At 42.3% G+C, this 1,153,433-nt stretch overlaps 4 protein-coding genes and 1 non-coding gene across 9 annotated transcripts; all 5 read right to left on the reverse strand.

The window, feature by feature from the left end:
* Positions 1-59,517: 59,517 nt before the first annotated feature.
* On the reverse strand, positions 59,518-676,185 carry LOC126483880 (ctenidin-1-like). Of its 5 annotated transcripts, none has more exons than XM_050107131.1 (4): positions 676,104-676,185; positions 611,165-611,311; positions 599,966-600,073; positions 59,518-59,962 (listed from the first exon to the last, which is right to left on the reverse strand). In XM_050107131.1, exons 1-4 carry the CDS (start codon positions 676,128-676,130, stop codon positions 59,714-59,716), a joined length of 531 nt encoding a protein of 176 aa, XP_049963088.1. In that variant the 5' UTR covers positions 676,131-676,185; the 3' UTR covers positions 59,518-59,713. The 5 variants fall into 5 exon arrangements, with proteins under 5 accessions (XP_049963088.1, XP_049963089.1, XP_049963091.1 ...); XM_050107132.1 differs by lacking the exon at positions 676,104-676,185 and adding an exon at positions 615,363-615,452 and having other exon boundaries at positions 59,521-59,962; XM_050107134.1 differs by lacking the exon at positions 59,518-59,962 and adding an exon at positions 238,666-239,152.
* Trnal-caa (transfer RNA leucine (anticodon CAA)) lies at positions 560,882-560,957 on the reverse strand. Its single transcript has one exon. It is a non-coding gene; the product is annotated as a tRNA-Leu (tRNA).
* A 22,766-nt stretch (positions 676,186-698,951) lies between the features above and the next one.
* LOC126484963 (adult-specific cuticular protein ACP-20-like) lies at positions 698,952-756,910 on the reverse strand. The gene is made up of 4 exons (XM_050108564.1): positions 756,594-756,910; positions 705,532-705,745; positions 702,856-703,099; positions 698,952-699,292 (listed from the first exon to the last, which is right to left on the reverse strand). The coding sequence occupies exons 1-4, from the start codon at positions 756,908-756,910 to the stop codon at positions 699,186-699,188; spliced, it is 882 nt and encodes a 293-aa protein (XP_049964521.1). The 3' UTR covers positions 698,952-699,185.
* A 47,159-nt stretch (positions 756,911-804,069) lies between these two features.
* Positions 804,070-837,778, reverse strand: LOC126483912 (cuticle protein 19.8-like). Its single transcript, XM_050107185.1, has 3 exons — positions 837,677-837,778; positions 823,847-824,182; positions 804,070-804,973 (listed from the first exon to the last, which is right to left on the reverse strand). The coding sequence occupies exons 1-3, from the start codon at positions 837,689-837,691 to the stop codon at positions 804,302-804,304; spliced, it is 1,023 nt and encodes a 340-aa protein (XP_049963142.1). The 5' UTR covers positions 837,692-837,778; the 3' UTR covers positions 804,070-804,301.
* Positions 837,779-925,125: 87,347 nt separating this feature from the next.
* LOC126483981 (uncharacterized) lies at positions 925,126-937,860 on the reverse strand. The gene is made up of 3 exons (XM_050107280.1): positions 937,769-937,860; positions 930,370-930,690; positions 925,126-926,408 (listed from the first exon to the last, which is right to left on the reverse strand). Exons 1-3 carry the CDS (start codon positions 937,781-937,783, stop codon positions 925,560-925,562), a joined length of 1,185 nt encoding a protein of 394 aa, XP_049963237.1. The 5' UTR covers positions 937,784-937,860; the 3' UTR covers positions 925,126-925,559.
* Positions 937,861-1,153,433: the final 215,573 nt, after the last annotated feature.

Consider the following 1,153,433-nt stretch of genomic DNA (forward strand, 5'->3'; position numbering starts at 1 on the left):
ACGCCCGCCGCATCATTACGCCTTTTTCGGTGCGAGGATTACGGCAGCCCGCGTTTCGCAAGTGATCTCTAAAAACGACAGCGGCAACCGCGGCGGGCGAGAGCGCTTCGCGGAAGGAGGGGGAGAAACCATTCATCACACGACGGCGGCTCACCTTGGCCTTTGGATAATTCGACCCATCTGCCGTCATCTGCACTCTACTCTGCTCTGCCAGCCGCTTCCGGGATTACCACGTCGCAGCGGACCGCGCGCCGCACGGCGGACTCGCTGCTCCGAAACGCGCAGCATCGGGACGACACTTTATGCAAATGGACCCCGGCGAGAGGCCGCTCTCGGGTTTCTCCTTTATTGTTATTACTTCGGCTAAGTCTCCGCGCGGATCTGGCGTGTGAGGCGGAGCTGACAACGGCTGCGTTTCCGCCGCTTGTCGCGCCGTAAACGAAAGGTTAATGGACGCGGAGTGGCACCTCGACGCCGGCCTCGTTCAGGCAGCGGATAAAATTCGTCTCGGTGAGCGTCCCGTTGGACAGGTACTCCTGGATCTATCCTCACAACTGCAGTCATCGCCGAGGCATTTCTGACGACATAGTCGTGTAAAAGTTGGTCCTGGTATGTCACGAGCCGAGAGCGGGATATTACCAGTGTATCAAACAGTGAACCACTTTGGGAAAGCTTACGTCGCTAAATCAGTCGACCCTCAGTGTTTACGGGCCACATACAATGATGGTTCTGTCATAAAACCGATGAATCTACTGGCAGCATTGAGCCGATTGAGAATATAAGAACGTAGGTTCTTCAGAGAAGATGGACCTTTCCGTATCGTAAGCCACGTTTTCGATTTGTTTCTCTACGTAAGTCGAATGACATTCTGCATTTGCAAGACGTAAGACGGAACTATAAGACTTGAAATACGTTTCTCTCCTAAGCTGTTTTAGATAGGAATTTGTGGACAGCATAAATGCTATCGCCAGTGGCATCCAGACGTTTTTGCCACATTCGCAGACATCGAAGTTTCGCTGAATACAGGGTATATTAAAAAGAATCATCCGATTTAAAAAATCATAACTGTTATGTTATTTGAGATATGTGCATGAACAACGTACTGTTGGAAAGAGCAAACACCCGAGTTTTACATGGTTCCCGCTAGATAGCAGCAGTCTGCGCTCACTTCAGTTCTAGTAAAAATGTTGTCGGGACAACACAGAGCGTTTTGTGTTCTATGGTTTGCGTAGTGCAGGTCAGTAACAACTGTTCAGCGTTACTTTTGTACTAGGTATGATGTGCATCCTCCTACAGCACAGAGCATGGCATGAACAATTCCGAGAAACAGGTTGTTTGTGTAAAGGCAAATCGCCAGGCCGTCCCCGAGTGTCTGACACATGCATCCGCCATAGTTTCACAAGGAGTCCGCAGATATCCGTTTTTCGTGCAGCAGGACAGCGAAACATTCCCCGATGTCAGTATGGCGTGTGTTGCGCCGACGTTTACGCATGAAACAATACAAAATTCAGTTACTGCGAGCTTTTCGTGAAGGTGATGAAGAACGACATGTGGAGCTCTGTGATTTCGTTCTTGGAAAGATGGAAGATGACAGTTTTCTTGGACGCTTAGTGTCCACTGACGAGGCAACATTCCATTTAAGTGCAAAGGAGAACCATCATAACATGAGAATATGGGGTGCGGAACAACCACATGAAGTTGTACACTTGAGAGGGCCTGTCTATTATTTCAAAAATGGTTCAAATGGCTCTGAGCACTATGGGACTTAACAGCTGTGGTCATCAGTACCCTAGAACTTAGAGCTACTTTAACCTAACTAACCTAAGGACATCACACACATCCATGCCCGAGGCAGGATTCGAACCTGCGACCGTAGCAGTCGCGCGGTTCCGGACTGAGCGCCTAGAACCGCTAGACCACCGCGGCCGGCGATCTCCGACTGTGTGAACTTCAGTGTCAGTCACATAAAATTTAAAATAATTTCATTCTGCATCTGTTATTTAATGTTCATCTTTATGGCCTTTTGATGACAAGAAATTTCATTCCCTCTTTTCAGTATTTTATATATTGATCTGCTAATATACATTTCGTGCAATAAGAACATGTAAGTCGACAGCGACCATCTTTTTATTCGCGCTCGCTGTCGTTTCATGCAGTCGCATTCATTGATTCCGAGTAACACGACGTGGATTTGTATCATCCGTTCAAGTAGTTCTGAGACTTATTTTATTCCTGGCATATAAGCGATAACAGCACAGTAAACACGGCGGCAACTTCAACTGTAAACAACAGATGTGAGTTCGACCAGTCAGTTGTGAGCTGACAGTGTTAAGTAGTGGACGTGTGAACGTATTGTATTCAAGTTGTTATGCCACAAATCGCAGTGGAACAACATCTCTAAATCAGGTGTACAAGGCATTCCCCAGAATATTTTGAAGATCAGAAAATTGTGTGGGAAATTTGTCTCTTACACATTGACTCCCGAACAAAAACAACAATGTATCAACGCCCGCTACGACGTGACTGGAACACGGAATGCGGACAATTCTTTTCCGTAAATAATCACTTCGGTCGACGAGACTTGGTGTTATGCATAAGAACCTATCGCAAAACGACAAAATGTAGAAATCAACCTTGAAGCGTCGACGCTTTGATGACGCTGAGGACGTCAAGGCAGTGTGACGCGCGGATTGAACAACATCCAAGCAAGGACTTTTCAGGCAGTTTGACATGATTGTATGAACGTTTTGGTAATTACGGTCAAGTGAGTACAAACTATATAGAATACTTGATGCCCTAAAATCATCATCTTAATTTTTATGTATTTCTTATGAATCCAATTTCGAAACTTTTCCGCTGATGCTCACACCCATTACGATCTCCTGCTACAGGCTACGCCTGTGGTCCGTTGTTTCAGACGTCTCTTGAGGTTATCGGTAGGATATTCTGTTGTAGATTGCTTTTGAGTTTTCGAGAAGTGGAATGAAAACTAAATCTATATTGTAAACGTGGTGACAGCTGACTTACATCGGCAGGAGATGGGGATACCTTGTGCATTCTCACGCACAAGTACCAGATGTGTCGGTTATGCCTTGTCTACCACTTCTCGTACATGTCTGCCGTTGGTTCTTTGACCCTCTAACGACGGAGCTTTCTTCAAGCTGTCCTCAGTCCCTAAGATCGCGTGGTTAAACTCCGTCGTTCCGAACCGCCTGAAGTAGCATCACAGCTGGGAAATATATCATAGCGGCAGCTGTGTTTAGTACCTGTCGCGAGTGATAGATGTGACTGTAAGCTAGGTTTTCGCAGCAACAGGACGTCTTCGAAGACACTGTTTCAGTCTTTACACCTGGGTGAGTCCATCTCCCGACAGCGGATAATTTTAAAGCTTACATTCAGGTGATCACGCTCCCCTTCTACCTAGTATTCTTCTTCATCGTCTCTTAACCTATTCTGCGTTGATTCAGGTGTTCTATAGTAATCTCAGTTTATTACTCATCCACCTCTATATCGATCTCGCATGCAAATGTCGAACTGAGGAAGCCTTTGTCCTTATAAAATGGAGATATTTTAATTGCAAGTCACTTGCCTGGTGCATGCATATCCGAAGGAACACTGTGCTGTAATTCTCAACAATACTGGCACTTCAGTATCGACTTTATCCGCCGGCACTGGGCAAGCGACTATCAATTAAAATGTCTCCCCTGTATAGGAATATACGAGGGTTAGAACTTTAATAATGGCAACTATTTATTTACAGCTCGTACAAAATAGATACGTTTAAAAGCTTTACTGATCTTCAAAGTAGTCACCAGCGTTGTGTATAACCCGTTGCCAGCGATGAGGAAACCTTAGGAAGTAGCTTACAAAACGCTTGTTCGTCCGATTCTTGAGTATTGCTCATCAGTATGGGACCCTTACCAGGTTGGATTAATAGAAGAGATAGACATGATCCAGCGAAAAGCAGCGCGATTCGTCATGGGGACATTTAGTCAGCGCGAGAGCGTTACGGAGATGCTGAACAAGCTCCAGTGGCGGACACTTCAAGAAAGGCGTTACGCAATACGGAGAGGTTTATTATCGAAATTACGAGAGAGCACATTCCGGGAAGAGATGGGCAACATATTACTACCGCCCACATATATCTCGCGTAATGATCACAACGAAAAGATCCGAGAAATTAGAGCAAATACGGAGACTTACAAGCAGTCGTTCTTCCCACGCACAATTCATGAATGGAACAGGGAAGGGGGGATCAGATAGTGGTACAATAAGTACCCTCCGCCACACACCGTAAGGTGGCTCGCGGAGTATAGATGTAGATGTAGATGTAGGATACTCTTAGTAGCGGCAGTTGCGTTTACAGCTCGAGCTGTGCTGTCTATTGCCCGACGAATTTGTAGCAGTTCTGAAGCGAATGCCGTGAAGTGTTTCCTTCAGTTTAGAAATCTAGTTGAACTCACGAAGGCTTAAGTCAGGAGAGTGCAGTAGGTGGTGTACGACTTCACAGCCTCACCAGTCAAACAAATCAGTAACAGCTTGCACTGTACGTGCTTGAGCATTGTCCTGCAAAATGATAGTCAGGTCCTGCAGAAAGTGTCATCCCTTCAGTCTCTAAGCTGGTCGTAGGTTGTGTTCCAAAAATGAGCAGCATACAGACAGGCATGATGACACTTTCTGCAGTACCTGACCATCATTTTGCAGGACAATGCTCAAGCACGTACAGTGCAAGCTGTTACTGATTTGTTTGACTGGTGGGGCTGCGAAGTCCTACACCAGCTACTGCACCCACCTGACTTAAGACCCCGTAAGTTCATCTCCATTTCTAAACTGAAGGAAACATTTCACGCCGGCCGAAGTGGCCGCGCGGTTCTGGCGCTGCAGTCTGGAACCGCGAGACCGCTACGGTCGCAGGTTCGAATCCTGCCTCGGGCATGGATGTGTGTGATGTCCTTAGGTTAGTTAGGTTTAACTAGTTCTAAGTTCTAGGGGACTAATGACCTCAGCAGTTGAGTCCCATAGTGCTCAGAGCCACTTGAACTTGAAACATTTCACGTCATTCGCTTCAGAACTGCTTCCAATTCGTCGGGCAATAGACCGCACCGCTCGAACTGTCAGCACAACTGGCACTGCTAAGAGTATCCTACGACTTCCACATCGCTGCCAACAGGTTATACACAATGCTTGTGACTATTTTGAAGGTCAACAAAACTTTGAAACACGTATCTATTTTGTACGAGCTGTAAATAAATAGTTGCCACTATTAAAGTTCCAACCCTCGTACATAAATGGATGTACGAGTGCAGGCTGTAGACACATGGTTGATGACATATGGAAGTTTGGGGCCTGCCCTACAGCATAGTAGCCTAACGTAAGGCGACCGCTCCCGGTAATCGGGAAATCCGTGTTCGAGTGCCTGTCTGGCACAAATTTTCTTTGTCGGCATTTCATTATACAGCTGATGGTTGACCATATTCGCAACTGCGAATACATTTCAAGTATTTAATAACAGATGTAGTCGCTACAGCACCTGTTCCTTCGGACATGCATATGCGCCCGGAGAAACATTGCGCTGTAATTAACAACACAGGCAGTGCAATATCGTATATAGAAGCTTAGACCACACAAGATGACGCAGATTCGGGTTCTCTATGGCTCCCATGAATCCGAGACGAATTCTGTGATGTTTTTTTTGCAAAGGATATCCCCGATTTCCTTCCCTGTGCTTCCCCAATCAGGGTAAATGGCCGCGACATCGGCGGATGTTAAAGAGCAATCTTCCTTTTTTTCAGAATATCTTAAGATGAATCTACAAGAATAGAGGCGTTCTCGGAAAATTTCAATGAAAATATCTTGGATTACGAGCCGAATAATACAGTCGTTTTGAAGCATTGTTTCGATAAGTTCAAAATATCTCTAAGCACAATGGGACTTAACATCGAGGTCATCAGTCCCCTAGACTTAGAACTACTTAAACCTATTTCACCTAAGGACACCACACACATCCATGCCCTAGGCAGGATTCGAACCTGCGACTGTAGCAGCAGCGCGGTTCCGGACTGAAGCACCTAGAACTGTTCGGTCACAGCGGCCGGCTTTCGATAAGTTCCTACTAGTCATTTGCAGTCAGTAAAAACATACATAAGATGAACGAGAAGAAGGCGAAAGAAGACGTCAACAGTCTGGCGTTGTAGACCCTGTAGATAAAGCACGTAAAAATCATACTCAGCCCATCACGTTACAGTAAGGAAACGCTGGGCTCCCTCTAGGACCAACTACGCTTACCATCACATGGCGGTTAAAGTTGTGCGTGGGACTGTGACAGTCATTTGCTGGGCAGACACGGTGCTGCATCTGACAGTAATGCGTGGATCGCTTAAGAGACATTCGCCTGAACCAGACACACTAGTTTGCAGCTCCAGAGCACAGTAACAACGGAGAACCCGTGTTTTGTATGAACTGGCAGAGTAAGTCCGTATTGTCAGTGGGGTCTGGGACTCTATGCTCCAGGAGGTGCTGTGTAAAAAAGTAAGCGAAATTTTGTCAACCCGATTAGCGCTTTCCCGCAAATAATCTCATGGGAGGTTGCAGTTAGCAGAAGCCGCTAGAACGTTCCCAGCCAAGAGCGGCGCAGCCAGTAGACTGAATGGACAGGCATACCGCCAACTGCAAGAGCACACCGCGTCCCCCACCACCGACCAGAACAGACTTTTCCGAAGGCACGTGATTGGTTCGACTGATCCTCTTTCGAGAGCGGGAGAGTCTTATTCTCCTTCTTCGATACTTCGCGGATTCAACATTGAACCTATTTCGTCTTTTCACACTGTGTGTCCATTTCTTCTTAGGTCTCCAAACAGCTCTTCTTCCTACCGGTTCGTAAACTAAGGCTAGTTTGGGAAGTCGGTTACTGTCGGTTCTTTGTACATGTTAGTATCAGGTGTTGTGGTATTTGATCATTCTGTATCCAATGCACTCTACTTTTAGTTCTTGTTTCACTGTTTCGTCCTTTCTTTATGTGGCGTTCCTGAGCCGCTTTCTTGATCTTCTTACAATTTTCGTTTCTGCACTAATAGTATCTATATAGCCAGCATTCCCTCCCTTGAAGAAAGGCTGTAAGAGCTATAGTTTTATACAACTGACAGATGTCTCTCATACTGAGAAAGTGAAAGGAGCGACCTGTATTTAATTCGGAAAAATTTATGTAGAAAGTATCGCATTAATTAGTATTTATTATGGACGACTGGTTTCGATGGCTCACCTTCCAAAACAAATTGTTACAAATCGTGTTATATTATGAGTTTATCAGTTATACAATGTCGTTATTATGGTGGAGAATATACAGCACATTATACGTAGGCTTTTCGAAAGTAGACCCATATACATGTCCTATTGTATCTGAATAGTTTTACTTTTGACAAACCTATGTATAAAGTGATGTATACTCCCCACGATAATGGCGACATGACATGAGTGACGAACTCATAACGTAACACGATTTACAACAAAATTTTTGAAGAACAGAAGGTGACAGTTTCAACTATCGACAACAGTCGTCATTAACAAATATCAATTAATACTATCTTGACACTGTACGACACAAGCAGTTCGTGGTGAAATCGCGTGCTTATGGAATATCGTTTCAGTTATGTGACTGGATTTGTGATTTCCTGTGAGAGAGGTCACAGTTCGTAGTAATTGACGGAAAGTCATCGAGTAAAACAAGTGATTTCTGGCGTTCCCCAAGGTAGTGTTATAGGCCCTTTGCTGTTACTTATCTGTATAAACGATTTGGGAGACAACCTGAGCAGCCGTCATTGGTTGTTTGCAGATGACGCTGTCGTTTATCGACCGATAAGGTCATCAGAAGATCAAAACAAACTGCAAAACGATTTAGAAAACATATCTGAATGGTGCTAAAAGTGGCAGTTGACCCTAAATAACGAAATATGTGAGGTCATTCATATGAGTGCTAAATGGAACTACTTAAACTTCGGTTACATGATAAATCAGCCTAATCTAAAAGCCGTAAATTCAACTAAATACCTAGGTATTACAATTACGAACAACTTAAATTGGAAGGAACACACAGAAAATGTTGTTGAGAAGGCTAAACAAAGACTGCGTTTTATTGGCCGGACACTTAGAAGATGTAATAGACATACTAAGGAGACTGCCTACACTATACTTGTCCGTCTTTTTTTAGAATACTGCTGCGCGGTGTGGGATCTTTACCAGATAGGACTGACGGAGTTCATCGAAAAGTTCAAGGAAAGGCACCACGTTTTGTATTGTCGCGAAATATGGTAGAGAGTGTCACAGAAACGATACAGGATTTGGGCTGGACATCATTAACAGAAAGGCCTTTTTTCGTTGCGGCGAAATCTTCTCATGAAAGTCTAATCACCAACTTTCTCCTCCGAATACGAAAATATTTTGTTGGCACCGACCTACATAGGGAGGAACTATCACCACAATAAAATAAGGGAAATCAGAGCTCGTATGGAAAGATATAGGTGTTCATTCCTTCCGCGCGCTGTACGAGATTGGCATAACAGAGAATTGTGAAGGTGGTTCGATAAACCTTCTGCCAGGTATCTTAAACATCCAGCGTCTTCCCCACTGCAAACTGTCATTTTCTACTAATAATAACTTGAAAATTAATCTGATTCATAATTTGAAACCAATGCATTCTCCCTTACAAAACTCAGCTTCCTATAAAATTAGCAGTGACACATGTCCAGCCTATAGTATAGGACAAACAGGACAAGCAATTTCTTTTAGATATAAGGAAATTCCCTTAGCAAAAAAAAGGTACAAATTTATATAACTAGTCCTTTGTTGATCATTTATTAATTACAGACCATAAGCCTTAAGAAGTTCATGACGTCAGAATCCTGCACACAGAGAAGAAACGCTTGAGACAACAGCCTCGAATAATTAGAAATTTTTAAAAACGTGTCTTTTAATGACGGTTTCATCCTGAATGAACAGTTGCAGCGACGTAATAGAAGTTCCTTCAATGATATAAATCCCTTACTTAGAAACGCCTAAAACTAACACATTTTCGTTAGGGTAGAAGCTCAAATATCGCCTTCCTCTGTACTTTTTATTTATTACACTGTAATCGTTTTCTTGCGACATAAAAAGAATAATTGCTATTTCACTGTCCTGTATAAATTTCAGTTTGCTTTAGGCTGGCTACTGGCTTGTGAGATGAGCACTCATACGTTAGGCTGCGCGGAGTGGCCTCGAGGTTAGAGGCGCCACGTCACGGATTGCACGGCCCATCCCGTTGGCATGCCCAGCAAAGTACCTAGAACGCCGCACATAGTACACTAGAATGTCGAAGATATATGTCGTAGCAAGTGGCAGCAAATGAATATTTATATATATAATCAAAGATAGGAACACAGCCACCCCTCCCCCCCATATACATGGTTCCCCCCTCTGAGATGTCAGTGTCTGTTGGTGAATCAGTATCTGAATGACTTGGGATGGGTCATTTACCATGACCCAATAGGTTTCTTTTCTGATGTTGTGTAATATTTATTATTATCTTTTTATTTTCTCAAGGAAAGTACAGGTACTTTATTTCAGTTTCTATAGTAATGTGTCACATCACCAACAACTTCAATCTTAACACAATTCCGTGCACCTTTAACCCATACGGACACAGACTCTGATTCATTTACTTTACGACGATTCCTTGTCCTACGAACCAACGGCATGATAGACATATAGTAAGATGAACCACGATCTCTGTTATACACTTCACATATCTGAAATGTACGATAAGCAATAACTTCTCGGATTATAAAAGTCTCCAGCCCTGATACAGTCTCCACTTTACCACCACGAACTAGAGCCACAGTAACCCAACCATTACCATGTGCACTAGCATCAGCATTAGCAAGTGTAAAATTCAGTACGCATCCACAAAACACTGAAGGACCATGAAGAATATATCGAAAAGCAGGGGATCAAAGTTGTAAGTACTGTTGACTAGTGAGAATAAATGGGTCGGGGTGTGACATGGAGAATGTTATGTCATAGTGTGGGAGAAGCACTGTGTCGAAGATGTATTTCAGGACGATGTGGAGTGTTTGCAAGCTAGAATCGAGAGGTGACAGTGTGTCAGGATTAGAAAATAGAAGCTAGGGGGGGGAGAAGTGTGGTGGTGGTGATTCCACGTTCTTGGATGTGTTAAATACACATCGTGTCCGTAAATAAATTTTCAATCTCAAAACGCTTGAAAAAGAGAACCACTACACAGAATGACGTCAGATTTGGACAGCATAATATTGATAATATTGACGCAGGGGGACACGTCATGGAACAAAAAAATAAAATAAATAAAAAAATCAACGAAAATTTGACCAATGGGCTCTGTCAGCGTCGGAATATGCACGCCATCAGACTCGCAGCAAACGGCTGGCCAGCCACTGGGGCCGAGCGGTTCTAGGAGCTGGAGTCCGGAACCGCACTGCTGCTACGGTCTCAGATTCGAATCCTGCCTCGGGCATGGATGTGTGTGCTGCCCTTGGGTTAGTTAGGTTTAAGTAGTTCTAAGTTCTAGGGGACTGATGACCTCAGATGTTAAGTCCCATAGTGCTCAGAGCCCTTTGAACCATTTGAACCTAATTGAGGGTATGCATTGAGCAACGCGATGTGAAAGTGACCACCGAGGCATTCCGATCCGTTGTCGAACATGCTGTTTCTCGATTTCAGCTTCTGGCTTGCGCCAGTGCCACGAAAGCTAAAAATAGATGTAATTTAGCTTTTTATGCTGTGTTTAGCCACAGGAAAGTTAAAACACCATGTTATTTTGTTTTTTATGCTTTTTTTTCTCATAAGTTTCCTGAACTTCTGTAAGGCTTCTGGAACACAGTCACCGTTCTCGTAAGAGAGTTTTACAAGCAGCGCGCAACCCTTCATGGAGAGAGTCGTGTTGGACATCTCGGACGCAAACTTAGGAACACCCATTAAGTCGAGAGTCTGACGGCGTGCATATTTCGACGCTTACAGCGTCATCTGTTAGTCAATAAAAAACCGAATTTTGCGGTCCGATATGGTACGACCCTGCCGTAGTGGATGGGCTTGCCAAACTAACAGTGCCACAACTGTTGACTGCCGAATTTGTGCAATAATGCACGCTGACCAGTACCGATGGTGCACTGTGCATCTCCAGCCATAGCCGGCGTACTGCGATTCGTCTGTCGTTTGTAGTCGATCCCAATTACGTTAAGATGCTTACAGCATAAGCTGCTGGTAAAAGTTTCGTTTTTTTTTCCATAACGTTTTCCTCTGCATCAGTAGAACACAGATTAAATTTGACGTGATTCTGAGCAGTGGTTACCTTTCTACAGTGGCCGGCCTGTGTGGCCGAGCGGTTCTAGGCGCTTCAGTCTGGAACCGTGCGATCGCTACGGTCGCAGGTTCGAAACCTGCCTCGGGCCTGGATGTGTTTGATGTCCTTAGGTTAGTTAGCTTTAAGTAGTTCTAAGTTCTAGGGGACTGATGACCTCAGATGTTAAGTCCGATAGCGCTCAGAGCCATTTCAACCATTTTCCTACAGTGTTTTGAAACTGGAATTTTAATTATGGATATCCTGTATATAAATGGTCAATGTTGGCGACGATAGACAAAAGTATAATGGTGGGAAAGAAAACAGCTAGGGTAGGTTAAGCGGGTGTAGAATAGAGGTGGCGTGCACAGTGTTAAGGAACTTGGAGATAGTGCTAGGGTCATGAGTCAGAAGAAAGGAAGATTGGGCTTAACAGCCCGTCGGCATCGAGGTCATTATAGATGGAGCACAAGCTCGGGTTGTGTCAAGGATGGGGAAGGAAATCGGCCGTCCCTTGCAAAGAAACCGTTTGCCTGGAGTGATTTAGGGAAATCACGGAAAAACTAAATCCGGATGACCGGACACGGTTTTGAACCGTCGTCCCCACGAATGCAAGTCCAGTGTGCTAACCACTGCGCCAATGAGTCAGAAGAAATGCAACTCATATTTTTGTTTGGGAGAGAAGATAGCAACGCTTCGCAGGTAGCAAATTGGCATTCTCGTAGTTTCAATGAATGCTCCAGTGTAAATAGACGTGCCATAGAGCCGTAAAAAATGACTTGCAGTGTACAAAGGGAAAACGTCACTTGCAAGAGGGAAGGTGCTCTCGCCGCACGATGCCGTCAGCCTAACGGCAGCGAGAACGTTCAGAAAAGTGCAGCTAATCGCCACAATTGCGTCAGCTAGGCGAACACTTACATAAACACAAAAACACATTCGTGCGCCCTATTTGTGGCGCCTGTACCAGCTGTAACCTGTGCGCCAGGAGGGTTGTTTACCTCAGCGCCGTAACGGTCACCTCGGCCTGGCTGCAAGCGGAGTTCGCTTCTTCTCTTTTCCTTTGCGTCAACGATTACTCACGGCGCGGCAGATTTCCTTCTGTGGAGAAGGTGACATCACGCCTTGCATAATGCTCCCTTTTTTGCAAGTGCCGAGTTCTCACCTACAGAAAAAAAAGCAATAGCACGAGCGCAAGAAAGATCAGGAAGCGACAGGAGAAAACCTCGGAGGGCAATTACACCTGCGCTGTCAACGCTCGCAATTTCAATTTTGTTTAGTTCATTCTCGACTGTGGACTTTGTTTAATGTCAACAGCTGTGGCGGAACTGAGAGGAATGGAAGAAGGTTAGGACCGAGTTAAAATAGTTAAGTAATCAATTACAAACCGTTCACATTTATATATATATATAGTAAGATGGTATCTGTTCTTTCGGACATCTTACAAGGGAACCTCCCCATCGCACCCCCCTCAGATTTAGTTATAAGTTGGTACAGTGGATAGATCTTGAAAAACTGAACATAGATCAATCGAGTAAACAGGAAGAAGTTGTGTGGAACTATGAAAAAAATAAGCAAAATACACGAACTGAGTAGTCCATGTGCAAGATAGGTAACATCAAGGCTAATGACAGCTCAGGAGCGCCGTGGTCTCGTGGTTAGCGTGAGCAGCTGCCGAATGAGAGGTCTTTGGTTCAAGTCTTCCCTCGAGTGAGAATTTTACTTTTTTTATTTTCGCAAAGTTATGATATGTCCGTTCGTTCACTGACGTCTCTGTTCACTGTAATAAGTTTAGTGTCCGTGTTTTGCGACCGCGCCGCAAAACCGTGCGACTAGCAGACGAAAGGACGTGCCTCTCCAATGGTAACCGAAAACATTTGATCGCAAGGTCATAGGTCAACCGATTGCTCCACAGGAAAACACATCTGATGTATTCTATTCGACACTGGCGACGGCATGTGCGTCACATTACATGAATATGTTGTCGACCCACCTAACTTGTACACTTGGCGAAGGGGTAAAAAGATTCTTCTACCTTGCCCGATTTAGGTTTTCTTGTGGATGTGATAACCACTCCCAAAAAACAGTGATCACATCGGACGAACAGATAATAGTTGTCTGAAAAAAAATTAAACTTTTCAATTGCGGGAAGACTTGAACCAAGAACCTCTCGTTTTTTTTGTTTTTAATTATTTTTTTTAATCTCATTTTGCTCTATATTGGTCGACGAATCTGTTCGTGGTGGACGTCCGATGACAGTCGTTCAGGTTCTTTGTTGATCCGTTCACTCAGTTTTTTTATTACAGAGGGTAGCTAACCCTCTGCCCAAGCACGCTGAGCTACCGTGCTGGCTTCGTTCGGCAGCTGCACACGCTAACCGCGGGACCACGGCGCTCCTAGCTGATATTAGCCTGTGCATGGACTACTCAGTTTGTATATTTTGCTTTTTTTTCATAGGTCCACACAACTTCTTCCTGTTTTCTCGATTGATCTGTGTTTAGTTTTTCAAGGCCTGTCCACTGTGCCAACTTATAACTAAATCTGAGGGGGGTGCGATGGGGATGTTCCCTTGTTAGTATATATATCGTTAAGGCTCACCGGCCACTTGACCATTTTCTTCTTCTGTGCGAATGCGCAAACAGTGCCTGAACTCTTACGGGAATCGGCAACGCGCTGCGAGTAATGAGTATAATGGGCGGGGGCACTACGAATGTAGTGCGGGACAATACGTTGAGAATGTGGGTTTCGCGGGAGGCGTGCCAGAGATAAATCCCTGCAGTCGCGCTGTTCTGTGTGTCCTCGGTGGCACAGATGGACGCCGGCACGGTAGCTCAGCGTCTTCGGTCAGAGGGTTAGCTGCCCTCTGTAATAAAAAAACTGAGTAAAAGGAACAACAACGAACTTCAACGGATGTCATTTGACGTCCGCTACGACGAAAAACAACGAGCCATGACGAACAAAATGCAAAAAAAGTAAATAAATAAAGATGGATAAAGCGTCTGCCATGTAAGGGCTCGAGTCCCGGTCGGGGCACACATTTTCATCTGACCCCGTTGACGTATGTCAACGCCTATGAGCAGCTAAGGGTGTTCATTTCATTGTAATTTCACATTTTTGTCAAACACCGACACAACTTGTGAAACACGTAATTTCAGTTCAAGTAACTATACCTTAAAACTACAGCAATAACAAAACTAACTCTAAATTCCCTCTGTACAGGCTTCCTAAGGCCCTACGGAACCGACCGACCGCCGTGTCATCGTCACCGATAAGCTTCACTGGATGCCGATTGGAGGGGTACTCGTCAGCACACTGCACTCCCAGCTGTTGTTAGCTTTCGTAACAGGAGCCGCAACGTCTCAGGCAACTAGCTCCTCAATTTTTCTCACAAGGACTGAGTGTACCCTCTTGCGCTCGGCAGACCGGACGTCACCGATCCAAGGCTGACAGCGCTTAGCTTCGGTGATCTGTCAGAAACAGGTATTACCACTGCGGCAAGGCCGTTGTCACAGCAAAAACAAGACTTACAAATAATACTCAAGCTTCTCGATAGTACAAACGCAGTTCAACAATTTTAAAACAACGAGAGCTCTTTAAAGTATAGGTTAATGGTTCCAAAATTAGTGTGTAAACCGAACATGTGAACGATTTACAGAAGCTGACAAAACAGGCAGTTTCCCTTAACAGAGTCCAATGGTTTTGGGCTTAGATCCCAGCCTCAAGTTCGCTGGTTTTAATCTTCCACCTGGTTTCAGTACACATGCTTCATAATTTTAGCTCAACAATCAATCATGCATCTCATATAAGCTACACTGCTCAAGTGAAAAGGGGGACATGACTTACGGCGTCTGCCTTATTCTATTGATAAATAATTGAGAACTGAGTATGATACCATATTATATATTTACCTTTCACAAATTAAGTACACAACAAAACATCATTACACGCTCGATTGTTTACATGAAAAGAAGTGCAACGTCCGACAGGTGTCGAAACACAAGTGCAAAGAATCATTCCGATGTATCGGGTGCTTTTCATTGGACTTTGAGATATTGGACTCTGAGAGGTTGCGAGAGTATTTATCACTATCCAGCACCTTCGTGGAATGTTCCATATAAGTATACAGTGGTCACCCTGTGCTACCCATTCCCATTCCTCAATGAGAGCCCATGAAAATTCTTGGAGAGTTAGTTGTGGAACAGTATGACCACAAACAAGCATGTCCTACATGTGCACGATGGGATTTAGGTCGGAACTCATGGTCGGCCACTCCATTACATCAATGTCCAGGCTTCACAACACATCCCTGCTGACGCCCGAGATTGAGTTCTGGCATTAGATGGAATTCAGGGCCACCACCACATGGTCCTACAGGATCTGTTTGATTTATTGCGTGGCGGCAAGGCGACCATGGACATTGACACTATCTGCATCGTTATCAACAACGATGCCTCTCCATAGAATCACAGAAACTAGGACCTCTGTGGACAACATCTGGGAGTTACCATTCACCATGTGTCTCTACTCACGAATACGGCCATCACCTTGCACCAGAGGACATCTGGACTCATCAGTGAATAGCAGGTTTCGCCAGTGACAAAGTGGCTAGTTGACATGGGGAAGGCAGGCTGCAAGATGTTGTCGTGTCAGACGGGTCTGGTCGCTCACAGAGGCTCCAGTGCACTTTCTGAGACGGTCCTTCCGTGCTCTGGCAGTATCCTTGCGAAGCCGCTAAGAAGATATGGCTGGCCACTGACCATGACATGGGGTTGTAATGCGTCGGCAACTTTGTCCAACTTGCCTCGTGTACGGACATTTCTCCCCGTAGTGGGTCTACAACCTGTGGATGACAGATGGAGAGACATTGACTTCTGGAGCAACATGACGGAAAGTCCATCTTTTTTGGATCAAACAGACCGCCCTTGCAACTTACATTGCATTAAGATGTCGCACTGCACGTGCTTGGTTGATTACGACATCCACAGATGACACCAGCCATCTGCGTACCTCACTAGAAAACACTGCGATGTCCTCCTAAGGACTCACCTGACACTGTACTGCATGACACAGCAAATACCATTCTAACCACTACAGTATGTTTCCAAACATCCGGTCTGTATCGTTTTTGGACGTCTGTAAGATCACTGCCAAGTTTTGGTAGATAGTACTGTTGTTGAATGAAAGAGTGCAGCGACTATTTTTTTCTTTTCTTGCGGATAGTAACGAGCCGGTTGCTCTGCAAAGCTTGTTTTAGATGAGCGAGTAAGTAAAAAGACGCAAGTCTCGTTTTCGGAAATGTGTGCAGAATCGATTCAACCCAGTAGGGAAGCACCTGAGAAGAACTGAGTATTTGCAGGATAAACTTCCTACTGCATATCGAGTATCTAAATTAGTCAAACCATGTCCACATCTACATCTGCTTATAAACTCCGAAAACCACCGTATGGTCAATGGCGGAGGGTGCTCGGTACCACTACTGGTAATTTTCTTTCCTGTTCCACTTGCAAATAGAGCGAGGGAAAGACAGCTGTCTATATTCCACCGTACGAGTCCTTAAGTTGGTTATCTTAATGGTCCTTACGCGAAAAGTATGTTGACGGCAGTAGAATCGTTCTGCAGCCAGTTTCAAATGCCGGGTTTCTAAGTTTTCTGAATAGTGTTCCGCGAACAGAGCGCCGTATTCCCTCCAGGAGTTCTCACTTGTGATCACTAAGTATCTCCGAAATACTCGCGTGTTGATCGAATCTACCGGTAAGAAATCTAGCAGCCCACCTCTGAATTCCTTGTATAGTTTGCTCTAATCCGACCAAGTTGGATCCAAATCACTCGAGCAGTACTCAAGAATGGGTCGCATTAGTGTTCTGTATTCGGTCTCCTTTACAGATGAAGCGCACTTTCCTATAATTCTCTCACTAAACCAAAGCAAGCATTCGCCTTCCCTATTATCGTCCTTATCTGCCCGTTCTATTTACCACATGTTAGCAGCCTTAGGCCTATATTACTACTACGATTCAAGCTGTGCTCCATGACTCCTGTTGAAAGCTAAAAAACCAATACCCGTGAAAAAAAGGAAAGTCTTACGGTACTGGGCTAACCGATTCCGAAGGTCTGTTCAGCTTCTTAACCGGAAAAGCTTTTCTTCCTTTTCACACAAAGGCCTCTTTCCACGTGGTTGTATCTTGTGTATATCTTGAGTATACGTGGCTGCAATAGCCTGATGTACAGAGCGATAACATGTTTGAATTGTATGATGACTGTAGAAAGGAGGACGCGAAACCCAGAACCGCGATGACTGGGTGTTGTGTACTGTCCTTAGGTTAGTTAGGTTTAAGTAGTTCTAAGTTCTAGGGGACTGATGACCATAGATGTTAAGTCCCATAGCGCTCAGAGCCATTTGAACCATGTTTTTGAACCCAGAGCCGCCACTTCGTTTACCCCCCTCGAATGACGCCTGACCCCCCCCCCCCCCCCTCCCACACACACACACACACACACACACACACACACACACACTCTGCAATGTGTCCTCATATCATGCGACAGTGAGGAGAGACTTCAATTCTCAGTCTAGAGATTGGAGCTTAGTCTATTGCTCAGAAACTATACTCCTCCACACCCCCACCCTTGCCGCCCAAATATTTGTGATGAACTTTTCTTCGACGACCAACATTCGAATCTGCTAAGACGACGGTGTTAAGTTTTTGGAGATATGCTCTCACAAAAAACTTAGGTAAGTCAGTGAATTCAGACGTTACACTCAGCAAAGAATACAACTGCGATATGCATTACCACAATAAAATGTGAAATTCAAGTGACTATATGATATAAGAGGTGATTTTTATTACAGTTTAAATACTCCAGAAGCGACGTAGATGACGCTGTGACAGGTAATTTAATATAGGACACATAGGGGCGCAAAATTTCGGGGAATACCCCAAAAATGGATGACAAATGTTGGACATGTGACATCACCAGATGACTTACGTCGCCACATGTGCGGCGGTTGGGCTCTGGAGTGAACAGATGGTTGAGCGATAGCGTACACTACTTGCATTCGAGAAAACGCTGCAAATTTCGAACACCTTTTGTAAATGACAGAATTTACAAAATTATTGTCATCGCTGTAATCAAGTAGAAGCTGTTCTTAGTTTGTTTTTCTTTCCTTCTGTCCCTTCTTATTTTGTTTGCAGACATCATTTAGTAAAGAGAACGTAGGTAATTTTCGCAGTTCGGAAGCGTATACTCATTTACTTGTGACGCAGTACGACAGGTATTTGTTGTATTCTCCTTTTCAATAAAGCAGCGGAGACCGTAGGACGGGGCAATGTAAGCACATAACTGTCTAAAGCAAAGAAAAAAATAATGGTTGCCGGGCATAAAATTCGAATCGTAAAGCCCACGACCTTCAGTCGTGCAAGTGGGTCCAGAGCCACACCGACGTAAACACTTCAGTTGATAAGATGCGACAGACCGATAGTCTCAACCACCGCACGTGCTGCGAGGTATGCCACCTGGTGACATCGCACATTCGACGTTTCTCTTCCACTTTCCGGGTATTTCCCGACATTTGCGGCCCCATGTCTCTTATACTAAATTACTTGTCTCACCGTCATCTATGTCGCTTCGGAAATTTTCAAACGTTGATGAGAATTACCCTGTGTATACATATACAATGAAATGACAAAAGCCGGCCGCTGTGACCGAGCGGTTCTAGGCACTTCAGCCCGGAACCGCGCTGCTGCTACGGTTGCAGGTTCGAATCCTGCCTCGGGCATGGATGTGTGTGATGTCCTTAGGTTAGTTAGGTTTAAGTAGTTCTAAGTTGTAGAGGACTGATGACCTCAGATGTTAAGTCCCACAGTGCTTAGGCCATTTGAACTATTTGATTTGAAATGACAAATGTCATGAAGTACCTCCTAATATTTTGCCGGACTTCCATTTACTCGGTGTAGTGCAGCAACTCGATCTCACGCGGACTGAGCTAATCGTTGGAAGTCCCCTACAGATGTATTGAGCCATGCTGCGTCTACAGCCGTCACTAATTGCGAAAGTGTTGCTGGGGCAGGATTTTGTGCACGAACTGATACCTCGATTATGTCCCATAAATGTTCGATACCTGACCAAATAATTCGCTCTAACTGTCCAGAAAATTTTTAAGACCAATCACGAACAATTGTCTCCCGGTGACATGGCGCATGTCATCCATAAAAATTCCATAGTTGTTTGGGAGCATAAAGCCCATAAATGGCTGCAAATGGCCTCCAAGTAGCCAACAGTCAAGGATCGGATCAACTGGGCCAGAGTACCCAAAAATGGTTCAAATGGCTCTGAGCACTATCGGACTTAACTTCTGAGGTATCAGTCCCCTAGAACTTAGAACTAATTAAATCTAACCTAAGGACATCACACACATCCATGCCCGAGGCAGGATTCGAACCTGCGACCGTAGCGGTCGCGCTGTTCCAGACGTTAGCGCCTAGAACCGCTCGGCCACTCCGGCCGCCCCAGAGTACCCAGTTTGGTCCACATAAACTCACCCCACACCATCGTAGAGCCACCACCATCTTGCACAGTGCCTTGTTGACAGCTTGGGTTCATGACTTCGTGGAGTCTGCCCCACACTCGAACCCTGCCATCCGCTCTTACCAACTGAAATCGGGACTCATCTGAGCAAGCCACAACTCTTACCATTTGAGCATTTGTCTACGGTCCAACCGAAAGAGTCACAAGCCCAGGAAAGGCGCTGCAGACGATTTCGTGTTTGATTTCTGCAGTTATTTCACATACTATTGTTTGTCTGTTAACACTGACAACTGTAAGCAAACGCCGCTGTTCTCGATCGTTAAGTGGAGGCCGTGGGCCATTTCGTTGTCCGAGGTGAGAGGTAACGCCTGAAATATGGTATTGTCGGCACTCTTGACACTGTGCATCTCGAAATATTGAATTACGTAATGATTGCCAAAATGGAATGTCCCATTGTCTAGCCCCAAGTACTATTCTGCGCTTAAAGTATGGCAGTTCCCGTCGTGCGGTCATAAGCCAGCCGAAAACCTTCCTACATGAGTCGCCCGAGTGCAAATGACAGCTCCGCCAAAACACTGCCCTTTTATACCCTATGTGCACGATACTACTGCCATCTGTAAATGTGCATATTGCTGTAAGGCTTTTGTTAGCTCAGTGTATGCTGCTGCCTCTTTTATCGGAAAACATCCCACTGGACATAAGGCAATCACTGCGGTACGAATATGACGGATGTCCCATTCCGCATATGAAAAGGCAGACCCTGTTATGAGAATATTTGGAGAGCATTGGAGACGAAAAACGGTCTGCACACGCACCAAACTTAACTCTTCTATACTTTTATCTATGGAAAAAATTAAAGCAAGAAATGTATCAGGAAACAGCGGAGACTACCGAAAGCATGAAATGCCTTATAAAACGGGCCTGTGCTGTGCTAAACTTCATATGAAATTGAACATGCAGTATTGTTACACCGGAATCATTTTATAGCATGTAGCAATTCTTAATTTCAACATTTTGAGCACCTGGTATGACAGCAGTGATAATATATACCACACCTTGATATATTTATTCATTCTGGATAGATTTGGAGTGGTCTGTCTTATCTGCCTCACCCTGTGTAAAACTATTTTCACGTTGTGAGTTCTTTGTTGAACAAGGAAGAACTGGCGCTTTGTATTTCTGGAGACTAAACTTTCAGTGGCTCTCTATAATGATGAGGCAAAGTTAGGTAGCGCAGTATTCAGCTCGACGGACTCATTCGTATTCTGGGGGGTGAAGGTTCAAATTGGCGTCCAACCATCCTGACTTAAATGTTTCATGTTTCCCCAAATCACTCTAGGCAAATGCCTTTGAAAAGACAGCCGATTTCCTTCCCCATCCTTGAAAATATCTGAGCTTGTGCTCCACCTCTAATGACACCGTTATCGACGGGGCGATTATCCCTAATCTTCCTTCCTTTTATAATGATGAGTTTCATCACCTCAGGTTGTCTTCAGGAGTCCGCATTGTCCAGATATGTGTTTCATATTCTGTTAATCTAATTAGTGATGGATATAAATTATTTGATTGAATCTGTGACAATTATAAATTCGTTTTGGAATAGTGCTGTATAGACCACTTAATATACTTTTATTTATTGCATAAATAGTGTGTTTCTGCTGTTACTATAACCTTGTCCTGTAATTAACATGAAAGTAACATCAGAACGTTCTACGGGTGAACCAAATTGAATAGTGAAAACTGACCAGCTGAAATCACACGACGACAAAAGCAAAAACGTTGTGGTAAACATGCATCCTCAAACGCGCTGTTTGCAACATTGCAAGTGTATTGCTATGAGCCACTGCTGACTTCAGAATAAAGTATTGTTCTACGTAGTACTGATGTATCTGAAATGTAAACTTAGTCGGGGAACATGGTACATGCGTGACAGGACACCGTCTCATTTTGTTGTTGATGGTTGATCTGTGACGACAGCTAACACGCCAATACTATATGTATCAACCATCAACAACAAAATGAGACGGTGTCCTGTCACGCATGTACCATATATATATATATATATATATACTCCTGGAAATGGAAAAAAGAACACATTGACACCGGTGTGTCAGACCCACCATACTTGCTCCGGACACTGCGAGAGGGCTGTACAAGCAATGATCACACGCACGGCACAGCGGACACACCAGGAACCGCGGTGTTGGCTGTCGAATGGCGCTAGCTGCGCAGCATTTGTGCACCGCCGCCGTCAGTGTCAGCCAGTTTGCCGTGGCATACGGAGCTCCATCGCAGTCTTTAACACTGGTAGCATGCCGCGATAGCGTGGACGTGAACCGTATGTGCAGTTGACGGACTTTGAGCGAGGGCGTATAGTGGGCATGCGGGAGGCCGGGTGGACGTACCGCCGAATTGCTCAACACGTGGGGCGTGAGGTCTCCACAGTACATCGATGTTGTCGCCAGTGGTCGGCGGAAGGTGCACGTGCCCGTCGAACTGGGACCGAACCGCAGCGACGCACGGATGCACGCCAAGACCGTAGGATCCTACGCAGTGCCGTAGGGGACAGCACCGCCACTTCCCAGCAAATTAGGGACACTGTTGCTCCTGGGGTATCGGCGAGGACCATTCGCAACCGTCTCCATGAAGCTGGGCTACGGTCCCGCACACCGTTAGGCCGTCTTCCGCTCACGCCCCAACATCGTGCAGCCCGCCTCCAGTGGTGTCGCGACAGGCGTGAATGGAGGGACGAATGGAGACGTGTCGTCTTCAGCGATGAGAGTCGCTTCTGCCTTGGTGCCAATGATGGTCGTATGCGTGTTTGGCGCCGTGCAGGTGAGCGCCACAATCAGGACTGCATACGACCGAGGCACACAGGGCCAACACCCGGCATCATGGTGTGGGGAGCGATCTCCTACACTGGCCGTACACCACTGGTGATAGTCGAGGGGACACTGAATAGTGCACGGTACATCCAAACCGTCATCGAACCCATCGTTCTACCATTCCTAGACCGGCAAGGGAACTAGCTGTTCCAACAGGACAATGCACGTCCGCATGTATCCCGTGCCACCCAACGTGCTCTAGAAGGTGTAAGTCAACTACCCTGGCCAGCAAGATCTCCGGATCTGTCCCCCATTGAGCATGTTTGGGACTGGATGAAGCATCGTCTCACGCGGTCTGCACGTCCAGCACGAACGCTGGTCCAACTGAGGCGCCAGGTGGAAATGGCATGGCAAGCCGTTCCACAGGACTACATCCAGCATCTCTACGATCGTCTCCATGGGAGAATAGCAGCCTGCATTGCTGCGAAAGGTGGATATACACTGTACTAGTGCCGACATTGTGCATGCTCTGTTGCCTGTGTCTATGTGCCTGTGGTTCTGTCAGTGTGATCATGTGATGTATCTGACCCCAGGAATGTGTCAATAAAGTTTCCCCTTCCTGGGACAATGAATTCACGGTGTTCTTATTTCAATTTCCAGGAGTGTATATATTGCACACACACGTTTACAAGTTGTACCACTTTTTCGCTACCAAGAATACAATTACAGCATGTTGCTTGTAACAAGTACCTTCCTTAGACGCCATTACGATAGTATACTACGGCTCTGTCATTGGTCGGAATTGTTCGATATTTCGCACATGTGCAGAAGAAACATCATATTAAAATACCTAAAAGGACGTTTTCCTACACACACTGCGTGACAAAAACAGTGAAACCTCCACAAGTGTAGGAGGAAACGAAAGGAAATTTCGTGTGTTGACAGGGTACAAGATGTTATTTCAAATATTTTTTCAAGGAAATCACATGGAGTTCATAGAGATATGTGCCATATGTGCACGACTGTCTTTCTGTTGGAAGGTGATACCACAATACCGTCGCGTGAGAGGTAAGACATGAGGACGCAAGATGTGCGTGATGTGCCATACTGCCATCAAAGGTCCCCTCATTCGCTGCCAGCCGTGACACAATGGCATGACTTCAAGTGTAAGACCTCTGTGTCTCTCCACGACATTGCAAGAATCGGACCTCCGACCTGGTAGCCCCCATGCTAGCCGACGCTGGTCATACCGAGTAGTGCAGAACGATCATTCATCCCTTAAGGGCGGATCCCCACTGAAAATGGTGGAAAATTCGATTTCTGTAATTGCGTTTTTTGCAAAGTGTATGTGTCTAGAACGTATGGATGATAAGGATTTTTAATCAGTGCGTTTCAAAAGTTTCTGCGGCCCAGTGTTCGAAGCAGTGTCATCGCCGCCATGGAACGCTCTCAGCCGTGACTCATGTTCAATGGAATGGTTTACACTGCAGGAAAAGGTGACGAACAATGTGCACAGGCTGCCGAATGCAGCAAATCCACCTCACCCAGATCGGTTATTATAGCCAAGAAGAAAGAGAGAATTGCTCTCCCGGAACAATTCGAGTTAGAGGAAGGGTCTATACACGGTCCCAGGATTTCAGACAGAATGTAAGTAACTACAACACTTCTTTCTCAAATTTTGGTCAAAATTGGTCGAAAAATAATATTTAGTCCCGCCATATTGGACTAGATACTTTGAATTTCGAAAATATAATTTCATATTTGTGTTCAGCGACATCAAAAATATATAACAACATGCACTTTTTGTGCAAAATGGAGTAATAATACAAATAAAAATATTCCATAAACTTTAAAAAGTTTTTCTTGAGAAACGATTTTGTCAGCAACTGCACTTTCTGTGTCTGCACAGTGAGTGTACAAATATGTGCCAACTTAGTTTACCACTTAGCGCTCAAATGGATAAAACATCTGAACTGTCTTCTCAAGCCCAGGGTGTTAGACAGACATTCTAAATAAATGTGAACCTGGCCCTGTAAGACAGCTAATATTAGGTGCAGGTCGTAACAAAAACAATTAGAAATGCTGCTGTTACGTAACTAGAGTGTATGAATTAACAAAAGTGAAAGTTTGGGATCTTTTCTAGAAAGACAAAACAGCTATTCCTTTATTTATTCTCTATATAATTTATCAACTGTGCATTCATGGGTCAAGTATACACATAAATCATGTTCAATTACTTTTGACACTCAGTAACAAAATATTTAACTTTTGGATTTATTGAACTGACGATTATAAATCATTATCTCTATCTATGAAAAAATTTGATCACAGCAAAGAATGATTAAAAATCTTCATCATCTCATTTATATCTACATTATCATAGCTGGTCAATGCACTGAGTTGGTGGAGAGTAAATTTGCTTTTAGAAACAATGAAAAACTCTCATGTAAGCAATTTGAGGGTAGGTTAGTATCCATGCTTTTGATATTCAATGGTCAAAGCGTACGCAAGCTGCAGTGAGAAAAATCTCTACTCAGCATTTATTGTGGCCTGATGCACGATGGTACTTTACCAATCGGCATCTGCAATAGTGTTGTCTCGGTGCTGGATCTGAAACCCTAATTCCCTATTCTGGACTTGACTGAATTCAATCAGTCTCAACTTTCCTCTGTTCTGTAGCACGTTAATTTTTTTCCCTAGCCGAAATAATATCTATTGCACACTCGCTAGGGGCTGGAGCGACTTGCACAATTTCTTTGCCCGCAAAAATTCCCACAGGAATAATTAACTACCTCTTTGCTATCGGTCGCCATGATACATGAAGCGTATCGTCCACACTTTGCAGAAAGCAAAGCACACAATGCCTCCACTATTTTCCATACACTTGTGTGGCCCGCTGCAAGACGAGAGACATATCTAGCAACTTTAGTTCTCAAAATGCTTTTATATTATGGGGATCTCCCCACTGTGTCGCGCCTGCATCGCCTAGTATGGCTTCAGCCAATCACCATCTCACTAGAAGTGAATTTTATTTCTCTTGCTGGGTGACAGCCTAGCCCTGTTAATGCCATACAGCCACTTACCCTTGGTCCCAGCCATATTTAAATTAAAAGGAATGATGTGTTGTTCTGGCCTTATCCTTTTCTGTACTGAAGCTCGCACTTCTCTTGTTAAGTGGGGTTTTCCAATGGTATAACCACCTGCTGTCTTTGTCTCCAAAATGCGTTTCACTTTAACTTGTTTTCATGCCCCTGTCCATATAATTGTAGCTATTGTTTTGTTAGTCTTCAGTACATGAGATTACTGCAATTACCGTTTGTTGATATAATATAATTACTTTTTCTACGGATCTCATACTGTATCATACTGTCATTATGGATCAAGCTCATGTAAGGTCCGTAAAAACCAGACACTTTACAATTTGTCAAAATTGTGTGCGTCATAAAGTGAAAACGGTTCAACCTCCTAACTTCTACCTTTGAGCCATGAAAAGTAAACGCTTCTCTTGGAAGCTTATACCAATAACATATGAAATTTTTAAATATTAACTGTCTTTCATAATGCCATAAAAAGTGAACAATACCGATAAAAATCGAGTTAGCAACATATCGTTAGATTTTAGGTTATTTGATTGTGGTTAGGTATAAAAATGGCTCTGAGCACTATTGGACTTAACATCTGAGGTCACCAGTCCCCTAGAACTTAGAACTACTTAAACCTAACTAACCTAAGGACATCACACACATCCATGTCCGAGGCAGGATTTAAACCTGCGACCGTAGCGGTCGCGCGGTTCCAGACTGTAGCGTCTGGAACCGCTCGGCCACGCCGGCCGGCTGGTTAGGTATAAGCTCCCATAAATTTAATGTAGTATCGACTGATGTTATCCATTTTTGATTTCAGATAGCTCCTGAGCGGCTACACGATAAGCAGTTTGTTTACTTCAAACTCGCATGGCCTTGATCAAACCATAATTATGGGCGTCATTTTTTTGTGTGGAAAATCTAAAATGAATTTCAAAGTAAGATCAATCATAATCTCCAAACAAATCCGTTGCATGTCTTTCCACTGTCTCAAAAAAAATTACAAAATTTGCCTGCTTTTTGCTCATTTGAATGAGAACCTGGCTTTAACACAATGCGCCGATGCTTCCCGGTCACGGCACAGCCCAAAATGCAGAAATTTGTGTAGTGGTATTAACAGCAGCCTACGCATGCAGTAATTAGCTTGTCGGGCTACTGCTAGTCTGGAAACTTGGTGTGGGGCGACACAGAATGTTGCAGTAAGTTCTTTACTTCTTCTCCGATGGCAGGCGCAGACGTGAAGTGGTTACAACGTGCTTGGTGCACTATACGACGATCTTGCCAAATGGCGGTCAGATTGCTCAGTCGGTACTTTGACTACGGGTATGCCTACCCTCGCGTTCCCATGCAGTCCACCATCAGGCCTTGTCACTTACGAATGCCCCAGATATTTGCATATTGTCCAATTTGACATGCCGGCAAAGGGAGATCCACAATAAGGTCCCGTTCAAATTCTGTTAGGTGCTAATATCCCTGTCTCATAAGCGTACGTTGAATTTCCGTGTCGTTCACACCGATCACTCGACGTCTGATGCTGTTCACGCCCTCTATAGACCCTACGAAGCACGGTAACAACACTAATCACGAGCAACACTGATGGACTTCCGAGGCCGTTCCACCTGTTACAGACAATTGCGGCTCTAATCATTTACATACTCACGTATACAGGGTGAAAAGTATTTGAACCGACAAACTGGGAGGTTGTAGGAGACATCAAAACTATTATTTTCCCCTAATATCATTTTTCCCCATGAGGATTATTTAAACCGGTGGAGGCCGGATTACGATCTTCAGTTATTAGAGTGCGTATTATGCTTTTCAGTTGTAGGCAGCTGCGGTTCAGCCGTATAATAGTGCATTGTCTTGTTTACTAATGGAGTTATACACCTGGAGTGAGTACACTGATATGGTTGGTGCGTACTGCGTAGCGCACCACAACGGACGAACTGCACAGCGGGTTTACCAACAACAATATTCTAATCGTCGTATCCCGCATCATACGACCTTTGCTGCTGTGTACCAACGTCTGCGTGAGACCGGGTCATTTAGCAGATTACCTGGACAGACAAGCCGTCGTACGGTAAGAACGCTGCAATTTGAGGAAGCTGTCTTGCTGTATGTGGAGCGGGATCCATCAATCAGCACTCGTGCAATTGCACGTAACATGGGGACGAATCAGACAAATGTAAGAACAGTCCTTCGAGAGCAATTGTTACGTCCATTTCACTTACAGCGTGTCCACAACCTGGAACCAGTTGATTGTCCACCCAGAGCACAGTTTCCGCAGTGGTACCTGGAACAGTGTGAAATGCATCCTACATTTCCATCCTCTGTGTTGTTTATCGATGAAGCAACGTTCGGGCATGATGGAGTCTCCAACATAACAGTTCGCATGTTTGGAGTGACGATAACCCACATGCCACAGTTACTAGCGCTCATCAAGTGCGGTTCTTCGTTAATGTGTGGGTCGGTGTTGTTGGGGACTGTTTAATTGGGGGCCGTATCTGAAACCTAGGCCATTAAATGGCAGACACTATTACAATTTTCTTTTCTCGCCAGGGCATTGCCAGAATTGCTGGAAGACGTCCCGCTCCCCACAAGACAACGCATGTGGTTCCCACATGACGGGGAGCCGGCACAATTTAGTCGTCGTGTGCGTCGATTCCTGGACCGATGGTTCCCAGAAACGTGGACTGGCATAGGTGGTCCTGTACCATGGCCTGCTCGATCCCCAGATATGTCCTCTCTGGACTTTTTTGTGTGGGGAGAGATGCGCAACCTTGTTTACGCTACACCTGTTGCGTCAGAAGAGGATCTGGTTGCTCGGATAGTAGCAGAAGCAGGAACAATTCAGGATACTCCTTGAGTTTTTGCCCGTGTCAGACAGAACATGAGCCGACGGTGTAACCTTTGTTTACGTGTCAATGGAGGCATTTTTGAAAATCTAGTGTAATTGAAATTGGGTTGTGCTAAATTGTTATTCCTTGGTCATAAAAAAATGTAAAAGTGTTTGTTGGTTTAATTAATTTGCCGCCAGAGAAATCTTCCTCTACCGGTTTAAATACTCCTTATAGGAAAAAATGACATTAGGGCAAAATATTTGTTTTGATGTCTCCTACAGCCTCCCAGAGTTTGTCGGTTTAAATACTTTTCACTCTGTATTGTGCAAATGTACGAGGTTGCATCAAAATCCGATAATGTCTTCTGGGCGTTTTCCTTTTTTTGTCAGACAGTCTCTATTAATGGCTGTACGCAGCGTATTAAAGAGAAATGTAGATGATTACAAAGCAGTTATGCTGAGTACTAGTTGTTACAGACATTGGACAAAAACTTAGTAAACATGTAATATACGACATGTACAAGAACCAAGAAGGATGAATAAGAATGGAAGACGAAAAGCAAAATACTCGGATTAAAAAAGGAGTAAGAAAGTGATGCAGTTCAAGAGTGGCATTAAAATTCAGGGTGAAAAGATATCAGTGAAAAGATATGCTGATGACATCGCTACGCACAGTGAAAATGAAGAAGAATTACGACATTATGAATGGAATGAGGACTCTGCAGCGTAAAGAATGTGAATTGAGAGCAAAGAGAAGAAATACAAAAATAAGGAGGAGTAACATAAGTTAGATTGGCGAGAAACTTAGTATAAAAATTTGCGATTACAAATTCGACGAAGTCAAGAAATTCTGCCACCTTTGAAGAAAAATAACACATGACGGTCAAGGTATAACGAACATAAAAGGAATAAAAACAGGGCATCCTGTCCATTCGAAGTCCACTAGTATCAAACACAGGTTTTAACTAAAGGAAACAGTTTCTGATAATGTACGATTGAAGCACAAGTTGTTACGGTGCCAATCATGCACTGTAGAAAACCGGAAAGTAAAAGAATCCAATTTCTATCCCCTCTATCCCTCTATCCACCACCTCCTCTGCAGTGTAATATGTATCGAGTACCAGGAGCAATGATAAATATTCAAGGACGTGACAGGAACGAACATTCGAAACAAAAAAGTCTAGTAAACATGAGCTCTAAAATGCACACCTTAATAGCTATCAGCATTTGTTCGTTAAAAGATGGGTGGAAAAGTAGAGAAGATGAACAAGTGCTCATAGCTCTTAAGGTATGTATTTTAGAACCCATGTTTACTCGACTTTTCTGCTTCCAATGCTCGTTCCTGTCACATCCCTGAATATTGACCATTCCTCCTGGGACACTTTATATGCGGAATGTGTCCTTGTGTCACATATAGTTCTTACGAAGACCATTTCTTTTTAGATTACTTCACATTTTTCAAGTGTGGTTTCCCTGCACTGTATTCACTGGGTGCGGTGCAACAGAAGGATGTTGAAAGTTCTGTGAACTGATAAGGAATTTCGAGGTTCTCCGCAGAAGCGGCCAAGAATGTAATATAAGGAAAGCACTAGCAAGAAGAAGGTGCAGGATGACTGGACATATTTAAGACACCAGGCAGTTGACTTGCATGTTACTAGAGGATACGAACGGCAGGGGACGACAGAGATTGGAATACATCCAACATGTAATTGAGGAATTAGGGTGCGAGTGATGCTCTGAGATGTAAAATAAAATTTTAACAGGACAAGGTCAGGTCCTCAGACAATCTCTTACATAAGAAAAGAGAAGACGTAAAGCACTAAACACCCATCAGACTCCTGTCTGTTCCGAACATTTTTTTTTCTAAAACGAACATTGTAGCATAGACGTAATACTTGATACCGATTAGGCGAAAGGCACAAGTTGGCTGTAGAACTGAAGCCTTGATGGCGTGTCTTGTAATAACATTTCAAAGAGTTTCGTATCAGCCAGCTTCAGCAGAAGTTGAAAGTTTTTTATGGCGGCGTTACCGCTCGGCTAACAATCTTACAAGAAATTCGCCATGAAAGCCTGAATTTTCACATAGTAACCACGTAGGTTCAAAGATTTCAAGAAAGCTTTTCACTCAATGTCAATAACATCGCTACCAACAGCTCTAAGGAACTTTGACACTGATTTAATCTACGTTAGTAGGGTAGGGTAGGGCTTTCTGAATCGTGGGGCTACTTGGATAGAAATAAGAATATATTCTGCAGCTCAGCGCATATGCGCAACACGGTCATCATTGTGTTACAGGACCTTCGCTAGACAAGTTGTGCATAAGCGGCAACAAGCTTTTTCCAGATATATTTATTCCAGACAGAAACCCACAAGGAAACAGAACAGGTAAGACGGTATTGAGTATAAACAATCCACCATGCGATATTAAGACTATTTAAAATTATATGTATTGTTGGAATATATGAATGCTTTCCAGTACCAATTGTACAGCATCCACCAGATCGGTCAACAGAACAACTAGAGACATCTGTTATAAATTTGAGTAACTGCTTACATTTAAAAAATAATAAGGGCACAGTGTTATGTGAATTAATCCTCACGGGGCTTTCTGAATCGGAATATAACGTGTGCTATTTCTTCTTTATTGAAGTATTTGTGTATCCAAATTATACACAATAATCAGTTAGCCTCCATAACAAAATTTGTTTTTCGTAGAATTATCGACGTCGTCTAGGGATGTGGAGCTAAAGTAGAAAATGCTGTGTAAAGATTTTTCCTTTAAATTCTAGCATAGTACTATCATACAAATTCCTTCCTTCGTCGGCATTCATGAATGATGAGCCCTCCTTTGTTACCCCAGGATCAGAAGTAAACGCAGGTCTTGCAACTCCTTCTAATCCTCCAAGAAAGTCGGGACGTCAGAGGTCAGCAACATCATTATCACTTTCTTCTATTTTGCTAGCCGCAACCAAACCCATCAGTATTCCACGTACAAGGAGAGAGAAAACTTCACCTTTTCATCTGACTTTACCAAATGGTTCAAATGGCTCTGAGCACTATGAGACTTAACATCTGAGGTCATCAGTCCCCTAGAACTTAGAACTACTTAAACCTAACTAACCTAAGGACATCACACATATCCAAACGGCCACTTCGGCCGGCCATCTGACTTTACCATTTCATCTCAATCTTGCAAGAGGGGAGAGAAAATTGCATTTTACAACTACCAGAGAAAGTAGGTCAAGGGTTGCAGAAATGCGGTGCATGTTCAAGAGAAACCTTCAAATCAAGAGGAGGATTCATCTTCATCATCACCTGAAGCTGAGTCGAGGAATGAACCATAACATAGGGCCTCTACAGTATAAAATATTACGAACTTAGGTCTGCGAAGGAAGCCGAATGGATCGGGTGTAGTAAGCACAAGGTGTGATTTCAGGAAAGTTGTGTGCGGCCTGCTGGTCGTAATCAGTTCCGTTATGGGAAATGCATGTAACAACTACCAGAACAGTCAAAAAGTGAATTTTTCCGTATTGTGCATAGTTGTATGACATTTCCGGTAGTTCACGTAGCCCCATTAACGATTCAAATAACCACAAAAACTTGTAACTTTTCCGTTATTTCGACATCAAAGTTCGCTATCTACAATGAAGAAGAATAGATCTGGAAGCAATGTATCTGTATCACAAAAAATACAGCTATTACAATTACAATCTACTCACCATTACAATTTAACACGCTTGATAAAATATTTGCCATTCCTTTGGGGCTCAAAATGTTGAAAAGACTTGCTTAGCCCCACATTACTCTACACGAAGAACATGGGCTTCTGTAATGCAGTTTCCATTACAGTTAAATAGGATACTGCATGTGCAGTCTCGTGATAGCTCCTGTCGTATTGATTCTTGATAGAACACCGATTTTCACTGAACTGTAAAATTTCAGTTAATGTTGTTTTCGTGTTTCGTGTTATGCAACATACTTCGGACTTTTCGAACTTCACGCCTTTCCCCGCCATCAGCTGGCTGCAAGGTGGAAATAGTTCGCCGCTTCAGCGACAGAGGCGTCTGGTGCTGGAGCTGCCTGCAACGCACTCTGGCGCCGGATGAGTGGACTACGAGTAGACGGGAAATCAAAAGCGAGGCGGCGCAGTTGTATCACCGGAACGTATTCGGGAGGACGGCAGTGTATATTCCCACCCCGTCATCCAGATTTAGGTTACATGATTTCCTAAATCGCGTAAAGTGTATGCTGGCTGATTTCCTTGCCCAATCCTTGTCGTCGACACAATGTTAAGACGTAATCTCCCTTGTAAACTGGAGACCACGCGCAATATGACACTGGTGAAACTAAGGAACTCCATTCACTATCCAAGGCTTAATGTTTGACCGTTACTCCTTTTATGTCTCTATAACATGAAATGTGGCACCAGTCCGGAATCTTGGAAATGTCTGCTTTCTTATATGGATATTATATTTTGAATGAATAGGGGCGACATACGTGGATACAGACGTGCTTTGCGGGTAGTTTTTGGCAACAGTCATCTGCGGAGAGACACGGACTTCCGACAGTATTTTCGAGAAGAATGTCAAGTGTACAGTTTAAAGATATAATGCTGCTCTATTTACTAGCGGGTTTTCGTTGTTTTCCCGTTAGCCGTTCTTCCGTAATAATGACGGATGTGTGTTATTATTATTCGCTTTATAGTGAAACGTATAAAACTACGAGTAAATGAGAAGTGTTAATGCGAGCTTTCCTGCTGTCTTCTACAGCTGTTATTTTTGTGCGCACATAACGCTGTCTAAAGCGCCAATATAACGTATTTAATGAGACTACTTTGCGTACTCTTGAACGCGAGCTAGCGTGTGTTATGATGACGAACCTCAAACCTGTATTTCACCTCTAATAATTGTCGCATCCCTTACGTCAACGTTTCGCGTCACTTGAGTAACAAATGTACTGCCATTAGTAATTTAAATGTATTTCCTTCTGGTGTAAAAATGCTGCTTGATCAGTGTCGTGCTTAACCCTTTGCTGCCGGCCGGAGTGTCCGAGCGGTTCTAGGCGCTACAGTCTGAAACCACGAGACCGCTACGGTCGCAGGTTCGAATCCTGCCTCGGGCATGGATGTGTGTGATGCCCTTAGGTTAGTTAGGTTTAAGTAGTTCTAAGTTGTAGGGGACTGATGACCTCAGAAGTTAAGTCCCCTAGTGCTCAGAGCCATTTGAACCATTTTAACCCTTCGCTCTCAAGGCCATTTTTTCTTATCATTCGCTTTCCAGGTGCAGTCTGACAGACCGCTATATTTAAATAGCCATAAAAACTGCATTCAGCAATTTCAGTGAAACATTTCAGTTTTTATGTGACGTTTTACGTTACTATGAGACAAAAAATACATCCAACTAAATTTTAAAGTTTATTTTTACAAAAAAAGTATGTAAACAAAAAACTGCACAAAATGAACGTAATATTACATGATAATGTTAATGCTATGCAAACTCAGATACTCTGTAGTTCAAATTTTACTTTTCTTGTATACTGTTTGTCATACATGTAACAATAAAAAAACTAAAAATCTCCCACAAATATTTTAAAAAATGAAAATTATACTAGTACTTTTCAGGTTTTCAGTTTCGTTCTCAGAGGTTTTGTTTGCGCTCATTAAATTTTTTTGTAGAGAAATCAAGTTAGATCGGCTTCTTGCAACAATGAGAAATATAAGTGGTCTTTCTTTCCTTTTTTGGGTCACAGGTGGAGTATGTTTAGCATTTTTTCAATCTTTCTACAAATACATTTACTCTGGATTCTGCTACACCGAAAACACCGTGAATGGTTGCACTAAGTTCACAGGGTATGTGATAGTTGTTGCATCGCTTCTTTTTTTATCTGTGGAGTTGCATATGAGTTCCCAACCTTCTTCAAAAATTTAATTCTGCTCGTCTGAGTATCGCCTTTGTAGGAATTGTGAAGGACAAACGCATTCACCCTACTTATGTGGAAAAATAATGTCGTTGACCATTGTTGGAAGAGGCTTCGACGACCAGCGGTATTTGCTTCAACTAAATATATCTGTAGCAGAGCCCGTAGCTGGAAATTCAGTCTCTACACTTCTGTCTTTATCACTTTCATCACCTGTTTCTTTCAAGCAATTCACAGGTGTCAAGGGAAATTAGTTTTCATTTTTGCACTGTTCCTATTCTGAATTAAGCTCACTTTCAATTTCGTTGTCACTGTTTAATCCGACATAATTTCCTAAACTGTCCTCAAATCATTTTAAAACAGTCATCAGATAAAGACTTGGCTACTGAAACCATAACGCCAAGTCCCAGGTGCAATCTCAAGACCGCTAGCACGAAAGAAGCATTAATAGTAAGGTCCACTTAACAAAATGGTTCAAATGGCTCTGAGCACTATGGGACTCAACTGCTGAGGTCATTAGTCCCCTAGAACTTAGAACTAGTTAAACCTAACTAACCCAAGGACATCACAAACATCCATTCCCGAGGCAGGATTCGAACCTGCGACCGTAGCGGTCTTGCGGTTCCAGACTGCAGCGTCTTTAACCGCTCGACCACTTCGGCCGGCGGTCCACTTAACATTCAAGCAACTACTGACAAAGGAAACTATGGCAGCTTCGGGGAAGAACAATTAGACAAAACTGTAATCTTCTACCCCATCCTTATGCATTAGCAACGGAGTAACAGTAAACGCTAGCGGTCTGTGAGACCACACCTGGGACGTTGAGGGTTAAGAAGAGAGATGCATGGCGCAAAGAGTTATTTCTCAAACCCATTTAAGAGAACTGCTGATTATCTCAGTATTAGCGAAAGTAAGGTGAACCTAATTTCACGAGTATATCAAGAGTATCACGAAAAAAGATATTGTGCTTACATTGTGTGGCGTAAGAAGGAAACTTCAAGAATTCCACGTGTTTGTGAAAAAGCAGTGTCAAAAAATGGTTCATATGGCTCTAAGCACTATGGGACTTAACATCTGTGGTCATCAGTCCCCTAGGCCACCGCAGCCGGCACGAACAGTGATTTCGGAGCATTTTTCAAAAGTTACCTGAAACATTTACGACTCTTCTAGACCAGGTTCCGACATTAAATCTGGTATCGCAAAGTGAATCTTCTAATGGTCTCAAAATAATGTCCGTTTATCCTCTATACATGTAACACCGTTAGTTACGGCTTATCGTATTTATAATGCAGTCATTTATCTCTCCAGGTTTCGTTACTTTTAAGAAAATGAATTTTAGATATAGCTTCATGAGATTCACGCTACACATTTTATGAGACACAGTAACGTTTACTGTTAAGTAATAATGTTTGTTAGAATGTAAATATAATATTTACCGCAGAGAATAATTGTTTCTCGAAAATTATATGAGATATCATCTTCAAAATACGCCGTTCGTTTCAGCCAGCAGATGGAGAACATGTTTACTTTGCAATGTTGCACACGGCTACAACAAGTTTTGCCTCTGATGTTGAGTAAGATGTTTAGTTTTGACTAGACGCTGTGTACCTATTAGCTATGTAATTCAGCTTCTATGTCACCGTAATTACCCTACCATAGTCATTTTACAAACGTTTATTCCATCCATTCTGAAGTTAGTTCTTAGTAGCACAGATCTGATGTTGCCGTAAGGAGATGTGTGTTATGAAGAGTAACCATAAAAAGAATTTAGCGACCAAGGCAAACGTGGTCGCAGGGCGAATGAGGGACTTTATGTCCAAACCAATGAAATGTACCTACAAAAAGGAGGAAGGACGCTGTTAATGAATTACTGGCAAACGATAACTTATATCGTAGAGCTTCGATATAATGTTAAATCGTAAGAACAATTTATTAAAGCAAATCTATTGGAACACGCACGACACCACTTCTGGACACAAAAAATAATTTTGAAGTGTGTGTTGTGCTCAGTGGACACAGAACTTAATACCTGTGTGGCTCCCAGTGGGATACTGCAAATTATAAAGAATAAGGTAACGAAAAAGAGCAAACAGAACTCTACTACGATGTAAATGACTTAACAATAAGAAGAAGTGCAGTAAAGAGTCTAGGGATATTTCTGGACGAATGTGGTAAGGTTGCACATCTTATAGAGGAAACAGGCAGAAAAGATACAAACGTGATGAATAAAATTATAACCGCTGGAAACAGGCAATTTAGACTTCCCTTGAAAACAATCAGAGCATACCACCAATCTATATTAGCATCAGCCATAGGATATCGTGCGAAAATTTAGACTCATAGATTGCAGCTAGTGAAGTCAGCCTCATTAGCGAGAACGGTTCAGCGAGGTGTACTAATAAGATTAACGGGCGCCTACTGCACTAGCCCGAATGATTTTTTATTATGTATTCTAGGGATATGCCTACTGGAATTGGAAATTAGAAAAAGGGGTTCCTTTAACTGGTTGAAGAAACGTAATCAAATAGAAGCTCGAAGGATGCTTGGAAATGAGTCCAATACGAAAAAGTTAACACAAGATCGCATCTACAGTTGTGGCAAAATGAATGGCACACTCAAGGCACAGGCAGGAGAACATGCTAAAAATGAGATTTCTTAATCCGTCGAGTGGACTGATACATTACCTGGTTAGACAACGGCCGCATGCTACGTAACTGTGCAAAGTCAAAAGACAGATGAATGATAGCTGCGCCTGTTGCATTTTGGGAACAGCAGAATACACATTGTGGGACCGCGCGCTCTACGAAGATGCAGTGAGTAATGGCCGTCAGGCATTAATGTTGACGGACCTCAAAGCAGCACTGACGAGCGAGTGGACCTGGCGCACCGGTAAACGGGACGTAACCGAAAAAACCATGAATGTAAGCAAATAAGTACACATAGACAACCTAATGTAACCTACGGATCAACTTCAAACGACTGCACACATGGCAAGGGCTTAAGAAATTAAAATAAAGGCATGAAATCTGTAAAATGCCAGTTTGTGAACCTCAAAAGTGGCTTACCATGTAAGTGCCCAGCCCGCCGTATGTCGTGGTAGCCCAGCAGGACCGGTCAACAGACGACAGCGCGGAACGCGATAAGATGTCTGAGTACACATATATTTCGTACTCTGGTCTTGTTAATTTCATTTCTTGACACTATCATCATACATTTTACCTTTTTTTTACAATTGTATTACACGTTGCATGTCTTGGTTTTATTGTCTGCTCGGTACTAGGCCTATCTTAGCTAGTGCCATGCATAAGTAAGGTGGTTTTAGCGCTATTTGTAACGGGGTGGCGTTTGGGAGGAAATTTGGGAGTGCGGCCATGTTGTTGGCTATGAGGTCTTGGGTTTGTCCCTCCCGCCCTCGGTATCAGCTCCAGAGGCGGACACCCTCTGAAATATATGTGTACCCAGGCGTCTCACCGCGAATCAGTGGCAGTCTGTTGACCTGTCTAGCTGGGCTTACACGACATACGTTGTGAATTTTCAGACCGACCATAGCCTGCTGAGAATTGGGGCTAAATTCAAGGGAATCATGGTAGAAAGTCTAGCTTTTGCCCATGTTACAGGCATTCTGTCAAATGACGTAGAAACTGCTATGACGGAAATTGAATTGTTAAAGGAAAGTGCCGAATAATCTGGCCTGCAGATATCGTTTGAAAAAAACAGAAGTAGTGTCAAAGATGACCTCGCCCCAGGCAAATGTATGGATATACGAGCCCACTAGAAAAAGTTAAGTACCTTTGTGAGATAATAAAGGGAAACGGACTGAACAAGGAAGCACTTAATGAACAAATACATAAATCTGAAGTGGGCTCTCCAACGTCGCGTACGATCTGCAACATAAAATGTCTGCCGCAGAATAATAAGATACATCACTATGAAACAATTACTTACGTATACAGCCGAAACATTATCCATAAATGCAAGAAAAGGGCTCCTTGAAGAACTGCAGGAAAATGAGCGCAATAGTATTAGGGCAATCATGAGATCCAACTACAAGAATGGCGCCCACAAAAAAAGGAAAAAAAGGGAAGTCTTTGACAAAATAGGAGAAATTACAGAAACATTCACCAAAAGAAATGTACGATTTTACAGCTACTTAAAACGAATGGATGGGGTCAGGTTGACTACGAAGATTTTATACCTTTTTTATTCAAATCAAAATCATAATTCCTTGGTTTATAAATGCCAAAGGAGAGCTCCATCTCCTACGAACCAAACCTGAAGACACCTGCGACAGGGATCTCTTCTGTAAGACGATGATGACGAGCGGGCTACACCGAAATGAACAACCAAGAAGAAGACACGGTGCTCGTTGGACGGAGGTGTGCAAGCTAGCCCACTCACAAAGAATGAAGAAAATCTGGATTCCAAAGAAAGCAAAGTTCAACGCCAAATGTAACAAGACTTAATGTGATAAAATGGCTCAAATGGCTCTGAGCACTATGGGACTCAACTGCTGTGGTCAGCAGTCCCCTAGAACTTAGAACTACTTAAACCTAGCTAACCTAAGGACATCACACACATCCATGCCCGAGGCAGGATTCGAACCTGCGACCGTAGCAGCAACGCGGCTCCGGACTGGAGCGCCTAGAACCGCACGGCCTTAATGTGATCCTAGATGGCCCAAGCGATATAATAATAACAATATATTATCATTTACTGTTTATGTGAATATACACCATCTGATCGAAAGTATCCCCACCATGAACTATGGACCTTCCTGAGAAGGCTTGGGTGCCTCAGCCATACATATCCTTTCCGTAGGTACAACCATAACAGCGGGGTATCTGTTGTGATGCCTGACAAATGTGTGGTTCCTGAAGAGGGGCAGCAGCCTTTTCAGTAGTTGCAGGGGTAACAGTCTGGGTGATTGACTTAACTGCTCTTGTAACATCAACAAAAATGGCCTTGCTGTACTGGCACTGCGAACGGATGAAAGCTAGCGGAAACTATTGTCGCAATTTTTCGGCAGGACATGCAGCTCTACTGTTGGGTAAAATATTCCGGAGGTAAAACAGTTCCCGATTAAGATCTCCGGGTGGTGGATTCTCAGGAGAATGTCCTCGTCAGGAGAAACAAAACTGGCATACTACGGATCAGCGTGTGAATTGTTAGATCCCTAAATCGAGCAGGTCAGTTAGAAAATTTAAAAAGGGAAATGAATAGGTTATAGTTAGATATAATGGGAATTAGTGAAGTTCGGTGGTAGGAGGAAGAAGACTTCTCATCAGGTGAACACACGTTATAAATTCACAGTCAAATAAGGGTAATGCAGGAGTGGGTTTAAACAAGAAAGTACGAATGCGGGTGATCTACTATAAAGATAATAGTGAACGCATAACCGTAGCCAAGATAGATAGGAAACCCCTGCCTACCACAGTAGTACATGTTTACATGCGAACTACCTCCGCAGATGATGAAGAGATTGAGAAAATGTACGACCAGGTAAAAAATTATTCATGTAGTTAAAGGAGCCGAAAATTTAATTGTGATGGGAGACTGGAATTTGATGGTAGGAAAGAGAAGAGAAAGAAAGGAGTAGGTGAATATGGAGTGGGGGAAAGGAATGAAAGAGGAAGCCACATGGTACAGTTTTGCATGGAGCATAATTTAAGCATCGCTAACACTTGGTTTAAGAATCATAAAAGAAGGTTGTATATGTGGAAGGGACCTGGAGACATCGGAAGGTTTCAGATTGATTATATAAAGGTTAGAAAGAGACTTAGGAACCAGATTTTAAAATGTAAGACAAACGCAACGGCATTGTGGACTCTGACCACAATTTATTGGTTATGAACCGTAGATAAAATATGAGGTCATTTGGAAAAGGTAGAAATTTAAGGAGATGGGACCGGGATCAGTTAAAAGAGCCAGAGGTTGCTGAGAGCTTCAGAGGGAGTACTAAGCAACATGTGACTAGAACAGGGAGAAGGAATACACTACAAGACCAATGGATAGCTTTAAGAGAAGAAATAGTGAAGGCAGCAAAGGATCAAATAGGTAAAAAGACAAGGTCTAGTAGGAATCCTTCGACAACACGAGAGATATTGAATTTAACTGATCAGAGGAGAAACTTTAAAAATGCAGCAAATGAAGCGGGCAGAAGGGAATGCAAAGGTCAAAAACATGAGTGACAGAAAGAGCAAAAATTGCTAAGCAGGAATGGCTAGAGAACAAACTTAAGGATTTATAATCATACTACGGGAAAGATAGATAGTGTCTTCAAGAAAATTAAAGAGGCCTTTAAGGAAAAGAGAAGCAGCTGAATGAATATCAAGAGTTCAGATGGTAAACCAGTTCTAAGCAAAGAAGGGCAAGCTGAAAGGTGGAAGGAGTATATAGAGGGTCTATACACGAGAGATGAACTTTAAAGCAATATTATAAAAATGGAAGTGAACGTAGATGAAGATGAGATGGGACATACGATACTGCGATAAGAGCCAGCCATGACTGAAATCTTCCATCTGGTGTGCAAGATGTATGAGACAGGCGAAATATCCTCAGACTTAAAGAAGAATGTGGTAATTCGAATTCGAAAGAAAACAGTTGTTGACAAGTGGAAAAATTATCGACCTCTCAGTTTAATGGGTCATGTTTGTATGATACTAATACGAATTTTACAGGTGAATAGAAAGACTGGTACAAGCAGACCTCAGGGAAGATCGGTTTGTGTTCCGCAGAAATGTAGGAATATGCGAGACAGTATTGACCGTATGACTTATCTCAGAAGATAGGTTAAGGAAAGGCAAGCCCATGTTTATAGTACTCGTGGACTTAGAGAAAGCTTTTGACAATGTTGACTAGAATAGTCTCTTTGAAATGCTGAAGGCAGCACGGGTAGAACACTGGAAGCGAAAGGCTGTTTACAACTTTTACAGTAATCAGACGGCAGTAGAAACAGTAATGAGAGTCGAGGGGCGTGAAGGGGAAGCAGTGATTGAGAATTGAGCGATACAGGGTTGTAGCGTACCCCTGATGTTATTCGATCTGTAAATTGAACAAGCAGTAAAGGAAACCAAAGAAAAATTTAGAGTAGGAATTAAAATTCAGCGAAAAGAAATAAAAACTTTGAGTTTTACTGATGACATCGTAATTTTATCAGATACAGCAGAGGATCTGGAAGAGCAGTTTAACGGAATGGACAGTGTTTTGAAAAAAGAATATAAGATGAGCGGCATAAAAATCAAAACAAGGGTACTGCAGTGTAGTCGGCTGAAATGACATGATGCTAACGGAACCAGATTAGGAAAAGAGACACTGAAAACAGTAGATGAGCTTCGGTATTTGGGCAGCAAAATAAGAGATGATTGTCGAAGTAGAGAGGATATAAAATGTAGACTGTCAATGGCAAGAAGAGAAATCTGTTAACGTGGAATATAGATTGAAATATTAGGAAGTCTTTTCTGAAGATATTAGTCAGGAGTGCTGTCGTGGATGGAAGTGAAACTTAGACGATAAACAGAACAGAAGCTTTCGAATGTTGTGCTATAGAAGAATGTCGAAGATTATATAGGTAGGTCACGTAACTAATAGCGAAATACTAAATAGAATTGGAGAGACAAGAAATTTGTGGTACCCCTTGACCAGAAGAAGGGATCGGTTGATAGGACATATTTAGTATTTGAAGGAAGTGTGGGGGTAAAAATCGTGGAAGGAGACTGAGAGAAAAATAAAGTAAGGGATTCAGAAGGACGAACGTTGCATAGTTACTCTGCTATGAAGAGGCTTGCACAGCATAGAGTAGCATGGACAGTTGCATCAAAGCAGTCTTCACACGGAAGACAGTGACAACAACAACAACAACAACAACATCTATTACTGAACACTAAGGAGAGTTGGAACGCCCTATTCCGACAGTGTTAAATGTAGTGACCTGGAATCGCTGTGTTTCAGGAACCACTTTAGCCATTGACATAAAACTGTTACAGGACATTAAATTGTGTGTTCTGATTTACTGAATTACAATAATTGCATTTCAGACACTGCTTTCGGAAATACGATTTTTTAATAACATGGCTAAAATTTTGTGTACTTTTTTGTACGTTATCCTAAATAATTTTAATTATATATAACATTATGGTCTTCTTTTAGTTCACTCATGATATATATGTTATTACTCCTTGAAAATTTGAATGCTCTACTCGAAGTGGTTTCTGAGATTTAGGGAAAAACAGAAAATGTAAATTTTCAGGAACGGCTTCTAAGGTTTCAAAAGACTGTAACTCACTTAACATATGCTTATTTTTTTTATTTTTAGTCACTCAGAAGCACCCTGCATCATACTTTACATCATCCTCTTGATCTTTTTCCAAGTTTTTTCTTCTTTTCTTCTTTCTGGACTCCTTAGTGGCCAACTGTGCTACATTGCTTTAGCAATGCGAATCTTATCCATCCGTTCAAGTTCTCTGATGCAGTTTGCTTCAGGATTAATTCCCATATGCTGCAGCACTTTCACCTTACCAATGTTGCCATAATTAAAAGCAATAACAGCATCACTGACCCCCCCCCCCACCACCACCACCACCACCACTCTAGTGTCTTCATTCCAACAAAAATATTTTTTTGGTAAGCGAGACCATGTAAGATTATTGAACGACTCGTTGGGGTTTTGAATGTGACCAAGCAGGCCTTCAGTAATTCAGGATTTTCCAGGTCTCTGTAAATAGATTTTATAATATCCATGACTGCTGTTGGGATGGAATGTTTATTACTGCATGAATTTTGTGTACTGGGCATTGTGGTAAGTGTACCATGAATCAGATCCAGGAGGGCAAAGGTGGTGTACTGGTTTTTCATCAGTTGACAGTCTGTAGAAGAAGGTAGTCCATACTGCCTGCTTCATTTTTAACATATCCTCAGTGTTATTTCTAATGATCGTCCCATAATACTGCTGTAGTTCAGCAATCATTTTGTCTGTCAGCCTGCCTCTTATGGTTTTACAATCAGAAAGTTTCTTGTCTCTGCAGCTTTGTTTCAACTTCCTCAACCTGGTGCCCATCCTCTTCTGGATATGACCTTTATAGCATAGGAATCCACAGCCTTCTATATGAAAAATTAACGATTTTATTACATCTTGAAGTAATGCACGTAAAAATTTTAACATTTTCAACCGGTGTAGATTATATTTATAAAATAAAATACTTCCCATATGACTTTATAAGTGATATACATATCATTTTATTCGGAAAATCGCAAATTATATAGTGAGATAATAATTCGAAAATGTGAAAAAAAAATTCTTTTCAAACTCTCCTTAATATGGGTTGTGCCCTCCCTTTACCGCTACTTGAACTCCGCTGGGGACTCGTGAATGTTTGTTGAGAAATGGCAGGTCAGAAGCCGAAATTAGAGAAGATATTTAAGATGGCCGTTAGGCTTTCTAAAACCTCATGCTGTAAAGGTTTCTCAAAGGTGCAACAATAATTTAACAATTTATGTGATTCAATATTTGACGACATTTGCGCCAATAGGCAACCCACATTGAGGACTGACAATTTGTGCATAAAACGACGCTGCAGAGCTGCACATCGAAGTTTCAGTGATTCTTATTAACAGATGACCTTATTGTTGCCGATCATCGGATTTTTTTCACACTCATTCGTGTTATATCAGGCGAATGAGTAGGCTATCAGTCAGCATTTTTCGGAAATGGTAACCGATCAGACCCGTACGAGTCTCCCTATAAAATATAGCGTACAGCTGGAAAATGATTGGATAAAGTAGATCAGGGGATTGTGGCCCTTAATAGAGGACCAGTTGACGAAAGAACACCAAGAATGTACCATAGTTCGTATCCGAATAATCCACCGCCAACCTCACCTGTTTGGTCCCTGAAACATTTTTAAATGACAACGCAAACAGAATAAATGATAACGAGACAAGGTGGTGGCTTGGGTTAGTAATGGGCTCGTCAAAATATGTATATATAAATAACATTGGTCCACCCAATATTTCAGGATTACACAACTTACATATGCTCAGGTTGAGCCTCCACAACCAAGAGACAAGTTAAGAAGATGACAAAATACGGCAACGTTTTCAGCTTCTTCAATACCTTGTAAGTACCCTGTATGTTGGAAGCACTATAGACTGCATTAATATCACTGACAGCACTCTGCGCCCTCGCTAAGAGGCTCTGTGGCTGGACATACTCTCAGTTAAGATGTTTATAGTTAGCAGTGATGGAGGTTAGCAGTGTTAGTGCGAGCGGACGGTTTGGACGTGCGTCAGTCATGGAGATTTAATATCAGTTGGACATGGATTGCAAAATCATGGATATATTCGCTAATGTTTGGGTAATGGAATTATCGACGATTATATAGCTTTTGGAACTGGATGTCACATGATTAAGGTAAAAATCTGCTAAATGCATTGTTTGCTCTGCAACAAAATCTTTGCGTTGCTAACCACATGCCTATTAACAGTTAGAGCCTATAGTAGTTAGAATCTTTTTATTTAGCTTGCTGTAGTTGCTGTAGTTTCTGTAGTTCTAACAATGAAGATTTTCCGTGAGGTAAGTGACTTATGAAATGTATGGGGTATTTTGTCAGGATTTGTTCTAATTCAGGGCCATTTTTTGTGTTCATTATTTGCAGTCAGATTGTGTTGCATTTGTATATTGTGGGCCATAAATGAATAGGATAAGTTTGAGTTGTATTTGTCAGGGGAAATTCTGTAGCTCAGTGTAATGATAAAAACAAGCAAAGAGACAGTAGTTTCTATTTCACTCAGTAATTTCATCTCGTGGTAAAGACTACAAGTTTCACTCAGTAGGCTCAGTTACAGTCAGAAGTTTAAGTAAAAACAAAGTTTCAGGCTTTACATTCACCACCCACACAGTTGATGGAAATATCGACATATAAGATATATTCTTTGGATATTTGGTGAATATTGTCTTTCACTAGACAGTTAACTTTTCTTAGATACGAAATTATTTTCTCGTTTTATAAATTACCACATCAAATAAATAAAGAGAAAGGAGAGAAAAATAGAAATAATAAGAAATGTTTTAGCCCAGGGTGAAGTGGACGTTCTATCTGATACCAAAGGTGCTCCATTGTGTCCAGGTCAGCAATTTGGGTAGGCTAGTCGATTTCAGGAATGTTGCTGTCTCACACTTGCTGCATTATGACACAGTGCACTGTCACGCTGATACAGTCATCAACTACATACTGATTCTCCACTGTACACAGTGCACAATGTTGTTAAATGTGTTCATATTCTTCCGCGTTCAGTGTTTTCTTAAGCGCAATAAGAAACCACACCCCATCCACGAAAAACACCCCATACCATAAGCGTCCTCTTCTGTACTTCACTGTTGGAACCACACATGGTGGAAGGTAACAGTCTCCAGACGTTCACCAAACCCAAACTCTTCCATCAGGTTGTCATAGAGTGTAGCGTGATTCGTCACTCAAAATCATTCATTTCCAGTCCTCGACTGCCCAATGACGTCGTTCTTTAAACCACCTCGTGGGTCACATAGCGCTGACTATAGAAATGTCTATGTGCGACTTATAAGCAGCTGTTCCACCATTGTACCCCATTCCTTTTATCTACCTACGCACAGTCATTGTGCTAGCTGGACTGCTGGAGCACTTTGGAAGTTACGAGTGATTCCTTTCCCTGATTTCATGCAGTTTTTTGCAACTATTCTCCGAATTTCTCTGTTTCCCTGTCCATCCGTACATGAGTTCTGCCTGTCATGGTTTAGCTACGGTTGTTCCTTCGCATCGAGTTGGGCAGGTTAAGAAGGAATGAAATATCGCTGATTGATTTGTTACTCAATGCCATGGAGTGACTAGCCCACATTCGAAGTCACTGAACTCTCCGCCCTCGTAACATGTAGCGATCAACTATTCATTACACAGAGATGTCTAGATACTTTTAATCACGTAGAGTGTGCCATTTACTAATCAGTGTCTGAATTTAACGAATTAACATCACGTAAGAATATCTGTTATGTGTATATGTATATTTTTTTTCATTTATAGCCACTGAAAGTTATCGTGATGTCAAAGATAAATCTAGAAATATGAGCGTTAGTACTTGTTTTATAACCTAAATCAATGATGAAAAATGTTAAAACAATACCCAAAACTTCTCGCAATTAACATGAATTTAGCTGAATATACATATAGGGGAGTTTTATGGCACTCTACAGCAACAGAAATTACAGTGAGTGTGTATTAAACTGAAGTTGGACTGACTTCGTTTAACTTGAGTATATTTTCAACTTTCTACACAGAAAAGTTAATTTATTTTGCTGTTACATTTCCTACTTCATACAGATGTTTTGAAGTAGTGCTGTCACGACGTTGGGAGTCAACGTCAATATGGCTTCGTTATTGTTCCGGATGCTGTCAAAGATGTATTGGTATGAAGCGCCTATCGCTGGCTGAAGACAGTGGGCTGTTCCAGTACACTGCTGCATCGCTTTTGGCGTCGCTGAGAAGTCTGCAAAAATAGCGTATCCAGTTGAGATAAGCAAAATTCTCTGAATATTAATACATTAAATATTCCGCTTCAAAGAATCGTTCGATGTGCATCAACAGTCTTCAATAAACCAAGAGAAATTGCAGGATTGATTGTGATGAAGTATCTCCTAAAAATACAAATGTTCCTGCCAACAATGAGCATCCGAATTATTATATGTATTTAGCAGGTGAGGTACACGTTTATTCAAAACTTCACTTTCCACGATGTTTGTACTGTGGGTTGACAAATAATAAAGCCAGGTCTAATTTGTTTGTCCAGAACGAAAGTCCATATAAAAAACCGTCACAGTGACTAATTCACAAACGCAGTCCATTCAGTTGTCGCAGACCATATATTCGACACAGTCTCCGCACACATTCCGCTTGGCTGGCAAACAAAATTTTCCGTTGGCTGCACTCGGCATTATACTCTTCTTTCATTTCTCTCACCCATTAGTTACCAGAGACCAAGCAGTTATTCAAAATTCTTCAGACTCGACAAGTTGCCGTTCGCCGTTAGAAAATTCTTGATCTCCTTCCTTCTTCTTCTCTGTCTTGAAATCTTTTGGAGTCAGATTAACTCAGCTTCTTCTCCCACTTCTCGATCTACAGTAGGAATGTGATACTCAGAGAAGTACTTGGGTGTAACCGTACGGACACGAAGTGGAACGAGCACATGGTCTCAGGCGTTGGTAAAGCAGGTAACTGTGTTCGGTTTATTGGTAGAATACTATGGAAATGCAATCCGTCTACAAATGACTCCTGTGACCCATTCTAGAATTAAAAAACCAGAAACCCGCCTCGACTGCGAAAAATGCACCTAGTGTTAACCCATAAGTGCCTAAGAAGACCTTTGTCAATGATTAAAAGAACACCATGGCTATACATTTATAACCGAAAAAAAGGAAAACACAAACAGTACATATGTACAAAGTCTAATCCGTTACTTAACTCCACCTCCACCTCACACCGGCCTATGTTCGATGGGCCGTGACTCGCCATAAAACGATGTTGAAGGTTCTTAAATTCGTACCAGCCGAGGTAACAGATGCAGCAAGTAGATACTTAGATGCCATTCTAGAATATTGCTCAAGTTTGTGGGACCCGTACCAAATAGGACTACAGGCGATACTGAACATATACAGAGAATGGCAGCATGAATGGTCACATGTGCGTCATACCCACGGGAGAGTATCAGTGAGATGTTTAAAGAACTGAACTGGCAGACTCTTCAAGACAGACGAAAACTATCCCGAGAAAGTTTACTAACAAAGTTCTATGAACTGGCTTTGTATGTTGACCTTAGGAATAAGCTACAACCCCATACCATATCCTCTCATAAGGATCGTGAGAATAACATTAGATTAATTACAGCACACACAGAGTCACTTAAAACAATTATTAAACCCGCGCTCCATTCGTAAATGGAACGGAAAAAAGCCCTAATAACCGGTACAGTGGGATATACCCTCCGCCATGCACTTCACAGTAGTTCTCAGAGTATACACGTAGCTGTATATGCAGAAAAAGCCTCCTCAGTCTTTAAATAATTTCTGCATACGTCTTGTCAAGCTAACAGAAAATCATTTTGCACTAACTCCATGCCATTACCGTCCACAGCAACACTCTTCATTACGTCTACAGTTTCTCAAAATAGCTTCACTTTAACTTTTCCTTGTTACAATATTTCCTTCCACACTCCTCTTGACACGACGAAGTCTCGACATTGCTTTGAAATGTTTCCTCCTTTCCAATTCTTCCTTCACTATCATCAATCTCTGTTCACTGTTAACTCAGCATTAACTATTCCCCTCCTCACTCAGTTAAAAATACAGAGCTGAATCTGTGTGCATCAAAAGGACTCTGTCTTCGCTTACTCTGTTAGGCCATAGTAACGAAGTCCATCATTAATGAATTTAGCAATTCTTAAAGTATTTGTTGCCACTTAAGATTTACAATAAATTGAATAGGGTTTAGATGCAGATTCAGAGTCCAACTTGCCCACAGTTAGATCAGCTACGAAACGTCTATAGCAGAGGTGGCCAAGAATTTGGCTAGCGGACCATGCCTGGGCCCAAGCGCCAAAGCGCTCAGTCTCACTTCACATTTTTCCTACCACCACACTGAGCTGTCTGAACGCGAGGAAGGGAAAGAGGGAGAAAAGAGCGAACGTGCCGAACGGTGAACGTGCCGCATTTAAATGGCAGTACAGTCGTACTGCATATGACTTCATTTTATATTTCACAAGTCAAATCATAAATCATACACAAAATAAGTTTTCAGAATCAATTAATTATTTTTGGCACGCTGAAGACTTAATATAATTTTTGACTGGTACAAGCTGTCGCCATACGGACAGACACAGACAATTTCACAGGGTTTCGCACCCAGGTGAAAAAAGTCTTTCACACAAATATGTCGATTGAGATATTGTGGTACTTTTACAGCCTCATTATAGAAACCAGGAAGGTCTACCTGAGAGGAGCAATGTAGACGTCCTGGAAAGTCGTGTAGTGAAAAAGATTTGTAATTAAAACTGGAATTCCCCTGCAGGTCAAGCAGTTACATCTGCACATTAACAGAGGCGCTTGCAACTGAAACGGCAAAGGGTCTCGAAAATGGCTCGAAAATAAATGTAAGATTGACAGTGTCTTCAAAACCTTTATAAAACCGTCGTTGTAATTCTCGTGAGGCCACAATGAATTCTTCAAACCTCGCGCTTTCGTTAACGCCAGTGAATTTAAGATACTGGATTTTCTTTGTCAGAATATATCCGTTCTACAACGTGATTTTCTTTTTAAATGCATCCCCATCAAATCAGAAAGAAGTTACCTTGCAGTGTCTTTACAGTGGGCAAGGTCTGCAATCTATTGAAAACGTTCTAATTTTAGTTCCTGCACTCCTTTCTCCTTCATAAATTCAAAAATAACGAGATTTAAATCGAGAAATCCAGGATTCCCCCTTGACTTAACGAACGCGCTTTGCAGCAATATAAGAAGTTTCTGTATTCTTCGTTCATTTCCATTGAAAAATGTTGGAATTGAAAATGGAAAAGTGGGAGCAACATCAGATTTTTTACTATTTGTACCACCAATTTCTTTAAGTGCTCCATGCTGGCAAATTTAGCACAACGTGCTTCTTGATGTACAGAACGTTGAGTCCCACCTGTCGATTATTGTACTTTTTTGCTCTTCAGTTATCTTCTTAAAGTGTAAATTCTTTCTGCATGTTACAATAATGTTGTTTCGTAGAAAATAAGCAATACCTACGGCTTAAGCGAATTGAGGATTCTCCTCCGTCTCTTTTGTCATTCTCATTCATTTTAAAGGTTTGTGACGATAGATCGCTAGACTGCCCCTTTTTATGCAAACGTGATAAGAACGCCCTTCATATCACGAACAAATAGTGAAGGGTAAACTGCGCTGACACCACGATTCTGCCACATTCGGAGGTCTGTGTAGACCGCAAAATATCGCACCAAAGTGCTAAATAAATGACGCGCTGTTGCGGGTACTTCCGGGTAGAAACGAGCAAACCCAAGTAACAGCTCGAGCTTTGGCCAGCACGTGGCCCGCACATGCTGCACGCATGAAGTTCGGCACGCCGTGGTTGACTCTGGCCTACAGAATCCGTCTTTTCATCACCAGAAATCCATATAGGTGATTGGTCAATGTCGGCCATAATCTTTTACAATATGTCAACATAGCAAGAATCAAGGTAATCCTCCCTGTGAGAGGACACATCGAGAATGTATCGGTTGCAGTATTTCTGTAAGAAATATTTAAATTCCTGTAGTTTGTTCCAGGATATCTTACCCTGCAGCCGATGAAAGCCACAGTTCTTTGTAAAATTCACTATTAGATGATCTAGACTGTCCCTAGAACTTATTGAGTACAATCTGTTTCGTTGAAGGAATCTGTGCCTATGCCTAATACGTACACAGCTTAATAAATGTTGTTCAGTCTGAGATTTCATCGTACATCTTATACGTGTATCGCAAGTTTGACGTAGGACTGCTTTACTATCAGTGGTTAAAGCATTGCCTATAGAAATCCATGTTGTCAGCTTTAATGGCAAAGAAGACGCAACCGGTGCGATAGTTAACTTAGGACTATTACACATTCAGAAGTGTTTGAGAAGAAGAAAGGAAAACGTTATAGTTCTTATCGAACTTGCGCAGTTCAGCTTCGAGTGTGACGGGACTGACGACAGTATGAGAAATACAATAATAAAAGTTAATATTTTTTCCTTTCTTACTATGCAACGAAAATGTGTGATACTTAACGAAATGTATAATAATTCCTCAATAATATTAAAATACGTATAATTACGTAGTAGATTCGAAATATGTATTACATCTCAAAATTTGTAAAAACATACAGTTTAAAACTTTGAAATGAGGGCCCTTTCAGTGTAATTCGTTGAAATTTTAGTTTTTGTTATAACTACATATAAAGAAACAGCATGTACAATTCCACAAAATCTGGGCTCTGGTGATAAGCATTGCAGATCATACATGTCTTTTCAGTATCAGATTATACTGCATCTTTGAGAAGTTAAGAGAAAAGCAGGAACACGAGACGGTGGATTTGTATTGTTTATATATAGGTAAATTAGGTATAATTTTCGAGAATTATCGTTGATCCTTGTTGTATTCACCAAATTTAGTTGACATCAAACATGCAAACGTGACAGGAGGAGCCTCCCTTATCACCGAGTACCTCTTGTTATGAGATGGGTTGCATGTACGCAGCAACTATACAGAGTCGTCATAGGGCCAAGTGGGGTAAGGTAATGGCTGTGGCAAAAATATATGGTAACACAGGTTACCAACAATTTACAGTGATTTATTGATATGAACTTCTGCAGTTCTTAACGGAAATAGATCAATTTCACTTGCACTGGTATTGTCCTTAATTCAGTAAACTATGACTAACATCAGTTCTGAAATGTCTGTCTGCCTTGTAGCACTATTATTGACATTACCTCTAATGGTCTCATGTAACTTCTTTCCAGTTTTTACCTCATGTGACTTGTGTATAACCAAGCTCTTTGATGTAATGTCCATGTAAATTTTTTAATCATTATTTATGATAATTTATGTGTTTTTAATCAATCTAGGGAAGTAATTTCAGAAGTAATGTCCCATAAAAGGCTGGAAAAGTTAAAACTTTATTTGTAATGCTGGTTCATGCATAGGGCACGTAGGTTTGCAATCATGAAAAACATGGGGGCAAGCCCCTCTGCTTAAACATTTTATAGTATGAAGACATATTATAATTTAAAAGCAGTAAGAAAGAATTTTTTCAGTAATTTGTTACAGTAAAATACAGTAAGTGATCAAACTGCAATGAGAGTACGGGGAGGAAAACAACATCTCAGAAAAAACATGAGGAAAAATTAACATAGATGAAAAATATCTTTTGAGGATCCTTCAGTACAGGTTTGAAGCCACTGAAAAAATTCTTGTTACGTAATTGTAACTGTTCATTAAGAATAAGGTTATCATTGAGAGAGAAGTGTTTGAATATTTCCATTTCTTCAAGAACATGAAGTCTACGACCTTTTCTCTCTGTGTGCTGAATATTAATTTCATTAATTTCCTTAGGTTTGTGGCCTATGATCAGCGAAAGAAGAATTATAAATGTTAGTACCTTTTTTCCCCAATAGATGCTCCTTATATCTGACTGAAAAAGCTCGCACTGTTTGTCCTATATAATATGAAGGACATGTATCGCAAATGATTTTATAGACTCCTGAATGTAACAAAGGGGAACGTACTGATTCTAAACTGTGAAGGAGATTGGTTTTCAGGTTATTATTAGTGGAGAATGTAACATTGCAGTTATTTCTGTTTTTAAGGAGGCGCTGGATTCTGTAAGAGATAGGCCCTAATAACGAAATGGAAAAATATTTCTTTTCTTGCCGTTCGGTATTGGAGGAACCGAGAGTAGTAACTCTGTTGTTAGTTTTCTGCTTGAAAATATCATCTACTATAGTGGTTTTATATCCATTATTAACTACGATAGTTTAATCGAATTTATCTCAGCACTGAGGTTTTCAACAGATAAGGGTGTAGAAACAGCTCTGTGTATGGAGGAATGATAAAAGGCATTTTTGTGAGGCTGGAGAAATGCTACGGTTTCGGATTTACTGTGGCACTTTACAGTACTTTTGTCAGAGACTTTGATTCTGAGTTGTCAGCGGAAAACATGAATCAATACTGCGTGAGTCTGCTATTATCCTTCTCGCAAATAAACCAGTAGGCCTACAGTGATGTAAACATTTTTGCGCGGAGTGTTTGACAAAACGTGTTTAAATATGGACATATATCGACGAATTTTCTTCAGTGTTGTGCTGGGTACATTCAAGTTCACGACGATTTTCACTAAATACATATAATTCAACGATGGCATCATAGATTTCGTAATGCTGTAAAATACTGTGTCTTTACCACATTTGTTTTCTTACTGATGCTTTGAGTACATAGATGTTTATGGACTGTTGGTGCACCTGTGCATGATGATTTAAACAAATTTGTCACATCCTTCTTAAGCGTCTGTTCATAGTGACTTAAAACAATTTGTCACGGACTATTTGTGCACCTACACGTGACAATTAAAAACAATTTGTAAATTATGAATCCTGTTATCGATTTATACAATTTACAGTTATCATTTCTTTATACATTCCTATTCATTTTTCGTTTTAATTTCTTTAGTTAATTTTGCAGTCTACTTTTTGTGAAGTTCAAATCTCATCATGCAAAATTTTGACCGGGTAGTCAAGGGATAATGAAAGGCGTGTATGTTAGTTTTTGTTGGAATTTCTCTGGTTTTGGGTGTCTGAAATCAGTCTCCCAAAATTTGAATTGCTTAGACATGCACACACAGCCTCGACAGAGATACTGCACCACACAGAGGTGATCTTTGCTCTGTGAAGATAAGCGCTAGATTTATCTGTTGATCGCAAGGAGAGGAGAGGAGACAGTCAGTTGATCTTTGGTTTTAGATGTGCACAGTCGAGTTTTGGTTTAGCAGCAGCAAGGGACAAACGATGGAGATTTTTGGAATTATATTATGAAACAGGGTTGTAGCCTATCCCCGACGTTATTCAATCTGTATATTGAGCAAGCAATAAAGGAAACAAAAGAAAAGTTCGCAGTAGGTATTAAAATCCATGGAGAAGAAACAAAAACTTTGAGGTTCGCCGATGACATTGTAATTCTGTCAGAGACAGCAAAGGACTTGGAAGAGCAGTTGCACGGAATGGACAGTGTCTTGAAAGGAGTCTATAAGATGAACATCAACAAAAGCAAAACGAGGATAATGGAATGTAGTCGAATTAAGTCGGGTGATGCTGAGGGAATTAGATTAGGAAATGAGACACTTAAAGTAGTAAAGGAGTTTTGCTATTTGGGAAGCAAAATAACTGATGATGGTCGAAGTAGAGAGTATATAAAATGTAGACTGGCAATGGCAAGAAAAGCGTTTCTGAAGAAGAAAAATTTATTTACGTCGAGTATAGATTTAAATGTCAGGAAGTCGTTCCTGAAAGTATTTGTATGGAGTGTAGCCATGTATGGAAGTGAAACGTGGACGATAAATAGCTTAGACAAGAAGAGAATAGAACCTTTCGAAATGTGGTGTTACAGAAGAATGCTGAAGATTAGATGGGTAGATCACATAACTAATGAGGAGGTACTGAATAGAATTGGGGAGAAGAGGAGCTTGTGGCACAACTTGACTAGAAGAAGGGATCGGTTGGTAAGACATGTTCTGAGACATCGAGGGATCACCAATTTAGTATTGGAGTGCAGCGTGGAGGGTAAAAATCGTGGAGGGAGACCAAGAGATGAATACACTAAGCAGATTGAGAAGGATGAAGGCTGGAGTAGGTAGTGGGAGATGAAGAAGCTTGCACAGGATAGAGTAGCATGGAGAGCTGCATCAAACCAGTCTCAGGACTGAAGATCACAACAGCAACATTATGAAACAGTAGAAGACTTATTCTGGAGAGAAAAGGAATTGATTTTTTTACATGGTGAGATAATATTTGTGAAGAGTGGATTACAGATAATTATCAAATTTGTTACAATTGCAGCAGCGGTTTGATAATGTGCCCTATTTGTTTCATTAGACACCCAGATCAGAGACTCAAATTTTAACATGGCAACAAGAGAAACGTGTAGGTTTACTCAACGTTCGCCACTCGTGACACTTCTCTGATAGGTACAAAGGGTTAACAAGCTGGGTGAAAATAAATCGCTACATTTTCGGCGGAATTCGTTTTAGATACTAACCAAATAAGAGGTGAAAGATCTTTTTAATGATCGCGATGCAAGTGTGGGCATGGAGGGGCCCCACTTAATATTTACAAAATATGTGAGTGTAGGCTTCGGGTTAGTATGACCTGCCAGGGTAGCTGAGAGCGCTAACGTACTGCTTCCTGGACTTAGGTAGGCGCGCCGGCCCCAGATCGAATCCGCCCGGCGGATTAACGACGAGGGCCCATGTGCTGGCCAGCCTGGATGTGGTTTTTAGGTGGTTTTCCACATCCCACTAGGTGAATACCGAGCTGTTCCCGCCTTAGTTACACGGCTCACAGACATCTGAACACTTGCGCTCTATTCCATGGATTACACTCGCCGCAGACAGCTGGGGTACACTAATTCCATCCCGAGGGGGTACGGGGTGGCGGCAGGAAGGCCATCTGTCCACCCCTTAACCATTAACATGCCAAATCCGATTAATGATGGCTGACCCTGCGTAACTGCGAGACAAGGCTCAATCAATAGTAGGCTTCAGGTTAGTATGGCACTTCCCCTCCAGCGCTCACCATTTCCCCTAAGGCGCCTGTCCACAGCCCCCACCACTACCTCCCTCCCCACACCTGCCCTGCCATCTGCGCATCTACTGGCCACAGTATTCAGTGCGGACTCTACTTACAGACTCAGATTCACTTTCACTCACTAAAACACATCAAACATAAAATTCATTATTAGGATAACTTATTTTGGAAAATCTAGAAATTCAGGGAGCACAGGGCAATCAGCCTCATTTCACATGCAGCCATATTGATGTTAAGAATAATTAATAAGAGACTTGAAAAAGTTATGCAGGAGAATCTTGCCGAGGAGCAGTTTGGCTTTAGATGTAATACAGGCACCAGAGATGCAATAGGGCTCCTATGAATCTTGGGAGAAAGGTTTATTGAAAAAGGAAGAGACCTCTACATGTGGTTCATCGTTCTAGAAAAGGCATTTGACAATGTGGCTTGGGACAAGCTGGCGATTATAACGGGGGAAAATGGAGTGGATTGAAAAATCAGAAACCTTGTAAGCTCATTATATCTAAATGAAAAAGTCTCAGTTAGAGTGAGAGGAGTAAGTACAATCTGGATCGGACTAGAAAAAGGAGTAAGACTATGATGCTGTCTATCACCTACCATTCTCAAACTCTACTTGGAAAATATGATTGACCAATGCTGGTTAGATGACAAAGGAGTAGAAACTGGAGGACGAAGAGTAGGATGTTTGAGGTTTGCTGATGACATGATCCTTCTAGCCACAGGGGAAAAAGAATTACAAGATTTGGTGGACACCATTGATGCTAACAGAAAAAAATATGGAATGAAAATTAACCGAAGGAAACAAAAGTATTGGCGCTAAGAGGAAATAAAGAAATAAAAATTATGCTGAATGGAGAAATATTAGCACAAGTGCAAAATTTTAAGTATATTAGATCCAGGATAGACACCTACTGAAAGTGAGGCACAGAAATTAAAACAAGGATAGCAATGTCAAAAGAGGCATTTTATAAGAAAAGGAGAATTTTCTGCAGCAGTCTGGACAGAGAACTGAGGAAAAGACATAAAATGTTTTGTATGGAGTGTTATTCTGTATGGCGCTGAAACATGGACTTTGAGGAAGAAAGACAGAGAAAGGATGGAGGCTTTTGAGATGTGAACATGGCGGAGGTTGGAAAGAATAAGTTGGATGGACAGAGCAAAAAATTAAGAGGTACTGAGAAAAGTGGGATAGAAAAGGCAATTAATAAATAAAAAGAAGAAAAAAGAAATTGGATTGGCCATATATTAATAAAGAATGACGGACTGATAAAAACAATATTAGAATGTTATGTAGAAGGGATAAGGAAGTGTGGAAGCAAGAGATTTCAGATACTTCATGATGTGATGGACGGTACAACATACAGCAACTTAAGAAGGAAGCAATGGATCGCAGAAAATGGAGAGGCAAAGGACCTGCAAATATAGCAGAAAACTGATGACGATGATGATTTTGGAATCTATCAGAGGTTTATAGGTGAGAATAATGGTAAAAGAATGTAGACCCCAGGTGTAGCTTGTTGGTTGTTTTAGCCTGTTTCTGGCTTTCTGCTAGGTCGTAAGCAGGTGTACCTCCAATGTTAGTTTTGTATCAAGGATTAGTCCTAAATTCTTTACTATGTTAGTCGAGGAATGAAATGGTTATAAACTGAGAGGTAGTAATCTGGAAGCGCCGATCGTAGATGGTGGCTTTACTTGTCTGAGTGGTTGCTGGTAGTTTATGCATCGACCAGGAGATTCAAATAACTCTGGGAAGGGGGCGGCGAGGCATGATAGGGGAGTTGGAGATTGTGGTGGATAGCTAGGTTGGAGGCAGTTGGTGGGGTGGGGGGTTACGAAATGTTAATGAGGGAAAACAGCAAAGAGTCTCAAGACACACGAGGAGTAGGGTGAAAGATGATTGACCAGGTGTGGTTGATGATGACATGCGCAGAACTATGGTAGACGAAGGATAACTAACTGGGACTGTATAGGTTTGAAGCCTGAGGAGCAATTCAGAATTCCATATCCGATCAAAGAGTATATAGCAGATTTTCGTATATTTCGTTGATGGAGATGAGTAAGATAAAGAAGTTGGACATCAATGGAGTTGTTGGGTGAAAAGCCACATTGAGTGTTTAAAATAGTATGTTTGTTGCAAGGTACTGTTGCATTCGATGATTTAAGGATAAGACGAAGGATTTTATTAAGGACTGATGTCAGGCTGATAGATACAGTAGGATTACGCCTGTGAGGAATGTTTATCACGTTTTAGAAAGAGTATGGTTTTGTATGTTTGCCATTCGGCTGGGCAATAAGTTGTTTAGAAGATGCTATTGTAAAGGATGCTAAGGGTTTCAAAAACATGGTTCAAATGGCTCTGAGCACTATGGGACTTAACATCTGTGGTCATCAGTCCCCTAGAACTTAGAACTACTTAAACCTAACTAACCTAAGGACATCACACACATCCATGCCTGAAGCAGGATTCGAACCTGCCACCGTAGCGGTCGCGCGGTTCCAGACTGAAGCGCCTAGAACCGCTCGGCCAGTCCGGCCGGCGCTAAGGGTTTCGTTACAGACATTGGGACATTCCTTGAGGTGCTTGTAGGTAATTGTATAGTGACTGAAAGCTTTCGCTTTTTAGCGAGTGTCTTCAGCTTTATTGGTGTCCTTATTTCTGTTCGTGGATTGCTCAATAAGCACTGAGTGATTGGTGTGAGAGGTGGAATACACACCTTTGGGCATTCATGAAGATAGGGATCCGCGGAGTTATCGAAGTTATGGCTAGTTGGCATGGTGAAAGTATTTTTCAGGCAGGATGCGAACTACTTGGCTTTGTGCACTTGTCAGAGAAGAATCTGTTCTGTAGGATGGGTTATGTGGAAGAAGGTTCTTTTCCCCATATCCTATAGAAAGCTTTCCATTACAATGTTGAATTTATAGTTGTTTAGTTTAGTCGATGATATGTACCTGTTAGTGGATGATATGTACCTGTATCTGTACATGTTTATCTTATAAGCAACTACGAATATGTCGTGGGAAGGTAGAGTACCTACGTGAATTATCTGGGCTGTGTTAGTGCAATCGTCCATTCACCTCCAACACAAACATAATTGTTTTCATACAGTGTTACCAACATCGTGTCATAACATTAAGAATGTCATTGTCTCTATATTTTGTAACTGTTGGTCAAATTGCCAGTTTGTGCATTTTTTTTAAAAAGTACATGATTCACCTACAGTTGTACTTTGCCATTGTGGAATTATAAATATTTTTGACTGAAAATCGGTTACCATCCGCTGATAGTGGGGAGTGAAACAAATAAGAAAGAAAAATACAGACAGTGATAATTGCTTCTTACCAGCAATAACCACCTAAAAAGATGAGCAATTGTATGGAGGAAATATCGTGGAATTTACACTACCTGATCCGATGGGCGAACTGAGAGCTGTATATGCCCCTTTCTTCGGGTGTATAATGAATAATTGGAAATGTAAAATAGCGATCATTATTATAGCAAGCATTATTTTGCCTCGAATTGAACTTAAAGACGTAGAATATCTCAATAAAAAATTTTATTCCAGTATAAAAGTACAAAAGTATAAAAAAACATACAAACAAATGCGCGTCTACAAGCTACGAGCACACATAAAGCGATCACACATTGTACAAAATTCATGAACAGCTGTTCGTATTTACACGTGGCTACTGACTAAAACACACACATAGAATGAGCAGGAGAGAACAGTGATTGAGCAGCCGGTTTCCGTGACCGTAGACTATTCTTGCAGCCGGGCTACTTTCCGCGTCGTTCCAGCCGGCCGGGCCTACTTGCGGAAGCCGTACTGCTGCGGCTGTTGGGCGGGGTAGGCGTCTGAGCCGTACTGCGGCTGCTGCTGCTGCTGCTGCCCTTGGCCAGGGTAGGCCGCCCCCGCGTCCGCGCTGTACTGCGGCTGCTGGCCGGAGTAGGCGGGCGCCGAGTCGCCGCCCCCGGAGTACTGCACGTCGGCCACGTAGCCCGTGGCGTCGTTGGCCGAGTAGCGCACCACCTGGTGGCGGCCGTCGGGCAGCAGCACCTCGTACTGGCCCGTCACAGACTGCCCGTCGCTGCTCTCCTGGTGGCTGTAGTCGTTGCCGCTGGGCGGGTCCTTCACCTCGTAGTGGAAGCTGTACGGCTGCGGCTGCGACACACACACACCAGGCTTACCGTCACAGATCAGAGAACAGGTAGGCAGCGCGTTATATCCTTCCAAATACACTACTGGCCATTAAAATTGCTACACCGCCAAGATGACGTGCTACAAACGCGAAATCTAACCGACAGGAAGAAGATGCTGTGATATGCAAATGATTAGCTTTTCAGAGCACTCACACAAGGTTGGCGCCGGTGGCGACACCTACAACGTGCTGAAATGAGGAAAGTTTCCAACCGATTTCTCATACACAAACAGCAGTTGACCGGTGTTGCCTGGTGAAACGTAGTTGTCATGCCTCGTGTAAGGAGGAGAAACGCGTACCATCACGTTTCCGACTTTGATAAAGGTCGGATTGTAGCCTATCGCTATTGCGGTTTATCGTATCGCGACATTGCTGCTCGCGTTGGTCGAGATCCAATGACTGTTAGCAGAATATGCAATCGGAGGGTTCAGGAGGGTAATACGGAACGCCGTGCTGGATACCAACGGCCTCGTATCACTAGCAGTCGAGATGACAGGTATCTTATCCGCATGGCTGTAACGAATCGTGCAGCCACGTCTCGATCCCTGAGTCAACAGATGGGGACGTTTGCAAGACAACAACCATCTGCACGAACAGTTCGACGTCGTTTCCAGCAGCATGGACTATCAGCTCGGAGACCATGGCTGCGGTTACCCTTGCCGCTGCATCACAGACAGGACGGCCTGCGATGGTGTAGTCAACGACGAACCTGGGTGCACGAATGGCAAAACGTCGTTTTTTCGGATGAATCCAGGTTCTGTTTACAGCATCGTCATGGTCGCATCCGTGTTTGGCGACATCGCGGTGAATGCACATTGGAAGCGTGTATTCGTCATCGCCATACTGGTGTATCGCCCGGCGTGATGGTATGGGGTGCAATTGGTTACACATCTCGGTCACCTCTTGTTAACATTGACGGCACTTTGAACAGTGGACTTTACATTTCAGATGTCTTACGACCCGTGGCTCTACCCTTCATCCGATCCGTGCGAAACCCTATATTTCAGCAAGTTAATGTACGACTGCATGTTGCAGGTCCTGTACGGGCCTTTCGGGATACAGAAAATGTTCGACTGCTGCCCTGGTCAGCACATTCTCCAGATCTCTCACCAATTGAAAACGTCTGGTCAATGGTGGCCGAGCAATTGGTTCGTCACAATACGCCAGTCACTACTCTTGATGAAAGTGGTATCGTGTTGAAGCTGCATGAGAAGCTGTACATGTACACGCCATCCAAGCTCTGTTTGATTCAATGCACAGGCGTATCAAGGCCGTTATTACGGCCAGAGGTGGTTGTTCTGGGTACTGATTTCTCAGGATCTATGCACCCAAATTGCGTGAAAATGTAATCACATGTCAGTTCTAGTATAATATATTTGTCCAATGAATACCCGTTTATGATCTGCATTTCTTCTTGGTGTAGCAATTTCAACGGCCAGTAGTCTGCAACTCGTGAAATGGTAGTGGTGAAGAAATCAGAGAAATTTGAGTCCGCACCAAGGTTGTTATCAGGACTGCAAATAACAGAGCCAAAGTCCTATGAACCGAAGCTTAGAATGTTGAAAAGGAACTGAAAATAGATATCGAAATACGGTTGAGAGTTCTCTTCAGATGATTGTAGCATAATAACAACAGCTCCAAAGAAATGGCGTTGTCGGTAGATGTACGGAATGATAATGTCGTTCATATCAGAGATCTGCTGACAGTGGTTATTTTATTGTGGCTCCTAAAATGACTAAACACATTTGGATTTTGTCTGGTCTACTTATGTCAAGCTCCTGATGACGATGTATTGTAACATCGAAACCGGTAGCTTAATAAAGAGTTCAAAATTTATGGATGAAGGTGTACTGCTGTTTACTTCAGACTGACCAGCCATCTTCTACAAAGACGACATAGAAAGCACCGGAGAAAAGTGTAATAGATGTTGGCATCGTTGGGGTAGAGACACGTATCACGTATCGACACAGAGATCAAATTACTCTTCTGACGATGAAAACTAACCCAACATCAACGACCGTTGTACTGGTTTGCATGATTACAGGAAAACCTGATGATGATTACAGGATGTATGAAGAAATAGACGAACTGATAAATTGTATGTGATGTGGATAAAACTGATGGCTATAGGAGATAGGAAGGCTGTTGCAAGGATGGAAAAATATCTTCAACAGTTCTACTTTATGTTTCAGCTATTTGTAACGAAAACATTCTTACAAAATTACAAATGTTTACGTGTATTTCGAAAAGATTACAAGACACTAGGAGATAACGTACATTGTGGTCAGACAAAGTTTAAGAAATCAAATTCTTTGCTTCTAAGCATATCCGAATGTGAACATTGGCTAAGACAATAATCTACTACAGACGAACAGCAAGTTGAAATTTAAGGTGAGTAGGAGAAAGGGGTATCGATGAAATGAAATACTGAAAATTTAGTGAGACAAAGTGGAAAGTCTCTGAGCCACTGACCAAATTTTAAGAAATTGTCAATGCTTTACTACAGACGTGGGATATATTAAACAAGGTCGTAGTTACGGTAGGAGACAACAAGACAGCAATGGGGAAGGCTGAAACAAAGAAACCATGGATAACAAATAGTATACTCAGTCGTATGAAACGAATAAGAACTTCAAGAATATTAAGAATGAATTTGCAGAGCAGCAGTATACATTGTTATTAGAAATAACCTCTGCAACAGAAGCTTTTTCACGATAGACAGGAAGTTGAAAGACATTGGGTTATTCAAGGCACAAAAACGTGGCTAAGATTAGTCGCACAGCATTATCTGAGATTGATTTGAATGGTATGGGAGACGATTCACGAACAAATACCCGTCTAAAACTCGCGGTCGGATGATTGTGCTACGGACGCAGTGGGACCAAATTATTTTGCATTCAGATTGAGTTCTGCTACCATTGTAATGTATGCACTGTGACCAGTGGTTTTCCTTCCGAACATGGCATATGAATAGTTGCTATAAGGTGCGAGTTGTATATGTTCATAAAAATCCTAAATATTTATCACTGACTTTTAGTTCCTTATCTCTGACTAATTAGTTTAAAATTCTGCACGATTTATAACGCTATATCATATCGGTACACTACACAGAAGCCAAAACCTGAGGAAAGTGGTGGATAAGAAACTGTTTCAAAATTCAGCGATCACAGTCTTTCCATTGCAATGTTCGATGCGTTTTGAAGTACATAACCCTGATACAGAAGCACATGAAGTTATATTCTCCTTCAGTTCACTACTTCAAGATTACAGTAACGATCTATAATGAAACTCAGGTGCAATCCTACTTTTACAAACAGTGCATCACAGAAAAGCAAAAAACAAATCTTTTCGGTGGAAATCAAACTGTAATGTTTTGGGGGTGCTTTTCGTACCATCGCAAAGGACCAATCGTTCAGGTCCCTGTAAACATCTGTCAGGACGTTTATTTCACCATTCTTGGTGATCAAGTATTGCCCCTTCTTTATCTTCAGGATCGTATACCCCCGTCTTCGAAGATAACAACAGGCGTGTTCAAGGGACTGCAGGCATACGTTTCTGGTTTGAGGAACACACAGGCACTCTTCGCACCCTGACAGGTCCGTTCAGTGGTGCGATGTTAATCCCATAGAAAATGGCTGGCACTGTTTAGCACAGTAGTTGAAAAACAGCAGTCGACATTTCCGGAATTAGGTAGCATTAGAGGATCCGGTCATCAAACAGTAGAGTCAGTTGTATATACCATACCTGAATAAACGTGTCGACTCTCTTGCGGGCCAAAGTCATTGCACGATTAGAGACAGTCGCGTCTGCCTGGCCTCATTAAATGAATTCGCAATGCGAATAAGAACAACAACCAGCTGTAATGTGGAATGGTGACAAGAAAATTTGTGCCGCACCGGGAGTTGGACCCGGATTTCCCGCTTACCGCGAGCGGTCGTTTTTACCATTTGACTATCCGTGCACGACTCATGGCGGCATCCAAACTTCAGTGTTTTCAACCACGCGTCTATGACCTGTACTCGTACATCCTTTATGTATATTCCCGTACAGTTGAGCCGTTGTGTTTGAAAGTCACTGGGCCAGTATCGGCAGATAAGTTAAATACGATATTGGAGAGCCTATGTTACTCTGATTACGATGCAAAGTTCTTTTGGACATGCATGATGTTGCTTAAAGCTGTGTGGAGCGGGTCTGCCTGTGTACTCACCGCGCCCGGCTGGTCCTGCCCCTGGCCCTGCCCCTGGTACTGCCCGGCCAGCGCGGCGGCCACCCCCGCGCCCCCAGGGTACGCCTGCGGCTGCTGCGGGGGCGCTCCATACGCGTCCTGCGCCCGCACTCCTGCCGCCAGCACGGCCACAAGCATCGCCGAAACTACCTGCAACACAAACACACAGCTCTCGGTCTCACCCGCTGCTACTAGCTGTGCAGTGCACTCCGTGCTCTGCAGTCTGACGGCCTCTCAACTGGAGCTCGGTCACACAGTTGCTTTCACACTTAGAGAACAAGCAGCTCCCATAAGGCTCATTGAGAGGCACCGGACATTTAGCCGCTCAGGCAGCTGTGAACCCTCCGATCCCTGCAGTTAAGCTAGACGGTGCTGCCTCATTTGACTCTACACAGTGGGCGATGCAGCTGCACGGCTACGTCCACACGGAGGAAGGCACTGCCATCTCGCTACAGTGGCCAGTTCTGGTCTCTCTAAATGTTTGATTGTTGATCACGTGTGTTTTCTATGCGATGTAGAAGTCTCGTAATTGAAATGGAAGATTGTCCTAGAGTTCTAAATTCGGGCCGTCCGGGGTGGCCGAGCGGTTCTAGGCGCTACAGTCTGGAACCACGCAACCGCTACGGTCGCAGGTTCGAATCCTGCCTCGGGCATGGATGTGTGTGATGTCCTTAGGTTAGTGAGGTTTAAGTAGTTCTAAGTTCTAGGGGACTGATGACCTCAGAAGTTAAGTCCCATAGTGCTCCGAACCATTTGAACCATTTTTTCTAAATTCGGGAAAGAAGAACTATTGTAATAAAATGCTTTGGGACAACTGTGTAAAAAATAACACGTATGTCATCAGGAAGCTACACTGACACTTCAAAGTAGTTAACAAAATTTTGTGAGTATTCCTTTAATTGACTACAAATTGTGAAAAAATATTCGTGTTCATCAAGCGTTGGGGCACTGGTGCATACAGCCCGGCTTCTGTATTTCATTTCGAGCTACAGCTGATGTTATAGCGGGTAGAACGCTAGACTGCGGTCCTGGAGGTTCCGGGTTCAGTTCGAGACAGGGTGCGGGATCTCTCTTCGTTCCAGTCCCTCCAGGATAGCACCAAACCCTCTCAGCCTCCTGTCAAATGTCTATAGAGGATCTTTCCCGCAGGTAAAAGACGCTTCTCCTTCTAGTGCCGCGGTGAAGGAAACTCTGCACTGTACCTGCAGTCAGGCTAGAAGCCCGACATGGTTTATCAGCCGCAGGCTTTACTTTTAGTATGGCTGAAGGCAGCAGATCGTCAGAATCCATTTCGTAACTGAGCTGTCTATAAGTCTACGCAAATGAAAAATAAGTTTCTGCGCCTGTTCTATAGAGTGGATGATTCTATCTGCTATTTACAAATTACTGGACGATTTCAACAGACTGCTTTTGCTACAGAGATCGACCGCCGGGTTCTCTCACTTCAGCGGGGCAAACGCCTGGATAAACCACCGCGTTTAAATCTTCATTGTTTAAAGAAGCTGCAGCATGCTGTCCATGGTGATGGAATGCACTGTAGTCCAATACGCTTGGCGACAGTTAGGCGGTCAACGAGACAGTGACCAGGGCTGAGCCAAATGCTGATAGAATTTTTTATTTTGTTATTGTAATATGACGTTCCAATTATGACGATACGAACGTGAGGGCAACGCAACAGTCAGTCCCCCGACTCGACCGGGAATCGAAACCTGACCCGTTCGAGTAGCATTCCGCCGCGCTGACGGCGCAGGTACCATGGTGGAAAACAACACACACCGGGCGTTGACTAACGGTCTACTGACGCACGTTAGCACCGGCAGACGGTTCGCGAGTGGTGGAGAGAGCTCTGATTGCGGGAACCAGCTGCAGGTTGTGAAGTGTCAGCTGACAAGTAATTTGGATCAGAGTATCAGCAGACGCTCATGATGCCTCCTGGGTTGTGTGTAGTGTCCCGAATCATGCATGGGATATGTGTCCGGATTTCAAAAGAGCTGTCATTAAATACGTGCTCTTTAATTGCCGTATTTGAACTGCTTCCAAACTGAGCCGCTTATAAAGCTACAGAAATGAAAAAAAAAAAATGTTTCTACCAACAATTTTGTAGACTAGGTGGTTCCATAGTCCGTTTACAAATCACTGGACGATTTCATAAGACTGTATTTTGACCCTACTTTTAGGTTACATCATATATAGATGACAATAACAGCAGCAATAATGACATTAATATCAGTCGTATTAGAAAAGGCAAAATTTTATTTCGAACTCAATTGGGTAACAGGTGAAAGACAGGCAATGGAGACAGAAGATAAAAATGAAAGGACGCGAGGCTGGGATGGTAGAATATTAGACAGATGTTGAGATGCGTCATAGAAGCTGACTCGCTATTTAGCAAGAAGAAGACAACTTGGTTTTACCGAGAGGAAGCCATGCCAGTGGTAAAAGGGAAGTTTCGGTCTCTCCTTGAATCCAACGTGCTTCTGTATCACACACCGATTCCTGGATTAGCCGAGCGGTCTAAGGCGTTGCAGTCATGGACTGTGCGGCTGGTCCCGGCGGAGGTTCGAGTCCTCCCTCGGGCATGGATTGTGTGTTTGTCCTTAGGATAATTTAGGTTAAGCAGTGTGTAAGCTTAGGGACTGATGACCTTAGCAGCTAAGTCCCATAAGATTTCACACACATTTGAACATTTGAACAGATTCCTGGTTAACTGGTGACAAGCACGAATCGTCAAATCTAAATAGAGACACAGGCAGATTCAGAGCTACGCATACGTGTACTTAAGACACCGTAAACAGCATAGCGGCATTACTGATCGATCAAATATAGCATGTGAGAATATGGGATGTTTTGGGTTTCTACTAGTATTTAGACCCTGATCCACCTTCGACGCCAATCCGAAACCATACGAACAGTTTTGCGTTGGATGAAAGGGACGTACTGACACTATAGATATGTTTGACGAATAGCATGACGTTTCGTCTGGCGGCCCACAGAAATCAATAACGATGTTTTGTGCCGTTCTTAACGATATATCGGCCACTAAGTGTTCTCCTCCGGGACACAATAGCATACTTGCGTCTCGATAACTGTGACGTTAGATAATGGATCAACGCACACTGTAGGACGAGAAACAGGATCTAATTCCCAACAATACGATACGCACCACACAAGCGTACGAAAGGCCGGAAGTTCTAACAGCAATTAGACATCCACAACAAAGTCGACGGACTGGTAGTTTCATCGTAGCCAAATGTGCTGAATTTCTTGGGCGTTTCTCTGTAATAATTCGTCAAGTACCAAGTTCACGACCCTGAACCTGCAATGACGTCCCTGAACCTGCAGTGACGCTGGGGGAAGTGATAACGCACATTACCACCACCGTCGAGAACATAATATCAGACGACTTCAGGGAATCTTCTAAGAATGAGCAGCCAATAAGTGACCACATCAAGTATATCATAACTCAGCCAATAAAATTCAATCTTGCTATCTTCAGATATTTATAAAACAGCGCATTTGGTGAGGACCCGGCCTATTAAAAAAAATCAATAACCTGGGCTACGTGCTATGTGTATCACGATACTGTAGCCTGTAACATAGTCTGTATCTATATACTCTCTCTGGATTATCTGTAGAATGTGGGCAATCGGACTGCCTTTCCATAACCAGCAGCAGTTCCGAAGCACTTATATCGCGCAACAACAGTCACATCCACGAACGTAAAAATTACGATTCTGTAGATCATCACTTCGGAACTGCATGTTATAAGAATGCCCTCTTAAATATGTATTGCTTGATTTTATTTACTTTCTCAGGACACTAGAAATACTACATTTGGTTAAACAGTATTTCGCATCCAAAGATAAGGTTTCATTTACAATGCTAGTAAGGTACCTTAACTTTGTCCAAGTGACGATCGTCCTCAGAAAATAATTTGGTGCACTTCATACCTAGTGACTAAAGGCGGAAAACCCTGCTTTCATTACGTGCGCGGCAGTTTCCTTCCCTTCATTCCATTTTTACTATAATGCCAAGCGCTTTTCCTATGGCGTGCCGTTTCTGTTTTTATCCTCCAAATTAGGAGATACATGAGGCATAAAATGTATTACTCTGCACTGAAGCTGATATAGTGAGAACCTTAGCTACCGCAATGATGCCCCTTACAATGTTACATTGCTGCAGCATTGTTTATAGCGTTCTGAGAAAACGGAAGTCTAATTAAGGTCTTGTGAACTCCGAAGCTCCTCTTCCCATCTATTCACACAATTTAAAACGGCAACATAGTAAGGAGCTTTCGTGTTTAACAACACAGCAAAACTCGTCAGTCAGAGACTAGCAATCGCATCTTAAATGATTGCATCGGACAAATAGCATGCATTCGTCACACCACACTAATTGTTTTACTATTGCGTAGAAGATGTTTGCTTGATCATTACAGCAAAGAACGAATAATGTTATATAGCAAATGGCGTTTTTGAATTGGTGGTCGATGTGAAGTAAAAAGATGGACCTACACAACATTATCGTTAGTTCAAGGCAGAAAGATCAGGGTTTCCCAACCACGACGAAGTCCTTAGAGGGGACATACAATCCGGGTTTGGGGAAGGAAACCTGCAGTTTCCTTTTGAAAGGAATCATGCCATCATTTGCGTTATGTAGTTTAGGAAAACTTCAGAAAAATTAATCTGAATGTTTTGACGTAGATCTGAACCGCTGTCCTATCGCACGCGAGTCTAGTGTCTTAAACATTATGCCACCTCGATCAGTCTTCTTGTATGAATGTTTGAATATGTAACGATCAGCGACTGTGTAATTGACCAGCTATATTTCGGAGCCCCTTCGCACATTTGCACAATTCTCATACCGCTCTCCATCAACACAAATTATGCTGGCGCTTTTACTGAAACAAATAGAAAGTGTTATTTGTCTCTTTTACCTTTAATTCTGCTAAGAAGATACTACATGCGACGACAAACATTCGTATGACGCATTGTCTACGAAATGCAGAGTGAGAAGTTTGACACCCGGCACATACTTTTAATTTGGCAGAAACATGTAATTAATGGAAATTATCGATCAACGTCCCGCTGAAACCAACCCCGTTCAACAAGGTGTGCAAGTTAAGCTGAATATGGATGTGGAAATATGTTGACAATGTTCTTTTGAAAGGAACTAACTTGGCATTCGCGCCGCATTATTTCTGAAATTAAGGAAAAAGCAAATACGAGTCGTTGCGGGGTGATTAGAACTCTGCTCTTCCGTAAAACAAATGATACAATACGACAGCAATTAATTTTCTTTTAGTAGCTCAAATGGGAGTTCACACGATCTAAAAGGCCGTGTTACGAGTCTACATTCTGCGGGTATTCATACAGAGGCGAGAGCGAAAGAGAGGCACATTTCCACTTTTCACCTTCGTTTTCTTAACCCTGTTGTTTTTGCGAATATTTTAACTCAATATTCCATAATTTTACAGCTACAGTACACACAAATTATTTCCTTCACCTGAATCAGTGTGTTAGAAGTAGAGAAAGTATATGCGGTTTATATGGCGAAAGAGATTATAAGAAGGACATCGATGACGGTAAAACAAGGGCAATTGACAGTAGTCGAATTAAGACAGGTAGTGGACAATTTTTGCTTTTGGGTGACTGTTATAATTGACGACAGCAAAGAAAAGAAGATATGAAATGTAGATAGGCGTTTGGAAGAAAAGCTTATCTGAAAGAGAGGTATGTTAGCATAGAATACAAATTTGCATTTGGACCTTCTTTCTAAAAGTATTTATCTCGATTGTGGCATTACATGGAAGTGAAATGAGAACAATGAACAGTAAAGAGATGAGGAATGTAGAAGCTTTAGAAATGATTTATTGCAGAAGAACGTTGAACGTAGATCGACTAACCAATGACGACGCAATAGAATCGGAGAGAAAGGAGTTTTATGGCAGAATCTTACGGAGCGTAGGGATAGGTTGAGAGGACACGTCCAGAGACATCAAAAAATAGTTAATTTTCTAATCGAGGGAAGTGTGGGAGCTAAGATCTGTACTGGTAAAACAGGACTTGATTACAACTAGCAGGTAGAAGTGGATGTGCAGGGGTTGAAAAAAATATGGAAACTCCCCCAGAAATGCATTCTTGAATATAAAAGCAGATGCTAGCCAAACCTGCAGGTTGCGCTATCGTGTTTCACATGTGCAACGTCTTCAATACGTCGTAAGTGTCATTCGCGGTCGAAACAGTGTTCTGTGTAGTCGTGAGAGTTTTATGTCGAAACTCAGCGGATTCGAACGTGGGCAAAATGTTGGTGCTCCCATGTTGAGTGCTTCCGTAATCATAGTAGCCGAAGTGTATGGCATTTCAAGAGGTACGATATTGAAGCTTTATACACCATTCAGGGAAAGAGGAAAACCTTCATCTGCTAAGTTACAACGCGAACGAAGGAGTGTCATGAGTGAGCGTGATCTTCCTTCAGTGAAGAGGATCGTGACGGAAAATAAGAGGGCGACCACTGCAAAGGTCACTGACCTCTGTCAGCACCAAAACAAAACGAAGGGAGCTCCATAACTTGGGAAATAGAGGGTGGTCTGCAATTCCAAAACCACTCATCTGTGGCGCAAATATCCAAAAGGGCGAAACGTGGTGTCGAAGCAATAAAACCTAGACTATGAGGCAATGGAAGACTGTCATTTAGTCAGCTTAGTCTTGTTTCATACCGTTTACAACCTTCGGCCGAGGGCTGCTTTGCAAGGTCGCATTACTGTCAAGAATTATGTGACCATTTTGGTTGATCAGGTCCATCCCATGATTTTTCCGTTTGGTGAAGCTATGTTTCAAGACGACACGGCTTCTGCTCACACATATAATATCACCCAGGACTGGTTTTTTGAGCAAAAGGATGAATTGTCGCATCTTCCCTGGCCGCCAAAGTCACCAGATCTCAGTACTATTGAGCCTTTGTGATTTAGTTGGGAGAAAAGCGTGCGTGGTCGCTATTCATTCCATCAACGTTAACTGAACTTGGCACTGATTTGCAGGAAGAGTGGTATAAGTTTCCCTTCATAACGGTATAGGATCCGTATTTATTCACTCCGAGACGACTGGAAGCTGTTTCGAATTTCGACGGATTTCCTACATCGTATTAGGCATGGTAATGTGTTGTGTTGTCGCGTTTTCATAGTTTTGTCCATCACGTGTAGGTGGCAGTTGCTACTATTAGATGAAGAGACTTGTACACCGTAGACTAGAGTAGAGAAGTGCATCAAATCAGTATCCATGTCGGCCAAAACAACAACATCTATTAAACACCGCTGGTGAAAAATTTATTAACAATTATTGAAGGCTTTTCACGCTATAAATTCTGATTGTTTCAGCTAACTGTATGCAATAACTGAGTATCTCAGTGCTCGAGCTGTGGCCGAGCTGTTCTAGGCGCTTCAGTCCTGAACCGCGCTGCTGCTACGGTCGCAGGTTCGAATCCTACCTCGGGCATGGATGTGCGTGATGTCCTTAGGTTGGTTAGGTTTAAGTAGTTCTAAGTCTAGGTTACTGATGACCTCAGATGTTATGTCCCATAGTGCTTAGAGCCATTTGAACCATTTGAATCAGTGCTCGAATTGAGTACTTGGCACGTAAGGTAGACAGCGCTTTTGTGACTGGTAGCTGTTAAATGAACTAAAATAATTTTAAAACATTCCCATCCAGCGTACGACAAATGTCGACGCCCTACAAATCCGGCCGCTACTGGTGACTTTGAATGTTACATTCCAAGATTAGACGCGACTTACGGGCAATTCTTCGCTTCTTTTGACACTGTGAGGCGTTTCTACTTGGTGGAAACCCCTATCGATATTGCTTGTACAGTGTAGACAACTACAGTTACACCACTAAACAGATTACCTTCTCCCTACAACCGCTTAAACAAATTCCCTAGAAAATCAACTATTATTTTTTGTGAAAAAGTTCTTAATTCCGTAATATTTTTTCCTTGTCATGATCTTCTGCTACGGTTATCTACAGGCCAAACGTTCTTTAGTGCTTATTCAAGCGTCCGTCAGATAATGGTGCGTCGTTAATAGTTTGCTGCGAAGTATTTTTTTCGTAATTTTACGTTCATGGACCCCTCTGGTATATTGTTCAACATGTTGTACGGTGGACAGAGGAATAGCTGCTAAAAATGACCACAACTTCAGGAAGTACCTGAAAATATTGCAGTAATAGGGCGCTTTCTTCACAGCCCATTGAAACTAGCAACGTCTCGAGAATCGTACATTTCCTGCTGCTTTCGCCAGGTCGTAAGACACGGACTGCGGACAGCTTCCACGAACTGGTCAGGTGGCTCCTCAGGGCAGTTTACCTGGATGGTCACTTCTCTGTCGTGAGCCAAAGGGCGCTGAGGGCATCTCCAGGAATAACCGGACCATTGTCTGCCCCGGTAGGAACGGCTTTTCACTCTATACGAGTACGCCACAGAACTCTGGTGGCGTAGGATAGCTGTGAGAGAGATGCGATGTCTCCTGCTACTGCAGAACAACGGAAAACCAGAAACGAAGATATTTTCGTGACGAATGCGACCTGTATATCGTTCGGAAACTACTTAGAGGAAGTTTTGATAACCTCTGAAGTATCTGCACGGTTTGCATTTTCTCCTATTTATTTGCTTTTTTGCTATCTGCCGTCAGTAGTCGTAAATATCTTCGACACCCTTCCTAATCGTCAGAAATTTGCGTGAACTGAGAGTATTGAGACAGTCATAACTAATTAAAGAAGATACGTCTTTCAGTTTTTGCGCGCAAAGTCTGTATGTTTTTACGTTCTGGGAAGGCAGGGACAGTAAACTATAACGTCCCGCCGTCGACAACGAAATCACTAGATTTTTATAATAAGGTAAAAACATATCTCTGGCTATTGAACGTTTTTATTGAAACCACACCGGTTTCACACCAATTTAGGTGCATCTTCAGATGAACTAAACAGGGATTGGAAAGGAAATAATTTAGAATTTTTCTTCTTTTTTACACTTGCTTAGTAAATATTGTAATATTTAGTAAGCCAGTGTAAAAAGAAGAAGGTGTAGAATACTTCCTTAGATTACCTGAAGATCGCCTAAATCGGGGTGAAATAGGTCGTGGTTTTCGTAGAAACTTTTTAAAAGGGAGAGCTGTGTATTTACCTTCTTATAAAAATGTGGACATATGGCTGCGACTGAGCACAATTCAAAATAGTGTGTGCAGAATCTACCAGAGACTGAGAATTAGCTCGAACTGGACAAGAATGGGGAAGGAAATAGGCTGTGGTCTGGAATCATCCCCCTTCAACTGAAACGATTGAAAGAAAATGCGGAAAACATCAGTCTTGCTGATCTGAAATCTATTGCTCTCAAATGAGAGTCCAGTACCGCTCGATTCGTAAATATCACAAGCCACTCAATTTAGCTGAACGCATGTGAAATGCTGTAATTGTAATGTGAACTGTGGACAGTGGTTTATAAGCAATTGTTGGGTGGGTAATATAGTCCACAAGCCATAAATGAACGGTCCGGAGCTACTGAAACTGGAATTCTTAGTGTTTAGTGAAAATTAGAGTGAACTTACCAACTGACTACAAACTTCCATATTGAAAAGCTGATTAGTCTAGGAACCAAACTAAGATATTACGGCAGTGCCGTAGGACCGGAAGCTTTGTACACCCATTGTACGAATTGATGATTTATAGAAAAGACAAAATGGTTCAAATGGCTCTGAGCACTATGGGACTCAACATCTAAGGTCATCAGTCCCCTAGAACGTAGAACCACTTAAACCTAACTAACCTAAGGACATCACACACATCCATAGCCGAGGCAGGATTCGAACCTGCGACCGTAGCAGCAGCGCGGTTCCGGACTGAAGCGCCTAGAACCGCATGACCACCGTGGCCGGCTAGAAAAGACAAAGCAGGGTAGTATGAAGTGGGGTGAGGAGAAGGTTCGATTGAGATTCAATAACAAGTATACATCAAGATGGAACCACTAACAAACGTATAAAAAGAGGAGAGTTCTGTTTTGTGGGGACATTGTCCCTATGGATACTGACCGTCGTAAACAAAAAAAAAAAAAATCTGGAATTTCCAAATACCAAAGTCATTTCACGTCAGATACTTCTTAGAGTCTGAGAGAAATCTACAAGATACGCCCACTGCTGAAGATAAAGTAAATAACAGGGATAGTTTCAAAAGGATGGTGAAAAAAATTCACTGTTTTATGATGGAATAAGAATCCAGTAGACGGAGGCGAACGAAAGAAAGCGTTCATTGATGGACTCAAGAAGTGCTGGTAAGGTGTCGAAGTGGGCCGGCGGACAAGACTGGAAACTGCATATAAGATTGGTTGTTAACATGCAGTTGTCAGAGGCTCAATTGAAAATCTTTAAAAAAATAATCACACTAATTCTAAAATGTAAGTCTGCAGGCTACTGCTGCTAGCAGTAGTGGGCACCAAAAGATCCTGAGGAAGATCCCAGCAAAGGGATCGAAACGTCGAACATTTTAGAAGAAACATGACGCGGCCTAATAACCTAGAAGATTTTAACTTCAGTAATTCTAAAATGTTGCAATTACGATAGTGTTGAAAAACTCTAGTTTAAAAAATTACGATCACTTATTCGTTTCAAATATTTGTGAAGCACAAAACGTCTTTCAAGCAGGATATGACTTTAGCATGACTTTTTGTTTTTATATTGACAGTGGACGAGTGTTGGAGTTGGTTACCTTGACGAACGCCATTGCTGCTGAAGCTGAACGGTGAGGCGACCAGAAGGCACTGACGGTCTGAGTGCGGTCGCGGGCTTAAGTACCCCCGGCCGCGCACACACTCCCCCGTGGGACGCCCACTCTCTCTCCAGTGTTGCGTCACGGCGGCGACCGCGCCACCGCGGTGCGTGTGGCGAAGCGGACCGCGCCGCCCACACAAGGCCCCATTAATTGCCGAAACTAATTCAATTATCGGCAGGCGCACGCCCGGCTCAGCTACCGCGCGCCGTCCCGCTGCCTGCGCCTTTCTGGGGCGTCCGACTAATTTTCAGGTCAGGCGATGCACGACCGAAGTGTGACACGGCTGGGAGGCTACCGTCTCAAGGGCAAAGCGTACGAGCAAAGACGCTGCATTTTTATTCTGATAATTACACTGATAAAAAAGCTGCAGATATGTGACATGGTGTTTACTTTTTCTAAAGTAGCTCTTTTATGCTGATTTCAAATCTGAAAACCAGTTTGACACATTACCTCAGGTTTTGAATATATCGGCCAAAATTGATTTTCAAGGTAGACCGTTCATCTGTTAATTTTAATCAATCGTTTTTAGTACTATTTCAATCAACTTCATACAATTTTATCTGTGAGAACAGTTATACAAGGTGTCAAGGCTAGAGGTATATAAAAATTTTTGTTTATATTTCAGCACGTATAAAGATTTATAACTTTATTCGTCCAACATTGTATCCAGCAGCTCAGTTATTACAGACCAATGTTGGCACCGTTTGTAGCTCGACAGATATCGAAACGGTACTCCACTGCTCGCCACATGTTCATAAGCATGACAGGCGTTATGGTCTCTGCTGTGGCGTAGATCCATTATCGCAAATCTACTACTTGTTCTGCGAAAAATGCCCTTCATAATAAACCCCCATGCATTGAAATGCAGAGGAACAGACCGTGGGACTGGGGGGGGGGGGGGGGGGAGCAATGGGAAATGAGGTAACATCCCTAATGTAGTGGGGTGGTGCACCGTGCTGCTGGAAAATGAGTCAGGAGGCATTAGTGGAGTTGCATAGTTCGCGAATATGTTGATACAGGTGTGTCGTGTCACTGGCGCGTGTCGTGTCACTGGCGCGCATGAGCCAAGTGACTCAGCGCTGTTCATGAGAAGATGAACATCACAACTTGAGGAGTGTCTCTGTCGATTGCGTATTTATCCGACAAAATGAAATGTCGAGTTCTTTCGTTATAAGAACTTGTTTGTATATACCTCTACCTAGAACACCCAATATGTAATGTTTCGTTATTCCACTACTAATCATATATTTGGTTCCTTTTTATTTTCAGTTAGAAGCAACATTATAGCGTGCAGTGGTTGTATGAATTCACCAGATCTGTTTCTGTATGTTTGAGGCTATCGAACAAACAGATTCCATCGGAAGACTTTTACATTGTTTCTCAAGATGGCATATGAACTGTATTTCGATTCAGAGGCGCACACCGGTAAATCGTAAGCACCACAGTTCATCTGTTTGACATGTTCATGCAACTTGCATCGTTCGGTAAGGAGGCGAAGAAGAACAACCATGTGGGATTAAGAGTTCAAGCAACCATTCCACAGGCTTTTTTGCTCTTTAGAAAATGCCACCGGATTTTCCTACAAAACTCATGCATCCGTAAATTATCCAGATGTTCCCTCAGTTCCTAAACCAGTTCCACATGATCCCTCGTTTGTCCCACACCAACAACACCTACAGAATATATAGTTGACGAAGGAACGCAAGATGAAAGTTCTCTTTCATCTTCCAGCAACGTACCAGACCTTGACTACCACCCTGGAAAAGATACCCATTTAATGAACAATGTCAATCTTTGCGACCTCGTACGGGACCTGCCAGTAACAAAAGGTAAACCTAAACTGCTCTGTTTACGCATAAAGTATTTAATTTGCTTGCATCGGGTGCAACAACTTCACATTTTCGCCACAGATAAAAAGAACTTGTGAAATTCGTTGGTACTGTATGGACGCTCAAGGTTTCATGCCAAGCCTCAGGGGTGGAACACAATATTGAAGTATGGCGATTGTTCATCGACTCACCTGAAACTACTTTGAAAGCAGTTTTAGGTTTTCCGTGATTTCCCTAAATCACTCCAGGCAAATGCCAGGATGGTTCCTTTGAAAGGGTACGGCCGACTTCGTTCCCCGTTCTTCCCTAAAAAACCGATGAGACCGATGACCTCGCAGTTTGGTCTCTTCCCCCCAAAACAACCCAACTCAACAACAAAGCAGTATTAATATACAGTGGAAACAAATATGCATCAATAACAGCTGGATACCTACACACATGAAAGAGACATATCAAACTACGTCGATAATTCTTGAAAAAATACTCTATCGCGAATATATAATGTATAGTAAATAGTAAATGCTGTATTGGTTGTGATTTAAAAGTTATCACCATTCTCGTGGGAAAAACAGGACATATCAAGTACGTTTGTTTTATCTGGTACACAAAGTACTGCTGTTTTATCTGCGAGTGGGACAATAGAGATAAATACAGACACTACATAAGCAATAACTGACCAATCAGAAACATAATGCAGCCTTAAAATAAAACTGCCCTTCATATTCTGTTAACTTATCTTGACTAAGTTATCATGCCACCGCTTCACATCAAGCTGGGGCTCATGAAGAACTTCATGAAGGCGCTACATAGCGACTCAGATACATTTTCGGCACCTGTGCAACAAGTAACCAGAGTTGAGTTACGCGAAATTCAAAGAAGGTGTGTTCATAGTTTTGTAAATATTGAAGGTAATCGCTGAGACCCACTTGCAAGACTTACTGAATGATACTGAACAAAACTCATGGATGGCATTCAAATCAGTTGTAGTCAATTTCCTTCGAAATTATAAATATGCTGACTGTCTAAATGTTGTGGAGAAGTGCATCAGTGTCTACAAACAGCTGGGTGTCCCTCAAAATTCATCCCATCGGCTCACATCCAAACTTCATCCCAGGAAACCTATGCTCTGTTAGTGACGAACATGGTGAACGTTTTCATTATCTCGGTGACGGAGTCACGGTATCAGGGCGATGGAGTGCAGCCGATTTAGGTGACTATTGTTGAACATTTCAGCGTGAAATGCCAAGTACTCAGCACAAATGCAAGGCAACAGCCAACAAATTCAAACCAAACACACCTTAGATTCAGGAAGTATTTTCAGTGCGTATTTGTTTTTTTGTGTATTATATGTTGAACTACTTATTGCCATACATTGTATGTGTCATGTCACTTAACCCCACTATTTCCTTAGCTAGTGCCGTGTTCATTAATACTTAATACAACAAAAAGCTGTGGGTGACAGAGGCAAATGCCTTGCATATTTTGAATCAGCATACTTCACCTGCCATTGATAAAGTGTTGGATACCAAGATATACGGCAGTTTTTAAAATCTGTTTTTCATTGTTATGACTCAAATGTACAAGATGACTAGAAAGGCTTGTCAGAAATTTGAAAAAAAATATCACACACGGTAATGGAAATAGAGATAAGTGAAACTTATTACGAAATGCGATACAAGCACACGCTCACACATACACGTTATATATACGAACAGCATTAGTTGCACGAAGCTCCCGATTTCTGGCCATGTTCGTTGCAGCAGACCCTCATTAATGGTGGCAACTGCATTAGTAATCTTTTATTTGAGATCATTGATGTCCCATATTTTTGTTTAATATACGATATCTTGAACAAAGTCCAATAGAACGAAGCGAACAATGGAGCTGGGGAAACGGATCGCCCATTCCTATCCACCGATCCGAAATTATTTCATTTAGGAATTCAGGAATATGCAGTTCTTAATGTGATGGTGCACCGCCTTGCTGGAAAATGATGATTGATTGAAGGTCTTGTATTTGTGGTGCCATATATTCCATCACAAGGCCCAGGTAAACATTTGGAGTTATCAACGTCTAGCCGAAGGAAAACAGGCCACAGAAACAATTACTCATGATGTCATACCACAGATTCTCCTTTAGGCAATCTCTCTGATGTTCCCTGATTTCGTTGGAGTTTTATAATCCCCAAATTTTTATATGTGTTACGTGTCCCTTAAAGGGTTGCCTCATCACTGAAAGACACTCGAGTGAGGATTGTTTCATTCGCAGACATTCGTTCCAGCTTGTCAACTGCCATCTCACAATTTGTTCTCTGTGTCTGTAAGAATTGCTCTTTGTACGCTTAGCATAGCAAATTTTCATGTAAGACTTTGTGCAATGTCGAAAGCGGTAGCTACACTTATTTGCCTCCACTGCAGATCGACTTTCTCGGAGAACGATCTAAATCTGGTCTTAAACGATCAATAATTTTTTCGAATGTTCTTGATCTCACTCTCTTCTTTTATCGAACACTTTCTCTGTCTCCACAAATTTTGTGCGTCAAGCCCGAAGTGATGGACGTGACGATAGATCTCTTTCATTATTATAAACTTTGGCTGAGTCTGTATCTCCGATTTTGTTTCAGGAAAGCGTGATACGCACTGTGACTTTTCTTGAGGAGTCGCCATTTTGTGTAGAGTTTGCTTCAAAATTTCTAATCAGTCTACAGGATACATGAAAGACACAAATACAACGTGTTAAAAGTTTGCTAACCACAGAGTGCATAGTATAAATCTTATAAAAATGTATTTGAAACTCTATAGAAAGTTTATTGTTAACCTGTAGATGTTGCATATATTAAATGAAGTTCCAGCAGTGACCAGTCATTATAATAAATGATTCAGAGTGACAAGTATTACCATATTTTTCCATAGTTATACAGATAGGTTCGGTGCGAGCCACCACGGTTTCCTTTGTTGTAGCAAGAATCTCATCTCAGACTATCACATACATCCTACGTCTTCAGTTATGTTTCGTATACAGTCCAGTCTCTCTCTTCCTGCACAATTTTTACCCTCTACGTCTTCCTTCAGTACCAGCTATTCCCCATTGCCTTCAAGTGAGTGTTTTCCATATATTCCTTCCCCCGCTTATTCTGCGGAGAACCTCCTTATCATACACCACATTTTCAGTATCCCTCTGTAACACCGCATCCCCTTCTTAGATGCTCATATTTTCGTGATTCAATAGACATTACAATAAATGATTCAGAGTGCTAAATGTTACTATTTCCTCCACCAGTAGCCACTACAGTCCTTGATTCAGTAAACTTTACAATAAATGATTCAGAGTGCTAATTATTTCTATTTTTTTCATCAGTTTTGAGACTGGTTTGATACAATATGTCTCAACTAAGCTGCTCACCACAGATATTTCCAGAATCACTTAAGATACCGTAATTCTGTGCCCGTTCAGGTGAATTGTGTGAACATTCTTAATAAACTATTTATAGCTTCTTTTCATAGCCATATTAGTTACAGACATGTAAATATTAACTTTTATGAAATGGCAGTGCAGTAATTTTTTCTGTAGTATCGTAGTCTCAAAACGGATGAATTCGATAGCTTTCCGCTCTTCAAAATTAGTTGTTCAGAAGCAATTACAATATTTATAACTTGGAATTTATATGTTTTTAAAGTAAAACCTATCGCTGACTTACGCAGACAGTTCGTGATTTCATAGAATAATTATGGGATACGTCGTGTCAGATATGAAGGAAACAGTGTTCCACTTTCACAATACCAGTATAAAAGGGTCACAGAAAAAAATGTAGTTTCTCGTATGACGAATGCCTGTTATATACCGTGACTATGTCCTCGGAGACCTCAGATGTCAATTCAAATTTTATTTAACGTAGAGATGATAAGAATTGTTTATGTATAAATGAATATCCAAATTTGCCCTTGAATTCAAAACTCCTTTGATGCAGTTTTTTGATTATGACAGTCTCGTAAAGAAAAGAAACGATTCATTACGCTCCTGTGACGATCGCGTGAAAGACACTTGTTTTGGTGCTACGTCGCTGTCATCTCCTGTGGGTTGTTCATATGATTACGGTGTGCGACGCAGGCTGGCGCACCCGAGGGAAGCGATGCCAACTCAGTGTGAGGCGGACCATAGCAGCGAAGGTATCGGCGACGGGTGAGTGGAGATATGCGCACAAACACTGACATAAGTAACTTTTTGGATGGAAATTCGAGGGTGCAAGAAAGAGGCGATTATTACAAGTGAGATTCAGGAATAATTATATTTGATAAAGTCTCTCACGAAATTAACCAAAGTGTTACAATGGTTTCTCGTTATATGTATTAATAGTTAGTGCCGCCAAACAAAGTTAAAAATAATAATTTACAGCTCAAAAAGGAATAACTGTGTGTTTCTTCTTTCCTTTGATTACCTTTTCCACTAAATGTCTCACACAAGAAACAATGTCTTGAGCCAGGGCTGGCACCAATCGTGAAAGTAAAACAGAGTACGTTATAGATATGTGCTGGAATCCATCTATACAAGCGTAGAGGACGGTTCACAACGTGATGACTGGGTGTTGTGTGATGTCCTTAGGTTAGTTAGGTTTATGTAGTTCTAAGGTCTAGGGGACTGATGACCATAGATGTTGAGTCCCATAGTGCTCAGAGCCATTTGAACCATTTGAACGGTTCACAGCACAGTTTTAACACATGAACTACGGGAGTCAGTGCTCAAGCACAGGTAAATACTACATATCGCAGAATCTTTCACTAAGTATTTCTCTTGCAATCTGATCAGATCATACATAAATTCAAACATTTTGACAAAAAAAAGAAAAAACTGACATTTACAAAGTCCAAACAACAGTAGACAATTCTTATAGAACATAATAAACACTCAAAAGTGCTATAGTTAATTAACTACTTCAACTAACTATGCAGTTGTATTACAGTCAGTCTGAACAAATAAATGGCTGTCACAAACCAAGAGAAACTACATATGCCATTTCTTTACAGAGAATGCAGAATTAAAGGAATGAAAATAATTTAGTTGTTTATACAACGGTATCCCAAAGATGGTGTCCAGCAGGAACAGCACTCTAGCGAATGTACAAAATTTTTTTATTAGAACAGCAGTCGAATGACGTGGAGTGAGTAAGGGGCAAGTCTCCGACGAGTTCTGTAAACGAAGTAGATGATCAGATAGCTGCCGTTCGTTATCCACATGTTAGCTCCAGATAAACTGCGAGTGCCTCTGGAACGAATCAGGCCGGTATTGTCTGCATTTTACGTGCAAACTGCTTCCATCCTCATCTTATATCACTTAATTAGCAAATTAAGCAGCGAGACTGTAGCAGACGCATGTAGTACCGATGATTGGTTCTGATGTGACATCAGGACAAAAGGGTTTCTCTTCAAGAAATTCTCTTTACCCATGAAACTACCATTACAAATCATGGAAGTGTGAATTTAAAAAAAAAATGCATTATTGGGCTGTTGAGAATCTGCAGTGGCTGAATCAGGTAGAACAGCTGAGGCTGTGAAGTGAGGAAGTTTGGTGTGAGATTATCGGAGTCTATGTGATTGGTCCTTTCTTCATCGGAGAAACCTCAATGATCAGAATACATACAGAATTTCTTATTGTCATGCAACCAGCTCTCGTAGAGGAAGTATTACTTGAAATACATAGATTTATGTGGTAACAGCTTGATAGATGGCTAGCTCACTACTCGCTTGTAGCTAGGAAAGCATTCACCAAGCTGTTCTCTCGTCTCTAGGTAGGACGTTCGCCTGATTTCACACCACCGAACTTTTTTCTCCGGTGTAAAGTCAAAGATAAAGTCTGTGCACGAATTCTGAACACCAAAGAAGATGCGCAATCATGTCGACGAAATCTCCTTAGTCTGCCTCGAAGTCCTAACACCAGCGACAGCAACTGTGTGATGTAGCAGACAGTGGGGATTTAGAACATTTGCTGACACAAATTGAATGTTAACAAAGTGCTAACAACCACAACGACATTCTTTTATGGTTTCCGTATTGTTTCCCTTTCTGGTATAATATTGTAATGTTACAGCGCATTATGACAGACTCATGACATGAAGTTACTATTTAATAATATTTACACTTCAGTTTTCCTGTTTTCAAATCTATTCAACTTTTAACATGCACGTTTCTTCAAAGTTTGTAACAGAAGCAAGAGAAGAGCTATTACCGTGTTTTAATGGTGAATCATTCTTAGAGTTCATGCCGAATTCCTTTCGGTTGACGTGTTAGTCCAAAGACATGTATACAAGTGTGAGTAGTATCAGTTTGTACGTGAAATGTTTCTCGCCTGTACCAGATTTCTAGGTAGATCCCCCAAGTTGAAGCACCGCGACATCCTGACGCCAACAGTTGTGTACAATAACATGAACTTCCTTATAACACAGCAATCAGTTCAATATTCAGAACAGATAAATCCTAAGTTCTAAATATTCAAACTTATACGGAACCAGTAATCGGACCTTGAAAAATATGTCCCTTCCGATACTACAGAACTTTAAGCAAAAATTACTGTGGCTCCATTTGAAGAGGAAAGTTGATACCGACATCTCTGTAATAAATATATCTATGAAAAGAGGTTATATATAGTTTAATGAGACCTTTATCACCGTTCATCTGGGTGAAAAAATAATTCCGATATCTAAAACAGTTGAGGAAATATCAAAGGTGATAGCTTATACGAACCACCTCATATATTCTCATAAATTATGTCTCAAATTCAGGCCTATTTTTGCTATTAGTAGACATATTTCGTTGAATAATGTTCTGTTATTTAGCTTCTGAGAAAGCAGAATTCCTTCTCTTCGTCTGCTACATGGCATCCAGTTTTGTTTTTAAATTGGTTAGAAATTTAATTTCTGTACCTTTCAATTTTCTGAAGTTTTCTGTCAGTCTATAACGTGTGCTTAGTAGGCTTAGTACGCTGGTCATTACAATCAGCAAGTCCTGTAATTTTCACTCGCTTCCAGTGGGGATAGCAGTACAACCAATAAGTCTTATCTTTGGCATTCCTTCATCACCTTTGTACAGGAAACAAATAATGCCAGAGGCAAAGCTCCATGACACTCAGATACAACTATAATACTTTGTTTTCCATTACAGGGAAAAAGGAGAATAACTGGGACATATTATCGGAAGACAATAAAATCAGTGATAATAATATTCCTTGACTAAATTCGTTTTCCTTGTTTGTTACGACTGGATAACACTCCTCTCACAAGACTTCCTGAAAACGTGACATAATTTTGACGTCACACGCAACAATGACGATGCTGCAGGCGCCGTATACATTTTGGCATATTTTGCATTATAACTCGCAGTATGCCGTTGCATGGTAACGGTCCATTCAAAATACATAACAAACACATCATTACGCTATCGTAATGGATAATGTCGTGACTTGTGGAGTTTCAGGATGCTAGATCCTAATTTTATTTTAGTTTATTTATTTATTTCATTTTAGTGTTATTAATTCATCGCGGGACTTATTTATGAATGAAATACGAGTATGTTCTGCAATATTCGATGTTATTTAACGGTTGCCTCTGATAAGAGAATGGAGGATGAAGTAAATATTTGGCTGTTTATTGCCGAATATGAGGTTATTTCTGAGTGTGTGGTTAGGCAGGAAACTAAGAGGACAGCTTAAATTCCTGAGAGTGAAACGACGAGCAATAGCATTCATATTCTTCCTTGTCACAAATATTTCACGAGTAAAACATGTCTCACAAGATTACTGAAATCACTGGCACTTCCGATTGGTATATTTCTGTACCCATGTCAGAGAGGCCTGCATCGAACGATAACGAAACTCGATATCGATTATTTATTGAAATAAAAGTGGAATACACTATTACACAAACTTTACTTAAATTGTGTTTATTTGTGCTTTAAATACACTTCGCAATATAGCACATTAGCGTCCCATCAGAATAACTTGTCCGCATTATTCTGTCAAGGAGCAAACATCATCAAGTGAGGCCACTTTTAGCATTTGGTGTTTCGCTTAGGAGGTGGTAAATGATGGAAAACCAGCGATATAATAATAAAATAGAATATCCTTTATCAGAAACAGGCCATGGCAGTGTTACATCCCACGAACCTAAACAAAGATTAGTTTTATAGTCATATACATTGTAAGGAAGTAGGAATCGGTCGGTTGACTTATTATGGCTCTATGTTAGTTTATTACATTATATCTTATTTGTGAAAAAATTCTTTCCAGAAAACATGACTCAATGCAATACTTAAATCTTACTAAGGATGGTGTTGCTCAAATATATTAAATCATTTTATTTTGTTTCCATTTCACCAGTTATGATTCTTTACAATACAACAGTCTGACTACTGACGATTCTGCGTAAGTGTATTCCAGTTACTGTGTACATATAAAGCTGAGAAATAAATGGATAGTTATAAATACATGTGTAAGGACTACATAATTTTCCAGCAACATACCTCAACGTACACCGTGCGTCCAGATTGTTTCGAGAGATATTTTATTCCTGGCGTATGAGCGATATCAGCGCAGTAGCTATGGCAGCAGCTTGAATTAACAATTGTAAACAACAGCTGTACATTCGACCAGTCAGTTATGAACATGTAATTGACGTACAGCCGTATAGTGTCAACGTTGTTGTGCCACAAATTGCAAAGGTGATCTTCAAATTCTACAGAATTTTTGTAGAAGAGAAAAGTGTGTGCAAAGTTCTCCTGCACACATTTACTTCTGAACACGCGGCCGCGGTCGCTATTTGATTTAAATAATATATGCGGGCTGTTATTCTGTGGAAAAATCGTTACAGATGACGAGATTTGGTCTCACTAGTAGGAACCTGACAGAAGACGACAAAGCGCAGAAAGGGTCTCTGATGGTTTGGTAGGACCAGGAAAGTGCGAAGGCGTCGAATAAATTGAGCGACGTCCCGAAGCAGGACTTTTCCGACAGCTACACATGGTTATATGAACGTTCTGTGCTGTGTGTGTGTGTGTGTGTGTGTGGTAGGGGGGGGGCGACAATGTAGAATACCTGGAGCATTAAAGCCACCATCTTAAATTTTCTCAATTTTTTATTACTCTAGCTCTGAAAATTTTTGGATTTACGGGTTAAAATAGCGATTATCATTTTTCATTTTTCTTCTTCTTTCCACCGTACGTTACAATGACGAGGTAGTATAAACATGTCTCGTCAGTCGGCATTTTATTGCCTTCAGCCCCAGAATTTGAGCAGTCGTCTAAGGAAAACGGCCCAAAATCCTTCTTCGGAGCAGCATCAACTACTACATTCATCTTAAGGACGACCATGACTTCCCTTGTGGACCAGTTGTTATGGGGCTTCTACTTCACCTTAATTTTCAGTCGGACTATCACTCAAACATTAAGAAAAGTTGCATGGAAAGCATAAATATCTAAACAAACATGCATGAAACTGCTGTTAGGACAGAATAAATTTCTGCATTAGTATACGCATGTAACCTGCCACAATCGTCGTCTGTATTAACTTGCTTGCTCGTACCCAAGGACACGGGCACGTAGGTATCTTCAATATTCGAGCAATTCATGAATGAAATAGTACCGAATCCTAAATCAACATCTTTCTGAAAGAAAATCAGACATTAGTCTGCCCACGCTATATGTTCACCTCTTACCAACTTCAGGTAAACACGTGACTGTGATCGCATGAGCGGAGCAGCTACCTGTCACAATAAGCGCGAACAGTTATCTTTATGGTGATATTTAAGTCTATGTGCAGAGCACGATTCTCCTCTAGTACACAGTGTCATTTCAGCGTAGTTCGTTTGATCGAGGTCAAAGTGCACTTCACAGAACAATGCTGGCCATTAATTTCCAATACCAGGGAGGATTAAAAACAAAAAACAGACTGGCCAGGGCAACTACCTAACACCCTCGGCATTGATGTAGGTCAGGACAGCACGGGAAACATGCAGTCTCCACTGTCGTGCGAAAATCCAAGGAGATCTCAAAGATAGAACACAACAATTAACACGTCACAAATGTAAAGCCTGCTGTCCAATTTATTGGCCAAGCCAACCACAGGTGATCGTGCTTTGTTCCCAACGGAAAACCCATATCATTAAATCACGTGCTGGACTAGTCTGACGATGATGAATGCAGTGTGGTAACGGTTATTCCTTTTGGAGTCTACACACACGTATACGTGAGTCGTGATGTTATACGCAGAACCAAGACTCGTCTGAAGAGATGATGTATCCACCACTGCCGTTGTACCCACCACTGCTGGTGCACCTCTCCACGTTCACGAGTCAAGAAAAGCTTCCAACAATAAACGTCATGCTAACGGTCAATGCTACTCCGGACATCATCAATTGTTTGTGTGGAAAATTATGTAGCTGCAACCATTCGGTATTTCATCGGGTGTTCATGGCACAAGTTAATGGTTTGTTTAGAATGCATCCTAAATGTCCATGTTGCGAAGTGTAATACACACATCCTACAAAAGGTTGAGCTCTGCAACTCCCGGACACTTATTTTTGTTACCCTCCTGATGAACATGGTCAGTCATTAGCAACAAATATTTTTCCTGTCATAATTGTGAACACTTTCAAATGATACCTACAAATGATTGAACTTGCGACCACGCACTCAAGGGGTTTCTTGTTAGTAAAATCTGTTTTTTATCGTTCTTGTAAAGTAGAAATATCTTCGGACCCTTCTTTACACTCCTATGAACAGCCGTATTCTGTGATGGTATATTAGCCTTATGATCACTGATTCCCTCTCCCTTTCCTACGTTTACTGACGCTGAGTTCGGGCCTGTTGATAACCAGGAGATCTAATACTCTATGTGATCAAAAGTATCCGGACACCCCCCAAAACATACGTTTTTCATATTAGGTGCACTGTTCTGCCACCTGCTGCCACGTACTCCATATCAGCGACCTCAGTAGTCATTAGACATCGTCAAAGGGCAGAATGGGACGCTCCGCGAAACTCACGGACTTCGAACGTGGTATGGTGATTGGGTGTCACTTGTGTCATACGTCTGTACGCGAGATTTCCACACTCCTAAACATCCCTAGGTCCACTGTTTCCGATGTGATATGTGATACTGAAGTGTAAACGTACAGCACAAAACCGATCTCGTCTGTTGACTGACAGAGACGGCCGACAGTCGAAGAGGGTCGTAATGTGTAATAGGTAGACATCTATCCAGACCATCACACTGCATAAGGATCCACTGCAAGTACTATGACAGTTGGGCGGGAAGTGAGAAAATTTGGATTTCGTTGTCGAGTGGTTGCTCATAAGCCACACATCATCCCGGTAAATGCCAAACGACGCCTCACTTGGTGTAAGGAGCGTAAACATTGGACGATTGAACAGTGGTCAAACGTCGTGTTGAGTGACGAATCACGGTACGCAATGTGGTGATCCGATAGCAGGATGTGGGTAAGGCGAATGCCCGGTGAACGTCATCTCCCAGTGTGTGTAGTGCCAAAAGTAAAATTCGGAGACTGTGGTGTTATGGTGTGGTCGTGTTTTGCACTGAGGGGGCTCGCACCCCTGGCTGTTTTGCGTGGCACTATCACAGCACAGGGCTACATTAATGTTTTGAGCACCTTCTTGCTTCCCACTGTTGAAGAGCACTCAAGGCGTTCCTTGTTAGTAAAATCTGTTTTTTATCGTTCTTGTAAATTAGAAATATCTTCGGACTCTTCTTTACACTCCTATGTAGAGTCGTATTCTGTGATGGTATATCAGCCTTATGATCACTGGAATACATATGTTTTTGGGGGTGTCCGGATACTTTTGATTACATAGTGTAAGTCGAATTCACGAGTCACTCCTAGTGATTATCTGGTCAACGCAATTGTCAGATAAGGCGTTTAAAACAATTTCACATAATTTACTGTCCCTACTATGTGCCTTAAGCATTTGATTATCCCAGTCTATAGCTGGGAAGCTTAAATCTCCAACTATTACTATTTCAGACAAGGAAGTTCACGCGAAACCTTGTCCAAGTTTTCCCTCGAGTGTTCTGGCGCTACTGCTCCTGAGGCATGGGGCTTATAAAAGCATGCGATGACCATGCTTGCTCCTCGTTTTACACTTGACTCATTTCTAACAAGAAATCGAATTTCACTGCAATTTACATCTTTTCTCTGCCAGGTTTCTGTTCCTCGTTCTATGGAGGCATTTGGAGTTTAGAAGCGAGTACAATAGTTCTGCGACTTTTTCATGGATGCTCCTGCTAATACTGCATTTGTAATCTAATTTTGTCCATTAAAAGTCGTTTTTTCGAAAGTCTGTGACTGTGAAAGCAACGGATTTGTTTATATATAACTTTTGTGCTACCAGTCACGATTTTCTTTTATTCATATTTTACACGAAACGTTGCGGGAAGTGATTCCCATTTTCAAGTGTGTATTTCTTTGTACTATGCTATTTTTGAGTATTGTTTTCGATGTGTGAGATTCAGCTTTGTTAGGTTAACTCTAACTTTTCTTACGGTTCATTCGCGCAGAGTGAAGCATCACTCACTATTTTCAGTGCACAGTATACATCGAGAACAACTTACATAACAAACAGTTGCGAAGATATTTATGTAAGTGAAATCAGTATGAAATATGGAGAAATGGAGGTTAAAATCTGTGAACGCCACACGTACTCTGTTACCCTAGCAGCCACTTCCTGCGTATAAGTGCAAACCTGACCTGACGGAAACTATTAAAGAAAATAAAATCTAATAACGCAAGTAATTTTAGCCACCACTTGAAGCTCAGCAAAATCATCTTTGCATTTGTTTATTGACCACGCTTACATTGAAATATACGACTAGAAAATGGGTACTGAAATTCACCATTTTGGTGAAATTTACACTATTATATCGGCTTTATTTTTCAATTTCCTATTCGTTTTGAAGAATGAAAATAGAGAAATATCTGTCGCTGGAAAATATGGAAAACTTCTAACGCACCTCCACTTCTTTTACTGGCTATTGAGCACGGAGGCTTGCCATGAGTACATACAAGTGATAATTTGCGCATTGGATATTTTAACGCTACTGAAGTCGCCCTGCCACTTATACGTCCCCCAGTAGGAGTGCGTTATTCTCATCAATTACGTAAATTGTCATGTGATAACTTACCCGTTTCCTAACCTTATCCTGTGGATACGATAGAATGTCAGGATAAGCCGACAAAATCCAGCCCCCCTTTAACGAATAAGTTATAAAATTTTCACAAGAGACAACAAAATACTATGCAGACAGGAAAATACTATGTGCTGTAGGATAAATGCCGTGATTTTAATACATTTATTCATCATAAAAAACAATTGAAAGAAACTAAGTAAGTATTACAAATCTCAGATTCTCCCTGTATTAATACTGGTCCTTAAACTGTCTGACTCTGCCGTATAATGCACTCGCGATCTGTGATTAGGCGCAGAGTAACTGAAATCCCCCGTGTACTAAATAGCAAGAAGGAACTACTATCGCAATGAGCAGTGTGAAACCTCAGTGCAGAACGGAGAAGAACACGTGCTTCACCAATGCAAATTCACTTTCCCACACCAAGATCACCGTAATGATGAGAAGCTCTAACCGCAAGACTTCTCGTCTCAGCGAGATAATAGCAAAACTGTACTTCGCCAAAATTACAGTCGAAGACGTTCGTCGACTGCCGTGGAACTCCAAGACGACCCTCCTGCTCCAGGACCCTCCATCGACTCTCTCTTTTTTTCTTCTCTCCTCTTTTCGCTGCTCAAAGTCTTCTCTCCCGCTTAAATTTGGGTGGCGAATCATCTTTCCGGAAGGCGCTAGTTTCTGAACGCCGACCAGTCGCAGTTTAGAATCCAGATCGAAGTTTCTGCAAGTTCTTTCTATGTCCGTAGGTAAGTACGCGAATACCCGCTGCCATGTGTTTTTGGCCGCCTTCTCACGCCTTCCCGCCGGACACGCGGACACGCGTTCCCTTTTTACAGGTGGTCCAGTTCACGGGCGGGTCCCGGGATTCGAGCCGGAAGAAACTGTGCTGTCCTGTTGTCCGAAGGAATGTGTGAACTTCCTGCGTCCTTCCGTTCTACCACGGGTTTCTCAGCTCTGCTTGTTCCCCAGTCACCCAACATACAGATATTATACAATAAATAAAGTGTACTAGATGATGGCAGTCACATACATATTTTTGACGAACGAGCGCAAACCTGTCTTTTCTATCATTGAATCGGCTTACATAGTCGTATTGGATGTAAGCACAGTTTCTAACTTGTAATATAACGCCGCCTTACAACACCTACCCGTTCCTAGCAATTTTTTACTAGTATGAGATGACTCTTGTAGTGTCGTCTTATATTATGCCCTTATCAATTTATCATATACATCGAGAGCAGAGGGACAGATAAACACCAATATGCCTTTATCCATTCACCCAACATTCACTCCTGGGATGCAACCAGCTTTAATTTATTTTTATGTTCATGTGCAAAATAACGCCCGTCAGTCAAAGAAAAATGTAAAGAAACAATATAATTTATCTACTTAATTATGACAAACTGTAGTCTCTCTGTTTAATTTAAGCTCCTTTCATGCAATCTCTCGTCATTCCCTAAATGAATGTATAGTAATACAACATACTAAAAAAAAATATTTGATACATATGGTCGTCCAACATTCAAATTTCTTATATTAGAAGATGGCAGTCTCGTCTTTATCATTTCAAGAAATAGAACTTCGTCACTTTATCATTTTAACAAATTAATATTCGTTACATATGACAATTTTCTGGTGTAACTGTATCTGGAAGTGTTTCTGTCCCTAGTGACTGAGTCAGTTAGCTTTACATAATTTATAAATGGTCTGGGTAAGTCCAGTGCTTACTTTTAATGTACATCCTGTAAATTCAATAGAGGCATGGCTGTAATCATATTGCTTACTTTTACGATCTGCATTTAAAAGAGAATTACAAATGTTCGTTTTCGAATCGACCTTCCGATGTTAGAGTAACAAAGGGCAACGCACAAATATTCAGTGTGTTCGCTGACGAGAAATATGTAGAAACAAGATTAGTATGATACATTTAAATTCATTCAGTTTACAAAAAAAAAATGTTTCAGAAAGGCATCGATTAATTTTGTCTGTGGGTGTTGATAAGAGTCTATCAGCTGTGGCACTACTGGTTGTATGATTGTAACATTGTTCACTGATTGACACTTCACTGACTCTATTGATGATAGTTCATTTACAGGAGAACACTGTAATCTGTATATAGTGGTATGTGCTGTGAGCTGATGCACGTCTCTGGTGTGAATTAACTCTAGTGCGTTTTCAATAAGATCCATGGGCGCTCAGCTTTCTCGTCGATTGGCACTGATCGTCGAGGAACAGTGACGTTGGTGTATGGCATGTCTGTTCACAAGGTGTGCAGCAAGGTAGAGTGATTGATGGGCAGTCTCATCTGGTGTTCTTCACGGAGACAAATGATTGTTCGATAGGAAGATACACAGGTTTTATGTGGTGCAGACAATGGATATTAGGAAACCTATACTTCTCCTCCGTTGACTAAGAGTATGTGTAGCTGTCAACATTTCACTCTCCGTGTATTTCAGCTTCACTCATTAATTTTACTGTTCCTAATCTTCTTGCTTCGTGATCTTCTATCTCTTGTAAAGTATTGTTATTAGGAAGGAACATAGATCGTTGTAGGTTAATTTAGCTTTTAGGATTGGTTTAGGTTTTGCTTCGAACGTGAGCTTTTGTAGTTGCGTCGGTTCCTGCTGGATGGTGTCAGAAGACACGAAACTATTGGGTTCGTCATGCATGTCACTCTTTAAGCTTAGATGGTGCTACAAAGTAGCGATAATGGCTTCTTCAGCAGTACACAAACCTCACCTTTGTAAGGCCTGCCTGTGGCGCCTGTGATCCTATCAGTTTATCTGCCATGTCATCTGCTGTCGAAGCCTTGTTGAACATGCCACCAGTCTGTAGGTCATTAGCGAGCTGCGCGGGCCCAATTGATACCTGGCGGCGTCTGTCCGCTGTGCCGTCACCTTTTGTCCTTGATGCGCTCGCCAGGAGCGGTTTTACCATTTGCGTCCACACCAGCAGTTCGGCCACCCCAGCAGCTGACTCCTTTTGTCCAGTGTTACCCCGAGCAGCTCGTCACAATAGTTTCGGTCATCTTCATACCTGTACCCACTCATGCACACAGTCTAAATCATCGATACCTGTGTATGGATTTTAAAGTATAGATAAACATCGTACATTACATTGATTGTCTATTGAGGACGGACGACAGTGACTTTTAAGGCTGATGTTCTTATTTACATTATTACTTTAGTTTTAATTTTAAAAGTAACTGTACTTTATGTAGCTCTCCATTCAACCAGACCTGTTTTCTGTGGGAGAAACATTTTCATTAGGACATACAGTGTATTCCAACACCAAGGCCCATGTTATAGGGTAAATATCTGTCTTGGTTACTTGTTAAAATTAAACAAACAACAAACACAAAGAAAACAAAACCCACTGACCAGCGTGTCTACTCCACTCTCATTCTACTAAACTCCCTTTTTTGTTTCTATAATCTCAGAAGCATTCTTTAGAGTTAACAAATGCTAATTTCATTATAAATGACGACTGTCTAGATTCTAGTCATATCCCGTATTTAAGTAATATCCACGGTAGTAGCACTCGAACTAAATGTAGCAAGATCGGATCAAGGCGATGCAAAAGCCCTTATTTATTCATTTGACGTATTCCAATCACTGTCTTCCCCTACAGTTTTTACCCTCCACAACTCCCTCTAGTTCCGTGGAAATTATTCCCTGTTGTCGTAACACGTGTTCTTTCACCACGTTCCTTCTTCTTTGTTAGTGTATTCCATGCGTTAATTTCTTCACTGCTTCTGTGGAGACTCTCCTCATTCCATATCTTGCAAGCCCCCCCCCCCCCCCCCCCGAATTTTCAACACGCATATTTCAAAACGCACAGTCTGAATTTTTTCCTTAAAATTAAATCTGGAATTTTATACTAGTAGAAACATTAAAGCGCGGAAACAGAAATATGTATCGGTAGCCTGTTGACAAGCACAAACTTTGCGTAATTTAGAAGATATTAGAAATAACAGAAAAATGGAACTCTGGTTTTGTTCCTAAGATGTACTCGGATATCGCAACTGGTAGCGCGTCCCCCCCCCCCCCCCCCCAAAGAAATAAATCCTTCTTCGTGTCACGGTCTGGCTCTCAGTATACCAGTGTTCATCGCAATTCCCCTAAAGAGTAAAAAAATAACATCCAAGCGAGAGCGTAATTTTTCGAAGTGACATTCATGGATAAATGATTCACGGATTTGTGGTGGCGTCAGTTTCGAATGTATTCTCAAGTTTACGCTGGTTCTCTTTCTATTTTCTTAGACTCATTTATATTCTGTTTATGAGTGAAGGGGTCCCTTACGAAATACTGAGATTTTTAAGACAAAATTCACCAAGTAAGCTATATTATTGCTTTATTCCAAAATTTTAAACCCTCTTTAATTCTTAACTGTTTCCTTTTGACTGATATTTCTATGTTTATTCATTTTTCATCAACATCGCCTGTTTTTCATATTCATACTCATGTGTTGTCTGGTCTCCACTAGAGCAGCTATCTTCAGTGAATAAATAAACGTTTCAAACGTCTTTTTTGTGCTTCACGCTTGAGATCACTCTGTCTGTTCCTTTAGTATACATTTACCAAGTAATAATGTGATGCAACTTCATATCCTCCAAGTCGTCATGGTTCTCCCTCTATGTTTTTGTTGATAATAATGTAATCCATGAGAGATCTGAAACCTCTGGCAAACTTATATATTTACCTACATTTTTATTTCAAAACATGTCAGTATTTATAACTGTATTGAAATCCGGAAATCCACTAACTAGTTGCCATTCACAATATATTCCTTTAAATGTGTCACAACACTCATGAATGGAGACTTCGAAACATGACATCATGATGTCTGATGACTCTATTATCGGATTTGAAATACCCGAAGAAATTTCAACCAAACGTGCTTTCTACGCTATTTACTGTCAAGAAAAATACACTATTGGGATAGCATATCAGTTATGGTACTCATTATGGTCTATTATTTTTTAATTTGCGATTTATGTCTTAACTGCTTATATTCTCTTTCGTGTTATTTTAATGCAGTGTAAATCATGAAAAGTAAACGTGCACATTATTCCACTGAAGTTTCCTCTTCGTTCCTGTTGTCAGCTGTTACAATCGTGTTCTTCAATAACTCTTGACAGTCCATGAACCTAAAGCAACTGCCTCAGAAATCCAATTTTCCTTTTCTTTCTTCTTGGATAATTTCGTCTGTTCCGAAACGTCATCCGTTGTACATTTCCAAGTCTATTTTTATTCATATGGGTTGCAACTTGGCACCTGATATGGATACCCTGTCTCTCACCAGCATGCGATACGAGACCTTACTGCTGTGACGTCTCCTGGCAAGACATTTGTAAAATCGGTGTAATATATGTGAAAAAGGAACATTTATCTTTGTTATTATATTTCATTTCTGTATGAACAGTTATCGATTATGTGGATACTGTAAAAAAGGAAATAATTATTTTTCATTTTTATGTTTGTGTAATATTGTGTATGACCATTTTGCAAATAACGTCTGTGAATGAAAGCAATTTTCCCGCAACTAAGCGGGCAGGTAATGGTACATTAAAATTATTTCTTTCAGCTTCGCGGAGACCCCAGAGGAGAATTGTAGATTTTATTACGTTATTTTCAGATGGACATGGGCAACTGCTAGTACAATATCAGTGACGTAAATAATTTACGTAAATGAGAGCGTTAAAACCTTACTTGTGTGACGTCAAAGACTGCTGTGTTGAAATCTGGTCTGGCTAGTAATATTAAAATCAATTTTCATTTTTAGTTTCATGCTCTCGTGTTAGCCGTGGCAATCAATAGTGATCAAATATTAAAAAATCCACTGCAGCTTCTATGTTTGGAAAACTGTGCATACTGTAACTTCCATGCGTATAATAATAGTAATTTTCAGTGCATTTCATAGACGAAAGTAGAGAAAGACATGTTTTATTTCGTAATTAGTTACAGTGATGATACAGTGTTCCGTTTCTAGCAACCCAGATCAGAGTTATGAGAACATAGTCGTGCAAATTAAAGATCATACATTCACAGCAGGAAATCTTTTAGTGCTGTGCGTATCCCCACATAATAGGTCAGAGGGCACAAAGTTAAAATTTTCAACTGCAGAAATCAGTAGCGAGAACCTTATTTAATCTTTTGTGTCCGCAACAATAATCCAATAATCAACATATAGCTTACTTAAAGTGCTAGGCAACATAAACTGTATATAAAATCAAAGTGCACGGGGTACGCGACACTGCCCAATCATCATGTACATCCGCTTACTCACTACAGTTCTCAAAAGACAGTGGAACATTCCTTCACTTCTGAATTATGCCAGATTGGTTTGTGATCTTCAGTCTGAAGACTAATTTGGTACAGCTCGCGACGCTTGTCTACCCTATACATGCCTCTTCATCTCTGCGTAGTTCGTGCACCCTACATCTACTTTTATCTGTTTACTATAATCAAGCCTTTGTCTTCTGCAACTTTTTCCCTGTGCCCCCTCCACCCTCCGCGTCTTCTACCTCGCTCTGTCCTCAGTTACCAATCTGACAATGCTTTCAAATCTTTGGTTCTGTAGGATGTCTTATCAAACAACCCCTTCTTTTAGTCAAGTAATCCCATACGTTTCGTAATTAGTTATGCGATATTCCCATCTATCATGAACATTCTTCTTCAGCACTATATTTCAAAAACTCATAATCTCTTTTTCTACGAACAGTTTATCGTTCACGCTTACATCTGCACGTTGCTACATTCAAGACAAATGCCTTCAGAAAAAAAACTTACATTGTATTGTACGTTAACCAGGGAAACGACGGAGAGGCTCCGACCTCGCCGCAGCAGCAGTGGTCCATAACCCCACGACGACTACCGCAGTCCACTTCACCCCTCCACCGCCCCACACGTAGAGCAGAGTACGTACACGTGGTAGAGTAATAATGGTGTACGCGTACGTCGAGAACTTGTTTGCGCAGCAATCGCCGACATAGTGTAGCTGAGGCGGAATAGGGGGAACCAACCTGCATTCGCCGAGGCAGATGGAAAACCGCCTAAAAGCCATCCACAGACTGGCCGGTTCACCAGACCTCGACACAAGACCGCCGGGCGGATTCGTGCCAGGGACTAGGCGCAACTTCCCACTCCGGAAAGCCGTGCGTTAGACCGCTCGGCTAAAAACTTACATTTATATGGACTGTTAACAAGGTTATCTTTTTCAGAAACCTGTTTCTTTTTATTGCAAGCCTGCATTTTATATAGGCCTGTCTTCTCTATTTCGGCAACTGGCAGTTATTTTGCTGTCCAAACTCAAAAATGCATTTACTGCTCTATTATCCCATTTCGTAATGTAATTCTCTCAGCATCGCCTAACCTAATGCCACAAGATCTCATTAACTTTGTGTTAGTGTTATTTGTTTCCTTCTTATAACCTCTTTTCAAGACACTGTCCACTCAGTTCAGCTATCTTCCAACACCTTGGCTGTCATTGACAGAATTACATAGTCGCCAGCAGACCTTATAGTTGTGAAGTACTCTCCATAAACATAAACCCATTTTTCCAACTTCTGTTTGGTTGTTGTACCGCTTGCTCTCTGTGTAGGGATCGGCTTCAACCCGGTCTCACCCATTTTTCTATTACTGCCTCCCTTTAATGTTCATTGGCTCTTATAACTGTAGTCTCGTTTCTGTGAAAAATCTCAATAACCTCTTGATATTTCAAATCATCCAGGTCCTATCTTATTATTTTTCTGTTTGTCTTTAACACTTTCAGCTTAAACATGCATTTTATAGCCAATAAATCTTGAACATAGTTCCAAATTATCCAAATCCAATTTCAGAATCTTCGTTTTACCGTTATATAATTTACATGAAAACTTATGGTATCTCCAGGTGTGTTTACATCTAGAGCCAAAGTTCACGATTCTTAAACCAAGTATTAGCACAAATTAAACACTATTCTGTGGTAAACTGTACCAGGTGACTTATCCCTTCTTTCCTTCCCGTCGTTCCACGTTAAACAGTTAATCAATTTTCCTCTTATTTGTATATACAGGGTGTTTCAAAAATGACCGGTATATTTGAAACGGCAATAAAAACTAAACGAGCAGCGATAGAAATACACCGTTTGTTGCAATATGCTTGGGACAACAGTACATTTTCAGGCGGACAAACTTTCGAAATTACAGTAGTTACAATTTTCAACAACACATGGCGCTGCAAGTGATGTGAAAGATATAGAAGACAACGCAGTCTGTGGGTGCGCCATTTTGTACGTCGTCTTTCTGCTGTAAGCGTGTGCTGTTCACAACGTGCAAGTGTGCTGTAGACAACATGGTTTATTCCTTAGAACAGAGGATTTTTCTGGTGTTGGAATTCCACCGCCTAGAACACAGTGTTGTTGCAATAAGACGAAGTTTTCAACGGAGGTTTAATGTAACCAAAGGACCGAAAAGCGATACAATAAAGGATCTGTTTGAAAAATTTCAACGGACTGGGAATGTGACGGATGAACGTGCTGGAAAGGTAGGGCGACCGTGTACGGCAACCACAGAGGGCAACGCGCAGCTAGTGCAGCAGGTGATCCAACAGCGGCCTCGGGTTCCGTTCGCCGTGTTGCAGCTGCGGTCCAAATGACGCCAACGTCCATGTATCGTCTCATGCGCCAGAGTTAACACCTCTATCCATACAAAATTCAAACGCGGCAACCCCTCAGCGCCGCTACCATTGCTGCACGAGAGACATTCGCTAACGATATAGTGCACAGGATTGATGACGGCGATATGCATGTGGGCAGCATTTGGTTTACTGACGAAGCTTATTTTTACCTGGATGGCTTCGTCAATAAACAGAACTGGCGCATATGGGGAACCGAAAAGCCCCATGTTGCAGTCCCATCGTCCCTGCATCCTCAAAAAGTACTGGTCTGGGCCGCCATTTCTTCCAAAGGAATCATTGGCCCATTTTTCAGATCCGAAACGATTACTGCATCACGCTATCTGGACATTCTTCGTGAATTTGTGGCGGTACAAACTGCCTTAGACGACACTGCGAACACCTTGTGGTTTATGCAAGATGGTGCCCGGCCACATCGCACGGCCGACGTCTTTAATTTCCTGAATGAATATTTCGATGATCGTGTGATTGCTTTGGGCTATCCGAAACATACAGAAGGCGGCGTGGATTGGCCTCCCTATTCGCCAGACATGAACCCCTGTGACTTCTTTCTGTGGGGGCACTTGAAAGACCAGGTGTACCGCCAGAATCCAGAAACAATTGAACAGCTGAAGCAGTACATCTCATCTGCATGTGAAGCCATTCCGCCATACACGTTGGCAAAGGTTTCGGGTAATTTCATTCAGAGACTACGCCATATTATTGCTACGCATGGTGGATATGTGGAAAATATCGTACTATAGAGTTTCCCAGACCGCAGCGCCATCTGTTGTTGAAAATTGTAACTACTGTAATTTCGAAAGTTTGTCTGCCTGAAAATGTACTGTTGTCCCAAGAATATTGCAACAAACGGTGTATTTCTATCGCTGCTCGTTTAGTTTTTATTGCCGTTTCAAATATACCAGTCATTTTTGAAACACCCTGTATATATATTGTTAACAATGACTCACCTAAATTTCTATTTCTTGTTCATTCTTAGACATACATCTATGGTACTCCTACTGTATTATCTGTTGACAACTTTTTACTCGGCTGACCTGTAATCTTGTGCTCTCTGTCACTTAATTCACAAAAACTGATTTTCAGCCAGAGGAGATATGAAAGCTGTTCGTTAGACCGAATGTGATTCTTTCTGTTTGGACCTTTTGTGATGCCGCTTCTCGTAGATGTTTTACCATACAATAAAATATTACACAGACATAGATTTGGGAAAATGGAATGGAAAGAAAATAAATAGTTCAGTGGAACGAAGTTTAATTTCTTTGCAGTAAAAGCTACGGTATTGATAAGGAGACCATCTCAAATAAGCCCGCTTTATGCAAATACGAGTACCTCACAACAACATTGGATCTGCAGAGGACGCTGCGGCACGTTCTGGAGCACGGTAAAGTAGAATGAACTAATTCACAGGTGTTTTAGGAAGAATAATAGATATTTTTAAAGATTTCATATATAAATATCCGGCTTTCGTTGGTTTCAGAAATACAGCGGTTAGAATATAATCAAGAAAGAAAAAAAGATTCAAGCAGAAAGTATTAAACAAAGGTAAATGAGTATGTTCAAAGATGATTTTCGTACATTCTACTGCGACTTCAAATCTTTTCGAATGCTTGTATCTTTTGTGAGATTGTTGTGGATTTCTGTTACGAGTACAGCACTTTCCATGGTATCAGAATCAGTTCGACTGTGTGTTTAATTTCTCTTTGTAGACTTGCAACCCAGCTGTCGCCATTTCTATACAACTCAATCTAAATTAACACCACACTGCTTCACAAAAATGTACAGCACACGGAAGACACGGTCAGATGTCAATGTAACTTTCATACAAGTACACAACTTCGGCGGGTTTGTAAACGATTAGAGTTGCAATTCTCTGTGACTGGTAGAAATTTCACCATAATACGTTAGTTTTTCTCACTTTTAATGTTGTCACCAGTCCTGGTAGGATGCATAAGGAGCCTCAGCATCGTCAGATATTGAGTGATAACTGGGAAGGACACGTACATGCCACGTACTCGTTTGTGACAACGTTATTACCACCTGACTGGGGCCTAATTGTGGGTCTCCATCTCCCTGGATGGCCGGACTGTGCAATATCCAGAGTTGTGGTGCGTTCGGATATGACAGTGGCCGGACGATGGACTGCAGGGGAATATGAGGACAGATGTACTCGTCATCAATGTTTCACTCAAAAATGTCTCACCACCACAAGAATAGACTGCCATATTGCACACCAAGTACGTCGTATCCACTTCACATCAGCGTCTGCCATCTGAGAATAAGTAATAGACTACCTGCAACACAATGTTGCATCTCACACTATTGTTCGGAAATTAGCTGCAGACAGACTAGGAAGTTATCATTAAATGCGTAGGCTGCTGTCAGCATCATAACAGCAACGGCTGCGTCTGGAGTTATGCAGTGACAAGGGAGCATTGAATGTTGATGAATGACTTTACGTAAAACGATCTATTACACACAAAAAATGCAAAATTACTGGAAATGATGAAAATATTTACGCCAAATTATGTTGCTCTCAAATAAACATCAGATATATGTTCTATTTACTTATTTCTACAAGGCAATTTCCTCATTTCTAATGTTCTGAAAATGGCTTAGCAATCGCATATTAAGGAGTCGCATTACATTATTTTTTCAGTGTACCTTTTATACATCACTTTCACTCCACATGCATTGGTGTTAGTCTTTAGTAATCATTTATCTCCAAAACATCTTTCCTTTTCAAGTTCTCTTATTTTCAGATGGCATTTATTCTCTATGTCTATTTTATGTACATTATTTACTACGATAGGGAAGAAGGAAAGAAAACAGCAAAAAAGTTCCGAATAATGACGAGTTTGGTTGACAATACGAAACGAAAAGGAAATAATATTGCCAACAATTCTGGATGTCTGGTGTTCGTCATACACCTGACGAAGCTAAGAATGCATGTCCCCTGAGGCCTATTAACTACTACTGCCCCATTTATCCTTCTGTGTTTCTGTCAAATCCGATAATCCCTGCACTTTTTCATTAATTCTCTTTCGGATGTCTTCTACCTCATAAGGATCTACTTCCTTCCTTTCGTTGTACTCATTATACCTCACAGCATCCTCTTTCATTCTACAGTAACGTATAGGCATGTCACTTTGCTCGTCGGATCCATATTGCCTTTTACAAATAAAAGGAGTAGCTACTATTTTTCCCTGCAGCACAATGACCGCTTCATTATGTTCAAAATTCACTTTTCCTTTGAACTTCTGTAAGACATCTGCTCCCACCAGCATTTACACGCTTAAGACATTTACTATCAAAAAATTCTGGTCCAACTGTGCTTCGCCGATCCTGACAGGTAGCATAACTTCATCCAGAATGAGATTTTCACTCTGCAGCGGAGTTCGAGTCTCGGTCCGGCATACAGTTTTAATCTGCCAGGAAGTTTCAGCATAACTTCATGCTTAACTACTTTCTTACTTTTCCCTGTGCCTACAGTAATATCTATGCCATTCACGAGCATTATGACCACATCCTTAATAGCAGGGAGGGCTTCACGAAACCCTGTGACACTGCAAATAAATCGGAACCACTGTCCAGTAAACAATGAACCTTCTCAATAAAAACAATAGTAACTTCTATTATAGGCTGTCCTGCAGTTTACTCTATGACTTCAGAATCAGGTTCATCTAACAAATCTTGCACTACATCACGTCTTTTGAATCCTACACCTTCTGTGGAAATTACGCACATATTCATGGAGTCTTCTTCCTCTTTATCTGTGGTAGCTTTAATTAGTCTCTCCATTACTGACAAATCAGAACACTTCTCCAAACACTCTCCCTCTTTGATAATAACTTCGGATTCTGCAACCCTTCCTATCGTGTTGTCAGAATTATCAAAATAACTCCCTGCTTCCTCCACTTCTGTTTCTTCTTCGTCACTATCAGTCACTACTACTTCTAATCTATGTAAAACTCCCTCTGCCCTTCTGTATTCTTCCTCGGGTACTTATAATACCGTTTCCCCTATTATAGAGCTATTTCTACAGTTCACTGTAAGCTCCTCATCTGCATTGCAGTGCTCACTCACACTAACATCCTGTTCTGAATCACTATTTTCTAATAGCTGTTCCTCATTAACGTGGTTCCTGGAATCGCTATTATGATATTTTCTTGCGCAAAAATCTACTACACTTCCTTGAAAAACACATATTTTAACAGTGTCCCTCTCCTCTGGAACATTTGCATCTATTATACCAACCCCAAGATGTTTAGCTGGTGGCTGCCTTACAAAAAAGTTTGCTGGTGGATTTAGCCTATGCTGCCGCAGCCTGCAAACGCTAGTAGCGTTACGGACTGCCATTAGTTTTCCCCCTCTCCTATGCGGTCATTGCCACAGACATTTCTTTCGACTGGCTGTCTACGCCACTGTACCCAGTCAGCTGACTGCTGTGTCTATATTCAACGTTTCAGTCTCTGTCATTATGTCTACTTCCAACACGACCCTCTCGCCCTCGCTACCTGCCTCTGTAATTACTGGATCTTTGTACTCCTATGCTATTTACATGTGCCTGGGCTCTGTTTTCATTTTGCTTAACGTGAGGCCTACAATCGCTCCTAGCATTCTCTCCTCCTTTGGAAGATTTTCTACTAAGATAATGAATAAATTTATCAGTATCATCCCTAGGTGCCGAGATTATTTTATATGCCAGTACAAGGGCAACTTATTCTATAACCCCATTATCATCAGTTCCGTCTCCATTTTAGAACTCAAATATAACAGAGTTGTGACCCATTTTTGCACAAACTTCTAATATAGTATCTTTCTTTGGATCATATTTTTCACCCGACCAGAATTTGTTTAAAACTTCCATCTGATTTCGTTTGCATCAATATTCCTCAAAAAATGCCTGTTTGAAATCCTCTATCTTGTCATATTTATCTACTGCCCAATTTCCTCACACTCTAGCTTCGCCCATCAAATTTGACGCTATGAAGACAATTTTTTGCTTATAATTCCATGATCTGGGCAAAAGTCTTCAAAATCACCCCAAAATTCTTTAGGATGTACATTTTTACATGGATCAAACCCCAAAAATTGCCGATAAATCACGTATGCAGTTTCTGAGGATTCTACCACACCATTAGGTATTATGTAGCCACTACTGTTACTAACACTTTGCTCTACTCTTTTTAGTCTCCCATTATAGTTACGCAGTTGTTCACCTACAGCTATACTAAGCTGACTTATGTTAGTTTACAGGTTAGTAAATTTAGCAGCCACTTGTACACCAACTTTCTCATCTCACACACATCCTTTCCTTCCTTGATTTGATTTCCCATTATTGTGTGACTATCCTCACATTGTTGTTCCACATTATTTACTTGTTCCAGCATTTCGTTCAATTCTGCATTTACTTGTTCCTCTAATTGTTTGCTGTCATCAACAACTTGCTTAATCTGAGATGTCAGTTCATTTTTTACTGTTAGAACAGCATTATTACATTCTTGTTTTTCTTTACTAATTTCACTTTTTACACTGTCACTTGATATTCATATCCCCCATATGTTTCAAAATATTTGCTAACATTTCTGAAACACTATCTTTCTGCTCACAAACAACTGACAATGGTTCCTGCTTTATCCCTGACACAGTAACAGGTGTAAATTTAACATGAACAGCAGATTATGCTTCACTTTTATCCTCCTGAATAGAAATAGGTGTGGAGTTTTCAACCTTCGATTCCCTTTTTAGCCTTTGAACACGAAACGGTGTGAACTTGACATCGGTTTCCACCGTGTTCTGTTCCTAGTCTGTCCCATAATTAGTGTGCATTGAATCTGACAAGCCACTATCATTTGCTTGTGATGCATCAAAACTAAATTCACCAGCCACTTCATCATCTGGATGTATTACTTTCTCCAAATCTCCCCCCTCATTATCGTCTACTATAGCAGTAGAGATGGGTCGAACTCGTTCATTCCCGTGAACTACTTCACTCATTTCACTCTTTGCTGTGAAGCGTTCAAATGAAGTAGTTCATTCATGAAGGACGGAAGCCTGGCGAAGTTGCCCAGTGCGCAGCTCAGCCGCGGCTACTCTCGCTTCGCCTCGCTCGTACAATGAAGCTTCGAAATACTTCATAATTTTACCAACAGATGACCGGACGTGCACGCAACGTTTTACGCTCTTACAGCGCCTGAGTTAAATAGAGCATGGTCGAAGAGGACAATGGAAAGATAAACAGAGAAGCCTGTCACATATAAAGAAGGTATTACATTTAATCTTGCTCGACATTTTCTCATGAAGCGCCCAAAAAAGTCTTTATTTGCCAAGTGAAACCTTACTTGTTGTATTCATGGACTGAAAACTACGGCTACCAACGAAATGCCGTCCAATTTTATGTTCCTTTTAAAATTTAATCCAAAATAGAATGAGTATGTTTAACACTGTCACGAAGTCTATTACTTACGTTAAGTAATTATTCAGAAGTTTTCCTGTTGATTTTATTTTTGTTGAGAATAAGAACCCCCCAAATTCAAAACGTAAACTGTCATTGGTACGATTTCAGGTAAAAGCCCTCTTAATTTTATTCGGAAAGCAGTTTTTGTGTCTGTTCACTCTTATGCAATGGCTAGCAACTCGCGATCGCGTAAAAGTAGTGAAATTTGGGGTTTCTTCGCCGATTTAGGTGATGGGAAAGCAAAGTGCAACTGTTGTTCTAAGTGTATTTCATATAAAGGAGAAAATACATTTAATCTAGCGCGTCATGTTCGAGTGCTGCATCCAACAGTGTCATTGTCAGTGAGGCGATCAGCGCCCCCTGCTCCTGCATCTTCCGATATTTCTTGGACAAATAACCCGACAATCCGGAACCAACATCAGCAATTGCCAGAAGCGAACAGCAGTCGGTGCCAGAAAATAACAGTATCACTTCATTATCAGACAGCAGACATCAATATCACGGAACATTATCTATGTATTTTCTGAAACCTCTTTCGAACAAAAGAAATCAGGAAATATATTTCGCACTTCTGCAGACTGTTGTAAAGGATTATTTGCCCTTCAGCGTAGTGGAAAGCAAACATTTCCAAAGTTTTGCAGGCAAACTGAATGGTGCTTACAGAATGCCAGCTCGGAAGACCATTTCCAATACACTACTACAGCATCAGTACGCCACGATGAAAGAAATTGCGGAAGCGGTTGTGCTGACAATGGATGGGTGGACCTCAATCACAAATGAGAGCTATTTGTCGGTGACAGCACGCTACATTAAAGACCTGGAGCTGGCGTATTCCCTCCTAGAGTGCTTTAAATACGACGAAAGGCACACGTCAAAAAAACTCTCCGAGGAACTGCGACGTGTCACAAGGGAATGGGGCATTCAAGAAAAAGTCGTGTGTGTTGTTAGCCACAATGCTGCTAATATTGTGGCAGCTATGACTCACAGCCTGGAAACACATCCCCTGCTTTGCACACACACTCAATTTAATTGTTTAGAATGGGCTTCAGCATATCCAACCCATTCTGAATAAAGTAAAAAAAAATTGTTGAATTTTTTTTAAAGAACTTCGCAGGCCTGCACGAAACTGAAAAAGATGCAGGAACAGTTAAAAGAGCCAGTTCTGACACTGAAACAGGACACTGTTACAAGATGGAATTCAACCTATGATATGCTGCGAAGAATAATCGAGGTTAAGAATTCCCTAATGAGAGTTATCACTCTGAATTATCTGTATCTTCCAAATCAGACTGCAGAGGACATTGCAAGTGTAACACAAGCCTGTGACCTGTTGAAAGTTTTCAAAGACTGCACCGAGGAAATGTCAAGAGAAAATTTTGTCACTGCTTCAAGGTTATACTCCTTAGTAGCTCGTTGAAAAAATGATGTTGCAGGTTTGTTAATAACACTGAAATTCATGTAGACGTGCAACAGATAGCAAAAAAGTTAGCTGATGACCTAAAACGACGATTTCGAAATATAGAGGAAAATTCCATTTTCGCAGAAACAACTTGATTGGACCCCCGGTTCAAATTACATGGTTTTTCTGATACAAATTCTGCTGACAAGGTGAAATTAAACCTGATCAGGCACTGTGAGAAATTTGTGAAGAACACATCCACTGCTACTGCGACAATCTCAGTTCCAACCACTGAATCTACTTCAAGTCTCTGGCTCGAATTTGATGAAGTGTTTTCCAGGCTGCAGAGTAATCCACACCCGAGGGCAGCTGCAGTAGTGGAAGCGGACAAATATTTACAAGAGCCCCTGCTACAGAGGAAAGGCAATGCACTTCAGTAGTGGCCTGAACGGCTGTCAGTATACCCCTCGCTCTTTGAACTTGCAAAAATACAACTGTGTACTGTTGCAGCCTCCACGCCGTGTGAAAGAGTGTTTTCGAAGGCAGGACACCTTATAACTGATAGAAGAAATCGCCTGACAGGAAAAAAAGTGGAACAAATAATGTTTTTAAACGGAAATCTCTGAACATTCGCCAAATCCGTTGATGTTTATTCATAAATATATATGTATTTTCTTAAAATTTAATTAGGACAATCCTCAAATTGACTTTTAGTGTAATTATTTCAATAATGTGTACGAGATAAACACTCCTACATGAACGATTATCGTTCAAGCGTGGATTCCACGCATGCTTCGGTTCCAGACTCACAAGGTAATCATTCTATTTTCATGTTGGCTGTGCGTGCTCACACAGCCAGCCTCTTCGTTTGTATATTTAATATTCATTTGTCTGCAAGCGCTGCTATCGGTAGGCTACCCGTAAACGCGAAGTATAACTGCACAGATAATCATGGGTAATGATGTCAGCACTGCAAGAAGCAGCTGACACTGCCTTCCCCCCGCCCCTCAACATTTGAAGTACCTGTTCATTGAAATTGAGTGGTTAGTTCACACTTCACTGGAGCGAAGCGTTCATTTGAACCACTCATTCACGAGCTCCCCATCACTATATAGCAGGATTATTATTTTCCGCCACGTTCACAAGTTTCTTTCCACACACACACCAAACGAAGTAGAACACAACTGAGCTCTTCTCCATCGTTGTCAGCACGGCGAGATGTTTCTGGGTCCACAATCCGTCCACTGCTGCCAACTCTCGCAAACTCCCGGCTGCTGTTGCTCGTTGTCGCGCGGTGTTCAGCTGTTGCCGACGTCCTCAGCCGCCTTCTCCACCGGTTGTTCAAGCCGCTAAATTTTCCACTTCGCCATTGCTTTCCTTTCTGAATCATCTTTACCTTGATCACATGTTCCCTCTGTCTTTCTATCAAAGTTTTATTTATGCACGTGTAGGTTGAACCGTGATTTATCTTCAAAGAATATTCTTAAGAATTTATTTTATTTGCTAGTGCTTCATCAAGAACATTAATACATTTAATCACACTATGTAAGCATAGAAGTAGTTGCCAGGGAGTAATTGATGAAATGATAACCAAATCCCTTTTAATAAATGGGAATTTTATTCACTTTAATAGTGCCTAAAAAGCATTTTTTTTTAAAGAAACAGATTTAAAATTATAACCAGAAAGGACCCTCTAAATACCAAAGTTACAATTTATTCAGAGGCAGAAAGAAACAAGTTTTGACTGTATGAGCTTTCGGGCAGAGAATCTTGCCGCTCCCTTTTGACACAGCCGTAGTTACGACCGCTCACAACAGCCTCTGAAAGACTACACTGGTGCAAATCTGGAACACACCAGATAACTTTAAACTAAGAGTTTTAACAATTAACACCATCACACAAACTATGCACTCCCCGTAGGAGGGATGGAAATGGTACAAAACACTAACAATTAAAATCTTAACCTTGCCACCGAAGATGTAACTTGATTTTAACTTCTAAGAAAAGTCTTACGGTGAAAGGGTGGCAACTTTATGTGCTAAAATGATCATTTAAATAAAAGCCCACGAAATGCAATCTTATATAAAATTCTACAAGGTTGGCCAAACAATAGTTAAGATGCTCTACAGTACACAGATACCGTCTCTCAAGATCATAGGCAATAATATCAAAGTTTCCAAAGATCAAAACATATTTCAGGTATTAGGCCGTTACACTCCAAGCAATAAATTCGTTAACACACCAAATCCGACAAACATGACAGAGGCAGCTACTAACGTACGGTAGATAGATAGGGAGATAACCGAACAACCCGAACCGCAGGTTGCTCTAACCCGCCCTTATTCCACAAGGGAAAAACGGACCACGCAATCCATAAATAGCCACCTTCCCGCGGGTGGGCAAACGGAGAAGAATGGTGGGACGACCCCAAAGCAAAACGGCTGGCGACCTCACCAAGAACACAATTAGAATCAAACAACATATCACCAATCACTGAACTTCTAATAAACTGCGATTTCTCGAGAAGACCTGGCGCAGCACCCCCAACTCGCTCTCCCGAACCGTCCGCTGCCAGCCGCTTCAACGGGCGCAGGAAGGCGCGCCGATCTCCCGTCTTACGTCGTCGCAGCTCGCACCGGCTAGACTGATGTCGTGGGTTGACTCCTGTTGCTCTCGTGTCGACCGCGAAGTCACTACCCCTCGCTGTACGTCGCGGCCCGCTGGACTCTCGTGGCGACCTCACATGCGCCGACGCTCAAGACGGACAAGTCATCTTGAGTCTCAGTGCGCGACCGACCAACCGATCGATCCAACTCCCAATGACCATTGCCTGAGCAAACTCGAGCAGACTGGCGGCCTAACGCGCAGACTCAGATGCAGGAACTAAGCCCCGACCGGGAGACCACTCGCTGAGTTTTCTTACTGGTGGAGTGGAAAGACTCTCATTTTGCCGGCTTTAAAGGTTGAACCGAACGACAGACATACTAGCAAGCTGGGGACGAGAGACTGACCCAGACTGCGACTGCCCGTCTGGGGATCTCATAGCGCCCCTTGAATGCACGTGAACAGGCAACCTTTCCCTTTCCCACCAGAGGGAGACACCAAAGCTGCGATTGCCACAGCGGCGCCACCGCCAGAAACGGAGGGCGACTGCTTCACACTAAGCATTGCGGCGCGCTCTTCAAAACAGCAATTTTTACCATCGAGCTAGCTACACTGCTACTTTTAAAGTTCACACTCACTTAAACTTCACGTTTCCCGGACGCTGAATACCCAAATTCCGGCGGGGCGGGGTCGGTCGTCTGCTTTTTTTCTTAACGCTATCGTTCAGTCTACCTACCTCGATAGGTTTCTTGCCAATGTCCATTCACTCTGTGGTAGCAGATACATGCTAGGCAATGTAAAGCAGCGTTGATGAAACCCCCACCTAATACCTAGCAGACAGACACCGCGTAACTCTAGTTGAAAGTCAGTTCCTGAAAGTTCATGATTAAAAAATCGGGAGTCTGGGATCTTCAGTCTGCTTGCAGAAAAGCGTTTAAAATTAGATTAACTTTCCTTTTATTCATATTGAAACACATGAAATGGCTATAAAGTTCGTGTTTAATACGGTAACACGTTACCATTCAAAGTTCACTGTCAGTACAATAAATATTCACTCGAAAAGCAGCCAGAATTTTAGTAAGTCCGACCCGACTATTTTTCATGTTCTGCCAGTCACAGACCCACAACTATTAGCGAGTTAAACATTCCGACGTTTCAGTGGTTCTGCTCGTAAGAGGTGCTCTCAAAAAAATTCCGTACAGAGCACGAAACACGCCACGCAGAGTTGTTACCACGACCAGAAAGTTCACACGCTCATTTCTCTCAAACTATTTAATTTAAAAACACCAAACCTTCATTAAAATGTTTGTAACTCCATTTGCTTCAGTCATGATATGTTCGAACCGAAATTAGCTCACTATTTCCTCATCTTACAGAGTATTTTTAAGGAGTGATCTGACCTCGTGTCATCTGTAGACCGGTTAGCAAGTGACCCCTCGAGGTATTCTCCTATATGCCCACTGCTCTTCTCTCGCGGGAACAGCTTGATTCTGATTGGCTTTTGATCTAAACGACCAATCAGAACGTTCCTTTCATATCATTGTCGCGGCAAATCTTGCCTTATCAAATCACTAATTTTACAGTAATTAGTGTCAATAAAACTTCAAATTCTTGTATTTTGTTTAATCAAAATAAACAAAGTGCGAAATATTCTTCAAACTGATAAATAAACTTTTCCCTCTTCTGACTTCCATTCTGGCTACTTTTATACAAAAGCAAGCACACACCGACATACGTCACCTGAATCGTGGTTACAACATAACTTTCCCACGGTTCGTTTGTACAAGGCTTTACAAAAAATGAAATATTAAATTTTAACGTACGTCACACACACTCTCTCAATCATTCTCACGCACTCACGCGGCAAAATGTAATCAAATAATAATTTGACCGATTTTTGTATTTCTTAATGCACAGTGATTAAAGTTTTAAAAAGAAAATTCTAATTAATTGATTTTTTGCACTGATAACTTTGGAATGGCTTCAAATGATAGTGAAAGTCAGTCTGTTATTGTTACTAACTTGGGTTTAAAAAAACAAGTGTAAGTTTTACGGCTTAGGAACTCTCTTTATCTCCAGAACTGCAATCAATAAAAATCTGAAATTCTGACAGCATCATTCTATTAATAACAAAAGGCTGTCTAACAAATTTGAGAAAATTCGGATAATAACTAATATGGATTATTTAGATTCGTAGAGGGTACAAATCTTTAAATCTTCGTATCGACTGAATGTTACGCTATGCAGTTCTCACGGCAGGCAATGTCAGCTGTGCTGTGAGGAAAGCGAAAAAAAAAAATAATAAAAGCCATCCTGGAGCCACCGTACAATAACTTGCTGCATTACAAGACCAAGACACGAAAGTAGGATCTTTGCCTGTCGCGAGCAAGTGGTCTGCCAACTGAGCTACCCAAGCACGACTCACGACCCGTCCTCATGGCTTTACTTTTGCCAGTACCTTGCCTCCTACCTTCCAAAATTCACGGATGTTCTCCTACGAAATTTGCAAGGCTAGCACTCCTGGTAGAAAGGACATTGCGGAGACATGGCTTAGACACAGCCTGGGTAATATTCCCAGACTGAAATTTTTTCTCTGCGGCAGAGTGTATACCGATACGAAACTTCCTGGCCGATTAAAATTGCGTGCTGGACCGAGGCTCGTATTCGGGATCTTTGCCTTTCATGGACAACCTACTGAGCTACCAAAGCACAACGGTCGACATCTCCTCAGAGCGGTACTTCTGCCAGTATCTCGTCTCCTGCCTCTAAATTCGGTCCAGCAAACTGTTTTAATCTGTCAGAAAGTTTCGTATCAGCACACACTCTGCTAGAAAGTGAAAATTTCATTCCGGAAATGTCATCCAGGCTGTGGCTAGGGCATATCTCCACAATATTCTTTCTTCCGAGACTGCTAGTCTCGCAAGTTTCGTAGGAGAGCTTCTCTGAAATTTGAAAGGTAGGAGACGAGATACTAGCAGAAGTAAAGCTGTGAGGGTGGTTCGTGAGTTGTGCTTGGATAGCTCACTCGGTAGAGCACTTGCTTGCGAAAGCAAAGGCCCCGAGTTCGAGTCTCGCTCAGGAACACACCTTTAACCTGCAAGGAAGTTTCATATCAGCACACACTCTGCTGCAGAATGAAAATTTCATTCTGGAAACATCCCGAGGCTGTGGCTAAACCATATCTCTGCAGTATTACTTCTTCCAGGAATGCTAGTCGTTCAAGTTTTGTAGGGGAGCTTCTGTGACATTTGGAAGGTGGTTCAAATGGCTCTGAGCACTATGGACTTAACATCTGAGTTCATCAGTCCTCTAGAAATTAGAACTACTTAAACCTAACTAACCTAAGGACATCACACACATCCACGTCCGAGGCAGGATTCGAACCTGCGACCGTAGCGGTCGCGCGGTTCCAGACTGCAGCGCCTAGAACCGCACGGCCACTTCGGCCGGCTAAGTAGTGATAAGTTCTAGGGGACTGATGACCTCAGAAGTTAAGTCCCATAGTGCTTAGAGCCATTTGAACCATCCCACGTCTAACGCATTGGTACAGTTGACATCAATGGTATTAGCGCCATGGTAAAGATCTAAATGCTGCAAGATATGCTGCAGCCAGCAGATGTCGACATAGTTCTTCCGCAGGAGGCACGAAATAATAGACCGACAGAGTTTTGTGGTCTCTCTTTCAAATTCTAAAGGTGGCAGGGGTAAAATACAGGGAGCGAAAGGCTATTTACAATTTGTACAGAAACCAGAGGGCAGTTATAAGAGTCGAGGGACATGAAGGGGAAGCAGTGGTTGAGAAGGGAGTAAGACAGGGTTTTAGCCTCTCCCCGATGTTATTCAATCTGTATACTGATCAAGCAGTAAAGGAAACAAAAGAAAAATTCGGAATAGATATTAAAATCCATGGAGAAGAAATAAAAACTTTGAGGTTTGCCGATGACATTGTAATTCTGTCAGAGACAGCAAAGGACTTGGAACAGCAGTTGAATGGAATGGACAGTGTCTTGAAAGGAGGATATAAGATGAACATCAACAAAAGCAAAACGAGGATAATGGAATGTAGTCTAATTAAGTCGGGTGATGCTGAGGGAATTAGATTAGGAAATGAGACACTAAAAGTAGTAAAGGAGTTTTGCTATTTGGGGAGCAAAATAACTGATGATGGTCGAAGTAGAGAGGATATAAAATGTGGACTGGCAATGGCAAGGAAAGCGTTTCTGAAGAAGAGAAATTTGTTAACATCGAGTATAGATTTAAGTGTCAGGAAGTCATTTCTGAAAGTATTTGTATGGAGTGTAGCAATGTATGGAAGTGAAAAATGGACGATAAATAGTTTGGACAAGAAGAGAATAGAAGCTTTCGAAATGTGGTGCTACAGAAGAATGCTGAAGATTAGATGGGTAGACCACATAACTAATGAGGAAGTATTGAATAGGGTTGGGGAGAAGAGAAGTTTGTGGCACAACTTGACCAGAAGAAGGGATCGGTTGGTAGGACATGTTCTGAGGCATCAAGGGATCACCAATTTAGTATTGGAGGGCAGCGTGGAGGGTAAAAATCGTAGGGGGAGACCAAGAGATGAATACACTAAGCAGATTCAGAAGGATGTAGGTTGCAGTAGGTACTGGGAGATGAGGAAGCTTGCACAGGATACAGTAGCATGGAGAGCTGCATCAAACCAGTCTCAGGACTGAAGACCACAACAACAACAACAACAACCTCTGTCGTTAGCGGTGGCACATCCATACTGTTACGGGCAGAAATAGTGGAAGAAGATGTGAAATAATTACCATCAAACTGTGGTGTTGCCTCAACTAAAGGGGATGTCCGTTTGGTGATTGCTTACGCTCTGTCTGGCTCGATCAAGAGACTCGAATGAGCAACCTTGTACACAGAGTAACTGTCACCGCTGTTTCAAGGAAATAAGGAACATTACGTTCAAATGGTTCAAATGGCTCTGAGCACTATGGGACTTAACTGCTGAGGTCATCGGTCCCCTATAACATTACGTGATCAGCACTGACTTTGTTCTCCAGCCCGGGGACCAACGCCCATACTTCGTGCTCGGCGATACAAACGCTGGCCCGGGACTCTGCACTGCATGACATCTGGGAAATGATGCAGGACGACCTCCACGGATATACATACCTTACGAGCCGTTCAGCAGGTCGATTAGACAGAGTGTATGTATCTCTTGCACTAAACACGGCGACGATTGACGCTGAGGTGTGGCCTACGGCCTTTACAGACCATGAGGCCTACATCTGCACCACCGCTCTGCCACGATAAAAGGCATGGCACAGCAGGGATGTGTGGCAGGTCAACGTTACCCACCTGATGGATGATAACTGTTTCCAGAAGGCTGAAGACAAATGGCATCAGTGTTAACGGTGTCAGCTTGGATATGATTGCCGGCCGCTGTGACCGAGCGGTTCTAGGCGCTTCAGCCCGGAACCGCGCTGCTGCTATGGTCGCAGGTTAGAATCGGGCCTCGGGAATGGATGTATGTGATGTCCCTAGAATAGTTAGGTTTAAGTAGTTCTAAGTCTAGGGGACTGACGACCTCAGATGTTACGTCCCATAGTGCTAAGAGCCATTTGAACCATTTGCATACGATTCAACACTTACATGATGGCTCTGCTCTGTCAAACTGGCTTTACGAAGATATGGCCAAGATAGATCACTTTGGTAACAGACGACTTGCCAATTGTTTTCAGAACCCTACGTGAGCAGCCGACGCAGCTACCGTCTCCCGATCGTCAGCAGGCTGTTCAACATGTCAGAGCACAACTGGTGTGTTTTACGGCAGTGAAGATGGAAGGAGTTAAGGTATGTGCGAGGATGCTCAATAGGTTACGCAACGAAGGACCGTCATTAAATTGTATAGTGAGAGAAAGGCGGCAATGGTGATGTAAACTTACACAGGGTGTTGAAATTGCCGATGGATCGCGGACCACGTTAGAGAAGGGTGTTGTACGTACTTTCACTCACCACTATCGCAGTTTCTATGTGGAGGACCAGCTGACAGAGCAGGACTGGCAGACGTGTTTCGAGAAATGTCAGCGGCCGAGCATTCCTGAAATGAACGGCCTTATGGCTGAAATTACAATAGATGATCTCGACGCCGCTCAAAAGTGTGGTGCGTTAAACTAATCGCCTGGACCGGGCGGACTCCCTCTTAATTTCTGCTGCACCTCTACTCCTCTGATGAGACCGACGTGGATAACAATGTACATCAACCTCTTAACACCTTTCTTACAGTTCCCTAGGAGGTTACAGAGGGTTTTATAATACCCATTCCAAAACCAAGTGGTGATCGTAGACCACAAGACTACCAGCCTTTGACATTACTGAACGCACGCTACAAAATGTTTGTACGGACCCTTCTGCTCCCCTTCAAGCGGTAGTAAAAATACATTGAAATCCAACGTGTCTAGGTGGGTAGAGCAATATATATAAGGCGCTTGGGACATACAAGGATGTCGCAGCACTGATGTCACCACGTAGGTCACATGACAGCGCATTTTGGTCACGCTTTCCACCGAGAGGACCTTGTGTTCCAGTGTTCCGACGCGCGTTTATGGAACGGATGGGAATCTCCCTAATGTTGGTGGACGCGATCTTGCGGTTGATTCACAGTTTTTGCTGAATCTTGCTAACTCAGAGCCCATCACGATCCAGCGCCCAGTGCGGCAAGATTTCCCACTTTCGGCCATCTTATTTGCCGTCGCCCTGAACCTGTACTACGTGGCCACCGACAGGTCCTTGAGGGCGTCAAACTACTGACCGCATCCCCCCATTGCAGAGCAAACCATATGCTGACGAGGTCGTTCTTTTGGTCAAGTCAGGAGACGAGATCCAGGTAGCGCTGGGATGGTTTCAGCAATATAAAACGATAGCGGGTAGTGTCACTAACCTATGTAAGACCTGATGTATACAAATGGGCAGAGGGCAGCCACCAGGGATAGCAGTGCCCATTACCAAGGTCCCCACTCTCAAGTGTTTGGGAGTGGTACTGCGTGGAAATATGTGACTTACAGCGGTGGATAATTATCGATGGCTACTGTGGCATATTTGCATATTAGTACAACAATATGCATTCCGCGCAACGGATACGGTCCAGGGCGCACATTATGTCAACATCTATGTGGCGACAAAAATAGGTCATTTGGCGCATATACTGCCGTTACCCACCACGATCACGTTCAAAATTACAGTCAGCATTTGGATATTCAGTGAGTGCTGTACTTCTCTTTAAAATCCGGTATGACACCCTGACGCTAGCACTCGGAATCGCACCCGTAAACACAATGAACAGGGTGCGTGCGATATTTCTTAGTATGAAGTAACGCTTTTAGAGAGCCGTGGACGTCACCACAATGGGCCTGTGTTCAAGGAAGTGGCCCCCCCGACCTCCAGAAAATGTTGGCCACATCACAACACCGATGACAGACTTTCGTATTGTTCGTCGATTAAAGTTACATTCAGGACGGTTTGCCAGAGACCAGGCTGCCCACAACGAGAGACGTATATCGAAGCTTCCTTCAAAAACACCCTAACAGTGTGTTCCAACAAAAGTACCTGGCAATAAAGGGGCAGAGAATACGGAAAGTGGTTCATCTTCCCTCTTTCCCAAAGGAGGCACATGCGATGTGGTATGTAGCGGGTAGTGCCGCAAACTCTCGAACCGTCAAAGTAAACTATTAATCTGGTCGACACACCAGTATGCGAACACGGCACAGTCGTCGACTCGACTCAGACGAGTATCGTTTGGTTTGTGGTACAGCAGACGGGCGTTGGTTTCTCACGAAGAAAATGTTGGCCCTTTTATTGTGTACAGCGCACACGGTGATCAAATCTGACGACCTGCTCTTCCTGGAAAAAGTATACTTTCCCACTGCCAGGATAAACGCCGTAATGTGGATAAAAGCTATGGCAACGTATTATCTACATTGCACTGATGACAAGGACGTCACAGACTTCTGGTACGTACTGCCAGGGTACGCTGAACGCACGCTACAAAATCTTTGTACGGACCCTTCTTCTCCCCTTCAAGCGGCAGTAAAAATACATTGAGATCCAACGTGTCTAGGTGGGTAGAGCAATATATATGACCTTGTGGCGACATGTGAAATACAGATCACGTTTTTCCAGTTGCGAGACTACAATGGACTTGCGGTGTGTTTTGGAAGGCGACAGGCGTCAATGAGTTACCTTCCTGACAGCACTCACTTTAACTAGTAAATCTTCCACTTGACTACCTCACCATGCATCTGCTACATTGATTTTGGCCTTTGACTTTGTTTGTTGTCGATAACCTGAATTAAAGATTATCACATTTATCACAATCTGAATGAACTCTAATGTTGAAACAGTAATAAAGAAATGGTGACCCTGTCATTATTTCAGTCAACTGTTAATGGTTGATTAATACATCAACACGGGATTGATGTTTTATGGCAGTTATGGCACAAGTCTATTGAGTAAAAATTGGACAAAAATACATGTTAAGCTTGATGACAAAAATAAAACATTGCAACTTTCTTTAATAAAATAAGAAAAAAAACTTTACGATTACGTTGAATGAAAGTCTGAACTGTGGAATGGATACTAAACTCGAATTATCGTGTAGCGTGTTGTAACTGCAAGTGGTGTGCTTACTCTGATTTACTGTTAGCAAAAACTTTACACCAATTGACTGGGCAATGCAACTCCCAATACCAATAAAGAAATACAGTCAATGCAAAATACGTTCAGCCCCTAAGGCACTGAATCCTCTGGTCTTGTTCAAAAATGATAACTTTGGTTCCTGCGCACATAACAAATTAAAATGACTTACCTCTAAAGCAGCAACGGTGGAACGCGATATATTTTGGTATCTCATGAAAAAATATGTTAGTTATAGGCTCAGCGATGTGTAATGCTGGTCGTAATACTTTGAAATGCACATGAAATTCTTTCGGCCGATAAATGAAACATTTAAGAAAAATTCTTCTTAGAAAAACATATGACCTGGACAGGAAGGCGGTGGTAATGTGGTGAATTACTAACAATGATTTTTTTAGCAAAAATTGTATTGCAAGTTAAGTTTGTGTTTTCAAAACATTTGACAATTGAGTTTGGTCAGAAAAATACATCATATTTACTAACTGATTCATGAACAATGATATTTATACAGCAAGTATTATCTAACCTCACTAAACCAGTGTAAATGCAAATCATCAAATTACTTATAGCTCTGTTAACACATCTTAGAAACATTACAAAATTGAAATATCTAACTAACCTTTTTTATAAAATCAGTTTACGTAGATTCTAGGGTTTCGTTAATTGAGAATTATCAGCCAACTCATCTATACTAACGCGCTGGCAAAACAAAACAAAAAAATAGCGAAACATAATTATTTATCTTCCTTACCTTGCTTGCATGAAGACTTGTGCTTCCATGTTCAACAATATTGACATTCCTACATTAATCTAACACTTGGTGACTCACATAGCACACTACAAGAACTGCCTACTCCATCCTCTTTCACTCACTCACAGCTACCTACAACTATGCACCAAGTGCTGTCTTACTGTCTTACTCGAACACCACAATCTTAGACCGGAAGCAGTACCTTTGGCTCTGCGGTCGTACAAAGTCAGCGATCCGCATTATGAAGCCTATCACAGACATACACCGTTTATAATACACCAGTTTCATTTTAATTTACATTAATATTCATATCATATTGTAACTTTTAGTACTCAATTATATCAATATGATCAAGCGTAGTCATAAATGAGTCTATATCCTTATCATTTATATATAACAGCTGATTCCTTATACTGGTGGGTAGTCTGGACTTGAGTATCCTAAGTATATCCGGCAAAGGAATCGGTACAACCCACTACAAGGATTTATTAATGTATTTCTCAAAATATCTCTTTAGAGGTCCTCTAGAAAATGAGAAAGGCTCAGGATATAATACTTCCTGCCTAAGCCTTTCTTGTATTCCAGCAGACCAATATTTTGCTAGAAAAGCCTGCTCAAATTCTTTATAACATTTACAAGAAGATGTTTGTTCGGATGCCCACAATGCTCCTGATCCTTGTATATATCCAGATACAAAACTAATCTTTTGCCATTCTGTCCAAGATCGTGGAAATAGACCTCTGAAACTTCGAATAAAGACTACAGGATGAACATTCTTTTTGTCAGGGTTAAAGATTTGAAATTGTCTCTGTTTAATCATCTTTTCCTCAACGGTACTACGATTCCAAAAATCATCCTGTTCGTACTCTTCCCTGTGGCTATACGTTATATCGAATCTAACTTGTGACGTTCCAGTTCTGTCTACATCGGATCTTGACGTGGACGGAATGTCACCGTACATTGAGAATTTTCTTTCCTACTTCTCGCTGTTTCTAAATCCTGCTGCGAGAGATTTAGTGATCTTTCGATATTTTGTTTCAAACGCGAGAATTCTTCGCCAAGTTGTTCACGAACTTCCTTTAACCTTTGTTGAAAAAATTCTCTTCGGAACTCTCTGAAATTGACTGTAAAGCTACTTTCACAGTTTCTTCTATCGTTTCCGAAGGAAAATTTTGCCGCTCTAATGTCATTTCTGAAAACTTTCCCGCAAGCAAATTCATTCTATGTTCCACTGTCGTCTGTTTTTCCTTCACTTCGTCAAATTGCTTCTTTAGATTATCTTGGGATTCTATAATTTCTGGTATCATAGCTACGTAACACTGTATGTCCTCTTGAGCTTGTATTACTTCTAGGAAACAGTTCTACTTGTTTTTATATCGTGTCAATTTTGACGGATACATATTCGGTTAGTTCCGCTTTTAATTTACTATTGTGTTCTAGGCATTGTTGGCGGACCTGCTCAATTTGAGCAATAAGATTCTGTTCGGTCCTTTCTGCCTGTTCTTTTATTCCCTGTGTCTGGGTATTTAATCTCTGATCTAATTCGGTAAAGGTTGCTCTTAATTGATTTTGTAATTCTGTTTGATTTTCGGCTAATTGATTTTGGAGTTCATTTTGTATGGCTGATAAGTCTCGTTTTACTTCAGATTGTATAATGGATAAGTAACGTTTTACTTCTTCTTGGGCTTCTGCAAAATCTCGTTTAATTTCTACTTGAGCCTTCGCAAGGTTTGACACATTTTCGGCTAATAGAGACAACTGTTGCATAATAACAACTAATGGGTCAACAACAGTCTGATCAGGTGTTGTATGAATGTTTACTGAACCAGCGGGATTATTTATATTGCCACCGCTAGCCACAACAGTCTCAGAATTGCTATCCGAGGCCTCTGCTTCTGCGCAACCAGCTCAAGGCTGTGGCACGTCTCCTTGCTGATTCAATGACATTTTAAATGCCGCTCTAGTCAATACCATTAAATAACTGTCAATATCAGGTTCTAGTCACTAAATACAGTTTCAAATTTACTGTCGAAGACAAACTTAACTTTCAAATTACTTCACAGATGGTATAAAGTTCAATGTCCAGATACGAAAATCACACAATATACGGTTCTACAATCTAGTTACTATCTGGGAAAAAGTTCTTTCTAAATTTATTTCAAACTATTTTTACAAAAATGTAAAAATTGGAGTTATCTGGCCTTGTTCTGCAGTATAGCTCTTGTCCAATAGTTGAAATCGTTCCTTGGTATCACCAATATTTTACTATGGGCACCGAATCTCTCTTCAGATTAGTTACCTCTCGTTTTCGTTGGTTTTCATGAAACAAAAAATATATAGTATATAACAATCCAAGAGAGTCCTGTCACACTGGCGCCACTGTAATTTTTCCTCCTATCTATGTAATTATGTAGTTATGTAGTTCTCAATTAGTTCGAGCAATCAATCATTCATAATAGGAAACACAGTAATAACTCAGTCACTCAAAATGATTCAGAAATTTTACTTGTAAGAATGAAATCAGGCGATGATTCTTCTTCTCTGCAGGCTAGTGCTTCGCGGCAGTCTGCTAATCTGTACAAATAAAATACCTCGTATTTTTGGGAGCGTTGTATAATCAGTCGGGAAACCTCAGATCAAGCGGATATTTGGCTTTGATAAAGTTTAACCTTTCGAAGAAGTAATGGAGCTCTTGGATTATTAAATGCAGGTTCGTATCCAGTCTTTCGCATCAGTTATCTATTGTCATAAATCTCAATACTCAGATTACAATTCTTCAAACAATGCTCAGGCTAATCGGCACGAAGACAATCTCGGAAGCTTTTTTTTTTTAACAACCACCAGAGAGAGTACTACAAAGAATAATTATGGAGGAGGAGGAGAATAGTGTTTAACGTCCCGTCGACAAGGAGGTCATTAGAGACGGAGCGCAAGCTCGGGTGAGGGAAGGATGGGAAAGGAAATCGGCCGTGCCCTTTCAAAGGAACCATCCCGGTATTTGCCTGAAGCGATTTAGGGAAATCACGGAAAACCTAAATCAGGATGGCCGGGGACGGGATTGAACCGTCGTCCTCCCGAATGCTAGTCCAGTGTGCTAACCACTGCGCCACCTCGCTCGGTGAATAATTATGCGCTCATGGCATAGCTGTTGTATGAAATTACTTTGCGCATGGATTCTGCGAGTATGAAGATAGAAAATTAGTAAATGTCATTCAAGGGTAGAACTGTATCAGAATAATTCATCGAATATAAAGAGATATTACAATATTCGGGTGCCACATGCAAGTGTGCCGCAGTAGACTCCTTTCAACATGGCAGCGCAAATATGCAACAAACAGTTAACACTCGCCTGGGTGGAGGTTGGCTGGCGACTAGTAAGGTTTGTGTCATTGAACTATTTACTCTGGTTCAAAACTTTAATAATGCAATCAAAAATTATCTAACATTGAATAGACCTTGATGAATTTATTCTACACAGAAGTTATACTACGGTGGTGCGGCTGAGAACAACTGGCGACACTGAGATTCTGTTTGCCCTAACAAGCCGGAGCAGCAACACATTACCCCTTTCTCGATGTGTGACAGTGTCTCAGATGACAGTCGTGATTCTAGCGTCAGCAGAGCAGTATGTGCGGCGCCTATAATTAGCCATCGCTGACACGAAATATGAGAAGTCGCTGCTGCCGATCTGTTAGACGAATCGCAATCACTCTCTAATAGAGCCCTGAAATCTCGCGAGATTCCAGCTTGTGACTTTTCCATTCACATGTCATATGATGGAACAATTTGACTCACCTACATGGCAGTGCGCGCAAGGAGATCAAATGTCAAAGTGGCAGACCTGACACGGATAAGGTTGCCCTCAGTACAGCAAGTTGTCCAGGATGATTGAGATCTAAACTGTCGGTATAGCTAAGTCCTCACCACAGGCTTCCCAGTCAAGACCAGTGCTGGTGCAAATCCATGCTTAGTATAAGTGTCCCAAGAGCAACCCACTCATAAAAAAAGTTATGACCACAATCCTCTCCAGACCGGAGTCTGAATCAGAAGACCCACTTCAGACTGTAGTCTGAATTGAAAGGTCAAGTTTTTCCTCTCCTCCCTTTCCATCAAACCTTAGTAATCTCCAAAAAAGGCACTTCCACAACTGCCAGCACAGGGGCTTCATGCCAATCATGAGGCTCTACGAGATCCATGCCTTCTCTATAACCCATCTCCTCTACTCATTAGCCAATTCTAATCATATTTCTCTTTTTTAAGGAGAAGCAGCCAATCCCTGACTCGCAAATTCCCGAACAGAGAGGAGGAGACATTGTACTGCTAGTTTGTTTCTTTTCTCACGGCCATTTTAGGCCGAATTTTTGAGATTCCACACAGCTCTAAAGTGAGTAACACGTTTGTCATGTAGATCATTATCCTGACGGCCCAAACGTAACTATGTGTCCAACCTTGCGTCCTGACTATAGTAAGAGAAGTGCTCTTATGTTCCAACGTAGATCATTTCACAGCCGTCGCTAACATTACATTCTTTCTGAAACGGTTTTGAAGGCCTGAGACTTCCCAAAAAAACTCTATAGGCAGATGGACAACACCACCTGATCACGGCCTCGATAGCGTCTGTTCCACGGTGAACATGGAAACTCCCAAATTTTTATGGTTGCCATTCCTGTTCAGAAGGGGCGTTCATAACACGGTCGTAATGCATTGGGTGGGTGATCTAGATTTCTCTCGTGCGCCTTGCCCTTGCTGGGGCAAGAGGAACCTAATAGCTAGGTCCAGGTAAGCTGTTTTCTGGCCTTTTTGACGGAATGCATTGTCTGCACATCACTACGAGAAATCCTCGGGCCCAGCATTCTGTCCCCGGTAAGTGCTTTGAGATGTTCCTTTCCGTAATAGCTGCAGATGGCTTTCAATCTGCAAACGTCCGCTGCAAGATTTACTGTTAAATGACCAAAATGCCTGCTTGTTCTCAACTCCGGAAAAATAGTATTCAAACGAGAACCGCCATAAAGATCCTGCGTGCATTAACAATTCACATGCTCCTATAAATGCCTGCTCATGTTGATAACTTCCTGTCATCTCACAAAAACGATGCCTTGGGAGTAAAATCAACGTTTAGGAGTGCCCTTGAATGCGGAGAATAGTGAGACTGTGACTCATCCTCTCTCACGGTTACTTGGGGTTGTTATTCACAGACCCGCTTTCTAGCTTTGGTGTTCTGGGTGCAAGAAGTGAAATGAGAAGATAGATCATAGTTCGGGAACTTAATGTTCATGCCTGATGTACTCAGGGGGCTGTATATCATTTTAAAGTTAGCGAGAATCCGGCCTGGATACACACCAACTGGGTCATTGGAGGATCCCGTTTTCCTTTTGATATTGAACTCAAATCTAGGTGGCGTTTGGAGCCATTTTACTTTTGGATGTGTTGAATGGCACCTTCAGGTTCTTTATGTTGTATTTTGCACCTATAAATCACAAAAAATGAAATAAAAAATAAAATAAAATAATGAAAGGCAAAATACCATTTTATCCGCTGGACTACATCCCCTGGAACTGGAGGAGAAGACGTTTTCTCCATGCCCCGGATTGCAACCCTGCACACCCTGCCTAAGCCACCCCACTACTTTATCCCTTACAGCCCTCAAAAAATAAATAAATGAATAAAACGTTGGTAGAGCACTTTCCCGTGAAAGGGAAAGTTCGAGTCTCGGTCTGGCACACATTTTTAAACCTCCAGGGCGTTTCAGTTTTACATGTCAGATGTTTAACGACAATAAAGTCAGATAGTTCTGTGATAAGATTACTTATCACATGGGCCAGTCTCTGCAGGTCAAATTTTCTTCTGAAAAAGAAAGTTCTTTTCAAGGATGTATAATTTTTGTCGATTCTTGTCTGACAGCCACGTGTAACATACTTAATGTTAGCCTTTATCTTTTTTATCGGAAACGGTTAATGTATTTGACGAATAAGTCTCGTAAGCGATAACATCTTTTTTTAACACAATTTCCTTCGACATTCGAACACAATAACACATCCATACTGTTGCTGCTTTTTCAACTCACAGAAGGTGCAACTGCAGTGTTCCATCAGCTGCAAGTCAAAAACGTGTCGATATCCACATTATGAGTTAATTACTTGTACGCTACACACATTTCTTATTTCACTCACAAACTGAGGAGCTACTTGATCGAGAAGTAGCGGCTCTGGTCTTGTAAACTGACATACGTCCGGGAGAGCGGTGTGCTGACTTCATGCTCCTCCATATCAGCATCCTGTGACACCTTCGAGCTGAGGATGACACGGAGGCCGGTCGGTACCGTTGGTCCTTCATGACCTGTTTGGGTGGAGTTTAGCTTAGTTCCTGCGGTCTCTCTTAGATGTTTCGAGTGCCTCTGCATATAACCTTATATTTAGGAGTTTTTCAAATGTGGGACTAAAGAAAAATACTGAAGCTATATGGGAGACCGAATATCTCATGAAGAGATGCCGAATCGAGTTCGAAAGAAAAGGAATTTGTGGCACATTTATTATAATAGCTAATGTGATGTATATTAAAATATCATGGCATCTGTTAAGAACGGTAATGGAATGATTGGAAAGGTATTTTACTGCGATCACCCAACATGGTGTACTTCATTACGATTATCTATTTTTCAAACATTTTCCTATTACGTTTTCCATTATCGAAACTGAGAACGATAGTTATTTATTCACTCCACCACAAGGAGCTAGTAGAAATAAAGTATATCATAGAATAGAATTTTGTTTGTATAATCATAAAAATCTAACATCCCTAATTTGTACTGTACTGTCATTGAACAGAAATAGAAATAACAAACTTGTTCGCTGGATTCTCTGTCATTTGTACCCGAATGAACGGTCACGCAGACACTATAGCACATTTGGGACTGCTGTGGAGGTCTTTAGACTGATTCACATATTTCACTGAAACTCCTGGTTTCACTGTACAATTTCTTTTGTCAAGGAAGAACCAGCTAGTCTCAAAAAAAGTACTTTTGAAGCTAATAATTTGTACGAAAATATAAATTAAAAGTATCGTTACCACTATTTGTGATTTACATTTACTTTACTCTTTTTAAAACTATACGCCTTTTTCACAGGTACTGACTAATGGATAATCAATCTGTGGCAGTTAACACGTAAAATAGTTTTAGTGGCCGCCGTAGCTGTCATAATGCATTAAAATGAATAGGAACCATCTGTTAATATCATTTACGTTGATAATGTGCAACTCGATTACAAATTCTAATTTCTCCTCACCAATGGATGTTGCGTGCTGTTTCGTCCCACCCACACACAGCAAATTTACAGAGTTAGTACATGTTGCACCCTGAAACGGATTCTGCAAGCATTGTGATAAGAAGAATGATGCGACTGCAAGGAAGTGAAACTACACAGCTGTGGTCCGATTTAAAATACGTTGCGTTGAACAAAGAGGAGTGCTTCTTCCGAAACTGGTCAAGTATAACAAAGTAGATTTCAAAACCTAAACGGTAGTTTAAATCTGATACTTGATCAAGGAGCTGCATATAGGCAGTAACGGTTATCCACAGTTTCTGTTAAGTTTTTAAGCCTGGCATGACATTACACATGATCTGAATAAAGCTTGTAATACTGAACTAAAACTTTATTTCTCGGTGACTATGGACTTTGAGTCCCAGTGTGGATTAATGACTCTCTGCAGTGTTACAAAAAAGTTCTAATGTTGAAATAACATCCAGTGTCACTCACAGTTACCTTCTTACTTCTGTCCCACAAAGATAAAAAGGCATATTTGTGTGAACGGCATATGGAGAAGCAGGCTGGTGTGGCTGAGCGGTTCTAGGTGCTTCAGTTTGGAACCGCGCGACCGCTACGGTCGCAAGTTCAAATCCTACCTCGGGGATGGATGTGTGTGATGTCCTTACGTTAGCTAGGTTTAAGTAGTTCTAAGTTCTAGGGGACTGATGACCTCAGATGTTAAGTTCCATAGTGCTCAGAGCGATTTGAACCATTTGAACCATATGGAGAGTTTTATGTCGCACAAACAACTCTGACAGTGCAGAATGGCTAAAATAATGAAGCATCAAGGATTCGGGGCAGTGAGTGATCAAACGGCATGTAGATGACAACAAAAAATTAGGAAGTGCCACAGGTTGCAGCTAGAATTCCACTGAAATTGGCAATCTGTGGCTGGCGTTCGGCTGAAATCGGAAATCAGACAGACGATGTCCCTCGCTTCCTGCTTCTGAGACGTCATATTGGATTCGCCGTATTTCATTGCTTCCGTATTACACTTACGTGTAGTGGCATACCATTTCAAGGCGACGGCACATTGAATAGTTGTAATAAACAATGTCACTATAGGCACATTTTATCGTAATTAAATATCAGTTTTGTAAAATGAACGGTAGTAATGCTCCAAATTGTGTGCTGTTGTGGGTAGCGATATGCAGTTACAAAATTGAAGGGAGAACATCCTAATATTTTTTCCATCTCCGCGTTTGTAACACATTCTGGGACTTCCTTATTCATGTCACAGAAGTATGTTGTGCAATATTCGTTGTTACTTACATAAACAATGAAGGTTAAAAAAAATCGCAACAACAAGAAGGAGATGTGCGGCGTAACGAATGTTTGTAGGCCTGTTTCCACATCTGAAAGATTATGCCTATTCAAGTTTCGGCCAGCTGTATAAGAATGGCGCTGGTAGCACCACTATGAGTATGCAAGTCAGATTTCCTGTAAATACATACTGTAACGGTCGTGAGCGTTAGTTACCTTTTGAGATTGGACGTGATGAATTGATGCTAGTCTAGAATGCCTTTAAGGCGATAAAAACACAATTACCAACAACTTAAAGATTTTGAATTAGGCCATGTGATTGGGGTACGAGAAGCTGGATGTTCCTTTCGGGATATTGCAGAAAGATGTGGCAGAAATGTAGCCACAGTATATTATTGCTGTCAGCAGTAGTCAAGAGAACGTACGTTCACAGGAAGACCGGGCTCCGGATAGCCACATGACACTATGGAGAGGCAAGACTATCGTGTTTCGCCTATAACTCTGGCGCATCATACAGCATCTGCAGCAACAATCTGAGCAGTAGTTGGCAGCACAGTCACACAACAAGCTGTTACAAATAGGTTACTTCAAAAAACGCTCCGAGCCAGACGCCCTGCATCGTGCATTCCACTGTCTCCAAATCATCACCACTGTTTGTGATTTCAGTGGTGTCAAGCAAGAGTTCATTCGACGGCTAGGTGGAGGTCTGTTGTGTTTTCTGATGAAAGCTGGCGCTGTCTCGGTGCCAGAGATGGCCATGTGTTCGTTAGAAGGAGGCCATTTGAGAGCTTTCTACCAATCCAAGACCTGCACCTGGATTTATAGTCTGGGGTGCGATTTCTTATGACAAGCACGAGCACTCTTGTGGTTGTCCCACGCACCCTGACTGTAAACTGGTACTTCAGTATAGTCATTCGACATGCTGTGTTGCAATTCATGAACAACATTCCAAGGGATGTTTTACAACAGTGTAACGCTCGCCCACATACTGCTGTTTTAACCCAACGTGCTCTAAAGAGTTTCTACATGTTTCCTTGGCCTGTTCGGTCACCAGATATGTCTCACCTCGAGCACATATGGGACACCATCAGACAACGTCTACAGCATCGTCCACAACCATCGTTCACCGTCCCTGTATCGACTGAGCAATTGCAAAGAGGCATGGACCTTCATCCTACAAACTGATATCCGGCACATATACAACATAATGCATGCACGTTTGTATGCTTACATTCAACATTCTGGAGGTTACACAGGTTATTAACGTACCACTATTTCAAATTTTCAATGGCTTACCTCGCGCTTACTTTCAACTGTGTTCTTGCAATACTAACCACTCAAATACGGTATCTGCACAAATGTATTCCTGATATTTCATTGCTCTACATTAATTAATTGTCTTGTAAGTCATTTTCTTCCGTCAGTGTATATATAGTCTTTCTTGTCACAAATATTTAGCTGTGATCGAATCCTTAACCGCGCTTTCATGAATTTGGCTGTCAAGAGACTTCTTGCGTGGATGACGTTAGTCATCTACAGAAGACAAACTTGTTTTCGATAGCATGCAGGCGCTGTGGAAAGGGCAGTCAGGCGATTCCTTTGTATGCATCTGCTACAGCTGTTGCTGCTGAGTGCTGGGAGTCGGTGTTTATTACAGAAGCCAGCAGCCGAAGACGAAATGAAACAAAGGCAGACAGAGAAGCCATTAATCTCACAAAGAGCCTAACCCGGTTTCATAGCGCCGTGGTTCCCATGGCGCCTGTCGGCCCGGGCCCTAGTGTGAAAACAGTTGCCGGCCACTTCTCACAGGGCGGCGGTATTCCCGCTATAATTGGCTGCGTAAACACCGGCGCCCTTCCCGCTTTTCACTACCGCCGCAACGCTGAGTGACGTCAGCGGCCACTCATCATTTCCAAACATACGTTCCCCTCACAGCAGCTCTGCAGAAATGCTGTCTCTTGTAGAACAGAAGACCTCGGGGACGGCCGCGAAATTTTTGAAGGAGGAAAGACGAAAGTGATTTACAAATCCGAAAATCTCTTTTTATTTTTTATTATTTATTTATTTATTTATTTTTGTACAGACGCTCTTCTGTTGATTTAAATTGTGTTCAATGGCCAAAGAATAGCGAAAGTGGATGTATAAAAGCTTGAAAACGAGAAAATTTTGTATATTAGCGGTAAGCAGTGTGCTAAAAATCGACCGTCTATAATTCTACTGGGAAGAGCACACCACAGAACTGCTGAAGCGTCTTAACAAATCTCTTTTCTGCAATGCGAATTGTGTCGACATGGGGGGTATAAAAATAAAAAAAACTGGCATACTATGCTTACTTTCATTCCATAATGTCATATGGGATTATTTTTTTGAGGTAATTCATCAAGCCAAGCTAAAATTTTCCTCGCCCAAAAACGTGCAGTGAGAGTTATATAGGTGTGAACTCAAGAACATCCTGCAGATGCCTGCTTTGGGAACTAGGGATACTAACTACTGCTTCCCAATATATTTACTCCTTAATGAAATATGTCTTTAAAAATATGTCACTTTTTCAAACCAACAGCTCAATTCATGGAATCAATACCAGAAATAAGAATAATCTTCACACGGATTTAAAGCCACTTACTCATGTACAAAAAGGTGTGCGTTATCCAGGAAAACACATTTTCAATAACTTGCCAGGAGCCATAAAAAGCTTAACAACCGGCGAAGTTCAGTTTAAGAGAAGCCTAAAGGATTTAATGGTGGCCAACTCCTTTCACTCCATTGATGAATTTCTCAGTAGAGCTATATATATATGGAGGGAGAGAGAGAGAGACGTACAATCTAGCTTTGCACCATTTCAGTGCAGTAATGTGTTCATTGTAAATAAGCATTGTAGTAGTTCTATTGCATGTTTATTACCGTACAAATAAAAAAAACTTTTTTTAAATTTTAAATTCAGTGCATTAATGCGATCTTGGTAAATGACTGTTTGTAAAATGATTCTTTCCTACTGTGTTCATTTAAAAAATTGATGATCATTCAACTCGGGACCTGCGGAAAGTACATTAGCTTATTTGTTTCAGTTGTAAATATTTGTCATGTATTATTCCTTTTTTGCCATGTTCTACATCCTGGAGGACCTCCTCACTAAGGGTCAATTGGAATGAAAGTAAATCTAATGTAATCTAATAGAAGAAAGCATGGTAATGTAGGAGCCAATACATTACTGAAGGTGCTTTCCGTAAGCTCAACGCTTTTGGTCCAAATAAGACTTTTTACAGTCGCAGAAGACGGAAGAACTCCCCTATTACTTGTAAAGCTACGACTGTAGATGAGAGGCCTCAAAAATAAAAAGATAACTCATATCACGTTTGAAAGCGAAAGTTGTCTCCTTGTCCACTGGCTATACAAGCGATCAGCTGATCTCGTCAGCAGTAAATGGATAGGTAGTGTCACTCAGCATGTGCAACATTTAAAGTCAACCAATAGAAGAACAAGTTGAATCTTACGTAACACATTTTCATTTCGGTTGCTATCTTATAGATTAGTTCTTGCGGAAAATATTTAGCTTTAGGAACAGAAGGCCTTGGGAAGTATTCATTGAGGAGACAATCAGGAGCGCTTCTGTGGCTTACGGCTATTGATAATTAATCTCCATTAGGGAATGCTGTTTAGCGATTCTATTTTACGTTTCTTCCGATGTTGTCCATTATAAATGGTTTGTGAAAGTCTGCGACTGCAAAGGCAACGGGCTTGTGTATAAATAACATTTTTGCTATGTCACGATTTTCTTTTTTTTTTTACTTATATTTTGCACGACACGTTTCGAGAAATGATTCCCATTCTCAAGTGCATTTTTCTCTGTGCACCATCCCATTTTTACACGATGTTTTTGATGTTTGAGGTTCTGCTTTGTTCTGTTGACTTTACTGCAACATATAAAAATGAAAACTATAAATACACGTCTTTCCACACTTCGTCAGTAGCTACGTATAATGGTTGGTAACCAACTAAAAATTCCCCATTTTTTATATATTGCATTAATGTCAGGAGAACAAAACAGAACCTCACACATTAAAAACATTAAGTAAAAATGGTGTAGTACAAAGAGAAAAACGCAATTGAAAATGGGAATAATTTCCTAAAAACATGTCATGTAGGATGTAAATAAAAGGAAATCGTGACTGGTAGCATAAAAAAATTATGTAAACAAACCCATTACATTTCTTTCAATGGTTTTAAGCTCAGCCAGTGTGCCTTTAACGTAGTTTCTTGCTTACCGTATTTCAACGCAAAGCTGTAAAGTTTACATGGGTGTTTTAATATTTAATCAATTCAAATGCAGTCGTGTGCACATATACTACTACTGAATTTCAGTTTCTGTCGGTAAGAATAACGTATAGATGAGTCTTTTTTCCAAACGGTGTATCACCTTGAGCGCGCGGCATTTTCTTGTAGAGCGTGCTGCGAAATTTTGTTCTATACGAAGGTCTAAGCGTTGTATCATATTACAAGATATTGTCCTTTTTAAAATGAGCTGTAATAATTCATAAACAATTTCGAGGTAATCTGCACAAGACAACGCCAGCAACGGTAACAACTGTCGGTTCTACTTGCTGGAAGTTGGTAAATCGTAACAGTGGAATAGTGGTCGTTCCATCTACTGAAAACAAGAAGTAGAACTCTGAACACTTGGTCTTTGTCAGTATACACATGAACTAAACAGATAGTAACGCTAAAGTTTTATTCGGTTTTTTGATGGAGACATTTACCATTCGTAAAAGGCAAGCGGGTGCTTAAATTGATGGAATAAAATTTTATTAGACATTATGCTCCCATTTCATACGGAAGAAAACCAAACATTTTGTGCCTACATCGGGTGTGGAGAAAAATATGGAAACACTGCGAGAAATGAATGCTTGAACATAAATGAAGATACTAGCAAAGCCTTGCAGGTTGCACTGTTGTATCTGGCCATGAAAGGCATCTGTGCAATGTCCTCAATACGTTGCAAGGGTCAGAAGTGATCAGAAGAGTGCTCTGTGTAGTTGCGAGTGCGTTACGTCGGAGCTAAGCGAATTCGAGTGTGGACAAATTGTTGGTGCTCATATGGTGGGTGCTTCCGCAAAAAAGTGTTTGATGTTTCAAGAGGCAGCGTATCATATATTTATAGCGCATGCAGAGAAACTGGAAGAACATCATTCTCTAAGATACATCGCGGGTGAAAGTATGCGCTGAGTGATCGTGACTGACGGCCACTGAAGAACATTATGACGAAAATTAAGGGGACGACGGCTGCAAAAGTCGTTTCAGAGCCGAACTAGCGTACACTGTCAAAATAAAACAATATGCGTGGAGAAACATAAGCAGGGGAATACAGGGCGAGCTGAAATTTCAAAACCACTTATTAGTGATTCAAATGCCCGTAACAGGGCTACGTGGTGCCGAAGCCATAAAACGGGGTGTCTGTAAGTGGGGGCGCAACTTACAGGAACTAAGGCTACAGCAGTGGCCATCTTGAGATTCGCCACCTTGGATTTGGGTTACGAGTTTCAAGTAGGGAACGGGATCATGTGGCACAGTATTCGGAACTGCCCGTAACAGGACAACGTGGTGCTGAAGCCATAAAACTGGTATACGGGGCAGTGGAAGGAAGTCATCTGGTGGGATTGGTCTTGTTTCACACTGTATCTACATCCTGACTGATCTTAAGTCCCAATAGTGAATCATGATGGGTATTCGGTGATGATTTGGGCAGCCATGTCATGGTATTCCATGGGCCTCATGGTTACTCTGTTAAGTCGCATTACTGCCATTTTGGCTGGTCAGGTCCATCCCAAAGCACAATGTTTGTGCCGCAGTGTTCCTGCTGTGTCCCAAGCTGTTCACACAGCTCGCATCACCCAGGACTGGTTCTGTGAGCATGAATTGTCGCTCCTGCCCTAGTCACCACAGTCACCGAATCTCAGTATTATTGAGCTTTTGTGGTCTACTTTGGAGAGAAGGGTGCGTGATCGCTATCCACTTTCATCATCGTTAACTGAGCCTGCCACTATTTTGCAAGAATAATAGTATAAAATACCCCTGAAAACCATACAGGATATGTATTTATCGATTCGGGGTGACGGCAAGCTATTTTTGATTGCCAACGGGTTTTCTGCCCCGTGTTAAGCATGGTAATGTGTTGTGTCTCTGGTGTCGCTACGGTCGCAGCCTCGAATCCTGCCTCGGGCATGGATGTGTGTGATGTCCTTAACTTGGGGACTGATGACCTCAGAAGTTAAGTCCCATAGTGCTCATAGCCATTTGAACCATATGAGCCAGCCTTCTTCACTTGTAATTCAGGCCTTCAACCGTTGTGTGTTCCGAAATTGCTCGTGGCCTTCAGCCGTTAATTGTTTGAAACATTTCTTGTGGTTTTCAGCCGGCAAATAGTTTTCAGTTCTGTCTTGATAAGGCCTTCAGCTGTCACTGTAACTTGTTACAGTTTATTAAGATTGTTTAAAAATCTTTTACTATTTTTAACTTGTAATTGTCCACCTTCTTGGCAATTCAGCTCTTCAGCTTTTGTGTATTCCGAAATTGCTTGTGCTCTTCAGCCGTTAACTGTCAACATTGCTTGTGGCTTTCAACAAATAGTTTTCAGTTCTGTCTTAATAAGATCTTCAGCCGACGCTGTAACTTGTTACAGTTATTAAGATTGTTAAAAAGGGTTTTAGTATTCTTAAAGTGTAATTGTCCACCTTATTGGTAATTCAGGTCTTCAACTTGTGTATTCTGAAACTGCTTGTGGCCTTCCGCCGACCAGTGATTTTGAACCCATATTAATCAGGCCTGCAGCCGTCCACTGTGTGTAACATCGCCTGTGCCCTTCAACCGACAAATAATTTGCAATTCTTCGTAGTAAGGCCTTCAGCCGTCAGTGTAGTTAAATCTTTTAAAATGATTGTTGGGAGTCTTTTTTTTTTTTAAAAAAATAAAGTGTATGTGTTCTCTGCGCAACCAACGGTAACTGATTAGGCCCCATCCACACCTTTCCTGCTTTCCTTAAGTCCCACGTCTCACCCTTCAATACAGATGTTTTAAGATATCTTTATTTGTGTGGGAGTTAACGCCTGTTGAAGCTTGAAATTGCGAGAAGGCGATCATTTCAGTTTATTGTTGCTGGTGGTCTATAATGGCACTTACACGACAGGAACACATTGAGATCGTATTAATGAGTGTTGGACGAAGTACCAGAGTGATGGCCGCTGGCTTCGATGACTGGCATCCTGAGAGAACTGACATTTCACATGTGATAGTACCCAAATTATTGGATAAATTTCGTGCAACAGGTTCTGGGATGGACAAGCTACACAGCGGATGTCCAAGAACAGCCACCGACGAGGGGGCTGCGACTCAATTGTGGCATCGTTTGTGAAAAGTCCACATCACAGTACACTCCGGTTCTCACCAATATCCGGTGTCAGTCAATAATGGGCGGGTGCAGTTCGCAACATGGGCTCTGGATCAGTGTAACAGGAATCCAAACTTCATATGGCAGGTGTTGTACAGTGACGAAGTTAACTTTCAAGTGGAATGAGGAGTAAACAAACAGAATCATAGTTACTGGTCACACGCAAACCCTTAGTGGATCGATTCCTGTAAAGGTGCTGGCGGTGAAAAAGTGATCGGTTGGTGTTGGATTTGGGACACAAGAAACGTAGAACCGGTGTTTATTGATTGAACCTTAAGTGGGGCGAGGTATCTTAACTTGCTCCGTGATTATGCGCTTCCAACGCTGTTGAATCTACACGGTGATTTCCCAGTCTTCTTCCAACAAGACGGCTCAGCTCTCCACTATGCTACTAAAGTCAGACAGTTTCTGGATGAACAGTTTGGAGGTCACTGGAGGCGTCCTATCGAATGGCCACCACGGTCCCCTGATCTTATACCTCTTGGCTTTTATCTGTGGGGACATTTGAAATCAACTGCGTATGAGGTACAAATCAACGATGTAGCCCATCTTTGCTGGCGTATTGAGAAGGCGTGCGCCTTTGTTGACAAATGGTTCAAATGGCTCTGAGCACTATGGGACTCAACTGCTGGGGTCATTAGTCCCCTAGAACTTAGAACTAGGTAAACCTAACTAACCTAAGGACATCACAAACATCCATGCCCGAGGCAGGATTCGAACCTGCGACCGTAGCGGTCTTGCGGTTCCAGACTGCAGCGCCTTTAACCGCACGGCCACTTCGGCCGGCCTTTGTTGACATACAGATCGTGCGACGCGTGCAACAAGACTTGCAAAAAAAAAAAAAACTCCGATTGAGTGTCCAGTGCAATGGAAGTCATACTGAGTATATACTGTAATGCCGACTCTTATCAAGTGATCTAAGCTTTAACAGCTCATAACTACTACACGAATAAAGATATCTTGAAACGGATTTCCCATGTGCATTCCTGAGAAACGGGCAGTTCAAAATGATGTACCATATGACCCCCTTCCCATTTGAAACACGTAACCCAAACCCAAGACGGCGGATTTCAAGGTGTCGGCCACTGTCGCCATAGCTCCTGTAAGTTGCGCCCCCACCTACAGATAACCTACAGCAAACGCCATTATGATTCCACACATTTTCCGACTTCTGTAGGATCGTTTCCAGACTTTTTCCTCACCTTGTATTTACTTTTAAATCTTTAGGAGATAGGCAGAAAACATTTTTTTTTTTTACTGTTTAGTTTTGCATGCTGGGAAGCAATCAGCTACAAGAAGTCACCATTGGCAAAAAGTTGCAGCTACTCAACAATCAGACATGTTGTAACAACCAACTGGCACACTGTCTCACAGTGCTTTTAAACTGTTCGCGAACAGCCCCTTGAGTCTGGTATGTATCGGTAACGACCTCCATCGTGGTCTCCGACAGTGGCTAGAGAAAAATTCATCGTACGTAAATATTTTTTTTATCTCCTTTCGTTATGTAATCGGTCGTCTCTAAGCTAACATTAAGTACGAAGGCCATGTTTGCTACGTGACAGGTGAACAATAGGGAGCTCGCAAACAGATAGAGAATAATAAAGTCATAACAAACATGCATGAAGGAAAGAGTAATTTATCAGCATTTTCTTAAATGTCTAGTACAACTTTAAGACAGAAAATTTCTTCACAACTTACATACGATTTCATACAGCGTCACTCCTCGCCTATATATTGCACACGTCGGTTCCTTTTTGACTTTTGTTCTTGCACGCACAAGAAGATATTTTCGACCAAGGAGTGTAGGAAGTTACACTTGGTTGTAAGAGAAATGCCGGAACTGGAAACCTCCTAATTACTTGTAAGAGAGAAACCCTCTCACCACTACCAGACCAGAGCTTTTCAATGAGCTGGAACTCAAACATCGCGTCCTGTTTGCCGCAGACTTGTAGTTTACAGACCTCGCTAGCTGTTCTCTTCATATTAAAGCTGGTACATCTTAAGCAATTAATTTATAAACGTAAGCTCTCTCAGTTGCGTCTGTCACATCTCTGAACCGTGAAAATAGACCTTGCTCTTTTAAATACGTATTGGTACATGAAAACGAAGATATTGTTGCTGCACGGAGTTAATAAAACATTATATAACCTTCCAGTGTCATTGTTTGACAACTGAAGGCAATAGACGTCCCATAAAAAAGTCATAAAGAGCATTATCGCTTAACTTTTTGAAAAGTGAATGAAATAAATTATTCTGTTAAATTTGGAATGAAATGTTTTGTTAAAAATCCTCTTTTATGTTTGTTCAAAGGCATGACTAATTTTTCTCAGGGCGCTATTGCCAGAAATATCATATGTATTCCAACGAGAAGACATGCGTCTTACTCACGATGGATGAAAAAAAATCTTACTTTAATGTTACGCGATAAGCCAATTAAACACGATGCTAATTATTTCCTTTTTTGTGAGGCTAGATGCTCCAGTATAGCTGCCTATGTGCACGGGCAGCGTACACTTTTATGGAAAATATTTTTTTTATAAAACTATACCTCAGGCCTAAAAATTGAGTTGGAAAATATCACATTTATTGAGATGAATCACTTCAAAACTTTTGTTTCAGAATTAAATGACTTTTAAAAAGGTTTTTATCATTTTATCATTAATGACGTCGCTTCAACAATATGCTTACACAAAATGGCCAGGGCAACATTTAATTATTACGTAACTAAATTATCGATAGGGAAGGTTCTTTCTTTCTGCTAACAAAAACACACTCTACAGTAATTATTTGAATATATATTTAATCAAAAATTATAATAACACTACAGATAATTGCGCTAATTACAGACCGTGATTTACATGCGTCCTTCAGGTAGGACATCAGAACCAAGAAGACACAGAAGACAATGAAACAAAAAACGTGCTTTTCTTTTATACCACGAGACAAAGATTACAATAATGCGATTCTAAGAGCGCATATAGCGCTTCTTTATTGTTGAATATCGATAAGTTACTTTTTGTACTCCTTCTTTTTCCGGAGGCTATGCTATAGCATCATGCACAGTCTTCACCTCTCACGACTAGCATTACCCACAGTAGTACCGTGGTACGTGAGTCCTTTGTTGCACAAGGCCCCTTCTCCGGGGACGACCTTACTTTAGCACAACTAAAACCTCAAGCGCAGCAGGAAGAACACTGAGGGTTCTTCTTGTAGCTGAAAGTACGCTAAACGGTAAAACTAATTGGGACACGTGAACGTGTTCTTTCTGTGGCAACAGAGAGTAGGTAAACGATGTTTATACACTACGCTGTTGGGGGCTCAGGTATACTCACTGTGAAACAGCGTTAAAAATTACGTAACTGCGAGTGCGCCAACTATCTAATAGCTATGAAACACTAAAGAACAAACTAAAGACTCTAACAATATTGCATTGCCACACAGACTTAGTGAGGATTGTTAAGTTCCGGTGTTGAATCACGTGATTGGAATGGTTCTGTCATATACAAAACGTGCCCGGTACAATTAAAAGCTTTGGGCCGGTCTTTCAGTTGCGCTAACGTGACTTTTATGACTAGAAGATCAGTCGTTTTTAAGTATTGACGATCTGGTATGCTTCGAAAATTAAACTCAGCGGAGGTCGGTTTCTTTTCAAGACATCCTGATTGTGAGAGTCGAAATTACAGGCAAGGATAAGCTTTTTGCTGTACTTGTTAGTAATGTGTTGTCTGAATACCAGTGCTGCACCCCTTTCCCAGTTGCCACTCAAAATCATCGTATCTTATGTACTCCTCAAATAAATTAATTCTGTCTCACTATACGGTGCTTCATATTCAATCTACAGGCAATTTTTCTCAGAAACAAGGCATCAGATCTTTTTTGTAATGATGAATTTAGGCAAATTGGTACGAGCAAATAGTGCACGAATATTGTATAGCCTGGTAGCTGATAGAAAAAGGAGGAAACGAATACAGCTGTATACCACAAAGAGGAGCACGATTACAAGTTAGTACCACCGAAGAGATCGCTCTGAACTAAACGTTTAGACTAAAAGGTTTCTTATATTTTGCTTCTTTCGGTGATCAAAGCATTCACTCAGAAATAAAGACTACTCACGTCACTCACTATAAGTGCCCCTCTTTGGAAACCATATATTAGTCAGGTCTCTCCTCATATCTCAGTCATATGTGGTTGTACCTCCAGTACGTCTACGAAAGCCAATACCCCACGACAAGATCAGTGGTTCGTACGGGGGAGGACAGTATAGGGCAACTATTGAACGAAATAGAGGAAAGGAACAGTCCTATTTGTGGCTTAGGGGCGCTCAACGACGATGTTATCAGCTCCCACACGAAATCAGTAGAAAGAGATGTGGTCAAAAATGCGAGACGAGAGACAATCAGTAATCTCAGATGAAAACCCCCCTTCCAACCTCATCAAACCGCATTCGCACGACACTAGCTCACGTCATGGAAGATAAAGTCAAAATTGGTCAGATGCTCTGAAACTGTTAAAAATCTAATGAAGACGGAATTTGTGGCTGGTTGATCTTTTGCATAAAAGCATGGATAAGCTAGTCACCCTGATAACATATGAACAACGTCGTTCTAACGTTTTCGGGAGGAAGTCGGACAATTCACAAAACAATAAATTTCGTACCACATTTAAAATAGAGGGCAACTCTGTCGGCAACCGAGCTGCCGTCCTTTGGGCTGAATACAAAGTACCGTCTTGTAAAATGTGTAGCACAGTGGTGTGTAACCTACAAGGACCACACGTTGTAGGGTCCTCTTGCCGGACCAATAAAGCGTGCGTCATCCCGCGTGCCGTGCTGGAAGGAGGGACCTTACGGCCCTTTTGTGGACTTCACTAGACGCAGTTTACTGTCTGTCACTTTCAGACATTCATATTTCCATCGACGTATGACTCTATACCTCAAGAGCGAGGCAACATCATGTAAGAGGATAGCATATTGAAATATCTGAGGGTCACGACACGTCTCTTTGTTGCTATGTCAACCATTTCGTTTCCTACGATACCCATGTGCCCTGACTCTCAGCAGAAAGACCACCGAGGAGAGGAACACTATAGAAAAGTGAGGGATGATATAATGAGGGTAGCAGAGGATCAAACAGGCAAAAAGCACAGAACCACCAAAAGTTTTGCACAACACACGAGACATTTCATTTAATTATCGAAAGAAGAAAATAAAAAAATAGCAAATGAAGCAGAAAAAAGAGAATGAAAACATCTAATAAATTAAATTTCCAGAAAATTCAAAATGGTGAAGCAGGAATAGATAGAGGAGAAATTCTATTATGTAGAAGCGTTCGTAGCTATCTGGAAGATGGATGCTATCTATGGGAAGGTTAATGAAGAGAACAATAGCTATGAATATTAACAATACAGAAGACTCGCCGGAACTAAATAACAAAGGAAGTCTGAAAGTTGGATGGAATGTGTAGAATGGCTACACAAAGAAAACTAACTTGAATACAGTGTTACGGAAAGGGAAGCGGAAGTAGGTGAGGAGGAATGAGGAATACACTACTGCAAGGAGAATTTGGTAACGCATTGAAAGTCACCTGGAATAGAAATTTCCTCAGAATTATTGAGATTCCAGGAAAAAGAGACCATGACAAAATAGACCACCTGGTTTGCGAGTTATATGAGACACGCGAACTATCTTTGGACTTCAAGAAGAATGTTATAATTTCAATTTAAAAGAAGGCAGGTCCTCGCAAGTGTGGATACTATCGAGTCATCAGATTAGCAACACATGGTTCCAGAATACTAACATAAATTGTTTAATTAAAAATGAAGGAGAGGAACTTCTTTTTGAGTTTTGGACATTGTAGGAACACGCTTGTCAATAATGAGTCAACGATTATCTTAGATTAAAAAACAGCAAGACAAAATTTGCAGCATTTGTAGATTTAGGAGAATGGTTTGAAAATTTTGAGTGACATACTCTCCTTGAAAATTTGAACTGGGCGAAATAACAGTCACAATTTGTATAGAAACCAGGCTGGATATGCAAGAGTCGTACGACATGACAGGGAGGCTGTAGTTGAGAAGGAAGGGAGCAAGACAGAGTTACAACCTATTACCTATGTTACTTCGTCAGTACACGAGCAAGCAGTATGGGAAAACAAGCAGAAAGTTGGGAAGGGAACTAAAGTTCATATAACTTTTATATTTTGTCAATTGTATTGTAATTCTGATAGAGACAGCATAAGATTCTAGCAGAGCAATAAAGCGGAACACATAATGTCTTGAAAAGAGTAATGGAATACAACTGAAGTATATCCAGCGACGCTGAGGATACCACATTAGGAAGGGAGACATTGTAAGAAGTAGGCGAACTTTGCTATTTGGAGAGAGAAAAAAGTAAAGAATAGTTGCAATAAGAAGTAGGCTTTCATGAAAAAGACAAAAATACGCTCTCTAATATAAATGTAAGAATTTGGAATTCATCGCTGCACACAAAAAGAGCACTTAAGCACAGTTAGCCCCAATCCCCCTCTTCCCCCCGCGCACACAGTCTGTGAACTGTGTCTGCATACCATTCATTAGAAAGCTGTGAACGTTCTCAGTAGGTCCAACAAGTTCCTCTTCTCGCCGTTTCTGTAGAGAACCTCATCATTTCTTACTTTATCAGTCCACTTAATTTTCAACATCCTGTTGTTTTCCTGTTTCCCCGCAATGCGTGATTCATTTGTATCCAATGCTGTTGTACAAATGTACTATATCAGACATTTTCTCCTGAAATTAATGACAATGTTTGACACTGGTAAAGTTACTTTTGGCCAGGTTTCTCCTTTCGCCAGACATACTCTCTCATTCAACACCTTAGTTTCATCTGTAATGTGTTATTTTGCTTAGAAGGTAGCAGAAATCCTTCACTTCGTTTACTTCGTGGTCCCCAATTTTGATGTTAAGTTTATGGCTAATCTCATTTTCTCATTTCCGCTCATTACTTACGTCTCTCTTCGGTTTACTCCCATTCCATAATGTTCATTCTGTTCAATAGGACATGCAATTTTCAACAGCTCATGCAATTTTCAACAGCTCATGCAATTTTTCATCGCTTTCGCCGAGGATACCACTGGCATAAGCGAATCTTCGTTACTAACCCAAACAACTTGAATTTTAACCCCATTCCAGAATCTTTCTTTTATTTCCGTCACTGCATGTTCGATGTACAAATTGAACACAAGGGGCGAAAGACTATATCCCTATATTATTCTCTTTCTTGGGCTTGCATTCTTTTCTTTCTCTCTTGGTTCTTGTAAATATGGTATGTTACCAGTGTTGTCTATAGATCAGAAGAATTTTTCTTATAATTTCGAACATCTTTCACCGTTTTATATTGTGGAACACTTTTGCTAGGTCGACAAAACCTACCTAAATATTTTGATTTTTCTTATATCCCTTTTCCATTGTCAAGTGCTGTGCTAGAACTGTCGTTTCGGAGCAGTTACGTTTTCAAAATCAGACTGATTGTTATCTTAACATATCCTGAATTTTTTCCCTTCTTCTTTATATTATTCTTGTCAGCGACCTGAAAGCATGAGCTGTCAAGCTGATTCTGCTTGTAGCTGTTAAAGTCTCTGAACATGGTGCCTAAAAGGAAGGACCACGTGATACGGAGACAAAGAATTCCAGACACGGAAATATCTCTTGATGCAGAACAACTGGGTTCCAGTGATGCGTTGCTCTTGCTGGCTATTTAAAATCCGAGATTTTGAAGAAAACTGCCCACTGTGCAGAGGGCTTTACTTTTCATAACCATTCTAACTATGCTCATTTACACAGGTTTGGGGAGATTGCTCAGTTATGTTTCCAGACCCTGAGTTCTTCTAACGGCCAGAGTAGTTTATCTGGCGCGAATTGTAAATTTTTTTTAATTTTTCCTCCGGCCGCTGCCAGGCAATAGAAGATGGCTCAGCCCAGTGTGCTAATTGCGTAGGCCACTGGGCATGGCTGTTGACACTACTTCAAACTTGCGACATAGCTCAGGTGCGAACCGCAAGAATAGCTAGAGTCGCAACATAGTGCGGTCAAGAGCGAAGTAAAAACTTGAAACTCGGAGCGCTTGCGTTCTGCAGAAACCTCACATTTTGCAACCATGACCTCGCCTAGCAATACGTGCTCTGTGCGGAGCCCGGGAGTGAGCTAGGAAAAGCTGGGGAGACGAGTAATGTGGAACAATTCCATTCTCCCCCTTTCAGTAGGACTACGTCAGAGGCGTAGCACTAAGTGTATAAACAGTTGAGGTAGAGGCTCTGGGCATTCAGTAGTGACACCATTATGTCTCACTCTCGAACTGTGGAGAATGGCGGTCTCTTGAGTTTCAGAGAAACTGCTAGAAGTAATTTGGTGATGCAGATCTGCTGGCCACCTGCTCACTGATAGCATACCAAGTTCAAGCCCGAGCCTTGCCATACCTGTGGCGTAGCAGCTGCAGGACTTGGAAACTTCTACGATGCGAGAAGCGGATGGGTGGCCACTCGTCGCCCTGTGAGGGACTTCGCTCGACGGACTGCAAGGTATTAACAATACGGCTTGTGGGAGGCACGCCGTCGCGGCCTGCTAGCCACCTAGACATCATCGGCGACTGTAGTGGTCGATTCCCATTGGGTGACCGGAACCATTGTTCTCGGCATCAAGCATCTAGTGTTGGCTATCACATCCAAGGCCACGACATGTGGACGATGAGTAAATGTATGTCTTCGCTTATTGCCAGGCCACGCGGCGCCACGGTAGCAGCCGCCTATGATCCGGGACAAGGGACTTCACAGGCATCATCTGCGTCAGCACATTCCGCAGCCAACAGCGCTGGCACGTGTGTTGAGTGGCCTGAAGGATGGCCATCGCACTGTACATTGCTGCTGGAAATAAACACTAGTTGATGCTACAGCGTAAATTAGGCCTCTTCTGCATCGCTTCTCGCACCCATTCATACACGTTTTGGCCACGAATAGGATGGGTCATTACAGATCTTTGCAACTTAGCACAAAGGGTATTCTGCAATAGAGAGCGCCAGTTAGAATATGGAGAGTGGGAAAAAGTGGGAGCAGAAGCAAATATGAACAAAATCCTTCTTAAATTCATGTCAGTATTTAAACTAAACTTTGAATAAGCTATTCAGAAAAGGCTGTATTCCACTGGAGCATAAGAAAGAAAAATGTATCAGTGACAAAAAGTATAAAAAATCCTCTGAAACACTTAGCGAGACTGCAGGAGTATCTACAGAAAGGTACTGCTACTGAAGGCAAAAGCAAATCAGTTTGGAGTTTTACCAAATGGTAGACACCAAATATCAGGCAGAAACATCTGAGTTCACAAATAAAGAACAGATATATTTAAATAAACCACCCAAAGCAATTATTGAAATGAATGTCATCACTGCAGGACTGGAAAGAAATTACAGGAGAAATTTCCAGACTCCAGGATCAGATATCGAACAAAATGTTACTCTTTCCAACAACATAGAAAGACGTGGCATATTTAGTATGATAATTAAAAAATCCACGTGACTAGATAAAATCAGAGTTTGTGTACTTAAAGAGTGTGTAAATACTATGATAGCTTCTTCAGCAGTAACAGTTAATGATACATTACAAATTGCCAGATTTCTCACATATGTCACAAGCTAAAGTAATAACTTCTGTATACAAAAAAGATGTTGCAGAGAGTGTAGAAAACTACAGACCAACTTCGCTCTTGTCTTCCATTTCTAGAAGAATGGGAACTATAATTAATCACCAAAACAAATTAACCTTGTTTGTGAAAGAAGTGAGTCTGCTGTACCACAGTTTGTGTAAGTTGTTCTCAAAGTCATAAAGGAAGGTGATCAAAATGAAAGAAGTGAGTCTGCTGTACCACAGTTTGTGTAAGTTGTTCTCAAAGTAATAAAGGAAGGTGATCAAAATGGTATTTTCTTGGGTTTATCAAAGGCATATGGCATGTAGGATCACACAACTTTATTACACAAATTAGGAACACAGTGAATAAGAAATGTGGCATAGAAGTGGTTTAAGTCATACTTGGAAAACCAGTGTTTTTTAAATTTTTCCCATTACCATTTTTACACTAGTTATTTAAAAATGTATTGACACCAACCCAAACAACACTTTTCATTATTACCTGGGATGAATGTCCATTGCAGCAAAGCCCATCAAATGATAAAAAGTATTGTTTTTTAAGAGTAGCAAGCGCTACTGCACAGGCAATAGCATGTTGATTCGTACAGGCAAGAAAATCTCTTTCATGTTCTTTGAGAAGTTTGCTGATGACAGTATAAATGTAGACAATCATATTTAAAATAGTGTCTGATGTGTATATTAGTACCCCATGGTCAAGTCTTTGTACCAAACTAAAATGTTCATTTGTTGGCAATTCCTTTTCAACCTAATTTCATCAAGGCCACTCTCACACTTCAGCTTCTTAATTAGTGCATGAGCACAGAAACACGCAATGAAAGCTGCTGTAGTATCCTTCACTGAAAGAACATCACCTACATTTACACCGACTTCTATGTCTAATTTGTCTGTTAATTCAACTTCCATAGGAAGGAGAACATGAAACCAAAGGCATTACACTCTGAAAGCGAAGCTTCTTTTCTGCTTCATACACTTGTGTCACTGAAACATTGTATTGGGAACCAGCAAGCTGTCTATACTTTCCGGAAAAAAGGTTCAAATTGCTCTGAGCACTAGAGCACTATGGGACTTAACTTCTGAGGTCATCAGTCCTCTAGAACTTAGAACTACTTATACCTAACTAACCCAAGGACATCATACACACCCATGCCCGAAGCAGCATTCGAACCTGTGACCGTAGTGGTCGCGCGGTTCCAGGCTGTAGCGCCTAGAACCACTCGGCCGGCTAAATACTTTCCAAAATGCCACTCAGACACATGTGTTTGAATCTTAGCTGTCAGTAAATAGCTCATACCTAGCTCTTCAGTACAACGTCGATCAACTTCTACAATGGCATATGTTGTATGCTGAATAGCAAAAAATGTTTATTTTGTAAGAAACCCACTTGGCAGTCCGTTTTCTTTCCACACATCAACCCAGTCTAGATATTCTAGCAAAAACTACATATAAACACTTGTCAATGGATTCATGTAAGGATTCTACATGTGTTTCCCTTTAATCACTGATTTCACATTCATGACATCAAACGATTTTGTTGTTATTAAAATGTATTCTGCTGTTCATGGTCCATTTCTCAAATCAAATTTATCACTAGGTATCTCAAGGGCCTCTGACTCATGTCGATTGAATATTTGCAACACTATTTTCATGGTCTGTTTCTCAAATGATGTATGGCAAAGTGATATGAGAGAAAATGTGTGACAATATTTTACTGATGAACTGGAATACATGCCATAAATCTGTTTCAGCGTTTTAAAAGTAGGTACAGAAAACTTATTGTGTTCCACTTCTTTTCTAACTGGAAGCTGAGGGTAAAATTCATCTTTACCATCATTTTTTTGGTTCAACCACACATTTCCCATGCATTTAACAATGTGTATGGCATCAATTAAAAGGAAAAGTGGGCGATTAGGATCAGATGGATGTGTAAAAACAATATTAACAGCTTTATCCACAGAAAACATTGACACAATTTTGCTGTTTTTGTTGTTGTTGTTGTTGTCTTGCATATGACAGGAAATTACTTCCCACAAGCCTTTCATGAGATGTATTCACATCAAATCTGTTGCAGATCCTACGCAGAGTGCTTGGATGTGGCATTTTCATTAATGAACTGCTATGTAAAAAATTTGTGAGCATGAAAGGAAATCGAAAATAGCAAACAACACAGTATCATAAATGTAGAAGTATACCTATGATTAAATTTCTTGACATTTATAAGACTGACTTCTTCATATATAAAGACTATCATCTCCTTTTCACACTACTGTACACTGTCTTTCAGCACTCCTAGACTGACTTTCACTACCTCTACCGTGCTGTCTATACAACTTTCTGAGCGCCCACAATTTGTCTCTGAAAACTCTTGCAGTACGCTGACAGTGTCATGGATATTAGTTATAGTTAGAGGAAGAGACCATTTCCTAATGATTTAATTTGCACATCTTGATTATATAATGAAACTTTCAAATTACTATTTATAACGACAGGATATGTAATGAATGGTGCTGGTATCTTGTTATCTTCAAAAAACACACAAAATTACTGTTTTTTCAATCACAATCCACTCATAGGTCAATTCCACTTCCAGGTGTGTAACATCAACTCTTCTAAGGAACCGAAGATGAAAGTGCCTTCATAGTCCCTCTGGGAAGCTAAACTATATTGCAACACTGCAGCTAACTGCTCATTTTCAAGCCTCTGCTTTTTCTCCTCTGGGCCTTCACGTATGCTTTCTTCCTTTGAAAGGTGGGAAGGACAGTTTGGGTGTAGTAGCGGAAATGAATCTGGTCTCAAATGTGGTTTTCGAAGGAGGTACTTAATAATTGACCAATTCTTTCATCTACAATTTGTGTTTCCCTGATAACATCATCCTTGCGGAAATGAACATTACATACCTGAAATTAAAAATGAGTATAAAATGAAAAAGGTGCCTACAAAAGAATGTAATGACAATACTAATAGAGCGAAAACAATTTATATGTATAAAGTTAGTTTCTTGTTCTAAAATACAAATAGACTCCCTACTCAAATGTAGAGACATACTCGAGCGATAAATGTGGCCATGACACAGTAACTCTATAAACCAGTAACACTACAAAATCACAACACATACAGTCACATGTCATTGCAACAAGCTCTTCAGCAGATGGTAAAATGAAGAAAACACTTGTCCCATCAATAATTACAAACATTGACCAATTTTGTAGCATAATTCAATCGCAGTAATAATTTTTTTTTATAATTTTGCCTTGATGCTCATATATTCACTAAAGTGGTGGGATTTTTGCTCAGTCTCTGGCTCTATTAGGGGTTTCTTTTGAGTGTGGTAACACACACATGCACGTGAACAAACATTCGCTTCCCCCTCCCCCCCTCCTGCTCCCCCCCCCCCCCCCTCATACACCCCTCACAGACACGAAAGCATAATGACATCAAACTCACACAGACGTGTTCCATGGAAGCTGCTGTGAAACAGAGTAATTCAAAGTAGTTCTCAGACTTTGTGTATCCTGTATAACTAAGAAATACTTAACGGTAATCCTTTTTATGAGAAAGAGACTGTTTTGCTTCTGTCTTTCAGCTGCTATTCCCTAGTCGATATATCACTTCATAACTTACATGAAAACTGATAATATAGTAAAGCTAATGCATTGACAGTCATGAGCTACCCATTATGCTAAACATGAGCACACAGTTGTTGTCAAGTATTTTAGTCGTGTACCTATAAGGCAGTATTGTAGGCCACTGGCATGTTTCTGAAATTCCAGACCTAGAAAGTAAGAGTTTGTCAAATACACGAGGTTTTCTTTAAATTTTTGCATGTGTTTTCACAGTTTCTTCGTTTGCATTTCTCATGGCGTATTAATCCATTCATGTACTCATTCAGTTCTCCTTTCTATGATTTTAAAGCAAAATACTTATTTGTGCATTATAAAGTCGGAAGCTTACTATATTCACTAATAGTATCATTCCCTGCATTGAACTTCAAATTCCCATCAATAATTTATTAAAAATAAGTGAATGAGAAACTGCTTTTACTAAATTTTCAATTTCTTTGTATATCACATTCTTTGTTTTTGAACAGGCAACTTCCTGGAGACTTTAACAGCAGAAAAAACAGAACTGAGTACTAGAGCCAGAATACATCCAAACTAGTCTGTATCTTATGTGCATATACTTAATCATAAACCGACTTTTATTCCTGAGAACAAACAGCAGAAAGAGGAAGTATAAAGATATACTAAGGTATTAAACTACTTACGTATGACTGTGCTTAGGCTATACTGCTTGAACCTGCAGAATACACAATGCATATAACCTAAAACGGCTAAACCAGCTAAATTTATGGAGTTGGATCTTATATATTAGTCAAAATGTCTGTGACTTTCCGCACTGCATAAGTGACAATTCTTTGTTAGCACACTTAACTCTTTTAAGAAACAAACAAAACAAATGCTCACCCTTGAACCAGAAGAAGGCGTAAAGTTATCTCTTCAGCTACTCAACAACCATTTCTCCCTCGCTGCTTCATCTTCTGGAAATTTAAACACGGTTACTTTTAGTCCACCCTCGTAATTTACTGTACAATTCGGCACAGATCAACGAAATGGGATTTTGCAGGCAACGAAATTGTCACAGGCAAGAAAACCAGATCACCGGTTTGGTGCACAGAAAGTAGACAACCAAATCACTTACACTAAAGCAGGAACACCATTCACTATAATAGTAAACTAACGTGAAACTCGCCGTACGACTGTTCCGATGCACTGTTCCATTAAACTATTGAAGACTTGTTAGACTGCATGGGAAGCCATGTTATGACGTCACGCACTACGTGGACAGTCTTTCATTTAGAGAGGGTGCTGGAACGGAGTGGCTAGATTCCCACTTCGACCTCTACGTGCATTGGTGATGCGGACTGATGCTAATAGTTGATACAGTGCCCGATGATTCAGTGTCCCGGATTACAGTAACATCGCTGTTTGCCTAACGTCGTCATGCCGACGGGTGGCGTAATACTTCTTTCAGAAATCTGCGGCGATTATGCTGTTATAATATTTGTGACTCTTGCACCCATGGTTGTTTCATTGTCATCATAAGAACCCTGCATCTTAAAACAGGCAACTGATGTAACACCAAAGTATTCATCGGTTTTTCGCAACCGAGAGAAACTGCCACGTGTAGGTTTTCACCTGGTCCCACAGTCCGGAGAACTTCTATTTTTAGCTAACGTGGAACCAGCGTAGCATGCTACACCTCGATTGGCTACTGGGGTACGGATTGTGCAACAAAATCGGTAACTTCAGTATTACTTACGAATTAAATAAGACACCAGAGAATAATTTACAAAAGGGTAACAAGCAGGCAGTGAGAACCGGTGTGCACACGCCAAGCAAGAAGCAATTAGGAGCCTGGGTAGTCGTCTTCCCGGCAGTAGCGTGATTGCATATTGGCGCAAGTTTGGGAGCAATGCAGACTAATTATTTTTCAGGAAATTATCTACATGAAAAGTATTCTTCCAGTGTATATGGATTATGTTTCGTCTGGTTGATAGATCTTTAATCTTGTGAACACACAACCTTGTGATTATGATTTCGTTACTTTAACTGATGCCAACATCATGAATAAAATGAGAGACATCTTTCGTAAGGCATAAACTACATCGGCTAACAGTCTGCCTAATCCTTAATATCGGTTTCACGTATAGTAGCATCCATTTCAGAGAGCAGTACCTGATCAAGAACCGACGCCTCACCTGTCACTGTGCTGGGAGAAATTACTTGAAGACCCGAGGTCAGTACAAAGTACACAGTTCTGTGATGCTTCCCGATGCGATGCTTTCGCAATCGGAAGAGAAAACTGGTGATTGAAATTTCATGAAAAGATACCGTCGCAACGAAAAATGTCTTTGTTTCAATGATTGCCACTCCAACTCATGTATCATGTCCGTGGCACTATCTCCCCTATTTCGCGATTTCACTAAACGAGCCGACCTCCTCTGAACTTTTTCGATGTCATCCGTCAGTCCCACCTGATGCGGATACCACATCTCACAGTAAGACTCCAGAATAAGGCGGAAAGGCATGGTGGAAGCAGAGTCTTTTGTAGGCCTGTTGCACCTTCCAAGTTTTCTGCCAATGAATCGCAGTCTTTGGTTTCCTCTATCCACAACACTATCTATGTGATCGGTTATTTGTAACTATAATCCCTAAGTATGTAGTTGAATTTACAGTCTTCAGATTTCTTTTAGTACTCATGTGAATAACTTCACACTTTTCTTTATTCATCTTCCTTGGGAAACCCCGGACATTACTTCTGTTTTACACGATGACTTTCCGTCTATGACTACGAACTGTGATCTTTCTGACAGGAAATCACGAATCCAGTAACAAAACAGGCAATATTCCATAGGCACGCAGTTTGGTTAGAAGACGCTTGTGAGGAACGGTGTCGAAAGCCTTCTGGAAATCTAAAAATATGGAATCAATATGACATCCCCTGTCGATAGCACTCATTACTTCATGAGTATAAAGAGCTAGTTGTGTTTCACAAGAACGATATTTCCTAAATCCGTGCTGACTATGTGTCAATAAATCGTTTTCTTCGAGGTAATTCATAATGTTCGAACACAGTATATGTTCCAAAATCCAACTGCAAATCGACCTTAGTGATATGGGCCTGCAATTTAGCGGATTACTTCTATTTCCATTTTTGTGTCTTGGTGTGACTTGAGCAATTATCCAATCCTTAGGTACGGAACTTTCTGTGAGCAAGTGGTTGTATATAATTGGTAAATATGGAGTTATTGTATCAGCATACTCTGAAAGGAACCTGACTGGTGTAGCGCTGGTGGATTGGAGGTCTTGCCTTTATTAAGTGATTTAAGCTGCTTCGCTACACCGAGGATATCTACTTCTGTGTTTCTCATCTTGGAAGTTGTTCTTGATTGGAATTCAGGAATATTTACTTCGTCTTCTTTTGTCACGGAGTTTCGGAAAACCGTGTTTAATAACTCTGCTTTAGTGGCACTGTCATCACCGACTTCTCCGTTGTTATCGCGCAGTGAAGGTATTGATTTCGTCTTGCCACTGGTGTCCTTTTTGTACGACCAGAATCTCTTTGGGTTTTCTACCAGATTCCGAGACAGAATTTCGTTGTGGAAATTATTAAAACATCTCGCATTGAAGTACGCGCTACATTTCGAACTTCTGCAAAACTTTACCAATCTTGGGGATTTTGCAGTCTTTTAAATTTGGCATGCTTTTTTCGTTGCTTTTACAACAGCGATCTGACCCGTTTTGGGTATCATGGGGGATCAGTACCATCACTTATTAATTTATGTGGTATATATCTCTCAAATGCCGTCGATACTATCTATCTGAAATCATTCCACATCTTTTATACGTTTATGCTATCAGATCAGATGGAGCGGAGATTATCTCTTAGAAAGGCATTAAGAGCATTTTTATCAGCTTCTTTAAATAGATGTACGTTGCGTTTCATTTTGATGGTTTAGGTGTTACGGTATTCAGCCTAGCATCATCTGCCTTGTGGTCACTTATCCCAGTATTCGTCATGATACTCCCTATTTGTCCAGGATTATTTGTTACTAAGCGGTCACGTATGCTTTCGCAACCATTTACGCTTCGAGTGGGCTCATGAACTAATTGCTCAAAATAATTTTCTGGGAAAGTATTGAGTACAATTTCGGATGACGTTTTATGCCTGCCGCCAGATTTAAACGTATACTTTTTCCAGCATACCGAGGATAGATTGAAGTCACCACCGACTATAATTATGTGATTGGAGTACCTATTTGAAATAAGACTCAAGTTTTCTTTTAACTATTCAGCAATTATATTTTCTGAGTCGGGCGACCGGTAAAACGATCCAATTAATCGTTTAGTCCGATTGTCAAGTATAACATCTACTCATACTGTTTCGTAGGAACTGTCTACTTCAATTTCACTACAAGGTAAACTACTTCTGACAGCAATAAATACTCCACCACAAACTGCACTTAATCTATCCTTTCTGAACACTGTTAGGTCGTTTGAGAAAATTTCAGCTGAACTTATTTCCGGCTTTATCCAGCTTTCCGTACCTATAACTATTTGAGCTTCAGTGCTTTCTATTAGGGCTTGGAGCTCTGGTTCTTTCCCAAAAGAGCTACTCAATTTACAATTACAATACCGATTCTTTCTACGACTACCTTACTGTATTTTACCTGCCCCCTTTTAGACGGAAACCCTTTCTGTGGTTTCCTGTGACCCTCTAACCTAAAAAAAACAGCCCAGTACATTCCACACAGCACCCACTACCCATGTAGCCGCTTCCTGTGTGAGTGGACTCCAGACCTATTAAGCTTAAACCGGAAACCCACCACCTGATGGAGCAAGTCAAGGGATCTGCAGCCTACAAGGTGACAGAACCGACTGAGCCTCTGATTCGGACCCTTCACTCGGCTCTGCACCAAAGGGCCACAGTCGGTTCTGTCGACGATGCTGCAGATGGTAGGCTCCGCCTTAATCTCGCAAGCAAGACTGGCAGTCTTTACCATTTGCGCTAAGCGCCCAAAACCGAGAGAATCTCCTCCGATCCAAAGCAACGCACGTCATTGGTACAGACATGGGCAACACGAAGTGCAAACTAGCTTCCTTTCCCTTCTTGGTAGCCATGTTACTAAGGGGCCTCATTACCCGTCTAATGTTGGAGCTCCCAACTACCAGCAAACCCACCCTCTGTGAATGTCCAGACCTTGTGGGCCGAGAAGCTTCCTCTGAAACAGGGTGGACGACGGCATCTGGCTCAGAGATTTCGCCAGCCACAGATAACACCCGAAACCTGTTCGTCAAACGAATCAGGGAGGCCCTAGGATCGGCCCCAAGGAAAGACTTTCGCTGCCTGCCAGACTTTGGGATAATTTCCCACTCGACCAAAGGTGAGGGATCAACCTCAGTGCAGGCAGTATCTGGGGCAGCCACAGCAGTAGATTGATCAGAGGACACATGGAACGTGCATGACGTCCCTCGCACACCTGCGTCCGACCCCCCATAGTGATGCCCCCAGGCAGCAACCTCCAGCTGTGTGACGGAAGCCAACATTGCCAGGAACTGTGAGCGAAGGGTCAACAAGTCAGCTCGCAATTGTACTCAGCAATCACAGTTCCTATCCATTACTTAAGTCGCTCCTGTTTGAAACTCGTAAAAATAGGTAATAAATGAAAGGCATACTCCCCTTATTAGCAGCAGGAACTCGTGGTGCAATCTCACTGCGGTTTAATCGACACTGTACAGTACAGAGGAGGTCAGTACCGTCGACACAGTGATAATATTTAAAGATGGAGGGTTTTGTAACGTTAAACTGTTGTATGATAATCAACTGGAGACCTCCACGATCTGTCTAACAGGGACAAACCAGGTATTTGCTGTCAATGAAAATAAGTGCAAGAAGAATCGTTCTGCCTGAAAATCATTTTATTTTTCTCGCGAGAAATTTGCAGCTTCCTGGTGGTTATGTGACAGCCATTTCAGTTTGTCCTTCTACCATCTTATTCCAAAACCATATGTTTTAACTTTCGTCTGTTGCCAGACTAACAAATCCGAAATACATTCCAGATAAACTCTGTTGTATCTCACTCCCTTTCTTTCCGTTTCCATCCTACACTGAAGTGCTAAAGAAACTGGAAAAGGCATGCATATTCAAATATAGAGACATGTAAACAGGCAGAATACGGCGCTGCGGTCGGCAATGCCTATATAAGACAACAAGTGTCTGGCACAGTTGTTAGATCTTTTACTGCTGCTACAATGGCAGGTTATCAACATTCAAGTGAGTGTGAAGGTGGTTTTACAGTAGTCGGCGCACGAGCGATGGGGCACAGCATCTTCGAGGTAACGATGAAGTAGGGATTATCCCTGATGACCATTTCACGAGCGTACCGAGGAAAAAGACCTGGCAAGAACGGGACCCACGACGACTGGAGAGAACCGCTCAGCGTGACAGAAGTGCAACCCTCCAGCAGATTCCTGCAGATTTCAATGCTGGGCCATCAACAAGCGTCAGCGTGCGAACCATTCAACGAAACATCTTCGTATGGGCTTTCAGACCCGAAGGCCCACTCCTGTACCCTTCATGACTGCACGACACGAAGCTCTATGCCTCGCCAGGGCCGTCAACACCGACATTGGACTGTTCATGACTGGAAACATGTTGCCTGGTCGGACGAGTCTCATTTCAAATTGTATCGAGCTAATGGACGTGTACGGATATAGAGACAACCTCATGAATCCATGGACCCCACATGTCAGTCGGAGACTGTTCAAGCTGGTGGAGGTTCTGTAATGGTGTAGGATGTAGACAGTTGGGGTGATACTACTCTAACAGGTGACACGGGCGTAAGCATCCTGCCTGATCACCTGCATCCATTCATGTCCATTGTGCATTCCAACGGATTTGCGCAGTTGCAGCACGGCAATGCTGAATTGCTACAGAGTGGCTCCAGGAACACTTTTCTGAGTTTAAACACTTCCGCTGGCCATCAAACTCCTCAGAAATGAACATTACTGAGCGTATCTGGGATGCTTTTCAACGTGCTGTTTAGAAGAGATCTCCACCCCCTCACACTCTTGTGGACAGTCCTGCACGATTCAAGTCGTCATTTCCCTCCAGCACTACCTCAGACATTAGTCGAGTCCATGTTACGTCGTGCTGCGACACTTCTGCGTGCTCGCCTGGGCCCTACACGATATTAGGCAGACGTACCAGTTTCTCTGGCACTTCAGTGTATAATGAAATGGCTTCATCTGTGTATTTCGAGTTTCTACGAATGTCAATGATAATTGACATAATATTCGCCCACACTTTCTTACTCACTCCCTTGCATCCTCTATCTCCACATAACAAACAATATTTCTGTCGTCCGTACCACATTACAGGACTTCGTATAATAGGTTAGATATACTTCTCTTCCACGAATTCTAAGCGAAATTGTCTTAATGAATATGGAATATTAATGAGTCAAGGAAATGTAACGTGTTTTCATTTAAAAGGCAACAACAAACTTGTCACGAAGTGCTAGTTCTGCAAGGTTCGCAGGAGAGCTTCTGTAAAGTATAGAAGGTAGGAGACGGAATCCTGGCAGAAGTAAAGCTGTGAGGACGGGACGTGAGTCGTGCTTGGGTAGCCCAGATGGTAGAGCACTTTCCCGCAAAGGGCAAAGGTCCCGAGTTTGAATCTCGGTCCGGCACATAGTTTTAATCTGCCAGGAAGTTTCAGACTGTTTATTATTTCAAAAGTATCACCATAGCCCTTAACACATTCATCCCACTGTGAGACAAGACGGTTAATGCCTTCATGGAAAAATGTTTGTGCTTGCCTTCGGAACAATGATTGCACCCAGCATGTACCTATTCGTCCGTAGTAAATCGACGGCCACGGAAGTCTTTTTCCAGAGCTCCAAAATTTGGAAATCGCATGGGAAGATATGGAGCTGTTTGGACGACGTTATGGGCTTCCCAGTGAAACTTCTGCATCATAGTCGAAACGGTCTTGGCAGCATATGAGCGGGCATTTTTTGTGTGTTGTTTATGTCTCAGTTATCCTATCACAGATTTGTTACACAAAATATGTGTGTAGTGGATGGACTATGTGATGGCGATGGTGTTCATTCGTTCATCTCACAAGCTGTAACCTTCACCACACTGTGTCACGGGCTACTGCTGGTTTTTGAAAAGAAAAATCATTTAATTTAGTGACTGAAACAGAATTGAGATATTTTGTTTTTATGCTTCAGAAAATCACATCTTACCCATAATGAGATAATTACCGCAGGTTGTAAACCACTGCTCTACTACCAGTTTAGCAAAAACCAAACTGTTTATCTCTATTGTAAATATGTAAAAGTTACACTGCATTTCCGACAGTGGTGCGTAATTGGAAGATATACAACACTGGAAACGAAGACAAATATAGCCTGCTTGCTTCACCCCATATCTGGCTAAGGACTACTAGTTATTTTATGTTTTCAAGCCAAAATGTTTTTTGAAATGTCCTGACTTTTCAAAACCAGGGAGAAAAATGCAACAATAGTCTTATATCCATACAGAGTTTTTTATGTTCAAAACATAGCGTCAATTGGGGAAATAAAAATAAACGTAATATTACTCGAATACTACCTTGACGGAACCAGATCTCCATTCGCAAGTTTTTGTGAAAGTGATGAACTCTCAAATATTTTCCAATAATAGCGGCGTCTTTTGGTTAATTTATTGAAATTTTGAATACGTTGCTGATCTCCCAGATAAAATTTGACCCTTTAGAAGTGCAAAAAAGTGCTTGCATAAGAACTCCATTGTAAAAATATTTCGTTTCATGGAATTCATTTAATGCGACATACCTCTTCTGTAACATCTAAATCACAAAGGTTATCTGCATACTCTAGCCTAGGTGGAATATCAACCATTTTAACAGCTTGTCAGAAGCAGCACAATAGAAAATTCGCATTGTAAAGTCCATGAAACGTTTATTAATTATGTGTTCAATCGACAGTTACTGAATATTAACTGCAGTTTATTTGCCACATGGGGAAACACCTCAACCAAATTCAAATTTCACGCATTTGCCGCTTATGTGTACGTAAAGAGTACTTTAACCTTTCAACATAGTGATCGGTGCTGTATAAGCACAAAGTACCTCGGATGTGCAGTACTTAATGTCATCAATCCCCATGTGGTAGCACTCGGTGATAGCACCCGATAGCGACCCAGATGGTTTCGATAGAATTTACATCCTCAAACCACTGTAGCACTGTTCTGGCTCCGAGACATGGAGAATTGTACTGCTGAAAGATGACATCGCCGTCGGGGAAGACACCAATCATGATGCAGTTGGTTCGCTGCTGTCAGCGTGTCTTCGATTACTACCACGTCCCATGCCAGCCCGCGGGAATGTCTCCCATATGATGATACTGCTCCCACCAGCCTGCGTCCTTGGTGATCTTCCCTCGATGGTGGCGTTTTTGGAGACGATCATCGACCTACTGTAGCTAAAATGTGATTCACCCGAAGAGCAGATACGTTTCCATTGATCGCTGGTCGAATCCCGATGGTCCTGTGCCCACTGCAATCCCAACTGACGATATCGTTAGGTCAGCATGGGATGATCTTCTGCGGAGCTCCATGTTCAACAATGTACAATGACAGGTGTACTCCGAAACATTTGTGGGTGCAACAACATTATGCTTTTTCGGCAGAGATGCCACAGATCACCATCTATCCTACTTTACAGAGCAGACAAGCCTCAAAACGCACAAACATTCAGCACCTAGTGGTAATTTCACCGTCCTACCTCTTTCCGTAGATGCTCACGACAGTAGCACGTGAACATTCGACCAGCTTTGCCATTTTAGAGATATTCATTCACAGGCTCTGCGTTATAATAATCTGCCTTTGGTCAAAGTTATGTCTATGGACTTCCCCATTTGCAGGCCATATCTTCGCTAGGGTGATCCCCTTTCTTGTCTGCTCCGCTTCCATACTTTTGTTATTGCGTCACGTGCCGCAACTCCACCCGTCAGCATCCAGCGACGCGATTTGCAATGGTCATAATGTTTTGGCTTATCAGTGTATTATAAAATACACTGACGGAAATATATCGCAACATCAAAAAATAATTAATATAGGGCAATGAAAATTCCAGAATGCGTTTGTCTAGGTGACATATTTAAGTGATTAACATTGTAAGATCACAGGATAAAGTAAGTACGAAATAGGCCATTGCAAATATGAAATGCTGGTACATTAATGTCCGGTGTAACTGCCAGAATTTTGAATGCAAACGTGCATACATTGTGTTGTACAGGTGCCGGATGTCATTTTGCGGGATGGAATTCCATGCCTGGTGAACGTGGTCGATCAACACAGGGATGACGCTGGAGTTGTCGTCCGATAATGTTCCATATGTGCTCGATTGAAGATATATCTGGTGATCGAGCAAGCGAAGGCAACATGTTGACATACTGTAGAGCATGTTGGATTTAAACAGCGGTATGTAGTAAGCGTTATCCTGTTGGAAAACACCCTCTGGAATGCTGTTCATGTAGGGCGCATAACAGGTCGAATCACTATGCCGACGTGCAAATTTGCGGTCAGGGTGCTTGGGATAACTACGAGAGTGTTTCTGCTGTCTTGCGAAATCGCACCCCAGACCGTAACTCTAGGTGTATGTCCAGTGTTGCTAGCACACAGACGTGTTTGCTGCAGGTCCGCAACTGTCATTTACGTCGCAGGACTCCGTTTTGGTGTTGTGATTTTTTTTCCTTCAGTGCACGGTGCTCTGTCACTGCATATATTCGTGAATCACGCGTTTTCTAAACACATACGAAATGTTGGCTTTCATAAAGACACCGCTATCATTTCTTGTGTCCAGGTTGCGAGTACCTTACATTTTCTTTTCTTGCTCATATGTATTGACTGGTATTTACGACAATTTCCTATACTCTTAACTCACAACGCCACTTCGTACGTGCTACAAAGATTGACTGTCAAGCAGAATTTAATCTACAAAAATGAACCACAGATTTAAAAGGACGTAGATACCTGGTAACTAATTATGGTGAAGCCTAATGAAGAAGCTTAGTCAATCGGGAGGACATTAGGAGAAGCACATCGAACACGTAACTAACGGAAAAATTCACATTAGAACAGACAAAAAATGAGGCGGTTTCATCTGTTCCTAATAAAATACATACATCTCAAATGCAAGTGAAAGTAAAACGTTAAACTGTTAGGATTGGGTCTCGAACGCTTCGTTAAGCAACACAGCTTTCTAGCATCGGTTAGCAGAGACAATCACGCCTACGTGACAGAAACATAGAAGCCTAGAGGGGAAATACAAGGAATGGGGCCATTAAATCACGTCGTGAAGGGTAACCAGGAAATGGATTCAGTAAGGTCGTGCTTTTCTAGGGATGAACAATTGATCCCGGAAAGGATGGAGGCGGCCACACGTCTGGCAGGAGGAGAAAGCGGTTGCTCGCGTGACGTAGGAACTAGGCTCCCTTCGGATGTCGTTACAATGTGTCAGGCGCAGCTGGGACCCCTAATTAGTTCTGTAAATGATGTACAGACACCACATGTGAAGACAAAAACTATAATTATAAATTTAATCACTACTGGATCACTGAAAGACTGTCGACAACGTTTCACAGGCACATAGTACCGGATTAAATCAGTAGATCTAAAAATAACAAGGCAGCAACGAGGCAGACGATTCTACTTTGTACGGAAACTTCTGGTGCACGTCAAAATACGAAAAACAATTCATCTAACATCAGTAACATTGCACTGGGGAGATATAAGATGTCCAAATTTTCTAAAGCAAATTTTACGTTAAATTTTGTTGCCTCAACTGCACAGGTAATCAACTGTAGGTAAGGTAAAGTCTAATGAATATGTCATAAGTAAAGAGGTACGTTTTGTGTTTCTCATATTAGTTTATGTTTTACGTTGTAGTGGTGGAGGTACATGCATTGCAGTACTACAGTGGCGAGGAGTACCGCACTGTGTAAACGACCGCGCCGCTGTCCACGCCAGCATCAGCTGGAAGTGGCAAAGAATAATAAGATTTATTGTTAATGGTGGAGGGGAACGCTGTTCATTTGCTTGGAAAAATGATTCCGATTAATTTAGCAAGAGGCAGATAGGCAGTATCTTTTTAATTAGAGTGGAGATCGTATCGTTTTGACTCAAGGTCGATACTGTTTGCACGCGAATTGAAGTTTGTTCAGTTTTCATTCGATCGAGGAGCATGCGGTTGTAGTGGGCAGTAGGGTGTCGGCCACTCGATTTGTGCTAACGTGCCAATGATTTTTTTCCAGTTACAGCCTATCAATGTAGGATGGCACAAATGTTTTTCCGGTGTGACTGTTTACGTGACTGTTTGTTGTGATCTGAACATATTGAAGGTTTAAGTGAAAGTGATTTCGCGAGGGTCATTTTCTTTTGTCTCACTACTGGAGGTATTGCAACTACTGCTGACTTTTTTTGTCCAAGAAGAGGTAAATTTGCATGGTTTTATTATATTTTGTTTGGATCGGATATTCGACTGGTCTGCAGTTTATTAAAGTAGTATGCATGTCGTTCTCGCTCGAGGCTCCTTGAGTTGTAGCTTCTGCATATTTACGGGCAATGTGGGAGAAAGTACCTCCATTGTTAAATCGTTACGTGATTTTTGGCAGTCACAACATACGTGTGGGCGGAACTTTATACATTTGTAACAATAAAGAATTGATTTAATTTTACAATTCAGGTCCACAATTTTAATTTTGGTTCTCTCTGCATCAACCGTTCGACGAAGCAAATAAAGCAGTTTAATCTACTGAAAAAGGAAAGTTACGAGTGGCAGATGTTATGCCTTTAGTTCACTCGGTACATGTGTCCAACATCTGATGCAGCTCTGTAGCTTACTTTGTTTAAATGTCAAAGGTTAAGTAGCGGTGGCCGTTAGTGATTTACGTTTGCTTTGTTTTTATATTCAGTCCGCTCAGTAGGGAGTTGCCTGTCCTCGTAACATAACCATGAGCCGTAATGTAAAAGAGAAATAAAGTATTATTTTGAACAATGTGGAAAAGAAAGTGTCCTGACTTATCCGGAAACCGAACACCGCATACTTATTGCCAAAAGAAAGAAAGAGAGAAAGACATATTTAAATAAAAATAAGCAGTTTCAAGAAAAAGAATTATGTAAAGCCGTCCAGAGAGAACTGCAACGTAGTTATAATCTATAAAGTTTGGGTAATAGGCAAAGATATTTTAAGTATATTATTGATCAAAAAAAAGTAATTTAAGTGCTCACGAGAACGTAAAAGATGATATTTAATATTCTGTAAAGGAAAAGTTTCGGAATATTTAGTTACTGGGTAAGGAAATGTTTAAGGAACAGTTAATATTACGAAACATTGTCTTTGGTAGCAAAGAAAGACAATATTGATTGTCAGGAAGTCAGTAAGGGCTATATCGGTGACCTGCAGTTATGTTCATAACTGCAGGAAAGATTTACAGTTTACTCTTTAAACGAGAATAATTAGCATAAAATCGTCGTATAATACTGTAGTAAAAATATTAGGATCGCTTATTTAAAGAGCATTGCTGTAAAGGAACTGGACTTTGTAAGTACATAATTCGTGTTTCGGTTAAGTTTCAAGAAATTAGCTACATATTTCTGCATCGTTAAAAAAGTACGCGGCAGAAAGCCATTTAGTACGACTAATATTACATTCTAAATGGAAAAGATTTAACAGTTATTTTGAGTTTTAGTCCCGATACTGGTGATCTGTGTAAAGTCCCATATTATTTCCCCATAATAGATTTTACGTCGTGATGACGGAAAGATGTTTAAAAAATTACGATATTGTTAAATTGGTACGTCATTTGTTTGAGATTAGTAATTACTCAAGAGGTATTTTACGAAGGATTTTTGCTATAAAGAAAAGAATTTGTTACGAGCTGATTGAATTGTTGTCGAAAATTATCATTGTCGAATACTGTTTTTCCAAGTCTTCAGACAAACTGGATATACGTCAGCTCGCTATAAGCATGTTAAATAAGATCTAGAAGATTATGCATAATTAAAGCTAACGTTAAAGTTAACGTGGGTACTGAAATATAAGGACTGCAGGCACAACTACAACGCAAGGATCTGCGATCTTCTAATAGGAAAGTAGTCAGTAAACGTTTAGCGCGTTTTTCTTACAGCGACAGTACAAACTCACGCTAATTTTGAAATTGGCGTAACTTATACGCAAGTGCAGCGTTGTAGGAGTGCAGCTGCATCAGTTAACACGATTCTGGAATTGAATAAATCCCACATCAGATGAAGTCCTGGTTTTACCTGCCGTTGCTGAACGTGATTTATTCATGTGTGTGAAAACAGTGACGTAAGACAAGGTTCAACACGAGCAACCATCAGAAGTGTGCGCAGAACTGTTACATTGAGAGTAGACGATTTGTTCACTAGATTATTTCTTAGCATGGTGCTCGTGATAAGAGCAGTGAACATTACAAAGTACTACACGCTGTAGAAGCGTTTGTCGACAATTGAATATATGTAACAAAATACGATGTACCGAGCTTACTAGTGTGTGTTCGTGTATGCTTGTTAATTCACTAACACTGTAACTTTGAAACAAAGGATAGCAGGTGTTCGTAGTGAATTGTTAAAAAGGCCAGTGGTAGAAAGTTGATCAGATATATTTACTTGTCGTTTGAGCACGGCGTTGGTTATGTGGTTTGCGAGTGATTTGTCTATCCATAAGTGGCACAGTACAAAGTCTGTCATAGAAGCACGATGCGTACCATAATGCATGTGACGTAACTGTTGAATTCTTCGGTGTAATTTATATGATTCGTCATGAATAAGTGAACAGTTTTTCTAAATTTTAATAAAAGAGCAAACCTATATGAGCTACGTTGACCTACAACACACCAAAGTCGAACGGTCGTCAAACTTTAGAAACGATACTCAATTGCATCTGTTCATTGAAGGCCAGGCATCAACAACATTGACCTTGACCTCATGAAGTAGTCATGTCCATCGCTCCCCCCCCTCCCCCCCCTACCCCTCTCGTCCCACCCCGACCTCCATTTCCAACCAATCACAGCGAAATATTAAAAAATGAAAGAGCCAGTCAAAAATTCAAAATATTTCAACTAGCTCTATTATGGTTTATAGTCCACACTCTCTCCCTCTTTCCAAGAAAAGCATTATAGTGAGACAGCCAGTTAGAATATATTTTTAATAAATAAACAAAATAAATTAAACGATCTAACCAGCGCAGTTGCGCTTTGTACACCTATCACTCCTTTCCTCTCCACCATTAAATAACACTCCCCTTTCTGCTCCTCTCCCGTCAGTCAGGGTGTGGTGATAAAATGATGCGTAAAAATGACACCAGATGTACACTAAAAAACTTACGTGACATTCACATGAAAGTCAAAGATGTGCGTCATTTACGTGCAAGAGAAAGGTATTCATTATTTTGGAAAGATACGTATCTCTTTAGTTAATAGGCGTAACATTAAAATGATACGTAAAAATGGCGTAAAGTTGCATTACTTCACTTGAAAGTCGAAAATACTTATATATACATATCTCTGGCATAGTATTAAAATGATGCATGAACATGGTGCCAGGTGCTTTATTTACGTAAAAGGATGTGTTATTTACGAAAAATGACATATTGAGTTGTGTACACACATATGACTGTATGTCATGTGACAAATGCTGTACTCCATACACAAATGATCTCACTCATGCAAATTAATCATTTCTCTCTGTATTTCACTCATCAAATATTGTACTCCTCAAATACGCATATGTTTCTATCTCTCAGGAGATAAAACATTATCTCAACTTTTTATGCCATATCCAGAAAAAGCATAAATACGACTAGTTTCGGGTTTATTGGCAGTAACTCACATATAGGCATACAATACTTGTCAACGACTGTCAGCACAGTTACACAGTCGCAGCTGCGAAACACAGAGACCCGGTGTGAGAAATATCTCTGCACGTATCAGCTATACTAATCAGATATGCTGCTAGCCGGTTCTGTTAAGGGAGAGGGACACCTACTAATATTATGCTGCCAAATATAAACAAATTACACAGGAAAGGGAAGGGGAAAAAGTTCGCTTTATATAAAATTTATTATAATAGTTTTTTCATACAATGTTTTCAGATTAACAGTTTTTTTTCCTTTATCTACCTTATTTACAGTTTTCACAGTACATTTCTTACGTTTTTACATGTATTTACATTACTTACATTTTACAGCTGTTTATATTTTTATTTATATTTTACAGGTATTACATATTTTACAATAGAAACAAATCTCAATATGTTACTAAATTTCCATTAGGGAAAAGCTGTATTCACCTCAGGATACAATTTACAGGTATTATCATTATTTACAGTATCACAATATTTGTATTTTTCTAGATTTTGACATAATTTACAATCCTTGTCATCATTATTTTTCATATGATAGTGAGTCCATGTCACAGTATTGGCATTATCAAGAAGTACGAAACGTTTATAATCTTGTGTGGATGAAGCAAATTTATGTTGTCTAATAGCAGGAACAACATGTTGCTTGGATTTTGTCACGTTCTGCACAGTCAGTTTTTCAGTATCATTTAATAAACATTGTCCATAAAAATTATCGCTAAGTTCTTTTCCTAATGAGTGTTCCGTCCCTTTTACTCTATACGTTATGCGTTGTGTCTCAATTTCCATAGTGCACATTTTTGTTCTCGCTATGAATTCAGTAATAATAATGTCGTCTGCTAAGCCGTTTGTCATTAAACCCACTTCCTTTTTGTGGCCTCGTAGTTTGTTATAAATGTTGTTGGCATGGTAATCCAAAATGTCAAACCACTTATGCACACTATTTTTAATAACATCATAAATATTTAAAATGCTTTTGTGATACATTACGCTATCTGTGTAGGTGAAACACATTTCAACATTTTTTGGTTCATATTTCTTTAAGATAAAACCATAATGAAAATCTGCGAGCAGTGTCTTTTAAATATCTAGAATAGCCATACCTTTGTCAAAAACTATGTTGAGTCTGCTCATTGCAATTTCAACTAAATTTTTATTATATAAGGCATTGCAATCATAGCAGCAGCTCCATATGTACCTTTGCAGCCCGCTACCAGTTTCACATAACTAATTTTTCTTACATTTCGAATAGTATGGCCGAATACACTGTTATTCATGAGTTTGAAGAAATTTTATTGGAAATCTTTCTCTGCATTCTGATGTTTCTTGGAATTAATATCCATGTACGGTTTCATCCAGTATGATTAAAGCAGTTCTGATATCCAATGCATATTACGCAGATTTTTCTTGATATATTGCTTTCAGTTTCAATAGCGTATCAAATAATTTTACTTGTCATGTAACATGGAAATAAACTTCTTTGAAATGCCCAACTCGTTGATGCTAAGTGGCAGTACAGTTTTCATTCAAAATAATGGCAGATCAGAGTGAAGTTCCTGTAAATTTTCCAGGTACTCAACATCCGCCACTGATATACCGCCGAGGTTTGAATCGTCAGGTACACTCATTACATCCGAATACTTAACAGGCAGAGTGAGATAGGCGTTGTATTATTGCCCAGTTGCAAAGACTGTTAACATCTAGGTATGTACACTGAAGAGCCAAAGAAACTGGTACACCTGCCTAATATCGTGTAGGGTCCCCGTGAGCACGCAGCACTGCCGCAACACGATGTGGCAAGGACTCGACTAATGGTTGAAGTAGTGCTGGAGGGAACTGACATCATGAATCCTGCATGGCTGTCCATAAATCCGTAAGAGCACGAGGGGGTGCAGATCTCTTCTGAACAGCAGACTGCAAGGCATATCAAATATGCTCAATAATGTTCATGTCTGGGGAGTCTGGTGGCCAGTGGAAGTGTTTAAACTCAGACCGGGGTTCCTGTAGCCGCTCTGTAACAATTCTGGACGTATGGGGTGTCTCATTGTCCTGCTGGAATTGCCCAAGTCGATCGGAACGCACAATGGACATGAATGGATGCAGCTGATCTGACAGGATGCTTACATACATGTCACCTGTCGGAGTTCTATCTAGACGCATCAGGGGCCCCATATCAGTCCAACTGCACTCGCCCCAGATCATTGCACAGCCTCCACCAGCTTGAACAGTCCCCTGATGAATTGCAGGGCCCATGGATTCACGAGACTCGTCCGACTAGGCGACATGTTTCCAGTTATCAACAATCCATTGCTGGTGTTGACGGGCCCAGGTGAGGCGTAAAGCTTTATGTTGTGCAGTCATCAAGGGTACACGAGTGGACCTTCGGCTCCGAAAGCCCATATCGATGATGTTTCGTTGAATGGTTCGCACGCTGTCATTTGTTGATGGCCCAGCACTGAAATCTGCAGTAATTTGCGTAAGGGTTGCAGTTCCGTCATGTCGAACGATTTCTTCAGTCGTTGGTCCCTTCTTGCAGGGTCTTTTTCCGGCTGTAGCGATGTCGGAGATTTGATGTTTTCCGGATTCCTGATATTCACGGTACACTCGTGAATTGGCCGTGCGGTAAAATCCCCACTTCATCGCTACCTCGAAGATATTGTGTCGTATCGCTCGTGGGCCGATTATAACTCCACATTCAAACTCACTTAAATCTTGATAACCTACCATTGTAGCACCAGTAACCAATCTAACAACTGCTCTAGACACTTGTCGTGTTGCCGACCGCAGGGCCACATTCTGCCTATTTACATATCTCTGTATTTGAATACGCATGGCCATAAAAGTTTCTTTGGTGCTTCATTGTAGTGTAAGATTTATTCTTAGTTTCATCACAGTCAGCCATGAACTTGTTGTTTGCAACTGTGCCTCTATTGGAGCCTGAGCAATACCACATATGATGCCGCACTCAACAAATTGTATTTGCTGAGTATTGGTAATAAGTTGCAATTTTTCTTTTGTGGTTTTCAGCAATGTGTCCCAACCCAAGACAGGCGAGGTCACATAATATGTGGATCTGGTTTGTATGTTTAAGTCAGAGCGTGCAAAAGTTTTCATATTCATCGGCAATAAGCAAGATGTTGCTTTCTAAATGCTAGTCGCAGTAAACTCCCAAATTCTTGTAATCAAATAAGCTCCACATTTTGCTTGCTGTCTGAGAAATAGCCTGCTTATTATTGTTAACTTTTTGGGTTTTACATATGAGAGGCATTTTCCAAAGAGCCGCCAGAAAGTTGAAGAAATCTATAAAGCGAAATTTTAAGTTGCTACAATATACCACTGCAATGCATTCAGTGAATCATTTGTATTTTCCAAATTTTCTACAATCACAGAAAAATGGTCTGCATTTATTTTAGCAGTTTCGTCCCCAGATTTCCATTATTATTAAATGTGCATCAAAATTCGTTAGATTATGAAACACAATAAGTACTGTAAAATTTGGTCTGTAATTTAAATTACACACACGCGGTTCTATGAAATCTGCCTGTAAAATGGCAATGATACCTCTGTTTCTCATCCGTTTTCGTGAAGCATAATTTGCGGGCGTAGCAAATTTATGCTTTCATGGACGCTTCTTCCTCTTCCCCCATAGCCATCACCTGCTTGTTTTGCAGCAGGTAATCTTTTATTCGCTCAACAATGTGGCACAATTATTTGGTAAACAATTTCTTACAATCTGCACCACAGCACAGCTGAAACTCTGAACGTTCCCCACTGTTCCTTTAGTGCACACAGAAAGCTACACTGTGTGGTTTGTGTGCTTGGATTTCGTTACTAACATCCGATTGCAGTAAGCATTTAATGTCGTTTGCGTAAATGACAAATGGTAACTTCAGTGGTTTGTTATTCGTCTCGAATTTTATGAACTGTTTACCTGCTTGAGACATCATGTTTCTGACTTGTTTGAATTGTGCGTCAACTAAAAGTGTAGCTAGCTTCTCTTGAGAACGAAAACAGCATAAATGTCGGTCATATACTGCAGCATAACATATTCTTCTCGAAAGATTTTTAATGTAGCATAAATGGTAAATTTCTGTGTTTGTGACCGATTGTAAGTGATTCACATGCTTTATTCGTCTATGATGTTTCGACACTTGCAGTGGAACCACTTGAAATTTTCTTTCTTCCGGTTCTTCTTCTGTCCGTCCTTCAACCATACATTCGTGCTCGGGGTAATTAATTCCGTGCACATTAATACGTAACATTTACTTAAATACTTAAGAAGTTTAAGATATTTAGAGATATGCCACACATTCTCATTCGCTGAGTACAGACAGCTATAATTCACCATTTGAAGCAATAATCACAGTTCTTTGCATCAAAATTTACGACAACTGTTTTGTCCGTATTTATTTTTGGCAATTTTCTGTATGTTCCCTCGTAAAATCCTTAATTTACATGACTCCTTTTAAAAGCTACCCGGAATCGCTAATTTGGAGGGTTTCCAGTTGTTTTTTTAAATCACTCTGAGGCATGGGTTGAACATAGGCAGCAGGTGCCATCATATGACGACATAGTGATCCATTCTTTGTGTTCAGTAGTGGCGGGCCGATCAAAATAGACAGTCTAACGTGTTCCTATTTTTAAGCGTAGTAGCAATAGACGGAAATGCACAGAAATGAATGATTATAATCAGCAGCAACTGAAGTATATTATCGAACAGTTTAGTTACCTTAAGATCAAATTAAATTCTTTGAACAATCCCATTTTCACGGAATGGCGAAGAGGGCACTTAGTTTTCAGCTCAAAAATAAGGGATAAAAATCTTTTGCAGCAAAGAAATAACAATATTTCCTTGTGGAACATGATTCGAAGTAACTATTTACACTAACTGCAATTGAAAGTCAAACTGTGTTCCTCCTGGGTCCTCCAGGAAGAATACGTCGAAGCATTTCCCGCGCTGTGCCAGCACCTTATAGCAGCCAGGACACCCAGGACACTGTCCGCCAAGGCCGCTTCGCCCGGTTCTCCCCTACATCTCCCTAATGACACCTGACTTGGGCGATAGGAACTTACAATAGTGAAACGTTCATCTCAACTGACCAGTTTAATTTCTACATTTTGTTGCTGAAAACTGGGAAATATGCGGCGAAAAATTGTTTCGGTTCGTTGAACCTTGATTGGCTATTATGCCGGAACAAATTCGATTTTTAAAAGTTTAATCCCCACAAACCCATTCTAGACAATCATCACTTATTTAAACACGCTTTGCAGATGATTATTTATAATTATAATTATGTGACGTACTCAATCTGACCAGTTTAATTTCTACATTTTGTTGCTGAAAACTGGGAAATATGCGGCGAAAAATTGTTTCGGTTCGTTGAACCTTGATTGGCTATTATGCCGGAACAAATTCGATTTTTAAAAGTTTAATCCCCACAAACCCATTCTAGACAATCATCACTTATTTAAACACGCTTTGCAGATGATTATTTATAATTATAATTATGTGACGTACTCAATCTGACGACGATGACTACAGTGGCGATGATGATGACGATGTACAAAAAGTTTAACCCACCGAGGTGATTTTCTTCTTCTGCAGATTCTTGGCCGCTGCTGTTAAGTAAAGCGGGTGCCAGACTGCAGATACTGTAGCACTGAACGAGAAGAAAGCTATGTTCATAGATATGATACATCTATAGCAAATGTTACACTGCATTGACACAAGAATAACTTTTTTGCTGATTTTCCACTCTTACTTCAGGAGCTCAAATCATGTTTAAAGTTCTGAGGATGGCAGATAAATCCATTCAGTGAACTGCAGCTCTGATTTTTATACCCTCCATCTCCTTGCAAATTTTGGAGGATTCAGTTCATCGACGTAAGCATGTATAGCAAACGATAGACTGCATAAGCAAAAGCATATTCACATTTTTGTCGAATTCCCTACTCTTGTTTCTCAACTCCCAATTGACCCACGATGTTTACAGCTCCGAGCTCTGAAGATGAAGCAGAAATGCTTTCCACATCTGTTTTTTTATACCTTCTCAATTGTCTACCGCCAGGTTGCATTTTTGGAAAATCTAACCCTGTGGGGGTGAATGTGTTTCTGAATGTGTTTCTGAAAATACAACACAGTTAAAGAACTACCAAAGTACTGGTATTTGACTCCTACTTTACTAAAGAACCGTATGTATTTTACGGTTATAGGAAATTCAACCCCTAAGCTGCCGAATTAATCGATGAGACGTTTTGCGAACGTATTTCATTACGAAAGCATTTTTAAGCTAAATATATAAAATTAGAATTTTAATTTGGCTTCTCTGTTTGCAACAAAAAAAATACTACTTGTTGCGCCGTTTATGGAAATTCAACTCCTATGGGAGTGAAACAGGGGATGAAAGTTTTAATGAAAATATTTCATTATCAAGCATTTTTAAGCTAAATCTGTGGAAATTTGTAATTTGCTTCTCTGTCAGAAATAAAAATATACATGTCACCGGTTTTGGAAATTCAACCCCTAAGTGGATGAAGCAGGGGTGACAGTATTTCATTGCGAAAACATTTTTAGAGCTAAATCTTTGAAAATTGGTGTTTGGCTTCTCGGTCAGAAATGAAAAAATACGTGTTTCACTGGTTTTGAAAATGCAACACCTAACGGAGAGAAATAGGCCAGACCAGTTCACTGACTTACCATCGCCCAGCTCAAACCACGAAGAATAGACACTTGAAGTTTGGAGAGGGCGTGGATCTGCGGCTGCAGGCATCGTTTAAGAAGGGCATTTTCGAAATTCCATTCCTAAGGTATGTGAAATAGGGAATGAAAAGCTGTACGAAAGAATATCGCTCCTAACATTATTTTGAAACTAAACCGCGATAATTGATTTTTGGTTTCTCTATCAGGAATAAAAAGAAAACTTGTTCAGCATTTCTGGAAATTCAACCACTAAGACGGCAAAATAGTAGGTAAAAGTTTTTTTAAATAAATCATTGTTAAACAAGTACTACAGCATTTTTAAAACTACATCTATAAAAATTGGTATTTGACTTCTCGCTTAGAAATGAAAAACTACCTATTTCAGTTTTTTTGGAAATTGGACTAGGCGAACTAAAAGAGTGAGAGGAAGAAAATTTTTAAGAACATATTTATTTACATTAAAAACTTTAAAGCTAAATCTGTGGAAACTGGTATTTCAGTTCTCTGTTAGATATAAAGAAATGTGTGTTAGGGGATGAAAGTTTTTGTGGGAATATTCCCTTGAGAATGCAAAAGGCATTACTACTGAAAAACCTTGGACTCCAGCTACCAGAATCGCTTTTTGGTGAGAAGTACATTCTGAAAAGACAATGCTTGTATGGCATGTTCGATTGGCAGTTGCTCCCTGGGTATGAGCTCTACAGATAATATGGAAACTATAGATTTCGATATTTACAGTATCCTTCAACACGGTTGCACGTCGCATGTTGACAGTTTACAGCTTTGCTATATTACTTACATTAATTCACGAGGAATTGTATACAACTTGTAACGTCCCCTTATAAAAATTTGTGAATTACTGTGCTGATAAACCCCACACGTTATTTCATTTTCAAACAGCTGAGCAAAACTGGACGTACTCAGACATTTCTGTCTTTACTTATTTTGATCATCACTAAACTGACACACAATATTTTTAGGACAACGCAATCTGTCTTTCAATAATCCCTACAAGAGAATGGTCCTGACTACCAATAACCTATAACTTTCATGAATCACCTCACAAAAATCTTCGTTACTCGAACTACTGCAATACAGCGAGCACCAATACTGCCAGCTAAATAAAAGATACTAACTACTGAAGTCACAAACTACTGATAAACATGAAAGATTTTGATAGAGTACAAACAATGTATTTACCTCAATAGTGTTCAAAAGTCATAATACACACACACACATGTATATATATATGTCGCTCCTAACATTATTTTGAAACTAAACCACGAAAATTGATTTTTGGTTTCTCTATCAGGAATAAAAAGAAAACTTGTTCAGCATTTCTGGAAAATATATATATATATATATATATATATATATATATATATATATATATATATATTCAGTTCATGACATCCAATCTTACAAATTTACTGTCTCTGAAGGACACGCGTCCAGATCATCTGCTCTCAAAACTCTGCCATCTCTCTCCCCACATCCACCACTGCTGGTAGCTCACCTCCAACTGCACAACGCTTCACGCTGTTCACAACAAACTGCCCAACTCTACAATAGTGAATATTTCAACACTTCCAACCACCACAGACTGCACACAGCACAGCCAGTGATTTTCATACAGAGTGCTACGTGGCGTTACCAACATAAAAACCTAAACAGCCTACTTACACAGCCCCCATGCTCCCCACAAAAAATTTCATAAATTGTTTTGGGTAATTGCCAACACAGATTTGAAGAAATGTTTCATAATTACAATAACAAAGAAATCAAATGCACACACTTATTGATACAATGTTGGTCAAAAGGTAAAATTTTCTCATAAAGACAGTCCTGATCATTTATCACAGTAGTACAGAAGTAATTGCAGATTTTTTTCAAAGTCTGAGCAGTAAAAGAAAATGCACACGGAAGTAGTGGATTTCCATGCAGTCTTGAAGAAGTAGTGATGTCCTTCTAACGGAAAGACAGTGCTGACTCTTGACATGCAGACAGGTAATGGGCCACAACAGAGCAAACCCACAGCAGAGTCAGTCGAAGTTGAAGAATAGTGGTAGGTAGGTTATCACAGAGCAGACCCACTGTTGTCCTGGTAGAGATTATGGTATTGGTGGGCCACCAGAGGTAGATCCACTGCAATCCTTGTAGAAATAATGGTATTGGTGAGTCATCAAAGGTGTAGACACACTGTAGTCCTTGTAGAGACGGCCAGCAGCCATCTGTTGCGACTGTGCAGGTGCACAATCACCATCGAAGAGTCTTGCGGACAATATAGCAAGTCCATAAACCACCACTTGTGCACTCACAAAGATTTTGGAATTGTCCTTAGAACCAGCAATGCTATTAACCAGTCCCACGTGCAAACAATAACAGTCCCAACTTCTCACGTATTGTGCATATACTATGACCAACAGAAATGTGTACAGTGAAATGAATGCTTACAAGTCACTTAATTTGATGAATTGGTGTCAATTACAATTTTGTGACATGAGAATACAATTACAAAGGTACAGAAAACATCATTAAAACATAACAATACAGATAACATTTGTAGTAATACAGGCTTTACAAAAGAATAGAAATAAACATGTACATCAGTGTGACAGGAATTATGTTGTCCCTTAACCCTACTGTTTTGTTCATATCCTCTTTCAAAATAATTATTCTTCATTGTACACTACTCATTTTGGCTCGAATCTTTTTCATATAACTTCTCAACACATTTCTTCCAATTCATCACAACTCATTCTCTTATATAGCCTACCCCCTCTTAAGCTAACTTAAATCTACTGAGCTCAGATGCATAAACTAAGGGACGAGGCAATGCAACAGCACAAAACAATCAGCACAAACAGCAATGACAAAAAATGCAAATTGGCAAAGCAAGCAACAGTGTATCTATATTAGGAAAGCAAATGCAACATTACAACTAATATGTGCCAATGTGCAGCAACAAGAAAAATAAATTTGTAGTAAAAGTGGCTTAACAGAGTAATACAAAGTGAAATTTAGTAGCACTACGCTTGGCAAACAGCAGCAGCAAATGCTATAACCTATACCCAAACATAACAAAGCTCAAGCAGAATAAATATGACAGTAAAGATGGCCATGTCTAATACATATGTCACATCTTAACACAAGAGTGATGCATCACGATAACTTACTCTAGCAGACAAGTTACCAAATAGTTCAATAATTATTTATGCAATTCCTGTGAAGGGAAATGTCTATTTGTGTTCCCTTTTCTTAAGAAAGTAGATCATAAAATAATTGTGTAATGGATCTGTAGACAGAAAATATTTACATTAGTGCATCTATTAAATTTCATTTTAAGCAATGCTGCAGTGCAGCTAGAAATTAGATATTAAACAAAATAGGCAAATATATATACAAAGCAAAGCATGAAACATCATTCACTAGCCATATGGCATTTCATAAGGCAGTAAAAAAATCTCTCAATTAGAAAGACAGTAGCCATAATCAGGTGTACAGACATAAAATATTTCTCATCATTTCATTAGGCATTTCAGTAAATATCAGAAAGTATGAGCTCAAAACTGTAGTCACATGTTTCAAGTATGAGCACGTCTTATTTGAAATGCTTTCTACAAAGAAATGTCAGTAGCAAGGTTAATGGCCTCTTTTTTTCACCTAATGGCTTTTTCTCTAGGAGACTGGCACAGCTGGGTGCCCATAATGCATTACATCAAGGTCACCTAGCTTCCTTACCGAAATATTTACGACAGCAGTTTGCGCTACAGTGACAGTCTCATATAAAAAATCTCACTGGTCGAGAATTTGAGTTACAAATGTGTAGAAACAAAATCCTATAAATATAACAGTGCCCAAAAAATTTTCGCCGGTATTTTGATACATTCACACATTTACGCACATTTCATAACTCTTAAGGTACGATTCTTGGTTTCCAACATCCTTTTTCACAAATCAGAGTCCCTAACCACTATTAATTTTTCCTTACTTTATTACACATATACATATTCGTCGACACTTCTTCCATATATCATCGTAATAAATACGTAGCATAATCAAATTCCTCATATAGCATCAGCATATTGATCATAAACATACCTCAACAGCATAATACACATCGTCGTCGTAATAATAACATCATAACACCTCAGTCAAATCTCAAAAACGTCTTAGCTTTCTGTAATAATTTCAAAACCTAAAAAGAATTCTCTGCTCATTCCAATAGTGTCATCTACCTCAAACATACTTTAAAAATCATGATCCCATACCAAATACATCATTCAAAGCTCTCATAGTATCACAATGGTTCCGAAAAAAATATGAACAGTTCATAAAGTACAGACAAAATACAATTTCATAAGTGTGAAGTTATCCAACAGTGTAATTACGTAAACATCTGTCACTGATGTAGTAAAATAAATGTTTGTCTCTCGCACTTAAATGATCAGATAGCTGTGTAATTATGTGTTAGAGAAATATGGTACAGATTGTAAAGTTGTATAAGCAAATACCATATTAGCTAGGGCTCCTTGTGCTTGCCAAACACATGGTACACAAAGTAAGCGTGTACCCCCCTGATTATTAAAGTAATTATACCCTTAGATGTTACAGATTACAGCGATGGAATGAAATGTATAACGGAAAACCTTTGTATCTTTGTAATTCAAAAATCTTTAAAAATAAATGTTTTAAGTACAAAATTAATCACTCAAATGCGTGTCCTGTAGCGCTAAATGTGCGTCTTGCTGTAAGATAATTCTGTGGAACTGTCGTAGTTATCGTCCTCCGTAAGCAAAGTTCTGCAGAAGTCAATGTATTCACCTCATCATAAACAAAAGTGAAATGCTTTGCGTATAGGTATCGTAGTTATTACGCTTATTGCCATGATGAAGAAAGTACTGTACTGTAACGTATTGTTGTGCTACGCAAAAGGCTGTCTCATCGTAGCTATACCACAAAAGTTACTACTAAAACATGCTTTACTTTCCAGAATAATACAGAAAAACTGTGCAGATATAAAACAGATACATTCCAAAAGCAACTATGTGAATTGTGTCACTCATTAGTAGCGTCGTGATATAATCGTGTAGCTGTCAAATAAACTAACCACTGTGTCATCAGGTATCTCTCAGAAAGTACTTTTAATCCAGAATGTATTTTCAAGTAAACCAAAAAGTTTCATTAAAATCTCATTAGCAGTACCAGTATATGATCTAAGTATGTAAGCCTTATAGTTGTTATGTAATCGTGCAACTAACAATCAGAAATGTACACATCCAATAACACTGTGTCGTCTGTCCACTATAACAATGCATTTGTAATTACTTGTCTAAATAAGTTCCCTGGGTTCTTGACAGGATAGTTAACTTTAAAACATAGTTTCATGTTAACAGTTTCTAAGTGTGACAAAGAGTACTAGCAGCGTGAAGTGAAAAATTTTATTGCAAAGACTAAGTTAAAAAAACAGATTATCTCTCAATAAACGGTTTTACATGTGAAATGTGGTGCAATCCTTTACTCTTCCTAGTACACTGCGTTTCAACTTCAACGCAATTATCGTGTGGTGTACGTCGGATTCTATATGGTCCATTGTAAATCAGAAGGAATTTGTGACTCAAGTGTTCCTTCTTATGTGACAATGAATGAGCTTTAATGAGAACTTTCTGACCAATATATAATTTCTTGGCATTTGCTTTACCGTGTAGTTTTCTCCTTTTGTCTGCTGCAGAATTTATATTTTTAATAGCCAAACCAATTATGTCTTTGTGCCGAAGTTTACGTGTATTCGGAAAAGGTACAAGCTCTCTGATTCTGTTCGGTGGTTCTTCATTCTTCAGTACAAGAATAGGTGGTAAAGCAGTGGAGTCATGAGGCATTTCATTCAGCACGTTTAGAAATAAGTGTAAATATCTGTCCCAATGCTGATGCTTTTGTGACAATAAAGTCTGCAAAGATTATTGATTTCTTTCATAATCCGTTCAGACGGGTTACAATGTGGTAAGTACAATGAAATAAAAACAGGTTTGACTTTATGATTCCGAAGCATGAGTGACCAAACAGCAGACCTGATTTGCGGTACGTTATCTGAAATGACTGTACTAACGTGTTCAACTTCACGTAAGAAATTTTTAACAAATGCTTTGGATACAGACCGTCCAGTAGCTTTACGTAACGGTTTGAAAGAAACAAATTTTGAATTGAGTTCAACAGCGACCAGAACGTACGAAAATCCATTAGATGTTCTGACAATGGGTCTCAAGAGATCAACAGCAGCAAATTCTTTTATTTTAGAAGGAATGATAGAAAACAATGGAGCACGATCTGAGATAGTAGATGGTTTAGCCTTTTGACAAAGTTTACAAATAGACAAGACTCTCCGAATTCTCTTTTCCATACTGTTAAAATAACAAGTCGTCCGAAGAATATGATAACATTTTCGTGGACCAAAATGTGCGTAGCTGAAATGAATGTACCAAATGAGCTTATTAACAAAATCGTCAGGAATCCAAAGTACCCATTGCTTGTCATCACCAGTGAAGCGTTTGAAGAGTATGTTGTTTCTAAGCAGATAATAATGCCGAATTTGTGTGTGTGTGTCTTTTCATGCCATTTACTTTTGATGTCTTTCCAAATCGGATCTTTATCTTGTTCATGAGCAAGGCGACTTTCTGAATGTATAGAATACTGAAATTTTTCTCGAGGTTGCCTTCTTTGTTACTTTTCTCAAGCCCAGCCGGTGCGCGTGACAGTGCGTCCGCAACAATGTTCTGCTTGCCAGGAATGTAGACTATTGTGAAGGGGAATTTTTGCAGAAACAATGCCCAACGTTTTAACCTGTCATGATTTAATTTTGAAGACATAATAAATTGTAATGCACGATGATCACTGTATACTTTTACGTGCTTACCAGAAAGAAAGAAACGGAATTTGTTAAATGCCCAACCGATAGCTAAAGCTTTTAATTCAGTAATGGAATATTTTTTTTCAGATTTTGTTACCACTCGGCTAGCAGAAACAATGGTTTTCTGAACAGTAGTGTCATTTTCTATGGCTTCTTGAATTAAATGGGCACCCAGACCGACTTTAGAAGAATCCGTACTAAGGCAGAAATCTTGTAACAGATCTGGATGAGCTAGTACTGGCGCGTTAAGCTTGTTCCTCCCAGTTCCAAATAGTATTTTTTCCAGTGAGAGAACATAGTTTTAGTGTAACTAGAATTTGCATATTCAGAAACGACGGTAAAAATTTACGATACCTAGAAAACTGCAGACTTGTTTTTTTGTGGGTGGAATTGGAATGGCTCTGATTGCTTCTAACTTCTCAGGATCCGGCTGAATGCCTTCAGAAGAAATAATGTGCCCCAAAAACTTTACCTTTGTCCTACCGAATTCAGACTTTTCCAAGTTAACTGTAATTCCATATTCTGCAAAAATATGTAACACGCTGTTGAGGATGCGATTATGTTGTTCCCATGAGGCTTCTGCTATCAGAATATCGTCCACGTATAAGGTGATGAGACGTTTTAAGAACTCCGGTAATATGGAATTTAGCTCACGAATGAATGCTGCCTAAGAAACGTTCAAACCAAAAGGAAGTTTCCGAAACTGATAACAAACGCCGAAACAACGAAAGGCTGTGTATTTTCTGTATTCTGAATGAAGTTCGATCTGATAAAAGCTGGATCTGAGATCCATAGAAGACATCACTTTTACACCATTAACCTTTTGAAGAAGTTCTTCCAACGTTTGTGGCCTGTCGGTTTCAGGAATGATGATAGTATTGATTTGTCTCGAATCTAAGACAAGCCTGATCGATCCATTTTTCTTCTCAACAACATGTAATGGATTGTTTTATGAGCTTACTGCAGGCTCAATAATGCCCTCGTCAAGCATAGATTGTATTTATGTTCTAACACAGTCCCTGTAACATGCCAGGATTACGTATGGTCTAACACAAAATTTAGTATGCTCACGAACACGAAATTTGTATTGATATTCCTTGATTGTTCCTGTTTTGTGAATAAAAACTCTGGAATGTGCTTGTAAAATCTCAAAAAGGTCGTGCCTATCAGTATCATTACAATTCTCAATTGTTTGAATTTTGTTCTGAATTAACTCATTAGTGTCAAATACGCCGTCGATATCATCCCTATCAGTACTTGCAGAGTGATTGTTAGTGTCTAGTTCCATCGAAAATTCCGGACTGTTGTCTAACAGAAGGTAAAGCCGACTAATTTCCTCGTCATGGTTTGAGAGCCAATTTTCAAATTTCAAAGCTATTGGCATATCTTCTTTCTCTAAACTTATTTGAGCATCGTGTAAGATTAAGATTGCATTGTATTCATTCAAAAAGTCTACTCCCAATATAGTTTCCGTCGACAGTAATGGAACAACAAGAATGTTCTTAGAGAAACTGTGGCTTTGACAAAAGAATTCTGATTTGGTTTGTTAGCGTACATCTACACTTTTTCCAACGATTGCACCTTGTAATTTAATCTTAAGTAACAGAAGTGTGGGGCAATCGTTCGATTTGTTGCATTTGCTAAAGGCTGTATCACTAATTACTGAAATGGGTCTACCAGAGTCAAGTACTGCCGTAAATTTTACGTCATTTACTGTAATGTGAATTACGGAATATACAATGTTGTTATGTTTTATGTCGTGTTCCTGGAGTAATATGTCTCTAATGTCTTCCATTTTTACGTAATTACTAGCCACGGCAGCTACGTCGTCAGCTTCATAAGTACGTTTTGTGGCTGCCAGCTGTGTGAGTCATTGCCTACTGTCTCTTTGTTGGCGCGCGTCGTTATTGGAATTTGGAGATCAAACGTCTACAAATTCACATTGTCGAGAGGGCCCTGCCCTGTTTGAATCCCGCCATTTCTGATGAAATTCAGGTCTGTCGTTATGTCGGTAGTTTCCATGGTTCCATTTTTGTCGGTCATGTGGTGGAGAATTTCTCCCGGAATCGTAATTGCATGGTGGACCGTTGCGTCTGAAATTGTTCTGTCTCCCTTGATAGTAATTATTTTGGTTCCCATATTGTCTGTTTTTATGGTTGTCTCTGTCACATTCATTATTATGGAAATGCGATGTTTCTCTGTAATTTTTTTTTTCTGCCAACGGTTGTCATACGGGTGGTGTCTGTTTTGGTCACGATTTGCGTCGTAAGAATAGCCTTATCGTATCCAGTTATTATTTCTTTCATCGGAATTCTGACGGATGTGACCTGTAATTGTTGCGTTCCTGTTTTCGCGTCCCGCGATTGTCAGTGTCAATTTTCAATTCTTGTAAGAGTCCCTAAAAAGCTTCAATGTCGTCTTTGCAACGTCCTGCCAAAATGATATGTTAACGTTCAGGCAATTTGATTAAGCAAATGCGGATGAGTTATGAGGGGCTGTATGGGTTTGACAGGTACTCATTCTTGTGCAACAAGTCTTCAAAATATTTCACAGGACTGGAAAATTCAGATTGTTCGAAATGTTTCATCATTATGATGCTATGTTTAACTCGGTCTTGTGTAGCTTGAGACCAATATGCTGAGAGGAAGGCATGATAAAATTCTCCTTCACTGTGACAATCGTGAATGACCGATCGCATTCTTACAGCTGGTTCATTCTCTAAGTAGCCACAAATAAATTCTATCTGTGCTCCAATGACCAGTTGGGAGGAAAACAATGAGAGAATTGATGAAGCCACGCTTGTGGATGAATGTCGTTGCCAGAATTCTTAAATGTTTTGTATTTACGTGTAGTAATAAACAGCTTATAGTCTAAAATCATCATGTCGGCGAGTCGCATGTCGGTCATTGTTACGTCGTGTCGGCGGTTCCATCTCAAAATTCGGTGCACCTTGCCAATATCTCTTAATTTCCGAAATGCCCTGTGTTATTACTTTGTGGCTTTTCCGTACTTCTAAGTCCCTCTTACCGTGTTGGAGCGCGAGTCTCCTCTGAAATATGTATTTCTTCTATTACCTTTGCCAACTGATCTTGTACTTCCCGGATTTCTCTTTTGTGTTACGTATTAATTTGATTCTGATTTTGTTTGAATTTCCTAATTTGTTCATACTCTTCTCTGTCAGTGAGGGCTACGGGTCTTGTGTCATTCAGATCATCATCTATCTTTGTAGATAAGTTAGTGAACTGATCCGAAAGTTCGGCTACTTTCTCCAATAATGAACTGATTTCCTCAGTGTGATTTTCTGAACCAAGTTTCAGAGTGTCCATTTGTGTTGAAAACATATCTACTGTGTCCTTTAAATTTTCCCTTGTTGTTGCAAGTTGCGTAACCGAATCGGTAGACGCAACTGAGTCAATTTTAGCTTGCAAGGTGTCTTGATTTTCATGAACAATGGTTTGCACTTCCTTTATCGCTGCTTCGTGATTCTGTAATGCATTTTCATGACGCGAAAAAATAGGTTGGAAATGTTCACAAATTTGTGTTTTTACGTCATTACAGACTTTTTGACATTTCGATTCTATTTTAAGTAACTCAGCAGTTAAACCTTCACATGTTTCGTCAAAATATCCACGGGTGTGCTGCCGGTCTATAGTGTCCAACGGGCACAATATTTCGGCGATCATACATGTCACCATCATCAGGTGAACTGACGGACTGAGCTCCTGTGAACGTGCTGGCACGGAGATCCGTACGCTATGGCTGCTCAGAGGGAACTGGGTGCGGTCGTGGCGGCGGCCGATTTAAATACCCTCCGCCCGCGGCGCGCTCCCTCCGCCGTCCACGCCCCGCGCCACGGTCGCGCGGTGGAACAGATTGCGACGGCGTCTGAGATGACGTCGGTGTGATGGCTCTGTCCGCCGTGGTCGTCACAACTATACGTTTGCTCGATTTACTCTTGATTAACCCAATCGCTGGTTCCCAAGCCTTGCTAAGATTATAGCCACAGTCAAGGTTTATGAGGTCGTCATTGGTGCGAATTTCGATGGCCTCTCTAACAACGCTGTCCCAGTATCTCGACGTCTGTACCAGAATCCTCGTGCGGTCATACTCCATGGCGTGATTTTCCGACAAACAATGTTCAGCGACCGCCGACTTGCTCGGATACATCAGTTGAGTGTGCCTCTGGTGTTCACGGCATCGATCCTCAACGGTACGCATCGTCTGACCAATATACGACTTGCCACATTGACACGGAATCTGGTACACGCCGACCTTCCTCTAACCGAGGTCATCTTTGGCGCTCCCCACCAGTGCACGAGTTTTATTTGGAGGACACAACACAGTTCCGACCCGGTGTTTCTTCAGAATGCGGGCGATTTTCCCCGGGAGTGCGCCTGTGTATGGAATAAATGCAGTGCTTACCTCCTCCCTCGTGACTTCATCCATCTCAACAGGTTGTGTGCAGTGGTTGGGCGGAGAACACAACCTGTTATATATTTATGCCCAGTGTTTCGAGTTCCGAAATAATGGCAAAAAACACTTCCTCAGGTGTATTTGCCACTAAGGGTGAAAACTTGAGAAATCTTTCACACGGTTCGCCTTTTTCCAAAACGTATCTAATGACGAGGGTATGTTGGTCCACATGTGCTGTATCTAGTGTTGGATCGATGATTAAGGAAAAATATTTCGCCCTTCTTATCTTGGCTCCAGTATGTTTCAATATTTTAATAAACTCATTGTAAACGGTCTTTGATAAGTCATTGGCACTTACAGATCCTTAATTCCCAAATCGTTCAATATGACAGTCTAAAAAAGAATCGAATTCAACTAACAGTTTAAATATCATACAATAATTTCCGTTATGCGGATTACAGAACTTTTCATTTTTTTCCCTCTGAAAGCGAGACCTCTTGAACACAGTAGCTTCACTACGCTAACATCTCTCTTCAGAACGTTCCTGCAATAACTTCTTCATCAGTCTGAACATACAGTAAACTGTCGAGTCAGCCATCAATCTCACTTCTAGCTTTCAAATTATGGACTCTAAATTTGTATAGAACAGAGTTTTCATGTCAAGCTACTCAGCGTTCTGCATTTTTGCAGTCATTAAATCATTCGTTCTCAAACGGAGTCTTATTCTCATTTGGACCGAATGCCAAACAGAGGCGACAGTTTACAAATATTTTACGTTCAGAATAAACCAGCTAATTTCAGTCATTCACTTCATTATTTTTCATTTTTCTTTGGAAGATACTCACTGACAAGAAATTACACAGACCAGTATATATTTTTTCACTTTTAGAGAAGTCGCAAGACTTGTTTTGATCGAAGTCGTAAATTGCCATAATCTCCCTTAAGGTATCGTTCATCCCCCTCTTGGTTTAGATTTACTGTTGTCTGCACTTGAGTAGCCCAGATGTAAAAGTTGCTAAATGCATTTTTTGTCGAGTTTGAGTTGAGCACACTACCATATAGATTTTTCCAGCACCTATATGATGGAATAGCTTTCATGGTGCAAAACAAGCAATAAACTGTTGACAATGGTTGTAAAACTTCGTCTACGGTTGCAAAAGTCGCTGACTGCACGTTGTCTTCGGCTGAAAAGCTCGCTAAATATCCAACGTTTGCAAAACCCGCCAAGTTCAACAGGAATGGCGGTCGCCGCGCCACGCCCAGATGCAATGTACGCAATGTAGTCCTTCAAAGCTACCTTTCAGTTTGTTACAATTAGAAGGGATATTTTTCTTATTCAGAGTTAGGTTGGCTTCGCTGTAGCTAACGCATACGCAACAATGAGGCTCTCACTGCCGATTCTTTTTCGAAATGTACGCCAGTAAGCACAGTTCAGCTGATCATTAGGATGTTTGTTGATGTATTTGCGTGGGTGTTTTGAAGCAAATAGTGATTTTCGTGCGGTTTAAATGTAGAAGATGGTAGTCGTACAAACGAAGTGGGTGTAATTGAAATATTAGCAATTCTGTAGGAAGTCAAACCATCTTCATAGCTGCAAATGACCAGAACGAGACCAAGGGTGACAGTCCCTCCCGGAAAATGGAGAGGCGTCCTGATCAGCGGAAAGAAATGTTTCCAAATCAGTAAGGTACGAACATGAAGAGTATTACTAAAGCCATGGTATGCAATGAAAAAACTGTGTTGACATTAATTGTTATGACATAATTGGAAGGATTAGTGGAAGTTACTGGTAACTGGAATTTCTAGATTCAAAAAGCCAAAAAAATCGAGTTCAACAAAAGAAAAAACAAGAAGACTTGTCTGGTTCGTGGAGAGCCCTTCCACAACTTTGAAGATGGAGAGCGGAAGAGCGTCCTGAAGAGAGGAAAAAATATCAGCAAAGGAAATGGCCCAACACCAATCACACCAGTTGTAGAACTTTCAGAAGCCAAACTCGGAGATGTAAAAAAGCTTTTGGAGCTTCACTTTGGTGAAGACTGGGCGACCAACGACAAACTCAAATTCTGCGCCGAGGCGTTAGATGAGAAGGAACGCACTCCTAGAGTCGCTTGTGCCACTGCCAACCATCAGAAGAAACTGGAGCAGATTTTTATTTGACGGGCAGTGTTGAGGTCCATGTAACTTATAAACAATTTTCAACTAGTTCCATGTTCTAGACTTTTTGTCGCTATTTTAGCTAAAATTCAACTTTCCGTCAATTTTATTATTTTCTAAAATTTTGTCGCTGTTTTACTAAGATGTAATCTCGAGCTTACTTTATTTTCTACAGTATCTTGTGACGTAAAAAACCTGATGGTGTATTTTAATAAAACTGAACCTAATGTTGAACATTCATATATGTCGTCGTTTGGAGGTTAAGTAACTTAGTTTTGCCTGGTAAAATAATGACACCTTCGTATTTTTATATGCCAAGTTTGTAGAATTTTCAGACTTCTCTCTGAAATAAAACGAACTCTGTTTATATTCACAATGATTAAATTTCACATTTGTGTCATTCCTAACATATTACAGAATAGCAGATTTTGCAACCGATAGTTTGTTTTGTAATTCGATCGATGCGTTTGTAAAAGCCGCTAACTGCATAAATCGGGTCGTTAAGATTTTAACGTATAAAACGTAATCGCAGGTTACAGCCATTGACACTCTGTAATTAATTATTTTTTACTTATTTTTAGAAAGCAAATGAAGTCTTAACTTTAGTAGTTTGGATGGGACGAGTTTTTAGCGATTATCTCAATTTCGGTTATCATGCTGCTAGCTGCTTTTGCATCTGGGCTATTCACTTGGTCATTACTCAACGTCAAATTCTGGGATGCCTCTTCAGTTGTTATGCTTACTGATTCTTCTCCTACCGCCTCTTCATCAAAAATGCAAATACCCATTTTTTTCAGATGTAGACTGTTCAACAGATGACTGTTGTTGTTGAGCCGCAGAGTTCAAATCCAGATTGTGTTGTGTCAGTGCATGTTGTTGAAGTTCCTGGCCTTACAACATTAGTTCCACTTCCACTTTTAAAAAGCTGTCAATTTTTGTCGTTTTACGGATAGTCAACTCCACTAAGTCGCCTTCTCCCATCACTAGTTCTAACAATTTTTATCCAAGAACTGAAATAACACAGATTACACTGGGAATTTTATTTCTTATACGTAATTAACAGTGTTCATTGTTCGAACTTCGGATATAGAACAATTACGTAAGGAGAGCACAAGAAATTTATTTAAGTGTGAAATAACAAAAAAAATCGAAATTTCTTTGCATAGCTTCCGAAACAGCTATTTACCAAGTTAAATTACGTCTTCCAGATTCTCTACGGATGATTTATTGTAATATATTATGATTACTTATATACTATAACTTTAGACCCACTGGTGATGTTACGTTAGGAAATTATTCATATAGTCCACAAAATACTTCGAAAAATTACAACACACAACCAGAAACCTATGCCAGAGAAATAATCATTCTATTATTTCGCTTCGGTAAGTTGGCAATCCCCCCCCATGAACCATGGACCTTGCCGTTGGTGGGGAGGCTTGCGTGCCTCAGCGATACAGATAGCCGTACCGTAGGTACAACCACAACGGAGGGGTATCTGTTGAGAGGCCAGACAAACGTGTGGTTCCTGAAGAGGGGCAGCAGCCTTTTCAGTAGTTGCAAGGGCAACAGTCTGGATGATTGACTGATCTGGCCTTGTAACAATAACCAAAACGGCCTTGCTGTGCTGGTACTGCGAACGGCTGAAAGCAAGGGGAAACTACGGCCGTAATTTTTCCCGAGGGCATGCAGCTTTACTGTATGATTAAATGATGATGGCGTCCTCTTGGGTAAAATATTCCGGAGGTAAAATAGTCCCCCATTCGGATCTCCGGGCGGGGACTACTCAAGAGGATGTCGTTATCAGGAGAAAGAAAACTGGCGTTCTACGGATCGGAGCGTGGAATGTCAGATCCCTTAATCGGGTAGGTAGGTTAGAAAATTTAAAAAGGGAAATGGATAGGTTAAAGTTAGATATTGTGGGAATTAGTGAAGTTCGGTGGCAGGAGGAACAAGACTTTTGGTCAGGTGACTACAGGGTTATAAACACAAAATCAAATAGGGGTAATGCAGGAGTAGGTTTAATAATGAATAGGAAAATAGGAATTCGGGTAAGCTACTACAAACAGCATAGTGAACGCATAATTGTGGCCAAGATAGATACGAAGCCCACACCTACTACAGTAGTACAAGTTTACATGCCAACTAGCTCTGCAGATGACGAAGAAATTGAAGAAATGTATGATGAAATAAAAGAAATTATTCAGATAGTGAAGGGAGACGAAAATTTAATAGTCATGGGTGACTGGAATTCGAGTGTAGGAAAAGGGAGAGAAGGAAACGTAGTAGGTGAATATGGATTGGGGCTAAGAAATGAAAGAGGAAGCCGCCTGATAGAATTTTGCACAGAGCACAACTTAATCATAGCCAACACTTGGTTTAAGAATCATGATAGAAGGTTGTATACATGGAAGAACCCTGGAGATACTAAAAGGTATCAGATAGATTATATAATGGTAAGACAGAGATTTAGGAACCAGGTTTTAAATTGTAAGACATTTCCAGGGGCAGATGTGGACTCTGACCACAATCTATTGGTTATGACCTGTAGATTAAAACTGAAGAAACTGCAAAAAGGTGGGAATTTAAGGAGATGGGACCTGGATAAACTGAAAGAACCAGAGGTTGTACAGAGTTTCAGGGAGAGCATAAGGGAACAATTGAAAGGAATGGGGGAAAGAAATACAGTAGAAGAAGAATGGGTAGCTCTGAGGGATGAAGTAGTGAAGGCAGCAGACGATCAAGTAGGTAAAAAGAAGAGGGTTAGTAGAAATCCTTGGGTAACAGAAGAAATATTGAATTTAATTGATGAAAGGAGAAAATATAAAAATGCAGTAAATGAAGCAGGCAAAAAGGAATACAAACGTCTCAAAAATGAGATCGACAGGAAGTGCAAAATGGCTAAGCAGGGATGGCTAGAGGACAAATGTAAGGATGTAGAGGCCTATCTCACTAGGGGTAAGATGGATACCGCCTATAGGAAAATTAAAGAGACCTTTGGAGATAAGAGAACGACTTGTATGAATATCAAGAGCTCAGATGGAAACCCAGTTCTAAGCAAAGAAGGGAAAGCAGAAAGGTGGAAGGAGTATATAGAGGGTCTATACAAGGGCGATGTACTTGAGGACAATATTATGGAAAGGGAAGAGGATGTAGATGAAGATGAAATGGGAGATACGATACTGCGTGAAGAGTTTGACAGAGCACTGAAGGACCTGAGTCGAAACAAGGCCCCCGGAGTAGACAACATTCCATTGGAACTACTGACGGCCTTGGGAGAGCCAGTCCTGACAAAACTCTACCATCTGGTGAGCAAGATGTATGAAACAGGCGAAATACCCTCAGACTTCAAGAAGAATATAATAATTCCAATCCCAAAGAAAGCAGGTGTTGACAGATGTGAAAATTACCGAACAATCAGTTTAATAAGCCACAGCTGCAAAGTACTAACACGAATTCTTTACAGACGAATAGAAAAACTAGTAGAAGCTGACCTCGGGGAAGATCAGTTTGGATTCCGTAGAAATACTGGAACACGTGAGGCAATACTGACCTTAAGACTTATCTTAGAAGAAAGATTAAGGAAAGGCAAACCTACGTTTCTAGCATTTGTAGACTTAGAGAAAGCTTTTGACAATGTTGACTGGAATACTCTCTTTCAAATTCTAAAGGTGGCAGGGGTAAAATACAGGGAGCGAAAGGCTATTTACAACTTGTACAAAAACCAGATGGCAGTTATAAGAGTTGAGGGACATGAAAGGGAAGCTGTGGTTGGGAAGGGAGTAAGACAGGGTTGTAGCCTCTCCCCGATGTTATTCAATCTCTATATTGAGCAAGCAGTAAAGGAAACAAAAGAAAAATTTGGAGTAGGTATTAAAATCCATGGAGAAGAAATAAAAACTTTGAGGTTCGCCGATGACATTGTAATTCTGTCAGAGACAGCAAAGGACTTGGAAGAGCAGTTGAACGGAATGGATGGTGTCTTGAAGGGAGGATATAAAATGAACATCAACAAAAGCAAAACGAGGTTAATGGAATGTAGTCGAGTTAAGTCGGGTGATGCTGAGGGTATTAGATTAGGAAATGAGACACTTAAAGTAGTAAAGGAGTTTTGCTATTTGGGGAGCAAAATAACTGATGATGGACGAAGTAGAGAGGATATAAAATGTAGACTGGCAATGGCAAGGAAAGCGTTTCTGAAGAAGAGAAATTTGTTAACATCGAGTATAGATTTAAGTGTCAGGAAGTCATTTCTGAAAGTATTTGTATGGAGTGTAGCCATGTATGGAAGTGAAACATGGACGGTAAATAGTTTGGACAAGAAGAGAATAGAAGCTTTTGAAATGTGGTGCTACAGAAGAATGCTGAAGATTAGATGGGTAGATCACATAACTAATGAGGAAGTATTGAATAGGATTGGGGAGAAGAGAAGTTTGTGGCACAACTTGACCAGAAGAAGGGATCGGTTGGTAGGACATGTTCTGAGGCATCAAGGGATCACCAATTTAGTATTTGAGGGCAGCGTGGAGGGTAAAAATCATAGGGGGAGACCAAGAGATGAATACACTAAGCAGATTCAGAAGGATGTAGGTTGCAGTAGGTACTGGGAGATGAAGAAGCTTGCACAGGATAGAGTAGCATGGAGAGCTGCATCAAACCAGTCTCAGGACTGAAGACCACAACAACAACAACAAGTTGGCAATGGCGCTTGTGCTGGCACAAGTAAAGAAAATCGGCACTAGTTGAAAAATATTGATTTGCCTCCGAGGGCTGCTCGTAGACACGAAGTGGTACTGTAACACTGCTAAGGATAATGGTGCTAGCGTTGTTGCAAGCAGCAACGCTACGCTACTCTGACCACTCCTCTCCCCTCGACATCTTTAAAGTGGAGGCAAGGCCGTTCCCAGCAGCCACTGCGCGAATCGTTAAGTTATGGTGACCAGATAGCATTAGAAATAGCAGGACGCAACCACCCGAGGCAACTTTTGTTTTATTTTTGGAGTAGATAAGGAACGAGACCTCTCCATTTGTATCGCCGCTCTGTATCTGTCTCTCTCGAACTTAACGCCACCACTCGGTGTGTGCCTACGACAGCGCGATCCCGCTTCGGCTGGCGCGGCAGCCGTGCCGCGCTCGTGCAGTCAATGCGGTCGGGCGCACTTTATTCAGAACGGGCTGGCGCTCTGTCGCTAGTGAGCGAGAGGATACACTGTACTCCTTAAAAACAAATACACTCTGACTCGAGTGCGGGGTCGCAATAGGGCAATGATATTTATTGCATTCGACGTCACACATATTGTCTACCATGCAACCACAATATTGGCTTCTAATGGCCACAGGAGACAGGACTGGAGGTATCCAATGGTGAGCACAGCGTCACAGCGTGAAGCTACGGAGTGTAGCTGAACTGCCTAGTCGACGAGTAACTCACAACAGTGCTACAGTCCTAGTAGTGTTGGTACATAGCAGGGCAATGGCAACGATAAACAAAGCAAAGACTGCATTATATCTACAGCATTTGCCGACGTTGACATTTCCTTAGAAAGGAATCCAAGGCGTTTCGCAAAGTGAGAAATAAGTGGCAGATGAAATATTAGCGTTTCTGCAAGATGAGTCAGTGGAAATATGTAGTGTTGTACAAGCTCGATTGTGCGGCAAATGTACATGAGGAGTACGATGGTGTCGATAGGTGCTTAACAAGTAATGGTGAAATTCAAACAGCTGTCAAGCCACGTAGCTTATCATCCTTGTCTCAGAGGGAGCTACAAATCCCGTCTTCAGTGAAACGTAGTAAACGAGGATAATTTTCCAAGGAGCGGGTACTAAACATAATTACGTACATGGAAAATAATCTTCAACATAGTAAAAGAACAATTATGAGTATATTTCGAATACGTTCATAGTAATTTGACTGTGTAGTTCACAAGAAAAACTACGGATTTTAGAAGGAGGACAAGGTGCACTTGTTACAAAATCTAGTGTTTGCGCGTTTTAAGGACGCTCTATAGAATTTACAAGATGTGGGTGATAGTTACCTACAGCGTTATGCGAATAAAACTGCGCGCGTCATGGTGATTTCAAGGGAAGCAGTGGATGGCGGCATTACTCCAATCAGTGCTACTGAACTGAAAGGCATAAGATAACGAAATTTCAAACAAAGCGCCAGCTTGTCGATGCACAGCAAATTGCGGAATCAGCCCGAAAATTTGTAGATGTCGTTAAGTAAGGAATTTGTTCTCTGCTACGACCAATCGGTACATGAAGAGGAAATAATAAGAAACGAACTCCTGAAATTAGATGTACCAAGAGAATTGTATCAAGATCAACCAGCGTCAGTACCTTAACGCATTCGTATACATTTGTATCTACTGTTTATCTTGGTAGTAAGTTGGCTGGAGAGTTGTTTATTGTTCTGGGAGAAGCTGGAAGTGCTCTACCCCCTACGATTTTTTCTCATGTGTGTGATTTTGCATGGGCAGTAGGGAATATTTACATCATAGCAAGCAAGAGAACTACAACTATGGTATGAGCACTGCTTCTGGCCAATAACTCGTCAAAATTTCTTGTTTTTGCTTGATTCCTGGTCTGTGAATTAAAAACATACTCTTTTTGATCAAAACTGTCCTTCCTGAAAATTTGTGACATTGCATTTCATACCGCCTGGTACACTGGACAAATTCAGTCTCCGGTGTTTATCTTTTCCGTGCCTATAAAAGATATTATCGCACTATCTGCAGTTACATCTTAAAGGATAATCAGTTTCACGACAAGTTTCACGCCAGACTGTATCGCATTTGGTTGCATGCCATCAGATTCCATAACCTCTCATTATCCCGTTGCACCTGTGTGGTTCTATATCCATTCTTTAAGAGTGCATACCTAGCTGAACGAAATATCTAATTACCGCTAGTTAATTGTTAACGTAACGGCCGCACATTTACTTTCCTTATTAACTTTACCCCTTTTTCAAAATTAATTTCCACCAGTTTCATTTGCATTTTTCCTTTCATTTAGATGTAACCCTTTCCTCCCTCTTTACCGATAGATTAACTTCGGTGACGATTGCTTTTCCCAAATTTCCATTAGGTACACGCGGTTTAATTTTTCACTGTCATTAAGGTCGATAAGTGAGGGGGGAGGTTACACGTAACTCCAAAGGAGTTCGCCTTAGATCTTAATGGTGCGATCATTGTGGCACGCCATATCTCAATCGGTGTTCATGCTTCAAGTTAATGATTTGTTTTGAACGTATCTGGAATGTCGACGATGTCCATTTTGTGAAGTATAATACATATATCCGATAGAAGGTTGATCTCTACACCTTCTTGACATTCATTTTTCCTGTCGCCCCCTGATGCACATGGTGAGTCAGTAGCAGCTTATACTTTTCCTGTCGTAATTGTTAACACAACAGTTTCAAACTAGCCTTACTAAAAATTGAACTTCTCACCTCGCAATTAAGGGATTCCTTATAAAAAAAAGAGGCACCACGAAGCGATTATCCGAATGGGACCGAAATCGGTAGATTTGATATTGTGGTAGGTAAGTTATTCAAGAGAAAGAGCTTCACAGACTGGCGTTGGCCAACTCTGGCCCTTATGCAAGCCGTTATTCAGCATGGTATTGATGATAGAGTTTTGGATGTCCTCCTGAGCGATATCGTGCCAAATTTGGCCCAGTCGGAAAGTTAGATTCTCATAATCCCGAGCTGGTTGGAGGCGCTGCCCTTAATGCCTCGCTGGTGATCGAAGCTCAATCCGAAGAGGAATTCATCACTGAGGACATTTCCACTCCAGTCAATGGAATTCCAGGTCGAAGACATGTCTGGAGACGTTCTGGACAGCGGTAGAATACCAACCTGTCTGTCACCCGCCATACAGACCGACAACCTGGAGTTATGGTCTGGGGTACCATTTCTTTTCAAAGCACCATCCTTTGGTTGTAATCCGCGGGACCCTTACAGCACAACAGTACATCGACCATATTTTACGGCCCGTTTTGTTGCCCATCATGGCAAACCATCCGAAGCTTACGTTCCAGCAAGGTAAGGCCGGCCTGAACACGGCAAAAGTTACTACTGCTTGTCTTCCAGATTGACAAACCCAACCTTGGTCAGCAAGATCTCTCCACACTTGAGAATGTTTCCAGCATTATGGGCAGCGTCCCCAACCAGCTCTGCATTTTGATGATCTAACGCGCAAACTGAACAGAATTTGGCACGATATGCCTCAGGAGGACTTACAACAATTTTGTCCATCAATGCCAAGCTGAATAACCCCATGTACAAAGGCCAGCGATGGACCAACACATTATTGACTTGCTCAATTTGTGAAGCTCTTTCTATTAAATATATCATCCAATTTTCCTGATATTGTAATCATTTGTTTGTTTGTGCATATACATCACATTTACCTATTTCCGACTCATTCGGGTAATTCTTTTGAGGTGGGTCGTTTTTTATTTTATTTTATTTTTTACTTTTTCACTCAGAGTGCAAGCAAAAGCGTAAATTTTAAGACTCAAAATACCTGCACTTGTCAAGGTGCAATGATTCACGCCACACGAAACGTGTACACTTGTAACAACTCGTGAATCTGTAAGAAGCGTCATGCTTGAAACATACAGTAACTTTTACAGGCGAAAGATCTAACAGAAAATAAAACTTCTAATAGAATTCACATCTGACAGTATCTTGGAATTATCACATACTACCTGAAGTCTGAGGCATTTTTGTCCCTGTCACATATGTCTTGCACAGCAGGTAAAATAGTTTTGCTGTTGTAATGTTCACCCAAGGATCTCAGTAAAGAGGAGGAAATGTCATCTCCCTCAGACGTCTTGGTTCGACTTAAGTCTACCTGCGCAGAGTCTAATTCTTCTCATAATATTGCAACCCCCACCTTATCTTCAACCATTTCCTCTTCCCTTCCCATAATATCGACTTCAAGTTTCTTTCCTTCCACTAGTATTCCTTCGCATTGTTCTCACACGTTTCAGTCAAAATATGCGTAGTGCTACCTTTGAGAGTACTAATAAACCGTGATATTTTCAACTTACCCAGGTCCCAATTGCTTAATCCCCAATTTCATCAAAGTTCTTTAGTTTTAACCAGTGGTTTACAACTGATAAACTAGGACCAGAATCCACATTGGCCCAGAAATAATTTTTATTTATCTTGACTACGATAAAGCGATCTCAATGCAGTTCACAGTGGCTTACTTTCTGTTGATAACTTGGTAATCCTCTACTGACCAGACCAAAAGCCCTGTTCTATCTGCCGCGGCACTTCACCAATTCCCACTAAACCTAACTTCGACCTTTCCATTTATCGTTTTACGTTGTGCAACCTACCTACTGATTAACGAATCTGAAAATTCACTTCAGTTTTCTTTTTTCTCCCCTCTGGTGACAATATCCTCTTCCGTAGTAGCCCGACATTCCAATGGGGACTACTTTACCTGCGGAATGTTTCACCTAAGTGGATGTCATGTCTATTCAACGCACCGTAGGACTGCACGTCCTGGAGAAACATAAGGGCTCTAGTTTACCCTTGCTTTCAGTCATTCTCAATACTAATACTGCGACGCCACATTAGCTGACGTTACAAGGCCAGACTAGTCAATCATCCTGATGGTTGCCCCTGCAGCTGCTGAAAGACCTGCTGCCTCTCTTCAGGAACCGCATGTTTGTCTGGCCTCTGCACAGGTACATCAGCGCTGTAGATTCACCTACGGTGTGCCTACCTGGATCGTAAGCGACCTCATCACGGCAAGGTACGTTATTCATGGGCGCAGGCCGCGGCTGGGGAGGATATGATCTGGTTCATCCAGCGTTTGGATACCTTATTAAGTAGGCATCATAGCAGACATCGTATGATGCCAGATATATCATGCTAGAATAGTAACAGAGCGATACAGCTCGTACAGAAGTGTATCAAGTACAACTGGGTACCTTAAATGGGAAAACTTGGAACAAGGACGAAGTAGTTTTGGCAGAAACCCAATTATGTAAATTTAGAGAATCTGTAGTCAAAGACCACATGCGATTGCAGTGATACAGCCGTGGTAAGAAACAGAGAGAGATTTGTGTGCGTACAGAGGTATATAGATAGTCCTATCTTCCTCGTTCGATACACGAATGGTATAGGACAGGATAACTCCACACTACTTAGTGCTTAGCAATTTTGACTGATATTAGCGTGTCCCTTTCCTTGTGTGCTAACATAGTGTATGAAAATATCTGTTAAATGTTAGCAAAGAGAATCGGATACTTGCCATACCAGGGAAGCGTGCTAGCGACTGCCCTTATCCCGCGGCCCCCTCAAAACCCTGGGAGAATCTCCTCGGGGAGAATGGAAATTGCTTAGACTTTTGGCTTCTCTAAGGGTTAGAAGTTCTTCTAGAGATGGAATTTTGCACCAATTCTGGGAACATACGTGTGATGAGTATACCTACAAGGGGTTCAATCAGTAAAGCAACACATTTTTTTCTCGGCCAGTTCGGTTGAAAAAATGTGAAATTCGTAGAGGGGCATCGTGGAATGTTCCCGATTCAGCCGCTATAGTTTCATGAATTCGGATGGGTGGTGGCGCTATACGAAGACTTCAAAGTAGCGTCTGTAACGGAGGTGGGTCCCAGACAGATAGCTGTCATTGAGTTTCTTTTGGCGGAAAACCAGAGCTTCGCAGATATTCATAGGCGCTTGCAGAATGTCTACGGGGACCTACGGTGAGTCGTTGCCGAGGCGTCTGTCATCATCGAAACAGGGTCACGCCAGCTTGTCCAATGTCCGGCGTACCGGGCGGCCGCACACAGCTGTGACTCCTGTAGTATTGGAACGTAGGGACACTCTTATTCGAGGTGATCGACACATCACAATCAAATACTTCCCTGCCTCATGACAACGCAAGGGTTCACTCAAGTCTGCGCAACCGAGAGGAGCTCACAAAACCTCATCGGACTGTTGTTCCTTATCCATCCCACCTCCCGGACCTCGTACCTCCTGACTTCCATTCCTTTGGCCCAATGAAGCATGCACTCCGTGGGAATCGGTACATGGGTGATAGGGAAGTTATTGATGCAGCAAGACGTTGGTTTCGATTTCGAGGATTGTAGTGGTACCATGCGAGGATACAGGCCCTCCCAGTAAGGTGTCGTAAGGGCGTCTCATTGAACGGAGATTATTTTGAAAAATAGCGTTGTGTTTCCAAAACAATGGGGAATAATATGATATACTGGAATCCTGAATAAAACCAACCTGCTTTCAGAAAAAAATTTATTTCATTGCTTATTCAACACCCCTCGCACAACGACATCTACGTAGATCACCAGAGAACACTTTCTTTTTTAAGTTCATCAGTCTTTTGACTGGTTTGATGCGGCCCGCCACGAATTCCTCTCCTGTGCTAACCTCTTCATCTCAGAGTAGCACTTGCAACAAACGTCCTCAATTATTTGCTGGATGTATTCCAATCTCTGTCTTCCTCTAAAGTTTTTGCCCTCTACAGCTCCCTCTAGTACCGTGGAAGTCAATCCCTGATGACTTAACAGATGTCCTGTCATCCTGTCCCTTCTCCTTGTCAGTGTTTCCCACAAATTCCTTTCTCTCCGATTCTGCGCAGAACGTCCTCATTACTTCCCTTATCAGTCCACCTAATTTTCAACATTCGCCTGTGTACCACGTCTCAAATGCTTTGATGCCCTTCTGTTCCAGTTTTCCCACAGTCCATGTTTCACTACCATACAATGCTGTGCTCCACACGTACATTATCAGAAATTTCTTCCCCAAATTAAGGCCTGTGTTTGATACTAAGTAGATTTATCTTGGCCAGGAATTCCCTTTTTGCCAGTGCTAATCTGCTTTTGATGTCCTCCGTCCGTCACTGGTCATTTTGCTGCGTAGGTAACAGAATTCCTTAACTTCACCTACTTTGTGACCATCAACCATGATGTTAAGTTTCTCGCTGGCCTCATTTTTGTTACTTTTCATAACTTTCGTCTTTCTTCTATTTACTCTGACTCCATATTCTGTACTCATTAGATAATCATTCCATTAAGTATATCACGTAATTTTTCTTCACTTGCACTCAGGATAGCGACATCAACGGCGAATCGTATCGTTGGCATCCTTCCATCTTCAATTTTAATTCCACTCTTGAAACTTTCTTTTATTTCCATCATTGCTTCTTCGATGTACAGATTGAACAGTATGGGAGAAGACTACATCTCTGTGTTACAACCTTTTTAATACGATCGGAGCGCCTCGTTCTGAGTCGTCCACTCGAATTGCCTCTCGGATGCTTTTACCTTTCCTAAAGCAGACCTGACCGTCATTTACCACATCTTCAATTTTCTTTTCCATTCGTCTGTATATTATCTTTGTTAGCAACTTGGACGCACGAACTGTTAAGTTGATTGTGCGATAACCCTCGAACTTGTAAGCTCTTGCAGTCTTCGGAATTGTGTGGGTGATATTTTTCCGAAAGTAAGATGGTATGTCGTCAGACTCATACATTCTACACACCAACCTGAATATTCGTTTTGTTGCCACTTCCCCAATGATTTTAAAAATTGTGATAAAATGTTATCTATCCCTTTTGCCTTATTTTATCTTAGTCCTCCAAAGCTCACTTACATTCTGATTTTAATACTGGATCCCCTTTCTGTTCTAAATCGACTCCTGTTTTTTATTCTATCACATCGGACAAATCTTTCCCCTCATAGAGGCCTTCAGCGTACTCTTTGCATCTATCCGCTCTCTCCTCTGCATTTAACAGTAGAATTGCCGTTGCCCTCTTTATGCTACCGCCCTTGCTTTTAATGTCAACGAAGGTTGTTTTGATTTTCCTATATTCTGAGTCAGTCCTTCCGACAATCATTTCTTTTTCGATTTCTTCACATTTTTCCTGCAGTCATTTCATCTCAGCTTCGCTGCACTTCCTATTTATTTCATTCCTCAGCGACTTGTACTTCAGCATTCCTCAATTTCCCTGAAAGTTTTTGTACTTCCTTCTTTCATCGATCAGCTGAAGCACTTCTTCAGTTACCCATAGTTTCTTCGCAGCTACCTTCTTTGTGCCTATGTTTTTATTTCCAAGTTCTGTGATTGCCCATTCCTTTTTAGAGATGTCCACTCCTCTTCAACGGTACACCCTACTGAGCTATTCCTTATTGCTCTATCTATGGCCTTAGGGAACTTCAAGCGTTTCTCGTCATCCCTTAGTAATTCCGTATCCCACTTCTTTGCGTACTGATTCTTCCTTACAAATCTCTTGAATTTCAGACTACTCTTCATTAATACTGTATTGTGATCTGAGTCTATATCTGCTCCTGGGTACGCCTTACAATCCAGTATGTGATTTGGGAATCTCTGTCTCACCATGACGTAATGTAGTTGGAATTTTCCCGTATCACCCAGTCTTATCAACGTACACCGCCTCCTCTTGTGATTCTTGAACAAAGTATTCACTATTACTAGCTGAAATTTATTACGGGACTGAGTTAGTCTTTCTTCACTCTCATTCCTTGTCCCGAGCCCATATTCTCCTGTAACCTTTTCTTCTGCTCCTTCCCCTACAGCTGCACTCTAGTCCCCCATGACTATTAGATTTTCATCTCTCTTTACTTACTGTATTGCCGTTTCAGTACCCTCATATACTTTCTCTATCTCTTCATCTTCAGCTTGCGATGTCGGCATGTATACCTGAACTATCGTTGTCGATGTTGGATTGCTGTCGATTCTGATAAGAACAACCCTATCAGTGACCTGTTCACAGTAACACACTCTCTGCCCTACCTTCCCTATTCATAATGAATCCTACTTCAGTTATACCATTTTCTGCTTTAATCTATACTCATCTGACCAGATATCCTTGTCTTCTTTACATTTAGTTTCATTGACACCTACTGTATCTAGACTGAGTCTTTGCATTTCCCTTTTCAGATTTTCTAGCTTTCAAACTTCTGACATTCCACGCCCCGACTCGAAGAACGTTATACTTTCGTTGATTATTCAATTTTTTTTTCTCATGGTAACCTCCCCCTTGGCAGTCCCATTCCCGGAGATCCGAGTTGGGGACTATTCCGGAATCTTTTACCAATAGAGAGATCATCGTGACATTTTCATAGGAGTCTTCCAATAGAGCTCGGCCTGGTGTCTGCTTTCCCTGGTTTTGTGTTCATTCCTTTTTAGGTCTCATTGACGTAATTCTGATAACTTTTTGATGACAAATGAAATCTGTTTTTGAGAGGAATGGAGGAGAAGTCTGTGGTAAGTTGAAGCTTTGTTTTGTTTTATTAGACGTGTTCGTGCAATGCATCTGGTAGAGCACTGCTCGTAGAATCCAGGGATCTGCGTTCGATCCTTCGCCTGGATAGCGAAGATCACGAACAGTATGGGTAGAAAAACTGACATCACATACCACAAGAAGTTTTAATTGCGTTCTTTATTGTTACTCAGTATTGAACAGAAAACTGAGGTGATTGAAATTGCTCTTCAGCTGATCTGTAAACATACGGACGGAAATGAATGGAACAGAACGAATGAGTTCATTTCACTTATTTTAACTGCATTGCATCAATGCAGTATATGAAGCAGGCGAAAAGGAATAAAAACGCCTCAAAAATGAGATCCACATGAAGTGCAAAATATCTAACCAGGGATGGCTAGAGGACAAATGTAAGGATGTAGAGGCGTATATCACTAGGGGTAAGATAGATACTGCCTACAGGAAAATTAAAGAGACCTTTGGAGAAAAGAGAACCACTTGCATGGATATCAAGAGGTCAGATGGAAACCCAGTTCTAAGCAACAAAGAAGGGAAAGCAGAAAGGTGGAAGTAGTATATAGAGGGTATATACAAGGGCGATGTTCTTGAGGACAATATAATGAAAATGGAAGAGGATGTAGATGAAGATGAAATGGGAGATATGATACTGCGTAAAGAGTTTGACAGAGCACTGAAAGACCTGAGTCGAAACAAGGCCCCGGGAATAGACAACATTCCATTGGAACTACTGACGGCCTTGGGAGAGCCAGTCAAAAGGTTCAAACGGCTCTGAGCACTATGGGAATTAACATCTACGGTCATCAGTCCCCTAGAATTTAGAACTACTTAAACCTACCTAACCTATCACACAACACCCAGCCATCACGAGGCAGAGATAATCCCTGACCCCGCCGGGAATCGAACCCGGGAACCCGGGCGTGGGAAGCGAGAACGCTACCGCACGACCACGAGATGCGGGGAGAGCCAGTCCTGACAAAACTCTATCATCTGGTAAACAAGATGTATGAGGCAAGCGAAATGCCCTCAGACTTCTAGAAGAATATAATAATTCCAATCCCGAAGAAAGCAGGTGTTGACAGATGTGAAAATTACCGTACTATCAGTTTGATAAGCCACGGCTGCAAAATACTAACACGAATTCTTTACAGACGAATGGAAAAACTGGTAGAAGCCGACCTCGGGGAAGATCAGTTTGGATTCCTAGAAATGTTGGAACACGTGAGGCAATACTGACCCTACACCTTATCTTAGAAAACAGATTAAGGAAAGGCAAACCGACGGTTCTAGCATTTGTAGACTTAGAGAAAGCTTTTCACAATGACTGGAATACTCTCTTTCAAATTCTGAAGGTGGCAGGGCTAATATACAGGGAGTGAAAGGCTATTTACAATTTGTACAGAAACCAGATGGCAGTTGTAAGAGTCGAGGTGCATGAAAGGGAAGCAGTGGTTGGGAAGGGTTGTAGCCTATCCCAGATGTTATTCAATCTGTACATTGAGTAAGCAGTAAAGGAAACAAAATAAACATTCGAAGTAGGAATTAAAATCCATGGAGAAGAAATTAAAACTTTGAGGTTCGCCGATGACATTGTAATTCTGTCAGAGACAGCGAAGGACCTAGAAGGGCCGCTGAACGGAATGGATAGTGTCTTGAAAGAAGGATACAAGATGAGCATCAACAAAAGCAAAACGAGGATAATGGAAAGTAGTCGAACTAAATCGGGTGATGCTGCGGGAATTAGATTAGGAAATGAGACGCTTAAAGTAGTAAATGAGTTTTGCTATTTGGGGAGAAAAATAACTTATGATGGTCGAAGTAGAGAGGATATAAAATGTAGACTGGCAATGGCAAAGAAAGCGTTTCTGAAGAAGAGAAATTTTTTAACATCGAGTATAGATCTAAGTGTCAGGGAGTCGTTTCTGAAAGTATTTGTATGGAGTGTAGCCATGTATGGAAGTGAAAAGTGGACGATAAATAGTTTAGACTAGAAGAGAATAGAAGCTTTCGAAATGTGGTGCTACAGAACAATGCTGAAGATTAGATGGGTAGATCACATAACTAATGAGGAGGTATTGAATAGAATTGGAGAGAAGAGAAATTTGTGGCACAACTCGACTAGAAGATTGGATCGGTTGGTAGCGCATATTCTGAGGCATCAAGGGCTCACCAGTTTAGTAGTGGAGGGCAGCGTGGAGGGTAAAAATCGCAGAGGGAGACCAATAGATGAATACACTAAGCAGATTCAGAAGGATGTAGGTTGCAGTAGGTAGTGGGAGATGAAGAAGCTTGCGGAGGGTAGAGAAGGATGGATAGCTGCATCAAACCACTCTCTGGACTGAACACCACAACAACAACACCGTTAACGTCGATAAGCAGCACGATTTTAGAATATATATTGTGTTCGAACATTATGAATTACCTGGAAGAAAACGGTCTATTGACACACAGTCAACATGGATTTATAAAACATCGTTACTGTGAAACACAACTAGCTCTTTATTCACATGAAGCGTTGAGTGCTATTCAAAAGGGATTTCAGATCGATTCCGTATTTCAGGATTTCCGAAAGGCATTTGGCACTGTACCACACAAGCGGCTCGTAGTGATTGGTTCAAGTAGCCCTGAGCACTATGGGACTTAACATCTTAGGTCATCAGTCCCCTAGAACTTAGAACTACTTAAACCTAACTAACCTGAGCACATCACACACATCCACGCCCGAGGCAGGATTCGAACCTGCGACCGTAGCAGTCACGCGGTTCCGGACTGAAGCGCCTAGAACCGCACGGCCACCGCGGCCCGCAAGGCTCGTAGTGAAATTGCGTGCTTATGGAATAACGTCTCTGTTATGTGACTGGATTTGTGATTTCCTGTCAGAGAGGTCACAGTTCGTAGTAATTGACGGAAAGTCATTGAGTAAAACAGAAGTGATTTTTAGCGTTCCCCAAGGTAGTGTTATAGGCCCTTTGCTGTTCCTTATGTATATAAACGATTTGGGAGACAATCTGAGCAGCCGTCTTCGGTTGTTTGCAGATGACGCTGTCGTTTCGTTTATCGACTTATAAAGTCATCAAAAGATCAAAACAAATTGCAAAACGGTTTAGAAATAATATCTGAATGGTGCTAAAACTGGCAGTTGACCCTAAATAACGAAAAGTGTGAGGTCATCCACATGAGTGCCAAAAGGAACTTGTCAAATTTCGGTTACACGATAAATCGGTCTAATCTAAAAGCCGTAAATTCAACTAAATACCTAGGTATTACAATTATGAACAACTTAAATTGGAAGGAACACTTTGAAAATGTTGTGGGAAAGGCTAACCAAAGACTGCGTTTTATTGGCAGGGCACTTAGAAAATGTAACAGACCTACTAAGGAGACTGTCTACACTACGCTTGTCCGTCCTCTTTTAGAATACTGCTGCGCGGTGTGGGATCCTTACCACACAGGACAGACGGAGTAAACCGAAAATGTTGAAAGAAGAGCAGCACGTTTTGTATTATCGCGAAATATGTGAGAGAGTGTCACAGAAATGATACAGGATTTGGGCTGGACATCATTAAAAGAAAGGCGTTTTTCGTTGCGACGAAATCTTCTCACGAAATTCCAATCACCAACTTTTTCCTCCGAATGCGAAAATATTTTGTTGGCACTTACCTACATGGGGAGGAACGATCACTACGATAAAGTAAAGAAAATCAGAGCTCGTATGGAAAGATATAGGTGTTCATTGTTTCCGCGCGCTATACGAGATTGGAATAATAGAGAATTGTGAAGGTGGTTCGATGAACCCTCTTCCAAGCACTTAAATGTGATTTGCAGAGTATCCATGTAGATGTAGATTTACCCCTGAGTGCTTGTACCCCAGCCTTCTCCCCCCCTCCTCCGCCCCCCCCCCCCCCCCCCCCCGGCCGTCGAGTGTCTCTCTCCCCCCCCCCAAATATTATAACTAAACTGTAGCATGAAAGACTTTTATTTTTAAAGTGATGAAAGATAAATGATGTTTAGTTTGTGTATGTGGAAGGGGGTTGCTATAATGAATGCTGAAGGAATTCGTGGTCCATTGCAAGTGCTACCCACAACTCCTTCTCAGATAAGAAAGCTAACTCCACAGTGTGGGTAGACACCTGTTACTAAACATACTTCCCCTGCACCACTCCTCTGCTTTCTGGCAATTTGCTTGACCTACACACTGCAACCGCAATTAAAATCAAGCAAGGTAAAATTTGTGCACTATGCTTACTGTTCGTAAATCACTCGATTGCTGCAGGCCTCACTTCTGAACTGGCAGAAATTGGAAGACTTGGGGTTGTTAATGCCTTGTGTCTGACCACAGCCACTAATAACTATAATAATACTGTGCGCAGCAGTATAGTAGCCCTTATGCTGTTACTGCAGTGTCGTGCTGTCAGTTAACTTGTCTATCTGTTTTGAAGCGAGTAATGTAGCAATTTGTGGACTGCTGCCGGTACTACCTACAACTTGGAAAAGACATTTTCTTCAGATATTTAGCATTTGTTACGTATATGTTCCATTTTTATCATCATCGATGCACGGAACAAAGCACAACATACGTGTGCGGTGAGTGGACTGTATGAGGAACCTGTAACCTCCACCACATTAATGCTACTAATTGAGAAAAAGTAATTACTGAGAACGTATATAATCAGTATTAGAGTCTTAGAAAAGTTCGATAATACTAATGATTTTTTGAAAATAATTTAGTTTCGCGATTGAAACAGAATCGAAACGTCTATTTTTATCCTTCGGAAAATTTATTTCATTTTAACCCACAGGGGGTAATTACCCCCAAGTTGACAACCATTGATCGTCTTTGTATCGTGTTTTAGCGTCGCGGTAATGTGCTGCCTTTGATTTTTGGGAATACCGTCGTTTATCGCGAGTGTTTTTTCTTAGTCTGGTTAATAGCGCTGACCACGGTAGCCTTTATTTGGGTACGTCGCGTACTGTAGATATTGCTGTATCTTGTGCTCTCTGTAAGACTTCTGTAAGAACGTAATCTCTCTAATCTACGCTTCCTTGAGTGACACACAGAGAAAACTTTTCAATCACGTGCCTTAGTTTTTGTCAGTTTGCTTTGCGTAGCAGCCGCGTTCGGCATTGTGATGTGTCTGTGTCTTTTTTAGAGTATTTAATTATTGTGTTATGGTTGTGTTATCGAACACCTGCCAGTTCGTTACCTGTATTAATGGTACGCCATTTGCCAGAGAAATGTCTGTGTTGTTGCTTACTCCACTACTTCCGCGGTAAGTTAACGGTAGGCCTGTTTATATTGTTTTTTTTTTCTTTTCATTAAACGATAAGATTTACGTTCCTTTGTAACGTGGATTATTATTTGTCCTCTGGCGTCTGTTCCGTCAGACTGCCAGAGGGTTGAGGTAGCATTTATGTATGTTGAGATAAGTAGTCGTTTGCCATCTGCAAATAGTGCAATTTCCTCTATTAGTTCAGCAAAAGGCTCTACATCAAACGAGTACTGGGCGTAAGTCGACGAATCGACGAGATGATCCATGTTCCCCTGCCTGAAGTTATTTCGACTGTAACCGTATGTTGTGTGCACAACTGGTTTATTTGTGTTTCTGTAATGTTATTGTTTACTACTACGATTGCAGCCTTTACCTTGTTTGGGCCTGAGATTTGCATGTACTGCCTGGGAAGGCCTGGAATTCTGCCACCTCGTGTGTACGAGTCTTATAGACATAATTAAGTTTGTACGGAACCCCCACAGTGGACTCCTACTCGCACATGACCAAGTTTTTAAAACTGGTTACAACTGGTCCTGCGAAGCGTACATATTTATATTAAAATGTGGTGTGTTGTAATGAAGCTACAATTTTTGACAAAACGAAGACAAAAAGAGAATTCCTTACTTTCTCAAGTAGTGATTACATAGAACTAAGCAACCAATCGTGCAAACTGGCATTCCTATACGTAATTATCTTTTTTGCCTTCATTTTGTAAAAAATGTACGTGCATTACAACACAGTAAATCACCTTGTCACATACAGGATGACAACTGTTGAACAATATGAAAAAAAACGTAAACTAGATACACACTATGGTGCGCACACACTTTATTCCACATGTAAACGTCACTAAAGATATTTGGATTTAGGTTATGACATATTCGATATGCGTGGCTTCATTGGTGATGATGCAGCACAGACCAGTAGCGAAATTCTACATGACCCACTGAAGTGTCGGAACATCGATGCTGTCGACGACCTCCTAATGGCTGTTTTCAGCTCAGCAATGGTTTTGGGGTTATTGTCATTAATACGGCCCCACAAAAAGGAGTCGCATGTGTTCAGATCTGGAGAATATGGCGGGCAATCGAGGCCCTTGTTAGTGGCCTCTGGGTATCCCAGAACCAGAACGCGGTCCCTAAAGTACTCCTCCAGGACGTCAAACACTCTCCTACTTGGATGGGGACGAGCTCCGTCTTGCATGAACATCTTGCGGAAATCAGGGTCCCTTTGGATAATGGGGATGAAACCATTTTCCAACATCTTCACGTACCGTTCGGTAGGCACCGTGCCATCAAGGAAGATCGCCCCGATTATTCCGTGACTGGACATTGCACACTGCACAGTTACCCGCTGACGCTGAAGAGACTTCTCGATCGCAAAATGCGGATTCTCAGTCCTCCAAATGAGCCAATTTTGCTTATCTTCACGCGCAAATGACTGACAAGAACAAGGCGATGCGCATTTGCATTCTAATTCCCAACACTCCCCGCGGCCAACCGCAGTTTGAACGTCGTAACGCAAACCATTCAGAAATTATGATTTTATTTCATGTAGTACAGTAATTGCCACCCTGTACATATACAAACTTAGCGGAACCCGTGGTAATGTATCTTCATTATATGATAGAAACTAATGACTAACCACCTGAAGATAAACCTCCAGAACTCGAAATGCGTCGTGAGTTGAAATAAAAATCACGTCAACATGGTTTGTTTCCTTTTTTACGAAAGTAATACAGTCACGATAGCAACAGTGCCAGCAATGGACAAACCTAAGCCTTATGATTTTGACGATATTTTGGGTTCGAATCTGCATTTCGATTTTTCGTCCAGTCCATTGACAATGTTGCTTCACACTAGGCGATACCAATAAGGCTGCGTTCACATAGGCACCAACAACGGACGTCAGACATCATCGTCAGCGGTCGGCCGATAACATAAGCTGACAGTGTGGTCATAGTGCGTCCAATCTCCTCCGTCAGTTTTTGGTAGGGTCAATGAAGTTATGTTAGGTTAGTATCTTTTGTATGTTTGAGGTAGGCTAGATTTTAACATCTGAGGGTGGATTGGATACCACGACCCCTCTGTGCATGCATCCGAGTGCTGCACAGCGGCTTCTGCTACTAAAGAGACGCCGAACGCATGTGAATGATCTTACGTGCCTCGTAAAGAATATGGCGAGTACTATACGCTCTGTCCTCAGTTATCAGAATAACAAGTTTTACCAATATATGAGATGACAGGACAAACGTTCTGTCACATACTCTAGATAAGTCGTGGTGATCTTGAAACGCAAGTTATAATCACTCTGTTTCGTTGTATTTATTTGAAGTTTGCAGACGTACGTCGATTAACCTTCAATGACTGTCGTTTAGCACATGAGTGAAAGACGAGCATAAAGCGTAGCTTAAGATACTCGGAAAACCTAAGGCACTTAAAAGTGGAAATACATGCCGACCACGACATTTGCAAACTACTTCAAACTAACGAAACCACTATCCTACTGGCATAAAACGCCAGTGAGAAGTAATAATAATTTGTAGACAACTAGTGACAATCTACGAGAAAAAAGATCCACCAGAGTAGCTATAAGCATATAAGGTGCGCCTTCCTTTTCACTTGAACAGATTATTTTTTGAGGCTATAATCTATGCCTAAAATTTCCAATAAAGATTTTGCACATTTGAGATTTCGAATAAACCTGAGAGTCCACTCCATAGATTCGGAACTACATCTCAGTTACAATATTTTCGTCCTCAGGATGCCACAAACAAACTCTTTTCACAAGCTGTGACATTGTCGCGAATAAAACAGTGATTTATATATACAATAAATTTCCTTTAATTTACGTCTTTGGTCACAGACGTGTCGTTAACAGATTACCGGTTTCGGTCCATAATGACCATCATCAGATCTGTTTTATAAAAACAAAGTCCTAATGTACAACATCACTCGCCGCTTGGGATTAGCCGAGCGGTCTCAGGCGCTGCAGCCATGGACTGTGCGGCTGGTCCCGGCGGAGGTTCGAGTCCTCCCTCGGGCATGGGTGTATGTGTTTGTCCTTAGGATAATTTAGGTTAAGTAGTGTGTAAGCTTAGGGACTGATGACCTCAGCAGTTAAGTCTCACAAGATTTCACACACATTTGAACAATTTTTTTTACAACATGACTCGTGCATATGATGTTATTTATATATATTTGACGATGCTGGTGCTGCATTTAACTTTTAACGATGCCACTATGGTTCCAGCACATTAGGACTTTGTTGTTATAAAACAGATCTGATGATGGTCATTATAGACCGAAACCGGTAACCTGTTAACAAAAAGTTTGTGACCTCAAACGAAAATTAAAGGAAACCTAACTCACTCTTTCTTGGGCTAAACTTATCAATTTCTCACGCTCCATATATCGTGTGCGAGAACGTCGGTCGATTTGACCGAAGAGAACAAAGTGGTTTCAGTTCCACTGACTGTCGTGCGAAGTCTGTGCGTTCGGGAGATATGATCGGCTATAGTGTGACCGCGCCCATATTGGCGTACAGATTAGGAAAGATCGCTCGTCTGCGGCCTGTGTCGGTCATCAACGGAACCCACCGATGTCGGAGCCACTGTGTCGGCAACCTACGCCGGTAGAGAAGCGGCTCCCGAAACTGCACAGGCGCGCATCGCCCCTCTCGCTGCGCAGTTAGCACCTGCTAAGCCGGTCTAATGACGTCGGCGGGCCCGCGGCAATCTGCAGAACACTGTTAACGAAGCGGCCCGTGCCCGCAGCTTCCGGATGCCCACGTCTTGCACAAAGTGCCGACAGCTGCGGGGGCGGCCCGACGGCCGGTGTTTGCAGACGGGAAAGCACGGCGGCGCGCCGCGGAGAAAGCGGAGATTACCATCGCGCGACGCCTGATATTGTCTTATGGTCGCGCGCGTTCTCGTGGGAGTTATGGCGCCGGCTCGTCCTGGACGATGAAATCGAGATTCACAGGAAATATTTCTCCACTCGTGACAGCCTATAGGGCGCTTTGGAAGTTGGGCGACTGCCAGTGGTAGGTAGATCTGTGATGCAGTATTACAAACATCATTAGATGAAGAGGATCCGTTCTCCTAGTGTGTTGATCGCAGTGCGTTATGTGCGTCAAATAATAAACTATGGCAGTCTGAGATAAAAAAATTCTACAACTAAATATCGAGGGACACTCTTTACTAACACGTGCTTTTATGTTGAACTCCCATTAAAAGACAAATGATTTTCGCTAAACACATTGTAAGGGACCCAAACATCAACGTAGACGGAAAATATCCATAATCTCTACACTTACTCGTGTAAAATTTTTTTGTGTGGTTGGTTCAAATGGCTCTAAGCACTGTAGGACTTAACTTCTGAGGTCATCAGTCCCCTACAACTTAGAACTACTTAAACCTAACTAACCTAAGGACATCACACACATCCATGCCCGAGGCAGGATTCGAACCTGCGACCGTAGCGGTCGCGCGGTTCCAGACTGTAGCGCCTAGAACCGCTCGGCCACCCCGGCCGGCTTTTTTGTGTGTCTACAGCGAATATCTAGTTATGGATGTCGATGACAAGTTAATTATTTTGCTTTTCGTTTGTACTTCCGCTGCTTTACGATCCTTAGTGTGGGAAGTACTGACAATGAGAATAAAATAACAGAATTCGAAAGATCAAACAGCAGTCATTTCTGTGCAAACAACCTCGCAGTTTAACACAAACAGTTGTATAGTGTTAGCCAGTACCTGAATTAATTACCTTCCAATACATAATAAAGTTTACTTTCTTACAAGCCGAAGGGAACACATTAGGTGAAAGTATTTGCAGTTGGCTGGATGTTCCTGATATGTATTATACACTGAAGCGCCAAATAAACTGGTACAGGCATGCGTATTCAAATACAGATATATGTATACGGGCAGAATACGGCGCTGCGGTCGGCAACGCCCATATAAGACAAGGGTCTGCAGCAGTTCTTTGATCGGTTACTGCTGCTACAATGGCAGGTTATCAATATTTAAGTGAGTTTAAACGTGGTGATGTAGTCGACGCACGAGTGATGGGACACAGCATCTCCGAGATAGCGATGAAGTGGGAATTTTCCCGTTCGACCATTTCACGACTGTACCGTAAATATCAGGAATCCAGTAAAACATCAAATCTCCGACATCGCTTGGCCGGAAAAACATCCTCCAAGAACTTGACCAACGACGACTGAAAAGAATCGTTAACGTGACAGAAGTGCAACCATTCGCAAATTGCTGCAGACTTAAGTGCTAGGCCATCAACAAGTGACAGCAACCGAACTATTCAACGAAACATCACCGATATGGGTTATCGGAGCCTAAGGCCCATTCGTATACCCTCGATGACTGCACGACACAAAGCTGTACGCCTCGCCAGGACCGTTCAGCAACCGACATTGGACTTTTGGTAACTGGAAACGTGTTGCCTGGTCGGACGAGTCTCGTTTCAGATGGTATCGAGTGGATAGTATTGTATGGGTATGGCGCCAACTTCATGAATCCATGGACCCTGAGTGTCAGTAGGGGACCGTTCAAGCTGGTGGAGGCTCTTTAATGCCGTGGGGAGTGTGCTGTTGGAGTTACATGGGGCCCCTGACAGTTCTAGATACGACTCTGGCAGGCGACATGTACGTAAGCATTCTGTCTGATCACCTGCGTCCATTCATGTCCATTGTGCATTTCGACGGACTTGGGCAATTCCAGCACGACAATGCGACACGTGACGATCGGCACTGGACGTTGGTGAAGTGACAGAGAGTTGCATTGTCTGATGAATCTCGATAGGTCCTTCATCATGTCGATGGGAGAGTGGGAATCCGTCTTTTTCCAGGGGAACAACTTCTTGACACCTGTACTGAGTGACAGAGACAAGTTGGCGGTGGTTCCAGTGGAGCTCCTGCAAGGCACCATGACGGCCAAGGAGTGTCACACACTGGTTGCAGACCACGTAAACTTCTGCGTGACGATCATGTTTCCCAGCGGCAGTGGCATTTTTCAACAAGATAATGCCCCATGTCGCTAGGCCAGGAGTGTCATGGAGTGGTTTGAGGAACACAGTAGCGAGTTCCAATCGAAGTGCAGCCCCCACCCCACACCCCCGTCCCAGCTCGCCAGATCTGAAACCGATCGAACACATCTGGGATGTGATTTAACGTGGTGTTAGAGTTCATGGACCCCCTCCCCTGAATGTACGAGAATCGGGTAACTTGTGTGGGCAGATGTGGTGCCAACTCCCTCCAGAGACCTACCAAGCCCTCGTGGCTTCCATGCTACGATCGCTGCCTCTGTTATCCGCTCCAAAGGTGGACAAACAGGCTGTTAGGTGGGTGATTATATGTTCTGGATGATCACTGTATATCTATGAGCACAGGGCCGACCCAAAAATCCTGTCACAAGTCCCCCACTCCAGCCCTTAGACAGAGTGGCACAATACGGATAATTTAAAACTCATTACCAAGAACTGTTCGTTCAACACAACCAGAACTTACATCACGAGCCAGTTAAGGGTCGAGACGTGGAGTACAGTACAAAATACGAAAGAAAACGAAAAACAGTCGTTCTGCTTACACTAAAAACTGAAGAGGGTTCGATGACTCGTTCTTGGAGACAATCAACAGAATACCTGCTTGGCACACTCCTCCCGGGGGACAATTCCTACCCAACGGCACGGGAAGCAAATATACTAGTTACACTGTGAATATCCTAAGATTTGGATCACTACACCGTTTCGTGAAGAAGAACTAATCCTACACATAATGAAATCGAAAAATGTAAGTCTAATCATGTTGAACTCGAAGGGGCTATCTGTGGTGATTACTTAGGAGAAGAAAAACTTTTTAGCCGATATCACTACAAAATTTTTTATTGTAGATAACCGGTTTCGGTAAAAATAAGTTACCATCTTCAGATCTTGCTAAAAGGTAGCGAAAAACGTAACGTCTATTACATAAAATAGGTGATATTCATCCCGAGTTTCTCAAAGACGTAAAGTGCAAATATTTTCATCCATAATCTAACTGATCAATAGTTCACTAACTCTGAGCAGAGTACCTGCCAGCTAGAAATTAGCAAAATATGTAATAATGAAGAACGTCAGTAATAAGTATCCGGAAAATCCTAAAAAGTTGTAATCCAGTCTGGCTGACTCTGATTAATAAAATTGCAGAACTTCTGGAAAGACACGTATACAGCAGATTACTGTGGCACACGGAACTCCACTCATTTATTTAGTGTGATTTAGGTTTTAGGAAACGGAATAACACTGTAAATTCATTCAAGATAGTCGGAACAAAAGAGTTATGTAACATAAAACACAGAATAGCTTTATTAATGCCAAATTATATATAATTGCCCGCTTTGTTAGCGCTTATACAAGAGTGACATGTACCCTTGTCTCTACATTAAAGATGGGGGTAGCGTAGTGGTTAGTACACTGGACTCGCATTCTGGAGAACGATGTTTCAAACCCGCGTCCTACCGTAGGTTTTCCATGCTTTCCCTAAATCACTGAAGGCAAATGCCGAGATGGTTCCTTCGAATGAGCACGGCCGCGTTTCTTCTCCATCCTCCCCTAATCCCAGCTTGTGCTCCGTCTCTCATGATCTCGTTGTCGACGGTTCGTCAAACACCAACCTCGTCCTCTTCCTCCTTTGTCTCTACATTACAGCTTTACAAGTTATGTAGGGAGAGTTTTGAAGCGGGCAGCAAGTACACAAAAAGTAACAAAAGAACTACTAGGGATGCCAATAAAGTTCGATTTGTGGACTTATATTTTGATGTTGAGCCTCTCTTGCCCCAGTGATGTTATGCTCAGTGTGGTGGTACGGTACGTAAAACCGACCCTGTCTTGGTGTCGTAGTCTGAGTTTGTTGGCTTTTTTGTTTTCTTTTTCAATATTAAAAGCAGTCTTCAGTACTACGACATCGGCTACGGTTTGCAAAAAGGCAAAAGTCATAAAAGCAGTGTCAAGTGTGGTGACTGCGACAAGTTTTATGTGACACAAACACAGACTGGAACGTCTTTTAAAAAGTGATTCAGACAACACACACATGGCAGTAAAGAAGACAGAATTACAAGGCATCTTGTACAAAATAACCACACATTAGGTGAAATTCAACACAGTTTTAAAACACTACAACGCACATAAAGGGGTAATTTTGAATATGCTCGAGGAATTGCGAGTTTTTGAGGAAAACAACATTTCTTCAGAAATATTAAACGAAAAAACAGATTTTTTTCAAAAATTGCTTTCTCAGTTTATTCACTGAGCACTTGTAAATACATTTTTCCCGCCAGTCCCTGTCTCGCTATATAAAGACTCACTACATTTCAGCATCACATAGTATTAACCTTATACGATTATACATTTTACTGTAAATGTTGTGCATTTTTGTGTGGCTTTCCCCTGTGATTCGGATTTTACGTGGATAAATATAGCTTAATTATTTCGCTGTATGTATCACTGAGCTCTAATGCTATTACTCTAAAATGCTTTCAGGACATTAAATTTTAATCATGACAATTAGTATTGTTTTCAGAATACAAAGAACACTTTTGTATTCGTAGGATTAAAGAATGTTCGAGGTATGTTTGTATATATGTCAGATTTAATCCTGTTTTATTTCTATCATAAGATACGTAATGATTATAGTATATGTCTATTTTAATTTTTAAGAATTTGCTCGGATTCCATGAAACTGAAAATGTGCAAAATACGAAAACGTGAACCACTCACGGGGGGTCGCACAAATGGGCTGTGCCGTCACTGCTACTTTTCAATTACACACTAGTTTTTTTGTAAGTTAATCTGGGTGGTTGTTATTTTACTATTGCTTAAACTGAGTGTGCTTGTGACAAAAATACCATAGCAGTTCAAGCGATTAATACCAGTAGAAGATTTCGGTAAAGTGCTCGTGAAATTTCAATCAGTTTTATCGGCAAGTAAGACACGTTAATTTTTTTGTTCATTTGCCCGTGATTGTTTACAAGACTAAAATAAAGATCAGCTATATTCAGGGCCAACTTTTAATCTGAATCGTTTGTTTTGCAGTCAGATAGCACACACAAATTCCATTGAAAACAGATTCCATTCTCGCATACGAACTGTTTGATGTACCGGCTAGTCTGCATTTCGCAGTGTGTAGCGTCAGCTCCATATATTTTCGTTCAAAATTAACTTTTCACGTGGGTATGTTGCACTGGACCAAGATTTACGTATGTCGACATCAAAATAAGTTTTACACATTTATCAGATACCAACTTGACACTTACAAACACGAGTTCAAGTTTTAGCAGAAATGTTTCAACATTTCACGATGATTCCATACTATTCCCAGCCCTCATTTGCGGAGAGAGTCAACTCTAACCTAAAATTTTGCGTTGATAATATTGTATGAATGCACTCAGAACAAGAACGATATATCCATCTCATGACTAAACCTAGCATTTAATTCAGCCCATCATGAAGTCATCAGGGCAATGCTCATGTCCATGGTTTTTAGCTACCTGCACAATTCTCTCTTGACCAGTTTGTAGTCCGTGAACGATCTCCTTCTAGACAAAATCGCTCCTGAAAGTTATCCAATAAAATTGGAGATGAGCCAGGACCAATACTGATCTCACACACTGGAGACGGGAGCAGAGTTATAACAATGGTCAGCGTGCATTTAAGATAAAAGTTGGCGACCAAGTCTTCATCCGTAACTTCGATGTATGAGAGCAGGGTGATGGTGACATATTGCGCAAGTTGTCACCCCGTTTTATGGTACCTTGTGAGGTGAGCAAAGTATTGAATCTAGTCAGTGTCTTTGAATGCAATCTCATTATGGCCAAGACATCAAGCGTGCACGTCACCCAGGTGAAATGTGTCATCCAGCTATAGTTGTTTCCAACTCCTTCCCCAAGGAGGTGGAGTTTCTCTAGCTCACAGTGGGGGAGGATTAGTCGTGCGGGCTCCTATCGGTTTTGGTTGCCTTCAGTAGTCGTTATCTTTCACTGAGTCCTACATTGGGGCTCGTAGAGGGCATGTGCGGGGAGCTCTGGGGTGTGTGGTCGGGTAGTCTTCGTCCAACCAGTGAGTAGTCAAGAAATGATGGCTGCTCTAGGCGCCAGAGAGTGAGTCGCCATATGAATTGAAAGGTATTGTCCACCATGTGCTAGAGAAGTATTTGCGTAGCAAAACTATAGGGGAGGGAAAGGATCCAACTTGGTGCTACAAACATTTTAGGAAGTTGTTGAGAAAGCAGATAATTTTGCACAGTCGTTTTAAACGTAGTCACTGCCCCGCTGAAAAACAGAAATTATGCGAAATGAAAGCAGCTGTCAAAAGGTCAATGAGAGATTCTTTTAACGAATTTGAAAGCAATATTTTATCTGCAGATTCTAAAAATAACCCCAAAAAAATTTGGTCGTACGTAAAATCTATGAACGCTACTAATACTTCAATACCTTCTCTTGCTGACAGTACGGGTAATTTAACGGATGATGTTAAACAGAAGACCGAAATTCGAAACCTAGCTTTCAAAAACTCGTTTACGGTAGAGGACTGCAGCACCACTCCCCGAACAAACGCAATGATGGCTGACATAGTTTTTAGTGCATCTGGGACTGTAAAACAGTTAAGATACCTTAGACGCCAGGAAGGCATGTGGCCTAGACGGTATCCCCGTAAGATTATATGTTGACTATGCTACAAATATAGCACCATTCTTATCAAGCATCTGTCAGAGATCATTGGAAGAGCGAAAAGATCCACGACACTGGAAGAAGGCCCAGGTCATAGCAATCTATAAAAGTAGTAGAAAATCGGATGCACATAATTACTGGCCAATTTTACTGACATCGATTTGTTATAGAACCATGGAACATATTTTGTGTTCAGACATAATATCATTTCTAGACTCTGAGAAACTCATCTGCAGAAACCAGCACGGTTTTAGGAAACAGCGGTCATGCGAGACACAACTGGTCCTCTTTGTGCGTGATATACAACAGGCTCTAGATACCGGATACCAGGTTGATGTCATATTTCTCGACTTTCGAAAGGCGTTCGACTCAGTTCTGCACTGTCGCTTGCTCCAAAGAGTGCGCGCTTACGGTCTATCCGATGACATATGCGGTTGGGTGGTAAGTTTTCTAACAGACAGACAGCAGTATGTCGTCCTGAATGGGGTGACTTTAACAGAAACAAGCGTAACTTCACGTGTGCCCCAGGACAGCGTGATAGGTCCGCTGCTTTTTATTACGATTTACATAAATGATCTGGTTGATGGTATTGACAGCGCCATTAGACTGTTTGCTGATGATGTTGAGGTCTACAGGAAGTAGTATCACACGAAAATTGTGAACAAATCAATGAGAATTGGCAGAAAATAAATGCGTGGTGTAATGACTGTCAGTTATCTCTCAGTATTAGTAACTGTAACCTACTGCGTATAACAAGGCGAAAATCCCCATTAATTTACGAGTACAAAATAAATGCCCAGTCTATGGAAGCGGTAACATCTGTCAAGAATCTGGATATGACTATTCGAAATGATCTCAAACGGAATGATCAGATTGCACTAGTAAGGGTCGAGGCGAACTCTATAATGCGGTTTATTGGTAGAATTCTGAAGCGATGCAGTCCTTCAACAAATGAAATTGCTTACAATACGTTAGTTCGACCAGTCTTGGAGTATTGTTCGTCTGTATGGGACCCTTACTAGTTGGATCTGATTCAGGAGATTGGGAAGGTCGAAAGAAGATCGGCAAGATTCGTGTCTGGTACATTTAGCCATCGCGAGAGCGTTACAAATCTCATAGAAAGTTTGAAGTGGGACACACTTGCAAATAGACGACGCGCTAAACGGAAGGGGCTGCTCACCAAATTCCGAAATCCGATCTTCGCCCAGGATGTAGAGCATATATTATTACCACCAACTTTCAAATCGCGCAATGATCACCATCCAAAGGTAATGGAAATTAGAGCTCCTACTGAGGCGTTCAGACAGTCGTTTTTCCCTCGCGCGATCTGCGAGTGGAAGGGGGGGGGGGGAGGGAATATGAGTTTGGTGCGAATTGTGCCCTCCGCCACACACCGCTTGGTGGATAGAGGAGTATATACGTAGCTCTAGATGTAAATGAGTGCAAGTTTAGCGAGCCAGGGACAGTTGTTCGCGCTGAACTGGCCGAGTGGACTTGGGCGGTTAGCCATCGTGGATCGTGTGACGACACACTTACACGGTTATTGGGATGTACCGTGTGGCTCTGTTAGGTGTAAAGCCATGCTCTGAGTTCCATGCACTCTGATGTTAATTGCTTGTGGTGAGACTGTGCATGTATTAAACCACCTGGCCATTTAGTGAAGAATATCATTTTATTTATATATATATATATATATATATATATATATATATATATTTTTTTTTTTTTTTTTTTTTTTTATTCATTTATGTTGCTTGTGTGCCGTGCTCCTCCAGTACTAAGTGGTGTGGTAGCGTGTGACTCAGTTTTTACACTGACTTTAAATTCTGTAGAAGTGTCTTGTTCAACTGTTATTATGGAAAAACCTTCACATGTTTTGTATTTCGTGGCCAACACTAGAATATTAACTGAAGCCAAACTGTTGAATGAACTTTGTTAGTGTTTGTTTTATACTTCATTGGCCTACACCATTTCGGAAAGCAAAGCTGTTTCAACCTTCGTTTATCGTTAATTTTAAGAATTATGTGCCCTACCCATATAGGGCAAATTGATTAGAAGGCCTTGTTAGCCTAGGAAAGTTTATGTGCATCTGAAGCTGTACAATCTGAATTAGATTTTGATTCGTTATGGCGCATTGTTCTGATGGTTTAATACCTGTTGCATTAGGTTGTTTAACCTACAAATGGTAGCTTGCCACTTAAAGACTGATAAGGCATTTGTCACTGATTTGTGGATAACTAATTCAGCATAATTTTTACTGCATACATGGCCATTGTCGTTCTGAATTCCTTATTGTTGTTAAATCTCAAAGACGTATTTACTCTTATGTTAGATCATTTTTAATTCTTTGTAATACATTCATTATTACTAGTATTGCTCAAACTAGACAGTTCAACCCCACATCCAGCCGTCCTGGTCTAGGTTTTCTGTGATTTCCATAAATCACTTCAGGCAAATGCCAGGATGATTCCTTCAGAGTGGCACAGCCGACTTCCTTCCTCATCGTTCCCTAATCTTATGGAACTAATGACCTAGCTGATTGGTCCTCTCCCCCAAATCAACCATCCGACCAACCAATCAAACTAGAACCCTCCAGAAATTTTCTTAAACATATTATGTTTCAAAAACTTTAATGTTTAAATTGTTACAGCCGTTCATATCAGGGAAAACTCAGTAAATTCAAATATTTTAATGTTTGTATAACTTTTCTACCCTGCCACAGATTAATTCCTCAAAGCATTTCAGTTTTCTGTTTCCAAGAAATCGAAATATTTTATCTTTGGAAACTAAAAGTAGATTCCAGTCTGTTGTAGGGACTTGATTATAACTGCCCTGCTGCCCATGGCTATGTGCCCTGTTGGGTGATCCTGTTACAGCAGTTGGGTCCGCCATATTATGACTGTCTGTGATGTAATTCTGAATTTAATGTTGTATTTTTTTGAAAACGGTTCCAATCAAGATGCAAATAATTTGATGATAAATACTGAATAAATGGTTAAAATAAATGTTTGTTGAAACTATGAGTAGTGTTTAAGAAATTAATTACTTTTGCTAGTTGTGGCGTAACCCTCACACACACATATCATTATGCTATCGACAAGGTGGTGTAAGAAACCATTGGTAGGTGGTTATTTATTGGGTATAGCTAACTAAATATTTTTTAAAAACATCATCCACAGTTTCAAAGATTTTTTTCCTTCCTTTGCCTTGTGCTTTTATGGTGTGGGGATGTTACTATTCGTCCGATGTTCCAGGATAATGGAGCCAACAGGTTGCCTCGGTATAGCTAACGCCCCCTAGTTTGAGAAGGCTTGTGTACTGCCTGCAAACAGCATGGTAGATATACCAAGAGTGCTCATAACAAAAGGAGTATGTGGATTGCATGAATGCTACGCAGTGTAACTCTTTTATAATGTTTTTAACTTTATTTATTTGATACACAGTGCTAATTTGTGTCACTGAGAGATGAAATGCAGTGCATAATTCGTTGATTTTAAAATATTTAGGAAACAAATCACTTTTTTTTCTCATTACCCTTATTTTTCAGTTAATAAGTACTGTGCACCAAAATGCACGTTTTTCACTTTCTGAACGAAGAAAAATTATTAGAAAACTGAAAACTGGTTATCCCCAGACAAAATTTAAGAATCAGAAAAACAACAAAAGTAAGTCCAAAAGTTCAATTATGATTATCCTGTAGAATGAAGTTGATAACATGATGCATAACCTTAAATTTATACATGTCCTATCAATTACTGTGTCAATATTTTGAGAGTACATTGCTGATTTACAATACCAAATATGTGGGTTTTATTACAATGTAAACTGAGCTGCTCTTAGAAATCCAAAATATGTTGTGCTTAGCAAGTTTCGATATTTGGGCGTGGTAGCCTTTCAGCCTTTTTGCCATGCAGTTGGCTTCATCAGTTAAAGTTACATATATGTGCAGCTCTCTGTGATTTTATATGTTATAGGCACAATTGATATTGGTCTATGATTATCTTGTATGTCACTGTCACCATTTTGTATATTGGAAGTGTAACTTTAATTTTTTCAGGGAATATACTAGCATTATTAATTTTATTTGCAAGATAGAGCACTGGTGTTCTGATTTCCATAATTGAACATTTTTGAACACATTTGCTGAAGCCATGGTATCCCTCTGCCCTTGAGCTGCTCAGTTTGTTTACTGACTAGGTAAGATCTGTAGCAGTAATTATTTACCAGGTGAGCGTTTTACTTGTTTTATTCTGTGATTGCGGCAAATGGAAGGCCCCCACATCTGATGTATCACCACTTTGTGATACAAGGGAAATTTCATATTTCACAAAATATTCGTTGCGAGTCTTACTGTTGATGGGGATAGTAATTTCCTTCTTTCCCATGTTCATTTCACTTTTTACCGCATTTCACACTGGTTTACATTTGTTCTTAGAATTTCAAACGTGCTCCTCATTAGCTTTGATTCTTGCTGCTATAAATTTAAGTATGTAGTTTTTCTGAAGCTTAGAGAGTTTTTCTTGTTCTAACAATTGTCAGCAATTATGTCCATCATCATGAGTAAAATACATTAATTTTACTATGTTTAGGTGTGTACCAGTTTTTGTATGTTGTGGATTGTGACTGCTGTCACTGCTCCACCTTTTAGAAACATGAGGGCAGTTACTACCTAGTGTGTGTTTGATGATGCAAAAGAATGTGAAGAAGCATTCATTAATATCTTTCTCACTGGTTTGTATAATGGATAACTAAGTTTAAAGTCATTTCACATTCTTTCAGTGTTCTCTTCATAGAGAATTGTGTATGTATTATCAGTAGGAATGTTTTCAATTTTAAGTCATGTGCCATCTTAGTCAGATATTCCTAATTTGATGGTGTATATTCTACTTAATTTCTGCACACTTTTCTATTTGTCAAGGGATGCTTCCATCCTAGTTGGTTTTTCATTTAAGCAAGAGTAATTTGTTGATTTTAAAATATTTAGGAAGCAAATCACATTTTGTTCTCATTAGTCTTATTTCTGAGTTAATAAGTCCTGTGATAAAAATTTTGTAATGCTTATATTTGGCAGTCTTTAAAATTAAGATGGAGAACTTTTTTGCAACTTTTTCCTCATTGGAAGCTGGAATTTCGTAAACAGATACAATAAGAAGTTTCTGAGTGTGTAATGCCATAGCAGAGGCTTCAGAATTGTAACTTACTGTCAGTGAATAATCAAATTGTGCAAACAAGCTTATTTCTGTACTTTTACTCCAGTGTTCATTCACACATAGTTGTCTGCGCGTAATTTCATCCAGCTAGTATTGAAGTTCTGTAACTTTATTACTTAAGGACTAAACAGTTATATGTAACAAAATTCATTTCTTTTTAATGTCTGTTTTGGGTTGTGTCCTGATGCTCTTTGTTATGAACAAGATCAATCTATCTCTTGCTTGGTTAGGCTTATTCATTTCTGGATCAGTTTCTGGGTGTTGAGACATATGGTGTTAGTTGCTGGAGCAGGTTAATTCATTTTGTAAATGAATCGCTCTGTGAAAGAGAATTTGATAACCACTGTGTGTGTGATATTAGCCAAAAAGTAATAAGGATATCAACCCGCTTTTTGAATGATGTAACTTGGGAAAGAACAAGTAACCTATTACGAATGTCCTGACACTGAGGTCATTACAATAAATCAGATAGTAGTTCATAAATATCTACCAGAGATAATTATAAAATTCAACATTTACAAATATGACAGTTTCTTCAAAACTATTTTAAATTAGTCCTTTAGTAATATTAGTTCTTCTTTATTGAGATCATGGTAAATGGTCCTTCATAGTTGTCTAATGGGTTATTGGTTATAAGTGTGTGAACAACATTTTTGCCCTCATGAAATTGTAAGAAAATGTCAAGACACCAGAAGAAATAGAGAAGTTCCTTGCAAATTCACCAGACCAAATAGAGAAGTTCCTCGCACACACACCAGAACCAATCTGCTTTCAACAGCAGTTCCATCTGTTTTCCTAATTGCCCTCACTATTTGAGCAAACCTGGAGGCTGCAGGGTTGGTCATGAGGTAAAGAGGCAGAAATTTAAAGAGAAAAATATTCAGACACCTCTTCAAGAGAGTCTGAAGGAAAGGGAAATATGCTTAAAAGTTCAGTCCATTGCATCACTGTGTGAGTCGAAGGTCAAACAGTCAGTGTTAAAACTGGCTGATTTGTGGAGTATTATTTCAAAAACTACATCTGTATTATTTACTAACATTCAAACAGTTCCTGCTCCTGTGATAAAATTCTCTGTTTTTGTTAGTGATACCAATGATGTATTAGTATTTGTTTTGAAGAAGTTAACAAACACATTAGGCCTAAATGGGGATATGTTTTTAAGCAGCATTGTTGAATTAGCTAATCAGTTAGACAGAGTGGAAAAAGCAGATACATAGATTAATATAGCAAATAATACTGAGAAAATTTTGAGTTTTGAGTGTGACATTCTGCAGACATTTCAGATATCTGAGTATGAAAAGAGCAAAAACCTACACTTTGTCGTTGAACAACTGAAGTTACTATCATCAAAGAAACTTTTGTATACTCCTTTAAATACGATACTTTTTTTTATCTTAAAGTATTTCTCTATTGCTTAAGGATTTAATGGGGATTTTTTTTGTAGGCCCTCATCCATCAACAATTGAAAGAGTGCATTCTAGTATTAACTTAGGTATCCAGAAAGAATTATGTGAAAATAATTTTTTGTGATATACAAGAGTTAAATGTAAATTTCTTAAAAAACATTATATCGTGTCAACCTTCTAATAGATGACACACATCTGAAAGAATATTTTGACTATAAAGGAGGAAATGTTGTTGGTATGGTAAATGGTGAATGTTAGACAGCAATTTCAGCATACTTTGTTCATGATCCACAGCACACAGAGTAATTTTAAGGATGTTGTTCGTATTTTACCTGTCAAGAAATTAACAGATGATAATTTGCATCAGTGGATTAAAAGGATTATATTTTGTCTTGAAGATACATGATTTGAAGAATTGTCTGACATTTCAGACGATAATTCTGTTAATAGAAAGTCAATGTCATCATTTTCAAATCACACTTTAGTCTCTTATGTAAGAAACCATCCAATGAGACCTATGTTTTTTAAATGACTCTGTACGTATTATGAAGCGCATCTGACACAACAAACAATATTTTTTATGATTTATCCCACATTTCAGAACAATGATTCTTGCAGGCATTACGCCTGTATTGACACCTTACTAAAGTTGAATGATGTTGAACATGAAAATCGAGCAACATGTTGCTTTGGTCTGACTTCGAAAACAATGAGAAAGAATAACTTCGAAAAACAAAAAGCTAAACTAACTCTTCAAGTTCTCTGTGTTTTCACAACTGGTACCCTTCAAATTCTGAATAAAAAAACACTCCTTACCTCCCTGTGTAGGAACAGCAAATTACATTTGTTTGTTTGTCAGTGGCGTAAATTAAGACTGGTTTGCTTGAAGAGAGATTTGGAAAGTATAGACATTTATGTGGAGGTCAGCACATCAGCAACAGGCAGGTGTATGGATAGAAAAGAACCTTCACTTGTCATCTGTAATTAGGCTAAATTTAAAATGAACTGTTGTTGTAGAAATCAGCATACAGTCCATACAGGATATTTTCCCTTGGGTATCAGATACTGACATTGAGATTCCTTCCTTGTATGATAAAGTAGTAGTTAATCCATCAGAAATGACTGCAAATTGCAATAGGGATTTGCCTGTTTTAACATATGTAGCAGGTTATTGTTGCTACTCTCTTTTGAAACATACAAAAATTGAGTTTTGTAAAGATATTCTAGTGTTAGATGACGATTTAGATGGTCAAGAAATGTATTCCGTAAGGCAGAATGTCAGTAGAGGAAAACTATATATTTCTTGCTCTAAAGTTACTAGTGTGGTTGTCACTGCTTACCTGCTAGTAATGAAATTGGCTGATAAATTTGAAACTGAGGTTCTTAGTAGCAAACGAAAGAGAACTGGTTTCAAACCTGACCTGAAATTCAGTTTTAATGAATGAACTGCTTTGGGAAAGAGTCTGTGTTTGTTGAAGTGCTTAAGGTATTTGCAAAACAAATATTTTTTTCTTAACAATCTCACTAGCAATAATAATCAAGGCATTTTGAAGGATGGCGCCCCTAGTAAGAAAAACATATTTGGCAAAAGTAAATGAAGCCTAAATTAAGCTTTAATTTTATACAGTGTGCAGAATTTGTGTGGTGGAATATGGTTGAGATCACACTGTATGTATAAGCTATAACAGTATTGTAACTCATTATTAGCCTGTTTTCCTTGTAACTTTTATGAACAATAAAGCTATTACCTTAAAAAAGGACTGAAAAATGGATCTGTCCATGTGAAATCAACTAAGAGCCTGGTTCCTGACGCCTTAGATTTTGATAGGTTTTTTTTGTTTTCTCATTGCATTCATTGTGTTACTTGCTCCAGGTGTTATTACGTCCACATTTTGAAGAGCTGTACAAATGCAAACATTGTGAGTCCCATTAGCTCCACCTATAATACAACTGTTTCGCCTTAATGTAGTGAAGTTTGAGAATCCAATTTGATTTGAAAAGTTTGTACACTTCTCGTAGGTTTCCTAAATGTAACCCGTATTGAACATACATATGCTTGCCATCACTATCGTTTCTCATAGAAACACAATCCTGTTTGTCAGACAATTACCTGCTAGTATTATTATTACAATAAAACTCTTTCACTAACAGAACTGTTTTAGCAGTCCAGGACTGTCCAGGCTTAGGATCAGGAGTAGAGAGTACTGGTATGTCCTTTTCTTCCACTATTTTCTCTTTTCTTACCGTATAGTTGCATACTTAAGACTCTTTCTATAAGAGAGCACAGCCGACTTTGGTTAGGGAAGTCAACACTACAAATTTTTCACTTTTACTTGAAATGTTAAACTTTTCTTTACACTAGTAGTTCATTTCTGCCACGTATTTTCTGATTTTGACCCATTTCTACATGATAGAAGGTTTCAGTTAATTTTAATGTAATTCAATCAGGTTTATCTTTGAAATATTTCTTTGAGCTGATACAGTTCTTCATTACTGAGGTTTTCCTTACTGATGCTAAAGAGATGTTCAACAAATGCAAACCTTCTTCAGCATCCAGACACTCAGGGTCATCAGATATGCTACTACTTAATTGTTCATTTCCATAAGCTTCTTTGGTTTCAGTTATCAGTAGTTCAGGTTTTCTTTCATTGATAATTTATCTCTGCATAAAGTGCAGATTTTCATTCTTTCTTAAGTACCCAAGTTCAGAACAATGATCCAAGAAGTTACATTCCCAAGATACTTACTCACCCAGTGTGAGCTTCTTTTGAAGAGAGTGCAACAAGATTTTGACCACTTTTTATCCACAGAGTGTGTTCTTAAGAAATAAAGAAAACGATAAATCACTAGCAGCAAAAAGATGAAATCTGTAAAAGGTATAGAAATGTAAATTTTATTTGTATAAATTACACTGATACATTAATTGTAAGTGTAAAAAAGCAACACTTTTTAAATATTATTACATGAACCTAGTAGCACATATTAGTTAAGTCCTTGGATTGTACTGAATTTAACTGCAGTCTGTGTAAAGTTCCACTGATACTGCCAGCCGGAGTGGCCGTGTGGTTCTAGGCTCTACAGTCTGGAACCGAGCGACTGCTATGGTTGCAGGTTCGAATCCTGCCTTGGGCATGGATGTGTGTGATGTCCTTAGGTTAGTTCTTTTTAATTAGTTCTAAGTTCTAGGCGACTGATGACCTCAGAAGTTAAGTCGCATAGTGAACCATTTTCAACTGCTGGTACTATTTTAGAAAGGTTGCTGTATTAAGCTTGACTCATGTGTCATGTGTTGCACTGCAGCAACTTGCTCACTATTCCTTCTCCAGGGCTTTAGTAATTTTGTTTCAGGAATTGATTAACTATTGCGCCAATAAAATTAAAAAGTTTTGGTTAATTACTATTTACTGGTAGCACTTATTTTCTGTTATGTTAGTTGTAATTCATTAATAGTAAGGCAAACAGCTTTAGACACTGATCTGACATCCTCTAAAGACACCTTGTAAATAAGGTGAAATAGGTCTGGGTGGACAAGTAAAATAAAAAGCACTTAATGGGCATCTAGCAGAAGGCATTTTTCTTTTAAACTACTGCAATTTGTATTAGCTGCTACAAAAATGGCACCATAAGCAACTTGTTAATATCATTTTAACTTTAGTTTTATGAACCATAGCTTTATGAACCAGTCTGCAAAAGTTGTGATATAGTTGGCAAAGCAAATTTCACTAACAATAAATTTATTTCAGTATGTTCCCACTGGAATACTATCACGAGATCTAGCACACACATTACAGATACTGTAGAAGTAACATTTGCTTTTTCAAAACAAAAATATTCTAATTTTAAAATTTTTAAGAATCAAATAATTGGTTTTGGAAAAGTTAACATTTTTCTGAATCTAGTAAAGTAGCAAAAATTTTTAAACCTTAGATGAAAATGAAAAACTAGTTCAAATTTCAGATCCATAACTCAAATTGGTTTGGTGATGCAGCTTTTTTAATATTTCAAAGAATACAAAAATGCCACAGTTTTTGGTCGCTTTAAAATTAGAATTCTAAAACGAAAAGACCAAAAAATATTTAATTTTGAATTTTTCATTTTCTTATAGGTAGAATAAAATGACAAGTAATTAAAATGTCTAAATCATTGGTCTTCAAATTTAATTTTTTATTGTTTGATTTCACATGGAATGATCCTGATGTTTTTATTATTAAACACGATAATTTGTGTGTAGTTAAAAACATGTTTATAGCCCTAACGAAACCATCAGTAACTGTATAAGTCTCGGATTTTCGTATCAGAAGAGGTGAGTTTAATCGTATAAGTCTAAGAAATATATGATAAAAGACTAATTTTGTTAAAATAGGGTTGTATGCCACTAGAAATATAATATTTAATGCGAAAACCGTTTCTAGAAATGACTGCCAGTAGAAACCGTTCTTGGATTTACAAGACTTGTAAGACTACTATTGATATGTGAGCTGCTCAGTGCACAGGCCTTCTCTCTGGGTGGCATTGGCATAGCATGCCTTGAAAAGAAGGAATTCGACAACGTTGGCGAGGTAGGTCCAGCTCTCAACATTTACACTGTAGCTCCCTCTGGTGTACTTAAGAACTTTCCCCATCTTGAAAGCCAGTAATTCTACCAGTAATCAAGCATATAGAGTTCAAGCTTAAATTAATCACTGGGTGAACTACTTGCTGGATTTAAAGCAAGTTTAGCCTGTCAAGGAACAGAGTTGTGGTATTAAGCAATTATTGATGTAAGCCATCGAATTACAAATTATGCTTAACATATTGGGTTGGGCCAATAACGAGATGATAGATCAGTAGGTTAGTGCCATTCTGATAGAGGTGAAAGAATCAAGTTTTCATACAGTCATTCGCTAGATTTCCTAACCCCATTATACACTTGCATCAAAGAACTGCGATTCTGTTGGTGAGCGATCTTGGACAAGTGGTGGAGATTTTATGGATAACTGTCCGCTTCTAGTTTCACGCTGATGCATTTGGAATTTCGCATCATGTGATCCTTCAGCTACTTTTCCCTTTAAATCAGGAGTCATTATGTAAGGGTATGACGGAGATATTGCTCGTTGTGGAACCTAAGAGAAAAGTTCAGTGAAAATTGACGCAAAGAATTAGCTGTGAGCTTACGAACAAGTATCTTTTGCCTGTTCAGTCCTGCTACAAGCCCCTTGAGCAACATACTCAGGAAATTCGCGTTGCTATCTCCGTCTTAAATTTGCAAGTAGTTGAGGGTGAAGCAGCGGGCAATATTTTAGAAGTAATGAAGCCAGTTGATCGCTCATGTGTGACGTTTTTTTCAGAAACTCATCACGATTCTGGAATTAGATAGATTGGTCTCTAATATTTAGGTTATACAGAATGTAAATGAGAAGCGTAACTTGGCAAAAAACGTTCTTGCTACAGGAGATGGTAAACAGCAAGATAATAAGGAAATGGGTTCTGAGCCTTTCAGTGAGAGGAGTTGTTTCCAGTGTGGGAAGCCAGGGCGTTTTGTATGTCAATATCCAGTAAGGAGAGGGGCATCCAAACAGCTGACACCAGAGTAACGTGAAATACGCAAGGCTCCGTTACCACAAAAGCAATGTAAATGCATTAGGACACTAATGAATAAGTCCTTTTCTTCCCTTTGTGCAGAGTTAAATCGCAAACCTTCATGTTCTTCATTCTGGAAAGAGCCTGTCATTTTTTTATCACGATTGGTATTTGCTGTACTGTGCTGTATGCAAGCTAATTTCATTACGAGCTACAGCCCAGAGATTCATACTGCCAGTGGTCAGGTGCTGCCTTCAGTGGGCTTTTTGTGAAGGAGTGTTGGAGTTCAAGATTTTTCACAGACAACAGAGGCGATTGTAGTTAAGGACATAAATGTCAATCTGGTTTTAGGATGTGACCGTCTCCAACGAATGGGACTGGTTCTGAATTATGCTACTAGATGTTTTTCCTTTAAATTTTGTCCTGATAGGGAGTTTCATTTATGTTTCTGTCAGTGGGTGTAAAGAGTCAACAGTCCTGTGTTGCTAGATATTGGGTTTGAAGTAATTCACTTGGGTATAACTGAAGCTAAGCGATTGTTAGAGGTGCTCGGTCAATCCCAGTTGTCTTAACTGACATATTCGGGGTTATGAACAGATTAAATATAAAATAGGGCTGACCACGATATTTCTGTCTGACAATAACTGTAGAGGCTGTCATATCCTAAGACAATATCCTTGCGGCAATTTGTGGCTAACACATGCTCCGTGATGATGTTATATGACCGTCCACTTCCCCATGGGCCTAGCGATGTCTTTAGTCCCCAAACGGTGGGGGACGCTTTATCATCTGGTTGTGGACTGTAGAGCTCTTAATCAGAAGGTGAGTTTAGAGTCATTGCCACCAGCGGACCTAAGCAATTTTTTTTTACTTGATTTGCTGATGAAAGCTGGTTCACTGTCTTAGATCTAAACAGGGCATTTCATCAAATCCTGCTTACCAAAGATTCCAAACGCATAACCACATTTTGCGCCGTCTAAAATCTCTATGAGTTTATAGAGTTGTTTTCGGGAAGCTGTTTTGTCAGGTCTTGTAGGCGTAATATTGGGCGATGTAAATTTTAAAGCTGTACACAGATACTTAGACGATGCGACTGTCTACAGCGGGACATTCCAAGACCACATACAACATCTGAATCAGATCCTGATCTGCCTCCATGCCACTGATTTAACTGTTACGTCATCCAAGATTAGTCTTACCCGCAAATAAATTTCTTTTTTGGAGATAGTTGGCATCTGCCGACGCTATTACAATAGATCAAGAAATAATGCACGATTTGCATAGATTCCTCCTCCAAAGAATAAGAACAGAGTCACCTGTTTTGTGGATATGGCGAACTTCTTCTGGAAGATCGTCCCTAATTTTGCCCAGCTGGCCACCCCATTGAATAATTTACGTAAAGAGGGTGAAACTTTTCACTTTTCAGTGGGGAGTAAGTCACCAGTGCTCTTTTGACGCCATTAATATGGCCCTCAATAATCCACCCGTTTTGGCCATCCCAGATTTCGAGCACCCTTTCGGCGTACAAACAGTCGTTTTGAATTCTGGAATTACTACTGCTGCTGCTCTTGCAAGACAAAGATTGTGATCGTCAGCTGGTGGCTTACGCCTCTAGGAGCCTTTCCCCCTGCTGAGGTTAAGTACTCAGTCTATGAATGGATGGTGCTGGTGATGGAAAAGTTTCAGTTCTAATTTGATTGGCGCCAGTTCACAATTGAGGCCAACAATTAGGCCTTAAGCTAGGCTCTCGGCCATCCTTGAAAAACAGGAAGAATTCCTCAGTGGGCCATACACATCCTTTCATTTTGTATTCATCGAAGTACATTAAGCATTCAGAAAAACAAATAGCTGATGTACTTTGCTGCATGTTTGATGAGGGTGATAATGAATTCCGGGGGAATGATGGGATTGAAGATACAGGTTTGATTTCGGCCATGTTAGCAGAGGACTCCCAACTTTCTGATAATATGAAAGAGAAACAGAGCCAGGATCCTTTAATACACTAGGTCAAACAAAACTCCTTGCCATAGAGCAGGTGCCAGGGTATAGTTTAAATAAAGGCCTGTGTGACCAGGATTAACAAGAAGTTTGAGATTTGTTTACCTGGGGAGTTTGTTACTGTGATCTTTCGATGTTTTCATCAGTCGTTAATTGGAGATATCCATAAAATAACAGTGAAGGTCAAAGAGCACCTGACATGGTGACCTTATGAATGAACATCCACAGTTTATTGTGGGAGTGTGGGAAGTGCAAGACTGATTAGTGAGATCTTAACTATTGGAAAGAGCTTCTTCAGTCTATGCTTTACAGTTGTCCCATGGAGAAGTTATTTGCTGGATACATTGGGTCGTTGCCATGGACCCGAAATGGGAGCCGCCATATTTTCGTTGCTGTGGGGCCTTTTCCAGGTGATTGTGGCTCATTCTCAATTGCTCAATCACTGGCGCTTTAACAACCTGCTATTTATCTAAAAACGTTTACACCTTTGGCCATCCCAGAATTTTCCCTCATTTTTATTCAAACACTTCATGAGGTTCTGTTCTGAAACCGCGGTGAGACATTTCGTGACGAGTCCATATCATACCCAACCATCATTTGTGGAGAGGATCAAATTTAACCTCAAATCTGCGATTTGAACGAAAGGGATATATCCACTCCCTGCTTGAAACTGTTGCTTGGCTCAGCCCATCATGAAGTCATTAGGGCAATGCTTGCAACCTTGGTTTTCAGCTAACTGCTCAATTATTCCTTTACCAGTTTGTGGTCTATGAGTGATCTTCCAGACGAAATCACTTCTCAAATTATCGAACAAAATTGGAGATGAACCAAGACCAATAATAATCTTGCACACCAGATATGGGCACAGCGTTATAAAAGGGTCGCGTGCATTTAAGATAAAGGTTAATGGTCAAGTCTTCATCCGTAACTTCGGTGTATGAGGGCAAGGTGATTGTGCCATTTCGGGAAAGTTGTCACCCCGTTTTGCGGGAGCTTGCGAGGTGAGAAAAGTACCGAACGCAGTCATTGTCTTTGTCTGCAGTTTCGTTATGGTCCAGACATCAAGGGCGCAGGTCATTCAGGTGAAAGGTGGCATCCAACTACAGGTGTTTGCAAAACCTTCCCCAAGGAGGTGGAATTTCTCGAACTCACAGACGAGTAAGATTAGTCTTGCAGGCTCCTATCGATTTTCGTTGCCGTCAGTAGTCGATATGTTTGAGTAAATGCCACATTGGTGGTCATAGAGGGCATGTGTGGAGAGCTCTGGGATGTGTGGTAGGGCAGTCTTCGTCCAGCCAGTGAGTAGTCAAGAAATAATGGCTCTTCTAGGCTCCAGGAAGTGAGTCGCCATATGAGTGCGAGTACAGCAAGCCAATGGTAGTTGTTCACGTCGGGCTGAGCGAGTGAAAAATTCAAATGTCTCTAAGCACTATGGGACTTAACATCTGAGATCATCAGTCCCCTAGACTTAAAACCACTTAAACCTAACTACCCTAAAGACATCACACACATCCATGCCCGAGGCAGGATTCGAACCTGCGACCGTAGCAGCAGCGTGGTTCCGGAGGCGGTTAGCTGGTGTGGATCATGTACCGAGTCACTCACATGGTTATTGGGAATTACCGTGTGGCTCTGGTAAGTGCAAGCATTGCTTTGAGTTCCATGCACTCTGCTGTCAATTGCATGTGCCGGGAATGAACATGTATTAACCCACCTCTTCATTTTGTCAAGAAGACAAATTTTTATTTTATTATTTTATTTTTGTATTTTTGTTGCTCGTGTACCCTTGTGTGCCACCATGTGACTCAGTTTTTAGACTAACTTTAACTTCTGTAGAAGTGCTTTGTTCAAATTTATCATAGAAAGTGCCATAAATTTAAATGGTAATTGAGTCCACTCGTCTTTGTGCTCTGGCGGAAGTCTAGTTTGTATCAATGCAACACAGGTCATATGCGTGGTATCCTTCACGTGTTTTGTATTTCGTTGCCAACGCTAGAATATGAATTGAAACCAAACTGCAGAGCGAACTTTATTATTCTTTCTTTTGTACTTCATAGCGCTTTGTAAAAGCAGTCATATTCGCCTACAGCATTTTGAAAGGAAAGCTCTTCCAATCTTAATGTGATGTCATTTGCTCATTTTTCATGTGTAGCAATTAATGTAGCATGTAGACTATTAAATATAGTTATGACAAGATGTTTCTCGATTGCAACACTTATAAATTTGAACAGAATATTTGTTCCTTGGTATGGGACCATGTTGCACATAGGAACGGTTTTACACATTTGGAAAAAGCTAATTTTTATGGGATGATTTTTGTAGTGTGAGAAAAAGAGTGCAGCACACACAACTGAATGTTTGATTTCAAAATAGTACTAATCTCATATTTCCATGAATAGTACCTCAGCCCGACGCTGGCAACCACGTGGAAATAGGTACTTAAACGTCGGCATTCCACTATAAACTAGTACTCAGTGTTAGAAACGTGGGTACCATGGGTCTGAAGCGACTGAATGAGCAGTTTTGCAGAATTGATCTAACTTAAAAGTAACCGATGTCACTCTCGTCAAACTCTGTAATCTAAAGGTCAGTGAGACAAACGCTAATGCAGGGGGATTGGGTTCGATTCCTGGAATTGCTAAGGATTTTTCTATGGCGAGAGGACTGGACCAGGGTGCACTCAGCCTCGTGATGCCAGTTGAGAAGCTACGTGATTATGAGAACGCGGCTCCAAGGTCGAAACGTCGACATCGATCGGGAGTGTGGTGTGCTGATCCCAACACCATGCAGCGTCCGATGATGTGTGACTGAGAATGACGTGGCGGTTGGTTGACCAGCGCGTGGTCTTCAGGGCCTGATAGTGGGTTTTTTCCTCCATTTTACTCTCAGATTTCTATCCGACAATGCTTTAAATTTCATTCCTCTAGGAAAACCATGGGTAACTTGGAGCACGTGAAATGGATGTTATTGTTTCATGTGGTAATTTATAGCTAGAACTCAGGGCAAACAAATGGATTGAAACGCCGAAACTGGTTGCAACGAAATAAATAAAATGATAAGGACACCTTTGGGCGTTCTATTTTCTCACAAATACAATGTAAGTATTTGGGTGATCTAATCAGACTCGTCATTCTAAATGCATGGTTGGAATTAAGCCTGCTCAGAGACAATGTAGACTGATACAGTACACGAAGTAAAGATCAAAGTATGCTATAGGAAGTAAATGAGAGATTGTCATACGTATATATTTTTTATGCAGATCGTTTGTTACCTTTTCCCTGAGATTTTTGTGCGTGATGTTTCTGTACTGTGAATGGATGAAAACCAAACACTTCAAAGAATGTGTGACAAGCAGTGCTGCGACATCATAGTAGTCGAGGTCTTCAGGATCAAACATAAGTGGGTCAGTGGTGCACTACACATCAGGCTGTGCTGTCCAGGTAGCGGCATGTGCGTGTGGTTTACACAAGGTTTTCTTGAGTTCAATAAGTATCGGCGTGTGCCAACTTCGTCTATTGAGACCTCTTTATATGCTTTGAGCATTCAGTGAGGGTATCCCCGTTCCTATCCAAATGTCTGTGTCTTTTGGTACACTGAACAAAAGTTTTAGTGTGTGGTAATTGCCTCTGTTTCCCATGACGAGGAGGTGGTTCTGGATGTCAATTTATTTGTTTTTTGTTGTTCTGTAACCCTTCTACGCGCTGTTACGATCCGCGACAGTTGAAGACTACTGTCATCAGCGCGTTAAAAACGGCATTTTCTCCTGGTGGCATCCCGTTTCTTTGAACCGAGGTGCTCGCGGTACCGCTTCGACGCGGTAGCACTTGGAAAATCCAACGCCTACTCAACTTACGAATATACTATGCATCTGCCATCCATGATCTGAACCGTATCGAGCGAGTGTTTCACTTCGCTCTATTGTCACGCTATCGGGTAGTGCAGGTTACGATGGTATCCCAGTCACCTAACAAGCCGAATTGTTCTAATCGCCGCTGCGGAAAGAGCGCTCTGTGGCCAACACTATAGCTGCTTCTAATTCCGCTTCTCATGAGTATAAATTGTTGAAGTGCATCACTATCGGTTCCATAAGACTGGTAGCCATCCTCAGAAAAACATGAGTCGTTGTGCAGTACAGTTTCGTTTAATTCATCAAGTCTCGTGGAAATTTTGTGTAAATATCGTATCTACCCATATATACAGACAAGTACAGAGCCTGAAGAAAACAGCGAAGCACCCAGATGGGGAGACGTAAACAAAATGAAATTTCGCGGATTGAGAGTATACGTGATGCCATTTGAATGATTACAAAAACAATTCAAATTTACCAAGGGCTTGACGGTATGAGTTCATTAAGTAGAGTAACACTGCACACTCTCTGGCATTCCCTGAGTTGGTTGGGAAGGGCGTCATAAAGCCGTTGTATCCTCCGTTGGTTCTAGCTGGCCTATAACTCTTGTAATTGGTCCTTGATACACTATGTGATCAAAAGTATCCGGGTACCTGCCTGAAAAAGATTTACAAGTTCGTGGCGTCCTCCATCGGTAATGCTGGAATTCAATATGGGTGTTGTCCCACCCTTAGCTCTGATGACAGCTTCCATTCTCGCAGGCATACGTACAGTCAGGTGCTGGAAGGTTTCTTGGGGACTGGCAGGCCATTATTCACGGAGTGCCGTACTGAGGAGAGGTACCTATGTCGGTCGGTGAGGCCTGGCGCCAAGTCGGCGTTCCAAAACATCCCAAAAGTATTGTATAGGATTCACGCCAGCACTCTGTGCAGGCCAGTCCATTACAGGGTTGTTATTATCGTGTAACGACTCCGCCACGGGCCGTGCATTATGAACAGGTGCTAGATCGGTTCAAAGATGCAATCCTCATCCCCAAATTGACTACCGCGCAAAACAACAAGGGGTGTAATCCCCTTCCATGAAAAACACGACCACACCATAACACCAACGCCTCCGAATTTTACTGTTGGCACTACACACGCTGGCAGATGACGTTCACCGTACATTCGCCATACCCAATCCGGCCACTGGATCCTCTCATTCTGTACAGTGATTCGTCACTACACACAACGTTTTTCCACTGTTCATTCGTCCAATGTTTGCGCTCCTTACACCAAGCAAGGAGTCGTTTGGCATTTACCGGTGTGATGTGTTGCTTATGAGCAGCCGCTCGACCATGAAATCCAAGTTTTATCACCTCCTGCTTAACTGTCATATTACTTGCAGTGGATCCTGATGCAGTCTGGAATTCCTCTGTGAAGGTCTGGAACCTCTTCAACTGTGGGAGGTCTCTGTCAGTCAACAGACGAGGTCGGCCTGTACGGTTTTGTGCTGTAGATGTCCCTTTACGTTTCCACTTCACTATCAGCTCGAAAACAGTGGACCTAGGGATGTTTATGAATGTGGAAATCTCACCTACACACGTATCACACAAGTGACATCCGATCACCTGACCACGTTCGAAGTCCGTGAGTTCCGCGGAGCGCCCCATTCTGCTCTCTCACGATGTCTAATGACTACTGAGGTAGCTAATATGGAGTATCAGTAGGTGGCTGAACAATGCACTTAATATGAAAAACGTATGTTTTTGGGGATGTCCGGATACTTTTGTTCACATAATGTATCTTAGATGCACTAAGACATCCGAACTGGTCCCACGCATGTTCAAAGGGGAACAGATCTAGATAATATAGTTGTGTGGAGTTACCAAGCGTGCACAGGCTGGGTGACGACTCCAAAGAGCGACCAAATGGTGTAAATTGCCTTGAAGATGACCCCATCGCGGGTTGAAACCGGTTGGCAGCAAAATAAATAACCCGATTCTGACCGTCATTTGAATAATTGAGATCTAGAGAATTTTCTGGCCGCAGGACTAACTCAACATCACGCCCGTAGTTCATAGAGAGACGTGCCATGTGTGAACGAGCACTGACCTGTCGAAAAATGGCACCAGGGTACTGTGACATGAGAGGTAGCACACGAGGACATAGTATGTCAGTGACGTCCCGTTGCAGTGACAAAATTCTTTCAGTCACTGCCGGCCGTGATCTGAAGTGTCACCCGATGGATTTTCACGCTGTGGCGCCCGGATTAACATCGCTGTGAGCCTTCCAAATACCGTAAGAACAGGACCCCTTCCCATTTCGCAACGATACTCGCCGACGATGGCTACTCGGAGCACTGCATCGCTGAACACAGAAGGCGCCATTCATCAGCAGTCCCTGCTTCCTAGTCATGGCACCATCGCAACACAGCCGTCGCTGTTGTGGTGTTAACGGCAGCCTGTTTATGGGATGATAATTCTCCAGTCCGGCTGCTACGAGTCCCCGAACAACAGCGTTGGATGACCTACGAATGTGACAGAAAGTCCATTAGTTGTTCTCGGATGGCAAGCGCAGATGTGAAGGGGTTATCAATGTGCTTTATGCACAGTACGATGACCGTGTTGGTGGTTAGACATTGTCGACCGGATCATGACGACGAGTATACCTGCCCTCATAATCCCACGCGGTCCCACATCGGGCCACTGTCACATCCGAAAGCCCCTTAAATTTGGATACTGGGCAGTTCGACAAGCCAGCCAAATAGACCTCCAATGAAGCCCCTTTCAAAGTCTGTGAGGTGCTGAAAACGCTGTCTCACGCGAGTACGTGGGAACTCTCTGTGGTGCGCAGTCATTACTCAACATCTGACGCTACACAAGCCCCTTATATACCCTACCACTCCTGGAGACAACACTAATGAAGTCTGGTGGCCGTTCTACCCATCACAGAGAATTTCAAATCTAATGATTCGCATATCTGTCGATGGTGCGAGCGTGTACAAAGTTACACTGACATTCAACAATGTCTTCTCTGTTTTTTCAGACAGTGGATGTTACAACACAGCAACGATTAATGAACTGGTGGCTCAAATGGCTCTGAGTACTATGGGACTTAACATCTGAGGTCATCAGTCCCCCAGAACTTAGAACTACTTAAACCTAACTAACCTAAGGACATCACACACATCCATGCCCGAGGCAGGATTCGAACCTGCGACCGTAGCGGTCACGCGGTTCCAGACTGAAGCGCCTAGAGCCGCTCGGCTACCCCGGCCGGCTAATGAACTGAGGAGAGACCACTGATCTCACATCAAGCAACGGCTACTCGATATGTCTTTTATAGGCGCTGTAGTGTCACTTGCCCATAGGAAATTCATTCAATTCCTCAATCTAAAGGACCAGTCAATCGAAGTGAGAGTCTAGTGTGTACTAATGTCCCGTCTCCCTTACAAAAGTAAATAAAGCATGCCTATGTAAAACCCTATGGGCACTACTTATTTCCATAGTATGCTGTTTTATTTTTTATTCATGCACGTGTTACCTTCTTTGTTATTTTTTTTCTTTTAGCATTAGATGAATTCAGTAGTTTGGGAGCTCCAGCTTTCGTCTATTTCTATCTTAGAGCAACTATAGCTGCAATTGAACCATCGTCCTTTTGAATGGGTATACAGTGTCTTCACATTTGAACTGGTCATGTCTCTTAAAGGTTAGCTTGTTCTTACTTATAGCCAGAAATTCTGTTTTCCCATCACTAGAACATAGACCTGGTATCGTAAGAATTTTATAAACGTACTGCAATATTTTGGTCAGCCCTGTCCTTGTACAGCTACGTGATTCCTGTAGGGAAGTATAGTAATGTTTATACCCTGCAATTAAATTATGTTATTATAAATTTGTATTCCACTTCCACAAAAGAGAATAATACCGAGTGCCGTATGTTCTATTATAACAAAATAGAAAGAAGAAAACAGAAACATTATGACACGTTGTCAGAAACACACTTCGATTAGACAAGCTAAACCAAGATTTATATTTTTGGCAACACTTTGCAAGTGCTATGCCCTTCGCCAACAGCTAAGATTTGCATGTACACTGAGTGACAGAATTCAAGGGATAGTGAGACGCACATATACAGATGGCGGTAGTAATGCGTACACAAGGTATAAAAGTGTAGTGCTTTTGCAGAGCTGTCATTTTGACTCACGTGATTCATGTGAAAGGGTTTGGGAATTAACAGACTTCGAACGCCGAATTGTAGTTGGAGCTACACGCGTGGGATATTTCATGTCGGAATTCGTTAGAAAATTCAATATTCCGTGATCCACAGTGTCAAGGGTGTGCTGAGAATACGACGTTTCAGGCATTGCCTCTCACCACGGACAACGCAGTGGCCGACGGCCTTCACTTAACGACCGAGATCAGCGGCTTTTGCGTAGAGTTGTCAGTGCTAACACACAAGCAACACTCCGCAGAAATCAATGTGAGACGTACGACGAACATAGACTTTAGGACAGTACGACGAAATCTGGCGTTAATGGGCTATGGTAGCAGACCACCGACTCTAAGAGCCCTTGATAACAGCATGACATCGCCTGCACTGTCTCTCCTAGGCTCGTGATCACACCGTTTGAACCCTAGACGACTGGATAACCGTGACCTGGTCAGGTGAATCCCGATTTCAGTTGGTAAGAGGTGATGGTCTTCTTAGAGTGTGGCGCAGACCCCACGAAGCCATGGACTTAAATTGTCAACAAGGCACTGTGCGAGCTGGTGGTGGCTACATATTGGTGTGGGCTGTGTTTACATGAAATGGACTGGTGTAATATTTCTGGCTTAGTCAGGCATTATACTAGGTTCCAAGAAGCTGTTCCCAGAGCAATGGAGATGCAAGAAGTATATAGATGACGAAATGTGGTGTGAGGTACCTGTGACAGATGTTAGATTCGGTAGCATTCCCGTGAGAAATACTGCCTGCATAATGCTACTGCTCCGTGATTGGCTGCTATGTCCAGAGCAAGGGCGCCAAAATGTTAAAGTATAGTTATTATTATTAGTTAAACTACTCATTGGAATGACTTCACTTTTTAATATAAAAATCTCTCAACAGCTGACTATCAATCAGTCATTTTAGAATTATTAAAAACCATTTAAATGAAAAACAGAAGACTGACGAAATTGCAGACGAAGCACTTCGGAAGCGTTCGGGTCACTCCTTTTCTGGAATGGCGCGCGAAGTGTTTCGGGCTTTTCGTCACTCTGGATTAGGCAGTCGAGAAGAACAGACACGCTGTCTGTCGTAGGATGTGTTTCCAATTTTTATTTTAGTTTCTGTTCGTCACTCTGGATTAGGCAGTCGAGAAGAACAGACATGTTGTCTGTCGTAGGATGTGTTTCCAATTTTTAATGAAGTTCCTGTTCGTCACTCTGAATTAGGCAGTCAAGATGTACAGTCATGTTGTCCGTGGCAGGATGTGTTTGCCAGTATTCAGTAAAAAAAGATTCACTCCGGTAGTCATGAGGCACAGATACGCGCCACAAATAGTGTAAAGATACATTTTCGTCAACATTGTGTTTCATCATGTACTTTGCTGTATCAGAAGGTGTTGTATTAAGATAATGTGTCTTCTCGTGTGGCTATATTAAAATACGCGAGTGGCATCCCAAAGAAGTGATACATTATTTCAGAACAGAACCTCGCTAAAAGTCAGTTTCAGCCTCAAGATACTGAACCTACAACCTGCGTGCTGTTTTCTGCTCTGGGGACATCAAGTTAAAGACAGCAGGTTAGTGAACTATAACAGAACCTTCGTATTCCACACAGTGCAGTGGAAACAACTAGGCGCCTCACGTGTACTGCATGCACAGAACAAATGTGCTCAGTGACACGTCATCTGCAGTAATGCAGACGAGGTAAAGGAGGATGATCGTTATTAACACCAACAGTCAATTTATTCTTCCTTTCTTGCCGTACTGGGTCCTCTACATTTTAGGCTACTTGGAGTTACAGCCATGAAATTTTTATGGATGACAATGCACCATATCACGAGGCCACAATTCTGCGGTATTGGTTTGAAGAACCTTCTGCACAATTCGCACGTCACGTATCTCATAGAATATTTAAGGGACATAATCGAGAGATCAGTTCGTGCACAAAATCCGGCAGCGGCAACACTTCTGCAATTTTGTCACCTCATGGTATTCATTATAACTGGCATGCAGTTGTTGAGGGAAATGTGGAAACGGTGAAGTGTGAATATATAAATCAAAGAAATTCAACAAACTGTTTGCAGCACTTTCTGCTCATTTATTTACTAGAAAACATATATTACCTCCAGCACCCTGCCTTTAAATACAAACACAAACTCAATCTCTCCACAGATACCTTATCTGCCCCAATCACTCGTTACAGACAGACATTAGAGAAGGGCAGGGATTTACTGAGAAGAGGTGTTTGTACTAAGTAATACATACAAATGCGAGCTATAGCGAAGTATTGCCGTAGACATTAAGCACAAACTGGACGGGACGACACTGAGTTGCCTGGTACATAGGCGTATCGAGACTGGCCGTGGCGGGAGAGGCTGCGACGGCGCGTGTCACAGCGCTAGGCGGTGAGCGGAGCGGCGGGTCGGCCTACTTGCGACCGGGGGGCAGGTAGACGCCTCCGGGGGCCTGGGGGCCGGCGCCGCCTCCGGGCCGCTGGCCGCCCCCGAGGGAGGCGCCGCCGGGGCTGCCGCCGTCGTACTGCACGTCGGCCACGAAGCCGGTGGCGTCGCTGGCAGAGTAGCGCACGATCTGGTTGCGGCCGTCGGGCAGCAGCACCTGGAACTGGCCCGTCACCGTCTGCCCGTCGCTGCTCTCCTGCTGGCTGTAGTCGTTGCCGCTCTCCGGGTCGCGAACCTCGTACTGGAAGTTGTACGGCTGCGGCTGCAACGTACCAAGCACAGCGGTTGCTAACGGCTACTGAACCTCAAGAGCAGCAACCAGTATGAGCAACTTAGAATTAGATATCCTCGGAATAGTGAAGAAACTCAAATCACTAGTAAAAGCGTGTCTTCCAGCACATATTGCACACCAATTAGGTTCCTTTCAGAGTATGCTAATGCTGCTCAACAACCATACAGGGTGGTCCATTGTTCGTGACCGGGCTAAATATCTCACGAAATAAGTATCAAACGAAAAAACTACAAAGAACGAAACTCGTCTAGCTTGAAGGGGGAAACCAGATGGCGCTATGGTTGGCTCGCTAGATGGCGCTGCCATAGGTCAAACGGATATCAATTGCGTTTTTTTTTTTTTACATAGAAACCCCATTTTTATTACGTATTTGTGTAGTACGTAAAGAAATCTGAGGACCACTGTAAAGTTTGGAAGGTAGGAGACGAGGTACTGGAAGAAGTAGAGCTGTGAGGACGGGACGTCAGTCGTGCTTGGGTAGCTCAGTTTGTAGAGCACTTGCCCGCGAAAGGCAAAGGTCCCGAGTTCGAGTCTCGGTCCGGCACACAGTTTTGATCTGCTAGGAAGTTTCATATCAGCGCACATTCTGCTGCAGAGTGAAAATCTCATTCTGGACCTATATTGTGTTAGAACATATGAATTAACTCGAAGAGAACGGCATATTGACACATAGTCAACACGGATTTACTAAACACAACTACGTCTTTACTCACACAAAGTGTCGAGTCGTATAGACAAAGAATTTGAAACTGATTCCGTATTTCTGGATTTCCAGAAGGCTTTTAACACCGTACGTCACAAGGAGCTTGTAATCAAATTGCTTGCTTAGGGGGAATACTGTCTCAGTTATGCGAATGGATTCGTGATTTTCTGTAAGAGAGGTCACAGTTCGTAGTAACTGACTGAAAGTGATCGAGTAAAACAGAAGTGATTTCTGGTGTTCCCCAGCATAATGTTAGAGGCCCTCTGCTGTTCCTCATCTAAAGGGTGTTACAAAAAGGTACGGCAAAACTTTCAGGAAACATTCCTCACACACAAAGAAAGAAAATATGTTATGTGGACATCTGTCCGGAAACGCTTACTTTCCATGTTAGAGTTCATTCTATTACTTCTCTTCAAATCACATTGATTATGGAATGGAAACACACAGCAACAGAACGTACCAGCGTGGGTTCAAACACTTTGTTACAGGAAATGTTCAAAATGTCCTCCGTTAGCGAGGATACTTGCATCCACCCTCCGTCGCATGGAATCCCTGATGCGCTGATGCAGCCCTGGAGAATGGCGTATTGTATCACAGCCGTCCACAATACGAGCACGAAGAGTCTCTACATTTGGTATCGGGGTTGCGTAGACAAGAGCTTTCAAATGCCCCCATAAGTGAAAGTCGAGAGGGTTGAGGTCAGGAGAGCGTGGAGGCCACGGAATTGGTCCGCGTCTACCAATACATCGGTCACCGAATCTGTTGTTGAGAAGCGTACGAACACTTCGACTGAAATGTGCAGGAGCTCCATCGTGCATGAACCACATGTTGTGTCGTACTTGTAAAGGCACATGTTCTAGCAGCACAGGTAGAGTATCCCGTACGAAATCGTGATAACGTGCTCCATTGAGCGCAGGTGGAAGAACATGGGGCCCAATCGAGACATCACCAACAATGCCTGCCCAAACGTTCACAGAAAATCTGTGTTGAGGACGTGATTGCACAATTGCGTGGGGATTCTCGTCAGCCCACTTATGTTGATTGTGAAAATTTACAATTTGATCAGTACATACTAACGAAACTAAAATGAGCTCTCACATGGAAAGTAAGCGTTTCCAGACACATGTCAACGTAACATCTTTTCTTTATTTGTGTGTGAGGAATATTTCCTGAAAGTTTGGCCGTACCTTTTTGTAAAACCCTGTATATAAACGATTTAGGCAACAATCTGAGCAGCCGTCCTACGTTGTTTGCGGAAGAAACTGTGGTTCATCGTCTAGTAAAGCGCCAGAAGATGAAAACCAATTGCAAAAAGCCTTAGATAAGATATTCATATGGTGCGAAGATACGCAAGTGTGAGGTCATCCACATGAGTGCTAAAAGGAATCCGTTAAACTTCAGTTACACGATAAATCAATCAAAGCCGAAGGCTGTAAATTAAACGAAATACCTAGGAATTACAATTACGAACAACTTTAATTGGAAAGAACACAGAAAATTTTTTGTTTGTGTGTGGGCGGGGAGTGGGGGTTGAGGCGAACCGAAGACTGAGTTTTATTGGCAGAACACTTAGAAAATGGAACAGATCTACTAAAGAGGCTGCCTACATACGCTTTTCCGTCCTCTTGGATTACTGATGCGTGGTGTGGAATCCTTACCAGATGGGATTAACAGAGTGCATCAAGAAAATTCAAAGAAGGGCAGCACGTTTTGTATTATCGCGAAATAGGGGGACAACGTGTCAGGTACATGATACAGGATTTCGGGTGGACATAATTAAATCAAAGGCGTTCCCCTTTGCAGCGGGGACCTTGTTACGAAATTTCAGTCACAAACTTTCTCCTCCGTATGCAAAAATATTTTGTTGACTCCTCAGCTCACACAACGCTAGATCCAAGGGACAAGTGAGGACTTCATCGAAAAGTTCGCTTTTCAGATACGTATATTTCGAATAACGAAGACAGTGTATCGTACTGAAATCAGTGGTAGCTCGTAAACACGCTTTTCCGTTTGCAAATCTATGTTCACTGCAACATTGTAGCTGCTAAAATCGAATACCTTCACAAGTGTCAGTATTCGCTGCTATTTACAACATATCCCCCACATTTACCAAGGTCGCTACCCAAGTTCAGTACTCAGCGTAATTGGCTGCTGTACGGACGAACCAGGTTCAAGTTCCTATACTACACTCAGTTTCTTGAGGCCAACCGAGCAGTTATTTGATTGAGAAGTAGCTGCTCCATGGTCAAGAAAGTCGAGAACAGCCAGGAGGCAGTGCGCTGATCCAGTGCCTTTCCATACCGCAGAGGAAGACACGGCGATCGGTCGGTCCCAATTGGCCCGTCTGGGCCAGAACAAGGAACTTCTGTATATTCATTAATGCCCTTTACAGTGGCTGGCAAGAGGTATCTCGTACCAATATCAACGAATTTCTACCTTACTCCTCGTACTGAGCGAGTCATAAAAGTCGCTTTTGTTTTATTATTATTCCAGTCTTGGATCACTATGTTTATTTGTTATCGGGTTATTAATTTCGGTCGATACTAACCATCCTCAGACCGAAATTAATAACCTGATTACAAATAATCATTGTGAACCAAGACAAGAATTATAATAAAACAAATATTTTACTGTATCGCTTAAAACTTTTTCGTGACTATATCACAGATTGTGAAAATAACTCTGTATATGCTTATGTGAGTGCAGCATTTTCCTTCTCTTATCCTCATGGTCCCCACGCAAGATATACGATGACAGGAGCAGAGTTGTCGTCCAGTATTGCTGGAATACCGGTCGCCTATATATACCTATCAGAAAAACGTCGCCTTTCGTCCTAAGATACCAGATACCCTGAGTTTTTGTGTTACTCTTTCGTATAACCGAGACAGACCCGTTATGGTGCTATCTGCGCGACTCAGAATTCGTTCAGTTTCCACTCTTATGCCTATGTGGTGCGTACCTTCTCCAAAGCTGGGATGCTTGTCTGGAATTGCTCGCACTATCTTTTACATGGTGTATCTTTTACAGATGCTGTGTGCTTTCCCGAAAACCCTTCCAACAAGTCTGAGTGTTTCATTCTGATGTTCTGGTAGTGATTTACTTCTTCCACCCACATGATATCCCTTCTCAGCATTACCCCTAAATACTTACAGCATGTGGCGAGCTTCAGGTCATCATAACCATACTTGGAATCGAGTAACACCGGGTTATTCGTCTTTATTATAGGCTTTACCTTGCGTATATCCAAATTTAAGGAGGTTTCTCTTTCGTTATGTGGAAAATAAACGTTGCAGAAATCGTTCGCATTTCCCTACGGTCGTTCAACGACGATATATTCCTGAAGAGCAGAGCATCATCAGCGAAGATGGGTCTGACAATAAGAGCTTATTAGTGTAAAACTTCGTGTAACTGACAGCACGTTTCCAGCTAGCCATTAATACTCCAGTACCATGAAGGCAGAATGGAACAATGTCAAAGTAGGATGAAGTGTACAACATGCTTCAATATGCGTATGCAAAAGATTAGCACTTCAGCAATCAATGGTAAGTATGAATGGCACAATCTGTATTCTGTATTTAAGGAAAGACAAGGAAGCGGGTATCTCATTCAGAAATCGCATTTGAATATTGTCCTTATAATAACGAAACGTTACCACCACCACATGCTGGAATTATAACAGCGGCGAAATCGTGGTGAAGAGACTGCGGTTTATAGCGATACTGCTGCTCACCTTAGTCGATACCCCAAGACTCGAATATGGAATCAATGGTTTCTGGAGGCTGATGTTTTTGAACGAGATACAGGATTTCAACTGTCCTGCGCGAATAGGGGAGTAGCACCCAAGAGGACTAACATATTGTTCGGTCAGATATGCAGGACCGTTCAGCCACGTCACATACTTTCAGCCAGGGAATGAGCTTGATTGCAGGAAGACAGATATCCGCACAGACAGTACGAGGATATTTACAGCGCTACTGATTGTCAGTACAGAGATAATTGAATCAGCATCCCTTGGAGCAACAGCAGAGAGAGATGCGACGATAATAGTGAGCCCAACAACACTGCACACAGGAGCGGCACAACGTCGTCTTTTCAGACGAGACTCAGTTCCAGGTACGCCATCACGCCGGACGTATTCGTGTTTGCGGGCTCCAGGGATAGTGAAGCTTTCCACATTAAATTCGTCGCCGTCATACGGGCCCAGCCTCTAGTGTTATGGCATGGGGTATTATTCGGTATACAACAGGTTCATATCCAGTCCTTATAGCCACTAATATGGACAGCAGGCGTGACATTTTAAAGTCGGTAGCTGTGCCCTATCCTGCCGTCGTCACCTACCTCGATGCAGAGGATGTTCATCTGTTGCCCCTGTCAGTAGCACGTTCTCGAGATCTCGCATTTACTGAAAGCATCTGATCACGAGTCGCCATCCACTATGACTGATGAACTCTGGAATTTAGATGACGCAGCATGGAATGACGTTCCCGTTTCCGTCATCGAGCTCAGCTCGACTCGATGCCCATTCAGGTTGTAGCTGTTTTGCTACCAGAGGAGACAACGCCGTCTATTAAATTTCGTCCCTTGCATACTGTCAGGTCACCTACTATTATATTATTCCTGCTCTGCTGTACAGACACAGTAAGTAAATTTTCGTCAATTGTTATCGTTTCTGATGTTGCGATTTAATAACCCGCCAGTATAAAAGCATTTGACCGTCCACCAATTTGAGAATCTGTACTTCTTTTTTAATTTATAGGCTTTCGGGATGTGCCCATATAGCCAGCTGGATAGTGTTATGTCAGTTAGGACGATACGAACGTAAAGACAACACAACACACAGTCCGGGAGGGGAACAAATCTCCGACTTCGCTGGTAATCGAACACAGGTCCCTTTGGTTTGCAATCCACCGCGCTGACTGCACGGCTATCGAGACAATGAGCAAAGAGGAGGAGTTTCCGGTGTTCCACGGGAAGTAGGCCGCCTCAGAGCTGGGTTGGCGGCGCATTGCTCACGAAGGGACGCGACCCGCGGCGGTGATTGTGACTGTCGACGCCTGGTGACTCAGGGCGAAAGCGATCCGACCTTTGGCTCGCGTCGCATCCTCCCGGTGGCGGAACATCCCGCGCGAGTGATCGGCTGCTCAGCGCAACCCCGCCTGTCGGATCCTCAGGAACAATGTTATCTGATGAGGCCCGCTTCCCAGAGGGTCCGCGCTGGCCCAACGCAGCGGCCGCCATGACATTTCTGGTGTTTGATCAGCCGGCCAGGTGAAAGGTGCTGAATGGCCTCTGCAGACCTCGTTGCGTACGCCTTTTGCTAGCTATTCGTTACGCCTGACAATAGTGTAAGAGTAATCCGCCCTTCAGAGTCTCACGGAACTTAGCCGCTACTGTCTAGACAAGAGGCAGAGAGTGGGTAGAAATCGTGCTTGCTACCGTACTGCGATCAAGCTGGACACTCCGCCCCGCTGGAGGCGATCGTACCGTAGTAATTAGTCTGTCTTATCGTAGTGAGTGTTGTGAAGTTAGTCTTGAAGATAGTGAACAAATTCTACAGGACGAATATAGTCCTACAGCTGCCATGCAGGATTTATTTACTACCTACACATCTGACGAATTACATTAAGTTCCTTGAATAATCTTGTATGGGAATGTAGAAAGGAAATCTAATGTTTATTCTAAAATCATTGTGTCCAGGGCAGCAGAATCAGTCTCGAAATTCGACGGGAAGCTGAGTAGTTAGTTGTTTATGAGACCTTGAAATGAAACAATTAAGACACGAAAAATCAACCGCTTCGAATGAACTATCATGGCTACATAAATACCGACAGAACTTACACTACCTTCTCCTCATTCTGGCTCTCCAAGGGAATTTATTTTGGGGGAATTATCCAAAAATGGATCAAATTCACGTACCTCGAATGCAGTTAAAGCAACTGAGAATCTTTCTTATATCAGTGAAGTAAATTATCTTTATTATAGTGTTTGCTCTAAATACGAGTTCCACGTTATCCATATCTGGAATAGACCCACATAATGATGATAAACTTTACTCAGATGGGTTCTGAAGTACACTGCATATCTCAAAATGGGGCTTAGAGTGGTCACATGTCTGCTAGACACCAGTTAAAGATATTCTATATGATTTACATCAGTGCCATACTGTAAGCGCTTTCATTCATGGCAAAATGGTATCAGCATCGCTGCCAAAAGACTGATTTGTAATCTTTATCATATTTTTAGGCTTTAGTGTTCGACGAAGATGCGCAACAACGCTTTAAAACAAAAATTTTTGGTGTAGAAACGAATGCCTCATTACTAACAGGGAACTTTGACTATCAGTTAATGAAAATGTCAAGTCACACGTCAGACGCCACTGTCAGATTTGAATAAGTAAACACCATTTGCAAAATTCTGTTCGACATCGTCATCTGGAGGTCGGGAGGTAATTGCCTCGCAGAGAGGGAGGGTTCATCCCGGTTCTACCAAGTGGTTTAGTTTGGTTTGAGGCCTTGGATGCCGCCCACTGCGCATTGTGAGGACAACCGGGGAATAGCTTGAAGAACAAATAGCGGCTTCGGATTGAGAAAATCAAAATTAAGGGCCGGGAGAGTGACGCAGTGACCACATACTCGTCCACATACGAAACCTCAGTATGTGTTTATTATCTATGTGCAGCATAGCGGTTTTATTCTCATGTTTTGGATAAGGTTTAGATCGTCTTTTGGTACCACATAAAGCACAAATACTGCTGCGTTGAAGTTTAGGATAAACGTCATTTTTTCATCATACTCAACAGTAATACAGTTCGCTATACTGTGAAGACAGCGTATTTATCAACACTGACGTAGCAGCTGAGCGGCATAAATTTGGCTCGAACCTGCACAACTGCGAAGAACAGTGGATACTGGAGGTATCTGCAAACGAAAAGTGAAACGAGATAATTTCTCAAACGAAATTGAAGCCAGGTCGACATTCCGAGAGCAAGTCTGTAGCGCAAAGATGAACCTGGTGATAGAAGGGTACTACTCGGCAAAGTGAACTGAAGACCCGGTCAGGATGACAGTACCATCGAAGAGTGAGAGGAGGTAAAAATGGTATATACCCCAGTATTCTTGCAAGTGGAGCGCTGTTAACTTGCTCCATGTCTGTGCGGCCAATGCCATGCATACAGCAACGACTAAGCAGTGACCGGTATTTTTGTATAACAGTAGTCATCGCACACTATCACTCTGACATTTATTCCCGGTATATTGTGTATAAATCCATGCCTAGTCTCAAGAAACCATGATGGCTTTAGTTCTGAAGCCTCATTTTATTATAGAAATCTATTGCAGTGCGCATTTTTGATATTTTGTCGTCTCGTTCACATAGGACTCTGGCATCTTTTAAAAACAGATCTCGAAGCAGAACATTTTACCGAGACAAAAAAGTACAAAGTTTTTTGCAAAATTGGTATTGCTTTTCGTCGTTTGCAATGTAGCAGAATTAACTGTCAAATAACCCATTTAACCATATCTTAATGGGATGCTTGTGTAGACTTTGCTTTTTCTTCTTTCGTGATAGTAGCTTGAGCTCCATTCCACTGAGAATGTTGTGCTTCTTTCTGTGATTTGCGTACTGTTGACAAACTCACCTGAAACATGTTGCTCGCCCATCCCGGTACCTTTTCCATGAGTACTGCCCCCCCCCCTACCCCCACCCCCAACCCTTCCTCCTCATCGTCAATAAATTCAATGAGGAATCGCGGCTACCAACGAAGGCATTTTCCTCGATCACTTTCCGTGGCCTCTACTTTATACAGGTGGGTGGCTCCACCTCTTCACGTGGTCAAATTAGTTCTCGCTACCGCCGTTATTTGAACCTATCACCTACCTTATTCGAAAAAAGCATCGGTGTAAGCACCTCTGCTTGCTCTACTACATCCAGTCTCGAAAATCTGGATTGAAAGCTTTACCTCTTTGTAGCTTTGTCACTAAAGCAGAGAGAGTAAATCTGTCCTACGTTTCTGTTTTTCCCCATTACATCACTGTTGAAAGCTATACATTTTCCGAAATTCTGGCTTTTAACTCGTGTCTATACTTTTTTTATCTGTTACAATAATGGCAAAAAAGATGACAGAATAGCTTGTGACCACTCCTTTAGGAAATAACAAACGAAGGAACGGATTTCGTCAGACAGCCATCATTAGCTGCCCGACTTCGATTTGTGTGCCTCGGTGAAAAATTGGTCAAGTGTCAAGAAGCCTTCCAACTAGCTCAGAGTTCAATCTCTGACAGTGCTCATACTTTTCGCATCACTTGCACCTCTGGCAAAGATTTGCTTACGTGGGAAATGCCCGTCTGCATCTTATGGCAAATGGTTCAAATGGCTCTGAGCACTATGGGACTTAACAGCTGTGGTCATCAGTCCCCTAGAACTTAGAACTACTTAAACCTAACCAACCTAAGGACATCACACACATCCATGCCCGAGGCAGGATTCGAACCTGCGACCGTAGCAGTCGCGCGGCTCCGGACTGCGCGCCTAGAACCGCGAGACCACCGCGGCCGGCGTCTGCATCTTAGTCACTCTTGCCATCTTTCTGTAACTCTATGGGTAAATCAGGTGATTGATCGGAGGGAGGCAGGAATGTATCATTTCCAACAGCACCATTCCTAGTAAAGTGCTGTGGAGTTCAGTCTAACTTCCGGGTTGAGGACAGCTTTACTGTGCTTCTAATTCACAATCTACAACAGTCTTCACGAGTGAAAACCACGGGTAATATACTACCATTGACTGTTTTTTCCCGTTATTACATGTCAACACATCGAAATAACTGCCTGTACCAATTTGTGAGGATGTGGAATGGAAAGTTCACATACGCTCTGTTGTAGGTAATTGGAGTGACATACGATGTTGGGCAAATAAAATTACTCTACAAAGGCGATGACTTACAAAACAGTCGTGCTACCCACCCTAAAATATTGCTTAAGGTAGTGGGCCCTACACCAAATAGCACTGACACGGAATATTGTACGTATACAAAGAAGAACAATAATAATGGTCAGTTTTGTTTTGTCGAGTAACATATAAATGTCATTTGCTAAAGGGTTCTTACACAAACCTTTTCATTTGAAATGCACCCTCTTTGCGCGTCCCGTATCTGAGGTCAATAACCGAAGACTATGCGGTGGCTGTTAACTCGCACGTAGACAGTTCGAATACTGAATGTGGTCGTGGTTCTGAAAGGAATGCCCACCATCAATATTTGATCGACATAAGGAGCAGAGGTGACAGCGTAGACTTCTTGATCTACAGACATCACCCCAATTTCCTGGCCGAAATTCGAAACCTCTCCAACGTGTCTCAGGAAGTGAGGTATAAGGCAAGTGCTGATACCTGTGCCGGACTTGGATGCTAAGCCTGGTGGCCACGCTTTTGCCATTACAGAGGAGTCTACTGTGTACCAGCACCAGGTCTTACCCTCTCCCTTCTCTCGTCATCATACAACCCAAACGCCACCTCACACTATAAGCACACCCATTAGTTACATATACTCAAGGGATGCATTTGAGAGACAATTCTCGTGAAGAGGAACCATTGGAGGAAGGAAAACCTTCCCAATAACGGAGTTGAACAACAACTCGAAACCTCCCAGCTGACAATGCCACGGCGCTCTTCGTTCCTTTCCTTTCTCTTCCCGAGCTAGGTCGTCTGAAAGTCTTCGGTTGGTGGACAAGTAGCGTTTCTGCCGAGGTACGTGGCAGCGAGTACTCACAGCGCCGTTGTCACCGCCGCTGGGTCCGCCGAAGCCGCCGGCTGGGGGCGCGGCGCCGCCGTAGCCGTTGCCGCCTCCGGTGGTGCTGCCTCGGCTGAAGCCCGTGTTGCCAGAGGGCAGCAGCGCCGCGCGGACCGAGGTAGCCGCCAACAGACAGCACACAGCCAGCGCCACCTGACGCCCAAACAAACAGGTGCTCACTGAGCCGCCGTTGTGCCCCGTGTTTACAGTACGGTAGGCGACGACCTGCAGTGAATACTTCATAATTGTACTGCCTAATTTCCCTATGCGGAAAACACACACACATAGACAGACACTCGCTCATAAACATACAGGGTGTTTCAAAGTATTTGTATCAAATGGCATTAGGAACAACTTCCGTTACAGAGAGAATATTCGCTTGTGTTACCCGGCGACGCTAGGAGTCTTGTCGTAGCATTCAACGGCCCTTTGTCGATGGTATATCACCAAACTAGCAGAGTATACTAAAGAAGTGTGCTGAATCTGCATACTACCTACCCAGCAAATTGGTAATCTCCAACAAGAAAACCTTAAGAATGGGTGTCTCTAATGGGAGTGCTATAAGCAACACAAACTGCACATGAACACTGCAGGCTGCCTACATCCTGCCACCTCTCAGGGGCATAACCAATTCTAAAAGACTCTTTGGATCGCTGCAAAGCATCAACAAACGTTTTGTCCCTAACAAAAGTTGTTCCCCATGACACGATCTGCCACCCCTAGACGTTTGATTCAATGCCTTGTCCTTCAGTACCAATTGATGATTCACTGTTCTGCAACTGTAGAAATATATAAAACTGAAACACTGTCTATTAGGATTCAGTAACAAGATCGTTTCCGATCAGATACTTTGAGATGATGAGAATATCAGGCAAGAGGCAGGAATGGAGTACTGCATCCTTAGGGCAGGTGACCGAAACAACATCTAGAGAACTATTACACTGTAATAGAAACCAGTGTACAAATGAAACTGGTACTTAACAACTAAGTATTTCGTGATGACTGGGTGTTTTGTGATGTCCTTAGGTTAGTTAGGTTTAAGTAGTTCTAAGTTCTAGGGGATTGATGACCATAGATGTTAAGCCCCATAGTGCTCAGAGACATTTGAACAATTTTTTATTAAGTATTTCACATATCTGTGTGTTTGTGTGTGTGTGTTTCTGTATCTGCATGTGTTTAAGAGACAGAGAGAGAGAGAGAGAGAGAGAGAGAGAGAGAGAGAGAGACAAAGATATGTAAGCGGAGAATGAATCCTTTGTTTTTATTTTTGGATAGGTGTGATTGGGTTGATAACGGAGATATGTATCGAAGCAAATGTATGTTGAGGCTATATGCAACAATGTCCCATCCTCTCTCTGTAGCGCACTGCACGGAGGTATTGCACCTATCTCGTAAAATATGCCTATAGCGTAGTATCCAGGAATGGTTCTTCAGTAATACACCCCAATCATCGATAAAATTCCATAGAAAATACATCTACCAATACCGGGAATCGAACTACTTACATCTATGTGAAGCGCCAATGCTTTGGAGACCAGAACTACGTGTATGCATCGTTGTTCCCCTGCCTAAAACCGCATAACGAAAGAAGGACACAAAGTAGCTCGGTGAGAGTCAGAGACCGCGAACTCAACGATAGAGAACAATGACTATATAAATTATAATTTTCTAACAGGAGTGTCGGAAATTAAAATCTTATGAACAGTACGACCACTTCGAGTATAAAACTTCGCATCAAAGTGGTTATTACACTAAGGTGAGAAGGTCGTGGGATAGCAATATGTGCTTACAAAGATGGCGGTAGTATTGCGTACACAAGGTGTAAAAGGGCAGTGCTTTGGAGGAGCCGTCATTTGTACTCAGATGACGAATGCGAAACGGTTTCCGACGTGATTATAGCCGCACGACGTGTGTTAACAGACTTTGAATGTCAGTTGCCGCTAGATGCATGGGACATTCCATTTCGGAAATCGTTAGGGAATTCAATAGTCCGAGAGCCACAGTGTCAAGAGCGTCCAGAGAATACCAAATTTCAGGCACTACCTCTCACAATGGACAACGCAGTGACCGACGGCCTTCACTTAACGATCGAAAGTAACGTTTGTAGCGTTGTCAGTGCTAACAGACAAGCAACACGGCTTGAAATAACCGCAGAGGTAAATGTTTGTCCTGCGATGAACATATCCGTATTTGATGTTAATGGGGCATGGCAGCAGACGAGCGACTCGAGTGTCCTTGTTAACAGCATGACATCACCTGCAGCGCCATATAGGTCAGAACCTAGACGATGGTCAGGTGAGTCCCGCTTTCAGTTGGTAAAAGCTGATGGTAGGATTCGAGTGTAGCGCAGACCCAGCGAAATCATGAAAGTTGTCAATAAGGCACTGCGCGAGCTGGTTGTGGCTCCATAATGGTGTGGGCTGTGTAAGCGATAATTGACTACAAATTCTTATGTTCGGGTACTTGGAGACCATCTGCAGCCATTCATAGAAGGAATTATTATGGATGACAATGCGCCATATCATCGGGCCACATTTCTTCGCAATTGCTGGACAATTGTGGACAATGTGGACAATGCGAACGAACGATACGGCCACCCACATCGCCCGACATGAATCCCACAAAATCGTGCACCGGCGACACTTTCGTAGTTATGGACAGCAATAGAGGCAGCATGGCTAAATATTTCTGCAGGGGACTTCAAACGACTTATTGAGTCCCTGCCACGCCGAGTTGACGCACTACGCCGGGAAAATGGAGGTCCGATACTCATCCCATGACTTTCGTCACCTAAGCGTATTTACGTCAGAGGAGTGAAATTCTTATCGGAAGAAATAACATTTAAAAGAAGTCAAAAATGTTTTAGATACCTTTAAATCACCAAACGGAAAGTGAGAAGTAAATTGTGTTTACTGCCTCGGTTTTAGCTACCGATATCAAACATGTAATCCGAAAAGGAAATAGTTGCTAAAGGAAATTCTTCTCCTGTACCATTTATCGTGAGTCCTTTGTGTACGTAAAGTAAATGTTCCGCTGTTGTTCATAATGTAAGTGAGAAGTAAATTGTTTTTACTGCCTCGGTTTTAGCTACCGATATCAAACATGTAATCCGAAAAGGAAATAGTTGCTAAAGGAAATTCTTCTCCTGTACCATTTATCGTGAGTCCTTTGTGTACGTAAGGTAAATGTTCCGCTGTTGTTCATAATGTTGTTTCTGTTGGGAGGTCAATGCAAATACCTACAGCAGGCATGAACCCTTTGCGAGTCTTTGTGCATTTCGCTACAGTTTTTTAGCTCTACGACTTCGACACAGATAAAAGCGTCATCCGCTTATAGTTACACTGAGCATTGCTGTGGTGCTTAGTGCGAAGACTGGTTTGAAAATTGTCCTTGATAACCTGTCTTCTGAGAGCCTCTTCATCTCTGGATAGCTACCGTAATCTACGTTCATCTGAGACCACCTACTGAGTTCATCTCTTGGTCTCCCTCTACGGTTTTTGCTCCGCACACTTCCTTCCCTTTTCACATTGCCAATTCGTTGATACCTCAGAATGTGTTCTATCAACCGATTCCTTCATTTAGTTCAAATGGCTCGAAGCACCATGGGACTTAACATCTGAGGTCGTCAGTCCCCTTAGACTTGAACTACTCAAACCTAACTAACCTAAGGACATCACACACAGCCATGCCCGAGGCAGGATTCGAACCTGCGACCGCAGCAGCAGCGCCGTTCCAGATTGAAGCACCTAGAACCGCTTGGCCACACCGACCGGCCATCATTTAGTCAACTTGTGCTATAAATTACACTTTTTCCGTGTCTGCTCGGTACTTCCTCATTTGTTATTCGATCTACCCATCCAATCTTCAGCATTCTTCTGTCGTGCCACATTCCACAACCTCTGTTCTTTTCTTTTCTGAACTGCTTATCGTCCACGATTCACTCCGTACAAGGCTATACTACAGACAAATACTTTCAGAAAATATTTGCTAAGGCATAAACTTATTTGAAACATTATAAATTCCTCTTTTTCAGAAATAATTTCCTTATCATTGTTCATTAGTTATTTTTTGCCCCAAATACCAAAACTAATATAAAACTTCTAGTTTCTCAAATCCTAATCTAATTCCCACTGCGTCGCTTGTGGTAATTTGTTTACAATCAGTTACCCTTGATTAATTTTGTTAATATTCATTTTATAATCTCTTTTCAAGACTCTACCCCTTTCTGTTCAACTGTTCTTCCAACTTCTCTGCCGTCTCTGATAGAATTAAAAAGCCACTGGCAAATCTTTAAATTTTTATTTCTTCTCCTTGAACTTTACTTTCCTTTACAATTTACTCCTCGGTTTCCTTTACTTTTTGTTCAATGTACAGATTGATTAACATCGTGTATAGGCCACAACCCTGTCTAATTTGTTCGTAACAACGCCTTCCCTATCGTGTCATTCGACTCTTTTAACTGCTGTCTCGTTTCTGTAAAAGTTGTAAATAAACATTGGCTCCTGTATTTTATTTCTGCTAGCTTCAGAATATCAAAGACATTTGTCGTAGGATTGTATCAGCTTTACAATACCCCGTCACGGAATGCATCCTCCTGTGCCAATTCTCTGCGCCGATCGGCAACTTGTTGCCTGTGTAAAAATAATGTCTTAATAGCCAGTGGTTCATGTGAGCAGAGATGAAAATCGGAGGGAGCCAAGTTCGGTTCAAATGGTTCAAATGGCTCTGAGCACTATGCGACTTAACTTCTGAGGTCATCAGTCGCCTAGAACGTAGAACTAATTAAACCTAACTAACCTAAGGACATCACACACATCCATGTCCGAGGCAGGATTCGAACCTGCGACCGTCGCGGTCGCTAGGCTCCAGACTGTAGCGCCTAGAACCTCACGGCCACTCCGGCCGGCGCTAGTTCGGCTTTACGGTCGGTGATCAAAGAGTTCCCATCGGAAAGGCTGCAGGAGCGTCTTCATTGCCCCTGCAGTGTACGGCTGAGAATTGTCATGAAGAAGGAGAAGCACGAGAGCTACGTTGTGTGGGATGTACATGAAATGAGGCGAAATCTCTCACAGATACTATTCTTCTAGGCATCCTTACGTGCTCATTGTGCGCTCAAAACTGAAAAGAGTGACGTGACGCAATGGACGGGCGTACTAGTAACACCGACCAACACATCTATGGAAAGCTTCATTGGATTTTCGCTGCGGTTTCCATTTCGCGATCGATCGGATCTTACTTTCCGAACAGCCGTTGTATAGATCTCTTGGCGTACCTTGAAGCTGCTTGCCTGGCTATTCAGGAACGCGTGCTGTTTTTCTGTTTGCTCGTCACGATTTTAGCTTCAAGCTAAATGACTCCGATAAGCAGCAGCTCTGTTTGTTCCCCTATGGATTCCACCCGCCACACGTTTTAAGTCGCACACTCAAAGAAAACACGCGCTGTTTTCCGAGGCCGGTTTATTTCGAAATGGCCCCTTGCCTTTGTTTACTTCTCCTGCGGCTGGCTCTATCTGCCGGGAGCATTAAGAGAGATGTGTCGCTGCTGTTAGCGGGCCTGCGTCGTGAGCAGCTCCCATGAACACGAGACGGGAGGCGGCCTTGGGCGCGCCTTCCGCTCTTGTGCCAGAGAAAGCCGGTATCCGCGCCCCACACCCCTCGCCTATCAGCGCATTGCGTTACACGCCGGCCCAGTGGAGTCGTCGCCCGTGTCGAATTATTCGTCACTGTCGCCGCAGAGGAGGGCTCAGCACTCGGCAAGTAGGCACCTTACAGCACGTGTTTGTACTCACGACAACTTCTTCCTGACTAGGGAGCACTCGCACCACTGAAAAAGCTAATAGTTGCAGGTTCCTCTCGGGGTCTAGCAGGCAGCCTACTGTGTGAAAACGTAATACGTCCTGTACACTGTAAGTTGACAGTGAATCGAGAGACGCTAGAGCGACCTTCATCTATAACCCCATGATCGATCGTGATCTACACCTACACGTACATTTAATCGGTAAAGAAGTCACCGTATAGTGCGTGACGACCTTCACTTCTGAAAGTAAAGTTTACGTTTCGAAATTTCTCAGCTGTGCCCTTAGTGGTTGAAGCGGAATGTGAGTGTCAACAGAATTTTCAAGGGCGAACACGCCTCTACAGAGAATAAACGGTAACTATGTGGATCATATCACACTGGCAATTTGGAACATTTGCGGCAATGAAGTCGGGAAACAATCTCAAATTCGCCTACAAAACGGTCTAAGCTGCGGCGCATGTGCGCCCTGAGAGGTTTTCACTGTTCTCTCTCTATCTTACGCTACCGGCTTAGTCGACTATTTCGTTAACATTATTAAATGAAATTTTCCCGTTAGGATAAATAATTTTGTAAGCGTTATGAAAAAACCAGTTAAGTTTACAATTACATCGAAGCTTAACCCTTACATGCATAGTAGCTCGTAGTAAGAAAAACAGGAAAACAGAAAGGTTTTTTTAACCTTATACTGTAACAATTTGCAGTTTTTTGAGGTAAAATTAACAGATAAGTCAAGTATAATTTTGTTCGTCACGACTTCACATACCCCACTGTGATACTTTGTCAACAGTTGCGGTATACGCCCTGTTTAGAAGACCGGAGAATAATCGAATTTTTTGCGCCCTAAAATAAAACAAAACAAATAAACAGACAAAATAATCCAATTGACATCCTTTTGCGTGTTCAGTTGTGGGAATCGAAGAGTGTGGGCGTGCCACCTGCACAGGTTTTAGGTCTAGAGCTCGCAGATCGCCCTATTTCGTTGCAGCAATATGTTACAAATTCAAAACAGCGTACTAATGGAAATGCCGTGTGGCTACGGCCTCCCGTCGGTAGGCCATTCGCCTGCTGCAAGTCTTTCAAATTGACGCCACGTCGGAGATTGGGATGAAATGATGATAAGGACAACAGAACATCTAGTCCCTGAGCGGAGAAAATCTCCGACCCAGCCGGGAATCGAGCCCGGGCCGTAAGATATGACATTCCGTCGCGTTGACCACTCAGCTACCAGGGCGGACAGCGGACTAATGTTGCTAGTTGTAATGGAGTTTATTTCTGAAACAGTGTGTCCGTTCACCAACATGTAGAGTCGTAAAAGGAACGCTGATGACGAATTCTTTGAACTGTGTAAATCGGAACCTGCTTTGTGAATGTAAAAAGTTGTATCACAGTGGAGGAAAGCAAGGAGCTGCCCATACAAAATTGGTGGAAAAACTAAAAGTCGAGGCTGACGGCGAAGAGGATGCTGTCGTTACAATATAAACGATTTAGGAAGGCTCACTGAAAATTGAAATATCTCCAGACTACGTTCGCGAGCCGTCGATCTGGTACTACAGTACTGTTGATCTGATTTTCTGCAGGATCAAAGCACTTCTCCCGGGCGAGGAACTATATACACTCGTAGCAAGTAGTCAGCTGGGAAGAGCCTGAGCTTTGCTCTCATTTTCTCCTGAGCGGATACGATTGTTTTCATCTTCATATATTTGAAACTTCCTGGCAGATTAAAACCGTGCGCCGGGTAGAGGCTCGAACTTGGGACCTTTGCCTTTCGCGGGCAAGTGCTCTACCATCAGAGATACCCAAGCACGACTCACATCCCGTCCTCACAGCTTTACTTCTGCCAGTAGCTCGTCTCATACCTTTCAAAATTTACAGAAGCTCTCCTGCGAATCTTACAGAACTAGCATTCCTGAAAGAAAGGATATCTTTTTTCTTTCGATAATTGGTGCGGTAACTGGGAGTAGCTTCAGACACAGTATCACTTGAAAGGAAAAAATTATTACAAATATTTGGTTCAATTCTCAGCTTATTTAACGGATGGCTGTCGCCTTTCTACCTCCTTTCTGGTGCCATTCTCCACACTACTACTCATGTTTCTTCTTACTAGTTTTCTCCGGATTTTTAAAGTAAGCAACAACCTGTGAATCTAATTCTTTGTCACAGCTGAAAATGCGAACCTCTACGGTTTAACACAGCGTGTGGGTTTGCAGTGAAAACCTATACAGCCATACCTGACAGATAAACCGAGCTTGTATGGGACACTAACATATGAAATACGTGGTCGGAAATCTCTAACAACGTTTGCAGCTCGATGTAAAGATGTGTCACGAACTGACAGCTTGCAAGACCTCATCGTGCTACAGTTACATCGTTTATTCTCATTAACTGGAAGCACGATTTCTCCTAATTCCCCTCTACCATCATGTGCGGTATTTGACAAGTCTATGAACGAATTAATTGGCCACTTAACTGACGTTCCAGTTCAAAATTTGGTTGCTTGCTATTCAGGTCGACACTTTCAGCAGATCACTCTCGGAAGTACAGTTAACTTACTTCCAACCGCTATACAATGGCCATTCTAGAAAGAGCAGACTTATCATGACAACAGGAAAAGCGGATGGATATCTCCAAACATTGTGGTACTAAAATGTGTTCTTAAACATTTGGTTCAGCCATCGTCCAAAACGTAAAAAACAAATCAACCTCGAGTGCCATATTAACTGCTGCGATTCCTCACTCAATCTATAGCTCCATAGCCCAACTAATGAGTCGTTTGCGGCACTTTCAATGTCAGCATTCGTCTCTCTGGGCTGAATTAGGGGCTTATGTAAGTTTCGTTGCCCCGTAAAGGATCATTCTGTCACTAACTTTCGTAACTGAGTTGTAATACAAATCTTTCTGAATAAGTAACAAAGATAGTTTCATTTTGAGTCAACAGCCATAACTGAACAATTGATTCCTTACATCTACTTGCGGTTGGATTCGGTGCCTCCCTGACATTTTATTCTTTCGTCACTGACAGCAGGCAAGACGGCTGAGAAGTACCTCTGGCGGAATGACCGAACACGGATCACTTAGAATCACACGCAGTTCGAGCTCATTTCTTCCCGTTCACTGTTTCTATCAGACGACAAATGTCTCGTTATGAAATTAAATTCACGGTTAGCTGTAATCAGTAAGTCTAATTAATCTTGCTACAACGAATCTTGAAAGATCATACCTCTGTAATCCGTTAGATTTATTTTTACTAATGAAACATAGACGATCTGTACATATAACTTCTCTAGGTAACATGGGGCACTATCTTCCTATGGTTCCATGTTGCTTTGTCTTAATCTACGCCTCTCATTTATACTAAACATGTGCCCTTAAAATACAACGTCATATTTTCCCAGTTTGGAACATCTTCGGCCCACTCCCAGCCTCCCGAAAGATGTTATGAAAATAAACAAAATAAAGAGAGATAAACTGCATAAAATGACGAGCAAGTCATCGGCGTTGCCTTCTTCTATACAGGAAAAGAATGCACAGAACAATAAGCCATATTTTTGTCTGGGATAAACTATCCCAAATGTAGATTGGGAATAGCTCTAATCTCCCGGCTTCCCCCAAAGTTTTCAGAAGTTTTTCGTGTCTTCGAGCCAAATGCCAGACCTTGAAACTGCCTGCTGAATACTGTATAGAGAACCCTTTCTCCCTCTCCTACCTCGCTGGAATTTGCTGATCGAAGCAATGTCCGAACCTCAATCTGCCTTCTCTGCCCATCGGACTGCAGAATGAAACACATTAAAACTAAATCAAGAGGTAAGGTGTTCATGTGTCTGAGGGATAAAATAATTTAAAACCAGGAAAATTATTATCAAACATATGGGGTCTCCTAAATGCGATGCCCGAGCCTGTCTGTCGTGTACAGTCAGAGTAGACGAGTGTGATGTTCACAGCTTCCCCAGTAGTAATGGAAATGATAAGCGTCACAGCAACCACTAACATAGAATAGAAGTTGCTGTGGGTTTGATTCAAAAGTGTCACTAGAGATGAATTTCTGATTCATTTAGACAGGAGGAGTAAGACTAATCACTAGAGATAAGGTCTCATTGTTGAGTCTGTGCTTTCCGAAGGTGGAACTGAGCGTACTTCTTGCACTATCCAACCTCGTTTACCTCGGAAGGCCTAGAACTAGCTAACATCTGGACTTTCTTCTTTAGTTAACATATATATGTTTAGATTGTATGTTATCTGCATCAAAGATAAATAGTGGGACGTATTTATCAGGTGAGGAACATTTGCGGAGGCGGCAGACAAAAGATTCTATAAAGAGACTAGCAGTAATGACGTTCCAAGTAGGTGAAAGTGGATAATGCTTGAAGAAAGTGATAATGATAATTATAGTGAAGATGACGATTATTCGAAGTAATGTTGTATTATCAACCGTTGACAACTGTGATATTGTTGGAGAAAGGCAGGGCATGAAGTATAAAATTTCTAGCACATCTTCAACCAGAAACGTAAAAACTGGAGAAAAAAGGAATGAAACTAGTAAAAAAGTGTTTGCTACAGAAAACTGACGAATCAGTAAGATTCAGTGGAGAACTTAAAGGTGCATTGTTCCTTAAAAAAGGTTGAAATAAGAATCACAGGTATTCCAACGGAAATGTAAGAGTTGGTGTGCGGCTAAAATCATGGGCATAGGTGATCTCAGATGGATCAGTACTTATACAGCATGATTGAAGGATATTATATTCTGGCGCTTACCTTGATAGAAGCCATGTCGTTTCCTTTCCTGTGAGGTGTCCTGCTCCAAGTCCACTGCACCTGCTACCCTGTGTGCTGAGGCTCAGTGAACTGGTGACCGACTCTTCGATGGGGACCCCTTTTATACCGAATCGCTTCCTGTGTCGGAGCGTCTTCACCGCTGGCCTGGGGGGTTGGGGAGGGGGGACCGGAGTGTGGAGAGATGTGGGCGAGGATGCGCCCGCCGCAAGTGGATTACGTCGCCCTGTAGGTTACGCATTTTTTGTGCCGGCCCTTCACGACTGCGGCGGCGATGTGATCTGCTCACACGCCGGCGGAAAGGTGGGGGCGATAGGTCACGAACAGGGCGACGGCGGGGGCGGAGCGGGGGCGGTAGGCGCGTTGCGACACTGCCCGCGGCTCAGCTTACGCACCCCCTCCTGCACCCCTTCGTACTGGAATGTCCGGAATGGAGCCTCGGACTCACCTTGGCCCTTCCTCGGGACACGTGTGCGACACGAATTCACTCTTCAAGACGCGCCTGTCAGTCGACGTTTTACACGACCCTATGTTTCACAGCGAATGGTGCAACAAAATAATAAATTAAACGAAAATATATTTAGTTAAAATGGTTAGAGAGAGAGAGAGATAAAAGGTTTTACTTACGGTATGCAGTTCAAGGCATGAAGAATCCAACGAAAATAGTAATGTCGTACAAAAAAACAATCAATGGTATCGAGAATACTGGTATAGCCTAAAATGTGACTTATTGTACCTCTGCACGCATGCTCCTCAAAATAGTTCACAGTTAGCCGAGGAGGGGCTTCATACCATCATTAGGTGCTTCCTGTTTCATTTATCCATGTATGGAACAGCAGAACTACAACTTCCTGCACGTTCCTAAATCACTGTTATCTTACTTCCTTTCTCCCTAGGCGAAGTACCGGATGTATCACTATTAACTGCGCAAAATGTGAGGGTGAAAACCTGCATTTATAGGAGTTGAACCTTTCCAGTAAACTGATCGCAAATGCGTGTTTACGGTCAGTCACTAACATCAGCATCAGATATTATCCTAGTTAGTACAAATGTATTTTTAATGTAAAGCTTTCTATTAAGCCTCCATGTAACTAGGTTCGAATTTCGTCCATGGCCCACCTTAAAAAGAAATGCGCAGTACATACTACAACATACCGTACGCTCCCACCTATGTTTATGTTTAGTCTCTATAGCGAGTTATAAATTCATTCAAACACTTCAGTACAATCTCGTGAACTTCATGAGAGTGCACAGTTCACTACTTCAGTTCTTCTTCTGTATTAACGAGAGTGTTTTGCATTTCAGTTTTGCGATGACCTCAGACAGTTAGTCAGAACTGAGATGAGTTGGTCTTGGAGGTGAAGTTATATACTCTGTTCGACATTTCCACCTTGGGTAATATTGGCGGGTAGGATGCCATCTTACACTGTCAGCGGTCTGTACCGATTCTCCTCCATACGTGCGCCATATTCCCTTACCATAATCCATATGCTGAATCTGATCCGAAACAGATTGCGATTTAATCGAGAAGTTTACATTTGCACTAACTAGAGCAAAACTGCGTCGCGAAGTCAGCGGTAGCTCGTAAGCGCACGTTCGCAATTATGTCGAAGATGGCTTCTTTGTGGACATATTTTTATCAAAAATATTTTATCTGTATTATAATATTGTCACGTAGTAAAAGATGTAACTAGATGAATGACTAACACTAACTTCACTTAACGAAGGTTTATTCAGCACTTGCACATACAAGAGCGTGGAGCGAACTGCCTCCGGCCAGAACACATACACTATAGATACAGCTACAGAACATTCCAATACAATGATTCTTGTGATATTTGTGGATACTTCTAGAATGTACTCGAAAATGGCTCAAATGGCTCTGAGCACTATGGGACTCAACTGCTGAGGTCATTAGTCCCCTAGAACTTAGAACTAGTTCTAGGTGCTACAGTCTGGAGCCGAGCGACCGCTACGGTCGCAGGTTCGAATCCTGCCTCGGGCATGGATGTGTGTGATGTCCTTAGGTTAGTTAGGTTTAATTAGTTCTAAGTTCTAGGCGACTGATGACCTCGGAAGTTAAGTCGCATAGTGCTCAGAGCCATTTGAACCAACCACTCCGGCCGGCCTTATCTTCTTCCGTGGCAATATTTCTTTTACCAGTGTCTGTTTTCGCTATTAATAACGATATGCCATACATGCTATCGAAGCTGGAATATTAATATTTATTGTGCCGCCGTAGCCTATTGTCAAAAATTTATTCAACAGTGCTGCACGAGAGCCAAGGCATTTTTACTCTCAGCTATAGGTTCGCAATGTCTGTATTTAGTCTCTGTGTAGCTTTCGGATATGCTTGCAGACACTGCCATCGTTCTACAGCCGTATTAAACCGACTAAATAGGTTCGTGGAGGGTACAAATTGTAAGACATAGATTAGAATATATCCAGCAAATAACTGAGGATGTAGGTTGAAATTGCTACTCTGAGATGAAAAGGCCGGCACTGGAGACGATTTCTTGGTGGGCCGCATTAAAAGAATCGGAAGACTGAGAGTCGAACCTGTATTTTCCACTTAACGCGAGCGTCGCCTTCACAACTTTGGCTATCCGTGTACGCCTACCCCATCGCCTGGTCCAAACTTCCGTAATGTCACAGTGTCTACGTCCCATGTTCGTACATATTCCTGTGATTCCCGCATAGGTAGGAACACTGTTGTTCTCGCCGTTTTGGGTTGCTGAAGCATGAAATACAGGTTCACAAAGTCTGTGTTGTCCAGCGTCTGTAGAGTCTAATGCTTCGTGATCCGATACAAATTTTCAGCTGTCACTAACAATTTTCACAGTTGATGTACAATCGTTTTCGTGATTTGTGAATAGATTTCGTTCGTTTATACGGCTGCTGATCGTCGGTAGTGTCTACCGATATTGTACAGAATAAGTGAGAGTATAGGACGTTGACACTGTGACATATGGAGGTTTGGATCGATGTGCGAGGTGTGTGCATATCACCAAAGAGGTTAAGTTGGGAAATCCGGGTTTGTGTCCCGATATAGCACAAATTCTCATATGTAACTAATCATTTGTACAGGCGTTGTATAACCGTATTCGCAGATTGCGAAAACATTTCGTTAACTCTCATTTAAGTTTCCTACGGACCTTATCTATATGACGTGCTGTACTCTCTGCAAGTGTCTTGAATTATTTCGACACCTCACTTTCGGCCATAACTCTCTAAGGTAGGCTGAACTATTGCATTGCTTGCTGTTTCTTCAAAAGCTGCACCGTACTTAGCAAGAACTCTCCCATTAGACCTAACTGTTCCACTCCACCTTTCCTGCTACTGGTTTCCTCATTTTTCTCCACTCATTATCCCCTATAGCGTTACACGAAGTATTTAAACTATGTGACTCACTGCAGAAACTTATCAGTAATGTCCTGTTTGTTATTGTCACGTTATTTCTTTTGTTCATGTAGCTCTCTTAACAATTTTTTATTGAAAGATTCATTTTTAACTCTCATCTCCTTAATTCAAGAATCACTTTTGCGGAATCTAATAATGGCACTCGACCAATCCACTGAGCCTAGATTCAATCTAATATCGAAAAAACCCTATATCAAAATACAGTAAATGTCAGCGTTCAATACTCGTGCGTACCATAGGCGTCTGCTAAGTACTCGTTAGATCCCTCCTCGCTCTACTTCAGTAAGAATGAATTACCTTGGATCCTATATAAACCAATAGGGAATACGATAAACTGTAATGAAACGGTTAAATTTGTGACCATAGAAACCTAGTCTACGTTATGACACCAGCAGTCAATAAAAAAGAGAAATTGTATGCGACTGTAATGATATAATAGCTACAATTTACTGATGTGTTGTTGGCGATACATCACGCCATCGCTGTTCATTCCACAGTGTCTTGACTGTACACAGATCTTATCATGAGAAGCAAGAAAATTTAGTGAAATAAATTCAGCATGTCCTAAAACTGCAGCTACGAACACCATAATCTAGAGCGAGAAATTATAGTTGCTACAATTATCATTTCTTCAAGAGCTGTTGAAATATTAAGTGGAGATACGGAAAGATGCAGTCAGATCCAAACACATCTACTGCAATTTGTGTGTTTTTTTTTTTTTTTTTTTTTTTTTTTTTAAAGTAGAGAAACACAGAAAACGTATGGGCCTGCGCTGAACTGCGCCCGTCATTTTAAAGTTGCAGTGCCTAGAGTATTCATCCCATAAACGTGCTTCGCAAGCGTGCTGGTACGCCACATAAAATGAATTCGTCGTTTCGAAGTTATAATTTATCTTAAATTTCGAATACAGTACTTTTATCCCTAAATTTTTTAGTTTGTTAAATTTTATTATTACTAGCCTCATGAGACTAGCTGACCATGTAAATGAACTATCACGATACCTGATTCTCGTTTCTTATTTGGTGACAGTCCTTTGTTCGCGGGAGAGCGTTACCGTGGCAACAAGACCAGGCAGTTTACCACGTACGCTGTGATAGTTTGGTGACTCGAACTTCTACTTCTATGGACACATGTACAGTCTCCGTCTTTTACGATTTCATGGTCGTCAGAACGTGTAATGTATAAGATCAAACTAATACAGTGTAAGATAGTCGTAGCCTGTAAGGATTTGGTGACGTAATACTGCGATCTTAACGACTTTAGTTTCTGAAGTACATAGAAACTGAAACATTGCATGAAACATTCCGTGACCATCAGTCATCAGATATCATGTGGTCTGGGTGACGCTGACGTCATATCTGCGGATGGTGTAGGTAGTTCTGTACTGTATTTCCTTAGCTTTCCGTGGGTGCACACACACACACACACACACACACACACACACACACACACACACAAGGTGCGGCGTGACGTTTCACAACACAGGTCACGAGCCTCGCTCCTCCGTGCTTCGCCCTCCGACCGGAGACCGTGCCGTGGCTCGCATTGGAGCAGGTGGAGTATCGGCGTGCCGCTTGGGTCCATATCTCTGCCAGCTGCTTACGCCGTCCCACCGGATTCTTTGTGAGTACACCGACATGGAGGAAATTAACACGACTGCATCACTTGTAACATCTACTTTAGTTCGTTCTTGGCTGAGTGGTTGAATGGACATCGATTGTTCACCTCAGTACGACCCTTCCGTGAGTTTGTGCTGTAGTCACATGGTGATACTACTGACGGATTCTCAAGGGCAACTGCATAAATAAATCTAGGAGATAGCATAAAACAATATGTAAACAGTATGCCTGTTTACGGTACCATCGTCATCAGTTATCTGACATTACCAGACATTATGCTCTTCAATTGTGCGTGTTATTATTGTCCCTGCATGTTTTCTAAAGTCGTTTACCCATTTTCCATTAGGGCGTCGTCCCGGTCTCGGGATCCAGCAAAGAAAATCTCTCCGGTCCGTCTACATCCATTCACCTCATTACACGTCCTGCCCGCTTTCTGTATATTTTCATCACAGTCATTATAAGGTCTTTCACTTCAGTCTCCTCATTGATCTACTTATTCGTCTTTCTTCTAGAACACTACTGCCATTAAAATAGCAACTCCAAGAAGGACAGCAAACAGTAAATTTTACTTATTTCAGGAAGAATACGTGATTAATTTTGTAGTTAGAGCTACAAAACTATCACAGACTATCGTAATTAAGCGTAGACTGCAGTAGTTTTCCTAGTAGCTTTCGTCAGTTAAGGCCGTACCCGAGTTACCTGTACGTTTTGGCGCTAGAAAAGGCAATTTCATCAACAAAAAAAGGTAAAATAAAAAAGACGTAAAAGAAAAATACATCAAACATGGCATCAATATTTCGTCGAACTTACATAAAACATGTTTCTGTCACTCATAAACAAATTACGCATTAATCAGTAATAAGGCAGGAAATTCTTTCCTTTGATCGTGACAAAAGCGTTACATTGAGTACAAAATAACAACAATAATTATTTAAAATTTTTTATGTTTGTGCATATAAACTGTACTTGCATCAAAAGTAATTGCTTTGGTTACATAAAAGAGCAGAAATTATGCAATCAACAAATTTGTGTTACGTATAAAACTTGATGTATATTCTGTGAGGACACAAAATACACAATGGACTAACATTGAATTATGTGCGGTTCTAATTGTGTGCAAAACAAACAACCAGATGAACAAAAAAATTAAACAGGAATCGTCTACTCGCTTACACATTCATTTATGTTCCCTTCTCTACCAGTTATACCAGTACACCACTAATCCTATCATTTACTACGTCATTTGTGCAGTGTGCCAAAACAGCTTAACGGTAGTTTCGGTAGCACAACTCTAGTTGTACGTGATTCGGGGTTAAGCAGGTTGTATGTCCATTGTAGGTAGAAATGGAAAGGGCGAGTACAGCGCACTGAAACAAGCAAATAATCCTAATAAGCACTGGTCCAGAAAACAATGGTTTTCCGAAAACAACGTATTAGGCCTGAGTACATGAACACCTTACACCAAAGGCCCCGACGATTCTGACTGTAGGCATGTGCTTGAGGATCAACGGTTACAACAACTGCTGCACATGGCAGCCTTTCATATGATAGCAGGCTTCATTACGTTTCCTAATCGATGCTCGTACACATTCAAAGATCCCAAGTATGTTCCAAATGCACTGACAATCACCCACAACGCATTCCCGGGATTCATCGACACTATCAGCAGGGCTGAAATACGCCGAAGCTTTTAAATATAATAAATATAGAACGGTTTCAAGTCGGCGGGCCTACGAGGCCATAGCCCTTGTCGTCGAAACGCTATTTACCAGCGTTTAGGCTCGTTAAAATTTACACCTCACTTTCCGTGTGTCCAAATAAATGTAGTCTTAGACATTAACACTGTTGTAGCATCGGTGTGATTGCCCTAGTGCATATATCGTAAGGTGGAAACTGTTAATTTACGGGCCTATGTTTTTTTTTTTTTAGGATTTTTTGCCTCTTGCAGTGTGCTTCAAGTCCGTTCCGATAGCTGAGTGGTCAGCGCAGCAGTCTGTCACGCCAAGGGGCGGGGTTCGATTCCCAGCTGGGTCGGAGATTTTCTCCACTGAGGGACTGGGTGTTGTCCTCATTATCATTTCATCATCATCAGTGGAAGGCAACGAGAAACCACCACTGGAATCACTTCCCTAGACGCTCATGTGGTGGACATCTGACGACGCTTCCCCCATGACAAGACCTGCCGTAAGGCAGAACAAAAAGTTAAAAAATGTCCTATACTCACCCTTTTCGCTTGTGCTTATAATAGTCAAACACCCAGTATACGAAGCGAAATGTAGTGCATATAAGCTTACAACTCTGGCAGTACCAATGTATGTAACACGGAAGGTAGGACGGAAGGAAGGAAAATTAGAATTTAACCTCCCGTCAACATCAAGCTCGTTGGAGCACAAGCTCGCAGTGTCCCGAGGATGGGGAAAAAAATCGGCCATGCCCTTTCTAAGGAATCATCGCGGAATTTACATTGACTGGTTTCGGGAAATCACGGAAGACCTAAATCTGGATGGCCGGACGCAAATTTGAACCGTCCTCTCGAATGTGACTCCAGTGTGTTGACCACTGCGCCACCTAGCTCGGTGCTGTAACCGGGCTAGACATAAGACTCGAACTGGATTTTCGTGACAGATACGGATACTTCGTTTCGCAGGGTTCAGTAATCGTAGTCGCTTACGAGCAATGGCTGGACAGCCTCTCGGTAAACCACCGCTAGAGGAATATAACGGGTGAGGGATCTCGGAAACGTGCTGTCAAGGCGACAGTAGAACACCTTCTGAATCAAGGTACACGAGCAGAGCACGGGAAACTTGTGGTCTTGCGTTATCTCGTTGAAACATGTCACCGTGATGGGGTACAGTCCCAGTACTGTCGTTCGGCGCATCACTGTCGGTGCACCTCTCTCTGCTGTCGCGCCAACGGAAGCTTCAACAATGATCGCCGTAGTGACAGCCCATGGTACTCCAGACGCCGTGAAGTTACCAGTATCTCTACAAACAAGCCCATTTTCCGACTAAAGGTTCGTGACGTGGCTGTACGGTCATGTACGGCCGAGCAAACAATATCTGTGTGCACTCAGGCGTTGCTCGCCTTGGGCCGTAGAGATTGTGCACGGCTTTCAATGTGTCCCTCGGTAAACTATGGATTCCATATTCGCATGACTGTCCCAGCATCCCTACCAATGTGAGCAGCAATCTCACCGAACGATAAGTCATCACTCCGCCGCTGACGAATTCCAACAAGCGATGGCAGACGCATCCCGTTCTTACACGATGAATAAAATGGTATTCTCACAAAGAAAACAACATTCAAATGCGGTTTCTGAATGATAAACCAGCCGTGTAATCCTTCCTTATACATACATTATAGATGGTGTTACTGCTACCTACATAGTGCAATAACGATCAAATGGGAATCATTTTTATTTTCACACAAATGATACACTTGACGCCTTTTGACGTCTGTTGCATATCGCCATTGTGGCACTGAAAATTTAGTGACCAGCTGTGTAAACCCCAACAGGCAACCATCTCACCATTGTCCGCCGATTAGCCCTCAGTTTTTCAACACTTTGAAAGTATCCTTCAAAAGGTTATAATACCCGTATAATTGTAGAGCCAGGCGGTGAATATGCAAGCCTGAGTAACTGAGATATGTTGACTGGAAATATCTGAAGCTTATTTGAGATGGAAATATGTGAAGCTCACGCTACACGATGTGAAATCGACTTACTGGTCGATCAAACAATACGATTGCGAGAAAGATATATGTTCTCAGTAAAATTTACATACTCTAACTGACACTGTGAGAAGATGACTTTCTATTAAATGTTGGCCCTGAATGTTGTGAAGCTTTGTTAGCTTAGAAAACAATTGCTTTACCAGAATTATCAGTGTCATTGCACATCAATAAAACGCATTTGACTTTATCCGTTAAATCTACTTGAAAACACAATGTACCACTTTCATAACATATTTGACTCTCATTAAAATTCTGAATTTATACTGATATTATTCTCGTCAATGCTCTCTGACAATCACTGTGCCTGACTCTGAATATGAAGTACAACGATAAATAAATTTATGGCTTACGTGTGCGCAATGGACCGCTTGCCTGCTCTGCAATTTTGGTTTTTATAAGATAATGATCTGACCGTCAAAATTAAGTTGCATTCAGCGTACTCGCGATGTGTAATGCGAGACTTGACTTCATCAGCCCTAAAAATGTTACTCAGCACACAATTCGCGATTTACAATGAGACTGGCAATCAAATAAAACCATGAATGCAAATGGAAAATCGGGTACTAATTTCACCAACAAGAAATAACTGGAACGAAACTTTAAGTTTTAACTGAGCTTCATTAATTCATAATAACAATACAATTTTCCACACATCTCACAAGTGAACTAATTGGCAAAATGTCCCTTTAGCATTTATCACTGCGGCGAAAGACTGGCTCATACAACTTCATTAAAAAAATCTTAAAGAAAATATAAATCATAATCACTCTTATACAATCATCATACTAAGTAATTACAAATATAACAAACCACGTTAACTTTAAATGTAACTTTTCTATTTCATATAATGTTATAATCGTTCTGTTTATCATCTCACTTTAAACATCAGCTTACAAAATATGCTCCAAATAATGCTGCCTGCACTCCAGGGAAAGCCAGGCAAGCACCCGTCCACTTCAAATCAAGTACAGTACCACATATTTGCTAACAGCACAATCTGCCTCTGCTCTGACAAAGTAAAGCTAACCTCTCCGAGCAACATCTCTAGTCCCAAACATGGTTCCAAAGTGTATAATTATAGAGGCATCGTTAAAGAGATATTACAAGGATTGAGAGCATTTATCAAATTTACAAAATAACTCAGATTTGTGGGTCATAATAAGAATTATCATAGCAAATGGAACAGTCACATTTCAACTTTTCGCATTAAGACTCCATGTCTATAGATGAAGAAGAAATCTCATTTCCATAACTCAAAATTGGAAATATACACTGTTTGTGGACCTTTCTGTCCAGACGTGAATCTTATTTGGTTAGTGAAACTATTTTAAGCCATTTTTACTCTTGAAACTGCCTGGCAGATTAAAACTGTTTGCCGGACCGAGACTCGAACTCGGGACCTTTGCCTTTCACGGGCAAGTGCTCTACCAATTCAGCTACCCAAGCACGACTCACACCCCGTCCTCACAGCTGTAATTCCGCCAGTACCTCGTCTCCTACCTTCCAAACTTTCACTCTGCATTTTTACTCTTCTATTTCTTTCTTATGTTTCCTCTCGAGTTAATATTTTCAGCAGCCATAGTTTCAAACACTCATCGACTTATTCTATAACTGCAATGCTAATTTATTTCTTTTCTGTATGTTGGTCGCAATTTATTTAGTCTTACTCTAATACATTTAAACCCGATTTCCAAACTTTTTCTTTTAATAGAAAGTGGATTTTCACGGCCGTTATTTGCTTCACTTAGGACATCAAGGCCGCGGCAACGTGGTCGATGCATAAAACTACTCAGTAATGTTTCGTCCCCATCCCGTCGAAACCTCTTCAGATATAATCTCCATGTGCTGTGTTCTTCAGGCACACTGACAGATGTCAATGGCGTTCCTGTCTGCCTTCTGCTGACTTAATGCTTTGCTTCTTCCTACCCGCCCCCTCCTCTCCCCATCACCATTACGTTGTTTCACAATATTTTCGGAACTTTTGTAATTCAGGAAAGTACCTCCTTGATGAACCCACCACCCATTCCTGTGGCTACATGTTCTTCCACATTTCATTTTCATTTCGTTCATAATCATGTTTTGTAGTCCACTTTGTTCCTTGAACCATTTGTTCGTTTTTCTGTTTGTCCTAGTAATTCCCAGCACAAATAGGAAGAGAAAAATGAAACTGGCTTGGGAAATATTTCACACGTCTTCAGACAGGCAACCCAACTTACATCATCTGCCACAGTCATGGAGACACCTTAGGATAGGCAATCCATCTTAAATAATCTGCCCCAGTTATGATTACACGTAAAGCTAGGAAACCCATATTATATCAGCTGCCCCAGCTGTGGATACACCTTAAGATACGCAACCCAACTCACATCATGTGCCCAGTTGTGAATACAGGTTAAGACAGGCAACCCATCTTACATAATCTATCCCACTGCTGGATATACCTTAAGATAGGCAACCCAACTTACATCATTTGCCCCAGTCCACTATAAGAAGGCAATCCAACTCACATAATTTGCCCAGTTGTGGATACATCTTAAGATAGGTAATTCACCTTACATCATCTGACCCAGTTGTGGAAACACTTTACATTAGACAATACAAGTTAAATCATCTGCCCCTGTTCTGGATACACCTTAACATATCAACCGAACTTAAATCATATGCCCAGTGGCGGAAGATGTAATTTGGGTTGCCTATCCTAACTCGTTTGTTATATTGTATGAGCCAGTTTTATTTGCACACACTGTGCCTCTCCACTGCTGACTAAACAGCCCTCAGTTTTGGTCAAGTGTTCGGGATCAGCACCATCACATGGATGAAATCGAATGGATTCAGAAATGTGCAGCTAGATTTCTGGTCAGTACAGTCAGTATGAGAATGTATGATGCGCAAGGACCTTACGTGAAAATTCTTAGAACAATAATAACGTTTTCCTGCTATACTCTTTTTTTATGTTTAGAAAACGAATGTGCGAGAGATACCATAGCACTATTTTGTCACTTCCTTCATATACCTCACCAAAGAACCATAGGAACAAAATACAACAGTGTGGTGTTCTAACACAGAAATACATCCTGCTGAACCATTTATTAAATTACATGTCTGCAAGATCTTTTAAGGTTAATGCTTTTAGATAACCATCCACGAATTATAAACTGAGATAAAGTTCACATGACAGACCACTTTTATTTACAGCTTTCTCATATCAAATTACTCAGTGTAATATCCTCTAGGGTGTTTATAAATTGATATGAAGCTCTGAACATGAAAATGTCATTTCCAGCAGTGACAATATTGAGCATCAATGGACAAAGTTCAAGATTACTGTGCAATACGCTTTAGGCAGTTGTGTGCCGAGCAAAGCGGTAAGAGGTGCAAAAGACCCGTCGTCACGTGTCAGCCGTGTTATAAAGCTATCATAAAAGCAAATAACTTCACTGAAAATTTAAATGTAGCCAAAGCCTAACAGACAAACAAAAACTGAATTAGTATAAGGAAAGTCATGCGTGCAGTGTTCAACAAATTCGAAAGTCTATTTCTATCTATCGGCTTGTCAGAAAATGCTAAGAAGTTTTGGACTTAAAAAACTCTATGTCCGTCCATGAGAGCCAGAAGACACAGGGGCCCAGATTTATGTTGTGTTCCTTCAATTACGAAAGGCGTTTGACACACTGCCACACAGTTGCCTAACGGACAAAATAAGAGAGTACGGAATATCACACCATCTGTCTGATTGGATTGATGAGTTTGTAGCAGACAGAACACATAATGTCATTCTCAACACAGATAAATCTTCAAAGTGAAAGTAACTTCTGCCGTATTCCAAGTGAATGTTATGGGACCACTGCTTTTTTCAATGTATGTAAATGACCTAGTAGATAATGTAGAAAGTTCTGTGAAGCTTTTTGTGGATGTTGCTGTTGTACAGACAGAGATCGCAAAGCTAGAAAATAGTAGCGAAACGCAGGTAGACCGGCAGAGTATCGACGCTTGGTGCTGCGAGTGGCTGCTGATCCTCAACATAAACAGATGTAACGTATATATAAGGTGTACAACTTTGCTTCCGCCGTTTGCCGATAGGTGGCGACAACGGTAAGTAGCGGTCGAAAGAAACAGATCGGAGACGTCAGGCAGTTAGCTTGGACCTCGGTCAACATAACCTCATTCAAACTTTAGTCGATTTGTGACTGCATCATAAAGTTTTTCTTGATTAAAAATGCTAGTTTACGAGCCTAATTCTCGTCATTTGCGGGGGGGTGTTACTGTTTTGTTTCAATACGAAGGGAACAGCGGCTGATTCTCACCGAATGCTTTCAAGTAAGTATGGTGAGGACGCTATTAATGAAAGAACGTGTCGTGAGTGGTTTCAACGCTTCAAGAACGGTGATTTTAACGTCGTAGACCGGCACAGTGGTGGAAGAGAGAATGTTTCCGAAGACGCAGAATTGGAGACATTGCTCAGTGAAGACTCGCGTCAAACTCAAGAATAATTGGAACGATAAGTGGGAGTGACACAGCAAACCATTTCAAACGTCTCAAGGCTATGGGCATGATTCAGAAAGAAGGAACTTGGGTCCCGTGTGAGCTGAAACCAAGAGACGTTGAACGGCGTTTGTGTGTTTGTGAACAGTTGCTTCAGAGGCAAAAACGGAAGGGATTTCTGCGTCGCATTGTGACCGGGGACGAAAAATGTGTTCATTACGTAACCTTAAACCCAAAGAATCGTGGGGATATCCTGGCCATGCTTCCACGCCGACGGCCAAACCGAATATTCACGGCTCCAATATCATGCTCAGCATTTGATGGTTACAGCTCGGCGTCGTGTACTATGAGGAATTAAAACCAAGTGAAACAATCACAGGTGCTCGTTATCGAACGCGATTAATGCGTCTGAGCAGAGCATTAAACGACAAACGGCCGCAATACAGTGAGAGGCACGGTAAAGTGATTTTGCAGCACGACAACGCTCGACCCCACATTGCAAAAGAGGTCAAAACGTACTTGGAAACGGTAAAATGGGAAGTCTTACCCCACCCTCCGTATTCTACAGACATTGCTCCATCTGACTATCACCTGCCAGCCGGGGTGGCCGAGCGGTTCTGGGCGCTACAATCTGGAACCGCGCTACCGCTACGGTTGCAGGTTCGAATCCTCCCTCGAACATGGATGTGTGTGATGTCCTTAGGTTAGTTAGGTTTAAATAGTTCTAAGTTCTAGGAGACTGATGACCTCAGAAGTTAAGTCCCATAGTGCTCAGAGTTATTTGAACCATTTTTTTGTCTATCACCTGTTTAGATCAATGGCGCATGGCCTGGCTGACAAACACTTCCGATCTCATGAAGAAGTCACAAATTGGATCGATTCGTGGATCGCTTCAAAAGATTAACAATTTTTTGGACGCGGGATTCGTACACTGCCCGAAGATGGGAGGAAGTAGTGGCCAGCGACGGACAATACTTTGAATGATGCGTGTGTAACCAATTTGTTTTATTAAAGCCTCAAATGTTGGGGAAAAACCGGCGGAAGCAAAGTTGCGCACCTTGTAGAAAATCCCTTTATTGTATGATTACTTGATTTTATTTCTTTATCATATGGTTTTACAAGTACACTAAAGTACCTGCAATGAAATGTAAATATCCAGATGTGACAACCAGTCCAGAGCATTCGAGGTCACTTGCTGTAGAGTCCTTAGATAACCGTGGGCGCTCCTTAACAATGTGTTCTATTGTTTGCTCCTCGAATCCGCAGTCGCAGTCAGCAGATGAAAGGAAACATCACTTATTCAATTATAGCCACACTTCCCTTGAAGTTCGTTCCAGAATTGTTGGCACTTGGAGATCACTTAGAAAGAACTGATAATTTCTGAAAAACTCAGGGTACTTTGCATGTATTCTATCGGGTTGTTACTGTATCTTATAGGACATCGTACAAGGGAGAGTTTTTATGTGATCTCCTTGAGAAAGTTTATCTTAGCCACTTTCCTCCTTAGATCTTGTGGAGCAATATTAGCTAGGACGCGCGATACCTGGGTAACGGCTAAATATTTGGTAATTGTTCCACGAAGGTGTTGCTACACAGCAACAAATATGCAAGACAACCTATATAGTACACGACTGCAGAACAATCACTGGAAGCAGTTACTTCCATAAAATATCTACTGAGCGTTTGAAGTGGAACAACAACATAAAATTAATTGCAGGTAAGGCAGGTATCAGTTTGAGATTCAGTGGGAGGACCTCAGAAAAGTCAGTCTGTCACCACAGGAGGTAGTTTACAAAACTCTTGTTCGACCAATACTTGAATACTGCTCGTCAGCCTGGAAACTGTACCATATAGGATTGATAGGGGAAATAGGGAAGATCCGAAGAAGAGCAGCGCGTTTCGTTACTGGTTCATTTAATAAGCAGGAAAGCGTCACGGAGATGTTCAGCCAACTTCTGCGGCAGACACTGCAAGAGAGGCGTTCTGCATCTTGAAGCGGTTTTCCTGTTAAAGTTCCCTGAGCGTACGTTACTTGAAGAGTCATAACACTTTTCTTCCTCCTACATACATCTCGCAAGAAGACCATGAAGGTACAATTACAGAAATTCGAGCCACACGGAGGCAATCTCTCTTCATAAGAACCATTCGCAGATGAAACAGGAAAGGAGGAAATAACACTGGTACACAAGGTACTCTCCGCCACGAGAGTTTGTAGAGTATAGATGTAGACGTAGATGTAGACACGTGGAAAACCATTTTCCCGTGAGAACTTATTCTTTTGTTGTGATATTACACTACTATTCAAAGCGTTGTGCCTCAAAACTCTTCGCGCGTTTCTGTTTTACTGACTGTCTAACATTGCTTCATCAGAACTGCAATTATGGGAGACATAATGGGAGGTTTACTGTCTTTGGCCCGAAAAAAGCATGTTTTTTGAGAATTTTTTCTCGGTATGTGTTATAGATATCAGTTTTATGTTTACTGATATTTCCGCCACAAACTGGAATTTTTTCGAGCGGAAATGTTGAAGAGCAAAGACGGAAGTGCCGTCGGAACGTCCGCAACTGCGCGACTGCTACGGTCGCAGGTTCGAATCCTGCCTCGGACATGGATGTGTGTGATGTCCTTAGGTTAGTTAGGTTTCATTAGTTCTAAGTTCTAGGGGACTGATGACCTAAGATGTTAAGTCCCATAGTGCTCAGAACCATTTGAACCATTTTTGCCGTCGGAACGAAACAAAATTTCGATGTAGACCTCCACGCACCGTATGTCACAGGTCAGCCGGCTCATCTAAAATCAAAATTGAGTTTACGTTAGCGAAGTATATAATATTCTTTAGGAGTTGTACCTCGCTTAAGTTATTTGGACCACGTGAAACAAAATGACGGCTATTTGAAAAAAAATAGGGTTTTTTCATCGATTTTTCAACTTCGTCGACCAAGTAAACATATTTACAGTTGATGGATAGGAATAAAAGTGGTACAACTCCTAGACAATTTAGTTATCTTCGTCGTTACCAAACCGCGCGATAAAAAAAAAGTCATTTCGAGAAAACGCGTTTTAGTTTTGACTGCATATAAATGCAATATTATGCAACTTACGTTCAATCCGCTATTTCTGGTCCATAAACTACTCCTTCCTCTTCCTCATAGAGCGCGTTCTGCTCGATCTGGGCCACCTTGCGCTGCTCCAGAGCCGCTCGTACGGCTGGTGACAAGCGGTCTTCGGCCTCTTCAATCCGGTGGTCGTACGAATGCTTGGCCAACTGCTTCGAATAGAGTCCCAGGGTGACGTCCATCGTTATCATGTTCTTCAGAATTGCTGAATACCTTTCGTTGAAGGTGCTCAGTGCCAGGAAAGTCGCAATCTCCACAGTCTTCGCACCAGAATGCAAATGCTTGGGGACTAACTTCCAAACACAAGTGTTCAAACTTTCATTCGAATTTTGTGTGTTTTCTCCCAAGCACCGGTACAATAACTCGTCCTCGAAAAGAAAATAACTGGTGCGTGAAAAAGGCCGATTTCAGGCAGGTGCATATTTTTGTCAACCACGAATAACAAACATTTCCGTTCCGTATTCGGAGAAACCTTTTCAAGGGGGGTTCTAAACACTTTTGTGCATCCAAAAACGCGATTTAAAAAAAAATCAGTTTTTTGAACCAAACGATAGTAAACCTCCCCTTAAGCGTACGTCCCAAAATCGGAAGCCCAAAATCGGAAGACAGGCTTAGCGACCACTGTTATAGTAATCAGCGTCCAAAAACTAAATGGGCCATAAAAGTAAAACTGGAAGAAACATGAAATAGATTCCGAGTGGTTTCCTTCGCTACTAGCATGGAAACCAACATCACAATTGTGAACAATATATACAAAAAGTTACTGCGGAGTGTTATCAAGATGACGATGGCCGTATTATTAACGTTACTGTGAAATTACAGGCACCTTGCTGTACCAACAACAGCCGTATTGTAGGAATTCTTCAGAAAGTTTGTCATAACTGATCTACAGTGTTCCGACCAAAACTAAGCAGCTATATGTCAAGATGTACATCCGTTGTTAAGATTCTCTGTTGTTTCATGCAAAAGGATCCCACAAAAAACTTCACAAACTTTTCATCTATGAGTACAAGCTTCTTAGAAGATTATGTCTATAACCACAGGTGCTGAAGCAAATAAACGTCTAGAGGCACTAATTCAGTTCTGTGAAATACGATGTAACATGATAAATATAGACGGAGGAAAACACTGTAACGTCGGCCCGCTATTGGCATTCAGGTCTTGTCATGGGGGAAGCCTCGTCAAAGAGTTCCACCGCATGAGCGTCTAGGGAAGTGAGTTAGTGGTGGTTTCCCGTGGCCTTCCATTGATGATGATGAAATGATAATGAGGACAACACAACACCCAGTCCCTAAGCGGAGAAAATCTCCGACCCAGCCGGGAATCGAACTCGAGCCCTTTGGCGTGACAGACCGCCATGTTGACCACTCAGCTATTGGGGCGGTCTATGTGTATATGTATACATGGGTATTATCGGACAGAATTTCTCAAAACCATTTTACATTCTGATACAAGATAATGGTTGTCGTGTTACATAACCGAGATATGCCTGAATTATTCGAGTAGCATTAATATAATGCAGAAGCTATTAGGTTTAGGTTCCAGTTGTAGCTTACGAACGCCCATTTCGGTGTTCCAGTCTAGTTTGGCCATGTCTTTTAGTGGCATAAATACAGTTCCTGGACATTTCCCTTGAACATAAGATAACCTTCATCATTATTAAAATTAGAGATTTTTAACTAAATTAAATTTTCATTAAATCTTTTGTCCATTGCGCTACGATGTATATTTTACTTATTTATCGTGAAAAACCTACAGCCACCAGTTTTTAATAGTCTGCGACACGCTCTTTCCTTAGAAAAGGGTGAGTATATTACTGAAAATACAAATTAAATAAACTGGTTAATGGCAGACAAATAATATATAGATTATAGGCAGGTTGAAACATGAACAATCCCTCAGGTAACTACTGCACTACCTTGAGGTACGATCGCTACCGTATTTTTTACTCAATAATTCTTCCATTTTCTCTAAGGCTAAGAGTTGGGTATATAATGGGCCAATGCAGTGAGTATGGTCGAGGTGTCATTCAAAATGAAGTGATGTGCCGAGACGTCATTAGACTTGAATATAAGGTTCGTTTACACATCCCCATCTTTAGTTCGTCCCCATAGAACATATCCATTCGTCATCAATGTTGCATAATAAGAACGACGAAAGTTCATCATTAAAAAAGAAATTACTATGATACAAATGATGAAAATTCCCATCTGTAACTAAACGCGACGATATATAATTATTTTGCTCAACGTTATAAAAACAATCTACAAAGTGACGTTACCTTTCGTAGTTTTCAATTTGTCAGAATGTTTTGTTACTCTCCAGCACTGCAGCACCGTAGAGGAAGTATTTGAATAAAATCTAGCGCGTGCATACGAGCAGTAAAGGCCAACTCATAGCATTTTGTGGACCCAACTACACGTCGCAGCATGCGGTAAAAAGACGAGACACGAGAAAAATCAAGTGGAAGCAGATTCTAAATACACTCACGTCCATAAATTACAGAATATGCCAGAACTCTGAATTGCGCATTAGGCGGTGCTGTGGTAGGGCAGTCCAGAAATAAGTGACATACATATCATACATGAATAAGATGGCCTAGATCGGACTGTGTCGGCAGCAGTTGTGGTAAGTGTCGTTCTGGCTATACTACGTGTGTTCAAGGGAAATTCAACTGTGAAGATACGTGATGTGCAATCCAAGTTTACGAAATCTGTGTAAGTCGCTGTATTGGTAGTACCTGAAATGTTTAGTACAAGGAAAGATTGTATAGGCATTGCATTTTGCTCTTTGGTTTATAAAGGAATAGTTTTCTTTGGAATTTGTAGTTGCGCTTGGTGGCTGAAGCATCACATTTTCTAAGCGCTGTCTAAACCACTCTGTGTGTGAGAAAAATATAACAACCAAAGAGCTATTTTTCCTTTTGTAATCAAGGTGAATATTTATCGAAGAATACAAATTCTTTGAATATAGCATAATTTCTACTCTATGTAGTTTATGGCAAACGGATATATATATATATATATATATATATATATATATATATATATATATCTTCAACTGTCGTCTAAACACTTTTACACCTTTTCCTGTGTGAGCTCATAGACGTTAGACGTAAGTTTATTGCATTCCTGCTTTGTGGCAAAAATTGACCTATTTGTTATACTTAGTCGCGTTTATTTACTTCAAAATCAAAAACTTTCCTAATTTCCTTTGTCATGAATGTACTGCCATTGTATATAAATGAATTCCAGTGGTTTTCGACAAGAAATTCAAAGCGGATTAATCGATGATGAAACGACCGAACACTACTGGCTTTCTATCGTTAATTCTTTTTTTAATTTGAAGACAGAAGCCGCCCCCTCCCCTCCGAAATTAATTTGCCGGTCGTTAGATCGTTTTCTTTATCTTAGGTACTTTTCTGCGTAAGAACTGTCAGCAGCTGCTCTTGCACTTGCGCGTCACTTTGCTGCCATAAGAAGAATATTTACCATCATTATTGGAACATGTATTCTCGTCACGGTAATTAACTTACGCAAAGTTTTATATCGTTCGCAATATTTTGCATAGTCGCTTATTGAGAAACTTTTCATTTAAATATTTCAACATCCGAGAACGGCACCTTTCATCTGGCACCCAACGTGTGGCACGAAAAATAAAATTTTATCGTCTATAATTACAAGCTGTTATTTCCTGTTGCATATACGTTGACCAACCTAGGAGAGAAATTAAAAGATATTGTCTGGATGAACTATTACAAGGGCAGCAGTAAAAGGAAATGTTTTACTGGAGATAATAACAAAGATTTTTAGCAGTGAATGAAGCAGCAATACATCAGCAAAAACGGTAAGGACTCTATCATTCAATCGCTTACATTTGTATGTCGCGATTTTTCAAACATTACATTGAATGGTCCATGACTCAAAATGGTTCAAATGGGTCTGAGCACTATGGGACTTAACTTCTAAGGTCATCAGTCCCATAGAACTTAGAACTACTTAAACCTAACTAACCTAAGGTCCATGACTCATATTGAGTCACTACACGCTTTCACTGTTATGAAAAATCTTGTATAATATTGCCGGTTTTGCATGGAGTTAGGACAAGATGGGTAAGATGTCCTTCTCTCTTATGTAATGGAATCTATCTTGTTAATCTGCGTATTAACTTTATTATGGTGCACGTAATTTTGTTAAATTAGTTCAGGTGTTGAAAAATAGCTATTTTAGTAACATTTGTTGTTATGTGGGATGACTAAGTTTGCAAAATTAGTAAAGATGGATAAGATGAATGTTGTAGAAACTGAATTTAATGTCGATGGCGGCAGTGTTGCCGAGCCGACTAGTTTGGACATATGCCCAACCACATCTGAACATGAATCGGATGTGAAATCCCAATCTAGTGAGGAAGTTCTGCAAACTAGTAAAACTTCTGATTCGTTTACGGACCTGTTCAATAAATTAGCCACCATGATGAACGATAATTTTGATCGATTAGTGCAGGAGCAAGCCGTTCAAATAGACGCTACCCTTAACTGTGTCACAAAGGAACAAGCGGCGCTGATTAATTTTAGCTACGAAAGCACTAGAACACAGACATCCGATTTAAAAACATACCTATAAATAAATACCGGAAGGAGTTAGAAAGCTAACAGCTGATGTCCGTGTATTATAAATGGCCCACGTCGAGCTGGAGAATAAAGTCAAACAGTTGACTTAGCAGTTTAATGATGTGACCATTAAACAGGAATCCAAAATCAATGAAAACTTTGTCCCACAAGGAAAAAAAATTCGGAAGTGTTTTAACAGGTGCAAAAAACGGAAAATATTCTCTGATTACCGCAAAACTTGAGACAGAGCTATGTGCAGATGTACAATCTGTTAGTACAGAAGTTTCACTAGAACCGGGTACTTCTGTTGAAACCATCCAAGACGAATCAGGCCACATAAAGCCTGTATTAAATAATGCAGGACATCTCCAAGCGGCGCCACAGCGTAACCGCCCATGTCACTGGCACACTGGGAATATCGACTCAGCGCTTCAATCTTATATTAATGGTCACAAAAGATTATTCATCGATCATGCAACAGGTATGTGAATATTGGATAGCGGATCAGTAGGCTTGGAAAATGTTCGCAAACTACAAATCACCATAGAGATGCGAGAATCACGCGCTAAACTAATTCATGTTATTCATTTGGTCGTTTCCAATTGGTCAAGATAGCCACTAATATTTATTCAGTCGCATGTTTTCCTAAACTTTGTTAATTCGAACAATGATGCTTTACACGTATGTGATCTCGGAAATTACAAAATGGTCAAATGGCTCTGAGCACTTTGGGACTTAACAGCAGAGGTCATGAGTCCCCTAGAACTTAGAACTACTTAAACCTAACGACAGCACACACATCCATGCCCGACGCAGGATTCGAACCTGCGACCGTAGCGGTTGCATGGTTCCAGACTGAAGCGCCTAGAACCGCTCGGCCATACCGGCCGGCTCGGGAATTACAGCCACACAGAGAAAAATAAGGGGAAATTTACTTGCATCGACGGTTCCAGGGCTTAAGGTCTCTCTTAAATAAGTTTTGTGTTCGTTCCAAAATAATTTTTTGAACTTACCTTTTGGTTGGTACTTAACTCCTTAGGCCCAAAGAACATGTGGCCTGACTCTAGGATTCGCACCGCGCTGAGGCCAACCTCTTTCTTTTATTTATTGCACTGGTGGATCCTTAACACAAAAATTCTGCATATCTATGGTTTAAAGATTTAACTTGAGTCAAGTCTTTCTTTTTTTTAAGTAGTAGTTCTTACTGGTGCATCTCTGCGACCTCACTTGTCACAGGCTTAACTTGCAGCTCCTAAATATGCTTCTAGAGAACGGGGTAGTCTGACTTCCAGTCACTTATAAATGCGTCACGTAGTCATCTTACGAATTTGTACCATCATCCAATCTCCCAGTTCACCCACGTGGATTAAGACCATAGCAACAAACTCATAGCTGAAGTACTAATTCCCACGATTCCATAACATGCAGTGTCTAGAAGACGAAGGGCGTTCAATGAGTAATACAACACTTTTTTATCGGAAAGCAGGTTTGTTTTATTGAGGGCTCCAATACATCATATTATTCCCCACTCCTTTGGCTGCAAAACCCAATTTTTCAGCACAATCTGCGTTCAATGCGACGGCCTTACGCCAACTTACTGAGAGAACCTAATGCCCGTATGGTTCCACTCAACTAGCCGACGTCGGAGCCAACATCAGGCTGCATAAATAACCTACCAATCATCCAAATACTGTTTCCCGTGGGGTGCATCATTCATTGAGCCAACAGACGGATGGAAGTCGGAAAGTGCGAGGGGCGGGCTGTACGCATCTGAGTATCCCAACTGATGGAGCAGTGTGTCAGCGCTCTCAGCAGAGACGCCCAGTTGCGCAGCGATAATTGGGTAATGATCCGTCGGTCACCTCGAATGAGAGTGTTCGCTCGTTCCAGCATTGCAAGAGTCACAGCTGTGCGCTGCCGGTCAGCACACTGGAGATTGAACGCACCTCCGTTACTGATGCCTCTGGCACCCATAGGAACTTCATGTCTCACAGCAAATTCAGCAGTTTTTCAACCGAAAATCTGGTGCATTACTTATTGAACACCAATCGTAAATTAAGAAAGAAGCGTTGTATTACTTTTATGTCTACGTGAGACCGACTACCAGATGTGTTACAAGTCTCACAGTGTATACGGAAGTGATTCTGAGTATTATTGATTGTTGTTGTGGTCTTCAGTCCTGAGACTGGTTTGATGCAGCTTTCGATGCTACTGTATCCTGTGCAAGTTTCTTCATCACCCAGTACCTACTGCAGCCTACATCCTTCTGAATCTGCTTAGTGTATTCATCTCTTGGTCTCCCTCTACGATTTTTACCCTCCACGTTGCCCTCCAATACTAAATTGGTGATCCCTCGATGCCTCAGATCATGTCCTACCAACCGATCCCTTCTTCTAGTCAAGTTGTGCCACAAACTCCTCTTCTCCCCAATCCTATTCAGTACCTCCTCATTAGTTACGTGATCTACCCATCTAATCTTCAGCATTCTTCTGTAGCACCACATTTCGAAAGTTTCAATTCTCTTCTTGTCTAAACTATTTATCGTCCACGTTTCACTTCCATACATGGCTACTCTCCATAAAAATACTTTCAGAAACGACTTCCTGACACTTAAATCAATACTCGATGTTAACAAATTTCTCTTCCTCAGAAACGCTTTCCTTGCCATTGCCAGTCTACATTTTATATCCTCTCTACTTCGACCATCATCAGTTATTTTGCTCCCCAAATAGCAAAACTCCTTCACTACTTTATCTGTACTGGAGCAAACTGAAACTAATTGCTGTCCTCCAGTTCTGATAAGGTTTTTCTTGGTTGCCCGGTGATTGTCGGAACTGAAATCCCTTTCACATATTCCACTCTGGAAATCAATTCGCTCCACTTCCATGTTGCTGGAAGTTCTACAACAGTTCACTCGGTTTTCCGAGTAGGGAAGGAGAAAAGTTTGAATTAAGAGAGAATTGGCAGTAGCGTTCGCAGTGGGGGGGGAGGGGGGGGGGGGGGGTTCAAATTGTAGAGGGAGACCAAGTCTTGAATACAGTGATTAGGTAGAAATGTGTAGGGATTGTAGCGACTATGCGGATATAAAGGGGCTTGAATAAAATACACTAGCATCGCGAGCTGCAGCAAACCAGTCTTTAGAATGAAGACGACAACAGTAACAACTGAGATACTGGTGGTGTGTGCTCTTGCAATGTCCTGCATGAAATACCTTAAGGTCTTTCCATTAGTTATTAACCGTATGAACAAAGGTTGCAGTATACTTTTCACGTACCTATCAGAAGTTAAGCTTTGGGATAAATAGATTGTTCCAGTGAATATTGTTGCACAAATAACAGGCCACATTTGTGCTTTCGAACGATAGGCTTTCCCCAAACAAATGATGAGGATTTTCAGAACTCCATCGTCGACTGTTCTACGAGCTCATGTATAGCAATAAATGCATCCATGCTTCACAAAAAATACAAAAAATCAGGATCAGCCTTTCCACCACGCGTACACTGCAATAGCCTGTTGCAGTACTGGCGTCGAACATCATACCTGAATTAGTCAGCTAATAAACTGCTGTAACTTTCTAACATTTCAATCTGAACTTGTTCATGGGTTGGTGAGCCAATGCTTGTGACACATCAGTTTGAGGTTCTAAATGGTGCTGCGATTTTCTCGGAGTCCTCTATAAGGTAATCTCTAACTCCTCCAGTTCGGGCCGATACGTCACCGACGAGTGGAATCTGCCTCTCCAGCATTGGTTCCCTCGCCACGGTGGACATAACACTCGCATCCTTCATGTAACCAACCTGTGCTTCATGTCAAACGTCTAACATACGTGAGTAGTGTTGTACTACTGTGCATGAATGGAACTGCAGATCCCGGATTCTGGAATAGCGCGGCGCTGCGTCGTGGCGTGGGATACTCGCGGGCAGCCGAGCGATCGTAAATAACGCTGAGCAGCCGAGCCCGTGCCCGCTGCGGATCTTGATCCCGGCCGTTCACTTACCTTGCGGGTCGCTCCCAGAGCATCCGCGAGCATCAATTAACCTTTTCACGGCGCGGCCTAACGTATGCGGTCGTGCGCGGCTCCGCACAAAACCTACATTCTGCGTCTGTTATCTCTGTGTGTGTGTTCTGGTAGCGCCGGCGGTGCATTCCGCGCAGTTCACCCTCTCAGCCCGCTCCTGCCACACATTACGACCGGCCGCGGCGCCTGTCCTTACGCCTGCCATCGAGATAAGTGTGGCTCCTCATTTAGTTCGCAGTCGGCTGTGACGCATCTCCCCCTGCGGCTCTGCTTTTCATCCTTGCAGTACAAATCAGACAGCGTCGATTGCCTCCTTATCTGCATGCAATTACGTTCCACGCGTACGTACGGCCTTTCAGTGAGAAGTCAAGGTCTCTACACGCGTGAGAAAATTTGCCAGGAAGCCTCACCTTAGCCTGGCAGTCTGTTGGCAACGTATTCGTCCTACTCGCAGGTCAGTCGCTGAAATGTAGCGTCTGACAGAAGGTAACCCACTATCCAGCCAATCGTCAGACAGCTGTACTGCTTCATCAGTCAATGGACAGCCAGTTTTACTTTCTAGAAAATGATAAAAACCGCTGTGAAAGCATAGCGAATATTAAGGAGTCGCTTGCTAACCAAATTAAGCAAGCTGAGTGAATTCCAATATCAATTAAATAGTTATTGGAGAATTCGTGTCCTGTCATTTAAAACTCATATCATATGCTTATTAATCTGATGTTTTTCCAGTAGTTTCATGTTTTTGCTTTTCCTGATAGCGTGTAACACGCCACAATCTACGTCGTATAAGTGGTTTTCTGTTGAAAGATTTTCGGCAAGGTTGAATCTGGGTTTCACAACCTCCATATTCTCTCACGTTACAATAACAAAACTGCCCTAGCTCTGACTGACCAACAGATACTTCCCCACAGTGCTTGCAGATTATTTTATACACTCCACACACTGCCGAATCTATTATTTTGTTTCTACTATTAACAAATAATTTGATTATGCTGTTGTTATCGAAAAATGAAGGCATGTAGTTGCAAGACTTTGATTACTGTAGAAGTCTTTCTGAAATTATGCCATCATATGGGGATAGAGCATCAGTTAATGTAATTGTTGACTGGTACTTGTTGGCCAGCATGTGAGGTACATGTACGAAATAAGGCCCTGTTCCTAATAACGCCCACTCTCATTTTCTAGCGTGAAAGTTTGAAAACAGCGCTAAATATCTTCGATAGTGATAGCTTGTGACATCTAGTGGCCAAGGCAGTAACTATTTCCACACCCGCTCTCGTACCGGCCATTTTACTTTCAGTTGTGCTATGACGTTGCTGCTTATTTCCATTGTACGTTTCATCTAATGCAATCGCTTGAGTTATGAAGCATTTTTACTAGTAAATATGTATTTCTGAACAGAAAATTGTGCCGTATTAAGATAGTGGCATTATCTTCATAATAATAAGTTTCTTTTTAAACAATAATGGCACACGCGTTTTAAACTGGTAGTTCCCAATAAGGCCCATCCATGGCGCTCCAAACAAGGCCCGGGCGGGCCTTATTGTGCATCCTGTTCTATAGAGCTGTGCATAACGATAATGCATATTTAATTTTACAGTATCCTCAGAAACCGCACGCAAAACGTATATACTATTTCTAAATTAAATCCAAATTATTTTATACATTTTTACTGAGCTATTAGTTGGTCGTTGCAAGAAATGTCAAAAGAAAACATTTTAAATTCTTTCTTGGTAATCCTTGTGACAGCGCGTTCTGCATTTAGATCAATAATTATTAGTAGCTACAATTGATGCCTGATACTTTAAAAACATCCTGTATGTCGCTTCTCACACCACAAGTCACCTGAAGTTTCAGCGAAGAAAGGTGGGAAACGCTTGCACTTTGTTGCCCCAGAACATGGAGAAAATGTTACCATTGTCTCACGTGGGAATGCAATTAGACAGTCTATTCCTCTTATGATACTTTTCAAAGGATAGCGATCCAAGCCACAATAGGAAGACTACTTGCCATCTGGGGCACCAATAGAAATGACAGATAAGAGCTCAATGAATACTGCAATATTCGTCAAATGGATACATCATTTTGCCAGATACAAGCCTGCAAAAGATGTTATTTTGATATTTGATTGAGCATCGTCACATCTGGACCCTGAAATCTGCGACGCTGCTGAAGAGCACAATGTCAGCCTTTATTGCTTACCCACCAACACAACATCTGAGCTGCAACCCATGAATAAATCAGTTTTCAAGCCGTTTGAGTCTTACTGGGACGACGAAGTTCAGCTGTAATGGCCTACACATGAAAGTGAAGAAAACAGACCAATTAATAGACGTGTGCTTGGAAAAATCTTCAGCAAGGTGTGGCCAAAAACAGCATCCCCAGTAAATGTCATGGGTGGGTTCCGTACAACAAGGACTTATCCTTTTGAACCAGAAGATATTCCAGACACTGCATTTGCTCCCTCTCTCCTATCAGAGCCTCCTGACCCTGAAGAAGACATGACAATTGCCCCTGAAACAGGGAAACTGCCAAAGGCACAGTCAGTCCCAAAGGCATCCCGAAAAAAGAGACGCCAGTCCATTGATACCAGTTCATCAGAAACGGAGGCATATTCAGTAAAGGATAGTTCAAATGACTTCAGTCTTGAAGACTGTGGTGCAGCTGAAGATCTCGATTGTTCTGTCAAGGAAATTTTGCAAACCCCAAAGCTGAAAAAAAAAAAAAAAAACGAACACCACGGAAGAAGGCAATAAATCACAAGGCGCCAGTCGTATGTAAGGCATTGCTCACGCAGAATCAAAAGGAAAATGGTGCCAACGAAACCATTGGGCCTATGAAAGGTACACGTCGCAAAATAAATCACTGTCAGTAAAGGATATTCAGAAGAAAGAATGCAAAAATAAAGACACCCCTGAAGCAAGCAGCAGCTCTACCTCTAAGAAAGTGTTGCAAGAGGTTGGCTGGTTTTGTCATGTGTGCTGTGAAGACAGAATATTCGTCATCAGACTTTGCAAAAAATTGTATGAAATATGTGGCTGAAGACTGTGTAGGGTTGACACCCAAAGACAAAGTGCGAAATTTCCTGTGCCCCACCTGTAAAATATGATTTAAATGCGCCAAACCAGTTTCACGAATCATTATTCATGTGTTCATTGAAAATGTAATGATTATATTTATTGTTCCTGTTACGATAAGGAAACTTACTGCTGTCAGAACAATTTTGATTGCTGATTAAATTTACATGCCCCAGATTGTTAATATGAACAAGATTTTGCTATGGGCCATATTAGGAACAAGGTCTCCTAACAGGGCCCAATTGCAAAAGTTAAATATTTTCTTTAAAGTGATGATATTAATTAAATAAACTTTCAATGTTCATTTATTTTTGATCTGAATATAGTTGTAGGATGTTGCACGTAAAATCTCGGAATCTTAGCACTTACACATACTGAATACGAAATTCCTAAACGTTAGGTGGTCGTTATTTGGTACACGTACTTTATTGGAGAACAGACTAAAAGTAAAATACCCTTTGGTCTCAACAAAGCTGGGTTAATCTAGTTTAGGAACTTTGCTGGAAAACTGAAGAGGTCGTTCAGCTCTCCTAAGGTATTTACAAATTTATACAGGCAGGGCGGTCCACGAGGAATGTTCAACATCCAACGATAGGTATGATCATTGGAAGTAAATAAATCTAGTAAAAAGGGTTTCAAAATACATGCCTTAAGAGCTAAGAGCAGTTCATCATCTTAGATATTGTGAAACAAATCTCTTCTAATCAATCTCTTTGCTTTCCACATTTTGAAGGTGATAATATGGAACAAAAAAAAAAGGAAATAAATGTCCAGTAAGCATGGGCTCTAAGGAGCATACCTTAAGAGCTATGAGCACTTGTTCATTTTCGCTATTGTGAAGCACATATCTTCTACTGAACGCAGCCCTCAAGGCATGCATTTTAGAGACCATGTTTACTTTTATCTTGTTTTGGTATGTACTACCTCCTCCCAAAGTTTGGAAAACAAAGAGCTTACAGAAGAATAGATTTTTTCATAGTATCGAAGTGGCCATAGCTTTTCATTTTAGAGTCCATGTTTATTGCACATTTTTCCTTCGGATGATCGCTCCTGTCATATCCCTGAATACTGACCATTCCTCCTGACATCCTACATTTATTAACTACACTGGTAGCGTGGCAAGTATGTGATTGTTAATATCGAGGACGTCTTCATTTTTAGGTACAAGAATACTCCTTTCACGCAACCGTTTCTGATAGTTTTGTAAACCAAAAGGTAAGACTGGATCAACCAACTTCGCGATGGACGTCACCACTTAAAAAAAAAAACTAGACGGCCATTTGACCTTGTCTGAAGACTTGACCGTGCATGTTCCTTCTCCGATCTCCAATAGTTAGCATGAATAAATATGACACCTCTCAAAATGGTTCAAATGGCTCTGAGCACTATGGGACTTAACATCTATGGTCATCAGTCCCCTAGAACTTAGAACTACTTAAACCTAACTAACCTAAGGACATCACACAACACCCAGTCATCACGAGGCAGAGAAAATCCCTGACCCCGCCGGGAATCGAACCCGGGAACCCGGGCGCGGGAAGCGAGAACGCTACCGCACGACTGATTAGTGCGGCCGGAGCGATTTAGGGAAATCACGGAAAACCTAAATCAGAATGGCCGGACGCGGGAGTGAAACGTCGTCCTCCCGAATGCGAGTCCAGTGTGCTAACCATTGCGCCACCTCGCTCGGTACACAATCAGGGATACAAGGGTTGTCTAACTTGCACTGTCACACAGACACACACACACACACACACACACACACACACACACACACACACACACACTTTTTACATTGAGGGTGTGAAACCCAGTGCTTTCCCTTCAAATAACTTTTGATACGTTAAAGATATTTGTTGTCTTTTTTCACCTTCTGACGCCACGTTCTCCTCTCTGTCGAGCGATGTTTAAACATCACGTATCGCTTGCCTCAGTGGAGCTAGTTCCTTTGATCGGTGGTGTAAATATACACCAACAACACTGTTGAGGAGCACGTAAGAAAAGCAGAACATTTCTCACATTCCTATTAGTTTTTATTCCATAATTTCTTGACAGGCGTAAAAGCTGGTAAAAAACTGAAATTCTCTAATGCAGTTATGCTATTTCGGTGTACAAATGTCTGCATATAAAGAAAATGAATTACTCCTTTCATCTTTGCGATTAGTCGATTCGCAAAAATGTGTGGGTATCTCTATACATCTACATCTACATCTACATTGATACTCCGCAAGCCACCCAACGGTGTGTGGCGGAGGGCACTTTACGTGCCACTGTCATTACCTCCCTTTCCTGTTCCAGTCGCGTATGGTTCGCGGGAAGAACGACTGTCTGAAAGCCTCCGTGCGCGCTCTAATCTCTCTAATTTTACATTCGTGATCTCCTCGGGAAGTATAAGTAGGGGGAAGCAATATATTCGATACCTCATCCAGAAACGCACCCTCTCGAAACCTGGCGAGCAAGCTACACCGCGATGCAGAGCGCCTCTCTTGCAGAGTCTGCCACTTGAGTTTATTAAACATCTCCGTAACGCTATCACGGTTACCAAATAACCCAGTGACGAAACGCGCCGCTCTTCTTTGGATCTTCTCTATCTCCTCCGTCAACCCGACCTGGTACGGATCCCACACTGATGAGCAATACTCAAGTATAGGTCGAACGAGTGTTTTGTAAGCCACCTCCTTTGTTGATGGACTACATTTTCTAAGCACTCTCCCAATGAATCTCAACCTGGTACCCGCCTTACCAACAATTAGTTTTATATGATCATTCCACTTCAAATCGTTCCGTACGCATACTCCCAGATATTTTACAGAAGTAACTGCTACCAGTGTTTGTTCCGCTATCATATAATCATACAATAAAGGATCCTTCTTTCTATGTATTCGCAATACATTACATTTGTCTATGTTAAGGGTCAGTTGCCACTCCCTGCACCAAGTGCCTATCCGCTGCAGATCTTCCTGTATTTCGCTACAATTTTCTAATGCAGCAACTTCTCTGTATACTACAGCATCATCCGCGAAAAGCCGCATGGAACTTCCGACACTATCTACTAAGTCATTTATACATATTGTGAAAAGCAATGGTCCCATAACACTCCCCTGTGGGACGCCAGAGGTTACTTTAACGTCTGTAGACGTCTCTCCATTGATAACAACATGCTGTGTTCTGTTTGCTAAAAACTCTTCAATCCAGCCACACAGCTGGTCTGATATTCCGTAGGCTCTTACTTTGTTTATCAGGCGACAGTGCGGAACTGTATCGAACGCCTTCCGGAAGTCAAGAAAAATAGCATCTACCTGGGAGCCTGTATCTAATATTTTCTGGGTCTCATGAACAAATAAGGCGAGTTGGGTCTCACACGATCGCTGTTTCCGGAATCCATGTTGATTCCTACATAGTAGATTCTGGGTTTCCAGAAATGACATGATACGCGAGCAAAAAACATGTTCTAAAATTCTACAAGAGATCGACGTAAGAGATATAGGTCTATAGTTTTGCGCATCTGCTCGACGACCCTTCTTGAAGACTGGGACTATCTGTGCTCTTTTCCAATCATTTGGAACCCTCCGTTCCTCTAGAGACTTGCGGTACACGGCTGTTAGAAGGGGGGCAAGTTCTTTCGCGTACTCTGTGTAGAATCGAATTGGTATCCCGTCAGGTCCAGTGGACTTTCCTCTATTGAGTGATTCCAGTTGCTTTTCTATTCCTTGGACACTTATTTCGATGTCAGCCATTTTTTCGTTTGTGCGAGGATTTAGAGAAGGAACTGCACTGCGGTCTTCCTCTGTGAAACAGCTTTGGAAAAAGGTGTTTAGTATTTCAGCTTTACGCGTGTCATCCTCTGTTTCAATGCCATCATCATCCCGTAGTGTCTGGATATGCTGTTTCGAGCCACTTACTGATTTAACGTAAGACCAGAACTTCCTAGGATTTTCTGTCAAGTCGGTACATAGAATTTTACTTTCGAATTCAATGAACGCTTCACGCATAGCCCTCCTTACGCTAACTTTGACATCGTTTAGCTTCAGTTTGTCTGAGAGGTTTTGGCTGCGTTTAAACTTGGAGTGGAGCTCTCTTTGCTTTCGCAGTAGTTTCCTAACTTTGTTGTTGTACCAAGGTGGGTTTTTCCCGTCCCTCACAGTTTTACTCGGCACGTACCTGTCTAAAACGCATTTTACGATTGCCTTGAACTTTTTCCATAAACACTCAACATTGTCAGTGTCGGAACAGAAATTTTCGTTTTGATCTGTTAGGTAGTCTGAAATCTGCCTTCTATTACTCTTGCTAAACAGATAAACCTTCCTCCCTTTTTTTATATTCCTATTAACTTCCATATTCAGGGATGCTGCAACGGCCTTATGATCACTGATTCCCTGTTCTGTACATACAGATTCGAAAAGTTCGGGTCTGTTTGTTATCAGTAGGTCCAAGATGTTATCTCCACGAGTCGGTTCTCTGTTTAATTGCTCGAGGTAATTTTCGGATAGTGCACTCAGTATAATGTCACTCGATGCTCTGTCCCTACCACCCGTCCTAAACATCTGAGTGTCCCAGTCTATATCTGGTAAATTGAAATCTCCACCTAAGACTATAACATGCTGAGAAAATTTATGTGAAATGTATTCCAAATTTTCTCTCAGTTGTTCTGCCACTAATGCTGCTGAGTCGGGAGGTCGGTAAAAGGAGCCAATTATTAACCTAGTTCGGTTGTTTAGTGTAACCTCCACCCATAATAATTCACAGGAACTATCCACTTCTACTTCACTACAGGATAAACTACTACTAACAGCGATGAACACTCCACCACCGGTTGCACGCAATCTATCCTTTCTAAACACCGTGTGTACCTTTGTAAAAATTTCGGCAGAATTTATCTCTGGCTTAAGCCAGCTTTCTGTACCTATAACGATTTCAGCTCCGGTGCTTTCTATCAGCGCTTGAAGTTCCGGTACTTTACCAACGCAGCTTCGACAGTTGACAATTACAATACCGATTGCTGCTTGGTCCCCGCATGTCCTGACTTTGCCCCGCACCCGTTGAGGCTGTTGCCCTTTCTGTACTTGCCCAAGGCCATCTAACCTAAAAAACCGCCTAGCCCACGCCACACAACCCCTGCTACCCGTGTAGCCGCTTGTTGCGTGTAGTGGACTCCTGACCTATCCAGCGGAACCCGAAACCCCACCACCCTATGGCGCAAGTCAAGGAATCTGCAGCCCACACGGTCGCAGAACCGTCTCAGCCTCTGATTCAGACCCTCCACTCGGCTCTGTACCAAAGGTCCGCAGTCAGTCCTGTCGACGATGCTGCAGATGGTGAGCTCTGCTTTCATCCCGCTAGCGAGACTGGCAGTCTTCACCAAATCAGATAGCCGCCGGAAGCCAGAGAGGATTTCCTCCGATCCATAGCGACACACATCATTGGTGCCGACATGAGCGACCACCTGCAGATGGGTGCACCCTGTACCCTTCATGGCATCCGGAAGGACCCTTTCCACATCTGGAATGACTCCCCCCGGTATGCACACGGAGTGCACATTGGTTTTCTTCCCCTCTCTTGCTGCCATTTCCCTAAGGGGCCCCATTACGCGCCTGACGTTGGAGCTCCCAACTACCAGTAAGCCCACCCTCTGCGACTGCCCGGATCTTGCAGACTGAGGGGCAACCTCTGGAACAGGACAAGCAGCCATGTCAGGCCGAAGATCAGTATCAGCCTGAGACAGAGCCTGAAACCGGTTCGTCAGACAAACTGGAGAGGCTTTCCGTTCAGCCCTCCGGAATGTCTTTCGCCCCCTGCCACACCTTGAAACGACCTCCCACTCTACCACAGGTGAGGGATCAGCCTCAATGCGGGCAGTATCCCGGGCAACCACAGTCGTAGTCCGATCAGGGGATGCGTGGGACGAGCTGGCCGTCCCCAACAAACCCCCATCCCGACCCCCACAGTGATGCCCATTGGCAACAGCCTCAAGCTGTGTGACCGAAGCCAACACTGCCTGAAGCTGGGAGCGAAGGGATGCCAACTCAGCCTGCATCCGAACACAGCAGTTGCAGTCCCTATCCATGCTAAAAACTGTTTTGCTAAGAACGTCTGAACTAATCTACAGAGAGCGCAAACAAATCGACAAAATTTAAACGGTTATTAAAATACAAGATTGCCTAGTAAATGCAGTAATGCTGCTACTTGCGCACTGCTGACACTGCTCGGCGGCGGAAGGAGACTAAGCGAAATTACACTATTCAGGTACTAAAACACGATGCTACACTCTCAAATACTATAATACGCCCGAAATTTATGAATTAAACAATGCAAGAACCAAAAACACGCAAAGAAATTAAGAGTTAAACTATGTAACAAATGAGTGAGCTAGGAGTATACGACTTGCTGCTCAGCTGCTTATCCAACGGCGGCAGGGAGCACACTGACTGCGACCAACCGACACTGGCCGTTCAAAACAAAACAGTAGACAAACGACTACGCGAATTTACACTATTCAGGTACTAAAACGCGATGCTACAACTCTCAAATACTATAATACGCTCGAAATTTATGAATTAAACAATGCAAGTACCAAAAACACGCAAAGAAATTAAGAATTAAACTATGTAACAAATGAGTGAGCTAGGAGTATACGACTTGCTGCTGCAGCTGCTTATCCAACGGCGGCAGGGAGCACACTAACTGCGACCAACCGACACTGGCCGTTCAAAACAAAACAGTAGACAAACGACTACGCGAATTTACACTATTCAGGTACTAAAACGCGATGCTACAACTCTCAAATACTATAATACGCCCGAAATTTATGAATTACACAATGCAAGTACCAAAAACACGCAAAGAAATTAAGAATTAAACTATGTAACAAATGAGTGAGCTAGGAGTATACGACTTGCTGCTGCAGTTGCTTATCCAACGGCGGCAGGGAGCACACTGACTGCGACCAACCGACACTGGCCGTTCAAAACAAAACAGTAGACAAACGACTACGCGAATTTACACTATTCAGGTACTAAAACGCGATGCTACAACTCTCAAATACTATAATACGCTCGAAATTTATGAATTAAACAATGCAAGTACCAAAAACACGCAAAGAAATTAAGAATTAAACTATGTAACAAATGAGTGAGCTAGGAGTATACGACTTGCTGCTGCAGCTGCTTATCCAACGGCGGCAGGGAGCACACTAACTGCGACCAACCGACACTGGCCGTTCAAAACAAAACAGTAGACAAACGACTACGCGAATTTACACTATTCAGGTACTAAAACGCGATGCTACAACTCTCAAATACTATAATACGCCCGAAATTTATGAATTACACAATGCAAGTACCAAAAACACGCAAAGAAATTAAGAATTAAACTATGTAACAAATGAGTGAGCTAGGAGTATACGACTTGCTGCTGCAGCTGCTTATCCAACGGCGGCAGGGAGCACACTGACTGCGACCAACCGACACTGGCCGTTCAAAACAAAACAGTAGACAAACGACTACGCGAATTTACACTATTCAGGTACTAAAACGCGATGCTACAACACTCAAATACTATAATACGCCCGAAATTTATAAATTACACAATGCAAGTACCAAAAACACGCAAGGAAATTAAGAATTAAACTATGTAACAAATGAGTGAGCTAGAAGTATACGACTTGCTGCTGCAGCTGCTTATCCAACGGCGTCACGATCGCTTAAAAATGCATAAAATATTCACAATATTTTATATACGCTGCTCTGTCAATCTTAAGCAGGAGATCATTCGGTGGAAATGAGTGAAAGTGCACGAGCATGTCTTCAGAGATCTCTCAGTAGTGCACAGAAGATTGAACAGCACATGGCTTGAGGTCATCGTGACTATCCCGCCAAATGGTGTTGGCTCCGCAGCACGAGGCAGTTGAAGCAACAGGGGAAGACAGCACGTTTGCGTCAGTCAGCGAAGTCACGGTGAACTGTGGTGCTGTTCTTCATCAAAGCATAGCCCGGAGACAACAGTAGCATTACTTCACGCAGGGAAGAATCATCACCGGGCGCTCTGGCCGAGCGGTTCTAGGCGCTTCAGCCCGGAACCACGCTGCTTCTACGGTCGCAGGTTCGAATCCTGCCTCGGGCATGGATGTGTGTCATGTCTAGGGGACTGATGACCTCAGATGTTAAGTCCCATAGTGCTTAGAGCCATTTGAACCATTTGAAGAATCATCGGGAAACTGGAAGATGTTGACGAGCGTAGCCAAGGAGTGTGGTATTACTCGCAGCATTATTTCACGTGCGTGGGGAGCGTTACGAACCACAGGCATTGCTGTCCGAGGAAGAAGAGTTGGTCGACCACGGTCAACTACAGCAACAGACGGCCGCTAGGTTGTGCAGCAGACAACAAGAGACCCACGTCAAACAGAGGGTGCAATTGGAACAACCTGTAACAAGACAGCAACGGACACAATCCTGCCCTCCCACAATGGCACAGAGACTGTGACTACATGGGGGTAGTCTCTTTGCCCGCCGACCAGCGCGTTGTGTTCCGTAGACAACCGCACAAGAGACCGTGGCAAGAGCATAGTGACTGGGCAAAGAGAAGTGGTATAGCGTGCTCTTCTGGGATGAGAGCAGATTCAGTCTGAGCAGTGATTCTGGAGGTGCCCTCATATGGCGAGCGGTGTGAACACTTTATGCACCCAGGATCATTGACGAACATGATCGTTTCGGTGATCCCGGTGTTATGATGTGTGGAGGCATAGTGTTCGGTGGATGTACTGAACTACAAATCTTTGAACATGGCACGCTTGTCGGCCAACCTTATTGTGAGACTATATTCCTTCACCATCTGCGTGTGCGCCCTCAGTAGCTCTCAGTCGGCTCTCAGCCGTGGCAGCGTGCGGACGGCCCCGCGCGCCGGCCAGTACTCCGCTGCAGGCGTTGTTTACTTCCGCGTCGTAGCTTTAAGGCTTGTGTCCGTCCACCGTGAACAACATGTCCAGCGCTTACCGCCGTGCGACCCTTAAAGTTTCCTTCCCAGCTGAACATGCGCGACCTCGTGCACATGAAGTTGAAACGTTCATACGTAAAGAAGTTCGTTTAGATCCTAACCACGTTATCGGAATCCATTTTTCGATCACGAGTAGTGTCGTTCATATTAAAATGACAAACACCGAGGTGTGTGAAGATGTTATTCGCCGCCATGCCAATGGACTTAAGTTCAAATTCTCTGATGGTCACGTCGGAGCTGTAACACTTGAACTCGCAGAGTACGGTCAACGCACGATTAGGGTGTTTGAACTACCTTTTGAAGTGCCGAAGGACGAAGTTGTCTCTGCGTTACAACCATACAGTAACGTCATCGGTTACGTAGAGGAAAAATGGCAAACCTTCACGACCTACCGTGTCCTTAATGGTGTGCGTCAGGTCAAAATTGAACTGAAAAAACATATACCATCGTACCTGACCATTGGCGGAGTGCGAGCCATTGTCATGTACGACGGCCAACCCCGAACATGTGCGGGTTGTGGACAAGAAGGCCACGTCAGCTCCGCCTGCATGCGACGCCGCCTGATCCAGACGCCGGTCGGCGAGGAAGCGTCCCCAGCGGTGATGACTCAGATCCCTGTCACATACGCCAAGGTTGACCAGGAAGGTAGCACGTCTCACAGAGTCTTCCTGCTCCGTTGACGACGTCTGATCAGGTAGATGCAACCGCTCCTGAGATTCCTTCTGAGGTGCCCCAGACGCCAGATCCTGACCTGCCGAATCATCACAGCACTGTGACTGAAAATGCCACTGAGATGGACGTTGATCCGGGAGTGGTACCTACTTCTGCTTTCCTTCAGACTGGTCCGGAGTCAGACGAAAGCCACCCGCAATCGGACTCTGAACGACCTGTTCGAAAACAAGGATCGACACGAAAGAGAAAGAAACGTAGCCGTACACCCCCTGATGAATCCATTCTACGGATGGATACCAGGGATGCCGACCCGAAGATGGACGACAAACCGCTCTTTGATGACCAAAAGTCTGATGCGAAAGACCCGCCACAGGCGACCACTGGCTACGAACACCCCTCCCTACTGGCGCCGTCGCCCCCACAGGTCGACGTTGAAGAGAGCCTATCCGATGAGACGAAAACTACGTCTCCTCTCCACGTGGATGATGTGCACAGCCGATGCCCTACCGCAGTATCAGTCTCCTGGGCGGACGACGTGGAGATCGAAGGGACTGGGGTGGACGCTGCTGATGATGGGGCACCCCCATCGGTTGCGCCCGCGCCCGCAAACTCTCCACAATAGCAGCCTCTTCAGCGGACCGGCAAGATCGATGACCTCTCGCTCCTGAAGAAGAAACCCCACCTGTGCCTGTGGGACTCCAACACCAGCATTATCGTGTCGCAACGATTAACCTCGCGACCATTCGTGCGCCCCACAAACTGGCGCTGCTCCGCGATATGATTTATGATGCGGACATAGATATTGCGCTTTTTCAGGAAGTGCATGTCGCCCATTTTTCACCACCACATGGCTTCACGGTGCATCTTTCTCCCGCTTCGGACACCGGTAGTGGTGTTGCCATCATCTTACGCGAAGGTCTTCCTGCCGAAGATGTCCTATACCTCCCCAGCGGCAGAGGTATGGCCCTTACTCTCTTTGGTGCATGCATCGTCAACATTTATGCGCCGTCGGGCTCCAGCTACCGTCGTGAACGCAATGCCTTCTTCGCGAATGAAGTTACACCCCTTTTTATGGGACCACACGATGACTAGGTCATGGGTGGAGACTTCAACTGCACCCAGCGACCTCAGGATCAATTGCCGCGTCACTCACCATGCGCAGCTCTGGAAACAGTCGTCACGCGGCTACAATTTGTCGACACGTGGAGACATGTTCACGGTGATCTTTTGGGCTTTATGTACTACACTGCGCACTCCTCTAGCCGACTGGATCGCTTCTACATCTCGCGATCCCAAATTCAACACACTCGACAGGCTGAAATCTGGCCTGTTGCTTTCTCAGACCATGAGGCTTTCTTCTGTGATGTTGTTCTCACAAGACAGGCAGTATGGCACGGACGTGGTTTATGGAAACTGAACAGGGCACTTCTTAATTCACTTGACTGTCGACTTCTAATAGAAGACACTTGGATCACATGTAATAGACGCCGACCCACGTATCCGTCTACCATATCCTGGTGGATCCAGTGTGCAAAACCTGCTCTTCGAAAAACTTTAATCCGGTATGGCAAAGATGTTGTCGCTTGGAGGAAGAGCACTATGGACTTTTACTACAGGATCCTACGAGAATGCTCCACGATGCCAGCCTCCCCTGAGCGCCATACAAGGACGAACCAAGCTAAGGCCCAAATCTCCAATCTCATGCGACGGCATTTGGAAGGAGCGATAGTACGATCTCGTACTGCTGATCGCATGCCTCATGAACATCCGTCGATGTACCATATCATCCAAGAACGACAAAATCGACGCCGAAAATTGATTCACGTCCTAACGGATCAAGAAGGGCGTCGCTACGTAACCCAATCTGAAATAGGGAATGTGCTTCACGCCCACTACCGGCAGCTCTACGCCGCAATTCCACATTCCCCAGAGTTGATTGAGGAAGTCTCACAGCTCAACTTCGGTGGTATCCCAGGAGATGCGGCGATTGACTTGATGTCAGAGGTGACTGATGAGGAAGTCCGCGATGCGATCCGGGCAAGAACCATCAATCGCTCCCCAGGACCCGACGGTCTTCCCCTCGAATTTTATCGCACCTTCCGTGATTTGTTAGAGTCCACCTTCACCTCCATCTGTCGGGAACTGATGTCTCCGGAAGTACCTGTGCCGGACGCTTTCATGGAAGGAATTATTATTCCTGTACATAATCCGCACGGTGGCAACAATATCAGTGATTATCGGCCCCTCACCCTCCTTAACAGTGATATGAAAATCTTCACTCGCCTTTTGGCAGCACGACTTAAAAACGTTGCCCGATACGTTGTGTCGCCTGACCAAGCCTCTTTGGGAGGCGACAACAATATTCGCACGGCTTTATGCCGCTACAGGGATATGATCGCCGTTACCCAGGCACAACGCCTGTCTGGGGCACTTGCGTCTTTGGACTTTAGTCAAGCTTTTGATAGGGTTAACCATTCGTTCCTTACGGCCGTTCTCCACCATATGGGTTTCCCAGTCGCCGTTATCACGGTAGTGATGCGCCTTCCGCGGGGTGCCTCATCCAGGATTATGTACAATGGCAGACTCACTCCTCCGATAATAATAGGTCGATCCGTACGTCAAGGTTGCCCTCTATCAGCAATTTTGTACGCCTTTTCCTTGGAATCCTTGCTATGTGGACTAAGACAACGTTTGGTAGGGTTGTCCATAGATCGCTACCGATTCTGTTGCACGGCCTATGCTGACGATGTAGTCATCTGTTTACGTAAAGCCGACGAGGTTCGAGCTGTTTTGACGTGGGTAGCGACTTATGGTGAGGCGTCGGGAAGCTCTTTAAACGTACGCAAGTCACAAGTTATGTTCATTGGCACGGGACTTCCCGTGGAGTGCGTTACACCTCTCACCACCGTTGATACCATTCGTTGTTTGGGAATAGATTTTTCATCTGATCTCCGGCGTTCAGCCACCATCAACTGCCGACGCCTCCTTTTAATGATCAGAGCAGGTCTTATGGACCATCGCCTTCGATCCCTAGATATTCTCCAACGAGCTCGATATGTCAATACATATATCGCATCCCGAGTTCCCCATGTAGCACAAGTTCTACCTTTCCCGCTTACTGTGGCACGTCGCATGTTGGCAGCGATGGCATCTTTCGTCAGCTCTGGGATGTTGTTCAAAGTTAACTATGCAACCCTTACTCTTCCCCGTGAACGAGGAGGGATAGGTCTGTTTCACGTGCCGGATAGAGCTCGCGCCCTATTTGTCAGCTCCCAGATGACGGTATGGACACGTTGCCCAACGAGCCTCACTGGTCTCCTCCTGTCGGCATACTCGCCGGTCTCACTGTCAGCCCCAGTGATGATCTCGGATGTTCCGGCCCAGTTCCATTATATACGATACTTCTTTCTGGAACTCAGTTATCTACGCCTCACCTTACCAAGACAGCTTTTACTCAAGACAAAGGCAGTATACAATGTCCTCCAATTAGGTCGTCCACCTAACCCGATTGAACAAAAGTTCCCCCAGGTTGACTGGCGTCATGTATGGGGCGCGATGTTCGCCTGTTACCTTGACACGAATGTACAATCTGTCTGATATCTAACTGTCAATGGTAAGCAAATCAACCAATTTCGCCTTCATCGTATCCACCTCGCCCAATCACCTCTACGCTCCACGTGTGGAGTGCCAGACAATGATGAACATCGGTTTGTTTGCGGACCGGCGGCGGAGGTTTGGCACTTGGTTCGACGTATTGTGGCTTTTCTAACGCGGGACATTCCGGATCGGATTACTCCCCTTTCATTATTATTTGCGGAATGTGACTATTTTCCTCGGACAAAGACCAATGCTGTGAATTGGATTCGCGGACATGCCATTCACTACATATTTGGACAAACTGTAGACTCTGTACTCGATTTTTGGACATACCTCAATGACCGTCATTATGTCGTTGTCCGTCACCCAAAATACAGACAATTTTTCTCGAACTTCCTTGGGAGTGCTTTCCACGAGCTGCCTCGCAGCTGGAATGTGTTAAGCCAAGAGAGAAGAAGGTTTCCTGTTTGAACCGATGAACATTTCTGAACAATTGAACGGAACACATCATTTTCGAGAAGACGTGACTCAACATATTACCAGCGGGGCGCAGAAGGCCTCTGATCACTTACACAAAAAAAAAAAAAAAAAAAATTAGAAAAAGGAAGATTTTGTTTTGTTTGTAAGGATAGCCCTAACCTTGATTTCCCATATTTCCCCTGGTATATAGGCAGCTCTCAGGGGTAGGTTTAGTCAGGAGCCAACGCCTGAAGTGGCCTAGATTTTTTTTGTTATAGGATGAAAAGTGGCGGTGGCACTTGTTTTTTTTAGTTCCATTTTATTAACGGGTTTTCAAAAGAAAAGAAAATGTTTACAAAAAAAGAAAAAAACACAAAAAAAAGAAAAAGAAAGAAGGGGTAAAAAAATAAAAAATGGTCAGCGTGTCGGACTGTTACTCCGCTGGGCCTGGGTTCCATTCTCGGCTGGGTCCAGGAATTTTTTCCGCCAGAGACTGGGTATTGTGCTGTCCTCATCTTCATCCTATTATCCTCATCGACTGTAGGTCGCCAAAGTGGCGTCAAATTGAAAGACCGGCACCCGGCGAACGGCCTGCCCCGGAGGGGGGGGGGGGGGGTGCCTAACCGTACGAATAAATAAATAAGAAAAACCATGTGCGTCTTTTCAAGAGTGCATTTGGTTCCGACTTGAGTTTCATGGATGACAAGCGCGGTGGTATCGAACACTGGAGGTGTAGGAGCTCTTGGAACGAGAGGTTATTCGCCAAATGGACTGTCCTGCTCGTTCCCCCGACTTGGGGCCGGCTTGAGAGGACGTTGCAGAGCACGCACAGCCGTCCAGGTCATCACACACTCTACAAAAGACCATTGCCCGCCTTTGTCCAGGGCAGGGGACCATAACAGATAGCCGTGACTTCGGTGTAATTATTGTCTTTGAAAAAAAAAGTACTTTCCTTCAGTCTCATTGCGTATTTCTTTCAACGGAATTCTGCGTTATACTGTAGCCGTTCTTTGTATGTACATAGTGGCAGTTGTTGAAATATATGAAACAAACGTAAATTAGTTACGAACTACGGTGTGCACGCACTTTATTCAACATGTAAACGTGACTATTGATGTTCTGATTTAGGTTATGACATGTTCGATATGCCTGCCATCGTTGGCGATGATGTAGCACAGACGAACAGCGAAATTCGGCATGACCCTGATACATAGGAACATCGATACTGTCGATGATCTCCTGAATGGCTGCTTTCAGCTCAGCAATAATTTTGGTGTTGTTGCTGCACACCTTCCCTTTGATATAGCCCCACAAAAAGGAGTTGCATGTGTTCAGATTCGGAGAACATGGTGGCAAATCGTGATCCATCCCAGTGGCCTCTGTAGTCAGAACGCCGTCCCCAAAGTGCTCCTCCGGGACATCAAACATTGACCTGCTTCTAAGGGGTCGAGCTCCGCCTTGTGTGATGGTTGGTTGGTTGGTTTGAGGAAGGAAACCCGACAGCGTGGTCATCGGTCTCATCGGATTAGGGAAGGATTGGGAAGGAAGTCGGCCGTGCCCTTTCAGAGGAACCATCCCGGCATTTGCCTGGAGTGATTTAGGGAAATCACGGAAAACCTAAATCAGGATGGCCGGACGCGGGATTGAACCGTCGTCCTCCCGAATGCGAGTCCAGTGTCTAACCACTGCGCCACCCCGCTCGGTTGCCTTGTGTGAATTACATCTTATTGAAATCAGTGTCACTTTGGATAATGGGGATGAAATCATCTTCCAAAACCCTCACGATCATCCTGTAGACTACGTGCCATCAAGGAATATCGCACCGGTTTTTCCTGGGCTGGAAACTGCACACACGTTGAGGATGAAGGAACTTCTCGATCGCGGAATGCCGATTCTCAGTTCCTCAAATGTGCCAATTTTGCTTATTGACGAACCCAACCAAATGAAAGGGGGCTCCGTCGCTAAACCAAACCATACAACGCATACTAATTCTCATAACGCCCCGCGGCCAACCGTGCGGTTTGAACGTCCTAACGCCAACCGTTCAGAAGGTATGGCGATTTTATTTAATTTACACTCATGCTCATAAATTAAGGATAATGCTGATACATGGTGAAATAACGCTCTGGTGGCTTTGCGGGTTTAAATCACCTCGGGGTATGACCATGCGGTGCATTTGACCTGCGGTCGTCGCACGGTGGCACTGGCAGCAGTCCACATACGCAGAGGTGTGTTGGTGTATGTAAGAGTACGGTTCAGCGAGTAAGTGTGCAGACTCTTCAGACGTGCTAATGGTGACTGTGTGTTGAAAATGACGCAAAGAACAGATAATAATGATGTTATGAGAGTTAGAACACTAGGGCGACTGGAGGCTTGTCAAATGCAGTAGGTTGTAGCACGGGCCCTCCGTGTGCCACAAAGTGTGATCTCAAGGTTATGACAACGATTCCAGTAGACAGGAAACGTGTCCAGTCGCTACAGTACGGGACGTCCACGGTGTACAACACCACAAGAAGACCGATATCTAACCTTCAGTGCCCGCAGACGCCCACGCAGTACTGCAGGTAGCCTTGCTTGGGACCTTACCGCAGCCACTGGAACGGTTATCTCCAGACACACAGTCTACAGACGACTGAATAGACATGGTTTATTCGCCCGAAGACCTAGAAGGTGCATTCCACAGACCCCTGGTCACAGGAGAGTCCGTAAAGCCTGGTGTCAAGAACACAGTAAATGGTCATTTGGTCATTGGAACTGCGATCCCAGGTTATGTTCACGGACGAGTCCAGGTATAGTCTGAACAGTAATTCTCGCCGGGGTTTCATCTGGCGTGAATCGGGACGCAATGCCAACCTCTTAATGTCCTTGAAAGGAACCTGTATGGAGGTCGTGGTTTGATGGTGCGGGGTGGGATTATGATTGGTGCATGTTCACCGCTGCATGTCTTTGACAGAGGAACTGTAACAGGTCAGGTGTATCGGGACGTCATTTTGCACCAGTATGTCCACCTTTTCAGGGGTGCAGTGGGTCCCACCTTCCTCCTGCTGGATGATAACGCACGGCCCCACCGAGCTGCCATCGTGGAGGAGTACCTTGAAACAGAAGGTATGAGGCGAATGTAGTGGCCTGCCTGTTCTCCAGACCTAAACCCCATCGAGCACGTCTGGGATGCTCTCGGTCGACGTATCGCTGCACGTCTTCAAACCCCTAGGACACTTCAAGAGTTCCGAAAGGCACTGATGCAAGAATGGAAGGCTATATCTCAGAATCTCCTCGACCACCTGATCCAGAATATGCCAACCCGTTGTGCAGCCTGTGAACGTGTGCATGGTGATTATATCCCATATTGATGTCGGGGTACATGTGCAGGAAACAGTGGCGTTTTGTAGCACATGTGTTTCGGGACAGTTTTCTCAACTCATTATGAATACCGTGGACTTAGAGATCTGTGTCGTGTGTGTTCCATATGCGCCTATGCTATTAGCGCCAGTTTTGTGTAGTGCCATGTTGTGTGGCACCACATTCTGCAATTATCCTTCATTTATGAGCATGAGTGTAGTTCAATAATTGTCACCCTGCATATTCCAAGCTTCATCGAACTATGTTACTTGGCAGCGACGCATCATGCGAAAATTACTTTCGTCCATATGTTTTTTACACCAGTGTATACTTAAGCGGTCGTGACGTAATAAATTGTTTTATAAGGGGCGATCAAAAAGTTTCCGTTCGAAGGCCCTACAGTGCAGAATCGGTACTCCTATCAAGCGAAATCGTCTTGAACGCTGCGGTAACCATCCCATCGACGCACCAGATTTAAAATGCCCAGTCTGGTAAAACACCTCGTCGTACCGCGTAAGAAGTCTGTAACTGCTTGCTCAGCCTCGTACGACATGAATCGTCGACCATTCAAGGCCCTTTCTAAGGGGCGAAAAACGTGATAACCGCACGTGAAAAGGTCGAGACTGGAGGGTGGGTGCTCGAGTTTCTCCCACTTGAGTTGACGTAACATCTGCTCTTACGACTCTTGCGATAAGAGGACATGATTTATCATGAAGCAGCAGCGCTCAACGTCGCAGTTTTCCCGGACGTTTCGCCTTGATTGCATGCACATTCTTCATTGTCCCACGGATGTCTACCGCTTGGGCGCATTTGATAATAACGTTGCCATAGGTCACGTTTGTGCATCTACGGCACACACGTTAGTAAGACATGATACCACATTAATCCGTTGCCTACATGTCGGTGGTTATACACACGCAACGGAGTCGCGCTACCTTGTATATGCACTGCAGCAACGCCCTCAAACCGTAACTTTCTGATTGCCCCTTATACAAACAATTACAAGGATCGCAGACTTCCCATGACAATATGTCAACTCTTTTTTTTTTGTTTTTTTTTTTTTAAAGAAAAGGGGTTGGTATTTGTTTGACGACCTCTGGTCAATACTAGTCTAGGTAAAAAGAGGTTATACGTATCTTTCACCTGTCAAAACTTATTTCAGGAGATAAAGCTAAGCACCGGATCACAGTTCTTAAATACCTCGTGAGTCTTGTGCGCACGAGTGACTAACGAGTGTGACAGCCGACTCAAGTAGCCCGGTATCCCTGGGAACATACCGCGCACGTATTCTGGACGTGACTGGAGTTCCTCGTATGCAGCCACCTGCTGCCGGTTATGCTTGTCTCTTCCTGCTGAGTCCAGCCTGCGCCTTCCCGTATCTGCGACGATTACGAAACACGGGCGCGCTCTTAGCGTCGCGCTCCGCCGCGATGCATCACGGGAGCCGTGGGCGCCGTTGCGCAGGCGCGCTGCCTGCCATTTGGCCCACCCCTCCCACACCCCTCACGCCATCCTTCTGATCGAGAGGAAAAGCGTCCGATTGTCTACGGCACCTGTATATTTATGCAGATGAACCCCAGGTACGTACCGAATACACGGCGACTGCGCATGCATTACGAGCTTCGTGACGGAATACATTGCGCATAAGCTCATTCACGACTGTATTGTTTCGGGGTCCGGCAATTCTGTAGTATGAATGCCATGAGGTGAGACGTTCCTCATACTGCATAATCGGCTGATATCGATATTCAGGATGGTGATGTCGATTCCCTAGCGGGGCCCTACGACCTTAACGTGTATTATATGTCAACACAGTTTTAAGAAGGTTCACCTTCACGTCCTCTTAGATTACCTGCCAAGGAAGAGAAACGACAACCCCCATTTCGACACTGTCTTCAGAACTATTTCAGAGAATCTACGTTTATTCCCTGCCCGCCGTTGTGGCCGAGCGGTTCTAGGCGCTTCAGTCTGGAACCGCGCGACCGCTACGGTCACAGGTTTGAATCCTGCCTCGGTCATGGATGTGTGTGCTGTTCTTAGTTCAGTCAGGTTTAAGTAGTTCTAAGTTCTAGGGGACTGATGACCTCGGATGTTAAGTCCCATAGTGCTCAGAGCCATTTTCTTTTTATTCCCTGAAGAATTACTTTTGGTTCAAAAATGGTTCAAATGGCTTTGAGCACTATGGGACTTAACATCTGAGGTCATCAGTCCCCGAGACTCAGAACTATTTAAACTTAACTAACCTAAGGACGTCACACACATCCATGCCCGAGGCAGGATTCGAACCTGCGACCGTAGCAGCAGCGCGGTTCCGGACTGAAGCGCCTAGAACCGCTTGGCCACAACGGCCGGCAATTATTTTGGATCCACACCAATATGTATTGAGAATGTAGGAGGACTATTCGTTTATTAAGGTCCGATCGGTCGCCAAATGAAATGAAATGTCTTGTGACGAGGGCCTCCCGTCGGGTAGACCGCTCGCCTGGTGCAAGTCTTTCGATTTGACGCCACTTCGTTGACTTGCGCGTCGATGGGGATGAAATGATGATGATTAGGACAGCACAACACCCAGTCCCTCAGCAGAGAAAATCTCCGACCCTGCTAGGAATCGAACCCGGGCCCTTAGGATTGACAGTCTGTCGCGCTGACCACTCAGCTACCGGGGGCGAACCCAAAGTGAAAACGGAGGTTTGCACAGACGTTTTAGTCAGTGTTGAGGCGCAGCAACTCATATCGCGTCTATGTAAGTCGGGCAATAGACAGCAGACAACTTCACACACGAGTCATGGTTTTAACATCACAGATATGCGAACCGATCCAATAGTTAGCTGCAAGTAGTTAACAGCTGTGGCCAAGAGGCATCAGGATATTAGGAAGTATGAAATCATAAACAGTTTAAACAGTATAGTTTAGAAACAGAACTGTATCTACTATGACTACTGCGACTTTAATTATTGTGGATTTAATTTGTTTAATGATTAGTGTGAGTGAAGGTATGACTGGAAATGAATGTAGAAAATGACTACTGTTACGTCGATTATCTGAGTACACGGTATCGTCAGAACTGTGGATGTGCGGAGAGAGTGAATCGTACTCTCGGGGGAATTCTGTAAACTGTAATGGGTTAGTTGATGGAGCTGGGGAAACAAGAAATATTTTACAATAATTTTTTTTATTTAAAGAGGGACTTATTTTGATAATTATGGATTTCCTATATTTGTTCCTTTAATAAATAGTTCATAAAAGCTATTAAGTTGTAACTAATCAAATTAAAAAAAAAAGATAGCTTGATTCAATACCAACATCTGATTGACTATAATGTTTCTCAGCCTATCAGACGATAGTACGTTCGCGCGTATTTTTTGGCTAAAGAATTATTTTTTGAAGTCTAAATTCAGTTCGGAGCTCAGCCATGATCAGATTTGGACCTGTAAATTAGAAGTAATAACTTTGCGGAATAGTGAGGGAAAGTTGACCGTTGAGTGCTGCAAAGTGAAGACGAACGTTTCAGAAAAGGGGAGACGCTAAATTCCGATTTTTATGTGTAAACTGCGTCTTTTGGATAACTGAAATCCGCTTGGCGTATTGTGCAAGTCGGGACCGAGAACTCGACGATCAAAGCGTTCGATTTGTGGAGTACTTGAACTAGCATGCTGTCACTGATAATCCGCTTAATAATGGTGAGTGACTGTGATTGCTTGTGTGTCGAAACTGGAACTTCAGATTAGCACGGAGTTAGCGGCGTTTTGTATTGTGTGTCGAAACTGGAACTTCAGATTAGCACGGAGTTAGCGGCGTTTTGTATCAAACAAATTCTTTATTTTTCGAGTAAAAGATATAAAATAATTACAAAAACTTATAAGTATTGGTTCACATAACAAATTTGCAAAATTAAATATGTACAGTAGTATTTATGACACATATTCAATAATATATACTGTACAAACAAGCAGCAGATAAACAAGCAGCAAGATGTTTTTTTTTCTGACGGGCCCAGTATTTGGTGGTTATCACAGCAGTTTCGCTGGCTGCAGCAAGATCACAGATAGTGCACGCAGCCGGTAGGTTCCTGCAGACTAGCAGGTGTTGTTCGCCCTCTACGTCACCACACGGACAAGTTTCCTCCTCATTACTGAAGCCCCACTTCCTGAGGTTGGCTTTGCACCTTGGCACCCCAACTCTCAGGCTGTTCAAAGTCTTCCAGGTCACATATGACAGGTGTACACCTTCGGCTATTTCCTCCTTGACCGTTATGTGATTGCCTTCAGCTAGGGAGTCTCGCCAAACCTCCTCTCTGCGAGTTCTGGGAGATGAACGAATTGCCATAGTTTTTTGTAGGCAGCTTTTCCTTGACCTCAGTCTTGGCTGTTGAGGGTCACGTCCGAACAAAGGATGTCTAGGGTCGATTTCTTGTTTTTTCTTCTCCACTTCTGTTGCAGCTTGCCTTCGAATGTGTGGCGGTGCTATACCCATAATTTGGTACAGCTCATTGACAGGAGTAGGTCGTAAGCAGCCTGTAACAATGCGACTTGTCTCGTTCAGGGCTGTATCTACATGTTTAGCATGTGCAGAGTTTTGCTAGATGGGTGCTGCGTATTCTGTGGCGGAGAAACATAGTGCCATGGCAGATGTTCTAAGCACTTTTGGCTGGGCACCCCAGGTGGTTCCTGTAAGTTTGCGGTTGATGTTGTTTCGCGCTTTTACTTTGAGGTTCGTTTCTTCACAGTGGGCTTTGAATGTGAGGGAACGGTGCATCTTCACCCAAAGGTATTTAGGAGTTTCACAGTGGAGTAGTTGTTCTCCTCTCCAAGTGATGTTCAGTTTCCTTTTGGCTTCCCTATTTCTAAGATGGAATGCACAGACTTGGGTCTTTCCAGGGTTCGGTTTCAGTTGGTTTTTATCGTAATAGTTGGCTAAATTTTCAAGAGCTGTTGTCAGTTTCACCTCTGCTTCCTCAAAGGTTTCGCCTTGGGCAGCGAGTGCTGTATCATCAGCGTATATGAATGCCTTAGTTGAAGAGTTAATTGGCTGGTTATTTGTGCATATATTATATAATAGCGGAGATGGCACACTTCCCTGAGGGAGACTATTTTTCTGCATCCTCCATCGACTCTTCTTGTCTTGGAGAGAGACGAAGTATCTCCTGTTTTGCAGCATGCACTAAAGAATTTGAGTCAGTCGGTAATCCTTTGTAGATAAGTATACTTTTCTAAGCAGCTTTTTGTGGTTAACATATCATAAGCCACCGTGAGATCAATGAAAGCCACGGCTGTTATTTCGCCAGCCGGCCGAAGTGGCCGTGCGGTTAAAGGCGCTGCAGTCTGGAACCGCAGGACCGCTACGGTCGCAGGTTCGAATCCTGCCTCGGGCATGGATGTTTGTGATGTCCTTAGGTTAGTTAGGTTTAACTAGTTCTAAGTTCTAGGGGACTAATGACCTCAGCAGTTGAGTCCCATAGTGCTCAGAGCCATTTGAACCATTTGTTATTTCGCCTCTCTCATGCCTATCCTCAATATGCTGAGTCAAATTAAGGATCCGTCCACAGCAAGACCTTCCCGGTCGGAAGCCGGACTGCTCTTTTAAGAGTATTTTATCAATTTACTCTGATATTCGATTTAGGATGAGCCTTTCCAATACCTTGTACAAATGACAGTATATTGAAGTTTTCAGTCACAAACAATCCATGGTTTAATAGTTCAGCTAACTTTATACTAAAAATCATTTGTAGCGCCCGTTGACCTCGTGTAAAACTATTGGTTCTACTGCAGATTTTCCTGTAGAGAAACATTATTCCTTTTCAACAGGGCAGGCGTAAGGACCGGACTGAAGAAGAAATCGCCCACAAGGATAGTGGACGAATGTTAAAATAACCACATTCCTGCAGTGTCTCTACTATGCCCGTCGATTGCGTCGGGTCACTCTTTGCAGTTCTGAGTGCACGGTGATCACGTAAAGGTGTCTCGAAAGTAGTGTCTCCTCCCAAGTAAGAGTGCCTGCTGGGACATTTCACCTGATTTCATGCAACCTACATAACGTAAATGTCATAGATTTCTTTCTTTATAATTCTCGGCCGCATACTACATGTGCAGGGAAGACGCTCCAACAGCGTTTTCTGTGGAAACTGTTAGATCACCCACCATACAGCCCGGAATTTGGATCCCGCTGAATTTCATCTCTTTGCTCAAGTGAACGGCTGGCTATGAAGACAACATTTTGGCACAGTCAACGATATGCAGACCAGCGTAGAGAATTTGCAGAAAGCACAGGCGGATGCCTTTTATTAATGAGGGTATAGGAAGGTTCGCACAACGCTACGACAAATGTCTTAAGGGGACCTGGACGTGAAATGACTGAAATTTTCGAAAAAATTTTTGTCACCATCTGAAAGACAATTTTATCCCGTTTCAAAAGATGTATTTTTTATCTACCTTTCAGCTGTTGATTTGGTCATAAACGCTCTTTGAACAAATGTCTGCGAACCATCTACGCTCATTCGACAGGCAAGAAATATCACCATAAACATTTCTTGCCTGCCACAGTCATGGAAACAGTAAACCCAAATGGCCATACACAAAACCCTAATGAGAGTTTCAACAGCTGCGTGTGGCAACGAGTACCAAAAACAGTGTTTGTTGGATGGACAGTACACAAAATGGGTGTGATGGATGCTGTCATCTGTGTCAATGATGGTGTAATCAGCAGGACAAAAGTAATGGTCAAATTGGGCATCCAGCCATGAAATAATATGATAGCTGCTCTGACTGTCACAGATCGTCGCCGACTAGTTGAAGTTAAAAGGGCTGTGGAGGCCACCACTAAAGAGTCCAGAGTAAGGGAAAGGCTCCTGAAGAAGTCTACAGAGGATAAGGAAGCAGCTGGCCAGCAAGATTGTGCTGCTGGAATGTTCTGAAAGAGGCATATGATGAGTCAAAAACACTGTGAACATTCTTTTCTCATTTTCTCGAAAATACAATTTCAGAACATTTGGTACATATAACTTCTCAATAGTTTTTATCCATGTTCAGCAAATTTCCCTCAAGTGAAGAATGCGATATTATCTTTGTGTTATGCCTAATACATCGCAGAAATGATCTATGTTTATCATTCTGTATATAAGTTTAGCGGTATTTTTAGGCAAAATAGTAATATGCTATAATGAGGGTTTTTCTCTTTCCTCAGATATACTCCAAACTACAAAATGACAGGCATAATGTGTTCCTATGAATGTTGACAGGAGCCTGCCACAGTTTGAATGCTATTAGGCTGATGATGGACCACAAAATGGTACCAGAATGGGACCGTGTATTATAAAAACATCTATTAGGCAAAATACTGTAATTCTTAGCCGGCCGCGATGGCCGAGCGGTTATGGGCGCTTCAGTCCGGAACCGCGCGACTACTACTGTCACAGGTTCGAACCCTGCCTCGCGCATGGATGTGTGTGATGTCCTTAGTTTATTTAGGTTTAAGTAGTTCTAAGTTCTAGGGGATTGATTACCTCAGATGTTAAGTCCCATAGTGATCAGAGCCATTTGAACCATTTTTTTGTAATTCTTAAACTATAACAGATATTTCAATAATTTCCTTTTACAGCTTGAGTTAATGTCATTCAATGTTGGTAAAAAAGCACAACTTCCTCCGCATCGCAGACCAAGAGTAATGAGCAATGAGAGCGAGGTATAAAAATGCAGCCCGTTGACGTCCAGGTCCCCTTAAGTCGGAGATACGGCTAAATAGAGAAGTAGCTGCAAGGTTGCTGCAAAAAAAATTTTTTTTTTATTTTCAGTGTGGTTCCATGTCGTGACCCTTCGGACCTTAATAAACGAATAGCTCTCGTAATTCATGGAAATTAATGGAGCAGTAGACAATACTGTTCGCACAGGTAATGCTGGATCCAGTCACTATGACAGTGAGCTTCCAGGTCTTCGACCAAGTTGTTGCTTGCATTTTACGCATAATGTTTTTTTTTCTTTTTCTTTTTAAGCTGGTTTTTTGAGATGGAGCCAGCGATCACACGTAACACCACATCTCGTAGCACGTGAAGAAGACGGGGAGGTTGGGGATGGAAATATTGTATATAAGACACATCTGGGCTTAACACAAGAAAGCGCACCAATAATAACTCCCGCCGAGAAAACCTTAGAGATGTGGCATTATACTAGAAAAACTAAAATGAACTCAGAAGTACGAAAATTATTATGTAAAGAGGGCACAAGTTTTCTTATTTGATTCAATCTTTTTTATGTCATAGCGGAACGATGGCTATGTTTTTCATTCTAAAACAGAAAAAAGCAGTCCAGATAGTAATAATTACTGATTTGTTAGTTACGGTAACCGGTTTCGAACTAAGCGACCATCTTTAGGCTAGAACCTTCTTGATGACGTGTGGAGTCGATTCAAAGAGTTGCTGTGGAAACCGTCAGTACCAGTTGGTGACTTCTACCTGATTGTACTCAGAGCAGATCCATGAACCGGCTTCACTCATCATCAAGGAGCTGCTACTATGAAGATGGTCGCTTATATCGAAACCGGTTGCTGGATAAGAAGTATTTAGAGACCTATTAGTGGACGTTGACACGAGATGTGCCCATCGGACAAAACGTACGCCGTATATAAAAAGGAAATTGAGACAAGCGATAGAAAAAAAAGTTATTCTGCCATCCTGCAATTGATTCCTCTACGAACAAATAAAGTAATGCTAGTTTCTTAAATGTCTTAAAAAATCATACGTATGCCATTGTTATGTAGAATGTATTTCAAGAAGAAAATCATGACTGACAGTAGAAAAAAAGTTATTTTACAAATAAGTTACATCTCCTTCTAAAAACAGAACAAGATCTCCCGGGGTAAGGAACTGTAACTGACAGCCTCTAGGTGACAGGTGTCTGGGATTTGCCATCTGTTGCCAGGTACAGTGATCAACCTGAAAGTTATTCGGACATCCAAATATGGAATTCTTGGGCTGATTTTTCAGCTCTGCATTGTAAATGATACTTTATGCATTTCAAGTGTTTCGTTTCGAGGTAGTAAAGCGTAATATGTTGCATGATTCTACTAGATTCTGATCACAGATGCAACAGTACCATTACATCTCTCTCGACCCCCAACCAGTCACTGACTATGTAGACCAATATCACAACGCCAAAAATAAACTGCTAAAAGCAACACTGATTCCTTACGGAAAGACATTAACGATTTTCTCCTCTCCCTATCTCACCCCTGCCCCTCCTACTTAATCCACACTTGCACTCCCATTACTGATTATAAAAGATAACATTGTACTTACGCTACATACAGCTTTCCCCAAATGATGCTGTCGTCTATAAGTAGACTGCGCCGAAAATCATATGCATAACACCCAGATGCCACATTATGATGTGTGTTGGAGAATACTTCCATGATTTAATTCCATCCCCGCTAGACGAGAATGGAATGTTCGATATGGAAGACTCTGATACCGTTTTTTTCTGTTAGGTATGACATAAACAGTACACCCTGCCACTTACGTAGTGTGCATGTGCCAACTTCCTTCTCTTTCATACATCTATCATTGAAGCCGTGTCCTTGTTCCACATGCAGACGGCGTTTTGAAAGTATGATAGTCGGTAAACAGTGTTGACTCTAATTTCTCAGTTTTTTCGTTGTGATCATTTCGCAGGACTTGTGTGGGGTAAGTAAAATGTTGCCCAAAATGTATTACCTCTGATTGTTTTGACAGTAAAGCTCTCCACGCTGCAAAGTGCCTCTCTTGTACCGTCTAACCGTCTACCAGTGGAGTTCGTTTAGCATCTCTGTTAAGGAACGAATAATAACGAGCAGTCAAAAAAGATCTTCTGTCTTGGATGGAGTACATTTGCTTATGACTACTCTGATCAATATGGGCCTGGCATCTGCGTTTCCTACATTCCACTTTGGGTAACTCCGGATGCTTACTTGAGGTATTTTGTGATTGTTACTGTTTCTAGTGACATGTCATCAGTAGCCTAATGAAACAGCAGTAGGTCCCTTTGCCAGTTTATATGCACTACATTAGATTTACTACAACTCACTTATCAGTAACAGTGTCAATGTGCGATTCGTGTGTATTTTTACTGCTATAAAACAGTTGAGTTACAACAGCAGGGCCACGTATGTAACATGGGATTCATGTCGGGCGATAAGGGTGGCCAAATGATTCGCCCGAATTGTCCACAATGTTCCTCAACTAATCGCGAACAATTGTGGCCCGTTGACATGGCGCATTGTTATGCATAAAAATTCAATTGTTGTTTGGGAACATGAAATCCATGAATGGCTGCAAATGGTATGCAAGTAGACGAACATAACCGTTTCTAGTCAATCGGTACAGCTTGACCAGACTACCCAGTCCATTCCATGTCATCACAGCCGACATCATTTTGTAGCCACCGCCAGTTTGCACAGCGCTTTGTTGACAACTTGGGTCCATGGCTTCGTACGGCCTGCGCCACACTCGAAACCTACCATCACCTCATAGCAACTGGAATAGGGTCTCATGTGACGACGCCACAGTTTTCCAGTAGTTTAGATTCCGATCGATATGGTCACGAGCCCAGGAGAGGCGCTGCAGGCGATGTCGTGGTGTTAGCAAGGGCACTCGCATCGGCCGTCTGTTACCATAGCCCATTAACGCCTCATTTCGCCTCATTTCGCCTCATTTTCCTAATGGATACTTTCGTCGCACGTCCCACATTGATTTCTGCGGTTATTTCAGACAGTGTTGCTTGTCTGTTAGCACTGACGACGCTACGCAAACGCCGCTAGCCTCGTCTAGTGAAGGCCACTGAATTATCCTTGGTGAGACGTAATGACTGAAATTTGACATTCTCGGCATACTGTTGACACTGTGGATCTCGGAATACTTGGTTTTCTAACGATTTCCGAAGTGGAATGTGTGGTGTCACCGCCAGACACCGCACTTGCTAGGTGGTAGCCTTTAAATCGGCCGCGGTCTATTAGTATACGTCGGACCCGCGTGTCGCCACTGTCAGTGATTGCAGACCGAGCGCCGCCACACGGCAGGTCTAGAGAGACTTCCTAGCACTCGCCCCAGTTGGACAGCCGACTTTGCTAGCGGTCGTTCACTGACAAATTACGCTCTCATTTGCCGAGACGATAGTTAGCATAGCCTTCAGCTACGTCATTTGCTACGACCTAGCAAGGCGCCATAACCAGTTACTATTGATGCTGTAAAGCATGTACCGTCAAGAGCTATGTTCACCAATTATGGATTAAAGTTAAGTATTCCAGCAGCTACGTACTTTATTTGCTAGTCTCAATTACTTTACCTGTTCCAGACCTCACGCCAGCCTGCGTGAGCTTAAACCCGTGCCTTTCGGCTTCCTCCTAGTGGATTGGCTGTCTTGCCAGTCCACAACAGAATGTCCCATGCGTCTAGCTCCAACTACCATACCGCGTTCAAAGTTTGTTCTTTCCCGTCGTGTGACCATAATTACGTCGGAAACCACTTCACACGAATCACCCAAGTACAGATGACGGTTCGGTCGATGACTCCCTTTCGTACTGTCTGTACACGAACTATCGCCATCTGTTTAAGGGCATACCGCTGTCCCATGACGTTTTGTCACCTCGGTGTGTGTTGATAACTGGGGAACTGATTTTTCCACAAATAAATATTTTCTTCATTGCTTATAGATAAATAACTGCAACAAACATAGAAATTCCCGAAACAGCACACTTTAATCGTATACGAAATTATGTTTTACATTTTTTTGTCGTGTGACTCGGGCCTCCCGTCGGGTAGACCTTTCGGCGGGTGCAAGTCTTTCGATTTGACGCCGCTTCGGCGACTTGCGCTTCGATGGGGATGAAAGATGATGATTAGGCCAACACAACACCCAGTCCCTGAGCGGAGAAAATCTCCGACCCAGCCGGGAATCGAACTCGGGCCCTTAGGATTGACATTCTGTCGCTGTGACCACTGAGTTACCGGGTGCGGACTCTGTTTCACATAAAAAATACATATTTTGTAATATTTTATGTAAATAAATATTTTAAACAGCTTTGCTAAAAATTCGTGATTTATCACTTATCTTTGTTGTAATTTTCAAATTTAACAAAAACTCTCGTGCATTGTCATATTATGAGAACAAAATTTCTATGAACTTTATTCGCAAACGTACTGCTCAGTGAGTGACCTCCTCTACACGTGTTGCCTCTCTATCTGAAAGGGGAATCCCTTATGATGTGAACAGCTGACGCTGTATACACAACAGTATTCATTGTCCTCGTCTTGTTTAAAGCAGAGGGTTAATACAGTACGGTATCTTACTAGAAGTGATTGGCGATACATTGTTTCTTTGTTTGTTTGTTTTGTTTTGTACGCTATTTAGCCGTCGAGAACACATGTTTAAATAGAACACATAATTGTACAGAGAAAATACAAAACTGCTTATTTACGGAACTTAAAGCTCAAGACATCAACTTTTTCCACAACAAATGTTTAGCAAACAGAATGATAACTAAACTACACATATACACGTTATCAGTTTGCAACGATAAGTAAATTAGACGTATTTACGTTATCAGTTCACATTATTTCTCAAATTTAATAATAAGTGATAATGAAAAATGAAAATCTATAGATTTTTCCCTATACTCTCAAGAAAACTTAAGTCACTTCATGCAGGCGCCGCGCGGGATTAGCCGAGCAGTCTGCGGCGCTGTAGTCATGGACTGTGCGACTGGTCCCGGCGGAGGTTCGAGTCCTCGCTCGGGCATGGGTGTGTGTGTTTGTCCTTAGGATAATTTAGGTTAAGTAGTGTGTCAGCTTAGGGACTGATGACCTTAGCAGTTAAGTCCCATAAGATTTCACACATATTTGAACTTTTTTTTATTTGATTTCTTTATGCAGGCCAATGTCTTTAAAAACCAAAAGAGAAGATGCTCATTGAGGGAGAATGTAACATATACTCATCAAAGTCCTCACAAATTCCGATCGTTCATTGTCAAATTTGGAACACAAAAACAAGATGTGGTTCACATCAGCTTCTGATTCGGTATCATATAATGGCGGAAATAAAGTCAAGTTTTCGCTCTCGTTTGGAACAATTTATTACTGAATTTAGTGGTATATTTAGAAGTGATGGAAGAATCCTGTTCTGTCAAAGATTTGGGAAATCAATAAATGCAGACCATTGGTCTCAAATCTTGCAGCATTTAGCAGATTGTAAACGGAGAATGGCCACTTCATGTACCACCTCTAGACAAGTTCTTTTAGGTTAAGCATCTTCATCTTCACACACACTAACTTCAAATATTTCCGAATATTGTGCAGATCTTTTAACACTTTTCCCTCGTGTGATATTTCTTTATACGAGGACTATTTCAAAAGTAAGGTCCAGTAGGTTGCGAGATGGAAACGACGGTGAAAATGCGATGAAGCTTTGCGCAGATGTGTTGAACAGTGTTTCTAGTATTTCCGTCGATTGCCTCACATCGCTCCTTTGAGTTCTGAGCGCACAGTCAGCATGTAAAGATGCCTAGAACAGTAGTATCTCCTCCCAAGAGTGTGTTCCCACTTCGAGATTTCGCCTGATTTCATGCACCCCACAGAATGTACCTGTCATGCTTTTGCTTCCCCATGACAGTTCTCCTTTCCTCCTGATGACACACTGTCATTTCCGTGTAGGGTAAATAGCAGTTTCGTCATGATACCATGTCTCACAGATATAGAATCGGAGAATTTGTCACAAAGATAACTGTAATAAGCACAATTTTCTTCCTTAACTTTACAGACCGCCCTTTACCCAATTGTTCTTGACCGTCCACTTGATCGTGGATTCTAGCCACCATCATGTTGTCTCAAATCGGTTCTGTAACAGGTGAAGGACAGGTACATTCTTCTTGCTAATGATCATGCCATTTTGAGTGCAATTTATGTTACCAATGACAGTAACAAGATTTCCAAGGTTCTCCAATAATAACCACACGTGCCAAATCATTTGGCAACTGGTCTCATCTTCCTCGCTAATAGCTGAGGGATGTTTAGCATTTTGGAGGGAAATGTGGTGGCTTTCTGCTACCACAAGCCTCCTTATGTTCCCGGAAGCTGCGAGATGTTGGACACATTTGGTCACGTGATCATGACGTCACATTCGAGGTGGTTGTGTGCTATCCCCTAGTTCAAAACAGATAAACAGTCGTTACATGGTGTGTGCGCAGCCAAAATGTATGGAAAATCAATAATTTTTAACACATTCACTACTTTTTTTGTATGTACTTTATTTGTCATTCAATCCTAAACATCTTCTTAAGCGGATGTTTTGGGGTAGGGAGTGACTGTATGCATATAATGGCAAGCATAGTGTACGCTGTCTCTTTGGTAGATTTGTTACATTTTGTAAAAGTTCCAGTAATAAAACGCGGTACCATTGTCACACAATGCAAAACATTGTAGTTTACATGATATTTCAGACATGAGAGATACAGAAAATTTACCGACAGTTTGGATATTCTGCTTAGTTTACATTGCATTACAGATACACAGTTACAAAATTTACAGTAGAATTACCATAATGATATATAATTACGTACACCTGAATTATGTAGGTGTTTTTTCTTCAAGTGTGACATCGCAGATCACCACCCTATATCGAGACAGATAATACCTAGATAGGTCAACTCTTATTGTGATGATTATGATAACCCATGTCCTTAATACTTCTTTCGAGAAGCCTGACCAACATTAAAGAATCATGATTTTAGTGCCAGAACATAGAACTGTCAGACAAGAGTCAGCACATGTATCATTCTTTGTTGGCATAAATAGCCTTCCACAAGGTTGAAAATGTCATTTTATTCCCTGCAGAGTGCCATTGTTACGACATTTGCAACTGCATTACGCAGATCATCTGTTAACAAGTGTCTTGGAATGTGGTAATAGCATGTCAGACGCAGGTTGTACACTCCACTAACCTAGTAACGACTTGAGGCCTCAGAGAAACGTATGGCATGGAAAAGATATCAGGTTGCATTACCACGTAACGTTAATTCGCGTATGTCAGAATCCTTTGCTATTCCCACTATAGTTAAGTTACAATTATTTATTTAGAAAAAGCCTTATCCAGATGTAGTACTCACAATTTGCATCAGGAGCTGTGTAGCTGCAGTGTAAGCATTAGATATATGAGGGAGGTGACAGTAAATATCTATATTTTAATGAAGTGGTGTTACCGAAGGATGATGAAAAATTAAGTCGACTGATGACATAAAGATAACAAAGTTCTCCACAGAAATGTCGAGGAAAGTGAGATGTGGAAATCGCTGAGGAAAAGAAGGGACAGAAAGGTAGGAGGTGTGTTAAGACATCGGACCATAACTTCCATGGCACTAGAGGAAGCCAGTAAGTGCAAAAACTACAGGGGAAGACAAAGATTGGAAAACATCCAACAAATAATTCTGGACTTTGAATGTAAATATTACCCTGAAATGGAAGAGCTTAGCAATAGAGAAGAAGTCATGGCTGACCGCATCAAACCAGTCAGAGTGGTGAAAAAGAGAAGAAAATGTTTATAACGGAGTACTCATTCCATTTAACCTAATAATGTGCAGCTATTTTTAGTTTCAAGAAAATCTACATTTCACAAATTCCTACTGGGACTAAAAAAAAAAAAAACTCCTTGGCGGTACCAAAGATGGGGTCTACACCCATAGCACAACAGCAGAGTTGACTCTGGAGGATAGTGCAAACATTTACAGGTACTTTATACACTCTTTTTATTTCCTTTTTATCTATTGAAAGTTTTACATTTTATGAAATATTCCGCTCGATATGTTACCTTCGCAAAGTTCCTTGCTATCGATTTCATACTCAAATGTTTCCACCTTTAGGCACTTCATAGGGACCCAGGAATCCATCAAAATCCACAGTACACATTATCTTCTGATAGATGCACGAAAAATTATCTAGATTGGCCCTTGTAGTCTTATTAAGTGAATAAAGATGGAGCCATTTGATTCTGAAATCGATAGCATAGGATACTGACGCCGATAAATATAGACTAGTGGAAAAAAATGAAATTTATTTTTCTCTGTGAGTTTGTATCTCCAGTTTCTACCGTCTTATTCCGCCGCAACACTAAACTGAATAAGTCTGGTCAGAAATTAATATGACCTTTTAATGTAGCGATAGATGGCATGTCGCAAGTACTTCAGAGTGGTAAGTGCTATTCCTGAACCAGTTTGCGTAACGAAGACTCGGATTGACGTCAAGGTTACCACAGCCCTTTCTAACTACCGAGTGTATGCATGTACATCTGTTGCAACGAGAGGTGTGTGTCATGTTGGGCGTGTGCCAATTGACTCATCCTCGTGAAGGTATTGGAATATTTTAACCGCCTCTGCACTACTTCAAGCCACGGCTCAGTAAACGAAGACGGTGGTATCGAGGTAACTCCTTCACTGCTGAAGGCTGTAACGGAATCTCTCTCTACTGGAATCTTGTTTCTACTATATAAATATGTCGTCGTTAAGCTTCAAACAGTAAACACTTTTTTCCTCTTGTGACTATTTCTAAGTCTAGTAGCAGTTTCGTGATTTAACGTGAAAGGACGTGAGTGACGAGATTTGGAGATTTTGCCAAGAAAAATGTCCCATTCGTCCCCCGTTGTTTCATTCGATTAAAACGTATTTACTCGAAATGCCAACGTACAGTAGTGGAAGTCAGTGTAAACGATATTTTTACGAAAATTTTGGAATAGTTGTGCACAGATTTTATGCAATAGTATGAGATCCAGTACACGGACAAATGCAGTCAAATGGTATAGAACAAGAATGGCTCAAATGGCTCTGAGCACAATAGGACTTAACTTCTGAGGTCATCAGTCCCCTAGAACGTAGAACTACTTAAACCCAACTAACCTAAGGACATCACATACATCCATGCCCGAGGCAGGATTCGAACCTGCGACCGTAGCGGTCACGCGGTTCCAGACTGTAGTGCCTAGAACCGCTCGGCCACCCCAGCCGGCATAGAACAGGACGTCAACGATTCAGGTGTTAGAGGAAGTTATCTAACATTCTGCGTGGTGTCTGTCTGTTCTATGTCGTGTCTCCCTACCACTTTCACGCAACGACGCTCTGAGCGTGTTTTTTAGGGAATTGACTAGTTTGAACCTGGGACCTGTTGCTGGTAAGGAGACGCCAGACCACACATGACATGTAGAGTTCAGAAGAGTTCAGTGAGACTAGCGATGATATAACCAATTTTATTCTACTCACAAAACATTGTGTGTAAATTGCACTATTGATAAAAGGAAATGTTTTTTTACAGGATGATAAAAACCAACTGCGTTCAACAAAAATGTGAACGAATATTCCCTGAATGGGTTTCCAAGTTCTACAATGGATCGAAGGATGACCTATGCCATATCACATCTATAATCTAGGTTTAAATTAAGTTTCACAAAAGTGAAAACTATCAAAATGGTCTACAGTGACCCTCAATTATCTTTAATTACTTATCTAACTTGTCGTAAATTACAGTGGCTGATGTGGCTTTTCAATAATTATATAACAGAAAAGTCATCGCACTTCAGATTTTAACTTATGTAGCAAATGTGAATACCATGAGCTTCAATTGACGATCGACACTAGTATTACGTAAAAAGGGGATGTAACAGATGAGACTTCTGCAGTGCTCAAAAATGCAGCATAGCGTGCTTTCATTACCTTCTCGGTGTTCGTCAGGGGGCGGCGGACGGCACAGCTCCCCGCACCTCGCCATCTCGGAAGCAACTCTCTCCTAACTTCTCCTTACTACAATTTACCGAAGTTGGTTTAAAAAAAAAACTATCTGGCTGTGTTTTCATCTGACCAATCAGGGTCTCAATGTTAACCTTAAGCTCTGCCTACAAAAATTCTGTCTATCCAATGAGAAACGTTATACTTTTCGTGGTGGGGCAATGTTTTTAAAGTTTGCAACGTAACAGAGACGCGAAAAAGTCTCATGCTAAAACTTGCAGCTGGTGTGGCCCTTATAATGTTATCGTAAGATCTATACTGTTCTTCCGGACGGCTCTATCTTTTAACATGGGCTGGGGGATGGTCCTGGAGGTTACTTTTCGTGGTGGGGCAATGTTTTTAACGTTTGCAACGTAACAGACACGCGAAAAAGTCTCACGCTAAAACTTGCGGCTGGTGTGGTCCTTTTAGTGTTATCGTAAGATCTATACTGTTCTTCTGGAGGGCTCTATCTTTTAACATGGGCTGGGGGTGGTCCTGGTGGTTAGCTGGCGACATGGGTGTCCATCTCTTATCGTAGGGCCTTCTAGCTTAACACGGTTTTGCTCTCGGCTTCTGTTCTCGTTTCTCCCCTCGGAACTGCGTCTGTCTCACGGTGAATAAAAAAATAGGAGTACGGGTAAGCTACTACAAACAGCATAGTGAACGCATTATTGTGGCCAAGATAGACACGAAGCCCACGCCTACTACAGTAGTACAAGTTTATATGCCAACTAGCTCTGCAGATGAAGAAGAAATTGAAAAAATGTATGAGGAGATAAAAATAAATTATTCAAATGGTGAAGAAAGAAGAAAATTTAAGTCATGGGTGACTGGAATTCAAGCGTAGGAAAAGGGAGAGAAGGAAACATAGTTGGTGAATATGGGTTGGGGCTAAGAAATGAAAGAGGAAACCGTCTGGTAGAATTTTGCGCAGAGCATAACTTAATCATAGCTAACACTTGGTTTAAGAAGCATGAAAGAAGGTTGTATACATGGAAGAACCCTGGAGATACTAAAAGGTATCAGATAGATTATATAATGGTAAGACAGAGATTTAGGAACCAGGTTTTAAATTGTAAGACATTTCCAGGGGCAGATGTGGACTCTGACCACAATCTATTGGTTATGACCTGTAGATTAAAACTGAAGAAACTGCAAAAAGGTGGGAATTTAAGGAGATGGGACCTGGATACACTGAAATAACCAGAGGTTGTACAGAGTTTCAGGGAGAGCATAAGGGAACAACTGACAGGAATGGGGGAAAGAAATACAGTAGAAGAAGAATGGGTAACTTTGAGGAATGAAATAGCGAAGGCAGCAGGGGATCAAGTAGGTAAAAAGACGAGGGCTAGTAGAAACCCTTGGGTAACAGAAGAAATATTGAATTTAATTGATGAAAGGAGAAAATATAAAAATGCAATAAATGAAGCACGCAAAAAGGAATACAAACGTTTCAAAAATGAGATCGACAGGAAGTGCAAAATGGCTAAGCAGGGATGGCTAGAGAAATAATGTAAGGATGTAGAGGCTTATCTCACTAGGGGTAAGATAGATACTGCGTATAGGAAAATTAAAGAGACCTTTGGAGAAAGGAGATCCACTTGCATGAATATGAAAAGCTTTGATGGAAACCCAGTCCTAAGCAAAGAAGGTGGAAGGAATATATAGAGGGTCTATACAAGGGCGATGTACTTGACGACAATATTATGGAAATGGAAGTGGAGGTAGATGAAGATGTAATGGGAGCTATGATACTGCATGAAGAGTTTGACAGAACACTGAGAGACCTAAGTCGAAACAAGGCCCCCAGAGAAGACAACATTCCATTAGAACTACTGACAGCCTTGGGAGAGCCAGTCCTGGCAAAACTCTACCATCTGGTGAGCAAGATGTATGAGACAGGCGAAATACCCTCAGACTTCAAGAAGAATATAAAAATTCCAATCTCAAAGAAAGCAGGTGTTGACAGATGTGAAAATTACCAACTATCAGTTTAATAAGTCACAGCTGCAAAATACTAACGCGAATTCTTTACAGACGAATGGAAAAACTGATAGAAGCCGACCTCGGGGAAGATCAGTTTGGATTCCGTAGAAATGTTGGAACACGTGAGGCAATACTGACCCTACCACTTATCTTAGGTGGGAAGGTATGACATGCACTTAGGCATTCTTGTGTTAGTCTGTGGTATTCCATTTGCTCACTCGTTACTCGTATTACTTTGGTTAATTTAATGTCACGATTTATTCGGAGCTATGTGACATAATACTGGATTTGCTTATCATGTCAGGGTTTTCATGGAAGGTGTTGGATTTGCCTGACGCCTTACAGTTAGTCGCCATAAAGGTTGTCCGCTCTGTGCGGAGTTAGTGTGCGCGTACGTGCCTTCCCTGCAGATAGGCAGCAAATACCATTAGTGGTAGCGTGTATTTTGTACGTATACCATGATTCTGACAATTCCACATGGAAAACTCTCCAATCGTCAAATCGCCAAGGTGTTGAACCGTTCGAGTGCAGTGATTAATAATTTCGTTAGACAGGGCGCACGATGTGGACAGAACGGAAAATAAGGCCGAAGTGTAAAATTGTGTGAGGCATCTAAATGTTTACTGTAGCGCAAAGCAAGGGCCACAAACCGTTATTCTTCTCAACTTGTTGCTGATTTACAGTTGTCAGTAACTATCAGACGTGTACTATAAATTTTGTAAAATGAATACCTTTTGCATTCAAGAAATGACTGCAGAAACCGTCTCTAACACCCAAACATAAACAGGCTAGATTGGAACATGGTGAAAAAGTTGGAAAATTAAGTCTCGCCTCGATGTATGGGACATTTCTAGTAGCGTCTCCTTCTGCAGTTTGTTGCGTATTTCTGGGACGCACTTTTGCTGATTAAACAATCACAGAATGAACTGCACTGCTTTATTTCAATCATCTCGTATGTTAATCGAACCCATACGAACCAATAATGCTCTAAGTGTGTGAACTGCACTTCTACATTACATTTAGCTGCTGTCTGCACGAACCACTATGAAGTACGTGGCGAAGGATTCTTCTCGTTGTTCCAAGTGTTAAGAGATTCTTCGAGCTCCATTCGCCTATGGAGTGGGGTAAGGATTACTACTTAAATGCATCTGATCAAGCTGTAATTAGACTCAGCTTATTTCCGCGGTTCATACGGGAGCGATATGTAGTGGGCCGCATTTAATACCTAGATTCTTCAATTAATGGAGGTTCTTGGAAATCTGTGTCTAAGGTTTCACTGCGTGTCTTCAAGCGTCTGCTAATTGATCATTTGCAGAATTTTCGTAACCATCTCCCTTGGGTGAGACACCCCTGCGATAATTCATGTGTCCTTCTTTGTATACGTACGAAGTCCCCTATTAGTCCTATTTACTATGGGTCCCAAACATTTGAGCAGCTTTCTCCAGTGGGTCCCACAAGAATTTTGTAAAGCGGTTTCCTTGCAAACTAATTGAGTCTTCCCAACATCCCACTAATGAACCAAAGTCTACCACCTCTTTCACCTACGAATCATCCTGTCCGGTCATTCCATTGCATACCCGTACAAACTGTCACAACCAGATACTTTTTGGAGCTGATTTATAGGTTATTTATACTGTAGTCTATATTACATCTTTGAAAATTTGAGCTAGTTGTCAATTTTTGCGCTACTATCAATCTGTGGTGTCACCGCCAGACACCACACTTGCTAGGTGGTAGCTTTAAATCGGCCGCGGTCCATTTAGTACATGTCGGACCCGCGTGTCGCCACTGTGTGATAGCAGACCGAGCGCCACCACAAGGCAGGTCTCGAGATACGGGATAGCACTCGCCCCGGTTGTACGGACGACATTGCTAGCGACTACACTGACGAAGCATCGCTCATTAGCCGAGCAGATAGCTAGAATAGCCTTCAGCTAAGTCCATGGCTACGACCTAGCAAGGCGCCATTAGCCTTACATAGCAATTGATAATTATCGTCTAAAGCATGTCTCAACAAGAACGATGTATACCAAAAGGATGGATTAAAGTTAAGTATTCCCAAAGCAACGTAGTTTTCTTTATAGCATTAATTGAGCGTCCTGTTTCAGACTTCACGATATTCTGCGTGAGCTTATAGCGTGCATATCGGCCCCCTCAAAATAACACTGTGTCGGCATTTCTGTCGACACATCACAATCATTATCAAGATCTTTATTAGGATATGCGCAACTTTTAGCACAGGACTTCATTAAACATGATCGCATCAACTGCAGAACTTCTTAGCTTAGTATTGACTCTTTCGAGACGGACCTCGGTCACCGTGGTTTTCCAGCCGATGAAACCTGCTTGAACTACTAGTAAGAGTTACACTAAGTGACAGTAAAATTAGAAGTTATAGAAACAATTTTATAGAACCATGTTTTTATTCCGAAAAAAAACTTTTGCACGCCGCACTTACACATAATTTGCCTGACCGTGGTATATTTTAAAACACACACGCATACTAAGAGGTACAGTATAATTTAGACATCACTAGGACATCCGTGTACACTTTTCAGACGCGCGTTAAGTCAGAATTTTTCTCAGAAGGTCGTATCCTTCTCGATAAAATGTAGTCCACGAAGTCAGCTTGATCCAGGAACTGGAGAAGACTGAATCTCCTAACGTGCTGCAGAAGAATTCCCTAACTTTACGCGAAATTGGGAGAGGATGCACCTGACCCTTGCATGTCTCCACGTACGGAACCAGTGCATTCGTGATAACCATCACACACAAATGGAAGAATAATTGTATCCAATTGAACTGCTTTCTCTTGGAGGGATAAACAGAAAACATTTGGTCTGCTTTATTCTCTCAGAACAGCAAACACGAGGCACTGCTTTCGAGTACAGATACGTCAGAATTCGAACATTATGCTGTAGCACGTTTCAGAGACCCTTCCACGTACAGTCTACATGGTAATCGATATAGGGATGAAAGAGCAATGGCAGCTACGAATTTTACGCAATGCGCGAGGAAGACTCGGACCCCATCCCCTGACTAATAGCCATAGCATGACTCCTGCTTGGGTTCCGTAACGAAAGAGCTAATATTATCTGTCACATCATTAGTATACAATGTGAACAGTAAGGGTTCGAAAACACTTCCGCGGAGCCTTCAAGCATTGGTGTGGTACTGAGTCAAAGTACAAACTACAAATACGATGGGGTATTCAACATGTACTGGAACACATTTTTTCCTCGGCCAGTTTCGATTGAAAATCCGCGGATTTTTGTTGTGGGAAATCGTGGAATATTACTGCTTCAGCCTCTATAGCTTCATGAAGTTCCGGTAGGTAGCGGCGCTATATGTAGCCTTCAAAATGGTGTGTGTAATTGAGGTGCGTTCCAAGCAGAGAACTGTCATTGAGACTCTCTTGGTGGAAAAATAGAGCATCGCAGATATTCATAAATATCTGCAGAATGTCTACAGACATCTGGCAGTGAACAAAAACACTGTGAGTCGTTGGACGAGGTATCAGTCGTCACTGCAACAAGGTCGCTTACTGGCCGGCTGCACATAGCTGTGACTCCTGCAGTGTCAGAAGGTGCCGACACCGTGACAGATTGCAGGGTACTCTAAATTCTGATTCGGTGTTATGCCGCTTCATGTTCTTAGGGAAGATGATCATTATTATGATTTGACTTCATACATAATGATGAAATGGTGAGCAGTAGTTAATGCTCTTGCTTGCGTGCTCTAGGGAAGGAATAACGGTACGCTTTACCTGTGTTCAAAAGAATAGGGTGCCGATTTAAACGACTGCAGTAAAGAGAATGAGATTTTCACTCTGCAGCGGAGTGTGCGCTGATATGAAACTTCCTGGCAGATTAAAACTGTGTGCACTGACCGAGACTCGAACTCGGGACCTTTGCCTTTCGCGGGCAAGTGCTCTACCATTTTTTTTTTTTTTTTTTTTTTTTTTTTTGTAATCTCATTTTGTTCGTTATTGCTCGTTTCAATTGTTCGTGGCGGACGTCACCTGACGCCCGTTGAAGTTCGTTATTGATCCCTTCACTCAGTTTTTTTGTTACAAGGGGCAGCTAACCCTCTGACCGAACACGCTGAGCTACCGTGCCGGCAACCATCTGAGAGCCGAAGCACGACTCACGCCCGGTCCTCACAGCTTTACTTCTGGCAATATCTCGTCTCCTACCTTCCAAACTTTAAAGAAGCTCTCCTGCGAACCTTGCTGAACTAGCACTCCTGAAAGAAAGGATACTGTGAAGACATGGCTCAGCCACAGCCTGGGGGATGTTTCCAGAATGAGATTTTCACTCTGCAGCGGAGTGTGCGCTGATACGAAACTTCCGGGCAGATTAAAACTGTGTGCACCATGCGAGACTCGAACTCGGGACCTTTGCCTTTCGCGGGCAAGTGCTCTACCATTTGAGCTACCCAAGCACCCAAGTTTCGGCTGCAGTAAAGTCGCACAGCGACTGTGGACCGAGGGAAGCGCGTTTTTTCTGCGGAACCTGGGTGGAAGCATTTCCGGATGGCCAAATTCCACGGTCTCATTCTGCAGACACATTGGTTGGCGCTGGTTGGTGGGCATCCACATCCAGGTGGACTGAATAGCCCCGAGAAGTCGTTGCTGCAATGGCCATTGCATTGTGGACCGGCAATAAAGCAGAGGATGGGCTCTTGTTATGCAGGATGCCGACGAAACAACTGTGAGCATTCTGCGAATTTCTCTGGGACAGGTCACTGGCGCCCAGATGTCCAGACTCCGTTAGCATTCTGACCTCAAGCCACAAGTGGCCCATTGGGACCATCCGACCATTGTGTCATCTTCAGCTGACGGTTTTCTTTGACTGGAGTCACTACTATTTGGTCGAGTAGCTCCACAATTGGCATTACGAGGCTGAGTGCACCCCCAAAAATGGCAACAGTGCATGGCGGCCCGGATGGTCACCCAGCCAAGTCCAGACTCTGTTACAAAATATATTTGCGTAAGCACGAGGCTTTTAGCGAGTTTACCGCCGTTCTTTGGAAACATCGAAATGAATGACACAGGGGGGATAAGAAGCTTTCTATGGAGGACCGTGGCTCCATCCTGCTCATATTGTTAGCAAAAGACACGGCATAAATGCGTGGGAAAGAGGCAGCGAAACTGAAACTTTTTTTCCCAATTAACTTTAAAGTCACTCATTGGTCAAATAGGTGTATGCAGAGCAAAGGGCGCCCTCCCAGCTTCAATGCCGCGCTCCAGGTCATGATTGGTTAGTGATAAAGTGGGGGAAGTCTAACATATACATGAGCTTTGCTACCGAGCTGACGATGAAGCAGACAGAAAGAGAAGAGATCACTCTTGTACTGCCGCTTCACTGGTAGAGAACTGCATGTCTCTACCTAAATGGTGAGACTTGTGTCCTTTGCTAGTGTGCCACTTAGAGCCTGTGCCAGTCACCATTTGAACCGTCAGAGGTACTGGTTCTAGTATCATGCACTCGAGTGATGCGTGGGTGTACTTATTTGTCTTGTGTCGGCCGTCTAGACATTTGACATATTCCATCATGCATAGCTGTGGCATGGAGTCATATTGGTTTGGCAGACCAGCAAATGGGTCCATCTGCACACTGGAATCCACCGGGGATTCAGAAGCTCATTGTGAAGTACCTGTGTTCCGAATTAACCGAACGCGAGACCGCGTACTTGCATTTTTCTGGAGCGAGCCATTAATAACAGATTGCGGCCGTCCATGACTTCAGTCGCTGAACGCATCGTGGTGTGCCACCCTTACCAGCAGGAGGGTAAAGTATTCGCTGCTACGACGTAGGGTTCAAAAATGGCTCTGAGCACTATGGGACTCAACTGCTGAGGTCATTAGTCCCCTAGAACTTAGAACTAGTTAAACCTAACTAACCTAAGGACATCACAAACATCCATGCCCGAGGCAGGATTCGAACCTGCGACCGTAGCGGTCTTGCGGCTCCAGACTGCAGCGCCTTTAACCGCACGGCCACTTCGGCCGGCACGTAGGGTTCCAATATTTCTCAGCACCCTGTTCTTTCGAACCATATTTTTCTTTTACTGGAATAGTAGAGAATGGATGCTTGAAGGTGGCGTAGTTTTTGTGCCATATCCCGGATTCGTGTGTATGAAGTCAGATAAAGCAGTTCGTTTTCCAGTTAGTGTCCTGCGTCGATCCCCAGCCGATCACTTTGTCCACCATAGACCCCATGTTAGTGAAAGCGTTTGTCAATTAAAAATGTTTGTGCGACGATTGCTAAGTCATTTTTGTTGTCTTGTGGTGTTAAGGATGAATAAATCTGTTTTCATTTAGATCACAAATTGTCCCTGTGTTCTGATGAACAGTACCTTACCATTTTTATTAAATTCCAGATTCTAAAAGAGAGTAGCAAGCTTGCAATTGGTGAAACGCTGCCAGGATCTTAGTCCTTGGCTCTTCTGTGGTGCTGTCAGTTTTCGTATTGCCGAACAGGTCCACATTATTATGAAATAAAAAAAGAAAAATATGGTTCATTAGTACGTCATAGATACTTAATTCTCTGATTGTGTTGTTTAGCTGGCCGATGTGGCCGAGCGTTTCTAGGCGCTTCAGTCTGGAGCCGTGCGATCGCTACGGTCGCAGGTTCGAATCCTGCCTCGGGCATAGATGTGTGTGATGTCCTTAGGTTAGTTAGGTTTAAGTAGTTCTAAGTTATAGGGGACTGATGACCTCAGAAGTTAAGTCCCATAGTGCTCAGAGCCATTTGAACCATTAATAAAAGGTTCCAGTTTACTTTGGTTTGTTTCTACTTTACAAGTGCCATTGCTTTAATGTTCAGGAGCATTAAGGTTGTCTGTGAAAACTACTTGCTTCACAAGTAGGAAATGGGGCAAATGATATAACTAATAAAAAGTATTGATTTGTTATGAGTTGCTACAGCAGGAAAGTACCAAAGTTGTAGTGTTGAAAAACAAAATTGAGGTTAATTTAAAACCACTTGCTTCACGAGTGGTGTTATAAAGCACTGGTTTTTGATGCTAATTGCAGTTTGACATTAACTTGAAGTCATTTCCGAAGTTTGTGGCAAATGTTGTCAGTGTAAATTGTTTTAAAGTATTACACAATAAATGATCTTAAGTGGGGAAGTAATTCAACTGTTATTATAACGAAAATGGCATCGAAAAGTATACATAGCCTGCTCGTAAATGTAAGGACAGTTTGTGCCACCCCCCCCCCCCTCCCCGCAATTTCAATCGTTCCTATCAGGAAAAAGCCAAACTGGATAGAGTTTTTCTAGCTAAATAAATCTGAAGTACACTCCTGGAAATGGAAAAAAGAACACATTGACACCGGTGTGTCAGACCCACCATACTTGCTCCGGACACTGCGAGAGGGCTGTACAAGCAATGATCACACGCACGGCACAGCGGACACACCAGGAACCGCGGTGTTGGCCGTCGAATGGCGCTAGCTGCGCAGCATTTGTGCACCGCCGCCGTCAGTGTCAGCCAGTTTGCCGTGGCATACGGAGCTCCATCGCAGTCTTTAACACTGGTAGCATGCTGCGACAGCGTGGACTTGAACCGTATGTGCAGTTGGCGGATTTTGAGCGAGGGCGTATAGTGGGCATGCGGGAGGCCGGGTGGACGTACCGCCGAATTGCTCAACACGTGGGGCGTGAGGTCTCCACAGTACATCGATGTTGTCGCCAGTGGTCGGCGGAAGGTGCACGTGCCCGTCGACCTGGGACCGGACCGCAGCGACGCACGGATGCACGCCAAGACCGTAGGATCCTAGGCAGTGCCGTAGGGGACCGCACCGCCACTTCCCAGCAAATTAGGGACACTGTTGCTCCTGGGGTATCGGCGAGGACCATTCGCAACCGTCTCCATGAAGCTGGGCTACGCTCCCGCACACCGTTAGGCCGTCTTCCGCTCACGCCCCAACATCGTGCAGCCCGCCTCCAGTGGTGTCGCGACAGGCGTGAATGGAGGGACGAATGGAGACGTGTCGTCTTCAGCGATGAGAGTCGCTTCTGCCTTGGTGCCAATGATGGTCGTATGCGTGTTTGGCACCGTGCAGGTGAGCGCCACAATCAGGACTGCATACGACCGAGGCACACAGGGCCAACACCCGGCATCATGGTGTGGGGAGCGATCTCCTACACTGGCCGTACACCACTGGTGATCGTCGAGGGGACACTGAATAGTGCACGGTACATCCAAACCGTCATCTAACCCATCGTTCTACCATTCCTAGACCGGCAAGGGAACTTGCTGTTCCAACAGGCCAATGCACGTCCGCATGTATCCCGTGCCACCCAACGTGCTCTAGAAGGTGTAAGTCAACTACCCTGGCCAGCAAGATCTCCGGATCTGTCCCCCATTGAGCACGTTTGGGACTGGATGAAGCGTCGTCTCACGCGGTCTGCACGTCCAGCACGAACGCTGGTCCAACTGAGGCGCCAGGTGGAAATGGCATGGCAAGCCGTTCCACAGGACTACATCCAGCATCTCTACGATCGTCTCCATGGGAGAATAGCAGCCTGCATTGCTGCGAAAGGTGGATATACACTGTACTAGTGCCGACATTGTGCATGCTCTGTTGCCTGTTTCTATGTGCCTGTGGTTCTGTCAGTGTGATCATGTGATGTATCTGACCCCAGGAATGTGTCAATAAGTTTCCCCTTCCTGGGACAATGAATTCACGGTGTTCTTATTTCGATTTCCAGGAGTGTATTTATATAAAAGAGCCTGTATAAAAGGGATGTGTAGACTGTTACTTTATTGTATTTGTGATATGTATGTATGTGTTAGTTAAACTTGAACTCTTGTCAGGTGCTACTTAGTTTTGTGTTGTCTTTGTAAGTATATATATATATATATATATATATATATATATATATATATATATATATATGTGCTGAGTTAATTAAAGTTTGAGGTAATTATTACAGTTAACGGGGATAAAGTCTTTCTTTTATTACTGTGATATTGTGCTGTTGATAACTAGTGCTACCCACTGCGTAATTCGTTTGGTTGCTATAGGTGTTCATTGCACTTTACAAAGAAAGTATTTATGAAAGTTCCCTTTTGCAAGAGTAAAGAAAAATCTATTGGGATAAAGTTTTCACATTATTATACCTAATTTGGCTGGCGGCCATATTTTGTTTCATTAACAAGAACTCTTTTACTGTTATTTCTTACAAAATGTCAGTGTTTCTGCTACCTACCAACTACTACCATTAAGAAATTCATGTTTGATTCCCTCTGTCTCTTAGGCAACACACAGTCAAATTCAAAATTCCTTCCTGAGGGTTACACTATACGGAGCGTTTTAAACGATAATTGGTATTTATTAACCTGCAATTGTGTTACACTTGGCCGGCCGGAGTGGCCGTGCGGTTCTAGGCGCTACAGTCTGGAGCCGAGCGTCCGCTACGGTCGCAGGTTCGAATCCTGCCTCGGGCATGGATGTGTATGATGTCCTTAGGTTAGGTAGGTGTAATTAGTTTTAAGTTCTAGGCGACTGATGACCTCAGAAGTTAAGTCGCATAGTGCTCAGAGCCATTTTTTGTAACACTTGGCTTCCTTGTGACAAGTCAGAAGTTCTGTTATTCGGAAAAAGTGTAGCACTCGCACGCGAACGCCAGTATTTGTGTTATATACGCAACAGAGGCTAGAATGGAAGGAGTAATGAAGGCTACGCACCACAAAACAACGGATGGCAAAACCATGGCTCCGGTTTCAATGACAGTAGAAGATGGATGCAATTCAACAACAGAGGAAACGGAGCTCAGATCGAGGAAATTGACATTCGGAGACCGGACCCAGGTCGAGGGGCGCAAGGAAATGATAACCAACCTCAATGACTAGTTAAGTATGCAGAAGAGGCACAAAACGCACCTGCTACTGAATTCGGACCTAGCCTCATCAACGTTATTAAATACGTCGATATTGAAGAAACGTTGCTGAAAGAAGAGCGGAGGTCACTCAAAATGACGTGCATCTAATTGATATGGTAACCATAGGAGGTAAGGGAGTTAGAACAATCCTGGATACTGGTAGTGAGATTTCGCGGAAGAGACTTATAGACAATGTAAGGGACTGCAAGACTGGGTAGAACTATCGGTGAAGAGACTAAGAATAAAAAGAACAATAGTGGGGAAGGTAACTCAAGTAAACATGCAGACAAGGCTAGAGCTACTTTTTCAAGGTCACCTGCTGGTGGGAAACTTCTTGACCATGCCAAAACTGACAACTGAGTTGATTATCGGAACCGATTTTCTAAGCGAGTACAATGCAATACTGGATTTAGGACGTGGTACAGCGACATTAAATAAGGATTAAAGCAGCATGCTTCGTTTCTTTGATCGGGCGACACGGGTGCAAGTCCTGGCGAGGTGCCTTAAGATCTGTGGAGGTTTAGAAGACTGTGATTTGCTGAAGTCGAACTCAGTGTCAGGAGATGAAAGGGATTGCCACGATGACACAGAGGACACCGAGGAAGAGATCCGTCATGCGATACAATAGAGGGTTTGTGGTATTGACAATATTACCAAAGAGGAGAGGGTAGAGCTACAAACCGTGCTACTCAACAACATTGAAGTGTTCCTACCTGCCGGCCGAAGTGGCCGAGCGCTTCTAGGCGCTTCAGTCTGGAATCGCGTGACCCCTACGGTCGCAGGTTGGAATCCTGCCTCGAGCATGGATGTGTGTGATGTCCTTAAGTTAGTTAGGTTTAAGTAGTTCTAAGTTCTAGGGGACTGATGACCTCAGATGTTAAGTCCCATAGTGCTCAGAGCCATTTCAACCATTTTTTGCTCCTACCTAAGACAAGAGCCATCAATAGTTTCCAGTACGTGCTCCATGTCAAAGAACATCAGAAGTTCTTCGTCCCACCTTATCCCATTCCCATCGCATACAGAGAGAAAGTCTGGACAGAAGTACAGAGGATGCTGCAAGAAGGGATCATTGAAACCGGTGTGTCCACATAAAGTTCATTGAGGGTAGTTGAAAAGAAAGATAGGTCGATACGTCTGGTGCTTGATTCGAGGCAGATCAACACGATAATCTTGCCGGAAACAGGCCATCCGGAGAAGATGGAAGACTTCTTGCAAAGATGTCATGGTGTAAAAGTGTTTTCGTCCATTGACCTCCGTTCAAGTTTCTGCCAAACTGAATTACACCCTTCGTGTCGTCAATACACAGTTTTCCTAGTTGAAGGACTCTGCTATCAGTTTCAGCGATTGCCCTTTGGCCACAATATATCGTTCGCAGCATTCATCAGGGGGCTGAACGGAATTTTTTCGGAAATTCTGAAGAACGACATTACGTCCTATGTTGATGATATCCTCATCGCAAAGCCCACTTGGGCCAAACACAACAAGGTCCTTGGCGAACTACTAGGAACACTAAGGAAACATGGTGCCACAATTAATTTAGAAAAGTCTTGTTTCGGAACGAGGAAGGTGGATTTTCTTGGGCACGTGATTTCAGCAGAAGGTATTGCACCTAATCCAGAAAAACTCGAAGCTATAGCAGAATTACCGAGACCACAGACTAGGAAGGACCTCAGAGGGTTCCTTGGCCTAGTAAATTTTTGTAAGAAGTTCATTAGAACGGAAGAGAATGGTTCACAAACGCTTTGTGCCTTAACAGGAAAGAAGACATCATGGTTACAGGACGAGGCAGCAGATCACGAATTCAATTATCTTAAAAAAAGCCCTTGTGGAGGTACCTATCCTTTTTCACCCTGACCCAACAGCGGATTTTTGTACGTGGATTGATGCAGCAAAAACGGGTCTTGGCGTAGTAATATTCCAGCAGTTTATGGAAGAGGGGACATTGGTAAACAAGACTATGGCATTTGGGAGCCGGGTCCTTACAAAGTTCGAAAGGAATTACTCAGTAACTGAGTTGGAGGCACTGGCTATCGTGTGGGCTTTCAAAAAATTCAAATATTTCCTTCTTGGACGCAAGACCCACGTCTTTACAGACCACGGAGCGTTGGAACTTTTGCTGTCGGCAAAATTGGGACACGGTAGGCTGACACGGTGGGTTTTATTTCTACAGTAATTTGACTCCAGCATCACACATGTCCCGGTAAAAAAAAAAAAAAAAATGTAATTGTGGATGAACTTTCACGTTCGCCGATTGTGAGACCATATGCAAAGAGAGAAGATGCGGAGGATAGTCACTTCAGTCTATTCTGTCTGCGGGGAGTCGCTTTCGAGAACTTCAAGACTGCATCATTACGGGATATAAGAAGAGAGCACGATAAAGATCCAGAGTTGAAGCAGCTGAAAGAACGTTGGAAGGATCGATAGGAAGTTGAACTACGAATGTTCTACTTTGTAAGTAAGAGGATCTACTCTACCGACGTAACGCAACCAGCACGATATGGAGCCTTGTATACCAGACGAGTTATTTAATAAGTTAATCTGGTACACACACTTCTCTTATTGTCACTTCGGACCATGGAAATGCTTCCTTAAAGGGATCAGTGTGCAAGGCCTGTCAGAAGGCAAAACCTGACATCCAGACAATGAAGGCACCTTTCCATCGAATCGTTCCAAACAAAGTGAGACACATGGCGGCCGCGTACTTAATGGGCCCACTCTCGGTTACTCAGCGTGATTTCCGATACATTTTAGTAGTTGTTGAATTAATATCGAAGTTTGCTACATTTAATCCGTCACGACGAGCCACGGCAGTCACTGTTTGCAAAGCGTTAAAGAAAGACTTCCTGGGGCAATTAGGCAGAGTGGATAAAATTATTACAGATAATGGGGCTCAGTTCAGGTCAAAACGATGGAAGAACACTTTGGAGAGATACAGGATGGTACCCGTCCACATATCGGGACATCACCCGAGTTCGAACACCGCCGAACGATGGATGAAGGATCTGGGGAATCTGTGCCGTATCTACTGTCATCGACAGCGCTGCACATGGGACGTGATGTTGCGGGATTTTCAAAATGTCGTGAATGAACTTCCACATGGTTCAACTCTCTTGGCACCAATAACTGTGTTGAACAACAGAGGCCCACCAGAGAAAGAACCGGAGCTACTGGAATATTCCCGGCGGAAACGCATTCCGCTCTGAGAGATAACCGGGATGGCGCTGGAAAGAATTCAGGAAGCTGGAAGGAGAAGGAAGGGGAGAGAAGATAAGAAAGCTAGGGTCCGGGAATTTCACGTTGGACAGAAGGTTCTCGTCAAATCGTTTAGGCTCTCAAATAAACAGAAGAGACAGTGTCAAAAGTTCTTCAGCGTCTATAATGGACCGCTTCGGATACGCCGTGTCGCGCACAAGAATGTGTATGAGCTGGAGTTCCTGAGATCTGGGAGATTGGCAGGAGTGCATCACATATCGCACATTAAACCCTTCATTGAATAAAGCCGAAGGTCACGGTAGCAGCAGTTACAGCAGGAGGAAGAAGAAGAGAAGAAAAATAGAAGGGCAATACGATGGCAATTTCTTATTCTGAACAAGCGAAAGATAGTTTAAGGGTCGGTGAAATCCAAACATAAGCATTGTAGCATAAGTTTGCTTAGTTATAATAATTTTAAATATAACACTCATTTCTTTAGATCTTTCGTGATTCAAATGGCTCTGAGCACTATGGGACTTAATCTTTTGTGATTCACCATGGTAATTAGCATAGAAACTTCTCCCATTACTGCTAGTCATAAGAGTTGGCATTGATAGAATTTCACTGTACAAGTAATTCTTCGTAACATGTATCAAGTGTACAGATGTACAGCTGGTCACCCAGAGCTGAATAAATTACAGTTGTTGAGAATAGAAATGTGCCGATTTGATGACAGAAACTGCGTTGTTTATTTTAGTCCTACTTCGCACAAGTTAATACGTTCTCATGGCAATTTTGCAGTTTGTTCGGAACGACAGAATCAGGTATCACAACAACGATAGAGTACGAAACAAGTGCACGAGTATTGGGGGCGGAATTCTTCTCGTAACATCTTAGAGTTCAGATACGATCATATTTCTTCTGTTTACTGTGTGTGCATTGCAGTACATGGCCTTGTACGATCCGGTATATAATTCGTAGTATGGGATGTGAGAGGGGCGTCGTTGAGATTAGTTTGCGAGATTCTTGGAGGTATTTTGCAGGATGGCCGTGTATTGTCCACGCGAGAGGCGTGTTGACTTTCTTGTTTGTTTCGCTGTGGTTTGTGACCAGTGCCCAGTGCAATGTGTCCTCGCTGTGGACTGATTATTGTTGTCTCCAGTGGCGCGATGTATTTGTGGTGTGTTTTTTGTCTGTGGATGTCGCCTTTGGTGCGATGTTTCTCGCGAATGGGATATTTTACTCGAGTGTGGTTACACAGATGAGCTATCGTGTCTAATGCGATTGTTGTTCACTGTGGTTATTCGCGTGTGGTTTTCGCATGTGGTTTCCCGCACTATTGTGTGATGATATTCATGTGGGCTTTCGCGAGTAGTTCGCGAGCGCCTTAGTGGTTAATCTTGGGCGATAGTTTGCATTATGTGGCGTGAGCACGAAATGTGCGAGCCACTTTGTTATGTTTTTACAGAGAGAGCGAGACACACCACAAACTTGTGAGAAAAAGAAGAACGGAAGAAATGTAGCTTTGTAGTCAAATATAGATAATACCTTGGGATTTTTATGTTTGTTTCAGGGGCTGGAGTGGAAAATTTGTACACCAACCTGAGAAAATTTTGTGTCAGTTTCAGCAAAAAGAGAATTTCGTGTTCTTTCTGTTCCACTTTGAACGACGAGCAGATTGGTGACGTCGGTACTCATCGAGATTCACACCATACACCAGCATTAGAGTCACCATAACGACAGCAAAATTGGAGTATAGTAGTTGGGTTGCATGAATAAGTAGTATACTCAGATAGAATCAGAATGACTGAAGTGAATGTGTAGTCCAAGCTGTCGTAGTACTTTGAGTGCATGAAAGGTTACGGGAAATTAGCACTACTCTAACATACATCTGCTTTCTTTGGGATTGGAATTATTATATTCTTCTTGAAGTCTGAGGGAATTTCGCCTGTCTCATACATCTTAATCACCAGATGGTAGAGTTTTGTCAGGACTGGCTCTACAAGGCTGTCAGTAGTTCTAATGGAATGTTGTCTACTCCTGGGGCCTTGTTTCGACTTAGGTCTTACAGTGCTCTGTCTAACTCTTCACGCAGTATCGTATCTCCCATTTCATCTTCATCTACCTCCTCTTCCATTTCAATAATATCGAAATATCAGTTTAATAAGTCACAGCTGCAAAATACTAACGCGAATTCTTTACAGACGAATTGAAAAACTGGTAGAAGCCGACCTCGGGGAAGATCAGTTTGGATTCTGTAGAAATGTTGGAACACGTGAGGCGATACTGACCCTACGACTTATCTTAGAAGAAAGATTAAGGAAAGGCAAACCTACGTTTTTAGCATTTGTAGACTTAGAGAAAGCTTTTGACAATGTTGACTGGAATACTCTCTTTCAAATTCTGAAGGTGACAGGGGTAAAATACAGAGTGCGAAAGCCTATTTACAATTTGTACAGAAAGCAGATGGCTGTTATAAGAGTCGAGTAACATGAAAGGGAAGCAGTGGTTGGGAAGGGAGTGAGGCAGGGTTGTAGCCTCTCCCCAATGCTATTCAATGTGTATATTGAGGAAGCAGTAAGGGAAACAAAAGAAAAGTTCGGAGTAGGTATTAAAATCCATGGAGAAGAAATAAAAATTTAAGGTTCACCGATGACATTGTAATTCTGTCAGAGACAGCAAAGGACTTGGAAGAGCAGTTGTACGGAATGGACAGTGTCTTGAATGCAGGATGAACATCAACAAAAGCAAAACGAGAATAATGGAATGTAGTCTAGTTAACTCGGGCGATACTGAGGGAATTAGATTAGGAAATGAGACACTTAAATTAGTAAATGAGTTTTGCTATTTGGGGAGCAAAATAACTGATGATGGTCGAAGTACAGAGGATTTAAAATGTAGACTGGCAATGACAAGGAAAGCGTTTCTGAAGAAGAGAAATCTTTTAAGATCGAGCATTGATTTTAATGTCGGGAAGTTATTTTTGAACGTATTTTTGTGGAGTGTAGCCTTGTATGCAAGTGAAACGTGGACGATAAATAGTTTAGACAAGAAGAGAATACAAGCTTTCGAAATGTGGTGCTACAGAAAAATGATGAAGATTAGATGGGTAGACCACATAACTAATGAGGAGGCTATTTTGTCGAAAGTCGACATGTTGAGAAACGTGGCTGTTGTACTTAAGGTTTATAATTTATATAAAGAACAGCTACCAGCCACATGTATGGTTTAAAAAGGTTTATTATCTTCAGACCATGACCGGTTTCGGATTTTTCTTTACAAATCCATCTTCAGATGGCAGATTACAAGCATTCTTAGTTGGACCAAGTTTTGTTTATGTTATTCGTTTGCTGCAGAGCTGTGTACTTCTGCCTGACAAAACATAAACGCACGAATATTTTGTCAGGCAGAACTACACAGCTCTGCAGCAAACGAATAACATAAACAAAACTAGGTCCAACTAAGAATGCTTGTAATCTGCCATCTGAAGATGGATTTGTAAAGAAAAATCCGAAACCGGTTATGGTCTGAAGATAATAAACCTTTTTAAACCATATATGTAGCTGGTAGCTATTCTTTATATAAATTATAAACTAATGAGGAGGTACTGAATAGAATTGGGTAGAAGAGAAATTTTTGGCACAACTTGACTAGAAGAAGGGATCGGTTGGTAGGATATGTTCTGAGGCATCAAGGGATCACAAATTTAGACTAGAGCGCAGCGTGGAGGGTAAAAATCGTAGAGGGGGACCAAGAGATAAATACACTAAGCAGATTCAGAAGGATGTAGGCTGCAATAGGTACTGGGAGATGAAGAAACTTGCACAGGATAGAATTGCATGGAGAGCTGCATCAAACCAGTCTCAGGACTGAAGACCACAACAACAACAACAACAACAACAACAAGAATCATACAGTAAAACACCTCACCACTACTTAAGATATAAAAATTTAGACACAGAAAATTAATCATTTAAAATTGTTGCTGTCGTAATATCCAATTTTTGTGAAATAGAATAAGATTATATTTTTGTTCAAGAGCTGTTAACAATTTTATTTTCTTCTTCTTGGAGTAATCATTCATTATAATTCTTTGTATTTATGCTGTAAACATATTTGTAAAAACACACTAAGATTCCATGTAAGCAATGTGCAGATTCCGAGCGGCTGAGCTGTCGCAATGTAAAAGGCAGTTGGAGAGGTCGCAGACACCGAAGCGGCTTTAGCAGCTGGGCAGATGGGCCGCCACACAGACAAGACGGTTAAGGCTGTACGCAGGCCCTGTGAGCAGGGGTGACACAGCAGGCGATGGTGAACCACTTAGCGACCGCAGGGTAGCTGGTCGACATGACGTCGTCAGGCTGTGTGAATGGAGTCAGGAGCGGGCAAGCACCTTTGCGCCTCGAGCTGTCAACAGGGGGCTGGTGCCTGGCTGACACCAGAGCACTTTCAAAGACGCTACCACTACAAGGTCCCAAGGGACATACTGCTGAATGTCAGTCCGAGGCCCGCGTCAGCGGCGCGCACTGGGAAGTGCCGAATGGAGAAATCCATGTGTCTTGAGACACGGTCGACGGCAATGGTGGGAGGTGACTCACCTCAAACCTGTGCCCATATCCTGCTCGGGTCTTCTCAACAGCGGCAACACATTGCCGACCACCACATCATCCAAGATGGTCATTAATTGAGACACCTCTGATTGCTGCCACAGACAAGGCACTGAGGGTGCTGTCTGGACTATGCCGAGAAAAAGGGGTGACCCATCTTGGCGAACTCATCCCACATAGATGCCACATCTAACCTGTTTGACACTTGTAGTGCGATGTTTTCTTGTGACAATTGTAAATTTAAAAATCGGACTCCCTAAAGTCCTTTGAGAAGGGAGCTGTAGCAAGCCTTGTATGTTTGTTTCACATTTGTTTTGTATATCTTTTATATGCACCTTGAGGCTTTCATTTTTACAAGATTATTTTCTATATTTTATTATCATGTTTTGTTTTTTCTCTAATGAACTCTTCTATTATTTTTTCACTTTTGGTAAAGATTTACTTGTTTTATGTCAATAATATGTTGTTTTGTTCTGTTGACACTTATAACTTTGTACTTAAGAGACAGGCTGTCACATTTTAGAGAAATAAGCTGCAAAATGAAACCTAGGAATTTTTTTATATTGAGTGAATGTGAGAGCATTTGTGATCAATGTTCCATCAAGGAATGAATGCAGCCACGCGTATAATTGAGCAGGGTCAGTAATTTCCCATGGGGCAGAGAATCTACAAAACAACAATATTACATTCAGGCTAGGGAATAACCATTTGTAGCCCCAATTTCAGGGTGAATGAGTAAATAAATGTTTGCATAACACAGGAACTGTTTAGTAATTATCATTTAAATCTGGGTCTTCAAGAATATGACACAATGGTAGGCCCATCACATTTTTACACTACTGGCCATTAAAATTGCTACACCACGAACATGACGTGCTTCAGACGCGAAATTTCACCGACAGCAAGAAGATGCTGTGATATGGAAATGATTAGCTTTTCAGAGCATTCACACAACGTTGGCGCCTGTGGCGACACCTACAACGTGTTGACATGAGGAGAGTTTCCGACCGATTTCTCATACACAAACGGCAGTTGACCGGCGTTGCCTGGTGAAACGTTGTTGTGATACCTCGTGTAAGGAGGAGAAATGCGTACCTTAAATTTTCCGACTTTGATAAAGGTCGGATTGTAGCCTATCGCGATTGCGGTTTATCGTATCGCGATATTCTGCTCACGTTGGCCGAGATCCAATGACTGTTAGCAGAATATGGAATCTGTGGGTTCAGGAGGGTGATACGGAACGCCGTGCTGGATCCCAACGGCCTCGTATCACTAGCAGTCGAGATGACAAGAATCTCATCCGCATGGCTGTAAGGGATCGTGCAGCCACGTCTCGATCCCTGAGTCAGCAGATGGGGACGTCTGCAAGACAACAACCATCTGCACGAACAGTTCGACGACGTTTGCAGCAGCCTGGACTATCAGCTCGGAGACCATCGCTGCGGTTACCCTTGACGCTGTATCACTGGCAGGAGCGCCTGCGATGGTGTAGTCAACGACGAACCTGGGTGCACGAATGGCAAAACGTCATTTTTTTGGATGAATCCAGGTTCTGTTTACAGCATCATGATGGTCGCATCCGTGACTGGCGACATCGCGGTGAACGCACATAGGAAGCGTGTATTCGTCATCGCCATACTCACGTATCACCCGGCGTGATGGTATGGGGTGCAATTGCTTACATGTCTCAGTCACCCCTTGTTCGCATTGACGCCACTTTGAACAGTGGACGTTACATTTCAGATGTGTTACAACCCGTGGCTCTACCCCTAATTCGATCCCTGAGAAACCCAACATTTCAGAAGGATAATGCACGACCGCCATGTTGCAGGTCATGTACGGGCCTTTCTGGATACAGAAAATGTTCGACTGCTACCCTGGCCAGCACATTCTCCAGATCTCTCACCAACTGTAAACGTCTGGTTAATGGTGGCCGAGCAACTGGCTCGTCACAATACGTCAGTCACTACTCTTGATGATCTGCGGTATCATGTTGAAGCTTCATGGGCAGCTGTAACTCTACACGCTATCCAATCTCTGTTTGACTCAATGCCCAGGCGTATCAAGGCCGTTATTACGGCCAGAGTTGGTTGTTCTGGGTACTGATATCTCAGGATCTTTGCACCAAAATTGCGTGAAAATGTAATCACATGTCAGTTCTAGTATAATATATTTGTCCAATGAATACCCGTTTATCATCTGCATTTCTTCTTGGTGTAGCAATTTTAATGACCAGTACTGTATTTCTCAATATAATTTTGTAGGCATGCAGCAGAGAGTGTATGGATGACTCCTGGTTGAACTTTTAAAGACACGGCATAACACTGTGCTGGGATTTATGGTGAACAAAGGTTGATTCATGATTATTTCTTCGATAATGACCCAACTAATGTGCCACAATTCATTCTGTTCCATGACGCACTAACCTTTTAAAGTGTGACACTCCCCATGACTAAATGTGAGAGGAACAAGGCGGTTGTGAGAGACTGCAGAGCACTCTCACTTCTGATTCGGTCTTATGCCACTTCATGTTCTTAGGGAATATGATCTATATTAGAATTTGACTTCATTCGTGGTGGGCAGTAGTTAAAGCTCTTGCTTGCATGCTCTAGGGAAGGAATAACGTTAAGCTTTACCTGAGTTCAAGGGAACGGTGTCCCAATTTAAATGACTGCAGTAAAGGCGCACTGCAACTGTGGGCCGAGGGAAGCGCGTTTTTTCTACGGAACGTGGGTGGAAAAATTTCCGGATGGCCGAGTTCTGCAGTCTCATTGTGCAGACACATTGGTCGGCGCTCGTCAGTTGGCATCCATGTCCAGGTAGAGTGACTAGCCCCGAGAACTCATCACTGCAATGGCCAGTGCATTGTAGATCAACAATAAAGCAGAGGATGGGCCCTTCTTAGGCAGGAAGCCGACGAGACAACTGTGACCGTGCAAATTTTCGTGGGACAGGTCACTGGCGCCCAGATGTCCAGACTCTGTTACAAAACATATGTGTGAAAGCACGAGGCTTTTAGCGAGATTATGGCCGTTCTTTGGTAACTTCGAAATGGACGCAACAGGGGAGATAACAAGCTTTTTATGAAGGGCTGTGGTTCATCCTGGTCATGTTGTTAGCAAACAACAAGGCGTAAACGCGTGGAAAAAGGGCCACGAAGCTGAATCTTCTTTTTTTACCCAATTAACTTTAAAGTCTCTGACTGGTCAAATCGGTGTATGCAGAGCAAAGGGCGCTCTCCAAAATTCTAATGCCACACTCCAGTCCAAGATGGGAATATGCTTTGCTACCGAGCTGATGAGGAAGCGGACAGAAAGAGAAGGGATCACTCTTCTACTGGTGACTCATTGGTAAAGAACTGCAGGTCTCTACCTAAACGGTGAGACTTGTGTCCTTTGCTAGTGTGCCACTTAGAGCCTGTGCCAGTCACCTTCAGAACCATCAGAGGTACTGCTTCTGGCATCACGCACACGAGTGATGTCTAGGGTATACTTATTTGGCTTTAGTCCGCCGTCTAATCATTTGACATATTCCGTCACGCTTACTCATGGCACAAAGTCACATTGGTTTGACAGACCAGCAAACGGGCCCACCTGCACATTGGAATCTACCAGGGTTTCAGACGCTCATGGGCAAGTACCTGCTTTCCGAATGAACCGAATGCGGGACTGGGTACTTACATTTTTCGAGCGAGTGCCATTAATTACAGATTGCGGCCGTCCATGACTTCAGTCGCCAAACGCTTCGTTATATGTCGCCCTGACCAGCAGGTGGGTAAAGTATTCGCTGATACGGCGTATGGCTACAATATATGTTTTCAGCACTCTGTTCTTTCGAACCATTTTTTTTCTTTTTTCGGGTAGTAGAGTATAGATGCTTGATGGTGGCGTAGTTTTTGTGCCATAACCTGGATTCACGTGTATGAAGTCAGATAAAGCGATTAGTGTTCCGGTTAGTGTCATGTGTCGATCCCCAGCTGATCACTTTGTCCACCATAGACCCCATGTTAGTGAAGGCGTTTGTCAAATAAAAATGTTTGTGTGACGTTTGCTTAGTCATTTCTGTTGTCTTGTGATGTTAAGGATGAATAAATCTGTTGTCATTTAGATCACAACTTTTCTCTGTGTTCTGATTAAAGTTCAGATTCTAAAAGAGAGCAGCTAGCTTGCAACTTTCATTCGAGGTAATCGACAGATCACTGTCATATACCTCGCTGTACAAACGAACGACTTGTTGGTGGTGCTGACACAGTCGTTGACCAGTTGGATTACTCAAAGGTGTGCGTCAGGTGGATTCCTCGTTCCCTAACAGAAGACCCTAAAGGGTAACAAAGGACCACCTTTCAGAATTGTTTGCACGTGACGAGGCTGATCATGATAATTCTTTGCCGAACATGCCATAGGCGATGAAGCATGGGTTCATCACTTCTGCAAAATGGCAGTCAGTGGAATGAGGACACACCATCTCTCCTCCAAAGAGAAAGTTCAAAGCCGCAGCGTCAGCCGGTAAAGTTATGGGACCTAGGAAGGGGCTATTCGGTTTGATATCCTCTGTCGTGTTGCAACGATCAATTTGGAATTGTGCTAGCCTCAGGAATTTCAAGGAACGGCTTCAGCATGTTGCAAACGAACTTCTCCTCCACGACAACGCAAGGCCTCACACAAGTCTGTGCACGCGAGTGGAGGTCACAAAATTTCATTGAACTGTACTTCCTCATTCACCTTGCAACCCGGATCTGGCACCTTCCGACTCTCGTCTGTTTGGCCCAATGGAGGATAGACTCCGCAGGAAGCAATATATGTATGATGTGGAGGTTACTGATGAAGCAAGACACTGGCTCCAACGTCGATCAGTAAAGTGGTACCTTGTAGGCGTACAGGCCCTCCACGTATAGTGGCCTAAGGCCATTGCGCTGAATGGAGCTTATGATGAAAAATACAGTTTTGTAGCCAAAAGAGCTTGGAATAATATGATGCGTTGGAATCATGCATAAAACGAACATGCTTTAAGAATAAAATGGGTTGCATAACTTACTGAGAATCCCTTGTAAAAATTTTCTATAGCATCACCTTACAAAGACTTCGGTTTCTCTTCTTTTCCAATTTTCCCACAGCCCATGATGCACTTTCATGTAAAGTCTGTTTCAGACGTTCCCACAAACTTATTCACAGATTAAGGCTGACATCGATGCTGGTAGGCTTCTAATGGCCAGGAATGTTCTATTTGCTTGTGCTAGTCTGCTATATATGTCGTACTTGTTTCGTCCATCATATGTCATTTTCCTTTCAAACCAGCATTTCATTTACTCTGAAGACGTGATCTCTTAGGTTTTCTCAGCGTGATTCATTAATCATTTACTTCCAAGGTGTTCAATTGAGTTTGCATATACATATTCGCACAATACTTGAACCATCGACCCAATCGACATTTTCAAATGTTGCGAGCTATGCAGTCATATGTTTTCACTGTCTGGACACCAACCACAAATCGTAACACCTATAAAAGACGCCTGAGTCGTCAGCCGAAATATTGTGCGAAAATGTATACACAAATTAAGCTGAACATTCGGAAGTACATCATTACTGCAGAGATCTTCTACATAAAAATCAGTACCCCACAAACAGGTGCAACTGATCCGTCAATAACAGTTGAAGACCTGTTTCAGGCGAAAGTGTGTAATCGTGGTGAGTCTTGATGTACAACGATTCTTCGACGCAACTTGGTGGCTTGTATTTAAAAACGTTGCATGAATATGAATATGAATGCTCGGTACAAACTGACATGAAGCTGCCCTATTTGTGGAATATACAGCGTTATTCTAAATGAGGACTCATTTTCAAAACTTCGTATCTATTCAAGTACAAATCCAAAATTTTATACCAAAGGAGAAAAGGAAGTTTCGAAGTTTCTTCTTCATAATGTTTGATATCAATTTAATAAATTTAATAATTTATATTAATTAGTTTTTAATAATTATTTAATAGTATGAAATGTGATAAATGTTGTAAATGTTCAGTGTGGCCAACGTTGGCTGCACGACAAACATCGAGACGATAGCCAAACTCGTCCCACACACACGAAAGCGTATCAGCTGCCACTGAGTGCATGGCAGCACTATCCGTTCCGCAGATCGTTCAGCGTGGTTGGTAGAGGCGGGGCGTAAACAGCTTTCTTCAGATAACCTCATAAGAAATGGTCGCAGGGTGTGAGATCAGAAGATCTCGGTGGCCAGAAGTATAGAGTCAGTTCCTCAAGTCCCTTGTGACCGATCCAGCATTGAGGAAGGGAGTCATTCGAAAAGCCTCTTACATCATGGTGCCAATGAGGCGGAGCGCCATACTGTTGGAAAATGAAGTCCTGTGAATCTTCCATAACTTAAGGGAACAGCCATTGTTACAACATGTCCATGTACGTGATTCCCGTTACAGTTCTTCCCTCAAAAAGAAATGGTCCATAAACCCTTGAATGGGATACAGCACAGAGCATGTCGATCTTCGGTGAGTCTCTTTCTTGTTGCAATGGTGAATGAGGATTTTCTAAACCCCATATGCCAACATTGTATCTGTTGGCTTTTCCACTAACGTGGAACGTCGCTTCATCGCTAAAAATTACACGCTGTAGGAATGCGTCCTCCTCTATCTTTGCTAGCACATAACCACAGAATGCGAGACGCTTCTCTTTGTCATTGGGGTTGAGTGACTGCAGTAGTTGTAATCGGTAGAGCTCGTACAGGAAACGCCCGCTCAGAATTTTCCATGCAGTTGGTTGGAGTATTCCAAGTTCTCGACTGGTTCTATTGATAGACTTACTGGGACTGCGCACAAAACTCTCTTGAATCCGACGGACGTCATCCTCTGACACACGCGGGCGGCCAGTGCGTTTTCCTTTTCACACCCTCCCAATCTGTTTACGTTGCTTAAACCGACAGCTAATGCTTTTGCTAGTTGGTGGTTGAATACCAAATTTGGTACGAAATGCCCGCTGCACTGCACTCACGTTTCACGAATTCAAGAACGCAGAAAACCATGTGGATCACAGTCCCCATCTCAGTCACAACTGACAGTGAAACGGAATGACGGCCCTATTGCCACGCGAACTCTACTGGCCGCTTTTGAAACCATCACCGCCCGCCCGCCGACGATCGCCAAAAACTTTGAAACTTCCGTTTTTCATTGATATAAACTCATTCATTTTGATTTGTACTTGAAAACATACGAATTTTTGTAAATGGATCCATCATTTAGAATAACACTGTATTACAATGAAGCAGCAAGGAAACTAGTATAGTCAAGCGTACTCAACTATAGAGATTTGTATGAAGAGGCAGAACATGGCGCTGCGGTTAGCAACGCCTATACAAGACAACAAGTGCCTGGTGCAGTACTTAGATCGGTTACTGCTGCTACAATGGTAGGTTATCAAGATTTAAGTGAATTTGGACATGGTGTTATAGTCGGCGCACGAGCGATGGGGCACAGCATCTCCGAAGTGGTGATTAAGTGGGGATTTTCTCGTACTACCATTTCACCAGTGTACCGTGAATATTAGGAATCCGGTAAAACTACAAATCTCAGCATCGCTGCGGCCAGAAAAAGATCCTGCAAGAACGGAACGAATGACGGCTGAAGAAAATCGATCAACGTGACAGAAGTGCAACCCCTCCGCAGACTGCTGCGGATTTCAGTGCTGGGCCATCAACAAGTGTCATCGTGCAAACCATTCAACGAAACATCATCGATGTGGGCTTTCGGAGCGGAAGGCCCACTTGTGTGCCATTGATGACTACACGACACAAAGCTTTATGTCTCGCCTGGGCCCGTCAATGACGACATGGGATTGTTGATCACTGGTAACATGTTGCCTGGTCGGACGAGTCTCTTTTCAAATTCTATCGAGCAGATGGACGTGTACGGGTATGGAGACAACCTCATGCATCCATGGATCTAGCATGTTAGCAGGGCAGTGTTCACAGTGTTCAATCTCGTGGAGGATCTGTAATAGTGTGGGACGTGTGCAGTTGGAGTGATATGGGATCCCTGATTAAAAAAAATAAAAACTAGATGTGACTCTGACACGTGACAAGTACGTAAGTATCCTGTCTGATCACCTGGATCCATTAATGTAGATTGTCCATTCCGACGGACTTTGACAATTACAGCGGAACAATGCGACATCCCGCACATCCATAAATTCTCCAGGAACACTCTTCGGAGTTTAAACACTTCCTCTGGTTACCAAACTGACCAGACAAGAACATTATCGAGCATATCAGGGATGCCTTGCCATGTGCTGTTCAGAAGAGTTCTCCACCTCCTGGTACTCTTACGGATTTATGGACAGCCCTCAAGGATTCTTTGTGTCAGTTTCCTCCAGCACTACTTCAGACATTAGTCGAGTCCGTGTCACGTTGTACTGCAGCACTCCTGGGTGCTCGCGAGGCCCTACACGATACTAGGCAAGTGTACCAGTTTCTTTGGCTCTTCAGTGTATAAATTTCATTATTTAGCTTACCTCATTCAAGGCACTCTCTCGTAATTGCTTTTGCGGACGATTTAATTCTACTAACTAAAGAAAAAAATCTCTCTACAAACTGGGAACACCTGCAGCGCATACATGCAACAAATCTGGAGTTGGACTCATCACAATAAACTCTGGTTCAATGAATAGAAATAAAAATCCGTGCTCATGACTAGTAAAACGCAATGTGCCTCATCAAAAGCAAGCATTGACCTTACGAACGAGCACTTTAACAAGTGGATCATCTAAAATATCTGCTTGTCACCAGTAAGTTTGCATTCAGCAGGCACACTCGGTACATTACGATTACATGTACGGCTTTACTTAATACTCTTTCAAGATCAGCCAGAGTCAAATGTGGTCTGCGCGCTCAGACACTATGAACAGTTTATAAATGAGCGATATTACCTATGTTATTATTCCAGGTATCTTCTACACAAAAATCAATACTCTACAATTACGCGCAACCGATCCGTTAAGAATAGTCAAAACCTTGTAGATACCTCTTTCAGTTAGAAGAATGTAAACTGAAGCGCTGGAACGACAATAATATCCCACCAAGATTGATAGAGCACAACAATTAATCAAATTAAAGATACTGGAAGCTGATAGGGCAACATACGGCTATGACCTTTATCTTTTAATAAGCCTCTTGCCCGTAACTATTAAGCTGTGAGAAACAGGAAACTATTATCATAAAGTTGAATCCAAAGGTGCCGGATAGGCAATAGGCATCGCCCTAGAATATGGAAGCCGGTCAGTCTCACCAGACTCTTCAATAATAATTGAGAAGCAAGAAAATAAGTATTATCCTGTTGAGGTATACTTAGATGAAATCAAATAGGACGACGCAATGGGACAGAGATAGCAGTACTTATCAGAAATAAGCTTACTCGCCATTTAAAGCTCAAAGTGGATAATGAATGCTCAAAGCTTCGTTATTCTAAATGCGCTAGAGTCAATGATACATCTAACGAATATTGGCAAACACAATTTATAACCGTGGAGAGTCTTGTCACACAGTTTTTAATTAAAGCTACATGTCTTGAAAAATCATCTTCAGACATAAGCTGTGGAACAATGTAAAGAAATTACAAGAAACTATGAAAAACAAGTAACACATAATGTGTGATCATGCCAAAAACTGTATGGTCAGCTGTTTGTGTACTCACATGCAGATCTAGTTCGAGCCTGAACTAACTGAGCACGTAGAGTGTATTTAGTAATACAGTCCTCATTCCATAAAGACTGCAAATGGCAGTACATTTGATGTGACTTCTGAAATTTTCCCGGCGTATTTCTTCTTCTAATAATTTCCGGGTATGCAGCCGGATCCCGTCGACATTCTGCCACGATATTTCGGCCCAGAGACGTCCGGCCATCATCAGGTGAGTACACAACTACTGAAGAGCCCAGGTGCAGTCGCGGTATTTATGCCCTCATAAGAAGCTTCTGATGCAGAATCTTCCTTAATGTCGATTTCTTTTGTCGTCAGTTCACATTCTTCACTGTTGTTCATTTTTTCTTCAGGACTGGGTGCCAGTGTACTATCATCCATACAGTCATCAGGAATGTCTGATAATTTCTTTGCTGAAATTAGCTTTTCTGGGCTATGAATACTGCATACTTCCATTGCTTCAACTCCATTCATTTCTCCATTAACATGGACATCTATATCACGGGACGCCGTAGTATTATCATCCGGCTGAAGTTCATTTGCTTCTCCCATCACAGCCTCCATGGAGACGTCAGGTATGCGCTGTAGGATGCCAGTACATTTCACATGCGCGAGATTCGGCATAAATACCGCGACTGCACCTGGGCTCTTCAGTAGTTGTGTACTCACCTGATGATGACCGGACGTCTCTGGGCCGAAATATCGTGGCAGAATGTCGACGGGATCCGGCTGCATACCCGGAAATTATTAGAAGGCAGTACATTTGTGAGTTCAACGAATGCAAGTGCCAAACTGGTGTATCATTTAAAATTGTTAAAGAAACAAGCTATACCGACAAATGACGTGATCGTTACCAAAGACAATTCACTTCGACGGGTAAATATACTAAGATTACGTTCTCTGCAGAACTACGTAATAATTGTTATGGAAGAAGATATTTTAAATGCCGTCGTTAGACTAAAGTTAATAGCCAATAAAATGTCATCGAAATATAACAGTGACACACTATAGCGTCCCCAGTGCTATATTACGAAGAGACTTAAAAAACAATATTTATAAAGAAGAGACATTCAAAAATTGAATAATATATTTTTATCATGTAGCCGTAAAACAATAATTTCTCTGTCGAGAAATGCAAAGAAATGCAATGCAAAGAAATATAACAAAGTGACTTAAAGAGACGACAAGATACGCTCTTTTGTTAATTTTTTAGTCGTCTTCACTTCCTCTTTTGTCTTGAGTGTGTATAGACGGACATCTTTCGAGTGCTGGCAAATGTAAGCATATTTGTATGAGTTAAGCAGATAATATATTAATTGAATATTATTGTGCACTTTTAATTTGTAAGAGGTGATCCCTTCCTTGAATTAACCTGCATTCAAGTAATTTACAGTTCAACAATCGCAGCTGCCGATGCAGCCAACGACGCCATTACGTGGCAATATTAACTTATGAAAAATTAGCGGAAGCGAAATACTCGTCCGCTATTCTCCACAGCCGCACGAAGTTGCAGAAATACGTAGCTTTAAGATTCTTATTTTCAGTAGCGTAGCCGACAGCCAGAGCCAGGACTCCGACTACGTGGCAATGGTTAACGGAGGTAAGAAAAAATACTCTCGCGCGTGTGTGGGCCGCAATTGTAATTAATAACTACAGATCTTTTGCTTTAAAGTGAACTGACTAGCCGAGGAAATTAATATGAAAGGTTTATTCCAATGTTAAACTTGTATGCTCATGTTTTAAGATGCAGCGAGTCTAACATTCATTAACGTAACAAATAATTTGAGATTAATATTGTTAAAAAGGAGAACTTCGGGAAAGAATTTAATCGTAAAATCAAAATTAAATGGAATATCATTTTTATTAAGGCCCACCACGTAAGTCGGCAACAATCAAAAAATAATAATAACAGTAATTATATATAAAATTACGACGGCCGACGGGTACGGGAACACACATAAAAGTTAAATGACGAAAAAGACATATATCGAAATATAAAATAACAGCAGTTAAGAACTGTTTAACTACATGAGATTCATAAACAAAGGATCTTAGTTGCTGCACCAATAAGTAAAATAACACAAAACTTATGCGATAAATTGTGTTTTGTATGAGAGAACTTGAGGTTTTTGTGTAAACAGTCATTAATAATATGCAGAATTGACTCTATGAGTACGTGGACAAGGGTAAGTAAATGTAAAATGTTACAATGTATTTCTTAAAAACTTTTGAATGTGAGGAAGTTAGTATAGGTATTAGTAACAACACTTCAGTATCTGGGTGTTTACATAAAGGAAGATCAATACTGTAAAAATCGTTTGTGTTGTTATTGTTTGTTGTTGTGGCCTGAAGTCCAAAGACTGGTTTGGTGCAGTTTTCCACGCTGCGCTAATCAGTGCAAGGCATTGCATCTTCAAATAACTACTGCAAGTTACAACGTTGTGAATCTGCTTATTGTCACCATCTCTTGGCCTCCCTCTACGATTTTTACCCCCTCCCCTCCACACACACACACACACACACACACTTCTCTCCAGTACTGAATTGGTGATCCCTTAATGTCTCATAATGTGTCCCGTCAACCAACGCCTTCTTCTATTGAGGTTGTGCTACAAATTTCTTTCCTCCCCAAATCTATTCAACACCACCTCATTAGTTACGTGATCTACACATCTACTCTTCAGCATTCTTCTGCAGCACTCCATCTCAGAAGCTTTTATTCTTTCTTGTCTAAACTCTTTATAGTATATGTTCACTTCCAAATACTTTCAGAAAAAGGTTGCCTAACACGTTTGTGTAGAATATAATAGAAAATATATCATTAACGTACGTAATATGGCAGAAATATTCAGGTTACAGAAAGGTTATAGTAACGAAGACAAAACACAAATAAATAAAAGAGATTAGCTACCAGTGAGTATTGATTTACATCAATGCTTACTGGGCGGATACGCTGACCATTACATCATCCGGACAGTGGGCACCACAACCGCACGGACAGCCTAGCACACTTCCCGTCACACCCAAATTCTCAACTTACACCACACGCTACTGATGTAGTTCCGCTGCTCATTAGCGTCACTGCTTGCGGCATCACGCTGACTCTTGCAAAGATTCGAGCCTGGTGTGGATCATACTGGAGCGGAACTAGCCGGACTGCTATGTAAATACGAGGTATTATTAAGAAGGGGTACCAATATCACTTGGGGCTAGTCCCACATCAGACGTATTGTCAGGTGATCTATTCCGTTCCCTTGGCCCGAAGGGAGGCGATAAAGAATGAAAGATAGTTACACATGCAATATGCCTTATGTTAGCCTATCCTGATTCAACGAAAATCAAACTAATCTGTCACCAGATGAATCGTAGAACGTATTTCCACTAGAAAGATAATTCTCTAGGATGATACTGTTTATTATTCGTTTCAGATGAGATGCATAATTGCATAAAAATAAGTGAGTGTCGCCACATACACTATGTGATCAAAAGTATCGGGACACCTGGCTGAAAATGAGTTACAAGTTCGTGTCGCCCTCCATCGGTAATTCTGGAATTCAACACGGTGTTGGCCCACCCTTAGGCTTGATGACAGCTTCCACTCTCGCAGGCATACGTTCAGTCAGGTGCTGGAAGGTTTCTTGGGGAATGGCAGCCCATTCTTCACGGAGTGCTGCACTGAGGAGCGGTATCGATGTCGTTCCGTGAGGCCTGGCACGAAGTCGGCGTTCCAAAACACCCCAAACGTGTTCTATAGGATCCAGGGATCCAGGTCAGGACTCTGTACAGGTCAGTCCATTACAAGGATGTTATTGTCGTGCAACCACTCCGCTACAGGCCGTGCATTATGAACAGATGATCGATCATGTTGAAAGATGCAATCGCCATGGCCGAATTGCTCTTCGAAAGTGGGAAACAAGTAGGTGCTTAAAACATCAATGTAGGCCTGTGCTGTGATAGTGCCACGCAAAACAACAAGGGTTGCTAGCCCCATCCATGAAAAACACGTCCACACCATAACACTACCGCCTCCGAATTTTACTGTTGGCAATTCACACCCTAGGAGACGACGTTCACCGGGCATTTGCCATACCCACATCCTGCCATCGGATCCCCACATTGTGTACCGTAATTCGTCACCCAGCACAACGTTTTTCCACTGTTCAATCGTCCAATTTTTACGCACCTTACACCAAGCGAGGCGTCGTTTGGCATTCAGTGCCGTGATGTGTGGCGTATGAGCAGCCACTCGATCATGAAATCCAAGTTTTCTTATCTCCTGCCTCTGTCGTAGCACTTGCAGTGGATTCTGATGCCGTTTGGAATTCCTGTGTGATGGTCTGGATAGATGTCTGCCTATTACACATTAAGACCCTCTTAAACTGTCGGTGGTCTCTTTCGGTCAACAGGCGATGTCGACCTGTACGCTTTTGTGCTGTACGTGTCCCTTCACGTTTCCACTTCACGTTTCCACTTCACTAAAACATCGGAAACAGTGGACATAGCGATGTTTAGGAGTGTGGAAATCTCGCGTACAGACGTATGACACAAGTAACACCCAATCACCTGACCACGTTCGAAGTTCGTGAGTTCAGCAAAGTGCTCCATTCTGCTCTCTCACGATGTTTAATGACTACTGAGGTCGCTGATATGGAGTGCCTGGCAGCAGGTGGCAGCACAATGCACCTAATATGAAAAACGTGTGGTTTTGGGGGTGTCCGGATACTTCAGATCACACTTACTAGACCAAAGACAATACTTAAGTATGGCTTATTTCTGATAGTGTGGTGTGGAGCATGAGCATTATTTAATACTTATACATAATCCCAATTCATAAGTGGTATAATTAGTTAAGTTGACATTTCACGGTACATAAGTCTGAAGAATACTTCTCGTAAGATCAAAGAACTTTTCTATAGACAGTAGATGCTTTTGTTCAACTATAGACAGTTAAACAAAGTTGAGCAGTTGTGCTAATGATATGGACTCATGTACATATGTGTATATATTAATATACGTACTGACTTAAATTTGAGCACAATCTTTGAAGCAGTAGAAGTAATTTCTTTTGCATGGACTACTTAGGCCGTGATTTATAGCGCTATGAAATATAAATGTGACACGGAAAGCACAGAAATATATACAATATGTGAATGGATACTAGAATACTAACCACACAGTGACCATTTTGCCATCAAGAATGCAGTTCCAAAAGTGTGTAAATACAAAGCTACACTAGCAAAACGCAAATATGAGAATATTTATGGCTTACGTTTTGTTTTATAATTTCGTATGTGACTGTTACGTTTAGCTCAGAACATAGTAATTAAACATTTCCCAGTGAATTTTCACACGCAAATGATGCAAGCTCGTAGTAGTATTTGAAGTATCTGACTATGAGTTGCTTATCGCAATTTCTCGTCAGTCTTAAAGACAGACAGAAATTCTCTTTGGGTATCTTTGGTTACACAATTACTTGATTCACGCATGCGGTGAAAGATTTCTTATCCACTTACCAGTTTTGGTCTTTTCGATTCGTTCGTAGGGGCCCTAATTTTCTACGCGTGTTAGTATAGAACAATGGTGTCTTGTAAAACGAAAAATATCAGGAAACTGAACCAAGTAACTAGGGAAACGACCCAATGGTAAGAGAATATTTAAAAAAATCTTATATGTATAGCTACACTTTTAAAATCAGAAAAAGTGTTAAATATGTAAATATTTCCAGTGCTGTAAGAAGTTTAACGATCAATGGAAACTGAATACTTGAGTATCACCAGGCTGAGCGCTATTGAAACGTTCCTCTCTAGAAATTATCGTACAAAAACAGCCCTGGGATATTACTATTACGAAAACTTTCCCACTACGTCACGGCAAATAAAAATACTGATTATTATGCAATTCCGTGACGGACGAGGGAAACGTTCAAAGACGGCAAACCTGAGAAAAATTATATATAAAGGAAATCAGTAACTACTGTCAAAAGATGTAAATTGCGTTTTCACGAAATTATCAGGTTACCACCAACTAGTAGAGCGCCATATTAAACCGCCATTGAAGTGGCTGACACCGTCTTTGTTCGAAGGTAATTGAAAGATCAAACTAACATGATTCTTACGTAAGATATAGACGGAAGGAATGAAAAGAAATGATGGACAACTCAGTCCCAGGGTGGTTGTGCTAAGCGATACTGAAAAGGTAACAACAGAATACGTAAAGTGTTCGATCGTTGTACCGTGGAGTTGTTCATCAGCAGTCCTTTGGAAAGAAAGATGCAAATACTCGTGCGAACTTATGGTTATTATCATGGGATATAATGAGGTTTGGTACTACAATTAAATTTCACTTACACATTTCCAAAATGCACCTTTTATTTTATCTAAAGTTATGGCACATAGAAACTTCAGTGTTTACTCTGCAACAGCCAGACAAAAAATGGTGAGAGTAAATGAAATGCAATGTCATTTGTTTCACAGCAAAAGATATACAGAGTTCGTTTGTGTTTGGCCTCCTTACCAGAAGTGTCTGTCCAAACAATTTTATTAGGATTTTAACTACGAAACGTATTTTATACAGTATATTTTCGTCTCACACTTTAGTCGGTTATGAAGTTCTTGGGGCTAGCATATTACACACATCAAAAAAAGTTTTGCATCACATCGGTTCCGAGAGTTCCGGAACCTGTACAGAAAATTGGAATGGAGAGCACCATAAACATCATTTCCGCCCATTTTGTTGCTGATGAAAACCACATATTGCATGTTGCGCCATCAAACAGCGAGATCTTCAGTCGTGGTGGTCCAGATTGATCTACACATCGGCACCTCTAATACCCAGTAGCACGTCCTCTTACACTGATGCATGGCTGTACTCGTCGTGGCATACTATCCACAAGTTCTTCAAGGTACTTTCGGTCCATATTTTCCCACTCCTCAACAACGATTCGGCGTAGAGCCCTCAGACTAGTTGGTGGTTCATGTCGTCCATAAACAGCCCTCTTCAATCTTTCGCAGGCATGTTCCTTGTTGTTCATGTCTGGAGAACATGCTGGCCACTCTAGTCGAGCGATGTCGTTATCCTGAAGGAAGTCATTCACAAGATGTGCACGATGAGGCTGCGAATTGAAGTCCACGAAGACGAATGCCTCTCCAATATGCTGCTGATATGGTTGCACTATCGGTCGGAGGATGGCATTCACGTATCGTCCAGCCGTTATGGCGCCTTCCATGACCACCAGTGGCGTACGTCGGCCCCACAAAACGCCACCCCAAAACAGCAGGGAACCTCCACCTTGCTGCAATTGCTGGACAGTGTGTCTAAGGCTTTCAGTCTGACCGGGTTGCCTTCAAACACGTCTCCGACGATTGTCTCGTTGAAGGCATATGCGACAATCATCGGTGAAGAGAACATGATGTCAATCCTGAATGGTCCATTCGGCATGTTGTTGGGCCCATCTGTTCCGCGCTGCACGTGGTTACAAATATGGACCTCGCCATGAACGTCAGGAGTGAAGTTGCGAATCACGCAGCCTATTGCGTACAGTTTGAGTCGTATCATGACGACCTGTTGCTGCACGAAAAGCATTATTCAACATGATGGCGTTGCTGTCAGGATTCCTCCGAGCCATAATCCGTAGGTAGCGCTCATCCACTGGAGTAGTAGCCCTTGGGCGGTCTGAGCGATGCATGTCATCGACAGTTCCTGTCTCTCTGTATCTCCTCCATGTCCAAACAACATCGCTTTGGTTCACTCCGAGACACCTGGACACTTGCCTTGCTGAGAGCCCTTCCTGACACAAAGTAACAATGCGGACGCGATCGAACAGCGGTATTGACTGTCTAGGCATCATTGAACTACACACAACAGGAGCCGTGTACCTCCTTCCTGGTGCAATGGCTGAAACTAATCGGCTGTCGGAACCCCTCCATTTAATAGCCGCTGTTCATGCATGGTTGTTTACATCTTTGGGTGGATTTAGAAACATCTCTGAGCAGTCAAAGGGACTGTGTCTGTGATACAATAGCCAAAGTAAACGTCTGACTTCAGGAGTTCTGGGAACCGGGGTGATGCAAAACTTTTTTTGATGTTTGTATAACCCTACAGGCCGACAGATTCGATGCATATATACGAGGGTCATTTAAAGCCATTAATATACATAAAAAAAAGTCGCTGTTGGTGCTTCACATTTGATGTGCTTCACATTTGATGTCTGTTCTTTGCGCTGGTGGAGTTTCGAACCGTTCTGGCAGATGGCAGAGCCGTTTTACAGCGTCAATATGGCGTCTACATACGACTCACGTGCAGAAGAAGAAACCTCCGTAAACGTTTGTGTGCAGTGTATGGCGATGCTGCAGTTGATGGGAGTACAGTTGAGCGATGGGTAAAGAAAATTACAGCCCCAGGAAATTCAGAAACAGAGCTCCATGTTCAGTCGTGCTCGTGACATCCTGTCGCAGCCATGCTACAGACAGGCTGAATCGTGCAGACGCCATTATTCCTGCCGACCAGAGCATCACAACTCGACAATTAGCTTTACAGTTGTCGGTCAGCATTGGAAGTGCGTCTGCAATGATCGAGACTCTCACATATTTGAAGACGTGCTCACGATGAGTTCCACGAAAACTCACAGCGGACCACAAGATTCAAATTTGATCTGAATTGTTAGAACTTTTTGAGACCGACTGAAACCCTTTCTTTCACGGACGGGGAACGAAGGAGCTGGAAAAAAGGCACCCCATGGCGTGGCATCATCCTCATTCACCACAAAAGAAGAAATTCAAGACAACCCTCTCTGCTGGAAAAGTCTTAGTGACAGTCTTCTGGGTTTATGCGGTGTCATTCTCGTGGATGTGATGCCAAGAGGGTCAACCATCAACTCAGAGGCATACGTGGAGGCTCCGAATAAACTCAAAAACCGCTTCTTATGTGTCTGATCCGACAAGAATGCAGCAGAAATATTGCTCCAACATAATAATGCACCCCCATACACAAGTCTCAGAACGCGGAAACACATCGCCAAATTGGGTTGGACGTCACTGCCTCATCCACTCTACAGTCCAGACCTGGCAGCCTCCGACTCCCATGTCTCTAGGCCGCTTAAAGATTCTCTACGGGGAACACTCTTTGAAGATGATGGAGTAACAGTCTTGCAATGAAAACATGGCTACACGTAAAGGACAAGAGCTTTTTTCAGCAGGGAATACATGCTCTTCCACAATGTTGGCATACGGCCATAGAACGTGATGGAGACTACGTAGAAAAATAGGATATGGACAAGACGTGTTGGTACATATTGTCACCAAATTCTGACTCATAACAATAAATACGTTATGAGAAAAAAAAAATGGGGCATTACTTATTGAACGACCCTCAAACTCATCCAAGACGTCTAATATACAGCTATGAGCGGTGACATGCAAAACTTCAATTCTATCTTTTATAGGCAACAAGGTGTGTCTTTTTGCTTTCAAATGCTGTCACAGACCACTAGCAATTACAGGGAGGCGGGTTGGGGGAGGGGGGAAGTGGAGACAGCATTGTGTGAGGCCAGGTGGCTATTGGGAACCTCGTATGCATCTTTGACAGTAATAAAAATTCTAATGCTAAAATTCCACCAGTTTTCACTGTATTTACGATTCGTTGCTCGCCCACACCAGTTTTGGCTTATGCTTCACCCAACTGCATGTTGGATTTTAGATGTAGTTTGTTTAGTTAGCTCAGCACCTGCATGCCTGAGCGATGGTGTTAGCGTCCTCAGTGCTGCGGCGGGCTGCTGGCTGGGAGGCACTTGCCACACCCAGTTCCAGAGTTTTATCTAGCAATGGCTGTCACAATATCCTTGGTCCCACTTCGAATCCTTTGATTGACTCTTGATGTCTGTACGCGAAATTTGCACACTCCTAAACATTGACAGGTCCACTGTTTCCGAGGTGATAGTGAAGTGGACACGTGAAGGGACACGAACAGCACAAAAGCGTAGAGGCCGACCTCGTCTGTTGACTGACAAAGACAGCCGACAGTTGAAGAGGGTCTTAATGTGTAATAGGGAGACATTTATCTAGACCATCACTTAGGAATTCCCAACTGCATCAGTATCCACTGCAAGTACTATAACAGTTTAGCGGGAGGTGAGAAAATTTGGATTTCATGGTCGAGCGACTGCTCATAAGCCACTCATCACGCCGGTAAATGCCAAACGGGCCTCGCTTGGTGTAAGGAGCGTAAACATTGGACGATTGAACAGTGGAAAAACGTTGCGTGGAGTGACGAATCAGGGTACACAAAGTAGCGATCCGATGGCAGGGTATGGGTATGGCGAATGCCCGATGAACGTCGTCTGCCAGCTTGTGTAGTGCCAACAGTAAAATTCGGAAGCGGTGGTGTTATGGTGTGGACGTGTTTTGCGTGGCACTATCACAGCACAGGTCTACACAGATGTTTTAAGCACCTTCTTAATTCCCACTGTTGAAGAGCAATTCGGGGATGGCGATTGGATCTTTCAACACGATCGAGCACCTGTTCGTAGTGGATGGCCTGTGGCGGAATGGTTACACGATAGTAAGTTCCCTGTAATGGACTGACCTGCACAGAGTCTCCTGACCTGAATCCTACATAACACCATTTGAACGTTTTTGAACGCCAACGTCGTGCCAGACCTCACCGACCGACATCGATACCTGTCCTCGGTGCAGCACTCCGTGAAGAATGGGCTGCCATTCCCCAAGAAACCTTCCAGCATATGACTGAACGTATGCCTGCGAGAGTGGAAGCTATCAGCTAAGGGTGGGTCAACACCGTATTGAATTCCAGCCTTAGCGATGAAGGTCACCACGAAGTTGTAAGTCCCTTTTCAGCCAGGTGTCGGGATACTTTTGATCACATAGTGTACAAGTCGCTGATGAATGAAATTAATACGGAGTACAGGGAAGCTAAGACGGACTGTATGAAAAATGCGAAGAAATCGAAGAAATGCTTCTCGGAAGCTCAGGATACAGGAAATCAAAACAAGCAAGGGTAGAAACATTAAGAGTGCAACGGACATTCCACTGTTAAATGCAGAGGCAATAGTTGGATATGCGGAAAGATTACATTGATGGCCTCTATGAGGGGGAAGATTCGTCTGATGTGACAGAAGAAAAAAACAGGAATCGATGTAGAAGAGATATAGGATCCAGTCTTAGAAAGAGAATTTAATAGAGCTTTGGAAGACTTGAGATCAAATAAGGAAGAAGGGACAGATAAAATTGCACCAGAATTTATAAAATCATTGGGGGAAGTGGCAACTAAACGACTATTCGCGTTGATGTGTAGAATGTATGAGTCGGCGATATACCACCTGACTTTTGGAAAAATATCATCCACAAAATTTCGGAGAGTACAAGAGCTGACACGTGCAAGAATTATCGCACAATCAGGTTAACAGCTCATGCACCCAAGTTGCTGACAAGAATAATATACAGAAGAATGGAAAAGAAAATTGAGGATGTGCTAGATGACGATCAGTTTGGCTTTAGAGAAGGTACAGGCACCGGAGAGGCAATTCCGACGTTGTTGATAACGGAAGCAAGACTAAAGAAAAATCAAGACACATTCATAGGATTTGTCGACCTGGAAAAAACCTTCGAGATCGTCAAGCGGTGCAACATGTTCGAAATTCTGGGGGAAACAGAGGTAAGATATATGGAGAGACGGATAATACACAACATATACAAGAGCCAAGAGTGAGTGAATAATAAGAGAGGACGACCAAGAACGAAGTGGTCGTATTAAAAACGATGTAAAACATGGATGTAGTCTTTCGCCGCTAATGTTCAATCTGTACATTGCAGAAGCAGCAATGGAAATACAAGAAAGACTGACTGAAATTCGGAATTGAAATTCTAGGTGAAAGGATATCAATGATACGATTCGCTGATGACATTGCTGTCCTCAGTGGAAGTGAAGAAAAGTTACATGGTGTGCTGAATGGAATGAACAGTCTAATAGTACAGAATATGGAATGAGAGTAAATTGAAAAAAAAAAAAAAACTCGAAAGTAATGAGACGTAGCAGAAATGAGACCAAAGAGAAACTTAACATCAGGATTGATGGTCACGAAGTAGATGAAGTTAAGGAATTCTACTACCTAGGCAGAGAAATAACCAATGACGGACAGAGCAAGGAGGACATCAAAAGCAGACTAGCACTGCCAAAAACGGCATTCCTGGCCAAGAGAAGTCTACTAGTATCAAACAGAGACCTTAGTTCCAGGAAGAAATTTCTGAAAATGTACGCTTGAAGCACAGAATTGTATGGTAGCGAAACATGGACTGTGGGAAAACCGAAACAGAAGAGATTCGAAGCATTTGATATGTGGTGCTACAGACGAAGGATGAAAATTAGGTTTATTGGTAAGGTAAGGAATGAGGAGCTTCTGCGCAGAATCGAGAGAGAAGGAATACGTGGAAAACACTGACAAGCAGAAGTGGACAGTATGATAGTGCAACTGTTAAGACACAACGAAATAACTTATATGGTACTAGAGGGAGCTGTAAAGTGTAAAAACTGTAGAGGAAGACAGGGACTGGAATACATCCAGCAAATAATAGAGGACGTATGTTGCATGTGCTTCTCTGAGATGAAGAGGTTGGCACAGGACAAGAATTCGTGACGTGCTGTATCAAACCAATCAAAAGACTGATGATAAAAAAATATCCGTCAGTTCGTAGGAACGTTTTAAAAAAATTCTAAGAGAAAATGTAAGTTTCCTTTAATTTTCTATTGAAAGTCTGTTAATTCTATAATTCGAGCTGGAGGAGTTATTAACAACTGGCCTTATGGGCAAAATTTCCTAATTTAACTGCACGTAATATATAAGATCGGGTATTTTTTGATTCATTATTATAACATATTTCTTTTTAAAATCAGTCTGACACAGAACGTTAGAGTTTCTAACAAATACCTTAAGGTCACTGCGGAAGTTACTCATGGGATTTCGTTTAATCTCAATAACTGCTAAGTCTTTGAAGAAAGTTTCTGTTTTTGTTATGCCAATGACTTCAACTTGACACTTTATAGATTTAGCCTCATTACTTTAACCTTTTTGTAAAGTTAATCTCTCTACCATGTTACGTATACTAATGACACTCATACTTCAACTATTTTTAAGTATTTACTACAAAAAAATTTGTACAGTACTGATTTTTCTTTATGTTAAAACTCAGATTCTGAACTCTTGTTACTGCTGCTTTTACTTATCTTCACGTTATAAATATTTAAAAAAACGATTGTTACTACCACCTATACTAACCTATTAACGTTTTAAAATTTAAAAAAATATTGTAACATTTTAATTTTATTTACCATTGTCCAACCATACATAGAATCAGTTGTGCATACGATTCATCAAATTTTATATTTGTATTTTATATTTCTGGATTAAAGCCAATGCAAGGGTGTGGGGCAATGAAATAGCTGATAATCGAGATAAAAGGATGGCCAGATCACAGAAAAGAGTAAAGTACAGCAAGCTAGCAGTATGTGCAATACAGCAGAAACTAAAGAAAGAGTTTAGAAACGAATCAAAATCTGACTACAACGAACTGAAATCGGGAGAAACACAAAACCACATTTTCCTACGATCAGTAGACAGTTAACAATGAAGAGAGCGTAGCTGCAAGACAGTTTCAAAATGGCGTCCGTAGGTGATGTACGTTACAAGCAACGTGCCTTCATTGAATTTCTCACTGCAGAGAAAGAAACTGTGGAGAATATTCACAAACGCTGGTGCAAAGTCTATGGAGCATCTGCTGTCGACAGAAGTACAGTCAGTCGCAGGACGCGGAGGGTGAGGTCATCAGAAGGCTGTTGGCGGAGCTCCACCGATTTGCAGCGGTCGGGGACACCATCCACGTCTGACACACCTGACACACGTCGGAATTCCACTTGTTTGGGCCAATAAAGGACGTCATTCGCGGAAAATATTTTGTGGACGATGGGTAAGCGATTCACGCAGTGAAGCACTGGCTCCACCACCAGGACAAGGACTGGTGCACACTGGTGCGCAAACGCCGTTGCTTGGCGCTGGCGGAAGGCCATAGAACGGGATGGGGATTACGTGGAAGAATAGGATGTGTAGATAAAACAACATTCTTTCGAGTGTGTAATTCTCATTATGTTCAATAAAGAATTGTTGAAGAAAAAAAATTCGGTGCATTACTTTCTGGGCAACCGTCGTATCTGACCAATTTTGATACTCATTGACTTGATATACTGTGACAGTAGATGATAGGCGATAATGCCTGAAACCGGTCCGGCAAAAAAGTTTGAATCAAGGAGGAAAGTTGTTACGAGAAGCTTTTGTAGACGATTACGTGTCAAAAAATGTCATTCATCACAATATATTAACATCTGCGGTACACACACAGGCATAGTTCCAAGAATAGAAGTAGCTGTGTTGTATTCCCTTATTCACTATCGAAGTGCAAATGTGAAGTTTCACTGAATTGTTTAAATAGAAATGTATGCACCCTCGGAAATGGTTATATGCGAACATACTCCGTAATTTTCAATGTATTCCCATTGTAGTAATCTATTGATAAAAGCCATAATGATCACATTACCAGCCGATGGAACAAGAATACCGACTTCGTAACCAGGTCTCTGCCATGCATATGTTGACACAGTTATGTATCTAGGTACAGAAAGGTGTTTGTATCTAACAGAATGAAGACAAATGATCACTGATCACATAACGTGAGCTACCATTTGTCCGTTTGAAGCGTAAAAAATCACAAATACGACTGGTGAAGAGTTTTTAGTGTCTTAAAAATAAACATACATAGACTAACAGTACTTAGCTGGCTTTCATTGTAGTTAAACATACATAGACTAACAGTACTTAGCTGGCTTTCATTGTAGTATCTACAACGTAATATCAGTGTAGGCAAGACATCCAAACATCGCTTGTACACATTTCCAAAGTTTTACCCATAGAGCAACATATATCCTTATTTTAAATTCATACTTGTTCGGTTTTAGCCGTTTGCGATGGGTTACTTCCACTGTTACCGAGATGCTTAAACTTTGTTGAAAAATGGTCTGCACTGTTCCTTACCGTCATAGTTTCGGACATGCCAGCATCTTCCTGTGACTGTACAAAACTGCCTAAACGAGAAAATATGAGCATAAAAGCAATTCTGTACGTGAAACTATACACCTTTTTCTATCTTACCTGATTAGTAAATTATGGACTCATCTCCAGTTGCCGAAAATTCATGCTGAACCAATTGTTCACACCGACTTTAAATCCGACAGGTATTGAAACTGCATATTCACCGGGAAAGTTTCCGGTAGCATATTAGAGCTTGTGTTTCAACCAAGAATTCATGAACTTGCACAAACAATCGAAACCTTGGTGGAACCTGAGTACGAGGCTGGTACATGATGTCGGGAATGTACGTTTACTGTCATTTATTATGTGTGGTAAGCGCATTTGTCTATCGGTATCCTCTTTGAATTCCTTATGGAGAGGAGAAAATACCATTTCACGACTCCTTTAGTACCACACTCTAGATATCATTCTCATCGTTGCTGAGAAATTCCTCAAGTTCGTTATGAGTTATAGGCGACTGTGGCTTTCACTGCGTCACATCTTTTTGGGTCGGCAGACAGGTTTTGAGGTGATTCATTGCTGCGCCTGCTATTATGTGTGAAGAAGACTGAAGCTGTATCAGGCTCATAAATCTCCCTTACAGAAAATAATCCGCTCTGCTTTTTCCAAAGATACGAGCTGTGTGATATATGTTGCCTTCCTCAGACGATGAAATACCGCTGAACAGGTCGTGCCAAACACGTCGCGTACCACTTTTCCTCATGATGCGTATTGTCGAGTTACTTGCACAAGCAACGTGTAGTATTCTTTATTGCTATTATAAGATGAAGAGCTGTAGCCCTAGTTCGTTCTACATCCATACGATTACTTTACAGTTCACATAAAAGTGCCTGGCAGAGGGTTCATCGAATCACCTTCAGACTATTTCTCTACCGTTGCACTCTCTAACAGCGCGTGAAATAATTAACATATAAATCCTTCTGCACGAGTTCTTTCTCCCTGTCTATGCGGGCTACAGTAAAGTATTCTCACATTCAGAGGAGAACATTGGAGATTGAAATTTCATGAAAATATCTCTCCGCAACGAAAATCGCCTTTTTAGTAAAGATTGTCACCCCAACTCGCTTATCATGTCTACGACACTCTTTCCGTTACTTCACGATAATGCGAGCCCCTCTTTGGTCTTTTGCGATGTCCTTTGTTAGTTCTGTCTGCTAAAGATGCCATACCGCACAGCAATACTCTAGTAGAGGACAGGTGTTCTGTCAATAAAACACAGCCTTTGGTTTGCCTTCCCCCTCAGCATTATCTTTGTAATCGTCCCAATTCAAGCTGTTCGTACTTCCGAGATATGTAGTTGAGTTAACAACCTTTAAATTTGTGCGATTTATTGTGTAACCAAAATATAACAGATTTCTTTTCGTACTCATGTGGGTAATCTCACACTTTTCCTTATTTGGTTGCAATTGTCATTTTCTGCATCGTACAAACATTTTGCCTAAATCATAAATTGGTTTTGATCTTTCGATAAGTTTACTGTGCTGTAAATGATAGCATAATCTGCAAACGCCCGCGTCTCGTGGTCGTGCGGTAGCGTTCTCGCTTCCCGCGCCCGGGTTCCCGGGTTCGATTCCCGGCGGTGTCAGGGATTTTCTCTGCCCCGTGATGGCTAGGTGTTGTGTGTTGTCCTTAGGTTAGTTAGGTTTAAGTAGTTCTACGTTCTAGGGGACTGATGACCATAGATGTTAAGTCCCATAGTGCTCAGAACCATATAGAACCATAATCTGCAAGCAATTGTGTCCTAAATAGTTTATACAGATTAGGAACGGTAGATGCCTTACAACTCTTCCTGGGGATCACCTGATATCAGTTCTGTTTTTCCTCGATGATTTTCCGTCGATTACTATGTGCTGCGGCCTTTTCGACAGGAAATCGCGAATCTGGCCGCGCAACCGAAACGATCCTCAATAGACACGCAATTTGATTAGAAGTCTCTTCTGTGGAAAAATGTCAAAGGCCTTCTGGAAATCTAGCAATATGGAATGTATTTGAGATCCTTTGTAGATAGCGCGAATAAAAAACTAGTTGTGCTCCCAAGAACGATCTCTTTTGAATCCCTGCTGACTATATGTCAATAGGCCGCTTTCTTCAAGGTCATTCATAATGTTCGAACACAATGTTCCATAATCCTAGTGTAATTCATTGGATTACTCCTACTTCATTTCGTGTGTACTAGTGCCACACCTGGATCTTTGCAATGTTATGGTACGGATCTTTCATCGAGCGAGCGGTTGAATATGATTGCTAAATACGAAACTATTGTATCAGCGTATCTGGACGGAAGACTGTCTTTATTAAATGATTTAAGCTGCTTCGCTACGCCGAAGATATGTACTTAACACTCATGTTGGCAACTGTTCTTAGTAGTAAGTGGGCCCGTTAAGCGCACTTGTAGGTCAACTTGAGAAGGATGATTGTCTGCGAGCAAGACCAACACACAGACTTACTACTTCCTAGGAGAAAAGCTACTTCAGAATCACGAAATTCGTTCAGAAAAATATTCTTTACATCGTCTGCGAGCAAGCCCAATGCACACACTACAGCGATCTCAAACGCCAATTTAAGGTAGTTTCCCGACTTGATAGACCACAAGTGTCCCGTATCAAACTTTTCGTCTCAGCTTGCTACCTCAAGATGCTACCTCAAATTGGCCTACAAAAACTACGTAGGCTACAGCGCATGCGCGTCGAGCGAGTTTTTCAACGTTCTCGCGTTCCCTTCCAAAAACCATTAGTTCTTTAGAAAAAATGAATAGGATCTTTTTTGTAGGATATTTAATAAAGTTTAATTTTGTACTGCGACACTTTTCGCTGGAGGCTCCAGTTTTCGATTTATTCAAGAAAAATGTACAAAAGTGATATTAAATGTGTTCTATCTCGGAAACTGTTTGGTATAGGGCATACCTCCATATGAAATTTTTTGTTCAGAATCACTAATACTATCACCCCTCAAAGCATGTACCTTTCCTCCTGACTCACCCTGTATCTGTGTGTATATGTGTACTGTCCGTCCAGTAATTGACGCGTCTGTTCGCTGCACTCAAATCTGTGTTTGTGTAGTGGTGTAACTTTCCTTTGCAACAGCGAGATCTAACGAAGGAGCCTCCAGAAGCAGGTACCTCCTTTTCCTTCTATGCCGGTACCAAATGTTAGGGCTCTTGCGTTCCGTATGGGGTGTTTTGACTCTTGAATGCCTTTGTCATAACGTAGTTCATAATAGTTCATTTGTTGTTTTCATTTCTATGAGAGGTGTATACGGCACCCGTCTTACTGTCGCTATTCATTACAGTTGTTTGCGACGGTAATATATTCTTACCACATGACTCACATTCTATAACCAATGTATAGTACGACAATAGCCGAGACGATAGGAAGAGAACAGACGCGTCAATGACCGGACGGAAAGTTCATAATTTTGTGAATAAAAAGTAATAATGATGCACGAGGGAGATTTGAACACGAATCTCCCGCCTTGCAGTCCAACGCCCTGTCCCCACAACCACGACGCCGTGAGTCATGCAGCTCGCTCGTTGTTGCATGTCTCCATCTTGGAGCTTTCCTCTTTCCATTTTGCTTCTTTTTTTCACAGTACAATACACCTTCTTCCTGTTTTCATGCTTCATCTGTGTTCAGATCTTGATGAACTGCCACTGGGCCATTTTACCAGTAAATCAGAGAGGGGTGCGATGAGGAGCTACCCTTGTAAACCACATCTGGTATACCTCACATTCTTGAGAAGGAGTGAAGTCTGTCTTTTAAGAAGGCGTCAAGCGAATTTTTATCTGCTTCTTCAAATAGACATATTTTGCACTTACATTTGGTGGATTTGGATATTGCCGTGCTCAGTCTAGCTACAGCGACATTGCGGTCACTAATACCTTAATTCGTCATGATACTTCCTATTTTCTCAGGATTATTTCTTGCTAAGAGGTCAAGAATATTTCCGTAATCATTTACATTTCGAGTGGGTTTCTGTACTAACTGCCCAAACTCATTTTAGGAGAAAGCATTTAGTAGAGCTTCTGACGATGTTTAATACCTCCCACCGCCTTTGTACACGTATTTTCTTCAGCATATGGAGGTAGATTGAAGCCATTACCAACTATAACTGTATGAGTGGGTTAGTTACTTGAGAAGATATTTAAGTGTACTTTGAACTGATCGGCAAATGAATCGTCTGAATCGGGGCTGAGACGAAGAGGGGCGCTCGGTAAAAGGATCCAATTATTTATTCCGAGTGTCAGGTATAATTTCTACACATACTAACTCATAGGAACTATCTACTTCAATTTCGCTATGAGGTAAACTCCTTCTAACAGCACCAAAGACGCCGGCGCCAACTGTATTTAATCTATCCTTTCTGTACACCGTTAAGTGCATTGTAAAATTGTAGGCTGAATTTCTTTCCGGCTTTGGCCAGCTTTCAGTACCTATGACAATTTGGTCTTCAGTAACTTGTATTAGCGCTTGGAGCTCTGGCCCTTTCCCAACAGTAATACGACAGCTTACAACTACAATACTGCTTGTTTTATGTCTACCCTCTTTCCGTGTTTACCCTGCACCCTTTGGGAATGAAGCCCTCTCTGTACGTTCCCGAAACCATGTAATTTAAAAAACAGGCAAATCCATTCTACACAGCCCCCGCATCCTGCATGTAGTGGACCCCTTACCTATCAAGTAGAACCCACCACTCTAGTACGTAAGTCGAGTAAGCTGCAACTTACACGGTTGGAGAACCGTCTGAGGCTCTGATTCAGAACGTCCACACGGACCTGTACATGGTCCAGTGATCCGCAGTCGGTCCTGTCGACTAAATCCCACAAGCGAAATAGACAGCCTTTCCCATTTCAGCTAGCCATCCGAAACCAGAGAAAATCTCTTCGGATCCAATCCGGCAGACATCGGTAACACCGACATGAGTCACCACCTGAAGTTGGCTGCACCCTGTGCTCTTCATGACATCCGAATGCACTGCTTCAAGAATGATACCTCCCGGAATGCACACAGAGTGCACACTAGGACTGCTGATACTTTTAAAAATTCCGGGAATCCGGTATATCGATATTTAAAAAGATATCGTTATCGGCTGTCTACGTATCGAAAAATTGTATCGATGTACCTGCAAAAAAATATCGACGAAGAGGCCTATAAAAATATCGGCTGCACACTGCAAACATACTGCCGGTTTTAGAGCTGTGTATTGATTTCTTATTAGATATTCCGTACATCAGCAAGCTAGCAGCATGCTTATCCTCCTTAGAGCAAGAATTGAAAGAAAAAAGATGCACTTTCACGCTTGTCGGTAACCATTACTCCTCCTTAGAGCAAGAATTGAAAGGAAAACATTGCACTTTCGCGCTTGGCGATACCCACTCTGCTAACAATGGCAACTGCATGTAACTGGCCCAATGAAAGGTGTCCGATGGGTCCGTCGTTCAGTTTCGTCAGATATCGGGTTTGTCCGAAAACTTCATGTCGACTTCCCTGGTTTTTTTTTTTTTTTTTCATTTCTGTAAACGCCAGCGGCCTAGCAGCTGTAGTGTCAAAATTGCGTGGGGAATTTAAACGTTGCAGTTTCTGTTGGTAGCGCCGATTGTCGATTACGTCAGCATTTGCTCTTATACGTCTCCGAACATCGGAAAGACCAGTCTTGTCATTTGGATTTTTCTTCATCATTTTCAGCAACTGTTTTTGAAGAATGCCGATGTGGAAAAATAGCACACTAGTTGCACTATTTCTTTACATCGGAAATATTGTTATTCCATTTACACCCCCCCCCCCTCCCCCCCCCCCCCCATCACAGTGAAAGTAAAATTATGTTCTACCATAATATTTACCGTAAATAGTGAAAAAATATAATATAGGGTGAAAATATCGTCATTCGACATTGCCATTTCAATATCTATATATGGAAATATTGGTTAAAAAAATATCGCCGAGACATCTAGATATTTTTTGGATAAAATATCGATATGCCACTATTTTATCAACAGCCGTAGTGCACAGTGGATTTCTTCCCATTCTTGGCAGCCCATTACGCGCCAGATGAGGCTTCCTCTGGAGTAGGATCTATTTCCTGCTTATGCAATTCACTAACCTTTAATTACTTGCTTCGTCTCTCGCTTTGTGGTAAGAGTCGAGATACTTATAATTTTACCTTTATTATTTTGTTTACCACTAAACAACAGGAAAAACCTCATAGCTCTCACTTCGAAAAGCAACTACTGATACACAAATAAACTAAATATTTATAATTTCTTCGAAATTCTTAGATATTTCAGAAAAAAATACTGAAATTTAATCGTTTCGATATGTTATACATCGTGCAACATTTTATTGTGTATATTGAAGGAATTATGATTTTTTCCTGTAACATTCATAAGTCATCAAAATTTGTACACAATCATTAATTATTTCTGCATGAATAATCTACATAAATCTGCCATGAAATACTTTTACTCAAAATTTTGCTATTCCTCCATAACATCAAATAAAGGTAGCTGGTGTTCAGAATATTAATGAATTTGATGCAGACAGCTTACTATCACAATCACTAAAGAAACAAAAGCACGAATTGAAGAAGACAACTCATGTATCAATAGAACTAGTATTTCTTAACTCATATTACTTACACTGCTCACCATACCCACCACAGAATTCCGTCTCGATTAAAAGTATCATTCATACACTAGAAGCATTCATACACTGCAAGCAACAATGCAGACCTTAATTTCATAGCTTACTACATCACGTAACGGCTTAGGTCACTAAATATGACATATACTAAGAAGTAGTGAAGAATTTAATTCGTTTTAATGACACTAAGTTTAACTCGTACAAGGCGCGACACATTTAGACTTTTTTTTCCATACGACTCGGGTAATGACAAATCGTTATTGTTAGTCTGTGTTCAGATAAGATAATTGGCTTAAGACTAATTATGTAGAGCAATAAAGTGTACTTAGTGAATGTTTAGAGTGGTTTTGGTCTAACTGAGACTGTAAGACTCATTTTCGATGTGTCGAGTACCATAACCTTTCTGTTTATACGCTGATATTGAAAAGCACGCTGACTACAGATGAGCTCAGAATTGTGCACTCGTATGTAAATGAATAAGATTATGCACGGTTCGTGAAATATGCGCGACTTGTTTGTCGTTCAAGGGCCGCAGCCAGAAGGCCACGGTTCAGTGTCCGTTGCAACCCGAGCTGCTGTTCACTGTTGCCAATGGCTCGGGGCTGATCTCCATCGTTTCCAAAGCAGCACGGTCGCATAGTAAACACAGGCAGGTGGACTCACGTGGTTCATTCCGCTGTGCAAACTCTGAGCTCAGAATAGAAAAAAACATGATTTTACGAGGCTGTCGGTAGGGGCTGCAATATTCCGTGTGATTCAACGACAGTTTTGCAAAAAATTGAGATGACTTAAAAATTAAACTGCGACTAATACGAAGGAGATATCTGCATGATATTTATTTTCTTTGAACTATTGACGCCGCTAAAATTTCAAATGTTTTCCATTCCCCGTTTACGTGCTCCATGAAATAATAACTGGTGGAAAATCGGTCGTGTCGGTTTTTCAATTATTTTATGGCTGCAATAGTTCTGAGCAAACAAAGCAATATCCTTCATTGGTTTCGGCAAGAAATTACTTGATATCAGCTCTCTAGGGTTGCAGCAGTTATTTGTTCTCAAGAAAGTACTGATATGCAAACATACCTTGAGAATATTCGGCAATAAAATTTGTGTAAACCTTTCTGTCATATTATTAAATATTGTCATCACCAATATTTCCTTTTTTGTTGGAAAGGGCAAACACGCTTATTCTAGAAATAGTTTATTTTGTTGTAGAGACGCTCTAGATAATTTTTGCTCATTAATTACTTCTAGAATAACAACTAGTAACTTCTGGACCACTATAGGATTAATCAGAAGGAACTTTTCTGTCGAAATGTAAAGGGTAGTTAATGCAATTCGCCTTTTCAATATCTGCTGTAGAAAACTTGTCGCAGTTGACTTTTCCCCATCTTCGACGTGTATTACAACATGGTTAACGACATATCTTTTAAAATATATTGGTGTGAAGAGCACCAAAAATTGTGCATCTTATTCAAATATCTCCTTTGTTCTACTGCTAGGTTTAGTTTTAAGATGTCTTGAATTTTTCCAAAACTGCGTTAGAGCAATCCACGGAAGGAAGATTAATTTATTTTTGTCTTGAGCTCAAATATTGCTGAGTTTAGATTTTTCTATAGAGAAAATTTGTGTAAAAATTTTATTCCAATGGGAAATTTTCACGTGGCGATGATTCCTAAAACTGATCTATTTGATGCTCTAACAGTATATTTCAGGGAGAAACGTGTATACTCCCAGAGCTGGTATCAGGAAAAGTTATCCATATTTCATAACATATGGATACGTGTATTGCTTGTTGTTATAACAGATGTCCTACCAACTTGTCCCTTCTTCTTGTTAGTTGGTTCCACATCTTCTTTTCCTCCCGATTCAGCCCAGAACCTTACTTATAAAAAATTTCCCTCTTGCACTCATATTCTACTGTACACAATAGGTGACAAGTAAGCAAGAACTGACTCTCTTAACATCGCTTACAGTTGTGAACCAGACAAACAACAGAAAATAAATTGTTTTATCCTATGCAGAAGACATTCAAATATGACCGAATGTAAGAAGTTACAACGGCTTGCCTGTCTTTTACTATCAAATTTCATAACACAAACACGCCTCACGGACTTACTCAAGACCTGAACTTGTCACTAGCTCATCCCCTATTTTTCTAAATTTAGACTGACTGACGAAAGGTCGGACGACCTTGGTGACCATACAGTATGAAATACTAGAGTTATATTCATACTTGCGAATATGGCTAAACCTTGGCAGCGTTATGCAGTCCCTTACAGGAGGGAACGTATTGTTAATGTCGAAACCCTGTTTTTAGGCATGAAACACTATATTGCATATGCCTGCGTTACTCTAGTATGCCTTGCAATGTTCTCCAGACGTGCTTGCATGTCTAAAGTATATTCCAAATTATATTAGAGAAAGACGGGAACTGAAATATATTATTTCATGCCTAATAAGATTCAGGTTCGAGTCCCGGACCGGTACAAATTTTCAATGCCATCAATGCATAGTACAGCCAAAGTTTACCCATGTTCGCACATGAGAATATGTTTCTCACATAGCACACAACATTCAATTAAATGAGATTTGAAGAGCAAATGATTGGGCCATAGCTTATAAATTGATTCATTACTTTCAAAACAAACAACAGTTAACAGGCGTATTGTCATCTGGAATGTATGTTTGATATCAACTGTCATTATCTTTACTAAGAACACGTAACAGTGCACACAGATTCGGATGACGGTGGATGAGGACCATATTTGGACACTGGACGTTTGGGAAACATCGCCTGTACTTACGACTCGAGGCACAAGTTGCCGCTCAACAGCGTCAGACGAGAATTCGGTGGAAATATAAATGAGACGATGGAGCCCTTCTACCAGATGAAGCCCGTGATGCGATTTTCACGTGAGAAATACCTACATACCACGAAATGTGCGCCTGATACACTGTCATCGTTCCTGGCGGATAAGTGATGCTAGCACTCACCGTATTGGTAAAACATGTAGGCTTCTTAGCCAATCATCGCTGTAGCTGCAGAAACTGTGGCATGTTTCACACACCTTTACAAATGACAAAAACGCAAGGTAACGACTGGAAAGATCTACTTGACGTCACGAGTAGCACTCTGCATACTCTGTGCGCGGAAAGTATTCTCGAAGGCAATATTATGATGGGAAAAAATCCGCCCCACCACTTTCATGCTGCTGACAAATGGAAGTATCACAACTCGCGTCCAGTTGGGAATGTCTTCCTAAAATCCTGTGGCTGTCTCAACGACTACACCGACCTGCCGCATATAAATTCGTCTTTGGGCAGGAATCCGAACTGAATAATCACTTCTCAGCTCTTCCCTACCGGCATGTAAAAGATATGTTACAAGATGATCCGTGTGCTACGCAATTCGTCCGACCTATGAAACCGAAAAATGGGTTGACACGATACCGCATCACATTAACAGTGAACGTAAACATCATAAGTGTCGTGTGGCTTCCAGCTCTGATAGAAGCATTTTGAGGCTTAGGTGTTAATTTCTCTTTTTATTTTATGAAACGTGTAGTAATTTGGCCCTATGAAACAGAAGTAAGCCTAAGGATCTAAGTGATTTTAGCTTCAATGGATTGGAAATAGCCGGCCGCAGTGGTCATGCGGTTCTAGGCGACCACTACGGTCGCAGGTTGGAATCCTGCCTCGGGCATGGATGTGTGTGATGTCCTTAGGTTAGTTACGTTTAATTAGTTCTAAGTTCTAGGCAACTGATGACCACAGATCTTAAGTCCCATGGTGTTCAGAACCATTTGAACCATTTTTGAACGGACTGTATGAAAAAGTTAAGTCCCATAGTGCTCAGAGCCATTTGAACCATGTTTTTTTTTAATTGGAAATAACAGCCAACCAGTTGCGAAATACAGGTTTATTAAACCTTGACCACGTTTTCGACAGTTTTAAAACTGTCTTCTTCGGAAGGTGTTGTACATAGAATCACATTATCTAGTTCCAATGTGGGAACAGTTGAACTCGCGGCCAAGGTTTAACAAACCTATATTTTGCAACTGGTTGGCTGTTATTCCCAACCCAATGAAGCTCTTGCAATGCACTGTTGCTGAAGTGCAGCCATGTTAAAAATCATAAGTGATTTTACAAACCATTGCGTGAGATATGGTCGATTCCAAACAGTACCAATCTATGTATATTATTTTCTTTACTGCATCCTGGTACTGTAACCAGAGTGCTCTTTATTTGTGAGGTATCGATCTCTAGATTTGTTATTGTTATTATTATTATTATTATTATTGTTATTATCGTCATCATTTCACCTTCGATGAGATTGTCAGCTAACCATACCACAGAGATCTTGACTAGTGGGAAGAATGCTGGTTGGTTGGTTGATTTGGGGGCAGGGGACCAAGCAGCGAGATCATCACTCCCATCGGATTAGGGAAGGATGGGTAAGGAAGTCGGCCGTGCCCTTTCGAAAGAACCATCCCGGCATTTGCTTGAACCGCTTTAGGGCAATCATGGAAAACCTAAATCAGGATGACCGGACGCGGGTTTGAACCGTCGTCCTCCCAAGAAAAGAAGGTCTAAACGCGGTAGATGTAATCGTGAAAATAGTTTTTTTCTGAAACTTAACGTGTGTTAACTAGTGTAATAACGTTCATTTCCGTGGGGATGCATCTGGATATTTCGAGAAAAGACGTATAAAAGAGAAACATCATTCAAAACGTTATTAGTTTTGGTGTTTATAAAATATTTTACATTATTTATGGAACAAACCTATCAATTGTGAGTTATTATATTATTTTATATAAAATCGTATATTATGTGAACATATCTGTCCAGGTGATCAACACAATGATAAAAAGATGGAAACGTTATGAAAACTTAATTTCAGAATTTTCAGCGGTAGGAAATGTGATTGAAAAACATGAATCTAGAAAACAAGAGAATGTGAATTTTAAAAATATGTATCGTAATAAAACTCTCAGTGGATCAATTTCCGTTTTGCGTGACAAGACATATGGTACAGTGAGTAAGTAGGAATTCGATTTTGACATGACTGATCACTCGGATTATAAAATAATGATATAATTCCAACGAAGAAAATAAAAGAATTTGTGATGAAATTTGCTAAAAAGACAAGTTATTTATTGAGAAGATTAATACCAGAGTCTGTCATACCTTAGTTAATAACATGGGGAAACGAAGGAGCAACAAGTATAAAGAGAGTTGAGCTCTGCGTATAACATAAATAGGTACTCAGTGATTTTAGCTGTGCTTCTTATTCTCGTGTACTTCTTATATTTCATACACATAATCCAATGAATCTCGAAATAATGAACTAGTTTTTAATTTGTGGTATTGACTATTTAGAGAATGGAGACGTTGTAGTTTTTAGTGAAGTACTGACTTCCCACTTCAGCAAATACAGCTGCGTTAATTCACTGTTTAGACAGAAGGCAGAAGTTAGGGCTACGGTCTGAAGCGCAGTGCCGTGTGCCCGCTCCTGCAAATTCTGCTCCCTTTCACGGAAAGGCCGCCACTATGCTGACGCTTCTTCCGCAAAGAGTTTCCCAGGCCAGTGACTCACGCCGTGTGGAGAAATCAGTGAGAGAGAGAGCGCCAGTGAAGCGGTCGGGGTCCCGTCTCCACTCGAGGATCGAACCAGGACCGCGGGCCATCACGCGACGCTCTAGCTGACCCCAGTTCCTGATGTTGCAAGATCACTGTCCACTCCTGTTGCGCGGATTTGCTCTTCCGTCTGTTTCATGCTCTGCGTTAGGCGAACACGTTTACCGCAGAACTGAAATTTCTGATGAAATTGCTTTACCTTCGTCTGTCCTTCAGCAAACAATTTCTCTTGTACATTTCTATAATTTCCTTGCATTGGAACAGTTACGTTCATCTGAGTTAGAGCTCTGTTGAGCATTTGGAAACAAAACGAGAGCTAGCTTTACTTTCATCGAATGCGTTTTGGCTATCGAAGAAGATGTAATCCATAGGGGAAAATGCCCTATTATCGGGTACCGATTTTATATTTGAGCTTACGATTTTTTTTTTTTTGGTCTTCTGACTGGTTTGATGCAGCCCCCAAAGACCTCCTCTCCTGTGCCAACCTCTTCATCTCAGAACAGCACTTCCAACTTACGTTCTCCACTTTTTGCTGGATGTATTCCAATCTCTGCCCTCCTCTACAGTTTTTGTAATACCATGGAAATCATTCTCTGATGTCTTAACAGATATCCTGTCATCCTGTCTCTTCTCCTTGTCAGTGTATTCCACACATTCCTTTCCTCTCCGATTCGGCCCTCTGTCTGTAGCACCGCATCTCAAATGCTTCGATTCTCTTCTGTTCCATTTTTCCCACAGTTCATGTTTCAGTATCATAAATGCTGCGCTCCAAACGTGCATTCTCAGAAGTTCCTTCCTCAAATTAAGGCCTATGTTTGAAATGGTAGATTTCTCTTGGTCAGGGATGCCGTTTTTGCCAGTGCTCCTCTGCTTCTGATGTCCGCCTTGCTCCGTCCGTCATTGGTTATTTTGCTGCCTATGTAGCAGGACTCCTTAACTTCATCTACTTCGTGACCATCAATCCTTATGTTAAGTTTCTCGCTGTTCTCATTTCTGCTACTTTTCATTACTTTCGTGTTCCTTCGATTTACTTTTAGTCCAGATTCTATACTAATTAGACTGTTCGTTCCATTCAGCATATCATGCAACTCTTCTTCACTTCCACTCAGGACAGCAATGTCATCAGCGAAGTGTATCATTGACATCCTTTCACCTAGAACTTTAATTCCACTCCTGAAACTTTCCTTTATTTCCCTCATTCTTTCTTCTATGTATACATTGATTGAACAGTAGGACGAAAGACTACATCCTTGTCTTACGCTCTTTTTAATCCGAGCGCTTCGTTCTTGGTTGTCCAATCTTATTATTCCTTCTTGGCTGTTGTACATGTTGTATATTACCCGTGCCTCCCTACAGCATACCTCTAATTTACCAGTAAATTAGCAGTCTTTAAACTATGAAAAATGTGCTATACTATTACTAAGGAATATTTATGTATTACCCTTACAAAAAAATATTCCCAATATTTTATCATCGTGTAATAATTTTAATCTCGGGAAAATAAGGTTCTTCACTCCGGACTTTCAGGTTTTCTAATTACCCATTGGTAACAAAATTAATGAATCAGTAACACAGCTACGATTTTTACCACCCCCCCCCCCCCGCTACCTGTACTAAACTGATGATCCCTTGACGCCTCAGAACATGTCCTACCAACCAATCACTTCTTCTTGTCAAGTTGTGCCACAAATTCCTCTTCTCCCCAATTATGTTCAGTATTTCGTCATTAGTTACATGATCTACCCACCTAATCTTTAGCATTCTTCTGTAGCACCACATTTCGAAAGCTTCCATTCTCTTCTCGTCCAAACTATTTATCGTCCATGTTTCACTTCCAAACATGGCTACACTCGATAGAAATACAGTACTTTCAGAAAAGACTTCCTGAGACTTAAATCTATACTCGATGTTAACAAATTTCTCTTCTTCAGAAACGCTTTCCTTGCCATTGCCAATCTACATTTAATACCCCTCTACTTCGACCATCATCAGTTATTTTGCTCCCCAAATAGCAAAACATATTTGCTACTTTAAGTGTCTCATTTGCTCATCTGATTCCCTCATCATCACCTGATTTAATTCGACTACATTCCATTATCCTCGTTTTACTTTTGTTGATGTTGATTTTACATCCTCCTTTCAAGACACTGTCCATTCCGTTCAACTGCTCTTCCAGGTCCTTTGCTGTGTCTGACAGAATTACAATGTCATCGGCAAACTTCAAAGTTTTTATTTCTTCTCCATAGATTTTGATTCCTACTCCAAATTTTTCTTTTGTTCCCTTTACCGCTTGCTCAGTATACAGATTGAATAACATTGGGGATAGGCTACAACCCTGTCTCACTAACTTCTCAATCACTGCTTCCCTTTGATGCCCCTCGACTCTTATAACTGCCATCTGGTTGCTGTACAAATTGTAAATAGCCTTTCGCTCCCTGTATTTGGCCCCTGCCACCTTCAGAATTTGAAAGAGAGTATTCCAGTCAATATTGTCAAAAGCTTTCTCTAAGTCTACAAATGCTAGAAATGTAGGTTTACCTTTCTCTAATCTATCTTCTAAGATAGAATTTGTGTTAGTATTTTGCAGTCGTGACTTATCAAACTGATAGTTCGGTAATTTTCACATCTGTCAACACCTGATTTCTTTGGGATCGGAATTATTATATTCTTCATGAAGCCTGAGGGTATTTCGTCTGTCTCATACATCTTGCTCACCAGATGGTAGAGTTTTGACAGAGTTGGCTATCCCAACGCTATCAGTAGTTCTAATGGAATGATGTCTACTCGCAGGACCTTGTTTCGACTTAGGTCTTTCAGTGCTCTGTCCATCTATTCACGCAGTGTCACATCTCCCATTTCATCTTCATCTACGTCCTCTACCATTTCCATAATATCGCCCTCTAGTATGTCGCCCGTGTATAGACTCTCTATATACTACTTCCATCTTTCTGCTGTCCCTTCTTTGTTTAGAACTGGTTTTGCGTCTGAGCTCTTGATATTCATACAAGTGGATCTTTTTTCCAAAGGTATCCTTAATTTCTCTGTAGGCAGTGTCCATCTTACCCCTTGTGACATATGCCTCTGTATCCTTACATTTGTCCTTTAGCCATCCCTCCTTAGCCATTTTGCGCTTCCTGTCGACCTCATTTCTGAGACGTTTGAATTCCTTTTTGCCTGCTTCATTTACTGCATTTTTATATTCTCTCATTTCATCAACTAAATTCCATATCTCTTCTGTTACCCAAGTATTTCTACAATCCCTCGTCTTTTTACCCACTTGATCCTCTGCTGGCTTCACTATTTCATCTCTGAAAGCTACCTATTCTTCTTTTACTGTATTTCTTTCCCCCGTTCTTGTCAATTGTTCCCTAATGCTCTCTCTGAAACTCTCTACAACCTCTGGTTCTTTCAGTTTTAATATACAGCTCATAACCAATAGATTGTGGTCAAAGTCCACATCTGCCCCTGGCAATATCTTAAAATTTAAAACCTGGTTCCTAAATCTCAGTTTTACCATTATATAATCTTTCTAAAACCTTCCAGTGTCTCCAGGCCTCTCTCACGAATACAGCCTTCTTTCATGATTCTTAAACCAAGTGTTAGCTATGATTAAGTTATGCTCTGTGCAAAATTCTACCATGCGGCTTCCTCTTTCATTCCTTATTCCCATTCCACATTCACCAACTACTTTTCTTTCTCTTCCTTTCCTACTATCAAATTACAGTCCCCCATGACTATTAAATTTTCATCTCCATTCACTATCTGAATAATTTCTTTTATCACACCATACATTTCTTCACTCTCTTCGTCATCTGCGGAGCTAGTTGGCAGATAAATTTGTACTAGCATTGTAGGTGTGGTGCTACGTGTCTATTTTGGCTACAATAATGCGTTCAATATGCTGTTCGTAGTAGCTTACCCGCCCTCCTACTTTTTTATTCATTATTAAACCTACCCCTGCATTACCCGTATTTGATTTTGTATTTATAACCTTGTATTGACATGAACAGAAGTCTTGTTCCTCCTGCCACCGAACTTCAGTAATTCCCACTATAACTAACTTTAACCTATCCGTTTCAGAATGAGATTTTCACTCTGCAGCGGAGTGTGCGCTGATATGAAACTTCCTGACAGATTAAAAATGTGTGCCGGACCGAGACTCGAACTTGGGACCTTTGCCTTTCGCGGGCAAGTGCTAGAGCACTTGCCCGCGAAAGGCAAAGGTCCCGAGTTCGAGTCTCGGTCCGGCACACAGTTTATAATTTGCCAGGAAGTTTCATGTCCATTTCACTTTTTAAATGTTCTAACCTACCTGCTCGATTAAGGGATATGACATTCCACGCTTCGATAGGTAGAATGCCAGTTTTCTTTCTGCTGATAACGACGTCCTCCTGAGTAGTCCCCGCCCAGATATCTGAATGGGGTCCTATTTTACCTCCAGAATATTTTACCCAAGAGGACGCCATCATCATTCAACCATACAGTAAAGCTGCATGCCCTCTGGAAAAATTACAGCTGTAGTTTCCCTTTGCTTTTAGCCATTTGCTGTACCAGCACATTTAGGCCATTTTGGTTAATGCTACAAGGCCAGATCAGTCAATCATCCAGACTGTTGCCCTGCAACAGATGAAAAGGCCACTGCTCCTCTTCAGGAATCATACTGTGGGGCGGCGGTTGGAGTTATTTGTTTATATAAATGTTTTGTATTTATGCTGTGTTGTTGTTTTTCCCTGCCGATTAGCCATATGTGGGGCAGCGGATGGAGTATTTGTTTTATATAAAATGTAGAATGTAATGTAGAAAAGATGCATTTCCCGGCCGATTAGCAACATATGTGTGGTGGCTGGTGGAATAATTGTTATTATAAAATGTTCCTATTATTTATTTAATGCCGTTGTTTGCCGTTCTCAACACTGGCTCTCTAACTACAATATTGGCAAGCAGAAAGTGATTAGCAAAACGTGAAGCCTGTAATTAGAATTCCTAGTGCCCACTTCATCTGAGAAATACACTTATAGCTACAGCTTATAGCTCTGAGGAATTAGGAGATTGTCTGGGATTCATAATCAAAAACGATTGTCTCTAACGTGTTCACTGTATTCTGAAAGTCACAGACCAAAAAAGAATCCACACAATCCAACTACCAGAGTAGTTCAGAGTCTAATGCGCTGATGCAACTATAATTGTTCAAATTAAAGGTTTAAGTGAATGCTCGCCATAATTTGATGATAATGTTCATCAAACGCCACATTAAATAATGGTAGAATGTCTGTCCCACGGCGGCACGTGAAAATACGACGTACGCAAACTGAAGATAGATCATTAAAGTCATCCCAGAATTAACACTTCACACGAAAATGATTTCATGGTTACGCATATCCCGAGTAACTTATTACGGCATCCGAGGCTGTTTATAGTAATGATACCGACGCGACGCGACTCCCGGCACAGATGGTGTGCTAATCAGCATCTAGAGAGAACTGGGGCCTTTTTTTCCTCACGCAGCGTTCTTATATATAAAGCCGCGGTGCGGACGGCTAAGGGAACGCCTGATCAAATCGGCTCTCCCGACTAGCCGCTGGGCTAGTAATGCACCACTTTAAGTTATCGAATAAATCATTGCTTCCTTTGCTGATGGCCGATGAAGCTCTCAATTTAAATGTGCAATCAGCACACAGGTAAGTAATCATAATAAAAGTCCGACGTGCCTAAGTCAAATATTTTGGGCGAGAGAATTAATTTAATTACACTACACGCAGTAGATGAGCTCTGAACTTGCACTTTGGAGATAAGCTATCGCTATAGTTTTATAGTTATTCTGTTGAAACTTCTCACATCTTTATGATTATAGCGGATCTCCCTTCTACTTAAATTTAAACATCCTAGCCTTATTTATTCGCCTACTTAGTCTATCTTGCTTCCTTAATCTTTAAGACAAAAACCAGAAAATCATGAGTTTCAACTAAAATTTTAATTTGTGAGATCCAGAATGCTGTTTCTACTAAATTATTATGCAAAAGGAATCTAAATATAAATTTTTAAGTTTCTAGCTCTCTTCTGTTGCGCCAATGATTTTTACAGAAAAACATCCAAATTTCGAAAATGGGTGAAGTTATTGAACTGATATTCAACACATATCATTTTAGTATTACTCCTGACATGCTAGAAACGTTTCAGGTAATTTACTTGATTTTTAAAGTATTGCGCAACATTTATGACGTCAGAGCTAGTTACAGCGGGCTGGCTGGCACACAATGGAAAGACTGATGTGAATTTTATACGGCGTGAGTAGGCTGCTTCCCTACAACACGTTTGTCTGGCTTCTCAACAGATTCCCCTCCGTTGTGGTTGCACCTACGGTACAGCTCTCTGAATTGCTGAGGCCCGCAAGCCTCACCACCAATGGCAAGGTCCATGGTTCAGGGGGAGGGGGGATGTTTCTCGTACAGTGCAATTTTCTTTTTAAATACATCCCCATCAAATCGTAAGAATTTACCGAGCAGTGTGCAGCCAAGACTACTTAAAATGCGGAATTTGCAATATATTCCAGATGTTGTAATTTTGGTTCCTGTACTCATTTTTCCTTCAAAATTCAACAGTAGCGAGATTTTAATAGAAAAAATCTTTTCTAGCATTCCCGTTGGCACAACCAACGTATTTTGCAGTAATATATTAAGCTTTTTTCAAAAAAAGATGTGACCGCCATTTGACTGTACAACAGGTTTTATTCCACAATCTAGATTCGACCTCAGGCCAGTATCAAGTACTACGACTACAATAGATTAAAGCACTATTAAACTATAAGTATCCGAAAAATAGCAGGGCTAACAGATAAATTAATGTACGGACTGCGTGATTTTTTGTCTTACTTACGTATTAAAAATCATTACACTTGAGTAGAACACAAGTCATCTTCAAAATATGTATCTTCTGTTACATAAACCAATTTTGTAAAAATTAAATGCGAGAACATCTGTGTAATAGGCCAATATGCTGTCATTTACCATGACTTCTTCACTTAATACGATTGTGGAATAAAACAGATTACCAAATCACAGGATTAAAGCTTTGCTACACTGTGTAAGCAGCCACTAACATAAACATAAGTGGACCGATCGTCAGAGACCATCGTAAAGGCAGTTTGCACCATGTGATCAGTGGTACGCCATGGGAACTGGGAACAGGTAGTAGGACTCTTTTTTCGTACAAATTGGTTACACTATCTTTGAAGTGGGCAGAAGAAGCCTGCGTTGGCATAAGTTGGCGTGAAGAGCCTACTTGTCAGTGTGCATGTAAAAAACTGACTTACACCATCGTAATTAAAGATACACAAAAGTATAAGATTGCAAGACAGTGAAATATTTTATACATGGTCAGTTATAAAATAAGCAGTTATACTTAGGCAGGGAACGTCGTTTAGTGAAGTCCTAGAAGTTAACAGACAGTTGTAAATTGCATTTGCTATGTGCTGTGAGGTTTACCTACGATTATTTGCACCTACTCATTAACGGCCTTTTATCTGTGGTACTGCACGCAGTGTTGCAGACTTCATTACTCAACAAGTCACAAAGATAAGTAAACTTTTTTAACTCATTTATGTAACTTGGTTACTAATTTGTTGGAGTGTTGTAGAACCTTCGTTCTCCTATCCTGTTACCTGGCCCTGGGCATAGCTGTGTAATAGTGGCAGGGAGAAATTGTCTTCGCGGTGTACTGTACCAGAAGCCGCTTACGAACTCACGAACTCGACCTCCACAACAGTAGCGACGAGGGTTTACAAAACTGGCGATGAGGAGTGACAGAAGGGTGACGAGTTATTGACGTGGGAGGGGATGAAAGACGGTGTAGTCAGATTAAGTCTATGAAGTGACGAGTGGGTGGTAGAGAAAGGGGAACAGCCAATGCGCACAAAGTTTACAATGTTACCAATATAAAACTATCTGTTCCATTGTTTCAATAAACAATAAAGTAAAATGAAGAACCTTCACTATTTAAGCAAAGTAGAAAGGGGTGGTGGGGTTCTGATGATGTGGGAGGGGAGCTAAGGTGGTGTAATCTGATTAAGTAGGTAAAGTTAAAGGGGGGCATCAATCTCCACAGTCTTTACAGTGTTACTCATACACACATTTATACTGCAATATTATTTATACAGGTGTTTAGAAAGAGTGGTAAACCTCTCATTCTATGCATGTTAACAACTGTAGTAAGTGTAATAAATATCAAATAACAAATATCAAAACTTAAGTGTACAGGTTAATTCTCCAGTATAAATGTAGTAATGTAGTACATAGCTCAGGTTGTTCCATTATTTTAAAGAACAATAAAGTTTTCTGTTCTCCTACTGTGTTCCTTAACTTATCTTTAAAGGCACGTCCCATGTGGCCAACGTAAAAACTATAACAAGAATTCCAAACAAATTTATATATTCCTGATTCATTCACTACATTAGTTGTGCTTTATTGTCCTTCAAAATAATAAAAGAAAAACTGGTTCCATGTACTAAATGGTTCAAATGGCTCTATGCACTATGGGACTTAACATCTGAGGTCATCAGTCCCCTAGACTTAGAACTACTTAAACCTAACTGACCTAAGGACATCACGTACATCCATCCGTACCCGAGGCTGGATTCGAACCTGCGACCATAGCAGCAGAGCAGTTCCTGACTGAAGCGCCCAAGAAACCGCTCGGGCACAACGGCCGGCTGGTTCCGTGTACTACATTAATATATTTAAACTGAAGAATTAACCCACACATTTTATATTTTGATGTCTACCACATTTATAATGGAAAACAGTCCTGTACATCTTTTGTTTTTAATGTTCAGTACAATTATTACAGATATTAACTCTCATACAATGTGGGTTACTGTACCTTCTAAACAGTTGTGTAAATAATATTACAGTACAGGTGTACATATGGGGAACATTGTGTACATATTAAACATTAGTTTCTCTCCTTCCCACCCCACCCCCCCTTTCTAACCTTCACCTGCTTCTTCATGTTACTTCCTCCCCACCAGCTATAAAGTTTCTTTTGAATATTGTTCCCCATCCACAGTTAAATCTGGTCTGTTGTTCACAATCTTTTTGACAACAGAACGATACTTCTCTATTAAACTTTACTAAAACGTGAAGACTGTTCTTTATACTTTAATGTAATTTAAAATAATGGAAGAAGAACTGGTGTATTGTTTCCATATTTGTAATGAAGATGTGTCCTGTACATTTTAAGTTTCTAATATTTAGTACACTAACTACAGCTGTTACCCTTCATATAGTAAGAGGCAAGCCGTTCCTTTTAAACACTGGTGTAAATAAAATTTCAGTCTCATATACGTATAGGTAACACTGTAAACTTCGTGCTTCTCCTCCTTCTTTCTCTCCTCCCCCCTCCCCCTCCCCTCGCCACCCTCCTCACTTTATCGACTTATCTGACTACCGCATCTTTCTCCCGCTCCAATATCAATAAGTCGCCATCCCTTATACACTCCTGGAAATTGAAATAACAACACCGTGAATTCATTGTCCCAGGAAGGGGAAACTTTATTGACACATTCCTGGGGTCAGATACATCACATGATCACACTGACAGAACCACAGGCACATAGACACAGGCAACAGAGCATGCACAATGTCGCCACTAGTACAGTGTATATCCACCTTTCGCAGCAATGCAGGCTGCTATTCTCCCATGGAGACGATCGTAGAGATGCTGGATGTAGTCCTGTGGAACGGCTTGCCATGCCATTTCCACCTGGCGCCTCAGTTGGACCAGCGTTCGTGCTGGACGTGCAGACCGCGTGAGACGACGCTTCATCCAGTCCCAAACATGCTCAATGGGGGACAGATCCGGAGATCTTGCTGGCCAGGGTAGTTGACTTACACCTTCTAGAGCACGTTGGGTGGCACGGGATACATGCGGACGTGCATTGTCCTGTTGGAACAGCAAGTTCCCTTGCCGGTCTAGGAATGGTAGAACGATGGGTTCGATGACGGTTTGGATGTACCGTGCACTATTCAGTGTCCCCTCGACGATCACCAGTGGTGTACGGTCAGTGTAGGAGATCGCTCCCCACACCATGATGCCGGGTGTTGGCCCTGTGTGCCTCGGTCGTATGCAGTCCTGATTGTGGCGCTCACCTGCACGGCGCCAAACACGCATACGACCATCATTGGCACCAAGGCAGAAGCGACTCTCATCGCTGAAGACGACACGCCTCCATTCGTCCCTCCATTCACACCTGTCGCGACACCACTGAGGCAGGCTGCACGATGTTGGGGCGTGAGTGGAAGACGGCCTAACGGTGTGCGGGACCGTAGCCCAGCTTCATGGAGACGGTTGCGAATGGTCCTCGCCGATACCCCAGGAGCAACAGTGTCCCTAATTTGCTGGGAAGTGGCGGTGCGGTCCCCTACGGCACTGCGTAGGATCCTACGGTCTTGGCGTGCATCCGTGCGTCGCTGCGGTCCGGTCCCAGGTCGACGGGCATGTACACATTCCGCCGACCACTGTCGACAACATCGATGTACAGTGGAGACCTCACGCCCCACGTGTTGAGCAATTCGGCGGTACGTCCACCCGGCCTCCCGCATGCCCACTATACGCCCTCGCTCAAAGTCCGTCAACTGCACATACGGTTCACGTCCACGCTGTCGCGGCATGCTACCAGTGTTAAAGACTGCGATGGAGCTCCGTATGCCACGGCAAACTGGCTGACACTGACGGCGGCGGTGCACAAATGCTGCGCAGCTAGCGCCATTCGACGGCCAACACCGCGGTTCCTGGTGTGTCCGCTGTGCCGTGCGTGTGATCATTGCTTGTACAGCCCTCTCGCAGTGTCCGGAGCAAGTATGGTGGGTCTGACACACCGGTGTCAATGTGTTCTTTTTTCCATTTCCAGGAGTGTATGTTTAACACCTCTGATACATTCCTGTTAATCCTAATGTGCACCATTCCCTCGTTCATTGTGCTTCCACACCCCTCCCCACCCCTATATTCAATTTTTGCCCATTCTGAAGTATTGTACGCTTGGTCTTTGTAACGATCATTGATGCTTTTATGTAAATGGTTTTCAATTCCAATGATGTTTGTGACCATTTATTTTATATAACTGACCAGTATTTAAACATGATTGTCATTCATAACAATGTATAACTGTTTATTTTATAATCGACCATGTATCAAGTATTTCACTATCTTGCAAGATTGTACATCCATGTTTCTTTAATTATGATGGTGTAAGTCAGATGAGTATCGGGTAATATCAACAGCAGCAGAAAATGGTATAACAGGTGTAGGATTCGTTATGAATAGGAAGGAAGGGCAGACGGTGTGTTACTGTGAACAGTTCAGGACCGGGTTGTTCTAATCAGAATTGACAGCAGACCAACACCGACAACGATAATTCAGGTATACATGCCGACGTCGCAAGCTGAAGATGAAAAGATAGAGAAAGTGTTTGAGGATATTGAAAGAGTAATGCAGTATGTAAAGGGGGACGAAAATCTAATAGTCATAAGCGACAAGAATGCAGTTGTAGGGGAAGGAGTAGAAGAAAAGGTTACAGGAGAATATGGGCTTGGGACTAGGAATGAAAGAGGAGAAAGACCAATTGAGTTCTGTAACAAGTTTCAGCTAGTAATAGCGAATACCCTGTTCAAGAATCACAAGAGGAGGAGGTATACTTGGAAAAGTCCGGGAGATACGGGAAGATTTCAATTAGATTACATCTTGGACAGACAGAGATTCCTAAATCAGATACTGGATTGTAAGGCGTACCCAGGAGCAGATATAGACTCAGATCACAATATAGTAGTGATGAAGAGTAGGCTGAAGTTCAAGACATTAGTCAGGACGAATCAATACGCAAAGAAGTGGGATTCTGAAGTACTAAGGAATGACGAGATACGTTTGAAGTTCTCTAACGCTATAGATACAGCAATAAGGAATAGCGCAGTAGGCAGTACAGTTGAAGAGGAATGGACATCTCTAAAAAGGGCCATCACAGACGTTGGGAAGGAAAACATAGGTACAAAGAAGGTAGCTGCGAAGCACTATGGGTAACAGAAGAAATACTTCAGTTGAATGATGAAAGGAGGAAGTACAAACATGTTCCGGGAAAATCAGGAATACAGAAATACAAGTCGCTGACGAATGAAGTAAATAGGAAGTGCAGGGAAGCTAAGACGAAATGGCTGCAGGAAAAATGTGAAGACATCGAAAAAGATATGATTGTCGGAAGGACAGACTCAGCATACAGGAAAGTCAAAACAACCTTTGGTGACATTAAAAGCAACGGTGGTAACATTAAGAGTGCAACGGGAATTCCACTGTTAAATGCAGAGGAAAGAGCAGATATGTGGAAAGAATACATTGAAAGCCTCTATGAGGGTGAACACTTGTCTGACGTGATAGAAGAAGAAACAGGAGTCGATTTTGAAGAGATAGGGGATCCAGTATTAGAATCGGAATTTACGGTCAAATAAGGCAGAAGGGATGGATAACATTGCATCAGAATTTCTAAAATCATTCGGGAAAGTGGCAACAAAACGTCTATTCACGTTGGTGTGTAGAATAAATGATTCTGGCGATATACCATCTGACTTCCGGAAAAGCATTATCCACACACTCCCGAAGACGGCAAGAGCTGACAAGTGCGAGAATTATCACACAATCAGCTTAACAGCTCATGCATCGAAGCTGCTTACAAGAATAATATACAGAAGAATGGAAAAGAAAATTGAGAATGCGCTAGGTGACGATCAGTTTGGCTTTAGGAAAAGTAAAGGGACGAGCGAGGCAATTCTGACGTTACGGCTAATAATGGAAGCAAGGCTACAGAAAAATCAAGACACGTTCGTAGGATTTGTCGACCTGGAAAAATCGTTCGACAATATAAAATGGTGCAAGCTGTTCGAGATTCTGAAAAAAGTAGGGTAAGCTATAGGGAGAGACGGGTCGTATACAGTATGTACAACAACCAAGAGGGAATAATAAGAGTGGACGATCAAGAACGAAGTGCTCGTATTAAGAAGGGTGTAAGACGAGGCTGTGCCTTTCACCCATACTCTTCAATCTGTACATCAAGGAAGCAATGATGGAAATAAAAGAAAGGTTCGGGAGTAGAACTGAAATACAAGGTGAAAGGATATCAATGATACGATTCGCTGATGACATTGCTATCCTGAGTGAAAGTGAAGAAGAATTAAATGATCTGCTGAACGGAATGAAGAGTCTAATGAGTACACAGTGTGGTTTGAGAGTAAATCAGAGAAAGACGAAGGTAATGAGAGGTAGTAGAAATGAGAACAGCGAGAAACTTAACATCAGGATTGATGGTCACTAAGTCAATGAAGTTAAGGAATTCTGCTACCTAGGCAGTAAAATAACCAATGAAGGACGGAGCAAGGAGGACATCAAAAGCAGACTCGCTATGGCAAAAAAGGCATTTCTGGCAAAGAGAAGTCTACTAATATCAAATACCGGCCTTAATTTGAGGAAGACATTTCTGAGTATGTACGTCTGGAGTACAGCATTGTATGGTAGTGAAACATGGACTGTGGGAAAACCGGAACAGAAGAGAATCGAAGCATTTGAGATGTGGTGCTATAGACGAATGTTGAAAATTATGTGGACTGATAAGGTAAGGAATAAGGAGGTTCTACGCAGAATCGGAGAGGAAAGGAACATGTGGAAAACACTGATAAGGAGAAGGGACAGGATGATAGGACATCTGCTAAGACATAAGGGAATGACTTCCATGGTACTAGAGGGAGCTGTAGAGGGCAAAAACTGTAGAGGAAGACAGAGATTGGAATACGTCAAGCAAATAATTGAGGACGTAGGTTGCAAGTGCGATTCTGAGATGAAGAAGTTAGCACAGGAAAGGAATTCGTGGCGGGCCGCATCAAACCAGTCAGTAGACTGATGACCAAAAAAAAAAAAAGTCAAGTTTTTATATGCACCCTGGGAAGCTGGCACCTCACACTATCTTATGCAAACACTGGCATCTTCTGCCCACTTCAAAGATAATGTAATCGGCTTTTACAATCGAGTCCTTCTACCTATTTCCAATTTCCATGACATACCACAAATCACATGATGCAAACTGGGATGCCTTTATGATGATCTGTGACGATCGTTTCACTTATGTTTATGTTAGGGCCCGCTTAGACACAGTGTAGCAATGTTTTAAGCCTGTGATTTGGTCATCTGTTTTATTCCACAACCATATCAAGTGAAGAAGTCGGGGATATTGTCAGCAAATAGCCTATTACACAAATGTTCCCTCATTTAACTTTGACAATATTGGTTTGTATAAACGAAGATACGGAGGAAGGCAATGGCAAACCACCTCCGCTAGGACCTTGCCTAGTCGGCCGTGCGTGTATTCCGCATCGTCTCCCACGCTCCTCGGAGTGTAGGATCTCATCATCATCAACTGAAGATACATATACTGACGATGACTTGTGTCCTACTCAAGTTTATCGATAATTAATACATAAATCAGAGAACAGATCATACAGTTCACACATTACTTTACCCTTTTGCCCTGCTATTTTTCTGATAGTTGTACTGTTATTGTGCTTTAATCTACTGCAGTTGTAACACTTCATATTGGCCTAAGGTCTAAATTTAGAGAGTGGAATGAAACCTGTTGTACAGTCATTGACGATTATATCTTTCGAAAATTTCTCTATGACTTATGGTCGATACAAAAATAAAGATATTAATATATGAAGTCTCCATACTCGTTGTTCATTTCCACTGAAAACTGTTCTAAGTGAAAATGCAATAATGGGTGAGATTTCAGAAATTTCACTGTTCGTACTATCAATTTCATCAAGTGCTCCATGCCCGCAAATTTACCACACAGTGCTTCTTGATGTACAGAACAATAAATCCCGTGTGTCAATCGTAATTTTTTGCTCTTTCATAGTCATCTAAAAGTTCAGATTCTTCCTGCATCGTGCTGTAACGTCATTTTTAACAAGTAAGCAGTACCCGTCGCTTATGGGAATTGAGAATTCTCATCTCCATCTTCTGTTATTCCTATTCACTTTAAGGGATTGTGACGATAGATCGCTAGACTGTCTCTTTTTGTGCAAACAACCATAGGTTCTGTGAATATCCTTCATACCATGAACAAGTAGCGAAGAGCAGGAAGTTCGTAGTCTGTTAGCGTGCTACTGTCGTGAGCATTTATAAAAAGTAGTATATATATACTGGCCACAATACTTTGTTAGATGATTGTTATTGTTGTCTGTGTGGTTATGAGTTTCGTTTCTTCGTATGGCTTATCAAACCAATGGCAGCACGGCATCTCTTGCCGTATATATCTAGCTGCTGAGGCAGGAGCAGTGGTAGCATTGAGCAGCTTTTTCTGCCTCAATCTGTCTAGCAAGCCTTCATCATGCTTCGACATTCCAGCTGATATATCATTACGCCACCTTGGTCTCATCATAGCCCGTGCCTCCCACCTGTTGGTGTTGATGTCAAAGTTCTCGATATCTCGTTTACAGGAGTGTTTGAACCTCTGTACAGGATGTCCTACGTGTATTTTGGCTGTAGACATCTCTCGAAACATCACCTCATGTGGTAATCTCTCAGGATCCATACGTTAGGCGTGCCCAGCCAGCACAGTCGTCTCTGCTTCGAGATAGCTAAAATGCCGTTGCAGTTAGTTTTAGATAGTACTGCTTCGTTGGTCACTCGGTCCTTCCACGTTACTCCGAGGACAGATCTCAGGCACCGCATGTGGAAAGCATTAAGGCGACGTTCTTGTTTAATATAGGTAGTGTATATTTCCGATGCTTACAAAAGGATGCTGGGGACCCAAGTTTGATGTTCAAGAATTTTGTTGGTGAAAGAGAGTTTGTTGTTTTTTCCAAACACATGTAGAAAGATTGCCAAAAGTTGTCGTGACCATCAATCTCCTTATCAACGGACATGTTTGAATCTATAGTGGAGCCCAGATAGCAGACGTTATCCACGATTTACAGAGTAGTTCCATTTAATGTGATATTTGGCTGTATATTAGCACCCTGAACCGTAATTACGGTCTTACTGTTGTTTACACTCATCGAGAATAGATGGCATACATGACTAAATCTTGATACTAGCTCTTGTAGCTCTTCTGCAGAGTTCGCAACAGTTGAAGCGTCTTCAGCATACAGGAGTTCACGAGCGATTATCTCTTAGCGCTTCGTCTTACTCGTCAGAAGACACGTTGAAATGCCTTCCATCTTTCCTAGTATGCAGGTGTACTCCAGCATCGCAATTCTCAAAACCCAGCAGAGCCGAGAGGAAAATTCCGAAAACAATGGGTGCCAACATACAGCCTTGTCTTACGCCACTGTTCATACTGAATGGTTTAGGTGTACTACCATCGAAGATTGCAGAGCCATGCATATTGTCATGAGAAGATCTTATTAAGAACAAAAAAGTTGGTGCCCATCCAATTTTTTCCACTATTGCTGTAGTCAATCCTTATTGACGGTGTCAAAGGCTTTGTTGAAATCGACTAAAGACCATATATAATGGCACTCCATGTTCGTGGCACTTTCTTGTAGCTGGCAACAGGTGAATATCATGTCACTTGTGGATCTGCCAGCTCGAAATCGCTTCCCAAATGTTCTAATAGCTGTTTGAATAATATTTTCTTTAACTAGTTGCCCCTATTTTCGGCGCTCAGGATTCAGTTTCATCTCAATGTCTTCTCTGAACTTTTTATATAGCGCATCATCTTGGATAGCTTTGGTGTTGATCTTCACTTTTCGGCAAACGCTCTCAGTTAAGTGAATCTTCGTTGATGTGAACCGTGATTTCTCATAACAAAAGAACGATCAGTATCACAGGCACCATTATGATGTGTATGGGAGTTAAGGTCATGACGTAGGTCACATCGTCTGGTTATGATGAAGTCGAGCTGATGCCAATGGCCTGAACGTGGGTGTTTCCATCTTACTTTGTGCATGCCTCTGTTCCGGAAGTAAGTGTTAGTGGCCCAGAGAGAAAGAGATACGCAAAGTTCTAGCAGTCGCTGGCCATTCTCGTTCATATTTTCAGTGCCGTGTGGGCCAATACAATCAGGCCAGTCGTTCCATGTATTCCAAATCCTGGCATTGAAATCTCCCAGTAATGTGGGTTTATCTGATCCACGAAGATTCTCCAAGCATTTCCGCAGACCTTCGCAAAACTTGTCTTTGACTTCAGGTGCCGCTTTCATGGTCGGAGCATATGATGAGATTAATGTGGCGGGTCCTGAAGTTGTCCTTAATCTCCATGTTGTTAATCGTTCGGAAATAGATTTTAGTTGTTCTCACCAGCTAAGAAGACTGTTTAGAACTGTAAAGCCAAATCCATGTTCACGTCTTTCTCCAATTTCTCCAGAAAAAGGTATAAATTTCTTCATGCAAGCTGCCTTCCCCGAGAGACGAGTTTCGTGTAATGCAGCCACATCAATGCCAAGATTCAGCTGCTCTCTATAAATTATGGGTGTGTTTCTGACTACAGATGCAGTATTTGTAGGAGTGTCATGTCCGGATAACAAATTTCTGACGTTCCAGGTGGCAAATAGTGTTATTAAATTGTTGGTTTTGTTCTTATGAGCTACTTATTGTTTTTTTTCCAGGTGCCTTAGTAACCCACATTGTATCAAGCACTGCGATAGAATTGCAAGGTGGGGGACGGATTAGTACCTGACTGACAAGGGGCTGTCCAGCTTGAGGTGGGCGATAACCAGTCAATTAGACGCAATGGACTATCCCACAGACGAGATTCATCCCTAATGCCCGCACACACGTCTCTCAGTGCAAGGCTTAAAACCGGTAACTGCGACTCCCCGTTTTATTATCCACACTTTGCAGCAGCATGCGGAGTGTCCTCTCCATAGACACTGTGTTGCCTGTGACTTATTTAAAAACCGCGAACCTGCCCAGTAAGTTGGGTATGCTAAAGGACGGTAAATTCACGAGTGGGCCACAAAGTGCTGGCCGCACGAGGTTCACCGCAAAACGTGGAGATGGTTCAAATGGTTCAAATGGCTCTGAGCACTATGGGACTCAACTGCTGAGGTCATAAGTCCCCTAGAACTTAGAACTACTTAAACCTAACTAACCTAAGGACAACACACACATCCATGCCCGAGGCAGGATTCGAACCTGCGACCGTAGCGGTCGCACGGTTCCAGAGTGTAGCGCCAGAACCGCTCGGCCACCAGCGGCCGGCAAAACGTGGAGACCGGAGGCTTGTGCGTTTTATAAAGTGGGATAGACAGAGATTTGTGCCAGAACCCACAACAAAGCACGGTGTTGGCGAGATTACAAGTGCTACAGAAAACATTGTTCAACGCACATTGTTGAGCATGATGTACAGTAGCAAACGACCCGTTCCGTGTTCCCACGTTAGTGCCAACCATTGCTGTGGGTACAGGATCATCGGGACTGGGCCGTGGTTCAATGGAAACCGCTCATTTGGTTGGAAGAATCACGTTTCTTGTTATACCAGGTCGATGATCGTGTCTGTATATGCCATCGTGCAGGTGAACGACTGCTGGGAACATACACCCACCTCATAGCATCATGCTATCAGGGGCACTCACCTGGGCTTCCACGGGAAGTATGGTACTAATCGAAGGCACCATGACAGCTGTAAAGTACGTTAACTTAAAATGCAACACCATCTCTTCATACTTTATTTTTTCTCCAACGACGGCATCTTCCAACAGGATAAACGTCCGTGTCACGAGGCCAGACTCGTGCTGCAGTGGTTTGCAGAGCGCGCTGTAAACTCACGTTGATGTCTTGACAAAAAAATCAGTCTGAGCTGAGACCAATGGAACATACCTAGGAAGGTATCGGGCGCCAGTTCCGCGTTCACAAACAACCGCCACTCCAGTTATGCGAATTACTTAACATCTACATACGCATATAGTCGCACATATTTCCGGGAACCTACCAAGGACTTCCGAATGCGTGCACGCAAAATCGGTGTACTGCGTACCAAAATTGAACCAATACACTATTAAGTAGATGGTCGTAATGCTTTGGGTCATCTGTTTATTATAGGATTGAAACTTATAGGTATTGTTATTTATCTTGTACGTAGAAGAAGCAAGAAAGAAATAGCAGAAATTTCGGAATGGGAATGAAAGTGCAAGATTACGAGGCTAAGCAATTTTCGCAAACTACACTGAAGCGTCAAAGAAACTGGTATAGGCATGCGTATTCAAATACAGAAATATGTAAACAGGCCGAATACGGCAACGTCTACATAAGCCAACAATTTTCTGGCGCAGATGTTATATCGGTTACTGCTGCTACAATGGCAGGTTATCAAGATTTTAATGAATTTGAACGTGGCGTTATACTCGGCGCACAAGCGATGGGACACAGCATCTCCGAGGTAGCGATAAAGTGGGAATCTTCCCGTACGACCATTTCACGAGTGCACCATGAATATCAGGAATCCAGTAAAACATCAAATCTCCGACATCGCTGCGGCCGGAAAAACTTCCTGCAAGAACGGGATCAACGACGACTAAAAAGAATCGTTGAACGAGACAGCAGCGCAACCCTTCCACAATTTGCTGCACATTTCAATGCTTGGTCATCAGCAACTGTTAACGTTCGAACGATTCAACGAAACCTCAACGATATGCGCTTTCGGAGCCGAAGGTCCACTAGTGTAACCTTGATGACTGCACGACACAAAGCTTTACTCCTCACATGGGCCCGTCAGAAGCAGCATTGTGGAAACATGTTGCCAGGTCGAACTAGTCTCGTTTCAGCTTGTATCGAGCTGATCGATGTGTACGGGTATAGAACAACCTCATGAATGCATGGATCTTGCATATCAGCAGGGGACTGTTCAAGCTGATGGAGGCTCTGTAATGGTGTGGGAAGTGCGCTGTTGGAATGGTATGGGACCATGATACGTCTAGATACGACTCTGATAGGTGACAGGTACGTAAGCGTCCTGTCTGATCACCTGCATCCATTCATGTCGACTGTCCATTCCGATGGACTTTGGCAATTCCAGCAGGACAATAAACACCCCACACGTCCAGAACAACTGCACAGTGGCTCCAGGAACATTTTTCTGAATTTAAACACTTCCTCTGGCCACCAAACACACCAGATATGAACATTGTTGACCATATCAGGGATGCTCTGCAACGTGTAGTTCAGAAGAGATCTCCACCCCGTCATACTCTAACGGATCTATGGACAGTCCTGCAGTATTCATGGTGTCAGTTCCCTCCAGCACTTCTTCAGACATTAGTCGAGTCCATGCCACGTCGAGTTGCGGTACCTCTGAGAGCTCGCGGGGGCCGTACACAATATTAGGCAGGTGTGCCAGTTTCTTTGGCTCTTCAGTGTATATCGTCTTTCTAGCCGGAAGTAAAGAGTGCCTAAAAACCTGTCGAAAGAAGTAGACAGCATACTTCGCGCTGAATAGGAGTTAAGGATAAACACAGCTACGATGAATGCGATGGAGAGTAGTAGAAAAGGAAGTAACGAGTTGCTCAACGTCAAAATTTGCAAATACAAGTACGAGAAGCTATGAGAGAATTCACTCATCCAGTATGGAGAATTACACAGGATGGGCGCAGCGGGGAAAGTAAAAGATGCGGATTGACGTTGAGCAAGAATGCTTTCTTCAGTTAAATACCTCTAGTGATGTCAAACATTGATACGGATAGGCAGAAGAAGTTCCTGAAAATGTTCGTATTAAATGGGGACGTAATGCACAAATACAGAAATATTAAAAACTAGTCAACGGAGGATCCTTAACATAAGAAGAGTCGTGTTAGTAGGGTATATCCAACTGCATGCAAAAATAATTAACCATGGCGCTGGAACTGGAAAAACAATAGAGGGGAAGTACAGTAGAGTAAGGCAAAGTCTAGAATATATCGAACACGTTACACATTACGTTGGGTGTAGGTAGTCACGTAAAGATACAAATATTAGCATAGCATAGGAAAATACCGAAGGATGGAATTAAACAAGACGAAAAACTGGCTGCTTGGAAGAAAGTGAATGAAATTGTAATTCCTAGACACGAATTTCGCAAGGAGAATAATCATGCTGCAGCATCTTAAATTTTCTGCTTCACTCTTTGCAGTTATAGTGCAGAAGGTTTTACCTATTGAAAACTATTCCATTAGTCAAGTTTAGCAGCTTCCGAAAGTCATGGGTCACAGTTACATTAGCATAACTCGTGAGCGGCTTGCCTCTGACTGCAGTTGTTTGTAAACTGATTTATTTTACGGCTTTCTCAGCTGAATCTCGTGCCCTCTATCTTTAGGTGCGCTGCATGAATACAATTACCCGCATAAATCACGAGGAATAAAGGGGGCGTTAGTATTTCACGGTGCACGGAAAGCCCATTTAGCGTTTACCCTTCTGATTGTGAACTGTAATTGAATCAGAAGCAGTTTTCTGCAGATGCGCTCAACCGCTGGATTTCACAATCGTCTAAGCTGCACGTGTTTTCCCGTGGCATTCCTCTAGGTCGCTGAACTTGCGTGTCACAACAAACTGACACTGTTACACAATTCATACAATCTGTTACTTTAACAGACACCGGTTTCGAGTTTATAATGCATTAACAGCCATCTTAGGTGACTGCGAAGGTAATGATTATTTTTACGCAAATTTTATCCCGTTTCAGAACTCTGAAGAGAACGATTACATTCAAACAAATTGCAACTTGTGATAAAATTTCAATTAATCGCCGACTTTTATGCAAACTATATCGAATGCATTTACAAGGTCGATGACTGACTGTTGTTGCACGCGGGGAAGCCTTGGCTCATAATCTAAATTTTCAAGTAAACTTCGGTTGTTCGCGACGTGTTTTAACACCACATTAGTTTATTCTTGTAATTTTCGGATTTATTTGATACCTGAAAACTATAAGGACGATAAAAAGTTTCCTTCTGAGGCTTTTCTGCAGCGTCTTCGCAACATAATGCGATTCCGATGCGTGTATGTAAGCAGCGACATATGGGAAAGGGATTAATAGGGTCCCGCGAGCACGCAGAAGTGTCGCAACACGACGTGGCATGGTCTCGACTAATATCTGAAGTAGTGCTGGAGGGAATTGACACCACGAATCCTGCAGGGCTGTTCATAAAATTTATGAGAGTAGAGGTGGTGGAGATCTGTTCTGAACAGCACGTTGCAAGGCATCCCACATATGCTCAATAATGTTCATGTCTGGGAAGTGGGTGTTTAAACTCAGAAGAGTGTTCCTGGAGCCACTCTGTAGCAATTCTGGACGTGTGGGGTGTGGCATTGTCCTGATGGAATTGCCCATGTTCGTCGCAATCACAATTAACATGAATGGATGAAGGTGATCAGACAGGATGCTCACGTACTTGTCACCTGTCAGAGTCGCATCTAGACATATCAGAGGTCCCATATCACACTAACTGCATGCGCCCCACACGTTACAGAACCTCCACCAGCTTGAATAGTCCTCTGCTGACATGCAGGGTCCATGGATTCATGAGTTTGTCTGTGTACCTGTACACATCCATCTGCTCGATGCAATCTGAAACGAGACTCGTCCGACCAGGCAACATGTTTCCAGTCATCAACAGTCCAATGTCGGTCTTGACGGTCACAGGCGAGGCCTGCAGTCATCGTCATCAAGGGTACACGAGCGAGCCTTCAGGTCCTAAAGCGCATATCGATGATGTTTCGTTGAATGGTTCGCACCCTGACACTTGTTGATGCCCCAGAATAGAAATCTGCAGCAATATGCGGAAGGTTTGCACTTCTGTCAAGTCGAACGATTCTCTTCAGTCGTCGTTGGTTCCGGCAGCAGCGATGTCAGAGATTTGAAGTTTTACCGAATTCCTTATATTAACGGTACACTCGTGAGATGGTCGTACGGGAAAATCCCCACTTCACCACTACCTCGGAGACGCTTTGTCCCATCGCTCGTACGCCAGCTATAACACCACGTTAAAGCTTACATATCTCCGTATTTGGAAACACATGCCTATACCAGTTCCTTAAAACCTTGTTTAAGTTGGGTGTTCGAATCGGGTCACAAAAAAACACGATGAGACGGAAAATCAGTTACTTTTGAACACTAGTAATTTGAACTGAGTTAATCAAAGACGTTGTTCAACGTACGGTACGTTTCTCGACTTACACATCATGCGTTTCCTGAGTGTTGCATTTGGGCAGTGTCGACCCTCTGCGTTGATAGGAGTGTGGAGAGCCGTTTCACCACGCTCGTTCGCCTTCAGAAAAACTGACCACATCAGTACTGACAGCCTCAGTTTGCATATTAATTTGTCATAGTATAGGACACCTCTCATCCTAAAGCATTCTCATCCACAATTATGTTGGGCTGGGTAACTTGTCTTTGAACCACAGTCAAAGATCTCCATACCAATCTCACTCTGATTATTCGATGCGTAATTATAGATATGGAATCTTCGAGATAAGTTCAGCAATAAGGTCAAAAATAGAGCTGACTGTGTGAGAAATAAAGCTTATGATGTAGGTAAGCTGGAGGAGGTAAATGTTTCGGAGTGTAATTGTGAAGACGGACTATACAGGGTGATTCAAAAAGAATACCACAACTTTAAAAATGTGTATTTAATGAAAGAAACCTGTTATACATCATTACAAAGAGTATTTAAAAAGGTTTTTCTTCACTCAAAAACAAGTTCAGAGATGTTCAATATGGCCCCCTCCAGACACACGAGCAATATCAACCCGATACTCCAACTCATTCCACACACTCTGTAGCATATCAGGCGTAACAGTTTCGATAGCTGCTGTTATTTCTCGTTTAAAATCATCAATGGTGGCTGGGAGAGGTGGCCGAAACACCATATCCTTAACGTACCCCCATAAGAAAAAATCGCAGGGGGTAAGATCAGGTCTTCTTGGAGGCCAGTGATGAAGTGCTCTGTCATGGGCTGCCTGGCGGCCGATCCATCGCCTCGGGTAGTTGACGTTCAGGTTTCATAACTAACCTTTTTCGTAGGACTCTCCATACAGTTGATTGTGGAATTTGCAGCTCTCTGCTAGCTCTGCGAGTCGATTTTCCTGGGCTGCGAACAAATGCTTGCTGGATGCGTGCTACATTTTCATCACTCGTTCTCGGCCGTCCAGAACTTTTCCCTTTGCACAAACACCCATTCTCTGTAAACTGTTTATACCAACTTTTAATACACCACCTATCAGGAGGTTTAACACCATACTTCGTTCGAAATGCACGCTGAACAACTGTCGTCGATTCACTTCTGCCGTACTCAATAACACAAAAAGCTTTCTGTTGAGCGGTCGCCATCTTAGCATCAACTGACGCTGACGCGTAGTCAACAGCGCCTCAAGCGAACAAATGTACACAATGAAACTTTATAGCTCCCTTAATTCGCCGACAGATAGTGCTTAGCTTTGCCTTTTGTCGTTGCAGAGTTTTAAATTCCTAAAGTTGTGGTATTCTTTTTGAATCACTCTGTATTTTCTGCTGTCGGTAGTAGGTAGAGTGAACTGATCGCGTAGGTTGGATTACCGTTTGGATGTACAGCAGCGTGTGTGCTTCAATTTAAGAGTCTGTTGTCTAAATTTTCTGGAATATATAGTATAGGACCGATCGTAGGTATGTTACCGTACAGAAGATTGATGCAGTGTCAGAGGTGGAGAGAATCGGTGGGTTTTGGCAGTTTCTTTGCAGGTGATCGTTGTTTGTGGAACACAAATGGCAAGATAGCCAGGAAAATTGATCCATACGCATTTTGTTGTACATCAGAACACCACTGTGTAGCAAATGGTTAACAATAAATAAGAATTTCGGAAATGCGCGGCGAGATATTTTGGGCTAAAATCATTCCAGACGTACGTTTAGGTCCGGATAGAAATTTTGTTTTGCTTATATTGCACCTGGAATGTCGAACTCCTTGGATGGAGTCTATAAAAAAGATGATGAATAGCTGGTATTTGGAGGTGTCTTGGGTGTAAAAGTATTTTACTGGAATGGGTAAAGTATGTAGACCAACGATGATGATCGCAATCTTTGTAAGTGTTGTAGTATGGAAGTGACCAGCTGTGGATTTGATTGTGGCTAAGTCTTAACGATGCATGATTTGGGTTACCTAAATACGTAATTCTTCAGCTTTATATGTATGTATGTCTTTTAATGGTGTTACATGTATGTAGAGAGTTTCATGGTATTAGTTTCCATGCGTCAGTTCGGGGGAGGGGGAGGGGAGGGGAGGGGCTAGATAATACTGTCCTGAGTCCACGGGTCGAAATTAGATCCTCGCTGGTGTTCGTACGGGTTTCAGCGCTCTCCGCACTGGATGGTGAATGTGGGATAGGGAATGGGAGCTTTTCTGCTTCCTGAGGATAATTCAGAACTGGTGGAATGTGTGCAGGAGCTACTAAATACTGCTGCAGGTGGAGGGGTGGATGTTCGATCTGTCGACGATGCAGTTCTTCTTGTTACACATGACAATGCATTTATGGCTGCTGATTCTGCTAGCGATATTGGTGTCGGTGCGGACTAGTCTGTAGGTAGCTGGAGAAGGTGTATAACAAGGCAGAGTCGAACGTTCTGATGTCTGGACGGTAAGGTCTCTAAAGAGAACAAGAAGATATGTGGCGTGATGAATTCTATGTAGTGTCCCGTGTATAGATTGAGGATGCAGGTTATAGGATATAACAAGTAGCAGGGGTGGTACCTGGAAGAGACAGCCATCAGTCAGGGTTCAAAGGGAGAGTGACTGATGTAGGACAATGCCCGGTACAGAGAGGTGCGTGGGTACAGATCCAGCGACTGAGGTCCAGCGGCTGTAGCTGTTTCCATTCGCTCAAACGCAGGTGTCGGTGACGGCAAGCATCGAAGCCCCCAGTCGGTGCGACTAAGTCGGAGCGTGGCAATGGCGAAGATTAGAATTTTATAGATGACATGCAAATAAGGCACAAGAGAGCGGCCCTTGCAGCACCTAAGCGCTTGAAGCTTAACGGACACCAAATCCAGTCGCCGAGTATTACCCCCTTCCTCACACGAGAGAGTGACTGTAAATGAATCACATGGTCTCCAATAAAGTATGGTTCATTTTATGACAAGATATGGCCAGTATGACCAACACTAACATGGAAAGATACCACTCGCAATGTGGTACTGTAGTTGCTTAGAATCCCCGAATACGTGATTTGCACATGCCATTCCCAATTGCAAGCTAGTCCTCCGAATTAACGATTTTCTATGCTAATTCAAAGTTAAATGTGGGAGACATGAACTCGATAAGGACTAAACACAGTCGTTTATTAGGAATATCAATACATTTAAGTCACTGAACATGTTTACAAACAAAATATCTATTAGTGATCTAAACCGTTTTGGATCAGAGACAGATAACAGGTCTGAGAAAAGTTAACAGCGGAGAGAGAATGAGAAAGATGGAAGGGGCTAATGATGGAAGAGTTTGTGACTGTAAGTCAGCAGTACCGCTTGTGAGCGGACGATTTGACACTGACTACTAATAGTATATAATGTGACAAGTTATCTAGAAACATTGTGAAATCAGTGAAATGTTTGCTGTACAGTAACATATTTAATTGTAGTTTAGTTTGATATAAATACACCAATAACTAGTAGTAGGATAGCAAGTCCACCTCCAAAAAAATTTGATGACTCATGTTTTCCCGAGTGGCAAACTAATTGGATAGTTAGTTACAATTATAATATTAAATGTTATTCAGATAAATAATATGAAGTACATTAGTTATTAAACCAATACGGAGCTGTCTTTGCTGCAGACTTAACTATACATTCGACAATCGAAAGACTTTTTCTCGCTGTATGCGGCGCAACATTTAGCCGAGAATAAAACTAGAACTTAAGGTGGTGTCAGGAGTGTGTTCCATTAGCGCACTGTATCGTTACAGGGGCCGAAACGTAGGTGCCTTGTGTGGAACCGAGATGAAGTAAGTATAAATGTCACGAAGGCAGCCTTCATCTCTGCCCCATATGAAGTTCAAAACAACGGTATCCATGAACAAAGGTACAATCACAGTCTTTTCGCAGATGCAAGGTGTAGATTCCCCTTTCCCTTGGGGAGACCATGAATGCTGCTAGTTACTGCGCCACGACGGAACAGGAGAATCACCAGGATTGCTTTCGGAAGGTATCGCGTAATTTCGTGACAATGATAAGCTGTATACGGCCACGTTTGCCCCAGAGGTCCGACATAACCGATGGATTGTTTTGGAACACCCTACTTACACTCCGGATCTCACTCCAAATATGCAAACAAGCACCTCGCCTATTGCCACTTCAGAAGCAATGCTGACTTTCAGAATGTCATTGTTAAGTGGCTGCTAGACCTTGTAATGTAATCGCCAGTCACCATTTATATACCTTATAAATTCACTGTGCGATCCAATAAGGATCAATTGGTAACATTATTTCTTTATGACAATGATTTATAGTTTGAATGATATAAGTAAAACGGTTGTATATATTCATATAAGGAACATTCGTTTAAACTGAAATTCAATCGACTAATATTAATTTTACTATTTTTTGTACGTGACTTACAAATTTTATTATCTTGTGCAATTGCATTTGATGGCACTGTTATTAAGATGATTAGTTACAACATTCAAATCAACTTCAAAAATAATTACCGATTAAGTCACTCTTTTCCTAGTGTTTTCTCTGCAGCACGTATTATCTTTGTCCTTCGTTTCTCGCAGTTAGCGGGAAGACGGTTTATATCTTGTGCTGAGAGTTGTGAGTGTAACGTTGTTACTGCGCACATTAGCTAGACATATTGCACTTGCAATACTGAACACTTGCGACAAGTTTAATCATACCATAAAACGAACCCAACAATCGCTTTCACAACACAGGACTTACTATGCCTATACCTAGAAGAAGCCACAACGAAAATCATCCAAAAGATAAGTTAATACAATTAGTTACGAATATTCATATTCATATCAAGATTAGAGTTCTAATCTTAATCTCCGCTTTGGTTCTGCTTTTTAGAGAACTGAACATCATTTACACCAATCACTTCACTGTGGAAAAAGCTAGGTTTGCAAACAACATTCTAATACCTAGTTCAATTATTGTTAAAAACAACGATTATGTCGTATCATAGTATGAAAGCTTTCACGACCGGATGACATATCTTCTGGTAAACCTTCCGGGATGTAAGGTCGTGGTCCATGAAAGTCGGCAAAGACTCACCGGAGGAGAAGCACCCCTCTGAAGATGTCCAGCGCAGCTCTGGACGAAACGTTAGGAGCTGAAGAGTTTCATGGACCACGACCCTACATTCCGGAAGGTTTACCAGAAGATTATGTCGTAAACTGGATCCTGGGTTCTTTTGTGCCAGTTTCGAAAGACTTATTTACCATTGCAACAAATGCTTAGGCAACCGTCGTGACGTTGTATCAGTGCCTTGGCAACTACGAATATCTCTTAAAATTTTCTGAATAAACCTTTTCTCGCCTTACTTTTGCCGCCTTGCTTTCCGGGAAGTACAGATCAGAGATGATTATACAGACGATGAACTGCATCTCTTCGGTGCGTGGCAATATACTGTGATGCTGACGACAAACAGAATGTTAAGTTTTTTGACAGTTTCATGATGATTTGATAGCCTCACGCAGCTTTGACTGTAATTTAAGATGCTTTCTCAGAAGGTGAATACTGGGATTCTATCCTTTTGTCTCGTGTTTCACTGCCTGTACGACGACTACCATATAATATATATCAAACAGTTATATAGCGCAGTGTGTAACCGTCAGTTTTTCTTGGCCGAAGGTTTGTGGGGAGGTGGGAAGGAGGGGGGGGGGGTAGGTGGGGGAGGGAGTTGGTACAGCCAGCAGCGGAAGAAAGTTCCATCCAACACCAGATGTATTCTGGAGGGCGGGGCTATTCTTGCCAATGAAAGGAATAATATACAGAGGAAATACACTCGTTAATGTGTTGCATAAATAAAGGTTAAATTACTTTATAAAGATGAGGTAGTAAGTCATCATCACATTCCATAGATCAGTAGTACAATTTCCATCGAAATAATAAATGTCGCGTGACTAGGGCCTCCCGTCGGATAGACCATTCGCCGGAAGCAAGTCTTTTGATCTAACGCCACTTCGGTGACTTGCACGTCGATGGGAATGAAATGTTGATGATTAGGACAACACAACACCCAGTCTCTAAGCGGAGAAAAATCTCCGACCCAGGCGGGAATCGAACCCGGATCCATGGGATTAACATTCTGTTGCGCCGACCACTCAGCTTCCGGGGGCGGAATGTATCGAAATGATAAAGGATGAGTCAGTTCACCGGCTGTTATACATTCGTATATTTAGTTTGCTTATCTGCATGCTAGACATTTACAAATTACTACACAGCAAATAGTCTTTAACTTAATAAAAGGAACTGTATTAGCGTTAGACGTTCCTGGAGAAACCACTTAATAATTCATTCGAATAATGGTAGCTATGCTACAAAATAAACGTCGATTTTTTGCAAAAATCATGCATCACAAAGTTTTTCACAGCTAATCCTGTTAATGTAATGAGGTCTTGTGAGAGCTTAGTTTCTCCCGGCGCATACAGTGTTCAAATAACTTACGGGGATGCAGCCTGCGGACGTCGTCGACAACCGCCGATATTTCGACGAGAGCACTCCCTGCTATTTTCAAAGCAAAACTGCAGCAATTGAGCGCTGTGCAAACGAATTTAAAACCTCGGTTTTCACAGAAACTCTGTGAAGATCACACACACACACACACACACACACACACACACGCACACACACACACACACACACACACACCCTGTAATCACTAGTGCCATCACATGCCAAAGATGACCACGTCGGAAATTACCGACAGTGAAATTAACAGTCAACGGCTGAGGTAGCCTAAAACTCTGTCCCTCTGCCTTTTTTTTTTTTTTAAGTGAGAGAGCAGTATTCTATGCAGAATTGAAACAAAAACCATCATCTCTATTTATAAGGTTATTTGCTAATTTAATTTCGACAGCTTCCTTAATAACACTATCCCAATAGCTGTAAATGCATGCCACAATCTCCGTGTTGTTATATTCCATAGGATGACTGGTGTAAAGACGGTGTTCTAAAGACCAGTACTACGAACAGATGGATGGAGTTGCGACGAAAAGCCTGTTGTCACCTATTATCAGCAATTTCTTTACGTAAAATTTCGAAGAAGGTCCCTTGGAGTTGGCAGTTTTCAAACCGGTGTCTTTTTTCAGATACGTAGGCGGTACTTTTGTTGTTTCGCCTCATGGCAGTGAGAATTTGAACAACTTTTCCGAACGCCTGAATTCAATCCACCAGAACTTTCGTTTCGTCATGGAGGTGGAAAAGGATGGCTGTCTTCTGTTCCTTGATGTGTTGGTCAGGAGAAAGGTGGATGGTACGTTGGGACATGCTGTTTATAGGAAGTCAACTGACATTGACTTGTATCCGCAGGCTAACAGTTGTCACCATCCAGCTCAACTTGAAGGGATACTTCGTATCTTGGTTCACAGAGCCCATGTCATCCCGGACCATGAGAGTTTGTCAGTTGAGTTAGCCCATCTCGAAGTCACCTTTCTTCAGAATGGTTATATTGAAAGACAGATTAGACGTGCGTTACGCTGTCGTCAAACTGTAACTGTGCACCGGATGAGAGATGATAGTACCGAGGTGGCACTGAAGTCCACGACCTGTTTTTTTACGCAGGGTATTTTCGAACAGGATTTGTCGAAATACGATGTGAAGTGTTTTTTTCGACTACCACCTAAGATCAGGCTCCCTTTAAGTTCCGTAAAGGATGATCTTGGTTTGCGTAAGGCGGATGTCTACCGTATTCCTTGCAGTTGTGGCATGTCATGTATCGGTCAGACTATCAGGACTGTGGAGGATCGACGTACTGAGCATAAACGGTACACACGCTTACAACAGCCGAACACATGCGTCAGTGCAAAAATGCAGGAATGGTTCAAATGGCTCTAAGCACTATGGGACTTAACGTCTGAGGTCATCAGTCCCCTAGACTTAGAACTACTTAAACCTAACTAACCTAAGGACATCACACACATCCATGGCCGAGGCAGGATTCGAACCTGCGACCGCAGCAGCAGCGCGATTTCGGACTGAAGCGCCTAGAACCTCTCGGCCAAAGGGTGCATTATTGCAGAACATTGTCTTGACACCAGCCATCCTATGGAATACAACTACACCGAGATTCTGGTATGCACTTCCAGCTATTGGGTTAGTGTCATTAAGGAAACTATTGAAATTAAATTATCAAGTAACCTTATAATTATAGATAGGTGTTTTGTTTGAATTCTGCATGGAATCTTGCTGTCTCACTTCTCAAAAAAACAGAGGGACAGGATTCCGGCTACTTCAACCGTTGATTTTTAATTTCACTGTCCATAATTTCTGACGCGGTCATCTTTGGTTTGTCATGGCGCTAGTGTTCACAGCGCACGCGCTCATTTGTATGTGTGTGTGTGTGTGTGTGTGTGGGTGTGTGTGTGTGTGTGTGTGTGTGTGTGTGTGTGATCTTGAAGGAGTTTCTGTGAGAACCGAGGTTTTAAATTCGCTTGCACAGCGCTTTTCCTTAAAAATGGCAGGGTGTGCTCCTGTCGAAATATCGGGGGTTGTCGACGACGTCCCCCGGCTGCATTCCCGTAAGTTATTTGAATAATGAGGTTTTCCTTCACTAGAAAGATTGAAATGATAATAAACTGTTTAAAGACCGACTAGGCAGACGATGTAGCACGAAAAGGTGCGTTTGCTGAACACTATCATTCACACATGAAGAACGACACTAGTAACTGACGACGTAGCCCTATCCTCAGTTTGTGTAGCTTCTTCTCATATGCAACTAGTTCTTTTAAAACATGCTTTAAATACGTTCTCATGGAAAATATAAGAAGTGAGTGTAACTTAGTTTTTAGATGAAAAATGGCCTTACATTTGACGTAGAGCTGTTTAGTCAGATGCCTAACGTTAGCAACAAAGTGACTTTATTCCTAAACGGCGCTACAAAGTCTACCAGAAACCCAACAATGCCTGTCACGCCTCTTCGCTGGGTTTAAAACTTTTACCAGTCAAGTATTTTTTTCCTATTTTCTTTGTTAGATGTGGCAATAACATAAAGTGAGAGAGAGCTGAATCTGGTAAGTGGGGTGCAAACTAATGATTTGTCAAATCCCTTAGTATTCCCATGACCAAAACACTTGATAAATCACCAGAGCGGTTCGCGAAATCGGAAAAAAATGGAAATTTGTGGTAGTTCCTATGGAACCAAACTGCTGAGATCATCGGTCCCTAGGCTTACACATTACTTAATCTAACTTACGCTAAGGACAACACACACACCGATGCCCGCGGGAGGACACGAACCTCCGACGGAGGAAGCCACACGAACCGTGGCAAGGCGCCTAAGACCGCGCGGCTACCCCGCGCGGTTACGCGAAATCAGCGGAACTCTTTATAGAATACTGCAAATAATGCAACTAATTTGTTTACGCGTTATATGATTTTGATCACCATTAAACAATTATGATACTTATATTACAGATATCTTTCTGATCATTAAGCTTTCAGTTTAGTGTACTTCATGATCAGTATAAAGTATCAGGTATTTATACACCTATAATCCCCTACTATCCAGTGTCATCGTATTAGGTTACTTTTATTAATGTTTTTGTCTGTGGATTAAATTTTTTTATGTCCTTCATCAGCATCGACCGCAAGTGTAGTGAGAACTGTGCGTCTAGCCGGTCGCTGCAGCCGAGCGGTTCTAGGCGCTTCAGTATGGAACCGCGCTGCTTCTGCCGTCGCAGGTTCGAATCCTGCCTCGGGCATGGATGTGTGTGGTATCCTTAGGTTAGTTAGGTTTAAGTAGTTCTAAGTCTAGGCGACTGATGACCTCAGATGTCCCGTAGTGCTTAGAGCCATTTGAACCATTTTTGAACTGTGGGTCTGTTTCTTAACTCTTGGAAATGGTTAATGAAACTTTCTGTGAACCTTAGGTAACTGTGGGTGAACTTCTATTGCTTATAAAACAACAAAAACAATAAAATGTTATCAACTGGAATAGAACATACAAAACGAGACAATACAAACAAAACTATTTCGCATTTCGCGCAACACTTGACAAAATATGCTGTTGCGAAAGGCGAAAACAATATTCAATTGATATCGACGCCATCTCTGTGCGACGCCCTAACAGAAAGCGCTGGTAGCGCTCCTGGCGGCTGCTTCTGTAACGTTCTCGCTTCTCGCTGCCGGCGGCAGCTCAGTCTGCTTTGAGTGTCGTAGCTCCTCGCTGCTGCTCACGATGGGTGCTGTCCGTGGTGAACCGTTCTGGACAGTATTTAATGCACTGTCTGTCTAACCCCTTACACACTCATATAAATCCATAGCGACTAGGTTAAAGCATCGAAATATGCGTTGTGATCAAATTCCCATTGTTCACTGTCACGTAAGTAATATTGCTGACTTCTTCACCGTATGACTCTATACATAGCGTGAGTCAGCTGTCCCTTTCACTTTCGTTTTATGCAACCCGCAATGTTGTCTTTCATAAACTGGGTGCAAGACTTCCACATTCCCTCGCTCGCTACGCGCAAACTGTGAGTCCCACTGAAACAAATGGGCAGGACCTTTATGTAGGAACTTCAGTGTAGTTAGTTATTGGAGAAGAACGCACAAAAGTGGCCTTTAAAAGCACATCCACCCCATGCTCAGCCCTCAGCAGTCAGGATGCTGTTCGTGGCGCTCCCTGCTAACACTGTACAAATATTTTCGAGTCCTCGAACTATTCCCGATACTCGACATATTTGGCCGCTATTGACTGAACCCTTACGCCATCAACATAGTCGGCTACTTCGTTAACACTATTAATTTAAACGTTCTCTTGAGGGTAATGAAAGACAAACAGCTATTGTACACATTACACTAAATCTAATTACGTTGACAATTCGAACCAGACTTAACCCTTATAAGCACCATGTTTTCGTGGTCAGAATGCCTCACGAATACAACTATACAATTGATTACTTTATACTGTTAAAATTCACAAAGTTGTTAGGTAAAATCTGTACGAATGTCAATTTTGCAATTTTTAAGTGCTCTGCTAAGCCGGTGGCGTCATAAGGATGTCAATTAAAACTAAAAAAAGTGTAATGTGGGAAGTAATTCGTTGAGTCGGGAATATTTGTGCAGTGGTAGGGGGGAATGTCATGAACAACATACTAGAAATCCTGAACGGTGGGGCTGTGTGTGGAAATGAAAAACTTGTGCGTAGTTTATGAAGGCTAGCTATAAAACTGCGGGTTGCAGAAAACGATAGCGGAGGGACTGTTGAATCACTCTGGATGTATACCTAACTTCACCAAAACATTTAGCATTATTGCCTTACCGACCTCTTCGTAGTGCTCAATGATTCCTAATGCACGCTTTGCTGCGTCCCATAAGCACTTATAAACTTGACTTGTGTGATCGCAGTGCCCGTTGACATTGTACAGTTATTTGAAGTATTTCAAATCCGTCTTTGCAACTACTGCAAAATATACATTTATTTTGCCGTAAGCGTTTCGCTTTATTCGTTTCAAACATTGTCAGTGACAGCTTTTTTTTCTCTGGTATCTGCTTGTATGTGGAAATGGCGTATCCATACACACTTTGCAGGCGCTTTTAGTACAGTCGTTTTCGGCGTAATTGTACTTTGGCTTACAACACTACACATTCTCGCAAATATACATAAACGGTGCAATATTTTGTTGCGTCTTACTTATCTTTAGTGCTGCAAATCAAAGTGAAATTAGGTGAAAAAATCAGTACCAAACGTAGGAATACCTGGAATATGTGCATGCAGATGCCACTTGCAGAAGTCAGAGGCAATGAGACAAAATTCCTGTCACTGATGATGTTTTAAATGAATAAACCGATACGCATATCGCAAAGTAAGTAGTATTTTTATTAATAGCGAAGAAGGATTCGAACTTTAAAAAGAAGGGGAAAAAATCACTTAAAAGTCATTTCTGCTTGCCAATACAAAAACACACTAACTTTTCTAACTTGTAATCTGTACGACTGTCTCCAAGAACTCGCTTTCGATACTGTCGAGGCTAATCTGAAATTTAAAATTTATCTCACTGTTTACATGCAATTCATTTTCACATTACATTTATCGATGTATTGCCCTTCTACACCTATAATTATTCTCTCATGATGATGCATTTATCCCTACCATTTCTGTCAGTTGTTCTATAACCCTAATTATTTTGTGTAATTTCTACATCATATTGACGCCTTTAAGTATCCTACTAACTTTAGTTTACTTGTGTCTATTTTACTTTGCGATTTGCTTTAACATATTCAGTGTCTCGATAGCCTTGCACCAATCGAGTGAAAGCTTCAATAATCTCTAAAATACCAATTTAAGATTCGCCTGTTCATATCGTTTAGGTAGGCATGAAGTCAGTTATACCCTTCCAAAAATAAGTACCAGTTTTCGAATTCACCTTACCCAGAAAAAGGTATTTTATTTGTATCTGAATGAAGTAATAAATTTGTTTTCGTTCAGAGCTGCTTTTCACAGTGGCTATTTGCATGTGTCAGGCCTTATCTGTGTGCATGTTATAGCATACTCTATATGTGAGTATGAATGCTCTTACAAGTAATCAGCAACATTATTTTTTCAGATAATTCTAGAAGATGTTTTAGCTTAGAAAGAAGGCAGTAAAGCTGTAGAATTGAAATTAAAAAAAAAGGGCTCTAAGTAGCAAAATCATGAATTTGAGGAAAATGAGTGTTAAGTATACTAATGGTCATAATTACACTATTAACGTGTTTTGTTTGACAGTAGTGCATAGTATGGGTATAGTTTCCAAAGGAAATTACAAACTTCATATTGTAACAGTATGAAAAACTTACGCAAATTGGAAATGCAATGAGAAGTTCTAGGGGTCACAGTAAAAAGTTCATTCCGATTTTGAAAAACTGTGTGTAGTCGTTATTTGAGAGATAGTGTATCATTTCAATCAAATCTTTCTTCTTTTCTTCACAGGAGTGGCTTCGAACATCCAGAGCAGGTAGCTGCATACTCTTGGTGTCCTGTACTTCTTCGTCTGTTCTCTGATTGGTGTTCTATACTTATACGTATTTTCTCTAAGTAGGAACACCTTCCCAGGCCTCGGTTTCATTTGAGCTTCTCCTGGTCTTAACTACATGAGGCTTATCTTTGTCTAACCACAGCCACTGCACTTTGAATATATTTAGATTTGTTATGTTTGTATTGCTATCTGCTGCTTTCTTGAAACCTAAGAAGTCAGGTGCAGTCATGTTACTAACGATAAATGGTTTATTTGTCTTGATTGCTGCACCACGGCCCTTGCATCTTCTGGAACAATACGGAACTTAAGTATTCATTCCCTCCATTTTTCTGCATTTTCCTCATTACTGCCATAGTACCTTCTTTAATTAGTCTTTTCTTTACACTCTTACTGTTATAAACATCTTCCACTCCGCTATTATACCTAACACTGAGGAGTAAGCGTGCGGAATACAGAGCCTTTCATATGTTAACGGCAGTGACGGTTAAACTGCATTAAATCCCTTGATTGCAATTTGGAACTACATTTGCATTCGTGGCTGTTTGAGCCTTTTATTCGTTATTGGGCTTGACATGTAGAGCTCATTTCACACAAAACTTCAAATTTTTTTAAATATGGCAGTCACAGTCTTTTTTTATTTCAAATCTTCTTACGGTTTAACGTTCCGCCACCTCGTTTAATGCTGCCTTCCATTTGTAAATTTGACTATGTTGTCTTTAAAATCGTTAAAGTATGAAAGTGAAATGCTGATGAAGGAATACAGCATTCATCTTGATTGTAGATGTATCGGTATAATTTAGATGTAATGTATCGTGAATTTGTTAGAGATAGCTCACAAGCTTGAGCTGGAGAAGGAAATCGCCTATGACTTTGTCCAATTCACCATCCAAGCATTTATCTTCTGCGCCAAAAGTAAAATAAAATTAATATTGTGACCTACACCACTGTATAGAATTCCTCTAAACGTATCCGAAAACTTACCTTATATTCACTGGAGAATTATTTAATTCTTAAATTATAGGTTCCCTCTTCCCTAAGCTGCGTATTCCAGGTGAATAGACAGATGACTTCATACTGCAAAGCAGCCACTTCAGACTATAAACGAACACAAGAATGTTCCAATAGGACTGACAGTTTAATGGAAAGGAAGAAGTGTGGACGGGTCATCCCATCTTCATTACCAGTCTGGTTTCAGCCTGTACGCAGTCAATGCCAAAATAAAAGTAAATCATGGGCAGCAGGGTCATCTTTTACATCCAGGCAGAGCCCTCCGCCAAGGTCTAGATTTATTGCAACTGCTTCTCATTTTCTCCAATCACTTCATCTCAGTAATATTACAGCACGCATTGCGTTTCCACACGCATACGGGTCTTGCTTACCTTGTTCGAATATGCTGGCCTCATCTCTGTCTTACTGAAAAAATTTTCACTTTCACTTTCGTCTTCTCCACGTTTGGCTTTACGTAATATTACTTCCTTACCATAAAGAAAAAACTCTACATACTCTCTGTGGAGCACGTAAGGCACTGCAAGAATCGTCTCCATGTTATTCTGTGATTTTGAGCTCCAAGTTTCAAGCTGCCAGAGGTAAATTAAATATTGTGATATAATTCTAATTACTCGTTGATATTGCTGCATAATAGACTGATAACAAATACAAGATCTGTAACTGACTGATGTGGACAGACTGGAATGTCTTTAGCTCATAACCTACAGTAACATTAGATTTCAGTTAAACTTCGGTTGCACGCAATATAGTTTTGTCAACACCATCATTTTAGTTATAACTATTTGATTTACCTACAGCCGATACTAAATACAATTATTCGTGTGGATCTCTCTGAGTGATTCAAATACACAGCACAGGTCTCAGTTTTGTGCACACGCTAACATATACTAAAGTTTACTGGACATATAGTTGATTGCGACGTAACAGGTTTTGAAGGGGAATGCTTCGTTTAATTGATGCGTCACACCTAATTTGCGTCGATCTGCATAGGAAGTATTGTACCATCTTTGTTAAAACACACACATGTAAGCTATGGCATCACTGCAGGTGACGCAAGCCATCAAACTACCTCGTTTAATGCTGGCTTCTAGTTGTGAATTGAGTAAATTGTCTTTAAACGCTTTATAGTATGAAAGTAAAATGTGGATGAAGGAAGGCAGCATTAAATGACGCGGCGAGAGGATGTTTAATGCAGATATAGGTGTATAATTCAGGTGTAATGCATCGTATCTTTGAATGAAATGTTTCCTCCACCGCCTCCCTGATTTTACTACATGGAATACTTTTCTCATCATTCTGAGGTGCAGTTCAGTACCAGAACTCGTCGTTGGTTAGCGTGGAGCTTGGTGACACGAAACCGTGTTATTTTTTAGCTTTAATGCGGCGAAATGATTTGCATGATGTTAGTAACGACAATAATCGGACTTCGTTAAAGACATAGATCCAGTGAGGGGCGAGCGTTGCGTCACCAAACCGACCACTTCCAAAATGTTTCACAGGCTGAAAAATGTATAAAGGTTTAAAGACTATTAATCAATGGGATTAAACTCAGTAGTACGAAACAAGAACGTTTTTTAGCTGAAATAAGTTAATATTTTACCTTAAATTAGATAACAATCTTACACATGACCTGTTCGTATGGCGATCTGAGCAAGACGAAGGAAGAAGACTCTGTATACTTCACTTTTTATAAGACAATGTACAACTGAATATTAAAAGACATATTAATTATATCACAGAAGTAAGTCCTGAATTCGTAAAAATAATTGCACCGCTCACCTCAGCGAAATGTAGTGGTTCGTTTCATGGCCCTCTTGAATGGCGGAGACAATGTCTCTTACAGATTTTGCATACTTTGCAAAAACAGACATAATGTCTGATAGGATATCTGCAATCAGTGATTTTACAATGTAACTTTTAATCCGTCTTGATCGCAAGATGTTTATTCAAATGACCGGTTTCGGTTCCTCTAGAACCATCTTCAGATCTGATATTTCGGTTACAGGAGTAAACCGTCCAAATACAGCAACTTCCACATGCTGTGTCACATCATGACGCAGCATGTGAAAGTTGCTGTATTTGGACGGGTTACTCCTGTAACCGAAATTTCAGATCTGAAGATGGTTCTAGAGGAACAGAAACCGGTGATATGGATAAACATCTTGCAATCAAGACGGATTAAAAATTATATTGTTTTTGGATACGCCATTAAATATTATATCATTTAGAGATGACGTGTCTGACTTAGTTTAATAATATTAATAATCGCATAGTTATAGTTAACTGAACGTGAAGCGGTTTTGTTAAACAAATGTTTTGTTCTAAGCGAACGATGGGCTCTTGTAAACAGTTTTAACTAATTTGAAACAACTGATTTTCTTGTCATGACATTCAGGCAAATGATATGATTATAACAATTTGCTTAAGGTTTTGCAGCAAAATATTAGATGTCGTGGCTTAGTGTTAAAGTATGGAATTATCTCTATGCTTGGGACTAAGTGAATATTTGCCCCCTCCCCCTCCCTCCTACCCAATCGTTTGGGCGTAGTCAAGAGGAAACCTCAGAAAACTGTGATGGTCCTGTGCAAGACAACCTGTCAGAATACGTAGTTCAGCGAAAGTGTCATGTCTTTAATAGTCTCCGCTTGGGCAGCTCAAATTGTTGTAACTAATTTTCTGTTGATGATATTAACATAGATTTATAAACTTTCAGACAATATTCGTGAGCTTGAGTCTACCTGCTCTCACAGATATAATAGTGTGGCTGTCATATAACACATAGGGTATTTGCAGTAAAATAACAGAATTTTTTTTTCTATTCTACAGCAATAAATACTAAAATTATGGAGATGCTGGATTGTGGTATAGGTCGGATGGTTCTGCAGGTGATGACGAGGTACGATGGACCCAAACGAAAGGTGGAGGCGACGTTGTCTTTTGTTGTGGGACCTATCTTTATGGCCAGGATCATGATTTTCTGTCTGAATCCTGGCCATTAAGATGGCGTTGTAGCAATTACTACTATCTTTCTGCCCCTGCACTCCTGACTGCACGTTAGAATAATTACATAGTGAGATGCGTATTGCTATTACTTATTACTTTTAAACATTGCTTGTCCTAAGCTGTTTTCTAGATGTCTTTTCAGCAACTTGACGAGGAGATTGAACCAAGTCGGTCGTCTTACTGCAATAACGCCATTGATCAGCTGCCGCTGTGGCAGCCTTAAATGCAAGGTCATAATCAATGAAAGAACCTGCCTTCACTTTAAATTTACGTTACGAAATCAGATGTCATTCTTCAATAATTCTTTTATCACCAAGCCAAGGCAGGCATTAAATTTTTTTTTTATTTTTTTGTCATGGTTGCGCATCATCTCATTAACGACCGACGGACAGTTACTAGCTATGCCGATGTCATTACAGCTCCCATCATTGATGCAATCGTACTTTCTTTATTTGCTTAATTTAGTACTTTACGATCAACATGTAAAAACCAATACCACAGGAAAAGAGCGATCGTAATGGCCATAACGCGACTGGACGTGTAATTATCTTACATTGTCTGCTTTCTATGTTTCATGTTCACCGCTTTAATGGAGATAAAATATTACCACAGACAAGTCAAAGAATAAGAGTGGAATAAAAAAGATTACGGAGGGAGAAGTCTAACAGCATCATAATAAACAGGTACCTCTACTGGAGACATCAAAGCGTTAATGTATGAGGTAAAGAAACCGTCATCGTTTGCTTCATTCAAGTTGCGTAAAATATGCATCTTTAAACTTTTCGTCCATTACAGTTTAAGAACAAAACTTTCTTTGTTAAATTGTGTTATCATGAATGCTTAATGTTCAATGCTTCTGCTTCAAAAATGGCTACTCTTGTAATGTTTTACATGTAATCACGAAGGCAAGCTACATTGTTGAACGCTTATTAGTGCTTATAAAACTAAATGCTAAGCACTGTTACCAAGTAGATGCTGTTTTCAGATCGTAGTTTATTCAACATTTTTACAAAACTTTTTTGGCTTACGTTAATGTTGTGGTGAAAGTAGCGGAGACTGCTAAAATGACTATGCAGGAAGGTGGTAATATAAAGCTTAACGCTGAACAAAGCACATTCGCAAATATAGAAGGTGAAAACTCACGTGTTTCAGAAGCCGATCCAGAATCGCACTCTCAAATTGGTGCGCGTACTTTAACCGATAATCTTTTAACTGAGGATGACGTTTATTTAGATAATTTTTTGCTAATCTTGGCACCGCCTTCCCCCATAACCACTGTCTGAAAGCCTCGGCCGTCGGTTTCTACACACTGCTTGTGACAGGAATAGAGCCACAGCTCGTCTGACAAAGAGCCTTACGTTCCTGCCCTCTGTGCAATAAAGTTCAGAACCTATAGAAGCTCGATCTGCACGTGTTTGCTAATGCATCCCTAAACGTAAATTAACGCTTAATTAAATTGAATACAGAAATAATAAACTTAAATATCGTTATAAAGAGCTACACATATTTGAATATAATTATGCCCTTAGATTTTGAAACTAAGAGGCATTATTTCGATATTGGCTTATTTTGCAACAGCGGGGCTATAGCGACTGAACAAAAAAGACTAACGTATTCATCACCTGCTGAGCAACTGTGTTCCAAAAAAACACTGTAGTACTTCTGTTTATACTAGTTGCGTTCGTGTAATACGGTTCTGTACAAATACATTGTAGATGTTGTGCGGTCAGGTAATTGACTATATATAGCTTTGTGCGCAGTTTTATCTGCAAGGGAAACTTCAGTTCACTGTGAAAATAGCAAACATGAACGAAATTAATGAGTTATTAAAAACGCCATTTAGCGATAGGATTCTTCATGAAAAAATTAAGATAAAAAACACTAGGTATGCCACTCCCGAATCTGAATCTGCAGCAGCAAACAAAAACTCGATGCCTAAAGTTCAATCCAGAAATTTACTTAAAAGAACAAATGGTTTTGTAGCTGTGAAGAAAGCAACGCTGTTTTTGTTTACCTTTTGTGTTATTTTGGGGAGATGTTCATTGGTGTAAGACCGGAATAACTGATATTGGGCACATATGATCGAAAATGAAAGTACATGACATGTCAAATCGACACATGATTAATGTGGTTAGTCTTTCATTTTTAGGAAAAATCAGTATTCTGCAGAAATTAGATTCGCAATATAGACAAACAGTTGATGGCCACATCAAACGTGTAGAAAAGAATAGATATAATTAAATTTAATTGTAAACTGTATACGGTTCTGTGGTGGTTTGGAACTGGCTCTCAGGGGCCACGATGAATCTGATGCCTCTCGAAATAAGGAGGTTTTCGTGAGCTAATTCATTTCAGCGCGGAACTGGATGAAGATCTTCAAGTTCATCTAAGTCAAGCATCAGTGGTCAATGGCATTTCTAAGACTGTTCAGAACGAACTACTACAATGCATGTTGGAAGTGCACCATGATGAAGCTCGTAAAGAAATGAAACGTGCCGATTATGTTTCAATAATCGCGGATGAAACGGCAGATGTGACTTGCGAATTTTAGTTGGTTATTGTTTTGCGCTATGTTGCTGGGGGAAAGCCTGTTGAAAGATTTTGGAAATTTGTTCATCCGGAAATTCAGAATGCTCATGCTATAGATGAGAGTATTCTGAAATAAATTGAACCATTAAATGGATATGACCGAGCAAAACAAATCGCTCAGAGTTACGACGGTGCAAATGTTATGAGTGGCAAGTCGAATGGGGTTCAGCAATTAATTAAAGACAGATAGTCAAATGTAAACTACATCCATTGCTATGCCCATCAGTTCAACCTTATTATGTCTATGGCAGCCTCTGTTAATCACAAAGCCTGCATTTTTTTTGCACTTCTTTCAAGTGTTTCTTCTTTCTTTCTTTTCTAACTCGCCACAGACATCGAGAGTGTTGCATAGCATGATTCAAAGAAGCTTGCCCAGTGTGTGTGTGTGTCACGCGATGGAATTACCATTTGCAAGAAGTAAAAGATGTTTTTGGAAAGAAGAAAAATCTTATTGCTGTTAAGTAAGTCACTGAAATAAGTGAGAGCATAAAACTCACCTATTGAGAAAGCTGGTTCTGACAAACAAAGACTGGTTACCATTTTTCTATAAGATAATGCCCCATGCAGATGTCCTCTTTATTCAGCTTTAGAAGAAGGTAACCGATCCGACCAAAACGAAAAACGACATCCAGAACTTTGAAGCGGTAATGCAAAACATCAGAGACTACATTAATCCGTCCTTGACGATAGTAGTTTCGAAAATGACAAAACTATGCCTGCCAATAAGGCACGGATTCTTGATGGGCATAAAAAAAAGAGATGGTTTGGAAGTGTGCGATGCCATCCTTTCTGAACCAAATTACGTTTTCAGTTCACTGGACACCTCATTGCAGCGAACTTATTACATGTAAATCAGTTTGACAAATAGATCACAAATTTTCAAGACAAATACCTTGAAATTACAGACACATACACATTTCTGAAAAAAAAGATAGTTGGAGGGTAAGCCTTCTCTGCTAGGCCTGAGCTGAGAGCAGTTTCTGGCGCAGTTCCGTTTCTGTCGCTGATTCTAGAGGATGAACTTTGTGATACATTCGACGAGACTGTTAAAGTTTTCTAACTGTTACGCCTGTTTCGACATGAGAAGCTGAGCGGCACTTTTCAGTGCTCAAGAGAATTAAAACATTCCTACGAAACATCATGAAAGAAGAACGACTGAGTGTCTTAGGGATGCTATCCTGTGAAAGGTCATTCATGTGTAAAATTGAAGATTCCAGTTTGAGGGTGACAGGTTTATTTACCAGCAAGAAGGAGCGATGAATGGATTCCTAATACTGTTCCTACTAATTATTTTGAAGCTGCCTTCCCAAATTCATCGAGTGTAAAAGTGAGCAATGAAGACTAGTGGTGTTGATATGTGCGCGCGCATATATTTGTGTGTGCGAGAGAGATTTTCAATGCAAGTGTATATCTCATGCAGACTCCCCCCCCCCCCTCTCTCTCTCTCTCTCTCTCTCTCTCTCTCTCTCTCTTTTATATAATGGCTTGCTGTCATGTTCTCCAGGAGTATATCAAACTCCTACTGTCCATAGGAAGGGAGCTGTTGTAGTAAGTGTTTATGTCTGTTTCCCTGTACATTTTGTTTGATATATAATGTCTTATGAAACATATAACAAAATTCCATCATACTTTCGATGGTACTAAGTTTTTTTTTTTTTGGCACCGCCAGTGGAATACCTCAGCGGCCGCCACTGCGAGAGAGAAAAAATAGTTACTGTAGAAAAGCTAGAAAATTAAGTCTATACTTCTGTGGGAGAACAGGACACTAAAGTAGAAAAGGAATTCAATGATTAGTGCTAGCATATTTTTGATGATCTTTCCCAATGGCTTTCGTCCAAGGATGTAGAAATTAGCGATAAATTAAATTCTGAATTAGAACATGTAGTGAATGAGTTGGTCACCGACTCTATGTCAGAACGAGACAATCCCAGAGATTCAGTTAAGTCCAAATTAGCACATATAAAAGTCACTTTCAGCAAAAATCTGCCGGAAGGGCAGAATTACAAACGTACATCAATAATTGTCTACAGTCAGAGATATAGTTCAAGGCACCCCTCCACCTGTTAATAAAGTATGTGAAAGTTAACGGTAGTGGTACTGCTGCATACTGCACAACGTATGATAACGAAACTAGTTCCAACGATTTGTCACCGAATCACATGCCACATGAAGTAACAACTGCACCATCGTTGTCGTGTGTCTTGCTGTAAGAAAGTTTGCTCAAACACAGAAAATACCACGTTTTCGTAGCAGGAAAAAGTACTCCACAAGCGGCTGTATTTATAAGAGCATTCTAAGGAGTGTTACATAAGTCCTCGTGGGCACAGCAAAAGATACGTTTGACGACGGGATATGTGCAGAGAGTTGGCGACGTATGGGCAACAGACAGGGCACAATATTTACAAACAAATGAACAGTTAGAAAGATTGTTTTTATCTAAATATTGGTCAGCAGGTTCTCAGGAAACACAAGCTTACAACCTGGAACCGTTTCATTTCAAACAGTGTAGTCTCTGCCGATATTTTGAAAAGTACTTGAATTAAACTTGTTGAGATGAGGCTATTCTCACAAAGATGTGATAAGAATTCTAAACGTGAAGTTGCCTTTAGATATTCGTGATAAATTGGTACTTGTACCAGAAGATGATTTAGAATGTTTCTTGTCATATCGCTCTTATTCATGGAGACGTATAGGTCCATAACAATTACAAAACGTTGAGTCAGCCCCACGTGCAGAATCCCAACTCCATCTGTCCGAATGGCTGACCACCACTGGCCGAATCTAAATACCGGTAAAAGAAGAAGAAGATATGATAATAATAACAATAACCGTGGTTACTAACGAAACCGAGGCCGACAAGTTTTTAAGGATAGCAGTAAAAGTTACTATAATATCAATAATGAAACCTAGAACTGAGGAAATGTAGACATTACCTACCTGCAAAATGGTCCTATACGCCATGGTCTCCCTAACACTGTTTAGAAAAATCAAGGTCATTCAGTGAACATTGTTGAGGTAACCAATGAGACATCGTGAACTACCCATACCGAAGCTTCATAAAAATAATTCTGATCTGATTAAGCACTCTGATGGTGGTTGTCTCATGGCTGTAGTCAATCAAGGCTGTCAAGGCAGCTTATTATGATGCAGTATTGGAACTGACACCAAAGACGAGTTTAGTATGGATCGGCATATATGTACATATGACACACAAGCCTTAGTGGGAAAAGTTTCTACCACAAATTTATTAGATACAGGTCCTCTATCAGTGTCCAATCATAGAATTTATTTAACAAGATTAAAGGAGTAGAAGAAGTTTTGGCCTACCCACCCGTGTGCTAATTGACAACCTGTCAAGCGTCAGATACAAGCACATTTTATGATAGGACATGGGGCTATGATATGCTGGTTCCTAATTTTGAAAGGTCTTGTGGAGGAATGCTTGTTGGTGCGGAATTTTTGCTAGAAAAGGACATAAAATTAGACTTTTCCTTGAATCAGTGCTATTTATGCATCAAGAGCAAGGACATCGAAGTTGATTTAATACAAATCCCAGTAGAAGATGTTAAGTACTACGAGGGAATTAAAATAATGTTTTTTTTTTGTTTTTTTTTTTTAATTTGAAGAGTACACCTGCAATAGTTTCTTAGGTCACTATAATGAAAAGATTAATAGCAAAAGCTATATACATTATAAGGCAATGGATTCTTCCTCTGTCAATGCACAACAACAATTAGAAATAGCAAACTTACATATGACGTTACTGAGAGGGAAGTGGTATAATAAATATGTATGTGTCCCACATGGACGTGATGTCGTATAACACATTTGGCCCAAAATCCTGCTCCACACTGTGGACGAAGCAGGAGGCTGTTGACGGAGAAGTTAGATGAATGCTTCAATAGAAGACTATTGAACCATCTCATTCCCAGTAATGTAGTTCGTTACTAGCAGTGAATAAACCTAATTGCCACGTACGCTTAGTTCTGGATGCATGTAACATTCACAAAAATGTTTATAAGAACAATTGCAAAAATTTTATGCAGTGAACTATGTAACTACCCCTAGACCTTAGATTTTCCTACTGGCAGGCCCTATTGTCAAATGAATCAGGGTAATACACAGCTCTTGTCCATTACCATTTCGACTTAATGTAAGTTCTTGTCTGTTTATTGCGGCACTAGAACGGACATGAACTTCTAGATAAAGTAACGTTATATGTTAATGACATCTTGACCACTACTGCTACGACAGGGGAACACCTTGATTTACTTGACAGTATATTATGTAAATTTTCTCAGCCTGGAAGGACAGTCAAGTTGCAGAAATCAAAATTTGATGGTGAGGAAAGTAAATTTGAAGGTCATATCATATCTTCCTCAAGAACATCGCCTCAAGCTAGTAAAAAATGCAAAAAAAAATCCCAGACCCTAAAACAAAATAGCATTTAAATGCTTTTACAGGTATTCTTTTGTCGTTTTGTTCCCAGTCAGTTGCTCAGTAGACCAGAATAATTAAATTTGATAAAGAAGAATGCTATATTGTTTTGGTCAGACATGTCGAACAGATTTTGTTGCAATAACGTGCGTTTTGGTATGTTCTGAGATCCTGTGTCATCCTGACATGAATTTAGATTTTTGTACTGCTACAGACGCATCATTTTCGGGTCAGGGAGCTTGTTTATTTCAAACCCGAAAAAGCACGGGAAGGTTTAAGTTAACATGATTAGTTTCCCTAGCAGAACACTTTTAGAATGCAAGGTGGATATTCGGCCACTGAGCTGGAAGTTCTAGTCGTTATATGGGAATTCAAGAAATGCAACCATTACATTCCTGGAAAACATGTTAAAGCATTCTGTGATCGCCAGGTTCTGAGCCCTTCGTTAGACTATTAGTTACTTCATCTTATAATTCAAGGTGGACAGCATTTCTTCATGAATACAATTTTGAGGTAAAGAAAGTAAAGATAGGAACAATATTATTACAGATGCTCTGTCGCGTCTACTGCAAAGGACTGACTGATTTTTCAGATCTATCAGAACAAATAACCAATTACCGTATTCTTTCGATGACAGACTTATCACAGAGCATAATATTTAGATGAGTGGATCAACATTGCTACATTACAAAATGCAAATCCGAGATGGCATGAAGCAAAGACCCTCCTCACACAAAATTCATCTGAGACACTTTTACAGTAATACAAAACCAAATTAACATATTTTTAGACGTAATGTTCGTGATAGTAACTGGTGTATATTTGTGTGTATGTGTGTGTGTGTGTGTGTGTGTGTGTGTGTGCATTCCTGACGCTTGGAAAGACACTTTAATTTGGCATCACAATTTATGTTTGTGGTCACTATGATGCCATTAAATGTTTAAGAAAACGTAATCTATGTTGTTGCTTTCCAAATATGCGAAGGTATGTTGAAAAGTTAATACGAACTTATCTGTTGTGTCAGAGATCTAAACTTACTAAAAAGTGCTGCTACACAAAACTACATTCTATATTACCAACACAACCATTATAAAACGTATCTGTCGATGTTGCTGGCCCTTTGCCCTCTACAAGATATGATGTTAAGCATTTATTAGCTCTGTATGATCTTTTTCAAAGATCGCAGCAGGGTTTGTCATCATTAGAAAGATTCTCAGACACTTCATACTGATAGTTGTCAAACCTGTCGCATTCGTAACAGATAATTCATCAAACGTTACAAACAAAGAAATGGAAATATTCTCTACAGGACACTAACAGTAAGCACATTTTGATAGGAAGGTTCCATTCTCAAAGTAATCCCATGGATCGCATTTCCCGAGAATTTAACAGATTTATACACGAATTTAACAGACTTATACAAGTACACAACACACGACGGGTAGAATTTATTGAACCATTTGAATATATTGTAAATCATTTGCCAACATACACACATCATGTACTCCTTCAGAACCGCTGAATAATCGTAAAGAAACCAACGGCTGCAGGAACCCACTGCCATGCCTGCCTAAAGAAAAACCTACATTTGAAGGAAGGATAAGAAAGACACTGACTGCACTCACTAATCATGACAGAATCAGGAAGAACACATGAAAGAAGTTTAAGTCACGTACAGAGGTTCTTAACTGGAGAAACCTTACTGCTCAGATTACACCCAAAATCTTCTGTCATACAGAAAAGAAATAGTAAATTATAGGCACTGTATACAGAACCACATAAAATAGTCAGGATACCGCATCTAGGAGGTTACCTTTTAACTTTCCCTAAATCCAACACAATTAAAGGACTTTATAGTCACCTGTAGTTGAAAAAATATTTGGATGAGTAATAGCAACTATTCTATTCTTCGAATTTGGAAAAACAAAAGAAGTATTAATTTTTTACTAATTACTTATGTCTAAAAACATGATGTATGCAATTCCGTATCCATGAATACAAACAGAATAGGGAAATCACTGTTTTTGTACTGTGCACTCTGAACTGACAAAGAACCTGAAAGGGAAGTACTGGAGAGTAGTTCATTGATTGAAATTCTCTTGCTGAGATTTGTCAATATCTCGTCAAGAGAAGCAAATACAGCGTAACATACTGCACAGTTTACCTACAAATTAAGTATTAAAATGAACTCTTGCGTAGATCATATCTGAAAGGTGAAAATTACTTTGGAACATGATTATTGTGTGCACAGTATGCCAATGAGTGACATTAACAAACACCTAGGGTTAAGAAGCACTGGGATACGAAGCTAAGAATTTGTTGGAAAGAGAGTTCCACTTTTCTTTCGAAGAAAGTCAAAGAAATATTTTAACTTTTTAAAGTAATCATTACCTGTCAGATAGTAACTAGTTAATATGAGGATATGTATATATCACTCTTTAAAATCTACTGTGCAAATAAATGATTGTTCAGTTGTAATACTGAGTGACTGAAGCTAATTGAGATCTCAAGAAGAGCCCTGAAAATAAAATATAAATATTTCTAATGGAACAAATACCTTAGATGAAATTGTCCTATATTATAATAATTTATGTTTATAAGGTGAAAATTCTCGAGCTTCAGACACTGAGCCATTTTCTTTATGTAGATAGGTATCTATAGCTAATGATGGACAAACATTTTCATGGAAAAGTTGAGTGTATATTAAGACGTAATGCTCCTTTGACTGAGCTTGCCTTCATTTTCAGTTTATCTTGCGTGCATTTTAGCAAATGCCATGTGCAGATGATCTATTTTCGCGGCACAAGCAATGCCTGTTGACAAGCTTTAAGTAGTACTGAGCCCATTTAGTAGCACATTCTTAAAACGAAATCGGCTTAGTCTGTATCTAACCATTTGTTCACCAATAAGAAAGACGCAATATGATTGTTTCGGTAAAGAAAGGAAGAAATAAAAAGATGAATGTAAAACACTAATCCCTTTATCCAAATACTATTAATAAATATATTATTTCATTACAAATAATGAAACCACCAGCAACAAACCTGAAATATGACTGTATAGTTTAAATAACAAAACTCTGAAGTGAAAACTCTAAATTGAAGCTATAGTGAAGTCTTTGCGTGTTTCTTAAAGGACAGTTAAAGGTTTGTGACTGAAATAAGTGGTTTGGTGAAAGGAAACGTGAAAGTAATATCTTTTGTTTCACGTGTGTTGCTGTGTGCAACCGAACCATTTTACGAACGCGGATGCTTTAAAAAATGTGAATAGTTTACTTACCTGGGTTTAACTCAGTGAGCACCTGGTTTCTTGTGCCTCAATGTGTGGAAGAGAGATGTCTTTGGAAAGATAAGAGAGGCATACGATACAAATGTGAGCGCGTGGAATACAATGGCCACTATGCGGTTGCACCTACTGACTCTTTACCACGCCCCCACGGTTGATCTCAGTGACAATCCCAGTTACACACTAAAGACTTGACTGTCGTAATCGATTGGACACGCATTGTGCCCGTCGTATATATTCATGGTGTGTGACGTCGACTAAACATTCGTTGTACTGTGCAGTGATAAGTGAACCTAGCCGGCCAGAGTGGCCGAGCAGTTCTAGGCGCTACAGTCTGGAACCGCGTGACCGCTACGGTCGCAGGTTCGAATCCTGTCTCGGGCATGAATGTGTTTGATGTCCTTAGGTTAGTTAGGTTCAAGTAGTTCTAAGTTCTAGGGGACTGATGACCTCAGAAGTTAAGTCCCGTAGTTCTCAGAGCCATTTGAACCATTTTTTAAGTGAACTTACAAAGTTGCACTACAACGAAAATCAGGAGACATTATCAAAAATAAATTGTAAAAATTCATGCTCAATAATAAAATTTAGCGGATCTCTTATCTGAATTATAGAGAAATGAGTGCGCGTACTTTACGTCTTTAGAAGATGGACATTTTGTATTTAAAAACTTTCATTTCTGTACAACCATCACGTGTTGTGCAAAGACGTCACTGATTCTGCTGTGGAATTTTCCCATGAAATCCAGCCCATGCGGGACACCTGATGCCTGGATGAGTTAGCCGGCCGGGGTAGCCGAGCGGTTCTAGACGCTTCAGTCAGGAACCGACCGAGCGCTACGGTCGCAGGTTCGAATCCGGCCTCGGGCATGGATGTGTGTGATGTCCTTAGGTTAGTTAGGTTTAAGTAGTTCTTAGTTCTAGGGGACTGATGCCCTCAGATGTTCAGTCCCATAGTGCTCAGAGGCATTCGAACCATTTGAACCTAGATGAGTGACATCCTGGTTGATTCTTCACACCCTGTGTCAGTACAAAAAAGAAACTCAGCACACGGATCGTCTCCGTCTGATTAGTACTCTCCGTCGATATCTATCATCCGTAGGTCTGTGATGCATACTTCAAAAGGTCAAAACGACAATGCTGAAAGAGATCAACGAAACTACATCCGATATTTGTTTGTGTAAATTGAGTATTTAAACTAATGTGAAACGAAGGTCCAACGATCATATACATGCATTTTATGCTTGAAAACCGAACTTCAACAAACATTATCGAGACGATAAACTCTCTAGACTGAAGAAGAAGAAGGTATGTTCCTGTATCGGTACCATCTCTTACTTGTATCGGTATAACACGTATATCTGCTAATTTATATACATATGTGTGATACATTGAGCGAGTTTAAGGAAAAGAAATTGTGGAATGACTCCATCTGCGAGAAGTAAGAAACTCAACCGAGTGGGTAGATTGACTAGTGACTAATTGAATGGTGTCGTCAAGTTATATGGAAAATTGTACCAACGCCGTTCAAGGAGGCTACATAACACAACATAGCAGAATAACATTGACAGTTTCCCAAACCCAGAGATAACTTGATTAAAGCAAATGTGTGTTGTATAAAAATACTCTATATTCAGTTTTGAGCTGTATTTAATTTAAAGGACAAATTCTGGTGCCGCAGAAACTACTACAGTCTTTTTTCTCCTGGTGCCCCTCCCCCCCCCCCCCTGACTGCACATTAGGCAGAAGGTAGTCTCATCCTTTATTGCGTATCTTGTAATAATTAGTCACAGTGAGATGCATATTGCAATTACTTTTAAACGTTGTTTGTTCTAACTTGTTTCCAAATAGTTTTTTTTAGTAATTTGTCACAGAGGTTGAATGGAGTCTGTCTTCTTAATACGTTGATGCCACTGGTCAGCCTCCACTATAGGAGCCTTAAATGCATATCGCATGATCAGTGCAAGAATCTGCCTTTACTTAAATTTAATTTACGAATTTCGACGTCATTTTTGAAGTATCCTCTCCTTTCAAAGCTCAGACTGACGTTAAAATTTCTTTAATTTTCTTCTCACGGTCATGCATCATATTATTAACGGTAGCCCAATTTTTGCTAGTTACACCGATTTCATTACATATTCCATCATTAATATAATAGCACTTTGTTTGTTTACTTCTTCCTATATGATCAACATTTAAATTCGGATACGACAGGGAAAAAGCGATAATACATTGCATGTTTTGGTGAAACACTGAATCGTTTTTAATCTAATACAGGGGAGATGTTTAGCCACATTATTAAATTAGGATAACGTCTTAGAGAAAGTAATCCAAGAGGGGCGAAAACAGTAACTGGCCTAAAAATAGAAGAACCAATTGAATTAGTAAGAACCAATATTAGAATAGACTACATAGTTCTAGATGATGATTAAAAGCTATATTAGAACATTCAGACAGCATAAAAAATAAACTGAGATTCTTAAAGAAACAGCACAAAGATTGGGTCTCCAAATATGATTTGAAGAAATAAAGTACACGTCTAACAAGACAATAGCACACAAATTCAAATAAACTAAACACGGGAAATTCGGAGAGTTTCTCAGTTCCAATATTCAGGTGAAAATTTGTGTCACGAAATGGAAAAAGCCTTCAGACAAACAAAAATTATATATTAAATATGTGTACCTGAAAATACGCAAAACTGAGACACTGCAACACAATCATCAAACCAGATTGTTTATACGTTTTGAAGAGAGAGAGAGAGAGAGAGAGAGAGAGAGAGAGAGACATAGGGGGAATTCAAAATACAGAACAAAAGTATTCAGGAAAATTTAGGTCCAAATTACACCGAAGACGGAACGTACAGGCTAGGTACAAGCAAATGCACTAAAAGGTATATGAAAATCAGTTCGGATATGAACGAAGGTAGGCTAAAATATTATAATCGTTTAAAAGAATAGAAAAAAAAAACAAGTTAAGTAGACAGGTTGTGGAATTCTACGGCAATCACAGTAACGCTGGATTGGTGCAGTAAAGCAAGAACCGAAGGAGGGCAGTAATGATACAATCTCATGTACTACACGGAATAAGCAGAAAATTCAAGAATGAGCAGCTGGCCTGCCAGAAAACTCAAAAAAGGCCAGAACAAATTTGCCCACCGAGCGGGAACGAGCCCAGTCTGAGAAAATGAAAATAATATTGGGACAAAGAAAAACTAAAAAAAAACATCTCTTGGTCCAGTGGAGCCGAAATATAATAATGCGGCATTAAAATAATAATAATAATTGCTGTTTTGTATTTTTCACATTTTATCTTTTGTCTTCGTTTGTCACGTGTCTTCAGTATGTAAAGGTCAGAGAGAACAGAAACTTCAGCAAAGTTGAAATGTATCCAAGTTAAATGGAATGTTTTTAGGATTACGACTGTATTATAAGTATATGACGTAATTTCTGCTGCTTTAGACAGATAAAGACGGACAGATAAACACACAACCAGGCACTTATAAAGTAGAATATAGTACACGCAAAGCCCTCTATCTAAGTAAAACCAGCAGAGACTTCCAGAAGAGATACAGTGTACATAACAATTCCTACCAAACAAAAAAGTGTAATAAATCAGCAATAACAACCTAGATAAAGGCCACTGGCCACACATTCCGTGATATTATGAATGATCATCACTTTTATTACTCAAAATGGACAAGGGACACCAAACGGACTTACATGAAGAATTAGAAATTTTCATTCATGGCACATTACATGGTAATATGTTACTAAATGAGAACCTAGAAAGTATTAATCTCTTGAAAAACTTCTCCATGTTGAACACTTATTTTACTGAAAATATTGTCTTTAACAATAGAAAATACTGTCTTGCTTTATCCCATTATCTAATGTGTGCCATGATATAAATACATCTAAATAGGAAAGGTTACATCCTTACTGTATATTACTATTTTAGCAAACGAACCCGTTTATCTTATGATTTAAACTCTTTGGAATGATACAAACATTTGTACGTGGAGGTGTTAAGCTGTGAGGTGCGTGTCACTGTGCTCTGTGTGCCAGACAATTAAATTTTCAACAAAAATGATTTAGACACATATCCTCATCGGCACGCGCAGGAAATGAGCTTAATAACACTTCAGATCAATTTGCTCTACACGTAAATGGAATGCACTTGATGATGGCAGCACGTTATCGGAACGCGTCGTAATTAAATATTAGTAAACAAGTCGTTGAAGCAGCAAATATTATTTCATAAGATTAGCAACAGTGCTGTCGTGCCTGGTAACGCCTTAGGTGTTCTGCAATACTACAGTGACGGAAAAAGAATTGCATCACCAGGAGGAGTTGCGACGTAAACCCAAGTTGGTAGGCAGATTTCCACATCTGCAAGATGCTGCCTATTCAAATGCCGTGCCAATGGGATAAGAGTGGCGCTAGTAACACCCCTGGGGATGCAAATCAGATTTGCTTTAAATACTCGCTGAAACGATCGTAAGTGTTAGTTACCTTTGACACTGGACGTGGTGAGTTGATCTTAGTCGACAATGCCTTTAACGCGACAAAGACGACAATATCAATACCTGACTGACAAGTTTGAACAAAGTCGTGCAGTAGGGCTACAATCCCTTTAAACTTATTCGAAAACTTACCTGATACACTGAGTTCATACGAGGTCGCGTAGTAGGGCTACGAAAGGCTGGATGTGCCTTTTGCGATACTGCAGAAAGACTTGGTAGGAATATAGCCACTGTACATGAATGCTGGCAGCGGTTATCACGGGAATTTAGGGTCACACAAGAAGACCGGACTCCTTACGGCCACGTGGCAGTACCGGGAGGAAAGACCATCGTGTTCGGCGGATGGCTGTGCCGCATAGAACTGCATTTGCAGCAACAGTTTGAGGAGCAGTTGGCACCAAAGTGACACAACGGAGTTTTACAAATCGAGTACTTCTAGGACAGCTCCAATCAATATGCCCTGTAGCGTGCATTTCGCTGACCCTAAACCCTCATCATTTGCGACTTCAGTGATGTCGCAAAGAGACATCATTGGAGGTCAGAATGGAGAACTGTTGTTTATTCTTATGAAGCTGGTTTTTCCTCGTTGTTGGTTAGGAGGCCAGTTGAGGGCCTGGAACCAATTTGTCTGCGTGCTAGAAACACTTGCACTGCAATTCTGGGGTACATTTCGTAGTCTGCAGGGACACTTCCGTAGTTAACTCACGCACCCTTGACTGTAAGTTTATTACGTCAAACTGGTGATTCGACCTGTTGAGCTGCCGTGAATAGCCTTCTATGGATTTTTTTCAACAGGATAACGCTCGTCCACGTACAACTGTTGTAACCCAAAACGCATCACAGAGTGTTCATATGTTGCCCAGGCGTGCCAGATTACCAAGTCTGTCTCCAATCCAGCACATACGGGACATCATCGGACGACAACTCCCAACTACAACGTCATCCACAAACCTCATTAACAGTCGCTGTAAGTGACAGAGGCCCGAAAATGCATCCCACAAACTGACAGCTGGCACCTGTACAACACAATGCATGACCGTTTGCAGGCTTGTGTTCAACATTCTGGCTGTTACACCGGTTATTAATGCACCAGCATTTCACCTTTTCAATGGCTTATCTCGCGCTTACATACTTGTGATCTTGCAATGTTACGTTAAATATATTATCTAGTCAAACGTATTCCAGAAAATTCAATACTGTACATTAATTATTCTTTTGGTGTTATAATTTTTTTTCTGTCGGTGTATAAGCTGACAGGCAGGGGATGGTGCTGATAAAGTCTTGCATGTTTCACAATTTAACAGCACCTGAAAGGCAGACAAAATATCGGTAGCTTGTATGGACTGTTTGTGTGCCATGGACGTCATCTTTTGGTCTTTTTCGAATTCTTTTAGAAGATATAATTGTTTTGTGGGGGGAGTTTTGAGCTAGTAACACTCATGACTGTTTTACCTTCCCATTGTGAAGAGCTGATTGAAAATTTTTTTTCGATGAGCGCCTTATGACTGGCCACATCACGTGCAATGATGACGCCAACACGCCCCTGACAAGCCAGTAGCCGACTATGCCTCGAGGTGTTATCGACTACGGTAAAGTTCGTCCCAGTCGTATACCAAATGTGAAATCAGAAAGTTTGAAGAAATGGGAAATGATTTACTCAGTACAGTAGTGAACTATCGTTACTTGCAGGTATTTGTAAGTATTGTGTTATTTTATTACAATACACAGTGGACAATCAAATGCTACCAAGAACACCTAAAGTCGATTCGCAGTAGGAAATGACTCCCAGAGCAATTAGGACATGCTTGACTGTTACAGTTTTCCAATTGGATACACACACTGATGTTTCGTGTACATACATCCAAGTACAAGGTGAACCAGAACTCCACCGGTAAACTTTCAGATGTTGTTGAGGTATACCTTCAGGGAATTTTGGCATCAGGGACCCACTGTCTCCTGTGGCTCGCTACAGAGTAATAACGTGATCATGATTTATTCGCTAAGTTTTGAACATGGCTGCTTAGTTCAATGACTGTTTATAAATTAAAATTTAAACAAATGAGCCCACGGTCACAACTTTAGTCTTATTAACAATGTTTCAACACTTCTAAGAATGCCTTCATCAGAATTTAGACATTTAAAGTGGTCTATAACATAATTACAAATTTATGGGAAGAAAAATTTCTCTATATTAAAAGTGTAAGTACCGACTAACAATGCAAGACAGAGACAGCACTTACATGTCACGTATAAGATAATTAACAGGCCAGAAGGGCTTCAGTTACAAAATATTGAAAAGGAATGTGTGCCTCTAAAGACTGCCCATACCTGTACAGCCACAGGATTGCAACCTGGCCTGTTATTTATTTTATACGTGATATATAAGTTCTGTCTCTGTCTGGTATTGTTAGTCAGTACTTAAACTTTTTTCTAAAGAAAATTTTTTTCCCATAAATTTGTAATTATGTTATAAACCACTATAAATGTCTAAAGCACGCAGGTGTGGCCGACCGGTTCTAGGCGCTTCAGTCTGGAACCGCGCGACCGCTACGGTCGCAGGTTCGAATCCTGCCACGGGCTTGGATGTGTGTGATGTCCTTAGGTTAGTTAGGTTTATATAGTTCTAAGTTCTAGGGCCTTGCTGTGCTGGTACTGCGAACGGCTGAAAGCAAGGGGAAACTACAGCCGTAATTTTTCCCGAGGGCATGCAGCTTTACTGTATGATTAAATGATGATGGCGTCCTCTTGAGTAAAATATTCCGGAGGTAAAATTGTCCCCCATTCGGATCTCCGGGCGGGGACTACTCAAGAGAATGTCGTTATCAGGAGAAAGAAAACTGGCGTTACACTGGACTCACATTCGGGAGGATGACGGTTCAATCCCGCGTCCGGCCATCCTGATTTACGTTTTCCGTGATTTCCCTAAATCACTCCAGGCAAACCCCGGGATGGTTCCTCTGAAAGGGCACGGCCGACTTCCTTCCCCATCCTTTCCTAATTCGATGATACCGATGACCATGCTGTATGGTCTCCTTCCCCAAACAACCAAACAAAACTGGCGTTCTACGGATCGGAGCGTGGAATGTCAGATCCCTTAATTGGGAGGTAAGTTAGAAAATTTTAAAAGGGAAATGGATAGGTTAAAGTTAGATATAGTGGGAATTAGTGAAGTTTGGTGGCAGGAGGAACAAGACTTCTGGTCAGGTGACTACAGGGTTATAAACACAAAATCAAATAGGGGTAATGCAGGAGTAGGTTTAATAATGAATAGGAAAATAGGAATGCGGGTAAGCTACTACAAACAGCATAGTGAACGCATTATTGTGGCCAAGACAGATACGAAGCCCACACCAACTACAGTAGTGCAAGTTTATATGGCAACTAGCTCTGCAGATGACGAAGAAATTGAAGAAATGTCTGATGAAATAAAAGAAATTATTCAGATAGTGAAGGGAGACGAAAATTTAATAGTCATGGGTGACTGGAATTCGAGTGGAGGAAAAGGGAGAGAAGGAAACGTAGTAGGTGAATGTGGATTGGGGCTAAGAAATAAAAGAGGAAGCCGCCTGGTAGAATTTTGCACAGAGCACAACTTAATCATAGCTAACACTTGGTTTACGAATCATGATAGAAAGTTGTATACATGGAAGAACCCTGGAGATACTAAAAGGTATCCGATAGATTATATAATGGTAAGACAGAGATTTAGGAACCAGGTTATAAATTGTAAGACATTTCCAGGGGCAGATGTGAACTCTGACTACAATCTATTGGTTATGACCTGTAGATTAAAACTGAAGAAACTGCAAAAAGGTGGGAATTTAAGGAGATGCTACCTGGATAAACTGAAAGGACCAGAGGTTGTACACAGTTTCAGGGAGAGCATAAGGGAACAATTGACAGGAATGGGGGAAAGAAATACAGTAGAAGAAGAATGGGTAGCTTTGAGGGATGAAGTATTGAAGGCAGCAGAGGATCAAGTAGGTAAAAAGACGAGGGCTAATAGAAATCCTTGGGTAACAGAAGAAATATTGAATTTAACTGAAGAAAGGAGAAAATATAAAAATGCAGTAAATGAAGCAGGCAAAAAGGAATACAAACGTCTCAAAAATGAGATCGACAGGAAGTGCAAAATGGCTAAGCAGGGATGGCTAGAGGACAAATGTAAGGATGTAGAGGCTTATCTCACTAGGGGTAAGATAGATACTGCCTACAGGAAAATTAAAGAGACCTTTGGAGATAAGAGAACCACATTTATGAACATCAAGAGCTCAGATGGAAACCCAGTTCTAAGCAAAGAAGGGAAAGCGGAAGGAGTATATAGAGCGTCTATACAAGGGCGATGTACTTGAGGACAATATTATGGAAATGGAAGAGGATGTAGATGAATATGAAATGGGAGATACGATACTGCATGAAGAGTTTGATAGAGCATTGAAAGACCTGAGTCGAAACAAGGCCCCCGGAGTAGACAACATTCCATTCGAACTACTGACGGCCTTGGGAGAGCCAGACCTGACAAAACTCTACCATCTGGTGAGCAAGATGTAGAAACGGGCGAAATACCCTCAGGCTTCAAGAAGAATGTAATAATTACAATCCCAAAGAAAGCAGGTGTTGACAGATGTGAAAATTACCTAACAATCAGTTTAATAAGCCACAGCTGCAAAATACTAACACAAATTCTTTACAGACGAATGGAAAAACTTGTAGAAGCCGACCTCGGGGAAGATCAGTTTGGATTCCGTACAAATACTGGAACACGTGAGGCAATACTGACCTTACGACTTATCTTAAAAGAAAGATTAAGGAAAGGCAAACCTACGTTTCTAGCATTTGTAGACTTAGAGAAAGCTTTTGACAATGTTGACTGGAATACTCTCTTTCAAATTCTAAAGGTGGCAGGGGTAAAATACAGGGAGCGAAAGGCTATTTACGATTTGTACAGAAACCAGATGGCAGTTATAAGAGTCGAGGGACATGAAAGGGAAGCAGTGGTTGGGAAGGGAGTAAGACAGGGTTGTAGCCTCTCCCCGATGTTATTCAATCTGTATATTGAGCAAGTAGTAAAGGAAACAAAAGAAAAATTCGGAGTAGGTATTAAAATCCATGGAGAAGAAATAAAAACTTTGAGGTCGAAGTAGAGAGGATATAAAATGTAGACTGGCAATGGCAAGGAAAAACGTTTCTGAAGAAGAGAAATTTTTTAAATCGAGTATAGATTTAAGTGTCAGGAAGTCGTATCTGAAAGTATTTGTATGGAGTGTATCCATGTATGGAAGTGAAACATGGACGATAAATAGTTTGGACAAGAAGAGAATAGAAGCTTCCGAAATGTGGTGCTACAGAAGAATGCTGAAGATTAGATGGGTAGATCACATAACTAATGAGGAAGTATTGAATATGATTGGGGAGAAGAGAAGTTTGTGGCACAACTTGACCAGAAGAAGGGATCGGTTGGTAGGACATGTTCTGAGGCATCAAGGGATCACCAATTTAGTATTGGATGGTAGCGTAGAGGGAGACCAAGAGATGAATACACTAAGCAGATTCAGAAGGATGTAGGTTGCAGTAGGTACTGGGAGATGAAGAAGCTTGCACAGGATAGAGTAGCATGGAGAGCTGCATCAAACCAGTCTCAGGACTGAAGACGACAACGACAACAAGTTCTAGGGGACTGATGACCTCAGATGTTAAGTCCCATAGTGCTCAGAGCTATTTGAACCATTTTTAAAATATCTAAATTCTGATGAAAGCACTCTTAAAAGTGTTGAAACCTGGTTAATAAGACTAAAAAATTGTGGCCGAGGACTCATTTGTTTCAGTTTTTACGATTTATTCGGTTTGTTAGTGCAATCAGCCTTGTTTCTGTGAAAATATCTTCACAACACTGAAAAAAACTTCAAACTGTATTGACAAAATTGTACACCACAGAGCACAGACAAATGCAACAACCCTGCGATAAAAAATTGTGCTGCAATGTAGTTACCTTCGCTGTGAGAACAGCCCAGCATAGCCATGAATAATAGGGGCGAAATGAATGGTTAGGAAACTTGATGGGAAAGGGATAAGAAAAAAATAACGACTTCCAGCCGCTCAGTGAGTTGTAGCATCCCACTCTCCGCCTCTATAGAACGATTGCCTTAATCGGTTTCTTTTAGTGGCATTTGGCTTGGGCGAACGTCACTTGACACCTGTTCAAGTTCATCGTTGATTCCTTCAGACCGAACACGCTGACCTACCGTGCTGGCTGCCGCCTCGGCCATCTGGACACGCTTTCACCTCAAATTCCCAACTTCCCGCTTGCCACACTGCAGTGATTCCCATTCCCTAACCCCCTACTCGCAGATTTCTGATTCCCGTGGGAGTTTCAGACGTTGGTTATGCATCCGCACTGAAAATGTTTCATGAAAGACCCGTTGAGATCATCGAATTATAGATGTAAGTGGTGTCTGCTCCGTCGGACATGTCTGATATAAGACGCACACCTCATATCTATACCATAGCATTCAGTTAAACCACACACGAGGTTCATATCGACCAAATCCTCGTCAGTAACACTGTCCATATAACTTTGTCGCTGTTAACGTACTTTGCAACTAACACTGCCGGAGAACCAACCCAAGACAGAACAGACCAGTAATGAATGCAAGCTTGAAGGTGAAGTCCACAGCAGCTACTATCACGGTATAAGTGTATGTTTTTATTTTTATAATTATATATTTTATGATTTTGGTTGGGGTGGCTTTAAATATTGTGGGCTAGCATGAGACTTTTTGTTAACTTATACCGCGATAATACTCCTACGGACATCGGCTGCCCCGAAGCACGTACGATATATTTTTTAAACACAACACGCGACTCAACATAAAGATTAACTGAGATATTACGGACTGTAATGATTTTCAATATTTCTTGTTCATTATTTGCAAGGCAGAACTGGAGAGAATCTCGTATGCCGTTAGGTGGCCAAAATGTAACATACTGAACTCATTCAGTGCTGTGAATTTTGGTACTTGAAATTAATTTTGACTTCGAGATTAATGAAAGATCAAAATTTAGAAGTCTCTCGCATTTAGATTTAATATTATGACTTTGAAATTTTAATTAAATAATGCAATCGGCGCAATGACCGACTAAATACTGCTTGGGGAGATGAACTCCCTTAACTACGAAGTTCTGTAAAAACTTTGTTAATTATACTCAATGGTTGCGATCATGCGAGGTGACAACTAAGTAAATAATACACGCTTTGCAATAACAATTTCTATTGTATTTTTCAAAAATACGGATAAAACTTACGTTAATTATCAGACAGAACTACAATGGCGGCCTACCGCTAGACGAAACAAAACAGGAGAGATAGTTCAATCAAAGCATTGTCTCTGATCTTCATGGCCTATGTTACACAGAGATTATACCAAAAAAAGAAACTGTGTTTTGTTAATTACATCGATATATGTGTTTTGATAGTAATAACTTACGTTCTTTACTATTTGTTATACATCGCGCACACGTACACAGTCTTGAAATAATTTATAATTCACACGTCTCATAACACAAACTTCCTTTCCCTTTCTCCAAATGTCCATATATGTGACGTACCGTCACACTACCATGAGCGAATGGGAACGAGACACACAACACACAGCCGTCAACATTTGCACTCTTGTGCACTATTTACAGTGCAATACGGATACAAAGCTATGTGTGGCAAGAAACCTAACGAAATGTAATAATTCTGTATCGAGCTACGAGGGACCGTGTCTCCCTTGTACCAAAATACTCAGAATGTATCACTGCACAGCCCCCGAACGTTTGTCACTGGAGTTCTTGTTCACCCTACACACAGGTTGGAGAAAAACAACCTGATAAGAAATTCCGAGCAGGATAGGGGAGCTCGAATAGAGCAAAATTTTCCAAACGACCACGGGTCTAAAATGCACACTTGTGGAGCTACGACCAGATACGGCTCGAAAACTACAGCCATTAGCGATCAGCTCGCGGGAGTTGGTCCGGTAGCAGACGTTGACTATCTTACTGCAGTGCTGTTTCTTCAGTAGAGCTTGTTACCTTAAAATTAATGGTATTGCGGCTCTTTTACCGTAGTTGGTTTAATAGTCAAGCTTCACCGTCCGCCCTGATAGCTGAGTGGTCAGCGTGACGGATTGCCGTCCTACGGCCCCGTGTTCGATTCCCGGCTGGGTCGGGGATTTTCTCCGCTCAAGGACTGGGTGTTGTCTTCATCATCATTTCATCCCCATTCGCGGCGCAGGTCGCTGAATGTGACGTCGGATGTAATAAGACCTACACCAAGGCGGCCGGACCTGCCCCGCAAGGGGCCTCCCGGCCAATGACGCCAAACGCTTATTTCCATTTCTAGCCAAGCTTCACCCACTAAACACCACAGAAAAAACCCATCGAGCGTAATCAGCAACGGATAGGAATTTAAAGTTTGCCCAGCATTTGTGCAGCATTATCTTAGCCTAGTTTTGGTAAGTAAGCTCTTCAGCGTAATAGTTATTAACTGGGTTAATTTAGTTTAAATTGACACACTTCTACGAACTGCTCGTTGGTTGGCTGTCGTTTGATGGGCGTAGTCCTACAACGGTGCGTTTCCGAGCAGTGGTTTTCTGGAAAACTTTGAGTTCACGTTCCCAAACTAGATCTGACGTTATTATGTGGATGTTGTCGTCACCCTGTACATCAAACTGCGACGGTTAATTGGTGTATTATTGGTGTTCTACAACTGACAAAATCGTCATTGCTCAGGTATTCATAAATAAAAGAAAACAAAAAAATGGACTGTGTTTGTAGTGCAATATCCTGGACAGTTTCCGTACGCTGGGAGCAGTTGCTTCATGTGTCTACAACGCCATTTTGTAAACGTGTCTATAGCAACGCCTCTTCATACATCTCTTGATGGCGATTGTTTCCGCCTACAGCCATTCATATTTCAAAGTTAGAAGCTGTCGAAAGCTCTGCCAACTGTCAGCGATTTCCATAAGTTGATTCGACTGTGGGAGTGCCTTAGTAGTAAAAAACAAATTTATTAAAACCCCACGCGTGATGCGGCATTTCTTCACGCTTCTCATATTTCAAGACGTGATAGGGAGGTGTCTCTTAGCCCCACAGCGATTGTTGCCTCATAGTTTGGGATATGGGTAAGAAGTTTGGTTCACACCGCTCAGTGTTTTAGAAGGAGACATGGAAAACACGCGCACACACACACACACCAACACACACACACACACACACACACACACACACACACACACACTCATACACTCGTGCACATATTTTTGTATTATGTATGAATTTAAACCTGCAATCTTCGGCAAAGAATTAGGAACATCTACCAAATAAACATTATATAGCCACATTCGGTCTAATGGAAATGGTGGCTCATAGAAGCAAAGAATACATGAGATACCTATAGCGTAGGGGAGTCATACTAATCCCCGGCTGCTCAGCCTAAAACACAGAAAATGATCAGAGTTGCTTCCTAGACGCCATTATTTCCCTCAATGGTGTCATAGATATATTTAGTAGAATGACGCTCAGGTGACCTGGTGGAAAAGGAGGCGAAGGGGAGGCGGGAGTTTCTTCATGTCCACGGTGCTTTCCGCAAACTATTGTGATGTGGTTCGGGAGCGGTGGAATGGTGCATTGTCTTCCTGAAAGCACAGATCGCTTGTAGTGCTGCAGATAAGCAAACGGACACTCGTGATTGCAGAGTAGAGACTGTGTGTTTTGTATCTACATCTAAATCTGCGTGAATACTCTGCAAATCACATTTAAGTACCTGGCAGAGGGTTCATCGTACCACCTTCACAATCATCTATTATTCCAATCTCGTATAGCGCGCGGAAAGAACGAACACCTATAACTTTCAGTACGAGCTCTGATTTCCCTTATTTTATCGTGGTGATCGTTTCTCCCTATGTAGATCGGTGTCAACAAAATATTTTCGCATTCCGACGAGTAACTTGGTCATTGAAATTTCGTGAGAAGATTCCGTCGCAACGAAAAACGCTTTTCTTTTCATGATGTCCAGCCCAAACCCTGTATCATTTCAGTGACACTCTCTCCCATATTTCTCGATAATACAAAATGTGCTGCCCATCTTTGAACTTTTTTTATGTACTCCGTCAGTCCTATTTGGTAAGGATCCCACAGCGCGCAGCAGTATTCCAAAAGAGAACGTATCTCTTTCTTACACGAAATATAGCGTGATCATCTCACACACACAAAAAATTAAACTGCGGTTTCTGAATGGGAAACCCACTGTGCAATCTTTTTCATATGCAAAATGCGGATTGCATTAATGGTACCCGTTTTTTACAGTTGCGCTCAAAAAAGTGCTGATCACCTGCGTATCGTCAAGATGATGTTACATTCGGCTTTCACGATGTTGCAATTTAAATGTCCAGTACTGCACAGATGCAGCTCCTACTGGGACATTTGTCGTAGCATTGTACCAACTTTCCAATACCATCGTCATAGAAAAAAGTTGCCTGTGCTTTGTGACAATTCTGCAGCTTATTGTTTGTTACAAAATGTTTTCGTCATAACAAGTGGTTCATGTGAGTAGCGATGAAAATCAGAGGGAGCCAAGTCTGGGCTGTATGGTGGGTGATCGAACACTTCCCATCGAAATCGTTGCAGGAGCATCCTCGTTGTCTCTGCTGTGTGAGGCCTAGTATTGTGAGGAAGAAGGAAATCATGACACGTTGTGTGGGCTGTATGAAAACAGGCTAAATCTCTCACAAGTATACTGGGCGGAGATACTACTTTCTAGGCATCTTTACGTGTTCGCTGCGCGCTCAGAAGTGGAAAGAGCGACGTGACGCCATCGACGGGCATGCTAGAGACACTGTCCGACACATCAATGCAAATCTTCGTCGGATTTTCACTGTGGTTTCCATTTGGTGATAGGTCGGTCCTTACTTTCCGAATAGCCCTAGTATTAATATCTAGTTTTAAGACACGAACTTATTCATAGCATCACGTTTTACGTTGATATCACGTCATTTATGAGTTAACTCTGTAAATTGGACTCACTGTATGTTCATCTACATGACGACTCTGCCGTTCATACTTAAGTGCTTCGCAGAGGGTTCATTCAATCACCTTCAGATAATTTCTCTCACGATCCACTCTCAAATAGCAAATGTAAACACGAACACTTAAATACGAACACCTCAATCCCCTCTCGACCGTCAATAGCGTATCTTAAATCTTTCCGAGCGGCCTTTCATTTCTCTAATTTAATTCGACGCTCATTTTCATTCGTCAAAAAAATATCTTCGCATTTAGAGGAGAAAGTTCGTGATTGCAACTTCGTGAAAAGATCTCGTCTCAACGAGAAACTTATTTCCTCTAATGATTGCCACCTTAACTCGCGTATCATGTCCGTGACACCCTTTCCACTGTTTATTGGTAATGGTTCAAATGGTTCAAATGGCTCAGAGCACTATGGGACTTAACTTGTCAGGTCATCAGTCCCCTAGAACTTAGAATTACTTAAACCTAACTTACCTAAAGACATCACACACATCCATGCCCGAGGCAGGATTCGAACCTGCGACTGTAGCGGTCGCGCGGCTCCAGACTGTAGCACCTAAAACCGCTCTGCCACTCCGACCGGCTTATAGGTAATACATTACGAACTGTCCGTCTTTGAACTGTCGATGTCCTCCGTCGATCTTATCTGGTAAGGACCACACAGGTCGCAGCAATACTCCGGCAGAGTACTGACGAGCAAAGTGTAGGTTATTTGTTTGGCAATGTTGCACTTTCTTCGTTTTACTGATGTGTGTAGGATATGTTTAAGCACTTTTGCACTGAAAGATTAGAATTTCTCTGAATAAACACTACCTGAAGATATTAATAAAATAATTGTTTCGTTTGGATGTTGTCACCCATTTTAATTTTCGTATTTGAAAATAAAATTCGGAGAAAGTTTCAGTTTCATGCGAGACACATGTATGTCATACATTGTGGCAAAAAGATAAATAATGGTTACTCGTGTAAGTCAGGAAATTTTTCTAGGTTTTATTTCTACTATTTATCTGATTCAGAAACAAAAACTATCGTCGTTCATCTATTAGTGATGATAAATAGTGGTTAGTTGTAAGCACGAATCTCATGACCTAACCTGATCATATGAATTTAATGTACAAATAACGAATTTAATTATCTTTCAAAACCGTAATGGTGCCTACATTATATTTAACGCTAGTCCCGTAGATACAGTTATCTATCAAAAGAATAACGTGTATGCTCTAATATCATTGTACTTATTTGTCATTCTCAGTGGATAATGGTTTATGAAAATTCTCTAAATATTTCAGGTCCTCCACACGTTGCGCAAGAAGAGTTCGGTTGACGCTCCTAAAGGTCAGCCGAAAGGGAGCAGAATGTGCAACACGTTTGCTGATCGCGAGATCTGCACGCATCATTGAAGGTCAGAGTTACAAGGAGAGAGTTACCCAACACAGAATGTGCCATACGTTCCAAAGAAAAGCTGAAGGACCAGTGCATCATCAGCCTGTATCTATCTTCTGCATCGCTTTTCACCTCTCTTACAATAATGCATATGGTACAAGGTTACTGTGGCATTTGGACTGGTGTTTACTCAGATACCGGTACTTACAACAATCTATTGCGCATTTTTGTGTTCATGGCTCCATTTATTTCGTATATCAAAAACGCATGTGTAAGGCGTAGCCGGTAATCAACTTAGACGTCATCACAAACATAATACAACAAGTTCCTTGGCCTTCAGAGAGATCTTCCGTTAGAGGAGTGTCAATTCTCACAGCAATTGTCACTTTCCATAAGTAAGGTTAAGGTGGTTATTTATTTAACGCGAATGCCGTAGAAAAATACATCACAGTGGTAATTTAGGACTTTAAGGCTACTATAGACATAGTGTGATGTCCTATACAGGAGGCAGCGGTATTTTTGCTAGATTTCCTCAGAAATGTAAACGGCCTCATAGTTTTCTGCATTGCAAACATACCCCTCCAGAATAGATGACTGATTTCGCGAATCTCTAACTCAAAACGTAGCAGTAACAGAGCGTGCCGTTATGGAATGGAACGGGTACTTTAAATAAGCAGTGCGAAAAGGAATATAAATCTTAGATTTGTGGGAAGAATTTTATATGACTACCCCACACCTGTTAAGGAAGATGTGTGCATGAGTTCAGTGCTACTAATTAGATATTTCAGCTCCAGTGTTTGAAAACAATTTGGCCTAACAGAAGTTGTTGAAAGACTTCAGATGCGCTTGGCTAGTGGCTGTCACCGGCACGAAAGCTCAGCAGTGATGTCCCGGAAACTGAAAACAGAATCATTGAAAGGAAAGGGGCGTAATTCTCGATAGGTGCACTTATACGAAACTAGTAAGCTCTCTGAACCTATTCGCGAATGATTACTTTTTCTGTGGTCGGGTTGCAGTCCCAGAAAACTGCAACTAAATGCAGGAAGACCTGTAGATAATCATGCAATCATGCTTAATCGCCAAAATAAATAAATAAATGCAACGTGTTCCTCATGAATAGATGGGGAGATATGTTACGTTATTGTTCGATTACACGGGTAGTGATCAATCAGTGGAATCAACTACAATTGTAAAAATATCAAAGAGATTCATACGTAGCGACTTCAAATAGAACGACCACGCGGAATACGTTATAGGAAAATCTGATGCCAGCCTTAGACTGATAAGAAGAATCTCAAGGAAGTGTTATTACCCCATGTAGATTACGAAGTCGCTCCAGCTTAGTTTTGCGAAACGTCCACAAATGGAGAATCAGAGAAATTAGAGCTAACACCGAACCTGGCCGGTAACCGTCCTCCATGCGTACCATTTGTGGACAGAAGGATGCAAGGGGGAATTGATGGAGGCTTGCGGAGTATAGATACAAATGAATTCGAGGTAGACCGAGCAGCAGTATACCTCCATGGAATATCTCGCTTGATGTTCAAGAGAATAAAGTACGAGAGGTTAGCGCGCATACGAGTGAAATACGACAGTGCGTGGCAAAGTATTGTGCACTGTTTGCCTTGCGAATTATACAGCGTAAATTTGATCAGTGGGAACATAAAGAGACTTTGTCTCTACGAGAATAAGGAACAAACAAAGTCTAAGGATTATTCGTAAGTATAATCGGGGTTTCAGAAGATGACTGCACAGAAACTTCAAGACGTAAGAAAAATTACGTCAGTGGCTAGAACACCTCCCGAGTCGCAATTCGTAATATGCAGCGTGGCATAAGTATACTAGGGGACCGACGTGTCAGATAATGCAGACAAATCGTATGTTCCGTATTATGGCAATGAATTACTTCGCGCCTGCAGATAGGCAACCCAATCAATAGATTTCCTGAGCGGGTTGCATTGCTCCTTCCCGCTGCACCGACTTCAATGAACTGCAAGCACATATCGACGATTTCTGCATCACAAATGTTGCCCATACTGAGCACCTGTAAGGCGAGTCAAAAACTTGGAGAGACTGGCTGTAGACTGATGTGTCTCTGTCTTCAGCATGTCCTGTAGACTTTCGCACAGTCGTCACCTAAAACCCTGAACGTACTTCTGAATAACCTTGTATGTCCGGAATAACACTGTTTTTATCCATCTCGGTCATGACATGGCATGAACAAAATGGCGCTAGTGTGTAAAATGATTATTTTGATATTACTTACACATGTTGTTGGGGCGATCTCTGATATATACGCGGTGTATTCGAAAAGTAAGATCCGATTAGGTGCGAAATGGAAACCGCTGTGAAAATCCGATGAACTTTGCAAAGATGTGTTGGGCAGTGTCTTTCGTGTGCCTATCGATCGCTTCACGCCGCTCTTTTCAGTTCAGAGGGCAAAGCGATCACGTAGAAATACCTAAAACAACAGTGTCTCCCGCCAAGTATACTATGTGATCAAAAGTATCCGGACACTCTCAAAAACGCGCATTTTTCATCTTAGGTGCACTATGCTACCATCTACGGCCAGGTACTCCAACATCAGCGACCTAAGTAGTCATTAGACATCGTAAGACACCAGAATGGGGCGCTGTGCGGAACTCACAGGCTTCGAACGTGGAAACGTGAAGGGACGCGTACAGCACAAAAGTGTACGGGCCGAACTTGTCTGGTGACTGACAGACACCGCCAACAGTTGAAGAGGTTCGTAATGTGTAATAGGCAGGTATTTATCCAGATAGGAATTCCAAACTGCATCCACTGAAAGTACCATAACAGTTAGGTGGGAGGTGAGAAAACTTGGATTTCGTGGTAGAGCGGCTGCTCATAAGCCACACATCACTCCAGTAAATGCCAAATGACGCCTCGCTAGGTGTAAGGAGCGTAAACATTGAACGATGGGCAGTGAAAAAACATTGTATGGGGTGACGAATCACGGTACACAATGTGGGGATCCGATGGCGGGGTGTAGGTATGGTGAATGCCCGGTGAACGTCATCTGCCTGTAGTGCCAACACTAAAATTCGGAGGCGGTGTTGTTATGGTGTGGGCGTGCTTTTCATGCAGAGGGCGTTCACCCCTTGTTGACACTATCACAGCACACGCCTACTTTGATGTTTTAAGCGCCTTCTTGCTTCCCACTGTTAAAGAGCAATTCGGGGATAGCGATTGCATCTTTCAACACGATCGAGCACCTGTTCATAATGCACGGTCTGTGGTGGAGCTGTTACACGACAATAACATCCCAGTAATGGACTGGTCTGCACAGAGTCCTGACCTGAATCCTATATCACATACCTTAGGTATCTTTTAGGATGCCGACTTCGTGCCAGCCCTCACCGACCGACATTGGTACCTCTCCTCAGTGCAGCACTCCTCGAAGAATTGTTTGCCGTTCCCCAAGAAACCTTCCAGCACCTGATTGAACGTATGCCTGCGAGAGTGGAAGCTGTCATCAAGGCTAAGGGTGGGCCAACACCATATTGAATTCCAGCATTACCGATGGAGGGCGCCTCGAACTTGTTAGTCATTTTCACCCAGGTGTCCGGATACTTTTGATCACACAGTGTATGTGGATCTGGTGAGTGATTTAGCCTGAAGCTATGCAGCGCACATAACATAAATGTCATGCGCTTCATACTTCAAGACATTTTCAGCCGCATTCTGCATGGGCAATGAAGGGAAGTCTTTGATCACCCACAACACAGCTCCCTCTGTTATTCATTTCTGCTCACATGAACCGCTGGCTACGAATACAACATTTTGGCACCAACCAACAAAAGACAGACCAGCGTAGAGAGTTGGCTGAAAGAACAGGCGGCTGCTTTCTGTGACGAGGGTACTGGAAAGTTTGTACAACAAATGTCTAAGTCGGAGAGGCGAGTATTTAGAGAAGTAGCTGGAACGTGTGACTAACTGTTGCTTGTTCCAATTACTAGTTTCGACAGAATCGTGCTGTCACATTCAGACCGGCATTACACTTTGCGTATATTTTCACACACATATGTTCCGTCGACGTTTTGAAAGCAAGGTGTAAACACATTAAAAAACTCCATATGGTTTGTCATTTATAAAACATAATGCTCCACATGGTTTGTCATTTATCAGACAGAATGCTCCCAATAAATGACAAACCATGTAAGGTTTTTTTTAATGATTTACACCTTGTTCTCAAAATGCCGAGGACACAAGTATGTGAACATATACGCAAAGTGTAATGCCAACCTGAAGATGACAGCACGATTCTGTGGAAACTAATAATAGGAATAAAGGTCCTAAAAATCATGCGCTCTTGGCTTTCATAACTATATATATGATCATTTCGACCTATATTAAACACTATTTCTTTACTCTGGGTAATGAATGTGTTCTTTTCCAGGAAATTCACTGAGTCGACGTGCGCTGCACAATGGCTTGTAGAGCATAGAGGGCGTCCCAAGAGGAGTGACCCGTATTTAGGTATACAACAGAAACTCTTATTTGAAGTAAAAAAGTTCATATGGACATATCCCCTATTCCGAATGGTTTCCGTGACAGAAAACATTAAATGTACATTTGTGTTTGGGCTAGTGGAACTGTCCCAGTCTCTTTGACGTTTTATTCCGGCCCAGAATATCTCGTTGCTCTCAGTCTCTTTGCTCGGGATTTACTTCTTCCGTTGAACTAGCGATTTCAAAGCGCAGTTGTTCATGGTGTGTTGTGAGTGCAGAAGTACGAGGGATTGAGAGTGTACCACGGAGAAGCACTGTGTTTGTAGACTTTTGCCTAAAATGACACTTATCTACACTAATGAAGAATATGCACCTATATTGTATGTTTAAGGCTTCTGCGATGGCACTGCTCAGATGCTGTTGACGAATACCGTCGGCGCTTTCGGCCAAGTCGAATTCCTGATCGTAGAGTGCTTACCAGAGTTTTCATCAGATTGCGTGCAACAGGTCTTCTTCCAAGCTGCAATTTTTCTTCTGAACATGTAGTTTAACAACCTGCAAAGGAACAGCAAAACATTACTGAAACGGTGCAGCAGAGTCCTGCTACCAGTACAAGTCGTCTTTCTGCACCCACCATTGTCTCTTGAGCACGTGTTACTTCTCTTAACACTATTCAATAATGAAGTCACAATCACACAGACTGAAATCAGTAACCTAGTTAATAATCGGTGGTCGCAGGAAACCATTTTGCAAGTTCGTTTTCCAATTTTTTTCTTGCGCCATGATCGGTAACATGTTGACAGGTCCATCAACCTTAGAAACGAGTGACTGGACAGAATTACTTGCATTTTTTGGAAAATTCGTTTTTGGAACACCCTGAGGACGTTCATTTGCCCAAGTGCACTGCAGTGTCATACTATGAAGGCTTTCACGACCGGATGTTTCAGTTGTCGAGAATTCTTTCGGGTTGTATGGCCGTGGTCCATGGAATTTTTCTATCCCTGACGTTTCGTCGAAAGCTACGTTGGACATCTTCGGAAGTGCTACTGGTTCTGCTGAGTCTTGCCGACTCAGTACTTCACAACACATGGTCCTCTTGGAGATGGTAAGCTCTTGCCTTCCTCTACCTTCTGCCACTTAACTTAACCTGAAGTTTAGCGTTGTAATGTTTCTGTAACACATCATGATCGGGCAGAGATTCCGAAATCAGATAATGGATTGTAAGGCATACACAGGAGTAGATATAGACTAAGATATCAATTTAATAGTGATGAAGAGTATGCTGAAGTATAAGGGACTAGTCAGCAGGAATCAATGCGGAAAGAAGTGGGATACAGAAATACTAAGGAATGAAGTGATACGCTTGAAGTTCTCTGGGGCTATAGATACTACGATAAGGAATAGCTCAGCAGGCAGTACAGTTGAAGAGGAATGAGTATCTCTAAACAGGGCAATCACAGAAGTGGGAAAGAAAAACGTAGGTAAAAAGAAGTATGAAACGTCCCCTTTGAACAATTATACACGACTGTCCTTAAACTGACACACAATATTTTGTTAGCGCAACGCAATCTGACTTTCAATAATTCGTACAAAAGAATGGGCCCTGACTAACATTAAACTATACCTTTCACAAATCACTTACCTCACAAAAATCTTCGCTACTCAAGCTACTGCAATACAGCGAGCGCCACTACTGCCAGCTAAATAAAAGATTCAAACTACTGAAGGCACTAACTACTGATAGGGATAGTTAGCAAATGAAAGATATTAATAGAGAACAAACAATGTATTTACCTTAATATCATCAAAGGTCATAATATATATAGCAGTTCATGACAAATTACAAAACTCCGCCATCTCTCTCCCCACATCCACCACTGCTGGCGGCTCACCTCCAACTGCGCAACGCTACGCGCTGTTCACATCCAGCTGCCTAACACTACAATGGCGAGTATTACAACAATGCAAAGCAGACACAGACTGCACACAGCACAGCCAGTGATTTTCATATAGAGGTGGCGTTACCAATAAAATAACCTAAACAGCCTACTTACATAGCCCCCATGCTCCCCACAAAAAATTTTACAAATAGGATTGGGCAGTGGCCAATACAGATTTGAAAAAATTTTTCATAGTTACAATAACAAAGAAATGAAATGCACACACTTATTGATATTATGTTGGTCAAAAGCTCAAATTTTCTCACAGTCTATAAAGACAGTCCTGATCATTCATCACAGTGAAACTCCCGTTTCTTTTCTCAAAGTCTGAGCAGTAAAAGACAATGCACACGGAAGTAGTTGATTTCCATGCTGTCTTGAAGAAGTAGTGTTGTCCTTCCAAAGGAAAGACAGTGCTGACTCTTGACATGCAGACAGGTAATGGGCCACAACAGAGCAAACCCACAGCGGAGTCAGTCGAAGTTTTGAAGAATATTGGTGGGTAGGTCATCACAGAGCAGACCCACTGTAGTCCTGGTAGAGATTGTGGTATTGGTGGGCCACCAGAAGTGCAGACCCACTGCAGTCCTTGTAGAAATAATGGTATTGGTGAGTCATCAAAGATGCAGACGCACTGTAGTCTTTGTAGAGACGGCCAGCAACCATCTGTTGTGACTGTGCAGGTGCACAATCACCATCGAAGAGTCTTGCGGAGAATATAGCAAGTCCATGAACCACCACTTGTGCACTCACAAAATTTTTTTTTGAAATGTCCTTCGAACCAGCAATGCTGTTATCCAGTCCCTTGCTGAATTATTAACACACGTGCAAACACTATCAGTCCCTACTTCTCACATATTGTCCATATACTATGACCAACAGAAATGTGTGCAGTGAAATGTAACTTACAAGTTAATAATAAGATGAACTGGTGTCAATTACAATATTATAACATGAGAATACAATTACAAAGGTACAAAATACATCATTAAAGAACATAACAATACAGATAACATTTGTAGTAAAACAGGCGTTACAAAAGAATAGAAATAGACATATACGTCAGTGTTACAGGAATTATGACATGAGTACATACATAAAAGATCAGAATAACTTTCGAAACATCAACTTCACACATGAGCATTAACACAAAACAGAATAAATAATGTCTAAACATCTTTACAAAGTAAATAACACATTATTAATGCCAATTGTATTTGAGGATAACAGTATTCCTCATCATAGTGAATGTAACTTAGTATTAAAAGAGAAAAAGTTCTATGAAACAGTACACAGAGACAGGAAGAAAACAAATACACAAGGGTACACAAACATATAGTGGGATAACACAAAAGGGAAAGGACAGGGTTTGTTTTACTGCAGTATTTTGCATGGAGATCTCCCTTTGTTCATCATTATTCCCAAAAAGTCCTATCTAGGCCTGCTTTCTGTATTCTGTTCATATTTCTTTCAAAATAATTATTTTTGATTGTACAATACTCATTTGGGCCCAAATCTTTTTCATATAACTTCGCAATGCATTCTTTACCTATTCTCCATAGTCAGTTTCTTATATAGTCTACCCCCTCTTAAGCTAACTTAAATCTACTGAGCTCAGATGCTAAACTATGGGACGAGGCAATGCAGCAGCACATAAAACAATTAATATAAACAGCAATGAAAAAAATGGGAAATCGCAAAGCAAGCTACAGTAAATCTAAATTACCAAGCAATTCAACATTACAACTAATATGAGGCAATGCGCAGCAAACAAAAAAATAAATCTGGCTTAGCAGAGTAACACAAATTAAAGTTCAGTAGCACTATGCCTGGCAAACAGCAGCTTATATCTAAACATGACATAGCTCAAGCAGAAAAAATAGTACACTAAAGATAACAATGCAGATAAGGGAAATGTATAATCACATCTTAATGTCTAAGTAATTAAAGTGGTGCACCACAACAACTTATTGTAAAAGAAATATTACCATGTACTTGAAAAGAATATTATGTATGCAGTTACTGTTACTAGTCCCTTCTTATTGTTCTTTCCTTTCCAAGTGCTCCTTTTTTGAAGAATGTGGATCACAAAATTATTATTTAATAGATCTGTTGACAGAAAGTGTTCACATTAGCAAATGCATTTAATTTTATTTTATGAAACCAATGTTGCAACACAGCTGGAAAACAGATGTCAAATGAAATAAGCAATTACGCAAACCAAAGCATAAAAACGCGAGGATAATGGCCTCCCCCTTTTTTTTTTCTACCTGTGCCGCTGAAAGCCTAATGGCTTTTTTTTCGGGCGGCTGTCGCCCAGGTGGGTGCCCGCGACGCATTACGTGCAGGTGGTCACTTAACTTTCTTACGGAAATATTTACGACAGCAGTTTCCGCTACAGTGACAGTCTCATATAAAAATATTTCACAGGTCAAGAATTAGCATTGCAAATCTGTAGAAAGAAAATCCTATAAATATAAGTGTCCAAATAAAATATTCGTCAGCATTGTGATACAGTCACGCATTTACGCACATTTCATAACTCTTAAAGTATGATTCTTGGTTTCCAACATACTTCTTATTCCTCATATACGGTAGCATCATCTTATTGATCATAAACATATCTCAACAGCGTAGTACACATCGTCGTCGTAATAATAACATCATAACACCTCAGTCAAATCTCAAAAACGTCGTAGCTTTCTGCAATAATTTCAAAACCTAAAAAAAATTCTCTGCTCATTTCAATAGTGTCATCTACCTCAAACGTACTTTAAAATCATGCTCCCTTACCAAATACATCATTCAAAGCTCTCATAGTATCACAATGATTCCGAAAAAATATGAACAGTTTACAAAGTACAGACAAAATACAGTTTCATAAGTGTGAAGTTATCCAACTGTGTAATTGCGTAAACATGTGTCACTGATGTAGTAAAAAAAATGTTTATCTCTCAGTTAAATGATCAGATAGCTGTGTAATTTGTGTGTTAGAGAAATATGGTACCAATGTGTAAAGTTGTATAAGCAAATACCATATTAGCCAGGGTTCCTTGTGGTTGCCACACACATGGTACACAAAGTAAGTGTGTACCCCCCTGAGGATTAATGTAATTATACCCTCAGGTGTTACAGATTACAGCAATGGAATGAAATGTATCACGGAAAACTTTCTTTGTAATTCAAAAATCTTTAAAAATAAATGTTTTAAGTACAAAATTAATCACTCAAATACGTGTACTGTAGCGCTAAATGTGCGTCTTGTTGCAACATAATCTGTGTGGAAGTGTCCTAGTTATCGTCCTCCGAAAGCTAAGTTCTGCAGAAGTCAATGTACTTACCTCATAATACACAAAAGTGAAATGCTTTGCGTATAAATGTCTTAGTTATTACGCTTATTGCCGTGATGAGGAAAGTACTGTGCTGTAACGTATTATCGTGCTACGGAAAAGGCAGTCTCATTGTAGATATACCACAAAAGTTACTACTACAACATGTTTTACTTTCCAGAATAATGCAGAAAACCTGTGCAGATATAAAACAGAAACACTGCAAAAGCAACATTGTAAATTGTTACTCATTAGTAGCGTCGTGATAAAATCGTGTAGCTGTCACATAAACTAACCTCTGTGTCATCTGGTATCTCTCAGAAAGCACTTTAAATTCAGAATGTATTTTGAAATAAACCAAAATGTTGCATTAAAATCTCATTAGCAGTACTGGTAAATGTTCTAAGTATGTGAGCCTTATAGTCGTTACGTAATCGAGCAACAAACAAGCAAGAATGCACACACACAATAACACTGTGTCGTCTGTTCACAATAACAATGCATTCGTAATTTCTGTTTAAATAAGTTCTCTTGGTTCTTGACTGGATACTTAACTTCGAACATTGTTGCATTTTAACAGATTCTAAGTCTGACAAGCATACTAGTAATGTAAAGCGAAAAGTTTTATGGCAATGACAAAGTTAAAAAGCAGATTATCTTTCAATAAACGATTTTACATGTGAAATGTGGTGTAAACCTTTACTCTTCCTCGTACGCAGAGTTTCAACTTCAACGCAATTATCATGTGGTATACGTCAGATTCTGTAAGGTCCATTGTAAACGAGAAAGAATTTGTGACTCAAGTGTTTCTTCTTATGTGACAATGAATGAGCTTTAATGAGAACTTTCTGACCAATATATAATTTCTTTGCATTTGCTTTACCGTGTAGTTCTCTCCTTTTGTCTGCTGCAGATTTTATATTTTTAAGAGCCAAATCAATTATGTCTTTGTGTCGAAGTTTACGTGTATTCGGGAAAGGTACAAGCTCTCTGATTCTGTTCGGTGGTTCTTCAATCTTCAGTACAAGAGTAGGTGGTAAAGAAGTGGAATCATTAGGCATTTCATTCAGCACATTTTGAAATAATTGTAGATATCTGTCCCAATGCTGATGCTTTCTGCGACAATAAAGTCTGCAAAGCTTATTGATTTCTTTCATAATCCGTTCAGACGGGTTGCAATGTGGTGAGTACAATGAAATAAAAACAGGTTTGATTTTATGATTCCGAAGCGTGCGTGACCAAACAGCAGATCTAAATTGCAGTCCGTTATCTGAAATGACTTTAGCAACGTGGCCAACTTCACGTAAGAAATTTTTAACAAAGGCGTTGGATACAGATCGTCCAGTGGCTTTACGTAACGGAGTGAAAGAAACAAATTTTGAAGTAAGTTCAACAGCGACTAGAACGTACGAAAATCCATTGGATGTTCTGACAAGCGGTCCCAAGAGATCAACAGCAGCAAATTCTTTTAATTTAGAAGGAATAATAGGAAACAACGGAGCACGATGTGAGACAGTAGATGGTTTCACCTTTTGACAAAGTTTACAAATAGACAAGACTCTTCGAATTCTTTTTTCCATATTGTTAAAATAACAAGTCGTTCGAAGAATATGATAACATTTTCGTGGACCAAAATGTGCGTAGCTGAAATGAATGTACCAAATGAGCTTATTAACAAAATCGTCAGGAATGCAAAGTACCCATAGCTTGTCATCAACAGTGCAGCGTTTGAACAGTATGTTGTTTCTAACCAGATAATAATGCCGAATCTGTGTGTGTGTCTTTTCATGTCATTTGCTCTTGATGTCTTTCCAAATCGGATCTTTATCTTGTTCATGAGCAATGTCCTTTAAAGATGTGGTGATGAAGTTTTCAAAGGCGACTTTCTGAATGTAAAGAATACTGAAATTTTTCTCGAGGTTGCCTTCTGTGGTACTTTTCTCAAGCCCAGCCGGTGTGCGTGACAGTGCGTCCGCAACAATGTTCTCCTTGCCGGGAATGTAGACTATTGTGAAGCGGAATTCTTGCAGAAACAATGCCCAACGTTTTAACCTGTCATGATTTAATTTTGAAGACATAAGAAATTGTAATGCACGATGATCACTGTATACTTTTACGTGCTTACCAGAAAGAAAGAAACGGAATTTGTTAAATGCCCAAACGATAGCTAAAGCTTCTAATTCAGTAACGGAATAATTTTTTTCAGATTTTGTTAGCACTCGGCTAGCAAAAGCAATGGTTTTCTGAATGGTAGTGTCATTTTCTATGGCTTCTTGAAATAAATGGGCACCAAGACCGACTTTAGAAGAATCTGTGCTAAGGCAGAAATCTTGTGACAGATCTGGATGAGCTAAAATTGGCGCGTGAAGTAACGCTTCTTTCAAAGAATTGAATTCCAATTGTGCTTGTTCGTCCCAGTTCCAAATAGTATTTTTTCCAGTGAGAGAACAAAGTTTTGGTGTAACAAGAATTTGCATATTCAGAAAACGACGGTAAAAATTTACGAGACCTAGAAAACTGCGGACTTGTCTTTTTGTGGATGGAACTTGAGTGGCTCTGATTGCTTCTAACTTTTCAGGATCCGGCTCAATGCCTTCAGAAGAAATAATATGTCCCAAAAACTTCACCTTTGTCCTACCGAATTCAGACTTTTCCAAGTTAACTGTAATTCCAGATTCTGCAAAAATACGTAACAAACTGTTGAGGATGCGATTATGTAGTTCCCATGAAGCTTCTGCTATTAGAATATCGTCCACATATAAGGTGATGTGACGTTTTAAGAACTCAGGTAATATGGAATTTAGCCCGCGAATGAATGCTGCTGAAGAAATGTTCAAACCAAAGGGAAGTTTCCGAAACTGGTAACAAACGCCGAAACAAAGGAAAGCTGTGTATTTTCTACATTCTGGATGAAGTTTGATCTGATAAAAATTGGATCTGAGATCAATGGAAGACAACACTTTTACACCATTAAAATTTTGAAGAAGTTCTTCCATCGTCTGCGGCCTGTCTGTTTCAGGAATAATGATAGTATTGATTTGTCTCGAATCTAAGACAAGCCTGATCGATCCATTTTTCTTCTCAACAACATGTAACGGATTGTTGTATGAGCTTACTGCAGGCTCAACAATGCTCTCGTCAAGCATAGATTGTATTTCTGTTCTAACACGGTCCCTATAATGTGCTGGAATTACGTATGGTCTAACACAAAATTTAGTATGCTCACGAACAAGAAATTGGTATTGAAATCCCTTGATTGTTCCTGTTTTGTGAGTAAAAACTGTGGAATGTGCTTGTAAAATCTCAAAAAGGTCCTCCCTATCAGTGTCATTACAATTCTCAATTGTTTGAATTTTATTCTGAATTAACTTATTAGTGTCAAATGCGCCGTCGATATCATCCCTGTCAGTACTTGCAGAATGATTGTTAGCGTCAAGTTCCGTCGAAAATTCCGAACTGTTGTCTAACAGGAGGTAAAGCCGATTAATTTCTTCGTCATGGTTTGAGAGCCAATCTTCAAATTTCAAAGCTACTGACTTACCTTCTTTTTCTAAAGTTATTTCAGCATCGTGAAAGTTTAAGATTGCTTTGTATTCATTCAAAAAGTCTACTCCCAGTATAATTTCCGTCGACAATAATGGAACAATAAGAAAGTTCATAGAGAAGCTGTGGCTTTGACAAAAGAATTCTAAGTTGGTTTGTTGGCGTACATCTACACTTTTTCCAAAGATTGCACCTTGTAATTTAATCTTACGTAACGGAAGTGTGGGGCAATCGTTCGATTTGTTGCATTTGCTAAAGGCTGTTTCACTGATTACTGAAATGGGACTGCCAGAGTCAAGTACTGCCGTAAATTTTACGTCATTTGCTGTAATGTGAATCACAGGATATGCAACGTTGTTATGTTTTACGTCGTGTTCTTGAAGTGAGATGTCCCTAATGTCTTCCATTTTTACGTAATTACTAGCTACGGCAGCTGCGTCATTAGTTTCATAAGTACGTTTTGTTGCTGCCAGCGGTGTGAGTCATTGCCTATTGTCTCTTTGTTGGCGCGCGTCGTTATTGGGATTTGGAGACCTAACTTCTACAAATTCACCGTGACGAGAGGGCTCTACTCTGTTTGAATCCCGCCAGTTCTGATGCAATTCAGGTCTGTCGTTACGATCATATCGTCTGTCGTCATGTCGGTAGATTCCATAGTTTCTTTCTTGTCGGTCATATGGTGGACAATTTCTCCCTGAATCGTAACTGCGCGCTGGTCCGTTGCGTCTAAAGTTATTCTGTATCCCTTGATAGTATTTATTGTGGTTCCCATATTGTCTGTTTCTCTTATTGTCTCTGTGATAGTCATTACCACGGAGAGGTGATCTTTCCCTGTAGTTATTACTACTCTGCCAACGGTTGTCATACGGGTGGTGTCTGTTTTGGTCACGATTTGTGTTGTGAGAATAGCCTTGTCGTGTCAAGTTATTACTTCTTTCATCGCGGAATTGCGACGGATGTGACCTGTAATTGTTGTGTTCCTGGTTTCGCGTTCCGTGATTGTCAGTGTCAATTTCTAATTCTTGTAAGAGTCCCTGAAATGCTTCAATGTCGTCTTTGCAACGTCCTGCCAAAATAATATGTCGTAAATGTTCAGGCAGTTTGATTAAGCAAATGCGGATGAGTTCTGAGGGGCTGTATGGGTTTGAAAGATACTGATTCTTATGCAACATGTCTTCAAAATATTTCATAAGACTGGAAAATTCAGATTGTTCGAAACGTTTCATCATTATGATGCTATGTTTTACTCGGTCTTGTGTGGCTTGAGACCAATATGCTGAGAGGAAGGCATGGTAAAACTCTCCTTCACTGTGGCAATCGTGAATTACCGATCGCATTCTTACAGCTGGTTCATTCTCCAAGTAGCCACACATAAATTCTAATCTGTGTTCTAACGACCAGTTGGGAGGAAAACAATGAGAGAATTGATGGAGCCATGCTTGTGGATGAATGTCGTTGCCAGAATTCTTAAATGTTTTGAATTTACGTGTAGTAATGAACAGCTTATAGTCAAAATCATCATGTTGGCGAGTCGCATATCGGTCATTGTTAGGTCGTGTCGGCCGTTCCATCTCAAAATTCTGTGCACATTGCCAATTTCTTTCATAACTTCCGAAATGCCCTGTGTTATTATTTTGTGGCTGTTCCGTATTTCTGCGTCCCTCTTCCCGTATTGGGGCGTGAGTATCCTCTGAAATACGTAATTCTTGTATTACCTGTGTCAGCTGATCTTGTACTTCCCGGATTTCTCTTTTGTACTGTGTATTGATTTGATTTTGATTCTGTTTGAATTTTCTAATTTGTTCATACTCTTCTGTGTCAGTGAAGGCTACAGGTCTTGTGTCATTCAGATCATCATCTACCTTTGTAGATAAGTTAGTGACCTGATCCGAAAGTTCGGCTACTTTCTCCGATAGTGAACACATTTCCTCAGTGTGTTTTTCTGAACCAAGTTTCAGAGTGTCCATTTGTGTTGAAATCGAATCTACTGTGTCCTTTAAGTTTTCCTGAGTTTTTGCAAGTTGCATAACCGAATCGGTAGATGCAACTGAGTCAATTTTAGCCCACAAGGTCTCATGATTTTCATTAACAATGGTTTGCAGATCTTTTATGGCTGCTTCGTGATTCTGTAATGCATTTTCATGCCACGAAAAAATAGGTTGAAAATGCTCACAAATTTGTGTTTTTACGTCATTACAGACTTTTTGACATTTCGATTCAATGTTATGTAACTCAGTGGTTAAATATTCACGTGTTTGTTCAAGTGTGGTGTCTAACTTTTGAAGATTTTGTTCCATTGTGTCTAACTGTTGCTGTGTTTGTCTCTGGTGTTGTTCCATTGTGTCTAACTTTTTAAGATTTTGTTCCACTGTGTCTAACTTTTTAAGATTTTGTCCCATTTGTTTCTGATTTTGTTCAAGTGTTGTGTCTAACTTTTGTAGCTTTTGTCCCATTTGTTGCATTAACTGTAATAACAATGCACTGGTGTCTGAAACATGTTCCTCAGTGCTTTTCGGCAGTGAATTTGCACCGGTAACATTGACATTTTGACAAGCAGAAAATGTGTCTTGACTTATTTGAGAAAACGGTGAGGACCCAAAACCTGAATCTGCAGTATTTGCAAGATTGTGTCCTGTCATTCCTGATTCCTGAGGCGAGCTGTTGCCGATCGATCGATCGATAATGCTTCCCTGTTCACTAATTGTTTCACTGCCTACGCCATTGTTTGCTGCCCGCTCAATTTCTCTATGCGCAATTACCAAATTACTACTTTGAACGTTAGTTAATTCATTACTCTGCGGCGCTAACACACTGCTTTCGTCTTCACTGTCATTTCTCAGTTTACTTTGGAGCCTAGTATTACGTTTTTCACACGCCATAATTGTCACAATATTTCACACGATAACACAGAAAAGCACAATTTGAAGAGCAAAAATAGGGGAACACATTAACATAGCACTGAAAATGATATCTAGTTAATTGCAGCTGCGAAATGCTTGGTGCAAATCTACATGCATGCCACAACTGTTTTACTGTACAACAATGAAAGACTGCAACTACAAAGGAGATTTTCTCTACAATTACATGCTAGCAATAAACAATAGATACACTAATTACACAAACTACAAGAAAAAATCAGAAGATTCCAGTGAGGTATCCTGGGAGGGTCGCCATATGAAACGTCCCCTTTGAACAATTATACACGACTGTCCTTAAACTGACACACAATATTTTGTTAGCGCAATGCAATCTGACTTTCAATAATTCGTACAAAAGAATGGGCCCTGACTAACATTAAACTATACCTTTCACAAATCACTTACCTCACAAAAATCTTCACTACTCAAGCTACTGCAATACAGCGAGCGCCACTACTGCCAGCTAAATAAAAGATTCAAACTACTGAAGGCACTAACTACTGATAGGGATAGTTAGCAAATGAAAGATATTAATAGAGAACAAACAATGTATTTACCTTAATATCATCAAAGGTCATAATATATATAGCAGTTCATGACAAATTACAAAACTCCGCCATCTCTCTCCCCACATCCACCACTGCTGGCGGCTCACCTCCAACTGTGCAACGCTACGCGCTGTTCACATCCAGCTGCCTAACACTACAATGGCGAGTATTACAACAATGCAAAGCAGACACAGACTGCACACAGCACAGCCAGTGATTTTCATACAGAGATGGCGTTACCAATAAAATAACCTAAACAGCCTACTTACAGAAGGTACTGCGAAGAAACCGTGCGTAACACAAGAGGTACTTCAGTTGATCAATGAAAGAAGTAAATACAAAAATTTTCAGGGAAATTCAAGAATACAGAAATACAAGTCATTAAGGAATTATATAAATCAGAAGTCCAGGGAGCTAAGGCATTATGCCTGCATGAAAAATGTGAATAAATCGAAAAAATGACTGTCAGAAGGATTGACACATCATATAGAAAAGTCAAACAAACTTTGGCGAAATTACGAACAAAAATGGTAACATTAAGACAGCAGTGGGAATTCCACTGTTACCTGCAGAGGAGAGATCTGACAGGTGGAAAGAGTACATTGAAGGCCTCTGTGATGGGGAAGATGATGTAATAGAAGAAGGAACAGGAGCCGACGTAGAAGAGATAGGGGATGCAGTATTAAAATCAGAATTTAAAAGAGCCTCGGAAGACTTGAGATCAATTAAGGCAAAAGTTATCGATAAGATTCCATTGGAATTTCTAAAATCATTGGGGGAAGTTGCAACAAAATGACTATTCACGTTGGTGTGTTGGATGTATAAGTGTGGCGATATAGTATCTGACATCATGTACACAATTCCCAAGACTGCAAGAGACAAGTGCGATAATTATCGCACAATCAGTTTAACAGCTCATACATACAAGTTGCTGACAAGAATAATATACAGAAGAATGGGAAAGAGAACTGATGACTTGTTAGGTGACGATCAGTTTGGCTTAAGAAGGTGAAGGCACTGTAGAGACGATTCTGACGTTGTGGTTGATAATGGAAACAAGACTAAAGAAAAGTCAAAATATGTTTTTAGAACTTCTCGACGAAACAGTTCGACAACGTCAAATAATGCAAAATGTTCAAAATTCTCAGAAAAATAGGGGAAAGCTACAGGGAAAGACGGTAATTTACAAAGGGCGTTCAAAAAGTTTTGCACAGTCGTGTCTATTTTTTTTTCAGGAGAAGAAATTTTTTGTGAACATACTTGGAACATTTAGCCATTTAGCTATAAGTTGGTATACAAAAGTATTTTCTTTTATTTACATGTGAGCCATAATGGACCGAGAAGTAGGTGCTAGGTTGCGACAACGATCGGTGATGGAGTTCCTCTTCAAGACGGCATTGACTCTACCACGTCGATTCACAGGAACTTGCTCCCTGTTTAAGGGGAGGAAGCAGTGAATCGCAGCAGTATTCAGCGGTGGTTACAGAGGTTTAAAGAAGGTGATTTCTCTTTGCTGGCCAATCCACGATGCGGTAGACATCGACGGCAGTGAGCGATGTGAATAAGGGGACCACTGATCAGATCATCCATAACTATAGATGTGTGACGACACGACAGTTTGCTGAAATGACCCGTTTGACATGGGGTACTGTGGTATCACTGGTACAGTCACAAGGGTATAGAAAAGTCTCTGCAAGTTAGGTGCCTAGATTATTGACAAGAGAAATGAAAACGATGAGGAAGAATGTGTGCGAGAGTCTCATGAAGACCTTTACTGAAGAGTGGAAACAGTATTTTGACGACGTCATTACTCAGGATGAAACATGGTGGTTTTTTCCGAACCTGATAGCAAAACCCAGTCCATGGAGTGGCGTCATCCGGGTTCCCTCGGAAGAAGAAACCAAGACCTTCACGAACAGCAGGCCGAAAGGTGATGGCCTCCTCCTTCAGCGATCAGTGTGGTGTCATTTTCATTGACTTTTTGGAACCTGGCTCCACAATTAACGGGGATCGTTACTGTTTGTCATTGGACAAGCTGTGACGTGCCATCAAGACCCACAGACCACAGCTTTAGAGTCAGCTCATCAGACTATACCATGACAATGCCAAACCCTATACAGCCCTTATGACGCAGGAGAAAATCAGGAAAATGAGTTGGAAAATTGTTCCTCATCCTCCCTACAGTCCGGACTTGGCTCCGTCTGATTTTTACCTCTTTGGTCGTCTGAAGGCCCACCTTGCGCGGTAAAACATTTGATAGTGAGAAAGACCTTATTTCGTGTGTCAAGCGATGGTGTAAAAGTCAATCCCCAGAATTTTACCAAAGTGCATTTACATCATGGAAAGAACTTTGGGCCAGATGCGTAACAGCTGATGGAGGCTACTTTGAGTAGGCTCAATGTATAGCTAAAAATGTTCCAAGTATGTTCACAAAACATTTCATACTCCTCCTGCAAAAAATAAAAAAATTATAGACGATGTGCAAAGCTTTTTGAACGCCTTTTGTACAATATCTACAAGAGCAAAGAAGGACAATAAGAGTGCAAGATCAAGAACGAAGGGTTCGAATTAGAAAGGGCGTAAGGTAGGAATGTAGTCTTTCACCCCTAACCCACAATCAAGTAATGAGAATTAGCAGAATTGAGAACAGCAAGAAACTTAACATCAGGATTTGTGATCACCAAGTAGATGAAGTTAAGGAATTCTGCTATCTTGGCAGCAAAATAGCCCATGACGGACGGAACAAGGATGACATGAGAAGCAGACTAGCACTGGCATTCCTGACCAAGAGGAGTCTACTAGTATCAAACACAGGACTCAAGTAATGAAGAGAATCGAATCATTTTAGATGTTGTGCTACGGCAGAGTGTTGAAAACTGGGTGAATCTATAAAGTAAGGAATGAGGAGGTTCTCCGGAGAATCGGCGAGGAAACGAATGTATGGAAAACACTGGCAAGAAGAGGTCCCAATGTGGTAGGACATCTATTAAAACATCACGGAATAGCTTCCGGTACTTGAGGGACCTGTAGAATGTGAAAACTGTACAGGAAAACAAAGATTGGATTACATTCAGCAAATAGCTGAGGACGTAGGTTGTAAGTGCGTCTCTGAGATGATGAGGTTGGCAAAGGAGATGATTTCGTGATGGTTTTTAGCTGAGGTAAGAGTTTGGAGTTGCATGAGCTATAAGGTTATAGCATTTGAGCGCAAATTTTAATAAGAGATTAGGTACGTCATTTGCGTGAGTGTCCGTAGACTGTATTACAACAGGCATATTTGTGTGAAACCTATGTCGATGAATCACGTCTCTAAATACACAGTTACAAAACAATTAATACACAACTGGTCATTAAAATTGCTACACCAAGAAGAAATGCAGATGATAAACGGATATTCATTGGACAAATATATTATACTAGAACTGACATGTGATTACATTTTCACGCAATTTGGGTGCATAGCTCCTGAGAAATCAGTACCCAGAACAACCACCTGTGGCCGTAATAACGGCCTTGATACGACTGGGAACTGAGTTAAACAGAGCTTGGATGGCGTGTACAGGTACAGCTGCCCATGCAGCTTCAACACGATACCACAGTTCATCAAGAGTAGTGACTAGCGCATTGTGACGAGCCAGTTGCTCTGCCACCATTGACCAGACGTTTTCAATTGGTGAGAGATCTGGAGAATGTGCTGGCCAGGGCAGCAGTTGGATATTTTCTGTATCCAGAAAGGTCCGGACAGGACCTGCAACATGCCGTCGTGCATTATCCTGCTGAAATGTATGGTTTCGCAGGGATCGAATGAAGGGTAGAGCCACGGGTCGTAACACATCTGAAATGTAACGTCCACTATTCAAAGTGCCGTCAATGTGAACAAGAGGTGACCGAGACGCGTAACCAATGGCACCACATACCATCACGCCGGGTGATACGCCAATATGGCGATGACGAATACACGCTTCCAATATGCGTTCACCGCGATGTCGCCAAACACGAATGCGACCATCATGATGCTGTAAGCAGAACCTGGATTCATACTAAAAAAAGACGTTTTACCATTCGTGCACCCAGGTTCGTCGTTGAGTACACCATCGCAGGCGCTCCTGTCTGTGATGCAGCGTCAAGGGATCGTAGCCATGGTCTCCTAGCAGATAGTCCATGCTGCTGCAAACGTCGTCGAACTGTTCGTGCAGATGGTTGTTGTCTTGCAAACGTCCCCATCTGTTGACTCAGGGATCGAGACGTGGCTGCACGATCCGTTACAGTCATGCGGATAAGATACCTGTCATCTCGACTGCTAGTGATACGAGGCCGTTGGGATCTAGCACGGCGTTCCGTATTAAAAAAATGGTTCAAATGGCTCTGAGCACTATGGGACTTAACATCTTAGGTCATCAGTCCCCTAGAACGTAGAACTACTTAAACCTAACTAACCTAAGGACTTCACACACATCCATGCCCGAGGCAGGATTCGAACCTGCGACCGTAGCAGTCCCGCGGCTCCGGACTGAAGCGCCTAGAACCGCACAACCACCGCGGCCGGCGTTCCGTATTACCCTCCTGAACCCACCGATTCCATATTCTGCTAACAGTCATTGGATCTCGACCAACGCGAGCAGCAATGTCGCGATACGATAAACCGCAGTCGCGATAGTCTACAAACCAACCTTCATCAAAGTCGGAAACGTGATGGTAAGCATTTCTCCTCCTTACACGAGGCATCACAACAACGTTTCACCAGGAAATGCCGGTCAACTGCTGTTTGTGTATGAGAATTCGGTTGGAAACTTTTCTCATGTGAGCACGTTGTAGGTGTCGCCACCGGCGCCAACCTTGTGTGAATGCTCTGAAAAGCTAATCATTTGCATATCAGATCATCTTCTCCCTGTCGGTTAAATTTCGCGTCTGTAGCACGTCATCTTCGTGGTGTAGCAATTTTAATTGCCAGTAGTGCGTATTTCCATCGCTGAAGTTAAAATATCGAAAACAACAGGGTGCCCTTTATATTAATAAAACAGTCTCATTTTGTCTTTCCAGGGTTTTAATATTGTCTTCTGAGACAAACGGCATATTGTCATACAGACTGTTGCGGGAGGGCTTTAGTGCCTATAGTCTTACAACCCCATAATTATTTGTAAGCATAACTGGCATTTTATTATAATCCACTCCAGGTAATAATATTAAAGTAATCCCTTTACGTCAGAGTCGATGGTTGGCAAATGGCTGTGCTGAGTGCAAGACTTGTCAAATTTGCAGTTTTTGATCAGTGTAATTTGCCGAAACTCGTAGTAAACACTCGTCACCGAAGGCGGACTACGTAGCCACCCACAGATTGCTAATATTCCGTGTCAATACTTCATAACAGAGTGGAAATCGAAGTTGCACTCAGCTATTAATTAGAACACTTAAAACACTATGGACTTAAGTCTCGTCATGTAGGTAACATTATTCCTCTCGGATTGTATTTATACACAGCAAATTATAATTTATGTACTCAATCCAGAATCAGTTTCATATTTGTATGCTAGTTCAGTTTTCTACAAATCTCTTTATTCCATATCATCAACACCGACCAGAGATAATAGCCCCATGAGTGCAAAAGATCGCTGCAGCTTCAACACAAATAACTCTGATTTGACAGAACTTACGAACTGAAGTGTGATATTCTACAGTGTGTTTAAGCGGCTCGGATGTAGTGTTACGACTACATACTGTAATAGGCGCTGTTCGCCGGTATCATTACTTGGCTCTGTCATAATACGCTCACCCGCTGTTCCACCAACAGCTTACATCCCTGCTATTAGGCAATGTCTATAGAGTTGAGGGAGGACACAATCTGCATTCAGTCACACGAGTGTCTGACAAAACTGTTTGTCTATCGAGACCAGAAACAGCACACGTGAGTGAGAGTTGCACTGTTCGCAGTCTATAATTATTCGTACTTTGCTCGTGTGTTCTAATGAAGTTTGACATGCAGTGTTCATTTCATTTGATATAGCTTTCTTACATATCTCTGTCCTCATATGTTCAGTTCATGATACAAGAATGGCATTCAGTTCCCGTTCGAGATGGCGCGAGCGCCAGGCGGGACGCGAATGAAAATAGTTATCGCGAAACGGCACCGACGCGAATATTCAGCCACTCGAGAAATACTATTACTTAGTGTGCCCTATCTCTCGCATTGGTATCTCACGCCAAGGCATTCAGTCCGCAAGTGCTCAGGTCTCACAAAAACCGCCTCTGCGCGGAGAGTTATTAAACTGCGCACTTTGACACACATACTCTACAGTCAATAACATTTGTACAACTATTTCTCCACGCTCTCTAGAAGGAGCCTATGCTTTCGACATCTTGCTGTAATATCCTTCCGAAGAATTGCAACGGTTTGAATGAGACTTCACTGTTCATGACGCACATGTCGTTAGCACACCCAGTCACACAGTAACGGACACGTCCCAACACTAAATTTTAAACGTTCTCTTTCGCACTTTAATGAAAAGCAAGGTATCAGTGTGAGGAGCAGATCATACGCTCAGTCATATCATTACCAGACGGTCCGTATGCTGTACTGGTGACGTGGGCTCATATCACAGCTGTCACGGGATCATAACGTATTGCCAGGAGGCATCCTTGGAAGTTGCAGGCGGGGGTAGGCAGCAGCGAGCAGGTATACAAGTAACTGGCCAACCGGTTGCTGCCTGCGACTCGTTAATAACCTTTGCTTACATGCAGTGTCAAGCGCGACCTCCCAGAAATCGCTGAAGTGCCTTACAGAGGTGTAGCAGCGAAGGAGCACACCAGGAGTATCTCTCTCCTGGCATTCTGAAAAGATTTTAGTGGATGTGTCTATATATTTGATTGACACGCTTAGGAGAACCATCTCTCCAAATGGCTCTGAGCACTATGGGACTTAACATCTGAGGTTATCCGTCCCCTAGAACTTAGAACTACTTAAACCTAACTAACCTAAGGACAACACACACATCCATGCCCGAGGCAGGATTCGAACCTGTGACCGTAGCAGTCGCGCGGTTCCGGACTGAAGCGCTTAGAACCGCTCGGCCACGGCAGCCGGCAGAACCATGTCACCAAATAATTTATTAAGGAAAGTTCATAGCGGTTCCGTAAAACTGACCTTTCCCGTGTTAAAAGAACACACAAAAATGCGCCACCAAAGTTCCTATCTAAAAAGTAGATCTTTATTATGAAGAGTTAAATTTCCTCCGATAACTTCTTTGACAACCGCATTTGTTGTAAAGATGTCTCAGTCATTGCAGCCTGCCAAAACGTATTCTGGGTATGTGCCGAAACAGTCCAGTCAGATCAGGCCGCTTGGAGGCCCACCTGGAGTGATTTTCCTTGTCTCCAGCTCCAGGCTTCTGTGGTCCACAGTCCGTCTTGTGGTGGCTGGGCCAATACACTGTCGAAATTTTCGTGTACATGCAGGTGTTAATAATAAAAATACTGGATGGTATAGGACAACGAAATAAAATCCTGTCATAGCACATAAGAGGAGACCAAGTAACATCTCAAGTGCAGAGATTGGACAAAAATGACTAATTCGGTGTAGGAAACCCACTGGCCTTCAAAACAACTTCCAGTCATCTCCGAACAGATAAATGTAGGTCCTGTATTATTTTAAATAGAATCTTATACCTTTCTTCCCGGAAAACAGTGGCAAGTGTAGCTAATGATCATAGCGATAAGTCCTCATAATATTGAGATCTGGTGACTGGGGTCGGCAGGGGTGATGGGAGAATTCATCCCCGTACTCACAAAACCAGTTTTGTACAATACGAGGTGTCTGAACAGGGTCCTATCAACTTGGAACACAGCATCACCATTGGGGAACAAATATTGTGCAACGGGATGGACCTGATTACCCAAAATGGTCACATCATCCTTTACAGCATGTGACCTTGCAGAGTAACCAAGAGGCTCATGGAATAGCAAGGCTACCTAAACCATTACCGAAATCCTACCATGTTTCACTCCTGGGTCGTAAACTCGGCCAGAAGTTAGAAACAATGTGAAACAAGACTCATCTGACAAAATGTCTTTCTTCGATTGCTCCATAGTCCAGTTTTTAGGCTTCAGCACCATGTTTGTACAAGAATCTACATCACTGATGAGTAGTTCCGGAATTCTTCGCGCTATAATTCCCTGGTCATAAAGCTCCTTTCGTGTTGCTTTCTGGCTGACTGGGTGCGGCATTCAGTTTTGCAACGACTTTTACAGCTGTCGTCCCCTCTTTTTTCGGCACAATCCTCTTCAATGGCCGTCTGTCACGGAAACTCACCACACACTTCGTCCTCGTTATGACGTACCTGATGACGTTTTTCTTCAGTACTGTGCCTCTTGAGACACCAAACAATTCGGCTCCTTTGGTTACGGTAGTACCCTCCTTTGAGCATCAACAATTTGCCCAATTCCTACTCACTGAGCTCTGACATAAGGCAGTCACAACCACACAGAACTCTGGTTCGACCATGACTGAACTTGCAATATCTTTAGGATACTGCGCAGGTACAGTTTGTGGTCAAATACAACAGTGCAACCTATAGGCTTGGATAGCATCTATATTTTTGTTGAAGCATGCATTTCTCGCAGTGTTTCCATTTTTTGTCCAACGCATGTATACGCAACGGTTATTAAGTGGTTGTGTAACATTTCACCAAAAAGTTGATTTTAACCTGACAATAGGCTGCTAAGAAACCTTTTTGAAGTTCCTGTGACATACCTGGAATATTTATTGAAATGTGATTGAAATTTTTTGTATTAGCGACAAATACATGGGTGAAAGTCAGTGGAACTGGTCCCCTTCTTATCCATTCACAAACATTGTGAGAATCTACTCCAAGAAAATTGGTGTTGAGTTTCTGAGGATTCTCAAGAATATTGGCTGCTGTGTAGCCTGAAGTGATACACTGGAGTGAAAAACTGAGGAAGAGAAGTGTGTCTCTGACAAGTAACACATCTCGACAAAATTTGGATCTGACGATCATTACATCTGCAGGTGCGGAAACGCGTCTACCCACCGCGTCCCACACGTGCTCGGTTGGATTTAAGTTGAAGCAAACGGGCAGGGAAATTCATTCGTCGGGGCTTCTCCACCTGCGCTGTTCGATGCGTGTCGCGCAATATCATCCATAAAAATGAAGTTAGGGCCGAATGCTCACCTCGAAAGAGGCACATCGGAAAGGAGCAAAGAGTCACAATGTTGACAGGTGAGTGCGTTGTCTTCAAAGAGCAGAATGTCAGAATTCTCATGAACTTTACACACCCCCACACCATAACACCCAGACCATCACAACGATGATGCTCGACGCCGCAGGACATTCCCTCATATGGCAAGAGATAGGAACGCGTAATGCATGTAGGAAATTATCGATTTGATTTGTGGCTTAGCTGACTGTCACCTCGACCTAAACCGATTTTGTTGTGCGGTTTCGCTCCCTGTGATTCTAATAAAACCTCCCGGTATCTTTAAAAGATAGTAGGAGAATCTTTACTAGTTCCTTATCAAAGGCAATTTCTTCAGGCTTTAATGACCCGGATATGCTGTGTCTTTTGCCCTCCAGAGCTGCAATGGAAGATTAGGTAGGGTTCAGTTTCACTGTCCTCACAATATAGTCACAAAGGCTTCTTCATCTGTACCCGTCGTACGTAGGTGTTTCTTAAAGTCCCCATGAATAGTCATGAGTCCCAACATGAGTTTGATCTGTCTCCTGTTCGAGTTCGGGATTACACAGCTTCTGTTGAAACATGGCTTCAGCAACATTAGCCTGCTATGTTATTGTTCTAGGATCATATTCCAATATTCTACCAGCTGCCTTCTCATCCATCTACGTAGTTTTGATTTTACCGTCCCCTTAGAGATGTTTAGAACAGGTTCTGCATTGCCAGAATATCAGCTTGTTCATTGCCACTTATTCTTAAGTGACCATGGACCCACAACAGGTTTACTGTGGTGCTTTCGCGAATCTCACAAAGGCTTCATGGCAGTTTCCTGATAGATTGCAGGTGCTGATAGAAATTTCAGAGCTGCTTGGCTGTGTGAATAAATGTAGATGCTATGATCCTTTTAGCACACACTCTGATTCTCCTCCTCACATTGGTAACGGATTTTTCCACCTGGAATACTGCGGCCAGCTTCCATAAGTAGATTCTCTCTCTCTCTCTCTCTCTCTCTCTGTCTCTCTCTCTCTCTAGTATAGGCCGTATGACCATATACTTCTGCCCCATTGACTTCATCAATTTTCGATCAGTCATAGTTTGACAAGAGAGGGTCTGATATTAAAATTATAAAAAGTAAATCTGATAAAATTCTCATGCGATGTGGCGCAGAAGAAACCCTGTGACACTGAAAAGAAATGGTCATCAGAGACACTGATTCAGCATATACAATGACATGAAAAACTTAAGGACGAAGGTAGCTTCCGCATGATGTGCTGTCACTGCAGGCTTGGAAGCAACTACTCGAGGAAACTTGGACCATAAATAGAAAGGACTTCTGCAGTAGCATGCAGTAGGTAACTGAAAGCAATACAAATGAGACGAACAGAAATGACACTTTTGTTCAAAGACAATAATTAAAACTGAAGTCCCCACGATTTATAACGGTCCCCTAGACATGACAAAATGCGGGACATGGTTCTATATATGGTGTATGATCACATAGACAGCAATGCAAGCTTTGTGATATATTCCCAAGCTGGCAACAAGTCTCATAAGGAGCTATTGTAGTAGGACATTCCGTTCCTCCATTAGTTGCTGGATGGTCACTGGTGCTTGTGGATGTGCTGGTATACATCTCGTCAAACCATACCACATTTGCTCTATGGTATTTAAGTTGGGTGAACGGGCAGCTATTCCACTCGTTGAATATCCTCTCATTCCAGGAGCTCCTCCACCTGGGAGTTCGATGGCATCATGTACTGTCATCCATAAAACTGAGGACAGGAGTCGAAGGCACCCCTGAAATCAAACATATGGAGAAGTAGTACACTGTAACAATAACGCTGCTCAGTGAAAGTACTATCTTCAGTGATTTGGAAGTCAATATGTCCACGCAATATTATACCTCTTTACACAATAGCACCTGGACCATCTAAAGAGTCTCGCCCAATAATTTTCAGCCTCTCGCCAGTAGATAGAATTTCCAGGTTCCGGCTCAATTGGCTTGGTAACTCACTGAGCCAAGTTAGCCTGAGCCTATAAATTCTGTCTACTACCTCATTCCTTATTTTCGGTCACTTTTTCATATGAAAATTATAAACAAAATATAAATTACATTATAAAATAGTTAGAAAATTGTGAGAAAAGAAGTAAGGCATAGGTTTTCCCTTGAATTTATTTTTTCAGAAAAAATCGAGTTCGAAGAAAAAAGGGTAAATGGAGGTAAATAAAACAGTAAAATAAAATTCTTCACATTACCTAAAATTACAGCGAAGTAAAAAAGAAGTATTTTACTTTACATCGATTACATTGCTATGTTAATACCATTAATATTTTAGATTTTATTCATTTTCTAGTATCAACCATTGTGGGGGCTCACCATCCTCTACACGATTATAAGGAATTTAAAAAAGTTTTGAAATATTTAAATATTAATAAAATCTTTGAAACTGGAAATTATAGGTCATGAAATTCAATATTATTATTTTTAAGTTTCATTCCCTTGTATCTCAATTTAATATTACTGTCTTCAAGAAATTGAAAATCCTGATCACTAATTATTTTCAGATATCTCTCTGGTAAAATAATTTTAAATTCGTTATTCAGTTGCAAACATATTTTCTCTTCTTGTATAGTATTAAAATATTTACAACCAGTAATGTTACATAAAATATATAGTTGGAGCTCATTAATCTTGTTAAATAAATTAGTATTTGCTAGATTTGTTGAGCTCCTTGGATAGAGCCCCCATTTATACAAATAAAAATTTCATTAGTATTTTATTTTTTCTTGTCATACTGTTGACAATATTGTGTAATGGCCATGTGGTAGTGTATCTATACTGTTTGCCAAAAAATCTTTTATCATCATGTGGGCTCAATACATTTTTATTTACCTCAACTGAATACATTTCTTGCTTCATGCTTATTATTAAATTCATAGTTCTGTAGAGTTCCCCATTGCAAAACAAACAACCTTTATAATCTTCTAAGCTTATTTTCTTTTTAGTAACACATTTCTTGATATCTCTTGATTTTTCCTCTATTGCGTCTTCAACTTTATAAGCATAAATTTTTCCTTTCAAACCACTTCTCATTAACTTGGGCCATATTGTACATATTATTGTTGGATAGTCACTAGTATCAAATTTATCAGCAACTTCATGTGATCATAGAAATCTTCAGTCTGTATCTGTATCTTGATAACACAACTCAATTTTCCATCCATACTTTGGCTTCATACCTTTATAGCAAAAAACTTACATCAGTTCTTTAGATAAATCAAGTATACTCATTCTGACTTATTAAACACAATTTCTGTTATATTCACATGGATAGCATCAAGAATTTCATTAAATATTGTTCTCCCCTTGAAGCTTGGCTCTGCTACAAGTTTACGTTTTTCTCCATCGGAAGTTAGTCTTAAATTTACTATATTTCTTACATATTTCATCGTTTTTCCAAATACTGAACTATTTATCAGTTTATAGAAATCTTTTTCAGAATCATTCTTTGTCTTAGTTCTCATTTCAGTGTTCAAGTAATATATTTCTGTATCCAATCGGATTGTTTTAATTCTAAAAATTTGTGCATTTTTGTTGTCTGAATTCCTAGAGAAATTATTAATGAACCTGATCTATATTCGTTAATCACGAAAACAAAAATGCAATCAGCAGAAAATTTCCAAGATTCGGTTTATGATGAATTTTCAGTTTGTAAACATGTAAAATATAAAATTAAAAATGAAATGAAAGAGATGTATCAAGGTCAAACAAATCACTTGGAAAATATAAACAAAATTAATGATGAAGGTATATAAAATTTAAGTGGAATAGTTGATAATACTATGGGAACAATACAAAAAGGAAACAGGGATATAAAAATTTTATTACCTCATGTTGATCCTCAAATTTTCGACTGGAATTAAAGACCAACTTTTGTTCTTATAACATCATTTGATGAAAACGTTAAATATAATTATTATGTCACTAGAGCACAACAAAAAAACTTCCGAAGGTATTTGTATAAAATCGAAGAATGACATCCAAATTGTGTAAAATGTTAAGAATTAATTATAATTGCAAAAAGTAAATTTATACCAAAAGAGCTGTGCCCACTTCTGTGACTGCATGCGTGCGCCACTTGCGTTTGCGTTCCATTGATTCTGGACTCCATCATAACATATTTTCTTGACCTGTGTGGTGGTGAAAGGCGTGCAGGACATGGAGCTGAAAGTGTGTGCCTGAGTATTCGGCTTCCTGGCGATTGCAGCGAGATGAAACCATCGACCATTGGGCTATTGGGGCCTATGTTTTCCTCCAGCTTTGACTGTTGCTACCGGTGAATTTAATGGACAAGGGGTGGCTCTCGTCGCATGCAGCCTGGTTACGAAATGCATCAGTCAACTGTGGAGTGCTAAATACGTTGAGATGTATGGAATAACTTGTTAGCAGATACGAACAGGGGGCAGTATTACGCAGTGCCTTCCTGGAGTTCTGAAGCTACTGGCCTCCTTGGCATTTATTTGAAATTATGTATGAACACTGTGTAGTGAATACTGTACTTAAAGACTGTTGATTCTGCGTCACTGTCAGTTGGCCAGGAATTCGACTTCTTTATAGCTTTCAGTGACACCTTTTGGAACTATGTCTGTCAATCTGGAGATTTCTGTAAGCGCCAGTCTAGTATTTTGAATTGTTAATCTGGTATTTTATATCGTTGTGTGTTATCGTAGAGTATTTGATACTACTGACTGTAGTTTCTGTTATTTGTAGACCTTATGGACTTTCCTGGGGCGAGTTACTGGATTTGTTCTGTGAATAAAATTGTGTGCACTCAGCCTCAAGGTACGCATGTGTGAGTCGTTTTTGTGTGTGTACTTCTATTTGCACACAATCTTTTTCTGTGTTGAGGAGGCCTTTGGGTTATAGATGTACATTTTAATTGTACATCTGCTGTTTGGTGCATATCCAAATTACAGAGTCTGTTCGTCCCTTAGAGGCCCCAGTAAAGGTATACCTTGACTTCTTTAATCTTGTTTGATTATTATGTGATTACCCTTTAAATGATTTTGTACATTGTTTCTTGTTATTGCTAGGAAGGCTAACTTGCAACTTTCATGAGTGGGACATTCCTATATTAAAGTTTTAATAGTTGTTTTCCTGGAAAATAATCTTTAATTGCCCATTTAAGTATTGCTGTGTGTGTTAATTTCTATCAGAATTATTTGCTATGTGATGTTTGGTATATGTTGACAGCCATTTTCCGGCAGCGATTCATGCACTGCTGTTTTGCAGGTTTGTGGGAGGGTCTGGTTTTTCTTCTGCTGCAGCGGCTTTCCGATCATTGCACGAAGCCTAGGTGTTGGCAGGTCACACTCGTTTATAAGGATCTCCCACTCAGCCTCAAGTTGAGTATTTTATTGTCATTCTTTTGGTATTGTGTCTCATCGGCAGGTGTCATCGAATTAGGAGTTGGTGTTAGTGATTTTGGGGAAGTGATTTACTTAGTGTTTCTTTTATTGTAAGTTCTTTGTGGGTGTGTGATGAAAGCCATTGGGGAAACTGAATACTGAGTTTCTAGATCTCCTTAATAATATAAATGTTTAATGTTCATTATCATTTTAATACTGTTTTAGGACCCTTGTAGTTTGTTTAAGTACTTAACTTTATTTATGTTCAGCAGCCTTATGGCTAATCAGTGAAGAATTACTGTTTGTTTTGGTTTTTACACATCGGTAACATTTGGCCAGCTTGGCCGTATCTTGTCTACGGGGGAGCAGAATAACATAGTCTGATGACACCAAAGTGTTGTCATTTCCCCTACACTCCCTAGTATTGTTAAAAATTTTACGTTATTGTGGACCAGCTAGTGGTGAGGTAGTTAATGGACTTCGGTCACAACGTTATATGTACTTGTATCTAATTTATTGCCTTGGAGAAGGCCTGTAGGTCTCTGTTGTAGTTCAGATGAATGCATTTTAATGTCTTTTACTTAACATTTGTTGAACTTGTGGGATTAGGCCACAGTTGTGATGCTAGTCACATGGACAGAGTGCTGCCACAAGGTTATTGAATAAATTAATCAGGCCACCACTGACATGTCCTTCAAGTACCATTTGCAATTTTATGTATTCGCAAATGTCCTTATTCATTGTGATATTAATTTATAAATCTTAGGTATTAGCATAAATCTTGGAAGAATGTTGGTAACTGTTAGTTGGCTTGTGATAAAATTATTATCAATAAAAAATATTTGTTTGTGAATGCTAAATGGCACATCAAGTTTAAATCAATCCCAGTCCTAGTCCTGGGTCTCAATTGGTAGTCACAGAGTGTGATTACGTTCTGTTTGCCGAGGGGGGGGGGGCCTCGAGTTGTCTATCCTTTGACATCATTTGTCGTTCCTTTGAGTTATTGTGCTAATACATTTGTCATTCCTTGTTATATTACACTTCTAGTTGTTTTCAGAAGGTCACTACCTACCCTCTATTCCAAGGGGTGCGTTGGGATTTCGCATCTTAAGAGGCAGTGTTTTCAATACAAAATAAAGGTTCGTAGCCTGCCTATAGAAGGTAGTGTCCCAAAATTGGCAGCCAGGTTGTGCACGGCGGTGGACACCCCACTTTGCCTTTCTTCGGTCACCATTGGGGAGGTAGATACCTCTCTTCCTATTATTTAAGCCGCGTTAGATGATGTGCAACGTGTTGGGTCTTTTCTGGAGGGCAGCCAGCCCACTTATATGCAGTCTTGTAGGTCCCTGGCACACCCAACACATTGGGGGAATCGCTTAATGAATTTCAGTCATACTGAACTTAAGGATTCCGAGATGCAAGGGGTTAAGTAGTTGCTTAATCGGATAAGGGACTTGCACTTTAGGGCGGAATCCCTGAGTTTATAGAGAGAGGGTGCTGGATTGGAGCATGAAATCAGCTCCCGGAGAAGCAGTCTGATTCCCAAGTTCATTGGACCAGGCTGGTCCTTGACGTTGTGAATGGTACCTTGTTCTTTAAATTCTCTCCAGTGGAGAAGATAGCCCTCTGTTCTTATCAAACTCAAGCCACATTAATTCTGTAAGTTGCGAAACCAGGGAATTTTCGATTGGTCATCTTCAGGTGAGATGGTTGTTGGAAATTGGAAATTTGTGGCAAGGTCTTATGGGACCAAACTGCTGAGGCCATCGGTCCCTAAGCCTACACACTACTTTATCTAACTTAAACTAACTTGCGTTATGGACAACACTCACACCCATGCACGAGGGAGGAATCGAGCCTGTGATGGGGGGAGCCGCATGGGCCATGACAAGGCGCCTCAGACAGGGTTGTTGTTGGATCTGTTGCAGGAGTTTCCGGATCTCTTGTCTGACAAACTGAGTGTTACTAATTTGATTCAGTAGAATATTCGTCTAGATAATAACGTTCCAGTTCGACATGCTCCTTATCGTCTTTCAGCGCCTAAAGTGAAAATTTTGAGGCAGAACATCAGTGCTGTGTTGCAGGATGGTGTAATTACGCCTTCCAGTTCAGCACATGCTTCCCCAGTGCTCCTTATACTTCAAGCTCAGGGACAGGGCTATAGACCAGTACTTCAATACATGGCCCTAAACAAGGTCCCCTTACCTGATCTTTAAAATTGTTTTACATCATTGCTTCACTGTACTCGACTTGAATCAAGCCTATTACCAGGTTACTTTGACCAAAGAATCGATGCATTTCACTGCCTTTTGCACGGACTAGAATCTATATGAGTGTGAAGCTGTAACTGTTCTACTCTCCCTTGAAAAGTTCAAATTTTATTTTGAATGCAGAGAATTTGATACAGAAACCGACAATCAGTCGTTGAGTAGGGTGCTGGTACGGCCCAGAAAAAGTTGTAGGATTGCAGAATGGGCTGTCCACATATCAGCCTTCCGTTTCGAAGTACGCCATGTTAAAGGCTCTGACAACCAGGTAGCAGTTGCTCTTGGTCTTATGTTTCAAGAGGAGGGTCAGTGAGCTGAAGGTGAAGCTGGGGAGCCTCGTGATATTGTGTGTGGTGTATTATCCGAAGTACCACAATTGTTTGTCAGCCTTAAGGCCAAGAAGGATCAGGACCCGTCATGGGGACACATTAGGAGGCAATTGTTGTCTGGAGAGTGTGTTCTGAAGTATTTGTCGAAGGATGGGATTTTGCGTAAACAAGTAGTTGAACTCGCTGAGCTAAGGATTTGTCTCCCTGTTGAGTTAGTTCCATCCATCTTCCATTATTTCAAAAATGGTTCAAATGGCTCTGACCACTATGGGACTCAACATCTTAGGTCATAAGTCCCCTAGAACTTAGAACTACTTAAACCTAACTAACCTAAGCACATCACACACACCCATGCCCGAGGCAGGATTCGAATCTGCGACCGTAGCAGTCCCGCGGTTCCAGACTGCAGCGCCAGAACCGCACGGCCACCGCGGCCGGCTCCATTATTTCCATAACTCTTTGGTGAGTGGTCATTTAAGCCTTTACAAAATGTCAGCAAGGATATGTGCTCATCTCAGGTGGCCTTCATTGTGCAGGGATATTCACCGTTTCGTTAATGAGCCTGCCTTGTAAGTGAGGTAGACCGAACACTAACTCGCCCAGGGGGTTGTTGCAGTCCGACAGAGAGCGGAATCCTATGGATAACCCCTTTATCGATTCCATAGGGCTGGCAGGTGTGGCCGAGCGGTTGTAGGCGCTACAGTCTGGAACCGCGCGACTGTAGCGCCTAGAACTGCGCGACCGCTACGGTCGCAGGTTCGAATCCTACCTCGGGCATGAATGTATGTGATGTCCTTAGGTTAGTTAGGTTTAAGTAGTTCTAAGTTCCAGGGGACTGATGACCTCAGAAGTTAAGGCCCCCTAGTGCTCAGAGCCATTTGAAGCATTTTTTGGTTCCGTAGGACCCCTTTCCCTGTACTAAGAGGGGCAACCATTACATCTTGATTGTTGTTGATGCATTCTCTCTGTTTATTTGGGCTGCTTCCTAGGAGAGGGGTTACAGCCTCCATTCAAAAAATGTTCAAATGTATGTGAATTCCTAAGCGACCAAACCACTTAGGTCATCGGTCCCTAGACTTACACACTACTTAAACTAACTTAAACTAACCTATGCTAAGAACAACACACACACCCATGTCCGAGGAAGGACTCGAACCTCCGGCTGGACATGACATGATGCCTCAAACCGCGTGACCACTCTGCACACAGCCTCCATTATCATCCATCACCTAACTGGCATCTTTTCATGGTTTGCGTGTCAATTTGGAAGTTCCTGTAAGAGCCAATTTAGTATTTTACAATGTTACTCTTGTACTTTAAACTGTATTTTGTTATTATTGTGAATTTTATACTACTGATTATAATTTTTGTTTGTTACAGACCTTATTGCCCTTCCTGGATCGAGTTATTGGATTTGGTGTGTAGCTAAATTTGTGTGCACTCAGCCAAAATGTATACATGTGAGAGTTATGTGTGTGTGCTTGTGTTTGCACACACACTCTCTCTCTCTTTCCATGCTGTGGAGACCTTCGGATTATAGGTACTCGTTTTAATTGGCCACTTGCCATTTGGTGTGTATTCAGATTAGAGTGTCTATTAGTCCCTAAAAGGCCCCAGTAAAGCTATACCTCGACTTTTTTAATCTTGTTTGATTATTATGTGATTAGTCTTTAAATTACTTTGAACATTAATTCTTTTTATTACTAGGACGGTGAACTTTCAATTTTTATTAGTGGGCCACTCGGATATTGAAGTCTTAATAGTTGGTTTCCTTGAAGACAACCTTTAATTGCCCATTTAAGTATTGCTGTATGTCTTAATTTCTGTCAGGCTTGTTTGCTGTTGTTGTTTGTTATATGTGGACACCTTGCATTAGCAGCAGCTTATGTATTGATGTATTGCTGATTTATGGTACGGATGCGTCTTCCTTCTCCTTCAGCGACTTTTCCACTTTTCCAACTGCTAGGTGTTGGCAGGTCACATGCACTTTTGCAGTGAAGCATTACTGTTTGCTTAGGTTTTTACACATGGGTATTGGCCTGTCGTGTCTGCTTGGGACACAAAGGTGTCATCATTTGCCTTACATTCCCTAGTATTGTTAGTGAAAGAAAATTTAACATCATATACGAAGCCATTTAACATGATTGCATAACTTCTAGTGGTGAGGTGGCTAATGGACTTTGGTTACCAACATGTCTAATTTCTAGCCTTGCAGTAGGCCTGATCTCAGTGTTGCAGTGGAGATGTGTGCATTTTAATATCTTTTATTTAACATTTCTTGAAATTATATTCGACTTCTTGCGGGATTAGCCAACAGTTGTGTTGATAGTCGCATGGACAGAGTGCTGCCACAGGTTTATTTAATCAATTAATTGTTTGTAGTTAGGCCACCATTGGATCACAAAGTTGACATGTTCTTTGAGTATTTGTAATGCAGATGTCTTTATGAATTGTCATATTAATTTGAAAACCTTTACTATTTGTGCGAATTTGACAAGAATGTTGGTAACTGTTAGCTGTCTTATGACAGAGGTGTTATTAATAAATAAATATCTGTTTGTGAATGGTAAATGACAAATTAAGCAGGGCTACCCTTCCAGGTGTTTTTCTTAAATTAATACTTTTCGTTGTCCTGGGTTTCACCAAAGAATGAAAAAAGCTTTAAGAATTGTCCATTGGGACAATTATGTAATATTTTAAATGATTACACAGAAAAGCAACTGATCAATATTATCGTTAATCTACCTCAGGTTTTATTATATAATATTTTAATGACATTTCTACGCATTGGAGAAGAACAATGATGTACTGATCATGTATCAATTCATTCTTTGTGAAAAATACCTTTATAATTTGTTTTTACAAATTGAAGATTCTGATCAATTAAACATATCACACAATGTACTCTACATGTTTATGATATGTCATAAGGTCTTGTCATATAAAAGATTCTGATAAACGTTAATGGTTAAAGATGTTATTCCACTTGCCTTTATCTTGAAATTCTATCATGAAATCTTCAGACATTTTCTGATTAATTGCTAAATATTCACAATCTGATTTATTTTGAATTTGTCTCATAAAGTCTTCTTATAATTATTGATCAATTCCCAGTATAATTTATCTTGAAATTCTCATATAAAGCCTTCAAATACAGTTTGACCACTGATATTTAATGCCAGTGTAATTTGTCTTTAAATACTCTCATAAAAAGTTCAATTATTTTATTTACATGACCAACCTAATTTGTCTTGAAGTTCTATTATAACATATTTATCTAACTATCCATGTGATACTTCATTCCAATTTATTTTATCTTGAAATTCTCAAATACAATCTACTGATATATTTTGTTTATTTGATTTAATGCTCCAATTCATTCATCTTCAATTTCTCTTGTAATACCTATAGATAATTTTTCTTTATTTGATGTAACATCAAAATTTAATCTGTCTTGTAATTCTCTCAGGAAATTATTGGTCAAGTTTCGATACAATATTGTAATTCAATCTAATCTGTCTTTTAATTCTCTCATACATTCTTCTTATAAGCTTTGTGTAGTTGACAAAGTATACCAATTGATTTTATATTGAACTTCTGTAGTTAAATCTTCAGATAAGTTTCCTTGCAGTAATAATGTATCTTCTGAAGCTAAATTATGTCTAAATTCTCTCTTAAGTTGATGCAAAATGTCCTGATGCATATTTCTATTCTGTACCATTACATAGATTACTCTCTTTAATATTCATAACAATATCTTTTCAATATGTTTCAGTTGTAGTTGAATAAAATTTATACAATTCCTCAAAACATAAATTTTCAAAATTATAATTAATCAATGCAGTCTGTTTCTCCTTTTTTAGTTTAGAATATCCTTTAATTCGTAGTTTTTTTTGTTTTAGTTCTTAGAACCTTTATATTATAAATCATCACATCATTGTTGTTAATATTGTCGAAGATAAGGTAAATAAATTATTGTTTGCTTAGTTTAGAATAACCTCATATTTATAACTGTTTAGCTCTAGCTTTTAACTGATTTACTTTTAGACTCTTTATTCACAAAAAATATTTTTATTAGAAAAATATAATACTGACTATTTCCAGAAAAGAGGTATTTTAGCTTTTCAGGATGTAACTCCAGTGGGTCAATATTCTGAAATCCTGCAAAAGCACTCACTTTACCAACCATAAAACGCATTAACGGAATATTTGGGAATAGAGTGAATTACAAATATCAGCATGTTTTTTAAAGCATATATAAACAATAAATATGTCTTCCTCATTCAGGTAGTATAAATAATTCACATTCTCGCCAGTTAAATGATCTATGGATGTGGATACATTATAATCATTAGTGTAACACAAATATAGAAAATGTGGAAGTGTTAATTTTCTCATTTGTGTTGTGTGATACACCACATACATAACATTTTAAATGTCTAAAAATCTCTTTTCTGCTAGAACCAGTACTTTGCTGGGCCTATCTTATAATGAAAAAACAACCACATAATTTGGATGATTCACTCGCCTCACAAAGTAACATTATTTTTATTTTCACAACTATTATATGAATTTACAAATTCCAACCATTTAACATACACTTTATCTCCTTCCTTTCTTAAAACTTTCTCAACAAGATATACCTCTGGATATTTTGTCTTCTGTAATTTATATTCTTGTGATTCTTATATTATCTCCACCCAAAGTATTTATTTCATATGTGTTTAGAAAAGAATAAATAACACCTTCAATTTCATAAATTTCTGTTGACCAATTAGCTGCACAACCCTATTCAAAAATTCCTCTAACATACTAATTTTAATTTATCATCAACTTTACATTCAGGCTTATAATTTGATACAAACATGGTTGGCTTACAATTTTTACATTACCCTCTGTTGGCTTCATTTTTATTGTTGTGTGCTATGTATTATTGTATTCACTGATCACTTTTCCACTAGTTCAATGGATTAATAATTGTTTTGAAGAGAAAATATTTTCCATATCTTTTTTTCAAGTATTCTCTTAAATCTTTCTACAAAAGATGCTTTTAATTCAGTAAAAGTTGTATAATTATTAACCCTACATTTTACCATAACTTCTCGAATATCTGTATTATCAAATCCTTTACCATTATCTTTTTATAAATTTCTTGGAGTTCTCTCTCTAAACATTTTTTCAGAAGTATCAACTACATTTTTAGTAGTTTCATTACTAACTGGAATAGATCAAACGTATTTTGAAAAAAATTGAATACAGTAAATAAATATTTATGTCCTTTATTTGTGTTTGAAATTCCCTTAAATTTGCTATAATCCATTTCTACTAGATTGCCACAAATTGTCTGTACCTAGAGAGTTTAAATTTCTTCTTTTAAATTTTTTCTCATTGATGTATATAATTCATTAATAATTTCTCCATGCATATTCAGACCAACACTCACAAAAAATTTAACGAATTAACTCTTTTTAGTTTTAAATATTGTAAAAATTCCTTCAATTTTTTGTCTTTAATTTTTTCATGCATAAGTTCTTGAAAATCTTTATTTCAGAATTCTTTACCATTGCCTGTTTGTAAACTTCTTGGAGTTCTCTCTCTAAGCATTTTTTCAAAAGCATCAAGTACATTTTGAATGATGTGTTTTGGTAAATTTTTTACACTTCATGTACCGGATATGGTTATCCATTTATATAGATAAAAATGTTTATCAGCTTATTATAATCAACGAGAAAAAATTATTTTACATCTATCTGTAAGGTTTTAATTGCATCATTTCTCAGTCTTACAGTTAGAAAACTTGATTTATTTAGTATTATTGAGTGATTACTATCATTTTATTGTCTCTTATTGCTTATCACCACATACAGCAGCATAAAAATTATTTAATTTTAATTCTTTGTCTATATCTATTCCAAAATCATAAATTTTTTAGTATATGAAAACATACTGAAATCCACATTCGTGTTCTACATTTCCGAAGTTAAATGTCAATTCAGTACTAGTTTAATATAAACTATTCTTTTTTTTATTTTTACATTCAGCTTTTATACTAAGATTTCTTAGTTTTTCTTTCTTGACACACTTACTGAGCTGTTTTAAAAGACATGAATATTCAGGCTTTGTAACAAGATTAGCCAACTCATTTTCTAAATATTGTTTGGTAACTGCATCACAACCATTTACAGGATCTTTTATACCTACCAGTCTCCTAGATAGAAAATCAAAATAGCTTTTAGATACTTTAAAAATGTTTCTTAAGTAATTTTGAAATTGCTTAATTACACTCTCTATGTTCCCATCTACTAATGATTTTAATCCTGTACACATATTACAAACATAATTTGATTTCTTGTTGAATTTTTAGTTAAATTTTTTTGTTCTTGGGTTTATTTCTTCTGTAATACTTGAATGAAAATATTTGGTTCTTGATTCCCATTATTTTGTTTATTTGCTCATTAATATTGCAGATATCTTTAGGCTGTGCCTTGATTCAAAAATTTTCATTTACTAGTTGCAATATAACATTAAACTTATCATTATCTGGCAATAGTTTTAAAACAAATATACATATATGGCCACTAATTACGTGATTAAAATTTAGTTATTCACTATCTAATATATTACAGCTCACTTGACCTGAAGTATTTAAACACTTCTTTAGGAATATTCCTCCAAATCGATCCAAAACAAAGTTTTGATCTTGTCTCTTATAACAGATCCAACATGAGCCAGCCTGATTACATGTATCTAAATCAACTATTCCAGTTTCGTATTCTCTAGGATGATTATATAATTCATCAATCATAAAAACACCATAAAAGTATTTGATTTTTAATTGTTTAGCAAGTTTTTCTCTATCAAAATTACTTAATGCATTAGGATACATGTGAATTATTTTTTCCAAGTCTTTTATGCCAGTACCAGCTTTCTTATCCATTTGTAAATTATGTCTTTTTTGTTCTTATAATTCTGCATCTCCTTTCTTCTTGTCCATTACTGCTTTTACAATGCCATCTGCTCCACCAGCTAGTGAAACAATACTTGTTAAATATGGTAATACTGCCAATAAAGGGCATAATCCTCCTTCATATTACTTTGGCCCTGAACCTTCTTTCCATTCTGTTAGATATTTGATAAGTTTTTCACAACAGACATACCTAATGTTATGAGTAAATTACCATCAGTTTTTTATCCTCTTTCTTTTTTGTGTATGAGTTAAAAATTATTAATACTATGTAACTGATCACTACTGAGATTAATTTTAACTACTGTTGGTTTAGTTTTGTAGTAAAGTATAATGAATACTGAAGTTATTCATTTATATAAATAAAATGTTTCATCAGGATTAATATTTTTTATTGTCCCCTAGCATTATCATCAATATCTTAACCCATACCTCGCTTTCTCCTTCCATATATTAATCCTATAAGTGCAGTTGCTGCTAACTTTTCTCCAATTGAAGCATCAGAAACGTACATTCTATCTTTTGTAGCTAGTTGAAGTTCTTTATCTGCTTTGTGTCTTTTTTCTAAATCTTTATTACCACTATATGCAATATGATATATTTTTCAAGCTTCACCTAGTTTGTTTATTTATTGATTGCTTCTACCTAATCCTTTCTTCTAATTTTGTTCCTAGACCACAATAATTAAAATGATGGACATGTATTTTGAATGGTAATTTATGAAGTGGTGTATTAATTAATACTTTCCCATATTTTTCATTTTTCCGAAACTCATGTGGCAAGTTATTAAAAAATCTAATCAAATATGGAATTCCTTTTGTGTTGCTGATAATAATATCACTAAATTTATTTCCTAACATTTATATTACTCCCTATTCTTGATTATGATAACCTTTATTTCCCGGCCTGCAAAATAATTGTCAACTCCAACTATCAGTTCTTCATTTGAAGTGAATTTTCATCCACCAACTAAAATTTTCAGTTTTGGTCAGAGATGGAAGTCTGATAGAGGCATGTCAGGTGAATAAGGCGGGTATGGCAACAATTCATACCTTAGTTTGCGTAATTTCACCATGGCGACGCCACATGTGTGCGGGAGCGGATTGTCTTGATGGAAGATGCCTATCTGCTTTGCTAAACCTGGCCTTTTTTTGTGTACTTTTTGTTGCAATTTGTCCAGGAGGTTAGCAGAGTATTCTCTGGTAATTGTTTGCCCAGTGGGGAGATAATCTACAAACAGAATCCCTGTCGCATCCCAGAACACTAATGCCATGACTTTTTCCACTGAAGGAATTGTCTTTGCTTTCTTTGATTGCGGAGGATCAGTTTGTTTCCACTATTTTGACTGTTTTTTAGTCTATGGGGTATAGTAGCGCTCCCAAGTTTCATCTGTGGTCACAAACTGGCGCAAAAGATCTTGTTCGTTTCTCCTAAAACGGACCAAACATTGTTCTGAAATGTTTATTCTCTTGCGTTTTTGACCCAGCGTCAAGAGTCGCGACGTCAATCTTACAGATAATTTCTTCGTTTCTAATTCTTCAGTTAAAATGTAATATACCCTTTTAGATGACATCTGGCAAGTGTGAACAATTTCAAACACTTTCATTCGACGATTCTCCATGCTGATTTTGTGCACTTTTACAATGATTTCTGGATTAGTGATGCCTCTTGGCAGACCACTCCGCAGATCATCACCTTAGCTCTGCCGACCAAATTTAAATTATTTTGCCCACTTGGCGACAGTTGGATACGAAGGAGCAGAGTCCCACAGTGTATTCTGGAAATTGGTATGAATGTCCTTTGCTTTCATACTTTTCTTTACTTAATCACTGCTCGACTCTCGATTATTTCCATCTTTGCAAATCACTATGTGGGAACAACAGAGTCACGTCACCTCCATAGCTCTCTTCGAAGAACACTGATGTTTGTTTTTGATGCCAATATTCTACCTCGTTCGTCCCATGTGTAAAATTAATTGTAAGTTTCGCTTTTATTGAATACATACGTAGCAGCTGCCTGGCTTTTAAGTAATATAAAGCAGTCTCAAGTTCGACTGGAAGTACAGTTTATGTAGGTTGCCACCACTTGCTTGCTTTAAAATATTTACTGTTCTTGTATTGCCGGGATTGTGCGCTAATGCTACCTGAAAGCTTTAATATATTGGACGTCAACTGATATATGTTTGTTAGAAACGGGTTTTAGAGTTGTGTGTCGATGAGTGACCTTAAAATAAATCGAAAACTTACTTGTAAATGTTTTTAGCGGCTTGCAAGCAAAAAGAGGTTTTAAAAATGTGGCAAGTGTGATGAAATGCACGTGGATATTAATCTTTGTTATGATAAATGATTGTGTGATTGCTCCTACGACGATGTGTAATATGCTGATTGTTTATCAGTCAACGATGACTTGAAATTTATGTCGAGTAAAACCACCAGCGAACTCTATTCCCCATACCAAGGCTCTTACAGTATCAGTTTTTTTTTTTTTTTTTTTTTTTTTTTTTTTTTTTTTTTTTTTTTTTTTGCAGAGTAAAGTGATGTTGCTTGTTACAGAATGTGACTATTTGCTTGTCTGTTTTATTTTGGTAGAGTCACGGCTTTCTTGTCAGAGGTGTTACACAAATTTTGAATGGCTGGCGCCATATTTCCTTGCTCTTTTATGTTGTATATACATTATTTCAAATGTTCTGCTGGTCGTTCCTGAGTGTATAGCGTCACAACTGTCGTGCTGAAGTAGCTAAATACCAGAACTGTTATATGCAGGGTGTCCCATTCAAACATCCCTGATTTTAAAGACCCAGAAAAAAAAACACAGTAGATACGACAATGAAAAATGCACCACAGTGTAGAGCATTTCAAATAAATTATTTATTTATCATCAATACACCTCTACATGTGAATCATTTGTAGCATGAAGAATATAGAGTCTATATTCAGTTTCTTGCCAAGTTCTTTGTAACATTTCCTCTGTTACTGTAGCAATCACATTAGTGATATGATGTCGCAATGTAGGAATATCATCCACTTTGGCTGCATACACGCTGTCCTTCACGAATCCCCACATGATGATATCAAGCGGCGTAATTTCGGATGAACGTGGTGGCCAGGCAATGGGTCCTCCGCGTCCGACCCAACGATTGGAAAATTTCCTATACAGGAACTTGCGAACAGCCGTTGACCAATGCAGTGGAGTTCCATCTTGTTGAAAAATGATGTTGGGTTGCAAGTCTTGTATCTGAGGGTACGCAAACTGCTCCAACAAGTCCAGATACATTGACCCATTCATTGTTTGTTCCGCAAAGAAGAACGATACAACAATCCTCTCGTGCATTAGCCTCCACCAGACATTTAGTTTAGGGCTATCACGAACATCTTCAATGACAACTTGGGGATTTTGTGAACCCCAAATCCGAACATTACGCCTATCAACCCTTCCTGATAGATAAAAGGTTGCTCATCTGAGAATAAACATCTTTCCAGGAAGCTGGCAGCCATGTCAATAAGGTGCAGCATACCTGTAGAAAATTTTTGTCGGCGTGGTTTGTCGTTTGGCGTCAGATGTTGCAAAATTTGAATTTTGTAAGCTCCCATATGAAGACACTGGTGAACTACACGATGCAATGTTTATCGAGGTAAATCAAGTTGCCTAGATGCTTGACGAATTGACTTACGTGGGCTTCTAAGAAACGTTTGCCTGATGTCCTCTACTGTCTCTTCGGAAACTCCGTAATGCGCACTGCCAGAAGGTTTCAGAACACTTCCTGTTGCCAGACACTTCCTATACCATTCCTTAGTTGTTTTCACATCAGGTGGATCACATTCATACACACGACGATAATTTCTTTGTACAGTAATCAGCGATTTTGTTTGTGCAAACCACACTACTGCTTGTATGCGCTGCTGTGGAGTCGCCATTTTCACTTCATACGACCATGCTGCACTTTAGTGACGATGCTTGGCAATTCTGACGCGGGAATATAAATTCTCTGAGATGCTCTACAATGTGGTGCATTTTTCATCGTTGTATCTACTGTGGTTTTTCGCTCCTGAGTCCTTGAAATCAGGGAGGTTTGCGTTGGACACCCTGTATGTCAGTGTGACTCTTCATTTAAATATTTTTGTATCGAGTTATTGCTTTAGTAAGCTATTTTTATTCCTTATTTTTGAAGGATGTTAACAGTTCTGTGTCCCAGATTCTTTCCATATGTGAATGTGCACCATCTTATCCATAAAGTTTCAGTGCTGTGTCTTTGTTGTGTGCCAGTGGTATTGATGTGTACGCTTGTGATGAGTATTTTAGGTAATACATTTAAGTATGAGAACTGTTCATGATCCTAGCAAACAGAATTGTAAGTACAATCATAATATTACAGTGACCACTGAAGAAGCTCCAAAATAAAATAAAATGATTATGGTCTAGATAAGACTTTTATTGCAGTCGCAAAAGACTGTATTAACTTGTGTAACTGCATAACTGCAGTTGCGAAAAAAGAGGTAGAAAAACAAATGTAGAAGGGAATCTATTACAAAAATTCTTGTTTCAGTACACCGTAGAACCACTGCTCAGAATGACGTCAAATGTGAACAGCATATTATTGACGCAGGGGGAAACATAGTGACAAAAAGATGACAAACAGATTTCCCTGTAAGCATCTTAACGTAAATAACGTTGGGTACAAATGACAGATGACTCGCAATATGACGACTATCGTTTGAGTTGCACATTACATTATCCGTCATGTCATGACTGCACAAGATCAGCAGTCGACAGTTGTGGCACTGTTAGTTGGGTAAGGTCGTATCACATCGGATGAGGAAAATCAATTTTTAATTTTCCTGCGGCCAAAAAAACATAAAAAACAAAATGACATCGGTTTTTAACTGTCTTGGGGCCAAAAACCGCATAAAAAAACAAAATACAACCGGTTTACTGCTCTTGTGAGACTGGCTAAAGACATATTTAGTACGCTGCCCACCATTTTCTGCCAAAAGCTGTAACCGAGAAACAGCATATTGCACAACAGATGGGAGTGTCTCGAGGGTCACGTTCAGAAAGCGTTACGCAATACGTACCTTCAATTCAGCTACGTTCGTAATTGGAGCACTGAACGCCACAACTTTCAGATAACCTCTCAGCCAGAAATCACACGCATCGACATCAGATGAGTGGAGGCCAGGATGTAGGGAAATGGCAGCTGATACTTTTATCAATTCCGAAATGCCTCTGCAGCAGCCGCTTCACTGCTGTGGAATGTGCAGATGAGCGACATATTGCATACAAGTGATCCTACCAACACAGCCACGCTGTTGAATGGTTGGAATTACTTTGGTGCACGGAAGACTCTCATAGGGCTTATCAGGGGCGGCACAGGTAACAGGAGACGCAAGACTCATGTCCTGGAAAAAATACAGTCTTACGATAAACGATGTCTCAGCTCGCACCACACAGTCACCTTTGCAAAATGAAGTGGTATCGGTTGATGAGCATACGGATTCTCCGTTGCCCATATTCTGCAATTCTGTTTGTTGACATGTCCTTCGAGATGGAAATTGGCTTTGTCTGTCCAAAAACTATTTCATGGACATACATTGTCCACTTCCATGTGAGCAAGAAATACCAGAGTGAACGTTTGTCTTGCTGGCAGGTAAGCAGGAAGCAACTCTTGGACATGGGTGATTTTCTGTGGATAGCAATGCTATGTGTTTCGTAGGATTTTACGCACAGTGTTCACAGGCATGTCAAATGTTCGGCCAATTACCTGTGCACTCAGCCGGCCGCGGTGGCCGAGCGGTTCAAGGCGCTTCAGTCAGGAACTGCGCGAGTGGTACGGTCGCAGGTTCGAATCCTGCTTCGGGCATGGATGTGTGTGATGTCCTTAGGTTAGTTAGGTTTAAGTACTTCTAAGTTCTAGGGGACTGAATACCTCAGATGTTAAGTCCCATAGTGCTCAGAGCCATTCGAACCATTTTGAACCCTGTGCACTCAATGCTTTGGCCACATCCGTGGCAGAAGTTCACTTCAAAAGAACCTGTGTTTACGAATTTTGTAATCATTTTCTCCAGACTCTTAGCAGACATCGCACCAACGCCTCTTTTCATACCCTTGAGTGCCTGGAACTTCTGCAGGGCTACTGGCGCACGGTCATCGTTCTCGTAAAAGAGCTTTACCGCTAAAGTGCTATCCTTCACCTTGCTGGGCGTCTCGGATGGAAACTGAGGAATAACCGTGTGCATATTCTCACGCTAACAGCGCCATCTATTGCTCAAATTTCCGTAATTTTTCGTTCCATGACATTTCCCTGAATAAATAATACTCTGAGCAGCGGTTCTCTTCCCACAACGTTGAAATATAGATTGTACACACGATATAGACAAATGGCGGTGTATTGCTTCAAAACATACTGTGTGACTGTGGAACAGCACCATCGAAAACTTTTTACCGACCTACCCAGCGAAACATTTCACAGCATATATTTAAATATCAGTGGCTAGAGGTAAAATTACATAAGACCATAGAATGTATTAAGTTCAATAAGAAATGTGGATCTCATAATGTTGCGCCAACTTATATCCAGTTAAGAGCAAAATCCAAGACGGTGCCTGCATGGCAGGCTATTAAAGCAGAGCAATTTGCGTGACCTAATAGTCAGATAAAAGAAAGTTACAAACATAAGAAGTCATTTATACGTACACATTTTAATGCGAAAGATCTTCTAGAGCCTACCACTCCCATAGTTGCGTCTTGAAGGCATGTGCTCTTCTTGTTCTTTATTTGCTTTCGGCTGATTTTCCCAGGTATGATGTGCTTGTACGATAATGTAATACACTCCCACAAGACTTTAATTTTGTATCGTTTATATCATGTTAAGCGTATGTGTTGAACTTTTTATAAGTAATTATGCACAGTACACCGCAAAATGATGTTAATGGTGTAAAATGTAAATGTATCTCTTGTAATTGTATCTCATCATACATCTAATATTTTTTACTTTCTGGCCTCCTATTTGCATGTTTTACTTTTGGCTTTGTAGTCGATAATAGGGTGAAATAACATTGACATCTTTCACAGTACACAGCAAAATAAGTCAACTGCCTTAGATGTATGTACATATCTCGTAATTTTATACCAGCTTTCTTCCAGTATTTTTTAATTTTTTTGAATTTTTCAATTTTTTGCTTTATGTCTTACTGTTCACATAGTCTTGCTTTAAACCATTGTACTCGACAATGGCATGAAAACCGAAGTATAGATTGTACACGGAAAATATACATAAATAAAAAGTGAAACGGCGTGTATTCCTTCAATAAACAAATGAACAGTACACAGAAAATTTGATCATAGAATCTGATAACATACTGTCTCAGGAACAGATAAGGGGCACAAGTACTATGCATAAAGGTTTAACAAGAAGATTAATAGCCAAAGAAATCAAAAACATCATAGACACATACATAAAGACAACAAAACAAGAGATATCACCACAGAGTCTAACATTTTGAAAACCCTTAGAGATAATGTTCACAGAGAAAACGCAACGATATCGGAGGTGGACATGAGCAGATCAGTGGTTGTCTTGGATAAAGACCACAATAATAAGAATTCATTACACAGAATAAAATCATGTAACTAAATTACACCCATAAAACAGACTTCACTTAAAAATGCAAAATGTACTACGCTATAGAGCACCCACTTGATGATGGACAAAACTTGTATGGCATGAATGAAACCTAATGGTCCAAAGCGTCAAACTAAGCAAAAATTCGAAAAGTAAGCAAACCTGTGAGGCCAATCATAATTTGGAGGAAAAATGCCTTCATATAGTCTCATTCGATATATGTTAATAGTACTCAAACAGCAGCATAAAATACAAAACGTTAAAACAGTGAAAAACACAGAAAAACTAATAAACCACATCAAAGGCATATACAGGGTGCTACAAAACGGTATGGCCAAACTTTCAGGAAACATTCCTCACACACAAATAAAGAAAAGATGTTATGTGGACATGTGTCCGGAAACGCTTAATTTCCATGTTAGAGCTCATTTTAGTTTCATCAATATGTACTGTACTTCCTTGGTTCACCGCCAGATGGCCCAATTGAAGGAAGGTAATGTTCACTTCGGTGCTTGTGTTGACATGCGACTCATTGCTCTAAAGTACTAGCATCAAACACATCAGTACGTAGCATCAACAGGTTAGTGTTCACCACGAACGTGGTTTTGCAGTCAGTGCAATGATTACAAATGCGGAGTTGGCAGATGCCCATTTGATGTATGGATTACCACGAGGCAATAGCCGTGGCGCGGTACGTTTGTATCGAGACAGATTTCCAGAACGAAGGTGTCCCGACAGGAAGACGTTCGAAGCAATTGATCGGCGTCTTAGGGAGCACGGAACATTCCAGCCTATGACTCGCGACTGGGGAAGACCTAGAACCACGAGGACACCTGCAATGGACGAGGCAATTCTTCCTGCGTCAGCGTCAGAGAAGTTGCTGCTGTACAAGGTAACGTTGACCACGCCACTGTATGGAGAGTGCTACGGTAAAACCAGTTGTTTCCGTACCATGTACAGCGTGTGCAGGCACTATCAGCTGCTGATTGGCCTCCACGGGTACACTTCTGCGAATAGTTCATCCAACAACGTGTCAATCCTCATTTCAGTGCAAATGTTCTCTTTACGGATGAGGCTTCATTCCAACGTGATCAAATTGTAAAGTTTCACAATCAACATGTGTGGGCTGACGAGAATCCGCACGCAATTGTGCAATCACGTCATCAACACAGATTTTCTGCGAACGTTTGGGCAGGCATTGTTGGTGATGTCTCGATTGGGTCCCATGTTCTTCCGCCTACACACAATGGAGCACGTTATCATGATTTCATAGGGGATACTCTACCTGTGCTGCTAGAACATGTGCCTTTACAAGTGCGACACAACATGTGGTTTATGCACGATGGAGCTCCTGCACATTTCAGTCGAAGTGTTCGTACGCTTCTCAACAACAGATTCGGTGACCGATGGATTGGTAGAGGCGGACCAATTCCGTGGCCTCCACGCTCTCCTGACCTCAACCCTCTTAACTTTCATTTATGGGGGGCATTTGAAAGCTCTTGTCTACGCAACCCCAGTAACAGATGTAGAGACTCTTCGTTCTCGTATTGTGGACGGTTGTGATACAATACGCCACTCTCCAGGGCTGCATCAGCGCATCAGGGATTCCATGCGACGGAGGGTGGATGCACGTATCCTCGCTAACGGAGGACATTTTGAACATTTCCTGTAACAAAGTGCTTGAAGTCACGCTGGTACGTTCTGTCGCTGTGTGTTTCCATTCCATGATTAATGTGATTTGAAGAGAAGTAATTTAATGAGCTCTAACACGGAAAGTAAGCGTTTCCGGACACATGTCCACATAACATATTTTCTTTCTTTGTGTGTGAGGAATGTTTCCTGAAAGTTTGGCCGTACCTTTTTGTAGCACCCTGTATAGTCTAGATATACGTAGGTTGGAACTTAAATAGTGGCCTACCTTACCTCCGAGCAAATGGACTCGCCCGTCCCACGACACCGGCGTGTGCACAATCGAGGGAAACACAGTCAATTGTGAGCAAGTGGTCTGACGTAACGGTGTCAATATGTTTTTCGAAACAGGAACAACGGAGTTGGATCAAGATTGAATGTGTCAGAGGGCATGCAGCACGACAGTGTCATCAAGGTCTTCAAGAGGCGTGCGGGGAATCGGCATTGCCGTACAGAACAGTGGTACTTTGGGTAAAAGCCTTCAACGAAGGTCGGCAAACTGTGTAGGCACGCATCGGGCAGGTCACCTTAGCGTCTCTGAGAAGAAGTGCATGCTGTTGTCACGTTAGTGGACAGTGAGCGACGCCATACGATTCGTGAGCTCGCCCTCGAACGAAGGATCGCCCGGGCATGCGAAAAATTGCAACACGATTGGGTCCACATGACTTTACGGAAATGCAGAAATGGATGCGTTATGACGCTGCTCAGACGCACTTGGAGTGCTATGAGCGCGAAGGAGAGGCTTTCTTACGCCGTATCGTAACACTGGATGAGACGTACGCCACATTGTACGAGCCAAAACTGAAACGCCAATCCAACAGTGGCGTCATTATGGGTCGTCGCGAAAGTCGAAAGTGCGCTAGAGCCCCAGCAAGGTAAAAGTTATGGTGATTCTCGTGTACTACTGTAATGATGTTATCCTAACTCATTACGTTCCTCCACGACAGACCGTCAATGCACAGTATTATTATTCGTTTTTGGAGCATCACCTGCGACCAGCGTTGCGAAAGAAGCTGCGACAATTTCTGCGCAACCCACCCATCATTTTGCACGACAACGCGCGGGCGCATACAGCGCAATCTGTGGCTGCTCTGTTTAGTCGATGGGACTGGGAAGTACTGCACCATCCACCGTACTCCCCGGATTTAAGTCCTTGTGATTTGATTTGATTCCGAAGATGAAGGAACCACGTCGTGGCATTCGCTTCAAAACTGTTCCAGAGATTAGACGGGCAGTAGACCGCTCCGTTGGCGCCAACAACAGAACAGGTCTGCTAACGGTATATTACGCCTTCAACATCGCTGGCAACGGTTTCTACACAACACTGGTGACTACTTTGAAGAACAGTAACTGGTGCAAACATGTAACTCTTTTTTATCGGTTGTGAATAAACAGCTGCCACTATTTAAGTTCCAACCCTGGTATCTATGTTGGTCTCATTTGATGTAGAAAACGTACTCCATAATCCTAGTCAAAGACACTGTCATGTTAACAGAACAAGACTTGGGTACTTATAGTAAGTTCCCACAAGAACACATATCAGAGATAAGCACATTTCTCCACTTCAGCACTGACCCAATATCTTCATGAACAAAGTATAAGAAAGAATATTCCAGAAAACAGTATCAGCGAAATGTAATATACTGTACTGGACATGCGTGACATCCTCTGCTTGGTAGACGAACCGGAAAGTACAGAGAAGTACACAAAAACATTATGTTCGTTTAGAGAAAGAGCAAGTAGAGAAAATAAACTTCCTAAATACATCTATCACAAAGAAAAATAACTAATACTCATATACAGCGTTTACAGGAAAATGACAAAGACACGATATTACCCCTGCCATCGAACCACCCTCAGTGCCAGAAAGAAGCAGCTCTCAGATACATGTCCCACAGATTTAACACAGCGTCACTTGTCAGGCACAGCTGGAATTAGGACCTGCACATAATAAATCAATTAGCAAAAAACAATGAACGGAGAGAATCCCTGGTTACAATGTTGAACTGGAGAATCCAGAAAGACAGACAAATAAAACAAAGACCACATAAATCCAGGGATCCACAACACTTACCAAAAACACACATAACAACAAAACTACTTCACAACAATGACGTTACATAGCAACTCAGCAGACAAGCTGTTACACACTCACATATGGAAACAAACCGAAACACAGAACTGAAAACTTCCTTAAGAAACAACGAATAAAAATAGCTTACCAAAGCAATCACTTAACACAAAAATTTTCATTGGAGGATGGCAATGATAAACATAAAAGGTCTTGCGTTTACCAACTTCATTGAAACAGTTGTGACGCTCGGTACTTAGGACAGACCAGGGAAACATCTGTAATAAGGCATAAAGAACACAAAAAAGAATGAAACTGTGGCACCAGCCGTTCAACATTTGCAGAACGCCTCCGGTAGGGAATCACCACGCTACCACAACAGACGCAAACATGAAAATAGTCATACTCAGTAAAGAAAAATGTCTCCAAGGCTACAAGAAAACGACCACAATCAAAAAGCAGTCACAGAGTAGAAACACAATAAATACTCAAACACATATTAGGAACCAAACATTATTTACTAGTGTAAGTCAGCAAGTATCTGCACTTTTGCTCGATTTGTCTTCAGCTTTGGCTCTATAGCTTTGAATGCTCAGCAACGACTAAATGGCACCACAGAATAACAACGTTTCCCAGGCCGTTTCTGGCGGTCTGAAGTTGTACCAGATCTCCAATTCATAGAAGACTTTCAGCAGAGTACAGGAAAAATGTTTAGTCACGGCGAAATGTTTATCAATGGACTGAACAGTTCAAAAGTTGTCAAACGAACGTAAAGAATAAGAAAAAAGCGAGGCATCCAGCTACCGCTACAATTGATGCAAATATTGAACAAGTCTGTGCCTAGAATCAGAATAACAGACTAGTGTCTGTTGATGATGTGGCAAACAACATGCAGATTACGCAGGTTCTGCACATGAAATCGTGTATGACAACCTCAACTTTAACAAAATCTGTGCGATATGGGTTTCAAAACAACTCGGTGAGTACCAAAAGTGTAACCGAGTGAAAATCTGTCAGTACCTATTGAACGGTGGTGCCGACGAAAGAGAAACGCTTCTAAAACCAATCTTCACAGGAGATATTCCACTTGAAGATGCTTTAAGGGGCTGTCGATTCAGCTCCGATGAACAGGTGGAGGAAGTGGTGGGTACAAGACTTGTTGCACCACCAAAAACCTTTTTACAGAGGAGACATGTGCAATAGTTGATCAAGTGCATTGAAAAGCAGGCTGACTATCTTGAAAAATGACACCAATAAACATTGTATTCTCTTGTTGTAGTAAATTACAAAAATACATTCCAGATACTTAATGATTTAATCTCATAAATAAGACATATAACACCTCCTTTAGACACCACAAATACGATAAACACATAAACTATGCAATGCATCCACACTAGATCATCCATCACTGTACGATAGTAAAGTAATGCTTTACTCACACAGCTACACTAACACACCCACCCACCCACCAACCCACACACACACACACACACACATACACACATAGAGGGAGAGAGAGAGGAATAGCAGACACGCCTACATCCACCAAAACAAAACAAAAGGCAATTGTTTTCCTGAACTCAAAACAAAATAAATAAAATGGCGAGATGGCAGTGGACCTACACAACATAAAAACGTAAATGTACTTCATGTCAGCGAAAGTGCTGTTTTAAAAATCTGACACCTCGGTATAAGAGATTGTTGATATTTCTTAATAGTAATAAGTTAATGAATTAAAAATGTTCAAGATGCTAGGAAACAGAATTCCAAGAAAAACCCAATTGTTACAGTGACTACTAAAGATCTTTCAATAAAGTGAAATCTATATGATTTAAATCGGACATTTATTGCAGTCACATAAAACGGTATTGACCTATGTGATCTGTATAGCTGCGATAGTGGAGAAAGAAGCAAAAGAAAACGAAGGGGAGGGTGTATAACATAAAGCTTCATTGGAAATAAACTTTCTAGTGTGGGCATTCATTTTAAAACTCCTAAATATGTTAACATAATTATCATCTGTTATGAGATTTATAATTTACACAGTTATCAAAAATACGGTGTGTATAAAACAATTATTCATCATTTATAACTTAATAATAATCCATGTACTGTAAGATTTGAATAGATGATCTGTGGAATTACTTTTTTTATGGATGATTATGTATTTAAGATAAAATGGTCTTGTCAGTTATTTTTTTTCTTTTATCTTGTTTAATGTACCTAAAGCGGTTGAAAACGGTTAAGGATCAAATACGTGTTTGCACGAACACACGCACTGCTGGGACGAGCACGCTAGATGGTGATGCTCATATGATCACCTGAGGCGCCTGATGTAGGTCTCTTGCCTTAGAGCTCGAGACTGAAACTTCATCATCAGTATAATCTCATACTGAGAAAGACATGAGAAGGAGGTTAATAAATTTCAAGACATATGCCGAACAACTCTAAGAACTTTTGGAGAAAAAACAAGAAAGAAATCACAAATGAAATTCTGTAAATTTATGAATGTATCTACTCTTGTAATTAAGATTTTATTTTCTAATATTCGCATCGTCCGCCCCCAGTAGCTGAGTGGTCAGAGTGACATAATGTCAATCAGAAGGGCCCGGGTTCGATTCCCGGCTGGGTTGGAGATTTTCTCCGCTCAGGGACTGGGTGTTGTGTTGTCCTAATCATCATCGTTTCATCCCCATCTACGTGCAAGTCGCCGAAGTAGCGTCAAATCGAAAGACTTGCACCCGGTGAACGGTCTACCCGACGGGAGGCCCTAGTCACACGACATTTATATTTATATTCGTTATGTCTAACGAAAATGCTAAATCTTTCGTGATGCTCACATTTCGTCTTTCTTCTGTTTTTAGTTCTCTTGTAGAATTGTCTACATGTTTCCTTTTATAGCTAAAATGTCCCCTGTCACCTGTCTTAACAGAGAACATTCTGCATGTTTTCTCTTTAGTTTGACGGTTGATGATGAATAGTTGATGTTAGTTTCGCAACGTAATTCGCAACAGCGGTCTAAGATATCAACGTCTGACATCTTGTAGAATACCACAAACGCACGTTTTTATGCATCACTGCTAGCGAATCAACGTCTGTCTCTTTCTCTTTCTACCTACATCTCTAACTAGTGGAGACGCTTTAGCAAAGCAGCGATTTTCTTTGGAAAGCTAGAACACCACCTCACCTCAATTTCGTGGTAAGGCATCTTTCTCTTTATGGGTCATGTAATGCGATACCACGGGAACTTCCAGCTGTTTGGGATAAAGAGGACGGAGTAAACATCGAGCGGAGTTAACAACAGACTGCTGTAGCTTTGGTAACCTGTTTCCATCATGTTTCAGCTATGTTCTTCACGGAGTATAAGTGTAACACCAGTTAATGAGTTACTTAATTTCATTCACGTGATGTAACTATGTAATTTATAACTTTTTAGTAAAATATCACTGCACACCGCGTTTTCTGACAGATGTACTTGAAGAATAAGTGCAATTTCATGTGCATAGAGTCGTAGGAAGTAGTTTCTATTTCCATTCCGGACGAGAGATGAGTTGTCCAATCGACATGGGGTGTTCAGTTCACATGTGCAGGAAATTACGATTTCAATGTTCTTGATTCGCACTGACTCTTCCTTCATGGTCAATCATGCTCAAAATACGATAACACAGTGCTTGCTTTGTGTATCCTTGTATTCGACTTCGTTCCTTGTGTTTTCGTAGACATTACTGTCTCTATAATTTCATTTAATGCATGCGGCATGCAGAGTACGGAAATTCCTTGTGAATGTCCATGTGAGATTTCAGTTCTGTTACGAAAGTAATGCTGAATGCATGGTTTTTTTATTCGATTACTGTAAGACTTCAGCTGTTAACCACTAAAACTGGCCTCTTCGCTACTTTATGTTTACTCTATGAATTGTATGGAATTTTGCTAGCAAATTTTTGAATATGTGCACATAAGAAAAAATAATGGATTTCGATTCTGATGTCTCATTTTCGTCACAATCCTCTGCCTTTCCCAATTTCGATATATTCTCGTTTCCTTAATGTGAAGCATTCTCATTTTATACAGTGTGGTCCATTGATAGTGACCGGGTCAAATATCTCACGAAATAAGCATCAAACGAAAAAACCACAAAGAACGAAATTCGTCTAGCTTGAAGGGGGAAACCAGATGGCGCTATGGTTGGCCCGCTAGATGGCGCTGCCATAGGTCAAACGGATATCAACTGGTTTTTTTTAAAATAGGGTCCCCCATTTTTATTTCATATTCGTGCAGTACGTAAAGAAATATGAATGTTTTAGTTGGACCACTTTTTTCGCTTCTTGATAGATGGCGCTGTAATAGTCACAAACGTATAAGTACGTGGCATCACCTAATATTCCGCCAGTGCGGACGGTATTTGTTTCGTAATACATTACCCGTGTTAAAATAGACCGTTTACCAATTGCGGAAAAGGTCGTTATCGTGTTGATGTATGGCTATTGTGATAAAAATGGCCAACGGGCGTGTGCTATGTATGCTGCTCGGTATCCTGGACGACATCATCCAAGTGTCCGGACCGTTCGCGGATAGCTATGTTATTTAAGGAAACAGGAAGTGTTCAGCCACATTTGAAATGTCAACCACGACCTGCAACAAATTATGATGCCCAAGTAGGTGTTTTAGCATCTGTCACGGCTAATCCGCACTTTAGTAGCAGACAAATTGCGCAAGAATCGGGAATCTCAAACCGTTGGTGTTGAGAATGCTACAACAACAACATCGACTGCACCCGTACCGTATTTATATGCACCAGGAATTGCATGGCGACGACTTTGAACGTCGTGTACAGTTCTGCCACTGGGCACAAGAGAAATTACGGGACGATAACAGATTTTCTATCTACCGACGAAGCGTCATTCACCAAGAGCGGTAACGTAAACCGCCATAATATGCACTATTGGGCAACAGAAAATCCACGATGGCTGCGACAAGTGGAACATCAGCGCCCTTGGCGGGTTAATGTATGGTGCGGCATTATGGGAGGAAGGATAATTGGCCCCCATTTTATCGATGGTAATCTAAATGGTGCAATGTATGCTGATTTCGTACGTAATGTTCTACCGATGTTACTACAAGATGTTTCAAATTGTTCAAATGGCTCTGAGCACTACGTGACTTAACAAAATGGTTCAAATGGCTCTGAGCACTATGGGACTTAATAAAATGGTTCAAATGGCTCTGAGTACTATGGGACTTAACATCTGAGGTCATCAGTCCCGTAGAACTTAGAACTACTTAAGCCTAACTAACCTAAGGACATCACACACATTCATGCCCGAGGCAGGATTCGAACCTGCGACCGTAGCAGTCGCGCGGTTCCTGACTGAAGCGCCTAGAACCGCTCGGCCACAAGGTGTTTCACTGCATGACAGAATTGCGATGTACTTCCAACATAATGGATGTCTGGCACATAGCTCGCGTGCGGTTGAAGCGGTATTGAATAGCATATTTCATGACAGGTGGATTGGTCGTCGAAGCACCACCATGGCCCGCACGTTCAGCGGACCTGACGTCCCCGGATTTCTTTCTGTGGGTAAAGTTGAAAGATATTTGCTATCGCGATCCACCGACAATGCCAAATGCATTTATTGCATTAATGTGGTATTTACAGGTAATCACGCTGTAACAGCATGCGTTCTCAGAAATGATGGAGTTCACAAAGGTACATGTATCACATTGGAACAACCGAAATAAAATATTCGAACGTACCTACGTTCTGTATTTTAATTCAAAAAACCTACCTATTACCAACTGTTCGTCTAAATTTGTGAGCCATAGGTTTTTGACTATTACAGCGCCTCTCTCACAAAGCGAAAAAAGTGGTCCAACTAAAACATTGATATTTCTTTTCGTACTACAAGAATGTGTAATAAAAATGGAGATTCCTATTTAAAAAAACGCAGTTGATATCCGTTTGACCTATGGCAGCGCCATCCAGCGAGCCAACGATAGCGCCATCTGGTTTCCCCCTTCAAGCTAGGCAAGTTTCGTTCCTTGTAGTTTTTTTTTTCGTTTGACCCTTATTTAGTAAGATATTTGGCCCGGTCACGATCAATTGACCACCCTGTATACACCCAAACATATGTTACATTCATTGTAAACGTGTTTTCATTTCTTAGATAAGTATACTGCATATTAGTGGATCCACTGCTACCGATCATACTGGAAGAGTGATCAAAATTATGGAACACTCATTATGTACTGTGTATCCGCTTCGCAAACGAGTATCATTACTAGGTCTCCCGTGTACAAGTTGTAATGAAGGGCGATTAAAGAAAAAAAAGAGTCAGATCGAGAATATTTCACATTCACAGTTTCCAGGTAGCCATGATCGCTTTCAAAATGTATATAAATTAAGGAGCCAGGTATGTATTACAGACCAATGAAAATGCTTCATAAGAAAGTGAACAACCTCTTGCAGACAAATAAAGAGACCTTTTTTTAGTCACGCAAATAAATCTCTCTGTACTAGTATTTGTACGTGTCACATTATACGTCAACTGAGTCAGGTACAAATAGAGTGAAATATAGTCATTGCAACGCTCTTTGTACGAATTCAGAAATTAAAATTCGTAACAATTACAGAAATTATACTGAAGAATCACAATTCGGAGCACAAGCCGCCGTCTACTGTGGAGCTTAAGTCTGACAAAGGAAAATCTTGGAGTGGAGTAGCAAACCTCGTCGTGACAGTCAAGTGGTTATATGTGGCCTTGCGCATTGGTTTGTTTCCCGCATTATATCTGAATGGGAAGCCATTACGTCACGAATTGTTTTGATTTGGTCGTGTTCAACATAAATTATCTAGGTCTACAGTATAAAAGCCTAACTGCGAATATTAGAGTTACAAAACATGTTGTGAGTAGGTGGTCATACTCGTTTCAAAGAATGCTTACAATCAAAAGGTAACGGTATTCATACACTACTGGCCATTAAAATTGCTACACCATGTAGAAATGCAGACGATAAACGCTTATCCATTGGATAAATATATTATACTAGAACTGACGTGTGATTACATTTTCACGCAGTTTGGGTGCATAGATCCTGAGAAATCAGTACCCAGAACAACCACCTCTGGCCGTAATAACGGCCTTGATACGCCTGGGCATTGAGTCAAACAGAGCTTGGATGGCGTGTACAGGTACAGCTGCCCATGCAGCTTCAACACGATACCACAGTTCATCAAGAGTAGTGACTGGCGTATTGTGACGAGCAAGTTGCTCGGCCACCATTGACCAGACGTTTTCAGTTGGTGAGAGATCTGGAGAATGTGCTGGCCAGGGCAGCAGTCGAACATTTTCTGTATCCAGAAAGGCCCGTACACGACCTGCAACATGCGGTTGTACATTATCCTGCTGAAATGTAGGGTTTCGCAAGGATCGAATGAAGGGTAGAGCCATGGGTCGTAACACACTTTAAATGTAACGTCCAAAGTGCCATCAATGCGAACAACAGGTGACCGAGACGTGTAACCAATGACGCCCCATACCATCACGCCGTGTGATACGCCAGTATGGCGATGACGAATACACGCTTCCAATGTGCGTTCACCGCGATGTCGCCAAACACGGGTGCTACCATCATGATGCTGTAAACAGAACCTGGATTCATCCTAAAAATGACGTTTTGCCATTCGTGCACCCAGGTTCGTCGTTGAGTACACCATCGCAGGCGCCCCTGTCTGTGATGCAGCGTCAAGGGTAACCGCAGCCATGGTATCCGAGCTGATAGTCCATGGTGCTGCAAACGTCGTCGAACTGTTCATGCAGATGGTTGTTGTCTTGCAAACGTCCCCATCTGTTGACTCAGGGATCGAGACGTGGCTGCACGATCCTTTACAGCCATGCGGATCAGATGACTGTCATCTCGACTGCGAGTGATACGAGTCCGTTGGGATCCAGCACGGCGTACCACCGATTCCATATTCTGCTAACAGTCAAAGGACCTCGACCAACGTGAGCAGCAGTGTCGCAATACGATAAACCGCAATCGCGATAGGCTACAATCCGGCCTTTATCAAAGTCGTAAACGTGATGGTACGCGTTTCTCCTCGTTACACGAGGCATCACAACAACGTTTCACCAGGCAACGCCGGTCAACTGCTGTTTGTATATGAGAAATCGGTTGGAAACGTTCCTCATGTCAGCACGTTGTAAGTGTCGCCATCGGCGCCAACCTTGTGTGAATGCTCTGAAAAGCTAATCATTTGCATATCACACCATCGTCTTCCTGTCGGTTAAATTTCGCGTCTGTAGCACCTCATCTTCGTGGTGTAGCAATTTTAATGGCCAGTAGTGTATATTTAACTACCTGATTTCAAATGAAATTTTCCTGGCTGTCTATACTATCAGCATCTGCTGGGCTACTGCATAGCAATACTGCACATGATAAAATCTGTATGGATGCAGACTTTAACAGGTAAAGGAATTTCACGGAGCTGGAGAGCTTTTTAATGTGGAGAAGAGTCTTGACTGGCACTGAAGATTGACAGATTAGGTGTGCTTACAGTTTAAGTTTCCCAAGCACGACACGCAAAAGTAACCGTGAATATTGGCATGAAGTAAACTCCGCCAAGCACTGTACAGTGATCTGTGGAGTGAATATCGAAGGTGTGTTTCCTAAGGTGGTCGCAAAAAGTCGCCGCACGTCCGTGGCATCGCCTTGCTCTACAACATCCACGTACTCTCACGCCCAGCTAGCTCTTACCCGATCACCAATCATCAGACCTGTTCGATCAACCACCAGAGGCCTTCGTGACAGACGCTTCTCTTCTCATTGTCAGTTTCACTTTTGTAGAAGAAATGCCGTTTTATTCCTCCAATCATATTTGTTGATATAGCGACAAGATATAATTGGATCGCATAGTACGGCCATGACTAAATCCAACGTGGTGCCCAATTCTTGACGTGGACGCATGGACGTGTTGAGGGGGGTTGGAGCGCAGACCAGTCTTCCTGAATTTCCTGTCAGCCAGTTATTTTTTCACGGAGGACAACACATTCCAGTAGAGCAGTCAGCAATTTTATGCCTTTATTATCCTATGTTGATAGACAGTAATGACTGTTTACACTTGGGAAACATCATTTTCAACATCGCAGTTCTACCACTCATGGAGGAAACAACATACCAAGTCGTTAAGCGACTTGAGTGAAGTAAATCGAATAGCCGACAGTAAACCTCAATAATAATATAAACGAACCGCTCTGGGACAATTAATTTTTGGAATCCCCCCCGCCCCCGAACAGACGTTTGACGAATTCTCCATCAGAAATTAAAGAAATATTTTTGTATCTCTCTCTCTCTCTCTCATTGAGTGTGTGTGTGTGTGTGTGTGTGTGTGTGTGTGTGTGTGTGTGTGTGTGTGTGTGGGTGATGATCCGGCAACTTGTTTTCGTTGCCTAGCGGCATACATTCCTGGACCATGTGTTCTTTCTTAATTCTTAAAAGAAAATTCTGGTGCTGTCTCTGATGTCATCTAACCACCTTCCCTTTGGGTCTCTTCTTCTCTGACCCGCTGCTCTTCCGGTCACTATAAGGTGTAACAGAAAGATATTGCCAAACTTTGAGGAAACATACCTCACATGTAGAGGAAGAAAATATGTTATGAGGACGTGGTTCCGGAATCGTTTAATTCCCTTGCTAGAGCTCAGTTTCTACAATTCTTCAACACATTAGTCATGGGAAGCACACAGGACATCAATTTATGAGCGCAGTACGAAACATACATACATATTCAAAAAGCCCTCATTAGCCCATCTGCCCCCTCCCTCTCTTCCCCCCCCCCCCCCTGTCGCAAATGTCAGTCTTAAACGTCCCATGCTCCCTAAGACCACTATCAGTCACTTCAAATGTACAAATGTACTCCTGCAAGGACACTGTCGTTCTAGACAACTCTCCCAATACAAACATTGAGTGCACAGTTATCATTATCTGCTAATCCCTACAGCAAACTGGCCTCAGCCAATTCAGCATCTGAATTACATTGCACTGTACCGAAAACCAAGACCGTGAGAACCTAAATAGCTGATTACACGTACTCGATGCCAGTAGAGCAATGAGGATGTCGCATGTCAACACAAGCAGTGAAGTCAGTCACGTATCAACGTAGCCTTCGTTCCATTGGAGCAACAAATATCGGTGGTGAGCCTAAAAATTACAACTTACTGCACAGTCCAACCAAACGTAAACAAGAGGAAATTTTGAACATTTCATAAGAAAACGCTTCATGTGATGCTGGTAAGGTCTATATTATAAACAGAAGAAGAAAATGAGTTTGGTAAAAATACTTTCTAAAGATAAGATCGTATAAGCATTTCTTCATTTTTCGACAGACTTTGTTGTCATCTTCAGCCGTTCAAAAATTTTTGTCAAAAGCGTGTTCAGTGTGAGTTGAAACCTCATGTCAAATTGTCATATTAGTGGATGAAATGTAGCACATGAGAATATTCAAGAAAGTTGGGTCTTACATGGAATTAAATCGTTTACGGACCAATGACAATATAACGAATTTATCATTCTATGTGTGAGGAATGTTTCCCGAAATTTTAAGCTGTCTCAACTCATTCTTCTGCTCTATTGCCTCACCGATTGCAATGTAGTTTAATCTGAAAAAGTTTGACACTAAATATATTTTGCTTTCATTTGGTGCAAGGCTCTGTCAAGCCCACGAAAGCAATAAGCCGTTTCTCCAAAGAGACAGTTCTACAGAATCAATATGTTAGTACGATCCATTTCCTCGCTCTTCGCTTACATCCGCACAAGACTACTGGAAAGATTTCATTTTCTGTCACTCTCATGTTGGTTAATAATGAAAGTTTCCTTTCTTTCCTTTAATTTAGGTGTCGCAGCCTTTCCTTGATTGTATCCTTCTTTTGGTTTTCGCAGTATACAAACTGCTTCTTTAAGCCATTGGTACTAAAAATATTTATGGTTATGGAATTGCGCAACAACTTAATTGGAAGAATTCTTGAATGGCCGTGGTGTCTGAGAGTATGATACTGCATCAGATAAGTGCTTGTAATTTGCACGGGACATCCGAATGTTAATGACATCGTGGAGTATCCTTCAGATAAAATCTACAAGGGAAGACCTGAAGGGGGAACCATCATTATTCGCTCATTGTCTACTGGATCTAACGGCGAATGAAGATATAAAGTGAAGAAAGTTTTAAATGCAGCAAACAGTGTGTTGCGTAGTATGAGTGTCGTACGGATCCCATTTTTTGCCGGCCGGAGTGGCCGAGCGTACGACTGGATCCGCGCGACCGCTAAGATCGCAGGTTCGAATCCTGTCTCGGACATGGATGTGTGTGATGTCCTTAGGTTAGTTAGGTTTAAGTAGTTCTACGTTCTAGGGGACTGATGACCTCAGAAGTTAAGTCCCATAGTGCTCAGAGCCATTTGATTTGGATCCCATTTTTCCGTATGTACATTAATTATCTCTAAATCTGACCTTCATTGTTTGTCGACATAGCTACAGGAATTCACTTGGTGGTTAATAGTTAGCATAATGGCCATGTTCACAAGTATTTTTTCTTCTTCCCGAGGTTTCGCCAGTACGAGCGTCTAGCTTTTTCCTAGTTCTGATGGCTATGCTCGTCGACATCGCAACTTGTATTTACGTTTTCGTTCCACAACGTGTTTCGCCGGTTTTCCGTATCTGATTGGCTGACTGTCACTCTATTTCATTGACTGGCTTCAGCGCTGTCAATTTCCACTTCGCGTTTCAGTGTTCAAATGGCTCTGAGCGCTATGGGACTCAACTGCTGTGGTCATAAGTCCCCTAGAACTTAGAACTACTTAAATCTAACTAACCTAAGGACATCACACACATCCATGCCCGAGGCAGGATTCGAACCTGCGACCGTAGCGGTCGTGCGGTTGCAGACTGTAGCGCCTTTAACCGCTCGGCCACCCCGGCCGACCGTTTCAGTGTAGTGGAGGTTTATTTCGCCATTGTTGGAATCCGCATGTAGTTATTTCATAGTGTTGACATTTTCTTGTTAAAGCAAGTGTTGTGTTAAATGTATAACAATGGTTCCTCTAGTTCGACGTGTGGAAGTAGAAACGTTAGTGCACTATGGATGATATGCCGGAGAATCAACTACCAGGCGATTTCCGTGAACGACAGCTTGCGGAATCCTCATTATTTTTATCACACATGTCGATTACCGAAAAGAAAGACATCGTCAGAGGCTTGTAGTTTTATTCTGTACACATATCTTTCTCACTGTTTTCCTACATTGGATAGGCTGTGTTTACTGGGCCCAATCAGCCAGGACACGTTTCGTAACACACTTTCACCAGTTCATAAGATGACATAAGAAGATGCTGCCGACTAATGAAACGCAAACTGCGCCATTTAACACACGTTTCATTTACCATCCTCGCGTTTGCACACAATATTCATAAAGCGCGGGAGATTACTGGAGATTACGCCTACCCGGCGCTGCGGTAGTCCCGCGCCTGCTTCGCTGAATTACAGACGCTGTAGCCTCTTATAACGGGCGGTCTTCCTGCTGCAGTAGCAGCATCTCCTCCCTGTGGAGTCGTTACGCCTCGGCGGTTCCGCCTCTTGCTGCCCCAGCACACGAACTCAGTGGCTGGACATGGAGAACTTTATTTTCTTGCATCAGCTGCCTTATTTACTCTCTCCTCAGAGAACACCAGGTGCCAAAACAAAAAATTTCGTTTCCAAATGCATTTGTACAACAAGAAAGGGAATTCAAGTCTATGTAAAATCTTGTTAAAACACCATCTGTAAAACATACATAATTAATAAGTTTATCTATCTTACACCAACTTTCTCCTCCGTAAGAGAAAATGTTTTCTTGTGGCCGACCTAAATAGGGAGAAATGATCATCATAATAAAATAAGGGAAATAAGAGCTCGCACGGAAAGATATAGCTGTCAGTTTTTTCCACGCGCTGTTCGAGAGTGTAATAATAGAGAATTATTGTGAAAATGAATCTATGAACCCTCTGACAGGCACAAATGTGACTTGCTGAGTATCCATGTAGACGTAGATGTAGATGTACACCATTATACGTTAATCTTAGCCAGAGCCGGCCTTTGTGACCGAGCGGTTCTAGGCGCCTCAGTCTGGAAGCGCGCGACCGCTACGGTCGCAGGTTCGAATCCTGCCTCGGGCATGGATGTGTGTGATGTCCTTATGTTAGTTTGGTTTAAGTAGATCTCAGTTCTAGGGGACTGATGATCTCAGATGTTAAGTCCCATAGTGCTCAAAGCCGTTTGAACCATTTCTTAGCCAGAAGATTATGTCGGTTTTGCACCACAAATCAGTTTCAGGGACACATGTGTTGGAAACGTAGGTCGCCACTTCGTTATATTACCGCATTTACCCTTACGTTACAACTGTGCAATACATCACCAGCAGAGTGTTGCATAAACCCACTGTTCGTGTCCGAGACATTTATTAAATCAACACATGTGCGCTGGGTGATGCTAAAGAATAGTCCCGTCGAGTGAAATATCTAAAGCCAAGAAGCAAAGGCAGCCAGATAACTCTAATAATCCCGGCTAATCTGAATCTGCCACGAGACATGGACTCACACCATTCTTTTCTAGATAGACAATAAAGTGTTAATACTATCAGTCATTGTACATTTACTGTCACAAACTGTGTAAACACGCCCACCTTAAAGCCACTTACAAGGGAACCTCCCCATCGCACCCCCCTCAGATTTAGTTATAAGTTGGCACAGTGGATAGGCCTTGAAAAACTGAACACAGATCAATCGAGAAAACAGGGAGAAGTTGCGTGGAACTATGAAAAAAATAAGCAAAATATGCAAACTGAGTAGTCCATGTGCAAGATAGGCAACATCAAGGAGCATGCAAGACCAGGAGGGTCGTGGTCCCCTGGTTAGCGTGAGGAGCTGCGGAACGAGAGGTCCTGGGTTCAAGTCTCCCTCGAGTTAAAAGTTTACCAGTGTCGTATAGAATATATCAGACGTGTTTTCCTGTGGAGGAATCGGTTGACCTATGACCTTGCGATCAAATGTTTTCGGTTCCCATTGGAGAGACACGTCCTTTCGTCTAATAATCGCACGGTTTTGCGGTGCGTCGCAAAACACAGACACTAAACTTATTACAGTGAACAGAGACGTCAATGAACGAACGGACAGATCATAATTTTGCGAAAATAAAGAAATTAGATTTTTCACTCGAGGAAAGACTTGAACCAAGGACCTCTCGTTCTGCAGCTCCTTACGTTAACCACGGGAGCACGACGCTCCTGAGCACACGTCCTCATTGATGTTGCATATCATGCACATGGACTACTCAGTTTGTATATTTTGCTTATTTTTTTCATAGTTACACACAACTTCTTCCTGTTTTCTCGATTGATCTGTGTTCAGTTTTTCAAGGCCTATCCACTGGGTCAACTTATAACTAAATCTGATGGGGAGGTTCCCTTGTTAGTATTACGCAGTATCAACACAACGACAACACATCGTGCGAGGTTTGTGAGAAAAAGAATGAGACTGATAACACCGCGAGCTGTGTTGTTCTACGTGTGTAGATCGGTGTGTTCATCCCTTCCACGTGCTCATCCCGAGTTTCAGCTCCGTACAGCCATCGCGTAATTTTTGAGGGTGCCATCAGTGAAATTGGATGTTACGAAAATTAAACAGCGGAATTTCGAGCAACGTTATGCCATCAACTTTTATGTTAAACTTGGAGAATCTGTGAGTGTGGCCTTTGAAAAGTTTAAACAAGGCTACGGGGAACATTCTTTATCAAGAGCAGAAGTTTTTCACCAGCACAAATCATTTCTGGAAGGCCTAGAGGACGTTCAAGATGAACCTCGCTCAGACGGGTCTTTAACTTCAGTATCCTACACATGCGTGCTCTTGTGATATCATGCCGGCGTTTAACGTTCAGGATGATGGTTTATGTGTTGAACGTAAACATTTTCGCTACACATTAAATTTTGGCCGAAGTTCTGCATGTGCGAATGGTTTGTACCAAACCGGGGCCGAAAAACTTCACAGCTGACAAGGACAATCGAAGGATCTTGTGCGTTGATCTTCTTGGCCAATGGCCACGAGTGGTTCAGTCGTGTGGTCACAGGTGATGAGTCATGGATTTTTGAGTGCGATCTTGTGAGAAAGTAGCAAAGTGAAGACATCGCCTCGACCTAAAATATCGCTTATTCGCCATTTTGACAGTCTTGGCATCGTACTAGAAGAATTTGTTCTTCCAGGACAAATTGTCACAAGTGCGTTACAAAGACGTCCTTCAAAGGCTCAGGAAAAGGGGGACTCCAGTGAGACCGGACATTGCAGGCAAGTGTATGACAACGTCCCCTGTCACACCACCTCATCCATCACGGAATTTTTTACCTAAAAAGGCATTCCTGTTGTTCTACAGCCCCCCTACTCGCCTGATCTGAGTCGCTGTTCGTCAGTTTGGGTCTCTGGAGAACACGCAAAAGGATGTAACTGAAATGTTAACGGCCCTGCCAGTGGAAGCCTTTCAGCGCTGCTACCAAGCCTGAAAACGACTCCGCCGGTGTATAGCTACCAAAGGGAACTACTTTGAAGGGGAAAATATTGTTGTTTGAAAAAAATAAAAACTTTGGTAGTTAAAAGTCAGTCTCATTACTTTTCTCACACACCTCGTAATAACCAATTACTCGAGGTCGCGAGTCACAGTTAACATGCGGCTAGAGTACGTTGTACAAATGCACTCACAGTGTACCTTATACTCACGATGTTTTAACATACTCTTCTGCATACTTACGTCCCATCCTTTGTTCCACATGTCATCTCTAAAATGAAATTTTGTATTGCAGACCTGGTTTTGTTCCAAGCAAAGGGTAAATGAAGTAGCTGTTGCAAGGGAAGCTAGTTCATCACATTCGATTTTTTTCAGCTGCGTTCGCAACACCCGATTTTCAGCGAGGTGGCGAAAATTAAGCAAATTAACTCGTTGCTTGCAGGCCTATTCCTCGATCTTGTCGGGGTACGTGTTGTAAACTGAGCTGATCATCGTAAGCTACATCCATCCTTCTACTTGTAGTCACGTATCTGCTGGTCTGAGCAAATCCACCAACATGTGTCTGTTCCACTTTCTAAAACTGAGGACCCATATTAAACAGTCATCCTTACGTAATGTACGCATACACTGGTGTGCAGCTGGGTTCGTAAAAAGGATAGTGCGGTTATAACCGTAAGCTATAGGTTATTTCAGGAGTGCATCGTCCACTCTGCGGGCTACTGTGAACAGTTTCGAAATTTCCCGGTAAATTAAAACCATGTGCCGGATTGGTCAAAACATCCCAGGAGTGCTACGCAAGCAAGATGTGCAGGACGGACGTACGTGAAGTATGGAAAGAATGTGAGAGGTGCTGGTAGGGATGAAAATACGAAGAAATTAAGGTAGGTTAGAATTTAACAACCCGTCGACGAAAAAGTCCTTGTAGACGAGGTAGAAACTCGGATTGAGGAAGAATGCGAAAGGAATTCGGTTTCAGCCGACTTAGGTATATCATCTAAATTTGGTTGTCTAGACGGGGATCTGAAGCAACAACCTTCCGAATACGTGTTCTGTGACTAATTATGGCTCCATCTCGCTCAGTCCTTGAAGATACGATTGTCTGTGGTTAGTTGTGCCTGGACAGCTGAATCTATACGAGCACTGCACGTTTCGAGTACATCCTGGTATGGCACAGCGGCCGAGCGGTTCTAGGCGCTTCAGTACGGAACCGCGCTGCTGCTACGGTCACAGGTTCGAATCCTGCCTCGGGCATGGATGTGTGTGATGTCCTTAGGTTATTTAGGTTTAAATAGTTCTAAGTCTAGGGGACTGATGACCTCAGGTGTTAAGTCCCATAGTGCTCAGAGCCATTTGAACCATTTTTATTTTAATCTGGTAGGCAGTTTCAAAATAGTGAATAAAATGTAGGACGTTCGCTCGGAATTTTCTTGTGAGGACACTTGGTGGCATAAAGTCAATGACTGAAATTTTTTGAGAAGCGTTACAATTGCGTGATAGAAAGTGCTTGGACCACTGATACTTCGCCGCTGTTAGCCGCGCTCTTACGACTAACAGATCCGAATATCTCTCGCGTTCCTACTCAGTGGAATGGTATGAAGTGTAATAAAAGGTAAGCTCAAACTATAGACAGAGCCATGGCGCAACCAACTGTGAAATACGTACCGTCAGAAATACATGATTCTATGATATCTACTCTATCCTAATCACTTCTCTTGTGCACCTGACATCGTAAAAGGTTAAAGAAAATGTGTTGAAAACCGAAGAACAAAATTATATCCGTAATCCCTGTGTGCCATAATACGTGAGCCAGTGCAAAATATATGCGAATAAGTTTGATTTTCAGTCACTCAGTCACAGAGTAAACGGTGTTGTGTGAATGAAGACTCAACGAACGTTAATATTTAAAATTTTGCTGGAAGTAGATGACTAATATTGATTTAGGCATAATATTGTTTAGACTAACACCACAGTCATCATGTCTGGCGTTGCTGACGTAGCCGAAAGCTAAACCTATTTTCAGGAAAAGACAGGAAATAAAAAAGTTTGATATAACAGTTAACGTCATTTAATATTTTTAGAGAACAGTTTTATAAAAACTTGCATGCGCTACTCTACTGTGAGCAAACACAAATATATAACATAGAGCGTTCCAGTCCGTCCAATATTTACGATATGGCGCTCTCAGGATGAGCACCCAAAGAACGAACACAAATAAATTATCACTACTGTTATCATTGTACCGTGTCTAAGTATTTATAGTAGTAACTCGAGAACAATCCGTTCTCCGTTCCTCCGGACAGAAACTTCTGTGCGACAGAAAAACGTCGAAACAAAGATAATCCTCGTGGTTGTAGTGGTCCTCGTGAAACATAGTCCGACAACGTCGCGTCTGGTCATTTTCCAGAAACAGGTGAGCTGCGGTCGACCGTAGAGGAATACAAGGTAGAGCCGTTGAAAGACGCGGAAGAGAAGGAAATCAAGATGTGGAGTAAGCGCCAGGAGAGAATTGGAAGTCGAAGACTACGAAGCGATACTCGCGAAGAATCGCTGGCTGTCTTAAGGCAGGAAAGGCGAGTAGTGTGTAGACGAGCGGCCGAGTCGCAGCTCCCGTTCCGGGCAGTCCGTCACCCGTGTTGGCGGCGCGCCTACTTGCCGCTGGGCGGCAGGTACACGTTGGAGCCGGGACCGCCCCCGAAGCCGCCGCCAGCGCCGCCCCCGAAGCCGCCTCCGGCGCCGCCTCCGAAGCCGCCGCCGGGCCTGCTACCGCCCCCGGACGGGTACTGCGCCTCACCCTGGAACTGCACGTCGGCCACGTAGCCCGTGGCGTCGCTGGCCGTGTACTTGACCACCTCGTTGCGGCCGTCAGGCAGCAGCACCTGGTACTGCCCCGTTACCGTCTGGCCGTCGCTGCTCTCCTGCTGGCTGAAGTCGTTGCCGCTGGCCGGGTCCTTGACCGCGTACTGGAACTGGTAGGGCTGCGCCTGAAACGCACAGGATTATTCACTTACTGTGGCCAGATCATAAGCGCAACGAACAAAATAGTCAGACACCCTCGGAACACATCACGCTAATACCGCGTAACATTTTCTCTAGCCCTGAGAATGGTCTAAATTCAGAGAGTTTCCAAAATTTCTTCCGGTAGGCCTTGTATGGAAGTGAAACGTGGACGATAAACAGTTTGGACAAGAAGAGAATAGAAGCTTTCGAAATGTGGTGCTACAGAAGAATGATGAAGATTAGATGGGTAGATCACATAACTAATAATGAAGTATTGAATAGGATTGGTGAGAAGAGGAGTTTGTGGCACAACTTGACTAGAAGAAGGGATCGGTTGGTAGGACATGTTTTGAGGCATCAAGGGATTACAAATTTAGCATTGGAGGGCAGCATGGAGGGTAAAAATCGTAGAGGGAGACCAAGAGATGAATACACTAAGCAGATTCAGAAGGATGTAGGTTGCAGTAGGTACTGGGAGATGAAGAAGCTTGCACAGGATAGGGTAGCACGGAGAGCTGCATCAAACCAGTCTCAGGACTGAAGACCACAACAACAACAAGAACAACAACAGGCCATATCTACCTGGAGTCGCTCATTGATAGATAGATCTCGTACAGCTACAAACAGCGTTCAGCGTTGATGGTGACATCAAAGTTTCACCCGCAGTTACAAATTGTCTGGGGGTATTTCTAAACTTTTGGGTCAGTAGCAGTGGCACCCATATGATAGTTGGCTGGAGGGGGGGGGGGGGCGAGTATTTTTAATATTTTGGAAGACGACTGGTGACTTCTACGTAGCCATAAAAAGTTCCAGTCCCGACCCTGTTAAAACCTGCATAATACCGACATTTAAATCATTTTTTGAAAGGAAAACACCTGACTACACTATCTTTCTCCGTTTCCCTGCGTGCTAGAAGGGGGGGGGGGGGCTCCGAAGTCCTCCTCTGCCCCTTGTATGGGTGCCCCTGGTCGGCTGATAGGGTGCCCACGTATTCATGAAACCAGGAACGTATGTGAACACAGCTGTTGCCATCTTCGATGGCGGTCGTATCCATAGTACACTTATCATATATCCCGGTTCATACTCGGGGGGGGGGGGGCTATTTTTAATATTTTGGAAGACGACGGGTGACTTCTAGGTAGCCATAAAAAGTTCCAGTCCCGATCTTGTTAAAAATCTGCGTAATAGCGACATTTAAATCATTGTTTGAAAGCAAAACACCTGACTACACTATTTTTCTCCGTTTCCCTGCGTGCTAGGGTAGGGGTGGGGGGGGGGGGAGGGGCTTCGAAGTCCTCCTTTGCTCCTTGTATGGGTGCCCCTAGTCGAGTGATAGGGTGCCTATGTATTCATCAAGCCACGAACATATGTAAACACAGCTGTTGCCGTCGTCGATGACGGGGGTATCCATAGCACACTTATCATGAGGAATTAAGAGGATGGACAAAACTTCTTCACCGAAAATGGTAAAATAAATATCTATATCTACATTTCTACATCTACATTTATACTCCGCAAGCGAGCCAACGGTGTGTGACGGAGGGCACTTTACGTGCCACTGTCATTACCTCTCTTTCCTGTTCCAGTCGCGTATGGTTCGCGGGAAGAACGACTGCCGGAAAGCCTCCGTACGCGCTCAAACCTCTCTAATTTTGCATTCGTGATCTCCTCGGGAGGTATTAGTAGGGGAAGCAATACCTTCAATACCTCATCCAGAAACGCGCCCTGTCGAAACCTGGACAGCAAGCTAACCCGCGATGCAGAGCGCCTCTCTTGCAGAGTCTGCCACCTGAGTTTGCTAAACATCTCCGTAACGCTATCACGTTTACCAAATAACCCTGTTACGAAACGCGCCGCTCTTCTTTGGATCTTCTCCGTCTCCTCTGTCAACCCGATCTGGTACGGATCCCACACTATGAGCAATACTCAGTATACTGGTTCATACTTGCGGTAATCTGAATAAGTAGGAAAAATAGCCTCAAAACATCACTACATCCTCCACACATACTGCACATCATCGGCCCGTCGGTCGATTCGACATTTTGCACACTGACAGAAGCAAAATCGCGACTCTTCAAACCACATCATACATTTCCAGTTAGCTACTACCCAATTTCTGTCCTATTTCGTCCATAGATTTGCATCTTTATGTGATACTGTGAGTAATGGCCACTTACGAGGTACCCGACTCCAAATGTCCAGTGGATGCACTTGCCTTCGCAATGTTTGGTCGGAAACTTATTGTGACTGAGCTTCAGTTATGGACAGGAGCAATTATTATCGAGTTTGAAACGGACTGGTCCCTTCCTGTTGGATCTTTTTACTATCACTGTTCTGATGACGTGTTACACGAATACAAGTGGCGAACCATTTCTTGTAGACAAATTAGACAGTCCATGTTGATTCACCAACAACTTGGACAACTATCGGGTGGTTTTAATCAAATTACAGCTACTCACAGATATATTATCGTATGGCAGCGAAACTTGGTTGATATACTAATGCATTAATGCAGAAACGATTTAAGCTGGAAAAATCAGTTCCAATTTTGGCCACCAGGTGCAAATCTGGCGCTGTACATACCAGAAAGACGTAGAGAAATGTTTCCATACGTAATGCATTTGGAACGGGACAGAAAACTTCAAACAAGTGAGAAAGGCTCATTGATCAATCTATTATGAACCACCACTTACACAATTTGTTCAATTTGATCACGGGAGAAGACGAGATACCGACACATTGAAGATGTGGTCATGGGCACGACCAAATAGCTCCTTTCTGTTTTTCTGCGCGTTGATTCACCGTGTTGATTCCATACGAGGTGACTGGCAGATACGCACCATTCACTGCCACGACTCATGTCAGCTGTTGAAGGCCACATGCACACCTGCTATCCAGTAATGCACCGTGAACAGCGCTCTAAAGCGACAAATACATGTTTTGTAAAAGTAATATTTCTCCATTGATGTAATGTGATGCGATTCTGTGCTGTGAATTACCACAGGAAATGCACACACTCATGTGTGCTACCTATAGCAGAAAGCAAAACGTCAGTTTTTTTGTTACATTATGGTGTGTATGGAATCATCTCCAGAGTGTTACGTTTTTTTTCCCCTTTCGTGTTCCCCCTTCCCAGTTCTATTCATGAATGGTGTGCAGCCAGAACGCCAGTCATGGTCATTTGGCAACGTGTATGTGGGAGAAAATAAAATTTTCCCTGATCGTCTCGGCATGCAAGCTTCAGAATTTTCATAGTTAATCCCGCTGTGACACACAACGCTTCTCCGTTAGCGGCTACCACTTGAGTTTGTTGAGTATCTCCGTGGTGCTCTGGGCCTTATTGAACGAACCCGCGACGAAACATGACGCTATTATTCGAATCTAGTGTAGTAACCAAAGTCACTTTTCTTGCTGACATGTGGTTTAATATTGGTTTCAGATTGAGCTGTGTCACATTTTGGATAGCATCTAACAATCAATATCGTTCAACTTTCCTTAGAAATCTCATTTTTGATTTTCTAAAGATGTACGTTTCCCATGCATCTGACCGTACTAATACTATAATAGTACTATGAAACTTGAATTATATTTCTTTTGATGATATGTCTTTCACGGTTTTCGTTATTGTTACTAAATTGTTGTAATGCGCTATGTTTTAGAAAAATTTCACCCAGTATAATTTAAAATTTTCATAGATCGACAACAACTGGATGCAGTCTCATTTCGCAAATGTAGCTTCTAAATTGGTCCACAGAGAAAGGATGAGGTCACAAAGCATCTAGGAAGCTCTGAACTCCAAAAGTTTTGTTACAACTGCTCGATGGTTTCAAGTGTGGCATTTAGAATTTCACCGTTTCAGTTAAGAGTACAACAGTTATTACTACAATATGGTATCAATGTTTCTGTTTCTGACAAAGGAAATGTCTATTGTTCTCTGGCACTGCTGAACATTGAAGATCTCAAGCATCAACAATCACCTAAGATTTACTATAAATCGTACGTAATGAAGTGAGAATCAGTTTGCTATGATACCATACAGATTTATAATTTTTTACGCATCCTCCTCGTGTTATTTTTAATTGAACACTGCACCCCTCTGTCTGACACATGCCATTATTGTATCAAGTTGCCTGTATTTCCCGCCGGTAGTTAAACGGGAGCGACAGTTCTGAATAAAGCAAGTATGCTCATTCCTTACAGCTGGAGCATCACAGGCTAAAAGAGAACCCATTTATGTTGTACTAATCTTTAATCTACATGTTTAAACACAAAACTTTTATTCAAAAATGTTTCCAGAGACGGTGACAGAGCCTCATAAAGCTATCATGGATACAAAATATTACAGCTTTAGAGGCAAGTGAAATATTTAACAAACGAATGTTTGCAGCAGTTCTTGAAGTCATAACTGGTTAAGATCCATGAACCGTTTGATACGCACACTTCACTGTGAATCCTAACGCACGCTAAGTCATATTAATATCGTCCGTATTAAGACCGAACCCATCACTTAATATCCAAAAACGTTTCCGTGGCAATTTTTATGTGGACATCAGTCTTGATTCACAAACTTGATACGGTTGCTGTACTTCATATGACGCCAGACAGCCGGAGAGTACTCTTCGAGGGCTGTTTTCATTAAACAGTACGTACTGAGATTACAGTTTATTTTGTTTGTCTCATGATATTGAAATGAGGCTATTCATCCTGGTCTTCACAGCTTCTGTACCTGAGGGCTCCAAGTGCAGTTACGGCAGTGTGTCGCCACTAAAAATGTGTCAAAGAGCAGAGAAAAGATCCGCAAGTTGTAACTAGTTGCTCCGGAATATACGATTAATACAAAGCTTAGCCTTTTCGAAGTAAATCATTTCCGTATTAGACTGTAAACTGTATTACAATCATCTTAATTTTTTATAAGTAACTTACTTAATACTACATGCGACATTTCTCATTTCATGCTGGTTAATATAAACTTTAAGTATGACTTTATTTTGAAGTTTCCCTTATAATCAAAACTTAAATCGTAGTGACCGGAAGCAAAACAAACAGTCCAAGACTAAAATGTTGCCCTTCAAAAAGCTTTAGGTGACTGTGAACCCTGTTCAGAATAACGAACCGCCGCGCGGAATTAGCCGAGCGGTCTCGGGCGCTGCAGGCATGGACTGTGCGGCTGATCCCGGCGGAGGTTCGAGTCCTCCCTCGGGCATGGGCGTGTGTGTTTGTCCTTGGAATAATTTAGGTGAAGTAGCGTGTAAGCTTAGGGACTGATGACCTTAGCAGTTAAGTCCCATAAGATTTCACACACATTTGAATATTTTTGAATAACGAACCCTAGATCATTGATAGGTCATGGTACGTAGAAAAACCAAAAAGTTCTTCAGCTCGTTCGCGCATTGACGTCTTTAATATCTTCGGCGTATGTAATGGGCCCAACTAGGATAAAACGAGGATAAAAACTCCAAATAATAATTTTTTCGAGTACCTATAAGACGAAATAATTCGCAACGATTTAAATATTCACTTAATATATGTGTACTTATTACACAGCATTTATATACGAATTATTAATATCGTGTTACAAGGTTCATATGCCTTGCATCCTATGGTAAGGCTTTCAGTTACGATGCACAATGTAAAAAGATAAACTTCCCGAAAAGGAGAATACTGAGATGATATTTCCCTTTCACATTTAGAATATCATTATTAAGGTCCGAGACTTAGTCGCTTTTTTTTATGAAAATTTATATTTGTACTGTATTGTATGTTAACCGGGGTCCGAGAAACGACGGAGAGGCTCCGTCCCCGCCGCAGCCGCAGTGGTCCACAACCCCACGACGACTACCGCAGTCCACCCCTCTGCCGCCCCACACCGAACCCAGGGTTACTGTGTGGTTCGGCCCCCGGTTGACCCCCCAGGGAACGTCTCACACCAGACGAGTGTAACCCCTATGTTTGCGTGGTACAGTAATGGTGATGTACGCATACGTGGAGAACTTGTTTGCGCAGCAATCGCCGACATAGTGTAGCTGAGCCGGAATAAGGGAACCAGCCCGCATTGGCTGAGGCAGATTGAAAACCGCCTAAAAACCATATACAGACTGGCCGGCTTGCCGTACCTCGACACAAGTCCGCCGGGCGGATTCGTGCCGGTGACCAGGCGCTGCTTGCCACTCCGGAGAGCCGTACGTTAGACCGCTCGGCTAACCGGGCGGGAAAATTTATATTTACTGCTTGTAAGACTAATAAAAATCGAAATAAAAAAAACTGCTGATCTCGGCATTTGAAAATGATTACCCACGGCACTAAATCCACCGTACACCTCGAACACGTTCACAGATAGGAAAGAGTGAGGGTCAGTACTTACTGGGCCGTCTCCACCTCCAGCTCCGCCGCCGTAGCCGCCGCCGAAGCCGCCCGCCCCCGCGCCGCCCGGTCCGCCGAAGCCTCCGGCGCCGCCCCCAGCTGGCCCGCGTCCGTAGCCCCCGGCGCCGCCCCCGCCGCCGCCCAGAAGGCCGCCCTGCGCCACCTCGGCCGCCGCCAGCGCCAGCGTCACGCCCACCCACAGCAGCTGTCAACACAGGCACCAGACACTGTGCAGCTGCTTCCGATACGTGGGTTACGTCCGCTGAGGGAATTCCTCAGCCCAGGCCGAAGGTGGGAGTCCGCGGCCGACTTCATGCTTCATGCTCCACTCCCTGTTAAGTTTACATTATTGACTTGAACATTGATGTGGTATTGAAACAAATATTTCTTTTACTCCTCTCAAAAACGTGAAATTGCCCAACCTTTGGTGGTGGATTCTACGTAAGTCCCTTGCATTGACATGGCGATATAGTGTGTGTGGATACACGCTGGAGGAAAGAATTTGCAACACCAAGAAGAAGTCGTGTGACATAAACGAAAGTTGGTAAGCGCGTTTCTACATCTGAAAGAAGATGTCTACTCAAATTTCACAGCAGTCGGATAAGAGTGGATGTAGTAACACCACTATGAGGATAAATATCGTGTTTTCTTTAAATACAAGCTGTAACAGTTTTGAGCGGTAGTTTGGACGTGGTTGGTTGATTTTAGTCACGAATACCTTTAAGGCGGCGAAGTCGCCATTATCAACACCCCACTGAGTTTGAACGAGGTCGTGTAACAGAGCTACAAGAAGCTGGAAGTTTTTCTGCAATATTGCAGAAAAACGTGGCAGGTATATAGCCACTGTACGTGACTGCTGGGAGGGATGGTCCTGGAAACGTACGAGAACGTACAAGAAAGCACAGTGGCTCCGGGCGGCCACGTGGCTTTACCGAAAGGTAAGACTATCGTGTGCCAGGAAGTTTCATATCAGCGCACACTCCGCTGCGGAGTGAAAATCTCATTCTGGAAACATACCCCAGGCTGTGGCTAAGCCATGTCTCCGCAACATCCTTTCTTTCAGGAGTGCTAGTTCTGCAAGGTTCGCAGGAGAGCTTCTGTAAAGTTTGGAAGGTAGGAGACGAGGTACTGGCAGAAGTAAAGCTGTGAGGACGGAGCGTGAGTAGTCGTACTTGGGTAGCTCAGTTGGTAGAGCACTTGCCCGATAAAGGCAAAAGTCCCGAGTTCGGGTCTCGGTCCGGCAAACAGTTTTAATCTGCCAGGAAGTATCAAGACTATCGTATTTGATTCTTGGCTCTGGCATTCATACTGCATCTGCAGCAGCAATTTCAGCAGCAGTTGGCACCTCAGCGACACAACGAACTTTTACAAATCGGTTACTTCAAGAGTAGCTCCAAGTCAGACGCTCTGTGGCGTGCATTCCACTGGCTCCAAACAACCACCATTTGCGACTTCAATGCTGTCAAGCGAGAGCACATTGGAAGACAGGGTGCGGGTCTGTTGTGTTTTCTGACGAAAGCTAGGTCTGCCTTGGTGTCAGTTACAGCCGTGTGCTAGTTACAAGGAGGCCAGATCAGGACTGCGTTCTAGACACACTGGACCTACACTTGGAGTTACGGTCTGGGGTGCGATGTCGCATGACAGCTGGAGCACTCTCCTGGATATACCAAGCATGCTGGCTGCAAATTTGCACGTCAGTCTGATGATTCGACCTGTAGTGATGCCATTCTTCAATAGCATTCTAGGAGATGGTTTCCAACAGGATAACGCTCGTCCACATACCGCTGTTGTAACCTAACATGTTCAATAAAGTGTCGTCAGGTTGCGTTGGCCTGCTCAGTCATCAAATATGCCTCCAGTCGAGCGCGTTTGCGACATCATCGGACGACAACTCCAGCGTCATCAACAAACAGCAGTAACCGTATTGACAGACCAAGTGCAGCAGGTATGGAACTCCATCCCACAAACTGACACCGGCACCTCCACAACACAATAAATTCCCGTTTGCATGCTTTCATTCAACAGTCTGGCAGTTACACTACTTATTAACGTACAAACATTTCACATTTGCAATGGCTTATGTCACGTTTACACATTACTCTGTAATGTTGCAATGGTAATCACTTTAAATATGCCACCTAGACAAATGGACAAATGTACTCCACAAATTTTATTACTCTACATTATATATTTTTTGGTGTTGAAATTTTTTCCTTTATATATATATATATATATATATATATATATATACATATATATATAGGGCATTTCATAAGTGATGGTCAATATTGAGAGATATGGCACGAATGATCATTCGAAACAAAAAAGTCAAGTACAGATGGGCTCACAAATGCACAAATGCATACCTTAAGAGCTATGAGCAATTCTTGGTCTTCGATACTGTGAAACAAATCCTTTCTATTGCATGCTCTATGCTTTCCATATTTTGGGAAAACCTTGTTTGCGAATTTACCAGCCGCTGTTACTATGAAATACCAGTGATTTCACAGGAAAAGTCTGGTGGAAGACGGGGTCCCTGCGAAACGAACAAGTAGAAACCTTCAAGAAGGAGGCCCTCGTAGCGTTCAATGAAACTTTCAGATCTTATTTTTACTACTATTTGGATAGTAGTATCAGTTCCCGTAGAACTTCATTCATTTACAAAATTATTACTGGAAAGGCCTTTACCTTTTATAAAAACCTTATTTTCCTCTGCTCACTGGAAGACAAGCGACGCCTTTAGGCTAGCTGCTTCTTCAACTGTACTCCCGAAAGTCGCCGTAGTGTGCGCCGGAGGTTACGGTTATCATTTTTCCCCTTCCTATTCCATTCGCGTACCATTTTCGGCATCCTTCTGCATGACCTCGAATTCCAGTAGTATTAACATCGTGGTCATTACGCGAGATATTCTTTGGATGAAGTTAGATGTTTCTCAACTTATTTTGACAAATAGTCCGAGAAATTTTGTAAGTCTCCCTACAATGTTCAACTCCTTCCTGTATTGCAGCATACTGCAGTTCGTTATTTCTATGAAACTCTCACGCTGACTGGACTAACCAGTGGCCATGCAGCTCTACTTTGATTATTCCCTATTTCTTCCGTTAATGCAGGTCGGTAAGTGTCCCAGTCCGATTAACAACAGCCAGGAATTAACGTGTGCGAATTACACCCCTAAAGGTGGATGATATTCTGTAAGAGGGACGAAGTAGCTACGAAGCATAAAATTGAAACTGCACTATTGCAGACGTGTACACACATTCGCTATGGCACCCACGCTAGGTACTTACCTTACTCTCCCTGCGATATGCGACAAGAAAAGAGACAACAACGGCGCTAATCCAGGATCAACGCGTCTACAAAAATCACGTCACAAAACGTAATTTCGAAATTCAACGGAAAACTCCAACACACACGTAAGCTGAGTCACCGTTCTACCGTGACTTACAGCTCTCGATGACGTTCGTCACAAACTGTACGTCTGTAGGGTGTGGCACTGTACCTTAAGACACGTCATGGTGGTTGTGCGGCTCCTTTTGGCTCCCTGTTCCCCTTTGCTGTGAGTGCGGCAGCTGCTGGAAGCCGACTGATGTCCGATATCGGCGAGGTTGGCTCTTTTATACGGCGCCGCTGCGCTTCCTGTGACGTCTGTGCCGTGGACGGACCACACTCCTCAGACCGCCTCCCTGCGTGCCCGATCTCATCTATGCATACCGATCGAGGGGGTGGGGGAGGAGGGGAGGGTTACCGGTGAGAGGGAGAGCAAAACAGAACACCGAAAGGGGAGAAAAACTCGTCTGCCGGCGCAGGTATTTGCCGGCAGGAGGAAAAGCGCGGGCAGGGAGGGGGTCAGAGGTGAGCGCCAGACGCCGGCGTCCATCCACGCCATCGGCCGACGGCCATCCCTCTCACCGGCCGCGCCGTTGCGACAGCCACCGGCAGCCGCCGCCGGGGGAGACGCCGGATGCGGCCACCATTGTCGAACGGCGATGACCTTCGGCGGAGACCCCCGTGCTGCAGGAACATCGCTGCCAGACGGATGCCTCGATGGCCTACTTGCCGCTCGTATTTGCATTGGAAATTGGGCTCCTGCGAATAATGGAACTTTACGCGTCAGCCACCTCGGCAAAAGTCAGGGTTCCGTCACTTCACGTTCCGACCGTTTTCCGTGTGACGGTAACATATTTTCGTCTTTATGAATAAAATATTTTTGGACAGGATAGAAGAATATCACTGTGTCGCCATTCTGCAGCAGAGCAGGCGATCACAGCGTATTCTTGTTCGCCAGATTGTCTCTTCTCTCTTTCGATATCGTTTCTGGTACGTTTCTTACCAATGAATGTGAACGTTTCAGATTTCGTCTAATCGTAGCTGTTACGACTATCACTTAAAATGTAGTATAAACTCTAATTAGCATTTATTTTACTATTGTTGGCATTGCAACGGTTTAGTTTCCTGTTTTTGCTAGAAGAGTACTCACACATCACACAGTGCGCGGAAACATTGCAGCCTCTCCTTTTGCTTTATTTAAAAGCTACAGAAGAGTCACGTAACATGGTTGTACGTGATTTCCACAGGTTTCAACACATACACCCACGTAACGGATTTGTGGTAGATTACTTGACGTACTCTTACGAATAATACATAATAGCACACTCTTCAAAATGTATTGCATATTACGTAAGTGGTCATCCAATAAGAAAAGAGCAAATTAAGTGTCTGTTCAAAGTAAAAAAATTCTGCCATATTGCCGGCCAGTGTGGCCGAGCGGTTCTAGGCGCTTCAGTTTGGAACCGCACCGCCGCTACGGTCGCAGGTTCGCATCCTGCCTCGGGCATGGATGTGTGTGATGTCCTTAGGTTAGGTAGGTTTAAGTCTGATGACCTCAGATGTTAAGTCCCATAGTGCTCAGAGCCATTTGAACCATTTATTTTTCTGCCATATTCAAGATTTTTCAGCTGAGCCGCCAGCTGCCTTCCTTCCCTTCGTCTATAGGTTGTCGAATATTATACATCCATCGTCTAGAAGACCGGTAGCCGTCAACCTGCTCCCTTTTTTTTTTTTTTTTTTTTTTTTTTTGAGGCATCAGATTTCTGATTTCTGAGTGGTTTGATGCGACCCGCCAAGAATTCCCCTCCTGTCTAGCCTCTTCATCTCAGAGCAGCACTTGCAACCTACGTCCTCAATTATCTGCTTGATGTATTCCAATCTCTGTCTTCCTCTACAGTTTTTACCCTCTACAGTTCTCTTTAATTCCATAGAAGTCATTCCCTGAGGCCTTAACAGATGTATTATCATCCGAGCCTTTCTCCTTGTCAGTGTTTTCGACATATACCTTTCCTCTTCGATTCTGCACAGAACCTCCTCATTCCTTGCTTTATCAGTCCACAAATTTTTTACATTCCTCTGTAACACTACTGTGGGGTGCACTCAGCCTCGTGATGCCAATTGAGGAGCTACTCGACCGAATAGTAGCGGCTTCGGTCAAGAATACCATCGTAAATACCGGGAGAGACGTGTGGTGACCCCCTCCTATCCGATTCCTCCTCTGAGGATGACACGGCGGTCGGATGGTCCCGGTAGGCCACTCGTGGCCTGAAGACGGAGTCCTGTAACACTACATCTCAAATGCTTCGATTCCCTTTGTTCCGTTTTTCACACAGTCAATGCTTCACTACTATACAATGCTGTGCTCCAAACGCATATTTTCAGAAATTTCTACTTCAAGTTAGGGCCTAGGTCTGATACTAGTAGACTCCTCATGGCCAGGAATTCCCTTTTTGCCAGTGATAGTCGCTTTTGATGTCCCTCTTGCTCCCTCCATCATTCGCTATTTTGCTGTCTACGTGGTAGAATTCCTTAACTTCAACTACTTCGTGACCATCAATTCTGATGTTAAATTTCTCGCTGTTCTCATTTCTGCTGCATCTCATTACTTTCGTCTTTCTTCGATTTACTCTCAATTATATTCTGTACTCAGTAGACTGTTCATTCCATTCAGCTGATCATGTAATTCATCTTTACTTTCACTCATGATAGCAATGTCCCTTCTCGATAATGCCCACTAATGAACGTTTCACCTTTCCTGGTGGGTGTTCGGCGGTTGAGCTTTTAAAAACATTTGCATTACGTTTCCATAAAACTTTGAAATAATGAATCCGGTAAGTAATTGTTACTGTATGCTTTAACTTGCTGAAACTCTGTTTTATAAAACTTACAAAGTTTCTCCCCCTCCCTTATAAGTCACCATTACTGTGGAAATGGTTAGAGATTAGAAAACGTTACTATTTACTGAGGTACGATGGTGGGCGATATGTAAAAAAAAAGGTTGACTTCACATGGTTTATGCGATTCAAATACATCTAGTGTACCATACAAGTCCTTTTCAGTCTAGTTTTGTAACTTGTAACATTGTCGGATATTTGAGTATTTCAGTACCCATCCAGGGAGTAACATTCAGGTACGCCTTTGAAATTTCAGTGTGTACAATGGCTTTGACTTTCAAATAGCATCGTACCACGTCAAGAATTCTGCGCTGCTTTATAAGTAAGATCTCACGTGTTCGACTATAATATTTTGCTTAACAGATCGGTTGAAGAAAGTATCATGCTATGATCGCTTCTACTCACTGAAATAAAAACTAATTAATGTGTGAAAGTAAAAAGCTTTCGCCCGTGAAAAATCATCAGCACAACCAGACATTAACTCTTCCCTAATGTACGATGACACATGTATTTCAGCATGTATTTCGCTTATATGTACTATTATTTCCCTGTAAATGAAGAAATACATTGGATATAAAGTACGAACAGACGCCTATTGAAGAAGATGTTTGAAGTATCACCGTAAAAGAAAAGGAGAAGGCAATAGAAACAATAGAATTGGAGGTCCAATAAGTAGCTACAGGTACTATGGTAGAGGTAGATACTGCAGGGGAAGCAAACGCCAACCTTTTGCTTAATCAAATGCTCAATATAATTGAATCAAATCAAAATGAACTGCAAAAAGTAGACAGAATCGAAATAGAAGTAAAGGCAGGTAGGAGTAAAACAAAAACAAAAATAAAAAAGGTTCAAACCCTATTAGAAGTAGGACAAAGCAAGTTACAAGCAGATTTAAAGAACAAAATACAGGCAGGAAAGCATGATCATGAATCTGAATCGATAAGCAAAATAAAAGCGGGCCAAGAAAAGATCGAAGCGGAATTTCAAACTAGCCAAAGTCAACTAGAACAGAAGATTGTAGCAAGTCATGTCAAGGAGTCACTACAGAACTAGAGCTAAAATGAACCCAAAATAGTACAACAGGAAGTTGACAAGGAAATCAAGGGTGTAAAGGGACAAGTAGAGAAGGAAACTGAGAAGATCACTGTGAATGTTCCCAAAAGAGTGGAAGGAAATGTGTAGCAGGCTTTTTATGACGATGACACTCAACTGTCTGTGTTACACATTTACATCACTTGTTTCATAGATTATGCTATTAAGACTGTCGCTGTATTTGTAAATGTTTGCTATGAAAGCGAACTCCACCAGTGACTGGCGTAATGACATGTTACGCTTGCTGGTAAATAAAGTTTCTCCCGTGAAAACAACAAAAAGGGACTGTACTGTCCTCTATATTGTAGCCACTTGTGTGATTTCTACTTCACGTTCCAATATTTATTTTCCCCACATTATTTACAATCCGCCCTTTGGTGCGCTACATGGGGCGAGTTCCATTGTCCAGTTATGGGAACATGGGCGGATTCTACAATCTAGAAAACAAAATAAATATTCTGTATCATTCTCCTAACTAGGTAAGTACAAAACATACCACTGCTGCTTAAAGTGCTATGTCTGCAATAATAAACTCCAGATCCATTCTAGAAGGGCTGTTAAAGAACATCAACATGTCATTAAGAGGTACGTGGGAGTAAAGTTAAAGCCTTCTTAGCAGTAATATGAATAACATAATAAAAATAATATTTTATATCCCTTACATTGTCAGTACTGGATCGATCTGTAGTGTCCGGTAACTGAAGAAAACTTCACAAACGAGGATCGCTAAAAAACTATTTTATCGACTTAGAGCTATGTAGTCATCATCTGATCTTAATACAACACATTTTCCATCAACGTCATAAGTCGTTTCACATTGCATATACATTTCCCACTATCGTGAAGATCACTACAAATCAGCAAAAAGCATAAGATCCGATGAGAGACTATAGCTCTATCGAAAACGGTCATCCAATAAAATGCCTTCTTTGCGGTCTTGGCTTGTGAAGTTTTCTTCAGTTACCCATAATAATACTGATCGTTCTTTCATCGTTATGTAGAATAATACAGGGAAGTCGCTCCTAAAGATGTGTATTATTCATAAAAATAGACAATATACCATGGTTACACTTTTTCTGAATTAAGTACAAAAACAATGAAAATCTTATGTTCTCATTCATTTCTCATCACTTAATACATATATCGGCTGGCTGAAACAGTCAAAACCGAGAAACTGCAGGACAAACATTTTTAACTGTAGGGTCCTATTCCTGTACAAACTGACAGATGTTTAATAATGTGAATAATTTATGTATTTTTCAGTGCTATCGAAACTATTAGATACTACAATATTTTTCAGCTCTTTATCAAAAATATATCTATGTAAAATTAGTGCTAAACAGTCTATATCGCAATGTTTATTTTATTTAAAATGACCGGTTTCAGTCTAGTCTTACGCCATCTTCAGTATAGCACCATCAGCAGAAGTTAACGATGTCCAGAACAGTTAGTGGACCTCAGCAGTTTCAGCTGAAGTCGACGATGTCCAGAACAGTTAGTAGACCTCAGCGGTTCCAGCCGAAGTTGACAATGTCCAGAACAGTTAGCAGACCTCAGGAGTTTCAGCTGAAGTTGATGTCCAGAACAGTTAAAAGACCTCATCAGTTTCAGCGACTGAGGTCTACTGACTGTTATGGACTTCAGCTGATTGTGCTATTCTGAAGAGGGCCTAAGACTAGGCTGAAACCGCTCATTTTAAATGAAATAAACATTGCGATTTAGAATGTTTTTCGCTTATTTTATATAACTTAAAACATCACTATTATCCGAAAATGTTACAAAACTTTCGAAAAATGTATCTATTAGTAATTCATTGAAGATTATTTACATAGATATAAAAATCCTGGAAGAGCCAAAATTTTGAATTCTTCAGAAACATTCCTACACTACTCCCTATTGATAACGCTTTTTACTATCTTCATTGAATTTTAGATGATTGTTTATCAAAACTTGTATTTCCCCAGAACATCACCCTATCTACTCTTTTATGGCGTGTTCGGCAGAGTATATAACGTTATGGTTCATCAGATTTTTTATGAGCTATTTTGTATGATTTCATGCGAAAACGGATGTAGATAATGGTGAAGATAGATATCATTAGCTCTGTATATCTATTCAAAGATATTTTTAATGACAGTATTTGTACGAGTTTTTAGATTTTGTGAGTAAAAAGTGAATGTATCCGGAAAGACTCAGATTTGAGTTACATTAATTACAGACGCCTAGATAGGGCTTTCAGTGAAAAAAAGGTTTTTTACAAGATTTAAATGAATGTTATTTATCGCAAGTAGCCTCTGCAGTATCACACCGCGTTAATTCCTTAGTTAAATTGTTTTCTCCTTAAATATTACTTGAAAAAGTTTTCTTGGAGATGAAAAGGGGAGAGACACACCACCGTAACATGATATGATTGTGAAATGGTGCTCGATTTCACGCACTTCCTCCTAAAGTGTTAACAATGTAACGAGCCCAATAAGACCTTCAGTCAAATGATAAGTGCTAAATCTCAGCTCTGTAGAGGTCTGAAATGATCAATTTGAGTGATATTAAATATTTCTTGTCTCTTCATCGTAATCAGCACCTCTGTACCCAGAGAAAAACCAGAACACAGTTATTTCAAAACCTCTTCCCTTTCACGAATGTCGACATAAGAACATGAGTTCATTAATCCGTTAGGACAATTATTGTAATTAATCACAAAGGATCACTAACTCTCCACTTCAGTAGTTCCAGCGCTTTAAAACACCAACTCTGGTCCATATGGCACAAGATGTCTCTTCCTTACACGTGTGGATCATCGGCCGACGCTACTAATCCGAGAGTTACAAGTCTCTCTACGAAATTATTTAACGCTCAGTTCTTCCAACTAAACCCAATTCTGGTATTTCAATTGTGCACTTTCTGCTCCCGCCGATAGGATGTCTGTAGAAAGGGAAGCTCCTGGAGGGAGTCTCAGACGATTACTTTTCGACAGCTGGTGGAAAACACCTACTGTCTTGGGAGAGCAATAACCCCTAGCCACCCTCGAAACACTTGAACGTAAAACAACTCCAGAAATTACGGAGTATTGGTTCGTCATTTCCAGGCTCAACGAAAGGCCTCGTTTCCCGGATGCTGGAAACAGGCTCTACCGTCCGTAACAGCAAACAGGACGAGTGCACAGGTACAACCAGGAAATGACACACTTTCTTCCCAAAACTATCCTGGCACTCATTAGTGGAAGTTAATATGGCGCGTCTCTGTCCATGACTGCTTGAACTCTGGTGAGGACACTTTCAGTGAGGTGTACGGATGTTTGTGAAGGAATGGCAACCAATTCTCCCTCAAGAGCCGAAATCAGAGAGGGTAGTGATGCTGGACGCTGCTTTCTGCATCGAAGCCAACATTCTCACTCATATTACAGGTTTTCCAGTGGGTTCATGGCCGAACTCTGGCCGTGATAATCTATTTCAGGAATTTTGTTGTCCACAAACCATCGCCTTACAGATGTTGCTTTGCGGCAGCGCGGAGTGGCCGCGCGGTTTAGGGCGCCATGTCACGGATTGCCCGACCCCTCCCGCCGGAGGTTCGAGTCCTCCCTCGGGCATGCGTGTGTGTGTTGTTCTTAGCATAAGTTAGTTTAAGTAGTATGTAAGTCTAGGGACCGATGACCTCAGCAGTTTGGTCCCTTAGGAACCCACACACTTTTGAACATTTGAAGCGTCGTGTCCGACCCACCCCTTTACTATCGCAGTACCGAATGCTGTAAAATAGGTTCATATTCTTCCGTATTTAGCGTTTTCTTACGCTCAGTATGGGAACCACACATCAACCATCAAAAAGCATCCCCATATTGTAACACCGCCTCCTTCGTACTTCATTGTTGGCACTGCACATGATGGCAGGTACTCCAGGCATTCAACAAACCCAAACGTTTCCATTGCATTATCATAGGGTATAGCGTGATTCGTGACTCTGAATTACCCGTTTCCAGTCGTCCATTTTCCAGTGCTTTCGCTCTTTACGCCACCTCAGGCGTCGCTTAGCACTGACTGCACAAATCTGTAGCTTATCAAGGTGCCGCTCGACCATAGCGTCGCATTCTTTATCAGTCCGCACGAACAGTCTTTTCTTAGCTGGGCTATTGGTAACACTTTGAAAATCACAAGTGATTTTACAGCCAACCTCCGCAATATCTGTCGGATCCCGTCTACCAATCTGCCTGATCTCGGTTTAGCTGAGATTGTTCCTTCACGTTTTCACTTCATAACCGCATCACCAACAGTCGTTTTGTGCAATTTTAGTAGTGGTGAAATGTCACTGATGGATTTGTTCCTCAACTGACATCGAATGACTACTCTGCGTACTCAACTGATATCCAATACATCCAATGACTTTGCGTTCTGAGTCAATCAGTTCTTCTGACCGCGTCATTCTTCTGTTGCTGCTTCTGTGTTCAAGACAATACCCACATTTCCTTTTACAGTGGCACGTCCACCTATCGTGGCATCCAGCGGTCAGTTTGCGTTACATAGGGGCGTCCAGATACTTCTAGTCATGTAGTGTATTAGCAAAAGGAATCTGGAAAACAGGAATCGTTCAACAAAAGAGATTGCATACATGAAATGGTCAGTCATTTTTGGAAAGTGGTGGGGCAAGGCCGTCAAACAAGCATCAGACGCATAACAATAACTTTATTAAAATAAACCAGCACTACGCTCATACAGAAAATACAAAAGATGTGCTAAAAATTGACAACATAGCTATAAATGTCATCAGTTGCCCAGTTCCCTTGGGTTTCACAGTCATGAAAATGTGGACTGGACTCAAAGCTGGCACCAGTTCACAGTACTGGACGCGCCGTTGTACAGGAACTAATCAAATATGGAAGTCACTGGTACTTCTGAAACATATAAATAAAACACATTTAACAAACACACTGTAACCAATTCACAAAGCGGATAGTTCTTCAGAATTTCCCAAATTACACACTACATGGCCCACTAATTAATAATCTGAACCACACAATTAAGAAGAAGAACAAGTTAAAACAATAGCACTTGTATCTTCGGCAAAGAGTTACTAATCTTTCAGTGATAAAGCACGAATAGCAGGTCCTTGCGAACCTGGTACAGCAGTAATACAGCTAGGTTAAAACTTGCAAAGAACAGTGCTGATCACGGAAGTCTATTCAAATAGTATTGAGCAAATGTATAGATTCAACTAAGAGAAGTTACAGAAATATTCATACAATAAAAATCTTAAACCGAGGCGCATTCACTGAGCAAAATCAAACACGCTGAACCACTTAAATCTCTTCTCCCGTTCCACTCCTGTACTCATACTAATAAATGATCAATGTAAAGCTTAAGACAAAAGCATTTAATTCCAGTCCATTACCATAACAATAAATTACTGGTGAAAGTAATTTAATGTGAAACAATCAATAATCCATTCCTTTCAAGTCTGTCGGAACCAATAACGAAAAGTAAATAACAAAACTAACTGCAACTCAATAGGTTGTAAGGTCCGGTAAATAGAGCTAAACAGATTCAATTGTATGTTAAAGTCAGCTCCGCGGCACAAGTGCACAGAAATAGGCACGGCTAATATTAATCACTTCCCTCCTCTAATTATTCTGTATGGCTTCAGGACGTGCTCCGGGAGCAAGTTGTTCAGTGATCAAAGATTCGACAAGGCGAACTCACCGAATAGGCGAATATGAAAGCCCCTGGGATCGTCTTATGAGCCTCGTGGTTGGCGGTGCTAAACTCTGGGTTCGAGCAAGGAATATTACATGTCCCATTTCGTCTGTGCTGGAAAATGTAAAAGTATTAGAACAGACTTGAAATTACGATTCCAATGGTGCAAATGGATCTAAACACTATGGGACTTAACATCTGAGGTCATCAGTCCCCTAGACTTAGAACTACTTAAACCTAACTAACCTAAGGACATCACACACATCCATGCCCGAGGCAGGATTCGAACCTGAGACCGTAGCAGCAGAGCGGTTCCACACTGAAGCGTCTAGAACCGCAAGGCCACAGCGGCCGGCAATTACGATTCACCCTCACAGCGAAAGAGGAGACTGGGGGTATGTGATGTACAATTCTGAAAGCAAAATCTGTTAAATTCCCTCGAAACTACCAGACTTCCGAATATCAAACACAGAAAAGCCTCCGGTAAGATTCCTAATCGCTATTCCAACTGCTATTCTTCCAGCGAGGATTATCCATAACGAATGCTAGAAGTTACCAATGACGACAAGTACGTATTTATTACCCTTCTGCGTACGAGCCGACCGCTGTGGCCGAGCAGTTCTAGGCTCTTCAGTCCGGAACCGCGCTGCTGCTACGGTCGCAGGTTCGAATCCTGCCTCGGGCATGGATGTGTGTGTTGTCCTTAGGTTAGTTAGGTTTACGTAGTTCTAAGTCTAGGGGACTGATGACCTCAGATGTTAAGTCCCATTGTGCTTAGAGCCATTTGAACCATTTGAATCTGCGTACGAGACAGCAGTCCGATATAAGTAATAAATACCTTGTTCATCAGTCTTTCATCGTGTGGAACGAAGGAAACCTACGTATTGTAATTCGGCTTGCGAAACTTACGAGTTTCACACTGATTCACCAGCCTCCTCACATCCTTGTTCAAGGATGGTCAAAGATATTCCTCAATATTCCGAATTGTCTTTACATTCCCAAGTGCCCCTAGAGCATGGACTCAACAAAATATTTGAAAACTGCTGGCGCTAACTCCCGCGGAAGACAGATTTTCAAGCTATTGCCTCAAAGAGTAAAATAACAGAACAAGCCCTTTTGAAGTTAGTAAAGAGGCATTTCCTCGCCAGCGGCAACTGTCTGTTCCAACTCCTGAAAGCTAAGGTCTTGTTCTTCTCTTTCCTTACGATCTCCAAATAAGGAGGGTATCCCAGTTAATACAGCGGAAACCGAAGCCCTATCTTCAGTGTCTTATGGATTACCGGGATTGCAGACGTCCTCTTCAAACATGTGACTCACAGCACCAGCCATCAGATTAATGGAGTCTTTTATGTGTTTGACAGAGAAAGGGGATTCTGAAATACGGGCGGCCCAACAGACAATGCGACCTTCTTGTGTCGTCGAGCAAGAACCCAGCTTGAAGCTCGATTTTCCGTTTCAAGGGAAAACTTCGGATGCTCAAGACAGAACTTCAGTTTCTTTAGTGCAAAGAGGACCGTCAACGCTGGTAATTCATAGACTGAATATTTGACCTCGGCAGTAGGCAAAGACTTGGAGACATACACCACAGGATATCCGTTACCGTCTTGTTCCTGCAGAAAAGCTGCAGCGATGTCTGAATTGAGGCATCTGTCTGCACTGTGAATGTCCAATCAAAATCCGAGACAGCCGGAACAGGAGCGTCACTTAATCCGAGTTTCAATGGGCTAATAGCAGCTTTTTGGATTTCAGCCCAGTGAAACGCCTTTCCTTTCGTACGTAACTGCTTCAAGGGAACGGCCAGCCGGGCAAATTTAGGCACGAACTCCCTAAAAGAATTCACCATCCCTACGAAGTGAGAGATTCCGTTCTTACCCACAAGAGGTTGGAAGCTTCCGATCGCCTTAATTCAGCTCCTGGTCTATTTTAACCCCAGTGGCTGACACTAAACAGGGCAGAAAGTGGGTTTTCTCATGTACGAGATTAAGCTTAGATGGCTTTTTTGGGAGACCGCTGCTCTGCAAATGTGCCAATACTTTGGGGACGTGCTCAACATGCTCAGAAAATGTGCGACTACATATTACTATGTCATCAAGATAATTATAAAGATATTTAAATTTCAAATTCCCCAAAACGGAATTCAGGATCCTTGAAAGTATAGCCACTCCAGTAGATAAAGCAAGGGAACCCGATTAAACTAAAATAAGCTCCAAAAGGCGATTATATGTTTCGAATCCTCACTCAACGGAACTTGGTGGTAGGCTTCGTTGAGATATAGACCGCTATAAAGTACCGTACCCTGGTGAACCAAGTGAACCAGATATGGAGTTCAGGCAAGGAAACCGATTCCAAAATGGTCTTTTGATTTAGGCCTACGTAAGCAACAAAAGGCATTTAGCCTTGGGAACCGGGAACACTGACAATGCACAAGGCGAGGTCAGTGGTCTATCACCGCGTCATGTTATATCTGGTCAATCAGTTGGTGCGGGATCTTCATTTTTGACGGTGACAGGGGATTACGGGGCTTGCCGCAACAGCACCTGATCTGACAGCTGTATCCAATACGTTATTTTGTCCGTTACCCCTAGCATATCACCCAAAACGCCAGGAAACTCCCTAAACGCCTGGGGTAACACCAGTGCCTCAAAAGGTTGTAAATGAGTAGGTTCAAATTCGATAACTTCACCGGGCACATTAGACAGACCTTGAACACCACTATGTTCACACAAATTGGGCCAGAAATTGAAATAAGATTGGTTAGCGGCGTGATCTAAAACCAATCCAGAACTCTGAACAAAATCACAGCCCAATAACAGTTCTGTACTAAATCCCTTAGCCATGAACTACCTAATTAGCCACAAGAAGCTATCAATTTTACAACAGGCTCTTACGTATCGTACTACTGACCATTCACTGTGTGACAACACTGACGTGTTGCAATGGAGAAATCTTATGTATGTCACGATTCCCTAAGTACCAGGTGTCATCAAGAATAGAGACACTGCTCCCCGAATCCAATAAGGCAAATCAGGTCCACAGTTGAGCAGCACACACACGAAGCGAAGTCTACGCCTTACTTATTACAACCTCTCAGCAGGGCTTCAGATCGGCGACGCCCTCTTTTTCCTGGCGTCGTCTACCCACAAGTTTCTTTTGTCTTGAAAGGCAATCACGTGCAAAATGCCTAGAGCCACCGCAGTGGTGACAAGCTCCTCCGGCAGCACTGTCACTAGTTTTCTGCAGACCTTGCGCAGCACGTTCACACCTGATGCTTCCTCTAGTAGTCACTATCGTATCAAATCCCCAAAAACTACACGTTTCTCAGAAAATAATGTTCGTAATCGGTCATCCGGTCGTATTCCTTCGAAGACGTTGTTTGCGACCTCACCGTGAATAAAAATTCAGAACCACAGCGGACGTTCAAATTTTTTGTGTACCCACCGTGAACGTTTTATTACGCCCCTGCACAATAAGGAAATACTGACTAGTTAAATTATTCCTAATCCTAGTTGATAGTCTCTCTTTTACAATCCCTTCCTATATTTCTCCTGAAGTGCCATGATCATACAAAATGGTACTAATCATTCATCTCGACGAACCATAAGACAAGGGATATATAATTTGAAAAATTACGAACGGTCATTGTTAAGAATAAGAGCTTGGCTCTCCAAGGTAACAGAAAAACTGAAAAATCTATTTCTTGAATATTCTCAATTGAGAGATTGTCAGTACTGCGGAACTGGCTTAGGTAACTTAGCAAAGTGTTGCCCTATTCATTCACTAACACTCCCTCTCATCCCACTGTTATCCTCATCTGTATTCTCATGATAGACAACGGCCTCCTCCTTACTCCCAAATGAAATGACGCCCTGCTGTGAAGCATTTATCTTCATCTGTAGTTCCATAACTCTGTTCTCCTATTCATTAATCACGGTAGCAAGATCCTGATTAATATTAACTGTTTCAATACCCTTATATCAATTAATAATTTGCACTTGTACTGGAGATATACTGATCAGCCAGAACATTATGACCTCCTACGCAATAGCGTGGCGTGGATAACACCGGCGACTCATTGTGGCATGGTAGCAATGTGGCCTTCTTGGGTCACTGGAGGGAGTTGGCACCACATTTGCACACACAGATCACCGAAAATCCCGTAAATTCCGGAGAGGGGGGCGATGATCTCTGACCCTCGTTGAATCACATCCCAAATTTATTCGATCGGGTTCAGATCTGGTGAGTTGTGGTGCCAGCATATCAACTGAAACTCGCAGCTGTGTTTCTCCAACCACTCCATCAAGCTCCTGGCCTTATGACATGGTGAATTTTCCTGTTGATAAATGCCACTGCTGTTGGGAAATATGGTCGTCATGAAGGGGCGTACGTGGTCTGAAACCAGTGTACGATACTTCTCGGCCGTCATGGTGCCTCCACTGGACCCATGGATGACCACGTGAACGTTCCCTATAGCATAATGGACCCACCGCCAGCTTCTCTCCATCCCGCAGTACAGGTGTCAAGGAGCTATTCCACTGGAAGACGGTGAACTGCGCCCTCCCATCGGCATGATGAAAAAGGTATGGGATTCTTCAGACCACTCAACACACTGCCACTGCGCCAACATCCAGTGCCGAAGGCCACGTGCCCGTTTCAGTCGTAGTTGCCGAAGTCGTTAACATGGGAACATGCGCGGGTCATCGGCTGCGGAGGCACTATGTGTTGAGACACACTTGTACTCTGTCCAGCATCAATATCTGATGTTAATTCCGCCACAGTTCGCCATCTGTCCTGTTTTACCAGTCTGCCCAGCAATGAGGTGTGGTCACCCAACCCCACGTCGTCTGGACGTAGTTTCACCTTGGTTTCGCCATGTCTTGAAGACACTCACCACAGCACTGCTCGAACACCCGATAAGTCGTGCACCTTTCTAAATGCTCGTGCCGAGCCTCCGGGCCATCACAATCTGCCCTCGGTTAAACTCAGATAGATCACGTGCCTTCCCCATTCTATACACGGACAGCCCGCTCGCTGATACTACATGCACAGCGCGTGTGTCTGACTAGCAGTCATTCCTCGTCAGGTGACACTGCTATCGTCTGGACGAGATTGTATCGGTAGTAGGTCATTGGTCACAATGTTCCTGCTGATCAGTGTGTCTCCACGCTAGACGGATTACTACATTTAAAAAACTGAACATTTTTCCCCTACACTCGAGAGTGAGATTGCACGAATAGATAGGGCAGCATTCATGTCACAATATTGTGTGTGGTCACTTGCTGCAGTCATGCCATTTCTTCGCACAGCTCTGCACTCAGGGAAATATCACTTCGCTATCCCGAATGGCCACGTATATGAAGTTCATATTGCAGATTGTAAAAAAATAAAATAAAAAATAAATAAATAAATAAAAAGGTCCAAATGGCTCAGAGCACTACGGGACTTCTTAACTTCTGAGGTCATCAGTCCCCTAGAACTTATAACTACTTAAGCCTAACTTACCTAAGGACATCACACACATCCATGTCCGAGGCAGGATTCGAACCTGCGTCCGTAGCGGTAGCGTGGTTCCAGACTGTAGCGCCTAGAACCGCTCGGCCACCCCGGCCAGCTGCAGATTCTCCTTCTTTAAATATGTTATGCCGAGAACGGTCCTTGGTTCCATAGTACATCCGAATGCACCATAAAACGTACAAAACCACAAACAGACTCCGTATATAAAAAATAAATTTAAAAAATATCCTGAATGATGCTTATTTGAAATTATTAATTTGTCCAGCTCCCGGAGAACCATGCTCCGCTACCATTGATACGGTCAGTGAGCGAAATGCTTGGGGAGTGGTAGTGCAGTACCATCAAATTAGTAACATTCGCACAATAACAACTTAATTAAAATAAAACCAGCACTGCGCTCATAAAGAAAATACAAAAGATATGTCAAAGATTTCCAAAACAATTAAAAATGCCGTCAGATGCCCAATTCGCGTCGTTTTAGAATTATTAAATGTGGGTTGGATTCAAACCTGGCACCTGTTCACAGCGCTGAAAGCCTAAACAAATAAAATTAAGTAGTAGTACAGCAGCAACAAAGACAAGTTACAAAAAAATTCACACAATCAAAACCTTAAAACCAGACACATTCACTGAGCGAGATAAAACCAGCAGTATTACCCTTTCACTCCGGTACTCAAAACTAAAAAGGGGAATTTAAAAATTAAGAGCAAAGAATCTAATTCCGAGCCACGATCACAACAATATATTACGGAACATGAAACAAATCCGTCTGAACCAATAACGAACACCAGATCCGACTGCAACTCAATAGTGATGGGCTCTCCCAAGCGGCTGCTAGTACACCAGTGTTCCTTTAGCTGCGCTCCGTGACCCCAAGATTCCTCCGCCCGCTGCACGTCTGTGCAGTTCTCGCTCATGCTCACTTGCTCGGGTAGGCCCTGTTGCCGAGGTCGTACATCCAACGACGCACTGCTCTGATACGCCCGCTCTTTGGGGGGTCACAGACGAAGACGCTACTTCGTAAAAGGCAAAGAGCGTAACCACACTCACTATCGATACAAGCCGACAAAGTAAATACAAATGCTTCTTTGACCCATATCTGAATATTGCTCAAGTGCATGGGTTGCTTATCGTCTTATATTAACAGGGGACATCGGGCGTACTGAAATGAAAACGTGGTGCTGAAGGATTGCTAGATCGGTGAGTAAATGTCAGAGAAATATTAAAAGTCTTCATTGGCAGATAATCGCAGAAGGATTATAATAAAGTAATTTAAGTCCTGTTCCAGTGCATGCAGAAAACTATAAGTAAAATGGTACAAAGGTCCATCTTCTTGCACGAGCACAATTTCTTTCATTTCCCCAAACATGTTTCACTATAGTAGGGGCATCTTCAGTGGGTTTTCCTTTTATTGCTTCTCCTTCTGCGTAATGTAGCATGTTTGTAGAATAAAAAAAAATGTGCCATGCAGGAAGGCGGACCGTTTAATGCACTATCGAAGAAAGACTTCGTGGATTTGGTGAGATCTTGGTTAAGAAACATCAGATCCATCTTTCAGTTTAGAAACTACGAATATTCTTCAGTCTCCCATGTATTTACCTCAAAGACATCATTCTGATTCAGTAAATAACTCGCACAGAGGCACGGGTGCAACCGTCCATCTAATACTCCATCCTTGAATGGTATAGGAAAGAACCTTAATGTGTGGCACAATGAAAAGTACCCCCTGACATGCGCTTAACAGTGACCTGAAGAGTATAGATGCCATTTGTATTCTCGATTATACCCGTTACACCACGTCTCATCGCTTGTAATAATCTTGGACAAAAACCATAAATCAGCAGATTCCTCGTTGCTCATATACCCAACTGTCAAATCGCCGAGCACGTGACACAGCGATTACTAGAATACGCTGACGCTTCGACACGGATGACGGCTGCCCAGGTGATTCACAACGATGTGTCTTAGTGACAGCTAGCAACAGGACCCATCAACATCGCCCCGCCGCTTGCTCCGCCACATCGATGGTCGTTTCTATGTAGATACGCCGCCTTCCTGGAGAGTGTTGCCCCCCACATGCATTGCGATACGTGTACAAAGGCCAGGATGGCGACATCGACATTGGCCTCCCAGGCATCTCCGGTTGCTGTCAGTTTAGTGGTAGATCGCGTGTCTGGAGTCTGAAAGGTTGCGAGTTTGAAGTCTAGTCTCAGCAAGGAATGTTTCAGCCTTCTCAGCAAGGAATGTTTCTGCCTGCCTGTAGCCTAATCTCCTAGGGTGCAAGAATTCGCCAGGAATGAGACGTGGCTCGCATTCCGTCATAAACTGTAGAATGTGTTTCCACTGTAGAATTACTATGGTAAGTACGTACACTCAAGCCACAAAACTTACGTCCAATTGAAAGACTTACATCAGGCTGGTGAACAACAAGGGGTTTTATTTATCTTTTTGCTACAGAAGACCCCACAAGAACTGTAAAGGCCTCAGCGTTGCTGTTGACCATAACCTCTGTTGCTTTCCCCACAATACAGCGCCTTCAAGCAGTGCAATTAATATTCCACAATGCTAAAGCCAGAATTAACTGAGGTCGAGTTGATGTCCTATCTAAAATCTGAAATATCCGGATTACGAACCGCAAGCGACCACTGCTGAAAATATGTAACCAATTAACATTTTTCCGTGAAGTTCCGCAGTTCCGTCATAGTCCCAAGGTAACATTCCGTTCCCTTCTGTGGATGACAGAATGAAGATTAGAGTTTCGGGACAACACATGGGACTGCGGCATAATGCTACGGGAATTTTAACGTGTGTGATTTACCATTTCTACATTTTTAGCACGAAGTCATCTCCAGATAAGCTCCCGAACCAAAACACATAAATATTGTTACCACTCTAAACATATTTTAAAACGCTTTTAGTAATTTATGTGCAATTACTTGACAATAACGATTTCTCTGTAAAAGTTTGGAACATAATCGATTTTATAAATGTTTATATCATGCCTCCACTGTTGATGGGGAAGTAGTTAATACATCAGGGCTATTCTCGACTCGTGAAATAAGTTATTCCGAATTAACTTAAATTACTTGAGATGAATACAGTGGATGTTCTTTAAATAGTGCCAAATTTCTCCCCAGCCGTTGTCTCAATAGCTCTGCGCTCTCTCTTCTTATAACATCGTTGTCAGCTGCATGGTAAACCCCTGCCTTCCTCATCTCCTTCTCCAGTTATAATTTATTTTTTATCTATTTAGCTCCTAAATTCAATTTTCTCAGCACACATGTGTCCATCGACCTGTTACCTCTTCAGAAAGGTGAGTGCCTTGCAATGAAAGCTGCCATAGGGATAGCTGTTCAAAACTTAACGTCTGAGACGTACAGGCGGCTAGGTCCTGCCGAACGCTCCGAAGAGAAACGTGCTTCGTGTAACTGAAGCGGCCAACCTGTCCTACGCTGATGCGATCAGCTGCATGCGCCTTTCTCCCCTAAACGATGACACCGACACTCGTGCGAAACGCACTACGGAGTAGTGAGATGACCCCTACATTTGCCTTATACAGCATAACATGTCACCGTGCTTTTCACAGTGCGTGAGGACTGAGAACGTGGCGTAAGAGCTGGAAAGAAGACGCATTTTCACTTCTGAGTAAATGGGTAGGTAATTAGAGGGATAATGTAAAGATAAGTATTTTACTACGACACGAAACGCCGCGTGATATAACAACATTAAATCTTGGAATTTATGTTGAATAATAGTGCTGCAATCTGGTGCCACAACAGACGTTTATGTGTGCGCGTCCGTGCTAATGACCGTACGTTTACAGTAGGTCAAACCTTTCTTACTTTCAGATTCATCAGCTTTCTGCTTGGTTTGTTGCGTCTCTCTCTGTACCATGCTCCTTTACCATAGTCCCACAGAGGAAAATACTAGACAAAACTAGAAAACAAAAAACACATAAACATAGGACCCGGAAAAGGAATACTTGTTGAAACGCGGACCATTACACTTTTGTCTTCGTACAGAACGGTCAGTATTCACTACTGTGGACTCCTTGCCCGTCACAGAATTAATTTTCACACTCCAGCAGAATGCACGTTGATCTTAAATTTCCTGGTGGATGAAAACTGTGTGACGAACCGTGACTCGAAGCTGGTACCTTTGCCTCCAACGACTCAGCTATCTAAGAAAGACTCACAATCCACCCTCACAGCTCTACCTCCGTCCGTAACTCATCTCCTACTTTTCAGACTTCAAATGGTTCAAATGGCTCTGAGCACTATGGGACTTAACAGCTGAGGTCATCAGTCCCCTAGAACTTAGAACTACTTAAACCTAACTAACCTAAGGATAGCATAGAAATCCATGCCCGAGGCAGGATTCGAACCTGCGACCGTAGCGGTCGCGCGGTTCCAAACTGAATTTTCAGACCTCACAGAAGTTTTCATGCACACCTTTCCCACGGAGACATGGCTTAGCCACAGTCAGGAGGATTGTTTCCACAATGAATTTTCACTCTGCAGCGAAGTATTCGCTGATTTTTTTGCCTCCCTGTTGACCTTTTTTCTCATTTATTATTTATCGAGTTTGCTTGTGTGCTGCTGTTTCCAGATATGTTACAGCTGCTTCCTCCATCAGTCGTTCCGTACGTGCCACGTTGAGACATCACAACAAGATTAGTGATTTCGTGGTATCTCAACAAAGTAAAGAATGATGAAAAGCCTTAGTATTCCACATGGGAAGCGGCAAACGTATTGGGCAATGGCGTTAACTGCTAGGTACGCCGAATGACATCCTCAAGGTCGCATTCCATCTGAAATAACGTTCATCAGTTCGTCCCAGGGACTTGAAGACACGAGATCATACACAAGTCAAGGCACTGTGGTGGTCATCGCAATGTTCACACACCGGACGTGGAGGAAGCAGTGTCACTGTGAGTAGAAGATGATATTAAAACAAGTGTGCGAAAAGATAGTGCTGAAGAAGACATGAATCACATTCTTGCGGGGTCAATTCTGCACAGAGAATTGGTTCATCCGTATTACTTGTAGTGGTTGCAAACTCTCAGACAACGAGACAGCTATGTCAGACTACAGGTTAGTCTTTTGTTTATAAGACGGAGCGCTGAAAACCAGCAGTTCTCAGCCTCCATTTTACTTACTGATGAAGCTGGATTCACACCGAGTTGGATAAAAAAAAGTAATGTAGTAACGACGTGTGCGCAGATGAAAATCCTTGAGCGACCATGAAGGCAAGGCATCAGGTAAGCTTTAGTGTCAATATATGGGCAGGAGTTGTGTGTGGCAGAGGCATAGGATCCCACGGTTGATCAGAAAAGTTATATGGTTCTATTATCAAAGCAGAAGAGGAATTTGTGTGGGCCGCTTCAAACCAGTCAGAAGACTGATGATCCAAAAAAAGTCATCATTACTGCACGACAGATTACCTGGGCTGTTGAAGAACGTTAGGCTTGGAGAAAGACCCAATTTTCTATGCCGTGTGAGGCAGTCCTTAACACCTACGTTTAATGAGCACTAGATTGGACTAGGAGGTCCAGAAACACGGGAATCCCGTTCACCTGACCGCAACCCCTTAGATTATGCTTATGGTATATTTAAAGGTATTGATATAAAAACGTTGTAGAAGCGTGTGTCCCACGTACGTGAAACCATTCGAAGAGAGCCAGGCATGTTCACATGAGTTCGTGATTTTTTCACAAAGGGGGCTTAAGGGTGTCTAAAAAAAATAGCAACCGCACTGAAAACCTTCTGTAGTGCCAACAGACAGATGGCTATCACCAGATAGACTGACACAAGTCCCAACAAGTATTTGATCCCCGGGCACATGTGTACTGGATATTTTTCCCAGTTCGGCCAGTATTATCACCCTTTAATGGTTCTGAAGTTATTCCCTGATGTTTTAAAACTTGATCTACCATCCGTCCTCGGCCTAGTTAGTACTTTACTAAAGCACCCTTTCTCGCTGATTCTGCGTAAAGCCTGCTCGTATCTTATCTTACAAGTCGAGTAATTTTCGGCATCCTTCTATGTTATTTAAAGAGATTGGGGCACAATGGAAAAGCAGCTGCAACTCGAGAACATCTGATTTTAACGTTCTCTTTGGATACCTCAGAAAGCGAGACGCAACGTAACTCCAATCAAGAGCTTCTTGCATTATCTCTCTCCTCAGAACCCTTCATTCGTAGAAACTTAAAAGTTACTTCTCTCCACGTATCATCGTAGAACATTTTGACAGGAAGTGGCGCAAGGGTGAGAGTTTTTACACCTCGAACCCTGCTTATTCCTAACAATTTGCCATTTCGCTTTAAACGTGTACAATTTCCAGCGAGCTTATACACCGAAAGAGGCAAAGAAACTGGTACACCTGCCCAATACCGTGTAGGGCTCCTGCGAGCACGCAGAAGTGCCACAACACAACGTGACATGGACTCGACTAATGTCTGAAGTAGTGCTGAAGGGAACTGACACCATGAATCCTGCACGGCTGTACATAACGCCGTAAGAATACAAGGGGATGGAGATCTCTTCTGAACAGCGCGTAGAAAGGCATCCCATAAATGCTCAATAATGTTCTTGTCTGGGGAGTCTGCTGGCCGGCGGAAGTGTTTAAACCAAGAAGAGTGTTCCTGGATCCACTCTGTAGCAATTCTGGACGTGAGAGGTGTCGCATTGTCCTGCTGGAATTGCTCAAGTCCGTCGGAAAGCACAATGGACAATAATGGACGCAGGTGATCAGACAGGAAGCTTACGTATGTGTCACCTGTAAGAGTCGTATCTAGACGTATCAGGAGCCCCATATCACTCCAACTGCACACGCCTCTCGCCATTACAGAGCCTCCACCAGCTACAACAGTGCCCTGCTGGCATGCAGGGTCCATAGATTCGTGAGGTTGTCCCCACACCCGTACACGCCTATCCGCCCGATGCAATTTGAAACGAGACTCATTCGACCAGGTAACATGTTTCCAGTCACCTACAATCCAGTGTCGGTGTTGACGGGCTCAGGTGAGGCGTAAAGCTTTGTGTCGTGCAGCCATCCAGGTTACACGAGTGTCTCTCCGGCTCCATATCGATGATGTCGTTGAATGACCCAACACTGAAATCTACAGCAATTTTGCGGAAGGGTTCCACTTCTGCCACGTTGAACGATTCTCTTCTGTCCCGTACTTGGAGGATTTTTTTCCGGTCGCAGCGATGTCGGAGATATGATGTTTTATCGGGTTCCTGATATTCACGAATATAATCCTGAAATGGTCGATCAGGACAATCCCCACTTCATCGCTATCTCGGAAATGCTGTGTCCCATCGCTCGTACGCCGACGATAACACCACGTTCAAACTCACTTAAATCATGATAACCCGCCGTTGTAGCAGCAGTAACCGATCTAACAACTGCGCCAGACAGTGGTTGTCTTACATAGGAGCTGGCGCCTGTTTACGTATCTATGTATTTGCCTACACCAGTTTATTTGGCGTTTCAGTGTATTATGCCAAAGTATACGGCCTAACGTTCCGTGCTGTGAGAATGGAGCTTAGTGTCAATTGCTTTCCACACGACCAGCTCTACATAGCTTTCTCCCACGTTAATGAAGTTAACAAACTCTTCGTTCATGCCCCAATCAAGGCTGCATACAAAAAAAGTTATGTAAGTCAAAAGCAAATCCCATGCGTACGAAAATTCAGGCACAGCGTAAATAAAATTTTGCTCAACGCCATGTTTCACAGCTAATTTCAATATCAAGCTGTCAACAAAGATAGGCAGGCATGAGAGTTTCACCTCGTTGTTTCACAGGAAAACCCAATTGTCAGAAAAGTGACTGGGTCGTTTGTATTGGCTTAAAGATTTCTCCGATACGATCGTAGTGAGGCACAATTGAAATTGCTAAATGTGTCGCATCACTGCGATCTTTTCCGTCACTAGTTGTTTTTTCTGTCTCTAGTAAAACATAATTATAGCTTCTGGATATTAGTTTAATATTTTCAGTTGTTGCAATATCCAGTCAGGCATACAGTCGTGGAAGATCAGCGCCATAATGAATGCAGGTACAGGTCAGCGAGAACGCTGTTAGATAAACGATCGACAAGCCGTAAAACGAAGCAGTCTGCTTGGAAGAAGATGCGTTGTCAGAGGCGCGCACACACGGGTGAATGTCAGCGCACTAAATTCTGCCTGTCGGCCTGTAAGTAAGGCAGTAATTTACGACGCATGCTTGCTGTTCGGATCTGAAGCGAGCCCACAACGGGAGCGAGAATTCCCCGATCGAGGTCAGCGCAGAAAATACATGCGTTCGCGAGTTCTGCAGAATTCCTCTCTGGGAGAAAGGCAGCGTGTTGATTCTCGAAGACATCAAAGTTACAGTAGTAAATATGCGACTGTTAAGAGGTCACGAGCTACTGAGGAATAAAAGATATTTCTGCCCAGCGTGGGACAGGCATAAGAGTGTTTATTTAAGTCTACTGCAACTTTTGACTGTGGTAGCTTAAGTTTTTATCGCTTCCCAGCTGTTCTGAATTAAGTATCATGTGGCATGCTACGTCTTTCCCGGATTACTATAGGATACAAATTAATCACCAATGCATGAAACCGTGATGGACTCAAACATCACAACGTAAGTACGTGTTCTTAACATCGTTTGTGGTGAGCATGTCGGTCGAATATCAAAGTGTAAAGCTTAAGTACAGTACCAGGCCAAACATCAAGTTTCCTGAGTGGTAATAAATGATCAGTTGCGAATTTTTCTTTCTGATAATTGTGCTCTTTCTCTGTTGTACAAAAGTGTTGTTTAGTTGGTACAATCTGTATATGTTGGCTATTACCGCGGTACGTTCGCAACTGTAATGACAAAAAGAATTTTCCTTGTGTAGCACTCCCATTTGCAAATGATTTCTCATCATTCCTCTCTTCTTTTTTCCCTTAATTTGTCTCTTCCTGTCCTATCCTTTCTTCATTAGATCTTCTTAAAACAACATTTACCGTTCTTAAGATGTATGGTGCGGAACGATCCGTCTATCATACTGACTGAAAGATGCTTCAAAAATGACAGCTGTTACCTAAGTTATTCGCCCTGAGAACTGGAGACAACTTTATTGCAATGTGCCACTACAGTTTTATTTCCCCTTTAAAAACGTTTCAAATTATTCTTTACTCGATACGTAGTTCCACAATAGATAAATTTCGCTAGAAACTAATGTCTTTTAAGGTTTACTACTTGAAATTCTTGGAAAATTTCTAGCTCAGTGACTTAGCAGTTTACATATTTCTGGCGTCTGTTCTTTCGGACATATCCAAAAGAGCTGACACCATTTTCATCCAGCAGCGATTATGAACCAAAACACAAAGAAATTAAAGACATTGGCTGTCTGTGGGCATTGGTTTATATCAATGGGCCAAGTTGAAAATCTGTGCTGGACTGGGATTCGAACATGTGTCTCCAGCTTACTAGACATTTATGCTGACCACTACGCCGTTCTGGACACAATGGTCACCACAGCCGCACATACTGCTCCAGCACCCCTCCAGTCAGACAAAATTTCTCAACATGCATCGCATATTACTGATGTAGTGCACGTCGCTCTTAACGGATCAAAATCGATAGATGTGAAGGTAACTTCCGGAGTAGCCCAAGGAAGTGCGGTAGTACCGTTCCTGTTTACAACATACATAAATGATCCAGCAGAAGGCGTTGGATGCTATTTAAGAAGGTTCGCAGATAATGCGGTTGCCTGTAACGAAGTAGCAGCGACAGAAGATGTACACATCAAAAATAGTTTTGCATCACCCCAGTTTCCCGAACTCCTGGAGACAGACGTTTCACTGTGGGTATTGTATCACAGACGCAGTCCCTTTGAATGTTTAGAGAAATCATTAAACCAGTCCAAAGATGTAAACAACCATGCATGAGCAGCGCCTATTAGACGGAGTGGGTCTGACACCAGGAAGGAGGTACACGGCTCGTGTTATCTGTAGTTCAATCATGCCTAGACGGTCAATACCGCAGTTCAATCGCGTCCGCATTGTTAATTTGTGCCAGGAAGGGCTCTCAACAATGGAAGTGTCCAGGCATCTCGGAGTGAACCAAAGCAATGTTGTTCGCACATGAGATACAGAGAGACAGGAACTGTCGATAACATCCCTCGTTCAGGCCGCCCAAGAGCTACTACTGCAGTGGATGACCGCTACCTGTGGATTATGGCTCGGAGGAACCCTGACAGCAACGCCACCATGTTGAATAATGCTTTTCGTGCAGCCACAGGACGTCGTGCCACGACTCAAACTGTGCGCAGTAGGCTGCATGATGCGCAGCTTCAATCCCGACGTCCATGGCGAATTCCATCTTTGCAACTACGACACCCTGCAGCGCAGTACAGATTGGCCCAACAACATGCCGCATGGACCGCTCAGGACTGGCATCACGTTCTCTTCACCGACGAGTGTCGCATATGCCTTCAACCAGACAATCGTGGGAGACGTGTTTGGAGACAACCCGGTCAGGCTGAACGCCTTCGACAAATTGCACAGTGAATGAAGCAAGGTGGATGTTCCCTGCTGTTTTGGGGTGGCATTATGTGGGGCCGACGTACGCCGCTGGTGGTCATAGAAGGTGCCATAACGGCTGTACGATACGTGAATGCCATCCTCCGATCTATAGTGCAACCATATCGGCAGCATATTGGCGAAGCATTCGTCTTCATGAACGATACTTCGCGCCCCCATCGTGCCCATCTTGTGACTGACTTTCTTCAGGATAACGACATCGCTCGACTAGAGTGGCCAGCATATTCTCCAGATATGAATCCTATCTAACATGTCTGGGATAGATGGAAAAGGGCTGTTTATTGACGAAGTGACCCACCAACCACTCTGAGGGATCTACACCGAATCGCCATTGAGGAGTGGGACATTTTGGACCAACAGTGCCTTAATGAACTTGTGGATGGCATGGCACGACGAATTCAGGCATGCATCAATGCAAGAGGGCGTGCTACTGGGTTTTAGAGGTACCGGTGTGTACAGCAATCTGGACCACCACCTCTGAAGGTTTCGCTGTATGGTGGTACAACATGCAATGTGTGGTTTTCATGAGACATAAAAAGGGGCGGAAATGATGTTTATGTTGATCTCTATTCCGATTTTCTGTATAGGTTCCGGAACTCTTGGAACCGAGATGTGTGTAATAACGACTGCAGAATGACCTCCAAAGAACTGATGAATGGTGAAGGCTCTGACAGTTGACCCTTAACGTAAATAAATGTAACATATTGCGCTTACACAGGAAAATAAATCCACTGCTGTACAGCTACACTACTGATGACAAACCGCTGGAAACATAATCTACCGTAAAATGTTCTGGAGTAACTATCCAGAGCGACGCTAAGTGGAGTGACGACATAAAACAAACAGTGGGAAAAGCAGATGCCAGACTCAGAATCATAGGAAGAATCTTACGGAAATGTAACTCATCTACAAAGGAAGTTGCTTACAAGATGGCTGTTCGACCAGTTCTTTAGTACGGTTCATCTAGCTGTGTCTCCACCAGGTAGGACCGATAGAGAGAGAGGGGACGGCGTGTGGCGGGGGGGGGGGGGTCGAACGGAGAGCGACGCGTTTCATCATGGGATCGTTTACCTGGCGCTAGGTTGTTACGGAGATCCTCAGCAATATTAATTGGCAGATGTTACAAGAGAGGCGTTGTGCATCACGGAGATATTTTCTATTGAAATTTCGAGGGTGCATTTTGCAGGAAGAGTCGGACAAGACGTTACTTTCCCCACATACGTCTCGCGTAATGATCAGAAGGAGAAAATTTAAAATATTAGAGCGACGGTCATTCTTCCCATGCGGTATCCACGAGGGCTTAGATGGCGGTCCAAATGTACTCTCTCCCCACACACCATTAGGTAGCTTACGGAGTGTGATGTGAATGTAGATATAGTCTCTCTGCTCATTAGGCTCATTACTCAAGGCATCTCGCTGAAAGAATAGACATGACATACATATATCATTAAAGTATTCTGATGAGAATCAGTGCGTATCACGGGAATCAGCGAGACGCCGCGACTACCTAGGCTAATGAGGAGGGGCACTACATCACTGGTGTTTTGTATAAGTTGAGAATTTGGGTCTGACGGGAGGCGTGCTAGGATGGTCCATGACCAGTGCGTCCGGATGACTCAGTGGTCAGAGAATTTGCATAGTAAGCGGCACACCTGGGTTCGAATCTCAGTCTAGCAGAAATTTCCTACTCAATCCATTGACATCAATCAAAGCCCACAGGCAGCTAATGCCTTTAATTTCAATGTGTTTTGATTCATAGTGGCTGCAAGATCAAAATGATGTCTGTTCTTTCGGAGATCTCTGAAAGAAGAAATGCTACATATCTAATGATACCGTCAGTGCTGATGTACACCATGCTCCAACTCTTACGGGAATCGGCGAGATGCCGCAAGTAATGAGACTAATGAGCAGGGGCACTACATCAGTAGTGTGTGGCACAGTTGAGGATCTGGGTGTGACTGGATGTGTACTTGGCTAGTCTGTGCTGCTGTCTGGTTGTCCGGTACACAGATGGCCTAGTGGTCAGCGCATCTGCCTATTAAGGAGGAGACCGGGGTTCGAATACTGGACAAGCAGAAATTCTCAGCTTGTCGCTGCGATATAAATCAACATCCACAGACAGCTAATATCTTTAATTCCTGAGCTTCTTAGCCGGCACGCACGCAGACACACACGGTAGAGAATATACGTATCTGATCAGGAAACTACTTTCCACGGATTCGCTTTAGACACAGAAGATTCAACCCATGTCACAATGTACATTACGATCGAGAGCCAAAATACACACATCAGTACGGTTAGCACACCTGCCTGCCGAGAGTGAGTGGGAAGGAGGAGAACAGTCGAGTTCTAACTTCCCACACCCTTCCCCCAGTGGCGGAGACAGACGTCGCGCTAGGGACGTGGTATATTCATTGGACTTTTTGTATTTATTTATTGAACTTTTTTCTTGTAAATGTGAAAGTAAGAAAGAAACATTTAATTTATAGAAGTTAAATTTATGAGGAGAAATATACTATCCTCTTCTTCAGAAAGTAGAAATGAATGTTAACACCGGGCACTCGATAACTTAACGCCGGTTTGTGTCGTTTCTGCTTCAGTCAAGGTGTCAACTTGAGTGACTGTCTCATGGCACATCAGTTTCAAAATATGTCTTGAACAAAGGACGTGCACGTGCAGCTTATCACTATCTTTTGAACTTTGAGAAACGCCGCATCATTGGTACGATGAACATGGAAGTATCGTACCGACAGATCGCTCAGGCATTAGGTTTTGGCTGTTGCGCGGTGACTACTGAACGATTGGTGATGAGACGGACTCAGGACATCAGTGTAGCACGGGGCTACACCAAGATAGGATTGACGAGTAGACGTGTGGCAACAGGTGATATGCGGATGGAGGTCACAGGTAGAATATCACCAAGAACCGTCGGAAACAGATTACTGGTAGCTGCGTTGAGATCTCGAATTACTCTGCGTCGTGAGACCACATCACAGGCAGCAAGGTCTATGGTGCAAAGGGAGAGTCAACTGGGACCTTGAGTGGCATTCTGTGAGTGTCACTTCTGTCTGCAGTGGTGAGAGCGACGCGAACGTGCAAGTACACTACGTGCCGAAAGGTAACATAGAGCAGTGATTGTCGAGGCCCATACCTTTCCAACACCTGGATTAATGGTGTGAAAAGATATTGGATATGACTGCATGACTGATTTGGTAATTGTTGAAGACAGGTTGAATATTCGCCAGTATATGGCAAGACTGGTAGAAATCCTTATGTACAGACTGGCATAGTCCATTACGGGAAAGTTGAAAGTTTCTTTTAAAAACAATATTTTACTGCTAGTTTCTATTTACTGATAGAATATTATCAATTGCTTTGCTTTGATTATTTGGAATGTTTGAGAAGTAGTATTGCAAACAATGAATCCAAACAGAAGTGAATGTGACTGCGTTATTTCCAACAAACTAAACCGAGCCGGCTAGCAAAGAAAAACAGATTCTGCCTAATGTCCCTCCAAAAATGCAACATTGTTTCACTTCTCTGACAGGAGGAGGAGAAGACTAGTGTTTAACGTCCCGCCGACAACGAGGTCATTAGAGACGGAGCGCAAGCTCGGGTGAGGGAAGGATGCGGAAGGAAATCGGCCGTGCCCTCTCAAAGGAAGCATCCCGGCATTTGCCTGAAGCGGAAAACCTAAATCAGGATGGCCGGAGACGGGATTGAACCGTCGTCCTCCCGAATGCGATCTCTGACAGGAAATTCGACAAAAGCTTAACTGATTTCTGTGTCTCTTCTCTGTATCTGTTGTGCCTGTAATTGTGACTGTTCTTGTAATTTTGTAACTAGTGCACTTGTTACTAGGTTGTTGGTTTGTGCCACGATCTGTTCTTTATCCTTGAAGCATTTGTTAGTGAAATCCTTGAAGCCGGCTGCTGTGGCCGAGCGGCTCTAGGCGCTTCAGTCCGGAACGACGCGGCTGCTACGGTCGAAGGTTCGAATCCTGCCTCGGGCACGGATGTGTGTGAGTCCTTAGGTTGTATGTTGTATATTGACCGGGGACCTAGAAACGACGATGAGGCTCCGTCCCCGCCACAGCCGCAGTGGTCCACAACCCAACAACGACTACCGCAGTCCACTTCACCCCTCCGACGCCCCACACCGAACCCAGAGTTATTGTGTGGTTCGGCCCCCGGTGGACCCCCCCTCCCACGGGGAACGTCTCACACCCGCCCCGGGGAACGTCTCACACCAAACGAGTGTAACCTCTACGTTTGCGTGGTAAAGTAATGGTGGTGTACGCGTATTTGGAGAACTTGTTCGCGCAGCAATCGCCGACATAGTGTAGCTGAGGCGGAATAAGGGGAACCAGCCCGCATCCACCAAGGCACATGGAAAACGGCCTAAAAACCATACACAGACTGGCCGGCTCACCGGATCTCGACGTAAGTCCGCCGGGCGGATTCGTGCCGGGGACCAGGCGCTCCTTCCCGCTCCGGAAAGCCGTGCGTTAGACCTCACGGCTAATCGGGCGGGCATGTCCTTAGGTTAGTTAGGTTTACGTAGTTCTAACACTAGGGGACTGATGACCTCAGGTGTTAAGTCCCGTAGTGCTTAGAGCCATTTGAACCATTTTGAAATCCTTGAATCTCTCTCTCCTAATTTTTCTCTCTGCGTGTTGTGTTCATCTAAACGTGTCTGGATAGCGGAAACCTCCTCGATTCTAGTTGCTAAATTCGTCAGTTCAGATTTAATGTCATTACTTGTTTGTTCTGTGATTTCTCCTGCCATTGTCTGAATTGCGCCATGTATTTCCTCCTAGTTCATTTCAAAAGATTTAATGCGTTCCTCCTGTCTTTTGGTACATTCGTCAAAATGAGTAGTGAAATGTGTATTTAATTATTCTCCTTGTTTTAGCATTTGTTGGGACATTTGCATAATGTCAGTGTCATTTGAGGAATCTGTGGCATTCGTGGGTGGTGGAATTCATTGCATTTTTGTTTTCCGTGGCAAATTTTGTCACAGCAAAATTTAGCAGCGTATGATTAGAATTGGCGTCTGTTGGAATGGTGTCTTCGTTTATCACTCTACAGTCGCGAGAATTATCTGCGAATGAAATGTTCAAGTCGGTAAATATGGCACAGTCACTACTTGTAACGTGTCTGTGTTGAACAGAAGATTGACTGTTCGAGTGGAATGCAGTCCCATTCTACACTGTTACGTCGGGATTGCAAACTTAGTCATAATCTGCTAACTCATATAACTCATCGGAGGACATGATTGCGGTGTGAACTGAAGAATTCTGATTCTGAGGTTCATTGTTGTTCGTTCTTCTGGACCTAGATTTTCTTTCAGCATTAGGCGTACTGGTGAGATATACTTTTGCGAAGTACAGAAAAATGAAAAATCAAAACTATTTCTACTAGGCTGAAAAAATACACAAATGGTTAGTAAGTAGCTCAGTAATTCTACACATACAATACAAATGCATCAAAAATGTACTAAACTAAATCTTAGACCGGAACAGAGCATCTAGATCGGACTACAAAATTCCAAAAAATCCACGAAGCCTGTTCTTTGAAGAGATGTCGCCGAGCAAAAGTTTCTTTGAAACAAGTTAGAATGTCTGAAAAGTTGTTTGAGAAGTGGCGCCTATTGCAAGCTATGAGTCGAAGCAGAAAATCTGGCTGCATGATCTCCAAGAAAGCGTACTCAGCCGGCTAGTAAAGCAAACTTGATTCTGCCCACGTTCGTTTAAAAAATTGTAACACTCCGTTTCATTAAATTACAATGAAATGAATACCCTTAGCTGCATACAGGCGTTGATATAAGCTAACGGGGACAGTTGAAAATGTGTGCCCCGACCGGGACTCGAACCAAGGATCTTCTGCTTACATGGCAGACGCTCTATCCATCTTTTTTTACCGTTGATTGTTGTGTTTGGTCGTTGCGGACGTCACATGACATCCGCTCAAGTTCGTTGTTGATCCTTTCACTCAGTTTTTTATTACAGAGGCCAACCCCAACCAGCTCTCTGACCGAAATCCATCTGAGCCACCGAGGACACAAAGAATAGTGCGACTGCAGGGACTTACCTCTGGCACGCCTCCCGCGAGACCCATATTCGCAACTTATTGTCCCGCAATATAATCATAGTGCCCCTGCCTGTCATATCCATTACTCGCGGCTTTACCGCCGATTCCCGTAAGAGTTCTGGCACAGAAGAAGATGGTTAAATGGGCGGTGAGCCTTAACGATATATATACTAAGCTTCATGCCTCTTTACTTCTCTGACACGAAATTTGACAAAATCTTATCTGATTTCTGGACGTATGAAAGGAATTTCCTTGAAATCTGAATTGTAAGTTTTTTCTCTCTCTCCTTTGGCTTTCCTGTGGTAATGGAAAACGCTCGGCCAGCTGCTCTCTGGAAATTGCAGCTGCTATTGAAAGTTACTAAAACGGCGAGTCTCATTTTCTGGGCGACAAACTAACTGTACGTGAACTCCATGTGCGATGATTCCCCGTAATGAGTCTGCATTTTAAATTGCCATGTGGAACTTTATCTCGTGAATAACAAACATTGGGAAATGGACGATGGCGTGGTAAATTACGTTAATAATGATTCCTTTAGAAGGCATAATGGTACATTTAGAAAAGTCACTTTACAAAAGTATTCTCCATTACAATCGAGAATCGCAAAGAAATGACAAACTCTGAAAGTATCTTAAGGTTGTTTGTTCAACAGTATTATATTCAAAGAATTATTACAAAATATATGTGTTCATCGTAGATTTAAAGATGCTGCATTAACTGATTTAATCTTTCCTGAGTTGTCGCTACTGTTACCTGATTAAGAAGAGGGGAGAAAGTTCCGTGTTGGATACTAAATTGTTACAGTGGGGTACAGGCAACAGCTCTCGCGCGATTAAAGCAAAGAAAATTAATTATTACCTTATTACGAACTCTTACTCAAATCAGCAAAAAACATCTTTCTCTTTCGCAGTAAAGATATGACAAACCGTATTACAAAATGAATTTCCTCAATGAAGATAAACCGTCATCATTCTAGAATGATATTTTCACACTGCAGCGGAGTGTGCGCTGATACGAAATTTCCTGGCAGATTAAAACTGTGCGGACCGAGACTCGAACTCGGGGCCTTTGCCTTTTGCGGGCAAGTGCTCTACCATCTGAGCTATCCAAGCACGACTCATATCAGCACATAATCCGCTGCAGAGTGAAAATCTCATTCTGGGAACATCCCCCAGGCTGTGGCAAAGCCATGTCTCTGCAATATCCTTTCTTCCAGGAGTGCTAGTTCTGCAAGTTTCGCAGGAGAGCTTCTGTGAAGCTTGGAATGTAGGAGACGAGATACTGGAGGAAGTAAAGCTGTGAGGACGGGGTGGGAATCGTGCTTGGATGGCTCAGCACGCGAAAGCCAACGGTCCCGAGTTCGAGTCTCGGTCCAGCATACAATTTTAATCTGCCAGGAAGTTTCTTGTCATCATTCTGGTCATGCTGGTCTCTCGTCATTCCGCTCTCTCGGTCGTGGTTCACTCCACCTTACACGATGTGGACTGACTGCCTGCGACCTGCATCTGTAGGGAGCGGCCGACGTAGAAATGTTATTGCAGACGCGCTGTGTCACATATGACACGGCACGTTGTGTGACAAGGAACCTCTTGAGTGCGAGGTCGCAAAAAGCCGATGATGATTACGGCATTCGACGGCCCATATATTATCCACCATGCAACAAAAATATGGCTGTTAATTTGCAACAGGTGGCACGACTTGCGGTATCCAGTGGTGATTATAGGATGAGGCTACGCAGCGCAGTTGAACCGCTTAGTTGACGAGTAACACGCACCAGTACTACAGTGCTAGTCATGTTGATAAACATCGGAGCAATGACAACGATAAACAAAGCCAACATTGCAATACATCTACAAAAACAGTTGCCGGAGGAATCCTAGGAAGCACGCAGAGTGAGAGAGAAGTGGTGGATGAAATATTAACCTTTGATGAGACAGTGGAATATGTGATGTCGTATACGTTCGACTTTGCGGACAATGTACGCGAGGAGTAAAATGATGACGATACGTTCTTAACAAGTGAAAGAGATACTGAAACAACCATGTCATTCATCGTCATCAGGAGGACATCCAACAATTCTGTCAATCAGTGTCACGCCGAATAACTGTTTACATAAGGGTCAGAGGCGGAACAAGGCCTTATTGACTGTTGACTTGCTCAATCTGTGAAGCTCTTTCTCTTAAAGAAATCATTCAGTTTCTCTGAAATTGTGATCATTTGTTCTTCTGCGCATGTACATAAATAACATCTACCGATTTCTGTCCCATCCATTCGGATAATTCCGTCGTGGTGCGTCTTTTTTTCATAGAATGTAAATAGAAGGGTCATGTCAATAAAGAACACTCGAAGGCAGCATTACGGGAAGAGAAGAGAAAGTGAGTAGGGATGAGACGAGTGATCTGACACATCGTGAAGAATGCGTCAGAGCGGTGAAAGACCAACAGGTAAATAAGGCATCTGGAGCGGATAACACTCCTTCAGAGTTGTTGTGTGTGTGTGAAATCTTATGGGACTTAACTACTAAGGTCATCAGTCCCTAAGCTTACACACTACTTAACCTAAATTATCCTAAGGACAAACACACACCCATGCCCGAGGGAGGACTCGAACCTCCGCCGGGACCAGCCACACAGTCCATGACTGAAGCTCCTTAGACCGCTCGGCTAATCCCGCGTGGCTTCAGAATTGTTCATATTGTTGGGAAAACCAACAATGACAAGAATTGTCTACATGATACGCATGGTAAGTGAGAGATGCTAAATACCCTTCATACTTCAAGAGGAATGTAATAAACACAATTCAAAGGAAGTCATTTTCTGACACACAGATGTGAATATTACCGTACCATCAGCTTAATAGTCAACATGATTTGTTTGCAGAAGGAGGGAACGAATGACAATAGCGGATGTGGGGGAACCCAGAGAAATATAGGAGCATGCGGAACAACACTGACTGTGCGATAAATCTTAGAAGACTGGTTAGAGAGCGACAAACCTACGTTTATAGCAGTTGCAGATAAAAAGAATGACTGAAATATTAGAAGACTGGTTACAGAGCGACAAACCTACGTTTGTAGCAGTTGTAGATAAAAAGAATGACTGAAATATTCTACGTGTTACTGTAAAAAACTTCTCCCGCTCAGTGATGAAATACCGGTAATTTCGTACATCCCGACTCCTAACTGTAAGTCTCGAAGGATGTGAAACGGTGACACCTGTTGATAATGGAGTCAGACAGGATTGCCCCAAGTCTGCACATTTACCAAGCAATAAAGACAACCAAGAAGAAATTTCGAAAGGGATTTAAGATCGGAGAGAAAAAGAACGAAACTTTAACGTTAGCAGATAACATTGTAATTCTGTCAGACACAAGAGGGACTTGGAAGGTCACTTGACCGGAGAGGATACTGTATTGACAAGAAGCTGCAAGAAAAAATTACATAAAAATGAATTAAGTGTGACAGTTGTTGTTGTTGTGGTCTTCAGTCCTGAGACTGGTTTGATGCAGCTCTCCATGTTACTCTATCCTGTGCAAGCTTCTTCATCTCCCAGTACCTACTGCAACCTACATCCTTCTGTATCTGTTTAGTGTACTCATCCCTTGGACTCCCTCTACGATTTTTACCCTCCATGCTGCCCTCCAATAATAAATTGGTGATCCCTTGATGCCTCAGAACATGTCCTACTAACCGATCCCTTCTTCTAGTCAAGTTGTGCCACAAACTTCTCTTCTCCCAAATCCTGTTCAATACCTCCTCATTAGTTAGATGATCTACCCATCTAATCTTCAGCATTCTTCTGTAGCACCACATTTCGAAAGTTCCTATTCTCGTCTTGTCCAAACTAGTTATCGTCCATGTGTCACTTCCATACATGGCTTAAGAGGCGCTGAAAGTAGTAGATGAGTTTCGCACATAGGCAGCACAATAAATGACAGCGGTAGAAACAAAGAAGAGATAACTCGTAGGCTGGCAAGACACAGAAAACTTTTTCTGAAAAAGAAACGTAAGTTAACATCAAATATATATTTAACGTTGAGAAGTCTTTTTTGACATTAATTGTTTGGAGAGTTGCCTTAGATGGAAGTGTAACTCGCTGGTTAAACAGCACAGACAAGGGACTGGAAACTTCTGAAATGTGGTGGTGCATATGAATGTTGAAGATTAGATGGGCAGAATCGAACTCGGGGGGAAAACAGCTTCAGGGCATAACATGACTAAACGAAGGACTAGATTAATACGACACGTCGTAAAAACCGAAGTAAATTTTTATTTGATAATGGAAGGAAGTTTAGTTGAAAATGTTTGTTGAGGAAGAATTAAGTTTAACTAAAATTGCCAGGTTGAACTGGAACGAATGGCGCAATAGTTTTGCAGATATGAAAAAGTTGCGGCGTGGAGAATGGCATCAATTCAGTCTTTGGACTTCTTACAACAACAGTGACAGTGTAAATTAATTCGTTGTTACTATAATTTGTTCGTGTAACCGATCGGTAGCTGTTTTGAATTGGAACGCGTTTCTTCAGGAGTTGCCTCTTTTGAAGTGTTCGTCGAAGTGATGTTAAGCCCCAATCTACTTTTCTTCCCCCTATTCCAGGAATTTAGCAACAAGTGTGAGGAGCACATGCCATCTTGGCTATTACAGAACTGTTAACATCTTGCTTTCATGTATCGATATGCACACATCTGAGAGCAAGCCATGATGATCCGTTATCTTTGTTTATGTTGTTCCACCGTCTCTGCTGATGGCGCTCAGAGAGAGATTATTATTAGGAGAGGTGTCCTCCCCTAGTAGCTGAGCGATACCGGCACGGTAGCTGAGTGTGTTCGGTCAGAGGGTTAGGTACTCTCTGTAATAGAAAACTGAGTGAACGGGTCAACGAAGAACCTCAACGAGTGTCATCAGACGTCCGCCCCGAACAAATTCAATGAACAATATAGAACAAAATGAGATCACAAAAAAAAAGTGGTCAGCGTGACAGAATGTCAATCCTAAGGGCCCGGGTTCGATTCCCATCTGGGTTGGAGATTTTCCTCCGCTAGGGGACTGGGTGTTGTGTTGTCCTAATCATCATCATTTCATCCTCATCGACGCGCAAGTCGCCGAAGTGGTGCCAAATCGAAAGCCTTGCACCCGCGAACGGTCTACCCGACGGGAGGCCGTAGTCACACGACATTTTTATTTAGTCGAGGTGTGTTGGGAAGCAGGCGTGGAACTGAGTGGTCAGGAAATTTCTACTTGGAACTGAGCTGCTAAACACTGAATATTTGAGAGTATCTGTGGATTTTGAAAAGAGTTTTGTGAAGAATTGTGATTCGAGGTTAATCCGGAGATTTGCATATTTGCACGTCGTTAGCACTCTGTTGTAAAATTAGTGGTCATACCGGGATTTGATTGAAGCATTTATCTCATGAACTGTACACGGCTAGAGAAGTTGGTTCTCCTCCCCCATACATATACTTAAAAAATGGAGATCACTTTTGGGTAGGTTAATTTTTTGTGCAAAATAAATTTTCGAATAATCAGTCAGATAGAATCATTTCTGAAACCAGTCCTTTTTGTTCAGAGTCAGTAGTTAGTTAGTTAATTCCATGTTCCATGCATCATTTTCAACGATAGATTGTAATGATGTGGAACGATTATTTTACATTCACATCGCAATTTAATCTGAACGTTTCTAAGGCTGTTTTTGCACGATCTTGAAAGTGAAGTTATAAACTAATGCTTTGCTATAAATTTTCTTAGAAAAATCACTTGTAGAACACTAGCACCCCAAACTGTCTCCAAGCAAGAAATTCTGTTTTGCTTGTGACCGCACTGCACGTGGAGGTACACACACTTTTCAATATCATTTTTAGCTTACTATTTTAATGTAGCTTTCGTTGAGTACTGCTTGTTGTGCTCCAATTTCGAGAGGAAATATTTACTGTACCGAGGTAAGTGGAAGAATAGTTCTGGACCATAGCTGTACAGTCACACTAGACATTCAGAACAATGCCATTACACATTTAATCAATGATTGGGTCATACAGGTTACATTAAGTTTGGAAGGTTTTTTTTGTTATGAAAAGTAAATTTCAGTAACAGTGTGATATATCCATGTGTGAAACATTTTTCGTATTCTAATACTTATTTCGGAAGTTAGCTACGTAAATCAGCAGTGGACTTTTATTAAATTAATTTGGATGAATTATTCAGACAAAATTTAGTAGATCATTCGATACGCAAATTTTTATTGGTTTTATTTTGGGGCATTTCTGACGTGTTGAAAACTGTACTGTGATGCCAGGCAAAACACCACTGTTCACTTGACTGCGCAGTGCAGGGCTTAAGTATTAATATTTTTAGCAATTAGTTTCGTGCACTTATAATCTACACTAAACGAGCACAGAGTTACAAAGCAGAAAAGGTACACAAGTAACTGAAGAAAACGTACGTAAATCAGTTCTGACAGACGTGACATGAATACCAGGCTGCCTTGCTGCCAGAAGTGTTACACTGCAAGAGAACATGCACATCTGTTTCCCTTTACAATCGCATTGCACTCGTTCTGCGGAAGCCTGGCTGACCGAGGCGGTTAAATGTTGAGGTGCTAAAGAGCAGTTTGCCCTGCAGTTCTCCGATGCTCTTGTTTGAAAGGGAGGCTCAAATGCAGTCACGACCACGGCTGTTCTTTATCGCCGTGCAGATGGAAAGGTTTCGCTACCGACCTATGATGTCAATAAAAGACCTCTGCTCCATCGTGACCGTCTCTTCCCATTTCAGCTGGCACGATCGTCTGCGCTCTAGTTGTCCGTGTAAGATTTACACAATGGTGGTATTTACCCTTTCCAGAAGTGTACACATGGCGGACTCAATAATGCCAACTGTGTCGTATCCAGCACGCGGTCAAAAATCTGCAGTTTGCTACGCTGAAGTATCAGTATCGCCCTAAGTAAATCCTAAGTAAATCCATGGTCGACTGGTTCAGGTTTCGTAGCTTCATTCTGCTATTTTTATTCTTTCTTTACGAGAGGTGCACAAAGTTTTAATTATCACTTCGGAAATCAAGCTACGTAATTAATTCGTTTTCTCGGTTTACAGGTACATGTCTGCATTACAGGTGCAGATTGAAAACCCAGCGCCATAAAAAAGGTGGCACACCGCAAGAGGAGCCAAAGAAAAATCGCACAGCCTATCCCCAATTTGTTCAAATGTGTGTGAAATCTTATGGGACTTAACTGCTAAGGTCATCAGTCCCTAAGCTTACACACTACTTAACGTAAATTATCCTAGGGACATACACACACCCATGCCCGAGGGAGGACTCGAACCTTCGCCGAGACCAGCCGCACAGTCCATGCCTGCGGCGCCCGAGACCGCTCGGCTAATCCCGCGCGGTAAGCTACCTCCAATTTATCAATGGACCCGTCTCGTAGTGTGTGTGTATTGTGACTGAACCGGGGACCTAGAAACGACGGAGAGGCTTTGTCCCCGCCGTAGCCCTCAATGGTTCACAGCCCCACAACAGGCTACAGCAGTCCATTCACACCACCGCCGCCCCATGCCGAACCCATGGTTATTGTGTGGTTCGGCCCGCAGTGAACTCCCCGGGAACGTCTCATACCAGACAAGTGTAACCCCCAAATGTATGCGTATCGAGCGAGGTGGCGCAGTGGTTAGCACACTGGACTCGCATTCGGGAGGACGACGGTTCAATCCCGCTGCCGGCCATCCCGGTTTAGGTTTTCCGTGATCTCCCTAAATCGCTCCAGTCAAATGCCGGGATGGTTCCTTTGAAAGGGCTCGGCCGACTTCCTTCCCCATCCTTCCCTAATCCGATGAGACTGATGACCTCGCAGTTTGGTCGTTTCTCCCCAAACAACTCCATCCCCAAACGTTTGCGTGGTACAGTAATTATGGTGTACGCCTACGTGGAGACAGTGTTTGCGCAGCAATTGCCGACATAGCGTAACTGAGGCGGAGAAGGGGAACCAGCCCGCATTCGCCGAGGCAGATGGAAAACCGCCTTAAAAACCATTCACAGGCTGGTTGGCACACCGGACCTCGGCACTAATCCGCAGGGTGGATTCGTGCCGGGGACCGACACGCCTTCCCGCTCGGGAGCAGCGCTTTAGACCGCGCGGTTAGCCGGGCGGGCGGCTGGTGGTGTACTACCGTATTGTGATGCGGAAGTTTCAATGTGCTCCGCAAGCAAATAAAAAATAATAATTACGGTAACTTCCATTTTTCGAGGTGATAGTTAAAACCTAATGGATGCTTATTTTATTTTCAGATGTTACATTTCAGTTCCGACTGATTGACTTCCCAATCTCAAGTCCTTGCTATGACAAATATTTCAAAACCGATATGTGGTGTTGCGGTTTCACAGAAGAGAAGTACACGCCACGGCTCACTAAATTAACCTGTACAGTTTCTGCTGTTGTAAATAATTCACGTTTACCGTACTGGGACAAAAATGAATGAGCGCCCTGCGTGACTGGTGGTTGACTTGCTAGTCTGTCAGTTTTGGAGCGCTGGGGCACTCTTATTTCATGCATAGCAGCGAGCAGTTGTGTTTTTCAGAGAATGAAATGTGTTTCCTGCGAATCTTGGAGAAGCTATCTGAAATACTTTATTATGGAGATCAAAATGATTCTGAGCACTATGGGACTTAACTTCTGAGGTCATCAGTCCCCTAGAACTTAGAACTACTTAAACCTAACTAACCTAAGGACATCACACACATCCAAGCCCGAGGTAAGATTCGAACCTGCGACCGTAGCGGTCGCGCAGTTCCAGACTGTAGCGCCTAGAACCGCTCCGTCACCCCGACTGGCTGTGGAGATCAAAACTCATTTATAATACTTTCTCGTTCTTTATATTGACGGAGAAAATTTTGGATGACTTTTAAAGATAACGAAGTCATGCTCAAGAATAAAATATTTGTCAGTATTGTTGACTGAAGGAAGTCTTTGTTCCTCATATAACTATTTATTTTCATGATTAATGTTAATTTAATCTCTTTGTTTTTCATTATGTCACAAATAACTCAATTGGCTGAAGTTTTCGTAGTTTCTTTGTGATGAGAGAACTTTGTAATTGTTAGTGTTCTTATGTTGTGCAGTCTTTTTTGTGAATAATCAGAGTTTGATTTCTCAAAAACGATTTTTAAATATTCTATCGTGTGTGAATTGTACCTCAGGCCACACGCAGCAACAGATTTTAGAGTGGGTTATTTGCATTTATCTGCTGCATCTGCTGATTTATATTTGCTTTCGAGAGCGTCAGTACTCCAGATACAAAAACAGTGTTCTCAGAAAAAGGTGAATCACTTTTATTTCAGGGCAGATTTCACGTCGCATTCTTAGTAAACAATGTGTAATCGGGATTGTCAGGTGTCGTGCATTGTCAGTGTACAGCATTGGTAATTTCAAACACTCATTTTCTTCCAAGTAGTAATTTATTTTTGTGGATATTCCAAGTTAAACATTGGACTTCATATCGCGCAACTTCATAATGTACTTCGGTACTGAGGTATAGTTATATAGTTTTCATTGAGCGCAAAATTAGTTTCTTTTGACATTCAATTAGATTCATTTACTTGATTTTGAATCTTGAATTTCATAAAGTTTTATTTCACGACACTGTTCACATGGGCAATACAGGGCCAATCGACAGTCAGTTTTTCTCACCAGCTGGAAACGGTACCTAGGAAGGAAGTAAGGAAGATTGAGTTTAACGCCTCGTCGACATCAAGATCATAAGAGACGAATACGGTACCAAGTAAATGCGGAGAAAGTTTTTGAAGTCACTGTATTCAGTTTTCGCATATACGGACAACAATTTATATAAAACTTACACTATGACTGCAACATTGATGGAAGATGTTAAGCAACACCACGCCTACATTTCTGAAATAGAGCAATAGCACTTTTATAAAAGTATGACACAGCGCCATATTGAGAAAATCGCGACAGCTGAATTAGAATAATATTTTTAATGCGGTCTGTTGTCGTTCTTCATTTTCTACTGAACATCTTCAATATCGTCGCAGTAGAGAGGAACCAGTCGGTTTCAGGTGCTGTGTGTAGCGACTACAAGTCGGTAATCTGTGATAATACACCGCGTTACAAGACACCATTGTAGACTAACGACTTTCTGTGTTACAAAGCTGATAGTAGATGAAATCTGATCGCATATCATTTTATTTTAGGCGTAACGCAAACAACTCATGAGCTATAACCATCCTAATCGGTGATCGTTTTTCGCTCCAACAGTACCATCACGTACGCACCTGTTTCGGCCTTATGAAATGATGAATTAGTGCGTATGGCGTACCTCTTATAGGCCTATAGCGAGACTACCTCATTATTAATTTGAACCATTGAAAGCGGATGTACTAAACAAGCTAGAGATTTACAAAGGCTGAAAAAAATCTACATGAGCGTAGTATTTGGAAAATACAGGAGTATTCCGTGCGTAATGCTTACACCTAGAACTATCGGGACACACAATATCTAGCATGAAGTTTTTTACCGGTTTCTAATCTTCTCAATGTTACAGGATGTCTCTGAACACCTATACTTTTGGAAAATTAAATCGTGGCTGAAATAAACGGCGCAATTAATGCTGTAATAGCTGTGTACGTCTTATTCACGCAATTAGTTGCAGATTATTGCGAAATCAAATGTCATACGTGAGAAGGATAGGAACGGAGATTATAGCCCATCTTTTTGACGAAGATGAGGTTGCTAGAAAAGGAGTAAAAGCTCTATATAGACTATGATGTTGCGGAAAAATTGTCCTTAACCTTTTCAAAAGAACCACTTCGGTACACACCTTAAGCGATTTAGGGGTACCTTGAAAACAAAAGTCTCTATGACTAAATGAATATTGCTCATAATGTGCATCTTATGTTGGAATTTTGTTTCGGAGAAAAGCTGTTTTTTTTTTTTATTTTCGTGACGTAGGAAATTTTGTGGAAAGCTTTCATATTAATGAAGAATTTGCTTCATACATTTGACAGATGTAGAGCAATAAGGTTCTCTCATCAGAGTGGAAGTAATCATTGAATGGACCTAATACCATTTGCGGCATTGTGGATTTTATCCATTCCTGTTTGTACATAGTAAATTGTCTTGCAGTGGTAAAACTAAAATAATTCTTGCCGCAACTGTTGATAATTTACTTCAACCGTTATTCCCCCTCAAAATTTAAAGAAAGTGTATGATTTTGAAATGAAGTTATTGCCGGAGTAATTAACCTCAAGAATCCGATAACAATCTAGTGCTACTTTTTTCACGGAACAGATTTTACATAAAACCATAGTCACACATATTCCACACAAACGTAAGGCAGCTTCCATTCATTGCAGACAATTTATTATGTACAAACAGGAATGGATAAAATCCACAATGCAGAAAACTGATTTGATCTGCAGTTTACAAACAGAAGCAAAGTTAATTATTTTATGAGATGAAACATCCTTCAACGTAATGAAACGTAACTATAAATATACTGTAGAAGCAGTGCAACGCGTTAAGGTGACCAACCTTGTGCTACAGGAACGAAGTTTGCTACTCAGTTTCTCTTAGACTGCTGCTGCAAGAAATGCCACCAGGCTACGCTTAGTGACTTATAGACTTATAGGATGTAGAAAACTACGATTCAAGAAAGGACAGTAAGAATTTCGTCACATATTAATCTACAAAATGAAGGACTTGGACAGCAGTTTGGATCTGGAAACCACGATTAAAATGTCAGTTTATCCTCTGACAGAGACTCAGAGTTAATTTGCGGTGACGGAAACTGAAACTGTTCCACCATAAAGCACCAATGCGATTTTTTATCAAACAATGTGGCGTTGTACGGGTATTAAATGAGTCAAGTTTAATTCCATTCGGAGGTCACGTCCATCATGAACATCAATATGAGGTGTGACCCCCACGGGTCGCTCCCGTATTCGTAGTGACAAGGGGGAAAACAGCCCCCGAATGTCATCTTGAGGAACTTATGTCCGTGCTTGAAACGCATGCTGTGGCAGTTCGCCGAAATTAGTGGCTGCCGACTGTTATGAAAATATTTCTCTTCTCTCCGAGTCCAGTACAAGCTCCGTGGGTGACAAATCGTGGGAACAGGTAGGTCGGTAAAGGATATGTACTTTCCTCAAGGCGTTTGTGGAATGACCTGTGGCATTTTATTTGAATGAACAAAATTAAAAATAATAATGTTGTTGGTTCTGTCTCTTGAACAATAAAATATTTAATTGATAATAAATGTACTATTATATTTTCATTTCTTGTTAATAAGGGGGCAAATGAGAGTAAGGATCTTGCATTATTCTGCTGGTCATGGTATTTGGCACACTGCTCATGAAGGATATTACGGGAGGCTTCGCTATCCTTACCACATACCGGCGAGAATTCAACATCTCTTCAACAATTGCGAAATCTGTCCTGTTGTCACATCCGGTAGCTCTTCTCATCAGGAGTTGGAAGGGTGTGAGACTCAGAAATTGCTTTAAATATTCAGAATCATAAAATTGTGCACTTTGCAAAATAAAAAACAACATGGTTTCGTATGGCTATAATATCAATTAGTCAAATCTGAAATCAGTCGACTCGTACAAATATCTGGGTGTTAAAGGTTATAGGAGTATGAATACACTCATTTGTAGGAAAACAGATTGAAGACTACGATTCATTGGTGGAATACTAGGGAAATGAAATCAGACTACAAAGGAAACTGCTTATAAATCACTTGTGGGCCCCATCCTAGAATATTGCATTAATATATAAAACCCGAACAAAAAGAGCTAACGGCGGATTGTTGTTGTTGTTGTCGTCTTCAGTCCTGAGACTGGTTTGATGCAGCTCTCCATGCTACTCTATCCTGTGCAAGCTTCTTCATTTCCAAGTATCTACTGCAACCTACATCCTTCTGAATCTGCTTAGTGTATTCATCTCTTGGTCTCTCTCTACGATTTTTACCCTCCACGCTGCCCTCCAATAGTAAATTGGTGATCCCTTGATGTCTCAAAACATGTCCTACTAACCGATCCCTTCTTCTCGTCAAGTTGTGCCACAAATTTCTCTCCTCCCCAATCCTATTCAATACCTCCTCATTAGTTATGTGATCTACCCATCATTCTTCCGTAGCACCACATTTCGAAAGCTTCTATTCTGTTCTTGTCCAAACTATTTATCGTCCATCTTTCACTTCCATACATGGCTACACTCCATACAAATACTTTCAGAAACAACTTCCTGACACTTAAATCTATACTCGATGTTAACAAATTTCTCCTCTTCAGAAACGCTTTCCTTGCCATTGCCAGTCTACATTTCACATCCTCTCTACTTCGACCATCATCAGTTATATTGCTCCCCAAATAGCAAAATTCCTTTACTACTTTAAGTGTCTCATTTCCTAATCTAATTCCCTCAGCATCACCCGACTTAATTCGACCACATTCCACTATCCTCGTTTTGCTTTTGTTGATGTTCATCTTATATCCTCCTTTCAAGACACTATCCATTCCGTTCTGCTGCTCCTCCAAGTCCTTTGCTGTCTCTGAGAAAATTACAATGTCATCGGCAAACCTTTTGCTTTTGTTGATGTTCATCTTATATCCTCCTTTCAAGACACTATCCATTCCGTTCAACTGCTCTTCCAAGTCCTTTGCTGTTACAATGTCATCGGCAAACCTCAAATTTTTTATTTCTTCTCCATGGATTTTAATACCTACTCCGAATTTTTCTTTTGTTTCCTTCACTGTTTGCTCAATATACAGATTCAATAACATCAGGGAGAGGCTACAACCCTGTCTCACTCCCTTCCCAACCACTGCTTCCCTTTCGTGTTCCTCGACTCTTATAACTGCCATCTGGTTTCTGTACAAAATGTAAATAGCCTTTCGCTCCCTGTATTTTACCCCTGCCACCTTCAGAATTTGAAAGAGAGTATTCCAGTCAACATTTTCAAAAGCTTTCTCTAAGTCTACAAATGCTAGAAACGTAGGTTTGCCTTTCCTTAATCTATTTTCTAAGATAAGTCGTAGAGTCAGTATTGCCTCACGTGTTCCAATATTTCTACGGAATCCAAACTGATCTTCCCCGAGATCGGCTTCTACTAGTTTTTTCATTCGTCTGTAAAGAATTCGCGTTAGTATTTTGCAGCCATGACTTATTAAACTGATAGTTCGGTATTTTCACATCTGTCAACATCTGCTTTCTTTGGAATTGGAATTATTATATTCTTCTTGAAGTCTGAGGGTATTTCGCCTGTCTCATACATCTTACTCACCAGATGGTAGAGTTTTGTCAGGACTGGCTCTCCCAAGGCTGTCAGTAGTTCTAATGGCATGTTGCCTACTCCCGGGGCCTTGTTTCGACTCAGGTCTTTCAGTGCTCTGTCAAACTCTTCACGCAGTATCCTATCTCCCATTTCATCTTCATCTACATCCTCTTTCATTTCCCTAATACTGTCCTCAAGTACATCGCCCTTGTATAGACACTCTATATACTCCTTCCACCTTTCTGCTTTCCCTTCTTGACTTAGAACTGGGTTTCCATCTCAGCTCTTGATATTCATACAAGTGCTTCTCTTTTCTCCAAAGGTCTCTTTAATTTCCCTGTAGGCAGTATCTATCTTACCCGTGTTGAGACAAGCTTCTACATCCTTACATTTGTCTTCTAGCCATCCCTGCTTAGCCATTTTGCACTTCCTGTCGATCTCATTTTTGAGACTTTTGTATTCCTTTTTGCCTGCTTCATTTACTGCATTTCTTATATTTTCTCCTTTCATCAATTAAGTTTAATATTTCTTCTGTTACCCAAGGATTTCTAGCAGCCCTCGTCTTTTTACCTACTTTATCCTCTGCTGCCTTCACTACTTCATCCCTCAAAACTACCCATTCTTCTTCTACTGTATTTCTTTCCCCCATTCCTGTCAATTGTTCCCTTATGCTCTCCTTGAATCTCTGTACAACCTCTGGTTCTTTCAGTTTATCCAGGTCCCATCTCCTTAAATTCCCACCTTTTTGCAGTTTCTTCAGTTTTAATCTACAGATTGTGGTCAGAGTCCACATCTGCCCTAGAAATGTCTTACAATTTAAAACCTGGTTCCTAAATCTCTGTCTTACCATTATATAATCTATCTGAAACCTTCTAGTATCTCCAGGGTTCTTACATGTATACAACCTTCTTGTATGATTCTTGAACCAAGTGTTCGCTATGATTAAGTTGTGCTCTGTGCAAAATTCTACCAGGCGGCTTCCTCTTTCATTTCTTCTCCCAATCCATATTCACCTACTACGATTCCTTCTCTCCCTTTTCCTACTACCAAATTCCAGTCACCCATGACTATTAAATTTTCGTCTCCCTTCACTATCTGAATAATTTCTTTTATTTCATCATACATTCCTTCAATTTCTTCGTCATCTGCAGAGCTAGTTGACATATAAACTTGTACTACTGTGGTAGGCGTGGGCTTCGTGTCTATCTTCGCCACAATAATGCGTTCACTATGCTGTTTGTAGTAGCTTACCCGCACTCCTACTTTTTTATTCATTATTAAACCTACTCCTGCATTACCCCTATTTGATTTTGTATTTATAACACTGTATTCGCCTGACCAAAAGACTTGTTCCTCGTGCCACCGAACTTCAATAATTCCCACTATATCTAACTTTAACCTATTCATTTCCCTTTTTAAATTTTCTAACCTACCTGCCCGATTAAGGGATTTGTCATTCCACGCTCCGGTCCGTAGAACGCCAGTTTTCTTTCTCCTGATAACGACGTCCTCCTGAGTAGTCCCCGCCCGGAGATACGAATGGGGGACTATTTTACCTCTGGAATATTTTACCCAAGAGGACGCCATCATCATTTAACCATAGAGTAAAGCTGCATGCCCTCGGGAAAAATTACGGCTGTAGTATCCCCTTGCTTTCAGCCGTTCGCAGTACAAGCACAGCAAGGCGGTTTTGGTAATTGTCACAAGGCCAGATCAATCAATCATCCAGACTGTTGCCCCTGCTACTAGTGAAAAGGCTGTTGCCCCTCTTCAGGAACCACACGTTTGTCTGGCCTCTCAACAGATACCCCTCAGTTGTGGTTGCACCTACGGTACGGCTATCTGTATCGCTGAGGCACGCAAGCGTCCCCACCAATGGCAAGGTCCATGGTTCATGGGATATTGGACGTATACAGAGAAGGACAGTACGAATGGCCAAAGGTTGTTCGACGCATGGGAGAGTTTTAAGAAGATACTGAGAGAGCTGAACTGGTAAACAGGTGCGAACTATCCCATGAAAACTCAGAAAATACCTAGAACCAGCATTAAGTGATGACTCTAGGAATATATTACAATTCCCTAAATATCGCTCCCATAAGGATGGCGAAAACAATATTAGGCTACATGAAAGAAATTCGCTGTTGCGAATATGGAAAACCATCAGCTGTATAATGGAATGATGGCAATGAAAATTTGTACCGGACAGGAACTCGAATCCGGATTTCTCGCTAATCGCAAGCGGTCGCCTTACTTTTTTTTTTTTTTTTTACTCATTTTGTTCGATATAGTTCGTTGCGTTTGGTCTGGGTGGACGTCACAAGACATCCGTCCAAATTGATCATTGGTTCCTTGACTCAGTTTTTTTTATTACAGAGAGCACGCAGCTCTCTGACCGAACACGCTGAGATATCGTGCCGGCTTACCATTAGGCTATCTGAGCACGACTCGCGGTCGAACCCAAACTGCCATATGTCGTTAACTGTATCTGTCGTTAACTCGTACATCCAATATGCACATTCCCCTACAGGGGAGATACTTTTACCTGAAATTCTCTTGGCCAGTTTCGAAGGATAGATACGACATTGCAAGTGACTTTAATTACAATGCATCCATGTCCGAAGGAACATTGCATCGTGATTTGGAATAACACAAACACACTACAATATCGCATCGTAACACACTGAAGCGCCAAGAACCTGGTAAAGGCATGCGTATTCAAGGACATGGATATGTAAACAGGCAAATACGGCGCTGCGGTTGGGAACGCCTATATAAGACAACAAGTGTCTGTCGCAGTTGTTAGATCGGTTAGTACCTGCTACAATGGCAGGTAATCAAGACATAAGTGAGTTTGAAAGTGGTGTTATGGTCGGCTCACAAGCGATGGAACACAGCATCCGCGAGGTAGCGACGAAGTGGGAATTTTCCCGAACGACCGTTTCACGAATGTACCATGAATATCAGGAATCCGGTGAAACATCAAATCTCCGAGATCGCGGGGGCAAGAAAAAGATACTGCAAGAGTGAGACCAAGAGGAGGAAGAGAAACGTTCAACGTGACAGAAGTGCAACCTTTCCGCATTTGCTGTAGATTTCAGTGCTAGGCCATCAACAAGTGTCAGCGTGCGAACCATTCAACGAATCATCAGCGATATGGGATTTCGGTGCCGAAGGCCCTCTCGTGTACCCTTGATGATTGGACGACACAAAGCTTTACGCCTCGCCTGGGCGTGTCAACACCGACACTGGAATGTTGATGACTGGAAACATGTTGCCTGGTCGGACGAGTCTCGTTTCAAATTGTATCGAGCGGATGGACGTGTACGAGTATGGAGATAACCTCATGAATCCATGGACCCTGCATGTCAGTAGGGGACTGTTCAAGCTGGTGGAGGACCTGTAATGATGTGAAGTGTGTGCAGTTGGAGTGATACGGGACTCCTAGATACGTCTAGATACAACTCTGACAGGTAACACGTACGTAGCCATCCGGTCTCATCACCTGAGCCATTGATGTCCACTGTGCATTCCGACGAACTTAGACAATTCCAGAAGGACAATGCGACACCCCACGCCTCCAGAATTGCTACAGAGCGGTCCCAGGAACACTTTTCTGACTTTAAACACTTCTGATGGCCACCAAACTTCCCATACATGTACATTATTGAGCATATCTGGGATGCCAGAAGAGATCTCCACCCCCTCATACTCTTTCCGGATAGCCCATCAGGATTCATGGTGTCAATTCCCTCCAGCACTACTTCAGCCATTTTTCGAGTCTATGCCACGTCGTGTTGTGGCACTTCTGCTTGCTCGCGGGGGCTCTGTACGGTATCAGGCAGGTGTATTAGTTTCTTTGGCTCTTCGTTGTATTAGGCTAATTACAGCACGCACAGATGCATTTAAGCTATTGTTCTTCCAACGATCCCAGCTTGAATGGAGCGAGAGAAATCGAGAACAATAATTGGTACAATGGGACGTACCATCTTCCAGGCACTTCGCAGCGGTTTGCAGAGTATAGGTGTAAATGGAGAGGTAGAGTTTCGCTATTTCCTGTGGCCGTTCACGAGATTTTCTACAGACACGTTGGTCTTGATTTGACCGCCACAAATAGGAGCGAGGCTGAACACTACAGAATACCGTCCAGTATCGAAATAGTCCTTGTTGTGTGTGGTATCATGTCTGTGCAAATGAAAAAGACAACGTGAGAGCTATACGCAGCTTCCAGCAGTCTGCTTGTGGTTACACTCCGTCTTTAACCTCTGTCCACATTTCAGCCGTTGTCATCCATCTATTCGTCAGAGTCAGTCGACAATTCCCTCATGGTTTAGTCTTTCAGGAAGGATGCGAACCTACCCTTCTGGCCATGCTGTTGCCGCGAGTCCCTCTCGTCACCACTCGTTCTGTTCTCGTTGCACTAAAGCCAGCTGTCTGCGCGATCTGTAGATCTTACGCTCCCTTGTTCTTGTTGACACACTTTGGTGAAGTCCAAGGGTGGCAATAAGTTGCATCTGCACGTACTTTGGGCTCACTATGTTGCGTTATCGACCTCGTAGTTGCAGTATCGTTAGTCACATCCAAAAGTCATCATGTAGTCACTCCATTCATCTGTAGTAATGACATTTTTCTGTACCGGAAATAATCTCTTAGAAGTAAAAATTTTAATCAAGAAGTTCCACAGCAGTAGAAATATTGGGATATCAGTTTATTAACGCTCGCTCAAGGTGTTCATAATTACATTTTCCACTTCCGTTGGTGTAGAGAAGTTCTTGACCTCGCTGGAAAAGGTGTAATGAACAGGTGGCGCCTCAGAAGAGCCTGATACTGAAGATCGTCGTGATTTATAGAGGATCGGTACTCTGCAGCAGGTACATAGGACTTGAAACGTCCCCTTTGGAAAATTATGAATTACTGTGCTGGTAAACTTCTACGTTATTTGATACAAATACAAATGAGTAAAACTGAACGTACTCAGACACTTCTCTCTTTACTTATTCTGATCATCACTGAACTGACACACGATATTTTTAGCGCAACGCAATCTGACTTTCAATAATCCCTACAAAAGAATGGCACTGGCTAACAATAACCTATACCTTTCATGAATCGCTTACCTCAGAACATCCTTCGTTACTCGAACTACTGTAATAGAGAGAGCGTCAATACTGCCAGCTAAATAAAAGATTCTAACTACTGAAGGCACTAACTACTGATAGGCATAGTCAGCAAATGAAAGATTTTGATAGAGACAAACAGTGTATTTACCTTAATAAAGTTCAAAAGTCATCATTATATTCATGACCATCTTTACAAATTTCATTTTTCTGGCGGACACACGTCTAGATCGTCCGGTTATAGTAACCTCTCAAAACTGTGGCATCTCTCTCCCCACACCCACCACTGCTGGCGACTCACTTCCAACTGCCCAACGCTACGCGCTGTTCACATCCAACTGCCCAACACTACACTAGAGAATATTCCAACAATGCCAACCAGCCACAGACTGCACACAGCACAGTCAGCGATTTTCATACAGAGCGCTACGTGGTGTTACCAACATAAAAACCTAAACAGACTACGTTTCCTGACCTGGCTGTGCGTTTCCTTCCTTTCCCAATCTGCGATCCCTCCCTTCTTCACCAGCAGACTTTCGAGAGAAACCAAAAAAAGTAACAAATATTTGAATAAAATCCTTTTGAATATTGGACCTAGCCATTTTATAACAGTAAAAGCTATAAAACGTTTATTTTGGCAGTCTTTTGTGGCGGTGCTCTTCTAGGCACGGTAAGGAGGACCGCTTCAAAATATGGTTGGTTTTACGAGGGTCGTTCACAAAGTAAGCTCTGTTTCTATTTCTATCCGCAGCAGGGCTACGATCTTTAGTTCCGAGCATGCGCGGCAGTTACTCTGACTCAAGAAGACATATACGCCATTTTAAGATCGCTGCTGCCGACGTGTGCTTTGTAGTGCTTCTTTATAACGTCAGCCGTAATTTAAATGCCGCCGCCTGCGAAATCAGATCTGTGATTCATTTTCTAAATGCAAAGAAAGTTAAACCAAAGGAAATTCATCGGCAAATCTGCGAGGTTTACGGACAAAATGCTATGAGTGATTCAATGGTTAGAAGATGGGTCAGACTGTTCAATGAAGAACGTGATGAAGTGCACGATGAAGAACGAAGTGGACGCCCGTTTGCCGATACTGATGTTCTGGTTCACACAACTGAAGATTAAGCACAATCGTAAGTTTACACTCAGTGCCCTTTGCTAAGGAAGTTCCGCAAATCTCACGATCACTGATTCATGAAATTGTTGCTGAAAAACTGAAATTTTGAAAACTTTGCTCACATTGGGTACCCAAAATTCTTACTGAACAACACAAAAACAACGGACGGCCAGTGCGCTTCAGTTTTTGGGACACTACAGTGAAGGCGATGGTTTTTTCTCGGATAGTCACGGGGAATGAAAATTGGGTATCGTACGACACCTGTGAAACAAAACGGCAATCAATGGAATGGAGGCACACTTCACCCCCAATGAAGGTTAATTCTAAGCAAATCTTGACACCTCGAAAAGTGTGCAGCGTTTTTTGGGACAGAAAAGGCATCTGCTGATTGATTTCTTACCACGAGGCCAAACAACCAATGCAAATGGTTACTGCGAGACCATTAAGAAATTGCGCCGCGCAATAAAGAACATGCGCCGAGGATTACTGTCAAAAGGTGTTGTTTTTTTCCTAGACAATGCCCGACCTCACACGGCGAATGTGACCAAACAACTCTTGGGGGAATTTCACTGGGACGCGTTTGATCATCCTCCGTACAGCCCGGACCTTGCTCCTAGCAACTTTCATCTCTCCTTACACCTAAAATCTGTCCATGGTGGTCAACACTACAACGATGATGACGAGCTGAAAGAACATGTTACCACATGGTTGAATACACAGGCGGCAACCTTCTATGAAGAAGGCGCACAAAAACCTGTGCCACGCTATAACAAGTGCCTACAAAATTTCGGAAGCTATGTAGAAAAGTAGTTTAACAGTTGTACATTTTTGTACAATAAATACTTTTTCTGTATCTGTACACGTTTGTTTTACATAACCAAACGGAACTTACTTTGTGGACATATCATGTATTATTGGTTTGCTCTTATAAAATGACGCTGTCTTATATGCAAAAGAGATTTATTCCGATTCACATTTAGTGAGGAAACCTCAGACTATTTCCTGAGGTGTGGATCAATAACAAATCGTCATGGTCTACAGCAGATATCGCTTTGGTAATTCAGTAATACTTTCCTGTCTCTCGACATCTGTACCCTATGGATGCACATACAGTAATTGTTGCAGTCATTACAGAGATTATTCTTTACAGTACAAATAGACTGCTTCTTAATTTGATTTCCAAAATGATTTATTGGAATATGTTTTTCATGAAGTCGTTGTGCTGAAAGAGGTACCAAGTTAATTTAGTGTTCCTTTTCTGTATTATAGCCTTTATCGTGCTGTTCCACTAATTTCTTTTTGTACTTTCACAATGAATTTTCTATGAACGCAACATGTTCTTTTGATCGCTCTGCTTATTCGCACTCCTGCTCCTATTTTATTCCAACTAAATAGGTGTTAAACTGCCCATTATAATGACAATTTTTTCCTCTAGAGCGGTTTTGGTGCCTACACAAATAGTTGCTGAACGTAACCGTTGTAATACGACACAGATCACCAATTACAAGCCAGGCCTCATTAGTAAAGTTACGCAACGGAATTTAATTAATGCGATCTGCCATAGGGGGCCCTGAGCATTTTCTCCTGAGTGGGTCTCATTGAATTGTCTACCACGCCTTCCTGTGCCATGGTAATCAGTGGCTATGACGAAAGTCATAGCACACAATAGATTCAGGATTTCTTACACAAACAACATATTAAAACTGGCAAGGATTGAACATTCATTATTCTTAATCTTACTTCCAGCAGTATGCGGCTGGTCACATAACTGACTGTGCCAAGTCGTGAGCGAGATTGGGAGATGTAAACGGATATCAGTTTGGTTATGACGGTTCACTATAGTGATTTTACAACCACGAACTCGTATGGTAGGAATTCAAGGCGTGATACTGACGGCAAATGAAGGGAAACATGCCTTAGGGGCAGAGCGAATGTTAGAGGGGTCACAAGTTAATGTGCCAGCCAGTTCCTGCCGTGCCGCTGTTGCGGTGCAATCTTGCCACGAGCTCCGATGGTCGGCGTCGAACCGTAGTAAGTAGAGGGCGTCCTTCGTCACTGCTGGCCAGGCATGCGATCCACTGAGTCCATCCGACACCGAGTCTCCAGCTGCGAAGTCTGCTTCGAACTCGAGAAAGTGAATCTTACGAGAGGACATCACCAACGGAAACTACTCCTGCGGCGGTGCTCTGCTGCTTCGTGCTCGTATGCGCTGGACGTCACACTGTCTGCCTATACACCTCGTCATGTGAAAGCCCAACAAAGAACGAAGCGTCACAGAAAATATTTTCCCGAAAGTCACTGTCATACCCATCCTTACCATTTTAAGTGCAGGTGTCCCGTTCTATACGTCATTAGCATACTACTTCACGCCACCTCTACTTATGGGTGAGATGTGGATAGCCGGAAAGAGTAGCCACCTCTTCAGATTCTCATTCAGTTGTCGAAAGAAGTAACCTTATTTTCTTGAAAGAATTCAAGGAACTGTCATCTTTCTTAGAGGCTGTCTTTTGATGCCTTCCAATTCAGAAGGAAAAAACCAACTCCTTCGTGTAGTTGGTGATCCTTCCAATGGGTACATCTTCCAAAATGCCCAACTGTCATGCTACTTACTACATAAAGACTGACAGTTTTATCTTCAAGGTGTATTATCAGTGCGTGCCCGGTAAAAGTCCAATCCAATAGTCACAGTATTTCATTGATGGTTGTAATACATCTTGTAAGTCAGGTGAAGTTATTTGGTCAAGATAAATCGTTGAAATGATTCCTGACGGGACGTATTACAAGAGCTGTGGTGGGAGTGAAATGACTCATAAAAATTTTTTAAATGAGGAAGACTTCAAACAAGAATCCCTTCCTAGTTGATTCTGCGCTTATTATTGTCACCCTTGTGTTTGAAGAATTATATGGAGGTGTAGGGTGCGCTGTTGGATACCAATAAGTCATTGTAGTGGTCATAGACATTGCACTGAACTGCTCGACAGTTACGTACCTAAGATTTTGTTAAGTCGGCTCGATCTCGGGATTTCCGTTTACATGAACAAATAACAACTTAGTTTCTGGAGACGACTATATTTTTCACACTTATCGCGTCGATCTTCTACAAGGCACTGGCCTCTTATGTAATCTAGGCTGCTACAGTAGTGAATGTGACGTGTCCCATCCTTGTGAAATTAGACCTGTGAGTCTTTTAGTGACTGTATATGTGAACTGTGTTATTATCGGTGTTCTTAAATTGAATGCCTCGTCGTCTGACGCCTTTCATATATACAGGTATATAAATGAAGACCACTGATAGTACTGCAGGCCGTTATACTTCAACATCAGGTGAGCAGGACAACAGGGTTCCACGTAAATCATAAGTGGACAGATGTGATTTTCCAAAAAGCCAGACAGGCAACGTTCAACTGAAGGACTTGCTTAGCTCTGAGAAGGTTGTGTTCAAAGACTAACTGGGAGTAGAGGGTCATCGCTAAGCCCAAAACACCTGGGGAAGCTTGACTGAAGCACAGCCATTACCGTTGTAAACAAGCGGGTTTGTTGTTGGGTTGCACACTTCTTGAAAACTCAGGGATGCAGACAAACACTTGAAGTAATTCCTAGGAATGTTCGCGAAAAACTACAGCTAGTGGTTGGTACTTGGAAGTGTCACAACAAGAATTGTGGGAGTAATGTGGGGGTTCCCATGCTACATGCCAGCTGCCGCAGAGGTTTTCGCCTCACCGGATCGGAAAATTTATCACTCTCTACGAAGCCTGATAGGGATAGCTACGCAGTGTCGATCGTTCGTTGAGAGATTTTGGTGAACCCACCAACGACAATGTGGTGGGAAATTCAGCTCTCTGGAAGACAGAGTGGGAGAGTCGAAAAATATAATAAAAGTAAGCTGTAAAATGATAAATATGTGGTAATATGTACGTTTATTCTTTTTATCATTCTGAAATCAACAGTACTAAAATAATCTCAGTGCGGATTTGACTGAGCATGGACACGACTAAGCTATCAAGCAAGTGCGGTGATGAGGGATAAGCAACATCTCTTGCTGTGTAGCTTTCACTGGCAGGAGCAATATCAGCGTAATACACTCAAGGATGAAAGATGACATACCATGAAGGAATTATCTGGAAACTGGAAACTGGTAGATGTCATGAACATGAACAGACAAACAAATCATGACAGTTTCTGAAACATGAATGACTTATCCAAAAGAAAGAGCTTCACAAATTGACACCGGGTGAGAGTGCCAGATTCTATCCGATTGGGGGGTAAGATCCAGAGCTGGTTGGAGGGTCTTGCCCGTAAAGCATTAAAAGAATTCGCAATTGCAAATCATCAGCTGTAGAAAGGAATGACGACAATGAAAATTTGTGCCCAACCGAGACTCGAACCCTGATTTCTCACTTATCGCGATAATCGGGAAATCTGGGTTCGAGTCCCGGTCCAGCAGAAATCTGGAAATCTGCTTTCGAGTCCCGGTCCAGCACAAATTTTCAATGTCGTCATTCCATTGTACAGCTGATGATTGTCCTTATTCGCGATTACGAATTCATTTAGTGTATTTCATAACGGTTGTAGTAGTCGCAGTGTCTGTTCCTTCGGACATGCACGCACGTCCAAAAGTACTTTGCCTAGTAATCAGAATAACACAGGTACTGAAATATCGTATTACCCACAGTGCTCCAGACATCCTCAAGTGGAGAGAGACCCAGCGACGTTGGTGGCCGAGATAGTGTTTGAAAAGAACGAAGACGATCAGCAGAAACCCTCGTCATGTGCTGGTACGAATTATCTTGCTGAAATATAGGTTCATCAGAGCTTCACATGAAGGCCAATAATATGGGGCGTTGAACACAGTCGACGTACCGCGAAGTTGCAAGGGTACCGCAGGTGACAACCGAAAGGGTCATTCTGTGAAAGGAAGTGGCACCCCAGACCATCATTCCTGGCTGTCGGGAGGTATGGCGGGCGACAGTCAGCTTGGTATCCCACCACTCTCCGCGCCGCCTCCAGACAACTCTAGGTTGGTCATCTGAATTCGTTTCGAAGCTGGACTCATCACTGAAGACAACTGTACTCCAGTCAATCAGATTCCGGGCAGAAGACATATCTGCAGACGCCCAAGACAGCAATGGACGCCAACCTAACCGTCGCCCGCCATCCGGCCCGACAACCAGAAGTGATGGTCTGGGATGCCCATTTCTTTTCATAGCAGGACCCCTCCGGCTGTCATTCGCAGCACCGTTATAGCACAGCGGTACGTCGACGAAATGACGAAATTTTACTCCCCGTTTCCTTGCCCTTCAATGTAAGCCGTCCTGAGCTTACATTTTAGCAAGAAATGCCATGCCGCACATGGCGACTACTGATTGTCTTCGTGCTCGCCAAACTATTTTGTCCAGCTAGGTCACCTGATCTCTCCCCAACTGAGAACATTCGGAGAATTATGGGCAGACCCTTCGAACCAGATCCCGATTTTGACTATCTAAAGCACCAGATCGATAGAATGTGCCACGATATCCCTCAGGAGGATCCAACAACTTCATTAATCAATGCCAAAGCCGAATAACTGCTTACATAAGGGCAAGAGATGGACCAACGTATTATAGACTTTCTCAGTTTGTGATGCTCACGCTGAGTTTATATGAGGCACAAAGTGACATGCACAGCGGAACCAACGCTGGGGTCAGACACCAAGCTTGAAAACTGTGTCTACTATAGGCTGACGTATCTCCAGAAGGTAAACTGGGAACGCTGAGTATGAAGCATTTTGAAAATCATTCTTCTGAGGCATCAGTGAGTCATCCTCTCGCTAATCAATTGATCATTACCTTTACTCAGTGAGTGCCCGGCCTCTCACTGACTGTTTGATCGTTTTTCTCTCCTTGACTGTCTGCTCTCCTTCCTTACCTCATTGATCTTGCGGCTGCCCCTGCTCAGCAATTATATTTACTTTTCTCCAGTCTGTCCTCCAGGGCGTTGAATTTCGCATTGCGTCTTCGGTGGTGGGCTGAGTTTAAAATATTGCCCGATGAACGAACGTCAGTGCGCAATTACGCCACTCTGACTTCGCACAGGGCGCCAAAATTTCCGACCTTTGGAGGTGAAAAGTCCCTCAGCAGCGGCTGGTGCGTGATATGGGAGATCCTGCATCGCAGCCATGCGCTTCTCGTTGTAGCACTTCTCACAGACGATCGCGAGCCGGATTTTCGCATAACACTGCTAGGAATAACTTCAAGTAGGTATCTGCCTTTCTGAATGGTCAAAGAGAGTGCAGTGCGACCTGCTTGTTTGTAATAGGAACACTCGTACTTCCGCCGCAGCGTCCGCAGGCGTCTGAGGCTCAGCGGTGGTCCTCTGCTGTCAGTTAGTGTTTAAGAGGGACAAATCTTTCAGAGCGAAGCAAACACTTCAGCTGAACGTTTCCTGACTGGCTTTTGCGAAAGCCTCACATGTCCAGGTGCTGCTTAAGTGGAATGGTCTTGTCCTGAGCACCTAACAACATGGTATTACGAGGGTAAATCTTCCTTAACGGAACCTAGCAGGGATTTCATGTTTTGCTAACAACCATAAAGCACTTAATATTCGGTTTCCATTGATTTATACCAACTTTAGTCGACATTTTCTAGATGTAACGTAAATGAACTGTTATTTTGAAGCTTACCCTTCTTTTCTCTGCAGTAGTTATGAAACTTCTTTATTTAAATGTGTGAATCTGTACTTAAATTGCTGAATAATTGAGAAGATGAAACTTCAACGTTATTTCATTCTGAAACAGCTAAGTAAAACTGAACGTACTGAGCCTACTTTCTCTTTACTTTTTCTTATCATGCCAACACTGACCCACAACATTCTAGCGCAACGCAATCTGACGGCTCAAAAAAAAAGTATATATATACACACACACACACACACACACACACACATATATATATATATATATATATATATATATATATATATATATATATACACACAACCTGACTTCAAATAATTAATACAAAAGAATGGCCCTGAGTAAGAAGCAATCCTGACAATAACCTATACATTTCATTAAGCACTTACCTCACAGAAATCTCCATTACGCGAACTACTGCAATACAGCGAGCGTCAATACTGCCAGCTAAGTAAAAGATTCTAACTATTAAAGCCACTAACTACTAATAGGTATGTGGTTAGCAAAGGAAAGATTTTGTTGCAAACCAAATAATGTATTTTTTTTTTACCTTAATAATGTGACATCCAGTTCAAACACGAATATAAATCGTCATTGACATCCAAGACAAAGATATATAATCATGAATAATTTTCAGTCTTCAAGTCGGATACTTCCAGGTCGTTAACCTGCGCTAAGACTTCAGACCTCTACCCTCCATCAATGCTAACTTCTCACATTTAATATCCATCACTGCTGGCTGTTCACCTCCAACTGCCCAACAGTACTTCCATCACTGCTGGCGACTAACTTCCAACTGCCCAACACTACTTCCAACAACCAGTCCAACCAGCCACAGAGTCTCTTACAAAGAAAGCGCAGTCAGAGATCCAATGCAAAGCGCTACACAGCGCTGCCAACACAGAAGCAGCCCGCTTACAGTTTCGAGCAGTAGGTAACGTGAACCAAGATGAATTACTTGTTTGTTGTATCAATGCTGGTCTTGGCGCGAGGAACTTCCGCCTAGCTGCTGACTTCTGTCGCCTGCATCGTCTGCCATACCGTAGTAGCGTGAAAAGTTCTGCACTTGATTAAAGGCCCACACAATTATGACCCGTTATAAAAAATGAAATGAGCGTGTGGCATTGTTGGCAAGGAGGCCCTGTCCGGGGAGGTTCGGCCTCCCAGTGCAAGTCTTATTTCAGTCGACGCCACATTCGGCGACTCGCATGCCGGTAATGCGGATGAAATGATGATGAGGATAACACAACACCAAGTCCACGAGCGGAGAAAATCTCTAACCGAACCCGGGCACGCTCCAAGGTAGGCAAGCACGTTACCACTCAGTTAAGCAGGCGGACACAACCCGTTATAAAATTTGTGTCACTGACAATGTCTGCATCAGTGAACTAGCGATTTAATACACATACTGTATTTGTAAACTTACTTGAAGATCCGGCAAGTCAACTAGCGGATGATCGTTAAGGTTGTTATTATTTTTATTTAGTTATTTTTACGTATTTATTTAATTTATTACTCTCCGTGACTGGAAAGTATCAAAGAGATAATTAATTTATTTACAATTATGATTACCGTATCATTCTGTGGAAAGAAAGTTAGCTGGCATTAATTATTGTTGTTGGTAAGATTATTTCAAATTCCTTCATTCGACTGAAGGTCTGACTTGAACTGTTGTCCTGAATTTTTACAAAGCTAATTCTTTTCTAGTTGCAATTTTAGCTCTGAAGAATGAATATAGTTGCAGATGCAACAGCGGTCACCGTTGATCTCGTGGCTCTATTCACCGTTGCTCTCGAAATTCACGACTGCCAATAAGAAATCTTACTCCCCCGGAGAGAAACAGTGGTTCCTGTCGGTAGAGCTGTGATAGACCCGTAAAATATTGTTAAAATGAACTAGCTGTTAACGTAGGTTCAATGCACATCATCGATGAAATCAGGCATTCAATTACGTAACTGTGTAAGCAGGTTTCACACAGAAGTCTCAAAATCACACAAAGTCTCCGACGATATCTCATATCCATATAAACCAATATCTGGAAAAGGAAATAAAGTCCGTTTGTACCTTTAAATCACTTGAAATGTTTACAGCAAGTCATACAGCTGTTTTCTTGAAAGACTTCTTCCAATACAATCTCTATATATTTAATGAAAATGCTTTACACGGAAAGCTATCTTTAATGGTGGCCAATAATAGCTCTCTCTTCTCAAATTCCCAAAACGTCCGTACTAGTCGAGGCATAGATCAGCAGCGATGAACTGTCTTCGCTGTAGTCACTCACATCAACTTTTCCATTGAGCAATACAACAGTCAAATATGCAGTGCTATACATACTCGCAGTCGTTAAAATAATTCTGTGTTTTTCATTTTTTATTTATTTAGATCCCTGTTTCATTCTTTCTGTAAACATTTGTTCGAACAGTCATTTTCTTTTCTTCGGACACCTCTATACGTTATACGAGGTCAGCACAACATTAGGGCCTACCGTATTTCAATTGATGGTTGACATGTAACCGTGATAATTCCTACCTTCACAGCATAGAATTTTACAGTCTCTCTTGTGCTCTTATTCCTGCAAATATTAATAGAACAGTATGATTAAAGTGTTGAGATTGTGATGGCTTTCACTCTGTATTGTATACACTCTCACATTTGCAGTACGTGTCTCTAAGACACCGAATGTTAACATAATTGTGGTAGGCAATAAATCTCTTTAAATGAAAAGTTTGTAAAAAATGTGTTTCACTTTAGATTGAGAAGAAAGTTTATACTTGATGAGTTGTTCTATAGTTCATTCGTAATTTTTAACGTCAGTAGTGGCATCTCCGAGAGACAATATTAGCTTTCAGTAGAACCAAAAACCAGCCCAAGTTGCAAAGTTTTTACTTTTTATTCATTCGATGACTAGTTTCGGGCCGACACCCATTTTCAGATTATCGTAACAATGTCGAAAATTCCATTTCCGAAGGTGTCAAACATGTGCAATGAACATTCACAGTTCGTACAGTGCGAGCTACTACAGCAGGCTGGAAGTTCGCAAATATTAACTTTGTTCTTGATTTTGAATTACCCGTATTTAAGATATGGCCACTACAGTATCTATTTACAGAGTTCTGCTGCACCTCATGGCGTTTATTTGAACGGAAAAATACATGAGTAAAACATATGTGAAAATAAATCACAATAAAGTGTCTGGTCATTAGTAGCAAAGAAGTAATACCTTAAAGCGTTATACCTGGTGCAGAAGCTTTACTGCATCATCAGCGACATCGCAGTAAAAGGTAAACTTTTCTCCTTCCATCGTTTGCGAGGAAGTTTCCTAAATGTTTGAAATTATCTGTTACGTCGCTAAGTGCTCTCATTATAGAATAGTTGATATATAGCCTGGGTGATTTGCTAAACATTTATTACACTGCCTGAAGAAATACATACAGCTAGCTTAGACCCAGCTGCTTCGCTCGCGTACACTGTATCGCCTGCAGAGATTTTTTGCTTTTATTTAATCGAATTTTTATGTTGTTCACAAACTGCGACACCTTCTAAGCTTTTCACGGTAAATAACGCCATACAAACATGGTCTTTTGCGAATGTACTTCTGACCAAAAACAAAAAGCGGTTCTGGTAGCTGGAGTCCAAAGTTTTTATTAATCATGCCTTTTGCTTTTCAAATACGAATTTTCATTAATTTAGCTTTAGAACTTTTTTCATGTAACGAAATATTTTCTTAGACGTTTTCGTCCCCTATTTCAACCCCTTAGAGGTTGAATTTCCAGAAACATTGCAACACGTATTTTTTTATTTCTAACTGAGAATTCACATACCAGCTGTAACAAAAGTAGCCTTAAAATACTTTAGTAGTTCTTCACTAATTATTTATTTTCGGAAAACTTTAACCCGCTATTTTACTCTCTTAGTGGTTGAATTTCCAAAAATGCCGAAACACGTATTTTTTATTTTCTGACAGGGAAACCAAATAATAGTTTTCGTAGTTGTAACTTCAAAATTCCCTTATTACCCTTAATAGCGACATACTTTCAAAAATCCTTTCATCCGCTATTTCACCCCCTTAGGAGTGGAATTTCGGACTAGCCCTTCTTCAACGATCACAGTATAAGATCCACACCGTCTTCAAACTTCAATTTTCTGTCCTTTGCGGCTTGGGCTGGGCGATGATGAGTCAGTGAGTCAGTCTGACCCTATTTCACCCACTTAAGGGTTGAATTTCCAAACACAGTGAAATACGTACTTTTTTTCATCTCTAACCGAGAACAAGACACTAGTTTTTAAAGATTTAGCTTTAAAAATGCTTTCGTAATAAAATATTTTCATAGAAAATCTCGTCTCCTATTTCACCCTGTTAGCAGTTCAGTTTCAAAAAACACTGAAACACGTATTTTTTTATTTGTAACCAAGAAGTCGAATGCCAATGCTCATAGAAGTAGCTTTAAAGTACTTTAGTAGTTCTTTAATACTGACATATTTTAAAAAAAAACTTTCACGCATTATTTCTCCCCCATAGTATTAAATTTCCAAAAATGTTGAAACATCTAATTCTTTATTGCTTACCGAGAAACCAAATACCAACTTTCGTAGGTCTAGCTTCAAAATAACCTTAACAGCGACATTTAAAGAAAAAGACAAACTTAATTCCCTATTTCATCCCCTCAGGGTTGGAATTCCGAAAAATCACTTCTTTATGATCCACACTTTCTCCACATTTCAAGTCCTATCCTTAGCGGTTTGGGCTGGGCGATGATGAACCTGGCAGTCAGTAAATCAGGACATTGCCTTTTACGTATTGAAGATCCAAAGAAACTGGTACACCTGCCTAATATCGTGTAGAGCCCCCCGTGAGCGCTCAGAAGCGCCGCGACACGACGTGGCATGGACTCGACTAGTGAAATAGTGCTGGAGGAAATTGACACCATGAATCCTGCACTGCTGTCCATAAATCCGAGGGGGTGAAGATCTCTTCTGAACAGTTCATTACAAAATGTTCATGTCTGGGAGTTTTGTGGCCAGCGGAAATGTTTAACTCAGAATGCTCTGTAGCAATTCTGGACGTGTGCTGCATCGCATTGGCCTGGTGGAATTGTTCAAGTCCGTTAGAATGCACAGTGGACATGAATGGAAGCAGGTGATCAGGCAGGATGCTTACTAACGTGTCACCTGCCAGAGTCGTATCTAGACGTATCAGATGTCCCATATCACTCCAACTGCACACGCCCCACACCATTGCAGAGCCTCCACCAGCTTGAACAGTCCCCTGCTCACGTTTATGGCCCATGGATTCATAAGGTTGCCTCCATACTCGTACACGTCCATTCGCTACTGTATAATTTGAAACGAGACTCGTCCGACCAGGTAACATATTTCCAGTCATCAACAGTCCAATGTCGGTGTTGACGGGCCCAGGTGATGTGTAAAGCTTTGTGTCGTGCAGTCATCAAGCGTACTCGAATGGGCCTTCCTCTTCGAAAGCCAGTATCGATGATGTTTCGTTGAATAGATCGCACACTGACACTTGTTGATGGTCCAGCATTGAAATCTGCATTAATCTGCGGAAGAGATGCACTTCTGTCGCGCTGAACGATTCTCTTCAGTCGTCGTTGCTCCCGTTCTTGCAGAATCTTTTTCCGGCCGCAGCGATGTCGGAGATTTGATGTTTTACCAGACTCCTGATATTCACGGTGCACTAGTGAAATGGTAGTACAGGACAATCCGCACTTCATCGCTACCTCGGAAATGCTGTGTCCCATCGCTCTTGGGCCGACTATAACACCACGTTCAGACACTTGATAGCCAGCCATTGTAGCAGTAGCAACCATCTAACAACTGCGCCAGACACTTATTGTCTTACATAGGCGTTGCCGGTCGCAGTGCAGTTTTCTGCCTCTTTACATATCTTTTTAGTTGAATGCGCGTGTCTATACCGTTTTCTTTGGCGCTTCAGTGTATGCATAGAGATTTCCGACTATAATACTAGTTTTACTGTCTTAAACATATACAATAAGATCATACAACTTAATGAGTATATTGTGACAGCATTTTACAATTTTATTCGGTCAATAATTATATGAAATACTGATAGTCATATTCTTGTTGTCCATGGAAGCCTGAGTGGAAGCTCTGCACCTGGGATTGTGGACGGGGACACTCGTTTAGCAACGTAGACACTGAATTGTACAGTTAAATGCTTTTCAGAGATCACATAAAATACTAATTGGCAGTATTTTGCCTTTTTAATTTGGTATAAAATATTTTATTTGTGAAGAGAAACACCTTTTTGAATGCAAATTGCGACTGAATAAGTATCTTAATGTGGATCATTGTGTTATTAATTTTGTATAAATGATCTTTTCCAGTCCCTCGAGATGGAGCTAAACAGCGAGACCCGGCGGTAATTGTTAATATCTGTCATACTACCTTTATTGTAAATGGATCTGAAAATAGAATATTGGAGGCCGCTTTTGGGCAACAGGCTCAGACATCTGCTGTTAGGCATCCAGTTTCGGAAATGTCACTGACCAGTTCCCGCGGAGCCAAAAATTAGAGGAATTGTCATTAAGTCAAAAGTTCGAAGCCCTTGTACGCCATCAAGTTACCCCAAAACATTAACGTCAAGTGTTTATATTTATATTCTGTCCAGAACAGGAATCATGGAATTCACTGATTTCACGCACAAAGTCAGGCAAATTTTCCGAACAACATTGAGCACACTTAGACAGGTCCTCCCTTGGAAAGTTTTTAGTCATACGTATAAATTACACATTTCCCAGAAGAAAGTAAATTAATATTGAATGAGTGCCTGAGATAATAGTATGCTTCATTTGTTGATTCGTCTGGTAATCCATACAGATTGCTTACTTAATTACAGATTTTCTGGATTTCAAACGTTCGGAACGTTTAATCTTGTAAAACTTGTCTGCTTTCCTCTTGTTAGATGTTGTTTGGCATTATTCAAAGCTTGTATCTGAGATGTGTGTTTCTCGTTGTTTATTTGTGTATCAGGTTTATAACAGTCGGCTCTAAATTCTTCACACACTGAACATGTGTCAGTTCTGGGGTAACCAAAACTTATGTTGTAGTTAGTCACAAAAATCAGTTGCTGTTGTTCGTATGTCACAGAGTTTGGACTATTTTTCTCTGTATGTAGCAGGTGTAATGTTCGGATATTAAGTTCTTCTGGCAAATGTAACCGTTTTCTATGATGAATGCTATGTGATTTGCGGCCCCCCACAAGGGCACCATAAGACCTGTATATCACGGGTTTTTATTATGAGTCTTGGTTGTGTTGTGGAAGGACCTGTCCAGTGTACTTGGCTAGTAGCTTTTCTTGCGACGGCCCCTCATTTCCGAGAAAATCGATGTCGAAATTTTGCGAGTATTTGATCCGCTATACCCATAATGTTTGACCAAGGTTTCGACCAAGAAAACGTAGCGCCGTGGATAAGGTTCACAGCTATAACTCTAGGGATACTGTACCAAATATTTTCAGTAAACTTTTTTTTCAAATCCATCGAAGAGAATATTCTTAAATAGTATATGTCGTGTACAAATACTAGAAAACGGTCATCCGTAGCAATTTCGTTGATAAATCAATCATTACATTAAATTTTCTTGAAATGTGTAATTTGGCTTAAATGTTGACATTTTAGGTTGTGCTCTGCCGCGACTGTTATTGGTATCAAATGAAACAACAAGTTTATTGTCACCAGTCACTGTTCATTTACATCCACATCGCGTTTCAAAGGTTTAAATTATTTACAAGAGCAGCAAAGCGGTTATTGTTCAATGTGGTAGCACTAGAAAGATTATTAGCCTTGTGGGTACTAAGCATGCACCGTTTCACAATGAAAGGAGACGTTGTTCAACATGTGGCTATATTAACGAAATGTTCTATCAGTAGAGCATGGATTTCAACCCGAGGAGAAAGGTTAGAGTTCCATTAAATAAAGCATTGATTCATGCTAACAGCATCTGTTACTAAAGACCCTTACTTTTCCACATAGCTGGCCATGCAACATTCGTAGACTATAATCAGAACACCAGGATTGACTCGCTATGACTATTTTCTCCTCGCTGAAACTAACGAGGACGATTATTAACATTCTGTTCCTGAAAGCTCTGATACTATCAAGTTCCATCGCGTCCTAACCTTCTACCAAAACCAACTTACAATTGGATTTCGACTTAACACACTCAGCTATCAGAGGCTACTTCCTCAGGCACCTTCTTCTCCTCTGTGCTGGTTGCTTACTGCCCGCCTGCCTACCGACTACTGCACTATACTTCTGACAGTACCTCGCCTTACTTCTCTCCAAAGTGGAATTATGCATACGCGCTTTCTGGGGGTTGTATCTGACCAGTCCAATGCCACTCTCTAAGGCGCGTATTACTGGCCCTATCAGAACCTGCGAGAAAGCGCAGGAGGAAGACGTTCTTGGAGCCTTCGAAAATAAAAAAATGTTCTCGAACATACTACAAGATTTTGCAGTGAGTCTATAAGAGTGAATGAAACGTCTTCCCTGGCAGAATCAGCGAGAAATCTCACTTCTTAACTCTCGCACGCCATGCGCGTCACGCAGGTAACTCAGGAAGATACAGGTATTCTATCCGACCATTATATTTAGTAAGACGATCCTGGTAATGTGCCACGAGAGCTAACGAAAACTCTCCCAAGCCTCTTCCAGCCAGACCTGGAAAGAAAACTGTCTCAGCAAATTGTCCACCTTATAAAACACGTTCCGTACAAGGTACCTAGCATCCATGGACTTGAGGCTGCTAATCATAGAGGGCAATTAAAATGAAATAAAATACGTGTTGATTCGGCTGTAAAAGAATTGGATGAATCACCAATGTGATACACAGTCAAGTTAACGATCTATGTACATTATGTTGACGAAAGTCATGGAATACCAATAGTATACCGGTAGTATCGCCTACACACGGTATAAAAGGCCGGTGCTTTAGCTGAGCTGTCATTTGTAATCAGGTGAATCATGTGAAAGTGTTTCCGACTTGATTAGGGTCGCACGACTGGAATTAGGTCTTTGAACGCGGAATGGTAGTTGGACATAGGCGCATGGAACAGTCCTTTGAGGGAATACACTGCAACAAACGGAAATTTTGCAAGGTTGCTTTTATTTTGTCACAAAATCATATAAACAGGTGATAGCAAAGTAGAAACAGTGTAAAGAAAACAGAATATCAACAACTGCAACATTCAGAACAGTAGACGAAAATATTCTTCGTTATTTCTAACTTAATATACTTGAATATACGTTCCGACAATTGATTAATGTTCAAATGGCTCTGAGCACTATGGGACTTAACATCTATGGTCATCAGTCCCCTAGAACTTAGAACTACTTAAACCTAACTAACCTAAGGACACCACACAACACCCAGTCATCACGAGGCAGAGAAAATCCCTGACCCCGCCGGGAATCGAACCCGGGAACCCGGGCGTGGGAAGCGAGAACGCTACCGCACGACCACGAGCTGAGGACAATTGGTTAATGTGCTCACTGTGAGGTGTGACTATCTCGGGCAGCAATAGAGGCCTGACAACGACGGACTGCGCTGTGAATAATATCATCAATGTCATGTTAATGTCATCAATGTCTTGTTGAGGCAGTAACGCCTATTCTGCTCGCAAGTCTTGGAGAGGGGTTGGTGAATGTTGATGTGATGCAACCCGTCTACCTAGCGCATCGCAGACATGCTCAACGGGATTCAAATACGGAGAGCGAGCAGGCCACGCCATGCGCGCACTATCTTCCGTTTCCAAGGTAACGTCTACGACGTCCAGCATTATCGTCCATCAGTGCGAAGTCTCGGCGCACAGCACCCCGCAACAACCGCAGATAAGGTCCCAAGACCTCGTCAAGGTATCTGACAGCAGTTAAACCTTTCCGATTCACCAGCACGGTTTCATGAAGAGGTGTTACAATGGTCAACATAATCCACGCCCACAGCACTAGCGATCCTCCTCGAAATCGGTCTCTTTCCACAACGTTCGGATCTCGAAATCGTGCTCCACATTCCCCTCAGATGCGAATCCGTCGAGTATCGCTCTCCAGACCGAATCGGGACCTCTGTGAAAAGGACACAGGCTCACTCTTCGACTGTTCGAGTGGCATGTTAACGATTCCACTCCAGATGTTCCCTCTGAGAAGACGCGTCAGAGGAACACATACAGCAGATCTCCGGCAATAAAGGCGACTCTGTCCAAGTTAAGCCATCGGGGTACATGATTTTGCGGGTGTTCTGCTTCCATTCTTCCTATGGCCCTCCGCAGCAGAGAATCTGGTAGGTGTCTTCTCTGTGCCATACTGCACCATCTGTGGCTGTATACACAGTGATTGTGGATGTGGGACTACCCGACAAACACTACTCCGTTTGATAGATGACCTGATGTCATCATTGGCGTGGTTTTCCGTTGACCGAAATGCCATCTTCCGTACAGAACACGAGTGTACGGACATCTGTTGGGAGTCTGTATGATTATATCGTGAATGAAACACAGCGGTTTGTTGCTCAAATTTTGGGCAGCAGTGTAGTTACGGAATTCAGTTTTGCGAGAACCACAGTGTCAAGAGTGTGCGACAATACCAGATTTCAGGCGTTGCCTGTCACAACAGATAATGCAGTAGCTGATTGCCTTCACGTAACGACCGAGAGCAGTCCGGCGTTTGCTTAGAGTGGTCAGTGCTGACAGAAAGGCAAGACTGTGTGAAATAGCCGCAGAAATCAAGGCGGGACGTACGACGAAAGTATCCGTTAGGGCAGTGCGACGAAATTTGGCGTTAATGGGGTACGACAGTAGACGACTGACGCGAGTGTCTTTGCTAACAACACGACATTGCCTGCAGTGACTCTCCTGGGCTCGTGACCGTATCGGTTGAACCCTAAACGACTGGAAAACCGTGAATTGGTCCAAAAAAATGTTCAAATGTGTGTGAAATCTTATGGGACTTATCTGCTAAAGTCAACAGTCCCTAAGCTTACACACTACGTAACCTAAATTATCCTAAGGTCAAAGACAAACACCCATGCCCGAGGGAGGACTCGAACCTCAGCCAGGACCAGCCGCACAGTCCATGACCACAACCCCCCCCCCCCCCCCCCCCTAGACCGCTCGGTTAATCCCGCGCGGCGTGGTCAGATGAGACCTGATTTCCTTTGGTAAGAGCTGACGGTAGGGTTCGAGTGTGGCGCAGACCCTGTTAAGCCATGGATCCAATTTGTCACCAAAACTCTGCAAGTTGGTGGTAGTTCCTTTAAGGTATGAGCTGTGTTTGCATAGAATGGATTGGGTCCTCTGGTCCTTAATCGATCATAGATTGGAAATGGTAATGTTTGGCTTATGGGAGAGCGCTGACAGCCGTTCATTGACTTCATCTTCCCATGACAGTCCTCCATGTCACCGGGCCACAGTTGTTTGCGATGGGTTTGCAGAACATTCTGGACAATTCGAGCGAATGATTTGGCCATCCGGATCGCCCGACACGAATATTTATGGGATGTAATCTAGAGATCAGTTCGTGTACAAAATACTGCACAGGCAACATTTTCGCATTTATGGACAACTATAGAAGCAGCAGTGGATCAATATTTGTGCAGGGGAGTTGAAACGACTTGTTGAGTCCATGCTACGTCGAGTTGCTGCAATATGCTGAGCAAAAGGAGGTTCGACACGACATTACGAGGTATCCCATGATTTTTGTCACCCTATTGTATTTAGGAATGGAGTACCTATTTCAACGAACATCCTTCATTGCATTGCCAATTCCAGTGTGCTCTATGGTGTAGGATTTTTCACTGCTACTGGAGATTTCTGACTGCTGTAACATAAGATTTTTCTCCAGTATTTTTCGAATGTCAAATATGGTAATCGCGATCTTAGAATACCACTATCCCATTGTGCAATACCTTTCGAACGTCTCGGTTCTTGTAACACAATATGCTTCACATTTTCTACCGGTATTTCATGTGTGTCATTTATAGATGTTTGCTGTAGCTTTTCTCAGGATAGAGAGGACACTTTCCTCGATTTGGCAAACAATGGCAAACACTTGGGTGAATGGTAGGTGCAGAGTGTGTTGTTAAAGTGTCACATGCCTCGTCAATAGACAGTGGAATTGGCGTGAACTGCAGATACTCTTTTAATTCTACGGGTGTACTTATTAAAACCTAAGTAGTCTTATGACGACAAACTGCACCAACTGATAATATTAGCCAGGATTTTGTAACTTGTTAAAAGAGTAAAACCACGTTATATGCTCAAAAATAATTTATTATGTGAATGAACTAAAACATGCTTAAAATACATACTAGCTACATAAAGCAGCGTTCTCAGTCTACAGCATACAGAGTAAAACACTTGCGCGGGGCTGTTTCCTCCTCAACGAACCAGGCAATAGCTGTGTCAAAACCAGTACGAAGTCAGAGTCTTTTGCCTAACGAGACAGCTGTCATATCGAGAGCTATTTTCAGCGTTAGCTGATGCTATTGCAAGGAACTTGAGTAGGAAACAAGCGGTGATCCCAGATCCCCACGCTTGTACTGTTAATCAGGCGGCCAGGCAGGGTGAGAGCGCCGCGCTGAAATAAGAGTAATGCGGAGGAGGAGTTAAAACAAAAGATTAATAAAATAATGTAATGTAACATTCCGCGTCTGACTCTCAGTGGGGGAACAAGGGGGTGGTCGGCGAGGGCGGCGCGTCGTCCTGTACAGCGTCGGTGGAGGGGGGTGGTGGGTGGCTCACTTCCTGCCGAAGGGCGGCAGGTAGGTGCCCGAGCCGGCGCCGCCGCCGAAGCCGCCGCCTCCGAAGCCGCCCCCGAAACCGCCGCCTCCGCCCCCGGAGTACTGCACGTCGGCCACGTAGCCCGTGGCGTCGCTGGCCGTGTAGCGGACCACCTGGTTGCGGCCGTCGGGTAGGAGCACCTGGTACGTGCCGCGCACGTTACCCGCCCCGTCGCCGCTCTCCTGTTGCCCGAAATCGTTGCCCGACGGCGGGTCGCGAACCTGGTACTGGAAGTTGTACGGCTGCGGCTGCAGGGGGAAACAAAACAAACGCGCATTTTAGTACGTGAGCCATATCTCGCGTGAATGAGACTATTTATCCTTGTCAAAAAAGTAATATAAGAACGCCCCCCCATGAACCATGGACCTTGCCGTTGGTGGGGAGGCTTGCGTGCCTCAGCGATACAGATAGCCGTACCGTAGGTGCAACCACAATGGAGGGGTATCTGTTGAGAGGCCAGACAAACGTGTGGTTCCTGAAGAGGGGCAGCAGCCTCTTCAGTAGTTGCAAGGGCAACAGTCTGGACGATTGACTGATCTGGCCTTCTAACAATAACCAAAACGGCCTTGCTGTGCTGGTACTGCGAACGGCTGAAAGCAAGGGGAAACTACAGCCGTAATTTTTCCCGAGGGCATGCAGCTTTACTGTATGATTACATGATGATGGCGTCCTCTTGGGTAAAATATTCCGGAGGTAAAATAGTCCCCCATTCGGATCTCCGGGCGGGGACTACTCAAGAGAACGTCATTATCAGGAGAAAGGAAACTGGCATTCTACGGATCGGAGCGTGGAATGTCAGATCCCTTAATCGGGCAGGTAGGTTAGAAAATTTAAAAAGGGAAATGGATAGGTTGAAGTTAGATATAGTGGGAATTAGTGAAGTTCGGTGGCAGGAGGAACAAGACTTCTGGTCAGGCGACTACAGGGTTATAAACACAAAATCAAATAGGGGTAATGCAGGAGTAGGTTTAATAATGAATAGGAAAATAGGAATGCGGGTAAGCTACTACAAACAGCATAGTGAACGCATTATTGTGGCCAAGATAGATACGAAGCCCACGCCTACTACAGTAGTACAAGTTTATATGCCAACTAGCTCTGCAGATGACGAAGAAATTGAAGAAAGGTATGATGAAATAAAAGAAATTATTCAGATTGTGAAGGGAGACGAAAATTTAATAGTCATGGGTGACTGGAATTCGAGTGTAGGAAAAGGGAGAGAAGGAAACATAGTAGGTGAATATGGATTGGGGGACAGAAATGAAAGAGGAAGCCGCCTGGTCGAATTTTGCACAGAGCACAATATAATCATAACTAACACTTGGTTTAAGAATCATGAAAGAAGGTTGTATACATGGAAGAACCCTGGAGATACTAAAAGGTATCAGATAGATTATATAATGGTAAGACAGAGATTTAGGAACCAGGTTTTAAATTGTAAGACATTTCCAGGGGCAGATATGGACTCTGACCACAATCTATTGGTTATGACCTGTAGATTAAAACTGAAGAAACTGCAAAAAGGTGGGAATTTAAGGAGATGGGACCTGGATAAACTAAAAGAACCAGAGGTTGTACAGAGATTCAGGGAGAGCATAAAGGAGCAATTGACAGGGATGGGGGAAATAAATACAGTAGAAGAAGAATGGGTAGCTTTGAGGGATGAAGTAGTGAAGGCAGCAGAGGATCAAGTAGGTAAAAAGACGAGGGCTAGTAGAAATCCTTGGGTAACAGAAGAAATATTGAATTTAATTGATGAAAGGAGAAAATATAAAAATGCAGTAAGTGAAACAGGCAAAAAGGAATACAAACGTCTCAAAAATGAGATCGACAGGAAGTGCAAAATGGCTAAGCAGGGATGGCTAGAGGACAAATGTAAGGATGTAGAGGCCTATCTCACTAGGGGTAAGATAGATACCGCCTACAGGAAAATTAAAGATACCTTTGGAGATAAGAGAACGACTTGTATGAATATCAAGAGCTCAGATGGAAACCCAGTTCTAAGCAAAGAAGGGAAAGCAGAAAGGTGGAAGGAGTATATAGAGGGTCTATACAAGGGCGATGTACTTGAGGACAATATTATGGAAATGGAAGAGGATGTAGATGAAGATGAAATGGGAGATATAATACTGCGTGAAGAGTTTGACAGAGCACTGAAAGACCTGAGTCGAAACAAGGCCCCCGGAGTAGACAATATTCCATTGGAACTACTGACGGCCGTGGGAGAGCCAGTCCTGACAAAACTCTACCATCTGGTGAGCAAGCTGTATGAAACAGGCGAAATACCCTCAGACTTCAAGAAGAATATAATAATTCCAATTCCAAAGAAAGCAGGTGTTGACAGATGTGAAAATTACCGAACTATCAGCTTAATAAGTCACAGCTGCAAAATACTAACACGAATTCTTTACAGACGAATGGAAAAACTAGTAGAAGCCAACCTCGGGGAAGATCAGTTTGGATTCCGTAGAAACACTGGAACACGTGAGGCAATACTGACCTTACGACTTATCTTAGAAGAAAGATTAAGGAAAGGCAAACCTACGTTTCTAGCATTTGTAGACTTAGAGAAAGCTTTTGACAATGTTGACTGGAATACTCTCTTTCAAATTCTAAAGGTGGCAGGGGTAAAATACAGGGAGCGAAAGGCTATTTACAATTTGTACAGAAACCAGATGGCAGTTATAAGAGTCGAGGGACATGAAAGGGAAGCAGTGGTTGGGAAGGGAGTAAGACAGGGTTGTAGCCTCTCCCCGATGTTGTTCAATCTGTATATTGAGCAAGCAGTAAAGGAAACAAAAGAAAAATTCGGAGTAGGTATTAAAATCCATGGAGAAGAAATAAAAACTTTGAGGTTCGCCGATGACATTGTAATTCTGTCAGAGACAGCAAAGGACTTGGAAGAGCAGTTGAATGGAATGGACAGTGTCTTGAAAGGAGGATATAAGATGAACATCAACAAAAGCAAAACAAGGATAATGGAATGTAGTCTAATTAAGTCGGGTGATGCTGAGGGAATTAGATTAGGAAATGAGGCAATTAAAGTAGTAAAGGAGTTTTGCTATTTGGGGAGCAAAATAACTGATGATGGTCGAAGTAGAGAGGATATAAAATGTAGGCTGGCAATGGCAAGGAAAGCGTTTCTGAAGAAGAGAAATTTGTTAACATCCAGTATTGATTTAAGTGTCAGGAAGTCATTTCTGAAAGTATTCGTATGGAGTGTAGCCATGTATGGAAGTGAAACATGGACGATAAATAGTTTGGACAAGAAGAGAATAGAAGCTTTCGAAATGTGGTGCTACAGAAGAATGCTGAAGATTAGATGGGTAGATCACATAACTAATGAGGAAGTATTGAATAGGATTGGGGAGAAGAGAAGTTTGTGGCACAACTTGACCAGAAGAAGGGATCGGTTGGTAGGACATGTTCTGAGGCATCAAGGGATGACCAATTTAGTATTGGAGGGCAGCGTGGAGGGTAAAAATCGTAGAGGGAGACCAAGAGATGAATACACTAAGCAGATTCAGAAGGATGTAGATTGCAGTAGGTACTGGGAGATGAAAAAGCTTGCACAGGATAGAGTAGCATGGAGAGCTGCATCAAACCAGTCTCAGGACTGAAGACCACAACAACAACAAGAACGCTACTTAAAAATCCGACGAATCTTTGTGCAGCTGTGTTGTTCAGTGTCTCTAGTATGCCAGTCAATCGTGCCACGTCGCACTTTTCAGTTCCGAGTGCTCAATGAGCACGTAAAGTTGCCTTGAATAACAGAGTGTGATGACTGCGTGCCAGGGGACGGCCTGAGGATGGTACTAAGACCGAAACCGGTAGCCAGTAGACAATAAATGTATCTTCTTCTTATTCTTCTTCCTTTCTTCCTAGGCCAAAGCCTGTTCCCTTCATTACTGCTCAGTCTACCCTGCGGATGTCGCTCCATCCTTTCCTTCGACAGCCAGTAGTTCTTTTACCAACTTCTAATTTATTTCTTATCATTTTCACAATCTTCCGTTCATCCATTCTGTCTACGTGTTCGTTCCATTCCTGATTTCTCTTATGTACCCACTTATTAATGGAGTTCACTTTACACCCTTTTCTAATGCTTTCACTTCTCTCTCTCTATCTCGAAGTGTCTTCCATGAAATCCTTCGGAGAAATATCATGTCCGTGGTTTCCAGAATTCTGTTTGTTTTCAATGTTTCCGGTCTTGTCTCACCTGCATATGTCATTGTTGGATGTGAGGTCCGTCAGTTATGCAAAACACCGTTTTTTCTCAGTACCCAAACATGTTTCGGCACCACTGTGCCCTCGTCAGTGGTTTTTCGTTCACATTGCAGAATAAATAAAAAAGAAAACCCACTGATGATGGCACAGTGGTGCCAAAACATGTTTGGGTACTGAGAAAAAACGGTGTTTTGCATAACTGGCGGACCTCACATCCAACAATTTTAACTGCAAACACGGCCAACACAAGGAGCTGCATATCAAAATGATGCATATGCCATAATTGGTCTCACTATTGTTTTGTATATTCTTGCCTTTGCTTCTATTCCTGTGACCGTGTTTTTCCAAAAAGTGTCATTTAAACACCCTTCCACTTTTTTCTGCTTTTTCTACTAGCTTCCTTTTCGACATTTCAAAAAATGTTCAAACGTGTGTGAGTTCTTAAGGGACCAGACTGCAGAGGTCATCGCTCCCTAGGCTTACATACTACTTAAACTAACTTGAACTAACCTATGCTAAGAACAACACACACACCCATGTCCGAGGGAGGACTCGAACTCCCGCGGGAGGGGCCGCTCAGTCAGTGACATGGCGCCTCTAACCGCGCGGCCACTCCTCGCGGCTTTCGACATTTCCACTGCTGGACAGTTCAATACCAAGATATTTCAGTGTCATTACCTATTGAATAATTTTTCCATCCATTTCTAGTCTGCGTCCAACTGATTCCGCAGATGTCGTAAAACATTTGTGTTTTTGAGTGAATGTCACCATATTTATGTTTTTGGCTGTCACGTTAAAAACACGTAAAAGCTTCTGCATGTTATCGTCATCGTTTGCCAGCAGAACTGCATCGTCAGCGTAACAACTGACTTTTACTCCTTCATCCCCCATTCTACAACTACTGCCAGTCAATAACTTTTTTATCGTCTCGTTCATGACAATATTAAAAAGTGGCGGGTTCAAAGAGTTATCTTGTGTAATACCACTGTTAACTGTTACGCACGTAGTTAACATGGAACCAATTTTCGCCTGGATGTAATTGTTGAAATAAATTTCTTCAACTGATTTTATTAAGCTGCAAGGAATCACTTGATTTTAGAGCAGGTTTACCACACCTGTTAACTGAATCCTATCTAAATACTTCTGTGAATCAATAACACAAAGGAAAGCTGGTCTATTGTGTTGAATGGATTTCTCTAGAACCTTCTAAAATGAATACTGCATCTGTCCATGACCTACTGGATCTAAAATCACACTGCTCCTCTGCAAAGAAAATAATGTTTTTTATTTTATTTCCTATTATTTTTGTTATAAGTTTAAGGACTCTGCAGATTTACCCCTGTATAGTTGGATGGATCTTTCTTATTTCCTTTTTTGTTCACGAGAATTGTGACACTTGTTCTTCATTCGTTTGGTATTTTATTACCAGTTATAACATTGTTAACCAGCTTGGTTAATTGTTTAGTTAGTGGATATCCTCCACACTTCAGTAATTCATTGGGTATCCTATCTTTCCCTGGACACTTGCTACTTTTAACAGGCTTACAGCTTCTTCTATCTCTGCATGTGAAATAGTTAGTCAATCATTTACTTGTATACTGATCTCTTCGTTTTCTGGTGATTCATTTTTTTTTTTTTTACCTTTACACAGCTCTGTTCAATAGGTAACCCATGATTTCTCATTTATGTAGCTCACTTTCAAAGTTTCATTTAATTCTTTCCTCTGCTGTCATATCATTCTCCAACTTCTTTGCTGCAACCCACAGAAATAAATAAATAAATTGCGACTATAGGCTAACATACACTTTTTCAGTGTTGTATAGGTTGCTGTTCCGCCAACAGTATATCGGGAAAGGGTACCGTCTCCCGCTGTGTGTGAAGTTCATACTGCTATTCGATTTCTTCATGTTGAAAGGTTCCGCCTGATTTCCACGCAGCCCGCATAGCGTAGCTGTCACGAGTGACAGAAAAGTGCGGCAGTGGTACAGAAACTTTGAAACAGGACGTACGGACGTTCATAATTCTGGAGGTCAGAGAAGGATGCGGGTCTCAGTAGATGATCTTGTTCAGTGAGTGGATCAAGTGAATCGAGAAAATTGTCTTCGAAGGACAATTCATAACAATCGAAGAGGAACGTTATTATTAGGCATTGTCCTTCTTCGTGACACTACACAGCCACACACTGTAGCGTTTTCAATGGCAAGCGTTTGATCAATCCCCAGGGGGGATACATATGTGGCTCCGACTGATTTTTGTCTCATTGCTTACATGTGGCTAAACGGAGAACATTTTGACACAGGCACCGAACTGACTGAAAAAATTGACCACTGATTTTTCTGAAGAGTGTATTGGAGAGTTCGTACAACGCTGCAGCAAGTGTGTAAGTCAGAGCGGCGGCTATATGGAGAAGCAGCTGCAAGATCTAGCTAGATGTTGCATATAAAACATTTTTATTTTCATTGTGGTTTCCATTTCGCCACCGATCGGACCTTGAAAAAAATAGCCATCGCACATGGTTTCAAGTATTCTTTGAAGCGAAGTGTGTGCTGATCTGAAACTTTCTGGCAGACTGAAAATTTTGCGCGCACGGCTCACAACCTGCGGTCACATCTTTAATTCTGGTAGTACCTCTCTCCTATCTTCCAAACCTCACAAAAGTTCTCATACGTTTACGTCGTTTCACGTCTTCTTTACCCTTTGCTATTAACAGTAGGTCATTTGAAAAATGTTGCACACTCTACCTTCAGCGCCAGTATTTTTTTTCCGGACAGATACCTCCCATTAGTGTAATATTTCTCGCTCCAATTATTTTTTTCTGTTTTGTGGTTACTCAAGAATTGGATCAAATCACTGATCTATCTTACTCTTGTCTGCTTCTCAAATGACTTCCTCTTGATACCTTTACCTTTGGAGATTCCGTTTATGTCTTACATACGAGATCATGTCTTTATATCTACTGCGAAGTTTGCTAAATTTTTGAGAAACACTCTATCTTACGATCAAGTCACACGCTCCTCATAAATCAAGGTACACAAATGTTCCGTGTTTCTTTACCTGATAGATTTTACTTTCAGAATCCTCAAGATCCAAATGATGTGCGTTACACAGGATCTCTGTTTTATGAATACTCCTTCATGCTCATCCACTGGAAGATCCATCTGTTTTTCTACTATGTTCAATAAGGTCTTTGAAATTATTTCCTTTGAAGAAAGATGATAACGGAATCGCTCAATAGTTTGGGCACGTTCCATCCCCTTCTTATGATTACGAATAAGCTGGCACATTTCGAACCGCAAATCATGTCCTTATGCAAGAGGGAAAGCTTCAGTCTGAAAGCAATACTATATATATGCTTAACCGTATAATGAAATAACTTAGCAATGTCGTTACATGGAAAATTGAGCGACAGAAGTACCGCACTCCTCGTGACTGAACTTCAGTGAAATAGTCACTTCCCTTTCGGTGCACATCTTCCGTTTAAGGTTAACGTGTAAGACGTCGTTGGCATTTCAGAGATTCCAGCGAGCTCCCGTTTGACTTGGAGACATTGCCTGCTCGGTAACTGACTTTCAAAGCTCGTGCCTCACAAAGCGCACTCAGGTAGTTTCCGAGCCATTAGAAGAGAATGATGGGCAGTAGCGGCAGCTGACGGAATGTCTGAAAAGCGCACGTCGTGCCGTGCCATCGCAGCCGATGACAAGGAGGAAACGAGGCTTTAACGACAGCTAGAAAGTAAGACGGACGTCCATGAACTTTCACGCGGTCCCAGAGATGATGCCTTCGCCGCGGGAGTCGCCCAGTTTCCCCAAAAGATGCTATCTGTCATCCGGCTGCAGCCAACCTCCCATCTCGCACTCACGACAAAGGTAAACATCCTAGCTGGCAAGCGGATAGACGCCCCTCTCGTGCTGACAAAAGGCCATAATATGCCCTTGAAGCAGATATTTTCAGTGTTATCTCTGTCATTTCTCAAACTGAATGTTGGGGTTAGAATAAACTAAATAAATAAGTAGTTTATCGCTTGATGTCACTACGGGGTGGCCTGAGAAATATTGCAGAGACAAGCCAATTATTTAAGGGTGTCCGGAATGGGAATGAAAATTCACTTGTATGTATTCAGCCTCTACCTATTACCGTCTCTAATAAACATGCCATCGTTAGGGTGTTACACTACAATATCCCTTACGTGCTTCTGTAGATAACATTATTGTCTTACCTACAAAGCTCTTGTGGTGACGCAGTTCACGGACGTATACTGGATAATTCCATTGCAGGTGGTTCCATCATCATCTTATGCCACTATATCTTTATGTCACATCACTGTGGGCGAAACTGCACATGACGAGACGTATGGTGGTGAATTTTCTATCAGTTATTCAGTTTCCCACCCGTAGTAACTAATGTGTCTCCAAGTGACATATAACTCTAGAATTCAGAATATATTCAATAATTTCTACGGTGGTACTATATTTTCGCGTTAGTAATGATTCCTTTGCTTTCTAACCCCCTGAAATAACTTTTTTTCTGCACAAACATCTGACATCATTACAATTTTTTTCCGATGCATAAATGCCATAGGGCGTGGTAGCCTTCCACGTATTCAGTAAAGTGAAGCGACTAAACGATGAACGCTGACTCGAAAATAACCAGTGAAAGACTCAACACGGCGCCGGTTTCACGGGACGAGAAATCCATACACGAATTCTAATAAACCATGCAAAAAGTAACATTTCCCTCTATGGGATCTGCAGTTGTATTCTTGACATATCATTTGACATTCCACCAAATGAATGTCCACGTTTATCTGATGTTTTTCTTTTGTATGCAGCGTCATTGAAAACGAACTTCTTGAACGCTACAGATATCAGCTTCATTCTGAAGGACCGAGAACTGAAGCGGAATGGAATCGATCGATTGACTTCCGTAATGCGATTAATTCAGCCTCATCCGGGTCTAAACGTGCAAACAACACAGAAAAATCCCATCCGGACAGGCCTTGAAGGCCCAATGGCACCGACTGGCCACCGTGTCATCCTCAGCTCTGAGGCGTCACCGGAAGTGGATGGGCAAGTGACCAGCATACCTCTTTCCCCGCCGTTGTCAGTTTTCGTCACCGGTGCCGCTATTTCTCAATCAGGTAGCTCCAGATTTGGCCTCACAAAGGCTGAGCGCACCCTTCTCGCCAACAGCACTCGGCAGACCCTGACTGCGACCCATCCAACAGCTAGCCAAGCCCCACAGCGCTTAACTTAGGTGATCTGACGGAAACCGGTGTTACCGCTAAGGCGAGGTCGTTGACAAGTCTAAAGGTAACACCGTAAAACTGCAATCATTTTCTACAGCTTTCTTCTTGAGGTTTATCTGTCCTATTAGGGGCCGAGACAGAGTGAGATAATGCAGTGGTACATCCTGAACTTGCATTCAGAAGGACGGCAGTTCAATTCCGAAACCAGATTAAAACTTTCCTTGGTTTGTCTACTTCGCTTTTAGCAAATGCTGTGATGACTCATTTGACATGGAAAGCTCCAGTTCCACTCTCCTTCCTTCCCCATCCGAACTTGTTTTCCATCTCATGACTGGTCATAATCCACTTATTCAAAGAAAAGGGGCGATTCCGGATTATGGTAATTGTACAGGAGTAAAACTAATGGCACATTTTATGAAACTCTGGGGGAAGATAGTACAAAGATGGCTCTGGCAAGAAGCAGCAATGTGGGTTGAACAGTTAGGATTCATGCCGGAGTAAGGAACAATGCATGCAGTCTATGCATTTCGGGAACTAATAGACAAACACAAGGAGAAGGAATTTCATACGGTTTTAATAGAACAAAAAATGTCCTACGACAGGGCGCCACCGCAATAAATCTGATGAGTTTGAGAGGGGGGGGCTGAGGGGGGGGGGGGGTGAATGCCAGATAAATATGTAGGTCTTATTCAGGACTGGTACTGTGTAATGGTGCCAGAATGCAGATAAGAAGCAGTGTAGGGCTAAAAGACTGCATACTAGCTAAAGTTGAGTTGCATCAAAGGTCTGCAATGAGCCACTATATATAAGTCTTGTCATCGATGTACTATCAGGATGAGTTGGAGAGCAAGTTCCTTGGCATATGATGTTCGCAAATGACATAGTGTTATGTAGTGTCAACTCGAATGAACTAGAAATCAGATTGCAAAGTTGGCTAAAAGCTTTGGAAGCAGGAGAGAGAAAATCAATAGGAATAAAACGGAGTATATGTGCTTAAAAGTACAAGGGTAAGGAACCAGTCGGATGAACAGAATTTAAAGAAACCCGATGTCTTTAAATGCTTAGGATCAACAGTGTCTACCGGTGGCAATTCATACATAGCAATAGCTTGTAGAATGCAGGTAGTTTAGGTAAACTAGAAAAGGGCTTCAGGTGTATTGTGCGATAGAGAAATAAATCTGAAGATTACATGAATAGTGTGTACGTTGTAGTGAGATCTGCAATGCTATGTAGAGCAGAGGCAGGAGCATCATTAAGGCGTATTGCAACGCAATGTATATATCCAGAATGAGAATGTTAAGAAGGATGATGTTTTAACTAGTGGCGAAGCCTTTGGCACAATTGTTTTATGACTCTCCATTGCAGGATGTGATTTTAGTGTATTCTACTTCTGATGAAGGTCTATTTAGATATACCGAAACCGTGGTCAAGAATTTTAATAAATCTTTATCCTGCAACTATTTTGGCTGCCAACATTCACCGTGATGTTAAGGATTTGTAGCGTCAGCAGAGACGAAGGTTCAGAAACAAGAAGGCAAGAGGCAGCGTTAAAGTGACAGCGATATCAAAGAAGGTTCAAGAGAGAGGTCTGCAATGGTATGGTCATTTCATGAAAAGGTACGACCCCTATGTTGGTGAAAGAATTGTAGGAATTGTAGTGGAAGGTGACAGAGGAAGATGATGGATGCAATATGTAGGCGAGGAACTGAGGGAGAAACATTTAAGGAAAAGGCGAGGCTGGGACCGAGGAAAATGGAGAAGACATGCCAGGAACGTCGACGAAGGGAAAGAAGTAGAAGAACGATGAGTCGTAGAATTTTGAATTCCGTTCATTTTTTGGACGATCTGTCACAGAAGCCTCAATACTCACCGGGCCTCCGAATCCACCGTTGCCGCCTCCAAAGCCGCCCCCGAATCCGCCTCCGAAGCCGCCGCCTCCGGGACCCCTGCCGTAGCCGACGTCAGCGCGCACCACCAGCGGCGCCGCAGCCAGCATCAAAACGCACAGCACCAGCATCTGCAACACACACTGCGTTACGCACGTTGCACTTCACTACAGACGCCCTGCTTTTACAAGTTCAGCTGGATTCAAAGCAACGCGAGCTCATGTACTCCTAGACTGAGAATTGCCGCAGTGTATATCAAACTTCAGGTAGTTTTCCACTACCACTCTCTCATCAATTGTAATGATCTGAAACAGGTTACTGCAGTTATTTGTTCTTCCTTTTTTTTACGTTTGAACAGCAATCACAAATAATGAGAAAGCCACTTCCTGGAAACCTGCCTTGGATTTGGAATACTGCCGAGTTCTGGCTTCAGATCCCAAGAAAGAATCTTCAAAATCGCCATACATCCCCGTTCTATCAGAGTCTCGTGGGATACATTTGCCTGAAACTCTATCATGATTGTCCACTGTGTTGACGCGTTATGAAAGGGCCAGTAGCGGTTCAAATGCTGGCCTGGTCAATTATACTCACTTATACATCTACTTCTATACTCCGAAAGTCATCTTAAGATGTGCGGCGGAGGGCACTTTGTGTACCACAGTTACTTGCTCCCTTTCTCTGTTCAGGTCGCGAATGGTCCACGTGATGAACGATTGTTAGTAAACCTCTGTGTGGGTTAGAATGTCTACTTTGATGGTCTCTTCCGAAGACATACCAACGAGGAAGGAACACGTATATTGGATGACCCCTCTAGGAATGTACGCTCTCTGAATGCATACAGCAAACAGCACCGTGGAGCAGAAGACCTCTCTTCCAGGGTTTTCAAGCGCCTGCAGCGTCTGCCACTAAAGCTGAGCAACTCCTGTAACGACATGCAATGCTTTTCTTTGGATGTTATCTATTTCCTCCATCAGTCCTATCTGGTACGGATTCCAGACTGACGTTCGAAGTCCAAGAGAGTAGTGCGACGGTTCCTTTGGCAGTGCTACGGACGATTTATTCCATTAACTTTCCCACAACGACCTAATTGCATATCACCTCGATTTAAATGCAGATCATCAAGAATCAATAAAATTAGCTACTGAGACAGCATTGTCGATTTAAATATCTTAAATATGTAAAAGTGTTACATACAAGAAGTAACTCATAAAAGGCAATATTCACAGAGAGTAAAACATAATTAAATTAGGTCTTTAAGTTGCCTAATAAAAGTAGAAAAAAAATGGCTCTGAGCACTATGCGACTTAACTTCTGAGGTCATCAGTCGCCTAGAACTTAGAAATACTTAAACCTAACTAACCTAAGGACATCACACACATCCATGCCCGAGGCAGGATTCGAACCTGCGACCGGAGCGGGCGCTCGGCTCCAGACTGTAGCGCCTAGAACCGCACGGCCACTCAATAAAAGTGGAGCTAGAGATTCCGCAGGCATTATAAACCTACAAAACAACGAAAACGCAGCCATTAACCTACATGATAGTTTGAATGTGTGGCAGAATTAAGAGACATAGGTTGAAAAAAAGGAAGAACATGAGTTAACATCCCGTCGGTGACGATATCATTGGCGTCAGTTGTGTTGGAGGGGCGTGCCCTTTCATTCTTCCCACCTAGAAAACTTTTCACCCAGTCGACTGAATAGACAAAACTATAGTGATTGTGAGCGGGTTATAATGATCGGATTTCAAATCACAGTAACGGAAAGAAAACGTCCTACGTGGAAAGTAGTCTCTAAACGTAGAACTACCGATTAGAAGACCAGCAGGAAATGTCTGGACCGAGCGAGGGAACAAGGTGGAACCTGCTAAGCATCGCAGTTGCTATGGAGGAATGTTGTTTCTCTTTATCGGAGACCACCTGACAACTGAATCACATTTCACAGTCGTAACTTTTATAGCAGTAAAAAAACACGAACATTATTCATATCTTAAGCCACATGTAGTACTATACTACTGTTCACAATTCAAACGTTTCCCTGGCAACGAAGTACACAACGCAGACTGCATTGGTCACCATATGCCGTGGTTACTCCTGAAGTGAAGTTGCACCCACCGACAATTCTCAGAGACCACATGGCCCACTGTTAAGAAAGTTGTTTTGTACCAGCTGTTGGTATATTCAGGCGCCTCGCTTAGGCCTAAGTGACGATTGCAGCTCAGATGCCGTCAAGCCATCCAGATTTAGGTTTTGCTTAATTTCCCCAAATCGGGTATAGATGACTGTTAGGATGTTTTATTTAAACAGGGCAAAGCAAATTCTATTTTTTACTCGTATAACAATAAAAATTTATGATTCATTTGCACTGATCTCATCGCCGATTACATTTTACACCCAAATATTCATTCATTTCTTACAAAACGTTGAATTTACTTACAAGTAAATAGTGTCTTAACTACATCTACATCTACATTTATACTCCACAAGCCACCCAACGGTGTGTGGCGGAGGGCACTTTACGTGCCACTGTCATTACCTCCCTTTCCTGTTCCAGTCGCGTATGGTTCGCGGGAAGAACGACTGTCTGAAAGCCTCCGTGCGCGCTCTAATCTCTCTAATTTTACTTTCGTGATCTCCTCGGGAGGTATAAGTAGGGGGAAGCAATATATTCGATACCTCATCCAGAAACGCACCCTCTCGAAACCTAGCGAGCAAGCTACAACGCGATGCAGAGCGCCTCTCTTGCAGAGTCTGCCACTTGAGTTTATTAAACATCTCCGTAACGCTATCACGGTTACCAAGTAACCCTGTGACGAAACGCGCCGCTCTTCTTTGGATCTTCTCTATCTCCTCCGTCAGACCGATCTGGTACGGATCCCACACTGATGAGCAATACTCAAGTATAGGTCGAACGAGTGTTTTGTAGGCCACCTTCTTTGTTGATGGACTACATTTTCTAAGCACTCTCCCAATGAATCTCAACCTGGTACCCGCCTTACCAACAATTAGTTTTATATGATCATTCCACTTCAAATCGTTCCGCACGCATACTCCCAGATATTTTACAGAAGTAACTGCTACCAGTGTTTGTTCGGCTATCATATAATCATACAATAAAGGATCCTTCTTTCTATGTATTCGCAATACATTACATTTGTCTATGTTAAGGGTCAGTTGCCACTCCCTGCACCAAGTGCCTATCCACTGCAGATCTTCCTGCATTTCGCTACAACTTCTCTGTATACTACAGCATCATCCGCCAAAAGCCGCATGGAACTTCCGACACTATCTACTAGGTCATTTATATATATTGTGAAAAGCAATGGTCCCATAACACTTCCCTGTGGCACGCCAGAGGTTACTTTAACGTCTGTAGACGTCTCTCCATTGATAACAACATGCTGTGTTCTGTTTGCTAAAAACTCTTCAATCCAGCCACACAGCTGGTCTGATATTCCGTAGGCTCTTACTTTGTTTATCAGGCGACAGTGCGGAACTGTATCGAACGCCTTCCGGAAGTCAAGAAAACGTGGATAAAAAATTAAAGAAATCCAAATTATTGATTTTTGGTACGAATGTTGTTCGAAAGTGACTTCGATGTCTTTACGCATCACTACGCGCTATATATTTTTTTTTTTTTTTTTTTTTTTTTTTGCGAAGAGGACGGAACTGTATAGCATAATCGTTAAATAGTACTCCGAGAAAAGATATGCAGGAGGGGACAAAACGAGTGATGCTATAGCTGTGCTACATGTTAGTTCTTTCTCCCATGTCCTCAGTTCTCAAAAAATTACTTCTGTATCCGACGTGTATTACAGTTTATGAGACTATATGAACGAAAGTGGACGCTGTAAACTAAGGGCTCATACACAACTCTTCGCTCCCAGTTTTAAATCCAGGTAGGAGTTATGTTGGGATTTTCGTAATAAGTATTTAAATAAATAAAATGTAAAAGAGGCAGAAACATCTTAAGTTGATGCTGTTTGTCGCTAACTAACAACAAATTCACCTGGTCATTATTGTGGGACATCATGCGGTGATGTGCGGAGGGAGAATGAGACGTTAAAGCCTAACAGGTCGGTCAGACATTTACGTGGCAAGACATTTGTCTACAGAATGACGAAATTCCGTGGAGTTGACAGGGTGTTTGTTTAATCACGGAGGCAATACAGACCCGAATTCTCACCTTCGAGCTAATCATGTCGACGGCTGTCGGTGTCAATCAGAAGAGCGGATGAAGTGCTGCTCGATGTGGTGCTTGCGACGGACTGATGCCCGCCTGCTCGTCTCGCGGAGCTTATATAGCGAACACATTTACGAGCTACCCGAATACCGTACCGCTAGTTCCCAGGGCGTGACATTAGTGGATAATTGTGTTAGGATCCGGGAAGAGGGGGAGGGCGGACCTCGTCGGCGGTTCTTAGCGCCGCTTTTTGGTGCATCCGAGGCGCTTCTTTCTTCTCGACGGCGCGGTGGGGGCAGGGGAGGGGTCACGCGGGTCAAGAATGGAACCAGAGCGGCATCCCCGCCGCAGGCGTGATGCCTCTCACTTTATCAGCGGCTGCGGTTGAAGGTTGCGCACTCCGGTTACCCAACGGGGACGCCGCGCCGCGCCGCGCCGCGCCGGGATGCGGCCCACCCCCACCCACCCGAAAGACCACCTGCCGCTGTCGCAGCCGCTGCGGCTACCGGCCACTCGCTGAGAGGCCGTAATACGCCGCCAGAGCGCCAGTGTCGCAAGGCGGCGACCGCGCCCGACAGCCAGTTCTCACGGCTGTGCCCCGCGGAGCGCTCGCTTCGTCTGCCGCGCGTCACGACTTCCGCCAGTCGTGGAGCGTAATTTCATTTCGCCCGAGATGTCTAGCTTCTGATAAGTACTTCATCTCGCAAAGCGACAGTCTGTCGCCCAGCCAGAGACACGGCTCTGTGTTCGTCAGTGGTCCAGGTCAAAGAATTTCCATCGGGATCCTAACGTCTACAGGGTGGGCCATTGATCGTGACCGGGCCAAATATCTCACGAAATAAGAACAAACGAAAAAACTACAAAGAACGAAACTTGTCTAGCTTGAAGGGGGAAACCAGATGGCGCTATGGTTGGCCCTCTAGATGGCGCTGCCAAAGGTCAAACAGGTATCAACTGCTTCTTTTTTTAAAGAGGAACCTCCATTTGTATTACATATTCGTATAGTGCGTAAAGAAATATAAATGTTTTAGCTGGACCACTTTTTTCGCTTTGTGATAGATGGCGCTGTAATAGTCACAAACATATGGCTCACAATTTTAGACGAACAGTTGGTAACAGGTAGGTTTTTTAAATTAAAATACAGAACGTAAGTACGATTGAACATTTTATTTCGGTTGTTCCAATATGATACACGTACCTTTGTGAACTAATCATTTCTGAGAACGCATGCTGTTACAGCGCAGCCGGCCGAAGTGGCCGTGCGGTTAAAGGCGCTGCAGTCTGGAACCGCAAGACCGCTACGGTCGCAGGTTCGAATCCTGCCTCGGGCATGGATGTTTGTTATGTCCTTAGGTTAGTTAGGTTCAACTAGTTCTAAGTTCTAGGGGACTAATGACCTCAGCAGTTGAGTCCCATAGTGCTCAGAGCCATTTTTTTTTGTTACAGCGCTATAACCTGTAAATACCACATTAATGCAATAAATGCTCAAAATGATGTCCGTCAACCTCAATGCATTTGGCAATACGTGTAACAACATTCCTCTCAACAGCGAGTAGTTCGCCTTCCGTAATTTTCGCACATGCATTGACAATGCGCTGACGCAAGTTGTCAGGCGTTGTCGGTGGATCACGATAGCAAATATCCTTCAACTTTCCCGACAGAAAGATATCCGGGGACGTCAGATCCGGTGAACGTACGGGCCATGGTATGGTGCTTCGACTACCAATCCACCTGGCATGAAATATGCTATTCAATACCGCTTCAACCGCACGCGAGCTATGTGCCGGACATCCATTATGTTCGAAGTACATCGCCATTCTGTCATGCAGTGAAACATCTTGTAGTAACATCGGTAGAACATTACGTAGGAAGTCAGCATACATGGCACTATTTAGATTGCCATCGATAAAATGGGGGCCAATTATCCTTCTTCCCATAATGTCGCACCATACATTAACCCGCCAAGGTCGCTGATGTTCCACTTGTCGCAGGTATCGTGGATTTTCCGTTGTCCAATAGTGCATATTATACCGGTTTACGTTACCGCTGTTGGTGAATGACGCCTCGTCGCTAAAAAGAACGCGTGCAAAAAATCTGTCATCGTCTCGTAATTTCTCTTGTGCCCAGTGGCAGAACTGTACACGACTGTTCAAAGTCGTCACCATGCAATTCCTGGTGCATAGAAATATGGCACGGGTGCAGTCGATGTTGATGTAGCATTCTCAACACTGACGTTTTCGAGATTCCCGATTCTGGCGCAGTTTGTCTGCTACTGATGTGCGGATTAGCCGCGACAGCAGCTAAAACACCTACTTGGTTATCAACACACATGTGGCTGACCACTTCCTGTTTCCTTAAATAACGTAACTATCCGGCGTACGGTCCGGACACTTGGATGATGTCGTCCAGGATACCGAGCAGCATACATAGCACACGCTCGTTGGGCATTTTGATCACAATAGCCATACATCAACACAGACATCGACCTTTGCAATTGGTAAACGGTCCATTTTAACACGGGTAATGTATCACGAAGCAAATACCGTCCGCACTGGCGGAATGTTACATGATACCACGTACTTACACTTTTGTCACAATTACAGCTCCATCTATCACAAAGCGAAAAAAGTGGTCCAACTAAAACATTCATAATTCTTTACGCACTACATGAATATGTAATAAGGAATGGGGGTTCCTATTTTAAAAAACGCAGTTGCTATCCGTCTGACCTATGGAAGAGCCATCTAGCGGGCCAACCATAGCGGCATCTGGTTTCCCCCTTCAAGGTAGACGAGTTTCGTTCTTTGTAGTTTTTTCGTTTGACGCTTATTTCGTGAGATATTTGGCCCGGTCACTATCAATGGACCACCCTGTGTATACTCCATGGCACCGCATTTAAAAGATTAATCTTCTTCTACGAACAAAATAAATCGCAACAATTATCTTTGTTTTTCCATTTATCGTTTCGTGCCCCAGTCTATGAGAACGGACCCGTTACCGGATCGCTTTGTTGTCCTTCTGCGCGCGCGTGCGCACGCGCGTCTCTCTCTCTCTCTCTGTGTGTGTGTGTGTGTGTGTGTGTGTGTGTGTGTGTGTGTTAACAACCCCTTCCTCAGGAACAGGCAGACGTATCAAGTTGAATTTTTTGTCGCACACAAAGGTCTATAGGCCCTTGGCGCTGCAGTAAATGTAAACTTCTAACTCAGTGCAACCAAAAGGTACGACCATTTATGTCTCGTATTTTGATACTCAAAAGCTCCCTCATCAAAACCTATAGAGCACTTCCCATTAGCATAGAGTCACGAAAATTGGCAGAAAGCAAGGTTTCGCGGTACAACCAAAGCAAAAAATTCAAGAAATGTAAATTTGTAATTATATCACACGAAAAAAATATTTTTTTGTCGTTTGTTGTCAGACTGTTTGTCTGTTCGCCTGTTAAGATCTTTTTTCTCTCGAAAAGTTCGACGGATTAAGTTAAAATTCATGTCACACACTAAGATCAATAGTTCCTCGGCGGTCTAAAAAATTTAAGCTTTTAAGTCAGTGCAATCAAGAGTTACGGCCATTTATGTCACATATTTTGACACTTGAAACCTCACTCATCAAAACCTATAGGGTACTTCCCGTTGACCTGCAATCATGAAATTTGACAAGAATCGCAGTTTGACAGTACAAGTGAGGGGAAAAAAGTCCTGTAATTGTTAATTCTGAATTATATAACACAACGAATATTTTTTGTCATTTTTATCCGTCTGACACAACAAATATTTTTTGTCATTTTTATCCGTCTGTTTGCTTGTCTGTTAAGAACCTTTTTCTCTGGTTGAGTGTGGCGTATCAAGTTCGGCTTTGCGTCAAATACTAAGATCTACGGTCCCTTGCAGTTGTAAAACGTTTAAGCTTCTAAGGTACTCCGGTTAAAAGATACGGCTATTTATGTCCCATACTTTGATACTCGAAAACTCACTCATCAGTACCTATAGCATACTTCCCCTCGACGTAGAATCATGATATTTTGCAAGAAAAAAGGATTCACAACACAAGTACAGTAAAAAATCCGAAATGTGTTAGTATTTACATCACACAAAAAAATATTTCTCTTCTCGTTTGTTATCCGACTTCAGACTTGAAATTAAAATATTCTGGAAAGCCTTGGAATCTCTGAGACCGAAATCTTGTCCGTATCAATGTCGATAACAGGCACAAAACATCTACATCTACATCTACATTGATACTCCGCAAGCCACCCAACGGTTTTAATTAAATAACTGTTTTACTTAGAGAAAATAAATGAAATAAATTATGAACTTTATTTCGTTCATCACATTAGATGATTCAGGAAAGTCGATACCCTCGATTGCCGGAATGGATAAACTGCCTATGCAGATAATTAAGTTTGTACGGACTCCTCAGCTCGCGAGTCCTACTTGAACCTGGGATGTGTCCTTTTTTTTTAGTAGGGGGCGTGCTGTCAGCATATAAAACCTTGTAAATGTTCTAAGTATAGACTAATGCGTATTCAGTGTTGTAATTTTATGGTCACTAGTGGCTGCATGTAACCGTTACTTAAACAAAACATGAAGCTTCTACTTTGAAAGTGCTTATATGCGTTACTACGTACACTGTATGCAGTCCTCATGAACAAAACTTATCTATAACTTATCTGACCTATCACATGCCATTCATCTCAAAATTTGATCTCTTATGAAAAACACTTATACAGCAACTGAAATGAGTGACATCAGAACATGAATATGATCGAGTGGATAATCACTATTCCCTAAGTGCTCAACGCAATGTTCAATTCAGGTTCGAATAGTCACTTTTGGCTGATACACAACTATGTCTTGCAGCTGCTCGCCTGAAATATGTCACGCTGCTTTGTCACCCCTTACATAATCTTGACATTTGCAATGTAAGATATTGCGCCAGCTCAATATGCAGTTAATATTAGGATCTTGCGAAATTAAATGTGAGTCCGAAATACTTTTAAATTTTTTTGAATAGCAAGTGAGATGTAAAGGCTCGGTGTCGAAATTTCGCTTCAGTTTTGTATTGCTTAGCGGAAACCATATATGAACATACCTCAGCGGTCATTGTTATTAACAAATATTGAAATTTGGAAATAAACAGTAAACTTAGTAAGTTAGTTTAACGACAAGATTTTCATGAAACTTATAGTCAGCATTTAAAAATGAAAGGGGTAAAGAGTGATGCGTTTCTTTCTCGAATTCATGTATTTACAAGACGATGTAAGAACAATACAGTAACAGGCAAACAATGCAAGTTACGAAAATTTACAAAGTAAAAAGGAAAATGTTCCCTAAATGCTACATCCCTGGCGCATGCGGCTGGATATTACCTTCTTCGATAAATTACAAATTACAGCAACATCATTCCGAAATTATACACCCGCATAGCTACATACGTCGGCTTTCAACAACGCTCTACAACCAAATCACTCGTCTCCCACAGACTGACTACTTGACAACAACATAAACTTTGGAATCCAGAGAACCTTCTCTACCATGTACTCAGGAAAGGTGCTTACTATGGCCAATATCGCACACAAAACCGCCACTTTTCATACTATAACAATATTTCGACATCTCTTCAGCCAAAGTTTTTAATTAAATAACTGTTTTACTTAGAGAAAATAAATGAAATAAATTATGAACTTTATTTCCTTCATCACATTAGATGATTCAGGAAAGCCTGCAACTGTGTCATTCATGATTTAAATAATGAAAACTGCACCAGTTACTTATTTTTCGATGCTTCGAGAATTTATTCTCAAAGTTCATTTGAGCATTTGTGCATTTGCTTACATGAATATGTTTCGTGATATTTTCATGTGTGATTTTCTGCCTCTCTTGCGTCTTTTTGAAGTTAGACTTCAATTGGAAAATCAAACAAAATGATTCTTTGAGTGTTTTCAAACGCCAATGTTAGAAATGGTATTTTTCTTTGACTACTTACAGGTATTGTGCTGCCTTCAGTATACAGATATAACACACACAAATCATCATTTACACTGTATGTTTACAAAACATCTGTATCAAATTACAGAAGAATACAAGTAGTGCTTCTTTTTTTTTTGCACGCGAATTTTGCCGATTTCTGTCGCAAATTACATACAATGAAGTAACGTGTTCTTTACATGATTTTTAAAAAACCACTACAACTTATAATAAACCTCACAAATTACGACGATATTTCAATAGAACAAATATAAAAAGTAACTTGCCTGTTATACAAGACATCTTTAACTATATCTGTTACTTACAAAGTATTCTACAAAAATATAATAATATCATCTGTTCTTGTTAACTGCTGAAATTATACATGAAAATTAGTTGTATGTACATAAAACTGCAACCAGTCACTTTTCTGAAATGATTATTTATTATTCAGACGGTTTTTCGGTAGTTACAAAGCTATTTCCAGCACAATGCTGGATGCTGGCTCCGTAATAAGAAGATGGAACATGCTGTAATGCATCACCATGAATATTTTTTATCTGTTGATTTGGCTGCCGCCCATACTATCACAGTAAGTACAGAACTAAATTTTGGATATAAATCAACAGATAAACAATGTTCATGGCGATCCGTTAAAGGATGTTCCATCTTCTTGTCACAGTGCCAGCACAGCATTATGCTTGAAATAGCTATGTAACTTCTGGAAAACCATCTGATGATGAGCCTGATTAGGTTGGAAAACCGATTCATGGAATAAAAAATAATTATTTCAAAAACGAGACTGGTTGCATTTTTATGTGTATACAGTGAATAAACAGTTACGCGTTCTAAGACATCCGTGAATGATAAGCTTAATAACGGACGTTACTATTACAGATCACAAAACACAGAACGCTATTGAAAAGACAGTAGGCTAGCTTTAATACTAAGTTGTCCATTCAGTGGACTGTCCTATGGTGTGAGGTGAAGCTTTATGACCAGGACTAGAAGGATGGATTTCATCTTTGGGTGCGTGGAGTTGGTTGAGACATGGAGGTGCATGGATGCTGGGACTGGCTTTTCACATTAATGCATTTCGACCGTAGGTGCTCCAAGAAGAGAAGAAGATGCAGGAAGTGGATGAATTACCAGTTACTATTTTTAGATTTACTTATTTCGCCACTAGCTCCACACTCGTTTCGAAATATTTTAGCTCATCTCCCATAGCGTTACAGGCAAGTAATAGATGTATACTGATACGTGTGATGCAGCCTTTCATTGATATATTTGTGTGTTCGTTCATTGGCGTCACCTACGTAAAGCGCTAGATGCCAATATGGATACATTAGTATGACGCAAGTAAATCTGTTTTTGTAAAATAAGCGTCAGTTACTCAGTTGTCGCCGTGAATAACTGGTCTTGCAGTATGTCCAGATATCAGTGTCCTTCTGATTTTCCCTTGAAGAGAGAAAATAGGTCAATATACATTAGGAACTCTTACAATAAAATTTATACTTGCTTTTATATAAGATTTCAGTAATAGCAAGATGCAGGTTACATCGACCCATTTGGACATTGTGGCTATTGATATTTCCTAAGAAATATAGGAGTACCCACACCATTTACAATAATGAACTTCTCTAGCGAATTTCAGTTCAAGTCGGGCACGGGGCGTATAATTCTTAATAATTTGAGCCTCCTTATGGACTCACTTGATTGTGGTTTGGATACCACCTGTTTGGTTTTAATTCAAAAATGGTTCAAATGGCTCTGAGCACTATGGGACTTAACATCTATGGTCATCAGTCCCCTAGAACTTAGAACCACTTAAACCTAACTAACCTAAGGACAGCACACAACATCCAGTCATCACGAGGCAGAGAAAATCCCTGACCCCGCCGGGAATCGAACCCGGGCGCGGGAAGCGAGAACTCTACCACATGGTTTTAATTGTATCCACTGAAATTATCGATATAATCGTCCTTAATGTTTATGTTTATGCTACTGTTGGTGAGCTCTCTGTATTGATTTCTATGGGATCCACCCATTTTCGGCTCCACTTGCTCTTAACTTCTCAGTACCTGTGTTACTATGCCATTAAGGTAATGGGAGTGCCAATCTTCTTCAGCTGTTCTGTTAACACGGAAAAAAAAAGCCTGGTCAATAATAAAGAATCGTGTGGACAAGTCTTTTGCCAGCCGCTTCATTCGTGGATGAATTACTTATCGATAATACTCTTCTAATGAATCTCGACCGAGCACCTGCTTTTCCTACAACTAGTGTCAAACTCTCATACCACTTTAGGTCCTTCCAGACTGCTAGCCCCAGTTATTTTACGACTGTTACTGTTTCCGATGATTTAACGCAAGTAGAGTACAACACAGTTACTTACGTTCGGTGTCAACTGCCAGGTCCTCTGCATTTGGCTGTGCCCTTCTGGCGTTGCATATTTAGCGCGTAGGGTCGTCAACGGGTTAGGTCAAGGAACATACTACGCTATTCACCACAATCTTTTTTGTCTATTGTGAATATATACTCGCTGCAATTATGACTTGGACTATCCAGATTTTCGGGAAGCTAGGTGAGATTTGCGTAGTTCGTCTTTTTCGTGCTGAGGCGTGCTGCAATCTTCGCCGTAGTGGTATTTCATTACGCTACGGAGAAACAAATATGAGCTCGCAGTGTTAAAAATAAATAGGAATATGAGTTTTTATTCTGACAGAACGTTATAAATTTCTGCTTGCGTTGGTTTAAAGAGATATAACCAATTTTCTTTCTTGGTGTATCGTAACGAAGTAACGAGGCTCTCATTGTTGCGTACTGCAGAGAAGTTATGGGTGTACATGCGTCGGAACAACTACACGCAATACGAAGCCCCACAACGACGAATAAATAAGTAGACACGTAGATTAAAACCTGAGGTTCTCATTATTTCCAATTTATGAGGTAACTCGTTGTGAGCTTATCTCCAGCAGTTAGAACTTAAGCGAATATATTAACTTGTTGATATTGAATTTAAAGGAAATTTTTCTGTGCAAGAACAAACACTGGGGAAGATTAATGCAACAATCAACATTTCGTAAAATAAACGGTCCCAAAAAAGTCTTGCGCCACCTTCATGCCTTCAACAGTTAATTGTTTGTGAGCGCAAAGCTCTTCCATAATGCTATATTGATGCCAGGAAATTGCTACAGTCAATTACCTGGGGAAAAAGAGATAAAAGTAAAACTGCATTCTCAAAGCAGTTACTAGAACGCACTGTGACTGCAGTCATGAAGCGGAGCAATGCGAATTCTGTACACTGTTCCGTTTGTCAACATACCTCAACGGTACATTTCAAGCATTGTCTAAGCGTGCACGTCCACTTGATGCCAAGAAGGACTGTTAGTGTAGTTGTCCGCCGAATTGATGTACACGACAGTAATACCATTCGAAGGCTTAACCGCTATTGTGAGACACAAAACACTGAAAATCTATCTCGCAATGATTATCCGCAGTCAACAGCACCAACTGGACACAGCTGCCTATAAATTATGCCTCGTAGATAACCTAAGAAGAATGCAAAACATAATTGTGTCTTACCTTTCTGAAAGCAACTGTCTCCTCACGACCAATTTTGCCTCTACATGTCCATTACGCGCAACATTATATACCCGTCACCACCGCGCTGCACCGAAGAATATGAGCAAGGCAGCACCATGACTGAAAACTGGATCAGTAGGGTAGGGTTCTCTTAATCGATGAGTCTAGCGTTTGTCTGACGCCTGACAATCGTCGTAAAGGAGTGTTGAGCGGACCATGTACCAGTTCACACTTCTCAGGCATGCAGTACCACGGTTGCAGCAAAGAAGCGTGTCATTCATTTTAGGCGGGAATTGCAATGAAATGAATACCCCTTGCTGCATACAGGCATTGATATATGTCAACGGGAACAGTTGAAAAAGTGTGGCCCGACCAGGACTCTAACGCGGGATCTACTGCTTACATGGCAGACGCTCTATCTACCTGAGCCACCGTGGACACAGAAGGTAGTGCGACTGCAGGGCCGTATCTGTGGCACGCCTCCCGTGAAACCCACATTCCCAACCTATTGTCCCGCACTATATTCATAGTGCCCCTGCCCATTACACTCATTACTCGCGGCTTTACTGCCGATTCCCGTAAGAGTTCGGGCACTGTTTGTGCATCTGCACATGTCCGAAAGAACATGTCCTTGCGGAACGCCAGATATCACTTCTGTTCTACTCGATGATTTACCGTCTATCACTACGAACTGTGATCTCTCTGAGAGGAAATCACACAACTGAGATGATACTCCATATGCACGCTATTTGATTAATAGTCGCTTGTGAAGAACGGTATCAATAGCCTTCTGGAAATCTAGGAACATGGAATCGATCTGAGATGCCTTGTCGACAGCACTCATTACTTCATGAGAATAAATCTGTGTTGCAAAGAACGATATTTTCTGAATCCGTGTTGGTTATGTATCAGTAAATCATTTTCTTCAAGGTGATTCATAATGTTCGAGTACAGTATATGCTCCAAAATCCTACTGCAAATTGAGGTCAGAGATATGGGTCTGTAATTCAATGGGTTACTCCTATTTCCTTTCTTGAATATTGGTGTGATCTGTGCTACTTTCCAGTCTTTAGGAACAGACTTTTCCTCAAATAAGCGGTTGTGTACGATTGCTAAGAAAGGCGCTATTGTGTCTGCATACTCTGAAAGGAACCTGATTGGTATACCATGTGGACCGGAAGACTTGCCTTTCTTAAGTGATTTGAGCTCGTCTCATGAACACTTTCCTTTCCGCGGCAGACTTCAGCGCAAAGGAATAGCCTGCGGTGCCGGCTGCCATGAACCCAACTGAGTACGTTTGAGGTCACTGGTAACTTGCAGTCTGTTGTTGCAGCGAACATACACTCTGCATGATCTGAGGAGAGCATCAGTCGAAGAGTGAGGCAGGCTTGGACAGAAAAGTATCAACCACGTTGTAAAAAACATACGAAGGAGGATCGAATTATGCTACGACGCCCAGTGTGAATTAAAATGATGTTGAAAGTTACTCACGTCAGCAGCAATTTCGATTTCACCCAAATGAAATGATCTGCGCTTTCTAACTGACTGTCTTTCCTTCTTGGATACGGCTTATTCTTTTATTCCCTGCTCCCCTTCAGGCTAGTCACGTTTCCAATCCTCCATGTTGCGCAAATCTTATTTGAGTATTTTATTTGGAAAATAAACTACTCACGGTGGCTCACGGTACTGTTAGACCTAAGGAATCAAGTTCTTGAAAATGGTTCACATGGCTCTGAGCACTATGGGACTTAACATCTGAGGTCATTAGTCCCCTAGACTTAGAACTATTTAAACCTAACGAACCTAAGCACATCACACACTTCCGTGCCCGAGGCAGGATTCGAACCTGCGACCGTAGCAGCAGCGCGATTCCGGACTGAAGCGCCTAGAAATGCTCGGCCACAGCGGCCGGCAATCAAGTTCTAGTAAATCTTAATTAATGCAGCTATAAATTCAGGGAGCCGGAAATTTTTTGCTGGTGTGGCTGAAATTTTTAATGGGGCCAGGTAAGAATTTGTACGAGGTTCAGCTACAATTGTATATGTATAAAGTTCCATACCAAAAATTTCATACACCTTGCAGTTTCTACACACGCGTGATCAGCAATTCCAATTTTATTGACAACTAAATATTCTTTGTGCAAAACATGTATAGAAATCATGATTACGTGACGGGATTCTGCTGAATTCCTTTAGAAATTATACGTCAGCGTCGTTTTTTATTCTAAATACTACACCATGTCGGATCCTAGAAACATATAACAATAATGTTAATGAGCAAACACTTTTAGAACGATCTTAAAGATATTAGACTACGAATTTACAGACAGGCAAAACTTGCCGGGAACGAAATACTCAATCAGAGGAGACTTTCCAAGAAGATCTATGCTTGCATTTAAGTTTTGTTTCTCTGAAATATTTACCATTCTTTTAGGTTGCACTGATGGTACCTTATCTGACGCTGTTTCAATCCGTGAGAGGGTTCACAAATGGTTCAAATGGCTCTGAGCACTATTGGACTTAACGTCTGAGGTCATCAGTCCCCTAGAACTTAGAACTACTTAAACCTAACTAACCTAAGGACATAACACACATCCATGCCCGAGGCAGGATTCGAACCTGCGACCGTAGCGGTCGCACGGTTCCAGACTGTAGCGCCTAGAACCGCTCGGCCACACAGGCCGGCGGAAAGGGTTAGGAGGGAAATGAGGACGCTTCCAGTTGTACAGGGCAATACGGTAATGCAACGGCGAGAGTTGAAAATTTGTGCCTGACCGAGACTCGAATCCGGGTGCTCTGCGCCTCCGCAACGGTTGCCTTAGTCGCCTGGGCCATTCGGACACGCTTTACGGCAGACTAAAATTCCCATCTCATTCTCGCCTCACCGTAACGACTCCTGCACACTAACCCTCTACTCGAAGATTACTGATCACCTTTGTTCGGACGTTGGTTGTGCATGCGTATTGAAAGTTTTTCATCAAATGGTCGTCGCGCCCGTCGAATTACAGATACTAGTATCGCCTGTGGTCGAAATTCGACCAACTGGGTCAGTGGACCTGATCTGTGATAGTAAACGTCATTCATCAAGAAGTGTCTCAAATTTTAGCCGCGGAACTCATCCATGGCAAATGCTGCATAAGTGTTCTAATATTGCAAGGGAGTCATTGATACACTGCGTTCAAAAATAAATTTTGTGTTAATGGCGAGAAATTAACTTTTCCCTTATGACAACACAATGTCAATGCCCGTTGTATCGCGTAAAGTCACCTCAGACGCGAAATGTTTTTCGTTACAAAATGTGCACCGTAAATTCATTAAACCACACTTACAGTTCTCAAAATTATTTGGAATTATGTTCAGTGCACATCTAAATGTACACTACTGGCCATTAAATTTGCTACACCAAGAAGAAATGCAGATGATAAACGTGTATTCATTGGACAAATATATTATACTAGAACTGACATGTGATTACACTTTCACGCAATTTGTGTGCATAGATCCTGAGAAATCAGTACCCAGTACAATCACCTCTGGCCATAATAACGGCCTTGATACGCCTGGGTATTGAGTCAAACAGAGCTTGGATGGCACGTACAGGTACAGCTGCCCATGCAGCTTCAACACGATACCACAGTTCATCAAGAGTAGTGACTGGCGTATTGTGACGAGCCAGATCTGGAGACTGTGCTGGACAGGGCAACAGTCGAACATTTTATGTATCCAAAAAGGCCTGTACAGGACCTGCAACATGCGGTCGTGCATTATCCTGCTGAAATGTAGGGTTCCGCAGGCATCGAATGAAGGGTAGAGCCACGGGTCGTAACACATCTGAAATGTAGCGTATACTGTTCAAAGTGCCGTCAATGCGAACAAGTGGTGACCGAGACGTGTAACCAATGGCACCCTGTACCATCACGTCGGGTGATACGCCAGTATGGCGATGACGAATACACGCTTCCAATGTAAGTTCACCGCGATGTCGCCAAACACAGATGCGACCATCATGATGCTGTAAACAGAACCTGGATTCATCCGAAAAAACGACGTTTTGCCATTCGTGCACCCAGGTTCGTCGTTGAGTACACTATCGCTGGCGCTCCCGTCTGCGATGCAGCGTCATGGGTAACCGCAGTCATGCTCTCCGAGCTGACAGTCCATGCTGCTGCAAACGTCATCGAACTGTTCGTGCAGATGGTTGTTGTCTTGCAAACGTCCCCATCTGCCTACTCAGGGATCGAGACGTGGCTGCACGATCCATTACAATCATGTGGCTAAGATGCCTGTCATCTCGACTGCTAGTGATACGAGGCCGTTGGGATCCAGCACGGCGTTCTGTATTACCCTCCTGAACCTACCGATTCCATATTCTGCTAACAGTCATTGGATCTCGACCAACGCGAGCAGCAATGTCGCGATGCGATAAAGCGCAATCGCGATAGGTTACAATCCGACCTTTATCAAAGTCGGAAACGTGATGGTACGCACTTCTCCTCCTTACACAAGGCATCACAACAACGTTTCACCAGGCAACGCTGGTCAACTGCTGTTTGTGTATGAGAAATCCGTTGGAAACTTTCCTCATGTGAGCACGTTGTAGGTGTTGCCACCGACGCCAACCTTGTGTGAATGCCCTGAAAAGCTTATCATTTGCATGTCACAGCATCTTCCTACTGTCGGTTAAATTTCGCGTCTGTAGCACCTCATCTTCGTGGTGTAGCAATTTTAATGGCCAGTAGTGTATCTTTCAGAATGACAATTATCTATCAACATTTGTATTATTCCTGTTACTTTTTCTCCACAAAAATCCTATTTCCTTAGCCCTTCGTCTTTCAGTCCTACCCGTTAATGTTCTTCTTTGAGGCATAGTCTAAAACAAATTTAGTTTCCTTATAATAAGAGACGTTGTAGTCACTCAAAATGAAGATACTGAAAATGAGGAACACTCCAAATTTTGTGGTGACGGTGTCATACGAAAACAGAGTTAGTTCCGCTTGTCTTAGACAAAAGTATATGAAATCACAACGCTAATAAACAACATTTGTTGCCCCCGACGGCTTCGTTACTCCATTTCGTTTTCCACAGTTGACAACATCAACGCTGTAGCAGTTGTGGCATTGTAGCTATCCGGTACGGGTGTGTTACTGCAAAAGAAGTATCTGCCACATCTCAAAATGAAGGTCCCTATAATGCAACTTCACAAAACGTTGTTACTTTCGCGTGTCTTTTCTACCATAACACCCGATTGTTACGCTTGGTAGAAGTTGGTAGCAGTGTCAGAGACGAAGGAATACTTTTCTGATGTGTGTGTCTACTTCCTTTTATCTCTCCTAATGGTTATGTATACACATGATGTTTTCCTTTGTGCACGTATGCGACAGTTGCTTTCGAGTTGTGTAAGTTTCATTGGCCTCCCTGTATAACTAATTTTAAAAATCAGTACTTCAATATTAATTTATGATAGTTAAATAAAACAAATGCATTATCATAATGAGTACCCACATTACTATTATTATATCTACGCACCAATTCTGTCTGTCTAGCTCTGCGTCTTTCATTCTGACCCGTTGACATTTTTCTTCTAGACATACCCTAAAACAAATATAGTTTCCGCATAATAAGTGAAGTCGAAAGTCGTGGTTATTCAAAATGGAGAAATTAAAAATTAGAAACTTATTTTAAATTTTCTAGTAATGACAGAAAATGACCATACAGTCACTCTTACAGAAAAGTAGGAAATAACGACGCCAGTGTACAATGTTATTTACAGATACGTTGGTTTTCACTGCTGACAATGTAATCGACGTAACAGTTGTTGCAGTGCAACCAGCCCAGTATGCATGTTTTACTGCAAATGAACCATGCAAACATAAAAGCCCCTAGACTGCGATTTCACGAAATATTGTTACTTTCGTGCGTCATTTCTATCACAGCATTTGATCGGTGCGCAGGGCAGAGGTTGGTAGTCCTTCAATTTTCGATGTTCAGGTATTGTGGTTTTAATGCGTGACAGAGAATGAATGTAACTTCAATATTATGAAAAAGCTTCTACTTCCTTTCACCACTCTTAACGGCTACTTACACACTTTTTTATCCTTTGTACACATCTATGGTAAATACCTTTCGAATTACGTTAGGATCATTGGGCTCCTTGCATAATTAATACTGAAAATTGGTACTTCAGATTTTGTGTTCATGTATTAATATTATGATGAGTGACGTCTGTTCCGTCGCTCATCAATGACAGAAGACACTACTCATATCTATCTATCTATCATACCGATCAGCCACTATCGTATAAATTTTGACACGGACGTTACATGGATTCGTCAATGCGCATTACAGTGAAAGTCATAATCAGATGCGGTACTTATTTGTGCCTAAGAACATTAAACTAATTAAGGCTGTTGTCCCCCCATGAACCATGGACCTTGCCGTTGGTGGGGAGGCTTGCGTGCCTCAGCGATACAGATGGCCGTACCGTAGGTGCAACCACAACGGAGGGGTATCTGTTGAGAGGCCAGACAAACATGTGGTTCCTGAAGAGGGGCAGCAGCCTTTTCAGTAGTTGCAGGGGCTATCAGTCTGGATGATTGACTGATCTGGCCTTGTAACATTAACCAAAACGGCCTTGCTGTGCTGGTACTGCGAACGGCTGAAAGCAAGGGGAAACTACAGCCGTAATTTTTCCCGAGGACATGCAGCTTTACTGTATGATTAAATGATGATGGCGTCCTCTTGGGTAAAATATTCCGGAGGTAAAATAGTCCCCCATTCGGATCTCCGGGCGGGGACTACTCAAGAGGACGTCGTTATCAGGAGAAAGAAAACTGGCATTCTACGGATCGGAGCGTGGAATGTCAGATCCCTTAATCGGGCAGGTAGGTTAGAAAATTTAAAAAGGGAAATGGATAGGTTAAAGTTAGATATAGTGGGAATTAGTGAAGTTCGGTGGCAGGAGGAACAAGACTTTTGGTCAGGTGATTACAGGGTTATAAATACAAAATCAGATAGGGGTAATGCAGGAGTAGGTTTAATAATGAATAAAAAAATAGGAGTGCGGGTTAGCTACTACAAACAGCATAGTGAACGCATTATTGTGGCCAAGATCGACACAAAGCCCATGCCTACTACAGTAGTACAAGTTTATATGCCAACTAGCTCTGCAGATGATGAAGAAGTTGATGAAATGTATGACGAGATAAAAGAAATTATTCAGGTAGTGAAGGGAGACGAAAATTTAATAGTTATGGGTGACTGGAATTCGTCAGTAGGAAAAGGGAGAGAAGGAAACATTGTAGGTGAATATGGATTGGGGGGAAGAAATGAAAGAGGAAGCCGCCTTGTAGAATTTTGCACAGAGCATAACTTAATCATAGCTAACACTTGATTCAAGAATCATGAAAGAAGGTTGTATACCTGGAAGAAACCTGGAGATACTAAAAGGTATCAAATAGATTACATAATGGTAAGACAGAGATTTAGGAACCAGGTTTTAAATTGTAAGACATTTCCAGGGGCAGATGTTGATTTTGACCACAGTCTATTGGCTATGAACTGCAGATTAAAACTGAAGAAACTGCAAAAAGGCGGGAATTTAAGGAGATGGGACCTGGATAAACTGAAAGAACCAGAGGTTGTACAGAGTTTCAGGGAGAGCATAAGGGAACAATTGACAGGAATGGGGGAAAGAAATACAGTAGAAGAAGAATGGGTAGCTTTGAGGGACGAAGTAGCGAAGGCAGCAGAGGATCAAGTAGGTAAAAAGGCGAGGGCTAGTAGAAATCCTTGGGTAACAGAAGAAATATTGAATTTATTTGATGAAAGGAGAAAATACAAAAATGCAGTAAATGAAGCAGGCAAAAAGGAATACAAACGTCTCAAAAATGAGATTGACAGGAAGTGCAAAATGCCTAAGCAGGGATGGCTAGAGGACAAATGTAAGGATGTAGAGGCTTGTCTCACTAGGGGTAAGATAGATACTGCCTACAGGAAAATTAAAGAGACCTTTGGAGAGAAGAGAACCACTTGTATGAATATCAAGAGCTCAGATGGCAACCCAGTTCTAAGCAAAGAAGCCCGCATCTCGTGGTCGTGCGGTAGCGTTCTCGCTTCCCACGCCCGGGTTCCCGGGTTCGATTTCCGGCGGGGTCAGGGATTTTCTTTGCCTCGTGATGGCTGGGTGTTGTGTGCTGTCCTTAGGTTAGTTAGGTTTAAGTAGTTCTAAGTTCTAGGGGACTGATGACCGTAGCAGTTAAGTCCCATAGTGCTCAGAGCCATTTTTTAAGCAAAGAAGGGAAGGCAGAAAGGTGGAAGGAGTATATAGAGGGTTTATACAAGGGCGATGTACTTGAGGACAATTTTATGGAAATGGAAGGGGATGTAGATGAAGATGAAATGGGAGATAAGATATTGCGTGAAGAGTTTGACAGAGCACTGAAAGACCTGAGTCGAAACAAGGCCCCGGGAGTAGACAACATTCCATTAGAACTACTGATGGCCTTGGGAGAGCCAGTCATGACAAAACTCTACCATCTGGTGAGCAAGATGTATGAGACAGTCGAAATACCCTCAGACTTCAAGAAGAATATAATAATTCCAATCCCAAAGAAAGCAGGTGTTGACAGATGTGAAAATTACCGAACTATCAGTTTAATAAGTCACAGCTGCAAATACTAACGCGAATTCTTTAAAGACGAATGGAAAAACTGGTAGAAGCGGACCTCGGGGAAGATCAGTTTGGATTCCGTAGAAATGTTGTAACACGTGAGGCAATACTAACCTTACGACTTATCTTAGAAGAAAGATTAAGAAAAGGCAAACCTACGTTTCTAGCATTTGTAGACTTAGAGAAAGCTTTTGACAACGTTAACTGGAATACTGTCTTTCAAATTCTGAAGGTGGCAGGGGTAAAATACAGGGAGCGAAAGGCTATTTACAATTTGTACAGAAACCAGATGGCAGTTATAAGAGTCGAGCGGCATGAAATGGAAGCAGTGGTTGGGAAGGGAGTGAGACAGGGTTGTAGCCTCTCCCCGATGTTATTCAATCTGTATGTTGAGCAAGCAGTAAAGGAAACAAAAGAAAAATACGGAGTAGGTATTAAAATCCATGGAGAAGAAATAAAAACTTTGAGGTTCGCCGATGACATTGTAATTCTGTCAGAGACAGCAAAGGACTTGGAAGAGCAGTTGAACGGAATGGACAGTGTCTTGAAAGGAGGATATAAGATGAACAACAACAAACGCAAAACGAGGATAATGGAATGTAGTCAAATTAAATCGGGTGATGCTGAGGGGATTAGATTAGGAAATGAGACACTTAAAGTAGTAAAGGAGTTTTGTTATTTGGGGAGTAAAATAACTGATGATGGTCGAAGTAGAGAGGATATAAAATGTAGACTGGCAATGGCAAGGAAATCGTTTCTGAAGAAGAAAAATTTGTTAACATCGAGTATAGATTTAAGTGTCAGGAAGTCGTTTCTGAAAGTACACTCCTGGAAATTGAAATAAGAACACCGTGAATTTATTGTCCCAGGAAGGGGAAACTTTATTGACACATTCCTGGGGTCAGATACATCACATGATCACACTGACAGAACCACAGGCACATAGACACAGGCAACAGAGCATGCACAATGTCGGCACTAGTACAGTGTATATCCACCTTTCGCAGCAATGCAGGCTGCTATTCTCCCATGGAGACGATCGTAGAGATGCTGGATGTATTCCTGTGGAACGGCTTGCCATGCCATTTCCACTTGGCGCCTCAGTTGGACCAGCGTTCGTGCTGGACGTGCAGACCGTGTGAGACGACGCTTCATACAGTCCCAAACATGCTCAATGGGGGACAGATCCGGAGATCTTGCTGGCCACGGTAGTTGACGTACACCTTCTAGAGCACGTTGGGTGGCACGGGATACATGCGGACGTGCATTGTCCAGTTGGAACAGCAAGTTCCATTGCCGGTCTAGGAATGGTAGAACGATGGGTTCGATGACGATTTGGATGTACCGTGCACTATTCAGTGTCCCCTCGACGATCACCAGTGGTGTACGGCCAGTGTAGGAGATCGCTCCCCACACCATGATGCCGGGTGTTGGCCCTGTGTCCCTCGGTCGTATGCAGTCCTGATTGTGGCGCTCACCTGCACGGCGCCAAACACGCATACGACCATCATTGGCACCAAGGCAGAAGCGACTCTCATCGCTGAAGACGACACGTCTCCATTCGTCCCTCCATTCACGCCTGTCGCGACACCACTGGAGGCGGGCTGCACGATGTTGGGGCGTGAGCGGAAGACGGCCTAACGGTGTTCAGGACCGTAGCCCAGCTTCATGGAGACGGTTGCGAATGGTCCTCGCCGATACCTCAGGAGCAACAGTGTCCCTAATTTGCTGGGAAGTGGCGGTGCGGTCCCCTACGGCACTGCGTTGGATCCTACGGTCTTGGCGTGCATCCGTGCGTCGCTGCGGTCCGGTCCCAGGTCGACGGGCACGTGCACCTTCCGCCGACCACTGGCGACAACATCGATGTACTGTGGAGACCTCACGCCCCACGTGTTGAGCAATTCGGCGGTACGTCCACCCGGCCTCCCGCATGCCCACTATACGCCCTCGCTCAAAGTCCGTCAACTGCACATACGGTTCACGTCCACGCTGTCGCGGCATGCTACCAGTGTTAAAGACTGCGATGGAGCTCCGTATGCCACGGCAAACTGGCTGCCACTGACGGCGGCGGTGCACAAATGCTGCGCAGCTAGCGCCATTCGACGGCCAACACCGCGGTTCCTGGTGTGTCCGCTGTGCCGTGCGTGTGATCATTGCTTGTACAGCCCTCTCGCAGTGTCCGGAGCAAGTATGGTGGGTCTGACACACCGATGTCAATGTGTTCTTTTTTCCATTTCCAGGAGTGTATTTGTATGGAGTGTAGCCATGTATGGAAGTGAAACATGGACGATAACCAGTTTGGACAAGAAGAGAATAGAAGCTTTCGAAATGTGGTGCTACAGAAGAATGCTGAAAATTAGATGGGTAGATCACGTAACTAATGAGGAGGTATTGAATAGGATTGGGGAGAAGAGAAGTTTGTGGCACAACTTGACTTGAAGAAGGGATCGGTTGGTAGGACATGTTTTGAGGCATCAAGGGCTCACAAATTTAGCATTGGAGGGCAGTGTGGTGGGTAAAAATCGTAGAGGGAGACCAAGAGATGAATACACTAAGCAGATTCAGAAGGATGTAGGTTGCAGTAGGTACTGGGAGATGAAGAAGCTTGCACAGGATAGGGTAGCATGGAGAGCTGCATCAAACCAGTCTCAGGACTGAAGACCACAACAACAACAAGGCTGTTGTAATTTATTAAATTTCTTTGATGGTTTCTCATTTTCGATAGTGCATTTAATCGTAAGTATAAATACTATTATCAATCAAATCATTCGTACTCTTAGTGAAACCGACAACTCTTCACCATGCAACTACAGTGTCACAACTGTCAGATCGCTGAAGTCGGGAGCAATCTGGAACAAACCACTGTTGACACGAAGTGTTCCGAATGGTGCCAACATGCGGCTATCATTACTTTGGTCAGCTAGTCTACTGGGGGGCTCATAACGTACCAATTTATATAGGTTACCAATTAATAGTTGGACCCGGTACATGTGCGACCCGAGTTGCTGCCACACAATGTAAAAGTCGGCTCTTGCGAAATAAGTTTAACGAACACAGCTCTATACTTAGAAAGCACAATTGACGACGCCGTCGCTTTGAAAGACTAAGAAGCCCAGCTTGCTTAGATGCTCGTATGTTCACTCGGTACATCTTCGACTTCTTCATATGCGACCTGACTATAAAAAACATCAAGAACTACTGCGATCTTATCTTCGGAGGGGAGCATCATACAAGCGTCGAAGCATTGTGTGTTTGTGCGTGTGTGAGTGTGTTTTAAAACACGTCATAATCGTGAAAGTAATTCTTGATTGCTATAATTTATCGTAAATCATTATTATGACTCAACTTCATTTATCTTCATTTTAAATCATGTACAGTATATAAACCGATTCCAACAATTTCCAAAGTCACACAGTGACTTCCAATGAGTAGCGCCAATAATTGTGATAGGAGCCTCATGGAAATGTTGACTCCTAGAATTCTTTGACGCGGGCAATTGTTAAGAAATATTTATAGTATCATTTTTAAAATTCTCTGCAGTGTAGTTAGGTGTTCGTACAGTTTCTTCATGTCGTGTCTTTACAAGACTTCTTATATACTCTTCATTAATGAATAGTCATTCAAAACCGATTTAGCCTCTGAAGAATTTACTCGAGCGTTTGAATGAAATAAGCTTTATAATTAAAGGGTCGTTTTCACTGATAGTCTGTACTAATGGTGCACCAAATACTAACAAAGTAATTGGAAAATACTTTACTGCGGGCCGGCCTTGTACTAAAATATCATTTTATGAGCACTTTCGGCATTTATGACTTGGTAGAGTACAGGAGAATTCAATCAACTAGTAACAGTTATTGCTAATGGGCCTTCATTCGAAAGGAGCAATACCGCATACCTTTTGAGTGATGAATCGCTCACGGAGCGCTTCTTCGCAACCGAGGTTCGAAGGATTTCTATCAGGACACACGCGGTTGGCCCGCGAGGTGAAATTCTTTCTGCGCCAATCGTGGCCTCGTCCTTTTTTCCACAGACGATGGTCTTGTAGATACAGTAGAGAGTGTCTGTGAAGGGAAAAAATAAGAGCAAAAATATGGAATACGGAATTTGCCTCAGCTATATAAGTACTCCTGCAACTCGAGCCGTTATACAGAGACGAACACACAGCAAACCTGTGTTATACTGGTGATGGGTGGCGTACGAACAGATTGCCACAAGTTCTCAACCGGTGACATGCATCCAAATATCCGACTTATAACTTAAAGAATGTCACTGCTCGTTGAAATAAGTGTCTTTACAAATTTCGTATTTCTCCTGAAGTGCTGAATAACTCGATATAGTATTTACACCGACGCAAAAAACACAAGTTATGCGACATAAAAGAAAGTGTTTCTACCTGTGAAAGATGACACCTGTTCAAATTTCGCGCCAATACCACAAGTGTGGTGTTAATAGTGCCACTACGAGGGTGCACATCAGGTGTGCCTTAAGGGGGGTAGGACGTCAAACGGGCCGACTTGGAGCAGGAGAGGCACAACAAGACTTTTTATTTTCTACTGTCTATACTTTTACAAATAAATTCATAAAACTTTGGCAGCAAGACCAGGAAGGATTCAGGATTCAGACTCATAGCAGTGGAAGTGCAAAAACATAACAAAATAATTTTTTTTAGATATGAAATTACATCATTTTTTCACTTACTGTTGGCTACATTTGTTGCTATAGGTACATTTTACTTCAAAAGTAAGAGAGATTCTTTGATGAATTTTGCACAGCATACAAACCATAGTTACAGGTGCATGAAACTCTTGTGTTTTCCAAATCTATTAAAACTGTGGTAAAAACTGAGATAATTAACTACAAAATTTGATTTTTTTCTAAACATAAAGTTTAAAACGTAACAGCTCATTCATTTTTCACAAATTAAATAGATTCTAGAGTTTCAGACACCTGTAAGTATGGTTTGTATGCTGTGCAAAATTCATCGAACAATCTCTCTTACCTATGAAGAAAAGTGTACCTATAGCAGCAAATGCAGCCAATAGTAAGTGAAAAAATGATGAAATTTCACATGTAAAAAAATTATTTTTTTATGTTTTTGAACTTCCGCTGCTACGAGTGTGAATCCTAAATTCTTCCTGGTCATGCTGACAAAGTTTTATGAATTTACTTGTAAAAGTATAGACAGTGGAAATTAAAATGTCCTGTGGTGCCTCTCCTGCTCCACGTCGGCCCGTTTGACGTCCTACCCCCCTTAAATACGCACTGTGACGGTCCTGAGCGTTAGTTACCTTTGAGATCTGACGTCATGAGCTGAAGCTAGTAAAGAAGGCCTTTAAGGCGACAAAAACGCCATTACCGGCACCTCACTGAGTATGAACGAGGTCATGTAAAAAGACAATGAGAAGCTGGGTATTCCTTCTGCGATACTGTAGAAAGACTTGGCAGGAACGTAGCCAGTGTACATGACTGCTGGCAGCGGCGGTCATAAGAATGTATGGTCGCAAGATTACCGGGGCCAGGACTGCCCACTTGGCACTATCGAGAGGGAAGACCATCGCGTTCGGCGTGTGGCTCTGAGGCATCATACTGTATCAGCAGCAGCAATTTGAGCAGCAGTTGGTACCACAGTGACACAACTAACTGTTACAAATCGGTTACTTCAAAGACAGCACCGAGCACACGCCACGTAGCGTGCATTCCACTGACCCCAAACCACCACCATTTGCGAGTCCACTGGTGTTAAGCGAGAGCTCATTGGACGGCAGGGTGGATGTCTATTGGGTTCTCTGATGAAAGCTGGTCCTGCCTCATCGCCAGTGATGGTCGTGCGTTCGTTAGGGGGCCAGTTGAGTGCCTGCAACCAACCTATTTGCACGCTAGACTGGTACCTACACCTGGAGTTAGGGTCTGGAATGCAATTTCGTGCAGCAGCAGGATAATTCTCATGGTTATCCCAAGCACCCTATCTACAAATTTGTTCGTCAATTTGGTGATTAGGCCTATTGTGCTGCCATTTACGAACAGCATTCCATGGTACGTTTTCCAGCAGGTTAACTCTCGCTCGCAAATTTCTCTATAAAGTGTCGACGTGTTACCTTCTCCTGGTCGACCATCAGGTATCTGTCTCCAATCGAGCACATATGGGACATCATTAGACGACAACTCCAGCGTCATCCACGAACAACGGTAACCATCCCTTTACTGACCAACCAAATGCAACAGGCACGGAACACCATTCCACAAACTGACATCCAACACCTATAAAACACAATGTATGCACGCTTGCATTCTGTTTATTTACTCCGGTTGATAACTTGCCACCATTTCACATTAGCAAAGACGTATCTCACGCTTACATTAACTTGTGATCTTGTAATGTTAATCGCTTAATTTTGTTACCTAGACAAATGTGTTCCCGAAATTCCATTCCTCTACATTAATTCATTTTGTAGTGTCTCGATTTTTTTTCGGACTGAATATCTAGGAATTTCCCTGTGGGAGACACGATTCTGCTCTCATAGACTGAGACTAACGAATAAAAAGGAAGTTGCTGACTTTTGTTATTATCTATAAAGCTGAGAAGGACATAACATATTGAAATAAACGGATTGTTACTTACAGATGATTTTGTTGAGCTGTTTAAAAAGCTAAGAGACGCACGGTCATAAGCCAATATCCTGGGAAAGGTAGCCAGTAGAACATGTTTAAGAATCTCCAAAGAAATTTTTAACGTAAAATGTGCAGCAAAATTTTTGTTGGCATACATTGATCACATAGGAAAGAAAAAAAGTTCAAGTATGTAAGTGAGATAATGCAAGCAAACGAATAAGAAAAATTTGTTATAAGATGCACGAAATAGAAAGATCGTGTGGAACAACTACGGGTATTAACAGTAAAAAATTCATAGCTAGAACAGAAAAATTTACAAATTACAATTCCGCATTGAATGTCTCGTGCAGGCGTGGGCCAAGGACTATATCATAAATCATACCAACGAGAAGCATTAGTGAGAAGAATAAAACGAAAATATAGGTGAAATGAGAGGCACGAAAGCCTGAAAACTAAGAAGAAAAGCTGAAATATATTAAAACACATAAAAAACAAAGCTTTTTAGTGAATCAATGACAATGACTAACGAAACAACAAACTGGATGCGAGAAGATAAACAGAAAGTTAGAAATACTAAACAAAAAGGAAGAATCGACAACTGAAAAATGTTTTCAGATACAGAGCGGATAAAGAACGAGTATCGAGTTTTATAACGAAAGAAAGGTAGAGAAACAAGGTATGTCGTTTTAATGCTACATCTAGTAGGTCCATATTTTGTGAATGCGCGAATAAACAAGGAGAAATAGAACGTACCGTCACGGCCATCTTACGAAGAATTTCTACAAACGTTTGTTCAAAGGCAAGGTTAATCTTGATTCAGTAGACTTCATCCCTTCCCTTAACAGGTGCTCCAATTTCTAAAAACAAATTTGCTTGGATGATCGCGATTTTGTATCATTCCCGGTCGTTGAGTAGTTCCATTAATGACGTTCGTTGATGAAGTTGCCCTCACTCGTAACGGAGTAAATAACTTTCATAACACACTTGACTGGTTCTACGAAAAGCCTCTTATTATTGCTCACAATCATTTACAACGCTTCTCAGCCAGTAAATTGAGACTGGTATAACATGATTCACGATATTTATTAGGCAAATCGTCCTATAGATATTACATTCAGGCTTCTTGAAAATTAAATTCTGTTGTCACTGAAAAGTTTCTCTTTGGCAATGAGACAGAATTTTCTTCTTCACCGTGACGGATCATTGCACATTCTAGATTTAAACTGACATAATGGTGTCGGGATAAGCCCACGCAGTGAACATTTACTGTCGACGCTATTCATTGATAAACAAAGACAAAAGGGATGATTTCGTACAGTGCTATAACATAGAATAGCGTCACGTAGGACGTTAGGTAATAAGTCCATGACGTAAAGCATCAAAAAGAAAAGTTATTAAAAAAAACGAAGAATGGCCGACGCCCAAGTATTACGAGGGTGAGTCAAATGAAAATCTTAAATACTTTTTTAAATATTATTTATAGTGCAGAAGTGGTACAAAGCTGTATCACCTTTCATATAATCTCCCCCACGCACAATGCAAGTCCTCCAGCGCATAAATTCCTTTAGAAAAAAATTCTTTTGTTATTCGCGCAACCACTCATGCACCGCGTGGCGTACCTCTTCATCAGAACGGAACTTCTTTCCTCCCACTGCGTCTTTGAGTGGTCCAAACATATGAAAATCACTTGGGGAAAGGTCTGGCGAGTATGGTGGATGAAGAAATGCAGGTCTGTGATTGTTGCAACTTTTGTGCGGGGCCGGCCGAAGTGGCCGTGCGGTTAAAGGCGCTGCAGTCTGGAACCGCAAGACCGCTACGGTCGCAGGTTCGAATCCTGCCTCGGGCATGGATGTTTGTGATGTCCTTAGGTTAGTTAGGTTTAACTAGTTCTAAGTTCTAGGGGACTGATGACCACAGCAGTTAAGTCCCATAGTGCTCAGAGCCATTTGAACCATTTTGTACGGGCAGTGTGGGGCCTTGCATTGTCATGTTGCAGAAGGACACCTGCTGACAGCAATCCACGTCGCTTTGATTTGATTGCAGGCCGCAGACGATTTTTTAGATCTGTGTATGATGCACTGGTGACAGTGGTCCCTCTAGTCACAACTCGTTGTGCCTGACCTGGACGAGGTGCATCTTCCACTGAAGTCACACCATTTGCGAACTTCCTACTCCATTCGTAGACTTGCTGCTGCGACAAACATGCATCACCGTACTGAACCTTCATTCATCGATGAATTTCAATAGGTTTCACACCTTCATACGCAAAAACCGAATAACAGAACGCTGTTCTTCCCTGGTGCAATTCGTAATTTGGGCGACCATCTTTATACTGATACTGCGACGGTATGTGTGCATCTGCACTACGCTGCCACCTGCACGCTGTTTTAGCACGCTTACCAACTTACCGGATAACAGCGCGAAATTTCGATTTGTTACTACAAATTTATGTTTCAAATGGTTCAAATGGCTCTGAGCACTATGGGACTTTCAGTCCCCTAGAACTTAGAACTACTTAAACCTAACTAACCTAAGGACATCACACACATGCATGCCCGAGGCGGGATTCGAACCAGCGACCGTAGCGGTCGCGCGGTCCCAGACTGTAGCGCCTAGAACCGCTTGGCCACCCAAATTTAAGGTTTTCATTTGACTCACCCTCGTACATGGTTTTTTTGTTGTAAGACGTGACAATTTTATGTTTCATTTTCTATTATTTTCTATTATGTGTTACAGTGGTGCAGGTTTGCACTGTGCTAAATGACTTTCCAGAAGACTACAGATTATTTGATTGTCTAATAACATTTTCAGCTTCAAATAAATAAGTCCGTGCTGTAACTATTAATTTTTGCTGTTAATTCAGTTCATTGATATACAGAAACGAAGATGATCATTTTGTAAAGTAGTATAACATGATTATAATCAACTAAACCAATGAACCGTGTTCCAGATTTACATTTACGAAAGTGTTCTACTCCAGCGAGACACCACCGTAATATAACACTGCAGAGAAAAAATTATGTTTTGTTATCAATTTATCGTTGTAAATGTCCTGTACAGGAATACCTATCAAACACTACTGACATACACCGAAGTGACACAAGTCATGGTACAGTGTCATACACATACACAGATGGCGGTAGTAGCGTCTACATCCGGTATGAAATGGCACTGCTTTGGTGGAGCTGTCGTTTGAGCACAAGTGATTCATGTGAAAAAGTGTCCCATGTGATTATGGCCACACGACGGGAAATAACGGACTTCAAACGCGAAAGGGGAGTTGGAGCTAATTGCGTCGGACATCCCATTACGGAAATCGTTAGGGAATTCAATGTTCCGAGGTGCACAGTGTCAAGAGTGTGCCAAGAATATCACATTTCAGGCATTACCTCTAACCACTTATAACGCAGCGGCCGACGGCCTTCGCTTAGCGACCGAGAGCAATGCCGTTTTCGTAGTGACATCAGTGCTAAAAGACAAGTGTTACTGCGTAAAATAATTGGAGAAGTCAATGTGTGATGTGCGAAGAACGTATCGTTCGGACAGTGTGGCGAAATCTGGCATAATGGGGTATGACAGCAGGCGACCGAAGCGAGTACCTTTGCTAACAGCACGACATCGCGTGCATCGCCTCTCCTAGGTTCGTGACAATATCGGTTGGACGCTAGACGACTGGGAAACCGTAACCTGCTCAGACGAGTCCACACTTCAGATGGTAACAGCTGATGGTACAGTTCGAGTGTGGCGCAGATCCCATGAAGCTGTGCACCCAAATTGTCAACAAGGCACTTTGCAAACCGGTAGTGGCTCAATAATGGTGTGGACTGTGTATACATGGAGTGGACTGGATCCTTTAGTCCGACTGAACCAATCGTTCACTGGAAATGGCTACGCCCGACTATTTGGAGATTTTTTGCAGCCATCCATGTACTATATGTTCCAAACCAACGATGTAATGTCACTCGTCAACAATTGTTCCCGGTTGATTTGCAGAACATTCTTGACAATTCGAACGAATGATTTGGCCACCCAGATCCCATCCAACACTTATGGAGCAGATCCAGGAGTCAGTTCACGCACAAAACCCTGCACCGACAACACTTTCGCAATTATGGAATGCCATAGAGGCAGCGTGGCTCAGTATTTCTGTAGGGGACTTCCAACGACTTGGTGATCCATGCCACGTCTACGGAAGTCCGATACGATATTAGGAGGTATACCACGACATTTGTTACCTTACTGTATCCGTGTGTAATTTACATTTTTTTTATATTGTTGGGCTTAAAATCGACGCTCAGTTAGTGATGTCACTGATATGCAGATACGCCAAAGCTTTAAACACTGGAAATGAAAGAAGTCTTATCTTCCCTTCTTTTCTCGTTGTTCATATCCTACCAACAGGCGCGGATTGAGGCACAATGAGTTTCCTTTTGACAGGATTTGTAACAGTTTGTGACAACTTGCTCGATGGGAGGATGACGCACTAAGTTCTTTGAGGCGGTTGGGTTATCTATGTCAGATGATTTTGCCGTAAGTTTTAAATGGAATGCATGGGGAGCTGTTATTCGTGTGCTAGATCTGGTTAAGTCCACATCGCTCACCACACAGGCCAGCAGAGTACTATGGAGTCACAAGTTACAAGTACAAAACAGCTCCACTTTGTTCATTTCGTTGTTTCCGGTTGATCGTTTGGTTAGTTAATGTTTATTCAGTAGCATTATTGTGAAGTTTATTAAATCTGACAACGATTATACCAGTTTAGAAGTGATTCGGGCCACGTCGTGTAGGTTGGTATCTGAGCACTCCTAGGGTATTAGGAATCTTCCGTTCTTATAACGTGTTTCATTCATGTGGAACCAACATATTTTTTATTTTTTTATTTTTTTACTGCTGGGCTCCACGTTTCGGGGTTGGTCTCAGCTCGATTCCTGCGTTTCTTTATAAGATTAACGTCTGATAACTTGGTCGCGTCTTTTAATGCTGCCACACGGATAAGTTCCTTCATGCAATTTTCTTTGACTCTGTTGCTCTGACTTGATAGATCACTGGGAATAGCAACAGTAAATGTGTACATTGTGTATTTTCCAGTATGTCATGCAACAATTTTGTATATATTGCAACGTATCTGATGCAGCCACTTTCCATGACGTAAAAGTGTAATGTAAATGTAGCAGATAGTATTTGCAAGGAGTAATGTCCGGTCCCTAACTTTTCCTGAATCAATGAAAGTGTGAAAACAGAACAAACAGAAAACTAGGGCTAGACTCTCTTAAAAGGAAAAAGAAGTATGTTAAAATCTCGTATGAGGGAAGAACATAATCTGTAAAAGGTCATTAGGCACTATCAATGGACGCACTGAGAACCGCAGTGGTCCAATGCACAGAACCAATCTTTTGAGAAAAATAGATATTTGTGGAAATCAAATTTATGGACAAACCACTAGTCTCAGAGGTCTTAATGGTGTTTTAATCAAGTCTCAACATCTTAAACTTCCTACAAACAAATAACGTTTCCATTCTGTTACGAAATATTAATTACTATTAAAGATTTTATTTATTACTAATATTAATTCACAGAGCTCGATACGCAGGCTACTGAAAATAGCGTCTTTCGACAGTAGTTAAGTTTATAATTAATGTGAACCTATAATTAGAACATAAAGAACAGAAACTAATGCACCACATACACAATTAGCACCTGTTTTATCACTTCATGGTCCTCATTATCACCATTTTCATTATACACATTCTGTGGATTGAGGTTCAGATAAAACTGTCGATGCACCTCCGATTACGAAGTATTGCTACCAAAGTGCTTTACATATACACTAAATTATACAGTCATCCCTAGATAACAAATCAGCAACACAGAGCAAAAAAAATATACTTTGTTCTTTGGGTCCATATGCAAACGAATATCCGAGAAATCGGTGAGGCAGGTTTTCGTGGTTGATCATGTACACAGTGTGGGGTTACAGATGTATATAAAGCTGGTTCACCATAAGATCAACAAAAATCATTAGCATGCACAAATTGATGATGGTGTACTTTAGGCCCTTATTGTTGTCAGCGCCTCAACACATTAAAACAGTAAAGCCTGAAAGTGTAGTTCTGTCACTGTATTCCTAGCTCTGCTTGAGGTTATAGACAAAGTAGTGCATATGTCATGTAGTTCTCTGCATCCACAAAATTTTAATAAGCATTTTCTCCTAAAAAAGTTCGTATCACCATATTATTTGGCAAGATTCTGACACTATTTCTTGAAATTTGCTGGTATTTTTTGATTAGAATGCAGAAATAGGAGCCGGCAGGGGTGGCGACTCAGTCCAGAACCGCGCGACTGCTATGGTCACAGGCTCGAATCCTGCCACGGGCATGGGTGTGTGAGATGTCCTTAGGTTAGTTAGGTTTAAGTAGTTCTAAGTTCTAGGGGACTGATGACCTTAGATGTTAAGTCCCATAGTGCTCAGAGCCATTTGAACAATTTGAGCAGAAATAGGATATCCTCTCAGTCACACATATGGCACACGCTCAATGGCAAACTAGTGCATAAGCTTGTAGACTATATCGACAGAGTGTTCCATGTAGTGCTGAACTAATCCACTGTGCTTGCATTGACAAGGAGTGGGCGCAGTCATTTTCTTATGCTAACTGTTTTGAGGTGACAAACTCATGGCCGATATGCTTCCCCAAACCTTGTACAACCCGTACTTGTGCACTGTCTCTAACCATCTCATCAAAGACACAACATTCAACACTAATTCTCCTTCCTTCCTACATGTAAACAACTGTATGTGTTTCTTAACGTCGCTATTTGAGATCTGTAGTATCAGATTACTCGTAGTGTTAGATACTAAGCTGTCATTTTAAAGCGTACAGAGGTATTTGCCTGCAGTCAACAGCAGCCATTAGAAGATAAAACTGTAGAGCAGCCATGTGTGGCATGTAACTTTTTCTTTATTTTTACGTGTGTCACTCAATCACTGTGCCGTCCTACATACAAGTACGAGATGCGACAATAAAGTAATGAGACTGATTTTCTTTGCAATATGTGGCAACCCTGCAGGCTTGCGTAGGTACATTATCTTTGACCTTGGTTTATAAGCTGCTCCTATTCCAAGCGGCACATCGATGCAACTGCTCAGTTGTGAGTTGTGCTGTAATAAGTTAACACGTGTTTGTGTCTCTCGTCACGGAAGTGGAACCGCATAATATTGCGCAACGGTATGTGATTTCTTTTTGCGTTAAATTGGGTGAAAACACGATAGCAACTTACGGTAAGCTTCAGAAGGCTTTTGGAGAAGAGGTTATGTCAAGAGCGTGACTGCTACGGTCACAGGATCAAATCCTGCATTGGATATGGATGTGTGTGTTAGTGCGTGTAGGTTAGTTAGGTTTAAGTAGTTCTAAGTCCTAGGGGACTGATGACCTCAGATGTTAAGTCCCATAGTGCTCAGAGCCATTTGAACCATTTTATGTCATAAGCCCAAGTTTTTCGTTGGCATAAAATGTTTAGTGAAGGCAGAACGAATGTTGAAGATGAAGATGGCAGTGGATGACCATCAACCTCACGGATGGATGTCAACTTTGCCAGGGTGCGTGAACTCGTACGATCTGATCGAAGATTGTCCGTGAAGATGATTGCAGAAGAACTGAACATCAATCGAGAAACGGTTCGTCTAATAATAACTGAAGATCTTGTGCAAAAATGGTCCCCTAAAATCTCACATCACATCAGCGAGAAACACGGAAAAATGTGGCAGCTCATCTGTTAGAGAAAACGGAAATCAATCCAGAATTGTTGAGCCATGTTATCACTGGTGATGTAAGTTGGTTTTTTCAGTACGATCCAGAGACAAAATTCCGAAGTTCGCAACGGTGCTGAAAGGGATCACCCAGAGCAAAAAAAGCTCTCATTTCAAAGTGAAAAGTGAAATGCATGCCAGTGTACTTCTTTAATTCCAAGGGAATTGTTCATAAAGAGTCGGTGCCTCCTGGTCAAACAGTTAACCAATATTACTACAAAGAGATTTTAGAAAGACTTCGTAAAAGAGTTCTTCGTGTCCGTGCCAGCATAGCTGATAATTGGATTTTGCATCACGATAATGCGCCATGCCATACTGCTCCAAAAGTACAGCAATTTTTAACCTCAAAACAAATCTCAGTACTACCACTGCCACCTTATTCACCAGATATCGCTCCGTGCGACTTTTTATATTTCCAAGAGTCAAAACGGCGGTCAAGGGACACCATTTTCAAACAACACGAAATGTCCAAAAAGCTGTGACGAGGGTCTTGGAGGATATTACAGAAGATGAGTTCCAGAAATGTTACCATAAATGGCAGAAGCGCTGGAAAAAGTGTGTGCAATCAGAAGGGAACTACTTTGAAGGAGACAATACTAATCTTGACTTAAACAGTAAGCAACATTTTTTGTCACATAATCTCATTACTTTATTGTCGCACCTCGTATGACGATACCACTACGCACAGCCCGATATTCGTGACTATCGACCTTCGGCTATATAACTTCTGAAGATGTTCACGTTGCCGGCCGCGGTGGTCTCGCGTTTAAGGCGCTCAGTCCGGAACCGCGCGACTGCTACGGTCGCAGGTTCGAATCCTGCCTAGGGCATGGATGTGTGTGATGTCCTTAGGTTAGTTAGGTTTAAGTAGTTCTAAGTTCTAGGGCACTGATGACCACAGATGTTAAGTACCATAGTGCTCAGAGCCATTTGAACAATTTTTGCTCACGTTGGTCGAGTGAAACATGTAAAATTAAGAAGTTAGACGCGACTCGTGGCTGCTGTACAGTTTTTAACTGTCACTTTATATTTATAGTGGACTGGACCTCCTTTGAGCTGAACGTGCGATTATTCTTGCTGAGTTCCATTGTACAAAGGAATTTAAATTAATGAATGTGGCGAATTACTTCCGATCTTCAGTGGCACACTTCTCGCAGTGAACAACACTATTATTATTCTTACGGTCCGACCAAGGTGATTAACAGTTGCGGTGATCCCTCTACTGACTACTCGCTGGCGCAAAGTGTTAGCGTTGGTTTGTCAGCCACCAGAAACTCAGAGGCGCGCCTTCGAAACGTGACTGCAGAACTGACCGGTCTTTGCCAACTACGACCTCAAACGCGGAAGCTGGGTAGGGAAACTATAGCCACAAAGACCGGTGTTGAACTTTCGCTGCAGTTACTTCTCCACTGGTGTAAATTCGTTTTCCTTTCGGTAGCGGCAAATCAGCTGAATTTATCGCTGAACCGCAGTGGAGTCATGAAAGAAACAACAAATATCTTGCTTTTTTCAAAAAGTAAACACTTTCGAAATAGGAGCGAGATACTGACAGAGAAAGTACACTGAGAAAATCAGCTTAAATCTCCAATGTTTCAGGACGAAGTTCCTGTTCCTGTTCATAATTGTTTAATTACTCGATTCGAATTTCCTCCTCGGAGCAGGACGTAGCTTACTATTAGTGGTCACAAAATGTCAGACTCAAATGATGTAGCGTACAGAAGCTTACATTGTAGTTCACAGAAATTATTTTGGACACAAACTGTAACGTAATGCAGTACCTTCAGTGTTTTTCAGTCCAATTAGCTTGGCTGTTGTAGCAATGTGTTCGGGAGCTGGTGTTGAGTGAAAGGATACTGGGCCATAAATTTATTAACGTATTTATTAAAACCACAAACCAATTTATTGAAAAGCAAAAAATGATGGAAGACAAATTGAGCAGTTTCCCCGGGAAATAATTAAATTAAATTCCAACAACACAACTGTTGGTAAATGTTATATATAAATTTGAGAAGTGACTGAATGAAATTTTTGAAAAAAACATTAAGTTAAAAAACTGAGAGGTGCTTGTCTATAAAATTAACCTGCATATTCCACATTACAAGATTAAAAACATATCGTGAGCAGATAAAAAGTCATTAACATCAGCCTTCCACGATCAATTGACTGTTTGCAGATAATTAGAAGGAAGATCACTGGTCCCAAGCAATCACACTAGCCGGACAATATTAAATTCAAAGTATGATACAAGTGGAAGTTGCAGAGTCAAGTAGTTTCTCTTCCTTGCGATTGACATTAGAGAAATAAACACTCTCAGTAAAGGCATTTATCGTACGTACGCCTCTTTAGCTGGTGGACCCACAATATAAACAACAGATACATCAAGGTATCCTGTAAAATACGAACCACTAATTAGTAATTTGCATTTACAGCACAAAAAGACATTGTAAATACAATTGAAAAAGACGAACGTTGCACGTGAAGCACCTGATTCCAGAATAAATGACATATTTTAATTACAGGTGTTGCCAAAGTTAGTCAGACAGCTTGAGCACCACTAGTTTAGTCACAGAAATGTAACTTGAGTGAGATCATTTAAAGTATTCGTGAATGAAAATGCTTACAGGTCACGATGGACAACCAGTATGGCGATTTTCACCGGTACACCTGCCTAATATCGTGTAGGGTCCCGCGAGCACGCGTAAGTGCCACAACAAGATGTGGCTTGGAATCGACTAATGTCTGAAGTAGTGCTGGAAGGATTTGACACCATGAATCCTGCAGAGCTGTCCATAAATCCGTAAGAGTGCGAAGGGGTTGAGATCTCTTCTGAACACCACGTTGCAAGGCATCCCGTATATACTCAACAATGTTCATGTCTGGGGAGTTTGGTGGCCAGCGGAAGTGTTTAAACTCAGAAGAGTGTTCCTGACACCACACTGCGGCAACTCTGGACGTGTAGAGTGTCGCATTGTCCTGTAGGAATTGCCCAAGTCCGTCGAAATGGATGGACGCAGGTGATCAGGCAGGAGTCGTATATCACTCCAACTGCACACACCTCACACCATAACAGAGGCTCCACCATCTTGAACAGTCCCCTGCTGACGTGCAGTGTCTATGGATTCATGAGGTTGTCTCCAGCCATATACACGACCATCCGGTCGATACAATTTGAAACGAGACTCGTCCGACCAGGCAACATGTTTCCAGTCATCAACAGTCCAACGCCGGGGTTGACGCGTCCATGTGAAGCGTAGGGGCAAAGTTTTGTGTCGTACAGTCATAAATGGTACACGAGTGCATCTTCGGCTCCGAAAGCCCATATAAATGATGTTTCGTTGAATAGTTCGCACGCCGAGACTTGTTGATGACCCAGCATTGTAATCTGCAACAATTTGCAGAAGGGTTGCGCTTCTGACACGTTGAACGATTCTCTTCAGTTGTCGTTGATCCAGTTCTTTCAGGATCTTTTTCCGGTTGCAGCGATGTCTGATAATTGATGTTTTACCAGATTCCTGATATTCACTGTACCCTTGTGAAATCCTCGTACGGGAAAATCCCCACTTCATCGCTACCTCGGAGATGCTGTGGCCCATCGGTCTTGCGCCGACTATGACACCACGTTCAAACTCACATAAATCTTGATAACCTGTCATTGTAGCAGCAGTAACCGATCTAACAACTGCGCCAGATATCTGTTGTCTTATATAGGCATTGCTGACCAGTGCTGACCAGTGCCATCTCCTGTCTGTTTATATATCTCTGTATTTGAATACACATGCCTATACCAGTTTCTTTGCCGCTTCAGTGTAGAACAGCCGCTGCACGGCACACCATAATCATGCACACGGTTATCGGACGCGCACCATAATTTCTTGCAGATCGAAGCGTAAGTTGAGAACTGCTCGACCAAGGACTGCCATGAAGCAGACTTTGCGGCGAGTTGGGTAAGAATTAGGAACAACGGATGCTATTCACCAGATGCGAGTGCACCCGATAATTGAAACTGGCAGATAGGAACCCAACCCGACTCCACACTGGACATAAGCATCTTGCAAATTCAAATGCCGGGAACAACTTAGGTTCCGTGCATAGCGCAGAGGTTTTTCAACGAGCCATATCCTCGGCCCCACGTGACACCCAATCTCACCGAAACCGCTGTGACCAAAAACGCAACTTTTAGCAGCGGGCCAAGGACTCTGTCGGCCGTCACGGCGTTTTACTCCAGCGGCTGTAAAACACACCGCTCAACCGCCCGTCATTGAGCGAGCGCCTCCTGGCCGCAAAAGCGCGTAAGTGCTGCCCCAAGGACCTGCCCTCTGCAGACGACAAACCGCTCGAGAAGCTATTACGTTCGGAGAGGCTAATAACGAGCGGGAACTATCGATAACGAAACTGCCCGAACGGCACAGTTGTGATTTATATACAGTTCACCTATTGCAATTGGCGACGATGAAAAACTGAAACCTCTAGTAATGGGGCTAAACCGCTACATTCACCTTTCACAGCAAAGTATCAATAGTGTGTGGAAGTGATGGGATAAGCTTAAACCAGGTTCCACATCGTGCAGCGTCGACACTTTGCGTATTTGATAAGTTTTCTTGCGAACGCTGGAATGTACGGCTCTTTAAGAAAGGTTCTGACATTCAGTACCGTATCGCCCGTCTTTCATACAGGGATTAGGCATGTGTCTGTTCCACCTTCACAGAATTTATTTTCACCGTTCCCATGGCCGAATTTTGCTTTTTCTTCGTTCGGGCACCATGATGTTTTGGGCAGTGTCACATTCGTTCTTTTTATGTAGCTTACCTTTCACTTTATTCTATTATTTCGTCATGAATAGCAGAGACAGCCAATTCATTACGAATGATTACATTTCTAGTTACATGTCTTCTTGTGCAGGTCTTAACTGTCCTCAATAATTTCATCTCTACTGCTTGCATTTTTCTAATGTCTTTTTTCTTTATTTATCTGAATCTCATTTCCACATTAAACAAATTTTTTCGCTATGGTTTTATAAATTTTCAGATTTGCATCAGTTCGCCGTCCGGGGTGGCCGAGCGGTTCTAGGCGCTACAGTCTGGAACCGCGTGACCGCTACGCTCGCAGGTTCAAATCCTGTCTCGCGCATGGATGTGTGTGAAGATAGTTAGTTAGATTTAAGTAGTTAGTTAGATTTAAGTAGTTCTAAGTTCTGGGGTACTGATAACTTCAGAAGTTAAGTCCCATAGTGCTCAGAGCCATTTTTTTCATCTTTTCTAGATTTACAGTTACATATATTACTTGAAAACTGTACGGTTTTTACGTGCATCATTATTAAAACCATAGTTCACATTGCATCCCAGACGCTTCACATGTGACACCAATTCCGTAATTTTGTTGCTAATTGGTATCTTCGACTGTTCTGGGTATTTTCCTTGAAAGACTATAATTTTCGTATTATGTAGTGAGGCATTTTAGATAGAATTCTGTACGTACGTAGTTTAGCCGGTGTGTTGCTAGCAGGACTTTGTGTTCACTTTCTTGTACTATTATTTGATCACCCATAAATAGTATTAATTAATTTAATTCTTGGATTAGTCCCTGACTTTTAGTTATTTTATGTTATCGTCTACATAAATAACAAAAAGACTGGATGAAAGAAAACACCTTTGCGTTACTCGTTGAATGATTTTTATTTCTTTCCTGTATTTATTATTATTTTTGTTTCACGGTTGCCCTAACGAGGCGTGATGGGTATTCAGTCTCATTCATTATGGCTCACAATTCTTTTCGATCAAAACAATCGAAAGTTTTCTCAGTATCTATAAAATCAGGGTGAGTTTCAGTGTTAAATCTAAGCCTGTAAGGCACTAGAGTGTCGAGCGTTTTGGCCAAATGCATTATATAGTAATCAGTTTAGAAAAACTACTACTGTAATGCTCCCATAATGTAAAAGCTGCAGTGAGACAGAGCTTTCTCGGACGATTTCAGGATATCATCTGCTTATTTATTTAACCACACAACAAATTTGTCACCACCACGAGATATCACACTTATACCTTTAAACACCATGTGTAGCCATCACGATGTCCGTAGTTCGGCGTGGAAGACAATATATGAGTCTCTTGAGGTACGCGATATCCAGCTGAAGCCTTTTGGTGTTTAGACCCCGTAGAACCACCAAATTGGGTTTGGGGAGGGGAGGGGGATCTTATTTGGGATTTGGGTCGTTTCATCTGCTGCTCTGAACAGACCTACACATTTTCTATATGATCAAGATAGTGAGATTCAGAAAGTCAGTCGAAGTGTGGCAGGGTGTCTGAGTGTACACCAAAGCGGGAAGGTATGCGTGGAGTGCTATGGACTGGGATATTCTTGCCTTGGAAGACGGAGTTGTCCACAGTACACTCACCATGAAAATGTGGAAGAAAGGGCAACACCTCGTCACCGTGAATGTTGTAATAAATATTGTTATTTATGTTCACGGTACCCCCTCCCACCCCTCCCCCACAAAACATCACGGAACCCCATCCGGTCTGAACTAAACCCTACACGCACTACAGGCTAAAATTCCCATTGAAATGTCATGTCATTGCATACAGGAAAAACCATGACTGAATCACACCACACGCCCCCAGTCAGGCACTGTAGAGCTTCTGAGTCGTTTTTGGCCTACTGAAGCCGGGCAACATCATATGCAACTGCGAGCAATGGCTTTTTCGAAGTGCCCGACTCCTCATGTGCATTGGAGTATGCGCTCAGAAATTCGGGGAGATGCATCCGCGTTCACTAACAGCAATAATTAGTGTCAAATTTAAACTTAGCTGCAAAGGACAAGGTGTGACACTATATGAAGATACCATCGGTGACCGTGCGGCTCTCTAGAATGAAATGATAATTTAATAAGGACTTTAAGCTATCGACAGGCGTTGATACTCATCAACGGGGACAGTTGAAAATGTGTGCCCCGAACGGGACTCGAACCCGGGACCTCCTGCTTACAGAGCAGGGGGACTACGAATGTAGTGTGTGGGCATTAAGTTGGGAATGTGGGCCTCACGGGGAGCGTGCGAGAGATAAGTCCCTGCAGTCGTTCTATCCTCTGTGCCCTCGGTGGCTCAGATGAATAGAGTGTCTGCTATGTAAGCAGGAGATCCCGGATTCGAGTCCCCGTCGGGGCACATATTTTCAACTGTCCCCGTTGATGTATATCAACGCCTGTCGATAGCATAAGGTCTTGATTTAATCATTTCAGGTGTGACATTTGTCTCCGTTCCCTTGCGGTTACGATATCTTTACAAATGCTGTCCTCTCCCTGCGCTACATGACTGTGAGTGGTACGCCATTTTTCGTAGACACACTGGACAGTCCACGTCGATACATCCACAACTTCATCCGTCGAGTAGTCACGAGCGCTTGCAAACATGATGGCTCCTTTCTGATATCCTGTCACGTCGAACTATTTTACTGTGCTGAGTGACACCCAGACATCACTTTACTGCCATAATTTATGTGATGGGTTGGTGATCACATGATACCCAGGTACCATTTCCACGCCATGTACAGCGCTCCAAAGCTATTAGTATGCAAAGTTTTAAACATGGCTGCTTGTTTCAGTGCCCGTTTCTAAACTGCAACAGATGAGCCCGCGGTCACTATTAATTTTAATCTTATTGACCAGGTTTCAACACTACTAAGAGTGCCTTCATCAGTATTAAAACAATTATAATGGCCTATAACATGGTTACAAATTCATAGAAGAAGACATTTGTTATATAAAAAGTGTAAGTACTAACTAACAATAAAAGACAGAGGCAGCACTTACAAGGGCTTTAGTCACAAAATATATAGAAAGGAATGCGTGAAGGCGAGCCACTATGGGCTGCTTGTACCTGTTCAGTCACAGGTTGCAGAGGACTCCGTTGAAAGCACTCTTAGTAGTGTTGACACCTGGTCAATAAGACTAAAAATAATAGTGACCGAGGGCTCATTTGTTTCAATTCTCTTTTAAAAGAATAATTCACTTTTTGTCCCGTGAACCTATTTGGCATATAAGAACCAAGTAACGTACCACACACACACACACACACACACACACACATATATATATATATATATATATATATATATATATATATATATACTAGCTAAACAAAAATGCCCCTCACAAAATATCGTTCCGCGCATATTTCGAGCAGCAAATCGACGTTAAAGACGCAATCTGCCAATAATCCCACGTAAGGTAAGTAACTCCGTCAGGAAGTAGACCACTGCTGTGTAGTTCGTGGAGTGAATAGCGTTTTGGGGTAGCATGCAGGAGGTCAAGGGTTCGATTCTGGGTCGAGCCTTGTCAAAACACGTCATACAGCGATTGCAGTGGTCCTAAAACATTTGCAGTTACGTACTACGAACAAATAAATGGCAATACAATGGTTTTCGTTCGTCAGCTTTTAAGGAAACCTTTCGCACGTCGTGGACGCGAATTGTTCTGCACCACTGCATCAACAAGATTCCAAACCCTTTTTTTTTACCCCCTCCCAATGGTCCCATCGATTAATAGCAGCTATTATTCTTGCCGCGTTCAGTTCCACTACATTTCGTTAGGGCTTTACGTCAGAAGTAGGGCTAGAAAAGCGCTTTGCAAATAATTTCGATGGGACCTTTTGGGGAGGGAACACAGAAAAGGGTTTGCAATCTAGCAAGATGCAGTAGCCCGAAACAAGTCGCGTCCACGACGTGCAAAACGCTTCTTTAAATATTGACCAATGAAAACGATTTTACTTCCATTTCTTTAGCACGTAACTGCTAATGTTTTGTCCCACTGTAATCACTGTATGACGATTAAGACGCCAGACATCGTGCCACGCAGATTACTTTTAGAAAATAAAAACAAATAAGCTTCGACTCCACAATCGAACCATCGACCTCCTGCACGGTAACTCAAAACGCTATCCACTGCACCAACTGGTAAGCAGTGTTCTGCCTCCTGACAGAGGTAGTTACCGTACATGTGATTATAGTGTTTCCAGATTGCAAATCTTTAAGTTACATGTAATGCCCGAAAATTACGCAGGACGAAATTTTATGACAGACATTTTTGTATTGCCAGTGTGTCAGGAATCACGCTGCGAAGTCCTAGTGCGAGAGTTTTTCTTCACCGTGTACACAGGGTGGTCAAAAAATAATCTAATAAGCTTGTAAGGCCATTGCAGGGGAGGGTGCTCTGAGAAATGTTGAGAAAAAAGTTCGATACGTTCTGACATTTCCGAATTATTTATCACTGCGGTTAGTCAATCAGGACATGGCGCGCGCAAATGCAAGCAGCCTGCCAGAGGCTCCTCTGGTTTCTTCAAACAGAACAAACGTAGCATTTGTTCTCCTACCTTAAATTTATCGCTTCCAAAAAAAATCACATTTTAACTGTTAACGAGCATTTCAACACGTGGTGGTTCACGTACCCACAGAAGTCTGTGCATTACGGGATTCCATCGAGTGCATGTTGAAACACGTATGTAACATAGCAGCGATGGCGAGGCATTGTAGCATCTGTGACCAGAGAGTATGCGCTTGACCGCGCGAGTGTTGCGAGCAGTTCGCTAGTTGTCGCTATGCAGAGCAGTACTCTGTCTGTAGTCGTTGCGAGTCTGTAGCTCTGTCTAGTTGAAAGCAGTACTCTAGTAGTAGTCGTGCAGTGCAGTACGCTAATAGTCGTCATGCAGAGCGGTCGGTCAGTAGTAGCAGCCCAGTGCGGTTGTGTGATGTAGGCGGTCGGCAACACTGGTCAAGATGCTGAATGAGGTATACTGTTAATTAATATAATCATTAGATAATGAAAAATTTTATTTATTGTAATTATTCTCCAACAAGTGCCCCAATAATAATTTTTATTTCAAAAGCATTTTCTCAAAAATTTAAATTTTTATTGAACTAAAGATTTCGTTGCACTTCCCATTTCATTCCACTTCTTTAGAAGAAAAATTTCACTAAAATCACAAAAAAAAGAATATTATTATTTGCAATGCAGTTCCTCCAAGCGGTGCGCAACAACAAGAGCAGAAATTTGACTAGGTGTTGCAATGAGGTAAGAATTTAATTTTGATTTTTGCACAGGGCCAAAGACCGATATTTCGGTTTAATTGAATTTTCTTATCACTGAATGGACTTTAATTTTTTTTATGAAAAACTTATACTTAAGTCAGATTGCGATTCTCACTTTTATTGTCATTTAATTGAATTTTTGTGGGGAGGTTACACTCGGCTCCCATTTCTATTAAGTATTGTCATTTTTCCTTTTAAAAATTACGGTGGGGACGTTACACTTGGCGACACCCAGTCCAGGATCGTATTTCGTTGAGAGTCTTTTGAGCGACAGTCAGATATCTGCTCTTATTTGCTTAGATATAATTAGGATTTGGCGCAACGCTTTTATTAACTTGTGACTTTCTTTCTACAGGTCAACGGCAATTCGTTGCTCTATTGTATTTGTGTGTTGCTTTTGCATTGTGCTTATTTATTTTTTGAATAATTGTGACTATTGCAAAAATGCCGCGAAAGACTGTGAATAGTGTATCGCGAAGTATTATGAATGAAATTACCGACTTAAACAACGTGACCGATAGTAATTGTGATACGCAGCGTAATGATGACAATCCTGCGTTCACTAACAATCAGTGCATTCCAACCACTAATGATGACTTTTACCTTAATGATGAACAAACGAACTCAATTGTCTCGTCTGTTAAGTTGACGACAATTGATGACGCGGGACGCTCTATGGTAATGAGCGCTGCCGAGCTTAACACACCCGATTTAGAAAATCTAAGTAATGTACAGACAAATTTTTCGAATGAAAATGGTCAGTGTAGTGAGAGTATGACGGATCCATTTAATTCCGAGATAATGTCTGATAGTGTACATACGACTGATAAACCTTTTTGTAAATTACAGAATGACCAAATGGTCACACAAAACGCGACAATTGTAGATACACCATCAAACAGTACTGAGAATAGAGTAGGTAATGTCACCTTGGAGCAATTTATGGCAATATTGATAGAACAGAATGAAAGGCAAAGTGAGAAAATAGACAACAATTTCAAACAACAGAACGAAAAATTAGACAAACAAAGTGAAAATCTTAAACAACTTAGTGAACAGTTTAAACAACTTAATGAAAAACTTGATGAGCAGAACAAACGACTGGAAGAAGAAAACAAACAATTTAGAGAACGGAACAAACAATTTTCTGAAAGTATTAAACAGCCGAGAGAAAAACACGATAACCTTAATGAACAGAACAAACAAGCTAGCGAACAGATTACAGCTGTTACCGTTCAATGTCAGGACAATAAAGAACAATTACGTGAGGATACTCAGGCTTGTGCTAATAACAGTAATGAAAAAGTTGGCACTGTTGCACAAGAATTAAATAGTACACGTGTAAGCACAACAGAATTACGTAAAGACGAAGTTAATGCAGTCACTGAACAATATTCAGCAAACTCAACACAGATACACGAAGTTAATGCCGTTACTGAACAATGCCGTAAAAACGCAGTACAGATACGCGACGAGTTTAATTTAGAGCCACTGGAAGTTTCACACACTCCGAATATGGAAGTTGACGAGAAATTAGCACGACAGATCAACCAAATTGGCGAAAATATTAAAGCAACAGAGTTAAAAACTATTTCAGTCACCAATACGTCACAGAATCCGCCACTTTGCGAACATTTGTCTGACTCACGCAGCGTGTATAATGTGAGCAATTTACAGCAACTACGCGACTTAAAATCCGAAAAGCCACACGACGTAAAATCTGAAAAGCTACGTAACTTGAAGTACGAAATGACACAGACAAACAAATTCACACACAATCCTGAACGTGTTATCAAGTTCAGTGACGAGAACGTTGATTATAAGGAATTTGCATTTGTGAGAAAATGTAAGGAATTTAATAATGGCAGAGCACAGATGCACGATTTGCACTGTATACGACAATTTATTTTTGTATTTTCACCGCTATTACCTGTAATGGAGAAACTAGCTTTGAACCTGAAGCGACAAATTGCTATTGTATTTTCATCAGCATTGCCTATAATGCAGAAACTAGAATTAGCAAGAATACAGCGATTTACCTTTGGAATTTTACCGCCATTGCTTGCAACGCAAAAGCTAAAATTTATTTGCAGTGCGTAATAGACCTCAGGGGATTCATTACGCTTTAATGAATATGTGCCGTAGCGAGCATAGGGCCCCGAGCTGTAGTAGTGCTGTTTCATCTTTAGTTTTCTGCACTGCTGCCTTCTCTTCTACTATCCTTTATATCTGTCAAAACTGCTCTTTAACTATTGCTCTTTGTTGTATTAAGAAACATGTAATGAATATCCGATGTGACGAACTTTTGCCGAATGTGACAATTTTCAGTAGGCACTCCCGTAATGACAACTACCGCCGTAATTTTAATAACAGATAAAATCGTAATCATCAGTATGTGTAAAATTAACAGCAAACGCATTTTTTTGGTAACAATAGACCTTTTCACCACAATAGCATGAAAGTCAGCCGCTTAGCATACCTAACCAACAATGCAGTCTACAAGGTCAACTAAACTTTAATGTTTCGCCGCGTGCACGTATAGTCCCAGCTCCAACAAATAGTAACGCATGGCAGCAAAGAAATAACTACGTACAGATAACACACCATTTCAATTCCTATCGCAATGCGCCGTATAGAAATTACTATCATGACAGACGTAAAAATGATGAGCACAATTTTCAGCGTACATTTAATAACAGTCGATCTTATGAGCAGCAACAACATCAGCAACAACAAATAATCATGAATGAAACAGACAATAGGTGTCATCGATAGCGTAACACGTCAGTAAGAAATAACAGAACAGTTCATATAGTGGATATGCCACAACATTCTCCCGTAAATAATAGTACGTACGACAGAATTTGACCAGACACAGTACAGGTTTCATATTCCAGTAACGTAAGCAATCATTTTGACACGCAGAATCTTCTTCACGAAAATGTTATTAATTTTGACGCTATCCGACACACGTTTGCATTAAGGACAGAATTACGACGTATGTAGACGACATTCTTATCGCAGAAGCTAACTGGTCTGAACACAATCTGATTCTTGAACAACTGTTACAAACTTTCCATGCACAAGGACTTACAGTTAACCTCAGTAAATCGCATTTTTGGCAAAACTTCCATAAAATTTCTTGGACACGTGATTTCAGCAGAAGGCATTGCACCAGATCCGGAAAAACTTCAAGCTCTACGTGACATTACTGTTCCTACAACAAAAAAGCAATTACGCAGTTTTTTGGGCTTAATTAACTTTTTTCGTAAATTTATTCATCACTCTGCTTTAGACACACCCAGATTATGCCAATTAACAGGTAAAAACACTATTTGGTCTTGGGATAAGCAAGCACATTCTGAATTTGTGAACCTGAAACATGCTTTGTTGAATGCTCCACTTTTATCGCACCCAGATCTTACCAGAAATTTTTCCATTGCCACCGACAGTTCTAACACCGCTTTAGGCGTACATATTTTCCAGGAAATTGAAGAAGGTGGTTCAATAGTAATTAAAAACATTGCATTTGCAAGTCGCATTTTGTCACCTGCTGAACGAAATTATTCTGTTACAGAATTGGAAACATTATGTGTTGTATGGGCTTTCACGAGATTTAGGCACTTTCTTTATGGCAGACATACCACCGTCTACACAGACCACAGAGCAATACAATTTTTGCTTTCAGCTAAATTTACTCACGACAGATTAAGCAGATGGAAACTTTATTTGCAAGAATTTAATTTTACGATTGTTCACATTCCCGGCACACAAAATGTTATAGCAGACGCACTATCGCGTTCTCTCAGCAACAATCAACAAGACGTAGCAACCAACTTCTGCAAAACAAATTTCAGTGTCATGTGCATTCAGCAAGTCGCATTTGAAAACTTTATTTCATCGTCATTACAGGACATAGCGCAAGAGCAAAATAAGGACAATGTGTGGAAAGAAATTAAACACCTTTGGCAAGATAGAAAAAATGTTACGATTAGGAACCACTACACTGTACGCAATGACATTTTGTTTCGCCGCTCTCATCCTGACAGCAACAATTGGTTATTATGCATACCTGACGAACTGGTTAACAAATTAATTTGGTACACTCATTTAAGCTACGCACATTACGGAGCACGAAAATGTTTTCTTATACTGAGACAGAACTGTTATTTTACCAACATAGAGAAACGTATACGACGAGTTTTAGCGTCTTGTAAAATTTGCCAGAAAGCTAAATCAGACACCACTTCACATATTCCTCCATTATATCCCATTATACCTGTTAAATTAAGACATATGGCCGCTGTAGATATTTTTGGTCCGATTCCCAGAACTAACAGAGGTTTTTGCTACATATTTGTCGCTGTTGAGCTTACTTCAAAATTTGTTACTTTCACTCCATTACGCAAAGCTACTGCTAAAACTGTTTCAAAAGCATTTGTAAAACATTTTCTATTTCATGTAGGGCATGTGATGAAAGTAATTTCTGACAATGGATCTCAATTTCGTAGTAGCGTATGGACACGCATGTTACGAGCCAGAAACATTTCTCCGATCTATATATCCAAGTACCACGCTTCTTCGAACCCCTGTGAAAGATTAATGAAAGAAATTGGTAAACTGTGTAGAATATACTGCCACAAAAGACATATTGATTGGGATACACACATACTCTCATTCCAAGATGTAATTAATTCCATTCCAAATGAATCCACTATGCTATCTCCGTCTGTTATACTGAAAAACGTTGAACCACCAAACAAAATTAAAGAATTAGTAAAATTCCCCAAATGTCGGCGACTTAGACACCACGAAATAATTGACATTGCGCTGAACAACATCAAACGTGCCGCAGAGCGCCGGAGAAGACAGCAAAAACAGGTTTGTACACGCCGCGACTTTAACGTTGGACAGAAGATATTAATACGTACACACTATTTATCCAGCAAATTAAAAGGTAAGTGCAGTAAATTTGAACTTCTATACGCAGGTCCATATCGGATTCGCAGCATCCCTCACCCCAATGTTGTACACGTCGAAACTTTGAGAACCAGAAAATCGAAAGGCAACCACCATATCTCGAACATTAAACCGTTTATTGAATGAAGACACTTTATGATTCAACACACTATGATGTCGTTTACTAATGGAATTATTTCACCTGACTAATTACTGATGATTATCGTATTTTTCCTTGGCAAGTGCCCGGCAAGGTAAGGTTAGCAGGTCGCTTTTCTTGTCGTTACACATCAGACCGTGCATATTTTTCCAGATGAACTTACGTATTTTATGAATAATTATGCAATTCTATGTAATGACGTATTAATTTTATCAAATTCTCTCTCCATTAAAGTCTTTAATTCTCGCCTCTATTAACTACACTACATACAAGCTGAACACAACGAACGTCACATTTGTCTTTTTATGTACGATTGTATTCCAGTTTTGTTTATATGCACTGTGAAATAGTTAAATAGTTAAGATATAACACACACCAGTTGACTTTGGCATTTTTTTTTTTTTTTTTTGCCTTATGACATCTCAACATCGTGACTGTTTTACATTTTTTGCTGCTGCATTGTGATATTCTCTGTACATTTTTAGCTTTGAACACTGTCAATGTCTTTGACATATTACGTTTTCTGTCATGTTATGCTGTATGGTTAATTATGTCACCATAAACCAGTCATTATTTAGTGGGTATAGGATTTAAATGCAAGACATTAATCTTTGTTCATGAATTTCAGAAAGAAATGATTTGTGTAAGAAATAAATTCAACAGAAATGGGAATTTCACCTACGGAATAAACGAAAGAAGATGCAATAACTTTATGGGGAAGAGTAAATGGATCAGGATTAACAAGAATATACTATACTCATCATAGAATAGCAGTCTTAACTAATTTTTTCTTTCAGAATACAAGGTAATTGATGCAGGCGGTCAGACAGAACTACACATCTTAGTTTTAGTGATGAAATATGCTAGAGATAAGGAATAGTTGTATAATGAGTAATGAAGTGATTTTTTTTGCAGATGATAATGAATACTGATGAATAATGATGAAGGATATGGTATTATGAATAATGAAGTTTTTCTTTACAGGTGATGATAATAATGAAGTTATGATAATATGGATAATGAATAATGAAGTTTTTTTTCTTTACAGATGAGGATAATGTTGAAGTTATGTATTTATGCTATGTAGTTATTTAAGTTTTTGTTGCAGTTTGCTTTGACAGCAGGTGTTACATTGCATAGTAGGATGACAGAAAGTTTTGGAAAGGACAGCTATGGAACACAATTTATACACATTTCACTACCTGTTAATTCGAAGTTCACTACTTTTCAGCATAGTGTGCGTTTCTTCTTTCAGGTCAATAATCCGTTTTTGTATTTTTTCCAGGAGAAGCTTTTCATGATACTTACTAAACCTGTTAGTTATTATACCTGTTCTAGTACTTGCATTTTTATTTTTTACCCATTTGTGTTTATCACTTATAAATGTGATCACATATACTGCCTTGTTACATAACCTTGCTACAGCTGACTCATGACGAATGACGTTACCTATCCTCATTTGCAGCAATAGGTCAAAAACAAATAGTGTTATGCCTCAGCAATTAATTAACGATCCCAACGCAATGCATTGCTAACAAAAAAAAAATGTATTACCAGTCCCAAGTAGTGATACCAGTTTGAGAAAATTCTGAATAATACTGATTAGCTCTGAATAGTATGTCGCTTGAGTAATGACTTCTTAATGAGACAAAAAAAAACGTTTATATTTAAAATAATGCTTTGTCACTAGCTAATAACTGCCACTGTTTATTGTAATGAGACTACTTATAATGCCCACGATTATTAATGCTATGACTGTAATTAACTGATTTCTAATAATGACTTCGTAATGATCTGAATAATACTGAATGATGAACTATGTTTTATTCTATTCAATACTTGCTGGCCACTGAGTGCCAATAATTAATGTCACTCCACGAATTGTTATTAATTATGCCATTGATTAGCTCTTGTTTCCAATGTTGATACTTTGTAACCAGAAAGGAATGTGACTGTTTAATAATGCTTTGTAATTAGGAGAAGACTAATGATTCTTACTATTGGAATGACAAATGATTAATTAACGACAAATGATTAATTAACTGTAATTAGACAAATGATTAATTAACGACAAATGATTAATTAACTGTAATTAGACAAATGATTAATTAACGACAAATGATTAATTAACTGTAATTAGACAAATGATTAATTAACGACAAATGATTAATTAACTGTAATTAGGAAAAGGCTAATGATTATTATTGGAATGACAAATGATTAATTAACTTTAATTAGGAGAAGGTTAATGATTCTTAATTATACTCTGTAACTGAAAAGAATGCGATTATTTCATAATGCTTTGTAACCAGGAAAAGAAGGCTACTGATTCTATGTAAAACAATTAATGAACATTTTTCTGTAATACTACATACTTGGTACAGAAATGTTCAATAACTGGGCTATGAATGCCACAAACTACTAATTAAGTCTGTAATTGTCAATATTATGTGACATAATGTCCTTCTCCTCATAAGCTAACTACCCTGAATTACTGCAATGTCCATTTGTCCTGTTTATCCTAGTGATCATGGAGCACTATCTTTGGTTTTGCACTAATTCTACGTTGGTGTGCCTTGTAAGAGCGTGGTGTTGACACGACATGCTGTCCACCACCGTGAGCGATGAAGACGTTATTATGGTCCCACTGTTTGGTGTACCTAATGTACTGCCAAAATGAAAACATGGAACATTACTACGACAATTCAGTGTCTTGGCTACACTGATAAATTCTGATGGGGAAAAGAACTTCAAGTTGTGTCACTTGGTGTTGTACTACTGTGGAAAGATATGGACTTTCAGAACAGCTGTGTGCAATCTAAAGTGCTACAACCATGATGCAATCCTTCCGTTTCCTATCCTAATTCTTGTCACATAGTGAAAATCATTTTTTTTGCTAACATCATTTAAGTTCGTGGGTTATACATTTTTCGATTCGCTGAACTCCAGTGCGAGTACACTTATGTCACTGGTTGACATGATGTTTTCATCATTATGTTTATTTGTTGTGAAAATGTTAAAGACATTTTTCAGTGCGTGTGCACTTTGGACATGATTTTTTTGCCATTATGTTTATTTGTTGTGAAAATGCTAAAGACATTTTTCAGTGCGTGTGCACTTTGGACATGATTTTTTGCCATTATGTTTATTTATTGCGAAAATGCTAAAGACATTTTTCGATTTGTTCTGAAGTACAGTATACAGTATACGTATGTACACTCTTGTCTTTTATATTGTATATACATTTTTATTTTTATGATATGTTCTGAACTACAGTGCATGTGCACTTCTGTTAGGTGTTAATATGTTTTCTACTGAACTTCAGTGCCTGTACACTTATCTCATTTTTCAATATGTTTCCTACTATTCTGTATATTCAATACTTTAATGCGAATGCACTTATGCCATTTGTTACTAATTGTACATACATTTCATCAATTACGGATATGTTCTCAACTGCAGTGCATGTTCACTCATGTCACTTGTCAACATAATATTTTTTGCCAGTCTGTTTATTTGTTCTGAATATGCTAAAGAATTTTTTCAGTGCCTGTGCACTTTGTTATCTGTCAAATAATTTGTATATACATTTTTCTGATTTGTTACTATGTTTTGTACTCACATTTTGTCTTTGTCTGATATATCTTGTACTTAGTGCGTGTGCACAACATTTACTTTATGTACTACATCTAATTATTCTGTAAATTGTAGAAGTTTATTAGTTAATTAAAAATTTTGCCGCGATTGGCAAGTCCAAATGACTCACCATCGCTGCCAAATTTTTGCCCCCCCAGTGGAGGGTTATGAAACACGTATGTAACATAGCAGCGATGGCGAGGCATTGTAGCATCTGTGACCAGAGAGTATGCGCTTGACCGCGCGAGTGTTGCGAGCAGTTCGCTAGTTGTCGCTATGCAGAGCAGTACTCTGTCTGTAGTCGTTGCGAGTCTGTAGCTCTTGTCTAGTTGAAAGCAGTACTCTAGTAGTAGTCGTGCAGTGCAGTACGCTAATAGTCGTCATGCAGAGCGGTCGGTCAGTAGTAGCAGCCCAGTGCGGTTGTGTGATGTAGGCGGTCGGCAACACTGGTCAAGATGCTGAATGAGGTATACTGTTAATTAATATAATCATTAGATAATGAAAAATTTTATTTATTGTAATTATTCTCCAACAAGTGCCCCAATAATAATTTTTATTTCAAAAGCATTTTCTCAAAAATTTAAATTTTTATTGAACTAAAGATTTCGTTGCACTTCCCATTTCATTCCACTTCTTTAGAAGAAAAATTTCACTAAAATCAGAAAAAAAAAGAATATTATTATTTGCAATGCAGTTCCTCCAAGCGGTGCGCAACAACAAGAGCAGAAATTTGACTAGGTGTTGCAATGAGGTAAGAATTTAATTTTGATTTTTGCACAGGGCCAAAGACCGATATTTCGGTTTAATTGAATTTTCTTATCACTGAATGGACTTTAATTTTTTTTATGAAAAACTTATACTTAAGTCAGATTGCGATTCTCACTTTTATTGTCATTTAATTGAATTTTTGTGGGGAGGTTACACTCGGCTCCCATTTCTATTAAGTATTGTCATTTTTCCTTTTAAAAATTACGGTGGGGACGTTACAATGTGTTTGAGTCTGTGAGCGCAACGACCTGATTGGCTAATTTCAGTGCTAAAGAATTCGGAAACGGAGCAAAAAATTATTCCTCAGCGCTAACTCCCCTGCGACACCCTTACAAGCTTATCTGACTTTCTGACCACCCTGTGTAAGTAAGAACACAATATAACATCACAAATTTGAGAAATTTACAGACCAGCCTTACAAGCTTATCTGACTTTCTGACCACCCTGTGTAAGTAAGAACACAATATAACATCACAAATTTGAGAAATTTACAGACCAGAAATTGACAACCTAAAGTGCACTGAAGGTACCTTTTGCCTAAGTCCTCGATGGAGCATGACACCAAGCATAGGCGACACTGCAGGACGCTGTCTGAGGTTTGTACAGCCGCAAATTCACAAAGACAGAAGCTTCTCTGGTGGGTGTTAGATTTACTACTTGTGGCACCACAGTCATTTCAAGGTAATCCATTTTTCTCTGTGGCGTAATCCGTATTTGAAGACACTGGCTTTTCGCACACCACCTTTGTACTCTCATTGCTGTGTTAATACTACGAGTACCTCAGCTGTCTTAAGGAATCTCTTTATGTCTTTCAATTGCGAACACGCGTATCATGTCATTTTTTACTCTGTAGGAATCAACATGGATTGCGGAAACAGCGATCGTGTGAGACCCAACTCGCTTTATTTGTTCATGAGAAACAGAAAATATTAGATACAGGCTCCCAGGTAGATGCCATTTTCCTTGACTTCCGGAAGGCGTTCGATACAGTTCCGCACTGTCGTCTGATAAACAAAGTAAGAGCCTACTGAATATCAGACCAGCTGTGTGGCTGGATTGAAGAGTTTTTAGCAAACAGAACACAGCATGTTGTTCTCAATAGAGAGACGTCTACAGACTTTAAAGTAACCTCTGGAGTACTACAGGGGAGTGTTATGGGACCATTGCTTTTCACAATATATATAAATGACCTAGTAGATAGTGCCGGAAGTTCCATGCGGCTTTTCGCGGATGATTCTGTAGTATACAGAGAAGTTGCAGCATTACAAAATTGTAGCAAAATGCAGGAAGATCTGCCGCGGATAGGCACTTGGTGCAGGGAGTGGCAACTGTCCCTTAACATAGACAAATGTAATGTATTGCGAATATATAGAAAGAAGGATCCTTTATTGTATGATTATATGATAGCGGAAGAAAAACTGGTAGCAGTTACTTCTGTAAAATATATGGGAGTATGCGTGCGGAACGATTTGAAGTGGAATGATCATATAAAATTAATTGTTGGTAAGGCAGGTGCCAGGTTGAGATTCATTGGGAGAGTTCTTAGAAAATGTAGTCCATCAACAAAGGAGATGACTTACAAAACACTCATTCGACCTATACTTGAGTATTGCTCATCAGTGTGGCATCCGTACCAGATCGGGTTGACAGAGGAGATAGAGATGATCCAAAGAAGAGCGGCGCGTTTCGTCACAGGGTTATTTGGTAAGCGTGATAGTGTTACGGAGATGTTTAGCAAACTCAAGTGGCAGACTCTTCAAGAGAGGCGCTCTGCATCGCGGTGTAGCTTGCTGTCCAGGTTTAGAGAGGGTGCGTTTCTGGATGAGGTATCGAATATATTGCTTCCCCCTACTTATACCTCCCGAGGAGACCACGAATGTAAAATTTGAGATTCGAGCGCGCACGGAGGCTTTCCGGCAGTCGTTCTTCCCGCGAACCATACGCGACTCGAACAGGAAAGGGAGGTAATGACAGTGGCACGTAAAGTGCCCTCCGCCACACACCGTTGGGTGGCTTGCGGAGTATAAATGTAGATGTAGATGTAGAACTTGCCTCCTGCTAAGTAAAGAGAACGAAATTCTGATGCAGAAGCTTTAGTCTTCTTCCCGCCGAAACGCAGCAGATAGAATGTGGTGTGAGCAGTTACATCCTCTCCTCTCTTCGATAGCCGCCTACCGATCAGCAGATGAGGAACGGTGGAGGCCGCGGAGGGGGTACGCCCACGCCCGGGCCCTCCCACGCCGCCGGCTGGCATTGTTCCGCTCACACGGTCTGACCCCTCGGATGTCACAGGGGCCGGGTCGGCATCCGGAGTTGCCTCGCGGGTCAGTCCTTGGCCGGGTTTCCACAAACCGCTCTGCCTCACGCCCTTACCCTCTGGCCCTCGTCTGATTGGTCTCTTTGTCCATAAATGGATATGACACACCACCTCACCACTTGCCGAAAATGTTTCATCAGAAGAGCTCCGAGATCCTTCGCCGTTAACAGAGCACTGTTTCATTCGCAGTCTTTTTCACGCCCAAGGACAATACGTGCTCTGTCGTTACCGGTCGGTAATTACAACTGCGTCCCAGTACACGCTCGGCCTCAGTGTCTCTGAGTTAGCGGACCTCACTCTGCGTTGCACGATCCGACACACAACTGGCACTTTGTACGTTTTCACGGCCAGCAAGAATGGCACACCTTCATTGTGTAAGATTCGACGTGGTCGCATAGCTTAACGTACAGCAAGACACGGATGCGAGTCAACTAGTCACGTATCGATTTCGCACCGCGGCTTAACGGAGATTGGTGTGATACACCGGTTAGCGTTGGTATGATATTAAGGTGATTTTGCACCCTCGTTTAGACGCCAGGTTGCTCCAGAATCTCGCCTCAGAAAATGCGATACAAAAGCAGTTAAAAAATACGTCGACACGCAAAGTTTACGGGATTCACGGAAAGTGGAGGAAATGACTTCCCTCCATAACATAACTAAAGACTTTAGTGACAATGAGGACATCAAGTCACAAAGCTAAAATTAAAAATAAATTTGACACATCATTAAAAACAAAGGACCTTGTCCAAAGGGTTAAAGATGCAAAATCCGGTTCGAAGGGCCTAATTAGCATTCCAGGTACACCATTTCCCTCTCATGACGTCAAAGGACTTACGTTTCATTTAAATGAAAGACAATTTGTTCGTCACATACCAACAAACTGACATGAATTCAACAAAAAGATATGCTAACTAAAGTCATAAGGTGCGACTTATGTGCAGCTCTACTATACTACTGGCCATTAAAATTGCTACACCACGAAGAAATGCAGACGATAAACAGGTATTCATTAGAAAAATATATTATACTAGAACTGACATGTGATTACATTTCCACGCAATTTGGGTGCATAGATCCTGAGAAATCAGTACCCAGTACAATCACCTCTGGCCATAATAACGGCCTTGATACGCCTGGGCATTGAGTCAAACAGAGCTTGGATGGCATGTACAGGTACGGCTGCCCATGCAGCTTCAACACGATACCACAGTTCATCAAGAGCAGTGACTGGCGTATTGTAACGAGCCAGTTGCTCGGCCACCATTGACCAGACGTTTTCAGTTGGTGAGAGATCTGGAGAATGTGCTGGACAGGTCGGGCAGTCGAACATTTTCTGTATCCAGAAAGGCCCGTACAGGACCTGCAGCATGCGGTCGTGCATTATCCTGCTGAAATGTAGGGTTTCGCACGGATCGAATGAAGGGTAGAGCCACGGGTCGTAACACATCTGAAATGTAACGTCCACTGTTCAAAGTGCCGTCAATGCGAACAAGAGGTGACCGAGACGTGTAACCAATGGCACCCCATACCATCACGCCGGGTGATACGCCAGTATGGCGATGACGAAAACACCCTTCCAATATGCGTTCACCGCGATGTCGCCAAACACGGATACGACCATCATGATGCTGTAAACAGATCATGGATTCATCCAGAAAAATGACGTTCTGTTATTCGTGCATCCAGGTTCGTCGTTGAGTACACCATCGCAGGCGCTCCTGTCTGTGATGCAGCGTCAGGGGCAACCGCAGCCATGGTCTCCGAGCTGATAGTCCATGCTGCTGGAAACGTCGTCGAACTGTTCGTGCAGATGGTTGTTGTCTTGCAAACGTCCCCATCTGTTGACTCAGGGATCGAGGCGTGGCTGCATGATCCGATACAGCCATGCGAATAAGATTCCTGTCATCTCGACTGCTAGTGATACGAGGTCGTTGGGATCGAACACGGCGTTCGGTATTACCGTCCTGAACCCACTGATTCCATATTCTACTAACAGTCGGATCTCGGCCAACGTGAGCAGCAATGTCGCGAAACGATAAACCGAAATCGCGATAGGCTACAATCCGACCTTTATCAAAGTCGGAAACGTGATGGTACGCATTTCTCCTCCTTACACGAGGCATCACAACAACGTTTCACCAGGCAACGCCGGATCAACTGCTGTTTGTGTATGAGAAATCAGTTGGAAACTTTCCTCATGTCAGCACGTTGTAGGTGTCGCCACCGGCGCCAACCTTGTGTGAATGCTCTGAAAAGCTAATCATTTGCATATCACAGCATCTTCTTCCCGTCGGTTAAATTTCGTGTCTGTAGCACGTCATCTCACGTCTGTAGCAATTTTAGTGGCCATTAGTGCACTTGACCATTCTCCCTGTAAAGAACAAAAAAATACCGATTTTGTAAGGAAGAATTGTCGCTTTATTTTCATTTACGTCCGCTGATAGACTATGACTATGAAAAAATAGTGTCTTCGGACTTCAAGAAGGATGGAACAGCATCCAAAAGTACCAAATCAAATGAAAGTTTCCAATTTTCTCTTCCTCCTTCAAGAAAAAGATGGAACAGTAAGAACTGCCCCAATGGCATATAAGAGTTTTAACCAAACCATGGTATACTTCATACAGCTGTAACAAGTGTAATTTATTGAATTCGTAGCGTTATTGTAAGCAATTACTACGCAATGTTTTTTTAGAGAGTAATGACAGGGCACTTATGGGTGTAAAAGCTGTAGCCAGGTGACTGTAACTCTATCTGTTGATACACATCGATACTCTGTGATGTCACACTATAAGGAAATTCCTTGAGTGTTACCCTTTCCCTCGTTTTCATATCAATTGTCTTTACATATCTAGAAGTGAAAGGACACGTTGTCTTGATAAATACCTTCGGTAAGGACTTGGAAACCATTTATCAATTTCGCTATATAACGTGCTCCACAGTGCGTTCCCATACGAAATTATGTGGCATTCAAGATAATACATGCAAATTTATGACGTCTGTCTGGGAAAAAGTCTCTGTTCTCAGGCAACAATAAATACAATGGCACACATACACCGACGCAGCTATAAGTAACGTAACAAAGTTGCAATTTGCAAAGTGTGGCGGGAGTTACAAAAGTTTTTTTTATGTTTCTACCTTGTGTTAACTCACTGATATATGATGCTGCAGGGATTTGAAAATGGTCATAAGCCAAAAATGTCCAGTAATGTAATGTTACGTGATGTAACAAAGTTCGTCTGTACAAAGATTCTGACAATGTACTGCGGACGTAAAACTCTTTTAACACTCAGAAAATTATTATAACTTGTTTCGTACGGATGACACAGTCAATAATACATAATTCGATTCAGTCACCGGACAGACATTATTTAGTTGCAGCGGAAGGGTATTGTTGGAAATTACGGTGTACATACGATCTCTGGACACAAGAAACGCTCTACCAACTTCCCCTCTGTGCGTCGTATGGTTGTATGTAGCTGAGCGCTACGAGAAGCCGTGATGCGGATTACGTCTGCGTTCATCGGGCTGCGGTGGGAACCATGCCGATGTAAAAAAAAGTATACAATTACTTGGGCAGCAATCATTTAATTAATCCTACTTCTGCAGCTCTATCAGACTGGCAAAGATGCAGACATTATCTAACCGTTCCTAAGGCCTGCTATTAGAGCATATTAGTCAAAGCCTAACACATAATTCGCAGGCAAGTAGAAAACGGTACGATATGTACGTAATTGTGTGCACAGAAATTTTTATCTGCTCAGTAGCATAATTCCGTTTCCCCATGCTCGGACCTTAAATCTGTTGTAACAATTAAATTCGCTTAAATTTTGTGACCATTATAAATAATGGCATTTTTAAATACAAACAGCTAATCTTAACCGTTTGCTCAGTGGCAATGCGCTGAGGTACAAGGTAATTTCCAAGAAGCGTTGCATATCGAAGTCACGGACTGCCTTCAGCCGATATTTATCGAACGTGCGACACTCGAGGCGGCAAATAAGGATATTGTTTTTTGCGTTGACAACAGAACGTTGAGTAAAGTTGTTTATAATGATGACTGAATCCGGCGTAGTATCGAGTTCGAATAGTCTCATGTGGCGGAAGTTAATTTCGCAACTGTGTAGTGTAGCCTGTTGTTTACAGTTTTGTTGGGAGTAAGGGCTGTAACCAAACCACAATCTGAGCAATTGCGTCGATTGTCATGGGGAGACATGCATGACGCAGATGCGAACTTTCCTTTTTAGATGCACTACAGGTAATGCAAGAAAAGGATTTCCGTTAGGAAAAACACGTGGTCTGATATCTAAAAATTAACCATCAAGGAAAGTGTCATTATAGTGTCACGCTGCGTAAAATACTACAAATTACAAGTCACTGCATCGAGAACGGAAGTGTCAGTGAATACTGTTTGGGACTACTACGCTTTTTGCCGTAATGTGTGCTACGTTATTACCACGAATGAAGTGTCCATGCCGGTGGTCTAGCGGTTCTTGGCGCTTCAGTCTGGAACAGCGCGACCGCTACTGTCGCAGGTTCGAATCCTGCCTCGGGCATAGATGTGTGTGATGTCCTTAGGTTAGTTAGGGGACTGATGACCTCAGGTGTTAAGTCCCATAGTGCTCAGAGCCATTTGAACCATATGAACCATACCGGTGATGAGAACAAGGTTGTAGAAGTCACATATCGCCTCTCAGAAGTACAGGAGAGGACGTCTTCCGCAAAAGCGAAATAGAACATGTTGGGTTTTTGGAGGAATTGAATGGAAGTGTAGGAACTGCTTTATACTTCGAGTATACTCCAGGGGTAAGAAAACATCAGGCCCCCTTAAAAGGCACTTCAATTTGCCAGGTGGTGGTGGTGGTTGTTGGGATGTGTAAGGGGGACTAAACAGCTAAGGTCATCAGTCCCCCATCAATTTGCCAGGAACCAAAGCTGTAACCGCCGGCTAGGAGTCTTATAAAACTTTAAAAAAAGAAGGAATAGATCACGAATTTGTGAGCCATTTCGTTGAATTTGTGTCTTCCGACGATTCTTCGGTCCACACGCAGAATACCGAGCGTTTGTGTTTGAAATCCTCAGTTATGAGAGAAGGCCGACCGGGAGACTGAGACTAACTTCACATTTTCGAGTATCTATACTTCACAATTTACAGTTATTTGCTAAAACTCTCCCGCGTCAGACTCTGCTGATATTTCTTAGAGAGATACCAATAGTGTATCTTGGCTGTCGAAAATAAAGAATTGCTCCCGGCTGCTTCCACCACTCGCACCATTGTCCACGCTGAAGATGTGGCTGACAAGTAAGTGAAATTACTTTAGTTACGAAAAATTCGTCTTTTGTCTTCGCTCTTGTCAAAGCTGTAAACACCACCCATATCTGCCGCCTCGTGGGATGCGCGTTAGATATACGTATATCGCTCAGTGGTATGCCTTGGCATCAATTGCATTGCTTCTTAGAAATTACCATGCAACATAACTGTTTACCTGTATTTACCTAGAAACCATTAGCGTAATAATAAACGACATAGCTTGCACAACTTCATGAGTATGGGGTTTAACATGATTTATGAGCACTAATAGACTATGTCTTTCTTTTAATAACAGCTTTTAGTTTGACAGAATTCAGCTACAACACATAATACAACATGTCGTCAAGTACGTCGTTACTACAGTGACATGTAATCTGAAATTTTTCGTTTGAGTATCTTGATATAATGTAATACTGCTTAAAAGGTATTATAATGTCAATTGTGAAAACTTTGTCGATACTTTCTGTCATTTCCTCTCTTTACTTGGATGTTGTTCTTCTTGGCATTCCATAACTTGACGTCGGCCAAGATAAATGCGATTAGCACAATTAGATTTTAAATCTACGTACTGGGATTAGTAAAATCACATAGTCTGGAACTATGGATTGAATAATCAATTCCTGGTCTTTTTTACAGATATTGAATTAATGTGAATTAATATTGACTGTTTTAGATTCCTTTTTTTTCATTAATTTTGGTGCTGACAACTTTTCACATACACAAATAGTTTTCGCAGAACAGTTAGAAGACACACTGTGTGAAACCACTGTTCAGGATGAAAGACAATTCTGAAGTAGCGGAAAATAATAATCATGCATCATACGAGAATATTTAGAAACAGAATTAAAAGAGAGAACTCAGAAAAGAGAGACTCTGTGGTTCTCCAGAACGACTTACCGCTACAGAAGCACGAAACGAACGCATGTGTCGACTGCCTGTTGAGAACTGCTGGTCCGTGGGATTTCGCTAGTTGAGTACACTGCCGTCCTTCGATGGGACACATTCCCACGTTCTTATAAGTAATTATGCAAACACACGCAAATTAGCTGTTACTCAAACGTGGTTGCAAGGTTACGGTGAGACCAGAAGAAACCTAGATAACAGAGCTCACACAGAAGCTGGGACTAATGCAGAACACCCGAAGCCGAGGACACTCCGGGTGATTCGAAATTCGTGTTACTCATCTCTGGGATATGTAATGAGTTCGTAACAGATAGTATTTTATGGGAGAGCCATTACAACGTTCGTTACGACAGAGTTTTTGATTTGTGATGTATATCGAGATGTTTATAAATGTCGGTCACATATTGCAATATACTCTACTGGCTATTAAAATTGCTACACCAGGAAGAAATACACATGATAAACGGGTATTCATTGGACAAATATATTATACTAGAACTGACATGTGATTATATTTCCACGTAATTTGGGTACATGGGTCCTGAGAAACCAGTACCCAGAACAACCACCTCTGGCCGTAATAACGACCTTAATACGCCTGGACATTGAGTCAAACAGAGCTTGGAGGGCGTGCCCATGCAGTTTCAACACGATACCACAGTTCATCAAAAGTAGTGACTAGCGTATTGTGACGAGCCAGTTGCTCGGCCACCATTGAACAGACTTTTTCAGTTGGTGAGAGATCTGGAGAATGTGCTGGCCAGGGCAGCAGTCGAACATTTTATGTATCCAGAAAGGCCCGCACAGGACCTGGAACATGAGGTCGTGCATTATCCTGCTGAAATGTAGGGTTTCGCACGGATCGAATGAAGGGTAGAGCCACGGATCGTAACACATCTGAAATGTAACGTCCACTGTTCAAAGAGCCGTCAATGCGAACAAGAGGTGACTGAGACGTATAACCAATGGCACCTCATACCATCACGCCGGGTGTTACGCCAGTATGGCGATGACGAATACACGCTTCCAATGTGCGTTCGCCGCGATGTCGCCAAACACGGATGCACCCATCATGATGCTGTAAACAGAACCTGGATTCATCCGAAACAATGATGTTTTGCTATTCGTGCACCCAGGTTCGTCGTTGAGTACACCATCGCAGGCGCTCCTGTCTGTGATACAGCGTCAAGGGTAACCGCAGCCATGGTCTTCGAGCTGATAGTCCATGCTGCTGCAAAGGTCGTCGAACTGTTCGTGCAGATGGTTGTTGTCTTGCAAACTTCCCCATCTGTTGACTCAGGGATCGAGGCGTCATCTCGACTGCTATTGATGCGAGGCCGTTGGGATCGAACACGGCGTTCCGTATTACCCTCCTGAATCCACCGATTCCATATTCTGCTAACAGTCATTGGATCTCGACCAACGCGAGCAGCAATGTCGCGAAACGATAAACCGCAATCGCGATAGGCTACAATCCGACCTTTATCAAAGTCGGAAACGTGATGGTACGCATTTCTCCTCCTTACACGAGGCATCACAACTACGTTTCACCAGGCAACGCCGGTCAGCTACTGTTTATGTATGAGAAATCTGCTGGAAACTTTCCTCATGTCAGCACGTTGTAGGTGTCGCCACCGTCGCCAACCTTGTGTGAATGCTCTGATGAGCTAATCATTTGCGTATCACAGCATCTTCTTCCGTCGGTTAAATTTCGCGTCTGTAGAATGTCATTTTCGTGATGTAGCAATTTTAATGGTCAGTAGTGTACGACTGACGCCTTTTATCTTCTTCTTAGGTCTTCAGCGATCTGGTTGATTAGCAGCAGCTCGCAGTGCATTTCTGTCTTCGGTATTCCTCTTGAAAGATTTCTGTGTGCTGGTTGATGTACGCTTTTCATCCACTATATCTTCAATGATACTTTTAATAGTAACGTAGTGTCACAGCAGATGGCAGACACAAGTGTGATTAGCTTCAGCAGACAAGGCTTTTTATCCTCCACTCTGTGGAGCACCTCTTTGCCTAATATCTTGTCTGCTCAGAAAATCGTGAGCATTCTGCTCTAGCATCACGTCTTGAAGGCTGTTATTTTGTGTTTTTCTACTTGTTCGAGTGTAGAAGTTTCGCTTCCGTACCACAGCACACTCCAAACAAACGTCTTTATGAGGTCTTTCCTGAGATGGTTGTCTATGCGGCTGGAAGTGAAGAGTTTTCTCCTCTTGTTAAAAGTAGCTTCTGCGTGGTGGATTCGGCTTGCAATATCCTTTTCTTTTATCTCCATCTCATGGGATTTTACGTCGGCCGGTGTGGCCGTGCGGTTAAAGGCGCTTCAGTCTGGAACCACGTGACCGCTACGGTCGCAGGTTCGAATCCTGCCTCGGGCATGGATGTGTGTGATGTCCTTAGGTTAGTTAGGTTTAATTAGTTCTAAGTTCTAGGGGACTGATGACCTCAGAAGTTGAGTCGCATAGTGCTCAGAGGCATTCATGGGATTTTACTCTCTAGGCAGGCAAAAGAATCGACAGTCTCCGGTCGCTCATCGTTAAGTGAGCATTGAACAATATTTTTGTTTCACTTTTGTTAACTTTCGTATAATAGGAAGAGCTGAGCGTGGTTTCCATCTGGACTAGCATCACTTCTCATTGTTTCGTATCCTTCACTTAACACCGCGATATCATCGGCATACCGCAGCGTGTCTATTTTCTGACCGTGAATTTTAATTCATCCTACAGCTCTCAGTTTCTTCCTACCTTCATGCATTGTCCTCTGAATGCCTGTTCATTACCCACACGTTAATTACCGGCTAGTTACAGAAGCTGCTCGAAGTGAGCTACTGTTTCCTCCAATGCGTTGTACCCAGGGTGTAGTGGTACACCATTTTAAAACAGATTGTTCCGTAGCAAATACCCCGGTGGACATAAAAAAGAAACACCAGGAATTACAACAAATAACGAAATTTTGCTTACATTACATTTGTAGTTTTCCATGGATCCCTTGGAGTCTCTGGGATGTGGAAAGAGTCAACGTTTTTTTCAACTCACATACATGGATATTGTACAATTCTAATGCAGACAGAGTTATGAGCTATAATCTTTGTGAAGTTATCCATTGCTGGAGTAGAAGGAGATGGCCAACAGGAAGTTCTTTAATTCGCTCTGAAACCGATCTTTCTCACTTACAAGACCTTTGCTATGCTCTGGTAAGTTATTGAATATATGAGTCTCTGGGATGTGGAAAGAGTCAACGTTTTTTTTAACTCACATACATGGATATTGTACAATTCTAATGCAGACAGAGTTATGAGCTATAATCTTTGTGAAGTTATTCATTGCTGGAGTAGAAGGAGATGGCCAACAGGAAGTTCTTTAATTCGCTCTGAAACCGATCTTTCTCACTTACAAGACCTTTGCTATGCTCTGGTAAGTTATTGAATATATGAGTACCCATCTATTTGACTCCTTTTTGTACTAATTTTAAGCTTTTATAGTCCTTATGTTTGTGGTTCTGGTACTATAATCATGTTTATCATCATTGTTCGTATTCTCTTTAGCAGGAATAACAAATGATTTAAGAGTATTACTCCACCCGAACAGGCATCGGAAGTCCCAACGGTACCGATTGACCGCCGTGTCATCTGCAGCCGACAGGCGCCACTGGATGTCGATATGGAGGGGCATGTAGTCAGCACAGCGCCCTGGCCGTTGTCAGTTTTTATGACCGTAGCCGCTACTTCTCAATCAAATAACTCATCAGTTGGTCTCGGACAGGCCAAGTGCACCCTGCTTGCCAACAGTACTCAGCAGACCCGGACGGTGCTAACCGAGCCCGACAGTGCTTGACTTCGCTGATATGGCCGATGTTACCATTGCGGCAAGGGCGTTGCCAATTTGAGGGTATAAAGATGCGAAATTTAGTACACAAAGCTGACAGGTATGGCAACAACATTGGCACTAACGCGGCAGGGTACCAAATCGAGCTGGGTGTGGGTGGCAACTACAGGTACTTCTTCAGTTCTATGAAGAGTTCATCAAGGGTAGTAGCTGGCGAGTGGCAGAGTGGCAGTCTCTCAGCAACCCAGGAACAGTTGTTTTCGGCGGGTGACATGACCGGAGAACCTGCTGTGAAGGGCAACAGTCGAACACCCTCTGTGCGTGTATCAAAGTAGGCCAGGAAAGCACTGGGTTCGTGTGGTCTTCTACATCTATACTACAGCATCATTGAATAGCAACGGTCCTACGACACTCCCCTGTGGCACACCTGAAATCACCCTTACTTCGGAATACTTCTCTCCATTGAGAATGACATGTTGCGTTCTGTTATCTAGGAACTCTTCAATTCAGTCACACATTTGGTCTGATAGTCCACATTCTCTTACTTTGTTCATTAAACGACTGTGGGGAACTGCATCAAACGCTTTGCGTAATTCAAGAAACACTGCATCTATCTGGGAACCCGTGTCTATGGCCCTCTGAGTCTCGTGGACGAATAGCACGGACTGCGTTTCACACGATCGTCTTTTTCTAAACCCATGCTGATTCCTACAGAGTAGATTTCTAGTCTCCAGAAAAGTCATTATACTCGAACATAATACGTGTTCCCTTGTTGAAAGATAATGTCACGGAGACCATGAAGGTGTGCACATTAACCAGCCTTACCACGTCAGAAATGTAACCTGATATCCAAATTACCCGCTATGTGAACAAGAGGTGATCGTGTTGTGTACCAAATGGCACCCCGTAACACTAGGCCAAGTACTGGACTCCTATGACTATGTAGAATGCGATCTGGCAACGTCAGTTTTCTTCGGATCCTCCACACACTGTTAAGCCCGTCGTGACGCTGTTTGTAGAACCAAGACTTTGGTGCCACTGCTGTGTCCAGCGTTACTGTGTGAACCACTGCCGCTTCAAGGGAAATCTCAACAGTGGTCGGCTAGCTGATAGCCTGCGGTACTCCGATGTAGTTCGCACTATCCGTGTGGATATTTGTCTAGCTACAAACGAGCTCATTTCCGATCTCGAGGGGTATCAAGTGTCGGTACGATCATATTCAGTCTGTCCTACCACGCTAGCAATAAAAGAAACTCAACATGACAGAGTACAGATAAGTATATGGCTGGTTCAAATGGCTCTGAGCACTATGGGACTTAACATCTGTGGTCATCAGTCCCCTAGAACTTAGAACTACTTAAACCTAACTAACCTAAGGACATCACACACATCCATGCCCGAGGCAGGATTCGAACCTGCGACGGCAGCGGTCACGCGGTTCCAGACTGAAGCGCCTAGAACCGCACGGCTACACCGACCGGCCCACTCCGGTCGGCAGATGAGTATATAGACATGTATTTAAGTTTTGTGCTACAAGGGCTAGGTAATAATTGTAAATAATGATAGATTTACAAGGATCCTTATCCATAAATATTGTACAATATGAATCGTTATTGTAAAAGGAACGAAAGTGGCAATGTTATAATTTCAACCCGACTGTTTAAGTATTGCAAAACATTATTTACAATGATGTCTGACCTGTAAAATACATGAATATGTGAGGACAGATGGTTACGGTGTTGTGCGCTGTATGTCAGCTTCAGTTTGTGTTACTGACGTTGTAGTACACCAATTTAGGAATTTCGTGTTTGTGCTGGCCGCTGTTGATATCATTTTGTGGGTAACTGACGAATGAGTGTTTGGTTGATTATGGAAGTTATGTGAAAATCTTAGAGATACGGAGCGGATCTCGTCTGGAACAGCTCTCATTTGTAGATCATTTCGAGTTGCTCTGTTTCTTACCAGTCATGGTGCACTTAATATTATTCGCAATGTATTACTTTGCACAACTTGAAGTACGTTGCAATGAATAGATAACGCACGACCCCAAATCGAGTAAGCATAAAACATGACTGGTTGTGTTATCGAATTATAAAGTAGAAGCCTGTTTTTCCTACTTAGAGACGACTTTCTGTTCATGAAAGGATATAAGGCCGCTAATGCACTGTTTGGTTTGTTCTCTTCGTCGGTTGTATGCTTCTTAAAGGTAAGACGTTTATCAAAGGTATGCCAAAATTTTTGACGTTGTCGACACAAGGAATGCTTTCACTGAATAGCAACAGTGGGGTATGTTACTCTGTCTTTTTATTGTGTAAAGCGTAGCTTGACTTTTGTTATTATTGTTGTGCTCTTGAGTCCAAAGACTGGTTTGATGGAGCTCTCCATGCTACTTTAACCTGTGCAAGCCTCTTCATCTCTGAGTAACTATTGCAACCTGCATCCTTCTGAATCTGTTTAGTGTTTTCATCTACGATTTGTACGCTCCACGTTTCCCTCCAATACTAAATTAGTGATCCCTTGATGCCTCAGAAACTTTCCTATCAACCGGTCCCTTTTCTAGTCAAGTTGTGCCACACATTCCTCTTCTCCCCAATTCTGTTTAGTACTCATTAGTTACGCGATCTTTTCATCTAATCTTCAGCATTCCTCTGTAGTACCACATTTCAAAAGCTTTTAGTCTCTTCTATTGTCTTAGCGGTGTACTGCTCCAGAACCCGTTTCACGAATTCACAAACTCGGCTTATCGTAAGAACTGGGGCAACTCGGCCTCCACAGCAGTAGCGACGAGGCGTTTCCAAAACTGTCGACGAGGCTTTACAAAAGCTGTTAAACATCTAGAGAGCCAATTTAATAGATCATTTACTCTGGGATGCGTTAACATTTACAAATTAAAAAAAAATTAAGTATGACATCTTGATAATCCTTTAAAAGAGGCGCTAGAGGATGTAACAGTAGCGGAGAAAGCAAGCTTCTGCGTGGAATTTTCGGGATAGCTGCTCGTCGCGGATGAGTGCCCTTTTTATGTCTACATTATGGTGCACTGGAGAAAGTGTAGTAACGCTGTTTGTCAGCCGGAGTGGGTGTGTCTTTTTTTTTGTTACTAGCGGCTGTCTGAGCCAGCGGAGCTGGTCCCGGCTGCGCAAGGGTGTGTACTTAGCGATTCTGGCGTGAGCCTATTTGCTGGTAAACGACGCATTTGTATGACGCGGCGTGGCTTGCGCCGCAGTTAATGCAGGAGGCTGGAGCTTCTCTGGGTTTTTTACTATATGAAGTTAGTTGGTTGTGAGCCACAATAGACAGCGCAGATCCGCTTTGTAACGTACCGATGAATATTTATATCTTTAACGCCTTTGCCCGGCCGGGATGGCCGAGCGGTTCTAGGTGCTACAGTCTGGAACCGTGCACCCGCTACGGTCACAGGTTCGAATCCTGTCTCGGGCATGGATGTGTGTGATGTCCCTACGATAGTTAGGTTTAAGTAGTCCTAAGTTCTAGGGGACTGATGACCACAGATGTTAAGTCCCATAGTGCTCAGAGCCATTTGAACCATTTTATCGCCTTTGACAATGGTTTGGTCATGTCTTACGCAATCCTCTACAATTACATCCCAAATTCGAAATAACGTTTTCAGGGAGTGTTTTTCTGCAGCTTTAGCATTACGAGTTAATATTACAAGGGATATGCCTGTTTGTCGTATAGCGAATGCATTTGTTCAAAAATGGTTCAAATGGCTCTGAGCACTACGGGACTTAACATCTGTGGTCATCAGTCCCCTAGAACTTAGAACTACTTAAACCTAACTAACCTAAGGACGTCACACACATCCATGCCCGAGACAGGATACGAACCTGCGACCGTAGCGGTCGCGCGGTTCCAGACTGAAGCGCCTAGAACCGCTCGGCCACACCGGCCGGCAATGCATTTGTATTCCAGAACATGCCTGTTATTCTCGGTTAGCTGATTCAACGGCAATCTCTTCCTTCGGATGTTGCGTTTGGGACCCCTCTAATGGCTATTTTTACTGGTTATGAATCCAGTGTCATGAGTGGAATCCTCTTCCAAGTAACTAACACATTGAAGTGATATTCAGGGGTCGCAGGCGCAATGTCTATAGCATCTCGTTGTGATCTAGCCGACTACGGATATGGTACAATGCTCTCTAGGTGTTTTGCTGTGTCTTTCCACCTTTTTTGAGTAAACAAAGGGCATTTTAGATTAAAAACGTAGCAATTAGTGATGCACAAAGGACACTTAAACATTTAGGAGGTCACGAAGAGGAACTACGACAAGCATACAACCCAAAGAGGAGATGGAGTGCTCTATGAGAGCAACGACAATGGCTCGGATGAGATCTGGCGAAGCGATGAAGGTGGAGTTGGCGCCAGTGTGGCGAGACGACCCTGTAGTAACTCTCCTGCAGCATCATTTAATTCCCACCATCAGTTGAAAGCGCGGCAAACCAATAATTGTCAGTCTAATGCTCTAGTTCGGCCTTTCATTATGTTTGTCGAAAACACAGAGACTCTGATTATTACAACCGGTGGATTATTTGTAATGGCTTTTACAAATTATCTGTTTTATTGCGCGAGTGTAGGTTTCCGTGGCCATTTTTAATAAGGCGTCACCGGATGTGTGGCTGCGTCGTTACAAACAACATTACGGAGCACTCATGCACTTGGTATCGTTTTATTGGAGACATCACGTGTATTGTTTTTTTTTTCTCCTGACTCTAGCTCGTTTCATTTTCTATATCTTTTTTATTTGGAAGAGTGTACTTGAACATATCTCGACGTTCATCGTTTTCATCTACCGACGGGAGCGTTTTGCTAATAGAATCGATGAACAAAACTAGAATTTTAATCAGCATTCCAACGGCTGCAGTGCTGCGACTTTTAGACATCCATTACTAATATGGGCTTCCCTAGATTTTTCACAGATTAAGAGATTCATCAACACACTTCTACGAAGTGCGTTTAATAAGCAGCGCAACACATTTTTTTAAAAGCAGCTTAGTTCCAGTAAGGTTCCTATACACCATATTATGCCCCATGCTACAATGCTCCGTTGAATGCAGTGACTTCACGCCACCTTACTGGAAAAGCGTGTATGCCCGCATGCTACCACTCTACTGGTGGACGTGGGAACCAACGTCTTTCTGCATCAATAACTTCACCGTCATCGACATTCTTTTTCCTACGTACATACATACATACATATCCTTGTTTCAATATGACGTTTCGTAATGACGTGGAAAGTGTCACTTTAACGTAAGTTTTCTTTAACGAAATAATTAATTAATTTTTTGTACAGCTGCTACTTCGTATCTAAAATATCATCTATTGAGTAGAAGGGGTTGTCATTCATAAATTCTTTTAATTTGCTTTTAAATGTCAGACTTTTAATGCTATTTGGCAAATGAACAAAGATTTCTGAGGCAACATAGTTCAACCCTTTCTGTGCCAGCATAATTCACCCCTTTCCCAAAGAGATGGAACTCGGAAGGTACGAGATGTGGGCTGTAGGGTGGATGAGGAAGAACAGTCCAACGAAGTTTTGTGCGCTTTTCCCTGGTTCGCCGACTCGTATGTGGTCTTGCGTTGTCATGGAGAAGGAGAAGTTCGTTTGCACTTTTTTTTTCAGTTTTATCAACCTGCCAGAATCACAGCTTTGTGCTGCCGGCCGGCACGCGGGAAATCTGACAGGTTTCACGATCTTGTTGAAATGATGACAGACCCCTCGCCCAACGATCAACCTTGCTTTCGTTGACTGCCAGGTCTCTACAGACATTCTTCCAGCGCCTATGAATAACTGCGATGCTCTGGTTTTCCGCCCAAAGAAACTCAGTGACAGCTCTCTGCTTGGAATGCACCTCCGTTACAGACGCCATTAAGAAGGCTACGTCTAGCACCGCCACATATCGGAACTTCATGAAATTATAGGGGCTGAAGCGGAAGTACACAAGACTCTCGCTAATCCGGCCTTTCCTGGCACGTATGGGTGCCGGGTTAGCGGAAGTGCCGGATTATTAAGTGTCTGAAATTTATTTTATTCATTTATTTTGATTTTTATTTATTTTGAATACATAGGGGATATAGTGTACTGTACTTTATTAAACCGAAGGATGTTGTTGTTGTTGTGGTCTTCAGTCCTGAGACTGGTTTGATGCAGCTCTCCATCCTACTCTATCCTGTGCAAGCTTCTTCATCTCCCAGTACCTACTGCAACCTACATCCTTCTGAATCTGCTTAGTGTATTCATCTCTTGGTCTCCCTCTACGATTTTTACCCTCCACGCTGCCCTCCAATGCTAAATTTGTGATCCCTTGATGCCTCAAAACATGTCCTACCAACCGATGCCTTCTTCTAGTCAAGTTGTGCCACAAACTTCTCTTCTCCCCAATCCTATTCAATACCTCCTCATTAGTTACGTGATCTACCCACCTTATCTTCAGCATTCTTCTGTAGCACCACATTTCGAAAGCTTCTATCCTCTTCTTGTCCAAACTAGTTATCGTCCATGTTTCACTTCCATACATGGCTACACTCCATACAAATACTTTCAGAAACGATTTCCTGACACTTAAATCTATACTCGACGTTAACAAATTTCTCTTCTTCAGAAATGATTTCCTTGCCATTGCCAGTCTACATTTTATATCCTCTCTACTTCGACCATCATCAGTTATTTTACTCCCTAAACAGCAAAACTCCTTTACTACTTTAAGTGTCTCATTTCCTAATCTAATTCCCTCAGCATCACACGATTTAATTTGACTACATTCCATTATCCTCGTTTTGCTTTTGTTGATGTTCATCTTATATCCTCCTTTCAAGACACTGTCCATTCCGTTCAACTGCTCTTCCAAGTCCTTTGCTGTCTCTGACAGAATTACAATGTCATCGGCGAACTTCAAAGTTCTTACTTCTTCTCCATGAATTTTAATACCTACTGTGAATTTTTCTTTTGTTTCCTTTACTGCTTGCTCAATATACAGATTGAATAACATCGGGGAGAGGCTACAACCCTGTCTCACTCCTTTCCCAACCACTGCTTCCCTTTCATGCCCCTCTACTCTTAAAACTGCCATCTGGTTTCTGTACAAATTGTAAATAGCCTTTCGCTCCCTGTATTTTACCCCTGCCACCTTCAGAATTTGAAAGAGAGTATTCCAGTTAACATTGTCAAAAGCTTTGTCTAAGTCTACAAATGCTAGAAACGTAGGTTTGCCTTTTCTTAATCTTTCTTCTAAGATAAGTCGTAAGGTTAGTATTGCCTCACGTGTTCCAACCTGTCTACGGAATCCAAACTGATCTTCCCCGAGGTCCGCTTCTACCAGTTTTTCCATTCGTCTGTAAAGAATTCGCGGTAGTATTTTGCAGCTGTGACTTATTAAACTGATAGTTCGGTAATTTTCACATCTGTCAACACCTGCTTTCTTTGGGATTGGAATTGTTATATTCTTCTTGAAGTCTGAGGGTATTTCGCCTGTCTCATACATCTTGCTCACCAGATGGTAGAGTTTTGTCAGGACTGGCTCTCCCAAGGCCATCAGTAGTTCTAATGGAATGTTGTCTACTCCCGGGGCCTTGTTTCGACTCAGGTCTTTCAGTGCTCTGTCAAACTCTTCACGCAGTATCTTATCTCCCATTTCGTCTTCATCTACATCCTCTTCCATTTCCATAATATTGTCCTCAAGCACATCGCCCTTGTATAAACCCTCTATACACTCCATCCACCTTTCTGCCTTCCCTTCTTTGCTTAGAACTGGGTTGCCATCTGAGTTCTTGATATTCATACAAGTGGTTCTCTTCTCTCCAAAGGTCTTTAATTTTCCTGTAGGCAGTATCTATCTTACCCCTAGTGAGACAAGCCTCTACATCCTTACATATGTCCTCTAGCCACCCCTGCTTAGCCATTTTGCACTTCCTGTCGATCTCATTTTTGAGACGTTTGTATTCCTTTTTGCCTGCTTCATTTACTGCATTTTTATATTTTCCTCTTTCATCAATTAAATTCAATATTTCTTCTGTTACCCAAGGATTTCTATTAGCCCTCGTCTTTTTACCTACTTGATCGTCTGCTGCCTTCACTACTTCACTACATTACACACTAACCGAAGGATACAATTTTAAAATATAGAGGATATACTTTATTAAATCCAAAAATACATGATTTTCAAAGAAAGCTTAGTGCTTGAGTGTATACTGTACAAAATTATGCAATGGTGTCACTCAGTATGAAACATGTACCTAATTTTCAGCTGTCGCAATGATGATACGTGACGGTGGCATGCTGTATCACGCAAACGCTTTACAAGCATTACATCGGTACTGCATGTACTGTGGCGTTCGCTGTGTTATTCGGTGGTTTGGTATTTAACTAATTTGCAAATGAAAATGATAATCTTATTTTATTACATTGAGTAATTACTAAATAATTTTTCTCCCGGCTAAAGAATTGGTCAAGTTGCTGAAGAACTCCAAGTTAACGTCGTGTTAAAGTGTTGTCTGTAAGTTGTGTAAGTGTCACTAAATCACAGTTCATACAACAGATTCTATACAACTATTGATTATGATGGAAGCCGTTTTCTTCGGCAAAATGATCATTAAAACCACTGAATATCAGCCGCGCACAACACTGACGTATGTTACCTGAAACAATATTCTTCGCAACTCGTGCGTAGTTAATTTCGGCTCCATATATCAGCTAGAAAAGTTTGTTATAACGATCGTGCTATGAGCACTGTTTTTAAAGAACCAATCTGTTTCGAATTATTTTCATTAAAATGAGTTCGGGACCATCGGTGCACATTTATTTTTACACATTTGTATTACGCTCGGCATTTATGTCTGCAGAGTTGCGTAATTTGAATTTGCCGCTGAGACAATTGTTAAGATGGCGGCAGACAATTGATAGAGACTTTCTATTGTTAGAGCAAATAAGTATTTTAAATGCTTATTAAATTTTACAGAAACTCTACTTTCGTATTCTGCACTATTTACACTTCATCAAGCAAACATTTGATCTGTTTCTAAGGAAAACACAGACAAAAACGGGATACAAATCGCTATCATCAATGGCTGCGCTCCTTGCAGCGGAAAGAAATAATTAACACAGACAATGCGTACTGAGAGAGGAATTAAAGTTACAGATAATTATTCACTCATATTTATAATAATAATGAACTCTATTTTCAAGTAATAATTAACAAATAATTACAATTTCTTAACAGACCTCAGTTTGATATGCGTCCGCAACTTACAAAAGCCGACCAACAAAAGGTAAAAACAAAGGAAGACAATCGCAGATCATAAAAGCAATTTACAATTATCTTTGTCTTTGTATGATACACATCGATATGTCCAATTATGTCATAGAATATCATATAAATAATTAATATTTATAAGTTTTCACTGTTTTTTCATACGTCGAATAGATAATTTTTATAACTGTTAGAGGCATAATTTCCTCTCGTCGCACTGTAGCCAAAAATTTATCACGTGGATGTTACAATGCCCCTTGGGCTGAGAAAAAAATTAGTTTATCTATTGTATATTTTTTTATCAGTCCACGTAATCACGTAGATTTGCTACTCTCAAGATGCAAATGTTTAGTTTCAATGTTGTCTTAGACATGATAAATGATAAAATTATAGTTGAATCGAGTACTTTAAATGACTTCAGTGACTGTATTATCTCGGAAATTGCTGCGGATACTTCCCGCATTAATTTATCCCCCCCCCCCCCTCCATTTGGGTTCACTGGACTCGGAAAACCGGGAATAAAACCGTCCAAGGGGCTTCAAGAAAATACAGTCACCTACTTTTAACAGTCAGGCTTGACATGAATGTAATAAAATATGCTGGAAAATGCAAATTTATGACTCTGTTGTAAGGATCTGAGATAATGAATGTTTTTTAATGGTGGTATATCACAATTTTCAAAGTCACTCATTTATCGAATGTCATAAGAATTTGCTGCTGACGCCGTAAGACCGCCCCCGTGTCGAGCCGTGGGACAGCAGACAGGTAGTGGCTGCTGCTGGACCGCCCCCGGCCGAGTCGGTGGGGCGTCGGTTGCCGTCGGCTGCATCGTGGTTTGGATCTGCTGCTGGCTAGAAGTCGCGCTGCAGAAGGTCTTATTTCTCCTTTCCCACCTCCCTCAGTTTAAGACGGGTACATGAAATGTTAAAATATAAGCATCAGTGAAAATTACTATTCTCATCCTGTGGAAAAGTTTATTAGTGTCCATATCACTCGCATTCACACGGATGGAATTAGACTGTTTTTGGAGTATGTTCTGTATTTTGACACTGTTCAACACAATGTAGTGATTCACATGTAAGTTTATCACCATATGCACATTTTGAACACTGCACCGTTAATCATACAATTGTCCGTAGAGTGCTTCGTTTACTTAAACGGAATGTAATTATTTTCGCGACGCGCTGCGTAGCCAACGTTGCATTATTGTTTTGCCGCGCGGCTGGCTGTACAGTCTTTCACATTAAATTTGGCACGCGGGGACGTTTCATATCAAACTACTAAAGGTCATCAGTTCAAGTTAATTATTAATTCAGTCAACAGTACTCAACGTTCATAGCGTTGCTGCTAACTTTGACACTCCAAGAGCGTTCATAAGGTTACGTGATCACAGTTTTTATCACTGTTCATTATTATTCACAATATAAATCACAGTTCCTCACGCGTCCACTAGTTCCTGCGAAACACGTTTCACTGTTCTGATTGCTGTCAGTAGTTTTCCACAGTACTTAACAGACAATCTATATGCAAATGACACTTTTCAAGTAATTAGGTCTGGTACACTTGCACATAAGTTCATATTACCGTGACTGAATAACAAAATTTAAATTTTTACACTGTCACATAAACATGAGACAATATAAAACTTTCAGAATCTGCTACATTATCTTGACCATGAGATCATTACTGAACTGTCCAGATAACAGTACATTTCCATTTTTATTACAGATACATATATTTATATATTTCTATTTTTTATTTTTTTATTGTTTTTTGGGTTGTTATTTACCATGCTTTTGGAACAGATGTCCATGTTCGGTTTATCTAACCGGAATGTTGCTCGTAAGAGCGTTTTAAATGACTTTGTAATGAAACCGTGTGCGTAAATCAGTACACATTCAGATTTCGCTTCACTAGTGGTGAAATCAGTTTATTTTATTTTATTTTTTTTTTCAGTCACACAGCTCACACACCACCAACACTCGCTACGTGTGTGGGACTACATGACTTAATCTTATGAAAATATTTTTTTTTTTTTTTTGTATCCATTCTTACACACAAACAAATATATTATTTAAGCATTTTAATCATTTCTATGCTACGTATAGAAAGGTAAAATTCCTCACATTTAATGCAATAACACTCAAGTGTTTATCAAGTTATTTATCCCTTTTAAAGTAAAAATACAGTTATTATGGGGATTCTCTACTCCTTGTTCAAATAATTCAACAACATTGCAGTGTAATACTTGACATAAAAGCTTATCAACTAATACATACATAATATTATCAAATTATTACTGCTAGTTATTTTACCATAAACATTATATTTACAGTTATGGGATAGTGCACTTGCACTTCTGATTGGTCCTTTGTATAGTCACTTCGTTTTTCTTAGCCCAGGGGACCGAGTAAGATGGTCTGCAATAGGTCTTGAGCTGATATACTTTCATATTATACTGGTAATCTTTTATGATTCCAGGGCGTTCAGTGAATACTTCGACGTATCCAGATAATAATTCTGTTAATTGTCTAACCTCTGAAGCATTAATGCAAGTTGCCTCCTGTACTTTCTCTTGTTGTGACGATGTCACTCACGTTACTGGGTGAATCGTTATTTCGATTTTGTGACACATCTGTGGGTGCTTATGATCCAACACTAAGAGCTTCTGTTTGCTGACAGAAAGATTCATTTTTCTCATCAGCGGAAGGTTCGCACCGAACTCCCGATTCAGCATTAATGTTATGGGTCGGTGTTGGTACTTAAGTGCACATGTCCCACGGGCGAGATCAATTACAGCTTCTCTTTTCCGAAGGAACTCAAGACCCAGAAGCACCGGTACTGACAAGTTATCCATCAGTAGGAACGTGCATAATAAGCAATCATTTCCCAAGGAAACTTCCACCTGTGTCTGGTATTTTATACTCTGTGCCTTTTTTCCCAATGCCCCTATAACCTTACAATTAGCAACCGGCAAAATCGGCAGTCTCCTTATCTCCGATACCTTCTTGAAAAACTGCGTGTTCATAACTGATATATTCGCACCTTTGTCAAGCAGAATAGTAGTTGTTACACCATTTACAGCTACGGTGACACTTGCTTGGATATTTTCCCTTTGTGGCTTATCAGAGACAGCAGGTTCCTGATATAGGTTCCTGATATAGCTCATCTTCGATCCTGTTGCCATCCTCATACCGTATCATGTTTTGTTTTGTTTTGTTTTGTCGACCTATTGCCCTCATTGTTGGCCTCGGTCACCTGGCGAAGGCCTACAGGGACCGAAATTAGTTTGTTGGCTTCTGAGTGTTTTGTTTTGTTTCCGAAGGTACCTCCACTATTCTAACATTTTGTGAGTTTTCAGTCGGAGGAGGCCTGCTTGGATCCCACCACGGTGGATATTGATTGCTTGGTATAGGTATAGCCTGTACATAATTTATTGGCTGACCTGAATTGATAGAATTTTGCTGCGTCTGCCAATGACTTGGCCCTGGCTGACGCTAATATTCACTGCCACCCCGCATATTTTTAGGCTTGTCTTTATATGGACTGTCTGACCTGTTGTCATTTCGTCTCTTTCGGTTGCTATTGTTATTGTTTGGGTTTTCATTGTGGTACGGCCTCTGATTACCATTCGGTTGTTGGTGTTCTTCGGCCTTTTTATAATTACTGTTATTATTATTAGGATAACCAAAATTTTGGTTGTAGGGATTCCTACTACTATTTTTATTATTGTATTTTCCGTTACTGTAAGCTTTACTTTTATTTTTCTTTGGACTTCTTTCGCCCCTATTTCCATTATTTCCATTCCATGATTTTTATCTATTAGGACTATTATTATTGCTGATCACGTCAGAATTTTTTCTGGCGTCTTCTTGCACTAGATCCAGAGAATCAATTACAGACAGAAATTCTTTCAGATCGGTGTCTGTAACATTAAATAACTTTTCTCTAATATGTATGGGTAATCTAGCTTTTAACACTCGCAATAAGTCTCTGGTGGTTACCGGCTCATCCCAGTATCGGTTCATGTTAATATATTTTTCAAAGTACTTTCTTAAGGAACCTGACTTCGGATTGTACATTTCTGCATTGTAAACAATTTTACGGAGTCGCTCTTGAGTAGACTCTGACCAGAATTGATCAAGGAACGCCTTCTCAAAGTCGTGGAAAGTCTTGCAAGTTTCTGCTGCATTTAATGCCCAGAGCGACGCATCACCAGAAATATGTGAAACCACAAACTGTATTCTCTGTTCTTCCGACCATGATTTTGGAAGAACACTTTTGAAGTTTCGAATGAAAACTACTGGATGTATGTTTTTCTTGCTTTCTTCGTTAAATATTTGAAACTTTCTATGCTTAATCAGGCTTTCTTCATGCATCAAAGTAGTTAAGTGCGTGGAATTGCTATCATTCGCAGGTGGTGAGGTTACTTTATTACAAGTACATTCTATTCCACTATTATTGTTCCTTGGTGTCACATATTGCCCTGGTAATATCGGTTGATTACCAAAATTTGGTCTTCCTTCTGGTGCATTAAAATTCGCCGTTAGATTATCTGCGATCTTTTCCCTGTCAGTACCAGTGTTGTCATTACTGCATACTGTCAGATTTTCAAAGTTTTGATTTTCGGAGCTCAGCACTCTGGCTACTTCTGTTCGGACTTGCTTTCGGATTTCCGAGCGAATGTCCTCCTGCATTGTTTCCACAGCGGCAGCCAAGGCTTTTAATTGGTTCTCTAGTCTATCTACTTCAGTTTCAAGACTATTTACCTGAACTGGAATGTTTGTTAACGGTTCAATAGTGGTTTTTACTGCATCGATCTCCTGCTTAAAATGGGTAGTAATAGCATTATCACGATCGACCAACACTTGATTTATCCTACGGACAATTTCTTTATCTCTTTCCAGAAAAATATTGTTTATGTTTTCCATAAATTTCTTTTCCTTTTCTTGGTCCCTGAGCTCCTGTTGCTGTTTTTCTATAAGCTTTTCCTGTCTACGTTTTTCCTTTTCCTGCTGACGTTGTTTTTCACGCTCCTGCTCTTTAAGCTCGCGTTGTTTTTCACGCTCCTGCTCTTTAATAGTAAACTTTTCAAATAATGCTGTTAGCATATCCTGTATGGACATAGCTTGAGCATTGCTAACTTCTGCCCCCTGCCCAGAAGAAATATTGTCATTAATTCCTAACTGGTTGAATGCAGGAGTGTCAGTTTGTTTTGGCAACTCCTCGGTTTTACTATCACTCGGGACATCAGTTTCTAAATTATCATTCATAATTAAATTTTCTAATAATTCGACAGAAATATGGGTAGATTGTGCTACCTGAGACTCTGATGTCATCTCTTCATCGGTATGCTCATTCGGTTTATTTTTCTTTTGTTTAACCATTCTATCACCAATATAGCACAACAAATATATAAATCACTGACAAGTACCAGTTGACACAAAATGATTTTATAACTAACACATATACACAAATAACACTCAAAAATATTATTCTCGCAGCCAGAATATTCAATTATTACTACTCACGGCTGCAGGTACTGATTTTAATTTAAAACTGCACACGCAGCGAATGTCGTTTGTGTGCTGCTGCTCAGTTACCGAATATGCACATCTGTTCCTACCTGAATTGATTGACAGTTGTGGACTTCACTGCTTATGTGAAGTTACTCGTGTGTCTGGCACCAGTGCAGATACAGATTCGACAGCAGTGGGGTAGGAAGATGTCAATGCTCAAGAAACAAATAAATAAACAATGATTAATAGTTTGTTTTGGTACCCCGTACCTGTCATAGATCACAATTTCAATTATTAAAATGAATAAAGGTGCATTGGTTGCCCCACGTTGGGCGCCAGTGTGGCGTTCGCTTTGTTATTCAGTGGTTTGGTATTTAACTAATTTGCAAATGAAAATGATAATCTTATTTTATTACATTGAGTAATTACTAAATAATTTTTCTCCCGGCTAAAGAATTGGTCAAGTTGCTGAAGAACTCCAAGTTAACGTCGTGTTAAAGTGTTGTCTGTAAGTTGTGTAAGTGTCACTAAATCACAGTTCATACAACAGATTCTATACAACTATTGATTATGATGGAAGCCGTTTTCTTCGGCAAAATGATCATTAAAACCACTGAATATCAGCCGCGCACAACACTGACGTATGTTACCTGAAACAATATTCTTCGCAACTCGTGCGTAATTAATTTCGGCTCCATACATCAGCTAGAAAAGTTTGTTATAACGATCGTGCTATGAGCACTGTTTTTAAAGAACCAATCTGTTTCGAATTATTTTCATTAAAATGAGTTCGGGACCACCGGTGCACATTTATTTTTACACATTTGTATTACGTTCGGCATTTATGTCTGCAGAGTTGCGTAATTTGAATTTGCCGCTGAGACAATTGTTAAGATGGCGGCAGACAATTGATAGAGACTTTCTATTGTTAGAGCAAATAAGTATTTTAAATGCTTATTAAACTTTACAGAAACTCTACTTTCGTATTCTGCACTATTTACACTTCATCAAGCAAACATTTGATTAGTTTCTAAGGAAAACACAGACAAAAACGCGATACAAATCGCTATCATCAATGGCTGCGCTCCTTGCAGCGGAAAGAAATAATTAACACAGACAATGCTTACTGAGAGAGGAATTAAAGTTACAAATAATTATTCACTCATATTTATAATAATAATGAACTCTATTTTCAAGTAATAATTAACAAATAATTACAATTTCGTAACAGACCTCAGTTTGATATGCGTCCGCAACTTACAAAAGCCAACCAACAAAAGGTAAAAACAAAGGAAGACAATCGCAGATCATAAAAGCAATTTACAATTATCATTGTCTTTGTATGATACACATCGATATGTCCAATTATATCATAGAATATTATATAAATAATTAATATTTTTAAATTTTCACTGTTTTTTCATACGTCGAATAGATAATGTTTATAACTGTTAGAGGTATAATTTCCTCTCGTCGCACTGTAGCCAAAAATTTATCACGTGCATGTTACAGTACCTGGTTGTTGCATAATGTATTCCAGGAAGACTTCGGCAGCTTCAGCACCAGCAGCGTGAGAAATCTTCATACTCTCGCCTCCAGTGTACTCTTATTCATCATTTTCATCATTACTTTCTTCCACGCTTTTAATTATTTCTTCATCTGTTAAAGTTTGGTTCATATCCTCATTCACCCCCTTAGTAACATCTTCATCATCAATTTCTTCTCCTCCTGGAAGGTTGTGGAACATGTCAGTGTACAAATTAATTGATAATTTCGACTTGACTGGCTCATCGACGTTACTCACTACTGGATCCAACTCGACATCAATGGATGGCCACAATTTTCTCCAGCTCTTCATTATGGTAGCGCTCTCCACTTTATCCCACTCTTCGGCTCCTTGGAAAACAACATCACGTATGTTAATTGTTTTCCACGCCTTCAGCATAGTCTCGATAGAATCGTTTTCACTTTCGTTCAGCAAGGAGACGAGAAGTGAATGTCGATAATGGCGTTTAATTAACTCCAAAATTCCTTCGTCCATGGGGAGAATTAGGGTTGTCACATTGGGTGGGAGAAAGATTGCTTGTATCTGTATACCATCGGACTTCAGAGAAACATCTGACAGATGACTGGGAGCATTGTCAGTTATAAGGATAGCTTTAAGTGGAAGCTTTTTCTTCTTTAGCTCTTTTCTCACTGCTATTACAAACGTTTCATGGAATCACCGAGAAAATATTTGTCTGTCCATCCACGCTTTCTTCTGAGCGCCATACTGCACTGGCAGAGTATTTATGTCATTGTGTTGAAAAAAACGTGGATGTTGGATTTTCCAATCATCATAAGCGGTAGTTTATGAGTCCCATTTGCATTACAAGACCCCATTAATGTTACGCGCTGTTTCTGTTCCTTGTAACCACGAGCTTCCTTCTCGTTCTTGGCAGCTAATGTTTTTGAAGGAAGCATCTTGTAAAAGAGTCCCTTTTCATCAGCATTATACAAGGCATCAACAGTTAAACCATCTTCCTTTATTATCTTCCGTTTCTTGCTTCAAACGCAGCATCCTTATCGTTAGCTGAGCGACTTTCCTCGGCGACTGTCAGCTGCCGAATGCCGTCTCGTTTTTTCCAGTTTGGTAGCCAACCTTCGCTCGCTGCAAACAAGTTACTACCGCCAAGTTTTTGTTAAATGCAGCTACTTTTTCCTTTATAATCGGGCTACTGATTGGAATTCCTTTACTGCATTGTTGAATTTCGTTCACGTCTTCTTCTAATCCTCTGGCTGTTTTCGAACTATTACTCCCTCAAAAATATTTGGTACTTATGAGCCAAAAGCTTTCTTGGTACTGCTGTTGTTATGGTCTTCAGTCAGAAGAGTGGTCTGAAGTGTTGTACCTCTTCACGCTATTGAGTCTTATGCAAACCTCTTCATCTCTGTATAACAACAGTAGCCTACATCCGTTTGACCTTGCTCATTGTAGTCAAGCATTGGTCTCTTTTCTCTCTCTCTCTCTATTGCTCTCTTTCTTCCTGTCTCTCTCCCTCTCTCTCTCTATTAACATAAATCCCCGTCTGCCCACACGAGTATCCACTTCCTTCCGTTACCAAATTGACAATTCTTTGACATCTCACGATGTTTCACATCAACCGATCCTTGCCTTTAGTCAAGTTGGACCACAAATCTCTTTTTGCCCTAGTTAGATTCAGTACCTCCTCGTTAGTTAGCCAACCTACCAATTTAAACTTCAGCATTCTCTGTAGCACCATATTTCAAAAGCTTCTGTTCTCGTCTTGTCTGAATTGTCCATTGTCCAGTTTTCACCACATAAGCCTGCACCCCAGATAAGTACCTTCAGAAAAAAACTTTCTAACGCTTAAATTTTTATTTCACGTCAATAGTTTGCAATTTGCCAAATCCCGATTTCTTCCTATTGCCAAACTGCACTTTATTTCCTCTCTGCTTCTGCTAACACCAGTTATTTTTGCGCCAAAGTACAAAAACTAAGCAGTTACTTTTAGTGTTTCATTTTCTAATCTAATTGCAAATGGTATAAACGTAATGTATGTTTACCTTTATTCAGTCTATTTTCTAAGGTAAGTCGTATTTGTGTTATCCTACATTACTCTGGAACCTAAACTGATCTTCGTTTGATCGGCTTGTACCAGTTTTTCTATACTCCTGTAGATAATTTGTGTCAACCATGACTAATTAAACGGATGATTCTATTATATTCGTTACTGTCGCCACCAGCTTCCATTGGAATTGAAACTACTATATTCTTGTGAACAGAGACTCTTCGTGTGCATAGAAAATGATAAAAAGCTCACTGCTTTCCTGACGGGTGGCAGCGTTAAGTTATCGCGACGTTTCGATGAGCATCATACTCATCATGTTCTGGCGAAGTCTTCCACACTTGTCGAGACGTTGCCGTAACGCTGCAGTTCGGCTGGAAACCCTAGAGATTTTCATCAATTGTATATTCTTCTTGAAATCTCAGGATATTTTGTCAGTCCTCTATATCTTTTATACTAGATGCAGTAGTTTTATCGTGGTATGTTCTCGCAAGGATCACAATGGTTCTGAAGGCTTGTCGTCTACTCCAGGTGCCTTGTTTCGACATAGGACGAGATTAGTGTAAATAAATCAAAAGGTAACATATGCAGGCGATACCGTTTATTGCCGTTTCTGCGTTACTAGTACAAATATACATAAAACCATTTTCAACAGTGTTAATAGTTACAAAATTATCGACTAATGTGGGTTACGCAGCACACTCGACGGAGTATCCACCGTGGAAACTGTTTTGCTCCGTGCGAGCAACATGGTATTTCACAGTCTGATCGCCTCTCTAGCGCATCTGCGTGGGTGGTGGAAGCTTCTAACGTGGAACCGGTGCTGTGCTGCGTGAACCCTGCGGCTGTGGTCTTCCAAGTCTCGCCGTACCCGTGTGGCTTCTGCATTTGACGGCTGTCTACTTGCCGACAGGAGGGAGGTACGTGTTGGAGCCAGGGCCTCCGAAACCTCCGCCTCCAGGTCCACCGAAGCCGCCTCCGGGTCTGCCAAAACCTCCGCCGCCACCTGTCGCCATCAACGATTAATATTTAGAATGGGCATTCATACCTACAAGAACACTGTACTTGTATAAAAAATTATTTTGTTGTATTTTTCCAGCCTCGGAAAGGAATGAAGTCGAAACCGGTTCTGATACGATTTTTGTGTCGCAAGGCTGGAAAAATGTAATAAAATAATTTTGTTAAGCGGAATTTAGTACACATCACTATCAAGCAGGATGCAGTTTAGGAGGACGAACGAATGCGGCAATTTGCTGGAAGAAGATAGGAGTTAACGTAGAAATTTCACACTCTGTCGACAGCGACAAAACAGAGATCGGTAGAAAAGGATCGGAAAGCAAGAAGGACGTGATGTTGAAAGAATCGACTCAACAGTCGTCCCAGATAACATACGGGAAAATTCAGAAAATCTAAATAAGTGCGGCCAAGTGAGGAATTGAAATGCTGAATAAAATGTTCTCGGGTTTCCAACCCGTCAATTGCTTAAAACTATACGAGCTTTCGGCCAAGCACTCCAAGTGATATGACCGCCAATGGGCTGTTGGTGCGCCCTTATATACGCTAGCTTCCGGCTGGTGCCCGTGACATTGCCATATATAGGCATGTTTTGAGTCGGCGTCCGATGTGCACTCGTCAACCGCGCGATCGCTGGATCCCACGCAGCGCTGAGCTGCAAGCCACCGTCTCTGTTCAGGGTGTTTGCGGTAATTTTTATTTCAATGTTATTTTTATTCAATGTTATCGCCGCTAGACTCTACATTCATACAATTTAAATGCTGTTCTCCTTAACACATCGGCCTAAAACAGATGAGTAAATGAACTTTGATAGATCGATAATGTAAAGAGAATAAAGTGGACAAATGTAAAATATAGTATTAGAGAAATATTGGATTAATTAATTGGACAAGTGCAAGTTGTATTCAATAGGAATGGCCAGACTACCTGTAGGTTTCCATGACCCACCATTTTTGTTCTTGCATATATTCATGTAGAAGTTTGGATTTCTTAAATAAATTGGATGATGCACGAATTTCATTTTTCGAACTTGATGAAAACTGGAACAGGAACAGTCGATCTTAGAAAAATTGTAATGTTATTCGTGGAACATGTTCTGACGGGGCAACGGCGAATGGAATATTTATCACGGAGTCCTGAAAACAATTAATATCATATGCATGCAATCATAAAGGCAAGAGGGAAGTGCTAAATGAAATGAAAGTAGCCGAAACATCCACGATTCGAAATCGAGCGTAAAGAATAAATCTAGAAGTTCCTTGGCGAGGTCCATTCTCCAAGTGATCTAACCTAGTATTAAACTGAGATTATCACGGCAGCATGTCTTAGATGACGCTCAAACGTAAGTGTGAAAATTTTATCTTCACTGAAAAATAACCAAGATGTTGCAGTACATCTATGTGAACAGATTTCGGCAGTAAGTTCTGTAACAGGAAGGTAAAATACTGAAAATTCAAAATAATTTACTTTAAGCATTTCACCTGTCGACCTGGTGTAATTTTAATTTTTCTGGGTCTTTTAACTTGGCTTCGCGCTTCTTGTACTATGGAAGAGTCTCCACTGTCAAAGTTTTCTTTCTACTTTCACATATGATATCACCAGCGTGAAAACTAAACAAAATCTTGAAAATATATTTTTTCTTATACACATGTTAATGATGGCCGAAAAGTGTGATCTTAGACGGCGGCCAGCAGAAGATAATGTCGTCAGGAAAGCCTGTAGAAGACAACGTGTCAGCTTGCTGGAATGTGGCACCATTTGTTTGATGTCACCTGGCTGAATACCCGCGAAATCCACCTCGATTTATTTCCACTCGTAATGAAAACGCATCTCCACCGTTTTTTAGGACGTGTATGGTTGTGGATTCTGCTACTACCCATGAACTATGAGAGCTGGCTCTATCGAAGATATGAGCATGATCAAAACACAGTATGTTTTAAGACCTCACGACATCGTCCGATGTAAGAGACACAGAGATTTATACTATTTGTTAAACATTTTAATGGTCTTGACCACAACAAAATATAATTACAATTTGATGATTAAAGGTTTCGATTGACTAACATCCCTCCTCAGATATAAGAAAATAAACGGAACATTATACATAGCTACCGATTCTTTAGTATGCGTGATAATTTTTTATACTTTTTATGTTTTAAAACTTTTATAAAAATATATTTTTCCTAAAGGCAATATTTCCGTTTATTTTCATGGATGTGAGGATGGTTGCCAGTCAGCTTAAACCGGTAATCATACTGTATTCTCTTGTGATTAAGATCATTAAAATTTTTAACAAACACAATGTGACTGCAGTCGTTTCAGTGTCTCCATTTATCAATGATCTGCTTGCTTAAGAAATTACTGACAGCGCAAAATTTACATTTACGGACCCACTGTATTATTTAAATGTTAGTTAAACATTATGAAGACTTACTGAAGCTGTGACAATTCTTCGGGATCTCAATTATACAGACGATGGAGGATGCAAAACTAACTATTTTGAGATCAGGAAACTATGGTCAGAAATGAATAATTGGATGATATGAATTCTTGAGTGAGCAATGTGTGTGAAGTAAATGTCTGTCGACGGCTCTTGTTTCATGACAAACCACTAACTTCTGCATTGACGCCGCGCGGGCTAGCTGCGCGGTCTAGAGGGCCTAGTCATGGTTCGCGCGGCTGCCCCGTCGGAGGTTCGAGTCCTCCCTCGGGCTTGGGTGTGTGTGTGTGGTCCTTAGCGTAAGTTAGTTTTATCTAGATTAGTTAGATTAGGTAGCTTATAAGTCTAGGGACCCATGACCTCAGCAGTCTGGTCACATAGAAGCTTACCACAAACTTCCAAATTTTTGCATTCACGCTGGACAGTGATACGTTGAAAACAGTACACAATCGGCTGTAATGTGTCCACGTTGCATTGCGCCCCACCGTTTCCCTTCAAGACTGTTTGAAGATCGAGCATTAATAGTTACAAGAACACACAGGATCCATTTAAATGCACATTGCACCAGGATGCAGCATCCGAAAAAGCAAACGAAAGTACAGAGGAAAGTGTCTCCACAGACTTTATTCTTATTGGGTATCGTCGTAGATACGTGGCCTCATTCAAGCCACAGACAGTTGAGCAAGATTTTTGAAAAAGAATTGTTCGCACAATAGAATTTGAGGAGATGTTATTCGATAGTGTGGGAGAAGATTCACCAACAAACAACGGTCATATTGCCCCTGAAGTGTTCACATCGACAAAGACAGTGTGGAGAGTACAACTTGAGCCATATTTCCATACTTACCAGTAAAAACGTGTCGAAGTAATAGGTTCGAATGATTTTGAACCAAATCAGTGATTTATGCATGCATGCATTTAGACTGAAGGCCATAATATTGAACATTTGCTATGACCTAAGTTACTGCTGCAAAGTGTTAGTCGTTTGAGTCGCAGTAAAACAAAAAATCGGTGGTAGCCGTTAATTGCTTACCTCAGAGTATTGCGTTTTCGGTCTTTAATGTTTTGCCTCCAAAGGTTTGTGACACACGTAGTGCTGGAGATTGGACACGTACCTGCTCCTCCGCCGAATCCTCCCGCCCCTGGGCCGGACGGGTAGGTGGGCGTGCCCTGGTACTGCACGTCGGCCACGTAGCCGGTGGCGTCGCTGGCGCGGTAGCGCACGTACTGCACGCGCCCGTCGGGTAGCCGCACGCGGTACGTGCCCTGCACGTTGCCTCCCTGGCCGCTCTCCTGCTGGCCGAAGTCGGTGCCGTAGTACGGATCCTGCACCTCGTACTGGAAGCTGTACGGCTGCGCCTGTGGACAACACGCCGTCTGGAGCGATGCGGAACTGAAGGCGCGGCCCTAACATTAAGGGGGAACCCGCGGTCTCATTGATGTCTGAGCCGCTGTCACTAGCCTGGTCGGATAAGGATGGGGAGGCAAACCTGTCGTGTGCTGATTGTGAAACCATCCCTACTTTTGCGTGACATGGTTCTGCGAAGGAAATTACAAGGCTTGTCCACTTTCGACAAGATAACGCCAAGAAAATACCTCTAGGTGCGTAACTAGGCAATGATTTCATGTGTGCTCCTCCCAAATAGCACATCGACGGAAACGTCAGCACACATAGACCTCAATACTCAAGTGATTGACTACGCTCCTCAGGAAAACAACTCTGGATTACAAGTTATTGGTTCATCCATTAATTATACGTTATACTTTCATTTGCTTCGCAAATTTCGAAGTTTTTGCTTGAAGCAGTAGTCAGTGATCAAGAGAAATGGAATGATAAGCAGATCTGTGGAACAAAGACTGAGAGGGGAAGGGGGAAAGGCTACATCGTAGTATTTTACGTAAGTGAGACAGCTTTTTTCTAATATTTCACTCTTGAGGCGGTAATACCTGCCAAGACAGTGGGACTGACAGTAACGTAATGCTCCACACCTACAAGGAGCTTGCTTGATTATCTATGTAAAAGAAGTTATGCATTAAAAACAGAAATTTATAAGAAAAAATGTTCTTATGTCTCTACGAGGAAATTAAAGCATCAGTCATTCCTCATAGCTCACTCTGTCAAGTAATGCTACTGAAATAGTACTTTCTAAAGTATTTTCTTTTATCGACAAGTGAACGTGTTTCTTAGATGGTCTCGGAAAAATATATCGTCAAGATGACTTAATCCTGTGTCAGAGCGATGGACTCGGGTGTTCTCCAATGTAGAATGGAAGCTGAATGGAGAAGTCACTTAATTTTTCGTAGCAGTGTTTCGTTTTTGGGAGATATCGAGGTCGCCTTTGACTGTAAAACCATTTATTCATAAAATCTACTTTTGCAGTTTCAGACCTTTGGCCAATTTCAAATTCAGTTCTGCGAAAATGTTGTACTTGTGCACATGTAAATTTTTTTAAATTGATGATGATATACGGGGTGTGTCTCCGAAGAGTCGTTAGATGTATTTTCTCTTGTGCTTCGGAAGACATTTGCAATTCCGTGCCGGCCGGTGTGGCCGTGCGGTTCTAGGCGCTTCAGTCTGGGACCGCGTGACCCGGCCCGGGCATGGATGTGTGTGATGTCTTTAGGTTAGTTAGGTTTAAGTAGTTCTAAGTTCTAGGGGACTGATGACCACAGATGTTAAGTCTCATAGCACTCAGAGCCATTTGAACCATTTGCCATTCCGTTGTTGGAATATAGAGTCGACTCAAACAAATACTGCTTAACAGATGTTTCATACGACGGCCAAATTCAACGGAAAACGTCGGTTTGTTTCCCATTACAAAGAACTAAACTAAACTCCGCCCGAACGGGTCACGAAGGCCCAATGGTACCGACCGGCCGTCGTGTCATCGTCAGCCCACAGGCGTCACCGGACGCGGATACGGAGGGTCAGCACACCGCTCACCCGACCGTATGTCAGTTTACGAGGCCGGAGCCGTTACTTATCAATGAAGTAGCTCCTCAGTTTGCCTCACAAGGACTGAGTGCACAACACTTGTCGACAGCGCTCGGCAAACCGGATGGTCACCCATCCAAGTGCTAGCCCAGCCCGACAGAGCTTAACTTCGGTGATTTGACGGGAACCGGTGTCACCATTTCGTCAACGCCGTTGACCCTAATTACGAAGAAAGTGATATCTAAAGCTGAATTTTATGTGCCTAATCGATAGAGTGGTCTCAAATTAGTCTAGCGCGATTTTCGTTTTATCGGTATGTGTTAACGGCGACAGTAAAACGGGACGAATAATCAGCACTCAACCAGCGACTGAGGTTGAGTGACATGGTGGTAGAGTGGCATGAGAGTCGCTTCTGGAGTATTTGTTATTCTTCGTGTTTTACTGTCGACGTTAATACATAAAACGAAATTCGCACTGGACTTACTTAGGACCGCTCTGTCGAATGGGTCCGTGAAGTTCCGCTTCAAAATTTGAATTGTTTGTAACGGGAAGCAAACCAACTGTTTCTTTTGACACTGGGCTTTGCGCAAAACGTGTGATGAGCGGTAGTTGGACTCTTAGGACAGATACTCGGTTTATGCATGTCAGATATTTTTAAATATTTTGAGATGTGTTCAAGTAAAACATTATCCCAGAACTGAACTTCAGAATGGGCAGTCGTTCGGAATAACAACAGTGGAATTTTTGACTAAATAGTTTCTGCAACTAAAGGTAGTCATGATGTCTTTCAAAAATGCAGTCATTTACTTCTCAGCGTCAACTCTGCCAAGGCCAGTAGCTGCGCTGCACGACTTACCGGACCGCCGTCTCCAAAACCACCGCCGCCGCCACCACCGAAGCCGCCGCCGCCTCCGAAGCCGCCGCCTCCGAAGCCTCCGCCGCCAGCGCCGCCTCCGAAGCCTCCGGCTGGTCCCCTGCCGTAGCCCACCTCGGCAGCTGCCAGGCCGCACAGCAGCAGCGCAGCCAGGGCTCCCACCTGCTGGCGCAGTCCACAGTGGCCGTTACTTTCCCTCAAAGAAGTCCCGTACTCAGGGAATGACCAGATACAGGAATCCTGAATCGCCGTACAAGGCGAGGTCCTTGTGGAGGTGGTTTCCCTCTGCCTTCCTCCGATCTGTTACGAAGTGTTAAGCGTGTATCTGTTTCTAGTGGATGGTTATGATGAGAGCTTGTACAGTGCAGTGTTGGGTTTGTGTTGTTATGGATAACAATAAGGGAGGGGCTGAAACCCGGCGCCAGCTCGTAGCCTACCCCTCTCGAGTAGCACCACGGGGTCGGCCGAACTTGAATTCCCAATCCGACGGACAGATCATCATCCAAAATATCACATTCCCTCACTTGATGAGACGCTGTGAATTGGCGTGGCATGTAAGCCAGGAAATTGGCACAAAATCTCGTGATCAGGTACTTTACCCCATCGGCCCTGCTCCCCCGCCGGCCAAATACTGGTAACGAAAATATTTTACCACAGGAATTCGAACCAGCTGACTTCCTAGTCGGGCGCCGCATCACAAGCGTGCTTTAGCACCTCGGCTGCGGAGGAATTTTAATGTGCTCCACGAGCTGCTAATCCAGCCGCGGACGCAATGTTGCTGTTGCAGTCTGCAGTGCGAAAACTGGTTTCGTCCTGTTTTGCAAGCTAGTCTGTCCTGTGCAAGTCTCTTCATCACTGCGTAGGTACTGCAGCCTATTATTGTCAAACTCGTTGAAGACATTCTGGGCTTTGGCTGAATCGACACAAATCGAAGTTACTCGACCGGCTATGACATATTTATCTATCTGGAAAACTAGTATGGCTCCTTCAGCTGGTGGCTCTTAGTTTGTACATCGTGTACTTTTGTATTCAAGAAGAAAACGTGACTCGCAAAGTCAGACGTATCGAAAAGCAGCACAGTTAGGGCAACAAAGAATGGCGATACCACATCAGGTGTGCACTGCATTATGCGACTGATACCGTTCCTAGTGAGCCTAGAATTTTCTCGACAATTAGAAAGATGAGCGCCGTATGAAGTGACAGGTACGCGACTGTACTTCACAGTTAACTACTTCTTATGTGCGCTAGCTAACTTGAAAAATTGAACGTAAAATTGAAGTGCTAAACTGAACAAATGTCTCTTGAAAGTCAATGTCCAATGGATCACTCAAATAGCAATACCGTGCAAATTATCTATTTATTAAAGTTTTAGTTAACAGCACACAATCATCCGCCACAGTGAAATGTTTGATTTTTGTAAAGTTAACTTCTAGGGACCAACCATTCACTCGCATTTGCCCAAATGATTCAATAGAAAATTACGATCACCAATCAAATATTCAGCGAATGATTTTCGCAATTTACAACTTTCATGGGTTTGTGTTCCACGAAACTGTTAGATTTATTTTCCTTACGACCACTTGCGATTCCATTCACACTGTGAAGAGTGATGTGTCCTATCAGTCCATGCCTTCATTTTAGTCTGATTATGCCATAAAGCTCTTTTCTCCTCAACATAACTGAGTACCTCTACATTAGTTATTCGATCTGCCTAATCCTCAGCAGTCATCTGCAACATAAAATTTCAAACGTTTGTGTTGTTCTCTTCTCTGCACCGTATGTCGTCAACGTTTCATTTCCATATAAGGCTGCATTTTGAACAAATGCTAACAGGTGAAATCTGGTAACCTATTTCTCTTTTTTTAGAAAATACTGTCAGTCGCTATTTGGTATCCTCGTCTGTCTTGGCCACTTATTTTGATACCGAAATAGCAAAAATTTTCTACTACTTTTAGTATTTCATTTCCTAATGTAACGTGCTGAGGCACAAAGGAAAGCACCTAAAAAGGAAGTAATGTTGCTACAGAAGCAACGCACAGCATTTTCATCTATACTTGTTTTAAGTTACAGAACCAAGTATGCTGTCCTCGACCGCGAGTGTCCATCAGAGACAAGGGTATCATCAGGAATACCCCAGGGAAGTGTGATAGGACCGGTGTTTTTTCTCCATACACAAATGATGTGGTGGAAAGGCTAAGCAGCAGCCCGCAGTTGTTTGCGGATGGTGCGATGGCACGTGGAAGGGTGTCGTCTTTGAATGACCGTAGGAGGATACAAGACGAATTAGACAAACTTTCTAGTTGCTGTGGTGAATGACAACTAGCTCTAAATGTGGAAAACTGTAAACTAATAGGGATGAACAGGAAGAACAAACCTGTAATGTTCGGGTACAGTACTGCTAGTGAGCTGCTTGACACAGTCAACTCGCTTAACTCTCTGGGCGTAACGTTGCAAAGCGATATGAAATGGAACGAGCATGGATGGCCGACTTCGGTTTAAAGGGAGAATTTTAGGAAGGTGTGGGTCATCTGTAAAGGAGACCACATGTAGGACATTACTGCGACCCATTGTTGCGTACTGTTCTAGTGTTTGGGATCTGCACCAGGTCGGATTTAAGGGAGACATCGAAGTAATTCAGAGGCGTGCTGCTAGATTTGTTACCGGTAGGTTCGAAAAACACGCAAGTACTGCAGAGGTGCATCGAGAACTCAAATGGGGAAATCATTGGAGGGAAAATCATTAGAGGGAAGGCGACGCTCTTTTCTAGAACGGCTACTGGGAAAATTTAGGTAACCGGCATCTGAGGCTGACAGCAGAACGATTTTAGTGTCATCAGAGTACATCTCGCGTAAGAATCGTGAAGTGAGATTAGAGGGATTAAAGGTTCGCACGGAGGCATATAGACAGTCGATTTTCCCTCGCTCTGTTTGCGAATGGAACAGGAAAGGAAATGGCTAGTAGTGGTACAGTGTATTTTCCACCACGCAGCATATGGTGGCTTGCGTAGTATGTGTGTAGAAATGTAAATATAGATGTAGGTATACTGTTTGTGGTATTCACCAGTGAAAACATTTTTAAACAATTCTGACAGAAGGACTACTTGTAACTGAAGGAGATGCGTCCAGAGTTGCTTGTAGTCTTTAAGATAGGTAAGAATTTTGACAAAATCTGAAATCAGCGGCTAAAATGGAAGCTCAAATGAAAGTTTCATTGGCCTTCGGTCGTCATATGTAGCATTCAGATTTAGGCGTCAAAGCCAGCTAAATGTGGACTATCAGACCAATTGTGTGATTGAATTGAAGAGTTCCTAGATAACAGAACGCTGCGTGTCATTCTCAATGGAGAGAAGTCTTCCGAAGTAAGAGTGATTTCAGGTGTGCCGCAGGGGAGTGTTGTAGGACAGTTGCTATTCACAATATACATAAATGCATAAATGACCTTTTGGATGACATCGAAAGTTCACTGAGGCTTTTTGCGGATGATGCTGTGGTACATCGAGAGTTTGTAACAATGTAAAATTGTACTGAATTGCAGGAGGATCTGCAGCGAATTGACGCATGGTGCAGGGAATGGCAATTGAATCTCAATGTAGACAAGTGTAATGTGCTGCGAATACAAAGAAAGAAAGATCCCTTATCATTTAGCTACTATATAGCAGGTCAGCAACTGGAAGCAGTTAATGCCATAAATTATCTGGGAGTACGCATTAGGAGTGATTTAAAATGGAATGATCATATAAAGTTGATCGTCGGTAAAGCACATGCCAGACAGATTCATTGGAAGAATCCTAAGGAAATGCAATCCGAAAACAAAGGAAGAAGGTTACAGTACGCTTGTTCGCCAGCTGTTTGAATACTGCTCAGCAGTGTGGGATCAGTACCAGATAGGGTTGATAGAAGATATAGAGAAGATACAACGGAGAGCAGTGCGCTTCGTTACAGGATCATTTAGTAATCGCGAAAGCGTTACGGAGATGACAGATAAACTCCAGTGGAAGACTCTGCAGGAGAGACGCTCAGTAGCACGGTACGGGCTTTTGTTAAAGATTCGAGAACATACCTTCAACGAAGAGTCAAGCAGTATATTGCTCCCTGCTACGTATATCTCGCGAAGAGACCATGAGGATAAAATCAGAGAGATTAGAGCCCACACAGAAGCATACCGACAATCCTTCTTTCCACGAACAATACGAGACTGGAATAGAAGGGAGAACCGATAGAGGTACTCAAGGTACCCTCCGCCACACACCGTCAGGTGGCTTGCGGAGTATGGATGTAGATGTAGATGTTCCGGTTCATGGGGGTCAACTTGATGATTTTTACGTGGTAAGGGAAAAGAATTTCTGTTGCTAGTGATACTTCTCGACAGCTAGAAAGACGAGCGCCGTATGACGTGAGAGGTACGGTGCGGCGGCAGCGGCTCACCTTGTCGGTTCTCATTGTGGAGCAGGCGAGGAGTGGTGAGGTCTTGTGGTGGAGCGGAGCGCACTGGTGCCCCTGACCAGCAGAGGCGGCGCTTTTATAGGCGCGCGCCGTGGCCACCACGGAGGCGGCGGTTCCGGATCATCAGAACACGCCCGCCGCCACGGTGTCGAAACCCGGCCGGGGGTGGAAGCCGCGCCTCCGGGGTGGCGCGCTGACACGCTACCTCGCTACCGCTGTGCCCGCCTCTCACAGCTCCTCTTAAAGCAGAAATAACTTTCATCAGTACTCGAAGTCTGCTGCGTGTAACATAAAACGTGGCTCCTGTCTGAGATTTTGTGTAGGCAAATGGGAAGCTCTTTTGATGTCCGCTTTAGGGAAGGTTGTGAAGCAGGTAGTAACAATGGTTTTCCTTTCTAAAAAAATCGAAAACAGCCGGACAAATATTTCGTGAAATAATTTGTCGAAAATTGATAAACATATAAAATTAGAGAAATAATTTATCGGATTTTTTAATAATGTTCGAAGTCATGTACTGCAGCTGAGACACTCATAACTTGCTGGCGTAAAGAGATACTAGGAGAAATATCGCCGGACAAATATCCTCCAGGACTCTTTAAAATTCTTAGATTCAGAGTTCAACATTCAACTTTAAATTCTCAATGGGCACCTTATTTGCTTACATGATTTTCAGCAACTTTCCAAGGCGAGTCAAATCTTTCTCTAATCTATTTCATGTCTTACATTAGAAAATATATTTCGTAAACATTTAACCAGCTTTTTTTAATTTTTTTTATTTTCATGTCTTGTACAGAAAGCATGAAACGCGATATACTTAAATATCGATCGATATTATATTATTATTAAGAGTACATACAGGATGTTCGTTTTAACTTGAGACAACTAAAGGTCACGAAAACGACGTACAGTACGAAAAAATTGTTATAGGTGAAAAGTTAGTATTATTAAAGGAAACATCTCTCTGTGCAACAATTGGTCACCTCCTTGCAACCCCACCAGCGTGGCCGCGGCCAACTTTATGTTTTCAGGTGGGAGACCTCTGCCGCCCATTTTCATTGCACATTCGGATTCTTCCAAAGAAACATCGTACGGTTTACTCAGACCATTGTTTCCCATTCGTGGTAGATAGCGTTGTTATCTTTACGTATCAAGTTTGCCTGTTTTTGTGAGTAAGAACCGATGGATCTGATTCTACATTTTGTCTACGATTGTAAACTTTTATGTTCTAGAGGTTGATTTTTATGTTCGAACTTTACTTTACTTTGCAAATTTGATTGTACAGTTCAATATGGTTAGCCATTTCAGTGTCTTGTTAGATGCTACGTTTAGCGTGATCCAGGAACAACGGCGTGGATGTATTAGTTTTCTGTTTCCATTGGGATGCTTGATGGCGATGTCCTCCTCTCACTCTCCGTTGAGATGCTTAATTTCGGTGAGTCCCCTTGCCTCTCACCGCTGGGGTGGTTGATTTTGGTGAGTCCCGTTGCATCTCACCATTGGGGTGGTTGATTTCGGTGAGTCCCCTTGCATCTTACAATTAGGGTGCTTGATTTCAGTGAGTCCCATTGCCTTTCACCATTGGGGTGCTTGATTTCTGTGAGTCACATTGCCTCTCAGCACTGGGGTGCTTGATTTTGGTGCGTCTTCTTGCGTCTAAAAATTTGGGTGAGTCCCCGTGGTTATCACAGCTTGGGAGCTTGATTTTGGTTTTATGGGAACAAAGTAAACCCACATCGTTGTTCCTGGATCACTCTAAACGCAGCTTCTAACCTGACATTGAAACGACTAATAATATTGTAGTGTACAGTCAAATACACAGCACGAAAGCAAATTTCAAACACAAGTTTCAACCGATAGAACACAAATGTTTACATTTACATCGTAAATGAAACGTAGAATCAGATGCGTCGATTGTTAACTGATAAAAAGCGCGCACTTGATATTTGTCGATTACAGTGCTATCTACAACGAATGGAAAACAATGGAGTAAACCGTGCGTATTTTTTTGCGTAGAAACCGAATATCGAATAAACATAGGGGTTGCCATTTGAAAATACAACGTTGACCCCGAATACCGGCCACGCAGGAGGGGTGGTTAGGAGATGGTCAGCTGCAACACTGACAGATATCCCCTGCACAGCCATCACTATCATTAACTTTCACTAGTATTATTTTTTTTATTTTTACGATCCGTTCATTTTGAGATATTTAGTTGTCACCCTGTGGATCAAGAGAGAGCAGAGAAGTTTCAATTTATGCTATGTTTTGATATGTATTTCCATTTCATTTATATAGCTAGTAGAAGCCGTTCGCTTATTTTAATTGTCCCTGAAATTACTAATCTTTTCCTAATTACTCTGCTTATTTTCAAAAAATTAATTTTTTTCGAAACTAGACCTCTTGCTGGTCAATTTCATACTCCACTGGTCCAATTCAAAACCCTTCCGTTAGCTATGAAAATATGAACAGCTTTTCTAGGACAAAAAGTGCGGAGATAATTTAAGACGTTTACATCATCATTTCCGTATGCATCATTATGTTCCCAAAGCATCCAATTTGAATACATTTGAAGAGCTCGAAATTTTTCTTAATTTTTAAAAAGAAACTCAATAATTGTTGAATGATCAAAATTATGTCCGTAGTCAAACCTTTTTCGAAGTATTCTCTTACCTGTTGAATTTTCTCTTCTCCCTCTTTTCTTCCTTTTTCCGTTGTTTAGCCGGCCGCAGTAGCCGAGCGGCTCCAGGCGCTTCAGTCTGGAACCTCGCGACCGAGCGGTCGCAGGTTCGTATCCTGCCTCGGGCATGGATGTCTTTAAGTTAGTTAGGTTTAAGTAGTTCAAAGTTCTACGGGACTGATGACGTCAGATGTTAAGTCCCATAGTGCTCAGAGCCATTTGAACCATTTGAACCCGTTGTTTAAGTTACTCTCTCTCCCGGCTAGCACTTATGTAATAGTAACTTGTTTTAACAGCTGATTCATTCTGGCTGGTAAGTATACACCTCCCAGCACCAACTACCATCTTGGTACTCGCCGATCGCTTCTGAAGGCGTGCATCATCTCTCCAGCTTAAAGCGTACGTGTAGCTCGTATTGACTGGTAGTTGATTAATTTATTACCAGTTTTCATTTTGAGAAGGCTTTCTCTTCCAGTCAATTTTATTTGCGAAAATTTTTATGTATTTTGTATTTAGTAGGAAAATCATATCGTACGGCACTGTTGTCTTGTATATCCCACGAGGTGGGTTCAGCCACCTGTTGGAAAGGGCGTTCTTCCTCCGCGCACATTGGTCTCTTTCCTAGCGGCTTTCTGAGAATTGTGTCGTATGTGTATTTGTAGAATGTAGATGAGTGTAAATGATGCATGTGTAGTACAGTGCTAAGTTTGTGTTGCATGGTGTTGATGAGAGAAGGGGAGAGAGGGTGAAACCTGGTGCTGGATACCCCTCTCGAGCCCCTCAGGGGGCCGCTGAACTTAACGTCCCCATCGAAGGACGGATCACCGTCAACAGCGCCACAAGCCCTCACTTCGTGAGACGCTGCAGAGAGATATGGGATTTAATCCGGGGCATTGGCCCAAAGACTGACTATGAGGATCTTAACGCCATCACTTCTCGGCCCTTGCCGGCCAAATACTGACAACGGCACTTTCATCTACCATCAGGATCCGAAAACCTCCGCGTTAAGCGCCACCGCACAAGTGTGCCTTAGCGACCTCGGCTACGGTGGCTGGTGAGTTATGAATTTCCAGCTATTACTTAATTTACAGTAGCCTTCATTTCCAACAATCAGAGGGCAGATACTTTTACATCGCGAACGTCTCTCCGGGAAAGCGCAGTTTATGAGCTACTATTCAACGTGCACAAGTAGATACTGCTGCGTACAAAAGTTAGTTTGTTTTGTAATTTACTGCCCTTTACTGTCTAGTGTAATATCATCCACTTTGTTTATTTCCCAACACATCACCTTATGACGACTTCGTAATAATTCGAAATCGGTCACCATCTGTGTAACCCAAGGCTAAAACCTGCGGCGTGTCAGAGGTATAAGTGCACTTTTTTATGACTGATGACAGCGTACTGAGCAACGTTACATTGGTATTTAACTTCGTATGCAGACTAATAATTATAGCTGTTACAAGCTGTATGTTTTTGCTTCGTTGGTATCTCCAATTAAGCAAGTTACAAGTAAGCCATCAACGTTTATTTCCCCTAGGCAGCAGGTCAGGTATTAAAATGTGGGCGCGTGGATCCAAAATGGATAGTCTATACCGAGAGGCACAGTCCACTTCGTCGGGCAGCTAGGGCTGTGTAGAAAACATCGTGTAGTAAATTATGTGACGTGTTTGCGGAACGATTGCTAAGCACACAGAAAAACAACTAACTCACTGAAGTGGGCACATATTAAGGTGCCAATAGTCACAGTATTTGTACCTGTGGCCCCAACATACTGCATAACAAAAGAATCTGAAATGACATTCGTTGTTGTTGACGTTGTTGTTGTGGTCTTCAGTCCAGAGACTGGTTTGCTGCAGCTCTCCATGCTACTCTATCTTCTGCAAGCTTCTTCAAATCCAAGTAACTGCTGCAACCTACATCCCTCTATGATTTTTACCCTCCACGCGTTCCTCCAATACTAAATTGGTGATCCCTTGATGCCTCATAACATGACCTACCAAGCGATCCCTTCTTCTGGTCAAGTTGTGCTACAAATTCCTCTTCCCCCCAATTGTATTCAGTACCTCCTCATTAGTTATGTGATCTACCCATCTAATCTTCAGAATTCTTCTGTAGCACCACATTTCGAGAGCTTCTATTCTCTTCTTGTCTAAGCTATTTATCGTCCATGTTTCACTACCATACAAATATCTTCAGAAACGACTTTCTGACTCTTAAATCTGTACTTCAGAAACACTTTCCTTGCCATTGCCAGTCTACATTTCATATCCTCTTCACTTCGACCATCATCAGTTATTTTGCTCCCCAAATAGCAAAACTCACCTACTTTAAGTATCCAATTTCCTAATCTAATTCCCTCAGCATCATCTGATTTAATTGGACTACATTCCATTATCCTCGTTTTGCTTTTGTTGATGTTCATCATATATCCTTCTTTCAAGACACTGTCCATTCCGTTCAACTGCTCTTCCAGCTCCTTTGCTGACAGAATTACAATGTCATCGATGAACCTCAAAGTTTTTATTCCTTCTCCATGGATTTTAATTCCTACTCAGAATTTTTCTTTTGTTTCCTTTACTGCTTGCTCAATATACAGATTGAACAACATCAGGGATAGGCAACAACCCTGTCTCACTCCCTTCTCAACCACTGCTTCCCTTTCATGCCCCTCGACTATTATAACTGCCATCTGGTTTCTGTACAAATTGTAAATAGCCTTTCGCTCCCTGTATTTTGCCTTTCCTTAATCTATCTTCTAAGTAAGTTGTAGTGTCAGTATTGCCTCGCGTGTTCCAACATTTCTACAGAATCAGAACTGATCTTCCCCGAGGTCGGCTTCTACCAGTTTTTCCATTCGTCGGTAAAAAATTCGTGTTATTATTTTGCAGCTGTGACTTATTAAACGGATAGTTGGGTAATTTTCACATCTTTCAACATCTGCTTTCTTTGGGAATGGAATTATTACATTCTTCTTAACGTCTGACAGTATATCGCCTGTCTCATACATCTTGCCGATCAGATGGAAGAGTTTTATCATGGCTGGCTCTCCCACGGCTATCAGTAGTTCTAAGGAATTTCGACCTAGGTTTTTCAGTGCTCTGTCAGATTTTTCACGCAGTGCCTTTCATCTTCGTCTACTTCCTCTTCCATTTCCATGATGTTGCCCTCAATATGACATTCGTGACAAAAAAAAGGGCGTCAGTTATTTTTAAAAAAATTGTGTACGAGGATGAGTAGTGAATGATTATTAAAAGTGACCCTGAAACAGTATAAGTCGCTAATTATTTGTATTTCGTAAGCGGTTTCGTTATACACCGCCTCCACAATCGAGTCGTCTAGCGTAAGCCTGCGTGCTAGTTTCGACTCGCAGGTAACCTGCTTCCAGTGCTGGTGGCGGAAGAAATTTTTCCCAGTAAGAGAAGGGGAGGTGGTGGCGTAAAGTTCCTGACTATGTGCAAACAGTGCAGCTGTAATTCCAGATCTCCCTGTGGTGTCTCATGAAGCGACGGCAAATAACACTATGATCCGTCCGTCGGAAATGGATGTTAATTACGGTGCTACACGTGAAGAATATGCATTGTTGTCGGCACTGGGTTCCCAACTGCCACTTCTCTCATCTTCATAAAACACCAACATGACACAACACAATGCACACACCCATTACAGTTACCTACAGTCGACAAGTATCCTTGGCTCAAACTCTCTTACACTACGGTAAATGTGGGTGGGCGTGGGAGGGGGCGTAGCATTCTGCGGGCGGGAAGAAAACCATTTTTCGGTTTGACGGTGTAACAGCTTCTCGGGCTCTCTCATCTAACAAAATCATGCGAGTTTTTCGTTCTTTAATACAACTAACTTCAGGGCAATTTAATGTTCACAGTGAAGAGTATCGTCGGTAGCACAAACTACGTAATACCTTCTTGTATGCGTTATTTCTTTTGTGGTAAAATCAACTCCAGAGCCTTTGAATTTGGATGCCTTTTCCGTTCAATCAACTCGTATCCCAGACTAACGAAAAATGCTAAAGAATAGTTATCCTCTCTGCGTAATTTACTTATACCTACCACAATGGGTTACTTCGTTGACGCTATCCACCTTGTTGCCTCCCCTTCGACAGTACACTGGTATGAATGTGTTCGTGTAATCTAAACTGGCTGTCAGACGCAGATAATTACCGATATGAGCTGTTTCCAGGTCAGAGTTCAAGTTATAGCAAGACGTGACCGACAGTTAATGACGAAATGGTTCAAATGGCTCTGAGCACTATGAGACTTAACATCTGAGGTCATCAGTCCCTTAGAACTTAGAGCTACTTAAACCTAACTAACCTAAGGACATCACACACATCCATGCCCGAGGCAGGATTCGAATCTGCGACCGTAGCGCTCGCACGGTTCCAGACTGAAGCGCATAGAACCGCTCGGCCACAACGGCCGGCGAGTTAATGACAAAAGTTACAGAGAAGAGTGGTTGGCGCACGTGAGGCGGATGAAAAATGACAGATATACCATTACAGTTAATGAACTAAAGACCTCCGAGAAAATCATAATACCGCAATACCGAGAGTACGCTCTATGGAACAAGATCTTATCCACAGCTGACGATAGTAATTCCTTTCTCGGAAACAGCGATGCAGCTATAAAAAAAATAGTACTTCTTACACAGGAAACATAATTAGGATTCTTCATTATCGTTGTGACGAATTCCGTCTTTTTAATTTTACTAACAAATCGGCAGTTTCTTGAAATGAAGCCGCAGTGTTTTAGTTTCCTTTGCCGCAGAAATTCCTCCGCCGCCCATGTCTGCATTTAAGTGTGTAGTCCATAAGCCATCGTACAACGTATGGCAGAGTGTGCGTACTCGGTCAGCATCATCCTCCATCTCTTCCCAGTTTCGTCCAAGGGAAGTTCTTTTAAAATTTTATGGTTAGATGACTTCATACCGTACAGCCAGAACTATTTTACATTATTAGTAATACATCTGATGGTTTCAATAAATTTGTGATAGTACATATTGATGATGTAGTACCTGATAATTATACATGTAACTTAGGTCTCTCTCAAAATTCCGTAATAGTTTTCTACGTGGTACAGGGTGGGCAAGATAGTCAACCCAGCTAACACCATCCACTCTCGGCGTGTGTGTTACAAGTTGGGTTACCTAGCTAAATTGCATGAAATATTTTCCGGCCAGGTCTTTTTTTTGCCGCCATATAAGTTTTTTCATTGTCTAATGTGAAGATAATAGTGATATAGATAGAAAATTGGTATTGCAGTTTGTTTAGCTTTCAGTTTGGGATATGGTTCGATACTTCGAAATCGGGGTTGCAGGTTCCCATTGCGCATCGTGTCCATTTCAAGGAGGTCCAGTACTCGTTCTTTGAGTACGAAAAAGTCTACAGCCTAATTTCCATACTCATGCTTATTCTGTGAGACATAAGTTTTCTTAATTGATATGTTTCGTCGACAGCCTTGAAAGTAAGTTCTTTGACACGTGGTGCAAGGCACATATATCGTTTAACGTCTCCAGTTCGGATCTGGCGAACGCTCTTGAAACACCATAGTGCTAAACAGTCTAAACAAGACTACAGTTATTTGAATGAGCTGTTGCTTTTCTGTTAAGTCAACTACGTGAGCATCTTAGGCTGGTGAAAAATGTTTAAAGAGTTTCGCACCAGAGATATGGTAGTGACCGCCATTGCGCATAAATTAAACTTCCTAACAACTCCTCCCGTAGATTTATTTTGCATCTGCCTTCCCCAAAACTTCATTTATGCTGAATTTAAAACATAAAACGGAACGTATCGACTGACCTCAAAAATACCTTGGGTGTTTGATGATACCGAATGGTTCCTGTGAGTGATAGGTGGTACTATTACAACCTTTTAAACTGTTTACTCAAACTAATTTATATTATGTTACTGGTCAGCTGCTACACTTGTCGCCGAGCAGTGGCCACATGTAATTGTTATTCCAGTTCCCAACAACTGTGTAATTCAAACAACTGAAATGAAAAGAGGAACGTCTTTGATTGCTATATGTGTACCATCAAAGTTCTTTACCTCTATAAGGCATATATGTTCTTTTCAGGCACGGTCGATATTGAGTGAAAGATAAACTTGCTAGCCATATTCACATCTTTTGTTACGCAGAAAAAAAGGGGGAAAGGTGGAAATATTTTGTCTTAACGCCTCGTTGACAGCGAGGTCATTACAGACGGAGCCCTAGGTTGGTTACAGAAGGACGGGGAAAAAAATTAACGAGATCGATGGAACCTCATACCGTTGGCCTGAAATGCTTTCAGGAAATGAGGAGAAAGGGAAACCAGGATAACCTGCTATGGATCTGAACCCCGCTCCTCCACGATACGAGTCCAGTGCTTCAATCAGTATGCCAACACTTTCCATGGGACCAGAAAGAATAATTTTTCAGTCACCACTTTGTTAGTAGGATGTAATGAGGTTGTGTCTGTTTTTGCTTTACACAGCCGGTTTTTATTGGCCTTCAAACATCTGGAAAGCCTTAAAGACCAATGACACCCTCATCCTCTTCATTTTTATCTGATTCTGTATACACCTGCGTCTCAAAGTCCGAATACTTATAAAAGTCATAGCCGGCAAGAGACGTGCGCTCCATTGCATCATTAATCCCTAGCTCTACTCCAGAAAACAGTACCTCTTTTTGTGTGTGTATACAGCCTGCGTACCTTTGAATAACAAACTGTGAGAAAAGCGCTTAGCTTTCACCTACAGTGACTTGCAATACCATGTAAATGTTATATTAAGACGATCAAGGATCTCTCTCGTTAAATTGTCTTCATTCTCAGACGGCTAACGAAGTGGAATACTTTAATAGTTGAAACCTAAAACCATCAGGACACATTCCGACATTATGCGCAAAAAGTGAATTAAAATCGTTGAGAAACATATTTAAAATAATACAGGCTTCAGAATATTGTTTACCTGTATGTTGTAACACCCTGTTCGATGGTTAAGTTACAGAACTTCGATACAAAGTTTTACACTGTGGCATATTTCCGTGCTTCATGTGGAACGAGGAATTTTATTGTGATCAAAGAAGATTACGATGCGACCTTATATGTATGCAACTCAAGAGATATAGCATAACTTCCATCTAGCGGCAATCTGCTCTTGCAAGAGATACGAAATCATAACAGTACACACTTGCGATGGGTGTATACAGACCACTGGTTAATGCTTTGCTGCGAAGGAGAAACCGTGAAATAGATTATAAAAAAGTTTATAAAATCAGCAGCCATTAGAATCCTGAAAAGTATCAGTATTTTGGTAGTCGTGGTACTGCGTGGAGCCACTAGTTTAACGAACGTGATTCATTTTAAAACAGTTGTGAAAGAATGAAAACGCGAAATAACTTTACGAATTTCGATAATAGATTTAGTCAAAACATCCTGCGGGCGTATTTATGTCAGCCACTGCTTAAATTTTGAATAAAAATCATCAGCAATGCCAGCCGAATACTTCCGATGTAATGTGTCTCATTCTGCCAATTGCCTTGTCAAAGAAGACGGAGGTGCAGACATAGATTCAGGGCTACCTTTTGCCCTCTGTATGGGACGCTGGCCCTAAAAGGCGGAAGGATCAGCAATGGCCAGTGCCATGAGGATATAGAATGCAATGGAAATCGCTGCATTAAAGACACATAAGATGTATCCGCAGATCATGTGGCTGATAATAGAAAAAGAGTCATGATGATCTCTTTATTTGCCAAATATTCCGAGTTTGTCCCATATTCGGATCTCCGGATGGTGACAGCCGAGGACGAGGGGATGGCGCATAAAGGACTGAATAACCAACGAAAGTTGGAGATGGAATGACAGTGAAGCTAGAAACTCTGAAAAGGAAATGCAAATGGCAAATGTAGATACAGTGTTGGGTTAGGAATAGGAATTTTTGGAATAGCGATTTTTGGTTAGACAAATATAAGGTATAATCGGCATCAGCAGCAAATGGTATATGGTGAGTAGTATTCATTACGAGTAAAAAGGTAGGGTAGAGAGTGAGTTATTGCGCACAGTTCTGTGATAGGGTTCTTTTCATTAGAGTAGTCAGCAAAACCATGTCAACAGCAATAGTTTACGTTTACCTGCCGACGCTGATAGAGAAAGCGTATGAGAGTATTGATCAATATAAACAAAACAAAGATGAAAGAATGTACTCATATTAAATCAGGTGATACTGAGGGATTAGATTAGGAAACGAGACACTTAAAGTAGTAGATGAATTTTGCTATTTGTGTAGCAAAATAACTGATGACGGCCGAAGTGGAGAGAACGTAATATATACTAGGTGTAGAAGAATGAAATCGGAATTTCCCTATAGATGGCGCTAGCCGTGAACGTAGGGCCCGTGAGACCGAGTCTGCAGTGCCATCTGCTTCCTGTAACGGCTGACGACGAATATCTACACACAGTAACCCCAGTTCCATACAGCGGTATCAGTTTCAAAACCATAAACTTGTCCACTTTTATGCCTACGAACTACGATTTGCATTAGTTTTCTGTTATCATTTGAAGAAAACTGCTGCAGAATCGCATCGAATGCTTGTAGAAGGTTTCGGCGAACAAGCTCGTGGGAAAACACAGTGTTTCGAGTGGTTCAAAAATTCAAAAGTGGTATTTTTGACGTGAGAAACGACGAGCGCTGGAAGCCACCGAAAAAGTGCGAAGAGAACGAATTGCAGGCCTTATTGGATGAAGATGATACTCAAACATAACAGGAACTCGCGCAACAATTGAATGTTATGCAGGAAGCAGTTTCTCTGCGCTGTAAAGCTATGGGAAAGGTACAGGAAGTGGGAAAATGAGTCCCATATAAATGGAATGAAAAACAACAAGCAAATCGAAAGATCGCTTGTGAAATGCTGCTGGCCATATAAAAAAGAAAGTCGTTTCTCGAACGAATAATGACAGGTGATGAAAATTCGATATATTTTGAGAATCCTAAGCGTCATAAATCCTGGGTGACACCGGGCAAACCATCAACATTCACTTCAAGACCAAATCGCCTTTGCAAGAAGACAATGCTCTGTGTCTGGTGGGATCAGAAGTATGTCACCTATTATGAGTTGCAAAAACCTGATGAAACCGTTACCACCGATCGCTACCAACAGCAAAAGATCGATTTCAGTCGAGCATTACGTGAAAAACCACCCGAATATAGAAAAAGAGACAACACAAAGCCATGTTGGTCCATGATAACGCCCCACCACACACACAGCAAAACGGGTCAAGGAAACGATCGAGGCGTTCAGTTGGGAAATACTAGGACATGCGGCTTATACTCCAGACTTGGCTCCGTCCGATTATCATCTGTTTGCACCACTGGGACACACTGTCGCTGAACAACGATTTAATTCGTGTGAAAATGTACGAAAATGGCTCGCTGTCTGGTTCGCTTCAAAAGAAGAACTGTTTTTGTTGCGTGACAATCATAGCCTGCACGAGAGCTGGGAGAAATGTATAAACAGCAATGGAGACTATTTTGAATAAAATATTTTTTGTCAGTTTCAAACAACATACGTGTAATTATTGTAACCAAATTCCCGTTTCATACTCCTGCACCTGGTAGTCTGGCAATAGCAAGAAAAGGGTTTCTGAAGAAGAGAGATTTGTTAACGCCGAATATAGACCTAAGTGTTTGGAAGTCTTCTCTGGAGGTATTTGCTTGTAGTGTAGTCATATATGGAAGTGAAACATGGACGGTAAATAGCTTAAACAAGAAGAGATTTTCAAATGTAATGCTACAGAAGAATGCTGAAGGTTAGATAGCCATCTAGATCATGTAATTAATGAGGAGGTACTGGTTAGAATTGGGGAGAAGATAAATTTGATAGGACACATTCTCAGACATCCAGCAATATCAGTTTTGTATTGGAGGGAAATTACGCTGTTCATTAGTTCTGAATCTCTGCAGGAAACTGGCCGATTGTTGTTGTCATGATGCAACCCGTCGAGGGATGAGGTTACTTTTCGTATACAGAGGCCACAAGCCTATTACAGCGTCGCTGGCAGTTTCACTAGTTCTGCATCTGTACGGGAGGAAAGCAAAACGGCAACGACGAGGGTCAGTGATTTGTAACTGTCTTCATCCGTTTCGTGACTGGTATGATACTACCCGTCACGACTTCCTCTTCTGCGCCAAGCTCTCCATTATCTAAGATTAGCACTTAATCAACGTCCTCAATTGAAACTTTCTGGCAGATTAAAACTGTGTGCCGGACCGTGACTCGAACCTCGGATCTTTGGCTTTCGCGGGCAAGTGCTGTTCTCAGTGGTGTTCTGGAAACAATCCCCTACGCTGTGGCTGAGCCATCTCTCTGCAATATAGTTACTTCCAGGAGTGCTACTCCCGAAAAGTACGCAGGAGAACAACTACGAAATCTGGAAAGTAGGAGATGTGGAAGCGAGGCTGTGAGGGCAGGTCGTCAGTCGTACTCGGATAGCTCATTCGGTAGAGCGCTCGCTCGTGATAGGTGAAAAAGTCAGAGGTTCGAGTCCCTGTCTAGCACAGTTTTCATCTATCACAGCGTACACTCCGCTGGAGAGTGGACATTCATTCCGGAAATGTCCTCCGTTGTTTGTTGCACCTTTCCCGACATCTATCTTCCTATGAGGCTTTTGCCCTCTAGGCACACTGTCTTAACACATGTCCTATCATTCAGCCCCTCAGTCTAGTCAATGTTTCCCGTGCACAGGGCTACAATAAATGATTCATCGATTTTCAAAGCTACATATTTTCGAAACTATTACTTGTACAAATATGACTGACTCATGAATGGAGCCATAAACTCTCCAAGTTTGCGTTTTTCACTCTACACATGACCTATGAAGGCTCTTCTGATTACACGACACACACACCCAAGCGTAGGTCTCTAATATGGCCCCAAAGGAAAAAGTGAGCAGGCGTCAGGTTAGGCAACCTGGAGGTCGCTCACATCACAAAACTTCCTGGCAGAATAAAACCGTGTGCCGGACCGAGACTCGAACTCGTGACCTTTGCCTTTTGTGGGCAAGTGCTCTACCGTCTGAGCTAACCAAGCACAAGTCCCCTTCTCACTGCTTTAATTCTGCCAGTATCTCGACTCCTACCTTCAGTATGGAGAACCACATCGTCTTCACCACTACGCCCAATCCAGCTAAGTGAAATTCGTCGTTAGGGCAGCGGCGAACATCGATGCTTCAGTGAGCGAGTGCCTAGTCTTATTGGAAGACGAAATTCTCAGCATCGGCAGTCAGTTGTGGAAACAACCACATCTGCAGTATATGAAGATAAGAGGTACCGTCAGAGTCTTCTCACAGAAGAAAACGAACCATGTAGCTTCATCGGTGACAGTGTTCAGAAAACATTAACCTTCGGCAGTCTCGTTCGTGCGCCATAGTTCCATTATGATTTTCGGTTTCGTACATCGTCACAGTATAGCGGTTAACCTTTCCAGATAAATGGAGGGTCTCGCATATTCCAACACACACAAAAGCTCTTTTCTTGCTTTGTTGCCATTTTGTCAAGACACGGCACTCGTAACGCTAACTGGTGGCCACAATGCTAAGTTAGTGAGTTTACAGTTCTATTCATTCATCTTTGACGTTTGTAGTTGTAATGCTTTGGAAACTGTAGAACTTTGGAAATGACTGCATCATTTGTAGTAGCTTCTAAGATTCTACTAATCACTACCCACTTTCTATCTTAGCCACATACTTTCAACGTCCTTCTATGGCACTACACTCCAAACGCTCCGATTCTTTTCTTTTCCGATTTTCCCACAGTTCACGACTCTCTTATACGCCATTCTGTGTTCCAAACATACATCCTTAGAAATTTCTTCCTCATATTTTGGCTTACGTTTGATACTAGTAAACCTGTTCAGCGAGAAATGTTTTCATTTCACGTGTTAGTCCGCTTGTAACATCCGTCTTGCTCCGTCCGCCATGCTTTATTGTGCTTCCATACTAACAACAGGGATATTTAAGAATACAGAAATACAAGTCACTTAGGAATTAACTAAATAGGAAGTACAGGGAAGCTAAGGAAAATATCTACATGAAAAACGTGATGAAACTGAAAAGAAATTATAGTTGAAAGGACTGACTGAGCATATAGAAAAATCAAGATAGTACTCGGTGAACTGCATTAATAGTGCAGTGGTAATTCCGCTATTACATGCAGAGGAGAGACTGGATAGCTGGAAAGAATGCATTGAGGACCTCTGTGAGGGAGACGACTTACCTGAAGACCTGGTAGAAGAGGAAACAGGAGCCGATATAGAAGAGATAGGGGACCCAGCATTAGACGCAGAATTTAAAAGAGCTTTGGAAATTAAATTAAACAGAGCAAAAGGGATAGATAACATTCCATTGGAATTTCTAAAAAAACTCGAGGAAGTGGCAACAAAACGCTTATGCACATTGCTATGTAGAATATATGAGACTGGCGATATACTATCATACTTTCTGCAAAGCATCATTCACACAATTCCGAAAATTTTAAGAGCCGACAAGTGTGAAAATTGTCACACAATCAGCTTAGCTGCTCATGCACCCAAGTTACTGACAAGTATAATATGCATGAGAATGGAAAAGAAGTTGACCTGTCAGATGACGATCAGTTTGGCTTCAGGAAAGATAAAGGCACCAGACAGGCAGCTCTGACGCTGCGATTGATAATCGAAACAGACTGAAGAAAAATCAAGACACTTTCATCGGATTTGTCGACCTGGAAAAATAGTTCGACGATATAAAACGGTGCAATGTGTTCTAAATCCTGAGGAAAATAGAGGTAAACTATAGGGAAAGACGAGTAATGTACAATATGTACGAGGAGCAAGAGGAAACAATAAGACTGGAAGATCAAGAACGAAATGCTCGGATTAAACGAGTGTAAGACAGGAATGCAGTCTTTTGCCCTTGTTGGATGTCGAAGAAGCAGTGACGGAAATAAGAGAAAGTTTCAAGAGTGGGATTAAAATTCAAGGTATTAGGATATCAGTGTTAAGATTCGCTTATAACATTGCTATCGTCAGTGATAGTGAAGAAGAATTACAGGACCTGTTGAATGGAATGAACAGAGTAATGAATATAGAATATGGACTGAGAGTAACTCGAAGAAAGAGGAAAGAAATGAAAAGCAGCAGAAATGAGAACAGCGAGAAACTTAACACCAGGATTGGTGGTCACGAAGTAGATGAAGTTAAGGAATTCTTCTACCTAGTCAGCAAAATAACTCATGACTGACGGAGCAAGGTGGACATTTAAAGCAGACTAGCACGGGAAAAAAGGGCATTACTGACCTAGTATCAAATATAGGCCTTAATTTGAGCCGGCCGGTGTGGCCGTGCGGTTCTAGGTGCTTCAGTCTGGAACCGCGTGACCGCTACGGTCGCAGGTTCGAATCCTGCCTCGGGCATGGATGTGTGTGATATCCTTAGGTTAGTTAGGTTTAAGTAGTTCTAAGTTCTAGGGGACTGATGACCACAGATGTTAAGTCCCATAGTGCTCAGAGCCATTTGAACCAACCTTAATTTGAGGAAGAAATTTCTGAGGATATACGAGGGTCACTCCTAAAGAAATGCACACTATTTTTGTAAAAATACAGTTCTCATTCTGCATGTGTGAAGGTTTTTTTTCAAACTTAGTTCAACCTGTTCCCGTGAGTGGCACCGTCACAGCATGTCTTCAAGATGGCTGCTACACTTGACGTTCGTCAGAAGCAACGTGCTGTCATAGAATTCCTGTGCTGTGAAAACGAGACAGTGGGAAACATCCACAAGAGATTGAAAAGGGTGTATGGAGATGCTGCTGTCGATCGCTGTACAGTTAGTCGGTGGGCAAGCAGGTTACGTGATGAAAGCTGGCACGGCAATATTGAGGGTTGTCCTCGCAGCGGCAGGTCTCGTACTGCACACACTCCAGACAATGTGCAGAGAGTTAACGAATTGGTGACTGCTGACAGACGCATCACAGTGAACGCATTGTCACCCTACGTTGGGATAGGGGAAGGAAGTGTTTGCAGAATACTAAAAGTGTTCGCGTCAAAAAAGGTTTGTGCCAGGTAGGTTGCCAGGATGTTGACAGTGGCTCACAAAGAAACAAGAAATACGGTATGCAGTGAACTTTTGGAACAGTACGAGAATGGTGGAGATGGATTTCTTGGAAGAATTGTGACAGGTGATTAAACATAGCTCCATCATTTTTCACCAGAGGCGAAGAGACAATCAATGGAGTGGCATCATGCAAATTTACCCAAGAAAAAAAATTCAAAACCACACCTTCTGCTGGAGAAGTTATGGCTATGGTGTTTTTCGATTCCACAGGACTCTTGCTTCTAGACATCATGCCAAGTGGAACCACTATAAATTCTGATGCATATGTGACGACACTGAAGAAACTTCAAGCTCGACTGAGTAGTGTTCGACCACATCGGCAAAAGCAGGATGTTTTGCTGTTGCAAGACAATGCACGGCCACATGTCAGTCAAAAAACCATGGAAGCGATCACAAAACTCGGATGGACAACACTGAAACACCCGCCTTACAGTCCTGACCTGGCTCCATGAGACTATTACCTCTTTGGGAAACCGAAAAGGTCAGGTTTGCCCCTTTCTCGGTAACTATGTTATTACGCAGGCATCTTTCATTTATTGTTTTGGAATGTGCTCCTATCTGACAGTCACCTTTCCCTTTTGTTTTTCGTATTGAGCGCAGACATTACAACAGCAAGGAGTAATTTTTCGCCTCTAAAGTAGAACTGAGCCCGACGTGCATCAGAGGGAGATGAGCAATGCACAGCTCATGTCGAAACCAGTCCCCAGGCGGCGACCCCTTTCGGAACGAGAGAGAGATCCCTCAATAGCAGAGAAATGCTGCTCATCAATCAAGCGTAAACCAATAAAGGCCCGGGGCAGCAGTCGTGTGGCAAGAGTGCGGAGGGCGGGCGGACACCTCCGAATATCCGCGGGCCATCTCAGCGTGCCGCGGCAGGGCCCTCGCTGGCGCAACCCGCCCGCGCCACGTGCATCTCCGGCGGGGAAACCGGGCTAATGAATACCGCCGTCTCGGCCGGGCCACGAACTCCAGACGCTCTGCATGCTTCCGATGATGATGGTCGCAGATAACCGGCCGGTCGGCCCGTGGGAAAAGGCGCCTCGTAACACGTCTGCCTGTTATGGAAGCTCTCTTGGTTGACCGCACATTCCTGCAACAATTTGCGATTGCCGCATTCATCTAGTGGTATTCGTACAGTTCATAGAGTGCAAATTTAAGTGTTAGAAGTGAAGTCATAAGATGAATATCAACAAAGGTAAAGAAAGGCAATGGAATGTAATCGAATTAAATCACAGACATTCGTTCGGCGAACGCATTACAACATCAAAGAATAATTTTCGACTCGAAAGTAAAACTGAGCCCGACATGCATTAGATGAGTAGTGCACAGCTCATGTCGAAACCAGTGGTTGCTTGAGAAGACCGTGGCTGTTTTTGCATATATCAGAAACTACAATCAGCCACACGCCACAATATTTTCAAATGAAGATTTACTCCAATGTGACTAGTTTCTGGCTTAAGCCCATCATCAGACGCGAGGGAAGATTTCTCATACACTAATCACACAGATTTTGACACGAAAAAGACTACTCACTCGTCGGTCGAACTTTCTTGAGTGACAAAATAGCGTCACATTGTTGTTGTTGTGGTCTTTAGTCCTGAGACTGGTTTGATGCAGCTCTCCATGCTACTCTGTCCTGTGCAAGCTGCTTCATCTCCCAGTACGTACTGCAGCCTACATCCTTCTGAATCTGTTTAGTGTATTCACCTCTTGGTCTCCCTCTACGATTTTTACCCTCCACGCTGCCCTCCAATACTAAATTGGTGATCCCTTGATGCCTCAGAACATGTCCTACCAACCGACCCCTTCTTCTAGTCAAGTTGTGCCACAAATATCTCTTCTCTCCAATTCTATTCAATACCTCCTCATTAGTTATGTGGTCTACCCATCTAATCTTCAGCATTCTTCTGTAGCACTGCGTCAGATTAAAATAGCTAGTAAGTACTAGAATAATAATTAACCAATGGTTGAGCCCACAACAGACAGAACTTGCATGTACATGTTTGTCGCGTAATATCAGGCGACACTGACGCAATTCGAAGAGAAAATGAGACACAAAATGTGCTAAATGTGTTTTGTCATTAGGGTAGAAAAATAAATGACGATGACTGGAATACAGAGTATATAAATTGAAGCTTGACAACAGCCCGAAAATTGTTTGTGAAAAACAGAAAATTGATAATTTCGATCATAAGTTCATGTATTAGGAAGTCTTTTCTGGAGGCAATTTTTGGACTGTAACCTTTGTACAGAACTGGAGCGTTTACGATAGTTATGATAAAGAGGGAATAGAAACTTTTGAAATGTGTTGCTACAGAAGAATGTTGAAGATTAGATGGGTAGATCGCGTAACTAGTTAAGAGACACTGGACTGAACAGAGGTAAAAAGAAATTTATGGCACCGCTTGAGTAAAGAATGCGATCGGTCGACAGGACACATTCTGAGGCATCAAGCAGTCATCAGTTTGCTAATGGAGGCAAGTCGCGGGAAGGAAGGGGGCATTGATAGAAACCATGGAGTACTTTGTGTAAAGTTATAAATTGATGCAGTGTGGAAACATGTTTACCTAGGACATTGATTAGGGTGTCATTTTGAAGAGCTTGTGGTGTACTACTAGGTTCCCGAGTGAGACAACAGAAATATTCGCCTGAATTTGTGTGCAAATCGGTATTAGACTGAAAGTTACAAAATAATGAAAGACGTTGTCTTTTGTGATTCGTAAATGTCCGTAAATAGGCGTCACTGCATGAGACACAGTAGGTGAAGAGGGTCACACAGGATGGAGTACAGTGGAGAGCTCCGTCGAACCAGTCTTCGAGCTGAAGATCACAGTAAAAACAACAACAGGAGGTTTTTCTTGAAGGAATTTGGTTGCAGAGTAGCCTTATATGCGAGTGATATGTGGACGATAAACAGTACAAGCAAGAAACGAATAAAGCCTTTTCAATTTTTGTGTTACGGAGAACTGCTGAAGAGGAAACACCATGGTGTCTTGAGAAGACCGTGGCTGTTTTTGGATGCTAATCAGTGAAGAAGAAAACTGCAACCAGCCACATGCCAGAGTATTATCGAATGAATGATTTATTTCATTGGAACTAGTTTCGGGCTGAAGCCCATGGTCAGACACCAGCGAAGATTTGTCATAGAAATTTCACATACATATCCCACAATACAAAAGTCTACAGGTGATTTTGTGTTTATCACAAGCTTTACCGCTATACGTTAGATCTATGCAGTCTACTTGTTTCAGTAAATATACGATTTATTGAAGTGCGACATGTTGAACCGAGAGGGAGATTTTGTTATTGCGACGGAGGGAACGACATCGAGAGTATCATAAGGCTTCACTGGGGATACATTTGTGATTTAAACTGGGAGATTGCAAATAAGTTTGGTGAGCACGACCAGTACGTCATCACCTCTTAGTTCCTCACCGGCCAGTTACTGGCTGTGAAATTTCCTTTCATCATCAATAAAGTAGTCAATGTTAACGAATTCTCTTCGGGAGCGGTATGCGAGGCTGTACTGCTTTCAAATATCCTTCTGACTACACTGGAAGCAGCTACTTGCAAATCAGGGACCGTCGTTTAAGTGTGCCCTAGATATCTCGCCTACAGATTGCTAAGACATTAGCATGAAGCACCTCTTGTGAATCGAATGATGCACAGAAGCATTATTTTAGAAAAGGAACACTTTCTCTGCAAGACAAACATATCCATCGAACAAGAAACGTTTACTATCGTCTGAAGATGGGTTTAGGCCCGAAAAATATTTCCAGATAGCCAAAGCATTCGTTCGGCAAAGCCCTGACTCATTGATCACAGAGATACTGAGACGGAAACGTCTACTCGCTTCTCAGTCGAAATTTCTTCTATAACAAAATACCACCAGATTTGAATAGCTAAGAACTACGAGACTAATAATACACAAACAGTGGTTGAGCTCACACGGATAAATCACGTATGTACGTGTTTGCCACGCAGTACTTGTTTTGCCCGTGACGTCGTCGTACCGTGTGGAGGCGCATGCACCTCATTGCTACGAATTAGCAAAGTTTTAAATTGGTGTAACTTGGAAACTTGTGTAGGTAGAACACTGATTCTGGTGTCATTGCGAAAAGAATTTGGAGCACAATTAGAAACCAAAGCGAGGCAACAGAAGTATCCGCCGGTATATACACTACTGGCCATTAAAATTTCTACACCAAGAAGAAATGCAGATGATAAACGGGTATTCATTAGACAAATAAATTACACTAGAACTGACATGTGACTACATTTTCACGCAATTGGGGTGCATAGATCCTGAGAAATCAGTACCCTGAACAACCATCTCTGACCGTAATAACGGCCTTGATACGCCTAGGCATTGAGTCAAACAGAGCTTGGATCGCGTGTACAGGTACAGCTGCCCATGCAGCTTCAACACGATACCACAGTTCATCAAGAGTAGTGACTGCCGTGTTGTGACGAGCCAGTTGCTCGGCCACCATTGACCAGACGTTTTCAATTGGTGAGAGGTCTGGAGAATGTGCTGGCCAGGGCAGCAGTCGAACGTTTTCGGTATCCAGAAAGGGCCGTACAGGACCTGCAATATGCGGTCGTGCATTATCCTGATGAAATGTAGGGTTTCGCAGGGATCGAATAAAGGGTAGAGCCACGGGTCGTAAAACATCTGAAATGTAACGTCCACTGTTCAAAGTGTCGTCAATGCGAACAAGAGGTGAGCGAGACGTGTAACCAATGGCACCCGATACCATCACGCCGGGTGATACGCCAGTACGGCGATGACGAATACGCACTTCCAATATGCGTTCACCGCGATGTCGCCAAACACGGACGCGACCATCATGATGCTGTGAACAGAACCTGGATTCTCCGAAAAAATGACGTTTTGCCATTCATGCACCCAGGTTCGTCGTTGAGTATACCATCGCAGGCGCTCCTGTCTGCGATGCAGCGTCAAGGGTAACCGCAGCCATGGTCTCCGAGCTGATAGTCCATGCTGCTGCAAACGTCGTCGAACTATTCCTGCAGGTGGTTGTTGTCTTGCAAACGTCCCAATCTGTTGACTCAGGGATCGAGACGTAGCCGCTCGAACCGTTACAGCCATGCGGATAAGATGCCTGTCATTTCGACTTCTAGTGATACGAGGCCGTTGGAATCCAGCACGGCGTTCAGTATTACCCTCCTGAACCCACCGATTCCATATTCTGCTAATAGTCATTGGATCTCAACCAACGCGAGCAGAAATGTCGTGATACGATAAACCGCAATCGCGATAGGCTACAATCCGACCTTTATCAAAGTCGGAAACGTGATGTTACGCATTTCCCCTCCTTACACGAGGCATCACAACAACGTTTCACCAGGAAACGCCGGTCAACTGCTGTTTGTGTATGAGAAATCGGTTGGAAACTTTCCTCGTGTCAGCACGTTGTAGGTGTCACCACTGGCGCCAACCTTGTGTGAATGCTCTGAAAAGCTAATTATTAGCATATCTCAGCATCTTCTTCCTGTCCGTTAAATTTCGCGTCTGTAGCACGTCATCTTCGTGGTGTAGCCAGTAGTGTAAATGAAAATCGGTACTCGGTTGAAAACAACAAAACTGTGAAAGATGTCTCAATTTGACTCGTAAATGTGCTCGGAATTATAGCAAATCAAATCAGAGGAGAGCTCGTGTCAAAAGTAACCTGAAGCCTTAAAATATCTTGTGCCAAGCGAACGCGAGAGCTACGAAAACGAAATTAAGAAACGGCGGAAAGCCATTACGTAGCTGGCTCATAGGGCATACAGCGGCCAGTGACAGACCTAACTTGTGATTTATCTATTCTACACCCATTAAATTACTCTGTATGACCATAGTGTTAAAAAGATTGGTAATTATATTACATATTAACCTTCGCAATACCAACTTCTGAAAATATTGTAATATAGTCAGATACTTTAAATTTTAAAATTTTGAAAAAAATATTTATTGTTTTTAATTAATTCTTCTACCGGATTCCACATAAGTTTTAAAATTGTCAGTTACGGTTGACCCAAAAATTTAAGTCTCGGTAAGAGGTGTCACTTTCCACAATGAATCTCGTATTCAATATTTCCATGTTCAAGGCCTTACATACACATTAGTATCTCTTTAAAAGTATGTTGAGAGTAAAAGTCAACAATAATGAACGAAATTTCGAGTTTTAATTTTTTGTGGTGAGTATGAAGTATACAGTACATGTTCCTGAAATTGGGTTGATATTGCTAAGAGTGTACTAAATGGTATTTCCGGAGTCTGAAACTTACTTACTCCTCCGAACCTCTGTAGAAAGCATATTGTTAACATAATTCGAGAACAGTTAACGATTTTTTCTATTTTTTTCGTGGAGCATAAAGTACCGCCCCCCTCCCCTATCGCCCCTCGTAATGCACGTTATGGAAAATGCCTTAGTATTGCTGGGATCAATACGAAACACTTGTTACGATATTATAAGAACATTTTCACGAAAAATCTACGATGCGGACTCGAATAGCGTACACAGATTTTTTTATGTGACACTGCCACACAGTTATCGCTATAGCGTGAGCAAAATAATAAGATAAACGCTTATCTCAAACCAGTGTCAACTGCTATCGATTCCACAAAACAGAATTTATTGACTTTAAGAAATACAAGTAGAAGGATAATACGCGTGCTGTTTAATGTGCATACTGGAGGATAACCAGTTTTTCTCATCGAGAAGAGATACACTACTCGATTTTCTAAGGCTGTATTCTTTCTTAGTCTTTAGAACGGCAGACGCGAATAAAGAAGCTGTTAGAAAGTCTCCTGAAGGCAGAGGATCACGCGAAAGCAGGGAAACTACTTGCACAATGATAACTACTTATGTATTCAGAGGCAAACATGTTTTCAAGGTCTAGCAGTCGGCGTTACAGATCGCGTCGAAAGAAATGTCTCCCGATCCTGAACTCATCGCGATGCTGGCAGCAAGTAGATCAGATCACACCCTTCACTCTCTTGCCTCGGCGTTTGATCCGTTGCAAGTCCTTGCAAAGTCTCATCGCATTGGCCTTGTAGTCAAAATCTTCTCTCTGGTTCGTCTCCTGGTTCTCTGTTTTACATTTTCAGTATGAATAGGAGATTCTACGTCCTCTCTCGAAATGTCAAGGACTCACAAGTTTAATGATATTCGTATCTCTTTACTTCAGTGGTGTGTTGGCGAATAAAGTGGTCACTGTTAACGGGTTCTCTTCGACAGTGGTATGCGAGGCTGTAGTGCTTACACATGTCCTCCCGACTTCACGAGGTAATTTTTGGAAATTAGATAAGTAGTACACAGACACTATGTCGCTGTCAACAGCATTTTTAATAGAGTTCCTTGAAAAATTACACCGGAAGATGAAAGTGCTCGCATTCCGAGTACTTGGTAGTATTTGTAGATGTTCGACACTCATAATGTTGTAATGAAGCACACGCTTTCTCTGCTTGTAATAAGTACCCAAAAGCCATTGTTGAGACAAAGTGCAGTCGGCTACCATATTCATACCATTACGCAACTAGTGAACGCTATTTCGTTTACAATAGTCCGGATATTACAGTTTTGAACATAGCTATTATTCGGCAATCGTATAACAGTTTCAACATAGGATTAAACAGCCAACCGGTTGCATATAAACCGTAAGTATATTCACCTAGGTTTCAACACCTATTAGGGGTGTCTTCATCAGAATGAAATGTTGGTAAATCGTAAAATTACATTGCTAAAAAGCAACAGTCAGAATTTGTCATGAGCATAGCTGCTCCTAATTCTGACTATTGCTTTTTAGCAATGTAATTTTACGATTTAGCAACATTTCATTCTGATGAAGACACCCCTAGTAGGTGTCGAAACCTAGGTCAATGTACCTACCGTTTATGTGCAACCGGTTGGCTGTTTGATCCTATTCTGAAACCCCTGGTATTGTTGCACGTCTGTTGCTGAATCTGTTAAGTTTCTCCATAATATATTACTCTACCCGTGATGTTGATGATTCAGATAAGTAGTATAACAAAAAATTGTGATAACTACGATAATGCTCTTGCTGATTTAGAGACTACAGATTGTGTATGTAATTTTTGCTGTAAGACAACTCGTTACTATTTCTCAACGATGTTTTTTTAAAATTCTTCTGTGAGAGGTTACAAGAGGGCATCCTGCGTTCTGCAACGACAGACAACAAAGCGAGAGGATAACTAAAGTGACGTCATTGACCTCTTGATTCACTATTGTGAATAATGTTAAAATGCATTTACTCTGTTTACTCCATGAAATACAACAGTACACAAATTTTATGGATGATCCGAGGCTGCCACGTACAGAGTCAATTAACATGGATGTTTTCCGTACGCAGAGCCGCACCTTATTGTAAACTATCCATCACTAAATGGGTAAGATTTACATGTCAGCCATGGCTTTCGTCTGGGTCTACTAATGAACAACTGGTATATTGTGTTACCGAGGGCCCACTTGTGTATCGGCACAATTCTACTGGGTACAGTATAAAGTCACAATTATAGAAATTGTCGACTTGGATCTTTTCCAACTGTAAAAGTTGTGGGAATCAGCTATTGCCCCATTCAGTATGAGCGATGGCTGAGAGTCTTCTACTATAGGTATGTTAATTACTGTGAGCATTGTTTTCCTCGTGTGGGAGGTAGGACGCAACGCGGTGGCTACGCGATAGTAACGCCCACATCTCCAGCTGTGTTTGCGGTTTCTTGGATTCTCAAAGCAGGCAGCCAGAATGGTGCAATCCTGTATCGCTGTTCCCTATTCACGTAGTTCGGGGGGGTTGAAACATTTGAAAGCCCTTCCTGATTTTACGTTCCACTATCCCTGGTAATTTATTAAGTATGGATGTCCCGATAAGTTTTATATTCCTGCCATAGTCAATTTGTGCTGCAGCCCTAGTTGGATGCAGCACTTGTGCCCAACGATGTACTCGTACGTTACTGCTCACCAGCCAATGTAAAGTTTCAAAATGCTGTCGAAAGAGAACCACTAATCAGAATGATGTCCCAAATTTGAGCATATTATTGACACAGGAAGAAACGTCATGCAACAAAAAAAGTAAACAAAAGTTTGACCAATATATGGCGCCGCAAGCGTCATAACATGGTCACCAACAGAGGCGCGAAACACGGCTAGTCCTCAGTTTGCGTCAAAGACGCTCGACATGACCGTCTCCATGAAGGATCACGCGCTGCTGATAAAGGTCTTTTAAAAGAACGTGTGCTGTGCGCCAACAGCCCTTCATTCAGGGATGTGAAAAAATGCATTGTTCCGATGCCTGCTAAGGGTCTGAACATAATGATTACAAAATTCTAAAAGACAGTGCAGTGTGGCAGAGGGAGGAAAGCAGTTGATTCGACGTTTGTCGAAGATGTGGCCACAGCACTCCAAGAGGGGGCTAGCGGTGGTGTGCGAACACGCTGTGCAAGCGGAACTGCCCGCATGTGGGACATCCCTGCGAGCATGGTGCATAAAATCCTACGAAACCTGCTATATTGCTAACCACACCAAATCATCCATATTTAGGAGCTGCTTCCTGCTGACCTGCCAACAAGACAAACGTTCACTCTGGGATTTTAGAATTTCTTTCTCGCATGGTGGTGGACGACGAATGGCCATGGCATATTCTGTGGGCAGATGAAACCCACTTCCATCTCCAAAGACTAGTCAGTACGCAAAACTGCAGAATATGGGCATCAGAAAACCCGCACGCTCACCAATCGGTTCCACTTATATTTCACTAGTGTTCCTCTGGCTATTTTTTGTTGACTGTCCTATTAAAAGCTCGATGTCCTTACGTGGCTTCTTTCTTGTTAAGTTCTAGCAGCAGATTTTATTGTAAAGCACACATCTATGTATCTCAGGGACGAGGAAGAAGACAAAACTATCCAGGAACCAGTTTAAATACAGTTGACCTTTATAGCGAACCAAACATCGTTGATTTACTTCTCTGATAGAAATTAATCAAAGTTAAAGAATGTCTTTCAGTATCTGGCTTTATAGTCCTAGATCTAGCAAACTGAAATGTACTTTTGTTATATTTTAAAACTAGTTTCTGGTAGCAAAACTGATTTCAATGTTTGTTTTTTGCAGTGACCAGAGGTATTAGGCTGACAGTTAATACTGGGTGATTATCGAACAATGGACTGTCGCTTAGCGTAATATTCGCAATGTTCAAATTTCAGAAGACGAATATCAAGTATTAAGACTTCAGTGCTTTCCGCTGTCCTATTCTTAATCTGTTAATAATTTCAGTCTCTTCAACTATCTCCGAAAGTAAGGTTTCCTTAACTGATTTATCATCCTTCGGAAAAACTCGGATCCTTGGAATCAATCCGACCATATGGCGAATTCACTTTTTGGAATAAATCGGGTACAGACAATTTGAATAGTACTGATATATTGTTTCAACCTTCAATTCGCAATTACACATCACACCGACGCGATTAGTGCTAACGGCCACGGTTCTTACGGAACAGATCTGAACTTAGTGAGAGCGAGACTATGCTACTTATAGATTAATACAAACAAACGAATTCTAATCTAGGGTATTCTTACTTCCTTACTTTCTTAGGATTATATTGCATTCCTTTTTTATAACTAATACATAAATATTTCAATTATTCCTTTTTATAACTAATACTTAAATTTTCAAATAAACTAATTGAAGTTTAGTTGATGCCGTCAAAGCGTGGCTACACACTTCATTCTGCAAAGATGACTGTTCGGTGCAGGTTGACATCATTTATCTCACGGCCGTATTTTTTCGAAGAGATGAGTTCTGCGGATACTATTATCAGTACCGTTACTGGTAAACGCTATGAAAGTCTTTTGCTCACCGACCTACAAACACTTCAACAGTTTGGGTGTATGGACAGGATCGTTTTATGGAAGGTGACGCATTTGCGCTCATTGCATAGCAAATGCAGCGGATGCTGCAGCGTCATTTCGGAAATGTTGGAATTATCAACCGTCATTTCCGTACAGCATGGCCGTCCAGACCACCTGATCTTAATCCATGCGACTTCTGGCTATGGTGTTATCTGAAAGATGTTGTGTCCACTGCTCCAATTACTAACGTAGCTGAACTGGAGGCACGCATTGCGCAGCCCATTCTGAACGTGGCCTCGCTGGCACCTAGATCTGTCGCAGAACACTTTGTTTCTCGATTTCAACTTGTGATAGAAAATGATGGACAGCATACTGAATATGTCTTGCGCCAGTCTCATGACAATTGGAAACAGATGGCATTTTGCTTTTTCAGCGGTTTTCTGGGACAATTAAAAATCTGAAAAAGATGTCATTTTGCTTTTTTATGCGGTTTTTGGCCCCAGGATAATTAAAAACCGATTTTTCCCACCAGATATGGTTCGACCGTGCCGTTATGGATGGGCTTACTTAACTAACAGTGCCAACTGTTGACTGCCGAACTTACACAGTCATGCACATTGAACACTACGTATGATGTAATGTGCATCTCCAGCCATAGCTACCGTACTGCAATTCGTCAGTCGTTTGTAGACGACCTTAAATATTCGTCACTTTCTTCCCGTGACGTTTTCTACTGGGTCAATAACGTGCTGTTCAAATTTGACGGTATTATGAGCAGTAGTTTTCTGTCTACAGCGTTTTGAAAGTAGAACTTTAATTATGGACACCCTGTCTATATCTCCAAGCTGACAGTCCATCTTCCACACGCCCGCAGTGTACACAGCATTTATGTTATCTTTTGTCACAAGGTTTTATGCTATCTTACAGACTATACTTCCAAAATAAATCAGTTGCCCAGAAAACTGGTCTGATGAAATTTCAGCTGAACTTCATAGTATTAACAGGTAGCTCATTGAGATTAAACTATAGAAAAATAGCGATTTTCAGCAACACCAATAGCAGATCGTCCTTCATAAAAGACAAACCATACGCCCTCGAAACCTTCTACCTATCTCATTTCACAGGAAATTTTACTATCGTGCAGTCGCATGCTCATCACTTTGTTTGAGAAAAGATATAGAATTTTGTATTTAATGGTATTCAGTATCATTCACTCCATTTGTTTCAAAAAGGGAGTGTGTTACCCGTTTGGTTAAAATTGCTAAATATCCTCGAGAGTTTTACTGGAGTGCCGCGCGGGATTAGCCGAGCGGTCAGGGGCGCTTCAGTCATGGACTGTGCGGCTGGTCCCGGCGGAGGTTCGAGTCCTCCCTCGGGCATGGGTGTGTGTGTTTGTCCTTAGGATAATTTAGGTTAAGTAGTGTGTAAGCTTAGGGACTGATGACCTTAGCAGTTAAGTCCCATAAGATTTCACACCCATTTGAATATTTTTTTAGTGCAGTACGCACACACACACACACACACAGAGAGAGAGAGAGAGAGAGAGCTTTTTATATAGAGGATGTTTCAGAAATGCTTTTACAAACATCGGGTCAAATTTCTCACATCAAACCAGTGTATGAAAAGTGGAAGTGGAAAATTTTCTAAGTGCCTTTTTTCGCAAACAATGTTTTCAGTGATATCGCGTTCTCAATACTTTCTTACATGTCGCTTGACTTGATCCGGATGACAAACCTCTGTCAAAGCCGTTCTAGCATTCTGTAGTTTCTCTGCCTCGTGATGACTGGGTGTTGTGTGATGTCCTTAGGTTAGCTAGGTTTAAGTAGTTCTAAGTTCTAGGGGACTGATGACCTGAGATGTTAAGTCCCATAGTGCTCAGAGCCATTTGAACCATTAGTCATTCTGTAGTACATGCCGCGGGGTGCTATTTGCCACGCTGTGTTTCTCTCTGAAATTTCAGAATTTCAGCATGTGAGAAGTGGTTTTTGTTGACTAGAGTTCTGTTTGTTAAAAACCTAATGCTGTATTTATGTACTTGAACCATCCCAAAAAGAACTTAATGTCTCAGTATTAACAGCAATCTGAAAAAAGTCTTTCTTCCTGCTGTTTTACCGAAAACTAACGTTTTTGAGACCGTGAGTGTGTACAAAAGACACTTTGATTCTTATAGATAAGAAAGCAGCCAGCCAATATTAATAAGGCTGTTTATTTGGACAAATAGAGCCGTTACCGATGTCCAGCCGACAGGTTCGACTCCAGACCGCTGTTCGCCGGCCGCGGTGGTCTAGCGGTTCTGGCGCTGCAGTCCGGAACCGCGGGACTGCTACGGTCGCAGGTTCGAATCCTGCCTCGGGCATGGGTGTGTGTGATGTCCTTAGGTTAGTTAGGTTTAAGTAGTTCTAAGTTCTAGGGGACTTATGACCTCAGATGTTGAGTCCCATAGTGCTCAGAGCCATTTGAACCATTTGAACCAGACCGCTGTTCATGTTTACATTACATTTCTTGTTGTTTAATTAGTCGTTGTCTGTTTTTTTTCACATGTAATGTAGACAATTACAAATACAATAAAACGTGGTAACGGCGCTACTTTTATAAATAAATATAGCTATTGACAGGGACTGTTTGCTGTTTTCCTCTTTGGAAGAATCAGCTTGTAAAAACTTTCTTTTTGGCACTCAGAACCAATCAGTTTCCTCGTATAGGACTGATAACGTTCGTGATAAAGAATTTATTTTCTCATTTGTCTCTTTATTTTTTGCGATGATACGGTGAGCACCAATGTTCTTTGGTGTCATAATACCTTCTCAGTTTTGTGAGCACAAAACCGTTATGTACAAGAAGGGGTGTATTGTCTTTTCATTCTCCCGACGAGTGTCAGAATTTCCTAAAAACCTTTCGTGTTTGAGTTTTTACTGTAAGAGTGTTTTAAAAGTTTCTCGTGTCATAACATGACAGCAGAGGCGCAGCCTCGCTTTCTTTAGCAATGAGCAGCTGTGTACAAGAATAATATCCGCCTGTTCGTGAAATGTTTATTCTCCAATGTTTAAGTGAGATACTTCTCAGGTAATTCCCCACAAGCGTACTGTGAAACATTCAACGTACACAATTTTAACTATCCCTTTCACTTCTTCTGATACCAAATAAGGCTTAAAGAGTGCTAAACTAATCAATATCATTCTTAATACCTCTATTTAATTATTATTGTTAGCGTTACTATTATTATTATTATTATTGTCAGTTACTATTTTTATTAATAATTCAAATTACTATTATTGTGATTGTTCTATAATATTTTTTATATGTGTTGTTTCCGGTCAGATGCAATAGAGCACCTTAATTCTTCAGTCTGGTCAGACTAAATAAGCAGTAAATAAATAAGTAAATAAAAATGGTCTCCACAGCAACACATCATTGTCAGTGATACAAGTAGAGCATCCGTAAATTGAGCTGCATTGTTAACATGACTCGGTTTTTTAACAAAATGAGTTTCAATTACTATCTACAGTTTTTTTTTACTCACGAGGTTTGCCCCAGGAATTTGTAGTCTGTTTCTTGTATATTTCTGTTACAGCCTGTATTTACTAACTAGTGTTGTGAATTACCTCCGCCTCTGTAGCTGAGTGGTCAACATGGCTGATAGGCTTGTCGGGCAGCCCAGGTTCGATGCCCGGTACTGGTAGAGATCTTTGCTTGGTGGAAGAACTGGTACGGCGTGCACTCAGCCTCGTGATACCAACTGAGAAACTACTCGTCCGATTAGCTGCGGTTCCAAGGTCAAGAGGCGCGACGGTGACCAGGATAGCGGTGAGCTGATCAAATGCCCCCCCCCCCCCCCCCAATATTGCTCCCAATGACGCCTTTGACAGAGGATGACATGTTGGTCGGTCGGCCACAATTGGCCCGTCACGGGCCAGAACATGGCACATTACTTGCTTTATTTTAGTTGGGAACGACGTCTTTTATTGAATTTGCTGTATCCTTGAAAGGGATATGTCTTATTTGCCGCAACGATTTTCAGGAAGTTTTGACCATAAATGTGAAGGAAGTCGAGAATTTGATAAATGTGCTCAATCTCTGTGGTACTGATATAACCATAGCCTTTGTAAGACTGTGCTTGAGACAGACATGTTGGTCAGAGAGGTTACTTCATTTTGAAGTTAGACAGCAGTGTGTGTTGGACAGTCTGGCAATCTATTTTGGTTCGAAAAGGATGGAAGCCGGCCTGCCGTGTAGTGGAGGCAGCATCACTTAAAAACGATGTTGTAATAAACATTATTGAGAAGAAATATTAAGAAAATGAGATGATATGAATAGAAGACTCACAGAAGCCAATTTTTTAAGTAATCCAGTCTTTTTTTGTAATTGTGTAGTTTCTTACTGTTAGAACATTGCGTATGGTTAATGTTTGCTGTAGACATCTTATAATGCAACATATGGTCTTGTCTTATAGTTGAAACAAGTGTCAAGAAACGCAATTTGACCACAAGAAAGTTATTAAGAAAAATTTTGCCAATTTGTCTAGGTGTGAGAAATGAAAAGGAGGTGTATGGTTGTCATGGATTAATGAAGCATAGTTGAACTTCGAGTCTTTGTTCTTTTTTATTAGTCGTTAACATTAGTTACCCATTTTTATTTACTTTGATGAATTTTTTTGCGTCGGCCGCTGTGGACGAGCGGTTCTAGGCGCTTCAGTCCGGAACCTCGCTGCTGCTACGGTCGCAGGTTCGAATCCTGCCTCGGGAATGGATGTGTGTGATGTCCTTAGGTTAGTTAGGTTTAAGTAGCTCTAAGTCTAGGGGACTGATGACCTCAGATGTTAATTCCCATTGTGCTTAGAGCCATTTGAACCATTTTTGAACTTTATTTGCAGACTCGCGTTACACATCGCGAGTTGTATACTGAGAGGCATTTTTACGAAAATTTGCTAAAATACCTTCTTACACTGCGCATCACAACTACCGCAAAGCAAATTTGAGTTTTGACAGTAACACCATTATTTCTAATAGCATCAAACTTCAGAGCAGACGAGCGTTCCGTGCGCACAGGTATGCCAATAAATTTAATTTCCGTCAGCGTTCATGTAAATTGTAAGGAATAGTGACTGTCAGAGTTTTTTGTGAAAATATCAGTTCTGAGGCTTAGTACGAGTAAAAGATTCCAGTAAAGTGCTAGCTTGTGAATCTTCAAGCAATTTTATCAGAAGGTCAGATACGTTAATTTTCATGTCATTTCCTCTGCAATTACAAAAACAGTTCTGATACAGTGATTGTTTGCTACACTAAAGATAAAGATTAGCCACATTCAGGGCCAACATTTTAATCCGAGTCATTTGTTTTGCAGTCGGATGACATGACTTGTGGACTTCTGAAAATTTCATTGAAAGTCGATTGATTCCTCGCAGGCGAATTGTTTGATGTAGAGGCTATGTTTAATTTCGCATCAGATTTGCGTTTTTCGATATCAAAATAGTTTTATCCATTAATCATGGTTTCAGATTGATGAAGAGTACTCAACAACTAACAGTACTGTTGTATTGTTTCAGGTGGCACTACTCACTTCTGAGTTTATGTGCCCCTACATCATAAAATAATCCACGTATGTAAAAGAGCTGACTAGGCCTCTAGTGGTGTCACTACCAAAGTAGATGTTGCTTTTCAGTTGTGCCTGAATTGTCAACATTACTTCTATGTGCTTTCATACTGTGACATTCCACACTTGTTACATACGAGGGATGCCCTCGCTTCTCCTCGAGAATTTCGTGTCCATACTGAATAATCTAAGTCATCGTCCCTTGGTCCACAACCAAGTATGTATCCCATAAATGTTAGGACTCAATAACTTTCAGGTAGAAATTACGTTGCCGTTTCTCATTGCGCCAGCTTTTCACTGGGCAGAGGTCGATTGATATGTTGTACAGTATTGCTGTTTACATCATCTCGACTTTTACCCTCTGATGACACTATTATTCTTAAATACTTGCATTAAACGACTTGGAGCCCTTAAATATCTCTTTATAGGTGTGTATTGTCACGAATCCGTTTTTCCCACAATGCCCCATAACTTACGTAAAACCCGTAGGAAAGAGTTAAATCTAATTGGAATATATTAATCGCCACTGGAAATGTGAATCAATTTCAGTGATTTTCAATACTTAACTATTTAAATGACAAATTCCTATATTAAATTGCATGCACAGTTGAACAGAAGCCACTATGGAAGCAAGTTGGACTCCACAGAGAACGAGTTAAGCGTTGTAGGGCCATAAACTACAGGGAGTCTGTCTCCCACCCCCACTCGGAGAATAGTCAGTTGCCCCATGCGAAGGGACCCGCCAGGCAGGTAGAGTCGGATCGGGCCGTGTTTTGATAGGTTTCCACCATGGTCCAGAGTCGTACTATGCAGATTACATCTCCAGGATGTGCAGGGGTAATAGATTTTTTTAGTTAGCAGTGTGGTCACCGTGCGCATGACACTTAATGGCAGATTCCTGGGAGCACTACAATTGTGGAGAAAAACAGTGTCCAGTCAAAATTCACCACGAAACACGTTCTGTTAAGATAACATCTTAGAAAGCGCAATGGGAACATAAAGTTTAGGCCACCTTTGTAGATTGTAGGAGGCCAACACCTTGCTCAGATGCTGCAAAACCACATTGTTTAAGAAATTAAAATTGGCTGTCATTGGTTCAAGTAAATAATTTTACAAGTGGGAGTAAGGTGTGGAGGTCCTTCCAGATTGCTCAGCGCATGAAAATAGATAGATTGTGGCAGTAATTCAGAAAAATTTTTGGAACACCAACTGGTTAATAAACAGAAACGCGAGTAAGGGAGGAACACCAGCGTCTTGTAAGGTAACTTCTTCCTGGTCGGCACTCATAAGATTTGTTACTCAGCCAGTCATAAATTACACAACGCCGATAAATGCAGAGCGCAGAATTTTCCTTGTCGGAAGCGCTCTGCAGAAATTTACTTCTTCCCAAACTGGCATGTTTATGGGAAGACTGTACTTCCAGACTTCTGCAAGCTTATCTGGGACGAAAGGCTCTCATACGGCTGAGATGAACGAAGACAGTAAGGTGTTATTGCTACGGAGTCAGTGACTGATTTTACAGCCACCTCTGCGACCACTTGCAGATTAAGAGTAGGGTGAGATGCAGTCTCATACGGCTGAGATGAGCACAGACATTGAGGGGCTGTTGATATAGAGCCAATGACTGATTTTACAGCCACGTCGGCCACCACTTGTAGATTATGAGCAGGATGAGATGCGATCACAACACTGAAGTAGACTGTAGGGAAGACTTATTTGCAGTTAGAGGTTCAAGATGCTTTCAACTTCGGCTGTAGATACGCTCGCATATTCTTCCGTGTTAGTTTCCATCTCTATACGATTATGGTACGACCCCCGCGTATGTAAATGTTTTGTCCAGATATGCATTTAGTTCAGTTGGACGTATTTCTTGTTTCCCCATTTACTACATGCACGACGGTAAGAAACGGATGCCACATTAATCCCTTGCCTATATGTCGGTGCTTATATACCAGCTTCGAGTTCGCGCTACGTTGCGTATACGCTGCAGCAACGTCCGAAAATGGAAACTTTTTGACCGCCCCTTATACTATTAATGCAACATTCATTCATTTAAACTTGGTTACTGTAAAAAAAAGGCTTCGTCAACAGTTTTTACCCCCTCCCCCCCACCCCTCGCCTTCCTACATTTTTCTCCATTACCAAATAGACGATATCTTGATACTTCTTGATTTGTCCTATCAAAAGAATCCTTTTACTCAAGTAAAGACATTGATTTATTTTTCCCCAGTTCGATTCAAGGTCTCTTCATTAGTCGACTTCTTGTCTGTACCGCTTATTGTCAATATTTCACTTCCATGTATGGCTGATCTTCAGAATATGACAGAAAATACTGCCAGACACTTACATTTATATCAGATTTTAACAAATTTCTCTTCTTTCAGAAACATTTTTCTTGATCCTGTCAGTCAACATTTACATTCTCTCTGCTCTGGCCATTATCATTGCATTTGGTCGAAATATCAAAACTATTCCACAAGTTGTAGGTGCCCTAGTTCTTCATCTGATTCCTTCAGCATCGCCTGATTTTATTAAATGATATTCCACTAACATTTGGTGATAAGTTCCTACGGCACCAAATTCCTAAGGTCATCCGTCCCTAGGCTAACTTAAACTAACTTACGCTAAGGACAATATACACACATCCATGCCCGAGCGAGGACTCGAACCTCCGACGGTGGGAGCCGCGCTAAACGTGGCAAGGCGCCCTAGACCGCGCGGCTACCCCGTGCGGAATTCCACTACCATTGTTTACACTATCATTGTTCTACTTTTGTTTTTCATCTTAAAATCTTTTTTCAACATATCATCCAATGCGTTCAACTGCTCTTCCAAGTCGTTTGCCTCATCTGAACAAATTAAAGTGTGACTGGCAAATCTCATAGTTTTTATTTTTGCTCCTGTAAATATAATTCCATTTCCAAATTTCTCCTTTGTTTCCCTTGTTGTCAATACACAGATATTACATAACATCGTGGAGAGGCTACACCCCTGTGTCAGTCCTTTCACAATGCTGCTTTCCTTTCATATCCTTCGATTCTTTTAACTGCAGTCTGCTTTCTGTACAGGCCACAGAAAACTTCTTGCTCTTTGTGGTTTTACCCTGTTACCTTCGTAAGTTCATACATTGTATTCCATTTAAAATTGTCAAAAGCTGTTTCTAGATCTGTAAATACTACAAATCTAGGTTTAATTTTCTTCAGTCTATCTTCTAAGACGTCAAAATGTCAGTATTGCCTCATGTGTCACTAACTTCTCTACCAATTTTCCACTGTTCTGTAAATAATTCGAGTCAGTATTCTACAAGTGTGACTTATTACGTTGATGATTCAGTGACACACCTATCAGCTTTCTTTGTAATTGTAATTACAATTAATGCATTCTTCTTGAAATCTGAAAATATTTCGCCCATTTAATACATCTTGCATAGCAAGCGGAATAATTTAACTTGTTAGGACCTCAATAATTGTGATAGAATGTCTCCAGGTCTCCAGGTGCCATATATCGACTTGGGATTTCAGTACTTTATCAAAATCATCTCGCCGTATCATATTTCCCACCTCATCTCCATCTGCTACCTGGGTAGCTTAACCTACTTCGTGATCACCTATTTTGATGTTAAGTTTCTTGCCGTTCTCATTTCTACTACTTCTCATTACTTCGTCTTCCTTCGATTTACTCAACAGACTGTTCATTGCGTTCAACAGTACCTGTCATTCTTCTTCGTTTTCACTGGGGATAGCAGTGTTATCTTCGAATCATAACACTGATATCCTTTCATCTTGAATTTTAATTCGACTCTCGAACCTTCCTTTTATTTCCATCATTGCTTCTTCGATGCATTTTTGACTGAACAGTAGGGACGAAAGACTACAGCCCTGACTTACCCCGGTTCCTCTACTTACTGCTTATTCTCTGCAAAGACTTAATAAGATCAGGGATAGACCACAACTAGTCTCACACCCTCTTCTATTACTGTCTTCCTTTCTTAGCTGTTCGATTTTCATTCCTTAGATATTTCATAGTAGTCTGTGGCTAAAAGGTGTCAAATTTCCAATGGAAAAGTTCGAAGTCAGTGGGATGTAGGACCTATCGCTTTGTCTCTCAAGTTGCGCGTGTATCACTTCTGGTACTTATCGTGTACGTGAGGAATGGCAAGTACGGGGTGACAGAATAACGGGAATGTTCGAAATGAGTAGTGGCAGCCATGGGCAGTTGGCAGCACTGCGGGTTCGTGACAGCGAGTAAACAGTCCGCTATTTCTGTAATCATAGAACAGTAGAACGGACAACAGTGTGCGTTAGCCATAAAAATGTTTTATAAAAACAATTGTAGTTTGATAACGGCGCAGATGGAGTTTCGACTTTTTTATAATTTAGAACGTCATCATGCCGTTCCGTCGAAACACGCGATAAAATGTTGGATCTGCCCTGAAGAAGAAACTAACAGGACGACCAAGAAGTGTGGTTCCTCCAGCGAACATTGAAGTTGTACGCGATTCTGTCTTACGGAGCCCACGGCGTTCAATTCGTAAGCAAGCAGCAGTGGTTGTAACGTCCCGGGAGAGTGTTCGCAGAATACTTCATCTTGATTTAAAATTTCATCCGTACAATCTACATATGGTGCAACAAGTTAAGGACATTGATTACCGGTTACGATTAGGATTCTGTCAACAAATGATAACAAAAACAAACAATGACGATAAATTTCTAAACAAGTTGTGGATGTCAGATGAGGCACGTTTTCATATCGCAGGTTATGTGAATAAACAGAACTACTGTTACTGGGCAAACACAAATCCTAATGACGTTCATGAGCGCCCTTTACACGCTAGTAAAGTGACAATATGGTGTGGTGTACCATCACATGGGATTATCGGACCATTTTTTTTCCTTACCCCTGCACTGAACAACTTTCCAAACGTTCAAGAAGCCTGGTTTCAAGAGGACGGAGCGACATCACACACTACACGGCAGTCAGTGGCATATGTGTGAGAATTGTTTGGCAACCGTGTGACCTCACGATTCGGTAACATTCCGTGGCCCCGACGATCGCCAGATTTATCCGTTTGTGATATTTTCTTGTAGGGCTTCCTGAAGAGCAAAGTTTACACAACTCGACCAAGAACCCTGGATGAGCTGAAACAGATAATTCGGGATGCAATTCACAGTATCCCAAATGAGATATTGCAACCGTCAATGACGAATCTCAACAGCGGATTTCACGAATGTATTCGTACAGGAGGACGCCATCCAAAGGACGTAATTTTTTAAAAAAATGATGAATGCCATCAATGTTTCGTAAATGGCAAAGATGTAAGGTATCAATTATTGTGAATTAAATTTCTTTCCTTCATCACTTCTAGTTTTATTGGATTGTGGAAATGTTCCCGTTTTTTTCTGTGTCACCCCGTATTACCGTTCTCGGAGAGTGAATTAAACTCCAGATCTCCATATAACTGGCAGGTAAGCCAGTTGTATAGTCAAAGGAAGACAAGAGCATACTGTTTAGAATAGACAATGCGCAGGCCTAAGGCAATGTGCGAAAAGCACCCACACACAGAGCTATCGTCAGCCTGAACTACACACTCCACACCCTGAGCGTTAAGCGTCTCACTGGGCGAGGCGCACTCGGCGCCTTGCTTCATCTGCTACTGTCCAGTTTCTGTGTTCTGTGTTGTTCGGTTCACTGAAGAAATGCAGCTTTAAGTGTTGCTACGAGCATCTGACTTTGGCGAGGAACTAGACCCCAAATATCCAATGCGTGGAGAAACATAACAAACTTGACTCTTGACTCTTGGCGGTAGCAGTTCCTGTTGGGTCTCAAACCGATTGTCACTGATAAGGCGTGAAACTCGTCTCCGGTCTTCTTACGGCACTGTTCTTACGCCGTGTTACATCCCCGTGAGTCGTATACTACACCATTCCTTGTAGAAGCGTTAAACATACATCAACAAAGCGGGCAACTTCGTTCGCGGTATGGTCACGAGAACGTTCAAACACGGTAGCTCCTTTACGGCATTGTGTCTCGTCTTCGCGTCAACCCATGTTGCTGCTGAGTTCCATACGACCAACTGGCACTTACCAGCCACCTCACTGCTATGACTCCAAAGCGACCATTGCTGTCGTTTTAAAGGGTGACTAATGCGGGGTGGGCCGTAAGTCAGTTGTCACTAGCAATTCTAGCCCAGTGATAGTTATCGATTTCATCAGTGCTTAGTACCCATCAGTGAGCTGACACTAGCAGTGTGAGGTAATTTTGTTATTTGACAAACAATGAACAGGGAGTTAACTGCAGAAAAGCTTGGGTCAAATGGCTCTAAGGACTATGGGACGTAACATCTGAGGTCATCAGTCCCCTAGACTTAGAACTACTTAAACCTAACTAACCTAAGGACATCACACACATCCATGCCCGAGGCAGGATTAGAACCTGCGACCGTTGCAGCAGCGCGGTTCCGGACTGAAGCGCCTAGAGCCGCTCGGCCACAGTGGCCGGCCAGAAAAGCTTGTATTTGTTTTACAAACTTGGCGGAAACATGACCAAAATTACAGTGATGTTTGTGACGTGTTTGTGCAAAGTTTTCCAAACATCCAGTCACCATGTTGATGAGCTATTCGCAAATTAAAGTTAAGATTTGAAGATACCGTGTCGTTAGCGGATCTTCTTCGTGCAGACAGGCCTACGTCAGTTACTACAAAAGAAAATCTTAATGTTGTCGCCCGGTGCTTCGTCCAATCACCGATTACATCTCAAATAAAACCGTGCGAGTAGGAAGGAATAGCAAGGATTCAGAAAAAGCTGAAACTGAAAGCACATAGGCGTACTTTACTTCAAGAGCTAAATGGAGATGACCCGAAAAATGCCGGCCGGAGTGGCCGAGCGGTTAAAGGCGCTACAGTCTGGAACCGCACGACCGCTGCGGTCGCAGGTTCGAATCCTGCCTCGGGCATGGATGTGTGTGATGTCCTTAGGTTAGTTAGGTTTAAGTAGTTCTAAGTTCTAGGGGACTTATGACCACAGCAGTTGAGTCCCATAGTGCTCAGAGCCATTTGAACCATTTTTTTTTACCCGAAAATACGTATGAAATTCTGCAAGTTTTACGAAAGTATTCTTTGGAGCGACGAAACAACTTTTAATGGGAATGACAGATACGACTGTGTCTACTGCGATTCTACGAATCCCCATGTGCCTACAGAGACAGAGTTTCTTCTGTCGTGAGTACGTGGGCAGAAATTTTCAGCGGTGGTTTAATCGGACCTTAATTTTTAACGATGCTCTCAGTTCTGCTGTAAATTACATAAATCTGCTTGAAAAAGTGTTTTTAGAACTGGAAAAATAGTCAATTTTTTTAACATCTCCAACCGGTCAAGGAAATGTTGATCCGGCAACCAGGTGGAGCAATCCCGCGTTAAGAAGTTGTTCTGAAAGACTTTCTAAATGAAAACTTTGGAGAATGGATTGGCAGACGGGATGCTATTGAATGACGTCCACGACTCCCAGGTGCCATACCCATGGATTTTTCAGCCAAGAATATTGTGCCATGTGTGCCAGTATTTCTCTCTATCGACTCGGCTTTGGCCCTGGTTACATCTTTGGTAGAGGAAAGATGACAACAGAGTGTAGGTTACATCGTGGAGAGCTGTGATATTGAGGCGCGAGCAGTGAACCCGAGTGAAGTGTTTGCTTCTCCATGGCGAGTGAGTGAAGGTACGTTGTATGGAGCCTGGTGCTGGGCTGCCTTGAGAATCCGAGCAGAGTCGCGAGGCGGTGGCAGCTTGATGAAGCAGCTGTTGGGGATCGTAGCTACAGCGAGGAAGGACTGTATGTTGTCGTAATAGAGGAAAGATCGAGCCATCCGGGTTAAGGCGATTATCTTCTTCTTTCTTCGGTGAGAACGTCCCTTGTTCATAGCAACAAAACTGAGTGTGTTAGGCCGGCCTGAGTGGCCGTGCGGTTCTAGGCGCTACAGTCTGGAGCCGAGCGACCGCTGCGGTCGCAGGTTCGAATCCTGTCTCGGGCATGGATGTGTGCGATGCCCTTAGGTTAGTTAGGTTTAATTAGTTCTAAGTTCTAGGTGACTGACGACCTCAGAAGTTAAGTCGCATAGTGCTCTGAGCCATTTTTTTGAGTGTGTTAAAACTTGGTCGCCCCTTCATTTGAGTAGGATTTTGTGCTTTCCCAGCCTAGTACCAAAAATTGATAGTTAGCTACGACATTTTCTAGTAACCGTGGTTTTTGTGTCAGGAGTAAGACTGATATTTTTGTCTGTTCGTGAGGCTTCAAGCACCAGTCTGTTTGTAATCATTTTGCTCTAGAGAGCGTTTATATGAGTAAGGTGTTAAGGTTTTGTGTTTATTAAGCTATGGAGTAATGTTCTCTTCTGTGTATGTTGCCGTAGTAGCCTGTGTGCATAATTACTGATAGAGTTGCTGTTCTCCACTTGATTCTTTTTCTCCTACTGATGAGTCGGCGTGACATCTGTGTGCCATCGGTAGTTTGAAAATCGCGGCTTTGTGTATGGGTAAAAGCGCTCGCAGTGTAATATGGCATTTGTGTCTGCTTAATTAATTAATTAATTAAAAATTGAGAATCATCTGGCCAATCCACATCTGCTTGTCGGTTTCTGTTGCGTCCGAATTAGATATCCTTTTTTTAATAATTAACTGGTGCAGTGATTTCTCGTTATGTATGTTACAGTAGGAACCAGTGTACATCTCTGACGAGGGTACTGTTGTTGTTTCTGGGATTGATGCTTGCTGACAAGAGCAGAGGCACACTGGGAGTCCACGGCGTAATAAGGTACATATGATTGCTGAAGTAAGAGTTATCAACCAGCTGACACGGGTACCATAAGTGTTATACTTAATCTTTTAATCTGTCAATTCTGTTGCAAATATGAGGGAGACAGGCGTAATATGTTTATTTTATTTATTTATTTATTTATTTATTTATTTAACCTGATCAGATTAGGGCCATCAGGCCCTCTCTTACATCGGACCAGTGTTCCACACATGCAGCATTTCACACATCAGAGTTACATCATGAACATAGTTTAAATGAGAAAATTAGCTTACTCTAGTGACAATATGAATAAAGAGTAGTGACTAAGACCTAATGAAGTAAATGCGGAAGTATTTTTACATCAGATGTTATACATACAGATTATGATAAAAGCAATAATAATAACAGTAAAACAAAAAAATCAAATAATAATGATAAACATGACTAAGACCTAATAAAGTAAATGCTGGCAGTATTTTTACATCAGGTGCTATACATACAGATTATGGTGAAAGCAATAATAATAACAGTAAAAAAAATCAAATAATAATGACAGACATGAGAAAGATTGGCAATAGTAATGAAGGTTTGTGCAGATGTACATTAATATTTTAGTGCAGTTTAGTCAAGTTACCGTGCAGTGCTGTCTCACACACACACGGAAGTGCCTTATTGACTGTTTTTCTCGAAGAGAAGCACAAGATGGTAACCGTTACCTAGGGTTTTATGTTGGCCCAGCTAAATTTAAAGAATTGCTTACTACCAGAAGAAGCTACACTGATTTTAATTCATTTATGTATACAGGATGTTACGTGTATGAATGCAGATATTTCTATTGGATACTGGGAACGGTGTACTGAACAACATTACATCAGTGTTTATGTCATTTGTAGAGTAATAATTATAGCTATTACATGTCTTGTGTTTTCAGGTTGGTTATTACCTCCAAGTATATGTGGTAAGGGCAAGCCATTAATGTTAATACACTCTGGGTAGCAGATCAGGGCCTGAAGCGTTGATGTGTGGACGTAAAAGGGTTAGTCTGTAATGAGAGGCGTAGTCCACTGAGTGGCGAAGCTACGATCATGCAGAAAACACAGGGTCGTAAAGTCTCTGACTTCTTGTTAGTTAGTTACATATTCCATGGATAAGTTTGCATGATATATCATAATTATGTGGAACGAGGTATTTTACATTCACAACGCAAATTAATTTCCACATACGGTTACATGCTGAACATTTGTTAGCTTTTTGTTGTTTTTATAGAAAAAAGACAGCAATAGAAATTCTTCTACGGAATAGAAGGTGTTGTGTTGTAAAGGAGGAACTTTCTCAGTTTGTTATCAAATTTTACTTTTATGTCTGTCAGATATTTTTTATCGCTTGGTAAGCGATCAAAAATTTTTGTTGCCGCATTGGGCACCCCTTTCTCTGTTAAAGACAACCGTAATGTGGAGTAACGATAGTCATTTTTCCTTCTGTTATTGTAACTGCGTACCTCATTGTTCCTTTTGGACTGTAGTGGATTATTTACAACAAACTCCATTAGGAAATAAATATACTGTTGATTAGCAGACAGAGTGCCTAATTTCTTAAACAGATGTCTACGAGATGATCGTCGGTGAGCATCACATATTATTCTTCCAGCACGTTTTTGTGGAATGAAGACTTTCTTTCTTAAAGATGAGTTACCCTATAACATTATTCCATATGATATTATTGAATGAAAATGTCCAAAATATGTCAGCTCATTAATTTGTCCCTCCCCAAGATTTGTAATGATTCTAAGCGCAAACATAGCTGAACTAATTTCTTTTGGAGTTCCAAAATGGGTTTTTTCCAATTTAAATTCTCATCAGTATAGACCCATAAGAATTTTGAAGTTTCTATCTTATTCATTATTTCCTTATCATGTGTTACATTTATCACTGGAGTAGCACTTGTAGATGTACATAACTGAATGTGTTGTGACATTCACAGAAAGCCAGTCAATTATACTTTTAAAAACTTCATCTACCATTTCTTCTGTTTCTGTACCTATGCTTGGAAAGATTAAAATACTAGTGTCATTTGCAAAAAGAACGTATTCTTGTTGTTGTATACTAGACGAATGACGGTTAACATATAAGAGAAACAGTAGTGGACCTAAGTTGAACCTTGGGGAACCCTACACGTGATTTCTCCCCAGGCAGGATTATGTCGCTAGACTATATTGCTTGAATTGCTAAGTACGACGTCTGCATTCTTTTGGTTATATATGACGTCAACCATTAGTTGGCTATACCATCAGTCCCTTAAAACGTCAATTTATCTGGGAGAATATTGCGATTCACACAGTCAAGTGCCTTAGAGAGGTCGCGGGAAGTACCAACAGGCGTTATTTTATTCTTAATGCTCATAAAATCTGGTGAGCGAACGTGTAAATTATATTCTCTATAGTGCAACCCCTCTGAAACACTACCTGTGATTTGCGAAGGATACTGTTGTTGCTAAGGTGATATATTATTCTAGAATGCATCATATTCTCAAAAATTTTGGAGAATGAAGTCAGTAGTGGAACATGTCGGTAGTTATTTGCGGCAAGGCTGTTCAGTGCAGCGAAAAAAACAACCAAGACAGTGATATGTGTACATAATGTGGTACCACATATAAAAATATCTTCTCTTATACCCTTTACACCTTGTATATACAGATATTTATACGTTAAGTGTAAGTCTCGTCGTAAGCACCTCTTTACTTTAGAATTCTGATTTCGTTGCAAATAACTTCGTGTTGTGCCTTAAGGTAGGTTTTGTCATGGGGGAGCGTGTCGGAGAGGTCCACCGCATGAGCGTCTTGGGAAGTGATTCCAGTGGTGGTTTCCATTGCATTCCACTTGTGATAATGAGATGATAATGAGAACAACACAACACCCAGTCCCTGAGCGGAGGAGATCTCCCATCGAGCCGGGAATCGAACCCGGGTCCCTTAGCATGACAAGCCGCCGCGCTGACCACTCAGCTATCGGGGCGGACTCGTTGCGAATGAGTAACTGCTTAACTGATCTTGGCTGGCTCTCTTTTGACTTGAGATAGCTGTTGGATCCGGGCTCTTGGTCGTGTAAATTAAAATTTCTGCGAAGGTTTAAGATTGGTTAATTGCGAAAGTTGCGAGTGATTGCTTCAACCTGTGCTTCTGCGTCCACGAGTGTTTAAATTATTGTCAGTCTAAAGGTTAACAGTGTAAGTGCGTGAGAATAAACTGAGGTGTGGTTCTGCTTAAAGAATACTATCGGCAACTGATCGCCCAGTGTTTAACGAAAATCTTTGTCGGCTTCGGCAGAGTGTCTTAAAATTAAACTGACTCTGCACTCTATGTTAGTGGTGCCATCACTCCCACTTTCTGTACAATAATTCCTCAACTTCGGCATAACTGAACTGCGCTTTAGGTTTTTCTTTTTGTACTTGTGAGTCTTTTTGTAAAATGGTCCTGCAAGTATTTATGAACCAGACTACCCCGCATACTTGTGAGAATTAAGGGCCGCAAGTGAATAATATTGGTTTCAAGTTGGTAACTCAGTAACGCTACGTGGCTTCGCTACTGTCTGTTGTTTTTTAGAGGAGAGTAAGCTTTAGATCAGTGTTACCCCATTACTAATTGCTTATTGCAAATTTAAGAAAAGAAATTATTTGGCTGCATTATGAGATTTTATAAACATTTGTTCGTGCTGTCGGTAATTTTTCTATTTGTATAAATAAACTGATAGTTAATTTTAGACTTTGTTTAATTGCGAACCAGTAACTTACTGCTCCATACCCAGCTTCTTACAATGTCAAAAAAATGGCTCTGAGCACAATGGGACTCAACTGCTGAGGTCATTAGTCCTCTAGAACTTAGAACTAGTTAAACCTAACTAACCTAAGGACATCACAAACATCCATGCCCGAGGCAGGATTCGAACCTGCGACCGTAGCGGTCTTGCGGTTCCAGACTGCAGCGCCTTTAACCGCATGGCCACTTCGGCCGGCTCTTACAATGTCAGGTACTGTAAAAATGAGGTTTATTCCGTCAAAGTTACTGATGTTGATAATTTGAAGAAGGAGTCCAATAAGAATTTGAAAAGCTAAAATCCCGGTAGATTCGTTACAGAATTTATGAAGCAGCGTTGAAAAGATGCAATGTTTGTTTAGAACAGCAAACAAACAACTTTGAGCATGTTTCGTAGGTACATATGTTTCTGTGTTGGTAATAAATTTGAATTTTCTTTTGTGTATCGGCCGCTGGTGGCCGAGCGGTTCTGGCGCTACAGTCTGGAACCGCGCGACCGCTACGGTCGCAGGTTCGAATCCTGCCTCGGGCATGGATGTGTGTGTTGTCCTTAGGTTAGTTAGGTTTAAGTAGTTCTAAGTTCTAGGGGACTTATGACCTCAGCAGTTGAGTCCCATAGTGCTCAGAGCCATTTGAACCAACCATTTTGTGTATCATTATTGCCTTAAACGCATTTTTGACAACTGTCTTATGATCCACCCTGTATTTTCAGACATTCCGTAGCATCAGTAAGACTCACAGATAGTGTTTGCTAAGCAACTTGTTGCTGGGTGTTAGTGACGGCAGGAGCGCTCCCTCCCTACGCCAGGTGTGGAGCGACCACGCGGAGCGCCTTGCTGGTCTCTGCGGCCTGGGGCAGGTCGGGACACGGGCCACGTCCCTGAGGCCCGGCGGGTGGTCCGCCGCCCACGCCTGCCCCCAGGCCAGCCGCCCCACCACTGCGAGCGCTCGTACATCTGCGCCGCGCCGCGCCGGCCGGTTGGACACGACGCTATCCTTCTTTCTTCCCTTCCTGACTCTCTGCACCGCGACTTTTTCTCTTCCTCGCTCCGTCATACATCACTTTCCCTCAGCTTCCTGCTAGGAATCTTGTGTTCGGATCAAAGGTGTGTACATCGGCGTGCTTGCAGCTGTTTCTGTTTTTATATACTGTTTGTGTCTTCCCGCATTGCCGCTCCATAGACTCATCCCTGTAGCCTGGAGGAGTTTGGCTGCCGCTAAAGAGACGGACATATTCACTACCAGTAGTAAAGCTGAACCATTCAGAAAACATAGTTGGATGTCAGTGTAACTTTGTACACGTACACACCATTGGCCGGTATATATAACATTAACCGAAAAAAATCTCAACACTATAAAGAGATGTGTAGAATCGTGGAAGTATGTACCGTCTTTGCAACTAAATGAAGTCAGTTTGTTTATTGCCATACGCGTTTGGATTCTTTTATTTAAGAAACATATCAGTGCCCTGAAATACACGTTTCCTTTTTTAAATACAATAAACGTATCATGTGGTAGAAATAATAAGCTGCTATATTAGATTTTGTCGTGTTTTTCTCTTGCTTTTTAGGTTAGAAGCAGCATTTGTAGCGCAAGTTCCATATTTTGAATGTATCGTTCGGTGTTACGATTTCCAGCGATGTTAACACATATGTGTGGTCCTGGAGATGAATTTGTTAGTTTTCATACTCCAGCTGGCTTATTTCTCGCATTCTTCCATCCACATTTGTCGCATCGCATATTTCACTTTCACTTTCCGTTTGGAGATCAACATATATGTGTTTTTGCTGTGTAGTGTTTCCAAATGATATTGTGTGTTTGTCTGTCTTTTGTTTGTGTTAATAAATATGAGTTTGTATATATGTATAAGTGTGTGTGTGCGTGTGTGTGTGTGTGTGTGTGTGTGTGTGTGTGTGTGTGTATTTTTATGTGTGCAAATGTATTTTGCTTTTAATAAATATGAGTTCATGTGGAGGTGTGTGTGTGTGTGGGGGGGGGGGGGGGGGTCGAGAGAGAAGCGGGGAAGGAAATTCATTAATTATTTACTCTGGTTACAATTCGTTTGTTATTGTCTTGGTGGCTAGCATGATCAGAGATTCATTGTTTACATGGATTTGGTCGTTGAGTACCTTCTTTTCCATTGCAATGGCTCTTTGTATGTGAAAGGTTTTTTTGCAATTTCAGGAGCTTTTTGTTGTGATTACTCACTCTGATAACTGTCTTGTCACATTCCATGTTGGATGGTTCACGTCCGTATTTTATGAGGTGTTCAGGGAAGGTAGAATGGCTGTTTTCATGTTTCAAACTTCTTATATGTTCTTTATATCTAGTTTTAAAGTTCGTGCTTGTCATCCCTAGATATACTGACTAATCATTCTTGGCACTCTAGCTGGTATATACCTGCTCGTTGGTATTTATCTGGTTTGTCTGTTGTTTGTAAATGTGATTATATTGAGTTTCTTGTTCTGTAAGCTATTTGTAATCCCTGTTTCTTTAATATATTTGCTATTTTGTGTAGTGCTTTGTGTTTGTATGTCAGAGGCACAAATTTTTTCTGTTATTCATGTCATGAGTGTTATTGTTTTGTGTTTCCATGTGTGTTGTAGTGTCTGTGGGGTTATGTGTTCTCTACATGTTTTGATTTTTCTTAAGTTGCGTTTTAATTTTTGGGCTGAGTTTGTGTACTATGTGGGTGCTGCAACCATTGTTTGTGGCTATGAGTTGTACTGTTTATAATTCTTTTTCATAGTTTTCTTCGCTGAGTGGGATGATATTTCGTATCTTTAACATGTGTCTTAGGGCCGCTAATTTTTGATTTTGTGGGTGTTTAGATGAAGCATGTATAATTATGTCTGTGGCTGTTGGCTTTTGTGAAGATGCCAAATGTGTGTTTATTGTTCTCTCTCTTTATTGTCATATCCAGGAAATGTACTTCGTTTTGTGTTTCTTATTCGTTGGTGAATTGAATATACTTATGTAAGTTGTTTATATCTGTTTGAAGTTCCTCAGTTTTCTCTGTTAGTTCATCTACCATACAGATTATGTCGTCCACATATCTGTACCAGTAAACAATTTTGTATCCTTACTTTGTGATGACTGTATCAAAGATTGTGTTTTCTGTGTGGTTTATGAATATGTGTGCCAGTTTTCTGAAATTGGGGATCACAATGGAAGCCTATATTCATGTAAGTAAAATTACGTTTCCAATTGGAAACACCACTAAGAAATTAAACGAAAAACTACAAGCTATCAACGTCATAGTCACAAGAGCTGATAAAGGGAACAGCAAGGTACTGATGCATAAGGAACAATACATAGCTGGCCGTAGTAGCCGAGCGGTTCTAGTCGCTACAGTCTGGAACCGCGCGACCGCTACGGTCGCAGGTTCTAATCCTGCCTCGGGCATGGATGTGTGTGATGTCCTTAGGTTAGTTAGGTTTAAGTAGTTTTAAGTTCTAGGGGACTGATGACCACGGCAGTTAACTCCCATAGCGCTCAGAGCCATTTGAACAATATATACACACATCAAAAAAAGTTTTGCATAACCCCAGTTCTCAAAACTCCTGAAGACAGATCTTGACTGTGGATATTGTATCACAGACACAGTTCATTTGACTGTTCAGAGATGTCAATAAACCAGCCCAAAGACGTAAAAAACCTAGCATAACCATCGCCTATTAGGCGGAGGTGTCCGACAGCACATCAGTTCCAGTCATTCCACCAGGAAGGAGGTACACGGCTTGTGCTGTCTGTAGTTTAACCATGCCTAGACGGTCAATACCGCGGTTCGACCGCGTCCGCATAGTTACTTTTTGCCAGAAAACACTCTCGACAAGGAAAGTGTCCAGGCTTCTCGGAGTGATCCAAAGCGATGTTGTTCGGATATGGAGGAGATAGAGAGAGACAGAAACTGTCGATGACACGCCTCGCTCAGGCCCCCAAGGCCTACTACTGCAGTGGATGACCGCTACCTACTGACTATGGTTCGGAGAAACCCTGACAGCAACGACACCCTGTTGATTAATACTTTTCGTGCAGCCACAGGAAGTCGAGTTACGACTCAAACTTGTGCTCAAAAGGCTGTATGATGCGCAACTTCACTCCCGACACGGTGCAGCGCGGTACTGATTGGCACAGCACAGCAACATGCCGAATGGATTGCTCAGAATTGGCATCATGTTCTCTTCACCGATGATCGTCGCATATGCCTTCAACCAGACGATCGTAGGAGACACGTTTGGAGACAACTCGGTCAGTCTGAAGGCCTTAGGTACACTGTCGCACGAGTGCAGCAAGGTGGAGGTTCCCTGTTGTTTCAGGGTGGCGTTATATTGGGCCGTAGTACGCCGTAAGTGGTCATTAAAGACGCTGTAACGGATTACAATATGTGAATGCCATCCTCCGACCGATAGTGCAACCATATCGGTAGCATATTGGCGAGGCATTCGTCTTCATGGGCAACGTTTCGCGCCCCCATCGTGCACATCTTGTGAATGACTTCCTTCAGGATAATCACATCGCTCGACTAGAGTGGCCAGCATGTTCTTCAGACATGAACCCTATCGAACATGCCTGAGTCATATTGAAAAGTGCTGTTAATGGACGACGTGACAAATCAACCGCCCTGAGGGATCTACGCCGAATCCCCGTTGAGGATGGGGACAATCTGGACCAACAGTGCCTGATGAACTTGTGGGTAGTGTGCCACGACGAATATAGGCATGCACCAGTGCTAGAGGACATGCTACTGAGTATTAGCGGCACTGGTGTGTACAGCAATCTGGACCACCACCTCTGTCTGTCTCGCTGTATGGTGATACACCATGCAATGTGTGGATTTCACGAGCAATTAAAAGGGGGGAAATGATGTTTATGTTGATCTCTATTCCAGTTTTCTGTACAGGTTCCGGAACTCTCGGAGCCGAGGTGATGCAAAACTTTTTCAGGTATGTGCAAAAAAACTAAAGATTTCATCTCTTCTAACAATATCACAAACCTAAAATAGATCCAACAGCACGCTTCCATACATACATGAAAAACAACCTCAAAGACATGAGACACATACAGACAACCAACAAGAACTCATCACACAGAAGGAGCCAAACGCACCAGTACTCAAAAGCCAACCCAAGGCCCACAAACCCCACATTTCATTGTGGCCTGTAATGAAATTCATGAATGCACCATCATACCATGTAGCAAACACATGAACAAAATGATAATGCAACATACGAAATGAAAAACAGCAGGACAGTGAAAAACACAAATCAACTCAGGACACAAATAAAAGTCTCACGCATCCCACAAACAGCATCACTAATCTCTTTTGACATAGAGAACATGTACACCTCAATACCCACTGCAGACACAATAAAACTAATTGAAGAAAACTGACATACAACAAACTACCTGCAGACAATATTAATGAAATAACTAAAATTCTCAAAGCAATCACATCCCAAAATTACTTCCAATTTAAAAATGGTTCAAATGGCTCTGAGCACTATGGGACTTAACTTCTAAGGTCATCAGTCCCCTAGAACTTAGAGCTACTTAAACCTAACTAACCTAAGGACATCACACACATCCATGACCGAGGCAGGATTCGAACCTGTGACCGTAGCAGTCGCGCTGTTCCAGACTGTAGCACCTAGAACCGCTCGGCCACCCCGGCCGGCTTACTTCCAATTTGAAAAGGAATTTTACTTGCTAGAAGATGGGCTTCCTATAGGATCCACAATTTCAGGACCAATGGCAAATATATTCATCAACCACACAGAAAACACAATTTTTGATACAGTCATCACAAAGAAAGGATACAAAATTGTTTACTGGTACAGATATGAGGCCGACATAATCTGCATGCTAGATGAACTAACAGAGAAAACAGATGAATTTCATACAGATATAAACAACCTACATAAGAATATTCAATTCACCAACGAATAAGAAACACGAAATCAAGTACTTTCCCTGGATATAACAATAAAGAAAGAGAACAATAAACACACATTTGGCATCTTCACAAAAGCCAACAGCCACAGACATAATTATACATGCTTCATCTAAACACCCACAAAATCAAAAATTAGCGGCCCTAAGACACATGTTAAAGATACGAAATATCATCCCACTCAGCGAAGAAAACTATGAAAAAGAATTATAAACAGTACAACTCATAGCCACAAACAATGGTTGCAGCACCCACATAGTACACAAACTCAGCCCAAAAATTAAAACGCAACTTAAGAAAAATCAAAACATGTAGAGAACACATAACTCCACAGACACTACAACACACATGGAAACACAAAACAATAACACTCATGACATGAATAACAGAAAAAATTTGTGCCTCTGACATACAAACACAAAGCACTACACAAAATAGCAAATATATTAAAGAAACAGGGATTACAAATAGCTTACAGAACAAGAAACTCAGTATAATCACATTTACAAACAACAGACAAACCAGATAAATACCAACGAGCAGGTATATACCAGCTAGAGTGCCAAGAATGATTAGTCAGTATATCTAGGGATGACAAGCACGAACTTTAAAACTCGATATAATGAACATATAAGAAGTTTGAAACATGAAAACAGCCACTCTACCTTCCCTGAACACCTCATAAAATACGGACGTGAACCATCCAACATGGAATGTGACAAGACAGTTATCAGAGTGAATAATCACAACAAAAAGCTCCTGAAATTGCAAAAAAAAACCTTTCACATACAAAGAGCCATTGCAATGGAAAAGAAGGTACTCAACGACCAAATCCATGTAAACAATGACTCTCTGATCATGCTAGCCAACAAAACATTAACTAACGAAATGTAACCAGGATAAATAATTATGAATCTCATTCCCCTCTCCTCCCCCCCCCCCCCCGAATCCCCACACATACAGACACATGAACCCATATTTATTTTTAATAAAATACATTTGCACATACCAAAATACACACGTACATAAACTACACTCCTGGAAATGGAAAAAAGAACACATTGACACCGGTGTGTCAGACCCACCATACTTGCTCCGGACACTGCGAGAGGGCTGTACAAGCAATGATCACACGCACGGCACAGCGGACACACCAGGAACCGCGGTGTTGGCCGTCGAATGGCGCTAGCTGCGCAGCATTTGTGCACCGCCGCCGTCAGTGTCAGCCAGTTTGCCGTGGCATACGGAGCTCCATCGCAGTCTTTAACACTGGTAGCATGCCGCGACAGCGTGGACGTGAACCGTATGTGCAGTTGACGGACTTTGAGCGAGGGCGTATAGTGGGCATGCGGGAGGCCGGGTGGACGTACCGCCGAATTGCTCAACACGTGGGGCGTGAGGTCTCCACAGTACATCGATGTTGTCGCCAGTGGTCGGCGGAAGGTGCACGTGCCCGTCGACCTGGGACCGGACCGCAGCGACGCACGGATGCACGCCAAGACCGTAGGATCCTACGCAGTGCCGTAGGGGACCGCACCGCCACTTCCCAGCAAATTAGGGACACTGTTGCTCCTGGGGTGTCGGCGAGGACCATTCGCAACCGTCTCCATGAAGCTGGGCTACGGTCCCGCACACCGTTAGGCCGTCTTCCACTCACGCCCCAACATCGTGCAGCCCGCCTCCAGTGGTGTCGCGACAGGCGTGAGTGGAGGGACGAATGGAGACGTGTCGTCTTCAGCGATGAGAGTCGCTTCTGCCTTGGTGCCAATGATGGTCGTATGCGTGTTTGGCGCCGTGCAGGTGAGCGCCACAATCAGGACTGCATACGACCGAGGCACACAGGGCCAACACCCGGCATCATGGTGTGGGGAGCGATCTCCTACACTGGCCGTACACTACCGGTGGTCGTCGAGGGGACACTGAATAGTGCACGGTACATCCAAACCGTCATCGAACCCATCGTTCTACCATTCATAGACCGGCAAGGGAACTTGCTGTTCCAACAGGACAATGCACGTCCGCATGTATCCCGTGCCACCCAACGTGCTCTAGAAGGTGTAAGTCACCTACCCTGGCCAGCAAGATCTCCGGATCTGTCCCCCATTGAGCATGTTTGGGACTGGATGAAGCGTCGTCTCACGCGGTCTGCACGTCCAGCACGAACGCTGGTCCAACTGAGGCGCCAGGTGGAAATGGCATGGCAAGCCGTTCCACAGGACTACATCCAGCATCTCTACGATCGTCTCCACGGGAGGATAGCAGCCTGCATTGCTGCGAAAGGTGGATATACACTGTACTAGTGCCGACATTGTACATGCTCTGTTGCCTGTGTCTATGTGCCTGTGGTTCTGTCAGTGTGATCATGTGATGTATCTGACCCCAGGAATGTGTCAATAAAGTTTCCCCTTCCTGGGACAATGAATTCACGGTGTTCTTATTTCAATTTCCAGGAGTGTATTTATTATTAAAAAATGCTTTTGCACACAGCAAATTACACACACACACACAAACTCATATTTTTAACAAACGGAAGAATACACACAAAACATCAAACACAACATAAACAAACGGCAGACAGACACACAACAACAGTTGGCAACACTACAACCTAAAACACACATATGTTGATCACCAAATGGAAATTGAAAGTGAAACGTGCGATGTGTAGATATGGATGGAAGAATCCCACAAATCGGTCAGCTGCAGAATGAAAATTAACAAATACATCTCCAGGACCTCACACATGTGTTAACAGTGCTGGGAATCGTAAGTAACACTGAACGATACATTCACCATACGGAACTAGGCTACAAAAGTTGCTTCTAACCCAAAAAGCAAGAGAAAAACACGACAAAATGTAATATTGCAGCATATTATGCCTATCACATAATACGTGTATTGTATGTGTCAAAGAAAACTTGTATTTCAGGCCACTGATGATGCTTCCCAAATAAAAGAAGCGAAACGCGTATGGCAATAAACAAACTGCCCTTATTTAGTTGCAATGACGGTACATACCTCCACGAATTTGGGGCAACTAAGGGAAAGACGGAAAACAGATAAAAATGACGATAATGTATAATAATGAAATTTCGGCAGTACGTATGTCTACGTAATATATTTAAATGATGAACATTGCAATATCACAGGTTAATGTAAGAGCGAGATAATCCGTTGCCATTGTGGAATACTAGTACGTTAATAACCCATGTAACCACCCGAATGTTGAATGAAAGGCATGCAAACGTGCATGCATTGTGTTGTAGAGGTACTGAGTGTCAGTTTATGGGATGGAGTTCCATGTCTCTTGCACTTGGTCGTTCAATACAGGGATAGAAAATGCTGTTTGCGGAGTACGCTGGGGTTGTTACCCGATGACGTTCCGTTTGTGCTCCATTGGAGACAGGTTTGGTGATCAAGCAAGCCAAGGCAACATGTCGGTAGTCCATAGAGCATGTTGATTTACAGCAGCGGTATGTACGTGAGCGTTATCCTGTTGGAAAGCACCCCTTAGAATGATTTCCGTGAGTGACAGCACAATAGGTCGAATCGCCAGACTGGCGTTCAGATTGGCGGGGGATAACCACGAGAGTGTTCCTCCCATCGCAAGAAATCGCACCTCAGACCATAACTCCAGGTATAGGTCCCATTAGTCTTGGTTGCTGGCCCTCAACTAACCTCTTTCTAACACACGGCCATAACTGACACCGATGCAGAAGCAGCTTTCTTCATCAGAAAACGCAATAGACATCCTCGCTGCCATCCAATGAGCTCGCAAATGGCGGTGCTTTGGGGTAAGCTGAATGCACGCTACAGGGCGTCTGGCTCGGAGCTGTCCTTCAAGCAACCAGTTTGTAACAGTTCGTTGTGTCACTGTGGTTCCAACTGCTGCTCATATTGCTGCTGCAGATGTTGTACGATGCAGCAGAGCCATACGGCGAACACGATGGTCTTCCTTCTTGGTAGTGCTACATGGTCGTCCGGGACTCGGTTATCTTGCAACCGTAGATTCTCGTGACCATCGCTGACAGCAATCATGTGCAGTGGCTATATGCCTGCCAAGTCTTTCTAGAAATATCGCAGAAGGTCCAGCTTTTCGTAGACCTATTATACGACCTCTTTCAAACTCTGTGAGGTGTTGATAATGGCGTTTTTTTTCACCTTAAAGACATTCTTGAGTAATATCATGTGACCGCGTCCAATCTCAGAGGTAACTGACACTAACGACCGTTACAGCGTGTACGTAAAGCAAACCTGATTTCCATTCTCATAGTGGCACTAGTAGCGTCGCTCTTAATCGACTGGTGCGAAATTTGAGTAGCCGTAGCCAGATGTAGATGTAGAAACACGCCTTCCAACTTTCGTTTATGTCGTTCAACTCCTTCCTGGTGTTGCGATTTTTTTTCCGTCAGTGGAATTTAAATTGAAATTCTCTGTAACAGGTAAACGCACACTAGAAATCATTAGTGTTGTTCACGTTTAGTGTTGTTATCAAGTCTGATAAGGTAAAGAAAGGACGTGAACAACGTCCGGTACTGAAGGAGTACTGTGATGGACGCGAAGATGCTTTTTGAGGTAGCGTGGTCACCACCTGGCATAGTTTGAAACGGGCCTCGTTGTGGGTCTTCATGTGGTCGGCTGATCGAATCTTGCAATGTGGGGTATCCACATCTAGCAGTGGCCCAATTGTGGACAGCGCTGGCACGTGAAGACAGACATGCTCGTCGTCAAGGTTCCAGTCGATCACTTGTGGTCGTCACACGGAATGAGCGCCGTATTGTGCAGCAAGCACATCGCAACCCCTTCACAGCTGCCCCTGCCTTCAGACAACAAGTAATGGATGAAATGATAATTAAATCAAGACCCCAAGCTGTCGACAGGCGTTGATATACATCAACGGGGGCAGTTGAAAATGTGTGCCCCGACCGGCACTCGAACCCGGGATCTTCTGCTTACATGGCAGACGCTCTATCCATCTTTTTTTTTTAATCTCATTTTGTTCGTTATTGTTAGTTTCAATTGTTCGTGGCGGACGTCACCTGACGCCCGTTGAAGTTCGTTATTGATCCATTCGCTCAGGTTTTTTTATTACAGAGGGCAGCCAACCCTCTGACCGATCACGCTGAGCTACCGTGCCGGCGTCTGAGCCACCGAGGGCACAGAGGACAGCGCGACTGCAGGGATTTATCCCTTGCACGCTCCCCGTGAGACCCACATTCCCAACTTAATGTCCACACGCTACATTCGTAGTGCTCCTGCCCATTACACTCATTCTAGCAGCAGACAATCTTACCGAGTTCCGTAAGGGTTCGGGCAATGCGTGTGCATCCAGCACAGAAGAAGAAGGTCAATGGCCGGTTAGCCTTAACTATATGAAGATGGTATCTGTTCTTTCGGACATTCGAATTTGTTGAGGTGAGTCGATAATGGTATTGCCAGCGAAAAGCAGAGTTCTGGGTTTGAGCCTCGGTCTGGCACATACAAGTAATTTTACCTGTAAGATTCAAAACATTACAAACTCCGCTGCAGTGTGAAAGTTTCATTCTGGAAGTCTACCTGACACATAAGCGGAAAAGTGTTCAGCTCTTAGTGATAAAACACAGTGTAACCGAAGACATGTGAGGGCATTTCGATGGCTCGTCACAGAAAGACACTATTTCTCCTCACTTTAGTAGTATGAGAGATACATTACTACTGAGATTCGAATAGTTACTTTACTTCTTCGTGTCTGAATATCAAAGTTTTGCAGCTCACAACCGGGCTTCCTTCATTGCTTCCTTGCTTCCCTGTGCTTTTTAGGGGATGTTCCGTACCCTGATATTAAAATCAATGACTTCTGTGGTCACACTCATCTATAAGGCTCAACTTGATGAGGTTTGCTTTCATTGGTGCTGCGTCCGTTCTGAGGCAGTTCAGGCACCACCAGATCTTCCCTCTCAAGTTCTCGCCATTACATCTACAGTAATGAAGGATGGTCGTTTGGAGGCTCGGTAAGTTCTTTGTTGAGGAATGTCTTGTGTGGAGCGTAAGTCTTCTAGGACCACATGAAGGAGTGACGATCACCGAAAATATGCTTAAACTTCTCACAGTGTCCCTGTTCGTACGTTTGGGTCCGCAAAACCGATCGCTTTGTATGGTTTCTCAAGAGGCGTTGGTTTCAAGCAACCACTTATTGAAGCATATTTCAGTTAAGCTTAAGTTGTCCTTTTTGGTGCTTACAGATCTGGGACACGTTGGGCGTGTGTAGTCTGTCTTGGAAAAGCACAGTGCTTGAGCTATAAATCTCAACGCGTTTGATCTAGCCCCCCATTTACTGTTAGCTAATTCTGTCAGCATATTATTTCTTGCTGCGACTTTATGACTGGCCAGGTGCAGTGATGTTTGTACCTCACCGACCGGTTCTGCAACTAAATCCAAGAATGTCGATTTATCTATGCGTTCCAGCGTGATATCATTCCAAGTTACATTAAGCTTTGGATTTGCTCGTTTTGGGCGAAGAGGGAAGGCGCTGACTTGTGTCTTTGATAGATCTCGTTCAGAAAAAAATTCTGCTGTTATTCTGATATGGCGCTTAGAGCACTAATTCTACCCTTGAGCTTTGGTGAGCAGATCTTCAGCATACGGGAAGTGGGCCGAGTAATTTGGTGTTGGTTGTTCACTTGTATAAGCTGAATAGAGCCTCACCATGACGCTAAGCTCTGCGAGTCCATTTTTCTGCCATTTCTATGATCTTTCTGTCTTCTAGCGTGACATACAACATTCTTTTTGCAGTTATGATTCAGTGATTTTTACAAGCTGGTAATCATAACATTTAACATACAGTTTTGTCATGAGCGACCCTTGATTCACTGTGTCGTATACAGAGCTTAGGTTAACCAATGCCTTTTCTTTTATTTGTTTATTTTCATTTCGTTTCTCTGTATATCCAACAGGAGACAATGTCTGGTTGATGCAAGACTTTCCTGGTGTGAACCGGGACTGTTGTGGGATAAGCTTTGGGTCTAGGATGCCTGTTACGGGATTCAGCAACAACCGTTTTACAGTTTATATGAGTGATGAGTGACAGGAGAGCGATCTCGGGTAATAGATCTTCAGGAATCAGGTGATTTCCCTGTCTTTAACAGTGCTACTGTCTTTACTATTCTCCACATCTTAAGGACCCTTCATGTCTCCAGGCAGTGCTTGTCAAGGTGCAGGAACGGCTGCTTGGCTCCAGGACCAAATTGTTTCATCTGCTGCACACAAATGTCGTCAACCCCAGCTGCTTTTCCCTTATTCGTTGAGCTTAGACTCTTATCAAGTTACTCTAAGGTGATTGGCAAAACGAAATTATTTCCTTCTTGCTGTGAGCATCAGTTGATTGGAACTTAAACAAAGAGCCACTATAGTTAGCTCTCTGATGTCAGAGATATTTAGCAATATCAGGACCGTAGGCAGTTACAATTTACAGAAGTCGAATTCAGAGTTAACCCGGCCCGGGTGCGACTTCGTGTTGCATCGCTGGGCAGAGTATTCAGCGTCTACTGGGAAGGCACTCACCATGAGCTGTGGTAGACTGAGCGAGGGGTGACACCCGAGATGCGGAAGGTCAGACGATCTTTCCAGAAGCTGTCGGAACGTGCTCCACTTGCCACTGCCGAGAACGCAATCACGCGCGCGTAACAGGCTGCTGCGCTTTCCGACAGCTCCTGTCAGCCAAAGGCGCCGTCGCCCTGCAGACGGCTGTCCAGATGATCCCTCCGATAGCCGGTTCAAGCTGTCCACACTGAACACTGATACCATCACGACAGACCGCCATCCCAGAGGGCAGGGATCGCTTTACAGCGGTACAATGCTTGCCTCGTACAGCGCTGATTCTGATCTTGTTTGTTCTGTCATGCATTTCAATTTCTTTGTCGTGCAGTTCTAACACTAGTCTATGATTACTTAAACGCAATAAGTCTACTTGGAAAATTAAAATGCAATGGTTTTAAAGGAACCCTGTTGTGTGGATGGAATTCTACTTTTATAACAGAAGATTAGAGGGTTAGACTGAAAAACTGCGTCCCTGGAACGAAACTTGGCTGAGATTCACCAATTTTGATTCCGGAAGTAACCGTTGTTCATAGCGACTGTATATTTTACATGGAAGGACCGAGACACAGCAAACAGCCGCAATCCCATTGGCTTTTTATTATTCCTGCATACCCTTATTTGAGCTCTAACTAGCCTCATTCAGTGCATTTGAGTGAGCTACAATCAAAAAAACTCGCAGCAGTACATGTCACCATTTGCTGTACACCATTAACGTCATATGACGAAATGTGCTCCTGGGAGTCTGCTACATTATAACTCACTTAAATGCACTGAAGATGGCTATATAGTGCTCAAATGTGGATATGCAGGAATAATAAAAAAACCAACGGGGTTGCGACTGTTTGTTGTGTTCCTATCATTAACTGAGATTGCTGGAACATAAAATATGGAGTTACACAGTGTCCAGTATGGCCGCCTACTATTCGCGGATATTCTTGTTGTTGTTTTGTCTCGAGTGCGAAGAACGGGTTGTTGACTGTCCACGCCGGTCTATCCTGTCAAGCCTCTTTACCTACGTAGTACATAACATTTTGTTCTTTTATTCCACAAACGACATTCTCAGTGTAACAGTAGTTGAAGTCAAACGTAACTGCAAACGGTTTGTGGTGATACAGATTAACAAGTTATTAAAAATATATTTCTATGTACCCGCCCAGTTGGTCAAATTTTGATCTTATTAATTTATTTTTCGTTCTCTGCTCCAAGGAGCAGTTTGAGATCCGGCATGCTATAGAGTCAGCATTCTTTTTAGTCAGTTTCCGGGTGAGCTAAAGTTTCGTGGCCTTCTCAGCGTCTACACGAAGGAGTTGTTGTCCTGTTCAGCCCATGACCAGATAATATGGAAATGGGGCAAAGCGTTTTCCAATTGAGCATACGTGGCGAGGATTACGAGCTCCGATATTAGCCGCAAAATAACAGAAAAACTCTCCAGAATATTACTTGAAATTGGGGTACTGCAACTACACTATGTGATTAAAAGTATTCGGGCACATACATTTTTCATATTAGGTGCATTCTGCTGCCACCTACTGCAAAGTTCTCCATGTCAGCGATCTCAGTAGTCATTAGACACCGTGAGACAGATTATGGACTTCAAATGTGGTCAGGTGATTGGCTGTCACTTGTTCCGTACGTCTGTACGCGAGATTTCCACACTCCTAAACATCCCTAGGTCCACTGTTTCCGATGTGATAGTGAAGTAGAAACATGGAGGGACACGTACAGCATAAAAGCGTACAGGCGGGCCTGTACTGATAGAGACCGCCGACAGCTGAAGAGGGTCGTAAGGTGTAATAGGCAGACATCGATCCAGACCATCACACAGGAATTCCAAACTGCATCGGGATCCACTGCAAGTACTATGACAGGCGAGAGGTGAGAAAACTTGGATTTCATGGTCGAGCGGCTTCTCATAAGCCACACATCACGCTGGTAAATGCCAAACGACGCCTCGCTTGGTGTAAGGAGCGTAAACATTGGACGATTGAACAGTGGAAAAACGTTGTGTGGAGTGACGAATCACGGCACGCAATGTGGCGATCCGATGGCTGGGTGTTGGTATGACTAATGCCCGGCGAACGTCATCTGCAAGCGTGTGTAGTGCCAACAGTAAAATTCGGAGGCGGTGGTGTTATGGTATGGTCGTGTTTTTCATGGACGGGGCTTGTTTGCGTGGCACTACCACAGCACAGGCCTACATCGATGTTTTAAGCACCTTCTTGCTTCCCTCTGTTAAAGAGCAATTCGGAGATGGCGATTGCGCCTATCAACACGACCGAGCACCTGGTCATAATGGACTGCCTGTGGTGGAGTGGTTACACGACAACAACATTCCTGTAATGGACTGGCCAGCACAGTGTCCTGACCTGGATCCTATAAAACTCCTTTGGGCACTTCGTGCCAGGCCTCACCGACCAAAATCGATCTCCTCCTCAGTGCAGCACTCCGTGAACAATGAGCTGCCATTCCCTAAAAAACCTTCCAGCACCTGACTGAACGTATGCCTGTGAGAGTGGAAGCTGTCATCATGGCCAAAGGTGGGCTAACACCATACTAAATTCCAGCACTAGCCGGCCGGGGTGACCAAGCGGTTCTAGGCGCTACAGTCTGGAACCGCGTGACCGCTACGGTCGCAGGTTCGAATCCTGCCTCGGGCATGGATGTGTGTGAAGTCCTTAGGTTAGTTAGGTTTAAGTAGTTCTATGTTCTAGGGGACTGATGACCTTGGAAGTTAAGTCCCATAGTGCTCAGAGCCCAATTCCAGCATTTCCGATGGAAGGCGCCACGAACTTGTAAGTCATTTTCAGCCAGGCGTCCGGATAGTTTTGATCACGTAGTGTAGTTCTTCAATTTATTTTGGGAAAATGTTATTGAGAGAGAGAGAAAGAGAAAAAGAGAGAGAGAGAGAGGTATTAGTAAATGACTATCTAGCTGTATATAGGGGTGTTCCACATAAGGGTCGTCAGGCGCATTTTCCCTGGTGTTTATTAACATATTTACAGTTTCGGTTGTTGTGTTGTGTACTTGCAGTGAGCCCAGTGACACACTGCTCGTCACGTCTTTTATGCTACGCACAGTGTCGACGGAAAATTTCGGTTTGTTTTCCGTAACAAACTAAACGATTTTTAAAAGCGGAATTTTAGGTGCCTATTCGATAGAGCGGTCCCGAATTAGTCGACTGCGATATTCTTTGTATGAACGTGTATTAACAGGGACTGTAAAACACGGAAAATAACCAGTACTTCAGCAGTTACTCGCGCGCCGCCTTGGCCCGCTGTGGCTTCGACCACGCTACCCAGACGCTGCTGTAGTACCGTTCATTCAGATAAGTCTGAGTCTCTGGAGGAGCCAAGGTCGAAATCTGCTCCAACCTCGACGTAAAACATTAAGACCGGCCACATCCAACGCTAAAAGTCAGTCCTGTGCGAAAATCCCGTAGGGTTTCTTTGATCGTTGCCGGGTATAAAAAAGCCGTGTCAGTGGAAGCCGAGCAACGGTATGTTATGCTGGTGCGTATGGAGTGGACAGTGTTATATGTATACGGCGCACCGTAACTAGCCGTCGTCTGATGTGAAGTGACGGTTCGCCAGCCTCTGCACAGAGGTTTGGTATGGGGCTTGTTCTGAATGCGCCAGTGGCCAATCGAATGCCTTCATCATGCATCGTGTCCAACATTTTCAAATAAGAAGGTCTCGCAGACCCATACACCGTGCACCCATAATCGATCCGAGATCGCACAAATGCCCTATAAAACCGGAGCAGACAAATCCTGTCTGCTCCCCAAGTAGTGTGACTAACATTTTAAAATACTGAGAGCCTTCAGCGACCGTTTCTTCAGGTCCCTGAGATGTGGCAAACGTGTAAGTTTAAAATGGAACGAGAACGATTAAAAACAACACACACAGACTTCTCGGCTGAAAACCTAAAACCACTCTCTTCAGTGCCCATTCGTGCAGACGTCGAAGAGTGAGTTGCAACTGACGTGTTGTCGTGGCAAGGCTGCAAGAAGAGAAAAACACAAAGAAGTCATCCACAAACGAAGAACACTGGACAGGACTTAGCATTGCTGAAGTAATACTATTAATAGCTATGGCAAAGACAGTCACACTTAAAATACTACCTTGAGGGACACCGTTCTCCTACTCAAAGCGATCAGATAGGACGTCACCGACTCGGTATCAAAAATACCGTTGCGAGAGAAAGGACCGAATGAAAATGGGAAGACAACCACGAAAACCCCAACCGTGAAGCTGCTCGGGCTGGCTCCAAGTAGTATCGTAGGCCTTCCCGATGTCAAAAAATATACCTGAAAAGTGATGCCAGTGCAGGAAAGCCTGTTGTATAGTCGCCTTCAGTGAGGCAATGTTATCAAAGGTGGAGCAATACCTCCTGAAACTGCACTGAAAGCGACCAAGGAGTTGCCTGGATTCTAACGTCCAGACAAGGCGGCAGTTGACCATCCGCTCCAAGGTCTTTCCCAGGCAGCTAGTGAGAGCAACACAGCAATAACTAACCGCGCACGTACGGTCTTTCCCATGTTTTAAAGAAGGAATCAAAATGGTCTCACGCCATGAGTCGGGAAAGTGACCTGACGCCCAAATGACATTAAAACGTGTGAGGAGGGTACCTTTGTTTCGGTTGGTGAGGTGCCGCAGCATACTGTAATGGATGCTGTCGTGACCAGGGGATGCGTCAAGAGCCGCAGACAATGTAGGATACAGCTCCCACAAGGCGAATGGGCAGTTGTAATCTTCATCAGAGGTGGACCACAAGTCCAAATTGCCCCTCTCAGCAAACGCTGTATGGTGCTACGAACTTGGATCCTGACTGGTGGTTGCAGTAACCGTGGCAAAATAGGCAGCCATCGTCTGGGCTATGTCTCGCGGATTGGTTTGGAGAGTGCTGTTCCCCATTACAGCAGCCATGGGGCATCTCTAGCCTCTCCCAGAAATTCGCCTGATGGTCTCCCATACAGCAGAACTCTTTGTGGAACGAGTAATGGTGTTCAGGAACTGTTGTCACGACATCTTCTTGCTCTCTCGAATAATCTGGCCACATCTTGCCCTCGGCACCCGAAAGGCTGCAAGATTCTCTGCAGTTGGCCGACACTTGAATCTACATAGAGCTGCACGCCTAGCCCTCATTGCAGAGCCGCATTCGTCACTCCACCAAGGGAAAAGGTGCCTCTTCTGTTATTCCGTGGACTGTGGAATTGATGCGGCAGCAGCTTGATGGATCATTTTGGTAATTCCTCGACATCGGCACAATCTTCAAACTGGGCTAGCTGCCTGTAAAGTGTCCAGTCTGCTCTACAGAGCACCCATCACGGCGGCTTCCTTTTGGGTTCCGCCCCATCTGGCAAGGGGAACCAGACTGGGGAGTGATCACTGCCATGCAAGTCAGCGACCATTCCCATTGAGCCGTGTGAGCAAAGGCTGGAGAGCAAAGCGAGAGATCGTTGGCAAAGAACGAACCACTTGCGGTGCAAAAGAGCCTGCTCTGTCCCGTATTTAGCAAATACGCACATGATGAAATGAAAAGCCTACAACTGCTCTCCCCTGGGGGCAGGTAGTTCCAGAGCTCCGGAGCACATTGTGTGCATTAAAATCACCAGAGAGGATGAAGGGGTAGGGGAGCTTGTAAGAAGATCGTTGAGAGCCTCTTCTTTGAGCGCATCATGTGGCGGTAGGTAAAGGCAACATATTGTCAATGGATGACGCAAGTGCACTGATATGGCAACTGCTGGTAAATTCGTTGTAAGGGAGAGGCGAGGAGTGGTAGTCGGTACCGACGAAAATACCAACTCCTCCTCTAGCTCTCTCACCACTCAGGTCGTCCTTCTTGTGAAGTACATAGCCCCGAAGCTCAGGGATGTATGATTCAAGGAAAAGAGCCTCCTGGAGACACACAGTGGTCTACCCTGAGATGGTACACGAAGTTCCTCCACATACATCCTGAACTCCTGCAAATTCCACTGAAGTATTGGAACCACCATGGGCGTAGCAACTTCATCCTATCTCCGCCGGGGTGGGGAGACTGCAGCAGGTGGAGGGGCAGTCGTGGATAGATATGATTACTCCACACATACCTCATACTCCATCAGCTCTGGGGAAAAGTCAGAAGAAGCATCAGGTAGAATCACATCGACATGGTCGGATGGTTTACCACTTGATTTTACCTGCTGTTGCTGCTTTATAGTAGCTTTTCGCGATTTTGTAGGCTTTGCTTGAGCCGGAGTAGGAGTGGTAATGGCCGTGCTGGGCTCCTGAACAGTCTCAGCTGTCGGTGGTGCCTGGGGCTCGCTCAAGTTGCGCACTGCACCTCACCTTTGTCTGCTGTTATAGGTAGGGGGGGGGGGGGGGGCTACAGGCGTTGGAACACTTGCTGCCTTGCAAGCGCACTGACATGTGCAGGTGTAGTGCCAACACTCGTCACCTCCGTTTGCGTAGATGAATCAGATTTCGGAGTAGGCTCTGAAGCATGAACGTAAAAGATGTAGCAATCGTGGGAGGCTGCATGAACTTGTAGTTCTTTTTGGTCTCACCATAGGGGATATCCTTTTTATTTCCTGTAATTTGCGTTCCTCTAGAAAGATTCTCCAGTCCCCACTCCAAGCTGGGTATTGTCTAGAGCAAATGATACATTTAGCTGGAGACGAACAACCAACTCCTTCATGAGCAGCCTTACCGCAGTTGCTACACGTCGCTTCTCCTTTACACCTCAGGGTTGTATGCCCAAAACGCTGGCATTTAAAACAGCGCATTGGGTTTGGGACATGAGGTGGTACGTTTAGGCGAAGAAAGCATGCCTTCACGTGCTCTGGGAGTTTGGGGATGTTGAAGCTAACAATGGAGTAGTCAGATTTCATCAGATTTCCATCCATCCTTTTCATAACGTTCTGAACATCCACAATTCTTCAATAAAATTCTTCAGGGTATCAGACCGCATCGTCATAATTTAAAATGCGCCAACGTTTCGGCCAGCGTTGCAGCTAGCCTTCATCAGGGCCTTACGTAAGGCATGAGGCATGAGGCATGAGGCATGAGGCGTAAGGCCCTGATGAAGGCTAGCTGCAACGCTGGCCGAAACGTTGGCGCATTTTAAATTATGACGATGCGGTCTGATACCCTGAAGAATTTTATTGAAGAAGACAACGGCCGCGGAAGCCTACGCTTACATCCACAATTCTCTCCGAAGCCCACTCATTCTTCAGTTGTTCGATTGGTAAATCGATGAGGTCCCTACATGATATAACACTTTTGCTGAAGTTCAAAGTGCAGTGGAGCTCTGTATCGATGGCATATTCGCCCAGGCACTGAGCACTCTGTAGGTTAACGACTTGTTGGGAACTGGATATTTCAACCAACAGCGTCCCATTTCGCAACCGCTTTACAGATTTTAAAGTCCCGGCGATTCCTTCTAAGGCCTTCTGGACGTAAAAAGGCGAGACCTTCTCGAAATTACTTTCTTTCCTTTTTATTACTAAAAGCACATTCTGATTACTATACCGTGTTCTGTTACACTTTACTGCTGCCTGCTGCCTTACTCTCGCATCTGGAGGGGCTGACTACCTGAGCCCTCTTATTATTTAGGGTGTTAGTACCCTCCAGCAACCCACCCTTTCTGCTGGGAGGAGGAAAAAAGATTTCGGAGAATCCATTTCGGTCCCACGAGCAGCCTGAGTAAGGTTTATACAACTGAGGTGCGGCAGTTCCCCAGAGGTTGTCTGCCAACGACTGCTCTACCTGAACAGCCATTGCGGAGTTTTTTTAAAGAGGTTTTTGACTTCCTCGCGATCCGGGCGGTCAAGCCAAGAGCCCCGTTCCATGAGACAGACAACGTTCCACCGCCGTGCCGCACAGTGGTCGCTGAAGCTTGCCCAGAGCTTATTACGGTGACAGGATACTGGCGGCGCTTACGAGTCCTCAGCTCAGGAATCCGAGGTCGCCAAGCCTGTTCTCAGAAACTAAATGCTGAGCCCCTGAGGGCTATTTCTTGAGAAGTAGTGGACGGTATATGTTATATCTGTGGAGCTGGGAAAAGCTATGGAGTGGAATGGACAATGCTTATCCACTTCCTGAAAAAGATTAGCTTGGATTTAAGATCGGTTCGAGAGCATTTTTCCACGCGAACGACATATCACATGGCCCCCACCCCCTCTCTCGTGTGTTTCCACTTGCGTCAGTTTCCGCTACCAGTTACGAAACTCCTTGTACAGAAATCTTGCACTTTGTGCGCCCCTGGTGCCCCTCTCGCCGGTCCTGCTGAATGAGAAACAGGGAATAATATTAAGCAATATATTTACGCTGCAAAAAGTAATGTAGTAATGAGAGAGCAAATAGAGAGCATTAAAAGCCGCGGTGATGAGAGACATGACTACGGCTTATTACCGACCTCCTGTGATATTCATCTTCAAGACAGAGCAATGAAGTGCCGTCAAGAAGAAACGTGAGGGTGGGAGGAACGAATAGCTGGAAGGAAAAACAAGTTTATTCGACATTTTCATTTATTTTATTTTGTAAACAATAGCGACACAAATTGTATTTTTCTAATACGGTGGGACAATAACAACTGCAGTTATAAATTATTCGTGTGCCAGAATGCTTAAACAATACCGAAAAACGTTTACGGAAGTTGTTAGCAACAATAGTGCATAAACATTGAAAACTTCAGTATTAAATATTCTGCGATAAATTATTAAATTGTTCAGTCAGAAATTCACAATCTCGACTGTACTTTCTTTGACGAAATAAATATCTTCCAGAGTAAAAGTTGACATAAATAGCCAGGAGAGCAAGAGCTGCATATTTTGTGGCTCTCTGCAGATGCACAGATCAGTTTGCTTCAGATTATATGGCGTTTTTGCTAAAAATGAAAAAAAAAATCAGTTGAAGTTTTAAGGATCTGAAAAACACCTATATGGCCGGCCGAAGTGGCCGTGCGGTTAAAGGCGCTGCAGTCTGGAACCGCAAGACCGCTACGGTCGCAGGTTCGAATCCTGCCTCGGGCATGGATGTTTGTGATGTCCCTAGGTTAGTTAGGTTTCACTAGTTCTAAGTTCTAGGGGACTAATGACCTCAGCAGTTGAGTCCCATAGTGCTCAGAGCCATTTGAACCATTTGAAAAACACCTATGAACAAATTAGTGTGAGAGCACGTATGCCAACCAAGAAGCGAATGGAAATCGAAAGGGAAAGAGGAAGATAAATGTGACAACAGTGAAAGACGAATTTTTATATATTTATGATTCAGAGTAAGCAGTGATATGACATGCAAAAATGCTAAACCTTTTATAGAGATAAGAAATAATTTTGTGCGTTTTAGGAGAAGCATTTAATGAAGTAGTTAGTCAAATTGTTCGTATAAAGTGTAGCCTTCACGGACACTGCGAAGACGCGCAGTGTTTACAATCCAACAAAATACATGTGTGTAGAAAGATAGAAGAAATGCAGCTGAAAGGCAAAATAGGTAACGCGGAGACCTTAAAAAGGATGAATGAAGGAATGTCATTGCTAACCATAAAAAACAAGGAAAAAAACTGACCAGCGCTTCCGATAAGAAGAGACCCAATAGCACAAGAAGCTTTAGAAGGAATCGCGAATGGATAAAATGTCAAAGGATGGAGAAAGTACCATCTAACAGATATCATTATGCTAACTGGCGGTGAAAACCGTGTATCAGAACGGGACTCGAACTCCGATCCTTCGTCAATGCTGTTACCAAATGAGCTGTCCAGGCATGCATCATGACCCGCCAGGACAGCTTCAATTATATCAGCGCATCTCTGTGTCCAAACTTCGTAGACCTCCCGCATACCTTGCTGTTCTACCAGTCTTCGAAGAAACAATTACTGTTTAGCAGCAGCCCATTGGTTGCGTCCGAAACTGAAGCTGTGAGCGGAAATAGCTCGGTCATGAGGGCATTGCTCTTGAAAATAAGGTTGCAGTTCAAGTCCCAGACCAGTATATAAACCTGTCAGGTAGTTTCCAACTAGCGGATGGCCCTCTGCAGAGTGAAAATTCCTTATCGACATTAGGATAAATGTGTCCCATAATAAAATTAAGAAAATGACTGAGAAGATTAGAAAAAGGGAACGCTTAGCTAACAGCGATAGACCGGTTACTGGGGCAGAACAAGGTCATGATTATGGTGGAGCATCTAGCGACATTTATGAAGTACTAGCAGGTAAACCCAGAATTTGCCAGGAAATCATTTTGCCAATTTTCTGTTGGAAATTAAACCAAAAAAACGATCTGTGTTTGTAGTGTACAGTTTCTGTGTTCTGGGCTCAGCTGCTTCGGGTGTGTACACCGCGATTTTGTAAAAGTCTCTACTGCAACGCATCGTAATAGCCCTTAGACGGCTGTTTTTTCGTCCAAAGCTTTCACAGTAGAAAGCTGTCAAAACCGCTGCCAGGTGTCCAGGATTTCCTTAAGTTGACTTCATTGTAGCAGTGTCTTAGTAGCAAAGAATAAATATATTAAAACTTCGTGAGTGACGTAGCATTTTTTTCACATGTCTCGGTGATAATGACGTCATATCTTTTGGTCTATATGGCATACGATGATATATTTGTGTAGGTACCTTCAATATAGCACTGGACGAAGCGATTAGGCAGTGGAGAGCAATAAACGAGGAAATGGGAATACCAAAGACCCATGTGGGGGACAAAAAGGACAACAGGGCTCGAGTGGACTGCCTAGCCTTTGCAGATGACATAGTAATAGTAAGTGAGACGGAAGAAGACGCAAAGACACAACTCGACAACTTAAGTAAAGTAGCGAGAAATGTGGGACTGAGGATCGCCTATAACAAGACAAAGACATTAAATACCACCGCAGACTGTGAAACACTGGAAGGCACTGTACATATGCTGGACAAATTTAAATACCTGGGAGAATTTATAACAGGAAGGAACAGGAGCAAGGAGAGAATAAGAGAGAGAAGATGAGGTCAGCCATTTGCATGGCGAGAGAGATATACAATACAAAGAATATATCCACAGAGCAAAGATAAGCCACCACAAGGCAACAGTGAGGAATGCAGTATTATATGCTGCTGAGACGATGACACTAGGAAGAAATGGGGCAGAACAACTAGAGAAAGAAGAGAGAAAAATACTGAGAAAAATACTAGGTCCCAAAAGAGGTGGAGAGAGGTGGATGCGAAGACCCAGGGAAGAATTGTACCGGAACATGAGAACAATATCGGGGAAATCAGACTCAAAAGGGCAAGGTTAGCTGGACATGTAGTTGGGATGAGTATGGACAGAATGACGAAGAGAGTGTGGGAAACAACAGGGAGGACAAGGGGAAAGACAGGAACCAAGTGAATTGTTGAACCTCGGAAGGACTGGTTGGAACTGGGGATCAAGGTCGAAGGAAAGGAAAATTGGAGGAACAAATATACACCGATAAATATGCCGGGGATCAATGACAGGGAAGAATACAGGAAAAGATAAGAATGTCACCAGTGGAGCCGCCAGCAGAAAGAGAAACTGAAGATCTCGGAAGAAGAGCGGGAGAGAAGAAGAAAAAGAATGAAGAGGTTCTGGGAGAAGAAGAGGAAAATGCAGTCCATGAAGGGGCTACCCGTGGTCCTACAGAGGCCGTAACGCAAGAAGAAGAAGTATGTACCTTCAGCTGCGTATATGGGTACTGTCTGCGAAATTTATTGCGAATACAGTTAGTAGTACAGAAGTAACAAATTTAAACGACATGCATGATGTGACACTTTTTCACGTATCTCATTCTTCTTCTGAAATGTGATACGTTGTTGTTGTTCTTGTTGTTGTTGTGGTCTTCAGTCCTGAGACTGGTTTGATGCAGCTCTCCATGCTGCTCTATCCTATGCAAGCTTCTTCATCTCCCAGTACCCACTGCAGCCTACATCCTTCTGAATCTGCTTATTGTATTCATCTCTTGGTCTCCCTCTACGATTTTTACCCTCCAATACTAAATTGGTGATCCATCGATGTCTCAGAACATGTCCTACCAATCGATCCCTTCTTATAGTCAAGTTGTGCTACAAACTCCTCTTCTCCCCAATTCTATTCAATACCTCCTCATTAGTTATGTGATCTACCCGTCTAATCTTCAGCAATCTTCTGTAGCACCACATTTCGAAAGCTTCTATTCTCTTCTTGTCTAAACTATTTATCGTCCACGTTTCACTTCCATACATGGCTACACTCCGTACAAATACTTTCAGAAACCACTTCCTGACATTTAAATCTATACTCGCTGTTAACAAATTTCTCTTCTTCAGAAACGCTTTCCTTGCCATTGCCAGTCTACATTTTATATCCTCTCTACTTCGACCATCATCAGTTATTGTGCTCCCAAAATAGCAAAACTCCTTTACTACTTTAAGTGCCTCATTTCCTAATCTAATTCCCTCAGCATCACCCGACTTAATTCGACTACATTCCATTATCCTTGTTTTGCTTTTGTTGATGTTCATCTCACACCCTCCTTTCAAGACACTGTCCATTCCTTTCAACTGCTCTTCCAAGTCCTTTGCTGTCTCTGGCAGAATTACAATACCAACGGCGAACCTCAAAGTTTTTATTTCTTCTCCATGGATTTTAACACCTACTCCGAACTTTTCTTTTGTTTCCTTTATTGCTTGCTCAATACACAGATTGAATAATATAGGCTACAACCTTGCCTCACTCCCTTCCCAACGACTGCTTCCCTTTCATACCCCTCGACTCTTATAACTGCCATCTGCTTTCTGTACAAATTGTAAATAGCCTTTCGCTCCCTGTATTTTATTGCTGCCACCTTCAGAATTTGCAAGAGAGTATTCCAATCAACATTGTCAAAAGGTTTCTCTAAGTCTACAAGTGCTAGAAACGTAGGTTTACCTTTCCTTAATCTTTCTTTTAAGACAAGTCGTAGGGTCAGTGTTGCCTCACGTTTTCCAACATTTCTACGGAATCCAAACTGATCTTCCCCGAGGTCGGCTTCTACCAGTTTTTCCATTCGTATTTAAAGAATTCGTGTTAGTATTTTGCAGCCGTGGCTTTTTAAACTGATTGTTCGGTAATTTTCACATCTGTCAACACCTGCTTTCTTTGGGATTGGAATTATTATATTCTTCTTGAAGTCTGAAGATATTTCGCCTGTCTCATACATCTTGCTCACCAGATGGTAGAGTTTTCTCAGGACTGGCTCTCCCAAGGCTGTCAGTAGTTCTAATGGAATGTTGTCTACTCCGGGGGCCTTGTTTCGACTCAGATCTTTCAGTGCTCTGTCAAACTCTTCACGCAGTATCATATTCCCATTTCATCTTCATCCTCTTACATTTCCATAATATCGATCTCAAGTACATCGCCCTTGTATAGACCCTCTAGGTGATTCTTACCCCCACAGAAATTATTGCCTGACAGTAAGAAATATGTGTTTGGCTGAAATCGATTAAGGGCTTAGGAGGAGATGTGGAACACACACACGCTTTTACACGCATACATCCATCCGCTTTTGTAACCCTTATTGATTGTGTTGACTATTTATTTGCTGCATTCATAGAAGCCAATGGTCACGTTGGTTTTAACCATCCGCGAAAGTGCACATATACCGAAGAGTTTCCGGGGTAGTACAAACAAGGGCATTTATTGCGTCTGAACGTTTCACGTAGGAGAAAGTGAACTGTGTCTGACCTTGTCGAGACACGGAAAAGGGGCAGATTGTGACGAAGCGGAACGAATGCGCATTGTAAGCCGGTAATGAGCTGTCCACGCACGGTCAGCCAGTTCCGTAGCATCACTCTGCGTCTACAATAGTATCACGTCTTCTCTCCGAAGCCCATCCAACTGCAAACATCTCTGTGAGCAGCGATTACGCATTCAGAATTCCGGCGCAGCTCCTCCTTTTACATACAGGCGGAAATGTGGAGCGCCGGCCCCGTGTCTCGACCCCGCCTTCTTCTCCGGTCCTCCCCCAGCCAAGGTCGCTTTATGTAAGAAGTGAGAGGGCTGCCGCGGAACACAATACGCCCGTTCCGGAGTGTGAAGACGCTCCGTGGCCGCGAAAGTGAAAGGCTAATAAGGCACAGCGCGAGGGAAGCGAAGCGCTCCATTACGGGATGGGGCGGTGGACGCGCGCTCAAAAATTTTAATGGAATGCGGCGCCATTGTGTGCCTGGGAGCGCCGGGCGATAACCTTGGGACGATTAACCTTAATTGGTGGCCAGAAGAATGCTCTTTGATTACGATGATACAGCCAAAATGCTTTCCTATTCCGCCCGAGAAATGCTCGGCCCGCAACGCGCTGGAATCGAAGGGATTGTCGAAAGCCGTGACGATGGAGAAACTCGTACCTGAGGAAGTACTTTCTTACATTCAGGGCCTATTCAGATTCCTCCCGGCGCACCATCCACGGCACTGATATTGAAGGACAGCAACTTCGTAATTTGTTGGCTGCCGCTTAAAATAGACCTTCGGTGCAGCTACATTTCATTATGTTGTTTAGCAAAGCGACGATCAGATTGTATTACTTTTCCATGAGTCCAAACAGTGTATTAGCTGGATAGTTGTAATCTGCCAGCATTATGGCACCGGCTAATCGGATTTAAATTCCAGTATATTTGTAAAATATCAATCTTTTGACCTACAACGATCGTATGGCATTATTTGATAGCTCCATCAAGAGACGTGCAGCCGCCGAAATTCTACATCTAAACTACCTCTATTTTCAGCGAGCCACCTTGCGGCGCGTGGCGGAGGGTACTTTGTGTACCACTGCCATTTCCCCTCTTTCCTGTTCGAATCAGAGCTCGGGAGAACAACGATTGCCGATAAGCCTCCGTGTGGCCTCGGAATTTTTTAATTTTATCTTCATGCTTTTTTCGCGAGTTATACATAGGAAGCACCTATATATGATTCACTCTTTAAGAATGTACACTCCCTGAACTTTAACAGTAAACCGCACCATGATGCAGAACTCACCTCTTGGAACTGAAACGTCTGCTACTGGACTTGACTGAGCATCGCCAGTAAGCTTTCGCGCGGTTACTAAATGAACTTGTAATAAAACGCGCTGCTCTTCTTTGGATCCCCTCTATTTCTTCTACCTATCCTATCTCCTACGGATTCCATACTCTCGAGCAATGTTAAAGTATTGATCGAACGACGGCTTTGTAAGCTACCTCCTTTGTTGATGGACTACATTTCCTAAAGATTTTTCCGATGAATCTGTCTGACATCTGCCTTACCCGTGATTAGTTTCATGAGATCGTTCTGCTTTAAATAGCTTCGTATGCATACTCACGGATGTTTTATGGAAGTAATTGTCTGCAGTGATTGTTCTGAAGTCGTGTAATCATAAAATAATGGGTCTTCCTGTCTGTGTATACGGAATACGATACATTTGTTTATGTTGAGGGTACGTTGCCACTTCCTGCGTCAAGGTTCGATCCTGTACAGGTCTTCCTGCATTTTGCTGCAATTTTCTAGCGTTGTGGCGCCTCAGAATGAAATAACATCATCCGCGAACAGCCTCATGGAACTTCTCATGTTTTCTACTATGTCACTCATACATATTCTGAAAAATAATGGACCTATAACATTATCTTGGGTTACGTCCGATGTCACTTTTATATCTGAAAACTTGTCTCCGTTGAAAATGACATGCTGTGTTCTGTTTGCTTAACTCTTTAGTCCAGTCACACTGCTGGGCTGATATTCCGTACGCTCGTATTTTGTTCACTAGGTGGTAGTGCGGCGGTGTAACGAGAGCCTTATGGAATTGATGGGAACACCGCCTTCTCTGTCTCGTGGACCAACGGAGCGACCTGGATTTCAGACGACCGTTGATTTCGGAGCCCGTGCTGATTCCAACAGGGGAGACTCTATTCTGTTGCGCCCACAAACAGAGTGTCTGAATAGCTTCACAAGCAAATTGCTACAACAGCAGAGGAGCGCAGCAGACACCGAGGAGCTTCAGGCGTACAGGGAACAACACTAGCTTACGTTTGATGCACTAGGGCGGATGTGGGACCGCTTCACCTGATGGTGGGACCACGGTTTGTGGATCCGTTACCTTGTTTCTGTTTAATCAACTCCCACACATGCTATGTCTGTGAAGTTCTTTCAGAAGGATCTTCTCAGTGCCACAGAAAAGGTGTGTAAGGTGAACTAGAATTCGACCGACAAAGTTTCAGAGGTTGTTCAATGATACGTTGTGAGTATTTTCGTACAAGGGAACCAAGGTCTCCAGCGACTCGTTATACAGGTATTCCATATTGGTTAGCTCCTTACCCTAACTACATTCGTATCTGAACTGCACTAAAAGTAATGTTCAGCATTACGAATACCGATGGTGTTATTATATACAGGTTTACTGATGAAAAGTAGGCAGCTTTGCATTTTGTGTATGGTTCCACTCAATACAGTGGAATAGCGGTACAACGGCGTTATGTTGAACCGTTCTCGCATCGACGACTGTGACATCACCATAGCTTTGCGTGTGTCTCATGACTGTTGCATTGTTATGTGTTGTACGTCTTGGTTATTGGGTATTACAGACTTCCTCGCTGTTGTAAAGATATTTTCACAGAAACAATGGTGATTGCGGTAACTTACCGAATAAAGCAGAATTACATTTTTACTTAAGAGCGTGCCGGCAACGCGCCCAGATAGCTGTGCGTGTTAAAGCGCAGCTATCCGGACGGGGAACTGTGTAAAGAGTCAGATAAAAAATACGAATAGAAGCGTATTAATAATCTGATATATTCTGAATTTCTTTTTCTATGTAAAAATACGTTTTGTAATTAAAATCATAATAAAATCTTTTGGTCAGCGACTTTGTAAAAGAGGTCAAAAGGAAACTAAATCTACCAGCTTCTGCTGTGTACAAATGACATGACATTTCATTTCGTATCGCCATTCTGTGGCGTCTTTTCTTTTCTTGCTGTAACAGAGTAATCACACGTTTCTATGTACCTTTTCTTTGGATAAAATACAAGATTTTTTTGAAATTTGTATGAGGAATTTAATTATAACATACAACCTGATAACATCTCAGCATAATAACCACAACACTGTATGAATATTTGAATCTTTCTTTTCAGAGGTGTGAGGAAAGAATTGGCGACAAATTGCTCGAGGGTAGAACGGCCGAAAGCATTGCGCGCTCTTTCGTTACCTATTCAGTATCCCTAATCAAAGACCCCGGTGATCAAGTTACTGATAATTTCTTTCCATTCCTCTCGTATATTTCGAACGTAAGAATCATGTTAGGCTGATCGCTCAATTACCTTCGAACTATGACGTCGGCAGTTGCTTCAGTGAATTGGTGTAGTATAGTGCCTCACGATATTAATAGACTGTAAATTCATAATTAAGTGAATACGCATCATTAATTTCATTTATCTATGTTTTTTGCTCAGGTTTACCGTCTCTGAACGTTTCTCTCGCCCGTCACAGGATTGCACATTAATAAGTATGTTTTATTTCCGTGACGTACTGGGAAAAGTTCTCAAACACTGATATCCCAGACCTTTCTCTTTTACTATAAATTCCAGAGGGAAACATTTCGTACCCCACTCCGGCCTCATTTACACGATTCGCAATCATTTAGAAATTTTCACTCACTTTCACATGAACAACACCACACACAGTTGGGATACACTTATAACGTCCAGAGGGCAAACGGGGTGGCATCAACAAAGTATACTGCCAACTCCTTAAATTAACCACGACAAATTCGTAAAAAATCATGCCGAACCTCAGCTGATGCGACGCAAAAAAGAAATAAGTGGAAGACGAGCTGTCGGACACCGTGCGTCCCTTATACCAAAATGTTAAAGAGATATCCCTGAACAACCTCTGAAAGTTTGTCGGTAGCGTTCTCTTTCACCTTGTATAACTTCATTAAAAAAGTGTCGACGTTATTATTCGGCAGCTATAAACGTTCTGTATGTCGGGGGAAAAAATGGTTCAAATGGCTCTGAGCACTATGCGTCTTAACTTCTGAGGTCATCGGTCCCCTAGAACGTAGAACTACTTAAACCTAACTAACTTAAGGACATCACACACATCCATGCCCCAGGCAGCATTCGAACCTGCGACCGTAGCGGTCGCGCGGTTCCAGACTGTAGTGCCTAGAACCGCATGGCCACAGCGGCCGGCATGTCTGGGAAATTCACCCCATTGTTCGCTGTAACATGACAAAAACAGCAGCTCGATATATTCACTCGTTCTAGTTACATTTGGAATGATCGGTCATAACTACCTCAGCACGTACGGCGGAAAACGCGAACCGACCGCTTTCAGCAAAAGAGTGGAGCTGAAGTTCTGGAATTAAGGAAACAGATCCATTTACCGCATCTCTTGAGAAAAACACTATAAATAAGGAAACGTTTACCGCAGGAAATCCGAACGTGCAGAAACTGGAAGTAGCCTATCTGATATGTTGTTCTACCGAAGAACTTCAAAAGTGGATAGGGTGCGAAACGAAGAAATGTCCAAAAGGATACGTAAGGAAAGAAGTCTAAGGAAGTAAGGAATAGGTCAGTGGGGCATCTGCTGTGACATCCTGTGTTAGTTACCTTGGCGCAGGAAGGAGTAGTAGGTGCAGACCAAGACTGAATGTTGCGCGTAGTAGCTATGTACACTGGGTGACATACTTCGCGAGACCCCTCTCCTTTTCGCTATGCTGAACTGCCAAGATTTACTACCTGCTACTCAGCACAATAGGCAAGTAGATACGTTGCTACCAATATATTACCAATTCCCATGTGTCCCTGCTGTACCTTACACAAAACAAAAATTGGGATACTAACTGGACTGAAGTTTGGAGTTAACAAAAGATGAATTTCAAGCAAAATTGGTTTAACAAAAAGGTCCATTTTCTTCTGCCACACAACAAGGGAGGAAAATGGTCATCTAAGAGCATTACAGCAAGTAATAACAACGTTCTGTGTGACGCGCACGTTTTTATATGACATGATGTGGAGTTCGAGTAAAGTTAGTAACTGATCTACAATTTTATTTCTTCCATAGCGTTTATAGATCTTCACGGCTGGCTAATGCTATACTACATTCTTCTCATCGCAGGGTCAGTGAATGGAAACACCAATTAGACTTGAGAGCTACAGTTCGAATGTATGAGTCAGACGTTTGTGATGGACGTTCGGTGGATCAAAGGAGCCGATAATCACAATTTCAGAGAAGAATCACATAAAAGCGGTGAACGTATTTATTTATCAGTACTAACATGATTTGATGTCCAAGGCGAATCATCTTATGTGTTAATGTAGTTCTCGTAGTTATACTAAGATCCACATAAATTTTTCCTGTTGTCACTGGCTGAAAAACGAAAACTGCTAACAATCTGGAATAGTATTGCATCGGAGAGACAGGCTACAGAAATCCTTCTATATACCGTCTGTTACGAAGCACTATAGTAGTGGATTCCCTCGCTTTTTTGAGCTATTACCTCTCAAAGTATCGTTATATAAACTAAAACTCCCAACAGATTTTAGTGACTAACTGAAGTTTACATTGGAAAAAACCCGTTGGGAAAAATACTTGAATGATCTTATTTTTTAAATAATAGAAAAATATGTAATAATTTATTAAGGTTCAACAAATATAGCTCACATGTTTATTGCGTTATATTAAATCAAGAAATAATGAAAGTCAATGAGATGATTGTTACTGCTTATTTATAATAATCTTTTTTTATATTCGGTTTGGTCTCGGCGAATGCACATCATAAATTGTGTTCCAAGTACAATCGGTTTCTCGCTTTTGTTTCAACTCCACCATAGCCGTAAATCCACTTTCACATCCGTAAGTTGTGTACAATGAAATTAGTATTCCTAAGCCTTTTTCTTATAAACATGGATATATGACAGTAATCTTCCTCCAAAGTGTTGCTAATTCTATTTTGGGGAAATCTGTTTCCATTTTATTGTCTTCGCATAGTCCAAGAAATTCTACTTTCTTAAACATTCCTTCATTCTCTGAAAAGTTCTTAAAAGCAAGGCATTTGCTTGTCGATTCTCCAGTTCAATAAGACAGTTACTGACAGGCTTTATTACTGATGGCTTATATTGTGTCTGAAGCAGCATTATCACACTACTGTTTCAGTTCTGGGAAAATAGAAATGTCCTGAACTTCAACCCTGCCTTTATAAAGCTCCCACCTGCGAAGAAATCTGGCAACTTTATTTTGTGCTGTCACAAGCCTCACCAATTTCCTCGTAAGCCGAAGACAAGCATTTCCTGAGGACATTTTTGTTCCGTTGTTAAAGCAACAAAAAATGCATGTTTTTCTCACCAGACGCATTTCTCCTTATTGAAATAAGAAAGATATTCACAATATTATTTATTTGCTAGCTAGAAAAACAGTTCATGAACAAGTTGTTGGTTTTTGCTTACGGCTGTATCTGCTTGGTTTTTCGCCTGCATCAGAAAATGCCATCTGCTACCACGTCTTTTGTTTCTTTCTTCGTTAGACACTGATACTCGTGGTCTATTTCACGCTACTTTGCAGAACTATGTGTTTTCTTACATTTAATACAGCTCATTTTTCGTACACCACTGTTTACTATTCATTTGTCTACTTCTAAGCATGTATTGTGTTTTGCAGTGTTACCAACGTTGCCACTAGTTTTCTTTGATTTTTTTCTTTCATTGTACGTGTGTCGTTCCATTTAATTATGTTGCTGTGCATTTACATCTGTGTAAGAGTAATGAAGGAATAGTGATGGAGTTTTTTGATGAATGGCTGGGTGAGGGAGGAGGAAAGATGAGTTGAAATCAGTGTACCGTAGTGTGATGGACAGTGAGCTGGAGGAGAAAAGTGAGGGGCAAGAAATGAAATGAAATTGGGGAGGAGGGGGTGCGGAAGAGGTTGAGTGGGAGGGGATGAAGAATGGAAAAGGCCCTTTTCTTTTTCACCTGATTTCTTCAATTATTTTACATAGTGTATGGTTTCCAGAATTTATTTGATGATTGAGCAACTGTTTATTTTGTTTTAACGCTTGGTGTAAACGGGAATGTTCTTGAAAACGGATGAGGTGTCTGGCTTTAGTATTCCTTTCAGTGATTGTCGGTCTATGGTATTCCGGATTTAGATGGTCTGAAAACGTTGAACGGTTTGTACCGTATTTTAGTGTTCTTATGTGTTCTTTATGCCTTTTGTCAAATGTCCTGCCAGTCAGCCAAATGTACATTTTTTTCATAGCCTCTGCAGCTGAACTAACAGATGCCAGTTTGTTTTTATCATCCTGGTCTTGATTTCAGTTTTGGGATGATGTTTGTACTGAGTTGTTTGTTATGTTAGCAATGTTTATGCCTTCTTTTCTTTAAATATGTTACCTATTTTATGTGTAATTTTATGGTAGGACATTGCATGACTTCGTTTGTGTAGCTGTATGTGCCGATGTGGTTTGATTAATTTTTTTATAATTTGTCTCTTTACTTTTCCGTTTAGTTTGTCTACCAGTGTTTCTTTGTGTCCATTTTAATACTGTCTTTTTTTTATAATGACTAACTCTTTATGGTCATCAGGAGTGTTTTGGGGGAACCTGTTCATTTTGTTTAATATGTATCTTATTGCAGCCTGTTTCTGATTGTGCAGGTGGTTTGAAGTTGCAACTAAGACAGTGCCAATTGTTGGGGGTTTTCTATATGTGCCAAATGTGTGTTTGTAGCTTTCGTTTCTTATGGCTATGTGTAGAAAGTTGTGTGCGTTTTCTTATTCTTCGTCTACTCTGAACTTTATGTTCTTGGTTGTAGTATTTGTGACTATGTATATTTGTTGTATTATACTTCTAGGTTCATCTAACCTGCATATTACGTCATCCATCGACATGTACCAGCAGATGATGTTGTAACTATTCCTTGTTATTATGTCTTCAAACATTAATTTTCTATATGATTCATGAAAATGTTGCCTAGTGTTTCTGAAATAGGTGAATCAATGGGTCAACCTTCTCCTTGTTTGTAGTATTCTGGATTCAATTCAAAATAATTTTTCTGTGTTATTAAATGCAACAAATTTTATAGTTTCATCTGTGTGCTGATGAAATACCTGGTTGCGTATTTTCGGGTTTTCTTCAGTTAATCCTATGGATTCATTAACAGGGATGCAACTGTACATACTTTCTACATCATTCTGCCTAGAACTGTCGGTTGCGACACACACAGTTGTGCAGCTGTGATCAGATAGCATCTCTGAGGTGCAGTTCGCCTCTCTTTTAAATCCCGGTGTTCTCACCATAAACGTTTACAACAAAACCGGTGTAACTGGTTAAAAATAATATCTCAACAATCTTCGTTCTTTCGTCTATAACATCTGCTATGCTCCTGTGCCTGAGAACTATGGAGAGACGAAGCGGAAGGGGGGGGGGGGGATGCTATATGATCTGCAGCAGTGCGTTTTTAACGTTGTACTGGTATGCACATAGCGCAGTGGCAAGAGTGTACTTAATGTGCTATGTAGTGTATTTGATATGCTACTATTGGTTTGTGTATACTCTGTGCGGTATTTGAATTCCAGTCGTTTTTACAATGGATCCATGTCCACTGTGACGATAATGCAACAATAATTGTTTTATGTCACGTAGAGATCGTGTGTAGGTGGATGTAGGTGGTGTGGTATTGGAATTCCAGTCGTTTTTACACTGTATTCTTGGGTCTGACAGCATTTGTGGCCACTTTATTTAAAATCCGTGGGCTATCTTACAAGTTTTTCAATGCCATTTTCATGCCATTTTAATCCAGGAATAACTATTTATGGATTGAGTAAGTGTAATTTAGGGTAATACAGGTTATATGTCTGATGATGACAATTGTAGACGCAACAAACAAATTAGTCCTTCCAACTGAGGAATAGAGGATGATCTTTTCTGCTACCGCTTCATGTTGTTCTCTATGGTGTAAAAAACCTGAGTGGTTGTTAGCATACCTAGATAAGTGGAGGAGAGAGAAAATGGAGATCAGGCAACGATGCATTCGAGGTACCTTCCTGCCATTTTTTTGGTAACTATTCAGTGTCAGGAACTTTTCCCACAATTTTCACTTATTGATTGGCCTAAGGTAAGTGGGTGGGGGGAGGAGGGGGAGAAGAGATGGAGAGGGTGGAAACCTGCAACAATGTGGAGTGGGTACTATGCAGTGAAGATCTGCCAGCAAGGTGGGGTTAATCTCCACAGCTGCACCATTTTCCTACAGTAGTCTGTCTTCTTCTGGAGTATTGCTGGACGGTTGAGATCCTTAATAGATAGAATTGACGGAGGACATGGAAAAAGTTCAATGAAGCGGAACTCGCTCAGTATTATAGCGAAATAAAGGAGAATGTCGTGGATTTGATACGCAAGTTGAGACGCCAGTCATTAAAACAAAGGCAATTATCGTTGCGGCAGGATCTTTTCAATCACCGACTTTCTTCTCCAAATGAAATGTTTTCTTGAGGTCCACTTACATAGGCAGAAATTATTGTAGTAATAAAATAAGAGAAATCAGAGCTCAACCGGGAAGACTTAGGTGTTCGTTTTTCCCGCTCGTTGTCTGAGAGACGAATGGTAGAGAAATAGCATGACGATAGTTCGATGAACCCCCTGCCAGGCATTTAAGTGTGAATTGCAGAATACTCATGTATGAGGTCTGTTCGGGTTGTAAGGTCCGATCGTGCGCGTAATAGAAACCACAGTGAAAAGCAGATGAAGCTATGCAGAAATGTCAGGAAGTGTCTCTAGTATGCCCGTCAACGTGTCACGTCTCTCTTTTCAGATCTGAGCGCTCAGAGAACTGTAAATATGCGTAGATAAATAGTGTCTCCCCGGAAATCTGACGGCCGGATCAGAGATTTCGCCTGATGTCATGCAGCCCACACAACGTAACTGTCATGCCCTTCCTTCTCCATGACTTTTCTCGGCCGCACTCTGCAGGGGCAATAAAGTTGAGCCTATAGCGTTTTCCGTGGGAAGTGTTTGATCACCCACAATACAGCCCGTAATTGGCTCCCCCTGTGTTTCATCTCTGCTCACATGAACCGCTGGCTATGAAGAAAACATTTTGGCACAGACAGCGAGCTGTAGACCAGCGCAGAGAATTGGCGCAGAACACAGGCGGCTGCCTTCTATGGCGAGGATACTACTACAAATGTCTAAATCGCAGCGGCGACGATGTAGAAAAATAGCTGGAACGGTTAGCTAGCTTTTGCAAATAAAACATTTTTGATTTATACAATGGTTTCCATTTCGTGACAGTCTGGACCTTAATTTCGGAATAGCCCTCGTAGATGTAGATTTAGGGGTACAAGTGACTATCATAATAGTTCAGTCAGACTTGATGCCTAGCTGCTGATAGAAGTAGCAGCTATGCTTTTCAAATTTCATATTTAGCATTTTATTCATACATTCTCCTTATGTATGTGTAAAATACGTGGAATTTCTTATTTGTATCCTTTCTGCTGTTGCCATTTTAATCGCCAGGGGATATTATAGTATGAACACTTGTGTTTTGGTCTGCGAGGACCTGTAATTACATTGTGGACAAACAGATTCCAGGAACTTGGACAAGTTTTCAAAGCCAATTAAACTGTCACTGAGAAACTCTTGAGCGTGTGTTTCAATGCGCTACAGAAAGCCGAGGAAGAACGCTGAATATTTAGCACTTAAGGGATTTAATTTTAAGCCCAGAGAACACAGGCCCTAGAAAACGTCGCTGAAAGAAACCTCAGAGGTATTGTAGTTTTGTGTCTCACTGTTTAGAGGCACAAAAAGCGTGGGTGTTTTCAGCTCGTTACTAAATGCAAATAAGTAGGAGACCGAGTTGATAGCAGCTGAAGGAGTCCAGGTTGCAAATAATATGAGGTACGGCACACTGTTAGAGAGAAGGATTATTATTCCAGAAACACGTAGTACAATGAAATTACTTATCTTCAGTAGTTTGTATGACTGCGGCTGCATCTATGAACTGTTGTTGTTGTGGTCTTCAGTCCTGAGACTGGTTTGATGCAGCTCTCCATGCTACTCTATCCTGTGCAAGCTTCTTCATCTCCCAGTACTTACTGCAACCTACATCCTTCTGAATCTGCTTAATGTATTCATCTCTTGGTCTCTCTCTACGATTTTTACCCTCCTCTATTACATTTGTATTAATAACATCATTATTAATTATATTATGCTTGATTAATCCTTACCTCCTAGGGGCGCTGGCCTTTAATGCTAAATTTGTGATCCCTTGATGCCTCAGAACATGTTCTACCAACCGGTCCCTTCTTCTTGTCAAGTTGTGCCACAAACTCCTCTTCTCCCCAATTCTATTCAATACCTCCTCATTGGTTATGTGATCTACCCATCTAATCTTCAGCATTCTTCTGTAGCACCACATTTCGAAAGCTTCTATTCTCTTCTTGTCCAAACTATTTATCGTCCATGTTTCACTTCCATACATGGTTACACTCCATACAAATACTTTCAGAAACGACTTCCTAACACTTAAATCAATACTCGATGTTAACAGATTTCTCTTCTTCAGAAACACTTTCCTTGCCATTGCCAGTCTACATTTCATATCCTCTCTACTTCGACCATCAGCAGTTATTTTGCTTCCCAAATAGCAAAGCTCCTTTACTACTTTTAGTGTCTCATTTCCTGATCTAATTCCCTCAGCATCACCCGATTTAATTCGACTACATTCCATTATCCTCGTTTTGCTTTTGTTGATGTTCATCTTATACCCTCCTTTCAAGACACTATCCATTCCCTTCAACTGCTCTTCCAAGTCCTTTGCTGTCTCTGACAGAATTACAATGTCATCGGCGAACCTCAAAGTTTTTATTTCTTCTCCATGGATTTTAATTCCTACTCCGAACTTTTCTCTTGTTTCCTTTACTGCTTGCTCAATATACAGATTGAATAACATCGGGGAGAGGCTACAACCCTGTCTCACTCCCGTCCCAACCACTGTTTCCCTTTCATGTCCCTCGACTCTTATAACTGCCATCTGGTTTCTGTACAAATTGTAAATAGCCTTCCGCTCCCTGTGTTTTATTCCTGCCCCCTTCAGAATTTCAAAGAGAGTATTCCAATCAACATTGTCAAAAGCTTTCTCTAAGTCTACAAATACTAGAAACGTAGGTTTGCCTTTTCTTAATCTTTCTTCTAAGATAAGTCGTAGGGTCAGTATTGCCTCGCGTGTTCCAACATTTATACGGAATCCAAACTGATCTTCCCCGAGTTCGTCTTCTACCGGTTTTTCCAATCGTCTGTATAGAATTCGGGTTAGTATTTTGCTGCTGTGACTTCCAAACTTTACCGGGCGTGAGTCGTGCTTTGGCAGCTCAGATGGTAGAGCACTTGCCCGCGAAAGGCAAAGGTCCCGAGTTCGAGTCTCGGTTGGGCACACAGTTTTCATCTGCCAGGAAGTTTCATATCAGCGCACACTCCGCTGCAGAGTGAAAATCTCATTCTGGAATTTATTGATTACTTAAATTATTTAATGAATCAACGTGTTCCCTGTTACAATCTGCATCTTCAGGCTACAATGGCAATACAAAAACATTTAACAAAATTTCACATAGTGGACGGATGACGGGGACCGTGTAGCGAGGATAAGCACAAGATGGCGTGGCACTAGTTTCAGAAATAGGTCTTTGGTTTGGCTCACATAACGTTTGTTGAATTCCAGTTTTGTACCACGAAGAATTCAAGAAAATAACTGACAGAACCCAGGTACGTAGTTTTTAGTTACTGGTGGACGAAATTTCGGCTAATGATGCGTAACTGTGAAGCCTTGTCAGGTGGGAAAAGTTCCACTCTATAAAATTTATTTCAGTTAATTCTCAAATGAATTGTTGAATTGCTACACCGGTTTTGACTCGCCAGTCAGTATCTGCGAGGTACGATCGAAAAATATGGTGAATAATTCTATTAGAAACAGAGTATTAAGCTTACATAAAATTTGATTTAATTGGTTTCAAAGTACTGTCATTGGCTAGCAGTGCACACATCACAGCATTGAATCCATGACTGAAAGCATTCCTGGAAGCCTTGTTTTGGAAGGGTGTTCAGCTGCCCTGTCGTGGTCCTCTCTGTATCAGGAATGGTGCCAAAAGTTTTCCTTCAAGTACGGTTATAATTTTTTAGGAAAGCCAGAAGTAAGGCGGATGTCGGCAGACAGGAATATTTTACCCAACCAGAAACCCTCGATTAAAAGCGAGTTGAGGCATAGCGTATTGTCAAGATGAAGGAGGAAGCCAGTGCACATTTTTCTGGTCTCTTTCTTCGTACATTGTTTTTCACACGTTGCAGTACACCCTTGTGAGATTTAGCATTTGTAGTTGTTCCTCTTGCAACGAACTTTTGTCGCACTTGCCCTCAATATCGAAAAAACAATGAGCATGACTTTGATACTCGACGTGACTTTTTAGGGCGATTCACTGATTTTCCATTGGAAACAGTGAATTTTCGTCTCAGGGTCCAAGTTTCATCTACAGTTACAAATCTGGTCCCAAATTCCGGATCTGAATAAAGTCGATCCTTCAGGTCCGTCAAACTGACACATGATTTTCCTTCTGTTCATCACTCAAATGTCTGCTAACAAATTTTGTACTCGCCCGTCTCATTTACAAAATATCGGTTGAAATATTTTTCACTGACTCGTACAAGTTGCTAAGTTCTTCAATACGCTTTCGAATAGATGTTTAACTGTTTGAACAAATAATTTTTGCCACTTTTTTGCACGATTTCTTCTGTTTTTAAGGGCAATGGACGTCCAGGATGTTGATTGTCACCTACCGACTCATTTCTGATTTAAATTGCTCATTATTGATTTATTTATTTAGCGTATGGCAAGTACAAATCACGTATGAAAAATCTAAAAGTACATAACACACAAAACAGTTACAATATCACAAACAAACATCTAGGTTAGAAATATAATCGATTGCACTGTTAGTCGCATCCATGAAGTCCCTTGTTGGCCCAGGGTAGGCCCTCAGAGGGCATTCTACCACGATATGGTGAATTGTCTGCCTGTCAGCGCCGCAGTCGCACTGTGGTGATGGCACTATGCTCCATTTGTACAAGGAGTCCGCACAACGGCCGTGGCTCGTCCTGATCCTGTTACAGCATTATCACCATAAGCCTATTCCAACGTTTCAAGAGTTTATTTAGCACTTTTTTGTAACCTGAAGCGTAACGTAATGTTCACCAGTTGCTCTACATCCATGACGCTAGACAGACATGACACAACACTCTAAAGTCTCTGGATACTGGCTGACATGTCAGAACATGTTCCATCTTGACGCCGCCTGTCTCAGCGGGTCAGGCTATCGGACAAATTACAACAAATGTGTGTAGCGACAGCAGTTATTGGTAAAAGACCCAGTCATCGTATTTCTTGATCACACCTCGTATATGCCATAAATATTTTTTGGCCGATGGTTGCATCATAGCATGCTCCGAGTCAACATGATCATGAGGATTCTACTAGAGGACTCACAGAAAGGTTTGACACAGTCGTTTTCTAAGAAATGTTAGTAGGTAATAAGTGGTCATTCGAAACCCGTATAGCAGTTATACCGTTTATACGAGGTATGTAGTTCACGGGTCCACCGCCAGATCACGTTTCCTAAATCCCACAATATTTCCTCGAGGCTACTGCATGATATCGTGAAATGGTGACTGTTTGTTACTGCTGAGAATCAGCAATTGATAGTGTCCACCTGCGATGGTCTGTTACGGAGCGCTCATTTTAAAGTCGCACATCCGCGATCCAGTTGCTCGCAGACGGATGACTAGCGTGTTCAGAGCCCCCTTAAGCTGTCGCTTTCCGCTCATAGCCCGTGCTGCTGTCGATTGTCGCTTTGGCCGGGAACCAAACCAGAATTGGTGGCCATGTTTGCCCCGCTACGTTACGTTGTAACTGTCATCGGAAATCCTTCTTTGGTTCTATATCTAATGGCGACAAGCGCAGCGTTCCAGGCCGTACATAGTTGGAATCTTGACTTCCTATTTATTTCGCCATCCGCTGTGCGAATATGTATTTCCTCCGTTACCACCAGCCGCAGAAAGACGAAGTTGAGCATATAATCTTCGTTTTCGCGTCCATCATGCGGTATTCTGTACTACTGTAATTTTCAGTTTCTACGGATTTTATCCACCAGTTGTCTGAGACGTGTATTATCGTGTACGTGCAACCTAATCGCACTTCTAAAATTTATGATGACGAGCATTATTTAGAGCAGACCAGATCGGCTATAGCCACGGGTGATGTCCGTCTCAGTCTTGTCTGTGAATTTCATAACATTGCCGAATGTAAGTGGCAGTTAGTTTCTTGTTAGCTTCGGTCGCGGATCAACTGAAAGAATAACGTAGGTGTTTTTATGCATTCTTCGTTTAAATTCTTAACACAGACATAGGTCAGCTAAATGAGCTCAAGTGCAATGATTGTTTCATATACAGGATGATTCAAAAAGAATACCACAACTTTAGGAATTTAAAACTCTGCAACGACAAAAGGCAGAGCTAAGCACTATCTGTCGGCGAATTAAGGGAGCTATAAAGTTTCATTTAGTTGTACATTTGTTCGCTTGAGGCGCTGTTGACTAGACGTCAGCGTCAGTTGATGCTAAGATGGCGACCGCTCAACAGAAAGCTTTTTGTGTTATTGAGTACGGCAGAAGTGAATCGACGATAGTTGTTCGGCGTGCATTTCGAACGAAGTATGGTGTTAAACCACCTGATAGGTGGTGTATTAAACGTTGGTATAAACAGCTTACAGAGAATGGGTGTTTATACAAAGGGAAAGGTTCTGAACGGCCGAGAAAGAGTGATGAAAATGTAGCACGCATCCAGCAAGCATTTGTTCGCAGCCCAGGAAAATCGACTCGCAGAGCTAGCAGAGAGCTGCAAATTCCACAATCAACTGTATGGAGAGTCCTACGAAATAGGTTAGTTATGAAACCTGAACGTCAACTACCCGAGGCGATGGGTCGGCCGCCAGGCAGCCTGTGACAGAGCACTTCATCACTGGCCTCCAAGAAGCCCTGATCTTACCCCCTGCGATTTTTTCTTATGGGGGTATGTTAAGGATATGGTGTTTCGGCCACCTCTCCCAGCCACCATTGATGATTTGAAACGAGAAATAACAGCAGCTATCCAAACTGTTACGCCTGATATGCTACAGAGAGTGTGGAACGAGTTGGAGTATCGGGTTGATATTGCTCGTGTGTCTGGAGGGGGCGATATTGAACATCTCTGAACTTGTTTTTGAGTGAAAAAAAACCTTTTTAAATACTCTTTGTAATGATGTATAACAGAAGGTTATATTATGTTTCTTTCATTAAATACACATTTTTAAAGTTGTGGTATTCTTTTTGAATCACCCTGTATTAAAAATTGTTATATCAAACCTACTTTTTCTCTTGAAGCACCTTCAGGATCTCCTCAGTTTCCAGTCGAGTTCCTATCATCTCAAAATTCTAGCTTGAGCCATGTGTATTAGCTCCTGCTACACGATGCCAACTCTGCATGTTGACGTCTTGAAACCGCTCGCAGGACGCAAGCAGAAGTAAGTGTCACGTTGTTTGATCGAGGGTGGCTCAGCGATGCGATAGTATGAAGCTGGAAGTAATACCGAGTACACCACCTTTCCTGAAACCGAAATCGTTTTAACTGGACCTGACCGATTGCTCAGTTTCACTAGGAGAAGAAAGATACCTTTAATGTTGTGTCTGTTGATGAATATTCAGATACTGACAAAATACCGCAAAAGTATGACAAGAAATCTGTGACCGTGTCTGCTTCCTTTCATTTATTTTGTTCCCTCAAACGGGCTTGTTTTGTTTCGAATTCTAAATAAATTTGTCTTTCAGAAGAACTATTCTGCTGGAAAACCGTCGCAAGGTGTTGAAGATTGTGTGATTTACAAAACATGATCCGACGGCAGACCCGATAGCTATATATCGAACATATCCGCCGGAAAAATGGTACGTAAGCGTTGACTGAAATAAACTTTATAGTTAAAAGTAAGAAACTGATTCTCTCAGACAATGACACGATGAGAAGTAACAAGTTTCAGTCTGATTGAAAGAAATGTAGCTCATTAATGGTATGCGGCATTTTCCATGAGGTAACAGCCATCATCTTTTGTGTCCAGTTGCAGATCACCACGACATCCCGCCACAAGGAGCGCTGCATGACTGTCTTAGAGATTAATAGCGACCACGGAGTCGAGTTCGGGCCCAACTGACGGGTCTCCTACCTTCCAAACTTTTCAGAAGCTCTCCTGTGAATCTTGCAGAACCTGGAAAGGTAGGAGACGAGGTACTGGCGGAAGTAAGGCTGTGAGGACGGGGCGTGAGTCGTGTTTGGGTAGCTTGCGTGCTGGATACGGACGACCATTGGCTGGTCTGCGGCGAGGCAGTGGCTGTCTGGACTCTCGCAAGAAAGATAATAGCGTTCATGCGGCGCACTATCTATACCGCAGTCTGTTCTGACATAGTATTTTTTCCAGAGGAAACGTATTTTCCGCGTCATAAGACGAACGCAGTGGTGTGGATCACAGGTATGACGGTCCATTACATCTATAGAGACACACGTACGAACTTACTGAACGTCCTGGATTACTGGCAATACTTGCAAGATGGACACACAAAACTATTACGGCTGCAAAAGTACAAGGATTGGTATGCCAATTTCCTAGTAACGGTTTCTGCGGACCCGCCAAATACTTGGGGTGTGCCGGGTGCGCAAAGATGAGCGGCGGTGCTTTCGTTGTGAAACCGACCAAGTAATGTGATCGACTAAGAACATTATGCGAGTATGCGACCTACGAAAAACTCACGCTTGAACATTTAGCAAATGGATGTACTTCAAATTTTGTTTTTATATCCAAAATACTTTTCTTTAGGGTGCCGGAGGTGGCCCCACTTCGATTTTGTTGTTCTTTCATGCTGCATGGTAGGACGGCAGCGAGGTTCCTTCCAGAACAGTTATCATGTGTCAGGACGTACTATGTTTATTTTGTGAATAATAAAGGTTTCTGTTTCCCCTAAAAAAGAAAAAAAAGGTGGTAGAGCACTTGCCCGCGAAAGGCAAAGGTCCCGAGTTCGAGTCTCGGTCCGGCACACAGTTTTAATCTGCCAGGAAGTTTCATATCAGCGCACACTCCGCTACAGAGTGAAAATCTCATTCTGGAAATGGCGCAGATACTTACTTTTCGGACTTTGGAAGCCCGGAAGATTGTGTGTGGAATTATGTCATTCTAAACCCGTTACCGATCGCATTTCATACACTTTGAGCTTCCTGGGCTGGATATCAGTACAACAGCATGCCATTTCGAAGCCTGTATGTCAGCCTGAAATGTGAACAGCTGTACTGCAAATGCGTGCTTACTGTGTGAGACAACGCTGCAAGATTACTTAAATAAAAGTAAGGTTCATGTGTAAACTGAGGTGAGTAGTTCTTCGTAGTTGCTTTTATACATACTAATATTAATTTTGATAAAATATAAATAAAGTACACTTTTAATATTCTTCTACAATGTAAAATATGATTGGTATTTAGCAGTCCCGTCAGGTGCAAGGCAATGACTTCACAAGTTCAGGCCACATTGATTTTTGGCTGCTTCCCTTTGACGTTTACAGCTTTTTCTGCTTTCAAGACCTTTTACATATAAAAACATATACATAATAAGGCATTGCATTTTATAAAAAACAATAGAAATAATCCATGACTTGTAATACATTAATGAACTTAGTAACATTTTGTTTTGTTTCAAGCCACGGCTGCCTAGTACAGAAGAGGTCTTACAGACGAAGAAATTCATATTCAAATAGAAAATTGTCAAGATGATATGACACACCATCTAATATAGTGATGTAGTGAAGATGCTATTCTGATATTACTCTCCGGGATAATAATGCAAAAACTTTTCAGGCGTGTGCTAGTACTTCACAAAATATTACAGAACCTGATCTAAGTATTAATAAGGAAGAGGCAGACAATGAAGAAAATTTTCAAACTGTATCTCATGAGGTATGTGCAAGAATTTCACAGAACGCGGATGGGCCACTGTGCAACTCACTATCTTTAAAATAATTATGGAAATTAAATATGCAGTGTACCCAAAACCCAGAAATATAGAACAAAGATTGAAGTGGTGGGACAGTTGTGCAAGATTATAATGTACACATGAGTGGCGTGGATAAAGCTGACATAGTTAGGTCTCCTTAGGAAACGGATAGACAGTCAAAAAAGTATTAAAACAGACTGATTTTTGCAATGGTTGGAATGACCCCTGTGAATTCCTATATTTCATACTGTGACTTAAAAGGGATATTTCGACTGATTGATTTCAAACCTGGGACTACACTTGGTCTACCCTCATTTGGAAAGAAAATCTCCAAAAAACTGCGATCAAAATTCTCCTTTCTCCACTCCAGGGAGAACGAAGACAGCATTTTCGGTACCAAACGACAAACGTTTCCAGAATACAGGATCTTACTGGCCAACTTCTGTCTATTCAAATGGTAGATGTGAACTTTTCTCAACTACAAAGCTGTAATCAAGAACAAATTCGAATTGTTCGTATAGCAATATCTTTTGTATGTTAATGAAAAAAAGAACTGTTTTTAGATGTATCACGGGAAGCAGTAATCGTAGCTGTATGGTTCTTTTCGGACTTCACAGTCTCTTAATGTAGTTGACTTGTATAATCCTAAAGGGACTTACAAATTCTCTGAACATTTTACGTATTTTAATGACTCTGTATCGTGTTTTAAATAATTTGCTATTATTTCATCAAGAGGTCATAAAGCATTAAAGCAAGCATTTTGAAACCTGATTTTATATTTTTACAATCACTGTAAATAACGGTTAAGTTTGTCAGTCACATGTGAAAGATAAGAAACAATAATTGTCATATACAGTGTTTCGGCCAAATTTTGAATGGCGCTAACCGTAGTGAAAATGGTATTGTACCAGTACTGGAGAGTGTAGCTGGGAGCAGCGACTGACAGGGGTGAAATGCTTGTGAAATGAACTGTGAAATTTTTTACGTATTTTGCTCGTTATGACTGACCAAATATAGACCATTCTCCGACTATTGACTAATTAAATTAAAATTAATAATGATCTAATAATAATGAAACTGTGTTCAAATCGAAATAGGAACAAAGAAGGGGTACTGAAACTTTCTGGCAGATTAAAACTGTGCGCCGGACCGAGACTCGAACTCGGGACCTTCGCCTTTCGCGGGCAAGTCCTCTATCAACTGAGCTACCCAAGCACGACTCACGACCTGTCCTCACAGCTTTACTTCCGCCAGTACCTCGTCTCCTACCTTCCAAGCTGTGAGGACGGGGCGTGAGTCGTGCTTGGATAGCTCAGGCGGTAGAGCACTTGCCCGCGAAAGGCAAAGGTCCCGAGTTCGAGTCTCGGTCCGGCACACAGTTTTAATCTGCCAGGAAGTTTCATATCAGCGCACACTCCGCTGCAGAGTGAAAATCTCATTCATTCAAAGAAAGGGTACTAGTCACATGATCACCTTCATGTCCTTACTTGCATCTTAGTTCTATCCCTAACTAAATAAATTCCACTTGCATGAGTTAAACTTGTGATCCATAATATTATCGAAATACGAACCAGAGTGGCATTGTAAGCTAACACATAATAATGGAATATGAGAGGAGAATCAAATGCTGAACAAACTAAAAGCAGAAATGTAGTGAACAATTTATTAAAAGTGAAATTTATTTTCGTGAAAACAACGTCCTTTCATCGAGTTTACACTCACGTTTGTACATTCTCTGTATGTATGTAAAACAACGAATGAAGATTCTCTTATTTAAAAATCTTTTGCTAGCGCTTCAGATACGAAGCAATAAGCTTTCAGCGTCTCTCACAGTGAAAAAATTCCGGACAGTTTTGTACTGGCTGCTGCAGACAGAACGCGCTACCCCCTGAAGTTCAGCCGACGCCCTCCAACGGCGACAGTGGGCGCAGGCGCTCCGAAAGAGCCGAATGCCGGACCTCCCGGGATGGAGAGGTCGCCGCCGGTAGGGCCGAACGAAGGAGCCTCCCGGGTGTTCCCGAAGGCCGGGCCCGGAGCGCCTCCTCTGCCCGTGGCATCGAAGCCCCCGGCGCCGAACCCTCCGGCCGAGGCGTCGAACTGCTGGCCGCCGCCGCCGAAGGCGCCACCTGCGGTCTGTCCCGGCAGAGCTCCCACCCTGGGGGCGGCCAGGTTGCCGTCTGGACGGACCGAGCCAGATGCGAAAGCGTTACCGGGCGGCGCCAGAGCGAGTCCGGAGGCGGTGGGGGTGGGTGCGGGGGCGGGCCTCGGTGCCAGCGACCGCGGCTGCTGGCTGCCCACCACGCGCCCTCCGCCCCCGCCGCCACCGCCCCCGGGCGCGGGTGCGGGCGGGAAGACGGGCTCGCCCTCGTAGATGACCTCGGCGTGGAAGCCCGACTCTTCGGTGGCGGAGTACTTGACTATCTGGTTGCGGCCGTCGGGCAGCTGCACGGCGTACTGGCCCTCGATGCCCTTGCCGTCGCTGTTCTCCTGCTGGCGGAAAGCGGCGCCGCTCTCCGCGTCGCTCACCGAGTACTGGAACTGGTACGGCTCCGGCTGCAACAGTGGTGTCGTCTTCTGAGGTTAAACAAGCACACTGCATCACTGTTCGAACATCATTTGGACGGCTCTTGTTTACTGGAAATGGGTGGATAAACGGGCAGGGGAAGAATACACGAATCGCCACAAGGATGTTACTTTGTAGGACGCTAAAGGGAAAAAGGAACGATACAAATTATATATATTCACATACACCTTTACCTTTAACCCAAATAAATAGAGATTCATTTTGATTAATTTTTCTTTTGCTACGAGTATACAAGACGAGAGGTGATGTTCAGTCATAAGCTGATTTGCCAAAATCTTTTCTATCAATTTCAAACATATGATAAGTACGACAGGCAATTACATCTCTATCATTAAAACTTTCAAGACCAGGTACACTCCAAACTCCGCTACCACCTCTTACTATGGCAACGGTGAACCATCCGTTTCCACTTGAGAAAGTGTCGTTAATATTCAAACTAAAATTAAGAGAACATCCAAGAAATACACAAGGTCCATGGACGAGGGCGTGTGCTGCAGCACTCTTCATTGGAATGCGATTTTTCTTGTCTCCTGATGTTGTTGTAAGTTCAATGTTTTCTATAGTTTTGTAGACTGTTGTGCGGGTACGACGATACCTCCTGTATGGCATGTTGGCGGCGTTCAATGCAGTTGCCTGTAGTTAGTTGGCAATTGCATCCTTGCCTGTAGCGTCAGCCACTAACCGGACGAGGGTACATCTAGAACCGGAGGCTCAAGGATGCAACAGTTTTGTTATGTAAACACTCTTATCGCTTGGCGTTGGTGGCGCGCCAGCGGGGACGCGCACACGATATGAGTAAATGGCAATGAAATAAATTGCATTAAAAGGGATGGATGAGGAAGAAAAGTCCAATTAACGAGAGGTTTTCAATCTTTTGACTCAAAAAATCGATTTTTTAAACTGCATTTTTCGATCCATAAAAGTGTTTATAATCCACCCCTGAAACGGTTTTTCCGAATACGGAACGGAAATGTTTGTTATTAGCGGTTGAACAAAAAATGCACCTGCCTGAAATCGGCCTTTTTCAAACATCAGTTTCTTTCTTTAGGAGAACGAGTTATTGTAGTGGTGCTTGGGAAGAAGCACACAAAATTCAAATGAAAGTTTGAACGCGTGTGTTTGGAAGTTAGCCCCCAAGCATTTGCATTCTGGTGCGAAGACAGTGGAGATTGCGACTTTCCTGGCAGTGAGCACCTTCAACGAAGGGTATTCAGCAATTCTGAAGACCATGACAATGATGGACGTCACCCTGGGATTCTATTCGACGCAGTTCGCCAAGCATTCGGACGACCACCGGATTCAAGCGGCCGAGCACCGCTTGTCACCGGCCGTACGAGCTGCTCTGGAGCAGCGCAGGATGGCCCAGATCGAGCAGAACGCCCTCTATGAGGAAGAGGAAAGACTAGTTTATGGACCCGCAAAAGCAGATTGAACGAAAGTTGCATAATGTTGCATTTATATGTAGTCAAAACTTCAAACGCCTTTTCCTCGAAATGACGTATTCTTATCGCGCGGTATGGTAACTTCAAATCTACAGAACCGATTGGCATGATTCTTTGTTTCCGACGAAGCTAACTAAATTGTCTAGGAGTTGTACCACTGTTATTCCGATCCATCAACTATAAATATTTTTACTTGGCCGACGAAGTCGAAAAATCGATGAAAAAACCCTATTTTACTCCAAATGTCCGCCATTTTGTTTCCTATGGTCCAAATAACTTAAGCGAAGTACAACTCCTAAAGAATCTTATATACTTCGCTAACGTCAACTTTGATTTCAGACGAGCCGGCTAACCTGTGACATTCCGCGCGTGGAGGTCTACATCGAAATTTTGTTTCGTTCCGACGGCACTTCCGCCTCTGCTCTTCGACATTTCCGGTCAAAAAATTTCCAGTTTGTAAAGGAAATATCAAAACACATTTTGACCAAATCTGACATTGATATCTAAAGCCAAAGATAGTAAACACTTAAGTTTTATGAGGTCCTCTCGGGTGCGCAGACTTGTGTAAGGTCTTGCTTTGTCGTACAGGAGTAGTTCCTTTGCATTTTTGTGACGACGAATACATCGCAGGATTTTCAGCTGTGTGTGGCCGGCCGGCACAAGAAAGATCTGGCAGGTCTGCGCCACATTGTTACGATGATGACAGACGCCTCGCCCAACGACTCACCATGCTTTTGTTCACTCCAGGTCTCCGTTGACATTGTCCAAGCGCATATGAATATCTTCGATATTCTGGTTTTCCGCCGAAAGAAAATCAGTAACAGATCTCTGCTTGAGGCGCACCTCCGTTACAGATGCCATATTGAGGGCTACGTAAAGTGCCGCCACCAATCGGAACTTCATGACAGTATAGTGGCTGAAGCGGGAATATTTCAGTATGCCCCACGACAAATTTCACATTCTTTTAACCGCAATTTGCCGAGAAGAAGAATGTATTTCATTACTTATCGAACGCCCTTCATAAAAGAATCAAGGAAAAGAAACGAAAAAGAATTTGTTCTGCGCAGCCGGCCGGAGTGGCCGTGCGGTTCTAGGCGCTACAGTCTGGAGCCGAGCGACCGCTACGGTCGCAGGTTCGAATCCTGCCTCGGGCATGGATGTGTGTGATGTCCTTAGATTAGTTAGGTTTAATTAGTTCTAAGTTCTAGGCGTCTGATGACCTCAGAAGTTAACTCGCATAGTGCTCAGAGCCATTTGAACCATTTGTTCTGCGCAAAAATAGAACCAACTCTGCGCAGTACCAAGGGTGAAGATGAGGTCTGAGTATAAGACCAGCAGGAGTTATGCGGAAGCAGGAGCTATACCGTGTAATGAAGTTTGTATAGCCGTAGAAGACAATACGAGTAGACTGGAATTGGCTCTTTTTTCAAAAAAGGTTCAAAAAATGGTTCAAACGGTTCTAAGCACTATGGGACTTAATATCTGAGGTCATCAGTCCCCTCGACTTAGAACTATTTATACCTAACTAACATAGGACATCACACACATCCATGCCCGAGGCAGCATTCGAACCTGCTACCGTAGCAGCCGCGTGGTTCCGGACTCAAGCGCCTAGAACCGCTTGACCACAACGGCCGGCCCAAAAAAGGTAACAAGAGAGAATTTAAGAACTATAAAGACGTGATAAGATGTGCCACTGTGAAATGGGAGATAATTCTTGAGAAAAGATTAAGGGACAAAATTGAGATGAAAATGAAGAAACCACATTACGGCTTCAATCTGACGAGATCAACGACAGATTATATATTTAAAGTAACGCAGCTCTACAAGAAAACGTTATAAGTATGGGGTTTGACAATATGTGCTGCAATAATGTATGGGAAACCCTGGAGAGCATATGCGTGTAAACATGCGCAGTTGACAGGGTGACGTAAGTTGCTGATGAGGTAACAGAATAGATAAAGCAGAGGAAGCGGTTTAAAATATTGAAGTGTACTTCCATAAAATATTGAAGTGTTCTTCCACTTTTTATGGCTTGCATATTGACAAAATGGTTCAGATAACTGGAAGGATATTTATATGTTAATAGTGTAGCTTTTGATGATGAACTAATGAACTGGTAAAATAAGGAAAATGTTCAACAATAATTAGATGTATGGACTGACGTGGGCAGGTACATGGTATAGAACATGAGGAATAGTGAGTTTGTGGCTGTGACCAGGAAGAGAATGGCAGGAAAGAATTTAGAGGTCAACAGCTGCAAATATCTTGAAAGTGCATTGGAAAAAGTTGGGAAAAAATGTATGAGGAAGTCAATGAGAGACGGAGACAAGAAGCAGCATTTCTTACAAGTCTCAGGATACTGGCGTGGAATAAAGATGTCCTAAGGAAGACCAACTGAGAAATGTATCGACCCTACTACATGAAGTTACACCTATCGCGACATATAGTTCCGAAACCTCGACGAAGCAGTACAGAGGTTTAAGCAAGATATAGGTTTCTGAAATGAAGTTTCACTGAAGCGGAGTGAGAGTACCAAAAATGTACAGAATGAAAGTGAAGAGATCTGGGAAACGTTAAAGTAGACATACCTACAGGAGCGAATATAATCGACAAGGGGTAAATGGTACGGAAATAAAGGATGATGTTTGACTTCGAGGTTCCGGTGTAAAAGATCGAGGGATAGTTGGATGAAGGAGTAAAGAAGGCATTCCAAGGAAAGGCGAGGGCAGTGACGGAGGATAAGGGGATGGAGAAAAATATATAGGTAAATGTGTAAAACAACCCCAACTAGCGTGTGGGAGCTGTTCTTGATGAAGATGGTTATGCTGATGATGATGATAATCATTTAGTAGGAAGAAAAGTCGCGAACTGCAGATTGCACTCGCAACAAATTTATAAAATATTCTGTAATACTATTCAGATTTGTGAAGTCTATCTACACTGACGGAAAAAACTCTCACCACCAAGAAATAATTAATACAAAGTAATGAAATTCGGGAGTACATTTATCTAGGTAAAATATTTCAGTGATAGGCATTGCAAGATGTTAATGTAAGTTCGAGATAAGTCACTGCAAAAGTGAAATGCTGGTACTTATTAACTGGTGTAAGCGCGCGAATGTTTTGTGCAAGCATGAACACGTGCGTGCATTTTGATGTACAGGTACCAGATGTCTGTATACAGGGCCACTTAAAGCTGGTTGTGAATGACGCTGGAGCTATCATCCGATGATGTCCCATTATTTGCTTGATTGGAGAAATATTTGGTGATCGAGCAGGCTAGTCAACATGTCGATACTGTGTAGGGCATGCTGGGTTACAACAGAGGTACGTGGGCGAGCTAATGTCCTATTGGAAAATACCCCCTGGAAAGCTGCTCATAAATGACAGCACAATAGATCGAATCATTAGACTGACGTACAATTTTTTTTTTTTTTTTTTGCATTCAGAGTGTGTGGGATAACCACGAGAGTGCTCATACTGTCATGCAAAATCCCATCCCGGACCATAACTCCAGGTGTAGGTCCAGAGTGTCCTAGCACGCAGACACGTTAATTGCAGGCCCACAACTGGCTTCCTAACCAACACACGGCCATCACTGGCACCGAGGCAGAACCGGCTCTCCCAGAAAACGCATTAGACCTTCATCCTGCGCCCCAATGAGCTCTCGCTTGACACCACTGAAGTCGCAAATGACTGTGGATCGGGGTCCGTGGAAAGCACGCTGCAGGGCGTCTGGCGGCTCGAGACTGTCATTGAAGCAACCGATTTGTAACAGTTCGTTGTGTCACTATGGTGGCAACTCAGATAGCTGCTGCAGATGCAGTACGACGCCTCAGAGCCATGATGGTCTTCCCCCTCGGTAATGCCATTTTACCGTCCGGACCCCGATCTTCTTGCGACCTATCATTCTTGTGACCACGGTTGCCAGCAGTCATGTACAGTGACTACATTCCTGCCAAGTCTTTCTGCAGTAACGCAGGAGGAACATCCAGCTTCTCGTAGCCTTATTACACGATCTCGTTCAAACTCAGTAAGGTTTGGATAAGGGCTTCATTGTCGGCTTAAAGGCATTCTTCACTAATATCAACTCACCATATCCAATCTCACACGTAACTAACGCTTGTTACTATTACAAAGGTAGTTAAGGCAAACCTGATATGCAATCTCATATTGGCGCTACTAGCGTCACTCTTATGCGACATGCGTGATGGAATAGACATCATCTTTCAGATGTAGTAACACTTTTGTTTATGTCGCACAACTCCTCCTCGGTGTTGCGATTTTTTTCTGTCGGTGTATAGAAGATCAAAAAGGTAGGAAAAAATAAAAAAGGAGCAAATAAGAGAATACCGTCATTACACTAACATTTATTCAAAAAATGGTTCAAATGGCTCTGAGCACTATGGGACTTAACTTCTGAGGTCATCAGTCCCCTAGAACTTAGAACTACTTAAACTTAACTAACCTAAGGACATCACACACACCCATACCGGAGGCAGGATTCGAACCTGCGACAGTAGCGGTTGCGCGGTTCCAGACTGTACCACCTAGAACCGCTCGGCCACCCCGGCCGGCTCCCTGTGAGGCTTTTGAAGTGGTCCACATCTATACTTTAAACTTGTACGAAGCGGTTTGAACGCTGCACTACACTGAAGCAGGTTTTCAACCTGGATGAAATGGGCTTATTTTGGAAACGGATACCTAATCGCACATTCATTTCTAAATGGTTCAAATGGCTCTCAGCACTATGGGACTTAACATCTGAGGTCATCAGTCCCCTAGACTTGGAACTACTTAAACCTAACTAACCTGAAGACATCACACACATCCATGCCCGAGGCAAGATTCGAACCTGCGACCGTAGCGGTCGCGCGGTTCCAGACTGTAGCGCCTAGAATCGCTCAGTCACCTCGGCCAGCTAACATTTATTTATTTTATTTTATTATTGCTGTACGCCTATTAATGTTTCAATACGGCGGCGTACCAGCGAAACCAGCAGCCGCTCCTAACAATACGAGTCATTTTTATACTACCAATGCTGGCTGCACTGTTCGCGTGCCACAGCGGATCGAGGAGGATTGAGGCTGCGACGTAATTTGGCTCGCTCTGCTCTAATGGGAGAATTTCATATTGTATATTAGCGAAACAATTCAGGTATAGTATTGCATACAGTATTTTTATTTGTTGTTGAAAATAATTTAGATCTTTAATAAATCGACTTCACCAAGATAGTTTTGCGTTCGCAGTTTCAGGTAGCAAACTTTGACAGCCACAATAAAGGTCCTAGAGCTTCAGTTAATATCGATGGACACAAAAATTTTGTTATAAGATTTACGCTAACCGCAATTATTAGAACATGTAAGAAAATCAGTTAGGTGATTGGGAGCGCTACTTGCTGTGTAATGTACTGTTTTGTTCATTATAGCATTTCCAGTTTAGTACATTAGTCACCATATTAGGTATCCTCCAGGGGCACCTTGCTCAACCTCCTCACAGTAGCGGCTGTTAGGTTGCATAGCTTGTGAGGACACCAAACACAGCCAGAAGACACCGCCCGCAAACTTCGAAATCACCCTGGATAGGGGTCTCCACTTTAAATATGACCAGTTTTTTGTTGTGCATAGCGTATTGAGCGAGGTCGATATTTTTTTCTACTTGTCATGGATTATACTTTTGCTAAGCACACTTTGAAGTTCCTCAATTGTTGTTAGCTTTTTTTATGTCGCTCTGAGTTTGAGTAATATGTAATAACACAAAGTATGCTGAACTAGACATGTAGTACGGCTAGGCATTGATATACAAGATGAATTTTGTTTGCATTTACATTATATTAAAACTGTTGATTCTCTTTGTTGTTTGGATTAAAATCGAAGAACTAAAACATAAAGATAAGAATAGAACTATATTTAAAATGCGTTGTAGAAACGGCGATGTCATTTTATAAAAGAGCATTGAACTTGTGAACTTGCACTAAAACGCTGGAGAACCTCGATGGGGGGGGGGGGGGGGAGTTTTGAAGAGGAAAAACTGTGCTCTGTATAGTTTTGAAGGTTGTGAGTATAAATATCAGGTCCACTACCATGGAAATGGATAGTTGGTAGAAAGTGGGAAAAAGCCTTGTGGGTAAGCACGACCCCAGTGTAACCAGTTGTTGCTGTTTTTGGGGTAGGAGACCAAACAGCGAGGTCATCGGTCTCATCGCATTAGGGAAGGACGGGGAAGGAAGTCGGCCGTGCCCTGTCAAAGGAACCGTCCCGGCATTAGCCTGGGAAAATTTAGGGAAATCACGGAAAACCTAAATCAGGATGGCCGGACGCGGGATTGAACCGTTGTCCTCCCGAATGCGAGTCCAGTGTGCTAACCACTGAGCCACCTCGCTCGCTCATAGTGTAACCAGGAGGACGGGTGGGGAAGATATAGAAGGAAGACGGAGAGGGAACAATAATTTGGAATCGAACAGGTGAGGAGAAGTTATAGATGGTAGGATGATTAAGTAAGAGGCTGATTTCATTGTCTGGAAGAGAGAGCCGTTGAAGTTGCGCTGGGACAGGATATAAAGTGCGTGTAACTGTAAGAACAGTGAGATGTGCTGTTATAGGAGCAGCAACATACCAGGATCAGTGATCAGAGTGGAAACAATGGGGTTAATGGAATCTAGGTTGCGGATAGTGTAGGGCATACGAAAGTCAATGAAAAGGGATGTCAATTTTATGAGACAGTAGAGGATCCATGTGGGGGGAAGGTAAATGGATGTGGAAAGCATGATGGAGTGCAGGGTCTTTGAAAGGGATGAAAGAATTTGGAGGAGTGGATTTTCAGGCAACATTGGTGTGTGAGAGGTACCGAGCGAGGTGGCGCAGTGGTAGGGCACTGGACTCGCATTCGGGAGGACGACGGTTCAATCCCGCGTCCGGCCATCCTGATTTAGGTTTTCCGTGATTTCCCTAGATCACTCCAGGCAAATGCCGGGATGGTTCCTTTGAAAGGGCACGGCCGACTTCCTTCCCCATCCTTCCCTAATCCGAGCTTGTGCTCCGTCTCTCATGACCTCGTTGTCGACGGGACGTTAAACACCAATGTCCTCCTCCTCCTCCTGTGTGAGAGGATGGAACAGAAGGAGATTTTGCGGTTGTTGACTACAGTGGAGCGCGATGGTCCTAATTTTCGGCCAGTCAGTAGTTTTATTCCAACGTAGACATTCTGTTGGGTGGTTAGGAGGCGAATTTTCGCTCTTAGTTGTCGCTTGAGGCTTGGTCCAACATATGTTAGTGCCTTAGTTAACTGGATAGAAGGTAGTAAATTCTGAGGTAAAAATCGTGAATGAAGAAGCTAAAGGTGGTTCGTTCTACAGTTATTGCCCATAATAGAGGAATTTGTCTTCAGGAGCCACTAATTACATCAGGAGGTTCAAATGGCTCTGAGCACTATGGGACTTGACATCTCAGGTCATCAGTCCCCTAGAACTTAGAACTACTTAAACCTAACTAACCTATGGATACCACACACATCCATGCCCAAGGCAGGATTCGAACCTGCGACCGCAGCGGTCGCACGGTTCCAGAGTGAAGCGCCTAGAACCGCTCGGCCACACCGGCCGGCACATCAGGAGCAAATCTGATTGAGATGGAGGGATCGTTGTGATTTCTGGAGTGTTGGGTAGAAGGCTAGGAATGCAGGAGCATCGGCATACTGAAGGAGATAGATTGGAAGGGTGCTTTTGGCAGATCATCAGTGTAGAGGATATAAAGTAGAGGAGAGAGGAAGGAGCCTCTCGACACACCTGCAGGATAGAAAGTGCGGGAATTGGTATTACTCGTATTAACTATAAGATGGTCAGGTGGAAAGGAACCAATTAAGCAGACATACTTAATCTGGAACACGTATGTGTGGAGTTTGAAGAGGAGATTGGAATGTTATTCACAATCATAATCTATATCGAGGGCGAGAGATGCGAAAATTCTAAATACCGAGGTGGGACTAATGGGTAGATATGGGGTGTAATGCTCCAGAATGTCTGTCAGTAATGCAGTTGCGCTTGCAGCAGTGTTGTGTGTTTTGCCTAACACTTGTTTTATATCACATACTGGAACGGATGTGATCAGTTCTCTCTATGGTACGCCGTCCAAATAATAGAAATTGGGAGAAAGTGGTGTGACAATGATGTCCATACGTTCATAGACTGTAGGGATTAGGGTTTAATCGAGATTAGGGTCATTAGGAACTGTGAAGATGTCGGAGAGACAGGATGTCAGGTGGTTAGCTTTGCCTAGGGAGTCAGTTAGAAAGCTTTGCAGTAACTGGAGAAGCTAATGTAGACAGTATCTAGCCTTGAGCTCGTTTGCTCCCACTCCCAGGCTATTTTGTCGTTGAGCAAGTTTCTGATGTGTCTCAATGACTGCCGGTGGTGTCAGAATGTATACCGGTTCTGAGTCTGCAGGAACGTAAGGCATAAGCGACGGAACTCACGTACAAACAGTTGAATGTGTGGAGGGAAGGATGGGTGATTGAGATACACTGGTTTACTAGTGATGTGGGTGGATATGACGTTTAACATGGTCTGCTGCTGGAAGAAAGTGACATGAGGTATACCATGACGGTTTTGAAAGGTCTGTGGCTTATTCCCGTTATGGGTGTCTGGATTTCCAGTAGACATTCCAGCTGGATTACGAAGACTCTTGGATAAATTTTGAGCGAATATTGGGATGGGGTACAAGGATGTGAATAAGATGTGTACGTGGTCATTTATTATTGGATCCAGGACACACGTGGTGAGCCGGCCGGGGTGGACGAGCGGTTCTAGGCGCTACGGCCGCAGGTTCGAATCCTGCCTCGGGCAGGGATGTGTGTGATGTCCTTAGGTTAGTTAGGTTTAAGTAGTTCTAAGTTCTAGGGTACTGACGACCTCAGAAGTTAAGTCCCATAGTGCTCAGAGCCATTTGAACCATTTTGCACTCACGTGGTGACACGTATATGGCGGTTATGAGATACTAGAATAAAGTCTGGGACAGCTGTGTTGTGGGACGGGAACTACGTCACCTTGGAGGTTGGGAATAAACTGATGCCACGTAGGAGTTCTACCAGAAATTGGCTAGGAATGGTCAGAAGCAGTATTATAAGTGGAAAAGTTACGGTCTGTGTGGTGAGGACGTCATAGAGGATGTCGGTGTGAGGACGGATTTGGCACTGGTACTGTGGAGGTTTTTCAGGAGAGGATTTGAATAAGGTATTCATTGGGAAAGTCATAAAATGCCTGTGGTCGAACAGAAGTGTTCTCTTGGTGCCCCACTGCAACTCGGCCTTCGGCCAGGGGAATGGGTTGTTTACACTATGTTATAGTGAAAGGTTCGGATGGACTAGCGGTCTAAGGCGCTGGAGTCATGGACTGTGCGGCTGGTCCCGGCGGAGGCTCGAGTCCTCCCTCGGGCATGGGTGTGTGTGTTTGTCCTTAGGATGATTTAGGTTAAGTGGTGTGTAAGCTTAGGAACTGGTGACCTTAGCAGTTAAGTCCCATAAGATTTCACACACATTTGAACATTTTTTTGGTTCTGATGGAGTGCTAGAGTTGGGGTAAGTTCTTGTTTAAAATAAAGGTATTGACATTGTATTGCGACAGGGTGTGCGTAAATAACAGTTTATTTGTTGTGTGTGATGGGATGTTGCGGAAGAGGATACCGTATCGCTGTCGTGCCATTGTAAGGTTTTGGAAGTGGTTTATGTGAGTGAGAGCTAGAGAGGGTTTACACTGGGGTATCGATGCGGTTGAAGACGAAGTGGACTGGACTAAGAGGGTAGGTGGCCTGGGTGTTTGGATGGACACAGAGCAGGCAGCGAAGGAGAATTTCTCGAGGGTGTGTGGTCACTGGACTGCGTGAATGTTTTGATGTACGATCGCCATGAACTTTATAACGTTTATAGCAGTGAGAGGTGGACGGAGATGATTGGATGAATAGGGTTATCGGTGGAATGGATTGGCACTGTCAGTTTTTTAACAATCTCCTGTCTCTTTTAATCGCAACAAAAATGGAGGTATGGAATAAGAACTGCTGATGAAGTTCAGTTACATAATTTGTTGCACACAATCACACATTTAACTGTGCATGGTACTCACTCTCAGTTGGGCAATTTTTTATTGAAGCTCCATGCCTGCACCGGCTGCTGTGACAGAGTGGTTCTAGGCGCTTCAGTCCGGAACCGCGCTGATGCTACGGTCACAGGTTCGAATCCTGCCTCGGGCATGGATGTGTGTGATGTCCTTAGGTTAGTTAGGTTTAAGTAGCTCTACGTCTAGGGGACTGATGACCTCAGATGTTAAGTCCCATAGTACTTAGAGCCGTTTTAACCATAATTTCCCTATTTCAAACAGATAACAGGTTTCAGAAACCTATTAATTACTTGACACACAATACACTTAGAATTGTAAACGTATTACGGTTTCCGCGCTGGAAAAGTGACACTGCTTTCCGGTGGAACGACTTTGCACTCAGGAGGCGACCGTTTTTAAGATACCAAGGGAGAAAATACACAGACGGAAAAAAAATCGCAGAGAAATGAAATTTCGGGAGTACATTTGTCTAAGTAACAAAAAAGTCATCAGTATTGCAAGACACGTGTTAATGTAAGGAATTGGAAATTTGAAATGCTGGTACATTAACAACCGGAGTAAATGCCAGAATGTTGAACGCAACCATGCAAACGTGCATGTAGTGTGTTGCGCCGGATGTCATTCTGTGGGATGAAGTTACATGCCAGTTGCACTTGGTTGGCCAATACAGGGACGGTTAACGCTGGCTGCGTATGACGCTGGAGTTTTCGTCTGATGGTGTCCCATATGTGATCGATTAGAGACAGACGTAGTTGATCGTGCAGGCCAAGGCAACATGTCGATACTCTGTAGAGCTCGCTGGGTTACAATAGCAGCATTTGGGCGAGCATTGCTCCTTGCAAAACACCCTTGAAATGCTGTTACTTAATGGCAGCACAACGGGTCGAAACACCAGATTGAGGTACAGATTTTCAGTCAGGGTACGTGGGATAGCCATACGAGTACTCTTGATGTCATACGATATCACACCTGGAACCATAACTCCAGGTATAGGTCCAGAATGTCTAGCACTCAGACAGGTTGGCTGTAGGCCCTTGAGTGGCCTCTTTCTAACCAACACGTGGCCATCATTGGCGCCGAGGAACAACCAGATTTCATCAGGAAACACAACAGACCTGCAACGTGGAATGGTGGCAACTTTTTTCCATCACAACAGGCCTGCAATGTGGAATGGTGGCGACTTTTTTCCGTCACAACAGACCTGCGATGTGGAATGGTGGTGACTTTTTTCCATCACAACAGACCACCCTGCCCTCCAATGAGCTCTCGCTTGACACCACTGAAGTCGCAAATGGCGGTGGTTTGGGGTCAATTGAATGCACGCTGCAGGGCGTCTGGCTCGGGGCTGTCATTGAAGTAACCGGTTAGTAACTTGTCACTCTGGTTCTGACTGCTGCTCAAATTTCTGATGCAGTACGATGCCCCAGAGCCAAAAGCCGACCACGATGGGCTCCCCCCCCCCCCCCCCCCCCCTGTAGTGGTCAAGGACTACCGTCAATGGGGTGTATTTAAAGTAAACATAATTTTCATCCTTCTAGTGACGCCACTAATATCACTCTTAGGCGGCTGGCACGAAATTTGAATAGACGTCGTCTTTCGGGTGTAGAAACGTACCTACCAATTTTGTTTATTTCGCACAACTCCTTCTGCGGGTGTCGACTTTTTTCCGTCAGTGTATGTCATATCCGCAAGTTACATTCTGTCCGGGCAGAGCTACTAACGGCTCACTGCGGCAGTGTGGAACGGTTGCGACTGAACGATCGGAAGGAACGAATGCGCTACAGGGAGGCCAATAACACATCACCTTGCCGAGCTACCTCCGCCTAATAATTTGCGAGAGGCAACTCGGGGGCTGACCATTATGGTGACAAGGCACGAGTGGTATTGGGCTATTTCAAAAAGTTATTGAAATTGTAGAAGTGAGAAGAGATACGTAATAAAAACTGAATAGATTTCTCTTTGCTATCCAAAACCGAAGTGTTTGATGGAAAGAAGCTTTTCCACTGGTAAATAGTACACTATTAAAAATGTAATAGGTTCCAGCGTGGAATACTTTTTCTTCATAGGTACTACTGATGATATTGTTTCAATACTTAGTTAACTATAATTCCAAAAAAAAAATGCAAGTGACACTTACGAATATTACCAAAGCACCAGTTTAACCAGTCATGGTTACAAAATACTGACAGGAATTATTTACAGAAGAATGGAAAGACTGGTAGAAGCTGACCTCGAAGAGTATTTTGTGTTTTGGGGAATGGTGGGATCACAAGAGGCAGTACTGATCTTACGATTTATCTTAGAAGATACGTTGAAGAAAGGTATATCTATATTTATAGCATTTTTAGATCGAGGGTAAGTTTTTTACAATGCTGACTGGACTAAATTTGAAATTCTGAGGTAACAGGGATATAGCATTATGAGTGCAAGGTCATGTGCAACTTGTATAGAAATCAGACTGCAGTTTGTAAGAGTGAAATGGCATCAAAGGAAAGCACTAGCTGAGAAGAGAGTGACACAGGGTTGTGGCCTATCCCGATATTATTCACTTAGCACAATGAGCTAGCTATGAAGGAAAAGCAAGGATACATTTGGAAAAAGTTCAGGGAGTAGATAAAAGAATTTGAAGTTGGCTGATGACACTGTAATTCTGTCAGAGACATAATATAACTTAGAAAAACAGTTGAATGAAATGAATACGACCTTGAAAACAGGTTACGAAGTGAATGTCAACAAAACTAAGAGAAGGATAATGGAATGAATTCGAATTAAATAAGGCGATGCTGTGGTACTAAAGATTAGGATAGGAGGCACTAAAAGTAGATATGTTTTGTTACAGGTCATCAAAAGAACTGACGAAGGCTGGAACAGAGAGAATATAAAATGCAGATTGGCAAGAGGCGGAAGAACGTTTCTGAGAAAGAGATTTGTTAACATCTAATCCTGGGTGGTTATAATTAAAGTGCAGCTACTCACAGACGTTCATTGTGGACTGTTATCATCGTATGGCAGCGGAAATTGGTAGAGATTCTAATGCGTTAATGCGGAACCGATGTACACGGAAAAAAATTAGTTCCAACTTTGGCCTACAGATACAAATCTTGAGCTGTGAATGCAAGAAAGATTTAACAGATATGTTTCCATATGTGTTGGAATAGGAACGGGGTGGGGCTCGAAAGGCAAACAGGTGAGAAAGCCATAAAGTTGATTTTATTATTAACCGCCACTAATAGAATTTCTTCAGTCTGATCTACAGAGGCGTCGGCGAGATGTTGTACAGTGTCAAATTGGCACCTGATGGGCAAAATTGTAACTAATTTTTTTCAGCGTAAATCGGCTTCACATTAACGCATTAGCATATCTGCCAATTTTTACTACCATACTAGTTGCAGTCTACACTGGACCTCCGTGAGTAGCTACAATTTAATTATAACCACATGGTGTAGGGAGTCTTTTCTGAAGACATTCGTCAGGGGTGTAGCGTTATACGGAAGGGAATGTGGAAATGTAGCGTTGTATGGAACTGAAACGCGGACAGTAGGTCGGACAAGAACAGAACAGGAGCTTTTGAAATGTAGTGTTACAGAAGAATGCTAAAGGTTAGAAGGGTAGATCAAAGAACTAATGAGGGAAAAAGAAATTTATGACATAATTTGATTAGAAGAAAGGTTGACGTATCCTGAGCGGACAAGGAACCGTCAGTTTGGTAATGACGGCAAGTGTGGTAGGGGGAGGTGGGCGTTAGAAAGTGAATAGGGAGACCACGGCTCGAATAGAGGAAACAAGTTCGAATGGATGTAGGTTATAGTGGTTACGCAGAGATTTTATAGGGCAGAGTAGCACAGATCAGTCCTTGCACTGAAGAACACAACAACAGTATCACTCATCCCTACTATGTAATGGGGACGGCGGATATCGCTGAAACAACTGGTTTTCGGTTGCATCGGTTTTTCCACGCCAGTTTAACGTGCCTGTTAAAACCGCTGAAAATAACCAGTTTCTGAAATAACCGATTTTCGGTTTTTTATTCCTATTATTTCCTGTAGTATAGGTAGAAATCGAAGTTTCATGATACATAGAATCAAAATATTAAATTGAGAAGACAAATAAAAGAAAACTTAGACTGTACACCGTTCACTGCTTTTCTCTGAGTGTGATAATTGGTTGGACACTGCAAAAACTCACGAGTATTCTCCTACTGATTGTAATTTTTTGAAACGCTGCTCAAATATTATGTTGTAATGGAGAATAATACTACTATTTGGACGTTACGAGTAGTCAGTACTAAATGATGAAACTACCGTTGAGTAACTTCGTTTTTCATGTTAATTTGTCCGTTTTCAAAGGCTACGGTAAAGGCACATTATGTTGACACAGGCAACAAAAACTGGATCAAATAACTCGGAGCACTATGAGACTTAACATCTGAGGTCATCAGTCCCTTAGAACTTAGAACTACTTAAACCTAACTAACCTAAGGACATCACACACATCCATGCCCAAGGCAGGATTGGAACCTGCGACCGTAGGGGTCGCGCGGTTCCAGATTGAAGCGCCTAGTCGTGATGGCTGGGTGTTGTGTGCTGTCCTTAGGTTAGTTAGGTTGAAGTAGTTCTAAGTTCTAGGGGACTTATGACCACAGCAGTTGAGTCCCATAGTGCTCAGAGCCATTTGAACCATTTTTTGAAGCGCCTAGAACCGTTCGGCCACATCGGCCGGCTGACACAGGCAGAAGATCAGCTACTTTCAATTTTTATTGTTGTTCAGCTATTAATTTGTTACTTACTGTTAGCACCCTCTTTTCTTACTTCATAGAAATGGTAGACAAATCTTTAATTTTTCAAAGCAAATGAAACTTTGTACTTCATTACTACTTGACTTTGTAAAGATATTTCCAGACTGGTTAGAGCCATAATGCAGTACAACGGGTGTCTGGCGACGACAGCGAGAATCTACCGTACAGACCAGGAGTGTCCAACCTTTTAGGTTGGGCCATACATAATATACTTAGCTCTAACAATAACCACTGACCAAAAAAACAAACAAACAAAAAACGAAAGGGACAACTGAGAGAACAGCATCGCGTGCCCGGAATTTAAAACTGGCGTTTTTTTTTTTTTTTAACTGATCGTTTGATAGATGCTCACTTCTCGGGCTGAGACTGAGGAAGAGTCACCAAACGTATCATATCTACCTTATGCTGGCTAAGTATCCAGAAAGATTGATAGTCTTGTATGAAAGCATAGCATCTAAATAAAAAGTATTCTTTGTAAAAGACGATCTAGGTCTCTGTAATCTGGGTGTGTACTGCATTCTATGCAACTGTGACATCGTCTTGTTTATAGTAGACCACAGAAACAATCAAGAAAAGATGTGAGATACATCAGCGACCCACACAACTAAAATATTCAAGCAAGTCAAATCAGCTGTCACGCGAGCACTGCCATGAATATAATCATGAAATGTAATACAATGAGACCAGTGTTGTGGTGTAAATGTCTAGTTTCTGGGACAGCATAATTAAGAAATCTATCAAAATAAAGTTGTCAGAAAACCTAATAAACAGGGATATAGGTTTCAATTTACATAATGCTTGGGAATAGCACTCAATTTATTAAAATCTCAATAGCCATCCCATCCACTAGAGTAGGGAAATGCTGTGCAAATTTGAGTTTCAAGGAATACATGAGAGATCTGGAAACAAAAGCATGAAAGGGTGTAGGGAACATTGGGAATTGAACTTGGCTATAAATAGCAGCACAAGAGACAACAGTATTTCAGTCTGGTTGGAGTCCAGCCAGAGAATTTACACACATAACAGCGAAACACGTAGAACCTGAAGAAGATGACTGGCTCAGTCATCAAAATATTGTGCGTAAAATGGAAACAATAATTTGGCAGAACACCTGGAAGCACACAATTAACCGCGGAAATTACTTTCACCTACCAACAGAATTTACACAGTTGGAATTAAATACCTCATGTCAAAAAGGATTTTTGTTAAACAGAATATTTTCTGCAGCAGTTATATGTAAGAAGTTGAAACTGTGTGCCTAATGAGGATTTGATCCCGGCACCCAGACTTTTTCTGGCACTACCCCATTTATAATTACAGAAGCGGTACGCCCTGTGACAAAATTTAACACTGAACTACTTTGTGAGGCTTGCTTGGACGGTGGTAATTGGTAGTGAACTGCCCAGAACAAAGAGTTAGTGAAGGTGTCCTGGAGTCTCCAATACCTGCTTTTTAAATTCAGGGAAAATATTTTCTTTCATTAGAAAGAATTCTTTTGTTTTGGAGGTTTGGAATGTTGAACACCGATTAATTTCAGTACATTGGCGGTTGTTGTTCAGAGAAAATTGTCTCATAGCTGGAAGAAAAAAATTGTTTGACAAGCTTTGGTTGGTGTAAATCTTAGGTGTTTGAAACATTCTGAAAAGGGTATGAATAAATGTGTAAACTGGAATGCCATACAACCCACAATGATTTAGGTATTTGTTAACAGTAAACAAGAAAATGTTCCTTATAATTTATAAGATAGCATCCATATTTTCATGGAATGGAGTTTCAACTGTTAATTTCCTTTTTTAGTCCTGGACCATTAGAAGAATATTCTCAGTCACCAGACACTTCACGACCTAATCATATTTTAGAAAATTTCCTTCTTTCCTTAGCTTGCCTCTCTGAATCCCCTTTTTTGCTCTCTGAATACCTCTTTCACTAACCGATGTAGAATGATAATTATGTATTTTTCTTGATAATTTGATTAACTGCAGCACATCATGCTTACTAATACTTGCTTATTATGTTTTACTACACAGTGGCCATTCTTCTATAGAACCTGAAATTTTCAGGGAGCTAGGGAGCATTTGTCTGGTATAGACCACACCTGCACACCTACACACGTACCTTAAGCCATGACACACGGGAAACCCGACATTATTGTCTCAGCACTGCTGTACCAGTTCTTATGCCATGGGCTCGATTCTGTCAATATTATCTAAATAGTACAGAGTGATTTTCCCATTTTCTATAATATTGCAATATTTTAATCCGTTGCAAAGTTGACGAAAAAAGTACTTCTTTTCTAAAAAAAGGTTTATTTAAAAACGAGAAACTTTAGCTCTGCCGCTATGGCTAATTGGTTTTTCGGCTCTTTTACTCGGTTATTAGCAAAAAATAAAAAAGAACCTTTTTTTTAACAGAGGCCAAATTTAATACCGGAAAATAACGATTAGTCAGAAACGAAATATCGGTATCCACTATAACTGGTAGGTTTTTCCCAGGCTCACCGGTCCGAAGACGTCGTCAGCTAACCGGCCAGAGACGTCGGGCCGGAGTCCGACGGCCGGCGACCGTCGAGAAGGAGGCGGCGGCTGCGGGGGCGGCGGCGCCGGCGCCGCGGCGAGTGGGAGGGTGCCCGGGGGCACGCCGGCCGAGCGCCCGAACGCGTCCAGAGCTCTGCCGGTCGCCTGCGGCTGTCCGAAGCCGGCCAGCGGCCTGCCCTGGGCCTGGGAGAACGCGTCCTGCGGCCTGCCTCCCTGCAGGGGCCCGGAGAAGCCTCCAAACGCCAGCTGCTGCTGCTGCTGCGCCACCGCACCCCACAGAGCGGACACGCTCACCAACACCTGTTCACAGTAGTAGCAGTTTTCACATTCGATTCGGTGAACTAATGTCAGACAATAAGTCTAGAAGGGTATGGGAAGGTGCGTATTAAATGCGTAAGGCTGCTCACCACTTCCCGTTTGGGCCGTGGAAGGCGCTCAGCCTTCACTGCCACAGCACCAGGATTCTACATCTACATCAACATGTGTTCTCTGCAGAACACTGTGCAGCGCCTGCCAGAGGGAATTTTTCCTTATACCACGCTTTGCAGCTGTTCCTCGTTCCATTCGCATACAGATCAGTGGTAGAATAATTGCGTAAACGTCTCTACACGCGCTTTAATTAGGCTTATCTTATCATTATGATCTCTACGAGAGCGATACAAAGCGAGTAGTAGCATACACCTAGATTCCTCATCTAAAGATGATTATTGAAATTTTTCAAATAGATTTTCGCGGAATAGTTAGCGTCATTATTCAATCGCTTCTTTAGCATAACCGTGACACTCACCTATGTGTCTTACAAATCTGTGACCATTCGTGCTGCCCTTCTTTGAAGACTACATATATCCCTATATGTCCTACTTATCGCGGATCCCAAATACAGGGTGATTCACGAAGAAATGCAAAGATTATTACACAAGTAAATTTATTTATTTTGTAGGTCTTATAATTATATTTTTCCCTGAGACATTTAAGCCTCTTCTTTATCTACGACATTGATTGAAGCAGAAGAAATGAAATAAAATTTGAGCTGCGGCCGGACCTCGAGGTCCGGCGGCACCACAAATTTTATTTCATTTCTTCTGCTTCAAGCATTATCGTAAATTTGTTTACTTTCCGTTAAGAACGTAGAAACGTTTATGTCATTCTTGGCAACCGTTAGTGAGTTCTATCAGTTCTTTCCTAACCTTGAAATAGGTTAGTTTTCTGTATTTTTCAGTGAAAGAATATAATAATACTAGTGTATTTAAGTTCAACATGGATTCCCCCATGAACCATGGACCTTGCTGTTGGTGGGGAGGCTTGCGTGCCTCAGCGATACAGATAGCCGTACCGTAGGTGCAACCACAACGGAGGGGTATCTGTTGAGAGGCCAGACAAACGTGTGGTTCCTGAAGAGGGGCAGCAGCCTTTTCAGTAGTTGCAAGGGCAACAGTCTGGATGATTGACTGATCTGGCCTTGTAACAATAACCAAAACGGCCTTGCTGTGCTGGTACTGCGAACGGCTGAAAGCAAGGGGAAACTACAGCCGTAATTTTTCCCGAGGGCATGCAGCTTTACTGTATGATTACATGATGATGGCGTCCTCTTGGGTAAAATATTCCGGAGGTAAAATAGTCCCCCATTCGGATCTCCGGGCGGGGACTACTCAAGAGGATGTCGTTATCAAGAGAAAGAAAACTGGCATTCTACGGATCGGAGCGTGGAATGTCAGATCCCTTAATCTGGCAGGTAGGTTAGAAAATTTAAAAAGGGAAATGGATAGGTTGAAGTTAGATATAGTGGGAATTAGTGAAGTTCGGTGGCAGGAGGAACAAGACTTCTGGTCAGGTGACTACAGGGTTATAAACACAAAATCAAATAGGGGTAATGCAGGAGTAGGTTTAATAATGAATAGGAAAATAGGAGTGCGGGTAAGCTACTACAAACAGCATAGTGAACGCATTATTGTGGCCAAGATAGATACGAAGCCCACCCCTACTACAGTAGTACAAGTTTACATGCCAACTAGCTCTGCAGATAACGAAGAAATTGAAGAAATGTATGATGAAATAAAAGAAATTATTCAGATTGTGAAGGGAGACGAAAATTTAATAGTCATGGGTGACTGGAATTCGAGTGTAGGAAAAGGGAGAGAAGGAAACATAGTAGGTGAATATGGATTGGGGGACAGAAATGAAAGAGGAAGCCGCCTGGTAGAATTTTGCACAGAGCACAACATAATCATAACTAACACTTGGTTTAAGAATCATGAAAGAAGGTTGTATACATGGAAGAACCCTGGAGATACTAAAAGGTATCAGATAGATTATATAATGGTAAGACAGAGATTTAGGAACCAGGTTTTAAATTGTAAGACATTTCCAGGGGCAGATGTGGACTCTGACCACAATCTATTGGTTATGACCTGTAGATTAAAACTGAAGAAACTGCAAAAAGGTGGGAATTTAAGGAGATGGGACCTGGATAAACTAAAAGAACCAGAGGTTGTACAGAGATTCAGGGAGAGCATAAGGGAGCAATTGACAGGAATGGGGGAAATAAATACAGTAGAAGAAGAATGGGTAGCTTTGAGGGATGAAGTAGTGAAGGCAGCAGAGGATCAAGTAGGTAAAAAGACGAGGGCTAGTAGAAATCCTTGGGTAACAGAAGAAATATTGAATTTAATTGATGAAAGGAGAAAATATAAAAATGCAGTAAGTGAAACAGGCAAAAAGGAATACAAACGTCTCAAAAATGAGATCGACAGGAAGTGCAAAATGGCTAAGCAGGGATGGCTAGAGGACAAATGTAAGGATGTAGAGGCCTATCTCACTAGGGGTAAGATAGATACCGCCTACAGGAAAATTAAAGAGACCTTTGGAGATAAGAGAACGCCTTGTATGAATATCAAGAGCTCAGATGGAAACCCAATTCTAAGCAAAGAAGGGAAAGCAGAAAGGTGGAAGGAGTATATAGAGGGTCTATACAAGGGCGATGTACTTGAGGACAATATTATGGAAATGGAAGAGGATGTAGATGAAGATGAAATGGGAGATATGATACTGCGTGAAGAGTTTGACAGAGCACTGAAAGACCTGAGTCGAAACAAGGCCCCTGGAGTAGACAATATTCCATTGGAACTACTGACAGCCGTGGGAGAGCCAGTCCTGACAAAACTCTACCATCTGGTGAGTAAGATGTATGAAACAGGCGAAATACCCTCAGACTTCAAGAAGAATATAATAATTCCAATCCCAAAGAAAGCAGGTGTTGACAGATGTGAAAATTACCGAACTATCAGCTTAATAAGTCACAGCTGCAAAATACTAACACGAATTCTTTACAGACGAATGGAAAAACTAGTAGAAGGCAACCTGGGGGAAGATCAGTTTGGATTCCGTAGAAACACTGGAACACGTGAGGCAATACTGACTTTACGACTTATCTTAGAAGAAAGATTAAGGAAAGGCAAACCTACGTTTCTAGCATTTGTAGACTTAGAGAAAGCTTTTGACAATGTTGACTGGAATACTCTCTTTCAAATTCTAAAGGTGGCAGGGGTAAAATACAGGGAGCGAAAGGCTATTTACAATTTGTACAGAAACCAGATGGCAGTTATAAGAGTCGAGGGACATGAAAGGGAAGCAGTGGTTGGGAAGGGAGTAAAACAGGGTTGTAGCCTCTCCCCGATGTTGTTCAATCTGTATATTGAGCAAGCAGTAAAGGAAACAAAAGAAAAATTCGGAGTAGGTATTAAAATTCATGGAGAAGAAATAAAAACTTTGAGGTTCGCCGATGACATTGTAATTCTGTCAGAGACAGCAAAGGACTTAGAAGAGCAGTTGAACGGAATGGACAGTGTCTTGCAAGGAGGGTATAAGATGAACATCAACAAAAGCAAAACAAGGATAATGGAATGTAGTCTAATTAAGTCGGGTGATGCTGAGGGAATTAGATTAGGAAATGAGGCACTTAAAGTAGTAAAGGAGTTTTGCTATTTGGGGAGCAAAATAACTGATGATGGTCGAAGTAGAGAGGATATAAAATGTAGGCTGGCAATGGCAAGGAAAGCGTTTCTGAAGAAGAGAAATTTGTTAACATCCAGTATTGATTTAAGTGTCAGGAAGTCATTTCTGAAAGTATTCGTATGGAGTGTAGCCATGTATGGAAGTGAAACATGGACGATAAATAGTTTGGACAAGAAGAGAATAGAAGCTTTCGAAATGTGGTGCTACAGAAGAATGCTGAAGATTAGATGGGTAGATCACATAACTAATGAGGAAGTATTGAATAGGATTGGGGAGAAGAGAAGTTTGTGGCACAACTTGACCAGAAGAAGGGATCGGTTGGTAGGACATGTTCTGAGGCATCAAGGGATCACCAATTTAGTATTGGAGGGCAGCGTGGAGGGTAAAAATCGTAGAGGGAGACCAAGGGATGAATACACTAAGCAGATTCAGAAGGATGTAGGTTGCAGTAGGTACTGGGAGATGAAGAAGCTTGCACAGGATAGAGTAGCATGGAGAGCTGCATCAAACCAGTCTCAGGACTGAAGACCACAACAACAACAACAATGGATTCACATGTGTTATGGTATTAATAAGCGCCTATTATCTGACACATGCAGTTTTACTTAACGTTATTAGCATCATTTTTCCAAAATTAAATTCTCTACAATTTCTATTGTAAACTTTGTCTGCAATTTAAAAAACAAATTGGGCCAATAGTTAATAAGCTAAAAATTTTACGAAATTACTTCTTTTCTTCTCTGGATGTTCTGGAAGACTACTGCAGATACACACTTTGGACATGTTTTATTAGATTCACCAGATCAATAATAACAAAATAAATGGAAATCGTGCTTTACTTTAACCTCGTACAGTTTTGCAATGGCTTCATATTAGCGAAGTTGCTAAATTTCAGGCAAAATCTTTTATTAGCCGTAACTAAACATTTGCGGACCTATGTTTATATCAACTTTTTCTTTAGTTTTACTTGTAGAATAACATATTAAAATATTTGCATTCCTTCGTGAATCACCCAGTATATGAACAACCTTTTATGGACAGACTTTCAATTTTCCCGTATCCTGCTAATGAACCAAAATCTGCTTTACCTGTTAGTAGAGTTCCGCTCCTACATTTCGGTAATTTTGGGTCAGTACGTAAATGACATAGTACATGGTAGGATTACCGGTAGTATTGGCAGCACTGGTAAGGAAAGAAACATAAATGATTGTATGAGAAAGAAATTGGAAGCCAACGACTTCTCTTTAATTTTTGTTTGCATGGTTTCAGCGTAATTATAACTGTTCGTCGTCTAGTGTTAGTCCATTGTACATTTTATATCCTTATAAAACATAAATTTCATTTTATATATACGGAAAATTAGTTGATACAAACAAATCAGTTACATTTGAAGCAAGTACAGTTTATATGCACAAACATAAAAAATTATATACTTACTGTTGTTATTTAGTATTCTGTGGAACATTCTTCACTGTGATAAAATATAAGAGTTTTCTGTTATTGCTGATAAATGCGAATATTGTTTACAAATAAGAAACACGTTTTATATAAGATTGACAAAGTAGTTTTAGTTTTGCTGTTTTTACCTCTTTTTGAGGACAGTGCGCTTTCTGGCTCTACATAATAAGTCTCTATTGCTTTTTTTATTTGGTACAGAATCACTTTGGTTCACGTTACAAGTCAACAAGTTTTGAATAGTACCTTAATTAAACATTCAAATTTTTTCCATGTTCTTATAATACTCTTTATTTTTAAGTAACAGATAGGAGGACATCTACGTAGAGCAAAACTGTTTCGTAGGCTATGTGACCCTATGTGGTTCACCACTTCTGGTTATTATGGGAATTTACACTGAGCGCCAAAAAAACTGGTACAGACATGAGTATTCAAATAAAGATACGTAAACGGGCAGAATGTCTCCCCCCCCCCCCCCCCCCCCGTCCCCCCGATAGCTGAGTCGGGGATATTCTCCGCTCAGGGACTGGCTGTTGTGTTGTCTTCATCATCATTTCATCTCCATCCGGCGCGCAGGTCGCCCAATGTGACGTCGAATGTAATAAGACCTGCACCAAGGCCAATGACGCCAAACACTCATTTCCATTTCCAACAGGTAGAATACGGTGCTGCAGTCAGCAACGTCTGTTTAAGACAACAAGTGTCTGGCGTAGTTGTTGGATCTGTTACTGCTGCTACAATGGAAAGTTATCAAGAATTAAGCGAATTTGAAGGTGGTGTTGTAGTCGGCGCACGAGCGATGGGACGCAGCATCTCCGTGGTAGCGATGAAGTGGAGATTTTCCCGTCCGACGATTTCACGAATCTACCGTGTATATCAGGAATTCGGTAAAACATCAAATCTCAGACATCGCTGCGGCCGAAAAAAGATAATGCAAAAACGGGACTAACGACTACTCAAGAGAATCGTTCAGCGTGACAGAATTGCAACCCTTCCGCAAATTCCTACAGATTTCAGGCTGGGCCATCAACAAGTGTCAGCGTGTGAACCATTCAACGAAGCACATCGACTTGGGCTTTCGGAGTCGAAGGTCCATTGTTGTACCCTTGAAGACTGCATGACACAGAGCTTTACGCCTAGCCCGGGCCCGTCACACCGATATTGGACTGTTAATGACTTGAAACATGTTGCCTGGTCGGACGAACCTCGTTTCAATTTGTATCGTGTGGATGGAAGTGTACCGGTTTGGAGACAACCTCGTCAATCCATGGACCCTGCACGTCAGCAGGGGACTGTTCAAGCTGGTGGAGGCTCTGTTATGGTATGGGGCGTGAGCTGTTGGCGTGATATGGGATTCCTGATTCGTCTAGATAAGATTGTGACAAGTGACATGTACGTAAACATCCTGTCTGATCACCTTCATCCATTCATGTCCATTGTGCACTTTGACGGACTTCGGCAATTCCAGCAGGACAATGCGACACCCCACATATCCAGAATTCCTACAGAGTCGCTCCAGGAACACTCTTCTGAGTATAAACACTTCCCCCGGCCAGCAAATTCCCCAGACATGAACAGTATTGGGCATATCTGGGATGTCTTGCAACGAGCTCTTCAGAAGAAATCTCCACCTCCTCGTACTCTTACTGATTTATGGTACCAATTTACTCCACCACAACTTCAGTTATTAGTCGGGTGTGGGAGCCCTACACGATATTAGGCAGGTGTACCAGTTTCATTGGCTCTTCAGTGTAGTAAGACACTGATCACATATGTAAAGCAAGCTATCTAAATTAAGTAACGCCTGATAGTTATGCTTCAAGGCTAATGTGGAAGAACCGCAGTCATGATCTTAACTGATCAAGGCAACCAGGAAAACTATTCTAGTCTCTGTTAACTTATTACAGTTTATGGTAGCCTACACTTGTTTAACAACTCTACCTATCACTTATGCTATGTGGTCATTCCATTTAATATCCCCATTAAATATTACAACTAGACATTTGTATGAGTTGACTGGTTGCATTTCTGACTCACATTGTAGTCATACGGCACTGCTTTCCTCCGTTTTGTAAAGCTCACAGTTTTATATTACTGAAAATTTAAAGCAGTTCCTCAAACTTCGCATAATTTCAAAACCTTATCAGAATCTAAGAATGTTTTGCAGTTTTTTTCAGATAGTACTTCACTATAGATAACTGCATCTGTAAATAGCCTGAGGATACTACCGATACTGTCTGCCTGACAACGTGGAAAAACGAGGGTTCGCACACACTACCTGTTGCACTCTTGAAATTACAGTGATGCACAAAACTTAAAGATATAAGTAACTTTCACATGTTGCGTCACTGCTCAGTAACATAGCTCAATGAGACTTGGACCGTAAACAGAAAGAAGTGCTACAGCATAGTACGGAAGGTAAGCTAAAGGAATAGGTAATGAGATGAATAGAGATCACACTTTTATTCAACGATAGTAATTATAGTGAAGTCAGTGTGATTTATGGTGGTACCATGGTCATCACAAAATAACGGGTCATGGTTCTTGGTACAGTGTGTGATCACCACGGATAGCAAAGCATTCTCTGCAACGTGTTTTTCCACACTGGCCATAAGGATGGTAAGGAGCTCCTGTTATAGGGTTTTCCATTCCTCCACTAGCGCAGTTGATAATTGCTAATTAATCGTTGGTTTCTGATGTGCTGCCATACGTCTCTGGATCGCACCTCACACGTTCTCGGTAGGATTTAAGCCGAAGAACGTGCAGGCCAGTCCATTGGCCGAATAGCCTCTCATTCTAAGGGCTGCTCTACCTGCACTGTTCGATGCGGTGGCGCATTGACATCTATAAAAATGAAGTCGAGACCGAATGCACTCATAAAAAGATGCACATGGGGAAGTAGTACAGTGTTTTAACAACGTTTACATGTGAAGTAACGTGTTCAAAGATTTGGAGATCAGTTGTCGCATGCAACATTATTCCCTTCCACACCATAACAAGTGAACCACCAAAGCGATCATGTTCGACACTGTTGCTGGATATATTACGTGCCCAAATATGTGGAGAGTGGTAGCATGGATGCATTGGGGAGGCGTACTGCATCACGCCTACATTCAGTTGTTAACCGCGCTTGTGGAGGAATGAAACTCCGGACCACAAGAATGCGTTATCAACTTTGTGGCCATGCGGCATGTTGCAGAGCATGCATTGCCGTCCGATGTGCCACGGACCCTATTAAGAACCATTTCCCGCCATTTGCAATGTCCAGGAGTCCACCATGAATCGCGGTGACTTCAGAATAATTTTTGCTGTTGAATAAAAGTGTCATTTCTGGCCGGCCGGAGTGGCCGAACGGTTCTAGGCGCTTCAGTCGGGAACCGCGCGACCGCTACGGTCGTAGGTTCGAATCCTGCCTGGGTCATGGATGTGTGTGATGTCCTTAGGTTAGATACGTTTAAGTAGTTCTTAGTTCTATGGGACTGATGACCTCCGCTGGTAAGTCCCATAGTGCTCAGAGCCATTTGAACCATTTGTCATTTCTGTTCGTCTCATTGTGTATCTCTCCGAGTTACATTTTGTAGTATAGTGTAGCAGTTCTTTGTATGTATAGTCCAAATTTGTTCGGGCTATTTTATCTGGTAGTGACACAGCATAAGAAAGTTACTTTCATCCTTAAGTTCTGCATACCAGTCCGAGTTACATTTTGAACTATAGTGTAGCAGTTCTTTGTGTGTATGGTCCAAATTTATTCAGGTTATTTTATTTGGTAGTGACACATCATGAGAAAGTTACTTTCATTATTAAGTTCTGCATACCAGCGTACTCTTACATTTACACTTGGCTCTCCATCCAAGATACGCTACGTCTTCCTTACCAAGAACCGAGCTACAAATTTCGTTTGTTACCCCATATGATCGTACTTTCATTAATAAACATTGATTTGGTACTGAGACGAACGCTTTTCGTAGATCGAGGAATGTTGCATCTACCTGACTGCCTTGATTCAGGACTCTCAGGGTGTCGTATGAGAAAACACAAGTTGTATTTCGCTTACTGATTTTTTCGGAATTGGCATGGTCGAGGTCATTCTGTTCGAGATACTTAATTACTTTTAATATGAAGCAGAGTAGCTGCGCAGGGAGAAAGGAGATGTATGGCTGATGCAAGTGAAAGGCGTTCCGACTACCAGCATGCACAGTGAAAAATGTTCGCTGCAAACGTTGAGGCGATTTAAGCCCTAGAACATTGACAAAACACGCGTGATATGTAGTCGTGAGGGATCGTTACTTTTGATCGATGGCAGTTGTTTATGAAAACGTTTTAAACATTTAGACTAGGTAATCGGACATTTTCTGTATCAGCAAGAGAAAGTCTTGGTGCATAAAGGACGGACCGCTGTACACTACCCAGAGATTAAGTGCTGGAAGTTAGAAGCCATGCATGGAAAGCGTCTTGGAACGATCATCAGATACTCTATTATACCGCGATTCAAGAGAAAAAATTTCTGCTAAGGACTATGGGACCAAATGGCTGAGGCCAGGGTTCCCTAGGCTTACGCACTAATTAACCTAACTTAAACTAACCTACGCGAAGGACAACACACACACCCATGCCCGAGGGAGGACTCAAACCTCCGACGAGAGGAGCCGTGCGAACCGCGATTAGGTGCCTCAGACAGTGCGGCTACCCCGCACGGCTGATTCAAGAGACATGGTGACAAATTCGCTGAGTGGCAACTATTTTATTTGTTCGGCACGTAATTCCGCTTTCGGCTGCCGCGAAAGAGGTCGCCGCAAACTCATGACATGGCTATGGTCATTGACCCAACCCACGGTTGGATCGACATTTCGTATCTAGCCATTGAAACATTCGGAACAACTGTCATCTCGATTTCTGGACCTAGAATTTGTCATGGAACTCTGTGACTGTGTGTTGCTTAAGATGATCCTGGCTTTCTGATTTGAGCTCACGGCAGTCTCAACGTTCCCTCTCTACTGGCCATTGACTTAGCATTGATCTTGGTTTACAGACGATAGGTAGTCCACGGAATTTTCCTATCTAGTCTATGTCAAGCTACGACTCCAAACCATGTTAAACAACGTTGCATCGTTGCTGACAACCGTGACAGATTTCGAAGACTTCCATCATGCGAAGTGGAGCTCGTCTGTTTTTCATATTAAAAAATGGTTCAAATGGCTCTGAGCACTATGGGACTTAACAGCGGAGGTCATCAGTCCCCTAGAACTTAGAAATACTTAAACCTAACCAACCTACGGACATCACACACATCCATGCCCGAGGCAGGATTCGAACCTGCGACCGTAGTGGTCGCGCGGTTCCGCACTGCAGCGCCTAGAACAGCTTGGCCACTCCGGCCGGCTTTCTTCATATTATGTACATATTTTGAATATCTTGAATCAACCTACTAAAGAGATATGGTGACATGGAAAAATTAGGACTTGGCAAGACGTAAACATCTACTGGAAAAAATTTATTTGTACCATATGGCCGGCAGAATTTTTAACTAAAGTGATACTTCCCCAACAGGCACGTCACTTCTATTAATCCTGGAACCGACACATAGGCACACGCACGAATTTAGGTATTCCCTCAGAAAACCGAACACGGTCCCGGTGTTCATTAAACGTCTTAATGCCAGTGGAATGAAGTGTGTGTGACCTCAGATAACGCGTTAACGTGTATAACATTAACGTAGTTAAAACTGCTTAAGCTTATTATGAGATTCTGAGGAAATTTTAAGCTTCATCTATATCTACGTTTACATCGATACTCCGTAAACCTCCTGGCAGTGTGCTATGGAGGGTATTTTGTATGCCACTACCGCTTACCCCCCTTTTCAGTTCCAGTCACGAATTGATGAACGCGAAGAGCGACTGTTAACAAGCCTCCGCACGACATCGAAACCAACTGACTTTACCCTCACACTCTTTTCGCGAAATCTACACAGGAGGAAGCAATATTTTCATTGACTCCTCCAGAAACATATGAACTCGAAATTTTATGAGCAAGATCTACATCCGTACAACCTGCTCGATTTGAAGCTAGCAATGCTAGAAGTATGCAATGTCTTGTATTTTACTGGAGTAACAGTTGTGTCTCTAAGTTAAAAATGGAGTGTCGTATAGTACAATTAAAAGGAAGTAGCAATACGTGGATACACGTATTCATTAACTGGTTAACTGAAAATTCTGAAGTTTTAACAGGTAAAAAAAAAGATTAATAATGTCTTTGTAGGACTGCGCAGGACGCATACGCAGCTGGATAAATACGGATATCCTGTGTAGACAAAGAACAGCATTGAACGGTTACCGGTTTGTTTGTCTCAAGGCAGAATTTCACAGAACTGTTTAAAAAACTGAATTGGTTACCGGTCAAGGAAAGGCACTGAACAACTCACAATACTCGCCAACTAAATTTGCTTTCATTGTGTAATCAAGAAATAAATGTATTAATATTTTCACGTGTCTATGCTACTTATTAAATGCAGTAGATTAAATTCTTCTTCTGCTAAATTGTTCTTTATCAGTAATGCTACCACTTTCGGGGGATTGTTCCTTTATCTTGACACATTTTGACCCGAACAGTCACAACTACAGCGAAAAATTTTAACTGCTTCCAATTCTACTTCAGACATGGAACCAGCATCAAGGACGCATAATACAGTATGCCGTGTCCCACTTTCAAAACTTACAAGAGTTGTTAGTTTTGGAAAGGCGATACAACAAGTCTAAAACGGGTAGTATTACTAACAAAGGACGTTTTTGCTGAAGTGGTAATTTATTAGCTACTTCCAGAAATATTGTAAAAACCGTGGGGAGAGATTTGTTGCTGTCAGCTGACACAAGATCACATAAAACAACTGTTTCCTCATACCTCCATTCATGAATCTGACTTAGGTAAGACACAGTCTTTCTTACTACACAGCTCGATATTAAAACTACAATAACATCTGCGGTAAGCAACAAACGTGGAATCCATATGAGTTGCACTACGCGCTTGGATATGCAAGTGATGGGCAATGCAGTGCAACCCTGTGAAGTGAGTAATTGTGACGCCATGTCCTCTGTATGCAAAGAAAGATTACGCAGCAGATTTCCAACTCAGAAATCGAATTTCAGTATGTTTTGTGAGGACACCGTGTTATGCCTCGTGTAAGAAGCCGATAAAGAAGTAGATAATACGGATATAGGAACTTTTATAGAAATTTGTTGCCTGTCATCAACATGTTTCAATAATTGTGTTGAGAATCTAACAGAAAAAGTTTTTTGAAAAGCAGGAGGCGTAGGAGGAGAAAGGATAAAGACAATTCAGCGTGGAAATGATCAAGCAATCTTGATAGAATCATAGGAAGAGGGTTGATAAGTGGGAAAATATTATGGAATGAGGTTAAATGTAGAGACCATCTAAGTGATAAAAATCAGCAAACTTGTAAAGTCCGCCAAAATATCATAGGAAGGAAAGATCCAGGAATAAGCAATGTGTTTTAGGTACTTTGGGAGTTTCTTAGAATAAATGCGTATGGTAAAAAGACATTTGAAATGAGAAATATTTTTGGGCCGGCCGGAGTGGCCGAGCGGTTCTAGGCACTACAGTCTGGAACCGCGCGACCGCTACGGTCGTAGGTTCGAATCCTGCCTCGGGCATGGATGTTTGTGATGTCCTTAGGTTAGTTAGGTTTAAGTAGTTCTAAGTTTAGGGGACTAATTACCTCAGAAGTTAAGTCCCATGGTGCTCAGAGCCATTTGAACCATTTTTTGTGATATATTTGTTGACATCAGAAATGATTTCAACAAAACTGTGAAACAGATCTGAGAAATAGTTTGTCTAGGCTGTAGTGTTAAATGCTAGTGAACACGGGCAACTAAAAAGAAAGAGGAAAAATAGTTTAATAGATCTTAAATGTGATAATGAAAGAAAGTGCTTAATGTGAAATGTGCTGACAGAATGAGGAATAAAGAAGTATTTCTAGGAATAAGAGGGACAAGAAAGCTGATAGAAACGAGATGAATGAGGAAAACATCTTGGATGAGCATGTATTGCAAAAAAGTTGCCCTCAACGGGGTCTCATCGATCGTAAGTTGACAAAGAAGAAACGAAATAGAAGGAGAAGGCTCGGAAAACCAGATGACCGTAAAAACTGGAGAAGTTAGAAGTAGGTTAAGGACGGTGCACAGGACAGAGGAAATTAAGGAGCGTCCAGTTGAGATCAGTAGCGACAGAGATGTACCAAAGAAGAGAGGAAAGTTTTAGTTTACCACGCGCCTTCTCGTGTGACTGCTGCCTGTCTCGCGACAGCAGGTACTCTACCTTCAGGCACAGCATCGCCGCTTCAGATGTGCCGCACTCAGCAAATACAGTCCGCAATTACGGAGCGTTTCATTTGGGAGGGCGGTCTGGCAACTGAGACGGAAGAGCGAATGTAGACCGCTTATATAGCGCCATTTCGGCCTGCTCGAGGCGTTACAAAACGAGCCTTTAAGTTAACGGCATAGTGGGCGTGAGTTGACAGGCGGCTGCGGGCAGGATGCGCCGTGAAGGGTCACCGCGAGGCCAGCCAGATGGTATCAGGGCCGCCAGGGAGCCCTGCCCTCTGGCGAAACAACTCCGTCTTCTGCTCCACTCTGCTGACTTACCTTATGAAACTCACTCGCTTTCTGCATATTCGTTGCATCTTTTCGGTTAGGCAGATCATCGTCTCCTCTTCCAGAGCTACTCATAACATTTTAATTGTCGTTGGTGTTGTTCTTGTTCTTGTTGCAGTCTTCAGACTGGTCTCATACAGTTCTCCATGCCACTCTATCCTAAGCAAACCTCTTAATCTCCGAAAAACTACTGCAGCCTGCATCCTTTCGAACCTGTTTACTTCATTCATCGCTTCATCTTTCTCTGTAACTTTAACCCCCCACACTTTTCTCCTGCACAAAATCGTCGAACCCTTGACGTCTCAGAACGTGTCCTATCAACCGATCCCTGTGTTTAGTCCAGCCCTGCCAGTTCTGTTTTACCTCCAGAAAAACTTGATAACACTTAAATCAATATTCGATATTAACAAATTTCTCTTTCCAGAAATGGTTTTTTTGCCATTGTCAGTGTACATTTTATATCCTCTTCTGTCGTCATCGGTTATTTTACTGCCGAAATAGCAAAGCTCATCTACGATTCTTAGTATCTCGTTTCCTAATCTTATTTCCCCATCATCGCCTGATTTAATTCCACGAATTTCCATTACCCTCGTTTTGCCTTTGTCGATGTTCATCTTGCATCCTTCTTGCAAGACATTGTCAATTCCACCCAGCTAACTCCTCACAAATCCTTTTCTGCCTCCCACAAAATAGGAAAGAATAGCAATAATCACAAACTTCAAAATTTTTATTTCTTCTCCTTGAACTTTAATTCCCTTTCTAACTTTTGTCTTTACCTTCCTTTACTGCTTACTCGGTGTGTAGACTGAATAACATCGCCGGATTGGCTAAAACTATGTCTCACTCTCTTCTCAACCACTGCTTTCCATCCACGCCCCTTGACTTTTATATGGATGTCTTAAAATGGAACTTCGACCTAGAAAGTAGATGATGGTTTTAGTCCTTTCCTACGTATTTATTCTGCAGTGCTATACATTCCTCCCAGTGCCAGATTTGGCTGCGACTTTTATCGTTCGAGACTGCGTTTTGGCTGTTCAGAAAACCGCTTCGTAATCATTCAGGAAATTCCGATCACGCAATGATTTCTCCATTCGAGGAAAGAGGAGGGAGTCACTGAGTGTCATGTCAGGATAATATAGAAGCTGAGGCATAATTTGACAGCCCGAAAATACGCAATTTGTGAGGCTCTGTATAGATTTGTTCGTGCAGTGTCCTAATTAACTGCCTATCAAAATTAATAACAAATTACAAGGATCTTCTACAACAAAAGACCTCGCCCGTTCCCTTGGATTATTAAACTTCAGTGGACAGTACGCGCATAACTACGTGTCACTCATACACACTGCTACAATTCACAAACCAAAGTCCACTTATTTCGAAGCAGTCCCAGTCCGTTCACGTTAGTTACTTACAAATGTGATTAAAATTCTAGTAACCTCACTTATAAACAACAGCTAATCAGACGAATCGCGTAAGTCGACACCTGGTCCTCTAAATTAACTTATGTCAACCCGAAACCCTCTCGAAGTCACGTCTTCTCTTTAACATTCATATATCAATTATACACACCCCTCGAAACAAGGCTAAACACTTGCGATTCTGACTTCACGCTTTCAGTTCCCGCTACATTTTCATTAGCTGTTAACTCGACCGACTCAGAACCACTACTCACTCCGATCGCTCTCTAATGCTAGCGCACGCAGCTAGGCATATTGCTGGTAAGAATAGCGATAACACTACCGTTATTACACCTAGAGTAAGAACACACCCTTCGACAACTTCTCACGACGCTTCGTCTTGACTTACTACAAAACACGTGAATATGTTCCTTTTTAAAAGAGTCGGATATTAAAGTGGGAAACCAGCATTCTTAATCTTCATTCCGCCTACCTTACTAAAAATTTTGTGACTCGACCATATTCGCGCCGTTTTAACGCAGAACGTTATACATCCAATTACCCAGTTTCTCTTTGCAGCTAAGCCTTTACACTCAGCATCTCCCTCTCACTGCCACTATCTATATACGTCTCCCCCCTTCCCTCGCTTTCTCCTTTTTCCTCCATTTGTTTACAGTATAACCCACTACCACTGCCTCCTCTCTCACTTACATTGTCTTCTTTTGTCTTTCTTTCCTACTGCTCATATCCCCACCATAATTCGACAGCTCAAAAATTCCCTCGAGTCTAATCTATGTTTCCCCTAAACTCAAGTGTTTAAAATTTCTGTCCGAAATGCGCCCTCTGCTGTGCGGGGAAGGTCCAGGCCCTCTTCCACAAGCCTACATATGGGTTCCACTAATCTGTATGTTTCGTTTCCAGTGTCTTCTCTCTCTTTTATTCGCACTGCTGCTATCTCCATCCTTCTTTCTTTCTTTTTTAGTGTCTCCCATTGACCATCAGTATCTCCTGCTTGGCTCCCACTGCTATTTTCAGTCATCTCTCTTTTTGTTTCACTGGTGCTTTTACTCTCACATCATCACTGCCTCTCCTTTATCTCTCTCCTACTGTTACTGTCTTCTTTCTCTTCCACTATCACTGTCTCTCTGCTCCTCTCTAACACTAAAAAGCGCAAATATGTTCGCAGGCTAAAATTTTTGGTGAGTAAGGCGTAATGAGGACAGGCAGCTGGTTTCCCAATTTTCTGTCAGTCTTTTAAAGAGGAACAAATGCGTCTTTTTTTTAACTGCATCAGATGCACTTTTTCGTCGGTTCCCTTCTTTTTCCTGCTACAGCAACGTGTGCTGCTTATGTAAAACGAATTCTACAGGTCAGTAAAGTTTTGACAGTTGTTTTTATATACTTCGACACGTTTGTATACTTTGACACATCTCTCTCTCTCTCTCTAGTCAGCAGCCGTGAGGCTGGTTAGCAGTAGCTCCCCCTTCTTTTATTCTTCTCACTTGCCCGCCTCCCTTTCCGGCTCGTGGTACTGTATGAAGGACAAACCATATCTCCGTTATTTGTTTAATGTACTCTAGACTGGGACTTCCTCTACAATTTCTGCCTTCTACTGCTCCCTCAATTATTCTTTTCAATAGACCATCATGTTGTAATATATGGCCTATCAGCTGAGCCCTTTTTCTTCTTAGGTGTTTCATGAAGTACCTTTTCTCTTTCCATCTATGAAAACTTTCTCGTCCGTGATAATTTCTCTGCAACTGATTTTCACCATTCTTCTGTAGCACCATGTCTCAAATGCAGCGAGTCTCCTCTCTCACTCCTATCACCCAAACTTCGCTGCCGTACGTTGCACTGCTCCAGACATAGGTCTTCAACATTTGTTTCCTCACGTCAAGGCTTATATTCTTTATAGGGAATATGTTTTCCATCTCGTTAAAAGCGTTCTTGGCCTGGGCAACTCTGCATACTATCTCCTTGTATCTTCTTCCATCATTCGTGGTTTTACTTCATAAGTAATTAAACTTGTTTACTTCCTCAATTGTTTCATTTTTCAAGTTTACCGATGTCTTGCTTTCTTTGATTCTACTGCAGACTACAACTTTTGTTTTATGTGTGTTTATTGTCATATGGAATTTTATTGTCATATGGAATTCTCCTCCATTATTCTAACCATTGTGTTCAAGATATTTGTAGATCTCCTACACTTACTACAATTAGTGTTCTATCATCAGTAACACTCAGCATGTCTACCTTATCTCCATAAATTGTTAATCCTATGCCTTCAGTATGTACAGATTAAATAAGTATGGGTATAGGGAGCAACCTTGCCATACGCCCTTTTGAATTTTAGCTGATTTCACGTACGTAGGTGTTATGGTCTCCTCTTGCTACAGTTTATTTCTGATTGGCGAAGGGTTCTGACTAACACATTTCAGTTGAGGTTGTCAAATGCTTTTTCAAGATCTACAAATGCTATGAATATACTATTGGCCTTCTTCAGCTGTTTCTCTAACCACCTACCTCAGTGCCAATGTTGCTTCTCTTGCACACATCCCTTTTCTAAAACAGAACTGGTCTTCAGATAATGGTCCCTCTATTTGTTTTTCCTCTTTTCTGAGAATACTTTTGGTGACTACTTTCGATGTATGGCACATCAGGTTGTACGTCCTTGCATCTGTCTTCTGGTAATTCTGCAGACCTGTAAATACCACATATCAAGTCGTAAAGTGCCATCTTCGCTTTTTTACCAATGTTTTTAAGTATTTCTCATTGTACGCCATCATCTCCCGAAGCCTTCCTTTCTCTAAGTTCAAGTAGTGCTTTCTCATACTTCAAAAATGGTTCAAATGGCTCTGCGCACTATGCGACTTAACTTATGAGGTCATCAGTCGCCTAGAACTTAGAACTAATTAAACCTAACTAACCTAAAGACATCACACACGTCCATGCCCGAGGCAGGATTCGAACCTGCGACAGTAGCGGTCGCTCGGCTCCAGACTGTAGCGCCTAGAACCGCACGGCCACTCCGGCCGGCATTTCTCATACTCTTCGTACCTAAAAATCATGGCATTTCGGCGTTTTCTCAAGATCCGTCCATGAACAAATGGAGTTTTTATACACCGCTTAAGGTCCATTCTAGACCACACATACTGTGGAAGAACCTGCCAGTTTTCTCAGTTTGCCTGAGCTGGACAAAGTGTGTAGTGCTTAAATTTTGACCAAGTACTATAGGATAGCTACAGTATTCCCGTTCTTCAGACAGATATACACATCCTTGATAGGCCAAGGTCTATAAAAAAAAACCTTGACCCGTTTATCTCTTTGGTCAAGAGAATGCGAGATATGGTCCCATGAAAAATAGCATTTTCTCGCTTAGCTGATTGGAACATACTGGCATCGTCGTACTGCCTTGTACGGAAGGATTAGCACCACACCATTACAGTCATTAAAACACTCAGCATCGTCTTCCTCGATGATTGCAGGCTCTTCATCTTTTCCTGTGGTGGTGAATCCACATGTTTGCGTTACTTGCTTTGCTCCTCCGTTTCTGGGGTGATAGTGATATACCCAGCACTGGTCCACGCTGTTTAGGCGGCTAAAGAAGACATCTGAAGTGAACTGACACAGCTGCAACATTACCGCTTCTGCCTCGATTCGACGAGCTTTTTGGATGAGTGGAGCAGTCACGCATCCCCGCGGTTGGCGACGTTTGTCGCGCAAGATGCTGAAAACTGATCCACGACTGATTGTCACAGTTTCCATTTCGCCCGTCCTCGAACCCAGGGCCTGCTCTACTCTTTCAGTTCCTGGTTCTTCATATGGAAACATAGTCAGTTATTTCCTTCTTCGCCATACAGACTTGTTTAACAATTCTGGAAGCATCTGCGCCTCCTAACCACTGTGTCACGTGATGGTGCAGTGCACGGGGGTGACAAGTCATGGGCCACCACCTAATACCGTGTCGGACCTCCATTTGATCGGCGTAGTGCAGCAGCTCGACATGGCACGGATTCAACAAGTCGTTGGAAATGCCCTGCAGAAATACTGAGCCATGGAGCCTGTATAGCCGTCAATAATTGCGAGAGAACTGCCGGTGCAGGCTTTGTGCACGAATTGACCTCTCCATTATATCCCATAAATGGTCGACGGGATTCATGTCGGACCATCTGCTGGCCAAATCATTCGCTCGAAATTTCCAGAATGTTCTTAAAACAAAACATGAACAATTGTGGCCTGGTGACATGACGCCTTGTCGCCCACAACATGAATGACTGCAAATGGTCTATAAGTAACCGAACAGAAGCATTTACAGTCAATGATCGGTCCAAAGGATCCAGTCGGTTCCATTTAAATGCAGCCGACACCATTATGGAGCCACCAACAGCTTGCACAGTGCCTTTTTGACAACTTAGTTCAATGACTTTCTAGGGTCTGCGCCACACGCTAACCCTATCAACAGCTCTCACCAACTGAAATCGGAATTCATCTGACCAAGCCACGGAATTCCAGGCTCCAGCCGATATTGTCACGAGCCCGGGAGAAACGCTGTAGACGGTGTTCTACTGCTAGTGAAGCCACTCACGTCGGCGATCTTCTGCCATAGCTGAATGAGATATTCACTCTGCAGCGGAGTGTGCGCTGATATGAAACTTCCTAGCAGATTAAAACTGTGTGCCCAACCGAGACTCGAACTCGGGACCTTTGCCTTCGCGGGCAAGTGCTCTACCAACTGAGCTACCGAAGCACGACTCACGCCCGGTACTCACAGCTTTACTTCTGGCAGTACCTCGTCTCCTACCTTCCAAACTTTACAGAAGTTCTCCTGCAAACCTTGCAGGACTAGCACGCCTGAAAGAAAGGATATTGCGGAGACATGGCTTAGCCACAGCCTAGGGGATGTTTCCAGCCATAGCTCATTAACGTCAGATTTCGCCACACTGTCCTAAGGGATACGTTCGTCCTCCGTCTCACATTGATTCTGCGGTTATTTCACGCAGTGTTGCTTTTCTGTTAACACTGACTACTCTACGGAAACGCAGCTGCTCTCGGTCGTTAAGTGCAGACTGTCAGCCACTGTGTTGTCGGTGTTGAGAGGTAATGTCTGAAACTTGGTAGTCTCGTTACACTCTTGACATTGTGGATGTCGGAACACTGAATTCCTGACGAATTCTGGAATAGAAAGTCCCATGCGTCTAGCTCCATTCCGCGTTCAAAGTCTCTCAGTTACCGTCGAGCGGCCATAATCACGTCGGAAACCTTTTCACATCACCTGGATAGAGATCACAGCTCCGTCAGTACACTGCCCTTTTATACCTTGTGTACGACACTACTGCCATCATACATGTGCGTATCGCTATGTCGTGACTTTTGTCACCTCAGTCTACTGCCGTACACTTCCGCCATCTCAGCATTGATTGTCACAACGTTACTCCCTTTCAAATGCAAAAAAAAAACAAATATCATGCTTCATAAATGAGCAGCATCACATTGTTTTCGGTCCTTAGGTGGGTTTTCCAGTGATGTGGCCCGATGATCTCAGTCTGCACCAACTCTACAGTCACGTATTGCAGTGAATTCAAAATTCCTTGATCTCTTGCATAAAATGACATACAGGTTGCTTAATATGGTGAATTCTTCAAAAGTCTGTGATATCACATAGCGTGCAAATTACCAATGGGATCACTCCACCCTCAGAGTTAATAATCAAGTGACATCAATAATTTAATTGAAATTTATGATAAAGCGATTGATAAGCATATGGAACAAATTAATTAAAGCATTAAAACATGAATTTTTGCTTTCATTGCAGTACCTTTCTACGAGGGGCATTCCATAAGCAATGCAAAACATTTTTCTTTTTTGGACAATTTCGGTTGAAGAAATGAGAAATTTATTGTGGGGCATCGTTGAATATTCCCGCTCCAGCCCCTAAAGTTTCATGAAGTTGCGATAGGTGACAGCGCTGTAAGTAGCCGTCAAACTGGCGTCTTTAAAGAGATCCGCTCAGAGCAAAGAGCTGGCATTGGTTTTCTTTTGGCGGAAAACCAGAGCATCGTAGACATTAACTGGCACTTTCAAAATGTCTATGGAGGCCTGGCAGTGGAACACAGCGAGTCGTTGAGTGAGGCGTCTGTCATCATCGCAAAAACACCTCGCAAATCTGTCCTATTTCCCGGGTACTGGCCAGCCGTACACAACTGTGACTCCTGCAATATTGGAACATACGGACACGCTTATTCGAGGTGATAGACAGATCACGATCACACTTCGATGCTCAACTGGATGGCTGTGTCCGTATTGCTAACATACTCGTCCACCGGTTGGGGTCCTCAAACGTGGCAGCCTGCTGAGTTCCTCGCCGTATAACACAGAACCATAAAGAGCAACGAAGGACCATCTGTGCGGAATTGCTTGCGCTTTACGAGCCTGATCGTAACAATTTTTTGACGAATATTATAACAAACGGCCTTGTTGCAGTGGTAACACCGGTTCCCGTCAGATCACCGAAGGTAAGCGCTGTCGGTCTGGGCTAGCACTTGGATGGATGACCATCCGGTCTGACGATCGCAAGCAAAGTGCAGTCAGCCCTTGTGAGCCCACTCGGCTAGCCGCGCGGTCTAAACCGCTGCTTTCCGAGCGGGGAGGCGTGACGATCCTCGGAACGAATCCACCCGGCGGATTAGTGCCGAAGTCCGGTGTGCCGGCCAGCCTGTGGATTGCTTTTAAGGCGGTTTTCCATCTACCTCGGGGAATGCTGGCTGGTTCCTCTTATTCCGCCTCAGTTACACTATGCCGGCGATTGCTGCGTTAACATTGCCTTCATGTACGCGTACACCATAATTACTCTACCACGCAAACATCTGGCGTTACATTCGTCTGGTATGAGACATTCCCGGAGAGGGGGGAGGGGACCCGCTGTGACCTGTTGTAGGGTTGTGAACCACTGAGGGCTACGACGGGATGAAGCCTCTCCGTCGTTTCTAGATCCCCAGTTGAACACACACACAATACACACACAGCTCTTGTGAGGCAAACGGTTTCGTCGTCACAAAAAGGAAAACGATCTTCTCCATGACAACGCGAGGTCTGCACACCCCAGAGGTGCTCACAAAACTTGGACTGTTTTTCCTCATCCAGCTTACAGCCCGGATCTCGCAACTTGCACTCCATGGAAAGCAGTACGTAGATTATTTGGAGGTTATTTGCTGCAGCATGATGTTTGCTCCGACATCGACCAATAGGGCAGTACTGTCCGGGTATACAGGCTCTCCCGGTAAAGTGGCGTAAGGCTTTCGCATTGAACAGAGATTATATTGAAAAAAAGTGTTTTGTAGCCAAAATAGTGGGCAATCGTAAGGTGTATTGGAATCTTGAATAAAAACCTGCTTTCAAAAAAAATGTGTTGCATTACTTATTGAACTGCCGTCGTACATAAAATTACACTAATGGCCATTAAGATTGCTACACCAAGAAGAAATGAAGATGATAAATGGGTATTCATTGGACAAATACATTATACTAAACTGACATGTGATTACATTTTCACGCAATTTGGGTGCTTAGATCCTGAGAAATTAGTACCCAGAACAACCACCTCTGCCCGTAATAACGGCCTTGATACACCTGGGCATTGAGTCAAACAGAGTTTGGATGCGTGTACAGGTACAGCTGCCCATGCAGCTTCAAAACGTTACCACAGTTCATCAAGAGTAGTGACCGGCGTATTGTGACGAGCCAATTGCTCTGCCACCATTGACCAGACGTTTTTAATTCTACATCTACATCTACATCAACACTCCGCAAGCCACCTGACGGTGTGTGGCGGAGGGTACCTTGGTCATAGATCTGGAGACTGTGCTGGACAGGGCAACAGTCGAACATTTTATGCATCCAGAAAGGCCCGTACAGGACCTGCAACATGCGGTCGTGCATTATCCAGCTGAAATGTAGGGTTTCGCAGGGATCGTATGAAGGGTAGAGCCACGGGTCGTAACACATCTGAAATGTGACGTCCACTATTAAAAGTGCCGTCAATGCGAATAAGAGGTGACCGAGACGTGTAACCAATGGCACCCCATACCATCACGCCAGGTGATACTCCAGTATGACGATGACGAATACACGCTTGCAATGTGCGTTCACTGCGATGTCGCCAAACACGGATGCGACCGTCATGATGCTGTAAACAGAACCTGGATTCATCCGAAAAAATGACGTTTTGCAATTCGTGCACCCAGGTTCGTCGTTGAGTACACCACCGCAGACTCTCCTGTCTGTGGTGCAGCGTCAAGAGTAACCGCAGCCAGGGTCTCCGAGCTGATAGTCTATGCTGCTGCAAACGTCGTCGAACTGTTCGTGCAGATGGTTGTTGTCTTGCAAACGTCCCCATCTGTTGACTCAGGGATCGAGACGTGGCTGCACGATCCGTTACAGAAATGCGGATAAGATGCCCGTCATCTCGACTGCTAGTGATACGGGGCCGTTGGCACCCAGCACGGCGTTCCGTATTGCCCTCCTGGTTCAAATGGCTCTGAGCACTATGGGACTTAACATCTATGGTCATCAGTCCCCTAGGACTTAGAACTACGTAAAGCTAACTAACCTAAGGACATCACACAACACCCAGTCATCACGAGGCAGAGAAAATCCCTGACCCCGCCGGGAATCGAACCCGGGAACCCGGGCGCGGGAAGCGAGAACGCTACCGCACGACCACGAGCTGCGGACTTGCCCTCCTGAACCGACCGATCCCATATTCTGCTACAGTCATTAGATCTCGACCTACGCGAGCAGCAATGTCGCGATACGATAAACCGCAATCGCGATAGGTTACAATCCGACCTTTATCAAAGTCGGAAACGTGATGGTACGCATTTCTCCCCCTTACACGAGTCATCACAACAACGTATCACCAGGCAACGCCGGTCAACTGCTGTTTGTGTATGAGAAATCGGTTGGAAACTTTCCTCATGTCAGCAGGTTGTAGGTGTCGCCACCGGCGCCAACTTTGTGTGAATGCTCTGAAAAGCTAATCATTTGCATATCACAGCATCTTCTTCCTGTCGGTTAAATTTCGCGTCTGTAACACGTCATCTTCGTGGTGCAGCAATTCTAATGGGCAGTAGTGTATAAATCTCGCGGTCATTAGACTGAGCGTGGACAGGATTGAGTTATTAAGGGGACGAAGGAGCGCAAGAATCAACTCTCCATCTTTGGCAGCCATTTGTCGTTTGGTGATGTCGACTGCAGACGCTGGGCCGCAACGGCGCGTCGCCTCGGAGCTGTGCGGCGGCGAGTCGTCGTCCTCTTCGGTGTCCCGTGGCTTTAAAGCGAGGCCCAGGCGCCGTCCCCGCATTCTCGCTGCGTGTTACCGTAACAGAAAAGCGTTGTCGCCGTGTCTGAAGGAGTATTTTAGGCCAGGAAATTGCAGCGCCTAGTCGAGTATTCGATTCTCAAGAATTATATTCTTCCATTCCAGTTAACCTGGAACGGGAAAGCAATAAGTCACAAAGTGACGATGAACATTCGGGTGGGAGAAAGTATCAGATGCAAAGTCAGCAGACCCAGTCGGCGATGGACGGAGGAACCATGTCCTCCTAGTTCCGCGTTGTCTCACTGACTCTCTTCATTTCTCATTATTCTGCTCAGCTCACCGACTCCTCGAATTTTTCCTTTTCTCGGCGTTGTCATTGGCAAATTGAATTTGCAAAATCCGCCCAATGACTGATCGCCGTTTCTTGACCATGCCTCCCAGTGCAGGATGGAACTTTTTTGTGTTGCGTGTGTTGGTGTGTGACTCGAGAATTGACATCTTTCTCATGTTTACACCGTCAAGACTGTTCCCAGCATTGGTTCCACATCGTTCCGAGTTGGGTTCTTTTTGTGCCCATTTTAATACGTTTTTCTCTATAGCATTAACAAGTTAGTTATTTTATTCAAAAACTTTCATAACCTTTATCGTTTGGATGTCTCAACTCAAATATAGTAGCATGATAATATTGTGACAGATTTATAGCAATGTACCTCTTGCGTAACTCCTTTTTGTGAAGTGGTTTGCTATTGATTGATATAGGTTTGTTGAGAATATTCCGTGTGGCTAGGTAATATCTCTGACCTCAAATCCAAAGAGGCGTTGATCATTCTTACGTTGACCTATGGATTTTATTCTTTTACTTACCTCTTCTTTGTCCTGGGGGTTAACTGCCAGCCATGCATCACGTTATCTATGAGCATCATAAATTTCAAAAAGCATTGATCCCTGTGCTGCATATGGCATATGGTACCTGACAGCCCCATGGGATATCACCAAAACCTTCTTGGATCATTACCAAAGCTCTGGAGGCACATGAAGCCCTCTGCTTGCTGCCTCAAACCATCAACAGAGACGCGACAGCGACCCTCATCGACCCCATAACGACTGAGAACGACACCGATGCCCACCGCAAAGGAGCAACTAACAAATCCCCAGGCCCAGATGGTCCTCGAATTTTTCCTTTTATCGGCGTTGTCATTGGCGAATTGAATTTGCAATGCCGCCCAATGACTGACCGCCGTTTCTTGACCACGCCTCCCAGTGCAGGAAAGAACTTTTCTGTGTTGCGTGGGTTGGTGTGTGACTCGAGAATTGACTTGTTTCTCATGTTTACACCGTCAAGGCTGTTCCCAGCATTGGTTCCACATCGTTCCGAGATGTTTCTTTTTTTGTGACAGCAGCCATACATTTCCTTGTAACTGATACCTCTGTGCGGCCCCTGGATAATCTCAGGTTTGTCCTTTGTCTGAGAATCTGCTAGCGTTTGTCATTTATGAGCACCTTCCTTACGTTCCAGAAAATCTTCCTTTTTTTAGCAAACTGACTCTTTCAGCAGTTTTTCTGTTTCACACGCCCCTCCTTGCGAATTGACACTTCGTGTCTATGCTCCATCCGGTTGCCTTCAGTGGTCCATCAGCTGTCTGCCTGTGTCTCACTTTGTAAGGTAGGCGAAAACGGCTGGTGCCAAAGAGAAGTTTCGCATGCCTCCAGGTATGCAGTCCTGTCACTTTTCTACCTATACTTTATTTTAGTGTCTGCAGGCATCCACACTTACCTGTGCATTTGGCATCGTCTGCCAGTCGCTTCGCAAGATGTCTCCATTCTCGAGCGAAACGAGGACGTCCGCCAGACTACCCCCCAGCGTCTTTGCAGAATGCGTCACTGGTGCTCGCTGCACGACGTCCAGCTTCGCCCCGTCCTGGGTAGCTGGCGCTTTGAGCCGGCGAAAGTGGCCCCCGGCGGAGATGTCACAGTACCTGAAAATAAGAAAAGTTATTTACTTTACAAAACAATCAACAGTATAGATCGCACAAATTTTGTCTTTATTTAAGACAACATGTTTCGCAGACTTATCTGTTATCTTCAAGTCCTAAAAATTCTTTTTCTTGTGAAATGTGTTAATCTTATGTTGGACCTCACGTCACGTGGATGAAAATCAGCACATTATAAAGTGGCTGAAATAACTAACTTGATGTGAGGTCCAACGTAAAATTAACACGTTTCATAACGAAGAGATTTTTTAGGACCTGAAGATGACAGCAACATCTATCGAAACCGGTTGTCTTAAATAAAGAAATATTTATGCGACCTACGCTGCTGAATGCTTCTGGTAAGTAAAACAGGCCACTTCTTCAGTCTTCTCAAAATGAGAATATTCAGTTATTTACATCAGTTTTTCGAGGTGACAAAACTTTATGACTACCCCTCGTATTTTATGAAACACTGGCTATGAGAGACACTGTCACACACTTTGTTGTGGTTGCACGACACCAACCGAAGGAAATTCCATTATTTGGAAAAACAAAATGTGAAAGTTAATGTAAAACGTATCTTGACGTGAACTAGTCGTCTGCAGATGAACCTTTCGGTTCGAAACCGGTAATATTGGGTGGTCCGACAGGGATGCGATTCCGCAACTTTTCAGTTTTCTCAGGGATGCACTTCAGTCACTACATGACCAAAGCAGACACGGATCAGAACAGACATGGATCGGGTTGTAACAGCGGGTAACTGCGCCAGTCCAGTGCTAGCAGACATCAGTATGTGAGCGGCGATACTGATCGGAATTACCTCTCTGCTGTGTTATACAGAAACCACAGTCCCTCGGCTATGCGAACTGCACATGGCGCATAAATTTGCTGTAGGTGGCCTAACGACGACGTTGGATCTATCAGACTCTTTTATGTTGTCTATTAGTCTACGCGCACAGAGGGCCATCCCTTAACTAATCTACAATCTCCAACAGCCACATTTCACTGTTTTGTGGCCGTAGATTAGCATAACTTGTAACACTTATGTCGGTTATCGATACTGTAGCAGCTGTATTCCGTAACTGCTTTGGCTTAAGATGCGTGTGAATGATTTCTTTCATTCTCCAGTTGTATGTAATCACAAATAGTTAAGTAAATGTATTTTCTAAACCTATGTTATTTTATTTTATGTACAGACAGACCTTGTTGTGCGCGGATTCATTATGCCCGTTTTCGCAAATTACGATTTTAGTTTTAGGTCCAGTGCTGCAGTCTGTTGACAGTATGCGGAAGCTGCAGTCCGGTAGCACTTCTCAACGAGCATCTTCCATCGTGTTTGTCGAGATGTGAATAGCAATTTAGGTCTCTAAAGTTGTGAAGTTACACTTGTCAGGTTCGTTACTTAAAATGTCGGGTAAAAGGAAAGAATTTACCCGTCGAGGGAAAGAAGCGTCTACAAAGATCGTATTCATTAGAAACAAAGTAAGAAATTATGGATCGATACGAAAAAGGTGAGCGTATTGTTACAATCAGCATGCTTTGGGACTTATTGAATCCACAGTGAGAACTATTCGTGACAATGCGGAATCAATTTGAAAATCTGCTCAATCTTCAACTGACCGAGGTGTGACTAGAGCGACCAAACCTGAGAACCACAACCAATAGCACATGCCTCTCTGGAGCTGCTATTCAAGCTGAAGCCAAGAGCTTGTATACAACAAAAGAAGAGGATGATCCAGCACCTTTCTCGACCAGCTCAGGTTGATTTGATTGCTTTAAGCATCGTTTTGTTTCCCACAATATTAAAATGACAGGAGAGGTTGCTGTGACAGATGCAGTTGAAACCGAAGAACTTAAAAAGTGTTTAATGAAACTGTCACAGATAAAGGCTACACTGCGAAGCAGGTTTTCAACCTGGATGAAACGGGTTTGTTTTGGAAACTAATACCTAATCATACATTCATTTCTAAATGGTTCAGATGGCTCTAAGCACTACGGGACTCAACATCTGAGGTCATCAGTCCCTTAGACTTAGAACTACTTAAACCTAACTAACCTAAAGACGTCACACACATCCATGCCCGAAGCAGGATTCGAACCTCCGACCGTAGCAGCAGCACCGTTCCAAACTGAAGCGCCTAGAATCGCTTGGCCACAGCGGCCGGCTCATTCATTTCTATTGGAGAAATAACAACACCGGAATTTAAGGCTACCAAGACCGGCAGACCCTTTCTTCAGGAGGAAATGCCGCAGGGGACTGCACCTTATGATCTACCACTTTCAGAAACCCAGGACACTAAATACTTTCAACAAGAGCAGGGTTGAAATCTTCTGGAGCTGGAATAAAAAGTTGGTATGACCTCTGCTATTTTCAGTGACTATTTTATTTCTGAACTGGAGAACTGAAGGCGTACCGTGAGAAAGAATAAATTCCTTTCAGAATCGTTCTCCGTCTTCATAACGTTGCCAGCCACTCGCCTTACATTATAGACTGATATAAAGACTTTGAAATACTGTTTCTGCCACTGAACCCTACACCTATCCTGTAACACATGGACCAGGGAGTTATCTCTACATTCATACTTTCTGCAGTTTCAATGATGAATGCTATTCGAATGACGAGCTCATCATCAAGATTTTTGAAGGGATCAGTGATAGCACCGTTGCTACGAGAGAAACTGCGGACATGGCACAGCAGATTCCATGCACTGATGTCAATGAAAAGAATGCGTGTGACTTCCTAAACTCTCATTCCGAGGATCTGAGCAACGGAGATTTGATAGTTTTCAGTGAGAACAGTAATAAAAAAAGAAACAGAAGTTGATGAAGTTCGGCCTTTTAGACATCTAACAACGAAGAAACTCGCCGAGGCTTCAGAATAATCGACGCTGCAACGTCAATTTTTTTGAGGAACATGATCCTCTAGACGCAAAAAGTGCAATAGTGAAAAGAAGAGTTGAAAATTGTCTTAAATGTTACAAAGAGCTGCATAATCAATCGGCAAAGAAGACTATACAGTAGAAAATTAAACTTTTCTTTGCAAAACAGTATGGCACTTCAGATGAGTGTCAAGCACCTAACGGGAACACTTCAGCTACAAAGGAAAGTCGTCATGGAAACTGAATTGAATCTAGCACCACCAGATTTTTCCAATGTAGATGATCCAGAGGCTATTTATGATGAGATAGACGTAATGAAAATGATTTGTGTTCTGTTATGTTTTTCAGTGTTAAATTTTTCATAAATTTTCCATTAAATGCATTTCAGTATGATGACAATGGCTATTTTTGGTAAAATTCGAAAAACACTGCTATTTTAAACCTAACATGTGAATAAATAGGAACCTAACTCCATATGTTGCGTATATAGTGACTCTCGATTTACGCGAATTCGGTATGCGCGGCGATTCCGCGAAACGTTTAACGAGATTTACCTGTATGTACTAAATTGTAACGTATGTAACTGATTCATGCAAAGAGAATGCAGTATTGTACGAAACAGAAAAGCTGGAGGGAAGTCCCTCCGCAACAGGAGGAGTTAGGTGGGAACATAAAAGGTGGATTGGCGCAAAGTAGCACGAGAGATCCTTCGTGAAGATATAGTCTGTGGCTAGCCTTCAAAGGCTCAACACCCACAGTGCTCAGGGAAGCAAGGATTTGATTAAAAATATCCCGGATATGAAATGTTATTAGTCATGGCATCATGTTATTCTTTGGAGGACTCTGACGACGTGAAGAAATATTCAGAACACATTACACCTAGAGCCATGATTGCATCATACGACGTTGTTCTATTGCCACAAAAGATCGTCTCTAAATCCACCTAGAGGCAAAGTTAATATTTAGTTTTGTAGACCTCATGCATGGACCAATATTTGCTGAAGAGTTTGCTTTATAACGATTTCTGTTAATTTTGTGTCACAAAACTTAATTTGTGCCAAGTCACTCACAATAATGTGATCCTGTTCCTTTTCCAAGAGGTTTCCTAGTTTTAAAACAAAGTTATAATGACCAACTAAATAACTGAAAGATGTGTTAATTTTCGAGGAGCAATATTTTTTGACTTGTCACGTAGTCTTTTGAGTGAAATGCTCCACGTGGTAGTCTGAGATCGTAAGCTCAATACATGTTGTTGTTGTTGTGGTCCTCAGTCCCGAGACTGGTTTGATGCAGCTCTCCATGCTACTCTATCCTGTGCAAGCTTTTTCATCTCCCAGTACCTACTGCAACCTACATCCTTCTGAATCTGCTTAGTGTATTCATCTCGTGGTCTCCCTCTACGATTTTTACCCACCACTCTGCCCTCCAATACTAAATTGGTGATCCCTTGATGCCTCAGAACATGCCCTACCAACCGATCCCTTCTTCTGGTCAAGTTGTGCCACAAACTTCTCTTCTCCCCAATCCTATTCAATACTTCCTCATTAGTTACATGATCTACCCATCTAATCTTCAGCATTCTTCTGTAGCACCACATTTCGAAAGCTTCTATTCTCTTCTTGTCTAAACTATTTATCGTCCATGTTTCACTTCCATACATGGCTACACTCCATACGAATACTTTCAGAAATGACTTCCTGACACTTAAATCAATACTGGATGTTAACAAATTTCTCTTCTTCAGAAACGCTTTCCTTGCCATTGCCAGTCTACATTTTATATCCTCTCTACTTCGACCATCATCAGTTATTTTGCTCCCCAAATAGCAAAACTCCTTTACTACTTTAAGTGCCTCATTTCCTAATCTAATTCCCTCAGCATCACCCGACTTAATTAGACTACATTCCATTATCCTTGTTTTGCTTTTGTTGATGTTCATCTTATATCCTCCTTTCAAGACACTGTCCATTCCATTCAACTGCTCTTCCAAGTCCTTTGCTGTCTCTGACAGAATTACAATGTCATCGGCGAACCTCAAAGTTTTTATTTCTTCTCCATGAATTGTAATACCTACTCCGAATTTTTCTTTTGTTTCCTTTACTGCTTGCTCAATATACAGATTGAACAACATCGGGAGAGGCTACAACCCTGTCTTACTCCCTTCCCAACCACTGCTTCCCTTTCATGTCCCTCGACTCTTATAACTGCCATCTGGTTTCTGTACAAATTGTAAATAGCCTTTCGCTCCCTGTATTTTACCCCTGCCACCTTTAGAATTCGAAAGAGAGTATTCCAGTCAACATTGTCAAAAGCTTTCTCTAAGTCTACAAATGCTAGAAACGTAGGTTTGCCTTTCCTTAATCTTTCTTCTAAGATAAGTCGTAAGGTCAGTATTGCCTCACGTGTTCCAGTGTTTCTACGGAATCCAAACTGATCTTCCCCGAGGTTGGCTTCTACTAGTTTTTCCATTCGTCTGTAAAGAATTCGTGTTAGTATTTTGCAGCTGTGACTTATTAAGCTGATAGTTCGGTAATTTTCACATCTGTCAACACCTGCTTTCTTTGGGATTGGAATTATTATATTCTTCTTGAAGTCTGAGGGTATTTCGCCTGTTTCATACATCTTGCTCACCAGATGGTAGAGTTTTGTCAGGACTGGCTCTCCCACGGCCGTCAGTAGTTCCAATGGAATATTGTCTACTCCGGGGGCCTTGTTTCGACTCAGGTCTTTCAGTGCTCTGTCAAACTCTTCACGCAGTATCGTATCTCCCATTTCATCTTCATCTACATCCTCTTCCATTTCCATAATATTGTCCTCAAGTACATCGCCCTTGTATAGACCCTCTATATACTCCTTCCACCTTTCTGCTTTCCCTTCTTTGCTTAGCACTGGGTTTCCATCTGAGCTCTTGATATTCATACAAGTCGTTCTCTTATCTCCAAAGGTCTCTTTAATTTTCCTGTAGGCGGTATCTATCTTACCCCTAGTGAGATAGGCCTCTACATCCTTACATTTGTCCTCTAGCCATCCCTGCTTAGCCATTTTGCACTTCCTGTCGATCTCATTTTTGAGACGTTTGTATTCCTTTTTGCCTGTTTCACTTACTGCATTTTTATATTTTCTCCTTTCATCAATTAAATTCAATATTTCTTCTGTTACCCAAGGATTTCTACTAGCCCTCGTCTTTTTACCTACTTGATCCTCTGCTGCCTTCACTACTTCATCCCTCAAAGCTACCCATTCTTCTTCTACTGTATTTATTTCCCCCATTCCTGTCAATTGCTCCCTTATGCTCTCCCTGAATCTCTGTACAACCTCTGGTTCTTTTAGTTTATCCAGGTCCCATCTCCTTAAATTCCCACCTTTTTGCAGTTTCTTCAGTTTTAATCTACAGGTCATAACCAATAGATTGTGGTCAGAGTCCACATCTGCCCCTGGAAATGTCTTACAATTTAAAACCTGGTTCCTAAATCTCTGTCTTACCATTATATAATCTATCTGATACCTTTTAGTATCTCCAGGGTTCTTCCATGTATACAACCTTCTTTCATGATTCTTAAACCAAGTGTTAGTTATGATTATGTTGTGCTCTGTGCAAAATTCTACCAGGCGGCTTCCTCTTTCATTTCTGTCCCCCAATCCATATTCACCTACTATGTTTCCTTCTCTCCCTTTTCCTACACTCGAATTCGAGTCACCCATGACTATTAAATTTTCGTCTCCCTTCACAATCTGAATAATTTCTTTTATGTCATCATACATTTCTTCAATTTCTTCGTCATCTGCAGAGCTAGTTGGCATATAAACTTGTACTACTGTAGTAGGTGTGGGCTTCGTATCTATCTTGGCCACAATAATGCGTTCACTATGCTGTTTGTAGTAGCTTACCCGCATTCCTATTTTCCTATTCATTATTAAACCTACTCCTGCATTCCCCCTATTTGATTTTGTGTTTATAACCCTGTAGTCACCTGACCAGAAGTCTTGTTCCTCCTGCCACCGAACTTCACTAATTCCCACTATATCTAACTTCAACCTATCCATTTCCCTTTTTAAATTTTCTAACCTACCTGCCCGATTAAGGGATCTGACATTCCACGCTCCGATCCGTAGAACACCATTTTCTTTCTCCTGATAACGACATCCTCTTGAGTAGTCCCCGCCCGGAGATCCGAATGGGGGACTATTTTACCTCCGGACTATTTTACCCAAGAGGACGCCATCATCATGTAATCATACAGTAAAGCTGCATGCCCTCGGGAAAAATTACGGCTGTAGTTTCCCCTTGCTTTCAGCCGTTCGCAGTACCAGCACAGCAAGGCCGTTTTGGTTATTGTTACAAGGCCAGATCAGTCAATCATCCAGACTGTTGCCCTTGCAACTACTGAAAAGGCTGCTGCCCCTCTTCAGGAACCACACGTTTGTCTGGCCTCTCAACAGATACCCCTCCGTTGTGGTTGCACCTACGGTACGGCTATCTGTATCGCTGAGGCACGCAAGCCTCCCCACCAACGGCAAGGTCCGTGGTTCATGGGGGGGGCTCAATACATAGTAGAATAAAATTCAACTGTAATTTCTGTCTGAAGTGAAACTTTCAAGACTTCTTAGAATCGTTTCACTGTATCTAAAATATCCTAATAAAAAACTGGTTACATAACAAGATATAGGCCACGACAGTATAAAAGCCTACAGCATTTCTACTTACGTGTATAACCTGTTTGTAAATAGTACATTTGCGTTTTTGTACTTATGTGAAAGTGTTAGAGTTAACTAATGTTGAAAGCGTCAATGAGAAAGCAAGTTAGACATCATAATAGTTTTAGGGTTCCGCCCTATATTAACAATAGTGTCTGTAAATCAGCAGTGAAAGTTTTTGTTAACCTCTGTTAACTAATCTTGAAATTTCGTGCTCTTGAAATTATGAACTGCAGTAGCTCATCTAAGCTATCACAGTTTCAGGGCTCTCACATACAACTCATGATCTATGCAGTGCTAAGGTCTACAACCAGACAACGAATATAACTGGCGTTTGTGTTACTTAAGCTTTGTTATTATATTAAAATAACTGTTCTTCAGAAATAAAGTTTTTGAGCTACCTCTTGTCCAAATTGTGAGTAATTTTCTCTGGTTAAGTGGGATAGTGTAATCAGTACTATTCTTTACACATTACAGCAAGCAGTATACGTTATTGTGAAGTACTTTGTTGCCAGAATATTTGAACAGAAAATTGGTTAGTTCTTGGCTGGTTACTTGCTAGTGCATGTTAGTGTTTATCGTGTCCTGTTACCGCATAGAATCCTTATTGAAGTGAAGTTTATTACAGTACTTTACATGATTTGCTTCTCGTTCACTTAAAATCACTTTTGCCTACTTAGGCTGGCGACTGTATTTATTTGGCAAGAACATAAATTTTTCGTCTTATACAAATTTCTAATAGCCGGCCGATGTGGCCGAGCCGTTCTAGGCGCTTCAGTCTCGAACCGCGCGACCGCTACGGTAGCAGGTTCGAATCCTGCCTCGTGCATGGATGTGTGTGATGTCCTTAGGTTAGTTAGTTTTAAGCAGTTCTAAGTTCTAGGGGACTGATGACCTCATACGTTAAGTCCCACAGTGCTCAGAGACAACTTTCTAATACGTTTGCCTTCTTTCAACACGTGTCCCTCCAGGTGACGAATTATAGTTCGATTACTTGTTATTAGCATACACTAAACCATGTCAAAGGGGTAGCATTTTCGTGTTTTCGTATCTAATAACCCCTCTAGAGTGCTATAAACTCTCTAAAGGTAGGTGAATATGCTGATGATGAACAGAAGAAATCATGCTCAGTCAGCTGGCGTGTGGGATACAAAAAACTGATGTCATCGTTCACCGTAGTGGTGAAAAAGAAATCGATGAGGCTGTCTGCCCATGGGCTTCACCATAATCTTCCCAACACGCTACTGTTAGAAATCTTTGTACAGGAGCGTCGGCTCTTGCTCATTACAACTTGCTTTCGACGTTTTCCAAATTACTTACAACACACATAGCCTTGCTAGATACGAGGCGTGTTTTTTAAGTAAGTACCGCTTTGAAATTAAAAAAGACGTGCTAAGATATCTCAATAATTTTATTTTTACATGACAGCCTGCACCTTAATCTACTTTTATACGTAACTTCCGTCAATATTGAGGCACTTCTGATAACGTTGTACCAGTTTTTGAGTACCCTCCTCATAGAAGTCTGCCGCCTGACTTAACCACTGCATCACCACTGTTTTGACTTCGTCAAGGTCTTGAAGACGCTGACCGCCCAGGTGTATCTTCAAGTGCAGGAAAAGATGGTAGTCACTGGGCGCAAGATCGGGGCTGTACGGAGGATAATCTAGAGTTTCCCATCGAAAATATGTGATGAGGTATTTGGTCTGATTCGCCACATGTGAACGGGTACTGTCTTGCAGCAAAATGATGCCCTTGCTCAACTTCCATGGACTGTTGCTTTGATTCTGGTGTGACGTAGGCCACCCATCTTTCATCGCCCGTAACAATTTGGCTTAAGAAATCATCACCGTCGTTGTGGTACCGCTCAAGGAAAGTCAATGCACTGTCTAAACGTTTGGTTTTGTGCACATCCGTCAACATTTTCGGTACCCAACGTGCGCACAATTTTCGGTAATTCAAGTGCTCGGTCACAATTCCATACAAAACACTACGAGAAACATTAGGAAAGTCCTCCCGCAAGGAGGAAATCGTAAAGCGTCTGTTTTCTCTCACCTTATTGTCCACTTCCTGCAGCAAACTTTCATTAACGACCGAAAGACTCCGTTGTTCATCATGCACATGTGTGCGGCCATCTTTAAATGCTCACACCCACTTTCTTACCATTCCATCACTCACAATGTTTTCTCAGTAAACTGCACAGATCTCACGATGAATATCGATCGCTTTTAGGCCTTTAGCACTAAGAAATCTTATAACAGCCAGTATTTCACCGTCGGCGGGACTCACGATTATCGGAGGCATCTTAAACACTCAGTACACAACGTAAACAAGGAAGAATCAGACTGTAATTGCGTCAGTTTGTAGATTAAGGTACAGGCTTTCATGTAAAAATAAAATTATGGAGATATCTTAGCACGTCTTTTTTTAATTTCAAAACGGTACTTACTTAAAAAACACGCCTCGTAAATCAGTCTTGGTGTCTAGCTCCTCCTCAGTCACAGCCACCAGATAAGCACACGAAACTAAATTCTATTTTTAGCTATATTGCTGAAGCTGGATTGTAAACAGAAACCATTTATTTGATTTCGTGATGCAGTGGTTCCGAATCCCCCTCCCCCCCCCCCCCTCTTTTTTAAAGAGCATGAGAAGTTATGCTAGTCATCTATGATGCTAGTCATCTATCTAGATTTCTTCTCCAAAGAACCACGCTAATTAAACTGTGTGTAACTGAATTAATAAACGCTGTTTGTTTGGTCCAGCAGTGGATCAATGGATGGAAATTCTGTAATTATGCACACGGATATTTAGCTATGAAGTGAAATTCAGAGATACGATAAAATCCTGAGTTTATTAGTACAAGTTGATTTTGTTAAAAACGTTGTCTACTGATTCAGTAAAAGTTACTGCAGATATAACAACAACAATAATAAACGCAAAAAATTAAGCTATTTATGCTTGGCAAAATTCAAGAAGGGAAGCGCGTGATGGTAAGTTCAAGTCTGTGAAATATCAAATTTTAACTGACTCAGATCCGCGACTCGACAACAGTGATTGAATTCGTGTTTCCATTATAAGCAAAGTTGTTGAGCAACTACGCCAGCCCCAGTGATGAGATGTTCAACAAGGACATTGAAAAATCGTATTACGTTCAGTATGTCTACTGTTTTGATAACACGTAACAAAAGGAAAATTAATGATGATGAAACCGTATTTCTTTGGTGTAAAGGAGTTGGATGTTGTGCACAAGTTACTGTTAATAGTGATCTTACATTGTATTTATTTATTATGCAGACTTTTCCCGCGCGGGATTAGCCGAGCGGTCTCAGGCGCTACAGTCATGGACTGTGCGGCTGGTCCCGGCGGAGATTCGAGTCCTCCCTCGGGCATGGGTGTGTGTGTTTGTCCTTAGGATAATTTAGGTTAGGTAGTGTGTAAGATTAGGGACTGATGACCTTAGCAGTTAAGTCCCATAAGATTTAACACACATTTGAACATTTTAAAAACACTTTTCCCCTATCTCAAGCATCAGTTGCCAATCAGAAAGTAATTCTTTTTGTTACATCCCTGTACTCCAACCACCGTAGGAAAAAAGAGGCCCTCCCGATCAAGTGTACTAAAACCCCTCTCCCAGAAACCTATCTATAAAAAGAGTCATGATACTCCAGCCAATCCAGATTTCTTATATTTGGCACACAAAAAAATGGTTCAAATGGCTCTAAGCACTATGGGACTTAACATCTGAGGTCATCAGTCCCCTAGACCTAGAACTACTTAAACCTAACAAACCTAAGGACATCACACACATCCATGCCCGAGGCAGCATTCGAACCTGCAACCGTAGCAGCAGCGCGGGTCCGTACTAAAGCGCCTAGAACCACTCGGCCACAGCAGCCGGCACATTTGGCACGTTCTGCTGCTTTTTTTAGTGTGGGAACAAAAATTTAAAAAACTAAAAAATAGAAATGATGGGCTAGATGCCGATTAGGTGGCCGAAGTGTGTGACCGTCATTTCCTGGAACTGCTCCAGTCTTTTGAAAAGATTTCGAGATCGGTATCTCCTCTAGAAAGTTTTTTCTTAAGAATGGCTCAAAAAATTTGCTATGTTGTTTATAAAATGCTTTTTCTACCAGAGAAACGTTTCGCAGCTTATCCTTAGAAGGAAAATGTAACACAGTGCGCCTGGTCGATAATGTCTCTTCACGAAGAAATAGGCTAAAAAGACCGGCTATCTCCAGCAACCGTCCTCCTCTGCGTAAGTCAGGCAGTCGGAGCCGACACTTCCCCCGTCTGCTAAACCAGCGGGGATTGGGAGGGTTCTGCTGAACTGCCCTTGTTGCTCTGTGGCTGGCACAACACGCAGAAATCGCTTATCTCGTACCCAGCACGGGCAGTGGAATACCTACAGGCGTCGAGATGGAAGCAAAGGAAGTAATCTTAGGCCTATTTAACAGTGAGATTAAAGAGGAAATGTGTGACCGTGATGCACATTACCAACACAGGCACGATGCTTCTGTAAGTCTCAGCCCTTCGAAAGTACGCTCATACCAACTGTTGGCGGTACCTTACGAAAATCAAACTGCAACCAAACGGTCACAGGTCTAAACGAACAGTTTCGTCACACACTTTGACCAACAGCGGCCGTCTGTCGCCAGAAACCCCTGCGACAAATGACACTCTGCCACTATCGCTTTGAGTGAATGTAAGTAACTGTGTGTTCCATTAATTGTAGCACCAAGGTGATAGGACTGAATACTTTAGGAACGTCTCGGAGTATTACAGATAACAAACTTTTTCGAAGCATCGATGCTGAAGATACAAAATATGGATATCCCCGATGTATAGGATTCTCAGTTCATAAGAAAAGGTGATTCTTAATTGAAAAATAGTTGTCAGTTTCAAAACACAACTGTTATTATTTAAAATAGGTATGTGGCCTGCCACTGATGATTTACACATGTGATTTATCAAGAAGATAGTTTAATTTTTATTAAAGAAAGTATCTTATGCTCTCACTAGGTTTCAACTGAAGAAACTTCATATAGGTGGTTAATTATACAAAACACACATTAATAGAAATATTAGAGAGAAAACAGTTTGCAGGACTTGTCTAAAAGAAGGGATAGGTTAATATGGAAATTTATGAGGTATTATGGAATAACTAATTTGTAAAGGAGAGAATCACGAGGCTAAATTTGTAGATATCAAGGACTAAATATACTAATCAGATACAAATGGACGAAAGTTCCAACAATGCAGAGATCAAGACTAGCACAGCATACACTAGCGTGGAGAGCTGTGTCAAACCGGTCTCCAGACTGCAGACCACAAAAAGAGAAACATTTAATAGGAGGTGCAAAAAAACAATGGTCACTCACATCCAGTACCCACTAAAAGTATGTAAAAGACAAGGATATGAAAGCCTCATGCATTGGATAAAGGCAGCGGTGTTCTTTGTATAAATGAATAATTGTATTTCCTGTACAGGGGTGTCTCAAACCTCTTGGGTCAAATTGAAACAGGTGATGGTGGGTCCACAATTGATTATACTGAGGTAGGGAACCAGTGGTTCGAAGCGCATATTTATTCTGTTACCGACATGAGCAGTCTACACTGCATAACAACAACATAGCTCATAGAAACTGTTCAAAACAACGACTGACAGTCTTAGCGCATGTATTGCAACGCCGCATGCAATTCTGCCGCACTCTGGCAAAGATACCGAGTAACTGCTGTCCACTGGAACACGCAGCGAGCAACAAATAGCGTACACGCCTAACCACCAAACACACATACCGTACACAACTTAACTCACAGCACGTGTGTCACGTGACGACCTCATGCCTTGCACTGGCGCATTAACCTGCTCCGCATACACACCACTGTCCCTATTATCAGCTGTCCATGGCACCAGACAGCTAGTGATGTGTCCGTGGTCAAGTGTGTTACTGTGTACATTACATAACACGTAGTCAAAGATGGAACATTGCTCGTCACGAGAGTTAGCAGATATGCATTTACTGTACGGTGCTGCGGATGTAGTGCACATAATGTACGATGAATGTACATAGAACGCTTTCCCAACAAACGTTATCCTAAGTGGAAGAAGTTTATATCCGTACATACCAACTTACGAGAGACGCCGTCGTTCGTATACAACCGGACAAGGTTCCCACCAAAGACATGTCCAAGCACCAGACTTTGAGATGGTGTTTGATCGTGTGACCGACAACCCAGCAATAAGCATTCGTCAATATGCCCTTGAAACGCACACTTCGAAGGATACAATGTCGAGAGAACTGGTGGAAAAGTTATTACCCCTGTCATAAAGAACGTGTACAAGTACCGGGACCAACGGATTTTGAGTCCTGCGTTTGTTTCTGTCAATGGATTATCCACATCAGTGCTTTAGTACCGACTTCGTACAGTTTTTACTGTTCATGCATGAAGCCTCATTCACCTGTGACGGTGTTTCCAACAGCCGCAACAGCCATGTTTGGAGAGAGGACAGTCTCCACACCATCTACATCGGTGGCCACGAGCAACGGTTCTGTGTCACCGTGTGGCGGGCACTGATCAAGATCACCTAATAGGATCTTATTTGCTGCCTTTCGATTGGACTGATCCACGTTACTGGTGCTCCAGTGAGATGTGCATTGTTCTTGGAGACTGTATCCATTATTGTCCGCGAATGGGTGTGGTTTCAACACGACGGTGTACCAGCCCATTTCGATGTTAATGTTCGCTAGCACGCGAACAACGCATATCCTCGTCGTTAGATTGGAAGGATAGCTCCTGTCCCACGGCAGTCGTAACTGTGAACAACGACTGTGACCTAGGTCGTTATGATGTGTAAACTGTTTACATCCAGCCACTGGTTCCCTACCTCAAAATAATCGGTTGTGGACCTACTATCACATTTTTCAGCTTGAACCAAAATGTTTGAGACAACCAGTATATGCTCGCCATCTCTAAGAAGAATGCCAGGGCGATAACTCGCTTTCTATAGAAATGAAACAATATTTCAAAAATGGTGCCGTAAACAGGAATAAATAATTCTTCGTTGTACTGGTGTCTGTAGGGGATTCCCATTGCTTTTTCTGGAAATGAAGATCTCCAGCACTCCTGAATCCATGACTCCTGTGACAGAGGCGAAGGTAAGCAATAGTACAAACCCGTATTTGACGATAGTGTATGAGATCAAGTCACAAGGTAGCGCCGGCCTCGACCTACATTATGTGTCTGAATTACCTTTGGTCAAAGAAATCATTAACAAGAATCTAAATTGAATGGTATGCACAAGAGCTGAAAGTCATAAGAGGCTGAAAGTCATAAGAGGCTGGGCCTAAGCAAGAAGGAAAAGAATGGACAAGTTCTGAGATATACCTAGGTTTAGTTTCTGGTTCCTAGTCCAGGTTTCGTGAGTAGTTACCAGATCTAAACGCCGATAGATATTCAGCCCTAAGGTTGATGGGGTGCATAAGATGCACTATACGTGCGCAGGTTTGCGGATGACGATGTTTTCGATCCTTTTATGGTGTTGATTTGTCGCAGAGGAGCCTGATGACGGTGGAGTGGACCACTGAAACCAGTCACAATTAAATAAGTAATAAATACCGACACACAGCTGACGGTGTCACTCATTGCTTCACATACATTTATCAGCTGCTGTCCCACCTTCCGCTAGCAAACTGATGTACTATTACAAAGTTTATGTCTTTTGCGGTAATTACCTTATTTTCCGTATTGTTGGATTCTGTAGGACCCTTTTTATATTACTATTTACCTGTAGTTGCTCATCTGGAACTAAACGATGTTGCCGTGATTTTGATTGGATAGTTAACAAATGACTTTAGCTATAGAAGTAATTTTACTGCGAATAAATGTTTGTAGACCATGTTTGGTGATTACTTTCTGTTATTTTCGTGTTGTCCGCCCCATCTGCATCCTTCTCTGTTGTGGAAATGCACACAGAAACGATACATATTTTTATGTTTACGTCTGTTGTAGTCATTATCTTATTTTCTATATAGTTGAGTTCTGTAGTGCCCTCTTTATAATTACTATGCACTGCAACTAAATAATGTTACTTTCAATTTAGTTGGAGAGTTGATCTATAAACGCAATTTTGTTGCACAAAAATGTTTCGCGACCATATTTTTCGTGCTCTTCTGTCGTGGAAATGCACACACAAGCACGATATTTTTGAGGAACTTTCCTCGCAAGTTACACTTCTGCACTTCAAATAGCGTAACGCTTATGTCCTTGCAATGTGTTTAGTCCCTTTTAATAATTCACTTTCATACAATGCTATGCTTCAAAAGTACGTTTTCAGAAATTTCTTTCTGACTGAGGCCTGTGTTTGGCACTAAGAGACTTCTTTTGGACACAAACTCCCTCCTTGCCTGTGCCTGTCTGCTTATTATGTCCTCCTTGCTTCGTCCGTCATGGGTTATTTTGCTTCGAAGATAGCAGAATTCCTTAGCTTCATGTACCTCGTGATCATCAGTTTTAAAGTTAAGCATCTCGCTATTCCCAGTTCTACTACTTCTCATTATTTTCGTCTTTCTTCGATCTACTCTCAATCTATCTTCTTATACGGTTCTTGGATAGTGTGTCATTGCTTAGTGTAGTGCCGTTGATTATAATTTGCTTTTCTTCTACTAATGGAATTCGACGTCGAAAGTTTTCTCATATTGTACGTTTTTGGTGCAGGTTGTGGCTGGATTTTTTAGTACTTTAAATCTGTGTATTTTAGTTGTATTGTGGTTGTGGGCTATTAAGACTTCAACAGATGTGCTATGAGACCTTTGCCTAGCCAATAATTCTACAATTAATACAAAAACACGTCACTGAAACGTCGGAAGACAATCCTCAACTTACAGTTTCGTAACAGTTGTGTAGTTCGTAATGTACCGATAATGTAAAGTAGCTCCTACAGAACACAACTGTTCCTTAAAATATGCTTCTATTTCACAGAACTGAATAAAAGAACACAAGGATGATGGCCCAAGGACGCATCTGAATTTCCGTAATTTATTCTGCAAACACAGCTACTGCTAGACCCTTGACACCAAAAAATGATAATAACCAGAATGAAAAATGCTTCTAGTACAGCGCATAAAAAGGAGAATATGTCCTGGCCAGAGTTAGGGATATAAAAGAAGAGAACTTGATTTTCGAATTATCTGGCAGCTTTTGACATACTCGCGCTTTTTCATTTATTAGTATTAGTTCTCATGTCATGTAACACAATGCATTGCGTCACGTAAGGTAACATGAAACATAATGTCACCCTCTCCCCCCCAACCAGGAACCTATCCTCCCCAGAAACTTTATTCCCAAAGAAATACATTTTTAGTTATTATACATATGCTCTTCAGCCATGGTACATTATATACATATTTTTTATTGTGGCTGACGAACCTTCTGGATTTTCGGCAATAGATCACGGACTTTATCTTGTAAATTGCAAGATACAGGCGTGCTAACAGCTTGTAGCTAAGAGAGCTCACTGCACTGGGAAAGTGGAGTTAACTCATAAAAATGCTAATATGTCAAGATGTTATGATTTTAAGTTGCCAGATAAGTAGAAATGCTTGTTCCCTTCATTTACTTCCCTATCTCTGTGCAGGGACATATTCACCTTTTTTCTGTTATGATAGAAGCGTTTTTCTGTCTGGTCCTCAGCTCTTACTCTGATGATTTTGGTATCAGACCGCCACAGCTTGGCAACCGATGTATATTTTTGTTAACTCGGGCCACGACTGATCCAGTATAGGTCTTTTTTTATTGCCTTTCGAACCAAGTCACCTATGTCGTGGCAATGGATAAAGCTTTCTCCGTTGCAGTCATGGACTGGGCGGCTGGTCCCGGTGGAGGTTCGAGTCCTCTCTCGGGCATGGGTGTGTGTGTTTGTCCTTAGGATAATTTAGGTTAAGTAGTGTGTAAGCTTAGGGAATGATGACCTTGGCAGTTAAGTCCCATAAGATTTCACACACATTTTTTGAAAGCTTTCTCAAAACAACATGGCGACCATAAAATCATGAATTTGTCTACCTTCTAACAAAATTTGAAACGATGTTCACAAGTCTTAAACATTAAGTGGAGCGCGTAGGGAAAACTCACAAAAAACGAGTTTTTTACACGTAAAATCAGAATGAAGGTAGATTTTTGAAGGCAAGTTTTCAATTTTATGGTAAGAATGCATATTTTATTTATTTGAACCACTTTAAACAGTTACCGAGCATTCAATTCATGCAAGAATAAATTTTACGTGTTACACTTAGCTCGACTTTAAACCATGGTATCTCGACAGGATTATTGGGTCAATAAACTTAGTTTCGAGTTTATTCATTTATCTACCTTAGTGCAGCGCTCAAACCGCTTCGTACAAGTTTAAAGTATAGACGTGGTGCGCTTAAAAAGCATCCCAGAAAAACATGCTTTTTGCACGTATTTGCAAGTAAAAGGCCGTCCGCTGTGGACGAGCGGTTCGAGGCGCTTCAGTCCGGAACCGCGCCGCTGCTGCAGTCGCAGGTTCGAATCCCTCCTCGGGCATGGATGTGTGTGATGTCCTTAGGTTATTTAGGTTTCAGTAGTTCTAAGCCTAGGGGACTGATGACCTCAGATGTTAAGTCCAATAGTGCAAAGAGCCATTTAACCTTTTTTTTTTTTTTTTTTTTTTTTGCAAGTAAAATCCGAACGGTGCAAATACAAATGGTGCCATTAGCTTTTATTTCAGTCCAGGTAACATCATTTGCAAAAGGAATTAATCGATTCGCAGAATTTGCCTGCATGCCAGCTTCTATTCGTCATTCAAATCCTGATTAATGTACTGTAACATAGCTACAGTAAGAAATATGTTCGAATGGCTATAAAATGGCCACTGGTCCGACGTAAACCATAAACTTTTGCCCATTCCTAGCTCAAGTAGGTATCGAACACCAAGACCTCCCAAACCGCGATTCTCCTCACGGCCTTCTCAGACATATTTGTTACAGTGTGAAAGCGGTGTAACGATACTGGGGTCGATTCCCTAACCTGAGACAAAATGCAGAGCTTGAAAGCTGATGCTGCAAAATACACTACTGGCCATTAAAATTGCCACACCAAGAAGAAATGCAGATGATAAACGAGTATTCATTGGACAAATATAATTTACTAGAACTGACATGTGATTACATTTCCACGCAATTTGGGTGCATAGATCCTGAGAAATCAATACCCTGAACAATCACCTCTGGCCGTAATAACGGCCTTGATACGCCTGGGCATTGAGTCAAACAGAGCTTGGATGGCGTGTACAGCTACAGCTACCCATGCAGCTACAACACGATACCACAGTTCATCAAGAGTAGTGACTGGCCTATTGTGACGAGCCAGTTGCTCGGCCACCGTTCACCAGACGTTTTCAGTTGGTGAGAGAACTGGAGAATGTGCTGGCCAGGGCAGCAGTCGAACATTTTCTGTTTCCAGAAAGACCCATACAGGACCTGCAACATGGGCTCGTGAATTATCCTGCTGAAATATAGGGTTTCGCAGGGATCGAATGAAGGGTAGAGCCACGGGTCGTAACACATATGAAATGTAACGTCCACTGTTCAAAGTGCCGTCAATTCGAACAAGAGGTGACCGACACGTGTAACCAATGGCACCCCATACCATCACGCCAGCTGATACGCCAGTATGGCGATGACGAATACACGCTTCCAATGCGCGTGCACCGTGATGTCGCCAAACACGGATGCGACCATGATGATGCTGTAAACAATACTTGGATTCAGGCAAAAATATCGCGTTGTGCCATTCGTGCACCCAGGTTCGTCGTTGAGTAAACCATCGCAGGCACTCCTGTCTGTGATGCAGTGTCAAGGGTAACCGCAGCCATGGTCTCTGAGCTGATAGTCCATGCTGCTGCAAACGTCGTCGAACTGTTCGTGCAGATAGTTGTTGTCTTGCAAACGTCCCCATCTGTTGACTCAGGGATCGAGGCGTGGCTGCACGATCCGTTACAGTCATGCGGATAAGATGCCCGTCATCTCGACTGCTAGTGATACGAGGCCGTTGGGATCCAGCACGGCGGTCCGTATTACCCTCCTGAACCCACCGATTCCATAGTCTGCTAACAGTCATTGGATCTCGACCAACGCGAGGAGCATTGTCGTTATATGATAAACCACAATCGCGATAGGCTACAATCCGACCTTTATCAAAGTCGGAAACGTGATGGTACGCATTTCTTCCCTTTACACGAGGCATCACAACAACGTTTCACCAGGCAACGCCTGTCAGCTGCTGTTTGTGTATGAGCAATCGGTTGGAAACTTTCCTCATGTATGACCTTGTATGAATGCTCTGAAAAGCTAATCATTTGCATATCACAGCATCCTCTTCCTGTCGGTTAAATTTCGCGTCTGTAGCGCCTCATCTTCGTGGTGCAGCAATTTTAATAGCCAGTAGTGTACATCTGACTAAAAGAGTGAAGAAGTTAGTAAGAATTAGTTGTTATTTTTCGGCTTGAAGTGATCTACGGAATCGGGATTGCCAGACTAGAATTTAAAGCCCAATAATTCCCGGCGGGGGCGCGGACTGGCCAGGCCTAGCGGTGCCGACGCTTCTTCATGCGAGCCTGCTCCAGCGGAGGACGCCTCTAGCCCGTGGAGCGAGCAGCCTTTGTTTGCTTCCTGGAATTCGCAACTCGGCGCGAGCGGGCGGTGTCGCAACGCCGGCAGGCGAGGCTGTGCGATCGTGCCCCGGCCGCTCTTCTGCCCACCAGGAACTGGCCGACCCTGCCCGGAGCCTTACTTTCCCCCGGCTGGCCCCGCCCTCGGCGAGCCAAGTTCAGCGCATCTCGCCGGCGCTCGCTAATACGGTGCGGCCACGCTGACTGACAACTCGTCACTCCGGAGCCAGTCTCCCCGTCTGCAGTAGAGTGAACGAGTTATGAAACTTTCTCATAGGCTAGATCTATGTATGGCATCGCGACTTGAAGACAGTGCAAAGGTCGTCTATAAAACATAAGTATGTGTCTTCTTCAAATGAAACTATATGGTTCCAGAGAACTTTTCAAGTATCAAACATGTATAATATACTCGGTGGTCAATTGATAGTGACCGGGCCAAATATCTCACGAAATTAGCATCAAACGAAAAAACTACAAAGAACGGAGCTCGTCTAGCTTGAAGGGGGAAACCAGATGGCGCTATGGTTGGCCCGCTAGATGGCGCTGCCATAGGGCAAACGGATATCAACTGCGTTTTTTTTTTTAAATAGGAACCCCCATTTTTTATTACATATTCGTTTAGTGCGCAAAGAAATATGAATGTTTTAGTTGGACCACTTTTTTCGCTTTGTGGTAGATGGCGCTGTAATAGTCACAAACGTATAAGTACGTGGTATCACATAACATTCCGCCAGCGCGGACGGTATTTGCTCCGTGATACATTACTCGTGTTAAAATGGACTGTTTACCAATTGCGGAAAAGGTCGGTACCATGTTGATGTATGGCTATTGTGATCAAAATGCCAAACAGGCGTGTGCTATATATGCTGCTCGGTATCCTCGACATCATCCAAGTGTCTGGACCTTTCGCCGGATATTTACGTTATTTATGAAAACAGGAAGTGTTCAGCCACATGTGAAATGTCAACCACGACCTGCAACAAATGATGATGCCCAAGTAGGTGTTTCAGCTGCTGTCGCGGCTAATCCGCACATCAGAAGCAGACAAATTGAGCGAGAATCGGGAATCTCAAAAACGTCGGTGTTGAGAATGCTACATCAACATCGATTGCACCCTTACCATATTTCTGTGCACCAGGAATTGCATGGCGACGACTTTGAACGTCGTGTACATTTCTGCCACTGGGTACAAGAGAAATTACGGGACGGTGACAGATTTTTTGCACGCGTTCTATTTAGCGACGAAGCGTCATTCACCAACAGCGGTAACATAAACCGGTATAATATGCACTATTGGGCACGATGGTTGCGACAAGTGGAACATCAGCGACCTTGGCGGGTTGATGTATGGTACGGCATTATGGGAGGAAGGATAATTGGCCCCCATTTTATCGATAGCAATCTAAATGGTGCAATGTATGCTGATTTCCTGCGTCATGCTCTACCGATGTTTTCACTGCATGACAGAATGGCGATGTATTTCTAACATAATAATGTGCGGCACATAGCTCGCGTGCGGTTGAAGCGGTATTGAATAGCATATTTCATGACGTGGATTGGTCGTCGAAGCACCATACCATGGCCCGCACGTTCACCGGTACTCACGTCCCCGGATTTCTTTCTGTGGGGAAAGTTGAAGGATATTTGCTATCATGATCCACCGACAACGCCTGACAACATGCGTCAGCGCATTGTCAATGCATGTGCGAACGTTATGGAAGGAGAACTACTCGCTGTTGAGAGGAATGTCGTTACACGTATTGCCAAATGCATTGAGGTTGACGGACATCATTTTGAGCATTTATTGCATTAATGTGGTATTTACAGGTAAACATGCTGTAACAGCATGCGCTGTCAGAAACGGTAAGTTCACAAAGGTACATGTATCACATTGGAACAACCGAAATAAAGTGTTCAAACGTACCTACGTTCTGTATTTTAATTTAAAAAACCTACCTGTTACCAACTGTTCGTCTAAAATTGTGAGCCATATGTTTGTGACTATTACAGCGCCATCTATCACAAAGCGAAAAAAGTGGTCCAGCTAAAACATTCATATTTCTTTACGTACTATACGAATATGTAATAAAAATGGAGGTTCCTCTTTAAAAAAAGAAGCAGTTGATATCTGTTTGACCTTTGGCAGCGCCATCTAGAGGGCCAACCATAGCGCCATCTGGTTTCCCCCTTCAAGCTAGACAAGTTTCGTACTTTGTAGTTTTTTCGTTTGTTCTTATTTCGTGAGATATTTGGCCCGGTCACGATCAATGGGCCACCCTGTATACATGCAGACGGAAGTGACGAATGGAAATTTTTGCCAAGGCCAGGATTCTAACCTGGGCCTCCTGCTGACAGGCAAATGCGCCAACCAACACGCCACTCTGGCACAGTGGCTTTGCACAACTGCCTTAGCGCGCCCATCTCAATACAAATTCCCATTCATTGTACAAATATTCATTCATTGCTTCAGTCATAGAAATTTTTTAGATCTGAGAAGGTCTCTGAAACCTTTGATTGAAGAACCTATGCCTGGGTTTCAGGCAGAGTCCCCCGTTACATCCCATGTTGAAAGTGCTATTCCAGTGCTATTGAACAGCCTCTGCAATGCTTATCCCAGTTTACAGGGGAATACCAAGTGGCTAAAGCGTGAATGAGAATTTGGCTTGAGGAGGGATGAGCGCTAGAGTAGCCCGTGCAATTATGCAAAGCCGCTGTGCGAGAGTGGGGCAGTGGTTAGCCCCTTTGCCTAGTGAATAGAAGACCCGGGTGCGAAACTGGCTTTGGTACAAATTTTTATTGCTTGCTTTAGTCTGCATCTAAATATGTGTCATCATCTTTCAGTTTCATCCTGTTTCTTATAGCCTTGCAGTAACATTACATGAAATGCATCCGCAGTTCCGAATATGGACAACAATCACTTGTCTAATGGAATGACGACGACAAAAATTTCTACAACTACGTGGATACTCTACAAATCACATTTAAGTGCCTCGCAGGGGGTTCATCGAACCACCTTCACAATTCTCTATTATTCCAATCACGTATAGCGCGCGGAAAGAGTGTATACCTACCTTTCCGTACGAGCTCTGATTTCCCTTGTTTTATCGTGGTGATCGTTCCGCCCTATGTAGGTCGGTGTCAACAAAATATTTTCGCATTCATAAATGGTTCAAATGGCTCTGAGCACTATGGTACTTAACAGCTAAGGTCATCAGTCCCCTAGATATTGTTGTTGTTGTGGTCTTCAGTCCTGGACTGGTTTGATGCAGCTTTCCTGTGCAAGTTTCTTCATCTCCCAGTACTTACTGCAACCTATATCCTTCTGAATCTGCTTAGTGTATTGATCTCTTAGTCTCCCTCTACGATTTTTAACCTCCACGCTGCCCTCCAATGCTAAATTTGTGATCCCTTGATGCCTCAGAACATGTCCTACCATCCGGTCCCTTCTTCTCGTCAAGTTATGCCACAAACTTCTCTTCTCCCCAATTCTATTCAATACCTCCTCACTAGTTATGTGATCTACCCATCTAAACTTCAGCATTCTTCTGTAGCACCACATTTCGAAAGCTTCTATTCTCTTCCTGTCCAAACTATTTATCGTCCATGTTTCACTTCCATACATGGCTACACTCCATACAAATACTTTCAGAGATGACTTCATGACACTTAAACCTATACTCGATGTTAACAAATTTCTCTTCTTCAGAAACGCTTTCCTTGCCATTGCCAGTCTACATTTTATATCTTCTCTACTTCGACCATCATCAGTTATTTTGCTCCCCAAATAGCAAACTCCTTTACTACTTTAAGTGTCTCATTTCCTAATCTAATACCCTCAGCATCACCCGACTTATTTCGACTACATTCCATTATCCTTGTTTTGCTTTTGTTGATGTTCATCTTATATCCTCCTTTCAAGACACGGTCCATTCCGTTCAACTGCTCTTCCAAGACCTTTGCTGTTTCTGACAGAATTACAATGTCATCGGCGAACCTCAAATTTTTTATTTCTTTTCCATGGATTTTAATACCTACTCCGAATTTTTCTTTTGTTTCCTTTACTGCTTGCACAATATACAGATTGAATAACATTGGGGAGAGGCTACAACCCTGTCTCACTCCCTTCCCAACCACTGCTTCCCTTTCATGCCCCTCGACTCTTAAACTGCCATCTTGTTTCCGTACAAATTGCAAATAGCCTTTCGTTTCCTATATTTTACCCATGCCACACTCAGAATTTGAAAGAGAACATTTTAGTCAACATTCTCAAAAGCTTTCTCTAAGTCTACAAACGCTAGAAACGTCGGTTTGCTTTTCCTTAATCTATCTTCTAAGATAAGTCGTAGGGTCAGTATTGCCTCACGTGTTCCAACATTTCTACGGAATCCAAACTGATCTTCCCTGAGGTCAGCTTCTACCAGTTATTCCATTCGTGTGCAAAGAATTTGTGTTAGTATTTTGCAGCCGTGCCTCATTAAACTGATAGTTCGGTAATTTTCACATCTGTCAACACCTGCTTTCTTTGGGACTGGAATTATTATATTCTTCTTGAAGTCTGAGGGTACTTCGCCTGTCTCATACATCTTTCTCACCAGATGGTAGAGTTTTGTCAGGACTGGCTCTCCCAAGGCCGTCAGTAATTCTAATGGAATGTTGTCTACTCCCGGGGCCTTATTTCGGCCCAGGTCTTTCAGTGCTCTGTCAAACTCTTCACGCAGTATCGTATCTCCCACTTCATCTTCATCTACATTCTCTTCCATTTCTATAATATTGTCCTCAAGTACATCGCCCTTGGATAGACCCTCTATATAGTCCTTCCACCTTTCTGGTTTCCCTTCTTTGCTTAGAACTGCGTTTCCATCTGAGCTCTTGATATTCGTACAAGTGGTTCTCTTTTCTCCAAAGGTCTCTTTAATTTTCCTGTAGGCAGTATCTATCTTACCCCTAGTGAGATAAGCCTCTACATCCTTAAATTTGTCCTCTAGCCATCCCTGCTTAGCCATTTTGCACTTCCTGTCGATCTCATTTTTGAGACGTTTGTATTCCTTTTTACCTGCTTCATTTACTGTGTTTTTATGTTTCCTCCTTTTATCAATTAAATTGAATATTTCTTCTGTTACCCAAGGATTTCTAGTAGCCCTCATCTTTTTACCTACTTGATCCTCTGCTGCCTTCACTATTTCATCCCTCAGAGCTACCCATTCTTCTTCTACTGTACTTCTTCCCCCCCCCCCCCTTCCCCTGCTGTCAATTGTTCCCTTATGCTCTCCCTGAAACTCTGTACAACCTCTGGTTTAGTCAGTTTGTCCAGGTCTCATCTCTTAAATTACCACCTTTTTGCAGTTTCTGAAATTTTAATCTGCAGTTCATAACCAATATATTGTGGTCAGAGTCCACATCTGCCCCTGGAAATGTCTTACAATTTAAAACCTGGTTACTAAACCTCTGTCTTACCATTATATAATCTGTCTGATACCTTTTGGTATCTCCGGGATTCTTCCATGTATACAACCTTCTTTTATGATTCTTGAACCAAGTGTTAGCTATGATTAAGTTATGCTCTGTGCAAAATTCTAACAGACGGCTACCTCTTTCATTTCTTACCCCCAATCCATATTCACCTACTATGTTTCCTTCTCTCCCTTTTCTTACACTCGAATTCCAGTCACCCATGACTATTAAATTTTCGTCTCCCTTTAATATCTGAATAATTTCTTTTATCTCATCGTACATTTCATCAATTTCTTCATCATCTGCAGAGCTAGTTGGCATATGAACTTGTACTACTGTAGTAGGCGTGGACTTCGTGTCTATCTTGGCCACAATAATGCGTTCACTATGCTGTTTGCAGTATCTTATCCGCACTCCTATTTTTTATGCATTATTAAACCTACTCCTGCATTACCCCTATTTGATTTTGTATTTATAACCCTGTATTCACCTGACCAAAAGTCGTGTTCCTCCTGCCACCGAACTTCACGAATTCCCACTATATCTAACTTTAATCTATCAATTTTCCTTTTTTAATTTTCTAACCTACCTGCCCGATTAAGGGATCTGACATTCCACGCTCCGATCCGTAGAACGCCAGTTTTCTTTCTCCTGATAACGACGTCCTCCTGAGTAGTCCCCACCCGGAGATCCGAATGGGGGACTATTTTACCGCCGGAATATTTTACCCAAGAGGACGCCATCATCATTTAACCATACAGTAAAGCTGCATGCCCTCGGGAAAAATTATGGCTGTAGTTTCCCCTTGCTTTCAGCCGTTCGCAGCACCAGCACAGCAAGGCCGTTTTGGTTATTGTTACAAGGCCAGATCAGTCAATCATCCAGAATGTTGCCCCTGCAACTATTGAAAAGGCTGCTGCCCCTCCTCAGGAAACACACGTTTGTCTGGCCTCTCAACAGATACCCCTCCGTTGTGGTTGCACCTACGGTACGGCCATCTGTATCGCTGAGACACGCAAGCCTCCCCAACAGCGGCAAGGTCCATGGTTCATGGGGGGGGGGGGTCTAGAACTTAGAACTACTTAAACCTAACTAACCTAAGGACTTAACATACATCCATGCCCGACGCAGGAGTCGAACCTGCACCGTAGCGGCCCACGCTGTTCCAGAGTGACGGGCCTAGAACCGCTCGGCCACACCGGACGGCATTTTCGCGTTCGGAGGAGAAAGTTAATGAATAGAATTTCGTGAGAAGATTCCGTCGCAACGAAAAACGCCTTTCTTTTAATGATGTCGAGCCGAAATCCTGTATTATTTCTGTGACACTCTCTCCCATATTTCGCGATAATACAAAACGTCCTGGCCTTCTTTGAACTTTTTCGATGTACTCCGTTAGTCCTATGTGGTAAGGATCCCACACAGCGCAGCAGTATTCTAAAAGAGGACGGACAGCGTAGTGTAGGCAGTCTCCTTAGTAGGTCTGTTACATTTTCTAAGTGTCCTGACAATAAAACGCAGTCTTTGGTTAGCCTTCCCCACAACATTTTCTATGTGTTACTTCCAATTTAAGTTGTTCGTAATTGTAATACCTAGGTATTTAGTTGAATTTACGGCTTTTAGATTAGACTGATTTATCGTGTAACCGAAGTTTAACGAGTTCCTTTTTTTTCGCATTATTCAGATATCTTTTTTAAATCGTTTTGCAGTTGGTTTTGATCTTCTAATGACTTTATTAGTCGATAAACGACAACATCATCTGCAAACAACCGAAGATGGCTGCTCAGATTGTCTGCCAAATCGTTTATATAGATAAGGAGCAGCAAAGAGCCTATAACACTTCCATGGGGAACGCCTGAAATCACTTCTCTTTTACTCGATGACTTTCCGTCGATTACAACGAACTGTGCCCTCTCTGACAAGAAATCACAGATCCAGTCACATAACTGAGACGATATTTCATAAGCACGCAATTTCACAACGAGCCCATTGTGTGGTACAGTGTCAAAAGCCTTCCGGCAATCCAGGTATACGGAATCGATCTGAAATCCCTTGTCGATAGCACTCAGCACATCAAGTGAATAAAGAGCTAGTTGTGTTTCTCAGGAACGTTGTTTTCTAAACCCATGTTGACTGTGTGTCAATAGACGGTTTCCTTCGAGGTAATTCATAATGTTCGAACACAATATATGTTCTAAAATTCTGCTACATACCGACGTTAACGATATGGGCCTGTAATTTAGTGGATTACTCCTGCTACCTTTCTTGAATATTGGTGTGACCGGGCCAACTTTCCAGTCTTTGGGTACGGATCTTTCGTCGAGCGAACGGTTGTATATGATTGTTAAGTATGGAGCTAATGCTTCAGCATACTCCGAAAGGAACCTAATTGGTATACAGTCTGGACCAGAAGACTTGCTGTTATTAAGTGATTTGAGTTGCTTCACAACTCCGAGGATATTTACTTCTACGTTACTCATGTTGGCAGCTGTTCTCGATTCGAACTGTGGAATATTTACTTCGTCTTCTTTTGTGAAGGAATTTCGGAAGGCTGTGTTTAGTAACTCTGCTTTGGCAGCACTGTCTTCGATAGTATCTCCATTGTTATCGCGCAGAGAAGGCATTGATTGTTTCTTGCCGCTAACAAACTTCACATACAACCAGAATAGAATCTCTTTGCATTTTCTGCCAGGTTTCGAGACAGCTTTCGTGTATATATAAACTGAAGGGGGTCACTGCTACCAGCTGCAGCGGGACAACGGAATCAGCGGCAAGGTGCGAAAACGTGTATCGAACTGGGATTCGAACGCGGGATATCCTGTTTACTAGGCAGGTGTGATAACCTCTGCGCCATCCCGGATACAGCATTATGGCAACTGCACGGACTTTCTCGGTACACCACACTCCCACCGATCGCCACCTACCCACACATTTTCGCTCGTCGCTGCGGATACCGCTTAATGTCCCGCTGCAGTTGGTAGCAGTGATCCCCCTTCAATTTACATATGAGCGTTTCACAGCTGCAGGATCTGCGTGATGTCTGTTCTTTCGAAGGAACAGACACTATGCATTCAAATAATAAAAATTTGGGCAGGACTGGGAATCGAATCCGGATTTCCCGCTTATCGCGAACATTCGCCTTACCATTAGGCTATCCGAGCACGACTGAAAGGAATATCCGAACTTCCATACGTCATAAGTCAGTTTGGATCTGGTAGACAGTTGTCCTCGGACAGACTAATGGTAAGATGGCCGTTTGCGATAGGCGGGAAATCTTCTTTCGAGTCCCAGTCCGGCACAAATTTTCACACTCATCATTCCAATATACAGATGATAGTTGTCCATATTCGTAGCTGCAAATACATTTCATGTATACGGTTGCAGTGTCTGTTCCTTCACATATATGCATCTCTGAACATTTCTCGTATTTCTGAACAACATAGACACTGCAATATCCAATCGTATGGTACACTAATATTGGTGGCTGTGATCTCTCAGATTTTCTGGGCGTGACCGTTTAATGGTGTGCTTTTCAGGTGTTCGCCCACATTCTTGATTTCATATTTATGCTCAATATCATGACCGCGCAGTCAACTTAGCAGCTCATGCATACAAGTTGATGGCAAGAATAATATTCAGAAGAATGAAGAAGAAACTTGATCTGTTAGATGACGATCAGGTTGGCTTTAAGAATGTCAATGACACAGACAATTCTGACGTTGCGGTTGATAATGGAAGCAAGACGGAAGCAAAATCAAGATACGCTCATACGATTTGTCAACTTGGAAAAAGCGTTCGACATTGTAATGTGGTGTAAAATGTTCAAAATCCTGAGAAAAATAAGACTAAGCTACAGGGAAAGACGAGATGTACAATATGTACCATAACCAAGAGGGAACAGAAAGACTGGAAGGCCAAGAACGAAGTGCTCGGATTAAAAATGGTCTAAAAGAAGGGACGCAGTCTTTCGTTCCTCCTGTTCAACCTATACACTGAAGAAGTAATGATGGAAATAAAAGAAAGGTTCAGGAGTGGGATTCAATTTCAGTGTGAAAAGACATCAGTGACAGCATTCTCTAATAAATTTGCTTTCCTCACTGAAACTGAAGAAGAATTACAGGATCTGTTGAATGGAATGAACAATAGTGAGTGCAGAATAAGGATTTCAGAGTAAACCGAAGAAATATGTAGCAGAAACGAGAACAGAAAGAAACTTAACATCAGAATGAACGAAATCAGCTACCTAGGCAGCAAAATAACCGATGACGGACGGAACAAAGAGAACATGAAAAGCAGACTAACACAGGCAAATAGGGTGTCTCTGACCAAAAGTTGTCTGCTGGTATCAAACATTGGCCATAATATGAGAAAGAAATTTCTGAGAATGTACTACATTTGGAGCACAGCATTGTATGACAGTGAATAATGGTCTGTGTGAAAACCGGAACAGAAGTCAACCGAAGCGCTTCATATGTGATGCTACGGAAGAATATAGAAAATTACGTGGACTGTAAAGGTAAGGAATGACGAGGTTCTCCGCGGAACTGGTGAAGAAAGCAAAATATGAAAAACACAGACAAGAAGAAAGGACACGATGACAGGACATGTGTTAAGACATCAGGAAACAACTTCAGCGGCACTATAGGGGGCTGCAGAGGCTAAAAACTGTAGAAGACAGTGACTGAAATACATCCACTAAGTAATTGAGGACGTGGAGTGCAAGTGCTACTCGGAGATGATGAGGTACGCACAGGACAGGAATTCGTGGCGGGCCACATCAAACCACTTAGAAGACTCATGACTCGAAACAAAACAAAAATAAATAAATAAATAAATATAATCGACCCAGTCACCTTCTTCAGGCTCTGCAAGCTGTATTGTTATGCGTGATGACTGTCTAGTTGGAGATCACCCACAGATTGAGAATAAAAACCCAGCTCGTAGTACCTGAAGAGGACAACTGGATGCTTCACAATATTGAGAATAAAATGTAATCAATAACTCAGCTAAACATTTGAAAGGCACACTGCTAATCTTGTAAATATTTCTTAGATTTTGTAGTTCTGAATATGTCGAACTTTAACCGCCAGCAGTCTTTCAAAGTCTTTGCATCAAACGTCTAAGGTGACAGATCGCGTTAAAGGGCAACAACTTTCGTTAGAGACAAAATATTCACTGACGCATCCCAGTAACACTAGTACGGCCTGTTAACAAGTTGTGCTGCGCACTACCTACTCCAGTAAAATGATTGAATGATTTTCAACAAGAAGAACTTAAGAATGTGTGTCGATAAGAGAAGAAAAGTATTTTAGAAGCTCCACAGAAACTTTAATTTTACTAAGCCTATCTCCCTTTCACGTGGAGCGGATGAGTGAATTATAGACGACACTCAATACCCACTGCGTCCCGTGGCCACTCAAGAGCGCAAACAATAATAAAAGTACCGTCAGCAAACAATTGGTCCCTAAAAAAAGTTGTTTCCCATGGCATAATCTATCACCCCTAGATGTCTTATGCAAAGGATTTGAAAGGCGTTATGTACATAAATGGCAATCAAAAAGTTTCCATTCGAAGGCCTGCATTTGGTGTTTATACACCCGCATCAGGTCACGCTGGGTTGCATATATGCTGCAGCAACGCTCTCTAAAGGAAGCTTTTTGATCGCCCCACTTATTTAAATACACGGTGATTCAGCAGCCCCTACCTTTGGATCTTAAGCAATCAGCAACACCTTTGACCCACGCACGAGATTTTCACATTCTCTAGCTCGCTACGCCCAAACTGTTACTCCTACAGGAAAAAATTAACAGTCTTTTTTTCTAGGAAACTTAATATAGTTCAATTTTGCAGCCATTTTCGCTAGAGGCCACGGTGTTCGAGTTATTTAAGAAAAACGCGTTTAGGAGTCACTTTCGTAGGTTTTTATTCAATAATTAGAAACGTATCCCCGTTACGAAAATTAACTACATTATATTTCCTACAAAGAGGTCCTGTTCAGTTTTTCTCCAGGACTAATAGTTTGTGCAAACGAGCGAAAGAATACGAGAGAATACGAAAATCTCGCGCGTGGATTTTAGCGCGTTACGAGTTTCATAAAATCGATGGAGGCAGCTGAATCGCCCTATATGTACTGGGTAAACTAAACTCCGCCCGAACAGGTCTCGAAAGACACTAAAGGTACTGGCCGACCACCGTGTCATCCTCAGCCTATAGGCGCCACTGGATGCGGATATAGAGGGGCGTGAGGTCAGCACACCGCTCTCCCGGCAGTATGTCAGTTCTCGTGAGCGGAGCCGCTACTACTCAATGTGGTAGATCCTGAATTTGCCTCACAATGGCTGAGTGCGCCCCGCTTGCCAATAGCGTTCGACAGTGCAGACGGTCATCCATTCAAGTGCTAGCCAAGCCCGACAGCCCTTAACTTCGATGTTCTGATGAGAACCAGTGTTACCATTCGGCAAGGCCGTTCGCCCATATGTACTGGGTGGTTATAATTAAAATGTAGCTGCTCACAAACGTCCAGTGTTGGCTGCAATTATCGTAAGGCAGCGAAACTGGGTAGATATTCTAATGCATTAATGCGAAACGATTTACGCTATAAAAAAAAATAGTTGCAGTTTTGGCCACCAGGTGCAAATCTGGCGCTGTGAATGCAAGGAAGCTGTATAGAAGACGTTTCCATGCGGAATGGTTGCGGAAGGGGACGTGTGCAGAAAAGGCCAAACGAGTGAGGACGGCATCATGTTGATTTTGTTATTAACTACCGCTAATATAATTTGTTCAGTATGAGCACCAGAGACGACGAGACACAGTGTCGGTAAAACGACATGATTAACAGTTGTTCACACCATTTCCGGTGAAATCTCAAGAAATGTTCCAGTATACTGTTATTTAGTTATAAATAAATACATGACAGTCCCTAGTTCAGTATCGTAACGGCAGAATAGTTATCAGGGTTTTAAGTAAAAGTTTATATCTCGAAAAGTACTAAGTATATTGATTTGAGATTTTTAGAGTATTGTTGTATCATTAATAAAAGTTTGTATGTGGAATATGAAAAAGAATGAATATATTTTAACATTATTGTTTCAGATTACTATTGGACGCTCGCGGTCGCCAGCTCACGCTGCCCCACCAGCCAGGGCGTCGCGGTGCTGTTGTGAAAACTAAAAAAACTGCTCGCCTCCCAAAAACTCCTCTCCCCCCGGAAATATGGCAAGATCAAATGCATAAGACCGCATACTTCACAGGAAGGTGTGAAATTTCGGAATAATTTGCTACGTTACGAATAGAAGCTATTGAAAAGTGATTATACATAAGAATGCTAGCTGTTAGACAGTATATCGTTTAACTATTGAGTAGGTACTTAATCTAATTGAGAAAAAAAAGAATTCCGGTACAACGTGGTTAAACAGGCTCGGTTGATGGGACACAACTTTAAATACAGGGGCAGACAGACTGAGGTTTAACAACAGTTATGCAGAGATGAAGAGGCTTAGCGAGCAGGTCCTTTATACACTCCTGGAAATTGAAATAAGAACACTGTGAATTCATTGTCCCAAGAAGGGGAAACTTTATTGACACATTCCTCGGGTCAGATACATCACATGATCACACTGACAGAACCACAGGCACATAGACACAGGCAACAGAGCATGCACAATGTCGGCACTAGTACAGTGTATATCCACCTTTCGCAGCAATGCAGGCTGCTATTCTCCCATGGAGACGATCGTAGAGATGCTGGATGTAGTCCTGTGGAACGGCTTGCCATGCCATTTCCACCTGGCGCCTCAGTTGGACCAGCGTTCGTGCTGGACGTGCAGACCGCGTGAGACGACGCTTCATCCAGTCCCAAACATGCTCAATGGGGGACAGATCCGGAGATCTTGCTGGCCAGGGTAGTTGACTTACACCTTCTAGAGCACGTTGGGTGGAACGGGATACATGCGGACGTGCATTGTCCTGTTGGAACAGCAAGTTCCCTTGCCGGTCTAGGAATGGTAGAACGATGGGTTCGATGACGGTTTGGATGTACCGTGCACTATTCAGTGTCCCCTCGACGATCACCAGTCGTGTACGGCCAGTGTAGGAGATCGTTCCCCACACCATGATGCCGGGTGTTGGCCCTGTGTGCCTTGGTCGTATGCAGTCCTGATTGTGGCGCTCACCTGCACGGCGCCAAACACGCATACGACCATCATTGGCACCAAGGCAGAAGCGACTCTCATCGCTGAAGACGACACGTCTCCATTCGTCCCTCCATTCACGCCTGTCGCGACACCACTGGAGGCGGGCTGCACGATGTTGGGGCGTGAGCGGAAGACGGCCTAACTGTGTGCGGGACCGTAGCCCAGCTTCATGGAGACGGTTGCGAATGGTCCTCGCCGATACCCCAGGAGCAACAGTGTCCCTAATTTGCTGGGAAGTGGCCGTGCGGTCCCCTACGGCACTGCGTAGGATCCTACGGTCTTGGCGTGCATCCGTGCGTCGCTGCGGTCCGGTCCCAGGTCGACGGGCACGTGCACCTTCCGCCGACCACTGGCGACAACATCGATGTACTGTGGAGACCTCACGCCCCACGTGTTGAGCAATTCGGCGGTACGTCCACCCGGCCTCCCGCATGCCCACTATACGCCCTCGCTCAAAGTCCGTCAACTGCACATACGGTTCACGTCCACGCTGTCGCGGCATGCTACCAGTGTTAAAGACTGCGATGGAGCTCCGTATGCCACGGCAAACTGGCTGACACTGACGGCGGCGGTGCACAAATGCTGCGCAGCTAGCGCCATTCGACGGCCAACACCGCGGTTCCTGGTGTGTCCGCTGTGCCGTGCGTGTGATCATTGCTTGTACAGCCCTCTCGCAGTGTCCGGAGCAAGTATGGTGGGTCTGACACACCGGTGTCAATGTGTTCTTTTTTCCATTTCCAGGAGTGTATATCTGTAACATATACAACATTTTATGCTTTGAAGCGATTAAGGTCCAACTGTGTACTATAAAATTAAATGCAGGACAATTCTGTTATGCTGTAATTTTCCAAAATTTGTATCTTTATGCTGGGACTCACCCTTTAAACAGTGCGTCACAAATTCGTACAGGAGTTAGTATTGCACAAAACCAGAAAAATGTTCCTGTTATGATTCGTACAGAGATCAGAATCTGTTGAGATATGGACCAATCCGTCCTCTCATTCCCAACTGTCTGTTACGTAGAAGTAGACGCGATAGGCAGTGTTCATGCGGCTATTACGCATCCTGATACCCTCCAGCCTTTCACTCTAGTTAATTACGCACCTTTTCAAATACATCCGCTTCCATTCGTGTTGCATCACACGTATTGCTCACATGCTCATGTAACGTCAGCACACCGTCGATGGGTTGAGCAAACACCAATGCTTTTAAATGTCAGCATAGTCAGATATCCATGGAAATCAGGTCTGGTGAGTTGGGAGGCCATGCTACCGGGCTTTCTCGACCAACCCATCGCCCATGATACGTTACGGGGAGATATAGTCACGTGATCCGAAGAAAATGGGGTGGTGATCCGTCGTGAGTAAACAATAGTAGTTCTCTTTCTGCAAGGGTAAAGTTTTCCAATAGCTCTGGTAGCTCATCGAGCAGAAACAGTGATACAGAGCACCAGTTAACCTGTTTTATGGCCCTATGAGTCTGTCACCGAAGATTCCTATCCATACATTAATGCTGAATAGATGCTGAGCCTCACCTCCATGATTGATCGAATATTTGTAAATGCCGTCTTTTGTGTGTCCTGCTTCATCTGTAAATACTGCACTTAATTCGTCACAGGTATTGATTTCCGGACATATTACTATAGGAGCTTTTCTTCTCGTTTTGACCATTATTGCTTCTTGTAGGAATATGGGACATTTTTAAACACCAAATAGAGTCTGTTTCACGAGAAATGGTAAACATTTTAGGATGTGGTAGTATAGACGAATTACAACAAAAAATGACATATAACATGGGTCCACTTTTATTGAGTGTAGAGATACAGCTGAGTTCATTGCATTTTCGATTCGTGTGTTGGTACACAGGTTGCTATGGCTTGCTGTAATCGTATTTATCGAATGTCAGCAGTAGAGTGTTGATGTTCACGCTGGGAAGTTGTGTTTTATTTTACACTGAAGTTTTCTTTGTGATTTGTTGGCCAAGTCTACAGTACAGTAGCGTGTAAGCATGCCGCACGTATGTACACATGCTGAGTATGCCCATATGGTATTTGTGTGTGGATATTGTAATGGAACCGCTGCTGCTGCTTGTAGAGAATACGGCATACGATTTCCTAACCGCAGTCTACCAGATTCAAGAGTGTTTACTCGTGTGTTCAATACACTGCGTGACGATGGTACAATGTCGTATTGCTTCTGAACGTATAAATGAACAGACTGTGGATGAAGTAGAAGACATTATTCAGTTGGTAGAACGTAGTCCTTCAACAAGCACACGTAGAATTTCTGCACGTATAAGTGTTCCACATACAAGAGTATGTTCAAATGTGTGTGAATTCCTAAGGGACCAAACTGCTTAGGTCATCTGTCCCTAGACTTAAACTAACTTAAACTAACTTATGCTAAGAACAACACACAGCTATGCCCGAAGGAGGACTCGAACCTCCGGCGGGAGGGGCCGCGCAATCCGTGACATGGCACCTCTAACTGCACAGCGCACAAGAGTATGGCGGACATCATGTAAGCACGAGTTCCAACCGTATCATTTGCAGCTCATTCAAAGCTTTCGAGCAGGAGATAAAGGTAAACGATTGGAATTTTGTCATTGGATACTTAAAAATCGCCAGGTAATTACATTTTTACTCTTCACTGATGTAGCCACTTTCACTCGTGACGGCATCAATAAGACCCGTAATTGACATCAGGGGTCTGTAGAAAATCCACATGCCATTGTAGACACACATTTTCAAGAACGCTTGACTCCAAATGTGTGATGTGGTTTGATAGACAATCTGTTGATTGCTCTTGTTGTGTTATCGTATCGTCTTACAAGACCCCGTTAGCTATACTTACTTTAAAATGAGCTTCCAGCATTAGTATAAGAGTTTGCTTTGGTTACGATAATGCATATGTTCATCCAGCATGACGGAGCTCCTGCATATTGTAAAGTGACACATCGTCTACACCTAACATTCCCTGGAAGATGGATCGGTAGATATGGGTTAGTTTCTTCGCCACCAAGTCGACGGACCTTACCCCTTTGGATTTTTTCCTGTGGGAATGGTTGAAAGGTGAATCCTACAAAGAAAATGTAACCACAAGAGCCGATTTGATCGGATTATGAGTAGCGCAGCCATCATAAAAGAACGCAAATACGACCTCAGAAGAGCTACACATGGTGTTATCAAGAAAAGTCAAAAGTATGTTGATGTTGACCATGAAATTTTTGAAAATCAACTGTGAACGTCCTCATTTTCCTTTGATTTAACTTTGTTTGTGATACATACTAATAACTGTATCTCAGTACTCAATAAAAGTTCGACACATGTTATAGGCATTTTTTTCTGTAATTCACCTATATTACATCCTAAAATACTGTTCCTTCTGAACCACCCTGTATGTTGTTTTTCTACAGGAGCACTTGAGAAAAGGGCTACAACTCAGAAAGCATCAGAAAATAAAGGTACATGTACAAATAATACAAAATCAGTATTGTGTAGCTGCAGAACTGCTGTTCCCAAGAAATTACTTCGAAAAATGAAAGGAACAAACTGAAGAAGGGAACCCATGCCCGGAAACGACATATAACGACGCTACAGAGCGACGAAGTTACGGGTGCTACTGTCTACTGCTAGACCAGTCTTTCTGCAGCTAACTTTAATATTTACGCTGCCGGGCGGCAGGAGATGTTGATGTGTCAACCACTGTCACTATGACCATCTACCGACAGCCACGTTTGGCACGGGTAACAGCGGAAACTTGTTGTGACATGGAAGCAATGAGGCCTTGGTACGTCGCTGGAGGGACTTGGTACCGTATCTGCACACACAACTCACCTTATCCTCGTAAATTCCGGGGAGGGGAGTGACAAGTGACGCCACATTCAATCATGTTGCAAATGTGTTCGATCGGGTTCACATCTGGCGAGTTGGGGGACCAGCAGATCCATTGGAACTCGCCACTGTGTTCCTCGAGCCACTCCAGCACTCTCCTGGTCATGTGTCATGGCGCAGTATCTTGTTGAAAAGTGCCACTGCCGTCTAGAAACATGATCGTCATGAAGGGATGTACGTGCTCTTTAACCAGTGTACGGAATTCCTTAGACATTATGGAGCCTCGCACGAGCTCCACTGGACCTATGGACGCCCACGTTGGTGTTCCCCAGAGCTTGTCTACGTCCAACAGTACAGGTGTCAAGGAGCTGTTCCCCTGGAACACGACGGACTCGCGCCCTCCCACCGGCATGATGAAGAAGGTATCGGGATTCATCAGACCATGCAATGCTCTGACACTGCGCCAACGTCCAGTGCCGGTGATCACGTGCCCATTTCAGTCGTAGTTTCCGATGTCGTGGCGTTAACATTGACACATGCATGTGTCGTCGACTGCGGACTCTTCGTTAGGAGTGGTTGGTAGACTGCGTGTTCAGACGCACTTGTACTCTCCTCAGCATTAAATTCTGATGTCAGTTCCACGATAGTTCGCCGCCTTCCCCGTTTTACGAGCCTGCCCAGACTACTACGTACGACATCTGTACTGAGGGATAGCCGCCCAAACCCACACCATCTGGACGTTGTTTCACCCTCGACATCTTCAACTTTTGTAGTCCTGTCTTCCTCAGTTGCGTGTAATATTACGGTGTATTGATAATTTTTACTTATGGACCGTCTCGGCTGACAGCAACTGAATAAAACACAATTGCATTGAAACAAGCGTTCAGTTCATAGTGCTGTGGAATCTGAGGAAAAAACCGCAAATTGGCATTCATAAGAAGAGGAACAACACCAAAAATGCAACAGGAGCGTAATATGTCAGAAATTGTCCACGCAACCTGCCACTGATGATGCCTTGCAGAAAATAAAGGCGAAACGCGTATGACACTAAAATTGTGTTTTATTCAGTTGCTCTCAGACGGTCCATAAGTAAAAATTATCAGTATACCGTAATGTTTCACCTTGGTTTCGTCAAGTATTGAAGACACTCACCACAGCACTACTGGAACACCCGACAAGTCGTGCAGTTTGCGAAATGTTCGTGCCTAGCCTCCGGGCCATCACAATCTGCCATCGTTCGGTCAGGCCGCCCGCCTCCGCGTTTCTACACGCGGAGAGCACGCTCACTGATGCTGCATGCACTGTGCATGTGTCTGACTAGCAGTCATTCCTCGCCAGGTGACGCTGATATCGCCTGGACGGGTTTTTATCGATAGTAAGTCGATGGTCATCATGTTCAGGCTGACCACGGTAAGTTACGTTTGCGGTCCGTTGGCGTACAACCTCAAGTTTACAGCCGTATATGTGACCCAGAGGCAGGCTTCGTTCCTTGTAGGTTCATCGTTCTGGAGCGTCTTTGGATGACGATTCCAGGCGTGGCTTCCAGTCCACAGTGCGTGCCTCTAGGCAACCTCTAGAACAGTGGTCGTCAAACTGCGGCCCAGGGGCCACGGGCGTCCCAGTCAAGCATTCGTGCGGCCCACGGTAGTCAGCAGTGTTTTATAATAACATGAACCTCGTACCTAACAGTTGAATCCAAAAAGTCAACAAACGTTAAAAGCTGTTTAAAAGATTAATTGGTTTAGCAGAGTGATCTAAGGCGTTGCAGTCATGGGCTGTGCGACTAGTCCCGACGGAGGTTCGAGTCCTCCCTCGGGCATGAGTGTGTGTTTGTCCTTAGGATAATTTAGGTTAAGTAGTGTGTAAGCTTATGGACTGATGACCTTAGCAGTTAAGTCCCATAAGCTTTCACACACATTTTTTGGAAAGTTTAATTTTCCGGCTCTGTAACAAACAAAAATACTTTCAAAGACAGTGTATTTTAAGATGGGCTACATTTTAATTGAACTGATAAATTCGGTCTTGAATTAAGTGAAGCTGGCCGTTTCCCTCTTTTTTTTTTCTTTATTGTCATTTTGAAACCTGTATTACAGGCAGGCCTGCAGCAGCATACTACGCCGCTCTTTGGCCGCAGAGATACACAAATATACAAATGGAGACATTTAGAGAAAAAAAAACATGGAGGACATGGAAATGGAGACAAGCACTGTTTAAAATACAAGGTGCCGTTCACGGGCATAGAGTCCAAGATAAAATTGTTCATACACTTGGACACAGACAGAGACGAAAATTGTCACATGTGAACGTAGGAGCACAAAATGAATAACACTGAAGCACTTAAGCACAAAACGACGGCACACACAGAACACGAGGCGTTGATCTCCGGCACGCGAATGTTCACTAACCGTGTACGAGTCCAGGGACCTGCCAAGAGAGGAGGAGGGGGGGTGGGAGAGGGAGAGAGGAGAGCAGATGCTACGGGCAGGGCAGATATGGGGAAGGGAGGAAGGCGGAGGGGATGCCCGGGGGATGAGGGAAGGAGGGAGGGGATTTGGGAAAAGGAAGGAGAAGGGAGGGAGGGTGCCTAAAGGAAAGGACACAGGAAGTGGGGGGGGGGGGAGGATCAAAGTTGATAGGAGGGGTAGATGGAGGGGAGGAGGACATCATCAGGGAGGGGGAGCTGGCGGAAGCCACCTTGGGTGAGGGTGTGGAGGGTGGAGAGATGGAGACCGGGTGGGAAATAGGAATACAGGCGCGGCAGTGGGCGAGGGTGGGAGAGGATGGGGGAGACAAGCGGATGAGGAGGACCGTTTCCCTCAGGGACAAAGGAGTAAATAACGTAACTGCTGTGTTAGACGATGCGAGAAGGAGAATTTTGTATTGTTTGCTTTCCAGAAATGACAACTCACTTGCAGCACGACTAGTACCGATCAGCTGCTATAGTCTAAATTTTGTCACAGAAGTAAACTAGATTCGTGATTGCGCATTACAGAGACGGCTACTTCAAATGCGGCACTTATTGTAAGGCGGTCAGGTCGTTTTGGTTTTTGTATGTTATCGATGCGCACGCCAAAGAGACAGCAAGTTACGTTACTGTTAAACGATCTTTAGTCTTGTTGTGGCACACTCTTTGCCTCTGAGCAGTCTGATACATTCTTAGTTGAAGTGTGGTAGGTAATGGCAGTATTTAGTAGTGCTGTGTTGACTTGTGGCTATCTGTTGGACAAAGAAAGATTTAATGTAAAGGACAGCAATGATGAATATGACGTACACATTGGAAAGCGAAAGGAATATAAAATTTGAATAATTTTAACTGTTTTTGAAGAGAAGAAGTTTTAGGTAAGACTGCAGCACTGCGCACCTAATTTGTACAAATGATGCTCAGAGCTGAATCATGCATTAACATTTAATTGATTAAGCTCTTTGATTTCTATAGAAATTCTCTTTTAATGTTGTACCATTTTTAAATCATTGTTCACTTTGTTAATCATAGTATTGTTCAGACCTATGTTATGTCTGGAGATCACGCGAACTTTAATCTGTCTTTTTGAATACATACTTCATTCTAAAATCGTTGACTTGGAATATAATTTCTGTTGTGACTTGGCAAGACAGCCAGAGAAATAAGACTAGCAAAACAGGAGGTAACTGGTAGAATACTTAACTTTAATCCACAATTGTAGAACATCGCTCTTGATGATACATGATTCACATAATATTAATTAATTGAATGCGGCGCCTTGCTAGGTCGTCTCGGCAAATGAAAGCGTAGTTGTCAGTGTAGCTTCGCTAGCAAAGTCGGCTGTACCACTGGGGCGAGTGCTAGTACGTCTCTCTAGACCTGCCGAGTGGTGGCGCTCGGTCTGCAATTGCTGACAGTGGCGACACGCGGGTCCGGTGTATACTAATGGACCGCGGCCGATTTAAAGGCTACCACCTAGCAAGTGTGGTGTCTGGCGGTGACACCACAATTTCATACTCTTCCCACCCCACTGCTTATCATTACGCATTAACTCATTTGGTATGCGATAGTTGAAAATTTTCTAGCTTAGACGCTGCCTGCTTGCTGTTTGCTGTCGTGCTTTCGAGACATCTGCAACAGTGTTGTCAAGACGTGTGGAAATTTTGATTAGGGCCAGATAATTGTTTTACTTCAATTGCGCATTTAATATAAGACAAGTTGCATTCGGATCAGTTACAGTTCAGTTCACATTTTGTTCTGTTCAGTCAAAGGTTGGCAAACGAGTTTAGGTTGGATAACAGTTTGTGGGGACATTGTTTTGGTAATATGTAGACTTTTATAGAATGAGCGGTAAAGTTAGGCTAAATTTCATTCAGAAACAAGTATTGTGGGGATGTTACATTATTTGTAGAAAGAAACATTAAATTAAGGCTGTTGTGATACAATGAAGTGAATAAAAGAAATGAAGATAGTATCTGGTCCCGAAAGAACAGATACCATTGATGACCGTGCAGCTTCTCTAGAATAATGATAATTAAATCGAAACCCTTAGCTGCCGACAGGTGTTGTTGATATACATCAATGGGGACAGCTGAAAATGTGTTCCCCGACCAAGAATCGAAACCGGGAGCTCCTGTCGGCAGCTAAGGTTTCGATTTAATTATCATTGCGAATAGAAGAAACTTGGCATCTAGATCAGGGATCCCCAAACTATTTTGGACAAGTGACCCCTTTTCCAAAATGAACTGTTACCTCAGACCCCCATGGCCAAATTGCCTACTTTTATGATCTACCCCCTTATTCATAATGGTCCGCTAACTTAAAACAGCTGCTACAGAGTGTTATTTTTCATTCTGACTTAGGTCAATAGAAGAAGACAGAGTGAGAATTAGCAATGCTTTAAGTTAGTAGACTATTATGAATAAGGGGGCCTATCTTTAGTCGTCGACCCCCAAAATCACTTTTCGTTCACGTCAACCCCTAGGAAACCGATATCGACCCCAAGGGGTCGATATCGACCACTTTGGGAATCCCTGATCTAGATCATGTATCAAACTTCTGTGATGGTATTCATACTGAACAAATGTAAGTATAAACACTATTACTATTATTCAAAGTCTCCAGAACAAATTTTCACTTTGCGGCGGAATGTATGCAGATCTGAAACTTCCTGGCAGATTAAAACTGTGAACCGGACCGGAACTTGAGTATGGGACCTTTGTCTTCCGCGTGCAAGTGCTCTATCGCCATCAAGCTTCAAATCAGCGCATACTGTACTGCAACATGAAAATTCACTCTGGAAACAGTCCCCCAGTCCGTGACTAACCCATTTCCCAGCAGTATCCTTCCTTCCAGGAGGGCTAGTCCTGCAAGCTTCGCAGGAGGACTTCTCTGGACTTTGGAAGGAATAAGATGAGGCACTGGTGGAATTAAAGCTGTGAGGACAGGTCGTGGGTTGTGCTCTGGTACCTTAGTCACTTGGCAGTGAAAGGGAAAGGTCCTGAATTCCAGTCCGCCACACAGTTTTAACCCGCCAGGAAATTTCATGTTAATCAAAAGTTCTCACACACACATAATAAAAGCAATAATACTTCACCACGCAACTGTAACATCACCATTATTAGGTAGCTGAGGTTCGCAGCAATCTGAAACACAACCAGTGTTCCGGTGGTATCGATTTTTAACGATGAATACTTTTGGACTGACGGTCAACTTACTGTGCTTTACTGTAGTTTGTTGGTGGTGGGCTTATAACTTACTAATTTGTGTAGATTACCAATTGATAATAAGATTGGTAGATGCGTGGTCCGCGGTGCCGTGTCACAGTATCAGTACGGCTCTTGAGCGAAAAAGTTTGACGACCCCTACTGTAGAACTTCTCAAAGTTTGTCGGTGTCGTTTTGTTAAAACCTGTGACGCAAAAGCACATATTGGTTACTGATAAGGCTCTCTGCGCAGAGGTCGAGTACTGAAAACACCCCATTTAGCCCCTCAGATGGCTGTTACAGCGTGCAGGTGCTCATTTTAATACCAGTGAGAGATATGTGGAGAAATTATGGGCAAAGTTTAAACATATTGTAAACTGTGCTCTGGTGAAGTATGTGCCTAGTTAGTAGATTAAGGACGGAAAATATCCACCATGGGTGTGCCATTCACCTACTGTGTTAACCAGGAACAGCCCTTACCCTTTTTCTATGCGTCCTTCCAGATCGGGTTCGCCCGCGCCGCTCTTCCTGTGGGAAGTGATTTTTATGTACGTATCTGTATCATCTGATTTTGTCCATTATAAATGGTTTTTGAAAGCCTGCGACTGTGGTTATAAATATCTTTTCTGCTACCAACCATGATTTTCTTTTATTGATATTTTACACTACGCGTTTCGGGAAATGACTCTCATTTTCAACAATATGCAAAGTAACATGCCTGGAATGCTCCACCGACAAGCAGGCCGGAATTTCAACACCAGTTACACAGAGCACATTAAAACCTACACATGCGACAGACACACAATATCAGTAGTAGCTACACACACACATGACAGAGGACACCAGTTAGGAAAAGTAGAGCAAAATATCAAAGTAATCCACCGACTAAATAAAGAGCATAAAATGGATTTGTTAGATGAATTCGAAATATATACGCACTACAGAAAATACGAAGACAAAACTAAACGAAAAATTTCTCCAGATGCTTGGACAATACATTTAAATAAAAGTAGTAACACAGAAATACATGTAAGCAAATTATAATCCATATCGTTAAAATAAGTACGTTCCGTACAAAAGCATATCTGTGGAGGACCTCAAACATTATCTCTATCAACTACATCTAAAAACATTTTTGTAACTGTTTGTTTATGTAAGTTATTCTCGATGTGAACTGTGCATTGAAAGTTGTGAATGATGTTTAACATGTGTGAGACTCAGCATAAATGGACCATAAGAAACCTGTAAGAAAAAGTTCTTCGAAATTTCGTCACTAACTACATATAAAAATCGATAACTAACTAAAAATTGCGCTTTTTTTACATTTTACAATAAAATCAACAAAACAAATCAGTATCTCACACCTCAAATACATTACATAAAATGGCATAGTACAAAAAAGAACACACTAGAGAACGGGAATTATGTCCCGAAACGCGTCGTGTAAAATGTGAATAAGAAAATCGTGACTGGTAGCAAAAAGCTATGTATAAACAAAAATGTATCTTCATCTTAAATTGCGTGTATATTTTAATAGTGCTGCTCATCAAACCTGTTGAAACGTGCCGTCCCTGTTATGAAGATTGAAAGTAACCTCAAACGTAAAACTTGCCAAGTTGACAGTGGTTTCGCAATATGCGCCGAGGTGTCGGTGGACACAAATGCAAAAAATGAGACACGTATTCAACATTTAACCGATTTGATAAGTATTTGCATTCTTAACTAAACCCTATGTCACCTGTATTTATACAGATTCCTTTACAACGTGTTGGTAAGGAATCTCACGATTTTATAGAATGGCCGAATGAGCTACAATGTTCTGATCAGCAGCAGATTTGTCAAACTATAAAAGGCGATTGCGTCACTGAAGTTCAAACGCCCTCTCTGGTATCAGTAAGTATTTGATCCATGCGTAGAAGTTCAAATTGTTTTGATGGAACGAAAAGAGCAGCAACCCTCTTCGCTCGATGGAATATCACTTTTATATGGTATTTCTTCCGAGATAGAATTGATTCTGAACAAATATTTCCGCCTACTGGGTAACAGGTTGGATCAAATCCGAATAAACAATTCCGACTTACCGAAAAGAAGAGGTAAAACACAAGTGCTCCAGTCTGTTCCTTGACCTTGGAGCTGTCCACGAAATTTTACTAGTATGCTTTATGAATGTGATACAAGGAATACGCGTTGCCACTGAAAATTGCTTGTCATTATTGGAATACTCAGTGGAGCATTCGAAAGTCTATAGCGGTGCGTCCAGAACTCTTAGTTTGTAAGAACACGGACAGCTTGGAAAGAATAATAGGCATCCGATGGCATTAGTTGTGATTACTGAATAGTCGCAGCGAAGTGCAACAGAAAGTTCAAATGTAAAAGGACAGCTCAACACAATGGTGCACAAAAAAAACTCGAGCGGTACCAGGCGCTTCAGTCTGGAACCGCGCGACCGCTACGGTCGCAGGTTCGAATGGATGTGTCTGATGTCATTAGGTTAGTTAGGTTTAAGTTCTAGTGGACTGATGACCTAAGATGTTAAGTCCCATAATGCTGAGAGCTATTTGAACCACAAAAAAACTAGCATAAGAGGACACTGTTGAGGAGTTAACATACCAAACAAGAGAAGGGGAGAAAACTTGAATTGGCAGAAGATGAGAAATTGCGTAACAGAAGCAGCAGAGAGCATATTACTCGAAACTCGAACCAAACAAACGGAACAGATTAAGAAAAACAAACTCAGATCACGCAAAGATGTCCAAAACAATATAACTGGCATTTGACGCACTGCAAAATATGACTGAATGAGGTGGCAAGCTGGCAAGAGGGGTGAGGAAGTGGACATCCGCATCAAGGTGATGGAAAGAATAATAAAAAGTGAACTGCCAATACGTTCAACAGGTAATGCAAACTATTATTTTTCTTGCCAAATTTCTGTTCAAAAAATGCGGAATTTGTTGTGAGACATCATGGAATATTCCCGCTTCAGCCCCTATAGTCTCATGAAGTTTCGATAGGTGGCGGCATTATACATAGACTTCAAAATGACGTCTATAGCCGGCCGGGGTGGCCGAGCGGTTCTAGGCGCTACAATCTGGAACCGCGCCACCGCTACGGTCGCAGGTTCGAATCCTGCCTAGGGCATGGATGTGTGTGATGTTCTTAGGTTAGTTAGGTCTAAGAATTTCTAAGTTCTAGGGGACTGATGACCTCAGAAATTAAGTCCCATAGTGCTCAGAGCCATTTGAACCATTTTTTTGACGTCTATAACGGAGGTACACTCCAAGCAGAGAGCTGTTATTGACTTTCTTTTGGCGGAAAACCAGAATATCGAAGATCTTCATATGCGCTTCGAGAATGTCGACGGAGACATGGTTTGAACAGAATCACGGTGAGTCGTCGGGCGCGGCGTCTGTCATCACCGCAACAAGGCGGCGCTAACCTGTCCGACGTTCCGCGTGCCAGTCGGCAGCACAGTGCTATGACTCCAGCAGTGTTGGAACGTGCTGACACTCTCACTCGAGGTAATGCACGGATCACAATCAAATTCTTCGCTGCTCAACTGAATGTCTGTCTTGGTAGTGCAGACACACCATTTGGCGTACTCGGAGATATGTGCCCGCTCGGTTCGTTGCTCTCTAACAGCAGGCCATAAAGAGTAACGAAGGACCATCTGTGCGGAATCGTTAGCACGTTACAAGGCTAATCGTGACAATTTTTTGTAGAACATCGTCACTTCGAATCGGAACAAAACGGCAATCCACGGATTGGGGCCACACAAAACTCTTCCTCGAAGAGTTCAAAGTCTCAGCCCCAGCAAGCAAAGTCATGGCGACGGTCTTATGACACTCTGAAGGGATTTTTCTGTTTGCTGTCCTCCCTCACGGTACAACAATCAACTCTGAAGTGTACTGTCCGACCCTCAGGAAACGGAAGAAAAGCGTGCTGGTCGCCACAGAAATGGAAATCATCTTTTCCTTCTCCATGACTACGCAAAGCCTCACACAAATCTGTGCACCTGCGAGGAGATCACCAAATTTCATTGGACTCTTCTTCCTCATCCACCCAACATCTCAGATCTCACACCTTCCGACTTCCATCTTGGCCAATGAAGGATGCACTCCGAGGAAAGGAGTACGTGGATGATGGGGAGATTATTGATGCACCAAGGCGCTGGTTCTGATATCGACCAGTAGAATAGTACCTTGCGGACATACAGGCCCTCACAGTAAGGTGACGCAAGGCAGTCGCACTGAACGGAGGTTATGTTGAAAAATAGGGTTTTGTAGCCAAAAGATCTGGGAACGGAATCCTGAATAAAAACAACCTGCTTTCAAATGGCTTTGAGCACTATGGGACTTAACATCTGATGTCATCAGTCCCCTAAAACCTAGAACTACTTAAACCTAGCTAACCTAAGGACATCACACACATCTATGCCCGAGGCAGGATTCGAACCTACGACCGTAGCGGTCGTGTGCTTCCAGACTGAAGCGCCTAGAACCGCTCGGCCACACCGGCCAGCCAACCTGCTTTCAAACAAAATTTATTTCTTAGTTATTGAACGCCCCTCGTACATTGGTCCCTAGGTAAGTGGGGAGGTGGCCACTAATACCAATAACGTGGGGGAGCGTTAGTGGTACGTGTTAGCGGTACAGGCGCCGGCGAGGAAGAGCGGTGCGCATTCTCGCGCATACCTCTGCGCAACCGTACCTGTGGCACCAAGTGACTCCTCGTTTGCTTTCCCATTCGCCAAGAAGAGTTAGCAAAGTCCACTGAAGGCGTCACCCGTTCAGCATCGCTTACTGTGAGAACGCTAACATGTCGGCATGTCACGCTGAAGACGTGAGACCCTGTGAGGTCTGCCCAGCATCCAAAATTGTAGTGAAGTGCGATGTCTCAATAAAGAAAATGTTGAAAACCTCTCCAGGTGGGTGGCGGGGGGGCAGGGGGGGAGGGTTACCCACGAGAAAATAGTCAATGGAATCGAAGAAGATCTGGTACAAGCAAACATAGCAAAATATACTCAAAAATTAACTGTGTCCCAAATGCAAGGAACCATAGTTAATGAGTGCAGTGGATGTGGAATGTTCCTGAGCCTCAACTCCATGACCGTTCGACGATTTGTGTATGTTTAAGTGTGTGTATTGTGGCAGTTTATCATGCTGTGTCTTGTGAATCCAATTTTCCCATTTTACCAGCTATCCTGCCTGTACACACCTCACCGCCCACTGTGTAACCTACTCTGTGTGGCTTCATGTGTGTGTAACGATGGGAACCAGCATTTCATTCCTTCAGCCGTGTGGGGAAAACGCATAAAATATGTAGAATTCATTGACTTTAAGCCAGCTTATGAAGGCACTGTTGTTGTGTCTTACCTCCAAGTCAAGCAACGTGAGGCTCAATGCTTTACGTTATGCTAATTCTCACTTTATAAACTTCCATTTGTTGTTGGAATGTACAAACACTTGTAAGTAGGCTGTTAAGGTTTTTAGGTTGGTAACGCCACGTAGCGCTCTGTATGAAAATCACTGACTGTGCTGCGTGCAGTCTGTGGCTGATTTGCATTGTTGGAATATTTGCTATTGTAGTGTTGGGCAGTTGGATGAGAACAGCGCTAGTGTTGCGCAGTCGGAGGTGGGCCGCCAGCAGTGGTGGATGTGGAGAGAGAGACAGCAGTGGTGGATGTGGGGAGAGAGATGTCAGAATTTTGAGAGCGGAAAACCTGGACGTGTGTCCATCAGAAACACTAAATTTGTAAGACCGGATGTCATGAATTGATATATATATTATCGTGTACGATTGATTGGTTGATTTGGGGGAGGGAACCAAACAGAGAGGTCATCGGTCCCATCGGATTTGGGAAGGATGGGTAAGGAAGTCGGCCGTACCCTTTCAAAACAACCATCCCGGCATTTACCTGAAGCGACTTGTGGAAATCACGGAAAACCTAAATCAGAAAGGCTGGACGCGGGTTTGAACCGTCGTCCTTCCGAGTTCGAGTCCAGTCCGGCTAGTCTCCAACCAATAGTGTGGGCTGACACAGAACGTCGCTGTGTGTCCATTACTTGTATTCCAGGCACAGATGCGAAGGTGTCACAGTGTGCATGATGCACAAGACAGTGTCGTCCCTTGTGATGGTTAGGCGCGGTCGACCAGAACCTTGACGAAGAATACGTCTGCCCTCGCGTTACCATGCAGTCCAACGTCGTGCCGCCGTTAAATCCGAATGTTCCCCAAGTCTGGATACTGTACGACGTCTATTTAAAAATGCTGGAACGTTCGTAATTTCACGCCAATGGTGTGTTGGAGCGAAATGAGGTTGGCATCCCTGCATACGCCTGTGTTTCATGTGTAACTGATGGAAGTTTCGTTTTTGTTTGTGTGTTATTGTTCAGTACTGAACCAACTAGAACATTGTGTAGCACAGTTTGCGAATTTTGAGAGGGTAGAGTTAGAGGAGTAGTGAGTCTGCATTAAGTTTGGCGTGAAACTCTGGAAAATCTTTACTGAGACATACCAAATGACGCCAGAAGCCTACGGTGATGAATGCTTAAACCGCACTTAGTGTTACGAATGGTTCACACAGTTTAAAAATTGCGGGACAGAAGTTAAAGTTGACCCGCGTTCAGGCAGCCCTTCGACGTCCACCCTAATGTCAAGAACGCCAACGAAATTGTCCGTTCCATTCGAAGAGTGACTGTCCGAGAGGTTTCAAAAAAATGTAACATTTCAGTTGAATCACGTCATGAAATCCTGACACGGTATCTTGGAATGCACCATGTTGCCGCCAAGTTCGTCCCACTGGTCATGACTCAAGACCAAAAAGACCTCCTCCTCTCAATCTGTGAAGAGCTTTTCAATCATGCAAATGATAATAAAGTATTCCTTAAGGCAATGACAACTGGTCGGGAAAGGTTCTCCAAGAGTAAAAAAAGCTCGTCAGGTCAGGCCAAAAGTCAAAGTCATGCTGATAGTTTTCTTTCACTTTGAAGAACTACTTCATCTTGAATTCGTGCCATAGGGACACACTGTCAATCGATGGTAGTGTCGGGACGCCTGCGAGAAAATATGAGAAGGAAACGCCCTGAAATTTGGCGAGACAATTCATGGCTTTCGCATCACGATAACGCACCGTACATTCTTCGCTGTTGGTGCGTGACTATTGCATAAAAAACGAAATCACTGTGCTGCCTCGTCGTCTGTACTCTCCAGACCTGGCCCCTGCGGACTTCTCTTAGTTTCAAGAGTTGAAAATCCCGTTGCAAAGAGGAAGATTTAGAACGATAGACGAGATAAAAAGAAATTCACAGAAGGCGCTTCGCGCGTTCACGCAAGAGCCCTGCCAGGACAGCTTCCGGAAGTGGAAACAGAGTTGGGAGCGGTGTATCAATTGTGGAGAAGAGTATTTCGAAGGCGACCATGCACAACAAGTAAAAGGTAAACGTAGAAAAACTTGTGAACGAAGGTCCGGAATTTATTGAACAGACCTCGTACTATAAGGCCAGCCGAGCAAATGGAGACCCACAATGATGCCCCTTTTAATTTTGTATCAGGTACTGATACCGTTGTCTCACACGAGTACGCGGCATCTTCACGTTCTTCTCCGTGATCACTCAATATCTGACGCTCATCACGCCCTCTGTATACCCTGTCAGACCTGGTAATAATACTAAACATGTAGAACGCTAATGCATTCTTGTGGTCGTTCTACATGTCACAGAGAATTGTAACTCTAATCATGTACGTATCTGCTGATGGTGTGCCTCCTCCTCTCTCTCTCTCTCTCTCTCTCTCTCTCTCTCTCTCTCCAAGACTGCGCTCCACTCACAAGCAAAGGTTCTACTAACAGTGTTTCGCAGTGCAACCTCTTTGGTAGAGATGTTGTCTGCTATTACTCAGATGCTATTGAGCCTTTACTTCTAGGTGTGACATCCAAAATATTACCAAAATTACATTTTTCAGTATAAAACAAAACCCTTACAGCAGGTCTTCCTACGTGTGGACCACTTTTTATGGAGCTACGTTACTTTTTAGTGATATGTCATGCGAAAGTTACTTTCATCTTTACTTTCTAAGCACCGGTGTACTACGAGCGTACGCATCATTTTTATTTTTCACGACACGATGATGAAGCCATCAGATCTGCGAAGTCCATCTTAATAAATAACATCATCAAATGCCGTTTCGATTTAATTTCAAAATAAAGTGAATAAATAGTTATTGTACACAGTAATGGTTATCAGCTTATGTCGCACCTCTTCTGCAAAACGGAAAGTGAAAGGCACATGATAGTAACCTGTCGGGACGTCTGAACTGTTTACGTAGCCTTTAACAAAGTCTCCCATAGCAGGAAATAAAAGTTATGGCAGGAAAATTTTGCTTAAGGTCGGTAGCCTGGCACACAAAAGCCATATGTTATCGGAAAATTCGGTCACAAATATGCTACGAGACTTACGTAGACTCTTGTGAAGTAAAACGGGTTGGTGTCTTATTAGCAGTGTAGGTTTTGCAGCAACATCAATTACTACACAATCCTTCAACATTTACAGCTGTCACCGACGCCATCTCCAGGTTTTAAAAGTATGTCGGAAAGGGTAAGGTGTCCTCATATGTGCGAAGTATCAGAATCCAGAACTTTTCAAAGGTGGGCCGCATGTACGCACGTGTAGGGAAGGGCTCGAGTGAAGCAGAGCGCAGTGGATTCGGTACACTGAGGAACTGAGTGATGTCACGTACAGCTACGGCCAGTTCTCTCTTAGAAACTACACTTGTCCAACAGCCGTCGAGCATAGTTCTTTGTTTCTGCGAGGAGTCAAAAGCCTATCTCATATTCCTGATCAGTCCTGAACTTTTGTTCAATGACACTTCGTCAGCTACGTCACCCTTTAAATGTCGTTTATATGCCGATGACCCTTAGCTTTACCTAACTGCCAGACCTGAAAATACAAATGCAATGGTCGTTCAGATGAATGATGATCGGGACTTCAGTCGTACAACAGACGCATTTTTTTATGAGGGAAAAGTACCAAGCGATCATAATTCCGCGAACAAATGCGTCTTATTCTTCTCTCCTAAAACCATAGCAGAACGTACTGCTGCGTAGCCGTAAGGTCAGCGCAGCGGATTTATGAACGAAGACGGCCGAATTCGATTCCCGGCCGGCTCGGATATTATCACCGCTCTGGGACTGGCTGTTATGTAGTCCTTACGTTCGTATCGTCGTAACATTACTATTGAAGTGGCTGAATGTCCACGGCCCAAAAGCCAATGAATCGGGAAAAAAATCAGAAAATAGTGAAGAAGTTGGCTATAACTTTGGATGGGTACCTTAACTGGGCAGAAAATATTGTCGCCACATTCGAATTTCCGTTCGCCTCTATGACTTCAAAAAGTTTCGGAATTTATTTCCACACAATGTGAAACGTAATTTGTGTGATCACTAGTTCTATCACACCTCCACTATTGTGACGTAATCTATCACGGCACGTACGAGGTTGCAAACACTAGACGGTTAGATCTCACTGTGAATGTGTGTGTGCGTTACATCTGCAACACTCGTCGATGTGACTACGTCAGTCGATGTGACTACGTCAGTGCTCCACAGACTCACTTAGGCTGCTCGCGGTCAGACAAATTACGTAACTACCATACATTATGTAAACTCTATTGGATCCTTAGAGCGCAAGCACAATCATAATCGAAACAAAAGGTCTCATTTATCAAGTATCCTAGCTGTGCCCATTCATAAAACATAAACAATTTCTAAGTCCTTGTCTGATGCTGCTATTCTTTGCTGGAACAAGTTACCCCGCATTTTGCGCACAATTCAATGCCGTCTTGCTTTTAAGAAGATCAAGACATTCCCCGAAAAATTAACGTATATGGTTAATGTTCCCTCTGTCAAATATTAAAGCCAATACTCCCATACCCTCCCATTTAGGCGCTTCAGTCTGGAAGTTCGTGACTGCTACGGTCGCAGGTTCGAATCCTACCTCGGACATGTATGTGTGTGATGTCCTTAGGTTAGTTACGTTTAAGTAGTTCTAAGTTCTAGGGGACTGATGACCTCAGATGTTAAGTCCCATAGTGCTCAGAGCCATTTAAACCTCCCATTTACGCCTCCTTTCCTTTCTCTTTCTCAGTGTGTGACACTACTTTCTTTTTCTTTATCTTCATTAAATGTATCATATTACGTTCCTCTTTCTCTCCTTCTTTTACACCTTTCTCTGATGTCCATCGCTGCTAGCGCTTATGGTTTAAACTTACCTTCCCGATATTTGTTTTTTTGTGTTTAAGGTTGCACTTACCATGAAAGATAGTAAACTATATGTTCCTAACTGCGCTGTTGTAATTTATAAATGTTGTATTCCATACTATACCTGTTTGATGACGTGCTTATCGTAATATATAAATGTAAAATGTGTATAATACTTGGTTAGATGTAGGAGACAGCATGATGGCCCTATTCTTGACATTGTAAATAAACTACCAAGTAGAAAACTAATAAAAAATAGAATATCGGCTTGTGCCAAACCTACTTACACTCATATATACATCTTGTTACTCCATATGTAACCTTTTTTCAATTATGTCTACACTATTTGTAAACGTAGGCTTCCGCGGCCGTTGCCACAGTCAACAAAATTCTTCTGAGTTTGTGATCGCATTGTTAACTATAAAATTGCAACATTCCGGCGACTATTGCAAGACGCTTTCCTCGGAGTGTATTACTAACAGCTGAATGGCCTAGTTTAATTACTTATATATTGTATTGCTGTCATTGGATAAGAGGGTGAGCAGGAATGGTTTTAGGTGTTCTTTTATTGGTATTTTCACTGCCTATTGTCATTGGCGGAAAAATAAAAGATGTTCTGGGTTCGACGAAAGATGCAACTGACAAGTTTCATGCCGCCGGAGTTTATGAAATCGGGTGCGAATCTGGACTGGTGTATGTAAGCAAGACTGGGCGTCCAATAAGCACAAGGTTATTTCAACATGAGAGATGTATCCGCCGCAAATAATACAACAAATCAGCGGTCGCAGATCACTAGGAACACTGCAGGATGAATATTGAATTTCGAGAGGCCGCGTACTGACGTAACAGCCGTTTAGCTTGAGGAGGAAGATCAGGGAGGCTATGGAAATAGCCAAGCGACCCCACAACATGAATAGAGAAGACAAGTACCGACTCCCAGCTTCTTGGCTGGCATTAGTGACGCTTTGCCGAAGGACAGCTCTCGCAGAGCAACAGGCGCGCGGCAGGCCTCAGCGGCGGAGGGTACACAGGATGCTGAAGCGCCCCAGCCGATACTAGTAGGCAGTTAGTAAACAGCGCTACGCTACAGTCACCGCTCAGTTTCCTATTCGCCGATTTCCACCAACGGCAAGCAATAAAGGAAACTCCAATGGAAAGCACCTATTTTCGCCAACGACAAGATGCAATGCAAAGACCAATAAAAGAACACCTAATACCCTTCCTCCTCAACCTGGTATCCAGTGACAGAATTTTTTTCTATGATTATTGAATTCCGATTCCCCCCCAGAGGGGGGCGAGATGACAGCACCTTAGTACGCCACTCTTCAGCCTACAGAATAGTTAAAAACATAATAAGGAGACAGTAAACAATAAAAACAGGCGATAAAACGGTGACTTTTTAAAACTGTAAAATGGTGGAAAGTTATGGATGTTAAAATATAAAAACAGAGGGTTGATGACGCTAATTAAGACACACAGTAAGTAGACAGGAACAATAGTAGACAGACAATTAGAAAACACGGCGACAATCTGGTTTCTATTGGCAAGAGATAAAAAGTCAACACCTAGCGACAGTATGGTTTCTGTTCGCAACACTTCCAAAAAAAATAAATAAATACATAAAAAGCGCACGACACTTAACACTCACTTAAACATTTAAACACTGCACTGAAGATGACTCACCACAGCCTAAGGCAGATGTGGTGGTGGGGGGAGAGGGGGGGGAGTACCCGACAGATGATGGGAAGAAAAGGGGGAGAAAAAGGAGAGGAGAGGAGCAACAAGGGGATGGGTTGATCAAGTCAGCGGGAGGTCAGGAGGTGTAGAGGACTCGAATATGTTCGAGGAAAAGGTGCAGATGGAGGAAAGGAATCAGGTCATAGAGGAGCCGCTTGGGGGACGAGAGGCTTATACGGAAGGCGAGGCGGAGTGCATTTCAATGACAGCGCTCCTCAATAGTATACAAGTAATTAAAGTATCTCATTCAGCAGTTATCAATACATCCTGAAGACGGTGTCTTGCAATAGTCGCCAAAACGTCGGAATTTTATAGTTGCTAATGCGGTCACAAACCCTGATGAATTTTATTGACTGTTTACACTATTTTATAAAAAATATCCAAACACCTATTACAGGACATTAATGTGGGGAGTGTCCACCCTTTGCCTCTAAGACGCGTTTTACTCTTCTGGAGACAGTTTCAATGAGGTTTCTGTATTTCTGTAGGGGAATGACAGCCTCTCTTCGTCTTCTGTACCAGAGACGCTGCTGTAGGAGCGAAGTCTACGTTCTGTCTCATCCTATATGTATTCCTCTGCGTTCACATCGGGGCTCTGGGTAGGGCGGTCCATTTCAGGAATCGTATTGTCCCCAGTCCAGTGCCTTGTAGATGGTGCTTCATGACAGGGTGCATTGTCATGCTGTTCCAGTCATCGCCTCTGAACTGTTCCCCTACTTTATGCAGCACACAGTGCTTCAAGATGTTTTCATATCCTTCAGTCTTTATCAATTTCTTGAGTGCCAGAAGAGGACCACATCCTGACCATATAAACCACCCCAGCAACCCAGCACCACATCACCTCTGTACCTCAGTGTTGGCATGACACATGATGGCAGGTAAATTTCTCCAGGCATTTACCAAGCCCAAACACCTCCATTGGATTCTCATAGGGTTCTGTGTGAATCACCACTTCTAATCACTCGTTTCCAGTCATCCACTGGCCAATGGCGTCGCGCTTTATACCACATGAAGCATTGGTTAGCACTGACTACAGCAATGTGTGGCTTACGAAGAGCTGCTCGAACACTGTACCCCATTCCTTATACTCACTACGCACAGTCACAGAGCTAGTTGGATTGCTGGTAGCACTTTGGAACTCAGAAGTGATTCCTTACGACCGTTTTCATGCGATCTTTTACAACTACCGTCCATAATACCCGCCAACGCATGAGATCTGCCTGGTCTTAGTTTAGCTGTGATTGTTCCTTCACTTCACCATCACGTCACCAAAGCGACCCGACCAGGTTTGAAAGGTTGAAATGCCACTGATTTTTACTCAGGTGACATCGTATGACCAGGCCACGTAGTCTCTGAGCTCTCCTGAGCGACCCAATCTGCTGGTGCCGACGCAGCTTCTCCGCTGACAACACAGTACTCCGTGCCTCCTTTTATTCTGGCGGCTCTGCCTCTCGTGACATCCAGTGGTCAACTCCGCATTGCGTAGGGGTGTCCTGATACTTTTGATCAGGTTGTATAGTTTCCATGTAGATTAATTAATACTCACATCGAAAAAAGTTTTGCATCACGCCGGATCCCAGAACTCCTGAAGATAGACGTTGACTGTGGATATTGTATCACAGACACAGTCCTTTGACTGTTCAGAGGCGGCTCTAAACTCGCTCAAAGATGTAAACAACCATGCATGAGCAGCGCCTACTAGACGGAGGGGGTCCGACAGTCGATCAGTTCCAGTCATTCCACCAGGAAGAGGTACACGGCTCGTGTCGTCTGTAGTTCAACCATGCCTAGACGGTCAATACCGCTGTTAGATCGCGTCCGTATTGTTACTTTGTACCCGTCCAAAGATGTAAACAACCATGCATGAGCAGCGTCTACTAGACAGAGGGGGTCCGACAGACGACCAGTTCCAGTCATTCCACCGGGAAGGAGGTACACGGCTCGTGTCGTCTGTAGTTCAACCATGCCTAGACGGTCAATACCGCTGTTAGATCGGGTCCGCATTGTTACTTTGTACCAGTAAGGGCTCTCAACAAGGGAAGCGTCCACGTGTCTCGGAGTGAACCAAAGCGATGTTGTTCGGACATGGAGGACATACAGAGAGACAGGAACTATCGATGACATGCCTCGCTCAGTCGGCCCAAGGGCTACTACTGCAGTGGATGACCGCTACCTACGGATTATGGCTCGGGGAAAACCTGACAGCAACGCCACCACATTAAATAATGCTTTTCGTGCAGCCACGGGACGTCGTGTTACGACTCAAACTGCGCGTAATAGGTTGCATGATGCGCAAAGTTACTCCCGACGTCCATGGCGAGGTCGATCTTTACAATCACGACACCATGCAGCGCGGTACAGATGGGACCAACAAAATGTCGAACGGACCGCTCAGGATTGGCATCACGTTCTCTTCACCGATGAGTGTCGCATATGCCTTCAACCAGACAACCATCGGAGCCGTGTTAGGGAGCAGCCTGGTAGGCCTAACGCCTTAGACACACTGTCCAGCTAGTGCAGCAAGGTGGAGGTTCGCTGTTTTGGGGTAGCATTCCAACTACGCTGCTGGTGGTCATGGAAGGCGCCGTAAAGGTTGTAGGATACGTGAATGCCGTCCTCCGACCGATAGTGCAATCATATCGGCAGCATATTGGCGAGGCATTCGTCTTCATGGACGACTTCCTTCAGGATAACGACATGGCACGACTAGAGTGGCCAGCATGTTCTCCAGACATGAACCCTATCGAACATGCTTCTAATAGTTGGAATGAGAAACAGCATTGGTTGTATTTTTTTGTTTTATTATCCGCAAAATCGATTTTCGGTCACTTAGTGACCATCCTCAGTGCAGTAATAAACATTTAAAATTGGTAGGCACTGGTATTAACAAGCTTAGAGCGTTCACATAAACTCAACTGAGGGTGGTCACTAAGTGACCGAAAATCGATTTTGCGGATAATAAAACAAAAAAATACGACCAATGCTGTTTCTCCTTCCAACTATATCCATTATCTGGTCGTGGTGCACAGAACACTCCATGGAGTAGCCAATCAAAGCTTCTAATAGATTGAAAAGGGCTGTTTATCGACGGCGTGACCCTACAACCACTCTGAGGTATCTACACCTAATCGCCGTTGAGGAGTGGGACAATCTGGACCAACAGTGCCTTGATGAACTTGTGGATAGTATGCCATAACGACTACAGGAATGCACCAATGCAAGAGGACGTGCTACTGCGTACTCGAGGTACCGGTGTGTACAGCAGTCTGGACCCCCACGTCTGAAGGTCTCGCTGTATGGTAGTACAAAGTGCAATGTGTGGTTTTCGTGAGCAATAAAAAGCGTGGAAATGATGTTCATGTTGATCTCTATTCCAGTTTTCTGAACAGGTTCCGGAACTGTCGAAACCGAGATGATGCAAAACTTTTTTGGATGTACTGCATGTATATCACGTCTTCTGTAAACCAATTTAGTTTCATCGTGAAGAGAACCATTTCAGTGGGAAAAGTGGATGTTTTCAAGTGCTCATTTACTGATTAGTTTTTATCGTCCACAGTGGTAGCTGGAGCCGAGGAAACGAAGACCTAATATTGCGGGGTTTAGCGGTCTGAAGCCTTTTCCTGAATCATGCAGTTGATAAAGGTACTGCTTAGTTTCTCTGCCAGGACACGACATGGAAAGGACGAGGCCGACACTTGTCCGGAAATGGATCCATCTATTTTTCGTTATTAAAGCGTTATCGTCATGGAAAACGAAATAGTGTTAAGACTGCAAAAGATCGCCTCCAGTAGTAACATTATTAAATGTTAAAAAGTACCTGACGTGAAAGAAGATACAGAGGAAGAAATAACCTCAGGGTGAAGGGAGCCGTCAGTGTCACGTCTCCACTGTCTGCTGTCCCAAACCGACCGCCCACAAATGAGGGGAGCACAGTAAACAGCCGGTCTGTCGCAGCCGCGAACTTCACTGGTACAAGGTCAGGAACAACTTCTGCTCTCGTTTGCTCTGTCGGTCACGCTTGTAGGCCGGCTGTCTGGGACCGCAGGCCTCCAACTGCCTGTGTACGTGCGAGCTCTGCGGCGAAGGCAGCACTTACTACTTTTCTAGGTCTGCGGGGCAGCAACTCAACTAGAGCAGTTCTTCCTTTTGTAACCACTGTGGACTGTGCTCTCATTCCAGCAATCTTTCTCCCAGTACTTGACAGCCCGTACTCACTGTGATGGTCAGCGTCAGGGGATTACACTTCAAAGGTCAAAGCAAAGGGCATTTCTAATAGAGTCCTTCGATTTCATAAGACAATATCTTCTAAATGAAAGGAGATAGAATCTTGGGGCAAATTTTGACTTCCTCGTCGACAGTAAAAGTTTACCTTCTTGTCGTCGCTCTTGCGTGTCTCCTTCGTACAACTCGGTCGCTCAGCATTACCTATCGCGCGCGTCACGATGGCGATAACATGTTGTTGTTGTTGTTGTTGTTGTCTTCAGTCCTGAGACTGGTTTGATGCAGCTCTCCATGCTACTCTATCCTGTGCAAGCTTCTTCATCTCCCAGTACCTACTGCAACCTACATCCTTCTGAATCTGCTTAGTGTATGCATCTCTTGGTCTCCCCCTATGATTTTTACCCTCCACGCTGCCCTCCAATACTAAATTGGTGATCCCTTGATGACTCAGAACATGTCCTACCAACCGATCCCTTCTTCTGGTCAAGTTGTGCCACAAACTTCTCTTCTCCCCAATCCTATTCAATACTTCCTCATTAGCTATGTGATCTACCCATCTAATCTTCAGCATTCTTCTGTAGCACCACATTTCAAAAGCTTCTATTCTCTTCTTGTCCAAACTATTTACCGTCCATGTTTCACTTTCATACATGGCTACACTCCATACAAATACTTTCAGAAATAACTTCCTGACACTTAAATCTATACTCGATGTTAACAAATTTCTCTTCTTCAGAAACGCTTTCCTTGCCATTGCCAGTCTACATTTTATATCCTCTCTACTTCGTGCATCATCAGTTATTTTGCTCCCCAAATAGCAAAACTCCTTTACTACTTTAAGTGTCTCATTTCCTAATCTAATACCCTCAGCATCACCCGACTTAACTCGACTACATTCCATTATCCTCGTTTTTCTTTTGTTGATGTTCATCTTATATCCTCCCTTCAAGACACCATCCATTCCGTTCAACTGCTCTTCCAAGTCCTTTGCTGTCTCTGACAGAATTACAATGTCATCGGCGAACCTCAAAGTTTTTATTTCTTCTCCATGGACTTTAATACCTACTCCAAATTTTTCTTTTGTTTCCTTTACTGCTTGCTCAATATAGAGATTGAATAACATCGGGGAGAGGCTACAACCCTGTCTTACTCCCTTCCCAACGACTGCTTCCCTTTCATGTCCCTCAACTCTTATAACTGCCATCTGGTTTCTGTACAAGTTGTAAATAGCCTTTCGCTCCCTGTATTTTACCCCTGCCACCTTTAGAATTTGAAAGAGAGTATTCCAGTCAACATTGTCAATAGCTTTCTCTAAGTCTACAAATGCTAGAAACGTAGGGTTGCCTTTCCTTAATCTTTCTTCTAAGATAAGTCGTAAGGTCAGTATTGCCTCACGTGTTCCAGTATTTCTACGGAATCCAAACTGATCTTCCCTGAGGTTGGCTTCTACTAGTTTTTCCATTCGTCTGTAAAGAATTCGTGTTAGTATTTTGCAGCTGTGACTTATTAAACTGATAGTTCGGTAATTTTCACATCTGTCAACACCTGCTTTCTTTGGGATTGGAATTATTATTTTCTTCTTGAAGTCTGAGGGTATTTCGCCTGTTTCATACATCTTGCTCACCAGAAGGTAGAGTTTTGTCAGGACTGGCTCTCCCAAGGCCGTCAGTAGTTCCAATGGAATGTTGCCTACTCCGGGGGCCTTGTTTCGATTCAGATCCTTCAGTGCTCTGTCAAACTCTTCACGCAGTATCGTATCTCCCATTTCATCTTCATCTACATCCTCTTCCATTTCCATAATATTGTCCTCAAGTGCATCGCCCTTGTATAGACCCTCTATATACTCCTTCCACCTTTCTGCTTTCCCTTCTTTGCTTAGAACTGGGTTTCCATCTGAGCTCTTGATATTCATACATGTGGTTCTCTTATGTCCAAAGGTCTCTTTAATTTTCCTGTAGGCAGTAGGCGGTAACACAGCAACAAAAAAAACGTTTTGAGTTCTCTTTTTCGACAGATGCGATACACTTATTGTGCGACGCGACTTTCGGCGAGGACAGTACAGCAGTACAGCTCCAACAGCTGAAACTTTTCACGATGGCACCAGCAATTTCAAGACACTGATGGTTGACGTGAGAGGAAAGTCCACAGATCACTCTCGCGTACTCGTTGAAGACAGACTGCGCATTTAACAATTTTATTCTTAGCCAACAAAAGTCTTCTCGTCTTGCCAGCCTTCATGTGTCTGTCTGGCGTGTTTCGTGATGACGATTGTGATTCAAACCATGCAGGATTCTGTTCTCATCAAAAAACAGAGGGACAGAATTAGTGCTACCTCACCTGTTGATCAGTCACTATCGATATTTCTGGTGTTGGTCATCTTTGTTTGTGTTGAAACTTGTTCTGTGTGTGGTATCTTCCTCGATTCTCCTCTGTGAACCGAGGTATTAAATTTCCTTGCACATTTCTTCCTCCTTGTATTTGTGCCTTGAGAATGGCAGAGTGTGTTCCTGTCGAAATACCGGCGGTGGTCGACGACGTCACCTGGCAGCAAACCCGTAAGTTGTTCGAACATTCGTCTAGATGTTTGTCGTGCATCGTGCAGAGGGCACGTTGAACGTTTCCGAAAGATACATGAAAACTTTGATTCTAAACTATATTTACAGGCAGTATCCCAAAGTTATATGCGCATGCATGTAAAATATACTCGTTTGTAAAATTGGATGATTCTTTTGTAGATAGAAACTTTATAGTTTTATGTGTTAGTTTGTTCAGTTCCCTATCTTCATTTATGGACAAGATACAATCTCTTAAAGTCGGATGAGCCTATGTGAAACATCGAGTGTTTTGTACTATCAGTTTTGTTTAGGAAATATCTGTATTATAATACATGAATACATGAAAGTTGACATAGTCCACCAATATCGTCATTTACTTCTTCCTTGTTTGTGCTGTCTCCTTTGACAAGTTTTTAAGTATTAAGAAACGCGGCTGCCACTACGATCTGCCGCTATTATTCCCTGAGAAGTCTAGAAGATTAATCGGGGTGCAGCGTCAAATGGTTGAAATGGCTCTGAGCACTATGGGACTTAATTTCTGAGGTCATCAGTCCCCTAGAACTTAGAACTACTTAAACCTAACTAACCTAAGGACATCACACATATCCATGCCCCAGGCAGGATTCGAACCTGCGACGGTAGCGGCCGCGTGGTTCCAGACTGTAGCGCCTAGAACCGCTCGGCCACCCCGGCCGGCGGTGCAGCGTCAAAATCCATTACATCGTTCCTCCTCTTCTTCTTCTTCTTCTTCTTCTTCTACTACTACTTCTGCCCTTGTTATCTCTTCTGGATTCAAAGGATTTATTTCCATCGTTTGGCCTCTCTTCTTCTTCTGACTGGCTTATGTCTCATTGCTGTTTTCGGTAGCCTTCAAAAATGGTTCAAATGGCTCTGAGCACTATGGGACTTAACATCTGAGGTTATCAGTCCCGTAGAACTTAGAACTACTTAAACCTAACTAATCTAAGGACATCACACACATCCATGGCCTAGGCAGGATTCGAACCTGCGACCGTAGCGCCTAGAACCGCTCGGCCACACCGGCCGGCTGGTAGCCTTCTTTCACTCAAATGTTCTAGAAGGTCTTTCCGTTTTTTGTGTAGTTGTATTTTATCGTTTAGGTGCATATTTGTAACTCTTATCTTCTACGTCGATCTCGTTTAGAACATCATTTCACAAATCTTCAAAATTTCTTCTAGGCGGCTTTTATCTCTCTTTCTTATTACCTTTGACTCACTTCCATAAAGTAGCATAGGGTCAACCATTACGTCATAGAAATTGAACTCAGTTTCCTTCCGGGTTTTGTTTTTTTAATGTTCTTCTTATGGTGCCGCATATCGTTTCGAACTTGTTTAATGTAATATCCATGCCTCACGTGTCAAAAGAAGTATTATATCTAAGGTACCTAAAGTTAGAGAGGTATGTTCAATTAACTGACTCTAGATCATTAAGCTCTTAAGAGTTTTCTCCCTTAGTAAGCCATCATCTTTATTTCGTTTATAGGAACATTCAGAGGATATTGCGTTGAGCACAGGTGCACCTTACGTAATGGTCTTTGCAAATTCCAACTTCTGTTTTGTCTATACGCCGCAGATCGTCAGAAAATAATAAATTTTTAGCTTAATACCTTTTGCTGGAAGTGTACTTTGGCACATAAGAGTGGTATCATCTATGTGTACATCAAACAGTCTCGGAGAAAGACTACGTTTTTGTCTTACCCCCTCATTTGTGAGTAATATTTGCTGCTCTCCTTTGTTTTGCGGAACTATCTGTATGTCCACATACAGGTTCCTTATCGCTGGTATGAAATGTTTGGTGTTTACATGTTTTTGTAATATTTCCCATACTATCTTCCTATCTATCTTCTCAATTGCCTTTTCAAAATCGACGAACGAAGTATATGTCGGAAGGTTATATTCTCTCCGCTTCTCCAGTGTTCTGTTTATTGCTCGTATATTATCTGAGCCAGACCTTCCTTTCCTAAATCCATTTCGAACTTGGCCTCTGCTATCGGTTGCAAACGAGCGTTTAGAATATATTTTCTATTTGTGCTGGAAGTTCTTATTCCTCTGCAATCTACTGCCGTTCTTGAAAACTGGTACAATGCTTGCTATCCTCCACTGCTCAGGTATATTAATATTGTTTTTTTTTTTCGAATTACTGATAGACACAGCTGCAGTATTACTGGTACCCAAGCCATGTGAAAAGTCGATAGTCAGGCGGATAGGTCGCACAATGACTCTTTTTATAACTAACTTCGAATCAGTTGTCTGGCAGGTCAATGTTGTCTTTTGTAACTATATGTAATACGAGTTCGGTACGCAGTTAGTATTTTCACCGTCGGAGGTTAATAAGTCCCACCGCCACACCTGCGAAGTATATTGCAGTGTCGCAGTGTCACTGCCCTGTGGATAAGATTACTACCTCATCAATACAGTTAGATCGCTAAAGTCCGGTGATGATGTATTGTTACATATCACAAAAATATCCGCAGTGTTTTGCCACAGCCGATTTGTCAGTTCTCGTATCATCAGTACAGCGCGTGTCTTAGGCTCATAGATTGAAGACGAAGAGAATAATTCGTACCATTTAAATAGTGCACTAAACAAAGCTCACGCTGCCCATAGTCCAAAATCTATAGCCCACACTCTTCTTAACTACGCGTTACTTATACCTAATTTTTGGACTGGGCCACTGTCATACGAGCCTCTTACGACCTCTGGAGGAAGATGTAAAATGAAAATCGCATAAGAAATCGTAATACCAATGCCTACGGGAGAAGGTGTGGTTCCTGCACAAGAGCGCTGAGGGCTCAAACTCGCTGCGAGAGGGTCATCTACGTGGTGACAGAGGGAGCACTTGTATGTGTCGATCGTCCACTGCACTTAGTCGTGCTGAAAACGAAGAAATGGAGGCTTCAAAAGAAAAAGTAAAGAGATGTAGAGTGTTTCATGACTATGGAAGGAACGACGGGAATGGAAATTCATCGAAGAATGGCACACGTGGACAGAGAACACTGAATGTCCGTTGCAATTCCGACGCTCAGTCAGGCCTCTGGGGCAGTGGCTGGCGGTTTAACTCGTCGGTTTCCAATGGTGAAGACATCGACCTGCTGGAGAATCTTATCGGTAAAGCGACGTGGCGTTTCAGATCGTGCGTCGTCAGCCAACGACGTCAGCTCTCATCAACCAAAGTCGGGACTGATGTGGCCAGGCCAGGGTTATGCAGTCGTGTAGGGTCCACCCGCTATGGTCACGAGTCTGGGAGAGGAGCTGCGGGCGACGTCGTGCTGTTATCAGAGGCAGCCAGGTCGGTCGTCTGCTATCATAGCTCATTAACGCCAAATTTCATCGCACTTTCGTAACAGATACGTCCAACGTAGATTTCTCAGAGCTGCTTGTCTGTTAACACTGAGAACTCTAAGCAGACGTTGGCGCTCTCGATCGTTAAGAGAAAACGATCGACCACTGCATTATCCGTGTCAAGAGGTAATGACTGAAATTTCGTATTCTTGGCACACTCTTGAAACTGTGGATCGTGGAATATTTACCACCATAACGATTTAAGAAATATAATGTCGCATGCGATTAGCTCCAATTACCATTCCGCTTATATAGTCTGTTAATTCCCGTCGTGGGTGGCCGAATGGTTCTAGGCGCTACAGTCTGGAACCGCGCGACCGCTACTGTCGCAGGTTAGAATCCTGCCTAGGGCATGGATGTGTGTGATGTCCTTAGGTTAGTTAGGTTTAAGTAGTTCTAAGTTCTAGGGGACTGATGACCTCAGAAGTTAAGTCCATAGTGCACAGAGACATTTGAACCCGTCGTGCGGCCATAATCACGTCGGAAATCGTTTCACGTGAATTATCGGAATACAAATCACAGCTCCGCCAATGCATTACCCTTATATACGTCGTGTATGCGATACTACCGCCATCTGTATATGTGCACATCATTACCCCACGACTTTTGTCATCTCAGTGTATTTCCAGCTGTACCCATTGTCCTAAAGCAAGAGTCTTACGTGGTTTAGTTCAGAGTGAAGGTGCTCGTGTCGGAAATAATTTCAGCTCTATGTATTAATCGTTCAAGACAGCTTGCTTTTGTACCGGGTCATCAACGGTATGGGTAGGCTTCGTATGTGTTGAGACCGAGAGATATAGCGAAAATGTAAGACTGGACAATCATACGGTAGGCCGGCAGTTCAAATCCCAGTAACCCCATCCAGATGTTATTTTCAGTGGTTTTCCTACTTCGCTTAAGGCAAATGTCGAATCGTTTCTTTGAAAGGATATGAGCGATTTCCTTCCCTGTCATATCCAACTCAGAACTTGTGCTCTATCTGTAATAAACTCACTGTCGTCGGGACCTTAAACCTTCAAGCTTCCTTTCTTCTTTCTCTCCTATGTACTGAAAGACCAGGCCGATGGTTCATCCTGTGCTCAACTAGTTCATCCAAGATATGTAACAAAGGGATGACAAATTACGTTTGTTGGTAGTGACAGCTGTCGGAAGTTCGGGAATTTGATCCTAATTTAACTGATTTCGTAATGGAAAAAATTTGTCGTACGCGGAGTAATAGCTCCAATACGTCCCAGGTCCATTTTGTGTGGTGTCAACGTTCGATACCACACTTGTTAGGGGTTGCAGTTTTTCGGCCGCGGTCCGTACTAGTATCGCTGCTGGACCCACGAGTCGAGACTAGCGCCGTTAGCGCCGCTCCGCGGCTTGCAACAAGTCTCGGCCACACTTGCTCGGGACATCAAGTAGTAAACTAGCATAGCCTTCAGCTGATAGGAAGCAACCTCTAACAAGGCGCTTAGTTAAAATACGGCCTATGTGATGCCTCTATGGCTCTCTGTTTGTAATTATGTTCCTCCTGACTATGAATACTCCTGTACCACCAGTTAAGTACAATATATTATTTTTTACCAACGACTTTTAATTATTTTAGTCGTTGTAGACCAAAATCATGTAGCCAGCTCCTTATCGACTTCACTGACAAACCTGATGTATATGCAAAGAAGAGATTTGTATGTTTCTATTTAGCATTGGCCACCAGTCATTCACAATGGCGACGATTCGTTCGTCGTCATCATAACATTTGGTACCATTGATTGATTCTTTCATCAGGACAGTACTCTACTGCAAGAATCACGTATGTGCACTAAATTTTAGCTACAGTAAATTAAAAGTCTCTTCTCCATCTCAGTAACATTTATCTCGCTCACTGCTTCTTAGGCCTGTTCCAACAAATGAAGAATAGATGTAAAGTGTATTCTGCGTGACAATGGCTCTGCAGATGAACTTTCCAAGTTGAAAAAAAATTGTTTCATGAACGATTTCAAAGGATGAGTAATGCATGTCATGTATGGGAAATTATTTTGTTAAAGAAAAACAACAGTGACAGCAGCAACTACTACCACCTGAAGATGTCGAGCAGCTGCATCGATGAAACACCGTGCGATTAACACAGTGCGATCCGGCGGCACCCCCAAGAAGTGTATTTGCAATAGATACGTCGGGAAAACCTGAAAAGTCACATCTGGTGCCTCTGCGGGGAGGAGATGGCCAATGAAGTACTTGGGTTTGACAACTTACGTAGTACGAGAGATGGACTGCTGTGCACTATGGCGTTTTTATTGAGATGCCGTAACAAGCAAATTGTACCAACGTTTGCTAAAATTTAAACGTCATATTGACTCTGCGGCCGCTGTTAGAAACAATCAAACGACGGGCAAGTGCGGTCTTAGTGAGAGAGAGGGTACGTTATACAAGATGAGAACTGCACATGGTGTCCACGAAATTACTATCAATGCATCTGCATATCTCTTCGAAACTCTCAGCTGTATCCTGGGATTGCGTAGATAGCGCCACCTGACTGGTCAAAACGACAAGCCAGTGATCGCCAAATGTCAAAGTATACTTATCTCGAGGCCCAACCCAAGAAGGGAATGCATCACGTTGATGCACCGTGTTTAATCTCACGGATAGAGTTCTGGACGACGCAGCTCTTGCAGTGCTCGAGAAAGGCTTCTACATCTACATCTACATGGATACTCTGCAAATCACATTTAAGTGCCTGGCAAAGGGTTCATCGAACCACCTTCACAATTCTTTATTATTCCAATCTCGTATAGGGCGCGGAAAGAATGAACGCCTATTATCTTTCCGTAAGAGCTCTGATTTCCCTTATTTTATCGTGGTGATCGTTCCTCCATATAAAGGTCGGTGTCAACAAAATATTTTCCTCATTCGGAGGAGAAAGTTGGTGAATTTCGCCAGAATTTTCCGTCGCAACGAAAAGCGCATTTCTTTTAATGATGTCCAGCCCAAATCCTGTGTCATTTCTGTGACACTCTCTCCGATATCTCGCGATAATAAAAAATGTGCTGCCTTTCTTTGAACTTTTTCGATGTACTCCGTCAGTCCTACCTGGTACGGATCCCACAGCGCGCAGCAGTATTCTAAAAGAGGACGGACAAGCGTAGTGTAGGCAGTCTCCTTAGTAGGTCTGTTACAATTTCTAAGTGTCCTGCCAATAAAACGCAGCCTTTGGTTAGCCTTCTCCACAACATTTTCTATGTGTTCCTTCCAATTTAAGTTGTTCGTAACTGTAATACCTAGGTATTTAGTTTAATTTACGGCTTTTAGATTAGACTGATTTATCGTGTAACCGAAGTTTAACGAGTTCCTTTTAGCACTCATGTGGATGACCTCACACTTTTCGTTATTTAGGGTCAACTGCCACTTTTCGCACCATTCCGATATTTCTTCTAAATCGTTTTGCAGTTTGCTTTGATCTTTTGATGACTTTATTAGTCGATAAACGACAGCTTCATCTGCAAACAACCTAAGACAGCTGCTCAGATTGTCTCCCAAATCGCTTATATAGATAAGGAAAAGGAACAGCAAAGGGCCTATAACACTACCTTGGGGAATGCCAGAAATCACTTCTGTTTTACTCGATGGCTTTCCGTCAATTACTACTAACTGTGACCTCTCTGACAGGAAATCACAAATCCAGTCACATAACTGAGACGATATTCCACAAGCACGCCATTTCATTACCAGCCGCTTGTGTGGTACAGTGTGAAAAGTCTTCCGGAAATCCAGAAATACGGAATCTATCTGAAATCCCTTGTCAATAGCACTCAGCAGTTTATGTGAATAAAGAGGTAGTTTTGTTTCACAGGAACGATATTTTCTAAACCCATGTTGACTGTGTGTCAATAGATCGTTTTCTCCGAGGTAATTCATAATGTTCGAACACAATATCTGTTCCAAAACCCTGTTGCCTATCGAGGTTAACGATATGGGTCTTGAACTATGCACCACCACCACGGACAGCTCCTATCCGAGATGTCATAGCTGGCATAGGACAGGCAATTTTGAAGCTTCCCAGTGACGTTGTAGAAGAGATTAGGAGGGACACCTGCCGAATTTTAAAACAAACTCCACCAAGAAAGTTCAACATCAGCTCAGCAGAAAGGAAGGTTCTGCGAGACTTGAGAGCGGAAAAACACCTCCTCATTTTACCTACCGACAAGGGGAACGCCACCGTCCTTCCCTCACGAGCTGAATACAACAGCAAGACGGAGGCACTCCTCGACGATCCTGCTTATCGCAAGCTAAGAGATGATCCGACGCAATATAAGGAGTACAGCATCAGATCGTCTCAAGAAGAGTTCTATTTCTTCTAAAATCATTAAGAACCTACGCCAATAGGTTTCAGTCCCCCCAATATTGCGTAGATAGCGCCACCTGACTGATCAAAACAACAAGCCTCCTCTTTGCTAAATTTAAAAGTCATATTGACTCTGCAGCCGCTGTTAGAAAGAATTAAACTACGGACAAGTGCGGTCCTAATGAGAGAGAGGGACTCCTCTTTGCCCATTAGTGAGCAACATTGGAGCTCCTACCTATTTTCTGGCCAAACATCTTATTACGCTGTTGGGATCTCTGATATCAAGTGTGATCACCATATCCAGAATTCAGAGGACTTCGTAGGACGCCCCAGGACACTCAAGCTACAACAGTCGGATCTTTTGCTACCTTTGACGTTGTATCTTTATTTACGAAAACACCTCTGCAGGACTCTTCAGATCTTATGAGCAGTCAGTTTGAGAAAGACATTGTGTCATTGTTTAAACGTGTGAGGACCTGAACTTATTTCTTATTCAACAACAAGTGGGCGAGGTCGCCATGGTTAAGTCCTCTGTCTCCCATGGTGACCAACTATTTTATGGAAGATTTTGAGGAAAAGGCACTGCAGTCGGCAAGTCTCAAACCTTGCTGCTTCTGGTGGTATATGGACGATACGTTTGTGGTGCGGCCTCACGGAACAGAGACATTACCTGTGTTTCACCGGAATCTGAACTTCCTCCATCCGATACCCAGTTCACAATGGAAGTGGAAAATGATGGCATTTTACCATTCCCGGATGTCATTGTCAGAAGGAAAGCTGGTAGTGCACTGGAACATAGTATCTACCGAAAAGCAACACACACGGAGGCATATATGCAGGCTACAAATTTTCATCACCCCGCACAACGCGGTAGTGCTGCGCTCCTTGGTGCATACAGCATGTCTTCATCTTCATCTACATCTACATACATACTCCGTAATCCACCATACTGTGCGTGGCGGAGGGTACCTCGTACCACAACTAGCATCTTCTCTCCCTGTTCCACTCCCAAACAAAACGAGAGAAACATGACTGCCTATATGCCTCCGTACGAGCCTTAATCTCTCTTATCTTATCTTTGTGGTCTTTCCGCGAAATATAAGTTGGCGGCAGTAAAATTGTACTGCAGTCAGCCTCAAATGTGGTTCTCTAAAATTCCTCAGTAGCGATTCACGAAAAGAACGCCTCCTTTCCTCCAGAGACTCCCACCCGAGTTCCTGAAGCATTTCCGTAACACTCGCGTAATGATCAAACCTACCAGTAACAAATCTAGCAACCCGCCTCTGAATTGCCTCTATGTCCTCCCTCAATCCGACCTGATAGGGATCCCAAACGCTCGAGCAGTACTCTAGAATTGGTCGTATTAGTGTTTTATAAGCGGTCTCCTTTACAGATGAACCACATCTTCCCAAAATTCTACCAATGAACCGAAGACGACTATCCGCCTTCCCCACAACTGCCATTACATGCTACTCCCACTTAATATCGCTCTGCAATGTTACGCCCAAATATTAATCGACGTGGCTGTGTCAAGCGCTAACTTCTAACGGAGTATTCAAACATTATGGGATTCTTTTTCTTATTCATCTGCATTAATTTACATTTATCTATTTTTAGAGTTAGCTGCCATTCTTTACACCAATCACAAATCCTGTCCAAGTCATCTTGTATCCTCCTACAGTCACTCAACGACGACACCTTCCCGTACACCACAGCATAATCGTCAAACAGCCGCACATTGCTATCCACCCTACCCAAAAGATCATATATGTAGATAGAAAACAACAGCGGACTTACCACACTTCCCTGGGGCACTCCAGATGATACCCTCACCTCTGATGAACACTCACCATCGAGGACAACGTACTGGGTTCTATTACTTAAGAAGTCTTCCAGCCACTCACATATTTGGGAACCAATCCCATATGCTCGTATATTAGTTAAGAGTCTGTAGTTAAATGCTTTCCGGAAGTCAAGGAATATGGCATCCGTCTGATACCCTTCATCTATGGTTCGCAAGATATCATGTGAAAAAAGGGCGAGTTGCGTTTCGCAGGAGCGATGCTTTCTAAAGCCGTGCTGATGCATGGACAGCAACTTCTCTGTCTCAAGGAAATTCATTATATTCGAACTGAGAATATGCTCGAGAATCCTGCAACATGATCCTTGTCTCAGATGCCGACAGTCTGCCTGGTGAGCTACAACACCTAAGAACGATATTCCAACAGAATGGCTATTCCAATAGACAGATACACCATGCATTCCTTTCTAAGCAAATTCAAAGCAGGGATGCAAATGAAGATGCGGAGGCACCTATTGCAGCGGCGATCTTACTCCATTTTGGCGGCATGTCTTCAAGAATAGAAACAGTCCTCAAAAGACACATCAAGAGTGTTTTTCGGCCACCAGCAAAATTGAGGACTTCATTGTGTTCGGTCAAATACGACCTTGGCCTTAGGAAACGTGGAAATGTGGCGTGTGTAAAATCCCATGCCAATGTGGATAATCTTATATTGGGCAGACATGCCGAACCGTGCAAGAATGTTGTGTCTGACACCATTGTCACACACGTCTGGGGCAACCTGATAAATCAGCTGTAGCGGAGCATTGCCTGAAAACGGGGTATCGTATGTTTTACGAAAGGACTGAAATTTTATCCCCAGCGTCACCTTTCTGGGACTGTGTTTTTAAGGAGGCCATACATACCCGTACGGCGAACAATCTTATCAACAGCGATGCAGGTTTTCAATTAAGTGCCGCCTGGAATCCAGCACTGGCTGCCCTTAAATCAAAAGAAGGAAAACTAAAACTCCCGATTCATGACTCGACGCAACACACTGCTGAGATTTAATTCAGCTTTTAGCCACAGGAGCGCGCGACAGCACAATCATTGCCCACAGCGCACGAGCGGAAGGCCTTACTGCGGCTTCCAGCAGAGGGCACCAGGAGCGCCGCTTTCCTCCAACTGTGAGCGTCTTACTGCGCAACGCCTATTGCCTGCTCATGTCCTGATAAATTTCGACGCCGCTGCTTGCTTATCGTTCACGTGTGTCGTTTCTGTCATCTATGTTCGTGTATCAGTGCTGGACGTTTTTCATTTCGCTACGCCTCTGAACGGCTCCATGTGTTTTACTTTGTGTGTCTACTGTTTGTTATCCATCGTTTTGTTTGTGCTTTTCTATGTCTTCATCTATAGTAATTGTAATGTCTGTGGCCGACGAGCGGCGTAGTTTTGCCGCTGCCAGCCTACCTTGCATAAGGTATTAAACTGACAATAAAGAAAAAAAAACTTGCTTATCATCAGTCGCGTCTTGCAGCAGTGACTGCAGCAGTTTTCTCCTCCCGAAAATGTACAGCAGTTGCATCGATGAAATGCTGTGTGATTTACGCAATACCATCCGGCGGCAAACCCGAGAAGTGTATTTGCAACGGATCTGTCGGGAAAGCCTGAAAAGTCACAAAAATAAATGCGATTAGTTGAACGTAACTTCCTAGCATGCCTTATAACTGTGTTTTTGCTCCAAGATACTGTCGTTTGAAATATCATCTCCAGCACTTTACGAGTAGTACGACGTGATTTCGGGACTTCAGTTTGTTCTGAATGACAACAATGTAACATTTTCCTCCACAAAATCAATCATCATACTATCCTGTAAAATATAACATTTCTCTAAGTGATCAAATCAGCTCAAGTCTGACATTAACGAGAGTGCTGATGTTTTCATTAACAACACGCATTCGAGAATAACTAACAATAACAACAGGCATTCCAGGAATGGCTGGACATCAGATATAAAAGCGGCTCTCTGTAGTATTAAACAGGAACAAAAACACGATGACTTTTGTACTTAGAAAAGATAAAAAATGTGAGTCACAGTTTTATGAACTCCGTTAGTTATTAATAAATATTTGTAAGAGCTTGATAAGATCTGTAATTGTTATAAATTTTTTATATCCTGATTTATATAGGACAACAGATTAACATCGGAGATAACTTCTAGCAAAACCTCCGTGATTCGAGTATATTCTTGTTTACAATAAAGTAGTTCGGTGTACACGAGTATCAATAATGCATCTTGCTTCTACCTATGCCTGCACAATGCCTTTTGAATATTTGTTCATATACTCCATTTAGTGGCAAACTAAGGTTGCCTGTTTTGTTGAACTAAAATGTTTTATATTTTTCATGTACGGTCATCAGAACCAAGTCCGAGGACCTCCTCTTCTTTTTAACGCAGTTCGAACACTCAAAGCCGGCCTGAGTGGCCGAGCGGTTATAGGACCTACAGTCTGGAACCGCGCGACCGCTACGGTCGCAGGTTCAACTCCTGCCTCTGGCATGAATGTGTGTGATGTCCTTAGGTTAGTTAGGTTTAAGTAATTCTACGTTCTAGGGGACTGATGATCTCAGAAGTTAAGTCATATAGTGCTCAGAGCCAGTAGAACCATTTTTTTAACACTCAAAAGGAGAAAAAGTCACATTTCTTGACAATTTTCTGTAAAAGGTTTTTCAATAACAGACTGAAAGAAAATATAGAGTTCAGTGGACACTTCAGGTTAATTTATAACACACCAAATCGAACTTCTTTGAACATATCTGAAGTTATTTATTCACCAAAAGGCAGGAGTCACACAGTTACTAAATACATAGACATTTTATCAAATTTCCAGGAAAGGTTTTCAATCAGTCATTAAACTATATTTGACTCTTCAATGGTCATTCAGTTCATTCATAGTAATACTGATAATTATAGATGACCAAAGAAAAACCGAACTAGGTTGAACTCACATCCCAACTAGTTTCATTCTCACAGTACTTACAATCACACATCTAGGACAATAATTTAAGCACCGAACATAACATTGATTATTAACATATCATAACTATACATTAAAATGCTAATAAAGCAGAGATCTTTATAATGAGTTACAGAAAGCAATAGACATCTGCATTCCATTAGTAATGGATTGCATTCCATTTAAAGCTATAAGATATACATCTGTCAGCAGGGTCGGCTTATCTCTTGAATGGCGGCAGGTACGAGCCAGATGGGCCACCTCCACCAGCTCCTCCACCAAATCCTCCAGCGCTGGCGCCGCCAAACCCTCCTGCACCTCCAGCTCCTCCGTATCCACCACGTCCTCTTCCTCCACCGAAACCTCCGGCTCCACCTCCTAGACCTCCAGCTCCACCTCCAAACCCTCCAGCTCCTCCACCGAACCCTCCAGCGCCACCTGCTCCGTATCTTCCAGCACCGCCGTAGCCTCCGGCGCCGCCCGCACCTCCACCTCTGCCTCCTCCAAGTCCGCCAGCTCCACCAAAACCTCCGGCTCCTCCTCCGAGACCTCCAGCTCCAGCGCCGTAGCCTCCAGCTCCACCGAGACCGCCAGCTCCACCGCCAAATCCTCTGCCTCCTCCGAGACCACCGGCTCCACCTCCGTATCCTCCAGCTCCGCCCCCTATACCACCAGCTCCGCCACCAAAGCCTCCAGCTCCTCCGATACCACCAGCTCCACCACCGTATCCTCCAGCTCCACCACCGTATCCTCCGGCTCCTCCGAGACCGCCAGCTCCTCCACCGTATCCACCGGCACCACCGGCACCGGCACCATACCTCCCGGCGCCACCACCGAATCCACCGGCGCCGCCGCCGGATGGGTACCTAGGCTCTCCCTGGTACTGAACGTCTGCGTTGAAACCAGTGGCATCACTGGCTGCGTAACGTACGAGCTGATTGCGGCCGTCGGGAAGTTGGACTTGGTACTGGCCCTGTACACTTCCACTTCCGTCACCAGCTTCCTGCCGTCCGAAGCTCGTTCCCGTGTAAGCGTCGTTCACGGAGTACTGGAAGTTGTACGGTGTTGGCTGTGGACAGACGGATAAGATCGTATGATCTAAGGCTTCTCTATGTATTACATATCTGAGTGCCCATCGAGATGAAATGACGGAATGATTCAACAACAGAGAACGTCGAATCAAAACACCTTTCAGCAGTCTTAATTTCCAATTGTCATTTTGTTGAACGGCCAGTTTTGGCGATACATTACCCCTTCTTCAGGTCCCCTGATCGACGTGTGGGAAGGTTCCCACCTCTGGTCCAGTAAAAATAGGGGCCACCATTCAATGACTGGTATCCATTGGTCTCTAATTGACACAGCGATCCCTTCGATCTTCACTTGGTGACTGTTAACAGGCGGCTGTAGGGTGTTTTGATTCGGCACTCCATACTGAACAGCCAAGATCCCGCAGCTATCTATATAAAGATGGAAGTACAGAGACTTGACTGAACAAATTTCGGCCACTCTGTGATGAGTATATGAAGTGAAGTGACTACCGCAAACGTAATTATCTCTTTGGTGTATCAGACCGCCTAATAGCGACAGCATGTTGTGTTATCGAAATAATGTGCGGGTTCTATGACTTCATCTGATTGAACACTCTAAAGCCACTCAGATTAATAGGTAACATTTCTGCTGTACTCGAATTATGCATTTTTATATTAAATGATGAAGTAAGTATTAAATGGAATCATTATAATACGTATATAATGATTTATCGAACAGTTCAGTTTCTTATAGCCTGAACACACTACAGAGTGATTCATTTGTGCTCTGTGAGTCGAGACCCATTACCACTAAATAAATTTCTGGGTACTTCTTGATGATTGAATCAATTTTGCTACTTCCGTCTTTTCAAAACTTTTAAAACGCATATTTTTTACTTCATCCTTTACTTACGCACAGACAACGCATTTCGGCACATGAGTGTTATCAACTGATTCAAAATCAAAGTTCGATTTTCACTTGAAAGCTCAGATTTTTGAAGCGCTAGATATGGTCACGCTCGAAAATGGCCGACATTGCACAAATAACCGGTGAAATAAAGGAACATCCAGTTTCGAAATTTTTAAACATGCGAAAGTGAAAAAATAATTTTACCCTTCAAACAACTTACTACGGCTGTGGAACCATGCAAAAGAAGGGAATGAAATTCTAGGATAAATTAAACGTTCGCTTAAGCTGTTAATAGTAATGCGAATGTACGGCTAATCTGACGACACTTTATTCGTTTTATGAAGAGCAAACGACTTTTTGCTTTCTGGACAGCTTTGCCTTTGTCTATTGAAAAATTACCCCCCGCTCCCTCCTACAGCTTAATTACAGTGAACATTCGAACATGTGTGCCCTCTTTGTTCATGGTCCAAAACACAACATATCTACTGTTTATTGACGCAAACGATGAATACCTGCTTCTCTGACTGAGAAGTTCCCACATTTTTTATAGGACATATCTGTATGTGCAATTGGAAAAAGACCAGATGAACTAAATTTCAGGAAGTTTGGCGAACTTATGCTGGTCTCATTCCGTGTGTAACGGACTAGACCACCATCACATTGTCAACGAAGTTCACCAGTATACGTAGTACGATGTAAACTACTACTAAAGTGTGAGGTATAGAAAGGAAGCAGAACTGATGTTCGCGTTAGTTTAATGTATTGTCCTTCTTCAGATTAAAAAACACAGCGTTACTGTTGTCCATCCACGTCTAACCAAAACTACTTTCTATAAAGTACCCGTAATTATGCCACGTAATAATTCTAGTCAGATGAAATAAACTGGAGTAACTGTAATACATCCAACATCTGAACAACTAAGTAGGACTTCATCCCTTTTGAAGAATGAATTCTATGTAAAACTATTACAGATTATCGTGACGACGTGTTACTGAAACTGATATCTTGGCAGTCACGTGAACGCAGCGGATACCAAAGATCACTTTATGAATTCGGGGACGATTTCTGTACGAATTAAGCTGCACCAAAAAGGTGACAGAACGTCAATGAAATTTCCATGTTATATATAACTTTCCAGATCACATGATCTGAAACGTGGTAACTGCAGCTCAGAAATCAACTCGTATATTCAAAGACTTTGGAGATATGCTCCCTCCTGAAGTGGAAGAGCGTAAGTCCCACATGTTGATGATCGTACTGTTCGTTGAATGCTACTGATGGATCACCCTTGTAACGGCGGAAGACATCTACAAGTTGAAAAGAGCGATGTAATCTGAAAGGTCCTTAAATGACCACATTATTGGTTCGATAAAATATAGCACTGTGGACTTATTACTCTCCATGTGGACTCCGTGCTACTCGGTAATTAACTGTAGCATTACTTCGTCTAGCATCAGGAGACTTGCGAGAGATCTGTTTCTCCGACTCGACTTGCAACCTTCTTCCACATAATCAGAGGTTTTGTTTTCTCGTAGAAGAATGTTGAGCTGCACACTACTTTCTCGAGCATTGTATTTACGCATGAGCATTCGCTAGAGTTACCTCAGTCCAACGTTACAAAAATGCGTCTGCGACTGAAGTGACGTCTACGAGCCTCGTTAGCGAACTCCTTTTCTGGAAAGCTTTGCGGAAGAGCAGTCACGTCAATTTAAGAGCATTCCACATAAAATCGTCCTCTTGCGTGATGCGGGTCTACGGTGATAGAAAATATATGTGGCAGTTCTAGATCTTGCACTTTCAGTTCCAACACACAGGTACATGATTAGAATACGCTCCTCAACGCATGTTCTAACTCTTAGTTCATACACAGAGCCCCCCACATGTATGCTCACTTTCTCTTTCTGTGTGTTTTTCTTAAAGACACAGTAAACATGAATTCTAGAGGCTGAGATATCGCCTTTTCGCAATGACAGTAAACAGTATTAGTAAGTGATAAATTATGACACGCCCATGACGGAGGACTATGAAACAAGAGAAATTAACTTACAGCCTCGGCTCTATATCACACTGCCAAAAATTTCAGTATACATTTTGTTAATAGGTTTATTTACATGTTAATGCTAGTCGTGCGTATATCAGTTAATTAAACTCTGTCTCTTAAAGGCACTGAACGAGTTACGACTGAGCTGCAATAAATTTCGTGTCATCTTAAGTCATTCGCTCCGTTGTCAGTGTACGAATCTCAAAGTTTAGAATGAAGGAAAAACTGTCTTTCGTCAACATTACAGAGAGGTGTCAACTATGGTACTTAAAAAAAGTAAGATTCTGTTCAATACTGTAGATTACGATTAAAAGGTGTGAGAGTGTATAACTGTTTTATTAACATAATGCACGTTAGACAGGTAACATAATGCTACCAAAATCTATTCTGATAATCACTGAAAAGTGCATGACACTGAATTTTAGGGTGTCGTTAATAATACTACCTTTTACATGTACCGATCAAGCATGGAAAAATCTCAGTGCAGTAACGCTATTGTTACTGTTGTTAGATTCTGTGATACACTTCGCTGCTGTTTTCGGCCTGTTCCAGCTATAAACAGTGAAGAAGGAGTGTCTGATCTATCTCGGCTGCTTGACGAAAAGAAGGAAGATCAGGCTTTGATTGGCGCGTCGAAGTAGACGTCCTTAGAGACTAACCACAAGCTTGGAGTCAGGGAATGTTGGGGAAAGAAATCGGGCGTCTCTCTTTCGAAAGAGCTGTGGCGACATTTGCCTTAGCACCTTATGGAAACTATAGAAAATTTAAATTTCTATAAGCAGACAATGATTTGAACTGACGTCCTCCACACCTAAGACTTGTACTCGGAGATTAAACTTATTATTCACAGTGAAGCTAGTGGCTGTTTGAAACGCAAAACACTGTTACAGCGGTCGTACCAGCTGCCTTCGAGCTGACTTGCTTCGACTTCTCCCTGCAACCACTCCTCCAGAAAAAATTACGCTCGAGATTGTCGTTCCTTTCTACGTTTGTTAACACCTTTCTGAAGCTCTGTGCTCCACGTCGATGTCATTTCACGACGAGAACTTACTTGTCCCAAGTCTCCACCACCGGCTCCGCCTCCGTAGCCGCCGCCTCCGTAGCCGCCGCCTCCGTAGCCACCAGCTCCGCCACCACCGTAGCCGCCGAGAGCACCGCCCCCAGGAGCGCCGCCCCCGAAGGCGCCGCCGCCCCCAGGGCCCCCAAAGCCGCCGGCGCCGGGTCCTCCGAAGCCTCCCGCTCCACCCCCGGGCGCGCCGTACTGGTAGCCGCCGCCGCCGCCGCCGCCGCCCCCTGCGCCACCTCCACCCAGCAATCCTCCGTGGACGCGCTCATGGGCCAGCGCCGACAGCAGGCAAAACACTCCCAACAGCTGAAACAACGACGCGGACGCCCTTCAGAGTGAAGCTCGCTTCGTGATATGTCACACGGAATGCTTCTGGGGCGATCTGGATAGATCCGATACCACTGCCACTATTATGTGTTTGATTTTCAATGAGCACAACGTCAGGAAGATGCCAGTTGATGACCTTACAGAGAATATTCCACGCCTCTTGCAACTTATTTAGAATTCGTACTTAAATTTTCATATCCGAGCGTAGAATCAAATATCTCCCTCCAGTCGCTTTCCACCTACATTCAAATGTCGATACCTACTTATCGTAGCAATACATGTAGAAAATGCAAACATTTTTCAGCTGTTCTGCTGGTATTCGCGATACTTACTTCGCAACTGTTAAAGTACGAGGTCTTTTTTTCCAATCTCTGATCGGTGGAGAAATTAAAACCACGGTGAAAATCAGGTGAAGCTTTAAGTAGATGGTTTGCACAGTAGGTGTAGTACGCCTGTCTGTCAAATCATGTGGCACTTTTCAGTTCTGAGCGCACAGCGAGCACATAAAGATGTCTTGAAAACAGTGTCTGCCGCCAACTCTGAAGTACTGCTGGGGAATTCCACCTGATTTCCTGTAGCCTCATAACGTAACTGTCATCTGTTTTCTTCTTCGTGACAATTCCCGGACGCACGCTGCAGGGGCAACAAAGACGCTCCTGCATGGTTTTCGATGGGAAGTGTTTGATCACACTCCATACAGCACACACTTAACTCCTCCTGATTTTCATCTCTTCGGACACTTGAGCGGAACCGTTGGCAACGAGGACAGCATTATGGCATAAACAACGAGCTGCGGACCAGCATAGGACACTGGCGAAAATCACAGGCTGCCTTCTATTGTTAGGGTATTAGAAAGTTGGTACCACGCTATGGCAGATGCCTAAGTCGTAGCGGCCACTATGTAGAGAAGTAGCTAGAAGGTGTAGTTAAAAGTTAAAAATAAAATATTTTTGATTTTCATTGTGGTTTCCATTTGGCGACCGATTGGTGGTTGAAAAAATAGCACTTTTATTTGCTCTTAATCGAAATCTGTCTATCTTGAGATGGTCCTATGATCTGACGATCGTCACGATAGCAATAGGGTCCCCTACGCCGTTTGGGGAGGGGGGAGGGAGAGGGGGAGGCAATGATGGAGCGGATTCTTTATGTGTAGCCGAGGTCGATACCCTATGATGGAGGGGGGTGGTGTATGGGTAAGTGCTGACATCATGGACAGCCATCATCACATTTTGCTACATGACTTTATTCGGTTTGCTGCTTCCGTTTTCATTACTTCGTAGCTTCGGTTCCCCCTGCGTTAAAAATTCGATCAAATTTCAAGTTGATAGGATGCTAACGACAATATGCATTCATGACATAACTGTCCTCAGCGACAATTAGGTAGATCTACAGGACCTGTTGAACAAAATGAACAGTGACTAAGCACAGAATACTGTTTGAGAAGAGGCCAAAGAGACAAAAATATTGAGAATCGATAGAAATAAGATTGGCTACGAACCTAGTATCAAAATTGGGAACCTTGTAGAAAACGAAGTGACGTAGTTCTGCTACGTTGGAAGCAAAATAATTCTTGACCGTCTTCGAGAAGCGGGACTCATCACTGAAGACAATTCTATTCCAGTCAACGACATTCCAGCCTGAAGACGAGTCTGGAGACACCCCGAACAGTGATGAGATACCAACCTGACTCTCGCCCGCCGTACGGCCAGACAACCAGGAATGGTGGTCTGGAATGTCATTTCTTTCCATAGAAGGGCCCCTTTGATTGTCATCAGCGACACCCTTACAGCGAAGCGGTACCTCGACGATATTCGACGCCCCGTTTTGTTATTCTTCATGCCAAGCCTTCCTGTACTCACATTTCAGGAAGACGATGCTCGCCTGCACACGGCGAGAATTTCTACTGTCTTTGTGCTTTCCAAATCCTACCTTGGCTAGCAAGATCACCGGACCTCTCCCAAACCACGAACGTTTGCAGCACTATGGGCAGAGCCCTCCAACCAGCTCGGGATTTTGACGATCTAACGCGCCAATTGGACAGAATTTGGTGTGATGTCTCTCAAGGGGACATCCAACAAGTCTGTTACGCAATACCAAGCCGGATAACTACTTGCATTAGGGTCAGAGGGGAACCAACGCGTACCTGCTCGCTTGGTGAATTTGTGAAGCTCTCCCTCTTGCTTAAATCATCAATTTTTTCCTGAAATTGCAATGTTTTGTTTGTCTGCACATGTATATCATACCTACCGATTCCGTCGAAATCGGATAATGCCTTCGTGGTATGTCTTTTTTAGGCATAATTATTTCTGGAAGCCATGATAACAGTACAGGCAAGGAAATTCCAAAGGTGGTACATTCCCTCTCATTTCACAGAACGATTTTTTTGGTTGAAATTTAGAGGCTGGTATAGTGTGGTACTTACTCTCAGGCAAAACAAAGTATTATTATGGTGCTAATTTTAGCATTTGAAGTGAAGCTAACTCTGAAACTCGGAACCTATTCTTTACTGCATCTTGGAATCCGCCACATTTAACGTGTTGCGTATAAGTCATGTTCGAAATCAAATTATTATTTCTCTTGGTTTTAGCCAAAAATCTTTTATGTTTATCGCTATTAGGATAGAAGAAGAAATATACAGAATTACGGACGTATATCATAAACGTCCGTTTGTTGTAGGTCCCTCGAGCCCGTTCTAAGCTTAGACATTATGACATCTTTGGCACAAAAGAGCCTTCATTCAAAAAATCAACACGAGTTTAAGTAACACTTCTCCGGTAAAACAGAGATCTCATTTTTTTTATATACGCTATTTTTTATATGTAGACTTAAGTAACCAGCTACATTCCACTTTTTAATCTTACGAAAGGAGTTCAACATTCCACTTCAGTGTTTTATTATAGTCGAAATGCTATTGCACGGAATGTATTCACAAATGTACGATTGTTTGGGAGAATTTTTTATTCTTAGCAGCAAGCATGAAACACCGTACTACGAATGCCCAACAGAGGCACCATTAACGTTCGACGTACGCTAAGAAGGTAATAGCACTATTCTCAATAAACATATGCGATTTATTTTCTATAACGTCAGCAGCAAACATATTATTCGTGTCTAATGTTTTTGTCTGCAGGAATTTTTCATCACTGGATAATAAACAGCTGATGCAGTATTTTCGCCTGTTGTATTAAACATCAGCTTTCTTTAAATGTGGATTAATGCGGGATAGCACCCACAAGCAACAGGAAGACCCCAAGGTATCCGATCACAGGATTATAACCTGCTACTTCGTTCAAAGAAGTGGAGGTAAGAGGACAAAACGATATGGAATGGACCAAAAAACACAAAATCAGCAGCAGAGTGAACAGTGCGAGGCATCTGTAAGAGAAACCACTTGCAAGAGTCCAGTGGGACATAGTCTAGAAATTTTAGAGTGCAGCTCTCATCAACTATGCCTCGCAGCAGTCGTCGAAGGAATTCAGATGCGTGCGGTTTTGTTAACAAAGATCCGTATAGAGCAAAAAAGTAAAAAGAGCAGAATGGAGACAATAAATGAGAATCTTTTGGAAAAAAGGCAACGTTTTCGCATCGAAAAGTTGTTGCCTCAGTTACGGTAATCATAATTTGTTATGGCTGTGGACAGGTCTGCTGCTACCCATCGCACAGCTCACGTAGGAGTCGTGAGGACAGGAGAGGATAGGACGCACACAGGCAGTTACCTCTCTCCCGTTTTCTCAAAACGAATAAAATAGGATGGACAATTGTCTATATTAGTATGAATTAATTTTCCTCGGGCTCTTTCCAGTCTCTTGGGAGCGTATACGTAGATATGAGTGTTTACTTCATTTGGCAAAAGAGAAACGTCTAGAGCTTCAGAGCGAGAGAGATGGGAGTGTTGAACACGAAGCGATCCTCTGTGGAATTAAGGTTAGCGTTGTATTATGGAAGCCAACACATGTGTTGTTTTTCGATTGTTTCAATATCCGTCTCACCTTGCAGCCAACTAGTACCTCGGATCTGCAAAACATAAATCGTTAAAATAGGCGCTGTTGTAGGATATATATTTCACTGTTCACTAACAGATGACGCTCACTTCTCCTATATTCGAAGATAAATTAATGTTATGGCAACGGGGAAGATATATACCCATATCACAAACATTCCAAATATCAGCTAAACAAACTCCCATTATCTACACAGCGTTTAAAGTACGAGACAACGAAAAAAAATACTATTTACTAATGGGTTCTTTCTTTCATTTGTTTCTATTCCGAATCATTCTACTGATTCTGCACACATGCTATTCTTCAAGTTGTTCCAGATATGTACTTATTATTACCACCCTTCCATTCCTCACCAGTTTTATCTTTTACTGGTGCTTCGAATGAGAACTACCTGCCCCGAGATACCTCACCAAATGCTCCATTAATCCAGCCCTATGGTAAGGAGCTGATATAGTACTGGAGTCCCTTATCTACTATATTATATCCCTACATACCTTACTTTCTCTTCTTTTGTGTCGGTTTTATCGTCTCTTACGACTCCTATATATAATCTAATTTTATATTTTAGACAGTATCGTTCACTCCGTCGTATTACACGAATAAGTTACTCAACAGAAAACAAATAGTAAACTGTAACGAAGCGACTAACAATCCTCTGCAATTTAAGAAAGTGTCGAATTCAGCAATTTTAGCCATTACTCGAAGATTTTTTTATAGAACACATACAAAAAAGCAGTTAATGAGCAATGCCAAACCTAGATAGGCGCTTAGCAGCAAACGAAAAGATAATTTTTCAAGGTTTCGACACTCCCTAGCGCGAGTGTTTCGTGGATAAGTGCAAGTTTACAAAATCAGAAGCTGCGGGAATTTTCTATGGCCCTCAGACAAAATTTTATTCATTCATTTGACCGCAAGGCTATTCATTTGCACATTACAAATTCTCGTGTTTTCAACGACCGATTAATCGTAGAATATTTATAGCAGTCGATGTGAATTTCAGCACTGGTAATGGCTTTTTATATGTCTAAACTGCCAAGTATAACCAAGGTTCCGATTTCACACCATCTTATAGTATTCCAAGAACAAACCATGGCACAACAAGCACATTGGAATTCAAACCACCCTTCGTGTTGGCGCAAGTCTTTCATTTTTTGTTATTACTATTCAACGTAAAACACAAATGTGCTCGTCACACGAAAGTTATGAAGTGGCGAGAGTGCAACATCCTAAATAGTACCTTCTCTTCCCCAAATAACGATATACGCCTGTTTCGTAAAATTCCTAATCCAACTTAAACATGTATGTAAATTTTACTTCGAGTATTTGTTTCTAGTGCAGCCATATACGGAAATGAAACGTAGACGTTAATCGTTTCAAACGATAAGACAATAGAAATTGTTTAACTCTTTCCAGGCCAAATTTTATATTTCATTAGAAAAAAAATATTGTTTTGAACTGTAAACTCCTTTGCCGGCCGTTTTGGCCGAGCGGATTTAGGCGCTGCAGTCTGGAACCGCGCGACAGCTACGGTCGCAGGTTCGAATCCTGCCTCGGGCATGGATGTGTGTGATGTCCTTCGGTTAGTTAGGTCTAAGTAGTTTTAAGTTCTAGGGGACTGATGACCTCAGATGATAAGTCCCTTAGTGCTCATAGCCATTTTTTTGTAAACTCTTTTTAGCAACACATTAAAGACATTTTCAATTTTTTGGAGTAGTGCAGTTTCTTTCTAATGGGTCCACACTGACGCAGTATTCATTATCTTGCTGGTGCTGCCATCTAGTGGTCTAGTCTACACACTAGAACTCAATGGTGCCAGAAGAAACCAGTGGGCTTTCGTGGATATTGCAGAAATAACTAAAAACTATAAAGTGTCCAACTGGACCCACTGGGCTGCTAAGGCTTAAATGCGGTTTTACCGAAGAGTATTGGAAATTTAAATGATTAGATCAAATAATTAATGAGAGAAATGGAGAAATAAAATGATCGTCTAGGACTGTTGGTCGGGAGTCCCCAACATGGGAAGTTCACCCGCCAAGTGCAAGTCTTATTACATTCGACGCCACATTGGGTGACTTGAGAGTCGGTGATGAGGATGAAATGGTGATGAGGACAACACAATACCCAGTCCACGTGCGGAGAAAAATCTCCAACCCGGACGGGAATCGAAACCGGGTCCGGTTGGACGGGAGGCAAGCGCGTTGCCATCCAGATGATCCGGTGGTCTTCGAAATGCAGAGAAAAGAAATTTATGGCATCACAAGGCTAGAAGAAGGAATCGGTGTTATGATGCAGCCTGAGGCACCTAGGAATCTTCTCTTCAACTAAGTAATGGTGACAAGTGTCTGTGCGATTTTGTGTGCCCACAGAAGGAGGTGAGAAGGAGGAAGATTACAAACTGAAGAGGGAGACGCTCGTTAGAATATAGTAAACAGGTTCAAATGTGTGTAAGTTGCAGCAGTAGTTATGCCAAGATGAAGAGACTTTCACTAGTGTGGAGACCTGTATCAAATCAGTTTTCGGATTGAAGACTACAACGCCGGCCGCTGCGGCAGAGCGGTTCTAGGCGCTTCAGTCCGGAACCGCGCTGCTGCTACGGTCGCAGGTTCGAATCCTGCCTCGGACACTGATGTGTGTGATGTCCTTAGGTTAGTTAGGTTTAAGTAGTTCTAGGGGTCTTATAACCTCAGATGTTAAGTCCCATAGTGCTTAGAGCCATTTGAACCATTTTTTGAAGACCACAAAAACTATGAAAGCTAACAATGGAAATCTAAAACCGTAAGGGAACATTTCTATGGCTTCCACAGACAATACATTGTAGTTCAAGACAGAAGGGAAGACGGCCGAAGGTACCTTTCAGTCTGAATTATTTGAAGTCAATAATTAGCTTAAGATAAGTTGAATAATACTGTATATGTAATTCAGATCCCGTTCAGCATTTCTTATCTCAATTTCTGTTTCCTTCCCACAAATCACATGATGCGAATTCTGTACTTCCGTTGGAAGAGTAACACTGGGCGGAATGGAAAGTGTACTGCAGGGCGTAATGTTGAACGTACCTTCAACAACGACATGCTGGTTCGGCTGGAACTCAGATCACTGGATTCCAGGAGGGGTCTCGAGACCGGTGTTCACCGTACGGAGGCTGTGGATGAACTGATGATTTCCGAGCCGTCCCGGTTGGCTTTTATAGTGAGCAGTCGCTGTCCAGTTTCCCGGATTGTACGAGACGGTTGTGGCCGGCAGAGCCATGAATCAGTCTGCTGGTGGGGGTGGCGGGGGTGGGGATCCGCCCGTCCCGTGTCCAGGCGGCGAGCTGGCGAAAGGCGAGCGAGCGAGCGGAGATCCGAGCAGAGGATGCCAGAGGTCGGCCGGCCGGCCAGGGGTTGCCTCACAGCAGCGAAAGTGATGCTCAGATCGCATCGAGGGGAAAAAACAAAGCTGAGGCAGTCGTCCGCCTGTGGGGCAGTCTTAGTAGACGGCCAGCAATTACCGGGTGGCCGGCCGAGGTCGCGGCCGTCCGCGGGGGCGGCGGGGGCGGCGGCGGCGCGCTGACCGCCGTGACGCGCGCACAGTGGCGCTCTTGTTCTCGCAGCAGCCGCGTTCCCACGCAGCTCCGGCTGACATCAAGGAGAACACGTATGTGTGTGTGTGTATGTGTGCTAGAGGTAGAGCTCCGCACAGTGGGCGTCCACCTCTCGACGAGTTGGTCTCAGCGTTAACACAGTCCGGCTTCGTTCGGGATCTACAAAGGGAAATTTGCAATAAAAAGTGCATGTCAAGAAATGCATTACGGTACAGTAGTGCAGCGGTTCCCAACATTGCTGAGACGGTTACCCCGGATTGTAATCCGATATAAGCTACTCCCAACTCCCTTCCCCCACCATCATCAACATCAGCACCTAAGTAACTTTTAGAATGAAAACAATTCTTCGAACATATTTATGCTTAAAATAAAATGACATTATTATCCTCAGTGGAAGTGAAGAAGAAATACATGAAATGAGATTTTCACTCTGCAGCGGAGTGTGCGCTGATACAGGGTGTCCAGAAAAGGACTCCCTGATTTCAAAATTAAATATCTCGAAAACAAAGATCGATAGAGGAATGCAGTAAACGGTATGTTTATTATGAAAGCTGTAAGAAGTTTATACAGCAGTTTGAAATAATAGTTACAAAAGCTGCTAACAGACGGCGCTGTAATCGCCATACGTAATGCCTAGTATAAATAGTGATCCGAAGCCCAGAGCGATCAGTTCCACTATTGAAACGTGAAAGGAGGTTAGCGAACCATTGAACAACGCGTTTTTCTGGTTCTAGAGTACCACAGGTTAGAAGAGAGTCCTACGGCAACAAGGCGACGTGTTCAAGCACGATTTAATGTTCCAAAACCATTCGTACGCTCTTCGCAAAATTTCAACGAACAGGCAGCGTAACTGATGATCTAGTGGGACATGTTGGCCGCAAGCAAACCGCAGTTACGCCTGAAAATATCGCCACAGTTTCTGGAATTAATCAGCGAAATCCAATGTCATCCGTCCGCAGAATTGCATCTGAGGCTGGTTTGAAGCGTTCCAGCACGCAGAAAATACTGAGAAAGAGCCTACACATGTTTCCATTCAAAATTCAAACGCACCAGGCCATATCCGTATGAGCTGTGCAACAAAGGGTTGCCTTTGCTAATCAGATGCTCACAAGTATTGATAGTGAAGGATTTGATGTTGGCTGCATCTGGTTTACAGATAAAGCACACTTCCACCTGAATGGATACGTGAATAAGCAGAACTGGCGATTTTGGGGTTCCGAAAAGCCATATTGGTGTGAAGCGAAACCTCTGTATTCTCCTAAAGTTACTGTGTGGGCTGCAGTATGCAGCAGAGGCATTATTGGCCATTTTTTCATTCGAGAAACGGTCACTGGTGCACGTTACGTTGCAATTTTGGAACAATTTGTCGCCACACAGCAAGCGTTAGAGGATCGACCAGGTACTGCATGGTTTATGCAAGATGGAGCCCGACCACATCGGACCGAACAAGTGTTTCGCTTTCTTGAGGAATACTTCGGGAAGCGAGTCATTGCTTTGGAATATCCCAAATTTACTGGTGCAGGCATGGATTGACCTCCATATTCACCGGATTTGACTCCCTGTGACTTTTTTTGTGGGGCACAGTGAAAGACATGGTCTACCCGAAGCATTCCGCCACGCTGGACGAGCTTGAATCGGCGATCTCTTTGGCATGTGAATCCATTTCGGTTGAGACACTACGAAATGTGATGGCGAATTTCATTCTTCGTTTGCGCCACCTCTGTAGTGCCAATGGTGAACATTTTGAAAGCATTGTGATGTGATTGTTTGCAAAGATTGTTTTCATACGATTATTTCACTTATGTATGCTGATATGAACTGTACAGCGCACAGCGCCATCTGTTAGCAGCTTTTGTAACTATTATTTCAAACTACTGTATAAACTTCTTACAGCTTTCACAATAAACATACCGTTTACTGCATTCCTCTATCGATTTTGTTTTCGAGATATTTAATTTTGAAATCAGAGAGCCCTTTTCTGGACACCCTGTATGAAACTTCCTGGCAGATTAAAACTGTGTGCGGACCGAGACTCGAACTCGGGACCTTTGCCTTTCGCAGGCAAGTGCTCTACCATTTTTTTTTATTTTTTAAATCTCATTTTGTTCGCTTCGTCTGCTCGGGGCGGACGTCATAAGACATCCGTCTAAGTTCGTTGATCATCGGTTAACTCAGTTTTTTTGTTACAGAGGGCACGTAACCCTCTGACCGAACACGCTGAGCTACCGTGCCGGCGCCGTCTGAGCTACCCAAGCACGACTACGTCCCGTCCTCACGGCTTTACTTCTGTCAGTTTTAATCTGCCAGGAAGTTTCAAGAATTATGTGATCTGCTGAACAGAATGGACAGTCAAATGAGTGCAGAATATGGACTGAGAGTACATCGGAGAAAGACGAATGTACTGAGAAGTAGCAGAAATGAGAACGGCCAGAAATTTAACGTTAACATTGGTGATCACGAAGTAGATTAAGTTAAGGAATTCTGCTATCTAGGCACCAAAATAATCCATGACGGATGGAGCGAGGAGGACATAAACGGCAGAATAGTACTGGCAAAAAGGGCATTCATGGCCAAGAGAAGTCTACTAGTATCAAACATAGACCCTGATTTGAGGAAGAAATTTCTGAGAAAGTACGTTTGGAGAGCAGCGTTGCATGGTGATGAAACATGGACTGTGGGAGAACCGGAACAGAAGAGAATCGAAGCATTTGAGAATGTTGAAAATTAGGTGGGCTAATAGAGTAAGGAATGAGGAGGTTCTGCGCAGACTCGGAAAGGAATACAGTAAAACTTCATTTATACGTTTTTCGCTTATACGCTTTTCTCACTTATACGTTTTTGTGTGTTTGTGTGTGTGTATGTGTGTGTGTGTGTGTGTGTGCGTGTGTGTGTGTGTGCGTCGGCGAAACATCCACAGTGTGCACAAGTTAGGATGCAGTGTTTCAAAGTGGGTTGCCAGGAAGTGGATTGGTAAGGCCGATATCAGACTGTAATAAGATCTGATAGTGTAATAAGGGATTTTGTCAAAGTTAAGCATTGATCAAATTTTCTTTGATCAAATCTAGCGTCTCGCCTTAGATTTTATCAAAGGAAGCGTTCGTCTTATGTTTACTGCATGGAGAAATCAACCGCTTGGACCGCTAGAATCGCTGCAGCTTTCATCCATACGTTTTTCACACTTATACGTTTTTTCTGTAGTCCGTTGAAAAACCTATAAACGAAGTTTTACTGTATATGGAATATATACTGACAAGCAAAAGGGACAAGATGATAGAACATCTATTAAGACATCAGGGAATAACTTCCATGGTGCTAGACGGAGCAGTAGAGGGTAGGAACTGTAGAGGAAGACAGAGATTAGAATACATCAAGCAGATAATTGAGGACGTAGATTGTGTTGCTTTGAGATGAAAAGGTTGTCACAGGAGAGGAACTCATGGTGGGCCACATTAAACCAGCCAGAAGACTGATGACTCAAAAAGAAAAATTCTCCATCTGCTACTTCGACGTTGCCATGTACACTCCTGGAAATTGAAATAAGAACACCGTGAATTCATTGTCCCAGGAAGGGGAAACTTTACTGACACATTCCTGGGGTCAGATACATCACATGATCACACTGACAGAACCACAGACACATAGACACAGGCAACAGAGCATGCACAATGTCGGCACTAGTACAGTGTATATCCACTTTTCGCAGCAATGCAGGCTGCTATTCTCCCATGGAGACGATCGTAGAGATGCTGGATGTAGTCCTGTGGAACGGCTTGCCATGCCATTTCCACCTGGCGCCTCAGTTGGACCAGCGTTCGTGCTGGACGTGCAGACCGCGTGAGACGACGCTTCATCCAGTCCCAAACATACTCAATGGGGGACAGATCCGGAGATCTTGCTGGCCAGGGTAGTTGACTTACACCTTCTAGAGCACGTTGGGTGGCACGGGATACATGCGGACGTGCATTGTCCTGTTGGAACAGCAAGTTCCCTTGCCGGTCTAGGAATGGTAGAACGATGGGTTCGATGACGGTTTGGATGTACCGTGCACTATTCAGTGTCCCCTCGACGATCACCAGTGGTGTACGGCCAGTGTAGGAGATCGCTCCCCACACCATGATGCCGGGTGTTGGCCCTGTGTGCCTCGGTCGTATGCAGTCCTGATTGTGGCGCTCCCCTGCACGGCGCCAAACACGCATACGACCATCATTGGCACCAAGGCAGAAGCGACTCTCATCGCTGAAGACGACACGTCTCCATTCGTCCCTCCATTCACGCCTGTCGCGACACCACTGGAGGCGGGCTGCACGATGTTGGGGCGTGAGCGGAAGACGGCTTAACGGTGTGCGGGACCGTAGCCCAGCTTCATGGAGACGGTTGCGAATGGTCCTCGCCGATACCCCAGGAGCAACAGTGTCCCTAATTTGCTGGGAAGTGGCGGTGCGGTCCCCTACGGCACTGCGTAGGATCCTACGGTCTTGGCGTGCATCCGTGCGTCGCTGCGGTCCGGTCCCAGGTCGACGGGCACGTGCACCTTCCGCCGACCACTGGCGACAACATCGATGTACTGTGGAGACCTCACGCCCCACGTGTTGAGCAATTCGGCGGTACGTCCACCCGGCCTCCCGCATGCCCACTATACACCCTCGCTCAAAGTCCGTCAACTGCACATACGGTTCACGTCCACGCTGTCGCGGCATGCTACCAGTGTTAAAGACTGCGATGGAGCTCCGTATGCCACGGCAAACTGGCTGACACTGACGGCGGCGGTGCACAAATGCTGCGCAGCTAGCGCCATTCGACGGCCAACACCGCGGTTCCTGGTGTGTCCGCTGTGCCGTGCGTGTGATCATTGTTTGTACAGCCCTCTCGCAGTGTCCGGAGCAAGTATGGTGGGTCTGACACACCGGTGTCAATGTGTTCTTTTTTCCATTTCCAGGAGTGTATATCTGAACTATCATCGTCGGCGCTGGTTTGTTGTCGAATCTCATGAGAACAACCCTCCCCCTGAGTAGTTCACAGGAGGTCACTCTCTGGCATACCTTCCCATTGATAACGAATCCTACTCCTGTAACACCATTTTCGGCAACTGTTGATATTATCCTATATCTGTCTGACCAAAAATCCTTATCTTCACTAACTCTCACTATGTCTAGAGAGAGCGCTCCTTTGCATTTCTCTTTTCAGTTTTGTTAGCTTGTTACCAAGTTCAAACTTCTAGGGAAAAAAAGATATAATATAATGGTGTGGCATTAATTTCCATTATTCCCCACATGGGGAAATTCGGCTGCCGGGTAAGAGATCTTTTCAACTGGCGCCACAGTGGGCTACTTGTGTATTGCTGATAATGAAAACAGGACAACACAACACCCACTCCCCGAGAGGAGAAAACGTCCGACCAGTCCGGTAATTGAACCCAGGCCCGCTGCATGACAATCAGAGATACTGACCACTTTTTTTACGGAATGTACTGCCATTCAGTAACAAATAAGTATTTCAAACTGTATATTTATGTTGCTTGTTATACACTTAAAAAATCTACTAAAGTACAGTTCATAAACTAAGCAATCAGACGAATCGGTGGTTGGGGGGGGGGGGGGGGGGGCGTCCAGATCATGGCCGGTTTCGTAGTTCTCCATTTCTTGTTGTGCTCCCAACTGCAGTTTTCCCATGCGTAACATTGTATAGTCTGCCAATGGTTGCCATTCATTCTTGAGCAAAACAGACTTCTCGATTTGATGGCAATTGTAAAATTACTCTGTCACCTATTTTTCGTAAAACTGTTGCATATGTTCCAGCAGCATGAACGAAAAATCCGCCCAAACCAGGGTATTTCCCGACAAAGTGAAACTGTGTACCAACTTGCAGTGGGAAAGGCATCTCCTTCATTTGCTCGTACTGCAGTCCTTGCTCTCTCTGATGATGTTTTTATCAGATTACATTTTTTTCTGGTTTTCTGTGGCAAGGATGTATCTATGGTTATAACTACCATCACCAAGAGCAATGTGTGCTGTTCTGCAACCATCTACCAAAATCTGGAATGCTCTTTCTGAAACAGAGGTGGTCCTGAGAGAGGGCCTACCCCTTTCCAACCAATCCAGTAATATTTGTGTTTAATTTCTCCGCTTATATCCTTTGCTACAAGGCGCCCTGACATCCAAATTTGTGACTCTGAGAGGCTTAACAGTATACTTTTCCTCATAACGATCTAACGGTATAATTTGCCTTTTTTTCTGAGTCTGGAACATCAAGGACACTGACTTTTGGTTTCCATCTTACGGCACATTTTCCTAAAGGTTTGAGGAACTGATTTAGTGCTAATACAATGCTTTGCAAAGATCGTACAGAAAGTTTCTGAAACGAGGACATTAACGGAAAGTGGCAAAATAATTCTATATGAAAATGCTTCCTTAAATGCCAGCCCCAAGATAATAAAATAGATTTTGTCAACATATAAGTCATCCAAACACAATATTTCAGATCACTTAACCGTACATAATGACCACTCTGCCAAGGGAGAGGACATTTTTAAAATGACGGAAGATAAATGATATTTACTTTTTGTTCAGTAGGCGTTTTATTGAACCTCAGACTAAGGAGTGAGAGACTATTGATACTGCTTATTTCAAAAAACTGTTCTACTCGCTGCGTCATGACTGCTAATTACATCTCCTTCCTAGAAAAGAAAGCTAATTATCTGCATTCAGGGTAGACCCTAGATACAAAGCATGTTTCTCCACAGTACGCTTCTTCTTAACTTGTTTCATTCACATTTTTCAACCCCGTCTAAAATTAACCAAGTTAAAATGTGAATACCACGCTTATTGTTCGTAAACCACTTGAATGTTGGACTCCTTACTTCTGAAATGACAGAAATTGGAAGACGTCAGGAAGTCAATTCTTAATGTATGACCACTGGCATTAACAAAAATAATAATAATGAAAATAATAATAGTAATGATAAAACAGTGTACGCCCTACAGCAATGTTGAAGCCATTACATAGTTGTTGGTATACTGTGCTGTGAATTAGATCATTCGTCTGTTGCGAAGTGTACAAATGTAAAAATTTTAAAATATGTGGTAAGTTCCTATGGGACCAAACTGCTGAGGTCTTCGGTCCCTAGGCTTACACACTTCGTAATCTAACTTAAACTGACTTACGCTAAGGACAACACACACAACCATGCCCGAGGGAGGACTCGAATCCCCGACGGAGGGAGCCGCGCGAACCGTGGCAAGGCGCCCGAGACCGCGAGGCTACCACGCTCGGCGAAGTGTACAATAAAGCAATTTCTACGACTCTGATAAGACATTTTCATGAGATATATGTCACATACGCTTACGTCTCTCAATTTTACTGTCATAGATGAATGGTACAAAGTACAGAGTATGATATTCATACATTCGATTCACAAGCTGGAACCACCACGACACTGCGTCAAAAGTCAAAGCTAGTATTTGAAAAAAATGTAATTATGACTAACTTATGTAATTAGTATTAGAGTCTTAGGAAATACTAATAATAGTAACGATCTTTTAAAATAATTTAGTTTCGTGACTGAAATACAAGCGAATGCGTTTGTATTTACCCCTCAAAAAATTTCATTTTATCCCTCACGTGGGGAACCACTGCTGTAGTAAAACCTAGACGCCTCGACGCGATGAATTTCTAACATTGAATTACAAATTAGACAAACAAGAAACACTAGAGACCAATACACTCCTGGAAATGGAAAAAAGAACACATTGACACCGGTGTGTCAGACCCACCATACTTGCTCCGGACACTGCGAGAGGGCTGTACAAGCAATGATCACACGCACGGCACAGCGGACACACCAGGAACCGCGGTGTTGGCCGTCGAATGGCGCTAGCTGCGCAGCATTTGTGCACCGCCGCCGTCAGTGTCAACCAGTTTGCCGTGGCATACGGAGCTCCATCGCAGTCTTTAACACTGGTAGCATGCCGCGACAGCGTGGACGTGAACCGTATGTGCAGTTGACGGATTTTGAGCGAGGGCATATAGTGGGCATGCGGGAGGCCGGGTGGACGTACCGCCGAATTGCTCAACACGTGGGGCGTGAGGTCTCCACAGTACATCGATGTTGTCGCCAGTGGTCGGCGGAAGGTGCACGTGCCCGTCGACTTGGGACCGGACCGCAGCGACGCACGGATGCACGCCAAGACCGTAGGATCCTACGCAGTGCCGTAGGGGACCGGACCGCACCGCCACTTCCCAGCAAATTAGGGACACTGTTGCTCCTGGGGTATCGGCGAGGACCATTCGCAACCGTCTCCATGAAGCTGGGCTACAGTCCCGCACACCGTTAGGCCGTCTTCCGCTCACGCCCCAACATCGTGCAGCCCGCCTTAAGTGGTGTCGCGACAGGCGTGAATGGAGGGACGAATGGAGACGTGTCGTCTTCAGCGATGAGAATCGCTTCTGCCTTGGTGCCAATGATGGTCGTATGCGTGTTTGGCGCCGTGCAGGTGAGCGCCACAATCAGGACTGCATACGACCGAGGCACACAGGGCCAACACCCGGCATCATGGTGTGGTGAGCGATCTCCTACACTGGCCGTACACCACTGGTGATCGTCGAGGGGACACTGAATAGTGCACGGTACATCCAAACCGTCATCGAACCCATCGTTCTACCATTCCTAGACCGGCAAGGGAACTTGCTGTTCCAACAGGACAATGCACGTCCGCATGTATCCCGTGCCACCAGACGTGCTCTAGAGGGTGTAAGTCAACTACCCTGGCCAGCAAGATCTCCGGATCTGTCCCCCATTGAGCATGTTTGGGACTGGATGAAGCGTCGTCTCACGCGGTCTGTACGTCCAGCACGAACGCTGGTCCAACTGAGGCGCCGGGTGGAAATGGCATGGCAAGCCGTTCCACAGGACTACATCCAGCATCTCTACGATCGTCTCCATGGGAGAACAGCAGCCTGCATTGCTGCGAAAGGTGGATATACACTGTACTAGTGCCGACATTGTGCATGCTCTGTTGCCTGTGTCTATGTGCCTGTGGTTCTGTCAGTGTGATCATGTGATGTATCTGACCCCAGGAATGTGTCAATAAAGTTTCCCCTTCCTGGGACAATGAATTCACGGTGTTCTTATTTCAATTTCCAGGAGTGTAAGACGCGAAGCAGCCTGGAAATTAAGCAGTAGAAACGAAATATATTTAAATATAGTGAACATAACTATAAACAAAAGGGAAAAGTTTGAAAAATCGATCCAATGTTTTGTGAAATGATTTGTGTAAAAATAAGAAATAAAGCAGATTAGAGAAGCATTTCACGGACCTCTGAATTATGCTAGAAATCATGTACCACAGCCGAGATGTTCATATGTTAGTAAGGAGACCAGTGAGTGAAATTTTACCAAAAAATATCCTCTAGTGCACTTCAAAATTCTAAAATCGTATGTTAAACATTGATCTTTAATTCTCAATCGGCACTTCATTTGCTGTACATGATGTAGAGCATCACTCTAGCACGTCAGATGTTTCTCTAATCTGTTTTGCTTTCTACATTCAGACAAATGATTTCAGAAAACATATGTCTGTCTTTTATTCTTAGTTTTTTTTAATTTTCAAGTTTGGTTCATAAACCGTGAAATGGAAAACTTTTTAATATCGATTGGTATTCCGTTATTGTTAAGGATATGCAGATCAACAGAAAGCGAAGATATTTCACTTTATGCTGCGATTTGATATTTTTTTGACATTTCATTTATTCGTACATAGCTAGCAGCAGCTGTTCGTGAGATATTTCATTTTTTCCCTCAAATCGCTAACTAAGTTTGTATTAATTACCCTTATAATTCCGAATCAATTAAACTTTTTTTCAAAAATAGTTCTCACTCTGGTCAGTCTGATATCCATCTGTCAATTTCTTTGGCTATGAAAATTCGGCTAAAAATCCATTGTGAAATTTTCCCTCAAATCCCTAAATCATTTTTTCACAGCCATCCTTTTTACTTTCAAGCAAATTATTTTTTTTCTTTTTTGCAAAACGAGACCTCACGATGGTTGATTTTAGACCTCATTTGTTAATTCACCACTCTTCGTTTGGCTATGTAAATCCTGACAAAAATCCATCGTGTAATTTGTATGGGGTCCTGTTCTTGCTCCACTTAAACATTTTAATAGTGAGAAAAAGAAGGCTGATTTTTTTGTACGTTTATACATGATGCGTGACAGTAGACCCAGAAAACAGATATTGAAGCATCTCTCGGAAAAAAGTTAAGGAGGATCTGAATCTGAGAAGTTAAGGCATTTAGATATATACAACATAAAAGCAAAAGAAGCAACAGAAAAAGATATTTCCAGAAGGGAAGTGTTAAATCTAGAAGTATTTGAATCCAATAGCAGCATGAGAACAATTATGAAATGTTCTAAAGAAAGAAAGAAAAAGGTATGGTGTAAAGAATAAAGAATATTGGTGGCAAAGAAAAAAGCAAACCGTCCAAAACAAATGGAAAAAAAATTGCAGAAAATGTTGCAACATCACAAAAGGTGTAAAATAGTCTACATACCTGAAAAATGGGAAGGCTTAGATTATTAAATATGACGAAGTCCTTACCAGGAAAGGTTAATAGAAGACATAGAGATGATCCAAAGATGAGCTGCTCATTTTGTCACTGATTCGTGTAGTAAGCACAAGATCACCACGGAGGAGGGGGGGGGGGTCTTATCAGATTCCATTAGTAGGCTATAACAAGAAGGTGACACGCTTTCCTAGAGCGTACGCCAAGAAAAGTCAGGCAACGTATATTACTCTCTCCCCCCCCCTCCCCCATCACTTCAACGGGAAAATCAGAGAAATTGGCTCTCATAAGGAGACTTACCAACACTAATTCCTTCCACGTACCATTCACGAATGGAACAGGAAAGGGGGATATGGTAGTGCTAGTCCTTTCATGTACCATAAGCTGTGTTGCGGAGTATGGAAGTAGATGTGGATGACCAAGAATTCTTCTTGGAGGTATGTACCGTCTATGCAACCAATTAAAAGCAGTTTTTTTGTTGCCATACGCGTTTCGCTTCATTTATTTTGGAAGCATCATCAGCGGCTTGTAATACATGCTTCCTTTTTTTTTTACATACAATAAACGTATTATGTGGTAGATATAGTAAGCTGCTATTTTACATTTTGTCGTGTCTTTCTCTTATGTTTTAGGTTAAAATCAACTTTTGTAGCACAAAGTTCTTAGTGTGAACTTATCGTTCGGTGTTACTTATGAACTTTATGCTACAAAAGTTGATTTTAACCTAAACAAACAAGAGAAGAAGGCACTACAAAATGTAATATAGCAGTATATTAAATCTATCATATAATAGGTTTTGTTGTATGTAAAAAAAGGATACATTTATTGCAGGCCACTGATATTGTTTCCAAAATAAATGAAGCGAAACGCGTATGGCAACAAACAAACTGCCTTTAATTGGTTGCATATACGGTACATACCTCCAAGAATTTAAAGCAACTAAAGTAAAGACGGGAAACAGAAAAAATGACATATTACTGTCTTCTTGTCATTCAAAATTGATAATTTAGTTTGCGAGATAAGTGGTTATTTGGTTTAATGTGTAAGTTGGCTGTTTAGGTTTTTATGTTCGTAGCGCCACGTAGTGCTCTGTACGAAAATCACTGACTGTGCTGTGTGCAGTCTGTGGCGGGTTGGACTCGTTGTCGGAATATTCGCTTGTGTAGTGTCGGGCAGTGGGATGTGAACAGCACGTAGCATTGGGCAGATGGGGGTGAGCCGCAAGCAGTGGTGGATGTGGAGAGACAGATGCCAGAGCTTTGAGAGGTTACTATAAGCGGACCATCTGGACGTGTGTCCGCCAGAAAAAGGAAATAGAGGATGACTTTTGAACTTTATTAAGGTAAATACATTGTTTGTTCTCTATCAAAATTTTTCATATGCTAACTATGCCTATCAGTAGTTAGTGCCTTCAGTAGTTAGAATCTTTTATTTAGCTGGCAGTATTGGCGCTCACTGTATTGCAGTAGTTCGAGTAACGAAGATTTTTGTGAGGTAAATGATTCAAGAAAGGCATAGGTTATTGTTAGTCAGGACCATTCTTTTGTAGTCAGATTGCGTTGCCCTAAAAATATTGTGTGTCAATTTAGTGATGATCAGAACAAGTAACTGTCTGAGGTCGTTCAGTTTTGCTCAGCTGTCTCTGTATTAAATAACGTAGAAGTTTACCAGCACAGTAATTTATAATTTCCAAAGGGGACGTTTCAAATAAAATAACAAAACCCTCAAAGTTGCACAGAATTTAGTTTCTATTTAAATGGCGACTAGTTTCGGACCTTTATAGTCCATTATCAAGCAATCAACATAATGGACTACAAAAGTCCGAAACTGCACGCCTTTAAAATAAAATCAAACTTCTGTGCAACTTTGACGTCTTTGTAATTTTATTGAGCCATAGTAAGTTGCTTTGTAATTTTATTTAGTCATATTAAGTTGCTGCATATTGCCATCTAGCATTCTGGAAGTAATCAGTTTCTTGGTGTTTCAGACACTGGTAGAGGTTACAGAATTACTTCAAATATGCGGAATTTCTTGTGGTACATCGTGGAGTATTTGCGCTCCAGCCGCTATAGTTTCTTGAAGTTCCGATAGGGGCCGACGCTACATGTAACCTTCAAAGTAGCGTCTGGTAGGAAGCTGCGTTCCAAGCTGAGAGCTGTCATTGAGATTCTTTTGGCGGAAAATCAGTGCATCGCAGATATTCGCAGGCTCTTGCAAAATGTCTAAGGAGATCTGAGGCGGTGAGTCGTTGGGCGAGGCGTCTGTCATCATCTCAACAAGGCCGCGCAAACCTCTCCGATCTTCCGCGTGCCCGCCGGCTGCACACAGCTGTTATTCCTGCAATGTAGCAACGTGAGGTGCTCGACGGATCACAATGAAACGCCTCACTGCATCGCTGGACGTCTTTGCTGGTGCTGACACACTCGTCCACCAGCTGAGGTACTCAACAGCGTGTGCCAGCTGAGTTTCTCACCGCCTAACAGAAGACTGTAAAGCACAACGAAAGACCATTTGCGCTTAGTCGCTTGCCCGTTACAGGTTTATCGTGACAATTTTTTGCCGAACATCGTCACCGCCGATGAAACATGGGTTCGTCTACCAAGAATACTTCCGGGTTGTATGGCCGTGGTCCATGGAACTCTTCTATGCCTGACGTTTCGTTCAAAGCTACGTTGGACATCTTCGGAGGTGCTCCTAGTTCTGCTGAGTCTTGTCGACCGACGAGTCGGACGTCGAAGAACGGCCTAAATACCGTGGAAAGTGGGCGTGATCTGGATTTCACGGGATGGCAGAAATAAACCTTGTCAAGGATAAAATATAACTATCGATCGTAGTACGTCAAAGATAAAAACTTATCCATTCTGTAGCGCCACTGTCCATATATCGCTGAGTTTCATAGCTTCTTCTTTTCTATTAAAATTATCCCCATGTTTATATATTTCGATGGGTTCTGTATATAGCCGTGTATAATAGTTCTAGTACATAAAACTTCAAAAATGGCTCTGAGCACTATGCGACTTAACTTCTGAGGTCATCAGTCGCCTAGAACTTAGAACTAATTAAACCTAACTAACCTAAGGTCATCACACACATCCATGCCCAAGGCAGGATTCGAACCTGCGACCGCAGCGGTCGCTCGGCTCCAGACTGTAGCGCCTAGAACCGCACGGCCACTCCGGCCGGCCCATAAAACTTCAGTTTCCAAACATTTCACCGCATGATCACCCGACTGAAGGGCGTGTTCCCCACGGCTGACTTGTCTATTTTCCCTAGCCGGCAAAGACTTTTATGTTCCTTCAACCGTGTATTCACACTTCACTTTGTAGTTCCAATGTAGACGCTATCACATGTACACGGAATCTTGTATACACAAACAGAGGGGGACGTTTATCCTTAACGGAACGAAGTGCTTCATCTACTTTCTTAGTTGGTCTGAAAATCGGTCGAACGTTATGTTTCCTTAAAATCTTGCCGATTTGATCCGTTACTTTTTTGATGAAGGGTAGAGAAACCGAGTTCTTCCATCGCTGTGTCCTATCGTTGTCCTTAGCCCTCTCGTTATTCGCTCGCAAAACTCTATTTATTTCCTTACTACAGTACCCATTCTTCTCAAAAGCCTGCTTTAGATGTTTTAACTCGGCGTCCAGGTATTCCGGCGCACAAATCCTTTTAGCTCTGTCCACTAGACTTTTAATTACACCTCTTTTCTGCTGTGGATGATGATTGGAATCCTTATGCAAGTATCTGTCGGTATGTGTAACCTTCCGAAAGACTTTATGTTTCAAGCTGCCATCTAAATATATAAACATGGGGATAATTTTAACAGAAAAGAAGAAGCTATGAAACTCAGCGATATATGGACAGTGGCGATACAGAATGGATAAGTTTTTATCTTTGATGTACTACGATCGATAGTTATATTTTATCCTTGACAGGGTTTATCTCTGCTAACACGTGATATCGAGACCACGCCCACTTTACACGGTATTTACGTCGTTCTTCGATGTCCGATTCGTCAGTCGGCAAGACTCAGCACAACCAGGAGCACCTCCGAAGATGTCCAACGTAGCTTTGGACGAAACGTCAGAGATAGAGTTCCATGGACCACCGCCATACAACCAGGTAGAATTATCGGCAGCTGAAACATCCGGTCGTGAGAACCTTCATAGTATGATGGGCTTGTCGCTTCGAACCGGAAATAAAAAGGCCATCTATGGAATTGCGCCAACCAAAAAAAAAAAAAGTTTAAAGATGCACCCTGAGCCGGAAAGTCATGGCAACTGTCTTCTTCGACTCTGAAGGGGTTATTCTGTTTGATGTCCACCCTCATGATGGAACGATCAACTCTGAAGTGTATTGTGCTACCGTCAGGAAATTCAAGAAACGACTTCAATAGGTTTGTCGACACAAAAATGCAAAACGAACTTCTCTTTTATCATGAAAATGTAAGGCCGCTCACAAGTCTGCGCACTCGAAACGAGCTCACAAGACTTAATTGGACTGTTCTTCCTCATCCACCCTATAATCTAGATGTCGCACCTTCCGACGTTCATCTGTTTGGTCTAATGAAGGATGCAATCCGTATGAAGCATTATGTGGGTGACGAGGATGTTATTTATACAGCAAGGTGTTAGCTACGACATCGACCAGCAGAGTGGTACAATGCGGATATACAGACCCTTCCAGTAAGATGGTGTAAGGCCGTCGCATTGAACGGAGACTAAATTAAAAAAACAGGGCTTTGTAGCCAAAAGAGTGGGGGATTACATGGTGTATTGGACTCCCGAATAAAATCAACCGGCTTTCAGATGGAAATGTGTTGCATTACTTATTGAACGCCAATCGTACATTTACACTCTTGAAATTACGGTGAAGTACATGGCGGAGGATACTTCCCTCTGTACCACATGAATTAAGGCTTTTAATTGCCTGTGTACGGGGCTGCAACTAGTCTAATCTTGTTTTCGTGATCTATGGAGCCATGCATTTGGCTTTGTAATATATTCCTAGATTCATCACTTAAATTTGGTGCTAGAAACTTTGTAAGTACTTTTTTAGGGGATACTTTACGTTTGTTTCAAGCGTCTACTAGTTCAGCTCTTTCAGATTCTTCGTGACATTCTTTCATGGATCGAACGAATCTGTGACTATTTCTGCTGCTCGGCTTTGCATGTCAGTCCTGTTTGGTACGGAAGAAAGGAAGACTGGTCTTTAACGTCCCGTCGACATCGAGCTCATTCGGGACGGAGCAAAGCTCGGATTGTTTTATATGGATGGGGAAGGAAATCTGCGGCGCCCTTTGAAAGGATCCATCCCCGCATTTACCTGGAGCGATTTAAGGATATTGCGGAAAGCCTAAAGCTGGATGACCGGAAGTGGATTTGGACCATCGTCCTCCGAAATGTGAGTCCGGTGTGCAAACTGCTGAACCACCTCGCTCGGTTATTTGGTACAGGTCCCACACATTTCACGATATTCTAGGATGATAATGTTTTGTACGGAGCCAGCGTGTAGACTGATTGCATTTCCCTAGTATTCTACGAATGAACCACTATCTGCCACCTGCTTTACTTACGACTGAGATCATATGATCGTTCTACTTCATATCCCTTTAAATTGTTACACTTAGCTGACCGATTTCCACCTGTGACTCACTGATACGCGAGGGGCGTTCAATAAGTAATGCAACACATTTTACATTTTTTTTCTTAAAGAAGATTGACTTTATCCAGGTTTCGAGTACACCATATTATTCCCGATTCTTTTGGCTATAAGATCTTACTTTTCAACATAATCTTCGTTCAGTGAGACAGCCTCAAGCCACCTTAGTGGGAGGGCCTCTATGCCCGCATGGTACCACTGTTCTGGCGAACGTCGGAGCCAAGTCTTGCTTCATCAATAACCTCCACATTATCCACGTACTGCTTCCCGTGGAGTGCATCCTTCATTGGGACAAAGAGACGGAAGTCGGAAGGTACGTGATCCGGGCTGTAGGATGCGTGAGAAATAACAGTCCAATGAAATTTCGTGAGTTACTTTCGGATACGCAGACTTGTATGTGGCCTTGCGTTATCATGGAGAAGGAGAATTTCGTTTGCATTTTTATACTACGAACATACTCTTTGTGGTCTTCTGTCAGGCGCGAGGAACCCACAGCCACACACCTTTGAGTACCCCATCTGGAGGACGAGTGTGTCATTACCACCTAGAGAGACGTTCAGCTATGCAGCGAAGTGTTATTGATTCGTCGATCACCTCGAATGAAACTCTCCGCACGTTCCAACATTGTACTACCTTGACGATATTGTCGTCTCAGATAGCACACCAGAAGAACATATTGCCTTTCAAGTGTTATCAGAAGAAAGATTCAAGCGTCGTCTCGAAAAGTGTGATTTTTTTTTTCAAACTCAACTACAGTACATAGGTCATGTGATAAACAGTCAGTGTGTGCTGCCCCACCAATCTCATTTCCTTGCAATCCGTGACCTGCCTGTTCCTAGGATTGTGTTTGAACTGCAGTCAGTATTAGGCAAGATGACTTACTACATTCGGTTCACACCGAATGCCCCTCAGATCGCGGCTCCATTGCTTAGTTGCGTCGGAAAAATATGCCTTTCGTGCGAACCAAAGAGTGTCATATCACATTTCAGAAACTCAAAAAAGCCTTGCTCAATGACAGATGTTTAGTGCATTTAGAGCCTTCCAAGCCAGTAGTTTTGCAAGTCGACGCTTCTTCCTACGGAATCGGCGCTGTGCTTTCGCACAGAATTGGTGCACAAGAGAGACCTATTCCTTTTGTATCGAAGTTGTTAACTCAAACTCAGTGCAGTTATTCTCAAATAGAAAAACAGGCTCTCGCTATTATATGTGGTGTAACCAAATTTCATCACTATTTGTACTGTCACAAGTTTTTTTTAGTGACAGATCACAAGCGTTTCCAGTTCTTCTTCCATCCGTCAAAGCCGGTTCCTAAACGCACTGCTCAAAAATTGCAACGTTGGGCTTTGTTAGTTTCGCAGTATCAGTACCAAATTATATACAGACCTACGGCAAAGTATGGTAATGCAGACACCCTATCTCGCCTTCTGATTAGTCCACCCTCTGATTTTGATGCATCTGCCGCATCTTGTTGCCAAATCGATGCGCAGGACACTGAATTGCTAGCATCTTTCCCTTGCACTACAGGAAAATTGCACAGGCCACGGAAGCAAATCGAGACCACAAGATTTTGATGCATTACATTCGCACGTCTTGCCCATGTTCATTGAACAGTATTCAGAACGATACTTTGCTCGTCGCCATAACCTTTCAGTACAACGAGGTGTGATCTCAGTGCAATCTGACAGTGGACAATCGCCTTTGTTCATTGCCACAGTGTTGCGAAAGGATGTGTTACAAATAATCCACTAAGGACATTGGGGAATTGTTAGCACTAAACAGCGCGACGGCCTGTACTTGACAGGGCATGGACGCCCACATTCGACAGATGACATGCGCGGGAAACCAATCCGCTCCGCCACAGACATTCCCAGTTTGACCTAAGGTTCAATCGCCACGGCAACGAGTGCACACTGACTTTACAGGACCATTTTGGAACATTGTAAGTAGGCTGTTTAGGTTTTTTTCTTGGTAACGCCACCTCTGTATGAAAATCACTGGCTATGTAAGTAGGCTGTTTAGGTTTTTTTATTGGTAACGCCACCTCTGTATGAAAATCACTGGCTGTGCTGTGTGCAGTCTGTGGCTGCTTTGCATTGTTGTAATACTCGCCATTGTAGTGTTAGGCAGCTGGCTGTGAACAGCACGTAGCGTTGCGCAGTTGGAGGTGAGCCGCCAGCAGTGGTGGATGTGGGGAGAGAGATGGCGGAGTTTTGAAATTTGTCATGAACTGCTATATTTATATATGATGATATCAAGGTAAATACATTGTTTGTTGTCTATTAATATCTTTCATTTGCTAACTATCCCTATCAGTAGTTAGTGCCTTCAGTAGTTTGAATCTTTTATTTAGCTGGCAGTAGTGGCGCTCGCTGTATTGCAGTAGCTTGAGCAGCGAAGATTTTTGTGAGGTATGTGATTTGTGAAAGGTATAGTTTAATGTTAGTCAGGGCCATTCTTTTGTAGGGAATTTTGAAAGTCAGATTGCGTTGCGCTAACAAAATATTGTGTGTCAGTTTAAGCACAGTCATGTATAATTGTTCAAAGGGGACGTTTCATATGGCGACCCTGCCAGGATCCATATGAAACGTCCCCTTTGAACAATTATACATGACTGTGCTTAAACTGACACACAATATTTTGTTAGCGCAACGCAATCTGACTTTCAAAATTCCCTACAAAAGAATGGCCCTGACTAACATTAAACTATACCTTTCACAAATCACATACCTCACAAAAATCTTCGCTGCTCAAGCTACTGCAATACAGCGAGCGCCACTAGTGCCAGCTAAATAAAAGATTCAAACTACTGAAGGCACTAACTACTGATAGGGATGGTTAGCAAATGAAAGATATTAATAGAGAACAAACAATGTATTTACCTTGATATCATCACATATAAATATAGCAGTTCATGACAAATTTCAAAACTCCGCCATCTCTCTCCCCACATCCACCACTGCTGGCGGCTCACCCCCAACTGCGCAACGCTACGCGCTGTTCACAGCCAGCTGCCTAACACTACAATGGCGAGTATTACAACAATGCAAAGCAGCCACAGACTGCACACAGCACAGCCAGTGATTTTCATACAGAGGTGGCGTTACCAATAAAAAAACCTAAACAGCCTACTTACATAGCCAGTGATTTTCATACAGAGGTGGCGTTACCAATAAAAAAACCTAAACAGCCTACTTACAACATTCGTTGGCTCGCCATGGTACAGTCTTTTAGCAAGTTACCATTGACAGTGCCTATGGCTTCTACCACATCAGGTAGAACCATTCAAGCATTATCCTCCATATTTTGCATAGAAGGCTTGTCAGAAATACTTGTCGGATAACGGACCACAGTTCACTTCACGTGATTTTGAACTGTTTCGTGAACCAAATGGCATTAGTTATCTAACAAGTGCTCCGTTTCACCCCCAGTCTAATGGAGAGACAGAACGCTTCGTACACACTTTTAAACAATAGATGGCCAATCTTCGCTCCACCCACACACGGAAGTAGGAGCCGCTACCCTTTCTCGCCTCCTATGGTTCCCACCCACGAGACGGACCATTACCGGCGGAACTTCTGCATGGCCGCAGCCATCGGACGCTGCTACACTTGCTACACCCACCGCAGCGTCCGGCGCCGCCAATGGTCCGGAAGTATCGCTTTGCGCCGCGCCATCTTGTTCTTTTCAGGGTTTATGACAACCGTGGGCGCTGGGAAAGAGGCGTGATCCAGGAATGCATTGGCTCTTTTATGTACACTCCTGGAAATTGAAATAAGAACACCATGAATTCATTGTCCCAGGAAGGGGAAACTTTATTGACACATTCCTGGGGTCAGATACATCACATGATCACACTGACAGAACCACAGGCACATAGACACAGGCAACAGAGCATGCACAATGTCGGCACTAGTACAGTGTATATCCACCTTTCGCAGCAATGCAGGCTGCTATTCTCCCATGGAGACGATCCTAGAGATGCTGGATGTAGTCCTGTGGAACGGCTTGCCATGCCATTTCCACCTGGCGCCTCAGTTGGACCAGCGTTCGTGCTGGACGTGCAGACCGCGTGAGACGACGCTTCATCCAGTTCCAAACATGCTCAATGGGGGACAGATCCGGAGATCTTGCTGGCCAGGGTAGTTGACGTACACCATCTAGAGCACGTTGGGTGGCACGGGATACATGCGGACGTGCATTGTCCTGTTGGAACAGCAAGTTCCCTTGCCGGTCTAGGAATGGTAGAACGATGGGTTCGATGACGGTTTGGATGTACCGTGCACTATTCAGTGTCCCCTCGACGATCACCCGTGGTGTACGGCCAGTGTAGGAGATCACTCCCCACACCATGATGCCGGGTGTTGGCCCTGTGTGCCTCGGTCGTATGCAGTCCTGATTGTGGCGCTCACCTGCACGGCGCCAAACACGCATACGACCATCATTGGCACCAAGGCAGAAGCGACTCTCATCGCTGAAGACGACACGTCTCCATTCGTCCCTCCATTCACGCCTGTCGCGACACCACTGGAGGCGGGCTACACGATGTTGGGGCGTGAGCGGAAGACGGCCTAACGGTGTGCGGGACCGTAGCCCAGCTTCATGGAGACGGTTGCGAATGGTCCTCGCCGATACCCCAGGAGCAACAGTATCCCTAATTTGCTGGGAAGTGGCGGTGCGGTCCGGTCCCCTACGGCACTGCGTAGGATCCTACGGTCTTGGCGTGCATCCGTGCGTCGCTGCGGTCCGGTCCCAGGTCGACGGGCACGTTCACCTTCCGCCGACCACTGGCGACAACATCGATGTACTGTGGAGACCTCACGCCCCACGTGTTGAGCAATTCGGCGGTACGTCCACCCGGCCTCCGCATGCCCACTATACGCCCTCGCTCAAAGTCCGTCAACTGCACATAAGGTTCACGTCGACGCTGTTGCGGCATGCTACCAGTGTTAAAGACTGCGATGGAGCTCCGTATGCCACGGCAAACTGGCTGACACTGACGGCGGCGGTGCACAAATGCTGCGCAGCTAGCGCCATTCGACGGCCAACACCGCGGTTCCTGGTGTGTCCGCTGTGCCGTGCGTGTGATCATTGCTTGTACAGCCCTCTCGCAGTGTCCGGAGCAAGTATGGTGGGTCTGACACACCGGTGTCAATGTGTTCTTTTTTCCATTTCCAGGAGTGTACTTGATTGCAGCTCCCGATGGTTTGCAGCGCCGCCACCAGAACCAAATTCGTGTGTGTCATTTGCCCCGTGATTCTGCTGCTTTTCTTCCCCAGATTCGCGGACTCGCGGGATCGCGCGGCTCTCGCAGCCGCCTGCTGGTGCCACCATGTGTAACGACACAAGTATATGTCACACAGTGTAAGAACTGCTTCATTTCGTTTCGTAGAAGTTATTTTGTTATTCTGTCATAACTTAAAAAATACGATCAGTAGCACGGCAGTTGTAAAAACCTGTATAAAGCAAGCAGTGAGATGATAAAGCACCGAGGGTGCATATGCTATCTAACGGCTGCGGGGTAAAGTAAGGTAGCTCGCCCCTGTAAGGTGCTGCCACCAGCCTGTAAAGTGTGCAACCAATAATCTCTAACTGTGTATTAAATGTATAGCTGTAAATAATGTTTTTTGTATGAATTTCTAAATATTGTTAAGTAAATCTTAGTTTTAGAAGCATTATGAACTTTTGCATTTAAAGCTGTAACGAGTCGTGGCTTTCGACTTAAGTTAAAATCTAAAGGGACTTCCCCGCAGAAGGGTAAGGTGGGAGAAATGTTGTGACAGAAAGTCCCAAAAAGTTCCCTTTGTGAATCAAAAAGATTGTGAAGTAGCGCGTGGTGCGATGCACATGTATTGTATTGGGTGGTAATTAAAATGAGCACAGTCATGGTTAAACGGCCTCGGATGGACGAGATAAAATTGCTGCACATAATCCTACAGTATTAAGGAGCTAGTTGTCAACCAAGCAGAAGTGGCAATATTATACGAGGGCCAGTGGGAAGTCGTTGTTTGCTGTGAAGAGGCAGACATGAAGCATTATCTACTGTACTGGTCAAATATTACGATGGGAATTACGATGTGGAAGCCACTGTGTAAAAGCTGCTAAACCATCCATTGGTAGCAGAAATCTCGTCAGAGGCTGCAGTACGTCGCTCAACACCACCGAAAGGAATGAAGTATTTATTTCTATGATGAAGTTCATTATATTCTATTTTTCAGAGCGATAGACATATTGTAAAAATCATGATTCATCGTCTTCTTATACAAGTTAAGTAATACAAGTTAAGTGTTTAAAAGCAACAAGCTTCATCACAGTGTTGTTTTTTCAGTAGATGGTTAGTGTGTCCTTTTCACATATTGTGATATTTAATCAGCAACATTTTCAGATCATAGGCTGATTACATGTATCCCTATATAAAGTGCTTAAAATTATTATTGCCATATTAAGCAAAGCATCAGATTGTCACAAAGTACCACCTATTTTATTACATTGACAAGCCTAATAAAAGCAGTTGCAGAAGAAGACAACAAAAGGTATTGTGCACATATTTATTACTACAAAAAACATTACGTACGATTTTACTGATTCATGGCGTATGACAAACTAAATTTATGTTCCATACAATGTGGAGGAAAGTGTTTTTATTACGTTACATTGTGTTGCTATCAGTTCAAAAATTCTTCATATTGAAAATTGTCAGGAAACATCAGTGTAAAAACTCATTTTTAGTCAGTAGGCAATTCTGTGCAAGGATTAAAGAAAGATGTTTATTAGTTGCAAAAATTACAAATAACACCATCACAGTAGCTATGCATCTTCAATTCTTAGCAGGATCTTTTCACTCAACACTTCAGTGTTATTTTACATAAGTGTCTCAAGTTTAAAATAGATTTATTCTGTACTGATAAGTATCTTTTGGTGCAGTAACGAAAGTAATACATGTGTAGGATCCATATTGTCCATACACAATGTATGTAGCTATTTCAAAGTGGTTATGACTTATATTGTGTGCTCTCCTCCCCCTCGTTTGCTTGTCAAGTTAAAATGTCGTTAACACAGGCCTTATACTAAGCGAGTGTTCGCCCATTATAATTACAAGTCAAATTTCCAAGTCCAATTACAAGTTATTTATAGGCGAAAACTGATCCATATAAGGATAGAACAGGGTGGGGCATCGCACAGGGCACCCCAGGAGGAGCGGTTGGACGATGCACCATCGTCCCTGCCATCCCCACTCGCTGACCCAATTGACATGGACCCATCGTCGCCATCACCATCATCGTCCCAGGTAACGCCCTAGGCTTGGACGTGTGCCCAGACAGCAGTTTTCAAGAGGATCTTACTCGATTGTTAGGCGCTAGATCAAGTGCTCCTATCACGAGAGAGGCCAGAGACACATCCGCAAGCAACATGCCACCAACGCCCTCTCGACAGCACGTATTAAGACAGCTGCATCTGTCAGTTTACTCATAGAGCAAGTTTAGTTTGTTGCAGGCTACGACACTACATAATGACCAGATTAGTGACCATAGCAGGACTTTTTTACCTCAATCATAATTGTAGTTTACTAGCAGTGAGAAACTAAAGTTTGTAATAGCAAGATTACTGATATTGACATTACATCAGTCTGCAAGAGGAGTATTGCTGATGAGCTTGTACCACAAAATATGAACTCTATTCAAGTTAAGTAAAAGCTTCCAGTTCATGTAAACAAAAAACCGTATTAATCTATCTTTGCATTTTTGTTGTATAAAGGGGATATCGGCCACCCGCAACAACATTCTCTTCCATGCTCCCTTGCAGTACGAAACTCTACATTACTGACATTGCAGAAAATATTATAGTAATCTCAATCTTTTCGCAATGATTCTTTTATCTATAATGAAGTAACATCTAAAAAACCTGTACGTATAATCTGTCAGATGTTAATAAGATTTTAACGTGGGGCAAAGATGGAAGACTCGCTTTGAATGTTCAGCAATGTAAAATTGTGCTCTTCAGGAAACGGAAAATCTACCAGCGAGCCAGAAATTGTAAATCAGACAACTCCTACAAATAGCTGGATGTAACAATTTGTAGGAATGTGAGATGGGGTGGTCACATAGTCTCAAAGAAATCAGGTGTCGGACTGTGTTTCAATGGTAGAATACTAGGAAAATGCGATCAGTCTACAAAGAAGAATGCATACGAAACACTCGGGCCTTCCATCCTAGAATATTGCTCAAGTGTTTGGACCCATACCAAACAGGACTAATGGGGAATGTTGATGTGAAGAAGGACACCACGAGTGGTCACGGGTACTTTCACCAGTGAGTGAGTGTTACAAAGAAGTTGTAAGAATTGAACTGACAGACGCTTAAAGATAGATGCCAACTACCAATTGAAAATCTACCTAGAAAGTTTCTAGAACCAACTTTAAGCGACGAATCTAGGAATATACTACAACCTTCCCCGTATAGATCGCATATAGTCAAGAAAAGACTAGATTAATTACAGTATACACAGAGACGTTTAAGCTATTATTATTCACACGCTCCATATGTGAACGGAACGGGAGGAAACCCTAGTCATTGGTACAATGCGTCGTACCCTCTGCAATGCACTTCACAGTTTGCAAAGTAGAGACGTAAATGTCATGTTGTTAAATACGGGTATTCATCATTTCTCAATTACCTCGAGAAAACGTTGCACAGAGAACTTCTGGGTTCTCGTATTTCCCACTAATAACTACTACCCCGCAGCCGAGTAAATTAGTCTTCCCTAACAGGAATTTTTCGTCGATCACTTCCAGCCAGTCACTGACCCACTCACTAACTACCCGGAGCTTCAACAGCAAGGAAACTGCTTGCAGGGGGCGGCACTCTGTCCTTCGCTAGATAACGATGAGGCCTCCTTGGCTTCGGTCTTATTATGGCTCCAACCTAGTCTGCTACATGGCAGAATATAATCCCCTTCGATAAGTTTTCACACTATAGAAGTAATTTCAGTGGCGTTGAATCTTTCAGGAGGTGACAGAAAAGCCATTTGAAACTCTTTTCTTAAGTTCCTGGCTTCCTGGCAGATTTTCAGGAGGTGACAGAAAAGCCATTTGAAACTCTTTTCTTAAGTTCCTGGCTTCCTGGCAGATTAAAACACTGCTTTGGATTGAGAGTTGAACCCGGACCTTACCTTGAAATGCTCCTGCCAGCCCCTACTATACAGGCAAGACTCGCAACTCACCGGAGTCAGTTGTATTCTCCATACGCCATCTTCAAGAAAACATTATTTTCCATACCGGCAGTGAAATGGCGAACGAGCACTCATGGAATATTTGATACAGCTCTCAGCTGTCGCTTACTTAGGAATCACGCACAAACCAACCTCCTAGTTTAAATACATAAAAAACATATACCAACCTGAAATCTGCATATCACACATTGTTCTCCACTTGGTGTCTCTCCACTTGATGGACTTTTGTAGAACGTATACTGCTATACGTTGATCTACGATAAAAATCACTAACAGGCCATTGCTAATGGAACTCTATGTATCTGGCCCTATGTGAAAGTTAGATTCCATCGTCTCGTCGGCGACGATACAGCTGGAGACTGGTAGAAGAAAGCTGTGGTATCTTCTTTAAATAGCCATTCTGGCAGTCAGCTGAAGTGATTTAGGAAAACCATGGAAATCAAAGCTCAGGCTGGCTGAGCAAGAGTTTAAAACCCGATCCTTCTGTATGCTTTTTGTCGCGGTCTTCTGTCCAGGGTCTGGTTTGATGGAGCTCTCCAAGACAGGCTATGCGTTACAAACCACTTCATCTCTGCATAACTGCTGCAGCCTACATTTACCGGAACCTGATTGTCGTAGTTACGCATTCGTCTCACTCTACATTTTTAACGTCCCCCCACTCTCCTTCCCACTTCCCGCCATTACGAATTGACAATTCTTTGATGCCAAGGATGTGTTCTCCTATCAAACAATTCCTTCTTTTAGTTAAAGTGAGCCATAAATCTCTTTTCTCCTCAGTTCGATTCACTACCTCTCAATCACTTGTTCTACGTCAGGAGCTCGTGGTCTAGTGCTTAGCGTTTCTGCCTCTAGATGACGGAGTCATGATTTCCGGCAGGGTATGTGTGTGTGTGTGTGTGTGTGTGTGTGTGTGTGTGTGTGTGTGTGTGTGTGTGTGTGTGTGTGTATGCGTGTGTTGTCCACATCATTCACCTCATTCTCATCAAACTCGCAAGTTGCCTAAGTGGCGCTTAGACAGACCTGCAACCGGCAACCGAACTATACTAGACGGGGTCTCCCAGTCAATACAGCCTTACGATCATTTCCATTTCAGTTATCCGAGTTCTCTATATAGTCTTCCACATTAGAAAGCTTCTCTTATAGTGAACTATTTATCGTCCAGGTTTCACATTTGTGCAAGGCTATAGTATAGACTAACACCTTCAGGAAAGTTTGCTTACTTTTAAATTTATATTTGGTGTTACCAAATTTATTTTTTTCTAGAAACGCATTTCTTACAATTACCAACCTCTTTACCTTGGCGAGGTTTGTTGGTTTGAGGCAGTATATACAAAAATCTGGTGAAAGAACACTGTCCTCTGATGACCCTTCACACTTTCCTAGTGGAACTCTGATGAACAAAATTCTTTCACCAAGAAGAGTGCCACTATGACACTGTGACTTAAACTTGTGATAAAATACTGGCTTAGCGTTTCAAGAAGCGTGTTTTAAACCTCATTTCATTTATCCTCAAGCAAGTTTTCCCGCGTTCCAAACACATATCAATAGAGTTCTGGAATAGTTCTTGGGATAAAGTCGAGGAGACTAACTTCACCATTCGTCAAAACTGAGGTAGTGATATGATTCCAATCGTTACCGTGTTGACTAGAGGTTGACAATGAAGATATTTAACTTTAAAAGCTTTACACCGAAGTTTCGTAATCTACCTAACATCTACATCGAAGAAGAATTCTTTGGTTCCTATGCGCCAAATCATGTAAATTATACCCAGTTATTCTGTGAGCGCCATATAAAATACAGATAAAGCTCCAATGAAATGACAACATAGTGATGGTCGACAGTTACCGAGGCACAAAACTAACGTTTTATTGGATGCCACCAAGGATCTCAAAGTTATCCAACACGTATATGTTTGCTGAATTTTTCCAAGTTTATAGAATCTTGTCCTCGCTTAAGGAAGTGCAATGATAACAGAGAACACACACTGTATTTGTGTAATTGTCAGATACCATGCCACTGCGATCCTTTATTCATACCCATCGACTCATTTGTTACATCGACTGAGTGCTCAGGAAGAAGTTGTACATGTGCAACAGTCAGTTAATAGCTACCTCAATAACAACACAGCATCAACAGCCTGGCTGATCTGTTGGCTGTACATGACCGGTTGCTAAAAGACCATTCTGTGATTTTGTTTAAACCTCAAAGAGCATTTACCAAGCATACGACAAAAATGTTTATTATTCTGTTCAGTGCCAAACAAGGAAGCGAAGGATTGTTCTCCTCTTTATCAATCTGACAAGGTTCACGTCCAGTCAGACTAATGATTTGAAAACATTTCTGCCTCGCAGGAATCATGCGCTAGTAATTAAAGTCGAAGGCCATGCAGCACCAGCATCGATAGCTTGTCACAATGTTCGAAAGAGCCGGCAGTAAACCTCCACATACCCGTATATGTAGTAACCAGCGCGTCATCCTCGCTTGCGATTGCCCAAGTCTGTGAGATTGCGACCACGTACCAAAGTAGAGCACGTATTACTTACAACAAGAAGCTGTAGCTGCAAGGTCTGGCAGCGGGATGCTGGAGAATCAACTTCAAGGATGTACTCAAAGGTTTGCGGTTCACCTACAACGGGAGAATTATTTCTAGAGTGTCTAGTTGAATATAAGGTCACACTAGTCCACGACCTTTGAACTTTTCAGAACGGGACTAATTTGAAACATATTTTACAGCTGTCTTTGTACTGTTTTCTTGCATTTCAGTAAATCTATACTGTACCTGCTCTTTTAATTACTTTATGCGACAGTTCAATTCACTTTTTTCTTTTTCTTTTCGCATTCATCATTTCCTACGCGTTGTGTGGGAGTCGGAAGGAAGAGAAGGAGGCTTTTTTTTTAACCGTAAGAGTACATGACACGTTATCCGGAGTCTCGTTTTCAAGCTAGATGCTAGTTAAAGTGAAAGTTGCCCACCGTTTTTTTTTTTTTTCCAAAGGCCCGAGAGGCTGTTTAGGGTCTGACCCATAACACAGTTTCAGTTCTTTTCAGCCAAATGTCAGAGGAGCTGGTATTGGGGTGGAGGGATCCCAATTGAGAATAAATGGGAGAGCGTTGTATTTGCTCTTCAACCAAAGCAAACGTCATGATAATCTTAGGCTACACTTGGTGACTGGAACTATTATTAATTCACTTCTAGGACAATGTTGTGCGTTATCCTAGACATAATCAAAAATGTGTGTAGGTGGGGGGGTAGGGGGAAGGTGTTGTACGTGGGAGGGTGGGAGCCCGTTTAGACTAAACAGGCTTTATACCCACCTTTTCCCTGCGTGATCAACCGTAAGTCCATTTCAGAAATTATTCCACTTAAAAGTTCTTTCTATATTCACCGTGAGGTGACAAATATTTTATATCTATCCCTCCTTCCACTTATACAATGTGTTTCAAACTCTTTACGTCAAATGTATAGGGGTGATAGATTAGTCGTGGAGAACAACTTTTTGAAGAGACAAAATGTTTGGTTACCTTTCCCAGCGACGCAAAACGTCCTTGTGTATTGGTTATGCCCCTAGAGGCGTCAGGGTATCGGCACTGTGCAGTGTGCGTATGCCTTCCGCATTGCCTATAACTAAATCGTATGCTCCGTGTGAAGCGCGGTAAGCACGCTGATTCTGGATACAGATGGGCAAGTAGGACCCCACCGACTGGAGTGTCATCCATACATCAGACAACTGCGTCATACTGCTGAGGTATGGAGGGGCGGAGATCAGCACATCGCACTCCGCTAGCACATCTGGAACCGAAACAACTCGTTGAAGTATCTCCTCAACTGGTATCTTGAGACTGAGGGCGCCCAATTCTAGCCTCCCCACCAAGAAATCGAACCTGGGTCTTTTACAGTGCAGTCAACCACAGTGACCACTCAGCTACTGAGACGGACTGAAAGGGAATTATGCCTGATTCCCTTCTAAAATATCTTTCTCTGTTCAGAGACACTAGTTACAAAGACTTTGAAACACTGTTTATTGCGCAGGCCATTGTACATGGAAGAAAGTACAGCATATCATTTATGGCTGCCGATTGCTACATCAAGATCGTAACTTACGGTTGTAGAAAGAAACTCGCTCGTAGACGTCCAATGATAAATTCTGAGCAATGCTTTTTTCTCTTTATAATGACAAGCATTTAAAGCGTGCTCTTGATATTACGAGTACATTGTTAACAGATGGACAAGACGGGACAACATGGTATGCTGTAGCTACATCTACTTATATGGATAAAGCCACCTAGATAGTAAATGAAAACATTTGGTTCGAGTTTGACAGCCTAGAGGAGTTGAGGACCAAGCCTAAATTTATCGTCCATCGCGGCCTTGACAAATACATAAACACTTATGTGATGACGGACGACAACGACCCGCATTGATTTAAGCATGATTTAGAAAACACTGTAAATTAGAGATTAACTTTCCTTTCAAAAGATAATACCGATAAACCTGCGAATAAACTTTAAAAACAGGTGATCATCTGTCAGAAGAACTATGACCGATGCTGATGAGAGGTGTGATTCGTAAGAAAATTTCAATAATTTTTTAAAAGAAAAGAATTTTAATAATAAAATTTCTATGATACCAACATAAAAATAACAGTAATAAACAGACAAGATAATAATTTTCGTGAGTGTATCTTCGTATATTTCTTAAAAGTCTGTTTCCTTAGATTTTCCTCACACCACACCACAGAAAATAGAGACTCGCAAGACGTAGAGTCAGAGGTAGAGACAAATGGACATTCAGTGGCATTCCCTGATCTTCAGTGATGAGTCTCACTTTCGTATGTCCAAACGGGGGCGTATTCCATCAACACAGTGTTACGGAGATGCTGCGGTAACTCAACTGGGAATCCCTGGAAAGAAGGCCACGTTCTTTTCGAAAAAACACTATTGGCAAAATTTAGAGAACTGGCATTTGAAGCTGACTGCCGAACGGTTCTACTGCCGACAACAAAAGTTGCACGTAAGGACCATGACCATAAAACACGAGACATTAGGTCTCATATGGAGGCATATAGTAGTCGTTTTCCCGTCGCTCTATTTGCGAGTGGAACAGGAACGGAAAGGACAAGTGATTTCGATGTCGAAGACCGGCGTGGCGGGAGAAGACAGAACATTTTCGTAGCTACTGAAACAGACCGAGACAGTCACAGGACATCATTATCGTAAGCAGTTGATGCGTTCGAGCCCTGCACTGAAACACAAACGGCCAAAATAAAGCAATAGACCATAAAGGTAATTTTGTAGCAGGTCAGTGCTCGACCCCATGTCGCAAAACCCGTCAAAATATGAATGGAAACGTTGAAATGAGAAGTCCTATCCCTCCCGCCGTATCCTCTATACGTTGCTGTCTCTGACTACAACCATTTTCAATCAGTCGCATACGTTCTGGCTGACCAGCACTTCCGATCATATGAACAAGTGCAAAATTGAATCTGTTCCTGGATCCTCACAAAAGACGCCCAGTTCTTCCTCCACGGGATTCGTATGCTATCCGAAAGATGGGATAATGTAGTGGCCAGCGATGGGCAATACATAGAATCATAAGTTTTTTTGTACGTTTTTCACAATAAAGCCCCGAACTTCGAGAATAGACGGTGGAAGCAACGTTGTAGACCTACTATTCCTTACTGCTCTTGCATGATCGCGCACACGAGGAAGACTCATAGCGGGCAGAGCACCTCCAACGTCCCGCAGTACAATAAATAACTGTCCAGTCAATTTACCGTCCACATTAACAGTCGGAATAACTGTATGTGAATGCGTTAAGGCATTGGTGTTAGGTGATCTTTATACAACTCTCTTGGTACCTCTAATTTCCAGGGTTCCCTTCATATGCACTACATATGCAACGGAGTTGAAAACCAATTCCTCGTTGAATGGGGGGATAAGTTTTTTTACCTCGTCTACAAGTTTCCGGGCCGATTCCGCAGTTTGCAGTGGATCGTCAACTTGACACTTTGTTTGAAATTTCTTTATCTTACCAAAACAAACTGCAAAACGATTTAGAAAAGATATCTCAATGGTGCGAAAAGTGGCAGTTGACCCTCAATAACGAAAAGTGTGAGGTCATCCACATGAGAGCTAAAAGGAACTCGTTAAACTTCGGTTACACGATAAACCAGTCTACAATTACGAGCAACCTAAATTGGAAGGAATACACAGAAAATGTTGTGGGGAAGGCTAACCAAAGACTGCGTTTTATTGGCGGGACACTTAGAAAATGTAACAGACCTACTAAGGAGACTACCTACACTACGCTTCTCCGTCCTCTTTTATAATACTATTGCGCGGTGTGTTATCCTTACCAGATAGGACTGACGGAGTACATCGAAAAAGTTCAAAGAAAGGCAGCCCGTTTTGTATTATCGCGAAATATGGGAGAGAGTGTCACAGAAATGATACAGGATTTGGACTGGACATCATTAAAAGAAAGGCGTTTTTCGTTGCGACGGAATCTTCTCACGAAATTCCAGTCACCAACTTTCTCCTCCGAACGCGAAAATATTTTGTTGACACCGACCTACATAGGGAGGAACGATCACCACGATAAAATAAGGGAAATCAGAGCTCGTACGGAAAGATATAGGTGTTCATTCTTTCCGCGCGCTATACGAGATTGTAATAATAGAGAATTGTGAAGGTGGTTCGACGAACCCTCTGCCAGGCACTTAAATGTGATTTGCAGAGTATCCATGTAGATGTAGATGTAGTGGTACAGGGTACCCTACGCACACACCGCAGGGGGCTTGTGGAGTATCTATGTAGACTTCAATGTAGATGTAGACAGTGCAGAGCCCCACAGCGCAGTTCACACTATACGAGTTAGAAGAATGTACGAATAATCGGCTGGCCTGACCGTCCGCTGATCGGTCACCCATAGAGCATGTCTGGTATAACAGGAAGAAGTTTACTTTCATACCAACCTTCAGTATCCCCGATCTGACACAGTGTGAGTTTCAGGCGTGGCATGAAACTTAAAATGACATTCAGAGCCTGTTTTCTTTCATACCAAAACGAATGCAAGATTGTATTCGTGCCGTGGGATCAGACCTGATACTGATGTTGATTATGAACAACTTTGCGAATGGGAAGAAATCGAATTGATGCTTTATGATGTAATACTTCCACGTCAGCTACTGTCCAAAACGTCAGTAACTGAGCACCGAAGCTGAAGCGACTCTACCCGTTCCTCAACAGATCAAACACTTTAAATAGGAGGACGTCGCGGTCTATGTACATGAATTTTGCCCACGGATGACATACTCTGCTTCAATCCGGGTATATGCGGCGCCAATGCTCCCTATGCGGCGCCCACAAGTCAAGCAGAATAAGGTTATCTCCGTAAGAAGCAATGACCCACGTTACACATGCGTCGTGGACATATCTCAGCCGCACTCTTTCACACTATGGTTTACTCTCATTGCTTCCACTTGCATAATTTATTTTCTGAAGGTAACAATGAAAAACACGTATAAATATCGATTTGTAACAAATTATACGAGAGGGGTTCAATAAGTAATGCAACGTATTTTTTTCTCGGACAGTCTCGATTGAATAAATGCGGAATTTGTTATGGGACATCGTGGAATATTCCCGCCGTAGTCCCAATGGTTTCATGATGTCCAGATGCGTGGCGGACCTATAGTAGCCTACAAAACGAGGCCTGTAACGGAGGTGCGTTCCAAGCAGAGAGCTGTCATTGAGGGTTTTTTTTCCGGGAAACCGGAGCATTACATATATTCATAGGAACTTGGAGAATGTCTGCCGGCCGCTGTGGATGAGCTGTTCCAGGCGCTTCAGTCTGTAACCGCGCGACCGCTACGGTCGCAGGTTCGAATCCTGTCTCAGGCATGGACGTGTGTGATGTCCTTAGGTTAGTTAGGCTTAAGTAGTTCTAAGTCTAGGGGACTAATGGCCTCAGATGTTAAGTCCCATAGCGCTTAGAGCCATTTTGCAGAATGTCTACGGAATCTTGGCAGTGAACAAAAGCACGGTGACTCGTTGGGCGAGGCTTCTGTCAACATCGCAACAAAGCCGCACAAACCTGTCCGACCTCCTGCGTGTCGGTCGACCGCACGCACCCTCTTGAAATTGAAGAAACGGCTTCAGTATGTCCTTCGCCACAAAAATGCAAACGAACTTCTCCTTCTCCATGACAACGCAAAGCCTCGCTGAACAGCTCACAAAACTTGACTGGACTGTTCTTCCCATCGATCTTACAGCCCTGATCTCGCATCTTCCGACTTCCATCTGTCTGGCCTAATGAAGGATGCACTCCGCGGAAAGCAGTGCGTGGATGATGAGGTTATTCATTCAGCAGGACGTTGACTCCGACGTCGACCAGTAGGGTGGTACCACGCGGGCATACAGGTCCTCGCAGTAAGGTAGCGTAAGGCAGCTGCATTAAAAGGAGATTTATGTTTTGAAAACTGAGTTTTGTAGCTGAAAGAATGAGGAATAAAACCATCCTGCTTTTAGAAAAAAAAGTGTTGCATTACTTATCGAAAGCTCCTCGTATTTTTACATATGTAGGCTATATGTAGATCTGACTGACACATGGTTCTTTTAATTTTTAAGGGGAGCTGGAGGTGCCTATGCTGCCCATGTTAAAATCACTAAGTTTGAGGAACATTTATGAATAAACTACCAAACAGAAAAATTTGAATTTTTTTTTACATATAGAGTGGTTTAGTATTGCAGTTATGACAGAGGGATTTTGGAGTATCTTTCCTAGTTTCCTTCCAATTATTTTTTTTTATTAATGACCCAATTTTTTTTCCAAATAATTGCTTTATAGTTAAACTGAAATGAAACTACTGAACATATTGCCAAATGGTTGTGTTATAATGTAAGTTTGACCACTAGGAGTGCTGTATAAAAATTTCATCTCTCTAGCTTGAGTGGATTTTGAGAAAATGTTCCTTATATTCGAAAAATTCTAATTTATGGGAAATGGCTATCAAAGCTTCTGAATACATTCCTGCACTATAGGATGGATTATCAGGGTCTTCTTCTTCATCCTCCAAAAGCTTCCTCTTCTGGCCTGTTGTTCCAACATACTTCATATGCCTTTCTCTTCTTTCTGCTCCTCTTATCCTTTCTCTGTCAATATTTCTTAGTGCTCGTACAGTGTTCACCCCAGCTGTAAATCCTAATGCCTTCAGAACTGCACACTTCACACTGTTCCCTTGGTTGTAGGTTGCTATTGCATCATAAATGCCAAAGTGCAGTGTTTTTATGCTTACAAACACCCTATTAGGAATCACTTTCCAAATCAAATTGTTTACGCTCTCATTGGGATTCTGCGTCTTTCCGTGTAGACATTTGTGTAACAATCCTGGCTGTGCTAAGTCATGAAAAATATCATCACTGTCACTAACATATTCACGAACCTGTCACTTCCACCAGTCAGCTTCTTGCTAGAAGATGTCACAGGGCTATGGCCGGCCATGTGTTGCTTAGCAGACGATGCACTGTCTCAGTAATTGCAGTATCGCAATTGGTATTAGTGTTAATTTTCTTTTCCCTACGTTCTTCCTCTTCTTATATACACGGTTACTAAAACGTGGCATCGTAACCAGAACAACGCTTTACACAAGAAGTATAATACTACCAACAACAGGCGCAACACTGAACTAATTCGAAACGGTAAACAGCAAGAGACGATGTTCCGCGCTCTTGGCGCTTCATTTGTCACAGAAAACAATGTAGCCAACCCTTGCACACTCGCTGTATGCTTAACATAAGGCGCTGTATGCGTAACAGGCCGAGAAAATCCCAAGCAGTTCGCCAGGAAGTCACGGGAGGGTGTTAGATGCATTCAGCGCTCGCCCATTTCCTCTGCAGGCGTGGGGAAAAATGGTAATAACTCCACTTCCAGGGCGAGTAGAACAATAATTCAATGTTTACATTAAAGAGGAATGTTCCAATTAATTTTCGGTAGCAAAAAAAAAATCGTAATTTTTTGGATTTGACCACCTCCGGCTCCCCTTAAATAGGCTTTGGCGAAATATTAAAGCTTATTTTTTCAAGCATTTATAAATAAATATCTTTTTGTTACAGTTTCTCGCAAGTCGTGAAACATGTGAGCAATCACGAACTCCTCTGGAGAAGGTAGAAGGTTTGTGCTCTCTTTACTACAGTCTGGTATGGATCTCACACCTTTGACGACTATTGCAGAACAGGCCGTATAAGTATTTCGTAAAATGTCTCTTCGCTACATGTTCAAATGTGTGTGAAATCTTATGGGACTTAACTGCTAAGGTCATCAGTCCCTAAGCTTACACACTACTTAACCTAAATTATCCTAAGGACAAACACACACACCCATGCCCGATGGAGGCCTCGAACCTCCTGCGGGACCAGCCCTTTGCTATATAAACAAAAACATTATAATATACATACAATGCAATTCTCAAGCGTTTACAATGAGCGACATTTTTTTTTAATGCAGCCCCTCCACGCCCACACCGGCATGATGGCCAACACAAAAGGTCTACTGCCATCTCTCACTAGAGTGAGGTCTCGCAGGATGTGGGTACTGCGTTGTTTTTTACGTCTGGTTACGGTTAACCATTAATATGCGCTCACCTGGAGATAGATTGGGTCGAAAGTTGAACGGAGGGTAGTGGTTTGAAGGACATAACCGGGCGCTTCAGTCTCGAACCGCGCGACCGCAACGGTCGCTGGTTCGAATCCTGCCTTGGGCATGGATGTGTGGGATGTCCTTAGGTTAGTTAGGTTTAAGTAGTTCTAAGTTCTAGGGGACTGTTGATCTCAGAAGTTCAGTCCCATAGTGCTCAGAGCCATTTGAACGATTTTTTTTTTTTTTTGTGGCTCGGGGGGGGGGGCAGGTGGGGGGGGGGGGGGGAGTGCCAAGGCAAGCGCCAAGGGAAAGAAACCTCTGCGATAGTTAGGTCGTGTTGTAAGAGCAGTAGCGGTTTTCTTGCTGCCTGAGACAGCCCATACAAGGGTAGGCTTTGTTAGTAGTGGGTATCATGCAGATCGATACCTTGACGTTGTGCGGTGCTGTTACTCGGCGGCTGCCGCTGGGTGCCGGTGTTGATCTCTCGGTCAGCGTCAGTATACATGTAACAGTTAGGTTCATCATCGTTTTGTGTCCGATAGGTCATATATCAGATTCACACTGTAGGGTAATGTTGGCGATTTGTTTGTGCGTCAGTGTGCGAGCTTGTCGTATTTAATAGCAGCTGGCATATCCAGTCAACGTTACTGATATGCAGGGGCTTGCCGACGTTTGTCGCTTGTGGGTGTGTGTTAGCTTGTCATAGGTGGTTATTCGCTACGTAGTAGTGTTTTTGGCCGCTTATGCTTCCACCTATGGTTGTGATCATAGTTTCCCAGATTAAGGATGAAAGGATTGTTCGAGTGCCTCGAGTTCCTGTATGGTCGTGCGGCGTGTTTTTTGAATATTTCCTTGAGGGTCTCAAGGCGGTATTCATTGTGAAGATCCACGGTGCGTGTGCAGCGTGGAGTGTTGCTAATGATACGTAGCACTTTGTTCTGTATGATCTACAGGCGGCCAGGCGTGTAGGAGCTGCATATCCCCAGACGGGAGCTGCGTACGTCATCAGAGGTCTAATCAGTGTCATGTATATGGACCTCGACACCCTCCTGTTCAGTGTACTATCCCTCTTGAGAGGGACAAAAGTCATGGGATTTCTCCTAATATACTGACGTATTCCATCATTGACTCAACAAGCCGTTGGAAGTCCTCTACAGAAATAATGAGCCATTCTCCTAGTCGTCCATAATTGCGAAAGTGTTTGCCGGTGAAGGATTTTGTGCACGAACTGACCTCTAGATTATGTCCTAGAAATGTTTGGTGGAATTCATACCGGGCGATCCAGGTGGCCAAACCACACGCTCGAATTGTCTAGAATGTTCTTCAAATCAGTCTGTAACAATTGTGGCCCAATGGCATAGCGCATTGTCATTCACAAAAATTCCATCCATGAACGGTTGCAAATGGTCTCCTAGTTGCCGAAAATAACTATTTCGAGTCAATGACCGGTTCAGTTGGTCCAGGGGACCCAGTCCATTTCATGTAAACACAACCCATACCGTTATGGATCCACCATTAGCTTGCACATTGCCTTGTTGACAACTTGGGACCTTGACTTCGCCGTTCTGCACCACATTCGAACCCTACCGTCAGCTCTTACCAACTGAAATTGGGACTCATCTGACCACGCCACGGTTTTCCAGTCGTCTAGGGTCCAAGCGATATGGTTTCGAGCACAGGAGAGGCGCTGCAGGCGATGTCGTGCGAAGGCACTCGTGTCGTACGTCTGTTGCCATAGCCCTTAAAAGCCAAATTTCGAAGCACTGTCCTAACGGATTCTTTCGTCATACGTCGCACATTGATTTCTGCGGGTATTTCACGCAGTATTGTTGATAACCCTACGCAAACACCGCTGCTAGTTAAGCGAAAGCCGTCAGCAATTACGTTGTGCGTGGTGCGAAATTATGCCTGAAATTTGGTATTTTCGGCACTCTCTTGATACTGTGAATCTCGGTATACGGAATTCTCTAACGATTTCCGAAACGGCATGTCCCATGCGTCTAGCTTCAACTACTATTCCGCGTTCAAAGTGTGTTAATTCCGATCGTGCGACCTTTTCACCTAATTACAAATGACAGCTCCGCAATGCACTGCCTTTTTATACCTTGTGTACGTGATACTACGTCCGTCGGCATACGTTCAAGTCGCTTACTCATGACTTTTGTTACCTCACTGAATACGACACGAGAGCCCTAGTTGTGGTTCATTAACTATTAAGCAAAGGTTATCATTTTTAGGTTTCATAAAGCGCACTACTTTATATTTCTTTTCATTAAGACATAGTCTCACGTAATTGCCCTATTCCGTCCGATATTTTGTCACTATGTGAATGATTATTAGTACAATCTTCATTGTATAACTCTTTCCGAGATATATCGTGTCGCTGCGAAAAACGCGACGTTTCAGAGTCGTATTACTTCTTTGTCTGTGAATGTCTCACACGCCCTTACACTATTTGATGAAAAGTATCCGGACACTCCTAAAACATAAGTTTTTCATATTAAGTGCATTGTGCTGCAACCTACTGCCAGGCACTCCATATCAGCGATCCCAGTAGTCATTAGACATCGTGACAGAGCAATCATACGCCTGTAGTGAGATTTCCACACTCCTAGGTCCACTGTGTCCGATGTCGTACTGAAGTGGAAACGTAAAGGGTCAGTATAAAAGCGTACAGGCCGACCTCGTCTGTTGACTGACAGAGACCGCCGACAGTTGAAGAGGGTCGTAATGGTTCAAAATGGCTCTGAGCACTATGGGACTTAACTGCTGAGGTCATCAGTCCCCTAGAACTTAGAACTACTTAAACCTAACTAACCTAAGGACATCGCACACATCCATGCCCGAGGCTGGATTCGAACCTGCGACCATAGCGGTCGCGCGGTTCCAGACTGTAGTGCCTAGAACCGCTCGGTCACTCCGGCCGGTCGGGTCGTAATATGTAATATGTAGACATCTATCCAGACCACCACAAAGGAATTCCGAACTGCATCAGGATCCACTGCAAGTATTATGAAATTTAGGCAGGAGGTGAGGAAACTTGGATTTCATGGTCGAACGGCTGCTCATAAGTCACACATCACGCCGGTAAATGCCAAACGATGCTTCGCTTGGTGTAAGGACCGTAAACATTGGACGATTGAACAGTGGAAAAACGTTGTGTGGAGTGACGAATCCGGGTACACAATGTGGCGATTCAGTGGCAGGGTGTGGGTATGGCGAATGCCTGGTGAACATCATCTGCCACCGTGTGTAGTGCCAAGAGTAAAATTCGGAGGCGGTAGTGTTATGGTGTGGTCGTGTTTTTAATGGAGGGGACTTACACCCCTTGTTATTTTGCGTGGCACTATCACAGCACAGGCCTACATTGATGTTTTAACCACCTTCTTGCTTTCCACTGTTGAAGAGCAATTCGGGGTAGCGGTTGCATCTTTCAACACGATCGAGCACCTGATCATAATGCACGGCCTGTGGCGGATTGGTTACACGACAATAACATCCCTGTAATGGACTGGCCTGCACAGAGTCCTTACCGGAAGGCCTACAGAACACCTTTGGGATGTTTTGGAACGCCGACTTCACCGGGCGACATGTATACCTCTCCTCACTGCAGCACTCCGTGAAGAATGGGCTGCAATTCCCCGAGAAACCTTCCAGCACCTGATTGAACGTATGCCTGCGAGAGTGGAAGCTGTCGTCAAGGCTAAGGGTGGGCCAGCACCATGTTGAATTCCAGCATTACCGATGGAGGGCGCCACGAACTTGTAAGTCATTTTCAGCCAGGTGTCCGGATACTTTTGATCACATAGTGTAAGTCCTTAATCCGTCAGAGAAGCTGACTAGATGTCTGACAGTAAGATTTTTATTCATTTTTGTTCTAATCACTCCAGTAATTAATAGAAGATGGCTGAAGATACATAAAATAAGAGCACAAACTGGATATCTTGAATTGGCTGTTGAAGGAGATTATTTTCCTTTAGGTGAAATAATATGTCTAACCTCTGAACATGTTCGAGAAATCGGATGGTGGGACATTTTGTGAATCAAAGTTTCCGCTTGAAATAATTGCTTATGGCGTTTTGATAGTGTAAGTAGGCTGTTTAGGTTTTTATGTTGGTAACGCCACGTAGCGCTCTGTATGAAAATCACTGACTGTGCTGTGTGCAGTCTGTGGCTGATTTGCGCTGTTGGGGTATTTGCTACTGTAGCGGTGGGCAGTTGGATGTGAACAGCGCGTTTCGTTGCACAGTTGGAAGTGAGCCGCCAGCAATGGTGGATGTAGGGAGAGAGATGGCAGAGTTTTGAGAGCGGACAATCTGGACGTGTGTCCGTCAGAAAAAGGAAATTTGTAAGACTGGATGTCATGAACTGATATATATATTATGACTTTTGAACATTATTAAGGTAAATACATTGTTTGTTCTCTATCAAAATGTTTCATTTGCTAACTATGCCTATCAGTAATTAGTGCCTTCAGTAGTTAGAATCTTTTATTTAGCTGGCAGTATTGGTGCACGCTGTATTGCAGTAGTTTGAGTAACTAAGATGTTTGTGAGGAAAGTGATTCATGAAAGGTATAGGTTATTGCTAGTCAGGGCCATTATTTTGTAGGGATTATTCAAAGCCAGATTGCGTTGCACTAAAAAAAAAATATTGTGTGTCAGTTTACTGTTGATCAGAATAAGTAAATAGAGAAATTTCTAAGTACGTTCAGTTTTGCTCAGCTGTTTGAAAATCAAATAACGTAAGAGGTTTATTAGCACAGTTATTTATAATTTTTCTAAGGGGTGTTTCAATAGATACATTTAATATACTTTTAGGCGGTAACTGTGACGCCGTTCTCCAGTGACCATTCTAAACCAATGTGTTTACGAGAGGTGCATTTCAATAGGATTACGCCGTTCTAAAATTTGTTTTATAAATGGCTACAACCGTTAGCACGATCTTTTCTTTATAGCGTTTCCTTGAGCTAAATTGATTGCAATATTTCTCAAGGGCACAACTACAATCTCGATTATTATTTTACGATGCGGATGGCACACCAAAAGGATTGTTTCGATCAGAGGCGAGTGCCTTGCCGATTGTGAACGTGAGCTCGTGACAGCGGGGAAGATTTAACGCCATCTCGTGCTTCCGCAATAAAACGCTTGCTCCGGCAAAAAGAATTACGAAACGGACAAAGTGCAGAAGCAGCCGCGCCTGCGCAGACGGCCGGCCTCCCGTTATCTGGAACACGGAGATCTGTGCTGCCCTAGGTACGAGGCTGCCGAGAGATGGATGCCGCCTATCGTGTCTGCTTGCGTCTGCGCATGCGCCGCTGCCACCGTTCCGCATTGTTCTGTTCTACACGAATTTAAAATCCGCAGCCGTCCGGCCACGCAGACAATGGCGCCTCCTCCTCAAGGCTTCGCGTACAAGGGGGCCAGCATGCGTGTAATTCACTACGAGAGTACGCGGCACCGAATTTCAAGGATGTTTCTCTTACGTGACTAGCGTAAAATATGACGAAGGTGTTCTGTCCAGAGAATAGGCAGAAAGACAACATGTTTCCTGCCACGTTACGGAAACATTTTTGTGTTTGCCCAAGACTTTCCAATCTTACACATTACGCTTCAGAGAGTTTGTTACGAAGAATACGATTTCCGTGAAATTTCTTTACAAATTGAAAAGTTTACTACGTAGCCAATGAAAATAAAAATACGTGAAATTTGCTCCAGTCTGAGACATAAATATTTAAGCTTAATTTTTGCCCAAATTAGTACACCTATAGACGATGATCAGAAAAATTGTGAAAAGCTAGTAAGGATGTTGCACGCCCGGCTAGCCGTGCGGTCTAACGCGCTGCTTCCCGAGAGGGAAGGCATGCCAGTCCGCTGCACGAATCCGCCCGGTGGATTAGTGTCGAGGTCCGATGTGCCGGCTAGCCTGTGGATGGTTTTTAAGACGGTTTTCTATCTGCCTCGGCGAATGCGGGCTGGTTTCCCTTATTCCGCCTCTGTTACACTATGTCGGCGATTGCTGCTCAAACACTGTCTCTACGTACGCGTACACCATAATTACTCTACCACGCAGACATTTGGGGTTACACTCGTCTGGCATGAGGGGTTCCCGGGGGTTCCACTGGGGGCCGAACCTCACAATATCCCTGGGTTCGGTGTGGGGCGGCGGTGGGGTGGGTGGACTGCTGTGGCCTGTTGTGGGGTTGTGAACCACTGAGGGCTATGGCGGGACGAATACTCTCCGTCCTTTCTAGGTCCCCAGTTCAATACACAATGCACAGTACACAAGGGTGTTGCAGGGGAGACTGTGCTGAGAAATAACTGTTAAGAAAAAATTCGATACGTTGCGCCGTTTCCGAGTTATTTACCATTGAAGTCAGCCAACTACGGCGTAGTGTGTGCAAATTCTAGCAGCCTACCATAGATAGTGTCACCAAAGGTGTTCTTCGTTTGGTTCCTGAAAACTGGAATTGTAGCTATTACTCACCTAACTGAAACTTATTACTTCCCAAGAAGGCACATTTCAACTGGTAATGAGCCTTTGAACTGGTGATAACTCACGGAGCCACAGATGGTTGTCCATTTCCCCATTTTGGCACGAGCAAGTGCTTGAATTTTCCCGCACGACGACCAGATTGGCTGATTTCAATGCTAAATAACTTGGGAACTTCGCATCGTATCGATTTTTCCCCTGCAACATCCTTACAAGCTTTTCAGACAGTTTCTGACCACCCGTGTATATGATCTCCTTATTTACACCAAGCACATCAGAACGATACTTGGTTTCTTGTCAGGTTCACTGCAGCAGAGCGCCACCAGTGCCATCATCATCAACATGCTTTAATTCATTGATATCCCACATTTTATTTTCGACAGATGACATCTATAACATAATCTGATAGGAGCAGTAGTATCTGGTGAATGACATTACCAAGGAATTTGGCAACCTCTCCCAATACATTGGTCTACAAATTTTTCATTTCGAAAACATTATGCAGTCCCTTATGGGATGGTAAATCATCTTTCCGAAAAACGATGGTTGATTGAAGGTCATGTAGTTGTGGTACCATGCATTCCGTCAAGAGGTCCCAGTAAACATTTGCAGTTGTTGATGCCTCATCAAAGAGAAACGGTCAAATGATACCGTTGCACATTAACCCTCACCACAAATTGGGTTTTTCTGATCCCCAGTTTCTCACATTTTGTGAGTTCTCTTCACGTGAAAGACTTAAGGTTACCTCATCACTGAAACAAACTCGGGCAACGTATGTATCACCTGCAGACATTCGTTCCTACAAGTTAACTGGGAGCCCTTTACATCTTGGTTGGCCCTTCAGTTTCTGTCGCAGTTGTACTTTGTAACCGCATAATCTCAAATTTTGGTGCAGTGCTTCATGTACTGTTGTACTTAGTAGCTGTGTGGATAGACTTTCTGGGAAAACGAGGGAAGACTTTGTCTTCAACGATGTTTGTTTCCCTCAGAAGTTCTGGTCATATATTCCTCTCTTTATCGTTCTTACATGTTACATCCCATCCATAAGCGAAGACACATCGATGGTAAGGACCCTGGACATCGTAGGTTTATTAGCTCCACTACCAGCTGTGGTATCTGCGGCATGTGACCACTGGCTTGTAAAGTAAACTCTGAAACGGCAGTATAGCCGGCCACAGGTCAAGTGGAAGGCAGTGGTCTTCAGTCAGCCATTTCCAGCAGATCTTCTCATCGCCACTGCCGCTGTCCTCGTCCTGAAGTATTGCCGTGGGACTTTGGTCCTAGAAGCAATGCCTGACTACAAGTCACAGACTCTCGAACATTTGCTCTGGATGTCAGTGCTACCGTTTGCAGTGTCTTGTCGAACTCTGAGAACTCGCTCCCGTTATTACCGAGCGTCACTAACTGTGCCCAATGACGAACGCTGAACTTCTCGAATTTCAAGTATTAGCACCTTTTACTTCGTTTATTTATTTATTGTAGAGTTTAATTTTTGCCTGGATATAAGGATACTGTGAATTAATCTGTGTTAGTGTTTGATGGCCAGTAAATACTGAGACTGTAAAAGTATTTATTTATTGCTGTAGTTTATGTCAGTGGTTCCCAAAAATTTGCACGAATTGATGGACGTAACGGTGGGTCTCTTCCATAACTAGCTCTGGAGTTCTCTAAGTCTCCAGGTCGGATATTGTTTCAAAAAATCGTGATACACACTGAGCCTTCACTTGAGGAGTCGCCATTTTGTGTAGAGTTCTTGTCATAGTATCTCATCTATCAATGTTGTTGTTGTTGTGGTCTTCAGTCCTGAGACTGGTTTGATGCAGCTCTCCATGCTACTCTATCCTGTGCAAGCTTTTTCATCTCCCAGTACCTACTGCAACCTACATCCTTCTGAATCTGCTTAGTGTATTCATCTCTTGGTCTCCCTCTACGATTTTTACCCTCCACGCTGCCCCCCAGTACTAAATTGGTGATCCCTTGATGCCTCAGAACATGTCCTACCAACCGATCCCTTCTTCTGGTCAAGTTGTGCCACAAACTTCTCCCCAATCCTATTCAATACTTCATCATTAGTTATGTGATCTACCCATCTAATCTTCAGCATTCTTCTGTAGCACCACATTTCGAAAGCTTCTATTCTCTTCTTGTCCAAACTATTTATCGTCCATGTTTCACTTCCATACATGGCTACACTCCATACGAATACTTTCAGAAATGACTTCCTGACACTTAAATCAATACTGGATGTTAACAAATTTCTCTTCTTCAGAAACGCTTTCCTTGCCATTGCCAGCCTACATTTTATATCCTCTCTACTTCGACCATCATCAGTTATTTTGCTCCCCAAATAGCAAAACTCCTTTACTACTTTAAGTGCCTCATTTCCTAATCTAATTCCCTCAGCATCACCCGACTTAATTAGATTACACTCCATTATCCTTGTTTTGCTTTTGTTGATGTTCATCTTATATCCTCCTTTCAAGACATTGTCCATTCCATTCAACTGCTCTTCCAAGTCCTTTGCTGTCTCTGACAGAATTACAATGTCATCGGCGAACCTCAAAGTTTTTATTTCTTCTCCATGAATTTTAATACCTACTCCTAGTTTTTCTTTTGTTTCCTTTACTGCTTGCTCAATATACAGATTGAACAACATCGGGGAGAGGTTACAACCCTGTCTTACTCCCTTCCCAACCACTGCTTCCCTTTCATGTCCCTCGACTCTTATAACTGCCATCTGGTTTTTGTACAAATTGTAAATAGCCTTTCGCTCCCTATATTTTACCCCTGCCACCTTTAGAATTTGAAAGAGAGTATTCCAGTCAACATTGTCAAAAGCTTTCTCTAAGTCTACAAATGCTAAAAACGTAGGTTTGCCTTTCCTTAATCTTTCTTCTAAGATAAGTCGTAAGGTCAGTATTGCCTCACGTGTTCCAGTGTTTCTACGGAATCCAAACTGATCTTTCCTGAGGTTGGCTTCTACTAGTTTTTCCATTCGTCTGTAAAGAATTCGTGTTAGTATTTTGCAGCTGTGACTTATTAAGCTGATAGTTCGGTAATTTTCACATCTATCAACACCTGCTTTCTTTGGGATTGGAATTATTATATTCTTCTTGAAGTCTGAGGGTATTTCGCCTGTTTCATACATCTTGCTCACCAGATGGTAGAGTTTTGTCAGGACTGGCTCTCCCAAGGCCGTCAGTAGTTCCAATGGAATATTGTCTACTCCGGGGGCCTTGTTTCGACTCAGGTCTTTCAGTGCTCTGTCAAACTCTTCACGCAGTATCATATCTCCCATTTCATCTTCATCTACATCCTCTTCCATTTCCATAATATTGTCCTCAAGTACATCGCCCTTGTATAGACCCTCTATATACTCCTTCCACCTTTCTGCTTTCCCTTCTTTGCTTAGAACTGGGTTTCCATCTGAGCTCTTGATATTCATACAAGTCATTCTCTTATCTCCAAAGGTCTCTTTAATTTTCCTGTAGGCGGTATCTATCTTACCCCTAGTGAGATAGGCCTCTACATCCTTACATTTGTCCTCTAGCCATTCCTGCTTAGCCATTTTGCACTTTCTGTCGATCTCATTTTTGAGACGTTTGTATTCCTTTTTGCCTGTTTCACTTACTGCATTTTTATATTTTCTCCTTTCATCAATTAAATTCAGTATTTCTTCTGTTACCCAAGGATTTCTACTAGCCCTCGTCTTTTTACCTACTTGATCCTCTGCTGCCTTCACTACTTCATCCCTCAAAGCTACCCATTCTTCTTCTACTGTATTTATTTTCCCCATTCCTGTCAATTGCTCCCTTATGCTCTCCCGGAATCTCTGTACAACCTCTTGTTCTTTTAGTTTATCCAGGTCCCATCTCCTTAAATTCCCACCTTTTTGCAGTTTCTTCAGTTTTAATCTACAGGTCATAACCAATAGATTGTGGTCAGAGTCCACATCTGCCCCTGGAAATGTCTTACAATTTAAAACCTGGTTCCTAAATCTCTGTCTTACCATTATATAATCTATCTGATACCTTTTAGTATCTCCAGGGTTCTTCCATGTATACAACCTTCTTTCATGATTCTTAAACCAAGTGTTAGTTATGATTATGTTGTGCTCTGTGCAAAATTCTACCAGGCGGCTTCCTCTTTCATTTCTGTCCCCCAATCCATATTCACCTACTATGTTTCCTTCTCTCCCTTTTCCTACACTCGAATTCCAGTCACCCATGACTATTAAATTTTCGTCTCCCTTCACAATCTGAATAATTTCTTTTATCTCGTCATACATTTCTTCAATTTCTTCGTCATATGCAGAGCTAGTTGGCATATAAACTTGTACTACTGTAGTAGGTGTGGGCTTCGTATCTATCTTGGCCACAATAATGCGTTCACTATGCTGTTTGTAGTAGCTTACCCGCATTCCTATTTTCCTATTCATTATTAAACCTACTCCTGCATTACCCCTATTTGATTTTGTGTTTATAACCCTGTAGTCACCTGACCAGAAGTCTTGTTCCTCCTGCCACCGAACTTCACTAATTCCCACTATATCTAACTTCAACCTATCCATTTCCCTTTTTAAATTTTCTAACCTACCTGCCCGATTAAGGGATCTGACATTCCACGCTCCGATCCGTAGAACGCCAGTTTTCTTTCTCCTGATAACGACATCCTCTTGAGTAGTCCCCGCCCGGAGATCCGAATGGGGGACTATTTTACCTCCGGAATATTTTACCCAAGAGGACGCCATCATCATGTAATCATACAGTAAAGCTGCATGCCCTCGGGAAAAATTACGGCTGTAGTTTCCCCTTGCTTTCAGCCGTTCGCAGTACCGGCACGGCAATGCCGTTTTGGTTATTGTTACAAGGCCAGCTCAGTCAATCATCCAGACTGTTGCTCTTGCAACTACTGAAAAGGCTGCTGCCCCTCTTCAGGAACCACACGTTTGTCTGGCCTCTCAACAGATACCCCTCCGTTGTGGTTGCACCTACGGTACGGCTATCTGTATCGCTGAGGCACGCAAGCCTCCCCACCAACGGCAAGGGCCATGGTTCATGGGGGGGGCATCTATCAATAGGATGCCATAAACACACAAAAGCAGTGTGATTAACACTTGAGTAACCACTGTGTGAGTAGTACAAATCTGAATAGTATACATCATCAAAAATCATTGAAATAAACCTTTGAAGTTATAAAGAAACTTTATGGACAATGTGATTACCATAACAAATTCGATCATGTTTTGTGTTCTAATACTATGATTCACATTTATATTTATTTTCTATTTAACTTCACTTAAATCTAAAAGTTTCGAGCATTTCCTGGTAATCTTCAGGCATGTGTACATACAGAGATAGACACTGACAGAAAAAAAATCGCAACACCTAAAAATAGCTAATTTAGAGTAGTGAAATTCTGGGAATATGTTTGTCTAGGTAACACATTTACGAGGTGCGACAATAAAGTAATGAGACAGATTTTCTTTGCAAGATGTGGCATCCCTGCAGGTTTGCGTAGGCACAATATCTTTGAACTTGGTCTATAAGCTGCTTCTAGTCCAAGCGGCATATCGATGCAACTGCTCAGTCGTGAGTTGTACTGTAATAAGTTAACACAATTTGGGTCTCTCGTCACGGAAATGGAACTGCATAATATTGCGCAATGGTATGCCATTTCTTTTTGCATTAAATTGGGTGAAAACGCGATGACAACATACAGTGAGCTTCAGAAGGCTTTTAGAGGAGGCCATGTCAAGAGTTCAAGTTTTTCGTTGCCATAAAATGTTCAGTGAAGGCAGAACGAATGTTGAAGACAGCAGTGGACGACCATCAACCTCACAGATGGATGTCAACTTCGCCAGGGTGCGCGAACTCGTACGATCTGATAGAAGATTATCTGTGTAAAGGATTGCAGAAGAACTGAACATCAATAGTTCGTCTAATAATAACTGAAGATCTTGGTATGAGAAAGATTTGTGCAAAAATTACCCCAAAAATCTCACACCACAACAGCCAGAAACACGGAAAAATGTGGCAGCCGATCTGTTAGAGCAAGCGGAAATCAATCCAGAATTGTCGAGCCATGTTATCGCTGGTGATGAAAGTTGGTTTTTTCAGTACTATCCAGTGACAAAACGCCAAAGTTCGCAATGATGCTCAAAGGGATCACCCAGACCAAAAAAAGCTCGCATGTCAAAGTCAAAAGTGAAGTGCATGGTTGTGTGCTTCTTTGATTCCAAGGGAATTGTTCATAAGAGTGGGTGCGTCCTGGACAAACAGTTAACCAATATTACTACAAAGAAATTTTAGAAAGACTTGGTAAAAGAGTTCTTCGTGTCTGTGCCAACATTGCTGATAATTGGATTCTGCACCACGATAATGCGCCATCCCATACTGCTCTGTCAATAGAGCAATTTTTAACGTCAAAACAAACGTCAGCACTACCACAGCCACCTTATTCATTTTTTTCTATTTCCAAGAGTCAAAATGGCGGTCAAGGGAGACTATTTTCAATCAACACAAGATGTCGAAAAAACTGTGACGAGGGTATTGGAGGATATTACAGAAGCTGAGTTCCAGAAATGTTACCATGAATGGCACAAGCGCTGGAAAAAGTGTGTGCAATCAGAAGGGAACTACTTTGAAGGAGACAACACTAAACTTGACTAAAACGGTAAGCAACATTTTTTTCACATCAGTATTATTACTTTAGTGTCGCACCTCGTACGTTATTAGCAGTTCAAGATCACAGGTTAATCTCAGAGCGAGATAAGCCATTGAAAATGTGTAATTCTCCTATGTTAATAACTTGTGTAACCGTCAGAATGTTGAATGGAAGCATGCAAAAGTGCATGCATAGTTTTGTACAGGTGCGGGATGTCAGTTTTTGGGATGGAGTTCCATTCCTGTTGTACTTGATCGGTCAGTACAGGGACAGTTAATGCTGGTTGAGGATGTCGCTGGAGTTGTCCGACTATGTCCCTTATGGCCTCGATTGGAGACAGATCTAGTCATCGAGCACGCCAAGGAAACATGTCGACGTACTGTAGAGCATGCTGTATGTAGGCGAGCGTTATTATGTTGGAAAACAGCTCCTGGAATGATGTTCATGAATGACAGCACAACATGTCGAATCACCAGACTGACGCCGAAATCTGCAGTCAGAGTGCATGGGATAACCACAGAGTGCTGCTGTTGTAGTACAAAATCGCACCCCAGACCATGACTCCAGGTGTAGATGCAGCCTGTCTAGCATGCAGACAGGTTGGTTGCAGGTCCTCAGCTGGCCTCCTTCTGTCCACCAGTGGCACCGACGCAGAACCGGGTTTCATTAAAAAACCCAACAGACCTCCACTCTGCCCTCCAACGAGCTCTCGCTTGACGTCACTGGTCGCAAATGGAATTGGCTTCTTGTCAATGGAATGCACGCTACAGGGCGTCCAGCTTGGAGCTGTCGTTGAAGTAACCGATTTGTAATAGTTCATTGTGTCACTGGGACGCCAGCTGCTGTTCATATCCCTGCTGCAGATGCAGTAAGGTGGGCCAGAACCATACTCGAACACCACGGTCTTCCCACTCGGTAGTGCCACGTGACCGTCTACAGCCCAGGGTTCTTGTGACTGTACATTCTCTTGATCACCGCTGCCAGCAATCATGTATAGTGGCTACATTTCTGCCAAGTGTTTCTGCAATATTCCAGAAGGAACATCCAGCTTCCCTATTACATTACCTTGTTCAAACTCAGTGGGGTGTTGACAGTGACGTCTTTGTCACCTTAAATGCATTCGTGACTGACATCAACCCCCCACATCCAATCGTAAAACGCTCACGACCGTTACAGCGTGTATTTAAAGCAAACCTGAGTTGCATACTCATAGTGGTGCTACTGGTGCCACTCTTATGCGACTGGCACGCAGTTCGAATAGAAAACACACCTACCAACTTTTATGTCGCACAACTCCTTCTTGGTGTTGCGATTTGTTTTGCGTCAGCGTATGTTATTTTATGATAAAATATCTTAATTATTCTAAATTAATACAGAGTTACTATAGCTATAATTTTTGTGCTGTTCTGCTGATGGGATTTTTGACTCCGCTGTGACCACATTTAATAACACTGTCGATAAGGAGACCCACCGTTACGTCCATCAGTTCGTCCACTGAACAAGAAAGGACACGTTGTAAGGTGGCTATAATTTCGCACCTTACAAGCCCTCATCTACATACTTTGCCGGGATCTACAACCACAATTAGGTATCATTTGATAGATTGTTCATCGTATATATGAATATTTAAAGAGACTGGCATTGTCACATGTTGTTGTTGTTGTGGTCTTCGGTCCTGAGACTGCTTTGATGCAGCTCTCCCTGCTACTCTATCCTGTGCAAGCTTTTTCATCTCCCAGTACCTACTGCAACCTACATCCTTCTGAATCTGCTTAGTGTATTCATCTCTTGGTCTCCCTCTACGATTTTTACCCTCCACGCTGCCCCCCAGTACTAAATTGGTGATCCCTTGATGCCTCAGAACATGTCCTACCAACCGATCCCTTCTTCTGGTCAAGTTGTGCCACAAACTTCTCCCCAATCCTATTCAATACTTCATCATTAGTTATGTGATCTACCCATCTAATCTTCAGCATTCTTCTGTAGCACCACATTTCGAAAGCTTCTATTCTCTTCTTGTCCAAACTATTTATCGTCCATGTTTCACTTCCATACATGGCTACACTCCATACGAATACTTTCAGAAATGACTTCCTGACACTTAAATCAATACTGGATGTTAACAAATTTCTCTTCTTCAGAAACGCTTTCCTTGCCATTGCCAGCCTACATTTTATATCCTCTCTACTTCGACCATCATCAGTTATTTTGCTCCCCAAATAGCAAAACTCCTTTACTACTTTAAGTGCCTCATTTCCGAATCTAATTCCCTCAGCATCACCCGACTTAATTAGACTACATTCCATTATCCTTGTTTTGCTTTTGTTGATGTTCATCTTATATCCTCCTTTCAAGACACTGTCCATTCCATTCAACTGCTCTTCCAAGTCCTTTGCTGTGTCTGACAGAATTACAATGTCATCGGCGAACCTCAAAGTTTTTATTTCTTCTCCATGAATTTTAATACCTACTCCGAATTTTTCTTTTGTTTCCTTTACTGCTTGCTCAATATACAGATTGAACAACATCGGGGAGAGGCTACAACCCTGTCTTACTCCCTTCCCAACCACTGCTTCCCTTTCATGTCCCTCGACTCTTATAACTGCCATCTGGTTTTTGTACAAATTGTAAATAGTCTTTCGATCCCTGTATTTTACCCCTGCCACCTTTAGAACTCGAAAGAGAGTATTCCATTCACATACGCCTTGTAAATAATTGTTAACACTTTTGCATGAAAGGTGACGAAGTGTCTTTATTATCAAACCGGCATAATGAATGACTGCCTATACTAATAGAGGCTGGAACGCCAGTGGAGATGAAACTGCAGGCGGAACTCAAGCCCTGGGTGGAAGGGCCACACTGGTGTGTTGGTCCTGCTTAAACACAGATGTGTACCATTGTACGAGTATAGATAATCCCTTGCAAACTTTCCGCCGGACGACTAAAGGCTAAAATATGGTTGGTCGGCGTTCGGAAGAATCTGTAGAGAGGGAGAATATTCCGGGGTTTCGAGAATGTGATTCGCCTTCTGCAGTTACGACGGAGGGGAGTCGAGTCTTGCTGGGAAGCCAGCGGTGGTAAGGAATGGTCTTCCGTTTTTGAGTGTCCGTGTGTGACAGTCGCTCAGTATCATCTTTGTTGGTACAGGCAGACTTGCTGTCTTTGCTCTCAGGAGAGTTTATAGTTATAACGGTTAGGCACTGTACTGTTGCGAACTTAATTCGCCTCCTGGTTGGAAATCGTCGTTGAGTACGCAGCGTTCAGTGATAGAGAGCACTTCTTCTGCCGTATCACGTTGAGACGTTATTTGAACCCTGTCCTTGGGGCTGGGAGTTCGCGTTTCTCGTCTATAGAACACAGAGAGGAGAAGACAGTATTAGAGTATATAAGCCAGAGGACCGCCTTCTGCCGTCCTAGTGTTCGAAAGAGTTTTATGTTGTGGCTGGAGTTCTTCCATCGTCGCAACTTGTATGAAACTCATTACTCCGACGCACCGGACGCAGTATGTACGGTGATATCGCAAATTGCTTTGGCTTATTAGGGTTATAAAGCTAAACAGCTGCGATCACGCTAGTTATTTCCACTGAGGTTCCACACCACAGTAGATCTTCTTTGAAAGTAGTGTCTTCTAGTGTTGGGTATGTAGATGATGTCAGTCATTTCGCATTATTTATGTTAGATCACGTGGCCATAAAACGGGCAGAGTTGGGCAATTGATTAGAAAGTTTTTAATAAAGGGTTGTTTCTTTAATCTACAATAAATGTATAATAAGAAAAAACATTTAGTAGTATTAGTTACTTTAATCATTCATTTATGTTTCTGTTGGAATTTATATGTTAAAGAGGATTAAGATATCCTAAGATCTGCTTCAGGGGGATAGTCAGACAGAGCCAAATCATCATTTTAGCGTTCATTGTTTTCCGTTGTGCACACTAATTTTACACCCGCCTGGAGTAGCATCTTGGAAGGTACTGGAAACACTAGTACAACTGAATCTGCTGGAGCCAAAAAAAAAAGAACGAAAGAAAATGAAGTAAAGGGAACTGATACTTGAAATCAGAGAAATTCAGCGTTTATCACAGGACGCAGTCAGTGACATTTGGTAAAAACGCGAGCAAGTTCTTTTCTATAAAACATAGGAAACGGTAGCACAGATAGCCAGAGGAAATATTTCCAAGTCTGCACATGTGATGAATTGATAGATTTTCAAAAGACAACCCGTATTAAATCAATACTACAAAAACGTAATTTAAAAATAAGTAAACCCATTGCAGTGCACTAAATTTTTCAGACGCATTGTCTCTTACATGACACAACTCAGTAACTAAATGCTACATTATATATTTTTGTGAAGGACGAACTATCAAAATTGCCTTTATAAACGACCGTGAATAGAGAAATGAATCGATCACAAGTAGATCTGTACGATACGAAAATTTGAAATGTGGCAAGGGATTTCTTGCATAGCCCATTTGGTTCCAGACTATCAGTGGGGGATGGAGGGCCCGGGTCCCACATCTGTAAGCGCGTATTTAACACAGCTGGACGACATTATGCGACAGGCCACAGCAACTGTCACACTGGACTGCTAAAGAAGTACAAGCAAATGAAGAAGTGCATGCAAGACATAACGAGTGACGGCTGCACTTAATTATCAGACTGTAGGAGCCAACTACAATATTGTCATGGTATCTGTCAGTAGGGGGCAAAGGACAGCATCAGCACACATTACGGATTGCCTACGTCAGGGGCAAATATACATTTAGGGGCAAACCTATTGTTCTCTGTTGATTGACAGGTCTTTAACCTATTCTTCTGTTATGAGGATTATGACCCCCTGGGATAATACCTCCTTTTGGTTGCCAGGTCCTTAACCTAGTGTTCTCCTACCCATCCCCTCCCTCTCCTCCTCCCACTCCACCTCCTGCTATCCATCCCTCTGGGAACTCCCCTCGCCGATAAAATCACACTTTTCACATAAATTTGATTGACTAATTAATTAAATCTATTAATTAACCTCCTCTCTGGGAAGCTCCAAGCCCTATCCCTCAACTCCCCCACCGAAAATTGGCGCGAAAAAGACTCAGTTGATTGGCCATTTGTAGGAAAATCGATTGCAATGAATGGAATATTGTTTAAACAATTTATACCAGTTTATTTATTTATTTCAAAAATTTGGTGGGAGTCGAATGCAGTTAATGGATTATTGTTCTAACAATTTAGACAATATGTGTAATATTGTCTATTTAAACAATTAATGGGACACGAGGCTGTGTATGGAATACAATTTATTTATTTATGTAAAACAAATTGGCGGGAAATCGATTGCATTGCGTGGAATATTTAAACAGTTGCGGCGCTTTGTCATTCTGATTGCGTAAAGAAACACATTTACGTTGTCACAGATGCATATCTGAAAAACTTTCTCGCATCTCGCCATCCATGCATGCAGCCCTGCCCGTTCATCCCAGAGCCCGGTTCCACAACTAGAATACCGCGCTAGCGCCTGAACAAAAGCGTCTAGTGGCGGCATCCTTTTGATACTGATACCTGAAAATTCCTGTCGCCGGCCCCTCGCCATTTCAAGTGGTCTGTATGCATAAACCAACCTGAAAGATAACAGTGCATGCGAGTGACGCCGTCATTCCACAGCAAATGCCTGCCAGGGAATCGGCACAGAAATACTGCCCAAGTTAATAAATAATTAATTTGTGATGTAGGGGATATAAGGCAACTGTAGTAGCTATTTCACATACACAAATTGACAATGTCGAAAAACTAGTAGCAGGATGACTCGAAATAAACTTTAAAAAGAGATCGTTGCATACAAAGAGAGAGAGAGAGAGAGAGAGAGAGAGGACTGTACTTTGTTTTGGATATGACATAGGAATTAGCACGGGATATTTTATTCCGCCATGGACTATAAACTGTTTCCAGCCTCCCTGGCGCACTTCCCTGTTGTGCATGTCACGACCTGCTTCACGAGCTCTTTAATCTGGTACGCAATTTCACATCTTGAAGATGTCACAAATGTTGCTTCATGAGATTTGCGACTGGAAATATTAATTAAATCGTTAATATAGCGTTTAAAGCATTTGATTTATATAGTATAAAACTGTTGTTGCTGTTGTGGTCTTCAGTCCTGACACTGGTTTGCTGCAGCTCTCCATGCTACTCTGTCCTGTGCAAGCTTCTTCATCTCCCAGTACCTACTGCAGCTTACATCCTTCTGAATCTGCTTAGTGTGTTCATCTCTTGGTCTCCCCCTACGATTTTTACCCTCCACGCTGCCCTCCAGTACTAAATTGGTGATCCCTCGATGCCTCAGAACATGTCCTACCAACCGATCCCTTCTTCAAGTCAAGTTGTGCCACAAACTCCTCTTCTCCCCAATTCTGTTCAATACCTCCTCATTAGTTATGTGATGTACCCATCTAATCTTCAGCATTCTTCTGTAGCACCACATTTCGAAAGGTTCTATTCTCTTTTTGTCTAAACTATTTATCGTCCACGTTTCACTTCCATACATGGCTACACTCCATACAAATACTTTCAGAAACGGCTTCCTGACACTTAAATCTATACTGGATGTTAACAAATTTCTCTTCTTCAGAAACGCTTTCCTTGCCATTGCCAGTCTACATTTTATATCCTCTCTACTTCGACCATCATCAGTTATTTTGCTCCCCAAATAGCAAAACTCCTTTACTACATTAAGTGTCTCATTTCCTAATCCAATTCCCTCAGAATCACCCGACTTAATTCGACTACATTCCATTATCCTCGTTTTGCTTTTGTTGATGTTCATCTTATATCCTCCTTTCAAGACACTGTCCATTCAGTTCAGCTGCTATTCCAAGTCCTTTAAAACTACTCAAGTTAAAAAAAGCTCGGTTTTGCAGAGTAGTTTACGTGCATAAATAAGTTTTATGTTTTTGATGAGCAATGTCATTAAATAATCCTAACCTATTATTATTTGACGTCACAATTTCAAGTGGTGATGAAATTATACTTGAAATTTCAAATTTCCGCATGAATTTATACCATAACTGTTATAAGGTTCCTGACACTACAGGTCTACTAAGTGTATTTTCTTTTTTAGCACACTATATAATTTCCAAGTTGACTGGTTCTCTCCGCTATACCAGAACAAAGAAGGAGGGAGGAACAACGTTATATCAAATTAGAGAGGGAAGGTCTACCACTTGATGGGATAGTAGCAACAACAACAAATACCTATGCAAGACAGAGTCCACTGCGTTGTATTGAGAAGCACTAAACACGACACACGTGAACCATGATCCAGTCCGTAGCAGTAGTTGACATGGCTAGATGTTGGAGCTCGCTGAAACACTCGCACATCCCACGTCTCGTGTCCAAAATGTCCACACGAAGCGCGCCCGTCCCCTCGTATACCGCCAGCGCCGACGTCCAGAGGTCGGTGAACACTGCCGCCACGGACGCAGCCGCAGTCGTTACCAGTGCGTAAGACAGTTCGTTGGCCGTGGGATCTTCTCCGGCGGTGGCTGCTATGCCGTCATCTGGAACCTGTGATTGTGGTTTTTATGGGATGCCACTTGCCCAGGTTAGTCTCCGTATCTACAGAGGGCAAGATCTGTAGTACTGACAATGATGGTAGGCGATACTTCACATTACTGTATTCTGTTTTGTTGTATTTTAAATCATCAACCTTTTTACACTGTCTTTTACAACACTGACATAGCTTTCTTAATTGTACGGTAACTTTTCTGACAACTTCCGATATAGAGTACGACATGTCCGCTCCGAAACAGTCTTACACATCCGGCCCTCCAAGCGACCGAAACAGAGTTGCGTGACCGGACCTTCAGAACGCCCTAAACAGTCTGACTAGCGCAGCCGATGTACTTCGCCTCCCAGGCGCGCCAAAGCGACCCGAATGTGTCCGAAGCACTTCGGTTGCAATATCGTTATTCTTATGCTTCTCATAACTAGTGAAATTAAATAAACAGAAACGATTAACTCATAGGGTAACCATGAGAGATTGTCATACTGAAAACTCGGTTAAATAGAATGAAAAGTATACAAATAATTAATAAGAGAAGTCAGGCGTTTTGGCGCCTAATACCCGAATGTGCCGACCAATAAGAAGCAAGTTCAGTGCAATTGGCGGACTATCCCACGGGCCTGGTACACACTGTACCATCTGTCGTTTGTACCTCACCACACTTTTGTACCTCACCACACTTTTGTACCTCACCACACTTCTGTACCGTTAAAATACTGGTGGCCACAGCCAGGAATATCACACATCTCGTTGTTGACGCTATGAATTTGATAACGAGAGACTAGCTGCTTCGTGTGTGGCAGGAAATGAGCTACTGTTTTGATATCTGTGATGCAACACGTGGTGCTGAAATTGAATGCATAAAAATTCGAGATTTTCTCTTTCTAGGAACGTTGCAATTCCGATGGACACAGAAGGCCGGATAGCACTCCTAGTCAGATTTTTTTATAGTTATGTACGTATCTTCTAGCGGTGTCCACATTCGCAAATTATGCAACAGTCTATATTACGTTGTGGAAGGTTACATGGCTTTTTATTCCGTCTGGGAACTCTGGCTGACCGAGACGGACTCTGCCCCTGCACAAGCGCTAGTTTCGAAAGCAGGATGGTCGGGGAGCTTGATTTTGATTGCTCCAGAGAGAGAAAGGGGGGGGGGGGGAGGAGGGTGTCACTTATCTGCAACGCAGTCCCCGTATTTCCATCGATATGTTCGGACCTGTTTGCCTTGGGGGGGGGGGGGGGGTGGAAGAGGGGCTGGCTCTGCCTGGAATGGCTGCTTTGATAACAGTGACTTTTCCACCAGCAACCAGGTCAGTCGCATTGTAGACGATTAAACCTAAAATACTGCAAAATTCTCAGAAATCGATAGCTTACTGTTCGCAGTCGACTGCTACGGTCGCAGGTTCGAATCCTGCCTCGGGCATGGTGTGTGTGATGTCCTTAGGTTAGTTAGGTTTAAGTAGTTCTAAGTTCTAGGGGACTGATGACCTCAGATGTTAAGTCCCATAGTGCTCAGAGCCATTTGAACCATTTGAATCAATAAAATAACATTTGGTAATTTCGACAGCTGAAAAATATTTGGCTTGACGTTCTGTGCTTGTGGGTACATACTGAATTAACGTTGAGTGAGAGGGATGAACGTCGGTACGATGTGACGTGACACGACGTGACGTTGTCAGCTGTGGAAGAAACTCGCGTAATTATATAAAATATGTAAAATTGTGGAAAAAGACGAAAATCTTCAAAAAAATATATATCAAAATACGTGAAATTGTGGAAAACATGGAAACATTAGATTACACAAGCTGCATTGCGATTGGCTGAAAGCATCATGTCGTCGACGTGAAGTGGCATGATATACTGTGACGTGTTGCAATGTGACATTGATGAGACGTAGAAAGCAGTGGGACGAAGCTCACGTAATTGGATAAAATACGTAAAATTGTGTAAAAATATGAAAAATTGCAGAAATGAGGAAAATGAGCAAATTTGTGAAACATATTGTGGAGTGCAGACGGCACTCACTAGGTTGAGTGGTGGTGTGATGGGCCAGTGTGCTCAATGATGCGCTGGTTGTCGAGAGCTATGTTTCTTCAATTTTAAATACACATCATGTCGTTAGCAATATGAGGCGGACTCGCCTCACTCCAGCGACCCTGGCCGGTGTTCGCTTGCAGGACATTGGCTTGCGCCCTAGTGATGAGGTGCATGTGTAGGCACCCTGCGATGCTGATGTTAGGAAGTGCAATGGTCGGCAGTCTGACAATAGGCGATTGCCTTGATGTCAGCGGCATTCTCCTACTTGTGCTGTGACGGCTTTCCACTGAGGAGTGGCCTTTCTCAGCGATTCAGGACCCGCTCGTGTCCACTGTAGAGGTAGGTGGAGTTCACAGGACGTGACCCACTGACCACTGACTGGAGTCTGGTCACAGTAGGTACGAACGGCAGGTAGAGATGCTCCGGCACCAAGCCCACAAGGAGATCCAGTGAAGGAGGTAGCTGGCCAAACCCGGTCTCGAACCCACGGCAGCAGCTTGCAGTGGCCAGTCGTCTTATCATCTAGAATGTACATGACATTGTAGTGGTGCTGCTCGATTCTGAATAAACATGCCTCAAAATTTACACAGCCCTGAGGCGCATTTGTTGCACTATTACACAGCTGCCAGTCACGTAGCTTACAACAGGGGTCTTGCCCTGGTGTAGTGTCATCATCCTGCCCTCGTCATTGCGCAGGTTTCGTAAAGCACTGCTGGCCGATCTCGAAATCTTTTTGCGTATGAGTTATTCCAACTCAAATGTCGCCACGCTGCACTTACCGGCCTGTAGCTGCTGCTGCAGCACTCGTGGGCAGCTTCCTCATAAATTGCGCTATAAACTGAGTAGTGACACTACAGTATAGAAAAACACGAAAAATTGTGAAAAATGTTAAAAAACACATATAATTGAGCAAAATATGGAAAAATACGAAAAATAAGAGCATTCACGTATCCGTCTGAGTGTGATCTCTGCTGGTGCCTCGAATAATGAAAATCGAATTAAATCAAACTTAATTTGTTATTAACAAATAACTACACCCCTGATTTGACGTAACATAATTGCAATAACACTAATTTGTCATTAATAAATAGCCATACTCTGATTCCCTATGGTGCATAGCTCTAGAATCAACTCACCCACTCAAGTGTCTCAGTTATAAAAGCAGGAGGGTGTGGGAGTACTTGAATCTTATTGGTCCTTAAGGGGAGGGGCTTGAGGAGAGGGGAATGGTTGAGGGGAACAACTGTTGTAACCCTGACCAATTGCCAGTGATTCCCCAGGGGAAGGTATTGAGGTGTGACCTTGAATATAAATAGCACAAGTGTGTACCCTGACACCACAAAAGACCTTGAGATAAAATCATTATCTGTCCTCGTAGCCGGCCGGTGTGGCCGAGCGGTTCTAGGCGCTTCAGTCTGGAACCGCGCGACCGCTATGGTCGCAGGTTCGAATCCTGCCTCGGGCATGGATGTGTGTGATGTCCTTAGGTTGGTTACTTTTAAATAGTTCTAAGTTCTAGGGGACTGATGACCTCAGATGTTAAGTTCCATAGAGTGGCCGTGCGGTTAAAGGCGCTGCAGTCTGGAACCGCAAGACCGCTACGGTCGCAGGTTCGAATCCTGCCTCGGGCATGGATGTTTGTGATGTCCTTAGGTTAGTTAGGTTTAATTAGTTCTAAGTTCTAGGGGACTAATGACCTCAGCAGTTGAGTCCCATAGTGCTCAGCCATTTGAACAATTTTTTGTCCACGTAGGAACCCTGCTTATCTGCTTTGGGTTTACCTATCATTGCTCACTGTGTATTGCTACATAATGTTTATTTAATGGTGTGTTACTTGAAAATCTTTTTATTTAATTTTGATGTTATTTTGAAAGGTAATTATTTTAGTTAATTAGCTACAAACCTTCCCTGATACTCAATAGTTGTCAATCAGAGTCAGTTGGCTGTCCTTGCGAAGTGTGACAGGCCTACTTTGTGGGACGATTGACATCTACCAGTGTCTCTATGCAACTGCAGCTCTACACTCACAGACACGCTTTCAATGAAACGGCTCTCTGTAGCCAAAGATTCAGTACACTGGTGTGTAATGGCGATGGATTGCATAGTAAAGCCAGTTTAGGAGTGATTATCACCTGTATCTTTTGTAATTCTGATTTCATGAGGAAGTGACGACCCATGTCGTTACACCATCCTGCAAAGCATCGTTAGCATATCGTGTGGCGTCGAAGTTCGAGAACTGGTCGGGGAAGTAGATGTCTCGAAATTTCATCAATAAAGCCAACAAAAGCGCCACACTGTGAAGTTAATTACTCAAGACGATCAAAATTTTCAGTTGTACTTTGTAGCGTTCAATGGTCTTCCAAAGATGCACATACAGTGTGAAATTGGCACAGCTGTGTGCTAAATATTTGAGTCGTCTTGTGGAGTTCTGCAACTCAGTCACCAAGCGAGGTGATGCAGTGGTCAGTACTATGGAGTCGCATTCAGCAGGACGACGGCTCAAATTCGCATCCAGATGTAGGTTTTCCATGATTTCCCTAAACTGCTCCAAGCAAATGCCAGTATGGATCCTTTGAAGGGCACGGCACATCTCCTTCCCTATCCTTGAAACAGTTCGAGCACATGTTCTGTCTCTGATGAATTCAACGTCGACAGGACGTTAAATCTTCTTCTTTCATCCTTTCTTTGCAACTTGGTACTTCTATAAGGTCACGCAAGTTGCATTCTGTGCAACGGATTCTTAGATTCTTCCTAGCGCCCTATAGGAAACATTCAAGGTATCAAAGATCTAGTAACAGTCACCAAATTTACCAATCAATCCATTTGGGTATATGACATCCACGTGGGTTGGATATTGATCGTCTTGCCATGTATCCCGATGAATCCAAAATTATTGACCCCCTACATGAAGCAAAATATGTCTTTAAAAATGTGGCTGGAGGAGAAATTCAACATTGTAGAAGCATACATGATTAGGGGTAAGATAGATGATTCCCATAGTAAAATTATATACCTTCAGAGAAAAGAGAAGCATCCGTATGAATGTCAAGAGCTCAGATGGCAAGTCAGTATTAAGTAAAGAAGAGAAAGCTAAAAGGCAGAAGGAAGAAGAAGATGTAGATGAAGCTGAAATGTGGTACTGCGACAATAATTTGACCGAGCATTGAAAGAACTAATAAGATACGTCGTCCTTGGAGTAGAATTATTGAGGTCGTTGGGAGATCCAAGTGAAATCCAGGTGAAATCCTCTCAGACTTGAAGAATTCTTGATATTAAGAACTATAGTTCCAAAAAATACAGGTACTGTGAGACCTGAATATTATTAAACTGTCAGTTCAGTAAGTAAGGGTTGCAAAAAGGTTGATGCAAATCATTTATAGAAGAATGGAAAGACTGGGTAGAGGCTTACTGCAGGAAAGATCAGTATGGGTTCCAGAGAACTATAAGAACAAGATAGCAAACGTGACCATACGACTTATCTTAAAAGATAAGTTAAACGAAGGCAAGCCTACGTTTACAGAGTATTTTTGTTTTGCCAGAAAATAATGGGCTTATCTCTCCCTTGTTGTGGTATCAGACGCCAAATGTGGCGTATTGAAACTCGGCGAGAGCTTTCCAAATGATTTATCTGCTTCCACTACAGTGCTCCGCTCACCTCATTCTGCATCACAGGGCCCCACAATGCTGAGATAGCACCCCAGTGGTCTGTGCAACGCAACGCTGTGTCGTGCCGGCCTCAGAGGGTCGAACCAACGACCCGCCGTGGACTAGGACACTGGCTGCCCATCTGTTACTGCGTGTACCCCGGCGGTGTGATACGCTCCGCCATCCAGTAGAGCTGCCACACTTGAACTACTCTCGCTAGGAAACAACACCTATTTATACTCGGTTGTGCGCCTCTGTTTTGCCAAGCGCCCCTGTTCGTGTCACATATGCGTAACACTTAGATTGGCTAGTGTCCCCCTTCTGCCCGTGACATGCGCCATGGAAACTGCTGTGTGCGCCCTCTCCGACAATTCTACGCCCCTGTGGCCTCTATTTGCCTTCGAAAGTGCTGGTATGCGTAACTTACTGCAATCTGACCCACACCTGGCTGTAACTCGTGCTCCGAATATCACACAAAACTAACTTTCCCTATCCTAAACGGTGGTGCCGCTACACCCTGATCTTCCTAAACGAGTGGTGGTTGGAGCTGACAGGGATAATTTCAAGGGAAAATAATTTTCCCATGAGGGCTGGCATTTTGTAACACCCACTGCAGAGAAAATTATGGAAGTCATGGCTGGAAACAGCACACCGCAGAATTTTTACTATCAGTAGCAGGAGATGAACAGCGGCAATGCCTACATTCTGCTCATGTGAAATAGCTGAAATTGCAAAATATGAAATACACTGCGCAACAGAATTAAAGGATCACTTTTGGAAACCCCTTAATTGCCTCTCTTTACGACGAGTAACTCTGAAGTTTTGCTCAGAGGTGCCTACAAGCTTCCTCTATAATGTAGGAAAAGCGTGGCGCCCTGTGATGCCAACCACTGGCTCGACGACGCTCCAAACATGCGAAAAAAAGGCTAGATATCAGAAGTTCATGCGAGGTGTGAGGTGGGTTAATGATTTCACATTCCCACCAAATTTCACTACAATTTCGGACAACGCCACCGTGGACGTGTTACGTGATGAGAAGGTCGTCACACTCCCGCGTACCCACATTTCACTCCTCCTTTTCTCACCTCTGTGATGGAGAACAGAATCACGACGCCCAGCACTGAAATACACAGATTTATTATGGGTGGCCGAGGAAAACATTTCAAACAAACCGCCGCTCAGAAATGACACAAAAACGCCTTAGGGGATGGCATAAATGACAGAAATGAAACACCCTTCCCGTGGAGCATTGATTCCCGCACATTTCGGGGTCGAAACGACATTCTGCAGTGCGATAAGAGAGAAGACGACTATCTCCATAATTTTCGACACTGCTGATACCTCTCAGATTTTTCTAAGGAGATATTGGGCCAGCAACCCCACTGAACATGATCGCACCCCTTTCGAGTGCAGTGCGACTGCAATTTTTGCTCTGTTATACAGGATCTAATGAATACAGAATGTGGATCGAGAGAAAATCGAAGAAAGAGAAAAATAACGAGAAGTAGTAGAAATGAGCACAGCGAAAAACTTGACATCAAGATTGATGGTCAAGCAGTAGATAAAGTTAAGCAATTCTGCTGCTTAGGCAATAAAGTAACGAATTACGGACGGAACAAGGATCACATAAAAAGCAGTCTAGCACTGGCAACAGGGTATTCCTGACCAAGAAAAGTCTACCAGTATCAAACATAGGCCAAAATTCGAGGAAGAAATTTTTGAGAATTTACAGCTGGTGCGTAGCATTGTACGGTAATGAAATATGAAGTGCGGGAAAACCGGAACGGAAGAAAACGGAAGCATTTGAGATGTGGTGGTACAGATGAATGATGAAAATCAGGTGGACTGATAAGATAAGGAATGAGGAGGTTCTGTGCAGATTCAGCACGGAAAGGAATATATGGAAAACAGTGACGAGGAGAAGGGACGGGGTGATAGGAATGTTGAGTGGTACTTAAGTAAATAAATTAGTGAAATCAAAGTGAAGTAGAAATTAGAATATAAATGAAAAACTTGGTTTAGTTTAGAGAGTTACATACTGGCATTCAGCGGGCAGAACAGTAGAGCAGAAGAGACAATGACCGTGAAGTCAGCAAGTTCCACATAAGCGGGCGCTGTCGATTCAGCCGTCAGGGCATCGCCCGACCGGCTCACGTGCTTCTCAGTTGTCGCATGTGAGCAAAGGCCTTCGCCTACATCCCAAGAGCCAGTGACCGACGTTAAGAAGATTCTTCGAGAAGCTTTTCAACGTGACAGAAGAGGCAATGACCGGCTCATGTGTTTCTCAGTCGTCAAATGTGATCAAAAGCCCTCGCCTACATTCCAAGAGCCAACGACCGACGTTAAGAAGATTCTTCGAGAAACTTTTCAACGTGACAGAAGAGGCAATGACGGTGAAGTCGTTCACCTCCAGTAAACTGAAGTGAATAAATACGCGAGACGCAGTGGGCCCGGCGAGACGCGAGACGCGAGACGCGAGACGCGAGACTGAAGACCGTCATGCAACAAGAGACTACATCATTCACAGTCGCACCAAGTCCGCCGCTGTAATGGAATAGCAAGCAGCAGCCGCGGCGCCAGAAGACAGAAGTTAAAAGGTATTTGAAGTCCGATTTTTAAATACCTGGGTGACTCGTGAGGACGGGAAGGAGACGGCCTCACATCAGCATTCACCTGTGAGCTGGGATGAAGACCTGACAGCCGAAGACTGGCAAGCGGGAGTCCGTGCTTCGAGTCCGCGACACTGGCCTTCCCCCGCCATCCCGCTCCGCTGGCCGACGCACAACACACGCGGCCGCTTAGAGAAGAGAATCACTGGGACGCCACATCCAAGGTATCACCATCCGATGCACGACTTCGCTCGTAATAATTAAATGGGCCACCTCGCGCTTGCGCGTCTCCAGTCAGCTGGGCGAGACGGCGACACGAGATACACACCGCTACGCGTAATCAGACGCCACCGCCGCCGCCGCTGCCGCAGCAGAAGGCTACGCAAATGACACAGCTGCCGTTCTCCGAGCCAGAACATCCAGTAAGATACAGTTGTACGAAACTTTCAATAAAAGTTATCTTATGTAAAAATGCTGTTTCATTCTACCTCATACCCGAGCCAAGGAAGAACCCACCCTGCCCACATGTTGTTAAGAGAGAAAAATTGATTAATTTAATATTTTCACCCTGACAGAATGCTTTAGAATGCTCATCCTGACAATTGACTTGCATCAAAAGAGAAAACCCAGTTACGTTTAGTACCAGAACTGTTACATTTGGTGTCAGAGAAAAAACACTTGGCTCAATATGAGGTGTGAATGACAGTCACTAAAGGTCCACAATTAGTATTGTTTAATGTGTGAAAGGATAGAGGTTTGCATAGCAGTCGTAATATTTTCTTTATTTAGAAGTGTATTTTCTCTCATAATTTTAAGAGTTTATCGAATATTTTTAAACATCTTTTTAATTCAGTGTAGTAGGATTGTGTAACTAACAGTTTGTAAAATTATGACACGAAATCGTACAAAGTCAGAGTCAGCACCACAAGCGGTTTCTACTGAGGAAGCTATTCAGAGCTGAGTTAGATAGCACAGCTTACAAATGATAATAATGCATATTTAAGCAGTTGTGTGAGTTTAGGCAAACCAGTTCAATCCCTCCCACCCTAGATTCCTCAGCAGCAGCCTTAGTAACTCCTTTTTCAGGTAAACCTGGCGAAGACATAACAGCCTTTTTTGATGATTTAGTAGCAGCTGCAAACTTAGGATCATAGTCAGATGAACAGCTCTTACAAATGACAAAGTTAAGATTGACAGGAGAGACTAAAGCACACGTCTTATACCATGAAGAATTACGGAATGCTCCAACATTTGAGGAATTGAAGAAAGGATTGCTTAAACGTTTTCAAAAACAGAACAGCTGTAGATTTTATAGGGAACAGTTAAACACTATCACTCAGAGGCAAAACGAGTCGTTAGAAAGTTTTGTAGACAGGATTAGAAAAGTTAATATTGACACCTATCAGTTGACAACTAGTGATGAAGCAAATAAAGTTATTTTACAAGAGGCAGAAAATAGAGCTCTGGATACATTTTTACGTGGGTTACCTCCTGAAACGTCCCGTCGTGTCAGGGCAGAGTTTCCTAAAAATTTAGCGGAAGCTGTATCTGTGGCGACGGCTTTCGAAGAAATAGACATTGCCACCAGATACAAGGAGAAGCGAAATGTATTTTCAGCAGGAGTACGATGTTTTAGGTGCGATCGACAGGGACATATAGCAAAAAACTGCAGACAACCTCAATGCACTAATTGTCAAAGAATAGGTCACACATTCAAGGAATGCAGGTCTAAGAAAGTTTTTGGAAATAGAAATCAGTTAAACTCAAACGGGAATGTCGGAGCCGCCGCCAGGCGTTCCCAATAAAATTTCATGCCATTAAGGCTAATGTGAAGGCGGAATGCTGGTTATCTGCTACCATACAGGATAAAGAGGCAAGGATACTGGTGGATACAGGCACAAACGTATCGATAGTAAGCAATTAATGTATTGGAGAAAAGAAATATGACCCTCCAAGGTATAGATTGAGTGGAGTAGGAGGAGGTACAGTGCAGTCATTAGGATGTACATCACTAATTTTCTATATTCACGGTGTACATTTTCAAGAAGATGTAGAAGTGGAAAAAAAAGCAACTGACGGGTACGACGCGATCCTAGGGTTGGATTTCCTGAATAAACATCACGCTAAAATCGACCTCAGACAGCAAACTGTAGAACTTAGCGGAATAGTGTTTCAGCTAGGTGACACCGCTGCAAAGGGCCCTCCGCCGCAAGATTTCCCTAACCGGAAGGCGAAATCAACTATACTGCGTGCAACGTCCTTGAAGGTTGATTCGCGGGATCAGATACCATCTGGCTCAGGAAAACTTTTCTGGATGACCGTTGACCCCGAAGTACCTACAGATACAGTGTGTCTAATAGAGCCTTTAGAGGAAAATGAGGAATTAGATATATCACATTGTTTTGTACATAGAAGTGTTGTACGGGTTCAAGACGTTGAGGCAGAAAGAAAAGTACCGGTACATATTGACACCTTCGGAGTGGAGGACAAAGAGATGCATAAGGGAATATTAGTAGCTACAGTCAGTACTTTAGAAGAAGAAGATTTCATTTGGTCAGATATTGATAATGGTCAGAAACCAGACGCCTATAAAACCGCAATACGCCAGAAGATTGAGCATTTGAAAGGAAAGGAAAGGATAGAGACACGATAGAAGCAGTTTTAGTTGAGTTCCAAGATTTATTTAATGCAGAAGGTCCACTGCCAGCAACAGATATCACACAGCATAGGATCCCAACAGGAAATAGCCCGCCAATTTATAGGAAGCCTTATAGAGTTCTGCATCACTTACAGCCAGTACTGGATGAATTTTTAGAACAGTATCTAAAAGAGGGATTTATAGAATATTCTGATTTGCCTTATAATTCAAATATCGTAATTATTCCAAAGAAGTCTCCCGAAGGTACGAAACGATATAGATTTTGTTGTGACTACAGACACCTTAACAAACAAACAAACTCAGATGTTTATCCTCTTCCAAACATTACAGATATCATTGACAGTTTGGGTAACAGTAAATACTTTTCAACAATCGATCTACGTAGCGGATATCATCAATTGGAAGTTGCACCTGAAGGTAGGCATAAAACAGCATTTTCTACCCCTGGAGGCCATTGGCAATTTAAAAGAATGCCTTTCGGTTTGAAAAATGCACCAACAACTTTTCAAAGACTACTCGATGGAGTATTGCGAGGACTCAAAACCCAACAATGTTGTGTATATCTAGACGCTATTATTGTATTCTCCAAAGACATTAATGAACATGCTGTGCGTCTGTGTAATGTTTTTCAGAGACTTAGAAAAGCTAAATTAACATTAAATATGGAAAAATGTAGTTTTTCATTGACAGAGGTTACATACCTAGGGCATGTCATTAGTGAAAAAGGAATTAAAACAGATCCTCGATTAATTTTGGCAGTTAAGGTTGGTTGGTTGGTTTGGGGAAGGAGACCAGACAGCGTGGTCATCGGTCTCATCGGATTAGGGAAGGATGGGGAAGGAAGTCGGCCGTACCCTTTCAGAGGAACCATCCCGGCATTTGCCTGGAGCGATTTAGGGAAATCACGGAAAACCTAAATCAGGATGGCCGGACGCGGGATTGAACCGTCGTCCTCCCGAATGCGAGTCCAGTGTCTAACCACTGCGCCACCCCGCTCGGTGGCAGTTAAGGACTTCCCAACACCACAATGCGTTAAGGAAGTACAAAGTTTCATTGGTCTCGCATCGTATTACCGAAAATATGTTCAAAATATTGCTGAAATTGCCCGACCCTTAACCCAATTATTGAAAAAGGGTGCAAAATTTCATTGGTCTGAAGATTGTGAATCAGCATTTCAAACCCTTAAAGATAAGTTAACACACAGTCCAGTATTAGCCTACCCAGATTATAATAAAGAATTTATTTTATCCTGTGACGCAAGAGGTCATTCAGTAGGAGTTGTTTTGAGTCAGAATATTAATGGCGCGGAACACCCCATAGCCTATGCTTCGAGACAACTAACAACGGCAGAAAGAAATTATTCCACAACGGAGAAAGAATTGTTAAGTGTTATTTATGGCATCAAATACTTTAAATGCTACTTGTATGGTAGGAAATTAAAGGTTATTACAGACCACGCAGCTTTAAAATGGTTGCTTGGATTAAAGGATCCATCTAGTCGTCTCACCCGTTGGGCCCTATGTCTTTCCGAAATGGATTTCGAAGTTATCGATAAACCAGGCAAAAAACACACTAATGCAGATTGTCAAAGTCGGAAAACAGCACTTTTGGAAGCAACAGGCAGAGATACTGAGGACTGGAGAAAGGCACAAGATGAGGATACAGAATGCAAAAAATACGCAACTCAAAAACAATTTTGCTTTGAAGATGGTGTATTATGCCGTAAAACAAAACTTGGACCGCGAATTGTTGTTCCCCAACACCTTAGACAAGAAATAATGGCAGAGGCCCACGACCATATTCTTGCAGGACACGGTGGACAGCGGACAACCGAAAGCCGTGTAGCAGAGCGATTTTGGTGGCAAACCAGAAAGCAGGATGTTGCGCAGTACGTTCGTAATTGCATTGCGTGCGCACAACGAGCTGAACTTTCTCGTTCAAAAATACCCTTACAGAGGCTCCCCGAGGCTTCATGTCCATTTCAAATCTGTGGACTGGATCTCTATGGGCCACTTCATAAAACACCTGCTGGTAATAAGTATGTTCTTACAATTATAGATCACTTTTCACGCTACCTAGCTATGGTGAGTCTCCCAGATCAGCAAGCAAATACAGTTGCCCAAGCTTTAGTTAACAACTGGATACTTAAATTTGGCGTACCTGAAGCTATTATCACAGATCAGGGATCTAATTTTATGTCTGAATTAATGAAACAGCTATGCCACTTATTAAAAATACGTAAATTACGCACAACTCTGTTACACCCTCAGTGCAACGGGCGCACAGAAAGAGTTCATCGGACAATTGGCAAGATGCTTAGTTATTACATTAACGAACAACATTCTAATTGGGATACGTATTTACCAATAATCGTGTCGGTATACAGCGCCAAAACGCATGAAGCAACTGGCATGTCACCTTATGAAGTGGTCTATGGGAGAAAAATGCCGTCCCCTTTTCATGTAATCAGGCAGAAAAACGGAAAAGTCGGAGAAACAGTAAGAGATTTCAGTCGAATGATGAAGGATGTATGGAAAAAGGTTCAAAAATCTAATACAAAGGCTTTGGAACGACAGGATGGATTAGGTAATACCCAAGCTAAATATCCAAATTACAAAATCGGTCAGTGGGTGATGCTGTCACCTCCATACATTGCGAAAGGAAAAACGAAGAAATTTGTAACAAACTACATAGGTCCTTATCAAATTATTGAGATCACGTCACTAGTCAACGTTAAATTGCAACTGCCCACCCGAACTACTATTGTTCATGCAAGTCGTTTAAAACCTTTTAAGGGCGCTCCAGATGTAATTCCTTCAACAATAGTGGCTGCTTTTCCAAAGGGTGGAGGAAGTTCCCGAAAAGGAAAAAGAGTGGCCACACCAGCACAACATACAGACATGGCACCATACAATCTATGACCAAGGGTGCGAATGTCCTAGTTAAATCTTAGTAGACTGTGGATAGTATACAAATGTCAATAATTAATAAATGATAATGGTTTATTTTTTAAGAAAAAAAAGGTTGAACGTAGAAACATGTAGATCTTGTAGTTAACAATGTATTCCTTCTTTTTCTTGTTTTTGTTTTTACTAGGTTGGTAGGTTCATAACCACGTTGTTTGCTTTTTTCAGAAAACGCCATGCAAACATTTCCTACACAAAACCTATCTTACCGCAATGATTCCCTTGACAGTTCCCTTCTGAAGTCATTAGATATGTCATAAACTCACAGCAAGGCAAAATTGATGCCACTGTTATGATGCAACATGTCTTAAAATTAAAAGATGAACACAAAACTAAAATTATAATGCTAGGAACGGGTATATCTGGAACCTTTGTGTTGGTGTTTCTGCTTTGTACAGTTTTCTTTTATTTAAGACGAAAAAATAAGCCAAATAATAATATACCACTTCACCAAATCCCTGTTAACTGGATACCACACACTTAACTGGTGTACTTCAGTGGTTACTTTTGAGCATTACTGTATTAATTTTGTTTATTGTACTTCACTCTTCACTAAACAGTCTCATATTAAAATAAACAATACTGTAGAATAGATATTCTTGCATTAGTATAGAGTAGATTAAACTGGTGTTGCTATGTAATTTTCTAAGTGAACATCTATTCTTGTTTATTCATTGTCATCAAGATTTGTTACACTTATTACAACCTTTTATGTGTGAACTATGTGATTCATGAGCGTACAGTGCTTTAGTAAAGTGATAAAGTATTTTCAACATACTTCCTGTGAAGCGTGTGTAATCTTCTAAGTCGAGAGTTTTCATTGCTTGTGTTAGTGCTTTTGCTGTGTGAAGAGTGGAGGAATGTTGAGTGGTAAATTCGAGGGCGAATTTCTCCGAATGGTGGAGGAATGTTGAGTGGTACTTAAGTAAATAAATTAGTGAAATCAAAGTGAAGTAGAAATTAGAATATAAATGAAAAACTTGGTTTAGTTTAGAGAGTTACATACTGGCATTCAGCGGGCAGAACAGTAGAACAGAAGAGACAATGACCGTGAAGTCAGCAAGTTCCACATAAGCGGGCGCTGTCGATTCAGCCGTCAGGGCATCGCCCGACCGGCTCATGTGCTTCTTAGTTGTCGCATGTGAGCAAAGGCCCTCGCCTACATCCCAAGAGCCAATGACCGACGTTAAGAAGATTCTTCGAGAAACTTTTCAACGTGACAGAAGAGGCAATGACGGTGAAGTCGTTCACCTCTAGTAAACTGAAGTGAATAAATACGCGAGACGCAATGGGCCCGACAGACGAGGACGGAGACGAGGACGGAGACGGAGACGAGAGACGAGAGACGAGAGATGAAGAAGACGAAGAAGTGAAGAAGCGTAGCAGCAGTTTTCAGTCAGTTTCGGTGCTGAAGACCGTCATGCAACAAGAGACTACATCATTCACAGTCGCACCAAGTCCGCCGCTGTAATGAAATAGCAAGCAGCAGCCGCGGCGCTAGAAGATAGAAGTTAGAAGGTATTTGAAGTCTGATTTTTACGTACCTGGGTGACTCGTGAGGACGGGAAGGAGACGGCCTCACATCAGCATTCACCTGTGAGCTGGGATGAAGACCTGACAGCCGAAGACTGGCAAGCGGGAGTCCGTGCTTCGAGTCCGCGACACTGGCCTTCCCCCGCCATCCCGCTCCGCTGACCGACGCACGCGGCCGCTTAGAGAAGAGAATCACTGGGACGCCACATCCAAGGTATCACCATCCGATGCACGACTTCGCTCGTAATAATTAAATGGGCCACCTCGCGCTTGCGCGTCTCCAGTTAGCTGGGCGAGACGGCGACACGAGATACACACCGCTACACGTAACTAGCAGAAGGCTGCCGCTGCAGAAGGCAGAATAACACATTCGAAACTCCATCATGGGAAATGAGTACTTAAGTTAAAATAAAAAATGAAAAACAAGTTGAAGTTGTAGTATTAGAGGAATACAAAATGCAAAATTGTAATTTATGAAAATTAATACAATTTAGTAAGGAATATCAATTAGTTACAGCTTAAGGAACACAATTTACTAAAACATAGAATCGTTAATGGGCTCATATACTGTAAGAATACTTTTCGCCAAGTTTCACAATTCGGAATGTCCCTCTCTTCTTGAATGACCCAAGCGCACCTGCCAGTAGCAACGCTGAAGTGACACTGGCGAATCATCAAGTAAGTATCCTACAACGCAACTGCCCTAAAGTGGACAAACTGCGAGATAAGAGATGTGACGTGTTTCGTGCACGTTGGGGCACTTCACAAGCATGTTTTCAGTGACAAAAACTGAAAATTGCTGTTTTTTTCCACTCGTGTCACTTTTCTTGCCGTGGTGCGGTATTCCAGTCCTGGAAGCTTCTTGAAGGTAGTTAGGCAGCTAGAAGGTTCCTAATTATTGACTTTGGAGTAGTATGAATACTTAACCTTATCTCGTACGTCAAAGCGAAGCTGGCGATCCTTATTTAGACTGATTGCACTTGCCTAGCAGTGCAGAGGTTTAATCCGGGCCCGTCAAAAAACGTTTCCGATTACCTCTGCGGAGCAGTACGTCGTGTGGTTTGTCTGAAGCACCACACATCGCCAAGAATGCGAGGATTCTAGCTGCGGCAGCGAGTATGATTTCGCACAAAGCCGCAGAAACAATCCAGCGGGAAATAAGTACTGGCCTGACAGCTGGATCGGCAGTTCGTGTCTCACAACTGAAGCCGTCATTACACTGATATCTGAATACAACCGATGCTGCGCTTTTCTGTACTTGGATTATGTTTTGTTTATTGGTTGGCGACTCCATAGAGTTCTGTGTGCACAACGACCATATGATAAATGAAATTAGAAAGAAGGTCAGCATTGGCCGTAATTTTGATGATTTATTAACGGCAAAATCGATTTTCGATCACATAATGATCATCTTCAGTGCTTAAAGTTAAACATTTCACATATCGATCAGTGAATAAGAAACAGAAGACCACAAATACACTTGAGTATAAACCAACTGTTGGTAAGAGCATACCTTTAGCGTATAAGTTAAAGCTTGTAGGCACTGCTGTCTAGTTATTAGCAGTAACAGAAGCTATGAAACGATCACAATAACTGAACTTGGGTATAAGGAAACAGTGTTCTCTTTAAAGTTCCTTATACCCAAGTTCTGTTTGTAACATACGAGGAAATTTTTTCTATAAATAATAGGTGTGGTAGGGGAGATTTCTACTAGGCTAATGTATTTCGTACACTTGTGTCTCTAGCCAATTCTTTGCAATTTGTGACAGTAGTTGTTATTGATGAGTGCACTAAACGATCTATGCATCCACAATGTGCTTTTATATCATTCTGATTTTCATTATTGCGATAATTTTTTGTAAATTAAGCCACAGAAACATTTTTAGTGTGGTAACATGTCCAAGCGGGACGAATGAGATTTGTGTATCGTCCTGTCGTTAAATACGATAAAAAATTATTAGTCTGCACCCTAAAAAATTTTTAGAAAGGATATTGTGTTTCATGACATTTTGACCTGTTAAATCATGGCATATATTGTACAATCACGACTGTTTATGTATTTGACTTCTGGGTTTCAACGTAATATGTTCCGTAAATTAAGAACTTTGCACCTCTGACGTCCCACGCCAGATGGCGGTTACAATGCTACAACAAATTCTGTTATATCTGATGTCATGTTATTTGTATATTTTCCTTCTTTCTTTTTTACTAGTCCTGTAATCAGACACTTTATAATTTATCAGTTGATTTTTATTCTTGCATGTATCTTTAAGTTGTTTGGAAATAACACGCCAGTATATGTTGCCAAGATGTGCATTCCCCCTTCCTTTTTGCTATGCGTTTTTAATGTACAGTTTTAAATTTGAAATATTCAATTAATGATTTGCAAGTGCACATTTGGTATTTTGTGGCAATCCCTTGCCAAATAAAATAATGTTAAGTCTTTACGTGACACAAGTCACATAGAGGGCGTTCCAAGCCCCTGTCACATCGAGGTCTGCTGTATAGGTAAATGTAAACAGCGGCTTCAGTTATTCTGATCGTTTCATAGCTTCTGTTACTGCTAATAACTAGACACCAGTGCCTCAGTGCTTTAAGGTATGTTCTTATCAACAGTTGGTTTATACTCAGGTGTATTTGTGGTCTTTTGTTTCTTATTCACTGATCGCTATGTGAAACGTTAAACTTCAAGCGCTGAAGTCGATCATTATGTGATCGAAAATCGGTTTTGCTGTTAATAAATCAACAAAATTATGGCCACTGCTGACCTTCCTCGTAATTTCATTTATGTTTTGCTTTCTCTCCCACTTGTCACAGATATAACACAATTTATAACTGCTCGTACTGGCGGTGACGCAGATACCTGGAACAATCGGGTGATTCCTGTGGTCGATGACGGCGGAGTTAGTCCAGCCAGACATGGTGTAGCGAAAATCACCATAAGCGTGTACATACACTACTGGCCATTAAAAATGCTACACCACGAAGATGACGTGCTACAAACGCGAAATTTAACCGACGGGAAGAAGATGCTGTGATATGCAAATGAGTAGCTTTTCAGAGCATTCACATAACGTTGGCACCGGTGGCGACACCTACAACGTGCTGACACGAGGGAAGTTTCCAACCGATTTCTCATACACAAACAGCAGTTGACCGGCGTTGTCTGGTGAAACGTTGTTGTGATGCCTCATGTAAGGAGGAGAAATGCGTACCATCACGTTGATAAAGGTCGGATTGTAGCCTATCGCGATTACGGTTTATCGTATCGTGACATTGCTGCTCGCATTGGTCGAGACCCAATGAATGTTAGCAGAATATGGAATCGGTGGGTTCAGGGGGTAATACGAAACGCCGTGCTGGATCCCAACGGCCTCGTATCAGTAGCAGTCGAGATGACAGGCATCTTATCCGCATGGCTGTAACGGATCGTGCAGCCACGTCTCGATCCCTGAGTCAACAGATGGGGACGTTTGCAAGACAACAACCATCTACACGAACAGTTCGACAACATTTGCAGCAGCATGGACTATCAGCTCGGAGACCACGGCTGCGGTTACCCTTGACGCTGCATCACAGACAGGAGCGCCTGAGATGGTGTAGTCAACGACAAACCTGGGTGCATGAATGGCAAAACGTCATTTTTTCGGATGAATCCAGGTTCTGTTTACAGCATCATGATGGTTGCATCCGTGTTGGGCGACATCGCGGTGAACGCACATTGGAAGCGTGTATTCGTCATCGCCATACTGGCGTATCACCCGGCGTGATGGTATGGGGTGCCATTGGTTACACGTCTCGGTCGCCTCTATTTCGCATTGACGGCACTTTGAACAGTGAACGTTACATTTCAGATGTGTTACCACCCGTGGCTCTACCCTTCATTCGATCCCTGCGAAACCCTACATTTCAGCAGGATAATGCACGACAGCATGTTGCAGGTCCTGCACGGGCCTTTCTGAATACAGAAAATGGTTGACTGCTGCCTTGGTCAGCACATTCTCCAGATCTCTCACTAACTGAAAACGTCTGGTCAACAGTAGCCGAGCAACTGGCTGGTCACAATACGCCAGTCACTATTCTCGATGAACTGTGGTATCGTGTTGAAGCCGCATGGGTAGCTGTACCTGTACACGCCATCCAAGCTCTGTTTGACTCAATGCCCAGACGTATCAAGGCCGTTATTACGGCCAGAGGTGGTTGTTCTGGGTACTGATTTATCAGGATCCACGCACCCAAATTGCGTGAAAATGTAATCCCATGTCAGTTCTAGTATAATATATTTGTCCAATGAATACCCGTTTATCATCTGCATTTCTTCTTGGTGTAGCAATTTTAATGGCCAGTAGTGTACATGTACGCAGACACTATTAATAAAATGTTCCGGGTTATTAGGCCGTGTTCAAATGGATTTCGCATTAAAAACCAAGGTTTCGTCCCCATCTGCGGAGATGTTTTCAAGGAGGATGGTAGTTTCTTTGCGTATCAGAATCACACCGTGACTCACAACTGACTGCAGCAATACTCTGTTTACTCGTGCTCCCGCGCAGTCGAGGTCCACGGGAAAGACTGACCGTGGCGTGTACGTCACAGCACGTGACACTGTAGGTCTTAGGAACGCCTGTAGCCGTCTCTGTTGGAGTAACTATATTAGTCGAGTTTAAGAATTCTTGACTGCTTTACATAGCACACGACAGAGTTAAGACCTTCAGTGGGCACCCTTTCAATTACGTATTCCATTACCACCTGCCTTGCACGGAGCCGAGCATTCGCGGAGTGTAGCGGACATGCTGACTTCTTCGACGCCATAAGTTCGTTGATGGGCCCGTATTTCTCGTGGGTCCCGCCGCTCCGTGGCGTGACTCACATCCCTTGAATATCCGAGTGAAAACGGCCGTGTTCTGTTGCCATTGTCGGCTATTGTTATCACGGAACACATTTTAAGCAGCGGGATCCAGATGTCATTCAGTTTCACCCCATCCATCTTCCTACTGAAATTCCTGGGGTGTTACCAATCCCTAAGGATAGTTTGTTTTTTGAACATTCCAGGAATTTGAATAGGAAGGAGGAGAACGTGAAACTGAATGACATCTCGATCCCGGTGCTGAAGAACTTGTGTGCATTTTCCACCATGGGGTGATAGCAACAGTGGGCGAAGGCAACCGACTACAGTTAATTGCACTCCGGTGTTCAAAGGATATCACGTCACGCCACTGCACGGACGCACGCGTAAACGGAATTTTGCTGCTCTCAGTAGCGATCCCCCTTGAAAATGTCCTTCGGAAATGGGGAAATCCATTCGACCACGACGTAAGAGCCCGGAACATTTTATTAACTGTAACGTTTTCGGCCGTGAAAGTTTTCATTGTACAACTGAGCGTAAACAGTCCATGAGGTGTTCCGAATCGAAGAACGTAAACACTGGCAAACTCACTCAGTGGGGTGTATCGAAGGCTTCAGAGAACAGCGACACCCGCCTGACAAGTGCGAAGCCGCGGTATTTACTGACTGTCGCGTCAGTGGATTGGCCCACATGACATGCCAGCAGTGGCAGCGCCTACTCCGTCCGCAGTAGCAAGCTGCAGCCTTTGTATGAAGCTCGAGAATCTGTGAACTTTCTTCCACATCGACACTCGGGCTGGGCAGGGAATCTGAAGCACTGTGGGATACTAAATTTCGGATGTCTGATTATGTTTATGCTTTTGTTTACACTATTCTACCTTTATTTACTGGTATAGATTTGAATTTGTGTTACTTTTAGTAATAATTTTCACCTCTAGGCGCTACTCGGTAATCGAATTAGCGTCCATCTTAGTTTGCACACACTATGTGCTTCATGGCAATCATTTTCTAGTTTGAGTCAGGTTATGAGTCGAAAGCCTTCAGACAGGTAGACAAGTACACCGCATGTAGAGTTGTAAAACTACTGTGGCCCACCGTCGATTACCATAAGCAAGCATGGCCTACTCTAGTTTTCCTAGCAGCTTCAGTTAGGTGAGGTCATACCTGTGTTACCTCTATGTTAGGTGTGTTGCATACGTATCAGGCGTTATCTCATACAGTCGCTTTCTTTAGCTATGCGACCAGTTTCTTACTAGATCCCATGAAAACAGGAAGTTGTGAACAGTCTAGAAACTTAGTGAGGATGTATAAAGGACCGGGTAATCTATGGAACATTTTTGTTTTACACCTTTATACTCCTGAATGTTACTTAAAAGTAAACAGTATTTATAGCAACACTGAAACTGTTAATGTTTAATGCAGGCTTCATTCGAAAATTGTTGATTTGTAGTGCAAAACAAAGGGATGCTGTAGTAAAAATAAAGAAAACGGTACAGATTTATCATATAGTGCTAGAAAAGGCAATTTTCTGACTATAAAGGTATAATAAATGCGTAAACAAAAATATATCAAACATCGCTTCAATACTTCGTCGAACATATATAGAATATGTTTCTGTTATTCATAAACAACATTGCTTCAAAAGTAACTGTTTTTGTTACATAAAAGTAGAGAAGTTATGGATTACCAAATTTTTATTACTTATAAAATACAATTTACATTTTGCGGCGATATGAAACACTCAATGGACTAACAGTGAGCGAAGTACGGCTCTAATTATGTGCAAAACATCAACCAACCAAACAAGAAAAAGGGGGAAATCGTCGGCTCCCAGTTTCTCTCTTCCACATTCATTTACGTTTCTTACCGCACCAATGCTACCAATACTACCGGTAATTCTACCATTTACTACGTCAGTTATGTAGTGTATCAAAACTACTGAACCGTAGTTTTGGTAGAGCGCAGCTCTAACCACATGCCATTCGCCAATAACGTATGCTGGTATGTGGAGCACAGATGTACACGTAGATGCATTTTGCGTATGTACACGAGGAATGAATCACAAAATGAGACACTTTACTATATAGATGTGCTGGAGTTACAGAAAAATCTAAAAATGAAGCTTACATTTTTTCCAGATGTCTTTGATTTCTGTCATTACTGCGGATATCGAATGCCGTTTCTATCAGCTTTGCCAAATGCAGGGAAGGAAGGAAGTTAGGAAGATGTTTTAACCTTTCGTCGACATCAAAGTCATTAGAGCGGAGCACATCCTCGTAATCTTTCAAGGATGGGGAACGGAATCCGCTGTGCCCTTTTCAAGAAAACATCCCGGCTGTCTAATGCAATCAGCATATCTATGCCTTCCGTATTTTTGTACTGTGCATGTTGTACGACTATCGGCAAGATTACTGTTCCAGTATACAGCCGGTCCACACTTAAACTGGACTGTTATGCCTATTCATACCAGAACGATACAAATAGTATCACTTAGTGATTAAATTTGAAGAAAAAGTGCTAGTAACTGCAGGTATAGAAGATTTTTCCATACTAGATGCCGGCAAAATTTCATACCAGTTGCGGTATACGCATACCAAAGTCAATCAACAGAATAAGTGAATATCTATAAATGTCTTATTTATGTTTGCGTTGTGTTAGTTGGTCTGTCTCCAATGAAATGAGGCTTTAATATACTTATTGTTTCAAGTTATACTGTATAAACTGTTATCTGTAGTATTAGACAGACTAGGCTGTAAGTTTTCCGAAAGTAATAAATAATGATCTTTCCACTTACGGTGAGTACCACTGATCGTGAAATGTTTCAGCGCGTGCACAGGAAAGCTGATGGGTGCGTCCCTTTAACCACATCACTCTGTATGCTTATTAACTGTACAACATCTGGCACATTTCAATACAACTCTGACGTCACCTTCTACAAATTTCGACGCCTCCACAACGCCTAAATCATTTATTTTCGAATAGGGATTCCCACTTCGAAAATGATTTGCGACTCCACACACCATACCAAACTTCGTCAGTTGTGTTTTGACGTATGAAGAATAATTTTTTATAATTACAACGACCAAAGACGTATACTTGTGGTAAAAATTTAAAAAAAACCTGTGTCACTCTAGATGTGTTATACGTACAACTGTAAATTGATAGCCGGCCGGAGTGGCCGTGCGGTTCTGGGCGCTACAGTCTGGAGCTAAGCGACCGCTACGGTCGCAGGTTTGAATCCTGCGTCGGGCATGGATGTGTGTGATGTTCTTAGGTTGGTTAGGTTTAATTAGTTCTAAGTTCTAGGCGATTGATGACCTCAGAAGTTAAGTCGCATAGTGCTCAGAGCCATTTGAACCACTTGTAAATCGATAGACCATGTGTATAAGGATGATTTAATTATTTATATCACCGAGGCCTTTCTCTGATGTTCTTCAGTTAGCATCGAACAACGAGAGAATGGTGTAAGATACTGTCACAAGAGGACTACAACACGAAAACCGCATTAGGCCTGAAGCTCAACTGTAATGGTTGCTTTTTACAGACCCCCTGTTGCGTGTCAGTTATGTGGTGACACTACTGTCTTAGAATCCCTCTTTTATTATTGCTAGGAGCTAGATCACTGAAGGTAAGCCAACAACTAAGTTTATGGGGTTGTGAAGAAATTAACTGAAGGAAAAATGGTTACTAAGAAATCACATACATCAAACCAGAGAAATACATTATAAATTTGTAATTTAAAGGAAATTAAACAATTGGTCGGTATATCTCTCAGCATTTATTGGCTCAATAATTTACGCATTTTACTAGTTGTTAAGTTCCGTGGTTGTGGATTATACGCACATCAAAAAAAGTATTGCATCACCCCGATTCCCAGAACTCCCGAAGGTAGACATTAACTGTGGATATTGTATCAAAGACACAGTCCCTTTGACTTTTCAGAGATGTCATTAAACCCGCCCAAAGACATAAACAACCATGAATGAGCAGCGCCTATTAGATGGAGGGGGTCAGACAGTCGATCAGTTTCAATCATTCCACCAGGAAGGAGGTACACGGCTCGTGTTGTCTGTAGTTGAACCATGCCTAGACGGTCGATGCTGAGGTTCGATCGCGTCCGCATTGTTACTTTGTACCAGGAAGGGCTCTCAACAAGGGAAGTGTCTAGGCGTCTCGGAGTGAACGATAGCGATGTTGTTCGAACATGGAGGAGATACAGAGAGACAGAGACTGTCGATGACTTGCCTCGCTCAGGCCCCCCAGGAGCTATTACAGCAGTGGATGACCGCTACCTACGGATTATGGCTCGGAGGAACCCTGACAACAACGCCACCATGTTGAATAATGCGTTTCGTGCAGCCACAGGAAGTCGTGTTACGACTCAAACATGTGCGAAATTGGCTGCATGATGGGCAAATTCACTCCCGACGCCCATGGCGAGGTCCATCTTTGCAACCATGACACCATGCAGTGCGGTACGGATGGGCCCAACAACATGCCGAATGGGCCGCTCAGGTTTGGCATCACGTTCTCTTCACCGATGAATGTCGCATATGCCTTCAACGAGACAATCGTCGGAGGCGTGTTTGGAGGCAACCCGATTATGTTGAACGCCTTAGATATACTGTCCAGCGAGTGCAGCAAGGTGGAGGTTCGCTGCTATTTTGGGGTGGCATCATGTGGGGCCGACGTACGCTGCTGTTGGTCATGGAAGGCACCGTAATGGCTGTACGATACGTGACTGCCATCCTCCGACCTATACAACCATATCGGCAGCATATTGGCGAGGCATTCGTCTTCATGGACGACAATTCGCGCCCCCATCGTGCATATCTTGTGAATGACTTCCTTCAGGATAAAGACATCGCTCGACTAGAGTGACCAGCATGTTCCCCTGGCATGAACCCTATCGAGCATGCCTTGGATGGATTGAAAAGGGCTGTTTATGGACGATGTGACCCACCAACCACTCTGAGGGTTCTACGCCGAATCGCTGTTGAGGAGTGGGACATCTGAACCAGCAGTCCCTTGATGAACTTGTGGATAGTGTGCATCAATGCTTGCTGCTGGGTATTAGAGGTACCGGTGTATACAGCAATCTGGACCAACACCTCTAACGGTCTCGCTGTATAGTGGTACGACATGCAATGTATGGTTTTCATTAGCAATAAAAAGAGCGGAAATGATGTTTATGTTATCTCTATTCCAATTATCTGTACTGCTTCCGGAACACTCGGAATCGAGGTGATGCAAAACTTTTTTTAAATGTGTATGATTTTAAGAAGGTCATATGTTTATTTATGCCATATGTGTTTCGGGCCTTCACCCATCTTCAGTTGGCGAAATACGTGTTAGAACCTCGTACATCGTTAAAACATCGACAGCAACTTGAATACTACAGCTGACTTTCCACTTTGCTTGTTGATATTCCGATCTTCGTGTTTATAGATGTGGCACAATCATTTTCCACTTGTATCTAGCACAAGTAATGCGCTGTACCCGCCATAGCAACAAGATGAGTAGATATCCAGCTGCAGAATTCAAATTGCTGTCGCTGTTTTAACGATGTACTTACTGAAGGTTCAGATATGTATTAGGGCAACTGAAGATGATTGAAAGTCCAAAATGCGTATTGGAATAAGTGAAATAAGTAAAAATACTTATTTCGCAAGATAGTTAAAATAATTTATTAGTGTTCTGTGGATCTCTTTTCTAATAATTCAGCAGGTTTTTTAAGATATTTTAGATTTTTTTTCCAAACGTAACCTTAATTTATTTTCGGAATCCGCCAAACAGGTTATTTAAATGTGCAAATAACTTGTGAAATTGGAGAAGGGTGATGTCTCCGACTGTGGGATCCTGCCCACTCGTCTCTTATAGGGTGCCTAGGAAGCTGTTTTCTCGGATAACTATACAACATGGAAGCAAATCATATTAATGGAGTTTATTACACTAGTTGAATTGACAGTACGTAACTTTCGTCTCTACATGATGGGTCGCAAGCGATTGGAGACATGCAAATAATCAGTGTCCTTTGATAGATACAATTTCCATGCAAGCAAGGCACTCAAGTTCAAAAGTCAATGCTATCGTTAATATCACTGCGGCTTTTCTAGTGCCCTATTCTAGAGCTCTCTTCTAGTCCGCATCTACTGGTCTCCGGCCGCGGCTAGGCGGCGCGTCGCTTATATTCTCTTCGTATGGATGCCCCTCCTGTCGTGGTGACGTCCTAGCCAGCGTGCTATTGGCTGACGTCGTCTCACAGCCTTCTCTGCTATATCGTTCTTGAACTTCGTACCGGCGCTTGTCGTTACGCCGAAACATTGACAAACGCTAGTGTTTCGACAGGAGACCACCCTGCCATTTCCAAGACAAAAACTGCAGCAAGTAAGCATTGTACAAGGGAATTTAAAACCTCGGTTTCCTAAGAAAAACACACACACACACACACACACACACACACACACACACACACACACACACACACACACTGTAACCACTAGCACCACCATACACCGAAAGATGGCCGACGCCAGAAGTTATCGTTAGTGGAAACCACTAAACGACGGACTGAAGTAGAATTAACGCTGTTTTTTGACAGAGGAGAGAGTAGGATTCTAGGCAGAATTTTAGCAAAACTCCCCATCTCTGTTTACAAGCTTACTTGCTAATTTGATTCAACTGCTTCCTTAATAACACTCTCCCAACAGCAGGTAGTGCATACCAGACTCTCCTTGTTTTTGTATTCCATAGGTTGAGCCGTGCCAACACAGTGTCCTGTTACTGTCGACTTGCTCTCTACGTAAGGTAGAAACGCCGCACATCTCGGCGCCACCTCGGCATTATCATCACTCATCCAGTGCACAACTGGTCGATAGCGCAACGCAAATCCGATCTATCTTTCACTATATCCATGCTGACGAAAGGTGACTTCAAGGTTGGCTAACTCGGCTAACAAACTCTCTGAGTATGAAATAACGTGGGCCTTGTGAATCAAGGTACGAAGTACGCCTTCAGCAGAGCCACATGGTGACAAAACAGCAAGTCCCAACGCGCCGTAATCCTTCCTCCAGACCAACAAGTCAGGGAAGGAAACGCAGCCATCCTTTTCCACCTCCATCGTGAAACGAATATTCGGGTGGATTGAATTAATCTGATCTAAATAGCAGTTCAAATTCCCATATTCACGACACCAAACTACGAACATATCGTCCACATTTCTGAAAAAACATATAGGTTTCAAAGCTGCCGACTATAAACAAATTTGCAATAATAGGTGAAATGAGCTTCCCCTCGAAACTGTATCTCATAGTACTGGTCACTGAATAAAATGCAAGTGGAACTCAAAACATGTCGCAAAAGGTTCGTTAATTCAGGGCGAAACCTAAATTCAATTAATTTTACGAATCAGTCAGAGGAACACGAGTGAAGAGGGTGACCACCTCAAAACTTACGAGACTACCAGGTTCATTCAAGCGCATTCCCACAAATCGACTTAACAAATCAACCGAGTTCTTAATGTTACGCATACACCGACCAACCAGTGGGCTCGACAGAGGACGAAGGTGTTTTGCTACACGACCAGAGCACCAATGTTACTCACAGTCGGACGAAGCGGAACCCTTCCGTGGAGGGGGGGGGGGGGGGGGGGGGGAGCGGTACAACAAGTATTAAGACTGTTCATAATCTCCCGCAACAAGGAACTTTTCTCCAGGAAGCTTTTAATCTTTCCCTCAACACTTACTGTGGGGTCAGCACTGATCCTGCGATACGATGCATCAGATAGCAAACACTGCATCTTTTGAACATAATCTTGACTTGTCCATAACAACTGTCCCCTTGCGCGAGGGTAAAATAATATCCGGATCAACTTTAAGCGAAAGTAAGGCGGCCATCTCTGTTGTAAAATTACTTTTGGGTGGACGTGTCCCAGTCAGCGCACGACAGGCCTCCCTCCTAGCCTCCTCTGCAGCCTCAGGAGGCAGTTTAGAAACAACCCGTTCAACATAAATTATAAAATCAATTATTGGTAAACGCTTGGTGTCGGTGCAAAATGTAAACCTTTCCTCTGCACAGGTAAATCTATGTGTCAAAAGCATTCTCTGTGAGATTTAACAAAGAACGTCAAGATACAATGTAACATAGTCTTGGCATCTGGTATCGAAACGAATACAACACGGAGATTCTAGCATGCACCTCCAGCTATTGAGATATTCTTATTAGGAAATATCTTAAATAAAATTAGCAAATAATCTTGTACGTAGACATGGAGATTTTCGCTTAAATTTTGCGTTGAATCCGGATCTCTCCCTTGTCAAAAAAGAGAGGGACAGTGTTAATGCTACCGCAACCGTGGTTTAGTAATTTTCACTTTCCATAACTTCTGTCTTCGGTCATCTTTGGCTGTGTGGTGGCGCTAGCGTTCACAGCGTGTGCGTGTGGGGAGGGGGAGGGCGCTAGGTCGGTGGGTGTGGGTTCGGCTGTGTCCTCCTTTTTTCTTTATTTTCTTTTTCCAGAATTGCTCTGTAAATTGATGTTTTGAATTTCCTTGCACAGGGCTTACTTGCTACAGTTTTGCCTTGAAAATTACAGTGTGGTCACCTTTCGAAAAATCGGCGGTCGTCGACGGCGTCACTCGCCTTTATTACCGCAAGTTATTTGAACATTGTCCACGCTGTGAGAAACTCAGTCTCAGGCGATTACTAAAATATTTGGCAGGCTAAATTTAAAAATTAAGAAATGTAATAGTCTCTAGTTTGAAGACGTGTGGTAGTATTTGTTACATTTGTCAGTAATAATTGGTTGCATTCAACCGTTTGACGTCCTACACACATCTCAACAACGCGTTTCGAGAGACAATACTCTTACCATTGAAAGGTCTCTGTTGGCTTCCTTTCATGTTAATTTCTTAAATATGTTGTCATTTACGGCATAAATTCCTCTTCTAAATTTACTGTGGTGTTTCTATCTGGGAGGAGACTGAGCAGTGGAACGTGTTACTTTTACACATAATCAAGAACGATCTGTCACACTACTACTCTTTAAAACACGGCTTATATGTAATTCATGTCACACAGTCATACAGAACCTACATCCACTTTCTTTTATATACTGTATATGATAAGATACTGTCATCCCCCTTCCCTTCTGTGTGAGAGGATGAATGAGCAAATGTATTTCTAGTTGCATGCTTGATGGTAGCAGAAAAGCCTGTCTGCTAGAGAACAGTAGGACCAACACCGGAACAGGTAGCTACGCTTTCTAAAAGCGGAGAGGTTTCTATTCTTAGTATGGTCCTTTCCGTCCCTTGTCATGTTGGTATGGAAAGCTGTCTCTCTGGTCACTTCGGGCTTGTATCTGTTAAGCATGCTCGGTAGGGGACCAGGTCAGTCTGTCCGTGGCGAGCGTCTGAAGTGGTAAGATCTCCGGATAAGCGTGTGTCTGCTAAGTCCGTAGGACAATGGATTTCTTAAGTTCAGCCTAACTGAAAATTTAATCACCTTTATTCCAGGTTTTGCGCTAAAATATCTAATGTTATCTTAAATTGCAACGCAGTGTAATTCGAGTGTGAAGTTGAGAATATCTTCCGGTAGTTGCTTTGTCACTACTTTGTGAGTAAAGTGGAACCACGTGGTGATCAGTAACTCTAACTAAGATCATCAATCTTAAATGCGAATGTGTGTGAGATTATAACGTGTCGTCTTGACAATATTTTTCAATATAGCAACTGTTCTTTATGTTCAACCTACGTGGGGCGTACTTTGTGAGACCAGTACCACGTGCTTATACAATTGTTTCACTCATCAGGTTAATAGTAAGACGATAGTAACCAGTTCGAGGTTTTTCTTTTGTAGATTGCGTTTCGATGTAATTTATTTTAATTATCAAAATTATTGTGCAGTTACACTCTTTGTGTAAACAAAGTTGACCACGTGAAGCATGTGGTGTAAGCATCAAAGTAGCCCTCAGCTATTCTTTTTGGGAAGATTTCACAGAGAGTTGGTATGAATTTAGTATACCAGTGTGTGGTAATTTCATGACGGACAGGATTGCGCTACGAACGTAACATCTTTGGGTGAAAATTGAATCGGTTGGTTGTGGTTAATTTCCTCTTGAATATGCTTCAACGTTCTTCGTGTGTTATTTTATGAATGCAGTGTTGTATGTAGTCTCCCAATCTTGGCTCCCTATTTGATGTGTTCCGTAAGATTACAAACTCACATTTTCACAATCCTAAGTAAGGCACCAGTTTAGTTATGAATCAAGTTTGATATACTGAAATTTTAACAAAACAATGATCAATGTTAAAATAAATGTCCAAATATAAACTGATTTATTTCTTTTTATTTAAATTGTCTTTTTATATATATGTCGCCGGTTATCGTAAGATGAGTACAGGGCTATTACAAATGATTGAAGCGATTTCATAAATTCACTGTAGCTCCATTCATTGACATATGGTCACGACACACTACAGATACGTAGAAAAACTCATAAAGTTTTGTTCGGCTGAAGCCGCACTTCAGGTTTCTGCCGCCAGAGCGCTCGAGAGCGCAGTGAGACAAAATGGTGACAGGAGCCGAGAAAGCGTATGTCGTGCTTGAAATGCACTCACATCAGTCAGTCATAACAGTGCAACGACACTTCAGGACGAAGTTCAACAAAGATCCACCAACTGCTAGCTCCATTCGGCTATGGTATGCGCAGTTTAAAGCTTCTGGATGCCTCTGTTAGGGGAAACCAATGGGTCGGCCTGCAGTGAGCGAAGAAACGGTTGAACGCGTCCGGGCAAGTTTCACGAGTAGCCCGCGGAAGTCGACGAATAAAGCAATCAGGGAGCTAAACGTACCACAGCAGACGGTTTGGAAAATCTTACGGAAAAGGCTAAAGCAGAAGCCTTACCGTATACAATTGCTACAAGCCCTGACACCCGATGACAAAGTCAAACGCTTTGAATTTTCGGCGCGGTTGCAACAGCTCATGGAAGAGGATGCGTTCACTGCGAAACTTGTTTTCAGTGATGAAGCAACATTTTTTCTTAAAGGTGAAGTGAACAGACACAATTTGCGAATCCGGGCGGTAGAGAATCCTCACGCATTCGTGCAGCAAATTCGCAATTCACCAAAAGTTAACGAGTTTTGTGCAATCTCACGGTTTAAAGTTTACGGCCCCTTTTTCTTCTGCGAAAAAAACGTTACAGGACACGTGTATCTGGACATGCTGGAAAATTGGCTCATGCCACAACTGGAGACCGACAGCGCCGACTTCATCTTTCAACAGGATGGTGCTCCACCGCACTTCCATCATGATGTTCGGCATTTCTTAAACAGGAGATTGGAAAACCGATGGATCGGTCGTGGTGGAGATCATGATCAGCAATTCATGTCATGGCCTCCACGCTCTCCCCACTTAACCCCATGCGATTTCTTTCTGTGGGGTTATGTGAAAGATTCAGTGTTTAAGCCTCCTCTACCAAGAAACGTGCCAGAACTGCGAGCTCGCATCAACGATGCTTTCGAACTCATTGATGGGGACATGCTGCGCCGAGTGTGGGGGGAACTTGATTATCGGCTTGATGTCTGCCGAATCACTAAAGGGGCACATATCGAACATTTGTGAATGCCTAAAAAAACTTTTTGAGTTTTTGTATGTGTGTGCAAAGCATTGTGAAAATATCTCAAATAATAAAGTTATTGTAGAGCTGTGAAATCGCTTCAATCATTTGTAATAACCCTGTACTAGAAGATTGTAATTAATGTTAGTCTGGTTGGGAATTTGGTAAGCTAGACTGGATACGTGGTGAAACAGTTCCGCAGTAATGCAGGGTTAACTTCCTCAGATACCTCACAGCTTTTAACCCACTTTTATGGTCTTGAATATCAGCACCGCTTTCAGAACAAATTAATGCAACAACATTACACCATCAGCTCATCAAACTGAACTCACGAGGTTAAAACTCTATAAAGCCTACTACCATATTTGTGACATTCATAAAATAAAATAGAATACAACACAATGGATAGTTCAATGTGTTTTTATTCTGTCGTATTATATGAACTCCGCAAATGTATTGTAAACTTTTAGCGTGTTAACTTCATGAGCTGAGCCCCATAACCTGATACTGAGAGCTCTGTAAACTGTTGGGTGCTACCAATTATTGCTGACAAGAATCGAGCAATTAATCAGTTATGGTGCATAAAAGTAGGTGAAAAAAATTTACTGCTTAGGATAAGAAATATCACCATCAAGGTTACAGCAAATAAGTGAACGCTCGCTGCAAATGACCTGAGTGGACGCTCGTAAAAGTTGGTGATTCTCGGGTCTGTATTCGATTCCTTTTGGTTCTGGAGATCAAAATTCTCAGACTCTTGAGTTCCTCGATTCTGCTCATCATATACCCTAGCCACACAGTACAGCTGCCAAATGCACGCTGTGAAGGTCTCATCAAAATAAGAAGATGTTACTTGTGGCAGAAACGAGACAGCTCAAGTAGTTGGTCTAAACAGTATTATTTGATCAGCCTCGTACATTTTCTCTTTCACATCTATGTTCAACCACGTAACGTAGAAATGTTCGGATTCTTTTCTTAATTTTTTTTAGTTAACATTTGTTATCATTCCCCTACTGGGAACGGGCTGGCAGCGGGAAAACTGCTGCTCTTCAGCCACTGCATTGCAAAATTTACAATATAAGGAACTCTAGGTGACAAAATAGATGATGGTAATGAGACGATGAGGGTGATGTGATGTGCATTCTCTTTATTAAGGGACTGATGGCGACTCCTGGTATCTCTTGATACGGACTGAGATGCAGGGAGTCCTGGAGAGCATGTTATATCGAAAAGAATGTGGGATGTCTTGTGGTAAAGAGGATATAGTTGGGATCTAGCAGTTGGATGGGACGCCAGCTGGTTAAGGAAAGGGTGGGTTGGAGTCTTCAATTGGGCTGGTATAGCTACGGTACGTTATGATTGGAAGGAAGAGTGGGCTTAGTACATGGTCAGGGAGGAAAAGTCGGTCGAAATCACGCTGGGGAAGGGCATGGTGTGTCCCGAGATGGAGGGAAGGTAGGAACGTGTCCACAGCGGAGCGGCAGATTGGCAGGATGGAGAAGACTATAGGGTGCTGGCATTCAAGTTCACAGGAGATGAGTGCTAAAGTGTTGGTGGAAGGTACGGGAACCTTATGAGCTGGTAAAACGTTCGGGAATGCAGCGCTGCCTCGCCTGCTGCGGCTTTCGCAGCGGCACTGCCCAGAGGCAGCGTCCGTGTCGCAAGTAGCGGCGGCGGCGTGGTTCTGCTGTGGTGTACGTCGCTGCTAGTTCTCGTCCTCGGCGGGTAGCCGGGCCAAGGTCGGGCCGCAGGGCCTGCCCCCCTGCCCCCCTGCACGCTTCCACCCCCCTCCCGCCATAACGCTAATTACCGCTCGCGGTTGTTGGGCGACATCTTGTGGCGCACCCAGCAATTACACAGGTACGCACCTAACCCAGCTACAGTCTAGCTGCGCGGCCTTGTCCCGCGGACGTCTCTCGCGGATTCGACGGCGGGATACGCCTGAGGTAATGGAAGGATGTCTGGCGCCCTCCATTCTTCGGCGCACGCACTTAACACCTTTCTGTCAGCGTGATGTGAATGTGTAAATTGCGCCGGTACAATTAAGAATCAATCTCAGACTCCAAGATCACTGACAACCACACACACACACACAGAGAGAGAGAGAGAGAGAGAGAGAAACACAAACACAGTACTACGGAACTTCTGGGGTTTCTGGGTCGCCGACTGTTGTGGGATCAGTAGTCCACTGTGCACGACGTGTCACATCCTGGAACATTTATTATTATTATTAATTTCTTTAATTCCTTGTGTGGAGCATAAGGCGCGCAACACAGGATCGCCATCTTGTTCTCTCTTCTGCTAGTATCTTCATTTCTTCCCATCCTATTCCTTGCTGATGGCCTTCTGCTTCAACTGACCGTCTCCATGTCATTTTGGGCCTGCGTCGTCTCCGTCGTCCTTGTGGGATCCAGTCAAGTGCTTCTCTCGCAATATGTTCGTTTGGTCTTCTAAGAGTATGTCCTAATCATTTCCACTTCTTGCTTGTGATTTGCAGCTCAGTTGGCTTCTGGTTTGTTCTTTCCCAAATAGTTCCGTTAGAGATGACATTTGGCCACCGTATCCCCAGGATGTCTGCAGCTTGTGGATTAACTGTTTTGTCGTTTTCCACCCAGGAACGTGGCAAGGTTTATTTCTCGCGGACCGACGATGATCAGTATTTTGTAGGAAGACAGTCTGCTGTCTCCAAATATAAACACATGACGTGTAATGCGCATAAATACGCGATAATATCAGGTATCATTTTACAATGCATTCGGCGGTCGTAAATTAGTTTTATCGGTTATCGTCTTGTCACGATATAATTTCATCGTTTAAATCTATTCTGATAGCAGCCAAGAAGTAAGATAAGTCAAGGAAAAGGATGTGATGTTTATCATCTCACAGTAACTAAGTTCTATGTTGATGCATATGTTCTAGAAAAATCCCTTCTGTATCCAGCCGTGCAAGTATTCGTGCAGAGACGGCAAAGATCATCCTTGCATCGAGCTGGGGTGCGCCAGAGATCATTCTAGTCGAGCTGGCCGCTATGAGAGCAACCGTCGACCGTAAGATTCTCTATTTTAATTGTTAAGAAATAATAGTAGCGCCTTAGATTTTTCTGAATTAATGGTTCAACAGTGGTACTGAAGGGGTTTGCGATCAGTCACTATTTAGGAGCTGCGAAGATAACGAGCTTGGCTCGGTAAGATGATGTCTGTGTTACTGCAAGTGAGCTAGGACACGAGTACGAGTGTTGTGATCGATATCTACCCGGCGCAAAATTGCATCGATTATTTCGTCACTGTGAAATCTTCCAAGATTTTATTGTAAGAGTATCGGAAGCTGTTCTTGGACTGAGTTGTGTTTAAAATGCAAGGTTTGAAGAGTGCGGTTACTGGTCTAGGTCATAATGAGACCTAATGTTCTGAATTTTGTCAGAGTCGGGCTCCTCGCATTTTACGTGACATTTGATCAAAGGTCCAGTGATTATAAGTTGTATTGTATTGTACTGCATGGAACTGGGGACCTATAAATGACGGAGAGGTTTCCTCCCTGCCGTAGCCGTCAGTGGTACAAAACCCCACAACAGGCCACAGCAGTCCACTCACCACACCGCCGCCCCACACCGAACCAGAGTTATTGTGCGGTTCGGCTCCCAGTTGACACATTGTAACTGAGGCGGAATAAGGAGAACCAGCCCGCATTCGCCGAGGCAGATGGAATACAGCCTTAAAAACCATCTACAGCTTGGCCGGCACACCGGACCCCGACACTAATCCGCCGGGCGGATTCGTGCCGGGGTCCGGCACGCCTTCCCGCCTGGAACGCAGTGCATTGGACCGCACGGCTAACCGGACTGGCCGATTTTGAGTTGGTACGGGCTTAGTCAACAATGGCTGTCATTCTTAATAGTAGAATTCTTGGGTCTTTAAAATACGACGATACTAAAGTTCTGACTTCAGTAATTTTGAATCCGTGTTTGTTTCCTGTGATACCAGTTAATGCACACGCCAGTGGATTTGGGTGTTGCAAATGGTTAAGGGAGGTGTATGTAGGTAGTTGAGTGTCAGCCGTGATTGTATTTTTTTTTTTGGAGAATAGACTCTTACTGCGGTGTAATAACGTTGTTGTGTATGTTGAGTAATTGCTTACCTGGCATTATTCTGGAAGCTTTCCTGGATCGGCGAATCCAACAAAGGAAAAGACGGATGGGAGGTGAATTATTATACTCGTAGATAGCCTATTTTGCCTGTACGTGTAGTTAGTGACGTAACTATTGAAACCATTACCCTAGATTAACCATTTTAAAGCGAGAATTCCAACTGCTGCCATTATTCAGGTAGTGAAGGCGATAAGTGACTTTACATTTAGGACTTGCCAGTGGGTACGCGAGATGCCAACACCTGAAGAGGCTTATATTTTGAAAATCTTAAATTTAAGTTGAAATATAAACTGGTAGTGGCACCCGCGATTTATTTTGAGTTTTTTTGTGTTTTTCATCTCTTAGGTTTTTGGCAGTCACTCTTTCACAATCGACGTTCAATCATTGTAAAGCACTTACATTTGAAATGGAAAGAAAATATATGTTCATTAGTTGCCGGCCGGAGTGGCCGAGCGCTTCTAGGCGCTTCAGTCTGGTACCGCGCAACTGCTGCGGTCGCAGGTTCGAATCCTGCTTCGGGCATGAGTGTGTGTGATGTCCTTAGGCTAGTTAGGTTTAAGTAGTTCTAAGTTCTAGGGGACTGATGACATCAGATGTTAAGTCTCATAGTGCTCAGAGCCAAAATATATGTTCATTAGTTAAAAATAACTTCTAGTCCCCGAGTTATTTATCCGCGGTGATCTTTCAGTAACTAATTTTGAAAAGGAAAGCAAAAGTTAAAGTTTTGGTATATAGCAAGTAGCGTAAGCACGCTCAAGTCAGTAATGAGATATTGGCAACTGTACTGAAAATAGTTAAACGAAAGAGAGCCATTTTCGAATACTAGCGACTGAAGGCTTAAAACACTAAAACAGTTTCGTAAGAGATTGTAAATGCAATATCACGATTAATTAAATACAAGAGTTGGCTCGAATATTTCTAAAAGGTTTTCCAAAGGAATGATCTGGTATATAGCTAAAGAATGTATTAAACATCCATGAATAGCGATACAAATAACCAGAGGTGGTGCCTAAAGAACTTCATTTACGTTGTCTCAGTAACAGTTTGTATCTCTGGAATTGGTTGCCTGAATATATTACGAAAATCCTTTAATTGTGAAACTTTTGAACGCTTTAGAGATTTATGTGTAACTGATGTTAAAGCCTTAACCATCATGACACTGATAGTAATATTTTAATGCGAGAAGTATCTTAGCTATTTAGTGGAATATCGATACGTGCTAACTTGCATATCAATACGATACATACATTGAGGCAATTCTTCACAAAAGAAAATGTAGATACTCAGAGGTCTGAATGATTTAATCGTATAAGTACGACGTTATTTACAGCTGATTAGTAATTCAAAGTATGTTCAAATATCACCGACGAGTGTTGTAGTCAAGCAGACGCTTTATTAGTAGTGAGCTGGCTTGTGCACTCGCTCCATTATATACTGATGTATTTTTTGTGAGGAAGCTTAAGCTAAATAAGATTCAGTTAATCGAAGGTGTGCTATAGCGCTGGGAGCTAGAATTACCATTTAGATCAAGCATACGATTACTTATTGGTCACATCGTTGCTCATACAATGTTTCTAGAAATCTGTGTTCTTCTGAGAGGTTGGATAGAACTCTGTTGCGCCACCAATGAGTAATTTTCAATTTTATTCAATTTACATATTTTTTTCTCGATTTTCTAATGTACTAGGACGGGGTGGTGCTTGAACGTTTTAACAGGGTTAGGTGCGTGGACACTCGTAGACCGTAATTCCGGCGCAGTGCACGGCCAGTCACTAGAATGTCTTGCAACCTTCTGGTAACAATGAATTTCTTTGTGGAGCGGTTCAAGGTGGATCAGCCACATGAACGCAGCAGCGGAGAAGACACATGCCAATCAGGGTTTCCCATCTCACCGGGCCTTCACCTACATGCACAACAGGTAATAGAAGAAATGGGAATAGGACTGTCTCAGACCATTTTTTGTTAATGTGGAAAACAGGTATGATTTGATGTCACAGCTGGAAACTGGTGAGCCACAAGTAGATGTGAGAGTAAACAGGACACGACAAACTTTCAAAAAGTGCATGAGATGTAAGAAGTCAGAAAAAGTTGTGACGAAAAGGAAAGTTTTGTTGTTAAGTAGTTCACATGATACAGGTTGCAGGACTAATAAGGGTCATGTTAGGTCACAAGTTCTGTAAACCTAGTGCAAGCCTGGATCAGGTGATGTAAAATGGAGGTTCACTTTGCAAAGGAAGGCATTGTGGTAATAATAGGTGGAGCAGGCAACAGCATAGACAGTAATCCTAATTATTCAGCTGAGGGTGACCTGCTAAAGATAGCTTCAGCAACGAGACACATTGGCGTTGGACTTGTGTCTGTTCTGAGGCGCCATAATCAGCTTCATTTAAACTCTTCTGTTAGGAGAATTAATTTAGACTCGGAATAGCTGCTTGGATCAGGTATCAAGTTTCATAGTGGTGTGGACCCTGTTGACTATCTTTAGTTGGACTATACTAGGCGTGGCCTTCACCTCATGAGGAAAGGGAAAGGAAAACCGTCTGGGCTAGTAGCAAATACCCTAAGGTTACGGGAGGTGGGGGCACAACCACATGTGGTAAGTACCAGTGGTTACAAGTGACAGAACAGAACAGCAGTTTCTTAGGGTAGGGAGGGCAGAAACAAAAGATTTCCGGAGACATATTGAAAATCTCATTCATGTTGATAAAACAGGCAAACAGATAGCAAATTTCAGTACACACAATTCAGGCAAACAGCCCCAAACTGAAATAGGAGATGTTCAGATATTGACGAAAAATTAGGTCCATCCAGTTGTAATTCAGCCAGAGTATAAAATCAGTTATCCTTATTGTATCAGAATATCTGAGAACAGAGGGGTAAGCTTAATGAGTTGCTTTTTTGCGTTGAAGAACCACAGTTGAGCAAACCAGTTGATATATAATATGCCTCTCTGAACTTCATGCGGTCACAGGTATACATACGTAAAATTTAGGATTTTAGTTAGCCTCTTACTTCTGTAGAGAAAATATGAAGAAAGGAGAAGTTACCACGTTTTTCAGAAATTGTTTTAGTTTCAAGAATATTGATATTAACAAATTCTGCTCAGAGCAGCGCTTAGGAGCCTGTGCAACAGAAGCAGTATTTCATGATAAGTCATTTATAATAGTAAGTATATAGACAGCACCTTCAGGAAACGTTTACCAGTTCGGAAAAATCTGGAGGCTCTATTCTTCCGTCTCGCTCATAGTAAAAAAAAAAATGAAATAGTGAGTGCTGGCGATTTTATTGTGGATTTATTGAAAAGCTCTGTCAGTGAACTATTATTTCAATCAGTAACACTGTCGTTCAGTTTTATTCCAGTGTATGTAAATGCTCAGGGACTGTCATTGATAAAACTTCAGAGACAAGCCTGGGGAAAAAGGTGATATCACAAAAATAGTAGTAAATGGGCTATCTGATATTGACATGCATCATTTTATGTTAAATGTTGAATCTTCTTTCAGGGTATAAAATCTATTAAATCTGATCATAGGAGGGCTATAAATCAGTCAAAAATTTTAGGAGACTGCTCAAAGACACGAACTAGATAGATGTTTAGAATACTTCTGACTCAAATGGAAATACAATCAATCATTAATAAAGTTACTTCCTTATTTGAAAATTTTTTTGCCCTAAAGGTAACTCAAATCAAACAGAAATCTAAAAATAAACCATGGATTGCACGAGGAATAAAGATATGATGTGGGACAAAAGGGAACTGTAACTGCTCTCAAGAAACAGCTCTGAGCTCTGATGTAGGCATTGTAATGCATTACAAAGAGTATATTGCAAAATACTGAAGCAAGCAAGCCAGAAATCTAAGCAGCTTTATTAACAGAAAAAGGCAACAAAATAAGAACTGTATGGGGTATAGTGAAGTCAGAGACAGTTGGGGCCAGAAAGGAAGAGGAACAGATAGCACTAAAATTAAGTGAAAGACTGGTAAAAAATGCATGTAGTGTTGCAAACCTCTTAAACAAGTACTTTGTTTTTGTCACTGTCAGCTTTGGGTTAGCAGGTTCAGCAAACACTGCAATAGAATATCTGAGACCAGCTCTACAAATAACTTCAGTGAAATGGAGATAAGGGACAATCTGCCAAAGAAGTAGTATCCGTCATCAAATCCTTAAAATCAAAGTATTCTGATGGTTATGATAACGTACCAACGAAGTTAATCAAAGAGTGTTCATCTGCGATGAGTTTCATCTTAAGTGATTTGTATAATTAACCTCTTATCAGTGAAACATTTTCAGACTGGCTAAAATTTGCTGAAGTTAAGCCCGTTCACAAGAAAGGGGATAAAGAGATACAGTCGAAGTATCGACTAGCTTCCCTTTTGACGACTTTTTCAAAAATATTTGAAATGGTTATGTTCAAGTGTCTTCTTCAGCATCTGAATGCAAATAATATATTGTCCATATCTCATTTTGGGTTCCTTAAGGGTTCCCATGTAGAGAAGGCTATTTATGTGTACAGTTATAATGTACTTAATTCATTAGACAGCAAATTAGAGGCTAACGACGCTTTTTGTGATCTGTCAAAAGCCTTTGACTGTGTGAATCAGAGCATTCTCTTAAGTAAATTAGAATATTGTGGTGTCACTCTCAGTGCTGCAAAAATGATTCGAGTCTTACCTACCTAGGCCGGCCGGTGTGGCCAAGCGGTTCTAGGCGCTACAATCTGGAACCGCGAGACCGCTACGGTCGCAGGTTCGAATCCTGCCCCGAGCATGGATGTGTGTGATGTCCTTAGGTTAGTTGAGTTTAAGTAGTTCTAAGTTCTAGGGGACTGATGACCTCAGATGTTAAGTCCCATAGTGCTCAGAGCTATTTGAACCATTTTACCTACCTAACTGGAAACAAACGGTTCGTTGCAAAAAACCTGTGGAGTAAGTAATCAGTCTTCATTTTATTGGGAATTGATTACCTATGATGTTCCTCAAGGTTCCATCTTGGGTATGTTGCCTTTTCTTGTGTACATTAATGACCTCTTGTCTGAAACATCGCCACATGCTAAGTGCGTTTTCTTCCAGATTATACAAAAATAGCAAGTCAAGTGCAGATTTAGAAATAGCTTCTGGTCAAATTTTCACTGGCTTTAATAAATGGTCATTAAACTTTGAAAAGACCCACTGTATGCTGTTCAGAACCTGTAAGAGATTTCCTTCCAGCATGTGTGTAACATATGAAGACATACAGATAGAAGAGGTTGGAAATGTTAAATTTCTGAGATTACAACTCGTTAATAAATTCATTTGTGGAAGGGCATACCACAGAAGCACCTAAACAAGTCTGCATTTGCAGTGTGAATTATGTCAAATGTAGAAGATACAAATACAAAAAAATTGCATACTTTGCTTACATTCATTCTATTATGTCATACAGATCATCTTCTAGGATAACTCATCAAACCAAGCAAAGTCATCTGTGGTGTAAATTCAAGAACATCATGTTGAAACATGTTCAAGAACTGGGTAGTCCAACCGTTGCTTCTCAGCATGTTCATTCCTTAAGGAAATTTGTTGCAAATAATATGTCCCTATTTACAACCAATAGCTGGATACATAGTATCAATTCTAGGACTAAGAACAATCTACATAAAGATTTAAAATCACTTACCTCGGTCCAATAAGGTCTCCAATATTCAGGAACACACAATTTCAATAAGTTGCCAGCAAACCATTAAAAATTTGGTATCAGATAAAGCGGTTTGAATAGAGTTTGAATTTCACTTTTCGGTAGAAAACTCCTTCTGTTCTACAGATATCTCAACAGAGACTGTTAGACCAGCTTCAATAAAAATGTCTGTTACATTTCACTTTCGACAGCACTTGGTCACAACAGTCAAGAATAGGTATTTTGTGTATGACAAAGTTATTAAAAATTTTTAATTATGTTTTATTCTGACAGTGAATTAATTCTGTAAATATTGGGAGTTCCAATTTACTGTAATGTGTTCACACATCTTGACAACCTCCTGACAAATGATCAGGGAAGTGAGAATTATATTCAAATGCTACACTTTTTATGTTGCACTTTGTGACATGTTCCACACTCACGAAAATCATCTCATTTTTGGGTTATGGAAAGAAAACTGAATTTAACCTAATTTAATCCCTATACTAGGTCATGTTACTCACCATCCCCGCCCCCCCCCCCCTTCCTGTGCCGTTCCATTTGTCATTAAAAAAGGAAGAAGGAGAAGGATGCGTGTGAGAGTGAAAAGAAAACTGTAACACTCTCTCTGGCCGCCTAGGTAGCCGAGATGGCTGTGGCACTCGACTCCGCGGTATGTCGATTCGAATCCTCTTAATGGAAAACTTTGCCGGCGTGATAGCTCAGGCCGTTAGGCGATGCAGCTGGGTAATCTCTGTAATAATAAAAAAAACTAAGTATTGTTTTCATCGTAAGATTTTGAGATGCCATGCGACATCCACACAGAACCGTCCTACCTGCAGAAGAAAGACGACGAAGAAACACCAGTGCTAAAGGACCCGCCTTTGATTACGTTATCTCCTTAGCTTTTCCTGACATAGGGAGGTATGATCAAAAATATCCCGACACCCCCAAAAACTTACGTTTTTCATTTTAGGTACATTGTGCTGCTACCTACTGCTAGATGCTTCATACCAGCGACCTCTGTAGTCATTAGACATCGTGAGAGAGCAGAATGAGGCGCTCCGCGGAACTCACGGACTTCGAACGTGGTCAGGTGATTGGGTGAGTTTCGTGGACGAACAGGATGAGCGGGATTGACATAATCGGAACCCATGCTCATTCCTACAGAGGAAATTGTCGGTCTCGAGAAATATCAGAAGACACGAGCCGAAACATGGTCCATAATTCTGCAATATATTATAGTTTGGTGTGTATATTCCTCGACCGTTCGTCAAACAGGGAATGACCTGAGCTTTTTCCCAAACTCTAGAAATGCTTCGCTCCTCCAGCTTTGGCATAGGGAACACCGCACGGATTTTTTCGCAGCATTCTTTACTTGATGCGTAATTATATACAGAGCAGTTTATAACGTCTTTCAGCTCCAACCGAAGGTTTTCTGCGGTTTCTGAACCTAAACTACATGTTCCCAGTTTCTTGTTGAGCCGTTCCATTGGCTCTGTTGAGCTTTCAACCTTTTTACACTTACTTGCTACGCCTCTGTTGGTCGTAATGTCTGTACTTTCGATTCTGTGGAGAAGGATGGGCAGCAGAGTGTTTCGTCAGACGGCCAGAGTTGCACTTTAACGGGGAAATATTGTTATCTATCAATTTATGCTTAGCATTTCAAACCTCAATAGATATGCAAAGCGTATATATAGTCATGTGTTTCCTTTCTCTTTTGTCTATTACGCTTCTGTGTTATATTTCTGTGTTTACATTTCCCACACCTTGTCTCATCTGCTAGAGATAGTATGTGAATACCTGTGTGTGGTGCTCCCATGTACTTTGGTTCTTGGGCAGGGATTCTTTCAGTGTCAATGGCAGTGCAGTCAACTTCTGTGTAGAGACTACTGGGCCAAAGAAGCACTAGGGAAGACAGGCCAGCAAATACTGTACACCCGGAACGTATTGTCTCTGCCCATTTCCGCTCCTACGTCGGAACCTCGGTCCGGTGGCGTGCAACGGCACTGTTCGCTGGGACGTCCGAAAGAGAGGTTGTCTGCTCTCGTCATCATAAAGCAAGTCTAAGCAGTTGGAATGCGTAAGGTTTTTGTTGAGGCTGAGATGCTAATACGTTTCGTAGAAACATAAACATGATAAATCACACCAGAGTATTCATTTCAGTTACGGAGTTCGTTTATGCATGTTAAATTTCAGTTCATTAACACGATTCCTGTTCCTACCAATACTTTGTGATGGGAGAACGCTTTGTCCAATCAATATCTTGTTTCAGTTAGTGTATATCTCAAAGTATGAATGCGTTGCGTGTGTTTTATCCGTTCTAGCGTTAGAATTTTGCGCGTTTTCGTTTTCAGTTCTATTCGTGAGTACGGCTAAACTTGACCACGTGCCTTTCCGCCACACGCAGAGCCCTCCGCTCAACGTTACTGTTCGTTAACGCCTGCACTTTAAATTGATTTTCGGATCGAATGAGAATTTGATTTCATCCTACATATTAGTGTATGTTTTCTATCTCCTAGGTGGAGAATTTCTACGAAAGCTACCGACAACGTAGTTGATCAGTTAAGCTAAAGTTTCTCTGGCCCATCACGAGTCTGTCTGGTGTAGAACTTTATCTTTGTGTTTTCTCTTTCTGTGCGTATGTTGTGGGATCAACGCACGTGTGTATGTAGATGAGACGAATCCTTCCTTTTATCAGACCGAGGCCTATCCCCGTGTGCAGAAAGAGCTATTCTTTAGTTACTTTGTAATGCATATGGTATCAAGCCTTCCATAGTGACCTTTATTGTTTTTAATTTGATATTCTTACGATATGATTTGTCAAATAAATGTTAAGTGAGTATTATATTGTGGTTGTAACGTCACTCGTACATACCGTCCAATTTCTAGTCATCTGCCGGCCGGTGTGGTCGAGCGGTTCTAGTCGCTTCAGTCTGGAACCGCGCGACCGCTATGATCGCAGGTTCGAATCCTGCCTCGGGCATGGATGTGTGTGATGTCCTTAGGTTAGTTAAGTTTAAGTAGTTCTAAGTTCTAGGGGACTGATGACCTCAGATATTAAGTCCCATAGTGCTCAGAGCCATTTGAACCATTTTTTTCTAGTCATCTGATTTTTTAAACTGGTTTTTAATATGTTAATTTATGCCCATACGAGAGTTCTGCTTGCAACTTATCCATTAATAATCAGAGAGGTAACAATCCCAGTAATTCAGTGCAAACGTAGTTGATTTGACTATTAATCAGTTCTTAACTAAATTGTCTGAGACTTACTTCATGCAAATGAACAATAGTTTCGCTTTCAATCTAACGATTCTGAAGGGATGTGTAGTTGAAGCACGATCGGGTCTCATTCAGTGTCTGTCCATCACTTCGATCTAACACAAATGTAGAGTGGACATGAATAACGGGCTAGGTGTCAAGCGACTGATTCCGAGTTATTCATTTTTTTGGCAAAAATTTTTTAATCTAAAAACCTGAACAATATTTGTTTTATTCTCTACAGTAAGATTCACACAGCTATCACTATTTTTTTAAGTTCCCTTCCTTTTATCAATGAAAATAAATGTTTTATTCTGAAAAATGTAGAACGTACTAAAGGCCACACGGTTATCGACAAAAACGAGGTAAATGCCAGTGAAAAAAATTTCAAGCGTCTATCAGTTCTTAATAATAAACATTCTACAGATACGCTATCGTATGTCTGAATTATTTTTAATCCTCCTTTTAGTCTTATCCAGGACAAAAAAACAATTTTAACTGATCAACCGTTCAAAAATTTTTCTATTAGTTTCAAATAATAGAGCAGCATCTGTTGCAGATCCCTCTTCCTTTCAGCTGACAAATTGCCATCATACTGACTGACGCGTCTGTTCACACACTTAATGGCCATAGAACCCATCAAACAGGAGTTTTGCTTCACATAATCTTAGAGGGCATAAAAGTCTTGGAACGTAACTTCTGTTTGCTTATATAGGACATAAATACACGAACGACTGCACTTGCAGCTGACCTGGAACAAGACAAGATGCAGATTTATTTAGTCATCACACAGTCTAAGAATCGATCTGCTAAGTCATTCCTTTGTAAAAATACCAGAAAACAACCAAATATTACGTAATAACATTCGATATTAATAATGAATAACATTCGATATTAATAATGAATATTTAGTACACACCACCTCTGTAGGCTCAGTTTTTACTTCTACCAACAAGTTTTCCTGTTTGCGGAATGTCTCCGTTCACTTCCAAGATGCTTTCTTTCATTGTGAAGTGATTCTCCCTTCTTTCTTTTTCCGCTCGTGTCACTGTGTAAATCTCTACATTGCACTTTACTGAAGTTGACAAACAAAACAAAAAACGGACTGTGGCTACACAGCATTGTCGTAGACAATGCTCGCAAACAGTTGCAAAGCTTTGTGGCATTCAGCCTGCCTTAATCTCACCCCTTGGCGAACACATACAGCTCAAACCTTCTTTCGTGACTTGTATGTACTAATAGAAATGATCGTAGTGCTTAGCCGCTTTTCAAGTTGTTAGCAATGCCACATAGCTTGGTATTTCGGGTCTAACTAAAAAAAATTTTTTTGGAACCTTGCCCATTACCGATAATCACTCTACAAATGCTCTTTTAGGTTCTTTTATTACCCTTGGCGTTTGCTGGCTATCGTTCTTGTAACAGCACCATAGGCGGATCTGCTTGAAGCCAGATAATTTAAAGCATTTCTTTGATGTGGGGATTATATGACTAGCTGCTCAGCGCAGTCGCCAGGCAAGGTACTCAGTATTACTTCGTATGACTGTTTGTCCTTACCGCTGAAAATATACTTGTAATTTCCCCAGTCGATACTGGTCAGGTTAAACACACCATTTCCTGCTAGCATATGCTCGGAGTATTTCCATCGTGTTGAGGTTAGGCTATCTTTGAATGACTCTCCAATCGACATCTCTGGATCTGAGGCTGGCAGTAATATCAGATTATTAATCTAACAGTGGGACCGTGCCAATTGGTCTTCACCGATTTCCTCCAAGTTCATGGCATACGCAGGGCTTGCTAGAAATGAAAATTAGAGAATTGGGAGCTCGAGATGGCAAAGCGTTTAGAAAAAAAATAGCATTTCCGGTGAGGCATGAGACATTTATGTTAGGGTAGTTACGAGGCAGGGCTGCCGCAACGAAGAGTGCGCTGAACGTTTATCCGAAGGTCGCGGCTTCGGGTCTGTGTGCGGAAGATTTTTTATTTTTTGTCAATTTTTACATTACTTACACTGGAATAATCACAAATAATGTCAGATATATTGTATTTATTAATATTTTCATAAAATGCATGAAAAGCAAAAGCAAACGACAATTTCGGGCTGCAAATAAATTTCCAAGGTAGTATTGTACTTATAGCATCCAGGAGGACTTAACAAATAACTTTCCAAGCAGGGATTGTAACTAATGCATACAGGACTTCGCATTCCGTTAGTTTCATTTTGACTTCGAGCGTTCTTCGGCAACTGCACGTGATCAAAAGGTTTCCAGTACAGGTAAAATAGGCCCATCCGGAGAGAAATAGAAATCACATCCCGAGAACAAAAATGGTTCAAATGGCTCTGAGCACTATGGGACTTAACTTCTAAGGCCATCAGTCCCCTAGAAGTTAGAACTACTTAAACCTAACTAACCTAGGGATGTCAGACACATCCATGCCCGAGGCAGGATTCGAACCTGCGACCGTAGCGTCGGGCGGTTCCAGACTGTAGCGCCTAGAACCGCTCGTAAAAGAAACTCAGTGTTTGTTTTGTATCCCGCCTGGGACGCGGCGCGTGGGTAGGAATGGGAAAAGGTAATAAGTCGGTACTGCAAGAACGTGGTTTACTATTGCAAAAACAAGGTGATAAACGAATACATAACTTTGTACGTAGGTGCGATGCTGAAGCGAAGTGTCCTGGCTGTCTGCAGCTGATGAAATGGGCTGAAGCAGTCGCGGAGCTCGTAGACCTCGACAGCACCGGCTAGAGGGCGCTGTCGTCTGTGTCTCTCGTAGTGCCAACTTGAGAAACTATTCCATGGCATCGCTGCTATCGATACTACAGTTTGGAGCGCAACCCCGTTACAAACGCCATTTTGAAGGCTATTTATAGCGTCGCCGCCTACCGAAACTTCATGAAACTACACAGGCTGAAGTGGGAATATTCCATGGCGTCTCACGACAAATTTCACAATTTTTCAACCGAAACTGACAGAGAAATCAAATGTCTTACATTACTTATTCAAATCCCTTCGTTCATTCCATTGTAGCTCACCAGCCATCCTCGGCAGTATTTGGCGAAATTATTGCATACAGTCCTTTCCTGCCAAACTGTGCGATCAGAGAGAACCTTCCATGAATGTAAAGTCTGTCTGTCTGTTACAGAAACATTAAAACAACAATGCAATTTTAAAAATGCGGTGTTTGTAACGTGTAGAAGGTGACGAGACAGTTGCTGTTTCCACTGCTCTTATGCTGAATATCGCCTCAGCACGTGTAAATCAACAACAGTAAAATAATAAAGATATCTAATTTTATTACAGAGATTTCATGAACGCCTTACAACCCCTTGCCAGAAATTTATTTACGATTCCAAATTGCACTTTGCCTTTCCTTTTCATACCTTTTCTGAAAATATAATTAAAGGCAATATACTGAGAATTCTTTCGGTTTATTTCTAGTGTCACTAAAGTAAAAACTGAAAATAAAATAAAAGTCTCTGCATATGGAGTTGACGTCACGATCCTCGAATTAGGTTCTGACCTACCGGGTGATCAAAAAGTGAGTATAAATTTGAAAACTTAATAAACCACGGAATAATGTAGATAGAGAGGTAAAAATTGACACACATGCTTGGAATGACATGGGGTTTTATTAGAACCAAAAAAATATGCTAGATGCGTAAAAGATTTCTTGTGCGCTTCGTTTGGTGATAATCGTGTACTCAGACGCCACTTTCGTCATGCTTGGCCTACCCGGTCCCCAGACCTCAGTCCGTGCGATTATTGGCTTTGGGGTTACCTGAAATCGCAAATGTATCGTGATCGACCGACATCTCTAGGGATGCTGAAAGACAACATCCGACGCCAATGCCTCACCATAACTCCGGACAGGCTTTACAGTGCTGTTCACAACATTATTCCTCGACTACAGCTGTTGTTGAGGAATGGTGGTGGACATATTGAGCATTTCCTGTAAAGAACATCATCTTTGCTTTGTCTTACTTTATTATGCTAATTATTCCTATTCTGATCAGATGAAGCGCCATCTGTCGGACATTTTGTGAACTTTTGTATTTTTTTTGGCTCCCCATGTCATTCCAAGCATGTATGTCAATTTGTACCTCTCTATCTATATTATTCCGTGATTTATTCAGTTATCAAATTTATACTGACTTTTTGATCACCGGGTACTTCCGTTGCGCCATCCTCTTCTTGATAACTACCTGAAGGTAAATTGCTCATACATCTCTCGACACACGATAAATATACTATATTTTCCCCCAAGCGCCTGCTCATCTGGAGCTCCGACTTTTCTCACTTTCATTTGTGACCAAGTCCTTCCATAAATTTGGACGAAATCGATTATGATGACTAGGCGCGGTCCCCTTGTAAGGCCATCGACCCCGGGATACCCGTTGCACGTCTGGTGGCACGTGGGACACTTTCCTGCTTAGTACCGTGTCGTACAGAGCTGCTGCCCACAGCCGGCCGCTCGCCCAGAAGGTTAGGGCGACGCAGGGTTTCGCGGTGAGCGCACGGTATCTCAGCGCCGACTTTCATCTCGGCTGCCGCTTCGCCAGCGGCCGTTAAGCCGTATGGTCCCGCTTTCAGTGGTACTTTGCCTTACCATAAAGGCGATGTGCCCCTGCTGCTTTCTCCAGGTTCATCTTATCTTACAGCTGTTCCAGAACTGCATCAGGCGTTTTCACGCGGTCGTCTTACTAAACAGCGGTGTGACGGACGACACGCGTTGTCTGAGAGACTTTTTCGCAGGCGCCTAGTGCAACATTACACTAATGCAAGTAGTTACTACAGTAATTCTGCTTCTTCAACTGCCTGCACCGCTATAGTGGCTGCAACTTGAGTTGAAGAATAACAGAGATTTTCAAGTCCGTTGTATACACATCAAAAAATGTTTTGCACCATTCCGGTTCCCAGAACTCCTGAAGATAAACATTGACTGTGGATATTGTATCACAGACACAGTCCCTATGACTGTTCAGAGATGTCACTAAAACCGCCGAAAGACGTAAACGACCATGAATGAGCAGCGACTATTAGTCGGAGGGGGTCCGACAGCCGATCAGTTGCAGTCATTCCACCAGGAAGGAGGTACACGACTCTTCTTGTCTGTAGTTCAACCATGCCTAGACGGTCAATACCGCGGTTCGATCGCGTCCGCGTTGTTACTTTGTGTCAGGATGGGCTCTCAACAAGGGAAGTGTCCAGGCGTCTCGGAGTGAACCAAAGCGATGTTGTTCGGACATGGAGGAGATACAGAGAGACAGGAACCGTCGATGACATGCCAGGCCGCCCAAGGGCCACCACTGCAGTGGATGACCGCTACCTACGGATTATGGTTAGGAGGAACCGTGACAGCAACGCGCCACCATATCGAATAATGTTTTTCATGCAGCCACAGGACGCCGTGTTACGACTCAAATTGTGCGCAATAGGCTGCATGATGCGCAACTTCACTCCCGACGTCCTTGGCGAGATCCATCTTTGCAACCATGACACCATGCAGCGCGGTACAAATTGGCCCGACAACATGCAGAATGGACCGCTCAGGATCGACATCACGTTTTCTTCACAGATGAGTGTCGTATATGCCTTCAACCAGACAATCGTTGGAGACGTTTTTGGAGGCAATCCGGTCAGGCTAAACGCCTTAAGGCTGCGTTCGCACTGCCGGCCGGGCCGGGCCGGGCCGGGCTGACGCGTACTGGCTCGGCTCGTGCCTAGCCAGCTTACGCCGACGAGTAGTGCATCCACTTTGCGCGCAGCGCCGAGCCGGGACGGCGAAATGGGGGAAAATCCACTTCTCCGATTTTCATGTTTTAAAAATTCTTAGCGGTATATAAGACTTCGCCACATCGTTTTATGAACTTATTTTTTCCTTAAAAGCGTTACTTACGTCGTGAAAAAAGAAAAAGTCTACTTTTCGTTTCGCGTGATTTCTTAGTTTCGTAACGCTTCCCAACCGATTTTGAAGAAAGTATGCGGCTAAAGAATCTGATTTTTGTACACGTGGTAGTGCAACATCTTAGCTTCGTATTGAATAATTTATCTTTCCATATTTCTTAACAGTCATTGTGAAATGACGCTATTTGTCAACGTTGTGCACTTGATTTACAAATCTTGTAGTGAAAAAGTTATGTAGCGGGTAGCTTACTGTTAGATCAGTTTTAGACCATACATTGTTGGGAATGAAATGTAGCTAAAAGTACCAAAAAGTTTTTGAAATCATAATGATACTGATATCTGTCTCTGGTCTCAAGTAATGCGAGCTATTCAGTGGCGTCAATGCCGCGTCCGCAAGCCACGGAGTTCGCGCGGTTACAGCTTGGTTTAGTGTAGTCATATAATGCAGGACAGAAAAAAACTAATTACTAGTGATCAGCGCAGACCTAGTGCCGGTCCCTCTTATTTTTTTAATGGTCTCATTCTCTAGATAAATCCAAATGTATAAGAATTTTTCCCTCGGCTACTGGACAATCATCTGCTATGCTTTTATAATTGGCCACACGTTGCATCACAAAAAACAAACAATTATTTGTCATCAACATCCTACAATTAGTATGACGTACATTTCGTATTTCGAACTAAAAGATAACTGAAGCGCAATTCTGTAGTCTCGTTGTCTACTTTGACAGAAAAAATAATGGAGAGTTATTGAAACTACTGTAGATCGGCACAAATGTGCGTTTCAGTGTTCTTCATTGTTTTTTTTTCTTCCTTGGCGGGCTGCGCTGCACTGTCAAAGCAATCCCCACTCTTTGGCTAAATGGCTGGCGGGAGGCCAAATAAATAAATTTAAAAAGATTTCCACCCTTCGACAGCTGACAAGCAAGTTAGTAGAAAACGCAGCTGCAGTCAACAGTTGCTCGCCTTTAGCTAGTCTGTGCTGTCGTGTAGAACAATGTCTTCACTCTTTTATTGGTATTGTTTTGACTCTGCAGTAACTCGTCGAGTTTTGAAGTACAGAAGAACTAGGAGGTTATGGATTCATCCCATGAATAGCGACAGACATTTAGGAGAGTGTTTTTCTTTATATGAAGAACTTAAAAACTATCCTTAAAAGTTTTTATTCAAATTACAGAACGAATCATAATACATTTCAGTATGTGCTGCAGAACAATCAAGACAAAATTTCTAAACAGAACACAAATTTTCGCAGAAGTATAACAGTAGAAGAAAAATTGTGTATAACGATAAGGTAAGATTCGTTAGTACACACTTTTTGGGTCGCAGTAGAACTTTGTACAGCATTCACTACCTCCAGTTAATTGTAGTCATGTTTTTGTATTTTAAATTTCACAAACGCTTACCCTTACCTCTGAGGGGAAGAGAGTTTATGGGACTCTTGAGAATCATTAGGAAGTAATTAGCTTCGTCATTTTGGGTAATGTCTTGCTGTGCCTTCAACGAAGAATCGCAGAAATACTCCTTCAGAATTTTGTAACTTTTTTCTTCTTTTTTCTTCATGATGCAGCGCTTGGCAGTGGTGATGGTTCATCATGTGGAGCCACTGATGACCTCACAGAATTCTTTTCATTACCTTGTAAGATAGACAGATTGATAGGCGAAGAGTTTTGAGACAGTGCCCTTTGACTCAGTGGTTCTATTTCCACTGATAAGGAACTGCCACAGCATGACTCTACAATGCATTATCATCTGGTAGGGACACATTTCCGTCCCTCAGTGACACTCATATCTGTCTCCGTTTACAAGTAAATGCGAACTATTCAGTGGCGGCAATGCCGCGATCGCTGGCAAGCTATTGTTGTAAATGCATGTAAATACGGTAGATTAAATAAATGAAATAAAAGTAATTTCGCATGTATCATTATAATAAAAGTAATTTTTCCTGACTGATTGTGAAATGTGAGGTAACATCTTAAAATAAAAGACGTGTGCAGTCACACTTGTGATGAAAGCAGAAGGGAGACGTGTGATGCGTGTACTGCAGAAGCTGTAGTGCTGCGCCACAGGCTCGCGCCTGCGGTCGGCTCGCGCCGGCAATATTAAACACTCGGGATGTCGCCGGCTCGGCTCCGGGAGGCTCACGCCGTGTCGGCGCGGCCCGGCCGCCAGTGTGAACACCGCAATTCAAAACCATGTGTTTGATATCGAAGCGGGCGGCGGCCCGGCCAGGCTCGGCTCGGCCCGGCCGGCAGTGTGAACGCAGCCTTAGACGCAGTGCCCAGCGGGTGCAGCGAGGTGGAAGTTCGCTGCTGTTTTGGGGTGGCATTGTGTGGGGCCGACGTACGCCGCTGGTGGGCATAGAAGGCGCCGCAACGTCTGTACGATACGTGAATGCCATCCTCCGACCGACAGTGCAACTGTATCGGCAGTATATTGGCGAGGCATTCGTCTTCATGGACGACAATTCGCGCCCTTATCGTGCACATCTTGTGAATGACTTCCTTCAGGATAACGACATCGCTCGATTAGTGACCAGCATGTTCTCCAGACTTGAACCCTACCGAAGATGCCTGGGATAGATTGAACGGGCTGTTTATGGACAACGTGACCCACTAACCACTTTGAGGGATCTACGCCGAATCGCCGTTGAGGAGTGAGACAATATTGACCAATAGTCCGATGATGAACTTGTGGATAATATGCCACGACGAATACAGGCATGCATCAATGCAAGAGGACGTGCTACTGGGTATTCGGGGTACCGGTGTGTGAAGATCTCGCTGTATAGTGGTACAAAATGCAATGTGTGGTTATCATGAGCAATAAAAAGGACGGAAATGATGTTTATGTTTATATCTGTTCTAATTCTCTGTACAGGTTCCGCAACTCTCGAAACCGTGGTGATGCAATACTTTTTTGATGTGTGTAATGGAAGGAAATGTACTTCAAGACAGTCACAAACTGAAGTTCAAAGCATAAAACTATTTAACACCGGGCCTGTGGAATTTAATTGCAAGTTGCTCTTCCCTCTTCTTCAGTTCTATACTACAGACGATGTCTTGAGTATAAAACAGTGTTTGATTTCTAGTGCACGTTTCAGATTTTTCTGAGATGAAAGTCTCTTGGCATTCAAATCTAAATCTACATCTGCGGATGTATTCTTCGAACCACTGTGAACTGCATGGCTGTACGTCAGAGGGGAAGAATGCTTCTTTAAATGCATCTGTGCGTGCTGTTAGTAGTCTAGTCTTCGCCGTCTTTGCAGGAGCTGTACGTTGCAAGTTGTAGTATATTACTAGAGTCCTCCGTTGTACTTTTTCTTGAAACTTGTGTAAGTATGTGTCAGCGGTATAGCTGATGTCATTCCAGTTTTCATGAAGGGTCGTCGAACAGATGCAGAAAGCTATAGTCCTTGAGTTTTGTGATACCGTGTATTTGTGGAGACAGAAATCTCATCTGTAGGAATCAACAAGGTTTCCGAAAACAGCGATCGTGTGAAACCCAGGTAGCTCTGTTTGTCCACGAGGGCCAGGAAGCAGGGCTCCTTGCCACGATTCGCGTTGCTCCCCCCGTCGGTGGTTCGAGTCCTCCCTCGGGCACGGGTTGCGTGTCGTCGTTAGCGTAAGTTAGTTTAAGTTAGATCAAGTAGTGCGTAAGCCCAGGGACCGATGACCTCAGCAGCTTGGTCCCGTACGAACTTACCGCTAATTTCCCAGAAGCTATTAGATATCGGCGCCCACGTAGATGTCGCGATCCCTGACTTTCGCAAGGTGTTCGACACAACTCCGTACTGCCGTTTAATGAACAAAATACGAGCGTATAGAATATCAGACCAACTGTGTGACCGAACTAAAGAGTTTCTAGCAAACAGAATCGTGTGTTTCTGAACGGAGAGTTGTTTTCAGACGTGAAAGTAACTTCGGGCGTGCTCTTAACGTCGGAAGTTCCATGAGGCTTTCGTGGATGATGCTGTTGTATACAGAGACGTCTCGACGCTACAAAATTGTAGCGAAATGCAGGAAGACCTACAGAGGATCGATCCCTGGTGCAGGGAGCGGCTATTGAGACTCAACATGAATGTACCATATTGCGAATACACACGCAGTATGATCACACGATTGCAGAACAGTCACTGTAAGCAATTATTTCCATAAAATAATTGAGATTATTTGTATGGAGCGATCTGAAGTGGGGCGATCAAATAAAACTAATCAACGGTAAGGCAAATGCCAGATAGATTCATCGCAGGAAGAAGCCTCAGGAAATGTAATCCATCAACAAAGGAAGTAGCTTACAAAACATTCGCTCGGCCAATACTTGAATATTGCTCGTCAGTATCGGGTCTGTACCAGGACTGAGTGAGGAAATACAGAAGATCCAAAGAAGAGCAGCACATGTCGTTACAGATTCATTCATAATCAACACAGGTCCCTTACTGACGCCGAGGCAGAACCAGTTTTCATCAGTAAGTACAACAGGCCACCACCTTCCCCCCATTGATCGTTCGCTTGACACTGAAGTCTGCAGATGGCGGTGGTTTGTGGTCGGTGGAATGCATGCTACAGGGCGTCTGGCTCGGAGCTGTAATTGAAGTAATCGATTTGTAGCAGTTCATTGGGTCATAGTGGTGTCGACTACTGCTGAAATTGTTGTCGCAGATGCAGTGCCACGCACCAGTGCCATATGCCGAACACGGTGGTCTTCCCTCTCGGTAGTGACATGTGGCTACCCAGAGTACAGTCTTATTGCAACCATACATTCTTGTGACTACTGTCAGCGTCTTGTACAGTGGCTACATTCCTTCCAAGCCTTTCTGCATTATGGCAGAAGACACATCCAGCTACTCGTAGCCCTAGAATGAAATTTTTACTCTACAGCGGAATGTGCGCAGTTATGAAACTCCCAGAAAGATTAAAAAAGTGTGCCGGACCGAGACTCGAACTCAGGACCTTTGCCTTTCGAGGGCAAGTGCTCTGCCAACTGAACTACCCAAGCACGACTCACGCCCCGTCCTCACAGCTTCAATTCCGCCAGTACCTCGTCTCCTAACTTCCAAACTCCACATAAGCTGGCAGAATTGAAGCTCTGAGGATGGAGCGTGAGTCGTGCTTGGATAGCTCAGTTGGTATAGCAGTTGCCCACGAATGGCAAAGGTCCCGACTTCGAGTCTCTGTCCGGCACACAGTTTTAATCTGCCAGGAAGTTTCACTCGTAGCCCTATTACACGACCTCGCTGAAACTCAGCGAGGATTGAAAATGGTATCTTCGTCACCGAAAACGTATTGTTGACTAACATCAACTCAGAACGTGCAGTCTCAAAGACTACTAACGCTCACGACCATACAACGCGTATTTAAAGCAAACCTGATTTGTATCCTCATAGTGGAGTAACTGGCGCCACTCTGATGCGACTGGCACGAAATTCGATGGGACATCGTTATGTGGGGCAACTCCTTCTTGGTGTTTTTATATATATATAAACAAAAGTAGAATAAGCAAGAGAAACAAAGCAAAATTCAGAGAGAGTTCTTGGCAACGTCTTTACGGACCAGAGAAATGAAAGAATAGGAAAAGTGTGGTCCTAAGATATCAGAACATCTTTTATGTACTCGAGAAAATATATTATTATAAACACATCAAACAATATTTAGACGGCAGTGAATAACGTCTTTTTACTTTAGGATTTGTAATTTACCTTGTTTTCTTTCTAAGTTCCAAGTTATATCGAAAGTTATTTTTCTCGTTAGATCTAACTTCTCACTCCTTAAGCAATGTACATTAAAAACATTTATCTGTTAACGATCTTATTTATGGATGTCGGTCTGCTGTAGAACTTCGGAATATATTTTATGCTCGTGTATTATGCCATTCCTGGAGACGGAGAATCTCCTCTGTAGGAATCAAAACGGGTTCCGAAAACAGTGATCGTGTGAAACCTGGCTCGTTCTGTTCGTCCACGAGACCCAGAAGGCGGTAGCTACCGGTACACAGGTAGATACCGTGTTCCTTGACTTCCTTAATGCATTCGATACGTTTCCACACTGCCGTCTAATGTACAAAACAGGGGTGTAGGAAATATCAGACCAACCGCGTGATTGGATTGAAGAGTTTCTACCAACCAGAACGCAGCATCTCATATCGAGATGTCGGAAGACCTACAGTGCGGGGAGCGGCAACTGTCCCTCAATATACACAAATGTAATTTATTGCGTATTCATAGACAGAAAGACTCATTACTACATGACTTCAGAAAAATAACTGGAAACAGTTAATTCCCCAGAATATCCATGAAAAAGCCTACGGAGCGATCTGAAGTGGAACTATCACACAAAACTAATCGCTGGTAAGGCTGATGCCGGACTGAAATTCATTGGCAGAATCCTCAGTAAATTTAGTCTATCAGCAAAGGATGTAGCTTACAAAATCTTCGTCCGACCAATACTTGAGTAACGTTCGGAAGTCTGGAATTCGTAGAATATAGGATAGATAGAGGAGAACGAAAGGAGAGCAGCGTGCTTCGTTACAGGATAATTTAGTAGGGGAGAGAGCGTCACGGAGATGCTGAGCCAGGTCCAGCAGCAGGCGCTGCAAGAGAGACGTTCTGCAAAACTGCGTGATTTGTCGACAAATGTATTGTTACCTCCTATGTATATCTCGTAAAAATACCGTAAAGACGAAACCAGAGAGATTCGAGCCCACATGGAGGCTTACCAGCAATCGTTCTTCCCGAGAGCCATTCGCGACTGGAACGGGGCGAAGTCACACTAATAAACAAAGAATCCTCCGCCATACACCAAACAAAGTCTCTAGAGGACTATATATTGAATGTAGATGTAGATTGTACGCTTTTTCCTGGTGTTGTAAAACGTATTTTTTTATTTTTTTTATTTATTTTTGCTTTCAGATATTTCGTCTCTGTTGTGGGAGAATACAAGTAGGATAAAATACCTGAAATAACTGCCAAATGATTGGCCATTAACAGTAACGAAATGATGATCTATGACCTGACCAACATCTCACTGAACAACATAGGTGAACCGTTGCGGTTTATCCGCACCTTTGCAGCGTGAGAAACAAAGCAAGCAAAATTAAGATTAAGAAGACATAAAAAAAGTCCATTGCTGTAACAGGTATGAGATCGGGTGGCACAGTTGAACTTCCTATGCTAGCAGATGCGAAGTGACACCAATAAAGCCCGTATCTCGTGGTCGTGCGGTAGCGTTCTCGCTTCCCACGCCCGGGTTCCCGGGTTCGATTCCCGGCGTGGTCAGGGATTTTCTCTGCCTTGTGATGGCTGGGTGTTGTGTGCTGTCCTTAGGTTAGTTAGGTTTAAGTAGTTCTAGGGGACTGATGACCATAGATGTTAAGTCCCATAGTGCTCAGAGCCATTTCTTGACACCAATAAACAAAGAATCCTCCGCCATACACCAAACAAAGTCTCTAGAGGACTATATATTGAAATGTAGATGTAGATTGTACGCTTTTTCCTGGTGTTGTAAAACGTATTTTTTTTATTTTTTTTTTTATTTTTGCTTTCAGATATTTCGTCTCTCTTGTGGGAGAATACAAGTAGGATAAAATACCTGAAATAATTGTCAAATGGTTGGCGATTAACAGTAATGAAATGATGATCTATGACCTGACCAACATCTCACTGAACAACATAGGTGAACCGTTGCGGTTTATCCGCACCTTTGCAGCGTGAGAAACAAAGCAAGCAAAATTAAGATTAAGAAGACACAAAAAAAAAAATCCATTGCTGTAACAGGAATGAGATCGGGTAGCACAGTTGAACTTCCGATGCTAGCAGACGAGCTACAGTCCCCCGTTTCAGCATATGCGCAGTGTGCATTATACCCGATGTTTTAGGACCCTACCCTGGGCATAGTTAACTGTCGCTGACGTCACTGGCCACACGCGACGCGTTTGGCGGAGATGTTTCCCTACAAGGAGTAGTCGGTTTTGACCGGAAAATAGCCCCCGTAAGACGGAAGATTCCACGCTGGTGTACCAGCATTCAGTTGCTGCTGCAGCCGCCAGCTGGCGGCCGCCCTCTGGTGCAGCCTGAACCAGCACAGTCTGCAGACGTAACGAGCAGCTGCTCCGACGCTGCAGCTCCGCACTTTCTCCTCCGGGAGCAGATGCTCCTATCTTTTTCAGAGAGCTGTTGCTCTGATCATAGGACATAATCTTAATAACGCTGCACATCAACCACGGGGCATCTACTGCTGGATAAACGCTCCAACTAGACCTTACCCTGCATTATGGTCTTCAGCTGTACGTGATCTTACTAACCTCTATTTCGTCTTCATTATGGTCATAATTTGGTCTTCCGCCCCAGTCTCTTCCTGTCTATAATTTGGTCCCAAAACACCTTACCTATCTTCCTGTCTCTTGTCAGTACAAGGGCCTTCAACAAATAATGCAACAATTTTTTTTCTCGGCCAGAAATAAGGAAATTGTTGCGGGACATCGTGGAATATTTCCGCTTCTTCCTCTATTGTTTCATGGAGTTCCGATAGGTGGTGGCGCTATACATAACCCTCAAAATGGCGGCTGTAACGGAGGTGTGTTCCAACCAGAGTTTCTTTTGGTGGAACACCAGAGTGTCGATATTCACATGCGCTTGAAGCAGTGAACAAAAGCACGGTGAGTCGTTGGGCGAGGCGTCTGTCATCATCGCAAGAAGGTCCCTCAAACCCGTCCGAATTCCCGCTTGCCGGACGGCCTCACACATCTGTGACTCATGCAATGTTGGTAACTGCGGACACTCTCACTCGAGGTGCTCGACGGATCACAATTAAAAACCGCACTGAACGTCTCTGTTGGTAGCGCTGACTCACTAGTCCATTAGCTGGGGTACTCAAAGACGTGTGCCGGCTGGGTTCCTCGCCGCCTAACGGAAGACCAGAAAGAACAACGAACGACCATCTGTGCCGAATTGCTAGTGTGTTACGTGGCTGATCGCGATAAGTCTGCGCAACCAGACAGGAGTTCATAAAAGTTCATTTGATGTTCTTCGTCATCCTCGCTACAGTCCAGATCTCGCACCTTCCAATTTCCACCTGCTTGGCAAAATGAGGGATGCACGCCACGGGAAGAAGTACGTGGTTGATGAGCGAGTTCTTAATGCAGCAATACATTGGCTCCGACGTCGACCAGTAGATTAGTACCACGCGGGCGTACAGGTGTCCCAGTAAGGTGGCGAAAGGCCGTCGCTTGGAGCAGAGATTGTGTTGAAAAGTAGGGTTTTGTTCCCATAAAAGTGGGTATGATATATTGTGTTCAGATTCTGCATAAAACCAAACTGCTTCCAGATAAAAATGTGCTGCGTTACTTATTGAACGACTGTCGCAGTTCCCGAGAGGCATCTCAACTGCTCGCAGAGTAACCCTCTGTATCTGAATTGTTTTTGCATTAAAAGACCGTAAGTCAGTGCTGGAAATACACATTTATTGCAAAGTTTCTCTTCAGACACATTCGAAGCCTAGTTCCCAAAACTATTTCGTTTACGAAAAGCGCTCTACTTTTGCTCATCTGTTTAGTTCTTTCGATATTCACCAAATATTCATTTTCAACAGCCTCAAATACAAGAACTCATTAAGTGGTTCATTGTTAATTTCTTACCATTATCCTTTCGACCTTTTCATTATACACTTTTTATCTTATTATTGCTGATATTGAGGCCCACATTTAAACTTCCTCTGTTAAGTCACCCATGATTTTGTTGAAACATATCTAGAGAAGACAAACTATAATGTCTTCAGTAAAACGGAAGGTAGTTCAGATACATTCCATCGATATGTATTCCTTATTCGTTTTGCCTACTTCAAAATTTGAAAACTTCCTCCAAGACTAGCCGGCCAATGTGGCCGAGCGGTTCTAGGCGCTTCAGTCCGGAACCGCGCTGCTGCTACTGTCGCAGGTTCGAATCCTGCCTCGGGCATGGATGTGTGTGATGTCCTTAGGTTAGTTAAGTTTAAGTAGTTCTAAGTCTAGGAAGGTACGGCAGAGTGTGTGTTACTGTGAACAGTTCGGTGACCGGGTTGTTCTAATCAGAATCGACAGCAGACCAACACCGACAACGATAGTTCAGGTATACATGCCGACGTCGCAAGCTGAAGATGAACAGATAGAGAAAGTGTATGAGGATATTGAAAGGGTAATGCAGTATGTAAAGGGGGACGAAAATCTAATAGTCGTGGGCGACTGGAATGCAGTTGTAGGGGAAGGAGTAGAAGAAAAGATTACAGGAGAATATGGGCTTGGGACGAGGAATGAAAGAGGAGAAATACTAATTGAGTTCTGTAACAATTTTCAGCTAGTAATAGCGAATACCCTGTTCAAGAATCACAAGAGGAGGAGGTATACTTGGAAAAGGCTGGGAGATACGGGAAGATTTCAATTAGATTACATCATGGTCAGACAGAGATTCCGATATTAGATACTGGATTGTAAGGCGTACCCATGAGCAGACATAGACTCAGATCACAATATAGTAGTGATGAAGAGTAGGCTGAAGTTCAAGCATTAGTCAGGAAGAATCAATACGCAAAGAAGTGGGATACGGAAGTACTAAGGAATGATGAGATACGTTTGAACTTCTCTAACGCTATAGATACGGCAATAAGGAATAGCACAGTAGGCTGTACAGTTGAAGAGGAATTGACATCTCTAAAAAGGGCCATCACAGAAGTTGGGAAGGAAAACATAGGTACAAAGAAGGTAGCTGCGAAGAAACCATGGGTAACAGAAGAAATACTTCAGTTGATTGATGAAAGGAGGAAGTACAAACACGTTCCGGGAAAATCAGGAATACAGAAATACAAGTCGCTGAGGAATGAAATAAATAGGAAGTGACGGGAAGCTAAGACGAAATGGCTGCAGGAAAAATGTGAAGACATCGAAAAAGATATGATTGTCGGAAGGACAGACTCAGCATACAGGAAAGTCAAAACAAACTTTGGTGACATTAAAAGCAACGGTGGTAACATTAAGAGTACAACGGGAATTCCACTGTTAAATGCAGAGGAGAGAGCAGATAGGTGGAAAGAATACATTGAAAGCCTCTATGAGGGTGAAGATTTGTCCGATGTGATAGAAGAAGAAACAGGAGTCGATTTAGAAGAGATAGGGGATCCAGTATTAGAATCGGAATTTAAAAGAGCTTTGGAGGACTTACGGTCAAATAAGACAGAAGGAATAGATAACATTCCATCAGAATTTCTAAAATCATTGGGGGAAGTGGCAACAAAACGACTATTCACGTTGGTGTGTAGAATATATGAGTCTGGCGACATACCATCTGACTTTCGGAAAAGCATCATCCACACAATTCCGAAGACGGCAAGAGCTGACAAGTGCGAGAATTATCGCACAATCAGCTTAACAGCTCATGCATCCAAGCTGCTTACAAGAATAATATACAGAAGAATGGAAAAGAAAATTGAGAATGCGCTAGGTGACGATCAGTTTGGCTTTAGGAAAAGTAAAGGGACGAGAGAGGCAATTCTGACGTTACGGCTAATAATGGATGCAAGGCTAAAGAAAAATCAAGACACTTTCATAGGATTTGTCGACCTGGAAAAAGCGTTCGACAATATAAAATGGTGCAAGCTGTTCGAGATTCTGAAAAAAGTAGGAGTAAGCTATAGGGAGAGGCGGGTCATATACAATATGTACAACAACCAAGAGGGAATAATAAGAGTGGACGATCAAGAACGAAGTGCTCGTATTAAGAAGGGTGTAAGACAAGGCTGTAGCCTTTCGCCCCTACTCTTCAATCTGTACATCGAGGAAGCAATGATGGAAATAAAAGAAAGGTTCAGGAGTGGAATTAAAATACAAGGTGAAAGGATATCAATGATTCGATTCGCTGATGACATTGCTATCCTGAGTGAAAGTGAAGAAGAATTAAATGATCTGCTGAACGGAATGAACAGTCTCATGAGTACACAGTATGGTTTGAGAGTAAATCGGAGAAAGGCGAAGGTAATGAGAAGTAGTAGAAATGAGAACAGCGAGAAACTTAACATCAGGCTTGATGGTCACGAAGTCAATGAAGTTAAGGAATTCTGCTACCTAGGCAGTAAAATAACCAATGACGGACGGAGCAAGGAAGACATCAAAAGCAGACTCGCTATGGCAGAAAAGGCATTTCTGGCCAAGAGAAGTCTACTAATATCAAATACCGGCCTTAATTTGAGGAAGAAATTTCTGAGGATGTACGTCTGGAGTACAGCATGTATGGTAGTGAAACATGGACTGTGAGAAAAGCGGAACAGAAGAGAATCGAAGCATTTGAGATGAGGTGCTATAGACGAATGTTGAAAATTAGGTGGACTGATAAGGTAAGGAATGAGGAGGTTCTACGCAGAATCGGAGAGGAAAGCCATATGTGGAAAACACTGATAAGGAGAAGGGATAGGATGATAGGACATCTGCTAAGACATGAGGAAATGACTTCCATGGTACTAGAGGGAGCTGTAGAGTGCAAAAACTGTAGAGGAAGATAGAGATTGGAATACGTGAAGCAAATAATTGAGGACGTAGGTTGCAAGTGCTACTCTGAGATGAAGAGGTTAGCACAGGAAAGGAATTCGTGGCGGGCCGCATCAAACCAGTCAGTAGACTGATGACCAAAAAAAAAAAAAAGTCTAGGGGACTGATGACCTCAGATGTTAAGTCCCATAGTACTTAGAGCCATTTGAACCATCCTCCAAGACTGATGAAAATAGTTTTCCTGATATTGAAGATCCTTACCTAGCTCGTGTTTTATTTTTATTCAGCGCAATAGGAGCATTTATTGAGCAATACCAAGTTTCAGACAGGTAAGGATTTTGCGTACATTGACCAATCGCATTAATGTGACCACCTGTCAAAAGCCTGAATAACCACTTTTGCAGCGCGGACCGCTGGGAGACGTACAGGAAGGGAGACAGTGGGGTCCTGGAAGGTACCAACAGGGATGCGGAGCCATGCCGACACCAGTGACGTGGCTAGCTGCGCTTGGTTTCTCGTTTGAGGATCAAATGGTTCAATTGGCTCTGAGCACTATGGGACATAACATCTGAGGTCATCAGTCCCCTAGAACTTAGAACTACTTAAACCTAACTAACCTAAGGACATCACACACATCCATGCCCGAGGCAGGATTCGAACCTGCGACCGTAGCAGTCGCGCGGTTCCGGACTGAAGCGCTTAGAACCGCTCGGCCACACCGGCCGGCTGTTTGAAGATCCCCGGCGCGAACAACCCAATCGATGTGGTCCCATGGATTCTCGATTGGGTTTGAATTCGGGAAGTCTGGTAGCCAAGAGAGTTTGGTAAACTCACCCTGGTGCTCTTTCAACCATGCAAGTACACAGCGAGCTGTGTGACACGTTGCGTTATCCTCCTGGTAGATGCCACCGTGCCGAGGAAAAACAAACTGCTTGCATGGTCCCCAAGGATATATGCATACTTGTGTTGATCCATCGTGCCTTCCAGAATAACGAGGGCACCCAGGGAAAGCCACGCGAAAAATAAAAAAACACGACCATAACGCACCCTCCTCCGACATGGACCCTTCCGACTATTGTTGCAGAGTATTTTGCTTGCCGACACTTCAAGCAGATAGAACATAAAACTCGATTCATCTGAGAGGCCACCTGTCGCCGCTTAGTGGAAGTCCAATTGCGATACTGGCGTGCAAATTCTAGTCTTCGTCTCCGATGGACAGCTGTCAGCTGAACCAGGCGTCTGCTGGGGAGGCCCATAAGCAGCAAAGTTCGCTGAAAAGTCGTTGAGAAGACACTGTTGTTAGCTCCTTGGTTCATCTGGGCGTTGTCCACCGCCGGTAGCTGAGTGGTCAGCGCAACAGAATGTCAATCCTAGGGCCCGGGTTCGATTCCCGGCTGGATCGGAGATTTTCTCCGCTCAGGGACTGGGTGTTGTGTTGTCCGAATCGTCATCATTTCATCCCCATCGACGCCCAAGTCTCCGAACTGGCGTCAAGTCGAAAGACTTGCACCTGGCGAACGGTCTGCCCGACGGGAGGCCCTAGTAACACGACAAATCATAAGCTCGGCGTTCAGTTGGTCAAGAGTTGCAAATCTATTCGCTCTACACATCTCCGTGTCCGTGATTCACCCCTGTCAGCTATGGCTCGTGGTGTACTACCGTTGCCTCGGGGCAAGTTTTGGATAGCGCCATTTTTCCATGCACGGTATAAAAATGGTTCAAATGGCTCTGAGCACTATGGGACTTAACATCTGTGGTCATCAGTCCCCTAGAACTTAGAATTACTTAAACCTAACTAACCTAAGGACATCACACACATCCATGCCCGAGGCAGGATTCGAACCTGCGACCGTAGCGGTCACGCGGTTCCAGACTGAAGCGCCTAGAACGGCACGGCCACACCGGCCGGCTCCACGGTATACTTTAACCACGGCGGCACAAGAACTGTCCAACTTAGCCGTTTCTAAAATGCATCCGGCCTTGGCCCAAAAGCCAATGATCATGCCTTTTTGTACGTCAGATAAATCGCTCCGTTTCCGCGTTACGACAGCGAATTCACTATTTTTCGCGTCCCTGGGACGCGCTTTATATACCCTCCACTCATAGTGCTGCCATCTGCCAGCTTTGAGTGTTTATTGTACGTTGACGCCGAACATAGTCGTGGGTCACATAAATGTGACTGGACCGTGTATACAGTCCTGAGCGGCTGCTCAGTTATTCGTAAATACGGTCATAGCTGCGAACTCAGTACTTTATTCCACTGCTTGTTATAATCACAATAATATCTTCTGGTCGGAGCCGTACCACATAGCACTGCATGACCCATCTTCCCACATGAAAGAAAAGGAAACTTGAGGCCACCACATCCTCTCTTTAAATGCACTGAAATTGCCGTTAAACTGAATTTAACAGAACTTAAGAAAACTTGGTCAGCTTGGATATGTTATGCCCTTATATAGCCGGCCGGTTTGGCCGAGCGGTTCTAGGCGCTAAAGTCTGGAACCGCGTGACCGCTAGGGTCACAGGTTCGAATCCTGCCACGGGCATGGATGTGTGTGATGTCCTTAGTTTAGTTAGGTTTAAGTAGTTCTAAGTTATAGGGGACTGATGATCTCAACTGTTAAGTCCCACAGTGCTCAGAGCCATTTGAACCATTTTTTTGCCCTTATATAAAATTACAACCTGGTACCCACCAGAAGATACGGTCCATGTTGATACACATTGTTATGCAATAGATAGGTATGCTCATCCGCTTTTGTAGGAGTTTATACCTAATTCTATTTTTTTTTTTCTATGATCTTCAGAGGCATTAGAGTGGCTTTTGCGTCGAAGTTCATGCCACAAACCTTGCTTTGCATCATCTTTGTGTTCGGAGACACTAGTTTCCGAAGGTAGTGATACTGAGTGAGTCCTCATCAGCCGTTGAAAGCTGCATCCCACGTGAGAATTCATGATAACGAGCTGGTACACCTAGTAGCAAACAATATCAAACAAAGAATCCAACACTACCACACTACTCTACTAAAAATAACTAACAAAAGAAAATTTTCGGAAATATCGTGCAGAAGTGGAAACAAGAAGTGGAAATACGCGTGACACAATGGAAAATTTATTCCAAAATAACCACGTAACGAAGAAATGGCAACATTACGGCCAATTACAGGTCATGATTGCCAAGTGCGTCGTGTTGCAGCGCACGGCCGGCCCACTTCTGTAATTTATAACGAAAAACTGTTGCAAACTTGTAAAAAATACAGCTGTATAAAACGTCACCTACTGGAACAGTGTATTGGGAAGCCGACAACGAATGGCTATACAGCAATGTTAAGTGCTTAAATATATAAAAGCTGTTATATGACATACCAAGTACACGTCAAATTCTCACGCGGCAGTCATTATACTCTCATGGAAGATGCATTGGTGTGCAGACTGAGAATAAATAAGGGGTATGTTCTCCTATAAAATCGGTTGCAACCGAGCACTTTACCAATTTAAGTTTAGTGCGTTCAGTGGCAAGTGCTGCACATTTAGCGTCGTTACGCCCCAATGTACACATTATGATCAAAAGTATCCCGGCATCTAGCTGAAAGTGACAAATTCGTGGCGCTCTCCATCGGTAATGCTGGAATTCAATATGGTGCTGGCCCACCCTTAGCCTTGATGACAGCTTCCACTCTCGCAGGCATACGTTCAATTAGGCGTTGGAAGGTTTGTTGGTGAAAGGCAGCCCATTCTTCACGGAGTGCTGCACTGAGAAGAGGTATCGACGTCGGTCGGCGAGGCCTGGCACGAAGTCGGAGTTCCAAATCATCCCAGAGGTGTTCTACAGGATTCATGTCAGGACTCTGTGCAGGCCAGTCCATTACAGGGATGTTATTGTCGTGTAACCACTCCGCCACAGGCCATGCATTATGAACAGGTGCTCGATCGTATTGAAAGATGCAATCACCATCCCCGAATTGGTCTTCAGCAGTGGGTAGAAAGAAGGTGCTTAAAACATCAGTGTAGGCCTGTGCTGTGATAGTGTCACGCAAAACAACAAGGGGTGCAAGCCCCCTCCATGTAAAACACGACCACACTATAACACCACTGCCTCCGAATTTTACTGTTGACACTACACACGCTGGCAGATGACGTTCACCGGGCATTCGCCATACCCACATACTGCCATCGGATCGCCACATTGTGTACCGTGATTTATCAAGCCACCCAACGTTTGTACACTGTTCAGTCGTCCAATGTTTACGTTCCTCACACCAAGCGAGGCGTCGTGTGGCTTATGAGCAGCCGCTCGACCATGAAATCCTACCTAGTTTTCTCACCTCCCACCTAACTGTCATAGTACTTGCAGTGGATCCTGATGCAGTCTGTAATTTCTGTGTCATGGTCTGGATAGATGTCTGCCTATTACACATTACGACCCTGTTCGACTGTCGGCAACCTTTGCCAGTCAACAGAATGGGTCGGCCTGTAGGCTTTTGTACTGTACGTGTCCCTTCCCTTCACGTTTCCACTTCACTATCACATCAGATACAGTGGACCTAGGGATGTTTAGGAGGGTAGAAATCTCGCGTACAGACTTATGAAATAAGTGACACCCGATCACCTGACCACGTTCGAATTCCGTGAGTTCCGCGGAGAGCCCATTCTGCTCTCTCATGATGTCTAACGATTATTACTGGGGTCGCTGATATGGAGTACCTGGCAGTAGGTGGCAGCACAATGCACCTAATATGGAAAACGTAAGTTCTTGGGGGTGTCCGGATACTTTTGATCACATAGTGTATGACCTAGTTATGCTCCAATGTATGTGATGTCATAGTACTGCACTGTAGAGGATGTCAAGCAAGAATCGAACGTATATATTAACGTCGTACAATATTACTACGTACACCTTTCACGTGAAGTCGATAATTTGGACGGAACTGGTAGTGGAATAAAAAATTAAGTAGGAGCCGTAGAGGACACGAATGTGTTTAGTTATGATTATTTTTGAACGAGACAGAGTTTTGCCTTTTATTCAGTGGTACAATCATACGAGTAAAAGACTTAGCAGACAGATACCCCAAAGCACAAATACCAGCCTCCCAACAAGTATCACCTAAACCAAGCACTGCCGAATATTTAAATCACTTCATTATATCAATAAGACGCATCGCCTCTTTTAAAAATGTACCCGTATGCATGCAGAAACATGATAATTTGGAAAGTGATAGATACAGAAATTACACTGAACAGAAGACTATTGTACATTTACAACACTTCAAACAATTTAACTTGTAGAGCGAACGTCTGCAGCCCACGAAAATTGTTTTCAAGATTTATACCACACGTACCAGCTGTAATCTTCAAAACATGGACATTTTGGCAACTTGTGAACAATGCATAGTACACTACACACAATTTGAATGTGCTATTTTCCAAGAAATAATTCTAACCTCTTAAGCTGAACTTGATATAATTACATTACAATAATATACCAGAGATGGTGTAATGTTGACAAACAAAACCAAAAGAATATGACGCAAACAGAAGAAAGCATCCAGCAGATATCTAAGGAGAGACAATGCCTGCAACAAAGAGTCCAAACTGGAGGTGAAGAGTGAAATATCGAGATCAAAGAAGTCACTTTCGAAAGGTTCGTGGCTATTTAATAGCCGTAATGAAGGTTGCAATTGAGTAACATCCGTCGAATGTAACCACCGATACAGCAAGGCCTCTGTGCCGCATGATGGGCCACACGAACGAGAAATAAGTGACTCAGAGTTACGGTCTGACCGCGCCCTTTGACCCACAACCTCTGCGGCAAATAGTAATTGCCTGCACGAAGCTGCGAGATACCTTACGTAACTTCCACGTAGAAAGATCAGATAGACACTACTTCAAACAGTAGCAGACCTACGTCGAGTTACGTCACAAGTACGTGTTCTCGCCCGTACTTACAACTCTGGACAACATGCGTGACTTTAGACTCCACCAGAAAACTTTCAGAAGTTGATCATACAGTAGTTCTCTTCCCCTTCAGTGAGTCGATACAATGTAGCTCTTCCACTTTGCTACCGTATTTAGCACCTTAGCTGCACTGTAATGACAACACCTGTGTAGCAGTGTAAGTACAGGGTGTTTATGAATTAGTTACACAAAAGTAACCTTTAATTGTGAAAGGATAAATAACTTACAGAAATGTTTGATATAGCACTTAATGTAGTATATCTTCAAGTTATATTTTCGCCTTGCACTGTTCGCAATAGGTAGCATGCACGAATGAGTTATTTCAAGTCATCATGGAGACGTATAATGGTGCAGAGTGAGCGCTGTGTTGTGTGAGTCCAGTTCCGTTGCTGCAGGCTAGAGGCGATTCAGGACTAAATTTCTCAAGCCAGCACCTCAGAGACAAACCGTTGTTAAGTAATAATCGTTTACTGCCCATGCTCTGCACTGTTATACGAATCCATAATGACTGTTGGAATAACTCATTCGCGCATGCCACCTAGCGCTAACGCCAGAAACTAACTATGCTAGACTATAATAAAACTTGTAGATATACTGCGTTCAGTGCCCTATCAAACATTTATGTAAGTTGTTTACCTTTTTCACAATTAAATGTTACTTTCGGAAACTAATTTATAAACACCATGTATAGGTGATACAGGGTGCGGTAGTAAACACAATAGAGAGAGAGAGATAGAACGTTTCTATTGACTCGTGTTCGAGATCTAGACAAAATACGCAAATGTCTTGAGAATTAATTTTCTCATCACATGCAAGAATATTCTTGTTGATATGGTTGTACGACGAAGAATCAATAAGGAGAGTGAAAGGGCTTAAGCACAGACAAAGCGAAGGAAAAGATGATGATGAGTAGTACAAAGGTGAATAACGTCCTTCCTAAAATCAATATCGGGAACAACGCAGTTGTGGTTAAAATGAAAGATTTCTCACATCTAGAAAGCAAGACTACTCGTGACAGTTGAAGCAAGGTGGATATCAGAAATAAATCTGCACAGGCGAAGAAACGTTTTTTCAATAAAAGAGCTCCATTGGTATCAGATATTACTGTGGAACTGAGGAGCAAGTGACTGAAGGAGTACATGTGGAACACAGCAGAGCGTAGAGGAAAGGGAGAGGGGCCAATGATAAGCTGAAGCTTCGAGCGACCCCTGATGCATTCTTGAGGTGACAAAAATCGTGAGATACTCCCTAGTATCGTGTCGGAGCTCCTTTTGCCCGGCTCGTGCAGCAAGAAATATACAGCTATGCTTCCTCCATGGCCGTCTATAATTGCGAAAGTGTTGCCGCTGGAGGATTTCGTGTGTGAACTGACCTCTCGATTATGTCCCATAAATTTTCGATACGATTCGTGTAGGGCGATATGAGTGGCCAAATGAATCGAATTGTCCAGATTTTTCTTCAAAAAAGTTGCAAACAGTTCTTCCCCGATGACATAACACTGTTGCTTGGGAACATAAAGCCCGTGAATGACTGCTAATGGTCTCCAAGTAGCTGAACATAACCATTTCTAGTCGATGATAAGTTCAATTGGAAGAGAGAATCCAATCCATTCTATACAAAAACACAGCCCACACCATTATGGAGCCACCGTCAGCTTGCAGAGTGCCTCATTGGCAACTTGGGTCAATGGCATAGTGATGTCTGAGCCATACTCTGAGAGGGGACGAGTTACTCTCTCACCTATTCTTTGCATACAGAAAATTATTAAAGATTTTGTTGCAACCTGATGCACCTTTAGCGAGACTCTAGAAAGATAATGGCCTGAGCAGACATTGATGGAGCCTGGTAGGGCGCTAAGAGCATGACGTATTTTTATGGTTCTTAGCTCATAGAAATGGCTTGTTGGGAGTTGAAAGCAATTGGTGGCGTGCCCATCCGTTAGTAAATCTTGCCGTACAGGCCCACAGCTGTACAGGGCAGACAGGGCAGCCCCTCATCGAGGCAGGTCTCCAGCAGAACAATGCCACGATACCTGCCGTAGCGCCATCAGAAGCCTGGGCTGGGGCGACGGTCTGAAGGAATGCATCTAGGCAGTGGAGCATTGTGTGCAGTTCCATGCATAATAAAAATTCATCTGTTTTGGTGTTTACTGATAGTGCAAATAGGCCAGTGAACCACTTCCCCTGGCTGCTTCAGTTGTATAAGAAAAATCCGGCGTCTGAGAAACGTTTCTTCCCTCTCTGAGAAAACTTAAAAAAGCCAGTAATTGGCGATTTCTTATTTTTTTTTCCAGAGACGCAGACGCAGACTCTTGTCCTAGTTCGACATGCATTTGCGCTGTCGTGTGGGACGGGAGATTTAGCGCCTCTAGAGCCCTGTGATTGGCTCAAGACAGGGTGAAGGCGGTGTCGTTGGCGCACTTTGTGGGAAAACGGATTTTTTTTCTGGGGAGGCGCGAGGCATTCGGGTGCTGGTAAGCACTTCTTGTAGAAGCTCTGCTATGTGTGGTTGATACTCGGGACATTTCCTGAGACTGAATTCACCTGCGAGTAGTTCAAAGTAGGGAGCTGGTGAAGTTCTTATGCACCGATAGTGTGACTTCAAATGTCTCAGACTGCTCGTTTGCCGAGGGCACACTTATTCGTTTATGGTTTACCAGTCTTGACGTTTAGTATCCTTGTGCACTCTGTCGTGTAAGTGAGCCAAATTGGTCCTTGGTATGATCAACGACCGGGTGTGTCACACACTGAAATCTACCACGATTTCAGGGCTCTGGCAGAGAGAAAATTGCGATCCGTATGCCTGATCGCCAGACCGTGAGATTTTTGCATTTCTTTCATGGCCACAATCGATTCACAGGCGCCGCCTCCACGTCTCACCTCCGCCGTACGCATCTCGCCAGCTGCAAGTTACATCGCCACACGAAGCAAACAGGGTAACATACTGCCACTCCGGCATTGTCAGGGCGTACAGATCCCAATCGCCACTTGTTCTCAGCTGCACCTATGTAGAGAAACTTCAGAAGATTTGATGAATCAAAGTCTCAGCAGCATCAAATCAATTTAGATTGCGTTATCCACATTTTTAGGGCCAGTGTACTTGACTCACTGATCACTTAGTTAAACTGTCTCTGCCACCCAGGATCCTTGTCCAGTCCTGTTAGTTGTCTACAGCAGTCAATCAAAAACTTGTTTAGCCTAATTTATGTCCGTTTTGGGAAAATAAACGTTCGTAGTATACTAAAATTTGCCTACATTCTTAATCAATTATTAAATACTCCCATCAGAGTTACCTTTCAACTCAAACCCTGCCATCAGCTCTTACCAACTGAAATTGGGACTCATGCGACCAGATCACGGTTTCCATTGTCTAGGGTCCTACCGATACTCTCACAGGCCCAGGAGAAATGCCACAGGCGATGTCATGCTGTTAGCAAAGACATTTGCATCGGTCGTCTGCTGCCATAGCACATTAACCTCAAATTTCGTTGCACTGTTTTAACGGATACGTGCATCCCACATTGATTTCTGTGGTTATTTCACGCAGTGTTGCTTAGCTGTTAACAGTGACAACTCTACGAAAACGCTGCTGCGTTCGATCGTTAAGTGAAGGCTGTCAGCCACTGCATTGTGCGTGTTGAGAGATAATGCCTGAAATTTGGTATTCTCGGCACATTCTTGACACTGTGGATCTCGAAATATTGAATATCCTAACGATTTCCGAAATGGAATGTCCCATGCATCTAGTTTAAACTACCATTCTGCATTCAAAGCCTGTTAATTGCCGTCTTGCGGCCTTAATCACGTCGTAAACCTTTTCACATAAATCACTTAAGTACAAATGACAGCTCCGCCAATGCACTGCCCTTTTATACCTTGTGTGCGTGATAGTGTCGCCATCTCTGTAGGTACAGATCGTTGTCCCAGTACTTAGTCACCTCAGGATAGTAGCGCACTGACCCCGAAAGCCAGGGATCTGATTTCATGTGCCAGGCTGGCTGCCAGTAATTAGGTAGACAATGAATAACCCATCCGCAGCTGTTGTTAGGACATTCTTTTTCTTCATTTATTCCCTTAACTGCATTCCAAATATCCATTCTTGTCATCAGTTTTTACCTTGATCATTATGTCAGATGGCCAACATTGGACATAATGATCCACATAACACATGATAACGAGACATAAAACCATACAGATCGTGGTAATAAGTTATAAATATTCTTACAACAGCCTAGCTATTCACTCCCGTTAATAAGTTTCTGATCACCCTATTATAACAGGAGATCTCAGTTTGCCAACTACAGAATGGAAGAGTCATGTGACCAAAACTGGTGCCAGGGACAGGCAAACATGTGACATTACTCTGAGTGCTCTTGTCCAAAAATTGCATCTAGACAGTTAAGAAACATCTTGTGAGCGTAACGTCTTAGACCTCCTAGCAACAAACAGACTTACTTCAGACTTACTGCGGTGGATCCACACACACACACACACACACACACACACACACACACACACACAAAAAAAATAGCGTAGCTGCACTAGAAGTTTACAACTGGACTCCAAGTACTCGTACATGCAAATTTAGAGGACTTGGCAGGATATGGCGTCATGACGAAGCATCTTTAGAGTGGCCTATATAAGTAGCTTTGACATCAGCAGTTGCTCAGTATTACTCTGCGGTAGTGGAAGCATGCCAACATGTGTGCTTAACATTCCTTAATCTCTTGGGAGGAATACAAGACCAACTGATGAATGCTTTGGTTTGTGGTCATTAATCGAGAACTCGGACAATCTTGTTATTAACATTGGAAACATAAATTAAATGTGTTTATGTCAATTATAGTACCATTTTGTGACAATATAATGTTTTTTCAACTCCGGATCAAGTGAACTGCCAAGAAAAATTAGAGAAGGAACGGTCTCTAATATTAAAGGAAGAAGTGTGCGGTATATATTACAGTTATCTGCTTTGCAAATTCAACTTCATCTCTCCAAGACATGGAATCAAGGCTAAACTATCATTTCTCCTACACAAGATGTAAGCTACGACATGGAATAGGCATTACATACTTAGTAGTGCGTTACGTTTATTTTTCAATGTGTCTAACTGGTTCTTTGAGTATTCAAAATACGGCAATAACATGTTTCATATTTATCATTTGCCTTTATAGATTGAAGAGAGGATAACATCTTACTAGTGTTACTTAAACATCGATAGTAAGCGCATCCGATATTAGAGACAGTATATTTGAAAACGATATATCGATTAACTGTCGATTGTTTCGTACATGTATATCAAATAAAAAATAGATTTCTAAGAATTTTTGTTGTTCGAAATGCAACAATACCAGATATGCAAAGTTTGTTTTATAGAAAGGTATTTAAATTCTTGTCCTTTAGTCTGTTGCGTTTTTATGTAATTGTTTATCTTGCATTGGAGAAAACCATCTCTGCAGGAACAAAAGTCGTTGGACAGCACAAAAATTTCGTGGCCATTACAGGCATACCATTAGAGTTTGCACAATATTCTAATACAGAAGCATGCTTGTCTAGTACATGTTTTTCAAAATGTAGACGTCCGCCAATTATGGAATCACTGGCTGGTGTAACGACGTCGACGTTACGCTGTTGGTAATTGGGCAAAAAAAGTAGATCTCCTGATTACAGACTGGTAGATGTATCAATAGACGTATTAACACTGTTCATGGCTGCCTCTGTTGTTGTTGTTGTGGTCATCAGTCCTGAGACTGGTTCGATGCAGCTCTCCATGCTACTCTATCCTGTGCAAGCTTCTTCATCTCCCAATATCTACTGCAACCTACATCCTTCTGAATCTGCTTAGTGTATTCATCTCTTGGTCTCCCTCTACGAGTTTTACCCTCCATGCCGCCCTCCAATACTAAATTTGTGATCCAATGAGGCCTCAGAACATGTCCTACCAACCGATCCCTTCTTCTAGTCAAGTTGTGCCACAAACTCCTCTTCTGCCCAATCCTATTCAGTACCTCCTCATTATTTATGTGATCTACCCATCTAATCTTCAGCATTCTTCTGTAGTGCCACATTTCGAAAGCTTCTATTCTCTTCTTGTCCAAACTATTTATCGCCCATGTTTCACTTCCATACGTGGCTACACTCCATACAAATACTTTCAGAAACAACTTCCTGACATTTAAATCTATACTCGATGTTAACAAATTTCACTTCCACAGAAACGTTTTCCTTGCCATTGCCAGTCTACATTTTATATCCTCTCTACTTCGACCATCATCAGTTATTTTGGTCCCCAAATAGCAAAACTCCTTTACTACTTTAAGTGTCTCACTTTCTCATCTAATTCCCTCAGTAGCACCCGACTTAATTCGACTACATTCCATTATCCTCGTTTTGCTTTTGTTGATGTTCATTTTATATCCTCCTTTCAAGATACTGTCCATTCCGTTCAGCTGCTCTTCCAAGTCCTTTGCTGTCTCTGACAGAATTACAATGTCATCGGTGAACATCAAAGTTTTTATTTCTTCTCCATGGATTTTAATTCTATACCAAATTCTTCTTTTGTTTCCTATACTGCTTGCACAATATACAGATTGAATAACATCGAGAATAAGCTAAAACCCGGTCTCACTCCCTTCCCAACCGCTGCTACCTTTTTCTGCCCATCAACTCTTATAACTGCCATCTGGTTTCTGTACAAATTGTAAAAGGCCTTTCGCTGCCTGTATTTTACCCCTGCCACCTTCAGAATTTAAAAGAGAGTATTCTAGTCACCATTGTCAAAAGCTTTCTCTAAGTCCACAAATGCTAGAAACGTAGGTTTCCTTTCCTTAATCTATTTTCTATGATAAGTCGTAGGGTCAGTATTGCCTCACGTGTTCCAACATTTCTATGGAATCCAAAGTGATCTTCCCCGAGGTCGGCTTCTTCCAGTTCTTCCATTCGTCTGTAAAGAATTCGCATTAATATTTTGCAGCCGTGACTTATTAAACTGATAGTTCGGTAATTCTCACATCTGTCAACACCTGCTTTCTTTGGGATTGGAATTCTTCTTGAAGTTTGAGGGTATTTCGCCTGTCTCATACATCTTGCTCACCAGATGGTAGAGTTTTCTCAGGATTGGCTCTCACAAGGCTGTCAGTAGTTCTAATGGAATGTTGTCTACTCCCGGGGCCTTGTTTCGACTCAGGTCTTTCAGTGCTCTGTCAAACTCTTCACGCAGTATCATATCTCGCATTTCATCTTCATCTACATCCTATTCCATTTCCATAATGTTGTCCTCAAGTACATCGCCCTTGTATAGACCCTCTATATACATCTTCCACCTTTCTGGTTCTTCTTGCTTAGAGCTGGGTGTCCATCTGAGCTCCTGATATTCATACAAGTGGTTCTCTTTTCTCCAAAGGTCTCTTTAATTTTCCTGTGGGCAGTATCTACCATACTCCTAGTGAGATAAGCCTCTACATCCTTACATTTGTCCTCTAGACATCCCTGCTTAGCCATTTTGCATTTCCTGTCGATCTCATTTTGAGACATTTGTATTCCTTTTTGCCTGCTTCATTTACTGCATTTTTATATTTTCTCCTTTCATCAATTAAATTAAATATTTCTTCTGTTACCCAAGGATTTCTACTAGCCCTCGTCTTTTTACCTACTTGATCCTCTGCTGCCTTCTCTACTTCATCCCTCAAAGCTACCCATTCTTCTTCTACTGTATTTCTGCCTGAAACTCTGTACAACCTCTGGTTTAGTCAGTTTATCCAGGTCCCGTCTCCTTAAATTCCCACCTTTTTGCAGTTTCTTCAGTTTTAATCTGCATTTCATAACCAATAGACTGTGGCCAGAGTCCACATCTGCCCCTGGAAATGTCTTACAAATTGAAACCTGGTTCCTAAATCTCTGTCTTATCATTATATAATCTATATGATACTTTCTAGTATCTCCAGGCTTCTTCCATGTATACAACCTTCTTTCATGATTCTTGAACTAAGTGTTAGTTATGATTAGGTTATGCTCTGTGCAAAATTCTGCTAGCCGGCTTCCTGTATCAGGTATTATTGTTGGAGTTGATGAGAGGATAGTAGCGTACTCTTTCTGAAGTACTTGTGCAGAGTTTTCTGTCTCTTGAAATGTCTTGAAACGAGTTTTTAAACCTAGGATGTAATAATGTGACAAGCGTATTAACAGTCAATGTGTTCAATGGTTTCACTCTTTCATTGACTGATTTAATCAAGGAATTCAGAACACTTCGTGCTTCATTAGTAGTTTAGGTGCTTCCCAAGTCCGACAACTATGCAGCAGTATCTACTATAAGAGGTATAATTAAGAAAAGCAGTGATGTATGACTCCCCTGAGATTGTTGTTGTTGCTATTCAAAAGATTCAAGAAGACCTATTATCTCTTGTACAGCTAAGTAATTTTCGGCTGTGAGGGTAGTCAATGCTTTTAAGCTTTCATTGATTGCAGTGTAATTGAGTATGCAGTATGAGCTGTTCCATCGAGTCGGCACCTCTAGTATCGGTTCACTTCTTTTTTGTTTGCTCTTTTCTGAACATTGCGCAGTTTGTCACTGTGTAGTGCAGAGTTTTGAAAGAAAGTCAATGTAGCGTTTGTATTCAATAAAATATTGGAAAATGATTCTGCTTTGAAACACTCTTGTATTGTTAACTTGATGCAGTGGGCAGAACAGGGTGAATTTCGAATCCTTAAGATTTCGGCAGGTTGTTGCCTGTAACCACTACTGCTGTCTTATCACGAATATTGCATTCTAGTAAGATTTTATTGACGACCTGAAACAAATGTAATGTTAAAATCACCCGCCAGTTTGTCCGAACTTTTGCACATCATTGTCAAAAAAATTCTTTTTTCAAAGTTTTATTATCTGAAAAATTACTTTCATATATTAAAAAATAATTCTCATAAAAATTGGGCCAGTATATTACGTTGAGTTTAAGCGTCTTAGAAGCACGGAGGAAGCAGGAAGAGGAAAAAGAAGAAAAAGACGGAGAAGAAGAAAAGGAAGGTCACCACAAATAATATGGATGTGAGAGGGAAAATGTTTCCTGGTCTGGCATGCAATACTGGAGCCTTAGGTGTGCATGTTTGCTGATGAACTGCAGCAGACATGGTATAAAATGCACACGGGAATAACAAAATTGAAACTGTGTTGAAGAGACCAAGGGTGGCTTCTTCATTCAGTATATTTTTTCTCAGTGGAGGTGACACTCAGTACAAAACAAAAGTGCCATCACACTACTGCAGTGCTATAGCTGCTACACCGCTGAGGTCGGCAGCATTCGTGATCTTAATGCAGTCGACATAAAGTGTGTAGCTTGTAGAACTTCTGTTTGGAGCTTCACCGTTCGTTGGGGGAAGCGCAGGGAGCGGTATAATGAGAACAGTATTAAAGAAGAGTAAGGAAAGATACGGCGAGAGACAGAGGTGCTGGGACCTTCATCCATCATAGCGATATATTCTTATTATATACCCGCGCTGCACTTAACAAAGCCTGATAGACAGCGTTTCGTTGGCTTCACTGTAGTGGCGATACAGCAGCTTCCATTACACAACAGCTGAAAGTTTTCCTTTACCACTGGAAAGTTTCGTTTCGGTTAATAGGCCTATATTTACAAATTACTATGGCTAGTCTTTTTCGGTAAATATATGCATTAATGTTGATGCCATTTTATAGGCACCGAAAGTTTTAATTCTGTCCCGATTCGCTAACACATTGGAAGCACTTCCGCATAAATTGCACACCAGAGCACGTCGTTTATATACTCGGAAGACAGCAATACAGTAGCTTAACGCCACGCCCAACTGATTTTGCTATGCCTTGTTAATTTTGGTTCGGACGGTATTGGGGTTCGCGTTCGTTTCTAACTTCTTACCCTGCTATCGTACAAACTCTCAAGTGTAAACTTTGGGCGTGGGAGTAACAGTGTTTCGAGAAAGAGCATCTTAGAGACATCCATTTTCAAATTTGTTGCTTATTTGTAGTAATGAATAAGAAAATATATTAAGCCTGTTGTAACGCAATTATTCAATGATTTGTTACGGTTGGCAGTGTCCGTAAACAGAACGCAAATGACACGACGGCTTCAGATTCCTGTCGACTAGAGGGCGAGGGAGAATGGGGGCGGGGATGGTGGAGCGCGAAGCTGACAAGGAAAACTTTACAAGTTACGACGACTTGTACCGAACATAAGAATGAACCGAAACTCAGCATGGCATTAACAAGTTAAAGAAAGGAACACTTTTAAAAATGTTAGTTGCATTTGCGTAGATTCTGCGTTCTGATGACCTGCAGTTTTTGTCACTTTTAATTGAGTGAAACTAATTTCTCGTCCATTATAACGTGGCAAGTCAATGCCATTATCCTTCATTCGAGTTGCATTCCCACATGTCCGTTGTAACACTAAAAAAATTACATTTTGTAAGGGTTCTTCTAATTTTTTTTTATCTCTCTTTACCATGCGATCGGTGAACATTGAAGTGTGGTTTTATCTGGTAGCTCGTATCTGCTTTCTAAGGCAAAAAGTTTTTCAAACCTTGATGGTCGGAAGTTCTGTACGGCAGCGTATCAATAGCGATCATTTGCGCATAATGAGAATCAAGTTCTTTTTATACTTTTGAACTGACATCGTACAACTGACTTCAGTTAAAACAATTTTTATGGATCTTCTCGATTCTTTTGGTTGCACCTCTTGCACCTGATCTAGGCTCACAAGTTGATCCCTCACTTTCCAGCCCTGTTACTAATCAATGGTTCTCTAGTTTTTCACCATGCTTTCTTTTTAAGTGGTCTCTTAAATTAGTCCTATTCCCTGATCACGTTCATAATCTTTAATGCAGATTGTACACTTTACAAGCTGACTAGTATCCCCCACTTTCTCGAAAAAATTCCAGACAAATTTGATTTTTACGATTCATTTCCCAAATAATAACAAAAAAATCTTGGATGCGCGGAATTTCCTCGGCCAACAGATACTACCGATGGCACGCGGAAAGCACTGATCGTTTCATGTCGGCACCATTCGGAACACTTCGTGGCTACTGTGCTCTTTCTCTGACTGTTGCCAACGACAGTGATTCAACAGTTGTGACACTATAGTTGCCTGATGAAGAATAACCCTGTTGTTGTGTGGTGTTCAAACAATGGAATTAGTAACGAAGAAGCCATTGTTGGCACAATGACGTCACCTCCGACGATACCCTGAAGAGCTAGAAGCTTTAGAGCAGAATTCTTCCTCGTGACGCTCGAAAATTGTTAATCTGTCGTAGAATGATGTAAACTCAAAAAAATAAAAAAGGTAAAATAATGGTGAGCTGAGTCACCTGCTGCAAAAGTTTCAAACGAAGGGTTTCAGCATTAACGGGCAAGAGGCTAAGAAATATCTACGGGATGAGGAGTTTCGCAAGAACGTTCCCTGACATTCACCGTCAACTTTTGGCAAGAAGAGATTAGTTTTGTTTCACATCCATTGAAACATTCACATTTCGCTCGAATTACTTACGAATACGCACTACAATACAGTAGAAGCTGACAGTATATAAATATGGCTGTAATTGTAAGAATGATGTCCAGCGAGCCTGCAAATTAAAGAGCTTGACACTCGACAGATTGTGCTTTTACTATATTCAGTTTTGGGTGAACTGGTGTATCCTGGAGGAAACAAGCTGCGCTAATCGAACATGCTCAGTCGACATATGAATGGTATTTGTGTTACTACAAATGCAGAAATGGCGCAGGGTCGTTAGGACTGCGTCAGTGTTTTGTGTTACACATTAACATGTACAACTGAAAACACTTGAAACTACAATGAGGACTCAGAAACAGAAGAGGACAGTAGCAGGCGTGTTTAATTAATAACGATAATAATCATACTTATTTTAAAATTCGCTTCACATAACAATCACAAATACTTAACAAATCTTTAAAACTTCATTTTTTCCTCTACTAACTGCGTTGTATTACAACAGATTTATTTACATTTCTACTCCTTGCTACAAGCAAGCAAGCTCACACATTTGAAGGTGACAGTCTGTATAATGCGCATTCACAAATCCATGTTATTTACTTGTGTAGTTTTTACTATAACCATGTGAACGGTCCGACATGCGCACGACCGTGCGTTGTCATCACTGGAAGACAAACAATAAAATTCCCACTCTTACACCCCATTCCCCCACAGCGACCAATCTATTAACAACATAGTTTATAACCAGCATAGACTGGCTAAGGCACCATCATATTTGATGTCGACTAAATACCTCCATACAATTTACTTGCCCTCTGCACTCCACAAGCCAGGGGGTTAACAGGATCCGATAATTTTTTGCTCGCCAATTAAAAAAGAGTTACATAATTACGATAGTTAAAGTAGGCTAGTACAGATACCATCGATTAATTGATAGTTTTTCGATGTTTGAGTAACACTGCATCTTACTCCTCTCAGCTACAACCCAGTTGGTAGTGTTGTTGCACATTGCCCTGCAATGGATGTTCCTCTTCTGTCTGATGTGTGAAAATTGTTGATATCCAGCTGATACTCTAAGAATACTCAATCTAAACACAGAACTTTTTGCTTCCAGACAATCAAGGCCAAATAAAGATTATAAACTAAATTCTGTCTGCCTCTGGTTTTACTTAGAAAAGCTTCTGCCAATTTTATGACTGATTCGTTTCATGTAGATATATTTCGCCCACCATTTAAGATGGCTTCCACCAATAATTCAGTGTAAGAACAAGAAGTACCACTTGTAGCAGAAAAAACAGCGATCTGCAAACGAGATATAACTTTTCTTTACATCGCGCCCCTTATGTCGAGTTACAGGCATCTCTTCCTTCCTCTGGCATCGTTCAGTAATTCCGATTTTATTAAACTAATAATATTTTCACCTTGTGCATTTCTTGTCTGGTCGGTTTCACGTTAGTTCCTCTGGAAAGAGTACCTTCGGGATGGGGTTGTTTACTCTCCACAAACAATTTCCGACGGTTTCCACACGGCAGTATAGCCGACAACTCGGCACCTTTGGCATGCCTTCATGCTCCGTGGGAAGGCGGCGCCTTCGTCGGCTATTCGTGAAAATTTCTGGAGAAAAGCAACTCTAGAATTTGTGCGTCTCCGCTCACGCATTTAGAGAGGATTTACCTTGACGTTACTTGTCCGAGGTGTGCTCCCACGCAGTGTCACAGCGACAACTTGGCGACCCTCATACCTGTTCCACATTTCAAAGATTTGAAGCTAACGTCATTTTATTTACATTGACCTGACCAGCCAGTTCAAAACTTCACTAGAGAGGTGGCAGTCGTAAAGGTGGTTATCTGTGGTTTCGTAGAACATCAACTGGTCGCAGGCCTCGACTAGCCGATGGCAGTTTTGGTGCGCCATTTTTCCACGAGACCCACAGGAGAGAGGGGAGACGAAACGACACTTTCCCCTCGTCTCACAGGATTACAGCCAGCCACGGGCCTTATTCCACGGTAATGCCAGGACTCAGGAGAAATAATTTTTCTAGTCACTCTTTTGCGAACTCTTCAGGGAGGCATTTCTGCCAACTCTGCACCTGTCTATAGACAATGAGGTGAGACACTTCTGCTAGACGCGAAACGCAGACATTGATTCTGGACGCTTTTTCTATAAAGGCAAATTAGGAGAAAAATGCTTCGGGTGTAGTTCCCGCCAGGCACCGTCTGGTATTAGCGTCCTGTCGGTGATATTTGACTTATTCATTACCGCATTAATTGTTGAGAGTGGATTTCGTCTCAGTGAATCTTGTGCATAGGCCTCCACACACGTCACTTCTGTAATATCGGTTATGTAGGAGTGATCCCTGGAGGAAATGTTCCCATTTCATTTCCCTTGTACCTACTCCTCGTTGAAAGCGTTATTCGTGCAACTTAACACCTCCCCAAGCACAATGCTGGCATTTGAATGTAAATTTCTATGTGCATTTTATATGTGTACTAGCCTTTCCCCTGCAGATTCACCTCACACGCATTCGACACATGGAATACATATTTTTCTCCCCTTCTCTGTGTCCACTTCTTCCTCCCTATGTCTGTCCACTTCATCCTCCCACCTTTCTCTGTGTATTTATTTATTTATTTAAATGTCAAGTTCCGTAGGAGCAAATCTCCAAGGTCATGGAACGTGTCAGTACATGAACTTACAACATAAAAAGTAATAACAGATAAAAATAAATGTTCATGAACCTGAAAGAAAATCAGTCCATAAGTTTAAGCAAACGCTATCAGCAATACAATGAGAATCGTCTTAATTTTTCAAGGAACTCCTCGACAGAATAGAAGGAGTGACCCATGAGGAAACTCTTCAGTTTCGACTTGAAAGCGCGTGGATTACTGCTAAGAGTTTTTAATTCGAGTGGCAGCTTATTGAAAATGGATGCAGCAGTATACTGCACACCTTTTTGCACAAGAGTTAAGTAAGTCCGATCGAAATGCAGGTTTGGTTTCTGCCGAGTATTAACCGAGTGAAAGCTGCTTATTGTTGGTAACAAGAAACGACAATAAGGAACATACATATTGAGAGGCCAATGTGAAAATACCCAGACTCGTGAAAAGAGGTCGACAAGAGGTTCGTGAACTCACACCACTTATTGCCCGAACCGCCCGTTTCTGAGCCAAAAATATCCTTCTAGAATGGGAAGAGTTACCCCAAAACATAACACCATACGACATAAGTGAATGAAAATAACCAAAGTAGACTAATTTACGTGTCGAAATATCACTCACTTTCGATACCGTTCGAATAGTGAAAATGGCAGTATTAAGTCTTTGAACAAGATCCTGAACGTGGGCTTTCCACGACAGCTTACTATCTATCTGAACACCTAGAAATCTGAACTGTTCAGTTTCACTAATCATATGCCCGTTCTGTGAGATTAAAACGTCAGGTTTTGTTGAATTGTGTGTTAGGAACTGTAAAAACAGAGTCTTACTGTGATTTAACGTTAGTTTATTTTCTACAAGCCATGAACTGAGGTCATGTACTGCTCTACTTGAAACCGAGTCAATGTTGAACACAACATCCTTTACTACCAAGCTAGTGTCATCAGCAAACAGAAATATTTTAGAGTTACCCATAATACTAGAGGGCATATCATTTATATAAATAAGGAACAGGAGCAGCCCCAACACTGATCCCTGGGGCATCCCCCACTTGACAGTACCCCACTCAGATCCCACATCACAGCCGTTATCAACATTGTGAATAATGACCTTTTGCTGTCTGTTGCTAAAGTAAGAGGTGAACCAATTGTGAGCTACTCCCCTTATTCTGTAATGGTCCAACTTCTGGAGCAATATTGTGTTGATCAACACAGTCAAATGCCATAGTTAAATCAAAAAATACGCCAAGCGTTCGAAACTTTTTGTTTAGCCCATCCATTACCTCACAGAGAAAAGAGAATATAGCATTTTCAGTTGTCAAACGACTTCTAAAGCCGAACTGTACATTTGACAGCAAATCGTGTGATATAAAATGATCAATTATCCTTATATACACAGCCTTTTCGATAACGTTTGCAAACACTGATGGCATAGAAATAGGTCTAAAATTGTCTACGTTATCCCTTTCTCCATTTTTATAAAGCGGCTTTACTACTGAGTACTTTAATCGCTCAGGAAACTGACCATTCCTAAAGGAAAAATTACAAATATGGCTAAATACAGGGCTAACATGTGCAGCATAGTACTTTAATATTCTACTAGACACTCCATCATAACCATGAGAGTCCTTAGTCTTCAGTGATTTGATTATTGTCTCAATCTCCCTCTTGTCTGTATCACAGAGGAGAATTTCAGACGTCAATCTCGGAAAGGCATATGCTAAGAAATTTATATGATTTCCTGTAGATACTAAATTTTTATTTAATTCACTAGCAATGCTCAGAAAATGGTTGTTAGATACTGTACATATATCTGATTTATCAGTAACAGAAATATTATTACTGCAAACTGACTTTATATCGTCAACCTTGTGCTGCTGACCATACACTTCCTTCACAACTGACCATATGGCTTTAATTTTATCCTGTGAATTAGCTATTCTATTTGCATACCACATACTTTTTGCCTTGATAATAACATTTTTAAGCACCTTACAATACTGTTTGTAATGGGCTACTGTAGCTTGATTGTGACTACTTCTAACATTTTGATATAATCCCCACTTTGTTCTACATGATATCCTTATCCCACTAGTCAGCCAACCGGGCTCTCCATTACTGCTAGTACCCCGTTTAGAATGTTCTAATGAAAAGCAACTCTCAAAGAGCATGAGAAATGTGTTATGGAAAGCATTGTATTTATCATCTATATTATTGGCACTATAAACATCTTGCCACTCTTGTTCCTTGACAAGTTTTGAAAAACTCTCTATTGCTGTTGGATTAACTTTCCTACATAGTTTGTAATTAAATACGACATTGGTTAGAGTACAAAAACCTTTTAGTGTTAAAATTTGTGCATCATGGTCTGAAAGGCCATTCACCCTTTTACTAACAGAATGCCCATCTAGTAATGAAGAATGAATAAAAATATTGTCTATGACTGTGCTACTGTTCCCCTGCACCCTAGTTGGAAAAAACACAGTTTGCATCAGATCATATGAATTTAGGAGATCTACCAACATCCTTTTTCTTGCACAATCATGTACAAAATTAATATTGAAGTCACTAAATAGAACTAATTTCTGGTACTTCCTACAAAGTGAATCAAGAACCCTCTCTAGCTTAAGCAAAAAAGCTCTGAAGTCGGAGTTAGGGGACCTATAAACAACAGCAATTAGAAGTTTAGTTTCACTAAATTCAACTAATGCTGCACAACTTTCAAGTATCTGTTCAGTGCAGTGTCGTGATACGTCTATGGACTCAAATTAAATACTGTTTTTTACGTACAGAGCCACTCCCCCACCCCGCAAGGAACTCCTTAAGAAACAGCCAGCTAATCTGTAGCCTGGTAAAGGAAGCCTCTGAATTATCAAATTATTTAAGTGGTGCTCTGATATACCAATAATTTCAGAGTTAACATCTATTAGCAGTTCACTAACTTTATCTCTAATACCTCTTATATTTTGATGAAATATGCTAATTCTTTCTCTACTTGAAAACATTACATCCTCTGGAGGTGAGCCCTCAGTTAGAGGCACTTCCTTTAAGCAGGTATACCTATCAGCTGACTTCCCCACTCCCCACTCCCACTGTCTCTTCATCTCCTCCTACCATCTCTTTGTCTATTTCCTCCAAGACATCCCTCAGCCCACATCCTCCTGCCCTTCTCTCTTTCCATCTTTACCTCCTCCTCTTCCTTTTCCATCTGCCCACCACACCTCTAGACCTGTCACTTGCCTTATGCATCTCCCCCCCCCCCTCCTTACCTCCTCCTTGTCCATTTACTCCTCCCTTCACTCTATCATTCCCCTCCTGTATCTATCTCAACCTGTCCGCAACCGTACTCACTGGCACATGTAGCCTTGAAATACAGTTCAATAAAGCAGGTTGATACAGCTCCCACAACACACCTGCCATGCTGGGCAGACCTCACATCTCCCCTGATGTACAAGCTACCATCCAAAGCAGCTCAATAAAACAGGTCAATACTAGCATAAAAAGTTCTCAGTTTACTTGCAGCGTCAAATTTGAATAAAATTATTGTTGTAATTCACTGATATTACTAGCCTGGCAACCATTGTTCATTTACAGGGGCCCATTATCTTGTTAATCTATTGCACTAAATCTTCATTTATGTATCTGAACAAGTGGGGGATTTTATCCAAATATGACATGGCAAGTAAACCAAGAAATTTTTATGCAAGGACTCTGTCGTGAAAGACTTCGTAGTCATACAGGCCAATACTACTATAACACAATACATTTGTCATGCAGGGTGGCCTGCATGTTGGAATCCAGATAACTGTTTCTTACCCATAACATGTAGGCTGCCTTGCAAAGCAGGTAGATTTGGCAGGCTGATACTATCCCCACACAACATGCCTGTCATGCAGGGCAGCCTGTACTACTGGGTCTGGGAAACATAATATTTTGCCCATTTCTCTGCTGTTATTGGAGCTAGGAGTCTATAAATCCCACAGCACTGAAATCGATGCAGGGGATTTGGAGGGGACCCCAGACATACACATAAACACTCTGCTTTATATGTATAGCAATGACTGGACATATGCATTTATTTTATAGCTAGAAATGCCTGCCACCTTATTATAATTCACTGCTATTACTAGACTTGCAACCATTGTTCATTTACAGGGGCCCTTTTTCTTGTTAATCCATTGCACTAAATCTTCATTTACATATCCAAACAAGTGGGGAGTGGTACAGCTGCTGGAATGTCCAGCTGGCATCAGACTCTGAATCAGAAAACACACTGAAGTTCACAGCTGGTAGGTTGCAAGTTATCTCTAAACTATCTCTGAAAATCGCTAACACAGACCCAACGTAAGTATTATACAGGAGTGTTATATTAAAGGTATAAAAAAGTGCCGAATTTGAATGCTATTTCATGTATTAATGAAATAAAAGAGCAACACACATAAACCATTTCCAATAAGAGAATTACTCCTGTAACTACAACTAATGTGTAATGTGTACATAAAAGAAAACTGAAAAGAGAAGTCAAAGTAATTGGAACTGAAGTATCTGACAAAAAAATGTGACTTGAAGGAAGACTATAAGCAGGCATTGCAAAAAGAATTACCAACTGTAGATGTCTGGGCAAGGTTTACAAATTACTTTAAACAAAAATCTGTTTATGACTGGGAAATACAAAAAAGCAGCATTTACCATAACGCGTGCTGAAAAGTAGCTGTATATTGGACTACTCACAGGAAATATCAGATCTGGGGAAATTTTGCTATGTTACGAAAAATTTGCTTATAAAGCACCATTCTCATTTGGATCTGCTTTAAAAAGTATAGTTATATAGTATCTGAATGTGGTACACTGGGCAACTGAAAAACCATTTGCAGCGTTTAAAACTGACAAAATAACTGCATTTAACCATGATTCGCTTGCTGAAGCGTTAAAAATCTAAATGTTCCATGAATGTGGAGGAGAAAGAGTTTTTATGCTGCGATTAACAGTGCTATGTAATGTGTCTGTTAGGATCACAAGAATACACGAAAGCTGACACGAATTCGGTTTGACCACCTCAATCACTTATGCTTACGTACAAGAGCCATTAATTTTAAGTCTCCTAAATGTATGCCATTATCTCTAGAACAGAGGTGGGTATCGTTCTGCTCTCAAATTTAAATAAAATTTCGAAATGTACCTGTATTTCATATGCTGCAATGTATTTCTAAAAACCGCATCAAACATGAACTGAGCCCTAGCCGTAATGCAGCGTACTTATTTCATTTCGCTTTTTATACACATGCCTCTGAATGTCGACAACTTCTTAGTAATGGGTGGAAGATTTTTGCACTATACTTTCATTGCTACAAATCAGGAGATTGAGAAACCTATTTCCTGCTTGGTCATGAAATTTATGAGATGGATTTTGTGTTTACATTCAATGTACCAGAGAATCACTATATTACCCTCCCTCCTTCATTTGAGTCAAGTGATTATTCTGCATGTATTGTGGTAGCCTCTTTAGACTGTTAGCAGAAGTTTCATTGCTTTTCTTAGAGCTTAACAAAATGCACCTGAAGATGGGACTGGTGTCCTGAAACCTGTCCGTGCTTTCCTTTCACCAGAAAAAATCAATACAATCGTATCTCGACATTATCAATCAGGAATAACCCATAGAATAGTTGTGGTTATCCTGTCAAGAGAAACATGTCCAATGTTTGCATTGTATTTTTAAAACACTCGATATTTCGAACTTGTTTATCTACGTCCTGACATCATGTTTAAAATTGTACCTAACGCGATTATTTATCTTGAGTACTATTTTGATGCTGTGAAATTTAAAAATATTCGCATCTTTTGCCAGAGTGTTCCGTAATATGGCACTTCCATATTTTCTTTGCTTAGTGTCTGCCTTTCATTCTTATTACCTTTTCGCAGTAATTTATTGACAATAGCTATTTTGTAACCGTTGTTGATAGCTATCTTTTTAATCATATTCATTATGTTTCTTTATCTTTCTTGCTCATTGGCACATCGACTGCTCTGTGTACCCAGCCGCAAAAAGCAACCTCTTTATAAGCCTGTGGATGGCATGAATCACAGGGAATTACATCATGAGTCGTTGCTGGTTTCCTGTAAAGAGTAAATGCGTGCTCATCGTTCTGCCTTTTAATGTGCAAATAGAAGAACTGAAAATCGCTTCCAGTTTAAAACTCAGCGGCGAACTCAGTTTTTCTGTGGGCATCGTTGAACTTTTCCATTATTTCTTCCGTAGCTTCCTCAGCACCATCAACAAGCAGAAATGTGTTGTTTCTTTGTGTTTGAACCTAATGAGCAGAGTTTGACAAACATGAGGGGAGCATTCTCTCTCGAAGCATACTGCTGATAGGGGAAACTCCCGTTGAAGATTTAGTGGTAAAATGGCCCAGTGTATAGACCATCGAAAACTGAACATACGTCAAGCATAAAAACAGGAAGAAGGTGTACTGAATTGTGAAAAAAGAAGGAAAATAGAAACATTGAACGGTCCGAGCTCAAGATGTGCAACATCGAGCGAATTGCAAGAGGTCCATGTTCAAATCTCCCTCGTGCCCCATTTTTTTTCTCAAAATTGAGAACTCTCCGTCCGGTCATTTAGGCGTCTGTTCTCTTTCTGTAGTCTCGGGAATCGTCATACTGTACATTGGCTACAGAATATGGGTCATATGGTAAGAATATATTACCGTCGCAAGGTAATGTGATGAGCAGTGAGAGCAAGTGAGACTCCGCATAGACCTCTCTCAGAAATGAAAACAACAAATAAACGGTTGTGAACTACGTTACAACAAAGTAATTCAAAAGTCAGAATTTCCAAAACGGAACGCAAGAGTCATAACATGTGGTACTTGTGTTGAAAAGATAACATGTATGTACGTCTGGAGGTCTCTTCCTTAGACCTCGCTGTTGCAAACGAACGTTACACCACGACACAGACACAAATTTGAATACAGCGAACAGACGCGTCAGTGACCGGACGCACAGTTCATGATGTTGTGCAAATAAATGGGACACGAGGAAGATTTGAGAATGGACCTCCCCCCTGCCCAGTGAAACACAGTGACCATACAACCAAGTTGCCGTTACTATTTAAATTCGTTTGATGTTGTACATCTTCAGCTTGAACAGTTCACTGTTTCGATTTTGCTTCTTTTTTCACATTTCAGTACACCTTCTTCTGTTTGCATGTTTGATCTGTGTTCAGTTTTTGATGGGCTATCCACGGGGCCATCGAAGCACTAAATCTGATGGAATTGCGATGGAAAGTTACCCTTGTAAGTTGTATGTAGGATACAAAACTGTTGATTCCTACCAGATGTTACTGTTGTAATATAATAATTCCCACATCACATCCTTAAAGAAGGTGACATTAAATAGCACTAATCCACTCACGCTGATAATTATGGTCTGATTATGGATGGATGGGGAGGAAAGTCGGCCGCGCCCTTTCAAAGGAACCATCCCGGCATCAGGGAAATCACGGAAAACTTGAATCAAGATGGCCGGACGCTGGTTTGAACCGTCGTCCTATCGAATGCGACTCCAGTGTGCTAACCACTGCGACACCTTGCTCGATATAATTATGGGAATTACTTCTGTATCTATACAGGGTGTTTGAAAGCCTTCACATCAAACGTGTAGGTATGATAGGTCACGTCAAGTTGAACATGTTTTGTTGGAGACAAAATGTTTGTTGATGCTTCCCGGTGATGCTGAGCGTCTTTTATGACACTGAGAAGGAGTACGGCGTAGGCATTCTACAGTATGCGTATGCAATGTGTCTTGCATACAAGCCGGTCATCTGCTCTGTATGAAAGAGATAGACTGAGCAAAGTTCATGATTGGTTTCTAAAATATCTTTCTCCTCTTAGAGAGACTTGAGGTTTTCTTGTTAAGAGTCACTCTATCAATTTACCGGAGTAGGCAGTACGCAGGACACCTGATAAGTAGATCCTACCAATTCGGTGAAATCTTGATCCAGGCACTTAACTTGTTAGCGTTGTCGGGAAGTGTCAGCGAACATTTTGTCACCAACAATTTCTTTTTGGCCATGACTTGATGTGTCACCCCTAGACATTTGATTCCAAGACTTTGAAAATCCCTGTATATGCAAGAGTTGGACAAAAATATGGAAATACTGAGAAAAATGTACGTTTGAACATAAATGCATTCGCTAGTCAAGCCAGCAATTTGCGTTGTTGTATTTGACCACAGACGGCAATGTCAGTAATAGCTTTCTAGTGTCAGTCGTGGTCTGAAGAGCGTTCTGTGTGGTTTTGCGTGCATGATGGCAGAGCTAAGTGAGCTCGAGAGTGGGAAAATCGTTGGTGCACGTATGGTGGATTCTTCCATAACCGAGGTAGTTAAAGTCTTTGGTGTTTCAAGACTCACCGTATCGAGGATTTATACCGCGTACAGGCAAAGCTGAAAAACATCATCCGCTAAGTCACAACGCAGACGGAAGTGTGAGTTGAGTAATCGAGACAGTCGGTTATTGAAAAGGACTGCGGCGAAAAGCAAGAGGACGACATCTGCAAAAGCCACTGCAGTACTGAAAGTCGCACTTGCGAACCCCGTCTCGCATCAAAACAACTCGAAGCTGAGAATTGGAGCATGAGTTGGAATTCCAGAGCCACTCATCAGTGATGCAAATGGCCGTAACAGGAAAAGGTGGTGCCGAAGCAATAAAAGCTGGACTCTGGAGCAACGGAAGAAAGTCATCTGGTTTAACGAGTCTTGTTCTATACGTTTCCAACTTCTGACCGAGTTACGTTCCACGCGAAACGCATTGCAGGTGTTCGGTGATCATGTGGGCAGTCATATCGTGGTACTGCATACGCCCCATGGGTACTGTGCAAGGTGGCATTATAGCCAAGGATTATGTGTCCATTTTCACTGATCAGCTCCATCCCATGTTACAATGTTTGTTGCCCAATGGGGATACTGTGTTCACACAGCTAGGATCGTCCAGGACTGGGTTTCCTTGAGTAAGAGTATGAACTGTCGTATCTTCTCTGCCCACCACCGTCAACAGATCTCATTCTTACTCAGACTTTATGGTCTGCTTTGGAGGAAAGGGCGCCTGATCGCTATCCACTCCCATCATCGTTCCCTGAACTTGCCACTATTTTCCAGGATGAATGGTGTAAGAGCCCCTTGGAAACCATACATGAACTACATTTATCCACTTCGAAACAGCTGGAAGCATTTTTTAATGCCAGTGGGTTTTCTGCAGCGTATTGGGCACGGTAATGTGTTGTAGTTTTGGTGTTTCCATACTTTTGTGTATCCACTGTATACAGCGTGTTAGGGGTATAACTGATGACTGAAGAAAGTGTACTGAAAAATATTACATCAGTATTTACTTCATTTGGAGACTAATCAGTACAGCTATTTGGAGAAGTACGTCTTTAGGTGGGTTAGTACCTCCAAGTATTAGTGGCGTAACCAAGCCACTAATGCTACTTTCCGCAGGACAGCACGTCAGGTATTGAAGGGTGGACGTGTCGACTGAAATCGGATAGTCTATACAGACAGGTGTAATCAGTTACAACTACGCAGAAAACATTAGGTAATAAATTATGCGAAGTGTTTGCGGGAAGACTGTCAGACGCAGAGAAAAAACAACTAACGCAGTGAAGTTGGTACATATTGTTGTTGTTGTGGTCTTCAGTTCACAGACTGGTTTGATGCAGATATACATGCTCCTCTATCCCGTGCAAGCCTCTTCATTTCCGAATAACTACTGCAATCTACATCCTTAAGATACCAATTTATCACAATATCTGTACCTATTTCCACAACATCCTGTATTTTTTTTTGTTTTTTTGTTTTTTTTTTTTTTCATCAGTCTTGCTTTGGTAGGGCACGCCAGGAATTCCTCTCCTGTGCCCACGCCTTCATCTCAAAGTAGCACTTGCAACCTACGTCATCAATTATTTGGTGGATGTATTCCAGTCTCTGTCTTCCTCTACAGTTTTTGCCCTCTACAGTTTCTTCTAGTACCGTGGAAGCCATTACCTCATGTCTTAACAGATGTCCTATCATCCTGTCCCTTCTCCGTATCAGTGTTTTCCACATATTCCTTTCTTCTCCGATTCTGCGCAGAATCTCCTCGTTCCTCACCTTATCAGTCCAGCTAATTTTCAACATTCGTCTGTAGCACCTCATCTCAAATATTTAGAATTTCTTCTGTTCCGGTTTTGCCACAGTCCGTGTGTCACTACCATACAATGCTGTACTCCAGACGTACGTTCTTAGAAATTTCTTCCGCAATTTAAGGTCTATGTTTGATACCAGTGGACTTCTCTTGGCCAGGAATGCCATTTTTGCCATTGCTAGTCTGATTTTGATGTCCTCCTTGGTTATTTTACTGCCTAGGTAGTAGAATTCCTTAACTTCATCTGTTTCGTGACCATTTATCTTGACGTTAAGTTTCTCGCTTTTCTCATTTCTGCTGCATCTCATTACTTTCGTCTTTCTTCGATTTACTCTCAGTCCATATTCTGTACTCAGACTGTCCATTCCATTGAGCAGATCATGTAATTCTTCTTCATTTTCACTCAGGATAGCAATGTCATCGGCGAATCGTATCATTAATATCCTTTCACCTTGAATTTTAATTCCACTCCTGAGCCTTTCTTTTATTCCCATCATTGCTTCTTCGATGTACAGATAGAACAGTAGGGGAAAAAGACTACATCCTTGTCTTACGCCCTTTTTAATACGAGCACTTCGTTCTTGGTCGACCACTCGTATTATTCCCTCTTGGCTCTTGTACATATTGTATATTACTCGTCTCTCCCTATAGCTTACCCCTATTTTTCTCAGAATTTTGAACACCTTGCACCAATTTACATAGTCGAAGGCTTTTTCCAGATCGACAAACCCTATGAACCTGTCTTGATTTTTCTTGAGTCTTGCTTCCATTATCAACCGCAACGTCAGAATTGCCACTCTCGTACATTTACCTTTTTTAAATCCAAACTGATCGTCATCTAGCACATCCTCAATTTTCTTTTCCATTCTTCTGTATATTATTCTTGCCAGCAACTTGGATGCATGAGCTATTAAGCACTTGTCAGCTCTTGCCGTCTTCGGAATTGTGTGGATGATCTGTCAGATGGTATGGTACATCACCAGACTCATACATTCTACAAACCAACGTGAATAGTCGTTTTGTTGCCACTTCCCCCAATGATTTTAGAAATTCTGATGGAATGTTATCTATCCCTTCTGCCTTATTTGATCTTAAATCTTTTAAAGCTTTTATAAATTCTGATTCTAATACTAGGTCACCTATCTCTTCTAAATCGACATCTGTTTCCTCTTCTATCACGTTATACAAATCTTCCCCCTCATAGAGGCTTTCAGTGTATTCTTTCCACCTATCCACTCTCTCCTCTGCATTTAGCAGTGGAATTCCCGTTGCACTCCCCATCGCCATACAAAGGTATCAGCCGCTTGCTAACCACTGAATGCAGGAAACATAAATGAGGCTACCATCTATGGAGCTGAGACTACCATAGAGGTAAACCGTCCAAGACGACAGTCACGAAGACGTCGGGAATTCTCATTCACGTAATCATCGATGGCCAACCTGTCCAGATGCTGGTTGACTCTGCGGCTTCCTTTTCTACAATGATGGCTGGTTAATGTCGTCAGCTATAGCAGACTATGTTCTGTGATACGAAAGTGACAATTCTGAAAGTAAAAATGGGAAATACGTCCAGCCATCAGAATCATGTGTTCCAACAACAACTATCAATGACAAAAGACAACCCTTTGAATTTGTCGTTTTAACAGAATGTAGTCATAATGCTATTCTCAGATGGGACTTCTTGCATGTATCACAATCAGGCGCATATTGTGAAAGGTCAGAACTCCAGATTGTTGAAACTATTCCTAAAATCACACGTAACAAAGATTGCTCTGGGCGTCTGTTTACAATTGAAGACATTATTTTGGCCATCATCAACAAGAAAGGTTCCATTCGTCAATCAAGATTCTCAGTTCAAGTGCGACGCTTTCGTCGATTCCAAGAAGTTACTCAGACTCATAGAATAAATCTACAGGCCAGCGATGATGATAGGCATTGTCGGCGGTCATGGTGAACTTTAGATGAGTCATTGTTTCGAGCAGCCACAACTCATCTCTAAACGTATGTGCATAGGCAGAGTCGAACCAATCCAGAAAGGGTAGCTTAGTGTCATTGATGAAGAATCGTGTTCTGTTGGCATTACAGGCAAAACAAGGGAGGAAGCTGCTATCGAAATGCCGATAGATCCTGGCCTGACCAAGAAAGAAAACTGGCAGTTGGTAGCTATTCTGCGTCAATTTTCTAATGCTTTCAAATCAGGAGTGGAGAAAAGACAGATCAAGCGGCCCATCCACCAATTAGCCAGAGCTCATATAGAATGTCGCCAGCTGAACGACGGATAATCTGGGAGGAAATGGAGAAGATGCTGCAAGATGATGTCATTGAACCTTTAGGGTCCTTGGTCCTCTCCTGTGGTCCTTCGAAAGAAGAAGGACAGCACATGGTGATTCTGAGTCGACTATTGATGGCTGAATAAAATCACGAAGAAAGAAAGATGTCTATTCATTGCCCACACTGATGACACCCTAAGCTGCTTGAAAGGAGTAAGGTGTGTCTCTACTACGGACATGCTAGCAGGCTACTGGCAAATGTACTAGTTTATGATACTGACCGGGAAAAACCACCCGCGTAGCTTTAATCTCTACGAGATTAAAGCTATGCATTTTGGGCTACATAACGCTCAATCCACCTTTGAAGGTATGATGGACAACCTCCTTCGAGACCTTAAATGGACGATCTGTCTTTCTATACATATGACATTGTCTTTTTTTCGAAGACATTTTAAGAACATCTAAGATGCCTAGAAGCCGTGCTGAGTATGTTTAGCTCTCCGTCGGAATCTGAAAAAGTGCCTCTTCTACAAGAAACTTTGCTGTCTCCAGAATTTCGCGAGTCAGCACAGGTTTAGTGACAGCATAGGTGGTGAGGTAGTCAGTGTGTACTGTTATCCATTGATTCCCGTCTCTCGACTTTGGGAACCTTCCCAAGACATCGATTACAGTTTGGTGGAATGGCGCTGTTTCAGGTGGGATTGGTACCAGAAGTCATGGAGGTAGCTGCAGCATAGGCTTCCACCCTTGGCATTCCTTGCAGCGGCTTACGTAATGTCTAACCCATCGATAGAGACTTGGCTTGTGATCCTGCATCTGATTTGATCTAGAATCTTCATTAATGCCATGTAGCCGATGTTGGAGCACTGAGGAAAAACTTCAGCATAGATGGCCGTCGGTGAGCTTAGATGATAAGCAACTGTTACTGCAACATCAAATCATGGTTCTTCTTATACAATGCTCCATTAATTAATTGCAGTTCTCCTTTGATCGATTCCTCCTTCTTCAAGGCTTCTACTATTTTCAGTTTTGCAGGATCTTCTCTCTGTTCAACAACAATGTCATTTAGTACAGCGATGACTGTGATTTCACCAAGCTTCTGTGTTCTATTAAAACGTTCCTTGAAAGGCAGTCAGCGTCCTTATGTTTGCGTTTGCTCTTGTAAACCATTGTGATGCCATATTCCATGAGCCTCAGTACCTTCTCATTAGTTGACCAACCCATCCTTCAGACCAGTCAACCAGCAGGGAGAATCGTAGTCCATCATAACAGTGAATGGTTTGCCAAATAAATACGGCCGGAACTTTTTGTTGACCCCAGCAACTGCTAGGCGTTCTCTCTCATAGCTCTTTCTCATTTGTAGAGTAGTTCATCTCGGACTTGGAGAGTACACTGAAAGCATAAACTATAACTTTTCAGCACCTTCACGTATTTGTACTAGACCTGTCCCTATTGTGAAACAGCCTGCATCCGTGTGAAGTGCCGTCTTGGTATTCTCGTCATACAGTGCTAGAACTGGAGATGTTAGCGCCTCATTAAGGACAAGATGAGATCTTCCTTGCACCTCATTCTGGAATAACATAGCGTCTCCTTGCAGTAGTTCCTGCAAGGAACGTGCTTTGGTACAGAAGTTCTTTTTGAATCGCCTGTAATACAAGCACATCCGAGGAAACTTCTCACATACAAATGTGCCAGAGTCGAAAAATCCGTGACTGTCTTTATTTTCTCTGAATTGGAACGGACTCCATCGCCATTCACTAGCTGCCGCAAGTTTTTTAGTTCATTCGGGCACTCTGTGTGACGATCTCTGCTCATGGAAAAGTCTTACTGTTGAGATTAGTACCAGAGTTATTTGATGTTGTGACATCACCACAGGAGGACAACTGCATATTATCCACAGTCGAATGGCCTCACAGGAATCTTTAATAAGACATTAGTAAGTATGCTCTTGGCGTAAGTTGACATCGAACAGGGAGACTGGGTTATGATACTGTCCATCATGGCATTCGCATACAACACAGCGAAGCAAGACACCACAAGCTTCACAACTTCCTTCCTCCTCCGCGGTCGCGATGTAGAAAATATAATGGATACAATGTTCTTGTTTCAACTGGACGATACTCAGGATAGCTACATGAAACACCTCATCACCAGGACCGAAGAAGCAAGGCAGATGGCTTGCATAGACACATTGGTTGCCCTAGAGAAGAACCAAGAACCCTACAAAGGCAAGCACTGACCAGTGAATTGCAGCCTGGGAGACTTGGTTTGGATTTGTACGCCTTTGAGAAAGGTAGGACAACCTGAAAAGCTACTGAAGTGCTACTTTGGGCCATATCGTATCCTTTGTCAGTTGTCGGATGTCATACATGAAATCGAGGGTTATGAACCTTCATCAAGAAGACAATAGCGCAAATGCGTCGTCCCTGTTCTCAGTATGCAGTCCTACTACAGTCCAGGTGCGCAGATCGACGATGGAGGTTTTAGGACCACGCGACGATAGCGAAGCTTCGACAGGTGGCGCTATCTTTGATGATCATCATAGTTAAGAGGATGTAACAATGTGACCAGAAAGCGAGGATGCACCAGCTCCGCCATACAATGGACCATCGACAAGATCTAGGTCCAGGGTACTGAAGTCGATCTCAATGAGAAAAAAAACGGGTCGCTTTTTGTTCAGTGTAGGGACCGATGCCAGGAACACTGGTGCATGTAATACGGCGTAGTGGTTAGTGATATTGGCAGGCGTGCTGTGGGTCGCCACTTCAGATGTTAACACCACCAATTACTTCTACATCTACATCTACATCTACATGGAAACTCTGCAAATCACATTCAGGTGCCTGGCAGAGGGTTCATCGAACCACCTTCGCAATCCTCTATTATTCCAATCTCGTACAGCACGAGGAAAGAATGAACACCTATATCTTCCCGTACGAGCTCTGATTTTCCTTATTTTATCGTGGTGTCAAGCAAATATTTTCGCATTCGGATGAGAAAGTTGGTGACTGGAATTTCGTGAGAAGAATCCGTCGCAACGAAAAACGCCTTTGTTTTAATTATGTCCAGCCCAAATCCTGTATCATTCCTGTCACACTCTCTGCCATATTTCGCGATAATACAAAACGTGCTCCCTTTCTTTGAACTTTTTCGAAGTACTTCGTCAGTCCTATCCGGTAAAGATCACACACCGCGCAGCAGTATTCTAAAAGAGGACGGGCAAGCCTAGTTAGGCAGTCTCCTTAGCAGGTCTGTTACATTTTTAAGTGTCCTGCCAATAAAACGCAGTCTTTGGTTAGCCTACCTCACAACATTTTCTATGTGTTCCTTCCAATTTAAGTTGTTCGTAATTGTAATACCTAGGTATTTAGTTGAATTTACGGCTTTTAGATTAGACTGATTTATCGTGTAAGCGAAGTTTAACGAGTTCCTTTTAGCACTCATGTGGATGTCCTCACACTTTTAGTTATTGGGGGTCAATTGCCACTTTTAGCACCATTCAGATATCTTTTCTAAATCGTTTTGCCGTTTGTTTTGATCTTCTAATGACTTTATTAGTCAATAAACGACAGCTTCATCTGCAAACAACCGAAGACGGCTGCTCAGATATCTCCAGAATCGTTTATCTAGATAAGGAACAGCAAAGGGCGTATAACGCTACCTTGGGGAACCCCTGAAATCACTTCTGTTTTACTCAAAGACTTTCCGTCAATTAGTACGAACTGTGACCTCTCTGACAGGAAATCACAAATCCAGTCACATAACTGAAACGATATTCCATATGCATGCAATTTCACTACGAGCCGCTGGTGTGGTACAGAGTCAAAAGCCTTCCGGAAACCCAGAAATACGGAATCGATCTGAAATCCCTTGTCAATAGCACTCAACACTTCATGTGAATAAAGAGCTAGTTGTGTTTCACAGCAACGATGTTTTCTAAACGCATTTTGACTGTGTGTCAATAGACCGTTATCTTCGAGGTTATTCATAATGTTCGAACACAATATATGTTCTAAAATTCTTTTGCTTTTAAGTATTTACACTGAAGTGCCAAAGAAACTGGTATAGGCATGCGAATTCAAATACAGAGATATGTAAACAGACAGAATGCGGCACTGGGGTCGGCAAAGCCTATATAAGACAAGCGTCTGGAGCAGTTGTTAGGTAGGTTACTGCTGCTACAATGGCAGATTATCAAGATTTATGTGAGATTGAACGTGGTGTTATAGTCGGTGCACGAGCGATAGGAAACAGCATCTCCGAGTTAGCGATGAAGTTGGGGGATTTTCCTGTACGACTATTTCATGAGTGTACTGTGAATATCAGGAATCCGGTAAAACATCAAATCTTCGACATCTCTGCGACCGGAAAAAGATCCTGCAAGAACGGGACCAGCGACGACTGAGGAGAATCGTTCAACGAGACAGAAGTGCAATCCTTCCGCAAATTGCTGCAGATTTCAATGCTGGGGCATCAACAAGTGTCAGTGTGCGAACCATTCAACGAAACATCATCGATATGGGCTTTCGGAGCCGAAGGCCAACTCATGTACCGTTGATGACCGCACGACACAAAGCTCTACGCCTCGTCTGGTCCGGTCAACACCGACATTGGACTGTTGATGACTGGAAACATGTTGCTTGGTCAGACGAGTCTCGTTTCAAATTGTATCGAGCGAATGGACGTGTACGGGTATGGAGACAATCTCATGAATCTATGGACCCTGCATGTCAGCAGAGGACTTTTGAAACTGGTGAAGGCTCCATCCATGTCCACTGTGCATTCGGACAGACTTGGGACAGCAGGACAATGCGACACCCCATATGTCCATAATTGCTACAGAGCGGCTCCAGGAACACTCGTCTGAGTTTAAACATTTCCGCTAGCCACCAAACTCTCTAGACATAAATATTATCAAGCATATCTGCTGTAGCGCGCTGTTCAGAAGAGATCTCCATCCCCTCATACACTTACGGATTTATGGACAGCCCTGCAGGATTCATGGTGTCAGTTCCCTCCAGCACTACTTCAGACCTTAGTCGAGTCCATGCCATGTCGTGTAGCGGCACTTGTGCATGCTCCCGGGGCCCTACACGATGTTGGGCAGGTGTACCAGTTTCTATGGCTCTTCAGTGTATAATGTACAGCATTTCTTGAAACATATTACGTTTTCAATGCTTGTATGTTCTGTAAATTTCAAAGTTTGTATGAATATCAGCAATCTGGAATATTAGATATTAGATGCGCTCTCCGTTCTTGAGTTCAGTTCTGTTCTGGCTGTATGCTGATATCAGTAATAAAAGTGCTTTCAATTCTAAGTGTTGTATTTGACTGACAATCCTGCCCTCGGATTTGGACTTGATTGTGGTTTGGACATGACGATATACTTGTAGCAACGGTAAACTTTACAACTTTTGAAGAGTCCTTCAGGTATGCCGGGTAAATCATTAATGTACACCAGTAAAGAGAGCGCGGTAATCACCAAACTTAATCTGAATTTAGTCTTATTATTAAGCATCGGCGATACACTCAGGCTTCTCGTTCCTTCTTTCCCTCTTTCCTTCCTTTTATCTTTGCGAAGAACGTTTGTCAACAAGGCTTCACCCTAAATATGTGATGGGGTGTAATCAATAATCACTTAAGTAACCGTGTTGGCTTACCAAATTGTCATGCAAAGGTCACGTATGACGACTTCGTACAAAATAAATTGCTACTTTTAGTGTAAGATGTTCCTCTCACTGCAAGATTGCGCAGATTTCTTCACTATGACAAAACCCGCACCATTACACCAGTCAGCCAACATCTCGCCTTGACCACTATTCCCTGGCCTTTGGTTCGATCCGCGCTGATCACGCTGACTGGCCAACACAGTCACCGCACGGTATCTCATAAGAATTTTATTTGTGGAACGTAGATGTAACGTAAGCTTACAGAGAAACAATAAACACCGGAGACGAATTAGGTACTCATATTGTGAGTAACGCTGAAACCATATTCTCCATTGTCTCTGTGTTTGTAATTTTGAAGTACTGAGAATACAGCAACAAAGATTCCAGACTGTTTTCGATCTGAGAGTTTCGCGGACACTCCGATGGAAGCTGAAAACTATTGAAATCGGTGGTGCTGTTTCTCGGAATTCACTTTACATTGTTAGAAATTATCTTGTGCGTGTTCCACCAGTCAAAAAGCTGTTGTTGGTTCTGGCGCATATTCCTGAGATTACATTTATGTACAACGAATTGTTCGCCCACTCATAATTCGACATGACTTTTTTATTTCATTTTTTTTCTCGACATCGAACATTTGTTGCCAGTTGACTTCATGGTCTGGGAGACAACTGATTTTGTAAATCTGAGACGTCCCAATGCCTCTATAGCTTTCAAGAGGTACCCTTTAGAGAGGGCGAGAAGTATCTCACATTATTGATTCGTCCTAGACATGAATTAGTTCTTGGAGAACAGCTTTCTTTCCAGGCGCCTCCATCAGACTCATGCTCCTAGTATGTGGGCTATGAAGTTCAAGAAAGAGAAATTACGTTGACATATTGATAAGAAATATGTTTACTAGCGAACATAATAACCACTGCATTTCCACTTTATTAAAGATGGAAAAGAAGTATCAGAATGTTATCTGTATGTGATGAATTTGTAATGAACTTCAGCTGGAGCGAGATTTTCTGTAATCTGTAAATATTTGACATACCATGTTGAAATCAGGTTTAGATAAATGAAACTCCAGAACAGTTTACAAAAAAATATTTTTATTCATGTCTGTATATGTTTTCTTAAAAATGTTTTATATAAAAATATGATATATGACAAAATATAAAAAGAAAGAACAATATGTATGCAAAAATATTGTTGTCTGGAGGTCCGAACAAAAAAGTCGCAGGGGTCAAGATGCATGATGACATAAGGCCAGACTATGTTTCGGGACGATACGAACCAAAACCAGTCACTGCGAAGGGAAACTGCTGAGGATTTAGTATGGTGCAGGTGTTTTCCACTTCAAGAACGTATATGCTTGTACTCCAGGATCAGTAAGAATAATCGAGTCGCAGGCAGACTGTAGATTAATATCGTTTTGCTAATCGCATCTAAAGAATATGAAGGGCGTAGGAAATTGACAAACATTTCCTCTAACCCTATTCGCACTCTTTTAGCAAATGCGAACTGCCGACTTTTGGTGCACATAAAGACAGTTTATGCTCATCGGTCTGTTGAGATGCAGTAGTAGAGCAAGCATTTGTATTACTAGAGACTTAGAGAAATACTGCACATCCATTTGTTTAGGAGGTCATCCATAATACTAATACACATAAAAAGATCAAGTGAAACTTCTACGGAAAGAACAGCAACCAGTAAAAAACAAAACAAAAATTTTCGCACGTTAAACTGCGTTTAGAAGAAAGTTGATTTCTTGCAGAAGAAGATATTTGTGCACCTCGTTTTCAAAAGAATAAAATATCGTTTCTTATCTAGATTTTAAGTAAGTAGGCTACTTAACTCATAGGAAACTAAACGACAACAAAACGTACGAAAATGTTTGAATCTTATGAGAGGAAGGTGTTTCATTGTGCAGATAAGTCACCTGAGTTCCGAATACCCTTTTTTTTTTAATTATTTCTTTTTTCGGTCGCACCTAAAATGATACTGATCTGTGGCGGCACGTGTGCTCAGAATTTACCTATCTTATCCTCAAGTGTGAAATGGTACGGTGAAGCAATGAGTGCATGAAATTACGAGATCGTATTCTAGAGTGTGAAAGACACTCTTCTTTCGAGACAGAAGTGTTGTATTTTGTCTACACGACAGCACAGCGTATAGTACCTGCTGGGGGCTGTATGAGCAACCTGCATCTCTTTGTTACTTCATCGTCGGCTCCCGCGAGCAGTGGATGCACTTTCGAGCGGCTGCTCCACAAACCCCGCGACCCTCGTTACCTCAGGTCTCCACCCGTGGCCCCACAGTAATTGGCTTTCGCTTCATTGTGTCAGCAGGCCCCTGCGCCACGCCGCCTTGTACTTCCGCGTCTCAAGCGCCGTAGAGGACGTCCCGTTGCGGAAAGCTCACCTTCTGCTGTATGTGGAGTAATCGCCATATCTCGTAACAATAACTTTTCGAAAAGGCTGAGATGCCTCAACAAGTTTTGTAACCCTTGGTTTATGCTGAACATTCTGAGGTACTACTCTCTGTACAGCCTAAGAAAAGAATCACTATACAGTCGGCTAGAGCAGACATTAGAAGTTGAATGTGGGCAACAAATTCCAAATATGTTCCACGTTGTCAGTAACCATCGAACGTCCATACCAATTAGCGACGATTTATAAATACGGTAACTTCATTGTGGGAAATTTTGGTGCATTAAGTTGCAGTCGAAATACTATTATAAACTTCTGGTAAACCAAACAGTAAAGGGGACAAATCTGGAACGAAAGCTGTGTCGTATCGAAGGGAAAAATAACCATGTAGGCGTGAAATTATATCGCTTTTGTGAAAAATTCGTGATATTTCGAGCAAGTGAAACAACAGTTCCATTAATGATCTGTAAGATTAGACAGCTGAAAAGCATTACATGGTTCGAAGAGGTTCGTGGGTTATTCGCCGTAATTGTAGCTGTTAGCATCTTTCGTTCAAATACGAGGGCTATTTGGAAATTAAGGCCGGATCGGGCGCGAAATGGTAAACATAGTGAAAATCCGTTGAATCGTCACACAGATGTGGTGGGCAGTGTCTCTACTATGCCCGTCGATCGCGTCATGTTGCTTTTTTCCGTTCTGAGCGTACAGTGAGCACACAAAGATGCCTAGAACACCGCCAAGTATGGGAGCCTGGTGAGACTTTTCGTCTGATGTCATGCAACCCACAAAACATAACTGTCATGGGTTTTCTTCTTTATGATAATTCTCGGCCGCACTATGCCGGGGAAATGAAACTTATGCTATAGCGTTTTCGATGGGAAGAGTTTGATCACCCACAATGCAGCCCATTATTGGCTCCCCCTGAGTTTAATCTCCGCTCACATGAACCACTATGAAGACGACATTATGGCACAGATAGACCAGCGAGAGAATTGACGGAAAACACAGGCGGCCGCCTTCTATGACGAGTGTACTGGAAAGTTGGTACAATGCTATGAGAAATGTCTTAAGTCGGAGCGGCGGCGACTATGTAGAGAAGTAGCTGGAAGGTGTAGCTAAGTGTTGCAAATAGAAAATTTTGATGTTCACAGTGGTTTCCATTTCGAGACCAATCGGAAATTAGTTTCTGAACAGCCCTCGTATTTACTGGTAGTGGTGAATGTACTGTAGGAATAATATTGTTTTTCACTCAGCATATTGGTTACAGTACGGGATGTAACTAAGGAAAGAAACCAGTTATTCTTTCAAGGGACTAACATCTTTCACGCTTCTTTAAAATAGAAGCGAGCTATGAACTATACAAAACTTCGGAAGTAGAAGAGTATGGCGATTATTTTGGCAAGGAGGGCCCACCATTTTTTTTAACAAGTTCTTCGCGAGCTGACGTAGGATAGAATCTAAATGGTATATGGTGATCAGACAGTGAGGCGCAGAAGATGATGATGAGTATTGGAAATGTCGGAGGTGTGAAAGAGGAAGCGTAACGTTCAGCCAGTTAGGCCGGTGGCTGTGATGTAGTTATTACTGCACGCCGGTCTGCGAGGAAGCCAGCAGGTAGTCAGCAGGTCGGGGTGGACGCTGTGCCATGGCGCAGACGAGGGGCCGGGGCGTGTGTGAGACGCAAGCGCCTCACGGTCAGAAGTGGCCCTGCGAGGGCGGCCCGTAGACCGGAGGCTGCGGCTGCTGCTGGTGCTGGAAGCCGCTGCCCGAGTAGTAGTCGCCGCCCGCGCCGCCGCCCACGCCGCCGCCCACGCCGCCGCCCACGCCGCCGCCCACGTCAGGGTGCGACGCGGCGCCCTCGTAGCGGACGCGCGCCTGGTAGCCGTTCTGCCAGTCCGCCGTGTAGCTCACCACCTGGCACAATTTTTTCTTTCTATATTCCGACATAATTGTCGTAAATGAATGTGTGTGCGTGTGTGTGTGTGTGTGTGTGTGTGTGTGTGTGTGTGTGTGTGTGTGTGTGTATGTATGTGTATTAAACTGGGGACCTATAAACGGAGAGGCTTCGTCCCGCCATAGCCCTCAGTGGTTCACAACCCCACAACAGGCCACAGCAGTCCACCCACTCCACCGCCGCCCCACACAGAACCCAGGGTTATTGTGCGGTTCGGCCCCCCCAGTGGACGCCCCCGGGAACGTCTCATTCCAGACAGGTGTAACCCCAAATGTTTGCGTGGTAGAGTAATGATGGTGTACGCGTATGTGGAGACAATGTTTGTACAGCATTCGCCGACATAATGTAACTAAGGCGGAATAAGGGGAACCAGGCCGCATTCGCCGAGGCATATGGAAAACTGCCTTAAAGACCATCCACAGGCTGGGCTGGCCGGCACACCGGAGCTCGACACTAATCCGCCAGGCGGATTCGTGGCGTCCGCAGCTCGTGGTCGTGCGGTAGCGTTCTCGCTTCCCACACCCGGGTTCCCGGGTTCGATTCCCAGTGGGGTCGGGGATTTTCTCTGCCTCGTGATGACTGGGTGTTGTGTGCTGTCCTTAGGTTAGTTAGGTTTAAGTAGTTCTAAGTTCTAGGGGACTGATGACCATAGCTGTTAAGTCCCATAGTGCTCAGAGCCATTTGGATTCGTGGCGGGGACTGGTACGCCTTCCCACTCGGGAAGGAGCGCGTTAGACCGCGCGGCTAGCCGGGTGGGCGTAAGGAGTGTGACAATAATATAAGTTAAATTTGACACTACAGTAATGAAGCCATAGTCACAGTACATAATTTTTTTTAAAAAAAAAGAAGAAGGGTTACATTGCCGGTTTTAGCGAACTATGTCGTCATTTTCAAATGTAAAAAAAAAAAATAGTTCAAATGGCTCTGAGCACCATGCGACACCTGAGGTCATCAATCCCCTAGACTGAGAACTACTTAAACCTAAATAACCTAAGGACATCACAGACATCCATGCCCGAGGCAGGATTCGAACATGCGACCGTAGCAGCCGCGTGGTTCCGGACTGAAGCGCCTAGAACCGCTCGGCCACAAATGTAAAACATCTGTTGGAGAATATACAGGGTGAGTCAGGAGGAAGGGTACAGGGTTTGATGGGTGATAGTATAAGTCGTTCTGACCAAACAATTTTATATGGAGGTATGCCCTATTGCGAATGGTTTCCGAGACAGAACGTATGTAATAATACTTCGTTACTTATTTTCTGTGTTATTCAAGCATCGTTTAGGTTCACAATGTACGACGATAGTGTGGAGGAAACTGAGACGAACAGTTTGATACAGGACACTTGTGTTCCATAACGTCGGGAAACTACTTCAAATTGGACTACAAAAAGTACCTAAGCTACAGCGCATGAGCGTCGCGCCAGGTTTTCAATATCCTCGCGCTGTCTTTGAGCAAACCTTAAGTCCTAGAGAAACATGAATCCGTCTGTTTTGTAGGAAACTGCATGTAATTTTGTACTGCGACATGTTTTCGCTCGAGGGTGCGGGTTTCGCGTGATTCAAGAAATCACAGAAAAGTGATATTACATGCTTTCTATCTCGGAAACCATTCGGAACATTGCATTTGCCCATATGGAGGTTTTTATTCAGTATCACTAATGCTGTCATCCCTCAATGCACATACCTCTCCTCCTGACTCATCCTGTATAATGGGAATCGTGACCACACATCTTGCAACAGTTACGAAAAATAATGACACCAGGCAACCGAGACAATGGTGGCACAACCAAGTCACTACAAGTTATGCCCATGCTTGCCCAACCGCTCACTCCGTGTCCTAATGTACAATAGATAAAAACTACATCAGGGTAAAAATTGCCAAAGATTCTTGCAATATGTCCTGCTGTGACACAACGATCGTATGGCTCATATAAATTCACAGGTCGTAAGTGTATCAAGCATAGAAAGCTTCCATATGGCATGCAGCACATAATTTTACTACGTTCCGAAAAAATAATCTCAAAACACGCTGTACTCTCATGTAGGACTGACACACTACTATTCGCTAACATAACATTGCTCAATTTGAATGGTAACCCAGACAGAATAGATCCATCAAAAAGTTTAAGTTGTCTTAATAGATGATTAACTTTTGCTCTTGAATGAGGTAAAATGCATGTTTCCGTCATGAGATTTGATGTCAGGTTATGAATTTCGTAAGTCAAACGCAGAAAATACGTGCGAAACAGTGGAAAAAATGTACAGTGTAAACTTACCACATAATCCAAGAAAAGCGTTAACGCGTAGAGTTACGTTTGCAGCTACAAAACATGGATAAAATTAAACCGAGCATTTCTATTTCGATTAACGCGTACAGTCACTCGTTCAGACGAAGCGACGAGCAACTTTAAACTGGTGACCGTTTTAAATTCAATTATTTCAACTAGCCGTACAAGCAGAGTCGGTCGAAGTAATCAACGAGCCGTAAGCAATTAACTGATCTCTGGTGGAGACTGGCAGAGTGCTTTTAGCACAACCTCTTTTATCTGTAACGACTTTGAAGATGTCCGCTGGCTGGTCGAAATTGGTAGCTATATTCTGAAATGCTCCTATGATTATGACCGCAAGAAAATAAATGAAGATCCATAGTTAGTCACAATCTCTATTGACTATATGTAACTTCTTTCAAAATATCTGTCCACTGCCTGTAATGATATCTTTTATATTCATGGCTTAATTAGTTAAAGATGCTATTCCTCTATGTGTCCAAGTACATTCTTTAACATCCACCTTTCGCAACAAATGTCACCTACACAATAAAAGAAGCAAAAGCTCGAACTCGTCGGCCACTCTCATTTCCAATATCTTCTCCTAAAGTGCCAGCTGTAACAACTCGGGCATTAAACGCCTTACGGATCAAGACATGATGGTTTCTATGTGTGGACGTTGTCATTCTTCCTGGTCCGTACAGTTGCACAGGAACTTCGTCGATTCCGAATGGAACAATCGCTATAAATGTTAGTGGTTTACCGTATACAAGTGGTGTTTGTGGTCTTTCGTTTACACACTGATTGGTATTAATCGGCATTTCCGTTTTGAGTCGGTAATCAAATGTGTGCCTCAGCTATCCTCTCCGATTCTGCGACCACATTGTATCTCACGATGTAGTCTCCAGTATCTTTTGTACCTGTAGCTTCTGTCAGTCTCTGCAGTAACTGCAACATTAATCTCCCTCTCTTTCAGATGTTTTATTAGCTTTCTTCCATTTATATTGTGACCCTAACATTATGAACGGAGGTTTTGAATTGTGTTTAGAATGGTTACACTGTTCATTCGTTGATCCATGCTAAGGAGATCTACGAACATGTGGAACATGTCAGGAAGAAAAAATGCGTAATATGTATTTATAGAAGAAAATAAAGGCTACTGTTCCTTTTTCAGGTCATAAGTGAAATGGTAGTGAAGGGAGTACAATAATTTAAGATTTTTAACTTATTTTCAGCTACAAGTAAACATAAGCAGATGAGTGTATACACACTATATTCGATCAACTGATTAAGCTATTGTATTAAAAATAAGCTTCCAGTTCTTACTTAAACAGATCGCATTGAAGAAGTGTAGACATAATATATTACGGATACCTCTCGTCACGTGATATTATTAGTAATGTATCATCAGTTGGTTGCGCTAAGAAATTCATCAATACAGTAGCAGGAGTTGGCCCTAATATATCCTCTAGGCTTGTCGTACACTGCTCAAGACCAGAAGCTAAATATTTTTGTGATTGGCATCAATGATAATGGCTATTCTTGATTAACTGGCACCTTTATGTAGCAAAGTAAGTCATATCAAGCCTTTATGTAACTTGATCGTGGCCCTGCTAGTGATTTGTTGGACTGAGTTGTTTATTTGATAGAGAAATATAATATTTATGATAAAACGCATTAAGGAAAAATGTACTGAGAAGCTTTCTTTGAACAATCTTCTGCGGGACTTTCTTGAATTAACACATCGTCACACTATTTTGGGCCCGAAAAACATTGGCTAACCTGACCATTTACCACAAAACATGGTACCGTGACGGTATAGAATGAAAGCAAGCAAAGGATGACAACTTCCTCTTTTTACGTCAAATACGTCTAACATCATTCGCATCCTAAAGCTTTGGATAGGCCTTTAAATAGTTCTGTGATATTTCTTTCCAAATTCTAAGCTCAATAATCCACTCTCACATTTTTCCTCCTGATTCCCTCATATTTTGTACATATGCTGGGTATAAATCTCTACGGTTCTGGACTGAATGTGTTAAAGTTCAAAGTTTTCTGCCAGTGAATTGACTAGAAATAGTATATTAACGTCCGTGAAAATTTCATAACCATTTGTTTCTACAACTACATTTGATTGTTTGTCTAAAGTATTTCAGTGTTCATATCAACCGCAAACTAAAAAACCTTAACATCTGCTAACGTTACTGATTGAAAGTCATTGGTACACGTAAGAAAAAGCAAGGACCCTAAGATGGAAACATGTAGGACACCACATGCAACTAGTTATAGTTTCAAATTTCTTAGTCATTTAGTAGTAGTATCTTTCATTGTCTAATGATCAGCCCTGATGGCGAGGCGATTACACATCTGCGAGTAATGGTGTTTTTCTTCAACTTCTTATCCTGGTATGCAGCTGGGCGTTGTCGTGCTGTTAGCAAAGGCATGCGTGTTGGTCGTCTGCTGCCATAGCCCGCTAATACAAAATTTCGCCGCACTGTACTAACGGATACGTTAATCATACGTATCAAATTGGTTTCTGTGGCTCTTTCACGTAGTGCTGCTTGTCTGTTAGCACTGACACTCTATGGAAACGCCGCTGCTGTCAGTCGGTAAGAAAAAGTCGTTGGCCACTGCGTTGTCCGTGGTGAGAAGTAACGCCTGAAACTTGGTATTCTTGGCACACTCTTGACACTGTTGATCTCAGAATATTGAATTCCTCGACGATTACCGAAATGAATTGTCCCATACGTCTAGCTCCAAGTACCATTCCGCGTTCAAAGTCTGTTAATTCCCATCGTGCCGCCGTAATCACGTATACCTATTCACACGAATGACCTGAGAACAAATGACAGCTGCGCCAATGCACTGCCCTTTTATACATCGTCTACACGATACTAACGCCATCTGTATATGTGCATAGCGTTATCCCATGACTTTTGTCGCCTCAGTGTATATCCCAGCAGTCAGTGACAACGTTTAGCCTTGAAATGGGTAAATAAAACGAACAAATACACTACTGGCCATTAAAATTGCTACACCATGAAAATGACGTGCTACAGACGGGAAGTTTAACCGACAGGAAGAAGATGCTGTGATATGCAAATGATTAGCATTCACACAAGGTTGGTGCCCGTGGCAATACCTACGACGTGCTGACATGAGTAAAGTTTCCAACCGATTTCTCATGCACAGACAGTAGTTGACCGGCGTTGCCTGGTGAAACGTTGTTGTGATGCCTCGTGTAAGGAGGAGAAATGCGTACCATCACGTTTCCGACTTTGATAAAGGTCGGATTGTAGCCTATCGCGATTGCGGTTTGTCGTATCGCGACATTGTTGCTCGCGTTGGTCGAGATCCAATGATTGTTAGCAGAATATGGAATCGGTGGGTTCAGGAGGCTAATACGGAACGCCGTGCTGATTCCCAACGGCCTCGTGTCACTAGCAGTCGAGATGACAGGCATCTTATCCGCATTGCTGTAACGGATCGTGCAGCAACGTCTCGATCCCTGAGTCAAGAGATGGGGATGTTTGCAAGACAAAAACCATCTGCACGAACAGTTCGACGACGTTTGCAGCAGCATGGACGCTGTGACGCTGCGTCACAGACAGGAGCGCCTGCGATGATGTACTCGACGACGAACCTGGGTGCACGAATGGCAAAACGTCATTTTTTCGGATGAATCCGGGTTCTGTTTACAGCATCATGATGGTAGCATCCGTGTTTGGCGACATCGCGGTGAACGCACATTGGAAGCGTGTATTCGTCATCGCCATTCTGGCATATCACCCAGCGTGATGGTATGGAGTGCCATTGGTTACACATCTCGGTCACCTCTTGTTCGCATTGACGGCATTTTGAACAGTGGACGTTACATTTCAGATGTGTTACGACCCGAACCTCTACCCTTCATCCGATCCCTGCGAAACCCTACATTTCAGCAGGATAATGCACGACCGCATGTTGAAGGTCCTGTACGGGCCTTTCTGGATACAGAAAATGTACGACTGCTGCGCTGGCCAGCACATTCTCCAGATCTCTCACCAATTGAAAACGTCTGGTCAATGGTGGCCGAGCAACTGGCTCGTCACAATACGCCAGTCACTACTCTTGATGAACGGTGGTATTGTGTGGGAGCTGCATGGGCAGCTGTACCGGTACACGCCATCCAAGCTCTGTTTCACTCAATGCCCAGGTGTATCAAGGCCGTTATTATGGCCAGAGGTGGTTGTTCTGGCTACTGATTTCTCAGGATCTATGCACTAAAACAGCGTGAAAATGTGATAACATGTCAATTCTAGTACAATATATTTGTCCAATGAACACCCGTTTATCATCTACATTTCCTCCTGGTGTAGCAATTTTAATGGGCAGTAGCGTATTATGCGGTCGTCCAAGGACCACGAAAATATACAGATTTGTAGAAGCTATGACACACTCACCTGAAGGTTCCGTCATCATTGCTGTAAAAGTTTCGTAGCCGGCCGAAGTGGCCGTGCGGTTAAAGGCGCTGCAGTCTGGAACCGCAAGACCGCTACGGTCGCAGGTTCGAATCCTGCCTCGGGCATGGATGTTTGTGATGTCCTTAGTTAGGTTTAACTAGTTCTAAGTTCTAGGGGACTAATGACCTCAGCAGTTGAGTCCCATAGTGCTCAGAGCCATTTTTTGTAAAAGTTTCGGATGACATGTGTAGCGACCCCAGGCTTGTAAAAGGTGTTGCTGTGGGCTACGAATGAGGGAAAGAGCAAGTGGAGCACGAGGTGCCAGGCGGCTGGGCACTCACCTGTATGCGGCCGTCGGGAAGCGCGACTCGGTACTCGCCATGTACGGTGTTGCCGTCGCTGGCCTCGCGGCGCGTGTAGTCGTTGCCCGTGCTGTAGTCACGCACCGCATACCCGAACTCGTAAGGCTTGGGCTGCAACAGAAAGCGACACGCTGAGTACCTGCCGCGTGGAAGCGGCCGCGCCAGCTGCTAAACGACGAGCACTCCGCGAGCTGCCGCCGGCCTCCAGCTAGGCTCTCCATCTGACACCGTCCGTTGCTTAGAGGAAGGCTATGCAGTTCCGCCTTGCTGCTACATTGAGACAGCACACTCACTCTCTCTCTCTCTCTCTCTCTCTCTCTCTCTCTCTGCCTGTATCGTTAGCCGGTTCAGGATAGGAACATTACAGATGTGTACATGCCTGATCACTAAAACTGCAACATTATGAAGGCGAGTTTAAATTTACATGAAATGCTCTATGTGTTTCGATATGGATCTGATTAGCTTTGCAGCGCATATGCACAAAATACACGAAGCGCCCAAGGAAGTGGTTTAGACATGCATATTCAAATACAGAGATATGTAAACAGGCAGAATACGGCGCAGTGGTCGACAACGCCTATATCTACTGGCGCATTTGTTAGATTGGCTACTGCTGCTACATTGGCAGGTTATCAAGACTGAAGTGAGTTTGAACGTGGTGTATAGTCGGCGCGCGAGCGATGGCACATAGCCTCTCCGAGGTAACGAAGAAGTGGGGATTTTCCCTTACACCCATTTCACGAGTGTACCGTGGATATCAGGAATCCTGTAAAACATTAAATCTCACACATCGCTGCGCTCAGAAAAACATCGCGCAATAGCGGGACCAACGACTTCTGTTCAACGTGGCAGAAGTGCAATCCTTCAGCAAATTGCTGTAGATTTCAATGCTGGGCCATCAAAAAGTGTCAGCATGCGACCAGTCAACTAAACATCATCGATATGGGCTTTCGGTGCCGAAGGACCACTCGTGTACTGATGGCTGCACAGCACAAAGCTTTACGCCTCACCTGGCCCCATCAACATCGACACTGGATTGTTGATGACTCGAAACATGTTGCCTGGTCAGACGAGTCTCGTTTCAAATTTTATCGAGCGGATGGACGTGTACGGGTATGGAGACAAGCTCATGAATCCATTGACCCTGCATGTCAGCAGGGACTGTTTAAGCTGTTGGAACCTCTGTAATGGTGTGGGACATATGCATTTGGAGTGGCATAGGACTCCTGATACGTCTGGATACGACTCTGACAGGCGATACGTACGTACGCATCCTGTCCGATCATCTGCATCCATTCAATTCCATTGTGCATTTCGGCGGAATTTGGCAATTCCAGCAGGGCAATGCGACACACCACAGGTCCAGAATTTATACGGTGCTGTTCAGAAGAGATCTCCACCCCCTCGTGCTCTTAGGATTTATGGAGCGCTCTGCACTATTCATTGTGTCAATTTCCTCCAGCTCTACACGATATTATGCAGGTGTACCAGTTTCTGTGGCTCTTCAGTGTCGGTAGCGGTAAAGTCATATAGTATATGGTTGTAAGGAGAGATTACGCAGAGAGTTGATCAATCAAAAATCGCATTTGAACTTTAGATGTTCTTGAGAAGATCGTTTCGCATCCCCTGTGAGAAGAAGAAACGATAAGAAGCATGTGTCGGAATTCAATAGAAACAGCATCGTAGAACAGTGGTTCATCGTTCCGCAGTATTACTGTCGGCCTTAGTCAAGGATTCATAACTACCATGCCAATATGGAACCGATCGATTCAAGAGGGCCATAGCGCCAAGTAGGATATTAGCAAACCCACGCGACTACCGCTCAAGATGGCAGATACGTTGTCACTCTGCCATCCAGGATCGTACAGCCATCTCAGATACCTTGAAGGACGAAGTTGGCTTTTTTGCACCAAGACAGGTACCCACAACGACAATGTGTTTGGAGCACCATGGACTGTCAGCACGACGGCTTGGCGAGGCAGCAGAGACAGCTGCGCAAATGGTGGTGCGCCCAACGGCAACTCTCGAAACAGGAGTAGCACCAAGTGTGTGAAAACGAAACTCGGTTCTGAGTACAACATAGGAATTGACGAATAAATATGTAGAGACTCCGGCGAGAATGAACGATGCCAAATCGCATTCGTTGTCGTCACATGGGCCCCACGTGTGGATTGGCCACCAAACACAATCACCACTGGCTCATATTGTCGGTAATCTGGACAGCAGCCATTACATTTCTGATATTTTAAGGTCGGCGAATGTATTCTGTTTTAGAGGTCTCTGTGATATTATCTTTCAACAAGATAATGCCAGACTGCCTCCTGCCCACGCCTCCACTGACTCCACAAAGACGGTGTTCGACTATTGCCCTGCTCTGCATAAGCACCATCCCTTTCATTTAAAGAAGACATATGGACTTAGGTTGCCCGCAGACTGACAGTGGAGATGTACGTCGTTGCCTTCCTCCGATCTTCAAACTGCTTTAGCCAGGCAGTTATAGTGGAACATACAATTTGACATAGGCTCTAAAACACTATATAACTCAGGATTTTTCAGGTAAGTGATACGAAAAATCCTTGGACACACTGGGGATCGAATTCTGGACCTGAAGTTTGTAATACTAATACTTATCCACTGAACTACAGAACCCGGGTACATATTTAAATGTGGAACAATGCAGCATCCTCAAAAAGTTTGCTTGAAGCAAGCACTTTTACTGAAAGATCTTTATATACTAACTTTAATCTTGTTGACATGTAGTCATGTAATGTCCTTGAGTTAAGTTTTGTGATTTAAAACTATATTTCACTGGACAGAACTATTCAAAAAGATGAACAGATTTAGTCAAAGAAAGATGAATTCAACGTAACTTACTTTCATCTGTTGAATTATAAACTGCATATGAATAATCTACATACCGTTGGAAAGAGAAAGCTGTAAATTTTTGGTTATCATCGATAGTCACCTGACAGTTGCTTAACCGATCGGTAGAGGGCTCGCGGGAACATGACAGCCAGTTTGCATCAGTTGGGGTTGGGTTGTTTGGTGGAGGAGACCAGACAGCGAGGTCATCGGTCTCATCGGATTAGGGAAGGATGGGAAGGAAGTCAGCCGTGCCCTTTCGAAGGAACACTCCCGGCATTTACCTGGAGGGATTTAGGGAAATCACGGAAAACCTAAATCAAGATGGCCGGACGCGGGATTGAACCGTCGTCCTCCCGAATGCGAGTCCACTGTGCTAGGCACTGTATCAGCTCGCTCGGTTTTCGTCAGTTTCGAATAAGATGTATAAGGTATTCTGCATTCTCGGGTTCGGAAGTAATAAGTCGGTTGTTACAGTACTAAGGATTCAGCATTGACCCATCAGCAATTAAAAGCCTAAGCCGTTGGGGTGAGCACCTTTACAAAGTTGATGTTTCTAAAAAACGATAAAGCACGGGCCGATTGCATGTGTGCGACTACCGCTTAGATATATACTTTGCACCAAGAGAGGAAAAATTTAACATTTGTAACCTGTACTTGTAAACTTTACGTCTTTCTGTTTCCATCTGTGTGTAGATTAATTGCTCGTAATTTATTTTTCCTGAAGTAAAAATTAATTGAAACACGTGCATTTCTTGAATTACGGTGCAACATTTCTTGTGTTATGGAGCTACTGTATTTCATGCTACTGTTAATAAATGCCTTTATCCTTTAAAATATTCCATTCTTATAGTAATAGTTTTATATGTACCATACTCCATTGGACGTCATTGTTGCTAACACCAGATGCAAGGAACCACATAAAAGGACGTACAGAGCCGCTGTAAACGACTAAGCATCTGACAATGTGTCACAGGGTCCGAAATGTCATTACACGAAATTGAAAAATAAAGTTGTTTTGTGAGTAAAGGTGAAATTTATCTATATATTCATCTGAACTGCCACAGCTACAGTTGTTCCCAATACAACTGATAAAATTATATTGTCTTCCTATTCAATCAGCATCGATGTTGCCACCGCAATTTATAGATAAGTAATCATGTATACCTTTTTTCCTTTCTGATGTGGTGCGTTGCAAGAATACGTAATATTTTCAAGAAGGCTACTTAGTTTTCGTGATATACGATCGGAGTCCAAACTGCAATTGAGCGGCCACGCCAAAGACTGAACTTGCCACAGCAGTTTCTGTCCTGTATTTGAGAAGCTAGCCATTGTAATGAAATGGCTACAAGATTTTGGAGGCAGCAAGAGGTAGTTTGTTTCATCTTAAGAAAATCTAATTCTCGAATAAACAAGATTAACATGCCAACATACAACCACATTATTATGTTATTTTAACACATATTGCATGTTGGCAAGTTAATCTTGTTTATTCGAGAATTCCCCTATAGTACACAGAGATTTTCTTAAAATGAAACAAACTACCTCTTTCTGCCTTCAAAATCTTTTATATATCAACAACATGTTGACACTGTCATATTTCCAGGTGAGATTTCATGTAGGTAGAATTGCTCCTTACGTAAATGTGTTTCGAGGACTGGTATCTGTTTGCTGTGTGTCGGAGACAAAGGTTACAATCTAATTTTTCATTAAGTTATACTATAACTTTATTGATGTAATACTGAAGGAAGAAAGATTTCATTAAATGTACTAATGTTATAAGGACATAATATGAGAGTGTTATACATGGCTACTGGCTGAGTCCGAACGAATATCGACAGCTGTCTGCTCCTGCTTGGCTGTAAGAAGTCAAATGTTTTACTCTCCTCCTAGAGATCACAAAGAGTAACGTCGGTGTCGCCTTTTCCATCACTTCACGCTTCCCCGTTTTTCAGTACTGCCCTTAGAACTCGTATCATGCAGTAATCTGTTTCTCCCAACATCTTGTAGGGGCATACTTCCCACACCCGACGTTACCGACCATTTCAAGAGAGTCTGAAACATAGGAGAAGGAAAGGGAGCAGACGGATAAGTGAGAGCTGTAATTCTGATTCATTAATTAGTGAGACTATAAAAACAGTGCAGCTCTTGTATAGGCTTCCTAATAGGAAGCCGGCGATAAAGCCCCTGCTGCTTGAATCACAACGGCATCAGGGAAAGGGCTGTTAACGTGCTAAATGTAGAGGGTATAAAGATAAGTAACATCAATTCCAAAAACGGATAACGTTCTCCACTTTGTATTTGCAGTTAATTATACCCTCTTGCTGAATTACGAAGACATGTGATGCAACAGTGTCGTCTTCAGCGGGTCGTGCATTTGCGGTTGACCCTGAGCGCAGTTATTGTCTGACGACAATATAAAGCAGGAGTAAAATAGGCTGGTACATAAATTCTTCGAGAGGCATGAACTTCTTCAGAGGAAGTTATTGCCGTCGTAAACGGCATAAACAGCTTCATGGGAAGAGGAGCGGTTTAAAGCTGGGAGCAGAACATGGACGTGAATGTCGCCCGTTAGCCGCCCACCGGATTTAGATGTCTGCGCTGTTCTCTCTTCGATTCGCAGGCGCATTAAGCCAGGCGCATTTGATGGTGCTTGATGGCAGCCTATATCCATCTAGCGTTTGTTTCCATTCCCGGTCAAAAATTCCAGTATATTTTAGTGTAAATTAAAACAGTATGAGCAGGTGATGATAGTGAATTAGCCCAAAGCGAACTGAACAATTCAATAATAAATGTATCCATTTTGACTATCTTTTCGACCATGATTGTCTCAAGAAATATGTAAAGATCTTTTTTTAAAACTACCACTACCAGTCACAAACTTTGTCAACTATTGTATTACTTATTTATTTAACCACATGTTTCGAGGGTTATACCTCATCTTCAGGCTAAATGGCATTACAAAAACAACTTTACTATAAGATCATACTGATGTTACATAGTCTTTTCGTAAATGCTGTGGTCGTCCTGTGGAAGAAGAGAAAACTTAGTAAGAGGTGATGTCACTTTGGAAGCTGGACTGATGTTTGCAAGAAAATGTTGTGTAACGGACACTCACTTTGTCCTTCTGGCGTGGCTGTCTCGTTGTGATGCGTAGCGGTGTTTCCATTTCCGTGGCTCTCTTGGTCACTGTTCACAAATTGTCACTAACATAGCAGTGACTTGGAGACGGGATCACGAACAGTTCTGTAGTGCAGTGGACAAGATGGCGGTCGAAATACAACTGGTGTCGATTTGACTATCGATTTGTCGATCTATATGGGGTCAGATGTTTACATGTCTTCTGCACGTCTTGTTATCGTATTACAGATGTAGGTCGACGAAATACATTACAAATTGAACACCTGTTACAATATTATTGAACAACTCATGATATAAACTACATATTTTACATATTTCTAAGCTATAGCTGGGACTTGAGTCAAACGACTGTAGTGAAATTGGAAAAGAAATATGAATTTTTGAAGTCTGTCATTTCATTCAGGATCTAGTTATACCCCTTGTGCCTGTGGATGAATATTTACATTTCTTCCAAGATGTCCATTTTCCAGCTGTTTTCTAGATTAAGTAGCACTTTGAGATCGTTGTCTATTGTAACACTGTACCCTGTTTCATTTATATGTTTCGCTATAGCTGATTTATTCGGTTTGCCAAGTCTGAAACAGTCAAGTGTTCCTTAAAGCGGGTTTAAAATTTCTTCCCCTTTGGCCAATTTTAAAACCCACCTTAAAAAACACATTGGAAGAAATGTAAATATTCATTTCTATGTTAGTGACAATTTGTGAACAGTGACCAAGAGAGCCACGGCAATGGAAACACCGCAACGCATCACAACGTGTCAGCCACGCTAGAAGGACAAAGTGAGTGATCGTTACACAACATTTTCGTGCAAACATCAGTCCAGCTTCCAAAGTGACATCACCTCTTACTAAGTTTTCTCTTCTTCCACAGGACGACCACAGCATTTACGAAAAGACTATGTAACATCAGCATGACCTTATTGTAAAGTTGTTTCTGAAATGCCATTTAGCCTGAAGATGACGTATAACCCTCGAAACATGTGGCTAAATAAATAAGTATTACAATAGTTGACAAATTTTGTGACTGGTACCGGTAATTTAAAAAAGAAAACCTTTAAGTAAATTGTATACTGGTGCTAGTGATTCATAACAAATTTTTCCGTAGCAGGCAGAACTATTTCGTGATTTTATTGATTGTACTGAAAGAGTGATCGTATTTATTGATGAGAGGCAGTTTCAGTAGCGAGAAGTTTAGTGACGAAAGAGGAAGGGATAGTGTGAATAGATTCTTATGTTCGACATAGATAAAAAATGGCTTCTGGTCTACCCACGCCGCTCTCAGATACCAAAATGTTATGAGCGTAATGTTGGTTTCTTGCGTCTTGACTGATGTCGTCCATGCTGTACAAGATTGAGTAGTGCTGCATGAAACCTGCTCCACGGTCAGGCTTAATGTATCCCACCCCCCCCCCCCCCATCCCCTACTGTTTAACAAATTTAGATGTTGTTTCGTTGCCACGAGGATTGTAACTACCCGAACACGCTCACTTATCATAAAAAACAGTCGACTGAGCAGAAGAAACTTCATAAATTTCTCTTATAATGTAGTTCATCTAATTTTGAGCTTCTGAAGCTCCCAAATAGAAAGAAACAGGATCAAACAAAACAGAAATGTCGAAAATGTCAAATACCCGAGAGAATTAATGCTACAGAACGCTCTAGAAGAATTTGCGTTAGTTATGTGAGTAAGGGTTTTCAAAACAGTGCGTGGTATAATTAAGGATGACTAAATGGATTTAAGACTGACACATTAAATGCAGTGGAAGCAAAGATTCTCTGTGTAGTGCAAGTAAACGACGATTAGAAAACGGGAAACAAGAGATATATATTTGAAAATATCTAGGAATACATCGAAAAGGATGATGACTTTCTTTGGATTTCTCCGTAGACAGAAAGAAACTACATTAACAAACAAATAATCAACTATATTTAGGGAATGAAACGAATAAGAGCTATTTTCGGATATCCTTATCTTTTATCTATTTTATTTCATTGAGATCGTCAGTTTAATTTAAAGTATTGTATGACTGCTTTGTGTTTTTCTCGTATGGACATCCCCTCATCTGTAGATATCCCCTTATCCTACACAGTGATGCGTTGCACAACTCATTAATAACAACAGAGACATTTGTGACAGTTGTACTTGTGCGAAGAAATCATCTAAAAAAAAATATTGCCAAATACTCAACATGTAGATTATTACTAAGACAGTTAATACAAGCCGCTGAAGTCCGCCTGTATATAAGATGGTTGCTGGACTTAGTCTGTTCACATAAAATATCAAATTAAAACATCTTCAGTCTTCTAAATTTCCAGTTTCATTTCATATGTGCTATCAGTTTCCGCTTTGCATTACGCCATCTTCAGGCCCCCTGACCGACTTGTAGGGAGACTCCCATCTCTTGTACCAGTTTTCAAGTGATGACCGAAAGCATCGCTTTGTTAAAAAGAAGCTTACAGATACCAGCCTAGGGATACCACTTACTGTATGCTGTCCCTTATTTCGATTGTACAAGAGGTGGGATTCCTCCTACAACTCAGTCAGGGGCCGGAAGGTAAAATAATGTAACGCTGAAACTGGTAGAACAAATAAAATTTGAAATTTAGACGGCTGACGGCTGATGGGGTTTTTATTCGACATTTAGATGAATACAAGGTTTACATATGACATATTAAATGTAGGAACGATTTTCCTGTTGCTATTACAAACCACTGATCGCGAACAGCCTTCATTTGCCCACTGCCCTCGGACGGCTGGTGACATTGAACTTCCATCGCTTAGTACAAAATTTCGTCGACTTGTGTCGGTAATTTCCAGTAAATCATAGATCACTCCATAACGTCCACTAGGTAGCCTCTGTGATCTTTCTGTAAAATAGGCGGTCTTCAGACTAAATCACCACAAACTGTCTCCTCCCACCCACCGCTCCCACCCACACCTCCCTCGCCTATTCCCATTCTAAAGGTCTAGAGGAATTAACATTTGATGTGTAGCTGGTATTTTTGGTAAACGACGCCGTAACACCGTATTCGGAACAAGAAATTGATTGACACAGTTATATTCCTGGTTTATTCAAGTGTCATCTCCACGAGAAAAGATTTTTTCCGTGAGGACTTTGAAGCGGTGCTGATAACTTTCCTCCTCTTCTTTTTCAGTTTGGCTGATTTCGTTGTTCCTGTGTTCAAAGTCACTTCTTGGCTATCATCCTGTCTCTGAGTAGACCCCACAGGCGTCGATAGTTCGATTTATTTCTCGTATCTCGTATCGTCTTTACCCGTGGTCTAGCGGTAGCGTCTTTGATTCATAATCAAAGCGACTTCGGCCCCGGGTTCGATCCCCGCCACTGCCTAAATTTTGATAGACAATCAGCATTGGCGGCCGAAGACTTCCGGCATAAGAAGTCAGCCTCATTCTGCCAACGGCCTTGTCAAAGAGGGATAGAGGTTCAGGGCATTCTCTTGTCCTAGGGGTGGGAAATTGCCCCTAAAGGCGGAAGAATCAGCAATGATGCAGAAGGCAATGGAAACCACTGCATTAAAGACACGTAACGCGTATCCGCAGGACATGTGGCCTGTAATTGAAGAAGTGTCATGATGATCTCTCCATTGGCAAAAGACTCCGGAATAGTCCCCCATTCGGATCTCCGGGACGGGACTGCCAAGGGGGAGGTTACCATGAGAGAAAGATTGAATAATCAACGAAAGGATAACGTTCTACGAGTCGGGACGTGGAATATCAGAAGCTTGAACGTGGAAGGGAAACTAGAAAATCTGAAAAGGGAAATGCAAAGGCTCAATCTAAATATAGTGGGGGTCAGTGAAGTGAAGTGGAAGGAAGACAAGGATTTCTGGTCAGATGAGTATCGGGTAATATCAGCAGCAGCAGAAAATGGTATAACAGGTGTAGGATTCGTTATGAATAGGAAGGTAGGGCAGAGGGTGTGTTACTGTGAACAGTTCGGTGACCGGGTTGTTCTAATCAGAATCGACAGCAGACCAACACCGACAACGATAGTTCAGGTATACATGCCGACGTCGCAAGCTGAAGATGAACAGATAGAGAAAGTGTATGAGGATATTGAAAGGGTAATGCAGTATGTAAAGGGGGACGAAAATCTAATAGTCATGGGCGACTGGAATGCAGTTGTAGGGGAAGGAGTAGAAAAAAAGGTTACAGGAGAATATGGGCTTGGGACAAGGAATGAAAGAGGAGAAAGACTAATTGAGTTCTGTAACAAGTTTCAGCTAGTAATAGCGAATACCCTGTTCAAGAATCACAAGAGGAGGAGGTATACTTGGAAAAGGCCAGGAGATACGGGAAGATTTCAATTAGATTACATCATGGTCAGACAGAGATTCCGAAATCAGATACTGGATTGTAAGGCGTACCCAGGAGCAGATATAGACTCAGATTACAATATAGTAGTGATGAAGAGTAGGCTGAAGTTCAAGACCTTAGTCAGGAAGAATCAATACGCAAAGAAGTGGGGTACGGAAGTACTAAGGAATGACGAGATACGTTTGAAGTTCTCTAACGCTATAGATACAGCAATAAGGAATAGCGCAGTAGGCAGTACAGTTTAAGAGGAATGGACATCTCTAAAAAGGGCCATCACAGAAGTTGGGAAGGAAAACATAGGTACAAAGAAGGTAGCTGTGAAGAAACCATGGGTAACAGAAGAAATACTTCAGTTGATTGATGAAAGGAGGAAATACAAACACGTTCCGGGAAAATCAGGAATACAGAAATACAAGTCGCTGAGGAATGAAATAAATAGGAAGTGCAGAGAAGCTAAGACGAAATGGCTGCAGGAAAAATGTGAAGACATCGAAAAAGATATGACTGTCGCAAGGACAGACTCAGCATACAGGAAAGTCAAAACAACCTTTGGGCACATTAAAAGCAACGGTGGTAACATTAAGAGTGCAACGGGAATTCCACTGTAAAATCAGAGGAGAGAGCAGATAGGTGGAAAGAATACATTGAAAGCCTCTATGAGGGTGAAGATTTGTCTGATGTGATAGAAGAAGAAACTGGAGTTGATTTAGAAGAGATAGGGGATCCAGTACTAGAATCGGAATTTAAAAGAGCTTTGGAGGACTTACGGTCAAATAAGGCAGAATGGATAGATAACATTCCATCAGAATTTCTAAAATCATTGGGGAAGTGGCAACAAAACGACTATTCACGTTGGTGTGTAGAATATATGAGTCTGGCAATATACCATCTGACTTTCGGAAAAGCATCATCCACACAATTCCGAAGACGGCAAGAGCTGACAAGTGCGAGAATTGTCGCACAATCAGCTTAACAGCTCATGCATCGAAGCTGCTTACAAAAGTAATATACAGAAGAATGGAAAAGAAAATTGAGAATGCGCTAGGTGACGATCAGTTTGGCTTTAGGAAAAGTAAAGGGACGAGAGAGGCAATTCTGACGTTACGGCTAATAATGGAAGCAAGGCTAAAGAAAAATCAAGACACTTTCATAGGATTTGTCGACCTGGAAAAAGCGTTCGACAATAGAAAATGGTGCAACCTGTTCGAGATTCTGAAAAAAGTAGGAGTAAGCTATAGGGAGAGACGGGTCATATACAATATGTACAACAACCAAGAAGGAATAATAAGAGTGGACGATCAAGAACGAAGTGCTTGTATTAAGAAGGGTGTAAGACAAGGCTGTAGCCTTTCGCCCCTACTCTTCAATCTGTACATCGAGGAAGCAATGATGTAAATAAAAGAAAGGTTCAGGAGTGGAATTAAAATACAAGGTGAAAGGATATCAATGATACGATTCGCTGATGACATTGCTATCCTGAGTGAAAGTGAAGAAGAATTAAATGATCTGCTGAACGGAATGAACAGTCTAATGAGTACACAGTATGGTTTGAGAGTAAATCGGAGAAAGACGAACGTAATGAGAAGTAGTAGAAATGAGAACAGCGAGAAACTTAACATCAGGATTGATACTCACGAAGTCAATTAAGTTAAGGAATTCTGCTACCTAGGCAGTAAAATAACCCATGACGGACGGAGCAATGAGGACATCAAAAGCAGACTCACTATGGCAAAAAAGGCATTTCTGGCCAAGAGAAATCTGCTAATATCAAATACCGGCCTTAATTTGAGGAAGAAATTTCTGAGGATGTACGTCTGGAGTACAGCATTGTATGGTAGTGAAACATGGACTGTGGGAAAACCGGAACAGAAGAGAATCGAAGCATTTGAGATGTGGTGCTATAGACGAATGTTGAAAATTAGGTGGACTGATAAGGGATGAGGAGGTTCTACGCAGAATCGGAGAGGAAAGGAAAATGTGGAAAACACTGATAAGGAGAAGGGATAGGATGATAGGACATCTGCTAAGACATGTGGGAATGACTTCCGTGGTACTAGAGGGATCTGTAGAGGGCAAAAACTGTAGAGGAAGAAAGAGATTGGAATACGTGAAGCAAATAATTGAGGACGTAGGTTGCAAGTGATACTTTGAGATGAAGAAATTAGCACAGGAAAGGAATTTGTGGCGGGCCGCAGCAAACCAGTCAGTAGACTGATGACCGAAAAAAAAATCTCAGGTAAATATCAAGTGAAACTGGTTACATTGCTTTAAAACATAATCGATATGTTAACACGGATAACAGTGACCTCCGTCAGTTGTAAGTTTTAAGTGAAAGGTTGTCGCAGACGGAGTTCCTGGAACTAAACAGTACAACCTAACGTTTCAGTATTGCGTTGGCCAACAATGACGTGTATAGTGAAACAGCCCCGAAAGGTTTCCACTTGGTTACACTGTATACCAGGCAAGCTTTGGCCGCCACAGTTTGCCTTCTCGGCCTCATGGATGCGGCGAGAAGTTGAAAAAAAAAAGAAAAAAAACTATAGTAAACACGGCAGCCAAAAACTCATTCCGCCTTATGTACTGCTGTAAACTTCTGCATTCTTGTGCTTTCCAGTTACTAAAGTTTCTTCTTTCGGTCAGAGGAATCGGGCAGCAGTGTTAGTAGATGCTGTAATGTAAATGAGCGTTTGGCGCCATTGGCCGGGAGGCCCCTTGCGGGGCAGGTCCGGCCGCCTTGGTGCAGGTCTTATTACATTCGACGCCACATTTTTTTTAATTTCTTCTTTTTTTTTTGCTCTACCAACTTTTATTTTTTTATTTTTTTTAAGTACCTTCCGCGTGTTTTTTTACGTAACAAAAGAAATAAAACAAAATCATAGCCATCCCTACTTGGCTCCGCCACTTGTGTCCCTGCCAAACAAAAATGAAGTCTTACCTCTTCAGGCGTTGCCTTCCTAACTATACGTAACCACCCCCCAACTAAAATGTGAAGAAACTACACTATACGGAACTAACGTGTATGCATCAACCCACAAAAACACGAGGGAAGGAAGGGGGGAAGGGTATTTCTAGTAGGGTGCGGAAGGTATTTTTTTTTATTTTTGTACTTTTTTATTTTTATTTTTTTTCTTTAATTTTTATTTTTTTATGTATATAGATATCAATGTGCGAACAGTCATAGTTAATCAAGCCTGGAAAACTAAAACTGAATGAAGACACCATCTAAGATAGTAAACAGAAATAACATGAAAATAAAGCTACCACTTTGTAGTTAGGCTTCCCAACGACTGCGCCCACTGATAAAGATTGTTCAATATATGATCGTTTGCAGTTCGTTCTGACCTCATCTGCCGCTGCCTGGAACATTCCAGCTACACGGCGGGCTGTGAAACGCACTCCATAGGTAGTTTGCGAAGCATTGTCGATATTTAGTATGCCCGGAAATAGCATGATGTCTTTCTTGCAAATAGAGCCAGAAGTCAAGTAAATTCTTGTGTCCGTCACGACAGAGGTAATGGACCGCATGTCGACGTATCCAGGTGACGGAGTTGGTTCGAGTCTTGGGGTAAAATGTCTCATCCGGAAACAATAACGTGCGTGCAGATATATGCTCCGGCCTAACTCGCAAGAGATAAGCCAGCTTCTGCCGCACTAGGTGCCAAACCGGTTCCGCCTCTCCACGGCTGAGGCGGTGCTCGTCAGAATCTACCGTATTACAATCCACACAATTGGGAGATTCTGCCATGTGGATATTGTAGAGACGTTCTTGCGTCACCAGCTTCCCATTAACGACTACGTACCATTGGGAAACGGCATCGGAATCAAACATGGCATCGTGTACAGTCTTCCACACCACGCGCCACCGTACGTCAGGATGTTTCAGTTCGACCACATTTAGGGGGAGGCGTTGCAGCATGTCGTGATATAGGCGTCGAGTTGTGGCCATTTGTGATGTCTTGAGCGCTATACTGCAATAACTTTGTTCTAAATAGAAACGTCCAATATAAAAGAGGGGCGCTGGGATGTCCTGTAGTGGCACCGGCGCTCTTAGTGAATCAGGTCGTAGCGCCGTCAGAAGCAAACTCGTGAGGCTCGTAGGACAACGGCGCAGCAGACATGAATGTCAGCTAACATAGAGGGCAATGGCCCTATCATGGACATTAACTAGGCCGAGACCACCTTTTTCCTTGGGGTGGGTAAGAGATACGTATCTGATCTCCAGTAACATACCAGCGGTGACGAAGTATCCCAGCGCTGCTATAATGCTACGAGCCATAGGGTTCGGAATGGGTAGCGTTTGGGCGACATGCGGTATGTGGGACGCAAGGTATACATTGGCATAATACGCCCGCTGAACGATGTTGAGGGATCGCAAGCGCTGATTTGCAATTCCGGCCCTAATTTGGTTAATAAGGCGCCGATAATTGAGCGTCGTCGCGCGTCGCATGTCGTTCATGAAATCTAAGCCCAAGCAACGGACAGTATCACTGAAGCGTAAGGGGGCAATGTGTTCCTGCGGTAGCCCAATCCCGATGCTCAATGCGACAGACTTGTCAACGTTGATTTGGTTACCAGAAGCTGTACCGTAGGTTGCAATCCAGTCCAAAGCCGCGGCCATATCGTCAGCTCCACGTGTGACGATCATCAAATCATCCGCATATGCGGTGCAGCGATAGATGGAGCCGCCGAACTGTATCCCAGTGAGCTTGTCTCGGAGACCACACAACAAAGGTTCTAAGGCCAATACAAATAACAATATTGATAGTGGACATACCTGTCGTACTGATCGGCGGATAGGCATGGGTGCCGTCAGTCTTCCATTAACAAGAACTCGAGAAATAGCCCCATGCAGAAGGCGTGTCAACACGGTGATAAAGGGGTCGGGGTATCCCATGCGCCGTAGAACGGCCGTGAGGAAAGTGTGGCCCACACGGTCAAAAGCCTGGCTAAAGTCGATAGACGCCAGGGCTGCCGGCAAACGTCTCACCCGTGCAAGGGAGATGAGATCACAGTAACGACATAACGCAGTTCTGATGTTGTTGGGTCCCCCCACAGACGTCTGATCGCTGGACAGGACGTGCAATAATGTGCCGCGAATACGTTCTGATAGCAGCCTCGAAAAGATCTTGAAGTCGCTGTTCAATAACGTTAAGGGGCGATAATCGCGGACATGATTCCGTCCCTTCGTCTTATGGATGGGGACAATCAGACCTTCCAAGAACGGTGCAGGCAACGGTATACCCGGGGACATCAATTCCTGACAAATTTCAACCCAACACGGTACCAACAGTTGTTTAAATGCTTGATAGAACTCTAATGGTAATCCATCGATTCCTGGTGATTTATGGGGAGCACCTTTACCAATGGCGTCGAGCACTTCCTCTTCTGTCACTTCTCCCAGTAAAGTCGGTACCATGTCTGGTGGAACTGTACCGTGGACATGTGCTGAAACGGCGTCTACCGTCGTCATATCAGGGAGCACTGCTGAATAAAGTAGAGCGTAATGCCCATAGAAGGCTTCTGCTATATCTGCTTGTTCTGCCACGTGTCGTCCGTCGTCCGTTATCATGTCAGTTACCAGTGCCCTTCGGCGACTTCTGCGTTCTAGGAGCACGTGACGCATAGATGGTCTTTCTGATTGTATCATGACTGGAGCACGCGACCGTATAACAGCGCCCTGTAAATGATGGCGTGCTAAGGAGACGAGCTGCGCTTTCGCGCGATTGACTATGATCTGCCTGTCAGGTGAGGGCTCCATAGCAATACATTCCCGTAGGACGGTGTAATAAAAGTTTTCTGTGCTCCTCCTCCATGCCGCCGCTTCCCGGCCGTAAGCCATGAAGGTGCGCCTAAGAGCAGGCTTCGCACATTCAATCCACCAACTGAGGGTCGATCGGTAACGACCACGACGCTGTAAGGACGCATTCCACGACTCTTCGATAGCACCTTTACATGCCGGCTCGTCCAGATGGGCGAAGTTCAGTTTCCAGGGGGGGCCCACTGCGCACACACGTGCAGGTTGGAGGCCAATGGTGCAAATATAGGCTGTGTGGTCGGTGAATGGAGTGGGCCAGAGCTCTGCTCCTCTCGTCGCCGTCGAAAGGGTGCCTGTGACGTAAATCCTGTCTAACCGACTTGTATAATGGGTGTAACCAGGAGCTGGGCCGTGGATGTGGCGCCACGTGTCGATCAGGTGGAGGTCACGCACTAGCATTTCCAATTCCGCACACGGGACGTGATGTGGCTGCTGATCAGACGGAGATTATGTACAGTTAAAATCTCCTCCGATCACCATATCGTCTATGCGGCCCATAAATAGACGCGTAATATCTTCCGAAAAAAAGCGGGCTGGATCTCTCCGCCTCCCTGATCCTGAAGGGGAATATACATTGATGAGCCGGACACCGTTGACAGTTACTGCCATGGCTCTTGCACTCGGTAAGTACAGTACGTCCGTAGCCGCCAAGCCGTCCCGTAGCAGGATAGCCACGCCACAATCGGTACAAGAGGCGTGGGAGATATGGGCGGTATATCCGTAGAAGTCAGGGAAACTAGCGACACATACTTCCTGTAAGAGGGCCACGTCGATGTCCGCCGCATCGAGCATGCGTTGTAGCATTGTCAGTTTGTGTGGTGCCCTTATCGCGTTGATATTGATGGTGGCAAGGCGAAATGTGTGCTGCCTAGCCTCTTCATCTAGGGTAGACGCCGTGGCAATCAAAGCTAACCGCAAGAGATGCCAGACCCACCAAACCCGTTACAAATTATGAGTCTGTCACGCTAGGAGTGGCATCCCCAATGCCATCCCCTCCCCTGTCACCCGTGCCCTCTCCAGGAAGTTCCTCAACATCGTCCGACCACAGTGGGTGCAACACGATGGTGTGTAGCTGAGCGGCACCTAAATCTCTCTCACGTACGTCGTCTTTGGTAGAGGTAGACGGAGCGCGATCCATCGACGCGACCTGCTGCATCTGTGGTGCAAGTTGTAACTGGGCACTCGCAGTATGGGCAAGTGAACCGTCTACACCACGTAGATCCTCAGCAGGCGCATTATCCATGCCGTCTGAGGAGATGTCACCTTCTTGACCGGCCGTGTGTAAAAGGCAATCGTCAGAAGGGGTCCGCCGACGTCGCTTGCGTCGTTGAGGCGAACGTTGCTTTCGAACGTGGACATCCGTATCCGAATGTGGGAGGCAATCCAGCGTCGCATCACCTTCCGCTAGGAAAGCCGCGGTCGGGACAATGTTCGCGTCCACATCCATCGCGTTAGGAATGTTATGTTGCGTCTGGATTCCGTGGGACTGTTGCTGCTGCTGTTGCTGCGGAGGAGGCGGCATATGGGTTGGCATATGGGGTCCTTCCTCTTCCTCCCTTGGTGCTTCTGACATCGATGGAAGTGTCTGATCGCCCGTTTCGTCCTCATTATGGTGCGCATCGTCGTCTGAGCGTACGTGAGGGGCAGGATTGTCGTCCCCGTCGGGGAAACGGAGTCTCCCACTGGTATCTGCGTAATTCTACGTTGTAAGCAGCTCGATCGAACATGGCCTTCCTGCCCACATCCGGAACAGGTACGCGGTTGACCGTCGTACATGATGATTGCACGACAGCCACCGATGTTCAAATAGGACGGCACATGTTTCTTGAGCTCAAGTTTAATTTGGCGCACACCGTTGTAGACCTTATACGTCGAGAAAGTTTGCCACTTTTCTGCAACGTGGCTGGTAACATTGCCATATGGTCGGAAGGCGTCCTTGACCACTTCCTCTGGGACCTCGAAGGGGAGCTCAAAAACCCGTACAGTCCTTAGGCCCATGCCTGCATGATCCACCGTCACTGCACCGATATGCACGTCAGAATGTTTGAATCTGAGTGAGTTCCAGTATTTAGACACGACTGTCGCGCAAACCTCTGCTCTGGTCATTTTAACTTAAACCACGCTCGCCGTTATAGAAAAATGTATTCCGACGACAGTCGCCTGATCTAAACGTAGATCGTCACGTATGAACTGTTCTATTTCATAGGCTCGAGGACGCGCATGATCTGGTTGAAAAGTAATTTTGATCGTATCGTGGCGCCTTGTGTGTGCCATAGTCGCACTGAACTTGGAACAAATGCAACTCGCGCCGCGCGAAGGTAAACACAAGCAAGCGCTCACGGTCGCGCACGGCGGGACGCAGCGGACGTCCTCGCCCCACCGCAGCCGAAAGCAGACTGACGTCACATTGGGCGACCTGCTCGCCGAATGGGGATGAAATGATGATGAAGAAACCACAACACCCAGTGCCTAAGCAGAGAAAATCTCCGACCCAGCCGGGAATCGAACCCGGACCCGTAGGACGTCAATCCGTCACGCTAACCACCCAGCTATCGGGGCGGACAGCAGATGCTGTACAGACGTGAAGACGGAGCCTGTCAAGACCGCTGCACGCGACACGTCCGCTGACCTTCCGGCGCATGCAGTTACGAGTCACGACCCGGGATGCACTCTTCACGTCAACACGCAAAGTCCGGCCGCGGTGCACACGCTCGGACAGACGTGGTGAAACTCAGCCGTGACTTCCAGGCCGTCGCTCCGCTTTCCCGCAGTTCTGCTGCACCGCCGTGGGATTCTCACATGACGCGAGTCGGCAACTCCAGTTTCTTCACGACTAATTAGTTTTACGGCTGCATCACCCGCCAGATCTCAGCTTGCGACTTCTACTCGCAGAAGCGCTTGTTCCCCTTCTCACGAACATCTGTCTCGCTAGGGGCAGTATGTTGGTAGTATGTGTTAGTATTTAAAATCCGCATTGTCTGATCTAAGTCACTGCCATTTTTGGCCATAAATGGCACGCATGCGCAGGACAGGACAGTACAGCGTAAACCCGAAATCCACCGACAAAATTTCGGAGACTGTTCAGGGACATTCTCTGAGTATGTGGTGCAAGGATCCCGCGGTCTCCGGTGGATCTTTACAGAGTATTACACTAAGATAACGACAGTAGTGGGATAGCGATATGCACATACACAATTGGCGGTAGTATCATGTGCACAAGCTATAAAAGGACACTGCATTGGTGGAGCTGTCATTTATACTCAGGTGATTCACGTGTAACGGTTTACGACGTGATTGTGGCTGTACGACGGGAATTAACAGATTGTGAACGCGGAATAGTAGTTGGAACTAGACGCGTGGGACATACCGTTTCGGAAAGCATTAGGGAATTAAATACCCCGAGATCCACAGTGTCAAGAGTACACCGAGAGTACCAAATTTCAGGCATTATCTCTCGTCACGGGCAACCTAATGGTCGACGGCCTTCACTTGACGACCGAGAGCAGCGGCGTTTCCGTAGAGTTGGTGCTAACAGACAAGCAACACTGCGTGATATAACCGGAGAAATCAATGTGGGATGTAAGACAAACGTATCCGTTGGGACAGTGCGGTAAAATTTGGCGTTAAGGGGCTATGGTGGCAGATGACCGATGCGAGAGCCTTTGTTAACAGCACGACATCGCATACAGGGCTTCTCCTGAGCTTGTGATCATATTGGCTGAACCCTAGATGACAGTAAAACTGTAGGCTGGTCATATGAGTCCCGATTTCAGTTGGAAAAAGCTGATGTCAGGGCTCGTGTATGGCGGAGATCTCACGAAGCCATGGACACAAGCCGGCCGCTGTGGCCGAGCGGTTCTAGGCGCTTCAGTCCAGAACCGCGCTGCTGCTACGGTCGCAGGTTCGAATCCTTCCTCGGACATGGATGTGTGTGATGTCCTTAGGTTAGTTACATTTAAGTAGTTCTAAGTGTTGGGGACTGATGACCTCAGATGTTAAGTCCCATAGTGCTTAGAGGCATTTGAACCATGGACACAGGTTGTCAACAGGGCACTGTAAAAGCTGGTGGTGGATCCGTAATGGTTGGGCTGTGTTTACGTGGAATCTACTGGGTCCTCTGGTCCAGGTGACTGGATCATTGACTGGAAATGGTTACATTCAGCTACTTGTAGTTCAACTGCAGTCATTAAGCTTTGGAATTTTTATGCATGACAATACGCCTTGTTACTGGGCCTCAATTGTTCGTGATTGATTTGAAGAACATTCTGGACAGCTCGAGCGAATGATTTGGCCACCCATCGAACATTTATGGGACATAACCGAGAGATCAGTTCGTGAACAATCTACTGCACCGGCAGTACTATCGCAATCGTGGACGCCCATAGAGGCAACGTGGCTCAATATTTCTGCAGGAGACCTTCACCGACCTGTTGAGTTCTGGCACGTCGACTTGCTGTACCACGTTGGGCAATACTTGATCCGACACGGTATTAGGAGATCCCATGACTTTCGTCACCCGGGTGCAGTGCAATTGTGTTATCCCGTTATCCCAGTCACCTTTGTTTCCGTGAAAATACCTTCCCAACAGTGAAAATGTCTGTTGTATGCACTCATCAAAATGTACAGCTTAAAATGAAAAATATTACAACGACACACAGACGAAACACATACACTTTTATCATAGTTTGTGCAATATCTCCCTACTGCATTCAGTAAACCACTACACGAGGTGGATAACGGCAAATCTTTCATCAGTAAACGCATCCATACTGTACTTTTTCACTGTTAACGTAAGACTTACACTGATTGAAAAACAATCCAGGGACACAGCCGAACAGTACTGAATGGAAACCTGAGGACCATGAGTAAAGTGCGCGTTAATACTGTCAACAACAAGTACCGTCAGTGAATAGAACAAGTTTGTTATTAAATAAGACACGTTTTCACTGTTGATCAGACACTTTCCGTCCATTGCTGATACAGAGATAAACAAACGTAAGGGAACAGACGAAATACAATCACTTTTTGACAGGTCCCTTGTACCAAAATATTTCTTAAATGTCTCTTAACATCCCAGAAATTTTGCAGGTGTAGTTCAGGTTCACCCTTTATATATTTAGTTGCCTTGTTCCTTTGTAATGACTTCTGCTTCCTTAGACAGTAATAAACATATGACTGAGGCAGTCTGCTCGTCAAATGAAGTCAGAGGAAATCTTCCGAGGAGTCTAAAACCGTCAGAATTATTCATATGATTGAGGATCCTGCACCAAGTGCTTTTAGATCAGTAATCAGTGGTCTGAAATCATTATTTGGATTTTTACTGACATTAAAACTCCGTATTTTATAGTGGAGTTTAAGCTCCAATGACACAGATGACGACGGGATGTTAAACCCCAACTGTTCAACGACACGACCCCCTGATTTAACGCACGTATTACAACATAATCGGGTAAATGAAGTGAACTCTTGGGTAAACATTATTTGTTGTTAGTGACAGCGGTGTAGATATTCCTCGACCAGTACGGTCCACACTGTTCTTCGAAGCGTGTATTTCACAGGCAAGTTGCTAGGTTGATAACTTTCATCCACAACTATAATTTGCGAAGAATACCTTATCAAAAACCTTAGCCCGTATATTGTGCATTGTACGACGGATTTATTTCGTAATTTTCTATTTACGACGGTAAAATTTGTCCCAGTTAAGGTAACTTTACTTAATTCGTGTTTGTTTTATTCATGTCAGGCTGACCATGCTATGCTCCTAAATTGTGTGACGTAGACAAGTACGCTGACTGCAATCCAAGCACATACATTTAACGAGTTATACGCTGTAACTTTGTAATCGGTGGAACAACCAGTGGTAGCTTCATGCTTTATATTTTAATTATGCTTTATCTGAAACGTATTGCAGACACTTTTAAATGGTGTCAGAGAAGAAATTACGTAATAAGATGCTTTAATGTTAACAGTAACAGACCGTACGGCAAATTGATATCATTCGAGATGATAACGCATGTTGCGATACTGTTCTCTGTGTAATCTTTCGACTTTCTGGGCACCACACCAAGCTGCACCACGTACTAAATACTTGTGTGCAAATTCCTGTAACGAGTAACGCTCTATCTTTGACTACCAGTGGCGCACTTCACCCTGCACACATCGCAGATGATTGTGTGTGGTCTATCGAGGGAGCGCCAACTACATCGGACAAGCAGCCAGGCAGTTGTTTGTTATGAAACCGTTGAAATTTTCAAAATCGGTCAACAATTATATGAAGCACTGAAAATCAGTTTTTTGCTTCCCCTGGAAACCATTATGTAGGCAACCTGTAACGCGGAATGGGTGACAGTGGTGCCAAAGACAACTTTCGTAAGAAACTATGGATTCTGTTTTTACGTAGTACGTACACCCTTAAGTACTTTGAGAGTTTAAAAAATGATTTTCAAAATAAACATTAGTTGGCTCTATACATAAGTTGCGAAACATCCATTAAAATATTTATATGAGGAAATACAAATTGCTGCAAATTTGCGACAGCAAACAGCACACTGTATCTTCGATACTGCATGTTGGACCACCCGCTTATGAAAGAATACATCCTATGGTTAATGAAAAGATCAGCGCCCTTGCTATTTTTGAGAAATAAAAGAAACATTGTACTGGAAAGACACGGGAATGTAAATGCAGAGTAGCGTACCGGTTCGTAGGCGCCGCTGTGTCCGCCATCGTCGTAGTCTGAGTAGCCGCCGCCGCCGCCCCCGCCGCCGCCCCCGCTGAAGGGCGCAGCGTACGCCTGCGTCAGCTGCCCCGGTGCCGCCCCTGCTCTGCAGCACGCCACCAGCGCGCAGATCGCAACCACCTGCCAACCAACCAAATGTTGTTGCAGTTTCTAGATATTCCCGTGAGCCACACAGGGGTGTATCTGCGAGAGAATGTCGCCAACAGGGCCTATAAAGTGACTCTTTACGGAGGAGGCATAGTCCAGCTGAGCAGTAACCGACCCAGGATTGTACTCTCCTGGCGCTTCTGTGCGTGCGATATTTCTATGAACGTGATGTGTGAGAAAAGTAATGAGACTGATTTTTTTTATCCACCGAAGTTTTCCCTTTTTTCGAACAAGAATTTTTCCCTTTCAGAGTAGATCCCTTCGACAGCTATACAGCGGCGGAATCGTTGTTCCCCAGTCTTGGTAGCAGCGCTGAAAGGCTTCAACTGGTAAAGCCTTTAACATATCGGTCACATTCTTTTGAATATTCTCTAGAGCACCAAAATGACATTCTTTCTTGAATTTCGGGAAAAGAAAAGAGTCACAATGACTCAGATCAGGTGGATAGGGGGAAATCGTTGTGAGGTCAAAAGTTCCGTGATGGAAGTGGCCGTGCGACATGAGGTGTAGTCTTGATGCAGCATCCACTTGTCTGCTATGCCAGGTCTCACTCGATTCACCCTTTACCTGAGCCTTTCAAGAACATCTTTGTAAAAAACTTCCTCGGCAGTTTGTCCTGGAGGAAGAAATTCTTTATGCACCATACCCCTCGAGCTTTTTTTGGTCGAGGAATGGCTCAGGGTTGCACTTCTCACTTTTCCGCTTCTTCTCAAGATCGTACTCAAAAATCAAGACCACACGTCTGAACCATTCGTGGTCACTGGCAATCCTCTCAAGAAGATCAACACACACGTTTCTCTGATTGTCCTTCCACTCAGTTGTGAGGTTTTTCGGCACCATTTTGCTACAAGCTTTTCTTTATGCCAAAACTCGGTCAAAATTTTATATACGGTGAAAGTGTTTAAGTTTAACAGGTCACCCATGATCCTTATTGTTAAACGTCAGTCTGATCTCACAAGAGGAGGCACACGTTGAAGGTTTCCCTAAGCAAGATTCATCTTCAACGTGTTCCAAACATGATTTGTGTCACCGAAATACTTGTGCTACTCTTGATCAGGAAAATTCCCCGTGGGCCTGTTTCAACTTTTTCAAAGGTCACACTCGCGGATTCCCTAGGTTTAACAGAAAACATAATGCCATAATGTTGGTCTAAATTCCTCTGTTCCATTTTCGTAGCATACAACAAAAAACACTACTTCACTGATAGCGCTGTCAAAAATCACGTAATGGCTGTACGGAGCAGAAACTCGGGCTGATCATCTGGAAGGGATGAATAAACAAGTCTACACAAGTAAAACAACACAGAGTTTCCAGATGACTCGCAGTGCTGTCAGTCTGTAACTTTTCTCACACATCTCGCAAGCAAGACAAGTCACCACTTAAAAAGAGCACCATGGTCGCTTTGGAGAGGTGTGGAAGATCTTGAACTGGTAGCAGGCAGTCATGTGACGCTAGTCGTGGCAGTGTGGTAGAGTGTATGTGACAGTTGGTTCTATGAGATCAGCTCAGTAAGATGGAGCGATGTGGAGAAGTGATAGAATGGCAGAAAGAAGTTACTGCGATTCGATGCGCCCATGACAACCCTGTCAATGAAGCTGCCCAGTATGTTGGTGTAGCAACGCAATTGATGCACAGTAGCTATGAAGGCTAATTGTTTTTCAAGATGCGATTTGACGCGAAATGGAAATCACACAGAAAATCAAATCTGTTTTATTTACAACAGTTAGCTACACCTTTCAGCTACTTCTCTACATAGTCGCCGCTCCGACTTAGACATCCATCAGAGCTTTAGCATTTGAGCTGAATGAGGGACGCACGCCACAGGAAACGAACGGTTATTCTCAACGAGTATCATGTCCAGTTAACGGTCCAGGTCACATGCTACTTGTCGCTGATTCGTTTCTGACGAGGCGGCATCACGTAGGAGCCCACCTTATTCGCTGTCAGTATGTATAAATGAGCAACTATATTGGCGGATAATTATACATACGGCACGCATCTCGAAGCACAGCCTCATCCGTATCTTTTATTCTGTTGGATAGCTATCAATACGACGTCAACACAACATAATCGTGTAGCTGTAAATATTACTGTTGACACTGCAACAATTCTTCTTCAGTAGGTGAGGCCTTGAAGATGAATTTTGTACCCACGAAAAGAAGACGGCAACCCTCTTGGTAAGAAATGGGCGGTAGCTCTATTGTGTTTGAGTAAATTAGTGTCGCAGTGTTCCAAAAGCAGTAATTGCGGGCATGCACGTGCAAATTCCATCTCTTCTGCTAATATTTCGGTCGTTTATCTTGCGATGATACTCAGAGTGGCTCACTCCGAAGATAATGCGCGGACGAAAACACGAATGAATCTCCACAGTACAATGAAGCAACTCGGTCGTTTCTCGTAGGTTCTCCAACCAACTAACGAGCGCAGCACAAAATGTCCATGTGCTTCTGTCTTTCACCAAGCCCAAAATGTCTTGAGCATTAGGAGTGTACTGGAGGTGCTTGACAATAAAATGAACTTAGTGCGAAAAACGTAAGTACGTATTTCTGTTGACAATTACATGGTGACTTGCCATAAAATGTACACATCCCTAATATTAACTCCTGTCGGACTACTGAAATCACCGCAGGTTTAACACCACAAACTGGTGTCCCTGAACGCACTGGAAGTTCTTCAAAATCGCCTCTGGAGATAAAGCTTTTGTATGTCCATCCTTTTAGCAGGAGGTCTCTGACACGACGGCCGCTTACTATCGTGACAAATAAAAACACCTATGGCCGTCCTTGTGATTTTATTTTATTTTGTCGCTACCAGTTTCAACGCTCCAGTGCGTCATCTTCAGGATGTTTTTGATGCGGTACAGGATGATACGATCCCCATGCATAACATATCAGTTGCCACCATTACTGGATACGCAGATAATGTGTCAGCACTCCAACCGTCAACTGCCAACTCATGTTGATGGTTGGAGTGCTGACACATTATTTGCGTATCCAGTAATGCTGGCAAGTGATGTGTTATGCATGGGGATCATATCAACCTGTACCGTATCAAAAACAGCCTGAAGATGACGCACTGGAGCGCTGAAACTGGTAGCGACAAAATAAAGTAAAATCATAAGGATGGCTGTAGGTGTTTTTATTTCTCTGTAGATAAAATTCGGTACGACTGCCTCGTCACCACCATCAGCTGCTATCCCGTATGGATAGTTAACTCTTTCAAACAGCAAGCAGCGACGTAGAATAGCTAGCACCTTTTCGTTACCTACTACCGAAGTCACCTCAGATATCAGATTACACACTGGTGCGCCCATTGCGCTAGAAGCTCTTTAAAATCGTCTGCTTCATCACCAGCATCAGTTGTCAATCCCGTGTGGATATTTAACTGTCTCGAACAGAACCCAGCTACCTAGATTTGCTAGCACCTGTACATCTACATCTACATGATTACTCTGCAATTCACATTTAAGTGCTTGGCAGAGGGTTCATCGAACCACAATCATACTATCTCTCTACCATTCCACTCCCGAACAGCGCGCGGGAAAAACGAACACCTAAACCTTTCTGTTCGAGCTCTGATTTCTCTTATTTTATTTTGATGATCATTCCTACCGATGTAGGTTGGGCTCAACAAAATATTTTCGCATTCGGAAGAGAAAGTTGGGGACTGAAATTTCGTAAATAGATCTCGCCGCGACGAAAAACGTCTTTGCTTTAATGACTTCCATCCCAACTCGCGTATCATATCTGCCACACTCTCTCCCCTATTACGTGATAATACAAAACGAGCTGCCCTTTTTTGCACCCTTTCGATGTCCTCCGTCAATCCCACCGGGTAAGGATCCCACACCGCGCAGCAATATTCTAACAGAGGACGAACGAGTGTAGTGTAAGCTGTCTCTTTAGTGGACTTGTTGCATCTTCTAAGTGTCCTGCCAATGAAACGCAACCTTTGGCTCGCCTTCCCCACAATATTATCTATGTGGTATTTCCAACTGAAGTTGTTCGTAATTTTAATACCCAGGTACTTAGTTGAATTGACAGCCTTGAGAATTGTACTATTTATCGAGTAATCGAATTCCAACGGATTTCTTTTGGAACTCATGTGGATCACCTCACACTTTTCGTTATTTAGCGTCAACTGCAACCTGCCACACCATACAGCAATCTTTTCTAAATCGCTTTGCAACTGATACTGGCCTTTGGATGACCTTACTAGACGGTAAATTACAGCATCATCTGCGGACAACCTAAGAGAACTGCTTAGATTGTCACCCAGGTCATTTATATAGATCAGGAACAGTAGAGGTCCCAGGACGCTGCCCTGGGGAACACCTGATATCACTTCAGTTTTACTCGATGATTTGCCGTACGTTACCTTGAAGATCATTTCCATCTCGATTCGGAGCTCCTGTCCGACGTGGGTGTTGTGAGGAAACTGGTGCGAGAAAGAGCAACCGACGAGCTTTTTATATGCGCCCGGGAAAAGAGGCGGTTTGCCGGCTGTTTTCACCAGGGCAGGCGGCGGGATCAGCTCTCATTGTTCGCCGGACGGTAGGGGGGCGGAGGGAAAGGTGGAAGAGGGCTCCGGCAGGGGGAGGGGGAGGGGGTTGGCGGTAGCAGTGCGTAACAGCGGCGCGCACACGCGTGCTCGCGGGTTCGCTGACGAAACGAGCGGCCAGTTCCGGCCGGAGAAAGGCTGGAAGCCAGCGATGTGTTGCCGGGCGCCGGGCTCGAGCCGCCAGCCACCTGCCGCTGGGAAGGCGCGCCGTCACGCGCTGATGTTCCCCGAGATGTGTCACCTGGCAGACACTTGTGCAACTGTTATACAACAACGGCCGTCTGCTCTTGCGAAGCTCGAAGGTAGGCTGGTGGAGCAAGACTGTTCAGCAAACCAGAGCACTTTCTTCGTCTTTTACAAACTCCCATATATACTACACTACTGGCCATTAAAATTGCTACACCACAAAGATGACGTTCTACAGACGCGAAATTTAACCGACGGGAAGAAGATGCTGTGGTATGCAAATGATTAGCTTTCCAGAGCATTCACACAAGGTTGGCGCCGGTGGCGACACCTGACATGAGAAAAGTTTCCAACCGAATTCTCATAAACAAACAGCAGTTGACGGCGTTGCCTGGTGAAACGTTGTTGTGATGCCTCGTGTGAGGAGGAGAAATGCGTACCATCACGTTTCCGACTTTGATAAAATCGGATTGTAGCCCATCGCGATTGCGATTTATCCTACCGCGATACTGCTGCTCGCATTGGTCGAGATCCATTGACTGTTAGCAGAATATTGAATCGGTGGGTTCACGAGGGTAATACGGAACGCCGTGCTGGGTCCCAACGGCCTCGTATCACTAGCAGTCGAGATGACAGGCATCTTATCTGCATGACTGTAACGGATTGTGCAGCCACGTCTCGATCCCTGAGTCAACAGATGGGGACGTTTGCAAGACAACAACCATCTGCACGAACAGTTCGATGACGTTTGCAGCAGCATGGACTACAGCTCGGATACCATGGCTGCGGTTACACTTGACGCTGCATCACAGACAGGAGCGCCTACGATGGTGTACTCAACGACGAACGTGGGTGCTCGAATGGCAAAACGTCATTTTTTCGGATGAATCCAAGTTCTGTTTTCAGCATCATGATGGTCGCATCTGTGTTTGGCGACATCGCGGTGAACGCACGTTGGAAGTGTGTATTCGTCATCGCCATACTGGCGAATCACCCGACGTGATGGCATGGGGTGCCATTGGTTACCCGTCTCGGTCACCTCTTGTTCGCATTGACGGCACTTTCAACAGTGGACGTTAAATTTCAGATGTCTTACGACCCGTGGTGTACCCTTCATTCGATCCCTGCAAAACCCTACATTTCAGCAGGATAATGCACGACAGCATGTTGAAGGTCCTGTACGGGCCTTTCTGGATACAGAAAATGTTCGGCTGCTGCCCTGTCCAGCACATTCTCCAGATCTCTCACCAACTGAAAACGTCTGGTCAATGGTGGCCGAGCAACTGGCTCGACACAATACGCCAGTCACTACTGTTGATGAAACGTGGTATCGTGTTGAAGCTGCATGGGCAGCTGTACCTGTATACGCCATCCAAGCTCTGTTTGACTCAATGCCCAGGAGTATCACGGCCGTTATTACGGCCAGAGGTGGTTGTTCTAGGTCCTGATTTCTCAGGATCTATGAACCCAAATTGCTTGAAAATGTAATCACATGTCAGTTCTAGTATAATATATTTGTCCATTGAATACCCTTTTATCATCTGCATTTCTTCTTGGTGTAGCAATTTTAATGGCTAGTAGTGTACTATTCGTGATAAACTGACAACAAAATAATTAAAACAGGAGGAAGTGGGACCGCAGCTCAACACCCCGACAACAACGAGGCGATCAGATAACTTTAACAATACCTTACAATTTTTGCATGTAATGCAACTATCTGTGATTAAAAAACGTTACACACGTGTTCAGTCAGATCTTGACAACATTTCAAAGTAATGCGGAGGCGTAACACCATAGTCACAGTTGGAATTAGTCAAATCCGAATAACTGGCTGTAAATCTTTATGGACATGAAATGGAATGATCAAATAGGCCCACTCGTATGCAAAGCAAGTGATAAGCTTGTCTTTACTAGTAGGATATTGGAAAAGTGCAGTAAATTGTTTGAAAACTGACACATTGTCAACTGGAAGTTTGCGACCTTCGTATATGTTTCTGTAATAATTTATTCAGTCAACGATATATAATTCACATTACAGCAAGGTGATAAGACGTCCCGTATTAGCCGGAACAATCCCTTTTTCTGAGCCTTTGCCCCGTCTTTTTCCATTTTTTTTCCTTGTACGTAGAGCAGAGCGCTAAAATGTCCCTTTTTGTGGCAATGACTTATCAGCATAAAACGTCGTTGAACATATTTCTCAAAAATTCAAAATGTCCCGTTTTGCATCAGTTTGACGAAACATTTATAGACACTAACAATTGACATAGTAAAGCACGGTTTAAACTGTGTCTACAATACATATACACCTGAAACCGTGGCAAAGTACAGTTGGGGACGAAAACTGAGTCGTGCCGCTCGGAGCTATCAACTAATAAATCGTAATCACTCGCGTTTTTTATGAATGCTGCCATCAATAAAGAAAATTGTAAACCTATATGCTTGAGTGTGAGTCAAAACAGATTCATCACGGTCGTGGCTTCGGTAGAACACAGTGCTGCGTTCTGCATTCGTGAAACAATAAAATACAGTCAACTTTTGTAAACTGCGAAGCTAAGAAATTTGAAATTAATAATATTCCAGCGTCGAAAAAGAAGTTTGTTTTTATTAGTTACCTGCAAAAGGAATATCCATACATTAAAAAAAAATCTGCCCCAGACGTTCGATGCAATAAGCGTTCGTCTCCTTTCAGTATAAGCCATTGGGGGTATTCGAAAATACCTTAACGTATAAACAGTGAAAAACACAACAAATGGTGAGGGAAGTGCTTTTCCTAGTACCGTATTAACCAATTTTTCTAAGAGTGAAAGCTTTGGTGATAAAGACATGAAATAACCAACTGTTGAAGGAGCGTTCGCTTACCATAGTGTCCACAACGACCTTTCTTTCATGTTAGCGGACTATACGGCTAAACTTACCCATTTACATTTGGACCAAAATTTGCTTGTCGTCGTATCAAAACCGAGGCAGTTATATTAAATGTTTTAACATTATTTACCATTTCTAACTTTATCTCAACCTATATGCATATAGGGATGCAAAAAGATTTCTTTCTCGGTACTTTGATCCTACTGAGAAAACTCAACTTAAAACATTGGAGTTGAAACCATTGTCTAGAGCAACTTCAGAAATCATTGCTCCATTTTTAAGTGAATGTCTGAAAAACAATAAGTTAGAAGAAAAAAAACACTCTTTGTGCAGATAATACGAACTGCAGTTTTGGAGGCGTATGTAGAGAGGGCGTCAGCAACATCTTCACAAAACTGAAGGTAAATTTAGGTCATGACTTACTTGGGGTTAGGCGTTATACTTGTATAACCCACAGTACTATACAGATGGCTGATGATGTCCTTCCTATTAAAATTGAAGGCATTGACTCGATAATACACTCTTATTTCTATGTGTATTCTGTAAGGATTTAAAATCTTTAAGAATTCTGTAAATTTGTTGACCAGAAGTAAAAATAAGTTATAGGCTTTGGCAGAACAAGGTGGCTTGCTGTACACCCTGCGGTCTAATGTCTTCTTGCAGTGTCCATTCCTTTGAAACCATATTTCGAATCTCAAAATAAATGCCCATTTGTTAACAAATCTTTCCTTGAAAATCTTTTATCGTAAGCTTCGTTGTTGTTTCTTCACAACCAAGCATCAAATTTACGCACTGCAGTTAAAGAGTATAGTGTGAAACAATTACAGTTTTTAAGTTACCACTGTGTTAAATGTTTTAAAACCTAATATAGTTTCCAAGAGTGAAAATTATTGCAAAACATCAGTTGCCAGATCAGTTCTTGGTAAACTACAAAATGAGGCTTCACCATCAGAGAGTGCAAAATTTGAACAATATGTCTATACATTTTATCAGACTGCAGCTGAATATTTAAATAATTGGCTTGAACCCATTGAGAGTTTGCAGGATTGCAGTTGAATAAAATACAAGGCAGGAGTATCCCAATGGAAGGATAGACAAAAGAGTGTAGATTTCATTCGTAAATGGCTTCTTCCACTATACTGGACGCTACTAGTCTGTATGATGAGTAGGAGTATATTAAACAACACATATCACCGAAGATATTAGATAAATAGAAACTGGAAAAAACATCACCTAGCGATTGTTGGGTAGAAATTATTGCACATTGTAAATTGAACAGTGTTCCCTATATCCATTTTCTTAAAATATTAGAATTTCTTCGTTGTTTACCCGGAACGAACGCTCTCACTGGACGAGTGTTTTCTCAAAAATGGTTCAAATGGCTCTGAGCACTATGGGACTTAACATCTGAGGTCATCAGTCCCCTAGAACTTAGAACTACTTAAACCTAACTGACCTAAGGACATCACACACATCGATGCCCGAGGCAGGATTCGAACCTGCGACCGTAGCGGTCTCGCGGTTCTGGACTGAAGCACCTAGAACCGCCAGCCACCGCGGCCGGCAGTGTTTTCTCATATGAATGGTTTGTGGACAAATGATAAGGACGCCCCTTCAGTACAGGCTTTGAAAGCAATGTCGGTTAGTATGGTGAAGTTTAATGACACTTGCGTAAATTTCTAACAAATGTTTTGTGGTAAACTGGATTTATCGAAGAAGATCCATTCATAATCAGCAGAATATTAATGAGGAATGACTCTTGCACTAATAATTCTACAGGACTGTTTGCCTGGAGGGAATTCAGAGCTACTATATAACTAAGTTACTCATTATTTACGTATTTATTTATTATAAGTTTCGAAACCTCCGTATTTGTGACGAAACAATTTTACACATCCTCTTTTGACGCTTGTTTCATTTCGAAAAGTTTATATGTCGAATTTTCTTGTTTCAGAAATATTGTCACCTTGCATTACCCATTTCAGCAAACAGCTGCCGTCTTCAGATATGACAAAACCCTCTACAAAGCTTCGTATAGATATATAAGAAAAATAGTTAGGCACTTCGAACACCATGAACTTTACTAAAATATTTCGATGACTGCACATCAAACTGTCACATAGAAAATGGACTTTTTAACATGTGACGAAATGGCGTACACTTACAGAAATATTTTAGTTGACTTCATGATGTTTGAAGTACCTAGCTATTTTGTTATATATCTGTGCATAACTTTGCAGTGGATATTGTTATATCTGAAGACGCAACTGTTTGCCGAACCGGTGATGTGAAAATTATGTACATACGAGAAGTGTTCAATAAGTGATGCAACACCATTTTCTAAAAGCAGTTTGGCTTTATTCAGGATTCCCCACTCTTTTGGCTACAGAATCCTATTTTTCAACACAATCTCTATTCAATGCCACGACCTTACGCCACCTTACTGGTAGGGCGCGTATGCCCACAACGTGCCGCTCTACTGGTCGATGTCGGGCCCAAAGCTTTGCTGCATCAATAACTTTCCTGTCATCCAAGTACTGCTTTCCACAGAGCGCATCCTTCATTCGGTCAAACAGGTGGAAGTCGGAATTGTAGGGTGAACAAGGAAGGAAAGTACACGAAATTTTATGAGAGCCTCTCGGATGGGCATACTTGTGTGAGGCCCTGCGTTTTTATGGAAAAGCCAAAGTTCATTTGCATTTTTGTGGCGACGAGCACACTGCAGCCGGTTCTTCAGTTTCCTGAGGGCAGCATAATACAGTTCTGAGTTTATCGTTACGCCATGAGGAACATCATACAGAGCAACCCCTTTAGAGTTCTGGAAGACCGTTGCCATGACTTTACCAGCTAAGGGCACTACTTTGAACTCTTTCTTCGGAGGAGTGACGGTGTTGCGTCACTCCATGAATATTCCTTTTGTTTCTGGGCCGAAGTGATAAACTCATATTTCATGGCCTGTGATGACGTTCGACAAAAAATCGTCATGACCAGCCTCGTGACGAGCAAGCAATTTCGCATAAATGTTCCTACGTTGCTCTTAGTGGTCTTCCGTAAGGAGGCGAGAACACAGCGGGCACACATCTCTGAGTACGCAAACTGGTAGACGAATGTGTTAGCACTACCAACAGAGATGTTCGCTTGTGCAGCGAGGTGTTTGTCATAGGTTGATCACCTCGAATGAGAGTGTCCGCTCGTTCCATCCTTTTAGCAATCATAGCTGTCTGCGTCTGACCGGCAGGTGGATGATCGGATAGGTTTGCGCGACCTTGTTGCAATGACGACAGACGCCTCGCCCAAAGACTCACCGCGCTTTGGTTCACTACCTGGTCTCCGTAGACATTGTGCAAGAGCCTATGAACAGGCCATGAAGGCCCAACGGTACTGATCGGCCAACGTGTCATCCTCAGACTACAGGCGTCACTGGATGCAGATATAGAGGGGCATGTGGTCAGCACACCGATCTCCCGACCGTATGTCAGTTTACAAGACCAGAGCCGCAACTTCTCAATCAAGTAGCTCCTCGGCTTGCCTCACAAGGGCTGAGTGCACCCCACTCGGCAACAGCGGTCGGCAGGCTGGATGGTCACCCATCCAAGTGCTAGCCCAGCCCGACAGCGCTTAACTTCGGTGATCTGACGGGAACCGGTGTTACCACTGCGGCAGGGTCGTTGGCGCTCTGATTTTCTGCCAAAGGAAATTCGGTGATAGCTCTCTGCATGAACACACCCTTTTGATTACAGACGCCTTTTTAAAGGCTACATATAGCGCCATCACCTATTGGAAGTTCATGAAACTATAGAGGGTGACGCGGGAATATTTCACAAAGTTCCACTACAAATTTCCCGTTTATTCAACCGACATTGGCCTCGTATTTAAGCGATCGTTTACCGTAACAAACTATTATACAAAAGTATGATCAGTCCACGAGGAGATTATGTAGGAACCATACCAAATACGAATGGCAGGGAGTACTGAACAAAGAAGGGGGCACCCAAACAAATGTCCCAATGTGTGAGTGAGAGAGACCGTGCCGCACACCCGAAGCGAGGCTGCATCGACGGTTCGTTTCCTCCCACTTTCAGGTCGGCTGTGGGAATCTGTTAATTGTAAACTCGCACTGCGGTGCGGCGTCAGAGTTGACAAACAGTACAGACAGCGACTCTCCAACCCCATTCGATTGCTGACCCTGGACGAGTACACACCGCCGTTAGTAGGAGTGCGAAAGTCATTTTGGTTTACAAGCATTGTAGTCCGTCACTTTGGGAGCTGCCTTGTGCTAAGACCTCCCAGATTGTCAGCAGAGCAACTACGGTGGTTGCGTTCGTGAAATCAAGCTGTTTCTCGTCGAGAGAACGGTATCGCGACCCCACCGATCGCCATATGTTAGACTATGTCGTTCGGCCCCTGCTTCTTTGCACGTAATTAGGATCTAACGGCCAGCAATTCTAAGATCCTTAAATAATTTCAGTCAGATATTCCTCACTCTCTCTAGAGACTGGAGTATTGTCATTTAAGAATGTTCAAATGTGTGTGAATTCATAAGGAACCAAACTGCTGAGGTCATCGGTCCCTAGATTTACACATTACTTAAACTAACTTATACTAAGAACAACACACGCACCCATGCCAAGGGAGGACTCGAACCTCCGGCGGGAGGGGCCGCGCATTCCGTGACATGGCGCCTCTAACCACACAGCCACTCCGCGGGACTATTGTCGTTTAAATTATTCATTGTTTTTTCAGTTTCACTCCTTGTCCTACAGCGAGAAGGTATCCCGCCAAGTCACTCGGAACGATGTATGAAACGTCCCCTTTGAACAAATTTATACACGACTGTCCTTAAGCTGACACACAATATTTTTTTAGCGCAACACAATCTGACTTTCAAAATTCCCTACAAAAGAATGGCCCTGACTAACATTAAACTATAAGTTTCACAAATCACTTACCTCACAAAAATCTTCGCTACTCAAGCTACTGCAATACAGCGAGCGCCACTACTGCCAGCTAAATAAAAGATTCAAACTACTGAAGGCACTAACTACTGATAGGGATAGTTAGCAAATGAAAGATATTAATAGAGAACAAACAATGTATTTACCTTAATATCATCATACATAAATATAGCAGTTCATGACAAATTTCAAAGCTCCGCCATCTCTCTCCCCACATCCACCACTGCTGGCGGCTCACCTCCAACTGCGCAACGCTACGCGCTGTTCACATCCAGCTGCCACTGCCCAACACTACAATGGCAGACAACAATGCAAACTAGCCACAGACTGCACACAGCACAGCCAGTGATTTTCATACAGAGGTGGCGTTACCAATAAAAAAACCTAAACAGCCTACTTACATAGCCCCCATGCTCCCCACAAAAATTTTTACAAATTGGATTGGGCAGTGGCCAATACAGATTTGAAAAAAATTTTTCATAATTACAATAACAAAGAAATCAAATGCACACACTTATTGATACAATGTTGGTCAAAAGCTAAAAATTTCTCACAGTCCATAAAGACAGCCTGATTCATCACAGTAAAATTACAGTGTTCTTCTTTTTCTTAAAGTCTGAACAGTAAAAGAGAATGCACACAGAAGTAGTGGATTTCCATGCAGTCTTGAAGAAGTAGTGTCCTTCCATCAGAAAGACAGTGCTCACTCTTGACATGCTGACAGGTAATAGGCCACAACATAGCAAACCCACAGCAGAGTCATTCGACGTTTTGAAGAGTATTGGTAGGTCATCACAGAGCAGACCCACTGTAGTCCTGGTAGAGATTACGGTATTGTTGGGCCACCAGAGGTGCAGACCCACTGCAGTCCTTGTAGAGATGATGGTATTGATGGTTGATGTAGACCCACTGTAGTCCTTGTAGAGATAGCCAACAGCCATCTGTTGTGACTGTGCAGGTGCACAATCACCACTGAAGAGTCTTGCGGACAATATAGCAAGTCCATAAACCACCACTTGTGCACTCACAAAGTTTTTGAAATTGTCCTTAGAACCAGCAATGCTGTTATCCAGTCCCTTGCTTAATCATTAACACACGTGCAAACACTATCAGTCCCTACTTCTCACATATTGTCCATGTACTATGACCAACAGAAACGTGTGCAGTGAAATGTAACTTAATTTGAAGAACTGGTGTCTATACAATTTTATAACATAAGAATACAATAACAAAGGTACAAAACACATCATTAAAAACATAATAATACAGATAACATTTGTAGTAATATGGGTTTTACAAAAGAATCGAAATAACATATACATCACTGTTACAGGAATTATGACATTACTAAATACATAAAAGATCAGAATAACTTTTGAAACATCAATTTCACACATGAGCATTAAAACAAAACAGAATAAATAATGTGTAAGCATATTTATAAGGTAAATCACATATTATTAATGCCAATTATATTTGAGGATAACAGTATTCCTCATCATAGTGAATGTAGCTTAGTACTAGAAAAATTCTACAATTCTTATCAGATAAACACATAAAGACATGAAAAACACAAATACACAAGAGTACACAAACATATAGAGGGATGACACCAAAGGAAAGGACAGGGTTTGTTTTACTGCAGTATTTTGCATGGAGATCTCCCTTTGTTCATCATTATTCCCAAAAGTACTATCTATACCTGCTTTCTGTACTTTTTTCGTTTAACTTCTCAATGCATTTCTTCCAATTCATCGCAACTCATTCTCTTATATAGTCTACCCCCTCTTAAGCTAACTTAAATCTACTGAGTTCAGATGCTAAATTAAGGGACGAGGCAATGCAGCAGCACAAAACAAGTAACACAAACAGCAATGACCAAAAAATTGGAAAATTGCAAAGCAAGCTGCAGTAAATCTAAATTACCAAGCAATGCAACATTACAACTAATATGAGCCAATGTGCAGCAACAAAAAAATAAATCTGGCTTAGCAGAGTAACACAAATTAAAGTTCAGTAGCACTATGCCTGGCAAACAGCAGCTTATATCTAAACATGACATAGCTCAAGCAGAAAAAATAGTACACTAAAGATAACAATGCAGATAAGGGAAATGTATAATCACATCTTAATGTCTAAGTAATTAAAGTGGTGCACCACAACAACTTATTGTAAAAGAAATATTACCATATACTTGAAAAGAAAATTATGTGTCCAGTTACTGTTACTAGTCCCTTCTTATTGTTCTTTCCTTTCCAAGTGCTCCTTTTTTGAAGAATGTGGATCACAAAATTATTATTTAATAGATCTGTTGACAGAAAGTGTTCACATTAGCAAATGCATTTAATTTTATTTTATGAAACCAATGCTGCAACACAGCTGGAAAACAGATGTCAAATGAAATAAGCAATTACGCAAACCAAAGCATAAAAACATCATTCAATAGCTATGTGGCATTTTGTAAGTCAGTAGCTCTCAACTCTCGTAGAAAGACACTTGTCATAATCAGGTGTGCAGATGTACGAATATTTCCCATCAATTCATAAGCATTGCAGTAATTAGCACAAAGTATGAGTAATCATATGTTTTTAGGTAATGAGCGTGTAATATTTGCGATGCTTTCTACAAAGGAATGTCAATAGCAAGGTTAATGGAAGTAATGAGGGTGTCGCATTTGCAATATTTTCCCTAAAGGAATGTCAATGGCGAGGATAAAGGCCTGCCTTTTTTCTTTTTTTTTCTACCTGTGCTTCTGGAAAGGCACACCCTAATGGCTTGTTCTCCAGGTGTTTGACACAGCTGCGTGCCCACAACGCATTACGTGCAGGTGGTCACTTAACTTTCTTACGGAAATATTTACGACAGCAGTTTCCGCTACAGTGACAGTCTCACATAAAAATATTTCACAGGTCAAGAATTTGCGTTACAAATCTGTAGAAACAAAATGCTATTGATATAACAGTGTCCAAAAAAATTTTCGTCTGCATTGTAATACATTCACGCATATACACACACATTTCATAACTCTTAAAGTACGTTTCTTGGTTTCCAACACCCTTTTCATAAATCAGAGTCCCTAAACACTACTCATTATTCCTTACCTCATTATACATATACATATTCGTCGACACTTCTTCAATATTTCATCATGAGAAATACGTAGCATAATAAACATTCCTCAACAACATAATACACATCGTCGTCGTAATAATAACATCATAACACTTCAGTCAAATCTCAAAATCGTCCTAACTTCCTCCAATAATTTCTAAGCCTAAAAAAATTCTCTGCTCATGTCAAAAGTGTCAGCTGCCTCAAACGTACTTTAAAAATCATGATCTCATACCAAATACATCATTCAAAGCTCTCATAGTATCACAATGATTCCGAAAAAATATGAACAGTTTACAAAGTACAGACAAAATACAGTTTCATAAGTGTGAAGTTATCCAACTGTGTAATTACGTAAACATCTGTCACTGATATAGTAAAATAAATGTTTGTCTCTCTCAGTTAAATGATCAGATAGCTGTGTAATTTGTGTGTTAGAGAAATATGGTACCGATGTGTAAAGTTGTATAAGCAAATACCATATTAGCTAGGGTTCCATGTGCTTGCCAAACACATGGTACACAAAGTAGGCGTGTACCCCCCTGAGGATAAATGTAATTATACTCCCAGGTGTTACAAATTACAGCAATGGAATGAAATGTATCACAGAAAACTTTCTTTGTAATTCAAAAATCTTTAAAAATAAGTGTTTTAAGTATAAGATTAATCACTCAAATGCGTGTACTGTAGCGCTAAACTGTGCATCTTGTCGCAACATAATCTCTGTGGAAGTGTCGTAGTTATCGTCCTCCGAACGCAAAGTTCTACAGAAGTCAATGCATTTACCACATGATAAACAAAAGTGAAATGCTTTGCGTATAGATATCGTAGTTATTATGCTTATTGGCGTGATGAAGAAAGTACTGTACAGTAACGTATTGTTGTGCCACGAAAAAGGCTGTCTCATTGTTGCTATACCACAAAAGTTACTACTAAAACATGTTTTTCTTTCCAGAAGAATTCAGAAAACTGTGCAGATATAAAACAGATACACCGCAAAAGCAACATTGTAAATTGTCACTCATTAGTAGCGTCGTGATATAGTCGTGTAGCTGTCAAATAAACTAACCACTGTGTCACCTGGTATCTCTAGAGTAAGGCATGGTAAAACTCTCCTTCACTGTGGCAATCGTGAATTACCGATCGCATTCTTACAGCTGGTTCATTCTCCAAGTAGCCACACATAAATTCTAATCTGTGCTCCAATGACCAGTTGGGAGGAAAACAATGAGAGAATTGATGGAGCCATGCTTGTGGATGAATGTCGTTGCCGGAATTCTTAAATGTTTTGAATTTACCTGTAGTAATGAACAGCTTATAGTCAAAATCATCATGTCGGCGAGTCGCATATCGGTCATTGTTAGGTCGTGTCGGCCGTTCCATCTCAAAATTCGGTGCACATTGCCAATTTCTTTCATAACTTCCGAAATGCCCTGTGTTATTATTTTGCGGCTTTTCCGTATTTCTAAGTCCCTCTTCCCGTGTTGGAGCGCGAGTGTCCTCTGAAATACGTAATTCTTGTATTACCTGTGTCAGCTGATCTTGTACTTCCCGGATTTCTCTTTGGTGCTGTGTATTAATTTGATTTTGATTTTGTTTGAATTTTCTAATTTGTTCATACTCTTCAGTGTCCGTGAAGGCTACAGGTGTTGTGTCATTCAGATCATCATCTACCTTTGTAGATAAGTTAGTGAACTGATCTGAAAGTTCGGCTACTTTATCCGATAGTGAAATCATTTCCTCTATATGTTTTTCTGAACCAAGTTTCAGAGTGTCCATTTGTGTTGAAATCGTATCTACTGTGTCCTTTAAGTTTTCCTGAGTTTTTGCAAGTTGCATAACCGTATCGGTAGATGCAACTGAGTCAAATTTTGCTTGCAAGGTCTCATGATTTTCATGAACAATAGTTTGCAGTTCTTTTATGGCTGCTTCGTGATTCTGTAGTGCATTTTCATGCCGCGAAAAAATAGGTTGAAAATGCTCACAAATTTGTGTTTTTACGTCATTACAGACTTTTTGACATTTCGATTCAATGTTATGTAACTCAGTAGTTAAATCCTCACGTGTTTGTTCAATAGTTTGCTCCAGTGAGTCTAACTTTTGAAGCTGTTGCTGTGTTTGTCTCTGATTTTGTTCCATTGTGTCTAACTTTTTGAGATTTTGTTCCACTGTGTCTAACTGTTGCTGTGTTTGTCTCTGGTGTTGTTCCATTGTGTCTAACTTTTTGAGATTTTGTTCCACTGTGTCTAACTGTTGCTGTGTTTGTCTCTGGTGTTGTTCCATTGTGTCTAACTTTTTGAGATTTTGTTCCACTGCGTCTAACTGTTGCTGTGTTTGTCTCTGGTGTTGTTCCATTGTGTCTAACTTTTCAAGCTTTTGTCCCATTTGTTGCATTAATTGTAATAACAATGCACTGGTATCTGAAACATGTTCCTCAGTGCTTTTCGGCAGTGAAGTTGCACCGGCAACATTCACATTTTGACAAGCGGAAAATGTGTCTTGACTCATTTGAGAAAACGGTGAGAACCCAAAACCTGAGTCTGCAGTATTTGCAATATTGTGTTCTGTCATTCCCGATTCCTGAGGCGAGCTGTTGCCGACCAATCGATCGATAACGCTTCCCTGTTCACTACCTGTTTCACTGTCTACACCATTGTTTGCCGCCCGCTCCATTTCCCTATGCGCAATTACCAAATTACTACTTTGAACACTAGTTAATTCATTACTCTGCGGCGCTAACACACTGCCTTCGTCTTCACTGTCATTTCTCAGTTTACTTTGGAGCCTAGTATTACGTTTTTCACATGCCATAATTGTCACAATATTTCACACGATAACACAGAAAAGCACAATTTGAAGAGCAAAATAAAATAACATAGGAATGGAAATAATGTCTACTTAATTGCCAGCGCAGCTGCGAAATACTTGGTGCAAATCTACATGCATGCCACAACTGTTTTACTGTACAACAATGAAAAACTACAACTACAAATGAGATTCTCTCTACAGTTACACGCTAGCAATAAACAAAATCTACACTAACTACACAAACTACAAGAAAAAAAAATCAGAAGATTATAGTGAGGTATCCTGGCAGGGTCGCCATATGAAACGTCCCCTTTGAACAAATTTATACACGACTGTCCTTCAGCTGACACACAATATTTTTTTAGCGCAACACAATCTGACTTTCAAAATTCCCTACAAAAGAATGGCCCTGACTAACATTAAACTATAAGTTTCACAAATCACTTACCTCACAAAAATCTTCGCTACTCAAGCTACTGCAATACAGCGAGCGCCACTACTGCCAGCTAAATAAAAGATTCAAACTACTGAAGGCACTAACTACTGATAGGGATAGTTAGCAAATGAAAGATATTAATAGAGAACAAACAATGTATTTACCTTAATATCATTATACATAAATATAGCAGTTCATGACAAATTTCAAAGCTCCGCCATCTCTCTCCCCACATCCACCACTGCTGGCGGCTCACCTCCAACTGCGCAACGCTACGCGCTGTTCACATCCAGCTGCCGCTGCCCAACACTACAATGGCAGACAACAATGCAAACTAGCCACAGATTGCACACAGCACAGCCAGTGATTTTCATACAGAGGTGGCGTTACCAATAAAAAAACCTAAACAGCCTACTTACAGATGGGTCCATGCTATGAAACACTGTGACAAGCTAACACATATAAATTTTAACGTATTTACTGGCTGCTGCTTTTTCTTTTAATTCTACATCTACATCTACATCTACGTGATTACTCTGCTATTCACAATAAAGTGCCTGGCAGAGGGTTCAGTGAACCACCTTCAAGCTGTCACTCTACCGTTTCACTATCGAACGGCGTGAAGGAAACATGAGCACTTAAATTTTTCTATGCGAGCCCTGATTTCTCTTATTTTATCTTCATGGTCATTTCTCCCTATGTAGGTGGGTGCCAACAGAATGTTTTCGCAATCTGAGGAGAAAACTGGTGATTGAAATTTCATGAGAAGATCCCGTTGCAATGAAAAACGCCTTTGTTTTAATGATTGCCACTCCAATTCACGTATCATGTCTGTGGTACTATTTCCCCTACTTCGTGATAATACAAAACGAGCTACCCTTCTATGTACTTTTTCGATGTAAGTCCCATCTGATGCGGATCCCACACCGCAGAGCAATACTCCAGAATAGGGCGGCAAGCATAGTGTAAGCAGTCTCTTTAGTAGACCTGTTGCACCTTCTAAGTGTTCTGTCAATAAATCACAGTCTTTGGTTGGCTCTACCCACAATTTAGGGTATTTGTAATTGTAATCCCTAAGTATTTAGTTGAATTTACGGCTTTCAGATTTGTGTGCCTTATCGCGTAATCGAAATTTAGCGGGATTTCTTTTAGTACTCATGTGAAAAACTTCACACTTTTCTTTCTTCAGGGTCAACTGCCACTTTTCGCACCTACAGATATCTTATCTAAATCATTTTTCAATTCGTTTCGGTCATCTGAGGACTTTACAAGACGGTAAATAACAGCAGTATCTGCAAAAAATCTAAGACGGCTACTGAGATTGTCTCCTATGCCGTTAATATAGTTGAGGAACAGTAGAGGGCCTATAATACTTCCTTGGGGAACGCTGGATATTATTTCTGCTTTACTTGATGACTTTCCATCTATTACTACGAACTGTGACCTTTCTGACAGGAAATCACGACTCCAGCCGCACAACTGAGGCGATATTCCATAGTCACACAGTTTGGTTAGAAGACGGTTGTGAGGAACGGTGTCGAAAGCCTTCTGGAAATCTGAAAGTGTGGAATCAATTTGACATCCCTGTCGATTGCACTCATTACTTGGTGAGTATAAAAAGCTAGTTGAGTTTCGCAAGAACGATATTTCCTGAATCCGTGCTACTATATGTCAATAAATCGTTTTCTTCGAGGTACTTCATAATGTTCGAATACAGTATATGTTCCAAAACCCTACTGCAATTAGACGTTAGTGATATGGGCCTGTAATTCAATTTCTGGGTATTGGTGTGACTTGAGCAATTGTCCAGTTTTTAGGTATGGATCTTTCTGTGAGCGAGCGGTTGTATATAACTCCTAAATATGGAGCTATTGTATCAGCATACTCGGAGAGGAACCTGACTGGTATGCAATCTGGACCGGAAACCTTGCTTTTATTAAATGATTTAAGCTGCTTTGCTACACCGAGGATATCTATTTCTATGTTTCTGATCTTGGCAGTTGTTCTAGATTGGAATTCAGGAATATTTACTTCGCCTTCTTTGGTGACGGAGTTTCGGAAAATCATGTTTAATAACTTTTCTTTAATGGCACTGTCATAAGTGACGTCACCATTGTTATCGTGCAGTGAAGGTATTGATTGCGTCTTGCCTCTGGTGTGCTTTATGTATGACCAGAATCTCTATGGGTTTTCTGCCAGGTTTCGAGACGGAGTTTCGTTGTGGAAATTATAGAAAGCATCTCGCATTGAAGCACGCACTATATTTCGAACTTCTGCAAAACTTTGCCAGTCTTCGGGATTTTGCGGTCTTTTAAATTTGGCATGCTTTTTTCAGATTGTCAATTAGATGATGAAACACCTGCAAGAAGAAGCCTAACGTCTTCAAGGTCCAGTATCGCCTGCTGTCCATTGTACTTTGGAGTGGGAAGTTATTCTCCTAATTGGAAACACGCGTGTCGGCTGGACCTCTGCGGCCGTTGCTACATCTCTACTGCTGCGCCCCGTCCTCGGGCACAGGCATCGGGGTACGACTTACTAACCTGTCAAGTGATCGCATTACATAGATTTTGCAACCTACTCTACATCTTCTTCTCGACAATAATTTATTTTATTATGTACTGCATACTTTATAAAAATATTTATTCTGTTGGCTCAACATATGATGTCTGTTGGCTGGAGAGTTCAGGCTGTCACCACATCTTTGCTGTTTTGTCCAGCTAATGAGCAAAGACATCGAGCTACGACACATTCAGATGTGGAATGTTGGCACTGTAATCATTTTGTAGCCTAATCCATATATTCTTTTATTTAATTACTTATTGTATACCTCTACCTTTCCTACTTGATTTCATGCATTTGTATCCCATAACTGGTCAAAAATTTATTGCAGGTTCACCCTATACGCATATATTATTGCATATATTTTCCTAACAGTTTGGTGCATATTGATGTTGAGCATGCGTTTTTAATAAATTCATATATCCATTGTTTGCTTCTTGTATTTCATTACATATATTAACTTGTTCATGCTGTTTGTAAGTATTGTACTTGTGCGCCACCTGTTGGCCTATTGTGTTTTCCTTGTGGGCTGCGAGAGCAAGCGTAGCTGGATTGTCTGCTTATAACTCTGAATGGGACTGCGTAATCCTGAATCCGGTAGCATTCCTGTATATAATATTCTGGTTGACAAGTTACTGATGTAACGATTTTGTGTGCAAAATACTGTAAATCAATGCGGACTTATAAGATGAGTTGGTTCAAGGCTTTCTGTGTTTCATTGTGTATTGATCTCTTTCATTTATTTCTTAGATCTTGTGTAACTTATGTTTTACCTCAATGGTATACGAGATCTGGCGGCTGGAAGAGTACCCATTGTGATGCAGATGT

The sequence above is a fragment of the Schistocerca serialis genome, chromosome 6, assembly GCF_023864345.2.
Source record: "Schistocerca serialis cubense isolate TAMUIC-IGC-003099 chromosome 6, iqSchSeri2.2, whole genome shotgun sequence".
Lineage (NCBI taxonomy): Eukaryota > Metazoa > Arthropoda > Insecta > Orthoptera > Acrididae > Schistocerca > Schistocerca serialis.

Excerpts from the sequence above, each read along its gene's own strand:
- LOC126483880 (XM_050107131.1), bottom strand. The coding sequence starts at position 676,130 with ATGCGTTCGTTTCGTGCTTCTGTAGCG. Across the intron at positions 611,312-676,103 it reads CGTTTCGTGCTTCTGTAGCG|ATGCTGGTGCTGTGCGTTTT; the intron begins GTAAGTCGTTCT and ends TGTGTGTTGCAG. Across the intron at positions 600,074-611,164 it reads ACGGTGGATTCGGAGGCCCG|CCGCAGCCGTACAACTTCCA; the intron begins GTGAGTATTGAG and ends TTCCCCCTGCAG.
- LOC126484963 (XM_050108564.1), bottom strand. The coding sequence starts at position 756,910 with ATGACGGAGCGAGGAAGAGAAAAAGTCGCGGTGCAGAGAGTCAGGAAG. Across the intron at positions 705,746-756,593 it reads TTGCTTAGCAAACACTATCT|GGAAAGTAACGGCCACTGTG; the intron begins GTGAGTCTTACT and ends GACTTCTTTGAG. Across the intron at positions 699,293-702,855 it reads AGGATTCGGCGGAGGAGCAG|GTGGCGGCGGAGGTTTTGGC; the intron begins GTACGTGTCCAA and ends TGATGGCGACAG.
- LOC126483912 (XM_050107185.1), bottom strand. Across the intron at positions 804,974-823,846 it reads CTGACGACGTCTTCGGACCG|CCGGAGCCGTACCAGTTCCA; the intron begins GTGAGCCTGGGA and ends CCACTGTTGCAG.
- LOC126483981 (XM_050107280.1), bottom strand. Across the intron at positions 926,409-930,369 it reads GTGGTGGAGACTTGGGACAA|CCAACACCGTACAACTTCCA; the intron begins GTAAGTTCTCGT and ends GTCTGTCCACAG.